The following is a 1,153,433-nucleotide window of genomic DNA, read 5'->3' on the forward strand; positions in this document are numbered from 1 at the left end:
ACTACTGTTTCTGGATATAGAACTCTGCAAAGATTGGTCCAGTTACTCAAGATGATTGAACTCTATTAAGAAATAGAATTATGACAAGAGCCCTCCAGGTTTGAAGGTCGATGTATGGCTCTAATGGATGAGTCGGATTTGGGCCGTCGGGTGAAGCTACTCAATGGCACGTTCCCAAAGTACAACTGAAGCTGAATTTCACAACCCTCTGTCCATTCCCATGTGTGACTCACTAGTCTTATGTTGAATTGATAGATTTTTTTCCATTTCTTCTATTTTTAGATTTTTGTGCTGGAGCTTATCACTCTTAGATAACTTTTTCCAGCAAATGGTCTGAAGCTAAGTTTGAGTTCATAAAACCAATTAAAAAAAATGAGGCCATTTTGCAAACTGAACAAAAAAAAAATCATGTTTCCTCAGTTATCTGCTAGACTAAATTCAGCATCTGAAATCTATGCTTTCATTAATATAGATATGTCAGCCAAAAATAGTCAAACACTTAAGTAACTTTTTTTTTCTTAACTGAGATGATATTATTGATGTTATTTGTTCTTATAACATGAGCCCCATCATAGCTTCCTGGAATAAAATAATAAATTTTATATTACATAAAAAAATAAAAGTTACCTGGGTTTTTCAAAAGCTATATATGTGTGTGGTAGCAAATTGTATATGTATTACATAAAAGCCCTAGGAACTGCTTAATTTAACACATTTATATGTATCTTTTTTTTTTTTTTTTTTTTTTTTACAAAAACTGAACTCTCTCCATGTTTACAAGGCAGACTGGGATAACAAGCAAAATAAACAAGAGCCTTTCTGGATAAGCGTGTCCATATGCCAATGTGGTTTAGGTCTCATTCAAGACAAAAAACGCATTACCTCTGAAAAAATGAAGGAACATTTATTAAATGACCAGGAGAAATTCCACAGTATGTAGTATGGGAATAATAATATGTAACTTTGTAGTTTATTTTCGATTTTTAAAAGCAAGCCCAAGGAAGTTAAAATATTCTTTTAATTAAGATGCTCAAAGAAATGAACTAAGAAAAATTGATGCAAGGACTCCTTCAAGTTAGAATTTGTGATACAAATATTTTCATCTCTTAACAGGGCAAGCTGATGTGTTCACATCTCAGTTCCAAGCTGCCTCTTTCACTAGGAAACATCAGTATTTTTTAAGGCACATTTACAATGCTTCCCCCTCCCCCTTGCTGTGTTTTTGTAGCACCTATAGCCATAACTGGCACCTGGGGGACTTGTATTGTTGGCAGATTCCCTCTCATTTCTTTGGAGTCTATTCAACTGCTGTGGTTTTACTCAGAAGTCAGTGCTTTGCATATATGATTTCCTGAGACTGTTTGAATAGTCTTTCTCAGAAAACCGTGCCAGTCTGGCTGTGAACAGCTCTTCTCCAAGAGTTGCTGACAGTAGCCTGGTCGGGTCATCGTGCTCGGACTTGGGTTCCCAGCCATGCCTACTACTTCTTTCCTCCACCTTTCTCTCCTTACCCCTGCCCCAGTGACCTCACTGCCCACACCTTGCCATCCCTTTAAAGAAGAGGATGAGATCTTGGACTAGTCCAGTTAGACAAAAATAAAATGCTTCTCAGGGAACCTATGCAAAGCTTCCATAAAGACAATTCATATTTGTTGTTTCAGCAACTGATGTGGAAATGATTTTAAATAATAAACAAACCCAGACGGAATAATTCAGACTTCAGGAAGGTAATAATCTGTTGCGAACACAGAAGTCCCTACTCAGGGTTACAGATGTAAATCCAGGAACAAACGTAACCTTGAATTTCTTGATTTGAGTGTACTTTTTTTTTTTTTTTAGATCATCATCTTAACAGTTCAGTTTTGAGATAGTGAGAACAAAAAATGGCTTTTAATAAGGTCTGACATGCTGTTTTGAGGTGCTAAGGTAAAGAGAAGCATTGTTTTATGAAGTGGCTCATGTGGGTATATATATGTTGGTGTGCTGTGCTGCTGGCAATCCCATGGTCTTCGTCTGTATACCACTGCAGAGAAAGAGAAAGGTCAGAATTAGGATGTCAGTTATCCTACTCTTTAAAAAAAAAAAAAATCAAATAGGCTCTCACGAACCATACATAGAGTCAAAAAAATTGTTTTAAGGGTATGTATATTCTAATTAAACTATCCAAATCCATTTTCAGACTTGAATCAGAGGACACTTAGAACTACATTATGCACAGGAGAGAATGTTTATGCCATTAAAGCACGCTAGTTTTAATTAAGTGTTATCAAGTGCCAGATTTCTCCTACACTGCAATAAGAGAAACTACATTAAATGAGTTTTTTAAAAGCACTTTTTCCTAATATATGTTACCAAAGTACTAGAAAAATCTATTTCAACATTTCACATATATGTTTAACATGAGGTCAAAAGTCAAATGCGCTATTTTGCAAACACGTTGGTTTTTCACTAGAATTTTCTATCTGTACGTCTGACATTTATGAAAGTGTTGATGACCTGAGGCAAAAATGTGTCAACGCATCCCATATTAAACAAGTGAGAAGTCACTACTTGGCAAACATAAATTGCAGAGACTTAAATAAACTCTTAGAAATTGCCTAAAGTATCATGTCATTTCTTTGAGTGGTAGAAAAAGAAACCTCAACCTCTCATAAGGATCCGACCCCAAAAGGCATATGCCAGGTTTCTTTGGTATCAACTAACTGTCTCATTCTGATATAATGGGCACCATGTGAACTGATCACAGAGCAAGGTTGTGTGTGTGTGTGTGTGTGTGTGTGTGTGTGTATGGAGAGAATGAAGAAAAGTAGGTTTTCTAGCTAATACAGGCAAGAAAGTATTTTTGCACAAAAATATTTAGTGCAACGCACATGCATACACATGTAAGTATACAAACATACGCGTGTATATATGTCATACCTACACATAAAGCCTCTTATTTTCTTCTTGATCTGAAAAGGTCTTGTGTAGAAGATGAATTTGATTTAATGCCTACAAACAGCCCACTATACAGGCAATACCAGCTCTGAGCCATTTCCAACTCTCATATAAAACAAACCTAATTGTTCATTGCCTGTGGTCGTTCAACAAAAGATAATGTTGCACTTGCAAAAACCGAAGCAGGCCGCTTATTAACGTCCCACTGTTGTTAGACTGGCTAGTAATACATACTAGACAGAAACGGATTTATTTTCATATTGGAGCTGAGCTCCTATCATGCTGGTTTCACGTTAGAATTACTCTGCGGCACGTTTACTGAGTAAGTGATTACTTCCGAATCCAAACAGGGAGAGCCTGAGCAGCCACATGGATAGGAGAGCACTGTTTTGACACTCCCAGGATACGTTGTGCTTCTCAACCCCCGAGTCTCCAAGAGTTTTGAACATGACTCTGTCTGTGGCTTAAGGGTACCACTTCTGACTCCTCGTTGCAAAAACAAAACCCCTTGGAATCCTGTCCCTATCTCCTGGGCCTGCTGGAGGAGAAGGAGCCCCGCCAGGGGAAACCAAGGCCCCACCGGCAAGCTCCCTCCTTTTGCACCACGGTTTGCTGTACCATTGCTTGGAAATCCACTCCAGCATCCACCAGGGCTTTGGAGATCTGGGCCGACTGCTGAAAGTGAACGTTGTCTGCAAGGAGAGAAAGGAAACGTAAAGTAACTAATAGCCGCTCCTTTCCTGATAGGAAGGGTGGGAAAGGCACGGGAAGAAAGGGACTATTTGAAGTTCTAGGACTTAGCATCCCATTTAGCCCAAGACAAGTGAGTTGTGGAAAGCAACACTGTTTTATTGAAGTAAATGTAACAGTCTTGCCCCTCATGCTTTTGTTTTGTCAGTAGTGAAATTGCAAACCTGTCTGTGATACTAAAAAGTCTAATTAACTGAAACTCACCATCTGCTGTTCCATGAATAAGGAGGTACTCAACTTGTTTAAAATTTTCAGCTCTGCTCATGACTGTTGAATTCTGGAATTGGGAAAAAGAATGTCATTATTCAAAAAAAGATCTGCCATAAACTGATTTTTCACTTCAGTTTACAAAATAAAATGTTTTCAGCTGGGGCCCCCTTTGATACAAAATATAGCAAACCGATATTTAAGCAAATGCTGTCTCCATGCACAGCAGAATGCACAGCATGCCCCGAGCCTGGGAGACGGGACTGGAAAGGGGGGACGCCACATCTTCCTCGCACACGCAGGCAGGGGGCACCTGCCACCGGGGCTGCGCGCCGGCCCCGAGGCCCAGATCCCGGGCTGGCTGTGGCCTGTGCATTAGCGCGGGGCAGAGTCTCCTATTAGCAATGTATGTTCATGGGCTTGTGCTGTAGTTCAGCCAAAAAGTGTATTGCCATGGCAACCGTGTGTCACATGGTGCCATACATGCTACATTTCAAAGAGCCTGTACATAGCATTTGCAACTAAACACACTCTGCAATATGTCATATGAACTTTGGTCCACATTGCTAGGCAATGAGTGAGAAGGAAGTACTACCTCTTTGGGAACAGATGTTCCAAACCTAGGCAAATGTGACATATGGGAGGGGAAAGGGGTGAAAAAGATCAAGCGTGGCCTTAGGAAATCGGTGGGTTGTTGTCGTCTGCCTCCTTCTGTATTAGGGAAAATCCTGCCACTGGATCAAGCCATTGCCTAGTGGGCCAGAGAAATAGGGCCAGAAATGGGGAGGTAAGCTCTCTGAAGACCCGCCTCCTTGAGGCCGCACACCTGGCATGGGGAGGTGGGGGGGGGGGGGCTCAGGATGAGAAAGCCTTCGAGGGCACGGAGCTGGTCATCGGGTCTGGATTCGGGGATGTGTGCAAAGTTCGGAGGAAGCTCGGGGTGCCGGGGTCCACGTCTGTGGTCTCCCTGCGTGTTGGGCCGAGGAAGGGCCAGCGGTTCTCCGGTGCCTTTGCAAGTCCTCCTGCATCTTGGTGAATCAAAGTCAACTTTCTGAGAGCCACGGCTTGCATTTGCAGGCGCCCTTGTGGGGAACGCCGGCTCCCTGTGCCCCGACGGGGCCCCCCTGGCCGGCGGGGGTCACGGGGTCTGGGAGCCACCCCCCGGGGCAGGCTGCTCCCCAGGCTCGGCTTCTGCGCAGTGCGGGCGTCGGGAGGGGCGCTGCCCGGTGCGACCCTGCCCAGTCCTGCTCCCCCTGCTCCCCCGCGGGGCCCCCGCCACCAGGAGGAGGGGCTCGCGCGGGGCGGCATCCGCACGCGGGACGCCGTCTGCACCGAGGCCGCTGCAATTCCAAGCGGCGCGGGGGGCGGGCCTGGGGGCGGCCGAGGCGCCGGGGGGCGGGGGGCGGGCAGCGGAGCCCCAGCGGCGGCGTCCGGGGCGGCCGTGCTCCCCGCGGAGGCGGCGGCGGGAGCCAACCCCGCCGGGGCCCGGGGCTGCAGAGCCGCTTCCCAGCCGCGCCGCCAGAGGCCGGGGCTCGCCGCCGCCCGCCCGCCCCCAGGCCCCAGCGCTCCCCGGCGCTCCCGGGCGCTCCCCCCGCCCCCCCCCCCCCCAGCCGTCGTGCAGGCCCGGCCGGCGCACACCTGCCCCGGTGCTTGCTAGGGCCGCGCCCAGCCTCGCGCTCTGCAAGCCCGCAGCTCCCCGCAGCTCCCCGCAGCTCCCCGCAGCCTGCCCGCGGGGACCCGGCCACACGGCGCGGGCCCTCGCCTCACCTCCGAGAGCCCCACCGGCCCTCCTGGCTTGGCAGCCTGCACCGCCAAAGCTGCTCCTACAACCTCCACGAGCCATAAAACTGAGAAATGTCATTGAAACATAGAGTAATAGTTAGGAGACATATAAATACGCAGGACAGTTAGCAAGGAATGTGATAACTACTGGAGTTTGGACCAAAACAGTTTCTGGCTGCCTTTTTTTTTTCTTAAATGGAGTGAATACAGGCTGAAAGAAGACAATTTTTATAAACAAGTAAAACCCTGAGCCTAAGATAAATGTTGTGATGTACACACTGTAGCTGTGATGAACTAGACATGGTGAGAAATGCAACATACTGAGAAAAAGACGAAAACTGTGATAAAAGTGTCATGATGCAAATTGTTTTACATTAACAATATTACACTACAAAGAAAGAAAGACAAATACTTTAATGCAGCAAGAGAAAAAATAAAACAAAAGCTTCCCCTGCGACGGTGAGCTAGGTGTGCCGGTTCCATGCACACATCGCCCTGCTCCCCGGAGAAGCATCCAGAGGGGCCTCCCCGCGAGGTGGGCAGGTGCACGGGCAGCCGGGAGCACCCAGCCCCTCTCAGGCTCTCTGGCAGCAGAGAGCAGGGCTCCCCGCCCGCCCCCCCCCAGACGCGGCGGTGGCACCTTGCCCCTGGCACCGCGATCGTGCCCTACCGGACCCCAGAATGCGGGCTTCTCAGGGAAGAGGGACCCTCGGCGGCCCACCGCGCGGCCCGCTCCACCCCGCGGACGGCCTCGGCCCACGCCGGAGCCACAGAGCCCGCCCTCACCGCAGGTGCGGTTAATAATCGGCAATAACGCCATCGTGCTATTTTAACCCACTAAAATAGGATAATCCCCATTTGCCTATCGATGGAAACAGAAATAGAAAAGGAAATGGATGACTAAGTTAGAAGCCGAATAGTCTATCACCAGCTACTAAAAAGGAAGCTCAGAGTGATAAATGGGCAAGGATGCAATGGTGGTGCAGTTGGCACTCTCCCGAGGCTAGAAACTTCCGGAGAGCCCCGCTGTCAGCAACAGTCTGGCAAAACGAAGTGGGAAGGATTGGTCCAGTGGCAGTGCCGATTCCACAGCATCTCTGTGAGGAGCTTTTCCCTCAAGCCCTGGAAGAACCATCTGTAGCTGCTTGTTGGATCACGCTGGTTCCTCAGTTACCTTCCAGCAAATAAATCTTTGTATTTTTGAAATAAAGAGAGAGCTGATGAGAGCGGTGGGGCACTGTGAGGAACAGAAGTTCTGACCGTTTTTAGGCCACCCTTGGGCCATCGAGGAACCCCAAGGACAAGTGGCGTCCTGAGGATGATCGGTTGCCGCGTTGCCGAGGCCTACCTCAAGGCAGGCGCAGGTGTCCCATTTAATCCCTTCACTAACCCTGTGGGGGGAGGCTTGATTCTTCCCATTATCCAGATGAGGAGACTGAGGTCCCGAGAGCTTACTTAACCTCTCCAAGCGCACACTGCTGGCACGTGGTGGAAGCCAAATTTGAGCCGAGGTCTAACTCCGAAGCCCGCGCCCCTTAACGTTACGGCCTAGTGTCCCTTCGCGTCCCAGCCAACAACCCATCACCATTTCCAGACTCTCGTAGGGAGAGCAAACGGCCCCTGGTCTGATGGACCACCCCGCACGTCAGTGCGATGGGACGGCCGCACCGGCTTCCTCTGTGCATCCTCCCGCTTGCAACCAAATCCTGCTAACTAGCTGGCATTAAGTAATGCTATTCTGGGAAGCACCGCTAATGCCACAGAAAACAGAGGCCACAGAAAATCTCTGAGAAAAAAATACTTTCCACCCACTATATCGGATGTTTTACTTGTTTACATTCTATCAAACAACTGTATCGGTGAGATGCCAAGGAAAGAGAACCCATCAACCCGACAGGGGGCTCTACCTCAGTCCTCACCAAGCAACACTGGCTTCTTTAAAGATCACACAGCAGTCAACATTTTATCAGCACTCAACAAACAAGTTAAGGTTTGGCTTAAATCTGAAGGTCTCTCTCCCTTTGGCATATTCTGGGATAATAGAACAAATGTCAAATCAGTACAAGATGGCATATTTACAAAATTGCACCCTGTTTTGCATAACCTAACGATGCAGCAGTTCTTAAGGATTGAACATTTCAAATCTGCTAGCAGAAGACTGCCAAATCTATGACTGTTTCGTACACTTGCCAAAAGCCTATCAAATTTTGAGCAAAATGCAAAATAAATCTCCTCTACAAGTTAAATCAGTCCCTTCTGTGTGTTCCAGGCTGCCCTCTTCTCTTGGCAACCAGGCTCAGGACTTGGGCCCCATCTCTCCTGCCCTTGATCTTCTGCTGCTCTGCGTATTCATGGATCCCTTCCCGCCCGCCGCAGGCTGTGGCCTGCCGTAGAGGCCACCATTTGGCCTGCTCTTCCCACGCCCTGCTTCCATGATATCCGTCGGTTCATCCAACCTGCTTCACAAATCCCCGGAAAACCAGCTGTACCTGCTACTCCGTGGGGCTGTGCTGCTGCCCCCTGTCCCTCCGCAACCCACAGAGAGCGTCTCCGCTCTCCCTCTTCGGCTCCTAAATCCCTCTTTGTTGGCCTGCAGAAGGGCCCTCCCTTCCCTACCCTCCGCATCTACATGTTATGTAACATGGTTGTGCCTCAGTTTCAGCGTCAATAAAATGAAGATAACTAGAGCACTCATCTCAGGGAACTGAGGGAGACAGGAACCCCAGAATAGTGTCTGCCCATAGAAGCAAGCGCTTCATGAATAAGTGAAGAAAAAAAAAAATGAATGGAATAAAGAAAGCTGGATTCCCCCCCCCCCCCGCCCCCCTATCAGTTGAGAGGAGTTGAGGGGGAATGTGAAACCCTAACTTCCTGGCCACTTCCCTTCCCGGCCCCACATGCTCCGGAGGACAAACCTCTGGGGGCTTGTCACAGCTTGGGCACCACTGTCCTTTCTGCACTCGGGGGCACCTGTCATACCCGGGTTCACTCTTCCTACCTGCTCTCTTTCATTTCTCTTTGATCATTTTGTGGGTCTGCTTTTGCTCACCAACAAGGTAAGAAACTTCTGGGCAATTAGAACCCCAGGCACCGTTTCTGAGTGAGTGAAAGTTGGCCAGATGTTGAGTTTTTAAATAGGTTTGACTGCGAGGCCTCTGATGGAGCATGTGAAGGGCCACTTGTCATGCTGGTGAGCGACACGCTCCTCGGGCCCTGGCGGTGCTTGCTCTTTGCTCTTTGCCAGTGGGGGTGAGGGTTTTCTTACTGCCCAGCCGGTGCTTTTTGCTCAAATCTGTCACCATTGTGGTCTGCTGGGGACCAAGACTCACCGCAGAGATGTTTCCTCAGGGCTACAGGGCCTTGCCCCTTGGCACTAGGTGGGGGATTAGCTCCAGGGCTTGGGGGGGGGGGCACTGCTCATGCCACTGCAGTGGGTCTGAGCCTTAGTCCAGGGCCTGCTAATCTACACAGCAGCTCTGTACGAGTAGGAAAAGGCAGTCCTGGCTGGATGCAGCCCCAGAGGTTCGTGTCTCAGTGAATGAAGCAGAGACTGGCCCTCGGCACTGCGGGAGCTGAACAACTACACGTGGCATCCCTACCTGTTCCATTTGTGCATACGAACGGGTTCTCGGATTTCCTTTCCTAAATCGCAAGTAGGACCTTTATTTCACAAAATGTGCTTCTCTTGGTGATGTGGGTTTCTCCAAATTCTTCCAAATCTGGGTCATCGGTGACCTAATAATGAATCCTCTGTCTCTCTCTCTCTCTCTCTCTCTCTCTTTTTTTTTTTTAATTAAAAATTGTCTCTTCTCTTAGAAAGGCTACAATCCTGGCCACTCTATTGATGATATCTGCTGATATCTGCACTGCAAGTGTAAATAAAGATCAGGGCCTTCCTTCTGCGGAGCTTTGGGCTTTGGTCCTTCCCACCCTGGGTGCACTGCAGGGAGGCAGCGGCCCCGACGAAATGGGAATCATTTTCAAACTCTTCCCTTCTGACCCACAGACAGGCACAGGGTACTGAGAGCCTCTAAGGAATTGTCTTCTTTGTCTTTTCCAAAAGTGTGGGAGGAGGGAGGAAGGGAGGGAGGGAGAGAAAGAGAAGGAGAGAGAGAGAGAGAGAAATAAAAACAACCTGGGAAAGAAAAGTAAAAGATGGGGTCCAGAGGGGCAGCTGGGGCCTCGCAGGAAAAATAGAATCTTTGAATGTATTCTTGCCAGAGACAAAAGCACAGGCTTATTTAAAAAACAAAGGAGGGCAGCTTTATTCTAAAGCCTGCTGTGCACCAAATATAGGCACTTAGATTCAGCTCTCCACACTCTGAGGAAGCACTTACCAGGGTGGAAACAATTCAGCAGCGTTGCCTCCCCTTCCCCACACACCTTAACTCTCGCCCGCCCAAATCATTCATCCGAGTAACACATTGGGAACCTTTAGCTCCCTGGTACTGGCAGTTTTAATGTGTCCATTGCCAGCACTGAATTTTGTGCCAAGAAAACTCGACTCCTGGCGTGGAAGGATTAAACAGTCCTCGGGTGCCATCTGTGCAGTGAAGTGAAAGAGTGACTTTATGCACCCAGTGTGCGTGTGTTGCCATTGGCAGTGGGAAGTGACTTCTATTTACATGACTACCTCATGCAGTGAACACCTAAGGGGAGAGAGGAACATGGCCACCTCAGGGCGAGTGGAGATGGGGAGGAGGGGATCCATGTGGGACCGAGGAGCCCATAGGGAAGTCTGGGAAAAGATGTGGGATGAAAGGGTAGGTTGAAACTAACCGTCCTAAAGGGGGAAGGCTGGTTGAAGAGGAAAGACCCTGTTGGCTGTTGGCTGATGTTCATGGAGGGGAGTAGGGTAGGTGCCATGGACTTCCCCAGGTGTCAGGGTTTGGGCTTGACCCTGTGCCTCTAGATTCAAAAAGACTTTTCAGAATGGGATTTTAAGAATGAACTTTTGACTTAACATCCACCAGGTTCTAGAGTCAGGGTGAGGGTTCTGGACAGTACATCTCGGTTTCGGGAGTTTTAGTACTTGGGATATTTGAAAAAGTCCCTTGGCAGCTCAGCATATATGGCATACTGCAGGAGGGATGGTTTTCAAGTGTGAGCATCCTGGTCAGGTTACAGACAAGAAAATTCCAGATGTAAAGAGGTGATGGAGATAAGCAATTTTTATAACAATGTTTGCCTTCAAAAAGTTCTTAAATCAGGAAAGGTCTTAAGGTTTACACTTCATATGGGGTCATCTGAAGAATACAGTATTGAGTAAATACTTCAACAGTTAATAATACTGCAGTATTAGGAAGTACAAAATAACCATGAGTCCAAGATAGGTAAACCGAAGATTAAGAGATCTACAAGACAATGTCATGAAAGTCAAATGGGGCAGCTAGTCCACTGGAAGAGCAGACTTCCTACTAAATGGAGATATAGGAGAAATGACATTCCAGGCAGAAGGAACAGAAGGGCATAAAAGGGAAAGGCCCAGAAATTTTCAGACAACAGTGACGTGTAATCAAGTGAACTGGACCATTGTAAGAAGGATGTTGAACACCTGATTAGAGTCAGGGTAGGACTCAGTTGAGTCACATGAAAGACCTGTGACAGTGTTGTATGTGGGGATGCGGGGACTAATCTCATGCCTCTTTGTGGTAAAGATGGGAGCATAGAAAGACAAGCTAAGGGGACACCAACTGGGTTATTGTTAGAAAAGTAGATAGTCATGTGACAGCGGCAATGTGGTGACAAAGAAAGGAAAGGATGTTTAAAGGAGTTTATTGGATGTGGAGAAGGAATGGGAAGAATTGAATCCAAAGTATTGTGGGGGACAACTGGCAGAAATGGGGACAACCGACAATGGGACTGCTGTGTAGTGGAAGATGATTGGTGCATCTCACTTTACAGGTTGTCACTTTTCTATCTTGACTGGAAAACACACACATAGGCACAGGCAGCCACATACTCCTCCCTGCACCCCCCTCCCCCAAACCTTCCTAAATGAAGCTGAAAGAGATAAAACTAAACTGTGTATACTTATGTTGCAAAACTGGAAATTTTATTTGGGTTTTATTGCGTTTTGGTCACGTGGCTTCAGAACCTATAGGAAGGGTAACATCTCATAAAAGTGTACAAACACTGCTCAGAGCAGCGCATTAATGTGAAGCCCAGGTATTGAGAGTTGCGGCCCAGATGAGAAATTGTATTAACTTACTCTCGTTTTTGTTTTCCTCTTTTTTTAATTCATTGTCATGAAAAGAATTTTGCATTTTCTTTGGAGAATGTAAACATGAGATGATTTACCTTGTCATCTGCAAGTTTTGGGCTTTTCAACGAACACGACACATAGACTCAGGAAAGTTTTGGAAGGGCCAAAGTGCAACGAAGGTCCCTAGCGGTTAGGCTAGCACTTCTGGTTACATCAGCAGCACCTCTGGTTACATCAGCGTAGCACCCGAGAGAGTGCCCTGGCTCGGCCATGCCATCCAGCCAGCACATGTGGCTGCCAATGATAGTGGCTTCCAGGCCAAATTTCAGATGCTATGGCCTGTCTGCAGAGCAACCTGCCACTTGTTTTCCCATCAGCCAACCACCTGAATGCTATTCAGTAAATGGAGGCTCAAGGGCTTTTTGGGGCCCCGTCCAATTGTACTCTTCACCCATATCTTGTTTGAACAAACTGCACATAGCTGGCTATGAATAAGAAAATTATAGGTCTGTACATACATCTTAATTTTAATACCACAGAAATTTTAATATATAGCTAAAGGTTTAGAGAGTCTTCTGGGCTTTAAAGGAATATGTCGAATATGACATGTTTTCTAAATGAAATTTTTATAATTAAAGTAATTATCTGGTGTTGCTTTGTATTTCCAAATGAATGCATATTGTGACCTATATAGCATACGATAAAGACTGTAATTAATGCAGAATATAGTAGGGGAAGCTAGTGGAGTATCTCTAAACCACCTGTGTTATTTCTTTTTAACAAGAATTTTGTTGGAAATAAAAAATATATATTTTTTAGAATAGATACACTTAAAGATGTTCTTAAACAACTTATAAATAGGTTATAAAATGGATCTGGTTTCTCATCTCTTACCCTGTAATAGTCAAGGTTGTCTTCTGGAGTTGGCAAACCCATGTAACGTTCTGTATACACGGAGTCTGTGATGAAAAAAATTGAAAAAAACACTTAATTCATACAATACAACTTCTCTTCCTTTTATTGGGTTAGTTTAAGTGCTTTCATATGTCGTAGCTTGTGCGTAGGTCTACAGAGTATCCCCCTCAGGAGTGTCTCCTCCAGATCATTTTTATTTGGCTTGTTAATGCAGCCAGACGCCTGCTCAGACTCATGCCTTTCCATACTCAGCTGGAACCAATGAGGATAGAGGGAGATGAGACTAGATGATCTAAACACAGTTAATACTCCATCTACAGAGGGCGCCTGGGTGGCTCAGTTGGTTTACCATCTGCCTTTGGCTCAGGTCATGATCCTGGGGTCCTGGGTTTGAGCCACACATCAGGCTCCCTGCTCAGCGAGGAGTTGGCTCCCCCTCAGCCCCTCCTCCTCTGCCCTTCCCCCTTACTCATACTCCCTACTTTCTCTCAAATAAATAAATAAATCTTTAAAAAAAAAATAACCCATCTGCAGAAAAATCAAATGCAAAGTGCTGAAAGGTAAGGGCTCTTTACATTATCATCTGACCTTTTCAAAGAACCTTAATTTGGAAGTCACTGAAAGGGTCAATTATCTTAAATTTTTGGTCCTGACACAAGCATATGTCTTAATTTCCTGTTGGAAACCCCTTATAATGCTCAATTACTAGCTGCTCACTTAAATCATAGATTGTTTTGGCAGGTTAAAATTTGCTATAATGAAAACAAGGAAATCAGTTATCATTTATTTGCTGTATATCCCTGTACTAGCTCAGTTACTCCGTCACAGTGTACCATTTGTTTTTCCTCATTTTGTAGCGAGCCCTCACTTTTGGCATTCTAACAGTTGTGAATTGTGAAATAGATTACATTAATATCTGCTGAAATGATGCAAGCTCTTTTATCTACAGATATGGCTGAAAACAGGATGCATAATTGGTTTGGTTATTTTGGGTAATTAAACATATTTTTGCCCTATTTTTAAAAATTTTATAGATATATCCCAAAATATATGTGAGAAAATTTACAATTTACTGTGTGGCTAAGTTCCAAGGTAACTTTAAAAATCTGAAGTAATTGCTTTGAAAGATGCCCCCTCCAATGACCAGATTACAATAAATAGGTAAGGATAGAGTATAATATGCTGTCATTGTGCTGTTTAGATTAATGGCTCGAATTTCACTGTAATTTTACAGGTAGTTCAGTATTTTTTTTTTTGGTAGTTCAGTATTGATCTTACTAATTGTTTAAATAAATAGATCACCTAAATAATAGCCTTAAGTAACATTTTAACCCTTTTCGAATGACTGGCATTTAAAGGCTACACTGATGATGAGTGTTAGCTATTCCACATGTATTCTTTATGCTTGCTCTATGGAAATCAAAATACTATCTTTCAAAATGAATAATGGCAATATTTTATTATTTTGATTAAAAGGAAGACAGACACAGATGATATGTAATTTTATATATCTAGAGGACACTAATATACAAAATATAATATCTTAAAGGACATTTTATAATATAAGATCTTCATAAAATGTTCATATCTTTTAACATTTAAACATAAATAATTTAAGTTGTACATGTGATAGGAGGGAAAATCGCCTTTAAGGGCAAAATAAATTTTTCCTGAAATAGTAGCAGACTTTTCTATTCTTCTTGTCCTAGAACCTAATACTCCTTTCTTATTATGTTAACCAGGTTTACATGTGTGAGAAGATCTGAATTTTGTTTTTCTCCTTTTTAAACACAGAGAGAGTGTGCCTATGTGCAGGAGCAGGGGGAGGGAAGGAAGGGCAGGAGAGAGGGAAAGAGAGAATCTCATGCCCAGCGCAGGGCACTAGCTCATGACCCTGAGCTGAAATCAAGAGTCAGACACTTAACTGGCTGAACCACCCAGGCACCCCTGAAGTTTTAATAACGGTATTTAATAAATGCATAATACAAGTGTTGTAAAATGTAAAAAATGCGCCTTTGAAATACCATTTGTGTACCTCTTCTATCTGATCTTTGAGTAAAATTGTTCAAATTAACACATATATAAGAACTCTGGAAAATACCTATGTCCAGAAAGTTGGGTTTGTCCAAATACATTTAATGAAGTCCTCTTATTATTCTAAACTCACAAAGATTGCTTCTATTATTTTATTGACCACCAGAGGTCTCCAAAAACAAGCTCTCCAATGGAACAATTAATATCAAGCAGGAAAGTATTATATGAAAACAAATCCATTGTGTGTGGACTAAGTCGGAAGTGTGATTTCCAATGTTTTTTTAACAGAAAGATCACAATATTTTATTTATTTGTTTATTTATTTATTTTACTTTTTTTGTTGGCCTCTTCTAACTTAGCCTTTAAATAAGAGTTTCCTACAAGGTTGGTACTACCATGTATTAGGGCAAAAAATATGTAACAAGTGTATTTATTATCAATAAGTCTATCACATAAAGGACTTGAGATGGAGTCTGAAGAGGTGCAGGAAAGTAATTCATCTTTTCACCATCTCTGACTCTTTTCTCCTACCTAGCGTACTAATGTTCATTCTCTCCCTCTAGGGAATTATAGTCTTACATATATATGATGCCATATAGAATTATCTCTCAATGATGAAGAAGAGATTCTAGAGCGGCTTTCACTAATTTAGAGACAGTGTGTGTGTGTGGGTGACAGTGACAGTGTGTGACAATCATGAATTCCCCTGTCCCTACCCTCCTCTTTCCACCCAAAGCCCTATTTGTCTTTGACTTTTACTGGAAGAAAAAGAAATACATGCTTCTATTCTGCTAATATGTGAAACCCCAAAACTCAAAATAAAATAAATTAAGGGAGGGTTTATCTGCAGAAATGTAGCGTTAGGGATGTTTTGAAATTTAGAAAACAGAATTTGTCGATAACTAAATGTATAGATGCCAATACCACCGAGCCTTTCTCAATAGCAGAGTAAGTGAGATCATTCGATTCTAGGTATCCATAAAGTGCATCTACAATGAATCAGCTTATTTCCTGTAGAAACACTGAAACTCAGAAAGGAATGGTTTTGTCATTGAAATTTTAAGGTCAACACTCTGTATCTTTTTGATAGTAATTACATACCATAGTACTCCCACCGTGAGACAGGTGCCACAGCTATTCCACACTTGAACACGCCACTGCCTGCTCCCAGGACCATTGAGGTTACGTACCCTCCATATGACTAAGGAATGGAAATGGTTATTTTTATGGAGGTAAAGGAATTCAGGACATATGGTAAGCGAGTCGCAGTTTCCATATTTCTCACATCTTTATATACTGTGCCTCTTTAGAGATAGAAAGCATGGTAGAGAAGGGCTTAAATTGGCCTTAATTGGACAATATCTAAAGACTACACTTGCAGAGCCCTGGTGGCTTTGCTTGACAGGTCTAAGTCGGAAAATCATCAAAAATTTACTGGATAGTAATTAAAGGAAAAAAGAGCGATAGATACTAGATCTTTACTGACTTTGACTCATAAGAAAAATCACCCTACTTCCTTCTCTCCTGCTCTCCTTCCCCACCTCCCTCCCTCTCGCCCTTTCTCGCCTCCCTCCCTTCTCCCCCTTAATCATAATAAGCAAAGATGTATACCTTACTGGCAGGGACTGGCAGGGACTCACTGCCTAGAGGACATTTTATTGGGGTCTTCTTAGATTAAAAATACAGGATTTTCATCTCTAAATATTTACACGCCAAGGATAAATCATCGTGCTCCGAATTCTATTTACTAACTATATGCACATAGATTCATTAGCCAAACAACTACTCACCCAGCCCCAAATTGCAATCCGTTTGTCGTCCACAAATCCCATTTTTGAAAATTGTCTAAAACATATGGAAGAAGTCCGTGAATTAGTATTGCATTGTGTATAGAAAACTAGGATAAGTGCACAAATGTGAAACCCTGCCATTTGTTCTCTATTCCCTCCTGTTGGAATCTAAGATTAATTATGGCCAGCAATCAAATAAACACCTGAGACAGATGTCTATCGTTTTTTTTTTAACCTAAGAGCTGGACGAACAAGGTTTACTTTTGTTGGAGTCCCTAAAAATTTTGTCTGTGTGTTTGTGTGTGTGTGTGTGTGTGTGTGTGTGTGTGTGTGTGTGTGTATGATTCACAGAAAACAAATCCTGGCAGTTTTTTTCACAGCTTCATATAAAAATTTGCAGCCCAGATGCACTTTTCTTTACATAATTGAATTTAAATCTCTCCAGATGTTTTTCAGTTTAAGAGAGGCTGCCCTCGCAATGGAGAAATAGAGGGTCATGGAGAACATCTGGGTAGGGCTGAGAAAGGTCTCTAGGCCCCCTACCTGAGAACTTAAACACCATTCTCTAAATAAATCCCTTCTTCTGCTGGGTGTTGATTAGTTAGCTCAGCACCATTAAATAGGAAGCAATTTTTCCTTGACAGATTAAGAAGTCTTTTTGCCACTAAATTGTGTTCAGGATACCTATATCCAGTTAGAGAAATGAGAAAAGTGTTTCATGCAGTCACTTTTTAATCTTAGCCTTACATCAAAAGGTAATCTGTTTGCTTTAGGAAGAAATTTAGTAAATGGGGCTCTTTAACTTTGTAGTATGGGGGGTGGCAACCCTTACAGTGACCTATATGTGATTTTGAAAGTTTTGTGTTTTTCAATAATAGATATATGCCTTAGGTGGCCCTGAGTTAAGCAATATTAGAAAAAATTAAAAGTAAGTAGTTTTCAACTCATTATCTCCTCCCCATAAACTTTTATTTTTTCCCCCGTAAACTTTTAAAACTTGGCATTCACATATGTATAGAAATGTGCACCAAACCATGAGTGTACAAGTTGATAAACTTTACAGAATGAGTATATCCTTGAACTAAGATACAGTGCATTGCTTCACCCCCCCGCCCGCCCCCAGGAGCCTCTGGGTCATTTCCCCTTTGCAAAAGGAAAAAAGATAAGATTCCAATTTGTGCCTGGTTTTGAACTTTCTATGAAGTGGGTCATGCAGGATACACACTTTTGTGCCTGCTTCTTTCATTCAACAGCCTGTGAGATTCATCTATGCTGCTGTATATAGTTCTTTTTAGTTGCTGAATCAGTATGCTGTTGTATAAATACACTACATCTCATTAACTTTTTAAACTGGAGATGTATATTGTGGATACCCAATTCTGTAGTTTTGGATTTGAGAAGCCCTGGACACTATGCCCTCTCTCACAGAGGACCAATCTGGAAAAATTAAAATTTAGTTTTAAAATATCACAGCCTTCCTCCTGAGCCAGTTTTTCCCCCTCTCTCTAGTCTAAACCTCTCCTTCTTTCTATTTTACTTTAAAGGAAAATAGCTAATCATTAACTCTGGTGTATGAGACTTAGAGATACTTAATAAATTGTCTCTCTTCTCGTTGGTTGTTCCTTGTTTTTAAAAGCATTTTCCTCCGCCCACTTAATCATTCACAATTTTTCTGCATTTCCTAGTTTATGATTTCATAACATTCTTTTAAATCAACCACTTGTTATGCTTCCTTAGACATCCAGGCAGTTGGTTACAGAAACTCAAAGACTACATTTCCCATTCACCAGTTGAATGCGGCTGGACTGGAGAGTGCAGTTGAGACTCTAATCGAGTTGCAGACCTGGATTCAAATTCTGACTTCCCCTGGCAAATTACCTAAGAGCCTGCATTTTTTTTTTCTAGCTGAAATATGGGGTACAGACACCCACCTCACAGAGATGCTGTGCAGTTCCTGTGACGATGCAGGTAAAGCATTGCCCATTTACACGTGTATTACGTGGTAACCACTATTCATCAATAAAATCTCTCGAGCCAGATCACATCGATCTGTGGGCCCATGATTGGAAAGCACAAGAATGAGATGTGATTCATACTTAATACAGCCCTTGTAACTGTGAGCAAAAAAGGCTCTGCTCCACAATTTTCCCCCAATGGCAGAGTAACCCTCATCCAGACTGTAGGAGCCACTCGTAGGATTTCGTAGCCATCACATGCAATGCAGCCTCCATACCCTATGAAGGAACACTGAGCTCCCTCACGTACCCTTGACCAAACGGATGATGGTTTCCTTGTTTAGTTAGATGTTTACTCAGGGGTGCATTTATCTCTCTCAGTTTGTCCATGTGTTTGATGAATTTCTAGTCTCTGTTCCCGAAAAGGGGGAGCACATATACCAACTCCCTTTCTCGAGTCACAAAGAAGAGTTTCAGAAATATGTCTTTTTTAACCTTTATATAAGTCTATAATGACATACATTTTTATCTAAGTGTGATATCATCACTAAAAATGTACCCTGAGGATAAAGGATTCATCCCAGGACACTTTATATCCTTTACATTTTACAAATTAAAAATATAAAGCGGGGGGGGGGGGGAGTCAGATGACCTTCGGATTCATCTCCTAGTCACTCACCTGGCTGCGTCAATTTGATCTTGAACTTCAAATGTTCCCAGTCTTCTGTTGACGGCGTGCATGATCTTATCTCCTTGGTAACCACTTCCTCTGCCATCAAAGCTAGCTACGATAATGTTTTCTGTGCTTGCAAGGTAAGTAGCCCAGTTGAGTCTGAAGACAGCGTCTGCTTTTTGACTACATGGGCCTGCATATCTGTGAAAAATCCCAAATTGTTAGCCTTTGTGGTTTTTCTGCATCAAATGAGGAGTGCTTGTATTTCTTCTACTCCCTGTGGACAAGAAGCATGCATCTTTCCCGACGATGAGCCTGAAATTGTGCCAGCCACCAGGGTGTCCACGATGGTTCCTCTAAAACTTGGCGGCGCGACTATAATGGCTGTGTGTTTCCTTCAAAGATACCCATCAGTTTTACCTTTGAAGATTGGTATCAAACACAGACTTCATAGGCTAACATTTTCTAAGCCGTATATTTCTTGGAAATCAAAGAAATAAATACTTAATAGTTGGGATGGAGAAGTTGTGTGATGAAAAATTAATGAGGATGCCAATAAATGCAGCTTTGAATATATCCTTCCAGCCTGGCTTACAAGCACTCCTACATTCCATGTGTATTTCCGAGGCTGGAACTTCTAGAAGGACTGCTTGACTGCTGTATGATATGCCCTGCATTCCCCCATCGAGTCCCAGCACAGAGCTGCACACGAAAGCTACCATGAGCCCCTGTGGAATGGGCCAAGGAATGAATGGACACTATTCCTTAAAACTTCAAAGGAGAAAGAGGTAGACTGTATTGAAAGACATATGTTGTTATTCTGCATTCTATTTATGAACGAGTTTAACTCCCTGCTCTCTGCAATCTTTGCAGGCTGGACCCCACTCCCACACAGCTGGATGTACAATCTCCATCAAGCCCCCTCATTTCCATTTGTTAATCAAGACCAGCTCCCTATAGCTCCTTGCATCTCACTTAAATATGTCATCTTTGCACGATCTGCAGGACTCCTGGACCCAGACTTGCCCACTATCTCTCCCTCCCAGACCATTTCTCCTACTGGTCTGCTTGCTGTACCCCTCTACCTGCAGGCCTTTGCTCCTCCTAGGGATGGAAGTCAAAAGAACTTCGGTTTAAAGCAAACACTGCATTCCTTTCATTTTAAACTAAATATTGTATCATTCTAACTTTAAAAAAGAATGCATTCATGCATTTCTTGGGTGAGTAAACATTTTTTAACAACACGTGAAATGCCTTGGTCATTTTAATGATTTTAAATTCGGTAGAGTAATAGCTTCTCTTAATATTAGTTATGTAACAAGTTACTCTACTCCCTAAGATTAAACAACATTATTTAAAAAAATAGAAAGCAAAGATTTGAACATCAAAGGATGGGAGGAGGAAAACAACTAAAAAGAAACAGGTAGTAAATTTACCATGTTTTTAAAAATGTTCCTAATGAAGGGGGTGTCTAATCATTCCTCGCTGGGGAGCTGAAGAGGACAAAAGTCTCACTCTTTTCAAAAATATCTGTTTCCAGTATTGGGGCTAAAGCCAAAAGCAAATTAACGTCACTGTAGTCAAAGTTAGGCTTACCGAAAATCAAACAGCACACATGGAAGTTTAAAATACCCTTTTCTCTTTCTTTGAGCTTTTATGTTTTGTTATATGGAACTATAAATACGGGGCAAAAGGCTGTGTTGGATGCTAACACCCCTCTTTTGTTGTGGGTGGTACTGGTGGTTACAACAGAAAAGTGATGTTCTCATGAGTCTCAGTTTCCTTTCCTATGTAATGGGCCCAACAGAACTCTTCACACCGGTTTACAAATTACTTGGCATGAAGCAGGCACCCAGCACGTTCGTTGGTTTGTTTTTGTCTTGTTTTTAATAGAGGAAATGAGACAAGCCAGGACAGGAAGAGTGGCGTTGTGGCATTAGGTGCGAGGTCGGGGCACTTTTAGAAGCATCAAAGTAAAATGTATTCCCAATCATTATCAAAAATATTTTACGAAGATGCCACATTTAGAATTTGCAGGAGTTCACATTTACTGTTCAAAGATTTGCGATGTCAGAACTTTCTCTGAGACTTAAAGAAGTCTAGAATAATAATGAATAATTTCCTTTATCACATCTTCTCTTCACCACAGAGAAGAATGAGAAATACCAGGTGGTGGGTGGTATTCCAGGAAGAGAAACCTGATGTCCTGATGTGCCCAAGTCACTAATGAAGGTAATGAAGGTAAAGAAATTGTGAAGACTACTGATGTCCATCTCCTGCATGTTAAAATATGCATGAGGTGAGGATAAAACTGGTGACCTGATAATTCTTTTGGAATTCCCTTGTATTCAGAGACACAAATCAAAACAAAATGACCATATACCATTATGACAGAGGGTGTCTACATTCTCCACTAGAAAGATGGTAGAAAACAAGGGTTTGGGTTTGTGATTACATCATGGAAGAAGCAAATGGTGAAACTGCTTCACAGTGATTCAGGAAGAGACAAAGCATACAGTCGGCTCTAATTTTCCATATGCTGCACTAGGTAACACGTGTATGATGGTTAACCTCTAATTTGTTCCCTCCTCTTGAATACTTACACATCTATTAGTAGAGGATATTTCTTGGATGAATCAAAATGAGGAGGCAAGATCATCTGATACCAAAATTCTAAACAAACAGAAAGATTAATTAGTAAATTAAGAATAATTATTAGTACACGATCTAGGTTTCTTTGTCCATAATAAATCATAGTTGGGATTCAACGATTTGTTAACTTACAATAGAAAAAGAAGATGAACTGCTGGATTCAGTATGTTTTTAAGATACAAAAACATTCTCTTTCAGGTTAGAATACTAGTAAAGATTAAACCAATAAAGTTGTTTCTAATACATCTATTAAATACATTGGTGCCTTGTAAAATAAAAGTGCATCTTAGAATTGCTAATGTTTTGTTTTTATGATTCTGTTCTTTGGCATCTGATCTACTTATCTAGTTTGTTTATGGCTTATGTTCTAAGTTTTCCTCCAAAATGTTTTCCCCTTCTTGAATTTCCTTGAAGATGTTTAGGATTTTTAGTTGGCCCTAACTCTATTTTAAAATTCTGATTTAATAACATTTTTGTAATTCTTATTGCCATCCCAGACCGCAAAGCTGAGTTCCCATTTTCAGCTCTGTGTTTCACAGAATGAAATCAGGTTTATATGGAGCAGACTGTTGTGTACGTTCTGTATGAACTGCAGATCTGTTTAATTCTCTGTGCTTGATTTAGCATCAGTTTAATAAAATTTGTCCCCAAATAATGAATCGGTTTCTTTTGCTCCCAAATTCAAGATCATGAGTTGGATTAATAAATCTTAAAAAGAGAGAGAGAGAGAAAGAGAGATATTTTATATTTTAATTAGATTACCTCCAGCTTCAGTAGATTTAATCTGTAAGGGAAAAAAAAATCCCTATCTCCAGGGCTGCTGCTTTTTTTTCTGTTTATCTCTCTTTTCTCTCTTTCTTTCTTTTTTTTGGTTGTTAAAATGATTTTAGTTGAGGAAAAAAAGAAAGATTTAGAAGTAAAGCCTTTATATAGATAGATTTCTCTTCAGTTCGTATCTTGCTGATTATTTTATGTCTTCTGCCTACATGTGATTATAAGGACAAAAATTTAAGTCTTCATTATTTTTCAATGAATGTCAAACTATGTGTTGATCATGATGTTTTAATAAATATGCCAAACCCACCATTTGATCTCTCCTTTGTTTGAATCTGTTCTAGTTGATTAGAAGTGTTCTGGTTACATCTTTCCAAAGACGCGGTTTTTTTTCTTTGGAGGGGGGAGGTTCATTGTAATCCCCAGTCCCCCCTCCTTCTGCCCCTCCTCCATGGTCTCCCCTATCCCCCACTCCTGGCCCTCCTTTTCTGGGGTTCGAATGTAGAACCACCTCCCAGATGGACTCTCCAGCTCCAGCAGATCCTGTCTCACTCCCCTCCCTACTAGGTTGTCCATCCGATCCCGTGGCTTCCCTGAGCCAAAAACATTCAGGGGTCCCCCACTGCTTGTCAAATCTCAGTATGCAATGCTTTCTGCCCCAGCAGCCCAGGTAGCTCTCCAGAACTCTAAATCCTTGCCCAGCACGCCTGATTCAAGGGCCAGCAGCACCCGGCATCACCTTGGAGCGAATATCAAAACCCTGGGGCTCACCCTGCCTTGCTGGATCACAAAAGGATCATGAACGAGGTGCCAGGTGATTCATAGGCACATGCAGTTTGAACAGCCCTGCTCTGAGCTGTTCTTCAGAAGCACCCTCTACTTTCCAGCACTTTTCCTGCCATTTAAAATTGGATGGATCTTTTCCACTGAATCTTTTTAGATCTTTTCTATTATTATCTTATATTAAAAAAAAACTTAAATCAATCCTGATGATTCCACCATCCTCCATGAGTAACTAGCTCTTAATGGGGGGGGGGGGGAACCCAAAAGACAAATAAAAATTAACAAACTACAAAATTTCAATTTTGTTCCAAATAACCCTCCCTGTCCTCCATGGTTCCTACACGTCCTCCATGCTCAGGCTCCCAGCACAGGCATGAGCCTAACTGTGGCAAGATGATGATTAGGGAAAATTCAAGATTTCTCTCCTGAGATTGAAGTTTTAACATTTTGCAGCCAGATCTTATTTTTTTATACAGTCATCTCAGATATTTTTTTGATCTCTTTGGGTTAAAGGTAAAAGATATTAAGATATCATTAAGTTAAACATGCAATTAATACTTTACAGTAGCACAGAGCTACTAACAGAAGGAAAAGGAAGTGGCAATAGTGTGCTTTTTCCAAATGCTTTCCTCTTAACAGAATAAATCTTACATAGAGTGGTACTGTATTTTAAAACAAAACAAAACAAAAAAGTAAAACCTGCAGTTCTCATGACACTATTTCATAGAAAAATAACCTTAAATCAGATGTACATATAACATAGAATGTGTATTTTCAGATCAAGTTATCACATTTAGTTATATTTTCATTGGTGTTTCCAGGAGCAGTTCTGTACCTAAAGAAATTTAACTTACTTGTTTCATGCAAAATAATGGAGTCCAGTTTTTTTGAGGGCATCTGGACATCTTGCAGCATTTTATCCAAAGCTGAATTGTCTTCCAGGACTCTCAGTTCTAAATAAATATTCCAGACGGCAGTAATTCGTTACAATGTGAAGAATTCAGATTGTGCAAAGTGCTAAGGAACAAGTGGCAATTCACTGATGGGACTATACATTGGATTATACACCGGAGTTCCAGTCATTGTTTAAACACTCTAAAGGCAAAAAACCCCCCACTATGCTAAGAACACGTTGATCCTGTTCACTGACACTTTTCTAAAGAGCAAAGGGAAGGTGAAATGTTAAGGAAATACCTTTATCGTCGCTGCTCCTATGCAGGGTATAGAGGGGCAGACCAGGGCCTGTGAACACAAACAGGGAAAAATGTTTTAGGTGAGGCTTTGTAAGAAAAGAAGATAGCATATTTTTCAAAAATGGCTATTTGCTACCCTTTAACTTCGATAACCATTTCAAAACCAGTTAGCTCGGATAGAACAAATAGCACAGTAGATAAGGGGCTTACTAAGTGTTAGCTGGTTTTCCTTTTTCGTGAAATAAGTGCAATTGGAGATTCAGAAATATTACCGGGAAGGCACAGGGCTCGGTGGAATGAAGCAAGAATGAAGCTCTGGCCCTGCTGGGTGCTTGGGGCACATGTTGCCTCCAATTTCCTCGTCTGTGCAGTAAGCCAGGGCACCCGTGACCCTGGGGTCTTTCCTCCCCTGCCCCAGATCCACACCCCGGCCATGGCCACGCCCCCTCAGGCCCCGCCCCCCGGGGCGGAGCTCTGGGGCCAGCTCCAGCGGGGGAGGGGCGGGCTCCCCACTGCTGCCCCTACCCCACCGCGTCCCGAGCCAGGGGGCACATCTGCACAGTGCCTGACTTGGATAAGCCATTCCTTTCTGGCATGCAAAAGTGTTTTTCTCGCATGAACATATCTTCACTATTTAGCCCAACTGTGGTAGTTGCAGACTAGAAGGTAATGTACAGAAAAGCTACTTGGTGAGCTGTTTAATTCTGATGCATTTAGATAGTACGAACGTTTCATTCTTGGTCAGAGCCCCAGTGAAGGCGTTATAGAGACCTGGCTTTGAATTCTGGTTCACCTGCTGTGTAACTCAGGGCACCGTATGGACGCTTCGATCTCTTTACACATAAAAGGAGGATAATATCTACTTTATAGAGTTTTCTTAAGAATCAAACATGACTACAAATATAAACTTTTAGCACAGTTCTTAGTATGAAACGCTTGCCCAAGAAATGGGGACCAAAAACAGTCACAGAAAATAAAGGAAGGAAGGAAGGAAGGAAGGAAGGAAGGAAGGAAGGAAGGAAGGAAGGAAGGAAGGAAGGAAGGAAGGAAGGAAGGAAGATGTAATGATAAAGAAAATGTGCTAGTAAAGAAAGATTCCGATAGCTGGTTTGGAGATCTCTTCCCTGTGAAGGACAGTTTTTTCCTGAGTATCTAGGTTCTTGCATTTTGAGAAGTAATCTAGCCTAGTGCTTCCTGGAGGGCTCAGGAGGTGGAGACCTGTGCTTGGATCCCGTCGTGCCTCTTAGTAGCTGTGTGACCTGTGAAGTCACGTCGCCTGTCCTTGCCAAGTTTCATTTATAATAAAGAAAACAGTAATAAAATAGTAACAGAAGATGGAACAGTGAGCAGGTTGGGTGACAGGCACTATCCACAGACGCTTTCCCATTTAAAGGGGCAAGCACATAAAATACTAATCAATAAACCTACAATTAAAAAACCACAATCAAAACTCTACCCTGTGTATCTATATAAACGATGAAGTGCCTCGGTGATACGTAGCCTCCAGTGTGTGTGTGTGCGTCTGTGTGTGTTCAGTCATAAGCAAGCCATGCGAGTCTCTTAGAAGGGAAGGAAAGGTGGTTAACTCACCACTTAGATGTGTCTGGAGAGAAGGGGACTTGGGTGACTTCGAGAGGTCCTCAGAGTCAAGAGGAGAAAACTGAGCAGGGCACAAAGAGTGTTTCCCGGACTGGACACAGAAAGGGACAGATGGGCAGAATGAGCCAGGAGGGTTGGTAAGAATGTTGTCTGAAGAGAGGAGGGAATGTCAGCTGGTGAGCGGAAGGCAGGGAAAGTGTGCAGGCTGAGGGAAAGGACAGGGCCACCCGGATAGACCTGGTCGCTGTGTCTGCACTGCTCCCCCTCCCCCGTCACTTCACACCTACCTGAACATCTCAGTTGATAGTACTTTGCGTCTTTACTGAACAAAACAGAATAGTACTGACACCTTTCTGGATTCAGCTCACAACTCAGGCATGTCACCTTTGTGTAGTCATTCAGCTGGATTCTGTAAACCAATGGTGGAGATTAAGTGCTTGATGAAAGACTACATGAAAAGATGGAATTGAATAATGCCGTATTCTGGTTTCAAATGTATCAGAGTGCCAAAGCAGTGCTCAAGACTTTCTCTTAATGTGTGAGAAATACATGAATTAATTCATGATAACCTCAAACCTCCCATTGTTTGGAAATAACACAGAACGTCTAATAAAGTCATTCTGTGTTGCTGACACCTGGGGTTTGATTTGTAAAGGAATGAAAGCGCTCAATTACAATTCCAGTTAGTTAAGACACGGGGAAAAAAAAAGAAAAAAAAAAAAAAAAGAACCCCAGAAGTTGTTCTTCAGCTACAAAGACTCAAGTCAACAATTTGATTTAGCTCTTACTTATAAAGATTTCTTCCTCCTGGCATTCCTTTATATTCATTACTAATGTAGTATCTGGGAAGAAAACAAATGAAATAGATATTAATTATGTTTTTAAAGAAAGTTGAGTACCCTCTAATTAACTCAACACCAAACATTAATGCTGGCCCTTCTTGGATCATTTTTCCCTGCTCCCTCACCCCCAGAAGCCATATTTCTCGTTATCTCTAAATAGGAGATTCTATTTTTTAAGACACACTAAAATATCTGAGTGCAGTCCCTGAAATCAGATATTTTAGACTGCTCCCTTCATTAAAGTGGCAAGCAAAAACTCAAAAAAAAAAAGGCTTTTGCAAGAAAAGTGTGACTGGACAACTAGCCTGACGTCGAGAGCCCATGTACGTATATTATTTTCCACATTTTCTTTTTTATAACACAAACTACTAGATGACAGGAGCCCCATCTTTCTGAGAGCAGCAGAATCACTTCTAAGGAGGACCTTCAAAAACTGCTTTGGGCAGCGGCAAACATCCTCCGCGGTGAGACCCAATAATGAATTATCCAAGTGCCTTAGGTTCCAATGAAAAACAAACACTCCCTTTCCACCAAGTAGTGCCTGGTAGTTGACAGCCTCTGTAAAGCTTTCCATATTCCAGAGTAAGGCCAAGATAAAATAGCCTCTCCAAGCCTTCCAAAAATTCGGTGCCAGTTCAAATTTAACACGATGCCCCTGATGCCGGTTCAGTGTTCCAAGATGTTTTAAGAAAAAGAGGCTACAGCTCTTCTAATGTAAAGCAGGTAAGAGCAAGAGGTAGAGCTGCTTGGTGGCATGGTATCAAATCTGCTAAGCATATGTGAAAATCATTAAGGCTTCCGTATGTTAAAAAGAAAAAAGTACTGAACACATTCCAAATAGACTATTCTTTATTTGTAGGAGATTTTCCCCTATTTCTGGGCAAAGAGGGTGTGATTACCACAAGCATGTTTTACATCCTATCAGTTATTAGAATACTCACAGGTAATCACTGGTAAGAGCTTCTATCCCGATGACTTCCCAAGCTCCTTTTGTAATAAATGTGCAATCCTAATGGGATTTTTTAAAAAGACATTTATTAAACTCTCTAATCAAAGTTAACTGAAGGATTGGCTCATTTATAGCAGCAATTTAGATAATCTTAGGCCTTCTTCTTGGGTTTCCTCTCTGTATCCCGTCATCTTCCAAATACCACTTTGGAATTTGAATTAGTCGGGTATCAGTGCACATTGATTGACTTTACCAAACGATTTCCACTTCAAGTTAGTTTCATTAAAAAAGAGATCAACCTGAAATAAATCATGTGGGAATATTTACTTGCTTATCTATTTGGAATTGGCAAATGTGTTTGTAGCCATCTCCATTGCTGATGATCTTGTAGAAGCTCTTCCCGTCGGAGGTGAAATGAGGTTCTGAGGGCCTAAACTACAAAATAATAGAAAACATAAAACAAGATTAGAGCACATTAGTCTCATCTCAGTACCACCTTTAATTTTTGAAAGTCCTCTCGACACCTCTGCCCAAAGCCCATGCTTCATTTACTAGTCAAGTGAAACCAGAGCACCTCAAGAGAAAATTCTCCTCCTCGGAGAGACAAACAAAGAGATCTCCCTTGGGGAATTGTTTTATCCGGAGCAAATGAGAGAGAGCATATAAAGAGGTTTACGCAGGACTCTTGACACATAGCCATGGTATTGTCATCTCTAGACGTCTCTCTATGGAGGTTAACTGTGTGACTTGTGGCTATCAATGTGCAAAAATTAGCATTAGCCTTTCAGTTTTAAGAAGTAAATTTCCTCAATGCCACAGATTTGCTTTCTCGAAACAGATTATTATTCTTATTACTATTACAACTGGGAGTTTGTACCTCGTAATCCCCGTCACCTGTTTTGCCCATCCCCCTTACCTCTGCCTTCTGGCATCCATGAGTGGTTGCTGTTTTGTTGGCTTGTTTGTTTGTTTGAAACAGACTATTATTTGTACGGTTTCAGATAAGAGGTGGTTTTTAATTTGAGGGATCCGTTCCCTCCTTTTTAAATCCATATTTCTTTTTGAGAGCCAGAAAGTCTTTAACCATTTCTGGACCGGATAGTATAAGGGATGTCTGTCGTGTATTTCACATGGAAACATTCTTAGAGTTACCATTTTTATTGTAAGTCGTTTCATTTTGCTAAATAGGATCAACAATTTACAAAAAAAGTAGTTGTATGGAAATATAGTATAAAATTTCCATTTTTCACAGTTCAATAAAAGAGAGTTCTCAGAACATAATGTAGTTTAAGCAGAAGAGTATCTATCCCAGCCCGAAAGGAATATGTTGCTTTACGACTTCGGTTTCCTTACTACATTTGAGAGCAGGTAGGAGATGGTCTTTTAAAATTGTTGGTTCACTTTACCCTCGATGTTTCCTCTCTCATCAGCTCCCATTTTGGGAAGGAAGAAAAATGCTTCCCTCTTCTATTTAGTGATTCAAAGTGGATTCATTTATGGAGCAAGCTGAGGCGTGCAGTACACTTGGTGTTCTCATTACAGAGCTCTGAAACACATTCCCCTCTCTAGACCTGTGTTCACAGCCTTATCTTTTTAATACATTTCCCTGTTTCCCCTGGATGGAGTTGTGCCTAGTAGAAATGTGTGAAAAGTGGCATCTGTCTGGTTAAATACAGAGAGGAAAAAACATATTTTTTTCAAAGAGTCGTGAGGAAGTGTAGCGTGTCTCTTGCCATGGAGGAAACCACTTTTCATGTTGGCAAACCTCTCCCCTCTGCCCAATCAATGCCTGAAGAAAAGGGACGTGTGAATGCTATCGGAGCTCTGAGCCCAGCTGGAAGGGGTCCCATTTCTGGACCAGGGGCCTTCCCTCTCTGCCCCAAGAGATGTGAAGGAAATCTTTATATATGTGTGTGTGTGTGTGTGTGTGTGTGTGTGTGTGTGTGTGTATTTTTTTTGTCCCTTTGTTTTTCTCTTAAAGGAGGCTTCGTAGAAGTGGTCACAAAAATTAGATGACATTTGTTCATCATCTTTCTAGAAGGCGTCACAGTGGCTGGAGATCCTTCATTAACTTGTTTCAGCCCAGGGTCTGGTAGTGACACGGTTGGTGATTCTGCCCAAGGCGTAGTGTGGCAGGATCGAGAAGCGTGACAAGTCTCTGCGGGTCACCATGCCTTCCCGGATAAAACTCTGCATCTGGGGCCTAGCAAAGCGTGAAGCCACACAAGCGTGATTTCCTCCACAGGGAGATGCGCAGCAAGTGTGGCGTGCTTGCGGCTGACTTGCTGCTGGATATGGTCGCATCTCCTCACACATTCGTGTGGGCGGTGGACGGAAGCCACGTCTTCTGCCTCCAAAGCCCAGGACTTCAAAGGTGAGGTCAACCAGCAGGTTCGGCATCTTAGCTGCTTTCCAGCAACCGTTGCTTTATTGACTTTTCAGGAACTACACTTTGCCTAGAGTATGTCTTTTGTTTTGTGTGCTCTCAAGTTTTCACTTGTCCTGTTACTTTTTCCAACTGAGCATGTTTTATATTCCCCATTGAAAGGTGGCTCTGCAGGGAGCATTTAAATATTTGGAAAAATAGGTCAAGTAATATCTCTGTTAATAGCAAATAACACGGGGCCCTCCCCTGGGAAAGGTACGTGTTCAATGGCTCTGAGTGTCTGACTCATACTACAAAGAACCCATAACTCTTAAGCACTTACACGTCCAACCCAGCCGGTGGTACTCATTTCAATGTGTTTTTGTGCCTAGGGAGGGAAAAACACAAGGGCAGTGTTTCAGAGAGAAGCAAGATCTCAATTCTGTGCTTTATCTACGATTCGTGGTACCACAAGCATCATCTTATTTAAAATAATTGAAAGTTATCTACACTTACATAGTTGCAGTCATGCTACGATTGTTTATATAATTGCATTAGAACATTTACCTCTCTTGCCTAGAGCTCCATCTTCCATATGTGGCCCTGGAAGCTCCCCCCGCTTTTTCCAATTCAACACGTACGGAACAGAAGATGATGTCGCTTATCTGGCCTCCCTCCCCGCTGGCTTGTTCTGACGCCTTCATTCTTCTGTTTAGTGCTACCGCTCACCCAAGCCAGAGACTTGGGAGTCACTCTAGACGCCTCCCCCCTCACGGCCACCCCCGCAGCCCCTGCCCCCTGGTTCTCAGACTCCTCTCGTCCTTCTCCACCCTTACTGCCTTAGCTTCTGTTCTCACCAGGTTTCCCTTGGGCCTTTGCTGTGACCTCCTGGTTGGAGACCCTGCTGCTCTTTTCTTCTTCCAGCCTGCCCTCCACCCTGCCTAACCCCCACTGACCTCATCTGGCAACATGTAGTTCTGTCTCCTTGTGATCCTCTCCTCTTGACCACGAGAAACAGCTCCCCGTGGCTGACAAGTGGTCCAAGCTCCTCAGAACGGCACCCGAGTCTCAGCCCACCTCCACCCCCACTTCTCACCATGGTGCCTCTCCCCAGGCCCTCATCCTCTGGAGCCCCAGACCCCGGTGCTCCAAGCCAGACCCCGGTGCTCCAAGCCATTTGCTGGATGCCTAGCATAGCCTCTGCTCACAGCCTCCTTGTACCCTTATCTGCCCAGGGTGCTCTGGGCCTCCCTTGTCATCTCCCATCACCTGTCCCAGTTGAGTGGGTCATCTTCTTTGGTCCTACATTCCCTCCATACTTTGCTTCTACCCTTTTAGGGCACGATACCCTGATAGTAGGATGATATAATTTGCAGGAAGCAAAGAGCTTGCATTTTCTAGTTTGCATTTTGGCTGTCCTGTGATGTAAGCAAGCTCCTTCACCTCCAGAATCTCTGTCTCCACAGCGTTTGGCTACTGTGTGTGGTCAAGAAACGGCAACTGTTATCATTGATTATCCTAATGGCATGCCCTATTAAAACATACACCTTTTGGGGACCAGCATGTTGTCTAATTTGTTTGTTTGTTTTTAAATCCAAAGTTATGCACAGAACCTGGGACATAGTAGGTATGCAGTGTATAAATAAACAAATGGGCAAATCAAGATTCAGGGTGCCCAGGCTTTCTGAGGCAAGAATCTGCATTGTGCCCAACCAGCATGGAGAGTGTGTAGAGGGGAAGGTATGTTGGCACAGAGCGTTCTATTACCAGAAAAGGGCCTGGAGAAGAGCTCTTGACATATGCTGGAAAAACCTTCCCTGGACTTCACCTCTCGTGAGGCTGCTGGTTCCCAAAGGGGCTTTCATTATGATTTGCCAGCTTAGCTGAACCTTGTGGTTTCTTGTGGGGAATGCCCTGTCCCCAGCACCTCAAGACAGAATTAACACTTGCCTTTGTCTTCATGTTGCCACCCTCTCAGCCTACTAGTTATCTTTTTATGCTCTAAAACTGATACTGCTGAAAGATAGTCACAGGGTGGCAAGAGATCTGTGGCCTTTTGCTACTTGACTTGTTTCACGTATTCCCCGCTCCCCATATTTTCTCTATTGAAACAAACTTCATTGACTTTGCAGCCTTCTTGGGCCTTTTGAATTTTGACACCAAATTCTGTCTTCTGGGCTTCCAATCATCATCCCTGCCCCAAGTGATAATAACCATAACTAACACTGTATGACTAGTGAGTATAGATGAAATGGAAGTACCACCAGATACCAGATTCTCTAAAAGTTAGTCAAGACTTACCCACTGCCACAGGATCTGACATGGAGTCAGAAAGAAAAGAAACTCAAACTTTATTTTCCTGATTCCCAATCATTCATTCTCCCTGTTTTCATACAGTCCTTGGGTCACATGTAGCTGTAGAAGCAGAACATCCCCCATTAAACCTTACCGATGAGGAAATCCATCCACTGGTGGAATTATAGTCATAAATATCCATGACTGAATAGTTCTGAATCCTTCGGAGCCACTGCATAGAAATCCTTTCTTCGTTTACCCATGTCACATCACACAAGTAGTAATCCCTGGAAGGAAGAAGGAAGGAAGGAAGGAATGAAGAAAGGAAAGAAGGAAGGAAGGAGAGAGCATAACTATTTTCAGACCTTGGTACAGATAGACATTCTACTCAAGGAAATCCATCTTAATAAGCATATGATTTTAAATGGTTGTCAAAACCATTTAATATCACAATTTTTTACCTTTTCTGAAAGCTTAAAGTGTAATTTAGTTTTGAATGGAAATTAAAATACATCTGACAGGAAAAACAACAGCTAACATCATACAGTGGCTTCACAAACGTGACTCACACTAGAGCTCAGGATTTTTCAAGTCCTCAACTTGGCCTTTGGTGGTGCTAGGAAGGCAAGGGTGACATTTCCCATCTCTTTTCTGCTGTCTTGAAAGAACGTTACAGTGAGGCCAGAGACACTGGCTGAGATTCAAATATTTTCTGGTAATTTGACGTGCTTCTTTAGAAAATTTTTGCTTTTGGGGTGAAATTATAACTGACCCTTTTCTCAACTTCGTTTTCAAAGGGGAAAAATTGATTCACATCTCTACAAACTTTGAAAATCAAATAATTATGCTGTAAAAGTCTTTTCTCAAGAGTCAAAACATGAACCATGTGAAAAAAATCAAGGAACCTTAATATAAGATTTATGCAAATGGAGCTATCTCTCTCTAGCAGGGCATCTTCCTCCAACGCACACCTTTAAACATTTTTGGGACTCTTTTTTTTTTTTTTTTATAGTGAGATGCAGGGAATTCACAATTTACTTTTCAGCCGGCCTCCCTAAATATTTGCTCTGGATTGTTTATTTTATTTGTTCCTCGTAGCCCTCAGTGTGATTTTGAAGGACCATTCTTAAATCATGCGTTTCTACTGCATGATTTTGGTTGATTGAAGCCTTATTCCCTTTTGTCAGAGAAACTCCAAGGGAATCTTTTCTTCCCCTTTCTTCCTGACTGGCCCCATGGCCATATCTTCCTCATCACCCCGAATGCACTAAAAGATGCCCTAAAATGCTCCTTTGCTCTTCACGGGCTGTGGCCACCCCCACTCCTTGTGTCTCTTTGCTCTCCTTGCTCACAAGCTCTCGGAGGCAGGGCCACAGGCTTCTTGTTCACAGGGTGTCTCCAGGCCCTAACAGAATACCTGGCACAAAACAGGCGCTCAGCACAGAAGAAGGGGAAAATCCTATGGAGTTCTTTGTGGCTGAAATAACTGGCTGTCCTCAGAACTCACAGATCATGTCCCCCCTGCACTCCCTTCACAGACGCGAAAGCAGACAACCAATATTTATGGAGCACTTAGGCTGGATCAGCACATCGTATCCCCCTCTTGTAGCTAGGGATACCTCTTGGGTTAGTGCCCCCAGGGGTGCCTCCTGGCTGTCCCCACTGCAGGTGGCAAGCCCTGAAGACAGATCAACCGCTTCACCCAGCAGCAAAACCCCTCTTCCCACAAATAGGGACTCCTCTCCATTTCAGCCCTTTCCCTTGCTCAGTAAGAACCTACCCACCATCCAGTCTGCATGGCTGGTATTCCATGAACACCCCCTGAGATTTCCCAGCTGCGTCCCCCCTTTGTTCAACCTGCCCTTCAGTCTGAAACCACTGCCATGCTCTGACTTCCACAGGTCTCCCTCAAATATCCCCTGAGCTCTCTGCAAATGCCCCTCCTTCCGGCCTGATGCCAGCAGTCATACCGGCTGCCAGGCTGCAGGGTATGAGAGTGTGAGCGCCTCTTTGCAGGAACAGGAGCAAGGGGCCCTCACTGAGTCCAAGTCTTCTGCCCTTTGCCCAATCCACAGGCATTAGATGAGAAAATGGAAAGGCAAATAAATCTTGCTGGGGCCAGGGAGTAAATGATTGCAAAGGGGATGGAATCATGAAATGCAAGGGAGAAAATCAAATTTTTTGAGATGAACTCTCTAGACGAGAGGTCTGAGGACTTTCTCAGCAAAAAGCCAGATAGTAAATATTTTAAGCTTTGTGGGCCACACGTGCTGTCACAACTACTTCTCTCTGCCTTTGCAGCACAAGAGCAGCCAGAGACGATACCTAAACAAACCAGTGTGGGCGTGTTCCAGTGAAACCCTGAGATTTGAGGTCCGTCTGATCTTCGCATGTCATGAAATATTACTCTTTTTGTGATTTGCCTTCCCAACGAATCAAAATTCTAAAAACCTTCCTTACTTGCAGATCAAACACGGATGGCATGGGGCTGGACTTGCCAGTGGGTCCTGGCGTGCTGATCCCTGCTCTATGCCAATGGTTCCTATTCACAGATCAAATCCCTTTGTAAATCGGATGAAAACCATGTCCCTCTCTCCAGGGAGGAAAAAAATGTCTCTTCACATACATGCACACATTGTCCCAGGGATCCCTGGGCATCGATTAGGATCATGGGCACCAGAACCAGGCTTCCCTTTTCTCAAGTGGCCTGGTCGGGAGAAAGGGCAGGCGGGGGGCAGGTCAGGGAGGGAAGAAAACTCTTTAACAAGACAAGTGTTTTATCTGCTAAAAACCATAGATTATACTTCGGATTCAGAAATCAGCAGTAACTTTCCCCCACTTGAAAACACGGAGTACTGGAATTTGGGAAGCCTGCCAGGAAGCTCACATGCACCTGGCACCTTCCCTGCCCGTTTCTAGATCAAAAGTCCACGAACCTGTATCTTCCACTCTCTTTGTCACTCTCTGCAGCCCAAGGTGTACTCTGCACCCTCTGGCGCCTCCGTAAGGGCCCTTTGCCAGCAAGCGCAGCAAGCGGACGGGACGTTTTGAATTCTCATGTAAACATACTTCTGTTTAATCACAGCTTCTCTTTAGGATTTGGAATTAAGGGGAGACAGAACGACGCTGCATAACATAGTCCTGAGCCAAGATCATGCCAGTCTGAAATGTCAGTGAGCCATAAAAAATATATAAAGGAACCAATGGGCAGAGTGTACTTTTTATTGAAAGGTTTAAGTCCCACTTAAGACCAGAGAAATCCAACAAGCAGGATTATCAACTATATTTTGTTCTGCAGGTTGATTTTTTTTTGAAAAAAATTATTTGAAGGGAGAGAGAGAGAGAGAGAAAGAGAGAGAGAGCCTGCTCGAGCAGTGGAAGGGGCAGAGGGAATGGGAATCTCAAGCAGACTCCCTGCTGGGCCTCGAGCTCCACTGGGGCTGGATCTCATGACCTGAGATCAGGGCCTGAACCGAAACCAAGAGTCAAGTGCTCAACCAACTGAGCCACCCAGGCGCCCCTGTGCGCTGATGTCAATCTGTAAAAACAGAGAGGCGTCTACTGAGTAGACTGGTTTGAATGGTGGGAAGGGGCAGAAAGGGGCCATCAGGCAGCCTGGCCTTCCCTTGAGCCGGAGACTGCCCATCCCAGGTTGGGCATAGCGATCCAATAAACTCTCTACCTTCTGGGACGGGTTACTGCAGGGAGAGTATGGTTAGACTTTAATACTAAAGCAATGGAGTGATTTCTGGACAGAATAACAGGAGTTCACACCCATGGGGAGTTTACTACGTGCCAGGAACCGTTCCAAGTGCTCAACATAAAGTTTGTAGCAGCCTATGGGGTAGGAAGGCTAGAATTCATGTTTTGCAGACAAAGAAAGACAAGTGTAGAGAAGCTAAGTAGCTTGTCTAAGGTCACACACTGGGAACTGTTGGAGCCACGATTCAGACCAAGCAGCTGGCGTCAGATTTTGCTGTTCCCAGTTGCTACCTCTATAGAACCTCCACCCATCTCTCTGGTAAATATTGTTGGCTAGCTTCACCCTCTTGCTTTTCTTCCGGATAAAATTCCTCACTCCATGAGGTCTATTTATTCGTACAGAGAGTGTGTAAACTAAATAGCTGAATTTTATAAAGCAGATTATATTCGAATGTACTGGGAGAGACCTGCTTTTGAAGGTCATATTCCAGAGGATCCCTTTGTAGGGCGATCGTTGCCTTGCAAATAGTGGGCACTTAATAAATGTCTGGTGGGTCGCACTAACTCCCCCAACTTGTGTCAGAGTTTCTTTTGGTGTATGAAGGATACTCAACATCAGGTAGGCATTACTAACTGGAAAAAACATTGGAGGGAAATTGCTCCTGAGAGCAAATGCAGACGGTGGAGTGATTAATTCGGTGAATCACCCAGGGAAGCAGGCGTTCTTCCAGCGTTGGCCCCGGGCTCCATGCCACTCTGCTCTGATGGGGATGCCAGCCCTCCCGGGGCTGCTGACAGATCGCTGAGGAGAAGGGTAGGTGGGGTGAGGCGGGGGGGGGGAGCCCAATCACAGGGGGCCTGTGAGCACAGCATGTGAGCTCCTGTCTTGAAGTGTCACAAGCTTCCGGGCCATTTCAGTCCAGTACAGTATCTCCTGTGTGACAACCTCGGACCTGATATCTCTATAGATCAAGGATCATCAGCTATTCAGAGGACACATTTATCTATTGCATCATTCGGGAGCAGATAACACAGGGTGGGGCAGGTCATGAGCTGGGTGTGATGCCCCCCCCCCCCCCCGGAACCATTCAGCAGCTCTGGGGGAGGGGGGTTGGTGACCTGAGTAGAACACGCCCTTCCCAATCCTCTAGCTCAGGCCACAGAATTTGCAGACGGCTGGGAGGAAGCAGAAAAGAGGGATTGCTATGCAGGGTCACTTCGAGGGTCATCTGGGGTGCTGGCTGTCTACACGATTCCCCACACATAAACTCACATACATAACATACGTCACTTATCTACGCATGAGCTTATTCATTTATTCTACAAATATTCATTGGGCATTTGCTGTGTCCCAGGCCCCCTGAGAGGCACTGGAGATACTCCTATAAGATGGGCCCCTACCTGTAGAACTTTCTTACTTTAATCCAGCAATGGGAAACTGAGCTCTAAATAAAGCAGTAGGAGGTATATGTTGTTTTCTCTCAAAGATTTTGAGCTTGCAAATTCCCATTAGGAGTCATGAATACCACCAAACAGCCTAAGGAATCTAATCCACTTAACCTCTAAATCAATGAACGCAGCAAGGAGGCTCCCTGTCTCTGGTAGGATTTCACCTGCTAGAAGTTCTGTGACGCAAGGATATGGCCTCAAGGGAAAATGAGTGATGAGAGCAGGGGCAGAGAAGAGAAGAGACATGCGCGCTCCCCTAGGGCTACACTCCAGGTGCTCCTACTCTCCAGGAACTAGCGGTTTGCTGGGAAACACGGCAGAGGGTGCTGGGCAGTTTGCTAAGAGGCGCAACTTGCTGGGATTAACCTGGTCCTGCTGGATGTTAGCATGAGGCCAGAAAATGGGGCATCACCGCTTGCTAGAACATTTTCCCCAGAAAGGACCTCGAGCCTGGTTTTAGATAAGCTGTGGCCTTGCTGGTGTTAATGGAGACCAGAACTGGATTTATGATTCCCTCTATAACACATTCCTGAGGCATTTCCAGAAATGATTCCTCAGTAAAATATGTCTCACACAAAATATCCCTAGTGAGTGAAGCCGTCCTCACCAGGAATGCAGCATAAAGAACTACAAACAATGACTTAATGATTCATTCCTAGGGGGCAACAACTAATTCCTTAGACTTGCACACATTTCCTGAGGTCAGCTCCTGGAATGAGGTTTCGAAGTTGGGGCGGGGGGGAAGACCCCACAGATGAAGCCTTGGGAAATGGCCATGACAATGACACGGTAGGCAGTGTGTCAAATGAGATGTGAGCGGAGCATCAAGCATGGTCCCTGCCCACAGGAAACACTCAACACATGAAACTCCATTTTTGAGGGAGTCTGGCCTGTCAGGGCCAGGCATCTGTCCCTGCTCCCAGCTTCCATGCTAACTTGCTGTGCGACCTTGAGCAAACGAGTCTCCCTCTCTGAGCCTCAGTTAGCTCGTCTGTGTCCCAGTGTGTTCTCAGCGTGTTCTGGAACCCCTGCAGGTTCTGTCTAATATCCTGACTCCTGGGGGAAGCAGGGGAGACAAGGCCTATGCCTGCCATCTGAGCAGTAATCTTCTGCTTAGCTTCTGGTACTGCACTCCTGTGCCATACCTCACTGGAAACCAAGGCTTCTGGGTCCTTGAAAAAGTTTGTAAACCACGAGTAATGTCTAAAGCCCCTTCCAGATCTAATGTTTTTCAGAGCAAGGGCTTATGGCTCATCCTCCCTGCGGACAGATGTCGGTTGTAGACTAAGAGGTCACACCAGGCCCTCCTGCTCTTTCCCTGGACAGCCTTGTACTTTCCCACCTGTGGGTGACCTTCCCCTTCACCCTCTGCCACTCCCCCACCCCAGTGGTGCCCTGTGGAATCCTTCCTGTTCAATCCACACATTCCCTAGGATGCTTTCTTTGATCCCTGGGGTCATGGGAAACCTATTTCCTCTCCTTGGAATATCTCTGGCCTTCTGTCTACCCCTCTGGAGTATTTGCTTTTGGAGTCATTTATTGGAATATGTTATATCCTCTGCTTGGTCATAAGTGCTAGAAAGACAGAAGCTCAGGGCATTTACATTTGTTATGTAAATAGTGGGTGCTCAATCAATGTTCATAGAAGAGATGACTGGACGGGGCCAAACAGCAGATTCTAGAATCTCCAGGTAAATTTTCATACCATTGGGCAAACTCAGGAAAAAAAAAAATTTAAATTTACTGATAATTGATTTTTTCCTCCAAATGAATGGGTGAATATAGTTATTTCTAATCAGATCAATGAATTAATAATGACAGAGCAGAGCCTACAGCCTGCCTGATGTGGTAAATCAATCCTGAGAAGGATGCTTCCATGTGGCTCTGATAATAACTTCAGGAACCTGAGGGCAGGGGCTGAATTCAGACAGAGGGAGACACCCAGCAGAGCATTTATAAGCTCTTTCTTCTAAGTCAGAAAGACAGGTTTGAATACAGACTCCGACTTGGTCATTTTTGTAACTTCCAGGCCTCATTTCCTGGTATGTAAAAGAGGCATATAATTATAGTTGTTGGAGTTACTTTAAAGATTAATACAATAAAGCTTGCGGGAATGCCCTGTGTCTGGCACATAGCGAGCGCTCAGTATATACTAGCCGTCATTTAAAAGCAACAAGAAAACCAACATAATTAGCAGAAATGAACAGAAAGCAACTAACGGCCATAAATTGCATGCGGTACCATGGTTATCTTTACAGGAAAACACGGGGGGCTGAGGGTGCACGGCGGTTGAATTTCAAACCACCAGTGATTACTTAGGCAAGTGACATCCTGAGGCATGTTGGTGTCATGAGGATCCCTAAATGTGACAGTTTCCCTGAATTTCTCCCGTTCTCACGAGGACCTGCACAGCCCCCATGATCTGACCTCACTGCCATCACTCACCTCTCCACCTGCACCGCGCTGGTCACCTGGCCCCTCGCAGGTCCTCTCATGCACCAGGGCATTCTCTCTGCGGGGCCTTTGCACCTGCTCTTCTTCTGCCTGGACGCCGAACGTCCAGCTACTCAGGTGGCTAGCTGCCCCTCTGCCTCATGTCACTGCTCACAGGTCACCTCTTTAGAGAGAGCCTCCCTGACCTCCCCCCACCATCACCTTCACCTTGCCCTGTTTTGATTGTCTTCACAACTTTTGTCATCAGCTGATGCTCTGTCTACCTGGTTGTTGTCTCCCTCCTGCACCTCGAGTGTAGGTTTCATGATACCTGGGACTGTGGTGACTCTATTCACTGTGAGACCCCATCACTAGAACCCTGCCCAGCATGAGGACATCGAAGCTCAACAAAGAATGGCTGATGAAGGAAGGAATGGCTTTCGACCCTGGGGGACACCCTGGGATGCTACGCCTGATTCTTCCATTCATTTCTAAAATGTTCTCCATGAGATCCATGAAACTGTGTACAGCCCACACATTCTGATCAAGACTCTTACCCTGTTAAAATATCAGGAGGAGGGGAGATCTCTACTGAAGTTGCATTGGTGCCTGAGATGAGATTGTCGGTTTTTACAACGAAGAGCTTTACGGTTGGATTTATAGCTCCTGCCTAGGGAAACAAAACAAAACAAAACAAAACAAAACAAAACAAACAATTATATAATTGATATGGACAAAAAATAAAGATATCACATCACTGCACGGGTTTAAAACTGTACAAAAATGTCTCCATTACACCATACAATTATAATAATGAGACATGTTAAAAATTTAATATAGTTAAATTTGATGAAAGAATGAACATAAGAGAGAGTCAAGAGATGCAACTTTTCATGTTCAGGCAGACACATATGTATTGACAGCCCAAAGCACTCCTGTTTAAATCACTAATGGTCGTAACTTAATGTATTTTGTGCGAACAAGGATAAACTTTTTAAAAATCAATTTCATTATTTTGCAGATATGCTCTGACTCCAGAAGACAAGATGTGTAATGGCTGACAACTAGAAGAATGCCTCGGGTTCAGCCAAAGACACAATCCACCAGGAAGATGAGCTCACCTGAGCCAAGAGCCAAAAACGTTAATTAAGAAGCCGTCGTTTGCGCTCCAAGTTCACGTTTACCACGTTCGAGCTTTATAATCAATATATGATGACAGAAAGCTACAGAACTTTTTTATAATACCTATAGATCTTCAATTGACAAATTAGTTCGAAATAATATATTTTTAGTGAGAGCATTTTGTGGGTTTTTTTTTTTTTTTGCCAGTTTCACTCAAAAAATAACATTCCACTGAAAATACATCTCTATATTTAGTCCCTGATCTTTTTTTTTCTTTTAACTTCCTCTGTCTTCCTAAAATGGCAGCTCTTCGTGTAGCAAATTGAGTGAGTTGGTAAAAATAAAAATCCCTCTTCCCAAGTTACTTACAGCGAAAACATTTACTATTCGATTTTCCTATAGATGATACTGTGGCCATTAATATCATGATACTAGTGAAGAGTCCTGGTTGCCTTCTAAATCCCCCTCTTCCTCGGCTTACACTGCTTAACAAAGCTGTTCGATTTTCATAAATATGCCTCCCGGAGGGGGAGAGCAGCCTTGCAAACCAGGATGTGAGACCATTATTCCAAATGCAGGACGTGTGAAACTCAAACTCACATTAGTGCCAAATCTATACCAGAACCGCTGAAACCAGTCACGTATCGGTTAATTAGCAATCCAACCTGATACATAACTGAGCTTTTCAACTTCATCCAGGGCACACTCCAACTTCTACAAATAAGATGAGCTTGTGATTCAATGACAGTCTCTCCTTTCCTCCACTGAAACATTTTCATCCTCCCCTACCTCTTTCAAAAGCATTTTCTCCATCTTTTTCGGCTTGTCATTCCTCAAAGTTTTTGGAGAAATTACAAAACCTTAAATCACACTCTTTCCTGGGATAATAAAAATACTTTAAAATTGCCAGATGCTGTTGACTTCAGCAAGAGTAATCACAGCAAGCTGTTGAAGAGAGACTGACAATATTTTCATTAGCAGGAAAGGATTAAAATGAAACCATTCTCTTCCCATCAAATCGCGGAACCACTATGCGAATAGGAGCACAGACCTTTGGATATGGAATGCGCACAGTCTTTGGGTACTGCAGTGACTCGTCAGAGTAGAAGGAGTATTCAATAAGTGGGACTTCTGTGTCGTTAAATTGGGCATATGCTAAAAAAGTGCCTTTTGGAGACCACCACAGAGCAGAGTAGGCACTGAAGACTTCCTCTGAAAAAAAGACATAAATTGTTCTGTTACACGAAGTAGCTGATAAATTGGCTTTGGCATTCAAAATATTGTTCTCATTAGCTTTAGTAATTACAGTAGAGTTCAACTAATGAACCATTTTGCATTTGCTGGGCTTCCAAATTCAGAGTAATACAAATGAATAAAAATAAAATCTTCAAGGATAGATCTGGATTGTAAAAATAAGTAACCCGTTGGACCATTTTAGAATATTTTAGCACACAATATTTAATATAAGCTCTACATTTTTTTTCTTTATCTTATAATCCTCTAAATTTATGCCGCAAAACATACTAAAAGTAAATTTCACACAAGGGGCTGATTCTCCTTTCTAATTTTCAAACAGTCAACATGCCAGCATACTCTCCCCAACTGGGCTCAGTTTGTACTGTGCCCACAGGGTACTGGTGGGTGGTGTGTGGCTCCAGACTATCAAACTAATATGGTGCCCACAGTTTACTACGCTTGGCACAAACAGGGTGTGGGAAAGATGAATTTAGAATGACAAGGAGCTCCATGAGACCCCTATTGAGAAACGCCTCCTCGGCTTAGCCTAGAAACTAAGGACTCAGGCAGATTAACACGCTCCTCTGGTGCAGATGGTGATGGTAGGGGAAGAGGGTCAGAGAGTGACGCAAATGAAAGGAAAGGTCTTGCTCTCCAGAACGCTGTTGGACTCATTCTCATTCTCTGGCAAATGTAGTTCTTTCCTATGTTTATTATGGAGTCTATTCACGGGACTTCCAATCTCTGGCTCCTAAAATGCCAAAACCTCTTTCACGGAGAGTTCAGGTAGACTGGATGGAGACTCCTAGTCCTTTATGCGGATTTAATCCACAAATCTCATATTCTGTTGCGCGTGTAAAGGTAAAAGCAAAGCACAGAAATTTGAGTCTTAGAGTTAGGAAATCATCTGTCCCCATCGCTTTTCTGATTCCTGGGGCTTCTTCCAAGTGCCTGTTTTCAATAATAAAAATAATGGTAACAGTACTGGCAGTAATGGTAACAACAGTAACAATAATAACAAAATGTAATAATTATCATGACGAGCAACTATCATTTAATGAGTGTTAAACCATACACAACTGACATGTATTATCTCTGGTAATCCTCACAGTGGCTCACTGTGCAGGTGAGCAAGGAGGCAGGCAGGCGTAAAGAGAGTAAGTCATTGCCCAGGGTCACATGGCCAATAACCGATAGAATCAAGAATGAATCCAGACTTGTCTGGTTTGAATCCATGCTTCTCACCTCCATACTCTATGTCCCTCCATGCCTATTTCAGGTCTTCTAGTAACAGAAAACCTACTAGGTCAGGCAGGCTGGTCCAGCTTTATCTGTTTTCTGCCTGTGTCATTAGGTTACATTCATGTAGCAATTTAGAATTTATAAAACACCATCTAATTTAGTCCTCACAAAGATCCCTAGATGAGTCTATTCTATTCACATCCCATTTTACAGAGAAGGCAACTGAGGGGCTTAGGGAGAGTGAATGAATTGCCAAAGACAAGGCAAGGACACAGGCCTTGTGACTCGGCGTCAAGGGGTTTCTACTGGGAACTCCTTTAGATACTGAGTTGATGTCTCCTTCCTATGGCTCCTACTAATTGGTTCTGGTCTAAGATCAAGATGCAACTACATAAAATGAATACAATTACAGCAAGGTCATGGTTTTAAAGATTGCTTTTAAGTGCAGGCAGTAGGTAGTATCTATGTTTTGAATTGGTAGGTATTTGCACTGAACACATTGTTCGACATCATGATGTATTAAAACCACTATCATAAAACTACTTCAGGTCAAACGCAAAAGTCCTGAGAACGAATAGTAGGGAGAAGGGAGCGTAACAAAGGAGGAGCAGGTTTCCTGTCCTTCCTGATACAAAGCTGGCTGTGAGCACAAGTGTCAATGGCACCCCCTCCCCCCACTCTCTGAACCTCCCTCTTCTCCTGATACCTCCCGTCCAACCACTCTGACCTTCCTTATGTACTCTCTGGTCTTAATGCCCTCCACTGAATAGATCTGGATTCACTCTATAACAATTATCCATTGGTACCTTTGTCTCTCTCTCTCTCCAGCCTGAGTTCCCTGAGGGCAGCGGCTGGATAGTATTTGTCTCTGTGTCTCTAAAACCTGACACGGCACCTCATAGGTAGTTGGCACTCAGTGTGAATTGTGCTGAATGACCCACACCCTCAGGGTCAGCAGTGCTCCATCTTTCAAACTTCTTTCTTTCTCTATCCCTCTTCATCCTCGCTCTCGAAATACTCATTCTCACCTCTGGGCTAGGTAAACTATACTCATACTTAAGAGTGAATGTCATGTGATTAACTTCATACTAGGAGATAAAATATTATTATTTTTACACGAGAAGACACTTACTAACTAAAGTAAAAATCAATTAGAAAATCATGAAATAAGACAAAGGGAAAACATAGAGACATTGAGAGAGAAAGTCATTTGCGACATGGAGTGAGGCAAGGGGCACAAGTTCCAGAGGGCAGGCTATTCTGGGAGTGTCCCTCCATGATACGACACATGGCCCCGTGTGGACCTTGCAGCTTTGTTTGTTCTTTTACTTATGAACCTACAGATTCTCAAAATGTACTCTTTTAGTCTTATCCTGAACAAGTCTTCATGGCTGCAGTGGAGACGCTCCAGTGGGAGGCTCGATCTCCAATACAGAGAAACAAGTGTGCCCTTTCCAAGTATGGATCATTCATAAATATATAAAACCAATTCTAGGAACTTCTCCATAGGAACCAAAGTCCTGTTTTTTAGAGACAGGCCCACATTGGAACTGGGAAGCCATTCTTCCTTTTGTCATCAACATGCAAACTGAGATCTTTCCAGCTATTAACTACCTTAGAAAGGGCTCATAGTATTAGGTGTGTCCTTATCTTAGAGACATTCAGATGTTTCAAGGAAGGAGGGATTTGCAGCTTTGGGAAGAGGCTTCAAATAAATCCAGTTCACTTTGGGGACCCTGCAGGTTGTGCTGTGCTGTCCAATAAATGTTAAAGAAGGCTTTCAATTGCTAAGTGACTAGTGCTAGTAAATTTCATTAGAAGTTATTTCTGGGCCCCGGGGATTTATCCTTCTTTTAAAGTGATTTTTGTTGTTGTTGTTGCTGCTGTTATAATGTTAGCCATTTAATTGAACTTGACTTGAATTGGGTAAGAACCAAAATTCAGTCATGAAGAAAAACTATTTTTTTTTCTTTTTTAACTACAAGGAAGAAATAAGAGGATGAAATAAGGATGAGTACTTAATAAGCTTTAGGCAACCTTGCAAACAGTCTGGAAAAGCCTCAAAAGGCCTTTTACCTTGGCAACGATAGGCATGAAAAATGTTTTTCTAATATTTTCTAAAACTCTATCCTAAAATAGAGACTAATCGTCTTTAATATTTTTAGTTCTTTTTTCTTTTTGACCAATTTTTCCCCTTATAGCCTTTCTAATTATTTATTCCTTCTTTAAAAACAGGAAATTATGATTTGTCCAAGTTAAAATGAACACAAATCCTCTGTAAAACAGATGCTTTCTTCCTCCTCTATTCCCCAACCTCCAGACAACATTTTGTCAGCTCTTAGAATGCTGTGGGAGTATTTAGCTTTCCTTAGTAACTCTGGGTTAGGTAGGCCCAGCTAAAGGAACATCTGATGTTAATCTCTAAGCTTTTATGCCCAGTAAAGCAGAAAAGCTACCTACACAGAAAGGCCCTTTGTAGGAGGAGCCGGAAGACAATAGGGGCATTGAGAGACAATGAGGACACAGGCGAAACAGGCTACTGCTGGCAAATCCTTGTTGGTGAGACACCTGGTATGATGAGTGCTAAAGAAATTTGATGATATTTTTAAAAATGCAACTTATTTTGAATGCCATTGAATTTCTCCATTTTAAAAGAAACGTTTTGTTTTGTTTTAACTTACAGATTTTCTAATTTGAAAAAGCTTTAAAGTCTCTACCTTCATAAACCCAGTCAGTAATTCCATTGTATATTACATTTTCCTTCCCGTTCCATGTGATTCTCTGACTTGATATATTTGGTTCATTTTTAACATAAACATCATTGTTCCAAACGTATGCCTAGAAATATTAAAAAACAGAGTGATAAGTAATAACCTGGTATAAAATATCTTATCCTGGAGTTAAAAAATATCTATCTGCAATAGATAGATATTTTTATCCTCAAATAATGCAATAAAGCAAATAATGCAAATAATACAAATACGCAAATGTAATGATTGCCATGAGTTATTCAATTTGTGCACAATAAAGAATCATTTACTACCCCCACATTTAATTAATTAATTAATTAATTAACTTAGTTATTTATCTTAAAGATTTTATTTATTTGAAAGAGAAAGAGAGCACAAGGATGGGGAGCAGTGGAGGGATGTGGGGGAAGCAGAGTCCCCAATGAGCAGGGAGTCTGATGCAGGAATCTGATGCAGGGCTTTATCCCAGGACCCTGAGATCATGACCTGAGCTGAAGGCAGACACTTAACAGACTGAACCAGGTGCCCCCACCTTCACATTTTTAAAATTATAAGTGTACATTCTATAACCCCCAAATAATTCCAAAGACACTCAATATATTAAAAAGAAGCAGCTCACAAACATCACTATTTGGATGCTAGAGTGTATAAGAAGACCCAAGAGCCTGACCACTTCTACAGGATAATGTGTGCTTCACATTGTGTTCTGGGGGTGGTGAGTTGAGGGAGTGCAGTTGATGTTGGAAGGGAGAATTGCTTCTGCAAATGGTCAGTCTATCTTCCTGTTTAGATTCTTTGGTACTTCTGACATTCTTCTAGCACTATAGGACATGAAGGTATACCTACAGTGACACAGAGAAGGTCACAGAACTAGCAGGACGCAGGTAAGCCTCAAAAACAAACAAGCAAGCAAACAACAACAACAAACTGAATACAACAGAAATTAGAATTTAGGAGTTGAATGGGCATTTTTTCCAGTAAGTAAACAATTCAGAAACTTTCAGGAATTGTATTTTACTGTGTTAGACCAGTAAAATGCTATTTTAGGCAATAATACTATCTTTGATAGTCAAGCATTTGCTTCCTAAGTGTCTGCTCTGTATCAGGTTATGTAGCTTCTGCATGTGAGAGCTTTGGGCCATTATTTTTTTCCAACAATGGAAGAGACTTACTAACCAATTTATGACCCTCTGGTGACCATGTGATCCACTGTGTGTTGTTTGGAATTTTTTCTGCTGTTATCAGCTGCCTGAAAAAAAGATAAAAAGAAACATTACCAAATGAATACATCACAGTGGGATTTTTAAAAAAATATCATTACACTAAAAAATCTTAATAGATTTTATAAGGAAGTTACTGACCTTTTCTTTAAGTCATAAATGTCGTATGAAGCTGTGTAAGAATGCCTCCATTGCTATAAAAGAAAACAGATATTTCAGGCTTCTGTGAGTGATAGTTCAGCCACTTGCTATAGGAGCACAAGATGAGATGTAAGAGAACACTGTATAATTTTCGAATTTTATCATATCTTGTAATTCCTATCTTAATCCTCAGAATTTTGGAATTAGGAAGAGAGTCTTAGAGACCATCTAGCATAAAATCCTCTGGACTTCATCTGTAACCTAGGTCTGACATTACTCCTGCCAAGGAAACTTCTCAGGATCACAGTGGGCTGATGTGCTGCTTCATGGCAGACATTACTCCTAGCACTTACCATAGTATGTTAAATCCACCTATCTACGAAAACACAAATTTTTACTTTTCAACCATCTCCCTGACAAAATATTTAAAAGGTAATGTGGAGAAATACTTACTTTCCTACTTTGATTATAAAAGTATAAAGTGTTACAGATTTTTTGAAAGCCACCTGGCAATATATATTAACATTAAAATATATATTATCTATATTTTAAACAGCCATCTCAAGAATCTAAAAAATGAAAAGCAAACCAAATCCAAATAAATGAGAAGAAAAGAAATAATAAAAGTAAAAGAGCAGTAATCAAACAGAAAATGCACAATAGAGAAAAATTAACAAAGCCCAAAATGGATCCCTTGAAAAGATGAATAAAATTGCTAATACATTAAGAGTGGGTGTGGGGGGGAAGTATGAATACCACTATCAGAAAAGAAAAATGAGATTAAAATAGGATTAAAAGGTTTTAAGACTCTATTATAAATGTTGTTTTGCCGATAAATTTGAAAGTTAAAAATTGGATAAATTTCTTGGAAAAGAAGTTATCAAAACTGAGACAAGAAAAAATGGAAAATCTGTATAGTTTTATATCTAAAAGCCACATTGAATCAATAAATAAAAACATTTGTACAAAGGAAGCTCCAAATCCAAATAACTTTACCAGCAAACTCCTTGTTATTTAACTAAATGAACTAGAAACTTACACATATACCAACACCTTCCACACAAATTTTTAGTTTTATTCATGATTGCCAAAACTTAGAAGAACCAAGATGTCCTTTCACAGGTGATAGGTACACAAACTGTGGTCCATTCAGACATTGGAATATTATTTAGCAATGAAAAGAAATGAGCTATTACATTACAAAAAGACATGGAGGCACCTCACATGCATATTGCTACGTGAGAGAAGCCGATCTGAAAAGGCTACATATTGTATAATTCCAACCATTCTGGAAAAGGCAAAATTACGGAGGTGGTCAAAAGATCTGTTGTTGCTAGAGGCTTGGAGGAAGGGAGGAGGATGAAGAGTGGGAGCACAGAGAATTCTTAGGACAGTGAAAATATTCTGTATGATACTGGAATGGTAGATACACATCATCACGGATTTGCCAAAACCCATAGAATGTACAACATAAAGAATGAACCCTAATGTAAACTATGGACTTAATTAGTATTAATGTATCAATAATGGCTCATCAGTTGTAACAAACATTCCATACTAATGCAAAATATTAATGATTGGGGAAACTGGGAGGTGGGGGGTGATGAAGGAGTGCATGGGAACTCTGAATTTTCTACTCATATTCCATAAATCTAAAGCTGTTCTAAAAAAATTTAGTGTATTAGTTCAGAAATAAATGAATTAGAGCTATGCCAGATAACTTGGAAAAAGTTCCACTTGGTATCATTGAGTGAGAAATGTAATTTGCAGAAAAGTATGGAAAACAGGATTTTATTTTTTATGGAATAAGCAATGACTAAAAGAATATCTATCATCATACAATTATTTGAATAAGGGCAAAAATATAAAATATGGAATATATATCCTAGGTTCTAAACATGTGATACCTGGGGAAAGGTTAAAAAAAAAAAAGGAAAAAAGAAAGGACTTGAAGATTATATATAAGTATAATATATATAAATTCAATACATAAATACATAATATATACATATATACAGATTTTATTTATAAAAAAATATGTTTACATGTGGATGCATTCATACATTAAATATACTTTAAAAGAAATTATGTTTTTATGTCTGCATTCCCCACTATATTCCTAGATGTAAGAAATTGTTTCTTATTCATCTTTAAAACTCTGGGGACTTGTCTAGTGCAAGCCACATAGTCTATGTTCAAGAAATAAACCAAACTAACATAAAAATAAAATTTTACTTATGAAAGTGAAGCAGATGAAATGGGTAGCCCAAGGGTAACCAATTTGTGTAACGACAGAACTGAGACACAAGCCAGAGGTTCTAATCTTGAAGAGTATTTCTCATTTGTCATTTATCACCCTCCTATCCTCTCATGTCAACAATTATGTATTAAGCCTCTACTTTTTGCAAGTCATACATTTTTTTAAAAATCTTGGATTATTTTGATGCAATCCATTCTCGTTTCTGGGAAACCTCTGAATGCTCTACTTGTAAGAGCCAAAAGGTATGTTACAGGCTAAAAATATTAAGAGGTTTAAGAAGGTTTGAGATCACTTGGGATGACAGATCCATCATGATTTGAGAAAGGAAACCCAAAATGTTTGGTATGTTCACTTCATCTTTTGAAACAGACTCATCCATCTATTTAGGTTATAAACTTTGGGAACTATCCTCTGTCAGGCATTACTGGATGAGATAGGCTCACTCTCCTTGAGGAGTTCATAGTTGAATGGAGATTTGGACAAATAAATACAAGAAAAGAATCACAAGACATATATAACAGAGGTAAGTGGGGAGAGGTAGGGATCATAAGTTAGGCCTTAGGGAGGTTAGCAAGCTTGATGGAAAAGTTGATTGTTAGACTGAGTCTAAATAGCAAAGAACTGTCACCAGAGATGGGGTTAAAAAGGCATCACAGCAGAGAGATGTTGAAGCACAAAGTTAGGAAAGATTACGTTTAAGAGCACAAGCTTTGGAGTCTTCTAACCTGGATTCAAGACTGGCTATTCACTGAATGTTTGTTGCTGGCCCTCTACCATTCATATGTTGAAATCCTAATCCCCAATGTGATGATATTGGATGTGGGGTCTTTGGGAGGTAACTAGCTCATGAAGGTGGGGCCCTCATGAGTGAGATTAATTCCTTTATAAAAGAGACATCAAAAATATTCCATGTTCCTTCTTCCAGTTGAGGACATGAGGAAGATGTTCAACTATGTTCCATGAAGCGGGATGTCACCAGATGCTGACTTTGCTAGCACCTTGACCTTGGGCTTCTTTCTCAGCTTCCAGAACTATGAGAAATAAATTTGTTATTAACCCACCCAGTCTATGGTACTCTGTTGTAGCAGCTCAAATGGAGCAAGACAAGTCTCTACCATGTAATAGCAGGCAAGTTTCTTTCTAAGCTTCAATTTTTCTCTTTAGGAAAATGGGGCTAATATCAGCAATGATCTCATGAAAAGTTCATGAGAATGCAAGTGAAGTGCTGAGCAGAGCCCTAGAATACTGTGAACATGTCATAGTTGATGCAACTACTATATCTGGGGCATTCAGCAGTGAATGGAGATGCTGGGGGAACATCCATACCAGGCTGCATAGTACTTATTTATTTATGTTTTCACTCACTTGCTCCCTTACTTGTTTGTAGCCACAATCTAGAAGTAATATTGTTCTTTCTGAAAGCAGTAACTCTGTCATGAAGAAGCCATAGAGTAGAATTTAAAGAATATTTCACAGTAGACTTCCAAAGAAATAGAATAGAACTAGACTTTTCTTTTGAAAAGATTTTGGATAGGTTTATTGAGACTTGATTAGTCAACTGGAATATTATCAGCATGTGATAAATGATGCAACTATGATTAATTCTGGAGCATTAAGCAACAAGTAGAAATTATGAGTTGCACATTTATGCTGTACAGAAAATTCTACTGGATAGTCTAAGAAGTAAAATAGAAGACAGAGTGTTCTACTTTCACTCATCTTATAATTTGGTGTTCTGAAATCAAAGGTACGAAGAGAAGAAAATAAGCTAATGTGATAGAGAGTGAATGGTGGACTATGGGAGAGCAGAGTGGCAGGCGGCAAAGTTAGGTAATGCGATCCAAGAAAGCCTGGACCTGAATTACTAAAAAGGGAACACTGTATGATAATCAAGAGAGGAAGGTTCCAGGAGGAAGCGATAGCAAGTACTTAGCCCTTAGATGGGAATGAATGAGGCTTGAGAAAACTGAAGAGAGGTGCCCTTAAAGCTTCTTTGGATCACTGAATCACCGGAAGCCCTTAAAACTACCCAGGCCTGGGCCCTGCCCGTCACGGTGCTAAAATAGTTGATGTGGGGTAGGCTGCAGACATCTCTATTTTTAAAAACCTCCATAGGTGATTGATTGCAGGGTTCAGGCAGGGCTGAGAAGCACAGGCCAAGCATGTTGAGTCCAGAGAGACTAAGAGATGATAGATTAGCAAGGGTGGAACTGAGGTCCAATCACACAGGCTTCTGAAGATGCTGCGGTTAGAGTTTGTGTTTTATTCTGAAAGTGATGGGAAACCACTGATCATGAGAGCTTAAGCATAGGCATGACATAATCTAACTTAGGTTTTAAAAGGAGCACTGTAGGTACTGCCTGAAAAGCATGATGGCCCTGGGATGAAGGAAATAGCAGGTAAACAGCAAAAGCAGCTAACTGCTCATGTAAACTCCGGTGACCCAACAAATACGAATTACCAGTGATGGTTGTCCAACTAAGGTCCGCAGTGAAATACAACCATTAGTATACACCACATGGCGCTTATTGACCTTGGCCAAATAGTAAATTGAGCTTCTATGTCTACCTTAACCTCATAGTCTTTATATATTTGTTCTTAACATGGGCAATTGTTATTCAATGGTTCTCGACCCTGGTTGCTCATTCAAATAATCTGCCCGTTTAAAAAAATGATGTCATAAAAAAAAAAATGATGTCAGCTTCACTCCAGAGGCTGTAACTTACTACTCTGGGGATTGGACCTGGCCACTGGGAATTTTTAAAGGCTACTCAAGTGATTTTTTAATCTATGGACAGCAATAAAAACCACTGAATTAAACAATCCATTAATTGGGAACAGATGTGTTAAAGTTGGCCTCAGATTCTGATTGGCTCCTAGCTGATAGGTTTAGTAGAACAGAGTCAGAGAATCTTCCATGTCCAGGAAATGGAGCTGGACACAGTGAGTCCAGGGTAAATATTATGATTGAAAATCACCATATCACAATGGGAAATGAAGTAGGAGATGGTTTTCTTGGCCTGAGTATAGAAGTGCTGGGGTATGAGATAAGGCTCCTCAGTATTTATTATTTATTCTAGAATAAAAAGGCAGAGGTGGGGATCCCCAGCTTTATATTTTGTTTTCAATGCAGAATATCCCTACAGGTCTTTAATCTTTCCTACAAGTTTCAAAACTTCCTATACTTGACAACTGTTGTCAAATCCAGGAATAACTAAAAAGCTACAGTTAGCTCCCGGCAGTTTGCAGCCAGCCTAAACATGAAGAGGATATGTGGTTAAGCTTTCCTGAGGGGGGGAGTCTGATGTTGGGCTGAGGTTCCCCCTTTAGAATGGTTTGTATATGGTGGGACCCAAAGACGGCAAGGTGGTCTGAGTCCATTTGCAAAGTCTCTTCTGGAGGATAGGAAGGATAACTCTTTTTAAAGTAAATACTCATTGAGAGTTTTACTTTATGTAAAGCTGAGACAAAGGAAATCAGGTATTGTGTTGCTGGCTGTGCAAGTTGTACATGTAAGTTTGCTTTTGTTTTTTATTTTTTTGTAAGCTTGCCTTTAAATTATAAGTTCTCTTGTATTACCTTATGCTTTCAGTATCTATAGGGTATTACTCATACTTTTTAGTATTTGAAAACATTAAAAATGAACTTCAGGTGTTGGACTTATCTTTTATGAATGAGAATAAGCTATTTTTCCTTAAGGAGCTTTTAGTGCCTATGCTATTATTTAGGTGTCAATCTTTTTTTTTTAATTTACATTTTGTTAGTTAGCATAGAGTGTAATATTGGTTCCCAGAGTAGAAAACCGTGATTCATCACCTACATATAACACCCACTGCCCATCACAAGTGCCCTCCTCAATACCCATCAGCCACCTAGCCCATCCCCCACCCATGCCCCTCCTTCAACCCTCTGTTGTTCCCTGTTGTTAAGAGTCACTTGTACTTGAGTGTCAATCTTAGATATTTGTGGACTTGAAATCAGTTATAAAATAACCTACTCATAAGATTCCTTAAATGTCATAGTAAGATAGCATTTCTTTTACCTTCACATAGTTGTACTCTAAGAGAATAAACTGTCCATCGGGAGACACTGAATAATCATTTATAGAGTGTTCAAATTCCTCCTGTCAAGCAAGTGGAAAAAAAGAACAATTGAACAATTTCATTTAGCGATCATTATTGAGCACTTACTATGTACAGGGTAGGGTTCGACATGTGGCTTATGCCACGGGAGCTCCCAGAAATGGCACATTCCCCCACACAAATGACCACAAAGGAGGATATATGGTGATCAGAATTTGAGAACCAGGGAGGGAAGAATTCTTTCTAACCCAGGAAAGACCACTGTGAGGGTAGAGATCAGGAAGAGAGAGAGAAGTTTCCTGGTAGGGGGAAGAGCAACAAAGCAGGTGTCAGAAAGGGCATGCGTATTAAGATGATCCAGAGGTTAGGCGTAACCTGAGTACAGTATAGGGTATGCCAGGCAACGTATAAGGTGAGAGGGCATAAAATTAGAAAAACAGCTGGGACTTAAATATAAGAAGTGGAACCATAAACCACTTTTTGCACATGGATGTGATACAATCTTGTCTGTCTTTACAAAGACGCCCTGGTGACATGGTGGCTGACATGAGATGAGAGGGGTTGCATCAACCCTGGACTTGGGCAATGCAGCAGTCTCACCTCCAGAATGGAGATAGGGACACAAGTACTAGAGCGCTAACAGATTAAAAAGGCATTGAACCAGGACTCTACAGTGGAAACAGAAATCCGAGGGACACTTGACACTGCAGAGAGAGAAACGATAGGGTTTGTTGAGTATCTCTAAATACAGGGGATGGTAGAGACTCAAGGAAGATTCTGAGGATTTGAGGAGTAGAATTTCACTTTTTAGTCTAAGCGACTTGGAGGGGAGCATTGTTTACCCAGATCGGGAACTCAGGAAGAGAATAGGGTGCTTTCAGTTTTCAAGGAGAGTGAAGGGGAAATAACTAATTGAGCTTGGGATACTGAGTTGAAAATACCTGCAGGACATGGGTGGGCAGGAGCAAGGAAGCTATTATTAGAAATAGAGATTTCGATCTCAGCAAGAGGTTAGTGTTGAAAGTGTGCATCTGAGAATCAAGGCCCCCCACCCCCCCACCCCCCAAAAGGAGAGCCTTGATGCTGTGGAAGTGCATGAAATTTGCTGAAGGAGAGCGGGCAAACTGCGGAGAAGGGCCAGCAAGTGAAGACAGAGCCCTGACAAGGGCACTTACGCTTAGGAGTAGGGGCAGAGGAAGAGGAATCGTCAAGGGAGACTAGAAGGTAGCCAAGGCAGGGAGCATTCCAAGAAGGAGAGAAAGATCCACTGTGCCATATGCTGCAGAGAGAGTTCAACAGGATGAGAAATGATAGTACTCATGATTTGAAAGGTTATGAAAAAAAAATCCTCAGAATTTCCTTAAAGTATGAATGAATTATGCGATCAAACATACAAAGGTACTGTTCTCCAAGAAAATGGAGCTGTTTCCGTATTCAGCATTGAATAGCAAGATATTATTTTCTTGTTTGTAGAGGTATTCGTGATCTAAAAAAAGAAAATGGCCAGATCAGCATTTCAAGTTGTGATTCAAAATCCTCAGAAGCTAAAGATTATACAGAAAAAAACTTAAGGTTTAAGCTCACACCAGCACTAAATAAGCATTTCTAAGTTGGAAAAACATTACGTGATGAATATTACACTAGTGTGCATCCATTTTCCCATCATTATTGTCAACGTTTCAATTCACTTTTAACTTTTCATAGTCCATAACAAAGAAATACTGAGGTTTATTTTCCTTTGTACCTGTAAGTAGGAAAAAATACTCTCCCATATGGTTTAACAAAACAAGGATATCTTTCTTCTCAGGATATCTTTCTTCTTCACAAAAGCACCCCAGGACCTAACTAGAAGGAGCACAAGCATAAAAATCTGTCCCCTCCCCCAAAAAGTCCTTACCTGAAATCCAACGCAAAGAGTAGAATTTCACCCTAAAAGTATTTTTTAAATAATCAGTTAGAGTGTAAGTTCTGCGACTGTCAGCTGCAGCATCATCTGTTGATTAAAAAAAAGAGCCAAATGTTCAGTAAGATGGAATAACCTAAGTTTGGGATAAAACAAACAAATGGATCACTACAGTATACACTGGTCAAAAATGCAGGAATTACGCTCATAAAATGCAAAACACATTCTGAAAGATCTCAGGCTGGGTGGATGGGGTAGAAATGCACTGAAGTGTTAAAGCATATGTGAGTGCTGTGTCTCTCTGAGCTATATTCGTGCCTGGCTTAGTGAGCCTCCCTATGAAGGTCTAGATTCACAAGATCCAATGGAAATATAAGGGAGTACATTTTCTAGTAGCCATATTTAAAGATTTGTAAGGTGAAAATAATTTTAGTAGCATATTTTATTTAGCCCAACAGACTCAAAATATTATCATTTCAACATGTAATCAATATTTAAATTTTATTAATGAGCCTTTTCACATTCTTTGTTTTTATACTACTTCTTTGAAATCCAGTATGTCATCTATGATTACAGCATGTCCCAATCCGACTAGGCACATTCCCGGTCAGTAGCTATGGGTGGTCATGGAGTGGATGGCACAAGGCTAGACTGTCCTTTTAGGCCTGAAGGTTCACTTCCAAGTGCTCTTGCTTTGCCCGGACCTTTCAGACTGCTGATCACATAACTCACTGATCTTTGTTTCTATCATGACCTTTCCTTGAACTTGGAGGGTGGTGATTTATGAAACTCTCCTTTGGATTCTAGGGCACCTCACTTCTCCTGACCTCTGACCCTTAATTTTCCATCCTCCTTTGACTTTATTTTTCTCTATTAACCTCTAAGGTAGAAATGCCCAGAGCATCAGCTTCTTTGCCCTTCTCTGCCTCCATTTCTCCTTCTAGAGGACTCTAGAGAATATGACTTCCTGGGCTTCAGGCATATTTTCCATTTGAATACATGACAAAACCTATACTCATTACCTCAGCCTTCCACACCCCACACTCACATTTCTGGTGCTGTGTTGGGCCTTTTTAGTTGATTTGTCCCATGCTAACCCTAGGCTTACCTTGTCTAAAATAATTCCTTCCAAAATAATGTTCCCTATGGAATTTGTGTGGTTTTAGATTCTGTTACTGGAGATCCAAATTCAAAGTCTGAAAATCATTTTTGATGTCTCCCTCTCTTTTACTACCACCTGCATCCAATTTTGTCTTTTCTGTCTTTGCCTCTCTTCCTCAGCCTCTTCCCTGCAGCATCTCCAACTGCTTCCCGGGCTGTCACAGTCCTCCACCTGCCAATTCCCTCCTCTCTCATGAAGACTTCAATACTGCCTCCTTTGACTTCTGCCCTCACACTACTCATTTGGCTTTTGTAATTAATAACTTGTGTTAATAACTATCTTTCCATGCCTACCAGTGTGGTGTACTCAGCTAGGCCACGTATTCATTGAAGAAAGGGCCTTGGGTTGCTGTTTGTTTGTCTATTTGTTTTTCTTCAACTTAGTACCTAGCACGGTTCTATGCCATAGTAGGTACACACAGTTTTTGTTGATGACATAGGATATCATCCTACAAGCCTAACGAAGCCAATGTGATTCACCAATCACAGAGCCTCCACTGATGACAAACAGTCTAAGGAGGTTTTCCATATACTCTACTCTTTCCACATACTCACAAACATATGCTCACAAAATCAGCCACCATTATAACTTTTCTATAACTGTTCTTACTCTTTTGGGGATTGAAAAGCCAGTAGCAGCTTCTCTTGTTAATTTTTTACAGAGTGTGGAAAGGTAATTCTCTCACAGGAAATGCTCTTTCAAAAGATGTTCTTAAGATCTTATTTCTTTGGATCTTATCTGATAACGTAGCCTTGTTATCAAGGCTTGTACAAAACTATCGTAGCCTTGTACAAAACTTTCCTTTTCAAGGACAAAATTGTCACCCTTTATTACTTTGACTTTGTTTAAGCCTAGTTTGCTAAATAAGTAAAAGATTAAAAATAAAAAAAAAAAAACCTTTGTATTTTTTTCTTCCACTTCAAGCCTGCATTTCACCCTGGAAAATTAGCAAGATGTTTGTATTTGTTCACAGAGATACAGCAAATGGGTAGAACCAGCCCTTGGACTTGCCAACTTTAAACAAGAAGTAAAGCCCTGTGCTACAGAAAATATTTGAAACTCATATTGGACTACAAAACCACAGATCTGTAGGTTTATCCACAAAATACCCTCAATTGTTTGTATTCATCCAAACATCTTTGATACTTCAAATGGCTATAAAGTGAGTACTGTTTGAAAAATACTATGGGGGACATATACCCTGCAATCAAGAGCTATTAGTCTAAAATTGACGCAAAAGACATTCTAAAATTAATACAACTCAAGATATAAATGGTTCACAGTCCTATATTACCTTCTGATATAGGTATCTAGATAGACCTATCTATATAGAACAAATTACACACACACACACACACGCACGCACACACACACACTTATATTGCAATGAACTGAATGTGTCCTCCAAAATGGCTATGTTGAAATCCTAACCCCCAATGTGATGGTATTGGGAGATGGGGCTTTTGGGGGTGATTAGGTCATGGGGGTAGAGCTCTCATGAATGAAATCAGTACCCTTAAAAAAAAAAAAAAGAAACAAACCCAGAGCTCTCTTGTCCCTTCCATGTGAGGACACAGGAAACAGGCTCTCACCAGACACCAGACACTTAATCTGCCAGCACCTGAGACTTCCCAGCCTCCAAAACTGTGAGAAATAAACATCTATTGTTTAAGCCACCCAGCCTATGGTATTTTTGTTAATGCAGCCTGAACAACCTAAACCTTATATATAAAGTAAAACAGACATATCAACTTAGGACATCTTTCACTGACTCTTGATTGTGTAAGGAGAGAATTAACTGAGTACTTACAGCAGACTTTGTACAGTGTTATCTCAATTAAATGCTATCTCATGGAAGGGCAAATGCCTTGGTTTCTTAGGATAACACACCTAAACCTAGGATATTAAAATAATTGAGGCAAAATTCCCTGTGGCATCATCTGCTGCCCAGGGTGCTACCCCTCATGTTCATGATGCATGACTCACTGAGCACTTACCTCTCCCCTGTCCCAGACAACGCTGAGCTCATTCTCTCATCAGGTCACAGCTTTCCTAAGCCCATCATGTCTACCATGTTTGGGCTCCCTTCTGCTCATAATGGCCTAGGATGATTTTAATCCATCTACTGATGTCCCAGATATCAACACTGATGCCACACTCTTGCTACGACCCAGGACATCTGTGAAGGCCCAGGCTGCCTTTGGTTTGTGTCAGGCTCACTCAGCCACTTTACGATGACCCTGCGAGCTGCTTTCCAGATCCTGGCTACCCGATCCCAGAACAGTGCTGTTGAATTGGAGCAAATCAAGCAACAAATGTTCCTTGTTTTTTTTTTGTTTTTTTTTTGTTTTTTGCCTTGCCATTTGATAAGCAGTGCACATTGGAAGATACTCTTGAAACATCTAGATAAGCGAGTTCTGTGAGACGTGAGTGCCAAGTCCAGGTTTTGACCTTTAGCAAGTTCATAGTTTGTTGCCAAGTTACAACCTATTCTGTAAAACACTTACAGGACATACTCATGTGTCTTCTCCTTTGCCTACTAGCTCACTGACAGGGCACTGCTGTGGCAACAGATGAAGGTCTTTGGCTGCTTGTGTTTTCCTGGTGGGCCTGGGACATGTCGTTCACTTGACTTATCAGTTCAAAGCATTGTGCTAGCCAAGTAAAGCAGTTAATCATATGTTACCCATCAACTTACACAGAAACTCTTAGATCCGTGTCTTCTTTAATTTCAAAATCAAAAAAAGGTTAACAACTTTAGGTTTTACTTTTTTGGTGAGAACAGCTATTGGGTTGAACCACCTGAAAATGTCATTTCTATCAGACAAAAATGATAGAATAGCAGTATTTGAAATGATTTAACCTAATAACAAATTCTTATCAAAGTGTATGGTATCCTAACTCGTTCTTGTTGTAGGATCAAAATCACTTCTGAATAAAAGTATTTCCAAGTGCTAAGATCCAAGTAAGGAAGTAATGTAGTTTCATGGAATAGTCTTGCCTTGACCAGTTGTTACTTTATGACGACAGGATCTTTTGAGTATTTTATATTCATTAACAATAAACTTTTTTTGTCTGTATTTGACTATGATATGTAATATTTCTACTTCACAAAGATAAACTGTTTTGGTAAATAAGTGGCTAATGAAATGCAACTAAAAAAGAAATGTGCTCTTTACGGCTCGTAAACTCATTAAGTTGTTAAACACAGGAAAAAGATTTCTGGTTATAGAGTTCTTGTGTTCCATATGGTAATCAGTTAACATTTTGTATTGATGCTAAAGAAATGAAACGAGTGTTGTTTTAGAATTTGCCACAGCAAAACAGCAGCCTTGACATAGGGACAGAGGGAGCAAAATCGAGAAGGCAGATCATACCCTGGATTATCCAGGAGCATATGCAGGCTACCACCCATCTGAATTGATCCAACAAATACCAATAAAGTGTTGGGTCCCTGGTGGCTTTGAAATCACAGAGCCTGGATTTCAGCCTAGGTCTAATTCTTGTGCCGAGGCCTCAGGAAAATTACTGAATCTTTCAAAAACTCAACTTTTTAATCTATAAAACAAGAACATGGCATTACGTAGCCCATGGGGACTTGCCATGGTTAAGTGGGACAATGTATATAAAATGCTTAGCTTAGGACGTAGAATTTAGGAAGCTCTCTAGTTATGTTACACTATTTATTGTTTTGTTCCAAGCATGTACCAGGCAATCAGGATACAGACACGATAGAGTCTCTCCTCTCAAGTCCTGAGCAGTGGGACTGAGTTTAGGACCTTACCTGCAATAAAGTAATCGTTCAAATAATAAGTTTCATTATGTTCATATCCTAAATGATCCTAATAAGACAGCAGAAGAGCAACACACTGAGAAAACATCTAGGATAAGCACGATCTAATCATTTGCTAAGTGCTAATGAACAACACTTCCTGCCTTGGACGTGTTTCATGCCAATCCCGCTTCCATAGTGGGAGTCAGCGGTTTACAGCATGGAAGTAAAACACCGACCCGGGTGGACTGAGAGGATTTGTCAACAGTGATGTTTTTTGGATTACTAACACAGGACACATTAGACTGTAATCACAATTGCCAGATTCATCTCGATGAAATAAGCACCCCAGGTACATCAAGTGACCGCTGATAAATGTGCGACCAAGGAGCTGGAGCCTCTAGAACCTGAGACTGTGTCCTCCAGGCATTTATTTGGAAGATCAGGGTGTCAGATGACCAAACTTTCATTAAAAATACGATCACTGTATTTTCCAAAGTCTACTCTGAAAGGCCAAACGAATGGTACAATGCATATCCCCCAGAATAGCAACAGTTTGGGATAAAGGGAACACCGCAGTAGGAGGCTGTCTGTCATGACTCCAGCCTCAGCTCCTCCTCCCCTCATATCGCTCCTCTCTATCCACAGTGGCCTCCTGGCTGTTCACTAGGCACACTCCGCCCACTGCCACCGTGGGGACTTTGAATTTGCTGTACTCTCCTCCTGGAATGTTCCTGACCTCAAATATGCCCAAACCTTGCTTCCTTACCTACTCCAGGTCTTTATTTAAGACCTGATCCCCCCCCCCATGGCATTCTCTATTGCCCTTTTTGCTTTACTTATTTTTTCCTTCACAGTGATACCATCTATCATACTTTACTTATTTATCATATCATATCGTATACTTTACTATTTATCTTGTTTACTGTTTGCCTCCCTTGATTGAATGCAAACTCCACAGGAGCGCTGATTTTGTTGTGTTTGGTTGTGTTTACTATCATATGACCACAGCCTAGAACACTGCCTGGCAAACAAAGAGAGTCCCCAAGTTTTTGCTGAATGAAAAACTAAAAGCCAGACAACACAAACACAAGAACACAAATAGGAACACGGTTCCAAATGCCAGCATTGTGAACTCCAAATGACAACGGAAGTAGGAAATGCAGTGCACTTGGCCAGATGGCTCTAGTCAGAGGACTGGCCAGTAGGAGAGGAAGAACTTTGTTTTTCTTGCAGATCCCGTCAGCATGTGCCCAGAAGTAGCACCTGGCCCAGCCTCTGCCTCCTTCCGAAAGCCCAACCCGCCCTCATCGTGGCTCCTGCTGGTGGCAGAGCATTTGGGTGCCTCACACCCTTTTTGAAGAATTTTGAACCTGGATCTTCTATGTCCTTCTCCCTCCTTGATCTCAACCCCTGAAGGTAGCACATTCCTGCAGCTTCTGTCTCTGGGTTACCTCAGAATTTTTCTTTTACTCTTTAATTTGTGCAACCACTTTTTATATTAAATCCCTCTGCTGAAACACCGAGTGAGATTTCTATATTTGTCACGCACTATACTTTAACAATATAAGGATGTACACATTTTACCTATGATATAAGGTCCTTTTAGGCTCTAAGCATCCAATATCTAGACCTGGCATTGGCAGCCTCTTCTTAAGGGGACAGCCCGTAAATATTTCAGGTTTTGTGGGTCTTGCATCTGAGTTGCAACTATTCAAGTCTGCCTGTAGCTTGAAAGCAGCCACAGACATGTAAATGGATGGGTGTGGCTGTATTCCAATAAAACTTTATTTATAAAAACAAGTGGCCAGGGCAGCCGGGGTGGCTCAGCACTGCCTTCAGCCCAGGGCCTGATCCTGGGGACCCGGGATCGAGTCCCATGTTGGGCTCCCTGCATAGAGCCTGCTTCTCCCTCTGCCTGTGTCTTTGCCTCTCTCTCTCTCTCTTTCTCTCTCTGCATCTCTCATGAATAAATAAATAAAATCTTAAAAAAAAAAAAAAAAAACAGTGGCCAGACTTAGCTTTTCTTTGACGACCCTGGGCAGACATTCCTCAGAACTGTAAGCAACAAAACCCAAAAACATAACTGCTCCCAAGATTGGTTTTGAAAGATGGGTATTGGGGTTGAAATTCTAATTGCCTTAAAACAATAAGAATATTAGCATAAGACTCCAATATATATGCAGAAAAGTGAAAGTGGACGGAATACTCACATCTCAAAATTCAGGTCAAGTTGAAGATATCAATGGCCACTGCCAAAAAAAAAAAAGGTGCAAGGCCAGAAGGACTTCCTGATCTAAACCCAGTTTACACTGCCCTACTCACTCTGCCTTGACCCCAGGAATGAGTCAGGAAGTGTAGCCCACCCAGGAAGCCTGCACTGAACAGGGTATCAGTGCTGCTCTATTCCTTTTTGAAATGGAAAGTGTTTGCTTACTTTTTTCTTCCTTCCTTCCTTCCTTCCTTCCTTCCTTCCTTCCTTCCTTCCTTCCTTCCTTCCTTCCTCTCTCCCTCTCTCCCTCTCCCTCTTTCTCTCTTTCTTCTCATTATAGTCACTTCCCCACCCCTTGATAGGACTGCTGGGAATAAGTCAGACCTGTACAATAATGGCCAATGTTCATATTTATAAGGCTTTTATGCCCCACAACACTGACTGACATTAAACAAATGTAATCCAAGGTGATGAGCAAAAGTTGAAAGAACTGTGTGGATGAATGACCCACATGCCCAGGAAACATTCAGCTATTTTAACAAAGGGCTGTTTTCCCTCGAAAAATACTCAAAAGTAGTTATAGTGAGGCATGAAGGGAAGGTGTTACCATGCAAGCTAAGAATGATTAGTTTGTGATAGAAAGAAAACTGATTAGAGGATGTCAGCATTTGGTGACGCTGAAAGCTCTAATACTGAATCACTGAAGAATTTTCCGGAAAGATTTATAGGCATAATCAACAAAGCTATTATGTGATAAGTGTGTTGTCCTCCAGGATACAAGGAAAGATAATCACTGGAAAACCCTGTCATGAAAATTGTCCTTCTCAGAATTCTCCAGGCAAAACTTTAAAGAGTGTGAGACAAGTGTTATTGTGGTACCTACCACAAAAAAAAAAAAAACTTAAAAATACATAAAGAATTACAAATACAGAGTTATTTCAGTGTGCTGGGCCGTGCTAGGCATTGTGGCCCTTAACGAGTTATTCTCACCTCAATTTTCTAGGTAAGGAAACAAAGGTGCAGACAGAGAGAGTAAGTGGATCAAGTCCCATGACTACTCAGCTACAGCTGAACCAGACAGCTTGGCTCTGAAGCCTGTGGTTATAAACACTCTTCTAGACAATCTGAGTATTTGGGAGAGTGGTTGTACATGGTCGATGCTATGCTGGCAGTTTTTGTGAATTGCTATAGATGCATGAGACTTTATGGAACTATCCAAATTCAATGTTTGCAATGAATCCAGACAGATAGGTTGGTAATATCATTTGGACTTGCAGAGTTGGTAGGTTGCATTAGAACATAATTTGTTCTAGTGCTGCAAAGTCAAAGGGATACCAATTTTTTTCAGAAAACCTCAGAATTTTCTTTTTGGCCTATTATAAAAATGGCAACTTTGTGGGGCACTTGGGTGGCTCAGTTGGATAAGCGTCTGATTCTTGATTTAGGCTCAGGTCATGACCTCAGGGTCCTGGGATCAAGCCCTGCATCAGGCTCCATGCTCAGTGGGGAGTCTGCTTGAGGATTCTCTGTCCCTCTCCCTCTATCTAAACCCACCTCTCTAAAATAAAAAAAGGATTCCAAAAAAAAAAAAAAAAAGGTGACTTCTGGAAAGGAGGTTGTACCACCGTCATTCTTTCTTCCATGGTACATCCAGAAACTCATCATCTTTTCCCTGAACTCATAAAAAGGAGTCATAAAAGTAGGAACTTGTAACAAGTTCCTTTTCTTCCTTTCTTTTCTTGCTTCCTGGATTTAAACATAACACAACCCTGAATAACTCATGCCCTGCAGGACTCATTGTCACAAGAGCCTGAAGTTATCCAACAAAAAGATAAAGTGATTCTTCCTTTATAGCTAAAGTCACATGAAGAGCCTTCTCCCCCCTATGCTTCCCACTTTTGCCTCCAATCCCTATCTTCTTTATCCTAAGGGATGCGTTTTCATCTCTTCTCCCTCAGCATGCAGTGTCTTCTCGCTCCTCACTCTGCCCTGCCCTTAAGCACGCACAGGGTGTAGCTATCAGAAGAAATATTTACCTGACCATGTTGCCATCTCATTTCTCTGCCTGTGTTTATCTGCCAACATCTCAAATCACCAGTCCACATGGGTGGTCTTCTTCTTTTCACTGCCCCTCCTCATGTCCCTGGGTCTATCCCTCACAACTTACACCACACCCGTTTCTCTCTCCTGGTCTTCAGTGCTTATTTTCTGTACCACATGTTTTGTTGATTAATCAAGCAATTTTATATAATTATTTGGATATTTAATCTAAACAGTCTTGTTCAGACTAGACAAGTTATAAGTAAGCTGGAAGGATGACTTCTTTCATCTTCATCAGAAAGCTGCTAGCCCTGTACTCTACAAATAGGAGTTGCTCTACAAATGGATGTACTCTGCCAATGGATAACTTGACTCCATAGTTACAAATATAAGTATTTTAGTCAGAATTAGAGCAACATTAAAATGTTAATCAAATTTTTTCACATCAGCTCCAAGATAATTCCTTTAATTCACCAAATATTTGTCAGGTGATACTGGGTCGAAAAGTATCCTTCCCCCCCTCTCCCCCACCCCAAATTATATCCACCTGGAACCTCAGAATGTGACTATTTGGAAACAGAGTCTTTACACATGTAGTTAGTTGAAATAAGGTCATACCAGAGTAGGGTACGCCCTAAATCCAACCACTGGCATCCCTAGAGGAAGGCCATTGCAGACCTAGAATACAGAGAGGACCATGCGGAAATGGAGGGAAGAAGGCCATGTGGAAATGCAAGCAGAAAGAAGACTAATTCAGCTACAAGCCAGGGAATACCAATGACTGCCAATAACCACCAGAATCCAGGAGAGAGGCAAGGAAGGATTCTTCCCATGAACCTTCAGAGGGAGCATGGCCCTGCTGACACCTTGCTTTCAGACTTCTAGCCTTCAAAATCATGAGACGATATTTCTGTTGTTGTAAGCCACCCATTAGTGGTTGTTATGGCAGCTCTAGGAAACCAACACAAGCACCCACTGTGTTCCTTGATTTTTATGGGCCCTAGAGATATAAAACATGAAAAACATGAACAAAACATGCAAAACTTTTACTCCCAGGAAGCTTACATTCAAATAGGGGAAAACATAGAAACAAAGAGTAAGTACATAATGCCATATGTCAGGTAGCAAAGGTGCCAGGGAGAAAATAAAGCCGGAAGGGGAAAAGGAGTGTCAGGTTTGGGGAGAGTGCTGTGTTCAGTAATTTGGTGATGGGAGGCCCCAAGGATAAGGTGGTATTTTAGCAGAGACCTGAAGGAGGCAAAGGGATAAGCAACAGACAGTTCAGGAAAGAGGAATCCTGGCAAAAAGATCTGCAAGTATAGGGTCTCTGAGACAGGATGGGTGAACGATGAGGAAGCAGCAGGGGAGGAAGGCAGAGAGGGGCAGTGAGGCTCAGGTCATATGGGCCTTGTGGGCCATTGTAAGGATTCTAGTCTTTACTCTGAAAGATGGAAAGTCATGGAATGGTTCTGAACATAGAAGAATGTGATCAGATCCGTTTCAAAATGGTCACTGTATCTGTTGCTGCATAACAAATGACACAAACATAGTAGTTTAATACAACACCCACATATTAGCTCAGGGTTCTGTGGGTGGGAATTCCAGCCCAGGATGGCTGGATTCCCTGCCCAGGGTCTCACAAGGCAGAAACCCAGGCATCGGCCAGACTGAGCCCTCACCTTCATTTGGAAGCTCTGGGGGTGGGGGTGGGGGTGGGGATGGGAGGGCGGGGTGGGGAGGGCATGGCTGGGGGAGAGCTGCTTCCAAGCTCATGCAGGTTGTTGCCAGAATTTAGTTTGGTGCAGTTGTAGGAGTGATATCGGTGTTTCCTTGCTGCTACCAGCCAAGGACCGTTCTCACTTCCTAGCGGCCTCTCACACCCCTTATCACGTGGCCCCTCCAAATCAGCAATGGTGTGAAAAATCTTTTTTGTGCCTCAAATCTCTGACTACCCCTTCTATGAGCAGCCAGAGAAACTGTTTTTTGTTTTTTGTTGCTTTTAAAGGACTCATGTGATCAGCTCAGGCCCACCTAGGTAATCTCCCTTTCTCGAAGTGGACTGTGCCACAGAACACAACCTAATCACCAGAATTAAATCCATCATGTTCACGATCTCAGAGATTGTACTTGGAGGAGAGGAGGAAATTTGGGGAGTCATTTTATTTTATTTTAAAGATTGTTTATTTGATAGAGAGTGAGAGTGAGTGTGCAAGAGGGGGGAAGGGCAGAAGCAGAGGGAGAGGGACAAGCCAGTGGGGAGACCAATGTGGGGCTTGATTACAGGACCCTGAGATCATGACCTGAGCTGAAGTCAGACACTTAACTGACTGAACCAGGCAGTCCTGGGGAGTCATTTTAGAATTCCGCCTCCCATAGTCACCTTGCCTGTTGTGATGAGAGTGCACTCCGGAAAAGTTAAAGAAACTGGGAGATTTTTTTGCAAGAATTCAGGTGAAAGGTGATGGCCTCTTGGACCGAGGATAGCAGTGGAGGTGATAAGATATGGTCAGATTTTGAAAGAACATGAAGGTAGAAGTGATAGGATTTGCCAACCAACTGGATATTGAGTATAAATGAGTCTGTGGAGTTGAGAAGAACTGCATAGATAGATCTTGGCCTCAGAAACTAGAGTAATGGTATTACTATGTGATGAGACAAGGTGCACTATGGGAGGAACAGGTTTGGCAGGACTTTGGGGGAGATGTTGCTTTGCAAGGCCAGTAACATCCAAATGGATGTGACTGTTCAATTATGCAGATAGAGTTTCAGAAAAAGGTCTGGTCTGGCCACTGGAGGTGTTGTCAAGTTATAGAGCATGTTTAAGGCCACGGGAGTGCGTAAGATCACCCAGTGGAAGGAAGGAAGGAAGAAGTTCCAGGATGGAGCCCTGGTCCATTCAAGGTTAGAAGCCAGACATGAAGAGAAACTTCTAAGGAGAATGAAATGAAGCAGGTAGAAGGAACACCAGGAGAAGAGTGGAAACCCAGAGGAAGGGGAAAAGAAGAAAGATCAACTGACAGAACAGTGAGACACAGATGGAGAACTGGGCTTCGGATTTAGGAACACACAAGTTAGGGACCTTGAGGAGAACTGAGGTGTTTCAGTGGCAGGGTGGAGGTAGGCCTTGTTCTGGGGGAGTTAAGAGAGAATGGGGAGAAAAGCTGTAGAGAGATACTATATAGCTCTTTGAGGAGTTCTATGGTAAAGAAAGCAGGGAAAGGGACGGGGAGATTGGCAAGGATGTGGAAGCCAGAGAGGATTCTCCTCCCCTCAACTCCTCCTCTCTCCCCTCTCCTCTCCTTTCTGAGCACAATTAGATAGAGAGGAGAAAATGATGATGCAGAGGGCATGGAGTCCTATTTCTATGCAAAGCAGAAGGCGTGGAATCAGCTCCCAAGGGAGGATCTGGCCTCCAACAGGTGCCAGCAAAGTTCACCTAGTGCCCTGGGAGAGGCTTCTGGGAATAGAGGACAATCTCTTTTTTGAGGGCCTCTGTTTTCTCATTAAAATAGGAAGCCAGGGACACCTGGGTGGCTCAGTGGTTGAGCATCTGCCTTTGGCTCAGCTCGTGACCCTGGGGTCCTAGGATCAAGTCCCAACTCGGCTCCCCACAGGGTGCCTGCTTCTCCCTCTTTCTGTGTCTCTCATGCATGCATGCATGCATGCATAAATAAATAAATAAAGTCTTTTTAAAAAATAAAATAGAAATCCAGGTTGTCAGCTGAGAATGAGCCTGGAGAGGAGATGCTCGGGGTTTGGGGAAGGGAGAGACACAAGGTAGAGTCCACCAGGACCAGAGCAGGTGGGGAGCATCAGATTGCCAGGCCTTAAAAGAAGCCACTGATGTGGGACTCTAGATTTTCTTTTCAGTACAGTCAAACCACTTGCATCTCCATAAAATAATTACCATGTCGACTACTTTTTCCTCCTGGAGATTTAACAACAAAAGATTGGAGTCATCAAATCCAGACACTGTGAAGTTACTTTGTTTTTATTTACTGACTGTATTTTGTTTTTAGGGCCATTAATTATTTCAAATCCTACTTTTCCGGGTCAACTTTTGCAGGTCTAATGTTTACCATGTATCTTAAAATGCTGCTCTTTTTATTTTCTCTTGACTATTTCTGCTACGTTTGTGCATTATTCATTGGATAGAATATGATAATTTATATGGGCTTTCAATGAAAAAATTGAGAGTAATTTCCCTCAGATGTTTCTGACCTGCTCTACTGTCTCAGTTTTGTATCTGAAATATTTCAAATTCAACTCCTTCCCATTCTTAATCACGTTAGATGCCAAGCCAAAGCAGGTCCTAGGCTCAAAATGCCTTTAGGATTAAAAAACACAGCATTGAAACACTATGCGATAAACTCAGGTGGTTAGGAAAGCAAGTGAGAAGAGAGGAAAGGGAGCTATACGACCAGATTCTTTAGAGCTCAGAGCTGGCTTGACATCTATTTTCTTTTGTTAGCAAATTAAATCTTTCAATACAATGAAAAGAAAGCCATGATAAAATATATGATACGCAGACATAAACACCCCCCCCCCCCCAATTTCTTTCTTTTGGAATTCCCAACTCAACTTAGGTAATTAATTACCCTCCCCTTAACCCTTCCATGTGTTAAGGAAAGAGTTTCCTCCTTATCCCAGAAAGATGAGTCTTGGTTAATCTAGTTCAAAAGAAAATCCAGAATCCAACATACCATTCCCCTTGTCGGTGATTAGACTAGAATGGGCGAGTGACACAAATCTGGCCATTGAGATGTGAGGGAGAGTCTGCCTTGGGCCGAGGGACTTCTGGAAAAGCTTTCCCTTCCTGATATGGATGAGGAATAGCACTGTCTTCTACTTTGCCAAGTAGCTGTGCGAGCAAATGATGTGCTTCGATGGCACCCATGCTCGACCCTGAGAGGACAAGCTTGAGAACAGGGGCCAACAGGAGGGGTGCACTGAAAAGAAGGAAAGGTGCCAGGCCCTTGAGGATGCTGTTGGACCACTGCATTAACACACTCTGCAACTGCCTTACTTCTACGCTTCCAGTTACGTAAGATGCTAATAATAGTACAATAGTAACACTCTCTAGTTTACATTTTTTTAAAAAAGATTTTATTTATTTGAGAAAGAGTCAGAACAAGTGTGGGGGGGGGGAGGGAAAGGAAGGAGGGGGGTAGAGGGAGAGGAAGAAGCGACTTCTCACTGAGCAGGAAGCCAGCCAGAGATGCAGCTTGATTCCAGGAGCCTGAGATCATGACCTGAGCCAAAGGCAGAGGCTTAACTGACTGAGCCACCCAGGCGCCCTATAACACTTTATAGTTTAAACAACTTCTGGTCGGCTACTCTGTTACTTGCAGCCAGAAACATTCTGTTTGACACAGACCTCGTACAGAATCAGGCGCCGTAATTGTTGAGGACTAATCAATCATATAGGTGAACTGTATGCCTGGGAGGCTGTCTGGTGGCTCCAGCATTGGAAGGATTGTATTCAGACCCATTAATTATTAATCCTTTATGCCTGATTGGTTTCTGTACAAGGCTTCACTGGACAGTATTTATCATTGGCCTTTAGTGCTTTCATAGCACTTTGATCATTTACTATAAGGACACTTAACCCTTTTCACTCTAGTTAAGGTGCATGTTTCCTTTAATATTGGGAATTGCTTGAGGACAAGAGCCGTATCTATCACCTTTATATCTCTAGTGGATGATGAAGTGCCTGGCATGTAGAAAATGTTCCATAAATATTTGCTGAATTGGACAATTACCATCTGTTGACAAGCGTGGGCTAGGTGCACAGCGGAGAATGCCTCCCTGAGTCCTGTCTCCCGATCCCTGAAGCAGACACAGCAGGACAAAGGAAATAGTTCAGAGGAACCACTGTAGATTAGCTCTCATGGGAAAGACAGAGCCCCCGGAGAGCACGAGAAAGTTCTCCACTTGGACTATGCAGACAGCTGTTCAAGGAGTCATCCTTATCTCCACTCCTTTCCTCACCTTCACTTCTTTGCTCCTTACCACACACTGTTTACCTCCAAATTACATCCTGTTTTCTCTCTCTCACTCTCTCTTTTTTTTTTTTTTTACATCTCCAATACTACACCCTGTCCAATCTGCCATTCTCTCTCACCAATGCCCCCCACCTGCCTCTATTATGTATGAAGGAGTCAGAGACATATTTTAAAAGTGGAATTTAGATCATCCACATTCATGCTTGGGATAAAAAGAAACTCCTTTCTGTGTCCCTCTGTCTTCTCTAGCATACTTAATTTTTGTCCTATAACTATTACTGTCTGAACTTACTCATGTGCTTGCCTATTCCCTGCCTGCCCCATGGATGGTCAAGGTCCATGGGAGTAGGTGCCTCCCCTCCACTGTTTAGGGCCAGCTCCCCTAGCCCCACAATAACTCCTGACATGCAGTGGGTATTCGACACATGTTGGTGAGTTAACAAATCCTGAATCTGGTTACCATAGGACCTCGGCTCTGAAGAGGTTTTAAGTCTTACAGTACAAGTTTCCTGCCCAAAATAAAAGAAAAAAGGAAATTCACAGGGGGAATAGAGCCATCAATGAAACTCATGGACCTGAGCTCATGCAGGTGAGGCTTAAAAAAAAATACTGAGGAAAATAAGGAGAGGAGGTCTCAGCCCCACAGAGATGAAGTTAAGGCCGCAGAGGCAGCCCAGTTTTGGAAGAGTGAAGTCAGGGAAGTCCCCACTTGGAAGAGTGAAGCCAGGGAAGTCCCCACTTGATTCCCTTCCTGCTCCCTCCTCCTTCATTATGCATCCTGAACCACCTTTGTCCTCAGGGTGCCAGGAACAAAGTCCCTGCTGGCATTGGCTCTGCATGGAATTACCTGTGCTTCTTGGGCCTTCAATGCTAAAATATGTGGCCCAAGCTCGGAGTGTACTTGCTTCCTCAGTGAGCCAAATAATGAAGAAATGTGCACATTAATGTATACAGGTAACCAAAGCAAATGCTTTGTTATTAAGTTTAAAAAAACATCCTAGGAAGTTATAATTCTGAAGTAAAGTATAAAGCTGCAAATGCAGTACTTGGCAAAAATAAAACAGTCAACTCAGAAGTTCTGAGCTTGCAGTTTTAGTTCACTCTCAGATGGAGAGACACACCCTCTTTTGGAGGCCATAATGAAGTTGTGAAGACTAAAGGTAAAAATATTTACAAGATAATTGATTTACAGTGGAAGGGTCAGCATCAAACCATAAAGCCATTATTAATCATTCACTTACAAAAATTCCCACCTAAGCATTTCTTTAAAACAGCTATGGATGGAAATCAGCAGACTCAGGAAAGTCTAAAAGTCAAAAGACTTGGACTTCCAAGTTCTAGTGCTTACTCACAAAGCCCTAAATTTCTATTCCTCAGTTTCTTCAGTGTAACAAGTCAAGATATTAATAATACCTTAATGGATTTGTTCTGTGAAGATCAAATAAAATAATGTAACATGCATTAGAAACAAAGTAAGTGTAATTGAGCGTGAGGAGCAAACCTGGACCTACTATTAGCAAAAATACTGAATAAGACCAGTCCAAAGGGTAGGATGTCAACCCTGAGAAGTCACTGCCTGTCTACAGATTTACATAGGAATGGAGGCAAGAGCAGCACGTATGTTTCCCAAGAACACTTGGCATCCAGGGATTAGCAGCCATTAAATTATAATATAGGCAGACACATGGGAAATTGTAACTTTATGCTAATATGGCCACATGAATTTACACCTGATCAAAACCAGCAGAATGATTTGGAGTTTGAGAGCATCAGCTTTAGAGCCACCTTGCCTGAGTGTGTATCTCAACTCTGTGGAGCTTTGAACAAAGGTAGACAACTTCTACAGTGATGCACGATGATGTCTGCTGCTAGCATTTCTGTCCTTGTTTGTAATGCCCTCTCACGTTGTAGCAGGTCTGGTTCATTCTATACAGTAGAATATAGCAGAAGTGGTGGCACACCACTTCTGAGGCTGGGTCACAAGAGGCTCTGTGGCCTCCTATTTGGCTGCTCTCTGGGATCCTTCATTCTACCACGTGGAAAGGCCCACATGGTAGGGAACTGAGATGTCTAGCTAATGGTCACATGACGGAGCTTGAGAGTGGATCCACCAGCCACAGGCAAGCTTTCAGATGAGATCTTGATTAGAACCTCATGAGAGACCCTGAGCTAGAACCTCCCAGCTAAGCCACTGCCAAATTCTTGACTCTCAGAAATTGTGAGATAACAGATGTTGTTTTAAGTGTTGGGGTAATTCATTACGCATCACTGAATAACTAAAGCAGTATCTTAAAGTGAAATTTGCATTTCTGTAAAAATGAAGATGAAAACAGTACTTCTCTAAAGGGTTGTCCCTTATAAGGATCAACCGAGAAGGACACTGAAAGCCCTCAGCCCAATACCCGGCACAGAGTGAACACGTGTTAACTGTTATTACATGTTTTCACACCTTCTCTTCCTCGAGCGAGGGGGTCCTGCATGTATTCACATTCCCCATGGGCATCAGCACTTTGTTAAGTACACTGATCCAGCTCTATTCGGTCATCTTACGTTGTTGTCTCTCTCTACCCATCAACTGGGCACACAGTCCTCCCTTTTTCTGTCTGATCCCTTCTGGGATGAGAGGCAAGATGTCTAAGAGAGAAATTTAAGTCACATACTGTGGCCAGGGAACCACAATAGCTGGCCCGAAAAAGACCAACCCGCTGACCTCATGAGCACTTGACAAAGGTTGACAAGAGTCAACTGAGCTAGCTGGAGTCAACTGGAGCTTTTACAGAGCTCACTGTTTAGAAATTGTCCTCTGAAATATACAAAGCTTTCATTCAGGCACATTTATGGGCTTTTAAACCTGGAATAGATCCTGGACTTCCTCGGGCAAACTTCATAGATGTTATCTTTTCTTTCTCTGATTATTCCTGTCTCCTTCACATTTGGGTTTCCTTCTATGACTGATGATGGATGGGTGAGCAGTCAAATTTCCTATGCACTGAAAGAAGATATTGAGGAAATTTACTGCTCAAATAGTGGAAAGGACCAAAGAAGAACAGATACATTTCTATCCCATAATAAAACTCAAAAATAAAACTATCTGACAAATAACAACTCAATAATGAAACTATTTGACAAAGATTTCAAAAGCACAGCCTATGACATAAAGTGAGGGGGGAAATAAAGGAATTGCTAAGCCACGAGGATTTCTATGCTTTCATTAAGAGTAAAGTATATTTACCTAGTTTACTGCTGATTCTCTGGGAAATGGAATGCTTACATGTAATATCCTTCTATAATTGGATATCTGAAGGGTTTAAAATAAAAATACAATCCTTTATTATACATACATACATACATACAGGAAGAGGTGAACTTTTATTTTTGCTCGACAAAATGAATAATTCCTGACCTCAGGGAGTTTTTATTCTAAAAATCCTACAGGGCAGCCCCGGTGGTTTAGCTGTTTAGTGCCGCCTTTAGCCCAGGGCGTGATCCTGGAGTCCCTGGATCAAGTCTCGCATCGGGTTCCCTGCATGGAGCCTGCTTCTCCCTCCGCCTCTCTCTCTCTCTCTCTCTCTCTCTGTGTGTGTGTCTCTCATGAATAAATAAATAAAATATTAAAAAAAATCCTACAGTAGTATTAAGCTCATGCCTCTCTGTCTCTGTCTCTGTCTGTCTCTCTCTCTTCTGGGTGTGTTTAGTTCTGCTGAAGTCACTGTTTAATACGGAAATACTTAACCTTCTCTTAAACCAACTTTTCAGGGGATGAACTTCAGTTTGCTCATTCCTTCCTCCTTCTTTTTGGCTGTTTATGTCTTAGCTTTCCACATGATGTAGGGCTTTGTTTTTTCTAAATCTTCCTCCTTCCCCTTTCCTTCTTTTCTTTTCCTTCCTTTCCTGTCCATTTATTCTCTCCTACCTCCTATCCTCTTTACCTGCCCAGTACTTTTTTTTTTTTTTAATTTACTTTAAAACTAGATTGGCAATATGGCGAACAACTTCTGGGGTGGTAACTCTGGATTCTTTGTAAGAAAGCTGTCCTTCACGTGGCACAGCCTGGGAACGAGATTGTTGATTTAGTGAAAATGCCACATTCCTGAGCTTTCAACTCTGTCCCCTATGATAAAGCAGCAGTTGAAACCGGAGGATTTCTCCTTTCTCCTCAAATATATTTACATGCCAATTAAGAAATATGAGAAAAGAAATAACTTGGGTGTTATTTCTTAAGTGTAAATAAAGTCCACAATGAAACCATATATTCACCTAGTTGCCCAACAAGGCATCCTTAGCCACCCTCTCCTTCCTTTTACATTGAATCAATTACCAAAGTCTAATTGTTCACATTTCTGAGTAGCTTGAGGGCCTGAGCCTCCAAATTCTGCTGTGCATCATCAGTCTTCTGGGACACTTCCCTGCTTCCCCGCCAGCCTTGCCCCACTCAACCCACATTCCCACTCTCATGCCCACCAGTCCAGGCATGTGCAAAGTTCTCCAGTGGTTCTCATCACCCACAGGTTAAAATCAACTCCTTTTGCTGCTGCTCACCTTCCTCTTTGCTAGGAGTCCTTTTCTGATCCAATTACAGGACGTGATCTTGTGTCTCTAAGACTCGCAAGGTGTTTACACTTTCTGTAAAACCTTATCTCCAGACACTGATATCAACTATTCAAGCATCCCCTTAGAAGAAACTTCTCGTGAAAAGACTTCCCTGACTTTCCCAGAAGTAATCTTTCTAATCTACTGGGATGTTTGATAAATCAAATCATAATGTTTAGATGAAGACATGTGAATCTCTGGAGAAATCCCCATTTAAAAAAAAAATGTTCCTGAAATACTTGTACAAATTTCATTTGGGGAAGAGACTAAGGAAATGGCAAGACAGCCCCTTCCCAGTCTGCCTGCCTTACCCCACAAAGCAAATTACCTCTAGAAGGCTGTTGCATGACTCAGGCCCCCAGGCCATTGCACTGCCTATTTCAAGTGGTTTATCAAACTCAAGTATTCCTTCCAACTTGCCTTAAGGGATGCTCTGATAATTATAGTTTTATGCCCATCCTTCCAGTGATGCCCTGGTGCCTCAGCGACATTCTGGAGACAAATGGGCTATCCAGGTTACTTTGATTTTTTGTGTATTCGTTTCCCAGTAGTTATAAGCTTCTTGAGGTCAGATACCTTTATAAATTAATTTATTAATTTTATTAATCTTTATATTTGCAGCAAGTAGCATGATATTTATTGATTGTATGGACGGCCCATTCTTTTCTTACAACAAGGCTTTGTGTGTGTGGTCGTTTAAATGTATAAAGTATGATTTTAGGAAAACAGTTCTATTTTAACACAACTAAGTCAAATGTAAGGGAACTGATGTCTGCCATTGAATTGTCTAAAATGGTGGCAACCATTTGCTTGCTTAACTAAAAATCATCAATAGGTCAACCCACTCAGGTATTTAACCTTTGGCACCTTTGCCCTGACCCTGAAATCGTCAGGCAAACATAGTTCTTGACAGCTTCGCAAACTAATTCTGAGCTGTCACCTTGAAATCTGGAGAAGACCCCTCAGTGTGCGAGCACTGTCTGCACATTTCCTGGTTGACTAGACCATCCAGAGAGAATGCTTCAGTTGGCCGACTAGAATGTGTAATACTGAAACGAAAGTAAATATTTACTTAAGAGGAAAGTAAGGCCAGAGGAAACCCAAACTAGATATTCTCAGTTGTTTGCATCCAATAATGTGTATCCCATTACAGGGACGTTTTATATTAAGAGCTAGAGCTGAACTGGGTCAGGAAACCTAAAAAAAACGAAGCTGGCTTTAAATCAAAGAATCCACCAAACATTACTGATTCTTTCCACCCCCACCCACCCCCCCAGAGTATTACCCTGTATATACACCAGCTTTATGATTTATTATGATATATTTCTACAAATGGTCAAGTAGTTATTTCTCTGCATCTTAACTCTCTGATTTATGCATTTTTCATCATCCCAGAAGGAAAAGAACCTGGGTTCCCCGTGTAGACTTTTCTCAAAACTGTATTCTGGGGCTTTTCCCTCCCTTACTTCTTCCCTCCTTTTCTGACATCTACTGTTGGAGACCTTTGGACACCACATCTGTTCCTTTGAACATCACAACTACAGAGGTTTGGGTTTTTGTTTTTTTTTTTTTAATGTAAATCATATTAAAGTGAAACCTTTAAACTTAAGTTTCATAAGAAAAGAAATCCGAAGACTTGTCCCGATGTCAGGAAGTATGCATTTATGATAGGAGGCTCTGGCAGCCTGAGCGGGAGCCGGCCGGGCACGCAGCCGCGCTCTCCAGGAGCAGCAAGGGCGCGGGGAAGCCTCGGCGGCCGCCGGGCTCGCGGGTCCAAGCCCCCGGCGGGATCCCTGGTCGCCTCAGCGCGGTGACAGAGAACCTGACCCTGGTCTCCAACCGTCTAAATCTTTTGCAAATGTTTCAAACTTACTGCCTTTGCTGAGCAGAACCGCGGGCACGGTGATGACGGTGACGAGCGCAGCAAGCCCCAGCAGTCCCAGGAGCACCTTCCACTGCGTCTGCAAGGCGGGCAGAGGGCGTCGGGTCAGGGCGAGCCCCTGGCTCGGCCCGGCGGGGTCCCGGGGGGGGGGGTGCAGGGGGCCGAGGGGGCCGCAGCGCGGAGGCTGCCGAGCGGCCGCCCTTGACCTCGGGCACGCGCGCCTGTTGGCGCCCGCGGAGCCCGGGAGCGAGGAGCGAGGAGCCGGCGACCGCGCGGCCGTGCGCCTCCCGGGGCCCCGGGCCGGACGTCCCGCCACCTGCCGGAGGGCGGCCCCGCGCTTCCCCGGGAGCCCCCGGCCCCGCTGCCGGACTTCGGGGTGAGTGCGGGGGCGCGGGGCGGGAGGCACCTGGACGGCGCGGGGCGGGAGGCGCCCGCACTCACCTTCATCCTCGGCGCGGGCCCGGAACTGAGCGCGGGGCGCAGGCGGCGGCCTCAAGTCAGGCGGCCCCGGAGACGCGCGTCCGGCCCCGCCGCCCGGGCCGCCCAGTCCCGCCGCGCCCGCCGCTTGGGCCCGAGTTAAACATTAGTGAGCGCCCGGCCCGCTCCGTATAAAGGCCCGGGCCGGCGGCGGGCGAGGGCGCGAGGGCGCGAGGGCGAGGGCGCGGGGCGCTGGCATCCCGGCCGCGGGCGCCCCAGAGGCGCCTCCCCCGGTGCCCGGCGCGCGGGGCGGCCCCGGGGGCGCAGGTGCGGGCGGGGCGGCCCCGGGGCGCAGGTGCGGGGGCGCAGGTGCGGGGCGCAGGTGCGGGCGGGGCGGCCCCGGGGCGCAGGTGCGGGGGCGCAGGTGCGGGGCGCAGGAGCGGGCGGAGCGGCCCCGGGGCGCAGGTGCGGGGCGCAGATGCGGGGCGCAGGTGCGGGGCGCAGGTGCGGAGCGCAGGTGCGGGCGGGGCGCGGGTGCGGGGCGCTCACCGTGGCTCGGGCTCTGTGGGGGGCCCCAGCTCCCGGAAGGCCAGGTGACACAAGGCGGTGGTTCATTCGCGAAGACTCCTGAAGGCCCCCTCGGCCAGCGGGGAATTCCCAGCCTGTCCCGCAGGTTTACCTCCTCATGAGATGCCAAAACTAACAGTCACACTTCCGTGGAGCTTACTCTTCCCAGCAGCTCTGCCCTAAGCATTTATCGCGTTTATCTTACAGGGAGACAAGCTGGGCACAGAAAGGTTAAGGCACTTGTCCAAGGGTCTCAGCTCGGACTCCTTGGGGCCTGCCCTCAGCCCCAGTTCTTGACCTTCACTTCACATGGTTGATTCACTCCCATCTTTCAGTCTTGCAAAGAGTTTAGGGAAGAGAAGAAGGTTCCATGAGTCTTCGCCCTTCCCCAGCTCCCCACTGGCCCTGTAGGTGCCTCCTCCCTCCCTCCCTCTCTCCCTCCCTCCCTTCCTTCCTTCCTCCTTCCCTCCTTCCCTCCCCTCCTTCCTTCCTCCCATCCTTCCTTCCTATCCTCCTCCCTTCCTTCCTCCCCTCTTTCCTTCTTTCCTTCCTCCCTTCCTTCCTTTCTCCCTCCCTTTCTCCCTCCCTCCCTTCCTTCCTTCATTCCTCCCTCCCTTCCTTCCTTCTTACCTTCCCTCCTTCCTTCCTTCCTCCCCTCTTTCCTTCCTTCCTTCCTTCTTCCTTCCCTCCTTCCTTCCTTCCTTCCTCCCTTCCTCCCTTCCTCCCTTCCTTCCCTGTCCTCTGTGGCATTTATTCCCATTTATTCCGTCCACTCCCCAAATATTTGAGTGGCTACAAGGTCCCCGACCCTCTTTCCTTCTTTCAGTAGCTGTAGAGAGAGAAATGGGACCAGACAGACGAGGTCCCTGCATTTGGCACTTTCAGTTTAAAATACCTGGTCAACATTTGCCTTTAGGGTCTCCCTATCCTTCCTTCCTTCCTTCCTTCCTTCCTTCCTTCCTTCCTTCCTTCCTTCCTTCCTTCTTTCCTTCCTTCCTTCCTTCCTTTCCTGAGGATAAGTACTCCCACCCCTTATAGGCCTCTTCAGCTTGTTCACTGCAGCTGAAAAGCAAATGCTCTGTGTCCATAGTTAGAGGTAAAAGATTAAGCATGTGAAGTCCTGTGGGACAGTAGCGCAGGGTTAGGAAGAGATTCCAGTGTTCACCCTTCATCTCAAGTACTGACTTGGCTTCTAAACGCAGGGATTTTTTTCCCTCTTGCCCCCTGGTTGCTCATGATACCTACACGTGCTCCCCACACCCACCCCCAGAGGCTCACACTGCACTCTTCACCCCCTTCCTCCGTCTCTCCTTACTCTTCTCTGATCATCTCTGTTTTTTTTTCTGTTTTCATTAAAAGTGTTCCCATTCACCATTCACAAAACCTGAAAACTTCAGTCATCTCAGGTTTTCTTCTCCATTCTCCTATTATATTCACGTGGCCACCAATTCCTCTCCAGTCTGCTTTTCCAAGTATATCTCAGATCGCTCCTCCCCTTTCCACCTGTTCACAAGGTGAGTCGATAGTGCTACTGGAGCCTGGGAGCAGGAACTGTGAAAAGAGCCATCCAACAAGGACTACAGAGAATGGCACCATACTGGGGGCTCAGGGTTCACCTCCGTTCTACACAAAGCAATGGAAGTGGGAAGCCACAGTCACATCAGCCTTGGGGAGTGAAGGCAATACAGCTGAGCCCATGCTAGACTTTCATGCCTGTACATCCAGCAAGGGGATGCTGGGGGAAGTTTGGCTGACATCCGTGGGCCAGATAATCTTCTTCCCTGGAGGGACATTCCATGAGACACTCTTCCCACTCCCAGATAATCTTTCCCAAATCTCCCTTACTGCAACTGATTTATCACCAGTCTTTCAGTCTTGTTTTTTCCAAGTCCCTAAGGAACCAGCTGGCCAACACATTAGCTACCACCTTTGAGTCAGTGTTGATCTTGTATCAGGCCATCTCTCTTTCCATACAAAATGGAAAAACAGCTGTAATAAAAGTTCTGTCCTTTAGGAAGATTTCTCTTCCTATGGTGTTTCAGGGCAGCCCTGAGCGGGGCTGTGGCTTGGCAGCCATCCACTTAGGATTGGGGCCAGCTCACTATGCAGAAGGCTGGCACTTCCTCCGTCTGTGGCCTGGCTATCCAGACCTCCCCAGAAACGATAGGTGTGTGCTGAGGCAAAGACATGGAAGCAGTGGGAAAAGCCATCATGGAGGCCAAGTTCTCTGCTCTTGTGATTTTCTTGTGCCTGCTGGGCCATTTAGGCTCTCCTGGCATATCTTATAAATACTGTTTTCACTTAATAATGAGATGCTGCTCCCCCAGAAAAGACATACTGGAGTCCTAATCCCCAGTAGTTCAGAAAGTGACCTTATTTGGAAATAAGGTCTTTACAGAAGTAATCGGGTGAAAAAGAAATAATTAGGGTGGGCTCTAATCTAACATGACTGGTTATACAAAGGGGAAATTTGGACACAGATGACACGTATAGAAAGAAGATGATGTAACAAGATGCAAGGAGATGATTATCTATAAGCCAAGGAGAGAAATTAGGGACAGGTTCTTCTTTCACAAGCTCAGAGGGGGCCAACCCTGCTCTTCTCTTGATCCAGGCCTTCTAGCCTCCAGGACTGTGAGACAGACCATCCATTTCTGATTTGTAAGAAATCAGTTTGTGGTACTTTGGTAGCACGCTAATATGCTTGGTGTGTCATGATCATGCATTCTTTCTCTACCAGGGCCCTATAGGAAGAGAGGGGTCGATTTTCATATAGTGAATCATTGTTCACTGCTGTAACCAAAATCTAAGATGGGCCCCTAAGTTTTGTGGGTATTTTATTACACATGAATAGATAACTAATAAATCGACAAAGAGGGCATGACTTTTCTCTAAGAAGCCCAGGCATATATTCTGTGATTCTCATATTGGAGTTTTCCAGAAGCTCTGTACAGTATCTCTGTCTGCCACAGGTGTGTCTAATAGTTATTGTGTCTGCTAGGTCATTAAGATCCAAACATCAGGGCAGCCTTGACTTAGAAGCCCTCTCTTGTTCCAGGCTTCATTCAAAACAGACAATTCTAGAGGGTACTGAGCAAATGGGTTGGAGAAACACATCCAATTGTGGTATATTGTTTCTCCAAAATCTGAAGAGTTCTGGCAAACATTGTTCCTTTCGTGGTGGGCATGCAAGGAATAGTGACTTACTATTGTTTCAAAGAAGATAGCCTGACATGCTCTGGACTACTGAATTCCTTGAAACTTTGAACAATTTTTATGGGATTTAATCTCAGTCTTACTACAGCACATAAAGAAATTGTTACTTACTGTACTTGAGATCCAGTTAGCATCATGTTACTCATGTGATGGACCAGTGTGATGTTCTATGGGATATCAAGATGATCAAGGTCCCAGGAGACCATATTATTGACAGGGAGGAAGAGAGTTGATGTAGCTGTGAGGTAAGATGGTAAAACTACACTGCTGACCCTCCTAAGTTAAGGCAAACTCTTTTGGATGGTCTTATTAATTAGATCAAGAAAAAAGTATTCAGGTAAATAGCCCCCAGATACTGGGACTGTAATGTTTGACCCAGTAAGATCACCACCCTAGAAGTGGCAGCTTAGATTGACTTGTAATCATTTTCCAGAATTCATTTTACTTTTGCACTGGCTGAACAGGGAAATTAATTGAGTATAGGATAGAGAACCAGCATTCTTGCATTTTTTTGGTTTCTTAGGTAGTGACCCTAATCTCTGTTCTTGCGCAGGGATGTGGTATTACTTTTGATTTTACCATATAGATATGAAGGAGGGACAGTTCCAGAGGCTTCCTCTTGGTCTTTATTACTATAATGTCTCTCCACAAGCCAAGGAGTGAAGACTCTAGAAGCTGAAAAAAGCAAGGAAAAGATTTTTCCCCTTAGCCTCTAGAAGGAATGCACTCCTGATGACACCTCGACTTGAGCCCAGTAGGACCTCTTTCAGACTTCTCACCTCCAGAACCATAAGATGACACATTTGTGTTGCTTTAAGCCACCAGCTTTGTGGTAATTTGTTATAGCAGCAATAGGAAACGAATACACCACTGGGCCGTAGTGTGTTTTAACTCTGTAGAAATGAGTAGAAACCTAGGACCAGTGTTTAATAACCCCTCAGATGTCTGAGCGTGTCCCTTTTCATGGGTCATTTTCAAAGTCAACTGTACCATCCCAAGGAAGACTTGCAAGAAGACTTGAGGTATGCAGTGCAGCAGCACTGCAGGCTCCTTCCTCAAAAAGATCTGGCCTTCATTTTAAACATGGCATTCTGGCTTGAGAATGCATGATTTGAGTCTGAAAACTTGATGAGAGGCTGTGAATTTCTATGATGGCAACTTAAGGGAGATTTCTGTCCCAGTCCTAGAATTTTTCTGATCGCTTAAATCCAGCCCTGGTTAGAATACTGCCCATCTCCTTCGTTCTTGCTGATGAGTGAACCACATCACTGCAGGTGAAATGCTCTGGTTATCATGTTATCCCTGTAGCTATTTATGAGAATAACCCCTTTTAAGAACCTTGAATGTTGGGGGCAGGGTCACCTAGAGTCAGCTATTGCTCTGCAAAGATGCAGCCAGTGTCAGATTGCAGTGCAGAGTAGATAAAAAGCAAAAGGAATAAGTACGTTGGTCCCTTTCTTCTACTTCTCTTTAATATCTTGCTGGTACCTGCCATTGGCTGAACCCAACTAAGGGCAGAGGGCAAAGGAGCCTGGGTAATAGGACATGTTGCCTATAGGGGTCAGCCGCATTGGGTACTGGGCAGGGAAGGGAAGGTTGAGGAATGAATGGGAGAGTCCACATGAAAAATAACCAAATAAACCCCCAACACCATTATAGTATGTGTTATTTGATAAATCATCTCCTCATCAAGATTGGAAATGTTCCATTTATTCTTTTATCATTTCTTTCCATCCTTTATTCTCCAGGGCCGAGGGAAATGCTCAGAACACAACAGTAGTCAGTAAGTGTTGAAAAAACAACAACATGAAATGATAAGTGAAGAAAAAATATCCTAAATCTTTCTCTGTGCTCTTGGGGGTTGGAACCAGATGCATGGAAGAAATGGGATCTCACCTGTAGGAGGAAGGGAGAGAGGGAGGCTGGTGAGGGCAGAGGGGGTAGTGAGGGAACAGAACAGATTTTCCTCCTTGGCCTTGGCCCTGGAGGATAAGTAAAGTAAGTACAAAGGTTTTTATTTGCTCTTTTGCTCAGTGGACACCTAGTCTCCATGTAACCTGCCCCACTTATCTGGAATGAACTCCTGCTGCCCAAGCCAATCTCACATCTCGCTTTCTTTAAAATCCAGATTGAAACTCACTTTACAGGTTACCTTCAACATTGACTCCATCTGTTTCCGTTCAGTTTTCTGCTTTTCCTACCAACTATAGTTTGGAAGATTATTCTGCTTGTATTCTTAATGGAATCCATTTGCAACAAAATTCAGTTCTACCAAGAGATATATTTAAGACAGCTAGCTAGCTGGATACTCCCATGGATTTAAGTATATAGAAAGGAGAACTTTGGGGCCAAAGAAATAACTGCACTCAAAGGCTGAATGAAAAAGTTGGAAGAGCTTCAGGGAATACCTATTAGGCCTAGTTTCACCAGGATGCAGGGTATTTGAGAATGTTGGGAAATAATGGTCCATTGTGGAATATTCTTCAGTCTTAAATTCAATATTTAGCAGGTGCTAGGGAGCCACTGAAGTTTTTGCCAGAGAAAGGTCATACTTGAACTTCAGCTGCGAGAATCAGACGGAAGTCTATGCTGGATGGGTAAGAGACAACTAGAGAGGGGTTGGAGGTCAACCTCCACGGGAAGTTGGATCTTCTTAATGATACCACATGGAAGTCTTTGCTACGGGTGTACGCAGAGACCTCTATTCTGGTAATATTCCCCATGCTTTGAGAGAAGAAATAGTTGTAGTGTTTCAAACAGAAACTAAACCAATTAGGAACAAGTTTGAAGAGCCAGAAACTGCACAGCAAATACAGTCTAAAAAGGGGTGGTCAGATGCTATTTAGTTCCGTGGCTGGAAAGAATAGTTATAGGTAGAAGTACTTAGGAAGGCTCTATAGTCTCTCTCTCTCTCTCTCTTTTTATTATATTCTCTACCCTTCCCCACTCCAGACCTGTTTTACTATTTTAGATATTTTTTTTCTAATCAACTCCCTATGAAACTTAAAGACCACAGATATACCGTATGTCTCTTTATGTACAATATATTCTCTATATATCTGTGCTTTAAATATAAGAAGAGTAACATTTTTTGCCGCCCCCCCCCCGCCCCCAAAGTCCCTTGGGGTTATATTGCCCTCATTGAGAATGCTTGCTATATAGTTAAGACACAGTTCCAACAAAAATGTGGCAATTACTCAGGATCAGCAGCCTATCATTACTCCTTTAGAGTGCTGGTTCCAGCATATGGTAGATATACTGAGTTCATTCTGGGAAAGCTAACCTCTGAAATCTTTTTTTTTTTTCTTTCTTTCTTTCTTTCCTTTTTTTTTTTTTTTTTTTTTTTTTTAAGATTTTACTTATTCATGAGAGCCACAGAGAGTGAGGCAGAGGCATAGGCAGAGGGAGAAGCAGGCTCCCTGAAAGAAGCCTGATGTAGGACTCAATCCGAGGACCCCGGGATGATGATCTGAGCCAAAGGTAGACACACCCAGCCACTGAGCCACCCAAGTGCCTCACTAAGCTCTGACATTTTAATGCTCAGAAACTGCATATGCATGCAGATAATGGCCAGACCATATATGACAATTGGATTCTGTCTCACAACCTCTATAGCAACCTGCCCAGAGTGGTCAGGACCTGGTCAATGACTACCAACTTCCCTTGCCTCTACCTTGGAACTAATCAAAAAAAGATGGATATGCTCCCCAATCCAATCTTGCAAAATATTCCACTTCTAGTTAGCTTGCCTCCTGTTTTCCCATGCCAATAATGTCCCATCAGAGCATACTTGAAGTCCCCCTGTTTTGTTTTGTTTTTTTTTTCCTATAAAGCACTCCCACTCCCCTCCCTGCCTTTGAGTCCAAATGCCAAGTGATGATGGCTGACTTCTTTACTATATTAAGTTCTGAAAAAAATAGCCTTTGATAGTTCTGATTTGGGTGGTCTTTGTTTATTTCCATAACATGGAATGAAAGTGTAACCATAGAAGACCTTACACATTTAAAAAGACGCCATAAATAATAATTCTCTCATTTCTATGTTCCAGTGTTTCAGTAGCAAGCATCCCTTATTCATGGGTCTTTGTTTTCTTTGAGCACCCCAAAAGCTGTTAAACCATCATTTGTCTAGTCCTTTATCAGCCACAGCATCTTAATAATTCAAATAATGTGTCCACATTTTGTGGCCATTTGACTATAGCAGTTGTAATATTCAAAGATGCTTGGAAATAGAGGCCGTTGCTAAAAAACTCTGGTCTGTCACTCAAGGGGAGTCTTACACAGAAAAATACACGACGACTGAGTTTGTCGAATACTTACATGTTGACTCTGACTTTGATGGTGCCCAGGAAAAGATTCAGTGCTCAAGTGACTACTTCTTGAGGATTTCATTACAAATGTTTATCTCTTAAAAACAAAAACAAAAGCAAAACAAATGTTTATCTTTTTCTGGTTAAGACTTTCTGTCACATCCACTGGTGTGTTAACATTAATATGTTGGCAGACAAACTATAAAATATTTCACAAGAAACAATGGATTATGAATTTGATTAGAAGCGTTAAAAAATAAAATTCAACTAAGTGGAAGATCTACTTGACTTTATTAAACAATTCATCAATCGGGCAGCATCCCATCTAGCAGGAAGAAGGAAGTTCTGAGGAGTTGTATATAACAGAAGGTATTTATAGGAAAGTAAGGTGGGAGAAGGAAATTATTAACAAAAGAAAAAGAGAGGATTATTCTAGGTAAGGTAACCTTCGTTTAGGGGGAAGGGCAGAGGATCTTTTAAAGTGGATCACCCCATTTTATTTTCAGGGAAGGTGAGCCCATGTGACAAATGACCTGATTGGTGCTGATCAGAAAATTCCTGAGTGTCCCATGAAGGCTGCATTTATGGAGGAGGTTGGGACTGCAATTAGATTAGATATTAAGCCTTGGTTTGGTGACTTGGTTTATGTGGTTCCATTTTGGGTCTGTGGCATTCTTTTTTAACAGAAGATTGATTCCTTTTTTTTTTTCTTTCAGTCAGAAGATTGATTCTAAATCAGGTCATGTGGTTATGAGTAACATTGCAAAGACCATTCAACATCTTTCAGATAGAAACTAGATTATGGCCACAAATATGACCATCAGAGGTTCCTCAATGGGCAACTCAGGGCTCTGGCTTCTTACTCAGAAGACCAAACAATATCAACATGGTAAATCTATTACGTAGCTGTACAATGTATTTTAGAAAAACTTTTTAATATTCTGAATATAACTAACTGTTTATTTACATTTAGCTTTAACTCCATCAAGGTTCGTACTTATTGAAATGCTACTTTGCCAGGCAGTGTCCTGGGAATGGCCCAGTGAACAAGTCAGGCCCATCAGGGAGATCACAGTGTTTACAAATGTGTTTACAATTGCTAATCCTCCAAACTTGCTAGCGAAATCCAAGACCAAATTCCAGAGATGACTGGGCTTTCCTGGCCCCCCAAAAGCTTTTTTTTTTTTTTTTTTTTTTTTTTGCAAGGAGGCTGGGACCACATGAATGCACTGAGCTATGGATCTGATGTTTAGAGTGTGACAGTCCCCTAGGCACCCTTCCTTCTCTTTCCCTCCCAGGCCTTACTGTCTTCTCTGTTCATTGTCCCTTCTATGCCAAGTAGCCCTTTGTGTGATATCTCCTCCAAATGAATTCCCTCAGGCAAAGGCCCCACCTTTTCACCCCTTTCTCCGCTCTTAAACTCCATCTATTCTGATGAACAAACATGATTGGACATGCACTTTTATCAAGACTTTTGAGGCCAGAGCCCTTCCTGATTCTCAAAGGTGGTGGCAAATATACCCTGTGCATACCTCTGTCACTACCTTTACTATATTATATCAAATGACCTGTGTCTTTCTGTCTCTTTTACCCTGCTTTGACTGTGGCAGACATGTTTTATTAATATTTGTATTTCCAGAAACTACAGCAGGGTGGATCTGGAGTGAACTCAGCAATGTACCGAAACCAAGAACACAGAAACAACTGCTTCTTCCAGCCACTTGACGTACCACCCAGAAGGCAATGTGGAAAGGAGGAAAGAGTGAAGATTTTAAAGTCAGACAAGCCTGGGTCTGTCATCCAATTATTATATGCCCGTGGGTCTTTTTTTAAAACTTACTTCACAGAGTGGTGGAGATTTAATGACATAATAAATGAGTAATTTCAGCTACTCCCAGAAGCTTTCCATGTTGGACTTCTCCACATATATCTTTAGTTGGGATCTCTCTGCTGGATCCTGAGCTCCTTGTTGTCCCAGCCTGGATCACTCAAAAGCCTATTAGAGGGAATGTAGCTAGCTAACAGTAAGTTAATCATTCATTATTACTGGCACTGCCCATACTCACTCCCCAATGGCCCCCCATACACCAAGTTTGATCCTTCTCATTGAGCCTCTCACCTCAGGGAGAGGTATCACCCACCACATTGCCCAAGCCAGAAACCCAGGAGTCCTCCTTGATGTCTACTCATTCCTGACCCTACACATCAGCTTCTTTAGAATCTCTATTTGTCCACACTCCCCTAAGCTCAAGTCCTGCACATTAGTTTAGGCCTTCCTCTCCGCTCCCCGCCTCCCCCGCCCTCCCCAGGTCACTGCAGTAGCCTCCTCTGACTGGCTTCTCCTCTTTTACTTTCACTCCAGTGCAGCCTCTGTGACTTTCCTGTTTACAGTTAATGACTTCTGCTGAAGGAGAAAGCCAGAGTTCCTTTACATGATCTGATCTCTGCTTCCTTCTTACCCTTCTCCCAACCTCCCACACCTACACTAAGTTAAGCGCACTTCTAAGCATCACTGCTCTCTCCTTGGCTTCCAAATCTTCAAACACAATCCTTCCTCTACTTGGTACTCCAATCTCTGTTTTTCATGGGGCAAAATACTATTCAACCTTCTGGACTAGGGTGGCAAGTTCCTCTGAGAAACTTTGTCCAATCCCCAACCCCCTGAGTAAGGTGCTTTGCCTCTGTACTCCCAGAGAGCCTCATACCTCACTTCTTTTAACGAAATGCTCTTACTCTGTAATGTAATTGTTTTTAAGATTTTATTTAATTATTTGACAGAGAGAGGGAGCATAAGCAGAGCAGCAGGCAGAGGGAGAGGGAGAACAGGCTCCCCACTGAGCAAGGAGCCTGATGTAGGGCTCCATCCCAGGACCCCGGCTTATGACCTGAGTTGAAGGCAGATGCTTAAATGACTGAGCCACTCAGGTGCCCCATAATTATTGTTAATCTTAAAGAAAATCCTGTCAGTAACTTTACCAGCAAAAATGGGTTTATTTAGGAATAGCAGAGAATTGTAATTGGAGCCATGCTGGCTATGGCAAAACCATAGGCAAGTCTTCAGAACCAAGGAAAAAAACTATTTTTTTCTAGAGGAAAGGAGGGGAGGTGTCATGAGGCGCTTTATAAACCAAAGTCTATTAGAGCAAACTGAGAGTTTGAAGTATAATGGCTCTTCACTGGCTGAGTTGTGACAATCCCTTGTTGGTTGGGGTGTTGGGGGTTGGAGAAGCCTTTTTCCTCCTGCTGGGTTAGTAAAGTAGTATCCAGGGAAGTGCAAGGTACAGCTCCTCCTCTTGGGTCTGCCATTGATGAGGGCATGAAAGCTCCCTCTGCCAGCCTTCTGACTCCATTCTAAACAAGACTTCCTTTTATTAATTTTCAGAGTATCTAATGTAATAATAGCTAAGAGTATAGACCTCATGTTATGTACCAGACATTCTTCTAAGTTCTTTTCTTGTATTAGCTTATATAATCTTCCTAACAACCCTATGCGATAGATACTGTTACCATCCTGATTTTACAGATGACACACAGAAAGGCAAACCTTCCTCCCAGGATTGCACAGCCGGAATTTGAACTCAAGAGGCCCCACTCCAATCCATATAATTATCCACTATGCATTTTTGTATTCAGTAATCTCCAAGGATTTTTGTCTATGTTGTTCACTGATGTACTCTCAGGGCCTAGAATAAATTCTGGCATGTAATAGCTGCTCATAATGTGTTTACAGACTCACTGAATGAATAAATGCTAATTCATTTGTGTCCTTCTCTTCTGAAGGGCCAAGGACTAGGTTTTATTCTGTTTATTTCCAGCAGCTGGCCAGGTACCTGGCACATAATAAAATTGCCAAGCTCGTCTTTCTGCATAGGTTCATTGCCACTCTGAGTTCTAAGATTCTATTTTGCTTCTGTGCTTTTTTGAGACTCTGCATCCACCCTTCCACTCCATAACACACTTTGCTGCATGTCAGTTTTCAGTGTGTATAAAAAAAAATCTGGTCAGCTGCTGCTTGACAGCTGGAAAAACAGAACTACACTGGAGCCAAACAATTTTATGCCTCAGATAAGCAGGGAGGAGAGCCTCCTGCCTCATGCGGGTATGTGGGCAGAGGGCTGAATCATCAAGTTCTTTGAGTTCCTTGGAAATGGATAACTTAAAGGAATATTACACAACATGGAGAAATGAGGAGAAAAAATAGAGACATGAAAATGACTAAAATGTTGAAAAAATACAATTTACGAGGCTAAAAATAGTTGTGAGAGGAAAAGGCTATGGATCAGTATTCCAGTGCCCCGAAGGTCTGTGCATGAACGGGTTCCAGTTTGAAGGATGTTGAACAGATGTTCACAGGAAGAAAGGAATGTACATGCAATAATCCTAAACTGCCTTTTGAGGAGCTGAGATGGAGGGGAAAGGACAACTTTTCTGGGGAAAAGACAGCCTGGGCTTCAGCTACCCGCTATAAAAGAACATCCTCATGTGGCACGTGACCCAGGAAGAGGGGATGTGGGTACACAGGTAATGATGGTGTTCTCTGGGTAGTGGGTATATTTGGCAATTTTCTTTTTTTGTAGATTTAAAGTCCCAATAGGTTTTTAAAATGCATTGCAGGATTTCTCTAGAAACTTTGAGCAGGGTGGGGCAGGCAGGTCAGAATTTTGTAGTCATGCAGACAAACATTCTTTGTTCCCATCTCTGGGTTATTTGGTGGCTAACACTGGACCGACACCCATGTTGGTACAGTAGAGAGAGCGTGGGCGGCCTGCCTACTCAGGCTCTGCCTCATTGTCTTTTTGGAGCAGCACTTTACGAGCAGTAGTTAAGGATTAAAGAGGTGTGGGAAATAGGTAAAACATTTTAAAAGAGCACATGGCAGTCTCCACAAATGGCAGTGGAGCTGTCATTAGAATTATTTTTTACTAGTATTATTTTAATTTTCCTGCCAGGATTTCTGAGATATTGCCCCACCATAACAAAAGTTAAGGTAGATCCCAAAGACAGAGGAGCTTGCTTCGACGTGGATGGACCTGGAGAGTATTATGCTGAGTGAAATAAGTCAATCGGAGAAGGACAAACATTATATGGTCTCATTCATTTGGGGAATATAAAAAATAGTGAAAGGGAATAAAGGGGAAAGGAGAAAAAATAAGTGGGAAATATCAGAAAGGGAGACAGAACATGAAAGACTGCTAATTCTGGGAAATGAACTAGGGGTGGTAGAAGGGGAGGTGGGCGGGGGGGTGGGGGTGACTGGGTGACGGGCACTGAGGTGGGCACTTGACGGGATGAGCACTGGGTGTTATTCTATATGTTGACAAATTGGACACCAATAAAAAATAAATTTATTTAAAAAAAGAAAGAAAGAAAGAAAGAAAAAGAAAGAAAGAAAGAAAGAAAGAAAGAAAGAAAGAAAGAAAGAAAGAAAGGACTGAATTGGTTTCCCAGATGAAGTCCCTTGGCTAGGAGGGATTGTGAAGAGTATCCCATTCAGCAGTTTGTGTCAGAGGCAGTGCTTGGGCTCTGGGAAGGGAGGTGCTACACTAAGTGTGTAGTAGAGACTGATGCCCTGAGGCAGGAGGACGATTGTGTACAGAGATGTATTCTATAACTCTTTCTGATAGGTTCGTCTTTTCTACTGGAGAATGCACACACGTTGTGGGCGGGGACCAGATCTTCTCATTCCTGTTTATAACCTTTCTTTTTCTTTCTCAGGGTTTTCCGAAACTAAGAATGCATATACGGATAAAAGAAATGCAAAAATTCAAGATACTTAGACTGCTAAACAGGTGTAGAATTTCATATAAATCTAAATATTTTATTTTATATCAATACATAAATATAAATATAATTCAGAAAAAGGTATAAATGGCAAGAGCTTCTCTCTACCCAAAGATTTTGTGCAACTCCTGATATGCTACCTCTAGTGGCAAAATATGACAACCCTTGGCCCTACAGAGACCTTCACCTGACAGCTTTAAGCTTCTGGCTGGATCTCAGAGGCTCAAGAATGCACCATGCCTGCATCTCTCCCCCTAACATCCCTCTGTCCTTTCGAGGCCAGACAGCTGCTTTGAAAGAGGAGTGACCACGGCATTCTCACTTTTGAGGGGAGTAAACTAAAACCGCCCAGACAAACCAGGTTTTCCAATTAAAGTCCATGGATCTTCTTGTTTTTCCAAGAAAAACCACTGGTTTTTTTCTTTCTTTTTTTTCCCCCTAGACTCTATTGAAAGAATTGCTGGTAGATAATTTTCAGTAACTATCCTCCCTATTGTTTTGAAAGGCAATGCTTAGTAAGTAGGTCATTTATGTTTAGCAATTTCCCTTTGAAGTCTTATTCAAGCACAGAATTTACCAAAAAACAAACAACTCTTTTATTATCTTAGTGAAAATCATAAACTTAACTCAAATGTACATAGGATCAGTTTTCTGGACCTCTTTTGTATCCAGTCGTCCCCGTAGGAAGTTAATGCTTATTTATGGGTGAAGTACTTTTAACTAGTGGCTAATGGAATATATGCTGCACAGATGCATAGATGTTATTTTTCTTAGACATTCACTTAATGATTGGGTGACCATTGCTAATCCCTCCTGATAACGCAAAGGGATAAGAAAACAGGTATGTGAAGATTACATTTGAACCATGTGGTATTGCTGATCCTTGACTATTTGTGATTCACAGTATAACAGTTTAATACAGTACAACCTAATATGTCTAAAGTCTATTCATAAAACCATACATCCTATGCTGGGTTAAACATAAAATTGAAGTTAGAATAGTAGCATAATGCTATTAACTTAAGGAGGTAAGTTCAAATATTGTTTTAAATACAGCTGCAAAATAGAAACCGAATACCATGTTCCATGTTATAATAGACCAGTACTTGATGGGAGAAGACATAATTATTTTATTTTGTACCCTGTAATTAAATATCAGTCTTATAATTTATAGAAAAATATATTAATTTACTATCAACCCTACTGTCGGTAACATTTTGTGAAATGACACTTTGTTGTGTTCTTTGAGTCAGAGATGAGTTGTATTGAAGAGATGTGGGAAATCTTCCTTTATCTTGCTGAAGACTATGTATTTCACTAGAAGAGCTTTACATTTTTTAACTACTCTGTAGGAATAAATAGTGCTAACACAAACTAATAAAAAATGATCAGTAAAGATTTAAATTCACTGTTATAATGAGAATTCCAAGGAATATATGAAACATTTTGGGGTTGAAAAAGTTCTGATGTATGTCCATATGTAACCCTCTTCCTTTATAATTTTGTCCCAGTATACCGAGTTCAGAAATAAATCACAATTCTAAATTATGCAAAAGAGTTAATGCTCTTTTTAAGTTTGTATGCATCTAATAGTCTTAATAAAGAAGCTAATGAGTATCTGATAGCTTGGTGCAGCGGAAATGTGAGGAGGAAACTAACAGGCTTGCTAATCATGGAGCAAATCCTTTTCTGTGGAAAGCAAAATCCTAGAATGACTGCACTTGACTAGAGGTAAAGAATCCTTCTCTCCTATCAATTCCAGGAAGTTAGGTTAAGATCTCTAATCCCATTAGAGAGAAATACCTTTAAATACTTGAGTACTTTATTACCAGAGATTTTTTCCCTCTGGATGCTGCAGTTTAAGATTCTTAAAGGAATAGTTATACTGGAGAGCTCATGAGAGATCTCTACTTTTTAAATTTTTTTATTCAGGTATAATTAACATACAGTGTAATAGGGATGCCTGGATGGCTCAGCGGTTGAGCATCTGCCTTTGGCTCAGAGTGTGATCCTGGGATCCGGGATCGAGTCCCACATCGGGCTTCCTGCATGGAGTCTGCCTCTCTCTCTCTCTGTCTGTCTCTCATGAATAAATTTTTAAAAATCTTTAAAAAAAAGCATACAGTGTAATATCGGTTTCGGGTATACAATATAATGATTCAACAATTCTGCACATTTCTCAGTGCTCATCAAGACAAGTGTACTCCTAATCCCCTTAATCTATTTTCCCCAACCCATCTCCCCTCTGGCGACCACCAGTTTGTTCTCTATATTTAAGAGTCTGGGTTTTTGTTTTTGTTTTTTTGTTTTTGTTTTTGTTTTTTTTTGCCTCTTTTTCTCCCTTTGTTCATTTGTTTTGTTTCTTAGATTTCTTTATGGGTGAAATCACATGGTATTTGTTATTCTTTGACTGACTTATTTCACTGAGTGTTATATCCTCTAAGTCTATCCGTGTTGTTGCAAATGGCAAGATCTCATTATTTTGTATAACTACATAATATTTTGTAGAGGTCTCCATTTTCATTATTGGCGAGTATTCAATTTTAGTTGTTTCCCATGGAGTTCTGTGTGATGGGATTTGACCTGCATTCGTTGCTTTACCACTTTCTCTCAATATGCTTGAGGAACTTAACAAACCTTTGGGGACAGCCCACAGTGTGCTCTTCCTCCCTCACATCAGTCTCCAGACTGGGCCTTCCCAATTCCCAGGCCCCAAAACCGCTTCCAAGTGTAGGCCACTACCACTTCTAGCAGCCTTCTGACTCCCAGTGTCCTCTTTCCCCTTTGCCCTCCTCAGCTCTGTCCCTCCATTGCGTCTCTATACTTTGCTCAGAGAGATTGTCCTCAAAGTCGAGTGTGGTCCTATTGTTTCCAATCCTTTGAACTTTGTCTATAAATTCCTCTGTAACACCTCCTTTCCCCTGGCCATTCCTGCCCCTTTTCCCTGTTCTTTGTTCCAGGCCTTTAGCTCACTCAGTACCCTCTTCAGGACCTCTCTCTCTAGCAACAATGCTGGTTTCCTTTACCCAAACAAACTGCTTGCTTGTGATGTCTCTACTTGGAGGCTTCTTCCTCCAGGTCACCTTCCCAGATCCCCAAAATCTGAATTCATTGAGCACCTCCACCTTCCTCTCCCTGTAGGTCTGATCACACTATATTACCATAGTTTCTTTGCTTTTTCAAAACGCTCTATAGTTTGTAAGCCCCTTGAGGACAGGGTCTTTTGTTTGTCTCATTCACCACTGTATTCTCAGGGCCTAACACTGAGCCTGGCTCAGAGTAAACCTTTAAATATATGCTTGTTGAATGAATGGATACAGACAGACAAGCAGACAGACAGGAGTACACATATACGATGGTTCTTTGAGCAGAGCCCCCATCTTTGAAGGGCTTATAGTCTGCTTTACTTTCTGTACATTGGAAGATTTTATGGGATAATAAAAAGAACACAGTTTTTAATTAGATCTGGATTTTTATCCCAGCTTTCAATTTCTCAACCGTGTGAATTAGGGTGATTTATCCAAACCTCCTGAGATTTAACACATGAATCAGTATAGGGATAAAAGATGTCTACCTCATGGGGTTCTTGTAAGTTCTAAAATAAGACCCATTAAATGTGCTATACCAGGCATGTGGTAACATTGGCTTTCTTCCTCTATCGACACGCAACTCTGCTTCCATTTAACACAAATCTCTGCTCACCTTTCCAGTGGACTCGAGATGCTCTTCTCTCACATATGTGATCACAAGCTCACACAATTTTAAGAAATCATATTGGAAAGACATTAAGAGAGTTTATTCATTTGTTAAAAACAATATTCACAAATATAATACATTAAAAACAAATGCATTTATCAAGAATTCATAAATGTTTAAAGCATTGTATACCAAATATCCTGTATTGTACTATTGTATGGGATAAGCAAATTCAAAATTATATTTCAAAGGGCAGAGCTCAGTTTATGGTGCGAGGTTCAAATTTTAGGCCACTATGAAGTTTCATGGCACATTACTGTAAGTATTAATTATAACTGAGTAAACCTAAAATTTTAAATTTTGAATGTAAATTTTAAAACATTTGAATTACATGTTTATACCTAGTAATAATAATATAAATTTGAGATCAAAATTTTTCTCTAAATAATAATTATTCATTTTACTTGACTCTGTAATGAGTTAAAAGATACACAGAAAATCGATCCAAGGACTCCTTCATTACCATTATTTTTTCAGTGAAAGCATATATCCTAAACTAGGACACAACAAAGTGAGCCAAGATAGCCCTATTTCCACAAAATTTGCAACCCAAGGGCTAGTGTTACATGTGTTCTTCACCGACTGGATTGAGGCTGATCATGGCCAAGTGTTTTGATGCTGTGGGTTTGGCTCTTAAATGAAACTGGATCCTGACAACAAAGTTCAAGAATTATTGTCGGCTTCTCTGCATAACTTAGAAGCATCTCCAAAGGCATATGTACTATTGCCCTGGCAGACATATATACACGACTACGGTGTAACACCTCCATCCTCCATGCTTGGCAAGTTTATGTGAATGTTCATTTTTATAGCCGCTAACTTATTAGCTGTGGATTACGTTGTCACTTTGTGTGTTACATTTCCAAGCATAAGAAGTGTGAGTGAGTTCTAAGACATGTGAAATGAAGGATCAGCTCGCAAAAGCTGGTCTTGAAGGCATCAGAGAGTAGGGATAAAGACTTCATCATGCGGTTCATAGAGCCTGCCAATTCTTTGATTGACAGCTCTCTGTATGGCAAGTCTTGAGGGATTGGGTATTTAAATCTTAATTACAAAAAAGTGTTACAGAATACTAAAATCATTCAAGGAAACTGGAAGGCTTATAATGTAGCATTCCTCTATTAATCTCTCATACGGAATAAAATTTGATTGACAAGATCCATACAAATAGTGTAAAGAAATTTAGGAAATCAGTACAAAACTGAAGGGAAAATTTTAAACCATGTGCCATAAATGTGTCCTATTTTATAAATTAAATTGCTCTACCATCGTATACACACAAATAAAACAGATTAAAATGAGCTTTATTATAAGATATAATCCTAACTGGCTTGAAGAGCTAAAATCTCAGTGACAAGATTCAAATAAACGAAAATACAATACAAATACTGCTTTGCTTAGGAAAAAAACAACAACAACACAGGAACTTATTACAGAAAAAAAGGGAGAGGGTGTATTCCAAAAGACAGAAATAAAACAACTGTGGAGATAAAATTTAAAAATAAAAATTGAAAAACTTTCAAGAGCACCAGTTATTCTCTTGCTGTTCTCATCTGTGCCATTCCCTTATTAATTCGTTAATTCAGTACACACTTTCTAAGAGACTACTCTGTCCATACCCTTTTCCAAGTGCAGAGAATATGGAGATAATGATGGCAGGGTCAGCATCCAGTGGGAAGGCACTCATGACAACAGGTTATTGCCATAGAATGTCTATCTTTCACATTTAAATAAAGAGCTTGGATATCTTTTGTTCCCTTCTCACCCCATAGCCGCTGTCCATCCTTTTCCACCTGGCTTTTCCCTGGGGAGGCTGCTCTGTACAGATGACTGTATCAGTGGGTTTCTTTGCCCTTTGGCTTCTGGTTGGGTTCAGCCAACAGGACCCTGGCAGCAGATCATAGGAAGGGGTAAACATGAGGTGAGGTATTAAATCTCCTGCTCCTTCCACAGTGGGCTGCCTGCATCTGTTGACCAAAAGTCATAGCCTCTTTCAGGTAATGTTTTCAAATTACCCATTTGAATGTGTCACCTGTTTTCTTTCAGGCCTGGACATAGTGGATGGAATCCTATGAATCCATGAAGGTTGCACAGAGGAAGTGACAGTTGACCTGAGTCTTTAAAGGAAGAGTAGAAGTTTCCAAGGAGATTGGGGAGAAGTACAGGGTGGCTGGAATGTAGGGCAAATGGATGAAGGGAGGGAAGATTTGAGGTGGATTGTGAAGGGCCTTGTGTGTTTTGTTTTTTTTTTTTAAGATTTATTTATTTATTTCTGATAGATATAGTGAGAGAGATAGAGAGAGAAGCAGAGACACAGGAGGAGGGAGAAGCAGGCTCCACACAGGGAGCCCGACTCGGGACTCGATCCCGGGACTCCAGGATCGTGTCCCGGGCCAAAGGCAGGCGCCAAACCGCTGAGCCACCCAGGGATCCCGGGCCTTGTGTTTTTTACAGAGAGATTTGGACCTAATCCAAGAGCAATAGACAATAGGGTATTTTGGTGAGTTTTGAAGTAGAAAGTGGTTGACAACACTATTAGGCAATGTTTCTCAATCTCTGATTATTACATGCATCCTTCTAATGGAAATTATTTTTGAGGACTTTTTCAGGGTTGACCTAAACTATTTATTTATTTATTTATTTATTTATTTATTTATTTTAGAGATTTTATTTTTTTATTTGAGAGAGAGAGAGAACACGAGCAGAGGCAGAGACAGAGAGAGAAGCAGGCTCCGCACTGAGCAGGGAGCCCAGTGCAGGGCTCGATCCCAGAACACCAGAGATCACGACCTGAGCATAAGGCAGGCACTTAACCGGCTGAGCCACCCAGACGCCCCTAAATTACTCTTATTATAATATGTATTCTATATATAGCAGCTTTAACTAGTTACATATAAATTTCTTTTGCTTACAGTTTTTTAAACAAAAAAGAACCAAAGAACCAAAATTAATTTACATAATAAATAAAAACAAAACCATATGAATTCTAAAATTCAAATTAACATTAATTTAATGCGAAGGGTTATGTTTGGCTGAAAGAAATTCACAAAATGAATTTCATTAATCAATTCATTAAGCAAGGGCCTATGATACCTTGTGTTTTAAGATGATTCAATTCTTCTACTTCTTGCTGCTAAAACTGTTGTGCATCTTTCATCTATAAAACAGGCTGTAAAGTTATTTGACCTTCATTTAATATGTGAAGTCTCCCTCAAAATTTAGCTGCTCTAACAACCATTTTGTCATGCCTTCTGGATTTTGTGAGTCAGGAATTCAGACTGAGCACAGTGGGAATGGCTTGTCTCATCCGCATGATTTCTGGGGCTCTGCTGAGAAGACTCAGGGGCTGGAGGTAACTCAGCATCTTTACTCTGGTAGTCAATGCTGTGTGGTCAACTGGAGCTTCAACATATGCCTTTGCAGGCAGTGTCAGCTTTCTCACAGCTTGGGACCCTCAGGGTAGTCCAGCTTCTTACATGGCAGCCCAGGGCTCCTGGGTGTCCCAGCTCACAAAGTACAACTTGCTTCACATTTTCTGCCCTAGCTTCAGAAGTCACACAAGGTCATTTCCATCGTATTCTATCCATTACAGTGAGCCACAAGCCCACTCAGATCCAGAGGGAGGGGCATGGCCCCCATGTCTAGATGCCTTGATGAGAAGAGTGTCAGAATTTTTTTTTGGCTACTTTTTTAAACTGCCATAAGCTATGATAACTGATCTTATGAAACACAAATGCAGACAATGAACACTAAAAAAGTAGCACAAAAAAGCGTCTTTTTTTTGTTTATATGGTGGTCATCTGGATGATCTAGAATATGCTTGTAAAAAGAAAAATTGGGGCACCTGGGTGGCTCAGTGGTTGAGCATCTGTCTTTGGCTCAGGTCATGGTCCCGGGATCCCCACAGGGAGCCTGCTTCTCCCTATGCCTATGTCTCTGCCTCTCTCTGTGTGTCTCTCGTGAATAAATAAAATCTTAAAAAAGAAAGAATAATAATTGAAATTTTTTCCCCTTAGGCTCTAGAATTGGCAATTAGGTTCCAAATCTGAGAACAAATGGGATGGTAAGGATCCCCACTTTGGAGGGTTTCCTGTTAGGCATTAGGTATACGATTTGGGACTTAGGAAATGGCAAAAAGACTTTGTTTTCTCCTTTCCCATGGAAGACAGACTGCCATAAGGTCTCCAGGAAGAAACATATAATTTGTGTTACTCTGCCACCATACTGCATGTTAAGAATGGCTCCTTGCCATCTGGGCATGTACTTATCTATTTCCCCAGCTAGTTGCAGACCTTCTATCCTAGAAAAAGGTGAATATGGAACACTACTAGTGGAACACTCCAAATCCTCTCCATCTACTTCTACACTGTCTGTTGCGGTGACCAAATTCCTCACAGACTTACTACTTCCCATAGGTGTAACTGACAACACCTTCCTTGTGACTCTTCAGTGTGCCTGTGGCTTACTGTCCCAGGGCTTTTCAGCTGCTGTGGCTTTGGGTTCCTGTAAGAATAGGCTTGGCATCTCCATACTGACAACCTGGAAGTGTGGGAAATGAATGCCCGTGGAGAAGTTTTTGACCAAGGGAGTAGGAACTGATGGATCAATGCTTCCCATGTTCATCACCTGGCATAATTCTGAATGGATTTGATTAGGGTCCCAGAAGATCCTATGGGATTGAACTTCAGTCACTCATAATAGTAGCTAATTTGTAAGTATGTATTTTTATTGATTTTCCCTCATTTTTTTGCTCCACTCTTCGAGGTCTTAACATGAACTCATTCCCCAAATGAACTACCAGCATGCAATCTTTGTTTCAGGCTCTACTTTCAGAAACCCACACAATGACAAAGTCCATGGAGCTGCTGGATGAATTCATATTTCAGGTGGCCAAGGAACATTGCCCCAACCCAAAGCCAAGTATTGAGGGGAAAGGGAGGAGTTAGAGACGCCAGGCTATGTCTCCTGTGAGCTAAAGGCCCCAATCTCTGTCTTTACCTATATAGGTCATCCTGCCATTGATGGCTGATGCACGATTTAGTGGCATAGAAACCAAAGATGACTGCTCTTTTAATGCATGTATGTATTCTCTAAATTAGAGTTTCATTACTATCTAAAATACTTATGTGTGCTAGCCAGCTTCCAAGGTGGACCCTAAGGACTCTTGCCTTTTCAGAGTCAGGCCCCAAATAGTCCCCTCTCATCTTGAATAGGGCCCACCAGTGTAATCAGTAGGATACTGTAGAAATGATGGAGTGTGATATTTGAGGCTAGATAGTGAAAGACACTATGGCTTCCACTTTGTTCATTCTTGGATCATTTGTTCTGGGGAAAATCAGTTACCACGTCATGAGGTCATTTAAGAAGTTCTACAGAAATGTCCCTGTGGCAAGAAAATGAGGCCTCCTGCCAATAGCCAGCACCAACTTTCCAACTGTGTTGGTTTCCTATTGCTACTATAACAAATTGCTACAAATGTAGCAGCTCGAAACAATACAGATTTATTATCTTAAGTTATAGAGGTTATAAATCCAAAACCAGTCTCTCTAGACTAAGTGTTGATAGGGATGACTCCTTCCAGAGGTTCAAAGGGGGAAAATCTGTTTCCTTTGGCTTCTCAAGACCACTCACATTCCTTGGCTCATGAGTCCTTTCTTGCATCACTCCGACATCTTGCTTCTGTCTTCACAACTACTATTTATTTATTTTTTTTAACATACTCTCTATGCTCAATGGGACACTCAAATTTGCAAATTTACAACCCTGAGATCAAGAGCTGCATGCTCTACTACTCATCCCAATATTTTTATCTCCACCTTATATGGACTCTGTGATTATATTGGAGCAATGTGGGTAATCCTGTGTAATCTCCCCATTTTAAGATTCTTAACTAAAGCACATTTGCAAGGTACTTTTTTGCCATGTAAGGTAATATATTCACAAATCCTGAGTATTAAGGATGAAAAAGTTTAATAGTACTTATAATCCATTCACATTTTCATAGGAAATATTAATACATTTGTTAAAGGAAAAAAAATGCCCTTTAGATTTTTTATAGTTTCAGCTGTTGGAACTATTTTATTAGTTTCTAGTAAATGACTTCAAATTTCTTATCATCTATTTAAGTGAGGAAAGTTTTTGTTGATATCAAATTCCAAAAATGTGAAGAGATAATCATTTTATTTTTATTTTTATTTATTTTTTTAATAATAAATTTATTGTTTATTGGTGTTCAATTTGCCAACATACAGAATAACACCCAGTGCTCATCCTGTCAAGTGCCCCCCTCAGAGCCCATCACCCATTCACCCCCACCCCCCGCCCTCCTCCCCTTCCACCACCCCTAGTCCGTTTCCCAGAGTTAGGAGTCTTCATGTTCTGTCTCCCTTTCTGATATTTCTTTTTAAAAATCTTATTTGGGGCTGAGGAGGAATGAGGACGAATAGAGGGTAATGCTAATTCTTCATGAGGTGATGAACATGTTCTAAAATTAGACTGTGGTTATGGTTGCACAATTCATAAATATAAAGTCTAGAGCAATATATAGTCTGGAAAGAGACATCATCCTTGTTATAATTGATTGTAACAAACCCACCCTTTTCTCTGAGCAAACACTGGGAGGGAGACAATGTCTTTAGTTTTTCCAAGGTTGTTCACAACACAAACATGTTTGAAAAGATAGTGATCAAATGTAGTTGGTGCCTATGCTAGCAAGGCATGCAGAACACAAGAGGCTCATGGAAAATAGTTGAAGGGCACCTCTAAATGTTCCTGAGATCTTTACATGGTCATGGGGGGCAGGTGGTCAATAAAGCCAACACATTTATAGTTATAGGAAGACATTATTTGCCTTTTCCATTCTTATTCTTTCATGAATAACAGTGGAGATTTCTAGAGGCTACATGAAATGAGATGATGTCATCACTCTAGTGGCTAATAGAATGTATGCTTCTGTATTTATGTGTTTAAAAAATTCCTCCACTTTAATTTCTAATACAGACATTTCAATAGACACAACCCGCAAAAAAGCTCTTTGGGGTCCTCAATATTTTTAAAGAGGGTAATAGAGTCCTAATATAGAAAGTTTGAAGACTGTTGTCCTGGGAGAATCATCAGGAAGACAGGACCTTGGGAGTGCTCTTTATATGAGTGTTAGTCCTTCCTCTGTCCATTGGAAAGGAAACTCCAGGAAGCTTGACTTCCAGACATTGTGAATGGTTTAAGGAGGGAAGATCCGTATGTCTTTCCTGAGCTGTATGTCTGCTTAGGTAGTTGATTACTCAGACTGTTATTATCCTAGTTTGGGCAGAAAAAGCAGAGATTTGGAGAAATGATGGGGAAAAACGAATATCCAGCATTGCAAATGTTAGCATTCAAATCTTTTGGTGTGGCAAGGGTGCATGATTTTCCCCTGAGTCACTTGAACACTGTGCAAAATCAGGCTCCAACCATTTTGTCAGTCATCTGCCCGAAAGGACGGGGATAAAGAGATTCCAGCAGCAAGAGGCAGTGGAGTAGGTTACTAGGGAGAGAAGAAAGCTGCGGACATTCTAGCAAATACTAGTAAATGTTCAACAACTGGCTTTTCGTAAGAAAAAACTAGAACTGATTTGTAGTTTTTGCCAACTTGCGTAGAGTGAATTCTCCCACCAGGGCTAATTTCAAACTACCAATGGATGAAGAGGCAGCTCACAAAACTTCCGAAAATTTAACAATTGGCCAGTATGAGCTGGCTCGAGAGTATAACTGAATAAAGAGATTGGAATGCATTGAGCTGGATCAGATTTCCTATACCCAGAGCTAAATGGTGAGAAGAGCCCTCCCACAAGAACACAGTGTGCCCTGAAGTGAACATACACTCTGCCCCCAAAAGAGGCAGTGACTGGACTGCTGCCACGTTGAGGGAGTGGGTAATTAGTATAGCCAAGTAAAAACCATGAGAACACCATTTAAGTAGGGCCCATTCATTTCTTTTCATCACCCAATTCCCCTACCCACCCACTCTCTCTCAAGTAGTGGAGATACACAAAGAAAGGTGAGGACTCTACATCTGCTGTCCTATAGGTTCCAGGCCATGGGTCAAGTGGCATGAGCAAGGGGAGTGGGGAACTCTATGAGAATGAAATTTTAACTGGATAAAAATGGATTGGACTGAAAGTAATTTGAAAGTAACTGAAAAGGAGGGTTTATCTAGGCACAAATGTGGCAATCGGAGATCAAAATAAAAATGTCAAGTTTGAACTCCCATCAATTTCAGACTGTTTGATAAATCAGTTATGCTCATATTAAATTAAGTTGAAATTTATTGAAATAAAAATCCTCCAAAATTACTCTTCTGAACAATTCACAGAAAAACTATGAATAGACTGAAATGAGGAAGTGAGTTAGAAAACTGTAACGTATCTAGAATTTGAAGTTGAAGAGCTGATCTAAGGAGGTGGGAGATGAGAAACTGAGAGGGGATTGGGGCCAGATGTAAGAGGCCAAGTTACCTGACTGAGTGATCATTTTTCTATGGTGGGAAAGAAACAAAAGGTGTCGAGATTGACTCCTATTTTCCAACTTGGAAGGTTAAATATAATTTTGCGTTTGGGAAACTAAGTGTTTAAAACTCACATGAATTTAGAAGACTTTTTTTACATATATGTTGAAATTGGAAGAGTCTTATCTGAGGAATAAACTAAGATAAAGATGAGTATGTCTCAGAGTGGTAACATTTATTAAGATTCTTGCTAATAACATTATTTTGCTTGACATACATGTATATTTACACACAGATATATATATATAATGGTGTATATATAAATGGTATTATTCTATTTGGTCTTCTAGGACTTAATTATTCTACTCATTATATTTCTAAGATTGATCCATGCTCAGATATGTATAACTGTAGTTCATTCATTTCCACCGGTAAGTGTTCTATTGAGTGAATATATCAGAATTCATGTATTCATTCTTTGTTTGATGGGTATTTGTATTGTTTTCAGTTTTGTGTTAAAATTATGTGTACAGGGACGCCTGGATGGCTCAGTGGTTGAGCATGTGCCTTTGGCCCAGGGCGTGATCCCGGAGTCCCAGGATCCATTCCTGTGTCAGATTCCCCGCAGGGAGCCTGCTTCTTCCTCTGCCTGTGTCCCTGCCTCTCTGTATCTCTCATGAATAAATAAAATTTTTAAAAATAATAAAATAAAATGATGCGTACAACTCTGAACATTCTCCTAGTGCACATATCGGAAATATGACAAGGAAGACAACAGGGTATTTGAAATGTTTTAAAATCTTATGTTGTGATAAACTCCACAGGCATTTATTCATTAGTGTGATATATAATTTACAAATATATATATATATTATTTCGTGTTCATGATAAATTATACTTCAAAAGAATAAAGCAGTGCTGCCAAGAAAATAAGTGGAAAGGGAGAATAGGGAGTGTTGGCTTAGAGAGGAAACGTACTCTTAAATAGGGGGCAGAGAAGTCTCAACGAGAAGGTGACTTTTGGGCAAGGCCTGTGGGAGGATAGGGAGTGGCCTTGAGGAGGTCTGGGGAAGAGTATTAAAAATATAGATGTTGGGATCCCTGGGTGGCTCAGCGGGAGAGTGTCTGCCCTCGACCCAGAGCATGATCCTGGAGTCTCAGGATCGAGTCCCACGTTGGGCTCCCTGCATGGGGCCTGCTTCTCCCTCTGCCTGTGTCTCTGCCTCTCTCTCTCTGCGTCTCTCATTAATAAATAAATAAAATCTTAAAAAAAATATAGATGTCACAAAAACAAGTGAAAAAGAAGGCTTGAACAGCTAGTAAAAGGAATCTGCGTGGAGAGGTGAGGGGCATAGTTATAACAGCTGTTTCCATTCTTCCCTTCCAGCTCCCCACTCTGTCCGGTTGGAACAGCTGTTATCAGTGGGATTTATGGCCCCTAAAAACAGATCTCTTCTGCTAGCTTCACCAGAGTGAGGAAAACCCCCTTTCCTCTTAGCTTTTGGGGAACACACACAAACACATACATAGGACTTTACCAGAGTATTTAAACATAGAAAAGGATCCATTCATAAGACACATTTAATTTGTTCTAAGGACAGTAAAATACAGCCCTAATTGACCTTGGCATCACTTCTGCACTGCGAGTCAAACCTATCCTGCAAACTGTGTATGAAAGCTTCTCCTTTGAGTCTGTGGGTAATCCCCTGTTCTGATTTCTGTTCCTCTTCATTTTGGCTCAGGCTTCGCCCTCCTTCTGACCTAGAACCGGAGCAAAGAACATGATGGGCCTTCTGTCTCGGTTTACAGGTACTCAGTGAGTTTACAGGTACCCTTCTGGAGAAGGTATTCCTGTCCACCAAATACATCAGAAATATATCTCCACATTTTTCCACACTTCCTCTTATCATCTGCCCTGTGGTAAAGAGAGTTTTTTCCACTCAGTTCCTAATAAGCCCTAGAGGAAATGAGATTTTATTTTACTTTTTAAAAAAATTTTTTTATTGGAGTTCAATTTGCCAACATTTAGCATAACACCCAGTGCTCATCCCAAGTGCCCGCCTCAGTGCCCATCACCCAGTCACCCCAACCCTCGCCCACCTCCCTTTCCACCACCCCTGGTTCATTTCCAGGAGTTAGGTGTCTCTCTTGTGGAAATGAGATCTTAAATGAACTTTAAAGATGGTTACTAAAACTATAACGGAGCAAAAAAAAATCCAAAGGATAAGTAATTTTGCTTATAAAAGCCTATAACCGGTGATGCCTTTGGCTTAGGTGGTGATTCCGAGGTCCTGGGATCGAGTCCCACATGGGGCTCACCTGCAGGGAGCCTGCTTCTCCCTCTGCCTGTGTCTCTGCCTCTCCCTGTGTGTCTCTCATAAATAAATAAATAAATAAATAAATAAATAAATAAATAAATAAATAAATAAAATCTTTTAAAAAAATGACTGTAACTGGTATAGTTTTGTTTCCTTGAAGATGTTTAAAATTCCCTATTATTCTCTCATAGCAACGAACAATGCTACTGTTGATCTGAAGATATGGGAAAACTCATACAACTTAAGACATTGCAAGACATTGTATCTGTGTATTTGCTGGTGGTGGAAAAATACTTTTGGCAAAAAAAGCACCTGCGATGACAAATACATTCAGAGTATTATGCAAATTTCTCAGGCCACCCCAGCCCTGGAGAGGCTGACCAAATTTCGTTCCACCCACTGGATTTCTGGGACACCCAAGGTCCTGTCATGTAGTTCCCGAGCTGACTCTTAACCTTGCGGTGAAATCTGGGAAACTTGGGGTTTCCTTGGCAGCCACTACTGCGTCCTGGTGCAGCTCTGGCCTACAAATTAGCTTTCTCTGTGATGGTTGCTGTCCTGCCTGGACTTTGACAAGATAACTGCGGGTCTCCTTTTTCTTTTTTTCTTTTTTCTTTTTTTTTTTTAAGATTTTATTTATTTATTCATGAGAGACACACAGAGAGAGAGGCAGAGACACAGGCAGAGGGAGAAGCAGGCTCCATGCAGGGAGCCCGACGTGGGACTCAATTCCGGGACTCAATTCCAGGTCCCCAGGATCACACCCTGGGGTGAAGGCGGCGCTAAACCGCTGAGCCACCTGGGCTGCCCCTCCTTTTTTAAGGAGACTACAAGTAGCCTGTTTCTGGTGGCTTGTCAAAAGCCTTTTGTCCTAGAACTACAGACACCCCTAATTTCAAAGCTTTTTTTTTCCCCTCTTACTGAGCTGAGGGGTTCCAACAGGGAAGTGGGGAAAGGGGGAAGTGTCCAGGGAAACTCTTGTAGCACATTAGGCTGTGTGTGGAGTCAGAGTGAGAGTCCGGCGGGGGAAGAAGCCACTGCCCAGCTGAGACCTGTAGCAGCGGGGTCCCCGGACGCTGGGTGCCTGTCATGAACAGTGCTGTGTGTTGAATTGCATTAGAATGGCCCTGACAGCAGGCCCTTTGGGCAACTATCCCAGTTCGGGTCTGGGATAATAGGTTGCTGGGGCCAAGGATATTGAAGAAATTCCCACCATGGGTGGAAGAGGGAGGATGCAGCTGGGAGTGGGGGTTGCCTGACACTCCAGTGCTGAAATGCCAGAGGGTACTAAGCACTCAGGCCCAGGCTTTCCATTCACCGGTTTGGAGCATCATCACCTCAGTCTAAATTAGATGATGGGAATAAATAAACACAGTCGTATTTCTTGGTCAGATGAAGTGTCCACCAGCAGTGGCTCAACTCTACACATTTTTTTTCAATGTTCGAGCTTCTACCCAAGTAGGCAGGTCTCCTGGGAAGGGGAAGAAGGTAGAAGAATTACTCTTTAAGCCTATGTTTGGAAGCGACATCGGACCTCTACTCTCATTTCCTTGGTCCAAGCAAGTCACATTGGGACTGGGATCCTGGAGACTGCAAGCAGGGAGCAGTTTTTCTATGGGGTTTTAGAAAATGAGACTTTACAGATGTGGAATCTAAGGGATTTGACTTTGAATCAGTTAAGATTACATTTAGCTGCAAGCAACAGAAAGTCCTCAGAAGAATAGCAGCTTACCTAGGACAGAAGATTGTTCCTCTTCCTCAATCATTTTAAAAAGTTCAAATGTAGGTAATTCATCACCATCATGGAAGTTCCATGAGCATCAAGGACTCAGGATCTTTTTCTCTTCTTATTCCATTGTCTTTAGCATGCTCTCCCCTGGTGCAAAATAGGAGTTTCAGTTCTAGTCAAATCATCTGTATGATTGCCAGCATAAAGGAGGAAGGAAGAGAGAAGGCCTGCTGACACCCTTTACGGAGATTTCTCAGGAGTCGCATTCAACGCTTGCACTTAAACTCACTGCCCAGAATGTAGTCACATGGTGGTACCTGGGAGATGTTTTTATTTTATTCTAGATGCCCAGCCAAATCACAGGTTCTACCTTTAAGGAAGAAAAGGAAAATGGATATTGGGGCAGGCGACTACCAGACAAACCACAGAGGGGAAAGAAAATTTTGGGGTGGCATTGGAAACATTGCCAATATTATTGGCAAAAAGTACATTGGAAAATGTACTTCAATATTTTTTAACAATCTTTGAAAAATGAAGAAGTTATTTTTTTTAAATAAAACCTTGGTTTCTTCCCTATATTTCATTGCCTGTGACATAAATTTGAGGCCGAGCCACATGAGCGATGGCTTAGTGTTCAACTAGCCACCAATGTCACCACTAAGTTCTCATTTCTGTTTATCACTCATGGAGTCCTGCCACTGAAATGTCTTCCTGTTCCCCTCCATATAACCATATAGCCTCCTTGGGAGATAGGAATGGACTTTCTTCCCACCATCATTCCGATTTATTGAATTCCCCAATGGATGGCCTTGATGGATGGCCTCATACACTGTGGAGACACACATATATATTTAATTATATTTACTCTTTTACCTTCTTTTAATTCTTATTCTCTGTTTTGGAAATGTGGAAACTAGGTCAAATGGTATCACAAAGTATCATGATCAGAAGCACTTCTCTCTTAAGAGCCTCAGTGTTCGAGGACAGAACCCAGGATCTCAGACTCTTCCCTATGTCAAGAAGTGGTTTCTGCTCTCAGGAGATTTAGGAAATATGCTGTTGCCTGACTTCTCTTCTATAAAGTTGTTAATGTTGGAGTCCTGTGAACCTCACCCCAACCACCCTGAAGTCTTTGCTTCACTTTTACCAAGTATCATATTAAAATTCAGCGCTAATTTGCCATCTTCTTACGGTTATCTTAGGAAGCCCAAGTTCTAGAAATAAGCACAAAAACCAATTGTTCACTTTCCTTTCCCTTCAGGATGTTAGTTATAAATATGCTATATTATAATATGGTTTTTGCTTTAGAATGAATAGATGGTCATTGTAGAAATTTAGAAAAGTATAAAGAAAGAAGTATCCTAGCCTTAAACATGTTCATGAGAGGGGCTTCTGGGTGGCTCAGTCGGTTAAAGCATCATGATCCTTTGGTCCTGAGATTGAGCCCCACCCAGAGAGGCTCCCTCCCCAGTGGGGAGTCTGCTTCTTCCTCTCCCTCCAACCCTCCCCTGGTGCTCTCTCTCTCTCTCTCTTTTTCAAATAAATAAATAAAAAAATCTTAAAAAAAAAACATGTTCGTGGGATTTTTTGTAGTCTTGTCTCTGAGAGTTTATATGTGTATGTGTATATATATGTGTGTGTGTGTGTGTTTTAGGCAAAATTAGGAATAGTCTACAAATGTACACTATTTACATGTTCTGCTTTCCATGTGAACAATATCCACAAATATTCTTTGAAAGCATGATTTATTAGTTGCTGCACAGTACTTAGTTGTATACGCCATTAAAAATCCATTTGTAGGGATCATTTTTTGTTGTTTCATTTTTAAAGATTAAATGACTTTGACAACCACACTCCGGCCTTAAAACTCTCAGTTTTGTGTTTAGTTACTGTTAGCTCCTTGTTGTTAGGGATCTTGCTCATTTATCTTGTCTAGTTGTTAAAGACGGCCTCCCACCAAACCACACCTCCCTGCATTCATGCCTTGGGTAACCCCCCTCACCCTCATCCTCACAGTGAATCTAGGCTTGTCCTGTGTGGCCAATAGAACTCAGTGGAAGTGAAGCTGATGACTTCTGAAGCCTGGTCATAAGGAGCCTTGCAATTCTGCCTTGGTCTCTTTGCACTCTGGAGGAATTCCTAAGTGTGACTGCTGTGGCCTGCCTGGCTCTAAGGAAGCATAATTTGGCTTTATGCATAGACTACATGGTGAGAAAGACAGAGGGAGAATGAGACTGAGAGAGAGAGAAGGCGGGAGGGCAGGAGGGCCAGCCCCAGTTGTTCCAGCCATCCCAGTTGTGAAACAAGCCAACTTGGATGTCCTGACCAGTCAAGCTTCAATTGACTCCAGCCCCAACACTCTTTCTGATTGCAACTGCATGAGCGACCCTGCATGAGAACAGCTCAGCTGAGCCCTGTCAACCCACTGAACTATGAGAGAACATGATGAATTATAGTGTTAAGGCATAAAACTTTGGGGATGTTTGTTATATAGTAATAGATAATTGAAGCACAGTTACATTAACTCCCATATCTTCAGCACCTAGCAAGAGCTGCCATACTTATTAGTATTGTAGATGATCAGAAAATCTTTGTTAAATGAGTATATAAATGTCTAAGATTACTCTCACATACACACGTTTGTGTGAAATTGTGAAATTTCCTTCTAATTAGAATGCTATAAAAAAGAGTCACTTCTAATTTTGTTATTTTTTGCTTTTTTCAGTCTCATTTCTCCATGGACTAGATCAGTGAAGACTGATTTGGTATTTGTAAAACAGAGTAAAGCCAAATATCATAAATGGCTGATTAGAAAATTTCCTTTCAGGATCATTTGTAATGTGGTTTGGGAACCCTGCCTTTTAATAAGCACAATTTGGTTTTGCTCTGGAAAAAACAAAAAAACAAAAAAACAAAAAAAACCAGAAGAATTAAGCATGCACAAAGTCACAAAGTTGTGGAAGTGCATCTTTGCTCATGTTCCCATCACGATCCAGGTAGGACAGGTGAAAGGTGATGGTGGAGCCAGTGCCACTATGGCAGGTGCTTAGGTGGCTACGTTGCATATGGTTTCTGGGATTCAAAATAAGGATACAATTGTTTTGAAACTTTCTTTGCTTCACCCTATTCTTTGCTCTCTTATGGCAAAAAAATGGGTCTTAGAAAAGCCACGAAAATAAGGGTGGAGGGGGATAGAAGTAGAAAGTGGGGGAACAGGTCACTCTCATGCAGTTTGTACTTTCTCCCAGAAAGAGAGAATTACAGCTATAACATGAGGAGCAGGGCACTGTTTTCCCTGTTCCTCTTTTCTGCCACTCCCTCGCTCCTTGCCTCCCTCCCTCTGTAGCCAAAGTACAAAATATACTTCACGTGAAGTTTGGCACAATAAGAAAGGACATTAGCCTTCCCACGAGTTGTAGAAAGAACTGGCTGGGGGATAGACATGTGGTCCTGCTGCGTCATGAGCCAGGTGCTGTGGGGACAACTTTATAGGGGAGGCAATCAAGGTTTGGAGATTTCAGATTCGGAGAGTCCCAGTTCCCTTGCTAAGATAGGAAATAATTAATACAAAGAGTCCAGGACAGAGCAAATGCTCAACAAATTTCTATTACCCAGTTGCTGTGATTGCAGCACGCGGGGACCTCGATGCTAACGTCACCAAGCTGCACAACGTCCAAGGGGTTATTTGCAAGTGTGAGGTATCAGCTGCAGTAAGGAGCATTCTGTGCGGCTGAAAAGCAAAACCCCTTTAGATGCTAAAACAGAGATCCCTGAGATGGGCCCTGTCCTGTTCTAGGGGGCATCCCTCCCACCCTGTACTTGAGCTGTCTTGCTCCAAACATGTAAAATCATGATGAGCATAAACAAATCTTAGATCTCCTGCAAAGTATTCCATGACTGCAAGTTTTATCCTGAGGGGAAATTTCAGTAGAAATTACCAGCACACGTTTGAAACTCCCATAAAAATGACATGAAACACATTTTTAAAAGGTGGGACTGCTTAGGTTGCTGCCAAGTTTCTAATTCACAAAGGGGGTGTGCTTTTCTCAAGGATGTTACTGAGGCCTGGCTACTTGCTGCGTACAACTGAAGAGACATGGAGAGGCTCCTTCCCACTTTGCATTTTTTTCTAGCTAGCCTAATTCTGATTTCGGCTTTCAACGTTGTGCTGCTCAGATTATCCACTTTAAACAGTCAACCTACTGGCTCTCTTCTCTGTTCTCCCGGGGAAATGTGGGTGCTGGGTGACTCTCCGTGGTACGCGCTACTTGGCCTCACCCTGGAGCAGAGATGTTTTGCCTCGTGCAACTTCAAAAAGCTCCTTTGATTACTTGATTTTGGTTTCTTGCTTAAATATTGAACAATCCAGCTTATTATCACTTCTCGTTTGTTTTTTAAATGAATTCGTGTGTGTATGTGTGTGTGTGTTTTAAATCACACCCACCAAATTCATCCAAAGAATGCCCAAATTCTTCTTAAGCGAGAAAGAAAAGAGCATGAGCTCCAGGAGGGCTGAGAAGTGTGGTATGTTGTAATGTTGGACAGTTGTCTTCTCTGTTCTGGGGTCTTGTGCCTTAACCCTATCAGGTCAGAAGAGTCAGCGGTGAGACCTGCTCCTGGGGTCTTACTGCATAAATGAGCCAGTTTATATGTCAGGCTAATTCTGAACATTCAAACTCAGCAGGCTCATTGGTGAAGCAGTGGGCCAACTGAAATGATTTACAGTGAATGAAATGCTAGGTCAAAGCCCAGAGCAGCTCCTGCCAATTGGGATATTCTGTTATCCACAGAATATCTTTTGATGTTACACCAAATACTAGGGTCCTTCAAGCACAGTGTTAGAAGTGCGGAGTTAGACGATGTGCATTAAGATAGTTTCACTGGATTATCTCTATTTTAGTTCTCTACTGAGTAGTACCTCCCCTAAGGAGTCCTGCATGACCCCAAAACAGTTTACCTCTGTGGCCCCATTTACTCCATAAGGCAGTGTCTGAGTTAGGGGTCTCTGCTCCCCACTGGACTGGGTTCTCCTCAAAGGTATCAATCACAAGTTTGGTTTTGAACAGTAAATGCACCAACAAATGAGAAGATGAATGACTGAGAGCAGAGTCAGATGTGTAATACTGGAAGAACATTGCATCCAATGAGGAGCTGCATGATCAATCCCAAGATGTGCTCTGAGTAATGGTGATAGTACTACCCACCTTGCGTGGCTGTTGACGAGAGAAAAATGAGATAAATTGTATTGTCTTATTTAACAGACTTATAATTGAGTGTCTACTTGGAGTGAAATACTGTGAAAACATTCCAAAGTGCTTAAAGATGATATCGTTTCCATTTATTTCAGAATAGAATTCGATTGGCCAATTTCTCCAACTGTACATACACCACTAGGCAGGGCAGCTTTCCATTGTTCTCTACATCCTGTTTTTGGATTTTCAGCTAGGAATTCACATTTCCTCACAGTTTACTGCTATTACAACTTTGTAGTACTTATAATGACATGAATGGTCCCGTAGAGAAGCCGAACTGCATATTTTGATAACCTTGCTTTATGATCTGGCTTGGTTTAATTTGGATAGGGTTCAGGAAAAAGAAAAGAGAACAGAAAAAAAAAAAAAACTTCGCAGATTTGCTTCTTAATAAGATTTGTTTCTTAATAATTAAATGTGATCCCTTAAGGATACAGTGCCATTTTATTTTACTTTTTTCTTTAATTTTTATTATGCTTGGTGAGTTCCAAGTAATCAGAATGCAGTTTGGGTATGGAAAAGAAGTTTGATGAGTATCTGAATTTAAGTTTGTTTGGCAACTGGTAATTTTATACCAAAAATAAATGTAAGAAGTATTTTCAATATTTGAGAATATTTCAATTTTTTAAAATAAAAAAAAATTCTTAGAGAGAGAGAACACATACATGAGCGCATGGGCAGGGGGAGAAGGAGAGGAAGAGGAGGGAGAATCTGAAGCAGACTCCATGCTGAGCGTGGAGCCTGATGTGGGGTCACAACTTCAAGATCATGACCTGAGCCGAAACCAAGAGTCAGATGCTCAACTGACGTAGCCACCCAGGCACCCCAAGAGAATATTTAGATTTTTAAAAAGTGTATATTATATAAGTTAATTGTTTACATGGTTTTGAAATGGCACATGCTTTCATATATGACTGAAAGGAAGAGTCAGGAAAAAAAAGCATCTTTGCTTAGGAACAGCTAAATTTGGGAACTAACAAGAGTAGAGCAGATAGATAATTTAGTAAGTTGTTGCATGGAATAAATTTACTATAGTAAAAACCCCATTTACTTTGAGAACATTCTTATATTTTTCAAAATAACTCGTAACATCATTTTGTATAATGGATGAGTTTCTTTCAGTGGTCATGGTTTCATAATTTGTAAAACCTAAAAAATGTCTAACCTTCTAGTTAGAGTTTTTGTTTTTGTATTTCTTTTCTAGAATGCTATGGCATATTAAATTGCTTTGGGTTGAGTGTTTTAAATTCCAAGAGATATGGCTCCCAAAGGCACTCAAATCAGCAGACGGGAAGACAGAGCCATCAGCCTCTAGCAGCTATTTCGGTCAAATGGATTGTACATGATTACAGACTCGATTGTGGTTTTTAACTGAAAAGGTTGGGTTTCAAAACTCTGAGGTTGGGTCTCAGACCCTCATTTTCATAGAAATCTTGATGTAGATGACGCGTAAGTTCTGAGGCCACCCCATCAGATAAATTTAACGTACAAAGTTGCTGGAAGAGTAATCCTAAATCTGAAGTTGGTTGGGGGAGGCAGGCAGGTGTCTGTCTCATTGCTGAGTGTACCTAGAGGGCTGCCTGTGGTATATCAGAGCTGTATGACCTCAAAGGTCTGAGGCTGAAGCCCTGGAGGGAGCTGCAGAGCCTTCTGTAGAGAGTGGCTAAGGTTTGATGCTGGTCAGGGTGCCAAAGGCAGGGGCTGCTTCAGGCAGCACCGGGGCACAGAGGGAGAGGTTTGGGCCTCTGTTACTACAGTGTTGCATAGGTTGCAACCCAGAACATTGGAACTTGTTCAGCAACACTGGGGAGGACTCTGGTGTCTGAGGGTACAGTGGTGGGCAGGTATGACTGGGCTGCATGCATGTCTTTCATAAGCTGTGTCTGCAACCCATACTGTTGTGGTTAAGATGGCTGTAACAAATAACTCCAAAACATAATGGCATAAAGGAACCTTTTATTATGTATGTGGCCTGTTTGAGTGGGGCACAATGATGGCACCTTATTTCTACAAGGTCAGGGCCTCCTCCAGAAGATTGTAAAGCTGAGTGCTAGAATGATCTGAAAGCTTGCTCACTCACATTGTGCTGTGATTGATTTGGCTGTTGGCTGGGGGTCTTCCTAGGGCTGTCTACTGGAGGAGCTACATGTGGCTTCTCCATGTAGCCTGGGATTACTTCAATATGGTGGCTGGCTTGCAAGGGTAAGCATCTTCTGCAGGGCTGGCTTCCTGGGTTTGTGGTCTCTGCTGTCACATACTCAAATGGACCCCAGGCTTGGTTTATTGCTGTCACCTTTGTCTTGAAATTTTTAATTTTGGGATAAGCGATTGCTCATTTTCATTTTGCACTGGGTCCCACAAATTATGGAGCTAGGCCTGCCTGAGAGAGAGAATGGAGTGGGGAAGGGAGGGGGAAAGAGAAAACTAGCTAGAAGCTATATTACCCTTTTGGATCTAATCTAGGAATTCAGACTTCCACTACATTGTATTTGTTAGAAGCAGGTCACTGGAATGTCCCATATTTGGACAGGAAAGAATAAGTTCCACTGCTTGATGGAAGGATGTCAAAGTTCTGGGAGAGTATGTGGGAACATAAACATCGCTATGGGAATTTTTGGAAAATACAATCTGCTACAAATGCTTTGCATATATTTCTGCAGGTGCCACCTACTGGGTAGAGGTAGTTGTGTGTGTGTGTGTGTGTGTGTGTGTGTTTATAGTCTTCTGTAATAGAGTGTTAAAATTAGAGACTGAGACACCAAGATAGACTTGATCTGATACTTTGTAGCTGGTTCACAATATGCAACATTTGCACCCCATGACTTGAATCCCCTCAACCATTTTCAAATTCCAGAGTTAATATGGAGAAAATTTTGTAGTGATATCTTTGAAAAAAGAAGTCGCTGTATCCTAAGGAATGGTGTGGGTACAATCTCCTTTGTTCCAACTTTAGTAAGAGGAGACCTCCATGGATTCACCTGAAGTGTTTTGAACTATGTTTCTTGCAGTTGGGATTCTCAGATTTTTAGAGCCCAACTGACACCTTAGAAAGCCAAATAGGGGAATAGATTTCTAGTTATGAGATGACTAAGTCTTAGGAAAAAAAGGCACAGCCTAGGGAATGTAGTCAATGGTATTGTATGGAAACAGATGGCAGCTATACTTGTGGTGAGCAGAGCATAGTGTATAGACTTGTTGAATCACTATGTCATCCACCTGAAACTAATGTAACATTGTGTGTCAACTACACTTCATTAAAAAAGAAAGAAAGCCAAACAGGCCAATGGCAACATAAGTGCTATCTTGACTTTTTTCATCTAATTTTTTAAAAAATTATTATTTATTACTGTTATTTTATTTCAAGTAACAGTTTTATTTTACTTATTATTTTATTAAAATTATTCTTTTTTTAAAGGTGACTTAATTAATAATGTCTTTATTATCCCACCTCAGAGTAGACAAGGTAGGTGGCTCCAGGTTGGGGTTATTTATGGCCTCATCATGCATATCACAGGGGTTACAGGCAGACTTGACCACACCCATGAGGAACACATATCTTCCCAAGGAGAAGCCCAAACTGGACACCTCTTGAGACCTGTTGGGTGTCATCAAACCCACTCAGGTGATGGAAAGAAATATATCCTAATGGGACCAGGGTACACTTGACTTTCTCCAAGAAAGGGGAAGGGACATGCAGGGAGCTTCTTCCCTGTGCTTTGGAGATGCTTGCTGCAAATACTTGGATTCAGTCAGGATGAAAGGCTTATAGCTCCAGTTTCCAAGGGAGTAAAGGAATATTCTCTATGGACTAAGTATGAGGGTCGCTTGGGGGAGTCAATGTGAATTTATCATTGGCTTTGTCTAATAGGGCCCTAGAAGACCAGAAGCCGGAAATTGGAGTCGACAACAGATTAAATAAGGGCGCCAGAAGCATGACTAGTGTGATCCAGTCCTCTGGTTTACCCAGGATGGAGGGGTTTCCCAGGACATGGGACTTTTCAATGCTAAAGCAGGGATACAGCCAGACAAACTGGGCTGTTTGGTCACCCTTGACAACCCATGATAGGATGCATCTGTCCAGGACTAGGGAACACCAGGGGAGGGGTCCAGGAGAGACCCTACAGGATACTTATGACAGTGTTCATAAAAGAAAGACTCATCTGTAAACATCTAAAACATTTAAACAGAGCCAGCTCAAGAAGGACATCACCTCTCCCTTACCATTTCTCTTTCTCATCCTGGCTCTAGCTCCAACCCAGAAACTGGCCAGTAAGCTGCAAGAAGAACATTGATAGGGAAGAGGAAAAGCGCAAGGTGAAGAAATCGTGAATAACCATCCACAGAGAAGCAGCCCAAGCAGGGGGGCAGGAGGCTTAGTGCTAAATCAGTTCCGGTCTCAGATTATGTAAGATATTCTAATTAGCAGATTTAACTCTCTTTGTTACTAAAGTGAGTATAGGATGCCCTTGTCCTGACACAGACATCGGACAATGTCTGTGAAAGTCGTAGGATATGCCTAAGTGTTCATCCAAGGGCAAGGGTTAACTCCACCCAGCCCTTGTGCAGGGGCAGTGGATCATAAAAACAGGTGCTGTGATTTCATCATGGTCATACTCGTTCAACATACTGTGACACTTGAAATTTCAAAACTCCTGCTCTAAGAAGAAGTAACAAATTACATGTTAGAAAAATAATCTGTCAATTGTTTTATTCTACTGTCTAAGGATTATGCATTTTCCATGAGCTGTTTAAAATCTTTTCGAATGATGATCTAGTTAAATATAGGGAAAAATTCCACCCTTCCCACGCAGTGATCAGCCCTCAGTAGCACCCAATGGCCATCCCACTAGATGTCAAATATTTGCTTCTTTTTAGGCCAGATGCCAAAGGATTCCAAGAAATAGACATCAGGCCTTCCACAGAGAACTGTGGGTTTATTTACTCTCTGGGATGACTGTCAGAAATGACTCAGCTTTGTACACCTCCACCCCACTCCCTCAGTCAGGTGAACACACCTGTCCCTCTTACCTGTGCTCAGCTCAGTTTGTCTGCTTGTACTTGAATACTGGTGTACAGGAAGTACTCTTACTGTTGGCTTGTCAGTATTGCTACTTATTCCCACCCCATCCCTACACCCACCCATATCTGGCACCAAGTCTTGAGATCTGATGTTGATTCCCTGGTCTTCCTGGACCACGTCATCTGATGCTTCTGACTCTCTTGCCCAGAATTTCCATGTTTAGGGCATTGGTTGCTGGTGCCTTGGCGCTATTTCTTGGTTTTCTTGGATTTGAGCTCTAGTCTCAACTCTGTTAATAACTCTCAGTGTATTTTTACACAATTGTTTTAACCTGGATGAAACCTCAATTTAAATTTGGTTTCTTCATTCATACAAATTAGGATAAAAATAGCTGTATTGTTCAGAGATAACAATAGCCATGAAAGAAACAACGTGCAGAAACAATAGCCATGAAAGCACTTTGTGTGTGTTAGGTAGTAAAGGTATGAATGGTACTATTATCAGTACAGTCTGATTACGACGCTGGAGTTGGGGTTTGTAAATATTATTACCTTATGTTTACTCTTACCTCTCATTACTGCATTCCTTGGCCATTTGCTTGGGTCTCTGATCCTCAGGACCTGATGTTCTGAACGCCAATATCTACCTGCCCACCTGTACTGTCTTTCTAGGGTCAGTGTCCTCCTATTGCATCATGCAAGGGTCAGTTACTCTTCCTCCTTCAAGCCCAGGTGAGGATCCTAAGCTTTCTCTATTGGACTATTCTCTCTAACCCCATCTCCTAATGACTCAGAGGTTTGTGCAATTCAGTTCAAATGACACTCTTCTCCCTTCTGCCCTCATAGCAGTCCCACAGAGGAAAATCAGGAGAGCAAAGTGTTCTAGAAGCCAGGTGAAAAAGTGTGGTAAAAAGGAAAGACTGTTCAAGTCCATCAAATGCTAATAATCAAGGAAGATGAGGCCTGAGAATTGATCATTGAGTTTACCAATGTGTAAGTTACCGATGAGCTTGATAAGCCAATTTAGAGAAGTAATAGTAATAAAAGTTTGATCAGAGTAGGTTCAACAGAGAAGAGAAGCAGCACGTATAGGCAGCTCTTTCAAGGAGTTTGTTGTTATTAAGGGAAGAAGGGGTAATAGTTGAAGAGAGATCTAGGATGAAGAGGTTATATCAATGAGTAATACATAAAGGAGGGCATGTTGGTAGGCTGATAGGCTAGACCCACTGGTGAGGAATAAATTGGACAGGAGAGAGAAGGAACATTTCTGGAGCAATGGCTTGAGTAGGTTTGAGGCGATGAGATCTAGTGCACCATTGGAGGAGTTGGTCTTTAGGAATATGGATGACTCAACCTTAGTGCAAGAAGGGAAGCAGAGCATGAGCACACGTGCAGGTGGGTGGGTAGATGTGGAGGGGCTCTTCTGATTGAATTCATTTTCTTAGTTGCATAGGAGGCCAAGTTATCATCTGACAATGAGGATGGAGGAGGCGTTGGAGTTTGAAGAGAAGGAAAGTAAGACACAGTCACTTAGAAGAGTAAGTGATCTAGGGAAATACAATGTAACTGCTGGACAGGGTTAATCACCCACATAATGTTGGCGATCATGAATCTACATTGATGTCATCAGTGGATTTTTCTCTAGATATGTTCATCTGTGTGGGTGTAGGCACAGAGTAGGAAGAATGTTGAATTTAACCAGGATTGGGTTTTATCCAAGGGAGTTTGATGAAGCGAGAGCAAAGCAAAGAAGTTGGGGACAAATTTAAGGGAGTGATTATAATAAGTGACCATGAAATTTAAGCTGGATAATGGGGAAAGTGCGTGAGGATGTAAGGAGAATCTTTGAAAATGTAGTATCAATGGATTGGAGGTGTTTATGGGATTGGTGGAGGGTGGTTGGACTTGGGCTTTAGAAAGTGAGCTGGCAAGAAAGGTAGTTATCAGTCAGAAAGTAGACTATATATCGAGTAAACAAATGGCAGGACAGTGGTGAGGTGGAGGGGCTAGATGACTTCAACAAACCCAGTAACCTCCAGAATGGCATGCTGGTGTGGCTTAGAGTCTTCTTCCAGTTGTGTCATGGAAGCAAGTGGATAACAAGGGACCATCGTTTTATGCTAGCGTTCTTATTCTCTTTATCATTAATTTTCAGTTTCAGTTGAGTGCATGAGTATTAAAATGGAAAGAATGAAGAAAGAGTGTGGACTAATGATAATCAGTTAGTTTATGATAATTAGTTAATTATGATCATAGTTCAATCCAGCTATGCAATTAACCTCAAAGTGTGGTTTGGGGGCCCCTGGAGTTCCCCAAGACCTTTTTCAGGTCACAACTATTTGCATAATAAAAATAAGATGCCATTTTCCATTTTTGTTTTTTGTCCTGTGAATGTACAGTGGTTTTTTCCAGAGGCTACGAGATGTATGATAGCACAACAGATTGAGTGCAGAAGCAGACATGAAAATCCAGCTGTCTTCTATTAGGCTAGAAATTAAGGAGATTTCAAAAAAAAAATGTAAGACAACACCAAGTTTTTGCTGTTTCTTTTTTTCTGTTTTGGAAATAGCGTTTTTTTCCGCATAAAGATTGTTATTTATGTTAACTTGTAATGGGTTTGTTTGTTTGTTTTAAAACCACCAAATTTAATAAATTTAAATTTACTGAGTGTCTACTATGTAATAGGTGTTGAAGATTCTAAGATAATTTATACAGCCCACTGGATGATGGTGAAAACAGACACACAAATAAATGAAACACAACTTTAAAATGGTGTGATAATACTTTCTGTCTGTGGGTAGAGCTACATTTCCCACTTTCTGTTCCTTTTCCCCAGAATGCTCCTCACCTCCATTCTCCATCATCTCACAGCTGATTCCTTCTCATTTGAGGTCTCAGCTAAGATATCTCCTCCTCAGGAAGGCTTTTCCTCACTGTATCAGACAAATTATCTGAAGTTTTCTATAGCACACCCTCCATATACACATCTGAGGTACGGACCAGTCGAATATGGCAAATGTGAGGGGATATATATGATTCGTAATTCTCTTGCAAAAGGATGATGTGCTCATTTTGCTGGAGTTGCTTGCTGTCTTTTCCTGGTTCCAAGGGGGTAAGCAGCCATGTTGGGGAAGCCTACCAGGCAAGGAGCTACAGGTGGCCTCAAGGAACTGAGGATGGCCTCCAACTCACAGCCAGCAAGAAACCAAATCCCTTAGTCCTACCTCTGCAAGGAACTGAGTTTTGCCAACAGCCTGAGTGAGATGAGAAGCATACCCTTCCCCAGTAGAACCTCAAATGAGGTTGAAGTCTTAGACAAAACCTTTCTTTCTCAGCTTTATTGAGGCATAATTGACAAAACTCTAAGTCTGCAACTTGATGACTTGATATCTGTGTATCAAGTTCATGCATCGTGAAAGGATTTCCCATGAATTAATTTACATACACACAACCGTACATATTATTTTTGCATGCGTGTGAGAATCTTTATCTTCCCCCAGCAAATTTCAATTATACAATCCAGTGTTACCAGCTATAGTCACCAAATTATATAAACATTTGATCCTCAGACTTTATTCATCTTATAGCTGAAACTGTAACTGTTTACCAATCTCTCCTTATTTTGCCCACTCCTCAGCTCCCGGCAACCACTTCTCTACTCTGTTTCTAAGAATTGACCTTTTTTTTTTTTTTTTTAAATTCCACGTAAAAGTGATAATGTGCAGTATTTGTCTCTCTGTGTCTGGTTTATTTCACTTAGCATCATGTCCTCCAGGTTCAACATGTCGCAAATGACAGAAACTTTTTTTAAAGGCTGAATAATACTCCAGTGTGTGTGTGTGTGTGTGTGTGTGTGTGTGTGTGTGCATTTTCTTGATCCATTCATCCCTTGATGGACACTTAGGTTCTGCCCATAACTTGGCTATTGTGACCAAAGCTTGCATGAGCATGGGAATACAGATATCTCTTTGAAGTATGGTTTGGTTTACTTGGATATATAACCAGAAGTGGAGTTTGTGGATCACATGGAAATTCTACTTTTAATTTTTAGGGGAACCTCCATAGTGCTTTCCATGGCAGTTTATATTCCCACCAACAGTGTAAAGGGGGTTCCCCTTCCACCACATCTTTGCCAACATTTGTGATCTCTTGTCTAATAATAATAATGGCCATCCTAACAGGTGTGAGGTGATATCTCATGGTGATTTTAATTTGCATTTCCCTGATGATTAATGATATCGAGCATCTCTTCATGTACCGGTTGGCTATTTGTATGTCTTCTTTGGAAAAATGTCTATTCAGGTCCTTTGCCCAATTTTTAACTGGGTTATTTGTTTTTTGCTATTAAGTTGTATGAATTTCTAGTATATTTCAGATATTAACCCCTTATTGTATATGCAGCTTGCAAATGTTTTTTTTTCCCATTTCATAGACTGTGTTTTCATTTTGTTGTTGGTTTCTCCTACTGAGCATAAGCCTTTTAGTTTGATGTAGTCCGATTTTATTTTTGCTTAAATTGCCTTTGCTTGTGGTATCAAATCCAAAAAAAATCATTGCCAAGACCGATGTCAAGAAGCATTTTGAGTTTTCTTCTAGGATTTTTAGTGTTTCAGGTCTTACATTCAAGTTTTTAATTCATTTTGAGTTTATTTTGTGTATAGTCCAAGATAAAGGTCTAGTTTCGCTATTGGCATGTGACAATCCAGTTTTCCCAACACTGTTATTGAAGAGACTATTCTTTCTCCATTTTATATTCTTGACTCCTTTTTCAAAAGTTAATTGGCCTTATATGCATGGGTTTATTTCTGGGTTCTCTATTCTGTTCCATTGACCTATGTACTTGTTGTTATGTCAATATCGTACTGTTTTGATTACAATAGCTTTATAATACAGTTTGAGATCAGGAGGCGTGGTGCCTCCAGTTTTGTTCTTTCTCAAGATAACTTTAGCTATTCAAGGCCTTTTGTGGTTCTTTACGAATTGTAGGATTGGTTTTTAAAAATATCTGTGAGAAGTACCATTGCCATTTTTTAGCTATTGCATTAAATCTGTAGATTGCTTTGGATAGTATCAATATTTTAACAATAGCAATTCTTCCAATCTACAAACACAAAATATCTTTCCATTTGTCTGTGTTTTCTTCAGTTTTTTTTCATAAGTATCTTATAGCTTCAGTGTGTAGATTTTTTATTTCCTTGGTTAGATTTATTCCTAAGGATCCTATTCCCTTCGGTGCTATTATAATGGGATTGTTATCTTAATTTCTCTTTCTGATAGTTTGTTGTTAGTGCATAGAAATGTGACCAATTTTCATATATTGATTTCTGTATCTTGAAATTTTACTGAATTTCTTTACGAGTTCTAACAGGTTTTTTTTTTTTTTGGTGGAGTCTTTAGGATTTTCTATATATAATATCATGTCATCTGCAAATAGAGACAATTTTACTTCTTCCTATCCAATTTGGATGACTTTTATTTCTTTTTCTTGCATAATTGCTCTGGCTAGGACTTCCAGTACTATGTTGAATAAAAGTGGGGAAAGTGGGCATCCTCTGGAGAAGAACACAGTCAGCCCTTAGATGTATGTTAAATTAGAAGACTGATCCACAACTTTCAAAGTTTACAGATGGACCCATTTAGGGAAAGACTGGGAGATGGGCAGTTTTCCTTGCTTCCTCTGTGCTGAGCCCTATGGAGATACCTGCAGTGAACGCTTATACTCCTCTTAAGAACTGTTACTTTGTTGCTGTAGTCTTGAGAGTCTCATGGATGCAAACTACACTGGCTTTCAAAGCTGGGTGTTTAGAGGTCCATCTCTCAAGTGGGGGTCTTGAAAATTGGAGCACTCAATGTGTGTCAAACACTTCACTCCTCAGGGAGAAGCTGAGTTGGAAATACCCTCCTGATTCTATGCACTGTACGAAAGGGTGGGCTAAGAGCGAGGGTATATCTTAGACATTTCTATGTGTTTTAGTGTAGGAATTGTCTTGTTCACCTGATGTGTAAGATTGCTCAGCTAGTTTCTGGATTTCCTTCAGAGATAATTTCTCTGGAGGTAACTGTACATTCTCTGTGTCCATGGGAGGCAGGGAGTTCAGAAATCCATTTTGGTCAGCCCCTCCTTATTCTCTGATTTTAAATGAATTAAATAGAAATTTAGAAATTTCAGTTTTAATTTTGAATACCAATATCAATCTTTTAAATATTAATAAATATTAACTATTAATAATTATTAATGAGTAATATTAATTGGTATAACCTAAATAAACGATGGTCTTTGGGGTAGTCAATAATTTTTAAGAGGATGAAAGGCCTCTGAGACCAAAAAGTTTGAGACTCACCAATTTTTATTACTTACTAAAAGATGAAGACTTGGTCTCAGGAAAAATTTGAGAGGTTAGACATGTGTGAAAGAAGTCAAGATGGAGAGTCTTATAATAATAAGATTTCTGGCAACTGTGACTTACGACTTGGGGATAGGTCACAGTATCTTTTGGAGGGAATAGCAGGGTAATATGTAGAAAAATATCAGAAAGGTATTTTTTGAGCTATAGGAGACTTTGATTTTGAATATTTCAAAATTATTTATTTAGTAAGTACTTTTTATAAAAAGTTAAGCAATAACTATATGCATAGATATACCTGTATATAAGAAAATGGTTTATCTTTGTGATCTCCATGAAGTTCATCTGTTTTAAAGGTTTAGAAGTTTGTTGTGTTTTTCTGATTATGAAAGAAATGCATGTTCACTGTAGAAAATATAGAAAATTCTAAAAATTGCTAAGAAAATACGAATTAGTTGTAATGCTATTCCCAGTGAGAATGAGTTAGCATATTTCCTATTTCCTTCTGTCTCTTTTTTTTAAACAAAATTGTTATATTGTGTATATATATATATATTTACTTGGCCTTTTATTATGAGCATTTTCTCTTTGGCGATCATTTGAAATCATTATATGTCACAGAGCAGTATTCTGTTGAGATTATATGTTTTATTTAACTAATCAGCTACCATTGGATATGAGAAGTTCTCCCCTATTTTTCCTCTTTATGAGTAATATGTGACTTGTCCTTCTCTATGTACTTATTTATTCTGTACATGTACACACACACATACTTATGCACATGCCAAGAATCTGCATATGTTCTCATCCATATCATTGGTTCAAATGCATTCATTCTACTAAAGGAAACGAATATTGCAAAGATAAAACTTTCCCCTTAATTAACTGGTAAATTTAGTCTTAAATGTAATGACAATTTCAATAAAAGTGCCAGTGGATATTTTTAAGATGATAAAATGAACCTAAATTTCACGTGAATAAACTAAATGGCTAAGAAAGATTTTGAGATTGAAGACATGATTGAGGACAAAAGATGGTGATAGAAGGTATTAAAATGTATTGTAAAACTAAAATAGTTAAAACAGCATGGTTTTGTCATAAGGATTGACAGATAATTTGATAAAAATTGCCTGGAAACACAGTGTAGCATAGATAGAAATTTAGAATATGATTAAAGATAGTGCCACAAATAAGTAGTGACACTGATGACTATACAATAAGTGGAACAAAACTACCATTAATTCTTTGGAAAACAATAAAAACAAAAAAGCAAATCCCATTTCTGAAAAGTGTGAGATAAAATTAGAAGGAAAGATGCATGGTGCCATCTAGTGGTTAAATGAGTAACTGCACACATATTGTTAAATGTAGCATCTGCTGGCCAAAATTTAAAACGAATGAAGACTCGAGGGAGGTAAATTATTCATTAATATAAAGGCTTATATCTCACACTTCACAAATTTAAAGAGGGTTTTATTGATATTGATAAGATGATTTTTTTTTTCAGAGAATATTATAAATGGTAGCCTATATAATGATCCCAAATTAACATGTAAAGAACTAGGTTGCAGACACTCACATAAACAAGCATGCCAACCTGTCATACTTTTTTTAGTAACGCGATGAAACAAAAGAACAATTTGAGTAAAAGCATGCTGATTGGAAATTCATATATGAGAGTAGAACTTGCCAGTAGTTACAGTTTTGAATAACACATTCCCAGAAACCTGGTCTCTGGATTGTGGAGCCTAATGGAGGTCCAGGGTTTGCCCTGGGCTTGTGGCTAGCGTGGCTGCGTAAGTTTTGGGGCTCATTTGAGGTTTCAACTCTTCTCGTTGAGCCCAGGTATAAGCTCCGCACATGGAACCACCTCCAGAGGCAGTGGCTCTGCCTCCAGGCTTTCCATTAATTCAAGTTGCAACCTGGACACACAGGCAAACCTGCAAAGCAGCCCCTCCATTTCTGGGAAGGGGCCCCCCTTCCCCCTCCGAGCTGCTCCCCAAGCTACCCTGTTACATACCTCTGCCCCCTGGCACAGCTCTTCAGTAAAGAAATGAACTCCTAGACTGAAGCAGGGCCGAGAAGTCCCTTCCCCTGGCATTTTGGATTTAGGAATGAGAGAACTGGACCAGTCTGTTTCTGAGTTGTCAAGACTGAGCCTAAAATTCAGAAACTTTTGGTGACCACTAATAGAACTGGAGAAACAGAAAGAGCCAGTGGAAGGGCTGAAGCACAAAGGAGAAGCAATGGAAGATGAATGAGGCTGCATGATGCTCCCATGCCAGGCTCTGTAGCCTCCAACAAATATCGCCCCCATTTGTTCAGTTTGTCCATTCAGGTCTTACTCCGATTCCTTATATTTTTAATAAACTTCTGATAAACTCTTCTTTTTGCTGAAGCAAACACAAATGTTTTTCTTTCCCTTGAATTCAGAGTTTTACTACTGTCTCTTTTTTAAAAAAAGATTTTATTTATTTATTCATGAGAGACAAAGAAAGAGAGTCAGAGACACAGGCAGAGGGAGAAGCAGGCTCCTCGAGGGGATGTGGGACTCGATCCTGCGACTCCGGGATCATGCCCTGAGCCGAAGGCAGGTGCTCAACTGCTGAGCCACCCAGGGATCCTCTACTATATCTTTTTTTTCAAAGGACAAACCTGATGTCTGTCTCTCAATGGCTGCTCCTTGTGCCCAGACAAGTCCAAATCCTTTAGCAAGCCTATGAGGCCTCTGGTGATCTGTCCTCATTGCCAACTTTCCATTGGTCTCTTCCCTTTCCCACTCACCTTTCATCCTTCTCTGCCTGCCACGCACACTCCATCCATACTCCCAGGCTGTCACCTCCCATACCATACATTCCACCAGCCTCTACACCTGGCTGGTCCCTCTCCATGAAATACTCTTTCTACCACCCTCCCTCCCCCGCAGAGTCCATTCACCCTGGAGACCCCAGCTTAGGCATCACTTCCTCTGGAAATCCGCTTGGGTCCCCTACAACTGGGTTGGTTGCTCCCCGACATTAGCCCCATGTCCCTAACTCCACTGCAGCCTTCACCGGTCTGCATCAGAATGCCCTGTTTGTTTGTTTGTTTGTTTCTCCCAGTTGACTCTAAGCTCCATGAGAGAAGGGCAGAGTCTGACTCACTGTTGCGTCCCAATGCTTTGTACACAATCTAGAATGCAGTCAGCACTCAAATATTTGTTCAGCGAACAAATGAATGTACACGGAGAACTGTTTCTGTCGTCTAAGCGAGAAGCTCTAAGGCCCAAGTGAGCTGTGAATCTTCTCAAAGCAAAGTGCCCAATTGGCCTCATTTCTGCTTAGACTCGGGTCTGGAAATTTCTAATAACATTTTTGAGAGGTACTGCCTCAGATTTCAAAACCAGACAAATATTTCTAACGCATGCAACTTTCTCTTATGCTAAATCAAAGCTAAATGCACATGAATCAGTACAAGGATTATCTGTATTTTGTGGACATGGGTGGTCCAGACACCCACGAGGAGATAAATAAATGTTTGAGGTGGGTCCTTCAATGATTTTTACAACCGATGCCAATTTGGCAAGCTTGACCGGGCCCTACCAGTGTGAGGAACCATGATTTTGGTATGATGTTGGGGAATTTGTGGCTTCCATCTGCTGGTTATCTCACAAAATGTGGAGCTGAGAAAAATCACATACTGATTAAATCATAGAATCCCACACTTGGAAGGGACTTCATGAGATGATCTGGGCCCGCCTCCTGAAGGTCAATGCATAAATCATCTTGTGCAGATGGCTGTTTATACTATTTTTAAAGCTCTTTAAGGATGGAGATTACACAGCTTCCCTTGGTAGTCTGATCTTCATGGTCAAGAACTTCCTTTTTTAAAAACCCAGCTTCTCACTGCAGTTTGGCCCATTTCCTCTTTTTACAGCTCTCTGTGACTACGGAAAGGACAAGATCAACCTTTCCCGCTAATTATCTCTGGCCCACACTCCACACTCCTGCAATTATTTATTAAGACTTATGCTATTCCCCTCCCCCGCCCCAACTTACACAGTTGCAATTCCTTTATTTTTCGGAAGACTCCCCCCACCCCACTATAATTTTTGTAATTTAAAATGTTTCTCTTTGGAGTCTATTCCACAGCTCACTATACGACACCGGTGATGGCATTTCTGCTCAAGTCCTAATCAGCTATCAATAAACAGCAACATTTTCTCATCTTACCCCAGTAGCATATTTATTTCTTAAATTAAAACATTTCGTTTTTGTTACTGGCGGAGATGATGTCACACATATATCTCAAGCCTTTTGCTGTAAAACTGAGACTTTCTACCTGTCATATCTTTGTCATATGTTTTGGGTTTCATGGCAGACTAAGTAATGGCCCCTCAGAAATGTCCACATCTGCATCCCCAGAACGTGTGAAGATGTTACTTTACAAGGAAAAAGGGACTTTGTGGATTTTGTGGCTAAATTAAAGATTCTGAGATGGGGAGGTTCTCCTGGGCTAGCTAGGTGGGCCCAGAGTTATCGCCAGTGTCTTTGGAGGGATACGGGAGGATTAGGGTGAGAGAGCAAAAGGGTTTGAGGCTGGGAGCTGGGATTGGAGAGGCCCACTGGGAAGGCAGAGGAAGAGGCCACAAGCCGAGGAATGCAGGCAGCTGCTAAGCAGTTGGAAAACGCAAGAGGACAGATTCTTTCTTAGTGCCCTGGAGAGAGGGTGGCCCTGCCAGCACATTTCATTTCAGCCCGTTGAAACTTATTTTGGGTTTCTGACCTGCACAATGGCAAAGTCATAAATTTGTGATGTTTTAAGCAACTAAGTTTGTGGTGATTTGTCACAGCAGCAATAAGGAATCTAAGATAGCCTTATTTGTGAAAATATCTGTGCTCATCTTGAACTTCGTGGCTTTATTTAACAGACTGATTTTGGATTTATAACGATTATTGAGTATTATGTTCCCATCATCAAAGCCACAGTAAGGCTAGTGTGTATTCACTACACTAGTGATAACATCAAATCCTTATTCATTGTTTTAGAATAATTTATGTAATAGAGGATTCTTTTTTTTTTTAAGATTTATTTATTTATTTATTAGAGAGAGAGAGAGAGAGAGGCAGAGACACAGGCAGAGGGAGAAGCAGGCTCCATGCAGGGACCCTGACATGGGACTCCATCCTAGGTCGCCAGGATCACGCCCTGGGCTGAAGGTGGTGCTAAACCGCTGGGCCACCTGGGCTGCCCTGTAATAGAGGATTCTGTTCATTGAAAGGATTCTATGTGCCAGAGATTGGGCCATGAGCCTGGAAGGTGCTAGCTCACTTACATACCACGACAAAACGTGAGATAGGGATCATTATCCCTATTTTACTAGGGTTTGGAGAGGTAAAACAGTATGGCTAGTCACTGATAGAGCTGATGTGTAAGCCCCACTCTGCCTGATTTTAAAGCCCGTCTTCTTTCTCCTTCACCCTATTGACCTGCCACTGCTTATGCTCAATTTTTTTCTAGCTGGAGTATACAGTTGTTGAGAATCTGAAGCACCATGAATTTTCAAGGAAGATGTGTTACTATAAATGTGAATTTCTTGGGGAAAAAAGAAGCTAGTTTCCTAGAAATGCCGTGTATTTGTTCCAGATGTCAGATGGAAATGATTTTGAACATCAAAAATGAAATTATAATTGTTGGAGAAGTGAGAGGGATCACTCAAAAATGTTGTGGAAAAGAGTAAGAACTCTCTCTGTCTTGGCAGGAACCTGTAATTTCCCCGGGGGTAAATATCATTTCTACAGAACAAAACTTCAGAACACTTCCCAGCAAACTTATGGTTTAAACTCATAATCTGCCTTCTGAAGTTTCTGAAACCATGTTGTTCCTCAGCCGGTTTTTGTTACCTGTGTAATGTGACACACCAGGTAAGGACTCAGGCCACCCATCTCGTGGTCTCTTCCTCCTCTAGTTCCCTCCCATGGAAAGAGAAGAAAGTGCAAGTCATCTCGATGACAGCCTCTCCCAACTCTGCTTTCCAGGTGGTCTGTAGAAGGTGGGGGGAGATACCAATTTGTTCTTAAGTCATCTCAACCAAGAGACCAACAAATATCCAACTGACAACCACCCCTTGCTCCTACAAATCAGCTCTCTCTCTCCCCACTTTTTTCCCTCGCCTGAACAATTAGTAAATTTTCTCAATTTTATATAAAAGGTTAAGCAAATATGGCATCAATCCCACTCCTCTCCCAACCACACTGCTCCTATCTCCTTCTTAGACATAAACCTCACAGCTGCTTCTACTCCTTTTAATTTGGGCAGAACTTGAGAGATCACAGTGTCTACACTTGTTATCCGTATCCCTCATTTTCTTGTCTCTTCTTAATGCACTATAATTTGATCTGCTCCATTTTTCCTTTTTGGGACAAGTTTTAGTGGGTTCTTCCGGGGTAGGAATGGGTGTAGAAGCCAACTGGATAACTCTTTATGTCCTAAACTAAACCTACTCTTCTCCTTCTGGTCCTTAAAACCTGCTCCTCATCCAGTATTTACTTTTCAGTGAAAGATACCATCTAGATGCCAAACCAGAACTCTAGGATGCAAGCTCCATGCCACCTTCTAGCCATGCCACTTCCATCGTATCTGGCTTAACTCTTCCTTTATGTTCACTCTCAGTTTTTCAATTCAAATATTCAGCATTTTTCAACCCAAATGTTCTTCTGAACTGCAATTTCCCTCCAATCTTTAAAGTTGTTTTATGAGATTAGCAGTTCATCCCAGGTAAAAGGAGAAAAGAGAGGAGAATGCTCACAGGAAGGAGACATAGATATCCGTGTCCAACACAGAAGACATCTGGAGCCATAAGATGGCCAACAGGAGTGTTAAAGAGAATGATAAGAGAAACTGGCACTAAAAAGAAGACAGGGGCTAAAATGTGAGGGTCACAGTGACTGCTCTAAAAGATGTGTGGACCAGCGTCCTCCTAAACACTTTCCATCTGTCAGAACATTCTGGTATAATTGAGCAGGAGTAAATGAACACAATGAGAGCCGTGGAGGTGACAAGAGGAGATGAGTTGGTAGAAATGTAACCAGAATCACCAGCCATGGCTACGAAATAATGAATGATGATAAATATTATTCATTATTATCACCATTTTGTCTCCATAGGTATTTTATTGGGAATTTGGAACACATCAGATTTTCCTTCTCATTCTCTCTTATCTTCATTTCATTTATAATTTATTATGAATAAATTCAAGACATTTAAGAAATTCAAAAAGATATGAAGAGCAATTAAGTGAACACCCATTAACTCACCATCAATCTCAAAACATAAAATTCCAAACATCATAGAAGTTGAAGCACTCATCCAGTCTGTCCTCCTCTTGACTCCCAGCCGGAGGTAACCCATTATTCTGAAGTCAGGGTTCTTTCATTCCCATGTGTATTTAATTTTAATGACCAAATTGCAATAGCTCTCACTCACCTAACATCGTGTCTCAGCTGCACTCCCCAGTTGCTGAAGACAAACTCAGCAGTAATGCTTGATTCATCACATTTCCTCATCTATAGAACACTGGTGTGCTGAGTGTTTGCATGCTGGGGAAAGGCTATCATGTACATTTCTTCCCAAATCCATGTTTAGTGTGAGCTAGGTCGTGGCGGGAGTGCTCACGCCATGAACATTGGCAATAACTACCCTTAATTTGTAGTTATTGCCACTCCCCCAAGCCAGTTCCCTAGAGAATGGGTCCTCAAACATTTACCAAGATGCTATTGCTCATCTCCCACATTCAATTACTTCTATTAGTTCTGCCTCCAGACTGCATTTCAGACCTGCCAGTGGGTCTCAGATCCAGGGCTACCTCCCTAACCAAATCTCTTTTGTATTTTTTTCTTCTTTTAATTATAGGACTTTCCAAACACAAGAAAAGTAGAACTAGCATACGAAACTCCTATACAACTGTCACACAACTTCAAGAATTATCAATATTTTTCCAGTGTTGTTGTATCTATACCTGTCCTTGTTTTTTGGTCATTTGTTTGTTTTCAGTACAGAAAAGCTAATTTGAACAAATCCAAATCCATATCATTCACCCATAAATTCTCAATATGCATTTCTGAATTATATACATATCTTGCCATTATCACTTCCTCTTGTATTAACAACTATTCCTTAATGTTATTTAACACTCAAATTTTCCCAATTTTATCAAAATGTATGTCTGTTATTTGAATCAGGATCCAAATGAGGATCATCCAAATGACTGCTATGTCTTGGGGGACATATGTCTTTATTAGGTCTTTTTAAAATTCTCTAACAGATCTCTTCCCCCTTTTAAAAAAGCAGTGATCTGATAGAGATACCAAACAATTTGTCCTATAGAATGTTTCATATTTTTCATTTAATGCACAGCTTCCCCCATATTTCTTAGTGATTGGTATTTATATTCAGAGGTTTCATAGATTTAGGATCAGTTTTCAGTTAAGACGAATTCAGGATGATTCTTTCTACTACATCACATCATGATTAGTGGACTGAGATGTTGTCAGCCTGACCCATGCATTACACGGTTCCTCATCATATTATCAGTCAATGGTTTTGGTATCTTTTGATGATGATTGTTGTCTGGATCTGTTATTTTTTTCAAGACTGGTGAATGGTGATTTTCCTAATTCTATAATTTCTTTTTAATTTTTTCACTAGAATTCTATAAAAAACATCTTTCACCAATATTTAGTCTTTTCTGAAGAATGACCCGTGCAGAAAAAAGTATAACAAATGCCTGCTTCTCCTTATATTTATCATTTTTTTGAGTAATGGTTTTAGTAAGTCCCATGGGGGTCTTATTTTGGTGGTGCACAGAGGAAGGCCCTAGGCAGTGGGGAGAATGTTCATCAAGAGAACTTTTGGAGTACACATAGCAGGGATTTACATTTACTTGTAACACTGCAACTGCTATCTGGGCGCATGCCCCAGGGAGGACCTAGTGTATAATGTAGTTTAGCCAAACTCTCAACAAATATATACATACACGTACACTCGAATCTGATTCATGTATGTGTAAATGCACAAATACACATATACCCATGCACACATACACATACTAATATCTCCAAGTCCACCTAGTACTTCTTCCCCTTTCTCATTCCATATTTGTTTCTCCTTTCTCATGCATTGAGAACCTGATTCCTAACAGCTTCAGAATTATTACATTAATAATAACACTAAAAATAAGCTTCTCTTAATGAACTAAAATTCTTTCTCTTTTAAAATGGCTGTATAGTTAATTCCTTATTTCATGGCTGCTTCTTGATTCATTCACTCAATACCCTATGGATGGATATTTAGTTTCTTTTCTGATTTTTTTTTACAGTGAACAATCAATATCCACAAGGAATAACCTTATTCATATGTAGTTTTAAAATTTGTGATTGTGTATCTGTAGGGTAAATTTCTAGAACCTGGGCTGTTGAGCCAAAGGACAAATGAGTAAGTAGTTTTGGTATACTGTCAAATATTCCTTGATAAGCGATGATAACATTTTGAAATCTCATCTGCAGGGTTTTAAAGACTCTGTACCCTGATCCTTGTCAACAGAATGCATTGACAACCTTTTGCAAAAGCCAGGAGGCTAATTTTCATACATTTTCATACATTTATTATGGTAGTATAACATGGGACAGCCACTTAGGAAAACTAGTAATTTGTTATAAGTCAAACATGCACCTACTTTATATATATTAACTAAAAGGAACAGATTATTATAAACAACCCAAACATCCATATATCTATCTATAGGACACTGGTTCAGTGAATCAAATTACATTCATGAAATGGAGAATTACACAGCCATTTTAAGAAAAGTGTGTATATGAGCAAACATGATTTGAAAAAGGATGTTCTTAGTGACTTTTATAATTAAAAAATTAGAAAAAAAACAAATATTGATCAACAAAAGAATGGACAGAAAAACTGCTGTATTCATACAACGGTATATTATGTAGCACTAAAAAGGACAGGTTATTAATACATGCAGCCACACAGGTAAATCTCACAAATAACATGTTGCACAAAAGAAGTCAGATACAAAATAGAACGTACTACATGATTCTATTTATATGACCTTTAAGGACAATACAAACTGGGACGCCTGGGTGGCTCAGAGGTTGAGCTTCTGCCTTTGGCTCAGGACATGATCCCCATCCTGGGATTGAGTCCCACATCAGGCTCTCCGCAGGTAGCCCACTTCTCCCTCTGTCTATGTCTCTGCCTCTCTCTTTGTGCCTCTCATGAATAAATAAATAAAATCTTAAAAAAAAAAGAACAATACAAACTAAGCAATGGTGGTAGATTAGCTTAGCGGTTATCTCTGGAAAAGAAGGTTTGGAATTTGAATAGAAATGGGCACAAGACAGCTTTCTGGAATGATGGAAATGTCCTAATTCTTGAATGAGATGAACGTTACATGGGTATATACATTTATAGATCTGTGCATTTCACTGTATATGATTATGTCTTAATAAAGAAATTTAAGTATGCAAAATCCATATGAATAAGACAAAATCAAACTACACTGAGATATTATTTCTAATTCAAAAGGTTGGGACTCAATCCCAGGATTGACTTCTTTTGTGCAACATGTTATTTGTGAGATTTACCTGTGTGGCTGCATGTATTAATAACCTGTCCTTTTTAGTGCTACATAATATACCGTTGTATGAATACAGCAGTTTTTCTGTCCATTCTTTTGTTGATCAATATTTGTTTTTTTTCTAATTTTTTAATTATAAAAGTCACTAAGAACATCCTTTTTCAAATCATGTTTGCTCATATACACACTTTTCTTAAAATGGCTGTGTAATTCTCCATTTCATGAATGTAATTTGATTCACTGAACCAGTGTCCTATAGATAGATATATGGATGTTTGGGTTGTTTATAATAATCTGTTCCTTTTAGTTAATATATATAAAGTAGGTGCATGTTTGACTTATAACAAATTACTAGTTTTCCTAAGTGGCTGTCCCATGTTATACTACCATAATAAATGTATGAAAATGTATGAAAATTAGCCTCCTGGCTTTTGCAAATTTGATATAAACATATAATGAATTAATTCCACTTTATTGAATTTTTATATGAGGCATGAGTGTTGATTTTTGTCCAAAGCCTATGCAGGTTGTGTGGAAATATTTTTTTTCTTTTTAGATCTCTTAATATGCTGTATTATGTTAATCAATTTCCTAATATTGAACCATCCTTTGCAATTTTGGGATAAATTACTTTTGGTCACAGTGTATTAGTATTTTTAATATACTGTGGAATTCTATTTGCTGATATATTTTAGGATTTTAAAATCAATATTCATAAGTGAAATTAGTCCATAGCTTTTTTTAAAATCTTTATTAGCAAGTTTAGGTATCAATGTTATGCTCACTGTATAAATAAAATTAGGACATTCTTCTCCTTTTACCCCCGACATCATAATCCCCCATAATTTATGAAGCATCATGATTACCCACTCTTTGAAAGTTTAATATAACCTCCATATGAAACCAGCTTGACTTGATGCCTTTTTATGAGGTAGTTTTTAGATATTTCATTTATTTTATGGAAATTGATTTATTTCAGGTTTTTAAAAAAATCTCTACTAGTGTCAATTTTTAGAATTATATTTTCTTTAAAATTTTATTTATGTCTTCTAGATTTTCAAATATATTTGTTCAGCATTTTTTAAAAAAGATTTTATTTATTTATTCTTGAGAGACACAGAGAGAGAGAGGCAGAGACACAGGCAAAGGAAGAAGCAGGCTACATGCCGGGAGCCCGATGGGGGACTCCATCCCGGGTCTCCAGGATCACGCCCTGGGCCGAAGGCAGACGCCAAACAGCTGAGCCACCTGGGCTGCCCTTGTTCAGCATTTTTAATGGTCTCATATTTGTTTCAATTTTATCTGTCTCAATGGTTGTTTCCCAATTCATTTTATTCTACATACTGTTGTTTCCTTTTGTTTCTTGTTTAGGGTGGCTAGTAGTTTCCTATTTTGCTATTTCTTTTCATGAAATCATAATTTGATTTAATATTCCTACTGTTTTTTTATTTTGCTTTCTACATAATTTCTTACTGTTTTAAACTTTATTATTTCTTTCTGAGAGTTTAAAAAATTGTTAATGTGTTTTTAATTTCGTCAAATGTGTTTGCTACATTTACTGAGACCAATATGTAAATTTTTTCTATTTATTTCTGTTAATGTTGTGAATTACAATGATTTTATTTTTGTAAATAACAAACCGCATTGGAATTCCTAGAATACACCTTGTTTCTCTGTACTATAATATTCCTTTTATATATTGCTTTAATTTTTTTAATACTGCTATATTTGACCATTGATGTTTTATACTATATATATATATATTTTTTTTACCTATCTTCATGAATTAAATTAGTCTGTTTTTTTCCTTTAATGCAAAATCTTTGTTAGATCTTTGTATCAAAGTTATCCTTGTTAAAACAAAACAAAACAAAACAAAACAAAAACCAAAACCAAAACAAACAAACAAACAAAAGACCAAAGTTATCCTTGTCTCATAAAATGATCCGGGAAATATTAATTACTTTTTCCTAATTTTAACAAGCTTATTTAATATTGATGTATTAAATATTTAATATTTAATATTGATTTAATATTTTTTTTCCTTAAATGTTTAGAAGAATTCACTTGTTAAGCCATTTAGGCCTGGGCTTCTTTTCTGGAAAAAATTTTAAATAATAGACCCAATATCCAAAATAGAGAACTATTAAGATTTTCCAATTGTTTGTGTCTATTTTAGTTACATTTTTAGAAGAGATATATGCATTTCATCTAATTGTCAGATATATCAGGCATTTAATATAACATAATATACTATTCCCCTTTTACTGTCCATAACATCTTTAGCTATGTTCCCTTTTTTATAAGTAATTTCTCCTCCTTTTTTTCCTGCTTAGTTGTGTTAGTGATGTGTTAATTTTAGTAATCTAGTCAAAGAACTGCTTTTTGGTTTTTGTTAATTTTTATTGCCAATTTTTGTTATATTTAATTATTTTCTCCTATCTTTTAAATTGTACTTTCTTTTATATTTTGAGATTTGATGTCCTTTTTGAGGTAAAAACTTAGACTACTGATTTTTAAATTTTGTTCTTTCCTAACAAATCCGTTTAAGGCTATATATTAACCGTAAACACTGCTTTAGTTGTCTCTTCAAATTTATTTATTACATATCCATTATAATAGAGTTCAAAAGTCTTTTTAAATTTCCTTTATGATTTCTTCTTTGACCCATCCGATATTTAGAAGTGATTGCCTAGTTTAAAGCAAGTATGAATTTTTAAGGTATCTCTTGTTGTTGATTTCTATCTTAATTCTATTGTGGTTAGAATTTTTGAAATCTATTGAAGACTTTGGTCAGCATAAAGTTAATTTAGTAAATATTCTATGTGTACTTAGAATATTCATTCTATTGTTATGAGGTATGATGTTCTATAAATGTTAAAATTATTTTATTGATTGAGTTTATCAGATTTTATTGATTTTTCAACTATTGTTCTGTCAACTGTCGGCCAAGTTTATGTCTTTCATTATGATTGAAACAAGCTCTACTTTTAATTTTGTCATTTTAGACCTTATCTATTTTTGAATAGATGCTTTCTGTTGTATAAAAATTTAATACTGATATATAAATCCCCAATAGATTGATTACTTTATCATATTTAAATGCTCCTCTTTATCTCTAGTAATGCTGGTTTCTTTAGAGTCTACTTCCTGTTACTAATATATCCACGTAAGCTTTCTTGTGTAAGCATTAGCATGTTGTAAACTTTTATAGTCTTTTTATTTAACTTCTCATGTCTTTAAGTGTAGAATATGTCTCTTATAATAGTTGGCTGGGTTTTCTTTTTATCCAATTAAATAACACTAGTCTTCAATATGATTATTTAGTTCATTTACATTTAGTGTAAAACTGGTATAATTGGGGTTATATCTGCCATCTTATTGTGGCTCTTTTACAGATGATCCTTATTATATTTTGATTCCATATTTGCAAATTCACTTACTGACTAAAATTTATTTGTTACTCCAAAATCAATACAGCAAATTCATGGACATACACAGAGTGGTGAAAAATTTGAGTAGCTCTATGCACACATTTCTGAGGTCAAAAAGAGTGATGTTTTGTCTCTTGTTTCAGCTCATACTGGAAATATATGTCTTTTTTGTGGTCTATTTAGTGTCATGTTTTTCTTTTTTTTGTTTTCTTTTTGGTATTTTTTTTGGTTATTTCTGTTTAAAATGGTCCCCAAGTGCAGTCCTAAAGTATGTCTAGTGTTCCTAAGTGCAAAAGGTAGCTAAGTTTCTGGATTCATGAGATAATGAGTAATTAAAAAAAAAAAAGCATTGGGGATAGCATCGTTGTGAGACTGAAAGCTGATGAGCTGGATCATCAAGTTATTTAGGCCAAGAAGATGGCAAATCCTTCTCAGTTAGTGGCGGCTGCTCACATGTTTCAGAAGGTGATATGGTATGGAAATTAGGAAGCTTGCAAGTAAACAAGGCAGGTTGTATAGATCAGAAGACTGTAGAAGAATTTTTAAAATACCTGCTAAGTGTTATAAGGAAAAGAACTATATGGAAGAGGAGCTTTTTAATGCTTATGACAGTGATTTGTTTTACAAGAATATTGGCAAATAAGCCTATATAAGGCAAATGGTGTTTTGGTTGACAAAAGTGGAGGCTTGTGGAAACTTAACTCTGTATTTTCCCTAGAAGTTCAGTATTCATTAATTCAGTGTTCATGGTGATTTTATGTGACAACACTACTATGAATTAACAAAAATTGATGTATTTATCTTGTTTTCTTTCTGAAGGTTATTTTGTGTGTTTATTTTATACCTTACAATATACTTAATTTTTTTATATACTTTATTTTTTATTTTATACTTTATATACTTTATTTTTTTGAGATTTTATTTATTTATTCATGAGAGACACAGAGAGAGAGAGAGAGAGAGGCAGAGACACAGGCAGAGGGTGAAGCAGACTCCATGCAGAGAGCCTGATGTGGGACTCAATCCCAGGACTCCAGGATCATGTCCTGGGCCGAAGGCAAGCGCTAAACTGCTGAGCCACCCAGGGATCCCCCCATTATTATATACTTTAATGTATACATTCTCTTATTCAATTACCTTAATTGTTTTTTAAAGATTTTACTTATTCATTCATGAGAGACACAGAGAGAGAGAGAGAGAGGCAGAGACACAGGCAGAGGGAGAAGCAGGCTCCATGCAGAGACCCTGACGTGGGACTTGATCCCAGGTCTTCAGGATCACGCCTTGGGCTGAAAGCGGCACTAAACCGCTCAGTCACCCGGGCTGCCTAATTACCTTAATTTTTAAAATTTCTTAGTGCCTCCAAGACAATGTTAAATAGTAACCAAAATAATTGGTATCTTTTCCTTGTTTCTGAATCTAATATTCAGCATTAAACAAACTGCAAACTTTTGGGCTAGTATATGTTTTATCTTATTTAGAAAATATCCATCAATTTGTATCTTATCATGGAAGAGGATTCAATATTGTCAGTGTGCATTTTTGGTATCTATAGAGATGATATGATGGTTTTCTCATGCTTATTAATATGATGAATTATGTTGAGGGGCTTTCTAATATTGAATTGCTTTACATTTAAAACATGATCTCCATTGATGATTACACACATACACACAAGCACACACACATTTATTGTGGTAAATACACATAACATTAAATTTACCATCTTAACCATTTCTAAGTGTACATACAACTCAATGGTAATAAATACATCATGTTGTTTCACAACTATCACAATCATTCATCCCCATAACTCTTTTGAAAAACTGAGATGCTATACTTATTAAACAATAACTTCCCATTCTCCCCTTTCCCCAGTTCCTGGCAACCACCATTACAATTTTTGTCTTTTTCATTTTTAACTACTAGTACATCGAGTAGAATCATATAGTATTTATCTTTTTGTGATCAACTTATTTCATTCAGCATAATGTCAAGTTTCATCCATGTTGTAGTAAATTGCAGAATTTCCTTCATTTTTAAGGCTGGATCATTTTCTTTCTTTCTTTTTTTTTTTTTAAGGATTATTTATTTATTTATTTATTTGAGAGAGAGAAAGAGAGAGAGCACACCAGCAGGGGGGAGGATCAGATTTCACGCTGAGCAGGGAGCCTGACCCTGGCTCCATCCCAGGATTTGAGACTGTGAACTGAGCTGAAGGCGGACACTTAACTGATTGAGCTATCCAGGCACCCCAGGTCTGAATCACTTTGTATGTATATGATACATTTTGCTTATCCATTCATCAGTCAATAGCCCTTGTGTTGTTTCCATGTTGTAGCTATTGTGTATAATACTGCTATGAATATGGATGCACAAATATCTCTTTGAGACCATGCTTTCAATGATTTGGGGTATGTACCCAGAGGTGGAATTGTTGGGTTTTATGATAACTCTATTTTTAACTTTTTAAAGGAACTTTTTAAAGGAACTCTCATGCTATTTTCCACAGGAGCTATACCATTTTACATTCCTAATGATGGTGCACAAGTGCTCTGATTTCTCTGCATTATATTATTCTTAATGGACAGTTGGATTCTTTTTGTTAGATATTTGAATCTAGGTTTATAAGCGAAATTCATCTGTAGAATTTTGTGCAATTTGTTTTCATATTTGATTTTTTAAAATTAAACAAAATTGTTTTAGAAAGAGAGGAGGAGGGGCAAAGGAGAGAGTCTTAAGCAGACTCTATACTGAGTGCAGAGCCTACACTGTGCTTGATCTCATGACCCTAAGATCATGACCTGAGCAGAAATCAAGAGTCCTATGCTTTACCAACTGTGACACCCAGGTGCCCCTTGTTTTCATATTTTAGTATCATGTTATGCTCATTCATTTCGGAAAAAGAATTTACATGCCATTTGTGTTTTCAGTATTCTGGAATAGCTTAAATATTATTGATTTTCTGATGCTTTGAGGTTAAGTAGGAATCCATTGTGAAATCATCAGGTTTTTTGTAGAGACATCATGTTTTTTGTAGGGACATCTTTAAAAGTTTTATCTATTTCTTCAGTGGAAAGTGATCTCTCTTGAGTGTCCATCTATATTGGGGAACAATTTTGGTAAATTGTATTTTCCTATGAAGTTATTTTCTAAACCTATTGTTAAGTGTATTGACATAAAGTTGTTTAAATTAGTCTCAATTAAAAAACATTTTTACTTTGATAATTATTTACCTTTATCATTTCTTATTGTGGTATTTATATTTTATATAAATATATATATATACAGGGAGAGAGAGAGAGAGAGAGAGAGGAAGAGACACAGGCAGAGGGAGAAGCAGGCTCCATGCAGGGGCCTGAGGCGTGACTCGATCCTGGGTCTCCAGGATCACGCCCTGGGCCGAAGGCGGCACTAAACCGCTGAGCCACCTGGGCCGCTCTATTTTCTCTTTTTTAAAAAACAAGTTTTTTCAGTCGTTTGTCAATTTTCCTAATTTTTCCTTCAAAGAACCAGTATTTTTATTTTATCATTAGCTCTATTATTTGTTTTCTATCTCATTATTTTTGCTTTTTTCTTTATTAATTTCTTTCCTTTACCTTTTTTCCTCTCTGAGTCTTTTTCTAGCTTTTTAATGACATATTTAATCTATCTTCAATGCATTTTTTTACAATTATAAATGCTTAATAGTAAGAATTTCCCTTGCAGCTGTGTTTAGCAATGTTCTTTTGATTCTGATGTGTAACATTATCGTTGTTCTTAGTTTCTATAAACTGACAGTTTTGTACTGCGATTTCCCTTTGACCTAAGAATTGCTTAACATTATGTATTTTAACATCCAGTCTTAAAAAAAGCTTTTAAAAACAATTTTAAAATTTGTTTCTAGTTTTGTTGCATTGTGGTCAGAGAACAATATTTGTACAAATACTGATGTACAGACCACTTGTACAAATTGCCTACTATGTGATCAATTTTTGTGAAATTTCTATCCCATTTTGGAAAACGTATCCTTTTTCATAGAATTCATAATTCAGTTTAGATATATAATATCTATCTTATTGATTATGTTGTTTAGGTCTTATGTAGCCTAAATTTTACCTCACTGGCTTTATCTTGGGTTAAGAGAGGAGGGTTAAGATTTCCCATTATTAGTGTATTTATGACTATTGCTTCTTTAATCTCATGTAGTTTCTGCTCTGTGGAAGTGGTTGATGTGCCATTGGGTGCATAAATATTAATAGCTGTTATGGATCTTCATTACAATTCATAACACTTAGAATTCTAAAGTGTCCTTCTTTTCTCTACTATTTTTATGCTTGAGTTTTATCTTCTGATCGTAAGAGCACAACTCTACTGTCTTTTATATCTGCTTGATTCATTCAACCTGAATGAATCACTCTTTGCTTCCCATTATTTATCTTAGTTTTATAATTAAAGATATAAAATGTTTATATGAATTTTATCTGAATATTCTCCAATAATTTCTTTGTTGGGTGTTTTCTTTTTATCACATTGAATTCAGTGGGAGTTTAGATTTCTGTAGACCTGCTTGGACTTAAATTAGGCCAACAAAACCCCAAACTACAAAGGTAACACTAAAATAAGGCGTGGACATCAAAACACCACTTTGGTAATGTATCTTTTGATTTTAATTCCTTGTATAACATTTACTTTTTTCCTTTTCCTAGTCAATTTAATTCTGATTTTGTATAATCCTGAAAGACAATGTTTCCCAGCCTCCCTTCTAGCCAGGATGTGGTCATGGGACACATATCTGGCTAGCAAGCCAAGATTGAAAAGCTGGGAATTTCTGAGGATGTTTTACTTTTTCAAAAGTAGTGCATTCTATTTCTGATTGTTAATTCTCATTTCCTATATGTCTTATTCTTGTTTTCTTCCTCCTCTTCCTCTTCTCCTCCTACCCATCCCTCTCTTTTTTTCTTCTTCATCTTCCCTGGAAAATGAACAGGAAACTGGAAGATGGACCAGTCATCTTTCAATCTTGTGACCAATCTTAAGGTGGCCAAAGCAGGAGGATAAAGATCATGTGCTGTTACTGACATGTTTACCTTTGGACTCCCTGCCTCTGGACTTCTTGTTTTGTACAAAATATAAACACCTATGTAGCTACCTCTCTGTGATTGAGTTTGGGTTGCATACAGTTAAACATATACATAACTAATAAACATTTCTACACATACATGACTCTTTCCTTAGCTTTATTTTCCATTGGTATCCCTTAGTTTGCCTCTTGAACTTAAGGAAAGATTAATTTTCTCTGCTTTTGACTTTTGGCGTTCCTTTGAGCTTGACTTACATTCTCTGTCTTATCCTCCCCTTTTCCATTCATCTCAGCCTCAACCACATGCCAATTTTCTTGTGGTTTTTTTTTTGTATATTTTTTTATTGGAGTTCGATTTGCCAACATATAGTGTAACACCCAGTGCTCATCCTGTTGACTGCCCCCCTCAGTGCCCATCACCCAGTCACCCTGTCCCCCCGCCCACCTCCCCTTCCATTACCCCTTGTTCGTTTCCCAGAGTTAGGAGTCTCTCATGTCCTGTCATCCTCTCTGATATTTCCCACTCATTTTCTCTCCTTTCCCCTTTAATCCCTTTCACTATTTTTTATATTCCCCATGTGAGTGAAACCATATAATGATTGTCCTTCTCCGACCGATTTACTTTACTCAGCATAATACTCTCCACTTTGTGTCTGAAAGTTTGAAGAAATCACTTGAAAGCAAAATAAAGATTTTTTATATAAAAAATAGTTTTACATTATAAAAAAAACATATGGAAGCAAATGGTGGATATTTGTCGTTTCTGATGGCTGAGTAATATTCCATTGCATACATAGACCACATCTTCTTCATCCATTCATCTTTCGATGGACATCAAGGCTCCTTCCACAGTTTGGCCACCATGGACATTGCTGCTATAAACATTGGGGTGCAGGTGTCCCGGCGTTTCACTGCATCTGTATCTTTGGGGTAAATCCCCAGCAGTGCAATTGCTGGCTCGTAGGGTAGCTCTATTTTTAACTCTTTGAGGAACCTTCACACAGTTTTCCAGAGTGCATGCCAATTTTCTTAGCTATCTCTCCTGCTTTGTATGAGAACATCCCATGGCTCTGAAGGCTGCCACTTAACTGGAACATACAGAGATGTGCTCAAGCTTTTGACTGATATAATGAGAATACAGTTTCTAAGCCAAATTTCAGTTATAAATGGAGCCTTTTAAGTCATCCCTGGGTACATTGGTTCTGGAGTGGTAAAGGCAACAATTTGCAGACAAGAAAACATGGTACACATCCCATCAGGCCTGCAGGCACTCTCAGTGCCCCAAGTGCTAAGCCCACACCTCCTTCAACTCTATGCCTGGTCTCTGGTATGTGCACCCTAGTGCAGTGTGTCAGAGAGCCAGCTCTGGTAAGCTCTCTGTGTGTCAGAGAGCCAGCTCACAAACTTGAGCCGTAGCACTATGTTTGGAAAACAAAAACTAGGTTTCCAGTAGCCAGCCTGGTGAATCATAAGAATCAGAGAAGATACAAAAGCTTAAGAATTCTTCCACAAGAAGTGAGAGCTGTGGAGTGGGTGTACTCACAGAAGGTCAGAGAAGCCCCTCATATAATAGGACTAATATCCCACCTGAAGACAGCTAGTAAAAATTTGAGTGTGTCTACTACCTCGAATATGAAAGTAGTAATGCAAGACTCTAAATGCATGAAGAATCAAGTACACATATCATCACCAAAAGATAATAAACCTCAAATTGCTGACCTCAGAGACACTGAATTTTGCAATCTAGCTGACAAATAATTCTAAGCTGCCGTTTTGAGGTAACTCAATGAGTTACAAGAAAACATGAAAAGACAATTCAACAAAATCAGGAAAACAATATATGAACAAAATGAGTTTAACAAAGAGATAGTAATTATAAAAAGGACAAAACAGAAATTCTAGAGCTGAAGAATTCAGTGAATAAAATGAAAAGTGTAATAGAAAGCATCTACAGAAAAGTAGCTACTACAATTTGTTAACAAATACAAAACATAAAAAGAGGTAAAAGAGATATCTTTGTGATATCAAAGATACAAAAAAGGAGGAGTAAAAGGGTAGAGCTTTTGTATGCAATTGTAGTTAGATCACTATCAAGTTAAAATGGACTGTTTTTATCTATGAGATGTTTTTATGTAAGCCTTATGGCAACCATAAAGCAAAAACTTAAATTCACAAAAGATAAAGAAAGGGGAATCAGAGTAGAAAAAGAGACAGAACCTTACCTAATCCAGAATGGTGACTGATTTTTTTGTTGTTGTTGTTAAGGAAAATGGTGATCCAGGTCCCTTGCAGCTACCAAGAATGGGCTGGAGTCTGGGCTTCAGCCAAAGCTTTAGAGGGGAGATTCAGGTTTCAATGCCAAATGTTAGCAAAACGTTTGGTGCTCCACAAGTCTTATCTAAGCTGCCAGAAAGGCTTCAAGAACTATTAACATAACAGAAAAATCAGTAGAGATTAACGGACCTCTCCAACAGAAAAGACAGCCTTCTTGATGAAACAGATAACAAAGCAAAAAGCTCTGTTCTTGCCTTGGATGACACCAATCCAGAAATTGAAAATTTCATTCCCTCAAATACTCTAGATTTTTTGAGTCTTGACCTGCCTGAAGAACATGATATTGCACACTTCCCTGTGAATAGAGTGCTTCCCATGAGTTTTGATGAGAAGAAGAACTTGAAAAACTGTTATATCTGGCCCCTCTTCCCCTTCAAAATTGCTCTCTTCACTGTGGAAGTGCAATCTGTTGCAGCCTCCTTTAAGCCTTCGGTAGCCCCCAGATGTTGAATTGCCACCTCCTTGCTATGACTTAAATATTTAAGTTTCTTAGCACTTTATAGTTTGTGTATGTATGTTTTTATACTAAGAAAGCCATTCTTTGTTTAACAGAAAAAAAAAAAACATGAAAAATCACCAATTAACAAAGAGAAGCAGAAACAGAGGGAAAAAAATAATTGAACTACAAAATAGCCAGAAAACAATGAATACTATGGCATTAGTAATTTTCTACATATTGATAATTACTCTAAATGTAAGTGGATTGAATTCACCAATCAAAAGACATGGAGTAGTTAAATGGATAAAAACCTCCAAGACCTAACTACATACTGCCTATAAGAGACTCAGTTCAGCTTTAAGGACACACAGAGGCTCAAACTGAAAGGATGGAAAAAATTATTCCATGCAAGTGGCATCCAAAAGAAAGTAGGGTAGTTATATTTGCATCAGAAAAAAATAGACCTTAAGCCAAGGGGGTAACAAGAGAGAAAAAAGGTCATTATATAATGGGAAGGGGTCAATTCATTAAAAAGATATAGCAGTCATAAACCTACCCACACCATATTTAGCAGCAGCTAAATATATTAAGCAAATACTAACATATCTAAAGGCAGAAATAGACAACAATATAATCATAGTAGAGGACATAATATTCAAGTTTCAACAATGGAGAGATTATCCAAACAGATAATCAACTAGCAAATGTTGAACTTGAACCATACATCAGACTAAATTGACCTAAGACACTTCTAGATCATCCCATCCAACAGCAGCGGAATACACATTCTTCTCAAGTACATGTGGAACATTTTCCAGAATGGGTCATATGATAGGCCACAAAGCAAATCTTGATATGATTTCAAATCAACTATCACCTATCCTTTCTGGCATGAAACTAGAAATCGATAAAAAGAGGAGAGCTGAAAAAATTTACAAGCAGGTGGAAACTAAGCCACACATTCCTGAACAACAATATGTCAAAAAAAAAATCAAAAAGGAAATAAAAAAATCATGAAACAAATGAAAATGGAAACACAGTACACCAAAATGCATGGGATGCTGCAAAAGCAGTGCTTAGAGGGAAGGATAAAGTGATAAATGTATATAATGAAAAAAATCAAAAGATCTCAAATAAATGACCTAACTTTATATCTCAAGATTTAAGAAAACAAGTACAAATTAAGCCCAAAGTTGGCAGAAGGACGGAAATAACAAAGATCAGAGTGGAAATAAATTAAATAGAGGCCAGAAAAACAACAGAAAAGATCAGCAAAACTAAGAGCTGTTTTTTTTTTTTTTTTTAAATTAACTAAGAGCATGTGACTCTTCACAAGGAGGCAGCTGGTACTTAGCTCTAGAAGAGATTTGTCTTGTAGATCTAATATTGCCTGATACTATATTTTTAAGAAGATAAGCCATAAATCAATATGTTTATATAAAATACATTGATTTTTCAATGTTGGCTCAAAATGTTAAAGTGCTGCGCAGCCATTCAAATCATTGAAGCCACGTCTGGGCACCAGATTTGCCTCATGGGCTGAAGAAGGGGTATTTGGAAGGATTGGGGTCGCGAAGAAGAGAAAAAACAGACAATGGTAGAGAAGCTTGAAAATTTTATTTAGCTACCTTTAATATATTGAAAGCGGAGCACTTTTACGACAAACGTTTCAAGAAGGAATGTCTCTTTCCAGTTTTACCGCTGTGGCTACTTGTCCTCCCTTATCCTACCATTACAATGCAAATATGCTGTGATTGAAATAATTTCTATGTACAAATTATATCACAGAAAAATAATTTCATTGCTAAATGTAAGCAGGTTAGGGTACTTCATCCAAAATAAGAAAATGAGAGAATTCTGTAATTTCATGTTTTAAAGCTGGTATTTTAGCAATATTTTGACAGTAGTTTATTCCATTTACAATCTTTGGCTACACAACATCAAAAGAAAATTTATTTATTAGCATGCAAAGCAATATAGTTTCGGAATACACCTCTTAAATTTACAGAACTTAAAATTTCAAATATCCCCCATGGCTCGCAGGTGATGTGAAGGTGATCTTGAAGAGTGACATACTTACTTCCTAGAGATTAAAAAAAAGGACAGTGATTTAATATAGCTATAATGCCGAGATGATGTAACTAATTTATCTGGGAAATATTTCAGGGATTTACTTTGAAAAAAGCTGTTCATCAATATTTTTATCTTATAAACCCCTTAGTCTTTTGAAGTCTTCAAACATTTGCATTCAGAGAGGACTTATCCTAAAGCTCCTCTATCAAGAAATATATTTATGGGTAATTATAAAAAGCAGTTATAACCTATCAAGATAAGTGGTTAGGTTTTGGTGTTTTTACTTTATGCTTATTACATTCAATATCTAATACCATGTATACTGGCATTTTACTTTGTGCTAAAATGTCAATATATCTTGCAATTTTTAACATGATATTAATATGCGGATGACTTAACATGTCCTTGTTTCATTTATATCTGTGTTCCTAATGCCCTATTCCTTGTTGACACTCAGGAAGTGTATTTGGAATAAGTGGGTGAATGGAGAAAACTCTAATGATCAAAAATGAATACAAGAATGTTTTCTTAAATGGTTCAATTAGGTACCAAGAGACTCAATAAAGACCCTCTCCCCCACAGAGGGAACAACTGGTAGCCTGTATGATTATATCTATGGAGGTTTTGCTGATTTTCAGAATGAACTAAAATACAGTCACCTGTCAGTAATTTTGGTCTGAAGCAGCCAGTTTATAAAGTCCCGGGTGGCAAGAGTATCAAGAACTGTGTTCATCTCATCAGAGAAAGAACCGTCGGCGTGTCTGCGACGCAATTCTTCAACAATGGCAACTTCTTCTGGGAAACTGATTAAAAAGGGTCAAATGAATACTTGGTTAAATGTTTTAAGTAAGTCCTTACTGATTGCCTATCCCTGTGTGAGGCTCACTGAGAGAAGAGTTGCTATGTCCTGAGGTCTAGTAGGAAAAGCCCAGAGAAACCTGCATGTGGGCCAAGGAATGAGGCAGGTAGGAAAGAGCAGAGCTGGGATCTGAAACCAAACCATTGTAGCTCTGTGCCCTTTTCAATATTCCAGGCTACTTCGAAGATTCTAGTGTATTGGCAGCACAGATGTTATTACTGAGACTTAATTTGTCTATAACTTAGAAAAGTGTATTATGTCTCGTAGAACTCGTGATCATTTAGAACAGCCTTGCAAAGTGCAACATGAAGGGATTAAAACTCGGTCTATGTAACATTTTCTTTTTGAATGGTTTAGCATAGCAGAATGTTTGGCATTACGTTAAAACACTATAAAATATCCTCAAGTGGAAGTGACTTTTTTTTTTTACCATTAGTTTCATCAGTTTGATCGTTCACGTTTTAAAAGTCAGCGACAACCCTCGTTTCCTTTTGTCTTAAGATCTCTTGAAGTTCTCAGTGAGCTTGTTTTACATCTCACTAAAAAAAGCCCCAGAGTTGAACATGAATTTCCTGCCTTTCATATTTCAAATGTCAATCAAAATGATCAGGAGAAAATGAGATGGTTCAGGAATCTGTTTGGTTGTGGTAAGTTCCAAGAAAGTCCCAAAAGGCTTTAGCTTCATTTTCAACTTTGGCAATTTAGTGGTTGTCTCTGTGACAGCCCTATTAAGAAATGGGCATATCGTTAAATCTCTGGGTGTTTCCACCTATCTCTACTTTGAGTGGCATTTCATTACACATATTGAGTTTTGTTCCTTTCTGTCTTCATCACTTTTTAACCTGAGGCCTGACACACACATGTATGTGATCCCACATGTAAATATTTATCATCCGTCTTTCCCTATGTCTTTTCTCCTTATCTCTATGTCTTCTTAATCCTTATCCCTAGTTTTCCAGAGACAGTTCTCACTTAAACTTGTTGTCCTGGTACAGTTATCGAAAGCATTCTTTTTGTTATTCAGAGTGTCCTGGATTGACAAATGAATACCCTAATTATAACACAACTATAATAGGGGATGATTATTAATGATAAATGTTATTAATACATTCTATCAGAAATAAAACAGACTAGACTTTTTGTAGACGGTCTCCCACCAACTCGAGTTATTTCCTCACTATGTGAGACTATACTAATTGCTTCTGTAATCCAGATCCATATATAGATAACTGTAGTCTAAGTTTTCAGCATCATGCAAAAAAAAATGTTAAATAAGAATGTACAGACTTACTCTCGCCTTCCCCGGCCTTTCACCAGCCAAGCAATGAATTCCTTGGCAGCTTGGCCTTCCAAATAAGAACTTACATCACTGGTAAAGGTCCCTTCAGCATGTCTCTCAAATTCATCATGACGTTTGGCAATGTTATTCCTGAAAGAAATGTGAAAGTTAAGTTGAAGATCTGTCTCTTTAGCAATATGGTTCTCACCTTTAAGCAGTGCAGCTTTGGGTTCGGGATCCTATGTAGAAGGGGCTTAGGGAGATTTGGGAGATGAGGGTGCCCAGGGGATCATTCTGACTCTACATTAATTACCTGGAGCGAAGGTTGATGGGCTCAGGCTAACAACAGGTGCAGCGGCCTACACCCCCCCTTGACCCAGCACATCCGTTTTCGCCTGCCCTGCTTGTCTGTGCCATCGATTATCAAAGCTGCATTTACTCCAGTCCCAGTATATGTGGGCTCTGCACTGTGCTCTGCTACTTGCAAACAAGGTAGCTGTGTGTGATTAGTCGGCACGGGGTCGGAGTCGATTAATGATCCCAGGGAAAGCCAAGGACCATCTCAAAATAGCTTCAGAAGGACCACGTGGTAATGGATCAAAGGGAATGTGCGATGGGAAGGCAAGGAGGAAAGCTAGGAAGAGCTCTTCATTTCACCCTCAAGTGTATGCAGAGTGCTCTGTGGAGGGGGGGTGACTAGCCGCCCTCAGTTTCCCCAGGAGGTTGATCACATATTACCCCACAAGGTTGATGTTAAACACACAACAGAAACCACCAGAGGAGAAAAATCGTTAGTTTATCACGTTGCGGCATCCCCTTTCTAGAAAGGAGGACAGTTGTTTTCCTTTTTTTTTTTTCCCAAATTTGTGATGGCCTCATCTGTAGTCCCTGGCAGGGACTTCTCCCACTGTCTTCTCTGGCCGCGCCCACTAGCTTTCCTGCAGCTCTAAACTTCCACTTTAGGAACTTCAGGTCAAGTGCTCTGGGGCTCCTGTTTCTCCTGCTGGCTCCTGTTCACTCTCTTGCTCTCCCTTCCTCTCTCCCTTCTCTCTTCTATCCAGACAAATCTATGCCCTTTTCCTGATTTTTAGATTCCTTCAGCTACTTTGTATGCATAACTCCCTTCCCCTTGTGGGCCACCCTCCAAAGAAATTGTGAAATTCCACCATCCCTGTGAAACCCTTGCGGATGATTTCCTCCAGTAGCCTAGATGTAGCAAAAAACCCAACACTGTCAAAGAAAATCCAACATTAAAATGTATGCCTTACGATAGGCTTGTGTTCTTATTTGCCTTCTTCTCTCTTTATGCTGTGCAGCTAGGCTGTAATTTTAAATGTGTATCTTGGATTGTATTCTACAAGAAAAAGACTGCATCTGTTTCCATTCCTTACCATGAGTAACTTGGCTAGAGGAGACTTTGAACGTGATCACAGTCATGACTTTGAACCCTACAAGGGAATGTTGAATTTGCTCTCTCTTTTGGTCAGAAATTCGATTCTTCACCTTGCAGGTTCACCAAAGTCAACTTCCGATTTTAAAGGGAAATGGGCCAAGGCAGTAAATATTGCTAAAACTGCAGTTGGGAATATAATTTAAAGTCCATGTCCCATTGGAGGATAGGTAAGGGGATTAGAGTGAGGGGGTGGGACATTCAGAGGAATAATACAAAGGATTGCATCACCAACCTTGAAAATCCTCAAAATTTGAAGAGTTTATGGGCACTATTTGATGAGCATGATAAAAACAAAAAGTCAGGAGGAATTTTAGACTTATTTAGGTAATACATCTGTGTGCAACTTTTGGACCAGGTCGGACCCTTACTTGTTCCTCTTGGTGTTCATCAACCACTGCACGAAATCCTGGGCACGCCTGGAGTCCAGATACTTGCTGTAGTCACTGGTGAATGTACCCTGAGAATGACGCTTGTCTTCATTCATCTGATCCAGATCATTGAGCGGCTCTGTCTGAGGAGCTGAGAATGATCTGTGAAGAGCGGTAATTGGTACAAGTAAATCTCTCCTCAAGAGCAGAACCACTTTGAACGACATCTTCTCTACAAAATACTGCTCTATATGAAGCTGGAAGGCAGGTGCTTGGTGTATTTCAGTGGGTGGTTCAGAGACACCTTAGCTGGCCACGGGACTTCCATAGTTCTACTGGAACAGAATACACTCTGATTCTGGATTCTAGTAGTAGATTTTTCAACTGGCTTCTTTTTTGCGGAAATGAGATTAAATAAATCTTTTTTTTCATTTAACGCATCTACTCATGATTATGCTAATAGTGACAGAAGAGATCAATGACGTCAACATTTTAAAAGAGTACAAAATTCCATCTCATTTGTTAGGCAGCAGATTTATGTTCCTACTGTATTTTTGCATATATTAATGTAAAACAGCCGCTCAGTTACATGGTTAAATGGTAGCTAATGGTGGAAGAAAGACAATTAAACACTCAAAAAAAAAGACAAGAAAAAGTGCACTTGGTAATTTGTAACTATAGTAGATAATGAGCATGCCAGGAATCAACAGTTGGTTGGCATGGCAAATATGGGGAAATAGTCCATGTAATTAATACTCAGAAATAGAAATGAGATACTATTTTTACCTGTCAAATTCACAAAGATTAAATACTGGGGAGGATAGTGTGGGAGAAGTATTTCTATACTGCTGATGGGACTGTGTATGTGTGTGACTTCTCTGGAAAGCAAGTTGGCAAGATAATATAAAAATTTAGACTCATTCAAACCCTTTGACATAGTTATTCTACTACTAGAAATCTATCCTCAGAAAATAATGAAGAAACATAGGGGAAAAAATGTTATCTGCAGCATTCTTTTGGGAAAATCTGAAGAATACCTAAGTGTTCAATAAAGGAAGAATAGCTAAAAAAATATTGTACATTTATGAGATGAAATAGTGTGTAGCTATTAAAGGTCAAAGACGTTTAATAGATATTTTTAACGATATAAGAAAAAAACCAAAAACATAATGAAAGAGATAAAACATAGTATCTGGGATATACTTATATCCCAGCGCATATTAAATACAGGAAGGTAATACACCAAATTTTAGAATTATGAATGGTTTTCTCTGAATAGGGAAGCTTAAGTACTTGAAAAAATTTTTGCATGTTTTAAAAATATTTTCTATCACGAACACATGACTTTCACAAAAAGCAACTAACCACTATTTTTTCAAAGGAGTAAAAGAGAGACAAAGTTGGTATGAATAATTAAAATAATCTACACTACAGTGTGTAATGAATGGATAGATAAGATCAGCTGAAGATATCAAAGAGCTATAATTTCCTGTGTAATGAATTTGCAACATTGCTCACCCCTTCACTTATGAAATAGCACATACTCTGATCTCGCCTGCAGAAATGTCTTTATCACAATAATACCTTGAACATTTGGAACACTCACAGAGTATTTTACCGAGACCTCTTCACCAGTCATAGTTTTTACAGGCTATATGCTAACCATAATGTTTTGTTAGTTCACGTCTAGGGATTTAATACCTGGATTTCTCCTCTGTGTCTTGAAGAGAACGTTGCCAGCTGCCTTGTACCAGCATTACAAACAATCCAGCCACAAAGTAAATGCTTTTCATTTTTGCTGCCTGTGGGAACACAGAGTCAGGGGCCAGCATTGCGGGGTGGGGGTGGGGGGAAGACCAGCAACCATATTTAAACCTGTCAGATTAAATTAGTTTGATTTTGACGAGGTAAATATATTACAAATAGAAAGAATAAGCTAGTTATCAATTTTACTCTGATAATATTTCCAGAGTAATTTCAAATAGTAAATTATATTTTTCCCCAGATTTTGCTTGGTGACAAAAAAGGATACAAAAGATATGTTCCACCCAATTAAAAAAAACCACAAAACAGATATGTACCACCAACTAAGCTTTTTCATTAGTGTAGGGACACTTGGGTTAATGATGAGAAGGCTCATTTCCAGACTTGAAATTAAAAATGTCCATGATAAACATTTAAAATATCTCCTGTAGATGATATGCTACATATGGTTAGCCTGAATGGCACCTTATCCATAATGCCACCCCCTTCACTATGAGTCTGGCTTTCAATTAATAGTCCTCCACTTCCAAGCATTTACATTATACTGCATTTCAACCATCTTAAAGCAGCCTCAGGCTACAACTTGGCATACCAGCTGTCGGTTCAGATGTATTATTCATTTATATTTTAAATAGTGTAACTTGGTCTAGACTTTGTAATTATAAAGCGGCCAACAGATTTGAGGTATTTTAGGGTGCTTTGACCTGTTCTAAATTAAAGGGAAAAAATCATTTTAAAGACAAGCAATTTGCAACAAGAACTAATGCTTCTGGCAACTTGAACAATCACAACCAAGAAACTAAGAGATCACTGTCATAAAGAAAATTAATGCTTGCTTCTGAAGTCTTGGAAGTCCCCAGGTTGTTTTATAATTGGACTTAGTCCAGGACATGTCATTCATTGCTACTGACACCGTAGGCCTGGTTGTAGGATACACCTGATTGCTTGTCTTCGTATCTCAAGCAGATGCCCTGGGAAGCCATTGGATGCCAAGGACATGATGATGCAGTGTGGATGGGGTGGGGATCGATATGAATGTGGGGCTGCATGTCCCCACAGGGCAAGCCCCACTATTCACTGAATGGAAGCTTCGAGTCCAGTATTTGTCATGGACTTCTCTCTGCTACTTTCAGGACTGACCATGTTCACTTTGAGAAGTGGGGATTTCAATCCAAGCTTGATTATGCTTATCCATAAATAATTGGAATGAGTATTTTTAGCAAATGGCATTTGGTTTGAAATAAGGATTTTATAAATATTATTTTAAACTATCAATCTTTTCTTTAATATCCTTGCCATATTTACTATCTGTCTTTGGCACTAAAACCTGGAGACCTTAGTACCTGCAGGGGTATTTTTCCTTTGAAATATTGTCTTTGTAGATTAAGTGGCCAGTTAGACAAAGCAACACAGTAGAAATTACATATTCACCCTGTTCGTTCATCAGTATTAAGTTACTAACTTGGCATTTTACTCTGCTTCAGCTTATCTCTCAGCAAACTTTGGAAACTTTGTTACGTACACAGGTAGGGTCTTCTGATCATAATTCTCAGTTGTAAATTCATGTTTTGCGGAATTTTAAAAAATAAAAGCAAGCATTTCTTTTTAGGGTTATCTTGCTGTTATCAAGTCACATGAGTCCTAAATAATTCATTCTATGCAAAGTTGCCAAAGATTTTACAATATTTTCTAGTGTTCTACAGGGGCAGATTTAGAACAGGTGGGATTCTGTGCTGTGGGGACTCACTGAAAGAGAAGCAACTATATAGAAGGGAACATTTGAAGTCCTTTACAGGCATATACTTCTTCTGAAAAAGGAACTAATATTTAAAATTTCATTTATTCACTGAGTGGAACCTACAGAATTGTGAACATTTTAAGAATAAGATTAATTGTTTGAATACTACTCCTGAGAAAGCAAATATTTATGTTATTTTAGATCAAGCTCCTACTTAATAAGAGAAGAATTTTAATCACAGCCTCCCCCCCCAACCCCACCCCCTCACCGCCCCCTTTCGGGAGTCTAGGGAGAGAATCAGAAGTTTTTAAAGAACCACACATCTCTACTCAAATTTAAAGGAAAGTGTGGTAACAATACTATTCTCTGTGTGGAAAGTCTTTTAGGAAGATAAACCTTAGACCTTGGCAAGGTGACATTATATTACATCCCCAAATATATTGGTGTTGTAGGCCAGATAAAGACTTTTCAAACCGGTTGGCTCATTTCCTCTTATGGGTCCCTCGTATGTGGGGCAAAAACACACCACTTAATCATTTTCTCCATTGTAGGTCTTTGTAAAATTGTTCTTTGCCCTTAAGAACTTAAACAGGTACTTTAGAACATCTGTTTTTTTTTCTAAAGAGATTTACTAAAATTTCATTCAGAATGTGGATGTTTTAGATATATTATTTATTATTATTGGTCTTTAATACATAGTAACGAATTATTAATCTGTTTTTACTCAGTTCCATCCAAAGGCTTCCCAATAAATGACCAGACTTTTTTTCTGCACCGGATATGCTATGTCTCATTTACAGAGAGTTGATTTCATGGACTTTGATTTCTTTTTTTGATAGGCTTATACAAATTTGAATATTTGAAAGATGATGTTGATTCTGCTCTTTTAGAAAACCATAAGTTTTCATTGATGAGGAGCAATTGCTGTTATAGCTTCCCTAATGGACACATTTCTGCTGAATTTAAAAGGCGCCTTCTGTTCAACGTAGTATACACATTTATCAAACCCAAGGAAAATATTTATTTTTCAAAATGTTATCACTTATCTTAAAAATGCAGTTCTCCTAACAGTTAAATCTTATAACAAGGGCATTGATTTGAATCTTGGTTTTTCTTTCTATTTTGTATCTTTGCATTGAATTATTTATCCAATTCACTTTTCAGCTTCACTATGTTGAAGTAAATATAGTACATGCATTTTTATGTCACTTTTTTACCTCCATTCTGCCCCGTGTATTATTAGCAAAAAGGTATCAGATGATAGAACAACACCTAACTCATAATGCTCTGCCCCCTTAAGAGTAGTCAACTGTACCCCCAACAGGACTTACAGTCTTACAATCACTCATTATTCATCTTACCTTCTGACACCGCGATTGGAACAGAGCAGGTGGGGAGAGAGCGAGCCCTCTTTTCGGAACTTTGGCTGTGCTGTGTCCTGAGCTCTGTACTTCTGCAGCAGAGCCTACTGCATTTATATACTCTCAGCATTGTTCAGACTCACAGATATTACGCTGACAATATAAATTTCTCATCTGTAAATAATGAGTTTTTGTTACAAACGATTTCACTCGCCCACTCACTTTGCTCATCTGCATTCTGTGCTTATATTGGGTGGGACCTCTGAGACCAGGAAACTTCTTATTTACTTTCCTGCTTTTTTTGTTGTTGTTGTTGGGAATGGAAAGGGCAGTTTGGCAATTCACCCTCCACTCTCAGTCAGGCATAAAAATCACTTAAGTCATCTAAAGTGGATTCTGATGCCGAAGATTAAAAAAAAAAAACAACCTTGAAATTACATAGTTTATGGCTAACCCCATGTTGAGCAGGGCTTCATTTGAGGGTCTTACAAGTCCTGCCTTTTGCTGTTTAGTTTTGATAAATTTATCTGAATGCAATAATCAGTTCATTCTATCACCTACCCAAATAATAAATCATTCACTCAACACATACTTAATAAGAATCTTCTCAACCCCACTCTACGGAATTAATTTGTATTATTTTGGAGGGGAATTTTTAAAAATATCAATTAAAACCTAATGTATCCTGTTGTAGTAAATTGGATTCAGGCACAAAGGATAAAGCAAAATGAGGATTAAACAACCAAGATAGGTAATGATAATAAGAAGCTAGTATTTCTTTTTTCTTCGAATGGATTTATAAAGACTGTTGATAAGAGACCTGAACACCAATTCACAAAAGAATGAATGTGAAGAGAACTCTTGACATGAGATGCATACTGTCACACTTCCTGAATTCTGTGATCCACCATTCAGGACTTAAATGACCTAGAGGACTTAGCATGTGTGAGATGGTTACTTTAGAGAAAGAGAAAAATGCGAAATGACCTGGACGGGCAGCATGAGAGTGTGTCCGTGTAATTAGATTTTAATCTGGCTCCTATTAACAAACTGTATGACCATGGTCAAGTCACACACTCTCCTTGTGCCTCAGCTTCACCATCTGTAAAATGAGAGTGTTGGTTAAATGATTCTTCTAAGATAAAACTGTGATTCCATATGACAAAATCATTGCAACATTTCCTAGCTAGATTCTAGTATTCAAAAACCATCAACTGCATGACAAAGCTAATGACTTGTTCAGAAGTAAATCATGGAAGCAACTGAAGAAACATTCCCAGGGAACAGTTTTTAAACTGTTCAATTGTGGATTAAACCCAGTGTTGGATGTAGAGCCAGTTAAAGGCCAAAGAGAAACTGGGGGACCTCAGGAAGACAGTTTGTGCTGCTGGTTACTGTTGGTGTAAAGCAATGCTCTTCAAAGTGTGGTTTAAAAAACCAGCATCATCTGGGAGCTTGCTAGAAAGGAAGACTCTCAGGCCCAAGCCCAGACTTATCCAATAGGAATCTGCATTTTACTAAGATTTCCAGGCAATTCACCTGCATATTAAAGTCTGAGAGGTCTGCATTTTCTTCACCTTCTCTCCGGTGTTTGCTCGTATTTCCACCTGAGGACCCCTTCTTAGCACTACCAGCAGAGGGGGCGAAAGAGCAGAGAAAGGTGGCGTTCCCCAGGACAGTATGGATTAACATTTATAAATACAGTAATGGCTTGAAAGTGTGGATTAGTTTACTATCAAATTGTTCTTTCCTCTTACCTCAATATTCACGAGTATACTGGCTATATCTGTATTAACTTTGACATTCAGTTCTGTTTTCCCTCTTGTATTTGAAGAGATGTCTTCACTCTTCTGTGCCTGTCTTCTTTTCAGATGTTATCTGTTTGTGGAGCAGTGCTAAGAAAGGGGCTCTGTGGCTGATGTAAATAAAGCCCTTAACATAGCGCCTGGCTTTGCTCTCCCCCAAAATCCTATTACAAAACTTGTTTCCTTCCAGCGCACTGGCTTTCTATTATTTCAGAAGTGACTATCCCAAGTTCTTGCTGGAAATTTCCTCTAGCTTCATCTCCAGCCCACCAACACTGATTCTTGGCAGTCCCCAGCACCATAGCTATAAGCATTTGGAAAATGCAGAAGCATCATGAGCCTCGTTGTACAGAGCACCACGCTCCTGCTTAGCAGGGGCAGAGCAGGCTCCTTAAAAGACATTGTATTATCAGAAATTAAAGCAAACATCAGGGCAATGTGGACTTGTGGATCTTTTTTCAATGACTGTTCTAGCACTATTCTCTACTTGCCTTCAATTTCCATCATTGTAGTTATGTGGTTATTCAGTTGTGAGGCAGGGAAAGTGGTGTCCTTGTATTTATATGACTAGTGTCAAATAGTTTCTCTGGAAGTAGGGAAATTCTGGGTTATCCCATCTAGAGTTCTCCCATAAGACTCTAGGGGTGGCTGCCAGGGGACTTTGGCACACAATAACTATGACATACCTTCCTGAAAAATCAGTCTGACTTTATATAAGTAATATAAAATATAATTATTATATGGAGTACAGTACAAAAATATGAATTAAGTTTTAAGGTAAAATAAGGTATTTATTCAAAGATTTCTTATTTTCTTTAGATGCTTAGGACCAGGGATAACTTTCAGGGGCTTGAGAACCTACACTGTTGCATGAGACCACGTGATTAGAAGGACCCTGTACTTGGCTTAATACTTTACTCTGATAATCTTGAAAGTCTTAATAACTTAATAACTTTTGTTTTGTACTTGGCCCCACACATTATTTTATGTGTTCTTCTTAGGACCTCACCTGACAAAATCTTGGTATATGGGACTTTTGCATGTTTATTTTCCTCATCTGTTCAGAATAGTTGGATTGAAATGTTTGAGAATGGCAAAAATATAGGTTCACAGTAAACTCTGGTAGCAAGACTATGGACAAGACGAAAACCTCTTGCATTGCTGATGGGAGCACAACATGTTACATGACAATATTGTAAAATGACAATTAACCCTTGGCCTAGTAAAGCTAAAGCACCATTTGGAAAATTTGTCCCAATTTTATCCCTACATATTTATGTCATGATGTAGGTACAAGGCTCTCTTCATTGCAGCATTGTGTATAATAGTAACAAGTTGGAGCCAATCCAAGGAGCCGTCAGTAGAGCAGAGTTTAGAAAAAAGCAATGAGGAAGCTCTTTATTCATCAATAGAGAAAGACTCTAAGATATGTTGTTAGGTGAAAATAGAGAGGTGCATTATGGATGTGTGGCCTACTAAGGCCACCTTTGTGTTAGGAGAGGGCATGGGACAAATATATGTTTACTTACTCATCACTGTTTTTAAAATAATTGGAAGAATGCACAAGAAACTACTGGAAGCACCTATCTGCAGGAGGCAGTATGGAATAGTGAGGTAGACAGAAACAAGGTGCCCGGAATACTTCTCAATATATGTTTGTTTTTGCGGGGTTTTTTTTGTCCACTTGATTTAATTATCTAACCAAAATGACAATAAAATGTAATGGAAAAAAAAAGTGACAGCACAGCCACTTTGGGAAAAGGTTAAACTGTAAAGCTAAGTGAACAACTATCCTTTGACCTAGTAATTTCAGGTGACCAAGAGAAATGAAAACATTTATCTACAAAAAGACTCATTCAACAATATTCACAGAAGTTTTGTGGCTATAGCTAAAACTGGAAACAACTAAACTGTCAGAAAGTAAAATAATAGACACATTGTGATATGGAGTTTATATAATGAAATGCTACTAGACAACAATATCAAAAAAAGAATGAAAAACTGATATTGGCAGCAATATGGATGAAGTTCACAGATTTTATGCTGAGTGAAAGAAGCTGGACACACAAAAACACTGCATACTGTCTGAATCCATTTTTAGAAGTTTAAGAATGGCAAAACTAAGGTTAAAAATCAGACTTATATAAATTTTACCTAAAAGAAAAAATTGATGTAATTTAAAAAGAGGGCCTGCCTGTGTGGTGAAGTTGGCTCAGCATCCGACCCTTGGTTTCAGCTCAGGTCATGATCTCAGGGTCCTGGGATCAAGCCGTGCATCAGGCTCTGCACTCAGTGTGGAGTCTGTTTGACCTTCTCTTTCTCCCTCTGCCCTTCCTGTTTGTGCTGTCTCTCTAAAATAAATAAATAAAATCATTAAAAAAAATAAAAATAAAAAAGCTATTGATGGACATATAAATCATATAAGCATGGCTGAGTATTGGTTGATAATTTTTGGGTTGGCTGATGAGTAAACAGGGTTTATTATGTGATTCTGTCTATACTACATAAGTTTGAAATTTTCCAGAAAATAAGTTAAATGAAACTATAATAAAACAAGTGTAGAGTGTGGCATTAGTGCCAATTAATCAGTTACTTTGAAAGCTAGAGTTTGACCCTTTACCTTGTTGTATATCACATAAAATAATACCCACATTATAGTGGTGCAAGAAGAAGAAGAGAGAAAGGGATAGAAAACTTATTTGAAGAAACAATGTCTGGAAAGTTCCCTAAACTGGGGAAGGAAATAGACATCCAGCTCCAGAAAGCATCGAGAGTTCTAAACAAGATGAACCTGAAGAGTCCACACCAAGACACATTATAATCAAACTGTCAAAAGTTAAAGAGAAAAAGAGAATACTCAAAGCAGTAAGAAAGAAAAAACTTACTATATACAAGGGAATCTCCATAAGATGATGAGCTGATTTTTTTAGCAAAAACTTTATAGGCAAGAGGGAGTGGCATGATGTATTCAAAGTGCTCAAAAGCAATTGTTCCATGTGCACCAGAGAAGAATGTACATTCTGCTGCTTTTTTAAAAAGTCCATCTGGTCTAATAAGTCTTTTAAGGCCAATCTTTCCTTACTGCTTTTCTATCTGGATGATCTATCTGTTGATGTAAATGGGTATTAAAGTCCTCAACTATTATTGCATTGCTGTCCATTTCTCCTTTTAGGTCTGTTAATATTTGCTTTATAGGTTTAGGTGTTCCTATGCGAGGTACATACATATTTATAAATGTTGTATCCTCTTTGTTGGATTGACTCTTTTATCATTATGCAATGCTCTTGTCTTTTATTATAGTTGTTATTTTAAAATCTATTTTTTCAAATATAAATATAGCTACACCAGCTTTCATTTTGCTTCCTTTTTCATGGAACATCTTTTTTTTTTCATCCCTTCACTTTCAGTCTGCAAGTATTGTTAGCTATGAGGAGAGTCTTTTGTAGGTAACACATAGATGAATCTTACTTGTTTGTTGTCTACTCAGCCCCTCTATACCTTTTAATTGGAAAATTTAGTCCGTTTACATTTAAAGTCTTTATTGACAAGAGTGTACTTATCATTTTGTTGATTGTTCTCTGGGTGTTTTTCTGTTCCTTTCTTCTTTTTTGTTTTCTTTCCTTGTGGTTTGGTAATTTTCTTTAGTGTTATACTTGGGTTCCTTTCTCCTTGTCATTTGTGTATCTGCTATAGATTTTTGCTTTGTATGTATGTATAGATTTTATTTTGTTTCTTAACTAATTATAATACTTATAATTTTATTATTTTCTTCTTTTAATCTTAATATTAGCTTTATAATTAGTTAATCCACTAACTTTATTAGATATTTGCATTTGTCAGTGATCTTTACCTTTATATATCATTATTAGTTTTTACTTTTTCTTTTCAGCTTAAAGAAATCCCTTTAGCATTCCTTGTAAGGTCATGTTAGTGATGATAAACTTATTTTTTTGCAGGATAGATGATATGTAAGGTCAGAAAACAAGTCTCAATAAACTCAATAATATTGAAATTATATTAAACATCTTTTCAGAGCACAATGGTAAAAAACTAAAAATCAATTACGGGAAGAAAACTGGAAAAATCACAAATACGTGCAGATAAAACAACATGGTGCTGAAAACCAAAGGTTCAACAAAGAAATCAAAGGAGAAATTTAAAAAATGCCTGGAGACAAATAAAAATGGAAATACAACACTCCAAAATGTGTGGAATACAGCAGAAACAGTTTTAAGAGGGAAGCTTAAATATAATTCTACTTCAACAAACAAGAAAAATATCAATCTAGCTCTACACCTCAAGGAACTAGAAAAAAAGAATAAACAAAACATAAAGTTAGTAGAAAGAAGGGAATAATAAAGATCAGAGAATAAATGAAATAGAGACTAAAAAGACAATAGAAAAGATCAATAAAACTAAGAGCTGGTCTTTGAAAAGATAAACAGAATTGACAAACCTTTAACTAGATTCACCAAAAAAAAAAAAAAAAAAAAAGAGGGCTCAAAAAATAAAATCTATCCAAAGCAACCTACAGATTCAATGAAATTCCTATCAAAATTCTAATGGCATTTTTTGCCAACCTAGAACAAATAATTTTAAAAGTTGTATGGAACCATAAATTACTCTGAATAGCCAAAAAAATCTTGAGAAAGAACAAAGCTGGTGATATCATGCTCCCTAATTTCATACTATATTATAAGATAATAGTAATCAAAGGATATGGTACTGGCATAAAAACAGGCACATAGATCAATAAAACAGAATAGAGTCCAGAAATAAAACCATGCATATATGGTCAATTAATCTATGACAAAGGAGGTGAGAATATACAAGAATATACAAATAATGTCTCTTTAAGAAATGGCGTTGGAAAGCTGAACAGCCATGTGCAAAGAATAAATCTGGATCACTATCTTACACCACACACAAAAATTAATTCAGAATGAATTAAAAACTTGAATGTAAGACCTGAAACCATGAAAATCCTAGAAGAAAATACAAGTCATATTGATCTTGGTGATGTGTTTTTGGATCTGACTCCAAAGTCAAGGGCAACAAAAGCAATAATAAATAGGACTGCAACAAACTAAAAAGCTTCTGCACGCTGAAGGAAACCAGCAACCAAACAAAAAGCCAACTACTAAATGAGAGAAGATTTTTGCAAATCATATATGTGATAGGGGGTTAATATTTAAAATATACAAACAACTCACACAACTTAACAACAAAAGATCAACTCGATTTAAAAAATAGGCAGATGATTTGAATAGACATTTTTCCAAAGAAGACATACTGATTGCCAATAGGTACATGAAAACATGTTCAACATCACTAATTATCAGGGAAATGCAAATCAAAAGTACAATGAGATATCACCTCTCACCTATCAGGCTGGCTATTATCAAAAAGTCAAGGAACAACAAGAGATGGAGAGGATGTGGAGAAAAGGAAACCCTTGCACACTATTGGTGGGAATGTAAATTAGTGCAACCACTATGGAAAAGAGTATGGGGATTCTTCAAGAAATTAAAAATAGAACCACCATATGATACAGCTATTCCACTTCTGAATATTTATCCAAAGAGTATGAAAACACTAATTGAAAACATGTATGTACCCCTATGCTGATTATTATTTACAATCGCCAAGATACGGAAACAACATAAGTGTCCATTGATAAATGAATAGATTCCACACATGCAGTGGAATACACACACACACACACACACACACACACACAATGGAATACTACTCAGCTATGAAAAAAGAAGAAAAGCTTGCCATTTGTGACAACATGGATGAGCTTTCAGGGTATGCTAATGAAACAAGTCAAGTGGAGAAAGCAAATACCATATGATTTCATTTGTATGTGAAATCTGGAAAATAAAACAAATGAATAAAGAAAATAAACACAAACTCACAGACATCAAGACGATATTGGTGATTTTCAGAGAGAGAGGGGGTTAGGGGCAGGTGGGGGAGTGAAGGGGCTCAGTTGTATGGTAATGGATGGTAACTAGACCTGTGATCACTGTGTAGTGTACACAAATATTGAATTACACAGTTGCATGCTTGAAACTTATATAATGTTATATACCAATTTTACCCTAAGGAAAAAAAAGAGTTTGGCACTTTACTTCCTAAATATAAGCTAGGTAAAATAAATGTGGTTTGGAGACACATGGTAGCAACAAAACCTGGAGGCGATATGGTATCATAGGACAGGACCTGGATAATAGAGAAACATCAGGGAAGGCAGGGCAAGGGAGCCACCTTTCAGAGGTAAGGGAATGATGATTATAACCCCTTCTCTGTCTTCTCCTAGGCCTGTCCTGAGGATATGCCTCTGCTCTGTTATATGAGACCCAGGAGTGATGGGTAAAACTGCCTTGTGAGTTTGAGGTTCATTTTTGTTTCTCAGAGGTAATCCCCTCAATGCACCATGTTCTTTCTGGGTTAGAACACTCTTTTCCACAACAGTCTTTTGAAAAAAGGTGTGAGGCCTCAAAAATAACAAATAAGTAAATAAACAAATAAATAAATGTACATGAGTGCAAAGTTTACATTATTTGAGGTTTTCTTTCAGCTTTGAAAACAATAGTTATTTGACAATAGCCCTTGAAAATTTAAAAATGGAGTACATGGCATGTCATAGTCAGATGCCTTTACCTGTTTATGAGTGACTTGATGGGCTCAGGCATCCAGGGGCCAGAAAGGAAGACCTTCCAGGGGATATTCCGAGTTTGCCAGAGGATGTGAGAAGTATCCTCACTGAGGAACATTTAAGAAATAATTCGTGACCCACCATCTGGAATGATTTAGAGGAAGCCTGCTGGGTCAGGGAATATTCAGTAATAAGATCATCGGACAGTCTTCCTGCCCTGAGGCTCTGAGACCCTGTAGACAGCCCCACTCACAAGTCTGAGCAGGGGACTGTGTGGCATCATGGCTTTGCATACATTGATTTTATCTTTTGCTAGATCCCTGGTATAATGAGATGTTTAAAATTGTTCTAAGTTTCAGTTGTTATTTTTATTCATAAAGGGAACAAGAAAGAGAAAGAAAACAAAATCACATTTGTACAAAATAATCTTATCTCATAATTTATAAGCAGAATATATATTTATATGTATAAATACATATATATCATTGAATACATGTGTTATGCTTCTATTTTTCGCATATTGTAGCTATAAAAAACAAACCATATGTCATTACATTTATCCAACCTCTTGCTCATCTGGAAAGACTTTTTTCTTTAAGCTTCTAAGAGTCTTTAATGTGAACCAATTAAAACATTGCAATTTTTCAAAGGCTTCTGTAAAAGGAAGTAACTTCAGCCATTAGAAAATTAAAATTTGAAATCTGTATACTAAAAAAATGCAGAGAATGCAAAATGGAGTTATATGCACTTTTTTTCTATTCATTATGCCTTATAAGCAGACTTGCCCCCTGCCTGAAACTTGCTCAGTGCTGCCAATTCACATTTCATCTGATGTATTGTAAAGATATACCCTGTTTTTTGGCGATATTAAAATAATAAAAACACAGAGTGGAGGATAATTTATAAAGCCCTGGAGGCTACTATCCTATTTTAAAATGAAGTTTTTTATTTACTTTACTACAATTCATTGTTTAGCTATTTTGTTCTTCAAACACAGAGAATTAATATCTACAACTTGGTTTTGTGAGAAATTACCAAAAATAATTTGTTTCTGCACCCCGAAACAGTTCTCTGACCCAGAAGTTCTCAGTACTGTGTTCTAATCCTGACTCTTTTCTGCTGAAAAGTAAATCATTTCTTTGTTGGCACATTATCAGAGGAAATAAAGCCTGATTTTTTACTTTTGCCTTAATAAACATCTTTTTTTCTTAATAGAGCCCACCAGAATATTCATAGCGGGCCCTTTCCATTGCTGCAGAAAGATGGTCCACGCTGCCTGACTACAGCAAGAGTGAAAAGAAGTGGGAGTCTGGGCAAAATCTTCTACCTAGAATTCTTCTACCACAGAATCTACCTTGACTGCTGTCTGAAACCATCCATGGCTACCAGATGGCTAAGAGACCAAGACCTCTAAAGATTAAATAATTGGCAATTCCAGGTATTTTATAGTTTAACTTTCAAAGTGTATGATTCAGTGGTTTGCAGTGAATTCACAGTGTTGCATAACTACCAACACAGTCTACTTTCAGAGCTTTTTCATCACTCCCAAAAGAGACCCTGTGCCCATTAGCAATTGCTCCCTATTATCCCTTTCCCAAATCTTACTGCTCACTAATCTATTTTCCATTTAGATATTTGCATATTCCATACATTTCCTATAAATGGAATCACTCACTATGTGGCCATTTGCTCCTGACTTCTTTCACTTAGAACAGTATTTTCAAGGTTCATCAATGTTGTAGCATGTGTCAGTATTTCACTCCTTTATATGACTGAATAATATTCCACTATATATCTATTCTACATTTTGTTTAACTATTTGTCAACTGATGGACAATTGTGTTGTTTCTGCTTTGGGCTATTATGAATAATGCTGCTATAAACATTCAAGTACACATTTTTGTCTGAGCTATGTTCTTACTTCTTACTTAGGTGAAGTAGAATTCTAGAAGAATGCTAAAGAAGAATTCTGGAAGTAAAATTCCTGGATTATATGATAACTCTAGGTCTCATATTTTGAGGGTCTACCAAACTTCTTTCCAAAAAAAGTATGGACATTCCATTTTTTAAAGAATCTGATTCATAGTGTAGGATATGTCACACAATAGAATTTCACCCTTTCAAAGTCCTATAGATTTCACTTTCTGATGTAGAAGCTGGGGGTGTGAAAAGAGCACAGGATTCAGAGCAGGGCATAGGAGTGGGGCAGGTCTTGGGAAGGAGAAGAGCTCATTCTTACTGTTTTCCTGAAAAATGATGAGGAGGCAGGAAGGGAGGGAGGGACCAAGAAGGTGGCAACCTGAGGTTAGCGACTTGAAGATGTTGCTTTGGAAGAGCTGCCTAGAGCAGTTGAGCAAGAAGTTGGAAGAACAGAATTTAAAAGTCAGAAGAGAGAATTTCTGGTATTTGAGAGGTTGAAATGTTTTGGTTGCTCATGAGGTGTAAGGTATGGATCTGTAATGACTGAGGGGAGTGATGAATCCTCTGGGTTTTCTCTTTTCTGCGTCCAGAGGTATGCTGGTGTGAATGGCAACTGGTTAAAATAGATTTAACAAATTTTAATTTTTCTTTAACTGAGAATGAGAATATTTCTTTCATTAGCAATGAGGATGAATCAAAGTGGATATTTATAAAATACCCTAGAGTGTAATTTCCTGGAATATACTCTTCTATTGAAAGCTTGAGTCTACTGACTCTAGAAATGATACCATAATTATTATAGACTACTTATAATGAAACTCATTACAAATGCAATTTTTCCAAACAGATTTTAAAAAATATTGGGAAGAAATTCACATAATAAAGTCAGATCTTTTATAGTGAATAATTTAGTGGCATTTAGTACATTCACAATGTTGTGCAACCAACCACCTCCATCGAGTACCAAAACTCCTCCATCACTCCAAAATAAAACTATTCTTAAACAGTTTGTCCTCATTTCCCCCTTCCTCCATCCTCTGGCAACCACCAATCTGCATTCTATCTCTGTGGAGTTACTTATTCTCAATATTTCAGATAAATAGAATCATACAATAGCCATGGTGTCTGGCTTCTGCCACCTAGCATGTTTTTTGGAGTCAATTCATATTGTAGCATGTATCAGTACCCCACTTCTTTTGATACAATAGTATCCCATTGTATGTATCTACCACAGTTTGTTCATGGATTCACCCATTGATGGATATTTGAGCTGTTTCCCTCTTTGACTGTTGTGAATAGTGCTGCTGGGAATGTGCTTGTACATATATTTGTTTGAGAATTTGTTTTTAGTTCTTCTGGGTATATACCTAAGAGTGGAGTTGCTGAGCTGATTGGTAGTTCTTTGTTTAACACTTTGAAGACCTGCTAAGCTGTTTTCCATGGCAACTGAACCACCAACAAGATGCATCCTTGCTAATGCTTCTTTTCTTTTCTTTTTTAATACTCATCTTTGTTGGTGTGACATGGCACTTCATTGTGGTTTTGACTTGCACTTCTCTAATGACTAAAGATATTGAACATCTTTTCACATGCTTGTTGGCCATTTGGATGTATTTTTTGGAGAAATGTCTATTCACGTCCTTTGCCCATTTTTAAATTGTTATTGAATTTTAAGGGTTCTTTATATATTCTAGATACAGGAGCCTACAAATTGTTATATATGTATATATTACATTTATATATGTATATATAATATATGCATATATATGCATATGTACATATGTATAGTATACATATAAAACAAATAATATGTATATAATATATATAAAATTCTTTTTCAAAAAAGAATAACATTTTAATGAAAATATTAAACATTTTAATAAATTACACAGCTCAACAATTGTATCCATGGTTTCCATAACTTACTTTCTGAGAAATATAGCATGTGAATAATGTGAATATCGAGTAGCTATTTGTAAGTTTTTCCACAAATTTTTAACAGTTTGATAATGATGAATTCCTAATACTCATTAAGAAGAAATAGCATGCAAAAGAGTCTAAGCCTACATCAAAGAACTGATAGTAGGGTTTCCTGTAGCGGGTTTCACTGGGCATGGCTTTTTCTCCAAAGATTATGTAAACAATATTTTATGGCTCCCGATACTGTATCTTGAAAAAGTAAATAATAAAAGTACTCCAGATATGCTGACAGTGCGTTGGCAACCCGGAGGCACACATGATTTTTTTTAAAAGCATACATTGATAGCTATTAACTAAAAGCAGGGGAGAGATAGAAAATACTTATTTGACATGGACTCTTTTAAACTTTACTTTTTGCTTTTCTAAAAACCTAATCTGGAGGAATAAAGCCTTAGGTTTACACTTTCATTGTTCTTTATTTCTGGAGCCTCTGCTTTGGCAGCCTCAGTACTGTTGGCAAGACACGACTGATGCCAACTTGGAGACCATTCTTGTGTGATATTTTAGAAGCTTCCCCACCATCCTGCCCCCTTCTGTAGCTCCATGGCCATGGTGTGGGAGTTGGTAGGAGAACAGGTGTGGGAAGACACAGAGCAGGGGTAACATCAGAGAAAAGTCATCTAGAAGAAATACTGATGAGTGGAGACGAGGTGATGGGAAGATTGGAAAGCTAACATCATTCTGAGTCCAGACACGAATTAGATTTACATATTGGATGGCTTGCCGGTACATACACAAAATTTTACTAGGGCCAGAAACAAGATGCAAACCCTGTAGAAGTTACTCAGTTATAGAGGGAGGCACAAAGCTCCATTTTCAAAGCCACCCTGCAAATATTTACTTAAGCAGTCCCTTAATGACTTCTTCATTAACTGCACTTAAATTCTATTAATGACCGATAAAAGCGTGCCACCAGGGTTGTGTTTATTCATAGCCTGTATTGAACATTTGATTAATGATGGTAATATAACAAAAGAAAAGGCATTCCACACACTTCTTCTGGAATGGCACCGCCTATATTACAAGGAGGTGTGGTAGTGGTAGGAAGACTATGGTTGAAGCCACAGAACCTTAGGTAAGTTCCGTAATTTTACCTCATTTTTTGAACCAGAAATGCACATAATTTCTAATTTACACAGAGTTTGGAGATTTAAACGGAATAATGTGTATGGAGTACTTGGTATATAATTGAAATCCCAAAAAAAAGGCAATTAAATTATTACTTAAAATAGAAATTGATATCCATAGGCCAAATCTGGCACACAGATAAGTTTCCATACTCATAAATTAGTTGTTAAGGGTTCAAAATTGAGAGGGAGTTTCCATTTAAGTATCCTTTTTTTCTAGTTTCTCTGGACAAGAATCAAGCAGGGAAATAATAGGCCTCTATTTCCACATGGCAACAGTATGAGCCAGTGGTTGTTATGCCTTCAAATGTAGTCACCAGCCCCAGAGTCCCACCCTTACATTCCCGGAGACCTTGCTAACCACCTCCTTGGCTTGCTTCATTCATTCTGATGGCCTGGCTGGCCTCAGCAGTTGCTGGCGACTGGGGGCTCTACTGCAAGGCATCCATTATCTCTGTCAAGTACAAGATTCTCAACTATCAATTTAGTTCATGTAAAATCAATCTCATCAAAAAAGATGATGGATAGTGATGGTGATGACAATTCCTTTGAGAATGCTCTCATCCCAGCATCAAGCATGGTACCATGGTGGATCCCTGGCCTCACTTTTACCATCTGGGTCTGGGAGACTGCTTCAGCCACAGAGTTTCCAGAGGATCGAAGATCGTTATTCCACCCCAATCCCTTACCTAGTGCCCAAGAGACCCATGAAGGAGAGCTCTATATTAAGAGGAAACAAATCCTCAGTGTGACAACTATAATCCCTGAAGATGATAAGACCCAGAGGAGAAAAGAGAATTAAAACACGGGATTAACTCCTATTCTCTGACCTACAGATCTCAGTTTTTGGAAGATGATTTAGGGCTTTGGAATTACCTTGCTTTATCAGCTACCGGGACACAGAGGAATTCTTAGGGCTTGCAAAGCCGTGATTCTAGCCCAATAAGTGCAGCATATGGAAGGAGTGATGGCATCTCAGGAAGATAAAGAGCTTGCTAAAATCACAAGAATTAGAATTCGATTTTCTTGATTCTGTTTGGCAATCTTGCAGATACATTAGGCTACACTCAGCCATATCAGTGTGACCCTAAAAAGTTCAGTTCATCCATGTTGAGTGGTCAGCTAGAAAAATACGATCTAAAGTGTTCAGCTTTGGGAAGATGTATTTCACTGGATTATTTTTTGATGACTCCAAGTTTATATTCTGAATTTAAAAGAATCAATGAATCAAACTTTCAGGGTTTGAACTTATGACCTCTCTGATTAGGAGATAGAAATAGTATAAAGCATGTGTATCCTTGTTTTATGTCAAAGAAATTATTAGTACTTGAAACATATTGAAGGTAAGATATATTTTAAAAACTACTGCTTAAAGCAAACAAAGCAAAAAAAAAAAAAAAAAGTAAAGAAAGAAAAAAAAAAGGCAAAAAAAAAGCTGCTAGAGTAATCAATAGCAATCCAAGGAGTCCTTTGGGTTTCTTCAGTCTAATATTTTGTGTACTTTTTTTTTTTTTTTGGTCTGCAGTGTCGTGGTGATTGATCTCGAAGCAGTGATATCAGGGATAGGGCAGTGCAGTGGGCTGTGTTCCATTTCCTGATGCAAATTATTTTTGTTTCACAGACCAGCCTCTTTTAGGTCTCTGGCTAAGGCTCATGTCTTTCTTAAACCCATTCTCCTGACTTTGGGCCACTTGCTGCTCAGGGATTTTTCTTTCTCTTTACTTTGAGGGGGAAACAGCAGTTCCTATCACATGTTAAATACCAGAAAGGACGTGATCTGTTTCCACTGTGAGATCACACTTAAGGATGCTAGTTTCATGGGCCCTTCTATCCAGAGAACATGGGAACATGTTCAGCAAATATTTACCACACTCCTAGCTTATTCCAGGGCTGTCTAGACCCTGGGTACAGAGAGGTAAAAAGACAGTCACTGCTCAAAGGGAAGTTATAGTTCAAATGAAAGAAGTACATACCAGATGAGCACATCTGTCGATGAAACAATTTGTAATGCTTATAAGTGCTATCAAGAAAGCGAATTTAGATATTGTAGTTGGAAGTCTCTGGTTATGGTAGAAGCAACATTAGATCCAGCGATGGGAAAAGTTGTCTCTAAGGTGGTGACACTTGAGCTGAGACCAGGATGACAAGGGCACAGTCAAGTGAAAATATGGGAAAACCACATTTTGGGCCCTAAAACCGAAATGAGATTGACCTTTACAACAAAAGAAAACAAAAGGGGACTCGTGGGGCTGGAGTTTGGAGGACAATGAGAACGTGGTGGAGAGAGGATCTGGGGGAAGGCGTCTGAGCTGCTTTGGAGGCAGTGCATGAGGCTGGGTGAGCAAATCGTTCATGTCCTTATTCATGGAAGCTGCACGCTTCTCAGGGGGTATGTCTTCTCCAACAGTGCTTCCATTGTTGGCAAATATTAGGCTCCTCGGGTATTGAGAGATGGGGTTGAATGACTCATTCACGAGAAAGTACCAGGGTCGATGAGCTTTCTTGGACGTTCAAGATTTCTACATTAGTTATTCCTAAGAGGCCACGTTGCTTCAGAAACTTAGGATTCCTTTATAAGTGACTAATGATTCTCACACTTATTCTTCACACTTATAAATTCACTGATATGGAAAAGAAACTATTGGTTGCTGATTTTCAAGATTATTAATTTCTTTTTTTAAAATTTTAGTTCCAGCATAGTTACCACACAGTGTCATATTAGTTTCAGGTGTACAAGATACTGATTTAACAATTCTGTACATTACTCATCAAGATAAGGGGACTCTTACGCCCCTTCACCTATTTCACCCATTTCTCTACCAACTCCCCTCTGGTAAACATCAGTTCGTTCTCTACAATTAAGAGTCAGGTTTTTGTTTGTTTGTTTGTTTGTCTCTTTTTTTTCTGTTCCTTTGTTTTGTTTCTTAAATTCCACATATGAGTAAAATCATTTGGTATTTGTCTTTCTCCTACTGACTTACTTCACTTTGGATTATACTCTCTAGATTCATCTATGTTGTTGCAAATGACCAGATTTCATTCTTTTTTATGGCTGAGTAATATTCTGTTACAAATACTACATCTTTATGCATTGATCTATCAATGAACACGTGGGCCAGTTCTATAATTTGGCTGCTGTAAACAATGCTGCAATGAACATCAGACTATTAATTCCTTGAAAATTAATTTATTGAAAATGCCAACTAAAAAGTGGTTTACCTTATATATCTAGTAAACTCTTATGAAATGCTCACTCTATGGCAGACACTGTTAGGTCTACAAATAACAACTAATTTAAACCTCCAAAGAACTCTATGGGGTAGGTACTATTATTATCCTCAACTGCATATATAAGGAAACTGAAACAGGTTGAATTTACTACAATAACTGATCAATGTTACACAGCTAATATGTACTGAGTTGGGATCAAACCCGGTTAGTCTACTTTTGTATCTGTGCCCTTACTTATCAAAGCCCACTATCTCTAAAATGAATTATAATGAACACATTTTATTTAAAAGAATTGACATGCACTCTCTTCTATTTTATTTGACAGGAAGAAATTTGTAATATTGCAAAGTATTATTTTAACCTTCAGACAGTAGCATTATTTCTTTTGTTATATAAAGTGCTTGTATGTATTAAAGCATCATTATTTTTTAATCATTTCTCAAAGCTGGAAATTTAGCTTAGCGCTGGTGTGATGTAAACAAATTTTATGCCATGTTTAAAATTTCTATTATGTCCATGAATGTTGGAAAGGATGCCTCAATAACAAATTGAATATGTGTGAATGGATAGTGGTTTTTATCATACTAATTTTTCCATCATCCTAAATGTTACATTAAGACATGTATTTCAAAAATACAAAATTCCTGCCCCCAATAATTAATAGCTAGCAAAGATACTCCTGTCTTTGCTTGTCAATGGATAATACTTGTGAGAGAAGGAAGATGGGTTGTCAAACCATGGTGTTGTGCCCTTTGCTTCAGTTTTGCTCTTATTCACAGGATATAGATTCTATATAACCACAATGTGAGGGATGTGATGCTGTGCCAACTAATATTTGTCAAAATACATACTGTCAAAGCAATTTTTTTAAATAAGTAGAATAAGTAATAGAGTATTAATTAGAGACCAATAGAGTGAGATTGTATTGCTCTAGCCTGCCAAAGATACTACCTGTGTGTCAAAAAGAAGAGTTTGTAACCGGCATGTTAGTATTACATGCCAATAATCTGAGCAGGTGGTCATTAGAGATTTTGCTAGGAGCCAGATCGTTTTCCCCATGAATAGCTTGGTAAGGTCCAAGCACTTATTTCTCCTTGAATTAGAAATCATTCCACTTCAGACTGCCAAGGTACCTGTCCATAATGCCAAGGGAGTGTTTTAGCAGTTCTTTCAGAAGCTGAGAATGATTCACCATGTTCAGAATTTTTAAATCTGTTTTATTGGATAAACTCAAAATATCTGCTTTATTGGATAAATTTAAAATATCTGTTAGGTGTCTTCTTTCTTCTTTACAAACAGCATAATTGAAAGCATTGTTTTGGTAAAATCTTCTCAGAAGACCACATAATCACTATTTAAATTAGTCGTAATTCATTTTACATTTGCTTATTTTACTGTTAACTTTCCCAGAACTGTAATTTTTTTTTTTTTACAATTAGAACATCTGAATTTTAATTACATTACCATCAAGAAGCTCATTAAAGTCACTTAATTGGCAACATTTCCAAAAAAACCTTAGCTGGGTTTAATATATTTTAAAGAGTTACTGTCAAAGTATAATTTCACCATTACAAACAGCTTGGCAACAACATTTGCATAAAGATCTGTCAGTTTCTGAAAAGTGCTCAAATGTTGGGAAAATCAGATTCGTTAAGTCGCCTTTACTGAAACAGTCTAGAAATGGAGAAATTGTACATATATTCATCTCTGTAACCCCTGCAGTACCCAGAGTACTGCCATGCACAGCATAGGTATTCAAAATATATTTCTCGAAGGAAGTAACTCATATATTTTCTGCTTTGGGACAGACTCAATTTTTTTTTTAAACCTCAATACAAGTTCCTTCATTTATGTTAAATTTAACAAAATACCCATTTTCTTACCACTTCCTTCTCATTCACTCTAGGATATATGAGATTGTCATTTAGGATTTTGAAACCATTTGAAACAGCTCTATGGTTAGCACTGCAGGACTAACACTTGAGATTATTCTGAGATGATACAATTTTTTATGGTTTCCCTCTTACACGTATTAGAGTCCCACCCCTAGGGCTCTGGTGTCATTTGAACTTGCATTGTAGTTACATTCATTTTTCGCCTATACAAAACTCTAAGTTTTGTCTATAGACATGCATCTTGTTAAATATACATGCATTTTGGGGAGGTGGAGGTACCTAAAACAGTGCCTTGCAATTACATTTGTCAAATGGATGAATGAAAAATCCAAGTCTGTGATACATGAAGCACGATTATACTTTCAGCATTAATTTGGGTGTCAGGACACCCTCCTCCTCAAATCTCACATGCAAGAATAAAATGTAGTTAAGGGATAGTTATTATTGCAATTTGCTTCCTACAAATAGAAAAAGTCAGATGTTTTTAATCATCCCTTTTGGGCTGGTATTTTTCTATTAAGTCTTTGCCCTTTGTAATTTGTGTATCTTTTATCCTCCACGCCAAAAGAAGAATCTAGTAAAGCTGTACAAAATGCGAACATTAAAAAGAACCAAAAAAACAAAAAACCTGCCTCTCAAGTTGCTGCCTTGCTCTTCACTGGATCCTTAAAGTCTTGGACCGTGTCGGGTATACAGACAGACTCCATGAATTCTCGTTGAATGAATGAATCAATACATAAACACATGCTGAATGTCTGAGGAGCACCTGCATGACTCTACCTGAGGAGGTCAGGGAAGGCTCTAGCAAATGTAATGTAGAAAAAAAGAATCTTCTACAAACACAGATGCATCCACTCATCTATCAATCGCTGAGTTTCTACCATATGCTACGTTCTAAGATATGGTCTGTGAAGATTCCTAGGATAGCACCATCCAATAGCACTGTCTGTGATGATGGCAATGTTCTCCATCTGATGTCCACAACAGTACGTGTAGACTGTGGAGAAGACTGGAGGCTTCCCCTTGGAATAATGGCACATTTCAATTCGTGTTTTAGAAGTTGCCCCTGCGGCCGTGGGAACGAAGGCGTGAGGCTGGAGACCCCTTATTGCATGTTGATAGGATACAACAGCTGGGCAGAAATCCACAAAGGCAGAAGAAAAGACGTTGAAGGGACAAGATTTTCTTATTTTTTGCACTTGCCCTGTTGTCCCCCTTGGTAGAGTATTAGGAAAGAGCTGTTGCTGGAGAGAGTGGATGAGGAGAATATTAGGAGGACATCTTCTGGGCTTGCTTGGGAGGCTGCACCAGGCAGAACAAAACAGGAAGGTAAAAGCTTGTCTCTGTGTCCCTCAGGGCATCAGTAGTTGCAAAGCTATGGGGAGGAAGGACTATGGCCAGCCCTGAATCGGTGTGGGTGCTACCCAAGCTCCTGGACAGGGCACCCCTTCCTGATGGGTGAGGTGGGATTACGTGGCCTGAGTGGGAGGCCTGATTTCAGAAAGCAGGAGTAGAGACAGAGTTGGACAGAGAAATGTCTGACAATTCCAGAGGTGTGTGTGGTCTGTGACCTTCGAGGACCCTTCCTGCAGTAATGCTGCAAGCCAGGGTTGGTTCTTTGGCTAGAGAGCCTGAGAGAAGGCACAAGGGTCTTCTGCCTCCAGCTAGAATCAAGCTAGAGACGGGAGAAATCATCCAGAGCAATCTAGTGCCAGGAAACACATCAATGAAAAGTCCCCTAGGGAGTGGCTCCATTGACACTTCCAACATTCATTTAAGAAATCTCTTCTGGTGACCTGGATCTTTTAATTCTGTGGCCGTCACAGAGATGGAAGCTGCCTGTAAGTTTCTAATTGATGGGGACCCGTACTGGCAAAGCTTCACCTTCGGGATCGCAGGCATTATGGCTTTTTTTTTTTTTCTTTTTCAGAATGAGCTCGATAATGTCAAACTCAAACCCCTGAAGAATCTCAGAGATACAACATTTTTTCTTCCTAGCTGCAGATGTCCTTTTTATTGAATTGTTTTGCTTGCTTGGTTTGGTGATGGGTTAGCAATCCGAAGGCAGTTACCAGTACTAATTCTTGAAAGAGATACAAAACAGGAATGCTTCCAAATTCGAAGCGTTAATGAAAAGGAGCCTGAATTAAAAAATTCTCACTTTGTCCTTATCAAATGCTTTTGGTTAGTTTGAAGAAACCTGGGAGAAATGTAATAAACATTTCTTGGAGGGACGGCATAGAGTGCAAACATCAGGATGCCTCTACAAGATGCATCTCAAACTTGATTTCTGAACAATGTTTTGCGTACTCTGAGTTATTCATTCCAGCCCTTGGAATTCTAATGATAAAAATCCAAACTCTTTTAGATTCTTCTCCAAAACCACCTAATATCACTCAGGTGCTTGCTTAGCACAAGCGTTTTCTTTCTTTCTTTCTTTTTTCTTTCTTTCTTTCTTTCTTTCTTTCTTTCTTTCTTTCTTTCTTTCTTTCTTCCTTTCTTTCTTTCATTCTTTCTTCTCTGTCTTTCTCTTTATTTCTTTTCTCTTTTTTCTTTCTTTCTGATAAAACCATAAGCTGAAATGAATGCACAGAGACAAAATAATAGCACTTTAATTTCTCACTTTATTATTTTCCTCAAACGAACAGGTGATACAACACTGTCTGTGTCCAAAGCAAAAGGCATGGTTCCCTTTTCTTTTAGAGAGTGCCAGAAAATGTAAACAATATTTGGGTTGAACTTCTGAGTCTTACTGCCAGCCTTTAGAACATCATTCATTTGTTTGTTTGTACCAAGATTGAACAGCATAAAGAGTAAAACAAGCAAATGGTCTGAGGCATTTATACGAAGTGTTCAGACTGTGATACAGGCTTGCATCTGCGTCATCTTCAGTCGGACAAAGAAAAACACTGCTTTAGGAAGTGGGTCATGCGGGTATATAAGTGCTTCGAGGACAGGCCGGGTATGCCATGGTTCTGGTCAGAGTACCACTGAAACACAAAGAGAGAAGCCTGTGTCACCCCTGAGGCCACGCGATGCATCCAGCTTTGACTTTTTAATGCTTGCAGGTCCTGATAATTTTTCTGATATTGTAATTGAAATGCTACTTAGGAACACTTAATAAGAGAGTTTACACATGACCATTTAGAACAGGAAGACAAGAGAGGCCTTTTATTAACCTTGGCTATTCTTTTGCAATCTTTAAGCTTCTATCTTAGATCTTGGTGGCTGGGCTCTTACAATGGCCAGCCTTCTGGGGGATCGGGACACAAGCAAGTGTTCCAGAGCTGGTGTGTTGGGTCTATTACTTTGCTTCTCTGGAGCTCGGTTTCCTCATTTGAAAAATGAGGAGGTTGGATTTGGTTTTCTCTGAGGCTTCCTCTAGCTCAAAAATTCTGCGAGGCTTTTAGCCTCTGAATCCAATTCCTCTCTGCTGCCGAAAATCCACAACACATAGAACGTAAACACCTTTCATAGGAGTTAAACATAGTATCATTAAAAACACCCAGGGAGATGACATTATAAATTTAAACTTCATTGTTGGAGAGATGCTGGTGAGATTATTGTTTTCACTGAATAAAGAGGGACAGTGGTCCTGATGGAATGCTCTATACTTACAAGGTGAATTTACACGGGGGGGGGGGGGGGAGGATCACAATTAAAAAAATCAGAAGAATCTCACATCCCCTTTTGTAAATTGTTTTCAAATGCCCAATTTCTAAAAAAGAGGGTTTCCTTTCTGAGGTTCTTGTTCAGGAAAAGCAAGTGAGGGAGAACTCATGCTCCCGAGGAGGGGTTGTCTCTCCTGCCATGGTTCTCCCCTTACTGTCCTCTCTGGTGTCCCTTCCTAGTCCTTGTGCGGCCTGGGTCCTCCAGCTACCCCATTCATTCATTCGCTCGGGGACAAGTCGAGCCTCCGTGCGGGACCAGGCTCATGTCGGGCCCTGGGGACACACGGATGACAGGGTTCTCTAACTCTGAGCAGAGCCCCCCGACTTCAGGAGCCTCTGAGGCCGCTGACAACATCCCCCAACTGCTTCTTACTGAACAAACAGACCTTTTGGCTGCTTCGGGACTCCCAGCTTTTTTTGTGGGGACGCCGAGCATGCAGCCACACTTATGCAAGCAGGATCACAGAACTATTGGATGTTCGAGCTAGAAGATCAGCGAATCTCACAGATGTCTCCATTTCATATACGGCTTGCCTAGTGTCCTTCAAGGAGTTCGCGGAAGATCCAAGACCCACTCGCTAATCCTTCGCCTATGCTACCTCACAGCCCGTTTGCCAGGCTTCAGTAAAAATAACAATGATATTGATAATGATAATGAAAAAAATCAGACTCTTCCTCCTTTGAGCTTACGGGTCTAAGGCCGTGAACAGGAGTAAAACGAAATTATGTACCATTGCCTGGAAATCCACTTGTGCATTAACCAGAGCTTTAGCAATCTGTGCTGAGTTTTGAAAGTGCACATTATCTGCAACAAAGAGAGAGAGTTAAAGTGCTGCTAAATACCAGAAAGCATCGAGTGACAATGTACTGCCTGCAAATGAACACCGACAATTATCTAGTCGTGCGGTTGACATTGTCAGCAGTGAGTAATCGCACTCATTTGTGGAAATGTCTCTGACTCTTAGGTACTGACCCCGAGCACAGGCATAGGAGGATGCTTAATGTTTCTTAAACAAAGTGATGTTGGCTCAGTATTTTTATGTGTAAGAGTCTTGCTTAAACCTCACCATCTGCTGTTCCGTGGATGAGAAGATAGTCTACATTTCTGAAATATTCTGCTCTTGCCATCACAGTTGAATTCTGGAAAAGAGGAAAAATTAACATTTTAGTTGCTGCAAGTTCTAATAGAAAACTAGCTAAATCATTGTGCGATGGACTTAGCACCAATACTGAAATTATGTATTGCTTTGGTTGATAAATATTTAAGAGTCAGAGCAACACATTTTCATCATCATTTGCATTACTTCCATCTGATTCTTAGTTTGAAAAACGGGAAGTTTATGTGTCATATGTTACATATGAGTGAGACCTTAGGCATAAATGATGCCCGCTCAAGCTGTGTAGGGGTTGGGGGTGGGCAGGAGGATGGGGAAAAGGAGGTGAGGGAAGGGAGGATGGGGAAAGAAAGAAGAGAATCCAAGGAGAGTAAATTCCTTCCGAGTGAGGTGTTTTGCAGCTAACAAAAGATCAGCGTATTTGCTTGGGGACCCGGCAAAAGTGTAAACTCTGAAGACTGCCTCAAAAGTATTTAGCACATTTGCAAGAACTCAATGACCTAGATTAAAGAGAAAGCGCTTACTTTGTAGTGCTCGAGATTATCGTTCTTTGTTGGGAGGCCCATGAATCGTTCTGTGTAGATAGATGCTATAAAATATATAAGAATATGTTGTTTACACGTGATACAGGTCATGTCACAAACCAATAAGACCTCAAGGTTAGAGAACTGCTCCTCACTTTCCCCCACGTTGCTGCTGAGGAAGGTTCTTGCTTTCCTTTACTGTAATGCTCCACCCACGTCATTTGCTCTGCGATTTGCCTCAACCGGGCTTGAGAAGCCAAGGAGGAAACAGGAGCAGCTGCCATTAGGAAGGACTGATCTGAAGCTTTTTCTCTTCCACCCTTCAGTGCAGGGAATGTTGAGCTAGAGAGGACCTAATGGAATGGCCTCCTTGGATTTTAAAAGAAATCACAAACGTAGCCACCTCTAGGACTTTTACTGGTGTCCTCATTAATCTAGGATGGGTCTAGGTGCCTCGAATCCTCCTCTCCCAACACACACACACACACACACACACACACACACACTTTCTTTTTCTGAATAAAGATTCCCTGCAAGTTGTAGTTGTCTCATTTTTACTCCAACACAGGGACAAGGGTTTGATGAAAGCTAATTTTTGTCCCATTACTAGAGTCAATTCCAAATAATCATCCTGCATTGATGTTAATCATAAAAACAGGCACACATGGGGGTGGACTTCTTAACCAATTTTTTTTTTTTTATCACTCTGATTTCTGGAGCAATGAAATGACAGGCTGTGGCATGGAGGTGAACAGCTTGGCTCCACCCAACTTCGCATAAGATGTCCTTAAGGACCAGTCATGCTGCACCCGTGTGCCGGCAAAAACACAGAGTTGGCTCTGGTTTTCAAGGTTTGGTTTAGCAGGAGACACAAGGTTTCGGGGAGAGGATAACATACACTGGGTTTTGGAAGAGTCCTTTCTTCCTCGTTCTTGAGATTTCCTTGATTGTTGCAACATGATCACAATGAATCATATAAACAACCTCATTTATAGATTATATTTTCCCCCAGTGAAGCTGGGGTGAATTTTACTGCATAATTTGTTTTCCTAGCAACCTCAAATATAGAGTAATTACGTGTTAAATGTTTTCACAGCAACATTTATGAAATGTTTCCATACCGTAATATTCCCAGCTGGAGACAGGAGCCACTGCTATCCCACATTTGAAAAGACCAGTTCCTGAAGCAAGGGCCAGTGATGAAACATAGCCTCCATAGGACTGTGGAGACATCATTACAAGTCAGTCCCAGATTTGCTTTCACAAACTCTCCAACATCGTTTTACAGCAACTCTGCTCACAATAAGTACTGATGGCAGCCGGGGATATGCATGGGGTAGATTAAATGTCTACCGTGCACCCGTGGCAGCAGCTCCATCTGACACAGCATAATTTCATCCCTAGTAAACTAAAAATACTTGGTGTGCTAATCAGAGCATGGTAGGGGCAGTTTAAGAGATATTTATCTTTGCAATTTTTCTGCCCCCAGTTTTTTTCCTCTATATTTTTCCAATGAGGACCTTGCCAGAGCAAAAATCAGGGTTTTAGTTGAAAGAAATGCACAGAGAAAGGAGATTATTCCCCAAATGTAAAAGCCAGATACTTCCCACAGCCTGCAGATGACCCGTGAGGCGATACTCACATCTGTGTATTTACTTATTTGTTTTCATAATAGAACAACAAGGGAAGGACATAAGAACCTTTTGGATAGTTGAAGACATGGCCAGAGTTTGTGTATAATGTAGTGTTGCCTATTCTGTTCTGAGGATTTCTGGCATAGCAGCTCAAAGGAGGAAAAGCCATTGGTGTCTTTAAAAGTCTTACATAGTCCTCGAGAAATTAAATGGAAAAACAAAGAAATGCAAAATGAGTCGGGAGTAGGGTCAGCTCTCATCAACTTTCTTCCCCAAGGAATGAGGTAGATGATTCAGAAATGTGACCCGGATAACAGGAGATGTCTGCCCATGTCACTTGGAAATTTGAACCTTTTCCTGAAAGTGAAGAAATGAGCACATAAGGTGGCATCTCCCCCTGGAAGTCTGATTTGGGCTGTAGAAACATGCTTGAGAGAGATGCTTCTTCTGGGGATGTGGATTAAACAGTGCTCTGGGTTCCGAACCCCAAAATGTGTGTGTTAGATCAGGAAGTGATTCTCAGTGCATATTCTTGCCCCGACACGGGAACATCCCCACAAGTCATAAGAGGACAGTGGGACTTTCCAACTAAGAATGTGCCTTATATTTAGGATCTTTTTACCACAAGCCTCTGGGAGCCATTTTCCCTTAGGTCAGCAGAGATCTCATCACCCTTTGCTGTGGGAAAGTCAGTCTTAAGAGAGAGTGAAAGGGTGAGAGGGAAAGTTTTACAGAGTGAGGGACAGACAGGCAGACAGACGGACAGACATGGTACTGAGGGCAGATCAGTGGCAGCAGTCATTCTTAACCCACGAAATACATGGAATGGGGCAATAAGCTAAACAGTCTTGCTGAATTTATGAGTTAAGGGAATAATTCTTTAACTAGTTAACACTTGTATGTTTTCAGTTCTGGGGACTTTTATTGAGGACCCTTGGCTACAAAATGCAGCATAGAGGATAAATAAATGCTCCAATTATTTCATGGCCTCCTTTTATTACACTTAGAGGTGAACTAAAGCATGTTCTCATAGGGGAAAATAAATTTTAAAAACAGAAGGAACAGTGGGTTTAAAAATCATTTTGGTACGTGACAATTTTCGCTTATAAAAATGATTGATTTTGATTCGTAGGGTAGCAACGACTATGACTGAAATGGAAGTTCTCTCTTTCTTAATTTTAGGTTCAAATGCGAGTAAAATAAGCCTGAGTTAGAAATATTATTGTTTGTGGTTTTATTGGAAAAGTGTGTTCACTACAAGTAACAATGGTGGGTCCCGCTGAAATAGCATGAAGTGAGATTTGAAATAAAGATCATTTACATCTAATAAAAAGGGTTTTGAACATCCCTGCTTGAAATCTCACAGATTATTAGCCCATATCTGCTCAGTGATTAGATAGTAGTGCTGTATCTAAATAAAATCTCCATGTTTCCAGGATGAATACAAATTGTCTCTAGGAATTTGTAAGAGCAAAACTAGTGTAGCAGCAGCACAACAAAAGTAGGTGTTCTTTAAATTCTCAGGCAGCTTAGAAAAGCTATTCCTATTGTAGAAATGAAGAGGAAATAAAATAAACCCGAGTTGACTTTTTTCTGCTCTCCCATGGGTGGGGCTCCAAGGCAGAGTGGGTGGCTGTCGCAAGAAAGGAACCCACGGAGCAGATTGGCCATGAGAATTCTAGAATTTTGTCCTTTGCACTTAGATGCCTTGCCATTTTGTTTAAACGAAGGATATCTTTAAAAACATTCTTAGAAGGGCACAGAATTTTGAGGGGTTTATAGAACACTCTTATGTGAGCCGTAATGCGCATTGGAACATTTTACCTACAGGCAATAGTAATAAATAGCTAACGTTTGTGTGGCCAAGGCGCTTGCAGCCCTCTTTGAGAACCCACACACTCTGCTTCCCTTCTCCCACCTCAGATGTTCCCCTGCTTGTCGGCTCTCCCCGTGTTCTCTGGACTCTCCAGGCCTGATCCGGCCCCGGGAATTTCACAGATGCTGCTGTCCTCTGCCTAGAACACTCTTCCCCCGGATATGGGCATGGCTCACTTCCTCCCCATTTCAAGTCTTTTTTTTTTTTTTTTTTTTTTTTTTCCCATTTCAAGTCTTAACTCAAAAAGAGTCGAACTGCACCTGTCCTTCTCATCTTCAATATACCAACCCTGCATCATGCTCCTTTCCTGCTTTTGTTTTTCGCTAGAGAACTTGTCATCATTTAACGTCCTGTTCATTATCCTCATTTATCACACTTATTGTCTTTCTTCCCAACTGTTCCCGACTCCATAAAGGTAGACATTTTCATCTGTCTTGTTAATGAATGTATCCCCAGCACTGACAATATGGCCTGGAACACAGAGGGGGGAATAAAAGGGATGCTGTCGGATCCCTAGGGACTTGGCTAAGCCTCACAAGTGACCTGGTGAGGAAATCACTGCTGCCTTTCCTGATGAGGAAGCCGTGGCTCGGAGGGAACGTAGAGGGCTCTGGGAGGCAGGGAGCAGCAGAGCTGAGACTCAAGGCCAGGACACCTGCCTCTACAACCCAGGACTTTCCTCTCTGTCCTTGCACTGGGGCAAACCTCGTCGGGGAACTTGAAGTTTTGGAGTCTAATGTAGTCTCATTAGAGGTGCATTTGTCCTACTTTTACATCGTTGATCACACATAGCAATTCAAATTGCTTATAATTAGTCACTGGAAGAGAAAGGAACTAAGATTAAATCATGAACTAATGCTTATTCAACACCACCTGGCTAGGCCTATATTAACAAAGCAAGGCCCATAAATGAGGTTGTTATTCTAATAATTTAGGCAAAACCCCTGCTGCTCTTCAATTGTCAGAATAATTACTACCGTTTTTTCTTCACATCAACCAGGGTTTTGCAACCTCAGCACTGTTGACATCTTGGGCTGGATAATTCTTTCTTCTGGGGACCTGTCCTGTGCATTGTGGGGTATTTAACAGCATCTCTGGCCTCTACTCACTAGCTGCCACGTAGCACTCCCCCAGTTGTGACAACCAAAAAAATGACTCCAGACATGGCCAAATGTCCCCTGAGGGGCAAAACTGCCTGGTTATGAACCGGTTATGGCAGACACTTCCCTGGCATAGTGCTGGGTGCCTGGGGGATAGCTAATAAACAGCTAAAAACAGAGCTATTGGATTTTGGTTTGTATGAGCCAGAACAATAAAAAGGGTAAGATAAAAATGCCTCCTCTCCCCTTCTTAATTAGGATAATGGAGGGAAACGTAGGATTTGCAGCTTATTCACCAATTGACTACCAAAATTTTATGTGGTGAGCTACAGTATAGTTCTCAGACCGCTCAAGTGCCTAACACTTCATGGAGACAGATATGACATATCCTTCTTGACATGAAACACAATAATTGCTAACTAAGACTCATGGTCATTCTCAACATCTTCTTTCGCATCTCCAGTTTCCCACAGGTCCCTGTTTATTATACTAGGAAACAGTGCTTAGAGCTGTGACCTCTTTCCACCTCCTACTTCACTGTCTAAATTCAGGACCTTGGTATTTGTTGCCAATCTTACCTCTCACCCAGCTCCTTGGCCCACTCCCTCCCCTACCTCAGACCATCCTTCACTCTTCAGCCAAGGGTATCTTTCTAAGACACCAATTCTATTCTCTATTGATTTCAAGAAAACATTTCAAAGAAGTATCTAAGGAATCAAATACCTTTTAGTAATGCTATAGTAATCAAAATATAACAGGATTCTTTACTGTTCCTTCACAGAGTTGATACACAGTATTATGTAGAGTTCACGATTTATCCAATAATTAGACCAGAGGATCTTTTCATGAGAAAGTCCTTGGTACTAATAAGATACATTTGGGAGAACATTGACTTATAGGATTAAATTCAGTTTAAATGACATCATTGGTATGTGGGATGGCCAAGTAGTATGCTAAACATTTGAGAAAACAACTTTTAAAAAAAGACAAGTCCATTCCCTCGATGAGCCTACATTCTCACGGGAGAAACCAATAGACCGACAAGATAAAACATCATAATTCCTAAAACAGCAGTATAAAGAACTGTTGGAGCACAAAGAAAGTCATATCTGAGTCAGGTTTTAAAGAATAAATAGAAGTTTTCCATTTTGGAGGAAGAGGAGCAGAATAGAAGAAGATGGGCGCATTGCAGGTGTAGGGAAGAGGATTCACAAAAGCATGGAAGTAAGGAAGTGCAGACATAGTCAAATTATTCATAAAGGCGTGAGGAAAAGTGGAAAGAGATGAACATGGAAGAGCAGGTTACAGCCAGATTGTCAAGAGATTTCCATGCATGGAAATAAGTTTGGGCACCAGGTCAAGGTCAGTGTGTGGCCTTAGAAAGTATAGAAGCATATAAGTTATGTTTTGGAAAAAGAACTTCAGTAGCAACATTGCAGTTTGTGAGATCAAAGCAGGAAGGCTAGTTAAGAGGCAATTGGGATAGTTAAACTGGTACCACACAATGGTCCATGGACCAAAAGAATCAGCATTACCTGGGATCTTATTAGAAATGCACATCCTCAGGCCTCACCCTCAATACTGAATCAGAATCTCTGCTGGTAGGGCCCTGGGAACTGTTTCAAGGAGTTCTCCAGGTGATGCATATGAAAGCCACAGTATGAGAAGGTCTGATCTAAGTCACATATGAAGAGAACTGAACTAAAGTGCTGGCTCTGGGGACGAGGAGAACAGATTTAGATGTTTGAAGATAGCATTGACAGAACTTACTTACCAATGGGATGTGGGAGTTGGGGATCAAGAGAAATTGAAAGCGCTCTGAATTTACTAATTGGGGTGACTAGGTGTGTGATGAGGTCCTTAAATAAAGACAAGGACTTGTTTTAAGTAGACTATAGCAAGTTTAGCTTGTGTGGGTTAGGCTTGAGGCTCCAGTAAGACATTTGGGACAGATGGTCAGTGAGCATTTGAAACATGGAGCTCAGAAGAGAGGTGGGGGCTAGCGGCAGTCATCGCCATCTTTGAAATGACATGGGTTTCCCCAGGGAAGTGAAAAACAATGAGGGCCATAGCCAGACCCCGGAAAACACGGGCATCTGAAGAATGAATGGAGTGTAATGATCATGGAGACGTAGGAAAATAAGAGGAGTGTGTCGCAGAGCCATAGATAGGGCCCATCCTCCTTTATGCAGTCTAAAAGGCTCCTGGTATTGGCTATCTACCTACCTATCCAAACTCATTTCCTTCACCTTCCTCACTACATGCTTTACACTTCTGAAGTTTCTGGCATCCAGACCAACCATGTCCTACTCATTTTTACCTCAAGACTGGGCAAGTTTGTCTTCATTTTCTGGAATGCACCGTTACTGACCTATCTTCTTCACTGCCTCATTTCTGAATCTTCCCTTTGCTCTCACAGCCAGAATGAACCACTCCTGTCCCTGGTGTTCTCGCCTCAAGTTGTATCTGTCTTAACACTTGGAACATTGCTGAGCAGTTCCTTTTTTGCTCTGTTTTATCTAATAGAGGGCCAGGGCTATAACTTACTCATCTTTTCATCTTCTAAAGAACCTAAAATAAGACCTAGTTGAGGGATGCCTGGGTGGCTCACGGTTGGGCACCTGTCTTCAGCCCAGGGTGTGATCCTGGAGTCCTGAGATCGAGTCCCACATCAGGCTCCCTGCATGGAGCCTGCTTCTCTCTCTGCCTGTGCCTTATCTCTCTCTGTCTCTCATGAATAAATAAATAAAATCTTAAAAAAAAAAGATCCAGTTGAGATCCAATAAAAATTTACTACATCGAGGAAAAAATGCATTAGTTAGTGATCAGATGGGTGGATTATATAAATCGTAAAGATTTTATGGGAAAAAAACAGTGTAGTATTAAGGTCTTTTTCCTTCAGGATCTTCTGGGTCCTGCTGATTAAGGGGCTGCTCAAATGTTGTATCCACTGGCAGTTCACATTTTCCTTCTTTTGCACATGCTCTCGGGGTTTACCTCACAATTATTGCCATGTTGGAAAGTAAGCAATAAAGGGGCTTATTAGACCACCTCTTCTAGTAGCATTTGCACAGACCTCTTGACAATCTCTTATTGAAGAATCTCAGGCTGATATGCATGTATTTTGGGGGTGCGGAGTGGGTTCTTTAAATCATCCCACATAGGTGGTTCTCTACCAAACTAATACCAGGATGTTCTAGAAATGAAATCAAAAGTTCCACTTCCTGGTTATTTCAAAGGCTGCAGTAAAAGAAAATTAAAACTATAAGAGAAATGTTAACGATGATATGTAAGTGTTCGGCATGAAATTTGAATCTTTCAAAAATTTACTTTAGGAAATTTCATAAAAATGGATGGTGGGAGAGATCTTATCTGAAATATTTCACTACAAAAATATTTCATTGATTTCCACCCATTTGAATTCTGTTCTGTTTAGATATTTAACATTTGATAGTTTTAAGAAGGACCAAATGGCTTGAAGTAACAACTTTCCACAAATTCATAACAGCTCTTCATCTGGTCACTGAGCTGAGAGCTGAGCCGGAGCCTGCAGATTCCCTTCAATATTGGGTTTCATTCCCTCCATCTGAAAGCAGGCCGCTCTCAGAGAAAACAGCCAAGAAAAACAACCCAAGCCCAAACGGCTGCAAATTGACTTGCAAATGTACAAATTCAGACCAAAAAGTGAAACAGGAAATCTTCTTTGAAGGGTAATTATCATAATTTATAATGGGCAAATCTAAACTCTTTCCAATATTTCTCTAAACTTTCCAGTGACTTCATTGCCCAGGATTTGGGAAGTTTTGCCACTTCCTTTTCATGTGTACGTTGAGAACCTTCACAGCTCCTCAAACATGGGCAATTATCTTCATGACCTATGACTTGAAAACTAAATTATACTTCTCTCCCACTGACACAAATTAATATTAGATCTGGTAAGAGAACTTGATTATCTCCCCCCCCCAAAAAAAAGAATCAAAACAGCCAAGAGATGATTGGGATAGGCTAGGTACTAGGGAATTTATATATTAAAAGTTCCTGTGATTTCAAAGATTCGCTTAGCTTTTCATAAAAATGAAATGACGAAATATAAAAAGATATATATGAAATCTAAAATAACAAAGGAAATTGAACCTCTGAAATATAGTTCAGTTCAGTATTCTATAGTCTAATACAAAAAATTAAGTAAAAATATGTCAATTATGAGTTAATTTGCTATATGGAAGAAACTAAATGATTGAGAAAAAGGAACACTTAAAGCCACCACTTTGAAGCCTAGATCATCCAAATTGACTGTTTCCATTGACAGATTAAATGATGTTGCAACATTAACATTTCATGAGAAACCTTATAAGCGCACACTTTAGAAAATTATGATTGCTGAGCTGAATAACAGGCATAAAACATATAAAACAACTCACCCAGCCCCATATGGCTATTCTTTTTTCATCAATGAAACCCATTTCTATGAATTTTCTAAAGTAAAAGAAACAAATTTTTAGAATTTTAAGTGTGTACACATGACATTTACTTCATTACACAAGCATATTTAATCCAAAGATTTAATAGAAACGCTCCATTTTCTTTGTTTAAACACATGCATAATAACACTGCACTTACAAATAACTAAAAGAATACTATCATGCTTTCTGCAAAGGATAAAACGGATCCTTCAGACTCTACTGTACATCTATTGGGTAGTATTTGCAGGGCTACAGGTCTCGTATCCTAATTGTGTGAGTGAGTTACTTGAGACTCAGAGTTCAAGACCCAGGCTGACAGCAACACAAGAAGTAATAGCACCACGACTAGGACCAAATTCCTAAATCCCCAGATTTTGGAAAAAAGATTTTTGTTGCTGATGCTTTAAATTGTATCAATCTTAAATGCTTAGATGTTAGTGATAATCACCATGTCACTTTTGGTCACTTTCATCCGTGGAAAAATAACCATCCCTCTCCCATTTCATACTCAGGTACCTTCAATTTATCACAATACAGATAATTATACGTATCTTTTAGGATATGGACATGATTCACTTGAGTTCCATCACAGAAGAGCCTTCATTTGAAAACTATATTGAAAATAAATATCCTTTTAGGAGCAAGTGACCATGCCAAAGGGCAACCTTCACAAAAGTCATGGGAACCCCCAGAAATGTAACTTTGCAATGTGGGTACAAAATAGGAATGTTTTAGGCTAATTTATCCCAGGCCTCCTTGAGGTTTAGCGTTCTAACGGAGCAGTTGTGACTTATTTGGGGGATGGTTTGATAAAAACTCAGAAAACTCTTAGAAAAAGAGAAGCAGTGGAAGAAAAAAGCACACAGGGTGAGACATTGCAGAGACCTGGATGCAACAGTGACAGGAAGGAGGGGAGGAGAACAAAGTGACACACAGGGAGCCAGAAAAATACTATTTTTTTTGTTCCATTTGGTTATGTTAACACCCTTTCTCATTCTTCTCCAGAAGTAAGATGGAATGGTTTCATTAGTTGAATAATGGAGTTTCTTATAGGGATTTCACAGCAACCATTTTGCTCGTTGCATTGATTCAACATGCACGTTTCCAATGCACAGAGGAGTTGGGCAAATGCCCGGGACAAACAGATGGGAAGAAGCCCCGTCAGTCACAGCTTACCCCACACCAACTCTGAGGGACACTGAGGAGTCTACGGGGAAGAAATGCAGCAGCAGCAAACGGAAAGTTGCTACCTGTGTGCATGGTGTTCATGGTAAAACAGAGAAAATGTGCAGCAAACTGTGGAATTTCAGCAATTCTTCCATAAACTTCAAAAGCCAAATGAAAGAGGAGAAGGTTCACTTTCTTTGTTAAAAAAAATCTTTCCTCTAGTGCTCGAAGATAGTTCTGAGCCATAAAATCAATTTCGATTTTATGATCTCCCAGAAGCTAGCAATCATATTGCCTTGCATCTGGGGTAAAAGCAAATAGCAGGTGATACATTGGGAGCAGGAAATTCTTAACAGCTCCCTTCCTTGGTTTATTCTGAAAGGATGACATTTACAGGAAATGATAGTGCAATCGTTAACATGGAAATGAAACATTAACACTTAATGTGGAGGGACTAGGTTAAAGGTTAGCTAGATAATCTGAGCACTTCGAAGCCAACAAGGCTCTATAAAATTTATTTCCAAATTCTGAAGCGCTCGCAGAAGAGTTATCAGAAACACTGTTGATAATGTGGTGAAATAAAGAAAATGTTAGTAACAAATGAGAAAGCATTTTGGAGGCTGGACTGAACTTTACAACTTTTCTCGCACAAAAATGGCCCTAGGCCAAAGGTCAATTTGGAATCCTAGGGATCAGTTATTATTCTATTTTGGAATTGTTCTTATCGATACCATGTATAACAGCATGATATATTTTCTCACCACCAGCCTTCAAGCTGTATAAAAATTTCAAATTGTGGGAATATAAAAAATGTGAAATATACCCCAAATGAATAGAACTGACCCTCTAACTAACGACGTTTTATGGGTCCTACATATGTACCATTTGCAGAGAAGCCTGATGAAAGCACTTCCTGGTTTCACTTATGCTTTGACCTCACAAGCATTCTCTTTTGTGTAGTCAAAGTTGTGAGGTTGTATGGCTTCTTCTTCTTCATTTTTTAAAAATCCTGTTTTGCTTTGTTTAAATCTATTTATTAACCCTGACTAGTATTTACTGTCCCTTCCAAATATGTACACATGATTTTCTTTTGGTATCTGAAAAATTTAGCCAGATTGAGACTGAAGGGGACAAATTTCATTCTTTTGTGGGAAGGTAACTTGAGGGCTACTGTAAAGGGATTGCAATCCCAATTCCCATGTCAAACATTCAGTGTCTGATTCCTAAAATGTTTCTTGGCAGACATGTGGTTGAATTATTCCCAGGATTATCATTATAAATCTATCCTTTTCAGCTTTTGTTTTCTCAAAGCATCGGGTTCCAAGGCTTCCCTTTCACTTTTGCAGAATGATGCCTTCAAGTAAAGCCAGGCCTGCTCCAAGTGCATCTCCACTGTTGTGTATATGCTTTGCCTGGGTCACAGAACCTCCTCTTGTTCCCTAGGCTGTTTACTAAACGTTCCGTCTAGCAGCAATGCTATCCCTTCAGAGTGCTGAGAGTTTATCCATTCTACAGATTATAAGAGCATTGAAAGTAGAGATCATAAATTGCAAAATTTTATACAGAGTGGATGGCAATGGCATATATTAATATTTGATCTGTTGTTGAATGGCTGAGCAAATGAGGGAACATATGCCTGCTCCAAAGCAGGAAGACTTTCTTCAGATTCCATCCTAAAAATGGCTCAGAGAAGGTACAGGTAGCCAATTACTGCCTCTGGTCTATCTTCAATTCTAAATGCCAAAGACATTTATATTATTGTGAAAATTGGTACAATTTGTGGCTTCATGTCCCACATATTGAACATCAGAAATAACAATTTTCCTTAAGGCCTCTACAGGGGTTTCAGGTTTAAATTTTCATTCCGTCCAAGAAACGCGATCAGGTCTATTTCTTGAGGTATTCTTGAAGTCAAATGCTGCAATTTTGGTGGTAAATAAGTGATGATGTATTGTGTTGTTATCAGTAGATTGTGATGATGATGATGAAGATAAGTTTGTTTTTTAATCAGTGCCAAAACAAACCACTTTTTAGCTCTACCAATTTTGGAGAAGATCCAGTTGAATTACAAATGAGGTGTAATCTACATCCGGCTTTTGATGTGGTCCTAGGGTCACATGCCCTTGGTGTTTATTACATGCTTTAAATACAAAGAGATGTGAATCACAGTGCCAAAAAAAAAAAAAATCTTAAAGAATTAGGTCTGTAACACTGACAATGGTGTTCATATTCCCATCAAGGCACACACAGTCTTTATGTGAGAAATTGGTAGATCTCTTGGTAGATCTTTCTTTGAGCTATCTCTTCTATGGCTCTCCATTAGGCAGAAGATTCTCCTAAACAGGTTAGTGGCAGACAGGCCAAAAATCTGGATTAGCGAGAAAGATGGAGTCTCCTAGAAATTAGCCGTGAATAATGTTTACAGATTATATAGTGTTATTTAATAATCTACTTATTCATTTGTCAGATTTTACCCAAATAGACTGTTTTTAATTGAACATTGTATATAACTGTGTGTATATTACTGCTCACAGAATGGAAGGAAAATTTGAAAACATATGGGTTATGATTACTTTTCTATTTTTAAAAATAATTACTTGTGAGTCTAAACTCTTCTGCTGTGATTAGAGACAAAAATACAGAAAAGTATTGTCTGGGCCTGGCTCCTAGCTGTTAAATACAATCTTCATTGTGTATGCTATAATGAAATCAGTAACTATTAATGACATCGAGATGATAAAAGGAATTTATTAATGAATTTTCTAAATTGCTCTTTGCTGTGAAACAGTATTTGACCTTAGGCCATCACACACACATATACATCCACGACTGAGAGTGCAAGTGGCCTGTGTTGGCTTTAACATTTATAAACTACTGTTCTCTAACTTCATATAGCCACAACATAATAACGGAAACCCAACAACTATAGAGAAATATCCAGAAGAATCCTGCACAGGTTTTCCAAATAAACAATTTCAGTGACTCGATTCTTTCTGTTTCAGAAAACATGATGGAGATGGAGACATAAATTGTGGTTGAGAATGTAGTTGGGAAGAATTCAGATTATGAGTCTGTCTTCCCTATGAATGTTTTCATAATAAAATTTGTATTACATAAAATGAATTTCTTTTTGTCAAATGAAAACAGGGAAATATTCTCATCCTAGCACAGCTGAAATTCACAGCTAGCTTAATTACAAAAGAATGCCTAGTATCTATAAGGATACAGTGTTGATGAAATCTTGAGGCATTCCTAAATTCATGAGGTAGGATCCACAATGCTTGAGTAAATTCAGATGTTTTGTTTCCTATGGACCATCCCTAGAGTTATGCATATTTTTTTTGTGAACCATGTGAATAAATGAAAGGATATCAGAATGATGAAACAACAAAAGAGAGTATTTGTCATTTATCACCATAAATCATGTTTTGTACATTTATTAGCTCTTTTCCATCAACAATTTTTTTCTCACATTGGGCAAAAATATCTCTTTAATGATAACTTTAGATGAAGTTAGGAAAATAGACAAAAAAGAATTAAATCATTAAAGATGGAGAAACCCAACAGTGATTGCATGACTTTTGTTGCACATCAATTTCTGTTTGAATGAGAAGGTGCTCACCTGACAGCTGTGATCTGGTCCTCAACTTCATAAACACCCAGCTTTCGATATACTGCATACAGGAGTTTGTCACCTTGGTAAGCTGTTCCTCGGCCATCCACCAAGGCAATGACTATCCCTTCCTTACTTGCAAGATAAGAAATCCAATTAATACTGAATACAGACTTTACGCTCTGACTGCAGGGACCACCATACCTAAAGGAAAAAAAAAAAAAAAGAATCTTGGATTCCTTTGTAAAACTCAACTTGTCATGATGGCTAAGAATTGCCTTTAGTATTTCCCAGTACATTTGTATGATAAAATTTCAATAACAGTGGCATTAGAACTGGCTCAAAATCAAGAGAGGACCAGGCTTTTCCCAGAGGTTTGCTACAAGGAAGTTGTTTTGGGACACAGCCTCTCCTATTCCCCAAAACGGATACATCTAGGGTTGGCATTTCAAGGAATATGTGTGGGTTTTTCGTCATTTCTGCCACCTGCCACTTGCTAAAAGCAGGCATAAGATATACTAAAAAAAATGCATGGTGTTTTAAGCAAATTGTGTGTAGGTCAGCACTGATTTTGGGTGTGATTCCACTAAATGTATTCCATTCCCTTATTTCATTTCTAACTCACTTACATAAGACATTAAGATGATTTACAATATTTTTTGGCTGCAATTTCTCTATCTCAAAGGTATTCTGACACATTCGGCAATTTGCCATACAAAGGAAATTCAAGACAGCGAATGCAAGCCAGTCCATCTAAAATCCCCAAACTTCCTCAATCTATTTTAAATAGCCATATTTTATTTACTCTGATTAGTTGAGGAATATATAAAAACAGCATCAATAGGAACTGTTACCAAGGAGAATGGTTCATTCTATCTCATAAATGTGTATTTAATTCAACATATTTTCAGTAAATAGTTTTTACACCAAAGAAAATATTACATACACTTGAATTAGCAAGGGATACTTCTTTGATCTGTCAAACCGGGGAGGAAGCATCATCTTGTACCATAAAGCTTGGGGGGGAAAAAAAGAAAAATCTTCATTCCACCATGTTCATAACATTATTTATTTTCTTTAATAACAATATGACATAAAATCAATTAATAACTGGCAAACTGTAAAAAATCAAGAATGTAGTTTAAGTTGATTTTTATTAGATATTTTTTGTCAAATTTATAAATTACTAGAAATCTTGAGTTGTATTTTCCAGAAGCACACATTCTAAAATTAAAATTAAACTGTAAAACATATCAATGTTGAAATGGAACTATAGGAAAGTATAAGATCAACTCTATTTACAAACATGTTAAAGATCTTTCGTGAAGCTTTATTGTTACAGTAAGATTGGTTTACTTAAGAACTTTGATATTATAGGGTTTGGACTACAATATTTATCTTATATTTTGTTTAATATAAGTAAGATAAGATAAAGTAAGATAAGCGTTCAGCTTCATATTTGTAAATGAGAAGTTTTTAAAGTCTTACTAATATCATCCACTTCAAGTTTCTTAATTTCCTCTTTAGGCAGCTGGATATTTTTCAAAGCATTTTCCAATTCTTTGTTTTCTTCCAGGATTTTAATTTCTTAAAAAAAATAAAATGTTCATTTTTGATTAATAGTATTCCATAAAAAAGTCCTTTCTTAAAATTCTTTTGGTTTTAATATGGATGAAACTGAAACAATATAAGGAACTGTATAAAAAATTTATCTTGACAAGCACATTTTTAGCCCAGCCTTTAAAATAGGTATGAGTTTATGATGACATTAATCATTGCCTCCTGAAACTGATCTTTATGGCATCAAAACACATTTTGAGCAGAATCACAGAGGCAACAATGGTTAGTCACCATATTTTCCCATCTCCAACTTTTCTAACATGAAGCTATGATCTGAGTAGGTGACTTTTTTTTTATCATCTACTAAGAAAAAATAAAAGTAGTAGAAGTAAAATCTTTATTGCTGAAACTTCAAATTAAAAATAGAGGTGCCTGAGTGGCTCAGTCCGTTTAGCATCCAACTCTTGATTTTGGCTCAGGTCATGACCTCAGGCGTACTCAGCAGAGAGTCTGCTTATATACTCTCTCCCTCTGCCCCTCCCCCCATCACATACACACCCTCTCTCTCAAATAAGTAAATAAATCTTTCAATAATTAATTATGTAGTCACAAAGTTTGTTTTTAAGTTTCCAATGTGTAAAGTGAAATATTATTCCTGTGATTTATATATATATATATTTTTTTTTTTGAGAGAGAGAGAGAGAGAGAGAGAGAGAAATGGGGGAGGGGCAAAGGAAGAGGGAGAAAGAAAATCTTAAGCAGGCTCCATGGCCAGTGTGGAGCTGGGCACGGGGCTCCATCTCACAACCCTGAGATCATGGCCTGAGCCCTGAGCCGAAATCAAGTCAGACACTTTGCCAACTGAGCCACCAGGCACCCCAACATATACATTTCTTTTCCTGCTGTACTTAATTAATATAAGATATTCCTCCCTTTTTTTGTAATTGAATTATTGCACATCATATACCTTCATATCATTTCTCTCAAGGTGGTTATACATCTTAGTAAAATAACAATATACACACTATGATCTCTTTCTCTTTTTCACCTTAAAGGATCTTCTAAAAAACTGCTGCTTATATTTAAGCTTAATTATGATTCACACTTTAATCTTTGAAACTGAACAATCCATTGATCTCCTGATGCCATAGTTTAGTGGTATATGCAAATGGGTTTCTAGCAATAGAGGGCTTTTTGCAAGTTTTATTTTGAACTAGAATTGATACTGGTTATCTTCTAGAGAAAAGTTAGGCTTTCATATAGCACGCGGAGTTTGACGATTTATTTTTCTTAAAAGAAGGTCTGGATGACTTCTGAGATATGGCAGTTTTTACAAAAGACATCCTGTGAACTTCTTGTTTTTGTGCCTTTTTAAAAAGTGGTCCTTGAAGATGGGGAACTGGAGGAGTACTTGTAACTACAGTAAGTTTGCCAAACCACTTCCCTTGTAACTCTCAGTTTTCATATACTCATGGCATTTTGTTCCAACATGTTATATTTAATCTTAGAACAAGTATAGATGTTTTGGTATGAGTTGTATAAGATACATAATAAATTTCATTTTAACTTTGGATAATCCATCAGGAAAGAAATACTTGTGGCATCTTAAAAGTTAAAACCAAAAAAAAAAAAAAAAAAAGCCCTCAAAAAACAACAACAAAAAAAGCCCCACCAAATATACAGTTCTAAGTACAATGGAGCCAGCTCTTCATTCTCCTTGTGTGGGTTCTATGTGTGGAGCTATTATGAATAAAGGGAATCCTATAACGTAGTCACACAGAGTGACTACATTGTAATTGCTTCTTTATTTATTTTTATATTTTGCTTTTTATTCTATTTGTTATTTGCTTATTTATTTTTTATCTTTTTACCAAAATACCGGAAGTCAGAAACTGTATTACAAGGGTTGACAGATTGGCTAGACTGATTTCTCCATTTTCCTTCCAGCTATTGAACTTTCCTGATTCATGGCTTACTGAAATGTCAGATTTAATTCATAGCCTTTTTAATGCTTTATAGTCCAGAGAAGCATTTGTTCATACGGTAACTTGGCAATTTTCCCACCCCTTGGAGCAAAATGGGATCTCAAAGGACTGTTGATGGTGGGGGTGCTGATTGGGCTTCTCTGTGTGGCTTTGCATTAAAAGCCTATAACCTGGAAGTTGTGCTACAGTCCAGAGTACCTTTACCTTATTTCGCTCATCATTATACACTCAGTACCTACCATATTTAGTACCGAGTACAGCGATATATATGTGGTATATATGTGGTATGTGCTCTCCATTTATTTGTGGGTTCTTCATTATGATGAAATAAAAAGAATGATGGATCATGTAAGAATTTTTGTTTTAATTATATTAACTACTATATGTTGCTTATTAATTAATTTATGTGAAGAATCTGTGGAAAAGTTGATAAATGAGGTCATTAGATCAGTTGGGTAATTGTAATGAGCACCTGCTGTGCCTGAAGCAACTAAGCCTCTTTTGGGATGTTTATGTCATAAAGTGGCAACCCTTCTGGGTTTCTAAAGCACTTGGTTCAGGTCCTGTGTTATTTCCAAATGATCTTATCCCACTTTGCCGATAAAACGAGGCCATTACACTGTTTTCTACAATGTCTACAAACTTTCATACAATGACATTAGTAATTTCTTCATTTTCACTCAGCACAAGGCCAGAAATGAATCTCTACATGTTTCTGGAGTCCATTTTTTCCCAACTTCTCAGAGACCTCCCTCCTTTATGTCTTCCACCACTTCTGGTCTCCTAATTTCTTCTATCAGTGTTTAACCATGCTCAAATGTTCATTCTGTTTCAAAACCAAAATTAAACCGCTATCAACTGCTTCTAGCCATCATCTCACCTCTTTCCTCCTCTCCTCAGGCAGGCCTATTGAAAATATTGCTCTTTACTTACCTCCTGTGCAGGCCTAAACTTGCTGCAGTCTGGCTTCCACCTTCACTGTTCCTTTGAAACTGCTCTGACCAACCCAATGGTAATCTCTCTCTTGCTAAGTTCATTGATTTAGAGCAGGTCTCATTTCACTCTCTGTAGCACTTGACACAGATGAGCCCTCCTCTTTCCTGAGATCCACTCTTCTCTGGGTTCTATGATACCATACTCTCAAGGTTATCCTCCTTCTGTTCCCTTCTCTGTCTCCTTTATAGGTTCATTTTCCTCTTCTCATTTCTCGTGTTGGTGTTCTGCATGGTTTTATTCCTACTCTGTGGTCTTATCCTCTTCCATGGTCTCAGTTACCATGTAATTCACCAACAAATGACTTCTTGTTTCTCATCTTCAGTCCAATGTCCAGATCCAAAATTTAGTCACTCTGGGACAGCTCCACTTGGATATCCCATCGGCACCCCAAGCTCAGCATTAAAAACAAAATTCATCATCTCCCCAAAAACGTTCTCTCGGCTGCGAATTCCGCTTCTGGTAAAGAGCATCAATATCAATCCACTTGACCAAGCCAGATGTCCAAGCAGCATTAATCTCCTTCATAGTTGTGAGTTTACAGTTTGATGTATCTATCATTAGGAGACATTTCCTAACCACCAAGCCCCACATACAGTACCCTGCCTGTGTGCTGTCCTGCTCTACTCCCCCCATCCTAATCCTTTATCCTGCTCTATTCTCCATTCACATGTTTGCATTCTCAATTGATCTATAATCTCCTCATGGACCTGGACCATATCTAACCCAGTGTCTGTTCATTTTAAGGATCTAGTATCCAGCACAATGTCTGGTTTAATGTGATAGGTGCTTAACAAATATCTATTGGATAAAGATTTCTGGTACCAAATGCACTGGAAAACAGGTGAAAAAAAAACTACAAATAAATAGAAGACCTAGCATCAGCTCTAAAACTCAGCTTATCTGGGTATTTATTAAATATTCAGATTCTCTAGCCCAATTTAAGATCCGCCTGAACTGGGGAGGGCCTGGGAATCTGTATTTACAATAAATACCTCTGGAGAATCTCATCACTAGGCAAATTTGCAGAACTGTGCTCTAAAAAAATCGCATTCTGTTTGAGAGTTAGAAAACATATAAATACATACGAGAAATGAGAGTGACATGAGCTCTGCACCTATTTTGTAAGTATTGGGTGAAATAATAACACTTTTGTATGTAGTACCGAAATTGGTATCTGGCAGGAATAGAAGGATAATTAAAAAGTGGAAATTCATGCTCTGAAAAAAGGGAGGCTGACCTTTAGCAGTCATGATAAAATGGGAATCATGCATTTATGGGAATTTCCATTAAAACAAAATCTTACAGATTTGAATGTAGTATTGCTTTAAAATCTCTCTTACTCAGGGTTGAGATGAGCCATACTGAGAAAGACAATGTTTTATTCTTACAAGTATTTCATTATTAGACACGAGGTCAAAAAATCCCACAACTCTAAAATGACACTGGGTTCACAGCCCCTGTTTTACAATACCTGTCCTGTCTAGAGCTTTGGCACTGACTCTGGTTTTCCTCATTATCTTATATTCACCTGTTTTACTTGAGCCATTGAGCTGGCAGCCAAACTAATCTCAAAGCAGTCTCCTGACTTGTCACCAAAGCTGTCCAGGGAGGATCATAGGCACAAGTCCTGAAGTCCCTCATTGTCCCTCATCTCCATCAACTTCAACCCTATAATGTTGTTTAATGGAAAATCAAAAGACAACGAGGAAACTGCAGGGAGAGCATCTGGGCAATCGCACACTTGGACCACTCTGCCCAGAGCAAAGACAGTCATCTTTGATCTGTGAGCTATTTTGAACAATATCATAAATACGGGATGGAGGAGGACTGTCTTGATAATAGTTGAAAATGGGAAAAGCCTCTAAAATTTCAGGGATTTCATTCGTAGCAACAGTGTGATGTAGCTGTTAAAACAAAAAAAGCCCGCGTGATAGTCATCCTCTGCTTTGAACTGGACTTAGATCTGGAATTTGTCTCTGGTTTGGGATGTTGCAAAAAAGCAGGAATTCTTATTTGGGAGGGAGGTTGTACTAAATATCCTGAGTTTCCTTCCAATGCTAAGCTTCTGTGTTTTTTATAAGGCTGACTGGGGAAGACAGCATGAATCCCTGTGATATAACTCATCTGTGTTATGCCAGGTTCTTACTGCAAGTAACTATTAAATTTCTTAGGATCAGGTTTGACTCCAACAATATCCAAGTCTATGTGAAAATAAGCTCTATGACCAAAAGATTCCATCACAGTTCTCCTTGCCCGTGTGGGGAGACTGTCTTGCTTCCTCTCATGTAATGTCACCCAGAGTTCAAGATTTCTTTAGACAGCAGCATGCAAGAGAGCGGTACCTTGATCAGTGTGGCCGTCATGAAGGGTGGAAATGGGGAGGCCTGGGCCTGTGCACAGGATGCAAACAAAAACATAGTTTAATGTTAAAGGAACACTGAGTTTCCAAGAAGAACCGCTGGTCATATTTGTGATTCGCGTCCAGCTCAAGTGTATCTTAATTCTACAGCTATTTTTTCCCCCATGGAGAAGTCAACAACACCTTCTAAGTTACATTGAAACAACACATGAGATCAGAGCCCAAAGAAGATATGTGAGAGAAGACTTGCCTAGGCACCTTTCAAGGAGGGATCCTGAATAGTCCAGATCTAATTACACAAGCGGCCCCCAGGATCTGCTATGATAGACAGCCTTCTGAGAAGTCATGTCATAGGGCTAGGTTAGCTGTGTCTTTATTATCTGATAACCTTCACCAGCACCCAGATAATACTTTCAGTCTGGATTCTTGGTTCAATGTTCAGTTTATTTTGGTGGGTGGAACTCAGCATCTTCCCCCCCCCCCAAGTGAGTAATAAATGTAGAAATAAATTTATATAGAACCCATTACCTGTTCAGATATGCTGTGGTGGTCACATTCTCTGGAAACAGACCCAGAGGTTTTGTGGGCCAGAGGTTTTTCTGGGGGTGGTATTAGGATGTTGACTTCTGGGAGAGGAAGGATTGGCTGGTGAGGGAAGGTGGGCTTCAGTGCAGTAAAAATGCAAACCTCAGCTGACCCCGCAGGGAGCTCTAGAGCTGGATGGTCTGCAGAATGGCCTCCATGTCCCAACAGGGCTGGCTTTTGTACTCCAGAATGGAGCCGTCATGGGGTGGGCACGAGATGAGAGCAGGGAGGGGGCTCGGCTGTGAGCTCTCGGCCACCAGCACTCTCAGCAGATGGTGAAGTGAGGGATTCTGTTCTGAATGGGGGGTTCTGGGTGCAACTCCAGTGTCCACTACATATTGCAGCATGGAGCTCAGGTTCTCTGTGCAGAAACAGGCCATTTTTAACAAGATCTAAAAATAATTAAACACTAATTATCTCTAACTTACTGAAACTACAGCATAAAATAATACCTGGAAATATACCTTTTAAATATACAGCATAAAATAATGCCTGGAAATATACCTGGAAAAAATGTTTAACTTTTTTTGAAGTTGGCTCCACGCCCAGCAGGGAGCTCAGTGTGGGGCTTGAACTCATGACCTAAGCTGAGCATGATCAAGACCTGAACTGAGATCAAGAGTAGGATGCTTAATGGATGGAGTCACCCAGGTGCCCTTGGAAATATACTTTTAAAAGATAAATTTGCTCCACCAGTCAATGGGTTAAAAGATACACCATGGAAGTTGGGGGCAGGGGTTCATTTGCACTCTTGATGCTTCTTCCTTCTTTGTGGAACATTATCGGAGTAGCACCCTGGTCCCAAGCAAGCAGAAGAGGAGGTAGCCTTTTTGACGAGTTCTCAGAAGATCTGGATAGAAGTAACTCCTTCGGCTTTGTTCCTGGCATCTCCCTGCCTGCTCTTGAGTGGATCCTCAATGCCCTCAGTGGGACAGTGCTGGGGTCTCTAGGAGCCCCAGTGGCTGTCTAGTCGTACCCACATTTGTGAAACTGTAATATAACTTTCACAGGTAATAAAGCTAATATTTTAACTTCCTTCCTGATCCCTGAGTCTAACTTGAGAGTCAGGAGGAGAGCTATTATTTATTAGGTTCTCTCAAAAAAATAGTTCTTTATTGTGTGGAGTTTCAAAATTTTATAGAATTTAATTTCAGAGATTTTCATTTTGACCAGCTTTTCTTTAAAGTTATTAGAAGGGATGAACACATATATTTTTGGGCAGAATGTAAAGAAATGGAACATGATTCTGAATTTCTTGACTTTAGTCAACCAGTATCCATCCTATGGAATTTTTATAGGTATGAAGTTCCAGTAGTGACAACTAGCATATCTTTTTTGGCCAAACTCTGAGACAGGCTAATGACTGACTGCCCTGGATACAAATGGCCTGTGCACGTGGTTGCAGTGGCACAAAAGGATCAATTGTCCGGAATCCATCCTTTGCATTACTTTTGTTCCATCAGCAGCATGAAGAGGATTTTTACCTATTTAATCCTATTATCTGGGATTTACTCACCATCTCTTGGAGAGTTTGAAGTTACATAATGAGGCTTTACTCTTAGTCCTAAAGGGAAAGATTTCAAGGTTTTTCTTATGATGGCTCAGTGACTCATTTTACTGGAGCTTCAAAAACACCAGACGATGTGATGCTTCCCACACAGTATATTTTTTGCTAAATGGGAAATTACCATACTGCCGAGCAAGAGTGAGTGTGGAAAAGTCAGGCGATTCAAGTTCTAGAAAGGACTCTTCCACCAACTTTTGAGGAGAGCTTAGTCTTCGCTTCCTTGTCTTTTCAGTGGGCACTCAGACTCAAGGAAATATTAGGAAGACAAAGTGATATAAAAGTGGTATAGTGCTTTCAAAAAGGGTTGAAGCATTGTACAAATGCAGAATGCATATAAATAGAAATGAATGCATGCAAGTATAGTGTCACTGATGTCTCAGTATATCAGCACAAGAACAAGTATTCTGTCAGGCTCTGCAAAAGGCAATAGTGCTTTGATCTTTAGCACTGATGTTCATTCAACAATTATGCATGATGCATAATTATTGTGCATTACCCATTTTTCTTGGCCTTATGAATGTAAAGATGAAAAGAAAGCAGCCTCTGCCTTCAGGAGAGAAACACAGATGACTCAGTATAGTTAGTTCAATGATACTATATGCCTGGCATGTAAGCTTTCAATATATGTTGCATAAATACATAGCCTGGGTTGAAAAATGTTCATATAATCTGAGAAGGACATTTAATATATATCTTTTAAGTGCCATCACCACAACTAGCACATATAGTTATGAACAACAATCTCTTGGCTTTTTGAAGATGTCATTGACTCAACATTTTGTGAAAGTAATTGTACCAAACCGACATCTTGTGCCATCTTAAAGGGAGCATTTGGCTTAAAATGTGTATTCATTCCCTCAGTCAGTTGAGCTAGAGCTCCGGTTCTAGGGTCAGATTATTGGGATGAGGAAAGTGGCATGACAGGGCAGGCTTCCTTCTGGGAAGTAAAGACCCTGGGCTCTTCTGCAACTGGTCAGGGACCTCCATCAGTCAAAGGTTCCATTTGTTCTCTGAGCTGCCTTCCACTGGGAGTTGATACCAGAAACAGCAGAGTGGCATGTATTTTGTAATACCATTCTCTGTTTGCTGTTTGTCCACCAGGGAAAATCAGGGATTAATTATGGGAATGCGATAGAGAATGGAAAAGTAGATATTTCTCAAGTCCACTTTCCAAATCTCCATGATGATGACCACCAAGACCCCAACCTAACTTGTCTCATTGCTTATCATATGTTCAAGATACAGATGTTATTCATAAAATAAAATTATTTGGATAGAAACTATTAACTAAATGTGCACACAGCCTTAAAAACCAGGAAGTATTTAGAATATTTTATTCCCTATGACTTTTTGATATTTGAATGAATTACTTATTATGTTTCCCAAATTTAGAAAGGACATACTGGGTGGAAAAAAGTTTATTTTCCATCCTCACTGAAACTATACTGCAAAGAAATATTGGCCTCCAAGGGAAGGAGCTCAGGTATCTAGGACATTCTTTCTTCCCCTGGCTGTAAAGTTTAACATTTCTCCAGGCAAATGGGGCCAAAGTCCAGCAATCATTTTAACAGAGAATGCTTCATTCTATACTATTGCTGGGGTCTCGCTGTGATAGCTGGTAGATGGTGTTTGCATATAACGTTAACGTCATGGTGCCATGGCAGGTAGCTGGTAAGAGCTTGGAATTTACAGTCAACAGATCCTCGCTCTCATCCTGGCTCTGCTGCTTACCAGCAGTGTAGGTCTTCTGAAAGTTATCCTGTTTCCTCAACTGCAAAATATTGGTATAAAAATGCTCTCTTATCTTTCTTTCATTTTTTTCCCTCCCGCAAACATTAGATAAGATAACATAGGTGAGATCCCCATATAAGACAAGTGCTCAATAACTTGTAGTTTGGGATTGATCCTAGGATGGTGGTGATGAGGCTGACAACATTGGCAGTGGGATGGTGGAGCTCATGTTAGGCCCATTACCTACCATAGCAGATAAGTGCATAGTACTTGGCGTAGTCACTGAAACTTGCTGTGTAATATTGGCACCTTTCTTTCCTTAGATGGCAAGTAATGCACTTTTTGCTTGGAGGAGAGCTTCCAATGCTAATTCTAGAGGAAAATGAAAATAAAACTAAGCTGAAATTTTGAGATTGTATTTATCAAAATGTACTACTCCATGTAAAATGACTAATTTACATATTGACATCAAACCCACTCTATTTTTCTCTTGCCAATATCATTTAAAGTGAAGGGGAATTACAGTATTTTGATGTAGCCTGATTTTCAATCGTCTTTGCCTGAATAGGCATAAGCCTGGAGAGAGGAGCCCTTTGGCTTCTCTGCGGTGGGAGAAATATCTAACACCTTGAATGGGAGTGAGGTAACCACTTCCCATAGCCATTCATCTCTTACATCTTACAGAGTGCTTGCCAATGCATAGTTCTTCATCTTCCCATCTCCCTTTTTGTACTCCCATGCAAACATGCAAGGAAAGTCTGGCAGTCTCACCAAGAAAGGGGTCGCTGTTCTAATCATATATCTGGAAGGGGAAATCAGTAATAAGCAAAGTGGAAATTGAAAAAACATAGTTTTTAAGTGCCTCCTGTGGCTTTCATTCTTTTCTGAAGGACATTTGGGATCAGACAAGCTCTTCCTGGGAATGCTTCCCTCCACCACATTCCTACACAAGCCAACGTTGGGCCCAGCAGAGCCTTCCGCATGGCTCCTGAGTAGGGTGATTGACTTTAATATACAGACTCCCAGACCTTACCCCAAACCCTCAGAATCAGATTCTCATTCAGAGCAGATTAGATGGTATGATGCCAGAATGGGGTCATGGTCAGAGTCTGTTGTTGCTGGTAAAATACTCTGGCTGCTGCAGTGTATTCCTTCTGCTGCTGCCCCTGACCTTGCCTGGGGCATGGTAGAGGGGAGCCGGAGACATTGCTAGGGCCATAGAGGGATTCTCCCCCAATAGGTAAGAAGTCATGATTTGGGAGGGAGTAAAGGAATGTAGAAGAGGGACAATTTATTATTTCCTTGGTTACAGTTCACATTCTCATTCGCATTTTGGTGTTACCTCGGAAATGTTAGGCAGTTAGCAGTAAGGGAGCTAAGTCAGCATACCCAGGTACAAATTCTGGCTGTAACAGTGTCACCTGCCTCTGAAATTGTGGGATGAAATGAAATTACATATGTAAAGTAGATAAAAAGTTTCCTGGATATAGCAGACCACCAGCCCACGGTAACTATGACCTTTACTTCCATATCCAGAGAGGGCTGTAGAGGGCACCATTCCAATAACCAAGGGGACAACTGAACCAAATTAAACACGATTTAGGAACAGAGATGAATTCCCTCCAATTGTAACAGGTTTATGCCAAAGTAAACCATATTAAAAGAAATCACATAATATGGGACTAAACACAATGCCTGGTATAAGGATCTGCTAAGTGAATGGATGTCCTCAATTACCTCTGAATTTAGTTGAAATATTTAGTATCATGTTCATATCAGCATTAGAATTTCTTGATTTTTTTTTTCTGAAGACATTTTGAGTTAGCTAATATTTATTTATTTTAGAGAGAGAGCATGCATGTAAGCATGCTTGAGTAGAGGGAGGGACAGAGAGAGAGAGCGAGAGAGAGAATCTCAAGCAATCTCCCTCCTGAGCTCTGAGCCTGACACAGTGCTTGATCTCACCACCCTGAGATCATGACCTGAGCTGAAACCAAGAGCCAGATGCTTAACCAACTGAGCCACCCAGGCACTCCAGGGGTGTGTGTGTGTGTGTGTGTGTGTGTGTGTTTATACTGATATAGTGTAAAATATTCTCTGAATGTTTTATCTTAATTCATATGTTACTTTTATTATATTTCAGGCTTTAAAAAATATTCTAGGGCAGCCCAGGTGGCTCAGCGGTTTAGCGCCACCTTCGGCCCAGGGCGTGATCCTGGAGACCCAAGATCGAGTCCCACGTCAGGCTCTCTTCATGGAGCCTGCTTCTCCCTCTGCCTCTCTCTCTCTCTCTCTCTCTCTGTCTCTCATGAATAAGTAAATAAAATCTTTAAAAAGTATTCTATAGATCTAAAGGACTCTGACAGATATTCATTCAAATATTAATGTGTAAAAATTAGAATGAATTGACATAAATTACCTATAGATATTTCTTCTTCCTGGGTAGTCTTCAAATTCATTGCTAGAATAAAACCTGAAAATATATGCAGAAGTTATCAAATAAGTATTGATAACTAAATGGTGATAGAATTTTTAGTATTAACACTAATAAACAATATAGTCCAATGTTCATCTAATGAAACTATATTAATTGGCACTTATGTAGATAAATCATTGCTGTTTATAACAAAATTTAATGTACTTCCTCTGAATTTCAAATCATAAGAGAAAGATTAAATTATGCTGAATATTCTTTTTTTATAGGTATACTATATTCTGATTTATTCGTTATGAGTTACACAAAATAAGGTAGGATATTGATTGATATCACCCCCTTCGTTATCCATGACAGTTTACTGGCTTCTCTATGCTATATTAATTTTCCTGAAGACATTTTGGATTTGTTTTGCAGAAGCTCTGACAAAGGATGAATTTGTTATAAATCCGGAAACTCATCTACGCTATGACACCGCACAAAGGGGCACGTTACTTCACCCAGATGCAAAAGAAGTCACAAGAGAATATACTTGTTACTTAAGTATCTGGGTCCCAGTTCTAACCTGTCTTAATATAGCCATGAAGTGGGAAATCCAATTTAGTGGCATGATTTTCACTCCTCTGTGAGTTCATCTGAATATCACGAAGTTAACTGTCTTTTTTTTTTTTTTTTTTTGGAAGAGCGTAATAGGATGTAAAAAGTCAGGTTCGGTTACTAATTTTTAATTCTTAGGACTATTCAGCGGCCTATAGGTACTTCTGTATCTTCACTGTCAAAAACACCTCATTATCCCCAAGTAGAAAAAAAAAAAGGTCAGAGAATGCAAACAACTCCTAGGATTAAAAGTGTCTTCTTTACTCACTTCACGTGACTCCGATTGAGGGACAGTCACTTGCACTTGCCTTCCCCACAGCATCTCAGACTATCAGTGAGTACACTACTCACTATCTCTTCCAAACAGCCCCCTCCCCCCATAGCTTTCCTGTTCTGTCAGAGGCTTCGAGATTGCCTTCATCTCAGCCTTGCAATGAGTCCACTTTGCCTTTCTTTTCCCCTTTCCTTCACAACCATGAAGTCAGCAGTCTTGCTCGTCCTCCATCTGTCCTTGTGGTCATGTCCCCTTCCTCTCATTCATTTAGCAAATCTTTACTGAATTCCAGCTCTGTGTCAGGAACTGTGCCAAGTGCTAAGGCAAGAAAAAGGAGGCATAGCTTTTCCCTCCAGAGTCCGTATCTCATTGCCACTGTTCCAGTTCAGGCCTCCATCATCGCAGGCCTAGATTATGACCATAGCTGGGTCTTCCTGCCTTGGGTTTTCCCCTACCTCTGTTTCTACTTGACAGTATGTGGTAGGAAGTAATTGCTCAAAAAATGATGGCTGTTGCAGCTAATGATCTTAAATTTATATAACAGTGAATCACTACCAAAATATTTCTGTATCTATGGGCTGCCCTTCATGGACTTTTGAAGCTTGCTCATTTCTTCAAGTGCTGAAGAGTAAAATTTCCATTTAGAAGTAGTTATTTTTAAAAATTTATACTTTTAATTAATTATCTACCAAGTATCAGAAGAGAAATGTCCACTTACCAAATATTCTTTCCTGAAAGCTATAATGTTAACTGGCTATTAAAGAATGTGCAATCTTAATGAAACCACAGCTATCTGAGCTAACCTACAGAGTAAAGAAAAAAAAAATGCTCTTAACGAAGAAGTGGGTACAGTATCACTTGTGTGTCCATCAGTGCCAATTAAAACCTGAATGGTGCATCATGCTTCATGCAATACTTACAGTGAATCCTGTGTTACTCTGAATATATTTATGGCCTCCCACTTGCCACTTGTAATTTGAATAGCATTTTCCTATAAAAAGACAAACATTATGTTGTGTGAAGCTGAGCGTTATTTGAGCAACCTCAAGTGAATGATCTTTGAGGAGATAAATCTTGGAAGGAACATACCACAGTGTCTTTGATATAGTGAATATGTTTGTAGCCATCCTTGTCGCTAAATATTTTGTAGTATGAAATGGCATCATAGCTGAAAACTGGTGTTGAAACAAAGAACTGAAAGAAATGAACAGAGGTTATGTTCAAAAGACAAACCAAACTAAAACTATAGATTTTTTCAAAAGCAGTGGATAGTTCTGATTATAGGAACTAGAATGCCTTGCCTCCCCTGCCTTCCATCACTCACATCTGAAATTCCATTCTTACAGATAGACAGCTTTTTTAGTGATTCTAACAGGCATTTTCACATTCCAACTGCTGCTTAATTGCTACTACATACCCCTGTGTTTATAATGTTTAATTTGATTGAATGTCTACGCTTAGAGAGTATGTGGTTTGAAATACAGTTAAAAGGATCACAAGTAAGTGTTGATATTTAGCCAAGTCAAACTTCAAAATGTGCTATTTGACCAAAGTGTGACTCATGAGGGCTGATAATTCTTTTGATTTTTGGTTTGTCTGATGCCAAGCACCTAATGCCAATGATTCAATGAAGACATTTTAAAGATGAAAATATCATGGCTTGCTAGCCACAGTTTTTAATGGTGGTAGGAAGAAACTTCTAGACTTGAGAAATAAAATGTTACCAGGACAAGAAAGTAGGAGGTTTACTCCCTGAGCTCATGGAGGGAAGCAGGCCTTGTTGCCTGTCTCTGACCTCTCCTCAGGGCCCCACTGGCCACTTGCTGGGAACTGCTAAATGACCGAAGGAGTCCCCGATATTCAGCTTTCTTATGCCTGGAACAGAGGAAGCCATACCTCTATATCCTGAATGGCTTAGATAACTAAAACTAAAACCTACAAATGTCCTCACACAGAATTTTAGCTAGTAGCTTCTCACATTAAAAAAATATATATATATATGTATATATATATATATGATAAGGCATATATAAGCCTTATCTTACATCTGTTGGGTTCTTTTTCTCCTGGTCATTGGGTTGTAAAAGAAAGGTCAGGTGGTAAAATGACAACATGAGGAAAGAGCTACTCTGCATTGTACCCAGTAGATATTCTCACAAATAATCCCGAACCAACTCTCTCTAGCCAGAAGTGCTTCCACATGACAGTGAAACAAGATGTTCGACTCCTTCAGAACTAAGTGACAACAACAAAACCACCAGTATCTTTTAGTTGTTATAGACCTTTTGAGTGATGGTTCCCTGTGTGACCTGATCATTGATGCTCTTTGATAAAATTGATGGTTATGATTGCATGATGCTAAAATGTAACTTATTTGATGTGGTGTCTATAGTAGTCTGAATAGTGTTGTCCAAAATTCATTTGAACCCAGAACCTCTGAAGATGACTACCATGGACTGAATGTTTGTGTCTCCCCAAAATTCATATTTTGAAACCCTAACCCCTATTAGGAATGGCATTAGGAGGTGGAACCTTTGACAGGTGATTAGGATTAGATGAGGTCACAGGGGTAGAGCCCCCATGAACGAGATTAATGCCCTTATAAGAATCACTAGTGAGCTTGCTTCCCTTGTTCTATTCTCTCCCATGTAAGGATACAAGATGTGCAACCTAGAAGAGAGCTCTCACCAGAACCCAATCATGCTGACACCCTAATCTAAGACTTCCAGCCTCCAGAAGTGTGAGAAATCAACTTCCATTGTCTATAAACCACTCAGTCTATGGTGCTTTGTTTCAGCAGCCCAAATGGAGGAAGATAATGACCCTACCCTATTTGCAGATATAATCAAGCTAAGAATGGAGATGTGATCATATTGGATTAGGATGGGGCCTAAATCCAATCCAGCTGGCGTCCTCATAAGAAGAGACGATACCACTAGACACAGAGGGACACAATGAACAGCCAGCCAAGGAAGTTCAAGTACTGTCAAGAGTCACCAGTCGCTGGAACGAGAAAGAATTCTTCCCTAGAAGCTTCAGAGAGAGCAGCACCCTGCTGGCATCTTGACTTTGGACATACAGCCTCCAGGCTGGTGACAGAGGAAATTTCTGTTGTTTTAAGCCATCAAGTTTGTGGTAGTTTGTTGCAGTGGTCCCAGGAAACCTCATGTACTAAGTCTTAACACTTGGCATAGAATGGATGTCTTTCACAAATGAAAAATGGGTTTTGAGACTCATGCCTCTAAATGAAATCAAGGGTGAACTGAGTGAAAAAAAAGGCCCAGGAAAAAGAAACTCTGGCTTACAATTTTGTGGATGGAATTTCATTAGTATAGATCATCATGACAAGCCATTCTTCCATTTTAGAATGCAGCTTTGCCTTCTTAGGCAAATGATGATATACTAACTAGTAACCACTTCACAATGCCTCCCTCTCACTCCTCAGGGTGAAAGACAAAACCCAGCTCTACACTGTCTTTAACACTAAAATGGAACCAGGGTCACAAAATATTTTGAGATGCCAGAGTAAAAACATATTCTCCTCACACCCCCGGTTAGTAAGGAACTGTAAAGAAAAAGGTTTTGTTCTAGATTCAAACTTAAAATTTCATTTTCATTGAAAAAAAATAAGAGGGCAGAGGGTTATATTTTAAGATATTAGAATCAGGCAAACAGGAAGACTATCTCTGCTAAACAAAGACTGTTATCTTCTCCCTTTTTATTGCATTCATTGAAGAGACCTGCTTTAGATGGACGGGTAACTTGGGTGAGCTAAAGAGAGTGTGAAATATTTCCGCCTTCACTTTAGCAGAGCTAGAGCCATCATGCATCCTGAGTTAAGTGCTTCTCGCGGCCACTCACACCTGGACCCTAGATAAGCACTCATAACGAGGTGGTCCTCAGTTTTAACAAGGCTTTTTCACAGCCCCTTTATCATGCTTAGGTTTTCTGATAAATTACTCACCTCTATGTGCAAAGCCATTTCAAACATTTTACTTGGAAGGTAAGATTATTTACCACCAGATAATTTCTTCCCATGGCTGGTGAACAACCTGAGGTCCTACTTATCAAAGGCTGATGCCTAAATGGAGTCCACATTCGGTGAAAAGCCCAGACTCAGCATCGGGTAGAAAGCTCATTTTTCTGGCAACTGAATTGAGCCAGCTTTATTTAAGGTTTATTTCCTTGTTTCTTACTTAAAAGTAAAACACAAACAAAACCCCAAAACAACTCTCGTTTTTGTGAACAAAGGGATTTTGCCAACAGCTAAGGGAAGTGTGTGGCTTAATGACTTTAAAGTAATTTAAGTGTGGTTTTGCACTCACTCTAAGCTTTATGCTTTTAGTGCTTGCTCTCCAAATTTTACCAATTCCATACTAGATTCTTTGATTAAAGGTTTCTTTTTGTCTGTTCTCTACAGGGCAAGGAATAGTTTGTTTAAAGTGAACTTGTGGTTGTTATTTTTCAGATCAAATACCAAAGGAGAATTTAGGCTCTTTCCCCCAAACTTAAGACACTGAACATCTGATGCTGGAGGACAGAAAGTGATAGGTAAAGCTCTATTCGCCAGGTCCGTGCCTGCAGCTAACAGGTGCATTGCTTTTTGTAAGTCACTCACTCTCACGCCTCTGATTCACAGGTGTTTTCCAAAGGTGTTTTTCAGTTTAAATCCCCTTAATAAATTCTAAAGGAACAACTTCTCTAAAGTCACTCTTTGGTTTTAGACTAATATGATTAACCAGTACACTTTCTCTAAAAACTTCATAAATATTACTTGAACAAACGTCTGAAAGACATACGTATTTCTAGGTTATTTCTGGGTAGTTTTATTAAGCCATTGGTTTGATTATAGGTCAAAGGAAGCTATCCAGCATTTATGACATACGAGTTATGAGCATATGAAGTTATGCCCTGACTTTTAAAAGACATGTCAAAACTTGTAAAATCTAATGACTGACCTCTTCAAAGCAGCTGCCTTGGGAGAATGTGAACTTTCTCTTGAAAGCTATCACTGCAAAGGTTTTTCAACAATACCTCTTCTGGTATTTAGAAAATTTACTGCCCATTGGGTAAATTTTAGGAATTTGAGATGAATACATGAAAAAAATAATTTTTCCCAGTAGAATTCCAAAGCTACAGATATTAAAATGATCTAGCACAAAACATATATTGCAGATAAATAATGCATTATTCACTAGATTTATTTTGGCATGATTTTTTAAAACTGATTTTTTATTTAATGTAGGGATCTCATCTTCCCTCAAAAGATATGCATGTGCCTCCACTGAGGATATTTAAAACAATGTTCTTCAGCTTTAGAAGGCAATTAACTAATTAATTAATTGATCCATTCATCCAGCTCATATTTGCTGAGGTTGCAAGGCTGGTGCTATACAGATTGTAAAAGTTGATAAGATATAAATATTGATGATTCTAAGATGCTTCTAAATAAGAGATTTCAAAAGATGCATTCTAAAATACTTCAGAGTGTTTTGAATGCTGGTAGCATTTTCAGAATAAATGTGTATGAATTTCTAAAATCATGTCTTTAAGAAGACTATTGATATCATCTATTTGTAAAATATCTAGTATCTATTTGTAGATAAATACAAATAGATAATCTATTATCTATTTATCTATTTGTAAAATCGTATCATTCATGTTATTCTGTAATAACTTCAGCTACGTTATCATCAAGGAGAATACAACCAAAGGAAGTCTTCAGGTAATCTTCTTTGCCTCATTCTTTACTGGAAGTTAAAGGTTAACATTCCCTTTCCTCAAGTTTTCAAACAATGACCTAGGAATTACGTTTTTGGAGGAGAAGCTTTGAACTGACCAACGTTCCAAAAATTTAGAAAGTTCTGTCCTTTCACTAAATATTTCTGATTTTTCTTGTGTTGCTTAGTACAGTGGCAAAGGGTGAACTCAAATAGGACTTCCCCATTTTCTTTTCTGGATTACACATTTATCCTTGTTATCTCGCTATTTTAGAATATAACTTACATTTACTGTATATATTTAATAAAGTAATAACTATCCTCTAGTTAATGACTAAAACAGAACTGTCTTTAACTAAAGACAAAGCAAACATGTGTAAGCTAAAAATCGCTAAATCCAGAAAAGTGCAAAACAGTTTTTAATATCTGAAGATATTTTACTTTGCAATTTACCTTCTTTATACTCACCTTAACTTTGAATTTTTATGAGTTACCATCTTACAATTGACTCTGAATTTTTTATTGTTCTTGTACCATGGGTTAATGTATTAAACCAGGTCCTAAGAGTTTCCTTTTTCTTTACATGTGCTACTCAGAGAAACTTGTGTATGTGTTTTTTAATCCAAATGCTAGTTGAATTCAATCATATGTTTGTAATAAGTGGAAGCATCCACACACCATCCACTTATTCTCTGTCCAATTGTGTATTCTTCATATGGTATATTAGAGTATGTTAGACACAATTGAGAATTTTGTAAAACGTGATTTTTTTACACTAAAAATTTACGCAAATCACTGAATAAACCTATCTCCCCAAACCTAAATATAAGTGATCACAAACCATCACAAAGCACCCATTTTCCTATTTGATACCACTTAAAAACTGGAAAAAATATATAATTCATTTATTCATTTCAGCTTATATAAAATCTAATGAGGTAGATTGTCTTTAAATTCCTAAGAATACCAGTGTATTTGATTCCTCTGGTTAGTAATTATTATTTTAAGCTGATCAGGAATGTAATCTTTTGAAAAATAATCTTTATTTTATTCATTTAATAAAATATTAATTATGATACCGGAGATTCAACTGAAAAAGTCAAGTATGGGACATGAGGAATATGATTTGTTCTCAACAGAATTTTAAACATCTAGACATTAAATTTATCTGGCACACAATTGCTGAAAGGATCACTACCTTTGTTTTTTTTTTACCTTGTTATTTTTTCTATGAAACAAGTAGTGTCAGTTTGAATACATTTAAAATAGTCCTTTGGGGATCCCTGGGTGGCTCAGCAGTTTGGTGCCTGCCTTTGGCCCAGGGCATGATCCTGGGATCGAGTCCCACATCGGGCTCCCTGCGTGGAGCCTGCTGCTCCCTCTGCCTGTGTCTCTGCCTCTCTCTCTGTGTCTCTCATGAATAAACAAATAAAATTTTTAAAAAATAAATAAAATAAAATAAAATGAAATAGTCCTTTGATAGCTGAGAATCTGGCAAGTGACAGTAAAATATAAGGAAAAGATAGCAAAATCATACTCCACCAGCCCATCCAGTTCTGCTTTCTTCTATATGTTCCTGGGCCTAAAAGAAAGATCACAACAAACATACTATTAGGAGAACAGTTTTTCCTAAATATAATCTGGGCATTTGAACCAGTTAAGCTGCCTACTCAGAGTGTACTATTGTTAATTGAGTAACTTCACACTTGAGTTTAAGATGGCCATATTAAAAATCTTATACATCAGTGCTATTGCATACACATGAGTGATCTAAGGGCTGTATCTTACTCCAAACCTTTTATAATTCTGGTTTAATTTTCCATGAGGCAGTGCCTGGAATTATTACATCTATGGAAACCTAGCACAACCCAAGCACTTGGTGTCATGCAGTTACAAAAGGCATTTCACAGTGGAGTTTAGATTGATTTTTCTTTTCTTAGTCTTATTAAATAGGTAGGAATCTTAAAATGTGTGCTGGATCTTATTTTGGTATATATTTTGGCATAATACAGTCAATCATTTATTGAACAGAATTTAGTAAGCTTAAAAGGATGAATAGGTTTTCCTAGTCAAGTAATTAGAAAGAACATTCTCGGTGAAATGAACAACACAGAGGCCAAGCCAGCTTAGTAGACCACAAGGGTGGTTCAGTATGGCTGAGTGGAGGGTGACTATCAAAAAGAGTTAAAGATGAGGGAAGATGAAGGGGTATCAAAACAATCTTGGAGAAATTTTTATGCCACCCTAGGAATTTTGGACTTTCACTCTGGGCACATCCTTGGAAGGATTTCAAAATCACAATTTGGAAAATATAATTGAGAAAGTGATACAGAGAATGGATTAGAAATGAGTAATTCTAGCTAGAAGGAGGCAGAGAGACCAATTGGAAGGCTATTTTAATGTTTGGAAAAAGGATGATAAAGGCCTAAAACCCTGGATCAATAGTGAGCATCCTCAGAGAAGATGTAGCCATTTGAGGGACAAATGGTAACAAAACCTCTGGTATGGATAAAAACCACCTGAATTGTAGGTTGAGAATTGTGGTAAAGGCTGTAAGATTATCAGCAATCATTTTCTCTTTTTTGCTAGGAATATAGGTGGGCTACATTTCGCAGGCCTCCTTCCTGTAGGACGTGGTCATTTGAGAAGCTCTAACCGATGGTGTGTGAGCCACTTCTAAGCCTAACCTATAGAAGCCTCTTGTACATGATCCTCCACTCCCTTTTCCATTCTCCAGCTGATCATTAGTGGTCATATTCAAATGAGGTTTGAATAACTTTGAACTAGCCCTGAAACTCACTAGATAAGGCAGCAGAATGCCATCAGCCTGAGCACCCCATCCCCCACCCCTCATCATCCCCCACTTACCTGGACTTACTAGTAGGTAGTAACGTGAATGTGCAAAATATTTCTATTGTATCAGCCCACTGAGTGACTGGAAGGGTTCTATGGCTGGTATAGCAGTTAGCCTACCTTGCAAATACATTAATTTGGAGAATAATACGATTTTTAGAGAATAGAAAAAGAAGAGCTGGAAACAAAAAGAACAGTCAGTGAAGAAGAAAGAGAATCGCGAGAGAGTACTGTTACAAGAAGCAAGGAAATAATAAATCTGAAGGCACAGCTTTGTTGTCTAACTCAACACTTGGTTGTTCTAAAATCTGAAAATGTGTTCCATGTATTTATCAAATTATTTTGAAGCAGAGGTTGTTTTGAAATCCTAAGGTTAATTAAACCTGGAATTCTAAATTTAATCACTGTTTTGGGCTATAAAGCTAAAGTTTATATTCCAAGGAATTCCACAGCTCCTTGAATAAGTATCCTATATATACTGTCAGTTTGGATTAAAGTTGTCCCTGATTTTGATAAATTAGAATTTCAGATTCCAAAGCAATTGCCGTTTTTAAATGCCTAGTTTTGAGAACTAAAAATTGTATCTAAATGACTGATCTTGTAGTTTTAAACTAATGAAAGTAAAGCAATCATTCCTCATACCTAGATTCAATGAAAACATTGAAGATATATTCCTCCAAACCTGATTTATCAGATAAATGGTTTCTAATTAACTACCACAATCAAGTTTATTCTTTCCCCCCCATGCTACTGCATTAAAGCCAACATCTTTCTGTTTTGTATTTCAAAATATAAATAAGATAAAAATAAGCTTCTAGCAGATTCCATCAAAATTAGTCAAGCTTCTTACAGAGTAGTGATTTAAAAAAATATTTTTAGCCCGAGTAATGTTGACTATTATAGTCCTGATATATTTCCAAATAGATTCATATGACTCTTTTCTTGCAAAACATAGTGTCCTAATTTTGAGATGGAATTTAGTGATTTACTTTGATTGCTCTGTGCTTTTTTCCTAACTTTATAAAATAGGTTTATTCCATATTCGGTTTAATGAAATGTCTCCATAATTAGAAGTCTTATGAAATGTATCCATCAAATTTCCTACTTGAAGATAACATTTTGTATTTCTTAGTCTCTAATATGAGTCCTTATGAGCAGGCTCATTTTAAAGCTTTTAGATAGCTGAACTACTTGTCTAGCTCATTAATTTAACAGATTATGTTTGGATTTGAACAATAGAAACAATTAAAACTCAACAATAAATCTGTGCCTAATTTGCGAGTTTTTTCTTCCTAAAATTAGCATAGTAGAGTATTCTCAAGATAACAGAGAGCAGGATAATTTGATCTGCTATTTCATGTCATACTCTCAATTATCTACTGTTAATTTTAAAATGGGAATATTTGGCTTTTTTTTATAATATCCATTTCCTCTGAAATTTTTATTTTTCAATTTTGACACTGAATAGAACATAGCACCATTAGAATTTTTTTGTTTTTTTGTTTTTAATAGAACATATCTATTTTCCTAATAGAGCCATCTTATCTTTTCATCCTCATTATTTTGGGGGTTTTGACTGCCAGTGGTATCATCTCAAAAGGATGGATTTCCATCCTAACTCAGAACCAGACACCTTATTTCTCCAATTGTTTCATTTAGCCTTTTTCTCTATGCAGTATCAGTGCTAAAGTCATTTTTAATAAAAATAATGGGCTGAATAAGGAGGGATTTGTCTGCAAAGCAATCAAGAATTGAATGTGTTAATTCTGGCCTTATAATACAAAATATTAGCCCCCTCATGGGCTTTCATCTTCAGAAATATACCTCTGGGGTTCTAATATAACCTACCTTTGGACAATCCCATGTCTGCCAGCCTTCCCTGAAATCACATATGGACAGAACTGAAACGTTCTGGATTCTTTTTAGCCACTGCAAACATACTCGTTCATCAGTAACCCATGTGAGCCAACTGAAATAATAATCACTGCAAATAAAGCAAAACAGATAGTCACAGCCATAAAGTAGCATCACATCAAATAATTTCTTAAGGTTTGTTTTCTAAAGGATGTATTTTAGAATTATGAAATATTTATCCCATAGGTAAGGAAAGTAAAACATTCCCTTTTCCACAGAGGAAGCTTAAATATACTTGCTGATTTTTATTTTATTTATTTTATTAAAAAATTTTTTTTAAAGAGAGTGCACATGAGCCCAGGACCGGGGCAGGGCGGGGGGGGGGGGGGGGTTGGCGCAGAGAGAGAGGGAGAGAGAATCTCAAGCAGGTTCCCTGCCCAGTGCAGAGCTCAATGTGGGGCTCCACGTCACAACCCTGAGATCATGACCTGAGCCAAAATCAGGAGTCGGATGTTTAACTGACTGAACCACCCAGGCTCCCCATACTTGCTGACTTTTAAGAATATCTCTAAGAGACCTCATTCACCTAGTGGACTTATTTTATGCTTGAATTTTCTCCTCACTTTGGATTTTTACATCTTAGGAAAAATCTTAAGACATGAGACAAAGTTATTGGTCCATCTACAGGGGAAAAAGCATGAAACTGGTGATTTTGCACAGGTAAACTCATTTTTTTCACTTTTTAACTAGCAGAGAGCCAAGCGTGATAAATGCCCGTCTTTCTCTCCAGGCATGTTTGTGTTGGAGCCGAGTTTTAACTGTGACCATGGTCAGGGGTTGAAATTCAGATTTACTGCAATAATCATGGATGATGTATATTAAGTAACTCAAATAATGCTTGGCACACAGTTGGTGTCAATGAATGGCAGCAATCATTACTCCACTCTGAGGACGAAGCTGTAGATAGAGAACATCAGTGTAAATAAACCACAGAATTTTGGACATTGATGTAAAAGAAATCACAGAACTGGAAGGGTCTCTGGCTCAGATTCTGGTTTTACCTCCTACTAGTTATACTATTTAAGGCTACTTACTTAACATGTCTGTGCCTCTGTTTCTATATAAAATGGGAATAATAATATTACCAAATTTAAAGCTTGCTACAAAATTTGTTGAGAGTGCTTGAAGTTCTTGAGATTTCTGCCTGCTTCATGGTGAGGGATACGAAAATGTTAACTATTACTGTTACATTGTCAGGATTTTATAGATGCTCCAACAAGCCTCTTGACTCCTTCTACAGCACCCTTCTATCATTTCATTTGGCTCCTAAGGAGAATGATACTTAAAAAGAAAAAAAAAAAAAAGACGTATTTAGTCGAGCTTTTGTCAACTAGATTGGGGTTGAGGGAGTAATGGATCATCCAAAAAATAACAATAATAATAAAGCTATTTTAAATTACCCATGAGTGGATTCACCCTGGAAGGGCCCAGCAGAGGCCTCTGCTGAGGTTCTTTACCTTGTTAGTGATCAATCATTCGGCCTTGGCTGACTCTCCTGCATGGGCCAGCAGGAGGAAAAGCCAAGCCCTGGCCTGCAAGGGTTTGGGAAGTGGTAAAGAGGCCCACCAGGCAGGGCATAGGGCACCTCTTACCTTTATCAGCTTCACCCAGAATGACCACAGAGGACTGATGGAGATGCTGCAGGGTTGCTATAATCAGGGTTAATCAGACAATATCTACCTAGGGTGCCATGCTGGGGAAGTGAGACTGCTTCATGTCCCTGTCTAACTGTAGTTAACCCCAAACAGATAATTGTGCCAACAGATAATTGTGGATAGACTGCATTCTAGTAAAAAATAAAATGCTAATATTTGGAGAGGGTTGGCTTTTTTCCTCTTGTTTGTCATGCATATGTGAGCAAGCATGATCTCTAAATCCTGGGTTGGAAAGTAGACCAGAGTTGAGAGAAGCCATGCTGAGAACTTGTATGAATTATACTATCTGCCTACTGATCCCAAGTTTACATTCACACATCTGAGGGAAGTATCCCTTATATTATCATTAAGATCACCTTTATATGTATGAAAGAGGCTAGTATTTTAAAATCAATTTAAGAAACGTATTTGTGATTTTTAATTTGATTATGTATTCGGGTTTGCATGCCAACTTTATTTATTTATTTTTGCTTGGAATATAAACACCATAAACTCACTAGAAAAGAAGTGTAAATCCCGATAAAGAAATTTCAGTGTTAAAATTCAGTTTAAGGTGGGAAGCATCTGAGCTTACTATACCTTGATGCTATCATTGCTGGAACTGGCACTTCTCTGGGACCTGTCTGCTGAGGATAAGTGGTATCGATAATAAAGATCCGAACAACAGGGTTCTTAGCTCCAGCCTGCCAAAACATTGGAGATATATAAGCTCATAAAATTCTAATTATTGCCAACATACTAAAGACACTTTAGGAATTTAGGCATATTTTTATAAGCTAATAATATTAAGTATATTACTGTGAAAACATTCTAATTATAACATGACCAGGAATCTCATTTCAATTTTACTTGCAGGGCAACTACAAATATTGTGTCAACCAGAGTGAAAACACACATTTTAAGTGATTAATGAGGGGGCTTTGATTCATAGGGAAAAAATATTTTGGATATGAAAATGCAGTTCCATAATTGATATTCTCTTTTCTGACTTTCAAGACAGATATTTCCTATAATTATTATTATGATACGTATAACAATCATTTCTCCATGTGCTAAAGGGAGTGTGGGGTGGGGAGAGCGTAAAGAATGAATAATGAAAGATACCTTTTGCCTTGTACCCTATGGTTTGGTCTAGGACAGTCATCACTCACTCTCCTTGCTGGTTATATTACTACTTCTTTCATCCCCCCCAAATTAGGGAAATGTCACCTCCAAATAAAGTGCCCGTGGAATTTGCACTTTCCTTGTTTTGTACTTTCTGTGCTATTATACACCCTAAATTTACATGACAGTGTAGTTCACACCCAGACAGCTTCTTAGAGTTCCTGTTATTTTAACACAGAAAAAGAGAGTCTTATAATTGTTAAACAACTTAAGTCCAGGAAGTTTAGGTTCACAGCCTTAAATGACTCTGGGCTGTTTGGATTCATCTAAAGAACTGTCCAGGCTCTCCTCTGACCCGTTTCACTCTGAGGTTCAGCTGGGACTTCTGGTTTTTTGCAAGCTGTCTCACTTCTCAGTCTGATTTCAGATGTTTCAACAACTTCAGTCTTCAAGGAAGCATGAAAGTTTGGGTCCCAACTTCTCTGCCAGTGTCAGTCTTCAATTCTGGGTTCCTCCATCTCTTCCTGCTCCCTTCCACCCTCCTAAAGATCCAAGCTCTTTTACATCCCAGGCCCCAAGTACCATACCTCTTGCTTCCAAATATCTCCAGCTTTCAGACTTTGTACACAGCCATTGAGAGATCTCCTACCTAAACGTACACCTCCTGTCCACTGCCTTTTCTCAAATGACCTTTAACATAAATTTTAGACTATCTGCTATTTCTACTTCTCTGACCACAGCCACTTTGGCTCGCATCGAAAAGCACTTGTGTGTATGCACATCCGTCCCATCCGTGTCATGTATGGGGACCCACTGGGTCCATCCATAACAGTGCTCTCTTTGGCAAGTAAACACAATAGGAACTAAAGAACAAAGAACTATTTTCTAAAATCACTTCCATGCCTTTTGAAAGAGGAGGATTTGATCCCCTTTCAGGTTTTTTGTCTATATCAAATTAGGATATGACGCTTCTCCACCATATGGCCTTCCAAGTGACCTTGCTGTTCTCCCACTACAGACACAGGACCCCTCTCTTCGGACAGGGGACTGAATGAAAAGTATGTACACTAAGAATTCTACAATGGTTATACAAGAAACTCTGGGCTCACTCCATGTCTAATTTCCTCAAGGAAGAAACTAGGCTTATAAACTTAACCTACCTTGTGTGTCCAGAAAAGATCACAACTCATACCTGCTTCTACCTGACAGGAACATCAAGTTCAACATTTGTATTTTCCATTCTAGTCGGCATTTACATGAGAATTCAAGAGGGAATTGCAAAACAGAACTTTACCCTGAATTTGGAGCATGAAATATGAAAAATTAAAATTAAGTTAAGCTTGTTTTTCCTCCATAATCTAGACCATATGTTTTTCAAAGATTCTGCGATGGATTTTGCAAAGACTACTTCATCCAGCACAACCAGATGTCCAAAGCAACAGATGTCCACATAAATAATAGAGCACAGTACAATGTTTGCCTTACAATGCACAAGGATAAGAAGCTCTCCAAACTTGTTGATCCCACCTCTATTCATGGTATTGGTTGCTCATTTTGACACCGGAGGAATAGAAGCATCTGCTAAAAGTACTCAACATACCTTTGGGTATGGAATATTTATTGTTCTAGGATATTGTTCATCACCATAATAGGAATAGGCAATAACTGGTATCTCTGTATCATTAAATTCTGCATATGCCAAAAATTTTCCATTAGGAGACCACCAGAGAGCATGTTTTGTAGCAAGCATTTCCTCTGAAAGATAAATACAAGCATGTTAATTACAATTATAACTTACTCTTAAGATCAATGTAAATGCCTCAAAATACATTGTATTAGGCATTTATTGACTGAAATAATTTATTTAATGTGGATGTGACATGTGCCAAAATTTGGTTATGAAAAAGGATAATCTGAATTTAAAGAAATACTTTAACCTTATACCCCATATCAAACATCAACCAGTCTTCTTAAGAATTGATATGAATCAGAAGTGTAATTATTTGAGTAAATTAATTAAACATTTCAACAATAAATGATTTTTTTCCTTTGGGGCAGCTTCTGGTTTCTATGGTCACCTAAAGTACCCAAACAAGAACTATAATTAAATACTACAGAGTGACATAAATGTTGGAAGTTAACTTTTTCTTCTGGGAATATTTTTAAAAACAACAATAACATTTCAGTTATTTATTTTTTAGTATTGGCAAAGACTATAAGACCTTTTAACGTCAAGTCCTGGACCCTACATGTCATAGAAAGAGGACACAAGTCACGAAAACATCAAAAACTAGGGATATTTCCCTGCAAAATTATGTAGACTGCTGTTTCGTTTTGGAAGAAAGACTTATTTCTCAAGAAAAGAGAAACCTGAGGTAATGTACTAACAGCATCTAAGGACCACATACTTCTCGAAATATAAATTATTATTACCACTTTATAATGCTTATGAAAATAAACTCTCTCAGGCCAATTATTAGATTTTGCTCTTTCAGAACAGGCACATTCTGTTCCGAACCTGATAAAAGCTTTCAGAAATGCCACCCTTCATCTCAGTAACGTACCACTCATCTCTATCTTACTAAATATATGCAATTATTTTCAATTAAAGCCCTAAAACAGTAACAGCAGAAAAACAGTACAGTTTTACCTTCATATACCCAGTCTGGGATTCCATTGAATATTTTATTTTCTCTTCCATTATATGTTATTTGAAAAGGTGGGTCTTCTGGTCTTTGTTTCAAATAGATATTGTTTTGATAGACATATGCCTAGAAGTAATGGTAAGTGAGTTAATAAGGAGAATTCCATAAGAAACACAATGAAGTCTGGACATTTGTATTAACTATTTATCTAACACTTACAAAATGAGTGGTAATCCATTTTGAAATGTGAAAAAGATTCGCAACTGAAGTATCATTTTAATAGGTCAAAAAACCAACCAATTCACATTAATTAACATCAATTATGATTTTTAAAGTCTATACCAAATAAAGCATAAAGTCTACTATTGTATATGTTGTTTTATTACCCAAATAAATAATTGTGTATATTAACAGAAAGTCAAATAAATCTTTGAATATTAATAGCTAGCCAGATCTAATCTTTATTTAGAGTCCTTAAATAAGAGCTTGGACAAAATTTCATGTTGTCTGAAGCTAGTCTGGGAAACTTGTGAAAACCATATTTTTCCTCAGCTTTCTGGCACAACGCATTCTGGCTGAGTATGAGGATAAAGTTTTTGACTGCGATATTTAAAGAAGTCTATCCATGAGCTTGAGATTTTGCGGAATTCTCAGATGAGTTTCAATTTATCAAAACTCTTCCCGTTTTTAACCACTAAAATAGTCATGAATTTTTTTTTTTCCTTTCAGGCAGGGAAATTTAACAAAGGCCAAAATCAAATGGCTCCTCTTTTATTTAAATGATTAAACACTTCTATAATTTAAACACTTACTAATTTACTCCCAACAGGCGACCAGCATAAATACTGAATTGGACGAGGAAGCTCATTTCTTCTTATAAACTCTCTAGAAGGAAAAAAAGAAAGAAAAAAATAATAATAAACCTTGCTGTTCAATGGGAAAAACACGTCTTTATAAACAGAAAAAAGTAAACAAGAACAATGAAGGATCATCCTCTGCTTCTTTAAACCTAACAGAAAGAATGTGGCAGCAATGGCACTAGAGACACTGGGGTTCTTTACTAGTTACTTAAAAGTCATTGGACTTCTCTGGGTCTCAGTTTTCTGACCTCTCTAGTGAAGTGAATTAGAGATTTCAAAAAAGATTTATAGGCTGCAAAAGTGGGACTATCTCTAGAAATTATCTAAAAGAACCCCCTCCTTTTATAAAAAATAAACATGAGGTTCGAGGGATACGACTTTCTAAAATTACATAGCTGGTTCTTGGCAGACCCCGAAGTAAACTCAAGCCTCTTACCCCTCAGGACTGTAAAATTTGTACACATCAGGCTGAGATGGTCGATGAAGTGCCTTCCAGCTCTCCAATGCTATAATTGTGCTGAAGTTTAATATGTACTCTTCCACATTCTCATTTACAACCCCCATCTCTGTGAATGCATATGCATTTCAAATTTTTGAAAATAAGATGCCATTTGACAATCTCCCCAGGGATCTGACTTGAAATCAGAAAAGGAAAGGAACATCTGATCTCAAGCTAAACTGAAAAACAGATCATACACTGGGCAGTATGCCTTAAGCTTGCAAAGTTCTCCACCCATGGGGAAATTTCAAATATCTTATTGGCCAAAAATCTCACTTTGATGCCTAAAGTCGCCCTGCAAATACTCAATTGACTAACTTGCACTGTGGAGCTTTTGTCGTTCTTCAGCAAGAATGTGTTCAGATTTTTACAAGTGCTAAAGAGTCATAGGATGCTATGCCCAAGTTTTGACTATTATCTTCTTGAAGATCCTATTAATGGTTTTATTAGGAATGCTTTTGTGGAGACACAAAACAAGACTTGCCTCCAATGTATAAATTGAGGAGCCTGAAGAAAGACTCTTTGGCCTCCTCTCCAAAAACTAACTTTAGCCTGGCTTGAACATCTGCCTGGCATTTCTACTTTTCTCATTCTTTTAAAGTAGAGACACCTGCAAAGGCTTGTAACCCACACTACTTTGATGTAACTTCTTAGGTCGTGCAGCCTGAGGCCCAGCATAGCAGGGGCAGGTCAGTTTTGCTTGGGAAAAGAGTGATGCCCCCGGAAAAGAGAGAAACCATTGGTGCTGCAGTGAGAATCCTGCCTGCCAGAGGACAGTTTATGAGCAGCAGGCACCAGGAAGGGCCAGAATATATTGAAAGACATGAGGAATGATCCGAAAAAGAAGACATTCTTCACCTGGCTACAGTTCTGTGTCAAGCCAGGGTTCATGCTACCTTTGACATTGTAACACTGTCTCAGGTTTCCATATGCCGTGGAATCATCTAGGCACGCATTCAGACAGCGCCAAGCTGAAAATCTCAGCACACAGGCTCTTCATGACTGGCAAGTCACCACAGCTGCCATTTTCTGTTTTCTAAATAACTAACACTATGAGAGAAAGTGGAGGAGGCTGCTTACAAAGGCTGTCATCTCCTCAGTACTCCTTCCCATGCTTGAAACCAGAAGTATCTTCATTTGCTCTGTGGTAGATTTTTATAGACTCTTCAGAGGCACATAGAAAACTTGGAATTAGTGATATTTGGTCTTGCCTTGAATCTCAACAAATTTGTCATCCCTCACTTCCTAAATTATGCTATATTTGCCTGACAAAAAAGAATCAGTCTGGCAAATTAGTTGTACAGGAAAGAAAGGAAGAAAGGAAGGAAGAAAGCAAGAAAGCAAGCAAGTTTGACTAAATTCACTGCACAAAAGCTAAATACTTAAAATGATTCTAGGCCATAAAGCTTATACAAGCCATAATTAAAATATTAGTATTGTCATCTTCTTTTGGAATGCTATTTAATTTGTTGAACCTCGACATGGGTAGGACATGGAGAATTGCAAAATGATTATAAGAAAAATAAGAAAATGTTTAAAGCTTCAAGAAGTTGTGCTGAAAGAGTAAAGGTTTTTATTTCACTAGTTTCAAGTTTTCTTGAGAGCGGGGCTAGTGCCTCAAATTCATCTGTATCTTTCCCACACATGCTTTTCACATAGTAGGTGTTCAATAAATACTTTTTGAATTTGATGATGATGTGGATATAGAGAAGAGAAAGACCCAGAGTACATTAGATGACTTCAGGTTCTACTTTATGTAGCTGTTCCTAGTTCTTAATTTGACAGTTTAAGATCAGAGTTATTCTTTCCTGAACTTTTAAAATAAGTAGATTTTTTTTGAATATTTGTGCTCTTGCTGGACAAAAGAGGAAATAGACCATAAAATTTTTCAATACCTCTTAAAGCCATATAATTATTTTTTCCCTTTTATATAACAGCAAATAGGATATCACATTAAGATGAGTAACTAAACCAATTCATTGTCCATACTTAGTCAGAGTGATTTTTCTAAAGTGCAAATCTGATCATGTCATTTCCCATTTAAAACTCTTCAGTGATTCCCTATTGTCATCACAACGACATCTAAAACTCTTCTTGTTTCCTCATTATTATTTGGCCCCTGCTTCCTGGCCCCAACTCCTTCCCAACCTTACATTACCTCTCACTAGTCGGCATGCCCTTCTCCAGTTTCAACTCAACTGACCTACTTTGAGTTTCTGGAACATTCCATGCTCTCCCTTCCCTTTGGGCCTTTACATGTTATTGCTTCTGCCAGGAATTCTTTCACTAGGTCTTTGCCTACCTACTCACTCCTTTTTTTCTTTTAAATTGTAAATATTTCAAGTAGTTAGGCATCACAAATAAAGAAAATGATATAATAGGTAACAATTTATCCACAACTTAAATTTAAGGGATATTTATATTTTGCAATGTTAAATAAAACTGATTTAAAAAACAATTAATGGAGTATGTGTTCAAGTACAACTAATATTGCATCTCCTTCCCCTTCTGCTTCCTTCCAATGAAGTAGCAATTCTCCTGAAAGTATTGTATCATTCCCATGCATGTGTTTGTACTTTCAGTACGTATGTTTACTTCCATAAATGGTTTATTTATACTGTGGTGTCCCGAAGTAGGGAAAATAAAACTGCATTATGTGTAAAAATGCAAGGTATTAGTCAAATAAAAAAGGTGAATATTCCATAAAAGTATTTCTTTAAATTTCTTAAGTGTAATGGGTACACATCCACTGTAAAGGAGTAAGAAACTAAAATCAGTAACAAGAGAATGTAGTCTTAACCTCAAAACAGAATTTGGAATGAAAAACTATAATAGATGTAAGTATTATGAATAAATAGACATGAAATTTTACCCATTATTGAGGTTATAGATGTGATATGTTGCTGTGTAAGAGTATCTCCAAAGCTGTCAGAAAGAGGAGAGACAAAGACACATTATGATTCTTAAAAAGCTTATATTAATAATGTATCATCACAAATCATTCAACTCAAAATCCAAAATTATAAAAGGACAATTTTCACAAGGCACTAGGAAAGATATGTTTCAATTCCAAAAGAGTCTTCATTTAAAGAGTTTTACTGTGGACTTTTGTGCTGTTTGTCTAAGTTCCAGAACTAATCTCAGCAGTGATTCAACCCTCACTCCATAAAAAGCATATCCGAAGACATTTCTTAATATAAAAAGCTTTCTTTGACACACTCTCTCCTAAGAATTTTCCCTTTATGCTTTACCTTGATTGAAGTGAAACCACTATGATCTCCATGGCCATAAGGATTACCCTACACCTGTGTTGATTTCAATGATACTCTCTAAAATTAGGTAAAGAATTTCATTCAACACAGGTTTTGTTACAAAATGTTTATCTTTCTTTAAATTTAACACTTTTAAAAATAATAGAAATTGAAAAATAAATAGAAGATATGTAGTTTATAATTCCTCTTTAAAAAACTGCTCTTTTTCTCATTAAGTATATTTGTTCTGTGGTTAGTGAATAATATAAGTATTACTTTGGATTTTGTTTCTTAAAAGAGCTTTCAAACTCTTGGCAAAGAAACTCTAACTGGTTGAAATGCGTCTTCCTAAAGATTGCCAGTGACCAGGACCTGGTCCACTGGAAAATAATCAGCAGACAAGAACAGCTGCGGAGGGGAAAGAGTAACTATTCATTCTGTGTATTAAGAGTTTTACGTCTCACATGGGATATGAGAAATGGCAATTAAAAGATTGTCTGTCTAAAAGTAATTACTAGAAGTTTAATTTGATAATAAATATTTGTGTCTTATTACAAAAAATAATTATCTTGGAGTTGTATAAGTAGATAAAACAAGATAATTAAATTCCCCCTGCAACTTCATTCGGGAAGGGGAAATTAAGTAAGGGTAAATGATTATGGTTTGGTAGGATTCTCCTTTTCCAGGCTTTTGAACACACAGATTTAAACCCTGGTCTACCACTGGCTATGTATTATTTTACCTGAGCAAGTGAATTAAATAGGTTACACGTTGATATTCCCATTTTCAATAATAATAAACTTTCAAGAGGTTAAAATATGTGCGAAATAATGATTTGTGAAGTCAAATAGCTTTAGAAATACAAGTATAACTCTCCCATTTCTGATAAACATCAGTGCCCCGAAATGTATCCCCCCCAGAGGAAAGTAGTTTCTACTACCTGGATGATAACCAGACAAGTACACCAAATTCTGAATTATTTGTGTATGTTTCAGTTATACTTTGGGGGCTCATTGAGAACCCACATTAACTTCTTGAATATTTAGATATAAAAATATACTCTTGCTTCCTCTTACTTTTACAAGTCAAACTGTGGATTAGTAAGAGATATAAACAGATATACCCAAATTAAATAGTCCATACCTTTGAATAATCACTTTCTAGATATGCAAATTGACGATCAGGTGATAAGCCATAATTTGAAGCATTCACACTTTTCTGAAATTATAAAGAAGTTGATTAGAATACAGAAAAAAAACCACCCAGAGCCATGTAAATGTGTAGTTCTAAAAGGATATCATATAACTGATATACTCCTACATACATATGCCTTCGATGCAATTTTTAAAAATGTTTACATAGCACTTACTGTATACAAAGAAATTTATTAAACATTATGGGAAGAAGATGTGATAAATAGGATATACCTTGTGATTTCTAGAAGCTTAAAATGTTAAGCTTGAAAATCAGTAATGCATTGCAAATTAGAAAGTTCTATTAAAGATATATAAATATAACATTGTCAAAGCATTAAAAAAAGAAGAGATCAAATCCAAATGAGAAGATCATTGATTGCTCAGAGGAGGAGAGTATCATCTGAGCTTGACTTTAAAATATTAGTAGGGTTTTGAGGGTGGAGAAAGCAAGGGGACTGAGAGCCTGGGAGTTAGAGCAGCACGCACCTACATCTCCTAGCTCTTGTTTATTGAGCGTGTATTCCGTGTTAGGCACCGTTCTACTACATTCCAATGTTACATCACTTACCTCTTGTAGTAACCCAGAGAGATATTATTCTTCCTACCCTTTAGAGAGAGAAAATGAGGTACATCGTGGCTAGTGTAGTGAAGAACCCTATATAACTTTCCGTAACTAGGGAATTGACAGACTTGTATTGGAGCCTCGGTTTCCCTGTGATAAAGACTGAGTTCTTGACTCTTGTTTCTTGCTACACTTTTTCCACAGAGAAAGAAAGATGCTAGGTGATTGAGAGAAGACCAGGGCAGTAGTCTAGTGTGACCAGAAGAGAGAATTCGACAATTTCGTGAGAGATGGAGCCAAGAAGGCATGTTGAGTCCAGATCAAGTGCTGAGAGTTTGGTCCTTGATTAGTGAAGAAATGGCAAAGTTTTGAGGAGGAAGATGATGCTGGATACATACCATGGTGGCATTACTCAAAATGGTATATGATTCTCCTGTTTCAATATTGTAATATACTATATCATTATCTGTAGACTGATGAAGATATTCTTGTCCTTTAAACAAGAAGGAAAATAAACTTGAAATGATCTCCCTTAATAGGAAATACATTTATAAGAAAGAGAAACCTCTCTTATTTCACAGATTTACTTTGTTTTTCTTCCCTGTCCAGGACATTGCTTTGTCAGATTTAAAATAATAAGTTGACAGTGGAAGTGATGAAAGGATGCTCTACTCTACTCTCCACAAAAAAATGCTATGTTTACTAGTAGCTGTCCTATAACGACCAGTTCAGGGTGCTTGGGAATAAATTTTTCTCTATGTTACAAGGATGATAAACTAGTTTAAAATGGTATGTTTGTTTTGCAATGAAAAAATACATTACTTTTGGGTTGTGTTTGATTTAATTTAAAACCCATTTGATGTGCATTTTATTTCCTAAAGAGAAGAATCAAAATATTCAAATTTGTTCAGTTGTACTTTAGATATAAACTATAATGTCATAAACAATGTAGTTGACCTTACTACTTGTTTGGTTAGACTTATCTGACAACATCCTATTTTGGAAACTTATATAAAAATATCAATTTTTTGGCCCATGAAAGACTTTTTGTCAGAGTAAGATTTGTCCATTTCTCAGATTATCCAGGTTGACAATGGAATTTCTCTTTTGGTAAAATTCTTATGACATCTCCTAAATAGGTGCATATCTCCCATTCTGAAGAACCATACAATATGCTCAAATTATTCTAGCAATGCACTCTCAATTTTTACTTTCTTGCTGAAACTCTAAGTGACATCATTACTATTGGGTAAACGCAGACCAATGATTCTGCCAAAGGTGTTTTGGTGGCCACTTGACTTATCTAAATAATTGCTCTTTCTTTCCATTTCAGATGATATTGCTTTGGTTACCATAGAGATGCATTGGTACTAAAAATAAAAACAAAAAACACATATTTTTTAAGAACTCAAAAGATAAACAAATAATTCATTTACCTGAAATCCAGTTTGGAAAAAATGTTTTATAGGTAAATGTCCCATTTAAAATATCCTCCAGTGTGAGTGCTCTTGTTGTACCTCCTTCGGAGTCATGAACTTTGGGAGAAATGGAAACATTATTACTAAAAAGATGATTAAATTTAAATAAATCCTCTCATCTGTTCTATCTAATGTAATGAAAAGACCTGCTGGGCACCTGGGTGGTTCAGTGGGTTGAGCTACGGACTCTTGGTTTCTGCTCAGGTCATGATCTCAGATTGAACCCCAAGTGGGTTCCACGCTGAGTAAGCATGAAGCCTGCATAAGATTTTCTCTGTCCCTCTCTCTCTGCCCCTCCCCCATCCCATTTGCATGCACACACATTTTCTCTCTTTCTCAAAAAAGAGAAGAGAAGAGAAGAGAAGAGAAGAGAAGAGAAGAGAAGAGAAGAAGAGAAGAGAAGAGAAGAGAAGATCTGCCATTGCTAAACATTTGTTTAACTCCTGTCTCAAGATCTGTGAGCATTGTTATCTCCCTGACGGACAGGCTAATGAAGGCCTAGAGGCCATTTGCTTGCCTAGAAGGACCAGAGGGTGTCCAGGAGGGCCATGCTGAGCAGCAGGGACGCTATTCAGGCTGTGCAGAGTTGTCAGAGTATTTTAAAAAAAGATGAGATGATGTTCCAACAACTCTAAACCGTGCAAAGCTGGGATTGCAGACTAGCCTAAAAACCTAGTCATTTAAGCTGTTCGTTGTATTTTGTCATAGATGCTTGGCTTGGATTACTACTGGTTTATCAACAACATAGTTTAGCATCCTCTTTGGTCAGAAGAGGTCAGCCCAAATCTTTACCTTCAGACACCTCAAGAGAGGAGACATTAATGAACCTAGATAATTTCTCTTCCTGACTGGGATTTTTATAGAGAAAATGAGCCACAACAACCCACAAAAGCCACATCATCTTAACAATTCCAGAAGTAGGGTTTTGCCATGTAAAACCTCTCCGAAGGTAGCTCACAAACCACAAGCAAATTTCACCTATATTTGAATCTTCCAAAACAATTGTGTTTTTCAAACATGACTCTATTCTCAGAACACATTCATTATAGAGCTCCCAAACAGTCAGATACGCCAGATGGATAGTATGGCAACCAACTTCCAATCCTCCTTCATATCCATATTGCCATTCTCTATCCCTCCCACCCTACCCCTTCTCCAGGCCATCACTTACAGAACCAAAACTTAGAAAAATGTCCTATACCTTGAATAGCAGTTGTGAATCTGGTATTTGCCCATGTAAAAATAAAACTGTCGAAGATGAGAGCTATAACTTTATCCTCCTGCTAAACTCTCTCACAGCTTTCCATAACTCTTAGGATAAAGACCAAATGTTTGTCTGAACTATTGGCCCTAACTGGTCTGGGATGGCCTTCCTGTTCCTTCTTGCCTCTCTCTCATTACTTCTTAGACTCCAAACATGCTGGGCTTTCTGTTCTTCAGATACTCATTTCTTTCTCCAGGGCTTCTGTGCCTCTTTGCACCTTCTCCTCTCTTGTTGCTTCTATTCAGGCTATAAATGCTTAATGTAAAGGTCACTTCTCTGGGAAAGCCCTTCTGATTTAGATCTGGTCCCCTTGTTATATATTTCCATAGACCATGTTCATTTTCTAAAAAAGTATTTGTCTTGATTTGTAATCTTACATGTATTTGAGTGATTATTTTATTACTATTTCTCCACTTTCCACTGTATTCTCAAAATAGTCACCATAAGACCAGGGACCATATCTAGTTTTGCTCACCATCACATCCCTAGTATCTAGAACATAATAGGCATTTAACAAATGTCTGTTTAATGAATGAACACATGAAATGAAGAATGGCTGGATGGATGAATGGATGGATTGATGAGATTTATGCCCTCTTTTTTTAAGGAATCATTCTACTACTAATTTTCTATATGGCTTTGGTAAGTCAACCTCTGGCATCACAGCTTGCTCACCTGTAATATTATAAAAGATTGAACTAGAAAATGATGATAATACTTCCAGTCCTACCAGACTAGCTTTTGAAATTTGAGACTCAGGGGATCCCTGAGTGGCGCAGCGGTTTGGCGCCTGCCTTTGGCCCAGGGCGCGATCCTGGAGACCCGGGATCGAATCCCACGTCGGGCTCCCGGTGCATGGAGCCTGCTTCTCCCTCTGCCTGTGTCTCTGCCTCTCTCTCTCTCTCTGTGTGTGTGACTATCATAAATAAATAAAGAAAAAAATATTAAAAAAAAAAGAAATTTGACTCAGCATGCTCTATAACCTTGTAATTACATAAATGTATAGCCATGTGATAAGAGTTAGTTGACCAACTGGATAACAGCATCTTCTGCTATTTTAACTGATACACACTGATGTATGTATGCTCCATATGCTTAATTAGGACCCTGAATCATTTTCTTAATTTACTAAAAATTATTCTGATGGCTATAAGAACACAAGAGGCTGATGAACCCCTTTGCAATCAGACACTAATAACACTAAGTTATTCTGTTTTTGAGATATTTATCTTCTTACATTCTCTTTGAATTCTAAGTAAGGTTGTACATGCCATACAGCTATTCATAATAAAAATTCTTCTATTTACTTAAATGGTCTTGTATAATATTTATACCACTGATTTTATAATTCCTATTCAATGAATTAAAGACCATTTAACTACAATAACATTAGAATACTTGTGAAGGATTTAATTAAATTTTACTTAACTCTCCTAAAAGGAAATTGCAATCTGTTTCTAATAGAGTTAAGGGGAAATTCTAACACTATTTGCAGTGGAAATTACTTTCCTTTTTGAGATACGTTTAATTTGTGTCTACACAATCCTGAACATATAGATGAAAAAAAATTCAATTCAGTGAATCCTTTATTGTGAATACTAAAAATAAACCCCTAGATAATTGGTTTTAAAAAGACTTTTTGTGATATTAATTCAATAAGTAAATATAACCTTGGTGGTTTATTTATTTACTGTTGTTTATTTACTTTTTCATCTAGCAGAAGTTATGCTTTGATTATGGCTAATGACTTACATAATAGATTTTCCTATTTAAATATCCTTGCATATAATTTTCCTTGCTTGCAATTATGCTTAATTGAGAAATTCACAGCAGTTAATCTTCATTTCTATAGAAGGCTAAATTAAGTGAAGTAATTGAAATGAAACATTTAGCTCTATGCTTGGCACATGGTAATCAGTGAATAAATGTTAGCTTTTGCTATTATTGTAACTTATCAGTATTCTTTCCATATTTTTTCCTTTTTTAAAATTTGAGTATAGTTGACATACAATGCTACACTAGTTTCAGGTGTACAACATAGTGATTCAACAAGTTTATACATTCATTATGTTATGTTCACCACAAGCGCAGCTACCATCTGTCCCCATACATCGCTATTACAATATCACTATGTTCCTTATGCTGTGCCTTTTATTCCTGTGACTTATTCATTCTATAACTGGAAGCCTGTATCTCCCACTCCCTTTCATCCATTTTGCCCAACCTCCTACCAAATAAATATTCTTTTTTTTTTAAAAAAAGATTGTATTTATTTATTCATGAGAGACACAGAGACAGGCAGAGACACAGGCAGAGAGAGAAGCAGGCTCCCTGCGGGGAGCCTGGTGTGGGACTCAATTCCAGACCCCGGATCACGACCTGAGGCAAAGGCAGACGCTCAACCAGTGAGCAACCCAGGCATCCCATCCCAAAATAAATATTCTTGAACAGTGTTTCCCAAACTAATTCGACCATGGGAACTGTTTCGTTTTTAAATATCTACTAAAATCACAGTAAAGGAAATGCAGTTTCAGATTAGACTATTAGTATATATAATTAATGTTCAGTTTCATTTTACTATGATGAAATTCATCAGTTGTGCTTGGAACATTTTGGTCATCTTATACCTCCATAACGGAAATATCACAATTCTGATCAAAATAGAGTTAGTACTATTATCGCATATATGGATAAATAAAATTAACAAAAAACAAGAGTTTCAAATTATTTTTAGAATACTTACTCTTTTTCCTTTTCATATCGTTAACAATCATTCTGATCCATGTCAGATTTCTCAGAAAGCTTTTAGGGATTTGTTATTTACTCTATTAGGATGTCTAATTCAGAGTATCCAAGAAAGTGTATTGCATATCATTTCCTAGTTAGTCATTTATTTTAAATGGGTGCATAGGAGCTATAAATGCCAATAACATATATATAGAACTTAGCATATGTCATATTATGACTCAAAATATCTGAAAAGCAATTTTAAACATGTATTAACTATACTACTAATTACTATAATGATAATAAGCCCCACCAACACCCAAGAAGTGATGAGTAGATGTACAAAACACATATCCAGAGGAGCCAGGCCATACTGATGTGGAAACGAGGAAGGTTCATGGCACAGATTTAGGGTAGGCAATTGCTCTTAACCTCACATATGGTGTAGCCAGGGCTCAGAAGTTGTGATTATGCCAGAGCCAGGATGGGATTAGAGTAATACCAAATCATGGGAATAAGTTAAATTAGGAATTCTTTCTCCTGAAAATGGCTACATGTTCATAAATGCAATGGAGTAATGTATCTGTTCTGAGAAGTTGCATTAGGTCACTTTTATGAGTTATGAGACATGAAGTTTACTCAGAATTTCCTAACCAAGCTTTGGTTCTTTGTACATCTAGAAAGACCATAAACATAATTATGTTTCACTATACCATCAGTGTTGACCTCTACGTCAGCTACCAGGAGAAATGAACTTCCATTGGGTTCTATGAAAATGTTATTGGCTTACTGCTATCTCAATGCTTACCTAAATTTATTGTACATGAACCATTTTCATCTCTGTATTTATGCGAGTTGTATAAGGTGTAGGTGCTTCCCCTTGACAGTAGTCTGTATTTGATTTTTTTTAACTATTATATGCCCAGTAGCCAGGACAGTACTTAGCATAGAGTGAGAACATGATAAATAGTTGTTGAATGAAGAAATAAATCAACTGAACAGATTTTATATTAACTTACTTTCATTAATTCTCCCACAAAGATATGCCTGCCCTTACTCTTTACCTTCCTGTGGATGTTGTGAATTTCACATGTACACTCTTCCACCTGGACATGTCTTCATTTGCAGACTGTGTCAAAATTTATTCTTGGAGTCACTGGGACTGTTTTTTGAAAAACAGATTCCTAGTCTTTATCTTAAACCTACTGATTCAGAATCTCTAGGCCCTGAGGCCCTGGTAGCTTTTATTTTTACCAAGCCCTTCAGTTGATGATTCTGCAATTTAGTAATTTCATTGAACCTGCTTGATTCATTGAACTCCTGTGGCTATCAGTGGACTTGCTCCTTGCCTGTAAACTCCTGGTACATGGGTGGGGCTAGCCTGCATAGCAATCCATACCTCATAGACATAGACACCCTACAACTAAGTGTTGATCATGGCTTTTAAGGAATGTTAATGGTATCCTTTAACATTTATACTCCCATTCAGTCCTCTTGCTTATTGCTTTGAGGCTATGTCCAAATGGACTCTTCTTTGGGTATATTCCCTCTGCTGATCCTTGAAGAATGAAGTAAGTGGACTGATTCTGCCCCAGATTAGATTAAAGGGAGATTGCAGGGAAAGCATGGAGGTCATTGTTTTCTAGTGGTTTGAGTGCATGATAGTGTGTAAATCAGTATAAAGTGCCACTCCATGGCATCAATCACATTCAACAAGTTCCAATCACTTGGAAAAGATTCTACAAATAGTTACTGAATGAATAAGTAGATTTTCATTCCCTTTTTAAATAATGTTTTAATTTGGAAATAGAATCTTCTGATTATTTTGGAAGTTCAGTTTTGACATCTATAATTTTTAAATTAAATAATTGAACAGAAGCACAGACCAATTCTGAAAGCATATTTCTCTTCTATATGTAGCTGACACTCACTTGGTTAACACTTAACTCCTGATAGTGCCCTTAAATTCAATTTGGTCCATTGTTAGCACAAGTTACTCATACACTGCTTAAATACCCTAATTAACTGTACTTTAGTTATTTGCATTTTCAACTTATTAAAGCCAAGCTGAAAATTGTTTCAATTACAAATCCAAGAAATTACAATTCACAGAAATGATTCACAGTAGTGATTCACTGTTTTCCTACTTCTCTCTTAAAGCTTTGTGTATCCATTATTAGGACTTTGTTTCTATTTCTGCCATTTAATTTTCCAGGCCTGAAAAATCGAGAGCGTCAGAGCAGAGATATCTGATGTTAGCTCTGATATTCATTGTCAACTAAATGAGAAAAAATGGTTCAAATGGGCACTCAAATTGCTGGAAGGTCATTTTGTTCTCACTTTTGACCTTGATTTGGAAGCGATGCTTATGAGCCACCTCAAGGAAAGTGACGGGAGCTCCCAGGCACACCACACCTGTGTGTCTGTGGGGTCTATAGAGATGCTCTCTGGGAAGAGGCCTCACCTCCAGCCATCATATCACATGGAAGGAGCGCCACAAGGACAAGTGTAGGAAATACTAGGATGTGAAATATACTACTTACAAACTCATCTGATATTTCGGCAAAGGCTGACAACCCTGAACAAAAGATAGATCTGAGGCAACTTTAGATCAGTAATAATTTACTAAGTTCTTATAAGTACCAAGCATACTACATGCATTGGTCCCATTAAATACTCACAGCAATTCTCAGACATAAGTACTATTATTAGCACCATTTTACAGATTAGGAAATGGATATTAGAGAAGTAAAGTAACTTGCCTAATACATAACAGAGATGGAGTTTAAATCTACTCCATCTGATCTTAGAGGCTGGCATTTTATTACTACGCTGTGATTAAAAGTGAAAGCACATGTCAAAACAACAACAGCAGAACAAAATAAACACAAAAATAAGGTCAAGAACCAAGCAACACACAAAAGGGTAGAATAATTACACCTCAAAATGTAGGTTAAGAGAAAATGAGGCAATTTGAGCTTTGTCAGAGAGAAGAGGTCACTGAAGAATCTAGTAGTTCCTAGTTTCTGAAAGCAATTTTCTGTGGTTCTTTCTATAAATAACACTGAACAACGTAAGTCAGAGGAATTGTCAGGTTTTTAAAAGTCCATTTGTGTATTGTGTGATTGTTGTGCTATGTTATTTTAATGAGGGAATTTTTTTCATGATCTCTAAAGCTTTGAAGATCAGAAGATATGGTCAACACAATGCATAAGAACAGGAACAATACCCTAAAGGAAAGGAGGGAAACTGAGTGGGGAACAATTAGAGAGGAAGACAAGCCATGAGAGACTCCTAACTCTTGGAACAAAGGGTTGCAGAAGAGGAGGTGGGTGGCGGGATGGGATAACTGGGTGACAGGAATTAAGGAGGGCACATGATGAGACGAACACTGAGTGTTCTATGTTGGCAAGTTGAATTAAAAAAAAGAAAAAGAACAGGAACAGTCAATGCCATTTGGGTGATCCTCAAAGTGAAAGCCAACCTTGTGTATTTTTTTTTTAAGATTGTATTTATTTATTCACGAGAAACACACACAAACACACACACACACACACAGAGAGAGAGAGAGAGAGAGAGAGAGAGAGAGAGGCAGAGGGAGAAGCAGGCTCCATGCAGGGAGCCCAACGTGAGACTCAATCCAGGGTCTCCAGGATCAGGCCCCAGACTGAAGGCGGCACTAAACCGCTGAGCCACAGGGGCTGCCCCTCCTTTGTCTCTCTCTCTCTCTCTCTCTCTTTTTTTTTTTTTTACTTTTATTTATTTATGATAGTCACAGAGAGAGAGAGAGAGAGGCAGAGACACAGGCAGAGGGAGAAGCAGGCTCCATGCACCGGGAGCCCGACGTGGGATTCGATCCCGGGTCTCCAGGATCGCGCCCTGGGCCAAAGGCAGGCGCCAAACCGCTGCGCCACCCAGGGATCCTTTGTCTCTTTTTGAAGCTCACTCAGTCTCCTTTGTCAGCTCATCCTCTAACCTCTACTTTAGATTTTGGTGTGGCTCATATTGCTGTTCCTTGGGGTCTAAGGAAGAACGACTTTCCTCAGCCATTTCATTCTCTCCCACGGTATCTATTACATATCTGTGGGCCGACTCACCTCCACCATTGCTGTCACACCTGAAATCCCCAGTTGGATTTCTTCTCTGGATTCCAGGCCTGTCTATTAAAACTTCCTCCTTAACATCTCTGCACATCTCTCAGGCATTTCAAACTCACTATGTTGAAAGCTAAAAATAAAAAAGAGTCCCATGCTGTCCCTCCAGACTTCTCTAAGTCTCTAAGTCAATGGCACTGTCACCCACGTAGTTCCTCGATTCAAATACCTGGAGTCATCCTTGACCTCCTCCTTCCTTACTGCCTTTGTCCAACATCCAAGCCTGACAACTCAGTCTCTAAGATCTCTCTATTGTCTGTTTTGTTTTTTTTTTCCATTTCTACTGCACCCCCAAGGCCAAGCCATTTCTCACTAGGTAGACTATCATAGATGCCTAATTGCTCCACCTGCAACTTCATGCCTGGTATTTCATTCAAGTTTTAATCTACATTTTCCTAATGACTAATGATGTTAAGCATCTTTTCATGTGCTTATTGGTCATTTGTATACCTTTTTTGGGGGAAGGGGGAGCTGTCTATCCTTTGTTTTTAAATTGGATTATTTGCCTTTTTATTATTGACTTTTAAGAGTTCTTTATATATTCTGAATGCAAGTCCGTTATCAGATATATGATTTGCAAACATTTTTTCCCATTTTGTGGGTAGTCTTTTCACTTCCTTGGTATCTTTTGTAATCCCAAAGCATTAAATTTCAGTGAAGTTCAATGTATGTACTTTTTATTTTGTTGCTTGTGCTTTTATCTGAGAAAGCATTGACTAATTCAAGAACATGAAGATTTATTTCTATGTTTTGTTTTAAGACTTTTATAGCCTTAACTCCTACATCTAAGTCTCAGATCTATTTAGACCTAATTCTTTTGTATTGTGTGAGGAAGGAAGTCCAGCATGCTTTTGTTGTTGTTGTTGCTATTGTTTTTGCATGGGGATATTCAGTTATCCCAATACCTTTTATTGAAAAAACTTTTCCCATTAATTTGTTATGGCACCCTTACAAAAAAAAAACAATGAAATATATATATATATATATATATATAGGCTTTAGTTTTAGACTCTAAATTGTATTCCATTGATCTATAAGTATATCCTTATGCAAGCACCACACTGTTTTGATTATGTAAGTTTTGTAGTAAGTTTTGAAATAAGAAAGTGTGATTCCTCCAACTTTGTTCTTTTTCAAGATAGCTATTCTGGGCCCTTTTCATTTCCATATGAATTTTAGGTTCAGCTTGTCGATTTCTGTGAGTTATCTTGGATTTGGATAAGAATTATATTTAAGTTGTAGATAAATTTAGGGAGTATTGCCATCTTAAAAATATTTAGTTTTATGATCTATATAAATATTAAGTTTATGTAGGATGTCTTTCCATTTATTTAGATCATTTTGACTGTTAATTGTTAAGGTATAGAAATGCAATTGATTTTTATATATTGATTTTGTATCTTACAACTTACCTAAAGTTTTTATAGTTTGAATAGTTTTTTGGTGAATTCCTTGAGATTTTCTATAAACCAGATTATACCATCTGCAAATAGAGACAGTTTTACTTCTTCCTTTCCAGTCTGGATACTTTTTTTTTTAATTTTCTTAAAATTTTTATTTATTTATGATAGTCACACAGAGAGAGAGAGAGAGAGAGGCAGAGACACAGGCAGAGGGAGAAGCAGGCTCCATGCACCGGGAGCCCGACGTGGGATTCGATCCCGAGTCTCCAGGATCGCGCCCTAGGCCAAAGGCAGGCGCCGAACCGCTGCGCCACCCAGGGATCCCACACTCTGGATACTTTTTATTTATTTCTTCTCCTTACCTAATTGCCCTTGTACAACCACCAAAAAATACTGAACAGAAGTGGTGTGTTCTCGATATTAGGGGGAAACGACTGAATCTTTTACCACTGTGATGTTAGCTGTGAATTTTTTGTAGATGTTCTTTATCAGATAGAGGGATTTTGGGCAGCCCGGATGGCTCAGTAGTTTAGGCCCCTTTAGCACATGGCCTGATCCTAGAGACCCGGGATTGAGTCCCACATCAGGCTCCCTGCAGGGAGCCTGCTTCTCCCTCTGCCTGTGTCTCTGCCTCTCTCTCTCTCATTAATAAATAAATAAATAAATAAATAAATAAATAAATAAATAAAATCTTAAAAAAAAAAGATAGAGGAACTTCTTCCTAATTTTAGTCTGCTGGGTGTTTTTATAATGAAAGGGTGTTCAATCTTTTTACTGTGCCTATTGAGATAATCATATGATTTTTGCCCTTTCTTCTATTAATACAGTTTATTATAGTAATTGATTTTTGAATGTTAAACCAATCTTGTATTCTTAGGATAAATTCCACATTGGTAATGGCATATTATTCTTTGAAGATCGCTGAATTTGTTTTGCTTGAATTTAGTACTTTGTTGAGGATTTTTTCATCTGTATTCATAAGATATATTTCTCCGTCATTTTTTTTCTTGTCACATCTTTGTATGATTTTGGTTTCATGGTAACGCTGGCCTCAAGGAATGAGTTGGGAGGTGTTCTTTTATATTTTTGGAAGAGTTTGTGAAGGATTAGTAATAATTCTTTTTTAAATGTTTGATAGAGTTTACCAGTGAAGCCATCTGGGCCTGGGGTTTTCTTTGTGGGAAGTTTCTAAATCACTGAATCAATCTCTAGTTCTTACAGTTCTATTCTTATTTTCTATTTATTCTTGAATAAATTTGGTAGTTTGTATCTTTCTAGAAATGTTTCCATTTCACCTATGTTATCTGATTTTTTGACATAAAGTCTTTCTATCCTGTTTCTTTATTATTTTAAAAAAAATTTATTTAAATTAAGTTTAGTTAACATGTAGATTATTATTGGTTTCAGGGGTAGAATTTAGTGATTTAGCACTTGCATATAACCCCAGTGCTCATTACTTCAAGTGCCCTCTTTAATGTTCATCACCCTGTTACCCCACCCTCCCACCCACCTCCCCTCCAGCAACCCTCAGTTTGTTTCCTAGAGTTAAGAATCTCTTGTGATTTGTCTCCTTCTTGTTTTTATCTTATTTTATTTTTCCTTTCCTTATGCTCATCTGTTTTGTTTGTTAAATTCCACACGAGTGAAATCATATGGTATTTGTTCTTGACTGAGGTATTTTGCTTAGCATAATACCCTCTAGTTCCATTCATGTTGTTACAAATGGAAAGATTTTGTTCTTTTTGATGGCTGGCTAATATTTCATTGTATACCTATCTGGTCCCTTTAAAGAGCTCCATCACCTCAGTTTTTTCACCAGGTATAAAATCATAATCTGTATAAAAAAATTTAATTTAGATTAATATAAGTAAAGGTTAATAACAGCTGTAAGTTATTCTGTTTTTACTATTTTTTTATTTCACAAAGATACTGAAATGAAAAATTCTTTACATATAAATACGGAATAAATTTTAAACAAAAGACTGATTAGTATTTGGTTATCTTACGGAAAGATCATTTCAATTTGTACCTACTGTATTAACTGTTATTACAATATATTTTAAAACTCAGTTTGACAGTCTCTGGTTTTTAAAAATGTTTATCCTGGATTACACATCCCCAATTGAACTTTAGAACTTTTCTTTTCAAGGTATGTCTATGACTAGATGTTCTTGTGTAAGTTGTAACACAATTCTCTTGGAAATCAGAGACAGGTAAACCTCTTCTGCATTATGGGATTCATCCAAAGCCTGGCATTATTTTCTATATTATTTAGAATTTGGCAAAACTTGGAGAAAGTTTGGCAAGATTCATCTTCTGTGATTTTAAAATCCAAGTGCAAATTACGGAAATATAATCTGCAAAGTTGATTTATTTACACTTAACTCAAAAGCTCTTTTATGTTCATGAACTTTCTGAACCTTTTCTTCAGACTTCCTCAGACTTCCTCCAAAAGAACAGTGAAAATACAAGCTTAAAACTCTTAAGATGTTTTTGAGGGAGTCTGTTTCACAGTTCTGAATGTTGATACTGGGAAAATTTCAAGCCTTAAAAACATATTCACATCTCCTTTGAAGATGATTTTGTCTCACATGTATCTTATTTTACAAAAAGTGATGACTGAAGTTATAGTAGTAGTAATAATAATAACAGCAAGAACAACAGTGGGTTTCTTCCTAACATGCAAACATTCTAAATTATATTTCTCCTTGCAAAATATTGATTTTTGTTCTATCTAAATTGTCCATGGATTCAGATATCTCCTGAAATGAATTATATAGGGCATTACCTAGCTAAGTAAGTAATCACTATGCATTTTTATATGTGTGTATATAATCATATATATATGTAGATACATATTTTACTGTGTTAACTTGTTTACATGATTTTATCTCACAGCTATCATTCTCTTTTTGGCTCCTTGAACTCACTTTCCTGTTGCATTTGGGACTTTGTGCCTGCATTTCCCTCTGCATTGAGGATGGCATCCTCCCTGTCCTTAAGATCTTAGCTCAAATATCATCTCAGAGAAGCTAACTTATGATCTTCATTACAGACTGAATTGTGTCTCCCAAATTCAGACTGAAGGTCTAAGTCGCAATGTGACTATATTTGGAGACAGTGCCCTGAAGGAGGCACATGATTAAGATTACATAAAATCATAATGGTGGAGCCCTAATCTAATAAAACTAGTGTCCGTATAAGAGGAAGAGGCACCAGAAGAATGTGTGCATAGAGAAAAGGCCATGTGAGGACACAGCAAGAAGGCGGCCATCTACAAGCAAAGGAGGGAAACCTCCAAAGAAACCAAACCTGCCTGCATCCTGATCCTGGACTTCCAGCCTCCAGAACTGTGAGAAAATAAATTTCAGCTGTTTAAGCCACGTCTGTGGCAGCCCTAGATGTCTAACACAACCCTCACTCTAGTTGTTCTTTGTATTCATTTACTGGCTTATTATCAGACTGCTTTTTCCCAAGGATGGAGAAGTTGGCTTTCATGCCCCAGACTGGTGGCAGTTATTTGGAAGGGTGCTTAACAAATCATTGTTGGTCAAATAATCGACACGTCTAGGACCCACAGTGGACTGGACAGTATGATACTGGAAAACTGTAGGCTGCTATTCTCAGGTTTTTCATATTCAGTAGATTGTTATTTTTAATCCCTGGAGGAATCATACACCTCTTCCAGTCCAAGGGTTAAAAAACCAACTGTTTCTAGAAATCTGGCAGATACTGTAAATGAATGTGGTGTCTTGTGCACCATAAAATAAGAAGTTGTAAGGTCTGTGGCAGACTGGAGAATGCATTGCCCGTCTAAAGATAGCACCTACTTCTCGACTATTACCATGGGCCCAATGTTGTGAGATCTAATACTTAAAGAGGAGTCAAAAATCTAAGATTCCTAGTTGAAACCTGATTTTTAAAAATTTGCAACTATACAAATTTGTATAAAACACAGCAGACCCAAAACAACAGCAAAGGACAAACTGTTTAAAGGTAGACAAAGGATTACAGGGAGATCAGAGGCTGGACTTAGAATGATTCTCCTTTCACCAGAGGACTTAGAGGCCCCGCTCAGAGGAACTGAGATTTTCTCCCCACTGCATTCCCCCTGTTCTTTCTTTCCTTCCACTTTATCCTCTATCCCCGCCTCCAACTTCCTTTACTTTCTCCCTTTTTCCTTTCTTGCTTTTGTGCCAGAGCTGCTATTGTCCTGTATGAGTGCCCTGCACACAAAAGTTTCTGAAAAAGATTTATTTTTGATCCAAAGAGGTGGGGGATAGGAATGGGGATGATACCCAGGGGTAAAGACTCCCTACTCTCAGCATTGAGAACATCTTTGAAATTGAAATACATCATGCAGTAGGGCCTACTTGCCATCCTTGTGTTATTTATCTATTAGAATGAAGGTAATGAAATTCTAGCTATCACTATTTCAGTAGCTACTCTATGTTAAAATAGAAAAATAAGAGCTAATATTTATGGAGCATTTGCTTGTCATCATGTGGGGAGCTCTATACTCAGTAGAAATCAAGAGGAGGGCAGGTCACACTAACCTTTCCCTTCACACATGAATTTCACAAATTCAGGTCTAGCAATTCAGAGACTGTAAATCATAAGGCAAAGCCATATAGACTTTACTTTTGAAATTCCAGAACCTCTATCACTGTCCAATTCCAGTTTTTTGTGTGTTTGTGTTTATCTCATGAAATCTCTTGAAATGAGATCTCTGCATTTGTCTTTGGGGTTGGCAAAAAGAGGGGGAAGGTGTGGAGGTGAGTTTCCATTCTTGGCCTGGTTGCATCTTCACAGGGGAAGTGGAGCAGTGCTTTGGAAGAAGAGACAAAGTGAACCTCTGTTCAGGCAGAAGGCAGGAGACTAAGAAAGGGCTAGAAATGAATGGGGTTGGGGGTAGGCTGAGGCCAATGGGGGGTGGCCTGGGACTAAGGGATAGAAACTCATATGTGCTTCCCATTCGGTGAAAATTAAAATAAGAAATTTTGAAAGTTTTCCAAAAAAGTTATCCCTTATTTTTATTATTAGGTGGATGATCTAAATGGATCGTTTCCATTTCACCACTACATTTTCCTATTTGTTCCTAAAATCCTGCCTAATTCCTCCACAGCTCTCTTAGAACTGTGGCTGGTGTTCCCAAGACCTTCTCCCTGTGTGGAAAAGTCCATTTCTCTCCTTCTTCCACTGGGACCTGGCAGGGAATGGCGGAAATCCCATCCGGTAGTGATGACCATCCCTCCATAGTGGGTTTTTATACCTTGCCTTTCACAAGGAACTCTAGACCGCTTGCAGCACCTCTGTTTCCCAAGCAACTGGCACAATGTTGGGCAGATCATTGGTGGGATTTTCTTCAATAATAAATAAATAAGTGAACCGAGGTTTCTTAAGCAGCTCTTTAAGTTTCTCAAAGGAAGACTGTTCTTACACTGGAGCCAAAATCCTGAGCTAAGAATATGAGGCCACGTAAGGCCAATGTGAGGTAATGGGAATTCTGAGGAAGTGTGAGAAGGCTAACTGGAGACTCATTTGGCCTTGAATTCTCTGTTCCTCCTCCCCTTCTCCTCCCTTAGTACCTCAGATGCTATTCTCACATTGGGAAGAGGTGAGAGCAAAGCTCCTGACCTGGAAAGACTAAGGATTGGGGTGAGAAGACAGGAGGGAGATTAGAAGGATGCGTTTAGCATCTGGGCTGCCTGTACACTGGTTTGTGGGCTTCAACCTCCATAGTGCTCAGGAAAGGAAGGCAATGAATTGTCCCATGTGCAAGTGGCATTCTGAGAAGTTCTTCAACCAACTTAAAGAATGACATTATAGATAGAAAAGATACAGTTCTCAGCTTTTTTTTTTTTTTTTTGGTGATTTTTCTGTTGCTGAATCAGTAATAAAGTTTCATCTAAAGTTTAATTTGATTACTCTTTGAGAAATTACTTTGCTCTGATAATAATCCTGCTGGTTGAAAAAGAAGACTATGCTATGAATGACAGGACTTTTATACTATACATAGTTTATAATATATATTGATGTGTATAATATATACAAGTCTAAAATTGGGAAGAAGGTAAGGATTGAGATTGTATATAATTATACAAATACCTATATATTATATACTTATATAGTTTTTATAAATGTATAACTATAGTATACCTATCATTCAAAATTATGGCTTAAATTCCCAAGTGCCCATGCAACCCAATCTTGCCTGTCAACATGGGGCAAGCTCACGATAATTTCCACACACTTTTGTTCTCAGAACATTAATTTTTGAGGGAGCAAAGTGTTAATTCCAAGTACTAGTGAGTCTTTCCAAACAAGGAGTTAATTTTGAATGGATTAGCATTCAGTAGGTCAATTGGACTTAATCCCTCATCTGACAGTTACTCCTCTGAGGGAAATATGGCCCAAACCCATGGAGTTAAGACACTGGTCTAAAAACAATTTTAACTTAAAAAAATATGAAAAATACGGATGCATACATACATCTCAGCAGCCTAAGAGTACTCGAGTGCCAGCAGATAGCAGAAATAAGGACTAAAGAACACTGCTTTCATCATATCGATTAACATCTCCATTTTGTAATCCTGTGAAAACCCCATTAGTATTTTGAATTTTTCAAAATATTTTTCTATATTTCATTTTTTTAAAGCAAAGAATCCTTTTTTAGCTAAAGGCTTACCATTGGTCTTACTTTACTGTCAGATAACCTGTAACTAAAAACATTTTCCCCCTCAGCTATCATAAAACTTTAACACTTATTAGTACAAACCTTTCCCCTTTTCCAAGACCCCAAGGCACAATATCTGTTATTGTTGTCATTTTTTTCCTGCTTTTGAATTTGAGCTTCTCTTCATCAATTGTTTCATAAAAACTTATTCCCCTAATATCACTGGGTTATTTGCAGACAGCCTTAATTGAAATTTCAACTAGCCCAAATATTAGTTCATAGTATCTTGCAACTTACAGCAAATTGAGATCAATGGTAATCTTTTAAAGGGATCGATATATCACCAAACATAATGCTTGCTTGATAATAGTCTTCTAATCTGATTTTTCATTGCTACTGTATCTAGAGTAACAATTTCACCTTTTCTGTACAGCTATTCCTGGAATCTCTATTTTCTACCGCCTCCCTAAATTTTTGGAAAGTCTCATAATACAAAACTCCATAGGTTCTGTTTGGGCTTTTCCATTCTTACTTATCTTTATTTTCCATAAGGCAATCCAATAATGAAAAGCAACGTTAGTTAAAAATATTTTCTCTAAAGGCCTGTCCAAACTTGTAATTTAGCAGATAATGTGGAGGGTGTGGGGGTGATACGGAATAGTGCTTAGGTTTTTCTATTGCTGAAGTAATACTGGGAATCTCTTCCTACTCGTGCCTTAAATTCCTCAGTATTTCTGGTTGCTCAACAACATATCTGTGAGCTTATATGTCTTCTTAGAAATAACAGACTTACTTTGGGAAATAAGCACTCAGGAAATGTTCAATCACTTGTGACCATGCATTAGTGCATTTTCTGAGCTATCCTAGGCAGATAAGAGCAAATTAGAGAAAATTCTTACCTCTTGAAGGACGTAAGACAATGCACATCACCAATAAAGCAAGCACAGCAGAGGTGGCAACTCCAAATACAATTTTTAACCACGTCTACATAAAATAAAGAAAATTGACATATACACAGTTTCTGCTAAGTAGTAGAAATGGCAAGACTTTGTTTACACCTAAATCCTATTTCTTCCTCCCCACAAAGTCTTTGATTGTTTTCCACTGATCTGGCTATAATTGCTGGAATCCTCCCAGCTCTGCAAGGACAAATGTTTCTACAGTATATTTAGAACAATCTCCCAATCCCAACCCACTCCAGGAAGTACATACTTAGGTACAAAACCTCACCTTCTAAACAATAGAAAACTCTGATCGAACTCAACTCAGCCAGTCCTCATTCTTTAGCAATACCTGAGGCTGCATATACTAACCTTCATTTTTCCAGATGTTTTTGAAAGTTAGCTAATTCTGACTTCAGAGCGTGGGTCACCGGATCTGTGAAAACCGTTGAAAAGAAGCAAGTCTGTCTTCAGAGTTGGAAGCTGAAGCTAGGACAAGGTTTTTTTCTTTCCACGGACTTTTGAATACCGTGCCAAATTTCAAAAGATTTCTGTAAAATTAGAAACAGATTTTGGGGGCGTTCTTGGCCTTGAAATGAACTGTGAGTGGCTCAAGGGAGGTTTTATAGCCTTCTCATCCTTGTAAATTCTACACCAACATCTGCTTACGTTGACATACAGAGGTTTCAGGATTTTTTTTTCTTTCTTTCTGTCTTTTTTTTTTCTTTTTTCTTTTTTTTTAACAAGTTCTGGTTTGTGTTTCATTTTCTTCTAGAAATCATTCACAGATCACTTTGGCAAGCGATTGCATTTTGTTGTAACCTTTTTATTTGCAACCAAAAGAATTTAAAATAGTATGACTTCAAGGTATGCACAACATACACATAGCTATTTTTTAGCAGAGAAGGAAAATTAAAGCTATATAAGATTTCGTGAGACATACACCACATAACTGCACATTTTTCTTCCTCTGGGAGATTATGAGGTACTTGCGGACAGAAATGTTTTTCTTTCAGCACAATTTCTTTGTCCATATAGCACCATATGCACTTTCAGTAAATACAGAAGTTTAAAAATTCAACTGTCTAAACCCACGACTGCTTTACTTTAAAGAAATAAAATGCCATCTGGTGAAATTTAGTATGGGTTAGGTGTGTATGCACAGGCCAGAAAGATGGAAAGATCAGTGAGAATAATTTACCAGCAGACCTTTGGAAGAATGGAAATGGCTTTGCAAAAGTGATATTTTTGCTTCCATCTCAGAATATATTCTGAGGGAGAAGACCTTTTAGTAATCATAAAGCCTCTAAAACAAATAAGAAAGATTTGAAAACAGAAGTGAGTCTTAAGAACAATTTAGTTTGGGCTAAATCCATATAATTTCAAAGCAATCGGTCAACTTGACAGATCAGGAAAATGGTTGACTGGATTTTTAAAAAATACATACAAGCAACAGTGTCTTGGAGTACTCTGGCTGGCTCAGTGCAAGTCACTCAGGTAGATTCTGTGGTTCCACATAAACACAGTTGTTAACCTCCTGTATCTTTAGTTTTTCCACTAATGATTTTTTTTCTGGAAGTTTATGATGCTCTCCACCTGACTAAAACAAACTTCATGATGACATTTCATGGGTTGTTCATGAAAGGTAATGAGGAAACAATACTGAAATCTGTTACTATTTGCTTTAATCTATTGGTTTGGCTTCCATGGGAGGCCTTCTCCAGCAAACATCAGGACAGTGGCTTGCGAACTTCCTTTCAGACATTCTCCAGACATCCCTCCCTGAATTCCAGTCTTATGAAAATTCTGTTGAGGAAAATGAGTCATTAAGCACTTACTGGCAGAGAGATGTAGCCACCCGGATTCTGGATGAGCCTCCCTCTTTGGCAGCTGATGGGACCAGCTCTTTACAAACTGAAGCAATGATTAAGAGTAATATCCAGGTTATGCTCTATACTTGCAGGTGTGTCCACTGATTGTGAGATGCTCAAATCCAAGATAAAAGCCACCAGCCAGGTTCCAAATGAACAGCTCTCATGTGGGTCCTCTCAGATTGATTGCCTCCTTTGGAAAATTCACACAGCATGTTCTCAGAAGTTCTATCCCAGCCTGCCAAAGCCCCAGAGTCCACAAGTACTTTTTAGTGTGTTATTTCCAAGATTTAACTTTCTGAAGAGTGACTGTAATAAATGATTAGGGTGTAATTAAAATGGCTACTATTCGCTTTAGCAATTAAAAGTGTACTGACGTGGTCTGGTCTGAGTATCATTTAGGATTGCAGCCAAGTGTAGGCGTCTACAGGAGACTCATTTGACAGGTTCTATAGAGAAATTGGGGTGCTTTAAGTGGAACAAATTTAAGTTGAAACTGTTAGTGAGTGGGGGAAATTTTGAAGCTGAAATGTGTTTATTTAGTTTTGTTTATTTTTTCCTTGGAAGGTTGGTGATTCAAATTCAACTTCTGGAAAATTCTTACTGGTTTAAACTGTTTTTAGAAAAATGAGACCAACTACAGAAGTAAAGATGTCCAGAGTTTTTCCATGTGATTCCATGGGCTAGGGACATGTTGCTTTAATAGAGTGTCACATGTCTGGCCTTCTGAGATACTGTGGAAGTGTTCTAGCTTTCACCCAAACAGAAACTCCCACAAAAATTTGGATCCTTTTAATACTATAACATCTTTACTGACTTTTTCTTCTTTCAGAGTGAATATGAAAATGCTTATGCTAACATTTTTTTAAAACATTAAGGAAACTGACTATCATTCTTATTTTATATACTGAGTCAGCATCTAATCAGCATATTTCTCAGGAAAACAGTCTGTGTCCTCAAGGAGCTTACTCTCTAGTATAAGCGGGGCAGGCAAGCTCTTACATACTGGTTTCTTTTCCCCTTCTGGAGCTCTGGTTGCGAAGGAGTCTAAGGCTGGTTCATGCTTAGAATGAAAGAGACCTCTGATTGTCTGTTGACTACAGCATAGACTCAGGAGGGGAGTCAGAAAGTCCACCTACCATGTTTAGAAGCCATAAAGTAGGTTGAGTGTCAGGACTGAAGCTTTTTTACAGAAAGTGACTCTGGATCTATTAAAATGCTACATAAATGGAAACTATGACTTTGACCTGTAAAAAATGAAGAGCAAGAATTAGGATAATAGAAGTTCAACTGAGCTTTTCCCCAAGATGAGTCTTCTAAGGCTTAATTTGGAATAGGACTACATTCTAGTAAGTCCACTGGGAAAGTTAACTGTAACATAAGTCTTTAGCATACTAAGACAGATTTCTAGAACTATTTAGCAGTAGCCATTGTGTGTCGGCCAAAAGTGAGTTTGAGTTAGATGTTTTCCTGGAAAACACATCCAGTGATATACTCGTAGAGTGAATGGCGGTAAGACCATGCTGAAGGCATAAATAGGAGTGCTGTCTTTTTATTTGAGGGTAGGGAGATAAAGAAAGAGACATACACTTATGAACCAAAATCTACGACTAAGATCATTTAAGGACAAATGATAAGTAAGGGGTAGGAGAACAGGAGTGGAGCCAACATAAGCCTTGATTTTAATAAAATAAGAATTTGCTCTTCAGAAGGCCATGCCTGCCCACCTGATTACTTACATTCAATAAATACTTGCAGTTCAGTAGTATATGCAAAGAGCTTTAATATATTATTTCATTTAACTCATAACCAAAACTCATTTTACTGATTAGGAAATGGAGCCCAGAAAAAGTAGATAACTCGCCCAAGATTCCAACAGTACCCAATGTTGGCATATTACATTGTTTCTTTATAATACCTCCTGAAGCTGATTCAATAGTAATAAATATTTTTTAATTTGACATCTCACAGAATTTTTATTCAGAGATATTTTAAGGGTATGATGGTAGAATCATTATCATTAAAATATGCACAATGTTCACATCTTCAGGGGATGCTGTTACACATGTCTTAAAAGAGCACAGTCTCACTCTACAGGGATAATGTCCAAAATCTTAATTTCGTTAAAGTTCTGTTACAATCGGGGTCTGGTAGTCAGAGCAATCATTATATATCGGCTGGGACGAAAAGGTCTTCTTCCAGGGACTTGTTTAAATTAAGGGATTCATCAGAATTCCATCATCAAAGAGATTTTGAGATCCAAGTTAGGAGACACCTGAGATCTTCAAAGTTCCTAGTAACTATCACATAACTATAGATCTGAAAGAAGCGGCATAAGAGCATCAATGAGAATTGAAAGAATTTAAATCACTCTTTGAATCTGGTCTATTTTCTAATTTCTAATTGTTATGTAAGGGAGAAAATAAGGCAACATGCCTCTGAGTTTGTAATTGGTACCTACTACCTTAATAGATGTTATAATTAGATGTCGGTGATTCTAAATATAATAATTAGGGCATCCAAGTTCCTCTTGGATGCCCAGAGTTAACTATCAAAGTTGGATTAGAAAAAAAAACATTAGAGAAATAACCCATTTCTTTGGATGCCTTGGTGTAATTTAAAAATGCAAATATTACATCTTCTTAGAAGTGCTTAATCAACAAAGACTGATTAAATGATATAAACTGAATGTGTAAGAATTTTCTGTATGTTAATATAACTTATTAAAGCACACTGGTATTTCATTAACATTTTTAGATGAGAGAATATTATTACCACTGATGAATGTTTATTGAACACTGTTATTGAGCCTCTCTTCTAAGCACTTTATACATAATTGTCTCATCTCATCCTCAGAACAGTAATACTGTCATTATCCTCATTTTAAAGATGAAGACATGGATGCACAGAAAAATTTAAGTAACTTCTCCAAAGTCACACAGCTTATGACTGTGCTCCTAAGCTATGGGGATGGTACAGATGGGACATGAACCCCGACAATCTTATTCTATAACACAGCTTGATTGCTTCATGCTTCAGATTCTGAAAGAAAAGTGTATACAGCTACAGGGATGAGAGGTGTAACTGGATCCAGGAGGAGGTGAAAGAGAGGGAAGAAATGAAAGGGGCTAACAAGGTGCATATCTTGACAAGGCCAAAAGCTTGTTGTGGTAGTAACTGAGTGATGGAGCAGCAAGTGAAAAAAAAGTTACCAGAAAGCAGCACATTTCCGTTGAAGATTTCAGTTCAAGGAGCTGACAAGGCCCTGTATCCTTCCGCAGGTACGGTGGGAGAAGGCTGAAAGCAGTGAATAACTAGAGGTGCAGCTGGCAAAAGAGTGCGAGGTGCTTGCTGGTGTCACTTGGCAGGTCTACCTGGGCACGTAATTCACCTCAAATTATGGTAATCCTTGGCAAGTGGGGAGAAATACCCCGAGTCACATTCTAAACACTTTATGAGAGTTGAAGAGCTTCCTGTTCAAGACGGTAGACTAAACATACTATATCAATTTCTTTGCCTTCTGAGACTCCATTAGACTGATTATAAAGGCAGAAAAGGATAAGACAGGCCACGGAGGGAATGGAGAGTGCCATCTGCAGATGAAGCAGAAAAGAAATAGCAACTGCCAAGGACACACCTAGAAAGAACTTCCATAAAACAGTCCCAGAACTGAGAGCAGGAGAGAGAAATGGGGCTGCAATGAAAGTTACTAGTTGAACATCCAAATGTAGACTCTTCGCCTCTAGATGCAGAACATTTATTCCAGGCCAAAAAAAAAAAAAAGGCTATTTCATTTTGACATATTAAACTATTACTGGAGGGTACTAGAGGAGCTAGCTGGGAGTCCGTGCAACAGAGTAAATCCAGTCCTCCAGCTTACTGGCTTCCCAACCTCTTCCTTAAAACCCATCAGCTAACAAGCTGCACCACATAGTAGGGTCTCTCCGATCTTCCTCATTCTTACATTGGCATTCTTACAAAACCCAAGAAGCAGTAGACAAGAATAATATCTTCTTTTTTTAAAAGATTTTATTTATTTATTCAGGAGAGACACAGAGAGAGAGAGGCAGAGACACAGGCAGAGGAACAAGCAGGTTCCATGCAGGGAGCCCGACGTGGGACTCGATCCCGGGTCTCCAGGATCAGGCCCTTGGATGAAGGAGGCGCTAAACCGCTGAGCCACCAGAGCTGCCCAATATCTTCTTTTTTCAAAAGAAGAATCAAAACCCTAAAATGTGAAGAAAAAGAAAAGACACAGAGAAGAATAAATAGGGGGGAAAAAGTCAAGGGAAATAGAAAAAATGACCACGGAGATGATTCCGAGAACAGAAAACAACACTTTAAAATGTGTGAATTTGGGATGCCTGGGTGGCTCAGCAGTTTAGCACCTGCCTTCAGCCCAAGGCGTGATCCTGGAGTCCCGAGATCCAGTCCCACATCGGGCTTTCTGCATGGAGCCTGCTTCTCCCTCTGCCTGTGTCTCTGCCTCTCTCTGTGTCTCTCATGAATAAGTTTTTAAAAAATCTTTTAAAAATATGAATTCTGCAATTGGACTTCTGGCTACATATCCAGAGGAAATGAACCCAGGGTCTCCTGGAGGTCTGTGCACCTGCATCTTTATTGAAGCACTATTCACAGTAGCCAAGGAATGGAAACAAGCTAAGTGTCCATCAGTGAACTAATGATTAAGGAATCATGGTATATACATACAACATACAGTGTGCAGTGGGATATTATTCAACAATAAGAAAGAAGGAATTCTTTCATTTGCAAAAACATGGGGGGATGTGGAGGGCATTATGCTAAGTGAGATAAGCTAGACAGAGGAAAACAAATACTGCATGGTACCACTTATATGTAGAAGCTAAAAGAAAAAAAAAGAGGATAAAAAAAGTCAAATGCCTAGAAACAGTAGAAAAGTGGTTGCTGGGGGAAATAGGAGAGGTTGGTAAAGAGTAGGAACTTTCAACTATAAGCTAAATAAAGTCTGAGGATCAATGTAAATCGCAGTGACTATAGGTGATCACACTGCGTTGTATAATTAAAGTCTGCTAAGAGTAGAACTTAAATGTTCTCACACACACACAAAGATAAATGTGTGAAGTGATGGATTTATTAACTGGATAGGAGGAATCCTTCTACAATGAATACGCATATCAAATTACCACGATCTACACTTGAAATATCTCACAATTTTACTTGGCAATTATACCTCAATAAAGCTGAAATGAAAACCAAAAAAATTTAAAAGCTTGAGTTAACATCCTCAGAAAGATTCAACTGGATATTTAGATACAATTTTATAAAAAAGTACCGTTCAAACAAGCTCTTACATGATGGAAAATGCAATTGCCAAGTTAAAAAAAAATCATTATAGGTTTTGGGGAATAAAGTTGAGGAAATCTCCCAGAACAGAAATACAAGAATATACATATTCATCTTGGAGCCAATGAATGATGATGATGGAGCCGATAAGAGACATAGACTATGAACTCAGACAGTTCAATATCAAATTAGCAGGAGTTTGATGAAGAAAGCTTAAAGAGAGTTGAGGAATAGGGGTTACACAGAATGAAAACAAGAGAATTTCCCAATGCTGAAGAAGAAAACAGTCTTAAGTGCCCATAAAATATCCTGCACAGAACATGAGAAAAGGCTCACACCCAGACACATAATTGTGAAATTCCAGAATATTAATTTCAAAGAGAAAATTCTGAATTCTTCCAGAGAGAAAAGCAAGTCTTCTACAACGAAGCAAGAATTAGGCTGACAACAAACTTAACATCTGCCAAGTAGATGCTGCAAAACGACAGAGCATTGTTTTCAGAGTTCTGAGAGAAAATGTTTGTCAAGCGAGAATCTACTTCGGCAGGAAACCGTCAAACATGAGGATAAAATAAATATATTTTCAGACGAGTGGGAACTTAGGAAGTTTACATACCAAATATCTTTTTTTTTAAAGATTTTATTTATTTACTCATGAGAGACACATAGAGAGAGAGGCAGAGACATAGACAAAGGGAGAAGCAGGCTCCATGCAGGGGGCCCGACGTGGGACTCATCTCTGGACCTTAGGATCACACCCCAAGCAAAAGGCAGATGCTCAGCCGCTCAGCCACCCAGGTGTCTCCCAAGTGTCCTTTTTCAGGAAGAGATTTGAGGGTGTATTTCAGCAAAATGAAGGAGGGAGGTACTGCAGTCACCATTCGGAGAACAAAACTGAACCAAGAAATGGAGAATCTGGTCTTTGGAAAACAGACGCTAACAGTGTGTGAGCGCCTGTCTCTTGCCATTTCTTAAGTCAGATCTATTCTTTTGAGTAACTAGTTTTTTTCTAAGTTGGAGTTGTTTTTCATGCCACTTATAAACAAGAGTCCCAATAGTCACATAACAGATGGAGGTGGTTGATGGAATGTAAAAGTAGAATCTTAAGAACATTCTCTACCGATCGACATAAAAAGTACTATTGGGCCCACAGAGGATGAAATGTAATCCTACCAAACTATTTAGCTCAGAAGCAATGCCTACATATTCATAATTTGAGTGTTTACTGCTTTTAAATTTTTATACTTCACTATGGACAGATCACAGAAGCCTTTTTGTAGTCAGAAATTATCAATCAAAATTATTAATTATTTGCATATGAATAAAATTGAATTTAGATAGAAAGTGGAAAGTAGAGGGGGTGAGGAAACAGAGACAGAAGGGAAACTTCTGCCCTCATCTCACAAAGCAAGCAGGTGAGAGATCTCATCTGGGATGACCAGAGTAAGAATCAGAGTACACATAACAGGCTTTGCTATGTCACCTCCAAATAGTATTGAGGACATATTGTAGGAGAGGAATTTTACAATAGTAGAAAAATAGAGCCATGTGATTTTTCATCTAATTTCAGAAGTTTAAAAAACCTGTTTGCAAATTCATAGGATGGATATTAGCAGGTCTTCACCACTAAGTAGTTTGATATAATAGGTGACATCTGTGCTTAATATCTTTCCCCCTCTTTTAGGACATTTGTTCCATGGCACGATAGAAAAATTGAGTAGGTGCAAAAATAGAGTTTATCCAGGCATATCTACAAATTATAAAAATTAAAAATATGTTATTAGAAATTAATAAAGTCAGGACAGCTGAGTGGCTCAGTCAGTTAAGACTGACTCTTGATTTTGGTTCAGGTCATGATGTCGAAGTCCTGGGATCAAGCCCCCAACAGGCTCCATGCTCAGTGTGGAAGTCCTGCTCATCCCACTCCTTCTGCTCCTCCCTACTCTCTCTCTCTCTTTCTCAAATAAATTAATTAATTAAATATTTTTTTAAAAGAAATTTATGAAGTGATGTTAAATGTTGCTAGACATCAAAGAAATGCAAAATAAAATACAAAAATGGGATATTTTTCATTTATTGGATCAGCAGAGACTTAAAAAATGGCAGCAGGCCCTCTTCCTATCAGCTTATGGTAAGGAAGAGTATTATAAACTTTCTGGAATGCAGCTGAGGAGTAAATATTAAAAATATGCATCCCGTGGCGGATAGTGATTCTACCTCTGATAATATACTTTAAGGAGGACGTTAGATAAGTGTACAGAGTTGCAAATACAAGATTATTATTGAAACTCACTTTACAATGTCAAGGAACTGAAAACTATCTAAAAGCCTGTCCAGAGGAAATTAGACAAAGTCGTATGGAACATATCCAAATGAATGACGTAGATGTAAAAGCTACTAAAATCAGTCTGCTTTTTTATTACCACTGCGTCCAGTAATTCTAAACAATTTTAGTGATAAAATACTCCCTCCTCCTGAAGCGCACCACTGCACTCCCAGTATACCCTACCTTTCAAATACCATTCCATCAGAAGTCAAAAAATGTTATCCTAGTGAGAAAATAAAATTAGATCAAAGGACCAATAAAATTGTATGAGATTATATTTGTTTTGGGGAGTAAAAAATATTACTGTTTATTATGTGAAGTATAGGAGATCAAATGTAAGACCTGAACAATCCTTGTCTGGTCTCCATCTATACCCTCTCTACTCCTGTGTCCCCATTTCGGTGCCCGATCTACCAGTGTAATCCCGGGACTCTGTCTATAGCCTTGCCAGCCCACACCACACATGCAGCTTTTCCCTTCGTGTATGTGCGTATGTCTTCTTGAGTCTTACTCTCATGGCACGTTTGAATTTTAAAAGAAAATCGCTAATAATGCTGTACTTTAAACAATGAATACCTTAATGGTGGTGAATTCAGGTAGCTTGGCTGACTGATGGGAAAGTTATGCAACTTCTTTAAGAAGCAGATTAGATTTTATTTTTTGAAGATTTATTTATTTATTTGAGGTGGGGAGGGGCACAGTGAGAAGGAGAGGATCTCAGGCAGACTCCCCATTGAGTGTGGAGCCTGACCTGGGGCTCAGTCTCACCATCCTGAGACCGTGATCTGAGCTGAGTTGAAGAGTCAGAGGCTTTACCCACTGAGCATCCAGGCCGCCCAAGAAACAGATCTTAAAACAGTAAAGGAACTGGGAGAGGAAAGACAGACTTTCGGTAGCACATCTCATGTCACATCATTTAGGAACTACCTACCGTTAACATGAGTAAGACCAGGTCTCTTAGGTCTACAAGAGAGAAATCCTAGGTCATCACACACACACACAAAAATCACTGGACTTGACCTGAGGTCTATATAGTCTTAAACTTACACATAAATTTTTTTATGTGTCTGGAAGATGGTATCATGATAGCAATGATTTATGGGTGAGAAAATAGAAGAGACATTATCAACATGGATTGAAATTCTCATTCAACTGTTATCTTCTTAAACAGGCTGATTCACTCATTTAAAATTGACCCCCTCCAATTTCCAGGGTTTTGTTTTTCTTTTTCAGTTTACCTGTCTTTTTTTCCCCATAGATTTTACTACTTTCCAACATCCTATAATCTGAATGTATGCATGTATTATTTCTACTGTTGATTCCTCTTTCGCTCACATATAAGCTCCATTTGGGTTTGTTTACTAATTTATCTCAAGGGTTATAGGAGCAATGCTTTGGATAAAGTAGGTACTTAATAAATATCGCTGTCTGAATGAGCGAATGAATGAATGATACAGATGATACGGAGCTCATGTGCTGCTCACAGTGGGTCCAAGCTAGATAATGCTCAAGGAGAACACCTCCAGGTGTGACCAGTAAAGGGTCAAGCTCATTATTGTTAAACAATCAGATATTAACCATTGTTATCTAACAATGGACATTTAATCCTGTGCTACTGCTTAAGTGTGCCTTTCAGTTTTGTTCATTATTACATGGAGGATTAGTAATAGGAGACTTTCCAGCAGCTATTCAGTCATTTTTTCCTGAGAACTGAGGAAAGATTACTGGCTCTTTATGAGAAGTATCTGTTTTATGGATTAGTAAAGTGGAGATTAGTACAATTCCATGTCTACTTCTTTTTGACATTCTAATTAGTAAAATCCCAAAGAACTTGTAATCTAACCAATGTTCTGTTCAACTCTGATAATTTTTCCAGTAACTTGTAGTTTAAAACACACATACATGCCAGAATTGTGGACCTATTTTTTTGACAAGTGATTTGCCATGCTCACGGTGGCTGGCTTGGCATAGCAAAATTTGAATGGCAAAGCCAAGCTGATGTAGTCAAGGAGTTGCATGGGTGCCTGGGGGCTCTGAAAAGCCTGGACCATTAGATGTCGCCTCATCCACGTTCACACTGACGAACCATCGTGGAGGAGCGAGTTGTAAAGAAGGATGAAGCAAGCAGTTGGCAAGAGAAAGGAGCAGAAGAGGGTGATTCTGTGGAGCCACAGAAGCTCCTGAGGCATTAATTTATTGTCCTACAACATGATGCCACAAAAACTGGTCACAGTGAGACATGAGCACAAACCCACAATTTCTCTCTTGATGAATACTGAAGGCTGAACTTTTCCTGTGATACTGAGGTATGCTCTTTTATTCTTTAGTAGCCTCGTTCCTACTATCAAGGGAAAAAGGAACATTTCCTTCACCCATATAAACCTCCATCTTCTGATGGAAGGCAAGAGAAAAGCCCTTTAGTTGAATGCAAGAGGAGTCATGCTTGACTGAAACAGGGCTTGCTCTAGTTTTTGTTTTTGCTCAACTAATAGAAATAGCTGATGTGTATTATTACATATTCTCAAATATATTTTTAGGGCCTGAAATATACTTGTACCAGAATCTCCTTATCACTGTGATGCCCACAATTTGTCCTTCACTAAATGGGGGGGTCCCTCCTTTGATAAGCACCTAGTCATTGTCCTCTCAGTGCTGTGTATTGAGTATCACCATGGTGTCAAAACTAATATTTCATAGACGCACAGAAACTTCCATGGCTTCAGTATTTCTAACACACTTACATCTTAGTTATAGGCATAATAAAAATACTCAGGAAAAAACATATTTTCTAGGATACTTTAGGAAAATACCCATCTGCTCTATAATTCTTTTGTACCACCCCTCTGAATTTCACCAAAACCAAAGAGGCAGCAAGCTTTTTGAAGAAAATAAACACTGCCTACCTTGTGTAAGATTTTGTCCAATCTTCTAACTTGAGTGTACAGGCTAGAAAAGTTATTCTGGAACACGAAGCATTTTTAATCACTATATTGCTACAGTCTATATCATAATTAAATAGGAGAATATTTCAGATATTAAACCAGTCACAAAAACTTCAGTAAGAGACCAAATTAGATGGAGAATCATTGCTTCCTAATCTGCAATTTTCATATAAGAACTGACTACCTCATCTTCATTATGGGACTTAAGATGTAGGGGAAATCATGGGAATGGTGGCTTCCTTCTTCCACTTTTCTGGGTTATAATGGTCTTACCTATAACAATAATTAATTCATTATGACTTTGTAAGGTCTGGAACAGAACCATCCGCCATGCTGTGTAGAACGAATTGTCATTAATCTGAATGAATTTGCGAGTGTGTGTGTGTGTGTGTGAAAGACAGGTATGAAGTCATCGAAGAAGGCTAAAGCAGAAATGGTAAAAGCCAACATCCCCCAGGAAAATAATCTTAGATATTTGAGAGTCAAAGACCTTAATATGGCAGACAAGCCTAAATTTTAAAATGAGGGGGAAGCTGGAGTTCTCTCTTCAACAGGATTGATTTTCCCCTCCTTATGCTTCAACCCAGTGAGGATTAATCCCATTTTTGACCATACCTTTTACTCAGTTGTCAATTTGGCCTCTGGATGATATGTGATATAGGAAAAGAAAGATAATGAGAGTGAACAGACATAAAAAAGAGGGAGGGTCAGAGAGAGCTCTGGCCTTGTTCACTTGTAGGGAAGTAGACATATAATATACAGAAATGAACCAAAGACTGACTCTTACTTTTCCCCCTTATCATTTCAAACACTGTCTATAATTTTGCTTTTGTAGAAGAGAGGCTACTTTATATATTCTCTTAATGGAAACAGGTTTTGAGGCACAGTGGTGCAAGCAGGGTTTAGTTTTTAGATGCGGGTGGGATAGAGAGGGATTGCTCTCAGGAGAAAAACACCTGTAGGGAGGGGAAGAAGGCAGGTTGGGGCAGAAGGAGACACTGTCCTGTGGAACTATAGCAAAGGAAGCCCCAGCCTACCCTACAGGGACCTCAGGAACTGGGGTGGCCCTTCAGAGTTGTCCCAAATGGAGTAAAGGGGGATAGGCTTGTGTGTCCTTATCAGTCTGTGATTTGGCTTCAGGCCACTGCCAAGAGAATATAATCCTAGGGAAGGCAGTTCCTTATAGTTTAGGATAATACCCAGGGAGAGGAGGCAACTATACTCCCAGCAGCCATGTTCTTAGGCCCAGGGGGATGAATGCCCTGGCCCTAAAGAGGGGATCTAATCAGAAAACCATGGCGTTTATTATGTGTTTCATAATCAGATATAAAGATACACATGACTTCAGAGATAAGAAGAGGTCAGAGAATTTAGAGAAAATAAGAGAATTCAAAGTTAAGTAATAACTTGCAAGATAAAATTGAAATTTCATGTTTAAACTGCACTTTCACTCTGTCTTAAAAAATAATTTAGTCTAGAATTGTTCTCCTCACTACAGTGGCTACTCACCACATGTGTCTATTGAGCACTTGAAAATGTGACAAGTCCAAATTGAGTTGTACTTATAGTATAAAATATACACCAAATTTTGGAGGCTGGATAGAAAAAAAGATACGAATTATCTTATTAATAATTTTTATATTGGTAACATGTCAATGTAATATTTTAGCTATATTGAGTTAAGATGTTATTAAAATTAATCTGACCTATTTTTAAAATTTTTAAAATGTAACTATTAGCAAAGTTTAAATTAGTTATGCGTTTTGCCTATACTTTCATTGCACAGAACTGGTCTAGACTAATCTCAAAGTCTGAGAAAGGGGGTCATTGTCTCAGGCCACAGTCTAAGACAGAGCACTATTGGAAAGGGCCACAGAATGAGTGTAGAAACCTCCACATTCTCAGGAATTCACTTCCCTGGCCTTTCTAGAATGGCAACCCCAAAGCACATTATTCAGCTCTTGAGACGCCAAGATAGCATCTGGGTCATATAACCCCAGACAGAATGAGGATGGATATAGGAGCAACCATCCTTCTTGAGAACCAGAGCTTCTGGGAAATAGAAATACTTGCTTTATTCACAAATCAAGAGATTCTGACCTTTTCCTCAGGACAAGGGAATTGTATACACCACAGCTCAGTGATCAGTGTGGGTGGATTAGAAAACAGCTGGAGCCCCATGAGCAAGTTCTTGGGTGCATTAAAACAGTTCCTCTGTATGCCGGGAATATGATCCTCATGTAGCACTAGATGACAACCAAGCAGAAGCATGAGTCATAATGAGAGCAAAAAGAAGGTAAGGTAAAGAAATTACTTGTAACTTGTTTCTTTCACCAACTGTGCTGTACTTTTGTATTTATCATTTACTGCCATCAATTCCATACCAGCCATGATTTCCCCAGCTTGTGATTTTATTTCAACATCATCCAGAACCACTCATTGCTTCCATTCTTACTGCCAGTGACCAAGTCCAGATGTTCATCACCTTGGACTCAATGGCTCCAACTTCCTTGATCTTTTTTTCTCCCAGTTTTTCTCTCTTCAATATGGTTTAGCTTGCTAACCCTTTGTGGATTGTCTTTTCTATAACATGTCACTCTACTGCTCAAAAAGCTAGAATGACTTCATATTGGTTACCGAGTCAAGCCCAGATTCAGTTTGGTATTTAGTTTCTTCTTCCTTATTCCTTTTAACCCTCGCTTAAAACACACTTCCTACTCTTTTTCCCTTTGAAATTATTATGAAATATGAGCGTCTAACATACACAAAGCATTATGCCAATTCCTTGCTCACTGTGATTCAGAAGCTTTTCTCCGTTGAGCCCTGACTTTCCTGAATTCCGTAAAACCTATAATTTGTATACCCTATGATTATTGTATGCTCATATTTTTTGATTATTTTGTGGCAATAATTATTGAACTCTCAACCAATTGGTTGAGATTACATCTTACACTTCAAATCGGAAAAAGAAATTAATATTTATTGAATGATTTCTTTGTATCAGTCACTTTGTGTGTGTAGTTTCCCTTCATTGTTTCCATATTGTCCTGCCAGACTGCCTTGGTGCCAAAGATTCCAACTGAAGTATGGAAGTAGCAGATTTACTGGTGCTTTGGGACTATGATGGTGGAGTTTCCACTAGTAATTTCTGTTTGGACTGTAGCCTCCTGCCTTGTTCCTGGGATTCCCTATCTCTTTAACATTTTCTCTCTTCCTCTCTAGCTCCTTCTAGCTGATCCTGTTTTATGAAAAAAAACAAAAAACAAAACAAACAAGCAAACAAAAAAACCACACAAACCAAAGCAAAACAAAAACACCCTAGCTATTTCTTGGATTTATTTACCATTGGAGCTATAAGAAGGCCTCGTTTTCAAAAATAAGCACACACATTATGGGGCTTCTAAAACATAGATAGTTCTCTTTCTCTGAGATGTGTTCTGAGATTAAGTCATTTAAAAAATCTATTATACATATATTTTCTCATTAAATCCTCTCAGCAATCCATTACACGGTCTTTTATGTAGGATAGGAATCTTTGGTTCAGCTACTGGCATTATAAAGCTGACTGTATCTACTTGTAAAATATATTCTGTTTTGTTTCTAAGTTATTTGGTTAGAGAATCAGTCAGATGCATTTGAGTCATTTCCTGTGTGAAATACAGTGTTTATACATGCGAGTAGCTTGATATTTGAAAATTATAACTTCTTGCGAACTCTCATATTTCTTTAGATATAATTGTATGAGTGAGTCCAGTCTGGTGGGAGAAACCACAGTCATCTGAACAGGTAAAATTTAGTATAAATAATTATTAACTATAATGCGATTGGAGCAACAGAAGATTAACTAATAAGAAGAAAAAAGAACTCTAAAAAATACAGAAATAGCAGAGATATGAAGCAGCCACTACCACTGTGCCTGAGATAGGCAACCCAAAGCTGAGATTCAGACATTATTGGAGAGAGCGGCTATAGGTTATGGAAACCAAAAAATTTGTCAAGGAGCCACTGGAACTTGCTGGAAATCTGTCTTCTGCAGCTTGCTGGAAATGTGTCCTCTGGGTTTCAGGGAAAGCTGTTCATGGGGAGGGGTTCGTGGGGAGTGTCGTGGAGATACTGCACACATAATTGTCTGAGAAGATGCAGCTGCTGGCCACTGAGTACTGCTGGCTGCCATGCAAGACCCTGGTGCTAGAGAAAGCCATGTGTGCTACAGGAACTGGATGCCGGAGAAGCCATGCACACTTGCAGAAGCCTGCCAAGCAAGTGCACCAGAACCAGGGAGCAAAACCTTTTCTTTCTGCATTGTTTCTCCAGCACCCTCTATGGGCAAAGTTTAATGTCAAAGCCAGCTGGCAAAACAAAAATACCTGAAGGGCCCAGATGCATGTTTAGGGACCAGATGAAAAAAGCTGAATTTGGAGATGAGAGATAATAAATTGATAACTGGCACTGCTATTTTCTAATATTCCAGAGACTAAAAATGTGTTAATATGAATATTCCCAAAAAAATCCTCCCCACTTTCCAATGTATACATCTAAAGTGGAAAACACCATTTGTGGTTCAAGCATCCGTAGGATGAATGAACAGAAAGAGGAAAAGAAATGAACAAGTAAAATCATGTTGATTTGCATTATAAAAGAAAAAGTCTGAGGGGAAGAGTAGGGGAGATTAAAAAAAATGAATACAGCATGATTTTAGGAAGATAAGTTTGAGGAGTTTTGAAGAGATGTTGATATATTTGGTTTCTTATAAATACAACCCTGTGCCGAGAGAAGTCACAAACAGTACCAGCTTTATTTGGGTGACCATAACATTTTAAAGCTTTTTAAGTCCACCAAATTTTTAAACATTCTGATTTTTCTTTAAATATTGAAGAATAAATACAACAAAACTTACTCTAATACCCTGCATACAGCATTTAATGTTTCTAAATCAGCCAGTCCTGATATTACAGGATAGTCCTCTTGCTTAGTTTCTATTAGTCATTCTGCATTCATTAAAGCATGTTAAAAATCCTCACTGCTTTCCTTACGTCCTCATGTCCTCAAATCCAAACCCAACTCCGCAGGTAGTCTAGTGGTTGATGCCAATAGAAAAACCTCATCAGCCTCCTACAAAATATTGTGTGTTTCTACTAAACCATATCTTTTATTCATATTTACTTTTTTTCCTTGCTGCTTCAGCAGCAGCAGAAGCATCTATCCTTCTATTCAATCTTCACCTTTTCCTTTGCTCTTGATTTCATCCCCTTCTTTCTTCCTAAACATTTTGTGGCAACAGTTATGCCTTCCTCTCTCCCTTTGAGTCTTGAATCTCTCTCTGTTTCTTGGCTCTTGTTCCTCAGCCTGAAAACAGGCCTAAAACTTTGGACTCCCTTTCAAAATTTCCTCCTCGTCTTTTTTTCTTTTTCACAATATCCACATAAAGATCATCTATGCTTATTACATCACTTCCCCACACTCACTCTTTGTTGAAAACTATCTGCCAGACCTGCTTGGTAAATGCTTTCCTTAGCATAATAACACAGTACAGTCAAATTGAGCACTCATTTTAAAGCATATTTTAAAACTTCTTTTAAATTATCCTAATTATTGGATATTATGAACAAAATGGACATGGTACCAACTCCAAATTTACCTGTCCCAGACCAAACAATGATTGTCTGGGCATTCTTTTCCTCAGATGGTTAGGAGGTAGTGACCTTACTTGGGCCAAAGGATGATTGTTGAGCCAGTTACTGAGGCCTTTGTCTAGGAGAGTGTTGGAAAAATAAGATTGAGTCTTAAGGCACCTTTTGAATAGGATGGACGTGACCAGAGCACAGGTATCTCACATTCTTTCTTCCACCTCTGGCTCAATCTAGAAAAGTCTTGACCTCTCCTCATGACTGTTACATCCTTTTGCATTAGTTTATTTCCATCTCAAACCCCAGTGGAGTTGACCCTTATTACGACTAGTTGTAACTATTTTATAATTACTTGGGTAAGTAAAGTTTAGTAATATTTTAAATCAAGTGTCATGTTTATCTGCAAGGTATTTCAAAATTATTATAGATTTTAAATCTGAAGTATTTTATTCTGAGCATAGTTAAAATGACTATTCTAACCATATTTGAAAGTAAAATTTTCTTTTGTGGATTTTCAGGTGTTTCCCTTTTTCTTATCTCTATGTACTATCCATCCTCAACTTCCTCAACAGGGAAAGCTCTAAAAAAGACTTTGAAAAATCTCCTGGACACTCCACAATCCAATGCAATCTTTCATCCTCCATCCCTGTTGGAAGTAATCTCTCCTTCCCTTCTCTTATGACATTGGTCATTGTCTCCCATACTGATATTTATGAACTTGGCTAATCTCTGTGAGTGAATCCTAAAAGCAAGATCCTTATTTTGCTCATTATTGAGTAAAAGATCCTCACTATTGGGTAAAAAGTCTTGTGGGCAAGATCCTTTTTATTTATTAGTTCCTAAAATATAATACTTTATAAACAATAGGACTTTAAAATATCTATTTTTAATGTTTTAATATTTCTAAATATTTAGGAAAGAAAAGAAATAATTGGCCATTTATTAGATGTATGACTATCCCTTAGTTAAATTTATGTTTCCTTCTTCTGTTTTTGTCTATGTGTTATACTGTGGTTATCTTTTTAATCTCTTTGCTTCTATGTCATTTGGCTTCTATTTATTCTCTTTTTGCCTTCATTTTTTCTTCTTTTTCCTCTCCTGCATGGAACACATGGAATGACACATTTGATTTGTTTCTTGAGGTTATTTGAGTTTTGCATTTTATCCCCAAAGAAATGAATGATAAAAATAAAACACTGAACTTAATTGTTCATTAGAAAAATTAGGCCCTTACCTGATCTTTCTCCATAAGGTTAGTATATTTCAATAGAAAAAAATCATTTAACCTAATTAAACACAAGAAACATTGTTCTTAGAGAAAGGTTTGGGATCTGCTTGTCAAATGAGATAAATTCCTTGAAAGTTGCAATTTTGAATTCAACAGGTTATCACCATTATTAGCATAAATTGTACAAAGTATAGTCATGAAATTATAAACCTGGGTAAAATGGTAAGAAAAAAGTAGCAATGAAGATATTGGTGTGGTACTGAATTGATATTAATCTCAGATGGGCAACCTCACCCAAGATAACAGAACACTAAATCAGTTGTTTTGGGCATTTTAGTAGTATACAAATCCTTACAGCTTGATAAACTATGATCATTTTTATGGCTTATTAAGGGATTCAAAATGAAAGAACTAACCATCCAACATTCCACCCATCCTATGTGTTTACAATAAAATACAAGCATAGTCATTAGAGACAGCAAAAGACAGAATTTGAAGGAAATATTTAAGTTGGAAGAAAAAGCTCATCTTTGGTTCAGTATTATTTTATATACACAACTGAATTAAACACTCTAATTTCTTTTATAAGTGTCAATATCATGTCCATTTATAAAATTATTATGTAAAAAATAATATACTTCATCAAATATATTCAACTTAAATAGTGGCCCAAACATATTCTAACAACTGCATGGTTAAATATTGCTTCCTATAAAGTCTGTTTCTCTTCCCATGGCCCCACCTAAGATCTCACCTTTAATTTGGATTTAAAAATTATGAACTAAGAAGGCTCACAACCAGTTTCATCCTCAAATGAGATGCTCATAGGATGATTAATTTCATGTAAAGAGGAACTTGGTAATACTCTGTGTGGAAAAAATCTAAAAATTACCCAAAAAAAAATCTGCTATGCTTTCCATCTGTATTTCCTATTTTATAATCTATGACCTGAGAAGCAAGTTTCAGGATTTAGAAAAAAATAAAAAAACATTATCATTTGTGTTGGACAAAAATTACTGTTGACATGCTACAACTCAACCTCTCTCTCTCTATCTCTCTCTCACTCATTTTCAAGCAATTGCTGATCAGGTCAGTACAACACCATTCCCCATTATTCTTGAAGGTAAAGACAAAATGTAATTAAAATTATATCTAAACAGCAGATCTAGTTAAGTCCTATAACACTTAACAAATAAGTGTTGATCTTTTTATTTACATTGATACCTATTTTTCTGCTGTGCTTATAGAGCTGGATATTAAATCTTCCTTCTAGTGACACCGAATAGCATACTCATAACAATCATGATCATTACAGCTACCACTTACTTCTTGGGATAAGCCCTCTAGGCTGTATGTTGGATGTGGGGATTACAATCCTGTATGTATCCTACTTATTATAAAGATAGGTCTAAAATTTACTATTTTTATACTATACTTAAACTGTTCTATTTCAACTGCTGCTGTTTTTCTGGCCACTCTCACTACTATGGTTTATATATTAATTCCTACTAAGTACCAAATACTAGATATGTTCCATGCAATATACAAATTCTCATGGCAGTCCCTCAAGGCTAGTATTAATTCCCCACGGTCTCAGAGGGATTAAGTGACTTGCCCAAGTCACAATGCTACTAAGGATACAAACCCAATTAATGGCTCAGTCCATGCTCCCCACCATAAAAACAAAGATGTGAATGAAATTTTATATCTAGTATGACTAATGAAGGAGAAACTCACAAACTGAGGGTGACTGAAGGAGTTTATAGTTATTTTTTTTTTAAGATTTTTTATTCATGAGAGACACAGAGAGAGGCAGAGACATAGGCAGAGGGAGAAGCAGGCTCCCTTGCAAGGAGCTCAATACAGGACTCGATCCCAGGACCCCAGGATCACACCCTGAGCCAAAGGCAGAAGCTCGCCCACTGAGACACCTAGGTGCCCCAGGTTATAGTTATTTCAAGTTAACTTTCTAACTCTTAGAAGGAAGTAAACTAATTTTCTTGCTTTTTTCTTTATTGCAATACCTAATGCAATTGTTATCAGGTTTTGGAAACAAGCACTTCATTATGCTCAGGGTGAGTGAATGTTACTTACCCTGCATGTGCTCTCTATTCTGGTTCTGAAAATGTGAACCGTGCTAGATGCTGGGAAATGCCACATGGGTTTCATCTTTGAGGACTATAATGGATGTCTGCTGGAGAGATCGCAAAGAAGGGCTTCCAACCATGTGCAAAGACACACTGTTGAGAAAGGATCAGGGTCCCAGAAAAGACTGTGGCAACATTATTTGGCAGGAAATGTCAATAATATATAAATGCCATATAACATACAGAATAAATAACTACCAGCACTTTACTCTGGGGTTGAACATTGCTACTATTTTCTCACTCTTTGTTGTTCTTTCCCATCAGCACATAAGTATGTTTGAGTTTCTCACATCTGAAAAGCAACAGTGAGGGAGGCCTGCGTGGCTCAGCGGTTGAGTGTTTGCCTTCAGCTCACGATATGGTCCTGGAATCTCCTGATCGAGTCCCACATCGGGCTGCTTCAAGGAGCCTGCTTCCCCCTCTGCCTCTCTCTGTGTCTCTCATGAACAAATAAATAAAATATTTTAAAAAAAGAATGAATGAAAAGCAACAATGATGGGAAACGTCACATCCTCTTTGGCTTTATTGAATTGAAAACACCACCAGAGGCCTTTTTCCTAAGGCCTAACACTCTGATAGATTAAATTGCAGACAGAAAAATATTCATCTCTCTTACAGTATTTTATGCTTCCAATGACTGCTTGTGACATGCACTCATGGTCCTTTGGAAAATCATTTCTTACTCATTTATGTGCTGCCTCAATGCTTTACATACATAACTGTAAATTCTTGTATTTTAATTTCACGTGGCCTGAAAGGATCTCAAACTTTTGGTATAAAACTATCCACAAGGTTGGCCAATGATCTTGGAAATGCTTGCTGTGCTAAAATTTCCTGACACTTCCAGGCCTTTCAAAACCACCATGAGACACATGAGTCCAGCCGATGTACTTGTCCTGTGACACCCCTGCAGTGCCCCTTAGCAGATTGGAGCCACCTTCGAATATGTAATGTGCTCGCCAGGTATTTAGCCCACAGCTGATATTACCACAAGTCATTAGACAAGGTCTTCAAATGAAAGCAGCCATGGAGCCAGAAGCACAGACTAGGGCAATGCCGGAATCGTAAGGGACCTTTGACACCACTTAATTCAGTTGTTCATTTTCCAGGAGAGGAAACAGGACCTGCATGAGATGAGGTGGCCCAAAGTGGCCCAACCAACTGAAGGTTTTGTGGGGACTAAAATTGGACCTTCCAACTCCAGATTGATGCCTAGATGTCATGAGCATATTCTGTAAATCATCCCCAAATATTAGAAATATTAGACTGTTCAGTAACGATCAATCAAAATGCTGCAATTATTACATGCACCAAGTTTGAGTTTTCAGGTATGATAACAGAGTAAGTTTTATACAATTTGAAACATGTATTTGAAAACTTTGAGGTAGAAATAACACTTCTTTATTGAAAAAAATTCTGGAAAACACAGATGAAAAAACCTGATATTTGTTGACACCTCAAAAACAGTCTACATATGTTACAGTAGTACATTTAGCTATTTTATGCATTTGGTTTTCTGCATACTTTCCAAAGTGTTCTAGAAGACAGCAATACTTTAAATGGAATCAGCTGGAGTTTTTAAAAGTATTTTAAGAAAATCGCAGTCTTCTTTTGTCCTCTTGCATTCCAAGAGCTCTGATTGGTTAATATTCACCTTTGCTTGGTTCTTATCAACAAAAGCTAATGTTAGACTGAATTTAATGAACCCATCAAAACCACGAAAGAATTTTAACTCCCTCCAACATACTGTTTCTCCTTGTGTAAGAGGTAATACCTTCCGTGTAGCAGATCATCTGAATAAGTGTGGGTTAAAATGGTCAATTGTGGCTCTGTGTCAATCATGTGGCTCTTCAAGCTAAAAAGAGGCTACCTGTCTCCTAGGAGAATGTTCCCAGGTTGAGCCCTGTGTCCATCTCCAAATGGTCATACTGGGTTCAGAAACACTGAAAATGTCTTAGTCACAGAGAGGTTTCCCTTCTACCTGGGATTAGGGACAGGTGGAGATGGATATATTTTGTTGTTGTTGTTCTCTAATAACATCCAGCATGTGTTACCTGCTAAATCCTGTGTGAGCCCTAGACATCTCCATCGCCCCAGGTAATCTTCCTTGAGCATAGTGTTATGTTCATGGAGGGAAAGCTAAAAAATAAGCCTTAACCTACCTGTTGCTGCTTCTTCATAATACCTTCCCTTTTAGGGTGCTTCATATTTTTCAAAGAGCTTTTCTATGTATGTACACATATATCACTTACAAAAGCTGGAGAAGCGATGTGAGAAGTAGAATTCTAAGATGACCTCCACAATTTCTGCCTGCTGGTGTCTATGCCCTCAAAGTCCCCTCACTTTGACTGTGGGCAGGACCTATAAATATAATGAGATGATCACTCCTGTGGTTGCAGTTAAGATTTTATCTTAGCGCACAAGAGAGAGATCATCCTGCTGGCTTTGAAGAAGCAAATAGCTTTGCTATAAAAGGCCCTGTGAGCAGCCCGGGTGGCTCAGCAGTGTAGCACCGCCTTCAGCCCAGGGTGTGATCCTGGAGACCTGGGATCGAGTCCCTGCATGGAGCCTGCCTCTCCCTCTGTCTGCGCCTCGGCCTCTCTGTGTCTGTGTCTCTCATGAATAAATAAATAAAATCTTAAAAAAAAAAAAGCCCTGTGAGCAAGCCACGTGGTGAGCGCAGGCCTAGTGCTCAGAGTGATCCCCAGTGGACAACTAGTGGACCTCCAGAACATGTGCAATAATAAAGGGCTGTTGTTTTAAGCCACTAAGTTTGTGGTAATTTGTTACGTATCAATAGGAAACTAATAAAAGCAAGCAAAGGTAAATAACACCATAGCCATTTCACCAAGAAGGACACTGGTTCAGAAAGATGAACTGATTTGGTTAATTTTATTTTGCAGATTGGTGACAGGACTGATAGTGATACCCCTGGGTGCTCATTCACAGCCCAGCATTCCCTGTGCACCATAACGCTCCACACTAATGAGTATTACCAGTGGGTGTCCTTTACCCCTGTCCACCTACAAGATAGATACTTGAAAGCGTATTATATGATCTTCCTCTATGCTGCTCAACACAGAGTAAAGCAATGATTTTATTACATCAGTCCTGGAGTATAGTAAAAACATTAATCAGGATCATAGCAAATGTTAAGTTGATGATATCTTTAAAGGTTCTCAAATCAAATGTCAATCCTCATCACTAAACAAACAGTATTCTGAGTAGTCAAGATCGGGAAAAGCGATAGGTAATTCTACCCACTTTTTGTATTGTTTCTTTGATGTATTATTTTTGAAAATCACTACAAAATTCTTTATTTTGAGACAAGGCAAATCTAAGCCCTTGTGCACCATCATCGTTCCCCAGGCCTGTAAAACAAGAGAGTGAGAGGAAAAGTTAAATGCACGTTCAATTAAGAATTCCTTTTGGCCAAAGTAAAAATAAAGCCCACAGCAATGTACTCACTTGGCCACACATTTTGCAGATGATCTCGCCATTTGTTTGATAGTCTATAAACTTCTTTCGTAGTGCTTTGTTTTCTCTCACAATGTAGAGTTCCCTAAAATTATCAAGAAATAACAAAATATCTCTGAGAATTTGCAGTGGACAAATATGCAGCCTGTGGGTACATGCTGTTGGACCTGAAGCTAATCCGCAGGCGTGCCTAGCCCACACCTTATTACTTCTCTCCTTTTCCTCCTGCAGATCATCAGAAGATACCCCCTTTCCACACATATATCTCAGGGGTCATGTTGCCTTTGGTGGTTTCTTCCAAGTCTATTGCCAAGTCTATTGATTATTTTAACTAGACTTAAGTTGTCCAAAATTTTGAGAACAAGTATCAGCATACACCAAACTGATGTACCTTGGACAAAATGGCTTTGGGTCTTACACTTCTCCTCCCTGCCTCAGTGCAATATAGTTGAAAAAAAAATGATGTTTGAAATGGGGTTATAATCTGGGGGCTAAAGGAGGGGAAATTCCAAAAAATAATGAGTCTCATTTGTGTTATTTTGGAAGAACATTCACAATACAATCTGCCTCACCTCGTATAAGGGAACTTAAAATCGAGTTTTCCGGGACTTACTTGAATACCGGTGTCATGTTGACATGGTGCATCTTCTCAATAACGTGGATATCTTCCCCAGAGCAGGCTAGCACACTGCAGTTTTTGCAAAGGAAATTTATTAATGACGGGTTTTCCTTGTAACACTTTGCAGCACTTCTCTTGATTTTCATTTTCTTTTCCATGATACTTTGCATCTGTAGTTCCAAAATCTGCATTGAGAAAAAGAAAACGTTTATTATTTTTTTTCTTCACAGTTTGACTGAAGTAAGTCTCCTGGAATTCAGAGTTCTTAGATAGTTATGGAGATGTACACCTGGCCATAGCCTAGAAATGAAAATAATGAGGTGATTGGCCCCAAAGAATTTAGCATATAATGCCTCCCTCTGGGCATGGAAATGTAGAACCTTCAGATGTTCCGAAAATAACCCATTCCATTTTAGACAAGTTCTGTAGTGAGAAAGTCCTTGGCAATATCCCAGAGAAAAAACCTCACCCCCTAACCTCTCTCACCATTAGTTTTAATTCTGTCTCATAAAATATGTCTAAATCTGCTTTTACATGGAATCTCTTTGAAGAACAAACATTGTTATTATATTACCAATAATCTTCTCTTACCTGTGATAAGCCCCCCAGTTTCTTTAAGCTTTTCTCACACATTATAATTTCTAGACCCCCTTGCTATCTTAGTCAATCTCCTTTTTACACATTTGTGGCAGAAACTACTGGTTTCCCACTCAGTGTCCATTCTTCCTGGAAACAGAACTATAATTTCAACTAAATGACTACATTTCCAAGCCAATGGCCAATGAGACATAAGATGTTACATAGAATTTCCAGAAAGTCTCCTTAAGTATCAGCTGCCATTTCCACTTTTTGCCTTTTCCATCTTCTTCCTTCTTCCTGCCTCAAATGAGCAAGTGCTAGTTTAAATTCAAAAAACTCTTTGACTTGGATAATGGAAACCTAATACTAAAAGGGCAAGAGAAGAGTCTTGGCTTCTTCACAACATCATGGAGCTATCATATGGGTCCAGATTGTCCACATTTTTTAAGTGAGAATAAGTCCTTAAGCCCCTGTATTGCAGGCTCTGCAGTTAGTGGCAAAATTTATTTAATAATAGAAACAATGGAAAGACACAAACCTTGAGGTAGGCACTGGCCAGTTCTCACACCTATACAACTTCATATTTACTTCCAAACTGAACCTCTCACAGATGGAAAATTTATACTAACTTGTGGAGGAAGCCATTGTTTTCCTGAAGACTGAGGGGAAGTTTTAGTAAATGTAAACTCTCAGTGCTGATGAACAAAGTTGAATGGCCCACCTTTCGCGCTCACCTCTGTTTTGGGCTTTGATTCAAGACAGCCATATTTAGTACAGAAAAGAAAACCAAACCTTGTGAGCAATCTATGGGCCATAGAATGCCTTAATCAGACAAGTACAAAAATCAATGTCCTCTGTAAATGGTAACAATATAAAAAATTGAAGTATTATGTTTCCTAAACTTTAATTAGGTTGCACTTGCAAGATATTTATAATTCAGTGAGCTGATAAAAGATGATTTGGCATAGGACCATATACATGGTGGGCAATCAAGAAACACCTATATGTGTGACAGAAAAGATAAAAATACATCTAAGGTTAGTGTACAGATATGTAAACAGGACACCAGGAACTAAAGGATTGGTTCTGGAATAATAAAGAATATGAATCAAAAAGAAAGGAAAAAAATAAAACAAAGCATAGTAAATATATAGGAGGCACAGTACAGGCAGTCAAAGTCTAAATAAAATGTAATGATGTGGCAAAAGTTGTTGAGTCATTGTTAGGGAAAATGTTTAAAATCTCCACATTGTTTCTAGAAGTTTGATTTAGAGGTTTTCAGTTAGGTACAAATTCTGTATATGACATGGAAAACACACTTCACCTTCTGCGTCAATGCTCACCATTTATTAGTGGCTGCCTGCAAACTGTGTTGAGAAGGATTCTTAACTCAGGAAAAGGGAGAGCTGGGACCTAGTAGCGATGTCTACTGTAGTGATGTCTCCTGAGGGAGCCGAACTAAATAGTAGTGGAATCTGCCCCCACATCATTGCCATCCCTGCTCTGAGTTTGTCAGCTTGGAGTTAGCTTTAGAAGGGCAGGTCTCTTAGCCAAAGGAAACCTAAAAAGATTGTCGATTCTGGGGCCCCAAAAGAGACTGTATCTTATTATAGATATAAGCTGGAAATTTTTGACTCATAAACTCCAGAGACGGCCTAGAGCTTACCCAAAACACTTGGTCTCGAAACATCGGTCTTTGAAAATATCCACTTGAATAACTTTCCAGTGACATTATTTGGCCACAGATGTTTGATTTGACATTACCAAATGTTTGGTTTGCCTTATATTTAACGGGGTTTTAAAATACAAGTTTGTGTAGAAACCTGGCCAGGAAACCTTGGAGTTGGTTATAGCAATGCACACCAATTTAAAAGCATCCCTTTCGTGAAACTCTATTTAGGGTAGAGCCAATTCCAATGTTAAGAAACTAACATTCACACCCATATGCAAGGGTGTGAATTTTCTTCTAAATGGATTGTTTGCTATTATAGTAGTTACAGTCTTTAATTCAGTGGTATGGGGGATTTCCTGAAATATTGTAGAAGTGCATTCTTCCCTCACTGCATTCCTCTTGCAGCTCAAATGAGCATTAGTAAATTGAGATGCAGCTAGATGACATATTATGTATTTTCTTATCATTCAGATCTAGCCTCAATGTTACTCCTCCTACAAGACTTTCCCCAAACACCCAATCTATAGAGTACTCATCTAATGACTTGTTTCATATTGTCTTATTCTAATTCTGTAGCATTTATCCTTATGTGATACATTTCTTGCTTCAGTTTTGCTTATTGTTTCTCCTCCTCAAATCTCATTATGTATACTCTAGAATATAAGCTTCATATAGGAGGGTTCTATCTGTGTTATTTGCTGCCATGTTCTCTCTTTCTAGAATGTTACCTGGCACACAGTAGGCACTTCATAAATATTTCTGGAATGAAAAACTTGTGCCCATACAAACAGATTGCACCAAACCAAAATTACCAGGTTGGCTTGAATGGGTGAGCTATACTAGTCTTTCTGATCAAGGACAGACTAAATTTATATCTTCAAAGTTTATGGTTGGTTTCACCGGAACAGCGGCCTGACAATTTCTGCCCTCATCGGTCCTAATTCTTTGTATGTGAATCTGGATTAGGCATGGCTCATCCAACTGGAACTTAAAATTTAGCACAATTTCTGTCTTGAGACTTAGCCACAAAGCTATCAGCGGCAACCACATGCAGACTTTTTAAAGTGAAAAATTCAGAGAGGTCCAAAAACCATACCTTATGAGCATACTCCTCTGGATTCATATTTTGAACATGGTCTATAGCTTTATACATCATTTTCTCTCGGAAATCATTAACTATCTCACGTTCAATAACCCCTGAGTTACTGTGGGCAACCAGGACGTAGGTGCTCTCATCAGCTCTGGCTCGACCACGGGCCTGAGAAAAATAAAGAAATCAAGTTAATGAAGGGTCATGTCTTTCTGTGAATGCTCTCATTTTTGGCCTGGAATGGTATTCAATGCTCAGTGTCCCAGTCTTTAAGTAATTTCTCTATTGTCAGTAATGTTAGTTATTATCCATTTTTTATAAGTCAGTTATTTGAAATTCAAACTGCACTATAATGAACAATGAGCAATGACGGTTAGGTTACCACACCATCCTTCAAGACCCCCAGTTACACAAGACCATCCTGTCCCTGGAAACTTCTCTCAATCCTAAAAGCCAGCATCATCATTGATTTGGACTAGGGAGGCACTCCTCCAGCCTAGTAGGAGGGATGGATAGAAAGAAGGGGCATCTCTGACCTTGACACTAGAGTTGTTGAGAATGCAGGTCTGCTCCTGGTATCTATATTGGATTTTGAGCACATTTCCCATGAAAACATGCTTAACATGGTGATAAATTTCTATAGTCCCCTTTAAAAATTGATATTTAGGTACATTTTGAGTAACAGAAAATATGGTCTTAGCCAGGAACCTAACGACCAACTATAACACCATCTGTATAAAAATGTATTTGGTGTAATAAACTGCTAACAAAGTAACTCTTGAAATACAATTACTTCCTAATTTGGTGGCTATCTGGTTATCTTAATATTCCATGACTTGTTTTCCAGTCAAGAAAGCAATTTTATATATTTTATTTTATTTATTTATTTTTTTTTAATTTTTTTTTATTTATTTATGATAGAGAGAGAAAGAGAGAGAGGCAGAGACATAGGCAGAGGAAGAAGCAGGCTCCATGCACCGGGAGCCCGATGTGGGATTCGATCCCAGGTCTCCAGGATCGCGCCCTGGGCCAAAGGCAGGCGCCAAACCGCTGCGCCACCCAGGGTTCCCCAATTTTATATATTTTAAAAAGAGATTTTAGTTAATGATATAGGAGGAATATTATTGGCATTAACCGGCACAACTCCCATACATGCTCAATGAAAGGTAACAATTATATTGTTAAGACAGTGTAGGTAAGAGGTAAAGCGAAATTAAATAGAAATTAGTATACTTCACTTTTGTTTTACATGTATAACTATGCCTCCCCCAACTTCTTTTGATGAAAATTTTCAAACACAGAGTAAAATTGCAAGAATAGGGAGGAAAATGCAGAAATAGCAGGGTTCCCAAACTTTTGAGCATATTACTTTGTCAGACATTTTAGGGACACTGCTCTTCAGATTTCTGGTCCAGCTGGGAGTTCATAGACATTCTAGGAATTAGGAGGCCTCTTCAACTCTTATAGATGGGCCAGTGTCATGTTTCTGAAGAGTCTTGGGATACAGAAATAACAATCCAAGAAGAGTTGTTTGGAAATACGACAGTTATCTGTCATCATCATCTGAATTAAACAACACCATAAAATGCAGTAGTGTGCAGCTCTTCAAGATTTCTTCTTCTTTTAATTGAAGTATAATTGACATGTAACACTCTTAGTTTCAGGTGTGCAATGTAATGATTTGATTTTTGTATACAGTGCAAAACGATTTCTCCTTTAGAAGGAGAATAGATACATTTTAAAAATGGTCTGTGCTGCTTTGCTAAAAGAGAACAAACTAATAACACAAAATCAAAAAATCAAGTTATTAGAGGTATTAAACATACCTGGACCATAGCTATTTCATTAGTGACGAGACCATAACGGATGACGATATTACATTCTTTAATATCCAGACCTTCTTCTGCCACTGTGGTAGCGATAAGCAGATTTATTTTTCCTGTGCGGAATTTACTAATGACTTCTTTTTGTTCATTCTGTAGAAACAGTTTAACAAATTAAATTTTGTGATGCTAAACACATTAAAATCTTCTAATTAGCAGAAGAAATAATAAATTGCAACTGGTCAGTGCAAATCAAAGGATTAGATCATACACGGATTCACTGCCATCTGTTTTTGGCATTGAACAAAGACATGATGGTGAGACAACATTTGATTTCCAATCTGGGATTACCACACAATAACAAAAATATTTCCATCATCCAGTCTGGAAGTGGGAAGACCATCATTTATGCCAAGGAAATAAACTGATGGATGACTTGGGAGGGAGGAAAAAGAGATGCTTTCAGTGGAGAAGAGGGTCAAGGCGATGAGAAACTAGAATGGGCTGTGATTTTCACTATGTTAACTTCAGAATTGTTAATCTCCAGAAAATGAGATTCGGGGACACTTTTTGAGATCATTGAATTTTGAGTCACAGAAAAAATAACACACTCTATGCCACATTTGGTCACTATAAGAGTCACTCAAGCGCGAAACCTATGGAATATGTCTGGAAGGACATGTGAGAAACCAAAAACATTGGCTTTCTCCCGGGAGGGAGCAAGAAGGCTGGAGAGCGCTGGTGTGTCCTAAAGCTCATTAATTCTGAAGGAGGTAAATATATTATGTGTTCAGAGAGAAGAGTAAATAAAAATGAAATAACAAGTTATTCAAAACAGACTTTTAAAAACTATAATTCAATAAAAAAACTCTGAATTTTCAAACTTAATATAAGTAAAGAAATAAAACAAGCACTCTGGTCCTTACATAGGATGAATGGGTGAGCATAAACCTAGCCTGATATGGCCAGTGTGGTTTTGTTCTTAGAACCACTCTCATCAAAACTGTTGTTCCAGTCGGCCTGTACAGATTTCTGTTATGTTTTATCCCCAAACATTAAACAAAAACATTAAACATTAGACAAAAATAAAAATAAACATGTCAGACCAACAGTGTGTCCTCCCACCCTCTTCCCTTTCTTCTTAGAGGTGGTGTGTCTTTTTTTTTTTTTTTTTTTTTTTTGAGTCCTAAAGGCTGGAGAATTGTGCAGAAAAGCCTCTCTCCAGTCTTCTCTGATAATTTCTCCCTCTCCCACTCATGTCCACTGATAAAATCTTCCATGCCTTTGGATTTCAGCAGAAGTGTCTGCTATTCAAAAGTAACTTTAGGAATGCCTGGGTGGCTCGGTGGATTAAGCTGGGCCTGTGCTGGGCTTCCTGCTCAGCCAGGAGTCTGCTTCTTCCTCTCCCTCTGCTCCTCCCCCAGGTCATGCGCTCTCTCTCTCTCTCAAATAAATAAATAAAATCTTTAAAAAAGAGTAAATTTAAAAATGAGAATTTCAGACACAGAGTTAGACCCTCAAATCACATCAAGTAAATGCTGACTCCCTCTTCCAATGAGTAAGACCAACTGTGTTCACAAGAAGAGGATGTGGGGCATAAGAAAAAGGTGTGTTCTATATTTTGGCATGTAGCCCCCAAATCTGAAAGAGCTAAGGAGCAAAAAGTAGTTTGACAACATACTTTCCTTTTGTACCTCACCTCTTTTCAAAGCGGATCTGAGGCCACATATAACCAAAGTTATAACACTAAAGCTAATATAATAGAAACTCAAAAACAGGAGTAGAAGAATATAGATGTACTACTTGTAAGAATTAGCATAGAGGCAGAGAGACTGAACTTCAGTTTTGTCTGTGAGCTTCCTGAAAGGTATGGCAAAAAATTAAATAACTGATTAAATAGCCAGATTAAATAAACTGGCTCTCATCACAAAAGAGAAAGTAAGCTCCTTACCCAAGGAAAACAATGCTTTCTTTCTCTGGTATAAATTTTAGAGACTTTAACTGAGTATGTGCAGTAAGTATATTGCATAAAATTTCAAGAATGACTTTTTTCTTCAGTAAATCCTAAAACAGATTTAATTTCGTCCATTGGACTGAATTTTGATGAGTATGATAGAATTGGAGTGTCCTCTTGTCTAGCAAGACTCAAGGTCAATATGACTTCAGAAGAACATTTTATTCTAACAAGCCACGCTTATAATGTCTACAAGTGTCTTTTTTTCTCTCCCATGGGTTTTATTGTGCACATGATAAGTAGTATAATGAAACGAAAACAACACAAAACAAATCTTAAAAAGGGAAAGAAAATCGCGTATAGTCCCAAATCTCTAACACATGAAATGTCTTCATTTTTCCAAGTTGCCTTACAGATCTCATCCTATGCAAACATATTCTACATTTTTCTAATTATAATGCACATATTTTTGTTGGGATTTGATTTTTCCACTTGATATTATATCGTAACCATTTTTCCATTTTGTTACTAAGTTTAAATGTCAATCATTTTTGCAAAGGAAACTCAATTTTGAAGGTTCCTCCAAGTATATGAAAGAAGTGACTCCTAACACAATTCTTAGCTTATCAGACATCACAGATTAGATTGCTAATAAACTCATATTTTAAGAACAAGTGTTCCATTCCATAGAATTATTCGTGGATAAGAGAATTGCAGGGCAAGACAATTGATGGAAAAAAGACTACAGCTAAGTTGGGAAGAGTAATAACAGAATAAGGGAAGAAGTAAAGAAGGGTGTTTTCACCTGTGTCATGGGCTTGAACTCGCTGCTGTGTCCAGCTCCAATTAGATGATGGGCTTTGACTCCTACCTCTGCAAATTTTTTATTTTCAGTAATCCACTGGGAAAGGGCAAATGCACTCTGTCGTGTTTTTGTGAAAATTATTCCTCGGGCCGGTTCCTCAGTCCTTGTAAATTGTTCCATTATGGTGTTTCTTAATTTGATCAGCTTTTCATTTTCATGTTTTGGGTTTTGAGCCAGCTTTTTCAACATTCTCTTGTTTTCTTTAAAAAAGAATTAGTTTGAATTATAAAATATGTGAATAAATTACACTGGGAGACTTTATGTAATGAGATACGAATATGTAGTTGAACTATAGTTAATCTTATGCTGTATCTAATGATCAGGCTAGCTTAATAAATAAAGGTATTGCAGTCTTGTTGACAATAAAACCAGATGACCAACTGACTGATTCTGAGTATATAATTCATGGCTTATCTGAGCTCATCAATTAGAAAGAACCCCAAAATGATTGGGATTTCTTCTTTCAAAATAAAAGATGATTTTAAGAGGGCCTTTTGGAGAGCTCTTGAGAAGCAACAGGCTCACACCCTGAGGCAAATGCACGAGAGTATAAAATCAACATAACATTGATTCTTACCCCAAAATAACTCCATGAGAAATCTATCTGTCCTATCCAGTCTCAAAGGTCTCTTTTCATCATCCTCAGCTTCATCACCATCACCGTCACCGTCACCATCCTCACCACTCTCATCACTATCACCTTCTTGGACTGCAAGCTTCTTCTCTGTCTCATCATTATAGAAAGCTTCAAGGTGATTATATGCATCAATCGTTCGAATTGTATCATTAATTTGTAGGGCCTCATTGTACTTCCTCAAATGCTCTGCACAAACACGGTCTTTTCGATTTCCTTCTCGTGCAGCTATGAAAGAATACATTACATAGAGTGAAATAATGGTAGAACACATCCCTGAAAATTGTGCTGTGGACGTCTATGACGACTCTAAAAATAAGCTTCATGTTGTTTTTGAGATGGGCCTCCCAACGTGCCTCCAGCTCTAAAAGTTTTCCAACCCCTAAACTGGCGATCTGAGCTCTGTATCAGCGAGAATAGAGTCCTGATCCATACTGACTCAAAGAATGGCATGAAAAACATTGCGGTTGAGTTTGCATTTGGAGGCAGAGACTAATATCTATCTTAATATGTTAAACATACAATAAGTGAAAGACTCTGGAAATAAAGAGAAAATTAATGGATTGCTGCTTCTTTCCTTAGATAAGGGATTAGAACATGTTCATCCTTGTACTACTTCGAACATAGAAATTCCATTTGATATTCCATTTGCTTTCAGTTTGGTTGAGAATATATGACACATCCATCTGAAATCTTGGCATGAACTTGGAATAAACAAGTGTTAGGTCAAAACCCAAATTACCTTTTTTTTCCATTTGAATGGTCCATTGTTCATAGGGTTGAGTTCCAAAATCTGACATTGGACTCATTTGGCAAAAACTTTGAATCTTGTTCATTATTTCTAAAAGTTTATCTTTAAATGGATCCTAAAAATAAATTATACACTTATTCTTACATGCTCATATTATTAAAGAAATAGCATTATCTTTGTTAAAATAACTCCCATGTTATAATAAATTTAATTCAGAATCTTTGGTCTAGACAAAGTAACAAGTTAATCCCTGACCATCTCTTTGTACATTTATTTTTCAGTAATCCATCCTTAAGCCATACATATACCAACATCATGTACTGCTGCTAGAATTTCCCTTTTAAAAGTTTTAAAAAAATAAAATTAAAGAATAATATGCACGTTGAGTGCTAACAATAATTTTAAATGTATTTATTTTATATATTAGTAAATATTAATTATTTAAATTATATCATTAATTATATAAGTATTAAATAAATAAATAAATATTTTTAAAGATTTTATTTATTTATTAATGAGAAACAGGGAGAGAGAGGCAGAGACACAGACAGAGGGAGAAACAGGCTCCATGCAGGGATCCCAAGGTGGGACTCGATCCCGGGTCTCAGGATCAGGCCCTGGGCTGATGGCGGCGTTAAACCGCTGAGCCACCCAGGCTGCCCCAATAAATATTTATATATTAAAGCAATGCCCTAGTTATTTTGAAAGCCTACAATGTAATTTCATAAAAATTACCTTTTGAAGAACTGGTTTCAGTATTATTTTTACTAAAGTAAAAAGTTAAAAGGTAGGCTTGTATTGAGCACCAGGTAATGTGTGTAAACGTTGAATCACTATATTGTACACCTGAAACTAATATAATGCTGTATGTTAACTGGAATTTTTTTTTTAAAGTTAAGAGATAGAGTTTTAAATGCACTCTTCTTTAGTGCATACTATATGATTTCACTTTTAAGTTCAAAATCAGTTAAAATCCATCTTTGGTGTTAGAAGACAAAATAGTAGTTATCTTTGGGGGCTAAGTGACTAGAAGGAGGAATGAGGGGTTTTGGGGTGCTGAAAATGTTTTATCTCTTGATTTGGATTTTTATTAAACAGGTGTATTCATTTTATAACAATTCAGCAATCTGTACATTTATGAAGTTGTACCTTTCTGTATGTCTATTATACTTCAATAAAAAGTATATCAAAATTAAGTTAAAAGGTAAGATGGCAACTTCTTTTAAAAATATATCCCGAGGATTCTGTGGAAGTTTTAAAAATGATTATGAGTAGAAACATACCTTTAAATTTATTAAGTAAAACTAAATAACAAAAAATGAAGGATAATAAAGTATATTCAAATGTTCTAGTTCAGCTGGAATAGATAGGAGTCATCTTCAGAACTTCAAAAAAATTAATCTATGGAGTTGGTCACTAACACTGGTTTAATGCCTACTACATTTCAAATACAATATTGTCTATTATACATATTTCATGTCACTTAATCCTAACATCCTTTGAGATAGATTTTTAATGATTACCTTTGTTATCAAGTACATAGAACTAAAATTTATCATGCTTTTTTATATTTTACAAAAGAAAGTACTGCCATAACACACTGGTCATAATGTCCAAACTAACTCAGTTGGTTTTTATAATCAGTGAAAATACTCCTTGCAAAAGCACCATTAAAGTAAATATTTTATTTCTTTACTGTGTCAGTGTTCTTTTAAGAAAGTAAATATGCAAATTATTAGGATTTCCATTATCATTACCAACTGTAATCTGGTAGCAACAAAATGGTTCTGTGAAATGTCAAAAAAAATAAAAAATGCCTGAAATTCACCAAGAAAGTAAAAAGAATAAAATAAACTACAGTAATCCCTTTAGTTTAGCAATATAACTCTCTCTACCCTTACCCCCATGGCCCACATGTAGTCAAGCCACTTTTCATATAAACCGGAAAACTAAAAGAAGCCTGAAAGGGAGAATTCACAGCAGTGTTTTGTTGCTTAATAGTAATAATAAAGAATAAAACTGTAACTTATTTTGCTAAAAATTTAAGATAATATTCTTCAGATGGTATAAAGTAATCTTTGCATTTTTCAGTTGAGTATGGTATTCTCAATCTAATAAACATAAAATTTTAAGCACATACTTCTCTGGTGTCATCTGCGATTGCAAACTTTTTACATGGCTCTTTCATTTGGCCTTTGAGTTGATTGATATTTTCTTTCACAGTTATAATGGTACATGCATCGAGATTGGCACATATCTGAAAAAGAGATTTTTTTTAATATTCAAATATTTACTTTTCCTTTTCAATTGATTCAATGGAGAAACATTTTCATGTAATAAATAGGGACCTTGACTAACTAAATACAGCATTTTAATATCGCTTTACTGTGGATCTGCTAAACCAACACATCTATCTCGATGGACTCAAAAGAAGCTTCTAAGTTTTGTCGGTGTATAATTCCAGAAAAAGAAGTGTATTTATTTTCATTTCTTAAATTCCATTTGCCAGGTGGAAAAACTGACATGGAAACAGTGTAGCAAATTACAGAGACCAGTAGAGAATGGTTATGAGATAACCATATTACATAAGACATTTTAAAGGTCAGCTTGACATCCTTGGATCAGATTACCACCCTCTTCTACACATAACGAGGACAATGTAAAGCTAGGAGCAGCCAAAGCCAGGATGTGCCTGGATCTAAACTGATGTTAGTCCTTAATCCCATAATAAGTTCCCAAATATCTTGGAACAAATAATTGTGCCTATGTCTGTTCTACATGAATTTCACTGAATTCAACTTAAAGTAAGGGACTCATAATATAAACGCAATTGCCTTTGTGCTAACACACTTCTTGGGTTACTCTGAATTGACATAACACTCGAAATCAACAATAGTACTTCATGTGGTGTTATCATTTGGGGTCAGCTGACAACCTCGACTAAAGATTCTCATATCTCCGTTTTGTCATTTAATTTGAATTACCCAGAATCTGAGAATCACACAGAACAAAAAAGGCACAGAAGAAAATATGCAATTTTGAAACTAATGCAGTATTTTGAAAATTAGAAATTTTCATAGTTTGTGCACTTTTCTGTATCAGATGGATCATCAAGTTTAACAACATGAGTAGATATTTAAAATAAGGTATTTCATTTGTCCCAATTTTTCATTGATTATATCTACACTCCAATAATTTTTGTGATATTTTTCTGTGCCATATTACTGTTTTGTAGAAGATTGAATATATTTACTTTAACTAAAACATATTGATTTCCCTTAACTAATGATCACAGAATACCTTCTTTCTCAATGGCACTTGGACTTAATCCTACTCAAAAAGCCCAAAAAGCCGTGGTATTTGCTTTAGGGTTCGTTATTGTTGTTGTTGCTATCATCGCTACATATAAAGTCAATGGCTTACTTTTAAAATGTGTTGCTGGGCTTCAGCTTGCCTTTTGGCTCCTCGAACACCTGGTGAAGCTGTTAGTCCTAGTATCTGAGGTAGAGGAATCACTGGCTTGTATTCTTTCTTGAGTTTATTATTTTTCAACTTCTGTTTCAAGTAACGTCTCATGATGTTATTATAGACTGCTTCTTTGTTGGTGTGATGACATTCGTCAATGATGATGAGGGTAAAGTCTTAAAAGAAAATCCAAGTAGTTCATTTATCCATATCAGCAAGGTAGAGTGAAAAGAAGTACCTTAAAGCTAGTAAACTGGGCTGCTATGGGACATCCTTTAGTAGCTAGTAAACTGAGCTGCTCATCCTTTCTTGAGCAGAATATGGCACAGACCTCTTACTTCTTAAGTGGACAATGTCTATGCTAGTCATCTGTAAATCCAGAGGCCCATGCATATTAATTATGGAACTATTCTTGTTAGATATTATCACTCTTGAAGAGATTAGTTTTGGAAAATTTAAAAAGGTAATAAGTTTTATGAGATAGAATTCAATCCCTGCTTTGTTCCCCCCAAATTAATCAGGATTACACTTTTGTTCTTTAATAAAACATTCAATTTTAAGTTGATGAGGGTTTTTTTTTATGTCAGATAAAAACCATTCCATTTAAACAGAGATCACTTTGCTTTGTTTTAACATTGCATTTAATTATTAGAAGTATTATAATGACTATATTCCTTTCCCTTTCTCTCACTTTTTCTTCCCTCCCCCCACAAAATAGAAAAGATTATATTTCATTCTAAGGAAATGATGGCATATCTAACAGTATCCGTTAGCATATGAAAATAACTTGGGATCCCCGGGTGGCGCAGCGGTTTGGTGCCTGCCTTTGGCCCAGGGCGCGATCCTGGAGGCCCGGGATCGAATCCCACGTCAGGCTCCCGGTGCATGAAGCCTGCTTCTCCCTCTGCCTATGTCTCTGCCTCTCTCTCTCTCTCTGTATGACTATCATAAATAAATTAAAAAAAAATGTTTTAAAAAAAAGAAAATAACTTGTTGGTATCTAGAAATAAAGAGTAATAAAAAGTCCAGTGGGTGCTTGATTTAATAATGTATTCTTATGTAAATAAAGTGATCTAATTAAAAATGTATCTCATTTTTGTGTATCTCCAGGAAAGTAAACAGTTTTAAGGAAAACTTAAACAATGAAAGATGATCTATGGGTGGCTCAGCAGTTGGGCACCTGCTTTCGGCTCAGGGCATGATCCCGGCGTCCAGGATTGAGTCCCACATCAGGCTTCCTCCCGCATGGAGCCTGCTTCTCCCTCTGCCTGTGTCTCTGTCTCTCATGAATAAATAAATACAATCTTAAAAAAAAAAAAGATGATCCTATGAGAAATCATCTTTTTATTTTTGTTTATTTATTTTTTAAATTAGGCTCCACACTGCATAAAGCCCAACATGGGCTTGAACTCATGACCTTGAGACAAAGGGCTGAGCCTAGATCAAGAGTCGGACACTTAACCAACTAAACCACCCAGGCACCTGTAAATCAGAGATAATATTTTTAAATCAACATTTTGAAAATTATTTATCTACTACAGCCTCTGTTACTATCATCAATATTACTAATTCTTCTTTTTCCAACTTCAACCAACCTGAAAATTGGACACCATCATCTTCTCCTTTTTCTGAGTTTAAAAGGGAGTTTTCAAGGATTTGAGCTGTACTGATGATAACATCATAGGTTTTGACAATTTCTGGAAATGATATTTTCAATTGGGTATCACCACTTAATCCAATAGTATGATACCATTTCTTCAAAAATGGTTCAAACTCTTCACGGAAAAGCTGTTCAACTAGTGGTACCTTTAAAAATGCCAAAATTAAAGGGAGAGAGGGCATGGTCAGAGAAAAAAAGAGTACCAATTAAAGGCCTAGTATGTGCCAAGCATTATCAGAAGTGTTTACATTATCAGTTAACTAAGCATAACAAACTATCAATCATTACATTCATTAATTTATCAATAAGCATTTATTGAATGCCTGTTAGGTGTAAACATCATATCTGAAACATAAAGATGTTTTAAGACATAGCTGACAACTTTGAGGAACTAGGTCTAGGTGAGCACATAGGGTAAGAGTAACCAACAAAAACCCACAAATTATTAAAACTCATGTGATAATTCTCCCACAGAAATACAAAGTGACCGCAAGGAGGCAGAAGTAACTGAGTACTCCAAAGATGAGTTTAGATAGAATTTTAATCTAGTAAGCCATGGGTCAGTGACAAGATAAATTAAAACCAAACCTGGGTAAGAGATAAATTCTGAATTAATAGGTCAGGGCCAGGCTATAAAGGGCGGTGAATACCATGCAGAATATTTTAAATTTAGTATTATAGTTCATAGGACCCTTGTGAGTTGTGTTTAGTGTTGATTTTTTCCTGTAGTTTGTTTTGAAAAGGGGCCAGAGGCAACATGCCTAAAAAACTGAAGGTAACAGAGAACTAAAAGTGAGGAGGTAAGATACTGCTGAAGAGAGCAGATGTGAGATGAAGGGATAGACCATTAAAATAGCTTTGATAGCTAACAAAGAACAAAAGGGCAGGTTGGCAAAATAAGTGGAAATCTTTCAGGGATGACTGGCATTATGTTGTCGGAGTATGTTGGCATTGAAGTTACTCAACGTGACGGCGATTCACAATATCTTTGCATTCACTGGCCAGTCAAAATATAGGTCTTCATAAAGATCCTGACCTGCAAGACCATCACCCTGAAGATGGAACCCAGCGAGAATGTGAAGGCCAAGACCCAAGATAAAGAAGGCATGCCCCCTGGCCAGCAGAGGTGCATCTTTGCAGGCAAGCAGTTGGAAGATGGCCACATTCTTTCTGGTTACAACATCCAGAAAGTGCCAGCCCTATACTTGGTCCTCTGTCTGAGGGATGGCTATTAATTCTTCAGTCTTGCATTCACACTCCCCAGTGATGGCATTACTCTGCATAATGGGCATTTACCCCAAATTAAGTTTAAAAATTACCAGTTTCAGTAAAAGCTCAACCTGTTGAAATTTTAACAAAGGTCTTGTTGCATGGAAGTAAAATAAAATCCTTTTAGCTGGATCTCTGTATGTCATAGTATCTGCAGAAGGTGGTTGAGTTGACACCTCAATGCTACACATTACTAGTCATATAGAATACCACCCAGATCAGGGAAAGGAATAACCAGGATATCTTGAAGGTTATATCCTAGGAGAGTTTTTACCATGGAAGCCTAGGGATATACAGTGTGGCAAGAAGAGAGTTGGCAGAAAGAGTTTCAAGGAAAAAGCATCAAAGAGTAAGCATTATACTCATAATATAATTACCAGATAATATGATCAGTGGTTATCTTTCCACTGGTCTGCAGAACATGTGTTATTCGTCTTTTTCCTTGAGGCGAGCTCCATTATGTGTAAAATGAGGGCTGGCTGATACCTCTGGCTGAGAACAGTGTACAGTGAACTTTGTATCACTGTTTAATATAAATAATGAAGTTATCGAAGGGTGAGTGTGGAAAGAGAAGGAGTAAAATAGAATCTAGTCATTTCAAGAAAATAGTGAGGACCTAAAACTAATAACCAACTTTGGTAAGTGGGAGAAAATAACACAAGGTGAGAAAAATAAGAAGAGAGACTTTCTGTTAGTGTTTTGGGGTTTTTGTTTTTTGTTTTTGTTTGTTTTTTGTCAAAGTCAAGTCTTTGGTCCATCTGCACAAAATCATTTGAGATATTTGGAAAATACAAACTCCTGGGCCTCATCAAAAGGCCACTGAATCTAGTGATCATCTCTAGGGACACAACTTTGTAGTTGTGTAGGGACACAACTTGCACTTATATGAAAGCTCTCACGTGACAATAAATCTTTAAAATGTGAGAACCGCAGCTCTTCTTTCTCTTACACAAAGTCATTGCTGACACATCTTTCTAGAACTATTCTTTTTCTTCTACTTACATGAGACAGAGGAAAAAATCTGAGAAGGGAGTAAGAAAGACTCTGAAGAAGAGAATGAAAATTAAGCTTAGTGGAAAGAGCAAGATCCAGAGGAGAGAAAGTTAGCCCTAAAAACTACTCCAGCCACTTGGTTATTATGTGTCCTTGGACAAGTTACTGAATCATCTCAATCATTTCAATTTCCACATCAAAAAATGAGAATGTTAACAATCAATGTTAAACTACTGATAACACTGTTGTGAAAATTAAATAAATATAAGCTGTCATTTTTCTGGTCCTCAGAAACTTTCCTGATATTTTTCTGATTCTTTTATTCCAGTACAGGGGGAAAAAAAAGGCCAGTTGGCTTCAGAAGATAAGGGTTCAAGTTTCAGCTCAGCTGCTTATTGGAAGGATGAGCCCTGACAGATCAAATAAAGCCTCAGAGCCCCAATTTTCTGATGAGTAAAATGACAATAATTATGGTTACCTCATCGAGTAGCTGTGTAGATTTAGTGAGATACAATAAAAATAATTAATACTGTATCATGAACTATAATGCAATATTAATAATTATATGATTAATATACATCTCTCATTTCTTAGATTGTAGATTCCTGATAATAGGATCTGTCTTTGATTTGTCTTTAAATACCCTCATGCTGTTGAATGATTTAAGAATCTCTATACCATGGGGTGACATAGCAACCTGGGGTTCAGCCCATAAAGGATAAGTCAAGACCTTCCAAAGAAGCAGCATCTTCTGGCCTACAGAACAAAAATAAGTTTTCACAGGAGGTAGCAGGTGTTGGAAATCCTGATACTCACTCTGGGTGGCGTTGACTTCCTACTGAAGGACACAGAGAAAGCCAGATGCAAGTCTGACATGGCTAATTGGGAGGTGTGTGGTCCTCTTGGAGCCTTTTCCTGAGATGTGACAGAGTGCCTGCCAAGACTAATCAAACCCAACTGCTACCCACTTCTGCTGAATCATATGGGGCTGCATTATAGCATCTGAAGGAACCTGGGATTTATCTCTCGTGATGTTGAAGCCCTAGATAGGAAATAGAAAGTCTGGGAACACAGGTGGTGTTTTCATTTCTCCCTGCATTTGAAGGCGATAACTTTGGAAAGCATGGAGGCAGGGAGATGAAAGTAAATGATGTTAGAGGGGACAGGATTTCTCTTTTTGAGATCAAGGGTTACGATGCCATCTATTAGGCCAAATATAAACCTAAGGTTATGTGACATAGAGGACCAGAGATTTCCTGACTCAGTCGAAGAGAACTGAAGCTCAAGTTACTTTAAAATGGAAAGAAATGGGATGATAAAGTAAACAATTGTGACATATATGGAAGAACTAGTGGAGGGATTTCTAGTGATTCTTAGGGAAAAATACCAGAGAAGCAGATGATGAATTAGACTTACGTCTTTAACTGTCTCAATAACAGTGCAGTGAAAATGAATAATTAATGAGGATAATTTAACATTTAAACATGGCTGCAAATGTGGATTTGCAAGAATCACCTCAATCCAATGAGATGAAAAATTCATGATGAGCATACAACATCGAGAGGAGGAATCATTATAAGAACAAGGTGCGTTAGATGCATACAAAAACCTGAGGCCTGCGAGGATCAATCAACATGCATAAGATGAAGAAATGAATATAAGTATTCGCATTTAGGCTCAAAAATTAACTGCACAAAAATAAGTTAAAAGAATTCTAGTTTAACAGATTTTCAGACAAAAAAGAAACTGAGGCTTTTAGTTTACAGCAAACTCCAGATGAATCTCTGGGTGCCAGCACCAGTGATAAATGCAAACCAGGTTGTGGGCTTAGAGTCACATCTCATCTCTCTTACAGTCTGCACTAATAACACCATATCTATAGTATTTTGCCCAACTCTGGACGCTGTACTTGAAGAAGGTCCTAAATAAATGAATCAAAAATTATGGGCACTCAGGATGATAAAAAATCTGGAAACCATGCTATATGAAAATTAGTTAAAGGAACTGGAATACTTATCCCAGGGAACAAAAGAGAAAAATGACTTAGTAGCCATATTGCTGTCTTCTCAATGTGAAGGGCAGTCACGAGGCAGGAGAATTCATACTTACTTTTTATAATCACACTGGAAAGAACTCTAACCAATGAGTGTGGATCCCAGAGAAACAGATTTTGTTAGGGCTTTTCCATCAGTGCCAGCTATTCAAAGAATGGATCAAGCTATCTTATTAAAAGCGGGACTTCCTGGGTATTCCAGCTTACTCAGCAGGGGTGAGAGAACCACACTGCGATGGATGAGAGCTGGATCCTGAAGTCCTCTTTCAGCTCTAAGAGTTTATGACCCTGGGGTCTGATAAGAGAAGGCAAGGAAGCAGATGAATCAAAAATATCTCCTAGGTGTTGAGGCTTCATGCTTTGGAGGAGGTGGTATAAGTAACAAAGAGATAGTTGAGGAGGGAAGGAGACCCTCAGGGAGGCAAATACAGTTTGAAGAAACTGCAGAATATTCAAATGGTTTCAGGAACTCCAGTTGAAGTACCTTCAAATCCAGTTAACTTTGTTCTTTTCTCTAAACCTGGCACTTAAGACCCTGTTTACTGGTTAAGGAGTTCCATTTAATCAGTCATGGAGGTGAGGAAGGAGGAGTGGGGGAAAGAACTAAAACTTACTGAGTCATTCGCAGGCTTAAGATAGACTAAATTTCAGAGCAACTATACTGGGTAGTATTATCTTGTTCATTTTACAGATGAGGAAACTAAAGTAAGGAGAAGTTAGGAATTTGTCCAAGGTCAAACTACTGGTGGGTAGAATTTGTATTCAGAGCTAGATTCCTTTTATTCCAAAAGATAATATCCTTAAGAAAGAGAATATGTGAAAGGATATTTCCAAATAAATTCTAATGTATCACTATTGTCACAAGAGAAATAAAACGGTTCTAATAGTAGGCATTCAAGTATAAAGAAGAGGTCTTTCGACTTAGCAGATACATTCAAAATGCATTTGGAACTACATGATAGAAATTATTCAGATCATATATTCTGAGCATGTTTCTTTGGTACTGAACGGCAGGTTGCAACTAAACCCTTTGGCATAATAGAAATCCAAGAATACAGAAAAGCTGTATAGCCCATTACTATATTTTTGGTAAAGGAAATGAGGAAAGTCTAGTTACTCTAAGTAATAGAAAAAAGACTATGTCTGACCATGCCAATGTATACTCAATTTTACTCCACAAAAGTAAAGATTAACCTGCCCAACATACAGATTTACAAGTTAATAAACTCATTTATCTGAATAAAGCTCAAATAACTAGATTTTATTTTACTGTGGAGATGACTTATACCTATTTATGAGGATCGGTCTTTAGATGTCCCAAAATATAAATTATTAGAGGAAAACTTCAGTTGCATTTCGGGTAACATCTATATAATAACTCTTAAAAGTTATCTATTTTCCTTTTTAACTTGATTTAGACCAGCCAAATATTCACTTAATTTTCTCTTTGTCTTCAAGCAAATGATATATATTCTGGTAAGAAGGACTTATGACCTTTGACTAAGGGTCAACAGCTAAAGAGATTCCAAAAGACAGTATCTGATCCTAGATTGCAGTACTATTTTGAAGTCATTCATGTCCATGTACATGATAATTTAAATTAGTGCCAGTTAACCTTAAAGAATATCTGGGTAAATGTATTTACACATAAATAACAGCTATTTGATTTATGCTCTGGTATTATGAAAAAATATTTTAAAAGCTAATAACTTAGATATTACATAAACCTGCAAAAACAGCAAAGATTTAAAATAAAATAAGTTACTTATTTTGATATTACTCTTAATTACATTAAATCTGTATTGTTATGTATGTAATTTTACAAATGCTTCAGAAAAATAAAGTAAAAATAAACACTGTTGTATTATGTGCTATTTGAATACCTTATTGACAAGGACTATGACTTTTCCAGGTTCAGATGCTTTTTTCTTCTTGTCCAAGTGATCCTTGGCAATGTAAACAGCCACTCTGGTTTTCCCACTCCCTGTAGGGAGGCATATAATGATATTTTTCCCCTCCAAGGCTGGTTGGGCGACTTCCATTTGGTAAGGCCTGAGATGCAGTTCTGGCTCAGGGGATGCTCTTTCTGCCACATTCTCTTCATCTGAAGGAAATTAAAAGGTAGAAAAATAAGGGAATGGGCAATAAAATAACTAAGGCTAGGAAATCCAAAACTGAATATAGGCTTCTCACAGTTTAAATTCCTTTTCATGTGTGGTTCAAACCAATCCATTTTTCTAGTTTCTGTACCAAATGGGCATCAGCTCTAGGCTGGCATTTGCAGGATACGACCCAGGCACTCCATCATGAAGGTGGCCTGGGGATGGAGGTGCAGAGGGAGTGAATTAACAGGATGGAGGACAGGAAGGGGAGGCAACATGGGAGAGTCCTTTCACAGTGTGGGCAAAGCCAGGGGAAATTGCAAAAAGGGCTGTGGTACAGAATTGACAGTAATGATTCTTAATGCATCAGACTTTCTAGTTCTTTGTTAAGCCCTTATGCCCTACTTGTGTCTTATCACCTACAATTCAAGGGGAACTGGGAAAGCAGGAGCCATAGTTCCGTACCACCTCCTCCCTTCTTTTTATTGCAGAGAAGATATTATAGCTGATGGAGCTTTCCCTTATTAGAAAAACTTTGACAATAAAGTATCCAAAAGCCAGCCTGTCTGTCTGTCTATCTATCTATCTATCTATCTATCTATCTATCTATCTATCATCTATCTATCTATCATCTATCTATCTCAAATATCTAAAATGGCAAAAACAATCCTATTTTTGCCATGTGAGGTAGCTGCTTTAAACAGAAGCCATATTTAGGGAGAAGGAGAAAATCTCCCATGCAAACTTTTAACTGATAGGTTTTCATTAAAAGATGAAAAGCAATTTTGTTGGTTTAAATTGAATTGTGACTAATTCTGGCATTTAGTTTTGAATTGTGATCTTTATCACTTTCTTATATGTATTCTCCACGCATCCATATTTTCCTGAAACTCAAAATGTGATATATTAAAAATCTTTCCAATTAACATAGATTCTTAAAGTTAAAATTCTCATAAAGTACTAACATACCCTAATTTTTTAAACTATAGAATAAAATTGTTAAAACATATCTCGGTTTAAATGTATTTTGTTTAAAAGTGATCATATTTATGTATAGGGAAAGAGATCATATTTTCCAGGGGAAAAAAGGTCTAAAAATGTATACTCTATCATGTGGAATGCAGTAAAATAAATATTATATCAATTTAAAACCCATCTTTTGCTTTATGCAATCGTAAGAAAAAATGAAATGACAGCATTTAGTACTTCATTACACATGAAGTATTCCTTCTCTTATCAATGATTGCAATAAAACTAAACTAATATAATCCCATTAACTTCACAAAAGTTGCTGATGATTCCATTTCAGCAACTGGGTGATTCTATTTAAATGGGTTTTAGCTTATTGCGATAGTACTATCTGCACAGGTAGGAAAATTCACACCAAATATCACTTAGTAAGAGTCAGTCATCTACTAACCTGGCAGGAAATTTGCCTTCTGTATGGATGAGTAAACAAAGCAATACATTTAAGTTATCATTGGATCATCTGCTGATTCATTTAATATGATTTTCAGGAAAAACCCATTTAAGATCACCAACATTTAAAGATACACATTTATAAGTTTGCTTTCCATGCTTGCTTTGAACTCTACAGCAATTGTAATAATTCATCTTCTATTATATTTATGCAAGGTTCAAATTTATTTAAGAATATCTTTACTTCTCTGCTATGTGGCTCTTATAATTTAAAAAATCCTAATATTCTACCTATATTATGAGAATTGATTACCCAACTTTTCCAAAAGAGCAAGAATATTTGCAATAAAGATATACTTTAAGTTGTGTTTAGCATCAAGATTCAGAAATTTACTTTTGCTAAGTTGATATTTAATTTAGGAAAGTCCTTAAAAGAGATTAGCAAATTATTCCCTTTAATTTCACTCTAGGTATATTTTTGCACGGATTTTAAAAAATAACAAAATTTGGCTTCCCTTGAAATAGTTACAAGTACCCCTTTAAATAATCAGTTTCCCTTTTGTTTTTCATGTTTACTACTGTATCCTTGGGTAACACAAATTAAAAAGAGAAACTTAGAGCAATTTTCTGTCTCTTTCCCAAGTAATCTAAAACTAAGTCAAATGAGTAAAACACTCATGCATTCTACATATTGCACTAATAGATATGAGTTAAGATGTTAAAAGGGCTATCATGTTCAAAATTTGATTCTAGAACCAAACTTATTTGTTTCACTGCCACCTAACTCATCATGTACTTCTAGTTCATTCTGCCCCAAATATTTATGGGGTACTTCTTTTTTTGTGTGTGTATTTTTTTATTAGAGTTCAATTTGTCGGCATATAGTATAACACCCAATGCTCATCCCCTTAGTGCCCATCACCCAGACACCCTGTCTCCCCGCCCACCTTCCCTTCCACCACCCCTTGTTCGTTTCCCAGAGTTAGGAGTCTCTCATGGTTTGACTCCTCTCTGATATTTCCCACTCATTTTCTCTCCTTTCTACGGAGTACTTCTTATATGCCATGTAGTCCCAGGCATATAGCCCTTGTCTTCAGGGACTTCAGAGCCTAAAATACTATACTGCTGCCACTAAAAAATATCTGGCTATTAGACAGGTAGCTCAATTAGCATCCATACTTTTGAGTCAAGTCCGGGAAACTTGATAGGTAGCCCCAAGTTTGAAAGACAAGCACAGAGTGAAAATGGGAAAAAAAATTAGAGTTGGATTCATTGTGAGAACAGCATCCAAAGAAGAGCTGGGTGAGTGCTAAATATTCAGCCTGATTCTTGCCTTATCACATCCTCTGACACAGGGATGGAAGAATTTATCCACATAAGCAATGAAAAGAGAATTTTCTCTTCTCTGTCACCAGAAGGAGAGAACTGGGCTGGTGTCAATGAGCTAGGAGCCAATTTCCTTTATAAAAGAAATGTTTGGGTTTTTGTTTGTTTGTTTTTTGTTTCTCTTTGGCTTGCTTTGAAAAGCAAAATCAATTACATGCAATAATGAATGTGGTATTTAAAATATGCACAAGCTTCGAATAACGTTGTGCCCTTCCCCTATAACAAATATTGGTTGAAGACCTTGAAATTATACGATACCATATAAATGGTCAAAAAATAAAATCAAATAGGACTTAAATAATAACATTTTATTGGAACTACACCATGTGGCACATTTCATTCTCACATTGATTTTGACAGCTGAGTTATTCTTGGAGAGAAAAGGTCTGTCACTGCATGTGTTTGAAATCGACAAAGTATTCCTTTACCTATAGTATGTAACTACAGAAAAACACGCCATTCCAGCTGGACAAATATTAATAGGTATTACCTCAAAATAGTAAGGAAACACTTTCTATATATCAGGCCAATGTGTATTGCCAAAAATATTGCCACTTTGTGAGATGCGGTATATCTCTATAAAAATGAGAGACAGAAAAACAAAAAAGCCTTCCACAGCATAATTAGAATATTTAAACTTTAAAAGCATCATTAATCATGTTTTACTATGATGTAATACTTCCACGAAGGGACATAATGTTATAGTATTGGGTCACATTCATGATCTTTATGTCCCATTATATAATTGGTGAAGGTGGAAAGGACATATGGGATAGAATCCCTTTTTGTCAACCTCAAAGTTTAAGATATTATCCCAAACACTGTAATGTTTTTCAGAAATTCAATATATGTTCACCAATTTGCAATTTATCTAATCCTTTTTTTTTTTGCATTGATTTCTACTTCGGTCTATATCATGTACCTGAGGGAAAGGAATTTCATAATTTTATAAATTCAGAATTTTACTACACACTGTGCAAAGTAATTCTCTGTTTCTAAGCACTGACCTCATCTAGACCATCAATGGGTGCCCTCTGAAAATGTGTTTGCCTTCAAATATATTTGCCTTTGAAAATGTATTTGCTTTTTAAAAGTAGGTTGCGTTCAGATTTATCACGTCTTTCATGCCACATTGAGGACTGAAAATCAGCAAATAGTTACATTTGCTAGCAGCTCTAAATAGACAAAATGCCCAGTACATAGAGCATGCCCATTAAATATTTATTGAAGGAATGAATATTGTTGAAAAGCCCTTACTAGACAAACAAAAATTAGGATGAGGTCCAGAAGCTTAAAACAACCATAAAGATGTTAAATATTAGCTAGAGCATAGTCTGAGTTCTAACATCAATAACATTTAATAGAAATGTTAATTATTAAATCTAACAACTGTATAACAAGTTTGGAAAAATCAAATATAAGCCACAGAAAAAAGCACAGGGCAATAAGTTAATAAACACTGAGTGCAGTGAACAGAAAATGAATTAACCTTTTAAAATCTTGGAAAGCTTTTAGGGCAGATGACCATTTTTATGTAAACGATGTTGTCCCTTTAGGATTCTCCTGACTAAATTTCTAGAAGTCTCCTGACAATGCGGGGGAATCTGAAGTTCACAATATTTTCCAAGTGTTTTCTACAACTCAATCACAGAACAAATGAGTAACAAGGTATTTTGTGTTTCCTAATTTGCCGGTTTCCTACTGATTCTTAGCTGGCCACGTTGCACAGCATTTTTTGTTCGTTTATAATCATTAATTTTAATCGTGAAATATTTCAAACACACAGAACAAATATAAGAAGGTGTATAACCGATATGCGAGGATCTATCAGCTCTTAGAAAATGTTAACATTCTAGTTCAGTAGCAATCACTGGAATTACACACTCAAACAACAGAAAGAGGCCATATGAAATCGACCATACTGACAGAATTTAGGCAATCCGGTAACAGGAAATATTGCTGAAGTGTGGGGTTGGGAGGAGGCCCTCTCATTTACTGCTGGTGTGCTATCCAACTAATAGAGCATTAGGGAAACACCTAATAAAGTTCTCATTTAGTGACAGAAATAATTTTGGAAGCTCTACTTTTATGCCAGAGATATTTAGACAATTGAATCTCTTTTAACTACATGTGTAATTTTTAGTTTTTCATTTTAAAAGGACTCTTGTTAACCGGGTGACGGGCAGTAAGGAGGGCATGTGATGGAATGAGCACCGGGTGTTATAGGCAACTCAATGAATCACTGAACTGTACCTATGCTATATGTCAATTAATTGAATTTAAATAAAAGGATATTTTAAAAAATAAATAAATAATAAAAGGACTCTTGTTACCTGTGGTTAATCTAGAGTCACAATTATCTTATTGATAGTATTAACTTTTTATTTAAAATGTATTTTAGTTTAAAAAAAATTAAAAAGTAGGGTTTGGGAACACATGTTCCAAACTGAATACATAATTTAAATGCAGTCAAATTAAGAAACAGATAGCATAAATAAAATAGATGACCTGATTCTATGGAATGTGGAATATGCATATTCTTATCTACACCAAAAAGATAAGTACTAGATCAAAAATTAGAGAGCTTGATTCTAAGACTTTTATAAGTTGTACTTTTAAAGAAAGTGAATGGCAAAGTTCCAAAACCACTTCAACTGTAGAAAAGAATTGCTTTAATTGCATAAATACATTAGGGAGGGTATGAACAGCCCCCATGCTTTCCACTATATGGCGTCTTATTTCACACTTTTTAAGGTTTACACAACAGTTAGGCAGTACCTGAATCACTTCCCATGGTGCCTGAATCACTGCCCATGTTGCTGTTATGTCCAAGACTTTCATCTAAGCAGCTGACACTTCCTTCTGCCAAACTTGTGTCTGATTCTGCAAAGGAAAACATTTTAAAATATTTTTAAAATATTTCTGAGAATAAACGTATTTTAACTGCACACCTCTACAGCACACAGTACATACAGTTCAATGCAAGTGGAAAAGGCACACCCAGACAATTGTGAATAAAAGGTAAGAGTTTCTGGCAAGCCACAATTAAAAACTCTACTATGGAAGAGCAGCTGGCGGGTAGTGAATCAAACATATACACCTACTTGAAGTATCGTACATCTGATATGAGAGCAAACACAAACTTGTAAACATTGATGACTTTGGTTGTCCCCCCACGTGGAGATTTTGTCCAAGAAAAGAAAATCTAGGCTTGATAATGGCACTGAAACAGAAAGTATTATATAGTAACCACTGAGTTATTTTAACACAATATGGTAGGGAATTAATAAGGTTTAAAAAATTATTAAAGTACACAGTTCTATTGATTGGTTATGAAAATAACAGTTCAGTGATAAACATAACTTTAAAATCTCAAAGAATGTGCTCAAAAAGAATCTCATTAAAGCCTGGCATTGCAGTTGTACTGGAAGCTTATATGAGGTTGGAAATAAACGTCTTCCTTTACTACAATTAAATTAAGCTTCCATCAAAAAGTTACGGTTAAGATGAATGGCAAGAGCGTTCCCTTAACTTGTGAATCCCGACGTTTGGTTTTCAGTACTCAGTATCAATGCCTTTTGAAAGTCTTTTTTTTCCCTCTAGGGAAGACTTCCCTCTTTACAATTTATTGCCAAGGACTTATGCAATCTTATCCACAAGGATCAGAACTATCGTGAAACTGGTAAACGTAAATGAAAGATGGCAACAAATGTCGGCTCTGGAATCAGGACTTGTGAAATTTGCTGTTGAGGTTGCTCTGAGCCTGGCTGGCCCTTATTTAAAATGGGGATAGTACAATTCACCTCCTAGAATTTGATAGCCATTAAATGATATTAGGTACAATAAGCTCTTAGCACTGTTGCTTAACTGCTGATGACTGGAAAATGAAATAAAAATTAGGTCGTTGGCATATTATGAGGGTAGGAGTTCCATTAAATAATGTTCTTCCTACAATTAATGACATTTCATAATGTTTATACTTGTTTCAGAATTCTCATTTCATGCTCAAGCTCCCAAACTCACTGAATAAATTACATGAAGGTAGCCTTGAGCTACTTAAAACTAATCTGAGTGTCACACATTTAGGGCTAGAAATAGAAATGGTTGAAAAATGCACATAGTATATTATCAATAAAACTTCTCTGGAAAAAGACAGTGTACAGCTCCTCAAAACTACAAGTATCTTCTTTTTCCTTAACCACTTGTTTTTTTTAAGTGGGTTCCTTGAGGTGTAATATACATACTGCAAAAATCACTCTTTTTAGGTTGTTCTCTTAGGTAGGTTTGGTTTGGTGAGTCTGACAAATATATGCAGTTTTGCAACCACCATCACAAACAAGATTTTCTTGTCACCTCGGAAGTCTGCTCAAGCTCCTTTGGTGTCATTTCTCTTCTGCTGTCCCCCAGGGGTCCCTGATTTGGTTTCTGTCCCTATGGTTTGGCCTTCTCCAGAATGTCTCATAAATGGATCCACACAGTTGTAGCCTCTGTTAGACTTCTTTAACATAGCATAAGATGTTCGAGATGCATCCACGTTGTTTATATCAGGAACATTCCTTTTTATTGCTGACTAGTACTCCGGGAGCATCTGCAACATCTGTGACATCTCCCTTCCAACTTGGATAAGCCTAGTCAGCGGGAAATATAACGTAATCATAGCCAATGCTGATCAAACATGTATGGATGGCATCTTTCTTAAAAGTTAAGAGAAAGCTGATAAGAAATTTGTAGAAAAATTCTCAATGGACATACATACTGTTTAAGTATATTAGCACAACATAAATATACTAATGTGAAAATACTGTGCCTACCAGTTGTCATAGATTAGCTTTCAAACTCAGATTTGAGGAATCCCTTATGATCACACGGGAAAACCTGTATATCTCACTGAGAGATTTTAAATATGGCACTTTGCAATTCCCAGAGGTATGCCTTGTTAGAAGCTTAGAGGCGAGTGTGGGATAGAACTGTCAAGTAGAAGAGCGTTTTGGGCAGATGTACTGATGAAAAGAGAATATGATTTATAAGGAAAAGGCAAGGTGTAAAATGAGATGGAGAAAATGTCATTGCAAGGATAATTCTAGATCTAGAAATATAGACTAAGACTCCTGAAGCAAAAAAAAAGTAAATTTTGACATGCGTTTCATTTGTTTTAAATATGGTATTAGAACTGAAGATAATACTAAAAATACTAAAAAATACTGATAAGTATTATCTAAAATCCAACCCTGTATCTTTAAGTTTCCTACTATCCATAACACAAGTGGAAATTATACTTGATTTTCGTTGCATTTTCTAACCACTAGCAGTTAACCAACAATCTTAAAACTACTTTGTATATATGTAAAATCGAGGTTTTCTCCATGCTTTGTTTTAACATAGATAAGTTTAGGGGAGCTAATTTAGTGCAATGTGCATGATTAATTTATAAATAATAAAGAAAGTTGTTACCAAAAATAGGGTATTATTAATTAAGTTTATTATATGGATTATTTTGGTCTTACAAACAAATCTGCAATGTGTCGGGAAGACACTGGGCTCAGTGCCTTCACAGATGTATATTACACTTTAAACCTCAACATCCTATGTGGTAGATACTCATTATCACCTCAGTTTTACAGTTGAAAAAACAAGGCCCAGAGAAGTTAAATGATTTATCCTGATCACACAGCTAGAATGGGGCCCAGCTAGGAGTCCTCATCTTCTGAATCCAAGCCTGGTATTCTGGTGCTTTTTATTTGATACAAATCACGGCTGATGATTTGTGTGAAGCTTTATAAACAAGCAAACAATCCTATATCCAAGTGTTAAGTGAAATGAAAGTTGATTATTGTTGTCGTTGTTTAAAAGCATATAGTCATTTTCATGGTAATGTCAAATTCTCTATCAATCTTGAAACAGTTTATCTCCCAAGGGGGAAAAAAAAAAGTAGAGAGATTTTATTATTTTGCTAACATTTCTGATTTCGTCGATAGACTTTTGTTTACTTTACATTTAAACATCCACATTTATTTTGAAATTTACTTTTTTGCATGCAAATAAAAGAGGAGCTCTTCCATCCTTGTTAAACAAAATTAATTGGAATAATTCTGCTAGAGATAATTATGAAAATGAAAGTGAATATATAGAGGTCTATTTCTTTGTCATTTTGAGGATATATAAAATCTCCACTTTCTCAACACAAAAATAATTTTGTTTCCTAGGCAGCGAATTCTTATGCATTTCATATAATTTCTTTTATTTCATAGAAAGAGAAGTACTAAAGGAAATAACTTTAATAATAAAAGAAAATATATTGAATCTCCCATAACATTAAGAATGTCTTTCCCAGAGATTTTCTTCCTACATTCACTTAAAGAAACTATGTTTAAAAAAATCACACAAACACACATACACATGAAGTCAGATCAAGTGGTTCTATGATGCCAAAATTAATCCAAGCTATAAGTTTATAAGCCAAGAATTCCTGCAACTGATTTATATAGTATTATTTTGTTTCATTCCTTGTACTTTTTCACAGTATGTCAATCTGGACTTACATCCTGATGAACAAAGTCATGTCTATGATTTTAAAATAGATCAGATAAAATAGTCAATTGAAGGCAGCGTGTTGCCATGAAAAGAACATTGTGCCATGGAGTCAAACAGATCGGTCTCCAGACCTGAGCTCAGCCACTGCTAACAAATGACTTAGCCTTTGTTTTCCTAAAATTTTTAAAATATAGACAGTAGTTTCTACTTTCTCATTTATTTTGAGAATGATTCCGTTAGATAGAGGAAATGAATCTTGAAGAGAAACAAATCTTAAATTCTCATGAAGTTGCTACTTAAATGGGCTTTGAATATTGGAGTTATATTATATAATAAGTTTAGTTAACTTTTATATAGGTGTCATTTCCTCTTGGGAAAATACCAAAGCTGGCTACAAAATAGATTAGAAAATGCTGGTAATTTCTGTTTAAAAAAAAAAAAAAAAAAGCAGTTATTTATATCAAACTCTTTTGGAATGAAGGAAAACGATACTCATCCAATTAAAAGATAGGATTTTCTGTAATAATTTTGTAAACAGCACAAAAAAAGAACAGTTCTGCGTACAATGATAGTGTCTAAGACCAGTCCATTAGCCATGGGAAAAATGCCTCATTTTTCAATCACAACTTGAATCTTTCACTAATAAGACAGAAATATTAACAGAATCTGAGAAATTTCACATTTAACATCTTCTAGACTTTAAATACTTTAAAATATTTTTAAACCATTTAGAAACCAAAAATATTGAAGTTAAAAAAATTCAAATGAAAAAAAAAAAAACCAACCTCTTGGTGGAAGGCCTTTTTAGATCTATTTCAATGTAAAGTATGCCCTCTGCTGGAAAATGCTATTATAACAATTAGTTGGTAAATACATTGTTTATTCAACCTAAGGGTTAAGTCTCATTAGGTCAGATTACAAATTGGTTCTTCCTTCTATTCCTGCCAGGTAATGTCCCTCCTATTTTCAGCCTAGATATATTTCTCACTCCACAGAATATTTCTTCTTTTTCACCCTTTGCCTCAGGCTGTCATACATTCTCTTTGCGGAAAAGTGGTTTTGCATTAGAGCAGGAAGCAGCGCAAGTGGCCAGGGCCCCTGAGGACGTTGAGAAAGAAGGACACCAGCAGATCCCATTCACCAGAGACGTAGTGCTTCCAAGGTCTGCCAATGGTCTAATTTCACTTGTCACGGTACTTGCATGTTTTTTTCTAGTTCTGACCTTGTAATGCATTTTAGCTTCACATATTTAGCAATTCCCTTTGCCTGGTTTCATAATCCCCACAGTCTGGAATGTAGACAACTATCCCTGAAGAGTCAAACATGTGTGCACGTATGGGCACACCCACAAAGACTTCAGAGGCTTCCTAAGTGTGCTTACTTCCCTACTACTAATACTGTTTCTTCCTGTCTTTCTTTCTTTAGGTCCTATCTTTTTCAACAGCTCTTATTGATACTTGAAAATGAACAACACTTGAGTATTGTCCGTATGGAAAAAGCAGGCTTCTTGTGAGGAGTACATTTGGGACTAAGATGCATCTTGATCACCCTCTTTCTTTTCCCTTCCTCCTCTCCTGTCTCATTGAGATATACTAGCCAAGCTCTTCAAGACCACCAATAAAGTTATTCTGGAATCTTCTCCTACTGTGGGTTCCTTTGAATCTTTCTGTGCTTTTCTGTGGGCTCCTATAATTGGATCAGACACATTGCTAAGACCTCTTGTCTTTTTTTTTTTTCTGAAATGCAAAGTATCCTAACACTCAAACACTCCTTTTCTTTTGAAATAACTTATCCTTAATCTTTTTTGAGAGGAAATAGATGACTTTTATTTTCAGCTCTATGTATATGGATTTGTGCGTGTGCGCGCGCGCACACACACACACACGCTCACATTTTGGTCTGTCAGATTCTGCTCTCTGTGCCAGGGAACATGTGTTCCCGCAGAATGGAGAGAAGCCACCTCCACCCACCTTGCATATTCTCTCCTGGATCCAAGCTTCTAGGAAATGAGTTCCCCAAAGAGAAAAAACTCTCCTAGAGCCACAGGCCCACATGGCTATCCATGGAGCTCCTTGCTCCTGTTTATAGAATTTATACTGCTGAAATGTTTCAGTCAGAATTAAATTTGAATTGTGTGTAAGTAATAGTGTTGGCTTACATTGTATCATGTATACCCTTTAGCCTTTGGACTTGGGTCTCCATATTTAAAAATAGTTATTAAAATACAGGGTTGTGGGGATAACCATGCCTACTAGAGTGTCCCATTCATTCACTGCCAGTCAGTAACAGAGGCAAAAAAGGCCCAGAGTAAATCAGTTATGAGTGAAAAGCCAGATGACCACATGGGAAGTAAGTCTTGGAAGTAACAAGGGTTAGTGACGGCAAGATAGAAGATGAATTGGAAACTTCTTTGCCTGGTAAGCACCCCGCAGGAAGAGCTATTCAAGTTAAGCAGGCTTAAAGCAAATGTGAGAAAAGTATGGGGAGAGATGCATCTAAGAGTGTCCTGGTAAATGCTCAATGGTGGGCTCTTTGAGGAAAAAAAATAATAAAACAAGACATGATTTAAAGTGTCTGCTAATTTCCATGGTGTAAATATTCCCGCCAGGGTGGATTTCAAGCTACCAGCGTGATGTCACAGAGTGGAGCTGAGAAGAGATGTGTGCATTTGGCTCTGGCAAGCCAGTGGAAGCCAGTTCCAGCTCCCCACAGTATGCATTCCTCCTATGAAGGACTCTCCTACAGTCATTATCTGACATGATCGGATACGCATTGTGCTCGTATTTCATAATTGTCCAAACAATGAATGATAAACTTGGAAGAGTATTTTTTCCATAGGGAAATCATTTATAAAAACCACAGAAAAACCAATTAACTCTCATCGATCTGAGAAGTCTTATCTCCTACCACCTCCCTCCCCCAAATCAAACTATTCATCTACACACATTTTTTTTTGTATCATTTTGCTGTGTTTGCTACAGCTGGATTTTGATGTATTTATTATAGTTGGATTCATTTTGTAGAGACTTTATTTTTCAGAGCAGTTTCAAGTTCATAGCAAAACTGAGTATAAGTACGGAGACTTTCCATAAAAGGCCTGCTCCCACATATGCAGAGCCCCCCCTCATTAACACTCCCGCCCTAAACATATTTTGAATTTTCCTACACCTACTCACTTGCCTATACTGCCCATGTGGTCGAAAATGCTGCCTTGACACCACCGTGCACAGATCCAACACAGAACCGGATGAACGGATGTCTCGGATTCCTCCTGAGGGGAGGCTGTCTCTATGTCTTCCTTCCTTACCAAGTCTTCCCTCCTTATCTGTTAACACTTTCTCTTTCATTCTGGGTAGATGATTGGGTTATAAACTCCTTGAGGGTAAGGGCAATACCCTGGTACTTGGTTCTCTCTATAATAAGACCTGCCCAACTCACTCTCTGGCTTCTAGTGCTCATTCACATGCCAAAATAGAGAAGGTAAGGCCTAGGCATCAAATCAAAATTAAAATTGTTGCCTTTGTTAAAAAAGGTGCTTAAAAAAAAAAAAAAAAAAGGCTTTAGGCTTGTAGCCATAAAAGGATGTCATGAAAATAAAGGCAGCATGTGTTAGCTGTATACCCAGGAGATTCTTTCTGTCAAAATACCTATGCCCTTAATCCTGAGAGATGAACAATAACCCTCACAGAACTATTAAGCAAGTGGAAGTCATATAACTAACCTAGATGGTAGGTTTCTTCGAATAAAATACAAACCTACATAAAACATCAGCCGACGCTGACTTCAGCATATCTTTCTTTCTCTTGTCATCTTTCTCTCTCTCTTTTTCTTTCTCAGATCAAATTAATATTTGCCTTTTGGATTGCCTCAGTAGCATTTCTAGTTCCCAATAATTAATGTAACTAAAATTAGCAAAATATAGAAGTAAAGGGAGTAAAGGACCTGAAAATCTAACTAATCCTGTAATAGTCTGGGTAATTCTGACATAACCTTATCGTATGCTGCTATATCAATTATCTTTCCCACGAAGGTCTCAAGTGCTATATGGTATTTTTTTTTTCTAGAGATTCTAAAAATCTCTAAATTTCTAGAGGCTGGTGCCATAAAACATTATTCTGGTCCTCAAGTGCAAGGATAAATTTTGTGGCATTTTTACAGAAATTAGTATAGACCAAATCTAAGATTGGACTTTGGTCTATAAAAAGGCAAAACAAAACAACAACAAAAAAAGTGCTATAACAGATTGGGCCAGGGAGAAGGAGGCTGTTTTATAAAGGTCAATTTTTAAACCCCTCCTACAGAACATGATCTATGCAAAATATATCCACAATATATTCCAAAGCATAATGTCACCGGATAAACCTAAGGAGTGGAACATATGGGGGAATATGAAAAAGAAGGTATTAAAGTCTGAAAACAAGCAGGTTGGTAAGCTCATTAGCTGGGGTGGAATTTTAAAATCTTCACGTGAACGAATATATAAATCAAAATATACACATGCATTCACAGTCATGCGCACTGTATATTCACACATGGCACACTCTACAGTTACATTAGAACCTTCCACCCTGAACAGTGAATTCCATTCTCTTTATAATGTAAAAGCGCCCTCTGCTGGCCAACCTGAGGTACTTGCATTTTCTAGTTTCATAACAGGAAGATACAGCAGAGAACGATAAAAGAAGTCTGGGAGATTTTATGCGAAACTCTGCATAAAAGTAAGTTCATTATAAATACAAATTTTACTTTGTTTGGATCTCATCTGATTTACTTTTATTACAAGACATTAATTCCTAAAATAGCCTACTGTCAAAGAACTACTTGTTCTGAGAAAGCAGTAATAGCAGATTACTAAATTAAAAATGATTGTACAATCAATTTTACTGTAAGCCTATAGAATTAAAATAATCCAGATAACTTTGTGATTAAAAGGTTTTCAACATAAGAAAATGAATGTGTCCCCCTGATGTCTTCTGGGGTGGTGTGGTATGGAGAAACAGCACAGACCAATGTTTTCTTGTTAAAGAGATGGCCAGTGACTTTAGAAAGCAGAATTACAACATGTAGCATTAAAATTCTACTAATAGTCTGAGAATTATTCAAATAGCCTATAGAAATTATTGTGTTAATTTGGAACAAGGCAAATTTTAAAAACTGGTGAATCTTCATTATTAACCACCTTTTAATGGGAAGTAGTTGAAGGAGGAAGGAAGAAAAATGCCAGTCCCCAATGGGAGGCATGACAAAATGACTCTCCAGAGCCACCTACTAGGGAATCCTGATCTATCACCCCGAGGGGGAAGGAGAAATGTGATTAAAATTGGTTTCAGAGTGGGCTACTGTTATTGTGGCAGTGTATCTTGCCCATCAGGTGTGTTGAGGAGTAAAAAGGGCTAAAAAAACAACATATAAGGAATCTTTCCATTGAAACTATAAATAATTACCATTTGTATGCACCACGACTATTATGCACTGAAAAAAATATTTTAGAAACTGGTTCAGAAATAAAAATTAGAGGAGTCAATTTAAAATTAGAAATAATTCGAGTCACATTTTTTTCTTTCTGCATATGAAAATTCATATTTATAGAACGTGTGCAGCTTAAGCAAGAAGTTTCTTTCAATGCTACTTTGGTAGCATTGACTATATTTGAGCTGTATATGAAATCTTCACTCTATATATTAGAATTCAAAATAAAGATTATACATTGTCAATACTGGCAAGACACACAAAACAAAATTATGCAAATGCATATTGCAGACTATGGGATGTTTTCCTCTTTATTTTGATTGTTAATTCTATGAAAGGATGCCAGCAGAGGCAAAATCCTTCTACTGTAAATTTTTGCAACAAGAACTTCAATCAAAAGAACACCAGTAACTTTCTTGGGCTAATGGTACTTTACAAGTTATTTATATCCGTGATTCTTAGTTCTGGAGAACAATAAGAAAAGACAAACACTTGGAGTGAACCATAGGATATCTCGGCAGTGGTGTCTAAGACCTAAAGCAAAGGAACTACATTTTAATAAATAAGTTACCCTGTGTTACTGTTCTGAAAAAGAGCCAGAAGGGATTGGCTTCTGACTGGATCCCAAGTCTACAGAGAAGTCCAGACATGGAGAGGTCATTAAAGTCTGTGAATTGAGTGGGGTCCTCATATCACTGTACAGTGTACATACTTTCGCATGTTCTCAGACTAGTACGTATTTTAATAGGCTGTACTTGCATTTACTGTATGACGGTTACTAGCACTTACTGTGCAGCTATACACAGACTGCTGTTTGACTGACATACCCATCAGTTGAAAACTCCATCGGAGGGGCACTGGGTGGCTCAATGGTTGATCATCTGCCTTTGGCTCAGGTCATGATCCTGGGGTCCTGGGATCCTGGGATCAAGTCCCACAGCAAGCTCCCTGCAAGGAGCCTGCTTCTCCCTCTGCCTGTGTCTCTGCCTCTCTCTGTGTGTCTCTCATGAATAAATAAAATAAAATCTTTTTAAAAAAAGAAGAAGAAAAAAAAACTCTGTGGGAGCAAGAAGCCATCTCTGTTACGTTTGTTCACTGTACCTGCGGTACTGAACAGTGCATGTCTGGCATGTAGTATTTAAAGAAATATTTGCTCAATGAAAGAATTGCAAGGGACAGAGGGCAAATGAGAGGGAGGAAGGGAGGGAACACAAGAGAAAAAAAGAAACTTTTCTACTCTTCAAGTTCATTATTAAGATCCAGATTTTTTTTTCACAACAGGAAACTTTGTTTTACACTAACCAGTAAGAAAATAGAAAATTTTAAAAGTTTTGCCTTTAATTTTGTTCACTTTGAGACTCAAAATCCTCCGGAGATACATAAACTACAGGCTGACAAGATGCGTTGCTGGCAACCCTTGATAAAAAAACAAACAAACAAACAAACAAACAAAAAAACTCTCATTTGAGATACAGGATCATCTGCCAATCTCAGTCCTGTTTTCGATTCTTTCTAGGGTGGATTTAGAAAATAGTCAGTATCCCACAGAGACGTCAGGTACCCTACTAAGGAAGTTTATTAAAATGTGAGATATCCACATTCAGAAAATAGATTTTGACATTCTTGTAAGATTATGGTTTCTGAAAGAAAGCACAGCTGCTCAAACGAAAAAAAAAAAAGAAAAAAGTCCTCTGGAATTCAGGTTTTTGCTATTCTATATATTAAACCTCATTAGTTAAAGTGTGGTCCAGGACCAGCAGTACAGCATCATCTGGGAGCATGTGAGAAAGGCATAGATTTCAGCCCCCACACAGGACCTACTGAATCAGAACGCATTTCAGTAAGACCCACTCCTCCCAATGATTCATAAACACAGCAAAGCAGCAGAAGCATTGCATTAAAAAAATAAATAAATGAAGCTCAAGCCTGAATAGCAGGCAAACTATAAACCATATTGGTGCTATTTATGACAAAGGATTGCTATCCTATATATTTAGATAGTTCACATAAAACAGCAAGAATAATATAAATACCCTAATAGAAAAACAGATAGACAATTAGAAACAACAAAAAGAATAAGCTTATTAAAAGGTTTTCCATTAGGAATAAAAAAACTCAAATTTAAGTAGCAAAATACCAAATTGGCAAAGTTTTGAAAAAAAAAAAGATATTTTGTAGAAATACCTGTTCTCTCTTATACTGTTAATTCGACATTAAGTATGAAATGTCTTAAGATTGTAAACATCATTTGATCCAGAAGTTCCAATTATGTAATGTGTTTTTTTTTAAAGATTTTATTTATTTATTCATGAGAGACACAGAAAGAGAGTCAGAGACACAGGCAGAGGGAGAAGCCGGCTCCATGCAAGGAGCCCAATGTGGGACTCGATCCTGGGACTCTGGGATCACGCCCTGAGCCGAAGGCAGATGCTTCACTGCTGGGCCACCCAGGCATCCCATAATATGATTTTAAGAATTAAATTGAAACATAGATATGAAAGGAGTTATCATGATGTAGAAATTTTTAAACATCCTAAATATTTAACAACTGATTTATTAATTATAAAGCATCCACTGAATGGAACTATTATTAAGTCATTAAAACCGTACTATAGAGGCGCCTGGGTGGCTCTGTCAGTTGTGATCCTGAAGTCCTGGGATCAAGCCCCATGTCAGGATCCCTGCTCTGAGGGGAGTCTGCTTCTCCCTCTGTCTGTCACCCCACTCATATTCTCTCTCCCTCTCTCTTTCTCTCAAATAAATAAATAAATAATAAGATCTTAAGAAAAAATAAATAAAAACCATACTATAGAAGAATATCTAACTAACACAGGAGAAATGCCACTTTGTATAAACATCCACTTAGGCAAAAAGATCACAAGGACAGATACACAACTGCTAAGAGTAATATATATACATTGTGGGAGGATGGGTGACTTTTTCTTTATAGGTTTTCATATTTTCCAAATTTCCTGCAATGCAGCTACATTACTTTTCTGAGTAGAAAACAGTAGACTTTGGGAGTGCCTGACTGACTCAGTCAGTGGACCATGTGACTCTTGATCTTAGGGTTGTGAGTTCAAGCCCCACCTTGGAGGTAGAGATTACTTAAAAAAAGAAAAAAAGGAGAAAATAAAAGAATAAATTTTGCAGTGGTATGATAGAGTCAGCTTATCTAGGTTCCCAAAAGCCAACTGTTAAAATTTCAGGAATTTGTGAGCAGGTTGTTAAGCACAGACATTTAAAAAATAAAGTTATATAAATTTACAATTAAAGTATATGAAAGCAAAGGTAATGAATACTTAAACTCATCCCTTCCTAATCGTGTTTCTGGATTTCACTATTATCTATGACGTTGAGGCTATTTATGCCCATGTATCTGTATGGTGGAAATGCTAACACAATGGTGAGCTAGTGCCTGTCTCCTCCCAACCCAGGGACATTAGGTTGGAGGCTTGTCATTGGCTTTAGGGGGGATATTTGCATGGTGAAGGCCGGCAAATGCTACAAATCAGGACTTCCCTTCTTCTCCCCAGAGAGTTACTTCTTAAACATTTACTAGCACACCACACATGTTTAAAAATTATTTCTTTTAAATGACAATTTCTGGTGAAAATAGAATTTGGCCCTTTGGTGGGGAGAAGGGATGAGAGGAGTTCCCTATCAAGAGCAGATTAGGGAGGAGAATGTAATTAAATTAGCTTGATCCTTCCAGGAACATTTCGTATCAAAAAAGGTGGCCCTCGTGGTAAATAGTTCTCTCACCAATTAGTTACTGCAAATCAAGCCAACCCCAGTTTAACACTTGTCATCGTCCTTCCTACAGCTTTGCGTTTGGTCTCTACAACCCAGCTGAACCTCTCTGAGACATCCCAGTCTATAAAATAAAGGAAAAGATAATGAATGGCCTTTTTAATTCTCAGAGCTTTGGATGAATCAAACTCATAGATTTGAAAGTACCTTGAAAACTATGAAATATATATGCTATAATACTTACCACATCACAAAGACCATGAATATCTTATCAAGTAAAATTAGAACCAAAGGTGTTCATGCTCATATTCATAACATATTAATATTGCATTAGTTTTGAAAACATTTTAGCCACAAAGAATTATGGCTATATGATTTTAATAAAAAGCACACAAAACCCCAAGGCCCAAATTTCCTCCCCGTGTTTAACAGATCCTGATGTCATCAATGCACCAATTGATTTTCCTGGAAGTAGTAATTAGGAAAATATGTAAAATATGTGCAGGTTCCAAATACCTGAAACTACAGAAGAATCCAGCAAAGATGATTCCAGTGAATTATTTTCCATGTCCCAGCCCTCTTTCTCTGGACTTGGCTGACTCATAGCTAAAAGAGCTGCCGCTTTAACTTCAGGGCCATCTTCTTGTGATAAATTCTCAGTCTCTGTGAATAATGCATTAGAATGTAAATAACAGTGCAATATAAGTCTTATAGAGTCTGCATACCTGCAATTGCTATTTTGAAAATGAAACAGGGGGTCCTAATAGACATTTACTGAATATATTGAATATATTACAAATGCTTCAGAATCCTAAACAGAATGTAAATTGTATGGTTAATGCAAGTTTTTATACAATATAAATAGCTGTTGTTATTTTGAAAACCAAGTGGAGGTTCCTAGTAGAAATTTGCCTGAATAGGATTTATACTTTAACATTTTGAGATGCTAGGAACATATTTTTTGTTATGATATGGTACTTCTATTTTTAATATGGACACTGAGCAATTCTTTTGTAATGATTAAATTTAATCTAAAAAGACATTCTAAGAAGTATCATGGTAATCTCAAAAAATGTCTGATGATTTCCTATCTGACCATTACTGGTAGGAAGTAAGACACTTATTTAATGGCACAAAGTTCTATTTAAGGCTGAATTATGAAAATGCAAATTTGGTGTTGGTTTTTCTTTAGCTTGCGCTCTTGCCATTTTGTTCCCTCGCTGTGCGTTCTACATGAGATGTACATATGCTTTAATGTCAGCCTAAATTCATGTATTTTGAATATCTGGAGATTTTTTAGGAATTCAATAAAATATTCTGTATCCTTCCTACTCCTTCCCTCCATGTCTCCTATCAGCATTTCTTCCTTCAGCCAATATGTATCGACTGTTTTCTTAAGGGACTATGTAGGTTACAAAGAAAAACAAGAGTTCTGTCCTCCTGAAACTACAATCTATCAGAGAAGACTGAGTCTATAAAGAAAATTTCTGAAAGTATCATTTGAGATTGACCCATCTTAAAGAATAAAGGGCAAGTATGTCCTGTGTATGGAGAATGCCCCAAAGACAATTGTTGGGAGTTTAGACTCTGTTGTTGGTTAAGATGATTTGACCGTGTTTGCAGGTACACATTCAATGTGTTTGGGGTTTGTAATCATGATAATTCATTTATTTTGTAGCTTATCATATAAGGGCTATGCAAATGTTGAATTATATAATCCTCAAAAACAGCCTTAGGTAATAGGTGACAGTATTTTCCCTACTTCATGGAGGAGTAAACTGAGGCACAGAGAGTGCAAGTACCTGCTCAAAGTTATGCCTCTGGGGAAGTAAGAGAGCCAGCATTCAGTAAGTATCAGGATCCGGAGCCTTGGCTCCTGTATCAGCTAGTTCAGGCCGCAGTAGCAAAAGATTAAAGATGGAATGAGTTCACAAGAGAATTTTATTTTCTCCTGGTGCTGGAGATTGGAAGTCCAAGATCAGTGTGCCTGCAAGGCTGGTGTCTGGTAAGAGCTCTGTCCTAGGTGGCAGAAGGCCATCTTCTCACTGTGTCCTCACACAATGAAGAGAGAGACAGAGATCTCTTCCTCTTCTTCTAAAGCCATAGTCCTATCAGATTAGGCCTCACCCTTCCAACCTCATTTCTCCTAAATGACCTCCTTGGACCCCTATTCCCATAAGCAGTCACATTTGAGATTAGGGCTTCAACATATGAATTTTGGGGAAACACAAGTTAGTCCATACTATGTATGGACTTGTTCCGAACCACAAGAATAATCACAGCTAACTTTATTCTGGTCATTAAGACCTACCAGAAAAATGCTTCAATTCCCATGAAAAGATGTACAGTTCAGCAGACAAAATTTAAATCCTAACTCCTCTGATTGGGTTTCCCGAGGAAATGAAAAAGTAAGCCCTATTTTTTGGAATGAGTTGGTCAGGAGCAACCTGCCTGTTGCAGGTAGGGGTGATAGGAGAGTACACGGATGCTGCCCCAGCCAAGGATTGCAGTTTTCCCTCCAATCCTCAAAGGAAGCTCAGAGACGCCTTTCCACTCTGCTCCCTGCCCTCATAGAAGCCCTCATATCTGGGTCAACACCCATCATCACTCACTTTGGAAGAAGGAAGGAGAAGCCTCAACCATGAGAGGACCAGAGAGGAGGATGGATACTTGGTGCCACTTTTTTTCTTTTCACAAGGCCTTCTCCGCTTTTATAAAGTGTTTGGCCTTGGCAAGGCAGGATGTGTGCGTGGGGTGGGACAATATGGATAAACTAGTCCCTAGCCATTCGGAAACGGACACATGAAGACCTAATAATAACACATATTTATGGCATACAGTAAAGAAAGTGAAGAGGAAAGCATGAGAGTATCAGATGTACGTGATGAGGTGTGTTACAGTGTAGGTATTACCTGGGATTTACTATATTTACTTGACCTTCATTGCTCTTGTTCAAAGAATTATAATTTTTAAAATTACATTAAACTTCTAGGGATGCCTGGGTGGCTCAGTGGTTGAGAGTTTGCCTTCGGCTCAGGGCGTGATCCCAGAGTCCCAGGCTCGAGTCCCCCATCAGGCTCCCTGCATAGAGCCTGCTTCTCCCTCTCCCTGTGTCTCTGTCTCTGTCTCTCTCTCTCTCATGAATAAATAAATAAATAAAATCTTAAAAAAAAAAAAAACTTCTAGGGGTGCCTGCATGGCTCAGTTGGCTGAGGGTCAGACTATTGATCTTGGCTCAGGTCTTAATCTCACTGATGGTGAGCTGGAGCTCTGCATTGGGCATCATGCCCAGCATGGAGCCTACTAAAACAAATAAAACTTCTAACAAAGCACCTTGTGAAGAGGAACTTAAAAATATTTCAGAAAGAGGGGTGCCTGTGTGGCTCAGTGGGTTGAGTGACTCTTGGTTTTTGCTCAGGTCATGATCAGTCCTGGGATTCAGTTGTGAAGAGCTCTGTGCACAACATGGAGTTGGCTTGTCCCTCTACCTTCCTCAGGCCCCTGCCCTACACCCCCCACCCTCCCCCACTCACGCACACACACTGTCTCTCTCAAATAAATAAAAATCTTTTAAAAAGTATATGTTGTAGAAGAAAATATGACCAAACATGTTGTCTATATCAAGAGAATCTTGAACACACTTTGGAGCAGATCTTCTAGACTCCATCCTAAACAAGTAGTGCCACCATACACAACTGTAAAATGGGTAGGTACTCTTGAATTTGAGGGACAGAAATGACAAAGTCTTGTGACCTGAAAGACTACCTTTCTAATGTCCCTTGATACACTGAGGCCAAAATTTCCCAGGGAACAACAACAATAAAAAAATCTAGACTGCAGCCATTTTTCTCTCTGAAATTTAAGTCCTTGAATATTTGTCATGGATGGAAATGGTCTCATGAGGTCCTGAAAGGGAACTCACCATAGTTGGCTGTGTGTGTGTGTGTGTGTGTGTGTGTCTCTCTGTGTGTGTGTGTGTATATATATATATATATATATATATATATGCAGATATATGTGTGTGTGTATTTCTAACTACTGGGCAAAATTAAGCATTTCATAAATAATTTAGAATAAAAACATAATGTGCTATTTAATAATTTAGTAACTGTTTTTATTTTGCACAAGCATCTTAGAAAAGTGTTTACTGTGTATCTTATTCCATTAGAAAGTGGTATGTCACAATGTGGACTTTGTATGTCTCATTCAAGTCTGCAGCGCTTGCAACAATGTGTGTGGTACTCGATACATGTTCCTTGAACAAATGACTGGGTGAATAGAAAAAGTGGAGTAAATTTGAAGTGATTGTAATTTCTTTAAATTATTCATCACCAATTAACTTTTAATTTGTCTTACATATGATATTTTTGAAACCATAGATACAGACCCTGAAAAGAAAATTAGAGGGCAGTTTATATTAGATTTACAAGTAATATATGTACAAGGGCTCTAAAATTTTGCTTTTATTATTATAATTGAAGGATCAAAAAAAAAAAACTTCACAGGAAGTAATATTGAGATATGTTGATAATTACAGATCCTCTTTCAAACATTTAAAAAATTCCTTAAAAATTGATATAGATGACTAGCAGCACAGCTGTAATAACCACTAAAATATTTTCTTCTAATTTATTGGCTATATAGCCAATGTATAAATTATTTTGATAAAAATTTTAGGTAATCATCTTGTTTTCAATATAAGATGGGCAGCGGAAAGAATGTTAAACTAAAGGGGTCAGCCGCCAATATTCTAGCCCAGTTTTCTGGGTTTTGTGATTTTTTGGTAAGTTCATCTTTTTTTTTTTTTTTTTTTTTTTTTTTTTTTTAAGTTCATCTTTTCCTAAGCGATAGTTTCCTCATTTGGGAAGGGGTAAAAAACACACATGATATCCCTAATCGCTTCCAATTTTGAAATTTTGGTTCTAAATATCTTAGTGTTTGGCATTGTGTCTACACACAATTCACTTCATTTCAATCACTAGGCAAAATGAACAAACTCTTTTTTAGTAGAATTAGATATACCTTCTTTGCTTTCAAAGCAAGTTGTGCCTGTTAGCTCTTGGACAAGGGCATAGTTCTCCGTTTGATTCAGAACAGTCAGAAATAAAGAAAACCAGTTTTCTTTCTGCACGATCCTTTTCAGAAGCTCTCTTACACCTGATTGATTTCCATTGTTTTCAGCAGCAGAGATCTGTTTTAAGAGAAAGGCAGAATTAAAAAAGATCACACATCTTCTGAACAGTTTTAAGCAGGAACTAGCCTTTAAAAAAAATCAGCAATCAAGGGTAAGATTAGTCAAGGCTTATATTCAACCACTAAAGAAAAGAACAATGTCACTTGTAGCAATTCTGGATTGTAGGGGAAAGCAACCCTGTGGGCCAAGCCCCCTTTTAAAAATGCACAGTTTTTTAAAGCCACCAAGATATTAAAAAGTGACACTTAGGAAATAAATGCTCTACTTTGGTCATTCTGAATAAGGGTGCAAGAGAAAGTGTCTTTAATTTCTAGTTCTGTTATGTCTATTTGCATCAATCTCTTTGTGTATCTAGCACTTGCTATTTCTTTTTAACCAATGGAATCTATAAATAGGAAGCCAAATATTTCTTACCTGACTTCTCTTTCTTGACTATCACTATGAAGTAATTACTATTATAAGATTTATAAGATTATATTCTTGCCCACCTCTCATATGTTGGCAAATCGAACTCCAATAAAAAAAATACAAAAAAAAAAAAAAAAAGAAGGAAGATTTATATTCTTGCTTACTTGGTATTTGTAATAGGTATTAATGACTATAATATTTTCTTAAATTTCTGTTTATTTAATATTATAAGACAAATTTATTTCTACATATATTTCTTAAAGTATGGGGCAAAATTATTTCTATGTGCATTCATTACAACTTTTAGTCTTCCTTTTAGTTATCTTTTAGCTTAAACTAGCAAATCTTTTTAAGTGTGGATCATTTGTGTGATCATTATCACGGTGCACTGCCCAGTTCTTAATACAGCACCAAACAGTTGGAGAAAAGATTAATACAAGCCACATTTAGACCAGAAAGAAATTAGACAGGGCATCATCAGCCTGCTGTGCCTTTGGGAAAGCACTGTATCTCTCTGGGCCTCAGCTTCTGCATGTGCAAAATGAGGCAACTGAAAAGAAAAATTGGGGCTTTTCAATCTTACTTGCATATTAGACACATCAGGGAGCTTTATTTTTTTAAAGATTTTATTTATTTATTCATGAGAGACCCAGAGAGAGAGGCAGAGACATACACAGAGGGAGAAGCAGGCTCCTTGTAGGAGCCTGATATAGGACTCGATCCCAGGCCCCCGGGACCATGACCTGAGCCGAAGGCAGATGCTCAACCTCTGAGCCACCCAGGTGTCCCCCTACCCTTTTTTTTTTAAACCTGGGGAGCTTTAAAAACACTCATGTCTGGGATCTACTCCCAAAGATTCTGACTTATTTTGTCTGTGTTGGGAAGCCAGAATATTGTTTAAGGATTTCATGATTCTAATCAGCAGCTAAGATGAAAAATAATGACTTACCTACTCTCGAAGGTCCTTCTGAACATCTGTCCACCTTCTACATCTATAATCTGGGTTGACTAGCTAGATTAATTGTTTCTTATTAAATTTGTGTATTTTTTAGTCCTATAATATCCTATAACTTTTTAGTGTCAGGTACGTGTTTGCCTTTTTGGAACAGCGTCCAACACAAATTTAGTGTTAGTTATTATTATGGATAACCAAAGATAGGATCTACCTGTGTAAACACTTCACCAGTGAGCATCACTTAGTATAGAAGTACGCAGCATGATTTCTACCCAGTAGGTATGTTTGTCTTAGATAATACTTAATAATGTTATTAGAAAGGCTTTTCATATATTAACCCAGAAACCCTGAAGAAGGAACCAGTATCAACCCACTTTGCAGATCAGAAATCCAAGGCCCAGAGCATTCCAGTTACTTCCCTGATGCCACAAAGCTAGTAAATGGCAGACGCAAAATTTCATCCCAGTCAATTGACTTCAGAGGCCAAACACTGCCTTCTTGAGCTATAATTAGAACTACTAATTGTCTCCAATTTTAAGCACATTTTCTAGCAAGAAGTAGGTAGGATGACAATCAGACTTAATAAAATTTAGGTGACTTCAGTCCATCTCCCTGAAAGCATTTTCTAGCAGATTCTTGCTCATTCCTACCTTTTGTCCAACTTTACTAATCTCCTAATGGAAACTTTTTGTCCTCTCTGGTGTTTGTAACTTTATTATTATCTGCTAACTTAAATCATAGTTGCTACAGATGTTAAGTAAGACTGGTTTGAGTACCTTTTTCAAATTCAACCATTTCTAGTTTTAATCACCTCACTCTTTAATCACCTTTAAATCCACCTGACAGAAGTAATCAAAAAGCATTTCTCTGGGATCCCTGGGTGGCGCAGTGGTTTGGCGCCTGCCTTTGGCCCAGGGCGCGATCCTGGAGACCCAGGATCGAATCCCACATCAGGCTCCCGGTGCATGGAGCCTGCTTCTCCCTCTGCCTATGTCTCTGCCTCTCTCTCTCTCTGTGACTATCATAAATAAATAAAAATTAAAAAAAAAAAACAAAAAAAACCAAAAAGCATTTCTCTAAAAAGAGTAAGCACTGTAATGAATATTCTCACTAAAAACCTAATTATATTATGGGCACAACATTTTCTTCTACTATCAGTCAGTTAGGTTGATTTTCACTGCAGAATTACATTAGCCAAGTTTGCTATGTCCTTATTGAGTTCAGGCATTTGAGGATCATTGTATGATTATTTCCTATGAGTATTTTTATTATTTGAACAGTGGAACTATATATAACACTTGTGCAATTTTAGCAGCTTCATCAAGATTCTGACTTTTAAATAAGTCTTCTGAGCTTGTTTGTTTGTTTTTGTTTTTTACTTAATCTGTTGTCCTAAAACCTACTGAAGACATTAGATTCCAATGTCAAACTTGATTATGGAAATTCTTGAGACTATTCAGGCTTGAGACTTCCAACAGAACACCTAATGATATTCTCATTCATGTTCCTCTCCTACTGAACTATTTCTCTGAATGTGCAGTTTAAAGTATCTAAGATACACTGTTAATTTATGTAATACAAAATAAATATGAATTTGTGGGTAATATAATTAGATGCTTTCACATTCTAAATACTTTGATTTATAAGTTTTCTTTCCAATAGAAATCAGTACGGAAAACACTGAACTTTCCATTAAATTTTGGTTGCCACCAAAATTGTTTGATAAAAATGTTTTCTCTCCTTCATAAAAGCCTTATATAATTATTTAAATATAATGGTGATTTTTTTTTTAACACAGCAGAGCTCAGCTTTCATACCAGTAAACCAGGAAGCAAAACTCATGTTAAAAACAAAGAATTTCTAAAACCTAGTTCCCCATGAAAAGTTAATGTGTTTCTAAATGAATATGTATCATCTTTTGATGGACACCGAGGCCCCTTCCACAGTTTGGCTATTGTGGACATTGCTGCTAGAAACATCGGGATGCAGGTGTCCTGGCGTTTCACTGCATCTGTATCTTTGGGAAAAATCCCCAGCAGTGCAATTGCTGGGTCATAGGGCAGATCTATTTTTAACTCCACACAGTTTTCCAGAGTGGCTGCACCAGTTCACATTCCCACCAACAGTGCAGGAGGGTTCCCCTTTCTCCGCATCCTCTCCAACATTTGTGGTTTCCTGCCTTGTTAATTTTCCCCATTCTCACTGGTGTGAGGTGGTATCTCATTGTGGTTTTGATTTGTATTTCCCTGATGGCAAGTGATGCGGAGCATTTCTTCATGTGCTTGTTGGCCATGTCTATGTCTTCCTCTGTGAGATTTCTGTTCATGTCTTTTGCCCATTTCATGATTGGATTGTTTGTTTCTTTGGTGTTGAGTTTAATAAATTCTTTATACATCTTGGAAACTAGCCCTTTATCTGATACGTCACTTGCAAATATCTTCTCCCATTCTGTAGGTTGTCTTTGAGTTTTGTTGATGGTATCTTTTGCTGTACAAAAGCTTCTTATCTTGATGAAGTACCAATAGTTCATTTTTGCTTTTGTTTCTTTTGCCTTCATGGATGAATCTTGCAAGAAGCAACTGTGGCCAAGTTCAAAAAGGGTGTTGCCTGTGTTCTCCTCTAGGATTTTGATGGAATCTTGTCTCACATTAAGATCTTTCATCCATTTTGAGTTCATCTTTGTGTATGGTGAAAGAGAGTGGTCTAGTTTCATTCTTCTGCGGATGTCCAATTTTCCCAGCACCATTTATTGAAAAGACTGTCTTTTTTTCCAGTGGATAGTCTTTCCTCCTTTGTCGAATATTAGTTGACCATAAAGTTGAGGGTCCACTTCTGGGTTCTCTATTCTGTTCCCTTGATCTATGTGTCTGTTTTTGTGCCGGTACCACACGGTCTTGATGACCACAGCTTTGTAGTACAACCTGAAATCTGGCATTGTGATGTCCTCAGCTATGGTTTTCTTTTTTAAAATTCCCCTGGCTATTCGGGGTCTTTTCTGATTCCACACAAATCTTAAAATAATTTGTTCCAACTCTCTGAAGAAAGTCCATGGTATTTTGATAGGGACTGCATTAAACGTGTAAATTGTCCTGGGTAACACTGACATTTTCACAATATTAATTCTGCCAATCCATGAGCATGGAATATTTTTCCATCTCTTTGTGTCTTCCTCAATTTCTTTCAGAAGTGTTCTATAGTTTTTAGGGTATAGATCTTTTACCTCTTTGGTTAGGTTTATTCCTAGGTATCTTATGCTTTTGGGTGCAATTGTAAATGGGACTGACTCCTTAATTTCTCTTTCTTCAGTCTCCTTGTTAGTGTATAGAAATGCTACTGACCTCCGGGCTTTGATTGTGTATCCTGCCCCACTGCCAAATTGCTGTATGAGTTCTAGCAATCTTGGGGTGGAGTCTTTTGGGTTTTCTATGTAGAGTATCATGTCATTGGCGAAGAGGGAGAGTTTGACTTCTTCTTTGCCAATTTGAATGCCTTTTATTTCTTTTTGTTGTCTGATTGCTGAGGCTAGGACTTCTAGTACTATGATGAATGGATAAAGAAGATGTGGTCTATGTATACAATGGAATATTACTCAGCTATTAGAAACGACAAATACCCACCATTTGCTTCGGCATGGATGGAACTGGAGGGTACTATGCTGAGTGAAATAAGTCAATCAGAGAAGGACAAACATTATATGGTCTCATTCATTTGGGGAATATAAAAAATAGTGAAAGGGAATAAAGGGGAAAGGAGAAAAAATGAGTGGGAAATATCAGAAAGGGAGACAGAACATGAAAGACTCCTAATTCTGGGAAACGAACCAGGGGTGGTGGAAGCGGAGGTGGGCGGGAGGTAGGGGTGACTGGGTGACGGGCACTGAGGTGGGCACTTGATGGGATGAGCACTGGGTGTTATTCTATATGTTGGCAAATTGAACACCAATAAAAATAAATTTATAAAAAAAAAATAAATGAATATGTATCATCATTACATTGACATAGCTAATTTCTTGCTAGTATTTTTTCTTGCTAATAAAATTCTCACATATACCAATTTACCTGGCAATACAATGAGCTGGGGGAGACTGACTCAGGTTCTCAACTTCATGTAAGGACAAATGGACTTGGTTTCTAGCTGGACTGAGCATAGTACTTCTGGTTCTCCTACATAAATGAAAGGTATATGGAGTCTTCCTGGACTCTGCATGTTTAATGCTTTGAACTGGCCAGGACAGAAATACGCACCTTTCTTCAGCTGTTCACACTGATAATAAGACACTATGGAAATGTTTATATGGTCTCCTCTTTTCCAGAGTTCATGGCTATCTAAGTCAATGGAGGTGCCGAGAGGTCACTAAGCATCCTAAAATTAAAGCAGGTCAGTACAGGAGCAGCCCCTTTCTATTAGGGAACATTACATTATAGTGATCTATAAAGTGATTCTTTTTTTTTTTTAATTTTATTTACTTATTCATGAGACACACACACACACACAAAGAGAGAGAGAGAGAGAGAGAGAGAGAGGCAGAGACACAGGCAGAGGGAGAAACAGGCTCCATGCAGAAGCCCAACGTGGGACTCGATCCCGGGACTCCACAATCACACCCTGGGCCAAACGCAGACGCCAAACCACTGAGCCACCCAGGAATCCCCTATAAATCGATTCTTATATTTATTGTTGACTCTCCAGTATTTACAACAGTACCTTGCATACGCTAGACTTTATTTATTGGAATAAAGAATACTGATCAATGCTACAACTAAGCTCCATGAAACCACAGACAGTATTGGCATTTATTATCCAGTCTTTTCACCACTGGCATGGCATCTGCCACAAGATGTCACTCCATAAATTTAAACCAAATGAATAAATAACCAATCCCTTAAATAAATTTTGGGTACTTACTGGACACAAAACTAAATCTAGGGTCATTTCTGGAGTCTCTGATGTATGAGGGTTCCAGAGATGGACATGAGACCCATAAACTAAAATGACAGAACAAGTAGAAAATGTCTACCAGAAAACAGGAAAATAATTAAAATATTTTTTAGAAGTCTTGACTTCTTAGTCAAATATTACTTTAGGCTGTCAGAAAAGCAAGTCTGAAGATCTTATGTCCATCATCCATTCATTTTCAAATGCCTGGGAAGGTAATTCATGACATGATTTGTTCTCATCCCTTATCCCAGACAACTTTTTGTAAATAAATTCAATCGATCAGTTATTACTCATTAATAACCAGTTCTATACCTAGTCCTGGCTGGGTTTCTAAAGATGGGAGACATAGTTTTTCCTTGAAATCACAGTTTAATCCAGGGGCATTAAGCATACTCAATGTGGTTGATTTACCTAAATCTCTGAAACTTTAAATTCACAAGAAAATGTAACCAAATGAATAATGATAAAATTCATCATCGTCATCACATCAAAACAACTATTATTATTATTTATTGTGAAGCTTTTTCATAGACATGATTTCTCATTTGTATTCATTAACGTACCATGAATGAGAGGAGACATTATGTCCATTTTCATGGGTAAATTTAGGATCAAGGAATTTACATAAATTGACCCAAAGTAACACATAGAGTAAGAAACATGGTTCTCAAACCCAGGTTTTCCCATTCCAAATTCTCATGTTTTTCCCCAGAGTACTCTTTGCTATTTTGAGATAAATATTTATCAATGACTCTTGTATCAATATAGATTCTTCTAAACCTAGTACTTCCTTCCCACTGTCTCCAATAGCTTATTTTGCCATTGTCTTTGAGAGCTTTGTTGACACATGCAAAACGATGTGTAGACAGGATTCTAGAGTCTCACGGAGACACTATTCCTCCTCAGAAAGCTTCAAATGCATAGCTCCTCCATCTTTCAGAGCCTCTTTTGAAATATAAATCTGAGGGAGAGTTTGGGTTGCTTTGGCTTTAACTGATACCCAGTACATAAATGTCCCTTTACTCTACATCTTCTTTGTGTCAAATCCCTTGCATTACTGCTAGCTGCCTCCAAGCTTGCCAGAATCAAGAACTTGGATAAAATCTAGCTGGCAGAGATTCAATCCAGGCAAGACAAAAGTGATGCTGATAGGCAGAAGTATTTAGAGTAAATAAGGAGAAGTGCTGTTTCGCTGGCAATCGGGACATCATACCCACCAAACATAAACAGCTTTGTGGTGTTACTGGACTCTGTTGCTTCTGGACTTCCTAACAGCTACTGTGGCTGGAAATGCCATCTTCCATCTCCAGCTGGCTTGAAGGCTGCATACTGTCTTCCAAATTAAGTTTCTGCCACAGTGATGTACACATTTGTCATATCCAGCTGGACTACTATAATGCGTTCTAGCTGGTTCTCAATACACAAAACTACATAAACGTTACAGACAACAGTGCAAAGTAATTTACTTGTTGGGAAAACCAGCCATCAAAATTAGATGCATGCTTGGGTCTTTGGACAGGCCCATGGCTGTCAAGTCTACAAGGAGTATTAACTTTAGTCATTAAAGACCAAGTTACATCACAGGCTAATGTGAGGCCAACCAATGTCCAGAACTTTGTTATGAAGAAACAAACAACGGATGGAAAGAAAGAAAGAAAGAAAGAAAGAAAGAAAGAAAGAAAGAAAGAAGAAGAAAGAAAATGTCAGAATCATAGCATGTTAGACAAAGCCTTTGACTTACTCATGGGTTTATATGCCTACATGCCTTTCAAAATAAGATTTTTATTTACTTACAATTTGGAGCAAGTCATGTTCAAATAGGTCAGCATTTCTATACTTCATAGTACATCCTTGTTCATTAAGAAACAATGAACAATGAAACTTTACATTAGGGATGCCTGGGTGGCTCAGTGGTTGAGCGTCTGCCTTTGGCTCAGGTCATGATCCTGGGATCCAGGATCGAGTCTCACATCGGGCTCCCTGTGAGGAGCCTGCTTCTCCCTCTGCCTATGTCTCTGCCTCTCTCTCTCTCATCTATGTCTCTCATGAATAAATAAATAAATCTTTTTTTTAAAAAAAGAAACATTACATTAAGTGTAAAGTGCCCTGTAAAATCTACCCTGTCAAAATACCATCTAAAAAATCCACTACTCCTTTGCTAATATGGAAAACTGCAATTGGGAGCATGTTTTTTCAATGAATTATCTGCAAGTTTTAATTCTCAGAGAATCTTGTAAGTTTGGTTAAAGAAAAAGAAAGTGTGCGTGTGTGTGTGTGTGTGTGTGTGCATGCGTTATGTAATTTCTCCACTTGGACCAAGATCAAATGGCATAATGTATAATGTAGGCCAGAGATTGGCAGGTTGTTTTCTGTGAAGCCCAGATAATAAATACTGTAAGCTTTGTGGCTGTCTGGTGTCTCCTTAACTGCTCCGAAAGCGCTGAAGCAGTTAGAGTATGTAAATGAATGAGCGCGGCTCTGTTCCCATAAAACTTTCTTTATGAGCACTGACAGTTGAAAAATCGAAACCCACTCTTAGTTTATGGGCCTGTAAAACCCAGTAACACTCTGGACCTACTCAGCCCGCGGGTCAGGGTTTGCGGACACCAGTTGTATGGAACTATACAAAGTAAGACGTCAAATGTCACCCCACCAGGATCCGAATCCCTAGGTCCGCCACTGCTTTCCTGGGACACCTGGGCAAGTTATGTGACCCACCTCAGTTTCCTCATCTGTAAAACAAAGTTAACGACCTTAAAAATCTTAATGGATCGTTGGGAGCGTGAACCCCGGGAGCAGGTTTTGCCAACGATACGAAGCGTCTATAGTAGGTGCTCAACAAATGCTACCTGTCAGCAGGCCGCACTATGTCGCAGCGGACGCCTCTTCGGCTTATCTTAGTGGAAGGATCAGAGAAAGAGCTTTTCTTTCGTACTTGCACCCTCAAAAGTATATTTTTAAGTGCCTAACCGCTGTCCCCTCCAGAAGGGAGGGAACCTGACTCACCCAGGGATGTCAGGGGCCGCTCGGGGTGGGGCGAGCCAGGGAAGGGGCCCCCCAGGTGCAACCCCTGCCTCCGCCCGAACTGCCACCTACCCGGTCTCTGTCCTCATCGGTCAGCAGCTTCTTCTCCACGCACTTGTCCAAGACGTCTTTGACCAGAAGCCTGTCCACCAGCGTGGGCTGCAGGAGGTTCAGCAGCTGCAGGCACTGGTCGTGGGCGTTCTCGGCGGACGGCGAGGGCAGGTCGGCGAGCTCGGGGTTCAGGTAGCGCGAGGCCAGGACGCTGCCCGCGCTCTGAAGGGCCACCAGGACCTGGCGGGTCCAGCCGGGGGGCCAGGCTCCCTTCTCCAGGGTGCTCAGCAGCAGCTCGGCCGCCTGCAGGTTCCCGGCGTTGGCCGCCTTCCTCTGAATCTGCTCCTTCACCTCCTCGGGCAGGAAGTTCAGGTAGTCCAGGACCGGCTCCACCTGGATGTACGTTTTCACCCGCGCCCTGAAGCACGACAGGAGATGGCGGAAGCTCTGGTCCGCGGAGGGGCGGCCGCTCCACATCCTCGCTCGGCCCCGCGGGGACGGTCTCGCGGGCTGCCCGACGGCGGGCTCCCGGCTGCTCCCCGGGGCCGGGGGCGGGGGGAGGGGGGCCCGGCTGGGCCGCACCTGCGCGGGTGGGGGGGGGCGGGGGGCCCGGCTCGGCCGCACCTGCGCGGGGGGCGCTGCGGGGGGCGCTGCGGGCGGGGGGCTCCGTGCTCCGGGCTCCGTGCTCCGGGCTCGGGCTCCGGGCTCCGACTGCGCGGCTGCTGGCGGCGGCGGCGGGCGGCGGGGGCGGGGAGGCCGCGCCCCGCAGGGCAGCCCCGGGACTTGGCGGACTCCGGTTTCTGTTTCGATTCTCCGCGGCGCCCTCGGCCTTCCCCAGACGGGCCCGCGGGCGGGAGCGTCCGCAGGTCTCGGGGCAGGGCAGTCCGGGGGGCGGGGACCTGGCCCTCCCCGCAGGCCCGCCCGAGCCCCGACCCCTGCCCCGCTGTCCCCGCGCCCCGCTGCCGGCTCCGGGGGGCTCGGGGCGGGCTTGACCGCGCGGGGTCCGGGGCTTCCCTTAGCGGGGGCAGACAGGTGAGTCCCCCCTCCCCCCCTCCTCCCCCCCTCCGCCCAGGTAAGTCGGGTGCAGGGGGAGCGAATAAGGCTAAGGCGTCGGTCCAGACGTGCGTGAACCCAGAGCCCCTTTGCGCTAGAAGGAACCTGCTCTTCCCCGTGGGAATCTGGGCCTGAGAACACGAGTGGAACAATGACCTGTCGCGGTTTGTTTGATTGCCTGAGGCCCAAAGCGCAGTGTTCGTGTGGCTTCGCCCAGGGCCTGGTGACAGACGCAGAGGGACTTGAACCACCGACTCAGCTTAACGGGAAGCCAAGAAGGAAGGTTTTCCATCTCCCAGCCTGTAAGTTCCCCATATTCTTTAATATGCAACTTTCCTTTAATAAAACAAAACAAAATCCCCAACAACTTATTTTTGATATAGCTGCCATTCTTTTCTTGGATTCAATACAGAAAGTTTTGGCTGAAGCAGTGAGGAACTTAATTAGCAACTAATGTACCAACTTGTAGTAAACATCAACATTTGTCTATGTCATGAGGGAAAAGAAAAAAAGACACCCACACTGAAAAATGGCAGTTTTGGTTCAGAACAGAAGCCACATAAAAGTGAGTTCTTCAGGTTGCTACTCATATTTTGCAGCCCTGGGGGACCGTGGGTGGTAGTGTGTATGCTTCACGATGGGAACCTCATGGTCTAGAACTCTGTGGAGGATGGAGGGGTCACTTAAGCCGTTAAAAAGACACGTAGGAAAAGTAATCTGTTGGCAAAGTACGTTCAATGAAGTTTAGATAGGACAGGGAAGCCTGGTGGTGCTTTGGATAAGAGAAATACAGCGCCCTTGTTTCTATCATACACAAGAAGTATTCAGCTGAGCTCTTGAGAGCATGTTGTCTTATTTTATGCTCTAATTACACTCCGTAGCTAAGCCTTTTAAACTTCCCTATAGGATGGTAAGCTCCTTGAAGAAAGGGCATATGTACACAGTGACCGGTACAATACAAACAGTAGGTCCTCCCAGTAGGTCCTTGTGGATCACCACCAATGGGAGTTTTGTATGCCTTGACCTTACCGGCTGATCTAATGCAAGCATATAATGAAAGTTACTCAAGTGAAATAAAACTTTGGCCTTGCAGATGGACATGCTTTAGGTCATTCTTTTCTGTTCCTTCATAAAACACTACTGTGTATTTACTTAATTTGGGGAGATAACCTTGTACCTAAAAAAAGAGATCAGGGGTCCCCGGGGTGCTCAGTCGGTTAAGTGTCTTCCTCTTGACTTCAGTTCGGGTCATGATCTCATGGGTTGTGAGATCCAGGGTCAAAAGTAGAAGCTCACATGTTTAGTGTTCAGATTTATTCATGCAATCATTTAAAACTATTTATTGAGTACCTGTAATATGATCAGTGCTACTCTTGTGTAGTTAATAAAACTGAACAAAGCTTTATGAGCTTACAGTCTAATGGGAGTGGGAAGACAGATACCAAATACTAGGCAATGTGCCAGTTGAGAACAAATGCTATGAGGACTATGATAAGATCCATTCCTAAGTATTTTGTTGCTTTTGGTGCTGTCGTAAATAGGATAGTTTTATTTCTTTTTCTGATAATTTGTTGTTAGTGTATACAAATGCTACTGATTTTTGCATATTCATTTCATATCCTACAACTTCACTGAATTAGTTGACTAGATCTGACAGGTTTTTGGTGGAGTCCTTAGGATTTTCTCTGTATAAAATCATGTCATCTGCAAATAGAGACAATTTTACCTCTTTTTGCCCAATTCTGATACCTTTTTTTTTTTTTCTTGCCTGATTGTTCTGGCCAGTACCTCCAGTATATGTTGAGTACGAGTGGTGAAAGTGGGCACCCTTCGCTTGTTCCTGATCTCTGTAAGATCTAGATAATAATACACATTATAGTTTCACCAGTTGATTTTCCATATAGAAACCCTCCTCTAATTCTCACCATTAACATTCCACAATATCTATCAATAACAGTTCATATTTACTCTCAAGGAAGAGTCACTTCACTAGATGAGGATTGAATGATGAAGACTGAAAATGAGTGAGAACACCAGAGGGAAAGTAGAAAGGAACCTCTTTTTTTAGGAATCTTCCATCATCTTGATAGGGCCCCTTCTGGAGAAAGGCATTTGAGGGGTGGAAATAGCCAAGCCACAGTCTCTCAAAATGTGTCTATTTTCTTTATCTATAATTATGACTTAGTTTATTTTCTGCTTTTTGTTTGAATAGATGTTTTCCTCTGTCAAGTTTCCTCTGATAACTTTCATTTTCATTCTCCTCTTGGTTTTCTAAATGTAAGTTTCTGTTTCCTTTCTCCTTTGGGATAGGAAACCTTGTCAATATGTCTTTTCCTTTTCTCTAGACCTGCCTTTTCTTTTTAAACCCAAAAGAAACATTTCAGTCCCTATCAATTTTAAAAGTTACCTGTGGCATTTTGTTCCCTAAACAGTAATTCAAGAAGATAGGACATAACAAATTCCTGCTGTTACCCAACTTTTCATCTGCATTTTCTGTAGTTGAGAAATAGTGAAAAATCATAGCTGCCACTTCTTTGACAAACTAGAACTACAGTGTAACAGCAGTATGCTTTTTTCTCAATTAAATTACAATAATTCTAGTTCAATGAGGAAATCCTTCTAAAATTATGTTTCTGTCCTTTCATTTATTACCAACTTGTATCAATAAAGACCCTACTCTATTTCATTGAAAGCTAGATGCCCTTAGCCTAGCAGTATAGTGCTCTGATTATGCATGGTGACTCTGAGCCAGGGTGTCAGGACTCACATCTCAGCACTGCCTCTTTCTGTGTGGTCTTAGGAAAATCACCTAAAATTTCTCATTTGTGAAACGAGAATGATACCAGTTCCAGGCCATAAGTTTGTTCAAAGGATTGAATGTAGAGCATTTTGCACCAGCCCTGGCATTTTATGTGTCCAAGAAGTGACTGCCAGCATTCTTATACAAGCTATGAGTGTGAGATGGTGCTACCTCTCAAAGAATGCACAATTTATAGTGGAGATAAATTAGTTATGTATATAAACCTACATAAGAACTAGCCATGTAGCTGAGTTTTTAAACAGGTTCATTTTTTTCAGGAAACAGAAGGGGATAGACTGATTTAGAAGAAAAGTTTATTGAAAGGGTATTATCATAGCTCTATATTTCAAAACCCTAAGTCCAAAACAGAACAAGAAATTCTAGCTAAAAGTTTATTAGATCCTAATACTCATTTCTTAATTATTTCCACCAATTCAGTTATAAAATTCTGGTTTTAAGCATGCATGTGCAAAAGTGTTTCTACATAACAAACAATGTTGGGGGGAAAACGTCAGGAATAAGTGAAAAATTTCCAAAACATCTATTTTCCAAATGCTTCCTCTATAGCTTAAGTCCTTTCAAGAACAGTCACTAGGACTTTTTGTTGTTCGTTAAAACAACACCTATACTTCAAAGGCATAGATTAGCCATGCTTCTGTTACTTTATTTTAAAATTAATGTTTAGGGATCCCTGGGTGGCGCAGCGGTTCGGCGCCTGCCTTTGGCCCAGGGCGCGATCCTGGAGACCCGGGATCGAATCCCACGTCGGGCTCCCGGTGCATGGAGCCTGCTTCTCCCTCTGCCTGTGTCTCTGCCTCTCTCTCTCTCTCTCTGTGACTATCATAAAAAAAAAAAAAAATAAAATAAAATAAAATAAAAAATAAAAAAAAAATAAAATTAATGTTTAAGGGCAGCCCGGGTGGAAAAAATATAAAATAAAATAAAATTAATGTTTAAGAGCAAACTACAGTCAAATGTATTAGAGTGCCATTGTTGTTTTTTTTTCCTTGAAATTATGGTTGATAGCTGGTGAACACTTGGGATTAGATATCTCAGCCTGTGTTCATTCTGATTGCGTGGTTGCTGTTCTTATTACTTAATACTCATCCTTTAACAATTAGTTAAATATTTTTATTTCACCTGCTCATATTATAACTGACAAAGTTTTGAAGTAGAATGAGTTACTGAAATCAAATATTAAGATGAATCAACCTTTTTGATTTGCTAAATCACATAGGGTTAAACTCAGATTTTAAAAAACAATAAAGCATTATCAATTACAAAATACCTTTTATTATCAATGCAATGGATTATGTCATTACATTGAACAATCTTATTTCATCTTTATCTGATGCCTTCCTATTTAATTTTTGTGTTTTATGATGTATTATTAGAGTTGTACATGTAAAGATTTTCTAAGTACATATACTTTCATTAGGGTCCATGTTCAAATATTTTTACTGATAAAAAATCAGGAACAAAGTACTTGGAGACCACAGCTCTAGAGAACCACCCAAGGGCTAGAGCTTGTGATGAATTTGAAGAGCAGGATTAATAAGAATAGAAGAGGAAGATGTATAAATGAAGAGAGAGTTAACTCTGGGGGAAAAAGGGCAATTAAGCATTTAGATCTTGGAAGCAGAATTTTTTTTTTTACTAGTATTGTTTTGTAACAAATGTCAGTATATTACGTTAACACATGGAAACTGAATATATTTCATATCTTATTGCCAGACATGTAATAAGATATAAAATAAATTATTGAATTGAATGTTTTACTAAAAGTAATGTTCTATTTAAGAAACAGTTTATGTTCATTATAGATATTGGGGGGGGGGAGGCAATCACACAACACCAAAGAAGATTATATAGAATTACTTGCAATCCTATCACCCAGAGATTGACATTTTTAATATTTTACATGTATTTCCTACCAGTATTTTATTGCACACATGCATATACACATTCAACATCCCTTCAACAGAGAGTGAACTGAGATGGTCTCAACCCCGAGGAAGAGATTTCCAAGGAAGAGATCTCCTCTGTAGGGAGAACATGTTGACATGCCAAGGGGACGAAGAGCCTATAGGGAGATTCCCTACAGCAGGGAAGGCTAGGATATTTGGGCAGCAATGCCTAATATTGAATAATCAGTTTGTTCCTGTGTTACACTTGCTTACTGACCCTTCTTGGTCCCACATCTTTCATAAAAGTCCACCACATGTAACAGCTTTGTGTTGTGGTGCTTTGGTTAATAAAGGAGAGCTGATGGCTCCATGTAGGGGAGCAGAGCTGCGTAGAAAGAAAGCTTATCTGTTGAAAGTGAGACAGGAAACATGGATTGAGAATTCTATCCAAGGGTGACAGTGAGAGCATGAACCCTCTAGGAATCCTTAGGAATAGTGCCGGACTTACAATGCTCTGCAGGATGGAAAGGCTATCAGTAGGCTTGCTTTCAGCTGCAAGATAAAGAATGCCTGAGTAAATGTGGCCCAGCCAGAGGGATTGATTTTTCCCACATAACAAGAACAGTTGGTGCATTCATTGATGTCAGAACTCTAGGATGTGTCCTGTAAGTTTCTTGGTCTTTCTCTCATGGTTGCAAAATAGCTACAATAGCTTACAAACATTATTTTTTCCTATAACTTCAGTTAAAGAGCATAGCGTTTCTCCCATTTGCTTCCACCCAACAGTGAAGGAAGAAAAAATTCCCAGCAAACTTTCTCATATATCTCATTGTCTGGGACCGGGCTGTGCCCTCTTCTCCTAAAATAAAGTGATATCTGCTCAAAACTTAAACAATTGTGATATGTAATAGTAAGGCATTGTTTGTCATAGGAGCTTAAATCATTTTATTTGAATATGAACATACAAAGATGACCCAAGGAGGGCTAGAAAAGCCTCTTTTCAGGCTACTTTCCCTAAGAGAACAGACATATTGCCCTTGGAGAGTGCCCCCAATGGGAAGTTCCTGAGCTGCCATTCAGTTCTTGTGGCCACAGAGTGAGCCAGCAAAGTTGTTCTCAAGCCCAGCTAGCTGCCTATTAGACTCATGGAAAGATGAATACAGTTATCCATTGCAGCCAAATCTCCACAATTGGAACTTTAGTGTCAGTTATTTTCCCTTTCAATTCCACATGTGGTTCCAGTCTGGTCAAAGGTGAGAACTAGGGGTTAGGGCCTCTTCTTGCCTAGGGCCAGCTGAGAATACAGGCGAGTCTCATTATTCATGGTAGTTATGTACTATAAAGCTGTACTGAATTAGTGCATACCGACCTACTGCTCTTGGGGACATACAAAATAAGGTCACACTCTGGTCACAACATTTCTAAAACCAATCAATATATAACTTGTTTTGTGTTTCTGTTTAAAGACGCCTAAATTAATATGTATTGTTGAAGCATTAACAATGAACTCACAGCACTATAACTCATACCTGAGTGAAGCTTATCTAACCCATATTTTCTCTGTGAGACACATCACAGTTTTCCTGTGCTTAGAAATACAAGATAACACTTCAGGACTATTTTAAACGGTGAAATCACCGACAAAAAGCATAAAAATGCAAAAAAAAAAAAAATTGGCACTAAATATACCACAAAAAGGACACTTGTTTACAGTATGAGAGCTGAGACAAGAAGGCAGAGCTCTGTCTTGTTCAACCTCAGCAGGAAACATGCTCATTGGGCAACTCAAATTTTTCACTCCTCTGCACCGATCCACCAGTGACCATGAAAACATCAAAAGTAATTATTTGGGGGTTACAAATAAATTTTAGTGGTAGGTAGATTCCTGGTCTAACCAGGAAAATATGAAAAATTCAATTGTGTTTTGTATACATATTCCTAAATCATTCATAATCAATTTAGCTAAAGCCATGATATAAATGAACACATATTTTCAGTAATTTATTATGAGAGATATTGTTTTTTGTAACATTAATCTACCAAATCCATTAACCTGGACATTGTCAGGTATTTGCTTAGAACAAACGAAACCGATTATGCATCACAGAAAATACATACCTTCATGGCAGTAGCACTGTGAACACACCAGAATGTCAATCTCTGAGAGATATTTGGAAAAAAAATAGATCATATATATAAATTCAACCAAAAAGGTCATCTAATGTCTGTAAACTTGAAAGAAAGTAACAAGGGCAGAAAATCTGAGTCTGAGTGACCTTTGAAGAATTTTTGCTTATTTTATATTTGTCGCCAAGGCTTTTGGTAGTTTTCCAGCCTATCGGTTCAGCAAAGAGAGTGAGGGACAGAGGTAGGAACCCCTGTAGCATTCCAAAAAAATAACCTGTCTTCCTTATGTTAAGCAACTGGAATTTCTTATTCTTTTGTTGGGCAGTTAGTTAGACATGAGCAAGGAGGGATAAAGCAGGTGTTGGTCACCTCTGGCCTCCACCTCCAAGGCTTAGTGACACCTTCAGAGTCACCTGTAAGGATTAACAGAACAGAAAGGCCTAGCCACAGAGCTGGCTCAAAAGCCACATGGGGACGTCTAAGAGCTGAGCATGCACCCAAGGGGCGCAACTTGCCCTTACATACCTTCAAAGTCACAACAAAACTCATTACAAGTCATAAATATAGGGGCACCTGGGTGGCTCAGTTGTTGAGCATCTGCCTTCGGCTCAGGTTGTGATCCAGGGGTCCAGGGATCTAGTCATACATCAGGCTCCTGCAGGGAGCCTGCTTCTCCCTCTGCCTATGTCTCTGCTTCTCTCTCTGTGTGTTTCTCATGAACAAATAAATAAAATCTTATAAAAAAGTCCATAAATATGCAATACAAAAAATAAATACAATTATAACCAAATGCATCATGGGTAGGCACATGCACAGAGGCCAAAATGTTATATAACCACCAGCTGTCAATCGAAAATGTCAATCAAAGCCAAATTTACATGTAGGCAAAGCAGGCTTAAAAGGATGCAGCTAGAGCTTCTGGGGCCAGAGCTTCCACTCTACTCTGGCAGTGGCACACTTTCACTCTTGAAAGTGTACTATACTTATCTACTCAATAAACTCTATCTCCCCATTCTGGTCTTGGGTCTCCAAGTCTTTGGTGCATCTGCTATAAGAAGAGAGCAATCGGGTATCACTTTTCCAACCATCAAGAAAGGAATTAGGAAGATTATCAGGAGATCCAGGTTTCACACACAATGAAGCTCTATTGGATAGCCACTTCTATTGCAAGTCTATCATATACTTGGTGACTAATATTCAAACTGTAGTTTGAGGAAATTTAATACGACATAGTGATACCTTAGAGGCGGATGAAGAGAGGCTCAGTGAGTGAGGCTTTGGGCCCCGCCCTTACCTCAAAAAGAGCTGATCGACTTTTCTGAGTTTCATACCTTGGAACTGAAATGGGAGGTGTTTTGGAGGAGAAAAGCATACTGGTGGTGACAGAGAGTCTGGTGGTGATGCCTGGAAACAGTAAATGAAGCTTTACTTGTACCATCAGCTTTAGTAAGGACTTTCCTCTGGCCCAAGGAATTGAGTTTCAGTAAAAGTGTTTTCAGATTTTATTTTATTTATTTATTTATTTATTTATTTATTTATTTATTTATTTATGGAGGAAGGAGCAGAGGGAGAGGGACAAGCAGGCTCCATACTGAGCCCAGAGCCCCATGCACAGCTCGATCTCGAGACCCTGAGATTATGACCTGAGCCAAAAACCAAGAGTTGGATATTTAACTGACTAAGCCACCCAGGCTCCCTAGTAAAAGTATTTTAAATTGACATTACCTCAAATCTCTCTGGCATCCCTGAGGCAATCTCTTCTGAGGAAGACCAGGAAAATTAACTTTTACCCTGAATAAATGCATGATTTTGGATATGACAGTGGCTAATCCCTTAAGATCCCAGGGCCGTGACTGAATCAAGAGACTTACTTTTTAAAAAGTAAACGTGTCATGACAAAAAAAGTCCATATTTTTCCATATATTTGGAAAAGCATTTGAAAATCTCTGTTCTGAAATATCAGGACATGATATGTAAAGAATTCTTTAAACAGCAGAAATATTGTACCAGAGCTGTCTTAAACTGTTTCCCAACAAGTAAAAAATACAAGTAAAAAATTCCCAATTCAGGGTGGGCAGCTGCCTTTACTCCATCAGTTTTTCATAAAACCAAATATTAGAAAAGTCGGGCAGGTTCTGGAAACAATATACCTTTTTGTTGAGGGCAGGAAAGGGACTTCTGTTCTGGTTATAAATGAAAGAGTGCATGTGTAAAATCAGCAAATGAATGAAAGAATGACACACTGATTTACTCAGGCTGCAAATTAGACCACATTTTATAAAGTAAAATGATACTAAAACTTATATTTATATAATTTATAATTAAATTGATTTTTAAATATCATAAAAATATTTCTGTAAAATATTTCCTGATTACTGCTAAAATAATTTAATCTCTTCTCCTCTAAATTTCTAATTAGAATGTGCATTTTCCTATGACGCCTACTTGTGTTGAGGGTATATAGACAGGGGACCTTACATAGCCCTTCCCGACCATCAAAACTGGCACAAAATTTTAGAACTTATTTAGTGCAGATGCTTTCAATTCGTTGATTCTTTCTCCCTCAAATGCAGTAAAAGCTCAAAAGGGACATATTATACTATGTGAGTTTTTTTTTTCAAATATAGAGTGGTCTAAATTTTTACTACTAATGATCTACCTAATATAATAATATTAATAATATATTAATATAATATAATACCAATGATCTACTTAAAAATATTTCAAGATGAAATACTTATTATTTTAGTATATGGATAAAGGTAAATCCATGCAAGCATGGATTTTGAGTGATCTTTGATTTAATACTTTTTAGAAATGTTTTGTCTTTCAGGAATAGACTGGTAATTGCACATAAATGTGCTGTCTGTGGATCAGGAAGTAAGAATGATATTAAGATTTCATATCTGTGGAACACAGCAATGAATTGTAGAGAAAACCTGAGCTTCTTCACAAAATGAATTCCAAAAGCTGACCCAGGTTCTCAGGTGGAGCCAAGAACTGCCTGCGGGTCATTATGTTTCCTGGGACGTTGATGACAAGGTGGCAGCTCTGAGGAGCCAGCACACACGAAGCCGCCCAGGCTGAGCCCTGGACGTTCACCTGTATCTAGCCATCCTCAGGACCGGACCATCCCTCCCTTCCTCCTCAGGCTCTCGGTGCCACCTGCCTACAATTGTGTTGCCTCTGCCGCCCTCTTGTGGGGGTTTTACTATCAACTAGTAACTGTGTCAGATCTGATTTGGCCGATGTCAAGTAAGTAAAATCATAACTATGAAAAATACAGACTTCTTGACAGATAGCAGAAAAGGCAGGTAATCTGTATTTCCCAGTGGGAAGATAAAACCGTGGCTAGAATTCAGTAAAAACTGAAAGTATCTTTTTTTTTTTTTTTTTTTTTAAGCAGAGAACAACCTAAAGAAGACTAACTGACCTTCTGGTAGGGAATATCCCCATTTAACAAAGGAGAAACCAAGATTCATTGTTATTACATTGCCCAATGTCACACAGCCAGCAGATGAACTTGGAGTCAGTTATCAATCTCTAAAATATTTATTGCACGGTTTCCCCAAGAGTTAGCATAGACAGTAATGACTAGAACCAACTGTTCTAACATGTACATTTTCTTATTTTTCCAACAAATGAGAAATGATTGCCATTGAAAAAATAGTTTGTTACAATTTCTAAGAGGAGGGGACACACTGTCCCAGGAGGGACCCCACAGGAAATGCCAGAAGGCAGCAGGAACAAGGGGATCAGATAGGTGAAATCTTTATTATGGTTTCCATGAGAAAGGCAAGGCAAGGTATAGTAAGCAGAGCTAGAAGTGACTAGTTTGAATAATTTTAGAGGGCTCAGGGGCATGGAGGTTATCCCTAACTGCCCAGTATCTGGGTCTGGGAGGCTAGTGGGAGGAATACTGTCTTCTGGGCTGGTCGCTCAGCCAAAGAGAGGAGGTGATTCAGGTAAGGCAGGGGCTGTGGATTGCCTGGTTTACACATGAAAGGTGAGTCATTTGTTATCTCTAAGAATTGGCAAGTCCTGGGAGGGCCAGTCTCTCCCCACTCAGAGAGGCCCCAGAGGCCAGAGCATCAAAAATAGAGTAGGGCAGCCCGGGTGGCCCAGCGGTTTAACGCCTCCTTCAGCCCAGGATGTGATCCTGGAGACCCAGGATGGAGTCACATGTTGGGATCCCCACATGGAGCCTGCTTCTCCCTCTGCCTGTGTCTCTGCCTCTCTCTCTCTCATGAATAAATAAATAAAATCTTTTAAAAAATTAGAGTAAATACACCAATTAACATATTCTCTTGAACTTAGAATGTGTGTGTGAATAAATGAAATCAGTAGTAATAAAGAGAAATCATCCTAACTCTGATATTGGTATTAGTTTATTATCTGTGTGATGTGATTAGCTGATAGTTTTATACATAAATGTTACCAAATATCAATCAGGAGGAAATATTAAAATTGATCTAAATATGAGTTGTTTTTTTTTCATTATTGAAAACTGTAACAGGATCAAAAGCTTGAAGATAAATGTTTTCCAGAAAGGTCGAGATCATAATTTTTAACTTTTTCAAATTTATACTGAAAAAGATCTATTTTAGGCACATGCTTTTCCAGCAGAAATTAGTTTTGTTTCCTTCTAAATAGTTTTTATTTTGTGTGCATATTTGTTTAATATAATGTGCAGAAAGATATTTTATAGCAGAATTTGAAGAACCATTTGATCTTATCTATATACCTAGGTATTTGCTCTCTGTGTCCCCCCCCCCAAGTCATTCTGGTAACTTCTCCTTATTTAATTATGCTTTCTGATATCACTAACTACCATTTTCAACAATTTATGAGCAAACCATCATGTAAAGATTCTGTCGCTAGGTTACATTCTCCTTAACTGGACTCATGGTGTCTGAATAAAAACCTAAGTTTCTTTTCTCTCTCTGCTCCTCTCTCTCCCTCCCCCCGCCCCATTTCTATATAGCCTATTTGTTCATTCAACCCTTTGGATTTAATTCACCATTCAATATAATTATTCTATAAGTATTTACTGTATGCAATTTACCTGCATTTTTGCCTTACCTTACAGAAAAATTAAACAAGTTGAGGCTTTTCCTGAAAAGTTGTTAAATTTTGGCATGACTGTTAAGTGTGAATTGTGGAATTTCTTTTTCTTCAATGTACATGTTATTTTCCACTTGCTCCTGAAGATCCATGCTCTACCCTCTACTTTGCACTGTGGCTGGGAAGCTGACCTTTATGGACTGCAATCCATGAACTTTCTGTCCCTATGGCTTCTGATAGAGATCAGCCAGTGGAAGCTCTGACAGGAGATCAGAGGTGGAGGAAAGAGGGAGGTTGTAGTATTTGTTCCCCTCACCTCTCTTCTGTGCAGTTCATCACGTATCTCTCTTCTAGAGGTTATGTGTCAGATGGCCTTCCCCATACAGTTACGCTCTTTGGCTTTCAACACTGCTTCTTTGCCTTGCCCTCTAATCCTAAGGGGAGTAATGGATCCTTGTTGCAGCTTGTACTGAGATGCTCTATCATCCTTTGTAGGTGACACCTTTGTAAACGGTGACTTTATTACAGCTCCTCAATTACTTTGTTTGAGTGTGCCATCTGCTGTTATCTGATGGATACGGCAGCAGTCAAGTTTTTTGGATAAAGGCTGGAGAGCAAAGCAAGTGTCCTAAGTAGGTTAAATAGAGCAGATCTTGCATGGGGCATTAACTGGGCTCCTTATGCCCACCCAGTTTGTGCCTGGCATCACCACGGATCATGGGTCCTCATTTATATTAGTATGTATTATGGTTCCAGTCCTCACGGACTGTACGGGGAGAGTACTGAACTTGTTTCTTTTAATTCAGTTCCATTTTTAATTTAGGATAGCTTAAGCCATAATGTTCTATACAGCTTAATTCTTGGTTTAAGCAACTTCAAAAGCGCTAAGCATGGAACTTCATTCATATATTCACTCACTCATCCAAACTACAGGAGCACTGTGGGCTGTCATTTTCCAAACATGATGAATTAATCAGGTCATGTTTTGTTTTAAAAATATTTTGCAACTGTTTTGATGTGTGTCTACTTCCAAATTACAACCTATTACTATCTTAGTTTCCTCTTAAAATATAATTGGCGCTACTAATGTCACAAGATTTGGGGGAAACTCAAATATGATAATGTGCTAAATAGCTATGAAAAGTATCACATGCTATGCAAATAAATAGATTTTAATTTTTAAAATTTCTATTACTAGGTCTTATTCCTTCTAATAGTTTTACATTGATGAGGGATAAGAGCAATCTTATCTTCACACATAAGCAAAATACCTAAGGATTAGTGTAGAAATGGGATGATTTCTTCTTTTAGCCAGTCCATAATCTGTTTAAGTGCTGGGCTACTTTTATTTTTTATAAGGTAGGTTTTTAAGCACAGTCCATGTGTTATATTCTGCAATTTATTTATCTATTATGTTTTAGAGAGGGAGGTGGGGGGAGAGAGAGAGAGAGAGAGAGAGAATCTTAAACAGGCTGCATGCCCAGCGTGGAGCCCAACCCGGGGATCAATTTTACAACTCTGAAATCATGACCTAAGCTGAAATCAAGTTGGTGGCTTAACCGACTGAGCCACCCAGGCTCTTTTATTTTTTTGATTAATGTACTTTCGTTTGGACGCCTGGGTGGCTCAGTGATGGAGCATCTGCCTTTGGCTCAGGTCGTGATCCCAGGGTCCTGGGATCGAGTCCCCCATCAGGCTCCCACATCAGCCTGCTTCTCCCTCTGCCAATGTCTTTGCCTCTCTTTCTGTGTCTATTATGAGTAAATAAATAAAATCTTTCAGAAAAATAAGGTACTTTTGGTTATAACAGGACTACTCTAACTTAATTCACATTATATGTGAGCAAGTTACTAAGTAAAGGGATAAGCACCAGCTAAAATAAGTATTCAATCAACATTACTTCATTTTTATCTTTCTAGAAAGTCAGTTTTGTGAGTGTATGATTAAACATTGCCTAAGTAACAGATTATTTTATGGAGGATATTAATCAGTGTTGCAGCTTTTATTGATCATTTGTTGTGGACACATATTGTGGTCAAGATTTTATATATATTATATATTTTATATATATAAATATATTTACCATTATATATATATTTTTTTACGATTTCTGAAGAAGTTTGCATGGAATCCAAATTGCTTAATAGGGCAATGATCCAAGTGAGGAGCATATATTTAGAAATTACCATTCTTCACCTCTCTGAAGAGCCCTGTTGACACTTTTCACATATGCATTATTGTTTTTTAAATTGCTTTTGAATTTGTGTTTCTGCCAAAAGAGTACTTAATATTACCAGAATTAGAAACAAAAAACTGTGTTGTTGAAAGCTTAGCTGAATAAGGTCAGTTTGTCAAGTGGCTGGTCTCAGTAATAAATGGCAAATAATATTTACTTCTGTCTTATTTGTGAAGCTTATTATTTTACTCTGTCCTCAATAGTGGGCATTAACCCTTAGGCAGTTGGAACAGTTTTAGGCTTATAATAAAAGTGTTGGTGAATAGCTTCATTTTATACTGTCATGTTTTATGCCTTATACGAATAATACCTATAGAGCCTTCATTATTCCATAAAACACATTATAAAGACACAATAATTTCTGGAAAAAGTATGATAATTATTGCAAGTATATCAATTAAAACCGTGGCATGAAATCCGTATGAACACATTTTAGCATAAAATAGAATAAACAAATTCTAAAGCAGCTCCAAGGTGACAACACAACGGTGGATGTGATGACGATGTGTCTCTTCTTCCTCACCTTTCAGATTTTGTGTTCTATAGATTGAACTCTGTCCCCCTAAAATTTATTGGTAGAAACCCTAACACCCAGTGTGATGGTATTTGTAGATGGGAGTCATTGGATGGTAACTAGGTTTGGGTGAGGTTAGGAAGGTCTGACCTTCAAGATGGGATTAATGTCCTTATAAGAAGAGACAACAGAGAACTTGCTTCCCTGTCTCTCTGCATCCACATACTCAGAGGACACAGCAAGCATGAGGAGAACTCATGTGTGGACACAGCAAGAAGGCAGCCATCTGCAACCCAAGGAGAGAGTTCTCACCAGATACTGCCCCTGCTGCCACCTTGATTTGGACTGTCAGTCTCCAGAACTGTGAGAAATAAATTCCTATTGTTTAAGCCAGCCATTCTATGGTGCTTTGTTATGGCAGCATGAGCTAAGATGTTATACGTATGTAGTTTCTCAAGCCCCATGGATTTAATGTTTACCAGAATCATTTTGCATATATAATAAGCTATGCCTTTTATCTACTAGGTACAAAATTATTTCTATTATTAATTTTTATAGAAAATGATATGAGGCATTTCTTGGGCTGCTTTTATTTCATTACCAGCATTCAGCAATTAATTGCCACGTTAGGGCCTTTTTGGAGGAATACTTCCCACCTCCCAGTAAGTTTTTCCTACACTCCAAACAGTTGCAGCATATGTAACAAGTGGAAAATAGCAAGGTTCATTGAGATGAAGATGCTGGGTGGTTGGTAGGCACCATCACTGGCTAAGCTGTTCACTCCATCCCGCCTTTCAGATCAACAACCTACCTGACACTACCACTTAGTTTCATAGACATCTCAAGTCTAACACGTGCAATATTTTTTTTTTATTTATGATAGTCACAGAGAGAGAGAGAGAGAGGCAGAGACACAGGCAGAGGGAGAAGCAGGCTCCATGCACCGGGAGCCCGACGTGGGACTCGATCCCGGGTCTCCAGGATCGCGCCCTGGGCCAAAGGCAGGCGCCAAACCGCTGCGCCACCCAGGGATCCCGCAATATTTATTTTTGATTTGGCCACCCCAAACAACTCTTCCTCCAGTCCCCACCACTGGCAAAGATAAACAAAGCAGGACTCTAGTTAAAGTGGTAAGGATGATTTCAAACCATAATATATTACTTATACTATTAATAATAGGGAAATAATAATAATAATAATAATAATAATAATAGGGAAAGGGTCCAGTGTGAAATGAATTCAACTTTGATTCAGACAGAAAGGACTGGGCATTTGAAAGGGAGAATCAGAGAATAGGGAAGGAGTTAGTGGGGAGGAGGGGAACTCTGTAGTGTCAGGGAAATGAAAAATTATAAAAAGCAGGAAGAAAGGTTTAGACTATGTGAAATCCATCTGTGTTTGCTTCCTGGCACTTAATCCAAGTTAGGCTTCTACCCTCTCACAGAGACTAGGAGAATAGGCCCTATCTTCAGATATTGGTAGGAACAAACCCTACATTCTTTTGTCAGCCTTGAGTTCTCTCAGGTAAGTGCTTTAAAAGGGGCTAGAGTCATCATAGGCCTGCAGCCTTGAGCTGTCAAAATACATTGGTGTTTGTTCCATTCTTTATAGGACAGGATTAAGGCCTACTCAAGAAGAGAGCTCAGAAGAATGTGGCTAGAGTTTGGTCAAGGAGAGAATATTTGTTACCATGTCATTAAAGGGCAAATCTAAAACATCAGTAAATCCTGAGGCCTATCCCTTAAAAACAAAATAATTTCGCCACTTCTCACCATCTCAACTGTTAAATCCAGGTGAACACCACCATCTCTAAATTACAGCAGATTTGCTTTCAGATCATCCTCCTTCTATGCTAACCCCCTTCAGTCTATAGTCAACACAGACAAAAGAGTGATCTTTTACAAATAAAGACCTATTTTGTACGACTAAAGCTCCAAACCATCAGTGGTTTCTTACCTCACTCAGAGTATAAAGTCTTAACAATGGCCAATAAAGGCCCATGGTGATCTGCCCCAATGCCCCTGCTCTGTAACCATTCTTAGACTTCCCTCTGGCTCAATGCACACCAGACTTCCTGGCATCCTTGCTGTTTTTTAAACAGGTCAGGAGGCTTCTGCCTTAGGTCTCTAGCTCTAGTTCCACCTGGAACATTATTTCTACAGGTAACTACATGTCTAACTTACTAATGTCCAGTCTTTGCTCAACCTCACCCTTTTTTCTTGAACAGCATAACCCTCACCTTCTTAATGAGGCTACCTGGAGTATCTCATTTAGTACCACAACTTGCTCTGTCACTGTTGCAGGGTTCTTAACAGAAAGAAAGCTTGTGAAAATTACACAACATCTTTTGTTCTGTCTACAAAATCCTCTTTTTTAAAAAAAAATATTTTATTTATTTATTCATGAGAGAGAAAGAGGGAGAGGCAGAGACACAGGCAGAGGGAGAAGCAGGTAGGAAGTAGATGCCAGAACAACTTTCTGGAGAGTGGAAACCCACATCCTCTGACTTCTGTGCAGCATCCTCCCTGGCACAGGGGGCCCAGTGTCACCTGGGGAGATGAGGGGAGACAGGAGCTGGGCTATGAAAGGAGCAGGAGTCCAAGTGATGCAGTTTTGGAATGTTGGTGAGGTCCAAAGCCGACGGCCAAGAAAGAATTCTAGAGATGTCTTTGGTGCAAAAAGGTGATTTTACTAAAGCATGGGGACAAGACCTGTGGGCAGAAAGAGCTGCACTGGGGTCATGAGGAGGCACCCATTATATACTTTCAAGTTGAGGTTGGGGGTATTGTAAGTCTCTAAGGAATTTTGGAAGCAAGATTTCCAGGACTTTGAGGGGGCTCACTATTGTTAGGAAAAGGTCATTCATTACTATCTAATAAAACCTGAGTCATGAGACCCTTCCAATGTATATAGGTAGGTCATATGCTTGGGGATGATTGCCAACATGTATCATGGGGGGTAGAGATACAGGAAATTTCCAAAAGAATTTTTTATATGTCAAAGTAGACTTATGTGATCCTGGGGTTGGGCTACAATTGCCTTTTGCCTTTAGCAAAGTGTCAACATCCAGGCAGTTGAGTCCTAGAGGAATGTCACTCCACCTGTTATAAGGAGTTATCAATGGGCTGTAAGTAGTAAGAAAACGTAATAATTTTTCTTCTGCCTCTGTTTCCCACATCATCACCTTACTCTCCCACCCCTGCTTTTGTTTTCCTTTGGTTCTGTAGCATTTTTCATCTCCTAACATACCATATGCTTTACTTATTGTCTTTACTTATTGTTGTTTGTTCTCCCTGTTAGAATGTGAGGTCCAGAAGAGCCAAGACATTCCCCCAAACTTGATGTATTTTTTTCCCCATCTAAACTAGTGCTACATTATAAATGTTCAATAAATTTGTTTAAATAAATGAATCAATCTAAGTGAGATTTCTTAATGATATAAAATAAGCTTCATTAATGTTGTTTTTCATTAACTGGTAGTCTCGTTACAGTATTTAGCATATAAATAATTTCTGTGAGAGTAGTACCCTCTGGCTCTGGAACTGAAGTTTGCTGAGGAGCAGTAAAATTTTACTGTCCTGTGTCTCCCACCTCCCTTCCCCCTCCCCCATTCTGTATAGAGGGAAAGCAAATGAGGTAGCAACAGATAGGGAAGGAAAACATAAATAAATCAGTGTTTATACTGTACTACAAAATGCACAGGTTAAATGAATATCTAAATTTACGGTAAGACCAAAGGTCACCAAGATTTGGAAGAAATATCATAAGTAGACATAATCATAAAAGCTTAACATGGAGAGAAAACATGCATCTTGTGTAAGAGAAGTGATGTGATTGGCTAGTCCTACTCAAAACAGTGCATTTTCTATTTGTCTAGTTCTTTTCTGCCCTTTAAGCCATTTCCTTCTATAGTGTAAATCATTTTTACTATGTTTTAAAATGCTATGGTTGGGAGTGGGCAGGGAAGGGGAAACACATTGTTAAAGAGACCACAGCCAAGCCTGGGTTCTAATCTCAGCTTTGCGACTAACTGGGCATCTGTGGGTATGTGATACACAATTCTCCACCTTACTTTTTACATGTGTGAAATGGTGATACTAAGAGTATATACCTGATGAAGTTGTTTTGAGGAAAGGCCCCTTGCAGCACACAGTGCCTGTGACACAGTGATCACTCCATAAGTAGCATGTTTTATATAATAATGGAGTGTTTTCTGAAAAGACAATGCATAAAGTACAAAGCAAATTCTACGTTTACCTTTCTAACTTCTTGGCTGAGACCCTTGTAATAAAAAGTAGATGAACAAAAGAATACACCCAGACATTTATTTACATGTATCCCCATAAATACATGGGAGATACCCATGGAAAAATGAATAACTTTCGGAGGTGACTCAAGCTTAGATACCATCTTCGGCTAAAAAGAAGAGGAAGAAAGGTGAGGAGAGACTAGCTGTGGAGACATACTAGGAAAAGCAGTGTAAACAAGTGCAAGATTTCAAGGCACAGAGATGGGCTTCAGCAGTGCCAGGTGGGACGGGGTCTGCGCCTGTGGGGAGGGCAGGGCCAGGCCATGGGGTCCTGGGGGGTCTGCAGGATTATTTTGTGTTGAGTCCATTTTTAATGTTCTGATCATCTGACAGGGCACCCAAGACCCCAACTCCCAATAAAAGTTGTGTTATTCTTATAAAACAAAACAAAACAAACAAAAAATCAAGTGCAAGATTTGTTACGTGGTTTTAAATCTGCATCTTCTCCATTGATTAGGGGCCAACGTTGTCTCAGAGGAATAATCTTTGTTCTTCCTGGTATAGAAGGAGGAGAAGGACTTTTGTAAATTTATGCTGTGCTTTTAGGCAAATACAGGGAGAACAGAAAGCTTTTCTTTGATCTGCTTCTTCTCAATTGCCCTTAATTAAAAATAATCCTTATGTCAAAGTGGCATATTATGGAATGGCATCTTCTACTGCCCTTCAGTGGGAATTTCCCTAGGCAGCTCTTTCTCTAAGAAAGAGACACACTGCCAAGAAATGTGAAGGATTTGATATTTTATTCCACTTGTAGGCTAACAAGTAGCTTGCCACAGTCTCATAGAAGTTGACAGATGCATGAGATTCCTCTGTCAGAGACAAAGGACCTTATTACTCATCGCGCCACAGGCAGCATGAGCTTCCAGCTCTCAGATTTTTGCTCCCAAGTCCCCCAGTGTGACCTGGAGCTACACAAGCAGCCATGGTTCGTTCGTATCAGAATGGAGGAAGTCCAAGTTTAGGAATGTCATGCTAGCAAACCAACCCAAACTTTGCCCTGGAGGGACAGATTATGTTTCTTATCCTGCAACAACTTTCTCTGTCCTTGAGAAAAATACGATCCCTATCTTTGAAACTATATGTGTAGAAATGCAAGAGCCCCATGAAGACTTGACCCCCAACACACACAAATGCAATACAAGCATAAGTCTATTATGATGAAAAAAAATGTGCAAAAGTTCTGACCAGAGATTTAAACTCACATTGTAAATGTAAAACACTCAATCCTTTCTGAGCATTTCTCTGAATATGTAGTTAATCAATGAGAATAAAACCTTGGAACAATTTGTTTTGCTTTGTGGTGTGTTATCACTTGATGCTCTAACAGTCATGTTTTTCCTCTTATCAAGTAGGTTTTATCCTCTCCCTCTATTTATTCCAATAACCTAACCTCATTGCTTAAATTATTTCTTATCATGTTAGAGGAACTAACACAGACTTTCTCAAGAGTGGCTTGTGCATTAGCAATCTTCCTTTCTCTCTGCCTCTTCCTGATAAAATCAAGTTTCACAAGGTTCTTTCTCTGTAGTGTAACTGTGCCATTAGTACTCAGCTTTGCAGGGTTGAGTTTCTCTGCTGATAGACAGCTAATGCTTTTCTCCCCCACATCTTTATCCTTAAGAAACATTTTAGCAGTCGTCATACTCCTGGGAGATACCACCTGGCGTTGTTCCGAAGCTGATGCTGCAGCTGCCCTGTTGTTTCATGTGTCTGTGTGTGCGTTTCTCTCCTTTTAAGGCCAGAGCCACAAAATTCAGAGAACAGCGGAACTGTCAATTACTATTACTTAATAAATTAAAGTGACTGTTAAAACTTTCCACCAAGTGATAAAAACCGAGCTGTGCCCCCTCGGTGGATGGAATCAGGAGGTCCATCCAGAGGGTCATTGGTCCAGGTGTCAGAAAACATACAGGCCACCCTGTATTTTCACATATCAACAATGAGTATTTTTTTTTCTATTAAGTGTATGTCTCGTGTGATATTCGGGACATTAAAAAAAAGTCATTGTTTATTTGAAAATGAAATTTAACTGGACATCCTGTACTTTTATTTGCTAAATCTGGCAACTCTCTTCGCCATTTATCTACCAAACAAACTACAAATAGCCTTCTGTATTTTGGTAAAATTCCGCATCCGGTGGGGTTTAGGTCAGAAGGGCTCCCCTTGGGGCCGATAAAGGTCTCAAAGTTTTGATGATGTGACACCGACGCTACGCAAAAAAAATAATTGTGAGTAACGGAAAGTTTTGTAATTCACAGAGGCTGATTTGCAAGCCTAGCTCCAAAGAGCGCAGGAGGAGATGAAAAGACGTCCCGGCCTGGCGGGCCTCGGGTTTCGGGGACCCCCGGCGACCCCGGGCATCCGCGGAGAAAGGAGCAGCTCGGCCGGGGCGGCCTTCCCGGGGAGCGCCTGAGCTCCGGGAGCCCAGGCTTCGCCCCACCCACCGAGCCGGCCAATAGGAGCCGAGCAGAAGGGGGCTGGGCGCGCGCAGCCAATCAGAGATGAGATGGGTGGGACTAGACGGCGGGAAGGAGCGCGATTTGGCCGCTTGGGCTCCGAGGGGCGGGGCCCAGCCAATCGGGACCGAGCGGGGCGGGGCTGGAGTCCGGGAAGGGGCGGTCGCCGGGGGGTCCCGCGCGGGGCCGGCGCGTGTTGAGCCTCACCTGCGCCTGCACCTGCGCCTGCACCTGCGCCTGCACCTGCCCTGCACCTGCGCCTGCACCTGCCCTGCACCTGCAGCTCCGCCCTTCTCGCGAGAGGGCGGCGGGGGTCGCCGGCTCGGCTCGTCATGGCCTACCCGGGGTACGGCGGCGCGGTGAGTGCCGGCTGCCGGCTGCGCGGCCCGCCGTGTGCGCCGCCTCGCGGGGCGGGCGCGGGGCCTCCTCGGACGGCGCGCAGCGCGGGGTCGGGGCCCGGGGCCGCTGAGCCGCTGGGCGAGGCCTTGCGGAGCCCGCGGTGGCCGCGACTTCGGCAGTTTCCTTCCTGGACTGGAGGAACAAAGGTGCCCTCTGCTAGTTCCAGTGATACTTTGTGGTCGACCCTCACTTCCTCAGCTTCTCTGGACGTCCTCTTTCTGAATTTTTGGCCGCTTCTCGTTTTCTGTCCTCTAATTTGCTGCAGAATAAATTAGGATGCGCATGTAGACATTTAGTCTCCTAATTTTTGCTCTCGTGCGCACCAAGGGCAACCTGTCGTAGACCTTATCGTAGGTCGGCGGGGTTAGGGCCACTCTTTATTACAGACCTGTTGATCCTGAATCACCTTGGAGAGTTGGAACTTGTGTGGTTTTATGCTCTTTTTATTTTTATTTTTATTTTTATTTTTTATTTTTTATTTTTTATTTTTTTATTTTTTTAATTAATTTATTTTTTTGGTTTTATGCTCTTTTTAAAAATTCCTGCAGTTGGCCTTTTCGGGTCCCTTGGGGTGGTCTTTTTTTCCTTCTTTTTAAAGAAGAAACTTTTAAGGAATCTCACCTATTTCTGTTTGCTTTTATAGTCCATTATATTGTTTTAACGTTTACTGTCTACTTTCCGGTACTTCGTTGCTTCATAATCTAGTTGTGCGTTTCCTGGAGTTTGAAGTCCATTTTCTGGAGCTGCAGCACCTCCTGCCTAACCTCGCCCTTGCACATCCAGCCACGCAGCTCTTCAAACTCCTGGTAGTATCCGACCTTTTGACTCTCTCTCCCCATCGACCCCCAGTTTAGAATTCTTTTTTTTTTCTTTTTGCCTTCTGGCAATCTCTGTTCATCCTTCAAGGATGCAGATCAAGAATTTTGTTCAATACGGAATAACAAACACTCTTGATACTTTTTTCTCCTCCAGACTCATAAAAATGCTCAGTAAAATGCCTTTCTAAGGTATTAAAAACGTATACCCAGTCCCAAAGTGAAAAACGTAGAGAGAAGCATAAACCACAGCAGGAAACAAACATCAGACTATCTACAGTTGAACCGTGGTCTCCTTTTTAGTAGGTGTTTGACCTTAACCGATTTAGGAAACCTCTTGAAGTTTCAGGTCCTCAGTGACAAAAAGGACATAGTAGTTTCATACCTCATACAGTTTTGGGGAAATCTCAGCACATAATGGGAAGTACTTGTACCTGGGCCATAAAACGCGCGCAGTAAGTATTAGCTGTGTATTATTTTTGTTGGTATTCTTACTAATTTTGAAGACTGTTGTTAGAATTAATCACTTTATTGATCTGTTTATTGGTGTCTTGCTTTTTTAAAATTAATTTTTTTTTCTGGTGGAGAAGATGTTTGCACTCTCTGGGGTTTCCCATGACTAGTTCACAATTTCGTTGTGTTTACCATGTATTATTCTAAGTATGTGCCTGGAGTAGTATACTACTTCTTAGTTTGACTGCAGGTGAAATTTTTTTTTGCATTTTTTTGTTTTTTGTTTATTTCAGTGATGATGATGGTAAACAGTTAAAAAATGTGCTTCGTGTTCCTCTGTTAGATTAAGTTGTTGGAGCCTAGAGAGTTCTTTTATTCTGTTTTACTTCTTTTGATGTTGAATGACACATTAATGAACTGAATTATGTCCTAATGCAGGACATGTAGGATTTTGTAGCTAATAGCATTTGGGATAGTGAATTTGGTTTCTTTTAATAATTCTTTCTATTCTTGCTTTTCAGTAGACTCCTCCTAAATATTTTCTTTTAAACCAACTTTAGTAGTTAACAAGTAATATGTGTACTAATAACTTTATCCTTTTTCACTCTTATAGTTTGGAAATTTTAGTGGTCAGATGCCAGGAATGCAGATGCAAATGGGACAGCCGTTGCCAGGAACAGGGCCAAACCTTCTCCCTGGTGGATACCCAGTGTATTCTGACAGTTATTCCTCAGCAGGAGACCCCATGTGGACATACTTCACTGCTGTTGCTGGACAGGTGAGATATTAAATATATTGCACAAATATCAGTTTCTGAAAGTGACTGCTATTTTTTTTAAAGATTTTATTTATTTATTCATTAAAGACACAGAAAGGCAGACACAGACAGAGGGAGAGGTCGGCTCCCCATGGGGAGCCTGATGTGGGGCTTGATCCCAGGACCTTGGAACCATGCCCTGAGCTAAAGGCAGACGCTCAATCGCTGAACTACCCAGGCGTCCCAGTGATTGCTATTTAAAAGAAATGTCAACTCTATTACTTAGTGTGTTATTTTATATGTATAAGAAATTTGTATTTTAAACTTATCTAGACTATTTTTTCAATTGAGATCAGAGACGAAGGTAGTCATAATTATTTCATTTTTAGAAGTCTGTTCCTATGATACCTGATGCATTGTTCATTTCACTTAGAGGGCAAACAGTGTAGTGCATGGCCACTGAGCCAAGAGGATTGAGGAAAAGAGATCTACATGTAACTCTCCTTGAGGAAGCTGAGACAGAGTAGCAAAAAGCAGACTTTTAAAATTGTGAATGGTTTTGGGAGAGACTTAAGTGGTAAAACCAATCAGGAAAAGGTAAAGAAAACAGAGCAGAATGGAGGTTCAAACATCAGATTAGTGAGAAGAGACAGATTCACATGTGAGCCTTAGTCACAGTCTGTATCTCTTTTTTTAGACTCACAAAGGAAAACCAATGGAGTGGTTAGAATTTCACAGAACTCTAATAACACTTGAGTGTTTACTAGGTCTCATATGCCTGGCTAGAAATTGAGAATATACACGGAATTATTGTATATGGTGGACACTGTGTTGAGGTGACCTCAATTCCATTCATAACCTCTTTTCCCCTTCTGTGGTGGAAGTTGGAAAGGCCCTAATGCCATCCTGGATGCCTCTGAATCTAGTAAAGGTAGCCATGTGCCATAGGACTATTTACTAATAGGCCATTGAGATGTAGGCACAATCTCTTTAGGATACTTTCCTTTTCTAAATGAGAAAAGCTTTCCTGGGAGCCAGTATTGGCCCTTTTTGCTCCTTAATTCTTCCTGCCTAGGAAGGGAACTTGAGGTAGGGAAGTGCAGCGGCAACAGGATATATGGAAAAATGTAAAGAGATTGATGGCATTATAAGGTTGCCATACAGTCCTGTTCTGTCTACCTTCAGACTTCTTGTACCCTACACCTTTATGGTTTAAACCTCTTTCATAATATTTTCTGTTGTTTGCAGCTAAATGCAATGCTGACTATTACATGATACCATTCTTATCGTCAAAGAACTCTTAAGTAGTGTAATGCTGGGAATAAGTCTGTTATCTATAAATGACTATATTATAAATCTATTTTATAAAATTACAACTTAAAATATAGAAACTGGGCATATATATTTAGGAACCTTTATTTGACTTCTGAACTCTTTCAGTGTTATAGTTATGAATAATTATTTGCTATGTTTGTACTGCTTGATACTTGTCTTAAATTTTTCATAGTTTTGTGCTTTTGAACATTTATTTATTTTAGGGGGAAGGGGCAGAGGGAGAGCGAGAATCTCAAGCAGAGTCCACACTAAACACAGAGCTCAAGGTAGGGCTTGATCTCATGACCCGGGGATCATGACCTGAGCAGAAACCAGGAGTGTTATGCTTAACTGACTGCCCCACCCAGGTGCCTCTAGTTTTGTGTTTTTTAATAGTAAAACTCCATGAGGATATGGCCCTTGTCGTTTTCTCCTATACCAAGTAAGCCCTAGGAATATATTAATCATTCAATAAATATATTGGATGGATGCATGAACTGTCTCATCTTCAATGTTTAGTCTAAATATTAAGCAGTTCTTTTATATGTTGAATTTTGCCTCAGTTTAAAGAATCAGATGAGTTTACTGAACTCACTTCTGGATCTGTATTTTTTTTGACAGGTCTCATAATTAATGATGTTCTATGAGAAATGTCCAATTAAAGGTTCTACATCCTTTTTATTGGATGACAGTTTTTGAACAGTAATGATTCGGTTATCAGTTGAGTAGGGGAAATTCTGGTTTGTCCCTTCACAAATACACATACACACACGCACACACACGTACACATGTCAATAACACCAACAGCTTTAACTTTGGTGTGCATGCTGCTTCTACTTTTTACATAGTAGCTCTGTGAGGTCGGCAGGATGCAGGTACCTTTTATTATAAATGAATAAATGGAAATTAATATTTAGTAACTGAACAAATAGGACTTGAACTTGGGTATCATTTCAAAATCTTGCTATTAACCTGTCCAATGGCAACTAATTTTTTATTAATTATCTAACTAAAGCTCTTATTCAATTAGAAAATGCAGTTTTCACCACTAATGTGATTGTTAGGGTTTATAGAGTTGGTCATTATCATTAGCTTAAGTTGCAGTAAGATGATACAAAAAGATCCCTTGGATTTTCTCCATATAATTTAGGAAGACTTTACTTGTTAGTCAATTAAGGTAAGATGTTTTCATAAAATGTATGGAATATGAGTATGAAGTAGTATACTAGGTGAATGCTTTCTGATGGTAATAACTTGTAGAAAAGCTGTTCAAGTTGTTTATGGACGCCCAAAATTCTGGAAAAGCACATGTAATATAGAATTTCATTTATTAATTAGATTTTATACTTTTAAATTTAATTGACACTTGAATGGGAAGTTGTAATATTTTCAACCTTTTGAAATAATAAATGGACATGGCCACAACAGTAGTCAGAAATGACTATAGTTGAATCAAGAACCAATGGTAATTGTCTTCATTCCACCAGACAACCAGCCTGCTTTGTACTACATACTGTGCTGGACTTGGGGATGCAAAGATGAGTGATACTCAGATCCTGCCTCAGAAGCTCTCCACCTAGTCAGGGAGGTAGACATTCAGGGAATGATGATGGTACAGGGAAAGAAATGCTAAAGGTAAACAGGCAAAAATTATTGCACTCAACATTCTCTGATCCTTTTTTAAAAATTTACTTATTTATATGACAGAGAGAGAGAACGAGCATGCAAGAGCACACACACACAAACACAGCAGGGGGAGCAGCAAGCAGAGGGAAAGGAAAAAGGAGAAGCAGACTCACCTAGGAGCACAGAGCCCAACACAGGGCCTCTGATGGGCCCCCAGGCTCAACCCAGGACCCTGGGATCATGACCTAAGCCTAAGGCAGACACTTAATCTACTGAGCCACCCAGGTGCCCCAGCATTCTCTGATTTTTATGCTTGTTCTCTCTGTCTAGAACAGCACTGTCTAAAATGAACATCATAAGAATTACAAACATAAGCCACATATGAACATTTAAAAAAGTTAAAAAAAGGTGAAATTAATTTTCATAGTATATTTTTGACCTAGTGTATATCAGAAATACTAAAATACCAATATGTAATCAATATAAAAGTTATTAATAAGGTATTTCATTTTTTTGTTGTTACTGAGTCTTTGAAATCCAGCTTGTATTACACTTACAGAACATCTCAGATCAGACTAGCCATGTGAAAGTGTGCAGTGGAATATATGACTGATGTCCACTGTATTGGACAACCCAGGCCAAGAACACTCCTCCTCCCTCAGATATCTGCATAGCTTGCTCCTTTACTTTCTTTAGATCTTCCTTGAAACTCACTGTATTAATGAATAAGTCAATTCACCCTATAAGTAAATTCATTTCTCAGTGATTCAGTTATAGGAGAATTTACTTTTTCAGCCTCAGTGAGGCTTTCTCTAACTGTAAAGTAGCATTGGTCTACTCCATTGCTCCCGTGCACACACTCTGTATCACTTTCACTCTGTTATCTTTTTTCCCCTTAGTACTTATTACCGCCAAATGTAATTTTTGATTTATTGTCTCTCTTCCACCACTAAATGGTAAGCTCTGTGAAAGCAAGGAATTAGCAGTGCTTGAATATAGTGGGGTACTCAATAAATATTTGTTAAGTGAATGATTCTTTTTAAATGGAAGATATTTGTTCATTTATATCTCTGCATTTTCTTAACATACTTGTTTCTATGATTATTTTGTAAAATTAATTTCATCTTGTATGAATTTTTTCTGCAATTGTTGCTTTTTGTTGTCTTTCTGAATATTAGATTTGTTCAGATATTTTGGGATTTTGTTTTCTAAATCTATCTCACATGGAGTTTTTGTTTATTTCTTCCCTCCCTCTTTTTGTCCTTTTTTATGTGATCCCTCTATCCTCATGCCAGTCTTCATTATCTAGTGGTTTTGTGATTGTCTCCACCTAGATTGTATCCAGAATCAGATTTTATGACAGTTCAAGGCTCCTTCCTGGCAGTGGCATTGCGGATCTCATCAACAAACTGGGGATAGCTTAGCTGAGCATTTTAGTCCTACTTACCTAAGCCTTCAGCTTCTCAGAAGTGGTGTCAACAGGCAATAGTCTGTAGTATATTTTGATTTGTTTTGCCTCTTAACATGAGTAGAGCATCCTAGGATCCCATCTCACTCCTTGCATTCAAACAATGAGGCACTCACATTCCCCAGGCCTTGTGAAGTCCTCAGAAGCAAACCTCCTGCCCCTGCTGCATATCTTTTCTCACTCTACTTCCTAGTTTTTGCTTCTGTGTGATGTACCCAAACCCAATTTAGGTTTGGAATTTCATATATATAAATTAGCTTCATACAGTTTTAAAAATAGAAACTATTCAAATAAAGCAATGAGCCTCACATTTAGAGAAATAAATCTTTTTTCCCCTCCCAGTTATTTTCTTTCTGAGTTTCCATAGAAGATCCCCTAACTTGCTGTCGTATTGCTAAGCAGATGAATGTCCAGCTAGGGTAAGGCAGGTGAGAGACTTACCTTTAAATTGAATGGGTTTTAAAAAATTTAGTAATCATGATATATAATGGTTTAATCCAATACTAAAAAAAAACCCAAAAACAAAATTAACACAAAAATCTATGATGAATAAATATCTAATTCTTTTTGAGATTTTATTTATTTATTCATGAGAGACACAGAGAGAGAGGCAGAGACATAGAGGGAGAAGCAGACTCCCGTGGGGAGCCCTATTTGTGACTTGATCCCAGGACCCTGGGATCATGTCCTGAGCTGAAGGCAGACACTCAACCACTGAGCCAATATCCAGTTTTTTAAAAAAATATTTATTTTTGAGAGAGAGAATTGGGGTGGGGAGGGGCAGAAGGAGAGAGAGACACACACAAGTAGACTCTTTGCTGAGTGTGGACCCCCACTTAGGGCTCAATCCCTAGGATCATGACCAGAGCTGATATCAAGAGTCAGATGCTTAACCCACTGAGCCACCCAGGCACCCCAATAAACATCCAGTTTTTGAATCCAGGATCTGACCCTGTGGTTGCACCATTCACCCCATTTACTTCCTCTTGATATTGACCCTGTTTAAGTCTGTAAAGCCCGTTTGACTTAGGTGACAATTTTACATTTGTAAGATATTAAAGTGTGGGCAGCCCGGGTGGCTCAGCGGTTTAGCGCCGCCTTCGGCCCAGGGCGTGATCCTGGAGTCCCGGGATTGAGTCCCATGTCAGGCTCCCTGCATGGAGCCTGCTTCTCCCTTTGCCTGTGTCTCTGCCTCTCTCTCTCTCTCTCTCATGAATAAATAAATAAAATCTTAAAAAAAAAGATATTAAAGTGTATACCAGTTTACTAATCATGTTTTAGTCTCTTGTTTCTGGAAGGTTAACCCAAGTATTTAGTGGGACAACTAAAGTCAAATGATTTTATATTTTAGTGACTTTACTTACATCTGCCATAAAAGTTTTGTGATACCAAGAGTTTACAAAAGATCAGAACTTATATTACACTGGGACCTTTTTTTTTTTTTTTTTTTTTTGAGGATTTTATTCATTTATTTGAGAGAGAGAGTGAACACAGGCATGGGGAGAAGAGTAGGGGGGAGGGAAAGGAACAAGCAGATTCTGAGTTGAGTGCAGAGCCCTACATGAGGCTGGATTGCAGGATCCCAAGATCATGGGCTGGATGCTAGGATCCTGTGATCATGACCAGAGCTGAAAACAAGAGTCCTACGCTCAACTGACTGAGTCACACAGGTGCCCTTGCACTAGGACCTTTTGATGAATTTAATGCAAATTGTTTTGAATTTTACTGCATTTAATTCTGAACTCCGATAAAATAATAAACTTGGTTTTTCATAGGAAGATTACACATTCAGTCTGAAGTACAAGACATATGGACAGACTGCACTCCATCTTGTAGCAGTGCAAAACAGCGTGGGGAAGGAAGCATAGGCCTTGCAGATAAATAAGCATGTAGAAATTTGATGCATGGAATTTAAAGCTCTTTTTTTATTTTGTGGGAGAGAAAATAGATGTGTTTCTTAGTTTCACTCTATTCAAAAAAGTTTAATGAAGACTAAAATATTCTTTATATTCCTTAACTCAAATTTATAATGGCTTTTTGTGTGTGTCTTTTGAACCTGCTAGTTTTCAACTTTGCTTCCTCTATAATCTTTGTTCTTTCTGTACAAAAAAAATTTCCATACTCTTCAGGGTCTCTTTTGTGTCTTTGGATTTGCAGAATCCAGAGAAAGGTCCTCTGTACACCTAGTGGACTTCTGTGAAATCCTATAGAAGAAGCTCATATTTGAACAGAAATTATCATCAGACTACAAAGGATTGATTTCCTTACTTTTAATTGGATTGATCAAAGTTTTTGGTAAATTCCAATTGCCTTTTTCTAGAAAGTTTTAAGTTTGAGCCTGTTGTTTGCACAATGCATTATTTTTAAAAATGAAAAATTTGATGAAGCTTAGAATTCTCACTAATTTTATTTTCAGGTATAGTATCATTTTCCCACTTAAGAAAAGTTAAAGAAAGGAGTAATTTATAACCATGTTATCTTTAGTGTACTAGAAGATAGAAGACATTTTTAAATTAAAAATGAGGGCAGCCCCGGTGGTGCAGCAGTTTAGTGCCGCCTGCAGCCCAGGGCGTGATCCTGGAGACCCTGGATCGAGTCCCGCATCAGGCTCTCTCCGTGGAGCCTGCTTCTCCCTCTGCCTGTCTCTGCCTCTCTCTCTCTCGGTGTCTCTATGAATAAATAAATAAAATCTTTTTAAAAATTAATTAATTAATTAAAAATGAGAGAAAAGTCATTTCCTTCTTTTGCTTCTGTTTTAATAATTTGTAAAAAAAAATGTCTTTCAAAATTTACCCTTCAATAATTGACGATGACCTGCCATCATTTCATCGAGATACTGTTGACAGTGGCAGCTGTAGACTTCATTGATTGTTTTGTTTTGTTTACTGATGATATCTTCTCAAATCATGTTAGAAGTGTGTGCATGGTTTTTCAAAGTCTTAAAATATAATAGTGATTTTATATAACAGAAAGGTAGGTAATTGTTGTTTAAGTAAAAATTCCTTTGAAAATCTTTATCATTGAAGGAAAAATTGCTAACCTAGTTTTGATTCCAAATATATGGCTAATTTTTTTTATAGAATAATTTTCTTAGTTTAGAATTGACTAAAGTTTTGTAAGCAAAATCCCAGAACTATGCAGGGCAGAGAAAGGGACACTTATTCTGTGTAGGCACATAGATGATCCATTGGAAAGAATGCTTATATTTTTAAATTCCTGTTAAAATCACTGGCATTGTTGTTATAAGGGATTCCTTGCTAAAGATCCATTAGAATGAGTGTTTTAACACTTCTTAGGAGTAGGTTGTAATTTTTTTTTTTATTTCTTGGGTCTCTTACAAAAATGAACTCTTAAGGAAGTTCATGTTTTAACTTTGCTTCCCTGATCCTTTCTCAGAGCTATTTGTTTTGCATTTGTGACAATGTTTATGAGGCTTCCAAGTAAATTACTTTGTATATTTCTGTAGAAAATAGGATGAGGTACTGAAACACAATGGGAGTACTCAGCCTATTTCACTTCCCTTGTGATTTCTTGTTTGTGTAAAAGAAATGTGTTATTTCCCATAGTAAGTTCAAACACAAATGTTTGGGAAATAATCAGAAGAATTGCAACAAGATGCAGGACGACTCTAAAATTTTGCTGAGGGTAGTGGTGGTGGGAGGAAGTTATTCTCTCTTTCCAGTTACAACTTAATGTCTCTTAGAAACAATACCCCCACGAGACGGGCATTAGGGGAACATTTTTGAGATTTTTCTGAACATATTTTGGTCATTTTTCCATTTTAAGTAGAGGTACAATGATTCTCACAAGATATTATTTTGACCTATGATAGGTCAAAATGTTTATTCTGTTTCTCAGAAGTAGAAAAAATAAATTCTATTTGAAGTGCTTAAATATTAATAGAATATAATTTGGTTGTGAAAAAAATATATTTTGTATGCTGTTCTGTATTTACCTTTGCTATCAGTAATTACCTCTATAATTTTATGGTTGATAATAGAGTAAGTTTTAAAGAATGCATATTTATTGATTGGCCTAAAACAGCCAATTAACATATTAATATAATTGGATATAGTTTGATATAGCTGTGCACTAAATCAGATTGTAATTGTCTTTTCACAGGATGGTGAAGTGGATGCTGAGGAACTTCAGAGATGTTTGACACAGTCTGGAATTAATGGAATTTATTCTCGTGAGATCTTCTTCCCCCATATTTAAAATATTTAAAAAATATTTTATCACAGTTATACATGCACATAATTTAAAGAGTCAAATAGTTCTGCAAAGCTTATTGTGAAAATAGCTGTTCCTTGTGCATAATTATCTCCCAGATGTTGACCACTTATAGAGGAAATCTCATTCATCTTTTACATCTGATGCCTTTGAAATTTGCCTCCAGATCTCAAAATAGCATGCTTTCATCATTATAGATTTTCAGTTTCAGTGATTAACAATTGATATCCTGCTATGGAAGATGAGAATTAACTCTCTTAGAACTTTAAACTCACTCTTGTCCCCGTATGCCACATGGGAATGCTCCCCAGTTCTCCTCCATCCAATGTAGCTGTATAGTAATTTTCAGTAGGTCAGTAATCACTATTTGCCTTATTGTCATTATGTGAATGTTCTTCCTCTGTCTTGTGATAATGTATGATTAATTTTCCTTTTTATATACTGTTTTACTTTTTCTGAAATTAATCATCATTCTAGAGCTTTTTATTGTGGTCTGCTTTCTGTGCATAGCTGCAAAGCTATCATTCCTTCACCATCATTCCAGAACTGACTTTCCATGCTCTTTTGAGTTGGATCTCCCTTTTATTTCATCTCTAGTCATTTAAAAAAATTCAATAAAATATAACATTAACCAGCTTCTCAGGAAGAGGGGATCCCTGGGTGGCTCAGCGGATTAGCGCCTGCCTTTGGCCTAGGGTGTAATTCTGGAGTCCTGGGATCGAGTCCCACATTGGACTCCCTGCATGGAGCCTGCTTCTCCATCTGCCTGTCTCTTTCTCTCTCTCTCTCTGTATCTCTCATGAATAAATAAATAAAATCTTTAAAACAAACAAACAAACAAACAAACATTCTTAGAGAGTGCACAGGAGGAAAATCTTTTTAGACTTAATCTGAAAGTGCTTTCATTTTGTCCACAGAATTAAGTGACCAGATATGGAACTCTGCATTACAGATCATTTTCATCTAGAATTTTATCAATATTGCTCCATTGTTTCTAGAATCCACTGTTACTTTATCTTTCTGTCCTGCCAGTATGTCAATTTTTTCACTGTGGAGGCCTGTGAGATCTTCTTTTTGTCCCTGGTTTGGAATTTCACAATGATGTGCCTGGTCGTGTTGTGTGGGAACTCAGTGGGCCTTCTCAGACTGGGAATTCATTTGCTTTAGTTCTGAGACATTTTGTTTAATGATGTTTTCTCAATTTTCTCCTTTTGGAATGCTTGTCATTTAGATCAGGTCACTTTTCTTATTTTTTTTCCCTCCTATCTCTGGCTGTCCTCTCTGGGGAGATTTTCTCAATCTTATTTTCTAAACCTTCTATTGAGTTTTTTTTTTTTTTTTTTATCTGCTATGATGTTCTTAAAATACAGGAGCTTCTCTTCATGTATATAGTCTTCTCTTGTGTCTATGAAGCTGTGTTTTATATTTGTTGTTAATGTATTTTTGTTGCTATTAATATATTTTTCAAAGTTTTTTTTTTTCTTTTATCAACTATGTTTCCTTCAAAATTTCTTCCCCAGTTTATTTGTTTGGTTGTCTTTTGTGATTGATGCTTTTCTCAGGCATTTGAGATCCTTGGTTGCACGTGTTTAGCTAAAATGCAGGTGAGAAGCTTTGAGGTCATGGTTTAGTATTGATTGTAGACTTCCATGTCTGATGGCTTAGCAGGGCAGTTTGTTAGGAAACAACAGTATGTTTAGGGATTTCCTTTTGGGCTAGTTGGGCTAGTTGTCCAGTAGGAAGAGGGCAGACTCAGGGTTCTCAGTCGTTGATAACTGTCGATAAACTGTCCCTTATATGCCTTATTTTTACTATATAGGCTAGGGTTAGGGCTAGGTTATGTGCCTGATATCCTGCAGTTCAGAGACCTCTCCAGAGAATAAAACTCCAGACTTCTGCTGGGGTGAGACTAGACATGGCAGCCAAATACTGACTCAAGGCAAAGAGTGAATGTGAATCTCTAAATACTCTTTAAATAGATATTCCTTTGGTCCTTCTGTTTTTATCTTTACATTCACACCAATTTTCAGAAATACGACCAATTCTTAAATGTTTGGGGCCTTCTCTAGGATCGGTAAGCTGCTTCTTAGCTATTCTTATCCTGTGTTCAGCAAACCACAGATTTGTGCTGTGTTCAGCACTTTTACAGATCGAGGGTTAGGGTTAGACATTAGAGATTAGGAGTTAAGATATGTGCCTGGTATCCTGCAGTTCCCACACCTCTCCAGAGAATAAAGCCTCAGACTTCTGGTGTGGTGAGAATTGGCATAGCAACCATATACCAATCTGAAACACAGAGGATTTGGGGGCTCTAAATTCTCTTTAAATAGATATTCAATTGGTCTTTCTGTTTTTATCTCTATCTTCACACTCGTTTTCAGAAAATACTGCCAATTTTTAAATGCTTGGGGTCTTCTCTAGGATAAGTGGGCTGGTTCTCAGCTTTTCTTATCATGTATTTAGGAAGCCACTTTCTCAGATCTAGGGTTAAAATTAAGGTGAGGCCTAGAGTCACGGTTAGGGTTAGGGTATGTGCCTGGTATCCTACAGTTCAGAGACTTCTTCATCTGGTGAGGGTTAGGGTTCGAGGTTACATGTTAGGAGATTGGGTTTAGGGGTTTGGGTATGTACCTAATATCCTGCAGTTGAGACCTTCCCCACAGTATAAATCCCCAGTTTTGCTGAGGTTAGAATAGACATTGCAGATATCTATGGATCTGAGGCAAGGAGGGGATTTGCTACTCTAAATACTCTCTAAATAGATATTCAGTTGGTCTTTCTGTTTTTATCTCTACTTTCACACCCATTTTCAGAAATACTAGCAATTCTTAAATGTTTGGGGTCTTCTCAAGGATAAGTAGGCTCCTTCTTAGCTTTTCTTATTGTGTGTTCAGAAGCCACTTTTTCAGATCTAGGGTTAGGGGTAGTGTTAGGGTTAGGGTCAGGATCAGTGTTAGGGTACGTTCCAAATATTTTGCAGTTCAAAGACCTCTCCAGTAGGTTAGAGTTAGGTTAGGGTTAAGGTTAGTTAGGGTGAGTAGTAGAGTTACCATTTGAGGTTAGGTTAGTGGTTTGGAGCAAAAGGTTTGGGTATGTGCCTGGTAGCTTGTAGTTCAGAGACCTGTAGACAGTAAATCCTCAGACTTCTGCTGGGTTGTGAATTGACATGATAGCCATACTGCTGAGGCAGAGAGGGCATTTGGTGCTTTAAATACTCTTTAATTATACAGTCAGTTCCTTCTGTTTTTCTCTCTACCTTCACACCCACCGTCAGAAATACTACCAATTCTTAAATGTTTGGAGACTTCTCCAGGACAAATAGGCTGCTTCTCAGCTCTTCTTATAGAACGTGTTCAGAAGCCACTTTCTCTGATCTAAGGTTATTGGTCAGGTTAAGGTTAGGATCAGAGTCAGGGTCAGTGTTAAGGTATGTGTTTGGCATCCTTTAGTTGAGACCTCTCCAGAGGTTTGGTGTTTGGATTAGCAGTAGAGTGAGGGATAGCATTATGGTAGAGGTTAGAAGTTAGGGGTTAGAGCTGAAGGGTCTGGGCATGTGTCTGGTATCCCACCGTTCAGAGACATCTCCAGAAAATAAATCCCCAGACTTATCCTATTATGAGAATAGACAGGGAGAGCCATCTACCAAATTTAGGCAAGGAGGGGGTATCAGACTGTAAATGTTAACTCTTTAAATAGATATTCAATTGGTCCTTCTGTTTTTATCTCTACCTTCACACATTTTCAGAAATACTACCAACTCTTAAATGTTTGGGGTCTTCTCATGGATAAGTAGGCTGCTTCTGGGCTTTCTTACTGCATATTCAAAAGCCACTTTCTCAGATCTAGGGTTAGGGTTAGGGTAGGAGTAAGGACTGGTGTTAGTGTTAGTGTTAGGGGTTGTAGATTACTGGTTAGTAGTTAAGATTAAGGATAGGGTTAGTGTAGGTGTCTGGCGTCCTGCAGTTCAGAGACCTGTCCAGAGGGCTAGTGTTGGGATTAAGGTTAGGGTGAATGTTAATATCAGGGTTAGAGATTAGGGGTACTGGTTATTTTTAGTGGTAAGGGCTTTGGATATGTGTCTAGTATCCTGAAATTTAAGGAATTCTCCAGACAGTAAATCCCTAGATTTCTGTTAGAATAGACATGGCATCCATCTATGTAGCTGAGGCAAGGAGGGAATTTGAGGCTCTACATCCTCTTTAAATAGATGTTCAACTGGTCCTTCTGTTTTTATCTCTACCTTTACACCCATTTTCATATATAATACCAATTCTTAGATGTTTGGTGTCTTCTGGATAAGTAGGCTCCTTTTCAACTCTTCTTATTGGGTTTTCATCAAGCCACTTTCTCAGGTCTATGTTAGTTAACTTCCATCCATCCTACTACTTTTCCTTTACTTTTTATGTAATTCTTTTCCTTTATCTCTCATTCTCTTTTTTTCTAATGGTTTGACTTTAGAAGATTTAATTTTTTGTCCATTGTAATGGGGTATTGGGGGAAATGAAAATCTATTAACTTTCCTAAAAATTCTTCTCTATTCTTTGTCAAAAATATTTAATCTGATATACACATATATTCAATCCTATTTTGTGATGGAAGATGTGCTTATTTGAAGACTCAGCACTTGCCATTTGTTATCATATGTTCAGATTCTCCCATGTAATGGATGTGTGCCATGTTAACTTGAAAGCAAAACATATCATTTGCTTTACAAAATGATTGAATGTCAGCCAGAGATTTCTTATGGAAACTTTGCCACCCTCTTCCCACTTGAGTAGTATCCTTATGAAGGAGCTCTGGGCTCCAGTCCTGACTTTTCCACTTATTAGCTCTGGGAACTTGAAAACTTTATTCTGGGCCTCTGTTTCTTCATTTGTAAAACTGGGACTTATAATACTTGCAATTCTTGCAATAGCATGTGAATTCACAAAATCATACTACCTGGCTCTTAGTGAATGCTCATCGAATGTCTGTTGAATTGTCCATCTGAAAATACTGTAACCACCTATTCTAATATTGACGCTGTATTAATTTAAAGTCGGCTATTCTCACTTATAAAATGTTTTATGATTTTTTCTTAATAGCCCTAAAATTTAGCTGAAATGTTTTTCATTTATAAAAATTTCAAAATATTTTATCAAAAAATAAGATAACTTAATTTTAAGCATTTTTATTTATTTATGCATTCATTTTTAAGGAGCTACTAGTAAGAACTTTGTAAGCTTAACTAAACTGTACTGACATAATATCTCTTATCAGGACTGACCTATAATTGGTCTTGAGACAAATCAGCTTACCAGTTCAATGCAATTATGATAAGGGTTAGAAAAATTAAATTCTACTGAGTCTTCAGTTACAGTTCTTTAGATATGAGGTGTTAATGTTCCTAATAACCCATGATTTTAAGATGTTTATATTTACTTTTTTCTTCCTGCCTTTTCCCTCTCCTAAGGGAAAATAGCTGCTTCAGATCAGAAGCTCATATTTTTCTTATTTGATTGATTGCAGTAAACTAGCAAATGATTTACCTATATCTTACCTTACTCTGTAGTCTGGTCAATGTGAAAGGATGTTTCTGGAATGAAAATTTAAGAATTGCCCCACTGCTTTAAGTCTGTTCCTTAAATTCTTCAGTGACTTCCATTAGTCTAAATCTTTAGGGTGGCATTCAAGATTTTCATGATCTGGCCCTTATCTGCCTTTCAGATGTTATCATAAGCCAGTCCTTCACCTAAGCTTTAATTAAATCTCTAACTCCTTCAGTTCTTGTGATTTTTGTGTATAGGTTAGACTTCTACTTAAAACCTACTTACCATTTATGTTCGGAACACTGAAGCCCTCCTTTCACCTATAAAAGTAATTTTCAGTTATTTTATCATTGTATATCTAACTACCCAAATCCCCTGACTAGTGTTAGTAGTTTGAAGTAGTTGTGATCTTTATTTTCATCCTTTTCTCTTCCCCCTCAAGGATCCCTAACATTTAAAGTCTGTTGATAAAGGGTGATTGTGTATTTTTGGCAATTTTTAAACATTTTCTTGTATAAAATAGAAATTGTTATAATTTTACATAGATAAAATTGGGCAGACTCCAATTGAAATAATAAATATGTTTTATAGCCTTCAGTTTGGAAACCTGCAGAATTATGATCGCCATGTTGGATGTATCCTTGAATAAAAATAGAATATACTAGAATATGAAATAATTGCTTTCTGAATATAACCAAGCAATTGTTGGCTATAAATGACCATAGTAAATTGGAGATTTTAAAAATACTTTGTAAGATCCTGTTTGAATTCTGTACTTTTCCATTTTTACACAGAAGTCTATTCATATGCTAAACTTGGCTAACTTGCAGAAGCATACTAACAATTTTTTAGTCATGATTTACAGTTTTGGGTCAAGTAAATTCTCTTTGGTATCAAAACTTATTTTTATTAATAAAACTATCAGAGAGATTACACAGGAAAAATGGGATTTAATGAATTCAAAGAACTTTGGGCAGCTCTTAATGCTTGGAAGCAACACTTCATAGCTATTGATCAAGACCAAAGTGGCACAGTAGAACATCATGAATTGAATCAAGCCATTGCTGCAATGGGTAAGTATATTAAAATTCTTTAGAATCTATCCAGATCATCTTTGTTCTTTGATGAGATGAATCGTAATTATTAGAGTTTAAGGAATATATTATATCAATTGTTAGCCAATTTGATTTCAAGATTGTAGATATATTCTGACTGATGACATTTAACAAAACCATTTTATCTATGATTTTTCCAAAAGATGATATTTTATACATGTGGTTGATAAAATAATTTCTAAATTTCATCTGTTCACTTTATTAAAATGTAGTCCCCTAATCATTGGTACTCACCATTTATATTGTATTTTCTGTAACTTAGTAAGATCTCTAGTGTTTATTTATTTAGATATTTTTACCATTTTTTTGAAATATAATTAATATGCAGTATTATATTAGTTTTAGGTGTACAACACTTCTATACAAATCCATATCAGGTGTTCAACCATTCTAGACATTACTCGGTGCTCACCACAAGTATATATACCATCTGTCATACAGTGTATATTATGATCTTGTTGACTGTATTCCCTATGCTGTATTTTTCATCTCTGTGACTTTATTTATTTTTTTATTTTTTAAAAGATTTTATTTATTTATTCATGAGAGACAGAGAGAGAGAGAGAGAGAGAGAGAGAGAGAGAGGCAGAGACACAGGCAGAGAGAGAAGCAGGCTCCATGCAGGGAGCCCAATGTGGGACTCGATCCAGAGACTCCAGGATCATGGCCTGGGCCAAAGGCAGGCACTAAACCGCTGAGCCATCCAGGGATCCCTCGACTTCATTTTTTTAATTGGAAGTTTGTACCTCTTAATTTCTCCTCTGGCAACCATCAGTTTGCTCTGTGAATTTAAGAGTCCCTTTTTGTTTGTCCCTTTTTTCTTTGTTTTGTTTCTTAAATAGCATATTTAAGTGAAATCATGTCTTTCTCTGACTTATTTCACTTAGTATAATACTCTATATAGGTGCATCCATGTTGTTGTAAATAGCAAGATCTCATTCTTTTTTATGGCTGAGTGATATTTCATTGTGTATATACCACATCTTTTTTTTTATCCACTTATTTGTGGATGGACACTCTGGTTGCTTCCATAATTTGGTTATTGTAAATAGTGCCTCAATAAACATAGGACTGCATATATCTTTTTAAATTACTGTCTTGCTTTTCTTTGGGTAAGTATGCAGCAATGGAATTACTGGATCATAGGATAGTTCTGTTTTTAATTTTTTGAAGAATCTCCATACTGTTTCTACAGTGGTTGCACCAGTTTACATTCCTGCCAATACTGCAGGAAGGTTTCTTTTTCTCCACATCCTCACCAATACTTTTTAGTCCTTGTCTTTTTGATTTTAGCCATTATGACAGTTGCAAGTGGGGTTGTCTCTCATTGTGGATTTGAATTTCCCTGATGATGAGTGATGTTGAGTATCTTTTTGTGTGTCTGTTGGTCATCTGTCATCGTTTTTTTTTTTTTTTTTTTTTAAGATTTTATTTATTGAGAGAGAAAGAGAAAGCATGAGCAGGGGCAGAGGGAGAAGTAGACTCCCCACTGAGCAGGAGGCCTGATGTGGGGCTCTATCCCAGGACCTTGGGATAATGACCTGAGCTGAAGGCAGACACTTAATCATCTGAGCCACCCAGGTGCCCCTATCTGTTTGTCTTCTTTGGAAATATGTCTCTTTGGGTCCTCTGCCCATATTTAATTGGATTATCTGGAGTTTTTGGTATTGAGTTGTATAAGCTCATTATATTTAGATATTAATCCCTTGTGGGATATGTGATTTGCAAATATCTTCTCCCATTCATTCAGTAGGTTGCCTTTTCATTTTGTTAATGGTTTTCTTCACTGTGTAAAAGCTTTTTATTTTGGTGTAGTCCCAGTGATTTGTTTTTGCTTTTGTTTCCCTTGCCTCAGGAGACCTATCTAGAAAAAGGTTGCTTCAGCTAATGTTAAATTACTGCCTGTTTTCTCCTAGGAGTTTTATGGTTTCAGGTCTCACTTTAGTTTTTTAATCTATTTTTTTAAAGATTTTATTTATTTATTTTAGAGAGAGGGAGGGGCCTAAGGAGAGGAAGCGGTAGATAAGCCCTCTGAGGGCTTTCCTCCCTGAACTCAGAGCCTGATGGTGCTCGATGCCAAACCCTGAGATCATAACCTGAGCCAAAATCAAGAGTTGGACGCTCAATCGACTGAGCCACCCAGATGCCCCACTTCTTTAAATCCATTTTGAGTTCATTTCTGTGTATAGTATAAGAAACTAGTCGAATTTCATTCTTTTGCATGCAGCTGTTCAGTTTTCCCAACATCATTTGTTGAAGAGACTCTTCCCCATTATATATTCTTGCCTCCTTTGTCATAAATTAATTGACCACATAAGTCTCAGTTTATTTCTGGGCTCTCTGTTCTGTTCTATTGATATTTGTGTTTGTTTTTGTGCCAGTACCACATTGTTTTGATTACTGCAGCTCTAGTATGTCTTGAAATCTGAAATTGTGATACCTCCTGTTTTGTCCTTCTTTCTCAGAATTACTTTGGCAATTTGGGGTCTTCTGTAGTCCCATACAAATTTTAGTATCACTTGTCCTAGTTCTGTGATAAATGCCATTGATCTTTTACAGGGATTGTATTGAATGTCTAGATTGTTTAGGGTAATATGGACATTTTAACAATACTGGTTCTTCCAAGCCAGGAGCATGGAATATCTTTCATTTGTGATAAGAGCTCTAATTTGATAGCAAAGGCTTATTTCAGTATGTTATGCTCCATATTATAGTCTAGCTTTTCAACAGTAAAAAACATGTTTTCTAAATTTTCTTTCTTATGTAATTAGTATACACAGTATATAACAAATACCTCAAAATGGGAAGTCTGCATTTTAGAGTATTTTAAAAGAATGTAACTTTAATTTTATTCTACCTTTGGTAAACTAAGATTCACTGTCTATTTTCTTTCAAACATTTTAACATAAAATGATGTTTAACCTGCTTTTACAGTTCATGCAATTTTAAGTAGTTTTCTTAATTTTGTTTACCTCTATTATTTTACTTATACTCATTTCTAAACAAAATACATTTAAAGAAAATTAACCTTTTGAGAGTTAAAATCTGAACACAGTGTACATTATCTTCAATTCCAATTTAAAAAGTTAAAACTAGTGACTTGTTTTGTAAATAGACATTTTAATTTAATAGGTGGTAGTTTTGGGGACAATCCTAGCCACATCATATGTAGTTCAGTCAGAGTATTAATACCTAATGGATTAAACTTGACCCTTAACTCAACATAGTGTTGAAAATTAATATGACCTTTTACAAAAAAGAAAACCACTAGAGTTCACATAGAGAGTTGCGTGCCACAAGGAAGAATTGCAGATTATTCAAATTTAAGAGCTTCAGATATATTTTAAAATATTCAAATTATTTTGCTAAGGATGCTATAGGAAATCTTAAGATTTTTATTACCACATCAGGATCATAACTTCCTACGAGGAAGCTTAAAAAACATTTGCATATAATTACATTCATTTGCATATTTTACTTCTATTAAATTATACCTTTCCTTTTCTTTATTTTTAACAAGTTTCTGGGTTATATTTTATTGTAGCCACATAAGGAATTTCTCTACATTTATTATTGTTTTCCCCTTTGAATAGATTTTTGTCTTTTGGGGGCGCCTGAGTAGCTCAGTCAGTTAAGCATCCGACTTGACTTTGGCTTAGGTCATGATTTCAAGGTCATGAGATTGAGCCCCGTGTTGCATCAGGGCTCCAAGCTGGGTGTGGAGCCTGCTTAAGAATCTCTCTTTTCCTCTCTCTATGCCCCTCTCTCTCAGTTTATGTGCTATTGCTCTGTGTCTCTCCAAAAAAAAAAAAAAAAGATTAGTGTCTTCTGTCCAAATCTAATCCAGTAATATATAAAGATAATAATTCTAGGCCAGCACCCTTCACAGTAAACTATACATATATTTGAAAGCTGCTAAAAGTAGATCTTAAAAGTTTTCATAATAAGAGGAGAAAATTCTGTAACTATATAGGGTAAAGATGTAACTACACTTATTATAATAATCATTTTGCAATACATACAACTATGGAATCATTATGTTGTACATCTGAAACTAATATAATTTTATATGCCAATTATACCTCAATGAAAAATTAAAAAGAAAAAAAGGAAATACAAAATTTAAATGATAGAAAAGATCTGTAATAATATTTTCTCTAATATTCTTTAAAGAAGTCTCAAATTACAGAATTGAAATATTGAAGCATTAAAACCTATAAGATACTTGACATTATATAAAAATCAAAATATATTTTAAAAATGTAATTGCTTTCTTAGTTTTGACTTCATTACAAAGTTAGACTGGTGATACTAGCAAGACAAAGGAGGCAAGAATGTATAATGGGGAAGAGTCTCTTCAACAAATGATGTTGGGAAAACTGAACAGCTGCATGCAAAGGAATGAAATTCGACTAGTTTCTTATACTATACACAGAAATGAACTCAAAATGGATTTGCCCATTTTATTACTTTATTAGTAATAAGTCTTTGATAGATTTTAATGTGAATGTATTTGGTTTCTAGTATATATTTTTATGGAATGAATTTTGGAAATTTATTTTACAATTGTTTTTAAAGAAAATGCAATGTTGTGTTCTTATGGTGTTTGGTTTTAGAAATTTTAATGTATAAATTCCTTTTTCTAGGTTACAGATTGAGTCCTCAAACATTAACTGCTATTGTTAAACGGTACAGCAAAAATGGCCGAATCTTCTTTGATGATTATGTTGCTTGCTGTGTGAAGCTTCGAGCATTGACAGGTATTGACATTTTAAAAATAGATGCAGTGTTATATAGCTGTTTTTCTGAATATCTTTCATTTTATTCAACTTTTTTTATAATAATGTATTTTTTACTTTTATTCACTATTAAATCTAATCACTTTTAAGGCTTTAAAAATTAAGTAATATGAATAGTGAAAATTTGTTATAGCTCAATTTTGGAAAGTTTCTTCATGTGTCAGTCCCCAGGATATGAAATCACTTGATTTAATTGAGAATGAAGAGAGAGAGGGAAGATGGCAGGGGAGTAGGAGAACCATAGGTTTGTCTCTTCCCACAAACACACCTAGATAACTAACAGATCATCCTATATAGTCCAGAAATTAGCAGAAGATTGATAAAGGAGGAGACACAACTAAAGGGGGAGAAGAGGCCCCATCAAAGAAGGTAGAAAGGGCAGAGATGTATTTTAGGGGAGAAACGGATCATGGGTGCTACAGAGAGGTGGAAGCTGTGCTCAGGGAAAAGGGTAAGAGAGGAACACCCAGGAATGCACAAGAATATTTCCCCAAAGCCATTGGCTTGGAAAATGAGAGGGGCTCAGTTTTGTGAGTTCTTGCAATCAGTGGGGCTTAAAGCTCAGACTTTAAAGGTCCTTGTGCTAGGTTAGAATAGAGCCCAGAGGGCAGACAGCTTGGAAACAATGATCTGAAGAATGCTTGTAGCACACAAGGGAGAGTATTCACTCTTCTAAGAGCGTGTCCCTGAGAGGCAGTTTCATGGAGATACCTCTCCTGAACAGAGGAACTGGCTGGTGTCATTTCCCTCTCCCACCCCCTTAGCATAAATACAGAGCCACCTGCAAGAAGCAGTTCAGCACTGATACTGGCTGCCTAACTTGTTTATAGCAAACCTCTGCACTCTGGCAGGACTGCTTTCTCAGTCAAACTTAACTCAGTCCCAGCATGGTGGGCTTTTCCCCCAGAAGACCAGCACAATCCCCTGCCCACACCATGTCTCAACAAGAGTTCTGTAGAGCCTCAGTTCTGGTGCAGCTGGTGTTAGGTCTTATTTAATAAGGAGACCAGTGGACACCTAGGTAAAACTTGCCACATTCTGGCCAAGGACGGAACACTGCCCACAGCAGATGAGTAGAGCCTCTGTGTGACTGGCCTAAAGGACATACCAGCCAAAACATAAGAGCAGAGCATACACTGCACATACCAGAGACATTCCCTAAAGTGCCAGGCTCTGGACACTACATGACCTATTCTTCATAAAGTTACTACTGCCAGGAGCAGGTGCCATAACTGTCTTTTCTAACACATAGAAAAAGGTAAGAGACTTAGACAAAATGCCAGGATGGAGGAATTTATCCTAAATGAAAGAACAAGATAAGGCTATGGCCAGAGATCCAAGCAAAACAGATGTAAATAATATTCCTAATGGTGAATTTAAAGAAACTTAAGGATACTCACTGGGCTTGAGAAAAGAATAGAAAAAAGAAAAAAAAATCAGTGAGACCTTTACCATGGAGATAAAAGAGTTAAAAAAGAATCAACTAGAGATAAAGAATGCAATAAATGAGATTGGAAACAGGCTTAATGTAATGAAAAGCAGGCTGGAAGAAGCAGAGGAATAAATTAGGGACCTAGAAGACAAAATAATGGAAAATAATGAAGCTGAACAAGAGAGAGAAAAATCATGGAATATGAAAATAGACTTAGGGAATTCAGTGACTCCATCAAATATAATAACATTCATATTACTGGAGTTCCAGAAGAAGAAAGGAAAGAAAAGGGGGCAGAAAATTTATTTGAAAAAAAAAAAAAAAGCAGAAAACTTCTTTAATCTGGGGAAGGAAACAAACATCCAGATGCAAGAGGCACAGAAGATGCCTTCAAAATCAAGAAAAGCAGACCACACCAAACCTATTGTAATTAAATTTGCAAAACATAAGTGATAAAGAAAAAATCTTAAAAGCAGCAAAACAAAAGAAGTCCTTAACTTGATAAGGGAAGACCCAAAGGTTAACTGGAGATTTCTCAGATGAACCTTGGCAGGCCAGAAGAGAATGGCATGATTTATTCAAGATGATGAATGGGAAAAATCCATAGCTAAGAATAGTGTATCCAGCAAGGCTATCATTCAGAATAGAAGGAGAGTTTCTCAAACAAAAACTAAAGGAGTTTGTGACCACTAAACCATCCCTACAATATTATTAAAGAGGACTCTGAGTGCAGCAGAGAGACCAAAAGTGACAAAGACAAGAAAGGATCAGAGAAAATCTGCAGAAACAATGACAAAGTAAGTAATAAAATGGCACTAACTACTATCTATCAATAAATATTTTGAATGTAAATGGACTAAGTACTCCTATCAAAAGACATAGGGATCAGAATGGTAAAAAAAATAATAACCATTTACATGCTGCCTATAGGAGACTCATTTTAGATCTAAAGACACTTGAAGATTGAAAGTGACGAGATGGAGAAATATTTATCACATAAATGGGTGTCAAAAGAAAGACAGAGTAGCAATACTTCTATCAGACAAACCAGACTTTAAAGAAAAGACTAACAAGAGATAGAGAGCACTATATCATAATTAAAGGGGACAATCCAGTAAGGAGATCTACCAACTGTAAATATTTATGCGCCCAACATGAGAGTACCCAAATATATCAAACAATAACAAACATAAAGGAACTAATTGATAATAATACAATAATAGCAGGGGACATCAACAGCCGACTTGATCAATGGACAGATTATCTAAACAGAAAGGAAACAATGTCTGAATGACACCTTGAACCAGATGAGTTAACAGATATATTCAGAACATTTCATCCTAAAACAGCATAATATACCTTCTTTTCAAGTACATGTGGAACATTCTCTAGAATGGATCACCTGTTAGGTCACAAATCAGGCCTCAACAAATATAAAAAGATTGAAATCTTACCATGCATCTTTTCTGATCACAATACTAAGAAACTAGAAGTCAACCATAAGACAAAATTTGGAAAGACCATAAATACATGGAAGTTAACATGGTACTAAACAATGAATGCATCAGCCAGGATATCAAAGAAGAAATAAAATACAGGGACACAAATGAAAATGCAAATACAATGGCTCAAAACTTTTGGGATGCAGCAAAAGTGGTCCTAAAAGGGAAGTATATGGAATACAAGCCTACCTCAAGCAGCAAGAGAAATCTTAAACAACCTAATCTTAGACCTAAAGGAGCTAGAAAAAGAACAACAAAAGAAATCCAAAGCCAGCAGATGGAAGGAAATAATAAAGATTAGAGTGGAAATAAATGATATAGAATCTAAAAAATCAGTAGAACAGATCAATGAAATCAGGAACTCGTTCTTCAAAAAAATTAATAAAATTGATAAACCTCTAGCCAAATTTATCAAAAAGAAAAGAGAAAGGACCTAAATAAATAAAACTACAAAAAAGGAAAAATAACAACCAACAACACAAAAACACAAACTCATTATAAGGGAATATTATGAAAACCTATATGTCAACAAATTGGACAACCTGGAAGAAATGGACAAATTCCTAGACATATATAAACTACCAAAACTGAACCAGAAAGAAATAGAAAACTTGAATAGACTGATAACCAGCAAAGATATTGAATCTGTAATAAAAAACAAACAAAAGTCTAGGATCAGATGGCTTCTTCATAGGTAAATGCCACCAAACATTTAAAGAAGAGTTAATACCTATTTTACTCAAACTATTTCAAAAAATAGAAAAGGAAAGAAAACTTCCAGTACTTCAGCAGTACCCTACCACCAAAACAGATAAAGACTCGCCTAAAACCCTAAAAAAAAAAAAAAAGAGAGAGAACTGCAGGTTATGTCTCTGAAGAACATAGACAGAAGAATTCTCAATAAAATATTAGCAAACTAAATCTAATAGTACATTAAAAGAATAATTCACTATGATCAAGTGGGATTTATTCCTGGTTTGCAAGGGTGGTTCATTATTTACAAATCAATCATCATGATATACCATGATACACATTAATAAAAGAAAGGATAAGAACCATATGATCATTTCAGTAGATGCAGAAAAAGCATTTAACAAAGTACAACATCAATTAATGATAAAAAAAACTCTCAACAAAGTAGGCTTAGAGGAAACATACCTCAGTATAATAAAGGCCATATATGAAAACCCACAGCTAATACCATCCTCAACTGAGGAAGTTTTCAGTTCTCAGATCAGGAACAAGACAGGGATGTCCACCCTTACCATTGTTATTAAATATAGTACTGGAAGTTCTAGCAAGCAGTCAGACAACAAAAAGAAGTAAAAGGCAACCAGATCAGCAAGGAGGAAGGCACACTTTCACTATTTGCAGATGACATGGTACTCTATATGGAAAACCTATAAGATTCCACCAAAAAATTGCTAGAACTGATACACAAATTTGATGATACAAAATCAATGTACAGAAATCTGTTGCATTCCAATGTACCAATAATGAAGCAGCAGAAAGAGAAATAAGGAATCAGTTCCATTTACAGTTGCACCAAAAACAATAAGATACCTAGGAATAAACTATCCAAGGAGGTGAAACACCTGTACTCTGGAAACTATAAAACACTATGAAAGAAATTGGTAAGAAATGGAAGGACATTCCATGCTTATGTATTGGAAGAACAGATGTTGTTAAATTGTCTAGACTACCAAAGCAGTCTACACTTTTAATGCAATCAGTATCAAAATACCAACAGCATTTTTCACAGAGCTAGAACAAACAATCCTAAAAATTTTATGGAACACAAAAGACTCGAGTAGCCAAAGCAACCTTAAAAAAGAAAACAAAGCTGGAGGCATCACAGTTCTGGACTCATGTTATATTACAAAGCTGTAGTAATCAAAACAGTATGGTGCTGGGATGCCTGGGTGGCTTAGCAGTTGAGCATCTGCCTTTGGCTTGGCATGATCCCAGAGTTTCAGGATCGAGTCCCGCATCTGGCTCCTGCAGGGAGCCTTCTTCTCCCTCTGCCTATGTCTCTGCCTCTTTTTCTGTGTCTCTCATGAATAAACAAATAAATCTTTAAAACAAAAAAAACAGAATGGTGCTGGCACAAAAATAGACACCCCGATCAATGGAATAGAATAGAAAACCCAAAAATGAACCCACAACTTGTGGTAAGTTAATCTTTGACAAAGCAAGAAGGAATATCCAATGGGAAAAAGTCTCTTCAACAGATGTTGTTGGGAAAACTGGACAGCAACAAGCAAAATAAAGAAACTGGACCACTTTCTTACACCATACACAAAAATAAATTTAAGATGAATTAAAGACCTAAATGTGAGACTTGAAACTATAACAGTCCTAGAGGAGAACATAGGCAGTAACCTCTTTGACATCAGCTGTAGCAATTTCTTTCCAGATAGGTCTCCTGAGGCAAGGAAAACAAAAGCAAAAATAAACTATTGGGATTTCATCAAAATAGAATGCTTCTACACAGTGAAGTAAACAATCAACAAAACTAAAATGCAGTCTACAGGATGGGAGAAGATATTTGCAAATGACATATTTGATAAAGGGTTAGTATCCAAAATATATAAAGAACTTATAAAACTCAACACCCAAAAAAACAAATAAATAATCCAATTAAAAAGTGGGCAAGAGACATGAATAGAAATTTCTGCAGAGACATCCAGATGGCTAACAGACACATGAGAAAATGCTCAACATCACTGGGAAAGACAAATCAAAACTATAATGCATTAATCACCTCACACCTATCAGAATGGCTAAAATCAGCAACACAAGAAACAACAGATGTTGGTGAAGATGTGGAGAAGAGGGAACCTTCTTGCCCTGTTGGTGGGAATGCAAACTGGTACAGCCAGTATGGAACACAGTATGAAGTTCCTCAAAAGGTTAAAAATAGAACTGCTGTGCCATCCAGCGATTGCACTACCAGGTAGTTAGCCACTGAATGCAAAAATACTAATTCGAAGGGATACATTCACCCTGATGTTTGTAAAAGCATTATCTACAATAGCCAAATCATGGAAACAGCCCAAGTATCCATCAATTGATGAATGGATAAAGAAGATGTGGTGTATATAAACAGTGGAATATTACTCAGCCATAAAAAGGAATGAACTCTTGCCATTTGCAATGACATGGATGGAGCTAGAATATTAAGCTAAGTGAAATAAGTCAAGAAAAGGATAAATGCCATATGATTTCATGCTTGGGAAATTTAAGAAACAGACTTTTAACTATAGAGAATAAACTGATAGTTACCAGAGGGGAGATGGGTGAGGGGGATGGGGATTAAGGAATGCACTTGTCGTGATGTGCGCACTTGGTGACGTATGGAATTGCTGACTCATGATATTGTATACCCAGAACTAATATTACGCTATGTGGAATTTAAATAACCTTTTGAGTATGATATTAGTCATTTTTTTAGTGCTTAGGGATACCAAGTATTTGAAACTATATACTTAAGATTTTAATATTTTTTGTTTGTTTGAAGATTTCTTTAGAAGAAGAGACCACTTGCAACAAGGTGTTGTGAATTTTGTATATGACGATGTAAGTATTCTGATATTTACACTGTGTCAAAAAATTTAAGTGATCCCTAGTATCAGTACTGGGAATAATATATTTTATAGACCATATTCTTTTTCTGTATTTTTCAGCTAACTGCATATATGATCCAGTATTTATACAAATACCAACTTGACAATTTTATTTATTTATTTGTTTGTTTGTTTGTTTATTTATTCATTCATTCATTTATTTTCCAACTTGACAATTTTAAATTTTATGATGTGGGATCCCTGGGTGGCGCAGCGGTTTGGCGCCTGCCTTTGGCCCAGGGCGCGATCCTGGAGACCCGGGATCGAATCCCACGTCGGGCTCCCGGTGCATGGAGCCTGCTTCTCCCTCTGCCTGTGTCTCTGCCTCTCTCTCTCTCTCTGAATAAATAAATAAATAATCTTAAAAAAAAATAAATAAATTTTATGATGTGTTTTTGGCAGTTTATCTTTCAAATTATTTTTGAGGGCAAACCGACCATTATTTTTATAAAGCGTTGTTTACTTTTGGTGATCTTTAAGAGAGAGGAAATTTTCATCTATGGTTATGATGCTGTTCATTTCTCCCGTCATTTCTCATTTCATATGGTTGTAATTAGCCTGAGTTTAATTAAAACTATAGGAAAATTATATTTCACATGTACATCAATATTTCGGGGGTTTTGTTTTGTTTTTGTTATAGGGGAGTTAGAGGGTCAGCATTTCCCTCATTTCCCTGCTGGTATATCCTGGTTTAAACTGCAAGCCTTGGAAACACTTAAAACTTCCCCTCTTGTTAAAATGCTTTTATGGAATGTAATTAATCAAAAACAAAAACCATTTTATTGCCACCAGCTGATGATTTTTCCTATATTAGTTTTTGCAGGGTACTATGGCAATTTGAACGTCTAGAATTTGAAAGCTGAAGAAACACTGTGAACTTTTTTTACTTGGAAGAAACTAACTGGACTACTTTGAATTTGAAGCTCTTGGGGCTTTTCTGTGTTTCTCCCTTTTACATCTGTTCCCTTTCTACGTATTTATCCTTTGGTGCATAATTCAGAGCAATAAAAGAAGCATTTTTGTATTTGGAACAATAATTGCTTTTAGGAAATTTATCGCTTGACAGCTATCTGTATAGTATCATAAAATATTGGTATATGATGAATTGATGTAAATAACTTTTAACCTTAATTTTTAACATTGTTAGCCCAGAAGACTGTACTTACAAGATAGAGTACATAAGAAGTCAAATAACGAAAGCTGGATAAAGCTAGTGTATACTTACCTGAAGGTTACAAATTATACTTTTTTGTTTGTAGTCCTTGGTGTTCAAGGTGAACTAGAAGGAGAAGACTAGATTTTGTGCCATATTTGTGGAAGAATTTATTCCTTGATCACATTTTCAAGAACAGAAACTCGCTAGTCTTTGTCTATGAAGAGAGAAAGTTGCTGAAATTTTATGCTATAGCACCTTAGGTGCACCATAAGGCTACAGGAGGCATTTTTTCCCCTTGGCTTTTGTCAGTGCATATTTTTCTTCAATATATTTTTTTTGTCTTCTGCGGAAAAGAAGTTCTTGATACACATACCTTTTATGGCTGCCCTTTTTCCATCAGTGACAACGTAGATGGCCTAAAATGGCATCTTCCTTTTAAAGCTAGACTTTCTGGAAGTGATACATATTTCTAATGAAGTGTCAACATTTCAATGTATTCTCTTAAGCTAAATTATTTTATACATAATGCCAACTGTTAACAAAGTTAAAAAAAAGTCAAGTAATCTACCACTTTGTTTAAATTTTCAGAAATTGGAAGTTTTACTTTTTCAACATTAGTTGCGAGCTCACCATTAGCGTTGGTAAACTGGTAAGTCGTTGAGTGCAGGTGTGTAATGTGGGGGTACTGACCACCGCAGCCGCAGCCTATTTCTGTGGCATTACTGTGGAAGTTGCAAAGTGGTCATCAGATCCATAGCATTTAAGATCCCCTTGTGAGCTGTTGTAATTAATGAGCTGCTTTCCTGGCAAACATTCTTAGTCTTAGTTAAGATTTAAGAAACCGTGTATTTTTCTTCCACTTTAACTGAATTTCTTCTGGCTTCAAACATGAGTACAAATTGACATGATTTTAGTATGACCGGTGACCAAAATAATTATGCTTTTTATAAAATTCTGTTTCTTAAAGGGTGGAGGATGAATGGCAGTATCTTAAAAGAAAACTTTATAAACTTACAGAATTTTACATCAACTTTTAAAGGTCCTGGAAAGGAAGAATTGGATAGTCATTTTGACGTTATAATTTTAAATAATTAGCTGCTATATTCATTTGGTCAGCAGTATAAAAATGTGTGGCTAAATAAACCATCTACTTTTATCCCCTGGCTGTTAGTTTTTTTCCACGAACATATATTTGATAATTGGAGAGGATGTTAACTGAGCCATAAACAAAATAACAGGATTCGAATTAGAAGTCTTGTTGGAAAAAACTAATATAAATGTGCTCATATCATTCATGTTGAATAAGGGTGATAATATGACTCAACAGCCTGGGATCTTAACATCCAACTTATAGGTAATCTCACTGTACTGCTCTGAGGTCTGCTATACTTTCTCTTATTTGGAGGCTAACAGTTGAGACGAAACTTTAAAAATGACATATGGTATTATTCATATAAGTTTTTGCCAAACACTTTGTGTTAGAACTTTCTATATGATTCTCTAACATCCTTTTCTAAAGGTGTTCCTACGAATTTTGGTCACAGGAAGTCTGTGAAATAGTTTTGATCAGACATATTTGGGAAATTTTCATCCTTTTCAGGGAGCTTAATAAAGCCCGAGGTACATAAAATCCTGTCTACTTTTACTTGACCCAGTTTTTCCAAACTTTTTTTGACCACAGAACTCCTTTCTCTAGCAAAACTGATTCTCTATGCCAGTCCAACTTAATTGCCAGTTCTTTTGTGCTTTCCATTAAATAGATAATCTTACCAAACATTAGGCATTATTTTACTTGGATTTTTATACAAATGAAATGCAGTTCACTTTTTAATGCTCTAAATTGATGTAAACAGACATCCATCACTAAAGTAAAAATTACATAGTCTGATGATGAACAATGACTGGAATATGAATATAGTGTGGTGGTTTGTACTGTTTAACTCACACCCACTTTTCTTGTAATGATGTAAATTATTGAATAATGTCCACTCTTAACATCTAAGTGCTTTTATTTATACAGTAAACATGTTTCCATGTCATTTTGAGAATTTTTTAATAAACATTCAAATAGCTTGCTGTAAAGTTTTGTATCATACAAAATCTGTTACACATATGAGATGCTTCAGTTCAAATAACAGTGCAGTAATTCGCCTATGCCTAAAACACTGCCAAATGATTAAATGTCAGGTATTGCACTTCTATTTTGAGTGGCAGTTTACACATGTTAAATTACATCAAGGGGAAATCAATACTATTGGAATCTTAATTTGGTCCACTTTAAGTGTAATTTCAAGGACGGTGCTCATTTGATCTATTTAGGCATGCATTCAGAAACAAAAAGTAATTTAAAAATGTCAAACGATATGTTTATTTCCAGAAAAGGTATTCACCCTGGAAGAAAGTAGAATTTATTAATGTAGTTGAAAGTCTGTGCAATTTAAAAAGTGACAAAAAAATCAATTTAAGTAAAATATACAAATCAAGTTCACTGTACTCTTCTGGCATTACTAAACTGGACAAACTAAATACATACTGTTTGTCAGAAATGTGCTTTTCTTTTGTCGTTTTATGATCGACAGATTCATAGATGATATGTTTTCTCCTATTTGTAACACTTTTCTGGGAACTTAGTAGGAATACATTTGTGAAAGTCTGATAATTATATTTAGTGAGTAAAAATCCAAGACTGCTTTCAGGTTAGGATTTTTTTTCTCTTAAATTTTAAAATACAACCACAGGTATTTTAGTACTTTGAAACTTGTATTTAAAAATCACATTTTTTTTGGTCTTGTAAGTACTTTGAAATAAATGTACTATGCTAAGCTATCACCTAAGAATATGTCTAGACTTTATAATAAAATTAGATGATACAAAGAAAAAAACAAATATTTAGAGCTTCTGGTATAGTGATGAATGCAGAGAGGATTTTAAACGAATACTGTTTAGGCAATTTGTAGACTAGAATAAGGTTATAACATCACATATGTCCATATATTAAGTTAATTTTTTCCTGTAATTTAGAAAACTGAGCACAAAACTACTTTCCAGCAAAACACTAGGATACTTAATGAAAAATTTCTGACTCACTATCAACTCATTATTTGGATGCTGGGAAATCTGTGCTTTTAAGTGTTTCTTGCCATGTCTTTTTCTACTTGTTTTAAAAAACATATTTTACTGGCATATGAAGAAAAGAACCTTATATTACTTAATATTCCTTTTACCCAGGTAGCTTGGTAATTTGCAGCTTTGTGTATTATTTTGCGAGCATTCAAAACTCAAATGTGCTTTTGTGTATCTGAATATACAGCAAGTAGACATTGGCAGCACTCCTACATTACTATGATGTGCCATACAGTTAGGGGATGAAGAGGGTCATTGCCGATGTGCTACTTTTATTTCCAGGTGTGCCCCTTCCACAGTGTCAGAGATGCTGGCCATTTGGAAAGCTTACAGAAAATGAGAATTGGGCTATGTCATTTAATAGCTATATTCAGACACAAGTATGCCAGGAATTAGTATCTTCAGATACATTGTATGCATGTGTGTGTGGGGGGGGGTGTCCCAACATTTTCCCTTAAGCATGAAAATATAAATATGTACTTTATAGATACATGCAGTCATTGGCATTTTAGCTGGCTGTATTTAATCACTTATCTTGCTGTGATCACTGGAATTTCAGAGGGTAACCTGAACAGGTATGAATGTTCCAGAAACATACTAAATAAAGATCCATATTCTTTTGAAAATGATAGGCCATTTAAAAAAAATTAGGATTAGCTGAACTTTTAGATGGATATTTAATTTCCCAAAGCTATCTAAATGCGTCACCCCCAAATTTATCTTACGGCAAGAGATTTTAAGTTGTTAAATTATTAGCTTATTCATACTTTGATCTTTGATTCTCATTTTCTAATCAACCTCACTTAAAGATACCAGTATATTGCTTTCTGCTAATCTATATTTGATTTGGTTTTTCATTTATTAAATAGGGAAATGTTCTCTTGGGTTTTTAAACCTGAAAAAAATGAATGGTGGGGAATCTTAGCCATTAAAAGGACCAAATAGCCTTTAGTTTAGAAAATGCCACATTATGACCAACACATTTTATTGAAAAGATTTCTCTGAAGATAGTTGGATTTTCAAAAAAAAATAAAATAACAGATAAACGATTCTGAGGGGGTTAGAAATTAAGTGTATATGAAACTTAGGCAAATGAAAATAATATTATCTGGATTTTCCATTCTCGGTGAAAAAAATGAATCATGTACACATTATACAAAATTTATGTCCCATGTAATTTGAAGCCTGCTTAGTTATCGGAAATCTTAAGTCGTGAAACATAAATGTTTCAGTAAATTACCATTATGTTCTTGATAGCCAATAAGAAGTGTTTTTATGTTTCTTTAATTTTAGATTTACTGCTTTTTACCATTCAATCCAGTTTACTGATGCCCCAGTGGAACTCAGTAAAACTGTAGTAGCACTGTTACAATTATGAGATTTCATGAAATACATCAGCACCACCATGCCTATATCTAGCACTATGCCTAGTAAAATGTTGGAAATAGTTGGCTTCTCTAATAAAAGTATTCTAACTAGCTAATGAGATTTACTTTCTTTTCCCCAAAATAATTTCTTTTACAAATTCTTGAATTTTCATATAAATAGATCAGAAATTATATGCTTCATTCTTAAATTATGTATATATACTATATTTTCAATACAACTTGTACACTTTTAGCTACCAAAAATTTGCAACCATTTTTACATGAAATTTACATTTTTCTTATTTACAGTTACTTGTAGGTTATTGCAAAACTAGTTGTGCAAGTAGATTACACTGTCAATACCACATACCAATCTTTGAAGAAAATATTTGCTAAAAAATAAATATTTCTGCACAGATTATTTCAAAAGCATCATGATTTCATGCTACATTATGTGCATAAAGACAAGGAAAAAGAATGTTTTGGTAGAATGTTTCATTACGTTTAAAGCATTCCAAGGTACTTACTACTTAACCAATGTGAGTGAGCTTCTTTGTATCAGATGACGGAAATTTTCATGTGATAACACACATTTTTTGAAATGTACTCAACTGGCAAACATTCTGATGTACATTTTCCTATCTAAAATCATAGAATGCAAATTTCAGCTAAAAGCAGGTAAATGTGTCTTTCATTAAAATCGGGTGCCTAGGAGATGAAAACTAGGGATTCCTCAGTATGTTTATTTTTTTAATATTTGGGGAAAAGGGTGTCATATAATTTCAGTGTTGTAATTGTAGAGGCATTTTGAAGAAACTACAGAGGAGGTAATTATAAGATAGTACTGATCCTTGAATTTTACTCCTAAATAAATAAGGATGATGAAATGGTGTGGAATTTTCTAACATGTAATCAAAATACTTAATATAACATGAGTACAAAAAAAAAGATATGGTTTAAATGCTAACAGGTATGATTATGTTCAATCTAAAAGCAGTATGCACAAGGGAAGTATAAAAAATACAGGTTAAACATACAGTGCTATAAAACCGTATGTGTACCAAATTATTTTGTATCTCTTAAATTAACTAATGGAAGTAACAAACGTCATGACTACAATTTAGGAATTCAGCTGTTTTGACATTAGCTCTTCAAGAATAACCATGCTAATTTTGCCACTTCTCATAATAAAAATATTTTATTGGGAGCATTTCTATAATACTTGCTACTCTCATTTAAAAGTTTGATTATGATTGCTAGAAGAATGAAATTGGTCAATTGTATAGTTCTGTGTTCTTAACATTGCATTCCTATAAATATGTTATCTGTCTATTCATAGTAATAATGTATTAGTTTTAAATAACTTATTAGTCATCTTTCTCCACCTCTGCTTAATAGTTTATATAAATAAGCCTTGCAATGCTTTCTTTTCATGCCGTCAATCATTAATAATTCATGTCTTCCTGTGAATTTTCTCTTCTGTATTGCATATTCTTAGAGTAAGGTGTATTTGTACCACAACCTGTAATGAATCTAAGCTCAGGCACTGATCAGTCACAACAACTAATACTTTATAGAGCATTTTAAAACATCCTTTTAGTTTTTAAAATGTTAACATCACTTCATTGTAAGTTAAATGGAAGCCAGAGAAAGTAGCGTTGAATGAGAACCCTTAAGAAGTTAGGAGGGAGGGAGGGGGAAGCTATTGCATACCTAGAAGACAATTGCAACGCAAACATATAATGCTATCGGTATTGGACAAGGGCAAGATTTGACAAATCCTGGGATGCTGTGGTAGCATCCCTAGCACTGGTGTTCTCCTTCTCTGACTAACTGGGTCTTTGAGAGTGCTGTGAGAATCACTAGAGATTTTTGTCACAGAGTGAAAATGCTGTCGGGTAGAGGAAAGCGCCATGGGAGGATTTCAGAAGACCTAGGTCATGCTATGGCATTTCCACCATAATAGCACCGTATTGTAATGATACACGTGTTACATAATGACCTTACCCTTACATGGTGCTTAATGGTGTACAGGGCACTTCCACATATATGCTTCAGAGGCTCCTCAACACCTCTCAAGATATTTAAGACTGTCCCTCTATAGTTTTGGCTCCTGGCTCACTGAGAGTTTGTCTTGAAAGTAAGTGGAGAAGGTAGGATTTTAATTCAGGTGTACCACATTGAGTCTTGCCATTTCTACCACTGCACACTGGACTTAGGCTGGCTGCCTGACGTATCTGTGCATGGCAGTGTGGGCCTAGATGCCTGCAAAGAACCACTACAACTATCAATTCTGTTTTTCTGAAGAAAAAAAAAAGTGTACTTTCCTTTAAGAGTGTGTTTTGAAAATGCATTTTCCAATATCCATGTGGGAACTATATCGTGGATCTAAAGAGAGGCTTTCCCGGTGAGCTAGTCTTTACAGACCACATTCTACTAGTACTGAATTCACAGATCACCTTGCATACCTGGCATTTCACACTGATTCAGGGTAGATAGGTTTGTAACAATGACATTCATACTCTCGCTGTTATTATAAATAGTAAGTATTACTTTAAAGCTATAAACCTAATAGTGCAAAATACAATTGGAGAAAATAACTACACTTGTGTGTTCTGAATCAAAAACCTCAGTCTTGGTAATGGCTATTTAGCTGGAGACATATAGCACATTACATAAAAGCTAATTTGTTTTCCTGATTGTTTTTAATATCATGTTCCTAGATGAGAATCAAAGAGTCTAGAGTTTTGGGGGCACCTACTTTGTGCCAGGCACTTTACTACATGTTCTCTCATTTCTTCCTTAAGTTTCTTGAGACAGGTATCTCATTTTTACAAATTCAGGAAAAGGACTCAGGGACCTTATTAAATTGGTCAGGGTCACACAGCTATTAATGAAAGAACTCATCCTGAGACCCATGTTGGTCTGACTGCAGAGCCCATGCTCTACATTGATGATTCTCAAAGTTCTTATGTTTACTAGGATGATATAGGGGAGAACTTGTTAAAAGATTATTGCCAGGTCCCACCCCTGGAGTTTCTGACTCAGTAGGTCTGGGTAGGGCCCAACAATATCCATTTGTAGCATGTTCCCCGAAGGTGTTAGTACTGCTATTCTAGGACTACATGTGAAGACCAGCTTGTCTTCCAAGTGCCTCTAACTCACATGACAGACACATTTGTTGTACTGCAAAAATATGATTAGAAATCTAATAACATTTGAAGTTTTTTGTAATTTATAAAAATTTTGATTTGCAATAAGAAATCTACTCAAATATATTGATCTACTTTTCGTTTTAACCACAAATAAGCAGTTTAAAGACTACTGTATTATAAATTAGTCGGTGCTGTGATTCATTTTTAATAACTAGATCTACTACATTTTCTCTCTTTTTTTAACCATGAAAAGCCTTCAAAGGAAAGATGCTGTAAGAATGATTATTTTAGATATGCTGATGAGGTGCTAAATTTTAACCTTTGATAATATATGATGGGAATTTTAAAACGTTTAGTTAAGGACATTGTTCTTTTAGGCATTTTGGAACCATTGCTAAAGATAAAACTTCAAAAAAGATCTGTAAGCAACTCTCATACATACGTACTCAACCTCACACCAAGTAGTTTCCATATCTTCTGACTGGGACAGTGGGAGGATTCATCTCTGATGACCAATCCGTTATCATGGACCTAAAAAACTAGGCTATCCCAAATTTGCCTCTGCCTTCTCATGTTGGTTGAATGAGTGATTATTAATTTAAAAATCCTGCAAGGACATTGCTTCAGCATTTTTCATCTGTAGTTTCCTTATCAACTAATTAGAACATGGGACTCCCCTATGGGGTTAAATGATACTTCCAGCTCTCTGCCCAGCAATTAATAACAGTGGGAAAATTTGTCACTCAGGTAACTTCAGATTTTAGATGGCATTTTATTTAGGCTTGGGAACCAGGTAAAGATTTTAGTTGGAAACAAAAGGAGTTTTGTTAGTGTTTCTAATTACCTAGAAGGAGAGCACTGCTATACTGCTATAATGGGCTGTAGCCTTAATCCTGCCTTTCGGGAGGATTCCCACATGAAGGGATCAGATTGTTTGCTACAGCCCAAGGGAAAAGTGACAATGACTTTAGGCATTAGACCTCTGGCTTGGACAAGGAGATGGATTTTGTAACTACAGAGAATTGCTTTGGTCATCCATAAGTCATTTTAACCATTGAGCCTCTGACATTTCTGTCTCACTAACTACATCTTTAAATTGTTTAGGTTCTTTGTATGCTAGGATCCTATAAGAGGGGACCTTCTTAATCCTGTCTAATTCTCTGAGACTTAGAGTGTAATATCAAGCAATTCTTTTATGTCAAGGAATTTAGAGGAAAAAAGTTTGTGTTATGCTAGAATTTAAACAAGCTGAATACTTGTACACTATTCCTCATCTTCCCATGCCTTCATGCTTAGTTTTTATAGAGAAGTATGAAGGCTTTACATGGAATGCTGAATTTTACACATGTCATACTAATGTTGCCGCTGAAGCATTCACTAATCCAACAATCAGGATTAAATTCCTCAGCTCCAAATCCTCGCTCCCTACAGATGAACAGTCTCTGATAAATTCATTCTGAATTTCCCTGGAGCTTAGGCTGGCAATCCTTATGGAATTTGTTGCAGCTGCAAAAATGTGCCTAAAAATGGATATAAAATCCCTAAATAGTCCTCTGAATCCAAGTTAGCCATTTCTTTCCCCCTGCTAGGCACACACAAGTGTTTGTTGAATCAAAGAAGGAAAGCATCAGTTAGTCCCTACATGTGTAACTACATCAACACCACATGGTTTGGGAAGCTAGCTTAAGTTGTTCTGTTTTTTATCGAATGGACTGATCATTTTGCCATACATACTTGTTTTGCTTTTTCAAATGTTTAGCAGGGATACGAATTTGCTCATGCCTACAGACTGCCTCCCACACATGTGACCATTTAAAATTGCATAGGGAGCAACTTAAGGTCACTTTAATCATATTTTAAATAGTGCAACCGCTTTGTAAATGTAAATGAGTTGCTTATATTTGAAACTATTAGTGTCAGAGGTGAAAGTAAGTCAACAGATTAGATTTCTATCCCTTGGGATAGAAATTAATCCATTTAATAATGCGCACAGATATAATATCTTTAAAAATATATGCGAGTATAAGAATTATTAAAGAATGAAGAAACTTGCAAGAATTTCAAAATTTTGTTAGGGCAGGATATAATGAGCAAGCCCATAAGAAGTTTAAAATTGTACTCAGATGAATTGAGAAATAAAACTTGACTAAAAATTGACAAATCGGATTCTTGCAATTTTTTTCCATATCTCAATTTTCTGAGAGGCATATCCTCCCTCCAAAAAAATCGAACAGTTAAAGACACTGACATACATTCCATCATATGTTCTGATATTCTGGGGCTCAAATATATTGATCCCAATGATAAATAATACATTTTCATACGTGTTTGAATAACTGAACAAAACTGAAATTTTACTGCTGGTGTGTTTTTTTCTTTACCGGCAGGTAAAAGCACATGGGTTTTCCACAGCTGGGATAAGAAAACCATGGAACAACATGGAAGCTAGTTTTACCATGCACATCCACTAGGTTGCACATTTTTTAAAAAGATCTATGTGCGTTCACTCTTTTGATCCAGTTCAGGATTGCACTAAAATATGAATCAGAGCAAAGCTGTGTACGTCACTCATGCTTTAGCAGTTCTTGAGAAGACTCCCTCCCCACCTCACAAAAAAAAAAAGAAAGAAAAATGACGAAAAACTTGTTTCTAAATGTTCAAGGAAATGTGCCAGTGCGAAATATTTTAGGTAGTTTGTAAATTAAGTTAGAGACAGAATTTTAAATAGAAAGGCCTTTTTGTCCTCATTAAAGCTGGCCTATATTCGTGTATTAGGAGATGACTCCCTACGTGATCAGAGATTTAGAACTCTAAAACTTTTTTTTTTTTTTCAGTGTGGTGACATGAATGTAACTAGAAACATGTTGATACAGAAGGGTATCTATCTGTTCTCAAAGTGACTAAGCTCCTTTTCTCCCCCTGGAACTTCCATGAGTTGAGGATCATCTGATTTGCATCCATGAGCAATGTTATTCCTTGGTTTCTTACTTGCTTGGAAGGCATTTTCATAACAAAATACTGGGGTAGTAAAAGTAGTAAGTAGGAGTCTCCATGCAAGAGAAATTGGAGTTTCCTAACATGCACATGATTTAAAAAAAATAATAATAAGATGCCTTGAGATGCTGGCAGTTTTAACATTTGGAACAAAAGAGTTCATATGTATATTTACATCCTAATTGCTCAATTTTACCTTACAAGCTTCAATTTAGGAAAATATACAGTACTTTTGCATATAATGGTAACTTGTGAGCCCCTGAGTCAAGTAGAGAGGATTTAAATACAAAAAAAGGAAAACAGCCATTAAAAGCACTTACATTGTATGTGAGTAAATAGTACAAAATGATTATTTCCCTGGAAGACCAGGATCAGAAACATGCCTATGAAGACCCAAGATTCCTACAGTGCTTAGGGATGAATCTGTCAAAGAAGGATGCCTAATTGGATGAAGGTAAGTTTTTCTTTGCCGAGGGTGAAGCTCTAAAGAGAGATCATTGTCTTGTTTTAAAAGTGAAGTCAAGTTGTCTTCTGAAGCTGTGTTCAGATGCACCCCACTTGAGAGGGATTCTTTGGATTTAAGTTTAGATTTTTCAAGGTCTAGAAATTCAGGACACTGAGAGAAAGATAAGAAAACACTTTTTTAAATAATTCATTTGGACAGACTCCTAAAATTTTACTCATGAAATCTAAATACATTTTATTTCCCCACAAATCTATATTTGATTAGTGGTATTAACTAAACTTTCCTTCCCAAAGATGGGTCTAGGCATTAGAGGTTGGGCATCAGTTTATCCTAAACAACGATTCCAAATACTTTAATTTTACTCTGCGGCCAGATCAAATTCTTAAAAAAAAATAATAAATTTAATATTGAATTTTCCAGATGAGTCTTAATTGAAAATTCAAGACAAAACTGGGATCAGAAACAGGAGTCATATGGTGAGTAGACAGTGTAAGGAGGAGAGAGAGAGAAAAAACAAAAACAAAAACAAAGAAATATCACTCATCCTTGGCCAGAAACAATTACCTAAATCCACTGAAAACAAAGAACGAAGTACATGGTTTTGCCATATCGGAGACATTCAGAACTAGTTAGGAATAAATACATTTCTACTATCATATATCAGAAAGATTTCAGTATTTTCCTTCTGTACATTTCCCCATTATTGATGTGGTCTCATTTCCTAGAACATTTTGCACTAAATTCCCAAACTCCTAAAAAAGTTTACAAGACTGTTCAGTAAGTCCTTGCCCTTGGGTCCACCTTTCTTAGGTCCAATTTGGCTATTGGGTTTGAGCAATTAAGAATAATTTCCTAACTGGAATTCCAAGGGAGTTAGACTTTTCATATTAACATAATTCAAAAGCACTTAGGGGTCTTCAGAGGCAAGATAAAGGACACTTTAATCATCCTCCTCTTACCATGATGGAGATGAGAAAAGTTTCCAGATCTCTGGTGAGGGGTGGGGCACAAATGAGATTACTAGTCTGCTGGCCCTGGAGCCTCAGATCTTTGAACAGCTGCTATTTCTCCTCCCCTTTCTTCCGGAGAGCCTGCCCATGAGTGCCCCTTTTCACCACAGCCAATTACAGACCTTTCTTTGAAGCACTTTTTGGATCCAGGGCTATCAGCTCTACCATACATAAAATTAAGCAGATTGACTCTTGAAAAGAATTTTTTTTTTAGAAAAAAAAATCACTAGTGTTTTAAAATCATTCTTCTAGATTTACTGTTCTCAAACTTGAAATGAGCATAAGAATTAGTGGGGAGCTGGTTTAAATGCAGATTATAGGGGGTTATTCCCAGAAATGTAAACCGAGCAGAAACAGATGGGGATGAGAAACTTCATTTCCTATAGCACCCCAGATGATTCTGATTCAGGTGGTCCCCAGAAACACATCTGGAGAGATATTTACTCTCGGCTCTACACTATGGACACTCACTTGTGAGGAAGGACTGAAACTTCGGTCCGTCTTGATGGATGCTGCGGGGGGGCTGGTTCTCATCAGGCGGATGACCGGTCTCTGATACTCGGCTCCAGCAGTTACCATGCTGTAGGCTGGGGGGACCACGGTGGTTTGTTTCTGTAGCAACTGTAAGATGGTCTGGATGTCAGCAGTCATTTGGGATTCAAGTCTGCAGGACAGACACAAATGGGGGAAGACAATCCTAAAACAGTCCAAGATTGCAAAGCATTTGAGAAAATTTCAAGCACCACTAACAGATGTATGGCCCTGCTTTAAACAAGAAGGACAGGAGAGGGAGCACGGAGATTCTCTCCCGGCTGCTGCTCAGTTCCTAAGTCCCACTAGTGGTTCTGATAAACCTCATTGGTTTTGGGCTCCTTTAATAAGATCTTAACAGAAATGCAGCTGCATCAAAGGAGACTACATTTTTTTACTAATCTTTATTGATTTCAAATGTAAAACACGTCGAGACTCTATTTTTAATCAGTAATTTGCTTCTTAATCAGGCTTTGCTCACTTTCTTGTGAGCATTTTATTTATTCTTTAAAATGGATTCAGTGGCACATTTCTTTCAGGGCTGCAATAGTCCAGTCATTTCTTAAGTGTTTCAAATTTACATTACCTTTATTTTACCTGATTCTCTCCAAGTCACAGTATTGCATGTTATTCACTATTCTTTATCATGAGGTGCTGTTAGTTGCTAAATTCCTTTTCCATTTCTTTCATATGTGTAAGTCCAGGCCTTTGGTATTTAAGAAACAGATCAAATGTACAAGTTCACTTGCTTCTCTGACCCATCTGACTTGCAAAATGCGTCTGATGATTTTTTTCTCCCCCCTAAAGCTCACAAGGAGCCAACTGGTTTGTTAATTTCATTCTCGTTTTAAATTAAAATTCAAAGGAAAATAGCAAAATACAATAGGACTAATTCTCCTTTTTTGCATATGTTAACAGCATTTTTAAAAAGGGAATTTTGTGGGAATAAGAACAGAAAATTTGGGCCATTTGCTTCCTTAGAAAACTTTAGCTCTTCACTTATTTGTGTTATTTTGTTTCTGAATGAAAGATATAAAGAGAAGGGAAATCTTACCAAAAATGTTAAAATCATAGAACTTAGAATCTGAATTTTAACAAGATCCCTGGATGATTCCGATGCACAGTAAGGTTTGAGAAGCTCTGTTTTAGGATCAACTGTTAATGATTTCCCTAAATATGTATATCTGTAGGCATAATATATAAATATATAAGAACCCTTCTTATGTAACGCTTTAGCCCTACATATAGTTTAATTGATCATGAAAGCAGAAAAGGAGCAGCAGTGAAACTGACTCAGGATAGATTATTTAATATCTGTTTTTATTGCACCGTGTACTTAATATGAATATTTGAATGAGACAAATGGGGCTGTGATTCACAGTTCACATTTGAACAAAATGCTGAAACTAAATAGGGCAAGCCTGACTCTGGAAAATGTCCCGCGATTCTCATTCTGCAAAGTCCAAGTCTGAATTGAGTTGTTCTTTTCAAACCTGTTCTCTATACTTTTGCCGTTTAGAGTAAAGTGGAGGAAAGATGTTGTTGGAGATGTTAGTCCAGTAGACACATAATATTTTGGATTTTAAATCCAAAAGAGGCTAAGCTGAGTTAGGAAATATAATGTTAGTGATAACATTATAATGTTAGTGTAATTGGAGATTAACAGAAGTAAATCAAAGTGAGAAGTATGTCAAGGGACATACAGATCTGGGATTATGTCAAAAGAGATGTCAAGAAGAGATTTAATTGTACTTGAGATGTAAAGTTTCCTATGATAATAACTAATTAATCAAATAACAATAATAATTATTATTAGTGGGCAATTCCAAATCATCCAGTCCTACATGCGTGTGCCCTTAAGGGTTTACACTTATAATCCTAGGACATATTGAAAACATATGTTTTCAGTAATCTGACTTATTCTGGCAGGATAATTGGTATCCCTGACAAGGCAACAAAGGGATCCTAAAATTTTAATTTTAGTCCTAAGGAAAGGACTAAAGGTAGTGTACGTACAGTAGGGAGAACACCAATAATAGAAGTAAAGTTCATTGTTCATCAGATTTCACGTAGCTGCTAGTACAACACTTTCCATTTTGAGCATATATAGTTTCCATATATCATATCTTAGTCCTTAAACACCACTGCAGGTGTGTAAGCATCCAAGATAGAAACTGAGGCTAGAGAAGCTTGAGTGACTTGACCCAGTCATCCTGTACATAGTTAAGTAGCAGAGTTATGACTTTAGTCTAGGCTAACTGCAAGTTTTTGCTGAAGAAATCACTGCTGTCCCTGTCGTTCACCCATTCACTCACTCACGTTTTTATCTCCTCAACAAACTGAACACATATTCTATGTCCTAATAGTAAAGAAATGGGCAATTATTTTTTCTAAATGAGAGGAATCAAAGAATTCAAGTTCACTCAGCCATTAGAAACAACAAATACCCACCATTTGCTTCGACATGGATGGAACTGGAGGGTATTATGCTGAGTGAAATAAATCAATCGGAAAAGGACAAACATTATATGGTCTCATTCATTTGGGGAATATAAAAAATAGTGAAAGGGAATAAAGGGGAAAGGAGAAAAAATGAGTGGGAAATATCAGAAAGGGAAACAGAACATGAAAGACTCCTAACTCTGGGAAACGAACTAGGGGTGGTGGAAGGGGAGGTGGGCAGGGGGTAGGGGTGACTGGGTGATGGGCACTGAGGTGGGCACTTGACGGGATGAGCACTGGGTGTTATTCTATATGTTGGCAAATTGAACACCAATAAAAATAAATTTATAAAAAAAAGAATTCAAGTTCAGAGATCATACATATCAATTCTTATGTGTGTACAGTATATAGTTTTATACATGTTGTGGCTAAAGGATCAATGCCACTTGGCAGAAATAGCAGGGAGAGTAAAAAAGCAAATGCATTAATTAAACAACTAAATAGGTTTCAGACCAATAATAAGTATTACAATGGCAAGTTCTTATACTTGAAGTTTTAATGTTCTCAGATATGTTTCAATTTGACAAGACTTGCATTGAGCACTTGGGAATGGAATATGGATCTTAGCACCAGAAGATTTTAAATTCTATTAAAATCCATGAAAAGATAAAATACAAAATCAATCTTTAGTTTGTGCGATATTTCCATGCTTTGAAATTAACAAATTGATTTTAGTTCACAAATTTGTAGATCTTCGAATTCCATTGATCTGTTTTAATCCCTCATTCTTTTTTCGTGGCAATATATATGTGTGTGCACACACACTCTGATGTGCTTACTATATCGTGTGACATTGTTCGTTTCTGGCAGAAACGTTTAAAAAAACACTAAAAACAATAAACAGCGTGGATGAAACACATAAGAAACAAGAAGCAAATGGTAAATCACTTATGTGGTATAGGCAAAACTCCTGGGATGTGTTACGTATAGATAATGAGCGAGCAAGTAACTTGCTAGACAAGGACAGAATTCATAAGATGTATTAAATACAGACAACATCCTAGTAACCTGTAAGACATGCCAAGGACAGAACAGAGATGTGACCTAACAAGCCACAGTGTGGCTTATACAGATAGAGATGGAAAAAACAAGTTATTCTTATGACAACTCTGGACAGAAAACTGTCACCCCCAAATGTGGCCATCCAGTGCTGACACACAGCAGAGGCTCATTCTGACCCCACATGTACTCTACCTACAAAAACCTACAAATAAAACATATTGCTGTTCAGCAGAGACAATGACAGCCACAACCATGGCCAGGGGTACCCCACCTTATGTGTCTGTGAAAGAGCAAGTGTGTGCCACCGGGATAGACAGATTTTTTTTTTTTCCTATGGACCTTCCGTGCAAACCTCAACTCTGGTCCTAGTAACCACACATCACGGCAGGATGATGCAGCATATGTGAACATTGTGTAAATCAGCATTCATGTTTTACATTGATTTAGCAAATTGTGTGATTTGAGCATTTTAGGTGAATCTGTGAAGTTTTCTGTCTGTGACCACTGCCTTGCCTGGTGGTGTACTCGGAGGCTTCCTTTGAATCAAGGTCAATTCCCATATGAAGCACAACTAACACAGCTGTGTCACACTCATTCGTGTATTTTTCCCCCTGAGTCTTATCGACCAGTTTAGGAAATTTTAAGAAATCTACACAGATTTGGGTTAAGGAATTCCATCCTTCCCAAAACAAAAATTTATTCCTCATTTCCAAAGGGTATAGATCAAACACAGAAGGAAAATGGAGAAGATCTGGGCTTCAACTCTGTGGTATTTTTAATGCAATCACATTTTTGAGAAGTTGACCGAATAACTAAATGTTTAAATAATTTTGTCTATACTTAAAAAAAAAATGCCATGACACATAACTAAGTTACCAGAAACAACCAAAACGTGTAAAAGCAAGATTAAAAGAGAGTGTTAGTAAACAAGTTAAATATGAATTATTTTGAGGAAAAAGGAGTTTTCTTCAGCAGCTGCTGTGGGTGATATACTAATTTTATGACAAGTAAAGAAAAAAGAGGATTTATGTTGCCAGAAGCATGAAGTGTTCTAAATAGATGCTCCTTGCAACACAGATTAATAATTCTGTCAACTTCCAGTCTTATTTTAAATAAGTAAGCATATATGAAAAATATGAGATTATGGTAGTAGCAAGCTGCTAGTTGCAAGGAGAAACCCTAGACCCAACTACTGCCTTGGCTGACGCTCTCCCTTGGCCTTGCCATTGCTTATACCTGTTAAGTTGTTCTTGAAGCAAATCTAATCTTTGCTCCACTTCCCCATAAGTGAGGTCACTTTCGGTTTCAGAGATCCCCCAGGCAGCTCGCTGAAGTCCTGAGGGACTAGACTCCTCAGCCCCAGTCTGTGCATTTTCTCGTTCCCAGCTTCCTGTGTCAGCAATATCTGTGGGAAATAGCAAGATGGGCGTCAACTTCTTTGGGTGCCCCTTTGCATCAATAAACAGAGACATCTGCAAGATAAGCAGGGAAGGATCTCAGAGTAAAACCCCAGAGACAGAGAACCCGAGTGATTCAAGGACCTGTCCTGGGACCACACCTAATTGGTAGCTGACCCCTACTCTTCCTCACCCTGCCTGCCACCTCCTCGGTCCATTTCTGCATGAATAAAAACATAGAGATGGTCATAGTTTTTTTTAAAAATTTTTTAAAGATTTTATTTATTCATGGGAGACAGAGAGACACAGAGAGAGGCAGAGACACAGGCAGAGGGAGAAGCAGACTCCATGCAGGGGGCCCCATGTGGGACTTGATCCTGAGACTCCAGGATCACACCCTGGCTGAAGGCAGGCGCTCAACTGCTAGGATACCCAGGGATCATGAGTTTTGAATACGATTTTGTCTCTCATTAGAGAGCAATGGTTTTGTGTTTTTGTATTCGGGAAGAAACAGCATAGTTTGCTCCTATAGGCATACCTCCTTTTATTGCTCTTTGCTTTGTTGCACCCCAAGGATACCAGTTTTTACTCGACCAGTGCTCTACCCTCTGAGCTATGGAGGCTTTTCCTGATAACAGTTTTTACAAATCAAAGGTTTGTGGCAATCCTGTGATGAGCAAGGATCTATGGGGCATCATTTTTTTCCATCAGCATTTGCTCACTTCATGTCTCTGTGTTACATTTTGGTAATTCTTGCAATATTTCAAACTTCTTCATTATTATTATATTTGTTATGGTGATCTATCATTAGTGATTACAACTCCCTGAGAGCTCAGATAATGGTCAGTATTTTTTAGCAATACAGTACTTTTAAATTAAGGTATTGTACATTGTTTTGAAAGACATAATGCTATTGCACATTAAATAGACTACCTACCATAAGATGTGAACAAAGAAACAAAACATTTATATGACTCATTTTATTGTGATATTAACTTTTTTGCTGTTGTCTAGAACTGAACCTGCAATATCTCTGAGGCATGGCTGTACTGCTTTGCCTTGGATTTAAGATTTTTGGGCTATTCTCCCAGGATAATTAGCATACTTAGTGATTCAGAGTGGGCTGAAGGAGAGAGCCATGGAAAAGTTCTAATCTTCAAGAGATTCCCTTAGGCCAACCCAACCCAATTCAGAGCAGAGCCATCAAAGATGGCAAGGGTGTTAAAGGTCCTGAAGTCCCATGACATATTTTATGTTTTTATATTTCCTTGTAGTTCCTTCTGCAACGTCCTTTAATATATTCATATTAATTTCCAATATGTTTTCTTGTGGCTCTTTTATTTAGAATATTTTTATTTTTTTAAAGATTTTATTTATTTATTCGTGGGAGACACAGAGAGCGAGGCAGAGACACAGGCAGAGGGAGAAGCAGGCTCCATGCAGGGAGCCCAATGTGGGACTCGATCCCAGGTCTCCAGGATCACGCCCTGGGCTGAAGGCAGATGCTCAACCGCTGCGCCACCCAGGCATCTCCTGATCATTTTTCATACAGAGATTTACCTGCTGATGAATCTTCTTTTAATTTACGGCTTCTCTTACAATCTGTATTTGCAAGTTACAAATATTTGAGGGAAAATATAATATCTTACTTTTCCTCTCATTTTTTATCATGTACTTTGACGGCTTTTGCTCTTCTTTCTTAACCTCTATATTCTACATATCCACATAAGAGCTTACAATGATTAAAGGTTTGGAAAATAGAACCCTAGAAAAAATACTAGTAGAGTTGAGAGTTTATTTCAGAGATAAAGAAGTGACATCTTCTCACTGGGAGGGCTGGTAGGAGGAAAAGAGTATCTAAAACTGGTCTTCATTTTCACATGGAAGTAGATTTGAATTACAGAAAGTGATTTTGGTTTGATAGAAAACCTTTTTTTTCTTTTCTTTTTTTTTTTTTGTACACTAGCTATGATTAAACACTGACAAAAGTTATGTAAAGTTAAGGAATTTATATCCTCAGCTATTTAAAAAATTGGGTAGCAAGTAACTGATTTGGGAAGATTAGGTATGATTCTAGAAATAGGGAACAAGATTTGCAGGGCTTCTTGCAGTCCCTTCCTTTCCTGCAGCTTGTTCAAAAGTACAGTCAGCTCAAAAACATCCTCTTTCTTCAAGGAGCAGAGAAAGTCTCTGTATTTTTTCTTCTACCATTATCTCTTTATCATTGAATACACAGAAATTTCTCTAATGAGGTGCCTACAATTGCTGCGTCAATTTAGTGAAGCTGTACCAAAGGAATTAGCATCTCCAAAGAGCATTAGAAAAATAGGAGGTCGGGTCCTGGTTCTGTTGAAAGGGCTAACAGATCTCAGAGGACTTGTTATGAACTCCGGAATGGTTCTTTGTGATTAAGGCTTCCTTAGCCTACGAGATCCTGGTGTTTTGTTTGGTCTTTTAAGGAACCAAGTATAATTTCTTTTGATATCTTACCAAACCAAACAAAAATGAATAGAAAAGTACTATCGTTGAAGGTTTCACCAGATTTTCACTGAAACGTATGATTTACTATTCACAGACTTGTAACTCTATTTAAAACTGAAAAACATTAATATAATGTCTTGGTACTCTAGGTTTTCAATTTTGGAGCAGCAATGGCAAACATTTAGAACACACATATATCGGTTTGGTGATGCCCATGCTTGCCCCTGAATAGCCACCTATAGAGAAGATACCTAATTGTCTTCTCTAAAAATTCCTATAGCCGGTTACCGTAGGAATTTTTAGAGAAGACAATTCTTAAGAATTGGTAAGATAGAAGTTACATATTATGCTCAGAAGTTTTGTGCCAAGAAAGCTTACAGAATTTCTGCCCATGCTTAACAGCTCTCTCATTTGAAAATCATATATAAAAAATTGATTTTAAAATAACAATGCTGAACCACATGCAATAAATTATGTAGTATTATATTTTTTCTTCACTCCCTAAGAAAAAAAAACTGATTATCTTCTCAACAGAAATGAATAAAATGTAAACTATTAGACAGAGGCTTCCTTGATTATAATTTACTTTTTTATTAAAATCTGGAGATGCATAACTGGCTTGCGTAAATAGCAATATAGAAAAAAAAAGTTCAAAGGGGAAATCCTGGTTAGTGGTCTTAATCAAAATGAACATCCTTGTAGATACTTTCTAAATATAGCTCAGAAAGAATCCGCACTTGGTTGCCTTGGAAAAGGTTGCTATAGTTGCAAGACACATTTCTAGAAATGGATGAACAGAAAGTAAACTTTCACTTTGCTCTGGGTACACAATTTTTCTAGAGTTAACTTTTGACCTCAATCTAAGTAGGCTCAGAATCCACTTAATTTGCTTTTTTTCTCTTTAGCTTTGACAAAAAAAGTGCTCTTCTGTTGGATTCAACATGACAAGTGCAGGAACGTGAGTAAATGAAATTTCTTACTGATAAAACTAAAATTTGTGGGGAATTAGTAGTTTACACTGCAGCATTTAGAGCTATACCCTTCACAGCATTCAAATTCTTGAACATTCCATAATACTTCACCTTAAAAAATCATTAAGGCATAAATTTTGCAGTGAAAAAAGTTTTAGAATTGTCCATTAGTTGGTCAGATTAATTAACCATGTATCATACTGGTCAATGCTCTATGACATCAATTATTTTATTCAATTGACATGAGTGTTCAGCTCTGTATTTTCATTTAAGGCGTAGATTTATTATTTGAATAGGGACCGAATTGCACTTTTTTGAAAATTAAAAACCTGTAGATATTAAAATTATTTGTTAGAATACTTTTTAAAATCATGTACATAGAATAGCTAATTAAATGTAATTGGAAGAAACGGCCAACAAAAATACAAGATGAAGGGCATGAGAACTCACTATCAGCAAGAGTCATTATAAAGTCAAATGAAGTCCCAAAAATATGTCTTTAATGACTTGTTACTTAAGACTCTAAAACTCAAGAAGACAACAAAAAGTACTTTTTAAAAAATCAGGTCTACGTTAGGCTGAATTTGGAGAAGTAGAGATGGTCCAGGGAGCTCTTCAGAACTTCTGACTTCCATGATACAACATTTTCCTATTTTTAGTACTTCCCAGAATCTGATTTCATAAATAACTAAAATGGGACATTTGGTAATCACATCTAATATTCCATTCTTCCATTGTGATAAATGAGGTACTATTTTCATTCACTTCATCAAGATTTTAAATTGTCCGGAGAACATTTGCATATATTCTTAGCTTACTTCAACATGGGGTCATAGCAAAAGCTGATTTGATATGATAGGAAAAGTAACTGGAAAAATGTAAAGGCTAACCATCCTAGAGTCAATAAAACTACTGTTGTCAGATACAGTCGCTTCTAATAATGGTGATGATGACAGGTAATATTTATTTACTCTGTGCCATAATTTTGCTATCTTGCCAGGCCAAGACCATTTTTCCTTTATTTCTGTTATATTCTTTTGATTTTTTTTTTTTTGGCTATGCACTCTTTATCTCTACATTTTTATATATCCATTTTATACGTATAGTCAATGATTAAAAGTTTAGAAAATAAAATCCTAGAAAAATATGAAACAGAGTTAGGGATTTTATTTCAGAGAAAGTAATTTATGCATGTTATCTCGTTCAATAATTGCAATCAACTAGGTAGTTAGAAAATATTACTTTATTTGAAAGATGAGCAAACAGAATCTTAGTGGGGTCTGTCAAGTGTCTTATTCAAAGACATAAAGGGAATAAATGAGCAAAGCAAATAAATAAAGAGAGCTGAGTTTGGAACCCAAGCAGTCTGACCCACACCTGTTCTTACACCCCACTTACCAGGTAGATTCAGCTAGATCTGTAGCTCTAGTATTTGTGCTGCCAAAGTGAGCACTAGATCTAAAGCTCTAATTCCCATTATGCTAAGTTAATCGTTCTTCCATGTGATAGTTCTTAACTTTTCTTAAGTTTCCCATTCTTTAGCACCAAATTTGCATACATTAATCAAACATTATTATCCATCTCATGCCTCTTTTCTACAATAAAACCCATATGTTTGGGTATTCCTTCATAGAGATGTTAAACAACTGTGTTTAAATAAGTTGGATAAAGACCATAATTTATTTAGGGACCTTTCTCCCCATTTGTTCATATTTTTTAGTAAAGTGACATTCTCCTTGGTGTTTATTGTAGTGTTACCTCATTGGCTTTTCATGCTATAAAATGACTGGGTTGGGGGTTAGGAATGGGTACAGAGGGTACAAAGAAGAATCAACTGGTTAGTTCTTATAAAATACTCATTAATTCCTGCTCCCTGTTGGAATCACTACAAGAGATCTTCCCACAGTGTTCTATGTGGCATTATGTTAAATCTCACTGCCACAAAAACGTCTCATGCTATCAATGTTTAGGAATAATTAACACTGTTCCAGATTTGCACAAATGCTTTGTAGATGATTTGAGACGGGAGCTCTGCAAATATTTCATGAAGTTGTAAAAAGATTAAATTAACATGTGTCAGTACAGTTCTTCATTTGTGAAAAATCACCATTTTACAATTAGCACCAAAGGGAGACAATCTGATTCCTGAGAAACTTGATTACCTTTGCAAGACTGACTTCTTTTATCTATGTGAATTCTTCCTGAGGTGGGCCCTCCTTCCACAAAATTGAGTCCAGCTGCTTTCCCCATTCCTGGAGGAGAATCTACTATTCCTGAGAAGAGAGGCTTTTGTTCATCATCAATGGAGGAGATGAAAGATGAAGATCTGCTTTTTTTCTCTTCAAAGTGTTTCTTGGAACTCTGATAATGTCTTATGGTATCTATAGAGTCTTCAGGACCATTCGTACTGTTCCCTTTGCCAAAATCTGTCAAAAAATTATTTTATAGAAGATAAGAAAATGTGAGACTCTATGCATATTACACTACCTAACTATATATAAATTACATTTTTAATAGTTATGTTCTTTAAATAACTGTAACATAGAGTTTTCTTTAGCGGAACCTGGGTGGCTCAGCTGGTTGAGAGCCCAACTCTGTTTGGCTCAGGTCATGATCTCAGAGTCATGGAATCGAGCCTCATGTCAGGGTTTCTCCCCCTCTCTCTCTGCCCCTCTCCCGGCTCACTCACTCAGTCTCTCTCTCTCTGTCTCAAACAAATAAATAAAATCTTAAAAAAAAAATCTCTTTAAAACCACCAAGAAAGTTGTTCATTCTTTTTCCCATTGAGAATGTAGCTACTTAATGAGAATTTTTTTTCTTGATTCAAAGGACATTAGATTGTCTTAATGAAATACATTATTTGTTTCAGAACTAAAAGACTATCTGCAATAGTAATAATGTTTACATCTCAGAAAAACCCCTGTAACTTATAACTGTATTTATACATGCTCAACAGTCATTTGTATTCTTAAAATCTGGTCCACTATCTCTTTAAGGAAATGAAAAAGAGAGGGAAAATGTGTCCCAATTCTAAAATATCACGACTATGCAGCTTGTTTGTTTTTAGCCTTCATGTTCTCTTGTGTGGCAGGCGTTCATGCATGGCGAAGGTCAAAACGAGAAACCTCCTTGTAGTAAAGGCTGACGGGATGAATTTCAACCTTAGTTCAATATATGTAATGGCCCTGACATTCCAGGCAGTTTGGTAGAGTAGCATATTGCAAAGAATATAAAGCTTAAATACAGTAATTAAGGTGGGTTTATCTAATTACATTAAAGCCAGTAGTGCATACTGGCTTTTTTATACTGAAATGTCAGGATAATTTTAGCCCTGAAGGTTGTGTTAGAACATATTTCAGCAGGAAGAACTCAAAAAGACAAATCCCAGAACTTATTTTCATTAGTATCCTGGGGAGACAGTATAATTCTCCATCTGGTTACTGCTAATAACTAACCAACACAACTCCAGAAGGTGTAGTAGTTTCTAGAGAAATGGTTAAGATTGTGTCCCCATCTACTCTATTCCCGGTTGTACCTAGTCTGTTATTTATAGAAGGCCAAATGAACTGATTTAAGTCCACTCTAGAGAAACTTCCAACTATTTCTCAAAATACTTATGTAAAAAATATATATATCAGAGTTTACGATATGAGAAGCCAGAAAGCAGCCCAAAGTAAAAATGAATAGACTTTAAAAATCATCTTTATGGGGGCACCTAGGGGGCTCAGTGAGTTAGATGTACGACTCTTGATTTGGGTTTAAGTCATGGTCCCAGGGCTGGGTTAAGCCTGCATGGGGCTCTGAGCTCAGTGGAGAGTCTGCTTCAGATTCTCTCCCTCTCCCTCTGCCCCTCCTCCTGCTTGTGCCTGTGTACCTCTGCATGCGCGCTACCCCAAATAAATCTTTTTTTAAAAAATCAAGTTTATGTGAAATTGTTATTAAGGAGTTAGCTTATGTCCTGTCAATTAAAATTAAATGTAGCAAAAACCCATTCTTTAATTTATTTTCTTTAGGATTTCACACTTACTCAGTGATAGTGGTTCTATCATTGCTGAGATTACAGACCTTTCCTGTTTCTTTTTTTTTTTGTGGGAGTGAGGGAGCGGAGGATGGCGGGTAGGAGAGGGAGGGAGGGAGGGAGGGACGGGAGGAATGAAGGAGGAAGGAAGGAGGAAGGAATGAAAGAAAAGAAAAAAGGAATGAAGAAGGGATGGGAAGGGAGGGGAAGGGAACGGGCAGGGGAAGGTGGGTACGGTAAGGAAGGGCAAGGTACGGGATAGGGGTAATTCAGTACTTTTTAATTACTTGAATTGCCTTCACCTTTCCTTTCCTTTCTTTAATTTCCTTTCCTTTCCTTTCCTTTCCTTTCCTTTCCTTTCCTTTCCTTTCCTTTCCTTTCCTTTCCTAACAGAGAGAGTTCCTTTCAACAGAGAGAGTGTCTGATGTAGGGCTGGATCTCACAACCCTGTGGGATCATGACCTGAGCGGAAACCAAGAGTCAGCTGGATGCTTAACTGACTGAGCCACCCAGGCACCATTTCCAGTTTCAAGCACTGTGGACCCCATTGGTTGCTCAGCGTCACTTCCGTTTCCCCACTCAATCGCTAATCTAATTGGCTGTAAACAGATCAGCATTTCTTTTTCTCTCCTGTGTTCCTGACACAGCCCTCCTTAAACTTCTGGAGCTCTTTATTATCATCTCATGCTCTGTCTGTTTTCTTTGGTTTTAACTCCTCTCCAAATTTGATCCACATTCCCCATTTTATGATCACACTTCATTCCTCAAAAAATAATCGTTTCCAACTTTATGCTAGTAAATGTTAAAAAAAAAAAAAAAGCTTCCCTTTTCTAAATTATCCTCACACCTGCTAACTGAATTGCAGGTTTGCTGCTCCTGAGTACACCTGTGTGCAGTTTGGGCACCAGTGGGATTTGAGTCACCCCAGGCATCGACTCTTCCTGAGAATACCTTTCTTTTTAATCACTTGCATGGAGTCTTTTCCATAATTCAGTTTCAGATGTAAACTGAATTAACCGTTACTTCTTATGCCTCCAATCTAAGTATGAAGAATGCTAACATGGATCTTTGTAAGGAAAGGATCCATCACAAATTATGCAACCATTTTGTCTTTTTGGCTTGAAAGGTTTTAGGAGTTCTCTGTAGATTTTTCAATCCTCACATATAGTAAAATGTTCTGTCCTATGAACTACCTGGGCCTTGGTCTTTATTTACTAAACATGACTTGATTTTGGATGCAGAGGGACAAATTCATCAGTTAAGAGATATTTTTAGGTTGAATTATAACTTGCTGATTTCAACTCAGAACAAGTGTTCATGAAATGTGGTGAATGAGGGATTATTATTTTGTTCTATTGTAACAAATTACTTTATATACATGGTCTCTTAAATCCTATAATAAAAATTCCAGGTAAAAGCAGAATCACAAGAGAAAAAGAAAGAGTGTAACATCCTTGGACTTTCCTAGTATGTAAGGAGAATTACTCCACATTTATTTCTGTGTTCATTGCCACTGGATGATGAGCCAGCTGCTTCCTGGAACACAGGCCACATGGACAGTTTCTTTAATACAGCTTCACTGCAGCCACATTTTTCTATTCCTTATTAGATAAATCAAAAGTTCATATTCTATCACAGAAAATGAAAGTTGAAATGACAATCTCTTTGTGGATTAGAAATGGAAATGCTCAGGGTTAGGCTGGAAGGTGGCTGAGGGAATACACGAAATTAGGATAAAATGCATTATAATTAGCCTCCAGGTACCCCTAGATTTTGATGGCCTGTTTCATTTCTGCCTTCTTCTAATTAAACTGAATTATTTGATAGATATTAAATAGTATTAGGTACAGTTTTTTCTTGATACTATTTTTTTCTTAACACTAATCTTATTCCATGTAGAAATAGTGTTCTGAGGGCAGTAAGGCTAGGGAGTTTTACATTTTCCCCTTTGCTGGAAGTGAGATTGTATAATCACTCCTGCTGCCATCATTTCACACAGAAAAAATTTCACCTATTTAATTAAACCTCAAATTTTCTTTCTGATTTAGATGATTAAAAACCTTTTTTTTTAAATCCCTTATTTCTGGAGGCTGACAGTTCACCTCCTCCCCTTTTCTCACAAGACACAATACTAAAACATACCTTGTGGGTGCTTTTCTGGGTTCAGAATGAATTCAAGAGCACAGAGCAAGAGTATCCTGATGGAGTAGTTGACCCATCCACCTTAGGAGCCTTTATCTCATATTGATTACCATTTCTATTCAGCAGACCCAAGAGATAGACCCAACTTTTGGTCAAAGAGAGGCACTTAACATGCCCTGCCCTTTCAGCAGTTGGATTTTGGATTTTCCACTGGTAACAGTTTAAATAAGCTGAGCATTTTCTGGCCAGATGCATTTTTAAAAAGTTATTTCAGTAAAAATTGAGGTCTAAAATAAATTTCTTCAATTGATTTCAAATACCTTAGTCCCTTTCTGGCTTCAATGAATGTTAAAAGATGATTAGTGTCATTTTTCTACACAGATGCAAGATCAAAACATTTAAACTATCTTAAAAATTAAAATAAAGAAATAACATTTATATATCACTAAAGTGGATATCAACTGCTAAGTATCATCTGTTTCTGGAGAAGATATTCCTCGGAGATGCCAAAGTATAACACCAACACATTTAAGGCTTAATATAATAGAATTAAACCACCTTTACTCTATAAAAATAAGTTTCACAATGTGAATATTTACTCCTTACTTCAATGACTTCCATACTACTTACTACTTTGATATAGTATTTTCTGTCCATAGAAAGTGTTGTGCAGATCATTCCAAATATTTGGTCACAAAACCCCTATTGATTAGAAAATACATGTGTGTGCATGTGTGCATATCTCATGTGCTATTATATGTGCTATTATGCTGATATGTATATTATAAATCATACATAACATAAAATCTTAATTATTATTCCTATTACTCAATGATGGTATGATTACTGGCATACTTTGAAGTAAGCACAATCCAACTTTGAAGACTACTTAGAGACAATGTTTTTAGCATGTTCCAAATGAAAATACCTCATTTTCTTCTGTTCTGTCCAACCATTTTAACAAGTCCTTAACAAAGGCCACTAAATAGGTCACTGAAGCATCATTTTTGTTCTTCACTTTCTGTAACAATGACTTTACTTCCATCTCAGCAACTGTAGGTCCTCTTTCTACAATGACCTTAGTTAAGTCGGGGAGTTCTAGGGGCATCTCCAGTCCAAAATTTTAAGAAGGAAAGAGAACTATTTGAGGATTTAAAAAAAGGAAACAAACAACAAGATCTTCTCAAACTCAAACCTAAACTAACAACTTTCTCTTGTTGAGAAGTAGGTTTATTTCAGCAGAAGAAACAAGTTCATGAGGACAAGCCACATTCATCAACAAATTAATTTTAAGATAAGTGATCCAAAATGTTAAGCTTCTATTTTGTTCACATCAGCTTGTGAGAGAGTCCATATACATTTTCTTTTTAAATATATCTTTTTGAATGTAAGCTCCTTAACAATGTGTAGCTCGCATGATTGGAAGGGGTGGAGGATGGTAAGGATCAAAGAGTTCTGATGCCTTGAGTAGATAGTGAGTGGCAGTGTAGGATTCAGCCTTTGTCTGTCTCCAATGCCCGGTCATGTGTTCTCTCTGGTTCTTAATGCTTCTGCTGAGTGATTCATAGTTATCAGCACTCCTAGATGTCTGCCTTCAAGGAAGTGTTTCACATGAGCCATTAACTAACTAAAATAATCAATGCATTGCATGGGCAGCTTTAAGGTCATGTACCCCCACAGCATTTAGCATCAATAGTTTTCTGAAGGTTCTCTGTTCTTTATACTTTTGTATGTGTTTTTCTCCTATACATTGATTCTACATCAAAATATGCATAGAATGAGTGGCCACCTTTGGAACATGAAACTGGGGGGATGGAAACTAGGTTACTTTCAGCAAATTTTATACTTGCTGTAGCACCATGGAGTCCTGAAGACTAGAATAGGTTCTCAAGCTCTGGATGACTGGAGTTAATTGTGTTTTCACGTTGCCCAAATCATGCTTACTCACTGACACACCAGGAAACTTCAAAGAGCTGCAGGCAGGCAAATCCCCTATCTATACTTTATATAAAATAAGTCTCTTAGACTAAGTCTGTGATTAAAGGAGAAGTTTTCAGAATCAATAGAAATGTCTAGTTGCATGAGCACAATATGCATTGTGACATGCTCTTGGGGTCTTATCATGAGATAAAAACTTTAGATTATTTAGCTTGAGAATGAGAAAACTAAACAAGATTGAAAGATTTAATAAATCTTTAACTGTACGGGAAACATTATTGTATAGACAACACTTTCAAGTTGTTCTTCATATCCAGCAAGGTAAAACAAGAGATTAACTTCAGGATAAGGGATTTTGATTAAGCCTACAGAAGAACAGCTTGACATTAATGGTTCTGGTTTTAGAAAAAGTTACCAAGAGAATAATGAAAGACACTGCAGAAATAAATTATCACCTATTTGAGTGGTTTATTGTTCTGCAATCAGCCAGAGGACTCAACAATTAGCCCAATTCAACAAATATGTATCAACCATTCTTTGTTAAAGGAATCTGCAGTTTGATAGAGAAAAAGGACAATAAGCATTAACCACTGTGCAGGGCAGATTTTGACAATATCACCAAAGGAAAGTGACATGGGAATTCATAAAAGAAGGAGAATTTATATATTTGGGGAAATCAAGAAAAGAGTTCATATTGAGAACCATCTCTCTACTTGCTAGATAAGATGCTGTCCAATTCATGAATTGCTTATAAAGTCAATTATATCTCCCAGAAAAAAGTTTATACTGAATACATCATTGGAAATTAACCATAACAAGAAAAAGGTAATTTTAGTAGATGAAAAAGTGGTGTGGTATGATTGCATGTGCCTGTGTTAGAGAACAGGGAGGTAAATTCTGACTAAAGGAATGATATTAGCAAAAAGACAGAAATTATTTACATGGAAAAGAGGGCAGTTTAGTTTCCTTGAAGTATAAAGTAAGTTGAAGCTGGAAGATGAGCTGCCCCAGGGAGAAAATTCAGAGAGAAAGGGGCCAAGGAGAGAACTTGGATGAAGAAGGTAAAAAGAGGAAGAGAATCAAAAGGAAGATGTTCAAATTCTATTTCGTTAATTAATTCACCCTTTCAACAAATATTTGCTGAATACCTGCTATGAGACAAGCACTGAAGTTATAGGTGACTAAATAGCTCCCACCTCCATGGAGCTTAGGGTCTAGGAGGAAACAAGATTGATTAAATAGGGATGCCTGGGTGGTTCAGTTGGTTAAGCGTCTGCCTTTGGCTCAGGTCATGATTCCAGAACCCTGGCGTCAGGCTCCCTGCTCAGTGGGGAGCCTGCTTCTCCCTCTCCCTCTGCAGCTCCCCTTGCTTGTGCTTGCTCTCTCTTTCTCTCTCTGTCAAATAAATAAATAAATAAATAAATAAATATTTAAAAAAACATTGATTAAATAATGGTGCAAATAGACACAGAAGTACAACTGGAATTAATGCTGCAAAATAGAGGAGTTGCTGGGAGAAAGATAGCTTGGGGTTGTTGAGGGAAAGGAAAATCCTTAGAAGGGACGTTCTTTAAATATGTGCATGACATAAACATAATTGCATTTAGAAAAAAAAAAATCACCAGTGGCCCAGTGTAGGGAATAGATGAGAAAGGGCAATCTGGGTGTGGGGAGGTGAGTTGTGATGCTGTTTCAGTATTCTGGGTGACAGATTAGAGTAGCTTGGCCTAGAGTTGTAGCTAAGAAGGTATAGAAAAGTGAACCAAAAGGGACCCTGTGTGAAGACTAAATGAATGTACTGGAGCAGCAATAACAAGACTTGTTGCCAGAGTTGATGGAGAGGTTGAGAGAGGGTCACCTCCTGGATAGATACATGGTTTGTGCAATTGATTGGGTGGTGGTTCCATTTTTAGAGACATGGCAATTGATAGACAGGTTTTGGGAGGGACATCATGAGTTCAATTTAGGAAATGCTGGGTTTGAGCCACCCTTGAGATTTCAAGTTGATGGTTTAATAGGCAGTTGGATACATGAAGTTAAAGCTCACATGGTCTGGGATTAAGATATAAATATTCACATCTTTTATGTGAGAATATAATTAAACAATATAAATGAGATCACACAGGGAAAAGTTCTTATAGAATGAGAAGAAAAGAGGGCCTAGAGCCACACCTTGAGAAATTCTAGTAACTAATAACTGGTTTAGAAGATAACGATGCTGTAATTCTCTTCAGGGAATTACTGAGCGTTAGAAGGAAAATTGGAAGAAGGTATCATCACAGATGACCAGAGAAGGCTGCTCAAGAAAAAGAGGGGGCTTGTTCTGCTGAGAACCAAATAAGGTTTAGACTAGAACGCTTGTCAGATCAGCATGGGGCAAGAGTGGAGACTTCTTCAGGAAAACCCTCTCTTACCAACCCAAGCACAATTAAATACACCTTCATCTGGGTTTCCACTGAGGTATGAGGTTCTTCCTTCACCTCTCTGCTATTTTTATTCAAAATTACAAAAGATGTGGCTTCTCCCTTCTTAGGGAAGGTAGGGGCTGTTTTACACAATTAGTTTCTCGGAAATTGAGTGGTTCTCTAGAAATGTGAAATGTGAAATATTGGTTGAATACATGAGTAAAACATAAAGAATAGTTAGAGGGGCAGAAAAAGTCAGAGAGGACAAGGAGTGGCAGGTCCCTCGGAGTGTAAGGATGACGAGGTCTAACCAATACCACCTTCAACCACGTCATACATGTAAGAGGATTGAGCACTCAGGCTGTAACAAGGGTCCTCCCTCCAGAACACTCTGGTCAGGTCTTTGAGTGCAGTTATTCAACTATTAATTGGCCTCCTTTTCTCTCTCTCTCTCTCTTTTTCTTTTTTTACCCAGCCTACTCTGTATCTCTTTCTGTGATGTCTCGATCAGATGGCTTTGCTGAATGACATCATTGAGAGCTAGCAATCAGTCACCCTACCATTAGCTACTGAAAAAAGCAAAGGATCTGCCTAAATCTGAATGAAACTCCCCCTGGAAAGCAGCAGTAACTGAGTATTTAGCTAGAAGAGCTAATAACCACATGCTGTACATTTATTTAAACTTTAGAAATAAAATGACTTACCTTTATCTCCTTCACTATCGAATGAGAATTTCCTTCTTCGTAGTTTACAGTTGTCTCCTTCAGAATCATTCACGGACTGTGATCGTAGTAAGAGATCAGCCTTTGTTAACGGACATGAAGATAAAATGGAAGATTACTCAATTTGAACATAATGTTATGTCAGTAAATTGCTTACTGTTTCATATCATTTCAAGCACTTTGAGGCTTATTTATTAGATCGCAGGCAAATGGCTACAATACTTTGCTTCCTGGTTGTCTCTAAATTATAAAATGGGCTGATAGACTAATTCTAGTAGTTTCACCATCTGATGAGGAAATCATAGTTACAGAAGCTATTTATCAGAAATGTTTGAGGATAATGTCAACATTTAGAGACAACATAATCTTTCATGTGGAATGTAACTTGGTAAGGTTAAAGTAAAAATAATAATTTAAAATATTGTTTTACTGTGGAGAAAAAAGTTAAAGTCAATTATAACTAGCTATGATGTTTAAATACATGGAAATGATTGCAAAGTTAAATTTTACAACAATAAATATAAGGTTAAATTCAATGAACACTGTGCTTTAAGCATTTTATTATTTTGAGCTATTATTATATTCCCAGTCCCTCCTTCCTCCTCCTCTGGATAATATTATCATTCTTGTAATAAAAATGGAAGCTCCCAAATAAATAAAACAAATGGAAGCTCCTATTTTTTGTATTTGGTTGCTGCCTAAACTTTTTCTGTAAAGTTCTTGTTTTTCAAGGCAAAATCAGAATGAGGTTGGTGACATTAAACTGAAATCTTAAGAAAGTACTGAATTCATAAAAAAACATATGCTCTTGATAACTTGACCCTCTTATCACCTAGATATTTCTCAACTTCTCAGTATTTTGAAAAGAAGCAATTATCTGAGCTGGTGCTTCGGGTATTAAACGGTACCCTGGTGATCTTACAAGTTTATCCTCTTTAAGTCTCTCATAGTAGCTGAGAATGATTGTAACTCTGGGAGAATTAAATCTACTACCTTTTACCTCACTATTGACTTGAGGATTTTTTTTCTAGAGAATATATTTGGACATTTGGAAGTGTCAAAAGCTCAACATTCGGTTTCTGACAAAAAGCTATTTAGAATCAGAGCTGGGGTAATGAGGTTTGGGGGGAAAGAAGGAGAAATAAACTAGTAATAAACAAATTGCAGGCTGCAATTCTATATTCTTAGAATAGTGACAAGCCATAAAAACACATTTTCATAGTAGAAGAGAGTGAGGGATACAAGGGCTACACTAATTTTGACTCAGGTTTAAGCCTGATTAATTTATATTCTGTGATTTGGAAATTGTGTGAAACATGGGCCTAAATTTGAATGAGTTTAATTTTTTTTCATTATTATTGAAAAGACCTTGCTAACAAGTGTGTGGTATAAATAATATCCGGGAAAATATTTTTAACCCTGGTGTAAGATAAGCTTTTCAAGTGGACTTTCAATAGCCTAGGATCACCCATTTCTTACAAAGAATTGATACACTCAGTATAAACCATGGCTATTTTAAATCCAGTGTGTCACCTAAGAGTTCCTGAAAGGTCAAATTTAGTTGACTTACTTAAAGTTATCCAGTTTATTTGAAAGTAATTAGACTGAATTCCTTCCATATAATTTAGAAATTCCAACATGAAGTTGGCTTTTCCTTCCAAGTGTTTAGAAATGGTAAAGTTTGGCTATATTTTGCTTGATCTTTCAGAAGTATTTTGGCAACCTAAGAATAAAGTGTCACAAGTACAAAAATAAGCAGACCATTAACATCTACCTTTGCACTCTCATGTCTTAGGTTAAAAGTCAACTCTAGATTTGTGAGAAAGTGATCGGAAAACTCAGGATACATATCCAGAACTTCTAGCAAGTCTTCTCTCTGGATCTTATGCAAGTCACAGTATGTAAGAGCTCTCACATCCGCATTAGACTTCCCCGGTTTAGCATAAAGATGAACCATTTCTCCAAAGATATCGTTTTTTCCTAAAAAAATAAAAAATTAAAAAATTAAAAAGGAGGTAAAAGGAAGTTCAGACTTCATGTTTTCTTCCTAAGAGTACAAGAAGACCACTGACCAAGCCCTGGACCAAAGACTTCAAATGGAAGATCCCATGGCCAACAGACACTCGGGCAGCAAAATGATACTACCTCCTCCTGACTGCCTCAGTCATGTTTGTTTGCTGAGTGGAGTTTTACCTCTTAACATACTGGTCCTAGTATAATTCCTATTCTTTCCTTGTTTTGATTCTTTGGTTAAATATCTAGGGATGCCGCAAATATGACTTTAGTCTGCTCAGCCCTATAAGGCTAGGAAAGGGTCTTGCCACATAGTCGGTGTGGTCTAATTTTGTCAATCCAGGAATATGAATCTGGCAGTGATCAGATTCACAAACTTTCTATCTCAGGATGGTCTTGTGGGGGGGGGGGGGGGGGTGATGCCAAGCACTGGGGTCTAGTGGAACCCTTTCAATACTAAGAGGACTAGTGTTGTAATTTGAACACATCTTGTTTCCTTTGGTAACCACGTTTGGATTTGGCCTTGATGAATTTGTCCAATTGTTTAATAAGTCTAGTTTTATTTATAGTCTTGCCTTTTTACCAAATGGCCTTTATTCTAAAAGTGTGTCTTTCTTGCTTTCTTGCCAAACCAGGGATTATTTCAGTATCTGGCTTTCTGATGGGTCCTCCTCATCCCCTCTGCCTAGCCACATGCTGCCTGCTCTTTCAGGCTTTGTTCAATAATGAGGATGATGTCAGCAACAACAAATGCTTATTGAGAATTAAGTAGGTGCCAGGCACTGTGTCAAATGCTTAGGTGAATTATCTCATTTAATCCCCAAAATAATCTCATAAAGAAATTACTACTTATTACCTAAATATTATGACCAATGAAAGAAGATTAAAGAGGTAAACTGATTAGGTCAAGGTCACCTACTTTGTTGGGTGAAGGGTGGGAGAGAGTAGCCATGATTAAATCCCATGCATTCTGACTCCAGTCAAAATCATTTCACACTTGGTATGTTTGATCTTCTCCCAATATTTTACTAGAATGTCATGGCCACTTTGTTTTTTCTGTCTCTAAATGTTAAGACACTTAAAAATTATACCTGTGGAATACATGCTTAATAATTACTGCTAAGTTATTGATCATATAACTTTTAAAGGTTGTCAATGGCAGTGTAAAATGGTACTTTCTTACATGTATCATGAAGCTTCTTTTCAGATTTAGAAAAAAACTTTCTGGATCTGTTAAGTTAGTTTTTGATAGTTTATATATACTCGATTATGGAAATTATCAAAGACTTTTAAACTATAAAACTCTAATTGGTCAAAAATATCTTACTTTAAATGTGAATCAGAGAGAAATCAGAGAGCATATCTCCATGACAGAATTTGATATGGGCAAGACTATATTAACTTTGTTTTTAATAAATACTTTACTTCAAACCTGTAATGAACAATCATAATTTGTGAAGATTTTACATGGCAATGGGACAGAAAAAGAGAATCTCTTGAAATTATACTTTTAATACTTTGGTTATGGATGTTGTCAAAGAAAAGCTCTCAACTAAATTCAGCATGAGCTTTGCGTTTTAATTAGTTTACATGACTGTAAATGAGCAAAAACTATACCAGTCAGTGTGTACTGCTTAACTACTCTAAAATTACTGTTTTATAAAGCGAGAAGGCTTGTTACCTCCCTGTAGAAGCTGGGGCAGGCAGATTCTAAGATCAGGAATGCAAGGAAGCATGCTTCTTTTCTGGCAGCCTACAGAGCAAACTGTCAAGGCCAAACAGGGTGAAAGTCCAACTTTATTATGTAGCTGCTACCTGATTTATGTTTTTATTCTTTGCCTGCTTATTGAATCGTAAACCAAATTGTGCATCTTGTCAATCTGGGATTTAAAGAAAACTGTCACTATAATAAAATTATCAAAAAATATAGGAATTACTCAAACTTCATCCTATGCTAGGCCATACTCTGGTTTTGCACAGCAGCAAAGAAAACAGACAACATCCTGGTCCTTTGGATGTTAAAATCAAGAATCTAGTGAAAGGAAATAATTGAATCACATGCTCATTATTTAAATGGACCTAGATTTAAGCCACGGGACAACAAGGGGGTGCATATGTTCACAAATACTGGGGGTAGGCGTTCCCATGGGGAACCTGGGGCTTAACCTTCCTGGCTAGGTGGTAGAGGAGGAAATCTGATATTCTTTCTCTCTGCTCCTTTCCTCTTTCTCACTGTTCTAATATTCAGAAGAAGTCCTATAAGTTCACACTGACTAAATTTGGTCTTGAAGAGACAGATTGGACAGATGGACTTTCTTTTGCACCCAAACCAGTTTAATTTACTAGTAATTTCAATCTCTTCACCACCTTTATCCCTGGGTGCTAAGTTCATAGCTCTCTATATTACTTAGGTAAGGTTTTATATAATTCCATCTGATGGGACATAGCAGGTAAAAGTGCACAGCAAATAGATGAAATTTATCAACACATAAATGCAGTTCATGACAGGGCATTCGTGCACGCTAGCGAGTATCTTACAATGTACACATTTTATTTAAGGTGTTAAGGGCGCTAGCATGAATCCAAGGTTCTCCAACATGAAAAGCAAAATGTTGACTATTTTCATATATTTGGCCTCAAATGCTTAAGTAGCTGCCAAGAATTAAAGAGAGTCATGGAAATGTTTACACATCAGAGAAAAAGTGAGACAGTCAAGAAAACATACTTTCTGCAAGGTCAATTTGATTTGGATTGAATTTTAAATAAAGCTTTAAGATTACCGATCAGTCTTAAATAGTACTCATAGATGAATAGATCAGTCCTGTTTTCTATCATTTTAAACTACACATTGCAGCAGCTACTAACTCAATTTGTCACCATCCAGTTCTGAAACACTCACCCAGAATAGCTACCACAATGTCATCTTTGAGGATTTCAATGGAGCCTCTGGATAGGAAATAAAGTGCAGTGAGGACATCCCCACAGTGAACCAGGGTGTCTCCTGGAGGTGCATGGGTTGTCTTGAACTTCATTGCCAAAGCTCTAAGGCAACCTTTACTCGCCCCCCGAAAGGCTTTGCAGTTTTGCAGCAAAGTCTGGTTGAGATGTAGACAAATGTCAGCTTGTAAACATTCTGGGAAGCCCTTTAGGACCTGAAGAAAAAAACATAAAGAGTTTCATACTACCAGTGCACAGGGTACATCCACCTGAGAAGTAAAGTCTATTTCTTGCTCACAGAGCTGCAGGTGTAGTCATTGTCACACGAGTTCTTACAACGCTTCTACCTCGCCTGCCTTACTGAATGCTTGGTGTGCTAAACATGTCAGAATTTTAACTCGAATACTTGTTCTCTGAATTAACTGCAGGCATTCAGACTCAACACAAGTGCCGTCTCATTAAAATGTAATGCCTATGTTTCACACTGCTTCTCATTCCCTGCATTATGTGAGATAGTATCATACTGTGCACATAGATAATGTAATGTGACAATTAGTAAGACATAACTAATGAAAGGCGATGCAGCTCAAAAGACAACCTTTTAAAGGAATCTCAAGTCAGTTTGGATCGCTGTCTCTGGTACACTTCTTAATTGTAACTAGTAAAAATAGTGATCCTGAAAGAACTATGGTATTTTTAGTGTCATATACCAGAGAGTGCTCTTAGGTAGCAGTACGTGGAATATTTGTTTCATATGCCTACAATTAATACTAAATATTTTGGTAAGCACTGAAAATAGAGAAAGGGAAGGAGAATGGCAACCATACTTGAAGTATAGTTATGTTTTCAGAACAGGAAATTGTGCCAAAGTTTACAGTGCAGATGTAAAGCTTCTAACAACACTACTGTTTTGACAACCTATTCAGTGACTAAATTAAATCTTGTAGAAGAGATTAAATAATAGCTTGTGACAAGTGCCATTCAATTTAAACTGTATACAATTTTATACTATTTTATAAAATTCCCAGTATACAATGGACCAAAGACACTCAACTCTCGCTTCTCTGTGTCTTAGCTTATTTTGGGTGTCATAGATAGTTTGAATTCTCATGTTGACTTTCCTCTGTCAGTAAAAATAAATCCACTTAAATGTGCTTTGGAGTATGGGGGAGAGGCTTAATAATGTTATTTTAGGATTTCCTAACTTTGGGGTCAATCTTGCTATTGTTGTTCCATAGAGCTAAAAGTAATCAGGAATTATTCATACAGAAAATTGAAATGTATATGGTCCACAGAAGAACTACAAATTAGACCATATTTGAGTTAACTTAAATTTATTTTTACCTTAAATGTTAAAGCAGTCACAAGTGTACTGTTTCTGTAGGACCACTGTGTGATGTAGTTGGTCGGACTGGCCATGGTATCATACAAACAGATCAATGAGAGATCTAAAACATTACAGCCACTAACTCAAATCTTGTTTCCTTTGTATAGTCACTTACAGAAATGGGTCAAGGGTGTTTTAGAAGAAAACTCACAGAATATGAGTTCTGGTCTTGAATTTGCCACAGGTTGACACTTGTGCAAGTCACTTCATCTATCTGTGTTTCTTTGCCAGAGAATAAGAGCTTTTTTGATTTTGAAATTTGTTATAAGTTACCAGTAAATAGTGGGCCAATTTCTAGACACTGCTTACCCAGCTCCACATGGCTGTAGGAATTCAGACATTTACCCTGAAGTTTCTATATTACCTGGCTCAGACCCCAAAGAAATGAGCCTTCCTCTTATCTGAATTCCTGGGCACTCTTCTGAAACCTCTGTCCTTAATTCCATCGTTCAGACGTTGTCTACATGACTGGACTCCTACCAGATTTCCTGCTTGGACTGAAACCCTCGCCAAATCGATAACTTGCCTAGTCTTTGCCCATTTCTGCTTTTTGGGGGCTAGAGGCTCTTTCTCCACTCTTTGTCATATCCTAACAACTCAGCTCCTCTCATAAAACCAGGCCTCTGGTAGATCACTGATTCCTTCTACTTGTCTAAATGATCACATGGAATTTTGGCAAGTGATGCTAGACTAGAGTTAAGCATAGTTTACACAGTGTTTTCTGAAATGGAGCTACTTTATTTAAGGATGCTATAGTAGGAAAATCCCAGTTCACTGTCTTCCTGCATATGATTTCCTTTTCCTCCTGAAGCCCACTGTTGTGGGCTTCTCAGATGTTCCCATACAGATAAAAACATAAAGAGTATCATGCCAAGTAACAAGGTAACATGTCTATTTTTCTCCTAAGATTTGGGTATAAAAATGTACAAAAAGACATTTATATTTCACATAAATGGGGAAGTAGCACTTTTCCTATAATAGTTTGGATGAGATTATTGAGCTTGTAACTGCTATTACTGGCATTTTCCTGTGTTATACTTCCTGAGTATAGCCTGCTTATAAAAGGAAAAATTGTGCATGTGTGTGCGTGTGCGTGCTTTGAATTAGAAGGTGCAGATGAGCTAGAGGTAGGGGTTACTCATTTCTCTGAGTATGTTAGATGAGCTATGGAATCAGGCATGAGTTGAAGTTCTAGTTCTGACACTAGTTGTGAATTGGTTAATTCAGTTAACTTTTCTTGAGATTCAGTTTTTTCAACTGTAAAAATAATTAATAATACCTACTTCATAGGATTGTGCCCACAATTAAATGTGATCATGTATGTAAATTATCCCATCCATTCTGCGGAACAGTTTACTCTTGACTCCTTTCTTTCTTTCTTTCTTTCTTTCTTTCTTTCTTTCTTTCTTTCCTTCTTTCTTTCTTTCTTTCTTTTTTTCTTCTTTCTTTTTTTTCTTTCTTGTCACACACATTGCTCCTAAAGAACTGGTAAATTCTCTTTAGCTAAAAATTGAGAAATATAACAACCAATGAATTCTTCCTGGTTTCTTTGGTGAATAAGAAATTCACCACTAAGTTTTGTGTTCCATTGCTTCAACAGTTTAAGGTTTTTTATTCTTCTCCTCTCTCTAACTTTTGTTTCCTGTTTCTGACTTATGTTAAATGTTTTGGCTTCCTTGCACTTAGGTTTTCACTGTGACTTGTCTTAAATGCTTTTTGTAAGTAGGCAGTTACTAAATCAATACAAATGTGTTCTTGGAATGCCAATTTTCTTAGAATCACTCACGAAGTCATACAAAGTATTTGGGAAAGTTTTTCAACACTATTCTCAAATGTCCTTGTTGGTTTTTTGTTGTTGCTTTGTTTTGTTTTGTTTTAATAATAAATTTATTTTTTATTGGTGTTCAATTTGCCAACATACAGAATAACACCCTGTGCTCATCCCATCAAGTTCCCCCCTCAGTGCCCGTCCTTGTTAAGTGTCATTTCCTTGCATTTATACTGTCAGATGTGACTCCCATTGGAAAGAATGGCCTCAAGTTGGAGGTAGCACAGAGTTTCACAGAGAAGTTTTTGCTTGCTCAGGGAAAAGACATGCACATGTTGGCATGAAGGACTTATCTGGATTAAGGAATTCTCCGGTGGTGTTAGCGTTTCACTATCTTTCTTAATTTTCTTAAGTTAGTTACATAGATCACTTAAGTAAAAGTCAATAGAAGTTAACATTTAGTAATTGAATCTCTTACTAGCCCAGAGGTTTAAATGTCTCACATAAGTTAGCAGCTTTGGAATCTGGGGTATGCCTAAGAAATGGGACTTTAAAAGCAGAGTTAAAAGAGAGAGCTTATAGAGAAATAGAGTAGGAGAACATTGAAAAGACTGAGGATAATGGGGTAGATTTAAGTAGTATTCATCCTAGACTCCCATTACTATTGGTCTCAGCTGTGTTGCCTTCCTTACTTCCTATTCATTATACTTTTTTTTTTTTTATCAGGTTTGATTCCTCTGCTAAACCACTTAATATGAAACTTCCTCACTTAACACTCAAATATTAGCATTTTTATCAGGTCTAGCAGATCTGGTTGTACAGAGAAGGTATGCCAAGCACACAGGTATCACGATGCAAGCTGGTTTAGTGATTGTTATAATTACTTCCACTACACTATACATAACCTTCTTGTCTGTCAAGTTCTGAAGCTCTGAGGGTACACAGCACTTGACACTGTATCTCGAGTCATTATTTATTGAGTTGATTTGATTTCATAGACCAAGTAGCATGATCCAGAATCAGGCTCATGGTCTGCAGCTTGAAAAAATCGTTCTCTTCTTTTAGAAAATATGTAATAAGTATCTACTCTATACCGAGCACTTGACTAGGCATGGAAGCATTACGATGGGGAAAAAAACCAAAACGTGTTCCGAACATATACCTGGCTCTTAAGCCTTTCTCTAAATGCCCAGATTTATATATGTAAATATATATATATATAGTCAGAATTTCCCACACTTCACTTTGCATGGACGTTTATAGTATACGTTTGGACATTTATAATACTAATGGTTGTTCAAACGAACCTTCAATATACAGTTAATTTAAGGTGAGTGAAAAGCTCCAATTTAACTTTTCTAATATTTGCAGTTATGGGGCATTTTAAAAACTTCCTGACATTCCAGAAAATGTTTTCAAGGCTGATAAAAAATCCCATGTCTTTATTATGGTATAATGTTATTTGAATATTTTATAAATCTAAGGTTAACTTTCTTTCACTCAACTTTATGTGAATAAAACTCTCTGCAATCCTCAACTTACATAAGACAAATGAGACATTCATTATTGTAAGTGAGCTTGAAATGCCTTCTGTGACTACTAAAAGGAATCAACCCCATAGCATAGAACCAAAGGACATTGGCTTAAGGACATTCAAATAAGAATGGCCCAACAACTACACAAGAATATAGTATTATTAAATCAAACTAAAACTCTTTGAAGAAATCATAGAAAGAGAGAGAGAGAAAACTGAAATAATTATCCCATAGATAACACCTATCAGACATGATCAGATATTAATTCAGAAGTATTTAACTTTATACTAACCTTCCCTCAAATGTGTGTCTACTGGCTCACATGTAGTGGAATAAATACTACAATATTATTAATATTTGCAATTATGCATTGAGTGAATTCAAATTTTCTCCATACTGAGCAATGAATACAAAATTTAGAAAACAGTGGAGTTGAGGTTAATGTAGCCCTGCAATTTATGATTTGATATGAGTATGTTCATCAAAATGACATTAGTCTCATTTACTTTTTAATAAGTAGATCCTTAAATTAAACTTATATACTTATGCCAATAAAACAATTATGGTACCTATTTTATGTATTGAGGTTTCAATGAAAAATAATTTTGGTTCATGTCTATGACAGATTACAATTAGAGAAATGTGTCTTGAGATTCAGTCAGTGGAGTCTGAGAAGAAGAAAATTAATCAATATTAATTAAGATTATTATTATTTTTTAAGAAACCATTATATCACCCTTCATGGTGGGGCCTACTTTCTATTGGATTTTGCTCTGGAAATAGTTCTTTTATAATCAAATTTCAACACAATTTTGTCTTTTAACAGTAACTATGTGTCCTATGGGTCAGGCAGGTGATTTATGGTCTTAAAACCGTGATTCTCTTTCCCACTCAGTTTAAGGCTTCCTTTTATTCTAGGAGTCTTCATGCTCCTGGCCCCACCAGTTGCAGGAGAGAACTTTATTTCCTCATACCTGGATGCTGATAGATAAGGATTTTCAAATAAAGTTAAAAATTCACAATATATTGATAATAAACTCATTATTCCTTCCTCAAATTTAAGACACATGATTCAGTGCTTACTGTCTCTTACCTTGGATTGCAAAATGCTCTTGTATGGTGGGTACACTTTCTAGGTTCTGTTAGAAGAGTATCAACAATGGGATTTTTACCATGACTCTCTCCAGATACTATCTATAGTTTTGGAAACCCTCTATTTGCTTTAGAAAGGACCAAAATATATTTTCTTATAGATAACCTCCTATCCAGACAATATTGGAAAATTGATTTATGTTGTAATGGCTAGTTTCTGATTTGTTTCACCTAGTATAGCTGCAGAGGGGTACATTCCCAAAGGTAGGCTGAAAAGGACACCATGAGAAAGACAGTCTGAGTATGTTAAATGTTTACCCTAAACAGCAAATTAATCTTATAAACAAATTTGGTAACTATGATAACTGATACTAGGAAATTTTCTGAGGAAATTCTCTGGTTCATTAAATACACTTAGATCTTGACAAATTAGGATTATTCAAAACACAAATTAACACTCCCTATGAAACACTAAACCTCAAGTGTGATTATCAAATAGATGATGCAAATAATATGTTAAATCTTAAGTCTCTGCCCTAGAGTATAGCCTTAATATTTTATAGCATTTTCTGATTCTAATAGAATCATTGCCATGTAGGCATTCAGCATTTGGTAAATCTTTACCACTTATATTACCACTTATAAGATACCAAACCTCGATTTTTGTTGTTTCTGAAAGCTAATGTATTCCCTAATTTTGAGGTCATCCCAGGTCATATCATTGCTATGGTTATGATTTATCGTTAAGAAATAGGAAGCACGCGTTTTTCATGTACCCTTGGTTTAATACTTCATGTTTAGCCACTGATCATGATAAGTAGGTTCTCTTAGCAGTTTTAAACATTTAAGTACACATTCCCTAGTCTGAAACTCAAACTGCTTTGCTATCTGCTTTCTCATTTTACCTTCATGTGGCTAATGGGAATAAGGGATTATTTCATTGTACAGGAAGGGCATCATACCTGGCCAGATCGTTGGCAAAGCAAAGTATTAAGTAATCCTTAGCATGGGCCATCATAACCCTTAAGAAAATTAATTTTCTACGTGTAACTTTTCAACATTTGTCACATGCAGATATAATTTAGAAGCAAAATAATGAACAGAACAAAAACTTGCCACACACAGACATGGGAAACAATGTCATAAATCCTGACCTGGTTTTGGTACAAGTAAAGGTTCCCTGAAAAATTAAAGTTTTCCCGCCTGCTTCTCCTTGCCTCTCTGGCAAATCTCACCACCAGTTAACAGCATAATATGTGAGATGATTCTTTGCTTTCAGAAAGACACTCAAACTTTAAATTGACCCCAATTAAGTCAGGGCCAGGGATGAGTTGGAGTGTGGGTAATGATGAGTAAGGCGGGGAGGATTTATTGCTTTTACATACATGTCCTTGTTACCCAGACTCTGGAGTTCTGCTAATTCAGCAAGAGCCTGAGTTTAAAAAGTGCATTAGGATTTATGGTATGAGGTCCCAAAGATTAGCCAACCGTAGAACCTACCAGGGTTTTTAAATGTAATAGGAGGAATCTGGATAAGGAGAAACAATTTTGGGACCTTCCCCTCAACCCAACTATTTGAGACAAAGAGTGAGAGAAAGTATTAACAAAATATAACTGTAGTGGGGTCTATTGGATGCTTTGCAAATACTTCTCAAATGGATTGATTGTAAATGACCTGAGCTTGCTTACAAAGAAAGAGAGAGGGGGTGCAATCTTCCAGGTAATGAAAAGAATGATTTAAGTACCACTTTGTACTTGATATGCCATCTTGAACTTAAATCTAGTTGTATGTTTCTGAAACATTTCTCATGTGATAATATTTTAGAACCATAATTTGATTGACTTATCAACTTTATATAAGGAATAGAGAGTGGTTAATTACCTATTTATTTATTTATTTATTACCCCATTTTTTAAATGTAAAGCTGATGCATAATTGCATTTGGGATTTTAATTGTGGAAGAACTAAGACTTCAAATTTTGTCTAGGATTCCATCACCTATTGTGACTTGCCACAGCTAGCTGTCCGTTAGATTGGATGTTTAAAGTTGTTCCCAATAGGTTCCCCATTCATTTAATTTATTGGTTTTATCAACAGCTAACACAGAATAGGAATGTAGCATAAATGTAATTTTCTAGTACCAGATAGGGTATTTGTACCAGTTAGGGTATTTGTACCAGTTAAGGTATTTGTTCCTCAGAAAGATTAGAGCCAGACAACAATTCCAATTGTTTTCTAGAGAAAGCAATGACTGTATCAGCAATTATATATTTTTTTCACAAAATAGGAGAAGCTCTCAAAATAGAATTTTTCTTCCTCCTATCAGATTCCTTTTCTGTAAAATGTATTGATTCTTGCTGCCCCAGCACTCTGAATGTTCCAGTATTGTCCCTGTACATTTTTATTTCCACTAACTGAATTCTAAACCCGCTGTGTTTGCTCTGAAACCTATTTATGCTGGCTGTAACTTGTCAGTGGAATTATATAATTTAATCATATTTTACATAAAAAAATAAAATATGTGTAAAAAAAAGGAAAGCAGGTTTCCCTCATCTCCATGACAATAAAGCTAAATGCTTTGGAAAATCTTTATAAAAGATGAGTTATTTTAAAAATTGCAACTACAGATTGCTTCTACTTTAAGTGTAGGAGCTTTAACACTTATAAAAGTAGAAATGTTACATAGTCCATTAACTCTGATTATAATCCAAAAAATTAAAAATATTTAAAAATGACCAGAAAATCAGAAATATATGGAAATTAAGAACCACACTCTATGATAACCTTTGAATCAAAGAAGAAATAATGTAAAAAAGCAATAAAAGGAGAACATGTCATATTAAAACCCATGAAACCACAGAAAAGATTGCATTGAGAGGAAAATTCTCAATGCCTTCATTATTATAGAAGAAAGATTCAAATAATAAATGACCTTAATACAATGTTAAAAATAATAGGACAATCCAAAGGAATAAAATAAAAGGGGGAATTAATGAAGGCAAACTCTGGAAATAAAAAAAGGGGGAATTAATGAAGGCAAACTCTGCTACTTCCTGGAACAGTAGCAAGTATAAATTCATGCAAAGGCTAGTTCCTTGAACAAAATCCAGTGGAATTTATAAATTTTTCAAAAGCCTGTTAAAGGGAAGGAGAACAAAAATATACAAGTTTAGGAATGAGAAAGCAGGTGTACCTTTTGATACAGAAAAGATTAAGTGAATTAGAAGAGAATTCTACATGCAATTTTACAACAACTTTGACAGCCTACATGAAATGGATGAATTCTTCACAAAACATACATTACCAAATTGACCAAGGAAGAAACAGAATAGATAATTACCATGGTAGAGTCGGAATGGTGACCTACTATGAAAACCTCCAGGACCACATGGTTTTACAGATGATTTCTTTAACAGTTAAAGAGCATATGAGTATGCACTGATATCATTATAAAATAGATGCAAAACTTGAAAAAATTTACTAATCAACAAAATCAACAAAGAACCAAAAACTGTATGACCAATTAGGATTGATTTCAGGAATGCAAAGATATTTTAAAAGTATGAGTCTTAATGGTGAAGTTATTTGTATTGAAATTAGCTGCTACTATTCAAAATTTTTTTGGAGGATCTAATGAACTAAAAATCATAATACACAGTATTTAAAAAGAGAATGAATCTATTTATTTTTGATGCTGATATGACTGTGTATCTAGAACATCCAAGAGGAAATCCTCAAGGAAATCCCTCCAATACCCCAAACTAAACAAAATTATATTAAACTAAGAAAAAGTCCTATCAAAACAAAGCATGGAATTTGTTAAGGTGGCTGTAACGAAGACAGTTTTACTCCCTATTACCTATAAGTAGGTAAAAATGGAAATATGCCATATATTTCATTTGTTTGACTATACTGTATAAAATTTAAAAGTAAATTTAACAACGAAGATAAGAATTTCTCAGAGGAAAATGATAACATTTCATCGAAGGAGATTTTATTTTTAAAGATCTAAACCAGAGTTCTCAATCCTGGCTACTTATTAGAACAAACATACAAAAATACTGATGCTTGGATTTCACTATAAGCAATTCTGATTTAATTGTTGTAAAGTGGATCTGAAAGCACTGAAGTTTGGTTAATGCATTTTTAGATGATTTTATTGTGCAGCAAGGATAAGAACTTAATATATGAATTCCAAAGTTATGCAAAAATTAACGTAAAATTCATAGGAAAGGGTTAGCAGCAGGCTTACAATCTATTCTCTATATTTCCTGAGGAACATCTGTAAAGAAAAGTGACCAGCTAATGACAAAACATTAGTGATTTGCTCCTGGCAAACACACTAAGGAGATGGGGTACTTCCTATCTGTAGAGTATTTCTAGCAGGATGTATGTTATCTAAATTACTATGGTAAACAAATCTTTCATTAAAATATTTATAGGACATGGCTTCCTGGAAAATGTTATGTAGGCTCTGCAACTTTCAGACTATAAAATGTAGAAGTTTAGTGACCAAAAGAGTTTCATTGTGCTTGAGTGTTAAGCCATTACATACACTATTTAAGGACCCGCTATGTTACATCTGAGCCAGAACACATACTAATATGGCAAGGAAGAACCTCCACGTTTTGCTTATGCCTTATGATTACATACATTCTTGAAATTGTTGGTAAAGTTTGATATTGGTTATAATTTCTGACTCTTGTTAGCCAGAGTTGACAATCTGATCATCGGATTATCTCAAAAGCCAACATGGAGTTTGTTGTAATTGAATAAAAATAGTCATATATCTTATCTGGAAGAATAAGTACTCTCAAGTAGCTAGGGAAATCAGAAAAACAAGATTAGTTAGGGTTGACCTACTTTGTCAGATATTAAAGCATGATAGAAAGCCACTAAGTACAAATCATTATTATATTGTCGTAAGAATGAACTAATAGAGATACTTTGACAGCAAAGATAGGTACACCAACTGTATTTGACAATTTAATGTATAAACAAGGTGGTATTTTAAATCAATAGAAAAAGAATGACTTATTTATATTCTAGAAGTATTATTTTCTATTCACATAAAGAAAATAATTCACAAGACTACATTTCAAACAGAATACAGAATTTTCATTCTAATCATGTAACAGAATTTGTAAGAAAATCTGGGAAACTACTTGTATAATCCATAGGTTTAGTAGGACCTTTGAAAATCAGGACAAGACCTCTGAACTATATAAGAAAAGTTGACTAATTGGACTATATCTTAAAAAAAAAAAAACACTTTTAAATCCAAAAGATTTTTTTTAAATCAAAACCAACACATTGAAAAGAGATTGGAAACAAACTGCAATATAGATGACGAAGCATTAGGATCTGTAATTCACAATTTTTTCTTATAAAATGATAAGAAAAAGATGAAAAACTATACAAAAATGCTATATAGAGATATATAGGTAATTCATAGGGGAAACAACCCGATTAACCATACCTGCTTTGTTATAATGCTCTGACCTCACTGCTTGGTGTCTGCTGTTCAACACTAAGCACCGATCATAGGTAAAGCAGAGAAAATTAGAGTTAGATTCTGGGCTAAAGCCCCTGTCTTAGAAAACACAACTAATGCTCCTCATATTTCCTCATATTCATACATAGTGATTCACAATTAGAACAGGTGAGGGATAGAAATGGAACAATATGATTCTGACAATAATTACACCTATGTGGAGTGAGTCTTTGATTTATCTTCCTACTCTGGTAGGTGTTTCTAGCTACTGATCTCTTTTAGTTAGCATTTTGATCTGAGAAGATTATCAGTGGAGTGGGAAAAGATGAATTAACATAGCTCCAGAGTATTAAAATGTACCATCTGAGGTGCCAGACTCCTGAATAAGAAAGATCCTTATCATTCCTAAGTTGAGTATAGAATTCTACTAGGGGGGTGACCCACTTGATTAATAGGAGCCCAAGACGCAAACAAAAAAGAGACTTTTTTTTTTTTTTTTTTTTTTTAGGAATATCTGCTATGAAAGAGGCAATGATTATTTATTTTCCATTCATGCTCATCCTCATGGATAGCAATATGTCTAAACCAAGAAAAACAAAATATATGTAAATTCCCTGAATACTGTGGCCTTTAGGCTATTAAGAGCAATTGGACTAGATGAGCTTACTTTTGTTTATTTTCACCCTTAAAAAGTGATTTAAAAAACTCTGACATATTGGGTGGAATATTTACATATCCATTTCAATATGAATTCCCAGACCCCTGTAATGTCTCAAATAATTCTTCCACTAAGTAATACTGGATTTTTATTTTGAGAGAAATTGCAAATGGTTTGATTTCATTAAGTTTGATAATGCTGAGTTGCTCTAATAGTTGAATTAAAAGGACCTTAAAGTCATGTTTACAAAGAACAGTTTAAAACAGAATTTTGGTGTCTTGATGTTTTTCCATATTTTAATTATTGATTAAACCCGTGTTGAATATTAAGTGATCTTAAATTGAGTTTAAATTTCTCCTGTGTTTCTAAGACTCCAAAGAAAATATTTGAAAACATGTCACATTCTCCAGCATGAGAAATTGCCCTCTAGAGTCCTGTTTGAAAGTATCATTATTTTAAGGAGTTAAAAAAAATAATAATTTGAGGCATCATTTCTGCTATCCTCCTACTGGAAGAGGAACATTATTAATGAATGGAGAAACTGTAGTATGTTCATTGCTCAGTGTGGTGTTTCTGCAATGACTGTTTTTCATGTGTAAAGCCTGAGGCCATGCTGTCATTTCTCTCGGCTCAGAAACCACTAAAGACAAGATTTTACTGTTAAGAACTCCCTTTGCACAGAAGCGGCATGATGCCAGCTGTAAATAAGTCCTTCTTGATAATGGTTGGAGCCCAGGATGAAGTGACCATAATCATTTGTGAAACATGATTGAGCACATACCATTTGTGACCCGAAAATACCAGATGTCTGTCTTAAGCCTGATATTGTTCATGTCAGGGGGTTCCAGATGGTATTTATTGTTCTCTCTGGTATTTTTGAGACTTTAGAGTGGATAGCTTGGTGAAAATAGGAAGGACGTGGGCCTTGTTCTTTCGTAAGCACCTGTTGTTCAGGTACTGGCTATAGTAGGCAAGTATGTGTGCTAGTAGGAAATTTCTTGACAGTTCAAAATTTTACCACCTACATACATAATTTTTGTAGAGCCAGGCAGTTCCTGTTAACTAATCAGCATGCCTCTGAAAATATCTTTTAAAGTACATTGTAGACAAGTATTTTAATTCAACTCTTAAGGTAACTAGGTATTTCTTTATAAAAAACTAAAAGATGTCACCAGTCCTAAGGATCACTATCATTTAAATTCAGGTTTTGCCCTATTTTTAAATGTGTGGTTTTATTTGCAAGGCTGTGTAGAGAAGCTGCATGTTTTTCAAAATTTGGCGATATTTTCAATGCTTTTTGCACACTGCTGATTTTAGACCTATGCTTTTTTGTTAAAATACTATTAGCCAAACAAAAAATATCTATGCAAATTACACAGGTTTGCCTATGTAAAAATTGTGTTGTGCTATTGATATCTTTCAATGTAAGTGATCTTATTTTCCGAAGAATTCTTAGAAATAGAATCCTTGCTTACTAGAGGAACAAATATGAGGGCACCATGTTTTTTAATCATTTTATTAAGCTTTATGACTAATGAATCAAAGGTTTTTCATTAACCATATTTATCAATTTGACTGTGTAAAGGATCATTAGGAACAGTTAAGGGGGAATAAAAACAATATGGTGAAGATAAGCTATACATTTTTAATGAAGTTTAATGTCACAAGGATTGTTTTTACATGAGTTGCTGACCGAAAGACCCATCGCTGCCTTTCACTATGGTGTATCAAAATGGTCCATGAGTGGAGGAGATTTGAATGTAAAGGTCTGGCATAGATGAAGTCATTTCAGTAAGTATACAGAACGGGTACAACAAAGTTTTTGTTGGCATAGAGTTAGACTGTGGATGCAGATACAATCAATGCTAGTTAAATAGATAGTAGTTAGTAGTAAGTAGTAGTAGGTGGGTAGTAGCTAGTAGCTAAGGTCAGTAGTTAGTTAGCAAAGGGTACTCTGATGGGTAGCAAAGGAGCTTTGGAAAAGAGCCTTGGAAGGAAAGGAAATCAGATTTTCACTAACATGGCTCTTAGACAACACATCAACTCCAGGGAGTAAGAATTTCTTTAGACAATATGCCATTATTTATTAGTTTTGTTTCCATTTTGATTGGCATTGTTTGTTGGGGCCATTATAAGTGAATTCTTTGTCAGAGAGTTCCACTGTGATTCTAAACATTTTTAGCCTATGATATTGACTCTTAATTGAAATCTTGAAAAATTCTCCCCCTCTTTAATCTTCTCCTGTCTTATACCTCCTCCCTTCTGAGGACCTGATGTACTATCTGCTTAACCAAAGAGACTGGACCATATAGTGCTAGTGCCATTGAGTTTTCTTCTTTATTCCTCAAAGCCAGTGCCTCTACCCTTTCTTTTTTCATTCCTGCCTGTCTTTAGGGAAAATGTGTCTATCTACCCTGATGAAACATTATTCCTCTTCCTATGTTTTTAGTCCAACTCCTTTCTATGGCTGTTTCTCAAAATTTTCTCCATTAATACCCCTCTCCAAAAAGAGGTCAGTTGCTCCTTTCCTTCCTAAAATAAATTTTAAAAAGTTGTTTCTGCACCACTTGCCTAATTCTTCCTTGAGCTTCCCCCCCTCCATGAGTCTTTATTTCTGAACCAGTTTTTACCTGAAATGATCCCCTTCTGTTCTCTGCCATCAACAATTCATCATCAAAGAAAACTAGAAGCCCACTATAGAAAGCAAAAGAGTAGGCAGCAGATAGCTTAGAATCTCCATCCTTCAAGTGGAAAAACTTCCATAATTACTGTTCTATACATTTGGCATGTTTGAGTTCTGGTACTTTAAAACATTTGACAATGACAAGTGAATGACATTGCAGAGAGGTTAAGTGACTTGTCCAAGATTCGTGGCAAATTGTAGAGCTAATGTTTTGGTCTTCTGAATTCCTATTTCTGATTTGTTTTATATTATTAGGCATTACAAGGGGGGCATTTTTAGGCTAAGAAATAAAACTCTTCATTAAATGTTCATAAAGTTTTTTTCCCATGTCAATATGATTTTAGATTCTGAATCAGTTTTTGTATAAATGATTTATTTCTCTCAATCCAGAATGATGTATAGAGCATGGCTATTGGTGGTCTTCTTCATTCAAGCCAGGCTCTTATATGTAGTATGAAGAAACTCGCCTCTGCACTGACATGGAAGATGATTTTCAGTTCTTGCCAATGTTGTAGCTAAAATCAATGTTGAATAATGTCAGAGAGTTTCAGACTGGGTCAGAGGACAGCTTTGATTGGGGCAAATTTCTTGAGATACTTTCAGTCTTAATCTGAGAAAGTATCTTCTTTTCCTAACTAGTCAAATTTGGGGGAGAAGATGGGAACGGGTTTCCAGAATTTACCTGTAGATATTTTTGAGATAATTTTCACTATTCCTAAGCCTAACATCTGGTACAAAAGAACACTTTCTTTCCTCTAACTTAATTATCCTAACCCTTTTCCTTTTGTACTCTCTACCATTTTATTTGATTGAAAGGGAGCCCATAAATGTCTCCAAAATTCTTTTGGTTCTGGAACATTCTGGCAATAGCTATTTCACAGAAAGCAAAATATCCAGGAATAAGAAATATGGCTGTATATTTTAGGTCGATTATTTCCTATGTTTGGGGGATCTATCAAGCAATTAAAAGTTTTGGATTATGAAAAATAATTTTGAGTCAATTAATACAGTGTGATTGGAAAATCTGTACCCCATTTTGACATGGCTGAACAGTAAAAAAATTACCTGAAGTTTCATGAGAAATTATACTTAAGTTTATACTTAAATGAAATAATGTGAAATGCTGATGCAAAATACAACAGTTTAGTGTACTTTTATGTATCACAATACATAAATTTAAATTATTACTAATTACTATTTAGTTGATAATAAAGTAATAAGACACAGGGATCATAACAATGTGGTTTTGGAGGTAAAAAATCCACTTTGATTTCTTCTTTTTTAAAAAAAAATCTCTCAATAGTCTAAGAGTACAGTTGCTTTTCTCTAACTTTGTTTTGTACATCGTGCTTAATAAACAAGCATCTTCCATTTGCTGAGTTTTCAGTAATCTTGCACTTTGATTATTTACTCACTTTGTAGTCACAAGATGAGAAATGTAGACACTGTGTACAAACAAGAAGTTCGTGCAAAGTCAAGCTCTCAAAACCACATGCAAGACTCAGTGGCACATGGTTTAGAGCTCACACACTCCAGGATCATGTAATACAGGCATGCAGATGAGAGGAAAGAAAAGCACCTACATCATGAAAATAGAGGATGATGAAAGAGAATGACATTTTCTTTATGACAATTATCTAATGCAAACCGTATACCCATAACCTTTACCAGAGTGGAGGAAGGAGCAGATAAGTGCCTTTTTGTGGGGAGGGGGAAACTGTATATAAATATTACTAGAGGTCAAGTTGTTGTTAAAGTTAAGGACTTCTAATCTGAACTTGGCCTCTTCAGGTTATCTTCCCCAGTTCCTTGCTTTGTATTTCCTCTGCTATATCATGCAATAAAGATCAGAACTAACATTGGAAATCATTTAACAAGCTCTAAACCTGACAGATAACAAGGGTATTCTCCACAATTTACACGAGAATTAAATTGGATATAAATACCTCCTGTTCTTACCGGTGGGTGTTGTGATTCCATGTATTAAGGTGTGAAGCAGACAGGAAAGAGATAAATCTTTCATAAGTACATTGTAAATAGGCAAGTGGTATATAAACCATATTCATAGGTAATAGAGTCAAACAATGAAAGGTAAATAGTTGTCAAAAAATAGGCTTTATCACAAAAATGTCACAAAACTAGTTATATGGAGAGGGGATGTACAATAAATGTTTATTACTGTTATGGAAATAATCTGGCGGTATGGAACAACAAAATTGAGTGACACGTGTTTTGATTAAAAATTCTTGACACTGCTTCAGCCAACCCAGCATTAGAGAATCCCCGATAGTTTCTGAATGCTGATATCTTTGTTCAACAATAATACAGATGGAAATACATAAAGTGATCAATTTGTACGTGCTTTCTTATGAGATTAAGGTGTTGTCTTAGTGATATCAATTTATCAAATTAATTTTCTCAAGTAACTTTGGAATAATTAGAAATAACTCATGGAATTCAGTTAGGCTTTTATATAAAATGTGCTAATTGATTAGCTTTTCAAATTAAAATATTTATAATGGCATGTCCTTACTTCTCAGTCAATAGATCACATGCGGCTTTGATAAACTTATCCTATATGGCTTTCAAAGTGGCAATGTTTGTAATGTCTTCTGTCCTTTGACTTCTAATTTTGAACCTTTGCTTTTTTATTAGGATATTACTGTTCAAATAAAAAATGTCGATCTAAATTGGATAGGCTCACTTGTGCAAAAAGTATATTAGGCTGTTCCTGTCATTAAATGTGAGTAGTTTTATTTTCTGAAGAATAAACTTATAAACTGCGTCTTTGTCCAGTGGAGTAGTTGCTAGATGGGAAGTCATCATATTTTTAATCTTTCTTAATAGGTCTGTGATATGCCATAGAATTTGGATGTGTCACATAATTATCTTTAGGAATCAGTCTCTATAGCTAAACAGATCAAAATAATGTGTGTAATTCACCTAACAATAAAAAGAGCTCTTTGGACCATGGGCATGTTATTAACTGTATTGATTTTTAAGCATTGATAGAGGTGGGAAGAATTATGAAAAGTTATCGTTGATGTTGAATTTGCTTAAAAGTTATGAAGAAATCCATATTTCCCCCTTGAAAGGAAAGATGCATTAAATCAGGTACAGTGAAAGGGGACATAGTTAATTATTGTAAATATAGAAAAATTTTTCCTTAGAAGACGCATGAAACTTCCTATCATTAAATGTTTATGGCATGCTTAAGTTCCCTAACCTCACCCACAAATCCTCAAAGTGTCCTGTTTTTGTTTTCTTGTTTTTAAAGGAATGTTAACTTTGGATTTCTGTTTGGGGGTATCATGGTTGTTGTTGCTGTTTACTTGTCAAATCTTAACACACATGGGTCCAACTGTCTTTTGGGGTGCTGGCAGCTAGGACATGTGGTGAAAGCCCAAATCCTATGTTAGCAATGTTCTCTCTAACTGGAAGTGGGAACTCTACCACACACAGTTATATCAGTTTGCATCATGTTATAATGCCTTTGCCACACAATATAACTAGATATAGCACCATGCAATGCCATGAATTGAGAATGAGAGACTATCTCCAGGGGAGAAAATAAACATCCGAGAGGAAAACAAAAGCAAGGGGTTCAAAGCTGGTGAGACTAGCTTTCCCATTTGGACTGTAGCTATAATGCCTGAGGTACTTCCATTTTGGAAAACAGAAATACATACCATGTTCATGTCAATGCCATTGGTGTACGTCCATGCGTGCTGGAAATATTCTTCAAGCCGTTGCCTCAGGGGGTTGGGGATTTGGTGAAAGCGAATGAACTCTTTTACTCGAAGCATCTGCATGTGGTACCTGGCAGTTCCCGAGTATAGCCTTTGGATAATTGCAGATACATTCCCAAAAATGCTTGCATACATTAGTGCTGGATTGGATAAAAAACAAAGTTATGGGGGAAGACTGCACTTGGGCATTATTATATCTTGTCAGAATCTCAACTATGTAGACTTTTTATTATCTCAATCCAGTTGTAAGGCCCATGGAGAGAAAAATAAGTTAAGCCAATCCTGTTGTAAATTTTATAATTTTGATGACAAATCTGGAGGGGAAAAGTGTCCAAATTCACCATGGATTCTAAATTAAAATATAAACTCAGATTGTTTACAGTATCAGCCTATAATCTGGAGTATTGACCAGAGATAAAAATGCCTTTAGAATAAACCCTTTGCTTTGTAATGTAATAAGGATATATGTCACAGGGTTATCACAGATATGTTTTCTGGAATGGGAGTTAAAAAGTTAATTTTTAAATTGGGACATCTATGCCTCTTGGTCTCAAACCTAACCTTTTAATATTAAAAATCTATTATAAATCTTAAGATTATTTTGAATACTTTGGTTTTGCTAAGGAATGATGAATTGTTTTAAGGAACTCATAATTTCCTTAGAGTATTTAGTTGTATACAATTTTTTTTAATCTATTAAAATTCATTTTTACAGTATTTCTACACAAGAAACAGATATCCCTGGCTTAGAATATAAAGATATAATTTTATTTTTGTAGAAAAAAACCAGAATACATCTTTTTCTTTCATCTGTGAGAAGAAAGAAACTGCCAAGACAATCCTAGCTATACATTTCAGTATTTAGGTTGAGTACCCTTGTAAGTGATTTCTGGGCTAAATCTGTATGATTTAACATAAGTTTTTTGAGTATCTTCTCTTTCCTTTTATGTTTGTATTTGGTTTCTAGTAATTCTAAAAAAAAGTGCTATATTCTGAACATAAAGTCAAATCATGATGCACGATCTGTATTTTGATCTTTGAGCGTGTGCCAGCATCTTAGAGAGAAGGTAGCGTATGTTTAAGACACTGGAACAGCACTATGCCACGCAGGTGGTAAAAAATGAACAGCTTACAGTGTTTGATTCAACTGTGTTCAACTAACACATTCCTCCCACCCCCACCCCAACACACTTTACAAACCATTACTTCTATAAACCACTTAATCATTTTTGAAGTAGATTTTAGCCAGATTCAGGCTAAGTATTTTAAAACAACTTATCTTCTTGGTCATTTGCTTTATTTTCCACCTTATCTTTGTCTCTGGGCTAGCATGGTTCCTTGTTTACCATAGATATCCCAAGTAAGAGAATGTCACAAAGAAAGGAGTGGCCTTTTGTTTTTATGTATTTAAAGAGGTGGAAGTTGGAGAGATCTGTAGTGAGCCTGAATTGGGATGTGTGAAAGAAAAATTCTCAGTAAGGTAGACAAGCTATCTAGGTTGGTTCTTCCACAGGAAAAACACTTGAGCCTAATTTGAGTAAATGAGCAGATGATTAAGAAGACAGTTAGCAATAGTTGCCTAAAACCAATTCCTGTGACTCCAAGAGATTCATGTGAAAAATGTATTTTACTCTTCACTATTCTATAATGTTGGAAATATTTATACAGGTTGCTAGGTCTCCAAAGTATCTATCTTTTTTTTTTTTTTTTTCAGGAAATAGTTTAGTTAGTACAGAGTAAGTTCACTTGATTTAATCAGAGGGCATATAATCAATGCTAGTTATTTTACCTAAACCACATAATTACTTGGAGGAGAGTCAGGGAAAACCTTATTTTGTTTGTAATGAATACTATGGTTTCATTTTCATTTCATGGTGTGGTTTTATCTCCACACTGCCATAAAAATGAACCAAAACATTAGTTTGGGTCATAAAAATATATTTCCACTTGTTGAGAAGATGGCAAAATCTAGATTATAAGCATATTGTTGAATACATGAATAATATGTATTTCTCTTAGTAAATTCTATGTGATGGTTTTATAAACTATAATGAAAGCATGAATTATTTTTTTTCTAATTTTTTAGGAGCAACAGGAGCTAAAGACTGTACGCAAGAGAGAAGCACAACATAATCATATTCTTTATACATCATTTACCAAATGCCTATCAAATGGCATAAAATATGAGTCAAAAGCAAGATGGCAGACTGTACATAAGGACATTTCTCTCCTTAACTCAATATTTTACTTAGCTTTCCTCAAACAGGGAGTTCTAATTTCATCAATGGTTTGTTTTAGATTTAGATATTATAGAAATAAAGCAGGTATATCTTAAAACTTCCTTCAGCACACCCCACCCCAAATCTGATATGCTAACCAAACTAATGACTTTAGTTGGTCATTAGACATTAGCTGGAATGTGCTGATAGAACAAATACACTTGTTTTCTAGTTATTACACAGAGTTTTACAAAGTTTTAACTTAAGAAGTTAGATGTTATAAGGGTATAATTTACATATAATAAAATAAATCCATTTTAATTGTATGCATCAATTAATTCTGACAAATGTATATGCTTGCTATAAGCACAAAGTACAGAACATTTCCATCACCCTAAAAGATTCCCTTGTGTTCATTGGCTGCCTACACTTACTTCAGAACCTAGACAACAACCAAGCTCCAATGCATGTCATTACAGTAGTTTGCATTTCCTAGGTTTTCATATACATGGAATCATAATGTATACATTCATTTGCGTCTGATTTATTTTGTTGTACATGTCTTTGAAATTAATTCTGTTGTATGTATTAGTAATTTGTTCTTTTTTTATCACTCTACTTCGTATCACATGGCTCTACTAGTTTATCTCTTCTGTTGACAGAAATCTCACTGTTTCTAGTTTTTGGCTATTATGAATAAAACCGCCATGAGCATTTGTGACGAGTCTTCATGTGGGCACATATTTCCATTTCCCTTTAAACACTTAGGAGTGGAAGTGTGTGGTACATATAACTTTATAAGAAGCTGCTAGACTGTTCCTCAAACTTGTGTCAATTTATACTCCCTTCAGCAATAAATGACAATATCAATTGTTCCCAACTGCTATTGCCAGTCTTTAATTTTACATGCCACTTGTAGCGGGCATGTAATATCTCATTAGAGTTTTAACTTACATCTCCTGATGACTAATGACATCTTTTCCTGCACTTATTGGCCACTCATATAGCTCCTTTTTGAAATGTCTGTTTAAATCTTTTGGTCATTTTTAAATTGAGTTGTCTTTTATTGTAGAATTGCAAGAAATTCTTGATAAATTCTGGATACAATTTTTTTTAAGGTCTAAGTATTGAGAATATTTTCTTCTAGTCTATCATTTGCCTATTTCTTTTCTTAACAGTGTCTTTTGAAAAACTAAAGTTACTAATTTTGATGAAATCCAACTTATTAATTTTTATTTTATGGCTCCGGATTTTTTTGTTTCAGTTTTGGTAATTTATATCATTCAAAGAACTTTCATATCACATTTAAATTGCCATACTTATTATGATAAAGTAATTCATAATGTTATTTTATTATTAATATCTTTGTAACGGGTAGTAATAGCTCTCCTTTCAATCAGATATTGGTAACATGTCTTCTGTCTCATCAGTCTAATTGGAAGTTTATCAATTTTATTGGTCTTTTTTTTATTGGTCTTTTAAAAAGCCAGAATATACTCCCATTAATTTTCTCTAATGTTTTTTGATTTCTATTTTATTAACTTTTGCTCTTATCTCTGCTATTTCTTCTACTTATATGTTTAGCTTAGTTGTCTTAAAATAGAAATTTAAATCTTTGATTTTAGACTTTTCTTTTTTAAATAAAAATACTGGGCAGCCCTAGTGGCTCAGCGGTTTAGCGCCACCTTTGGCCCAGGGCGTGATCCTGGAGACCCCTGATCCAGTCCCACATCAGGCTCCCTGCATGGAGCCTGCTTCTCCCTCTGTCTGTGTCTCTGCCTCTCTCTCTCTCTGTCTCTGTCTCTGTCTCTCTCGTTCTCTGTCTCTCATTAATAAATAAATAAAATCTTTGAAAAAATGCTAAATAAAAATACTTATCCCTAAAATGGGACGCCTGGGTGGCTCATTGGTTGAGCATCTGCCTTCGGCTCAGGGCATGATCCCGGGGTCCTGGGATAGAGTCCCACATCGGGCTCCCTGCAGGGAGCCTGCTTCTGTCTCTGCCTCTCTCGTGTCTCTCATGAATAAATAAATAAAATCTTTAAAAAAAAATACTTAAAACTACATTTCTCTCTTTAGCTGTCTCTTGCACATTTTGGCACATTTTTCTTTCATTTTCGTTCAGTTAAACTATTTTCTAATTTTCCATGTGATTTTCTTCTTTGAACCATAGGTTATTTGGAAGTGTGCCACCTACTTTCGTTCCAAATACATATCACTCTTTTGTTTCATTTTCTCTTCTTCTCTTCTTTATTTTCTTTCCTTTCTTTTCCTTTTTTCCTTTCCTTTCCTTTTCTTTTTTTCTCTCTCTTTATCCTTTTCGCTCCCTCTCAGGATAATTTCCAGTTTCTCTTGTGGTTAGAGACATACTCTGTATGATTCAGTACTTTTAAATTTGCTAAAATTTCTTTTGGTTCAGCATATGACCTGTCTTGAGGATTTGATTTGTAGTCCAGCAGATGGTCTATCGTGCTGAATGTCCCACATACACTAGAAAAGAATGTGTATTCTGCTGGTATTCTATAATTGCCAATGTCATGTTAATTGATAGTATTGTTCAAATCTTTTATATCTTTTCTGATTTTCTGTCTACTTATTCTACAAAACACAGAGGGAAGAGTGTTAATTGCTAATTGTAACTGTAGATTTGTCTTGTGAATTTTTCTATTTCTCCATTTGGTTCTATCAGTTTTTGTTTAATGTAATTGCTTTGTAATTGGGTATCTACACGCTTAGGACTGTGGTGTCTACTTTGTCTCTGGTAAGTCTTTGTTTTTAAGTCTTCTTTGAAATCAATACTGCTCCTCACATTTTCTCATAATTAGTGATTGTATATACATCTTTTTCCATCTTTTTCTATTACCTATGTCTTTATATTTTAAGTGTGTTTCTTTAGATAGCATATGATTGAGCCTTTTAAAAAAAATAGTCTGACAATTCTGGAAGTTTAATGAGAGTTTAGCTCACTTACATTTAATGGAATTGTTAATGTGGCTTGTGTTAAATCTACCATCTTGCTGTTTGTTTTCTATGTGTTCCATTTCTCTTATTTTCTATTTATTGGTTTTATCATTTTTATTATTCTATTTCATCTTCTCTATTGGCTTGTTAACTGTGCTGTAGTAGTTACAGTATGCATTTTTAATTTATCACTCTGTACCTTAAATAATATAATACCTCTTCATGTATAATGTAGGAATCTTATATAAGATTTTATAATTCTTACTTAAATATACTTTCATTCTCCCTTCCTGTTTTGTACTATTATTGTCACATTTTAAATTCTACATATGTTATAAAATTTAAGATATATTCTCCTAATTTTTGCTTTAAAAATTATTTTTGAAGACATTTAAAAATGAGAAAATATCTTTTAAATTTACCTACATATTAACATTTTCTAGTGTTCTTCATTTGTTTTTCTGGATCCAAATTTTCATCTTAATAATATTTTCTATTTACCTGGAGAGCTTTCTAATTTCTTGTACTTTGCTCATGATGAATTATGTCAGGTTTTGTTTGTCACTTTTGAAGGATAGATTAATTGAACCAATAATTCTGTGTTGGCAGATTTTGTTTTTTCTTTAGCACTTTAAAGATTTTATTACATTGTCTTCATGGTTTGCATTGATTCTAATAAGAAATATGTTCTCAATCTGATGCTTTCCCTCTGTACATGATGTATCCTATTTTTTTCCCTTCCAGTTACTTTTAAGACTTTTTCTCCTTATCACTAGTTTTCAGTAATTTAAGTATGGTGTGCTTGTGTGTGTGTGTGTTTGTGTGTGTGTTTTTAACATGTTTGGGATTCACTAAGCTTCTTGGATCTGTGGTTTACAGCTTTTTATCAATTTTGGATAGATTTCGGCCATTAAGATTTCTTTTTCTAGTTCCCTTCCCCATTTTCTGGGAGTCCATATACACATTTGTTAAAGTGCTAGATATTATTTGTCAGTTTCATCATTTCTGTCAATTCTGGTTCTGGGCTTTTATTTGTTTTATTAAGATATAATTGACATACAAAATTATATTAACTTTGGAAGTACAACATGGTGATTTGATATTTGTATACAGTCAGAAATGTAGTAATCATAAGTATAGTTAATTTCCATTACCACAGAGGCACAGGATATTTTTTTTCTTGTGATGAGAACTTTTAAGATTTACTCTTTTAGCAACTTTCAAATATATAATACAGTATTATTAACTGTAGTTACCATACATTATATTACATCACTATTTATTAATTAAATAATAATTTATTTAAAAAAATAAAACGCATCTACAGACATTTGAGTTGTTTCCATTTAGTTAGATGGTATCTTTTAATGTTTGATTTTTAGTTTTCTTGAGTTATATTGTAAGAGAGATGATAGATTGATCTTTTTTTCTATTTGGCTTCAAAGTTTTCTTTTAGAATGAAGATTGGTTTTAAAGAAGTTTAGGGATGATGAGAAAGTTCAACATGATAACTAGATGATATAAACTATACCTAGTATTAGTATATAGACACTATTTTACATTATATTTTTAGATATTGTATTTTATTTTTGGCTTAAAACAGATCACTCAGATCTAAGGAGTATGTACTTAGTGTAGAAATATAACTAAACAAAAATAACCAAATCATTTTCTAACACAGTTGGATCTCAATGGAAATACCACGTTAGATGCATCCATATACATCAAATGGCTTTGTGCATTTTGGGGCATTTTTATTATTAAGTTTTGAGTTGTAATTTGACTTTTCTTCTTAATTTTAGCATAATAGATCATGATAGAACTCTCTAGGAATACCTTTAATTTTTTCTTATGTGACATGGAGCTCTACATAATTCCCTTTTGAAAGTTATAGAACCAAGTCTATTATTCAAATAAAGTATATTATGTGGGATGTGGTTGTATCTTACTCTACTCAATTAACTAGAGTGTCTTCTCTTTTTCTAAAAGATGAAAAATATCTGTAGAAAACAAGTATTTTCCTTAAAGAATCAAAAGAAATAGCCTAGTGCTATATTTAAGAAAGAAGGGAAGGAGGAGAAATGGAAGGAAGAAAGAAGGAAGGAGAAAACACTGCCAATTATCATGACTTAGGGATTAGAGACTGGATATAGACCAAATAAAGAACTGAGTTTTCTTTGATTTAAAATAATTCACATGATGAACAGTACTGTTTTTAATGTAATCCTCACAAGTGATGAGGATTTCTAAGTGGTGAGCAGGTTAGAAAACTCTTGAAAATTCTGTTTCAATATGCAGGTTCTGTTTTATTCATTAATAGCATATATATATATTTTTTCTATACATATGTTTAAATAATTAGGAACAAACTTTTAAAAATTTCTTTTTTTGTTACTTCACTAAAATTGATAATCACTGTAAGGTATTTACTAGCAGCTATAGTCATAGAGTGGTTGGCACTGTTTGAGATAGTCGGTCTTCCTAGAATGAGTTTTTCTGTTTCCCAGTAGGTCCCTCTTCCATTTCCTTCTGGGTGCAAGGCTACTTCTGTGTTTATAGCTCAGACTTAGCCTGAATCTGTAGAATATCTTAAGGGTTATTTGAATATAATGCTATTTACCTATATAAATCTTACCTAAATAAAAATACTAAGATATATATAAGAAAAGTAAATTTTAAATACAATGAACAATAAACAGGGTGATTTGATTTAAATTTCACAAATAAAACTTATCTAAGTACACTTCATTAATCAATATGTTAACATTTAAAATCAACTCTGGATCTATTTTCAGATTTGTACACCATCTAAGGATAATGCCCTTTTCTAAGCTTTAAAATTTCATTATGCTTTTGTCAATTGCTGCTCGGTATCACAGAAGTTATCTTTAGTGACTCTATAGTATGATTTTTAAAAACATTAAAACATCTTTAGGTTAATGCAGAATTTTTTGTTTCTTATTCCAAAAAATATACCTCTTAATGATGCTCATGTCATCACCACATTACAAGGTAAAGAGCAATCACTTAAGCTTTGGCATAATGTCATAGGGAAAGGAATTTTTAAGCAATAAGTAAGTGGTGAAAAATACATATATATATTTATCTGTGTATATATCTGTCTGTAAATACAGATATATATAAGAAATATATGTATTTATTACTTCTATATTTTTATATAGAAGTATATTTTTCTATTAAGAAATATATATATTTCTATTTATCTAGTAATGTAAACTAATCTTTCCCATTCTAATTCGGTCTCAACTTAAAACAGAAAATAACCATTGGTAACAAATTGCAGACACTTTTACAGCAGCAATAGTGAACTGCAAGTCTCAATTCTGGAATTCTAAAATCCATGTAACTCCAGTTTTATATTTGTAGTTTTTCTGAGGTGCTAAAAATCCTTTTGGTATCTCCCCTCACAGAGAGAATTAGGTTTGATAGAATATAATACCCATATATGTAATTCCATGATCTCTCCAGTTTTCTATATTTTTTTCTTTGTCTGATTCTGAATGTTCTACAGATACCAATTTTAAGATATTTTACCCTAATAGAAAACAAAAGAGAAATCTACTTACAGCCGATCAACATGACACAGATTGAAAAGATTTTCTCCGAATTGGTGTTAGGAGACACGTTCCCAAATCCTACACTGGTTAAACTGCTGAAGGTAAAATAAAGTGCAGTGACGTATTTGTCTTTAATGGATGGTCCAGAACTTGAGTCACTGTCATTGTAACGTTTCCCAATTTGTTGTCCCAACGAATCCAACCATCCAATTTTGTCAGTCAGGTAGGGCCTTTCTACATTTCCAATTGCATACCAAATGCAAGCCAGCCAGTGAGCTATCAGGGCAAATATGCACATTAAGAGCATTAGAACAGCAGCTCCATATTCTGAATATCGATCAAGTTTCCGGGCCACTCGCACAAGACGAAGGAGTCGAGCTGTTTTCAGAAGACCGATTAATGTTGTTGTCTGTGGAAATAAATGTGTATGGTCAGAAACAGTTGGCAAACAATTCAGTGTGTGTTCCTCCTGCAAAGTAGGAGGAAACAGGTTAAAACAATATGGTAGCATTAAGGATAAATGCAGATTTGGATTAAGTATTAAGGTTAGTTTTTTTTTTTTTTTTTTTTTTTTTTTTTTTTTTTTTTTTTTTTTTTACATCTGCCTTGGAAAATACTTTGAAAGTGTGTGGTACATTAATTCACTATCTTGACATTGAAGACCCATGGGACAGACTCCATCTGTCTAGCTTTATGTTCTAACCAAGTGCCTTGAAGATAATGAATACTCAGTAAATCATTCATTCACCAATAAACATCCTTGTGTGTTAGTGGTGTGCCTACCAAATGCCACCACTGGGATTATAGTGTTGAGCAAGCAGACATGATCACTTTTATAACAGAAAGAAACATTTTCTTACTAGACAAAATGCCTTCTTTAATGAAGAGAAACAAGATCCACTGTCTTTAAGGGATTGATAGATTTGGTTTTTTAAAGAAACAGACAATAAACTCATTTCAGAGATTGAAAAATGTGGTAATGATAATAAAACAGAGTGGTGTGATAGAGGATGTTTAGGGCATAGTCAGGATGGCAGTGACTCTAGATAAAAAGGCCAAAGATGATCTTGCTGAGGAGCTGACATTAGAGTTGAGACGTACCCACATAATGAGAAGAGCCGGGCAAGCAGATAATTGGGAGATGTACTGGATGATTGTATGCATGCTTTACATGCTATATTTAAATTCATTTTTCCTTTCTCAATGTGCTAAACTGATGAATTGTTTCTTGATGTCCCAATGATATTATGTACTTTTCATTGGGGTGTGATGTGTAACTAATTGTATGATTATTACTGACCAGGTATCTAATGATAGGACACTTCTATATAATAACAGGATATTTAACTGGTTGTTTGAATTTGAAATCTGGTAAGTACAAATTACAAGTTCATTTCTTAGGTTTCCTAAATAATGTCAGCTATAAGTACTATATAATTCACAGGGCATATAATTATTCCATAGTTACATGGTGTTTACCAATCAATTATTGAGTCATTTTATGTGTTCATTGTTGGTGTTTATTTTGCAGAGTATATCCAACTGTATTGAGAACACTTATATTTTAATTAAAGAAATAGCACATGTCAGAGCTATCTCCCTCTATCTGTTCATATTGACTTGGTGGTAAAAAAAAACACTAAATATTAAGAAATATAGTTTCATTAGTATTCTATAATAAGTCTTGCAGTTCCTTTTTTGTGTGTGTGCTAGAGTGGTCACTAAGAGAAGGGGAGATCCTTCGGTCTCTGAATTCTTTTCAGTTTGTATTGGAATCTTCTAGAGGTTAGAGGAGATTATGTAGTTGGGATGTGCTTATCACATTTGAGATCTGGTCTTTACTCATTATAAAATGTGAGGAGGGGAGAGTCTTCCTTGTTTCCAATGTTGTTATTAATTTTGAAGGTGGAATAAGGAAAGCAGTATTTTTTTTCTTCACAAATATAAAGAGTGTATCTTTTCACAATGAATAAATGGAGAGTTTATGTTAGGTAGTTCTCTGGAAGAAGGTCAACCTTCCACTATTTGAATTATCAACATTTTAACTAATTAGCTTTTTTTTTCAAAGTTAGTTTTTTTTGTTTGTTTGTTTCAAAAGGTTTTATTTACATTTTAGTTAGTTAACATAGAGTGTAGGTTTCAGGAGCAGAATTTAGTGATTCATTACTTACATATAACACCCAGTGCTCATCACAAGTACCCTCCTTAATCCTCACAAACCATTTAGTGCATCCCCTCATCCACCACCCCTCCAGCACCCCTCAGTTTGTTTTTCATAGTTAATAGTCTCCTATGGTTTCCTCTCTATTTTTTTTTACTTCCTCTCTCTATGTTCACCTGTTTTGCTTCTTAAATTGCACATATGATTGAAATCATATGGTATTTATCTTTCTTTGACTGACTTCTTCTTAGCATAATACACTCTAGGCTCACCCACACTGTTGCAAAGGGCAAGATTTCACTCTTAATGATGGCTGAGTAATAGATATATTATACATATGTAACACTTCATCTTTATCCATTCATCAGTTGATAGGCATTTGGGCTCTTTCCATAAGTTGGCTATTGTTGATAATGTTATAGCCATCAGAGTGCATGTGCCCTTTCAAATCAATATTTTTGTATCCTTTGGGTTGGTACCTAGTAATGCAATTGTTGGGGTGTAGGGTAGCTCTATTTTTAACTTTTTGAAGAATCTCCATATTGTCTTCCAGAGTGGCTATACCAGTTTGCATTCCCACCAACCATGTAAGGGATTCCCCTTTCTGTGAATCCTTGACAACATCTGTTGTTTCCTGTGTTGTTAATTTTAGCCATTCTGACAGGTGTGAGATGGTATCTCATCGTAATTTTGATTTGTATTTCCCTGATGATGAGTGGTGATGCGGAGCATCTTTTCATACGTCTGTTTTAGCTAATCAGTCTATGTTAGGGCTTTGGACAAACAAATGAATGTATGGATTCTGTATCCATATTAGTCTGTCATCTTGGACAAATTGCTTATTTAATCTCTAAACTTCAAAAATTTCATCTGGAAATGGGCATAATAATGCCTCCTCACAGGGTTGTAGATAATGCCCCATAAATAGTAGCTTTTTGCATTAAATATCCCATATGCTTTAGTTTCCGTCAGTAAGCAGAAACATTATATGGTGAAATAGATCCATAGAACTTACACGTTTTCCAAATGCATTACTCTGATATCTAGAATTCTAATTGGAGGCATTCCAACACCGGCCTTTTGGCCTCCTCAGGGAATGGCAGGAATTTTAAAGACAAGAGCATCGTCTAGAGGCATTGACTGCTTGGAGTTCAGTACAGGAATCACCTGGGTTCAATGTGTCTCTACACTTCACAGCTTCAGTCTGTGTGTTTATTTCCCCCCCAGCTCTGTTACCTATTTACTTGTACTGAAAAATCAGAACTATTTGAAGAGTATTGCTCAAAACTTATCTTTGAAAGAAAATTTCTCTCTGAACCTCAAAATAAATGAAATATAATGAAAATTCCCTAGGATATCTGGTTAATGAAGTGAAGTGCTTCAAAACAAATGAGATGTTTTAATAACATATTGTGATAATAAGCACTAACGACTCTTCTGGCTGCCAAGACAGTAAAGCAAAAATGATGTTATAAAAAAAAAAGGAATCAATCTGCTGTGTAGGCCACCTCCCTTCTTCTTCCCTCCTTTCAAAAAAAACATCTGATGTTTCTTCTAGGATTATATCAAAATGAGGTAAAACCTAGGTGACAGTTCTCTAAGCAGATAAATGAATATAATTTATTTAGTGACACATAAATAACATCTTTCCTGGACAAAAAAAGCTTAAGAAATATGGCACATGATGAAGTCTCAACCCAATTGACATTACTCATATAAAATAATTTCAGATGTAGAGAGAGAGGGAGAGAGGAAGAGGAGAGGGAGAGAACGACAGAGGGAGGGAAGGAGAGAAAGAGAAAAGGGACAAGAATTATTAAACAGTTGTTTTACCTTTCAGTAGCTTCATAAGATGTGTGAAAATTGGCTTCAACAGTCAAAGCCATTCTCTTGTGATTCCTAAACATGTACCCAAGCATAATTACATATCTTGTTTGACAATGTAACAAATGACTGGATCTTATTTTTGTTGTTATCAAGATGCTGCGAACACACCTGGGCATTCTTCCTTAGCTACTGTTGCATACAGCATATCTTGTAGATGACACTTAAGATCGCAGTAACTCTTTTCTTCTTCCTTAAATATCTCTTTAAAGATTTAAAGTGTTTTGCCCATATTACACAAGGAAAAATACGATTGCACTAAAATCTCAGAGAGAGTAGCCTAAGGAATGATCAATCTCCTCTTGATTTGGTGGAGATGGTTAGTCCTCATTGTTTAGTTCAATGTACCCTTTTTGTATTGTGTGTGAATGAAAAATGGGACCAACAACTACCTTAGAGTTGTGTTAACATCAGAACTTGGCTAAGTAGAATATTTTCAGCATGTATGTTTCTCTCACCATTTATCTAATTTCATGTAGTACTCACATATAGTATGTAAATCTATTTTTGTGGGGGTTTTTCCCCCAATTTTTGAAAATAGAAATAAAACTATCTTTAAGCTTATTGCAACAATTTAAAAAATAGTAGAGGTATAAAACTTTCCCTTAGATGTTATTTAACTTTTTATTCGCATTAGAAAAATATTGTAATGTCTATTGTTACTTTTGGTAGACTGAGAAAACATAAGAGCTCACAAGAAATATGTGTGATTATGAACTACAAACACACCATGATAATAAATAAGATGGAGAAAGAGGTGAGCTACTTTACAGTAGATTGAAACAAGGTACTTTGTTTTTTGTTTTTGCTCATTAACTGTAGCAAAAAAGACAAAATGAATAAGCCATGGTTTCACCTCATCAGTACTTATGCCATTTCAGACCTGAGCTCCTTTACCTGTGATTGAATGATAGTGTAAACTCTTTTTGTCTGAATGCCACAGTAAAGAAAATATATTTATTTAGGACTTTTATTTTTAATGTATTTTGTCAGAACTTTTTAAGTGTAAAATGACTCTTCCCTGGCAATTCAAATTATTGAAATTTCTGGGGGGCTGAACCATATAATCCAATTTCAATTTTTTAAAAAATATACACATATCTATAGTTTGTTAAAGTCCTAGATACTTTTGGGATGCCTGGATGTCTCAGTTGGTTAGGTGTCTGCCTTCGGCTCAGGTAGTGATCTTGGAGTCCTAGGATTGAGCCCCATGTCAGGCTCCCTGTTCATCTGAGAGTCTGCTTCTCCCCCTCCCACCTCCTCTCCCCTGGCTTCTCACTCTCTCATAAATAAATAAATAAATAGATAAATAAATAAATAAATAAAATCTTAAAAAAAAATAAAGCCCTGGATAGTTTCTTATACTGAAGTAGAAGTTAGTTTCCTTTATTATGACTTTCTCAACTGAACTTTATTTTAAAAATATATACTCTAAACAACTGCAATTTTATAACATGTTAGAAACCAGACCTAAAAAAAAAAAAAAAAAAGAAACCAGACCTGGACTCAAGAAGACTATGTGATTTTTTTTTTTTTAGATATTTTACAATAGATGAGATAATATTCTCTCTCAGTGTAAGTGGATTTCTTTCAGAAGGCCTGAAATTAGAATAGGGGATTTCTTACTTGTATCAAACAATTCTCTTCTCAAGAGTAAATTTGGCTACAGTTAAACTGAGAAAGCTTCATCAATAAGAAAAATCTGGGGATCCCTGGGTGGCTCAGCGGTTCAGCACCTGCCTTTGGCCCAGGGTGTGATTCTGGAGTCCCGGGATCGAGTCCCGTGTTGGGCTCCCTGCATGGAGCCTGCTTCTCCCTCTGCCTGTGTCTCTGCCTCTCTCTCTCTCTGTCTATGTCTATGTCTATCATGAATGAGTAAACAAAATCTTAAAAAAAAATCTTGCTCTCAATAATTTTTCAAAATAATTTTTAAGTAAGCATTTTCAAGAATCATACATTTAAAATACTTGATTTCAGAGGTTTACTCTCCAACACTTTTGCCTATAGTAAGTGGGTAGAATTATTCTTTTATAAATGGGGAGATACAAGTATGTGATCTTCGGTTTTGTTTACAGGGTTGAAAGAATGAATCATTACTGGAAATTTCTGCCTAATCCATCATTCTGTTCTGTTTGTCAAGAAATATTTGGGTACAAGTGGAGAAATGGGAACACTTAGTGAGTAATACATTTCATAGTTCTACATCCATGGTTTGCTTTAGATTTTATTTCAATTCCCTCTAAGCTCTAGTGCTTGTATAACTTGTCCAGTACAACTTAATAATATTGAAACTAGTTTTGAGTTTTTTGTTCAGCTTGAGTCACACTTTTTTCAATATTTCTAAGGACACATTCACTGATACAATAAAAAAAATATGTTGAGTATGCAAGAAACTTTAAAGAAATCACATAACTTATCCTTTCTTTATTCAAACCAAACCTCACAAATTCCTCCACAAACTGAGGCTTTTAAACACAAGATTTTACAACCTCCTTGTGAAACTAAATCCAATATTTAACAACCTTTACTGTCAAGATGCTTCTATTTTTATTTTGTTTATAATTAACATTCTATTTTGGTGCAATTTCAACTCACTTCCCCTTTCTTTAGTTACAATAATATGGAAAACTGGTCATCAAATGATTTTACATAGTAGCAAGCAAATGTTACAATGAATAAAAAATTATGGATATTGTATTTTTAAAATAGGAATTTGACTTTTGAGAAATATTTAACAAAAAAAAATTGAACCTTATGTCATCTCCAGTGAATTGTAGACGATAGATCATATATACATGATGAATAAATGATTAACTTAATGCAAAACATATTCTTTTTTTAACATATTCTTTTGATGGAATGTTCTTATATTTTCTTGGTTCAAAAATGATTTCATCAGAGATCCTGTGTCTCTAACTTGTCATACCACAGATTTTTGGAGGCATGAACAACAGCCTCAAATACAAGCCAATAGAGACATCTGCCTTAACTCCCAAGAACTATCTAAAGAGAGACACAGTGACTTTATGGATAGAAATATATTATGCATGCAGTTCTTCAAAATGTATTTTGTTATTTAAATTTGAACATGACTATGTCTAATGTTTTAGCAATTCACTTCTAACAAACTAATAGCAACTGCTGTAGAGATCAGGTTCAGAAAGAATTCTGACAAGGTGATTGGAATTTCTATACAGATACTTGCTAAGTTTTCCCTTGTATCCATTCTCTGATGCATCTAACAGATAAATGAAACAAACAGATCAATGTGAACAGAAACTCTTCTATTAAAACTTTCCCTCAAAGAGACTTTATATACTTAGGTTTCAAAGACTTTGCCTGTATTCAGGATTCTTGGAAAATAACAGTAAAGTGGGAATGGAGAGAGGTTCATAAAGGAAGTAATGAATCCAAAAAACCCACTAATTTTCAGGAGAGGAAGAGGTTAATGAAGTGTATAGCTAAAAAGAATGCTCTAGATTCTAACAGTTGATATATTTAAAAGTAAGATTTTCCACAGATAAGCAAAATAGAGAAAAACTTGAGGCAGATAATGAAAAGTTGACTTTTTGGAGACTGGGTCAATAATGTTGTTCTCTTGCACCAATGATATTGAGATAATTCTCTATGGATGGCATGATATTTGAAGATGCACAAATTAATAAGTAAAGAATCTTTCCCTTCCTTGGTCTGTCTGGATGGCATTAATATCAGGAAGATACTAATGATACTAATAGACAAGCCCAATTATTATCAGTATTTCTTTATTTTTTTAAAAAATATTTTATTTATTTATTAGAGAGAGAGATTGAGAGTGAGAGGGCATGGGTGGGGGGGTGGGGTGGGCAGGGGCAGAGGGAGAGGGAGAAGCAGACTTCCCACTGAGCTGAGAGCCCAATGTTGCAGGACTCCAATCACAGACTCCGGGATCATGACCTGAGCCAAAGACAGATGCTTAACTGACTGAGCCACCCAGGCACCCCTATCATTATTCCTTTCTTCAACATATTTTTTTTTAACATTTTTTAGAAGATCCTCTAGTTATTACTAGGAGATTTGTATTCATTAAGCTAAAAGTGTAAATGATTGTTTTGAAAAAAGTGAGCAATTCTGCTCATATATATACTTTAGTAAAAATGTATATGCCAAACTATTCTCAGCATTGCTAGGATATATGTTTTATAGCTAAAATAATATAGATCCAAAATTCGAATAGGTTTCCTTCCTTAGCTTTGAATGTAAATAAAACTGAAATATTACAGTAGCTTACCATTTAGAGAAATTGGCAAGAAAGTTAGTTAATTGACATTGACAAAATTGTTTTCTCTAAGGTCACCCAAGATGCTATGATGCATAGAAAATTTTTTTAATACTTTAGTTAGAATTAAGCAATGATGAAATCATGACTGTCCTTATATTTAGTAAAATCGCTGCTTCACTTGACTATTTATGTCTTTATTTTGTAGAAATGTTCATCTATGAACATATGAAAGCCCTCTCCTGGATATCCTCTTTGTCCCAGATAAGGCCACCGGTTCTTAAATGTCTAAACAGCAAAAATTCCTGCCACTTTTAAAAATGCAGTTTCAAAGGCTTTGCTTTAGACCTACCAAATATGAATCTCCAAATTCTTTCATAAGATCCACACTGAAATCGGTGCATGGTCCTCATGTAGAAGCACTGATCTAAACCAATCCTTGCCATGATTATAACAAATTTATAATTTAATGGATCTCATTTTTTAAAAAAGATTTTATTAATTTTTTTGACAGAAAGAGAGAGTGAGAGAGAGTGAGCACAAGCAGGGGAGGAGCAGAAGGAGAGGGAGAAGCAGGCTCTTTGCTGAGCAGAGAGCCCAATGTGGGGTTCTATCCCAGGACCCTGGGATCATGACCTGAGCCAAAGGCAGACACTTAACTGATTGAGCCACCAGGTGCCCTTCTCTTCTTCTTATCCTCACATATGTATCTTTCTAGCTGCTCACTTAGTCCCTGACTTGCCTACATGCCATTTGTACTAGGATGACAGGCATCTCAAACTTCATTTGACCCAAACAGGGAATTCTCCTTCCTAACGCACCTTCTTCTCCCCAGGAGAAGGATTTTCCTCTCTGGATAAGTGAGTGGCCACCTATAAAAGTCACTTCACTACCTCCATCCTCTAAAATATTTCAAACATGAAGAAAGAAACAGCAAAATCTTTGAACCATCATTAATTCTGCTTTGTTTTTTACTCTTCCAACAATATTTAATCCATCAACAAGCCCTCTATTATATTTGAAATGTATCTTTCTCTCCTCACCTCTATTGCCACCATGTGGTCCAAGCCATTGCTGTTTTTCCCTGCTACATTACAGCCAAAGTTCTAAGTCTTTCCCCTGCTTCTACCCCCACTAAACCATCTGCAGACATCATCCATGAGGTGTTTTGTTTTGTTTTGTTTTATTTTGTTTTTTTCCATGAGGTCTTTAAAACCATCCATTAGCTCATGTTGTTCTCACTCCGAAGGCTCTGGTGCAGCCAGAATGAATCCCCAAATGTCACTGTTGCATGTGATTTGATTCCTGTTTCTGAATCCTCATATCTTAGCACTCAACTCTCAACTCACTGTGGTTCAGCTTAGCTGCCACTGGCCTTTCTTTTGTTCTAACACACCAAGCTTCTTCCCCAGTTGGGCCATTTTCACTAGTGTTTTCTTTTGCTTGAAATGCTGTGCATGTGTTTTCATGGGGCTAGTTTCTTTGGGTCAAGTCTCAACTCAAATGGGACCTCCCCAAAGATCTTTCCTAATCTCCTCATCCAAATCAGCCAACCGAAGAAGTCATTCAGCACCACGCGCCTTTTTCTTGACAGCTCATAAGCTTCTTAAGGGAAAAATCGAAACCAAAAACAATAACCCTTTACTTCACCATGTGCAGCCTTCCAGTGCTGCTGTTACCCCCTCCTTTTATTACCAAGATTCTAGCAAGAAGGGGCTTTATTTGCTTCCTGTTAATTTCTGCAGCCACTTCAGTTTGGCTGTGGCCAATATCTGATCTAACTGACACCAACACATACTGAACTGACACACCCAGTGACTTATTTCCAGTCTTCATGCTACTTTATGTCTTTACAGTATTTGACACCATTTTCTTGAATTTTCCCTTATTTCCCAGTGGAATGAGGTAAGTAAAAGTACTATAATACCTAGCACAGTCTCCAATAACAAAAAAATTATTGGTGTCCTATATAATCTTTCAATGTTCCACAGTCATTTGTATAGGCAAAACCCAAATCTGTTTACTGAGCCTCAATGCTGGATTTTACATATAAACAGATGTTCACTTCTGTACATTTTAATATTCATTAAAATATGCAGAAATTTAGCTACCTTGTAAACTGAGAGATAATTAACTTGTTTAGTTTGGACCTTCACTAAGAATTGTTTACTGTTTAGGAAAATTATATCTTCAACGACATACTGTGTGTATATAGCATGGCTATGTCAGTCAACATTTGTTATATTATCACAATCATGAGATTTCTAGGTAATGAATGTTAATACATGTATATATATACATATCTATCTGCATATATGTATGCATAAACATATATACCTATATAAGAACATATATGAAGTCAATGCTTGTATTAAAATGAAAATATAAAATAAACTAATATTCAGTTTAATATTGAATTTTTGTTCAAATATGGACTTCCTCATTGCAAGTAGTTACAATCATCTGATAATTTCATTATGTCATTTAAAATAAATAAAGAGCCTTTGGGGGGGGAGGAGCAAGATGGCGGAAGAGTAGGGTCTCCAAATCACCTGTCTCCACCAAACTACCTAGAAAACCTTCAAATTATCCTGAAAATCTATGAATTCGGCCTGAGATTTAAAGAGAGACCAGCTGGAATGCTACAGTGAGAAGAGTTCGCGCATCTATCAAGGTAGGAAGACGGGGAAAAAGAAATAAAGAAACAAAGGCCTCCAAGGGGGAGGGGCCCCGCGAGGAGCCGGGCTGAGGCCGGGGCGAGTGTCCCCAGGACAGGAGAGCCCCGTCCCGGAGGAGCAGGAGCTGCACCGACCTTCCCGGGTGGAAAGGGGCTCTCGGGGAGGTGGAGCAGGACCCAGGAGGGCGGGGATGCCCTCGGGCTCCCGGGGACAGTAACAGCAACTGCGCACCCAGGAGAGTGCGCCGAGCTCCCTAAGGGCTGCAGCGCGCGGCGGGACCCGGAGCAGCTCGGAGGGGCTCGGGCAGAGGAAGAGGCTCCGTGCGGAGGGGGCTGCGCGGTTCCAGGAGCAGCTCGGAGGGGCTCGGGCGGCGGCTCCGCGGAGGGGGCTGCGAGGAGGGGGCTGCGCGGCGTGGGAGCAGCTGGGGGGGGCGGGGCTCGGGCAGAGGAAGAGGCTCCGCGGAGGGGGCTGCGGGGCGGGAGCGCGAATCCACCAGCGCAGGCCCCGGAGCACAGGGCGCCGGGACACAGCCCAGGATCCCGCCTCCCCCGGGACAGGCAGAGGCCGGGAGGGCCCAGGACAGCAAGGACGCTCCTGCCCGAGCTGAGCAGATCAGCGGCCCCGCCCCGGAGCCTCCAGGCCCTGCAGACGGAGTTCCTGCCGGAGCTGAATCCAGGTTTCCAGAGCTGCCCCGCCACTGGGGCTGTTCCTCCTGCGGCCTCACGGGGTAAACAACCCCCACCGAGCCCTGCACCAGGCAGGGGCACAGCAGCTCCCCCAACTGCTAACACCTGAAAATCAGCACAACAGGCCCCTCCCCCAGAACACCAGCTAGACTGACAACTTCCAGGAGAAGCCAAGGGACTTAAAGTACACAGAATCAGAAGATACTCCCCGGTGGTTCTTTTTTTGTTTGTTTGTTTTTGTTTTTGTTTTTGTTTTGTTTTGCTTTTTGATTTGTTTCCTTCCCCCACCCCCTTTTTTTTCTCCTTTCTTTTTCTTTCTCTTTTTCTTCTTTTTTTTTTTTTTTCGTTTTTTTTTTTTTTCTTTTTCTTCCCTTTTTTTTTCTCTTTCTCTTTTCTTTCCTTCTTTCTCTCCTCTCTTTTTCTCTTTTTCCCAATACAACTTGCTTTTGGCCACTCTGCACTGAGCAAAATGACTAGAAGGAAAACCTCACCTCAAAAGAAAGAATCAGAAACAGTCCTCTCTCCCACAGAGTTACAAAATCTGGATTACAATTCAATGTCAGAAAGCCAATTCAGAAGCACTATTATACAGCTACTGGTGGCTCTAGAAAAAAGTATAAAGGACTCAAGAGACTTCATGACTGCAGAATTTAGAGCTAATCAGGCAGAAATTAAAAATCAATTGAATGAGATGCAATCCAAACTAGAAGTCCTAACGACGAGGGTTAACGAGGTGGAAGAACGAGTGAGTGACCTAGAAGACAAGTTGATAGCAAAGAGGGAAACTGAGGAAAAAAGAGACAAACAATTAAAAGACCATGAAGATAGATTAAGGGAAATAAACGACAGCCTGAGGAAGAAAAACCTACGTTTAATTGGGGTTCCCGAGGGCGCCGAAAGGGCCAGAGGGCCAGAATATGTATTTGAACAAATTCTAGCTGAAAACTTTCCTAATCTGGGAAGGGAAACAGGCATTCAGATCCAGGAAATAGAGAGATCCCCCCCTAAAATCAATAAAAACCGTTCAACACCTCGACATTTAATTGTGAAGCTTGCAAATTCCAAAGATAAGGAGAAGATCCTTAAAGCAGCAAGAGACAAGAAATCCCTGACTTTTATGGGGAGGAGTATTAGGGTAACAGCAGACCTCTCCACAGAGACCTGGCAGGCCAGAAAGGGCTGGCAGGATATATTCAGGGTCCTAAATGAGAAGAACATGCAACCAAGAATACTTTATCCAGCAAGGCTCTCATTCAAAATGGAAGGAGAGATAAAGAGCTTCCAAGACAGGCAGCAACTAAAAGAATATGTGACCTCCAAACCAGCTCTGCAAGAAATTTTAAGGGGGCCTCTTAAAATTCCCCTTTAAGAAAAGTTCAGTGGAACAGTCCACAAAAACAAAGACTGAATAGATATCATGATGACACTAAACTCATATCTCTCAATAGTAACTCTGAATGTGAACGGGCTTAATGACCCCATCAAAAGGCGCAGGGTTTCAGACTGGATAAAAAAGCAGGACCCATCTATTTGCTGTCTACAAGAGACTCATTTTAGACAGAAGGACACCTACAGCCTGAAAATAAAAGGTTGGAGAACCATTTACCATTCGAATGGTCCTCAAAAGAAAGCAGGGGTAGCCATCCTTATATCAGATAAACTAAAATTTACCCCAAAGACTGTAGTGAGAGATGAAGAGGGACACTATATCATACTTAAAGGATCTATTCAACAAGAGGACTTAACAATCCTCAATATATATGCTCCGAATGTGGGAGCTGCCAAATATATAAATCAATTATTAACCAAAGTGAAGAAATACTTAGATAATAATACACTTATACTTGGTGACTTCAATCTAGCGCTTTCTATACTCGATAGGTCTTCTAAGCAAAACATCTCCAAAGAAACGAGAGCTTTAAATGATACACTGGACCAGATGGATTTCACAGATATCTACAGAACTTTACATCCAAACTCAACTGAATACACATTCTTCTCAAGCGCACATGGAACTTTCTCCAGAATAGACCACATATTGGGTCACAAATCGGGTCTGAACCGATACCAAAAGATTGGGATTGTCCCCTGCATATTCTCGGACCATAATGCCTTGAAATTAGAACTAAATCACAACAAGAAGTTTGGAAGGACCTCAAACACATGGAGGTTAAGGACCATCCTGCTAAAAGATAAAAGGGTCAACCAGGAAATTAAGGAAGAATTAAAAAGATTCATGGAAACTAATGAGAATGAAGATACAACCGTTCAAAATCTTTGGGATGCAGCAAAAGCAGTCCTGAGGGGGAAATACATCGCAATACAAGCATCCATTCAAAAACTGGAAAGAACTCAAATACAAAAGCTAACCTTACACATAAAGGAGCTAGAGAAAAAACAGCAAATAGATCCTACACCCAAGAGAAGAAGGGAGTTAATAAAGATTCGAGCAGAACTCAACGAAATCGAGACCAGAAGAACTGTGGAACAGATCAACAGAACCAGGAGTTGGTTCTTTGAAATAATTAATAAGATAGATAAACCATTAGCCAGCCTTATTAAAAAGAAGAGAGAGAAGACTCAAATTAATAAAATCATGAATGAGAAAGGAGAGATCACTACCAACACCAAGGAAATACAAACGATTTTAAAAACATATTATGAACAGCTATACGCCAATAAATTAGGCAATCTAGAAGAAATGGACGCATTCCTGGAAAGCCACAAACTACCAAAACTGGAACAGGAAGAAATAGAAAACCTGAACAGGCCAATAACCAGGGAGGAAATTGAAGCAGTCATCAAAAACCTCCCAAGACACAAGAGTCCAGGGCCAGATGGTTTCCCAGGAGAATTTTATCAAACGTTTAAAGAAGAAATCATACCTATTCTCCTAAAGCTGTTTGGAAAGATAGAAAGAGATGGAGTACTTCCAAATTCGTTCTATGAAGCCAGCATCACCTTAATTCCAAAGCCAGACAAAGACCCCGCCAAAAAGGAGAATTACAGACCAATATCCCTGATGAACATGGATGCAAAAATTCTCAACAAGATACTGGCCAATAGGATCCAACAATACATTAAGAAAATTATTCACCATGACCAAGTAGGATTTATCCCTGGGACACAAGGCTGGTTCAACACCCGTAAAACAATCAATGTGATTCATCATATCAGCAAGAGAAAAACCAAGAACCATATGATCCTCTCATTGGATGCAGAGAAAGCATTTGACAAAATACAGCATCCATTCCTGATTAAAACTCTTCAGAGTGTAGGGATAGAGGGAACATTCCTCGACATCTTAAAAGCCATCTATGAAAAGCCCACAGCAAATATCATTCTCAATGGGGAAGCACTGGGAGCCTTTCCCCTAAGATCAGGAACAAGACAGGGATGTCCACTCTCACCACTGCTATTCAACATAGTACTGGAAGTCCTAGCCTCAGCAATCAGACAACAAAAAGACATTAAAGGCATTCAAATTGGCAAAGAAGAAGTCAAACTCTCCCTCTTCGCCGATGACATGATACTCTACATAGAAAACCCAAAAGTCTCCACCCCAAGATTGCTAGAACTCATACAGCAATTCGGTAGCGTGGCAGGATACAAAATCAATGCCCAGAAGTCAGTGGCATTTCTATACACTAACAACGAGACTGAAGAAAGAGAAATTAAGGAGTCAATCCCATTTACAATTGCACCCAAAAGCATAAGATACCTAGGAATAAACCTCACCAAAGATGTAAAGGATCTATACCCTCAAAACTATAGAACACTTCTGAAAGAAATTGAGGAAGACACAAAGAGATGGAAAAATATTCCATGCTCATGGATTGGCAGAATTAATATTGTGAAAATGTCAATGTTACCCAGGGCAATATACACGTTTAATGCAATCCCTATCAAAATACCATGGACTTTCTTCAGAGAGTTAGAACAAATTATTTTAAGATTTGTGTGGAATCAGAAAAGACCCCGAATAGCCAGGGGAATTTTAAAAAAGAAAACCATATCTGGGGGCATCACAATGCCAGATTTCAGGTTGTACTACAAAGCTGTGGTCATCAAGACAGTGTGGTACTGGCACAAAAACAGACACATAGATCAGTGGAACAGAATAGAGAATCCAGAAGTGGACCCTGAACTTTATGGGCAACTAATATTCGATAAAGGAGGAAAGACTATCCATTGGAAGAAAGACAGTCTCTTCAATAAATGGTGCTGGGAAAATTGGACATCCACATGCAGAAGAATGAAACTAGACCACTCTCTTTCACCATACACAAAGATAAACTCAAAATGGATGAAAGACCTAAATGTGAGACAAGAGTCCATCAAAATCCTAGAGAAGAACACAGGCAACACCCTTTTTGAACTCGGCCATAGTAACTTCTTGCAAGATACATCCACGAAGGCAAAAGAAACAAAAGCAAAAATGAACTATTGGGACTTCATCAAGATAAGAAGCTTTTGCACAGCAAAGGATACAGTCAACAAAACTCAAAGACAACCTACAGAATGGGAGAAGATATTTGCAAATGACATATCAGATAAAGGGCTAGTTTCCAAGATCTATAAAGAACTTATTAAACTCAACACCAAAGAAACAAACAATCCAATCATGAAATGGGCAAAAGACATGAACAGAAATCTCACAGAGGAAGACATAGACATGGCCAACATGCATATGAGAAAATGCTCTGCATCACTTGCCATCAGGGAAATACAAATCAAAACTACAATGAGATACCACCTCACACCAGTGAGAATGGGGAAAATTAACAAGGCAGGAAACAACAAATTTTGGAGAGGATGCGGAGAAAAGGGAACCCTCTTACACTGTTGGTGGGAATGTGAACTGGTGCAGCCACTCTGGAAAACTGTGTGGAGGTTCCTCAAACAGTTAAAAATATACCTGCCCTACGACCCAGCAATTGCACTGTTGGGGATTTACCCCAAAGATACAAATGCAATGAAACGCCGGGACACCTGCACCCCGATGTTTCTAGCAGCAATGGCCACTATAGCCAAACTGTGGAAGGAGCCTCGGTGTCCAACGAAAGATGAATGGATAAAGAAGATGTGGTTTATGTATACAATGGAATATTCCTCAGCCATTAGAAATGACAAATACCCACCATTTGCTTCAACGTGGATGGAACTGGAGGGTATTATGCTGAGTGAAGTAAGTCAGTCGGAGAAGGACAAACATTATATGTTCTCATTCATTTGGGGAATATAAATAATAGTGAAAGGGAAAATAAGGGAAGGGAGAAGAAATGTGTGGGAAATATCAGAAAGGGAGACAGAACGTAAAGACTGCTAACTCTGGGAAACGAACTAGGGGTGGTAGAAGGGGAGGAGGGCGGGGGGTGGGAGTGAATGGGTGACGGGCACTGGGTATTATTCTGTATGTTAGTAAATTGAACACCAATAAAAAAAAAAAATGAAAAAAAAAATAAAATAAAATAAATAAATTAAAATAAAATAAAACATGCCTGAAGTATTTATATATTCAGCTGGGTATTTTGTTATGAACACATTTATTTCTTCTTTATATTAAGAGTGGGTATTATATATTGTATTTATTAAATTATGTGTATAAAATACTATACTATTTATGACTTGTATTTAACAATAATAAAAAGGGGCTTTATAAAATATTTGCTATATTGGGTCTGATAGGACTGGGACCCAACACTTTATAGCTCAGGAACCCTCCCATGCTCCATGTCCCCCTGTGAATGGCACTATGAAAGCATTTACTGGACAGTACTCTATCTGCTCATCTGATGCTGTTCATTGTAGACTGTAAGATCCAGACAGTGGGGTCCTTGTCCTATTCTTTTTTTGTAAGTGCAGGGTCTAGCATGTTGGCAATAGATGGTTCTCAATAAATGTTTATAGAATGAATGAACCTACTCAAGTAGAGGTTACCATAGCACTTTCTGAAAATGTAAAAATGAATTAAGTCAATTCTCATTAAAATTTGTAAAACAATTACATGAAACCCCAACTAGTAAGGTGATACAATTGAGCTAATGCTTCTTTATAGTAGAGTAGATGGCTCTGAGTCTTATCAATCTGTCTTGATGCCCACTTTTGAGGGTCTCTGAACTTAGGCTAACTCTCCCAGTCACCTCTAGGGTACCCTAGTTTGAAAAGCATTGCACTGGATAATCTTTCATTAAAGTGACCTCTAGCTTAATGATTTTAGGATTTGCCATTTAATTTTGGGTCAAAAATCCCAAAAAGTTTTCTCTTTTTCATATTCATGTGATGAAACTTCCAAAATTAGTTTCTTTGAATATAAGATCTCTTTTCTCTGGAAGCATTTTTCTTCTTTTTTTTGCCAGAAACAAAAATGGATGCTGAATATTTTTAATACTCATACTACATTACACAATACACTTTTGGAAAAGTATTCTGAAATACCACTAGGTATTGAAAAGCCTAATTAAAAGTCTCATTATAAGGGTGTCTGGATGGCTCAGTCAGTTAAGCATCTGGCTCTTGGTTTCAGCTCAAGTTGTGATCTCAGGGTTCTGGGATTGAGGCCCTGGTTGGGCTCTGTGTTCATCAGGGAGTCTGCTTGAGGGTTCTCTCCTTCTGCCTGACCCCCCGGCTCTCTTTCTTTCTCTTTCTCAAATAAATAAATCTTTTTATTTATTTAAATCTATTTATTTATTTAAAACCTGATTTTAGTTATTTAATATAGTTTGTAAATAAAAGAAGTGTCTTCATTATTACTCTTGAAAAATGTATAAAGTAGGCCAATTCATCATTAGTTTTGTTGTTACCTTTTATAGCCAACTCAGCCCAACAGCTGACACCCTTATCCCCTCTACTTGCTATCCATGATACATACTTCTCCCTACAGTATGCCCCATGCTCTTATCCTTTGTAATACAATAACTGGCCTCAAAATATTTCCTTTTTGTCTCCCATTTCTTCAAGATTCCTAGAAAAGTAGCTAATCTACTGTCATAGGATCATAGACATGCAATAAGTATTTGTTGAGCAGATGATTAAGTTATCTACGGATTACTGTGGTAACATGTAAGTTTAAGGGAAGACTTTATTAAGAAGCAGAGAGACTGGGCAGCCTGGCTGGCTCAACAGTTTAGTGCTGCCTTCAGCCCAGGGCATGATCCTGGAGACCTGGGATCGAGTCCCATGTCAGGCTCCTTGCATGGAGCCTGCTTCTCCCTCTGCCTGTGTCTCTGTCTCTCTCTCTGTGCCTCTCATGAATAAAGAAATTAAATCTTAAAAAAAAAAAGAAAGAAAAAGAAACAGAGACTTTAATCCAAAGGAATGGGAAGAAGAAGAGTAACCTTTGACAAACACTTACTATGTACCTGGTACTGAGTTAGTCTCTTTACATATACTGCTTTATTTTTTAAAAATCACAAGAAGATACCTTTCACCATTTTACAGAAAAGCAAATGAAATCTTAATGAGTTAAGTATCTTGCCAAAATATAGCACATAAGTAGCAAAGGGGAGAGTCAGACCCAGGTCTGTCTAAGTCCAAAGCCAGAACTCTTCCCATTATCATGTCACATCCAAAAAGAATGAGGAGAAGTTTGGGAACGTGGGGGAGTCCATGAAAGCACATAGGACTGGAGAACTGGCATTGTTTTCTTTGAGGCAAACTTCATTTTTTCTTTGATGCTACATGGAAAAGATAGTCCAGACACCATTTTCCCCAGAGACTATTTCATCCTATACTAATGTGAATGAATCACAATTAACTTTTGTTTCAGCTCTCTTGAAGTCCTGCCTGAAACATTGATTATCTAAATTATATATTTTAATTTTATTATTTTCAAGTGATATCGTAACTGGAATTAAACTACTCAAATGTTGCATCCTAGAAACTCTACCCTAATGGTTTTAATCAGTATTTCCAAATACTGGTTTGATTGTTATTGATTAAATCTCAGCAGTAAATCAACATTCTCTAACAATATTATTTACCTATTTATTTGTCCACCCATTTTTTTTTATTTCACCAAGTTGAAATTTAATTTTCTATTGGTGTACATTTTTTAAATTTAAAAGAGTGAGATGGATCACCCATTGTCAGAAACTCATAAAGGTAAATATCAAGAAATATTCTGCTTTCCTGCCTCTTAAGTAACAACCAAGGTTATGAGCATTTAACATGAAACATTTAAGTAGTTTAACAGTAGCTAACTTTTTAAAAAATTATTTTTGCAAGAGCTTCACACATTTTATCTCATTAGAGCCTCAAATTAAAAATAAATAAAACAATGTAAGAGGGAGGTCATAGTATTATCCTTACAGATAAGGAGAGTTAGGTTTGAGGCTTTGTGTAAGGTTTGTAGAATCTAGGAAGAATATATTACTCAATTGCCTTGCTCTTTTTAAAAAATATTTTATTTGTTTATTTGAGAGATAGAGAAAGAAAAAGCATGAGCTGAGGGAGGAGCAGGGGGAGAAGGAGAGGGAGGGAATCTTTCAAGCAGACTCCTCAGAGCCTGATGCAGGATTCAATCCCAGGACCCTGAGATACAACCAAAGCTGAAACCAAGAATCTGATGCTTAACTGACTGAGCCACCTAGATGCCCCTCCATTGCCTTATTCCTAACTGCCCAGAGTTCAACAGACATTATCTATAGGAAAGAATTAATTCTAAACCAGTTGTTCTTCTTGGTAGAGGAGGATTCTCTTATCCTGAATCCTTAATTGGTCAGGGAGCAAACATCTGCAGGAGGCATTTGGATCTTTGATCTCCTCTTAAAAAAATGGGGTTCTCAGAAAAGTACCCTTAATTTTTAAAATTCAACACATTGAGGTTATCTTTCTCAAGCTATGCCCTTACAACTACTTTCACATCTTCTGTAAATCTTTCCATTATAGAATCCAGAAAGATTATTTACAATAAAAAATAGTGGTAATTAAATGGAGGGACTTTAGGAGAATTTAACTTCTTTTGGATCAAAGAACCCTTTAAGAATCTGATTAAAGTATGGATTCTATTCAGAAAATGCATTGTATGCGTACTTGTCAACTTCCTTGAAGTTTCCAACTTTATAAGAAAATGGGAACACAAGAAGTACTTTCCAAGCTGGATATTATTTAAGAGAAAGAGTTTTGAACAAGACATTTTAGAAGATGCATGTTCCACATAATTTGAACATAAAATAAGCTCCTGCTGTCTCAAACCACAATTATGAGTCAAGAAAGAAAGAGACATCTTCATCTTTGACAGCTTTATAACCATGAAATTAACATGTAGAGATTTTACAGCCTGAAAATGTTAGTTATGTGCTATGAAACACTTTCCCAAAAGTTTGCTTTCTTGGTTAAAAGATAATCTTTAGTGCTTCTTAACAAAAATAGAGAGAATTGTGAAGTATTTGCAGTGCCAAAATTGTCCCATTTCATTTTATAGCATTTCCAATGAAATGAATTTCATCTCTGAGATACGAGAAGTTTATAAAGCAACCACTTGTGGTTTTTTTTTTTTTTGCAGTTAAAATAGATTCACTTTTATAATCACAATCTTTCAGAAAATAAGAATTTTAAGCAGCTCTTACCTCATCAGAACCAGATCCAAAAATCAGCAAGTCAAAAGGAATTGCTGCAACCATATCGATCAGGAACCAGCCTTTGAAGTAGTGTATTGCTATTTTGGCTGGATCACTTACCACTTCTTCATTCTGATTTACATATGTTGTTCTGAAGTTTATTAGAATATCTATGATGAACATAATATCCACAATCAAGTCCACCACATTCAAAGGGCTACAAGAATAGCCACATTCTCGTCTTTTCTGTTCTTCTCTGTCATTGAGGAGAAAGGCTGCGGAGTAGGGCGTGAATATAGCAGTGTATATGACCAATAGCAGAATAAGCCAATCCCAGACAGCCTTGAAGGGGCTGTAGTGCAATATTGTAAACTTGTTGATGCGTGGGGTCTGCAGTTTATACTCTGGCAGGACATCTGCTCCTAAAGAGAGAACCTGAACAAAAAAAGAAAATAGGCACACTACGTAAAAATGTCATTATTTAATCTCCTAACCTATAAATATATTAAGGTAATTATACATCAAAATCTATTAGGCAAGATGCATGTAATTGTGAAGTATGTGTGAAAAACATACATTTAAGGCCCCAATATAAACCCCCACTTTGCAGTATATTTGACTCCAGAAAACTCCATTGGTATTTCTTTTTTTTTTCCCATTGGTATTTCTTGATAAATACGATTTTCAGTGAAAAGTAATGAATACTGTCACTGATATAGCAAGGAGTGGTTACTTATTTTTTTTGAACATACTACTACTCAGAAATAAAAATACATAGCTGTTTTTAGAAAATCATAAAATCAGTCTGATACACGAGTAATTCAGTTTTAAAACCTTAGAAAAGATTGTATGTAATGAATAGAAGCAGCCTACTTGGATCCATGTTCATATTTAATTTACATATATTTAATTCATAATTAAACCTTGATAACTTAAATCCAACTCATTCAAATCTTTAATTTGAATTTTCCCACCTGCAATCTGTTTTTAACGTAGAAAAAAAGGCACATGAGATTAAAATAAACACAAAGGACTCTTTTTGAGGTTGAGAGAATATTTTATATTCTGGGACAAATGTACTTTGTCCTCCATCACATTTACAGAATCATAAAGATAGAATGGTGCAAGGAGATGTTCAGAATATTGATCTGGAAATGTTGCAAGATTATTAGCACCAATGGGCACTTAAGCCCTGAGATTTATTCTACATGATGAGACATTGGGTAGACCAAGGTAGTTCATCTTTTGATAGATCATCAAAATAGTTTATCTGAAAAAATGAGAACTAAACTTGAATTATGAGGTGCCTGGATGCGGGAGTCCTGGGATCCAGTCCCACATTCGGCTCCCCATGGGGAGTGTGCTTCTTCCTCTACCTGTGTCTCTGCCTCTCTCTGTGTGTCTGTCATGAATAAATAAAATAAAAAAAAAATAAACTTGAATCACAATGCAGTAAAAAAGCTCATGAGTTGGTAACTCTAGACTAAGTTTCAAGAACAAAGGTCAAAGCAAAAAGGTTATCTTGCTACCCAAAAAATGTAATTAGTCTTAATATAGGGGTTTACAAAAACTGAAATTTTTAGATGGCTCCACAAATGGCACATAGAGACATGTTTTAAGGGAGCGGTGGGTTCTACTCTTGCATTATGAATATCCCACATATATGCAATGGCTCTATGTCAGAGTTAATTTCACTAAATAAATTTTCTTAGGCTAGATTCTCCTAAATACAGCTAATGTATTATCAGTTCTGCAGGAAGAACTTCAGACAATTCCCTACTGATTAGTCAAAGAGTGTTATTTCTGTGTTCTTGGTAATTCTATCCCTGTAGGTTTTAACTTGATTATAATGATATATAGGCAAATTTCAATTTTAGATCTTATTTTCATTGTCATATCTCATACTTTTTTTCGTATATAATGAGTTACCATTCTTATCTTAAAAAGAACTTGAGAAGTTTAATAACCACAAATGAGGTACATGATTTTTAAATGTAATAGAAGAGTTCAGTTAAAATAGACGAAAGTGTTTTAAAATAACAGCTAACCTGATTTAACTTGCTTTGAAAAAAAATAATAATATAGAAACTAACCTTTTTTTTTTTTTTTTTCAGTCCAGAGCAAATTTCAACAGGTCTTTATTTTAAGCTATTATAAGCTATTATAAGAAAAGACTGAATTATCAGTAAAAAAGAAATCTGGAAAATAAAGTCGTTCATTGTTTCTGAAATACTGAATATATTCAGAATCTAAGATCTCAATCTCTAACTCTAAAGAGGAAGAATGTTTGGAAGGTCTGTAAGTTGATTAGTGCAGACTGTTAGAACTCCAATCATGTTATGCTCAGTACCGAAAATCAGCCCATAATATTTTGGTCTGGAAAGAATGGATCATCTCTTAAGGTGACATTATGTAGTATCCTTTCCTTAAAACAAACAAACAAACAAACAACAAACAAACAAGGATGATTCAGAGTATAGAAAGTAAAATCCAAATCCTCATTTTGCTTCTCAAAAATCATCTAAAATATTGGACCCATTCTACCTTTATAGTTCCTTCTCACAGTAGATTCTTTTATGCACTCTGACAAAACTTGGCTAAAATTTTTGAACTGTTGAGAAATTTCCAAACCCTAAATTCACAAATTTCTTTCATTAAAAAAAGAGTATGTAATTATTCAAAGAGAACCAAAAAAAAAGTTATTCTTAAAAAGAGGGATATTTGTCTGAGTTTGATTCCAGCTTAAGTGACAGTGACATGCCCCTAATAACAATCTCACACGTAGGGCACTTTGAATACTTGTTTTAGCAGAAGTAGAAGTTAGAATTCATTCAGCCCCATGGAACATCTCCCGAGAAGTGAAAACTGGATGGAGCCCTTTCCACTCCACATATGCGAGCATTCCTTTAACAGGTGACCACTTTGCTTAGGGCTGGAGACTGAAAAATTAGGAAGATATTGTCATTGATATTGCAGTTTATGGTCTACTGGGAGAAAAAGACATGCAGGCCAAGGATTCGAAGCCCTGCTGGGTGAGGTCCATCCATTCCTGGGTTGGTGGTGGTGCTGATGAAGGGGGTGGTCTCCACAGAGGCTTTTCAGGGAAAGATGTCACTTGAATTGATATTTTGAGTAGGGGAAAGAAAAGAATGCAGTTGCTGGGATGAGGAAATTGGAAAGGGAAGAATATTATAGGCAGAGGGAACAGAATGAACAAAGGTAGGGAGGCATGAAATGATGTGTGTTGAGGAATTATAAGCTGCCTTATGCTGTAGATAGACAAAATGCAGGGGAAGTTGTGGTGGAGACGGCAGTGGAGAGAAACAGTGATAGGCTGTGGAAAATCGAATATGGTAGAAATCTCTGGCTTTCTCCTTTAGATCGGGGTTTCTCACACTTGAATAAAATACAGACTCCTTTTAAGGGACAGATACTTATTGCAGAATCACAATGATAACTGATATTAGTTTATTTATAATGTTAAGTAAATACACATGAAAATCACACTGTTAGAACTTCTTATGCTTTCAGCACTTAATATGACTATTGTGAGTTGAATTGTGGACCCCAGAGAGGTATGTTGAAGTCCTAATCTCCAGCACCTATGAATGTGACCTTAACTGAAAATAGGGTCTTCACTGATGTAATCAAGGGAAGATGAAGTCCTAGTGGATTGGAGTGGGCCTCGATGCAATAACTGCTGTCCTTAACATTATATGTTCTCATTCATTTGGGGCATACAAATAATAGTGAAAGGGATTAGAAGGGAAGGGAGAAGAAATGGGTAGGAAATATCAGAAAAGGAGACAGAACATAAAGACTCCTAACTCTGGGAAATGAACTAGGGGTGGTGGAAAGGGAAGAGGGTGGGGGGTGGGAGTGAATGGGTGACAGGCACTGAGGGGGGCACTTGATGGGATGAGCACTGGGTGTGATTCTGTATATTGGCAAATTGAACACCAATAAAAATAAATTTATTATTAAAAAAATAACTGTTGTCCTTATAAAAAGAAGGAAATTTGAGTACAGAGACACAAAGACATATAGGGAGAATGCCATTGGACAATGGGGGAAGACACAGCTGTGAGCCAAGGGACACCAAGGAATGGTGGCAGCCACAAGGACCTAGAAGAGAAGCATGGAACATACGCTCTCTCAGATCCTCCAGGAGGAACCAGCCTTGTCAATATCTTGAACTCCCAACCCCCAGGATCATGAGAGAATAACTTCCATTGTTTTAAGATACCCATTTTATGTATTTTGTTATAACAAGCCTAGAATATTAATACAATGACAAAAATAAAAATAAATGAATTACAAAATATTTGCTAACCAGTGAATTCAAACTATCATCATTAGTTCAGTATTTGGCATATCTGTAAATCAAAAATTATTGACATTTGGCTAATGTGTATGGTCTAATCCAATAGGTAAAATATTTTTCTATCTTTAACTTCAATACCTTTATGTAAAAGAATGTTGTCAAAATAGTTTTAAAAATTGAAAGATTTTACTATTTTAGGGTAATCTGATCTAATTCTTTTTTTTTTAAGATTTATTTATTCATGAGAGACAGAGAGAGCGAGAGAGACAGAAAGACAGAGAGAGAGAGAGAAAGAGAGAGAGAGGCAGAGACACAGGTAGAGGGTGAAGCAGGCTCCTCGCAAGGAGCCCAATGTGGGACTCGATTCCAGATCCTGGGATCACGCCCTGAGCCAAAAGCAGACAGTCAACCGCTGAGCCACCCAGGCATCCTCTGATCTAATTCTTAATTTAAATTTTGCTCCTACTGGGCTTCAAAACACATTTAAATGGTGTTACTTGATACCATATAAAAGTTTTTGTTCACTTGAAGTTCAGATTTGCTTTGGGGCATTACTGGATTTTAAATGAAGTGAGTATCTAATCAAATGATTTCTGGAACTGGGTTCAGAAAGTTAGTCCATTTGTTATATTTCAACATACCCGTTGATAGAAAATCACTGAAATTTATTATATAGCAATGGAGTATCCATTTGCATTTGCAGTCATTGATATAGTATCAAATTATATGGTCAAGTTCTTTTGACTTCTACATAGGTGTGCCTGTGTTATATCATTCAATTCTCTCATGAATTTTACCAGTCAATGATTTCAAAACTTGTATTCATACAGCATACTTAGCCCTGTGAGGTCTCATTATAAATCCAAATGAGGTCACAGGCACTGAAGTCAGTTAGCACTCTGTTATTAAGTGATAATCTTACAGAGTCAGAATATTATTTTGTTTTGAGTTTTCAGCATCATACACAAATTTTTAAGATTGTCCATGAGAACTTATGGCCCTTTGAGAATATTCTTTTCCGTGAATATTGGTTTAAGAATTGCTAAGTTTACCAGGCAGAGAAGGCAAGGTGACCAAGTTAGTTCTAGATAAATGCATCTGGTAATGGAAAGCAAGGATAAATGAGAGGGGGGCAGGATCAGAGGCTTAGAGATAAATTAGGACTTTGGTACTAAGAAAGATAGATACATGAAGAGAGATCAAGAAAGCCTGTATGAAAGGAAGGTGGCAGAGACTGAAAAGAGAGACACATTTGGGAAATAAATTCATCTTAAAATGAGAATGAGGAATAAGGAAACATTTGTTTCTTTGTGGTTTCAGTAATGAGTTTTATTAGAGCCAAGCATGGTAATAGAAATCTATGAAAGCTCCCCCATTTATAGAATAAGGGAAAGTCTATTAAAATAGACTTTCCCTTATTAACTTTAAATCTGAAGACCTGGGTTTAAATTTCAGGTACTATTTTTCTGGTAACTAATTTAATCTCTCTGGATTGGTGTGTTGTTTTTCGTTTGTTTTGTTTTGTTTTTTCATCTGTGTGATGTACATAGAGTCTTTGCTCAAAGCACCTATCCATACAAAGCTACCAAATCACTTTAGGCAATTTCTATAATAGTATCTGATAAAACAGGAAATATTTAGATAAAGTAATTTCATTACTGTTTAGAATTCTAGGGTTACTTATTTAAATCCTGCTTCAAATAAGTCCACTCTAACCAACACATTTGGAGAAAGTTGAACACTGACTGGACTTTGATAATATTAAGGAAATGTTCAGTTATCTATTTGCTGGAACAAACTAAACCAAAACATAGTGGTTTAAAATAGTAGTCATTTTATTATTCATGATTCTGTGGATGAGAAATTTAGCCTGGGCTCAGTTAGGCCATTCCTCTACTCCACACAATGTCTACTGCAGTCAGTGAGTGATATTTGGTTGGTGGCTGAGCTTGAGTTGAGAATCCAGAAAGTCTTTACTGATATGTCTGGTATCTTGGTAGGGATAATTATAAGGCTGACCTCTTGCAATACAGTGAAATAGCTGGGTCTATCCCCTTCTCTGACTCTAGGTAAATATAGATAAATATAACCTAAAGACACATATATATCTATTTATCTATGTATAGAGAGACTATTTATATGTAGTTTTTATAGAAACTGTGTTTATATATATATAGACATATAAAGACTGTATAAATATGTGTATATATATGTATATACAGAGAGAGAAATGTTTGTATATGTAGAGACAGTTAAACAGTTTCTATAAAAACTATATATAGTTTCTCCATATAGTCCCTTTTCATGGCACTTTTCCATATGGTCTCTTCAGCAGGGAGTAAAATGTCCATGTGGAGGCTCAGTACTCCCAAGGGAGAAGTAGAAGTGTCCAGTCCTCTTAAAGTTAAGGCCTAGGAATAGTATGGGATCATTTTTTTCCATATGTTATTGGCCAAAGCAGTCACAAGCCAGCCTAGATTCAAGACAATGGAGGTGTAGTCTTTACTTTTTGATAGAAGACTAGCATATATAAATACCCACCATTTGCTTCAATGTGGATGGAACTGGAGGGTATTATGCTGAGTGAAATAAGTCAATCGGAGAAGGACAAACATTATATGGTCTCATTCATTTGGGGAATATAAATAATAGTGAAAGGGAATAGAAGAAAGGGAGAAGAAATGGGTAGAAAATATCAGAAAGGGAGACAGAACATAAAGACTCCTAACTCTGGGAAACGAACTAGGGGTGGTGGAAGGGGAGGAGGGCAGGGGGTGGAACTGAATGGGTGACGGGCACTGAGGGGGGCACTTGATGGGATGAGCACTGGGTGTTATTCTGTATGTTGGCAAATTGAACACCAATAAAAAATAAATTTATTATTAAAAAAAAGAAGAAGAATAGCATATATGTGGAAGAACAAGAATAAATCATAGCCATCTTAGAAACAAGCTGTCACAGGAATTATTGACAATTGTTTTTAGGTGTAATGTTATAGTGTTTTTTTTTTTAAATAGTATTTACTTTTTAGGGATATATAGTGAAATATTTATATAAAATGCTATAGCTTTGGGGGGTTTGCTTAAATATATGGTATAACCATGGAGCATGCATTCCAAGGCCCCTAGTGGTTGCCTGAAACTATAGACAGCACTGAATCCAATATATATTACATTTTTTCCTATACATACACACCTATGATAAAATTTAAATTATAAATTAGGCACAGTAAGAGATTAACAACAGTAACAATAAAATAGAACCTTTATAACCATATGCTGTAATAAAAGTTATGTGAATGTGGTGTCTCTCTCTCTCTTTCTCTCAAAATATCTTATTATAAGGTACTGACCCTTCTTTTTATAATATATGAGATAATAGAATGTCTACATGTTGAGATGAAGCGAGGTGAATGACATAGGTATTGTGACATAACTTTAGGCTACCTTTAGGCTATCTTTTGATGACAGACAGATTATCCAGTTCCATGGTTGACCACGAGTAACTAAACCACAGAAATCAAAATTGCACCTAAGTGGGGAGAGGGGAGTTACTGTAATCCAGAGTGACAGAATGGAAGGCAGAGACACAGTCTGCTTATGTGTGCAACATCAGCTGCATGTTGACTTTTATTAAAACAGGGAGATGGGCATATAGTATTCTTTCTATTTTTATAACATGTTTACATTTTTTACAGTAAAAAAAAACAGTAATTTTAGAATTTCAGCCAGAAAGGACTAAGTAAGATCAATTGAGGGTGTAATTTCCTGATGGAAAAAAAGAACTAGGTCTACACACATCACAAGGGCTCACTCCTATCAGAGTTCCTGGCTGGATAAGCTTGGATTACTGTTTCTACAACAGACTGTTTGATTTGCTCTCTACACATCTCATTCATATTCTGTTGACCTTCATTCAGCCACACAGACTAAACACAATGCCAACTTTGCTGGCCTTGACGTGTTTGCCTTTAAAGTCCCATCATACTGGTGACTCAGACAAATCATGTTACAAGAAGCTCAGTCTGCAAATGCTCATTCCTCTGAGTATACTTGGCTGCATTACTCATTAAGTTGGATTAAAATACAGCCAACTTCTCCGAGCCTCATTAGGTTAGACCTCTTATTGAAATGCTTTTGCTTTATTAACATTTCACATTCAACTCCAAGTTTTCATTCTAGATTGACATTATGTATGTATTTTCATTTTTCCTCCATACAACTACCACTAAATGCAATGTTTATGTTGGTTAATGTCATTTTGGTAAATATTTGCATTATGTGCTCATTTTATAATCCATTTCTAGGAAATAATTGATCTCTCTTGAGGAATCAAAAGGTTTCATTTCTTTTTTAAAAAATAACAATAAGAATTATTTCATTAATTGTATTCTCCTTTTGCCTTCTTGCAGAAAAATGTGAGTTTAAAATTTCAATACAACTATTTCTACTTCCCTTCACATTGTTTTAATTGTTCTATTTCCATTTCAGTGGTCTAATAGCATGTATCTTTTACAATGTCACTATATACTTCTTTGGAAATAGGACAAATGTATAAATTAAAAGTCATAAATAAGTTAATATTAATCATGAAAGTGCTTTAGAGCAATTATGTTGGAAATGAAATATTAGACAGGCAAATATTTGTTTTAAAAACATGAAGAGTATTCTAATGTGCCAATGATTAAAAAGAGAAAGGCTGCTATACAATCTATTACGTTTCCTTAGGAGAGCCAACTTCTCCCACACATTTGAGAAATAACATACTTTAGAAAGATAAAACATGATTAATTGAACGATTATAAGGATTTTCTTTTAAAAGTAAAAGAAAAAAGAAGGAAAAAAAACCCCTCTCTATATAAAAAAAAGGGAACTCCATAGTCTCTGGAAAGACACTTCTATTTTTCTTTTTCTTCAAACCACCAATTAAATATACAGTTTAGCACAGACTAAAATATGGTTTTCTTTACCAAATTCAGTTTTTCCTCTTGCTAACACATTGCTATTTGTTTAATCTATAACAGTTAAGTGTTATATAAAACCAAAATCTTTATACGAAACAGCACTATTTATTCAATGAAGATCTACTGCGAAAATTTTGTGTGAACACCAGGATTAATAACTACTCTTCTCTTTTGAAAAGTGCAATAGGGAACGATTAAGCTTTCCAAAAGATTATACAGTACTTTTGGCAGCTGTTAAACGCCATGCTGAGGTGTTGGTAGAGACTGCTCATCTGTTATTTATTCTTTACTCGGGACTTGCAGTTAACTAATAGGCTAGCTGTATTTTTATCTATCAGGAAAAGGAGTCAGTAACAAAAGGAATCAGATAGATTGTAGAGCATCAGAAAAGATTTAAATTTCCCTGGCTTTTAAGCAGATGATTTAAGAAGTCCACCAAAATCTAAGTAATTTTCATGAAAACAGACAGCCTCACTGATAATTACCTGAATAGTCAAACTACAAGATGAAAAAGACCCGCACAATAAATAAAGTCTGTCACATAGGAAGTTTTTTTTAAATAAATAAAATATTTAAAATTAGGTAGGAGAATCATTGCAGCTACCCATATTAAAATACTTTTCTAAGGCTTAAGGTAAACATTGTATCATTTGTGCATGTGTGCACACGTCTGTTTGTGCATGTGTTGGACTGAGTCAGACTATATTAAAACTCAGAGTCGGGTAGGGTCAGCTAAATGTTAGGTTCAGTGTTTTGTTTTGTATGTCGTAAATATGATAATAATAATACAAAAAAGTCTGCTTCTCAAAATATGTGTGACTCAGAATGTGAGAGAAATAGGTTAGATAATATCTTAAACATTTATAATATTCATAAACTACTACAAACATATGTATATTAAAACTTACAGTTTCTTCCAAAGCCATAAACTTTGAACTTTCACGCCAATGGCTAGCTGGGCATGGCCCTCAGTTTTGGCTCCTACCCCTGTGCCAGGCTGATCCAGGGAGCTTGTGATAGCACCTCCTTCCCAATACTAGCTGCCCTTCAGTCTAGGTTTACGTCCTTGCCTCCTCTTTCCTCTCTCCTTTTCTCATGAGACTGCGCACAGGCACTCTCCTATCATACTTATCTTTATTTTTAAATGGCTCTAATTTAAGGAGAAAGAGCATGTAGCACACTAGTTTGTAAGTAAGCCTTTCACAAGTGTTCTTCCAAAGTGCAGATAACTAAGAAACAGGCTTAGAGATGGGAGAGGGAAATAAAGGGTGTAGGCAGCATACTTGGAGGTAGACTTACCAGGCGCCATTAGGAGATGTCTGGCAGATAGGAAGTCTGGAACAGAGCTCCAGAAGGGTGTGGAGCTCAGAATTTCAACCTGTACAGGTAGTGGTTGAAATTCTGGAAAGTGGATTCATTTGCCAAGAGAGACACAAAGAAACCGAATATACTGGAAATAACTAAAGTGTGGGATAGACAAAAAAGGCATAGCCAGTATTCCTGGAGCTTAACATGGTACCTGGAATATATACATCGTAAGTAGTCCAAAGAGTAGTTGAGGGGTTGTGTCTGCAACTTAAAACAGAAGGAAAAAGAGACAATGGAGATGGCAATATTGAAAATGCATGAGAGAAAGAATTATCATAGAGACAGCTGCTGTGCACCACAATTTTTTTTCCTCCCTTCCATGGAGTAGAATTGTTGCTGCTAGAATGTGTCTGCTTAGCCCAAAACTACATTACCCAGGCCTATTTGAATCTAGGTATGGCCACATGCCTGATGAGTAGTACTTCTTGGCTGAAGCTTTCAAGAAGCAAGTGTGTCTTTTCCTGCTCTCTTTCTCCTTCTACTTGGTAAGCACAGATGTTTCCAAGCCTCCAGTCCTTAAATCCAGTGGGATGGTAGAGCCTTCAGATAAAGGAAACTTGGGATGCCTGGATGGCTCAGCGATTGAGCATCTGCCTTTGGCTCAGGGCGTGATCCTGGGATGCGAGATCAAGTCCCACATCGGGCTCTTTGCAGGAAGCCTGCTTCTCCCTCTGCCTGTGTCTCTGTGTCTCTCATGAATAAATAAATAAAATATTTTTTAAAAAAACAAATATAAGAAACTTTGTCACCAAATTACCAAGAGAAGGAACATCCCTCATTGCACAGGAATACCAGCTTTTGCTATTGCTTAAGCATGAAATAAAATATTGGATTAGCCACAGTAATATGGGGGTTTATTAGTTCCAGCAGTTAGCATTACCCTAATATATGAATCTTTTCCTTGGAATATGCTGCATAAGATAACCCTGACTCCTGAGAGAGAATATTCATTTTATCAATGCTTTGTCTTTGAGAAAGAGGACATTTAATACTGAATATCTGTTACGTTAGTTACCAGGCTCAGTACTGAATTACACCATTCAATTCTCTCAATAGCTCTTTTAGATAAGCATAATTATCTCCATTTTTGTAGGCTAGCCAACTGAAGTATTATCAACCATAATATTCCCTAACTTTACTGAATGCCTATTATTTACTGATAATTATATCGGCTTTTTCCCATTTAAATGTCACAATTACAAGTACTGATTATGGGCTGAATTGTACTCTCCCCCCAATACTCAAAAAAAAGACATGCTCAAGTCTTAACCCCTAGTATATGAATGTGACCATATTTGGAAATAGGATCTTCATAGATATAATCAAGTTAAGGTGAGGTTACACAGGACTAAGGCAGCCCTAATCCAATGTGACTTGTATCTTTATAAGTGGAGGGAATAGACACAGAAACAGATCTGCAGGAAGAACATCACGGGACGATGGAGGCAGAGATTAGAGTGATGGATCTATAAACCAAGGAACACCAAGACTGCCAACCACACAGAAGCTAAGAGAAAGGCATGGAACAGATTTTTCCCTAGAGTCTTCTCAAAGAGAGGACATTCCCCTGCTGACACTTTGATTTCACTTTGAGCCTTCATAACAGTAGGTGAATAAATATCTGTTGTTTTAAGCTCTCTAGTTAGTGGCAATTTGTATGACAGGCCAGAAAATGAAGATAGTGCTACTGTTTATTTCACTCTATAGATGTAAATTCTGAGGTTAGCTAACTTCCCAAGGCTCTCTGGTTCCATAGCACTTGTCTTCTTATCTAAGCAGCACACCAGTATTCAATTTATTTTTTCATGGGAATAAAGTCTGTGTTTTCTTGCTATTCATACTATTTCCAGAAGACATTATTTTATATGGGTCTGTGTGAATGTCTTCATTGTTTTCAAATGCTTTTAATACAATCCTAATCTCCTATGGCAAAATAGTAAATAAAGAGACTCATGTAGAACCACTTCCTGACAAGAGCCTAAATGCACTTGTTTGGATGGACACTCACGTGTAGAACACAGAAAAAACAAACAGAAATGAGAAATGGCTATGATGGGCACCAAAAATAAAAACAAAGACAATTCCCATTAATTAGAAGTCCATGATCTGTCAAATATTGCTGAACAGACCAGACTCCAGACTGAAATATCCCAGCTCTGCCATGGCCATTTAAAAAAATCTCCCTGAGTATCAGATTACTTAGCAGCAAAATAGGGCAGCAATACCTTCCTCAACTGTACAATAAGTAAGATCACAAATGTATAAAGCTCCACAAATAATCGCTGTCTCACCATAAACACTAAATAGGTATTTTCATTATAATTGTCAGCTTATTTATCTTTAATAACTCAAAATTTAATTATAGATAATATTCGATGCCTATTATAGTCGTTGACTGAACCAGTTCTCTGATGTGACCCCCAGAGAAGTCAATTACCCAGAGGTAGAGACAGCAGAAGACAGATGGATGGGCTCTTGATTATGTGTGTTTGCCAGTAAGATAACAGTTTTTCTTTATTTATGAACATCTCGGTCAAGCTATATTGACCTGTGGGCCATGGTGATAAAGTGGTGATTTAAGGAGTCAACTATGTTTTAAAAGCCCTCAAACACTTTGAAAGGACCCAGTTAAGCAAATGATAAGATATTTTCTCAGAAAAGCACATGTCCTAGACATAGGGAACATTTAGTTGGTTTGGTTGGAATGCTTATCATAAAGAATTGAGCATCCAATAGGTGATTGGAAAAAATTACTTGGAGCATCTTTGAAGAATGCTTGGATTTCTCTATTTTACTGCAATTAATGGAGTGTTATTTCATCAATATGAATTCAGCAAGTATTTATGGAATCCCTGTCAGTTTTTAGATTTGAGTACACTTCCCAAGGATCCTGAAGAAATGATATACACAACAAATCAGTAAGATTACCTCTGAAATTCTGCAATTCTGTTATTTATTTTTACTGAACAGGTTGTTTAGCCCTTTACAGTAAATTAGTGTGATTTTACTCCATTACAGTAAATTAGTGTGATTTATCTGCAGGTCAATGATTAATGTATTTTAAGGAGGGAAACTGGAAACACTCTCCACAAAAAGTTCAGGATGATGGGGAAACATAAATGTGTGTGTATGTGTGTGAGTAAGCGTATAAGTATCTAGCACTGTGTATTATCCTAAGATGTATGGGTGGGCTTTTGTGAACTTCTTGAAATGATTTAAGAAACAAAGATGTGTGGTGCTATTTATTTCTCATGAAATATGTGTTCATGTCTTTTGTCAGATTTTCAGGCACCTATGACCTGTAAGTAGTAAAAATCCTAATTTAAGGCATGAACTTATATGGGTGTCTGAGTCTCTTAGGACCACAAACCATATTTATAATCATCAAGTGAAAGAAGGAGACAGAGAGGCAAAAGAGTAAGAACAGGAAATGTTTAGAGAGAAAATGAAGCATAAAGTAATGGTGGTGGCACTAATAGGAAATGTGCTCAAAGTTACAGTGAAGACAAGGATGGCATCCTAACTGAAGCACGGGTGAGCTCTTTCTCCATGATTGATAGAGATTTTCTGAATGTTTACAGGGTGAATGGTCTGTTAAGTCTCAGGCCTGTGCTTTGCTTTTAAATAACTTGGCTTCAAGGACAGTTTCTCATTCCTGCTAAATTTTCAAATGAGTAATGTCTTCCTGTCGAGGACTGAGTACGTTCAGTTACTCAGCAGCCTTAGCAAGTGTGACATTCCTACCAAATCTGTAGTTGAGAGTCTTACTTTGATGGGCTATATCTGAAGATGAAGTGACAGGCAGGGGCCAGGGATGGAGCACTGTCCTGCTGCCTTGCTGAAGCCTAAAGTGAAGGCAGCCACAGTCCTTCCTTTCTCTCTGGCTGGAGCGTTCTCCCATTCGCAGCCTAAAGCTGGCAGGCACACTCAGACATAGCATTCACCTGCTGCCTTCCTGAAGCCTATGGGCCTATGTAGTCAGGTTCTCCACTGCCTTTCTGAAGCCTGTAAGCATGCCTTGCCCCTCCACTCTACAGCTGTTAAAGCCAGCAGGTTTGTGCAATTCACACAGGCGATGCATCTTTATCTCACCTGGCCTTGGTGGCCATAGGGGATAGTGTTCTTGAGCTCTGCAGGAATGTAACAATTGGAAAAATAGTTCTTAGCAGGACACCATCCCCAGGTCACTGCATAGACAGCAGACTGAAAAACAACCCCAGTCTTCCTATGAAAAAGGCCTATTTACTTAGCCTGGAGCTTCAGCCTATGGGACAGGCTTAAGGTTTCCTACACATCTAAAAGCTAAGGAGGTGCTCCTAAGGAACACAAACATGGAGACACTATTCTTATATATCCCTTGGCCTCACTACCACTTAACATGACCTCCCAGAAAGGAGTTAATATACTTGTCTGGAGCCCCACTTTTTGCAATTATCACTGAAGAGACACCTCCAGATGTCTTGGTCTGGAGACCAGCAGGGATTATACAGGGCTCCATGTATTCACATACTTCAAAAGCTGCTCTCTGAGGGTCAAGCTTCTAATCAGCCTGAAACTAGGTGCTAAATAAGATTCTTCCCCTTGCTGTTGGAATATCCTCAACAATGGGGACATATCAAGAAAAAATTGAGCCAGTTTAGGTGATCACAAAGGTTTGAGACACAAAGATAGGGAAATTTTGAATGAGAAGTTTCATTACCTATGCAAGGCCACTCCTTCAATACTGAGAGAGGTAGCTGTCTTGCTAAATACATAGAAACAAACACAGAGAGTGCAGCAAAATGAGGAAATGGATAAATAGGTTCCAAACAATAGAATCAGATGAAACCTCAGGAAGAGACCTTAATGATATGAAGATAAGTAATCTACCTGATAAAGAATTTAAAGCAGTGGTTATAAAGATGCTCAACAAACTCAGGAAAAGAATGGATGAAAACAGTGAGAACTTCAACAAAGAGGTAAAAGATATAAGAAAGTACCAAACAGAAGTCACTAGATAAAGAATGCAATTGAACTAAAAAATTGCAGTAAAGGTGGTACTGAACTAAAAAATACAGTAAAGGTGGTCAATAGTATAATAGATGAAACAGATACACAGGATAAGTGAGCTGGAAAAAGAAGAAATGAAACTTATCCAGACTAAGCAGGAAAAAGGAAAAATAAATTAAAAATGAAGATAATAAGGGACCCTTAGGACAACGTCAAGCAAAATAACGTTAATTATAAGTAGGAGAGAGAGATAAGACATAAAACTTATTTGAAGAAATAATGGCTGAGAAGTCCCCTGACCTATGGAAGGAAACAGACATCCAGGTCTAGGAAACACAGAGTTCTAAATAAGATTAATTCAAAGATACCCACACTGAGACACATTACAATTAAAATGTCACAAGTTATAGAATCTTAAAAGCAGCAAGAGAAAAAAATTATTACATACAAAGGAAACCCTATAAGGTTATCAGCAGATTTCTTAGAAGAAACTTTGTAGGCTAAAAGGGAATGAAATGACATATTCAAAATACTGAAAAGAAAAGGGGGAAAATAACCTTTAGGTCAAGAATACTCTTCTTGGCAACGTTATCATTCATAATTGAAGAAGAGATAGGTTTTCAGACCGATAAAAGCTAAGGAAGTTCATCACTACTAAAAAAAGCTGGAGGTTCCATGCTCCTTGATTTCAAGTCTACTACAAAATTATGTGATCAAAACCATGTGGTATTGGCATAAAAATAGGTGCATAAGCCAGTGGAACAGAATAGAAACAAACCCATAGGTATATGGTCAATTAATCTATGACAAAAGAGGCAAGAATATACAATGGAGGAAAAGACAGCCTCCTCAATAAATGGTGCTGGGAAAACTAGTTTGCTACACATAAAAGAATGAAACTGGACCACTATCTTACACCACATACAAAAATTAACTCAAAATGGATTAAGACATGAATGTAAGACCTGAAACTGTAGAACTCTTTGAAGAAAACATGGGTTGGGGGTGCCTGGGTGGTTGAACATCTGCCTTTGGCTTGGATCATGATCCCATGTCCTTGGATCAAGTCCTGCATCAGGATCCCTGAAGGGAGTCTGCTTCTACCTCTGTATATATCTCTGCCTCTTTGTGTGTGTCTCTCATGAATAAATGGATAAAATCTTAAAAAAAAAAAGATAACATAGGTGATAAGCTCCTTGATATTGGTATTTGTGATGGTTTTTTTGGATCTGATTCCAAAGATAGGAAAACAAAAGTAAAAATAAAAAAAATGGGATTATATCAAACTAAAAAGCTTTTGCACAGCAAAAGACCATAGATACAGAGAACAGATTGGTGGTTGCCTGAGGCAAAGGGGGTGAGGTGGCGAGATTGGGAAAGGTCAAGAAGTACGAACTTGTAGTTATAAAGTAAGTCATGGGGATGCTGTACACAACATGGAGAATATATTCAATAATATTGCATTAACTTTGTGAAGTGATTGAAGGTGACTAGACTTACTGTGGTGATCATTTCACAATGTATACAAATGTCCAATCACTATGTTGTACATCAAAAATTAATAGGGTTTATATATCAAGTATAATTCAATTGAAAAAAGAAAAACACCTTGTCCTCATGGAGCTTCCCTCCCAAGGAAGTTTCAAACATACTAAAATATTAGCCTGGAATATGGACATAGTAAAAATGGGTACTTGTAGTTTTCACAGAAACATTTTAGAAATAAGGCCCCCGTGGCTCAGTAGGTTAAGCATCCGACTCTTGGTTTTGGCTCAGGTTATGATCCCAGGGTCATGGATCCAGCCTCATGTGGAGCTCTGTGCTCAGCACAGAGTCTGCTTCAGATTCTCTCCTTCTCTGTCTTCCCTCCTTCCCCATGCCCCTTTCCCTGCCCATGCACTCTCTTTCTCAAATAAATAAACAAAATATTTAAAAAACAAGACCCCTAAGCAGGTCATGTAAGTCTCTGTGTACAGATATTAAATAATATTGAAGGAATATCTTTTATTGTTAAGAGTATTGCTTGGTATACTAACCAGGTATATTTCACAATAATTACAACTAGTAAATGCACAAATTTACTATGAGTTTACAAAGCTTTGGATCTAAAATTACAGAACAACACACTTTGTTTTAATATCTTCAAGAATAAAAAATTTTAGACAAATTGAACTTTACTTTTTATAACAAGAATAAAATCAATTTTTAGAAATATAACTGCTATTAATGTTAAGTTGTAAGGTTATAAACTGTTGTTTTAAAGGTATTTTTTCTGGTAAAGGTATGACAAAAAAGGACTCACATATGGTAGTCCATCTAAATTTAGAATGATTTGGTGTTAAAAGAGAAAATTTATCTAAGTTGGATTGTTGTTTAATAGAGCATTCTTAAATTCTGATTAATGTTTTAAAGATAGAAATAAGGCATTTTTGCATATTTAAAAGACAACATAGAAGTGTAATTTTGTATCAGGGATTCATTATCTTCCTATTTTTTGTGCATCTCTTGTAGAGATAACTTCTTAGGAAATAATTTATCTTGATTCTAAGTGGTCCTGAATTCCATTTTACCTGGTATTATACTTTATATCTCATTAGAAATTCTTTTACATTAAAAAAAAAGCTTCTAAGATTTTTGACTTCTGCTCATGTCCCCTGGGAGAGGCATAAATCTGATAATGCTTGTCTGAAACAAAAAGTATTATGCATGTGACACAGAACAAATGAAAATCAAGCCAGTTTATGCCTCCTGATGATAAGCATCGGTTTCTTTATCACCTCTATGCTAACAAATGTGTAATAATATGATTATGTCCATGCTTCAATCTCCTTGATTTCTTTATTCTTGCAGTTTTTACAAATCTCATTGATAGATAGAAATAAAAGCCATTTTTTTCCAAATACAGCTAAAAACCATCACATTCATTCTCTTGTCTGAGTCATGCATGAATAGCAAAAGATGCATATTACATCCTATGAGACATTTTGTCAAATTTTACATGATAAACAGAATCAATGTTCTTTATCATAACACATTTCATAAATAACCCTTCTTAGTAATTTTGCCTTATTGATAAATTTAAACCTCTACTATGTAGAATAAGCAATGGACTCCATTCTATACTATCTAAATCAGTGGCTTCCCAACTCTTGGATTTTATAATCTGATAAAATTAAAAGAATTGGAGCACATAACAAGGTTGCCAACTTTTTATTTAATCAATTACAAATGTTAGGAAAGTCAACTTTATCATCAACATTTCATAAAAGTAGGTTAATATAAGGGCAAACTCTTAAATAAAGGGTAATTATTTTAAGTGAGTGAATTTAGCTTCATGAAAACTTTGTAATACTGTTTCATCTTTCTCATTTTGTTGTGGACAGTACCAACTTTGAATCAGCAAGCACTGCTCTGCAGACCAGAGTTTAGAAAAATTATGATGCAAATTATCTCAATTAGAAAATATGTTGGTTGAATTAAATGATTTCTAAAATCCTTTCCAGCCCTAACATATTCTAAGTTTCTGATTTTTTGTACTGTAAATTACTCTGCTAGTCAAGAGTGGTTACTGTGTTGGTGATGTTAAATTCAAATTCTATCATGAAAAGGAAGGTTTTCAATATATGGATGCAATTTTTAAGCATAAGACGTATCCTATACACTTATTAGATAGGCAATTGCTATGTAGGGCAGGACTTCATAGAGGCAGACTGCTGAGTGCTAAGATTTATGTCCAAGTGTATTTTGTGTTAATTCAAATGTCCTAAAATGAAAGCTGCCTCAATTACTCATTTTGGTCACAAGCATATTATTCTATGCAGGGACAATTCAGTTAGTCCTGCTAAGGAATGGTGTACACTGTATTCTCAATGAACATATAGGCAGGAGCTGACTATCTATGTATATTAATATTATACATTGACCCCAAAACCGCTAAGTACCAGGCAAATGCGCATCCTGCTATTCAGTCGTGCATCTCTTTCTTTTACACCTTTTTTCCTATGCATTTTTAAGTAGCTATAGATCCAGAAGAGTCATCTATTTTCCTAGATGAAAGATTGGACACCATTCAATTATTTTTCAAATCTATCTTCAATATTTGTTTTTATAGAATGTTCCTTTGAACTAAAGTCAACCTCTAAAGGTAATCAGACTTTACCCAGCACTGCAAGAAATCAAACTTAACATCTCATTAGTGTGCTATCTTCTCTCTCTTTGTTTAATTGAATGCATCTATTTTCTTGGCACTGTAAGTTCAGTGGTTAGGGGTTAAGCTTATAACTGTGCTGCAAATGAGTATATAAATATAGCGTGTGTGTGTGTGCATGCGCGCATACGTGTGTGTTGGCACGTTGGCTAGAAAATAGCAAGAGAGGGACACCATAGGCAGGGACACCTGTGGCAGGAAGCTTTTGCCTGGCAATATTGCATCATGACAGAAAACTTAGAAGACATCAAAATCACATTTCTGTGATTTACTACACATGCTGTATACAGCCACTTGGAATAGTATTATTTCATGGTGTCTAGTTTGGGTTCTTCATTCAATTTGAGGACTGGTAATGGGCATTAAGTAATTGTTGCTCAGCTAAAATACTCAAAATTATCTAATTGTCAGAAAATTTGGGACAATTAAACTGGGCATTAACAATATAAAGAAGTTGTGGAATGAGGAGAGGTGATTCTAATATATTAAATATTTAATAGAGTAATAGCAAATGGTTTTAATGGGAGAATCACTTATAAATGAAGAAATGTGTTCTATCGATTTTTGTTCATATCTGTTCTTGAGGAAAAGAAGTAGATTGCCATAACTAGTGTATCATTTCCAAATAATTCTGTATGATTCCAGGATGGATTTTAATTCCTTCTTATGACAATGGAGGCTTTGTTCTGGAAATTCACAAACTGTTAAAAGAAAAACTATATAGACTAAAGGATTTTGTGCTGACTGAGGACTGGAAAGCTATATAAATTCCCTGTCTTTAGGGATGACTAGTCAGCAGAGGAAGTCATCATGTCACAGAAAAGCTGGAAGTGATTCTTTCACCAAATGTTGTGAAATCAATATGCCAATTGAACTCTAAATGTAATCTACCATGTTTGATCAACTGGTGAACTTGTACATTTGTGTGCCAGGAACCAACTCTGCCAGCTGCCCAAGTATATTGATGTCCACACCTTTTGTTCCTCCCCATCTTGGAACAGCCACCCTGTTAGTGGTAGGCTCAGAAGTGGCTATATTTAAATGTGCTTGGTTATGAGTCTTGGCAATTGTTTATCTTAAGTTGGAGAAGTCTGTTTCCTGGCTACCTGATAGAGTCCAAGTTTCAATTAGAGAAGAAAAATTCAGCAGCAATCTCAAAGCATTAAAATAATTGGGACATCAAAATATAAGTAAAAATGCCAATATGATCTGACCTTATGCCTTTGTGCTAAGGAATACAAACCTATTATGCCAATACAACTAGAAGCTGTACGTTATCTAGTCTGTAGTTAGCTATTCCAAATTATGCAAGATTATCAACAAAATGTCTTTGCAGATGAATTTAATGTCCTATTTATATATTTTGGGGAAGCTATATATTCTTTATTACAATGTCTTTTAAAAGTTAAGGTGACACGTTATGGCTAAATACTGCTTATGATATTTTATTTCATGTTAAAAAAGTAAACTCTTACAGATTCATACAAGAAAATGCAGTTGAGAGCAAAATAGTATTTTAATGTCATAGCTAAAATTTCAGGAAACATTGAGCAATGACTATTTTTGATCTTGTACTGAAAGTTCTGCCAGAGGTAATCCTTGCACTCAATTTCATGATCTGACCTGGAGAATGAACATGCAAATTAATAATATTCATAATATCTGCTAAGAGCCAGGTAAGCAGAATCCGTCAACTGGTGTGGAGACATCTAGGAAAGCTTGACAAGGGTGCAGTTTGAGTAAATCTTAAAGGGTAACAGGGATTTTTTTTTTTTCAGTCGGAAATGAGATGCTTTTCAGGAAGAGGCCATCACACTAGTAAACCTTGGAGACATGCTCATCAAGACCACTCAGCGGGGGAATCCCTGGGTGGCGCAGTGGTTTGGCGCCTGCCTTTGGCCCAGGGCGCGATCCTGGAGACCCGGGATCGAATCCCACGTCGGGCTCCCGGTGCATGGAGCCTGCTTCTACCTCTGCCTGTGTCTCTGCCTCTCTCTCTCTCTCTGTGTGACTATCATAAATAAATAAAAATTTATTTAAAAAAAAAAAAAAAGACCACTCAGCGGGACAATGGGCTGTGGTCTTCAAGCCTTTCTGTGTATAAATACTACCTGTGAAGCTTGTCAAAAGGCTGATTTTCTCACCTTTGCTCTCTGAGTCTAGGTGAGACTCAGGAGTCCGAATTTTAACAATCTAGAGGGAATCCAAAGCAGTTCCTGTGTATATATTTCTATGTTTGCAGATTTGTGTATTTGTGTGTGGGTGTATGTTTGTGTGTATTTAGTATGTGTCAGCATGCTTGTGTGTACATATGTTTGAGAGTAGGCAAAGGAAGAAGGTGACATAGAAATGGCATGGTTGGAGAGGGCTATGGCAAGCAGTTTGTGTGGATCCTCAAATGCCTAGCTGAAGAGTTTGGCTTGTGAAGCAATGCAGTTATTACAAAGTAGTAGACTTCAAAATCTCAGATAACAGGAAGGCAATGAAAGAGATATTGGCTTTCATCCGATTGTGTGTTAAGAGCTGCAAGTGAAGAGAAATATGTTCTTTGATCTAAACAAAGAATAGTAGTTCATGCAGGAGTCTCTTCAAAGTCATAGTTGAAATATTCTTATGGAACCAAGACCTAGGGCAAAGGGATGAATAAGCGAGGGTGAGAAGTAGTATTAAGAAACAGAGAAGAAGGAGAGAAAGTGCATCAAAAATCTCTCAAATCACTTGTTTATTAAATCACTCCACCACAGGTATTGGGGACCTATTTTGTGCCAGTCACTGAGCAAGGCTCTGTGGATGTAGAAACATAAGAGTCATTCTTTCTCTTGAGGAGTTCGCATTTTCATAGGGCCATAGAGAAATACACAATGACAATACAGTGTGATAAGTACCACAATGAGTTAGGCATGTGACCTGGGGGAACAGAAGATGCCACCGAGTCCAGAAGGGGTGTGTGTGTGAGAGAGAGAGAGAGAGAGAGAGAGAGAGAGAGAGAGAGAGGGTGTTTCCTGGAGAAAAACAGAACTCCTAAATTGAGTATTTAAGCATAAATGATAGTTCCTCAAGTAAAGGAGAATAGGGAAAGGCCTTCTAAAGCAAAGACAAGAGGTCAAAGGGGTCAAAGGTCATAAGGGGTCAAAATGGCCTCCTCACTGTAGGTTGGCTTGGTTCCTTGTGTGATATGTTCTGAAATGGCCTCAGATAAAATGGGGAAGTTATAATAACAACTTATCTTTATTGAGGTCTTATTATGTGCTAGACACTGCCAACAGCTGCATAAGAATTTTCTTATTTAATCCTCACAATAATCCTATAAAGTAGGTATCATTATTGTCTCAGGTTTTTATGAGGAAATTGAAGCCCAATGAGGCCAATAAACTTGCCTAAAGGCATAAGGTTGATAAATTGTGGAGGCTGGATTTACAGCCCATGACCTTAGAGACTATCTGATATTGCCTTCATGCACCAAATATGAAGAATATTGCATGTCACATTAGAAGGTCTGATATTCTCCTGAGGACAATTAGGAGTTGTTAGGTGACATATTCAGATTTGTAGTTTTTAAAGACCACTCCCAAAACAAGGATAGTTTGATTGGAGGGGATCAAGATTAGGCTGTGAGTCTAATTAGAGGTGGTTGCTCTAATTCCAGAGAGAAATGCTGAGGTCTTGGAGTAAGACAGTCCGTAGTGTGGTAGATAGCCTCTCTGATGGTCCTTGATGATTTCTGCCTTCTGGTATTCAATGTCCGTGGGTAATCCTTTCATGGGGAATGTAGACCGGATTTACTGACTTGCTTGTAATGCAGAGAAAATGGTGGATGTTGTGGGATGTCACTCTCAATATTAGGTTGTAAAAAAACTGCTGCTCCAGTCCCACATGTGCTCTCTCAGTCTCTTGGACCACTGCTCTGGAAGACGCCTACAGCCATAGGTGTGAGGCCCACTGGGAGGCCCCCATGAGTTACTTCAGGAGAGGATCTTCTGAGGTCAGTCATTAACCTCAGTAGTGAGCTTGGAAGCAGAGCCCTCTTTCTAGCCTTGAGATGACGGCATGCGTGCTGTCACCTTCTTGCAGCCTTGTGAAGACCCTGAGCAAAATCACCTACCCAAGCCTCTCCTTGATGCGTGACCCACAGAACCTGAGACAATAAATGCTGCTTGTTTTCAGTCATGAAGATTTTGTAATTTGTTTCTCAGTAGCACAGAACTAAAACATCAGGAGTCATCATATAGACTGCAAGCCCCTGGAGACACTTGCTATAACTGTGGCAAGTTGACACTGTTTAATGATGCCATTTGTGTACAGCATACTAGGTAGGAGGGTTTTTCTGGGAGAATATTACTACCTCTAATTGACAGTAAAGCCCTGAGGAATTAAAGTTGCTTGTAATAATCCGTTTTTGTCTACTTTTCTAACAAAATATATTTTTGGTATTTCTAGCATAATTTTGGAAGATCTGAGAGTGAGCTCTCAAGCTAGTGAACATGGCATGAGGCCAAATAATGGGGTTCCAATTTCCAACCTCCACCCAGATTGCCCCTCACTTAGATAGCCTCTCACTTAAGCCAGTTCTTTATTCTATATCTGGGTGTATGGAAGAAACCACAGTGTTACAATATGGTTGTTGTTGTAACACATAGACCACAGCCAAGTAAGTGACGGTTGAGATATACAGCAAATTCATTTTGATAAAGATGAGATTATTATGTGCTCTTATAGCTGAATTTCACGACTGTATAGGATATTTATAACCCTTAAATAACTGCCTTTCATTATGTATTCTCTCTCAAATAGTTGACAAAAAAGAGGGCAACTTTAAAATGGAGTCCTTAAAGGCCCCCCCCCACCCACCCATGATGTGTACTTTCTCAGCCTTCTGAGTCATGAGCTGTGTGCATACAGTTGGCTCAGATGAGCTGGCACCCTTGAAACTGCAGCAGCTGCACGAAACAATTACCAGACTCTGACTCAGAAAATTTCCCATGGGGGACAAAGAGCCAGCTGGGCATTGCTGGTGCTTGTCTGGTGGACGTTTGTTAGTTTGTATGAACACTGAAATTCCCAGGGCAGCAATCAATGGGTGAGATAATTCAGCTGAGAATACATTAACCTAGAAAAATGCAACTGGAGAGGACCCTTTTGAGGGGAACCTCTGTTCTTTCAGCAGAGCAAACTGGCAAGCCTTGTCCTGACCATTTAGAACCTGGATGAAGCCCCTGAAGCTTGGCATTTCATTAAAGGCGCCTGGTACCCATTAATGAAATTCAATCTATCAATCCTCAGTTTTCTCAGTGTAACTTGCTGAAATAATGTCCTTAAACTTTCTGATAAAAATTACAGTGGAATTTTATACACGGAGCAAACTTCTAATGCTAATCCTCTAAGACATATTCATTATACCAAAGGCTGTACCAAAATATTAATATTTGCCTGGGTTACTGTCAGATAAGAATACCTCAGAGCACCTTAATACATTCAGTGATTCAGAAAAACTCATTATCTTGAAACTATCATTTACCTTGTTATGAAGACAGAAGGTGAAATGAGGTGATTTTTATAGTAGAGTTTATATATTTAATGTAATATATATTTAAAATAAAGGTTGTAAATCTTAAACTAATGAAGGGTGTTCTTACCGGTTCATTTCAATTACTTCCATTTTGCTAGCTTATATATAATTTATATCTTTAAGATTATAGATTCATCAGTACATTTATTAATATATTTTAAAACATATTTAAATGCAACTAAATCTTGAGGTCATTGATCAAACAGAGGTTAACCCCTATACTATCTGTAGTGCATGATAATGGCAGAAAACAATTGTATGTCATTTAGAAGAAAGAATACCTTTCCAGAGTATTTGCAAATGTGAAGCTTCAAAAAATAAGATCCTATTGTTACCTCCAGCAGAAACATAAGAAGTTAGATGTTAAAGGTGGTTATGCATATAATTAAGTTCTGCATTTATAATACAAGTTTTGGTCAGGAACAGAAGATGCATCCCTCAACATCTTTCATGTTTCAATTACCTCAGGAGTTAGGAAATAGGACATCTAAGGCTTAGGCTGCCACAGAAACCTTGTTATTCACAAGCAACAACAAGAAGAAGAAAAAGAATGAAAGAGAAGCATGGAATTTTTGCCTGGGACATGGTAACAATTAAAGGCAGTACTTTGAAAGTTTTGGAGCTTATGATCAGTCGTGACATTCTATAGAATTCCCTGCCATGATATTTCTTCCTGGGTGGAAGCCCTCGCCTCCTAGCTTGGATTTACCCAGCTGGAGACTAAGGTCCTGCAGGTATCATGAGTGTTCAGAGTTTAACAAGCCCTTGGAGAGTAAAGGAGCAAGGCATGTACGAGGCAAAGCCAAGACTCAGGGTTTATGGAGTACAAAGGAGTCTGGCACAGTCCTACTCCTTTTGCTCTTTTTCCAACTTTGGTTCTATCTTCTCTGACAAGCAGACTTGAGAAAAAAATCAACAGTCTTCCCTGTAAGTTTCAGAGATAGGATAGAGAAAGGAAGATTTTAAATGAAGGAAGTTTTCCCTTGTTTTTTGTTGTTGTGGTGGTGGTGGTTGGTGCGTGTGCGTGCGTGTGTGTGTGTGTGTGTGTGTGCTGGACAGGCCCTAGAAAAAGCAGCTTGTCATTTCTGTCTTTGCAGAAAATAATACTGATGCACACTTGAGCAAAATACTATGAATTCTACAAGAAAATATTTTGCTCTAAAGCTTCCTTATTTTGTCTAAAGACTTTCAATATAAAGATATTACTGAATGAAATATTGTTCAGCTCTTAAAAACCAAATACTATTATAGATTTAGGAGGTAACTTGGTAGAAATATGGCTGCACTTTGCCTCTTAAATCATATGCCTATTCTTCATATATAGCTATCCATCCATCCATCCATCCATCCATCCATCCATCCATCCATTCCACCTGACATTTATTGAGCATCTACAATGTATGAAATATGGGGAAAATCATTAAAAAGAAAGAAGACATAACCCCCTGTCTTCATTGTGCTTATGTACTAGCGGGAGAAGGCAGGCATGACACAGAAAACTATACAAATAAAGATCTGGTTATAATTGTGATATGTGTCATAAATGATAAAAGGAAGGCTCTGTGAGAATATAAAACTGAGTGTCTTTAACTTAGTCTGATGAGGGTGGGGAAAGTGTTCTTGAGGAAATGGTATTTGAGCTGAAGTGGGCTTGGTATGGTGGTGGTACACAGAGGTGAGACTAGAGAGAGGTAGGTCTTACATGCCTGGAATAACAGCCTTGAGGCTTCCAGTCACTCCCTGGATCTAGAAATCTAGGCCTTTGCTCTAAGAAACATTCACCATCCAGCCATCCTCCATCTCTTTCCACATAGTAGTTCTTTACAGCTTTGGGAGCTTTGGTAGTCTTTCTGTGTGGACCACAGTTTTATAGACAATTAAAAATGGAAGTGAAAAAAATAAATAAATAAAAAATAAAAATAAAAATAAAAAAATGGAAGTGAGCCAACAGATTGTCCAGCAAGCAGCTGTGACCTGCTTAAGGTCACAGAGTATCATGTGTTACCTCAGTGGTGAACATCTTGTAGACTTAATCTACTTGTTTGCTGTAAAAATCTTAAGTTTAATAAGAATTATTTGTAATGAGCACATCCATTCTGTGACTCTTCTAAAGTTATCCTTGATCATTTTGTTGGTCTCTAGTCATACAGACTAAATATTTCCTTAATTCATTTCACAGATTCTCCCTTCCACCCTGCCTCAACTTCAGAGAATGTTTAAACTATTTTGAATCAGACCATCATCTGAATTAATTAAAATTCAAAATTGTATAAGTCTGAATGAATTAGGTTTTTAAGGCTTTATTACACATTGTAGCTCCCATCTTCCTCATCCGATGAGAAGCCATGGAATCATGAGTCATTGCAATTCTGGTGTTAATTTAATTTCAAACTTGCTTGCCTTTAGTCTAAGGTAGGCCCTTGGGCAGTTTAAGCTCCTGACCTACTTCAGAGTTTCTTTTATGCTCTGGAATGCAGCACATTTTATAGAGCAGGTTAGACTCTAGAACAGGTCATTAATCATTGTAGCTCCCTGGGCTTTCCTAGTGCTTTTGAGAAGGAAGCAGAACTGATACAAATAAAACATGTGGGAAATTTTTATTTTGAAAGCTTCAGATCTGTTCACAAAAACCACGAGGGAGGGGAGAGGTACTGCACTCTAAATTTAGGTAAGGGATGACTCAATTACTGGAAAATGTTAACTTCCTCTAACGGGAAAGGGGGATATGAGGATCTAAAAGTCTTCTTTTAAATTAGATAAAAGGCCATTCAATATCTTGAAGTTATATCTAATATTTATTGATAAATTGAATATAAATTATTTATCTTTTAAACTAATGGTAATTTTTTGAAAAGAATTATTTACATATTTGAGAGAGAGAGCTCACACACATGAGTGGGGGGAAGGACAGAGGGCTAGAATCTTCAAGCAGACTCCTTGCTGAGCACAGAGCCCAATGCGGGACTCAATCCCAGGACCCATGAGATCATGACCCATGCTGAAATCAAGTGCCCACTATTGCTGATTTTCTTATTAGCTAAAGGTACCTTTACACATTGATCAAAGGTTTTATTTTATGTTTAGGACGACCAGGGCTTGGATTTTTGGTGAAATAGAAGGCTCATGAACTTTATATATTCTTGTGGATTCTAAGCAAGCACACTTATTTATGAGAACAAATGACTGGTACCGAAAGCACAACTCCAAATTCAACTGAATGAGAAATTAGCTTTCACAATTTAAGCATAAATCCAGTAACAATACAGGTTTACTTTACTCCTGGTTTCAATTTTTATAAATTAGAATTTGATAAATAGACACTCAAGGAACATTCATCTAAGGAAACTTAAAAAGACCTAAAATAATTAGACACGGAGAATAAAAAGTGTGAGGCCACTATAACTCGAGACCAGGAGTGTGTTCTTGTGCACTTCTCATTTCATAATGGGTCTCGCCTCAGCTCATGCTCATGTCTATATTCCCTCTCCACTCTTCCAAATGCTGCTCATTGTTCAAGGCCCATTCCAGTTTTCCATAAAATTTCTTCTGACCATGCAGATATAATCTTCACCTGAATGCTAACAGCAAATATAGTCTGGCTGATACATGTTACCCTTGAATTATATACAGGTCTGTAGTATATTCTCCTATTATGTCACATATTATAAATAGACTTCCGACCCAGACTGATCAGAGGAAGTCTGCAGAGCAGGTAGTGTATGTCTTATATACCACAGGTACACAATAAATGATGCCTCCAAAGGATAGAGGTAGTGGAATTAAATCTAAGATACAACATTAAAGAATTGTGTATAGTGTGTGTGTGTGTGTGTGTGTGTGTAAGATTGTTCTTACTTGCATGGTAACTGAAGTATATCTAGAATCAGATTTGAAGAGCTGAAGAAAAGTATTTTTACCTACCTGGGAATGTCTTTGGAGGGGCCTAAATAGGATTCCTACTAATACCCCTTTTTAAGTTCTATCAATTTCTGACTTTTCATCTTTCTTAGAATGGAAATAAGTACAGGCTGATCCTCAAGATAGAGGGATAGAATTTATTTTAATTTCTACTTCATGACAATGTCATCTTAGATTTTATTTGAAGGTATTGCAAATGTAACCTGATATTTTGTGAAGAATGATTTTGCCAAGGAGACCATAATTTCTCAAGGGTTTAATGAAGCTATTTCAAGATCTTATGAAAGGCAAGAAAATCTCTAGTTGAAGGCAGGCATTAGATTAAGATATAAAAAATGGATTTCCGGTTAGTTCATATAAGAATTCTGTTTTTTTTTTCACCTAGATTTATTGAAATGTTACTGTTTTAAATAGACACCTGTGGTATAAGTAAACACTTTTTCTTAGTGTTCCTGACCAATTACTACATTGTAAATGGGTCAGTCTACACTAAACACAGGAAGCTCACCATATTCATAAATTTATTTTGAATAACAATTAATGCTCCTTGTTTAGGAGAACACTGTTTTACTGAGCCCCCAACTCCCTCTGATAGGGAAATGGCAATGAGGCCAGTGAGGTTGAGGGGTGCCTGATGAAAGTGGCTTGGCAGGGATTTGGGGAAGATACAGACAGAAACAGAGGATTGCTTCTTAAAAAATACCTTTTCTTTTGCCTGTCATCCCTTCATCTCCCTCCTTAACATTTCCATCAATAAAAGATTCATTTGAGTTAATGAGCTTTTCCTTCAAGATGCAAATACATCCCAGTGAGAACAAAACTCTGATATTTAAGTATGTTGCTTTTTATATGAAATACTCCAATTGAATTAGCAAAATTAGCAAAAATTCAGAAAACGTGGATTTTTATTACAAAGAGAAAAACTGGGGGAATTTACTTTTAAACAAACTCTATTTATAATTTTGTATATTACTGTAAACACTTGGATAGTCTATCGGATAGCCATTCCTGATACGCAGGGAGCATTTTGGAGTGGAATACAGACCAGGAAAAATGGTCTACCTTACAGAACAAGAAGTTACTAGGTGCAAGGGGGTCAAGGAAGAGGAAGCAGGAAATAAGGCAGTTAAGAAAGGGAAGCTGTCTCACCGTACCCTTCCTTCAGTGGCCTCTAGGACTTTGCTCCCTTATTCACTTGGCTTGGAAGCCTCTGTGTGAATGTTTGTGGGTACTGTGCATCCTTACTACTCATGTCTCTGGCTACCTCCCATCCTCCACGTTCCCCCTTCATATTTCAGTGCAGCACTGCCTCCTCTGCCTCCTCCAGATTGAGTTATATGCCCCTTCTCTGCTCACAGGGCTCTCCTTACTCCACAGTATAAGTTTTATGACATTTTTTAATGGGTTCTGTTAATCTATCTTTGTCCACATGACTAGATGGTGGAGCTGTGTTACCACTGTAACCCGATTGCAACACCGTGTCCTGTTCAGAGTAGGAACTCGGTACATATCTGAAGAACTAGAGAACCCTTTGCTCTTTTGCCGTGGACCTGATGTGTACCTACAACAAGGAAGAGATTATCCCTACTTAGTTAGATCCTAATTACAGATTCAAGACAGAAGAATCAAATAATGTCGCCAAGAACATTGGCAGTATTAAGTGATGAGGGCTGGAATTTCAATACAGGTGACATTTTTATCCTCTGTTTGGAAGCTGTGGTATCAGAGTCACCATCTCTTACAGATCAGCCCAAGCTAGTCCTTTCCAAATTGCTCTATTCAGCACAATGTTTCCTCATTATTTCCTGCCTCTTTTCTCATTTTTGAAAAGGATAGAATATATATATTTTTTCTCTCCTATATTATATATAAAATATTATGCTAATATATGTTAATTATATATGTTAAGATTATATATATATTATAGATTAAAAATGGAAAATTTTATCACATTAAAAATGTGATAAAAATTATACTGTGAGTAAGGAGTGATCTATGAGCAGAGAAGGGGCATCTAACCCAATGTGGAGGAGTCAGAGGGGGCAGACCTTAAAAAGGTTAAATGAATGGATACATGAGGTCCTCATTACTTACTGTCGAAGTACTATCAGAAGTTAGAATCATCTCTTGTATGTGCTAAGAATATTCTATATAAAACGGCATTTTATTGAGTCTATCAATTGGTGAGTGAGCCCTGTGGCTAGGTCTTTGGGGGCATATTTTAAAGATGTTATAATCTTTTTCCTTGAGGCATAGTTAGGAAGATGAAAAAAGTCATTATGAAGGCACATATACACACAAATAACTATCATCTATCTATCGATCTATTATCTATCATCTATCTACCAAGATATACAAAAGAGCATGAAAATAAATGGTTTAGTATCCTGAAAATAGACAAAGTACCTTAGAGTTTAAGGACAGGAGAGGTCAACACAAGCTGTGAAGGCTGATAAATTTATCTGGTGATGCTATGGATTTCAGAAATGGGTAGGACTTGACACATAGAGAAGAGGATGACAATCGCAAGTCTAGGGATCACTGCCAGCAAACATCCAGGTCTTGTCATAAGTGGGAAAAGTGGAGACGTAAGAAGACCGTTTGCCCAGAACAGACAGTATGTGATGGTGAGGAATAAGAATACAAGCGGTAAGGAAGGAGGAAGCATGAACAGTGTGAGTGCTTTGGGGAGAAGAAATATTCAAACGTTTTCTGCAGTGTGTGTGTGTGTGCGCGCATGCACTTTCCAGACAGATGAGAGGAGTCAATTTCAAAGAATATACTGAAGTGAGTTCATGTGGGTGATCGTGCAAAAAAGACATTAACTCATTAAAATTCTAAAGTTTTTGCTCTAAGACAGTGTTGGGAACAACTGTTTAAAGCAATGCCAGTACTTTTAAACAGCAACATTGAACTCATTGGTTGAACCAGAACCAAGGTGTGCGGTAGGTCACTCAGGTGAAGCATTAAGCCGAAGCAGGAGAAGAGAATGATGTTATTGATGTCTGCTGCTTTCTGCAGCTACAGAAGCTTAGGGAATTGAAAATGTTCCAGAAGCAAGTTCTCTTAACCTTTATAGATTAATCAGGAATATCTCCTTCCTTTACTGGATAACCACACCAAAATGAATGTTTCCCTGCAGCCTTCAAAATCTATTCTTAATGTTTTCTGGAACACGAAGTGAATGTCAAGTGCCAACTAAATATAATTATATCCCAACTATTAGCAGGTTAATTTTCAAATGTTGTAACTGAAAATTCTCGGAACTGTTACACATCAGTAGTTGTGTTCTGGGTTTCTCTTCCAGGATTGAGGATGGGGAAGTACTTCTATCCTATTAATAAGGAATTAACTCTTCATAAGCTATGGAAATGAAAATAGGATGCCAAACAAATAACATACAGTGAAAGAGGGGTTCTGCAATCTGGAATTACTGTTCTTGACCACATGTGGGAATCTTATTTTTCAATGCTAAAAATATTTTCTTAAGGAACAGAAGTTCACTGTTTTCTCTGTTGCTTTTTTTATGTTCTTGTATATTATCTCTTCCTAACAGTATCAATTCTACATTTGAACCTGTTGGCACAAAAGTAGCATTAGATTTTTTTCAGAGAATATTCTCAGAACAAATGAGTAATAACAGTCTAAATTTTAGTGACTATGTTTTTTAAAAAAGTTGTTTGTTTTTCCACAAAGTTAATTTTCTGTCTTATTCTTGAGGCAGGTAGTAGAATATTCATCTCCAAAAAAGTAGCCTGTTTGCTTACTCAGTTTTAACCAGTTACGAAGACTCACATTTGGTAGTGACTATTTGTACTTCTTAAACCATTTATTTTGCAAAGAAGAGGATCTGAGTTAGAAGGAGTTGGACCACTTAGAAGGAGTTGGATCAGTTGACGGGATTCTAGGACTCTACAAGGTTTAGACGGAAAGGAGAAAATACAGGGATTAAAATGGTCCTGCTCTCCATTAGGCATGCCAAGTGGAAAAATCCTGGACTCCAAGTCCAGAAACGAAGCTACTAGTCTTGGGTATGCAGTTAACAATTTGTGGGACTCTGGATAATTCACTTAACCCAAAATTCTCTATAAAAATAGTCTTGACTCGAATCAATGAAAACATCGAAGTGATTTTGATAAAGGAAAGCACAAAATAAATAGTAGAACTAGAGCAAAGTTTAGTGTCTGACCCTTTCAAGTTCCTCAAAACATACACACACATATGAAACCTTAAGAGAAAGTCAATATATAAAGCCGTTTAGATGAAGTTGATCTGACCAACCTGGCCATACTGTGGAGGTCCCGGACCTCTACCCCCTTGGGTCCATCCTGCTTATTGGCACCTAATGCTCTAAGGAGCACAAGCTTTGAAACTACTGGAACAATTGTTTTTTTACAGTTTTTGTAAAGGAGTTTTCCTCCAAAACAGCACTAGAGTATTTCTCTGTATTGCATTCTTTTTTTTCTTTATTGTTATAGCAACAACATGGTGAAGAAATCTGAAAAGACCACCACTGTCAGGATGTACCCCAATCTAGCTATTCAAAATGTGATAATGCACTATTGGCAGTTTGATATGCCAGAGAAGATCACTGCACAGAAATAGGAACTAAAACACCTATGTCTCTGATGTTTTCTCCAAACTTAAAAAAAAAGGGGGAGGGATGCCTGGGTGGCGCAGCGGTTTAGCGCCTGCCTTTGGCCCAGGGCGCGATCCTGGGGACCCGGGATCGAATCCCACATCGGGCTCCCGGTGCATGGAGCCTGCTTCTCCCTCTGCCTGTGTCTCTGCCTCTCTCTCTCTTTCTCTCTCTCTCTGTATGACTATCATAAAAAAAAAAAAAAAGGGGGAGAACTGAAGATTCCAGATGGAACAAAACAGTCTTGTTGAAAGCAAGATTCCCCCAAGTTCCCTGTCCAACAGTTGTTTTCCCCTCTGATTCTAAAGGACTAATTTGGTTTCAAAATGCAGACAAATTTGAGAGAATCTGTGTAAGAAATATATTCAAAATCTTAAAGTGACTAAACAGAAGTCTAAGCCAATGGGTTATTTTATCATATGAATTATATAAAATAATTCTAAAATGTAAAAATATGGTAAATTATTTATCTTTTTATTATCTAGAAAGTTAGTGCCTTAGTTTTTTACTTACTTTCAAGTAATAGGTTGTATAGACTCGACAGTAATACTTGTTCTGTGGAAAATACCTTTTTTTTTTTTTTTTAGTTAACTTTATACTGAAATCTCATGCCTGCAGTTGTACATTTACTGGAATTAAAGTACTTTGTCCATCAGGATTTATGCCTTCAGGGGGTACCTGGGTGGCTTAGTGGTTGAGTGTCTGCCTTTGGCTCAGAGCATTATCCCGGGGTCCTGGGATGGAGTCCTTCATCAGGCTCCCCTCCGGGATCCTGCTTCTCCCTCTGCCTATGTCTCTGCCTCTCTCCCTCTCTGTGTCTCTCATGAATAAATAAATAGAATCTTCTTAAAAAAGGATTTATGCATTCATTTCTATGGAAGGAAATATAGGAAAGGGAGGGAGGGAATCTTCACCTGAGACACAAAGTGGGCTGGTAGGATCTGATAATGGCAGAAAAAAGAGGTGAGGGCATGAAAGGTAATATAACAGTTGTTTTGGAAGTAATTCAGGTGCCTGCAGGTAGGAAAATTTAGGGGCCTGAAATCACTGTTTTCCAATACCAACCCATGAATAATGGATATAGCTATGGGCACAATTTACAAATGACAGCTTATCACCCGAAATAGGATTGTATAGCTCAACGGACAGCTGCCAGTCAACCAATAAATAGTATTTAATATTTTTCTCCATTACATTCTTTTTTTTTTTTACTTCTTCACTCAATTTCACCTAGCACAGTTGCCATGACCTGAAAATGAAGACTGTGTTCCTAGGAATAGTATGGAGATTTGTCAACTTCATTCTTCAGTTCAAATGTAAGAAGGATCAATAGGCACCAGGAACTAGCTGCAGACCATTTTAAAATATTTTTTGTTACATCTGGAAAGGAGAACTGAGAGACCAAAATGACTTACAGGAGCCAAGGAAGTATGGAAAACAGCATGTGTATGTGATCTGGTTCACATCCTATCGGAGGCTGCCTCATCTCTGTCCTCACATTAAAGTGATATCCTTAGGACCACTAGCCTCTGGATACTGGGCTGACCCCTGGGACAATGGGCTGAAAAGGCAGGTTCTCCATTCTTAGCAATATGTTCACTAAAATACAGTAGGTCAGCCTTAACTATGGTAATCTCAGAAGAAAAGCTGATACACTTTTTAAGTCTCTCCTTCATGATCTTGCATTTCACATTTTTCCATTTCTACCCAAGTGATTCTAAAGAAGTAGGCTTCAAAGTATAGGTGTATTTGCAACAGATGTATTTAAAATAGAAAAAAGAATATAGATGTATTTCCACCAGCTCCCCCAAGCTAAGTTCTATATTTGGGACATGGTTAGAAAAGAAACCTAAATGGACTTCATTAAAACAAGGGAGAAAAATGTACTTACTATGTATCATCACCTTCCCACTACTATTGTCTCATGCCTCTCCCAACCTTGTTTCTTTTAAGATTTCTAACACATCCATGTTTGAGTTGAACTACAGTGCTCATAATTATCCACGAAAAAGCTTTCTGCCTAGGCTGGTATTTCCTACAGGATCTCCCCTCAAATATGAATTCCTCAGAATATCAATAGGTATTCTATATAAACAGATAATTAAAAATAGGTTCTGACAGGGTGCCTGGTATTTGAATAAGACAACTTTTCTTCTAGGAAATACTTGTGAGACCAGTGTTCTGAAGACACTTTGGGAGGACTCCAGCCTAGGCACACACATTTACATGGAGATTGTGTCTTAGAGGGTTTGTCCAGAAAGTGAAAATAGCAGTAGATTCTCCTGGAATCAGGATGTTCCCCTATGAAAGGATGCCTGTTTCTCCAACATGAACCAACATGTTTTTTTTTTTTTTTATCTCATTCAGAAATCTACAGAAAGAGATAGATGTACAATAGCAATGAAGAAATATAAAGCCTAACTCCGTACTTGGGTTCCTTTCTTAGTTTCTTTAGCAACATAATGAAAGGATCAGGCTACGTCCATATTTTCCAAATTTGCTTGATCTTAAAAATGTTAGAATCGAGGTTGCAAATCGAATGGAGATTGTTAAAAATTCAGAATCCTCAGATTTCACTGCAATTTACTAAATTTCCAGAATGTGTGTGTGTTGGGGGATGGGAGACAGAGGGGGGAGGGTGTCTCAGATGACTCCATTGATCAGTAGGTTTTGAAAAAAAACCTAGGGAAGAAGTTCCTTTGAATATTAAAATTCTATGAAGATTAACTGCTTTTTAATGAACTCTTTTAAAGCAATCGAGTTTTAGAGGGTTTATTATCTATCTACATAGTTTTCATTATAAATGTGATTTCCACAATACAGAGAAATAGAGCTAGAGGGGAAAATATATTACCCACAATTTCACCACTCAGAAAACCAATGAGACGTTTTTATTTATTTTATTTTATTTTATTTTATTTTATTTTATTTTATTATTTTATTTTATTTTATTTTATTATTTTATTTTATTACTATTTTATTTTATTTTATTTTATTTTTATTTTATTATTTATTTTATTGTCTTATTGTCTTACTTGGGATTTCTTTTTAAATAAAATTCCATGGTTTAATTCATTTCATGAATCTAGGAACAGCTCACAGCTACTTAACATTATAAGACCTTGGGTTGCCTGGGTATGTGAAAATGCCATGTCTGCTCTGGAATTTCCATAGCTGATAAAAATCCTTTGCCTGATTCTCATCCCGTGAAACATGAAAAATATACTCCTTCTGCCTACTGCCTCTAGGCAACGCAATTTGAACTGTGTTTGTCCCAACCTGTAAGCCATGAGGGCAAATGAGCAAAGAAACTCTCCCTCTAAAACTTCTTTTCTATCCCTGGGTCTGAGTTTAACCCAAGGCTCATACTAACTGGGGGGATAAAAAATGAAACATCCTGGCAACAGATATCCACAATCTTCCTGTGTCTCTGTTGCCATAGCAACCGGGCTATCACTATGTATGCTGAGCCAAATTATTTTAACCTGTCTCTTCTGACCACTGGTATTTTACTTCTTTTCTTCAAGCATCTATTTTCAACCTGGTTTCTTTGGATGACAAAACTTTTTAAGGAGGCAATATTTTCTCCTTCCTTCATTTAAAAATATGCAATGACTGTACAAAACCGAACAGGTTTTTTTTTTTTTTTTTTTTTTTTTTAAGTGATTACACATAAATGCTTGCCCTACAAGGTATGGCTCTTAGTTGCTACTAGGGTTTCATAAGGATGCCATTCTTTCATCATCTACACTACAGAGAAGTATAACTTTTGAGCTAATTATGGTGTTTTAAACTGAAATAAAACTATTTTAATTTAGAATATATCAGCAAATATTGAGCAGTTTTAATATGCATATAGTATTTAGTGAAAATAGATAAAAATTAATTTGTTGCTTTAAAAATCACACATTTCCCTTTTCAAAATAATGAATATCTTTCTTTTAGACTTAATAGCCAACAACATGTTTATAGTAGTCAATTGCTACTTAAATGTATATGTTAATTTTTATCTTTTCCTCACCATAACTTACAATCTTAGATAGAATATATTCTTTTGCCCAGAGAAAACTAGATAACATAACCCAGGATCTCAAATATAGAAGCTTTTTCTTTTTAAAAAGATTTTATTTATTTATTCATGAGAGACACAGAGAGAGAGAGAGGCAGAGACATAGGCAGAGGGAGAGGCAGGCTCACCGCGGAGAGCCCGATGCAGGACTCAATCCTGGGACTCCAGGATCACGTCCTCAGCCAAAGGCAGACGCTCAACTGCTGAGCCACCCAGGCATCTGGAGAAGCCTTGTATTTAGTAAAAGGCCCTTGAAGACAAGGACTTTGACTTACACATTTTTGCATCACTAGTATACATAAAGCTTTGGCTTACAGTTGGTAAGCACTCACAAATGTTGAATCCATAATTATCCCGATGAATGTGCTTTATTTCTACTTGTAGCATCCACATATATTTTTCATTTCGATTTGCATGTACAGACATAGATTAAATCCAGAATATGGGGAAAGCACTAGATGGGGATTTCTGTTTTGCTGTGCCAAGTTTGATAGTATTCTATAAAGAATAATAAGACAATGAATGCAAAACTAATGTCATATTAAATTGGAAGTGTTCAGAGGCAATTTCGGACTCCTGCATTACATTTCAAATTTAATTTGGAATTTGTGATTATTACTATTTCTGGCAGTTCAAGAGGATCTGTACAGTTTTATTGAGGTTTGCATGATTTAATAGTTTAAGCAAGAAATGAAGTTTAGGAAAACATTTAAAACATTCTGTAGAAGTATTGTGAATTTTGTTTTTTGTAATTTCATGAGCAAAGCGTCAATGAGGCTTTATAAAAATAACTGTTAAATATAGACTTTTAAATTAAATGTAATTTTTAATTCATGACTGTGATATTATGGTTTAAATAAGAAACATGTATTTGGTCTTTCTCCATGTTCCTGGGCTCTTAAGCCCTTTATTGTCCAGAGTGAATAGGGTGACAAACATCTTTGTTATGTTGATGAGATAACTTTGGAAAGCCCCTAAATCACTTCAAGTCACCTGTGGATGGGGGCTGGTCACTAGAGGAACCAACCTAGTAATTGTCAAAACCTTCATTCCCAGCCCTTATCTCTGGTGGGAAGAGTGGTTGGAGTTTGAATCTACAGCCAATAGCCAATGAGTTAATCAATAATACCTATGTAATGAAGCCTCCAAAAATACTCAAAAGGATGGGGTTTGGAGAGCTTCCAGGTTGATAAACACATGGAGGTGCAAGGAGAGTAGTGGACCAGGGGAAGGCCTGGAAGCTCTCCAACCCTATCTCCATACCTTGCCCTATACATCTTTTCCATCTGGCTGTTCCTGAGCTTTATCTTCCTAAAATAAACTGGTAAACATAAGTAAATATTTCTCTAAGTTCTATAACTACTCTAACAAATTAGTCAAGTCAAGGAATGGATCATGGGAACCTCCAATCTGCAGCCAGCCAGTCAGTCAGAGGTACAGGTGGTAACCTAGACTTGTGGTTGGTGTCGGAAGTGAGGGGGGAGTTTTGTGGGACAGAACCCTTAACCTGTGGAATCTGGTGCTATCTCCCCAGGTGGATAGTGTCATAATTGAGTTGAGTTGTAGGATATCCTGCTAGTGTTTGAATCTGAGCTGGAGTTAGAATTACAACAGCATTATTAATGAAACCATTGCTATACATATAACCACTTTTAATTTGTAGTTGCATCAGAAAGATATTTTTAAATATTGGCATTGAAGAAAATTTAGGATTAAATTTATCCAATATGAGGGAAACCACAGAAAGTGTTAAGAAATTTTATATTATTAAGCCTGAGATGATAAATTATTTTTTGGCTTTATTGAGGCTAATTGATATACAAAAATTGTACACATTTATAATTTTAAACATTAGCTAATAAAATCAATACTATCTCTCCATTATAAGTTAATCTCCATTTCTAAACAAGTCCTGAATTATAAGTATTGCTTTGGGATTCTGTCAGAAGTAAATATAAGTTTAGAGCCATTGAAAAACATGAAGAGATAATGAGCATATTCACAATGGACAAAATTCAGTGGAAAATAAAAAGCCTTAGTCTTTGAGTTCTTCTATATGTCAATATTATCGTGTAATTTTGCTTTTCCTGCAACTGGGGTATGCCACTAACAAAATCCAAAATCCTTTATCTGAATCTAAAATTAGCAGAAGAAAAATAGCATATAAACCCACACAAAAGATAATGCTGAAATGAAGCTCCCCTGTTGAGGAATTTGAGGAGTTCTGGAGAAAATCTACCATATTCTCTCCTATTTCTGTGGACTCACTTTTCTGGTAAATTGCTACTAAACTTTCATATTAAGATTTGACTAAACAGCCCAATGTTGCAGGTCTGTCCAAATGCCATCCTAACTGCTGAGTAGATCTAGTGGGCAAATAGGGAGCTAGTTCAGACTTACAGAGAGGGTGTACTTTAGAGATAAATAACTTAAGTTTGGGGTCATATGATCTCAGTTTGAAGGCTACTTCCACCATTTCCTTATGTGACCTGGGCCAGTTGTTTCCTCTCTCTAAGCATGATTCCACTTCTGAGATGGAGATGTTAATAATAGTACCAACTCAGAGGAAGGACTGTTATGTGGATTCAAATTGATAATGAATTAAACCACTTAGCATAGAGCCTGGCACATAGTGAATGCTCAATCAATGTCAGCTATTATTAAATCTATCAGAAGTCTATTTTCATGCCAATAATACACTTAAATGAATCCTAAATAATGGGAATCTATTCTGGCTCTAGAGTTCTATGTGGATTTCAGGATTATATGGCCTTTTAAACACTCAGAGTTTACTTTCTTGTGACCCAAGGCTCCAATTACTCCTAAAACTAATTTTCTTTAGTACTTTCCATAATGACACTATGGAAAAATTATACTCGTGGACTAGTAGTAATTATTTTCCCCAAATTAAGGTCTCCAGGTTCATTTAGGGCCTTTCATTTGTCTTATTTTCTGATGATCACAGTATAGATTTCTATTAAATTATTTCTATTAAACCTAGAATTATTTGGTCATAATTTGACCGGTAATGAGTCTAAAAGAAATGTAAGTTGCTTTTGGTTTCACAATATAATCTTGTAGCATTTACTATATTAGTACTTATAAGTGCTATTATTATTTATTGTTATATAGTGTTTCTCCAAGTAGTTTATAACCTCTTGAGTATTGGTACTGGTTTTTATACTTTGGCGTTTCCAGTGCCAATCTAGCACATAGCGCATAATGCATATTTAGTAAGGGTGTGTGTGTGTGTGTGCATGTGAAAGAGAGAGAGAAAAAGAGGAAGAGAGAGAGAGAAAGAGAGAAAGAGAGAGAGAGAAACTGATGTTTAGCCTGAATTACTATCTTCATCTTTGCATTGGGCCACTTATTTGGTTTTCCTTCTTTAGAGTCTCCCCTCCCCCACCGCATTTTTCTGATGTGGTCATTGGTCAAGGGGCTATGCTTCTTAGTGCACAAGGATGAGCACAAAACCCAAGTTGGCCAACAGGATTCTACTTTCTCAGGAAGGTAATGGACACCAGAGGAGAGAAGGCCCTCCTCATCAGAGTATCAACTATGAGCATTATGTGAGTTGAGACAGTCTGAAGTCCTTGCATTTTTAAGACGTGGAATAAAGTTTTTTTTTCTTTTCTTTTTTTTTTTTTTTTTTTGACTAAAATTAATATGGAAGAAAGTGCTGCTGAGATGGCAAGAATGTCATCACCTGTTCGAACATGAATGCAGTAGCCATGGCCTAAAGCAGATCTGTCCTTGCAGTTTTTTGGTTAGGCAACCCAATAAGTTCCCCCTCCCCCTTTCATATTTGCTTAGGGTAGTTCCAATTGGGCTTCTGTGATATTCTGTTATGGCATTGATTGGCGGATACAGTATCATGTGACTGGCCAATAAAGATTTGGAACCCACAGTGCCTTCTTAAATCTTCCTGATACTCTTATGCATCTGCAGGGAGAGTGATCTAATACACAATTTGTAAAAGCTGAACATTGCAACAAATAATACATCTTACACTAAAGATTAAGGTAGTAGAATTAGCCTCAGGAAAAATGAAACCATAGAAGAGTACAAAAGTTCAGTTTACTATTACTATTATTTAAAAGAAGGCATAGATAGCCAAGAGTTTGGTCCTCAACTGAAAACCACAACTGCATGGCAAAAGCAGATCTTTATTCTCCACTCATCCAACTTTTCTTCCAATTCATTGTTCTTTCTTCACAAAATTCCTGGAATTTGGTAGGAATTAGGCAATTAAGGTCCTGTCTTCAAAGTAAGACATCAGCCTGTACCAGCTAGATTGTATTTTTAAAACATCCACATCTTGAGAGAGTTATTTTCTATTTTCTCTAATTAATAGAGAAGGACAGATGGAATATGACATAAAGAGCTGATGCCTTCTAGAAGCCTGGCCTATAAGACCAGCCAATGAAGAATCTCTGGACCTGAAACAATAGCCAGAATCAGAATCTTGCCTATGGAGAGAATTTGGAAGGCAAGCATTTGCTTTGGGTATTTTTGACCAACAGACTTACTCTTGCTTAATTCTCGTCAATGTCTTCATTGGTGCATTTCCAAACCTTTTAAGATTCTTCTTGTATGTTGCGTATTATGGCAGGCACTAGTGATACAAACATCTCATGTTTCATTCATTCTCTGGTACTCACAGTTCCTCTAAGTGTGTCCCATTCCAGATTCTAATACCTTTTTTTTTTTTTTTTTTAAGATTTTACTTATTTATTTATGAGAGACACAGAGAGTGATAGGGGCAGAGACACAAGCAGAGGGAGAAGCAGGCTCCCTGCAGGGAGCCTGATGTAGGACTCGATCCCTGGTCTCCAGGATCACTCCCTGGGCTGAAGCCCATGCTAAACCGCTAAGCCACCCAGGCTGCCCTAGATTCTAATTCCTAACCTTGAAACTTCTCAAGCTTCAAAACTCTTCTTAGAGTTTGTATTCCCCAACCACTATACCAAACTCCCAATATAGGTAAGGTTTCCTCTTCCAGTACCCTCTGCATTCTGTTTACCTACAGTATAATCCTTCACACTGCATCCTAATTCCTATGTCCTGTACTTGTCTGTCTCTCTCACTGTCTCTCTCACTTCTTGAAGACACAGTATTTGCCTTTTCACATAAATTCCTAGAACTTACCACTGTATATTCTTGACTTAACAAATGCTTATTGAGTGAATAAACAAATACATGAATGCATGAAAGAGTGAATGAATAGCAATGTGGCCTCTACTCTGAAGAAACTCACTCTAGCTGGGGAAAAAATAACAATTTGGCTAATTGGCAATTAACCGATATATAATAGAGATGAGATCCAAATGTTGATTGAGCATAACATGAACAGAAATTAATTGTTCCTTTCATTTTATGCCTTTTTTCTGGATGTCTGCTCTATTCTTTGTGCCTAGAGGAATGTTTAAAACTCACTATTGAATGATCTATGAACAAAACCCCGATTTCTTTTGAAGAAAGGGTTACATACAAATCTATTAAGGGAATAAAATAAGAACATTAAATAAAGAAAATACTGCTGGCTGCCTACAGAAATACAGTGAGAATATGCCAACAAGGAGAATTTCCATATAGGCCTGACAAAGGGAATAGTAAGATCTTTGGGTTATTACCAAGTTTTTTTAGTGATTAGAGGACAATTGATGTTATATACTGTGAATGAAAATTCCAGAGATAGCTATGAGGAAGAAATTTCACAAACATTAAGTGAGGCTAGTCCTGCTTTCAAGTGTTTAGACAAAATTTCCAGAGGCCATGTCGGTAGGAGGAATTTCTCAATATTCAATGTCTACCTTGTTTGGTTTTACATGTACACAGTTGGCAGGTTTGTTACTAATAACTATAGACGGCACTAAAAGCAGATGGAGCATTCCTACCACTTCTTCTTTCTAGTTTTTGGTCCCAGCCTTTTTTTCAGTCCCTCATCATTTTTGACCATAACCATAGCCACTTCTTAAGTGTTCTGTCTCCATAATCTCCTTCTTATCACTGTATTTTTCAAACTGTTAGAAAAGAAAAAAAGGAGTGATCTTTTATAAAACAGGATCCAATTGAAATATTCCAACATCTTTAAGATGCATTTTTTTCAGTTGAGGTTCTAGGGGGTCTCTGAGAGGGGCACTGTACTATTTGGGTGAAGTATGAAAAGCTGTAGGAAAGCAATGGGGTGGTTTTGAGGACTTAGGATTACCTTAGTGGTAAATAATTTAAAACAAACACTTTTTAAAAATGTTAAAACAAATACTGTCATATTATGAAGGTAAATATAGAAGAGGAATTTAAAAAGAAAGCATGAGAATTTAACAGAATGCCAAGTGTCTGAGGGCAGCTGTTGCATTTTACTTAGACTCCCAAGGCACTTTTGTGCAAAGATAATGAAGAACCACCTAGAAGGGAAAGTTGCACCTCTCATAAGCTCCTGCCCAGCTTAGTCTCTCCCTGACCAGGAAAATATCTGTTTTCAGAAGACATATGGACTTTTGGGCCTCCACAACTTTCTTCTCGCTGTTTTCTCTACCTGAGATTCTCACCCCTTCCCTTTCACCAACTTCCCCTTACTCCCTTCCACCCTCCCTTCTTTCTGTCCTTCCTCCCTTCTTTCAGTAAACATTTCATGAACTCCACTCTGCCAGGTGTTCTACTAGTTGGTCTGCAAATATGTAGGGATGTAGGCAAAGATGGTGAGGAGAGCAGAGAGAAGTCATACAAACACATTACTGAACAGAATAATGACTAACATTGCATGTTATATACCTACACTATGATGAACACTTTCCACACATCATTTTGCTTATTTTTTATAAACACTGAGAAATAAGTTTTGTCACTAAAGCTTGCCTTGATATCACACAATAAATGGCACCCATCTTCATGGTACACAATAAATGACTTAGCCAAATTTGAAATACAAGTGCATGCGACTCTAACTTATGCTCTTAAACATCACTTACTAGTCAATGTAACAAGTAACTGTCTAGATCCAGATGAAATGCCCCATCACATCTCTTTCTTCTCTGAAATTACTCTTTTTAAAGCATAATTAGTTTCCTCCTGTTCCTGTATTCATTATTAACATAATTTCTTTATGCTATTTGTAATGTTTCCTCTCTCACCAGGCTTAGAAAGTCACCAAGGCAGGTACCACCTCTGGTCCATATGTGTATCACCCTCTCCTGGCTCAGTAGACCTGCTAAACATAGCAGGATAGGGTGGACCCTGCAGTAAACCAAGTGCATGAAGCTTTGCAGAGATCACACTGGGCTGCCCATAGACTTTAAGGTGTATTTTGTTTGGCTTAAAAAAGCATTTTGAATTAGTTTACCAACTTTTGGAAAGTAAAAGCTTATCTTAAATCCTGGATTTCCAGCTTCTTTTTTAAATGGAAAGATTTGGAAACATCGTCAAAGATTCTTGTGACCACAATTGGCTAGAGCTGAATGGTAACCATCTGCTTTAGAGTAGCTCTGCACTCTACAATTCACTATATTCTCCATTACTGTTATGCTGTCCTGGCTACTGGCAAGGTCCTGACCTTAATATTTGCAATCAGCCTTCTGTGCAATTTCTGAAATCTCTTAATTTCTTTGTTATGGGACTATTATAAATAATCATTATAAATTATAATATTAATATAATGTAACTATTATAACTTATTCTTAATTTCCAGTTTACTATGCTAAAAAAAGTGAAATGTTAAGGGTAGAAAGCCTCATTACTACATAAATATTAAAATATGTACTAGAGATGTTCTCAGTATTGCATGGTAGGAAGCCTCATTACTACATATACATAAAAATATGTAGTAGAGTATGGCATGTATAATCTCTCATCTCAAACACAGACGGCTTGGGTTTATTTATAACCGACTCGCAGTCTTTACACAGTTATTTCAGTTCACACACACAATGGGTTATTTACAGACCAACTATAGTACTGCTGGTAGTGATTATAATTACAGAAAAAAAAAACTTTATCAATTCAAAATCTTCAAGGCTTGGGATAGAGATTGGGGCCAAGTTTACCTTTATATTGTGACAGTTTTTGAAAAGATTTGCTAAGCAAATATACCAAGTAAAGTGTTTGTAAAAGAACTGTTTACTTGACACAAATTTTAGAGTCATGAATTCCCAACAATGTAAGTGCATTGTAAGCAAAAGCTAGATATTGCTTAGGTTGGTATTTTGATATAATAGGTACAAATTATTTTTATCTATTCTTTAAAGTAGGGTTCCTGCTAGACAGTACATTTTTATCCTAGTTCAAAATGCAGTATTTATTCAAAAACAATATTGTTCCTGTGAAATGTATTATTTACTTTTAATCATTTCAGCTCTTTTCCTTAAGTCGACTGACTTATATCTGAGTCTACTTAGTAGAGTAAGTGCAAAAAAGGAGGCCACAGTTTAGAGTAAATCCCAATTAGTCACTTAAAGTTTCAATAGTCACATCCATTATATTAAGAAACCATGCTTTAATAATGCAGACGTTGGCAGCAAAACAATAAATGTCCAAACATGATGAATAGCAGGTTAACTACCTTTGCAACAAAGAACAACAATACCAAGTTAGCCCATTTCTGCTAAGTCTTGTTATAGATAAAATCATAGTCTATAGTTTTATTTATCTGTTGCATTAGAGAGTTACCCAACATCTCAAGATAAATTGGAGTACAAATAAATAGCTTACCTCTTTTGATAGTCATGTATAGGAAAAATGATATGGTGCAGAGAAGAACCTCAGAAATAGTCAAAATTGAGAGTAAAATCATATCTTACCTGGGTGACTTTCTCTGTCACATTGTGTGTTCGATCTTTAACCTTGGGTGCAATAATGGTTTTATCTGAAGAAGGAGGGGATGCATTCTTTTTTTCAGTTTTGACATCTGAGAAATTCAACGTAAGCTGTGGAATCTTGTTAATGGTGCTGTATTTGTTGAGATTTGAATCTGATGTGGATCCCAGGAGGCTTGACTTGATATGATTAAAAGGCCCTAAAAAGATTGGAAAGTATTTGTAAAAGCAGTATCAGGAGAAATAGCAGAAAGAGATGGTCCTGAATGACCAGCTAATGATCCACAGCCAGTGTGACCCTGCTTCGGGTTGGACTAAATGCAGCCAGCTGATACCTGAACACAAGGTTTAGGGTCACTGTCTGCCACGTGGAGCAACATGTGAGTATCCGAGGATAAGATGGGGTCCAAGGTGTGTACTCAGAGAGCAGATGGCATCTTTAGCTGTTACTTAACTTCTTTCATTAAAGGCTGGAATAAAAGAAAAAAAACTCTACTCCTTATTATTGGCCTATTATTGGCCAAATTGGTTTCTCAAGAATGTCTTTTTTTTTATAATCCAGGGATTATTTGGGGAAGGGTTAAAATCATGTTGGCCATGAAATTTCTGAACAGGCTGTCTACCTAGTTCCAATATGCATTACTGCCCTCTCTGGGCCATGACAACTGACAAGCAGCTGAGTTTTTTATCTGCTTCTATTACTAGTATGAGATGTTTTACAGAGCTTCTAGAAGAGGTAAGCCGGGATGGGGGAATTTCAGATAAGACTGAGAAAGGCCAATGTCTTTGTATGTATGTGTATTCTATCAAAAACTCTAGAGTCCTATGTGAAATTTTAAAAATCTTTCAATCTTTCCTTCGCCCCACTTTCATTTAAATTTAAGACTTTCTTTTGAAGGGGGTGGGGGAACCTCTATAAAAACCTACCAGAAGAATGCCTTGAGAAACATAACTTAAAATTGAAGTGACATAGCCAGGTAATGGGCTGGGGTTGGTAGTGCCTGGTTACTCTTTTTGTTTGTTTGTTTGTTTGTTTATTTTATTATCATGCTATACTTTGGATCCTCAGAACTTATTCATTTTATATCTGGAAGTTAGTAGTACTGTTTGTCCAAACTTAGTACTTCTCACATTTCATTTCCTTCCTATGAAGACAATTTATCAGGTTTCTAGGACTCCTGGCCCCCTTGTTGAGTATGAATACACCGACCAGCTACATCTTGAGTTGAACTTATTGTGTGTTGTTTATGGAAGTCAGGAAATGCTCCAAAGAGTTTCTTGTACAATGGGTATTGCAACTTTTATAGTTATATAGCTCTTAAAGCCTAGCATCAGGGATAATTTTATAGAAATCCTGGGCCCATGAGTGTTACCCAGCCATTATCTCGCTGCCTTGGAGAGTGCTTAAAACATACAAACTGTGTGACTAAACGTGCTAGTCAGCAAAGTTTGCCTTATGCTATTTTTTTTTTCTGTCCAGAATGAAAAGAATATATCTTAGGGATAAAAAACACTTTATGCACCAAACAGGGTCTAAACACCTGAAAATTAGATTTATAGGTTGTGTATTTTGAACCACAATAATAAATCAACTTGGTTCAAATATAATGCTAACAAAAAATATCCATCACTTAGTCCATAGTTCATTTGGAAAAAATTCTCACTATATTCATTTATAAAAGTTTATGTTAGGTTATTATATAAGTTTCAGATGATTTTAAGAGAATTTTCACTTATGTGGTAGATATAGTGTTCCTTGAGGTGCATTTCTATTAATTCCCTGAGTTTTATCCATGATCATGATCAAGTCCATCTAAGTGACTAATGCCATTGAGCTCTTTGGGCATTTATTGTCCAGTATGCTCTCATTTGCATATAGATTCATACTCTCTTCTCTATTTATATGACAAGGAGAGAAATATGAGCCCAAAGTGGCACCATATTAATCTAGCGCCCAGACAAGTCTGACAGAAACCCCATTCTCTAGGTCTCTGTACAAGTCTCCACCACACACCATTGATTTATTATTCTAACATATCCTAGGTAGTGTTTCCTTTTTCGTATCATTCTATGGCTACATTCCAGGCCTATATCTCAAAATTTATAAAACATTCTAGGACTTTAGACTTCTTAGATAATGTCTTTTCTTTAATGTCATATTTTACTCATTAAGTGCTTTTACTGCACGCAGGGACACTGAGAGGAGATTAGAGAAAGTTGAGCTCAGATATGTAGTTGTGTTTAAAAGCCTTACACCTTTCCTTTAATTCTCTTTCTCTATCATCCTTCTATGTGGTGGATTTCTGTAGCTGATTGTCTACAGAGTTGTTTAAAAAAATCAAGCAAAAACATGGATGATCTATGATACTAAGGCAAACAGCGTTAAATACACTTTGCCCCTGTGGCCAGTTCTAATAAACTCCACTGAATTGTCCATACCAATAAGCAAGAGGTCTCAAGTATGACGGTACTTCATCTTATAGGCATTTGTGGGGACATTTTTATTTGTCATAATGATGGGAGGTGGCTATTCTTTCACCTTGAAAAACTGTCCCAGAAGTCCCAGTGGGCATTCCTGGAGGTGAAAGTCTGTTTATAATGATCTGAGTCTTGAACCCGTTTCACATATAAATAGCACAATCTACCTTTAACAGGATTTTAATATGCATTGAGCTTTCCAGAGTTACAACTACCATGTAGGGGAAAGAGCTTTAGATCGTTTTGTTCAGAACTTTACCATAGGTTGTTCACCATTTTGCAAAATTGTATCACTTGGAACTATGCTACTTGTGGCATTTGAATTATCAATATGAAATTTCAGACTTCAGGGATAAGGTTATAGTCTGTGTTTGCATGTTATGAGCAAATATGTAAGCAGAGAGATGTGTGTCCTTTTTTTTTTTTGGTCAACTGCTGGAACCAAATATTAAATTTGCAGAGAATTATAAGAATCACAGTGAAAATCATTAATAACATATCTTTCAAAAAGATTTCATATTATTGTTCTCTATATATGTAAAATTATACATGATTCAATTAAAGGAAACTATGTAGTAAGAGCTAAACATTTGAAATTATTTTTCTTGCAATTGCTGGTTTCCAGTCTCACTTTGGTAACTCTCTAGAGATCTGCCACAACTTCACCTAAATGTCTCGATTGCCATTTCTTGTTCCAACCCGTTGTTTAGGAATGTGTATGGTCAGCAAGACCTTTCTTGAATATTGGAAGAAGACTATATGTTCTGACATTTGGTGGGATTTCTTTCTTCAGTGAGATTCATTAGTATCACATAGGGAATCATGTTAACATTACACTGAGCTGGTAAGGGCCAGTTCATTTGTGAGAATATCATACTTCCTCATTTTCCCTCAGTTTATCTTGGTGTATTTTTCATAATTCAATTTGGTTATTTCCTGTTTTTAAAATTCATATATAAATAATTATGATCTGTTATTATTTATTCCAATAGTGGTTTTTATTTTGTTATCTACCAATACTCCTGCTCCATCATCTTATCCAGTACTTATCTGGACAACTTAATGCTCTTAAAAGCCATTTTTTAAATGTCTGATCATTGCATTATATCTTCTAGTGTACTTATGTTTGAACATCAACACATTGAGAAAAATATCATTTTATTATCAACTGCTTTTCTTGTATTCCTCCTTTACATTATGGTTAAAGAACAGTGTTGATCTTTTAGGAATAGGTTAACTTATCTCTAAATATTGTTACAGGATAGTAAAATGAAAAAAATAAAATATTGTAGAAACAAAGGGACGTTGGATCTGATAGGGCTGAGAAACCACTGGTCAATACATGTCATACTCAGATTTGCCCTCAGAATATTATAACTTCATTGAGTCCATATTTTAGCTTCTCATATTTACTGGCAGATAACCTTTCTGAACTGTTACTTTATTCTGTTTCTCTTTTTTTAAGTTCTTAATGTTAAAGATTTAATCTAGGCTTTCTTTTAAATCTATCCATTTAAAGAATTCAGCAAAACCTAAAATGTTCCTTAAAATAATTCACACACGCTACTTAGATAAGATATTTACAATCTATTTCGTCCTGCATAACAAAGATCATTATGCTTTTTCCACTGATTTTAAAGCAAATGTTTATATGCAGAAGTCTGAGTCTGCAAGATGATCAGCATTAGCTTAGGTTCCTCTAAAACCTATCCAAATTCTAGTGAAATTTTTTCCAACACTTTAATTATTCACAATATTCTTATTTTAATAATTTTAAACCTAAGCAAACAGACTATGAGGCCAAAGGGGAATAAGCATCAAGGGCTAGAAATCAGAATACAGGGTTTCCTACCTCCTAGGTCTATATTCAGAGAGGCCTTGGTTGAGGATTTAAAGGTGAAAGGCAGCCTCCCTGAGAGTGATCATGAACAGATGGGATTTAGGATTCTAATGAAAGAAAGGAGAATAACCTGAAAAACAAAGTAAATGAATTTAAATAAAATAAATGGGCAGAAATAAAGGGAAATAATAGATTCAATAGAAAGGAAGGTAAAACTCAAAAGTGCAAAGGGGAACTTGATGTTCTTTAGAGAAACATTTGCGTAATGGATGACCAGGTTAAACGTTCCAGTATACTAGAAGGAGATGAAAAACAGGTGACCAAGTAGACTAAACCAACAGCTGGATAAAGCTCTAATATATTACAAATGTCCGATTAAATATTAAATAGGCCAGGTTCCAGCTCCAAAGAAATATCCTGAATTTAGGTATCAAGCCAGAGGCTAAAGCAACAACTGGGAAGAATTTTACATTAAAGATATTTAAAATTTTTATGATGAGGTTATTTGAATTTATCATAAGTTACAAGAAGCTGAAAGAGAATATATTTTCCTTTAGATGGTGCTGATATATAATTAAGGACATCTCATAATTAAAAAAATAATAATGCTGTTTTCTTTTTTTAAGATTGTTGCTCTCGAGGATCAAATGGGACACAAAAGAAGGAAAGCAAAAAAAAATTAAGATTGTTATTAAATCATCAGGTCTGTATATAATATTTCTTAGGTTACTGAGTTTATTGGGCTAAAATTTAATAAAACTTTATGTAAATAAAAATGTAAATTGCTGAAGTGACTTAACACTAAAAAAATGCAAATGAAGCGTCTAGTAATTGGACTTTGCAAAAAAACACTGGCAACCAGTTTAACACTTAGAAAGATAGACAAGAAGTGATCATATTATTTGTGGTCAACATTCATATTGTCTCTTTCAGTGCATGACACACAATTTTCAGAAGATAACTATCACCATTGAAAATCAATTTGCAAATTCTTATAAGGTCACAAAAAGTTGGTAATGGCTAGTGTAGCTTAAGAGAAACAAGCTGCATCAGATGAGTTGATTTTCTTTGTTAAGTCTGATAGGTTTTGTGGCTTAAGGAGGTGAAAGTTGTAATAAATCTTCCAAATAGTTTTGTTTCTGATTCATATGTCAGATTCATAGACAAGATGGGAACTGAACATACCATTGTCAGTGGGATACGGAGTTACCTGAAATAATAAGGAAGTGGAAGCATAGAGGGGCAAACTTATATTAGTGACCTATTTACTAAGTAGGGTAAGTGGGGTTAATTTTTATGTATGATTTGAAAAGCAGAATAGCAGAGAAACCATTAAATTGGAGGTAAAAATCAGTTAATATGTGAGTGAGGCAGGATTAGGTTCACCTCTCATAATATCAAAGAAATTGTTTTAAAAAATTATGTACATACATATAAACAGCATACACAATATATTTGAATAACTTTTTCAATTCTTGATAATGGGTTACAGTTAGATCTCTGAAGTCTTATTTCAAAAAGTCAGAGTGCCAAGGAAATTTATTAAGTGGAAACAAAATTAATCCTAGGAAAGAAGGTTAAATGGAAATGATTCCATTTTAGAAGAAAAGACCGAGTACCAATTTGCAGTTTTTATACTGTGATATTCCATCAAGATTAAAAGTGACCAGCTGGTATCTCTGTCCACTCAGGATAGATAAAGGGGGAAGAAAATTGCATTTCAGCAAGAAGGATTTAGATTAGCTCTTCGTGTAACAGGCAGTAAAATAGATTTCCCAAGGAAGTAAGAGAATGGTATCTTCAGGAGGTAAAAATTTCTCTACCACTTGTGTCAGGGATTTAGCCAACACCCTCGTAAGCCTTGAAGTCCTGCTGGAATTATTTATTTTATTTTGGTAAAAAATTATTTTGGGGTGATTTGGATATTGAAAACTATGATTTGTATACAATGAAGTATAGAAATTTGTCTTTTATTTTTTAAAGTTTTTATTGAAATGTGATTTAGAAACAAAACAGGGAGCCTGGTGGGGGACTCGATTCCAGGACTCTGGGACCACGACGTGAGCCAAAGGCAGATGCTCAAATCCTGAGCCACCTAGGTGCCCCTGTTCTGCGAAAACCTTAAAGAGCCAGACACTTAAGTATTTTTTGATAGTTTCAAAACCAGAGTCTGAACAAATAAGGGAAACTTTGGAGGACACATTTATGTTCATTTTAAAATTAAATTCGCACGTTTTAAAAAATCTAATTTGGGAATTTAACTTCATAAGTATTAACATGTGAAAACTTCTGACAATGGTTTAGAGTTTCCTAATCCCAAATTCTGATTTTGATAATTTATTTTTGTTCAAAGACTATAGCTGTTAAAAAATGGAAGGTTGAGGGAAAAGAGTTGGAGATTAAATGGATTCATTTATGAGGGAAAAATAAAATTAATGTAGTTTGAATGGCAATTGTGTGAACTACTAGCTTGGAAGATAAGCAAGCTCAGTTTTCTATATATTGAGAAAAATTAGATTCATTTCTCATTGCATTTAAACGATCACTGGAAAATCAATGTCTAATAATAATTAATTGCTAATTGTTAAATGCTAAAGCCAGTCATATTTCATACAGAAGAGTTGGCAAGAGGTATCTGTATTCTGTTTCTTGACATTATATCCTGAATTATATCGATGCAAATCACCATCACAGCTGACGCTAATTTGCTCCCTTTTACAAATTACAGTAGACAGGCCAAGGATAGAATAATCATGTAGATGAAGTACCATCCTGCTATTGGAGGTCACCTGCACAGACCCTTTTTGAAGTGCTTGCAAAATAAAATTGGTATGGGGAGAAGCTGCCACAATTTCCTTTCTTTTCAAATCACCCTGGATGGCTGACCAGAAAACAGCTTTAGTGTCTACTGTTATTAATTCATAACTGTGAGCAGCTCTGACTTAATTAGGGAAGCAATTGAGAAATCAATATACAAAACTTCATAGTGATCAGAGTAGCAGTGACATACAGAAGAGGCCAAAACAGTGAATTTTAAGTAATGACGGTTACTGGTGGAGACGTGTCCATGCAACACACATGCACAAAATGAGTCATTGTCACTATATGCACACTCACGGCAGCATGCATGGCCTATGTTAAAAGACTAAGTCCAAAAGTTTTCAAGTAAATGAGAATAATATGATTACTATATTTTGTGAATTCCTGTATCTACTATGATATAGTAGAAAAAACAGAGGTGAATTTCAAATTTTAGTCAAATCCAGATTTATCCAGAGGTATTGCCCACTTAAACATTGCCCTACAGTAGCTATAGGTCATGCCAGTGATTTCAGACTAATATAGGACACAATTAAAAATGACTGAAATGTAATATAGAAAAATAGAAATGACTCTCATGCATGTACAGTTTACTACTACAGTAAGCTTAAAACCATACCCCCTGCCATCCAGGAACGTGAAACTAGTTTTAAGGAAACAAAAGAGGAACAAGTGAAGTGATACTGTCATGTAGCACTTTGATTACTTTATTTAATCTTGCACTCGATTTTTTTTTGTTTTGTTTTTTGGGTTTTTTTTTTTTTTTTTTTTTTTTTTTTTTGGCTGAAATAGGCTTATGTGCCTCTTTCACAGTGGAATATATTTAGCTTGATATTTGTTTCTTTCCAAATGGTTTAAATATTCAGGAAGTGTTCATTGTCAACCTAGCTTTATACTTCTTGCAGGAAAAAAGGAGTTCATAAACTTTTTGGCGAACAGCTGAGAAAGTAACAATGTCTCCAACAAAATCAAGCCATGATGTCTCCACCAGGCACCTGGACTAGCTAAGGGCAGCATGATGTTGCATTGAACAGGGCATACAGCAGGCGAGTTAACATGCCAAGTAAAGGGGCACTTTGAGCATCAGATGATGAAATTTGAGTTCGTACATTACCTTTGACATTGCGACCATTGTCTGTTTTGAGCACATAAGGATAAAAAAAGAAAGAAATATAAAAAGAAGACTAAAATTATGTTATATACACTGAATTACTTCTGTAAAAACAATCAGGAGTAAACAGGATATAATGACTGAAAATGCATCTTTGAAATTAGCTTTTTCACTATTCAATCCAGTAAAATGCATAAACCAAAAATGATATCTGCCATCATAAGCATGCATGTTTAAATACGCGAAACATTTATCTCACTTAACTGGATTCCAAGATATAGATTTTAAAATTATGACGGTTTAGAGAAAGGCATTCCCAGCTGCCTACAGTTGTGATAAAAATTTTCAATCTTGTCAGAAGCCAATGTTAGTGTCACTTCAACCATCATTTACAAAGAAAGACTGTGCAACATTTGGTATTGTAAAGTAATTTTTTTCATATGATTTAACCTAGTAAAGTAATAAGGAAAAATATTTCTAAGACAACAGCTTACCTTAATAATCCAACTTGAGTTATTAATCAGAATTCTCTTAACTGCCCCTCCTACAAATGTTCTTCAATGTATATTTTGAAAATACCACATAGCACTCAAAGAGTCATTCGTAGGCAAAAATGATTGTAAGAAGTCACTGAAAGATTTGACTGTTAAAAGTAATGTGAGATTTTTAAGTTTATGTTATCACAAGGCACTCAGTACCTAAAATATTTAAGAAATTCATTTATATTAACATGAGCTGTTTTCAAGTCTCAAATTGGAGTGTTTTCAGATTATTTTGAGATTAGCAATCTGACTCTTTGATGCATATTTGCTACTAACAAAATATGCATTACTAGTTTTGAAACAAACAAGCTTAAAATAAATGGAGTCATGTCAAAACCATTCAAATATATCCAAGATTTGAAAAATCTGTTCAACATTTGTTGACATCTATGCTAATGCGGTGCTTATTTAAAATCTTGGGATATATCTTCATTGTTTCAAAGCTTACGATCAAAGCAATTTCAATAGTTGGTATATTGAATTGCTAGTGTAGACATTGCCTTTGACAGAGATACACAAAGTTGTGACCTTACATGACAACTCTGCCCTCTTTGAGGGACCATAAAAAGGCAAATAGAAATAAATGGAGAGATCTTGATTACATAGAATTAATTATCTCCATCAGAAGCAGGGCCCCAAAGTCATTAGTAAAATAACGACTGCTTGCACGTAGTTAAAAATTATAACATTACTTATCAAACCTCAAATTTATATATAAAGATTTGCAAACTCCCCAAATCCCTGACTGGAAGTTGCATTACATAGTTACTGCTGCTTTGACATCCTAAGAGCATGCAGTCTGTATGGGGCCGGTTGAGACCTTGTTATCTGTCCATGACAATGTAAGTGCAGAAATCAGAGTGAAGAGCCTTGTAGCAATTTGACAAAGCAATTTTATGTCTGGTCAATCTAATAATAAAACAATAGGGGTTTATATCTTCTATGTCTATTGTTTTATTTCATTTTTCTAAGAGTGCATTTTTTTTAATACTTACAAATGTATTCATTTGGGACGGATTAGAAAAAATTCTGGTCCTTCACCATGAATGGTTTGAGAAGTAGAGTTCTAAGGTACTTGATAATACAGAATAGATGGATAATGTAAAATATTATGCACTATTGTATCTGTAAATTACTTAAAGTTCTATAAAGATAGCCTATGTAGAAGGAAATTCCTCTTCTTGAATGAGGAGGCAATAATCTGAATTCAAAATCTCCTGCATGTGGAATTTCAGGTGCTCACCAGGCACACGAATTCATGAAACTAGAATCAGTTTAAAAAATTTCTCATCCACATGTGGCATTGTGTGTCAACTACACTTGGTAAAAAAATAATAATGCATTTAAAAAAAAGCTTTCCATCTTTCTTTGTCAGCAGCTCAGTTTCTAAAATATATCAAATTATGCAGCCTTAGGAGGTATAGTTTCTTCTATGCCAATCAGTGATTTTGTAGCTAAAATTGCTCTAAAGCTGAACTACCAAATACTCTCTGAATTTACTAATCAATAGCCAGATGACTGGAGCATCTGCCAGGAAGTGATACCTTTTTGGAAAATAACATAGCTTGGGTAAGGGAAGAAAATCAAGGATGACCTCACTACTGACGGTCCTGAATTGAGAAGTCCAGAAATGTTAGATTATCCTTTCCCATAATCGTTCCAGCAACTATGTACTAAACAGAGACAACAGAGAATTGAAAATACAGTGAAATCATGAGATCTGATCTAACCTACTCAGCACCACTGTCAAGCGACAGGCGAAGTCTGTACTATGCTCTGATCATATATCATTTATTATATAAGAATGTTATTATACTGTAACTCGGGCAATAAGGCCAATTTCAGAAGTCAGTATGATTCCTAAAGATGCTTACGCTAACTGGACTAACTAAAATGTATGTCAGTCCTTTGAATCACCCTGCTGGATTTATCTGAATCACCCCTTGGGATTCATTGCTCAAAGATCAAATTTCAGAAGTTCCATTCAGTCAGGAGATGTTGAGCATGCCATTGCTATATGGTATGGGGGCCTTAGATGATTATTCAGTCTGGGAATTGTCCTTGATTTTTCTTTCCTTTTTGCTCTTCTTTAGACTATAGATTAAAATGGATGTACTAATCGCTTTTGTACCATATACAGTTTCTCAAACTTATCTATGGAAAACTCTTCCTTCTATTTTTGTGATATTGATTTATCTCTTTTCGAATTCTTCCTGCCACTTCATTTTCCTTCATCATTTCTGCCTTCTCATCTTCACTGTGCCTTTTAAATAAAGCTCCCCCACATAATTCAAGTATTATGGAATATAACCATTTCCTGTTGTGTATGATTTTTGAAACATACTTCATGAGCATCATCCTTTCAATTTCACACCAACATTTATTGAGTTCCTGCCATGAAGAAGGCAATTGTGATACGGAGGCTGCAGAGCTAACTATGCCCAGATTCCTGCACTGGGAGAGCTCACAGAAGCATAATTATTGCTTTGCATATCCAACAGAAATGACAAGCTTATACTGTGGAATAAAGGTAGAATGCAATAAATGCTATAATATGTGCAAATACTGCTTTGTACACATCAGGTGTGAAATCGTTTAATTCTTTTGGTTTGGGAAGGGGAAATGGGTCCTTACACTTACGAGAGGCAGAATGAGGAGGGACAAAGTGGGGAAGAGTTATTTCTGTCAGAACAAACTAATGAAGCAAGAAAATGTGTGATTTGGGAAAAAGCAATTATCTCTGTGCAAGTTTAAAACAGAATCTATAGTAGGGGAAGGAATCTTGAAGGAGCTAGAAAACCTTGAAAATTAAGTGTGGCCAGCTGGCCTAGTAGCCTACACTATGAGCCCAGTGATCAGATTTCTGTTTTGAGAAGAAAACTCACAGCTGTAGCCATGATGATGGGCACACACAGAAAGGGATATCACAGGAAAGGACAGTGGGCCTCTCCAGAACCCAAACTCCTGGAATTCAGAAAAGTGGGATGGATACATCCATCCAATAGGTACTCTGCATCTTCAACCCTGGGGGAAAGTTCAGTGATCTACAGACTCCTTCTACGACAAGAAAGCACTTCATGGAGGATTGTGGACTCTGGAGATGGGTGGTCCTGGGTGTGAAAGCCGACTCTGGTCCTCTGTATTGGACCAATGATTTATTTTAGCAAATCTAAGCCTCACTTTCCTCATTTATCAAACGGGGCTTAATAATAATGCCTAACTCATAGAGTTGTTGGAAGAATTAAATGAGAGTTAATGTGTGTCAAGCTTTTACATTGCCTCACACACAGTAAATAATCAGTAAATGTTGACAATCATCACATTAATGGTGAATTTTTTTGGTCACTGTCTTTTGAGCATTGCTGTTTTCTCTACTGGCTAAAGCAAGAGGGTGAACACCAAGAGGCCAGGGAAAAATAAGTGAATTCTGACTTGCTCTAGCTTTAGTTTTCAAGTTTGGTTTTTCAATACTCTCAGGGTTTGGGTTTGTTTTTTTTCCCCCTACACATTTCCCCTTCCTCCTTCCTAATTCCGCCCCACCCAGTCATCATGTATACCTTTCTGATCACTCAGTACATCACATTTTATACACCTCTTCCTTTGGAAAGACTTGATTAATAAAAGAGGCCTGTGAAGGCACACCACTCATTCTGCCCAGAGCTTGCCTACTGGCTAAATGCAGCAAAATTAATTATGCTTGAGATGATAGGGTCATCACCCGAGCATATTTTATATAAAGCATTAATTAACACTCCATAAAGTAGGCAGATAATGGTTATCATACCATTTCAGAAACACAGAAAAGAAGCCAGAAGAAACCAAATTATTCACTATGGTTCAAAGAGGATACCGGTAACAACTCTGAATGTATGGCTCTCATTTTAAATTGCCATTGTTTACTCACATTTCTTCCCCCAAGGCATAGGGATTAATGTCAAAAATAAAAACAATATGGAAATTACCTTTCATTATCCATTAATATATATTTCCATTTCTTAAAAAAATAAACATACCTTCACTGGCATGTCGGTCTCTAAATATGTTCTTGGGGTGAACACTGAATCCTTCTATGTCATGAACTGAAGAAGCCCTCCGTATACTACAAATGCTTTCTTTTGATCTGGAGTGAGTCAGCTGGGTACTTGACTGCAGCATGTCGGGATAGAGTCGGTCCCATTGCCTTTTGGGAGAGGAATGGTCAAGAGGTCCAGATATATTCACCAAAGGGGAACATTTGCTGGGCTGTATCAAGGCTTTTGTATCATCTGCTTCTGAGGGGCTGCAGCTCTCTTTTGTAGGAGACTTGAAGTGCTTCATGGCTACTGAATCATCACTCTGTTTAGATGAGTCGATTACTACCACATCAGGGTCTTCTTGTGGCAAAGACTGCTTTCTGTAAGTGAGAACTCTCAGAGCAGGGAATTTGAACCCAAAAAGTTTCCCTATAGAGACAGAAAAAAACATTATTACAAGACAAATATATACACACACTTACACATATTACACATTGTGTAAACATATCCCTTTATGACAAATGAACAAGTATCATTGACTTAAATTTAAACAACATGTAAAAAGAGTTAATAACAATACTTAATTAAGTCATTTATAGTTGGAATGAGGGATATTATAGAAGACTTCTGAGACTAATATGAATCGCCATACAAGCAGTAAGAAAATAGTAAAATAATAGTAAAATAATGTCTCTGATGGTTAAATATACTCCAGTGACATAAAAGCATTACTTGGATGACACAAGTCTCTTATTTTGATAAAGACATACTACACATTATTAGATATCCCATATTGTTAAAAACACCATACAACTATTTTTAAGGAAATTTGAAGCGTAGAATACAGTTTGGAAAAGAAAAGGGATGGGGCACCGTATGTAAAAGAGACAAACAGAGGAAAAGTTATAATGCATATGTACATACATGGGGGAGGAGGTTATAGTACTGGAAATAAGAAGGAAGAGAATGAGGTGGGGATAAGTTGGCCTGTCATATCTAGAAGGTTTCTATTAGATAACACTGTGAGTCAGATGTAGATTGGAAAAGTGGGGTCGATTGTGTATGAAAACATTCCTCACTCCATTTGAAAGTTTTGAAAGGCTTTTGGCTACAGATAGAGGTGTAAATATAAGAATTTCTCTTTCCTGATATTTTTTTCTTCCAAAATCTGAGACTATGGCTTGAATGTTACACATATCTCAGTGGTTGATGCTTAGAAGGACAACTAAATCTAACATTAAAAGGCGGGTATTAACATTACAATACTAGTTAATAAATGCATGAACTCAGTGGCAATAAAAATGCAAATAAAAACAAGAGCCTATCATTTTCCACTCCTCACTTTAGCAGTAAATTAAAAAAAGAAAAAATCAAGCACATAACATGTAGTGATGGCAAAAATGCTGGTGAGCATTGTGGCGCTTTGCTAGTGGGAGTGCAAATAGCCACAAATTTTTTGGAAAGTCATTGTACAATATCTATTAAAATGAAAATACATACTTTTTTCCTTTTACTCAGCATTCTCTCATTTATAGGCTAGTACAAAGGCACAAAATCAAGACACAGTCTGAATATACATTAGAAGGGAGAATGGTTGAATAAATTATGGCATTTTTATACTTTGGAATCTTTTTAAAAAGTATATATATATACTTATTATATATACTTTTTATATATACTTTATATATATACATATATACATACATAATGTTTTGATTAGAATTAGGGGTTTATTCAAATATAGTGTTAGGTGAAAAAGCAAGTTTCAGTTTAATATGTTTATGAGATTTCATTAAAAATAATAAAAGGCGGGATCCCTGGGTGGCTCAGCGGTTTGGGCGCCTGCCTTTGGCCCAGGGCGCGATCCTGGAGACCCGGGATCGAATCCCACGTCGGGCTCCCGGTGCATGGAGCCTGCTTCTCCCTCTGCCTGTGTCTCTGCCTCTCTTTCTCTCTCTCTCTCTCTCTATGTGACTATCAAAAAAAAAATAATAATAATAATAAAAGGCTAGGGATCCCTGGGTGGCTCAGTGGTTTGGCACCTGCCTTTGGCTCAGGGCGTGATCCTGGGGTCCCGGGGTCGGGTCCCGTGTTGGACTCCTGCATGGAGCCTGCTTCTCCCTCTGCCTGTGTCTCTGCCTCTCTCTCTCTCTCTCTTTCTCTCTGTCTCTCATGAGTAAATGAATAAAATCTTAAAAAATAATAATAATAAAAGGCTGCATTTGTCCACAGAAATTGTATAGCAGTAGAGAAAGATGTGGAAGGACACACACCAAACTCGTAATGTTGACTGGCTAAGTGGGTTTAGAAGTAGGGGAGGGTAATGTATTGCATTCTTCTTTATATATCTTTATTGTTTGTTACATCAAGCATTTAATTCCTTATAAAATTCTAAAAGATATAATGAGAAACTTCTAAAAGAAATGAAGAGATGAAACATCTAAACCATATTGTGTGATTCAAAGCTTTTCTAAGTATTGTCTCCAAGAAAATGCAGAGTCTGTAAATCCTATTGTCAGTGCGATAGTCTACGTCCACACTGCCCCATGGCTTGACAAGTACACATTGCCCTTCTGGTCAGTCAGTTGGAGTCTTTGGGCCACAATATTATCTACCTCCTTCTATTTAAGTGTCACGGGCACCATTACCTTTAATACATTTACTATGAACTTTTCCTCAATACCCTGAGGATGGTTTTAAAACATGGAAGAACATTCTCAAAACTCATGGACTTTTCTACATTTTATTTAAATACACTCTTCCAGTAAATGGTCTTACCTACACACATACTTTCAATTCCGTATTTAATCTAATGACTCATAAATCTACATCTCTAGCCCAGACCTCCTCTCTTAGTTCCAAACCTGCATATCTTTTGGCCTCGTTGACATCGTCACTTAAAAGTCAGAGACGCCTCAAAATCCCATAGCAAATCCAATCTCATGATCTATCTCTCCAATTCTAGCCCTTTTCCTGATGAACATTTCTGTCCCCCAGTGGACTACGGGCCTCATGAGGGAAGGGCCCTTGACTATTTTGCTTACCAAATCCCACCTCTGATAGAATGTCTGAGAATGACAAATGAATTTCTATAAGCAGAGGCTAATCTGATAAGGTGCTTCGATTCTGACTGTGGAAAACCAGGATATTTAATTGCTCTGACCAACTTAATTAGATAATAGCCTTCTGGAATTGTATTGACCCATTTTTACCAAAAATGGTTGCTTGGGTAGAAGTCAGTAGCTCACGGAAATGGTGAACTCTCTCCTTTGCCCTTTGTACCTGATGCAACTCTTACTGTTAAGTTTGCCTTTTTCAGAGGTTAGTAATTGGTACCATTCTGGTCTTAGAACAGAAGTGCTTCCAAACTCCTCGTTTTACACAAAACACCCATTACAGAAAATTTTAGAATTAAGCAGGCTAATTTATTATCGTAAGCTGTCATTTGTGGGCTACCAGTAGTTAACACTGTTAAATACAGTACCTCCTATTTAACGATACAGTATTGAATACTGTAGTTAACAGAATTTATCTTTCTGATAAAAGACATGACACAATCCACAAACTCCAAATATGTTCACCTTAAAGTTCTAGATTAATAAATTGTAAATGAGAGTAACCCATCTGCGCAAATAAGATTAAACAACAGTGTATCACAGTAACTGTTTTGCAAGCATTCTTACATAATTCTACCAACAACTCTTATATGCTCAAGTAAATTGCCAAGTTAAAAATCACTGAACTGCATCAAAGTCACTTGATTAGTTTTTAATGCACATGGAATTGACTTATAAAGCAGTTTGCAAATCAATTCTGCAAGCTTATTACAATGCACTGAAGGTCAATGCCTACTTTTATTCATTTTTCATCAGTTACATTACCCTCCTCCTTTAAAAACAATTCACTGCCTTTCTTAAATTAATGACCTCACAAGGCATTTAGTTTGCTCCTGTAGTTTGCTTGTAACCAAGGTGGTGCAGATGGTCTTTTCTGCATCACTAGCTTCATATGACCATGTTATATTGCATTACAGATTTAGTTGTCTAACTGCAGCTCATCCGGAAAGAATACACATTGAGAATTTTGCTCAATGCTACCACTTTCAGGCATGAAATATAAAACATAGATGAGTATAATCCTGTCATAGTTCTTAACACTGAAAAATGCCCCTATAAGTTGTCTCTAAATTGTACTATATTTGGTTTCTAATTTAAACTACTAAAACAGACACCATTTAGCCTTTTATCTACTAAAGTGTTTCATAAATCTGACATAAGAACAACAGAGTAAGAGTTTTTACTAGTTTTTTTACACTCTCCCAAATAATTTTAAGTACTGATAAACTGCTTACACGAACATGATTTTCATTTAAGACGTACCTAAGTTTCTAACACACACGAATGAACTACTGCTACAGTGTCTTTCTCAGAATATATCCCTTGTAGGGAGCTGCCTAATACAAGTTTGGAAGCTTCATCTTCGTGTATCCTGCGTCATATCTAACTGAGAGCTTTTTACTTCTCACTCAAGTAAGCACATAGATAATCCATTATCATTGTCTTAAAAGCCTGGAATTATGACTCCAATCTATATACACAAACATGTTGAATACATGGCCCAAGGCCAAACAGGAAATCAGGATAAAGTCAGAATAAAACAGCAGTTCCTTTTATTTAATTTCAGTTTTACCCAAGACTTGGTGTTTTCTTGGGCCATAAACATTCAAATTGAGGATTTAATGAGACTCATTACTCACTTCTAATTAAATGTAGATAAATGCATATACACAATTTTATTTTTGATCTTAGAGGATGAATAACAAAATCCCCCACCTCAACAAAAACCCTTCTACTACTAACCGTCTACTGCTAACCTCCCCTGGAGTTCCCCGAAGATTAGTTAACTCTTAACATTCCTTCTAGTTCTGAGTTTCTTTGCTTATATATTTATGCTAATCATAGTTTCCACAAAATTATAATGATCACAGCTACATTTCTACCGTAACTCCTGTGGTAATGGGACTTTTTACTAAACTTTTCCGAATAGAAAAGACCTCATCAATCTGAACTGCTATTTCTCTCTTTCTCTTTTATCCTTTCCTCTGGGAGCTGGTTCTTTCTATTTGAATTTGGAAGAAAACAATTTTTCTAATTTAAGAATCAATCTAGGAATATTATAAATAATATTTCTTGAAGAAAAACAAATATTTCCAAAAGGTCCTCCATATATTCCTAATCATTGAATTTCCTCATAATTACAAATTCCCAATTAGTCCTTTCATTCAACTTTTCTTCATTTCTGCAAATCCTTAGAACTTTGATTAATAATTTTACTATGAAACTCCGGTTAAATATAAATCAGAAACAATTTACTCTTGCCTGGTTTTGCTTAGTTGAATTATGGACTAAAGAGTAGAGAGAAACTTTAGTTCAAGAAGTCATGCAAACTAGACGATACCGCAGGGTAAGGGGGGAGACATGCACAAGGAGCGGGAAATGAGGGATGTTGTGTAACCATGAGCAGAGATATTTCCCCTCACAAAGGAGTAGAAGTGGTGAGAGGTTGGACCCAGTATTCTCAGGAGCTATGCCTGAAGAAAAGGAGGAAGACTGGATTGGGCTGAGGCAGTTAAACTCTTATGCAAATACAATGGGAGCTTCAGCCAGCCCTCCTGGGAGCCCCGGAGCTAGAACAGCCCTTTGGAGTGATAGCAAATTCAAGTCAAGATATCTGTAATTCTCATTTAAATTGTTAGGAGGCTTGGAGCTATTGGTTAATCTATCTTCCAATACACTGTTTAATATAGCACTGAATAAATGATGCAAAATTGTCAATGGATGAGTGATCAACTAATAGCTCTGCTAGTAATTGATTTATTTTTCTTCAATAAAGTTGCATAAACCAAAAAAAAAAAAAAAAAGATATCTGGCTTTCTTCTCCCTGCAGCAGCCAGTCACCTGCTATAGCCACCCCACAAGAAGACCCATAATCTACATAAAGAAGTTCTCTGCTTTGACCTACAATTCTCAGTGAGAAGCAGAGCAGTGGACACTCAGCAGTCAATATTCCCAGCATCAGGGTTGTCCCAGTCCTGGGGAAGGTGTCTGGCTGAGCAGCACAGTATCCACAATGCAGAGTAGGAACGATACCCAGATTTTGGTCTGAAAAAAATCTATTGTCTGAATTAGGTCTACTATCAGCTATTATCATACAACATAAGGATTTGTGAATTACTGTCTATGTACCTTTCTAAAATCATGGTGTTCGCACATCTGACACTTAAATTGGAAGCCTTAACATCACTGTGAGGATTTTCTCCAGCCAAATAGCTCTGAATGTGCAGAGAAACATGACTTTAATCTCTGAGTCAGGGAAAGAGCAACCGAACAAATTTGATGGGAGAAACAGGGAAGGTAACTGACATATGTGCCTTGTCTTTTTAGGGAGAAATTTCCACAGAGGCACCCTGCAAGGAGATGAGCATTTCCTACTCCTAAGTGTAGTAATGAGTATATGATGCTGCCCACAGGCTGCTAGAACAACTCATAATATTGTCAAAGAAGGCAGTGGTTGGTAGTTTTACTGGGAAAAAGATCACTGGGGAGTCCATCCATTTAGTAAACCTGAAGCTAAATTTGGGACACTTTAAAGGAGCAAATGTGGTCAGTATTCCTTGAAAGAAACACTCCTGGGAGATTCCTAGAGTGAGAGATACCAAAGAAAAGGCAGCAACTTACACTAAGGCAGTAACTGTAAGACCAAATTAGAGTCTTGAAAAAATGCGAATTCTAACCCAGTAGCCCATGGCACACATGCATGGAAGTGGAAGTTGGGGAAGTTAGTGCTATAGTAGTGGTGACAGCAATTACGGGAGCTGCAGCAGCAGCAGAGAACTTGGAACAGGTTCACAAATGCTGATGATGTCTGAGAGGCACTTGGCCAAGTCATCAGGAAAGCAAAGAAGAAAAGACAGGTTTGGGATAAGGGAGATAAGGCAAAAAACAGGACAGGGCGGTGGGCTGCTTTTAGCCACTCAAGGTTAAACTCTCTCAGTGAAGAGGGACTGGAAATGAAAGCAAATACATCAGCAGTATTTGTACCTAAAAAAGTTCCTATGTGATAACCACTTAATATATCAATATTTCACTTATTGGTACTGTTACTGTGTTTCTCTTCAATAGATTTCTTCCTTTTCCAAATGCCAACTTAAAGAAGCCATTCAAATTGGGAAACACCTTAAATTGTCAAACTGTAAAAACATCTTAACTTAAACTGGACCTGGCATGACTGTAGAGTCATCACATTGACGAGGACTCTTTTGATAGAGCATTCCAAACACAAATGTTAAAGACACCAGTTGCCCAAATGCAGTATAAACAGGCACTGTCCCTGATTTGGGTGTTGCTAGGTAACAAATGTTTCCAAATGATATGCACAGGAGGAGTCTCTGGCATGAATATGCTGATTTAGACGGTCATTAACATTCATTGTTAATAAAGAGATAAAACAAAATTTTTTTCGACTACCAGCAATTTTCCTGATCTTAGAAATATGTATTTTGCCCAAATCCTAGGGAGGAAAAGTAAAATTGATTGCAACCTGTGACTGAACTTTTCCCAGATTCTTTTAGCAACCATGTCATAGTTCCTTTTCTAGATCAAATTTAACCTTTAAAAAAAGGAAACCTCCAAACCTATGATAATAGTAAATATTAGTTACGTTGTGAAACGTTTAATTAAATTCATCTGAATAATAGATTGTTTCTACAGTAATGCTCACTGAGGGAGAAACTCTATATTACTACTGCAGCTCTTCATCTTTGAATTAAAGAATAACTTTCAGCTCCAATGGAGAATAGTAAAAACACTGTGAATGCCCCTTTATAAACCAGCATATAGAAAATTTCTTTGTTCCCTAGCTTGAGGTCTTAAAACTGAGATGCAAATTTGAGGGAGTAATGTAGCTATTCAGGCAAATATATATTTTATGTGTCAATTATTCAGAATATTGGGTCCAAAGCAGATGAATACATTTTTACTGGTTTAAATTAGTTAGATAATTGCCTAAATTATCAGCTGCATTTTGTGTGCATAGACTTAGCTTCAGTTGAAGCTCTTAGAGTAATTCAAACTTTTATTTTAATAAGCATAAAAGTAGACATTTTCTTTTGATTTGGAGACTATAATTTCAATCATTTCAAAGATAATGGGATCTCCTTTGTCATACCTTAATAAGATTAAATTAGATTAAAAAATGCACTTTTGAAAAGAACTGTAAGAATAAGAGACTATAAAATTTAACTTTATTATATTTTTACTTTTAGTTTCATTTAAAATTTATCTTTGTAGTTTTATGTAAACATTAATTAACTTAGACCAGTAGTTCTCCAACTTTAGTGGCTATCAGAGTGATGTGAAGTGTTTGTTAAAACACAGATTGCTGAATTTCTGTGTTCCTGACTCAGCATTTCTGGTGTAAGGCCCAAGAAGTTGTGTTTCAAACATCTTGCAAGGTAATGCTGATGGTCTCACACTTGGAGAATCATTGGCTAATGTTCACTCAGTAGGAAAATTTAAAAAGAAAACTACTCAATAAAAAATAACATTCATTTGTTTTCATATTCTACAAAAATGTATTGGATGCTTATTATTTGCAAAAGATTGGGACTGCATGGAAGAAAATACAACATCCCTGCTGTGATCTAGAACTGAAGGGTTCTTGGCCACTTTAAATAAGGTAGGTGTTTTCCAGTTCTCCACAGATCTCACCCTTCTCTCTATTTTTATTCATGGCCTTCTCCAATCATTTATGTTACTTGCCCACTAGGCAAACAGATATGTAAAGACAGGTGTGAGGTACCATGATGTCACAGAGGCAGGAAAAGGTAAATTTATCTGGCCAAATTAGGAATGCTTCACAGATGAAGAGTTCTTTAGAGAAAGTATCCTGGAGGGATGAAAGCATTCACAGAGGGGATACCATGTTATACAAACAAGGCGGTATAAAACATGGGATGTGATGGGGGGAAGTGATGGGATATAAAGCTAAAGAAGTAGCAGAGGTCTTGCCACAGGTATTTTGTATAATGTGCAGGGTTTTGGAATTGCCTCTTGTTAGTAACAAAGAATCATTTAAAGGAGATGCAAAGTTGGGTATTATAATTTGATGTACAGTAGTGTGACATTTGATCCTGAGCCAAAGAGGCTGAAAGCAGGGATATCAGTTATGAGACCAGTGCATCAGCCCATGAAAAATGTGTTGGGGCCCTAGTAGGCAATTACTGCGGGCTGTGTGAGAGACATTTCCACAGAGGGTGCTTGACAAAATTTGATCACTCTTTGGTTGGGAGATGAGAGGATTAGAGAGAAGGAGAGGTTTAGCATAGCATAATCCCCATGTTTCCAGCTGTGGTAGCTTGGATGACACCATTTGAGATGTATAAAGAAAGAGCAAGAGTTTTTGATGGAATGGGCAGATGGCATTTGGAAACGGAAAGACAAATCTCAGCCTGAAATGCTAAATTTTTTTAGGTATTTAAAAATCTTCCAAAAGAGATGCCCAGTGGGCAAGTGAATATATGAAGTTCTAAGTAATAAGGAAAGTCTAGAGGAAGGTATGGACTGGAGATGCTGATTTGCGGAGGCGTCTTTACCCTGTAGATCACAGATGAGTTTGCCCAACCAGGGTATATAGATAAAATGACTAAAGAGAAGGATAATAAGAGGGGCCTCTGGGGGATAAACAAACAGCGTTCATGAACAGAGTAAGGGGAATAGGAAAATGGTACTAAATTAGCTGTCACAGAGCTCAAAAGAAACAAAGGAGTACGGTGTCATGGAACACAAAAGAACAAAGAGGATCAGATTTAATAAGGTACATTCAATCTAGAAGGCAATGGAGAGAGCACAACAGAGAGTTCACGTATAGTAGTGAGCAGAGGAACGAAGGAAATAAGGAAAATGAGTGTGTAGATATGAAAAATCCAAATGCCGACAGGAAGAGACAAGTAACAAAAATGCTGGAAGCCAGATAGAAACAGACAAGAAGGTCAGGTGAGGATTGTGGCAAATTGGAGAGTGCACACCCCATCAAAGGTGTGGCCAGTATTCTGTTTCAGTTTATTGCAAACATGTAGTCAGATACTCATGTTTTTCCAAAATCAGCCAGAGTTTTCATTTTTACATGTAGTTTTCCAATTTTTAGATGTTGGCAACAAACTTAACTAATTAAAACTTTTAGGAAGTATTATGTAATCTAAACAATATATCTGTTGAACTACAGGCTATTCTTAGCCATATGAGTGTGAGCAAAAGGGAAAAAGCCAATAGGGTGAAGGGGCTGGGATTGGTGAGGGCAGTCTTTGAAGGGATGGAAGAGAAAGTGGGTTGCAAGTGGAATCTAAGCCTCGGTTTGATGTTGTTGGGAAACTTTTTGGTTGAGGGTCGGCTTGTTAAAGGAGTTCCCACTGGCACCTTCCCCCTTGCTCTGAGGCGTGGGAGCTGAGGTTATCTGTGGGGAAAAATGAGTTGATTGGAAGTTAAAAGTCATGAGAAGCCTGACAAAAGTTTAAAATACTTGCTAAGGGATAAAGTTGAAAGATCTGGAAAAAAATTAAGATCTCACGTATAGTTTTGACTTTCAGTGTAATCATTTATAAATTAATAAAAGATAAAGTTCATAATTTTTCTGTAAATAAAAGAAATGATGTAGGCCTGTTTTCTTGTTGGGAAATATGTAAGTTTAGTAAAGTGTGAATATTTCACAGATTTTTGACAGTGATGGCAAGAATGAATTAAGTAGATTTACATTTAAACAAAAATTATCTTTAACTGATAAGAGAAGTGAAAATGTATTAGTTAAGGTTTTCTTGGGGATATGAGCTTAAGATCAACTTTTATAATGAGTCAAACTGACTCAGATTTTAAAATAAGATTAAAACATACAATGCCTTTGCTGTTTGGTTGTATATTGCTAAATCAATAATTTTTTTGTTTAATTGAGGTCCTCCTAAATCCCATGAAAAACTTTTTATCAAGCAAAATGTGCATGTGTGTGTGTGTGTGTGTGTGTGTGTGAGTCAGACTGGTGATCCTAGACCCCTGCTATAAAATAGAAGACATATAAAACCCAAATATACTTGTAAATAATTTAAAATGAAGCTTAAATATATTTTACTTAAAATAATAAAGTGAAAGTCTCTTAAACTTGATTAGCAAAAACACATATTTAGTTATCTTCCACATTGTGCAAATATTTCATAGCAACAGATATTAGAGCAGAAAAAAAAGAGAATGCATTTTCCTCATTCTATTAATTTTTAGATGTGGCCCCCTTTAATGGGTAGGAAAAATACAATTTTGTCTTCTATTTGATATTATTTCCATTCTTCAGATTTTAGGGTTTTTAAAGAAACCATCAATGAAAAAAGGGCTTAATTATATATTTTATTTGGCATTTATATTTTTGTGTAGCAATTAGTTGCCTCAATTACACAGTATTTATCAGTTTGATAGACTTATCAATATAATATTCTCTCCTGTACTTGCTTCATTTGAGGAGACATAAGTCATCTATTCGTGGCTGGTTCTATATTTTCAACAGAGAATAAGTTTGTAAAAAAATAGTTTTTCCTAGAGGAAACTGCTCACTTTAGTTGTGTAGGGCTCCTGACCCAGAAATTAGATATTTGTACTAAGAAATGATTCACCACTTCATTCGATACACAACAAGTGTCCAGAATTTTCTCAACCCAATTTGTCATAGTCCCTTTTTATGATATATCTTTTGTATTGTACACTTAGCTTCTTTTCTATTACTTAATCTTCTCAATTTAATATTTCACTTTCTTCTCATCCATATTTTTTGTGTTTTCACTTCATATTTTCCCCTTTATTTTGTCTTCATTTCAGAAGAGGCAGTTACATTTACAGAAAACCACATCTTCTTAAACAAATGGTAGCCTTTTCTCCATTACTTTCACTTAAATCATAACACTCGGGGGCTTGCACACCCATCCCCCAACCCCCACACACTTACATATTACTTACTTAGATATGAAAATAGGCATTCTGAAGGTTAAGGTGTTCTGCAAAAAAGAGGTGTATCAAGATTTGCTTTTCTTTCTTTTTTTTGTTTGTTTTGGTGGTCACCACTGGAACAACATTTGAAATAGCTAATAGCACTATTTTACACAGGTGGTAAAACTGTACTTTAAGAAAAAAATCAGCAGGATTTTTCCCAAAGTCAGAAATAATACTAAAAAAAAAAAAAACAAAAAAAAAACAAAAACAAACTAAATAGCAATTGGATCAGAAGCTACCATGTGCAATTTATCTCCTTTTAACTTTTCCGCTTGATTTAACAATCAACTCTTCAAAAATTGACATCAAGTCAAGGAAATTCCAGAGCATAAAATGACAGAAGGGTATAATCAAATCCAATATACTGGTTGTAAACAATGGATCTCTGTAATGCTCTGGAAACAATATTATTTGCATATTTATACTTTCTACAATACTCTCTATAGGAGTGACAGCTGCAGTGTAGGGAAACCACTTATATTCACAAAATAAAAAGCAATCCTACTGAATTTGCTATGGCTTACACATGAGATGCTATTTTAACCACAGTGTAAAATTGCATAGATTATGTGTTACATCCTGGGAAGCTACTGTATAGATTATCTTCATTCAAAGAATCAAAGTTTCAATTTTCCAATTGTATTTCAGTTTGAAATGAATATTTTTAAAACATCCCCCCCCGATTTGCTATGCTGCTGAAACACCCCTCTCTTTTTCACTTCCATCCAATTTGATGGACCAGGCAAGATAACAGTTCTATAGGAAAATGAAGAATTTGTGAAGACAATGGAGAAATAAAATCAAGCATCCCCCGAAACAAAAGATCTTATTGACGTTCATGACCAAACACAGGCTGACATTACCTAAAGTATACTCCCAGGAATCATTCAATAAAGACTGAATTGGTTAGTGGGAAATATAAAGAAATAAAAATAGTCATCAACTTAAAGGAACAAAACTTTGGTATTGCAATAATTTTTTTAAAGTACTTCATTTTTGTTTTTAAATATGTCACCTGGGAGGCCGACACATTGGTGATATTGATAAAGAGTTTTCCCCTGAGTGTGATATTATTCAGAGTAAGATATTCAGTATATTGGAATCATTACATTAATCTATTTCTTCCAATATTGCTTTAACAAAATATTGTACTGTCATTTGCACATACCTAAGGAAGTAACTGATACTATGAAAAATTCTCAGCTGGTACGCATCTGATTTAGTATTATACTTAGGTTTAATGATGTAGTTTGCTATCTAAATTTATATTTGGGTAACAATTTCTTTTTTCAAATATTAAAGTTTCATGACAAGGCTTCCAGCTCCCCACAGACAATAACAGATACTTAAATTCCAATTTCCTCATGGATCTTCCTAAAAACCATTAAGATCAATAAAAGAAACAAGTAAAAGTAGCCTTGAACCATGCCTAAAGAGTAATTAGAGACAGAGACATTACACACTTTAATTTACATATAGGCAGGGAAATAAATTCCTAAGAGCAGCGAATTGGTTCAGGAAAGCACACTGCAATGGAGTTAGGCAGAAACTTAATGAAGAAAAGGGTCTATAAAGGTCTTCTTGGAGTGATGGAACACATATCAAATATGGCTTACCCACAGGTTTTTCACCCTGTGTTAGAAATTCTGAGAGTAGGTCTACAGCCTGAATGGTCAGAGCACTAGTTAGTAGAGACTAGAGAGACTACGAAAGTGCACAAGACCTCAGTTTGGAAAACCATCACTTCTTAGAGGTGGTGGTGGGGTGGAGACTAGGAGTGATGATTGATATTTCACTAGAAATTTAAGGACAAAACAAGCTAGAAATACTGCAACAAAACAAAATGAGAGGAGAAGGAGATCTAGAATAAGCTGAGTACCTTGTTGGTAAAAATTAGGAATCAAGTAATATCATTTAAATTGACAAACTGAGTGGTAGAAGACCATTCTTAGGAGTGCAAAGATAAGAATTAGAACAGATAATATCATTAACTAAAATTATATGGTGGAAAAGGGAGGAGAAGAGTTACAGGCTAATTTTATTCTCGCTCATAGTAAGAAATCAAAATACAGTGTCTGAGGAAAAGGAGGAGAGATTAAGGGCATTATATCAAATTTATTTTATAAAGATAACTACTAGAAAAAAATACAAATATTCTCAAGTACCAAAATAAAAGCAAAAACAGGATAAAATAAACTCAAACCACACAGTTTAAGTTTTTAGAAAAGCAAAGAACATAACATAAAGACATGCTTTAAGAGAGTATATTTAACATAGAATATGTTAGCACTAAGAAAAAGCATAGTAGTTCTATCAGTAAATACAAGTATCTATTATAATTACAAATAAAAAGTATTTTTTTCTTTTTTTAGAAGCATTATTTTTCTTCTTAAAAAAAAAAAGAAAACCTGACTCCAGAATGTATATTTAAAAAGCACAACTAAAACAAAAACTAAAAAGTGCTTTAAATATATAACAGGAAAATAGAACTGAGAAAGATTTTTAAAAAATCATAAAAGACTACTTTGCATAATACTACTTAAATAAAATTTTAAAACCTACATAAAATTATTGAGAGATAACATTTAGCAAAACTGTACTAGTTGAGAGGGACAATGTGAGTAGTCCAACCTCTGGAGAAAAAAAGAAAGAAATTTGTCAAAAAGCTACTCTACAGGGATGCCTGGGTGGCTCAGTGGTTGAGCAGCTGCCTTTGGCTCAGGGGTGATCCCAGAGTCCTGGGATCGAGTCCCACATCGTGCTCCCTGCATGGATCCTGCTTCTCCCTCTGCCTGTGTCTCTGCCTCTCTCTCTCTGTGTCTCTCATGAATAAATAAATAAAATCTTAAAAAAAAAAAAAAGCTACTTTACAAATAAGTATCAGACCTGGATGATTTCCTAGCGGAGTCATACTTAACTTTTAAAGTTTAGATAATCCCCAAACTATTTGATAGTTCTGTAGCATAGAAAATAGAAAAAAAAAATCTCCAAATTATTTTCTGAAGGAATTATAACATTGATACCAATACTGATGAAATTGCACATATACACACACATACAAACTACTGATCAGTCTTGGGATTCCCGGGTGGCTCAGTGCTTTAGCGCCTGCCTTTGGCCTAGGGCCTGATCCTGGAGTTCCAGGATCAAGTCCCACATCGGGCTCCCTGCATGGAGCCTGCTTCTCCCTCTGCCTGTGTCTCTGCCTCTCTCTCTCTCTCTCTCTCTGTCTCTCATGAATAAATAAATAAAATCTTAAAAAAAAACACTACTGATTGGTCTTCCTAATGAATACTGCTGTAAAAATCCTAAATTAATTTTAAATAAAGAGAATTCAGCAGCATATTACAAAATCAAATACATCGTGATCATATATGACTACTTCCAGAGATGCAAGAATAGTTCCATGTTAGTAACCCCATTAATAAAATGAATCATAAAAATAAGGAAACAGAAAGCTACACTCATTTCCACAGATACTGAAGACAATTTATGAATTTCAACACCATTCTTTATAAATACAAAGTAATGGAAAGCCTTAAAAGTATAGAACACGTACAACTCAACCCAGATGCTATCATTTGAATTAATGAAAAACACTTGCCATTCACACAAACATCAGGAACAAGGCATGTTGTTTATCATCAATTTCTTTTTTAATAATATGTTGGCAGTAATAGCTAGCACAATAAAACAAGAGAAAACTATTAGATGTATGAGAATTGGAAAGGAACATGTAAAACAATCTCTATCAGATAGAACACTTGAAAAATTCATGAGAGTCAATGTATAAGCCACTGCAATTTAAGAAAACTCAGTAAGATAGTAGGATATAAAGTTAACATACTCAGAAAAAAAGTCACTAGCCTTAAAAATAATCAGAAGATATAAGGAAAGAGAAGGTCTTAATTAAAATTTCAGCAATAACGAAAAGCCAAATGCCAAGTTAGGAAACTAAAGAGTAGAAAAAAATTGTAAAGACTCCTGAAAGACACAAAAGCTAGACTTGAAAATGCATATAAAATTCTTGTATAAAATGACTCAACACCATAAAGATGTTAATATTTATAAAATTAATGTGAGTCCAGTAAAAAAACAACAGAATCTTTTCCTTATCTGGACAGGTTGTTTCTAAAGTTCTTAAAGAATGTTTAACAAGAAATAACCTCAAGCTCCTGAAAATTAATGTCAAAAGGAGCATTCATATTAGAGGTTTGTTGTATATTTAAAACAATGTGATTCTGAATGATAAGTAACAAAACAGAATAGAAAGTCCAGAAATGTACTCAAGCACATAAAGAACTTTAGTATGTGATAAAAGTGGTATCTCAAATTATTGATGAAAAGATAGACTTTCTAATAAATGATGTTAGAACAACTGGAAAGCCATTGATAAAATGATAAATTAAGTGTATATCTTGCACTGTAAACCAAGCTAAACTTAAAATGTGACAGAGATTCTAAAGCTATTCAAGTTCTAAAAAAAGAATTCTTTTATAACCTTAGAATGCTGAAAGATTTCCTAATAGTGATTCAAAAATTCAGAATCAATAAAGTAAAAGCTTGACAAATTTAGTGCTTTATAAACAAACAAACAAACAACAACAAAACCTGGCATGACAAAATCAGGAAAAAGCAAAACAAAAAACAAAAAACAAAAACAAAAACAAACAAACAAACAAAAAAAACATTGCTGGGAAGAGATGTGCCACTTATCTTAAAATTTGAAAAAGAAAAGACAAAAAATTGTATATAAGAAATGGACAGTTGACAAAAAAAGAAATAACCTAATGCTTAAATACCTGAAACTCATTCATAATAAAAGAAATGCAAACTAAAACTAATTGAGGTACTACTTCTCGCCTATCATAATCATAAATATCAAGAAGACTGACTCATTCTGTTAGCATGGCTTTGGAGAAAAGATCTAATACACTGCTGGTGGTGGCGTAAAATGGCTCAAACCATAAGGAGGGGAGCTTAGTAGTATCTAAAAAAGTTGCATATGCATTTACCCTTTGAGCCAGGAATCCCACTTATAGACCCTTACCTTGAAGATAATTTTCCAAAAATATACATACATGTACACAATTAATTCTGTCATTATTTGTAGTAGCCAAAATTTGGAAACAACCTAAATGTCCATCAGTAGGGGACTGGTTGAATTAACAATGGTATAATCAAGTCAAATGGTTTTAAAAGCAACTGATCAATTCAATGGTTAATAATTCTAAACCATAAGATTATTTTACTTTTAATGCAAACATATTTTGAAAACTGACTCAAATGAAGAATGTATTAAAATTACTAGTAACAGTAATATCAGTAGGAGAATATCAACAGCATTATGTACATGTTGCCTTTTACTTACGGTTTACAGTTTTGACTGGTAATATTGGGTTTACCCTCTCTGGGGAGGCAGCGTTTTCCTCATCTGTCACATATTCAAAATTAATGATGAACATCATAGCCACGCCCTCTTGGTTTTTCACTGGAATTATGTGAGTGTTACAAATGAAAGTGGACCCTAAGGAGATGAAAAATGAATGTTAGGTCAAAAATATGCCTTCATTTTGAAGTGTTAGTAATATTAAAATTCTAATAAACCCTTAGAATTTTCTATTCTAAATGATTATTGAATGATTCTAAATGATTATTGAAATTTGACAAAAATAATTTGACTTGCTTCATATTTCATTGCACATATATTTATAGAAAAATATACAGATTTTGTCATAAAGACCTTACAGGCAAATTCAGGTACTACATTATAGGAAAACAGAATATCAAATCTCATTTGTTTTCACACCCACCACTATAATAGTATACAGGGAAAAAAGCATATTCTTTAACTTTGTAGAAAAATGCTGCCTTTTCGTATATATTTTGATTAATTCAGAATCTATTCTATAAAGTATAGCTGTATAAACAGTGAAGATAATTCATCTGTGTCATCTTGATTTGAGTGTTAAGCAAATTATTTCCTTTTTCTCTTTTAATTTCCTGCATATAAAATAGTAAGTTATTGACTCTGTCTTATATATGTTCCAATAATTCTTTTCTTTTTTTCTGCGAAATTCACAATGTCCAAATAATAATGATTTTATTTGGTTTATAATCTGTTAGAAAACAAGAACAAAATTTTGTCTATATTATTGTGTTAATTTGATTCCTTCAACTAAAAATATTATATTCTTTTTAAAGCACAATTATCGGGCTAATAAGATACATTTTATTAGAATCTTCTGGAAATGAGATGAACACAGGGAAGACTCGGTTTACAATTAACTCCTGCCATCTATCCTCCAACAGAAAATCTAAGATCCAAGATTTAGAGAATACTGTCAAGATGTTGATTTCTTTTAAATCAATTGACTTCTGACCGACTTCTTGAACTCAGGTACTACAGAACTTGCTGAGAACTCTCAGGTACTTGCAGAACTAAGTATTTCCTGTAAGCAGCTTACTCACATCTTTACCTTCTGGAAATTTCTTTTTTTAGTCATGGTGATGGAAACCTCGGGTTAAGGATTTGTTTGGGTTGAAAAGTATTTTTAAAATGCAAAACTGCAGGAAGAGTTCTCAGTTATTCAGACTTTTGACTTTTTTTTTAAACAACTAGTTGGAACCATCTTGAATCTTGATGGTTCAGTGCAGAGGCAGGAGCAGGTTTGGAGCAAGTTGGACCTGGGTTCAGAGGGAGATTTCAGAAAGTGAGAGAACAAGAGTCTGAGGACATAGGCATTGGCAAATAACAGGAGAAAGTAGTTGGAGGTCCAACATCCCTGAAGACCAGCGGATACTAGTATTTCAAAATGGTGTCCTATGTTTGTGTAACTATTAAAAACAAAATAAATATGAGAAAATCCTTTCCTTTTTTTCTCATCCCTGCAACACGGCTCCTACTGCCAAAGCTGGGGACAAAGGCTACTGCTAATATTGCTATAGATTGAGATCACAGGTGGTAGAGCTTTTGAGGGTGGGCATCAAGATCTACTTATTATTTATGATACTGTTTCTATGGGTGAACATGTTCTAATTTCCAAGGAACTGATTTACAAAAACACTTTTAGAACACAGACTTTACAAAGTTGGGGATGCCGATGTGTTTGTTATGATTCAGATTTTTAAATGTCAATAGTCTCCCGGGTTTGAAATGTAGAAGGCTTTATTTATAATTAATATCATATTTTCTATAGATATGGCCATGATTGTACAGATGTTGAAAAATATGTCTTAAGAATGACATGCCGCACCTTCATAGTCTTCAGCTATATCTTCAATTCATTTAATAAAACAGTTAGCTAGAGCACTTGTCATAGTTTCCATGGTAACAAACGGGATGACTTTAGTAAACAGAAAATAAGCAATTTAAGACTGTTCCATTAGAACTAAAAATAGAATTGCTTCAGGCCAGGCATCACAATACAAACTGGCTAAACAGAATGACTGAGAAGATGCTAGAAATAGCCATTGTGTATTCTGCTAATGAACCAAAATAGATATTGATATTACCACTTGAAATGACATTTCCTAGATCATTAGAATATCATTGTGAATTCACAGATTTGTTACTTAGCAGTTTCAAACCTTCCAACAATTGAAATGTATGCTGATTGTACCACAAAACATAAAGTACAGATTTTTAAGAAATCAATAAATAAAAGACGTGGGAATAGAGATCTAATAGGCTTGTAATAGAGCATAGTAATTTCGCTTCTGGTAACAGGGGCAAAATCACGTATTGCAATACTAATGCTTGTAAATTTACTGGCTAGCGCTAAAAATCATAAAATCATAGTGCTTTATAAAAAAGTTCAGTTATACGCATTGGCTCCATAGCATATTGAATATGTGTAATTAATCTGGGATTTACTGCCCACTAGCATTGTTTCCTGCATGTTTCTATTAAGCAATATATCTCTCCTAAAGTCAACTGAAAATTCACATTTACATTTTTTTTTCTCTTTTAGTTTTTGGATTTAATGTCTCCATCAATCTTGCATAGCATCCTGGAAAGCAGATATTGAAAGGAGATACATGGAATTTAGAAGAGGAGAATCAAATACATTTTATAGAGCAAAAGCATTTTAGCTTGCATCATTCTACCAACTCCAAGTTCTGTCAAGGTATTACTTTAGGAAAGTAACATCATTTTAAGAAGACATTACTGTGTGCTCCTAAATACTTTTCTTGAATGCGACATTGGGAGAAAGAGAAATGGAAATGTGATCCAGGAAACACTAATCTAAGCAATGAAGAAAAAACCAGACGCACTCAATAATATGTAAATAAGGGAACTAAACCAGTCTAGAAATAAAAAATTCAGACCTTGTTAAAATGAATCAGTATTCAAATGGAATTAATAATGCTTGTTAAGAAGCTTATTTACAATAAGATTATCCAATAATTTTATAATTATACATGCAATTATACAAATATTAGTGAAACCCAGGTTCATTTCCATGTTTTGTCTCCTGAGTAAAAACATTCTCAAAACCAGGAAAAGCTGCTTAGGAAGAATAATGCTCATTATAATAAAATGTCTAAAATGTTCATTTTTAACTGTAGCCACAGAACAAGCAAACTATGGAAATCTGAATAATTTTATTTTATTAATAAATTGGTGGCATACTCCTAGCTTTTGCATTTTAAAATAAAAGATCAGGACTCCTCCCTTTGAGCTACTTTAAAGATATTTTATTCTACTGTTCATATTCACAAGCCATCCTTATGTCCCCTAAAATCAATAACTGTTTATTGAGCACCTAATATTGGGTCAAATAGTGTTCTGAGTTCTCAGATGGTGATGAGACAGACAGCAGTGAAAAGACAAATCAATGTTCTGCTCTTATGGAATTTATATAGACATAAATAAGTACATAGATATCTAATATCTCAAGTAAAACTAGGTACAATGGAGGAAGAGAGAGCAGAATAAGATGATAGAGTATTTTCTTGGAATGCATTTCCTTGGAAGTGACATGTAAGCAAAGACATAAAGAAGTAATGTAGTTAGCTATGTGGCTCCATGAATAAAAAGTGCAGCTGGCAGAGAAAACTACAAGTACAAAAGTCTTCAGGTAAAAGCAGGGTTGTAAGCTCAAGAACAATGTGGAAGCCCATGTGGCTAGTGTAGTATGTTGGTTGTACGGGTAGTTGGTGTTGGGTGGAGTTGGAAAGTAGGTAAGGTTGAAGAAGCAGGGAACCACCATGTAGAAGGCCAACATATGGTTTTAGAACTTTCCTCTCAGGCAAGATAGTATTGGAAGGTTTTGTGTAGATACTCACATGACTTGACTTAAAACTACCCTCTGACTTATATTCGAAGAATAGCTTGGAAAGCCAGACAGAAGCAGGGAGGCCAGCAGGATAATATCACAACAGTACTGGTGAGCAGTTAGAGTGGTTTGAACTAGAGTGGTGTTGCTAAAGCTGGTCAGAAGGGGACCATTTGAGATATTTTAATGGTAGAGATTATAGGATTTGCTGGTATAGTAGATAGCATGTGAGAGAATGAAAAGGGTCATAGACAAGTCCAATTTTGGAGGTTGAGAAACTGGAAGAATGGACATGCTCATTTATTAAAAAGTGGAAGATGGTGGGAGGAGGTGTTCTGGAGGTTGGGTAAATCCATAGGCTTTTGATATGTTAACTCTGTGGTTGTTTATTAGGTATCTAAGTGCAGATGTCTAGAAGGCAGTTGGATATAGGACACCGTAGTTCAGTTCAGGGATTGATTCAAGCCAGATATGTGACCTTGAAAGTCATTAGGGAATAGATTATATTTAAAGACAATATGAGGTCATCTAGGGAACAAATAGAGAAATTGTGTTTTCTAGCCAAACATTAAGGGACTACAGCATCAAAGAAGGGAAGGTGAAAAACCAGAGAACACTGGAGTAGTAGATCGTGAAGTGGGAAGAAAATCCATAGTATAGTGCGGAAAGAACTATTGCAAGAGGAGGGCATGATCAACTACACAAAACTTGCTGATAGGCTCAATGAGGGTGAAGAAAACATCAAGGCATGGGTAACTTGTTTTAGAGACATTTTGGTAGATTAGTGGCTACAAAACTTTGGAATGCCCGTAAGAACAATTCAGAATAAAAAAAAAAAAAAAAAAAAAAAAAAAAGAACAATTCAGAATAGAAACATACATGGAGTGCCTGGCTGGCTCGGTTGGTAGAGCAAGTCACTCTTGATCTCAGGGTTGTGAGTTTAAGCCCCACACTGGGTATAGAGATTACTTAAAAAATAAAATCTTAAAACAAAAGGAACAGAAGTGTACACAATTATAGGAAAGTCTTTTAAGGTGCCTTACTAAATAAAGAGGTGATCGGAAGCCTGGGCTGATAACTGGAGAAGATTTTGAAATGATCAGACCTTGGATTTTTTTAGGTTGAGAGGTACTACAGCATATTTATATAGAAATGGAATTAATTCATTTATTCATTTCAAATTTTTGTTACATAAAGTCCCACTATTGGTAAGGTCAGTAAAAGTCTAACATAGTAATTTACAAGACAGTAATGTTCTAATTTTTGTTTCCTTAGTTAGGGGCAACTCACTTCAGTGTTAATTAATTTCCATGTATATAGAATCTGTAGATAATAGTTTATAATCTATTCCTTGAGAGCATCACTTCTCTAATCAGACTGTCTGAATCTGAATCCTGGCTCCATCCTTTATCTGTTGAAAAAACCTTGGGTAATTTAGTGAATGTCACAGCAATTCAGTTCACTCTTCTATACATTAAGAATAATCCTTACTTCATAGAATTGTTCTGGGGACCAAATGAATTAATACCTGTGTACTATGATATTAGAATAGAATTCTCTCTTTTTCAATTTTCACTCATGGTATATGCTAATATAATAGCTATCAGGGAACTAAAGGGATAATGATCTCCTTCCACTTCACACATGCAGATTTATGAAGGAAATAGCTACAGAACCTTTATATCCAGGATTTAGAAGAGGAGACTGGGAGAGGAGAGGAGAGTGATGAGAGGACTGAGGAAGAGATCTCTTTGGAGAAGACTGGCCCATTGCTGTGAGCTTCCTTCCTTCCACCCTCATGAGCTACCACCTTCCAAAGCCAGGACTAATGAAGTGATTTTAAGGGTCTACTCCAAGATCTCTGAAATGTGTTCTCTGCAACTGCAAGACAGAGAGAATGGGTATTTGAAAGCTATGTGGATGAATGGTAGGTCACAATGGGGCTTCAACCTTGGGGGTGTGGAGGGCCAAGAAGGAACAAGCTCTCAGTTTCTGTGGCAGAGACAGAGGGCATCATTACTGGGACAGGCAGGTGCACCCAAGTATCAGCAAAAGACTCGTGGTCAAGTCTTTTGGACCAGGAGTGGGTACAGGGTCCTCCAGAGATGGGAGTAAGGGGACTGCAGATGAAGAGACAGATAGAAAACTATCAGATACTGGAGGCTGAAGAGAAAATAGGCAAGAAACTCCAGGGGAGGGATAGCACCAGCAGGGGAAGGAATGTGAAGGGAGGTAGGGTACTGGCAAGAGGTCTGAAGAGCCTACTCAAGAAAGACAGCGTCAGCTCTTTCTTAAGTAGGCAGGTCCAGAGAAGGCAAAGACACCAGCGAAGTAGGAACCGTCCAGGTCTGTAATCTTTCTGCCTTTTCATCTTCTACTTGGAGGGAAGCAAAGAGCAACCAGAGTGTGGGAAGAGGGAAATGGTGAGAGGTTGAAGCTGGCTTTCTTTTGCATTCTGACCTCACAGCCCAAGCTTCATACTGATCAGTAGAACTCCCAAACATGTAAAGCTCTTAGAATAGTACTTGGCAGGACACTTGGGTGGCTCAGGGGTTGAGCACCTACCTTTGGCTCAGGTTGTGATCCTGGGGTCTTGGGATCGAGTCCTGCATTGGGCTCCCCACAGGAAGCCTGCTTTTCTCTCTGTCTATGTCTCTGTCTCTCTCTGTGTCTCTTATGCAAAAATAAATAAAATCTTTAAAAAAATCCCAATAAACAGAATTATACCTAGCATGGAGCAAAACTCAGTAAAGTGAACAATTATTTTTGCCTCTTGTTAGAGGGTCTCCAGAGGGGCCAGTTAACTTTCAAGGCTCTGTAATTTCCTCCAACCTATTGCCATTCTTGAAACAGAAAGCTATACTATTTGTACTTTGGAACATCAAGTAGAGATTATTCTTCTCTGAGCTGATTGGTTTAGGGAATACCTGAACGTTTGTAATTTCCTGCTTTCTCGTAGACTAGGGGACTCTTTGAACATAAAAAAATGCCATTAGAGACCTGCCTTAGAAGAAAAAAAACAAAAAAACAGCAGCCTCAGGACACAAAGGCTTCATCAAAAAGGCAGCATTATTCATCTTGAGTTGGAAAGCCTTTTAGAAAGCAAAGGGGACTGTTGCTCCTCCTAGGAGAGAGCTACCGAGTCACAAATGACTTAAGGTAGAATCAGGGAAGCAAAAAGAGGAAACAAGTGAAATTTGTATTTGTATTTTCTGAATCTAGTGTTTCCTCTTATTTCCTTCTTTCATTACTTCTTACATCTTCCTCTGCTCCCTGCAGGCCTCCAAGGTGAAATATTATGAACTTCCTCTTACCAAGGAGAAGCATCATGAAATATATTAATTTCTCATAGTACTGTTAATGACATAATGGATTACTATTCTCAGGAAATTTTTTTAATGGAGGTAGTGAAAAACAACTTAACTTAGGATGAACTCCAGTGTAGCCTCTATGTAAAAAATGTTTTGGTTGTAGAGAGAAGACCTTCCAGATATCCCTCAACTCATACTATCGAAGTAATTGCTTGCAGATATCAATATCACTGTTGAACAAGCTGTGATTTAAAGGACAGAAGACCATAATGGAGTCCTGCAACTGAACTAGAAGAAATTTCTATGATTGGAGAGTTTAGCTTATGTTCTATTGTTTAGTCATTTGGTTATTTTTTAACAGATGTTTTCCCACTCTTGGTAAGAAAAGAAAATGCACAGAGATTTCATTTATACTCATAATCCACTTCCAGAATTTATCCCAAGGTTTGCAGAATCACTGAGCAGTGAAAATATTCCATCTATAGCATATTTATAACCAGATTGTAAGCTCCTCAAAGACAGGATATTATCAATCTATGCACACAAGCCTCATCAACACATAATCGGAACTCAGTACATATTTGCTGACTACTTTTATTTCTTCCTAACAGTAAGATGTTCGTGAAAAGCTGCCTACAGGTGATGACCCTAGAGCCAGACCAGAGCACCAATGGTAACTGTGGTGCATAGAAGTCTATAGTCTTAAGAAGATGGATTTTAGTTGTAGAGAGAGACCTGGGTTCTAAGCTGGATGAGTAATTTAGTTTCTCACTGCCTTGGCTTTTTTCTCTGTAGCTTCAGAGCACTTGTACTTAGGATTTCAAGTTGGAGCACTAAATGAAAGGATACCTTTAGAGTACGGTGCCTAGCATACAATAGATACTCACAAATGGTAGCTTATGAGAATGTAATCTTTTAATATAATATGGTAGGTGTAGAAACCGAATATACCCAAAGTGCTACTCTTGTAAGAGGCCAGGGAATGTTGGGCCTGAGTTTTTTGGGCTGAGTAGGAGTAAACTTGGAGAAGAAGGAAGTTTCAGTGAGAAGAAACATATGCACAATCAAACCAATTTTACTTTTATAACAAATTTTTCAGAAACCACTGTGTGCCAGGCACTGTTCTAGGTGCTAAGGGGTCAGCAGGGAACAAAACTAACCTTAGCCCTGCCAACATGTAGTTTATAACCAAGTGGAGTTGGGGGTGAGGCAGAAATAAATAAGTAAAATACATAATAGATTAAGTGGTGATAGTATTGTAGAACACCACAGACAGAATAATGAAAGGAGATAGTGCTGGGAGTAGGGGAAAGTCTGTAACTTTTAGTAGAGTGGAAAAGGCCTCCCTGAGAAGGTCACGTCTGAATAAGGAACTGAAGAAACTGAGGAGTGAATCATGAGGATATCTAGAAAAAGTGGTAACAACACATGTGAAGGTCCTGCCTGGTACGGGGCTGCATTATATCCTCTGAAATTCATATACTGAAGCCCTAACCACAATGTGACCATATTTGGAGGTACGACCTACAAGGAGGTAATTAAGGTTAAGTGAGGTCATAACGCTGGGACCCTAATCCAACAGAACTTTAGACCCTAATCCAACAGAATCTTATAGTGCCCTTATAAGAAAAGGAAGACACACCAAGAGCATGTGTACAGAGAGGGAAAGCCATGTGAGGACCCAGTGAGAAGATAGGCACGTAGAGGGTTTTCACCAGGGACCTTGGCCTTGGCCTTTGAACCTCCAGAACTGTGAGAAAATATATTTCTGTAATTCAAGCCACCCAGTCTGTAGTACTTTGTTACGACAGCCTGAGCTGCCTAGGATAGGCCCCGAGGCTAAAGAGCTAAGGTCAGTGTGGCTAAAACAAATGAAGCTGAGTAGAAAGTGGTAAGAGATCCAGGGCCGAGAGGTAACAGAACAAGGGAGCCAGCAGAGTGGAAGAAGAACAAGCCCCTGGTGGCCATCCTAATGCCTTCCACTGACAAGGGGACAGCACTGAATGGACTGACAAGGGAAGTGATCGTCTCTGACTGCTGTAAAGAACTGGACTCACTTCGTTAAGCAACTTGGTCTTTGCAGACGAGTAGTATACTAGGACATACCGTGTGAAATGGGAAGCAATGGAGGAGGCCTTGAGGGGTAGGAGGTCATGTGTGAAAATCTTCTGTTCCCCGAATTCAGTCTTTTGACGTTGGGGAGGGGCTCTAGTGAATTGTTTTAACCATGAGAGTATCTTTGAAAGCAGTATTGTAGGACACAATGAGGACATGGGCTGTTTCAGGTATTAGTGATGCCTTTAGGAAGAGAGATAAAGAAGGAGGTGCTATTTATTTGAAGAGACAGCAGACACGGTTAGATAAACTACTTATTAACAAGAATAATGGAATAGCCCATGGTTTATTTGGCCTGTGGACTAGCTTACATTGGAGTGCTTATTGGGAGGCAAATACTCCAATACTTGCCCATTTCTCTTATTGTACCAGTCACATGGTCAAATCTAAGGGAAGCTAGTCAAAGCAAATTGGAAAAGGTCATGTGAGCTAAGAAAAACATTTTATACAGAAGCATCATTAACAAAACGACTGAGCTGGCAAAAATTAGGCAGTGCACCTAACAATACATTAGATCTAAAAAAAGAATTTTAACTCAATAATCACCAACATAGATAGATTTAGCATTACAATCACAGATGTGATTAAATCATAATAATTATGAACATATTTAGATAGTTGATGCAGTTGATAGAGTGACAGGGGACGAGAAATATCTTTTCAGAATTTTCAGGAGAGATTATATAGACACCTTTCATCTGAAAATTGAAGAACTAACCTAATTTATGCAAAGCTGCTTGTCACATTCACGTTCTGGGTGGTAGTATTAGCACCGTCTGAGATGTCAACAGCAGGAATAATTTATTTTTAATTATTTTTCACTTAAAACAATTTTAAACTTTCAGAAAATGCTGAAGCAGTGCCATTGGTAGCACTGAGTAGCCTCTGGAATTGGACTGACCTAGCTCTGCTGTTTGTTATTCACTGAGTGGCCTTGGGCAAGTTACTTAATCTCCCCAAGACTCAGCTTCCTCATCCATAAAATGAGGAAAAGAAGGGAAAGTGCCTCACCTCACAGTGTTGTTGGGAAAGTGGAATTAGAGAGTATTTGTAAAATAGGTAGCATGGAACCTGGTGTATAAAAGTTGAGCAATAAATGAAAGTTATTATTATTAACTGGGGTAGGAAAAATAAATTTCTCAACTTGAAATAGTTAAACTTCCCTCAAAGTTTTCATGGTAAAATTAAGTCATTTGACTCTTTTTTTTTAAGATTTTTAAAATTTATTTATGAGAGACACAGAGAGAGAGGCCCAGGCCTAGACAGAGGGAGACGGAGAAGCAGGCTTCTCAGCAGGGACCCTGATGCGGGACTCAATCCCAGGACCCCGGGATCACAACCCGAGCCAAAGGCAGATGCTCAACCACTGAGCCACCTAGATGCCCCAAGTCATTCAACTGGTTATGGAGCTTTTGTGATGAATTCATTAGCTTGATCCCCCTTGTCTTCAGATGAGAAAATGCATCAAATGGCCATTGGGATGAGGCAGGGGCTTAGTAGAGAAAGACTCTTTAATTCTCTAAGATCTTAAAATATGTCTTCCTAACTTTGGAGTGACTAGGCCCTTGGTTTATTTCCTATATTTCTCCTGTCCCTATACACTGTCTTATTGCCTGAAAAAGAAAACTATAGACCAGGTAACTTTAATTGACAAAAGCAGAGCTCAGCCTCTTTGGGCAGGTCTCACAGTCAGTGGAATTTGGTATATCGCAGAAACATGTGAAACAGTCTTTAATTCTGGGTTTGCTCTAGGGGTACCATAATTAGTATTTGAAAGCACATGTTAGGAAGAAGGGTAATAATAACAGCTAACATTTATTGGATGCCTGCCACTGTTCTAATGGCTTTATATGCATTAATATCACTTGCATTTTCACAAATGATGATGGCACCATTATCATCCCTATTATGTAGATGAAAAGTAAGCCATGCACTGTTCTCTTTTTCCTTGATCTTGAGGCACTCCTTCCCCCTCACCAAGGTGGGGGAGGAATACTTGGGTTCCAATTCCTTCATTAGACCCTGAATTCCATGATTTTTAAATCGGGTATGTTCTAAGAGATGTTTATTTTTTATAAGTAATGGCCCCAAGTCTTGCACATTTCTGCAGCCTTCCTTTCTCTTGCTACCTGACAGGCAGGAAGTGACCATGGACTTGCTGGGACTGCCTCAGCCCTACATTTCATTTACTCCATTCAGTCCTATACTGCCTTGTGCCCTTTCCACCCCCTCTCCTGTTTATCAACTCTGGGTTTTTTACGAATAAAGATGTTCAACTCTGCTCCCTCAGTCTCTCTATATTATCTTTTCTACTGCCGTTAACAACTACATAATTAAATCATGGCTACTATTTTCTGAATGTTTTCTATGTGTCACATGTTTCTAATGAGAAAGCTTTATCTTAGAGAAGTTTCTGAAGTAGGTAGTAGAATCAGGTTGGACCTCTGAACTTTCCAGCTTTTACTCTTTCTCCTATGTCAGTATTTCCCCAACAGTGAGATGTTAATAGGTGCTATTGGAAAGTTTTAGGGAAATTTGCAATAATATGTAGCTCCTTGCAAGGCCATTGAAAAATACTGAATTGGGGCGCCTGGGTAGCTCAGTCGGTTAAGCATCTGCCTTCAGCTCGGGTCATGATCCCAGGGTCCTGGGATGGATCCCCAGGTAGGACTCCCTACTCAGTGGAGATCTTGCTTCTCTCTCTTCCTCTGCCTGCTGCTCTGCTTACTTGTGCTCTCTTTCTCTGTCAAATAAATAAAATCTTAAAAATAAAAATCAACACTGAATTGTGTCACACTTCCTCTCTGTTTCAAAGACACCCTTCTGAGAAGGAAGAAAGTATACACCATAGGATAGGTTGCCTAGATATATATAGGAGAGGAAGAAAATACAGAAAACACAGGACTGAGGCAGGAAGGGAAAGAGAATTGCAAAGGCCAGTGTCACTTACTTAATATATTTTGCTTGGTATTGGTCCAAATCTGAGCTTTCAGAAGCCCAGGTAAAATAGCATTTTCATATTTGATCACATATCTTGCGGTGATGGTTTCTCCATAAGCCAATTATAAGTTGAGAGGTTATGACTAAACAAAATATGAGAGAGTGCTTCACATCCTAAGTCCTATTATTTTTTTTTTAAAGATGTTATTCAGGGCAGCCCTGGTGGTGCAGCGGTTTAGCACCGCCTGCAGCCCAGGGTGTGATCCTGGGGTCCCGGGATCGAGTCCCGCGTCAGGCTCCCTGCATGGAGCCTGCTTCTCCCTCTGCCTGTCTCTCTCTCTCTCTCTCTCTCTCTCTCTGTGTCTCTCATGAATAAATAAATAAAATCTTAAAAAAAATAAAGATCTTATTCATTTATTTGAGAGAGAAAGAGACAGAGACAGAGAGAGACAGAGCGAGCACAGGTGCACAATTTGGAGGGAGGGGCGGAGGGAGAGGGAGAAGCAGACTCTCCACTGGGCAGGGAGCCTGATGCTGATCTCAAACCAGCTGAGCCACCCAGTCACCCCTCTAGGTCCTACTATTTAATAGAGATCAAGTTGTAGAACATAAAAGCCCTAGTTCAATATTTCACTAGTATTCTGCACCAGAAATTGCATGAGATAACTGGTATCTGCAAGGAAATATTTTCACTGTGTTTCCTAAGGAGTCATTCCTCTTGGGACACTTGGGTGGCTCAGCGGTTGAGGGTCTGCCTTCGGCACAGGTCGCGATCCCAGGATGTGGGATCAAGTCCCACATCGGGCTCCCTGAATGGAGCCTGCTTCGCCCTCTGCCTGTGTCTCTGTCTCTCTCTCTCTCTCTGTATCTCATGAATAAATAAAATCTTTTTAAAAAAAAATGAGTCATTCCTCTTCATTTTCAAAATATGGGGATATCTAACTTATAATTATTTGTTTACTGTCACTCCTTCCTATTGATACATTTTCTGTTAACATTTATGCTCAGGAGTTAGGTTCTTTTCATACTTATTAAACTTGATTATTGAAAAAGAACAGGTTCAGCCATTTTTCTACTTTCTTGATAAATCACTAATAAATTATTTTGAGGGTTGAACTTAGAAAGAAAAACTCCTGCACCTTGTCTGGCTAGCAAATCAGATTGTCTCTGAAGATATATTATTATGATGATCCACTTCCCAGTGTTGGTTCTTGTTTAATTTTGGAGCTGTTTAGATTGAATTAGTGAATTGGAACTAATAAGTGTTAGAACAAGCTGAAGCTGATTTACAGCGCTGTATTCAATGTCCAGGCAAGACAACCTTATATTTGTAATGAGGAATTCTGGGGCACATTTGTGGCAATTTTAATACTTTGTGGTTTTTACACTCAAGTAAATATTTGGTTATTTGGTTCAAATTTTTTCATAAGACATTTTTATGTTACGAAGCTGCAAATGTACCCATAGCAAGCCCATTCTACTAAACTGCTATTCTTTAAGTTAAGACTTAAGAGACTGGATGGACTCAGAATATGAGCAAATTTGCACATCACCAGAATATGTACACGCTAGTGTCAAGGTCAAACATAATTAGAATCCTGAGGTCAACACCACTGTGTGGATGCCATTGCTAACAAAGGCGGTACATATCACATATATGGTATGCTCTCTTCATAGTGTACTTGTGATTGTTAAAAAGAATTGTACATTTTTTGCTTACACTAAGTTTGCAAATTTGGAGAATGTACACAAGTTATAAATAATGTGAGTTCATTTCATATCTTAGAATGAATAAAAATATACTTTGATTAATAAAATTTCAAAAGAATGTGTTAGGTACCCACCATGTGCAAGGTACTGCATCAGAAATTGTAGAAGTGACAAACACAAGTAAAAAAATATTTTTTCATCCAAAACATAATCCACTCATGAGCTATACCTGAGAAGAGGACAAGTCATAAAAAAAAAAAAAAGAAAGAAAGAAAGAAAGAAAGAAAGAAAGAAAGAAAGAAAGAAAGGCATCAGTTCAACTGAGTCTTAAATGATTGTGATGGGTAGAAATCTGGATTGGAGGGAAAAGTGTGAGAAATGAAGAAACATGATGAATCCGGGGCAAAGTGAGTGGTGCATGGCCCCCTCTAGGGCAACCAATTCAATTACCTCATGCCTAGTAATTCTAACTTGAAGAACAGCAACAAGCAACAATTGCTATTGACCAATTATTATGTTGAGTCCTGTATATGCTGTGATTTATTTAATCCTCATGAGAACTCTGATGAAGTACTAGAGTAACTATCCCTGTTCCATAGAAGCCTTTGAGTCATGGAAAGAAGTAACTTCCTCCAAGTCACCCAGCCAGTGTGTTGGAGAGTCAGGATAACGATCTAGATGGTGCAAGCACATGGCACCATCTTCATACAACATGATGAGGCTTTTTTCCCTACTTATTTATAGGTGCTATGCAGAACTCAGTCAGGGAGCTTTATATTCTTTCAGGGTTTGACTTGAGCATGCAGCTTCAGGGTGCTCATAAATACCCTCTACTTCATTCCACAGAAAAAAAGAAACATTTTAAAACACCAAACAGAAAAAAAAATAAAAAATAAAATAAAATAAAATAAAACCCCAAACAGGGACACCTGGGTGGCTCAGTGGCTGAGCGTCTGCCTTTGGCTTAGGTTGTGACCTTGGGGCCCTGGAATTGAGTCCAACACTGGACTTGCCATAGGGAGCCTGCTTCTCCCTCTGCCTATGTCTCTGCCTTTCTCTATGTCTCTCATGAATAAATAAATAAATAAATCATTAAAAAAAAAGAAACAAAACAAACAATAAACAAAACAAAAAAACACCAAACAAGTCATGCAAAGTGGTTCAGGCCTCTTCTGAGAATCCTTTACAGTGAGTACAGGCCTTAATGGGGTTAAAAGTAGGCTCCATAGGCCTGTCTGGGACCAAAGCGGTAGAAGCAGAAAAAGGTGAAATTTTAGTTATTTCTCCGAGTAACTTAGTCCTCTCCTCTTCTCATAAAATTTTCTATCTTGTTTGACCATTGTAACTTGGGATTTTCATTTTTATTTTTTTTTAAATGCCTAGACTATTTTTACAGAATAGCAGACGGAGTAGAAAGGATGTCCTGGAAACTAGTGACAACACGGGTTTTTGTTCCCATTGGCAGTGTTAGGAGGGAACACCCTCTCCCAGGCTTTGACACCAGCTTGGGGGCAAGTGACTACTACAGATGTTCCCTGCTCCCTACGGGTGCCAGAAGCGTGGGCCTGCAGCAGACGCCTGATGGCACGGATTGCTTTGCAATGGCTCATATTGCCCTGGATATATATTTCCAAATGCAGTTGCACAGCATGAGAGAGGTTTTACTTCAAATTCACAATGACTACTTTTAGTGTTGCTTTTATGTTTTACCCATATCAGGCTTCATGACCTAGTCTGTGTTTTCAAGGTAGCAAAGTAGCAATCACTATGGTCCATCTGTACACTGAGTCTAAGAGACAAATGTGGCTGGGGATGATCTGACTTGTGCACATAGCAACTTAGATTTATCTGAGGGGGAGGATGTACTTTCTGTGTCCATGAGAGGCTGTATCCTTGAGAGCAGATAAGCATAAAGCCTCTGCATCAGGTCTTCACAAGTTAATTCCTAGATGTGCCACTTCTCAGCTTTTGATCTTAGAATAAGTTACTCAACAGCTCTGAGAGTCGGTTTCCTCATCTGAAAAATGGGGATAATGTTACCCACTTCATGGAGTTATTGCGAGGATTAAGTGATCCAATATCTGCAAAAAGCTTAAGATATTGCCTTATACACTGAAAAAAAAATTGTTAACTATTATTACCACAAAAGAATTAACAAAGAGGGCAGCCCCAGTGGCTCAGTGGTTTAGCGCCACCTTCAGCTCAGGGCATGATCCTGGGGACCCCGGGATCGAGTCCCATGTTGGGCTCCCTGCATGGAGCCTGCTTCTCCCTCTGCCTGTGTCTCTGCCTCTCTCTCTCACTCTCTGTGTGTGTGTCTCTTATGAATAAATAAAATCTATAAAAAATATAAAAAAAAAGAATTAACATATTTTTTTAAAGATTTTATTTATTTATTCATGAGAGACACAGAGACACAGGCAGAAGGAGAAGCAGGCCACACGCAGGGAGCCCAATGTGGGACTCGATCCTGGGTCTCCAGGATCACACCCTGGCTGAAGGCGGCGATAAACCGCTGAGCCACCCGGGCTGCCCCCAAAGAATAATTTTGAATTCAATAACTAACAACTCATTAGCTGAAAGACAGAGCCAAAAATTTTCTTCAGGTTGAGAGGAAAGGACAAAATGTGCTTTTTCCTGTGAGCATCTGCCTGCAATACCCCATATTTCTGGTTCTCTTGGCTTCTAACTGTTCATTCCCCTCCTCAGACTTTGCCTCTGGTTCTAAACTTCTCCGAGGTTTATCTCTTAGGAGAATTTACCAGTCCATATATTTATCTAAGGGTCTTGCCTAAATATTTGTTTGATAGAAATACAGGGGGTTTAATTTTCACATAAGAGAATAAATCTCAGCTCTGGTGCCTGAAAACTTTTGGGAGATAAGGCCCATGCTCATTTGGTCTTATCCATGACTAGAAATATGTTGGACTTAAAAGCCGGGGTTAATTCCATCAGCTGAAGGTTAAGCCTTTAGCTTCTCTAAACAGAAAACTCCATCTAACTGCCAGTGACTTTTTGCCTGATGACTTTGAAGCTGATTAGTAACTCTCTATCAACACGTTACTTCTCTTAATGTATGCCCGTTTGATGGGTACTCTCTGGAGATAAAGTCCTATATTAGAGAAGATTCTCTAAAGAAGGAGATTTCAGTTACTATGGTGAACCAATGGGATAGACATTTTGATGACAGTGGAAACCTATCACCCTTAAATGATAAAGAACTGAAAAAAAATAAATTGAACACACTGGTGAGATTTCAATAGACATTATAAAACCACTGGCAAGGCTGATTTATCATGTATTATATTTGAGAAGAAAAATGTTAAATTTTAAGATGAAAAGAATTTACTAGATTCTTTTCTTGTACTGTCATAGTAAATTGCTAGGAACGAGGAGAGCAGGCAATATTATATACCATTAATGCTAACAAAAAGAAGGGAGGAGCCAACATTTGGTCATCTACTAACATAACTAGAAAAAAACATAGTAGGAAGACTCTGTACCCAAATTTCGATTCACAAGAAGAAATTGATGATTTCATCGGTAGTTTTTAAAATCCTGCTCCTTCTAAGAACTGCACCTAAGAAGCAATCAGTATTTCAAAGTGTCTACTGTGGATTTTATGGAAAATCTCCCAGAGAGGCGATATCAAGTTGCATTTTAGTGGAGAATCCATAAATATTTCTAAATCCATCTCAGAAGCCAAGGTGTAGAATGCTAGTCAAAATATATAGACAAAAAAATAATGTATATATATATATAGACAGTGAATGGTAGTTCAGAGCCGAGCTAGAGGGAAAATAATTGAACGATGGCATATGCTACTCCTAAGCCATGTCCTCTTCAGGAAGGCATTGAGATGGGAGTGTCAGTGTTGATATTTCTGTTGAATTTATTCAGTTTGCTCTTCCAGGCTGATTCTCTATCCTTCTCCTGTTCAGAATGGTGAGAAGATGGCACCAGGATGGCCTCATCCTCTGGCTTCCAGGTGGGTTTTAGCCAGTGGGGATTTCCAGCAAGCGATTGGAGGGAAGGAAGAGAGAGATGGAATATTTTCCCCCAGACTCCAGCTCTACTAGGTTGCAGTTTGGGATGCATCCCTCACTAAATTCATAGTCCCTGTCATCCCTCAGCATATAGATCTGTCTCAGGATCTGTCTATAATTATCATTCCCTCTGCTTGCCCCTTCTAATGACCCTCCATGGAAACTAAGCCTGGGACACTGCACTGTTTCTTCTTGCATCTCATAAGCCCTACCCTCATTTTTGTGGCTCTTTTATGAACTCTCCTCAAATTACCCGACTTGAGTGTTCCAAAAATATTTGGATACTGATTCATACAGGATAAAAATATTACTAGACAAGGGAAGTAAGTGAAAGCAGACATTCCATACTTAAGCAATAAAGATGTAGCAAAATATGGAGATAATGTGAAGCAGTTGGATGTGTTAGACAAAAAGACCCTAAAAAATTAGGCCAGATGATAATAATAATAATATGGCACTACATTTGTCCCTATATCGATTGGCAGAAATCTTAATCAGGATAAAACATGAGTGTCAGGTGTCTGGATAAGATAAATGACTTTCCAAGATTAAATTCTTTTAAAACTTCACCGGAGATGAAATATAATAGATTTAGTTCTGGGCAGTGGTCAGAGGATGGCAAAGTAGTAAGCAGCACCAGCGTAATCAAATTCAACATTTTAGTTAAAGTGAGAAACTAAAAATAACAATCAGAAGAGTGCTTAATGATGGAAAACAAGCAAACACAAAAACCTGATGGAAGATTTAAAATGTTTTTTTTTTTTTTTATAAAATCCTCATTAATATACCAGGGGAAACCTTTAGGTCACTTAAAAGCACCACTATGTATTTCCAAGAAAATAACCTGACTACAAGCCCAGCATGACTAAGTGGCGAAACTATACACTTGAATAAAGAAAACAAACAAAAAATTAAGACATTTTTTTCCAAAATGAAGAAATTGCGAAAGAAAATTATGAAACCTAGTAAAATTCAAGGGTGAAGTATAAAAAAAGTAAGCACAAATAATTTGAGAGGCACTTGCAAATAAATTTTAAGCAATTAATTAAATGGGTTATTATAAGGTTAAAAGAAAACAAAGGAGATAAACTGGGGAACAAATGTGATCACTGAAGGTACATTCAGTGTAGAAAAGAAAACTCAGTTAAAGATCATTCTACAAGACACAGAAGAGTTCTAGAACCACATGTAAGTTGAGTGCATTAAATGTACAAAAAAGAATATAAGTCACCTTCGAAGATCAGTATTTAATGTACTCAAGGTAGGGTGGCCAAGGTATGTAACTTATTACTTTACTGACCAATGTGCTAGTCAACGTGACCCCCACGCTAAGCATTTAAGAGGGATCAACAGATTAGAGCAGTGTTTCTATGCCAGGCAAGCAGTTGGCAATGGTTATAAATTGTAGGATACTAACGCCCTATTGAGAATAACACGTTGGTGGAAAGGTAACATTTTTCTGTAAGGCAAAATCTGGTCTGTTTCATCTGTTGGATATTTTTTAGCTTGAATAAATACCAAGCAGAATCAAGATGAAAAGAGAAGTAAAACAATGGAATAGAAATTGCTAGCTGGCCACTCAGGACCTAACATTGTGGTAGGGGTTTTAACACATCCATTACATGCTAACAGTGTTCTGGGGGTGAGAGTCCTTGTCTCCTTTTTACAGAAGGAAGCAGGGCTCCAGGACCACATCACTAACTGGCTAAGTTTGAATCATCATGGAGAAGTAGACTCCGGACTCCTGCCCTGGTCTGTCTGATTCTAAGCATTGACTTTATTTCAGTAAATTCATTTAGACTGCTTAAAAATGTTTAACAGATATTTATCAGAGATTTTCAGCTTTAAAAAAGTGAATGGCAGTCTTATTTGGAAAGTGTTTGGCAAAGATAAGGAGCTGATTCAAAAATAAGAAAGAAAAAAGGATAGGAACAATTAGGCATCTCTAAGCCTAGGAATCTTCAACAGCGCTTGCTAGACCCAATTCGAAGATGATTCCTAGGATATCCTGCCTCTCATGCGCATGCCCTGAATAATTCTAGTGACAATGAATATGATTAGTCTGACCCTTACAAGTACTTTATGTCATATGGTACAGTTGACTTTAAGAAAGGAAAATCCTAACAATCACTTAGAACCTTTAGAAGCAGAGCTTTCTGGCTCTGGTCACAAGAGGGAAAACCTTTGACTTCTGGCCTGGAAGAAAACAGAACATTCATGCTGAGAGGGGAAGCCCCAAGAAGCTGAATGACAGCTGGCAGGAAATGGGTTCTTTTTTTTTTTTTTAATTTTATTTATTTATTCATGAGAGACAGAGAGAGAGAGAGGCAGAGACGCAGGCAGAGGGAGAAGCAGGCTCCATGCAGGGACCCCGACATAGGACTTGATCCGGGGTCTCCAGGATCACACCCTGGGCTAAAGGCCGACGCTAAACCACTGAGCCACCTGGGCTGCCCAGGAAATGGGTTCTGCCCTCAACCTTGCACTTGAGGAGAATCTCAACCCATAGGAGAACCACAGCTTGATTTCTGCCTTGTAAGATCCTGAGTAAAAACCCAGTAACACTGTGCCAGGACTTCTGACCCACAGGGCCAGGAGCTAATACATTGTCAAAGCTGCTGAACAACGTGGTACTTTATCATGCAGCTTTATTAAGCTAATGCACAACAAAAACTTATCTGACATTTTTAAAAACTTCAGGTGACTGAACAGTAAAATTACAGGAAGATTTTGCACATAGCAAAAGTTTGATCTGTGGGGAATACACTGAATGGAGATTGAGTTATGTGGACTATGTGAAATGGGAGAAGTTTTAGTTGGGGCTTAGGCAAGGCATTTCAGCAACTATTAATCTAGATGATATTTGCAAGATAATGGATGGGTTTCAACCAGCAATTATGATTTATTAAAGAGCTACAGGGAACATTTTCATTGTTCCCTGTAGACATGGGCTCAACGGGTTTCTGTTGAAAAGACCAACAACATGTTTGAGTATCCTCAGGAAGGGCTTTGGAAACTCGAATCAAAAGGTCTGGAAAAACTATATGGCTAATCCTTTTCCCTGATAATGTGAAGAGTTATCCTTCTTACACATCAAGAAATGCTCAAGTGATAGACTGGGTCCCAGATGAGAAACTAAAATGAACAATCCAAACTTTTTTCAGAAGTACACTTTACAACTATGTCCTTGATCTGGAGAATTAAAGATTGAGGAAATATTCTCAATGTTAATCCAAAAAAAAAAAAAAAAAAAAGGGACTTCAGAGAAGGTGTGTTTGTAACAATCTGAAGCCAGTTAGTAGGAGTGGTTGCTTCTTTCCCTTTGGTGTATTTCTTCCATGTCCCAGAAGTTAGATTACTGTAACACTCTTGACCACTCTCCTTCCCTTTGGTTACTTTTGGGAAAGTAGAGAAATTTATCCAGTTGGTAAATTGATATGATATATTGGGCATGCTTGAATCAGCTGCTCTTTTAATCTCTTAAGAATAAGCCTGACCAAAGAGAACACATTTTCTCCTCTGGATGTCTCTGAGTAGATAAAGCTGTTTTATTCTGAGGCCAACTATGAGGAGGTCTAAACCTCCTAAAAATATAAGCCATAAACTCCACCCTAGCCTTTTTTGGAGTCATAAAGGTGAAGTTTGGCTCCAGAAATTGTATTGTTTGTCTTATTTTTCCACTAGTTTAGTTGACTATGTGGCAGGGAAAGAGTACCATTTATTAGGTGTCCTCAAAGAGCCTGACAATGGGCACAAGGTAGCTCCTCCAAATATTACAAAGAGGAATTTTAAAATTTGAAACCTAAAGCATAGTTTTTTTTTCATAATTGCTAATATATTTAAGAAGCGTACATGATGAAATTACAACAGACTTCAAGGAGTGTTTAATAAATCTAAGTATTATAAATTTAAAAAGAATTAAAGTTATGAATACATGCCCACATTTCTGAGGTCATAAAACAGGGTTATTATAACATTCTGCATGGTATCCCTGCTATATTTTAATTCATTTTCTCATTATTTATGCAATAGTCTAAACCTGTGGGGCATTTTTAACATCTGAAGAAATTTTCAGCATTGGAAATGTTTCTAATATCCATATATGAAGCATAAAAATCACCCATGAGCCTCAACAAGGAAGATTAGTAATCCTAATCCTCTTGTGTATTTTTCTTTATTCACTAGTAGCTTTATTCTTTACTAACTTTACAACATCCAGTTTTTAATTACTAAATTCTTGATACAGTATGTGAATTTTACTTTTAATGATTCTTCTAGGAGTTGTTATGAGTACTCTAACCAGGGGTAATGCATGACAAACAGTAATTAAACTTTTAAGTGGAAATCTCTCTAACAAGACAGTGACAAAAGATCTAAAATGAAGACCTAGATTAATCTGGTGCATTAGACATCTCATTGTCATAGTTCCCTGAACCCAGGAATGAGAAGGAATCATGTTGCTTTCATCTAGAAAATACAACTGAAAAACTGTCACTTTTCTCTTTGCAGGAATTTAAGGAGAAAAGACAATGTATTGGACAATTCCAAAGGACTCTATTATCCTTTTATCTGGAAGTCTTCAGCATATTTGGAAGGATTCCGCAATTTATTACACCATTTATACTGATGGTCTATTTCGTGGGATTCTATAATATTATTTGTATATTAACTTCCCAATTTGAGTATAAGATGAAGATATACTATTTATTTTATTTGTTTATCTTTATTAAAACACAACTCCTTTGTGCACAAATGTTTTGTTCAAGTTTAATGAGTAAGTAAACTTCCCAGAGTAGGTCCCACCAGAAACGACATGGTTTTGATTCAAACTGGGTCAGACCTGAAGTATCTATGGGGTTGCATTTTGCCTACACACCCCTGGGATACTTCTTTATAATGTTTAGGGACTACTGTGTTATCAGTGACTTAGGGATCTTAGCTTCAAGAAACAAGTCACTCTATCTCTGGCATAGCTATAGCGATAACGAAATCATTATTACATTATTACAAAAAGCAACAAAAGGAAGGTGTAGTTTACTCTGTACCCTTGGCATAGTTTTATTTTTTTAAGATTTTATTTATTTATTTATTCATGAGAGACAGAGAGAGAGAGAGAGAGAGAGAGAGAGAGAGGCAGAGACACGGCAGAGGGAGAAGCAGGCTCCATGCAGGGAGTCTGATGTGGGACTCAATCCCAGGACCCTGGGATCACGGCCTGACCTGAAGGCAGATGCTCAATCACTGAGACACCCAGGTGTCCCATTGGCATAGTTTTAAAAGGATATAACTAGAATAAATGTATATGCAAGGAAACGGAGGGAAACAAGTGAGGCTGAGGATTGCAAAGACGGGTAGAAAATACAGTCACATTCGTGCTAATCAGAACTTAACCCATTGTGAAAGCTACTTTACTACCAAGAAAGGAGCTATGGAATTCTTTATAAGAATGTACTTCATTGAATGTATATTAGTTTCCTGTTGCTACTAAAGAAAATCACCACATATTTAGTAGGTTAAGACAACATAAATTTATTATTTTACAGTTTTGGACGTCAGAAATCCAAAATGAACTGGCAAGGGATGACAACCTGGTTGGAAGGTAAAGTCTAGGAAACTTACTTTGGCATTGGCTTGTCATAGCAAGCTTGACATTTTTACATGGATGTTATGTTTATATGGTGGCAGACTGAAGACAGGACCTAACAACTCAGGAAACAACAGATGTTGGAGAGCATGCAGAGAAAGGGGAACCATCACACACTGTTGGTAGGAATGCAAACTGGTGCAGCCACTCTGGAAAACAGGATGGAGAGTCCTCAAAAAGTTAAGAATAGAACTACCCTCTGGCCCAGCAATTAAACTACTAGGTATTTATCCAAAGGATACAAATCTAGTGATTTGAAAGGGCACATGCACCTCAATGTATATAGCGGCAATATCCAAAATAACCAAAATATGGAAAGAGCCCAGATATCCACTGACATACAGATAAAGATATATATGTGGAATATTACTTGGTCATCAAAAAGAATGAAACCTTACCATTTCAATGACATGGATGGAACTAGAAGGTATTATGCTAAGTGAAATCAGTCAGAGAAAGACAAACACATTTCATTTCACTCATATGTAGAATTTGAGAAACAAAACTGATGAACATGGGGAAAGGGAAGGAAACATAAAATAAGATGAAAACCAAGAGGAAGACAAAGTGTAAGAGACTCTTAATTATAGGAAACAAACTGAAGGTCTTTGGAGGGGAGATGGATGGGGGATGGGGTAATTGTGTGATGGGCATTAAGGAGGGCATGTGATGTCATGAGCACTGGGTGTTATATGCAACTGATGAATCACTGAACTCTACCCATGAAACTAATAATATACTATATGTTTATGAAACTGAATTTAAATACAAAATTTAAGAAAAACTTTTAGAGTCAAATTCTTCTCCTCTTCTCCCCTCTCAAGTCAAAGCCCTTGGCTCTACCATTGTTAGTGTTAGTTCTGCTTAAAGGAATGGGAAAGACAAGAAAAGGGAAGCAGGTTGGTCCCACTGGATGGAATTTACTTGGCGTTGACGCTCACTGATTAAACAAGTCCTGCTTTCTTTGGCATTTTACTTCATCCATTAGGTAAATTCAATGTTAGTACGCCAAAGTACCTCAGTTTCACTCAATTTCTCAATATATGTTTGATACCCTTTACCCAAATTCTGTCTTCAGATACTCAAGTATATTCGGAACTTACTTAGTCTTTGATTAGAATTTTACATGGCACAATAAAGTAAGAGTTCTCTTTGTGACACACTAAACTTAATTTTAATGTAGGAACCCAGAACTTTGAACCAAATTTGGTTATTTAGGAGACTAATTCTGATATTCTTATGGGAATTTTAGGTTTCTTGCAGTTTGCATATATTGGTTTCATCAGTATTTATCTTCTACATGGAGATAAGCAACCTCATGGTGTCTATAAAAATTTAGAGTTATGGGATCCAGCGGTTTGGCGCCTGCCTTTGGCCCAGGGCGCGATCCTGGAGACCCGGGATCGAATCCCATGTCGGGCTCCCGGTGCATGGAGCCTGCTTCTCCTTCTGCCTATGTCTCTGCCTCTCTTTCTCTGTGTGTGTGACTATCATTAAAAAAAAAAAAATAGAGTTATTAAAGCACTTGCCATGTGATTATAAAATAGCCTAATCTATTTGAGCAAAAATTCCCATACATTTTAGGGTAATTATTTTTCCAGTTTCTTTGTTTATAAGATCCTATGTGTTAGACAGATGTTAATAAAGATGTTCATTACAGTGTTTTATATGCTGGCTCAAATTGTTAAAAAACAAAACAAAACATTCAAATGGAACCCTGGGAAATTTTCACATATGTTGTCAAAAAATTAGAAAACAATGCGATTGTAAAAAGGAACTAGGCACATTGCTATGTATTGGTATAAAACTATGTTCACATGATATAATAAAGAATTTAAAAAATCAGCTTGAGGAGTGAATATTTATATTCCATAAATTTTGCTAAAATGTATCCATATAGTTATGCATGCTTAGAATAGAATCTGGAAGGAAATACATTTGTACATGGAACTGTTACTAATTAAAAATAACATTGAATACTTATTCTATGTCAGGCTCTGTTCTAAACGTTTTGTATGTATCATTTTATATAATTCCACAGGACACCTATGAAATCCTTTTATCTTGATTTTATAGATGAAACCAAATCACAGACAGATGAAAAAACTTGGCAAAGATACTTGGTTATCTAACACTATCTTTGGGATGTGAATTTTCAGAGGGCTCTTACCTCTACTTTGTTCATAGTCTATGCTGGAATTCTCATGAGTGTGTATGTATTACTTTCAGAATTATGAAAAAGAAGGTCTTTTTATATGGGAAAAAAAAATCCCTGTAAAGGAGAAAATCAGTTGTGAACATCTGGCTGCAATTTATCTCACATGATAGTATTTGAAATGTAAGAAAACTGATACTTGAGGGACACCTGGGTGACTCAGTGGTTAAGCTTCTGCTTTCAGCTCAGGGTGTGATATCAGGTCTGGAGATCCAGTCCCACATCGGGCTCCCTGCATGAAGCCTGATTCTCCCTCTGTCTATATCTCTGCTTCTCTGTATGTCTTTCATGAATAAATAAAATCTTTTAAAAACAAACAAAAAATGCTGATACTTGAAAACCTGTTTTCAAAATCCATTACTTTGGAAAATAAATTCAACTTCAAAATTCCCACACAAATAATTGAATATTCAATGATTTTTTTTTTTTTTTTAGTGTTTGCAAGTGAATTCCAACTTCCCTAAAAATTAATTATCATACTAAGTTGCAAAACATGTAAAATATTATCTTCATTTTAGTCTTAATCTCAGGGTGCCTGTCTGACTCAATTAGTAGAGCATGTGACTTTTGATTTCAGGGTCATGAATTCAAGCCCCACATTGGGCATAGAGCTTACTTAAATAAATAAAATAAAATAAAATTAGTCTATACAATTTTTAAAGTAACATAATATCAATATGGTGCAACCACTAAATAATTTTGTTTAAAAACCATTTGGTCTTAGTCAAATTGTGTTAATAGATTCACAGAAAGAAAGAAAACAAGTTGCACAGATCAGTTGGTGTTCTCTCTAGTTATTTATTGCAAACCACCCCAGTAATTGGTATTTTAAAGTGACAATTTAGGTATTATATTGCATGGTTCTCTAGGTTAAGTTCTGAGCTGGGTGGTTCTAGCTCAGTTTCCTTCATGTTGTTACAGCTGGATTTGGGTTGTGGCTGCAGTCATCTGAAGGCTGGCCTGGACTGAACTGGACTGGATATTTAAGGTGGTGCACTTTACCTGGCTGGCAGTGGAAGGTGGCTGGTGGTTGGGAGTTTAAGTAGAGCTATACACTAGAATGCTTACATATGCCTTCTCCAAGTGGCTTGGGTTTCTCAGAAAAAGGTGCTTTAAGTTCCAGAGGAAACATCCCAAGAATGAGTGCTGTTGTGAGCTTTACAAGAAGCGGAAAGTGGAAGTTGCTAGGCCAACTAATTAATGGTCAAACCCAGAACCAGTACAACATCACATCTTTCATATTCTTCTGGTCAAAATGCCACAGGGACCACCTATCCTCAAGACAGTAGAGAAAGAGACTCTCCATTTTGATGGAAGAGTGGTAAAAAATGGGAGACAGGAAATATGGGTGCAGCTGTCTTTGGAAAGGCAATGGGCTGCAGTTGACTAAGAAGTAAACTTCACCTAGTCTTTGCAAAATACGTTTGATGTAAGAAAATTATGATGTCCTTGACAAGGACTGAATAATTTAAATTTCTGAATACATGAGCTTGGCTATCACAGGTGTTATCGTTCCCACTGATAGTAATTATTATAAATGGTGCTGTATATGCCTATTTTTCTGTATCAGTCGCTTTTTTTTTGTTTTGTTTTTTTTGGGGGGTCATTGGTGATTGGTAAATGGAGATGTGTAGGATGGTAATAAAGACTGTCAGTGAAGACTAAATCCACAGACAGAAACCATAAAATCACAAAATAAGTTTGAGGATAAATGCTGTTAATCTGCAGTTACTTTTTAAAAGAAGGAAGATCATTCTTTCTATATAATTGTAATAATATATATCTTTGTTCCCTGTAATTTACATAAACTTTTCATACATATTTCTTGCTTTGAGTCTGCATAAAATTTTTTAAGGACCAGGAATCTGAGGGATAAGTAAGTTAAATGATATCCTTCAAATCATGTAGCTAAAAATGGAGCTTGAAGCACAGTATCTTCTGTCTCTAGGATCCTATACTTTGAATCGTACGACCCTTATAGGCTTTTCTTTCTGAAAAGCACATAAGGAAACAAGAACGAGCAAGGTTAGCCATGTAATTTTGAAAAAGCTACATGACCTTTTTATCTGGAAAACAAATAAAATGGGGACGATAGTAAGAGTGCCTACGTTGTATAACTGTTGGGAGAATTAAGTGGGGAAGTACAATAAAGTCAAAGAGAATGTTTTCTGGACGTTATCTCATACTTTTATTGTGGCAGTTATTATTAAGATTACATTGAAAAGATAATATGCTCCAGCAGAGTCACTATGGAGTCGGGTGAATCTAGTTTTTATCAGTAAAAATCACTACCATTTTTCAAGGCAAAAAACAAAAAGAAACCCCACTTGGTGAGAACACCTTTTAGACATTAAAATAGCCTGGGAAATTTTTGTTGAACTTGTCCATATACTAGTCACATGTGGAAAACTATGCTATGGAAAAAGCAACTTCCCAAATCTCAGTAATTTACTCCAAAAATGACTTATCTTCTGCTCCTATTAAACACAGACTTAGCTGTGGGTTGTCCATTGCTCTGCTGTTAGATCCTTCTTTATTCCAGGATCTAGGCTAACAGGCCTGTCACTATTTGGGGCACCTTGTTCTTATGGCAGAGGGAAAATGCAAGGACTGAGCCATATAACAGCTCTTTTTTTTTTTTTTTTTAATGTGATATATGAGTGATGTAAGTACACTCACATCTCATTAGCCCAAGACATATTGTATGGTTAAGTTCAACATCAATGTGGCAAGGATGTCAATTCTCTTACAGGGAGATGATTAAATAATTAGAAACAATAAAATCCTCTACTGCAGTCCAAGATGGGAAACATGATTGAAAGTTTCTGGAGGCAAAAAATATCTGAAATATCTTAAAATACTTGTTTCTCACTACTTAGCACACAAATTCATAGGTGTGCTATAGGTGCTCATTAAATATTAATTGGTGAATTCATGATATAGGCAAAGATTAACTTGCAGCAGACCTTTGCACTATCACCTTTTATCTCCCCTTGCTCCAAATTGAAGAAGCAATGACTAGTATTTAAATTTCAGTTGTTAACCTAGATGTGTATCCAAACATACTCAGAAAATGAATAAAGTGCTCTTTATATGATTGCAATCATAATGAAGGAGAACAAGCTATTACAGGCAATTAGACCAAGTAAAAGTAGTTAATTAGTTCATTCAACAAATAAGCTATTAGAGGTTTCTATGTGCCAGGCAATGAACAAAGTATTTAAAGATGAATAAGAATCAGGTATAGTCCTTGCTCTTAGTGAGATATAGGAACACTTAATCAGGTCCATAGTTAATTTTATAGTGAAAAGTTTTGTAAGGTAATCTACTATTTTAATTTTTTTAAAGATTTTATCTATTTATTTGAGAAAGCAAGAAAATGAGCTGGGGTGGGAGAATATAGGGGGAAGTGGCAGAGAGAAAGGGAGAAGCAGACTCCCCACTGAGCAGGGAGCCACAGGACAAGGGGCTCTATCCCAGGCCCCTGAGATCATGCATGACCTGAGGTGAAGGCAGACATTTAACCATCTAAGCCACCTGGGCCTCCCTATTGTTTTAATTTTAATGTTCCACACTAGAGTGGAGAAGTATGTCTCTGTGAGGGTATATAATTATTTTAGTAAAACTACTTTCTTTGAAAGTAAAGACAATAGTAATTTTTTTCTAATCTTAAAAATAGGAGAGAACATTACACACAGAGATATTTTGAAGAGGCCTCCTAAATCATGAGCAAAATTATCTTTATATATAACAGGAAGCAACTATTTAAAAGTGTATTTGTATACAAGAGTTAGAGTTCAACCTTTAAACTTCACATCATCTTGTGAAGAGAATTTTAAATGCTAAATTGCTTTGATAAGACATATGTATGTACAGAAAAAGTAACATGTAGTGCTTTAATTAGCACTTTCTTCTGCAAAGAGATCATATTCAAGAACTTTCCATTTCCTTTCTTTTTCTTAATATAACCAGAAATAAGTCAGCTATATACCCCAAAGATATCTAGAGACTAATGAGGATGTAGAGTGAGTTCTAGTGGAAACAACAGGAACATCTCCAAACTTAAGCATTAAGCAAATATTGAATATAAGTTAATAAATAAAATTAGAGTTTCCAAAATCTCTTCCTAATTAACAACCTGTTTCATAAAACTGGTGGGGTTTTTGATATTCACAAGTTTTAATGAGTTATTTAAAATCACAAAAGACAGTATGAGGTCGCTGGCAAAACATATAAAAGCATTCTTAAAAGTGGCTTGTTGCTTTAACCATAAGAACTGTTTCTGTGGTAAACTGACACATTTGATTTTTACCAACAGGAAATAAAACACACAATGTTTTTATAAAATTATAATTTGAGGTTATTTACTTAAATTGATGTAGATGTCATTTTGGGAAGTTTATCATAAGTGCCTTTTAAAAAACTATATTTATTTATTCATGAGAGGCACAGACCTAGGCAGAGGGAGAAGCAGGCTCCATGCAGGGAGCCCAATGTGGGACTCGATCCAGGTACTCTAGGATCACACCCTGAGCTGAAGGCAAATGTGCTTAACCGCTGAGCCACCCAGGAATCCCTCATAAGTGCCTTTAAAATAAATGCTTTCTCCCTTCAGATCCTACAGAATGATTTTGGAAATAAATATAAAGAAGATTCAAAATTCAGTATTCATCCTGTTGCACGCCAAGACCAAGCGAGGCCTGCACCGGGGGCAGTAACCACAGGGACACACTTAATGTGCCTGCCACCCAGGGGCTGTCCTTTCCATAGCAGCTCAGTTGGGGACTGCTTTTAGTCTTGGGAGATCAAACAGGGTTTTACTCTTTCCAGTTGGTTCTTCTATCTTTCTATTAACAGGGCACTGTTCTGAATCTGAGTTACTTGACTCTTCAGTGGCATTTTTGGAAGGACTTTAACTGTTTCCTTCCTTCTATCTCTGTCCACCTCCTCCAGACCTGTAGTGAAGCCCAATTTAGGTGACAATCAAGAATCCTACTATCTCCCTCAAGTTGCAATGAATCATAAAGCACTGGGCATTACACATATTGTGGGCTATGCTATGAATGTATGTTTTGAGTCCAAAATCAAAATTCTTAAAAAGAATCATATCAGCTACATGAATTAGAGAGTAAATGGGTCACAAATTGCAATGCACAAAGTATGATTAAAAATAAAATATGTCCTTGGGGATCTCTGTGTGGCTCGGCGGTTTAGCGCCTGCCTTCCTCCCAGGGTGTGATTCTGAGACCCGGGATCGAGTCCCACGTTGGGCTCCCTGCATGGAGTCTGTTTCTCCCTCTGCCTGTGTCTCTGCCTCTCTCAGTGTCTCTCATGAATAAATACATAAAGTCTTAAATAAATAAGTAAATAAACAAATAAAATAGGTCCTTAAAAACATCCTACTCAAATTTGAATAAAATTTTATGTTCCCCACTCTTACTGTGTCCTACTCAAATTGGTGTTTTTTTCAAAATAAAGTTTGCTTTAAAATTTTTGTAACTTTAAAGCTCTATTAAAGGAACCATTTCATAGATGATATGAGGTCTGGTGAATTAATTTAGACAATCTAAAATAAATAAGTAAAAGAAGCGAGTAGTGTTATGGCAGAAAATTTACATATGATGATAAAATAGTCATATAAACATGCATTTTTGGTGAATTCACACATAGTTCTGGACTTACTTTTTGCTTTAATCCACTAAAGGAATATGGAATGGCCAACAGACACATGAAAAAAATGCTCAACATCACTTGACATCAGGGAAATACAAATCATCAGGGAAATACACATCAAAACCACAATGAGATACCACCTTACCCCAGTCAGAATGACTAAAGTTAACAAGTCAGGAAATGACAGATGTTGGCGAGGATGCACAGAAAGGGGAACCCTCTTACACTGTTGGTGAGAATGCAAGCTGGTGCAGCCACTCAGGAAAACAGTATGGAGGTTCCTCAAAAAGTTGAAAATAGAGCTACCCTGTGACCCAGAAATTGCACTACTGAGTATTTACCCAAAGGATACCAAACAGTGATTTGAAGGGTCATGTGCACCTCAGTGTTTATAGCAGCAATGTCCACTGTAGCCAAAATATGGAAGGAGCCCAGATGTTCATCGATAGATGAATGGATAAAAGAAGATGTGGTACATATATACAAGGGGATATTATTTAGCCATCACCATTTGCAACAAATGGATGGAACTAAAGGGTATTATACTAAGCAAAATAAGTCAGTAAGTCAGGGAAAGACAACTATCATATGATTTCACTCATACGTGGAATTTAAGAAACAAAACAAAGGACCATATGAGAAGGGAAAGAGAAGTAAAACAAGACGAAATTAGAGAGGGAGACATACCATAAGAGATTCTTAACTACAGGAAACAAACTGGGAGTTGCCGGAGGGGAGGGGAATGAGGGCATAGGGTAACTGGGTGATGGGATTAAGGAGTAAATGTGATGTAATGAGCACTGGTATTATATGCAATAGACGAATCACTAAACTCTACTTCTGAAACTAAAAAAACAAAAATAAAAAACAAAAAACAAAAAAAAAACTCCCACAGAAACCAAAAATCAAAAACTAAACCTAAATAAATAAATAAAGGAAGGAAGGAAGGTGGAAGGGTATCTGAGTAAAGTGTATGAAGTTCTGATACAAAATAGAGTCTTATCTTAAAAACGCTGTACTCATCTAAAAAAAGAATAAATAGATGCTTTACAGGTGGCAAATGTGTGAAAGTTTTCTGATATCAAATGGTTTAGAAATCATAGAACTATAGAATTTAAGAACTCATCAATTTTAGGCTCCTCAATTAACAGATGAGGATACTAAGCCAGAGAATTTAAGGAACCAGACTCCAAAGTAACAGATAATTTCTAAAGAACTCAGTTACAAGGCCATGTTTAAAGAGCTATCTTTAACTATCCATCTGTGTCAAAGAATCCCAATAAATTATTTGGAGAAAAGTCAATGTGAGAGTCAGTTGTGATCTATACCAGGAGAATTAGTAATAAAGGTGCTGACTTATGTCAGAAACTGCATAAAATGCTTTCTATATTTGCCGTTAATCCTAGTACCAATGTTCCCATTTGCCTTATTTTAAAATGTTTAAAAGCAAGGATATAAAAACCAAAACCTAATGTCTCTCCTAGTTTACCATTTCTATGACTTCACACTATGCAGCCAGACACGCATAGCCATTTTATAATATTATTTCCAAGTTACCCAATTAGTTCTTTTTAGTCATGGTCACTATTAGTCTTTGTTGCAACCACTTTAAAATGAAAGCTTTAGGTATGAACATAGAATGCAACAAGAAAACATGTGAGACCAAAAAAAAAAAAATGATGGTGATATATATATACATATACTAATGAGGAAAGGTAGCTCCATAATTGTGTCTAAATGGACTCTGTAGCTGACCTACGGTTGTGTCTACGTAGATGTTGGGCAGTAGACTGTGTGCCTGAGGTATGTTTGTCACTAGCGACATTTAACGGATGGAGATTTGAATCATAGGAACATAATGTACAATGTACAGTTGTGCCGTAGAAATGTATTCATTAATAAAACAGGACAGGAGCTGTTCTCATCTTTAGAAACGGACACCCACTGTAGGTATCAGTTCTAGCTTTCTAAAATATTTGTTTTCTGACATATCAGCTTGACTTATATGTTTGTCTGTGATGAGACTGAGTCTCTTTGGGGGGTAAACTCCAAAAAATAGTGAGGATGCCAACTATAAGAGTAATTCTTGTGGGGCAACTAGCCAGGAACATAGTGTTCTCAAAATGCAAAAAAAGTAAATGGCAAATTGCATTGCTACAAAATTTATGAAGCAGGAACCAACTTTTTTCTCTGCGACTGGAAGTTTACATTTCTGAAGCATTTCTGGGCTATTTCAAAGTTTCCTGTGACTATAAGACTCTGGTCTTAGAGAGACCTGTGCTGACAAGCTCTTTTTACCTTTCAGGAAGTAGCTAACCTATAACCACCGCATCAGAACAGGAGCAAGAGTAGCACAGCATTCTGGCTTTGAGAAGATTCAGGGAGAGGAGAGACCAGAGGCTGAAAGGTAAGAGCCCACTTATCCTTGGTGGGGACAGCTGGGAGTCTGCATGTACCTGGGAGCCCGGCAACCAGAATTAAACAGAGGACAGAGGGACAGAAAAGAACATGTCACGTCCTAGCTCTGACTGTTTAACCTTTATGTATAAAAAGGAGACCTGCTGCACTCAAGGTTAAAAGTGTTATGCCTTTGAACTAGTGAAACTGGTTGAGCATGTAAAAGAATTGGATCGTTTTTGGAATATACGGTGTCCATGCCTAAGATCATACTTCCAACACCGAAACTGAAGAAAAACCAGATAAAACCAATATGCTCTCATGAGCTATCTGTTCAAAATTAAAAAAAATAATAATTTTATTTCTAAATACTTGGGATTTAAAAATATTGCAGAGTTACAGGAGATTAAAGGGGTAGTAACCAGACTCTTTAAAAGGTGACTCCAGACAATGGCTCATCCCATGATTCACCCTTCTTGAAATAACTAAGTATGAGGGCATTTTTTCCAGGATGTTAGTCTCTGCAAGGGTGTTAGCTGTTGAAATGGAATGATTCTCATACCAAACCAGGGTAGTCAGCTAGTTTCATACTTAAAATATAGAATTGAAATAGCTTTTTGTTGTTGTTTTATAATCTGGAAAAATCCTTCCCATTTGACTGTTTTATAATCTGGAAAAGTCCTTCCCAGTGACTGTTGGATTTTTTTATTTTTTTATTTTTTTTTAAATTTTTTGACTGTTGGATTTTAACATAATTTTTGCTCAGTAGTGGATTTTTCTCAGATCTGTAATTTTTATTTATAGTCTAGAAAGACCACAACTAGAAATCTAATTTATATTGAAAATTCATGACATAGAACATGTACATCTTTCCCTTTTCTTTTTCCTGTAGGCACTTTATTTTCATTTATTTATATTTTTGCTGTGGCTCTTGCTTTTACTATGAAGTAATGGTAATAGTTATTTTTGTTGAAAAGAATCAACATCTTGTTTTCTTTAAAGCAACTTTTTATTCGTCTGTAAAAATGAAAACTTTGCCTTTGTCATGCGATATAAAAATTTTAATCAAGACCTTAATTAAAATTTATTATTGGTTTACAATGTGGAACATTTTATTGAAATATTGCTTGTATATAATTAAAAAGCTGAGTAATTGAGACAGGCTTTAGTTGTAAGGTTATGGGTTTGGCAGCGTAACACATAGGTCCTTCTACGTATACTTTTCCTGCTTTATGAACACTGCATATCTCTTACATGGAGATTGGGTGTCCTGTGTAGTGTTCTGCATTGGCTGAGCAGAGGCTTTGGGATGAGTTCAGTTTTCTGCAGTTTAGGCAAAGGATGAGTGAGTGGAGGTTTAGCTACCCAAGGAAAAAGTTGGTCCTTAGCTCAGCTGTTGGAACTTGGGAAGCAACCCCTTCTCTCTCTGAGCCTTTCCCACTTAGCTTGGGCTTTGAGGAAGCTCAGAGTGTTGTCAGGTGGTCAGAGAAGGGTAGCCTTTGCCAAAGAGAAGCAGCTTGCTTAGGAATCTCAAATGTAATGGGATCTTGCAAACTGGCTTGTCAACGTTTATGTTCCTTTATTTGTCTTGCCCATGTTGCAAGTTCGTGTGTGGTCCCTTCACAAAGTCTGATTTAAATGTTCTAACATGAATTCAGCTTTTCTACAATCCATCTTCAAGTTGAGTATCCACACTCATACCATATAGCCTGGTATGACCACGGCAGTAGGGAATAATGCTTGTCCTTATGGAGATCCTACAGCTACTGCTAACATTTAAGGATAAGGGTAGCGTTTGGTCATTCTTCAAACTGTCACTTGTCTGATTCAGAAACACAAGGTCACTTTCCATAGGGTAACTATTTTCGACACTTGTAATTTAAGTGACCGCCACTAAATCAAAGATGGCATATTCAGTGAGTTTAAATGTGCAGTAATAAGCATTTCCCAGGCAGGGACAACTGCCAAGGGTTTGAGTTAGATCTCTGCAGCATAGTATCTGAGGAAACTTGCTTTCTTCATCTGAGAACTTGGCTAATACTAAGTCCCTTGTGGGTGGTGCTCAGCGTAGAATCATATAATGACTAACTTTCTGAAGGTGCTGAATATATAAACTGTACTATTTGATAAGCAGCAATTGATAAGAGTTCTAAGGTATGTGGGCTTTTACATGTGAATTACTCCATTTTGTACCCTATTTCCTGATTAACACTATATGGAAATTTGTGTGTGCATGTGCACACACACACACACACACACACACACACCCCTACTTCAGTGCTGGTTTTATTTGCATGGCCTACAACACCATTATGCTTTTTCTAGCTAGTAGTATATCTAGGAAGAAATCTATCGAAGAACGGCCTTGCAACAATTCATGACTTTTTGTGTTATCCTTGAATTTCCAGATTTAACTGATTACCTACTATTCTTTAAAAAAAATGAAGTGAGTTATTGAGTTCAAAGTTTATATAGCCAGGCTGAAAAAATGAACCCAGCATGTTGACTGTTGGATGAAAGCATATAATTAGAGTTTTGCAAATAAGATCGTTTTCAATAGTACAAAGTGAGTTCATGGCATTGTCTCTTCATGGTTATAGACAGTTGTCTGAAACTGATATTCTGTCAATTTCCAAAAAACAAACAAACAAAACAAACAAAAACAAAACAAAACAAAAACAAAAAACCCATTCCTAGATCTCTTTTCCCTTTATCATTCTCTTATGTGTGGCATTTACAATGATTTATTATGGGATTATTTAAGACATATTTTTTCAATAAAACTCATAGCTAATTCTTTATCAGAGGCATAAAATTTATCTAAAATTTAAGTTTTCATTGGGCATTCATTCTCTAATAGTAATAAGCTAGTGAAATTCAAAATTATTCTTCCCAAACTTAAAACATATATATTTTTCTTTTCTGTATCCTCCCCACATATAATTCATTTTTAAACCTTTATTACCACATATATGCTGCTTCCTTGATCCTGTTTTAGCATCTACATTTCTACCTTTACTTCTTTTTTTTTAAATCTCTCATTCCATAATCTCCGTGTGACGTGGTGTGACATTTTTTTCAACCTAATTTACAGCTGTGAACCAGAGTTTAAATGACATGACCAAGGATGAGGAATATGGCAGAAATTTCACAGGTACTAAGTCCCAGTTAAAAGTATTAGCATGGACCTTGAAAGTGTTATATTTGCAGAATTCTTCTCAATGAATTTTCTTAGCTCTGCCAACATAAAGCAAGCCATGTACCCCCGAGGAAATTGAGGTCCAGAGAGGTGAAAGAGAATTCACTAAACCCTAAAATTGCTCTACATTTCATCTGTTCTGCTTTTCTTTCTTAGAAAATCTTGGGAAGAACTCTTGTGGTAAATTTAAAGAGACATTTATACAGCTTATTTCCCTTATTATTTTTATGAGTGACCTTGACCACTAATTCTTTATAACATTAAGGATGAGAAGGATTATTGGTTTAGGATTACGGAAGTACAACACAATATTTTTGCATCTGTAAAATTACAACATGATTGTACTTCTGAGGTAGATCACCATTCTGTTCATTTTTAGCTCCCTTAGATCAATATATCTTCTACTGCACCAAACTTTTTGTCCCATATTTCATAAACTTAGAAAACTCATCATAGCTTCCTATAGTTTCTTCAAACCCCACCTGGTTAAAATAAGTTTAGTATTAAGTTAAACATGTGATTTGGAGCCATTTTTTATTTCTGAAGGCTAATTCAGCTCAGCGATGGATTAGTGATGGCATATCCCCTTAACCTCCAAAGTAATTTGTTTTTATGTTCTCAGCCTGGAATCATGCCCTCACTATTAATATTTCATACCAATAAGTAAGGGCTTCAATATGCCCATCTGCCGGGCTGGCATAATGCCTGCTATCCATATCTAAATATTGCCCCTAGGAATGAGTAATGATTTTCAGCCTCCTTCAGTTGCCATGGTATTTTTTTCCCTACACAATGCTTAGACTAGAGTAACATATTTCTTTCTTGATCATCACTTGTTTAAGTAACATGTGCAAATAAATTACTTTGTTTGAAAAAGACCAAAAAACTCACAAGCTGTAGGAAATATTTCCATTGACATAAGTTAGACAACATACATAGGCTATTTAAATCGATTTTCATTATTTAGTATATCTCCCCACTAGGATAAAATATGTTTTACATATAAATGTTGGGAAAAATTAGTAGCATACAAAGCCATCTTGATAAGAAGTACTAAAGGATGACAATTTCTACTGAATGGCAAAAATAAGATGGAAAGGGAAAAGTCAGTGTTATGTTGCTGTATGAGATCTCAACATATCCCATTAAGTACCCTTGTGGAATGATCGTTTAGTTATCCTAATAGTATACAGTGGAGACTTCCATGACTTTAAAACACATACTAGGACATTGCAAAATTGGAAGACAGTGGTTGGTCTCCCAAGATCATTATAAGGGATGTGAAACTAGATTTGTAAAATTTCATCATCTGAAGAGTTTTTGTGTTATCTTTTAAGTTTGGGAACAGGAGAGTGGTTTGGAATGTACTGACATCAGATTCAAGTATTAGCTTCTTTATTCTGAGGTACGTGACCTTGGCCAAATTACTGAGCCTTTTGTAACTTTGTTTTCTCATTTATAAAGCATGGGGTAATAAAGGTTTTTGTGGGGATAAATAGAATAATGGTTATAAAAGTGTTAAGTATTAAACAATAAATATTAGCTTATCATTTATTTCTTTAAGACATTTACAAGTCATTTTCATTTTTCTGGGAACCATGCCCTGCCATGTTAATGCTCAGAGTGGAGACCTGAAAGTCTTTGAAAGAACTCAACCCAAGAGGTCACTGCCTTCTGGGGAGTCCACTAGCACCAACCCTTTCCTCTGAAACAAGCACCTTTTGTTTGTCATTCTGTGTTCTTCCTTTCCATCATATTTCATGGAGTTCACCAATCTCATAGTTAGGACACTTACCTGGGTTTAATGTCTTTTCTAAATCAATTTTTGTATAAAGCATGCTTACTTTGTTCTAGACCAATTTTATTTAGGCGGATTATAATATTTGGAGACTTGCAAGTGCTCAATAAAGGCTTCATCATCATTTGCAGTCCATTTATTTATAACAAGATTAGAATGAGGCTTCCTTGCAAACTCAGTTACATATGGCTACCCTATTGACACAAACTGCCTGCTTAAATTGAAGTGGTTGGCTTAAAAAGATGATCATTAAGCACAAGGAAGAAAAGATAATTTACCACCTTATGTAAACAACATTAATTCATTATTCATTTAAGCAGACACTTATTAAGTGTCAAATAAAGACCAGTTACTTGGCTTGAAACTGCAAAGACCAATAAGGCAGAGTAATTGCCTTTGTGAGGCTTTCATTCTGGTGAGCAAAGGTGAGGGTAGGGGAGAGATCAACTCTATACACACCAAAGTGCAGTATTTTTGTTTCAGCAGCTCTAAGAGAATTATGTACTGAACACAAGGATACCCAAAGGGAAAGTGAAACAATTCTACTGGGTAGGCAAGTATCAGAAGTTCCATTATTTTCCACGTAACCTTTGGGGAACCTAGTTCCAAAAGATGAGCAGGATTGAACAGTTGAATGAGGATGCAAGGATTCAGGCATTTGAAACATATAACTTATTGATGAAAGGTATAGCTTATCAATGGTATAATTTTTAACTGAACAAAGGCAGAATCATTATTATACCTGTATACGGCATGAACTCAATATATACAAGAAAATAAAGTAACTGGCCATCCCTTTGGAGGAAAATGATAATTATAAAATGTCACTTTAGCTAGATATGATAATTCCACAATAACTCTTTAATACTCTGCAGTCAAAATAATCTTTTTCTAATAAAATCAGAATTTACAAAGCTTTAGTGACAACTGAGAAATCAAATCTCCTTTCAGCCTTCCTTTCTTTTTTTAAAAAAAATGTTTTATGTATTTATTTGAGAGAAAGAGACAGAGAGAGAGAGCTCAAGCAGGAGGGAGAGGCAGAGGGAGAAGCAGGCTCTCCCCTGAATAGAGAGCCCTATGTGGGGCTCAATCCCAGGGCCCTGGGGTCATGACCTGAGCTGAAGGCAGATGTTTAACTGCCTGAGCCACTCAGGTGCCCCTCAGCTCTGCTTTCTTCTTTCCATCCTTTCTGAATAATTCAGTCCCTAAACCATTAGGTGGGGCTAAGCAAAGTAGGCATCCATGTGAAATCGGAGGTTGGAGCTGAATAAAAGTGAGAATGGTAGGTGTTACTGCTGTCACACATGCTATCTGTCTGAATCCTCCAAGAAGGCAAGTCTTTTCTTCAGGCTTCCTCCCCAACTTTCTACCCATAGCAAAAAAAGGCTTAAGTGGAGCATCCATATGATCATGATAGAAAATACATATATAAATATATACTGTAAGTTTTATCTATCTATCATCTATCTATCATATATCTATCATCTGTCTATCTTCTATCATCTATCATCTATGTATCTATCATCTATCCATCATCTATCTTCCTAAAAGGGTTCAAAGTATACTTATTTCTATTTTTTAAGATTTTATTTATTTATCTGAGAGAGAATACAGACATGAGTAGGGTGGGGAGGAGCAGAGGAAAAGGGAGATGCAGACTCCTTGCTGAGCAGGAAGCCAGACATGGGTTCCATCCCAGAACCCTGGAACCATGAGCTGAGCTGAAGGCAGGCATTTAACTGCCCCTACTTATATCTATTTAATTTAAAATTGTATCTATTCTTTTTTTTAATCATTATCCGTTATCTATTTGCTTATTTGTTCAATCCCAGTATAAATGTATAGTGGTATAAAATTGTTAACCTGTACTTCCACGGGAAACAACTTTTTAAACTGTAGTACAGTGCGTATGTATCATTCCTTTACTCTACTCCTTATAGTTTCTACTACTTTCTTAAGTTATTTAGGTAATTTTTAGTCCCATTCCCTTCAATGAAGTTAGGTCAAGCATCTGTAATGCAAATTTTTTTCATATTTTTATTTTTAATATTTGTGAGCCTTTTTTTCCCCAGATTCCACATATAAGAGAGATCGGACAGCATTTGACTTTCTTTGCCTGACTTATTTTACTTAGCATAGTGCCCATGTTGTCATAAATAGAAAGACTTCATTCTTTTTTATAGCTGAATAATATTCCATTACTTATATTCCACAATTTCTTTATTCATTCATCTATTAATGGACACTTAGCTTGTTTGCCTGTTCCATATTGTAAATAATGCTGCTGAACATGACATGCATATATCTTTTGATGTTAGTGACTTCATTTTCTTTGAGTAAATACACAGAAGTGGAATTACTAGATTATATGGTAACTCTATTTTTAATTTTTTGAGGCATTTCCCTGCCATTCTCCATAGTGGCTGCACCAATTAACATTCTAGCCAACAGTGCATGCATAAGAGTTCACTTTTCTCCACATCCCATCAACATTTGTGATTTCCTGTCTTTTTGATAATAGCCATTCTGGCATGTGTAGGTGATATCTCAATATGGTTCTGATTTGCATCTCTCTGATGATCAATGATGGGAAGCATCTTTTTATGTACTTGTTAGTCATATATAAAAAAATTTCTATTCTGACCTTCTGCTTATTTTAATTGGATTATTTGTTTCTTCATTGTTGAGTTGTAGGAGTTTTTTAATACTGTCAGATATATGATTTGCAAATATTTTCTCCCATTTTCAGAATGACTTTTCATTTTGTTGATGATTTCCTTTGCTGTTCAGAAGCTTTTTAGTATAATGTAATCCCACTTATGTATTTTTACTTTTGTTGCTTTTGCTTTTGATATCAGATTTAAAAATTATCACCAAGAACTATGCCAAGGAATCCACTGCCTGTTTTCTTCTAGAAGTTTTATGATTTCAGGTCTTACATTTAACTTTTTAATGCATTTCAGTTAATTCATTTTGATTTAATTTTTGTATATGGTGTAAGATAGTGGTTGAATTTCATTCTTTGGCATGTGGCTCCCTAGTTTTCCCAGCACCATTTAGTGAAGAGACTGCCCTTTCCCCATTGTACGTTCTTGGCACCTTTGTTGTAAATTAATTGACCAGAGATGAGTGGGTTTATTCCTGAGCTTCTGCTCCATTGATCTATATGTCTGTTCTTATTCCATTATCGTTCTGTTTTAATTACTAGAGCTTTGTAATGTAGTTTGACATCAGAGACCAAGATGCCTCCAACTTCGTTCTTTCTCAAGATGGCTTTGGCTAGTCAGGGTATTTTGTGGTGCTATACAGATTTTAGGATTATTTGCTCTATATCTTTGAAAAATGTTGTGGAAATTCTGATAGGGGTTCCACTGAATTTGTAGATTGATTTGCAGATTAATGACATTTTAACAATACTGAATCTTTCAATCCATGAGCATGGAATATCTTTCCATTTGCTGTGTCTTCAGTTTCCTTCATTAATGTCTTCTAGTTTGCAATATATACCTCTTTCATCTCCTTAGTTAAATTTATTCCTGATATTTATTCTTTTGGTGCAATTATAAATGGAATTGTTATCTTTATTTCTATTTCTGATGGTTTATTAGTGTATATGCAAAATATCTTTGTGTACTGATTTTGTATAGGCAACTTGATTGAATTTATTTGTGTCAGTAGTTTTTTGATAGAGTTTTTACGATTTTCTATATATATCATGTTATCTGCAAATAGTAACAGTTTTACTTCTTCATTTCTAAGTAGGATGCCTTTATTTCTTTTTCTTGACTAATTGCTCTGGCTGGGACTTCCATTACTATGCTGAATAGGAGTCCTGAGAGTGAACATCCTTGTCTCTTTTCGGTTCTTAGAGTAAAGGCTTTTGGCTTTTCACCATTAAGTATGATGTTAGCTTTGGGCTTGTCATATATGGCTTTTATTTTGTTGAGGTACGTACCATCTATAGCCACTTTGTTGAAAGCTTTTTATCATAGATGGGTGTTGGATTTTGTCAACTGCTTTTTCTGCATCTATTGAGATGATTTTTACTCTTCATTTTGTAAATATGGTGTATCACATTGATTGATTTGTGGATGTTGAGCCATCCTCTCATTCCTAAAATCATGGTATATGATATTTTTAATATATTCTTGAATTCTGTTTGTTAATATTTTGCTAAGGATTTTTGTATACCTATGTTCATTAGAGATATTGGCCTACAATTCTCTTTTCCTGTGGTATCCTCATTGGTTTGGTGTGAAGAGAGTACTGGCCTCATAAAATGAGTTTGGAAGAGTTCCCACTTCAATTTTTTTTGGAAGAGTTTGAGGATTGGTATTAGATCTCCTTTGAATGTTTGGAAGAATTCACCAGTGAAACCACCTGATTCTAGATTTTTTTGTTGTTTTTTGGGAGTTTTTTGATTACTGATTCAATTTCCTTAATAGTAATTATAATGTTCAGATTTTCTATTTCTTCTTGATTCAGTTGTGGAATATTATGTTTCTAGGAATTTGCCCATTTCTTTTAAGTTGCCCAATTTGTTGGTGTATAATTGTTTATAGTAGTCTCTTTGAATCTTTGTATTTCTGTGGTATCAGTTGTAACATCTGGTCTTTCATTTCTGATTTCATTTATTTGAACCTTCTCTTTTTTCTTCATGGCTCTGGCTGAAAGTTACTTTCGTTTATTTTTTCAACCAACCAGCTCTTATTTTCATTGACCTTCTCTATTGTCTTTTTAGTTTCTATTTCATTTACTTCTACTCTAATCTTTGTTATTTCCTTCCTTCTACTAACTTTGGGCTCTAATTGTTCTTTTTCTAATTCCTTAAGGTGTAAAGTTAGGTTGTTTCTTTGAAATTTTTCTTGTTTCTTGAGGTTGGTATCTATTGCTATGAACTTCCTTCTTAGAACTGCTTTTGCTGCATCCCACAAATTTTGCCAAGTCCTATTTCCATTTTTGTTTTTTCAAGGTAGTTTTTTGAATTTTTCTTTTGGTTTCTTCTTTGAACCACTGGTTTTTGTTGTTGTTTTTGTTTTTGTTTTGTTTTGTTTTTGTTTTTTAGTAGCATGTTGTTTATCCTCTGTATATTTGTGAATTTTCTAGTTTTCTTCAGGTAACTATTTTCTAGCTTTGTGGTGAGAAAAAATGCTTGATATTTCAATCCTCTTAAATTTATTAAGACTGATTTTATGACTTAACATATGATCTATCCTGGAAAACATTCGGGTGAACTTGAGAGAATGTGTATTCTGTTGGTTTTGGACGGAATGTTCTGTACCTATGTGTTAAATCCTCAGCTGGCCTAATTTGTCATTTAAGGCCAATGTTTCCTCATTGATTTTCTGTCTTGATGATCTATCCATTGATGTAATCCAGCTTTCTCTGGTTTCCATTTGCAAGGAATATCTATTTCCATCCTTCACTTTTGGGCTGTGTCTTTGCATCTAAAGTGTGTCTTTTGTAGGCAGCATATAGATAGGTCTTCTTGTTGTTGTTGTTGTTGTTTTTTAATCTATTCACAGCTACTTTGTCTTTTGATTGGAGAATTTAGCCATTTATTTTTTAAGTAAATATTGATAGATGTGTACTTATTGCTATTTTGTTAAATGCTTACTTGCTATTTTTGAAGTTCCTGTGAATCCATTTATTTTTCTATTGCTCTCTTGTCTATTCATTTATTGTTCTCTTGCTCTCTAGCATTGTGGTTTGATGATTTCCTTTAATGGTATAGTTTATTCTTTTCTCTTTATCTTTTGTGCATTTGCTATAGGTTTTTGTTCTGTGGTAACCATAAGGTTTACATGTAACAACTTATTTCTATAAGTCTATTTTAAGTTGATAACAATTTAAGTTTGGTCCCATCCTAAAGCTCAACATTTTCATTCTCACCTCATTTTATGTTTTTGATGTCATGTTTTATTTGATTTGGGTAAGAAATATACATATATGAAACAATGAGTCATTATTCTAAAACTTTTAAGTTGTTAAATTAAACATTTTATATAATTTCCATTTCTAGTTAGGTAAGTAACAGAAATAGTACAACAAAGCAAAGGTTATTGGGTTGCATGATGAGCAGATTCAATGTTTTAGGTATTCTGTGGATCAAAGAATGAAGTTAGAGCTTAGGTAGAGTAGAAATACAAAGAAAATCTAAAGCTATATGAGAAATATGTAAAAGAAAGGATTCTAGTGAGAAGGTAATGAAAGAAATATAATTTTAAAGGGATTTAAAAAGATTATTGTAAAGAGAATCAAATGTAAATGGAGCTCAAATAGCATTAAAGATGCTTATCTTTTTAAAAATAAAATATCTTTTTTGGCTTCTTAATATATCTTTATAGTTTTCCTCAGATATGGTATATGGAATAAATACAGCTATAATTTAAAAATAAGTCATTACTTAACGTTCTCAAATAATTTCAAGAAAATACAAATACAGCCTAAAAATTTTCAAATTAGATCTCAGTATACACTGAAACTAATCCCTTCAAGAAATGCTGTGAAATGGTAAGGGGGAAATTACATAAATTAAGTATCTTAAGTGGTATCATACAGAAAGGTCAAAGGGTTATTTTAATGGAGGATAGAGGAATTCTGACATCCAGCCATGACCCGGTGAGAGATCCTCATGGGTAGGAATAATAGCTCCTTCCTCTTTATTGGATCAATATGTAGTCCCCCGGTGTTTGAAAAAGAAGAGCTAAATAAACATTCCCTGAAGAAATGCATACCAGAATGAATGAAAGTTTCCATTTCATGAAGGCCCTGCTAATAACGTAAATACAGGGACAACTCGGGTACAGAGATTTCGGCTGAAATACCTTAGAAAGTAGCAAAGCTACACAATTGCGTTGCTTGGGAATTTACCAAAATTTCATTTATTGACTATGGCCCCAGAATTGTTGGAAAATGTTTATTATTTTAATATATCTGTAAATGAGATTGTTTCCTTCAGCCCACTAACTAGATAAAATATTTCTGTTACTTTTTATTTATTTATTTTTGTCTGCCTTGTATAAATCTACATGAAGATTAGCAAAATTATTCTGCGTTCCACTTTGGAAGAATTTTTCAACATGTGATCATGCTCAATAGGATTACTTGACTGTTTTGTAGAAATATTGCTATCTATTTAATTGGCAGGCTGCTTCTATGTTTCAACTTTTTAAGGAAAATGCAGAGAGATATTTGTATCCTAGTTTAATACATATGCAAGTACATCGCTCTATATATTCACTGGGAACAAATGCCTGTGAAGATGGGTTGTTATATAAATTATGAATATGTTATAAAAAGCAGAATAAGCATATTTGTGAATCATAATTTTTCATTTATTCAAATTATCATCAAACTTCTCACTCTTAAGCAGCTAAATGCTTTTAAGAATTTGAAATTATTTTCAAATATTGGTATTTAATTATCTTCAATCACATAATTCACTAACTATCCATTGAGCAAGTCTCAAGAGACAGTTGTATTTTTTTATCTCTGTGACATATTTATATTTTTATTGGATATTACAAACTACATATGCTAAAGATTAATAAAAGCGAATGTTTAACACAATACAAATGTGGCTTCTTGAGAAAGCATGAGCTGAAGCTCCGACTTTTCATTAGTCATTCTTCAAATTGACAGAAGAGCCTGTCTCCAGTCATTATTTCAGGACTTTCATGGTCTTTTTTTTTTTAACTTTAGCATAGTCTTTTTTCTTTAAGTCTTAATTTCTTCTCTTTGTAAAGCAGAAATAGAGGAACAAAAATTCAATCATATACATGTTAGAGAATTGGCTTAATAGAACTGTAATGTTCCTTTATTATGGTTTCTTAATACAGTGGTATGAATGTGCTTCAAATACAAGCTATTTACTTATTAGATTGTAATGACTTTCAGAAGCTACTGAAGGCAAAGTACTTTTTATTTTTTTTGTTTTTCATTTAAGCCTTTATGTTCAGTGTATGGACGCCATGTGAACTGTCTAGAAGAAAAACCCTTGGATACTTAAGTGGTACTTAATCCCTTAGAGTTTGGGAAGAGACATGTAGAAAGATAGAGCCAGAATGAACCTGTAGACTCATCTTGCCAGTGTGCACGTGACGAAAACCAATCTGGGTGGTGGCTGAGATACTGCAACCAGGGCCGGAACGTCCATGACCTGAAGCCTGCCCTCTGGAGACTAACTTCCAAGTTCTTTCCTCTGGAGGGTATCCTTAGGTTTGGTTTATGTAAGTAAAACATCAACTCTTGTTTCTTCTCATGATCAAATACTTTTCCAGGTAGGATGCTAAATGCTCAGGTATCTGAGAATGGTAAATCATGTATGAGCCGTCCTTGGCACGCAATATCAAACCTCAGTGGAAGTGTTGGGCATTTGAAGCTTTCACTTCCTGGATTTTTCAGTTACTGGCAAAATGTAGTGCTCATACCGTCACTGCCTCTGCACAGTCCCGCCCAGCCTCCTCCTCTCCAGCTAAGTCACTTGGCAGGCAGGCTTAGTCCAGGATCCAGAGCTGGGAATCTGACCGTGCGTGGGAGGCTTTTGAGCATGTAAAGCCTTCTATTTGGGGACAGAGGATCAAATCACACCTGCTGCTAGTTTGCTCCTGACCTTGAAGATCAGTAGGATGACTGGCTTTGTGCCTTATTCCTCAACTCTGGCTCCCTTCCATTACTCTACTCTTGCTTTCTTGTCTGAATCCCAGCCTTCGTAACTTGCTTTGGTCTCTTCTCTGCTAGATAGTCCCCCATGGGGAAATTCTACTTCCATCTGTTATCTGGATCTCTGCTGTCTGTAGACAGATTTTCCCGTGACTGACTGCCCACCTGCCTGCCTGGAATTCCTGACCCTCTTAACCTCTGTTGGATCTCTCTTGCTTGGTGACATTCCGTACAGCCAGCTCTTGCCTAGGGCCATGCTTCCTGCACATTATAGTCATTTTGGGCCAGACTTTCTCCTAGCACCAGCAGCTACAGCTGGCACCCAAGGGACTGACTTTCCCAGGGAATAGATAAAATTTCAGGTTCTGGACACTAGTATCTCCCTTTTTTTTTCTGCATGTAATGACACTGACTACATCCCAGTAGCTTTTCCAAATGCTTTCTTTTGTCTTTTTTAAACAATAGCATTTATTTGTGAAACAATAAGGAGCATAATATTTTACCTTGGAACTAAGGAGATTATGCTTGTGGGTGCTGAACCATGAGAAATGATTATACAAAAATAAACACACACACACACACACACACACACATACACACAAACTTTAAACCAGCCAAATCAGTACTTTGGTTTAAAAAAATCCCAAATCTAGCGCACAGAGATATTTTACAATGGGCCTTCCCAGTTAGCCAAAGAACTGTAAAATTAATTTAAAGCAAACAACTATGTTTGCAGTGCTGGAAGCATTATGAACAATCGTGCAGAAGCTGACTCATTTGCAGGAAATGGGGTTTCGCCATGCATTAACAACTTTGAGAACCACATAATTTGGGTTTGATTTTAAAACTGAACTCATCAGTTTTGAGGGAGGTCTGCATTTGGCAAAAGTGCATTTTTCTAATAGCAACGTCTTTTTTTTTTTCTGCCTAAAGAGATCAAATAACTGTTTTTTTTTTTTTTTCTTTTCCCCTCTTAATTGATGTGAAGAATTTAAAGTCTCTCATGGAATTTTTCCTGTGACTTTATGAACAGTTAATCTGTTAAACTTTTTATTCTAACAATATTTGAGGCTAAGGATTAGGAAGGAGTTCTTGAGGCGAAAGGCAAGAAAAATTGGTGTTCTGTTAACTTCTTTGCAACTTGAGTTCTGGAAGTGTTCTGGCTTTCATTTTCTCATTCTGTGAAATTGTGGGCTTGGGGATAGGAGGGAGGAAGGAGATGAAATGTCTTCTAATTCTAACTTACCAAGATTTAGGGAGTCAGGGAAGTACTTGGAATGGAACCTATTCTTTAATGGAATCTGTTTCTTAGAGCAGCAAACAATCACTCTTCCATTTTATCTTTACCTAGTATTCCTGCAATTTCTGTTTTTATACTCCCTCACTTAAGGGAGACCACATGAAATTATATTAATATCTTTAATTCCATACATTGGGAAGAGAGTGGGGGCAGGGGGGGCTTCACATTTTAAGGAAATTGAGGAAGTTGCAAAGTTCACTGCTCTGTCAACTTCTCTGGAAGCCTGTCTTGAATGGCAAAAAGAATAGTGGATCTTGGGTCAAAGGCCTTGAGCTTTGGGTTTGGACCTAGCTTCCCTATTCATACAAGTTTTCCTGAAATTTTAGCCAAGGCACTTAACCCAATTTCAGTTACTTCTGTAAAACTGAGAGAATATAATTTATTCCTTTTCTCATTGAGTTATACTAACTCAGATGAGAAAGAGTTCTAGGAAGAGTATTTTATAAACTGCAAAAGCTTATATCAACATAAAATATTTCATTATTTTTCCCACAGAGTGGAATCGCCTAATCCTCATTAAGGTAGCGCAATGTTACCTAAAAGACTTTTTTTAAAAACAATTTTCTGCAAGTTCCCTATTAAATAAATGAAAAAACAAAAAACTACCTTCATGTATTTATATTACCAGTGTCAGGTTCTTTCCACATTGGCCTTGCTATTTCCATTTTGCAATTGAAGAGACAGAGCCTAACCACATTAAATCACCTGCCCAAGGTCATAGAGCTCCTAAGTGGCTGAGCTATGATTCCAGGTCTGCCTAATCTATGATTTTTCCACTAGGATGCCGTGCCCTTTGGTTCCAAGGAATATTGAGACAAGTATCTATGCTATAATACGTACCCACGGTAAATGTACCTGCAGTGATTTCGGCCATTTTCCACAAAGAGTGTTCTGATAGCATCTCTAAAGCATGACACTCATTGGATAGTCTCTTCTCCAGCTTTTCATTGATTTATTTGGTGCTGACTCAGATTATCCACCAGCACTAAGTGGAATCACGATTGAGAGAAGACCGGCACTAAAGGTAGAAGCATTTTTAGAAGGGTGGGCTAGATTTTCACAAAATTATCCAGAAGGGGAACATGGTTTTTACTCTCTTGCCTGGGGCCTAGTATGCACCCCTTCTCCCTTAAGGTCTTTCTTTCTTTTGAGAACTGATCCTCAAAAGGCATCTGCTTTTAATTTATTTATATCTTAGAAGGAAGAAATTCAGTTGTTAAGCAAACCTGCCCTGGGAATATTCATTACCTATAATTTGGACTGCAATAATTTGTCTCTGGATAGAAGAATTTCACAATCAAAGAAGCGGGAGAGACCTTTCAAGTGATATGTGTGTACTTGTGCATGATTTTTGGAAAACAGTGGGCCCTTCAACAATAGCTGGGCGCTAGCAAAGGGAGAGAGATGAAAGTAACGTGCACTGAACAGTAACTTTTTTAGTAAAGGAGTATCTATTGAGCCAGCCACTTAACATAAGCTATTTCAAAGTATTTTAATATTTATATTTATTTTGTACTTTAAGCTTTCGAGTGTGTTTCCACATATATATCCACATATAGATTATAAGTCTTTGCCATGCCCCTGTAGTCTTATTATCCCAATTCACAAAGGTAAAGGACTTGTCTAATAGATGAAAAAATGGTCAGTGACACAACCAAGTCTTCTGACCCCAAGGTTTGGATTCCCATCAGTGTCTCAAAGTCAATTCAGTAACGCAAGTATGACAAACAACCTAGGGCACTGCACCAAGTACCTCAGGAAGCCAGGGCTGAAGCTTGGTTAATTGACAGTGAAAGAAGAAACAGAAGAACTTTGCCTACTTGAGGCATTTTTTGGTGGGCTGACTTCAAAGGCAGCAGCTGGAGGCATCATGCTGTTTCATTTATGGCATAGGAATCGAGGGTTGAAATATATTCATTTACAAATGAAAAAGAGGAGTGATTTCACCGTGTGAAAGTGGGACCTACTCCCCTCGATAAGCAATCTTTGCTATCACTGGGGAAACAAACAGACTTTCTATGAGTATGGTCTTGCCTAATTACTATTTTCAGTTCTACTAAAATCAAAAATTAAGTTTTCATTCAGACTTATGAGAATTTTATGTGTGGCAAAGCAGTGAATTTTATGTTCCGTTTGTTCATCTATTGGAGCACCTACACTTGGACTGGTTGGATAATAGAATAATTCTATTTATTAGTGAAATCTAGCGATAGCATAAAGAAAAATATATGTCAGATTTTTCCTGGGGTCATTTATGAAGCTTATGAGGGCTATGTGAATCCTTAAGAATCATATAAATTATTCAAGCAGAGAGCCAAGGGATTTCTTATTTGTGCTGACTGAGAGGGAATGAGGCCAGAAGGGGCACTTCACTGCTTCCTAGGATGAAGCTCACCACTTCCATGAACGAGGCTCACACTCAAATGGTCACTTGGCTCCTTGGTGGGCTTGTGCCACTCTTTATCCTCCCTGGGAAATGGAGAACATTAGTGGAAGTGTGGGTTCATTCAGCTTTATTTCCTGTAGGGGGAGATGCAGTATTTCTTGGGTGACGGAAATGTGTGGAAAGAACTAGTGCAGTCACATTTCCAAGGCAGTAATGTCCTTCCTGTTCCTGTGCTGCGTCAACATGGAAGTCCTGCTTTCCTCTGTTTTTGTGAGAAGCTTGGAGATGCTATAATCTCCCTAGCTTCTGACAGTATGGGTTGCAGCACAGAAACCTGGAGGGCTTCTTGTCCTTGGTGCAGTGAAACAGTTGGGGAGCAAGTTCAGGGATATGGGCAGATAAATGGCCCCCCATGGTGGACACATACGAAACATACGTAAGCCTTCCTCAAAGTCCATATGTTTTATAATGGCAACAGAGGTTGTTGCTTCATGAGAAACCCTAGCCAAGAAAAATACAGAGTGGATAGAGGATTTAATCATAGATAGAAAACATCTTTTCTCCTGAAAGTCAGCAAACAGAACTGTGAAAAAGGAAAGATTTACATACAGACAGTTATTTCTTATTTATGACATATTCAGATACTAATTTTTAAACAATTCTTTATGAGAAAGTTAAAGATGCTTTCTGTAGATGAAAAAAAAAAGAGCCTCATGGAGAGCTGCTGTCATTTCATGTAGTAGTTCCTTACCTCCATTCAAAGCTGGCTTGGTTCTAGTTCAGGTCACATGTACTCCAGGCTATTCTCTTGAAAGTATTCAGATAATGCAACTCCGTGACCTTTCCAGGCTTGTGTTATAGACATTGTAGCTCATGGCCAGGAAGGTCTTTCTAAGTTATAACTGAACTCTTGTCCTCTGACAGTGCTAACTTGTTAACATTATTTATGGTTCACTGTCAGTGTCTATCACTTAGAAATGGTATAAGTTGGTTTTCAGACACACACACAAGCACGTGCATGCACACACACACACACACACGCACACACATTTACCAAGCACCTACAAGGAATAATTAAGACTCAGTTCCCATTCTTCAGGAAGATATATTTCATAAGAGTAATTTTTTTTAATAAAAATGGGTATAAGTAAACCCAAAACAAAGAAGAAACTATCACCTCAAAAAGACAAACTTGGGTTCACTGTAAGAATCTAAGCAGGAAATGCTTCAAAGAGGAGAGGTCTAGTACCAAGGTATGTATCCTATTCCAGTCCTGCCGTCATAGCCCAATCCATTGCATTCAAGTCAGTTTAACTCATTCAAACTTTATTTCTGCAATTCATTTAAAAACTTTTTAATTACAAGAACTTTATGTGTTGGACCTCAAGAAAGGAAGTCCCTTGTTAAATATCATGTATCCTGGAAGAGCAATGAATGACTTGGATGAGAGAAAGAGGTCCTTCTAGGAGAACAAACAACCAGGTCACCATCAGAGATTACACTGGAGAACCTCTTTAAAAGAATGGCACCAGAGAGTGAGAAGAATGATCGATTTGGGGTAGAAAGGGGAGAGCACAGCTTAGAGCAGGGTGCCCCTGTGGGCACTGAGAAACAGATGGAGAAATCTCTAAGACCCCTATACAAAAGCGATCTCAGGATGTCAAGAGGCCTGAGTGATATTCTTATAGAGAAAGGAGAGGATGAGAATAACAGAGATTTTTGAAAAATGGTGGAATTATTTTTATTGTCTGTTCACAAAGAGGGTCATGGAATGTTTCTGATATTGCTTCACTACAATTAAAGCCAGGGGGAAAAAAAATAAAATCGTCAAGAATTTGGAGTAACCATGATGGGTAATGGTGGTGGGCATCACACAATTGAAATTCGGTAAGTTTCCGGATATATTCCTCATTTGCAAGCAGAAGAGCTTCTGATTTCAAATAACAGGGTTTTTATTCATGACAGATTCAAGTCAACAGACAAAATAAACCTAAATTTTAAAACCTATTTTGTTTTTGTGATTTTTAAAAAATTCCCATCCAAGCATAGAATACTGGACAACTTACTTTGCTAATTGCTTTTTTTGTACCCATAAGTATGGGAAAGACTTTAATAAATCAAACAACAATAGTTAGCTATTTTCAGAAAGGCCTGAAATATTTGAATGACTGAACAATACAACAATCACTACTATAACAGCTTAGCAAAAATAGAATCATTGTTTTATTATATCCATTACCAAAGTATTTGGGGCACATTCTTGCAGAGGTGAGTGCTTATTCTCTGCCTTATTATAAGAAGAGGCATTGCAGGTCATATCCCTTGCTTGTCCTTTCCTACCATGGAAAATTACCTTTTGTTTTATTGCAACTCTTTTAGGTTTTTTTTTTTTTTTAAGTACATTCGAATATAGATTTTTTTTTCTCAAGAAGCAACTTAATTTTCCATATTGGTATCTTGTTAAATCACTAGACTGATTGAAAGTTAATACTTATTTTGAGTAATATTTACAATTACTGGGGAAAATATAATACCAAATTCCAAGAGTAATGTCATGTATCTTAACTGACTAGAATTTGGTTTGATTTAGAATTAAGAAAACTTCAGCAATCCAGAGAGATGCCTCAAACATCTGTACTACAAAGGGACCGATCTGACCTGAGAAATGAAAATCAGTGATGAGACACTCATTGTGAAAGAATAATCTGCTGCGTTGGAATCTCTTGCTCCCCTTCCTGCTTCTCATTTGAAGATGATAAGCGCAGCATCTGATGGGAGGCCCGGGGAGGTCTCCACATACGAGCCAGCTTGCAAAGCAAAATGGGCAAGATAACCTGATGGGCTGTTTAAACAGGGCTGGATAAGCATGGCTGCATCATGCCCTTTGCAGTTAGAGATTTATGAGAAAGGTGATTCTGAAAGGTCAAGATAATCTCTGCCTGGATAGGATGTAAGACTCCATTTGGCCTTGCAAGTAGTTAGCTGCCCACGTGGTTTGGTTCCGGAGGCTGTGAGGCTGACATTTGCTGCCCTAAACAACCTGTCATTCTTTTTTAAGATTGAGGAAGGTCTTCTGGAGCCCCCTATGAAAATAATGAACCCGAGAAGCATTACCTCAAACCCTTCTACATAGTATGACATTTTACCATTTAACTCTTTAGTAAGGATTAGCAGGGATAAGACACAAAATAATCACTTTAAGACTGGCAGGAAGCCTCCTTAGAGAAACTTCCCTATTTCAATTTGGTTGAGGCTTTCTGCCCCTTTCCTGGTGGGGCAAAGCCAGGGACACACAGCACCCTGCGATCTAATTTTCGGCGACTCAGCTTTGAAGCCTGATCTGCCAAAGGGAGCCTGGCTGAGACCTGTTCTTTGTCCCCAGGCCCCACAACTCCCTTGGCACTCCTGAGACCCTCGATGTGCATGCTCCAGGGGCACAGACTATCACTTCCTCCTTCGGTTTCGAGTACTGCATTCCAAATGATAATCAAACTTTTATCCTGGACTCAAAATGAGGGCACCTGGTTCAGACACTACTTGGCCAGGTGATCATGCACTACCTGTGGCCTCTTGAAACCTCATTTTCTTCCTCAGATCAAAGAGACTGATGGCATTGTTCTATGATCATTGCCTTAGATGATATTAGGTGACACCTGCACTGAAAAAGTAAAACCAACAACTCAATAAGAGTTTGCTATAATTACTTGCTCAAAAATCTTCCCACACTGAGGAGCATTTTAAATGTTACATTTTAGTTGCTTAAGAGTGAGATATTTATTATCTATTTTTGGCATGGACAATGGAGACAACTTCTGTGGTAAATGCTAAATCTCAAAATTGCATCCCTGATTGTAGTTTTGAAGTTTTAAAGCAACCTAACTATTTAAATAGTCTGATTGACGAATAGCTATAAATTGTTTATGATTAGTTGCTGTATATTTAGAGAGATTTTCATTTCCCAGAATCTATAAGATGCTTCAGGTAGGTAACTGGATGGTTAGTAGCAAAGATGGGCTGGATATCTACTTGATGCAAAAAGAATATGGATTTCTTATAGTAAAGAGGCTGAGATTTTCATCAGGCCTTCTGTGAGGAAAGAGATTTAGATATACTTTCATAGCATGTTACAAGAAGAAAAAACTGTTTTCCCTGAACATAACAAAATAACACTTTCATATTTTAGGACATAGCTACATTTTCCCCAAGTAATTTTGTTAGTATACAAAGCTTAAAAAGGTTAAAAGTCACTCTAAACTAACATTTGTTATACTTGTTCTAGTCACTAAGTATGATGTTAAACAAAGTTTCTCAACTATGATTGATATACTTGTTTTTAAATAAGCAAAGGGAAAAAATCTTGCGAACCTTCCAGCAGACCTAAAATAATTGTATTATAACAGTATGGAAAACATATAAAGACATAACATTCAAAATTAATTTCAAATGTCCACAGCTCCTAATACATTTACAACTAAAATGTATTTAGACATTAATACAAAACAACAGCAACATTAACAACCCAATTGAAACAAATACCAGTAATTTAATATGATGGTTGGTGTTGCTTTGCTGGAACAAACACCAATAAGAATAGGACACTAATGTCTCCATAAAGCTGCCAATAAAAATAAAGAATAGCACACTGGCCATCTGATACAGATTCCTTTGCAGCATGATACCTGTATAGGTCTGCAATCTGTCCTTTGACACAATCAGGGCAAGATCCATTTCACAATTCAAAATCTTTCAGATTTTAGAAAGGGGCAGTACCCAATAAAGAAGCATATTAATATCTTTTCATCATAATACATAAATGCATACATATTCACAGTAAAAGATAGAAAAATGTAAGCAGCCTCATGTCCATACAGGTCAAGTTTGCAACCAATAAGCCAAAAACATTTGCATTACTTTTTTTTTTTTTAATTTCAGAATTTGCTGCATTTAGAATTGTGGATAAAAGTCAAATGGCCTCTACTACAATGCACTGTGCGATGATTTATTTTACATTGTGCAAAATCTTTCACACAGCACAGTGTGAAATATTTTAGTTTCATGAGAAATATTATATATTAAGTCCATCTCCGTTGTTGTTTTTTTTTTAAGATTTTATTTATTTATTCATAAGAGACAGAGAGAGAGAGGCAGAGATATAAGCAGAGGGAGAAGCAGGTTCCCAGCAGGGAGCCCGACGTGGGACTCAAAGCCAGGACCCCAGGATCATGACCTGAGCCAAAGGTAGATGCTTAACCACTGAGCCACCCAGATGTCCCTCCATTGTTTTATTATTATTATTATTATTATTAATCATCAATTTCAGTATGGTTAAAAGAGTTCTTGATCATTTGCTAATCCCCAAGAATATGCCCTTGAACTTCCAAAAGCCTCAGACCCTAGCTTGAGAAATGAACCAAGATCCAATACATTTGAAAGCCAGTTGCTACCTAAAGTGGTTTAGCCAAAAGAAGCTTGTTTCGAAGCAGTGAGAGGTGGTCTTCTAAATCCTAGAGCTATCGAAGGTGGGGGTGGAGGTATCTGAGAAGCTACTACGTGTTAGAACTTGTCCTTTGGCCTTTACATACACTGCCTCATAAGAAACCTATATAGATGACGAATCTAGATCTCAAGTTCACATCGTGTTATAACAGAGCCTCTGCATTTTGTAGTGTTTATTAATAGATGTTATTACAACATTAAGCTTTTGCTCACCAATTACATTTCCAATTTGCTCCACATAAAGAGAAAGAAAATTTGCTCCAAATGAGATGAACACAGGGTTGGGGTTTTGCCCTATTTCTGTCCCATTTTAACTTTTTGTTTTGCTTTGGGCAACTCACTCTCCCCAATTCATCACCTTTGCCTGATCTGTTAAGCAAGGGCTCTAAATGCCCCGCTGAGCACTGTGGGATTTACTGAGAACATGGATATCTGTGAAAGTGCTTTTCAGAAAGAGATGTGCTGTAAGCTTCATCATTATATATCACAGTCTCACTCCTGCCCCATGGTTAGCGAATTTCTTTGAATAAAGCATCAGTTGAGTAATTGTCTCGATTAATAAAATATAGCAAAATGAAACATATGCAGCCTTTAAAAATGTAATATATCCAAGTCCCACTTTTTGTGAAGTTGGATTCATCTAATCATGTATAGATTTTTATTCTAATAATTCTTTTTTTTTTTTTTTAAGATTTTATTTATTTATTCATGATAGTCACAGAGAGAGAGAGAGAGAGAGAGGCAGAGACACAGGCAGAGGGAGAAGCGGGCTCCATGCACCGGGAGCCCGACGTGGGATTTGATCCCGGGTCTCCAGGATCGCGCCCTGGGCCAAAGGCAGGCGCCAAACCGCTGCGCCACCCAGGGATCCCTATTCTAATAATTCTTAGATTTTTGAAGAAAATTAAAATTAAATTAATCTTTTGGTAATGATTAATAAAGCATTTCTAAAATATCCTCTAACACACAACTGAATAATAGCCTCTATCTAACATAAATGGACGTAACTGGATAAATGATTAAATAAAAAGACAAAACTGGATGAAAGATTAAATAACGAACAATTTTCTGTGCATGTGTCACTGACCCAAACTTAGAGCAAGGTTAGCATAAAGCAAGTGAGAATTATGTTTGTTTTGATTATGTCGACAATTCTTATCTATACTTCTTTAAAAGAAAGGAACTAAGTGTATTATGGTAAAATGCAACAAATGTGTGAATTCATAAAGCCCAAGAACACTACTCCAGAGTCTTGGAATAGTTAAAAAAAAGTTGATCAGAAACGAAAATAGATTTTCATACAATAAAAGCTTTGTTTTCAAATAAAATTTTAAGTTTTCAGGATTTTCTTCCTTTGTATTCACGATTGGATTGCTATCACTCTATCAAAGTATCATTCCTCTTCTAGTTTGATGGTTGTGGTAGATTGCCAAACACGGCCATAAATTCCTCCTGTTTTCTTATCTGTGTGTCCATTTACAAGGTACCTTTCCTGCTCTGCCCATCAAAGGGTAAAGTGACTTTCTTTCCTTACTCATCAAAGCTGGTCTGGTCTTGCAACTTGACTTCAAAAGGCCTTCTTGCTTCTGTTTTTTCCCTTTGGGAACTTTGAGAGCACCAGGCCATGAAGGAGTGTGGCATGGGGGACCACAGGAAGAGAAAGGCCAAGCCCTCTCAGCTGAGGTCTCAGACTTGGAGCCATCCTAGATGTCCTGTCCTGTCAATTGACTGTAACTCTGTGTGGGATGCTGGGTGAGTCCGGCCAAAAAAAATTGTCCTACTGGGTTGAGCTCAAATTACAGAATTCTGAGTGAATAAATGGTGTTTCCTTTAAATCACTAAATTTGAGATAATTTGAAATGCCTAAATATCTGGTGAAGTAAATAACAGATGTAATGATAATGGCTTCTGTTTTCATTTTCCCCAAGAAATAGAAGTGGGCTTTGAAATCAATATGAAAGTTGAAAGTTAATTTGAAATTAAAAATAGAATAAGATATATATATTTCTTAGTACAAATAATTGTTACCATTAAAATTAAAACCCATTAAAATTTTAAAATAAAAATAAGAGGGATGCCTGGGTGCTCAGTGGTTGAGTATCTGCCATTGGCTCTAGTCATGATTCCAGGGTCCTGGGATGGAATCCTGCATCGGGCTCTCTGCGGGGAGCCTATTTCTCCCTCTACCTGTGTCTCTACCTCTCTCTGTGTGTGTCTCGTAAATAAATAAGTGAAATCTTTAAAATAAAATAAAAATAAGAAACATTTATATCAGTTTCATTTCTTAGGTCATGTCTACTATACCTATTCCTGCATACCCATCATCATCACAACCACATTTAGTCAAGATTACATGTCTAATTTAAACCTTGATTCATAAAGTATATACACATTTTCCCCCATAGAAGGAATAGCTTCATGCACTTCTCAAATTACTGCTTAAATGTTACTTGTGAGGAAAGCTTACAGTTGGCAAGAAGTGAATTCATATACATGAATATTATCGTGATGTAGCTGTAATTTTTTGTCTGTAATTCATGTATTTAATCTCCTCCTTGTTTATTATGCTATTTACTTCATTTATATGAGTAATCTGTCAGTATCATTAGGGAAATTTGTGTGGGTTTCATCAAATACTTGGACTACATCAGTTTTTAGTTAAGAGGTATTCAAGGTCAAGATACAATTTTTCTGGCAACTATCAGTGAGATGTGAAACCTGAACAAAACTTTTAGAATACTGAGTAATAAGCTTTCTTTTACTTGTATATATTTACCTCCTCCAATCTATATGACATGCACTCACAGCCTCCTGAAGTATCGAAAGTTTGACATGAAAGAAGTAATACAGAGTCCATGTAAAAAATTGCTGAGATTGTTTTGAATGCCAACTTTATTGTGAAACCTTTCTCCTTATGGTGTTTAGGATTCTTTTAAAGATAACAGAAGCAACAGCAAAAACACTTTTACTTTTAGTTATACACACGTATGCTATGTCATTAATAACCTCTCTGTGTTCTTGTGAGTCTAAAAATAGACTCATAGGTTTATATAGTTCCCTTTTCCCAGATTTGTCCAGAGGAAATAGCATGTATGATGATAAATAGCAAATAAAAAAGAATATCCCTTTTTGTGCTGTAGTGAATGGTTGTATCTATGGAGTATTCAAACACTTGCTTCTTACCACAATATATGTTACCTTTTATTTGCCTTGCCTTTGTATCTCTAAGATGCAAATTCATTTAAATGTCTTTATGTTTTTTCACACTCTGAGATCAGAAGATGAGCCAGTATATATAACAATACAAGACAGCACAACCGAGGTACATAGAAGTTCTGCTGCAAATACTAAAAAGACCATTTCCCAGGAAGCAACACTACATCTGTAACTGCTGCCAAGATAAGAAAACCAGCCATACTACTGAATAGCAACAATGGTGCCATTGGTAAACTGTCTCTTCTTCTTCCCACTGTTCCTGCACTGTACGAGCTATTAAAAGCCCACAAAGATAGACAGACTGCAGCATATGAAAAGAGGCATTCCTAACTTACACCTGAATGTTGCCCAAGTTATGATAAATGCCTTTTGAAAGAAACTTAAGGGAAAAAGGAAGAAAGCACAAATCTAAATTTAGTTACTTTTTTCTGAAAAAAAATTTTTTATGGGTTATTCACCCAATAAGTGGCCTATTTAATATAGATCCTGGTAGCTCCATTATCATATTGAATCTGAAGCAAATCTAATGTTTATGAATTTGTTACTATTAACTTATTAATTAACTAATTACTATATTAGTATTACTATGGTCTTTTCCACATACCTTCCAAAATAGAAATTGAGTGATTATCAGATTGAGATATATATGATAAGTTTATGAACCTCTTGTCAAAGTTGGCTTACTCCACTATTTGTTATAGTCTAGTTTCATTTCTCTAATAATTATATTGCATTGTCAGTTAGCATCTTTATTTATTATTTCTCACTCCATGTGGTCAATGGCAAGTGTAAGCCTAAATCTGTATTACTATGGACAGGGTGTATGATTTTTTCTGACACCTTATACGACCCCGGTCACAATTTCATGAGTAGGTCATCTGGAAAGCTAATCTGGCTCACTAAATATGGTCTAAGTTCTTCATGTTTCAACTTATACTAAAGATTTCATCTCTGCTTAACCTCACAAGGCTGTTAAAGAAGTAAATAAAACAAGAATTCTGGGTAGATGGGTGCCTGGGTGACTTAGCTGGTTAAGCATCTGCCCTCAGCTCAGGTCATGATCCCAGCGTCCTGAGATAGAGCCCCCACCTCCAAACCTGTCAGGGAGCCTGCTTCTCCCTCTTCCTCTGCATGCTGCTCCCCCTACTTGTGTGTGTGCGTTCTCTCTGTCAAACAAATAAATAAAATGTTTTTAAAAAAAGAATTCTGGGTAGAGAATGATAATGTGGCCTTTCACCCAACAACTTTCTGGATCAAATGATTCACAGGAGAGGTTTTAAGCTGCATGAATCCAGAAAGTGGTGGAAAGGGCCCAGAAATCTGGCCTCTTTATTTATTAAATAAGACTCTACTTCTGAAGACGGTGATCTCTTCAATGTGTATCACAAAGCAGAGAACAGAATATTTTTCTTGGTAGCTTGGATATATTACCATGATCCTAGGATCAAGAGGGTGTGTGTGTGCGTGTGTGTGTGTGTGTGGCATTTATCATCAATACTCGTACTAGTGAATTATGGTCATAACAAGTAAAACAAGCAGGAAAGGTCCCAAATACAACATTTTAAAGAAACAGATCCAGAATAATATTTTTTAGCACTGAGGTTTCAGATTGCATTCTGTAGAGCACCAAATTTCATATGGATAAATGTCTCAAGCATAATCACAGGGTATATGGAAGAGGCAGGAAGGGTGGTTCATCTACCTCTTCTAGCAGAGCAGCTCTCCTCTTGTCTGTTTTACATATTGGGAGTTGGGGCTCCACATACGATTCTCCCTGAGGAACAATGCCACTGGTAAAATAAGTTTTCAAACCATGAATTTAACGTAAGAAGAGACTAACTTTTCAGATTTCATATTAAGGGTGGCTTTTTGAAACCAAAGATAAGGAGTAAGGTTAATGTATAAAGTATCATCACTTGCTATTATCTCTAGTATTGAGCTGTGGCATGTCCATGGACATGCACAATAATCCCTTACACATGTGTTATGTTGTTGTTAAAGTATTTGTACAGTAAAGCAAGATCCAATACATCGAGGAATGAACATTGGGAAATGAAAAGCAAAATAGGAAAAACATGCATGTGATGTGGAAAGCTAGATTAGCTTGTTCAAAGCAGAAGGCATTAGTTAAGTGACAAAATCCTGGAAGGACACTAAATAAGTAGCTCTGAATGGGAGCTGGGAGTAGAAGAGGAAAAGGAGATCTTCAACCATGGAACATAAAGGCAACTGGAGAAAAACTGACTTAAACTCTCTTTTTTTTGTTTGTTTTCTTTACTTACTTAAACTCTTTCATGTAGAAATACACTTGAAGATAATTTTGTCCCACCTAAATCAGAGATTTCAAAAATCCCCAACCACAGCATGGCAGGAAAAAAGATATCTTGTACCAGGCATTTATTCTAACGCATTGGAGTAGCTGAGAGAGGCATCTCCTGAAGCTCTAGCAAGTGCAATAGCTGAACATGGTAAAGAGCTCGGGTAAATATTTTTAAAACTGCAATTGGATTGACAAACACAGAAAATGCCTTTGAGATTCATATTTGGGCTCTAACATAGGAAATAGACTAGGGTTACAGGGATCTTGATGGATCAATGCCTAACCTCACTCAGACAGGAAGGTGACAGAGAAGCAGATCACAGGACTCATATGCAGAAAAATAGCAAAGAAAGACAAAGGGAAAGCTGTACTCTCTAGTCTTCCTCGTGCTCAAGACAAACACTAAAAAGTCCATTTTTATTCTTTGCCTAGCACCCAAATTATCAGCACAAAGCTATCTGTCTAACCTATCAACAACCCATCTTCTAGGTTATATTTTAAAATAAATATATATTAAATCCATCCATTGATCCCCATTTCCATTACTATTAACTCTGTAGACTGGATGACCATAAGAGTCCAACTTCTACTCTTGCCTCCCTAAAACCTACTTTCCTTACACATTTACCAGAGTAATTTTTAAAATATATTCCACAGCACACTGTTAAAGCTCTTCAAAGGCCTCCTAATAAACCAATAATCAAATTCAAACTCCTGATCCCAGCCTACAGGGCCACCATCTGGTCCTCACCTACCATCGACCTCGTCTCAGCCACTCCCATCCCCATCCCCATTCATTATTTCAGTCTCAATAAATTTTCTGTTGCTAGAACATGCCCAATCTCAACTCTCACCCATGGGCAAATGCTGGTTCCTCTCCTTTGTATACACTACCCCCAGTTCTTCAACCAATGGCTAGCTCTATTTCCACCTTCAGGGCTCAGACTATCTATCATCTTCTCAGGAAGATCTTCCTCGAACAACCAATCTACCACCCCAAAACGATTACTTTATACACCGCCCAATTTATTAGCTACACAGTATCTGAAGTTATACATATCTTCTATTTCTATTGTTATTTTTTTGGTTTGTCTTCTCACATCAAGATATGATTTCAACAGGGCAAGGATCTTCCATCACATTGTGTCTCTACAGACCTTATAACTTCATCCAGCATGTTACAATTATTTATTAAAACGAAGGAATCACCTCTACTTACTTCTTTTTTTTTAAATTTATTTATTCACGAGAGACACACAGAGGGAGAGAGAGAGACAGGGAGAGAGGCAGAGACACAGGCAGAGGGAGAAGCAGGCTCCATGCAGGGAGCCTGATGTGGGACTTGACCCCGGGTTTCCAGGATCAGGCCCTGGGCTGAAGGCGGTGCTAAAAGGCTGAGCCACCCGGGCTGCCCTCTACTTATTTCTAGCTTCTTATTTCAGAATTCCATTTTTACAAAAGTGATTTTTTTCCTCCAGGAACTAAACATCTACAAAAATTTGGTGGAAAACATAAAAAGCAAAAGAAAAACCATGCATGGTATGAAAAAAATTAGCCAGTCTACATAGTGCTGCCACCAACTAATCCACATGCAGCTGCTGGTAAGTGGCTGAACAACTAACTTTCAGTGACTCATCAAGTGACTTAGGTCTCATAGTTTTGTCATGTCTCTATGTATTTGTCACAGAAAATCTATAAAAATGTTTTTACCCTGAATTGTGGCTTAACCATTTTTTTCATATTCTAGAAGTAGCGAAGAATTTTAATTTTTGAAATTTAAACTCTCATTGTTAGTAGTTTCTTTTCCATTTAATTAAGAATCAGCACATCTGCCATTCCCATTAACATCCTTTCTCTTCCTCTCACAGATTATCCACGTAGCTCCAGGTCCTAAGACAGCCAGCTACATATAACCAGTCAACTTTCTGAGAAACTTGTTTAAAAATCTGTACATGTTGGGATCCCTGGGTGGTGCAGTGGTTTAGTGCCTGCCTTTGGCCCAGGGCGCGATCCTGGAGACCCGGGATCGAATCCCACGTCGGGCTCCCGGTGCATGGAGCTGCTTCTCCCTCTGCCTGTGTCTCTGCCTCTCTCTCTCTCTCTCTCTCTCTCTCTCTGTGTGACTACCATAAATAAATAAAAATTAAAAAAAAATCTGTACATGTTAAGGCAATGGTGAAAGTCCTGTGCAAAATCAATGGATTTCAGTAAAATTTTGTTTTTTCTTTCTTCTACTAGATGAACAGGAAGAGGAATTGAGGGAGAGAGCCTGAGAGAGAGAAAGAGGGAGAGAGCGAGAGAGAGAGAGAGAGAGAGAGAGAGAGGAAAGAGAGAGAGAGAGCGAGAGAGAGCAGTCTTATCCTTTTCCATTTAACAAAAACACTGACAAAGAAACAGTTAAGAATAGTGTGCCAGGTTGGTAGGGTGATTCAAGTTTCCCGCAGCTGAAAGGTTACTTAATTCAGAGTTGTGCTGAGTTTCCTGATCTATTCCTAGTATTCTGATAGACAAAGGTTTCACCCACCTTCTGCAATCAGCACTAGAGTTATATTAAGGCAAGGAGGCTGATGCATTTCTAAGTACATCAGCAAGGAAAGAGCTGGAAGCTGTCACAGGCAGGGAGGATATTGCTAAGTATTAGAGAGTCCAGCCTAGTAAATTACTGTCCCTAGGCATGGAGCAGGGCGGGGGGTGTGTGTGGCGGGGTGGCTGTGGAGGGAAGTGGAAAAACTGTGAGCATGCTAGTTTTATTAGGTCTTCTTCATGACCCTTCTTCCCACAAAACCTAGAGTGCTTTGGGAAAATGGGCTTTTAGTTGAGGCCTATGGGCAGGCTTAGATATATTTTTAATTTAATTTATTTATTTGAGAGAGAGAGAGAACAAGCAGGAGAGGAGCACAGGGAGAGGGAAAAGCAGGCTCCCTGCTCAGGATGATGTGGGGCTCGATCCCAGGACCCTGGGGTCATGACCTGAGCTGAAGGCAGATGGTTCACTGACTGGGCCACCCAGGTGCCCCGGCAGCTTAGAAATTTAGCAGCAGGAAAAGTGTCAAGACTTAGGTGATCCAGCTAAATGTGGCTAGATGAAAGCTGCAAAAATTGGCTGCAGCTAATGCCGACAATCTCTCCCTGCAGTGACCCTCAGAGCCTACTTACTGGAGAATTTAACAATACTCTATTTGTAGGTCTGTGTTGTTATAATGATGTTAATAAACTATATATATTACTTTTATTTTATGACTCCTATTTATTGACTGTACTGGCAAAGATTTGCCTTATCAATTTATTTATCTTCTGTAGAACTGGCCAAGTTTACAAATAGAAAAGCTTCTTTCCTCTTGATATCAAAATATTGATGTATTTTTGACATCTCATCAACTATTTCTACATCAGAAGCATATTATAGCATTTTGCCAATGAAATGAGTGTCTATGTCCTATTTCTATTTTCTAGGTTTAAAAAGAAACATTCGTTTTTATCCAAATCATTTAATTTACTAAAAATCAACTACTTAAGTTACATTTAAAGGAGCAACCGGCATTCTGCAGAGATATAGCAGGTTCAGTTCCAGACCACCGCAATATGGAGAATATCACAATAAAGGGAGTCAAGTGAGCTTTTTGGTTTTCTGGTGTATATAAAAGTTATATTTACATGATACTATAAAAAACAATGTGCATACCTTAATTTAAAAATACTATTGTGAGATGCCTGAGTGGCTCAGAGGTTGAACATCTGCCTTTGGCTTGGATTATGATCCTGGGGTTCTGGGATCAAGTCCCACATCAGAATTACCCTAGGGAGCCTGCTTCTCCCTCTTCCTACATCTCTGCCTCTGTCCGTGACTCTTATGAATAAATAAATAAGATCTTTTAAAAATTACTATATTGCTAAAATATACTATCCTCTGACTTTTGGTGAATCATAACCTTTTTGTAAGTGGACTCTCTTGCCTTGATGTTGATGCCTACAGACTGATCAGAGTAGTGGTTGCTGAGGGTGCAGATGGCTGTGGCAATTTCTTAAACTAAGACAACAAGGAGTTTGTTGCACTGATGGACTCTTCCTTTCACAAATGATCCTCTAGTAGTATTTGATGCTATTTGATAGCATTTTATCCATAGTAGAACTTCTCGCAAAATTAGAGTCAATCCTCTCAAACTCTGCTGCTGTTTTATCAATTAAGTTTATGTCATATTCTAAATCATTTGCAATCATTTCAACAATCTTCTCAGTATCTTCACCAGGAGTAGAAATCATTTTCTCTGCTCAGTGATAAGGAACAACTTCTCATCCATTAAAGTTTGATCATGACATTGTGGCAATTCAGTACCATCCTCAGGCTCTATTTCAAATTTCTAGTTCCTTGCTATTTCCATCACATGTGCGGTTAATTCCTCCACTGATGTCTTGAACTCCTCAAAGTCATCCATGAGGGTTGGAATCAACTTTTTCCAAGCTCCTGTTAATGTTGATATGTTGGCCTCTTCCTATGAATCATGAATGTTCTTAATAGGATCTAGAACGATGAATCCTTTCCAGAAGGTATTTAATTTACATTGCCCGGGTCCATCAGAGGAATCACTCTCTGTGGCAGTGATAGCCTTATGAAATGTATTTTTTAAATAATAATACTTGAAAGTTGAAATAACTCCTTGCTCATTGGGCTGCAGGATGAATGTTCTATTAGCAAGCATGAAAACAACATTAATCTCATTGTTGATCATCAGAGCTCTTGGGTGACCAAATGTATTGTCAATGACCAATGATGTTTTGAAAGGAATCTTTTTTCCTAAATAGTAGGTCTCAACAATGGGCTTAAAATAATCCATAAACCATGTTAAACAGATATGCTGTTATCAGGCTTTGTTTCTCCATTTATAAAGCCCAGGCAAAAGAGATTTAGCATAATTCTTAAAGGTACTAGGATTTGCAGAATGGTACATGAGTGTTGGCTTCAACATCAAGTTACCAGCTGCATTAGCCCCTAACTATGGAGTCAGTCTGTCTTTGAAGCTTTGAAGCCAGGCATTGACTTCTCCTCTCTAGCTATGAAAGTCCTAGATGGTGTCTTCTTTCCATAGAAGGCTGTTTTGTCTACTTTGCAAAATGTATTGTTTAGTGTAGCCACTTTCATTAATTATCTCAGCTAGATCTTCCAGAAAACTTGCTGCAGCTTCTCCATCAGCACTTGCTGCTTCACCTTGTACTTTTATATTACAGAGAAGGCTTCTTTACTTAAACACCTCAAGAACCAGCCACTGTTAGCATCAGACTTGTTTCTGCAGCTTCCCTTCCTCTCTCAGCCTTCAGAGGAGTGACTGGAGTTAGGGCCTTGCTCTGCATTAGGCTTTGGCCAAGGAGAATGTTGTAGTTGGTTTGCTCTTCTATCCACACTGCTAAAAGTTTCTCCATAGCAACAATAATACTCTTTCACTTTCTCATCATTTGTGCGTTCACTTCAAAAGTTTTTCCTTTGCATCTTGGCTCTTTGGTGCAAGAGGTCTAGCCATCAGCCTTTCATGGCTTTCAACATGCCTTCCTCACCAAACTTAAAATTTCTAGCTTTTGATTTAAAGTGAGAGACAAGTGACTCTTCCTTTCATTGGAACACTTAGAAATCAATGTAGGGTCATTAATTGGCTTTATTACAATATTATTGCATCTCAAGGAATAGAGAAGGTTGAGAAGAGGGAATTTCTGGTCAGAAGAGCAGTGAGAATGTACACATTTATTGATTAAATTTGGCATCTTATGTGGGCATGGCTCGTGATGCCATCAAAGAGTTACAATAGTAACATCGAAGATCACAGATCACACACAGATCACTGTAATAATAATAATAATAATAATTATAATAACTGTAATAATAATAATGAAAAAGTTTGAAATATTATCAAAATGTGACTCAGAGACAGAAAAGGGGAAACGCTATTGGAAAAAAATGGCACTGACCGACTTGCTCGATGCAGGGTTCGATGCGTAAAAAACCATGATATCCGCAAAGCACAACAAAATGAGGTGTGCCTGTATATTATTAATGGGCTTGTAAAGGGCCAAATAGAAAATATTTTAGGTTTTGTGGGTCACATAAATTCTCTGTCACTGCATTTTTTTTGTATATTTTTAAAAAATAATCCTTTAAAAATGTAAAAATCATTCTTAGTTCCAGGGCCATGTGAGAAGAAAAAAAAAAAAAAGCAGTGGACTGAATTTGGCCCATGGAACTTAATTTGCTGATTCTTGGCATAAGTAATGGAAACTATATTTAAGAATTTGCTTTGCTTCAACCAAATAGCTTCATTTTCCCTTTTTGGTATAATGGGGATAATAATGTAAGCAGACAGAAATGACAGGTATTCTCTATTGTGGGAGACATGGCTCACTTTGAGAGTAGCGATATTAAACATTTCTAAATGCCCACTGTAGTGTAGTCAATCTTAGTCTAGTCTGGTCCAATTTCAAAAAATTGACCCAATATAACATTGGTAGCAATTTTTTTTGTTGTTTCCAGAAAAGGCACCCTATGTAATTCTGAAATGCCATCCTCAATATTGTTCTTTGGTTATTTAAGTTGGAGGAGGTTGGGCAGGGATAAGAATTGCCACTTCTCATCTCTGAAAATATGATTTTCCATCTCTTTTTTTCCGCTTTCAGGCCAAATCTTCAGTCTTGATAACTAATAACAGCAATAGGGTTGTGTGTCTATTTGACATCTCTCAGTTTGCAGAGTTTTCATTTCTATATGGGAATGAAGATGATTTCTCTATAATTTTGTTTCGAATAATACTTGTCAAAGGTTCAATCTCATAGCCAAGGACAGATAGTTGAATCAAATTCCCTTCAAAACAGACCAATTTATGTATTTATGGAGTGAATATATCCATGAATGAACACTCAGATACTGCCCACTTTCATACAAAGGTTGCATATGATCACTCTGTAGTGCTATTTTTCCTGTCTTACACTTGCACTTGATTGGCAAATCTTAGGTATAAAGAATGAAGGGAGGACTACGGCCTTAGTAGCATCATTTCGAGCATGGAGTCTTGTCTTCCATGACCTTTGGGACCAGGTCTTCTTCATCTGATGACAGTTTTCTCTGGTTGCAGAGCATAGTTCATTTATGCTCTAGTTCATCATATTCCAAACTAGACTTGTAATTTAGCAAAGTGCTTGAGAATTTGGGATGGGAGGAAGCACATCCCTATCACTAACTTTAAGACATGTCTAGCTTATCTAATAGACATGCTAATTTATAACCAGTGAATATTCCTCTTGGAACCACAGGCTTCATGAAATTGCCTCAGCCACTTTCAGCCTTGTCAACCTTTCTCCATCTTTGTCTCTTTCTTACATGCCACTCCTCATCAATCTGTTTCTTACTGGGAGTGGGTATTGAGATGAGAGCAAGGGCAAGAGAAGGTAGCCATACCAAATAAACATTTTGGAAAATCCAACTTTTTCCTGCTATCAGAAGTGAGGACACATTTGGATATTCATTGACCCAGATATGTAAATTGTGAGATCTAAGTTAGAACTCTGCTTGTGCACTATTTCCCAGAGAGCATCCTACTGCTAAGTCTCAGTATTTCTAGCCAATCTTTAGCCTATTTGTTTACTCTGTACCAGTGCTCATTCGTTTACTCTTTCTCTTTTCTTCCCATGGCTTTTACACAACTGGCATTACAGATACCAGCATTTCTCTCATGGCAAAGAAGCAGCTGCTGGAACCAGCCCTGTGCACAGCAGTTAAACTGTGTAGAATCTAGCTGTGTGCTAAAGATACTTTGGAGAATTCCTTTAGAACACCTGTGAGGTTCAAGTGGAAGTTGCCCTAGAGTTTTCTTTGTTTATAAATTAAGGATATAACAACAGAGGTGGAATGTTGCAAAAAAAAAAAAAAAGTGGTATTTTGCCACAAATTAAGAACACAGTGAGAAAAATCACTTCAATTATGCAAAGACTCATCTGAAAGGATGTTAAATGCCATTATAAGCTATAGATATCCAATTGCATAAATAGCCTTTTAAAACTGCAAAAATTCCTTTGGTGTTCCATGTGATTACAAAAAAGAAAAACAAACAAACAAAAAGTTCCCCTAGTCATTTAGAAGTACAATATTTTAAAGCCACATTAGCAGCTATAAATCACCATATAGACTACGTATTTCATGTGTATTTAAACCAATTTAAAAGTTCCTTTAGTGAGTTATTTGGTTAATTTTTTTAAAAATGTCGTTGCACACTGAAGTACAGTGTGGCTATAACTTCAAGTATTTATAGTTATTAAAGGTGTCATATTAAATTTGTGAAATGAAATGATTAATGGGATTAGGTCAAAAGTCCTTTCTAGTCTTAGAGTTTCATAGATGTCAGAAGATCTCACACCAGTATTTCTCCTGCTTTACACAATAGAGATATTATATCAGCAATCCTAAGAAATGTCACATATTCTTTGTGATGTTCTATATGAAATAATATTTATAATTTTATAAAAAGGTTTTGGGGAAATTTTACAATTTTTCAATAGTGGAAACAATAACTTTGTAATCACTTATATTGAAAGGTTATATGACTCAAATAGTTATCATAAATTAGCATTTCTTCAAGGAAAGCAATCAATATTCCACTTAAAAATTCTACCCTTGCAAGATCACAGAATCCTAATTTTTTTGCATTGTTTGATCCAGGGCAAAGCTGTTAACAGCCTAGATCCACACTATCTCTATGAAATAATGTTCCCAAATAAAATCAGAGTTTATAACATTCAAGGTCTTTTGTCTATATTTATGGCCTAAATTCTTTATGATTGTTATTTAACATATTTTCTCTTCATTTCTCTTTAAACACTGATCAGCCTTGTACTGTTAACATTTCTAAATCCTTTCGTTAACATTTCCTAACTTTTTCTACTTCCCTTGTGATTATGTCCATCCTAAGCTTCTGATTCTCTTCCAGGGTTTCCAAGAGTTTCTTCATTTATATACCTCATAAACTAATTTTAAAGTGATACTTAATGATTAATCTACATTTTTCATTAGTTCATTAGCAAAATTATGTGCTAGATTTAATCAAATATTAGATTAAACATTATAGGGCAGCCCTGGTGGCTCAGCGGTTCAGCGCCTGCCTTTGGCCCAGGGTGCGATCCTGAAGACCCGGGATCGAGTCCCAGGTCGGGCTCCCTGCATGGAGCTTGCTTTTCCTTCTGCCTGTATCTTTGCCTCTCTCTGTGTGTCTCTCATGAATAAATAAATAAAATCTTTAAAAAATTAGGTTTAAAAAATATTATACATTATATGAGATACATATTACTCTGCTTTTTAAAGCAATCTGGAATTAAGCTACATTTCTAATCTTCAAAACAATGCTGATCAAAGTACAGCTTGCAGCTCCCTAAGCAGCAACTACTATCTGCTCATCATCCATTTCAAACTTGAATTGGTGCAGTCTGTGGTCTCTTTGGTACATATGCTGCTACACAGTTGATTCTAGGGAACTCCATTTCATTTGCTTGTAATCATTTTTCTAACTGTCAAGGTCATTTTTAATTCTAGTCCTGTCTTCCAAGGTGCTCACCCATCCCGACGATATGATGTACTTGGCAAGTTTAATGACTACTCTCCAGCTTGTAATCAATCACACATAGAGATGTTAAATGCGCCCAGGACTGCTCTCTGCAGAGTATCACCTGCTATGGGCTTAGGGACAACGGTTCTACATTGTGTTATTTTTAAATTCTGGTGATTGCCTTATTCTCCACACTGAGCCCCAGAGAAAGACAAAAAAGAAGTCTCACCGAGTTAAATAAGACCAAGCAAATACAGGAAGGGGATCACCCTTAGGTGGCATCTTCCCCCCGGGGCACTTAACAAATTAAGGCACCCTGCTTTGACATTATTTCATGGACAAGCCAGATAACTTGAGGGTGGAAGATTTTGTCTCTGATAGATATACTAGTTTTGGTTTTTTTGTTTTGTTTTGTTTTTTATTGCAAGACAAGCAGCATGTTGCTCAGTATTTAGGAAAATTTTACTTGGCTCATATGAAAAGAACTGGTTTCAGTGACAACTCCCTAAAAATGCTCTAATACTTTTGTATAGAGTAGAAATGGTAAAGAAGTGAACCTTTCCCATTGTCAGCTCAGTAATGAGTAGTTTTATGTATATGTTTTGGTTTAGGAACTTAGAACATAGGGCAAAGGAGATTAGTCATACTTCATGTATCAATTTATTTTCAATAGGAAAAAGCTCCATGTCAATCAAGAACTGTAGGCTGAATCTCTAACTTAGCTGTGAATGAGTTGTGGGTCTGTTTCCTTACCTGTGAAACAGAAATCTAGACTAGATCAGATGTGGCAGGTGATTTTTACCAAAAGTACCAATTGACTGGAACTGGCTGTCTTAAGTGTTCTCCTAGGAACTGTGAGGTGGTTCTATGTTTCTAGGAAAGAACATTCCATGGAGTAATAATATCTCTCATGGGGAGAGAAAAAGAGAAGAGGAGTATCATGTATGCTGTTTATTATCCCTGAGCTAGATGATTTTAAGTCCCCTTTGGCTCTAAGATTCAATGAGAACTTAGCCAACCAGAAAGAAACTAAAGGGTAAATCATTGTTCACATCAATATTCCTGGGAGAATAATACCTAGTTGACTTCTACTCCCCTAGGTAGTCGTAGAAGAGTACTTACATTCAACATAATCCAGTAAAAGTATGTGACTTACTGGTAGCCAGTGGTTTGCAGGTGATAGGGTAAATTATATCATTTGACCAGGAGTCCCTTCTTTCAAGGTGAGTCTGTAATTCCACCAGTCCAGATTCTGGTCATTCTGCTCTAACATCTTTACCAATAATTATTTGAATATCTTGCATTTGTCCTGACTTATCAATTTAAAAACAACTTGTTTCGTGTGTGCATCTGTGTGTGTGCTTGTGTGTTTTAACACTTCTTAGGCTAAACTTCTAAATCAAAGTACAAGTGATTTTTAATGATCATGCCATTACTCAATTTGTACTGAAAAGTCACATTCTCTAACAAACTACACAATTAATGTCATCGACTTTCTTTTTGGACCATCAATGGTAAAGTTTATTCTAACTCGTCTTCTTGGAAGGTTAATAAGTCATACAGTTATCTGTGTAGTGAAGGATGTGCTTAGGAATAACTGATCACTTTAAGGATTTTGAAAGACTTTATCTTATCAAGCTATATTAAGTATTGTAAGTATGTGGGTATGTGGTTGTTTCCTTTCACGTATTCAACATGGACTACACCTTATTTTTCCTTTCCATGACATGCACCTCTTTTACAAGGAATGAAGTCAGCATTCTCTGAATTCATGTTCTCTGACAAATAGATTAATGTCGAATTTAAGCAGAAAAGTTAGAGTAGTTCGGTTGTGAGTTTAAAACGCAATATTGTATTCCAAAATATTATAACGTAGACAAGAAAAATTGAATCCAACTGGAAAAGGAACTAAAAGTGGCCACAAAGATGTGAGGGCTGTTGCAGAGAAGACTGGGGTGGCAGTTGGGGGGGCAGACACATGTGGGAAAATCTATTACAATAGTTTGGAATAAAACATAATTTCTTCATTTTATTTTGCTCTCTACCTCCAAATGGGTGAGGAACATGGTCTGGTAGTTTTAATGAGAGGTAATGAGTAGGAGGCCTAGAAAGATTTTTGCAGAGGAAGTCCCCTGCTTGAGAGCCAAACCCTGATGGTTCAGCAGTCAGAAAGGGTTGAGCTCCAGAACCCAGCTGAACTGGAAGCCTGTTTCACAGCTTTTCCAAGGAAACCCAAGACAAAGTAGTTAGTAGTGGCCAAACCCAAACAAGTGTGAAACTGCACCAAGCTAACACATTTGAAGAAGAGGCTAGATATCAGATTCTCTTCAAGGCCCACAAAACCCTACATGACCTGGCCTCTGGCTATCTTCTGAACCTTATTTTCTGCTTTCCTCCTCCTCATTCACTGAAATCCTGCCTTCTCTCTATGCCTCACATGCAAACACACTGCTGCCATCACAGAACTTTTGCACTTCTGTATTCCTCTACCTCGGTATTTACTTGTACCATCTTCTCACTTTATTCAGGCTTCTGCTCAAATTCCATTTTCAGAAGGATCTTCCCTGACCACTTTACCTAAAATATTCCAATTCTGATTATATTATCAAGAATTGTTTTTCTTTGGTCAGCCCGGGTAGCTTCAATGGTCTAGCACCGCCTTCAGCCCAGGGCTTGATCCTGGAGACCCGGGATCGAGTCCCACATCAGGCTCCCTGCACAGAGCCTGCTTCTCCCTCTGCCTGTGTCTCTGTCTCTCTCTCTCTCTCTCCGTGTCTCTCATTAGTAAATAAATATTTAAAAGAAAAAAAAGAATTGTCTTTCTTTATAAAAAGAATTATTTTTCTTTATAACTCTTACCACCACTTGGTGTTATAGTATGTTATTACTGTTTTGTATGACTGAATGAACAAAGAGGCCAGAAAAGAAGAAATAAGCAATGAGGGGAAAGCTGAGAGTGTCAAAAGCTCAAAAAGCCATAAAGTGAAGGGGTAAAGTGAGTCTTTCAAAAGAAAGGCAATGAAGTGGGAGGAGAAGCTGGAGTTCCCTTTCTGTTACATTCCTTTAGACCAGCATAGGCTTCAACTCACAGCCAGCAAGAACCCCTGGAGTTGGAAGGCTGCACCACACACCCAGGAGTTATTCTGCAAATCAGGTAGGCAGAGTTTAGGAGTTGGAGACTGAATTTTGCCATCAATTCTGTGATTTTTGAGGTATCAAAATCTTGTTATTTTTCATTTCCGCTGAGCTCTGGGTCTCAAGAAAACAAATAAAATGGACTATTGACATTGTCAGTATGAAACGTAAGCCAAATTATCATTTGACTTTACTGTGTTTTGGGGATGTATGGACTGAAAGAAGATAAATTACGACCCAGTGAAGTAAAACATGGTAGTTCGCTCAGGTCATGTTCCTGGGGTTCTGGGATCAAGTCCCACATCAGGATTACTGCAGGGAACCTGCTTCTCCCTCTATCTATATCTCTGCCTCTCTCTCTGTGTCTCTCATGAATAAAATCTTATAAATAAATAAACAAACAAACAAACAAACAAATAAATAAATAAATAAAATCTATATTCTGTGGAGGCATTGATGATGCTCCCAAATTCTCATTTGCTTTGAGATTTGTTCTCTATCTGGAAGACTAGGTTTTGTTTCTATATAAATGCTTTTATTATTCATATGGCCAAATATTTCTTTCTACTATACAGTTGTAAAGATTTAATGAAAGATGCAAAAGTAGTTTTGAAAACCTTCTTCTCACTATCTTTAAGAAAGATAATAAAATCACAGAGTTTTGACATTTGGAGATATTTTTCCACATACTTCCATTCAAGAAACGAGTAAACTACCACCCTTTGGAAAATATCCTATGTGTTCCAAATCACTTTTTCCCATATTCTCTATGTAGCATGTTTGAACCCTTCCCTCAGTGAATTGTTCTAGAATGGAAAGATGCATTTCCAAAATTCATAAACTAATTTATTACCCCTTAATAATCTATTCCAAACTGTGTCTAAATAATATAAAATAATTTTTCAGAATTGCTTACATTTATCATAGATAGTAATAAAATATTAAATGTTAAAATATATGGTTTAAAAATAAAATCTCAATTGTTAAAGTAGGGTAATTTAAATTATTAAGAAAACTTGGCCTGTTGACTCTTCTTTTCACTGACATGAAAAAATGTGAGTGGCAAACATATAAGGGCAAATTTATTTACTTAGTTAGAGAAAGTTTTATTTTATACTAGAGATTCTATTACAAATTTGATTACTTTAGGAAGAAAACACATTTTCCCTAATTATGGCTATCGGCCTCATTATCTTTTTTAAGAATTTAATAAATTTCTGTTGGTTATGCACGGTCATAACTTATGGACAAAAAAGAGAGTAAAAAACAAATGCAAGCATTCTAGAAAATCTATTCTTTGGTTCAATATTGGATTGTTCATTGGTCCTAAAATTAAAACTAATAATAAATTTCCAATGGAAGAATGGGGATTAATTTATAAACTATTGCCATTCTACTTAGGCCGATGCCATTCAACTCCACAGAGTTAATGATGCTTGAGGTGTTAAGGATTCCTAGATTTATTTTTTTTCTCAAGCTCCCACCTTCATACCAGACTGTTTATTCCACACATATTTCACAAAGAATATATCTAAAGCTGAACTGTTTGTTCTCACCTACAAATCTCTTCCTCTTTGTATAGCTCTTATCTTTGTGAAAGGTGCCACTAGCTAGCTACCCAGTGACTAAAGCCAGAAATAAGAGAGTTATTCTGGAAGTATCCCTCTTGCTCACCTTGGCCTCTTCTCAAATCTTTTTGACCTTTTGATTTTATTTTCTCTATATCTTTCATATCTATCCCCTATTCCCTGTTTTCCAAGCTAAGGTATTAGTTGAGATTTTCTTGCTTTTGAAAAAAGGAAAATAAGTCACCTTGACCTGAGAAGCAAGCAAAAACTATGTTCAAAAAAAGAAAGGAGTCTCTAGCCCTAATTTTTTGTATTAAAAACAGAGGGGTATGTAAGAATTGACTACCACTGAATAGCTAAGAATATTGTTTTTATGTATCTGTTTAGTACATAGGGGAAAATAACCTAAAATACGAATTATTTCATAAATTAGTCTGAAAAATCCCATCAACTTATTATTCATATTTTTACAAACTACCATAGAAGTTCTTGATCATTTCTCTTTTCCTCACTAGAAAATAGAAAAGATTCTAATATTACATGAGAATTGCTAAGAGGAAATGCGTACCAAAAGCTTCTTTTTTTTGGGAGAGATTGAGAGTGTGCAAACATGCCAATCTCCCTCATGTTTTGTGGCTGAAATGAATGAAGCTCAATATAGGTTTTCTACACACCTAAATTATTATTAGGGTTCTTGGGATGAGCAGAGGGAGAAAGTAAAGCAGCATTAGTAGTCACCGTCACAGACTACATGATAGACTAGAATTCACCTTTATAGAGGTAGATTAAGTTTGCTTTTCAACTTAGCCTGCTCTGGAGCTATAACAATGTATATCATTTCAGAGAAGACTTGTGAAAGCCTATTAGGGTTCTTGTTTTAGCAACTCTCAAACTTATAACGGTCCAGTGGCAAGCAATAAACAGACATCTAAGGAGTTATAACTAGAAATTTCTGGAAAAGGAATGTAGAATGCATTTTTGGTTTTTTTTTTCAAATCTCTAGGAAAAAATAAAACTTCCAATTTTTTGAAAGATTTCCCTTGTTCTGATTTCTAGATGCCTAGAAGGTGATAGATGCAAGGACTAAAATTCTGCTTTAATTTGAATTCTGCAAGTATGGTTTCTCTGACAGAAGATACTCTACAAGTAAGAAGACATAGTTGTTTAAAGTTTCAATTTTCAGCTTTAATCCTGTCCCCTTGAAAGTTTGTACCATCCCTTTACTTAGCTTGATCATTTGATTTTCTTGGTATTAAAATAGACCCTTGACAGGTGCAATGAGAAAAACTCCATGACTTATACAAATAAAAAAATCTGGGGTTCTATTTTAGCTTAGACACAATTAAGATTCAGGATAATTATTTTTTAAAAAAGATTTTATTTTTATTTAGTTGAGAGAGAGTGAGAGAGGGAGTATGAGCAGGGGGAGGGGCAGAGGGAGGAGAAGCAGACTCTCCACTAAGCAGGGAGCCGACAGGGGGTTCCATCACAGAACCCTGGGATCATGACCTGAGCTGAAGGCAGACACTTAACTGAGTGAGCCACCCAGGCGCCTTCAGGGTAATTATTTAAAGTTTACTCCAATTTACCAAGACCTTTTGTACTTCTCCATTAGCCCATACAGCAAGCCTTTTAGTGAATTCCACGCATACTATTTTTTTCCAGTTTATTTTAGTTGTATTAGAAAGATTAATATTCTGTTCAGGACAGACTTCATAAGCAATGACTACATATTAGAAGTTCCCTTCGTATGTAAATAAATATAAATCTCCCTCACTACCTTTAAATTCTATTGTTAAAGATTTATTTCTCTGGACCATAATTTTTTTTCACATCCTTTTCAGCTGTTACTAGGTAATCAGATTGAACATGTGGCATGAGATATGTGGCCTGGGAGAAATGCAAGGGAACTGTGACAATGTATAAGCCTTCAGTGAGACACCTGATTTAGGAATTCAAAAGTTAATATTTTAAAGCCAAGCTTAAAAAAACTGAATGGAGTTAAAAATTATTGTGTTAATTAAAATTCTCATTGAACTAACCGACAGTAAATTAAAAGTTGATTAATTTTTAAGTATTCACTTAATTACAAGGTGACATTTTACTGTTATCATTTTTTAAATTATTTTTTTCTACTCAGTGCCTTAAATCCTAAATTCTATTCAGTTCATAGGAAAGAAATGGAAATGTAATAGAGGATATGAACAGTTAATAGAAACAGTATAAATGGCTTGTAAATGTGAAAAATGTTCCATCTCACTATTAATCATATCAATGTATATTTGAACAGATGACCATTTTCTGCCTATCATGATAACCAAGATAAATACACAGTGCTCTTGAGGGTTCAGGTTTACATACCTCAGTATAAATAAACTGAAAAAAAAAGTAAATTCCTAAGGAAAAATGTGGCAAGTTGATTTTTATAGTTCATACACTGTGATCCAGTAATTCTTTTAGAATTAGATAGAATTACTATCTTATTAAAGTAATCAGAATCATAAATAAAAGGTATAAACAAAGACATCCATTAAAATGATATTTTTAACAGGAAAAAGATGAAAACAGCCTAAAAAGATGGCAATCAGAGAAGACTAAATAATAGTACATTCATAGTTTGGAATATCATAATACTGCCAAGATTGATGGTTTCCCAGAGTACATATTGGCTTGGAATAATGTTCAAAAACACTGATACAAGAAAAGAGGATACGACATGTATATCTATGAACCCAATTTTAAAAACACATACACATTTTTAAAAAGACTAGAAATAAATGTCAAGCTATGAATCATGATTATAATAAGTGGTAAGATTACAAATTATGTTTTCTTCACATCTTTATTTGCCTATGAACATACATTCATTTTCCAATTAGGAAAATAAATGTTTTTGAAAATTAGTAGAAACATGGCTTGTATATTAACTTCAGAAAGCAAGCTGACTGCACAGTTGCTAAATTTTCAGAGAATAAAAACTCATTTGGAATACATAAAAATGTCTTGATTTATCACCTCATTTTTAATTTTTATCAAGTGGACATTAATGCATAATAATGTAAACTGTGTGAAATTGTCTTTACTAAAAATATTTCAACATCTTTAATTAAATACTTACATAAGTAGAATGAAAATTCTAACACATTATAGTTTATACATTTTTTCTGAACATGTAATAATTAATATTTTACATTTCACTTACCTTTAAATGAAAATATAAAACTTTTAAATACTAGATTTTATCCAAAAAAATCCACAAAACACCTTTGATCTCTTTCAAACCTAATAAATTCAGTCAGCTTGAAATATGAATATAATTACAATGTTCTGAAAATATGACTTTGTTGACTTACAAAGTTTTTTAATTTACAAAATCTGACCTACTCTTTTAGCTGTTTTTAAACCTAATAAACATTTCATTTCTGTATTTCTTAGGCAAGTTTGTTCTATTATGTTAGGTTCCAAATCTAGTTAGTATCTGGGGTTGTACTTGGGCTGAGGTATTTACAAAGGAACTGTATTTTGAAGATGGAATTTGACTTCCATGTGTTGACCACATCTACATAAGCAAACACAAGTAGCTCAGCCAGTGGGCCACTGCTTGGGCACAGGAGGATAAGGATTCTGTGTAAGTGGCTGATGGCATGATTAGCTAACAAAAAACATGCAGGTGGCATAATTGGTATTTTGAACCCCAAACAAAAAGATTTGTTTTCAATCATATTAAAATTCATGCTACAGGCACATGATGATGCCACGCTCTGAGCTCAACCAGGCACCTCTAATATATAACATGGCCATGATTCTGTACCCAGAAGGCATTTCCCTATGACTTTCTATGTTAGTGTAATTTCCCACTCCTCCCAGTGCATAAGTGAGGGACTCTGTGGGGTGATCAAAATTGTTCTCTTTATTCAGCAAGAGGAAGAAAATATATTCAGTAGTGGCAAATTTTGCCCAGTGAATTCCTATGCATACCCTAACTTTGGTCAAATGGGCCCACCTGCAGACCACTGAAAATTTCATACATTCTTTTCACTCTGCCTTTGATCACACTGTTAATTCTACTAGGAATCACTCATCATCATACCCTCTGCACATGTGTTGGTGTAGCTAATTTTAGGTAATTTCTGTTAATCAACCTCTGAAGTTATAGCATTCTGTTCACCTCATAGAAAACTTGTGTTTTTCTATGGCATCTTCTGAACTGTGCATAACTGTATGATTCTAAATTGATATTTAAATATTCTATAGCCAGTAAATTACTTACACGGCTTCCTGAAAAGGAGGAGCCCTTATTCCAACTTATGAATCTTTTATAAGTATTATTGTCTTTGATTAGGTCATTTTCTCTCACGGATTCTTTTTAGTCATGGTTACAACACACGCGCACACACACACACACACACACACGCGCGCGTGTGCCCACATGCACATTCTTCAAATCTCAGCCAAGATGTTATTGCTCCCAAGAAGATATTGCTATCTTCCCATCTAGGAGGTGGCTGGGTACTCTTTCTACATGAACCCAAAGAATCCTATATTTTTCCTATTCTGGCCCCTTATGACTGTTTCCTTCATCATCTGTAAGTATAGCTCTACAAGACTGTGAGTTTACCACTCATTCATTCACTCATGAATGAATGGATTCTTTGAATATTATTTAACTTTTCTCGCATGTAGGTCTTCTATATTTAATAATGAGGCTATAGGGTTGGTAAGGATAGAAATAAGTCTTTTTTTTTTTAGTCTGCCACCACTTTACATTTCATAGTTAATGGATTTTCAATACTTATAGGATTTTTTTAAGGACTGGATTGGATTTTTTCCTTTGCATTATTGTCCTCATATGAAGTCATAGATGGGCCCTTAGAGATAACTTAGTCCAACTTTTTCATTGATATTTTCTTTGGATTTTACTGTGAAGGTATTTTAGGTATTTTGGCCCAGAGGCAAGATGAGTTAGTTAAGAGAGAAAGTGCTAAGTGTGCATAAATGAAGTTAGGGCAAACTTCTTGCTGCTTTTTCTCCTTTTGAAGGGATATTTGGCAGAAAGTAGAAGGGGGAGGGAGAATTGGGGAATGGAGTCGCAGCTCCCAAGAGAGATCCAGACACTAAATGTGACTCTGGAAGAGTCAAGGAATCAAATGAGTAAAGGGTCAGTGGGAGAGTGTCACATTGCTATAAGACCTGGGCACTGACCTGAGCTTCAGATAAAGCAACCAAGAGGTTATGGCCTGGAAGAATCTGTATCCAAACCTAATTTCATCTGATTCAGGCTCAAAGCAGGTCATCTCTAGGCGCTTTCTGATGCCAAGCTATCCTTAGGAGAATAGAGAGCTCAGGCATGATTACCCTCACTGTGTATCTCTTTCTCTCACCAGCACTTTTATATAACAAAGATATGCTAAACTGAACAACAGGATGAGCTTGGTTAAGGGAAACAGGAACATAGAACCCAAAATTTGGAAATAAGGTCAAGAGAGCGTGGCATATCCTTTCAATGTCATATGGGAGCATTGTTCTTAACTTTCTGGAAAGTACATTGCAGCAATATAACTTGGGAGGTTAGGGAGCCTAGGCAAGCAGGGAAAGCATTTATGTTTTTATTTTAGGTACCACAGTTCCTTTAGGGAATAGCTAATGAGTTCTTTTTCCCACCTAGGTCTGGCTACCCACATCATTTTCAAGAAACATCACTCTATAGAGTGCTATTCTCCCAAAGCCTAGGGCACAGGGAGATTCAACCAGAAAATAAAAGTACTTAGAGAACTGTTTTTATACGTGTGTTTCTGGAGACAACAAAGATTCCCTATTTTTATTGACTTATATGTGACCCACAATTTATTAAAATATCTTCCACTCTTCTAGTCTCGGTTTTCTGCCAATATTAAGCAAATAAAGTATAGGACTGGTGATTTAGCTATTTTCATTTTCATTCATCTATTCTATAAGAAGTTATTGAAATAATAACTGGGTTGATATCCTGAAAATTAGCAATGTGTTTTCTCTTTGGCCTTTCTGAGTACTAGACTTTCACTTTACCTCAAGGCAGAGAGTGAGCAATGTGATAAGAATTAGGATTTGTAAGGTATTGAATGACATATAAAAGAAAAAGGGTGGTTATGTGAGACAATAGATTTAAAGGCTGAACTCAGTGAAAACATAGTATCTGTCAAAATGAAAGGTATATTAGATAAAAATGAGGGACACCTGGGTGGCTCAGTGGTTGAGTATCTGCCTTCGGCTCAGGTCGTGATCCTGGGGACTAGGATTGAGTCCCACATCGGGCTCCCTGTGAGGAGACTGCTTCTCCCTCTATGTCTCTGCCTCTCTCTGTGTGTGTCTCTCATGAACAAATAAATAAAATCTTTTAAAAAATGAGGGCAAAAGAGGATCCAGATCCTACTCCCTGGGAGGACGCCAAATCCTGTAGGGACCCTGAAAAGAAATCACACCTTCCTTCATCAGTTAAGGGTACAACATAAGAAAGTAAACTTGATAGTCCTGCGATTTAACTATCTCAAACATTTTTAGTCACACTTGGCAGGGGTACAATTTTGAGAGGCAGGAAATATGCCATGGGGCTTACTGTGGTGGCACAAACATGGATAGCCCGCAGAGGGACAAATGGAGGTTGTGGCAATGATGCAGAGGTCCTCAGCCAGAGGCCAAAGACATGAGATCTTGGGTTACACAGGTCTTGCTCATTATCTAAGAGTTCCAGCAGGGCAAGCTGTAATCAAGTGAACAAGAGATCTTGTCCGGTCACATGAGTAGCCAGATAGCATCACACTTCGAGACCTTGACTTTTGCTCTCGGATACAAGGTTGTATAAGATGCACTGCTCTCCGATACTCTGATGCTATTCTAGGGAGGAACTGAGAAAGGAATAATGAACTAAGAAATATGAGATATTAAGAGATGCTGTTTTCCTAGACAGTGAACATTATTTAAAGGCACTAATTAGAGCAGCAGATTCAAAAAAGAATTGAATGGATTAGCCATTAAGTTAATGTTCTAAGACTAAGATGTATTTGAGGTTAGGGTGAAAGACTGCATTAGTAATGGGAGAAAAAAGAGTTGTATTTTCTTTGTACATTTGAACATAGTATGAGTCAAGCCCATAATTTTACTTCACAATAACATACTGGATACATACCAAGAAAGAGTAGTACCCATTTCCTGTCTCGAAACACTTAAAATTGACTAGAATTCTAGATATCACTATTTCTTCACTTATGTCTGACTCTCAGCTCATGTTGGGAAATTCACTTGAGGGTGAGACTCTGAAGGAATGCTTCACAAAAGAGGTAGAAATTGAGTTGAAACTAAATTTATGCATAGAACTTAAGAAAATGGAGAAAATCATTGCAGGAAGAGTGGACGTCGGTAATAGAGCTGTAGAGTCAGGAGCTCATATAGTAGCTAATGGAAAACATAGAATTTCATTTCCATTTTCAGCATTATGGCATATTGGAAAACTTGAAAAATCCTGTGAATAAAAAATAAATGTTGGGATAAAATATAGCAAACATTCATTTGGGATAAAATGTTGGTATAGAATATAGCATTCGTTTCAGACTCAGAATTGAACTTTTAAGAGAGGAAGAGAAATAAGCAAGAATCAAAAGTGAAAAAAATAGTCTAAAATCCAAAGTAGAACCTGAGGTAGAATCACGGCTGCCTTGGAAGGGCTTCCCAATCCTGGTAACTAAGAGAACTGAGCCTGAGTGGTTCTGCAAGTACACAGCAGAAAGCGTCACACAAAGCCAGGATCCATCGTGAAAAATGGACTTGAGAAAAACAAGTAAACTCCTCTATTTCGACTTGAACTTGAATGAGAAAAATAGTCTCCTCTTTGCATACATTCACATGGATTTTTTAAAAAAGATTTTATTTATTTATTCATGAGAGACACAGAGAGAGAGAGGCAGAGACACAGGCAGAGGGAGAAGCAGGCTCCATGCAGGGAGCCTGACGTGGGACTCGATCCCAGGACTCCAGGATCACACCCTGGGCTGAAGGCAGGCGCTAAACCACTGAGCCACACAGGGATCCCCCATTCACATGGATTTAAAGGTCAAATCTGCACTTTGCAGGTACTCTCAGAGACCCCAAATAGAAAATTACCATTAGGTAATTGGTATGATGATATTATGTCAGGACATCTGTCGAAAGGAAATAAAACTTCTCAGCATTCCCAGAGATAAAGCCTTACCAAACACGAACTCAAAGTGCATAATTACAATTAAGAAACACATGGGGAAGGATCAGCAAAGTGCTCAATTAAAAGTAGATCCACAAGAACGCCAAATAGTTTACTTACTGAATATAAAATGTAAATGAATATGCTTTAAAATGCTTGGAGGAAAATAGTTGAAACGTGAAAGAACAATATATATTTGAAAGATAGTTCATGATTTTAAAAAGCACTTATAGAAATAAAAAAAGTAAAAATTAAAATCCAAGGGAAAGCTTAAATAATTGGCTACTCCAGTCACCAGCTAAAGGAATACCTAATAAATAAGTAACATGTATTAAAAGAATTATGAGAATTTAACACACAGATACAAGATGAAAATTATGACAAGGGCTTGGGGGATGTAATGAGTTTTATATATGTCCAATTGTGCTTCTGATAAAAGGATTCTATATAAAGAGAAAGGTAGGAGAGGAAAAATCACAGAACTGAAAAGCATGGATCTTCAGATCAAAGGAGGCTAATAAATCTCAAGCAAATAAAGATAATAAAAAAAGAATCCATTGCTAGACACCATGTCATAGTGAAACTGCAGAACGCTAAATACAATAAAAATATTTCAAAAGCAGCCTAAGATAAAAGCAGATTTTCTCCAAAGGGTTATAATTAAAGTGACTGTAAACATCTCAATGGCATCATGAGAAGCTGGAAGACAGCGGAACAATTCCCCTATGTACTGGGAGAAAATACTGTCACATAGAATTTTATTCAAGGGAAGAATATGTATTTTAATCAAAAAAGCACTAAAAAAAAATTGTCATCAACAGACCTTCAGTGAATGAAAAAACTTCTAAAGCCCTAAAACGTCTTAGTTTCTAAGAGTAAAATTATTCCAGAAACAGACAACAAGCTCAAAGAGCACAAAAGTGAAAAATTGGTTAAAATTTAGATGACTTAATCACTGATGATATAAAACTATAATAACTACTAATTCGAATGGCAAAAAATAAAATGGAATAATATACTAGATATAACCAATACGGAAGAGAGGAGAGAATGACTGCAAGATGAGTATACATGGTTAGTTCTTGAAGGGTCATCACTACAAGAGTAGAGATAAAAGCATTACAAATTCTGTAGTAGAGTGGAAATGAAATAGAAATGGAGCAATCCCTCTACCAAAAGAAGTTCTGAAAAGTAAGCACAGGAAAAGAAGAGTAAATAGAACACAAAGGAACAGAGGCTTCCTCACTTATAGTGAGACTCTGCATTAACACAATCATTGGGAAGAATAATTGGCAATATATTAAAGATTAAGTCATGAATACCCAAGGACAAAACAATTCTATCCCAAGGTATATAGACTAGTGCAATTCTTCTTCTTCTTTTTTTTTTTTTAAGATTTATTTATTTATTTCAGTGGGAAAAAGAGGGGGGAGGGGCAGAGGAAAAGGGAGAGGGAAAGAATCTCAGACAGACTCTGTATTGAGCCGCATGTGGGGCTTGATTTCTCCACCCTGTGATCAAATCTGAGCCGAAATCCAGAGTCGGATGCTTACCCAACTGCACCCCCCCCGGCATCCCAGGCATTCCAAGCAATACTTCTTAATCTATGGTTAACATAACTTTTAAAATGTGTAATAATCCACTGCAGAACAATAATGTTGCAAAATACAAAATCTTGCAGGAGAATGTTGTAGCCATGTCAAACTCCTAGAAAGGTTTTCAACTGCTTACTCTTGGCGGTTGTACTTAACTCAGCATAGACAACAGTAATTCATTGACTGACACTGATCCACACCACACTTTGAGTACATTGCCATAGAGAACGTCTTAAACACATACGTAAGGAGAAATACATCAGAGTAATCCCAGTGGCACTGCTTGTAGTAAAGAGCAAAACCAAACAGAACAAAATCAAGGATCTCAAAGTTCCCCCGAAGAACAGTAAATATATTGTGGGATATTCGTACATGTAACGATACTTAATGATGTGAATTAATGAGCTGGAAGTAAATGAAACAAAATGGATAAATATTTTAGAAAAACATAATACTGAGTGGAAAAGCAATTTGCAGAAGAACACATCACATGCGATAGTAACCTTATAATACAAAATGATCTGTTTTGTGAGGAATACACATATTTGTAGTGAATTATAAAAATATGCACAGGAGTGATAAGCCCCAAATTCAGGATAGTTCCCAGGACTGGGTGGTGGAAAGGGAAGAAAATGTAAAGTTCTTAAACTTTGCTTATACTGCTATACTTCAGCTGTGTAGCAGTTTCAAGTGTGTTCATGATACTTATTTTACCTTTTTTCTCTATATCTTTTGTACATTTGCTAATTTAAAAAGAGAAAAAGATATAATGAACAGAATTTTCTTGAATTGAGAGTTCAAAATTACAGCGATCTGCTTTATTATCAGTAACCATTCAGTACTGCCGTTCTCTAACATACTTAAAGAATTTTGGTTTTCACAGTTTACAGAACTCCAAGTTATGTGCTGTTCATATTTCAAGCTAGCTTAAGGATATCTCCTATGGCTTCTCCTTGTCCTGAATCCTACTCCCACACAAAGCAAGTGTTTTCTAGGCATCGGTGTGCCTGGAGCCCATCAGAGATTTTACAGGAAGGTTATCTAATAAGCACAGGAAAACACTGTGCCTGCCACATTAGAATCCAAACTTAACTGCTATACACTTTTCATTTTCTTTTTTTTTTCACTTTTCATTTTTTTATTCAGCACTTCAAACACTGTCTACAAACATGTTAGTTGTAAATAGATAGACAATTGCCTTACTCAGCTGACTGTTTACATAAAAGAGAAAGCATTAAAAATATATCGCACAAGGGACTCAATTAACAACTTAAAAGTAGCGAAGATTTGCCTAGTGGTCAAGGTGGCTTGTGCATTCTTTCTTTGCTTCTCCTGAGGCTTAAAAAATTTATTAAGGTTCTCAAATGTTAGGTAGAAAGGCAAAGTCATATTCCTACGTTAAGAATCATATTACTCTCTGCACACACAGAAAGTATTATCTATCAATTGTTACTTTTAATTATAATTACTTATCATTTATGCAGCACTCCCTCAATGCAGAGTAATTTAGAGCTGTTTTATTTATTGTTAAGGTAGTGAAACAATGAGGTTATGAAACTATCCCATTTGCTTTATTGTATTTTTTTTTCTTTTTAAAAGATTGTGATCAGCAAAATGTTTTAGCTCTGGGACAATGTTTATGAATGCAATTACAGTTGTGAATGCACATGCAAAAATGTACAAATGACCCATACTAAATACACTGGCAAAAAAAAAAAAAAAAGTACAACTTATTTCCGGGATTGCTTACAAGTTAGTTTTCAAGTAATTAACAAAATGATTTCCAATTCACACTAAGAAGCCACTAAATTTGAGATGGAAAGTTGCTGAGATAAGTTTCTAATACTATGGTTTCTAAACTTCAAAACGGAAGTGTTGCTGGAATGGAGTCGGGCACAGTTCTTCAAAAATGCCAAAGATCCTGATTGTGTACCGATTCTGATAGGCGTAGCATGTCACTCCAAATTTGTCCACATTAGTCCAATCCCTACTTCTGAAGTTCAGTCTATGACTAATGGGGTAAAAGAGTGAAATTTAATTCCCTTCAATTCAATTCTAACTCATATGTATTAAATAAACCTTATGTTCTTTATATGCTAACATATATGGAGGCTGAAAATGGGGCAGGTGACAGCCTTTCCTTATCAAGACTCTTGGAGACATTCAGTGGGGACAAGATTTGAGAATGTTGATTTTTTTTTTAAGATTTTATTTATTTATTCATGAGAGATGCAGAGAAGGAGAGAGAGAGGCAGAGACACAGGCAGAGGGAGAAGCAGGCTCCATGCAGGGACCCCGACGTGGGACTCGATCCCAGAATTCTGGGATCATCCCCTGAGCCAAAGGCAGGCTCTCTACACTGAGCTACCCAGGTGCCACAGGGGAATGCTGAATCTTTTAAGGGAAAAAATAATCACAAAATGATATGTCATATCTGGTGGGGAACAGAAGTAACCTGGACTTTAGAAAAGTTGCATTACTGGGGTGCCTCTGCGCTCAGTGGGGAGTCTGTTTGTTCTTCTCTCCCTCTGCCCTTTCCCCTTACTTTCTCTAACAAATCAATAAATCTTAAGAAAAAAAAAAGAAAGGAAAAAAGAAAAGAAAAGAAAAGAAAAAAAGAAGAAAAGAAAAAAGAAAAGAAAAGAAAAGAAAAGAAAAGAAAAGAAAGAAAAGAAAAGAGAAAAGAAAAGAAAAGAAAAGAAAAAAAGAAAAGAAAAGAAAGAAAAGAAAAGAAAAGAAAAGAAAAGAAAAGAAAAGAAAAGAAAAGAAAAGAAAAGAAAAGAAAAGAAAAGGAATCCCAGGCAGAACAATGTGGAATCTGCTTGGGATTCTCTCCCTCCTTTTCCCTCCACCTCACCCCTGCTCATGTGCTATAAATAAATAAATAAATAAATAAATCTTTAAAAAACTCCTTGTACTATTGTCCTCATGTGTCACCTACAAGTTGTATGATTTTGGTCAAGTATAACTTTTAACCTCCCAGGTCTCAGTTTCCTCATCAGTAGAATGAGCAAATCAGATGGTATGATGTTTAAATTCCCTCCCAGCCTTCAATTATATCATCAATTTTCCTGGCCTTTTTGTCCTTATATAGGATTTGTCCATGACCTCAGCCTCACCTTCCCTCCACCAAAAAAAAAAAAAAAAGGGGGGGGGGGGCGGGTAGGTGGCAGGATGAAAAGGAAGCCATACAGAAATGCAAATTTGGGAAAGGTCTTTAGAGAGGACGCCTGTCCTGGGGTTTTTCTTTGACATGAGGAAAATGTATAGTGATAGAAAACAACATTTGTATCATTTATATTACTTGAAAAAAATATTTCAAATTTTAAAAATGGGCATTTTTTTTTTCCTCCCAAAATACCACTTATTTTCCTGCCTCATAGTGTAGAGATTCATTCTAAAGAGGAAGATTCAGTAATCGTCTGTGCCTGCAGTGTGGCTTCAGTTTACATATACACGATTCTGGTCTTTTTATTTTTGTAAATGTGCTTCACAGGCTCTGCACAGAAGTCATGGTCCTGGAGGGTGAGGTTTAAGGTGGGGAGCAGTGGATATGTGAGCCAACAAGTCAGTGCAGAGTGTGAGTGGAGAAGCCAGGATGGGGAGGAAGCATGGTAGAGGCTGATGTCTTATCCTTAAGAATTTAGAAAAACCAAAGCATTCAGCCTCCAACAGCAGTTCAACTGGGTCTGATGATAGAGGAAGGAAATGCAAGACAGAGGAACATACAAAACCCAAATCAAACACATGAAGCTGAGCTGGAGTTAGGATTCTCAAGAGTATTAATGGTGGTTTCAAATCTGACGTACAGAAATTGTCTGGAGAACACTTGTGGCAAACAAAATTAGCCTAACATTTCTGATGGGTTAAAGGGGTTATTCATGGGGATGCTGAAGACAGGGGTGCTCAATCAGGAGGGGAGAGCATGTGACTCTTAATCTCAGACTTGTAAGGTGGAGTCCCATGTTGGGTGTAGTGACTATTTTAAAGTCTTAAATTTTTTTTTTCTTTAAATGAGTTATTCATGCCCAAAAAAGTTAAAATTTTATGATATTTAATGTGAATTAGTTCTAAATAAAACCTATAAAATGACTATAAAATCCAATTTACATATAAGGAGAAAAATCTGCTTTTATTAAAATGATATCCATTTCGTATATTTTTCCTAATTTTTTTCTCTTAAAGTCCTTATATAAATCTTAATTCTGATATCACAAGCACAAAATCTAGGGAGGTTTTTTAACATTTATGTTTATTTCTGCAACTAATAAAAAAAGAAAGAAAAAACAATGATAATATTTCCAGTTAAACCAAGCTTTAGTAAAGAGAATGGACGTTATTAATTTATCCTATCAAGCAGGATAATGAAGAGAAAAAATTGATTATATTTTTATAAGTAAATGCTGCATAATAATAGTAAAGCGATTATAAAGCCACATATTCATAAATTATTGCAGCTACAAGAGATTTATCTACCTCTTTCCCCAATTATTTAGTCTCAGGCTGCTGCATTTTGTAAATGAGAGTTGTTCAGTTGCTTTGGAAACTCTATGACTAGCAAAGATAAAACCAAAGAATTTCCCCTAATCCCTGATGAGATTCAGGGCAACCTACCCCAAAACATGGGATCTTGGCATATTGAATATTTCAAGCCAAAATAATTTGAGAAATGTGTAGTAAGAACTTCCTGAACTTTCCCTGAAGCAAGTCATAAAACCGTCATATGAGAGGTGCCCTCTCTATACCTGGGAGAAAGGAGCATCCTTATCTTTGAAAACAAAAGGAACACAGAAAGGAATCTAAACAAACAGGACTTGTGAAGTCTCCCCCAGTTTACTAGATTAACTTACACCCTTTTCCTATCACATCTTTACCCTATTCATTAAACTTAGCATAAAAACACTCAGATTTAGCTATTTCTTCTGGTCTTCATTTCCTTATGAGGAATATCGGGTAAAACCTATACTGAATAAATTTGTATGCTGTTAATCTTTCTTTGTCAGTCTTTTATCAGAGCCCTAAAAGGGTCAAGGAAAACTTTATCCTCCCCTAAGTCCCTAATATTGAGTTTTATGACATAGATCCCACAACGTTATTAAATAAGTTAATTATGAAAGCTACATTTTACAGGTCATTTTAGAGGACAGGTGTGTGCACCAGCTCACACATATAGATACACACAGGTACAAGTTTACACAATATTTTAGTTTAAATGTGTACAAAGATATCATTAGTTTAAAAAAACTCTCAAGAATAGATTTGGAAATAAAACTACATATATCCAATTTTACTTTGAAAAGATGAAATAATCTAACGTTTCAAATTGTAGTCTTTTATAAACTGCCACATTTGGTTTAGAAATTCTTTTGTGATTTAATTTTCATGACTTGTGATCTGTAAGAATCTATGAGTTCATGGTGGCAGATGTTACTGGGTCGATGTATCAACTGAATATTCTCTTTAACTGAAGTAGCTTAATAAATGTCTCAGAATCTCCTCTATGGGCACCAGAAGAGGTGTGGAAAGCTGTCCAAGACAACAAGCCGATTTTGTCACATTATCATATACGGTGATTAAATGGAGATGCAGGGATCCCTGGGTAGCTCAGCGGTTAGCGCCTGCCCTCGGCCCAGGGCGTGACCCTGGAGACCCGGGATCCAGTCCCACATGGAGCTCCCTGCATGGAATCTGCTTCTCCCTCTGCCTGTGTCTCTGCCTCTCTCTCTGTGTGTCTCTCATGAATAAATAAATAAATAAATCTTTTAAATGAATCAATCTTATAAATAAATCAAATAGATAGATGATAGATGATAGATAGATAGATAGATAGATAGATAGATGATAGATAAATAGATAGATAGATAGATAGATAGATAGATAGATAATAAATAAATGGAGATGCAAAAGAGTAGAGTCGTCAGCTTAGGAGGCATTAGACCAGACAGTTAACTATCCTTCTTTGGCATGTTCACTCTCACAGGATTTGATTCATTCCTTCAGTAAACATTTATTAAAATTCTGGCATGGGTGAATCTCTCTTCTAGGCACCGTTGGGATACAGAGATGAAAAAGAAAAGTTTCTGTCCTTCAGGATATTATAGTCTTGGCCAGTTTTTGCAATTTATACCTCATCTGTCTACCTATTCATTTATTCATTCATTCAATTATTCTTCACCAATTATTTATTGTGTGTTCAGAGCTGTTGTGGTAGACTAGTTAGTCACTAGCCTTGGAAAGTACAAAGCTATTATTTAAGAAAAAAAGTATCTTCCTTAATAAATATGATATAGTCTGCTTTATTAAAGTATGTCCCCAAAAAATAAGAAGGCCTGAAATAATATTGCTGAGAGATAAAGAACAAAATGAAGAGAAAAAATCAGAACCTTGTTAACTAGGTATATCTTACGGGCAGTCAGAACAAAAGAACAAAAGTAATACTGAAAAAATATTTAAAGGAAATTAATTATAAATAATCATTAATTATTTTTTATAATTCTCCCTAAGATGGAACAACAACAGAATTAGACCTTTGCTCTAGGGCACTCGATTCCTACAAACAAGCAAACAATCTCCTAGTCTTCCTCTAAAAAACCCTCCAAAATCAATGCTGGATGACAGCTGATCTATTAATGTTTTGCCTGAGATGGCACAACCTGAAAACAAACTAGAAGACAATTATGTCCTTCCCCCAAAGGGATCCTTTTTTATAGATAAGCCAATATACATCCCTATCATTGATGAAATAATTCTCTTTTTCTCTTAAGTATTTGCTGACAACCAAAGACTGTTGACAATTGCAAATTAATCTCCAGATCTCAGAAGATGCTTCATTCTCAGTAATTATACTTACCTTGTCCCAGAAATCTGTTGCAGAACATATAACTTGGCAATCTAACTTGTCATTATCTACTATTCAACTTTAATTTATCTTTATATCCTATTTTTAAGAGAGCATAAAGAATTTACATAAAATATCTAAATCGAGTATGATACTGATTAACCTTTAAGCTTTGTAAGATTTTACCACAATTTGTTCAATGAAGAGCTGAGTACAAAGTACTGGGAGACCTAGAGTCATTCTCCAGATCTACTGCTTTACAGGTTGTTGATCTGTATATCTATATCTATATCTATATCTATATCTATATCTATATCTATATCTATAGAGAGAGATCTGTGTGTGTATATATATGCATATATATGCATATACATGAGATATATATCTGTGTATATGTGTGTATATATATCTATGTGTATATATGTATATATGTGTATATATATACATGAGAGAGGGATATATATATGGATAGGGATATATATCCATATATATATGGATAGGATATATGGATATATATATATGAGAGAGAGGTGTAGATATTGGACTCCATGCTAGAAACTTTCAATGAAGATGTGTATTCCAAGATCTCTAAGGTCCCTTCTGTAACTTAAAGATCAACTTGGTCCAGAAACATTAAGATCCATGCAAAATCACCTAAATGTTGATGCTTTCACATGTTCATTTCCTGTTTCTACAATTATTATGAGATGACACAACTTTCTTGCCTTGCCTTTTTGACCCTTGAGTATGATACTTTTAGACAGTGGGCTCCTATTTTAACTTTAAAATATTTTTCTTCCAATATTTCTTCCCTGTTATTGACAATGCCATTTCCCAAGTTCCCTAGATTTACACCTGATGTCTACTTTTGAGACCCTTTATCCATCATATCTTATTTTAAATCATTTAAAAATTCTATCAATTATCCCTCTTTGAGGTCTTATGGCTCCCCCTCGTTATTCATATCCTACTCATTAAATAATAGTCACTTCATGTTTATATAAATAGAAAAGCCTCTCACAGTTTTTCCTGCCTGCCTTCACTCCAGATGCCAGGAAATCATAAAATAATCTTCCTGTCATAGAGCCTCAGTCACGTAATTCCTTTGCTCGATCATATACAATAAATTGCTAATAGTACGTAATGTATTATTCAAACTGGATATCATGCTGGAACAAAATGCATAAACCGGGCATTCCGGTTTAAGGTTACAGAAATGACCCAAACATCCTTCCCTGATTTCCAAATGCCTCCACCGATTAACTTGTCCCATCCTATCTTCCATTTCACACATATTTCTACGTGTGTATTGTTCTGGTTAGGCAATTTTTAAACTTACTCCTATGAGAAATTATTAATTTTGAAACTTGTAGCTTCTGCAAAGGCAATTCTATAATTTTATTTTGTGATTTCTTGTTTTTCCTGTGCTTCAAATCCTGGGTAAAAATCGTCACTAAAGTCAGATAATATGCAAGGATGATCCATAGCATCCGGGAACCTAAATGCATGCCCCTGCTGGCAATAATCTTCCAGTTCAAAACAAATTTAAAAAATAATAATAATCTTCCAGTTCATGAAGACCCAGAGCCCACACACTCCTCTCAACTGAAGCTGCTCCTTTTGATCCAACACATTCAGAAACTTATGAATTTATCTCTATTTGTTTTCCAAAGTGGGGAAGAAGGCTGGAACCTTTTGTAGTCACTGTCCTCCTATATATGCTTTTCTCGGACTATGAAAATAACTTGTGCTAGATTTGTCTTGACAATTGATTACATGCTTTTAACTGTGTGGCTCTGTAAAACCACACAGAATTAACATCTACAAATTTAAATTTAAATTTTAAAATTTATTATCTGGTTAAATTTCTCCAGGGGTTAAAGTCTTATGTAAAACACCCTTTTATTTATTTATTTTTTGTTTTTTTAGAGATTCTGTTTATTTATTTGAGAAAGGGTGAGAGAAGTATGAGTAGGGGAGAGAAAAAGAGAAAGTATGAGCAAGGGAGGGAGAAGCAGACTCTGCTGAGCAGGGACTCGCCAGGGTGACTTGGTCCCAGGACCCCTGAATCATAACCTGAGCCAAAGACAGGTACTTAACTATCTGAGCCACTCAGGCGCCCCTAAAACCCCTTTTCACATAAGAGGTTGTTGAGTATACAAAGTAGCCATTAACTTTTGTTTTAGCAAAATAGAATTTGGTTATTTAGTTACATATGTTGAAGAATCAGTTTGCATTATCCTCTGAATCCTCATCAGTTACATGCATAGCACAAATATTTCTTTTATGAGAAAAGTCACCAAAATATCAAAAGATAAAGTTGCTATTAAAGGGTATTTTCCTCTTGCCACTTCTCATGTCTTTTTAAAGAATATTCAGTCTAATTTCTCTCTTGATATATAGTTTGCTATTCTATTTCTGCAAAATGAGAACATTCTGTTCTATTCATTCTCCCACTTACTTTTAGAAACTGCAGAAAGGCTTAAATTAAACTCCTAAAGAAATTAACTGCCATTCTCACGCACAGTTATCAAATATACAACACTCCTGTGTCGGCTGCTCACAGGAGTTGTGTCATGCTGATGAGAGCGATCAGCTCCGCATTCATGTAAAACAATCAAAAGTGGGTCAGTACCATCCCTTCACGTGGTGACACTCAGCTTCCTGATCACAATGGAGTGTACAGCACAGATTTTGGTTTGTTTGGCTCTAACATAGCTATATTGGTGATTCTTTTATTGCAAGTAAATAATAAGTCTCATCAAGCAGGTCCTTCAAAAGCTGGAGGATGTCAAATGATGTTAAATTACTTTACTCTTAACACAGAATATTCATTATTAAATACCTATGTATTTGGTGCCAAAAGAGACTTCGGTGCCTCCTTTGGTTTCAGTTTCATTCTTTATTGGGAATGGGGTGAAAGACAGGATTGACTCAGTTTTCTGGTAGGTCTGAAATTTGTCTTTTAATGTCTAGACTTCTGGAATGCGACAGTAAATTCTTCAGTTTATATTTATGTATGTGCCACTGAAAGCCCAGTTGTAATGGGTCACAAAACCTGGTCATAGATCTCTTTTTTTTTTTTTTTATCTGGAATCCTTTTGGGAGTCTAATTTTTTTTTAATTTATTTTTTTATTGGTGTTCAATTTACTAACATACAGAATAACACCCAGTGCCCGTCATAGATCTCTTAAGAATAAAATATTGATCACAGATGCCCAGAGAATCAAAAGTTATCAGGGATGTGATTAGGAAACAGAGAGCTGATACAGAATTTGTGCATTGAATCTAGGCTTTGCCTCTCATACATTGTATCTCTTGAATATTTTTTGTTCCATGGGTTTCTGTTCAGCAAAGGGAAACATTAGAAAAGCATTTCACGTTTTTATCCTGATTCTAATCATTGGTGAAAAATAATAGTCCAAAGACAGAAAAGAGCAAGCAAACTTCTTCTTCAGAGAAATTCCTCCATTATTTATGACTGATATAAGTAGAATACATAATAGGGTTAGAGTTTTTGTGCTTGGAAACTTCCTTCATGTTGTAAATCGGAAGGTTGTGAAAACTTCCTGGAATATCTTGCTTTGTATTCTGTTTTTGATAAGAAGTGATTGTACTAGGGCATGGTGATTTCTCCATAACAATAAACTAATATACGTTGAAGAGGTCTTCTTATATCTAGATTTTTTAAGCAAATATTAGAATCTTTTAGATGAGCAAATATGAGCTCTTTTAGAGCTTACTACATTGAATTTTCTCAAATGTTTGTATTTCACTAAATCATTTCTTTTTTAAAAAATTACTTAATTATTTAATTATTTATCATCAGAGACACAGGCAGAAGGAGGAGCAGGCTCCATGCAGGGAGCCTGACGTGGGACTCGATCCAGGGTCTCCAGGATCAATCCCTGGGCTGAAGGCAGGCGCTAAACTGCTGAGCCACCCAGGTTGCCCACTAAATCATTTTCTTAGAGAGATTGCATATTACAACCTCTTTTGTTGCCATTTTCGTTAGTCTATTTTTTTAAATGTTAGCAATTTCATGTAGTTTAAAATAATGATAAAATTTATACCGGAGAAAGATTTACATTATACATTTTCTTGTTAAAGGATCTGCTATATTGGACAAAAATAAACTAATCTGACTCCAGAGCTGTTTTTTTATATGTGGCCTATTAATTAACTGTGGGCAAACACTGAAAAACGCTGATTAAAATTCTTCTTACCCTGGTTTAGTGTGGAGGTTAAGAACATGGACTCCAGAGCAAGACTACTTAGTTTCAAAACCTAGATTTATGAATCAGTCATAGGACCTTGAGCAAATTACACAATCTCTGTATCTCAGTTTCCTATAAAATAGAGATAATACTACCTGTGAGGTTGTAATAAATGTTAAATGATCTAACATTTATAAAATTACTTGAACAGTGAATGCACCTAGATTAAACTCTGTTCGTTAATATCATTTACTTTTGACCCAACAATTTGGAGAGTCTTTGAGAGGCAGGATAACACATAGATTAGAAGTGATGACTGTAGGATCACAGAAATCAGGATTTGAATCCTTAACCCATATTAAGTTTTCCCCTATTTGAAAAATGCCTATAAATGCATAGTATAAAACTTGGCTTATTATTTGCTACTGTGCAATTCCCTTTTACTTACACACTCTTACCTCTGAATTTCCAGGAGCGTGTTTGAATTCTGATATTCCAAAATTAATTAGAGAAGTCCTTATTTATTTTAGCCATATTATCTGTGATTTTATGGATTGTTATCACATACATCTTCCCAGAATGAGGAACTGTAATCATTTTCAATAAAACCTTATACGACAACCTTGCCAACTCCATTATCAGTTTCTAAAGCTTCTTTCCTAACCTCTGTAATCCCACTGTGAGTTGTATAATGATTCCTTCACTCCATTGTACCAAAGTGAGTTTCAGAGAGTTTTAAGCAGTATGGTGATTAAAAATGTAACTCTTCAATGTAACTCCCTGGGTTCAAACCCTGACTCTGTTACTTGCTAATCTATGACCTTGGGAAATTTACTTCACCCCTTGTGATATCTATTTTCTCCTCTATGACAGAAGTAAAGAAAGAGTTCCTGCCTCTTAGAGTTGTTGTGAAGATTAAATGGGTAAATGCAGGCAAAGCACTTTTGAACTTTACCTGGCGCCTGGTAAGTATTCAACAAAGGTTGCCCACTATTATTTTCTCACCTTCCGCAAGTAGGAGTCAACAAGGAGTGAGACAGCTCATGGAAATTGAGCCTTAGATGTACAGCTGTTTTAGGCAGAAACAAAGCACAGGCAGAAAGAGCCCCTTTTAAAGAAAAAGATGCTTTCTAGATATTACATGATTAAAAACAATAGAACTGGGTAACCAGAAAAAAGGTAATATGAGTATTCACCAACCACTGTCCCCCCACCCCCGCAACACACACGGTTTTTTGTTTAGCTTTCTAGTATTCTGGTATGGATTAAGATAATAAGTGGAAAGCGCTGAAAGATCTGAGATTACATTGGGTAGTTTACATTGGAACGAGGAAAAGATCTAACAAAAGGCAAGAATTTATTAGGAAAGGTAGGAGTAGGAGCTGAAATAAAAAGGCATAAACTGATGGTGTGTGAAGTGAGAAGAGAGTCTTTGCTCACTTGGAGGAAAGAGGTTTCTGAAATTCTTGCTGTGAAATCTTAGCACATATCTGAAACTTGAAAAAACAAAGTTCTTTTTGATCAAGTGCAGTTCATTTGAATGTGATCCTGCCATAGAGCCGGACTATGGGGCAGTCTAGTTATATCCTAGTTAAATTTGGGGTGTAGTTGTGGAATGGAGTACAATGGATATGAGGGAATTTTATTTATATCAATATGTGGTTGTTTAACACAATTTCCGGTAAAAATATATTATCCATATAGCGTGCACTTCACTTACACTCTCATATGCAAAATGTCAATTGTGGGAATGACTAAACTAAAATGTCAGCAAACACAAGCCTTACCTTATTAATTAATGTAATAAATATTTAGAGACAAAGAGCACCTACAGAAAGCATTGACATATTTGAATGAAGGCCCTATATGAACACTTAGTTTTATAGCCTTTGTAATGCATGTCCAATGTCTCATAAAATAATTATTAATATTAATTATAAAACAGATGTTAAAGATGAAAGATTTTGTTATTTGGTAGAAAAGAAGAGTAGTTAACATAAAGAGAGAAAACTGGAATTCTGAACATCAAGAAGTAGACTAATACGTTTGTTGTGATTAAAGAGCCAAAATTTCTCTTACCTAAAGAAATAAATAATAGACATGTATGATATATGGTAATCTAAATACAGTTTGATGAGTAATGGATGCTGTGATGTAACAAATTCAGTCATAATATCTGAGCTGAAATTAATTTACTGATTTTTCTGAATTGTAGATTGGCAGCATCGTCATTAGGAATAGGTGCTATCTATCACTGCATGGACAAGTTCATTCCATACCCATTATGGGTCATTATTAAAGATTCATGTAATTACAGAATTTTTTAAAAATGAGAATTACTAATTTAGCCTTTAGCAATGCCTTATAGCAATGCCAGTTGTAGACATGAAGATAAGTTAATTGAAAAGTCAATTATCAATACAGAAAATACAGGAGAAATAGCGAGCAGAAATTCAGTTTTTATGCTACATTATTTTTTCAAAACCTGAGCACTGACCTGCTTGTTTTACTCTATGTGGTACCGATGAAAGAAAATAATTTTTAAAATATATTGCCATTGAGTACCTACATTGTGGCAACTTGAAAGACCATGGTCATAGAATGCACTCAAATAAAAATATTTGTTGAGTTAGTGAGTGAATTCCCTCGTAGTCCTGAAAGAGGCTTCTCAGTCATATGTATTGTTTGACATCTATGGGGAAATTAAAGTCTATTCTCTCACATTTTGCCAGAGACAGTCAGCCTGGGGAACTTGATCTTTCTGGCATCTGAGAATATTGAGAGTGCACTGCAATCTAGATTTGCTCAGGGCTTTGGGTTCAGGTAACTGCAGTTATTGGAGGCAGTCCATGATTGGTGACTGATTTGTCCTTCTGTCTCTATATGGTAACTTGTGTCATAGGGTGAGATGGTGAATGAAATAGCATGTGTAACCCAGGTAAACATTACTTATCAATGTCATAGTTTAATAATGAAAAATATAAGATTCAAGCATAGTGAAACTAAATTAACATGTATACAGTATTTAAAAAAACTGCATTCCTAAATATTCATCCCAACAAAAAAATGAGATAACAAAAATGTTATTTTGTTTATGAATAATAAATACTTAGATAATACATAGTGTATATAAATTAATTTAAATTCATGGCTATATATTTTTTAATGAAGTCAAAACTGAAAGATATGAGACTACCAGGGATTTTTAGATTTCATTGTTTATTAAATTATAATGCCTTTGACTTGGAATTATAAAGGACTTCGTGGTGGCTCAGCGCTGGCCCAAACTTTGGGGAAATCTGGCCATGATGTCACTGCATTGATTGCTAGGATACGTGTGATTAACTGAGTGATTGACATGAACAACACTTAAATTTTTCTAGTGAGAAAAATTATTGAGAGCAGGAACTATATACTTTTCTCTTTCTTTTGTCTTACTTTTGCATAATAGTGACTTGCACCTAATATTCAGAAATAGATATTCAGAGGCAAAAGAATAACTGATTTACTGACTATAAAATTTAGGACAGTCACATATTATATGTATGTCATCTTTGCAGTTTCTATTGAAAGCATCAAATTGCATAAAAACAAAGAATGATGAATTAGTTTTTATAAATTCAAGATGCAAATGTGTACACACACATTCCTCTATGCTTCCAACATTTAGATGATAGATGAGAAAGAGAGAAAAAGAGAATCTCTTCATGAGAACATTGGCATTAAGGAGAAAATACATTTATTTTCTTTTAATTGGTGCTTGCATTATAACATAAAGGTTTTCCAAGAAATGTGGTACTGGAGAAAGAAAAGGACATTTTCCTCCTTTTCTTTTTCTTTTTTTCCTTTTTTTAGAGAGAGAGAGGAGGGGGTAGGTTGCAGGGAGAGGGAGAGGGAGAGAATCTTAAGCAGGCTCCATACCCAGTGTATGAGCCGGACTTGGGGTTCGATCTCACAGGCCTGACTGAGATCACGACCTGAGCCAAAATTAGGAGGCTGACGCTTAACCAACTGAGCCACCCAGGTGTGCTGGTTCCTCTGTTTTTGAAACATTCCCAACAGGAATCACATGGAAAAGAAAAAATAGGTCACTGATGCTATGGAAAGTAGATCGTTCATCCTTCCCTATTCTAGGCAGAGATGTAATATTAGCCATCAGTAGAGAGAGGGTCTTCAAGCCAGAGTTTTTGTGATTCTCTAGTTTCTGGTGCCTTATTTCATCCTTTCCACATGCCTTCCTTCCACTGTGTGAGATGAGGAACACTCATTCCTCTTTCCTTACAAGAAATCTTTATTCTCAGAGAGACTTGCTCACAATAGTCTGTAGGTATTTCTGAACGCGGAACCAGTATGCATTTTGGACCTCAGGTTCAATGAACAGCAGAACACATAAGGTCATCGTCTCTCTTGGGGTGTGGGAGAAGGTCAGGAGCCAAATGGCATTACAACATGAGAAGCTGAAATAAAGTAAAAGCCAATAAATGCAAGCCCCTCCCTGCCCATACCCCCACCACGCATGAGTTTCCTATAAAGCCAGGGACTGAATGGTGTACGGTGAGGTGGTGGGAATATAAATATCCCCCATGCGCCTACAGAGGATAGTTGGGCCATGACTAACTTCCCCATCTCACCCATGGACCACTGAATATGGAAAATACTCTCATGCAAGAGTTCCGGTGACTGTTCCTAAGTGGTTATTCTTTCAAGAGATCACTGACACAAGAAAGTATGTTTGAGATGCTTCAGTAGAGCAAAGAGAGTTATGTAACAGAGCCAGCAGCAGAGACTGGACCGGGTAAGACACTAGCAGAGAAATAACCAACTTGCAATTTCTGTGGGCTCATTTGTCAGTGGATTACACTTCCGCCCCACTGTCTCTGCTGTGAGAAGATTAACATAGGGCCTGGTGGGGTTTAGAAAGTGGCATGAGCCAGGAGGAAGAGCAATGCAAGCTTAGAGCCAGTGCGTGGTGTGCTGGAGCTACCATGATTCTTTCAAGCTGTCAACCCCTGATTATGCACAGCTTTTCCCAACACAGCATTCAGTGACATTGTGTTGGTAGCTTGAAAGTGGCCATAATGGAAATATTTTCAGAAATCAGAAAGCTACAGAAACCAGAAAATGTTATATGTAAAAGGTTTTCTTTTTCACAGAGCTAGTTATTAAACATTTACCAGCACACTACAGTTTAGAGTGAATTCTTAAAAGACAGGGCATTGAATTGTAAATAATAATAGAGATAAGAATACTAGAATCTGAGTTTACCCAAGAAAGATTAAATTATAACCTGGAAGAATTTTGGATTGGACCATTTGTACTGACTGAGATAACATAAGGTGTTATTTTGGATTCCAAAGGCAGAAAGCACCCAGTTGATGACAACATCCAAGGTTGGTCATGGGGTGAATTACCAAAGTGGAATGGATCTGAAGGTCAACATAATTGAGGCAATCAAGGAACTATAAGGTTCAGCACCTGGAAAAGTCATTCAAAACAATGGTAAGAATTCAGATATGTGTAAAACTGAGTTAAGTTTTCCAGACAGAAAATCTGAAGTCCCTATAGGGAACCATCTGTAAATGGACAAGTAGTAACCAGAGGATGTGTGGATCTAGAATTTGAGAGACATAAAGATTCAAGATAAAGTTTTCTGGGATGTAGGGATGCCTGGGTGGCTCTGTAGTTGAGTGCTCTGTGGTTGAGTGTCTGATCCCTCAGGTTGTGATCCCTGGAGTCCTGGGAATGAGGCTCCCCATAGGGGCCTGCTTCTCCCTCTGCCTTTGTCTCTGCCTCTCTCTGTGAGTCCCTCATGAATAAATGGATAAAATCTTAAAAAAAAAAAAAAAAGAAAGAAAGAAAATTCTGGGATTTACATTCATTGCTATGATGGGTGATGGCATAAACCTAGACAAGATTACTCAGGAAAAGATATGTAATTAAGAGAAGGAAAGAAGTGTGCTCAAGACAGCACCTGCAGGAACATCTATAACTAAGAGATGGAAAGAGTATGAGAAATCAAGATAGAACATTAAAAAGAGACATGAAAAAACAAAGATGCCACAAAATAATTTAAAAAATACAATGTCATAGCCAAAGGTGAAGACTTTGGCTTTAGCAATTAGACGTTGTTGTTGTTTTCCCCAGAATATACAGCTGTTTCCGGCAATGGAATGGGAAGATTAGATAATAAAAACACTGAATGCAGATACTTAAAAAATATATATATATATATATATATATATATATATATATATATATATAACGGGTATTGTCAAAATAAATGAAATGATTAAACACAGATTGGAAATATTGGTGTAGTAATAGATTCTAGGCAGGTTTAAAGGTTGGGTGAGCCAGGGATAACAGCCCCCATGGGAAAATGATCTTTAAAAACTGAAGACTGAAGTCTCCCATCAGGGGAGGAGCTGGGTGAGAGTCTCAAATTTCTTGAAGGGAGAAGGTACAGAGTTAGGTGAGAAACCTGCAAGCATTTCTGCCAACCTAATTTCGCAGATGGGATTCCTGCTAACTGGGATACTCCTGGCACGGCTTCTGTGATTCTGAAGACCCCTGTCTCCACAGGACCTAGAGTTATCCCCATCCATATCACACCCAGAGTGAAAGACCGCTGCCAACTGATGCCAATGGCTGTTGGACCACGCCGACTGAGGTGTCATGGCTGGGCCTCAAGAGCACTGGATTGGCAGCTGAGTAGGCCTGTCCTGATATTTCACTTATCTCCGACAAGTGCATTTTAGCCAATTGAATTTTGTGGGCTGCCACTTAAATGTGTTCTGACGGGGTTTTATTCCATTTTCCTCTGGTGCAGATCAATAGTAGGTGGGAAGCTTGCCCACTTCCCCACCTCAGGTGACGCTACGTTACTAGCTCTGTGCGCTACATTTTTTTTTCTCTGCATGTTGAAAGAACTTGCATTTTTTTTCTGTGTCTCTGTGTATCTTTCCATCAAACCACATCTCCCTGTGATAATTGTATGTGATTGAAGTAAAAAAATGATGTACTCCTTTTAGAAGCTAGACTAACAAAAGTCAAATAAATAAATAAATAAATAAATAAATAAATAAATAACTGACTTCTCATAACAAATTGGGGAAAATTTGATTTGAACTGTTTCTTATCATTGGATAAATTTAATATCTAACTCCTAAGAGTGAAGCTGGAATAAATTTATAAAATATTATTTTTTAATTTTAACTTAACAAGATTTTTTTTTTGGATGTTGAATTCTCTACAATAAAATGTGCAAAGGAAAAAAAAGAGCTTATATTTATCTATTTATTATATATTGATTTTGGACTGGGGTGACTGCATCAACCCTTTATTTTTATTTATTTGTTTATTTAAAGATTTTATTTATTATTTTTGAGTGTGGATATTGATTTGTGGATATTGATAAAGATTTTATTTATTATTTTGAGTGTGGATACTGGGAGATATCCACACATATCCCAGTGTGGATACTGGGAGAGGGTGAAAGGTCAGAGGGTAAGGGAGATTCCACGCTGAGCACAGAGCCTGACAAGGGGCTTGATCCCTACAACTCTGAAGTCATGACGTGAGCCAAAACCCAGGTTGGACACTCAACAGACTGAGCCACTCAGGCACCTCAAAAGTAGCTTATTTTTAAAATCACAGAATAATATGTTTTCATTCCAATGTCATACACATTTGTAAATATAGCTATAAAATCTCCATAAAGGTATCTGAAGCATTAGAAAAAAGGAAGGAAATAAATCACCAAAAAAAAACCCTAAATCACAATGAATCACAGAAAGAATAAAATTAATAGTCCACCGGCAGGAAAAAAAATGACATCACAGAAAATAAGAAAACTAACAGGTTTTAAAAAGAATGTAAATGTATCATAATTCATTTTATGAAATGTAAAATGGAAGGAATTGTGTTTCAAAATGTTAATTAATTAAAATAAAACAACAGGATGCTCCTTTAAATGCTCTTTTTTTAATAAAAATATCAAGCATGATTTTCATCTCTATTTTCCACCACCTGCTCCACCCATTTTTCAGGCATTTATTTTCCAGGCAAAAATTATAATGTCCCTTTCTCTGACTGAACGGCCCCAGCATGGGGAGTGGTTTTGAAAGGAGCTGGGGATATCCCTAACCCCGGTAAAGATCATCTATTAGAAACAAACAAACATTGGTGGTACAGTTGGATTAAGCCTCTAATTCTTGGTTTCAGCTCAGGTTGTGATCTCAGGGTCCTGAGATCAATGCCCCCTTTGGGCTCCACGCTCAGCTCAGCATGGACTCTGCTTAAAGATTCTTTCTTATTCTCCCTCTGCCCCTCTCCCCTCAAATAAATAAATAAATCTTTAAAAATGAAACATAACAAACAAAATAATACTTAATGGTTAAATATTATAAACCTTCCTTTTAATAAACACTTGGGACAAAACTATTAATATCATACCTGGAAGATTTCATTCATTCAAAGAAAAGGAAAGATAAGTAAATGAAGGTATAAATATTGGAGAGGAGAGGAAAAAGCTTTTAATATTTGCAGATGATAAGATTAACTGAGAGGAAAACACATATGACTTAGGTGAAATAAGTGGTAGTAACACAATTATTCAGCAAGATAGTAAGTTCACCAAACTCAATAGCTTTTATATAAAGCAGGAATATCCAATTAGAAAATTTAATGGGAAAGGAATATAATCTGTAATAGCAGCAACAAAATAAAATATTTGAGAATAAACTGAAAAAGGAATGTGTGATGAAAATATGAAGAAAACTACAAATTTATTGAGTATGTGGTGCTAAAAAAAAGTTTACGAATTAGAGAAATATATTCAATCCCAGGCTTTAAAGACTCAGTTTCTCAGGATGTCACTTTTCCTCAAATTACTCATAAATTTAAAACAACTCCAATAAAAATGTCAACATTACATTTAGAGAACTTGATTAGTTATTCTAAAATTCATAAAAAAGAACTCAGAATAGTAATTTTCAATAAGGAATATTATCCTAAAAGAGGTCAAAAATAGGGAAAAAAATCTATAGTAATTGAAACAGGGAGGTTGTCTGAGGAGTAAATAGGTCAGTGGAAGAGAACAGAGTTCAGAAAAAGACCTATGAATAAATATGAACATAGCTTTAATAAATGACATTTAAAACTTTTTAGAAAGGATTAATTATTTAATAAAGAGTGTTGAGATAATCATCTAATCATTTAAAATGAAATAAAATTACGGTACCTGGGTGGCTCAGGTCATGATCTCAGAGTCCTGGGATCTTTTTATTTTTCAAAGAATCCAAAAAAACTTGCACAAACCTTTGATTTTAAAAAGGATTATGCTTTTCTACAATGTTGATTCTTCTCATCCAGGAATAAGATATGCCTTTACATTAATTAATTCAATTTTTCTTTATACATGACAATTTGTATGAATTTGATACTTCTCTTCCCATAGATCCCTAGATTATTTGTTTACCTGTGTTTGTGTGATGGAGTTGTGTGTGAGATAAATATTACTATAGTTAATGGGATGTTTTCTTTTATCTTATCTTGCATTTGTTGCTCTTGCTGGTTGCTGTATAACTACCTTGTTTTCTGTTAGCAGTAGAAGTGAAGACTATTTTTATGTCCTTCAAATTCAGTAATCATTCTAAGCACTAAATATCAGGTTCTAAGAGCATGAAGACATAAGTAAGAAGGAGTCTCTTCCTCAGAAATGTGCAGAGCCTGGTAGAAGGGCCTGTAATCCTTCTATGAAGGGACTAGGATTAATGACATATTGATATGGGACAGAAAAATTATCTGTACTTATATGGAATAAATGGAAATTTTTTGGAAATCACTCTAAAAGGCTAGCAGCTACACTAATCCTTCAAAACCCTCACAATACTTAACACATTATTTTGTAACTACTATTTACTCTCTCTTATGTGTCAGTCATTGCAATAAAGACTAAGAATTTTGACATTAATCCTCTCAACAACCTACCAGATGGGTATAACAATTCCCGTCTCACTGATGAGGAAACAACAGGTCTACGTGCTTAGTGTTTGTTCTATTATGCTCTATTATAGATACAGAGTCAATAATTATGAGATGGATAAGTGATGTTTGGTCATTGTAAGTCAACAAGGAAGACTGGTCATTTTTAATTAATCTGAAATATGAGACATTGAGAGAGGAGACAGATGGTAGTCAAAGAGTATTAAAATAGCAAATTACAAAACCAACACCTTCTATTCTCTTTACTTTTTGCAAAATGTAGCACCACACTGCCCAACATGTGGCTAACTTAATTTTACATTTAAATGATTTAAAATTAAGTAAAATTAGTTATGCAGTTCCTCAGTTCCACTAGCGACATTTCAAGTGCTTAGTAACAGTTACCAGATTGGGCAGTGCCAAATATTTCCACCATAGAAATCTTTGTTGAACAGTGTTGACTAAGCACATCCAATTCAGAAATCGTATTCTGAAGTTGTTCTATAATTTCATTTCCTCAGTGAATATTTAACATGCAGTATGTACACGACATCAGCTAGGCACTGGTTTACAAAAACCAGTAAGACATGGTCTCTTTCCTTAAGTTTCTCAAAATCCAGTGGGAAACAAAAGTAATAAAATTGCCATTTTTGGGAATAATAGTGAAAAATAACAATAACAATAATAATAATAATAATAATAATAATAGGTCTGTAAGAGACTACTTTTTGTGATCTCTTTCCCTGCACAGATGTATAATTGTTCCCTATATCAGATTGATCTGAGATGCTCTGAATTACCCATTGCCCTAGGATTCCACAAGGTTAGTCCTGACTTTTGACCTTAAAGTTTTGTAAATCTTAGTGCTGATTTTACACCCACCTACACAGGTCCCGAAACGCTACCTGGGCAGCATACATCTGAATCATAATTTCTCCTCGTTCTTCTTAGACAATAACTTTGTAGAGACTGGTCTATTTACATCTTCTTTGTCTTTGTTACCTAATTAAAAATAGAAAACCTCAACCCGGAATTCTCCCTCGTTCATTTTGTATGAAATAACCACTGATAAAATAATCAGCAAAGTAGTCTGATTCTTTACTATTAGGTATTTGAAGGTTTTTTTTTTTTTTAAGATTTTATTTATTTAGTCATGAGAGACACAGAGAAAAGAGGCAGAGACATAGGCAAAGGGAGAAGCAGGCTCCCTATGGGGAGCCTGATGTGGGACTTGATCCCAGTACCCTGGGATCACACCCTAAATTGAAGGAAAACATCCCAGGACCCCAAGATCATGCCCTGAACTGAAGGCAGATGCTTAATCACTGAACCACTCAGGCAGCCCAGGTATTTGAAGTTTTATCACTTATGAGAAACTGCTGGAGAACTCTGTTTTTTTTCACCATATAAGACAAAGTTTGACTTCCCTTTCAGTTTTCATTCACATGCCAGAGGATTTTGGGGGAACATCTTGCTGCCAGAAAAAAACTATCAAATATGCACTTTATGTGGCTCTCTCTTTACCCACAAGTTAGTAAGAGTAATTTTCTTCTTCACTTTAAAAATATACAACAAAACTCACTTTACTTTTTCTGGAAGAGCCATGTCTATTTCATTAGAGCTTCCCTTTTGTACCTGCTTTGATTTCGGCTATTTTAGAATTCATGCTTAAAATGTGTCCTTTCCAAAGTGATGTTTAGTTGTATTTATTTAGCACATTTTCCTATTTGGCAGCAAGAACATTTTATCAGGTGGCATTATTTCATGGATATAGCCTAAAATTAACACTATCAAATGAGGGATAAATCAAAATCTTAGCCAAAGATGGAAACACAGAAGATTAAATGTCTCTAAAACATTGATCTTCCTTTGAGGAAAGATTTGTCACTGAATGTTGTCCAGCTTTTACCTGAATCATTATGTCTGTTTGTAGGACATTCATTGCAGATGCTGCCAAGTGCTGTCAACCAAAGAGCCAATGTCATGTTGATTGCTGTTTCCTGCTGGTGGTTGGACCCTCATTGTGTTTCCTAGTCCATGTAAAATCAGCCTTGGCTGGTTTTGCACATTCTCTTTTTCTCACTGTCTCAATAAATTTTTCTGTTTTGTTTCCAGGACTGGATGACATAGGGGTCCAGTACTTTAATGCCAAAGAAACAAATTAACATGAAAATTCTGTGACATGATATAGTCATCACATATTACATATGTCACATCACAGAGTGAATTTTTTAATACACTGACTATAGTCAGATGCTTTTTAGGTATTTTTTATGTAAATGAAAGCAATATATTCCATTGACATGAAGGGGATCAAATAATCCCATTAGATTAGTCTACAAATTCCTTGAGGACAAGAAACAAAGCTGCTCGTTCTATTTTCCTCCAAAGGCTCTAGTCTAGCAAAGCCTACCAGATACATGCTGCTGAGTAACAGAGCATGTCTTTGTCATTTGCAATTTAACTCTCAGCGACTACCTTTCCCCAAGCTATTCCTCTACCTAATCTAGGGCCACCTAGCTGTCCTCCACCTCTTCTTCATCCATTCTTCTTAATTATAGAATCTTGTAGAAGGGGTCTTTCTTTAGGGGATTCATTAGGGCCTCAATCAGAAAGAGTCAGCATTGGAACATTTTTTATTTTTGACAATCCTCTATCACTTTGCCTATATCAAAATGCACTTCCTCTGTGCCTTCTGGTTTGGTGTCTTGACACTTGACAGTGTCATTCTCCATATGAATGGTCAGGTCATTCTTAAATTTTTATCTGGAGGCTTCCCACATTTATGGCCTTTCTCTTCACCACTTAATCCTTCCTTTATGTGATCTGGTCCTGTTGTCTCCTTGGGCAGGGCCTATGGAGCTTACAGCTTGCTAGGTAAGCATCAGCTTTGTGAACTATCCTTTAGGTTCCAGAAGAAACATATCAGATAGTTCTAAGTGACCAAACATTTAAACTTTATTCTTTAATCCATTTGAGTAGTTATAAAGCTGATGTGTCTCCATCTGATTCTGGAGCAGAAGAATGGCTGTAGTTGATTGACCCCTGTAGACCCGAATATTAATATGGTTAGTTTGCATGTAAGTTAATGAAAAGTTCTAGTCTGTCATCTCTCTTAGTGCTCACATTTGCCTTATGTTTTGATAGTTCCAAGTGAGAAACAACGTTTTAATTCCAAATGGGTACGGTGATGGAGTACTCAATGGTGGGCCTGTGGGACAGCATTTTGTAACAGAATGAATCTTCAAATTTTATCATTCAAAGGGAACCATACACCAGTTTTAGGTATGATACTTGAGGATAAGGTTCTTGGCTACTTTATTTTTGTTTTTGAGGTAGTAGTTCTATCTGGAGGCAGACTGAACATTTCTAGGTCCACCTTGAAAGACGAGGGGTTAGGCTTAGCAGTGCTGCTGGTCAATGGAAAAACCTCACAGGGGCCTAAACAGTGACTGGTGCATATAAATTTAGATTCTGGTACCCCTAGAAAGGATTTATGTTCAATCATCAGTTGAATTTTTTCAACTAATTTTTAGTCCGTTTTTCAAATGCTCATTTGAATGTCAAATGAGGTCATCTTATATACCTTGCTTTTTGGGGTACTTCAAACAATATAGTAGTGACTGGAGCATAGAGCAAAATCAGTTTTTCCATTTTGAATCAGAAGAACAATTTTTCTAGCACATTCACGGAACCTTATTGGTAGACAAGGTACCATATCATTAACTCTGAGGAGTTGCTGAAATAGTTATAAATAAAGGCATGATTTTAAAAGTAAGCAGAATTTAAGATGAAAGAATAAAGCCAAGGAAGAGTTATTAAACATATTTGGTGACTATCAGCAATGTGTTCTAGAAAAGTGGAGTTATTCCCAAAGAATGTGCAGTCTTTGCATGTAAACATTAACTCTCTGGCTGGTCACCCAATTGGTATTTAGACATATAAATTACTATATTATTGAAAGGGTGTCAGACCAAGTGCCGTTCTAAATTTAAAGCAGCCAATCAAAGAAAGGGTCCTGGAGAGAGTGAGTTTAGGCAAAGGTTAAAGAGGGGATAGGAATTTACTGGTAACCCATAAGCTATTTTTAGCATACTCATACATATACATCCAGTATCCATCTAAATCAGGTTTTCTCGATGTTGGCACAATAACATTTTGGGCCAGATAACTATCTGTTATGGGGGGCTGTCCTATGAATTGTAGAAATTCAGCAACATTCTTGGCCTCAACCTGCTAGATACCAATAGAACCTCCTATTCCAGTGAAGCAAAATGTCCCCAGACATTGTTAAATGTCCCTTGTGGTGGGGATAAGATCATTCCCCGCGACCCCATTGAGTACCATGGATCTAATGACATTTTATAGGAAAGTCTTTCATTTGATACTCATGGTCTTATAGTAACAGTGATAATAGCCAAAATTCAAATTCTTACCATGTGCTAAGTATTTCACCAGTATCCTTTCAGTCAGTTCTCACAAGTTTGTGAGATAGTAGGGTACATATAGTATCAAGTTTTTAAAATATTGAATTTAAATTTATGGAATGAATGAATGCATTGTGTACCATTTTGCAGATAAATAAACCGAGGCTTAGAAGAATTATGAAACTTGCCCAAGGTAACACTAGTAGGAAGGGATAGAGCATGGAAACACACCTAATTTTGACTACCTCAAAGTCCATGCATGCAAGCACTATATTACAAGATTTTCCAATACAGCTTTTACTTTATCTGTAATAAAAACAAACAAACAAAAATAACTGACATGAAAGTTAACCATATGCTGAGATTAAAATATCAGAGAGTCTGAAAGGCTGAATATTTTCTCTCTAAGATCAGGCAAAAGGCAAAAATGTCCACTCACAGAGCTGTTATTTAATATACTGCTAAAATTCTAGCCAGTGCAATAAGGCAACATAAGTAAATAAAAAGCATCCAGATTGGAAAGAAAAATAAATAAATAAAACTGTCCTGATTAGTAGATCACATGATTGCCTACATAGCAAAGCCCAAAAAAATCTACCAAAAAAAACCTCCTAAACTAATAAGTGTGTTCAATAAGGTCAACAGGATACAAGATAAACATACAAAACTCAATTCTATTTTTACAAATTAACAATGAGCCAAAATTAAAACAATGTCATTTCTAATCAACAAGTATGTTTTTTTTTTGTTTTTTTTTTTTTTTTCTTCTTTTAACTTTTTTTTTTTTTTTTTTTTTTTTTTTTATTGGTGTTCAATTTACTAACATACAGAATAACACCCAGTGCCCGTCACCCAACAAGTATGTTTTTTATTTAGTATTTCATTATAAATAAATAAACACTTAAAAGTAATTCTAACAACTATGTACAGAACGTGTATGGGAAAGCCACACAATGCTAATAAAATAAACAAAAGAAGATTTATAACTATAACTACAATATGTATTTTTATAAATATTTATACAAATTTATAAAAATTTATAAATAAATAAAGACCTATTTGTTCGTGAGTTGAAAGAGTCAACAATAAAGATTTCAATTCTCTCCAAATTGGTATGCAGGTTTAAAATACATCTTATCAAAATACCAGCAAGCTTTTTAAGAGAAGATATAGAGCAGGTTATTAAAAACTTTATATGGACAAGCAAAGGAAATAGAATAGAACAATTTTGAAAAAAATTAAGTGAGAAACATCAGTATAGACTGATGATTTCAATATAGTTCTGAAGACTGTGTGGTATTAGTAGAGCATAGATGTATAAATCAATGGAATAGAACATGGAACCCAGAAATAGACCCATACAAAAATACAAAGGTGCAGAAGCAATTCAGCTGAAGAAAAGATGACATTTTAAACAGTAGCAAGAACAACAAAAAGGAATCTCAACCTAAATCTCAAAACTTATATAAAAAATTAATTAAGATGTATCATAGGGTTAAATGTAAAGTGTAAATCAACAAAAATTTTAGAAAAAAACACAGAAGAAAAAAAAAAGAAAAAACACAGAAGAAAATCTTTAAGATCTAGACTAGGGGGGGCACCTGAAACACTCCATGGTTGAATATCTGCTTATGGCTCAGGTCATGACTCCGGGGGTCCTGAGATTGAGTCCTGCATTGGGCTTCCCGCAGGGAGCCTGTTTCTCCCTCTGCCTATGTCTCTGCCTCTCCCTCTCTCTGTGTCTCTCATGAATAAATAAATAAAATATTAAAAAAAAAAAAGATCTAGACTAAGGAAAGAATTCTTAGACCTAACACAAAAATCACAGTCCATAAAAGAAAAAAATGATAATTTGGGCTTCATCAGAATTAACAACTTTTATAAAATGACAAGTCACAGAATGGAGAGAATATCTGCAAATCACATATCCAAAAAAGGACTAGTACCTACTATCTATAAAGAACATTCAAAACTCAACAATAAAAGAAACAACTCAATTAGAAAATAGACAAAAGGCATGAAAATTTGTTTCACTAAAGATGATGTACAGATATCAAATAATCACCTGAAAAGATGTTCAGTTTTGTTGACCATTAAGAAAATGCAAGTTAAAACCACACTGAAATACTACTGTACATTTAACAATTAGGCAAAATAAAAAATATTGACAAAATCAAATGCTAGTGAGGATTTAGAGAAACTGGTTCACTCGTACATTGCTTGTTGAGAATGTAAATGGGAGAGCCACTCTGCAAAGCAATTTGACAGTTTCTTAAAAAAATAAACTTGTAATTACCATGTGATAAAGCAGTTGCATTCCTGGGAATTTATCCCAAAAAAAGTGAAGACTTCTCTTTATATAAAACTTGTGTTTATATAAAGCTTGTATATGAATGTTTACAGCAGCTTTATTCATAACAACCAAATCCCAGAAATAACACAGAACCTTTCAACAGATGAATGGTTAAACAAAACTGTGGTACATCTATACCATGGAATAATACTCAGCAATAAAATGAACTAATGATACATACAAAAACCTGCATGAATACCCAGGGAATTATGCTGATGAAAAAAAAAGCTTATACCAAAAGGTTATATACTGTATTATTCCATTTATATAACGTTGTGGAAATGACAAAATTGTAGAAATGGAGAGCAGATCAGTGGTTGCTAGGGATTAGGGAAGGTGTTGGTAGAAGGAGGAAGAGTAACAGTGATCACTAAGGGATTTTGGTTGTGATAGAAATGTTTTCTATCTTGACTATATCAACGACAATATCCTGGTTGCTATCTGTAGTATAGTTTTTCAAGATGTTACCACTGTAGAAAGGTATATAGACTTTCTCTATAATATTTCTCATAACTGTATTTCTTACAATTAGAGTAAAAAACCAAAAACAATAAAAGAAAACTATGATTAAAAAATACCACATAGAGAAAAATTCAAAAAGTCTGGGACATTTGGATAAGTTTAATAATTGACAAGTCTTAACCATATTTTTTAACCACTTCAGTTTCAATGAAGCCCATGCAGTCATTTTCTTTCATTTGCCATTAAGATAAAGGACAATAATGTGGCCATGAAGAGTCTATCTTTCAAATGGAACTAAAGACTCCTAAACTCAGTAAATTTTACTAGGTAGGTATAAATTATGGGAGATTTGGCCTTGATTAAATTCTGTCTTAAGCCCCTGCTCACTCTTACTACAACAATCTGTTCAGTTTTTCTGAATGCTCCACAGTGATGGTGCCTGTATAGATTCTTAAAAACACTCATTTGTATGCAGAACTCAGTGCATATAGTAATCATAGCAGCAAATACATATCGACTAGCCTCTATATGTAAGGCAACGTGCTAGAACACAGTACCTTTTATATTATCATCTTGTCTTTTAATTTTTACGCTGTTTAATTTTTATTTGCACATACTTTTTAAAAAATTAAACAAATGGATAGCAAGGCCCTTAAGGTGAGTTCTTGTCTCTGAATCTTGTATGTGTATCATTATGACTCTATTATAATGTCTTATAAGCAGGAGAAATACAGCATGTTTTTCAAAATATGTGATTAATTATGAGATTCTCAACTTAGCTATTTACAATGCTTTCTCAGGAAAGGTACAGAATATATTGTGGGTTCTTGAAGGTGTGTTGTCACTAATATTTGACTAATTCAGGAAAGATCATATCTGCTGCCAAAATCCTTCTTTCACTTGTATCACATTTTGCTGCCTCCTGGGAACAAGAGAGTACTGGACAGCAGAAATACCTGCATGCATCTGCTGGAAGCCACAGATTAGCCTTGGGGCTGCAGTAACACTTGCTTAACTTAAAATCCACATCAGCATGTGGCTGTTTTCTTGCTGTTCTAGAATGGAGGGTAGAGAAAGGGAGCTGATAACCAGAAGTTTACTTAGCAGTAGGTAGCCAGAAAAGCACTAAGTAATAATGTACCAGAGATTTCAGAATATGTTTATTGTTACGTTGAAACAATTAAAAGAGGAAAAGCTTAGCGGTCAAATTATGAGCATTTGGGGAAGTATAAGATGAAAGAATGCTTATGGTTTGAGAATTTTAAAAATACTTTATGGAGAGAAAATAGAAATATTTATGCAATTAAAACTTGAAACCATATACAGCTCAAGCTATTACTGAGAGGAACCCCTGAGTTAATGGGATTTCTTCCTTTGAAATATTTTAATGACTCTAAGAACTGCCTTCCCAGTGTTTTTATGGTGAATTTTGTCAAATAATGCTAAACCAGCTTAGTTTCTAACCTTATTTTATCAATCAGGGAAGCCAGCTGTCTCAGAGCATCCCTAATTGATGATTGTTCAAACTATTGATTTTGCTTTAGACACCACTCTCAGCAATTTATCAGAACCTATTTGCAAAAAGTCTCCCAGAGTATGCTGCTTCACTCTAATTACATAGTAAATAGAGGCATAAATTTCAGAGAAACTATATGTAAAATTTTATAGCTGAAATGAAATTGCATTTACATTACAGAAAACAAAGAATGCGTTTAATTATTTAAAGAAAATGCTTAACAAAGCAGATTGATATACTATTCAATGAGATTTGTCTGCACCTGTAAAAATAATGGTTCTGACTCAGAGGATTAGTGGGATTTTACAACAGAAAGTTCAAACTTGTTCTTCAGCAGACCCGTTGTGTGGTTCCTGTTTATGAGCTTGGAGTCACCAACATACTACTCTTTTTCTACTTGCTACCTCTTGCTCTGCATCTTCCCAACGCCCCCATCATCTGCCTACGGTTTAAGGAAGTCTTTCTGGGTAACTACAGGAAAAATAGGCTTGAGAAAAATGCATGACATCTGTGCTATTAACAATGGCTCCTTAAGCATCACCAGTCTTTAACTCTGGAAGGAAATCTTAGCAAGCAAAAAGTCATTTGTATGAGAGGAAATTGCTGATGGTGCATCCTTTTATTATGTCAAGGTATTTTTTTAAATAAAGTTGTTCACATAAATAAAACAGTAGCAACTAATGATTCCAAAACAATATCCCATAATTTTATATGTTGGATATAACTTTTTTTATATCAGCCAGAAACTTCCCTTGGCTTCTATGACACTATTATCTATGATTTTTTTTCTCAAGAAATGGTGAGTTAAGCCATCCTGTCCAGAGTATACCAGTGATTGAAATTTGACCAATATTAGAGTTTATCCAAAGAGCAAATGTAAGGTTTTAGTCATTAATATCTCTACAATTAAAAATAATACTTATTTTCATAATTAGTTACATTTAAGCAAAGTTATAAATCAAAATAAGTATTTTTTTTTACTTTTATGTTGTATATCTAGGAGGAAGGAATCACTTTGCTTTTGTTTTTCTAAATAAACTGACAAAATTGCTTTCCTATTCTTTAATTATTTTAATTTTTCTTCTCTGAAAAACTTTGAACATCCTTACAACAAACTCAGACTACACTCAATAGACTGCTTTATTAAAGATCAAACACAGCTAAATGTAGAGACTATTTGATGGAGGTTTCTTGATCCTAGAAAATAACAATCTTATAAATATAACTTGGGTCTTTCCCTCTTTCTTTCTTTCTCTCTCTATATACACACATATATATTTAATTTTTAAAAATCATTACCAGTTTGATTCATATTTAATTTGTAGCACTTCACAATTAGTAAAACTATTCTACTCCGTTTTAGCAAAACTATATCCTATGTTTGAGAAGATTCATTTTTTTGTTTTCTGTTTTAAGAATCCTTATGGTATTCTTGTGCATTGTTTCTATTCGATTGAGGTATTTACTGAAGCATTTTTATAATCTGTAATTTTTTATTACTTTTTAAAATGCTACCATTCAACTGGGAAGCAACTCTGTGGCTAAGCTCATTTGTAATTTTAATGAGCATATACTGTATATTACCATCTCTATGACTATTAAAAAAGGACATTGCTCTTTTTAGGTATGTAGAATATTAGAAAAAAATGCATCTAGATTTTCTGAGGCGATAGCCATGCAAATTCCTCACCTACTATCCTGGAGTCTTGTTAAAGACGCTAAGTCAATTTGTAAGTTTTCATTATGCTTTGGGGATTGGAAGAATGTGCAACAGTATTCTGTTACTTCAAGCTCTCTGTTCTCGCTCCCACAGGAGATCACTCAGAGCTTCTGGTAACATCCAGAAAGTATACTTTCCTGGGAAATCTTCCATATTGATGCTACTTGAGACTATTTAAACTCTGTGTATGACACATCTCTCAACTTCCATAAATTATCTCTTTTTCTTAGGTTGATAAGCCAATGGCAGTTATTTGTCCATCTCATCCTAGAAAGACATAAATGAGTGGTTTCTAAACACCATGAATACTTCAGGTTTTTTTTTTTTTTTTTTTTTTTTTTTTTTTTACTCCAGGGGTTTAAGAAAAAGATATACAGTTAGTGTGATCAAAATGGACAAAGACTAGTTTTGTCAAGGCAATGTGTAGAGCAAAACATGCATCAATAAATACAGAGGGCCTTCAAATGTGGCTTCCCAGAGTCAAGCAAGAGGTTGTTGGTCCCAAGTAAAAAAGGCAGAAAACCTCAGTTTTTGTGTCCACCTGAGGGCACATGGGGTCATGTGAAGTAGTTAAGTAGCTCCTGGCACAACCTGTTAAGAGAACTACCATTCTCTTTGTTCCAGTCTCCTGCACTCTGACCTGTGTGTGTGTCTATTTGAATGTGTCCTGGAGGGATAGTACATGTAACACATATAGTAAAGCATAGTGGCTCTTATAATATACAAGGCTTCCATAATATGTTTGATTATTTTCTTTTTAAACCTATGAGGGGTCATTACTAAATTTGTGTTGCCACAACTTATAAACTCTTCATATTAATATTCTTTCTCACAGTTTATAGTACATAAGACTATGAGCTCCTAATGGACAAGAACTAAGTTATATGTATTATCATATCCTTAGTTAGCCTGCCATGGGCATTAACCAAACAAGTAATGAATAAATAATGTTCATAAGGAACTGTAAATTACCGAGGTCACAATATAGGATCTGGAGTCAAACTCCAGACAGCGAACTATTGGCCCATATCGTGTTCAATAAATGCAACTAATAAGTTACTAACTATAGATACACAGTGTTTGCCACTAACTAAACTTTAACCCATTGTGCTAAGCACCCCCACAATCTAGTCTCCCATATATTTCCAGCTGTATCTCTCACTAGTTTCTTTTATGTCTGTTCACATTAAAAAAATATAGAATTCTAGTGCTTTTGCTTATGGTTTTCTCAGTCCAGAACATTCTTTCCCCATAATTCATGTCTTAAAATCTATCATACTGTATATCAGGTCAACAAACTGGCCTGTAGCCAAATCTGGCCCTTCACTCATTTTCTGTCCAGGCCACAACTTGGATATTACATTTTTAAATAGTTGCATTTTAAGTGGTCATATAAGTGCCCATATAGTATCTTCAATGTTGCCCGTTGGACTGCAAAACCTTAAATATCTACTTTCTGACCCATTATAAGAAAAATGTGCTCATCTATGCTTTAATTCCAGATTAAATGCTACCTTTCTCATGAAAACTAAAGTCTTTCAGGTAGGGGAGAAAATGTCTTCTTTTAAGTATCTTCAATAGATTTTTAAGCAGCCAAAAAACATTGCTTTGCTTTTCTTTACACATAAAATGCTTGTAAGTGTTTCTGCAGGTTTTAGACAAATATGATTTCCGTATGTCATTCTTGTCAATGAAAATAAACCGAGAGGAACCATTTGAATATCATAACTATTAATTCATAGATGTTATTGGTAGGTGACAGGAGGAAGTGAGTGTTTATAAACTCTCTTGCATATCTGGCATTTATATAGTATTGTTAAAACTAGGCCTAGAATTCAGAACATTATTAATATGTTTTACATATTTTTAATGTAATAGTGCAACATTGTAAGAAATATTAGTATTTATGAGTGTTTTTTAATGACTTTGTGTGCTTTTAAGAATATATAAATCTTAAAAGCTCTAAAGGTGTAAAAACAGCTGAACCATTTAAAAGAACTTTGAGAAACCACATACAGAGTGTAACAATATTTAACAATAACAATATTAAAGGAATCCAAATAGAGAATGACCCTAAAATCCCATAAGAGGGTGGGAAAAATAAACAAGCAGACCACAAAATAAGTAAGCTAGTAGAATATGAGAAGAACAGGGAAATTCCTTAATATTGATCAAATAGAAGAACTGGAAGTCAATACAACAAGTTGCAATCATCACAGAAGGCCTTAATATGGAAAATAATGTTACAACTAAGAGATGTTGAACACATCAAATAAATATATGAAATCTTGTAGTTACAGAAAAGTTTTCTTTGGCCTCATGTCACACATCTACTCTCCCATATAAAGGTGCTCATAGGAGATACACTCAAGAGCAAAAGCCTAGAGAATCTAAATAAGAGAGCAACTGAGAAATGGCATTTGTATTTGTGGCATCAATATCCATTCACTGCTTGGAAATGGCCCATATGAGTTTCAAATACAAAACTAGAAAAAAGATAATGTGTTAATATTTTATTAATAACTATTAAGACTTACTGCAGCAACTTTTATTACTAGAGGATGAATAAGTACTAGAATTATTTGCTAGGCTTTTTCCCCCGCTATGATTTTGAGGTTTTTCATGGGCAGATAGTATGTATTATTTATTTCTACATCCTGTCTGCATCATTTTTGCATAAAGTAAATATTCAGTAAGTTTTTTTTAATAAGTTTAAGTATAAAAAATGAATTGATGAATTTTTTTAAAGCTTTTCTTTATTTATTCATGAGAGACACACACAGAGACAGAGAGAGAGAGGCAGAGACATAGGCAGAGGGAGAAGCAGGCTCCCTGCAAGGAGCCTGATGCAGGGACTCGATCCCGGACTCCAGGATCAGGCCCTGAGCCAAAAGCAGACGCTCAACTACTGAGCCACCCAGGTGTTCCGAATTGAATTTTGTACGAATGTCTTACCACCCTTTTACTAAAATTGATGTATGGAAATCCTACAGATACGTGAAGGTAGCAAGGCTTAAAAAGTTATATGGAGCGTCTTTCCAAAGCTTTAATTAAAAAAAAAAATTCTGGTTAAAAAAACACATAGAAATAAAACAATTATGTATTATGAAGTAAAGTATAAAAATTTCATTAACTTTTAAGTTGAGTAACAAAACTTCATATATATATATATATATATATATAGTATGAGGCCCTTTTTTATTGGTAATTAATTACTTACAGAGATACATTTCAACTATCCTCTGCCATTAGGGACATTGAAAATGGATGTTTTGTTATGAGGGAGAAGAAAAAGACATAGAGATCAAACTATATGTTGGTTTAATGAGTTTCAAAATATGAAGTCCAAATAGAGCTAAATGTGATACGTAGTTTAGGACTGTGGTATGTCAGCTTTGCCATAACAGTACCTAGAGAGACACAAGTTGGTCCTGAGGTCAGAAGGTCAGAGTCCTTGAATTGTTGATTAAGACTCAGCACTTTTTATTAACAGCTATCTTTGAGCCTTGGCAACATTTGGGTCAACTTCATTTTAATAATTAAGTAACCAAATAATGGATGGATAATGGCAAAGTAGTTAAGAGTTTGGGCGTCAGATATATCTAGTTCAAGTCCTGTCTTTGTCAGCTAACAAGAATTATGATTTTTGGCAAATTATTTTCGTGATCATGGTATCTCCCCTGCCAGGTAAGTATTGGCAAATTATTTTCAATAAACCTTATTTTTTCTTCATGGGTAAAATGGCTTAATAATCATACATATATATTAAAAGAATGTAAGAAATAGAAGAAAGAACATGTGTAGAGGACTTAGCGCTGTACCTGGCTAAAGTAAGCATTCCATTAATTTTACTTATTAGCATTAAAAAAATCCCTGATGAGGAGAGAGTAGTCATTTCTAAATAATCTGCTAATAAATACTGGTCGCTTCTTTAGAAATGTATGGTTTCCTTACAGCAGCAGTGTTTTCACATAAAGTTAATGAATGCTTAACAGCCTTTGCGATGCCTCCAGCTAATGTCTGACCTACTTATTAGGAAGGAAGCGCCAATAATCTGGGCCCTTATAAAGGCTCTGTTTTTCCTGGACTGAGAAAATTGTATAATTGCTACTTTATATATTGCTATAGAATAATTTCAATTATATGAAAGTACTACAATCCTTAAAGTAGTTAATTGGTTACTTTTCCTAAATTTATCCTTTCTAGATCATTATCTCAAATGCCCAGGAAATAAATAATAAATGTGCTTATAATGTGGATATTATCATTAACAATCATACGTTAGAGTATCTAAGATCAGGTTTTTTAAAGTTACAAATAAGACAAGACTAAAATAAAGTAATATAATTTTATGTTAATTATATAATATAATATAATTCTAATAATACAAATCTTTAGTGGCCTATAAATTCTAGAGTGTCAATGAGGTCGTAATCGGATTTTGTAGTCTTCTATTCTTGATATCACATTTTAGAAGGGAAATTGACAAAATAATATCCTCTGAGGAAGAGCAAACAGAAGATAGAAGTTTGAAGGAAAGTTCATATGAGGAATGAGTAAAGTATCAAGACTAGGTTAAAAGATTTCTCAAAAGCCAGGAGAGCTGCAATCAAGGTTGATAGACAGTTATGGAAGAGCATAAAGAATTACTGTGATTCCAGAAGGCAGAACAGGGACCAATAAATAAGCATTACAAGTACCATTGTTCATAAATTAGATAAACAGTTTAGGAATAGTTTGGGGCTTCCTTCCTTGTAGAATTCCATTAGAAGCTAGATAATGATTTTTCTGTCATGTTCAGTTGCTACTTCATTGGAATGATGGGCTGCTAAGAACACTGCTCATTTTTTTAGCCTCTGATTTGATGGTTCCAGAGCATGAGGCAATTGAAGTTCATATATTTCTGCACTTGAGTGTCTTCAGATTTGTAAAATAAAAAGTGTTAGAGTGGGAGTGCCCTAATATCTGAGGATTCTTTCCAAATGTTATGATTCTAAGGATGATTATTTTCTGAATTTTATTAAATAAAAGGTAAATTTAACCACTTTCAAGGTGGTGGTCTTAAATTTCAATGAATATACAAAAAAAAATCTGTTTCAATGAAATAATATTACCATTATTGGTGTCCAGTCTTTGAAGCTGAAAAATAAATTTCATTTAAATTAAAATATTTGAGTAAGAACATATTTCTGTCATGACAATTTTCTCTTCAACACTGCCTATATGGTTTTATTTGAGATTAATGAAGAGAGATCAGTGCTTGAAAAATTTTCCAACACAGATACTTTATATTGTTAATAGGAGTTGTAGTTAGGCTGTCAGGTAACTGCACAACAGTATTAGGTAATAATAAAAAGTTATAAATGCAGAGTTCATGTTTCAGGAAGATGGAAATTTCATTAAGACTCTATTTCCATTATCAATTATTAAGTAAATTCACCAACTGTTTTCTTCTTCTAACCTATTCAAGACAAAATCTTCTCAGAGGAAGAACATCTTTGTTATGCATGAATGAATTTTGAAATAAAGCACCCGAAGCCCTTTTTTGTATGTTGAAGATTTCTTAGAGATTGTATCTGAATAATTATGCCACAAAGCTTTTTGTTTCCAGAAAAGTGCAAGTCTACACATATAGTAAATTTTCAGAGAACAAAAGTATGCCAGAAAAACATGAAAATGGTTTTTACTTTGAGGTTTGTAATAGCAATCATCTAGGACTATTTTGCATTCAATGGATTTTTAAAATATCTACTTATTATTTTGAAGTCATTTAAATATTAATTCTCTCCTGAAAAGTTACAATCCCTGTGCATAGTAGTACAGCATGCATTTTCTTGTTTTGGGCACTGGTAAACTAGGAAATTCCTTATGTGAACTCAATAAGACAATGGTAGAACCGGAGAACAAATCCTGGCCCTTAATTTTCCAGTTCTGCATTGAATTGAAAGTCTTCTTTGATGATGAGTTGTCATTGAATCTAGTACCAAAAAAAAAGTAAATAAATAAAATAAAAATAAAATAATAATAATTAAAAGGTAGAATTTTCAGATGTTTGAACTCAGAATATTCAAATTAAAATGGATTCTACTCTCCTTTTGTTGCGTCAGCAACAGAGCATAGTTAAACATAGCTGTATTTGCATTCACCAATAAAATTATACAGCAATAATAATATATTCTATGTAATGACAGGATTATTTGATTTCATGTTTACTCATATAAAGTAATTAATATATTCCTAATATATTGGGCTGTTAGGTAAAGTCAAATAGTGCAGTAGGGAGTAAAAGAAAAAAAAAAAGGTAACTGCTCCCTCCCAATTTTATGTTCTTTTTTTTTTTTTTAATTTTTTTTTTTTAATTTATTTATGATAGTCAAAGAGAGAGAGAGAGAGAGATTGGCAGAGACACAGGCAGAGGGAGAAGCAGGCTCCATGCACCGGGAGCCCAATGTGGGATTCGATCCCGGGTCTCCAGGATCGCGCCCTGGGCCAAAGGCAGGCGCTAAACCGCTGCGCCACCTAGGGATCCCCCAATTTTATGTTCTTATAGCACTTTAATAAGCTAAAGAGTTTGACCTTCAGCATAACTAGATGTTATTTCGCTCATTGCTCTCATGGATCTTTGGTTTGATTTGGGGCCCCTAGAGCATGGGGGCATTATCTTATATTTCTTTGAGTCTCTAAAGTCCTAGCACAATTTCTGGCCCATTATGATAATTTGTGAGGTTTTTAAAGAGTTTCACAAGGCTAAAGCTTCTGCACATTTCACCATATCCATAAAGCATATAGCATAGTTAGCTCACGTATCAATGGAAATACTTCATAAATGTTTCTATGATAGGCTGTTTTAAAAAATCCTTTTTTTGTGTATAAAGATATGTATGAAATGAGGACTTTTATGACTTATGCACTTGATTTTTAATTCTTTAGTAGGTCTTTTTCACAATTCAGAACTCAGGTGTCCTGTTACGTTCTTGAGGGCTATGTTTCAAGATTTTGTTTTTAAGTAAACTCTACACCCACTGCAGGGCTCAAACTCACAACCCTAAGATCAAGAGTCACATGCTCCACTGACTAAGCCAACCATGTGCCCTGAAGGCTGTTTCAATATATAATATCTATTCTGTATGAAAGAAGCTAACAAGAAGCCTGGGTATATGTTACTACCATGAAGGAAACGTTTCTTTCCTTTTCACTTGGTCAACTCCTATTCTTTCCTCGTATCTAGTTGCAAATGTCCCTTCTTCAGCAAAGCCTTCTCCAAACTTCCTGACAGGGTTCAATTCTCAAATGTACTCTCACAGCACTATGGATCTCTGCTCTACTGAATGACAATTTTTATCTTTTAGTATGTTTACTTATGTGATGCCTGTATTTCCTACTAGGTTCTTGGGTGCACCAAAATAGGGGTCATGTATGCTTTTGTACTCACTCTCTTAGCATAAGACCTGGCATGGAGGAGGTCCTCCATCAATACTCAATGAATGAGTGAACAAACAGAGAAGCCTGTGAAGACCCAAATAAGACTCACTTATCAGATAGGTAAATATAACAAAGCCTATATCATCTTCCCTCCCCAACACACACATTCCAAAAAGAACTGCACCATGAATAGCATTCAAGAGACAGCATATTGGGACGCCTGTGTGACTCAGTGGTTAAGCACCTGCCTTTGGGTCAGGGCATGATCCCAGCATCCTGGGGTCAAGTCCCGCATCAGGCTCCTTGTATGGATCCTGCTTCTCCTTCCTCTGCCTATGTCTCTGCCTCTTTCTCACGGTGTCTCTCATGAATAAACAAAATCTTTAAAAAAAAAAGCATATTAAAAAAAAATAAATGATTCCTTATTATCTTGAAAAAATGCATTGCTTTTATGCTGAAGGACTGCTAAGTTAGAAACCGTTGTTTGAAGGGATAACATTATTCAAATACACGTTGATGATTTTTTATTTATTAAAAAGTAAACTATGGTATTTTTTTTCTGTATGCTCAAGACCAATTTTGAAATATGAATACCTACAAAATGTGGGACAGAAATAGCTTAGTGTGTTATTTTTTATACAAAATCTTAAGCAAAAGAAAATGTTTTGTCTCCTAAGCACATCACAGTTGTCTTAGTTTTAATTAGGAAAACTCAAAAGCAGTGCACTTTAATCTTATGATGTGGCTGAAAGAGCTGAGACTTACAATCTATCACACTAGCTTGGAGAAAGCGCCTACATTTCTGAGACTTTAACTTATTCTCCAAATGAAGATAATAATAGTAATACCAGTTAGCAGGAGTGTATGATGCTTAAAAGAGATATTTCAAATAAAATGCTTTGTACTGCAGCTGCTTTATAAATACTAGTCCCAATTTCAGTACTTTCATAACAGGAAATATTTACTAAAAGTTGTTTTTCTCTCTATAGCAAACACATTGTTTTAAGTCTCAAAACATATGTAGACCTTTTGAAGAAAAATGTCAAGGAATTTGGATAGCACCTTTCACTACATCTTTGGGATTAACATAGCTGCAGATACCACTGAGTGATTCCTGTGTGCCAAGAGCTTTAATTCATTTAATCCTCATAAAAACCCAGAGTTATAATTGCATTTCACTTGAAAGAAACTGAGGCTTACAGGGCAAACCTGACTCCAACATCACAGATTTTAACCTTGTTTTAGTAGATTTCAGGCATCTGCAATGCTCAAAGCTCTGGGTTTAGAAGGTAAGGTGTTGGCCCTAGTAAAATTATGTGTGTGCTGCGTATATAGTTACGCAGATGCTCTGTTGAAGTCAACAGAAGTTATTGGGGCAATTTTAATATTTTTAATGCACCAAGGTTTGAAGTCCTAAAGGCCCAATATGGTAGGTTATAAGCCCAACTCTGCTATTTGTTAGGAATCCTTGGATAATCAATCTAAAGCTGCATCTGTAAAATGAGGATAATAATGTGCAGTTCACTGGGTCATTGTGGTTATTATTGAGATATTATATGTAAATTCGTCACATGGTGACTAACTCATAGATAGTTTCTGATCAAGTATTTGACATAAATAACAATATAACACAAAGAAAAGAAACAACTGCACAAATCTATAACCACTTAAGATAACTTCATGGGGCGAGCCTTTCAAAAAAGATTCTATTCTAATATATATATTATATATACATTATATATATAATATGTATTTCTTAAAATAAGAGATTTTAATTGTATTTTAAATATTCTTTCTTGGATTTTAGTTTTGTAAACACTCTAGGAAATCTAAAATGATGTCTGTTTTGCTCTTGGCAAATTTCTCTGGGGAAACAGAAACAAACATTAAATTCATTGACTCAAGTTTCTATGCAACCTTAGTGTCAATCTTTTTATATAAGTTCAATACAAAGTCTATACTGACTAGACCACAAAATAGTCTACACAGAATATACAGACTATAACATAGTTTATATGTACATATTTGAAATATCCAGCTTACAAGGAATAAGCATTTAGAGGTGTCTTTTGCATTCAGTTCTTTTGCTGCACTTCCTGCTTGACTTCCCCTTGCCTTCTTTTTTTTTCCTTTTCCTTTTCCTTTTTTTTTTCTTGGTTGTCAAATGATCCTTTACTGAAATATTTTCCTTTGTAGTTAACTAGCTGGGCATTCCACTGCACCACCATTGATGTCATCTATGATGTCATGAGGGTGGTGGCCATCAACATTGTAATCCACAGACTGGGCAGTCCCCAAGATCTCTTTAATGATTCCGAAGAGTTCTCTGGCTAAAGATTGGGGCCACATCTGTTGGGCAATGTTGACAGTCTCATCAAAAGTGGTATTTCCACTGCACTTAATGTTTTCTGCTTCTTTCTGTCTCTTGGTGGGTCTTTGAGGGTTTCAATAATCAGGAAAGATGCAGAAGGTACCACTCAATCTGGGCCTGTCTGTTCTGAATGATCAGTTTCACTATGATCCTTAGACCCTTCCAACTACTGGTCACCTTTGGCAATGTCGTCACCAAACTTTTGTGGAGACAGACCCAGCAGTCCGACCTTTGGGGCCAGGACAGATGTGGCACTGGCTTCGCTACCAGTGCACCTCAGGTACATGACGTTGATCTCATTGGGGTTGAACTTAGGTGGCAATGTGGAGGCAGCTGGTGTCCGACGAACCCAGATTCCAGACAACCAAAGACAGTTGCACCTTTGCCTCCGCCGAACCAAAAGCCAAAAGCTTCCCCTTACCTTCATATCCATGATTTTTATGAGAAAATAAATCACAAACTAAAAGCATACAGGACATTGTAGAAGGGTGAAAAGGTATTACTCTACTTTAGTGATAATGATGAGGAAGGAAAGATGAGCAATAAGGGCTACAAATCATCTCTTTTCCTTTTCATTGCTCTGAGACTATAGCCAGGCCTGTTAGTAGGACACAGCATCTTTGTTGCCATGTTTGGTGACATGGCAAAAAAACAATAAATGAACAGATTGCATCAATGGCAAAGCATGTGGATGTTCATTATGGAGCATCGAGAGAGGGTAGAAAAATACACAGGAAAAGCTCAGTGATTTATTCTGCTAGATCCAGTTTAAAAAGAAACACTAAATGTTAGAGATGATTAATCATCAAGCTCAAGGGTTACAAATTCAAGTGACTACAGGTAAGAAAAATGAGAAATAAGCTGGGAAGACTGGCAATTCGGAGGACATGTGTCCTCTCAAAAGATGTTGAGCAGCTCTAGCAGATTGCTAATACACAAAGGGATGCTTGTATACAACTTCCATTTCTTTAAAATATACACTTTTTGGAGCAGCTTTAGGTTCACAATGAAATTGAGTAAAAACTAGAGTTGACATATTTCCCTTACCCCCACATAGACACAGCCTCTCCCATTACTAACCCCTCATACCAGACCAGTACATTTGTTACAATCTATAAACTTACACTGATTGATTGATATCTTATTACCATCCAAAAGTCCATAGTTTCCATGTGGATTCATTCTTAGCTTTGTATTTTCTGGGTTGTGACAAATGTATAATGACATATACCTACTATCACAATATACAGAAAAGTTTTATTGCCCTAAAAGCCCTCTGTGCTGCCTTTTCATCCCTCCTTTCCCCTGAACCTCTTGCAACCATGATCTTTCTACTTTTTCTATAGGATTGTCTTTTCAAAAATGACACATAGCTGGAATCACGCAGTACATAAACTTTTTAGTCCAGTTTTTTTTCTCACTTAGTAATATGCTTTTAGGATTCTTCTATGCCTTTTCATGGTTTGATAGCTCATTTCTTTTTAGCGTTGAATAATATTCCACTGCATAGATGTACTCGAGTTTATTTATCCATTCACCTACTGAAGAACATCTTGGCTGCTTCCAAGTCTTGGTAAATATAAATAAAGTTGTTATAAACATCCATGTGCTGGTTTCTGTGTGGACATAAATTTGAACTCATGTAGATAAATACCAAGGAGTGTGATTGTTGCATCATATGGTAATAATATGTTTAGTTTTGTAAGAAAATTCCAAACTGTCTTCTAAAGTGAGTGTGCCATTTTGCATTCCCTCCAGCAATAAATAAAAGTTCTTATTGCTCCATATCCTCATCAGCATTTACTGTTATCACTATTTTGGATTTTCACCAACTTAATAGGTATATATCTACACTTCTTTGTTGTTTAAATTTGCAATTATTTAATGTCATATGATGTGGAGAGTCTTTCATTTGCCATCTCTATATTTTCTAGGTGAGGCGTCCTTTCAGATCTTTGCCCACTTTTTTATGGGATTATGTTTTATTGTTGAGTTTTACGAATTCCTACATATTTTGGATAATAGCCCTTTACTATATTTCTTCTGCAATTTTTTAAAAGATTTTATTTATTCATCCATGAGAGACACAGAGAGAGAGAGAGAGAGGCAGAAACACAGAGAGAGGGAGAAGCAGGCTCCATGCAGGGAGCCCGACGTGGGACTCGATCCCGGGTCTCCAGGATCACATCCTGGGCTGAAGGCGGCGCTAAACCGCTGAACCACCAGGGCTGGCCTCTTCTGCAATTTTTAAAAGATTTTATTTATTTATTCATGAGAGACACACAGAGACAGGCAGAGACTTAGGCAGAGGAAGAAGCAGACTCCCTGTGGAGATCCTGATGTGGGACTTGATCCCAGGACCCCGGGATCATGACCTGGACCAAAGATAGGCACTCAACCACTGAGCCATCCAGGTGCTCCTGTTCTGCAAATGTTTTCTCTAATCTGTAGCTTCTCTAATCATTCTCTTAACAATATCTTTCACAGAGCAGATTTTAGTGAAGTCCAACTAAGCAATTATTTCCTTCATGCATCATGCTTTTGGTTTTGTATTTTAAAAGTCATGAACAAACCCAAGGTTATCTAGATGTTCTCTAATGTTATCTTATAAGAATTCCCCAATTTTTTTTTTTTTTTTTACATTTTGGTCTGTGATCTCTTTTGGTTAATTTTTACAAAGAAGGTAAGCTCTGTGACTAGATTTTGTGTGTGTCTGTGTGTAGATGTACAGCTGTTCTAGCTCCATTTGTTGAAAAGAGTATTTTCTCCATCGAATTGCCTCTACTCCTTTGCCAAAGATCACTTGATTCTATTTGTATAGGTCTAATTCTTGGCTCTCTTATTGATCCGTTTGTCCATTCTTTAATCAAGACTACCTTTTCTCATCTACTATAAGCAAGTCCTAAAATTGGGTAGTGTCAGTCCTCGGACTTTGTTCTTCGTCAATAATATGTTGGCTATTCTGGGTCTTTTGCCTCTCCTCATAAACTTTAGAGCCTTTTTAATAATATCTACAAAATAACTTTGTAGATTTTTTGAGATCATGCTGAATCTATAGATTGAATTGAAAAATCTATCTATAACATTGAAAGAACTCTCTGTTTAGTTTGTTTTGTGAGGGTTTTAAATTTATACCCAAATAGTTTGTTCCTGAGGGTGCCAACATAAATGGCATTGGAAGGTTCAAATCCCTGTCGTTTCTTGCTGGTACATAGAAAAATGACTGACTTTTTTTTTTTTTAAAGATTTTATCTATTTATTCATGAGAGACAGAGAGATAGAGAGAGAGAGAGAGAGAGAGAGAGAGAGAGATTGGCAGAGACACAAGCAGGCTCCATTCTGGGAGCCTGACATGGGACTCGATCCCCGGTCTCCAAGATCACACCCTGGGCTGAAGGCCATGCTAAACCACTGAGCCACCTGGGCTGCCCCCAAAATGACTGACTAATGTATGTCAGTTTCATATCTTACTGTATATCATGCTGTAATATCTTATTAGTTATAAGAGGTTTTTTGTCAACTCTTGTACTTTCTACATAGACAATGTCATCTACAAACAAAAACAGTTTTATTTCTTCCTTCCCTACCTGTATACCTTTCTTTCCCTATCTTTCTTTTCTTGAAAGACTTATTTATTTCAGGGAAAGAGAGAAAGAGAGAACAGAGGAAGGGGGAGAAGCAGACTCCCTGCTAAGCAGGGAGCCTAAGGAGGAACTTGATCCTGTGATCCTGAGATCATGACCTGAGCTGAAGGCAGTTGCTTAACCCACTGAGCCACCCAGGTACCCCTTGCTTCCCATTTTTCTCTTACTTCATTAGTTAGGACTTCCCATACGATACTGAAAAGAAGTATTGAGAGGGGACATATTTGCCTGTTCTGATCCTAGTAAGATAGCTTTGAGTTTTTCACCACTGAGAATGATGTTATCTGTAGTTCTTTTTGTAAATATTTTATCAAATTGAGGAAGTTATCCTCTAATTCCTACTTAAATAAGAACATTCTATCATGAATACATATTGGATTTTGTCAAAGGCTTTCTCCATAACTATTGATATGGTCATGTGATTTTTCTTCTTTAACTTGTTAATGTGATGGATTCCATTAATCTGTTTTCAGTTTTTGAGCTAGCCTTGCATATTTGGAATAAATCCCAATTGATTGGTGTGTAATTCTTTTTATATATTGTCCAAAGCAGAATGCTAGTATTTTCTTGAACATATTTTATGCTCATGAAATATATTGGTCTCTGGTTTTCTTGTGATGTCTTTGGTTTAGTATTAGGGTAATGCTGCCCTCACAGATTGAGTTAGAGGTATTCCCTCTGCTTCTTTTGAGAGAGACTGTAAAGAATAGATACATTTTCTTCATTGAATTTCTTCACCTGCACATAGTGCTTTCTGTCTTAGAAGTTTATTAATTATTGGTCCAATTTTTTAAATAAATATAGACTTATTATCCATTTTTTCTTGTGTGAGTTTTGGTAGATTGTGTCTTCAAAGGAATAGGTCCATTTCATCTAGATTATCACATTTGTGGGTGTACTGTTGCTTATAACGTTCCTTTATTATCCTTTTCATGTCTATAGGACCTTTAGTGATATTATCTCTTCATTTCTGTTATTGGTAATTTGTGTCTTCTCTTTTTTTTTTTTTTTTCCCTTGGTTAACCTGACTAAAGGCTTATTAGTTTTATTGATCTTTTTGAAGAACCAGCTTTAGGTTTTTTTGATTTTCTCTACGGATTTCCTTTTTTTTTTTTAACTCCCCTGACGTCTGCTCTAATTTTTATTTTATTTTTTAAAAGGTTTTATTTATTTATTCATGAGAGACACAGAGAGGGAGGCAGAAACGTAGGCAGAGGGAGAGGCAGGCTCCCTCCAGGGAGCCAGATGCAGGACTCAATCCCAGGACCTCAGGATCACGCCTAAGCTGAAGGCAGATGCTCAATCACTCAGTCACCCATTCCTCTGCTCTAATTTTTATTCTTTTCTTCTGCTTACTTTGGATTTGGTTTCCCTTGTCTTTTCTTCTCTTCTTTCTCTAGTTTCCTAAGATAGAAGTTTAGATTATTGATTATATCTTTCTTCTTTTTTAATGTATGCATTCAATAATAGAAATTTCCCTCTCAACACTTTCTGAATCCTACAAACTTTTAATTAAATTTTCATTTAATTCAAACTATTTTTTATTTCTCTAGAGAGTTCATCCTTGACCCATGGTATTTATTTAATCTCCAAGTATCGTGAGATTATTCAGCTACCTTTCTGCTATTGATTTCTAGCTTAATTCCATGGTGGTCTAAGAGAAGACAACTGTATAGTTCTTATTCTTGTAAAACATTTAAGATGTATTTTACGGTTGAGAATATGGTCTATCTTTGAGGATGTTTTATGCAAGCTTAAGAAGAATGTGTATTCCGCTACTGTTGGATATAACATTCTTTAGATGTCAATTATGTTCAATTGATTGATAGTGCTGTTGAGTTCAACATTCTCCCTAATTTTCTATCTGCTAAATCTACTTAAAATTCTTTCACTTTAAAAATTATTTCTTATACGATGGCAAGCCAAAAAATGCTGTGAGATATTGCAGTGTGGATTTAAATTTAACACAATCTTCCAGATTGTGTATGTAGAAATTAAGACTAAGAGAAGATAAAAACCTATATGTCCTATAGTTATTTAACAGTGAGACAAGGACTTAATTCTTTAAACACCAGTAGTCTTGTCACCTTTATGACTGGCTTCCTGAAGATTCTTAACAAAAAGTTCTGTATGATAATATAATACTTTTCTTTGGCAAAGGGATCTATCTTAGAAAATTTTTAAAAAATAATTTGGTTTATTAATACTTTGAAGAAACTATGTCAACCTAAAATTATTCTCAACATACTCCAAAAGAAAGACATTTCCCACAGGCAAGACTGAATGTGACAATACTATGATCCTGATACCCCAAATATACACTGTTACAGTCCAGTCTCTACTTCCTGCTGGCACCAGGTCACAGAGAGAAGTGCTTCATCAATGGGAACCCTATGGATCTTTACCTTTTAGTAAAAGCAAAATAAATTATAATCCCTTACACTTGTAGAAGGTTACCAGAATGACTAAAAGTTGCTGTTTGAGACAAGAACTTGGAAATGTAGAGAACTCAAAGTTGAAGGAAAGATAATAAAGAAAAAAAATGGTTGTAAAAGATGAACTAGATGTTAAACAGAAACTGGGGTATGGTATCTTTAACAAAATTCAATGAGGAAATTAAAATACACTTGGGAATCTTTAACTTTTTTCAGATATTATTATTTGCATTTAAGAACATAAAAGGTCATTGTATATAATGAAGATTGATTTATTTGAGAATCTTAACATCTCATCCAAATCATGGAATTCTGAGTAGGCCATGAATATTGATTATTGATATCATGATGGCTCAATCTGTAGATTGTAATAAAAAATGATCCTATAAGAAGCTATTTCAGGTAATGCAAATCTCATAAATTTATGGGATAAAGGTTGTGTATTACTAAGAAGGAGATACTCCAGATTTAGAAAGGAAATAAAAAGCAAGAGCGATCTAGTACTTACTAAAAGATGTTTCCAAAAAGCTAGTGTAGCATATCTCCTTTGTTCTCTGCAAATTCTGTTATAATAGGTCCTGATGCTAAGTGGTTTTGGTTTTAGGTAAGTAAAAAATTTTTAAAAATTATATTATAGCTGTATGTTTCTTAGAAAAAAAATTAGGGGAAAAAAGAGTAGGGAAAAATTAGAGAGGAAGATAAACCATGAAACATTCCTAACTATAGGAAACAAACAGTGTTGCAGAAAGGGAGATAGGTGGAACAAATAGGGTAACTGGGTGACATGCATAAGGAGGGCACATGATGAGACGAGCACTGGATGTTACACTATATGTTGGCAAATTGAATTTATTTATTTTTTTTTAAAAAGTCTTTATTTATTCATGTGAGACAGAGAGAGAGGCAGAGACATAGGCAGAGGGAGAAGCAGGCTCCATGCAGGGAACCTGATGCAGGACTCGATCCCAGGACTCCAGGATCACAACCTGAGCCAAAGACAGACGCTCAACCAATGAGCCACCCAAGTGCCTGGCAAATTGAATTTAAATAAATTTTTAAAAGAATTTTAAAGAAATTAGTTGTACTGAAATTCTGATTTTTCATGTAAAACCTGATAACCGAGTTAAAATGTATTCACTGTACACTCTCACACTCATTCACTATGGAATATATATAATCCATATTTCTATATTCCTAATACATATATTGCATATTACTTTTTTCAAGTAAGCCTATTTGTTTTCAGGTAAATTAAATTGATGGTAGATACTTGATATACGAGTCAATTTATGCAATCCCTTTATTTAATAAGTACATTTCATCCTATGTGCAAAAAATAAAGAAGTCTTTGATCTTTGTGTTTATTTGGAGTTAATAAATCCAGTCTCTTTCCTATTTCAGAGCTTTTACACATGCTCTGCCATCTGGCTGGAATAGTCTTTCTCTCTTCTAGTTGACTCTTACAGAGATCTTCTCTGATCATCTCCTTAATTTACTCTCAATAAGCTGTTCTCTTTTCTTTATAGTCCTTGTTTGCTTGGTTGTTCAAAATCTGTTTTGCATAGTACTCTATAAATTCCATTAGATCAAGGACCACAACTATTTTGCCCACCATGATGGTAGGTATAGCATGTAACAAAATGCTTGGCAAATATTATGTACACAATTAATATTTGTTCTGAGAACAAATAAATGAATTAGTATAACATAGCAGAAAGAGTTTTGAATTGGAGGTCAAGAGAAACAAATTCTTGTATAACATCAATCTATGTAGGTTATTTAACTTCTTATTTAACTAAATAACTTGTAGGATATTTAGGCCTTAAATTTCTTTTCTCAATATAAATAATAACAATAAGGCTCTGTTACATTTATTTTTGAGAATTTAAGATAGCAAATGGAAGTACAGGCACATGTCAGGTACTTGGTAAATAGTGATTGTGATTGAATAGCCTTAGATATGTCATAACCTTAAACCTGTCATTTACTCATCTGTAAAATCAGTAAATGAGTTGTTGTGAAGTTAAAATATGATTCCTATAAGCTCTGTCCTTGGCAGAGAGTAGGACATGCAGTGGATATTTGTTGAACATATATTTTCAGAAAGTATATTGTCTAATACTGATGCCAGGACTCCTCATATAACTTCATTTTATATTTTTGGGAGAAAGTATTATGCTTACAGAAGTGCTGCTTGCTATTGTTTCATGGACATTTCTGTGTTGTGTTTTTTTCTTCCATATCTAGTCTTATCCTATTTTGATGACAATTTTTGATGATTTACTAGTGACAATAAATTCAAATAGAATTTTTCTAATTTACTTTCCTCTCAGTAACACATAATTTTGATTATCACTAAATTCTCCTTAATAGAGAACTGACTAGATTGCTCTTCCAGAAAACCATCATTTAACTTTTTTTGCCTACTCTGAAGATGTTCCAGAGAATCAAATAATCAACTGTCAGAGAGAACAGAAATTGAAATGCAAATTGAAACGTTTAACCTGCATAGGAAAGAGCTCTGAATGGGCTTCATCAAACCAGTTATTGAGCATATCAGTTATTGAAAATAAGTAACACCAGACAATACGACAATGTAACAGTGATGAGATGGCTTAAATGTCGCACAATTGTGTGGGAATATCAATGTAAAATATATAATACAGTAAACTGAACTATGTAAATGGATTTTAACATCAAGGGAAGATAAAACGGAAGCAATTTGGAAAATAATAGCTCCCAGGAATCTGCTAAGAATCGATGCCCTTACCGCAGATCCCATTAACAAAGCTTCCATGTTTCCTACCTGGCTTTATTAATTCTATCTGACCTTATCAACTCCCTTCTGACAACTCTACTTTCATTCCACAACCATATCAATGTTCCTTTCTCTGCAAATTCCTCATGTTAGTTTCCCTGTTTCAAGTTATGAGTCCCTGCTCAGCTGCTGTCCTTACTCCCCTGTTATTCATCTTTTTCTCTTTCCATGTTATTCCTTTTTTCTTTTTCTATCAGTTTTTCTTCAATCATTTTTTTCTTCTTAACTGTTTTAAATTTAAAACAGCTTTTAAGAAATTTACAAACACTATGGACTCTTTCCCCAGAGGAGTATATATCACATATCATCTGTTTTACTTGCAATTTTAGGGAATTCTTGAACATCATAAGGTCAGCTATGGATAAACTCCAGGTAAAGAACACCTGTGTTAGCCATCTCCTTCCAATTCTCAAAGCAGCAGCAATAGTTACCATTTATTGAGTAACTGCCAATACAGCAGATGCTGCCCTGGGTGTCTTCTGTTTTTTGTCTCTAAACTTCATGAACCCCATTTCACAGAAGATGCGGTTGAATGAGAAAGAGGTTAAATAATTTGACCAAAATTATACTTAGTTTGTAGTGGAATTGGGATGTGAATCCAAGTCTAATTCTAATTACATGCTTTTCCCCCTGCAACCCACTGCCTTGTGACATTTGGTGAGAAGAATGAGACACAGAGAAGAAAAACCATTGAAATTCTACAGACTAACAGGTAGTAAAGGGAATTTGTATAGGGGATTGTATATTCCATATCCATATAATATTTCATATAACTATAGAATATGGGTAGTTATTCCATACACAGAGCATAGCATTTTTTTATAAAAGATGTTCAGTGATAATAGGACAATATCGTTTTGTAGCTAGTATGCAGTAGAATATATGAACTCATTGTTAAATATAGAAAAGAATACTTAACAGTCAGAAAAATATTCAGCTGTAAGTTCCCTAAATGTTCTATTTTTTATCACGTCTAATTACCTTTGGAAGTATATTCTGTTTCCAGAAATGCAATAAGAAAAAGGAGAAAAGGTCTGTGGATTTTGCTCACAATTTTGATATCTATTCTAAATTCCTAAATTCTTTCTTTCTTTCCTTAATTATGTAAGAACATAATTGAATTGAAATAGTCTTGGGAAAATATTTTCAAAGTTATCTCAAATTATGATTGTGTTCTTTCATCTTATCACTATTGAATGTAAAAACCAACAAACAAAATCCCACTTTTTTGTATAAGTGAATTGGGTAAATCCAAAATTACAATAAAAATTTTGGCTTATATACAAATTAGAGTTCAACTACAACTGAGAATTTTTAAATTCATTTAAATTTTAAATAAGGACACGAAATTTTAAAACAAATTATAAATGTATTATCCATGTCTTTTGATAAAAAGTTATGTTTGGCTCTAAATAAAGAGAAATTTTGGGAGAAACAGAATTAGTTATTTTTATTTATTTATATGTTTATATATTTTTAAAGATTTTGTTTATTTATTCATGAGAGACACTCTTTTTTTTAAGATTTTTTTTTAATTGATGAGAGACATAGAGAGAGAGGCAGAGACAGAGGCAAAAGGAGAAGCAGGCTCCATCCAGGGAGCCTGATATGGGACTCGATCCTAGGACTCCAGGATTATACCCTGGGCCAAAGGTAGGCGCTAAACCACTGAGCCACCCAGGGATCCCTTCACTTCTTTACATACTTTTCTCTCTGATATTAACTGGCCTCTTTACTCTCCCTTGACCTCATGGAGTGTGCTTTCCCAAAACTTTATGAGTATGACAGGGTATATAGAAGTCAGTATTTCTCAAATATGGTATATATATAACACTAATGGTATATAAAAAGAAGTGAGGGAAAGAACTTTTTTTTTATTTTGCAATTTTATCTTTATTTCAGAGTCCATTTAACAAACCACATAAAATAAGAACTATCACATCAAACATTTTTTTCCACAGAAATTATTGTTTACAATAAGTTTAGGATGACCAGCCACCTCCAAGATCCTCCATTGCTCCAGGGCACTAGACTTGAGCCAAATAGGGAGGCAAGCCATGCATTGGTTTTCAATCACTGTTGTGTGCTGCAACTTCAGTGCTGATGTCATGCCTCCTACTTCTGTTCATCTCCAACAGCATCACAAGACCAACTTTCTTAGATTCTCTCCACATCTTACTGATAATCATCTTCCAAATCTTCTGAATGTTCTGTACAATCCCTAGTAATTCTTGTCCTTCACCTCTCCCCGCTACTAATTTATTTAACCACTCTACAACGCCTTTAAGAATTCTCGCTGCAACCAAAGGGTGCTTTCTTCCTTCTTCAAGCTCTTTAACATTTTCCTTTGCATCCTTCCCTTAGTAAAACCTCACTCTTCCCTGGGTTATTGTTTCCCTGTGATGTTCAAACAGACTATAGTTCTTCCTTCATCCCTTTCATACCACATTTCACATACCTTAGGACCTGGAGTTACAGTGAGCATCTTCTTTGCTCCTGTTAGAAGACCTCAACTTTTTTAAAGCACATATTTTAACCTTACCATCAATTATGTCTTCTCTTTACTATCATCTACCAACTTCCTAGTCATTTTATATCATTTTCTGTTGGTGTTAGCAACAAGTTCCTGATTTCTTCTCCAGCGTTCTTGGAGATTTCTAGTGTCATTAAGATCTACCCCAAACCAGGCCTGTTGGTTCCTCTAGTTCTTGAAAACAATGTTCTTTTCTCTACTTTGGTCTTTAGTCAGTGCCATGCCCTCTGCCTTTCAGGTTCATCACTTCTCATTTAGGTATTCACCTCCAGTAACTCAGATACTCTATTGTTTTATTAGAACCATACCTTAGATCTTGCTATCACTCCAATGTCTGCAACTCCTTCAATATATAGATTTTGACATCCCTCTAACCAAAATTCCTCTCCTCTCCTCTCCTTCCAGCCATTCTTCTCTAGCACATCCAATCCAACAATTCTCTGAGCATAGTAAATCTTCCATTCTGTAACCATATTACTTTAGGCAAATGCTTCCTTATCTAGACTAGTTTCCATAATCCGATACTATAATCACTCCTTTTTAAAATCATAACTAACCTCTTTCTTCCACTGTCAGAACTGTCTAATGAAATCTTAACTCTGCCTAACTCAGTCACCTGCTTGCAAAAGACCTATAGTTGTACCACTACAGTTGAAAGTTGCTAGAGATATTACATAACTGAATTGACAAGATTCACTTTAACTTTATGTACAATTAGCTGCAAAGTATACTTCTTAGCTGGTTTTATTCATTTCTTTTTACTTATATCTTCTTTACCAGACCAATAATTGCTTAATTACTCCTGCTCTTTTTCTTTAGTTTTCTTCCCTCCCTTGTACTCAATGTTTTCGTAAGAAATCTCATTCAATTCAATGGCTTAAAACACTACAAAACTTTGATGACTCTCAAATTTTATCTCCGTCTTAGTTCCAAAATATAAAATTGTCTTCTTAATATATCTAATTAGATATCTGATAGGCATTTCAAACTTAAAACGTTAACAAAATAACTACCGTGTTTCAAAGAAAATGCTTGCCTATAAACTTTTCCTATTTCAGTAAATACTATCCTTAGAATTAGCCTGCCTTTCTCTCTCTCTCTCTTTCTTTCTTCTTTCTTTCCTTTCTCTTTCTCTTTTTTCATTCTTTCTTTCTCATACATTCAATCTATTACATTTCCACATGTATCTCAAGCCAGTCCTCCTAATTACCACTTCTTTTCCAACCCTAAACCTTTTCTATAACCTCATGTGGATGACAGAATCATTCTTACTAGTTTACTATTGTTCTTGCACTGTCCAGTCCATTCCTTATACAGTAGTCAGGAGGATCTTTCAGTAGTGTTAATCAGATCAATCATTCCCATGCAGGAAGCTTTCCAATGGTTCTGTATTCCACTTATTAAAATATTTTAATACCTCACCAGGGCCCACATATTATATCATTTGTCACATACCTTTATCTTTAAACTTACATCTCTCTATTCATCTCCTCACCTTTTGTACAGACCATATTCCTTTTTTTTAAAATTTTTATTTATTTATGATAGTCACAGAGAGAAAGAGAGAGAGGCAGAGACATAGGCAGAGGGAGAAGCAGGCTCCATGCACTGGAAGCCCGATGTGGGATTCGATCCCGGGTCTCCAGGATCGCGCCCTGGGCCAAAGGCAGGCGCCAAACCGCTGCGCCACCCAGGGATCCCAGATCATATTCCTTACATCAAGCTAATTTGCATCTCCAGACTTCGCAATTGTTATTCCTTCTGATTGGAATGCCATTCACCTTTGAGTATCTAGTTCTCATCATTCAGGCTTCAACTACATTTTACTTCCTCTAAGCAACTGGTCCAATTTCCAGATAAATCAGGCCCCGTATCCCATATAATTCTATTATATTTTCCTACTTAATTTTACCTACCACAGTCATTGGTGCCAAAGCTATTCTTTTTATGTGTTTTGTGCTTATTATATTTTTCCTCTTATTAGAAGACAATAATTTATTTGAAGGCATGGAATCTGTCCTATTAAAATTATACCTTTAATGCTTAAAACAATGATTAGAACACTGTAGATGTTCAATAAGTGTTTATGGGATGAATCAAGTAGGTGGCATCCTTAGACTTGAGTTTATTTATATAACTGCAGCTCATTTATAAACTAGTATTTTAAAATAAAATAAAAATTAAATTCCATTTACAGCATACATTAGAAAAACCCTTTGATTAATGTTTGCTCTTCAAAACGACTAAAAATCTTCACTAAGTTATTGAAAAGTATGTTTCATTTTTTGCTGAGCTGTCAAGAAAGTAAGAAAAATACAGAAAGGCTAACGTAAGGGAAAGAAGAATCTAGGAAGGTAACTATTATCAAAACTTGACAGCCACCTTGAGAGCATCTATCAATCCTTATTGATGGTGACATTAAGTTTAAACATTTTCTAAATGTGTGGGAAATGAGAGATAAAGGGCTTACCAAACTTTAAAGATCTGACAAGATGGAATGCAAAGACTCAAAGGATTGTACTCCCAATGAAACATACTCAACAGAAATAGAGGCAGTTCCATTCAACAGAAAAGACTTCTGCCTTAAACTTACTACACTTGGTGGGGGGAAGGTGGAGAATTTCATTGAGAATTCAAAACCTCAAGCCTGATATAGGTTTTGAGTCTAAATTAAGTGATGAATCATCTTCAAAACTCAAACTATAGCATTAAAGTGATCCAAGGTTTATAGTTTTCTCTAATGCTTGACATAAGAGGAGTTATTTCTCTTTGGAAAAGAATATAAATCTCCTGCCATAACCTCATAATATTCTCACAGATAAAGTTCTATTGACAATGAGCATGCAATGGAATCATAAGACACACAAAGAATAAGGTATCATGAATGAAGTAGTAGGGAAAATGAAAAGATTTACATTTTCACATATATTAAGTATTGGAATTATCAGACAAAACTATAAAATAACTAAGTTTCGATACATAAAAAGGAAAGAAAGCATCAAAAATACATATGAAGATCCAGAAACCTTAAAAATGGCTAATACATTTTTTAAAAATTTTAGGGGAATTAAAATTGTGACATTGAAATAGTAGGTTAGAATAGCTAAGTACAAATTTATTTTTTAAAAAAATTAGAATATAGGTATAAAAAGGGAACTAAAAAATAGCCCAGAGAATCAGAGATTTAAAGTCTGAAAAAAATATAAAGAATTACAGATGATAGAGTAAAAAGCTGTAATATATGTCCAGTTGGATATCCAGTAGAGAGAAAGAAATAAATAGAAAATAGTTAAAGAGATCATACTTAGGAATGTTCTAAAAACAGTAAAAGATGTGACTGTTTAGACTAAGAAATCTAAGTTAATCTAATGTAAGGTGGATAAAAAGAAATCTACACCTGGACTTAAAGACAAAGCACAAGACAGAAAGCCAAAGCAGCCAAAACGTATTATCTTCAAAAGCATGACCTTAGTTTCAAAAGCAATGATACAAGCCAGAAGTCCATGGACTTATGTCTTCAAATTGTTGAAAAAAAAAATAATACCCAGTCCAGAATTGTATATATCCAACAAATATACAGTTTGCTCTTTCAAGAGTAAGGACAAAATGAAAAATCTTTCAGAAAAACAAAATCTTTTCTTTAATATCAAAGACACTTTCAACACACTGGTTCTCAAACTGGAGTAATTTTTGGCCCCTTTCTTGTACCTTCTCCTCCTCAGGGATATTTGGTATCATAGCTAAAGTGTGTTATTAGCAAGGATGCTGCTAAACACCTGCACTGTACAGGACAACCGACACACCAAAGAATTACTTGGTCCTAAAAGTCAATAGTATTGAGGTTGAGAAACCTTGCACTAAAGTAATATCTAAATATGTACCTAAGAAAGGAGGAAAAGACCCCAGAAAGAATGTCTACAATGCAAGAAAAAATTAAGAGGAAAGGTATTCAGTCATAAACATTAACTATATAAACACACAAAATTCACAGTGTAAACTAGTAAAACTAAATTACTAGAAAAGAATATCATATAAATTAGGGTTTAATTAGCTTTCCAATGTCCTAATAATTGTAATATTTCAAAAATTCTATCAGAGATAGAAATACTTGTTTTCTAGGCTACAATAATGTTGATACTAAAATGAGACAAGAACATAGCAGAAAGAAATATTACAGACCAATATCCTTTATGGATAGATATCCTTTATGATAGATATCTTTATGGATAGATATGAACAGGCTATGAAAAAGATGAGACAATGTTATCAATCAGGTTTATCCTAAAAATGCAAAGTTAGCTTAACATTAAAAAATCAATATAACCCACCACATTAACAGATTGTATTAGATCATGTTATCTATTCACAATTATTTATTCTTTCCCTACCCTGCCATACTTATTCATCCAATGGCCTAGGATTTGGCCATATGATCTATTGTGGATGATAGAATGTGAAAATATGTGACATACCACATCCAAGAAGAAGATTTAAATACACTTGCGTAATTTGGCTTTCTTCTCCCTTTCAGTTTTGCTGAATGCCATGAAAATAGTGTATCCCAGAGAGAAGTTGCTCTTTCAATATGGTCCTGGGAATGTGATGAAATTTGGAACTCATTTGATATACATTTGATGACAACAGTCATGTAACATAATAAAGAAATGAATATTTTTGTTGTATGTTACACATTGCTTCTTTTAACTAAAGAAGCAAAGCCCTGTATTAATTTCCAATAAAACAAAATAATTTAAGATAAGATCTTATACTTTTAAAAATTGAAGAAATTCCTTTATCTGCAAAAAATTATATATAATACTAATATATAAGTATGCATAATATAATACATAGTTTCTAATGGTGAAATATGGCATACTTTACTATTGAGCACAAGAAAATAATGCTATTACCATTTCTAGAAATATTAGGAAGGGTTATCTCAAAGTAAGGCAAGGGAAATGCATTGAACATAAAAGGATTGGGAAGGAAGAATTTTCAGATGATATACTTGTATATAAAAAAATATCCAAGAATGTACTGATAAATTTTTAGAATTAATAAGAGTTTAGCAGGTTTGTTGGATATAAATTAATAAACATCAAGAGAATTTATGTGTAATAAGAAAAAAAGAGTGTTGGGAAATATGACCAAACTAATATCAACAAAAATATCAAGTATTTAGGTATAAATCTAATGATATATTTGTGGGATATTTATGGAGAAAATGTTAAAACTTTAATGAAAGACATTTAAGAAGAACTGAATAAATGGAGTAGTATGCCATATTTTAGGGCAGAAAGAATCAATATCCTTGGGATACTTATTCTCCTTAAATTTAACCACAGAATCCATGTAAGTGCAATAAATATATTAACATATATTCTTTGTGGAATTTAAAATGCTGATTCTAATTTATAGATGTGCAAAGGTCTAAGAATGGCCTAGGCACTTGATAAAGAATAATAAATTTAGAGGATTTATCCATCAGATATCAATATTCATTACAGGGTTATACTGATAAAAAAGATGTGGTATCAGAAGAGGGGCAGACAAATAGGATAACATAGAAATTACAGAAACTTTTTCATATATCAGGAAAATTCTTTTTTTTTAAGATTTTATTTATTTATTCATGAGAGACGCAGAGAGACACACAGAGAGAGGCAGAGACACAGGCAGAGGAAGAACCAGGCTCCATACAGGGAGCCTGATGTGGAACTTGATCTGAGACTCCAGGATCAAGCCCTGAGCCAAAGGCAGGCGCTCAACCACTGAGCCACCCAGGTGTCCCAAGGGAAATTCTTATTGAACAGAACAAGCATGGCAGACAGTGCATAAAAAGACAGATTATTTTATTAGGAAAAAATACAGATATCTACTCCAAAGTATACTCAAAAATCAATTCTAGAGGGACCCTGGTGGTTCAGCGGTTGAGCATTTGCCTTTGGTCCAGGGCATGATCCTGGAGTCCCAGGATCAAGTCCCACATCAGGCTTCCTGCATGGAGCCTGCTTCTCCCTCTGCCTGTGTCTCTGCCTCTCTCTCTCTCTCTGTGTGTGTCTCTCATGAACAAAAAAATAAAATCTTTAAAAAAATAAAATATGCTTTAAAAAAAGCAAATTTGTGAAAAAACTATGAATTTGCAATAGGACAAGATTTATTTACCAAGATCCCAAGGCATTAATCATAAAGAAAATATTAATATGATTACATTATAGACCTTGTATTCACAAAAAGGCAATACAAAGACTTTCAAAAGGCAAACTATAAATTGAGAAAAGATATTACAACGAATAACTACCAAAAGGTTAGATGGCAGATTATGTACTGAACCCTACAAATCAGTAAGACTACAATAAGTAGCTTAATTTCAGAAAATAGGCAAATGGAGCAGATATTTTATAGAACAGTATACTGGATATATTAATAAATATTATGTATAGGATATATTAAGATATTAAGAGATGATTAATACAACTGATAAAAAATGAGATCAAACCAAATCCATAATTAGCATTTTATATTCATTAAATTGACAAAAATTAAGAAATCTAATAGTGCTAAATATTATCTATTTAGATAGAATGTGGACTTATAGAAAGTCCTTAGTCTTGAAGGGAGTATAAATTGATACAACTCAGAAAAATAATTTTGAGTTATGTAATACAATTAAAATATGTAAGATTATTTCCAACAGCAAAAAAAAATTAGAAAAAATAAATGTATGTCAAATCAGTGTTGGATGCATAAATCATAGAATATTCATACGAAGTATACCCTTTAATAATGAAAATGAATAAACAATGATATATGCATCAAAGAAAGATAAATCTCAAAATCAAAATTTGAGTGAAAAACATGTAGGTAAAAAAGTAACATTCAGTATACTTCCACTAGTAAGAAATTAAAAAAATATTCAAAATATAACCATGTACGGTTTACTGGTTTCTTTTGAACTTTACAGGAAATAAAAAGAATAATAAACATAATAACATTATGTTAAGGAAGAGAGGAAATATTTAAGTGGATTTCAAATGTTCTGTTTCTTAAGCTCAATAGTGGATATTTGGTTGTTATTATTATTATTATTATTGATAATATATACTTTTAAATATTATTTTATACTTGTTAATCACTTAATTAAATAATAAAATAAACAGTTAAGCAAAATTTACATGATATACATTATGAATATAGTAGGCAAAGTTTTAGAATCAATGGAATTGATATCAATCAATTCTTTGAAATTATCATACTTATTCACTACCAGGATTCCACTAATATATTAAGTATATGTCCAATAGCTCTCACAAAGGGAAATACAAAGGACTGCATCAAGATGCATAGATAAGAAATCAGTATTAAAAAAAAAAAAAGAAATCAGTATTTAGTCTTCTTGTATTTAATTCCAGTGTCCTTTTCTAAATACCAACCCCCCATTTTAAATTAACTTGAATGCTTAAAAGGAGACATCACATCAGCTTGAGTATCTTATAGGAATGATGCTGTTAAAATCTATCTTCCATTCAGGCAGGAAGATTTGTCACTGAGGTTCTTTTTTCTTTTCCACTTACAGAAAGGCATCTTAATATCTAGAAAAAGTTCTTAAGGATTTGGAGACAACAATGGAACCTATTAAGGTAATCCAGTAAGAGCTCACTGAAGGCACTTCCAAATCTCTGTTAGACTTAAATAGAAATCAATCTTAACAGTAAAAAATGGGTATATTTCATGTTCTTATCCATTTATGAAATAATTATCCATTTCTGAGCATTTTAGATAAGACTTAGGAAACTAACCAAATGCGAAACTCTTCAGTCCCTCTGCTTTCATTGACATAATTGCATAAGACAGTGTGTAACCAAAAAAGAGACAGAATTTTCACTGGCAAGCAAAGCACTTCCAATTTTTACTTCTATGTACAGGAAATATGTAACTGCCAAAGCTGACATCCCCTAGAGCTTCTGAAGTAATTTTTATAAGAAATCCAGAACTAAGTGGTGCAAACAGAAGTACCTTCAAAAGCTCCAGTAGTCACTATTTTAAGGCTTTTAAAATTGAAATAAAAATGAAGTTTTTCAAGGTAACTTCACAGAAAACTTTTCTTACCCTGTACTATTACGTGCGGCTTCATTTGTGACAGATTACTAATTTTCTTATTTTATGTATCTGATGTTTCCCTGAGAAAAATCACTTATGCTCAGAAAATTTGCAAAGATATCATTTATGAAAACAAAAACAAAAACAAAAAATCCTTTGGCACTACTGCTTAAAGATAAGAAAAAATTATATAAATGTAGAATCTTCTAAAATGTTACTTTAAAACACAAAATTATCATTTTAATGTCTTTAACTTGTTTAATTCTACCAAACAACTTGGTTAACTGAATGTAAAAAATATTAGTAAAAATGACTAAAACCATTGCAATCCACTGTTCTTTTAAATTTTGACAGATTATGGGACACCTGGGTGGCTCAGAGGTTGAGCACCTGCCTTCGGCCCAGGGCGTGACCCTGGAGCGCCGGGATCGAGTACTGCATGGGGCTCCCTGCATGGAGCCTGCTTCTCCCTCTGCCTGTGTCTCTGCCTCTCTTTCTGTGTCTCTCATGAATAAATAAATAAAATCTTAAAAATAAGTAAAAATAAATAAATTTTGACAGATTATATAGCAGAAAGGATAGACGCCTGGGAATATGCACTCTGAAAATGTCTAATTGGTCATTAATTAATTAATATTCATTTTGGTAATGTCATCATGCTGTTTTTAAACATTGGAGGTGTATAACATGGAAGAGTAAGATTTTAAGTACACCACCTACTGAATTTTCACAAACTGAACATACTCATTTAACCAACACCCAGATTAAGAAAGAATGTTACCAGTACTGCAGAAGCATACCCTTCAAGATACCTACCCCCAGACTCCCTTTTGCATGGCCTCCTTTCCTCCATATTACATTTGTGAGAGCCATTCAAATTGTTGCAGGGATTTATAATTTGTTCTTTCTTAATTGCCATGTAATATTCCAGTGTACCACAATGTGTTTATCCATTCTGTTCTTGAGGAGCACATGTGCAGCTTTCAATTCAGAATCATTATGAATAATACTGGTGTGGACATTCTTGCACATTTCTTTTGCCAAACATATTCTGCGTTTCAGTGGAACTACTGAGTCATAGGGTACACATGTGGTTAGCTTAGTAGTCACTGTCAGTTTTTCCAAGCTGCTTTCACCAAGTAATAGTCACACTACTTGTTTGTGGGAGTTCTACTGGCTCCACATTCTCACCAATACTTGTTATTTTCGGTCTTAATTTTAGCCATTCTGGTGGGTGAGTAGTAGTATCACTTTTTGGTTCTAATTTTCTTGCTCTGGTGAGTAGGTCTTCATTTATTGACCATTCAGAGATCTTCTTTTTAAAGTGCCTGCTTAAGTTTTCTTGTTCATTGACTTATTGGGTTATCATCAAGTTATTTTGAGGGTAAAATAAGATACTACACATGAAAGATATTTATACATTTGCAAGTGCTGAACAAATGTAAAGCATTTTTATTATTAAATTTATTATTAATGCCTGGAGACTGGGGTTTTCTAGATCAAATGAAGGCTGTCAGTTTTCCTAATGTGTTGCTTTCCTAACAATATTCTTTTTATGAAGATAAGAGACTATAAATATATAAGTATATATATTATACTACATAAGGGACATACATAAGGGACATACAAGAGGGCATGACACTTTGTGCTCAATAAGTAATTGAGTTAAATAAGTAATAGCTTCTATTATAATTACATTATTTAACTTGAATGTGAACTGTTGGGAACATTGCTAAGGAATGATAATATCCCCGAATAAGATGGAACTCAATAGCCAACCAATGCTAGAAAAAACAAAACTGATTAAAGATTTTCATCAACAATGAAGAGCTGTTTCCAATAAAAATCGCTTCATGGTAACTCTGCATATAATGGGGGGGAGTGGCAGAGTCTAAAGTCTACAAAAACCTTTGAATACTTTAGGAAGACTGACAGCCTAAGGATCATGGCTTCGTTGACATCATTACACAGCATATCAAACTCAAATGAGTATATTTTGGGAACTCTGTGTGAATTTTACTTTAGAGCCTCAGAGAGTAAGAAACTTCTTTAACCTCAATATTAACAGGCTTTGGACACATATGCTCGGATTGAATGACTTAATTACCTATTGAGCACAGCCAAGAAACTCTTTCGAAGCTCTTGGAACTGGGCCTATTTTCCTAGCAGGTGGTGGGCATATTAAGGATGGGGGTAATATTAGGCGTGTGTAGAATATTTATCCAAATGTACAGTGAAAAACTTCTGGAGCTTTGACATTGAAAGAAGACGATGATTACACACTCACTTGACAGTTGGCTAGAGTTTGAAACGAATACAATAGCCACTGGATGCCTTTGCAGGATATTTGAGTCCAAGGGTTATATATTTCAACACAGACTTTAAGAACTATAAATATATGCCGAGTCAACATTTGAAAAAACAGATCACAGGTGTGAAATTGGAAACAACAGCAGTATATAGACTATACTACAGTGTAAGTTTTCAGGAACAGAGTGGTTCTTCTGAGTTGAAAAGAAACTGTTGAGATGTAAAAGGAAGGGAAGAGCCCCACACAATAGGATTGGCAACAAAGGTTTCCCACAAGGGTAATTTTGCTTGTATGATTCTCAGAGTGGAAAGAATTGTTATCACGTAGCTATATCTTTAGTCATCTCAGAGAAACGTTCAACAAGGAATATTGCAATATTTTCAAGTTTGCATATGTAAGCTAATGTGCTTGTGTGTGTTTGATATATTAGAATGCATAGCTATATATGATTGAGATATGCTGTTTTAATTTAAATTATTTGCACGTTATACTTTGCGGGAGGGGGATTACTAAAGCTTAAAAAACTCCCAGAGTTAAGACCATTACTCTATATTAATGCATCCCTGATGTGCTAATTACTGAAACATTCTGAGCAGTTGTTTAAAATATAGGAGCAATTTAGAGAGTTAAATACAGAACAACAACATCAAACTATGCATTTTCTTGCTTTTATGTTATGAGTTTCACTTCCAACTTTTTTTTAATATCATTATCTTTATTTCTAATCCATTCAGTAACCCAGGAGTCATATGAAAAATACTTCACAGTGTTTTTAATTATCTTTCCAGGGTGAAAACCAAGGCAGGATTTAGTTTTGTGTTAATTAATGTATGATGCCTTATTTATGTCTGCACCCCATATTTCTCAATTTTAATGACCTTCTGAAATATTTCTAAATTTGACTTAATTTGCTTTTGAAACTTATTTCAAAAACTTCCCTGAGAACATTTAAAGTATCTTTCAAATCTACATAATTTAAGATATAGAAATTAAAGTTTTATTTACAGAATTAGAAAACACGCCATATTTAAGCCTGCTATGGAAAGAAAATTAATAAAGAACATAGTATCCTTCTAGTTAAAGAATGGCAATATGTAGCTAATTGAGAACATGAATGGCTTATGGTATTTGACATTACAGTCTCAGTATTTTGTGCTGATTCACTTTTAAGGATCAAAACTGAAAAGGGGGATCCCTGGGTGGTGCAGTGGTTTGGTGCCTGCCTTTGGCCTGGGGCGCGATCCTGGAGACCCAGGATCAAAATCCCACATCGGGCTCCTGGTGCATGGAGCCTGCTTCTCCCTCTGCCTGTGTCTCTGCCTCTCTCTCTCTCTCTCTCTCTCTCTCTGACTATCATAAATAAATAAATAAAATTAAAAAAAAACTGAAAAGGAAGAAATATTCCTTAGAATTTAGAACTATATTGCAATCATCTCCAGAGGAGAACAGATGACAAAGTGGGGGTCACACAGTAGGCCACCCTCTCTCTAGTGATATTTCATTCATGTAACAGAAGTCTGGAAGTGTTGAGGGGGAAGAGAAGGAAGCAAGGACATGGCAAAAAAAGAGCAACCTACAATCTGAGAAATAGGAGACAACAGAAATAGAAGACCCAGTTGCTCACTGGGTACTCATTGGTGGAATGAGTAGGGCTAGAGGAATAAAAGAAGTTGGATTTCCACAGCGTATATATGCCATATAAGAGACACTCAAGTCTTTTTCATTTTTCCAGAGCACCTGCTAGACAGCTATGAAATTTGTAACCATATACATAACCAGCCCCCAGTCCATCTATCTACCCATTCACTAGAGACCTAGTGAGCTGCAGTAACAGGATGATGAAAAAGACACATCTGTATCCTACCCTCAGGGAGCTTACAAAATAGTGGGGGTTTATTTGTATACCATCATGCCAATAGGTATGCAAATAATTATGTAATTATAGTCATGATCCTTCCATGAAAGTAAATTTCTAAATGCCATGATAGTATTTATCAGGATCTCAAACACAGTATTAGAGTCCACAAAAAAATAGTTTTGAAGCTTTGTTCAGATAGAACATATTCCAGTAACATATTCCAGTAACATATTCCAGTAACAATCCATTTTCGTGTCCAGTAGGTACAGCACATCTAATATCATCCAACAACTATAAAATGCTATTGAATGATAACAGGCTGTACCTGTCTTTAGTTAATCATTTGTTTTATTGATATTGTGACTCATTTTGTAGTAGGCAAACTGTAGGGATGATTATTCTACGCTATTATGCTCCAGTCAATTGCCTTTATAAGGAAAAGATAACTTAAATTTCGAATTTCTTATACTCTGTTTTCCTGAAACAGGTATCACAGACATATTTGTATATGGGGGAGAGAAAGCTTCCAAAATTCCTATTTGAAAATGTTATCTAAAATTAATTCTGGGGCAGCCCCGGTGGCACAGCGGTTTAGCACCGCCTGCAGCCCAGGGTGTGATCCCAGAGACCCGGGATCAAGTCCCACATCAGGCTCGCTGCATGGATCCTGTTTCTCCCTCTGCCTCTCTCTCTCTCTCTCTCTGTGTCTCTCATGAATAAATAAATAAAATCTTTAATAAATAAATAAATAACTGAATTGTAATGATAATCTAAAAAATTAGATCTATGCTTGATCATGTGAACTATCTCCTTCTATCTGGTACCTAGTGGATGTACATGTTTCTGTTTATATTGGAGTTTTCAAGAAGATGGTACCACATGGTACTTTTGAAAATCTTTAAATTAAAAAAAAATTTAATGGCATAGCAGATTGGGTAATTAAAGGCAGGAACACCGGTGCCCAACCATTTGGGTTTGAATCCAAGAACCATAATTTACATGCCATATGAACTTAGGCAAATCATTTATTCTCTGTGTGCTTCAGTTTCCTCATTTATAAAAATGTAAAAGAATAATTAATAATAAGAAATAAAACTAAAAAATAATAATAAACCTGTTTCATAGTTTCATAGTCTGATTTGAAGATTAAATAAGTTCATTTCAAGTTAAACAATTAGAAGAGTGTCCAGCACATAGTAAGCACATAATAAATGTTAGCTATCATCAACAGGAAAAATGTGGACTTAACACATAAATAATAAATTTGTGTCAAAACAAAAAGCCAAATGGTGTCACAAAGTGCTATACAAACAAAGGCTTCACAATATAGATATCTCCTGCTATTTGAATATTTGTTTCAAAAGACCTACATTAGCAACCTCTTTTCCCCAACTAAAAGAAATCTGAAAAGAATTTTCATTTTTACGAAATAAAGGCAAAAGGCAATAATAGCATTCAGCATTTGTTTTGCAGTGAGCCATTACAAGAGGCAGCCTATGTCCAGAGCAGCAAGACTGGTCCTTCCAAGCTCCTTCCCTGAGAAATACCCTCAGCAGCATCTCAGCATCAAGCCACCATAGCTTTGAACTGTGTCTGTGAACATCTGTGCTTTAGTTCAATTTATATTCTGCATCCGTTGGCAAGATGTGTTCTAAGGTATCAGAAAAGCCTAAGAGAGGTTATTTTTGGGTCTGGGAACACTCAAAAATTTTCCATATAAATTAATGGTAATTGCTTCTTCACTTAAGGTCATTGCAGTTTATGAAAGGCTTCATAGGAATGCTCTACTTTCAGATACTGGGGGATATTTGTGCCTCAAAATGATAGAAAATGAGGAGTCACAGAGAATGCAGTAGTATAAACATGTCACACACAGAAACTGGTGCCAGGTGGTCTTTAAGAAAAATGATGAGCATAGAGACGGGGATGCGGCACAATGTAAGTATCTGAGTTGATGGTGATACTGTTTCTTGATCTGGGTGATGATTATGTGGATATGTTCATTTTGTGATAGTTCAGAAAGATGTACAATTCTGACTTGTGCACTTTTCTCTATGTGTATTTTAATAAAGAATTTAAGTGAAAATAAGGAAGATGCAGACTTCTTCCTCAGGTCTTTCCAAAAAGTTCATGACTGGGATCCCTGGGTGGCTCACCGGTTTGGCACCTGCCTTTGGCCCAGGGCGCGATCCCGGAGACCCGGAATCAAATCCCACATCGGGCTCCTGGTGCATGGAGCCTGCTTCTCCCTCTGCCTGTGTCTCTGCCTCTCTCTCTTTCTGTGACTATCATAAATAAATAAATATTAAAAAAAAAAAAGTTCATGACTTAGCAGTCAGCACCGTATTAATCTTTTTGTACTATGAAAGTGGTTAATTTGTGGACAAAAACAATCACCCCATTGGTGTTGCTGACTGAAATGTTACTAGTTTTATAGTTTTGTTTGGAGCCAATGTAAATTTAGAATTCATAATTACATGTGAGCCAAAAGCCAGAGTTTGCAGTTAGTTTTAAGTGTCTACATAAATAACACAAAGATAGTTCAACTCAGAACTGATTTTTTCCTTTAAAAGAGGCCTTAAAAATAAAACAAAAGAGGCCTTATTTACTTAATTCGCTTTGATGCATTTGTGATAAAATGGGTTTAAAACTAAACCTTTGATTCAGGTCATGATCTCAGGGTCCTGGGATCAAGCCTCCATCTGGCTCCCCATTGAGTGTGGAGTCTGCTTCTTCCTCTCCCTCTGCCCCTCCCCATCATTTGTGTTCTCTTTTGTGCATGCTTTCATAAATAAATAAATAAATAAATAAATAAATAAATAAATAAATAAAATTTTTAAAAGAAAATAAAAGGTACAAGAGATAAAGACAGTTCTGAAAAATCTTAACTTTTTAGCATTTGCCATTTCTTTCTATTACTGAAAATGCATTTTAAATCTGTATTCAAAATTAATTTTCTTCTTATAAGAAGGTTGAAATGAATTTATTGGCTGAAATGAATTTATTGTCATAATTTATTTAAAAAGGTAAAGTCATAAAACTGTATTTTTGGCCCTGTTAAGTGATGGGTCAGATCTTAAAATATAATGTGAACGACAATGTACCTGCAGCCAGAATGGAATAGCCAGACCTTCTTTTCTTGCAATATAGTACGCATCCATTTATTGAAGAAATATTTATATAAGTGCCAAGGTTCCAGGTGATAGTTTAAGCAATGGAGAGTTAGAAATGGTAATTCATACACGTGGTGTACGTGGCAATGGAAATCCATTTCTTAGAGGCCATTTTTATTTCTTTATTTATTTTTAAAGATTTTATTTATTCATGAGAGACACAGAGAGAGAGTGGCAGAGACAGAGGCAGAGGCTCCCTGCAGGGCTCGATCCCAGCATCTTGGGATCACGCCCTGACCCAAAGGCAGCCGCTCAACCACCTGAACCACCCAGGCACCCCTAGAGGCCATTTTTAGAAGCATACAGCCTTGCTGTTGCTACTACCCATTTCTTGCCAATTTTAAGAACTGGTTTATTAATACATCTTGTAGTCCTGAGAGGGAAAGAAGAGATATCAGAATTTGAGAAATTTTGTAACAAAATACTTAAGTCTAATCTACAACAGTCATGGTTTAGTCAGTTCATACTTCAGGGCTTGTGACAACAGCTATGGGTTGGATCAAGTGACATTTATTTGTTTTTCAAATGACATAGATAGTATAACAAAAATTACTGGAGGAATGTTCAACAAAATGTTATCCCTGGTTACTTTTGTGTGGTAGGGTTATATATGACTTCACTCTCTTCTTTGTGCTCTCTATAATTTACAATTTTAAATACAGAGCTACTAATTGCTTCTGCAATCAAAGAAATATTGAATTCTAACTTACAGACCTTGAAACTAAGTTTAAAAATATAACAGTAGACCTACTTATATCTGCAATGACCAATATGGCTATTACCACAAAGTTTAGATAGAACCACAGAGAACCATTACTTCCTGAATGTTCATTCAGGAAACCCCAGACACTAAATGATTTGTCAATCAATACATTTCAGCTTAAACAAGACTTTCTTACATAGTGTCTTGTACAGAATTTGGCTTGCTTAATATACGAAAGTATGGATTTTTTTTCTCGCCTTCCTCATCTCAAGGGCATGGATCAAAAAATAGGCATAGAAGAAAGATGATACTGAAATACAAAGAGTCAAAGCACATGGTTAAAACTTTAAGCACTGTGGTAAGAGAAAATGTAATACAGAAATGGCTTTCCTGCCGAGTGAACCAGAACTCTTTATTGCAGGGCATGACAAGGTGATGATGTCTATTTATTTACTGGAAGACACACTGAATTTAGCATGTAGAGATTTATATCATCTCTGTAAAGCAAACTGGAACATCGAGTTTCTTAAGTGTGTGCATATCATTTGATAGTCAAACAAAACATACAATATTCCATTCAGATAGTGTAGACATTTGAGAATTATTTTAATATTTTTCAATCCCCAAGTAAAAAAATTCCTCATTTAGGAAAATTTCTCACTTAGAAATTACAGTACTGCAGAGCTGAAAATAGTCTTTGGATTCATCAACTATAATTTCCTCATTTTTGAAACGAAGGCATTCAGGATAGAGAAATCAGGTGGCTCCTTCAAAGTCAACTAAATGGTAAAAAGCATTTCTAGCCTGGTATCTTTCTGCTAATCTTGTCGAAATGATTTTTAAACATTCAACTGACCTCTTCTAATATACCATTTTGACAACTTACTCTTTGCAAGTATTTTGTCCATTAGATTTTATTTTTTATTTAAACATCTAAATTAATCCTTAATCCCACCTCCTGCGGCTCATTGAAAGCACCTCAAGCTTTTAAGTACACACTGCTTCAGTATGTCAGAATTGATAAATGTGAGACAACAGTGAAGACATTTCTAATAAGAGACACCAAGTCAGATTAGGAAACAGAGATCTAATTCTCTAGTATAAAAGGACCTTTCCTACATGTCTAAATTCATTTAGACATAATATTTCTCTAATTCAAATCCTCATACTTTCTGGTATCAACAAGCTAGTTTTTAGCACTTGCTGAATTCCTAGAAAATTGTTAGGCACTATAGTCAACATAAAAAAAAAATATTTGGGGACTGTACCTTCAGGAACACTAGCACTTCATTTAGGAGATAAAGTGCACAATTTGAAAATTGGCATATGCTAACATATGACAGAAGGCCAATTGAATATATTCTGATGGGAGAATGTATAATAAGATGGCTGGGTATGAGTGGCCAGAAGGAAACGCTGGAATTATTGAGAATAGCTCTGTGATGCCTCTGGAACTGAGCTGGTACCGGGAGACTGGTAGAGTTTCAAGGCTGAAACATTATATTCGCAAGCAAATAGAAGCAAATGTTGCAGGGTGTGGTGGGAGGAGCTGTTTCAGTTGTATAAGGACAAGTAAGGTGAGGCCAGATGGAAAGTCAGAGGTGCCCATAAGAGGCTAATGAAGTTATTCAGGGGGGTTTGTGGCAGGGCCTGGCCCACAGAACAGAAAGAAAAGGACAAATGCAAAAACCAAGCAGGGGATATGAGATAGGACGTGAAAACAAATCGATTAACTCAAACTTTAATAACGACTCACTGTAACTCATCCAGTCAAGGAAGATAAAGCAAAGCAGAACAAAACAATAAAAACAGATATCCCATCCTAAAATGAGAAGCCAGCGTACTGAATTTTAGCCTTTTCTTTTCCTAATGAGGTGATTGATAATCTGACTTCAGTGGAACATGACGGTAGTTCTCTGACATTAGAAGCTAGTTTTCATGGAAGAAGCCAACCAAGTCAAGAAGACTGAGGCATAAAGTGGGAAAGTGCACTTATCAGGATATTGAAAAAAGTTTAATGTATGGTGGGGGCAAAGGCTTTACATTCTGATGGGCATAAAAATGATCTCATAGGATTTTGCTGTCACTATATATTCTTCTTCTATAGTAGAGGAGGTAAGCCCTGAAACATTAAAAGCAATCTCCCAATTTCAAAACCCAAATTTAAAAACATGTTTGCTTCTTTCTTCAGCCAAGGATTAAAAACAACAACAACAACAACAAATTATCCAAGGTGGTTAACTTCTCTGTCAACCAGTGGACTGAATATAGCAGTTAGTTTTTAATCCTGAGTTTTTGTTAGTGTCATCTCCCAAACAAAAAAATAGTAATTTGTATTAGTTCTGACCAGTGAGTGCAAACTATTTCATTGCTAGAAATAATTTTACCAATCTAGGCTAGTCATGCTGTAAATGTTTGTCATGGTTTCGTCTTAAAAGTTACCCAGGGAGACAATGGGGGTCACATTTTGCTAATCATACTCTACAAGAGATGGAAATCAGTTCAAGCCTTAGGAAAGGTCTATAAGAAGTTCATCTACAAATCAGAACAAAGTTGCATGCTATAATGTCTACTTTTCTCCTTTGAAATGTTTCCTGAAATCCCTTCTGTTAATCCCATATTTTCTTCCACATTCTTCCCTTTCTAAAAGGTGCCTATGCCATGTAGATCCAAAACAGTTTTACAGATCAAGCTGCCGAGGCCAGTACAAATTCTTGAAGGCCACTACCCTGCCTGGCATGCAGGCAGCCTCAGATGAAGTCTCAACAACTGCCTTATTAGAGATAAACAATTTTCCATTCATTGGAATCCTCTAGATCCCCTAGAACGCCCATGCTCAGATGGGAAAGGTGTTTTTGTTTGTATTTCAAGGAAGAAAGTGTTTCTATCTGAGTAACTGTGGCAATTAGCTGTCCCCAGCATTCCTTGTCTAGATTTATCAGGGTCACCACTAGCTGTCCCCAGCATTCCTTGTCTAGATTTATCAGGGTCACCACGAGCAGGGGCAAACCAGAAAAGTAGTGTCCAGCTACCTTTCCCCAACAATGAAAATGTCCATTAGGAAGAATATTGCTGGTGACAACCTCAGCCTTGAAATTGACCCTGATTAACTGTGGACTCTTTTCCAGACAGTATTATCTTCATTTTCCATTTCCTCATTTTCCAAACCTTGATGCTTTGTATTGCAACGTAGTTATGGAGGAAATCCTGTGTCCAGTATCCGTGGTCTGCTGGGGCTGGCCAATACTGCCTCACAGTTCATAATGACTCCCAAGGAGTAACTGCTACATTTTCAGAACTTTAGTGACACAGAAGTTAAATACAGCTACTATTAAAAATTAAATTACATAAATTAACAATTAAATTATATTAAAAACAAAGGTAACAAATATGTAAAACTCTTAGTTGTGATTTTTTATAACATTTTATTATTATGTGCTCTTGAAGTGATTTATGCTGTTGTATCTATCTGTATGGTAAAGTACAGATACTCTACTTCACGAGGTATAGTAATGCGCATTTCTTTTCAACTCTGCATTCAGTGATGTCACATCGGTCGCTTGAAATCATCCACACTAAAGTATTTACCACAAAAATTGATAAAGAGTACAAATCAGAGCTCCCTTCCTTTGCTAAAAATTTACTAGCACACCTTGGAAGAGCCCATCATTTTGAAGGCTGAAGTCATGGGGCAGAAGAAAGATGTGTTAATTTAAAATTCAAATTTTGGGGGGCTCCTGGGTGGCTCAGTTGGTTAAGCATCTGCCTTCAGCCAAGGTCATGATCCCAAGGTCCTGGGATCAAGCCCCACATCAGGCTCCCAGCTCAGCGGGAAGCCTGCTTCTCTTCCCTTCTCTCCCCACTGCCCACTGCTCGTGCTCTCTCTCTCTTGTTATCTCTCTCTCTCTGTCTCTCGAATAAATAAAACCTTTAAATAAATAAATAAAATTCAAGAATTTTTTGTGCATGACAATCACCAGAGTGATTTTCTATTAGAAGAGTACATTCAAAAGATGGATTTCTAAGGAAAATGGCCCAAGAACCTTTCTAGCAAGTAAACCATTTGTGTGCACAATCCAAGTTACTTTTATCAAGCATTTCATCAAGAAATTTTTAATTAAAGCATATTTCACTGCTTACAGGGACATTTTAAAAAAATTACCAGTGATAATTTACAATATGTTGAAACAAAAACTCATAATGCAATTATGAGACTGATAGTTGCCACCGAGCTACTACATTTTAAAAGATAAGAATATAGGGCTAACTCTATTTAAGACACTCCACTTAAAGCGAATTCAGTTTTCCAATGATGGAATTATAGTGTGTCAAGCAATCCAATCCAGTGCAACTCATCCTTTTGCTATTATGAATTTAAAACACAGCAAAGTTATTTTTCCTGTTTTTCTTTTATTGTGTCTGCTATCTGCACTGCTATCTAATGGCACACTATGTTCATTCTCATTCACAGGTGTCTTATGTCCTAGAGTTTTATACGCTACTATAATGCAAAGAGCCCAGATGGAGTCAGAAAGGTCTGGAATGAATACTTTCTCTGCCCCTTATTAGCTGTATAGTTTGTTTTTTTTTTTTTAGATTTTTATTTATTTATTCATGAGAGACACACACACAGAGAGGCAGAGACACAGGCAGAGGGAGAAAGAAGCAGGGTCCATGCAGGGAGCCCGATGTGGGACTCGATCCCAGGACTCCAAGATCCCAGGATTCCAGAATCCCAGGACCCCAGGATCATGCCCTGGGCCAAAGGCAGGCGCTAATCCGCTGAGACACCCAGGGATCCCCAAGTATAGGTTTTGAGTCTCCACTTTTTTATCTATAAAATGGGTATATCATCTACTATCTTTCTAAATTTGTTGTAAATCTGAGTATTGCAGTACCCAATAAACTCTCCAACTTCCTCAGTCAGAGTCTGGCACATAGTTCATCTTATATAAACAGTATCTATTATTATACTCTTGTGATACTAAATAAGATACTAATAATTATGGCATTAAATTATTTTGGTTATTAGGCCTCTCTCTTATTTAGTAACACAGAAATCTCCAATTTTTTTCCTAAAAAGACAAACATGTTTATAAGTAAATTCAAGAACCTATGATATGCAAAGTTCAGTTAATTCTGCTTGTAATGTTTCTTATTAAAATGTATTTAGCATTTTTTAGGGCCTTATTGACTCAAATAAAGGAAACACTGATGTTCACGCATCAGGATTGTGGCATGCACTATTTAATCTAAAATTAAATGATTTCTGGAGTTCCTGTTTTATAGAGTAAATGTATAAATATTTCAACATACCTTTCAGATACAAATATCTGAGGAAGATAAGGAAAATAAGAAGTATGAGGAGGATAAGCATTACTACCTTATTTATACGGAGCTACTCTGTAAATAATCTGCCTTCCAGGACTTATTTTTACACAGTCCAACAAAAAGAAAGAAGAGGGAAACAATGTCTGGCTTTAAATAGTAGAATTCTGTCAATATTATCTTCTCAAATAATGGGCATTTAATCCACACTTTCCTTTAAGGAGAGGAAACGTGCAGGCAAGTTCACTTCCTAGTTCTACTGAGGAAGCCTATTGCCTGTTCCATCTTCAACACTACCCATTTGCTGGAATTTCCTGGTTGGTTTTCTATACTCCTCAGGTAGATATCAGGTCACTTTCAATTATTGTTGCTCTTGCTTCTGATTGTTAATGGAGATATAGAGAAATTTGCCTGCTTCCTGGCCACTAACTTCACTTAGTGGTATTATTTCCACCCATGAATGATAAAGATGGATTACTAAATCAAAGGACAACAAAACAAGAACAAATTTAAAATCTCTTTAAATATAAAATTTGAGATTAAATTAAGATATCTTTTAACCATCATAAAAAGTATGTTGTATGTTGATATGCCCGAAGCCATAGAGAAGATGAAGTAGAGGTTTCCTCTGGATTATTTTAAATTATTTTATTTTTCTAGGACCATTGTTAGCAATTTACTTCCTGGGCCATTACTCTTTATATTTAAGTTGTGTATGCTGTTTGTTGATGCTCTAGGCCAGTAATTTTTTTTTTCTACCCTGTGGAGACCTTACTTTGAGTGAATTTTTACCTCTAAGTTCAATCTGAAGCAGATCAAGAAGCGCTGGTAGCAGGTAGGCTAAAAGTCCTGGCCCTGTTTCTGCAAGGTCTGAATGCATGATTCTCACTAACTCATTTTCCTATAAATTTTTTTATAGTAGCAAACTCCTAAAAATGATGAATTATGCTGAAAATAATAAATATTTTATATGTAACTCTTTATAGGTAGAGTCAGTCCACTCTACCAAGTTCAGGAGTAATATGATTGGTAGGTCATAGCTACATGATGAAAGGACAGATTGTATTTTCCACATATGTGTGAGGTCCATTTTAAAATTCTTTTGCAAAAAGGCTAAAAACTGTTCCTTTCTCCTACATCTTCTTCACCCTTTCTTTAATTGAATAGCAAATGGAGACTACTTGTACAATTTGACAACTGCCTCAAAAAATATCTCTTAACAGATAATCTCATTTTTTTTCAAGTCAAATACTGATATTCTGTGATTTTTTATTAATTAAATAAAACACAATATCAGCAACTTGAAAGTATATGAAACAATTCTGGCCTTTGAGGAAGATGTCAAACACCAATGTCCCTGATGTTGTTAACATTGCATAATATTCTCTCATAGCTTCAAAGAAAAACTCACCATTTCACCCCTATGATTTCTATTACTGCTGATCTATTGGAATTATGACATGACTAATTGTATTTAGTTCTGCAAATATGATAGTTCACATCTACTTATCAGTAAAACCATGACATTGGCATTATCTAAGGGAAATTAATGCTGTGTGAATAACATTAGATTTCATAATCAAAGTTCTATCATAGCTCATTGAGTTGTGAGTTTTAGAATCTATGTCAAACTTCTTTAAACAAAATCCCCTAATGTACACATACTCATTCCCATTCTCCCACCACACACACATACACACAATTTTGCATCTGAAATATCGGTTAATGGGTTTAAGCACTTTAATAAAATACAGTATACCAAATTTTGAAAAGACTGTGTGACAGCAAGGAACAGATTGTTTGATGCTTCATTTTTCTATTGACAAATCCAATAGGTACAAGGGAATGTCTAGATAATTTGACTTTTCTCTGTGTTGATATTTTAGAGTATATGCCCTTTAACAACATCAAGGACAAAAGCAGTACTTGAAGTCAAGTGGTAAGGGTAGAAAAAAGTTTATATGTGTGCCTTATTTTTAACCATTGGGAAGGAAAACAGGTGTTGCTGTTCGAGAATTAGGGGCCATATGGAAGAATCTGGAAGCCACTACAAAAATAAATGTAATCCAATTTAAACCCACAGTCTGTATTGGTCCCTATGGTTTCCATAGAGGTCATTCTATTTCCATGTGCTAAATGAGACTTACATGGGGAAAAAAAAAAAAAAAGAGTGAGAGAGAGAAAGAAGAAAGAAAGGTAATCCAATAAATGTAAACAGTGTAAAGTAGCCACACACCGCAAATAATCTAGCAAAAGAAAGTATAAAAGAGAAAGATGGATATTTATTAAGAAAAGATGTGCTAGAATTCAAAGAAAACTTTTGGGTTTTTTTGAAGATTGATTTATTTGTTTTAGAGAGAGAGGGAGAAGTGAAGGGAGGGGCAGAGGGACCAGGAGAGAGAGAATCTCAAGCTGAGAAGCTCAAGAGAGAATCCCCGCTGAGTGAGGAACCCCCAACACAGGACTTGATCTCACAACCCTGAGATCAGACCTGAGCCAAAACCAAGATTTGGAAGCTCAACTGACTGAGCCACCCAGAGAGCTACCCTCAATGAAGACTTCTAAATAATCCAGAGGAAAAAAGATGAAATAAGTAAATGAAAGAGAATTTGCATGATCATTTCTTACACTTAATTTGTAAATGATCAGATTTAGATTATAGCTATATAAGTATAAATGCCAAATAGTCCACAGACACATATGTTGAACAAGTGAGAAAAGAAATGTTTTGGAGAAAGGGACTTTAAATAGTTTACATGGACCATTTGATCATTTACTTGTTATAACTACTCATTGAAAAGCACATTCCGGAACCCTTTAGCTTAACTCTGATTCTTCATTTTAAAGGAGCTCTTGAGTAAACTGACCACTAAAAATGACCACATTCAGCATATATGCATGTATAACACCTAAAGAGAACTTAGAAATTAAAAAAAAAAATAGAAAAGAAAGGAAGCGGCTAAATTTTGAAGGGAGCTATGTGAGTAAGATGAAGTCAGTAACTTTCAACTATAGCATGGGATTTGTGTTCCTTTCAAAGCAGTTCTAATCACACATCAGAAGAATGTCATATCTTGGGAAGTAGTAAAATAGTAACATTGAAGAATTATTCTATGTTTAAATAGCATCAGGTCAGTGGAAGGTTATTTTCAGTGTATAACGTGCTATCCCATGAACACATACACCCAACTGCAAATCAGAAGAGTTAAGGACAAGAATCACTACCGAGGGCAGGAGGTAGAAGGCTGCATGGTGCTTGGGGGTACCGGCAGTGCATCTCTTAGGAGAAGAGTTGGCTGAGGGGCAGGAGACCTTTGAGCATGTGGGTGAGAAAATATACACAAATCTTGAAATCTGATCTTCCTTATAAAGGAAGATGACATTTCTGATGTAATGAGTCAAAAGAAAAAAAAGACCATTTCCAAATCTCTGAAATATATGTGGCAATATAAACTGAATACAAATATTAAACATTTTTCATGTTAATAAATATAGAAAAAGAAAGGCTGGATGTTATCTCAGAAGATATTACAGATAATAAGGAGTCAATTAAGATGTTATGGGTAGAAGAAACACTATTCCATTAGTGCTAATTTTGAATGGTGCAGCAATTTCATAATTTAATTAAAACAAAAAAGCCCGTGAGGATTAATAAGCTAGTATTTTCAAGGTCCCTTAGAGAAAGGTGTTATACAAGTACAAAGTCTGGCCATTAACAACTATCTACATATTTTAATGATATATACTCTCACTCTGAAAATATTTGAGGAACTATAATTAATCACTTTCATTTTAATTCTCTTATCTTTCAGTAATTTATATAGTGCATTATAGAACTCATTAGCACGTCAGAACTGGGGAAATAGTGAACTGGAGGCTGGGCTTTTTATTAAAATGATACAGAAAAGATATCTGATGTCACTGAGAAAGATATCTATAAGTCATTGATACATCAAATTTCTTTAACCTGACAGTTCAGTTTTCTATAGGATCATTTCACTCTGGCAGAGAGGCAGTGGACATTCACAGATCTTTGGAGTTGTGACCACTTGGAGAACTATATAGTGTGTGTGTGTGTGTGTGTGTACAGTTGATATATACATAAGGAGTCAGAGCTCTTATGATTCTTAAGCCCCTCACTTGGGAATCTGATGTTATAGTCTGGGAATGAGACGCTATGTCGTGAGTTCTTGCTATTTCCTTCCAGGAATGGAAGGCAGCTAATGACAGAGTAATTAAGAAGAGGGACAACATTTATAACAAAATTAGCTGATAAGATATTCCTAGGAACCACCAAGTACAAGCTTCTGCGATTAAACCACTGCCAGACACTGCCTGTGGGCCACTTGAATCTTTATGGAATAAGCAGAGAGAAGTAATGGGACATCAGTTGATCCTGAGGACCTAGAAATAGGAAGTTTTAACTGGAAAGCACAGTGCACCACCTTGAAACCAGTGGTTACAACTGAAAGTGGTTTCACGTTGCCCAACAGCCAGTAAGTGTGTAAGATGTAGGCTGGGTAGGTCTTCAGAGCACAAGGGCCACAGCAGTCTAGGATCTGTATCTCTTAAGACTGAATCCTAGAGCCCCCCTCTAGGAGGGGAAGTACTGGAGAACAATCAAAACTAGACTAGCCACTGACAAAAGGAAATGAAGAAAGAAGGTCGATATAAAAGCAGGCGAGGAGACCAGCTCCAGGAGATACTGGAAAACAAGCCACCACACTTTTTCGATCACTCACAAGAAAGCAACACAAAAGAGTTCTGTGAATTTAGAAAAGATACTTCAACCCCACATCTTCCTAAAAGTTCACAAAGACACACTTCATAGAAAGAAATATTCTTCACATAGCTCTTCTTGAGGAATCTACCAGAGAATGCTCTTCAAACAGTTGAATGACTAAAGGAGGCAAAGCAATGGGGACTAAGGAGATAATTAAGCATATGGCTACTTGTAGATGGAAAGCTAAATGAGAGTTAAAAAGGAGAGTAAGGGCTATGTATTTAGGTAGTATAAATATGATATATTGAAAAAAGGACATGAGAAACAATATGTTAAAAACATTTTATAAATGTTTATAATTTTTAAATTATAGTGATGTATGTATTTAGAAATTATATACATGTAATATTGTTATTCTGAGTCTATTACATGTATAAAATGGCATAAACTAAATAAATAAGTATAGGCTACTTTAATTCTATTATCCCCCTGAGTCTCTATTACTAAAATTTTTGATGTGGAATATACAGAAGAGGTTAAATAATAAATAATAATAAATCTTAGAGTCTTGATATGAATGGGAAATGTCCATAGAGATTCATAAGGTATTTTATTTTTAAGACTATTTTTTTCTGGTTTTGTCTACTGAGAAGGTCTGGAAAACAGTTGACAATACATTAGCAACAAGCATCCTTTGACCAAGACGTGGCTTTAAAATACCCTTACCCACAAAAAAAAAAACAGGACTTCTTCAAGAAAAGGCTGATCTATGTCTATGGCAGAAAGAGTACAAGTGTGCCTAAGAAATTTTGTCACATCAGATATTGAAGAAGCAAGCGACAACTACTAGGTTCATGTCAGAAAGACTCAGGAACAGAAATACTTTATTTCTCCAAAATAGAAAGATTTGAGATTCAAAAAAAGTAAGTATTGCAACTCTTCAAATATGTTCACATTCATAAGCTTATAACTATATCTTAAAAATCTAATCGGCTTTTGGAAGATGATAGGAAACCAATGTATTTTATGTTGAAAACTGGTAGTAAACAAATCAACAGAATCAAGTTTTAGCCTTGGTTCTTTCCATTCACTTGTCTTTTCTACATGAACTCTACCACTCACTAACTAAACACTACTCACTACCACTCACTACTAAAAACATGGAGAAAGTGTCTCTTTATAAAACTATTTCAATTAATAAATGAAAAAGAAATGCCAGAAGAAGCTTGTAATTGCCGATGCATTAATGGATATGTGCATTGAGGATCAATGGCAATTAACATCCCAAATAAAGAGGCAATCAGACTTTACATGTGTGTTCTATGGATACACACCTGGATGATAAATATAAAAAGGAATTCTAAGAATTAAGGTCAGAGTAATGGTTACTTAATGGAGAGGGAAGGGAGGGGGTTGGTATTGGTTCAGGATATGGAAAGGACTTCTGGGGTAGGAAATGCAGTTACATTTCTTGTCCTAGGTAGGAGAGAAAATATCTCTTATAATATCTCATAATGCTGTACATTTGTGAGGAAGATATTTTGTAATAAAATTAAAAAATAAAAATAACAACAACCAGTTGTCAGTCTATTGCCAGAAAGATTTAATGAGTGGACAACCAGCTTTGGTTTACCTCAGGTGCCTATTTTGTATTCTTCTTGTTTCCACTTTTAATCTCTTATCTCTGACTTTCTATCTATGAAAAATAATTTCATATTACTTGTGTCTCAATCTCTGGACATGAAAAATTAGAATATTAATTTTCCCAAGGTAGACTGTGAACAGTTTAAGTGTAAGATTTTTAGGTTTCCTAAAATTAATGCCACCTCATTACTCACATAGTGTTCACAGCATTTACAAATGTGATACAAAGTTCACAAAGTTGGGACGAGCGAACTGAAAATCTCAGCCTTTCACTCAATTTTTCCCTAATTTCTTCTTCTCAATTCTTGAGCCTGTTTTCTGCTTTTACTTAAGACCCATAAAACATTTAACTCTGACAAGATGACATTTTACACATATGAATGGAATGCTACAGACATCAGAGAGGTTTATCCTGTTAAATTAATGCCTCTGTCTGAAAACGATATGTACTGTAGCGCTTAAGATTATGGATAGAAAGCCATAACAACTTGAAAGCACTGAATCTCTCTTCTAATTATTTGTTCTGCCTTTTCTCTGGGTAAGTAAGTATGTTTTCATAGGATAACTGTAATCTACCTCTTTTTTAACTATCATTGCACAATTTAAGCTTTCCAAGGCTTATTAATATACTGTATTTTCTCCAAAAAGCTTTGTGCTTCACTGGACTCCCATTTCTTTTTGTAATAGCTCCAAATTAGAGACCCTTAAGAATCAATTGCCTTTGAGCAAAACTCAAAGAACTGGATATTAGAAAGAGCACTAGCCTCAAGTCAGACAGACCTGTATGTCATTTCCAGATGCTGTATTTACTCAGAAGGAAATCACTTTATCTTCACGAGCTTCAATTTCTTCATCTATAAAACGGAGGCCATAAGACCAGTAGCAGAGGGTTGTTGTAAAGGTTAAAGGAAAAAAAATGCATCTAAAATATTTGATGGACTTCAGATACCCTTTTAATGATAGTTACTCTTCCTCAGCTGTTAAATATTATATTCTCAAGTTTATGTTTTATGCTATAGTGGATTTAATTCTGAAATAGTTACTGGGTAGGAAAATATTTTCTAGGCCAGGTATACTTGCAGTTTTTGGTGGTGTTTTTGTTTTTTGAGTACAGTTGACATACACTGTTACATTAGCTCCAGGTGTACAATTTAGTAATCCAACATCTCTCTAAGTCATGCCATGCTCACCCCAAGTGTGGCTACAGTCCGTCACCATACAATGCTGTTACAGTATCACTGACTATATTCCACATGCTGTGTCTTCTATTCAGGTAACATTCATTCCAAACTGGAAGCCTGTATCCCCCATTCCCCTTCACCCATGTTGCCCATCCCCCCACCTCGCTGCCCTCTGGCTATAAATACATAGAACCACATATTTGGAGTTTTAAATGACTTTAAACTTCTTCTGATCTTTACTTCCTCCCAAATTTATTTTGATCAAAAAAACCATGGTGGGACTGTATCAAATATGCATTCAGTAATCTACACCCTACATTCCTAAGTGATGGATTCTTGTCCTTATTGCAGATTCATTTGCATTTCAGACATTTACGTGTTTAAATCTGCTATATTTGTGATCTGCTTGAGATATGATAGCAGTTAACTAACTTAGTAAGCGAAAAGAAATAAAATGACAAGTGGATAGCCAATAATCACCTCTAAAGATGGTCTTTCCTGTTCCTGATGATCACAAATTCTTCCTCTCATAATGTTGAAAATAAAGTGAGAGTATTCACTCTGAACAGCACAGAAAGAGCCATTTTATTCTGTTTCTCTAAGTGTGGACCGCACCCTACCCACTGCCGACCACTGCCCTCCACTCCCTCCACTGCCTATTTTTCTGAAATACGTAAGTGGCAGGGGAAAGAAAAGAAGACAAATAACGTGGCTTAGGAAACTAAGGATAAATAGATTTTTTTTTTTCCAGTAAAAGCAACTGTGATACCTTTTAGCTATGACCACGTTTTCAACTTGACATTGTCTCTGTAGAATGATTCCAGGGGTGGTAGAAAGAACCTTAAGTTCAAAGTTCACCACATATTTCCTTTTCTTTTCAAAAACAAATTTTTGAGAGTTTCCAATGAATATGCGACTATATCCAAAGCTGAAACTGACTCCCCCTGGCTGGAGTAAGTGTTGTGATATTGGAAGTGGGATGGGTGAGTTTGAGGGGCAGAGGCATGTAGGGTACACCATCTCCAAGTTCCCAGCCAAGAGGAAGAGGAAGACATTTCAAATATTACTGTAAGGTAAAGACCAAAAGCAAACAGTTTTCATCCATTTACAATTTTGCTGTGGAGTTATGAGGTGCTATTCTGAATCCCTGTTCATTCCACAAGCTGATGACCTTGTGAAGATGACAGAAAGATCCCTGTTGGCCAGCTTCTCTGCTTTCCTTTCAGTGAGAAAGTTTTTACTCTATAACGATCATGATTTGAAATACTTATTTTTGGTGTACATGAGAAAGGAAAGAGGGCTGAATTAAATATGACAAAACTGCCATCCTTGCTGTAGTAGACAACTATTCCAGAATTCTACATGTAAAAATGTAAATGTTTGCAAGGAATCTCTTCTTTTAAAAAATCCATTACTTTATGACTGTCAGCATATTTGAAAAATAAAGATCCTTTCCAATTTCTTTGAAGTTAACAGAATCTGTTTCTTAGTGATTGTGTCAGAGGTTTAAAAGCTGTTGCTCTCAGTTTTTTCCTTAACATTTAAGAATCTGTTCCTTTTTTGAGTCTGTCAAAGGCTTTTAACAAATTGGAAGATTGTTGCTCATTCAGTTAGATTTTTTTTTTTTCTGGATGAACACGATACAACAAATCTGTTTTGGTGTCTTTAAAATCCGAATTTTGGCTTATTAAAATAGTTAAATATTGGTTGCTCTCTTTAAGGCTTTGGGGTTGTTCTTTCAAAATAGAATTATTCTTGTGTTTACCCTATGTGCCAGAACATTGGTTTCATAACCAACTAGACCAATAGTTTCACATAATCAGATGCTCGGTTAATAAGGAATGACAAGCATATTGCACTCCTGGCACCTTCAGAAGCATTATAATACAGTCAGTGAATTGTTACTAAGGACACTGTCAAAACATAATTTTGGGAGGAACAAGAAAAGAAAGCTATTTTGAATATTGTCATATATAAATAAGTAGGACATTCTCATTCCTGTGATATGAATTTTATTTATAGTTTACCTAGTGTAAATATCTAATTTTTTTTCTGTAGGATATGCATAATAAACATTTTGCTAGTTGTATATCATTGGTGAGTTACCTGAAACATTATTATATTTAGTAAATATATATAAACAGACACAGTAAGTTATTATATATATATTTAGTGCAATCAATTAAAATATATATTTTTTATATTTTATATATTTTAATATATTTTTTATATATTTTATTTATATATATATTATATATATATATATATATATAAGAGTCTACTTGGAAATGGTCAAAATGTGCTTACAGACCATTTCAGAAATTACTCTGGTTGAAATCTATTTACATAACATTTTCATCTTTTAAAAATTATTTTACCTATTACTGTTTTCAGCACCAAATGCCTAAAAAAAAGCCATATTGACAAAAGGGTCCAGATAGGCTAGATTCTGCTAGAAACAGCTATTTTGCACATACAAAATGTGTCTTCAAGATATAATCCCATAAACCCCCCTGAAAAATGCTTCTAAAAGCCAGTAACTGCGCAATTTGAAATTAGGCATAAGGGTTAGAGTTTGCTCTCATAAACATTTAAGATCAAACTAAGGATTCTTTCCAGCTGCTCATCAGCATTTTATAGTTCAACCAATTTCAATTTCTAAAGGGCATTACAAAGTGATAAAACAGTTGTTTTTTCAAATGCTAAATCCTTTTAAAGAAAGAACAGAAAACTATCAGCCCACATGAATCATAAACAAATTCAATACACTATTAACATTGTCACTGTTATTACTGATTGTGATAAGCACAATATTCTCTTTGGATATCAGAAAAAGCTGGATCTCTATTCAGTATCCTCCTTCTTCCTGCCTGAGTATTAAAATTCTGAGGCTATTATACTATATTGTGCATAGATTAGCCATGGTAGTAAAATAAGTTGTATGATATCAATTTGTTTTGTCAAATAGATGACACACCATCAGGTACAGACATCTGGTTTCCACCTCGAATATAATGTGTTACCACTTTAGTGCAATCAATTGAAATACTGTGCCTCAAATGATACTACTCATCATTTGCTTAGATTGCTTAAAAATATTCTAAAAATAATTGCAACAATTATCCCATCATAATCTGTCAAATAGTTAGTGCACTGTAGATGTGATAAGAAAGAACTCAAGACATGTGTTCCAATATTTAAGGAAAAAAAGTCAAATTCCCAGTTAAATTATTATTCATGAATTTAAAGCATTGCGCTCTCTAATTCTTCTTTCTGTCTTAACACTGGCCCCCAAAACAAGCTGATCTCTGAGTCTAGAGTGCTCTCTCCTGTTACTTTTACAGGTTAGAGGGGTTTTTTTCTCTTTTTTTTTCTTTTGGTCTCCTTTAGTCCTATTAATTGTATATCTTTGCCTATTTTCTTTCTTCATCTTTAACCCAATGTTTCTTGAGTAATAGTGTTTAATTCATCTTTGGAAATCCAGGGTTCCCAAAATACACTAGAACTTTGTAGGAACCTAATAAATGCTGTGCAAAGAGTGTTATGTAGTGCGAACTCAGGAAACCAGCAAGCACCTGAGCCACCATGATGGGTGGGGGGTCGGGGAGGGGAGAAGGATGAAAAAAAAAATGCTGAATATGATAGATATTCAAAAGGAAGAGCAGTTTTTATAGCAAATTATGTACACTAGTTGTAGGTAAATAATAACAACAGGTAATCATAGCTGGTAGTAGTTATTACTGTATACTAGGCAATATGTTATATCTATTTTGATCCCAAAAACCCACACAGTGCCTACCATTATTATCTCTACTCTATTTATGAAACACCCAAATCACAGAGCATAAGCAAACTTCAAGACTATCTTATCTATTTCATTATTTTACAGTAAGTTTTTGCATTCAAATAACCAATTTCAAAGGACAAATCTATCTATAAACACAGATGATGTTAAACCTTATATATAATGTGTACATGACAGGAATCTCTTTTTCAAGAGCAGGTATTTTAAAACAGATATAAGAAACAAAGAAGCATAAAATTTAAATTTAACTACTTCACAATTTGGCCTAGGACTAACACTGGCTTTTACTAGGCAGGTATTACCTATCATCATAGTCACCATGGTACTTGAAGGATAACAAGTCATTTGAAATGGTGAGTCAATTATCCTGTGCCCAGAATTTCTAGCACTTCTGAGGCACCGTATAGAATCTTAAGAAAATGACGAAAACGGTTGAAGGTGGTTTAATCATGTAATCAACCTGCCAAATGTTCAAAATTATATGTGAGTTTCTTGGAACAGGGCAGAGAAAAGAATAAATAAAAAGTTTTTTATTAATATGGAAAAGTGCAAAGGTGTGAAAATAGCTATTTATGATTGCACTATGACTTCTGCTATTCAAGTATATTTTAAAGGGTTACAGTGAAAACTATAATATTAGCAAATAATGATATATATGAGTTTTCTGAAAAAAAATCAGGATAATATTTTCCAGAGTAAAAATATAGTTTTGGATATTCCGTTATACCTCCCTACCACTGAAATTATGTTTGACCTGGACTAAATCATATGTTATTTTCTGTCATTTAATTCCCTTAGAGAAATGTACCTGTTCCTAGGATAAGTAGGTGTTTATAGATTTGAGAATTAAAAGGTAAAAAAATAATGGCAAAGCAATATTTTTACTTTAATATGTTTAACCAAAAAAAAAAAGTCAATTAGAAAAATAATCAAGTTATTGAAATCTCAGGGAAAAGGATTATGAACATTATTTTTTCTTCCATGAGTTTAAACTGAATTTAAATGCAACATTTGGTTGTACAGAAATTAGAGACTTCTTTATGAGTTGTATGCCTTGATTCAAAGTGAAAGTCAAAATAGGGTCAACATTTCAGATGCTGTGTCTTTTGGAAGAATTATTACTTTTAAATACTTGGGGTTTTTGTTTTGTTTTGTTTTGTTTGTTTTTTGTTTTTAAAAGAAAATCCCCAACCTCATCCAGTTAGTGTATCTTTCTGGCTCCGTAAGACAGAAGAAGAACCTAGGCAATGGCATAGAGAGAGAGAGTTCCCCTTCCCAAGTTCCCTGCCATTCTGAGCCTGAGTATTAGCCAGCTGTTTCTAAAATCATGACCCCCATTTGTGTTCTGTAGGTGACTGAAGGCAAAATGGCTTTCTGGCCAGGAAGAGTATACAAAGATACCGAAAACAATCTATGCAATTTTTGTTGTTGTTGTTGTTGTTCTTTGCCCTCTTGCTCAAGGGTTGTAGTTAAGTTGATCTGAAGTAGGGTTGGAGAAAAGGAAAGAAATTCAGGGAGAAAAAAGCTTGTAACAAGAAAAGTTCTCATATTTTTCACAACCTGTGCTTTGACAACATTAAAATGGATAAAACCTAAAATAAATGAGTCAGATTTCTTAGCACCTTTAAATAGTTTTTCATGATGGATTTTTTTTGTAAATCATTTGTAAATATAATTCATTTCTATTATACATTGTACTTACAAATTGAAGCTATATGGAAATAAATAATACTAGAATCTAAAGAAAAAAACTGATGTAAACGTTTTATAACACTTAGGGAATTTATCCCAAAGCAATCTAGTAACTAAAAATTGCTGTACTATGGAATTTACATGTACATCACATGGCTTATTCAGTTAAGACTTGTGCTGGAACCATGGGCACAGTCTGTATGCTTGCTTCTTTATCTAGAAACTAAAGTCATTATCTGTTTAAGTGAAAGCAGGTATGAGATGGCACATTTTTAAAATATTTTAAAAACAGCAAATTTGAGTAACTAAAGTGTTTAATGGCAATTTTATTATCACTAGGGTCTGGCTTAAACAGATAAGATTTATAAATCTTGAGCTATCCTTCTCACTTGTAGGAAAACTATAAAATTACATAACATTTGCCTTTTCAGATCACTGAAACAATGAAGTGGATTCAAGTTGTTTGCTTCGTGCCTCAAGGGGAAATTATGTCTGGACATAACTCTTTTGTGTCTCATCTGGTGTAAATTTGTTATAGTACAAATTGTGAAAATGTACTAAAGTGGTGTTCAGGGATTTGTCCAATTAATGATACCCATTATTATCCTTGCGTTAATAAAACGGACTGTGTTGTATTATGAGTGACTAGCAAGTCCCACATCAGGTAATTTTAGATTTTAAATTAGCCTTCACGCATCTAAAACCTTTTTGCTAACGGCATCCAGCAAAAAGTTGGTATTAGTATTGAAGTCAGTGAATCTTTTTCTTATCAATGAATTTTGGGTACCGAATTAGAAAAGTCCTAAAAATGCATTAAAAATTAAGTTAACACACTCTAAACCAACTGTCAGTGAGTGCTTCCAGCTGGAGCATTCATGATGCAATAAAATTAGAACGTTGGAAAGAAAACACACTCTACACAAAGGCACAGGATTTGCAAGTCAGACTTTACATTTCAAAGTTTTTGATATTTCAGTTGAGCTTCTGCTGTGTATGCCCACAGAGGTACACTTTCGAGTCACAGAAGAGTGTTCTACTAAATGTAAAATCTTTTGTGTTCCTTTTCACAAAGACAGAAGAACTTAGAGAGCTTTGCTGGAAACCACGTGCTCTGATGCACTCAGGATGACTTAGTGAACATAGCAAACCTTGGAAATTATTTAAAGTTCACCTTTTAATCTACAGAAATGTCAAGAAACCAAAAGCTTTTTTCAAAAATGATGTACTGGGAGAAAATCCTGTAATCTAAAAACGGCTTTAGTAATTTTATAGACAATCATGATGCTGGCATGAATGATGAGGATTTATTGGTGGTGGTGATAGGGGCAGTTCTTATCTACTCAGTGAACATCTGCTGTGTACTTCACATGCATTACTCAATCCTCATAAAAACTCTACGGTAGACACCCTTGTTACCTTGGGTGCCTCATAGAAGAGAACACTGAAGTTCAGAGGTGTTAGATAAACTGCAAGGTCACAACAGGCATATGGCTGAGCCCAGTTAGGAGCTCAGGTATGCCTTACTAGAGTTTTTATCCTTAATCATCCTACCATTTTATAGAATTGAGGATGTTCAAACTCCTCCAAAAATATACTGTCTGGTATCTCTGTAAAATATGTTTATTTCTACAACCGTCAGAGTTCTTGATAAACTATTTGCCTCTAATTGCTTTCACCCACAGAGAAGTCATGTCAGCCACCATCGAGATGCAGCTGCCCGTAGGAGGGAAGAGGCTGGGACTAATGCTTGTCCACATAGGAAATAAAAACTGCTTAAAATCTCCTCTCATACTTACGAAGTTAATAACCACAGTTAGAGGTTGTTCTGGTCATTTAAACCAGCATTTTATTTTTTACAATGTGTGTTACTGAGACCTTTAATGAGCACAGTTGGAGCGGGGAAGCTTTCTATTTCTGAAAGCCAAGGAACATCTCCAGTTTCATGGCGTTCCCTCACAGTACATGAGAATGTGCATTCACTTAAGCCCAAGGACACAACTTATTAACACATCTCTTGACAGTCCATATTTTTCCCCTAAGAGGTTTTGCATTTACAGAATGTTTTCTCCCTGCATTTGGAAATCAAAGGAAGAGAATCCAAATCTATGTGACTATAAAACATCTAATTGATTTTATTTTTGTTCAAGAATTTTTAATCTTGGCTATGAATTTGAGGTTACATTTGGTACTCCTTTAGATTTAAAAGAGCAAGGCCAGAATGCATAAATTCAAAAACCAGAAAAAGAACTAAGATTATTAACCTTTAAGGGAGAAGGCTTTGACATCAGTTGGTAACAGCCAAACTTAGATATCATTCTGCTTAAAACAGAAGGACATGAATTAGTCTTTACCAATAAACTATGTAGCTTGCACTCAACCATAATCTAAAACAGAATGACTTAAAGAATTTAAAATATGTTTATAAAGAAATGCTTCATTTTTAACGTCATGGTTTATTTCATTTCATTCCATTAAAGAAGCATTGATCGAGCACATCTATTGTATCTAGAGAACAAAAGTTGGGTCAGTGAGGATGAACAAGTTTAAACTCTGTGTAAAGAAGGTGATGTTCAAATAAAGTAGATGTGCCTTGACATGAAAGAAACATGTAATGAGTATTCAAAAGAGTAAAAGATAAGATAGGATACAGTAGAAGTGGATAAGTGACATTATCCAGGACATCTGACAGCATCTCTTGCCCTACTCTTACCCTCACTCGCTCCACTCTGGCCAGACTAACCTCCTTGTAGTTTCTTGAAACACCAGATACTCTCCAGTCTTGGAGTCTTTGCACTTGCTTTCTTCCCTGACCAGATCAATCCATAAGTCTTGCTGTCTCATTTTCATCGAAACTTTCCTCAAATGTTTCTCAGTGACATCTTCCCTCATTGCCCCATTTAAATCTCCCTATTTCTCATTATCCTTGTCTACCTTATTTTTCTTCTTAGCTCTTATTTTCAAACGTAGTATAATATTTTCTAATTTACATATTATCTGTCTCTTACCATCTATGAGCCACGGAACTTTTAAATCTCTTCACAATTAATTTAATAGAGCATTTAGCATATAGTAGGCACTCAACAGTTATTTGTGAAATAAATAAATAAATAAATAAATAAATAAATAAATAAATAAATAAAAAGCAAGCATTGATTAGTTTGGGGTGAAGGTCTTTATGACAAAATAATTTTAGAAATTTAGGATAGTAGCTAGAATATTATCAGGGTCCAGGGAAAGTCCTGCCTTACTAAAACTAAGGTAGGTTTTAAATATATTTGAAGGCCAAGAAATATGAAGCAGGGACCAGAGGGGGAAAAAGAAGAATTAAGAAAAAAAATTGAGGATCAAAGTCTTAAAAGAATTGCAGGACACAGGCTTAGAGGTGTAAGTAGAGCAATTAGGTTCCTCTAGGGGAACACCTCATCCTTTAAGACAAGATCAAAGGAAAACAGAGAGCTAGGTGAGAATAAAAAAGGAACTTATAAATGTGAGAAGAATGAACCTGAGGAAACTTACTTTTTTCCAGGGCTGTTGGCTGAGAATGAAGCCTGCAGGGGCAGAAACTGGGGGCTTCTGGGACCATAAAAGGTTAGAATAGCTGTTCAATAGAGTGTAAAAGAGAATTACTGGAGATGAGTAGAATGTCTTTTATGAGTAGTGGAATTTAACTGCAAGTATATTATATGCAGTCAGCCACCTTATATGTACCTTATATGTACCCTCCCTAACATCTTTGAGAAAGCCCAGACAAAGAATACCTTGGGTGTCATCCAGGCCAAGGGACAGGAAGATCAGAGTGGCACAATACTAGGCGGGACAGTCATGAAGTAAAAAAAAAAGTGAGTATATGTTCAGAATTACCTAATATTTGACACATAGTGTGGAAATGCAGAGTAGGCACCCAATAAATGATTGTTCTTTTGTTGTTGCTATAATTTAACTAATCATGCAGATGAAAGAATCAACGCTAGAGATGCCTGGGTGGCTCAGTGGTTGAGCGTCTTCCTTCAGCTCCGGTCATGATCCCGGAGTTCCAGGACTGAGTCCCACACTGGGCTCCCTGCATGGTACCTGCTTCCCCTCCCTCTGCCTTCATCTCTGCCTCTTTCTCTGTGTATCTCTCATGAATAAATAAACAAAATCTTTAAAACAGAAGAAGAATCAAGGCTAGGTTCAGTGATAGAGAGTAGTGGGGTGGTAATATGCCAAAACTTGACATTAAGGTTGTGTGTAGCTCTAATAATCGGTAAGGTTCCAAATATGCCTTAATTTCATCATCTATAAAATAAAGATGATATTAGTACCTAACTCATATTTATCATGATGATAAAATAAAATTTATTTTGATCCTAGAGACAAAACAATTATTGGAAGAGGGATTAAAAATATATAACTTAAATAGGGTATCTAAAATAACATCTGGTTTAGAATAAGCGCAGTGTTTAAGTGTGATCTCCTGATCCAGTAGTTATTAGCATGTTCTCCATCTCCTAAAATAACTGATAGATAAGATAGTAACCATCTGTAACAGTGGTTCACTAAAGCAGAAGTTCTTAACTGGTTGTGTAGAAGGTGAAGTGGTGGTCAGAACATTAGTTTGACTAAAGACAAGAGTACGTGTGTCTGTGTGTGTGTGTGTGTGTGTGTGTGTGTGCTCGCGTTTATGAGTATCTGAAATGGAGATATTTTCCTCCATTCACAATGGAGTTATGTCCCAATAAACCCATCATAAGTTGAAAATGTTAAGCTGAAAATGCATCTAATACACCTAACGTACCAAACAGCATAGCTTAGCCTAGTGAAACTTAAAAGTGCTCAGAACACTTATATTAGCCTACAGCTGGGCAAAAATCATCTAATGCAAAGTCTATTTTATAGGAAAGTATTGAAGAGCTCGTGTAATTCATTGAATATTGTACTGAAAGTGAAAACCAGAAGAATTATATGGGTAGAGTGGTGTAAGTGTATCAGTTGTCTGCCCTGTGATCACATGGCTGACTGGCATCCCCAGCATCACGAGAGTATGGCAAACATATCACTAGTCAGGGGAAAAAATCACAATTCAAAATTCAAAGTACAGTATCTCCGAATGTGTACTGCTTTTGCACTATCGTAAAGTCAAACCATTTGAAGTTGGGAACTGTCTGTATTTTAAGTAGCAGCTTTGCATATTATAATAATATCTTGAGTCTTCTTGTGTTTTTCTTGTTTCTTCTAAGATTGATTCTCTATTGTGATCTCTATTCATTCTTGTATTTTTAGCACCTAACCTACTATATTTTTATTACTGTGTGTATATACATGCGTGCATATTTAAGCATATAACATATATCTAATAAGTATTACATGAATAAACTGTTTCCCAATTAGCTGCCTAAAAGTTATAGCATCATCCCTTGGTCTGAGTTTTCTGTGGCTATTTCTTATCTTTACAGAATAAACTTTGAGCCCCTAACCTTAGAATTCAAAGCCCACCACATTCTGCCTCTAATTTCTCTTGCAGACTTTATTCCAGTCAACAGACCTATTTATACTTTTCCCAACATCTCAAGGCACACTGTGTCTCTGAGGCTTTGTTTTTCTCATTGCCTCTGTTTAGAACACATTTTGCCTAGTTTACTTACTTACTTATTGCTAATACTCTATTTAAGCCCTCCCTTCCTTCTCTATCTGCCCCAACCCTTGAGATAACTTCTCTCTGAATGTTTGTTGAATGTAGTCTGTATCCTTTCTGACTGCCCAATGCTTAACAGATGCCCAAAAGTGCAAATTGCTACTAAAACGATGAAGGTTTATAGTTTGATCATTCAGCAGTAGATACTGAAGGGATGAAACTAGGTCCTTTGAGAATGAATCTTAGAGAGAATTCACCCTTCTGCACATGCATGATCATCAAGCAAAAAAGATGAGATCAAAAGAATGATTAGGTATACACTTTTTTCCAAAAGTGAAACTAAAGACTTGCCAAACAGGTGAGCAGAAATGGTTAAATGTTAAAATTAGCTTCACTCCTTCGCCATATGACATCCAAAATTACCTCCAGTATTCAAAAGGAGTTTTGAAAGCCAGTTGCTCAGAATTAACTCAATAAATCCTTTAAAGACTCTACAGCACTAAAATGACTATGTGGACCACCATAGTAATTTGAAACAAAAACAATGTTAACCCATAAAGTACAACACACATACATATGATAAAATTAGACTAGTTTCTTTTTTTGTAGACACTTTTTTTGACCAAAATTCTGTTAAGTTCAGAACTTTCTATTTTTCTTCCTTCTTATTTGTTGATGACCCATGCCTACTGTCAATCCTTTGATACTGAGACTATGAAGAAGTTTGCAGTAGAATTGCACAAAGTGTTATCATAAACCAGTATTTCCATATAAATAACTCTGAAAGTGCCAGTATGTTAGCACTGTTATCCATTAATATTTGGGAAAAGACACACTTTGATTTGGATTTTTTTTTTTTTTTAAGAACGAAGATCACATACTTAGAAGCCTTCAGGGCAGATAACACACATGAGTATAGAATGAGGAGTGTAGGTACAGAACACACACATTGTGTAAGAATGTGGATTGGTGTCAGGGATTCTGACAAACTGTGGCCAGAGCTATCCTTTTAGAGCTGCTATTACTTAGCTCCAGCCAATTTTGCCATTTGAGAATGTAGGCCTCTATAGCAATACCTTCCAAGTTACTGGGAGAAGTTGGGACCTTGACTTTTGAATCTGACATTTAAAGATTTTAAAAGTTGACACCAATTCATCTAAAATATTATGGATCAAACAAAACACATCTGTGGTCCTGGTATGGCCTGTACACCACCATTTTGCAATTTTTGCTTTTAATTCCCATGATGATATTTTTCAGTGTCACTTCAATTCAACAACTATATAAAAAACTTACCTATAAGATGTTAAAAACAACCATTAACTTTTATTTTTTTTTTAAGATTTTATTTATTTATTCATGAGAGACACACAGAGAGAGGCAGGGGGAGCAAAAGGCTCCAATGGGAGACTCGATCAAGGACCCCGGGATCATGCCCTGAGCTGAAGGCAGAAGCTCAATCACTGAGCCACCCAGGCATCCCACCATTATACTTTTAATAATACATTTCCACATGGCTGAAAAAAAAAACCTTATCTAAAAATAACAGGAAAAGCTTGAAAACCAAGAGGTAAGGAGCAGGAGTTTTTAAGGGGGAATGTAGATTGTGTGATATTCTTGCCCCTATTTCATTCAGTGTATGCCCTCTGGGCTGAATATTTTCCTACAGCAATAATCCAGATGTCATCTCTGGGTCTTCTGTATCAGCAGAGATTTTGAAAGGTACTATATTTTTAGAACTCTTTCACTAGGGCTGCTATTGCTACCATTCATCTATTAGTCTCTGCCTTTGCTAGGAAGGTACTACGAAAATAGTCTCCAAAGGGCAATACCTTGATAGAGTATAAATGGGAGAATCAGGGAAGCAGGTTATACATGGCAAAGGCTTCTGCAACATGCACTGTTGAAAAAATGTCACAAAATATTGCCCAACTTCCTCCTACATCCTGCATTTTCAAACAGATTTCAAAGGGAATTCAGTTCACATTATTTTCATTAAAAGAATGACTTTGGAGCTATCGTGTGCCTGTGCAACCTCGAAGGAACTTTTCCTAATGACCAAAAGTCCTGTTTCTCTTCAGCAGCTCACATAACTCAAAATTGGGTAAAATATGCTCGCTCTTAGCTTAGAATTCCAATGGCCAGGGTGAGTTCTGAACACTTCACACAGTAAATGTTTTTTTTGTTGGTGTTGTTCCCATAAAGAAGGAGCACGCAGCAGAAGCCTCAGTTCCTGCAGCGACGCAGGTTTACAATAGCTATTACCTTCTAAAGGAGAGGGAAAAGAAAGGAAAGGGACCAAACAAATACACAACCCCCAGCTAAAGGCAATAAATATGAAAGGCTAAGGAGCCAAGAGATGACAAAAGGAGAGCAGTTCCCCCATCCACTTTTCCCATCGTTTTTGTCTATGTTCATTGTTGTGCATTTAGGACGTTGCATTTTCTCTTCTAAGTTTTACAACAGGACCCAATTACTTTGATCAAAGGGCATTTTGTCCTCATGTGCAAGACTTATCACTCAACATTTTAATTGGCTAAACTTTTTTACTCTATTAAGGATTTCCCCATCATTTGTTTTTTAGCCTTTTGATTATTTGGCATCTTCAGAATTAAAAAAAAAAAAAAAAAAAGCAAAGTGAGCAATTTTAATGCTAGCTGAACAAAAGTAGCTTTGGAGAATCACAGAAAAATGCTCCTGTGCTGCACACTCTTTGCCCCTCAGCCCTAAATGTACAAGTGGGTGTTCTCCGGAGAATGCCTCCTATTTCTCTTCATTAGCAGTCTCCCAATGCCACCTCCGCCCCACTCTCTGGCACTGGCAAAGGGCTCTGTGAGCGTCCCTCTCTGCAGGGCCCTCTACGAACTCTTGTTTCTGATGAGTTGGGAAGTGTCTTCTTTTGCTGTGTAAGGGAACAGTGGTCATGACAAAATCATTCAACTGTACTCAGAATGGTTTAAAATCATAAAAACTTGAAATAGACAACTATCAGAATGATTCTAAAAGAGATTGATTAAATGAACAAATCAGTCTTGAAAGGTTTTTTTTGAAATAGATTAATTTATACTTCCTAGAACATCTGTATTTTATAGTGCACAAATGCCTTAATATTGTTCTTCTACTAATTTGCTTGCTATCAGTCTTCAACACATATGATTTAAAGGGCCATTTAAAAAGTATTAGAAGTTGACTTAGGTTTTTACATTTCAAGCTTCACTTATCAGAACAATTCACTGAACTGTACCAGGCAGAAGGAAGATATTTCCTACTTTATTTCAAGTAAAGGGGAAAATATACACTTAGATTTGATTTGAAGTGCCAGTTGAATGCTGTTGCAAGATGTAGCCACCTGGCTATAATCGCCCTCTTTTTTTCAAGCATTTGGAAGGAAAGATGTGTACAGAGTCCAAGTAATTGATTCAGGATGTTGGAATGACAATTTCTTATGACTGGAGAAAGTAGTCATGGATAAGGCATTCACTGTCAAGAGAAGAAATGAGATGGGAATTTCTTATTTTACCAGTTGAGAGAGAATGACTGGAAAGGCAAATTTGGAGACAAAAAAGCGCTAAGACAACTGCCACTTAAGCCAGCAAATCTCTGAAGGCAGAGGACGTGCCTTGTGGCTGGTAGCTCTGGGCAAAATTGATGGCATTTTGATCCCCAAATGCACTGAACACTTAGAACCTTATGTTAGCATTGAAAGTGAGCTAATTCCACAGTAGAAATGGAGGTGAGTTAGAAAGGAGCGCTATAATCCAGCATGAGGAAAGAGCAGACTTCTATAAAATTATTCATACTAGAAGAGCAGACTTCTATAAAATCATTCATACTAGATAAGAGCAGACTTCTATAAAATTATTCATACTAAAAGTTCATTCATATAGTCAAATGCACAGGTAAGTAAACAGAGCTAAGAATGAAAAGAGTATATACAAGCATAATGTCATACTTGAATGTGAAGTTTTGATTCTGAGGAGGAATTATTTAACATTATATATTTAATTTCTTGAATAAAGATGAAGTAGAAAATGTAAATGTGAGCTAAACATCTAATGAACCATGACTAGAGCATGATATAGCACTCTTCTAATGTTTAGAGTCAGAATATCTGAATTCTGTATCAGCCTATTCCTTTCACTAAGTATTCACTTATGTCTCAGGGGTTGTGCCTTGTGGGAGCCTAAAATGTGAGGGCAGAGTCAGCAGGCTCCAGCTGGGGAGGGAGGGGGGTTTTCTAGTTCTTGCTGTCTCTGACAGATGGGAGTATTGGCAGGGTGCTTCCAGAACTGGACTTCTCCTTGAGATGAACTTTTGCAGGGAACAACTGGTCACCGAGACTCACATCAGTTAAATGTCCAAACCTGAGCTTCAAGGACACTGCAGAGGGATAGTCAGCTAGTGTGAAGTTGAAAGACTAAATAAAGCAAAAGAGCAGTGAGGGAAGAAAAAAAAGGTAGGCGTTAAGCTGACAAAGAAAGTATATTAGGACTGCCTGTCAAAATCATGTAATATCACTCCTAACCCTTCCAAATTTTCACTGAAGGATCTTGGAGGAGTGACCCACATCACTATGCTAGACTTCTTTAGAAATGTCTGTTTAAAAACTTAAGATCCATAATTGTACAATGGGGGGGTCAGAAAACTTTTTTCCTATAAAGAGCCAGAGAGTTAATATTTTACGGGCTGGGGTCCACATGGTTTCTGTTTCAGCTGCTGAACTCTGCCATTGTAGTGCAAATACAGCAACAGACGTCATATAAAATAAATGAGCCTGGTTGTATTCCAATAAAACTTTCTTTAGACACACTTAAATTTGAATGTTATATAATTTTACATTATATAAAATATTATTCTTAAAACTTTATTTTTTCAACCATTTAAAAATATAAACTTATTCTTAGGCTGTGGGTTATATAAAGAAGCCATAGGACAATTGTGGCCCATGAGCCAAAGTTTGCTGACCCCTGTTTTAAAGTTATGTCAGTCAAGATAGCTTTATTATAAATGTCATGAAAATAAAGAGAATGTCTATAACAACAGGATGTACAAAATGTATTGTAATTTACTGAGAGCTTTCAAGTACATCATTTCATCTTTACAAAGGTCTTATGAAATAAGTGGGTGTGGTAGATAGATCACATATGGCCCCAGAAGGGTTACATGAGAGTTCTTCAGTTCTCCCTGTATCCATGCCCATTGCCATGACTTTGAAGCTCCTTACAGCAAGAATTTGAATTACATTACACTGACCTTTATTTTGAGTTCAGCCAAGTGATTTACTTCGGCCGATGGTATGTTAGCATCAGAATTATTAATTCAAACAAAATGTTAACTCAAAATTGATCACAGATCTAAACGTAAAATACAAAAGTATAACACTCCTAGAAGATAACACAGGAGAAATCTATCTGTGAAGTAGTTGATCAACTAGACTTTATTTAAACAAAAAATTCTGCTCTGGGGGATCCCTGGGTGGCTCAGCGGTTTGGTGCCTGCCTTCAGCCCAGGGCGTGATCCTGGAGTCCCGGGATCGAGTCCCACATCGGGCTCCTTGCATGGAGCCTGCTTCTCCCTACGTCTGTGTCTCTGCCTCTCTCTCTCTCTGTCTCTCATGAATAAATAAATAAAATCTTTAAAAAAAAATTCTGCTCTGTGAAAGGCAATGTTAAGAGAATGAAGAGAAGCCACAGACTGGGAGGAAATATTTGCAGAAGACACAGGATTGTTATCCAATACATACAAAAATATTTTAAAATTTATTTATGTATTTATTTATTTAGTAATCTCTAAACGCAGTGTAGGGCTTGAACTCATGACCCCAAGATCAAAAATTAGAACTCCTAAAAGTCAACAACAAGAAAACAAATTAGAAAAATGGGTCAGAGACCTTAACAGACACTTCACCAAAGAAGGTGTACAGATGGCAAATAAGTATATGAAAACATGCTCTACATCATATGTCATTAGGGAAATGAAGATTAAAACAACAATGAGATACCCACTATATACCTATTAGAATGGCCACAATCTGGGACTGATAACACCAAATGCTGGTGCGGATGGATTCATTGTTGGTGGGAATGCAAAATGGTACAGCTACATTGGACAAGAATTCAGTGGATTTATTAAGATTTATTTATTTATTTTAGAGAGAAAGAGAGAGTGAGCAGGGTAGGGGCAGAGGGAGAGAATCTTCTAGCAGACTTCCTGCTGAGCATGGAGCCTGATGCAAGGCTGGATCCCATGACCCTGAGGTCATGACCTGAGCCAAAACCAAGAGTCAGATGCTTAACCAACTGAGCCACCCAGGCGCCCCACTAAACATACTCTTACAAGTGATCTAGCAATTGGCTTCCTGGTACTTACCCAAAAGAGTTGAAAACTTATCTCCACAAAAAAAATAAAAAAATAAAAAAAATAATAAAAATAATCTCAACACAGATGTTTACAGCAGCTTTATTCTTAACTGCCAAAACTTGAAAGCAATCAAGTTGTCTCTCAGTAGGTGAATGAACAAATAAATGTTAGTACATCTAGACAAAGGAATATTACTCAGCACTAAAAAGAAATAGTCTCTCAAGCCATAAAAAGACACGGAGGAAACTTAAATGCATATCACTGAGTGAAAAAAGTCAATCCAAGAGGTTACATACTGTATGGTCCCAACTATATGATGTGCTAGAAAAGGTAAAGCTATGGAGACAACACAAAGATCAGTGATTGCCAGGGGTGAGGGTGGGGGTACAGATGAACAGGAAGAGCACAGAGGACTTTTAGGGCAGTGGCAACACTCTGCATGATATTATAACAATGGATATATGTCGTTATACATTTGCCCAAACTCATAGAATGTATGACACCAAGAGTGACTTCTTAGGTAAACTATGGTCTACAAAATGATTATGATGTGTCAGTGTAGGTCCATTGTTGGTAAAAAATGTACTATTCTGGTAAGTGGTGTTCATAATGGGGAGGCTGTAGATGTTGGGGGGGGGAAGAGGGATATATGGGAAATCTCTGTACTTTCCTTTTATTTTTTTTAAAGATTTATTTATTTATTTATGATAGACCTAGTGAGAGAGAGAGAGAGAGAGACAGGAGGAGGGAGAAGCAGGCTCCATGCAGGGAGCCCGACGTGGGACTCGATCCCGGGACTCCAGGATCGTGTCCTGAGTCAAAGGCAGGCACTAAACCATTGAACCATCCAGGGATCCCCTAAATGTTTATAATTGTATGTAATTTATATTTTGGAGTTGTTTATCAAGTGACATTACTGTGGCAATACATAACTGATGTAATGGGATGGTACTTTTGTCTGTTTTACAAAGGATAAAATTTAGCCACGTTCTAAATAGGATTTGTGAAAAGTTCTAAAATTCTGAAATTAAGAATAATCTCTGTGAATTCTGTCAGAGACTAAAATTCTGATTTTCCGAGAGGCATGTATTTAGTAATTGGCACAGCTAGAATCAGAACTTAGATTCTTTTATTGAAATCTAAATTCAAAGAAATATAAAAACTACTATGATGCAAGAGATAAGCATGCCATTTAAAATGCAATGAGGCAACTTAGGAAATTTAAAATAATTTCATAAATAAAGACCTATGTTTATATTTAATGGATTTATGAACTTATTTTCAAAGAACCTGTGTAGTCTTATCTTCCTATACATACTCTAGTATAAAAGACAAAAATCTCATTCAATTATGCTCCTAAGAAATAAAAAGAAGGGGATCCCTGGGTGGCGCAGTGGTTTGGCGCCTGCCTTTGGCCCAGGGCGCGATCCTGGAAACCCGGGATCGAGTCCCATGTCGGGCTCCCGGTGCATGGAGCCTGCTTCTCCCTCTGCCTATGTCTCTGCCTCTCTCTCTCTCTCTCTCTCTTTCTGTGATTATCATAAATAAATTAAAAAAAAAAAGAAGTAAAAAGAAATGTGTTCAAGACACTCAGAAATTAGTCTTAATTTTAAATACTGTGAAATCAGATCTTATTCAAGCCTTTTGGCTTTTCAAATAAATTATGCACAGATTGCAGAAATTTCAATTTTGTAATCAGTTCTATTTTATCTCCTAAGTCCAAAAGTGATATATTATAAAAAGTTACCTCAATTTTTTTTTAGGTAAATGCTTTTTGCAAACTGCATCATGTAAACAATCAAAGTCTACAAATATTATTAAACCAGGTCTGCACATCTACCTTTTTATACTGAACATTGTCTCTCACCAAAGGATTGATAATTGCTTTTACAGTGGTCTGGGGTATAAAAAGTTATCTGAAACAACTTGGATTACTTTTATATATACCCAGTGCTAATGTGGACTGATTTAGGTTTTTTTATTTGTTTTTAAAGATTTTATTGATTGATTGATTGATTGCCAGCTGGTGGAGTGGGATAGAGAGAGAGGGAGAGAGAATCCTAACTAAGTAGGCTCCACGCTCAGCACAGAGCAGAGCCTGGCGTGAGGCTTGATCCCAGGACTCTGAGATCATGACCTGGGCCAAAGCCAAGAGTTGGACGCTTAACTGACTGAGCCACCCAGGTGCCCCTGTGGACTGATTTTTAATAAGAAATTCGAAACAGTGTTATTACTCCCTGTGAGATCACATAGGTATCAAGCAACAAGGGCATAGACGTTAATAGAGGATTATAAGGAAACTACATAAAACTTGTCTTTCTTTTAGGACAATAACTAATTTACAGTGAAGAAAACATGTTATCATTATCAACCAGAAACTTAAATTTCATGAAGGCCTGTCATTTGTGAGACAGATAAATATAACTGTAACCTTCAACTACTCTTTTTCAGAGGAGGAACCTGAGGCTTAAAACACTCTCAATAACTGTTGAAGAGTTATTCTACTAATAAATGGGGGAGCCATAGTTTCAATCATACTGATCTCTTCCCAAACTTGTGCCCCTTTTCTACATGAGGTTACAGCACAAAATGGCCTGGATATTAAAATGTCGAAGAGCTTTTGAAAAGGTTTTAATAGACAATGATTTTTTCACTTATTGAGAACCTCATAATAAAAGGTATTTTACCATAACACATAGTTATGGTACTACATTAGATGGTTAGAGTTTCATTATAAGACTATAAAAATGTAAAACATCCAACAATCTAAGAAACCCAAAGATGAAAGAACACATAGAAATTATCTTCCATTTTACAGACAAGAAAACTGAACTCAGAGAAGATGTCATCTTTTAAAAAGTCACAGAACACAAATTTTAAAAGTTGAAACCCAATCCAGTGCCCTCTTTTTGAGGAAAAATATACTGTTTAATAAAATAGATATTAATCACTTGATTGAACTTTACATCAGCAATTAATTTTTGGCTGAAATTTATTTTGTGTGCTGACCAGCAGTTGTGGATTACCAAAACTTGTTTCAATAAGGCTATGGCCAGTCAGAACTTTAAGGAGAAGATTCATTTTTGACACTAAATGAGATAACACTGTGGAAAAAAAAAAAAGACTGAGCATGTGAAATTTCAGCTTTTTTTAGACTTATTTTATCTAGGTCAATATTCTACTTTGAAACTTTTAAGATATGAAAGATAGAAATAGAGAAAAAAGTTAGATTAGTAAATTGCTTTCTATTTGTTTTAAATATGTTTAAGATTTATTAAAGGAATACATACACTGAGAGACAGAGACAAAGAGAGAGAAAGAGAGATCCGAGATCCCTCTGGGTTTTTTTTTTTTTTTTTTGAGAGATGTCTCTGGATGAAAAGATTTATACTGCAAAAATGTTAGATAACTCCAACTTTATTTACAAATTTAACAGTTCTAATCAAAGTTAATTGTAAGAATACTTTTTTAAAATTTCTACTCATGCATTTATTTTTACCTTTAATTAAATTTTTGAGATAATAGTTTCAAGTGTAGTTGTAAAAAAATAATATAGAGAGATCCTATGTAGCTTAGTTAACTAATTTCCTTCAAAGGTCACAACTTGCAAAGCTATAGTACACTATATCACAACCTGGATGATGAAAGTGATACAGTCCAAAAAAAAAAAAAAAGTGATACAGTCAAGGCATAGAACATTTTCATCACCATATCATGTTGTCCTTTTTATTCACATCTACTTGTTCTCACCCACACCTCATCCTTAATCTCTGGAAAACATTAATCTGGCCTCTATTTCTATAATTTTGTCATTTCAAGAATGTTATATAAATGAAATTATGTGGTGTGTAACCTTTTGGGAGTGACTTTTTTCATTCAATGTAATTCCCTGAAGCTTTATTTCAAGGTGTTATATATATCAATAGATACTTTTTTCCTTTATATTGCTGAATAGTATTCCATGGTCTAGATGAAACCCAATGTATTTAACCATTCACCTGCTGACAAAAAACTGAGCTATTTCCAGATTTTAGCTATTATGAATAAAGCTACTATAAAATTCCTGTACAGGTTTTTGTGTGAACATGAATTTTCATTCCTCTGGGATAAATGCCCAGGAATGCAGCTACTAGGTCATATGGTGGTTTCATGTTTAGTTTTTTAAAGAAACTAGTAAACTGTTTTCCAGAGTGGCTGTACCATTTTACATTCACACCAACAATATATGAGTGATCCAGTTTCTCTACATCCTTGCCAACATTACACAGTGTTACTTTTTTTTTTTTTTAATTAGCCTTTCTGGTATGGATAGAGTAACAACTCATCGTGGTTTTCATTTGCATTTCCCTAACAGCTATTGATGCTGGAGCAGAGGAAAAAAGGTGAAGAATAAAGAATTCCCTTTAAATCTGAGTTTTGGTAAAAGAACACACACACACAGACACACACACTAAAAGACAGAGTGACAACACATATTCTCAGATGAAAAGAATTATAAAAAATCAGATCTTCCAAATACATCTATAAATTTAAAACAATTGCAGTAAAAGAAAACAATATTTTTAGCTTGATAAAATAATGTAAGCTTGGGATCCCTGGGTGGCGCAGTGGTTTGGCGCCTGCCTTTGGCCCAGGGCGTGATCCTGGTAGACCCGGGATCGAATCCCACATCAGGCTCCCGGTGCATGGAGCCTGCTTCTCCCTCTGCCTGTGTCTCTGCGCCTCTCTCTCTCTCTCTGTGACTATCATAAATAAATAAAAAAACTTTAAAAAAAAAAAAAAAAAAAAAAAAAAAAAATAATGTAAGCTTTATCTGAAAGTGTAATAGGCTAAGACTAGATAATAAAATTGTTAAAAAGTAGTGACGCATCATAAATTTGCTACAAGATAGTTTATAATATTATCATATATCTGATGTAATACTTTAAATGTAAAATTATTAAAATAATGTTATAATGTATCAGAAAAAGATACTTCAAGTAATGAATCAAATTCCAGAATGAAAATCCAGAATTAGACCCAAGATATTTTTATGCATTAGTGTTTGAAAGAGACTATATTTCAAATTAGTAATGAGATAAGTTTTGCTTTTAGAAGAAATATTGAAGTTAGTTCTCCATTGGATCACACAGCAAAACAGCAACACACTAGAAAATCCAACGTAAAAATCAAGTTATAAAATATGATCAGGGCAGCCCGGGTGGCTCAGCGGTTAAGCGCCGCCTTTGGCTCAGGGCTTGATCTTGGAGACCTGGGATCAAGTCCCGAGTTGGGCTCCCTGCATTGGAATCTGCTTCTCCCTCTGCCTGTGTCTCTGCCTCTCTCTCTGTGTCTCTCATGAATAGGTGGATAAAATCTTTTAAAAAATAAAATAAAATATGATCAAATCTTTGCTACAATTTGGAGTTACTGGAACCAGGTCAAAATACTAATATGTAATCGCATAAAAGGATAATCTCTGATTACAGCCATGATGTATATAATTTTCCTATATTTATATTTCTGTGCTTTATATTTTTCCCCTTAACAACTAGGTAATACTTTTGTGATTATGAAAAAAGGCATGAAACATTATTTCAGTTGTGCTCTTATGAAGATCTTGAGCAGAGTGGGTGCTGCTTTGAAGGAGCTAACCCTAAAAGTAAATAAATGGCAGCTGTTACAAGGAGGTGTTGAAAGAAAAGACTGCATGGAAACTCCAAATTTTTCACTGGATTAGAAAAAAATTTTAAAGTTTCTCCTTTTAATATGTGAACAGATATGTAACTTTTTCTTTCTTTCTTTCCTTTTTTTTTTTTTTTTGAAAGACACAACTTCATGTCTCCACTCCCTCTTCCTTTGACTAATTCTTGACCACTGATAGCACTCTGTCAAGTGCGGCCCATGTGTCATCTTGTTTAATTGCCACATGTATGAGATGGTTGCCTCTGTTATTCCCATTTGGCTGTTGGAGATCCAAAGCAGGGAGAGGTTAAGAAAACAGATAATAATTGATGAATATCAGGCTCCGGACATTAATCACTTTCCTATATACTTTTGAGAGGAAGTGTCTACGTCTCTACCTCTCTTACCACCAGCCCCTGCCTACACATCTTCGGCCTCAACGGCACCTCATTGCTCCTCAAAGTTCTCAGGATGTCTGCACTGTGTCTTCTAGTAGGAAAACAGTCCGACCGAATGCATTCAGATGTGATCATCTGTGAACCCCTCGAAGAGGCCTTTTTGATCATGTTGACTAAAAAAAAAGTGTCCTCCAACTCACTTCTTCACAGCTTAACCTTTTCTCGTAGTTCTTCTCACTACCTGATCTTATTTATCTTATTCATTCAGGTGTTTATTGTCAGTTTCCTCCACTAGAAGGTAAGTGCCTGTTTTGTTCACATCTATTCCCAACACTTGAATGAATAGATGGTTGACATACGAGCTGCTTCTGGAAAATAAATTCAGGAGTATAAAAATTTTCCCTAAAGAGTGAAATTCCTTAGATAACATCTACAGGAAAAATACAAAACAAAACAAAACCTCTAGAAACTCTGGACACCAATATTTGATTGTAAAACCCCAGGCCACATTTAAGGAAATCAACCATGTGTCTAAGAAGTAATGTGACTTGTTACATGAAACATACCAGAGTGTAAAATTCTAAGTAGAGCTCTCACCTCAAAATCAAGCCCTTGGAAGGCAGTGCACTGACTCCAGTGACTCTAACATTGTTCACATGTATTACTTCAAATGACTATTTGTCGGCCCCTTCAGTGCTTGTGAAAATTTATCTGTAATATATTCGATAATGGATATTTATATCTGTTAAGAGTGGACTTGGTCTTGGAAAAAGCCAGAAGTCATTTAAAGCCCACTGTGGGGAACATGGTATCAACAAAGCAGACTTCATGAATTTTTCATCAAAAAAGTGATGGGACTAGAACATAATGAAACTTTCCTTTTCACTGATTGCTCATAAAGTGGCTCTGGAAGAACTTTCAAAATTGGGTTGTGGAACTCATTCCTGTATAGCAGGAACCTTGGTATTGACACCCCCAAACCACTACTTTGGATGGAAGGACACTCATTTTGATGTTCAAATTATGATACATTTGATTTATGTTTAAAAATACCAATCCATTTTATAGTTAATATATACAGAGCTCAGAATACAACATATTCTGTCCAGTTTCCACGTGAACTTTAATTCAAATATCTCTGAACCTGCATATGGACACCTTTTTGGTTGCTCTCTATAAAATCGTATAAACTAGCTAGGTGGATAACTTCATTTTACCCAGTGCATATATTTCTGACTTGCTGTATAACAACCCAATTTTAAGAGTCAGAGAGGTATAAAATTTTAAATGCAGAAAAGAAATTCATTCTGGAAAAGGCAAATCTATGGAGATAGTAGACAGATCGGTACAGATGGTCCCTGATTTACAATGGTTCGACTTAAACTTTTTTGACTTTATGATAGTGTGAAAGCGATATGCATTCAGTAGAAACTATACTTCAAATTCTGAATTTGTGGGATGCCTGAGTGGCTCAGCGGTTGAGCGTCTGCCTTTGGCTCAAGATGTGATCCCGGGGTGATCCCGGGGTCCCCAGATCGAGTCCCACATGGGGCTCCCTGAATGAAACCTGCTTCTCCCTCTGCCTGTGTCTTTGCCTCTGTGTGTGTGTGTGTGTGTGTCTCATGAATAAATAAATAAAATCTTTAAAAATTTTTTTTTGAATTTGAATCTTTTCCACGGGTTGTGATATGTGGTATGATACTCTCTTATGATGCTGGGCAGAGGCAAGCACAGCTCCCAGTCAGCCATTCCATCCCAAGGGTAAACGACCAATATGCTTACAACCACTAGGTACCCATCCAATCATTCTGTTTTTCATTTTCAGTACAGCAGACAACAAATTACATGAAATATTCAACACTTTGTTATAAAAAATGCTTTGAGTTAGATGATTTTGCCCAACTGTAGGCTAATATACATGTTCTGGACATGTTTAGAGCTACGCTATGAAGTTCATTTGGCAGGTTAGATGTATTAAATGCATTTTTGACTTAAAATACTTTCAACATAATGATGGTCTTATCAGGATGTAACCTCATTGTGAGTCATGGGAGATTTGTATTTGCCAGGGTTGGGGGGTGGCAGTGGGATGAACAGGTGGAGCACAGATTTTTAGGGCAGTGAAACTGCTCTTTATCATACTGTAATGTTGGATACGTGGCATTATGCATTTGTCCAAACAGAAAATCTCAAACTCAAGAGTGAGTCCTAATGTAAAATATGAACTTAGAGTATTGTGAAGTGTCAACATAGGTTCTATAATTGTAACAAACGTGTCATCTGGAAGGGTATGTTGATTATTTTTCTTTATTCTGTTCCTTACTGTTCAAATGGTGTGTTGATTTTTTTTTCTTATACAAGGTTTCTAGGGCATGTCATACACTTGGCAAGGTTCAGTTTAATTTCCTGCAAGTATTGCGTACGGCAAATTTAAAAAATTTTAAGTTATGTTTATAATGATGCTAGTTATTTAAGTGCTTTCTAAATTATTAAAGATTAAGTTAGTTCAATATTGTCTTTTATATATTTATAAAATATATAATATATATTTTATATATATTTATGTAAATATATTTTATATATATGTATAAAATAGTTGGTAACACTCAATTAACCTGAACACTATTTTCCCCACACCTTTATAATAAATATTAATTCAAAAGTTTTTTAAAAAGAAAATAGGGGCATCCCAGGTGGCTCAGCGGTTTAGAGCCACCTTTAGCCCAGGGCCTGATCCTGGAGACCTGGGATTGAGTCCCACATCGGGCTCCCTGCATGAAGCCTGCTTCTCCCTCTGCCTGTGTCTCTGCCTCTGTCTCTTGTCTCTCATGAATAAATAAATTTTAAAAATCTTTAAAAAAAAGAAAAAGAAAATAGAATTTGGTCTATAATCTTCCACTTGTCTTCCAATTCAGTGATAATATCACTCTCTCTGAAAGAAGAGATGAGGAGACATGAGTTATTATCCTATATTGGGTAGTTTCTTAGCTGTAGATCTCAGACAAGATACCTAACTATTCTGGGCCTCAGTTTCTACTGTGTGGATGTAAATTTGGAACTAATCACTACAATCCTTTCCAGTCCTAGCTATTCTTTTATTCAGTGCATTAGTAGGAGCTTTCTATTTCAAAGGACCTTATTATAAAATATCTTGTAAAACTAATATTTATCCTTACTTAATCCTTTTTAGGAAATGTAAGAAGTGCATGAAACATGGTAAAGTAACAGTTTATTTTTAGTACTGACAGTTAAATACGTAAGCTTCAGAGTTTTTTTTTTCTTTGTTTGCTCTTAATGAATTGAGATGTATTGTAAATCCAAACTTGTATTCTAAAAGGTTGAAATGTCAAACTGCTAAGTAACAAAGTGTACTCATGTGAGAGGATTTGTTCTAAGGGAACTGACTTACATTCTTTTCTAATATCCACAAAATATCTCTATTTTGTTAGGATAAAAGGTGTCCTCATGTTTTAGCAAGAAACATTTTATTATATTAAAAAAGAACACACTGACTATGCAAATAACAGATTTAAACAGATGGAGTGAAAACCCTAATTTTTGCAACCTCGTTTTTAAATAGGAATATGTGGGCTAGATACTAAATACAAAACCATGACTTCAACCCACTCACTCTTCCAAATTGCTTGCTATTTTCAATCAACATCCTCAGGTTCAAGAAAAAACAAACAAACAAAAAACTCCCAAGACAGATAAAGTTTACCTGAATTTGCCATTTGGACTTTACCACACTCCTCCCTTTGAGTTAACAATCTTTGTTTGAATGGTTCCCTGAAGGTTTATTTATAAGAGTTTCTGTATCCATGGATATGTTTAAAATACTAGGAGTTGTTAACCATGACCAAGAAAAATGAAATAAAACACAAATCTTGTCAGTCCAAATTTCCATTGACTTGCAAGTATAAAGATAATGGGTCACAAATGTATGGCTTTCACTGATACCTAGAGATTGTTTTATCAAGAAGTCCAGGAATCAAGTATTTTCCTTGCACACTTGTGGAGATAGGTTTGCACATCTACAAAAACTGTTTGCTGAAATGCTCGTCTTCATAAAGCCCCAGGAAAGATTTGTGGGGCAGAATTTTTTTTCAGACAAGTACAGAAGATCAACTAAATCACAAATTCTCTACAGGCCTTTCTTTCTTCCCTCTCCTTAAAAAAAAAAAAACAAAAAAAACAAAAAACAAAACAAAACAAAAACTCAAAAAAAAACACAAAAAACCCCAACATGGTTAGGGTCTGCCTTCAGCCCAGGGCATGATCTTGGAGTCCTGGGATTGAGTCCCACATCAGGCTTCCTGCAGGGAGCCTGCTTCTCCCTCTGCCTGTGTCTCTGCCTGTGTCTCTTGTCTCTCATGAATAAATAAATTTTAAAAATCTTAAATAAAAAAAGAAAAGAAAAAAAAAAAGAAAAACAAGAAAGACTGAACCTTGGGGTGGAGAAATCAAGCCTTACAAAGTTATTTGAGACTAAATCTATGTAGGCAGTGGTGTGCCATAGGCAATTCACAAATAGCATTCCTCTCCCCTCCCACCAAAAAAAAAAAAGTGTGCATCGCTATACATAAATGAATTGCCTATAGTTTTTACTGATATAAAGGTTATATAGCACACAATTTTAAGATAATAACAAAATAAACAACATTCTATTGTAAATTCCATATAGCCAATCGATTCTCACATAGTACTTCAGTTGAATTTTGCTAAATCCTGGTATCCGTGGTCAAAATACGATTGCAGTTGATGAATGAGTATAGTTCCAACTTGAATGTTGGTGAACATTTTCATATAAGTTAATGAGTAAGATGGAAGTGAAGCAACTATGACAAGTGTAGGAACTGTACTTGTTTGTCCTGCTGTAACACCATCTAATTGGCTAAAAGTCTGTGAATGCTGAAAGAACATTCCCTCGATTTTTTTTTTTTATGTGCTCATCACAATATAATGACTACAGGCACTACATAGTCTTCCCTATATCTGCATTATTAGCATTTTGTTTATCGTGTTTTAAAATTTAAACCAATAAAACAATAAATCAAGTACAGACTTGTGGTGTTTGCTGAATTCCAATATGTAAAGACCTGTTCCAAGCTACCAGCATGATGCCAGGAAACATGAAATGAGGAAGAGATGCACAGCAGCACAGCAGTGTATAGAGTACTTCCACCATTCAGACAACAGATGTAAACAATCTCAAGGGCATAGGTAATTGTAAGATGAAATAAAAAGGAAGGATGAGTTCTGAGGATTTATTACCTTTGGTTTTGATACATTTTTTAAATTGTAAGTTTACGTGAGTTAATTTTTAATAATGGCTAGAATTTTAAAATAGTTTACTTTTAATAAGTTTTTGAAATGATTTTTAACAGTGGGCTCACAAAATTCCTAAAAATTTAAAAAATCACTTCTGGAGAGTTGATCAAGCTGGTACCAGCACACCACGACAGGTGGGAAAAGACATCTGAAATCCAAACAACAAGGAGTTATCTTAATATCTACATAAACTCGAGACATGAAAAGATACAGACACTAAGATTTTTTCCCTAGTCACACCGCAGTATTTCCCCCCTCTCAGGTCACTCTCTTTCATTAGCTGATCTATACTACTTGATCTCACAACTCAGTAGGGGAGGTGAGAAAAACAGAATAAAATCATGCCCAGTTATGGTTGAATTAGCTTTTTGGTTGCAGTAGAAGTTCTTTCTTACGGGCTAAATTTCATAATAGGTAATTAATATGCTTTAATTAATAAAGCTTTAATTTATTTCAAATGCTCTAAGTATTTGTATTTCAAATGCTCTAAGAAGTAAAAATTTTCACACTGAATCTGAAGATACCAGAAGGTCTACAGTACCTCGTATGAAAAATTTTAAAATTAAAGTATTATAAAGAGGACTAATTAAGGGTTTTCAAGTATTTGATTATATTTACTTGAAAAACAAAATCATACTGATGTTTAATGTTTCAATGAAAGAAAATTGATGGCTGAATAATTTTATATCCTAGCAAGTAATACTACATAATTAAAATCTAAGAGAAAGTGACATTGATTGTATTAAAAGCTTTATAGAAAAAAATTAATGGCAGTATTTAACACTTTCGTTTATTTTTGCCATATATCTATTCCTAACCATGACATTTCTTCTTTATGATGACTCTGGAGCCCAGCATTCAACCTCTTACTGGTACATATTACTGTTATAATAACTGATGTCCAGGGGAACATTAGCACATAAGCCAAAATAATCACAAAAATTCTATTTACTAACTGAAGGAGAATTATTGAAAAGGAGAAACTAAGACTTTAAAATAATCATAGTAAATACACTCAAATAGTTTAAAGAAGATAAAACAATTAAACAAGGACAAAAAAATCATTTAAGAAGCCAAGAATAATTTTAGGAATAAAAAAATACATAACAGTTGAAAAGCATACTAAAGTGGACCAGGATCGAGTGAATGAATGAATGAATGAATGAATGAATAAAGTGAACCAGAAAAGTATAGGACAGATAAAGCCAAAGAATAAATTAGTGAGCTGAAACGTCGACTTGAGATGCCTTAACAGAAGACAGTAGATAATAAGAAAATAGATTTACAAGAAAAGCTGAAAGAAATGGAGGATAGGATGGGAAATGTATCAGATAATATAAATACCCAAGGAGATTAGAAAATAATAACATTAAATTTCCAAGAATTAAAAACAAATGAACTGCTTCTGATTGAAAACATTTATAGAATATCTTTCTAACTGAAGTAATCATACTTTCATACATGAGAATGGAAAAATAAAATGAAAAATTCTAAAAATATTTAGAAAAAGAAGAACAGATTAACTATAAAGCCAGGAATCAGACTAATCAGACTTTTATTTTTTTAACAGCAACATTATAATATACAAGAAAAAAATCAAGTAATAATTTTAGGGCTTCAATGTAGAAAATACAACACCTGGTTTTATATCCAGTCAAATTACCATTTAAATGAGAGGGCATAACAGATATTCTCATGTTAAAGAATTTCAGAAAGTTTATCCCATGAAGATTAATTCTAAAACTCTCTTGGATTAAGAATCTAATGAGAACAAAAATAAATAGAAGAGGGCACTAAAAATAGAGATAGTAAATAGCTAAATTTACTATTTTCTAAAATAGCAAAGAGGTGACATATAAAAAATACATTAATAAAATTCCAAAACTTTAATTTTAGGCAATATAAGCATTGCCTTATTGTCAGATGGGGAAAGGAGAATATGGATAGTGATGAATTAAAAAAAAAAAAATCTACAGGGCTAAATACCAGTATGGGTCATAAGGATATCCACTATATAAACAAAAACAGAACAATTTACTTTTATATGAGCTAAAGAAAACTTGACTAACCAGCTGAAAACAGAAAAGAGAGGTAACCAAAATGAAATAAAGTAAATGAAATATATAAAAAAGAAGTGGCAGAAATAAGCATAATTAAAATAAATGTAAATGGATTTAATGCACCAACTAAAAGATATTTTCAGACTGGTAAGAAATATTTAATAATATATCAAGTAAAAGAGACACACTTAAAATATTGGGATATAGAAAGGTTAAAATGATAGAAAAAGATAAACTAGGCAAAAATGAATCAAAATACAGTTGAAATAGTAATCTGAATATCAGACAAATTTAAATCAAATTTAAAGCAGAATCTAAAGCAAAATGACATAATAAAGGGCAAAAAGAAATGAACAAAGGGAACAATAAAGCAGAATAAATAGCTACTACAAATGTGTGTAAAATTAAAATCTAAAATGGAATGAAATGGAATCTAAAATGGAATCATTCCATTCATTGTGTATATGTTCTAGAACTAGAAGTGAACCTCCTGAGTTTGGTTTAAAAAAAAACTCAAAATCCTGTTTAATGTACAGGGAACATCAGACGATGTTATAAGAAAGAAAAAGAAAATGGAGGTACCAAGATTAAAAATTAGAATTTTTAGATAGTATGATCATGAGAAAGAACATTATTAACAATTCCAGTTTGTAAGAAACGTTAGCAGAGCTGCTAAATTAAGTTAAAATGAACAAAAATAATACATTTTTACCAGAAGTATGAGTTTAAAAAGATGGCATTCAAAACCGGTTTTTAAAAAAAAATTTAGAACATATGTAAGAACTAGTTTAACAAAGAATACTCAAGACCTATTTAGAGAGAATGTTAAAGCTCTATTAAAGGACATAAAATTAATTCTGAAAGATGTAGGTGGAGAAACATTCCATGCTTTTGATTGGGACATCTCTAATAAAAGAATGATATAAATCCTACCCAAATGAATCTATACATTCAATACAACCCCAAATCCCGATCTAAAATTCCAAGTGGATTTCTTAAAGGATGTGATAAACATAGTTTAAAATTTATAGAAAAGAAGTTGATGAATTCTGCAAAAGAATTCAAGAGGGGACTTGATTTACTAGATTGTAAAAAATACTCAAAAACATATAATAAACACAGTGTGACAATGACACGTAACTAAAGAAATAGACCAGTGAATATAACAGAGATTATAGAGACAGACCCATGTACAAAGGAGAACTTAATTTGTAGTGTCTCCACCAATCAATGAGGGAAAATCAGATGCTTGGTAAAAGGTCTTATTAAAACCAACCCACTGTATGGAGAAAACAAACAAAATTCCTGCTTACTACCTATGCAGAAGGAAACTCCATGTAGATTTAAAACCCCAAATGTAAAACTTAAAAGTATACTTATGGGAAGATAACACAGGAGAAAAACTTGTGATCCAAGGATGGAGAAGGACTCCTTTAAAAAAGAACAGAGTTCATACAAGCACTTTGATATCTCAGTTCTGGGGCTAGAATCATGAAGGTTACAATGATAACTAAGGACCAATTCACACAGTTTCAAATACAGATTCTTATCAAGTTTTACTGAAAAGATATGTCTGATAAAGATTCAGTTGCAAAATAATGAAAAGTTTTCTAATAACTCCAGTTTAAGTTACGGACCTGGAAAATGAGATAAAGCAAATCAACAACTTTGGCGTAATAGGTAACAGTGAAGCATAGTAAATTCTAATATCTTTCTAACAGAAAAATAGTTGTTTGCTAGACTTGTTAACATGCTTAAATCTACTCTGTGTGCATGTGTGCACATGTATGTGTGCTACGTAGCATTAAAAATGAATATAGTCAAATAGATATAATAGCAATTGATTGCATCAAAGGAAAGGGTTACTTCTCTTAAATTCCATACAACAGCCCTGGAAAATCCTTTTTTTTTTTTTTTTTTTTTCCATGACTCACTGAGTGTGTTTTATTTTTGGAATGTCTTCTGCAAAGTTAAGGTCACATCAACCAACAGCTTGCTGATGAACATTTGTATAATATGAAAAAGAAAGCCCATAAACCTAATTTTATTGTGGTTTCTCAATTCAATTGTATTTAAATGAGATTCTTTCAAATGTTTTTAATAACATGATAAGATCTAGTTCAAAGTTAATAATGCAAATACAATTTTCTTATTGGTGATACTCACTTATATATGTTATGTTCACATTGATTATTGCTTCCTCCTGTAAGAGTTTAATATATAGTGAAGTCATATTGAAACAAAAGTCTTCCTTAACATTTTTTCCAAATTACGTTCTAAATTTAGAGAAGAAATGTTATCATTCTTGCATTTTTATAATGAATATTCGCTAGGGTAGGATTTCTTTTTAGAAAAATAATTGTAAATAAAAATGTTTAATCTTACGGTAACCACAAGAACTCTGGAAGACATATTCAGAATATATTTCATGCAACTTTCATGCAGTCTTTTTATAAAAGGCACCCAATGTTACATGAAGCTTAATTACCCTGTCCTCCTTTATCTCATGTTAGTATTCTAAAATAACAAGAGGGCTCAGAAGTTATATAGGAAGAAGACCACCAAAAGGAAGAAGACAAGCAAAAAAAAAAAAAAAAGTAAGAAGACAAGCTTTTCTCTCTTTTTTTTTTTTCAAAGATTTTATTATTTTTTATTTTTATTTATTTATGATAGTCACACAGAGAGAGAGAGAGAGAGAGGCAGAGACACAGGCAGAGGGAGAAGCAGGCTCATGCACCGGGAGCCCGATGTGGGATTCGATCCCGGGTCTCCAGGATGGCGCCCTGGGCCAAAAGCAGGCGCTAAACCACTGCGCCACCCAGGGATCCCTCTCTCCCTCTTTTAAATCACGGTTAGGCCTTGCCTGGTTTCTTTCACACTGAGTATATACCGCATGAGTGACTTCTGTTCAGGTGGACATTTCAAAACTTTTCTTATTATTATTATGGGAAATTTCTAATCCATTCACGATTAGAGATAATAGAGTGCAAATATTTGATATCCTCAATTCTCAGCATACGTAATTATCAGTTGGTTCACATATATTGACTATTTCATATCCCCCATGCATCAGACATCATATCATCTGCCTATGTTTCAACACTATTTCTAAAAAAATATTTTCTTTATAATAAAAAAACCCACAAATGCTATTACGTTTTTAAAAATTAGTAGTATTTCTTGTATATGATTACATATCCAATCAATACACAATTTTTCCTGATTTTTAAAAATGTGTTTGAATTAAAATACAATACAGACTATTCATTGCATTTAATAGATATGTATTTCATCTCTTTGGGTCTATAGGTTTCAACCTATAAATATTGTAATCTATATACACATAGCCTCACTGTACTTTTATCTTGTTTTATAATTAAAAAACAAAGTGGGCCATTTATTCTGTGGTTTTCCACAGTTTGGAGTTTGTTGATTGTATCCTCATGATGTTTTTTTTAATGCTCTTTTGTCACATGATGATCAGATTATGAGGTTCAAAGCTAGACCAGTTTCAGGTTCAGTTTTTTGTACTGCTACCTTATAGGTAGCATTTTGCATTTTTTTCAGGAGATACATAATATCTAGTCGTTTCTCTTTTTGTGATGATGTAATTAACAGTTGATAATTATTGACTGGATTCCTCATTTCAATGGAAGTTGCAAAGGTGTGATTTTATTTCTATCATTCATTCTTTAAGTATTATTATCTGGAGTATTTTTTTAAAAATTCCCTCCTCAATTACTCGTTGCCAAAGGTATAATGGATATAGCCAAACAAGATAAGTACTTGAGTATTTCCTTTATTTTCCGGTCTTCAAAATAATAAGTTGATTATATTGAACGGTGTCCAATGAGTTTTTTTAAGACATTATCATAAACTCATATTTAAACATGTTTCAACCTATGGAGGTTATTATTTTTCAAGTTCAAATTGCCCCAAGTTCAAATTGTCTTTAATTGACTAATGGTTTTAATAGTTTCCTTAGTTTCTGGTATGACATTCAGGGTTCATATACATATTTCCCATCCTACACCTAGTGAAATAAGCCATTTCCCCAAGAAATGCTTGTTCCTTTCACTTATGTGAGAAATGGTAGTTAGGAATTGTAAATGAAATACTCAGGAAGAAGTTAATCATTGCTATTGATTCAGTCTGTATTTTTAAGATTTGCTTTTTAGTGGCAGGGCTAGTTTTTGTTTTAAGATTAAAAACACTATGAATTAACGGTGATACCTTCAATTCAAATTTAGTTAAACTTCTATGTCTTGTTTGTTTCTCCCTTTATCAGCACAAGGATCCTGGTTCCCAAAGATAACAGCATAATTACTTATATACTTTACAGGGCATCTTTAAAATTCTTTGAATAACAGCACTAACACTACCAACAAAAATATAATTACTTTAAAAAGTTTAAGATTTTTTTTTTTTGTCTTAGACCATAGTCTATTAGGGATGAAGAGCAAATTATCTGAGTTTTTTAAATCTTTTTTGGGACGCCTGGGTGGCTCAGTGGTTGAGCCTTCGGCCCAGGGTGTGATCCCAGGTGATGCCTCTCTCTCTCTCTCTCTCTCTGTCTCTCATGAATAAATAAATAAAATCTTTTTAAAAAATCATTTTTATTGAAGTAGAATTGTCTTGCAATAATAGTGATCAGTTTAAGTGTATAGTTTTGGTATAGACTCTACTATCATTAAGATAAAGATGAGTTCCATCACCCTAAAATTTCTCTTATATCCCTTTATAGTCAATCTCCATCTTGCCTATTTATGACCCCAGAATCCATTAATATAGTTTCTGTTGCTCTAATTTTACTTTTTAAAGAATTTGATAGCCATAGAATAATATTTCATGTATTTTTTTTGTCTGGATTCTAGCTCTCAGTATCACATTTTTAAAATTCATCCACATTGTTAGTATCTTCTTTTAGTAGCTGGGTATTATTCAGTTGCATGGAAATCAGCCCCTTTTGTTTATCTACTCTCTTGGTGATGGACACCTGGGCATTTTCAAGTTTTTGGCTATTATTAATAAAGCTACTATTAACATTTATGTACAAATTTTTATGAGTACACATGATTCCCTTTCTCCTGGAAAAATAAATAAGAAAGTTGTTTCTGGATCATATGATTAAGTAATGCTTGATTTTATTTTTAAAATTGTTAAAGTTGTTTTATATTTACAAAGGCAATATTTGAGAGGTCTAGTTGATATACTTTCTAACACTTGGATTTAATAGGTTTTTTGTTTTTTAAAGATATTTTAGGGATGCCTGGGTGGCTTGGTGGTTGAGCGTCTGCCTTCAGCTCAGGTCGTGATCCTGATCCCAGGGTCTAGGACTGAATCCCACTTCTCTCCCTCTGCCTATGTCTCTGTCGCTGCCTCTCTTTTTGTGTCTCTCATGATTAAATAAATAAAAATCTTTAAAATATATATTTTACCAGGTACATAGTATGTCATTGTGATTTTCAGTTGCATTTCTTTAATAACTAATGATCTTGATAAATTTTTTCACGTGCTGTTTTTTGATATGCATATCATTTTTGGTGAAATGCCTATACAAAGCTTTTGCCTATTTTCAAGTGAATTTGTTGAATTGCAAGTGTTCTTTATATGCTCGGGGTTAAAATATTTTTTCAGAAATATATTCCCTAAATATTTTATCTCAATGGGTGGCTTGCCTTTCAAATTTTTCTTTTTTTTAAAGATTTTATTATTTATTCATGAGATACACAGAGAGAGGTAGAGATACAAGCAGAGGGAGAAGTAAGCTCCCCATAGGGAGCCCAATTGCGGGACTCGACCCTGGTATCCTGGGATCAGGACCTGAGCCAAAGGCAGATGCTCTACCACTGAGCCACCTAGGTGCCTCGCCTTTTAAAATTTTCCTAACAGTGTCTTTCAAAGACTAAAAGTTTAGCATTTTGGCAAAACTCATTGATTACACTTTTATTTTATAGTTCATGGTTTTTATGCTTAGAAATCTTTGTTTAATCCAATGTTATGATGATTTTTCTCCTAAGATTTCTTCCAAAATTTTGTGATTTTTACCTTTTATATTTAGATCAATGATCTATTCCAAGTTTACTTTTACATGTTGTGGAGTAAGGTTCAAAGTTTACTTTGCTTTATTTTGCTTTCACGTGGAGATCTAATCATTATAGCACCATTTGTTTAAAAGACTATCCTCCTTTGAATTACCTATATATCTTGACCATATATACATAGATGGCATGTATATACCTTCTTGTCAACTTTATACTTTCTATTGATCTATATGACTATCATATATTCCCTACTTCAATATTTCCTATCACGATTAATGTAGTTTTTATAGTATGTTTTGAAGTCCTCTGACTTTTTTTTTCCAAAGATTTTTGGCTATGCTAAGTGCTCTGCCTTTCCAAATTTATCTGACAATCAGTTTGTCAATTACTTTGAAATTACCAATTGGGATTTTTTTTTAAGATTTTATTTATTTATTTGAGAGAGAGAGACAGCACAAGTGAAAAGGAGGGGCAGATGGAGAGGGAGAAGCAGACTCCCTGCTGAACAGAGAGCCAGATGCAGCTAGATTCCAGGACCCTGGGATCATGACCTGAACTGAAGGCAGACACTCAACTGACTGAGACACTTAAGTGCCCCACCTACTGGGATTTCGATAGGATTGTATAGACTCCACACCTTAATTTGTAAATAAACATCCCAACAATATTGCATTTTTCAATCTCTTGTAGTTTTGAGTAACCAGTTCTTACAAATAGTTTGCTAAATTTATCCTAAAAAATTTCATGCTTTTGAAGCTATAATTTCAATTTTAAAAAATTTTTTATTCCCACTATTAAGAAGTATAGTTGAGGGCAGCCCGGGTGGCTCAGCAGTTTAGCGCCGCCTTCAGCACAGGGTGTGATCCTGGAGACCCGGGATTGAGTCCCATGTCAGGCTCCCTGCTTTGAGCCTGCTTCTCCCTCTGCCTGTGTCTGCCCCCTCACCTCTCTCTGTGTCTCTCATGAATAAATAAATAAAATCTTGAAGAAGAAGAAGAAGAAGAAGAAGAAGAAGAAGAAGAAGAAGAAGAAGAAGAAGAAGAAGAAGAAGAATTATTATTATTATTGAGGGGCGCTTGGGTTGTTCAGTTGGTTAAGCGTCTACCTTCAGTTCAGGTCATGATCTCAGGGCCCTGGGATTGAGCCACACATCAGGCTCCCTGCTCAGCAGAGAGTCGTCTTCTCTCTTCCTTTCCAACCCCCCACCCTCCACACACACACACACACCTAGCTGGTAAATAAATAAATAAAATAAAATTTTAAAAAATAGAAATGATTTCTGGAAATGAATCTAGTAGTCAACAATTGGTAATCTTAATTAGTTGTAGTAACATCTTTTATCATCTGTATTTATAAATAGTTTGACTTCTTTTCCAATCTGCATACCTTTAATTTCCTTCTTATGCTTTTTAAACTAGATAACTCCTTCAGTACGATGATGAATATAAGTAATTAGAGTGGGCATCTTGCCTCTTAATTTCAGGGAAAGAATTCAGTCCTTTATCATTAAATATGATGTTATTCATAAGATGTTGTGGGTTTTTTTTAGATGCCCTGAAGTTTGAGAAGACACTATTCTATTGGTAGTTTTCTATTGGTTTTTATCATATGTAGATGCTGAATTATTTTGTTCAGTGTTTTCTGCATTTGTTGAGATGATCATATGGTTTTACTTTTAGCAATAAAATCAAGTCTATAAAATAAGTAGATTTAAATGTGTTAGGTATAGAATAAGGAATTGAAAATAGAAGAAAAGAACAAGACAGTTTGTACATGAAAAGGTTGATTTAAGGAATATATATGACCAAAAAATATATAAAGAATAACTTAAAATTGTATTACAGTTTCTAAAATAAAAAGCAAAGGTAAGGTTAAAACATATTACTAATGAACACAGCCGTAATTAGGAAATGGGAAGATTTTGAATAAAAAGAGATGAAAAATATGAAAGAGAAATTAAGAATCATGGATCCAAATGATTCGAATATTTCTAGAAAGAAAGAATGGAGAATGAGTCAATATTGAAAATGACCATAATTGAGAGTTTTCCAGATTTTGTGAAAAACACAAGTCTCTAGTTTATAAGTATAGTAAGTTTGAAGCCATATTAATAAAAATACATACCTAGATACTTTGTTATGAGGTTTTATTTCTTCAGTGGGAATTAAGAAATGATCCATTCAAATAGAAAGTGGGAAATGGATAAAAAGAAACAAGAAAGAAAACTCAGAATAAGATAGTTGAAATCAATCCAAACATGTTGGAAATTTTAATAAATGTATATGAAAAACCTTACTTATTTAAGAAAACACCACAATGAAGCTTATTGTATATTCACACAACTATATAACTGATCTATATGTTATTTACAGAAGACACATAAAAACTTAAGAATATACAAAACGAAAAGAAAATAAATGATAAAGTATCAGACATATCCTAATAAAAAGTAACGTAGTTATAGGAATAATAACCTCAGACAAAATTTGTTTTAAGGCAACAAAAGAATAAGATAAAAAAAGGGTCAAAACATAATGCTAAGAAGAAAACTGCCAAAATTGTAAGCCAACTCTTCAGTGCAACTCATATTAAAGCCTCAAAAATGTATAAAGCAAAAACTACAGGAAAAAAATAGAAATTGACTAATAGACCATCATAGTTTCTAAAAAGTTATTAATGTATCAAGAAATTATTATTTGCAAAAAACTTTCCATTATTAACAACTTATTTCTGGAAAAAACTGACTACAAGTAAAACCTCATAGCTAGAGAGCTGATATTATACAAGTTGCATTCATTAACCACATATAATTAAATGGAAACTAATAATGAAAAAGTAATAGGAAAAAATACATTGGAAATTTTACAAATGAAACTGATTCTAAACAACTCATAAGTGAAACAGAAGTCATACCAAAAAATAAGAAAATTAGAAATAAATTCAAATATACTTAAATCTTTAAAAAATTAAATAATACAGGGGCACCTGGCTGGCTCAGTTGATAGAGCATGTAACTCTTGATCATGGGGTTGTGAATTTGAGCTCCACATTAGGTACAGAGTTTACTTAAAAAAATAAAATCTTTGAAGAAAAATTAAAAACTATATATTAAATTTGTGAAATTAAATTTGGAATTTAATGTTACTAAGAGAAAATAATTATAGCTATAAGTTCTTGCATTAGAAAATAATAAACTATAAATTAATTATGCTTATAACAAAATTTTAGGACAAGAATTAGAAGAAACCTAATGAAATTTCTAAAAATGAGTAAAGAAATTAAAGTGGAGAGAAGAGAATAATGAACTAGAATATAAAGGAAAAATAAAATCCATTGCTGGTGCTTTGAAAAAAGTAATAAAATAGAACTTTGGTTATCTGATCAAGGAAACTAGAAAAGGCAAAAATAAACAATATTAGAAATAAAAGGCTCAAAACTACAGACATCATGATTTATTACGTCATGAGAATATTTTTAATAAATTTCTACATTTACATTTAATGACTAAATAAGAATAAATTAAAAACCTAAATTAGTGGTGACTGTTAACTGAATTAATAGGTTAAAATCTGTCCATTTGTCCCCAAATATCTCTCCCTCCAAATATGCCAAAAATGTGATATGTTTTTATGGTAATTTCTGCCATCTTACATAAAGTATGACAAAAGCTAGGGAAAAAGTGAGAAATTCAGTATTCACTTATTTAGTATAAAACTGATACTAAAACTTGACAAAGACAGAAAGGAAAATATATTCCAATGTCACTTATGAGAACAGATACAAAAATTCTAAACAAAATTAAAAGTGTTGGAACAATGGGTTATCAAAGGAAGGTAGGAAGGAAAGAAAGAGGGAAGGGAGGATGGAAGGAAAGCAGGCAGGCAGGCAGACTAAACAAAAATTGGATCTTTCTCCTACACCTATAATTGAATTACAGTGAATTATTGACTTAATGAAAAATTTAAAATGTATAATAATAAATAAGAGACAAATATTTATTACCTCAGAGCAAAAAGGAATTCTAAAATACGATGCAAAATATAAAATAAATATTGGTAAAAAATTAGCAGGCTTATAATTAGAAACCTCTCCAAAGACACCTGGGTGGCTCAGTGGACTGAGCAGCTGCCTTTGGCTCAGGTCACGGTCCCAGAATCCTGGGATTGAGTCCTGCATCAACCTCCCTGCTCAATGAGGAGTCTACTTTTCCCTTTCCCTCTACCTCTCCACTTATATTCTCCCTCTCTCTCCCTCACTATCTCTCTCAAATAAATAAATCAAATCTTAAAAAAAAAAGAAATCTCTCTCAGTAAAAGAAAATAAAATCCACCATAAACAATGTGAGTAAAAAAAAGAGCCTGAGAAGACTATAGATATAATGCATATTAACTCTTAAAGACTTGATGTCCTACATATATATAAAGACATCTTAGAAATCAATAATATAGATAATCTCCCCCCCAAATTGGGCAAAGATATGAATAAACAATTCACATAACAGAAAACCTAGATGACAAACATAAAAGATGTTCAAACTCACTAATGAGATACAATTGTGCATCATATTGAACAAAGTAAAGTCTGATAATATCATATATTGCTGAGGCTGTGAAGTAATGTGTTATTTCATACACTGTTGAAAGAAAGGTAAATCTGTTGCTCCCATTTGGAGAAGTGTTTAGCAATATTCAGTAAAGTTGAAACTGCGTATATTTTTAACACAATTCTATGGCTAATTCATACACATTTTAAAATTCGTGTACATTTGCATAAAAAACTGCTCCTATAACTTGTTTTGAAAAATTAATCTAAAAGAAAGAAAACAAAAAGGAAAAGAAAGGAAGAAAAAACAAAAACCTAAATGCTCATAAACAAAATATTGACCAAAAGATTCTTGTAAATTATTCTATTGAATCTTATACAGTGATTAAAATAAATGAACTTGTGCTACATGGGTCAATATGGATAAACATAATATTGAACAAAAAGTGCAGGGTGTAGAAGGTGGAAGAATTTTATAATATTTTATAAAACATTCAAAGCAATGCCTTATTATTTTTATGAATATATGTTATGAATAAAAATACATAAATATTTATGGAAATGATCTATACCAAACTCAGGATAGTAGATTACTCCTGGGAAAATTCTGGAGAGGAGGAATATAAAATTTGAGAGTTTTCTTATTTTTAACTGAAATAATTGTGGCAAAAGTTAAATTTGTAAAGCTGGGTGGTGGGTGTAAGGATGTCAGGTATATCATTTTTATTTTGTTTATATTCGAAATATTTCATAATTACAAAAATAGGAATATAAAAATAAGCCTGTTGGCTTAGAAATCTGAACTGCTGACAGCTGGCAGACAAAGTTGGCAGAAATAGGGTGGTTGAATTTCCTGTTAAATGACAGAGAAAGCTAGATACTGGTAGATGCTGATGTCGGGCGGGGGCAGCAGGGTGTCACAATACCCCTACTCTCCTGTGCAACTGTAGGAACATCACTACCGCCACGGTGATGTTGCAGACAAAATGTCTTGGGACAGGGCAGATTCTATGGCCATTGAAAGGGACTGTGTGTGAGGAGGATGAAAATTTTATTTTCCTGTTTCTGTAGTAAGCTGTTCTCCTGAGTTGATATTGGAAGTTAAAATGACATTTGATTGGTTTTCTGACAGTCTCTGGTGCAAGCTGTAGCAGGGAATGCCATCAATGATCCAAAACATTGGAGCATTGGTTCTATATAGAAAAAAGAAAACCACAATTAAGTTAAGCAGATATCTGATTAGATAGATAGATGATAGATAGATAGATAGATAGATAGATAGATAGATAGATAGATAGATGTTTTCTTCTCATATCTTTCTTCAATGACATATTACCTTAGAGTTTATATGTTCATGCAGATAAGTAGCGATTCACATTCATCCAGTCACTGATTAAAGAATTGATGTTTAAAATAATGCATTAGGGATTTTATAAGTAGTACTAAATTTAATGCAAAGTATAATGGAAAGAAACAGAATTGGAGATCCAATCATTTTATTTCCAATTATAAGGTATGCTCACCTCAGTAAATGATTTTGCTTCTTTGAATCTTAATACTTCATTTGTAAGAGTAAAATTATAATTGTTATATCAACCTCAAAAGATTACTGTGAGGCTTGAAAAAGATGATGATATAGGGGGAAAAATTGTATAGGTATTTGGTACTTTGTATGTGTATTACAAATATAGATACAGATAGGTAAACAGGGGAGAAGAAGAAAGAAGAAAAAAAAGAAATAAAGAAAGAAGAAAGAAAAAGAAAGAAAGAAAGAAAGAAAGAAAGAAAGAAAGAAAGAAAGAAGAAAGAAAGAAGAAAAAAGACTAAAAGAAAAAAGAAAGAAGAAAGAAGAAAGAAAAGAAATAAAGAAAAGGTAAGGAAGTTAGAAAAGAAGAATGCCGGAGATCAGGTAGAGAAAGTAAGAATAAGTAATGAAGATGTAAGAAGAATTACTTAGTAATTAATTAATGAATAATTAATTAATGAAATAAATGAAAGAAAGAATTCTTAATTAATGATTATTCAAGGATCCTAAAATTAATTAGAATTTTTTGCTTCATTACAGTAATCAACTGAAAGATAATAGAAGGTTGTGGGCGAGAAAGGCATCTGGATCCAGAATTCTGGAATTCTGGAATTGTGATTAAAATCCTTCTCTCTGGGCCGCCTGGGTGGCTCAGGGGTTTAGTGCTGCCTTCAGCCCAGGGTGTGATCCTGGAGACCCAGGATCGAGTCCCACGTCGGACAACCTGTATGGAGCCTGCTTCTCCCTCTGCCTGTGTCTCTGCCTCTCTCTGTCTCTCTCTGTCTCTCTCTGTGTCTCTCATGAATAAATAAATAAAACCTTAAAAAAACTAAAGGTTTTTTAAAAATTTCCTTCTCTCTAGGTAATCCAGTAATTCATTCAGGCCAAGTGACTCAAATGTAATCATAATAAAGTAAAATAAACTTCTATTCTTGCTCTCAAGTACTTATGTTGTTTAAGTAGGATACTAAATAGGGGGTTCAATTATTTTGATAGAAACATCTATATTATCTTGAATAATAATTCATTTAACTGAATATCTATTTTGGTATCATACACTCTGCTCGGCGATGAAGATCCAGAGATAGATAAAATGTATCTTCCTTCATACACTTCAACTGTGGCCTTTGTGGTCCTAATTCTAGACCACAACAAGGGTGAGGATGTTAAACAAATAGGTGGAGGGTAAGGGTATGTCTTTACTTTCATGTTCTGAAAAGAGTGTAAGTTCTTATTAGATATAAAAAGACGAGTAAACTTCAATTATCTTAATTTACTGTGAGTGACTTCCTAATATAACTATGAGCCTGTTTAATTGTTCTATATAGCCTGAGTTTTTCATTCAGTTATTATACCTTTCTGCTAGGATGTTTATGGTGCATTAAATATAAAACTTCATTAATGAGGCCAGCCATCTTTTTAATTTCAAAATTTTAAAGATTTCCATTGCATTATAGCTTTGTGAACATTTACAAATGCAAATTTAGAAAGGACTTAAAATATCATTTGGTTGTTATTCACTTTTATTATAGACTAATTCTATCGTTGTAAATGTTTCGTGTGATAGAACAAATCCCTTACTTTCCACCTAAATGTTATAGACATATTCGTCACACAAAACTGAAGTCTCTTGGGACACCTGGGTAGCTCAGTGGTTGAGCGTCTGCCTTTGGCTCAGGGTATGATGCTGGGATCCAGGACTGAGTCCCACATTGGGGTCCTTGCAGGGGGCCTGCTTCTCCCTCTGCCTGTGTCTCTGCCTCTTTCTCTGTGTGTCTCTCATGAATAAATAAATAAAATCTTAAAAAAAAAAAAAGTGAAGTCCCTAGAAGCTGGCCGTTTCCCAACAATGGAAAAAGAAAATGATTTATTTATTTACTATGTAGCAATCTGACAACTTGCTTGATCACTCCCTCTTAGAAACTGCCAATTCAGGAAAGTGAAGGGATGCCTAGCCACTTCACCCTCATTATTCACAAACTGGTCAGTGAGCCAGGTTTGCTCAGATCATGTTTCATTAGTCTGGCACTGTGTTATTAAAATACTTGAATTTATTGATGATATTAAGAAATATAAAGATCTTACATAAAATTCCAGATTCCCAGCTTTTCTTGAGAATCTAGCATGTATAGCAATAGTGGATGTCCATTCCTTTCAGCCATGGTATAATCTTATATTATACCAGGTAGTAGGGCTCTAGGGAGTCGGGATCTGTCCAGGAGCTGGACCTGGCTCAGAGCCAGCTACGAACTATGAATCGACAAAGTCACCAATCCTTATCTTCTTCTGAAAATATAGATCTGGCAACTCTGTGTCCACAATCCTGTATGAGAGCAAATAACCTGGAGCTGACTAGTTAGCTGCCAATAGTACCAGCTACCCTCTTTTGTTTATACCTTGCCTTATTTATATTTTTTCTGTTACTCACTTTGTTAGATTGTATTATTGTCCAAAATATTTGTTATTTTTCCATATTATACTGGTTCATTCTTTCCTTAACCCATTAACATCAGACTTGGCCATATAACTTACTTTGGCCTGTGAATTGGGACATATGCCAGTTCCTAGCAGAAGCTCTAAGAGACCTCATGTGGTTCTGCCTTCTGTACTATTCCTTCAGCCAAGAGATCAGGATTTCCCCAGATGAGGGCCGCTCCTCAGGGCTAATCCCAAAATGAAGATGATAAGGAACAGAGCTAAAGCAGGCTCAAAATGCACATATAACATGAGGAAAAATAAGTGATTGTTTTTGTGAGCCTCTGAGACTTTGGTGTCATTTTCTACTTCAGCAGATCTTAGCCTAAACTAGCCCAACACATCTTTCTAGCCCTGCCAGCCATTTTATTCTGTCAAACATCAGCAGCAATCTCTTGCCTGCCTAAAAAGATCATCTGATCCAGTGATATAAATCTAATTTTATGAGAAAGGGGAATATATACAGCATGACAGAAGCATCTGGTTTTGTATAAAATGGCATCAAAGTTTCCTTCTTAGTTTCATAGTTTAGAATGTGATGAATATAAATTAGTATTAACAGAAGCCCCATTGTGGACTAGGTGTTTTTCACACTTTACCACATTTTAAATGATCAACATTACTTGAATATATTGTTACTGTTCTTCCCAACTCTTAAAAAAGTAAATTGCTCTTAAGTAAATTGCAGCCCAGAAATTTAGATTAAGCGTCTGCATCTAAATATGTATTTTTTTATTTTTTTAAAAAAGATTTTATTTTTTATTCATGATAGACATAGAGAGAGAAAGAGAGAGAGAGAGAGGCAAAGACACAGGCAGAGGGAGAAGCAGGCTCCATGCAGGGAGCCCGATGTGGGACTCAATCCTGGGACTCCAGGATCACGCTCTGAGTTGAAGGCAGATGCTCAACCACTGAGCCTCCCCGGGATTCCCTAAATATGTATATTTTTTAGTCTTAAACTTATGTCTCCTTTTCTAAGCCTATTCCACTCTTCAAAGTGTAGCTTCTAGGAAGTCTTATTCAGAAAGTTCTACTCAGAAATATGGCAGCATTCAAATTTTACCTCACTTTTGAGTAGAGACAATGATTCCTTCACAGATCTGTGACTACCCATGATAACATTTTTTCATCTCCCACACCCCCCTGCCAGAGTGTAAGTAGGAAAATACAGTGGGGTTTTTTTTCTTTCATAATTCTCCATATCATCCATAAAAAAGAACTATTCTTTATTTTTAGATTATGACCTTATAAAAGTCATTTTCATGACAAAACGTGTTTTCCTTTGAGAAATAATGACCATAGATGCTGATTTTTACAATGTCTTTATCTGAAAGCATTAAGACAGCATGGTATAAGTCTTCATTTTTTGTCCTATATATGTGTGTGGGATGTATTTTGAAACATGAAAAGAAAATGTGTTTTCTCCTCTGTGATCCTTTATCACATGGAAACCCTCCTCCCTGTGAAAACCAGACATCAGACATTTCTTGCCTCAGGACAAGTTGCTTAAACAGAAATGGAATGTTTTGAGTTTCTAACTGGACTTTTAAAAATCATGGTAGAGATAGTTTAAGAGCAATTTTCAAAACCACAGCTTAATTTTGAGCTCAGTAGAACTCAAGACAAAAAGCTTATATCATAAGTCCTAAGCCATAGTCATAGAAAAATCTATGATTGATTGGAATCAATTATTCATACTAATCCTTCTTAAATCAAATAAAAATAGGGACAAGAGAAAGTGGTATTGAAGGAGAAGAGTCCCAATGGACGTAACAGATTTAAATGCTGATGTAAGTCTCTGAAAAGGAGCTTTAAACCCTGTTCCTCATATTTACTGCCTTGTCTCTAAGCCTTATATTTGGGGATCTAAACACCAACAAATTATTTTGGGGATCTTAAAATTAACAGAACCTGCATTTCTCTTTCTGGGAGATGGCAAGCTTTACAGTCTATCTCATACGGTATGAAGCAGCAAGAAATGACTATGTCATGTCTAGCTAAGCCGACCTGATAGAGTGCCCCACCAATCATTTCATTCCTACAAAACTTTCTTTGTGAAGGGCATGGAATTAGTGAGAGAAAGACAGTAGATCTGAAGGGCCTATGGTCAACATAAGGAGGATGCTAAGTAACTTGTGTGGGCCAATGACTTGACCTCAGAAGGAATGGATATATGTACACAGCTTACTCATCAGAGATGATGTGCTGTTCTCCAATAAACATAAACTTCTGTCATTTCTAAGGTAGCCAAAGACACATAGAAGAAGAAATGGGTGTGTTGGACAGTGGTCATTACTCAAAGAAAGGTAGGAAGCATCAAGAAGTACTCTCAGAATTTAAAGAATGACAGCAAGAGGCTTTGGACCTTCCTCAAGAAAGGGGAATAGAATAAGGGCCATTGCTACAAGACTCTGCAGGAGTTCTATTACTTCCCCATGTCTTAATTATCTTTATTGTATTTCCTCTTAGTGATTGGCAATTACACACTTTTTAAAAAAGATTCATGCTTCCATGATTTCAGCAACTAAAGCAGCTTTGCTAGGGAGGTATAGCTTTTTCACAATCCAATTACTTCCACAGATCCAGACATCTAAAAAACCCCAAAAAACCCAATACTATAGTTCTGGAAAGAAACTGTGGCAAACTCTGTAGCTTAGCAGAAAGTCTCACAGAAAACAAGCTTGGTCCTAGAATTTGATCTTCTACATAACAGTAACATGACAATGTACACAACTTCCCAGTGAAGGATGAAACACATTTCTACCTTCTTAGATTTGGGAGTGCCCATGGAGATGAAACTGAAGTCTTCTGGAAAAAAAAAAAAAAAAAAAAAAAGAACTACCTTCACATTTCTAGCAAGCAAAATGTAGCCATTTGGAGAATAAGATTTTTACTCGGGACTACCAAATATCGAACAACTAATATTCCTGCATTATTTGTGAGCCTGTAGTGTTTGGTGAAGTGAGCCAAGGGCAAATACTTCAGACTGGACCCTATTTGTGAATTCATCAAAGGCATCTGGGAAAGAAAAAGCAATCCATCCTAAGTTTTGCTAGGTTGGAGACTGGCAGCTTAGTCTGTAGGAGTTTGGTCCTCTGTCTAAGTGATGTGAGGACCCAGAGCAGTAGGTGCTCCCAAGAGGAGCAGCTGCTAATAGATTTGGAAAGGACCCTGTTTACACTCATGGATCAGAACAGTGGGAGTGCAGCCTTGTGACTAGCACAAGGCAAGGTGAGATCACTGAGCAGGAAGGAGGAAATGAGACACAGCCCCAAGGACATCATGAAAATGTGAGTATTCCAAGGATTCTCAGAAAATATTTAAGGAAGGTGTCAAGGTTCTGCCATCATTCAGGTAAGAGATATAATAAAAACATTTGGGTTACATATATTAAATTATATAAGATCCCTCCTGGGAAAAACATGCATGAAGACTAAAAAAAGTTATATTTGAAAATAACCACATGCTGTATTGAAAGAAAGTAATATTAATGACTGACAGAAACTATAACACAAAAGACAAGACTAATACTCAAAATTAATCACAAACACACTCTGGAACTTTACTGACTGGATCTAAAATATTTTGCTCTCTTTACCATTCACTGCATTCTCCTGCTATAAGTTCAAGAGGGTCAAACACTGGATGATATTCCTTGGCTTTTGAAAATAGTTGCCAAACAAAAACAGCATTACTTTGTTCTTGCTACAATGAGATAGAATATTTCTATGATAAGTTCCTTTTATAAATTCTAATCCTAGGGGAGCCTGGGTGACTCAGTCAGTTAAGTGTCTGCTCCTGGCTCAAGTCATGATCCCAGGGTCTGGGGATTGAGCCCTGCATTGTGCTCCTTGCTTAGAGGGGAGCCTGCCTCCCCCATGCTTGTGCTCTCTCTCTCTCTCTCTCTCTCTCTCTGTGTCAAATAAATAAATGAAATCTCTAAAAAAATAAATAAATAAAAATAACAGTTCTAACCTTAAATGCCAGAAGCCAAGCCATTGGTCAGTTCTGGTGGTAGGGCGTCTGTGCGTACGTGTGTCTATCTCTATACACACATACACATACGTTTGCTCTTTGCTATCAGTCCTTATTTGCAAAGACCTTTCTCCTTCTGGTATAACCACTAGTCAAGAGAGGCTAAGTGAGGACCTTACCCTGTTGGTGACCAAGTGATCTGCCCCCTAAGTATTCTCCAGCATGGAGAAGTACAGCCCTTATATATTAAAATGATCGGTGCCCTAATTTGACGTTTTTCAAAGGACGTGTTTGCCTTGCTGGTTTCATTTAATCAGGGTTCTGTGGAACTTGCTGACGAAGGCTTTCTGAGTCAGGAGGTCTCTGAACCCCGTAGCTTCCTGCTGAATTCTGCTTACCCTGACCCAGTTCTTCCCCCATGAACAAGAATCCTAAAGGAAACGCTGGAACCGAGTCAATGCCAACAGAGCACATTGCACAAATAATCAAAACCAAAGCTCAGAATCCTGTATGCCCTGTTTTGTGATATTTGCCTGCCTGTTAAGCAATTTTTTAACTTCACTGAGACTAATGCAAAAAAAAAAAAAAAAAAAAAAAAAAAAAAAAAAAAAAAAAAAAAAAAAGAGGGTTACAGCCTCATGCAGGCTCCTAGGAGGATAAAATAAATGTTAAATATAAAGTAGCATTTAATGTATCTTAATTGTCATTCCCCTCTTGTTGAGACCTAGACAACCAAGCTGTCTACCTGCCTTCATCCTGATGATGCTGAACTGCATCACAACATACATTTGGTAAAAGCAGAACACCACTTTCACTGGGCCTATGTTAGGCCCAGCCTAGTTCCTAGTCCATAATCCCTCCCCACTAGATGCCACTGTAGGAGATATAGCTCTGTGTCTGCTTCTGGGTACTAACCCACACCTGCACCCGACTTCAACTTTCCCCCAAGCTCCCCAGGCTTGCTGACATTCAGGCCCTTCTGAAATACAGATGCCTGGCTTCTTTGGGAGCCTCAGACACCCTCAGCCCCAGTGGCTCCAGCTCTTATAAACACACTTCTACTCCCATGCCTGTTTTTCAATTCCTCTTCCCATAACCCCCTGCACACCTGCCCTACTCTTGGCTCTTTTTCCTTTTCACCTACACTCACCCCAATTTCCTGTCTACAAAGTTATGAATCATGCTTTTAAGTCTGCTAAATGGCTAAGGTCCACTTCCCAGCTGATCATCCTATCCTCATGCCAACGGTCTACCACGACTTCTGAGTATTGTCACCATAGATCCTTAGATGCCTAACCACCATGTTCTGACACAATTTTACTTCATCCTGAACCTTCTGATTGCCAGCCACATGTACCCGGATTCTCTATGTTTGCCTTACTACCTGGGATACCATATTTTTTTCTAGTTGACAATTTAAATTACTCTTCACTGCTTATGCCACTATACCAGTAGAGACCATCCTGGACTATTTTAAGAGACTGAGACATTGTGTCCCAGCCCCTGTCATCAGGTGAACATCCCTCAAATTTTTCTAAGTTTCCCGGTGGAGGCTGGGAGTGCCAATGAGGCCACTTCAGACCTGGCATGGTCTTGTGTGAGGCCAGATCTTTGGGAATACTTCCCCAATATTTTTTCACGTAGCTTGCTTTGACTTCAAAGAGTGGTTAGAAAGCCAGATCCCAGCTTATTCCTTCCTGCCTCATTTTACTACCAGTTATCTACAGCCCATAGCCACATCTAAAGATATGATCACTCAGACATAATGAGAACAGACACAGGGATGCGTGGGTGGCTCAGTGGTTAAGCGTCTACCTTCAGCCCAGGGTGTGATCCTGGAGTCCCTGGATCGAGTCCCACATGGGGCTCCCTGCATGGAGCCTGGTTCTTTCTCTGCCTGTGTCTCTGCATCTCTCTCTCTGTGTTCCTCCCTTTTTTTTAAAAAAAAAAAAAAAAAAAAGAATAGACGCAGCTATGAAGTATGGCATGTTCATGGGTGAGGAAGGTTGGGATTGAGTTAAGTCCCAGAAGTACCTATTCATACCTCACCACACATGAGGAGGATTAACTTGACAGCAAAGACTAATTTAGACAAGGGGAGCCAAGCAGTCGATGGCCAGTATCCCAAGGGGCCACTAGGTCAGGAGTGGCTCAACAAGTTTTAGCATGTCAGTACCTGAGGTGAATGGTGGGTGATTCAGTTCAGTGGATGATACACAAAAGCAGCGATAATTCAATGACAAAGGGTAATGTCAAGTCACCATCGCTTAGAGAGATCTATCCCTTTGTGCCAGGACCCCAGCCAGGAGCTGGACAACAGGCCTATATAAGCTGAAGGAGAGAAAAAGGAGAAAATTGGAGCCAAATAGTCAGAAGAGGCAAAAGCTTACTAGAATATGGGTTTGGAGCAATATCCCAGTCTCTGGTAAACCTGAGACCTTAGACAGCTAACAAGGCAGACAAACAGGATTTTGGAAGCATTGTAAACGAAAGGCCAAAAGATCCCAGGGTTCCTCCCAAGCATATCAGGCACTTGACAAGGTTGGTAACATAGTTAGACTTCAACAAACACCAGATGGGAAAAATGGAGATGCTGACCTTCCTCCCAGAAGAGAGGAAAGTGAATCTGGGTCTGCAGGTGAAATTCAAGAGTACATCCAATTAAAGCGAAAGGCACAGGATACAGGAAATATTATTACAGTCACATCCTTGCTCAATGACTTGCTCAATGATGCCTAACTAGGGAGCATATTTGAATCTTTAAACTGGTATTGCCAGCCTGTCAAGCGCATGGCAGATCTCAGGGTTCCAGCCTTTTTAATTCCTGGCCAGATCTTCAGTAGTGACCTTCCAGTTCTGCATCATGACATCTAGTACAACCCCTCAAAATTTCTGCTGCTCTGCCTCCATCACTCTACTCTAGACTGTCATCTACAATTTCCTTTCCTCTTTCTGTTAGTGTGTATCTGGTCAGTGTGTATCTGTAAAGCACTTTTCTGGGCTTTTCGAAATTGTTAATTTGCTATATACAGTAGGTTGTAACAATCTCAAGGGTATGACTTTTCTGTTATTATTCTTTTGGAATTCTCTGTGAATCTTAGTTCAAAATTCTGCACATGATATAGACTTCAGAAATATTTGATGATTTGCTGATCAGTTGTGCATATTCAGACACAAGTTAACTTCATCTTCTCAAGGTAAAATTCAATCAGTGTTTTAGGGGAGATAGTTGGCATCACACAACGGCATAGTGTTATGCTAGCTCTAGCTCTCTACACATTAGCATAAGTCATTTTTATATTAATTTTTTTTAAAAATGTAGAAATAGATACACTTTTGTAATAAAGTTGTTATATATTTTATGTCGCTATATATTAATTAGGGTTGTTATATATATTTTATATTATTATATGTTGTAATTCTTATATGTTATATAACATATACTATGTTAGATATTAGATGTTATATATTATGTATTTTATGCATCTGTCACCACTGTTTTGCCAATATATTTATAAATAGTTGTAATTCCACGTTACTCAATGGTCTTAATTGATTTCAGCTCTCAAATTTCAAGTTGTAAGCATGAAAATCTCAAATTTTATAATCTCTGTGGTGCTCCTTGTAAGTTGGATAACCAGCAGTTCATAATATAAAAACAATGTGGCTTACATTTCAGTTCATAAAACATGTTACATTTTGCATGGAATTTTCATACATTAGCTTCCTCCAAAATACGTACTGCCATTTTCATGAAGGAACGTGAAATATGTATAAGATAGTAAAACTCAGTTTAAAGGTGAAAAAGTCTTGTCTTCTTGAAGTTAAGATCATTTCCTTTGAAGCAATAGTATTGCTTTTGAATAAATTTGTGGATACAGAGAATGGTTGGACTTATCTTCATGTTTTGTTTTGAAAATACATTTATTTTATCACTTGTGATATGAAAACCAATTTTCAAAATGATTTAATGGAGAAGTCCAAATGTTGTCTTTAAGATCAGAAGATGACTTCAAGTCCAAATTATGACAGGAGTTCTAAGCCTGATATGCCACATCTCCTGATATTTGTTTGACAGAGACATAGTTTCAAAGAATAAAAGAACACGAGCTACGGGTGGTATGAATAATCAAGATCAAGGTGGCTTGAAGTTGGTCCAGGGTGTCAGACGGAATTGGTTTAATCTATGTTTTAACTTTGATCCTGTATTTGTTAGTGGAATGGCCACAAAATGGGCATACTCTCCCTTCATTTCTATAATTTTCATAGATTACATGTTTTTCCTCTTGTTTCTTTATTGACTATGAAATACTAAAATATTTTTCTAATATGATCTATTGATTATGTCAATGTTTTTTGCATATTTAATCCATTTGTACTATCTAGCTACTATTTTGCACACTATATTTTTCATATTTCATTCCTTGGTAAGAATGGAATCTTTTATTTTTTTTCCTTTTTCCTCGTGAGAACTAAAGATTTTTAAAACAATTTTTTCAGAGAGAACAGAATAACATTGTAGACAAATTATCTCCAATTCCACTAAGTGAATGATTTAAACAATACAGATGTTTTCCTCTTAGGCTCCATTCCTTTCATCCCCCTGCACTCTGGTATTAACTTGCTATCATAGAGTAGAATAACAGAGATTGAGAGACCTCTTTATGGTTGGTGTTATACTTGAAATTTGGCAAAGACACTTTTTTGTCTGTGACATAAGTTAATGGCTCTTGCAATAAGAATAAGGAGATGCCCAAATTACTTCAGAGAGTGAAACTTTATTGTCAGATTACAATATACAGGAGTAAGGAATGTCTCAGAAGTAATACATTCAGGTTTTGGTGAACTGCAATGTTATTCTTCACTTCCGGTAATCTGCCACAGTCTCTGATGGCCCTGCAGAAACTATTTTCCTGCCATCTTTGGAGTCCAAATTTTCCTTCTGTGATTCTCTCACCAGTTGCTACTTCTTCCTATTTCGTTGATTATTTTTGTCAACATGACTTATGTTTCTCTGTTAGTTACTACATCACTATATATAATAGAGTCTATCTTCTGCATCTCTCTTTGTAACTGTTTGCAGGTGGTAACTTCTGGCAACTGTAACTGGATTGTTAGGGGCCAGGGATGAGAGCCTTTTTGTAATCTGGTTTTTGCATTTTGAATTTTATGTCTTGTGTAATTATTTTAAAAATTAATGAAATTAATAAATAAATAATTTAAAAGAAGCTCTGCAGAGAGCAATTTCAAAGTCAAAGCATTATGAGAAGGAAAACGGAGGGAGGAAAGAAGAAAAAAGATGAGTATACCAAAGATTTAAGAAGGAAAACAAATGAGACTATTTTCAAAATCAGAATAACACCACATAACATAAAATGTTAGCAAAAGAAAAATGGAAAAAAAAAAAAAAAGAAAGAAAAATGGAAAATGATAGAACCCTAACTTACTGATATAAGTGAAACTTGGTTCAGAACTGGAATCAGAAGTCAAGCTCCATGACTAGAATAACAGACTCACCATATTTCTGGTATTAAAGATTAAAAGTATGAAAAATATGTTAATGCACTAACACTTTATACCAACGGACATTGGTAGGGACCAAAATTTCAGTAGTTTGGAGCAAGTTGACAACAATGACAACAAAAATAAAAATAAGAGAGACTGAGGTTCTGAGAATTTACGTTAGGGCACTCTAGAATGCTAGTGCTTGGGTCATTCATACAAACCGTAATCACAGAACAAGAATTAAGATATATAATCACAAAGTAGATCTAAAGGGGAATAATATAGTTTATAACATTTCTTCAAATATTGTACTAGTGTGTGAGAAGGATGATCCTCTGCCACAAGCTATATATAATAAACATCACATTCATCTAAGTTCTGGTGAAATTGATTTATTTCAAGATATTTTACGGACACAGGAAGTCTTTTTCCATTTCAAATTCCACATAATACTTGGGCTCACCATATCCTCCAAATGTTGATGATCTAGAAGTCATTAGGGAGGTAGGGCAATTAATAAAGAAATAGAAAAGAAATCATCCTTACAAATATATCCATTTGTCAGGTTATAAAACATCTTACAAATACATCCGACTACTCATATCCCAAATCACAGAGAATTTAAAATACCATAAAGATCTACCTTAGTAAATGCATTATATATAGCTCCAAAATTCTAATTGCCAAAGAAAATGTGACATTATTTTCACTGTATGAAACAAATGCTCATTTTTAATAGTTCCTCTAAGATATATAACTACTGTCAATACAACCTTTTAAAATTAAGCATGAGCCTTTTCCTCCCTCAAGTGATTCTGGTATTTTTCCTTGTATTCACTGTAATTAAGTTCTCCCCAGGCAAACAAGCTTCCCTATCAGGCAGGTATTCCCAAATCCTCCTGGCTCTAATCATAGCATTCTCACTAGTTTTGTCCTGAAAATTTCAATTCTACACATATAGTTTCATCCTAATTTGTAGAACTTTTAATTACCACAAAAACCTATGATTATTCTGGAAACAAGACTGGTGTGGCAAGCCTGTTGATATTCAGACCCCACTTAACCTTGACTGGTTCCACAAGTAACAAAACATTTTGCAAAAATAGTTGAAGCTACTGCTCATTGATTTTTACGTATTTACTTTTTGACATTCAAGTAGTTGAATCAGAGATGCTTTGTTCCTGGGAGACATTAAAACGTTGAAATTGAGAATATTCTTGTATGACTACTTGACTTTATGTGAACTTAACTGGTAGAGCTTCTAAGCTTTTATAGACAGAGATGATTCATAGGGGTCTTGTCAACAGTCAACAATCATAAAACAAGCAACTTGACACAGTCATTTGTCAGTTCAATCTCAATTCTGTTCTAAGCTTCATTTACCGTAAAGAGGCTCACTTACCTGTACTCAACCACTGAATTCGACCTACTTTTTACAACTGCAACTTGAAAAAATGTGTCAGTGCCTAAAAGCTTATTTTTTTAAACTAAAGAGCCCAATATTTTAGAATGAATTATTGACCAAGAATATTAGATGGGATATCTAGGAAATGAAGTGAGTTAAGCCCCCTAATTGAGATTTTCCTTTTGTTTGAAAATAAGAATATTACCAGGCAATTTCAATAAAAATTCTCTTTAAATAAAAAAATAGTATGATTTCTATTGCCTTAGCAGAATATTCCTTGAAAAAGTAATATTCCACACAGAAGGTATTTTCCAAAGGGAAGAACTAGGTACTAAACAGAAAATGACATATAATGGCATACTATATTTCTGAAGTGTTTAATCACAGTTCATGAAGACCAAATCAAAAATAAAAAATAAAGTAAGTAATGAGTTTGTTTTTTTATTCTAAGCATGCATTAAATAAAAACATTTTTATAATTATCTTTCTCTCGGTGTTTTTCTCTTTAAAGGAAAAAAGGCTTTCTGTTTTTATCTCAGATTTTTTTTTAACATATAAAAAAGGTTTTAAAGAGCACTTAAGTGTGTTGTAGCTTTTTCTTATAAGCCAAAGTCTGAGGCTTCTCAGCTCAGTTAACACTTTAATCCTTGGAGATGTAAGTAACTTTATAAAGATTGTTGGTTTTACACATGTAGAATTTGCAAAATGAAATTCATAAACTTGCTGTTTTCAAAGGTAAAGGGTTGCTGTTTTAATTACTGTACTTCTATATTTTTTAAAACAGGTACATAACAGTTATTTCTTTTCAACCTCCCTTCTCCAATATTTTGGTTTTCAGATTTTCAAGTTAAAATTATAGTATAAATATAGTAAGTAATATTGCTGGAAAATGATTTTAATAATTTCAAACTCATTGGCTTTGCATTTCAGCTGAATCATTCTTAATAATGCTACAATAAAATATATGGCCTTCAAATAGTAATTTGTCACCTTAGCCTGTAAAAAGATGACTGATTTGGACAGTATTGCTCTGGGTGTTAATATATAAAAAGGAATTTGAGTTAGAGGTCAGAAAGTATTTTTATCTTGAAAATATTTATAGTGAATTCGGTTTCAGTTCCTGAGTTCTTATCCCTTGAGGATTGCTTTGAGATCCAGGTTTAAATGAACCAGAAAACTTAAACTAAAAACTGATCTCACACTGCCAAACTTTACATGGTTTCTGCCTAAAATAATAAATCAAACTTGAAATTCAGCCCAGATTTGTTCAAAACTCCAATTTCATGAAATCATCAAGGCCCTGAAACTTTAATAAAACTTTCTATAAATCTAAAACAAGTATGTAAATCAGAAATCAGATAAAATGCCAATAAGTCCACACTCTAAAAAAACGGATCAATCTATTAGTAAATCATCTTTGCTCATCATGATCTCTACAGATGACATAGGAGAACAGCATAGATAATTAGCAGAAGAAATTTAAAAGACATCATTTTTAACATTAAGAACTTGAAGTTCATTTATAAAACTTACCAAAAATAGTCATGTCAGAATAAAAGAGCCAGAAAAAAAGTAAAGACTATCTTTATCTTTACTGAATTACCACAAACTTCCAAATGATTAGCCACTAATAATTAACAATTCAAAATTTTCTCCCCCATATGGAAATAATAATGGAACCAAAGTAGCAAAGAAGGAAAAAAAAGTATGAAAAATTGTACTCATTTGGTTGGATAAAGATCTAAAACACTGCCTATAAAAATATTTCCAAGCATATATTTTCAGTTTTAAACAACTTCCAAGTGTACCTGAGTATTCCATTAGGTGGAGGAAGAGCTGGACACAGTATAAGAAAAAAGTTTTTTAAAAAAGTAGGAAAAAGCCATCTGGTGTGAACAGCAGTTGAATTTATAAGAAAACTGTGAAGCTTAAAAAGAAGCTTTATCTAAACAGGAATTAGTTTCTGAGAATTTAACATCAATAAATTAAAAATAATAAAAGAAACCATCAAGAATTTTGATCTGTTAGCACTGAAAAAGGACAGAACCAATATTTTAGTTCTAGGGAATTGTTCCCAAGGGTATTCAAAAACAAGTATATTTTCTCTATTTTTTGTAGATGAGAATAAAATGCTTAGGTTTTTACTGCTTTTTGTTGATATATTTAGAAGTTTGTACATTCAATGTACATAGAATGTTTGTACATTCTAGTTGGGTGTGGGTTGACCAGCTAGAATTTTGTGGAAGGATAGTAAATGCATGGGCAGAACTGAACTCAATATCTCACCCAATAGGCTAGTTCAAGATGATGAAAGTTGCCTTACTAGTTGAACTGAATTTAAAGACTTATCAGAAAATGGAGCATGCTGGGATGATGAAAAGCCATCAGCGCTAGCCAGATAGTCTAATGTTTATAACTTCTACGGTAGAATTGGATTCTTGATATTCAAATGCCCTCACTATTCAAATAATTCAGTTTTTGAAAAAGTTGATGTTTAAATCAATGACCTACTGACTCTTAAGAACTACTTTTAGTGCTTTCTACAGTGGCCTCGAAAAAAGATGTACTAATTTATATCATGTATCTACCTTCCCTATGAACAAACACTCATTCTGACCTTTCATTCTTACTTTTCTTGAGAGCTGTTCTGTAGTTTAGAGATTTGTAGTTGGTTGAAGTGGTTGCCTGGGAGTCAAAGCAAATAATGAACCTTGAAATAATAATCTTTGAATATCAATTAAAAAAAATTTACTCTGAAAAGTCTTCAAAAGACACTAAACTGGTCTGTGTAGTCTTGCACAAAGGAAATGCAAATTACTTGTGGCCTCATTATTTCATAGCCCTTAGGGAAATCCTATGGGACATCATGGCTTAGAATATATTATAGAATTCTTTTTACCATAAAGTTTTGTTAAGCCTTCTATGAAATTTGTCTTAACTATCATCACTGTACTTTTAAAATTTCATGTTATCATTGATATCCAATTAGATTCTTAATGCTTCACATATTTTTTTCAGCTAGAACAATAGTACCTTTGCTGAGATGTGATACACTAGATTTTTATGTCTTTCCCAAGAGTCATTAAACTCCTTATTTTTCAGCCTAGTGAAGCTATTTAATGAACAATCATAGTGTAGGTATATGAAATATTGAATACCTAAACCAAGGCATTGATGATGAAAGAAAATAGAAGGCTCTTCATGCATGAGGGTTATATAAATGTAATAGTCTCAATGATTTTGCTGATCTGGCTAGGTAAGTAGGCATCCTCCCTCTTCCTCATAATTCTGTGTTTTTCTCTCCAGATTTGAACTTGCCAGAGTAGAATCCCTATGATATGAGTATACAGGTAGTGGTACTCTTTTTCCAATAACTTTCAGAAGACTCCTAAAAATTATCCTCCCCTTTTTTTAATTGGAGATCTACCCAATGTGGATTTTCTGTGTATGTGTGTGTATTTATGATTTTATTTATTTATTTATTCATGAGAGACACAGAGAGAGAGGCATTTCTGTGTGTGTGTGCGTGTTTATGATTTTATTTATTTATTCATGAGACACACAGAGAGAGGCAGAGACATAGAGGGAGAATCAGTCTCCTCACAGAGAGCCCGATGTGGGCTTCAATCCTCAGACCCAAGATCACACCCTGCGCTGAAGGCAGATGCTCAACGCTGAGCCACCCAGGCATCCCCCAATGTGGATTTTGATCACCCTTTTTGAAATATGCTGCACTGAGTACTAAGAAACATGGGAATACGACACAATGCAGGAGATTGATATTATCCATTCATTCAATAATTACTTCCAGAACACATATATCAGATACTCTTCTAGGTTCATAGGATATATTAATGAACACACACACACACACAAAAAAAAAAAAAAAAGAAAAAGAAAGAAAGAAAGAAAGAAAGAAAGAAAGAAAAATCTCTGTCCTTGTGGAACTTACCTGCTAGTAACAAAGGCAGATTGTAAGCAACACAATAAAAATAGTATATAAGTAAATTTTATATGTGTGGTGAAATGTGACAAGTAATGTGCACAACATTTAGCAGACAAGGGGGTTCAGGACTGTGCATACAGATGACCATATGAGGAGAGGAGTGAGTAGTAAATAGCAATTTTACACAGTAAGTCTTTTTAAGAAACTGCCATTTGAACAAAGATTTGAAGGAACTAGATAGTCCTCAAGTTAGATGATCTCTAAAACCCTTGAACTATATAGTTGTGCAGAAAGTACACAGACTTGTTAAAAGCCAAGATCCAACCAATGAAACGTGAAGATCTAAATGGCTTTGTTAAGCTATTCATGAATCAAGAAGAATTCCATCTATCTCTCATCCCAAGTGGAGGAGAGCTCCCAGCAGCTGTATAAAATGGAAGGTTTTTATAGGAAGGAGGGTGGGTCAAGGAAGTGCTTAGTAAGACAATTGTTCCAGGCAAGGTCACCTTCCCTTAGGGGTAAGTGCAGGATGTCTTGTCTTGAAGATTATCTTGTCTGGGGAGGGGGGAAAAGGGAAGATGGAAAGGTCCAATGTGACAGATAACCTCACTGGTGCAGAAAATTTCAAATTAACTGGCTTAAAATTCCACTCCTGGAAAAGCTGATGCTGTAATTAAGTACTGGTTTATTATCCTGGGGGCAAGTGGCTCCAGCTTGACTTGTAGTTTTCTTTTTAACTGACTAAACATGACAGAAAATACCAAAAAGAACAAATTGGTAGAATATAGTGGGTCTCTATGAGTGCTGGAGGAATGCAAAGCACAGGAGTATTAGAATTTAACGATGATAATAAGGATCGAATGAAGGAAAAAATGAGGAAAAAAAAACATTCTTGCTGAGAGTTGGTAAAGTTTAAAGGTAGAACAAAATAAATGCTGTGATAAGAATAAGTACATCTTTTTAATGAGTAAACTTAATTTCTTCCTATTGACGACTTGGAAAGACCTTCAAAGTGGCGTTTCTCTGTTTTCAAACATGAAACTTACACTGGGGATTTATGTGAGCCTAGGAAGTTTAATCAGATTAATTAAAAGAAATGACAAATCTGAATTCAACCCATTAACACAGAGGAGATAAGGATGAAAACTTTAAAATCATTAATGACATCAAATCAGCCTTTGCAAATCCAGGGAGTCAACAGGACACACTGGGGCATTAACTTCATGGTAGTGTCACATAAAAAAGGTGGCAATAGGATGGGTTGCAGAGAAAGAACCACAAGCCTTGCTGAATTCTGGGTGAAAATACATAGGGAGTGCAGAAAATGTCTTAGAACTTTGTTTTTAATCTCACAAAGGAAAAGGAAAAAAAAATCATATGAGCAAACAAAAGTTGAAGCCAACAGCAGACCATGCCAGGACGGGCCACTTTGGCATTTAGTGGGTAGGGAAAGATAGGTAGGGGGCTTTGGGATCAGGCTCACAGAAATCCCAAAAATGCTGAGGTGTAAGGAAACCAGAGATAAGGGAACAAACCAGACCACCCTGCCCTAAGTGTGGGTGGGGAGGGTGTCTTTTTTATGACAGTCATCTGTGACTAGCAAAGAATAACCAGATCCTAAAAGGAAGGAAGGAAGCCATTAAAGATGTTATCACCAGTCCTTACTCAAACCAAGACATCACAAGAATAAGGAAACAGGCTCCCTGGTCAGTTCTAAACAAAAGACTGTCAATGAAGGCCCATGTTGGCAACCCTGTCCAGACCCTTCTCACTTCTGAGAGCCTTCTCTGTCTCCTCACTTAATAAAACTCTACTCTTTTACTCATTCTTCTTCATCAGTGAGATTAATTTTTTGACTCCATGAGACAAGAACCTAGTTCTTCTACTTCATCAAGAACATTATTTTGAGTTAAAAGCAATCAAAATCCGGTAGATTTAGGAGAAGCTCCCTACCTCCCCCTCAACTACCTGCTTATATCAAGAAGAGAGTTATTAACAGGGATTCCTCTTTAACTAAGAAACTTATTCATAATAGAGCAATCTTTGTTTTCCAAAAATCTTTCACCTTCCTGATAATGGTCTTTCTCCTCTTGGTATCCTCAGACTCTTACCCTTCTTCCTAGCTCAGATAAGTATCCTATTGCCCACAGTCTTTGAGATTTCCTTGTCTGTACAAATTCCTCTACTTATGTTATTAAATTTTATTTCCTCCTATTAATCTGTCTCATGTCAATTTGATTCTTTTTTTTTTTTTTTTTTTAAATTTTTTTTTTTAATTTTATTTATGATAGTCACAGAGAGAGAGAGAGAGAGAGAGAGAGAGAGGCAGAGACACAGGCAGAGGGAGAAGCAGGCTCCATGCACCGGGAGCCTGACGTGGGATTCGATCCCGGGTCTCCAGGATCGCGCCCTGGGCCAAAGGCAGGCGCCAAACCGCTGCGCCACCCAGGGATCCCTGTCAATTTGATTCTTAGTCCAGCTAGAAGGACTGAGAAAATTGAAGGGCAGAGAAAATTCTTCCCAACACAAAAAATACTAGATAAGCTTTAGCTTATGCAGTAAAATAAACATAAGACTTAGCAATTCCAGATAAGGTTAAAAAAGAATAAAATGTCATTTACATTGGATAAACTTCATGCTAAAATAAATAAAATGGTTATAGAATTCAGAAAATGAATACAATCCATAAAGCGTATACAAAGGAATTAATATAATTAATAAAATATTTTCCAAGTTAAGTTTCTATTAAATGGATGAACTTGTATACCATACACATATTAGAGATAATTTAGAGGTAAAACAAGTACATTAAGCCATTTATAAAAGTGAAAAGGTAGGTTGATAGATATGTTTAACATTGTCGGGCACTTGATTTATGTAATTTTCATCAGCATTTAAATTTTGCTTGAATTAGGTTTTGGGGTTGTATAAAAGAAGGTGTCACCTTGAAATTATTTTTGTTCACTTTCTTATGTATAGAAACAAAAGGAAAAAAAGGAATGCTTCCCAATATGATAATAGAAAATGTGCCTAATCTGAAGAAGTCTCGTTGAAAATCTATACCTTTCTTTCAAATGATAATAAGTACATATTTTTAAATCTTAAAAAAAAATTAACTGGCTTTTTCTTTCTTTGTAATCTCCAAGGCTTAGTTACTCTCTGTACAACTTCTAGGCCTGGTGAAAACAACCAAAAAAAACAAGATAACAACATCATCAACAATAATTTTCATGAACACATGTTTTATCTCCCAGGACTCTTTCACTCTATGTATAATATGGTCACGGAACAAGAGTCCACTGCCATGATACTCTGGTCCTCTTGATTTATGGATGTCTTGGATTTCTTAACCTATGTAATATTGTATTTAACGTTTGTCTTAAGAGGAAGGCATTCATACTTTCCAAAGAATGAATTTAAGTGGAAATAGAAATTCACAATACCCATAATACACACAATAAACAATATTTGTAATAGCCAAGCTGCTTTCCACCAAAGTATTGCACCATTATTTAATGTTCTACAAAAAGAATAATGTATAAAAGATAAGCAAAATAAATTAGAGCAGTTATATACTTTTTCTTGTTTATATTGCTTAAAAAGAAAGCCATAGACCCCAAATCGTGTCACTCAGGTCGAATCACCAAACCAGGGCTTAATACCTAATCTAGTTATAGTTTCAACCTCCCTCTAAAATGCAGTCTTATTAACTAGTCAGTCAGATATCTTCTGGTCAGCACCAATGAGGTAATCTGTCACACGGACACATGGGTCCTATCCATCTCCCAAAGGAAGGTGAGGTAATACACCAAATAAGACCATTGCTCTTCCCCCTAAGGGAAGGTGACTTGCCTGGAACACTCCTTTCTTTTCTTTTGCTAATAACTTCCTTGCCCAACCCTCCTTTCTATAAAAATCTTATATTTCGTACAATTCTTAGGAGCTCCCCTCTACTTACTAGTTGGGATGCTTCCTAATTCATGAATAACTTAATAAAGCTGTTTAGATCTGCAAATGTGTTCAGTGGATTTTTTTTCAGAGATTAAATCCCACATTAGCTTTTCTTGTGCTGTCTCTTTATTGCCATGATTTATATTTTCTACATGTCAGTAAGACTTATTGCTCTATTTAGCTGATGGTTATATTTACCTCAGATGGAGGCTGATTGTACAAATAATCCATTATATAAAATATTTCCTCAAAATTATTAAAAGGAAAGTACTTCTATACCAAAATAATTTTGGCAGATAGAACATTTTTGTTTTATTTTGATGCTAAAGTTAAACCAAAAACCTCTAGAGACTAACTAACCTATGTTTAACTACCCAGGGTCATAAAAAACACAAAAGAAGTATTTTCAAGAAGAAAATACAACTTTGTTTTTTTTTTTTCAAGTATTTTCTTGCTTTCCAATATATACCTGGCATCTTCTAAAACACAAGACAGCTAATGTTCTATTTTGTCTAATGATTTTCTCTTACAGCCTCTTTCATTTTTTTTTTTTTTTTTTTTTTTTTTAAATTTTTTTTTTTTTTAATTTTTATTTATTTTATGATAGTCACAGAGAGAGAGAGAGAGAGAGGCAGAGACACAGGCAGAGGGAGAAGCAGGCTCCATGCACCGGGAGCCTGACGTGGGATTCGATCCCGGGTCTCCAGGATCGCGCCCTGGGCCAAAGGCAGGCGCTAAACCACTGCGCCACCCAGGGATCCCTTACAGCCTCTTTCAAATAAGTCACTTTTCAGCTGAAAACATAGGGTTAAAATAACTAAGCAGAAGTCACATAAATAATTTATCTGTGCTCAGTCAGGATCGTACTTTGAAATTATCCTAGGCCAGAAATTTTTACCTGTGATTCAGGGTGTCCATTAAGTTGGAGGGGAAAAAATTCTACCACAATGGCATTAAAAATTTCTTTTTGACTTTGTTACTGATATGAAGTAGGGATAGTTTCATATCAACTACATTGTTGGAAATATCTCAAACTATCATATTTATCCTTTCTTTTTATTTAATATGTTATTGAAGAAAGACATGTCATGAAATTCCAGATTTTAAAAATGATTTAAATTTCCATAGTTTCTGATAGATGATGGATAGATAGATGATAGATGATAGATAGATAGATAGATAGATGGAGATATATTTTAGATTTGGAACATTATTCTAAGTGGGGCTGCATGGACTTCGCAAGAATGTCAAAAGGGCACAAGGCACAATGGAAGATTAAGGAATCTTGATTAATTCTAATTTGATTTCTAAAGAATTTCTTTAAACTCAGTCAAGAATAAATTTAACCATTAAAGAATTACTCGGAATTTTACAAATGCTTATAATTTTGCCCTTTTTGTCTCCCTCTGCCTTCTTTGCTCATTATGAAGATAACATGTGGTGTGGAGGGGGGGGGGGGGGGGCGGGCGGGGGGGGGGGAGGGAGGTGGAGTTCTAGCATTATTCTTTTTGTTATTTCAAATATTCCCAATGTTACTCATTATTTTTTGTCTGTTTGCTTAATTTGACCAGCTTAGATGTGGGAAACGTGCACATACAATTTCAATTTCCTTCAACACAGTCCTCTGCCATAGATATTTTCTATATTTGAGATGTACGTTATATTTCACTGATGCTTATGAAAAGATTAGAAATGATGACTCAAACCCTGCCATTAGATGCTCCTTCCCTAGACTCTGACTCATGGGCAGAGGGGCAATGAAACTGGAAACATGGATTGTTCCATGCTATCAAACAGTGATGGTAAATTTAGTGACTTCAACTCGTGGCTGAGTTGGCAAAACCCTAATATTCTTTCAGTAAATTTCTTATCACTTAATGTTAGTTGGAGTTGGTTCTGTTAAAACAAAAACTAATACTATAATCTCTCGTTGGCATCCTAGAAGAATTGCTGCAGATGGGATGATTTCATTTTATAATTTTTAAATTAGTTTGGAACAAGCTGCTTACCCTTTGTTGTTAATAAGATTTCCTAGATGAATGAATTTGGGTTTAAGAATTATTTCTCCTCCCTGTTCGTTTCTCTGTTTACTTTCTTTTCCCCTCTAAAAGCTTAACAAACTCATACACATTCATACATATTGAAGTTATAAAAGTCCTATTTGCAGATTGAAGGGGGGGACAGAATTTACCACCCCAAAATTGCCTTTTGGCATAAGGATCATCTTGATCTGGTTATTTTTAAGAAACTGCAGATACAGGAAAACCTTTGAAAATAAAAGATGTTGCCCTTTTGTAAAAGAAATGTATATTTATAAGGGAAACCTCCATTTATAAAGGCATCTCCAACTGTTTACCAGGAAGAGGAAGATGACTAAACACCAATGGAGAAGAGGGACTTAAATGTGCAAAACAACCAGGCCCTAGTTTTCTCTGTTTTGCCTGAGAACTCCCATAACTTGCTCTCTTAATCTCCAACCTCTGTATTTGTCTTTTGCTAGATAGAGTATTGAAGGTGATGGGTAAGACCATTTTGGGAGTTACTCAGCTTCCCTGGATATCTCTCCCACATAAACAATTTATCTGTGCTCAGTCAGGATCGTGCTTTGAAATTATCCTAGGCCAGAAATTTTTACCCGTGATTCAGGGTGTCCATTAAGTTGGAGGGGAAAAAAATTCTACTACAATGGCATTAAAAATTTCTTTTTGACTTTGTTACTGATATGAAATAGGGATAGTTTCGTATCAAGTACATTGTTGGAAATATCTCAATCATTTATATTTATCACTTTTGTTCTTGTTATTTAATATGTCATTGAAGAAAGACATGTCATGAAACTCTAGATTTTAAAAATGATTTAAATTTCTACCTAAGAGTAGGTAGACATGTAATTACATTTCTGTTTGTTTTTCTTTTGTTAATCTGTCTTTTATTACAGAAGGGTTTCACTCAAGAACATAGAAGGCTAGAGGGAGAAATATTTTCCTCCCCTACCAAATAATAGCTTATATGTTTTATGAGTTAACCATTTATATTTTCCCCATTAACCTTAACTAAAATTGAACATTATATTAAACATTACTTGTTTTAATCTTGAGTATAATATATATAGATGCATATGTAAATGCATTTTCAATGGGATAAGACACTAATACAAGGGAATTTTATTATTTATTAAATAATAATATTTATTATTTATACTATAATATCCTTAGAAATAGGATATTTCATTTCCCAGAGTGCATAGCCCAAACTAACACAGTAATATAGGATACATTTGAGAAGGTAGAGACTGAAAACCAGAAGAGGAGAAAGGATAGATAGACCAAGTGACAATTCTTAAGTTGTACGCAAGTAGTAGGAATGAGAAAAAACAAAGAGGAAAAAGACACTTGCAGAGTGAATCAACAAGTTTGGCAACTGACTGCAAAGAAGGGGATGGGAGGATATAGAAAGTGTAAAAAAAATATTTTGGGAAAATAAAATTAATGGATAGACCAGAAAAAAAGGTTTGGGAGAAAATAATTAAAATGATCAGTGCAGATTTCAACATGAAGAGAGACTGAACTATTGGTAACCTTTCCATATGGAGATATCCAAGCAATGGGTGAGAGATCAAGACTGGGTCTACAAATTTATAAATTATATAACAAATGTAATTGTTGAAATAATGATGCCAGAAGAGTGAGTCCAGGGACAAAATCTTGGGGAAATTATATTTACTTTTAAGACATTAAGAGATTTAAGAGATGGATAGAGGAAGGGCAGCTGGAGTAAAAAGACTGAGAAGAGATATTCAGAAAAGTCAAAACAAGAGAATGTAATTTTATCAATTCCAAAAGAATACAATGCAAGGAAAAAGAAAAATGAAGCTACGAAAAAGCCATTGGGCTCAGTACTTAGCAAACTTTGGGAAAGCGGCTTGGGTAGAGTATTAAGAATAGAAGTCACTTTATAAGAAATTTATTTTGGCCCCAAATAAACGTACGAAATGCCTGACTACTAAAGTCTACACTGGGATAAAAATCTACTCTACATCTGATGACTGTTACAATAGGTGTCCAAACAGAAACACGAAGTTTTTCTTACACTATAGTAGTCCTCCTGTTTAACATTCTCTCTCATTATTTTTTCTCTAGAAAAGCATCAACAAAAAATAAACTGTTTCCCAAAATATCTATTTTCTTTTGAACAGAAAAAATAGCCTATTCCATTTGTATAAATACATACCTATCATATAATTAAAAACCCAGAAATTTTATCAGTCTGCTTTAATCAATGTAATTTAGTGCAATTTTTCTCAAAAGTGTTTGATGGAATCCTCATGTGATACTGTATGAATGCAAATTTAAATGTAAAGATGGTCAAGGTGAATAGTTCCTAGCAAATACATTTGGAAGAACTACAATGTATCTACCTTAAGATGTAATTACAGAACTTTCAACCACTTAGAGACACATCCAACAAACACTGTTGTTTCATTATTTGACTTATGAAAACCTTCACCATGTTGCTTCTATTATCACATGAAATACTAATCCTGAGCTGTAAATGACTTGGATTTTGGGAATGAAAATCATCAGCCTATTCTTAGTAAATCTCAAAGACAATCTTAAAGAAATTTAGAAGTGATGTGTACTATAACTAGAGTAGTTATATCTTATTTACATCTGCTTTATTGTTATTGGATTAGGTAAACTGAGATCTTACTATTAACAAAATACTAAGTTAAGAAAGGCAAGTGACATTTGTAAATTCAATGTTTCAGACTTTAAGAGCTATGTTCTCATTATGATGACTAAAATAAAAAAATTCTATTTTGAGTTTTCATAAGTTAATAATCATAAATGAGTTGCTATCAAATAAACATAAAAAGATATATTAGTGGGGTGGCTCGATTGGTTAAGTGTCTGGCGGACCCTTAATTTTGGCTCAGGTCATGATCTCAGGGTCATAAGAGCAAGCCCTGTCTCAGGATCCACATTGGGCATGGAGCCTGCTTAAGATTCTCTCTCTCTCTCTCTCTCTTTCTCTCTCTCTCTCCCCCCTGACCCTCCCCATTTCTCCCCCTTGTGCACACACTCTCTCTCTAAAAAAAAAAAAAATATATATATATATATATACATACATATTAAACTATTTTATTCAAGAGATGATAAAATTTTATGTATCTTCCTCTCGAGATATATCAAAACTTCAACAGGATAAACTAAAGAGGAGGCTAATCTTATTTAGAAAAACGAACAAAAGAGGTAAAGTGACTTACCGAGATCTCAATTTTACTAAGTCATAGGTTGAATGTAAACTACGTGAGCGCAATGTCCTTGCCCATTTGTTTACTGCAGTACTCAGAGTCTAGGACAAATTCTGGAATATATTAGAATCTTAATAAATACCTATCTTTGGAAATGACACTTCTCTGGCATCAGTCTCCTTTTACAGCCAAGGAAAATCTCATCTCAGTTGCTTTCATTTGAAACTATCGATGAAACTAAATCAAAACACTTAGAGGACTTGTTTTAAAGAGCAATTTAATTTAATTTATATACTGAATGCATCTAAAGTGATATTTGTTCTTATATAATGAAAATTCAAAAACACCAACTAATTCTGTAGCTAAATAATCACAAAATTTAAAGTAATAGGGCCTGAATCTATCATTTTCTTTAAAAGTCCAAGGTAGTCCTCAAAACAGGCAGTGGTAAAATTAAGTCCATTTTACTGTGGCATTTTCTTCCCACCATTTGGGAGAGTATGAAGGAGATAAAAATCTATTCGTTTAAGAATATATTTCTATGTTTAATTTTAGTGGTGGCTTTTTATTTTTAGATTATTATTTTTTATTTGAATCTGTAAAGCTGTTAGAAAATATGGAATGAATTACTGAGGTAATCATCTGCTGTTTTACCATTTCCTTCTGGTGCCAGCTAAAATTAAAATGGGAATATCTGGGATGCCTGGGTGGCTCAGTGATTGAGCGTCTGCCTTTGGCTCAGGGCGTGATCCCAGTCCGGGATCAAATCCCACATCGGGCTCCTTGCGTGGAGCCTGCTTCTCCCTCTGCCTGTGTCTCTGCCTCTCTCTCTCTCTCTCTCTCTCTCTGTGTGTGTGTTTCATGAATAAATAAAGTCCTTAAAAAAGTAAATAAAATGGGAATATCTGTGTTTAGAGATTGAAAAGTTAGGGACGATTGAAAAGAAAGGCTTCAAAAAAAAAAAAAAAAAGGAAGGAAGAAAGGCTTCCAGACAAACCTCTCAACAAGTATTGAAGGAGCAGCTTATTTTAATGACTAGCCTTCAGGTTCCACAATTAGTCTATTTAATGCATTTTTCCCTCTAAAAGTGCAGTCTTGATTGGACTACTGATGAGATGATATAGTTTTATTGCTAGAATTTAAATGTCAAGAAATAAAAAAAAAAATCTCCCTGAAATAACTCTAGACTTAGTTGGCCCATCCTCCTCAAAATGTAGATTCCAGGAAGCTTTTGATCACAAAAGTATCTAAGTTACCAAAATTTCTAAATAAAGGAAATGGAGTGCAGAGATGATTATTACTTTAGAGCTTGCAAACATGCTAAAGAATTGTATGAAAATATTCAACCCCCACCATGTTCCGGGAGCACATGATATGAGACCCTACATTTTTCACAAGGTTGTAACTCTAGCACACATTTCAGCTAAAAGTAGCCAAAGACCCTATTTGTTGGGACAATTGTCAAGTTACAGTTTCTCCAAAATTTAGCACCAATCAGACACACTGCCATTGAGTGCTACGTTTTCATGCATTCCTATTCAATCCACATGTGTTTGTACTATGCACTTCTGAAATGACTTTAATCTCCATGAGCTCACTGTATCTGGGCAGAACCAAAGCTAAAGTCAGTACAAAGGGTAGAACTAGAGATTATATATGCAAATCTGGTCTGTTAACACCAGGGGGAAAAGGGACAACAATCTATACTTTTTTGTTTTCATGACACCAAATTGTGCCTGGAATAGAGTAAGAGCTGAGTTGAATAAGCAAATGGATATATAATGAGTTATTTGTTGAATAAGCAAATGGATATTTAATGAGTTTGTTTTAGGAGATATGAGATAAGGAAAACTTGAGATCAGGGAAAGTCAGGAAAATCAGGTATATTATTGGCAAGTTTAAATCCTAGCAATAAAGCTCTATCATTTCATCAGTAATCTTCAAGACTGTACTTTTATCCCCGAGAGGACAATCTTCGGAGCTCCTGGGCACACATTAAAGATTGGTTAGAATCCGGTGTAAGCAGCAAGGTTATATTAGTATTAGAGAATATGTTATGTTTAATCAAACAGAAAAAGAATTTTTTTATGCAAACATCAGGTCAAAAATGTTAAAGAAACTGTATAGCTTTGGGTAGTAACTTGATTTCTGTAGTTGTGTTAATGCTATAGACATCAAAATATATGCAAGCAGCTCTGATAAAGCATTAAATTTAGAAGGAACTGTTCACTACAATAAAGGCTTTATTATTGAGTCCTCTTATAGATACATCCTCAATACTTAAAATGTGAGTCAATTTATCAAAGTTTCGGTAAAACTGAAAGCAAACAAGCAATAAAAACTCTATTGCTCTTTAACCAAACTTTGAACTCTCATGATATGCTATGCACAGCAGGAAATTTAAGGGTATCATTATGAACTCATTTTGAGACCAAAATATAAAGAGAAAATAGTGAATTATTTAAGGAAAAAAAAATATGACACAAAGAATATGTAAATCTACTGTACTAGAATGATCCAATAAAAATTCCTTGTTAAATGACTTGAGAAGTTTTTGCCTCTTCAAGAAAGGAGGAGACAGACTTTCCCACCCTTTCCCAGACAAGTATATAAGGATTGGGTCTCTGCTTCTTTTAACTCCAGGAGCAACAGTCCTTTGTTTTGGAAAATTTAGATCTCTGAAGGGATAATTAAATTGCATTTACCTACGTAACAAACCGCATACAGATCTTGGGAATCCAGGATAAAAAGGAAGTTGCCTAGCCAGATAAGGGAATTGGATTGCTTTCTCTGCCAATGGTGATGATCTACAACCTAGCCTCACACACAGTTCCCAGAAAGTGGTACAGCCTCTGAGGAGGAGGAGCTGTCCGAATGTTGTTGAATCTGGGGAGAATTGCCCAGCATAGCATTAAGGGACTGATGTCAACAGAAATGCCATCTTTTTTTTTTTTTTTTTTTAAAGATTTTTTTTATTCATGAGAGACAGACACACAGGTAGAGACATAGGCAGAGGGAGAGGCAGGCTCCCTGCAAGGAGCCCAATGCGGGACTGGATCCCAGGACCCCGGGATCATGACCTGAACTGAAGGCATCCACTCAACCACTGAACCACCCCAACGCCCCAGAAGTGCCATCTTTGAAGTAGCTCTCCAAGATAAGTCAAGGTACATCTACAGTAGTAGCTATAGTGAATTAATCAATCAAGTTTTCTCAACTCTAGACTCTTTCTAAATAAACTCTAGACTCTCCACAAACCAGAAAAATAAGGGTGCATTAAAATGATTGCTTTTAGACTTAGCAGGGACATGCGTTGGAAAGAAATTGCAACCAAGTTTGATTGGATTAAGGACCAAAAATAAGGAAGAGAAGGAGAGAGGGAGGGAGAGAAGGAGAAGACAATGAGGAAGAGAGAGACACGGTAAGAAAAAAAAAAATAAAAGAAACAAAGGAAAGACCCCTCCTTCCTTCCCTTCCTCCCTTCCCTACCTTCCCTTCCCTCCTCCTCCCCCTTATCCCTCCCTCCCTCCCTCCCTCCCTCCCCCTCCCTACCCCCCCGCCCTCCCGAAAAGAAAAAAAGAAAAGAAAAGAAAAGAAAAAAGAAAAGAAAGAAAAGAAAAGAAAAAAGAAAAGAAAAGAAAGAAAAAAGAAAGAAAAGAAAAAAAGAAAAGAAAAGAAAAAAAAGAAGAGAAAAGAAAGAAAAGAAAAGAAAAAAGAAAAGAAAAGGAAAGGAAACAAGGACGCCTGGGTGGCTCAGCGGTTGAGCATCTGCCTTTGGCTCAGGGTGTAAACCTGGGGTCCTGGGATCGAGTCCCATGTCAGGCTCCCTCATGGAGCCTGCTTCTCCCTCTGCCTGTGTCTCTGCCTCTCTCTGTCTCTCTTTCTTTCTCTCTCTCTCTCTCTGTGTCTCTCGTGAATAAATAAATAAAATCTTTAAAAAAAATAGGTAATAGAGAAAGGAAAACTTTAAGAATTCTTAAAACCAGAGACTCAAAGAATTTGAACCTGTTACAAATATAACAGTAATCTTACTTTCTAGATGATAATGGTTATTTGTTTCCATTAATCATTTTCAACATTGCTACTACAATTGTCAAATTAGGCTTCAGCGACCCACCTATTAAAACATTCAAACAATGCAAAGCCCTGAAGAATCAAAATATGGTAACTGTGTGTGCAATGTGTTTACTAAAACTGGGTGATAATACAGTAGAGGCATATCTTGGAGATAATGTATGATTTGGTTCTAAATCATCTTAAGAGAGCAAATTCTGCAATAAAGCAAGTCACATAATTTTTTCTTGGTTTCCCAGTGCATATGAGAGCTATCTTTACACTGTCCTATAGTCTATTAAGTGTGCAATAATAACATTATGTTGTATGGTTTCATTCCTATATGGACTACAAGAAATTGTGAAAGGAATCATAGGGGAAGGGGGAAACTGAATAGTGAAAATTTAGAGAGGAAGACAAACTCTGAAAGACTCCAAACTCTGGGAAATAAACAGAGGGTTGCAGATGGGGAGGTGGAGGGAGGGGGGAGGATAACTGGGTAATGGGCATTAAGGAGGGCACATGAAGAGATGAGCACTGGGTATTCTACCATACATTGGAAAACTGAATTAAAAAAAAAAAAAAAAAAAAAAAGGGATCCCTGGGTGGCGCAGCGGTTTGGCGCCTGCCTTTGGCCCGGGGCGCAATCCTGGAGACCCGGGATTGAATCCCACATCGGGCTCCCGGTGCATGGAGCCTGCTTCTCCCTCTGCCTATGTCTCTGCCTCTCTCTCTCTCTCTGTGACTATCATAAATAAATAAAAAAATTAAAAAAAAAAAAAAAAAAAAAAAAACATGAGACGCCTGTGTGGCTCAGCACTTGAGTATGCCTTCGGCTCAGAGTGTAATCCCAGGATCCAGGAGCGAGTACCACGTCGGGCTCCTTGCATGGAGCCTGCTTCTCCCTCTGCCTGTGTCTCTGCCTCTCTCTGTATCTCTCATGAATAAATAAATAAGATCTTTAAAAAAAAGAAGAGTAAAAAAACCGAAACAACAAAAAAACACAAAAAATAATAGCATTATGTGTAAAAAAAAGTAAAGCACATACCTTAATTAAAAAAACACTTTATTGCTCAAAAATGTCAACAATCATCTTAGCTTTCAGCAAGTCCTAATCTTTTTGCTGGCGAAGGGTCAATGTTAAGGGCTGCTGACTGATCAGCGTGGTAGTTGCTGAAGGTTGGGTGATCATGGCAATTTCTTAAAATAAAATAGTGAAGTCTGCTACATTGATGCTTCCTCTCACGAATGATTTCTCTGGAAGCATGTGATGGTATTTGATAGCATTTTACCCACAGTAGAACTTTCAAATTGGAGTCAATTTTCTCAAACACTGTCACTGTTTTATCAACTAAGTTTTGTAATATTTTAAATTATTTGTTGCAGTTTCAAAAATCTTCACAGCATCTTTACCAGGAATAGATTCCATATCAAGAAACCATGTTCTCAGCTCCTCCATAAGGAACAACTCCTCGTCCCATCTTCAGGCTCTACTTTTTTTTTTTTTTTTTTAAGATTTTATTTATTCATTCATGAGAGACACAGAGAGGCAGAGGCAGCCAGAGGGAGAAACAGGCTCCACACAGGGAGTCTGACTCCAGGATCACGCCCTGTGCCAAAGGCAGATGCTCAACCACTGAGCCACCCAGACGTCCCCAGGCTCTATTTCTAATTCAATTTCTACTTCTACTTCTACTTCTACTTCTATTTCCATCACACCTACAGTTACTCCCTCCTATAGCCTTGAATCCCTCAAAGTCATCCATGAGGTTTGGAATCAACTTCTTCCAAACTCCTCTTAATGTTGATATGTGGCATCTTGCAATGAATCATGAATATTCTTAATGGCATCTAGAATGGTGAATCCTTTTGAAGACATTTTCAATTTACTTTGCCCAGATCCATCAGAGGAATCACTATTGATGGCAGCAATAGCCTTATGAATTTTTTTTAAATATTGTATTTATTTATTCATGAGAGACACACACAGAGAGAGAGAGAGAGAGAGAGAGAAAGAGGCAGAGACACAGGCAGGGGGAGAAGCAGGCTCCATGCAGGGAGCCTGATGAAGGACTCGATCCCGGGACTCTGGGGTCACACCCTGAGCAGAAGGTGGACGCTCAACCTCTGAGCCATCCTTGCGTCCCAGCCTTATGAAATTATTTTTTAAATAATAAGACTTGAAAGCAAATATTACTCCTTCATCCTTGGGCTGTAGAATGAATATTGTGTAGTAGGCATGAAAACAACATTAATTTCATACATTTCCATCAGAGTTCTTGAGTGACCAGGTTCTCTATCAATGAGCAGTAATAATTTGAAAGGAATCTTTTTTTCTGAGCAGTAGTTTTCAACAGTGGGCTTAAAATAGTTAGTAAGCCACGTTGTAAACAGATGTGCTGTCATCCATGCTTTGTTGTTCCATTTACAGAGCACACGCAGAATACATTTAGTACAACTCTCTTTTTTTAAGATTTTATTTATTTATTCATGAGAGACACAGAGAGAGGCAGAGACACAGGCAGAGGGAGAAGCAGGCTCTATGCAGGGAGCCCGATGTGGGGACTCGATCCCAGGACCCCGGGTTTACACCCTGAGCCAAAGACAGATGCTCAACCGCTGAGCCACCCAGGCGTTCCATTTAGTACAACTCTTAAGGGTCCTAGGATTTTCACAACGGTCAATGAGCATTGGCTTCAACTCTAAGTCACCAGCTGCATTATCCCCTAACAAGAGAACCAGCCTGTCCTTTTTCAACCTTGGAAGTCAGGCATTGACTTCTCCTGTCTAGCTATGAAAGTCCCAGATGGCATCTTTTTCCCATAGAAGGCTGATTTGTCTACACTGAAGATCTGTTGTTTGGTGTAGTCACCTTCTTTGATTACCTTAGCTAGATCTTCTGGAGAACTTGCTGCAGTTTCTGCATCAGCACTTGCTGCTTCATGTTGTACTTTTATGTTATGGAGACGACTTCCTTCCTTAAGCCTCATGAAATAGCCTCTGCTAGCATCAAACTTCTTTCTGCAGCTTCTCACCTACCCCAGACTTCAGAGAATCAAAGCAGGTTGGAGTCTTGCTCTGAATTAGGCTTTGGCCTGAGAGAATGTGATGGCTCGTTTGATCTCTCCAGACCACTAAAATTTTCTCCACATCAGCAATAAGAATATTTTCCTTTCTTATCACTTAAGCTTAATCATTGCCAGAATTTGATTTAAAATGAGAAATGAAAAAAAAATAAATAAATAAATAAAGTGAGAAATGTGTGATTGTCCTTTCCCTTGAACACTTACAGGCCATTGCAGGGTTATTTATTGTCCTAATTACGGTATTCTTTTGTCTGGGGGAATAGGGGGGCGGGAGGAAAGGGAGAGACAGGGGGAATGGTCCATCATTGGAATAGTCAGAACGTGCACGACATTTATCTATTAGGTTGTCATCTTATATGTTTCATGGTGCCTAAAAACAGTTGTAATAGTAACAACAATGATCACTGATCACAGATCACTATAACACATACAGTAATAATAAAAAGAAGTTTTGAAATATTGTGAGAATTAACCGAAATGTGACAGAGACACACAAAATGAGCAAATGCTATTGGAGAAATGGTACTGACAGACTTGTTCTATGTGGGGTTGCCACAAATCTTCAGTTTGTAAAAAAAAACGCAACATCCGCAAAGTGCAATAAAGTAAAGTACAAGAAAATGAGCTATGCCTGTAGCTGATGTGGAAAGTGTCTTAACATTTTCACGTTAGTAATTGTTTGTTACTTGTTAAGGTAGTTTGTTAATGCCATAAATTAACATAGCTTATGATCATAGATAGAACCTTTATTTATTTTCAACAATTCATTGACATAATTTAGAGATATGATATATTTCAGTGAGAATCTAAAGCAGGGCCTTCAAATTTTTTTTAGTTTGAGAACTTTACATAATTTTAAACATGTCTCAACTTTGCACATAATACTTTGTTCTGACATATATCGATTATAGAGAAAATTAGTGCCCCGAACCCTTATTCAGTAATTAACTTACATTTGTATCAATCTCAACAACTTGTCCTTATATTAAAAAGAATTACGTATGAGCAAAACTTAGTTTTTAATGGAATCTTCAGATAATGCTTATTTCTTCTATGGATTTGTAATAATAATTCCTCACCTTCTTAAGGTTTGTGATCCATAGGTTGGAAAGGTATAATCACTTAGTTACCTTTAAAAGTGAAAAATATTATAAATTTTGATTTGGGGCTGTTATTAAGATCCCTTCATTAGTCTTCTAAATCCTATCCTCTGAGTCAAATACTAGTATCTTTAATGTGGTCAAAAGTAGTGAATCACTTGTCTTTAAAATCTAATTATACCAGAAGTGCTAAGTGTCTGGTATGCACACAAATAAGCTCAGATTCAATATTTTATTTCACTGCACTTATTTCATTGTAGCATCTGCTGAGCAAGGATTTCCCTTTTAGGTATATACTCTATTGAATGCATAAATAGTCTTTTTGAACAGCACACTTAAAATGTCTCTAGATGCACATGCTAATAAAATATCCTTAGGAAGATCCACAGAGTATTATTTTTCAATTACAAACAAAACATTATTTACATGTAGAATAGTGGCTAATTATACTTTAGGTATCATTCTAGTTGCTCAGCAGTGATTTCTAAGTTTATGAATGTTTTTTCAAAGTTTCATATGTAAGAATCAGATTGATAAACTACAGCAAAACTAAGCTACTTTTCTTATTCTATAAAACTGACAAAACAATTATCTTTTGGCCGCATAGTATTTATCTAAATTATGTCTACATTTTCTTACTTTTGTACCTATATTTACATTAATATCTGTATCAGGGATTCAGCAAGCTTAAAGGAGGATTTAGTGTAGGCATAAGATCGCAGACATCTATCAGTGGTAAGCATCTATTACTTTATCTGCTCAGTATCCCTTCCATCTCTTCCCCTGGAAATGTCCCTCCCCTACTGACTTCAAACTTGCAGTTCCAAAGGTCCTGTATTCTTATAGACTGTTTCTCTCAGGCAATGGTACCATGAGAAGTGAGTCCCCAAAGCCAAAATATTTGTTGCAACAACAACAGTTGGGATTTGTCGAGTTCTGACACTGTAAGTACCAAGTACTTTAATGTTTTACAACCCTATCTTTAGTCACCATATTACACAGGTGAGGAAACTCTAATTTAGACTTGTTACCCAAGTCTTAGAGCAAATGAGTGACGGTATGGCATTTGAAGTCAGGCAGTCTGATCTTAATCTGGTAAGTTTTAACAACACATTCCCCCTCCTGCCAGTGGGAGGGCAACTGTGTGAGGATGTGAGGTATATCACACAGGAATTAGACAAGAGTGTCTGGTGGTTTTGAATTTATGGCTCCAGTTGCTTCTGAGTTATGGCCATGTCAGTGGTCCAGCCTCTGCCCTTTCTACTGTTCAACTATTCCTTTAATTCTGACAGAAACTCTCATTCTTTCAGTAAGTTTCAGGTGTTTTTTGTTTTTGTTTTTTATTTTTTGTCTTTTGTGTTTTTTTTGTTTGTTTGTTTTTCATTTAACCTAGTGTGAATTAGTTGCTGATACTCCAAGGAAAGGAAATATAGTAAAGCTGAGTCCCTCAGAGATGAATAGAGGATTTGGGAAACCAAGACCCAGTGTTCTTTCTCTCCCCTAAGGGCAATAAGGTCTCCTTTCTTTCTGCAACCCTCTGAATTCTTTATTTTGTCTCTCATACTGGTTTCCCTCATTTATACATTTTATTTTCAATGTTCAAGACTTTTATTTTTTTCCCCAGTTTAATTTTCTTTTTTCCCTATACACTATATAATTCCTTTTAAATGGATCATGAAATAACATATACATGAATAAGTCCTTGTTATAACACCTGGGCAGCAAATAATTTAAGCTAATGAAGCTCTTGTTGAAGGGGAAGAAAGCCCAGGACAAGGGTAAGAGTAAGAGATGTGGGGGAAAAGTTTATGCCTTCTGGGGGAATGGGGAAAAAAAGGGTTGGTTTTTAGATTCACACTAGTCTACTCAGCAGAGGAGGAATCACAAAGGCATCCCATGCTAGAGATCGGGAGGCCCCCTCTCAATCTTAGCAGCATTGTGCACATCACTCATTTATAACTCATTCTAATGTGCCAAGCGTGTTTTGAAACCTTATTAAAGTTTGGGCTCCTTTAAGGGAGTCTGAAGAAAGTTTGCTGGAGCCATGAGAATTGGATTTTAGTTACACTAGGTCTGTGCCTCAAACTCATTGTTAATACAGTAAGCATATTAACTCCTGGCATGTCCACTTTATAAAATTTGTGGGACATAAAATTATATAATTAATATGAATATGTGTAGAAAACCATAAATATATGATTCTTAACCTGTGTTTTATTCAGACTAAGCAGTCAATATACTCTATATATTTAAGGAACTATTATTTCAGCAGTGATTTCAATGTGACTAAAAGAAGAACATTCAGTCACTAAAGTAACAGATTGATTATGACATCTTGAAAGCATTTTATTATATGATGGATAGAAGAGAGATATAAGATCCATCACTGCTACTATAATTCTTTCTTCCATCCAATTTTTTATCCACACTTCAAAAGTATAGTTCAGGAACGGTGTCACATGATGCCCTCCAACTGATGCGTTTCTTTTGACTTCTATAATTTTGTCTGAATTATACAAATTGAGTTTCATAAAAGAATGCACACTCTTTTAAAATGGCAACCATAGTTCACCGAACACTATTCTGAGTACTCAATAAACACTTAAAATATTATTTCTGAGTCATTTCCAATCACTGCACCAGTCAGCATCTTTAGGAAAAAGTCTTGCATCTACATTCCCTCTTACCTCAATTACCACTGTGCCATTTTGCGTCCCATTTATGATAAGCCAAGTAGATATAATTTGTTCAATGCAAATTGCATCTGCTCAGCATCCCTTCAACATTATTTATTTTTATTACCTAAAACCACAAATTATTCACTGCAAGTTACACAGTATATTTCTTTCGAGTTTCTATCACCATGCTGATACTTCAAAGGATCAGAATAAAACCCCAAATTGGTAAAGAATAGGTGGTCAGAGCTTGATGCCTCAGCAAATAGTAAATGTTTAACTGAATTGGACAGGTGGGAGAAAGGAGGAGACGAGAAATTGATTAATAGAGATGAATGGTCGGGGGTCATCAGAGTTCTAGAAATTTTGCCTGTCTTGAGCTGACTATCTGGTGGAAAATTAACCTGAAGGAGTAAATTTGCAGCAGGAGAGTTTTACACTGCTTGTGTGTATTGGCTCCTTCATTCATTACACATTTATTCAGTACCTACTGTGTGACAACTACAGTGGCCTCTGTGGATAAAATTTAGTATCTTTGTCTTTCATTGAACAGATGTGTAAACAACGCAACAAGTATTATAATGGGTTAAGGGTTGCATAATAAAGGTGCTTTAAGGATTAAGCGCCTATGGAAGAAGAGGGGACAGCTCTCCCCCTGAAGGAAAGATTTTATACCAATAGTCAGTGTTTGTAAACTTCTTCCTTCTAGTATGTATCTTTCCAAATACTTGCCTTTTCCATTGCTTATATTTTCCATATCAGAAGTGGGTAAATATTTTTCAATAATATATTACTATGCTTATAAATTTCCCTAAGGTTTCACGTAAATCTCAAGTCAGAGAAGTGTAAGTCAGGAACTGGAAAATCTACAGTCAGTATGCTATCTTGGAAAGTTGCATATTATAAAAGAAACAAATCAACATCTACAATAACCAGTGATGCTTTGATTTTATGGCTGGTATGACTATAAAAATTCAAGGCACAAGACAGCAATATTTTATATAAGCATTAAGAAGGAAATCCTTTACAAGGGAATATTTTTCTCCATCTAATCTCCTTTATAACTAAACAATATATTGTATTTTCTTCCCTAATTATCTAAGTATTGATAAAGTTGATAAAAGCTAACATAATCCAGCAAGATAATTCTAAGCTATCATTAGAAACTGATACATAAATGCTTTAAAAATGGATAAAATGGACTGATTGATCCACTTCAATTATGCCCAGGCATAAATAATCACCCCTCTACAAATTACCACAAGAACAATGGCTAGAATAGAATTGACAGGAGACAAACAATGTGAGGTGAACTTGGATATTAGATACCTAAAAAATCTACTTATAAATTATTCTTCAAAAACTAAAGGCATGTACCCAATGCAAACATAAAAATCTCTAAGCAGATGCAGTTTCAATTTTAATTTTCTCAAATTCATGATATTTTAGTATGTTATGAAGCATCATGTATAAGTTTACTCCAGCCAAAATAAATTTATGTTAAATAGGCAAAGAGGACCTAGCCAATATATTTTGGTTAGCTAACATAGTTTTTTAAAGCTGTTATATTTTTAAATTGTTAGACATATATAACCATATAAACATCAAATAGAGCCATAAAAGGAAATTCAAAAAATATTAAAATGTCATGATGCTAACATGAATATTTACATGGACTTTATTTTGGATGATGTGACTAGGAAAAGGATATGAAAGGAGGAAAAATAATATAGGGGAGCAGAAAATAGAAGACCAGTCTGCTACTAATGCCAACATTCAACAATAAACTTACTCTTCGGAGGGCAAGATGGAAGAGAAAGAAACCTGAGTGGGACTAAATTCAAGGTAAAGGAAAAGCAATATTAATAGGAACTAATTTGGGAGAACAGACAATTAATTAGTAAATTGAGGGTAGACTACCAAATGAGATATAAAAGTAAATGGGGTATCTCTGAGTGGCTCAGTGGTTGAGCGTCTGTCTGACTTTGGCTTAGGGTGTGATCCCGGGATCCTGGGACTGAGTCCCCACATCGGGCTCCCGGTATGGAACCTGCTTCTCCCTCTGCCTGTGTCTCTGCCTCTGTCTCTGTGTCTCTCATAAATAGATGAATAAATAAAATTCTTAAAAAAAAAAAAGTAAATGGAAGATATTGTTGATAGATTAATCAAAACATAATTTTGCAGGACATTAAAATTGAGATAAAATGATTGTATTTAATAATTATTTGGGATAGGTTTTTCTGGAGCTGCATTTAATTTTTATAAACCATGCCTGTATTTTCTACCATATGGAGAAACACAACAATCTTGAGCAACTAGCGCCACCCATCTACTTCTGAAATCAAAACTCCTATCTTTCTTCTATATTAATAGCAACTGTGGAATCAGATTCCATTTAGATTCCATTCAGCAATGCCAGGTTTGGCTCATGGGTATGGATGTGTGTGATGGGGAGGAAAACTGAAGAGATGAAAGGGACAGTATTCCTTTATCAAGTAGAGAATGAGAGAGGCCAGTAGTATTTTTTAAAGGAGAATAAAAAGCTACCAAGTACTTCATAAATGTCCATTTCTGCAGTCCTTTCATAAGTTTCATTGGCCAGGGGGAGTTAGCCTTCAACTCTTGCAAACTGTAAATGCAAGCTGAAGCATTTCCTCTGCTGGGGCACTCACCCCCAGCCCACGTGTAGTCAAATCACCAATCACCATTTCTGCCCAAGGGCAGTTTGCACTGGTGCACAAAAGGAAAACAGGGAGGGGTGGAGAGGAGGGATTGGCTAATATTAAAGAGAGAGTTTTTCCACAGTTCTATGGTTGCTATAGTAACAGCTTCTTTTGTTTGTACATATTCAGAACAGCTGCTTCCTTTGGGTTTCTGGTGGCAGGGATTTTATAGAGGTAACTGAGAGGGGAAGAAGCACCACTCTGACCATGGAATAGTTTCCATAGTGAGATTATTCTTGTTTAACTGGATTTAACTTTATGCTAGGGTTAATGGAGGTTTTGAATGTCTGTAACCAGATCTTTTAAAAGATGAATTTTACCAAGGAAAGACCCAGATGTGCTAAAATCTGCAAAATGTCTTATGCTAATTTGAACAAGACATCTACCATCTATGCCCTTAAGATTCAAAGCCCTCCATTCTCATTTTACCTGATGTACATGCAAACTGTATTGCAAAATCTCCGGGAGGTATTTCTCCACATTCTCCACAGGAGAAAAATATCCCTTCCGAATACCCACAAATCTCTGTTCACCTTTCCAAGTCCTAATTAATTCCTCTAATTAGAGCCTTTTCTGGGTGCAACCATTTACAAAGGTGAAACGCTGCTTAAAAACAAATTTAATGAATATTCATACACTAACAATATTCACTGAATTAACAGTCCTGTTGTCCATAAACTGCTATTACAATCAGTCTATTTTAAGGTCTTCTATAGATCTTAGGAAGTAATATAAATGATATGGACAAATATGGTTTTATTTTAAGGAACAGATCCCCTACCAAAATATGTATACATGTGTATGTACATGTGTATATATATATATATATATATATATAATATGCACACCTATATGTACATATATTTGTGTATCCATCTATATCCCTATATATGTACCTGTAAGAACATGGCATAAAGTAGGAATTCAACGTGTTAAAAATATTGAAGCAAAACATTAAAAATGGCATCTGCTAGTTGAGTAGTCAAATTCTGTAAATACACAAATTTCACATGCAAATAAGCAAAACAGAAGGAACAGATGTCCTTATAAACAAATTAATATTGTACATAGGTGTACTATAGTGTTTCTAACCCTTTGGGATTTGGGAAAAGTGCAATATGAAAGCAAAGTGATGCTCCTGTTTTTTAATTAAAATTTATTCATCATTTGCCTATCAAGGGATTTTTCAAACTTTGAGTTTTTAGTAAAATCCATGAAATATCTGGCTGGTTTCATTTGCCAATTGCAAGTATTCAGAGGTGCTACACCTTAAGCCTCAGTTCATGCAATATGATTACATATTTGTCTGAGAATTCTCATTACAACCCACTCATTTTATCTCTATACAGCATAAAATTGAAGAGAACAGACTTTGATTCGAAGTGAGAAGAAATCTAGAAAACCCTAAAGATCTTTAGATTATGTAATTAAATACAGAATACCTGAATAGTGCTACTGGATCTTATATTTATTTACTCAATTTAGTGTTCACTCTAGCAACTATTATAATAATGTTTAATATGGAAAGTATTTTAAATGATTACAATTTGTACAAATTTAAACAGTTTATTATACATGACTATGTATAATTTCTGGTCTATCAATAAAGTAAATCTAGAAGTGAAATTTAGATTTCTTTCTTACCTTCTATCTCATTTTATACCTTTGTATCTTCAGAATGTTTCTATTGAGTATTTCATGAATACCTTTAAAATTATTTGTATAATGCTTTGTAGTTCACAAAAAAAAAAAAAAAAACTATTGCTAGAATATACTCCATGAGTAGTTTTGATTCTTTAAAACAAATATGCAAGAAAAAGCAGCCCTTTTTCTTCTTGAGGCCTGCTGATGCTTGAGGCTAAACTATCTGAGTACCCTGTAATTGGCCAGTTGAGGGCAAGCCTGTAGGTGAAGAGAGTAACATAAAGAGAACAACTGAGGCCACAATGAAATAGTTGAATTGTTGAATTGTTGAACTCTGGGTCTGTTCTACCTTCAAACTTTGTATTTACACAAGATAATGAATCCCTTGTTGTATAAGCCCCTTGTAATTAAATTTTCTGTTACTCTTGGCCAAAGACATCACAAAGAATGGCACAGGAATTCAGGACAATGAGTTGGTAATAGACCATGAGATCCCAAGGAAAGAGAGGGGAGGATAAAGGGAAGAGAGTCACAATGACACAACTTCTTATGAGCTAGGCTATCCTTCTTTTGATTGGTCACTAATTTCCCTTTAATCTTTAAAATATATCCCTATTTTGATATTATCAAATAGATTTCATGTCCTTGAATACAAACAATCCCTAAAAAAACTCCATATATTATTACGTTCAATCATATGACAAATAACTCTGAAGGTAAAATATTAGTATTTCCTCCATTTTAGAGGTGAAGAAGCTGAGAATAGCAAAGTTCACAGCTAGTAATCAGAAGAGAGACTGAACTTGAACCCATGCTGTTCTTTTCTCCATACTATATTCTTCCCATTGCATTCATTTTATTACCCCTTTATCATCTTTTATTTACAACTTCTCCAGGGACATCAATATATCACCTCTTTGGCTTCAAAAGATGAAATCTTTTTTATTTATTTTTTTATTTTTTTAATTTTTATTTATTTATGATAGTCACAGAGAGAGAGAGAGAGAGAGAGAGGCAGAGACACAGGCAGAGGGAGAAGTAGGCTCCATGCACCAGGACCCCGATGTGGGATTCAATCCCGGGTCTCCAGGATCGCGCCCTGGGCCAAAGGAAGGCGCTAAACCGCTGCGCCACCCAGGGATCCCTGAAATCTTTTTTAAATCTTTATCCTTTTTTTGATCCAAATTCAGTCAATATAGTATAGTTTCTCCTCTCCAAGTATTTATTACATCTGTCTTCCTTTTTCTCCACTTTCCATTGGCCATGAATTCTGTTAAAGTCAAGTGAGTACCAGAGCAGCCAAGTCAGATACAACTGGAAACACATCAGTCTATTTCAACCTTAAGATCCTCAAAGCTCTATTTTAATCACATAGAATCAATAGTGGAGGACAATTAGGAGTATAATTAAACTAAATATGACCTTAACATTTACATCTCCAGCATTTTGCCTCCCATTTCTTTCTCCTAATTTGATAAATTCAATGCATTAAATATTCATTGTGTGTGTGTCAACGTGAAAGATACTGTCCTTGTCTTTGAGCAGCTTATACAGTGAAAGAGAGAGAAGAAAAGCAGGGCATCAGTTTCCACTCTTTCCATAACACAGGACAAATGGATCACTACACATGGCTAGCTTAATCACCTCTCTGAAGCTTTGCATCTATCTTTTTCCTGGTAACCAACCGTCATCAAGTTTTACCTCAAATGGATCAGTTCACCTCAAATATTATTGTGACCTTTTACATATATTTATATACAACTCTACTTAGCCAATTTTTCCTACCATATTAGAATTCTTCTTAGAGCAAAGAAAAATGGCTATATTTTCTTAAATTAAATAATAACTTGTAGCAGTCAAAGGCTAGCAGCTGTCTATCCTCCAGTATCAAAGGGAGTATCAAAGAGTCCCTGGAAGGAGATAAATAATAGGTCTTGCTAACAATAAAATGAAAACTCATGTCAAATCAATATTTCCCATATCCTAAACTGGGAATTTCTGAATCTATAACACTTACAAAATTTGACAAAAATCCATTAATTTACTCAATACACATTTATTACATAGGTATTTGAGATATAAAAACAAATAAGAAATGAGTAGTAGGCTTCCAGAACAAATAACACGAAGAATAAATAATTCCTCTCATACCAAGAGGAGATTTCTAAATAAATTCTTGGTGGACACAAGTTACTGTTTTTTCTGGGTCCCATTATCTAGCATCTGACAAGAGCAAGTTTAATCTGACAGCTTTCAGTGTTCAAGGAACTATTTATAACAAAGATTACAGATTATAGAGTTCAGTCAATATGAAACTAAAAGCCCTTTGAATATTGCGGTCACAAAAAAGTATCATTCTAAATCCAGTATGTCTTTATAAGGAGCAGCAACATTTTTAGGAGCTGTGTCCTACCAACATGAACTAAAGGCATTGGCAAATAACAAGGGAAAAAGGGGGAGTGTGAATTATGTTAATTTACGACTCAGAAATAAAACGAAACAGAAAGCACACTGAGAAACAAACATAAATAAAAGCCTCCTAAAGCAAAACCAAAAACCCAAAGGGTAGAAATGAATCTTTTTATACCTACAAATTAATCCATCATTTTGTAGCTAAAATTAAACTTTATTAGGATTAGTGTCATCACAAAACAATTCTTAAGATATGTCAATTCTGATTATCAGTATTTTGTAAATGTTTAAAACTTATTATCCTTTCCGTTTTTAATAATGATAGAAGTATTTGATTAGCAGTGCAATGCCTTTCTTCAAACACATAGTAGGAAAAAGGTTGTTTTTTGTTTTTTGTTTTTTTGTGTGTGTGTGTGTGTGTTTTGTTTTTGTTTTTTTCCTACTTAAGGAAAAGCCAAGGTTTACCCCAAACGGCTGGCTACTCAAAGAATTTCATCTTGGGAAAGGGCTTATCTGAATGGTGCTAATTGCCGCTGTTTTGCAACACTTACCCTACATGTAAGGTGGGCAGCCTCAGGTTTCTTTTAACTTAAAGCAATACAATTTAGGTCCTCACATACCATGACCACGCCTGTTTCCAAGGTGGATTGGCAAGTGGATGCTCTAGGCTTGTCTGTAGTAAGAAGTCAGGTAGTAAGGAAATCCTTTAAACACAAAACTAATAGGAGAATATTGCCTCCATGCCAACCTGCTTATTGGAGAAAACTCGGAGTACCAAATATGTATTTTTTAAAGATTTTATTTATTTGACAGAGAGAGAGAGAAAGAGAGAGAGAGCACACGTAAGTATGCAGAGTGGCAGGTAGAGGGAGAGGGATAAGCACACCCCCAACTGAGCAGAGAGCCCGAAGTGGGGCTCCACATCCCAGGATCCTGGACCATGACCTGAGCCGAAGGCAGAGGCTTAACCAATGGAACCACCCCAAGTGCCTCATATTTTTAAAAAAATATGTATAATTCTACCAGCCTGAGATGAATGCTACAAATATTTTGGTGTCTCTTCAAGTTTCTTTGTTTGTGTGTATATGTCTCCATTTAAATGTAGCTTTAGAATCATTTCTGTAAACATTGCTTCAATGGGATTTAACAATGGTATTGATTTTTTTGTAAACATCATGTTAACAGTAGCATAATATTTTATATGTATAATCCCTAACAATGTTTTTTTTTTTATTTTTGAACATTTACATTATCACCAGGCTTGATTTGTATGAATATAACAATGATGAACAGCATTGTACACAAATTTATGCCACCCTTGAAATAATTTTCTTAGCATATAATTTTTGAAGGAGAAATTGATGAATTTTTTTAAGTTGTTTTTTTGTTTGTTTGTTTGTTTTTAAGAGAGAGCATCCTGCGTGTACAAGCTGGGAAGGACAGGAAGAGGGAGAGCAGACTTCCCACTGAGCAGGGAACCCTAAGATACAGGACTGGATTCCAGGAGGCTCAATCCCAGGACCCTGGGATCATGACCTAAGGCAAAAGCAGGTGTTTAACTGACTGAACCACCCAGGCTCTCTGAAAATTTTAAAGACTTTAAAGACATATCATATTCTTTCCTAGAAGCACACTGCTCTCCTACTTTATGTGCCCTCTACATCAGGGAGTATTACCATTTTTCAAAATGTACTAGTTTAGCTAAAAAAGAAAACTGTGTTAGTTTTTCTTTGATCAATGGTTAAGTCTAATGTCAATTTGAACTATCTTGTACTTTCCATTTCATTGTCTTTGTATTTTACATAATGTTTTGAGTTTTTGAAATTAAATTGTCATTAGGACTTGCTCTTTGTTGAACAAAAGGCTTTCTTCTTATTGTCTACTATGCTTTCCTTTCTATTCACATATTACCCTTTGAGAAGGCACTGAAAATTTGTGGTTCTAGGGTACCGAACAGAAATTGAGTAAAAATGGTTTCAACAAGAGCAGGTGTCACACTGAATAGTAAAATGGATACAAATAAAATGGCTATTAAAAGGAAAAAGATTGATAAGGAAAACGAAAAAATAGAAGAGAATATAGAGTTGTAGAACCAGGGAGAGGTAAAGAAGGAAATAAAACATTTTTAGGAAAATTTTAAATGGTAAACTTTTTTAGCCATCCATTTGCATATATACTTTAGTCAACTCTGACCTTTTTGGTATTTATTAATTTAATGCTATACAACTCCATCTTCTTATTATTTATTTTTAACTATTACTAAAAAATGCTAAAATATCACTAGTGCTGTAAGTTAATATACATTTGCCTTATGTTGTAGGGAAGTGCAGAGTTGGAGCTGACTTAGGATAGAGTTCAAGAATATGGACGCTAGAGCCAAGGTGCCTAAGCATAGGCTTAACTTTGCCCTTTATCGGTTCTTTTTTCTTTTTTTTAAGATTTATTTATTTATTCATGAGAGACACAGACTTGAGAGAGAGGCAGAGACATAGGCAGAAGGAGAAGCAGACTCCTCGCGGGGAGCCCGATTTGCGGGACTCGATCCCTAGATCTCAGAATCACAACTTGAGCCGAAGGCAGGTGCCCAACCACTGAGTCACCCAGGCGTTCCTCTCTTTATCAGTTCTGTATCCTTAGACAAGTTATTTCACCTTTCCATGTCTGATTTTCCCATAGGATTATCATGAAGATTACAGATTGACCACATGGAATGTACACCAAATAGTGCTTGGCTAATGATAAATACTTGACACATACTAGCTGTCAATTATTAGTAAAGCTGAGAATCTTAGCAAAATAAGCAATGAACTCAGTGTTATGATTTATTTATTCAGCAGATATTTATTGAGCACACACTACAGATTCTGTGAGAAGTGCTAGGAAAATAAATGATACTTTCCTAATGAACCTTCTCATATGGTTTCCGGAGGAGGGTCTTACTATAGGTATCACACAAGTGCAACCCAAATGCTCACCCTCATATCTAGGGAGGCCAATCCATTGATTAACACACATGATCTGAGCCAAATCAGCTCCTCTCTGGAAAGTGTAATTAAAATAGCAAAGACTGAGCCAATTATCTTTGAGTGATGAGTTGAAAGGACATACTGATTTAAAGACTCCATTTAGGACCAAGTACAAGTGAAAAATGCTGGTAGAAAGGGTGGGGGGAGAGAGAGAGAGGGAGAAAGAGAGACAAGAGGGAGAGACAAAGGGGAGAGAGGAAGTGAGGAAAGAAATAAGACAGTAGGGTTGCAGAGGGTGGATCGGGAGAAAGAAGAAAAAGATGAGAGGACAGGAGAACGTGCGGCCTTGGAAAGAGAGACAGTAACTGAGTCCTGAACTTAACAGTTCCTCACTTCTTTTCCATGGGATATGGTTGGACTTCACTTTGTGATCTTGGATAACAATGAGATAGCTCTCATATCCTTATCAAATCTGCTACTGTTCCATTCTCATTTCTACTTGAGATATCAAGGTAGGGTTCTGTTTTTCATTCCTCAAAGAGCTTTAACTAAAGCAATGCACAGTGGTGTCTGGGTGGCTTAGTCAGCTGAGCATCTGCCTTTGGCTCAGGTCATGATCTCAGGGTCCTGGGACTGAGACCCAAGTTGGGTTTTCTGCTCAGTGGGGAGTCTGCTTCTCCCTCTGCCCCTCCTCCTGTTCCTTCTCTCTCTTTCTCTCACCCCCCACTCCCTTACAAATAAAAGCTTTGAAAAGAAATCAATGCATAGTAGAGGAGCATGAAGTAACTTCCTGATTTGGGGAAAGTATGGACACAGGATCAGCTATTCTACACGAAGTTTTCTCTATGAAACCACCCCCTCCAACAATTTTTATTTTCTTTCTCTCTGTCTCATTTCTCAATGTTCTGTTGTGGGGAGTTGGAGTTAGTATTTGGAATCCAGTGTCTTCTCACTATCCCAGCTGGGCTCCATACATACAGGCAGAGCGAGTTATCGTCTAAGAGGGTCTTGGAATCTTTAAACACTATTTTGCTGTTTACTAAACCAGTATCACCAAGAGAGTACTCTCTTCCAGGGGCATGAAAAGTGAGAGAGTAAAGTTGAAGTTGAGAGTAAACTACGTTGAGTATGTTTTACATAAGTTAAACATTATGCTAAGTACTTTATATATACTAACTACATTGTGTCATTTTATTCTCCAGTAATCTTGTGAGGTTTGTATCATCATTTTGTAAAGAAGCAAACTGACAGGGCAGCCCGGGTGGCTCAGCAGTTTAGCGCCACCTTCATCCCAGAGCGTGATCCTGGGGATCCGGGATCGAGTCCCACGTCAGGCTCCTTGCATGGAGTCTGCTTCTCCCTCTGCCTGTGTCTCTGCCTCTCTCCCTCTCTCTCTCTCTGTGTCTCTCATAAATAAATAAATAAATAAATAAATAAATAAATAAATAAAAACTTAAAAAAAGAAAAAAGAAACAAACTGACACTTAAGAAAGTGGAGCAATTTCCCAATGACCTTAAGGCTAGTAGCAGAGCCACTAAGACACACGGCTTTGAGAAAATTCACAATAGGATGTCATAGAGAAAATGGTACCAGGTCCTTTATTTTGGTCCCTCATGTGAAACTAGGTAGACTAGTGACATAAATTGAATTAACATTAATTGCATTATCCTGCTCCTGAATGTAATACTGAGTTGAAGCAGATTTTAAAACTTGATTTTTCTAAGACTGGTTATTGTTATTTGCTAAAATTTTTAAAAGGATTAACTTTTGGCCTTTGTAATGATCCTTTTTGGTACGTATTAGCCAAATGAATCATTAAATACAAACCCAATGTGTGCATTAAGGAAGATTGGCAACAAAGAGTTGGGCAGCAAGCTTAATCTACTGCAAATTGCTTAAAAGGATAACCCAAAAAGCGTGAAAGACAGCAATGTACATGTACAGCAAGAGTGAATGCTCAGTGAGCCACCAGAGTACCCATCCAGGTGATATCATGCTGAAATTTAAATCATGTTTGCGTGAGAGATAAAAGATTAGCAATCAAATAAATACCAGTGTCAGTAGTGTGGGAAAATATCAGAGCGCAGAACTGAAAAAACATGAAGCAGAAGAGGATACATGTCAAAAGAGACACGATAAAAGAAAATAACAAAAGAGATTTTGAGGGAAATTTGTTATCAAAATGGATGGTGATAAACACTGCATCGTTTTGCTTCAATATAATCTCAGGCATTCAGCATTCTACTCTTCTACTCACATACTTTTAATTGTAAGAAGTGTTTTAAGAACAAACTAATGCTATGAGTAAACATTTACACCCTACTCTCAATGTTTCCATGCAGAGAACTTTTGCTAGCTCGACACTCTTGGCCTTTCTCCCTTTTCTTAAGAAGCAGTGCTTACGGTTCAATTTAACAAAAAGTATTATAAAGTTTATCTACTTGCCAGCCAAGCCAAACTTGCCAAACCTAGTTCTCACTAATAATAAAATTGACCTATTTTACCTGTGCAACTAAGTCTCAATTACTTTCTAGTCAGGTAGAAAGGAAAAAGTATTCTTTTTTACTTCCTAAAAGTTCAATAGCTAAGACAGATTACATGGGTGTGTATGTGTATGTTGTGGGTATAATATTTTACAAATCTTTAAACTGTACATCATGACCATGCATGTATGCGTAAGACCTATTCATTGACAATTACTATTAAAAAAGTTCTTTTGCTTTATTCAATTTTGATTTTGGAATTTGATTCATGGATAGTATAAAAAAAAGCATATGGAATGATCAATAAGGATTGGAAAGGAGGAAAGAGAGGGAAAAAATCATCTAGAGGAATTCTTGGATGACTCGGTCGGTGGCCATGCCAATCTCATTATGCCCTGGAATAGCTGTAGAAAGACAAATGGTGAGGTTGAAACATTTATTAAAAATAAAAATAAATGTGAAGGCAAAGTACTAAGTTTTCAAAAGAGAATAATCTCATCATATCCTAAAATTTCATTAAAATCATACCAATTTAAACAAATAATTCTGTAATGCTAATGAATCATTTAAATTTATTCTTCAATGCCAAGGAAATTGATGTTATGCTAGAAAGTTTCCTCCTTGGGCATGTACATGACGAATTGTCTGTCTATTAAGGAAGTATAAAAAAAGATGATTGGATAATAAAAAGAAATAGGCCAAAGTCAAGCGAAGGGTTCACTTTTGACACAAAGGAAAATGCAATCTACTTTAACATAATGCAATACTTGTTAGGATGGCCTAATTTCCATAGTATTTTGAGATATAATAGCTTTATAGACAATACTAACAATAGCTTAATATTGCTTCAATTAGCTAATATGTCCCAAGCACAATGCTAAGTGCAAGACATCTCATTTTGATCTCACCCAAAACCATCATTTTTCTTATTTTGCAGATAAAGAAACAAGCTGAGAAAGGTCATTTTCTCAATGTCACACATGGACAGCTGGGATAGTTGGGACTCAAACCCAGGTCCCTCAGACCTCAGGTCTATGTTCTTTGCACTATGCTACATTCAAGGCATTGCACACTTTTTTTTTCTTTTAATATGTGTTTCTTTGAGAGAGAGAGAGTAGTGAGGAGGGGAAGAAGGGGAGAGAGTCTTACGCAAACTCTGCACTGAGCGTGGAGCCCATGTAGGGCTTGGGATGGGGTTCGATCTTACGATGCTGAGATCATGACCTGAGCTGAAACCAAGAGTTGGATGCTCAACTGACTGCACCACCCAGGCACCCTAATGCATTGCACACTTCTAAAATAAATTTCTCCATTTTCCTCTCTACTGTTTTCCGTTCGACTTCCTCATTTCTGCACTCATTCACCTGGCTCCTTTGGATCAGCCCTGACGTTGTCCTACAACTGCATTCCATCATCCCCAAGTCCACCTCTATCCTCTCCCACCTGTCCTACCTTGGAGGCTCCCATCACTTCTTTCAGGCAACAGTAGCAGAACTGCTTATAAATCCATTCTCCACAAACAGCCACATTAATTTCGTTTATACATATACCACTATTATGTTCCACAGAATCCATTTCATTTTACTAACAACTTTCAACCACTCTTTTTTTCCCTATAAGCAAATGCAAAATATACGGGATAGGCAGACTTTTCCTATAAAGGGCCAGCTAGGAAATATTTTAGGCTATATGAATCACATAGTCTCTTGCCACCATTCGACTCAGTCAAATAGTGCAAACGCAATCAAAGACAATATGTAAATGTGAGCCACAGACTCACATTAGTGAGTGCGGTCCTATTCCAGTAAAATTTTACTTAGGAAAACAGGCAGTGGGTCAGATTTGACCCACAGACTATATAGTTTATAAACCCCTGGTATAGATAAAATTAAAAAAAAAACTTTCATTTGTTCTTCAGGGCCTTTATAAATTACTAAACAACATAAAATAAATATTGTTAATGAAACATGTAATTCAGCAAGTCAAACAGTTCGTTGCCCCTACTCCACAGCTTTTCTTTCAGGGTCAAATGCCATGAAGGAATTATGTATATACAAAATATTCACTTTCTCCCTGTCCTATCCACCCCTCCACCCCCACCAAACAAAAAGCAAAAAAACAAAACAAAACAAAAAAAAAAACAAATTCTGTAATCTTGCTTCTTTCACCCCCACTGATGTTGGCAACACTAAGAGTTCTGTAGTTAGAACTGAGTTCATATACCAGCTTATTAGCTGTTTGGTATGTATTTAACATCTTTAGGTCTTTTCATTTGTAAAATGACTGTAGTAATATTACTGCTCATGTGAAGACTGAAATAAACAGTCACATAAAATGTAAAATAACATAGCTACATTGCAGATGATAACTTTTCTTAACTCTCGCTAAAGTCACTATTAACAAATCTAATCAATAGCTTGTGGGCTTTTTTAAACTTGATTTTTCTGATTCAATAATGTTGATCACTCTTCCTTGGAAGGCTCTCCTCCCTCATCTTGGACAGCAATACCAAACTCCTTCACCTCCAAATGCCGGACTGCTCTTTCTCAGTCCTTCTAGCCAGCTCTCTTTTCTCTGCTTTAACTATCTATATATCCTTCTGCTCAAAGTAGGCTTTCTCTTGATTTTCGTTGGCCTGGTTCCCTCCTGCCATATGGACCTTAGCCATCTCCTTCCAGAGAGTCTTCTGTGATCACCTGATCCACATTAGCCCTACATTACTCTCTCTCACATCAACCTTTTTCTACTGTCTGCATAACCCTTGTCACTAACTAATACTGCCTTCTAGGTTTTATTTATTATCTCCCTCCACCAAAATGAAAACTTCAGGCACCCATTCATCATTATTTCTCAAGCACTCAGAACAGTACCTGGCACACAGCAGGTGCTCAATAAGCATTTATATAATTGAATTGTATTGACATCTGTATTCCCAAGGGGTCTGCCCTTAGCCCACATCTCTTACTACACAAGATCTCCCTGAGCGAAATGATCTACTACTTGAACTCTGAGTACAAAAACTATTCCAATAATGAACTACTTCTTCCCTCCCCCAGAAGCCTAACTTCCCTGGCTCCCTTATTTTCTCCCTTGACTTTAACTGCTTACATAGTCATTTTTCTACGTTATGAATCTGAACTCCGAAAAACTTGAATTAAAACCCTTCAGTGAAAAATAAATTAATAAATAAATAAATTAATTAATTAATAAAACCCTTCAGTGGTTCCTCACTGCTTGCAGAACAGAATTTATATTCCTAAATTTATCAGGTAAGAACTTTCTTTTTTTTTTAGTATATGTGCTGCCGAAGCGAGCACTCAGGTAAGAACTTTCCCTCGTCTACCTTTCCTGTCTTATTTCTTACCACTTCTCCAAATAAAAATATTAACTTTGGTAAACTTTGAGTTCCTATTGTGAATACAAAGATGGGGAAAAGACAGAGACCCTTCCTTCCCACAAAAAGGAGGCTTTGTAGAAAAATAAAATATATAATCCCAATAAATTAAAGAAGAAGGGAGTTTCCCTTTATTGGGAGCCTATTTGTTTCCTAGAATTGATCTCAATACTCCATATGTGTAATTTTTCATCCAATTTTTACTGAAAGGAGATTATTATGTTATTTATCTGATGAAGAAACTGATATGTAAGTTCTTTAAGGTCATGGATTTTTATCTGTTTTATTTACTTCTATTTGCCCACCACCTTAAACTATAGTAGGCACATGAAGTTTCCCCATAAGTATTTTTTTTAATAAATGGAGAATTAAAGAAACTAATTAATTTGTCAGTACTATGTGATCAATAAGCAAGATGTTTGGATAACAGTCAGGTTTACTTCAGTCCCTTTACTTTCTCATAATCGGGCACCATGAGTGTTGGGACTATACATTTTCGTCATCTTGCTGTCAGTGTATGCATAGAACTTGGCACAGGACAAGTAACCAGAAAATATTCTTGAATAAATAAACTCACAAGATTCTTCTCTAGATAGAATAGATATCAAAAATTATTTTATAAGATGATCTAAAATACTTCTTTCAAAATTGTTAAATTGTGTAAATGGATCAATAGAGAATAAATGGATACAATAAATGGATAGCTTTATTTATAGCATGTAAAACTGATATTTAGATATTCACATTTAAATTAATATATTATGCTATCAGACATCAGTGCCCAACATGATATTCTGAGGTAGGATATGACCCTTATGTCTGTTATAGAAGATCTATCCGGGGGTTATGTGCATTTACTGTTCTGCCAATTATTGACTCCATTATCCTGACACCTTATAAGAGAGATGCCCACTATTTTTTTGTTTCTGGAGGATTCAGCTTTCTCAGGAATTCAACTCAAATATTAGTGCAACTCAGAAATTGCTGCTGTCTTCATGACTTATGTCAAGTCTGTTTTAATTTACAACTCGCTGTGTTTTATTTTCCTAGCAAAATTTATGGGAAAATATTTTTTTTCAAAGCCATAATATGAATGTTAACATTAAAAAAAAAATAGTTTTCAAGCAAGGCTTAAACAAGAGTTTTATACATATACACTTTTTTTTCTAAAAAGCACTATCAGTGTAAGAATTTAGTTGTTACATGTATGTTTCTTGCTATAATTACTCCTGAATAGTTGCTCATACTGCTTTTCACTTCTTAATTCAAGTTATTTGGTTTCTACCTTCCCTCCAGTAATCATTAACCCATCCCAACTCATACCAACCCATAGCATCCAAACTGTTTTGGGTTAATGATGCCACCTGGTGGCAGAAAACTGTCTGAACCAACTATGTTCTCCAAGGTCTCTTCATTCTCAGAGAAATTCTGCATAATCCAGTATCACTGTCACCCTCTTTTCTTCTTAATTGCACCACAAATCATTTCTTTCTCAATGTACTCATACATCCTTTTAAACCCTCTTCCTCATCCCTTCTCAACTGCCTCCATATGCTCAAAGTATATGTCTGCTTTCTCCTTCCCTCTGTTGCAGTTGCACATTTAAACAAAATCCTTCTGACGAATGACTGATTGATATCAAGAGTGTTGGTGGTATAAATGTATCTAAGGAGATGGAAAATATGAGGGCAAACTATGTGCTTAGAAATCCATTTTGATAATAAACAGCAAAAAAAAAAAAAAAAAGTGCCTCTCTCTTCATTCCCTGTTCCCAGAAAAGTAATTCTCTTCCCTAGAGGGTTAACAGTTAGTAGAACTCCACAAACATATACATAGAAATATGATTTTCCTCCATAAAAATCATAGCTTATTATTCAGATCTTTTTATGCCTTGTTTCATTTCCACAATAAATATTTTAGTGATGTTTTCACAAACGTATACGACGGGTCACTTCTTTTTAAGTGCTGCATAGTATTCCACTTGTGGTTGTACTTCTTGTATGTGACAAGTTTTCCAACAAAGGATTTTTAGTTTTTCTTTTTCCCTAATCTTTTGCAACTACAAAAATTCATGCATTGTGCCAGTGCTAGGGTAGTTCAACGGACACTTAGAAACAGTCAATGAGTCCAAAGGGTAGGGGAAGAAAATATTAAAATTTTGAGATGAAATAAAGATAAAAACCTTGTACCCTTGCCAGTTTTGTGGCATACCCCATAAGTTTTGTGAGTGTCCAGACACAAATTTTAGACCCTGCAAAACTGTTCTTATCTATAGCCTTATCCAAATTGAACTGACTTTTCTCAAACATAAAGAAATGTGGCCTCCATTTCTAACCTTATATCTCTGTAAAAGGTTTTGGAGTTCCAAATAATTGACTTACAATTTTTGAGAGAGAATGTATTTGTAAGCATAAGATTTCCTGCAGAGGACATTATTTCTGCTAATTTATTAAACTAAAAATCTTATAAACTCACAATTTCAAAAGTGTACTGCTTCATGTTAATATGGTTTGTTTCCTTTTCAGAAAAAGTAGCTATTAGAATAGGTATTGGTCATGTATAAGGACTGTAATAAACTGGTATGATGATGTTATATAATCTGTTACCTTCATTGTTTAATCAATTTAAGAGATAATTCAATAGAGATTATATCATATGTTTAAACATCCAAACATATTTACACTCTTAATCTGTATGTTGTCGACCCAGAATTTTATAGCTAAAAAGGAGGTTAAAGATATTCTCATTTTATACCTGAGGAAATGGACAAGAGATAAATTATTATATACAAAGCATATATCCACCTTTATAAATAATAATATTAATAATTACATGAATCCACTGTGTGCTATGTCTTTGGCATTGTGCTAAATGTTTGATGTGTATTTACTTATCTAGTCTCCACAAAGATAGAATCCATTATTATCTATTATTACTTAAATAGGTGGAGGTTTAGGGAAATAAAAAAAAAATTCACAAAGTGAGGCTGCAGTAAGTGGTAAGGCAAGAGACAGAATTTGGGGTTGCTTATTAATCCTAATTTTCATATTTATGAAGTCCCTATGTTTATTAACTAAATCCACATGTTTATAAACACTCAACATTATTTATGCATACTCTCCTGACCTAGGAGAATGGAAACAAACATGGCAGGAGTGAATGAGGAATATAATAATCAGATTGAAAGTGGGGAAAATTAAAATAGTGGAAGGGAGGAGAACAGTGGAGTAATAGCTAAAGATTTTTTTTAGGATTTAGTCAAAAGTACTTTTTGAGCATGAGGTCTTTAAAGATTAGTGGACACACAGACAAAGGCAAGAAATCAACAGGCAAATCTAGACAGCTGTATTTTAACTGTTCGTACCCTAAGTCTCAAAGCTCAAGTTTTTCAAATTTCAGGGGGATCAGCTGGAAAAGTGACTAACTCAGGCTTTGAGAGGAGAACAAATTTCTTACTATGACAGAGAAATTTTTCATTTATGAATGGCTGTTTCAAAGCCATGCAGAGTGGTAAATTTAGATAGGCTGGGAAATTCAACAAATATTCCTTTATAGTTGCAAGTCTTATCATCTCAGTGAGACAAAAGTCAGAATGAAAAACTAGCTGGAGTTTAGATTTCTCTAGCATTAGTAATTTTGAAATATGGCATCTAAATTTACTCTTACAAACAAAAACCCCTGCATAATCCTTGTGAATAGGCCAAACAATTTTATGACTCTACTTGTTTCATTAAACAGATTCAACAAATACTCATGGGGTTACTACTGGCTTACATGTTCATCATGTGCCAGGCACAGCAGTAAATGAAACAAACACTTTCTGCCCTCATGGAGCTTACATTCTAGTGTGGGAAAAAAGCACACAAAATTAATATGGAATAAACATACACACACATATTTACATACTATATATATATATATATATATACGATATACATACTATACATATATATATTTAGATAAAAATAAATGGGAAATTTGAGGAAAAAATGAATCAGAAAAGGTAAATAGGGAGTTAGGGGTAGAGTTTTAAATAAAATAGTCATGAAAAACTTTTCTGAAAAGTTGACATTTGAAGAAAGAGCACAAAGAGTTGATGGGATGAGTCACGTGGGTATTTTGGAAAAAAGTATTTTGAGAACTGCAAATGCACAGACATTAAGGCAGGAGCATATCAAATATTTTCAAGGAAATCTGAGGGAGCCAGCCAGGGTAGCTGGAGTGAAAGAGGGGAAGAGAGAAGGCTGGAGGTAAGATCAGAGAGGACACCAGTAGTTCATCTTCAAAACCTTTTAGGTCATTGTAAGGATTTTAGCTTTCCCATTAAGGAAAAAACAAAGCCACTGGAGAGATTTCATGAAGAAAGCATCCAAGTAGTAAGAACAGCAATGATTCTGAGTGTTTCGGTTACAGTTTTCTGAGAGAAGAATAAAATCGAATAACTTCAGAAAGAGACTAAACAGCCCTCACCATGGCCAGCAAAGGAATGGGCATCCATAGCATGTACTATGGAGGATGTGATGGTTTAAACTGTGTATCTGGTTAAGCTTGAAACTATGTTTCCAGACTCCCCTTCCCTGTATGATTGCCTAATGTGGTTGACCAGAAGGGGAGCTTGTGAGACTTAAAAGTGGAAAGTAGAGTAGTCCAGTAGTCATTACTCTGTGAGGGTCACCATCATCAGATGCTGTAGAGGCACCCGGACGGTTACAGCCTGTCCTAACTCTCCTCCAGTCTACATCTAGCGTCTTCCTAGCTGTTGACCCTGTTATCCAACAATGGTGACGGCTGCAACCAGACACTTAACGGTGGATAAGGTGGCCACTTATCAGAGGTAACTTTTGCCCAAAGACATACATGCAAGCTTCTTGGCAGTCCAACCTGGCAGCAGGAGGTGTGAGGCTTCACGGATTGAGTGCTTTTCTGATGATAGAACTATTGTTTCTGATCTTCACTTCCATGGTTCCTCCTACAATTATATAAGGTCAAATTTCTTTCATGAATTCCTTATCCCTTAACATTCATTAGTGACCACTCATTAGTGGACTTTCCTGATCCAGCCCATTTACAGAAAACTGTTCATTTGCTTCAACATTTGACAAACTTAGCAATTATTGGCAAGTTTTGGAAAATTCTAAAATAAACCTAAGTCCTTTGCAGGATGCTTTGGCTTAGGCCAATGATGTTTTGAGATAGTTTCAGGAAGGTTTTATTGTAACAGACAATATTGATTTTATAGCCTGATCCAAGGTTTAAGAATAAAATCTAATCTCAACTTCTGCTTCTGAATACTGTCAATTTGGAAAATGAGAGCAGATGTTGACAGAGATGTATTTGCCAGTCTGATGCCTCAGCAAACTCTCTTAAGGAAAAACAACGTGAGACTAGATTGAATAAATATTCTCTTTTAAATTTATTTTAGCAATCCTTTTAGCCATATCCCCCAAAGATGACATCCCTAAGATGATGAATACAAGAAGGTGTTGCCATTAAAACTCAGCAAAAAGTCTATAAAACCACAGAATTGAACATAAGATACACACATTAAAGAGAATTTTTCTGCATGTTTCTGTTTGAAATGTAAATGAATGTCTGACTTTATTCATCAGTAATGCCAGACTTCAGATTTTCTCCTTTCTAAATGTATTGAGTGCATTCTAGTTGCAGCTCAAAGTGCTAATAACTACTATGTCTGAGTAAAACATATGTTAATATCCTTTGAAAGAAAAAACTGAGTTTGAGGAAATCCCTTGATTTTTATTCAAGCAAAACTCCCATTTAATCTGGATTTACAGTGTTTCTAACATTTGGATTTGGTGAAATGCAGACCACCTGTAGAAGAGCAGTGGAAGTCTTTAGCAAATTAAGGTAAAAAAAAGACTTAGATGTTACTCAATACTACTGATATGAAGTCAACAAGAATTGATTGAACTAACATTATTATAGATTCACTATTTCAAATTCCCTAATATATATTATACCTTCTCTATTCACTTTATTCATTACTGATGAATAAGTCAGACATTCATTTACATTTCAAACTGAAATACGCAGAAAAAATTATAGATTCTCTATTTCATTGTTTTATTTAATCCTCCTTACTATTCTGTGGTCTAGTTTTACAGACTATGGAGGTTCTGAGAGATAAAATAGTTTGCCCATATTCTTAGCACCAATGAGTGGCAAAGCTACTGTGCAGACCCTGGCATATTAACTACAGATTCATGCTCCTTCCTCCAATCTCTGTAATGTTAAGTTTGGAAATAATAATACTGACCCCAATATTTTATTTATTTCTCATTGTACCCTTACCAGGGATGTATTAATTCTCCTACTGTCAATTATATAGCTACTGACCTGAGCACTGAAGAATTAACTTTCAGTTGAGTGGTTTTGTTCTCAATTTTATTTATATATTTCCATCAAGTAGTGGAAAGAGCTTAAAGCCTGAGGATGCCAGAGCCACTCCTTTGCAAACTTGGCAATATCAGGCAAATGACTCTGAGCTTCACTGTTCTCATCCACAAAAATAGCAGGCGGATCACCTTACCCCCAAGATTGCAGTGACAAGTGAAATGCAGTCAGGGATTCAATAAACGTTAGATTCGCTTCCTTTCCTAAAGATTCCATAGGCAACACTACTCGGAATACATTGTTGTTCTGGGTAACTTCAGCATATACTTAAGGGAAAAAGAAATCTGTGACAAAATTGTCCTCTATTACTAACAGTGATATTTCAGAAGCTTCTAATTTAGAATAGAGTTAAGTCTGAACCAGTGGAATATAATGTTTTTTAACTGCTGGTTAATCTCCACAGTATTGCAGCCAGCCCACAAAAGAGGGAAAGGGGGATGAGCAGAGGTGATAAGGTTGTCTGGGAGAGAGTCATATTCTCCGAGACCTCTTCCAACTGGTGCTCTCAATCCATCAGTAACAGCTGACATGGGCCCAATAAGAACAGGCCCGCTAATCAAAGAGTCTGCACTATTTCCTAATTTTTTATTTTTTAAAATCCATTTAAAATATTTTAATCTATACAGATATTTCACTTTTGAAAGAAAATATTAGCTTGTCATGAAACAGCATAAACCAAGAAATATCAGTGTATTTAAGTGCTATGAATCACATTTAGCCTGATACAAATATACAACAGTTAGGAATATTTGTGGGTTTTTTTTTAAGACCTTTTTCATTTATTCATGAGAGACACAAAGAGAGAGAGAGAGAGAGAGGCAGAGACACAGGCAGAGGGAGAAGCAGGCTCCATGCAGGGAACCTGACATGGGACTTGATCCCAGGTCTCCAGGATCATGCCCCGAGCCAACGGCGGCGCTAAGCCACTGAGCCACCCAGGCTGCTTGCAATATTTGTTCTTAAGATCAATGGCCTTAAATATAACTGTTTAATAAAACCTGTACTTTTCTGTTAACTTCTTACCCTATCATTGTAGCTCATTTCATATGATAATTTTTAGTCTATCATCACTTCTTATTTTATGTCAAAAGTTTTTCAACATTTCAGTGTCTTACTGATTTACGATCATAATTTGCTGTTGGTTAGTTATCCTGACTTTCTTCACTGGAATTTTTTGGAGTCACTTAAAATCTGACTTTCTAGACACTCAAGTGAGCTACACAAAGGAAGCCCTTCTGCACTGGATTTTCTATTTCTCTGGTTTCCATTACTGTTTCCCATTTAGGGTACACGTGGAGTTTTTTATTGTTTTGCGAAGGGAGCATAAATGGGTGGGAGTTTTGTTTTAGTTGTTGCTTTTGTTTATTGGTTGTTGAGTTGTTTGGTTCTTTAGGACAACTTTATCAGAAAAGGGTCTGAGACCAGTGCTGCGTAGAATTTAGAACCCCTTGAATATGGACATTGATTTGTGACTGCACCACTTTAATTTGGGTTATTAATTTTCCAATAATTTAATGAGCTCCCCTTTTTAATGGTTCTGAAAACCTCTACTAAAACTATCAAGATTAGCCAATATTCATAGAGTACTTTCTGTGTGCTGGGCGCTATTCGATGTGCATGATAGCTATCGAATCCTCCTTACTACAACCTCAGCAGATAGGCACTGTTATACTCATTTAATTGACCCAAAAAAAAAAAAAAAAAAAAAAAAGGCCTAAAACTAAAAAAGGAAGGAAGGAAAGGAGAAGAAGGATTTGATAATTTATGTGGCAGAGACTGACTCAGATGTATCATACATCTGATGTTTGATATATGTGCTTACAAAAATCACCCCCTGTCCTTTGCCTATAAAGCAACAAGTACACTGCAGATAGTATGACTCTCCCCAAATACAATTCCATTCATTGCTAGTCTAGGAAAAGACTGTGAGAAAAACCAGAGAAACATTACAGCTGTGGCTTCTATATATGCACCTTGGCACTCATACATTAATTGCCAGAGTAATCTCCACAAGTATGTAATAATCACTGTCCTTACAATAGTTTCTCTTTTTCTCTAACACAAATGCTCTTCCGTGCATTTATATTCTTAAGTCTATTTCTATTGCCCAAATGAGAAAAGAGTCTCAGAGAGCTTTTTACTTGACTAAATTGCCTAAAGTTGTTCTAGTACTTAGACCTACCAAACCAATTTTCATTGTATCATTTATGTGTTCCTATTAACACATGATAATGTCTTTCAAAAACCCTAACTTCCAACTATCATATGATTTAAGTCTTAGAGGAATTTGACATGGAAAAATGACCTTATTAATATGTATAGAAACACATTAATTTTATTTCTTGATATCCTGTGGTTTCAATAGTTTTAAAAGTTCTGATTCATGACCTTGAGTAAAATACATATCAGAGTTAGTGAAATTATACTATGTATTTTTTCTTTTTAAGTTATTCATTGCACTTTTAGCTATTTTGCCCAGTCAATAATTAAGAACATGCTTTAGTTTTAATATCATTAAAATGAATAAGTAATTACAAAATCTATATTCTTGGACAGTGAACTAATTTCATAGATAAAAAAGGACTATTAGCTAGCTTCAGATTAAGGTTTGCCTTGCATATTATCAATAATTTAATATTATATGATCAGTAATTAGATAATACAATTAGTTTCTATTAAAATATTTTTAATCGTTACAAAATTTAGTGGATAAATTGGAATGAAAATGTTTAAAACTTCACACTTTTAAGACAGTTTGCTGGTGAAGGAAGAGAGAGAACAGTAGAGAAAGAAGGAGCAGCAACAATTGCAAGAAATCTAGAGCATCGGTGCATTTCATATTTCTTGTTTTGGTTTCAAAGACACTTTTTTTTTTTTTCCACAAAGGATATCCCACTCAGATGGTTAAAGTAGGGTGAAGTCTGTCCTGAGGGCAATGTCCCACAACCGGCTACTAAGAGTTCTTGAGTTCTACCTTCAGGACTAATGCTTCGTATTCACTGAGTATGAACTCTGAAAATCTACGATTCTAAATCTAGCAAATGAGAAGAATGTCAGAGAAGCTGTACATACAGATTGTGACACTTGAGTTTCCTCTGGTCATACTGAGATATGTTATGAAATCTCTGTAGAACAGAGACCATTCCTTGTCCTATAATCTTGAGATGTGCCCAGAATAGGAGGTTACATCTATGGAATTCATAAACAGTTTAAGTTAATAATTGTGAACACCTTGCTCTGACAATCAGAGGAGAAAGCATCCTAGGTCCTACTTATGAACAAATCTAAGAGCACAGGATCATGCAACGTGCTCTATGCACAGAATCACAGACAGATGCTAGCTATTTTACTTCTGTGAAGCACAAGAGAGAGAAGTAAAAAAAGGAAACAAAGAAGCATAGAGTAAAAATGCTGCCTCAAAGAATAAAAAAAGAAATCCTAAAACAAGCATAATCAGATCCAAGGAACAAACAAACAGGATATTTGAAATTCTATAATGTTAGCTTTTTTTAAAAAAAAAAAAGTTGTTTATATATACCATGAATAATAATTAAAAAAGAGCACAGGTACTGGAATTAGAAAGGCCAGATGTGAATCTCATACCAGCACTGATCAGTGTCACAACATTGGGTAAGTGATTTCATTTTTCTAAATCTTAGTCTTCCAAACTGTAAAGTGGACATAACAACCTGAAAGTGTTCTTGAGAGGATTGGATGTGTTCATGTACACAAGGGGCCAAGTCAAAGCATAGCACATAACAGACAGCAAGCCAACACCGTTTGACAAGGAGACCTTCCTGTTGATAGTGAGTGAACCAGAGTCCTTTGGGATTGCAATATTTTGTCCAGTGAGATACTTAACTATCTGTCTCGGGTGAGCCTAAGTGGGCTCAGGCACCTCCTTAATGATAGTAAATTTAGAGGTTTTTTCCTCATGTAATCCAGGTAATATAACTGACCTCAGTTATACATTATCCAGCTTGTCTTAGATCATGTAAAATACATGATAGTAAAAATACATACATACAGACAGACATAAAATACATGATAATATTTCTCATGTCTTCTTACTAGAAAAATATTTCTGAGGACAGGCACCACCTGTGGTTCCTCAGCAGGAGCAGCTAAGTATAATATACTCCATATTATGCGTAGCATGGCGCATATGTGAAGATTTAACAAACCATAGTTCCTGTGTACTAGCAGCTGCAGGGTATCTAGAAGAGACCTGTACCTTCAATAAAATAAGCTATGTTTATGTTCACTTGATAGTCATAACTCAGGATTTTTTTTAAAAAATCTTTTTATTTTATTACATTTATTTTTGAAATTTTCATCTTTTACATGTGAAATGAAGCCAGAGATAAGAGATCAGAAAGTATCTCTTCCTCTGACCTGGATTAATCTCATTTCAATTATATAGGTAGCTTTCCCTTTGTAAAGCTCTCAGACAGGCACCACAACAACACATAGATATTTAGGATGTTCACTTACCTAGTTGGGTTACAATCTAGTTGAAGGATGGCAGGGCAATATGGCAAGTATATAATTATAAGGTATAATATGGTAAATTCTCATCTATTAGAACCACAGAAGGTTGATAAATTCTAATCTTTCACAGCCTACGGCCGTCAATAACTATAGTCTTTTGCTATGAACTTGGATTTGTTCTCAAAAATTTCCAACAAAGTTTCCTCAGAATCAATGATCTATGCAGCATCCTTACAGTATGATGTTGGTGATTCTCTCTGGAAAACACATAAGCCACCTAAGAGAACTGATCCATTCATTAGTAGTTATTAGGATATCAACATATTTTATTTGAACTGAGAAATCTAACATTAATCAGCAGAAAACAAGAGCTGTCATAGGAATGAAGAACTAACATAGATCTTCAGGGGCCAAGTGATTATTATAAATGAGTGTAATGGGCCGGAAGTGAAAACAAGACTGGTTGGACTGGGGCTATAGCAGAACAGACACACAGGGGCATTCAAATGAAACACTGTCAAGAACCAAATGAAAGCACATTGAAGGAATCTTTGGACTGTTTCTAGCCTGTGGGCCCCTGTTGTAAACCCCTGATCTGTAACATAAATGTTAATGGTATGGGAATGAGGTTGTCAATGCAGATCTTTAAATGTGATAGCACCGTTGACAGCACTGACCCCACAGGCAACCATGAGCAGCAGAAGCAAGATCACCATTGTGCTTAAGGCAGGGTCTGACTGCGCTAAGGCTGTCAACTAGACGTGCAGGCCAAGTTATATCTCTGGAAATTCAGCTAAGGTTAGAGAGATATTATGGACTTATGCAAATTAATCAAGTGTAGAACATTTTGGATCTGGAAATTTGAATTGTTGCATTTGCTATCTCTAGTGGCCCATTTCTGATTTAAAAGGCAGACTGAATCTGATCTTTTTTTCCTACTTGATAGATTAAAGAAAAGTGTGATAAATAATTTCATATCATAAATAATATGAAATCAAGCACTCTTTAAAGAAATACAAATTTATCTGCTTTCAGTAAATGAAAAAACAAAGGTTAAGAAGCTCTGTCCCCTTGTGCCCTATCTATACTATATATAGATATAGATATAGTTTATAGCACTTTCCTATTTTCTATAATAGAAACTTCCTTTCTAGAAACAAGGTAATTTAACAAGAAGATAAAAATCTTCGGTCTTAAGGCTTCTAAAATTTTACATTATTTTTTTTCCTGTGAATTTACTCTCCCAGAGAATTTCTTTTCTTTTTTATTCTTTTATTTTTTTCTCCTCCCGGAGAATTTCTGAAGGAAGTGCTGTGGAGCTAATACTTTTGGAAAGAATTTCAAACAAGATAAATTTTGCCAAAGCTTTCATTTGCATTATAATTGATATAAATATAGTCAGATTCTTAAAGAGACACACATGAATTTTAGAAGATTATACACAGTTATTCTGAAGTCTTCATTGCACATTCCACATGTCATGTGATATAATCTTAAACAACCTCCTATGATTCATTTTCTATGAATGCTTTGCTTCCCTAGTATAGGAATATAATGACAGATCTAATCTCAATACACAATAGTCAAAATTTTGGCTCAAACCAAAATAATCAACAATATATAGTGAACCCTTTATGTCTCTCTTTAACTCTGTGACTTCCTAAAAAAGTAGACAGTCTGAATAGATCTTTTATTCAATTTTTTAATATTGTCTTAAAAAATCATTTTTAAGATTAAAAAGTAGAAAAGTGTCCTACAGAATACATTCATGGAAGAGCTAGAACAATCTTTATACGTTATTTTTCCTTACCGAGTGCATAATATGTACCAGGCACTACACTGTAAGTGAAAAGTGTAGGACCCTTAAGGGGACCTCACAATTCAATAATGGAGATAGAAATATAAACAATAAACAATAATTATAAAGTTCCTGTGGGAGACCAGACACCCTGTTCACTCTATCTATCTATCTATCTATCTATCTATCTATCTATCTATCTATCTATCATCTATTTATCATCTACCTATCATGTATATATATATGTATATATATAAACATCTATAGCTCATTGTAAGAAACATTTAATATGAGATCTATCCTCAGAAAAATTAAGAATACAGTACAGTATATTACCTATAAGCAGGATGTGCAGCAGATCTCTAGAACTTATTCATCTTGTATATCTGAAACTTTGCACCTTTTGCACTCCTTATTTCCCTCTCTGCTTTTCACAAACCTAGCCCCTGGCAACTACAATTCTACTCTTTGTTCCTAGGAGTTGGACTAATGTAGGTATCTCACATAGTGGGATCATGTAGTATTTGTCCTTCTGTGACTGGCTTATTTCACTTAGCCAAATTTGCTCAAAGTTAGTTCATCTTGTAGGATTTCCTTCTTTCTAAAGGCTAAATAATATTCCACTGTATGTATATACCACATTTTCTTTACCCATTCACATGCTGATGAAGATTTAGATTTTTCCACATCTTGGCAACATGGGAATGCAAATATTTGAGATCTCAATTTTAATTATTTTGGATAAATATCTAGAAGTGGAATTGCTGAATCATATGTAGTTCTGTCTTTAGTTTTTTGAGGAACTTCCATACTGTTTTCAACAGGCCAATTTATATTCCTAACAACAGTGCACAATAATTCCAATTTCTTTGCATCCTTATCAGCAACTGTTATCTTTTGAGTTTTAGATAATGGCCAATATTCTTGGTTTGCTTTTCTTATTTAAAAAAAAAATCTGGTTCCCAATTAATGATAGAGGATTCCTGTATCTCAAATTTTGCACAGATAAAAGAATTTTCAGCTATCTCTAATACAACTGAAAGAAATGGGAATAACAGACAATTTATGAAAGATATTCTTGCTAGAAATTCTCACTTTTGTCTTTGAAATAGAACAGTGAGTTGACTTTTAATGCTTATTGATGATTTCTACTGATGAACCCTAATAAAAAATGAGGTCTCTCACCACGTTTGCTGATGGGTTGTATTTGAACAGAGTTAGTTAAATATCTATCACCAAAGACCCTGTGGGTGAAGAATCATTGAAGAAATGTCTTTTTTCAGTACCGGGGAGAGCTTTGCTTCCCCAGAGAAACAGATGTTTTCTCCTTTTTAACTGGCCCTTTCTACATTTTCCTTAAGCTGTCAAGAAATTCAGTGCCAAATTCAATGCTCAAATTTAGCAATTGTGGGGTCTGAATGGTGTATATATTGTGGTTTTTTTCTCCATAAATATTCCTTTTAACTTTTGGAAGAAAGTTAAATTCTGTTTTAATTTCAGAAAAAAATTATTATTGAGTTGCATATATCTTTGCTATAGCAGATATATATTTCCTGTGAAATGACATGAAGCATAAGAAATCATTTATGAATTAATATTTTTTGGAGATCAGGTAAACATTGATATCACCAGTCATTATAACTTAGATCTCAAATTTTTAGAAGATTGTTTTGTGTGTCATCATAAATAGTCTTTCCTAGTTTATCAGATAGCTCTATTCAAAACATTATCTGGTATTTATAAAACTAAAATTTCTCTAAAATCAGATATGAGTATACAGATGCTCAAGTCCTCCTTCTTTTTTCATCCCTAGAATACTTAAACATTTTGAGGCTAAAAGGATGCCAAATGCCAAATTTCAGCCAATTTGTGTTTCATAGCAAAACACAGGTGCAACTGAAACAAACTGCTGTCACACAAAAGAACATTTTCATTTTTGGTAAAACAATTTGCATGCCTGGTTTTCATTTCAAAGCTTTAGAAAATCCAGGGATCATCAATTATACATTTGTCTTTTCTGTATTTCTGTACCTACCAGTGCTTATCTAAGTGTAAGAGAGTGGTTTTGTATTATAAATATAAAATACTTCATTATATATATATATATACACACACACAGACACACACACACACAAATATCTGCATAACTCGGTGTCTACATACACTGTGAATACTTCAGAATGGGGAGAATCAAAGCTCTCAAATGTAAAGAATATAAATATACATATTTATTTAATTTCAGAAAAATTAGGAGCCTGGGGCATACACAGAACCCTCTACAAAGAGGAAAAAAGGATGCCTGGTGAAAGGCTTAGAAAGGTGAGCTGTCCAGGTGCAGCACTGCAGAAATGGAAAGTAAATAGCTTGCCAAGTGCTTTTGCCAGATCATTTTAAGGCAAGTTATAGTCAACATTAGTATTTTCAATTTGTATTGTATACGCTATTACCTAAGTTAATTAGTTCGTATTTTCACCTACCTTGGCCAACTTAAAAACTTTGATTAAAGCAGTTTAATTCCAGGATGCCTCAAGCCCTAATTCCAAATATCCCACAAAGTAAGTGTCCTTTGAAGTATTTAGCCACCAGTCACAGTAAAGAATATTATTTATTATGCGCTCAAAATGGAATAGAGTATTATTGGGTCAAATTACTACGTTTTAAGAAAGCATTAGTCATGCACATGAACAAGAATAGCACTTGTTAATACTAACAACAACAACAAAAAGCTGCAATGGCTTTTATTACTCTTGTGCTTTAGATTATAAAATATAATAATCATCAATGTTGACATGAATGTTGCATATTGAAGTGCTAGGCCTTTGATACCTTCCTGATGTTTAAAACTCTTTGAAGAACTCCTAGCTTTAGACTAGTATGTGGTACCCTGTGTTCTTGGGTTTTTTTTTTTTTTTTTATTTTCTTCTTATTATTATTTTTATCCTGTGTTCTGGTATGCTTTCCTGTTTATTTAAAAATTGTTTCTTGTGTGTCGGGAGGCTTAGTGTTTGGAAAAGCATTTTTAAGGTGACAGTAGTTAACAGATTTTTCTTGCTGGCTTGTCTCTCCTGGTAAGAAAGGGAAAATGTACTCAAATAGTACATGCATATATTGACTTTTTATTTCACATTTTAATGTAAAATTCATGTTTTATTTAAGTCTATATTTAGGTTTATGCAGGGATACAGACAAGGGTTTTTCATCTTTAAAAGAAGGAAAAATTCATTTTGATATATTTGGAACTAACTTGAAAGGGGTAAATATGTTTACAAAACGAATAATATTTTGTAGACTTAAATAAAATCATCCCCAAAGTAAATAAATAATAAAGTAGAAATTTATTATTAGAAATTTAAAATACAAACAAAAGCTTTCCCTTCTTGACTCTAATATTTAAAGTTAACTTAAATATTGAGGGTGCTAAAATTAATAGCAGAGATAATAATCCTGAACAAAGTAATTTTCTTTTTCTTTTTCTTTCTCATTTACACAACCAAACTCTGGAATAAAAAAAAATATATGATTCTGAAGTAATTTCTTAAAGCACCCATTTTTTCCTTACCAAGAATGTCATATTCAAAATAATTTAGCACCATAAAAGTTACATAATCATTCTGACATTCTTAAAAGGCAACACAATCATTTTTCATCAAAATGGATGAAGCATAGTGAGACGCCTTAAAACTCACATATTATCCCATTCAGCAATTCTGTGCATATTATGAAAAGTAAAACCACCATGGTAGATTAGATGTCCTTGCATCACAATAAACCAGAAGTTGTTTGAGAATGCTAAGCAGTGAACTCCATTAAGACAATTGATAATAAAAATCAAACAGTAAGCCGGGAAAACCCATATCTAGAGGTCTTTCTGAAACTTAATGTTTTAATAACAAGTAGTTGTTGGAAGAGGAAGCCATGATTGTGCTTTAAGGAGTTCCTGACACCCTTAGGACTTAATCACAGCCTTATAGTTAACTATCCATTAATACCTGTTGACTGTTGTCTCAGCATATTAGTGGATTTTATTCATCAACACAATTCTATTCCAATACAAGAATATTGTATTTCAGAGGTTTGCAAACTTCAGTGTGCACCAGAATCATCCAGGGGACTTAAGTTAGAGATTTCTGGACCTCATCCCCAGACATTTTGATTCAGTGGATCTAGGGAGAGAGTGGAGAAGCTGCTTTTTTTTTTTTTTTTTTTTTTTTTTTAAGATTTTATTTATTTACTTGAGGGAGAGTGAGATAGAGAGAGAGAGAAGAGAGAGAAAGCGCACACAAGCCAGCCACAAACCTGGGGAAGAGGCAGAGGAAGAGGGAAAAGCAGGCTCCCCGCTGAGTGGGGAGTCTGAGGTGGAGCTGATTCCAGGACCCAGAGATCAAGACCTGAGCCAAAGGTAGATGCTGAACCCACTGAGCACCCAGGCACCCTTAGAAGCTACATTTTATTTATTTATTTTTTAAGATTTTATTTATTTATTCATGAGAGACACAGAAAGTGAGAGAAAGGCAGAGACACAGGCAGAGGAAGAAGCAGGCTCCATGCAGGGAGCCCGACGTGGGACTTGATCCTGGGTCTCCAGGATCACGCCCTGGGCCGAAGGTGGTGCTAAACCACTGAGCCACCCAGGTTGCCCAAGAAGCTACATTTTAAATAAGATTGCTAGGTGATGCTGATGCTGATGCTTCTAGGACATTCTTCAGTTTAATGACTTTCTAGTTTCTTTTCCAAAGAACAAGAGATACAGTATGATTGAAAGTTTACAATACTCAAGTGCAGTGGGAAAATCTAGGCAATTACAGATTAGGTAAAGCTGTCGGTAGCACTCTAGCTAAAGGACAGATATATGTGCTAGTTGCTGAGACTAAACACTCCAGCAGATTCTCAGTGAGACTATTTAAGGGCAAATTTCGTTCTTTCTGCCATAAGATAGCATTCCTCTCCCGAGTCACCTGATTTGACTTATCTTAGGCCAACATTTAATTCTCAATGGGGATATTTTGACTTTAGCAATCTCTCTACATCAGCATTGTCCAAAAGAAATAGAATCAATGTCACAAGTGACATTTTAAATTTTCTATTAGCGAACAGAATATGAAAACTAAAAAGAAAAAGATGAATAAATTTTGACAATATATTTAACTTAACTTGATATATAACAAATAATAGCATTACAGCATGTAGCAATATACAAAACTTATTAATGGGATATTTTAAATTTTTATGTCAAATCTTTGAAACGGTGTCCACTTTAAACTTACTGGGCATCTCAACTCATGCTAAATTTTCAGTGGCTTAACTGAAAATGTACTTTAAAAAAAAACAATAGTTTTGTTAAACAGAAAAGTTATTTAGAAAGTTCCAGTTTTTGTATTTTAATTTAATTTAGTTTAAAAAACACAAAAGAAAAATTCAGCTTCTTAGTCTTAATAGTCTGATAGTCATTTCAAGTTCCTGATAGCTACATAGGAATAAGTGACTACCCTAAAAGACAGTACAATTCAATATATTTAACAACAGCATGGATCTATTTATTTTAGCAGGAGACCTGGGAAGGCCTAGCAACAGGTGATTAAATTAGGGAAATTCCTGAGCCCCCAAAGTAGCCCTTTCGTTTTACTGAATGTGGCAGAGGAAGAGCTGCAGAGCTTGAAGAGGAGCAAAACTCAAAGACGTGATGTCACCAAGCCAGAAGAAGAAGAACTCCATCATCTTTGAAATTGCCTTTTGGTCAAATAATGTAGCATAGCTGAAGGTGGAGCATTCAATGATCCATAACAATTACTATTCTATTTATTATTCTCAATTTCCCAAAGATTTCTATTTTGATTTATTTTATTTTTTTTATTTATTTTTTTTATTTATTTATGATAGTCACAGAGAGAGAGAGAGAGGCAGAGACACAGGCAGAGGGAGAAGCAGGCTCCATGCACCGGGAGCCCGATGTGGGATTCGATCCCGGGTCTCCAGGATCGGCCCTGGGCCAAAGGCAGGCGCCAAACCGCTGCGCCACCAAGGGATCCCAGATTTCTATTTTGAGAAGTAAATGATATTCTAACCCTAACATGAATAATTTTGACACTTCAATCTCTTGTGAAATAGTCAATTTATTTACAAATAAAGTTATTCTAAACTTTTTTACAGATGCCTTCTGAAGGAAAGAACTGAATTACTTAAAATGTATTTCAATTTTAGATCATTTTCCATAAAATTTACTTCAATTAAACTAATTTTAGAAATGTAAAAAAGGGAAGAGCAGGAATTTAAAAATAATTCTAGAATAGCTTTCGTTGATAAACTAATATGTTTACCATAAATTTAAGGCATTTTTATTGACTTATCTCTTTGAGATACTTTCATTGTAACAGTGGATTTAACTCTTCACTCATAAATGGTTATCAGCCCTGTTTTACTGATGGGGAAAATAATACGGAGTGTGTATTTTTCTCAAGGTCACACAGCTAGTAAATGACCTTTTCTGACTGTGGAGAAGCCTATGTTCTTTCTACCATAAAATTCTGGTACCATGAAATAATACAGAATTTCACTTTGTTAAGACCATTCTTCAGAGGTCAATTATCTGAGAACCAACAATATTTATATATGTTTCATTCTAATCACATCCATCTCTGGAATCTCCATTATTGAAGAGAACAATTTTTACCTTGGTACATAATTCACAGAGCAACACTTAGAACAATAAAAGAACAAAGAAATTTACTGGAACTTAGACTTAAACTGAAGCTGCATTTCAAATCAGTGGCGCTCTCTTTCCTACTGAGTTACAGAACCTGTGGGCAATGACACATTTGGTCACATGCCAAGATGTCTCCAATCAAAGCAATTTCATTTTATTTTCACTCTCTCACCCCCAGTTCTACTCCTTCTGTGAATATGAGAATGGGAATATCTTAATTCCCAGACATGAAATTTTCTAATCTCACTGCCTCAAAGAATTATACAGATTTATAAAATCATTCTAAACTAACTCTAAGTTTAGGTAACTCTGCTTTAGGAATCTTTTTTTCTTTTTTCTTTTTTGGATAAACTCGGTTTTAGGACAGCAGCATGTCTGTCCATACACAGTCTTCAATGCAGGGGCTTCTTTTGGAGGAAGATAATAAAATGTTATTTATAACCCACAATTTTTTAGACTCTTACTATGTTCTCTGTTCGGTAATACCAGAAAATAGTAGATGCCTTTGAATTATAGCTGACACAAATTGTTACTGAAGATTATAGATTTCTTTATCTCAGTTATCCATGGATAGCAAGCAGGCAATTACCAATAATCATTATTTTTTTAAAAAGAAAGTTATCTGGCTATCTAGTCCTCAAATTCTAGTCAGTGTCACAATTTGCATTGTGCTTAAAGGCATTTTCTTCAAGTCATCAATGGAAGAAATATTAGTAGTCTGAGGCAATATAAGTTGTCCCAACAAAGCAATGCTGCTTTGTAATCCTTTAGGCCTTCACACCACTGGCAATACTAGATGTTTGAATGGAATGTGTGGTTTCGGTAAAACTACAGTTGTGGGAATAAAGAATATTATTTTTCAATGAGGCCATAAAATGATAATTAGTAACTAGATGAACCCTTAATACAAAATAAAAGTATTACCTAAACTAGCTGGTGTTGACCATAATATAGATCACTATATGATATTTTTAAACATCTAGATTATACAATGATCAATTTATAGGAAGTCAAGTTTCTGAAAACAAGGCTTATGGTTTACTTGCATTTGTAAAGCCCAAAGTTGACATTCCTTTGCAAGTTGAAAATAAAGAAGACATGAAGTAGAAAATTGATTTCTAAATAATTTATATAACATGGACCTTGAAACTATTTACCATTTATATTCTTTGCATTCATTTACCCATTATTCTTCCCTCCCTCTCTTTCTCTTATTTCCTTCTTTCCCTTTTTCCTTCCTTCCTTCTTTCTGTCTCTCTCTTTCTTTGTTTCTTCTCCTCTATAGATTTTATTTTTAAAGCAATTTAAGTTTGGGACACCTGGGTGGCTCAGTGGTTGTGCATCTGCCTTTGGCTCAGGTCGTGATCCTGGGGTCCTGAGATCGAGTCCCACATTGAGCTCCTGCAGGACCTTGCTTCTCCCTCTGCCTATGTCTCTGCCTCTCTCTCTCTCTCTCTCTCTCTCTGTCTCTCATGAATAAGTAAATAAAGTCTTTAAAAAAAAAAAAGCAATTTTAGGCTCACAGCAAGATTCAGTGGCAGATACAGCAATTTCCCTTCTATCCCCTGCCCTTATGCCATAGTTCCCCTCCAATTATCAACTTCTCCCACCAAAGTGGTACATTTGTAATAATGGATAAACCAACATTAATGCGTCATTATCGCCTAAAGTCCACAGTTTGTATTAAGTTTCACTTTAGTTTTGCATGCTTTCTAGGTTCAGGTGGATGTATAATAATGAATGCCCACTATTATAGTATCATATGGGGCATTTTCCTGCCCTAAAAGTCCTCTGTGCCCTGCTTATTCATCCTTCCTTCCCCCTTAACCACAAGCAACCACTAATATTTTTATTGTCTCCATGTATAGTTTTGCCTTTTCCAGAATGTCATATAATTGGAATCATATAGTATGTAACCTACTCAGATTAGTTTCTTTCAGTTAGTAATATACATTTATGGTCCCTTCATGTCTTTTCATGGCTTGATAGCTCATTTCTTTTTTTTTTTTAATTTTTATTTATTTATGATAGTCACACAGAGAGAGAGGATGAGAGAGAGAGAGAGAGAGAGAGAGAGGCAGAGACATAGGCAGAGGGAGAAGCAGGCTCCATGCACTGGGAGCCCGACATGGGATTCGATCCCAGGTTTCCAGGATCGCGCCCTGGGCCAAAGGCAGGCGCTAAACCGCTGCGCCACCCAGGGATCCCTGATAGCTCATTTCTTTTTAACACTAATATTCCATTGTATGTATGAATACAATTTATTTATCCATTTACCCGTTGAAAGACATCTTGTTTGCTACCAATTATTGGTAACTATGAATAAAGCTGCTATAAATATCCACATGCGGTTTTTTTGTGATTATAAGTTTTTAACCCCTTTGGGCAAATATCAAGGAATACCATTCCTGGATCATGTGTAAGAGTCCTTAATTTTGTAAGGACTGCCAAACTGTCTTCCAAAGTAGTTGTACCATTTGCTTTCCTATCAACAATGAATGAAAGTTCTTGTTGTTCCACATCCTCTCCAGCATTTAGTGTTGTCAGTCTTCCAGAATTTGGCCATTCTTATGGGCATACAGTGGTATCTCATTTTTATTTTATTTTATTATTTTATTTTTTAAAACATTTTATTTATTCATGAGAGACACACGGAGAGAGGCAGAGACATAAGCAGAGGGAGAAGCAGGCTTCTTGAGGAGAGCCCGATGTAGGACTTGATCCCAGGATCCTGGAATCATGCCCTGAGCCTGAGCATGAGCTGAAGGTAGATGCTCAATCACTGAGCCACTCAGGCATCCCTCTCATTGTTATTTTAATTTTTATTTCCCTTATTTGCCATCTGTATATCTTCTTTGGCAAAATGTCTTTGGCAAAAGTGCCTTGGGCCATTTTTTAATTGAGTTATTTAAGTCCTTATTGTTTTAAGAGCTCTTTGTATGTGTTGGAAAACCACCTATTATCAGATATGTTCTCCAAATATTTTCTGCTAGTCTGTGGCCTGCATTTTCATTCTCTTGATGGTTTATTTTGCAGATCAGAAATTTAATGAAGTCTAGCTTATCAATATATCTTTATTGGATTAGGATTTTGGTGTTACGTATGAAAAGTCAATGCCAACCCTAAAGTCATCTATATAAACTTTAGATCAGTTTGTTGATATACACAAAATAATTTTCTGGGACTCTGGGATTACATTAAGTATATAGATCAAGATTGGGAGAATTGATACTTTGACAATATTGATTAGATCTTTCTATCCATGAACATGGAATATCTGTTTATTTAGTTCTTTTTTGATATCCATTTTTTTTTCTAATAAATATTCAGTGAAGGCCAAACATTGTGTAAGGCTTTGGATCCATGGTAGTCTTTACCCCATAAAGCCTTTAGTATGGAAGGAATTCAGGAGGAGTTGATTAAATGAGTTAATCACTGAGAAGTAGGGCTGGGTTTTAACGGGACATTAGAAAAACTGTAATTTTTTATCGACATTATATAGTCAGTTTGAACCTTTCTTAAACTAAATTTTTATTATTTAAAAAATATTTTTTTTTTAACTTAGAAACTGCCAATACCCATATGAAGACCAGATCAAGAAGAATTATAACAATAGAGTACAAATTATAAAAGATTTTAAAAATGAGGCCCACTATCTTATAATCTCTTTCTTCAGTTTACTTAAATCTTGAAATATGCCATACATACATATGCTTACACACATATGTACAGTTATGCATGTGCATATTTGTGTGTATGTATATAGGCAAATAGATGTATACATGCATGCATACATATAAAATAAAGAATCCAAATTATATTTTTCATAAGGTAATTTTAGAATTATTTTCCCAACCCTAAGAACAAACATCTGTACAATAAAAAATAACAGGGAGAAATGTTCCAGGTGGTGAATTAAAAGTAACTGGTGGTTGAATTTCGCATGAAATAAGACATGCTAGTACTAGCTTGGGTAGTCCAGTGTTTGTTCTGCAAATCTCAGTACTTGGAGGGTGAGTTGTTTTGTACATATCAGTGATTAACCAGAATTTCCTGATAGATTTTTCTAACAGCTGAATTTTACAGATAAATCTGAGTCAGGATTTAGACAGAATCATTTCTGAGATCCATCAACTGAGAATTAGTTTCACTTAAAGATGATGATTATCAGTCACTATGTAACGATATGAAACCAAATCATTATTAAGCCCTATGTTATAAAAGAGAAAAAGTTCAAAGAAAAAACATTTGTCTGGCACCTGTCCCCACTTATCTTGAGGCAATCTGAATAAGAAGTTAAAAAATTTATATCAGCTTAAGTCATAGGTCATTTGACATTCTTTAGCTTCTTGTTTCTTGTGATATGAATTTATTAAGAACTAGATCTTTCAGAAGACACTATCCCTTTAACTTGCAACACTGAAAGATATTGGAATGACATTTTAGAAATATTTTGTTCTGCCTCTTCCCAGAATAAGGTCAAAGCTTTATTGAAATGCAACTTAACCTCACTAAAGGTAAAGCATTATTCAGTACTTATAACTATCAAGAAGATAGTTCAGGCTCATTTTCCTAAGAAATAAATATTGCACTTGTATATCAGAAGTGTATTTTTCTGGAAATATTTTGGGGGAACATAAGATTAGTGGACCTTATAAGAACTAAAGCTTTATGAAAGTATCTTTTCCTTTTTTTTTTTTTTTTTTTTTTTTTTTTTTTTAGGATACCCGAGATGATCCGGGTCTAAGTCTTTCATTTCATGTTAACAGTTTTAGATATTCTTAAGGTAGGAAATATATATAAGCAACAGATAATTTTCAAGTTTTCCAATTTAATTGAGAGAGCAGAGATAACAAATTAATTTATTTGATTCTATAAAAGTTTTCATAATCTTTTAACTGACATAGATTCACAGATTCCAAAATTATTTTGTAAATCATGCACTTTCACTGATTCTTAATACAATATACATTTGTAATTTTTAAACATCTATGACACATCTATTATAATATAATACATCTATATACTGTGATATTCATATTATAGTTGAATAAATTGAATGCAACAGAGGTTATACTTTTAACAGATTGATGGTACAGAATAAGTTTATTATGCTAGGAACACATCCCTGAAATGGGAGAAATGTGGGTAAGGAAATCAAGATATGAAGTGAGTGTTCACAGAAAGTCTGTCAGAAATTTGTCATCATATCAGAGGCTACATGTTTACCACATATAATAAAAACCAAATGAACTAGGAAAAAGAAATGTTTCATACTGAATTTAGTTTGAGGTAGAGGTAAATTAATATTGATGGGAAAGTCATCTCTTTGTTCATGTTTTCTTATTTCACCCATCTTTAGCCTTAATATCTGCTACTAGTCTTTGTTACCTAATGCCATCTAACTGGTGGCTAGGTAATTTATGCCAGTAAGTTCCACTGTTGAGAAATTGGTGAGTAAAGGAACTATTTTTTTTTTATTTAAAACACTTAACAGACATGATTTTATGTGTGTCACTTTTCTTTTAATCTGCATATATCATAGCACAGAAAGTTGAAAATGTATTTAAATTTAGTTCTAAAATCTGATGCAATATGTGCCTCTAAAACTTAGTGTCCTAGTTTATCTTAAAATACAAAACCTTCCTGTCACAAATTAAAAAAAAAAAAAAGCATCTCATAATTTGTCAAATAACTAGTTATGCTAAAGGCCAAACCAACACCCACCTTCCAAAATGAAGAATTAGCTCAAAATATTTCCTTTTTTCATTTCAGAAGCTTTTAAAATTGTTATATAAAACATTTAAAATCAATTTAATTTGGTATAATGAACCTTCAGAGTTAGTAGAAACAAATCTTATGATGAAAGACTCATACAAAGAAAATGTAATATAGAAGCTAGTTTTATCTCTTTGTTCTCTGGAACATTAGAGAGTCATGTACTTATTACTACAAGGGGTGACAAGATTTTGAAGATATGCATAATCTCCATTTATTGTTTGTTAGATTTTGTCTCAAGAAGTATAAAATTTAGAAAAATGTGTCTAATAGGTAATCGGTAGAGTGAGAAAAGTGCAGCAAGGAAGACTGGAGAAAAGATTGTATTTGAAAATATGATAAACAATAGAGAAATAAACAAGCAAGAAAAGTGATATAATGGTTATGAGCCAGGATAGCGTTTTTAACAACAAACATTCAGTGGAAGAATAGTATATGCCAGGAGTTTTTGCATGTTTTTTTCATTTCATCCTTTTGGCAATTTTCTCAGGCAGGTTTTGTTTTCCTGTCTTATAACTGACAAGATGATATTAAGGATTTTACCCAAGATCACATAGCTAGATCACATAGTAGAGTTAAGATCTGTATCTAGCCCTCAAAAACCAAGTACTTTTCATGTCATCATATAAGTCCAGCAGTCTGAAAAATAAATTAATCACAATCTTTTTGTTCTATAAATTTAAAAGGCCTTAGTAGCTTTGTTTTGGCCACTTAAGTGGCTATTGGGGATATAGTGTTATTCTTAATGAGTTTGCAAGCTAGATAGGAAAGATAAAGCTTATTATTATAAAACCATTTATAAAACCGGCAAAGAATTGTGGGTCATCTTGTTTGGGATAGTTTAGAAATATCATCCTTCAGAGGAACTGGGGATTTTCAGGAGCTCTAGCTGACAGAGATCTCTTGATAATTAGAAGATACTTGAACTGGAAATACATGAATGAAAACTCAGAAACCTGAGTTCTTGTGCTAGTAGGACAGGGATATACTCTTCTGGAGAGAGTGGAGAGGGTAGTGTGTGAAGAGGTGAAAGATCGGAGAAGCTAGACCATTTTAAACTGCGTGACCAGGACAGGAAGTCAAGTGAGGGACTCATAAACTTCATATTTTAAGATAAACACAACAGAAAATGAAAGTAAATGTATATAGTATGTGTAAATATCATTTCAGGAAACTTCTTTCAAATATGTGAGTCTGTAGGACAGTGTGTGTGTGTGTGTGTGTGTGTGTGTTTTCATGCCCACACCCCTCTGCACATGCCAGGTTACAATATAAAATATATTTTTTTTCTGATCATATTTTAAAAAGTTGAAAAAGCCTCAGCCTGCAGAATGGAGTGAGTTTATGAGAGACCATGAAAGTTAACATACCAACAGAGACATTATGGGAAGCAGAAAGCAATGAGAGGTCCTCCAACATTTTCTTAAAAAATAACACATGTTGAAACCAGATCGGCAGTCGAATACAGGATAACTGGAGTGAAGCTGAAATAAGCATTAGGCATTAGGAAGTGGTACTTGACTATGGTAAAATTACAGTCTCTCAGGTAAGAATGGAGAAGTCAAAGTACAGATGAAAGGTCAACAATGATAATAAATAATTGAGATCCAAAGACAGTAGGAGGTGAGAATCAAACAATCAGAAGGGAAGAACATTGCAGTATCAAGAAAGATGACAGAGGAGACTGGCCTGGAGGATATTCTGAAGAGGAACAGGCTGACCTTGCAGTGAAAATATCCTTAATGACCTTTGAGACTGCAGTTTTGCTAGAACGGCTGGGATTCAAAGATTTCTGGAACTCAAAGATGGAGAGAGTGATGAGGAAATGAAGAGAGAGTAAGCAGGAAAAAAAAAAAACAAAAAAAACCTAAGAATTCTTATGTGGAAAAAAGGGACAGAAAATGGAGAATAGTTAATGAGAAAATAATAGATATTTTCTTTACCTCCCTCTGAAACTTAGGCAATATCTTTGCATGTTCAAAGTCAGAGAGGACAAGGACTATGGAGATAGGGGATCGGAAATGTTGAAGGTGAAGTTGGAAAATATGGTGACCTGTGTAGTTAATGTTAGATTGCTTTTCTCCCAGAATCCAAGGAGGGACAGCGATAATTGACAGACATCAACCTTCAATTCAAAAAAAGGTAAGATAACCAGGAATAAAAATTAAAGGCAATTTGCACTCTTCTGCTTTGCCAGAAGTCTCCCTCATCAGGTGCATCCCTCTACTTCTGTATATAGGAGAGTATCTCTGAACAGTAGGGAAGAAAACTTTATTGGACCGGCTGTAAAATATCAGGTTACCAACCATCGGGGTAATTGGTGAGGCTCATTAAAACTTGGGGAAACTTCAAAGACCTTTAGATCAGCACTTTATGTCCATAATTCACTTGTCCATAATTTCCCACTTGTTGCTGAGAAAAGCCATAAAAAAACTAAGAGGCTTAATTATTTCCCATTTACCATGAACCCACTACTCACATAGGTTTACAAATTTAACAATTCATCCAAATTTCTCTTAAGTCTGTCATTAGAAAAATTTGATTTTCAAATCTGTATTCTCTTTTACATTTTATACAGCAAATATGACAGAAGTACTCAATAAATCATACTCTAGCATTATTTGGAGCGTTAAAAGAAATCAGAGTTGTAGTGAATTGTCTTATCGGTGATACTGTCTATCTCTTTTAAGATGGTTCTAATAACTTCTAAACTCCATTTACTAAGAAACCTCTAAACAGATATGCTAGTGTGGTTCACAAAAATTCCTAACCTTTTTTTTTTTTAATCAAAGACCTGATATGGGGTCAAACTCTTATATGCTGCAATAACTCGGCTATAGCAAAAGAAACTATGAATCATGCCACCGATATATTCTTGATAAAAAAATTCAAAATGCAAAAAAGCTATTATTTCAGTTTGTGGAAGGTATTTTTTGCATTTCCTCCCAATAGGTAACTCCCCCCACCGCCTAACTATTCTAATAAATTTTCCGTGGAAGTAGACAAAAAAATTACCACACCAAGCTTTGCTAATGGAGGCTTGCATTCAAGAATGACAATCACTAAACACTATGTAGCTACTAGTAGTCTCCATTTCAAGAAATTTTGAGGACACTGGTTATAACACTAGAATTGTTAACGATTATTAGGAAATCATGTTGAACCTAGCTAATAAGTAATAGTTTCCTCGCATTCTAGACTTAAACCAATTAGGCATCCTAGTTATATACTGCTTATACTGAGGAAAAAACCCATATGTGTAATAAATAGGATAAAATAATGAGGCATAATGTGATATTTATATATGATATACATTTATATAATAATTTGGTAATTACACCCAGTATAGCCATTCCTGTTAATAAAATTCCAAAATATTTCTGCATACTTTGGTAAACAACCACTAATCATGGCTCTTTTTATGCTGCCCACACTACCTTGGCTACACCGGACCCCACGGACTACAACATAATCCAACTACCACAGGATTATTCCTGGTACATGGGGGCTTCCAGGATTGTGCTCCCACATATGCTTGGCTGGTTCCCTACTTTTCTGGGAAGTAGTCTTTTCTGGTTGGTGGTCTGTTGGGTCTAAGTCCATGTCTTACATATCAATTAATATTTCACTTCTCATATAAGTAAACAAACAAACAAAAACAACAACTTAGCCAGATCATTGTAATGATTCCCCACCTTAGAACCCTTTATTTTCTTAAATATATATACTTCTTAAATGCATTTTAGTAGCAGTTATACAGAGTTTTAATTAGTTTCTAATCAAAACGATTAATAAGATCCATACTGGAAGCTACTTCAATAATGATCCCCTCCTATGTTTAGAGTTCTCAAACACCTTGTACTATAACATACTAGTTGATGAGAAAAACTAGATTATTGAAATATTATATTATAAAAATTTCCTCCCATAATTATCATTTGGGAATTAAAGGAAAAAAATGATTTGGAAAAGAGCAAGCTGCAGGCACCTAAATCTTTGAATAAAATAGATAAAATGACTCTCAGTTCTGTTATTTTTGGGAAGCTGAAATACCTCAACAGAATATACACAATTAAAAAGTTAAAGGAACAAAGACATTATCTACCAAATGAAGGTAGCAGCAAACAGAATTGTATATTTTCAAAACTCTGACCAAACACTTATCCTCCCAAGAGATGGAGTTTTAAAAAAATGAATGTTTCATTATTTTCCACAATTGGGCAAATTAAGAGTGCAATCAGCAGGGTAGATCATGAAGGAAGAAAATATCATTAACTGGGGTTTCTTTAATTGCCCCACCACCAGTGTCCTCTTAGGCACAACTGGAAGCCAAAAGGGCACAGGATGATCAGTTTGCATCATAGTTGTGCTTCAGATAGAGAGTAGTCTCTAAGGATTGTATTCAATTTCTGAAACTGTACTCAGAAAATATACAAACTCAGAAGTCTAGCTGTAACTAGAATGTACTGTCCTCATTTAATTTTTTTTTTCTCCACAGTGAACATGAATTGTCTTCAAGGCATAGCTAAGCCTGAATGATGTTAACATTTCGTATAGACACAAATACAAACATTCTCCAAAACTATCTGCAACAGCTCATTACCCAAAACTACCTGCAAGGGCTCATAAAGCCAAATAAGTCAGACTCACCAACTTAAACAGATTTACATTCTGTTTCATTTCTAATGTCCCTGTAGATGCTCTGTGAGATGTGAGTTCCTTTCTTAGAATATTGCAGTATCATTTTATGGCAAATAGTGATGCCTTACTATTTTAATATAGAGTACAAGTAGCACCATCCCTTCTCAAGGGGCTTAAATCAATTTATAGATTTATACACTTCATGTATTATATTGGAAAAAGAAAGTGTCATGAAAGGTTGTTTAAAAAGCACCAAAAGAGCAAATGAAACGCTCAATAGGGAAACACAAAGCTATATGATTGTTTAAACTTAGTGAGAAATGCTGATATGAAATTCAGGCAAAATGTTCATCTTTAAGAAAAAATTAAATCTTTATTGATATTTATAAGAGTATTGCTTATTTGAAAGCATGAGCAAGAAGACCCTGCTTTCACTGTAAAATAGGAAATCAGCCCTATTTTAGAAATTGGAAGTTTTGACCTTTGATCTTGATGCCAAGAGAGCTTGGACAAGTTGCTTGGCCTTGGTTTCTACCTTTGTAAAATAAGGTCATTGAAAGAAAGAAAGACGAGGAGGGTGAGGAAAAAAGAGAAGAAGGAAAAGCAGCAGGCAGGAAGAAGCTAGTTAGTCAGTTAGCATTTGTGGGGGCTGCTACTCTGGGCCAGGAACCCTCACACACTTTCTATCAAGTATAATACAGGATCCCAGTTCCTTACCATCCTAAAATTTTGTGATTCTGCAGCATTTCATGTTTAGATAATATTGTTTTAAATTGACTTGAGGGTGGAAATGCCATGATCATCATGATCTTGTTTTCCACGAGGCTTAATGTGGTTACTTCACCAAAGGGATGAGGTGTGGAAGGCAAAATAGGCCCTAATTATTAGCTTCTACTTTTGAAAAAGTAAATCTGTTGTTTGGAACAAAGAACTGTTATCTATAGAGGGTAAGTTCTTTCATCTGTGTAACTGTCAATATATGGTCTCACACAATAAGGTATAATGAATTCCAGTGCTGCCGCCTTTGTTACAGAGACAATTAGGGTGTCCTGTTATCCATTATTTATCACTCTTGCCTTAGCTCTAAATAGAACAGCAAACAGATCTAAGGAATAAATATTCTTCACACTGAAGAATTCATCCTTCTAGGATCATGGTGTCTAGTCTCAGGTAACCCTCTTGAACTTGTGCTTGTTGAGATTTCATGGGCATGTTTTCTTTTGAGGGCAGGAAGCAGAAGTCTTTCTCTTTTTTAAAATATATTCCTCTTTCTATTATTCCCTCATCGCCTTGAAGTAGTTTTCCTACCCAACTCACTTTCCACTGAAGGTCCATGTACCTGTTTTCTTTGTACTTCACAGTTTTGTTTTCCTACATATTTTTCCCCACTCTCCATTTCTGTTTCTATTTTATGACTTTTCCAATAAGTGATCAGCAAAAATGAACTTTATCTTTTATATTCTGAAAATTATATTTTTTCACAGGAAGTAATCTCCTCAAATACTTCAAATTTAAAGACCAGAGATCCTAATCTAATGTTTACTAAAATAATATATAGAGAGATATAGGACATATCTCATCCTCTAACTTATTCTAAACATGTTGGTTCAGTTTATAATTAGAGGAACAGAATTACAAAACAAAGCCTCTGTTTAAAGTAGGAAAGTTTTAAAGCTTCCAACCAATAAAAGTAATCAGAATGATAATATTAATAAATGAGAACATGAAACTTTTTCTCAATAAAGATAAATATGTGTTCAATAATCTTTAGTGGTTTATCACATGAGAAAATAATTAGGATGTAGTTTAATTCTCATTATGATTAATGTGAGCAAACATTAGAAAAATCCTATAAAGTAATCTCAAAGTAACGTTTTAGGTGTGGTTTTGAACTGATCTTAATCTATTAAACATAAAGAGGAATAAAAGAAAGTAAGGAACACAAAAATTGGGTCAGAATGCCCTGATGGACTATGCATACTTGAAAGTAAACGGGGCACCAAGGGATGGCCACTTAGGAAAACTGGTTGTCCTCTGTGTAAGTCTCGAATGAGTCAATAAAACGTTAAGTGTGCATTGCAAACATGTCTGTCTCAGCTCTAGCACCACAAATAAACTTGTCCTAAATATATTTATCAATTTAATCAACACCACCTCTTAGGGACTGGTATATTGATCTCAATATAACTATACATTTAAACATGCTCTCTTTCAATCTTCAAAGAAAGCTGGGTCATTCTAGATTTCAGTATTTTGGTGAAGAAGAGATATATGTGACCATATGAGCAACACGTATGGTTTTTCTGGATTACACAATTGATTTCCTCATAACTCTTATTCTCTAGATTTAAAAAGTCTAGTTAGAAATCTTCCCTACCAATGAAACCTTTTCTACCATTCCATTTTCCTCTTTCCTCTCACTTATTTTATTTTAGTAGAACTCTTTGGATCTACATCTAACAACAACAAAAAAAAATGGTGCTCATTAAAATTGTCTTTTCTGCCTTACCCATAATAGAATCTTGAAAATTACAAGCAGAAATCAATAGAGAGTACCCTACCCTGAAGGGCTCAAAGATTACTGAAGATCCATTTGCCACTTAACAATAAAAATAATGCCCTTAAACAGAAGTGAGGTACCATTTACTAATGCAGGAAAGAATTAAATGCAATTGGTTTAGATATAGTTTTAAGAGGATGAAATATTGTATTTAAGATTATGAGTTACCACTGTTACCAGGGGTGAAAGTCAATAGAAAATAGGCCAACATGTAATAAAACAATGGATTTAGTGCCTTTGAGGCATTGCTAAAATCTGAGAGGCCACTGGGGAAAATAAACAAAACTAGTTGCTAATCAAATGTGTAACTCTTATTTCCTACTCATGAAAATAAATCCTGGTTGGTATTTCAGGATATTACTAATGTCTTTCAACTTTGGGGAAAAAAAGACAGAAAAAATGTTATTAGTTTTGATTTTACTGCTACGATGAAAATCTGATAGTAGAATATTACATATAATGCTGATTCCCCTATACATGAAAGTAAATGCCCAGAATTTATTTTTTTAAATTTTATTTATTTATTCATCATAGTCACAGACTGAGAGAGAGAGAGAGAGAGGCAGAGACACAGGCAGAGGGAGAAGCAGGCTCCATGCAGGAGCCTGACGTGGGATTCGATCCCGGGTCTCCAGGATCACGCCTTGGGCCAAAGGCAGGCGCCAAACCGCTGCGCCCCCCAGGGATCCCAAATGCCCAGAATTTAATGGATGTTTTTACTTTGATGCATTTATTTAAGTCATACTAAAGTCTGTGTAATGATTGTATGGTTACAGAAAAAAACTATCTGACTCTGAATGTAAATAGTGACTTTACATTCAAGGAAAATGTATACACAGTGAAATGCAAATCTAAGTATATAGTTTGTTAAGTATGGACCAATATAGAGACTCATGTAATCAACATACTAATCAAGATCTAGAATGTGCCCATCATTCCCAATCATTTCCATGTGCTCCCTTCCAAGCAATATCTACTCCCTGCACCTCATAGGCAACTACAGTTTTGATTTTTATCACAATAGATTAGCTTGGGGCAGCCCAGGTGGCTCAGCAGCCTGGGGTGAGATCCTGGAGACCCGGATCAAGTCCCATGTCAGGTTCCCTGCATGGAGCCTGCTTCTCCCCCTGCCTGTGTCTCTGCATCTCTCTCTCTCTCTCTGTCATGAATAAATAAATAAAATCTTAAAAAAAAAAAACAATAGATTAGCTTGTTGTTCCTAATCTTGAGGTTTATATAAATAAAATTATGCACTATTTTTTCTTTTATTTATGGCTCTTTATTGAGAATCTTTTATAATATTGCTCTTTCATATTAATAATTTGTTATTATTTATTGTTGGTTGGTATACTGATAGTTATACCACAATTTATATAACTGTTCACCTGTTAATGAACACTTGGGTTGTTTGCAGATTTGAGCTATTATAAAAGAAGCTACTGCAAACATTTTATACAAACCGTTTTTCAGACATATATTTTCATTTGTCTTGGATAAAAATCCAGAAAAGGAATTACTAGATCTTAAGGTAGGTGCATGTTTCATTTTACAATAAAACACTAAACAGTTTTCCAAAGTATTTATACCATTTTGTAATCTCACTGGCAGTGTATGAAAGTCTCAGGTGCTCCATATCCTCACCAACATTTGATATTGTCAGTCTTCTCATTTTATATATTTTGTTGGGTATTAATTTTTTTAAGATTTTATTTATTATTCATGAGAGGCAGAGACACTGGCAGAGAGAGAAGCAGGCTCCTTGCGGGAGCCAATGTGAAATTTGAGTCCGGGTACGAGTTCATGCCCTGAGCGGAAGGCAGATGCCCAACCACTGAGCCACCCAGGTGTCCCTCTGGTGGCTATTAAATAGCATCTTACTTTGGTTTTAAATTGTATTTCCTTTTTCTTGTGCTTATATGGCCATTGAGTATTTTCTTTTGTAAAGTATCTACATGAATCTTATGCCCATAATTTTCATTTGGGTTGTTTTTTACTGATTATATGGTATATAGTGTATATACACATGTATTTAAAATATAATTCCTTAGTCAAATAAATTTATTGGTGACATTTCCCTCTCAGTCTATGTTAATTTTCATGTGCTTAATGAAAGTTTTTGAAGTGCATAAGTTTTTAATTTTGATGATGTCAAGTTAATCATTTTTCATTCTTATGGATAATGTCTTTTGCATACTTTCTTAGAAATCTTTGTCCACCAAAGCTATAAACTTTTTCTTGTTATTTCTAGATAGTTTGTAAATTTAGCCTTTATGTTTAGGTCTACCAACCATATCAAATTAGTTTTTGTGCATAGGATAATGTAAGGCTCAAGATCTACTTTTCCCATACATTTATCCAGTTAATCTAGTTCATTTGTTGAAAAGATTGGTATTTTTCCCCATTGAATTACTTTGGTGTCTTTATAAAAAATTAATTAACAATATAAATGAGGATCTATTCATGGGCAATTCTGATACATTGATCGATTTAATTACACTATATGCCAAGACTTTACCACCACGATTACTATAGCCTTATAGTAATTCTTAAAATCAAGTGGTTAGAGTTCTCTAACTTTGTTCTTCTTTTCTGTAATTGTTTTGGCAATTACATACCCTTGGCATTTTCATATACATTTTTTAGTCAATATACATGAAAATGGATGTACATTTTTATATCATAAAATCTGCCATAATTTTGGTTAAGATTGCAGATTGACTTGGGAAGAGTAGACATCTTTACAATATTGAAACCTCCAATTCATGAACATGTAGTATCTCTACATTTACTTATTTGCTACTTAACTTCTTTTAATAATATTTGTAATTATTTTAATGTAGATGTTTTCCATGTTTTTGTTGAGTTTATGATATTGATGCTGATTTTGAGTATTTTAAATTTTTTTATTAAACTATGTAAAAAATGGCAAGATAAGTGATGAAAGTTCACATTAATATTGAGGCAAACTAACATTAGGTGCTTCTGGTAATGCTCTGAAAAGGATACAACTTCATATTTTATATATAACACAAATCCATAACTTGAATTAACTTATGATGACTTACCAAACAAATTCAAACTGAACATTCTACAAAATAATGAGCCAATATTCTTAAAGAGTGCCAATGTCAGGAAAGACAAGAAAGGCTGAGGAAGTCACACAGTCATCCATTTAAAGAAGACTAAAAAAACATGACAACAAACTGCAATGTATGATACTGGCTTAAATCCTGAATTGTTAAAAACGAATGAGCTAAAGAGCAATATAAAGAGCAATATAGGGACAATTGTCAAAATTTGAAGGGTATATTAGATAATATTTGAAGTATTTAAGGATGTATCTATGGATGTAGGGGCATGATCTGTGCAAATAATCTTCAAGGGTCTCAGCAAAATAAGTAGGCATAAAAAAGCAATGTGTATATGTTACACAGAAAATGGAGAGAGAGATAAAGCCAATGTGACAACTTGTAAACAATAGCTGAATCTATATTATGGTAATATTAGAGTTCACTGTAATATTTTTCCAACTTCTCCATAGGTCTGAGTATTTTCCAAAATAAGAATTTTAATTAAAGTGATCACCCAAAAAAATAAAATAAAATAAAAAATAAAGTGATCACCCATATGGATCTTTCCTGAAAGTTTAAAAGAGTAATAGCTTTAATCTGAGTGTCATTTGAAAGACATTTTGCTTTACAGCTACCAAAGCTTTCTGGCATGTCTAGCTCATTATGCTTTGTTTGGAGGGGACACTGTTTCCTTCAAATAAGGAGCTGAGCAAGAATGCAGGGTAAGGGATAAAAAGAAATGGCTCCTAATCCAAGAATATTTGCTGCTCTTCTCTGTGACTACAGAAAGGCTAAATTGAAAATAATGCTGATTTGAAAGCCTGTGTGTGCTTGTTCCATCCTAGTTCGTCAAGAAGGGGAGACATTTTATCCCAAAAATAAGATCACCCATAAAAATGTAACTTCTATTTCCACATATAAATTATTCAGTGTATTTATCCAGGTGTTTCTTTATCCCATGGACTTTTATTTAGCAAATATATAGTGACTGAGATTCCACAGGTGGACAGGAAAACAGAGCAGTTTGGAGGGGGTAATTCCCCATACCTCCATTTATTTTGCTCACATTCTTCTCATAATGTTTCGTCACGGGCAGTGACCTCAACAACCAACAGTATTTTTAGAAAGACAGCTAGTTGGATCTGCAAGGAAAGAAGGACTTTTAGAATTACTGTTATCCATAATTGTTTTTGTTGTTGTTATCATTGTTATTATTTTCCTTTATGGATTGTGGCACTGCAAAAGCTAAATTGTTTTCAAACTCAATTTTCCCATTCAAAAATGACTTCCTTTATGTTTGTATTGGATCTGGAAAAAATACACACAATTATGAGAATACCAGCTGTATTATTTTTGCTTACTTTCCTCTGAAAAACAAACCCTTACTCCTTAAGTTTGATTTTTTGATAATTACATCTCTCTCTTTAAATTTGGAAATACCAACTTCCATTTAAACCCATGAGAACTAATAAGTTTAGGGTGTACTGCAAATATGAATGAATTAATTATTTTTTAAATTGCTTTTATTAGAATGTTATTATTAACTTTTTGCTTTAATATTATCTGTCCCAACTTCTCTGGGGTTGTTCCTCCTACTTAACACATATCCTTTAGGCAACAAACTGTACACACAAAAGAAGGCTAATTTTATCACAGGATTACAAACAGACTAACACACATGACTAAGGCCTTACAGAGAAGCTGGAAAAAAGATGGCTGGTCACACACCCTGTACACACCCATGCTTTAACAGATTCCAAGATAAAGATCCTTTATAGGACCTCTAAGAGTCCGAGGTACCTCATAAAGAACTGCTGGCATTCAACAATGAACTCCGTCGCTTTACTTTTAGTCCTTCTGCTCTCATGACTCACTGTGGTTCACAAAGTGGTTGATGTTAAGTCCTTTACTAAGAACCTTCAACATGGTATTTATAGAAAGATTCATTTGTAGTCTTTTTTCAAAGAGGTCAGCAGGTGCAATATATTCTTTGGAGGAATTCTGACTCATTTCTCCAGATTGCAAGATACTGTCTTTGTCTACACAGTAAAGCATTTCAGGCATCACAAGAATGAGTCGCTACATTTTAAAACTCACTACTTCCAGAAACCTACAAAGTGTTCATGAAAAGTCTGCACTATAGAATGGTATACATTTTGAAAACCTGATACACAGTGCCAGATATAGGTTGTATTTAGAGTGTTCATTCTTCCAGTTTGTCTGGACAGTTCTGGATTTTTCATGTTTTCCTGGTATAATTATTAATTACTTCCCTTTTTTATTTTAAAAAGAGTCCTAAAAAAAAAAAAAAAGAGTCCTGCTTCGGATAATAAATTATATGATCACCTTAGCTATACTTGGGCATTTATATCCATATATTTTCTTCAAATCAATAGGTTTCAAATAATTCTACATCTTTACTCTAAATAAAATACTTCTTGCTTCCCACTAAGTCCTGGAGTGGTGGACTGAGCTTACATCTCATTGTGACTTGAACGTTCTCTTTTCAAAAACACACAGGTTTCTGGAATACCATTACTGGTTGCAATGTAGCTGAAAGACATCTGTGCACAGAGTCCAAGTTGCCCAGACTGCTGACATTTTTCAGGGCAACCATACCTAAAAAGGGTTTCAGCATTTCAAAATAGGTCTAAGAATAAATTATGCAGAATTTTAGGCCATAATCTCCAGGATAAAATCCCTGGGATTTCACATTTTAAATGTTTAAGGAATCCTGTTGATACCTTCTTTTACCTACTGACATCAAAATTTGGTTCACATTTTTTATTCAGTGACACATGGAGCTCAGTTTCTTTTTGAGCACAACACTCACTGAGCATACTAACTTAATATGTATTTTTAATCCAATTCCTTTTCACACATTTTTTCCTATTCATATTATTTTATTTGTTAACAATCGTATTACATTTACTAGGTTCCAGGGGAAATTGTAAGTGCTTTTACAAACACAGATACATTTAATCCTTGCAAAACCTGTAAGAGAGGTTCTATTACTATCAGAGTCTCCATTCACTGATGATGTCTGAAGACAAGGTAGTTAAGTAACCTGCAGAAGATCCCACAATGTGTATGTTCACTATTTAGACCCAGACAACCTGACTCCAGAGTCTATGATCTTATTAGCCACTATGCTATGTTCCCTCCTTATCATCCTTTAAAAAAAAAACAAGAGATGACTTCCATTTTATCGAAAAAATAATTGGCAGATCAAATGGTTGGGAGAGTTTGCCTCATGTTTTAATGAACTCATTTATTTAAAGAGATCATTTGTCGAGAAGCTACTTTTGCAAGGCACTGAATTAGGCAGAAGGGAAAGAAGGTGAATTTATTTCTAAAACACCAGAAGCAAGTGTTTGTCTAATTGCATTTAAGAAAAGATCAGAAACTTCCAAATTTAAAACAAAAATCAAGAAACAATTCATATTTTTCTGTCAAATGGGACTTGACTCTATAGATGTGTATACAGTGGGCATCAGGGCCCACACATGGACAGAAGGAATGCCCAGTGGTGTTCTGGAGTTCAGAGGACATAGGTCCTGAAAGAAGACAAAATGCACTTAAATTGCAGCTGTATTATATATTACCTGTGCAGCCTTGGGAAGTTTACTGACTTCATCTTTTCAATCTGTAAAATGGGAACAAACATCTACTTCATAAGAAGTTGTAAGGATTAAAGAAAAAAGATTTTAGAAGAGTACTGGCACATTGTAAATGCTCAATAAATGGTAGCTCATATTCTTTAAAATGCTCCAACCATACTGCATTATTTAATCCAGCTCAGTTATAGAATAAAACATAAGTTGCCACAGACAGATAATTTAACAAGCCCAGTCTTAACTCACTAGCAAGATACCAGTGTGTATGAATGTAAATAAACTAAGATCAACAAAAAGAACACCAATCCAGGTCTGATTTTTCACTTAAGTAATGCTTAAACTGGTTATGGAGATCGGCAAGGGGTGATTATTTCAATTCTGGAGCAATGGGATTAGTAGCAAGGATACCTGGTTAAAATATTATGTCATTACTTAAGACATTTTTTTTCTTCATTTCTTTAGTGTACGTTTCTTGGAATCTTTAACATAAGCTCGCACATATCACTTCTGCTGGAATGAAAATGAAATTCCCTGAAATTTCTTTTGTTTGTCTTCTCCAGGTAAATCAACATGTATCGAACATAGTTAAAAGGTAAGGCTTCATCTTCATTCTTTATATTTTAATTTTTAAATGCTATAACCTCAGATATTCTAACTAAAATCTCTAAGCCTTCTTTTCTGGATAAAATGTTTTTAAATGTCACTAGTAATTTTTAAGATGGCATATGAAACGTATTTACAAAAATACTCTTGCCTATTCTTTTACACTCAAGATTAATTTTCATTAGCTGAGCCGTAGCTCAACCAAATATTTATCTTTATTTTCATTTATTGAAGACAAATCAAGAATGATAATATAAAACTTACCTGGTAAAGATTTAGAGAACTTAATCAGTATCCATTACACTTTAAAAAATTAGATTAGTAACAACAAGTACTAACAGAATTCTTTTACGTGAAGTATTCTCTGGAGGGAAATTGATCAGTGAAGTTATTGGCATCCTCAAAGGAGCAAATAATTAAAACAAAATGTTGTGCAATTCAAACTGTACTCACATTATTTAAAATAATGAATGTTGGTGGGTATGAAATTTCAGCAGGGCACCTTCTGCTCACTCTGGAAACATGAACTGCAAAGAAACAAGTCCTACAATTGTAGAGGGAGAACTGAGTAGAAGCCAGCTAACAGGACAGTCGAGGCTGTGCATCATTAGTGGCATTTTTGTGCAGTCCTTCATTCAGGGAGCAAATTCAGAGGAGAGCAATCTGGGAATCCATAAATCCTACTGAGCTTTGGTTAAGTGACATTCATTATAAAGAACACCTAGAGGGAAGACCCGAGAATTGAGTCACAGCTAGAAAGATCAGATTACCTGAGCTCTGCATGTCTTGGTTAAGTAAGGCAGCCTAGGAAGGGAATGATCTTTGTCTGCAGTCATTTTGGTCGTGTTAGATTGGATAAAGTTACAGGTTTATCGACTACTATGTTGAGTTTCTGTCGCTTGTATATTTCTCACGAATTATTGCATATTTTAAGCATTTAATGTCATTTATTCTTTATGAGTACATTTTGCTTCTGTTACATGGTATCTCAGCTGAATGTTTATTATTATGCATTCACTACCTTTCATGTTTATCACTCTGAGTCTAAACAAAACTATCAATATTTAAATATGCGTAGCTATATGTATATATATTCAGATGCAGACAAATAAAAACTCTTTTCACTAATCAAGATTTTCATTATTGTTTAGATAGATAATACAAAATGTGAAATCCTGAAAGTAACTTCAAATAGAACTTACTCCAAATAGAAAGGAGAAACTGTTCACAGAATGCTGCTAAGTAGTCAGTAATTAGTACTAGTTTCTGAATCTGAGGCTGGGAAAACAGTCGGCAAATTACTGAAACAAAAATGTGAAAGTGAAGAGCCATTTTTGGAAGAGTGACCCTGGCGTGGGATGATGGGTCTAGTCTACACAATCAGCTACTCAAGAGATTTTCATTACTTTCTAGGTTTGGCAATACTGAGCACTATTTTCTTTAAAATAAGAATATAAATTGCCTCAAATATTTTCTACATGGTTTTTCAATAAAGAGTGCTGGTCAAATTCAGTGATGAAACAGTAAGATACACTTTTTATTGGGTCAACAAAAATTTTAAAGAATGCCCATCTTTACTATACACAGTAAATGTGCAATTAGGTTCATTATCTCTGAAGTGTAAATTGATAATAGGTACCAAAAGTTTTTAATGTACACATACTGTTTTACCCAGCACTTATATCTCTAGGAGTATACACTAAGGAAAACAATAGCACAAGTGTGCAAGAGAGATAGTCTCTTCGTATGTGTTTACAATTGTGAAAAGTTGATAATAATAAAGTATTTGGTTGGTAATACTTCCTTTAAAGTAATGCTTTGTGAATATTCAAATAATTTGTGAATATTCAAATTGTGGCCTGTCCATGTGTTAAATATTATATAATGATTAACTTCTCAGTGAGGAAAATAGGCTACAGTTTGGTACAGATACTCCTATCCTGGTCTTGTCAAAGAAAATAACAAGTATGTGTGTGTGAATGCATGTGTGTGTATAGAAAATACGCTTATTTTTTAGGTTCAAGATCATGGGCCTTTTTTTTCTATTTGTTCTCTGTATTTTCTCATTTTTTGACAGTGGAGTTAAATCACTGTAAGAGAGAGCAGAGATCATAAAGTCCTTGTTGAGGGGTGCAATCCTGTTTCAGGGACGTGACTGATGAAGTGTCTGCTGATACCTAACAGGCCTCACCATCTCAACTTATGACTCTAGTTTGGGTAAAAGAATGAAATGTGTTGGGAAACCAACCTAAGTATGAGGCTGTTTTCAGTGTTTAGAGAAAGACTGCAGAAAAAGACATCAAAACAATGGCAAGTATTTGTAAGTTTATTACTCGGTATATTTGACTAAGGACATCTAGGGAAGGCTGGGATTGCTTCAAATGTGCATATATTATTATAAGAACGTGTAGACATATTCTTTCTTTTATTGAGCTGAAGATTAACCATCAGAATTAGCTGACTAGGCATTAAAGATCCATCTGGACTGTCCTGACCCTTCATCTCTCTCCTTCTAGGCTAACTGAAGGATGAGTGGTTGTTATGTCTTTTTTCTATGAAGAGCTACAGGTTAAATTGCTTCACAATATATAACCACATGGCAGCAAGTTGTTAAGTTAATTAAACAATGTAGGTTGGTCAACTTTTACAACTCACATCCAGCAAAATGACTGGCACGGAATGTTGAATGAATGAGACTTCTCTAAAACAAGCCACCTGACCTTTTCATTGGTAAACAGGTGTACACCTGGGTTCTTTTAAATTTATTTTTTCCTCTCTCTCCATTTCTTCTCTTTTAAATAAGTGCCTTAACAAAGCCCTTCAAAGAGTTCAACATTGAGGGGAAGAGACAGACTAGAAACAAATTATTACAAGATTATTTAAGTGTTCTAACAGAGATAAGAAAAAAAAGCTAGAAAATATGGACACGGTTGCCTGAGGGATTCAGAGAAGACCACACAGAGGAGACGATGGTAGCCTCTGGATGGATCTCAGAAGCACAAGATAGTAGGGTGTGTAGCAGAAACTGAGACTGACATTTGGATCAAGAAAATTAAAGATGTTTTAAATAAACCAGAGACTCACCACACCAGTAAATTTATGATTTCCCTTTCAAATACTAGTGGTGCATTTGGCCGAATCACATGATTTTGCCAGGAAATAAAACTTTGTTGGGGGAAGAAGAGAGTAAGAACACAACAGAACTTCTGCAATTGAATCACACTGCCATATGAATTTTCTTCCAAACTACTAGATAAAGAGTAGTTGAGCAGCCCTTAACTAAAAATGTCCCCCAAATCTAAATTGACCAGGTAATTTACAGTCCCAAACAGGGACACTTTTAAAAGGAAAAAACAGTGCCATTAATAATTATGCAGAGATTACAGGCATATACTAGCTATCCTTAATCTACTGATATTGAGCATCCTACCAGATAGAGATACATTTTGAATGATATAGTCCTGTTTAAAATACAAAATATCAAGGATAAAGGTTGCTTCATTCATCTTTTGATGATAATCAAATCAATCAGATTCACACCTCAGATAATCAATAAGAAATCATAATTAAGAACTACAATTAGGACATATAATATGGAATAGGTTTAGTTTTAAAAAGTGTACCATTTAGAGGCAATAAACTTTGTAAGCATAGACTAATTTATTTTTTTAAGAGAGAGAGAGAAATACTGAATATAGATGGTTCTAACTAGTAGTTTCTCATCTTTTTAAAAAAATATTTATTTATTTATTCACAAGAGACAGACAGAGAGAGAGAGAGAGAGAGAGAGAGGCAGAGACACATGCAGAGGGAGAAGCAGGCCCCATGCAGGCAGCCTGATGTGGGACTCAATCCCGGGTCTCTAGGATCACACCCCGGGATGAAGGTGGCACTAAACCGCTGAGCCACCAGGGCTGCCCAGCATAGACTAATTTAGATTTCAAACTCATCCCCACTCAGGTCTGTGATCATCAGTACTTCACTTCACTTCTCTGAATGTCAATTTAACCTGTAAAATGGGATAATACTTATTCCCAAAGCTGTCATGAAAATCAAATAATGTATATAAAGAGCCAGTCACAAGATTGGAACTCAATTAACATTAGCCCTTTGGGAAAAGAGTAATAGGGTGAAGGGCTATGGTCTATGAACTACAACCACGGAACTTAAAACTTAAAGAGCACATCTGTGAGTATAAAAGACTTAATTAAATGTATAGCTCAAGATTAGCTGATTAACACTATTAAAGAAAACAGATGATGGATATAATCAGAAAAAATTTTTAACTAATTTAGCTGAGGGAAGTGCATGGGAACCTGAGGAAAAATTATTCATACAACATACAATGTTGCATAGCTCTAACATTGATTTCATTGAATTGATGTAATCTTAGTAAATTAAAAAACCTGAGGATTATAATTTCAATATGTAATCTTTTCTAGCACAAATGGGTTTTCATTTTTTAGTATAAATACCTTATTCAGTTTGCCCTAGATTTTTTTTTAAGATGTTATTTATTTGAGAGAGAGAGAGAGCACATGAGCAGGGGAGATAGACAGAGGTAGATGGAGAAGCAGACTCCCCACTGAGCAAGGAGCCCAACAAGGGGTTCCATCCCAGGACCCTGGGATCATGACCTGAGCTAAAGGCAGACGCTCAATCCACTGAGCAACCCAGGTGCCCTGTCCTAGATTTTATTCTTTACTTGATCTTTGGGATATTGGTTATGAAACCACCACTAATTTTATACTTTAATTTTTATCATCATACCAATCATCTTGGGTCATTAGTACAGATTTCACTGATTAGAATTAAGAAAGGTCCTTTGCACACAAGATGTCAAAAATCTTTATGCAAAGCCACGGCAATTCTAAGTTGTCTTGAATCCATGCAGTTATTACATGTTTCTAAAAACCAATATTTCAAACAACATGAAAGAATCAATGTCCCATCAAAGCAAACAAACAAAAAACTTAACAAATAGAAACACTCCCAGTGATTCTCAGGAAAGAAGAAAAAAACAGAAAGCAAAAACCCAAATAAAATCAGCAATGGTGAGAGTCCCCCTCCCGTAACAATGTCATCTGACTGGCCACCCAGAGATAAAAGCAGGTAAACAAGAGCAGCGTGGCTGGAGCAGCCTCGCCAGACTTCGCCTGGCACAGTCTAGTTTAGGTGAGTTCACAAACAGAGCTGACTAAGGGCGCAATGCACACATAGTCTTCTCTCACTCCTCTCCAGTCCTCACCCACCAAGCTCCAGCCCAGGCTGGCTTATCCATTTTCAAAATAAAAAGTAGGCTGATATATTCTAGAAAACAATGGAAACCATGAAGAGTTTGTGTACGTGCAGGCCTACTTTAATGGAAGAAAGGGTACAGGGGGCCATTTGAACTGCCCACAGAAAGACTACTTCAGTTTTCTTAATTAGATGTTTTCTATAAATTAAAGGACTAAGAGAAAGATATGGAATGTTTGGTCACAGCAATAGGAGCCCAGTCCTTGGATTTCTCTTAACCCACCTGTGACAAATGGCCATTTTACTTTACCTATTCAGTAATACAACAAATTTCCTCACGATGGTGATTAATGTTTTACTGCTGCCTGACTCTATTGTTTTTCAGTAGTTTAGCACTTTTGCTAAACGCAGATAGTGCAGTAAAGAGAGAGAAGATATTCTTCTGACAATCATAATCAATAATAATAGCTTTTACTATTATTAATAAACTAGCTTTATTATTTTAGATTTAACACTCTCATTATTGAGTGGCTCTGAGAGCAAGCTTCACTGTCAATTAAGAATTTTCAAGAAAACACTGAGAAATAAAAAATACCAACACTGTGTAACTTATGTAGTTAGTAGAGTATGTCCAATGCAGCAATAAATGCAAGCCAGAAAAGAACAGGAGAGAACTTTGACTTTGGTTATTACAGAAAGATTGCTGGAGACATTAGTGAGAGCCATTTTGATGTGGAGGAGAGTGAGTGACATTTGGGTAACTGGTTAATAATTTTTTGTTAATAGCTTCTCTCTAATGCTTTATTAAATTTTTTTCTAGCTATTTGCATAGTTTTAGTCTATGAAGATGATTTATATTTTAGCTTATAAGCAAAGAAATATAGTCACTGATAAAATTCAGGTGAAAATTGTTCTAAAGAACATTTTAGAAAGTAAGAAAAATCAAAACATCACATATTCCCTATAGCTCACTTTTGTCAAGCTCCTCTGATCTCAATCTGTTTGCTTCCCCAGAGCTATGCTACCATTTTTCATCTTCTCTTCATTCTTTGTGTGAATGCTACTTCATTCTTTGTGTGAATGCTACCACGTTTTTCATACCAGGTACTCTTCTATGTCTTCTTGACATAGAAATTCATAAGACTCAATATTTTCTTTGAATGAATTTTTAAAAACAGATAATATTAACTACAATAATATGTAATAGTATGTAGCACATTTCAGGTGCTACATTGGGGGTTAGAACCAAGTGTTGTGAAGACACAGAGAAATGTTAATATTCTGGAGCAAGCAGTGGGAGCATCAGGAAAGACTTCACAGAGAAGTCTTTTGATCTGTCTTTGGAAGGATGGTAATGGTTTCTTTAGCATGAGAAGCTGAGGGAAAGGCAATCCATTCAATGAGGCTTTCCACTGTTTATTACAGATGAAAGAAAACTTCTGAAGGGTGAGCAAAGCCTGGTGACATAAAAGAGAGGGCTGATTTGAGAAACTGTGAGCAGTCAAATATTATTGAAACATAAGATTTGTAAGAGAAATGGGGTTGGCAAGATATTCAACTAATTGATATTTTGTGAATATATATCGTGGGCAAGAGACCAAGCTGGAAATAATGCTACATATTTTATTGTATACAACACATCCAATCAGCCTAACAAAGTGGGTGTTATCCTCCAAGGGTGTATCAGGAAAGTAACTGAGGCACAAGGAAGGTAAACTTAGTCAGACCTGTGAATTCAGTTGGTTCCTCTAAACACACCCTACTTAAAAAAGCAAGTGAGTTCAACTCTGAAGGGGATGAAGCATCCTATTAAGGAGGCTTGAACTTTATCCTGAGAGTCTTAATTAGTTAAGACAGGTTTTTTTAAGTCAAGGTATATCATAAGTGCATTGAGTAGCAAATATGGCAAAGTTGTTAAGGGCTCAGGCATCCCCACTTAGAAGCTGTGTGATTCAGTGACTTAATCTCTCAGGGTCTCAATGCTTTTTCTCATAAAATTGGGATAATGAGAGTATATGTTTTATGAGATTGTTGTACTCGTTATTTAATACATAAAATTCTTTACAATGATGCTTGGCTCCAATAAGTCATCACTGTATGTGATTCCTGTTTCAGAAATAGCTCTCTGATAGCATTGTGGAGAATGGATTGTAGAGTGAGGAAAACTTCAATCCTTAATATTCCCAGAGAAGAATGAAGAGGGCTTCAACTAGGGCTCCTGGCAGTGATGGAAAAGCAAAGACATGGGGAGATGTTTCAGATGTGAATATCGAAAGGAACTGGTGACCAGTTGGGTTTAGGGAGGAGAGGGAAGAAAATATAAAACAAAATGACCCCAAGGTTTCTAGTTTATATGGCCAGATGAATGTTGATGTCGTAACATTTCATGCTTCAACTGCCACTTTCCTGTGAATTAATTATCCTAGGACTCTCCTGGCTGCTGACTGCCAGTAATTGATTTAGTGACTATTTATAGGGAAAAAATAAAAATAAAAACCATGTTGAAAGCCCTCAGAATCCAGAGAAGCCAGTTCCTCCCACTAAGGCTAGCCTATCCCTATCGCCCTAAACTGACCCTGTTCTCAAGTCCCTTGGGTGTGAAAATAACTGAGCCGTTATCTCTGAAGCCTGCAGACAACACGGCTTCTTTTTAGCACCAGAGCTGCACAGAGGTGCGGTGCTGATGGGTGGTAAAAAGGGGACTGATGAGCATAGCCCAACTGTAGTTTGGAGACATTTTGTTTTCACTTAGGACAATTAGTAAAATAAAGTTTTCAAGTTGTGAGGAAGAATATTTCTAGAGAATTCTTAGTTTCTCAATAAATACACTGATCAAATTTAAGCTCTATATAATATCCATAGTTCATGAAATGTTACAAAGTTTAGGTATGAAAGAAAATATATTTTAAGATTACTGTTATAATACTATGTTGGATGAAACATGAGACTATATAAACAAAAAGTTAAAATGAACACCCAAATAAATTCTGTGCGATATGCTCCCTGAAAATTTTTCCATTACTTGAGTTACACATACATAGAATATATTTCCATTCTTCTCCAAAAACTACCATCTGTATCTCTATTACACAATTCAAAAATTATGACGGTTGAATACTTCACGTGTCATATAACACATAGAACTATTCTAAGATTTATTTTTGAGCTATTAAAGTTTAAGTAGACTACCTTGCTTCTTTATTAAGTTAGGATTAGTTATAAATGACAAAAGGAGACAGGAAATACACAAAAACAAGTTGTTGTTTCGTTGGTTTTTTTTTTTTTTACAGTGGGAGGGATTGAAGAAGAGTGGTAATTAACCCTAAATTCTGTTCTCCATTTATATAAAAGCATCTTCATTTCATAGTCTGTTCTTTTTCCTTTAAAAACTATTTCATGAAAACAGCTTGGAGTTTAGACGATAGATGAACATTAGTCACTCCATAACACAAATATTCTGAAAGCAGAAATGAGTCTGTGTCCTCTTCTGCATCTCTTCCAATAGGATATTCCTCTAGTGACTAAAACATTACCTTAAAGAGAGGTGGTGGCACATGGTACACATCTTCACCTTTACTTCCAACAACACAATGCTTTCTAGAAGGTCTTTTCTAATAGCTCCTAGAGATGGTAGATTTGTTATCAAATCAAAACCTCTTTTGAGTTTAGCTGATCAAACCTTGCCTCTGAAACTTTGTCCCAACATGACTGGTGCCCTGTATGGATCTGATCCCTCTCTGGATCAAGAGGACTTCCCTCAGCCTCTTCTCATCCTTTAGTTCTTTGAAGGCAAGGCAAAGATAGGGACATTTCTGATTTGTTAACAAAATTTCCATTGTACCATGTCTGAGAGCATAATGGCAAAAATATAGGAATGCTCGAACCTCTAAAAATAAAGCATTGTAAATGTCCTGTTTTCCTACCGAGTTAAGACCTTTCTTTCTTTTGGAGAAGCTTACTTTGATTTTCCAAATGTTTAGAGTTGCTTGATAATTTAAGGTAAAAATCACACATCTATGTATGCCTGAAGTGGATAAGCACTTCAACTGCTAGCTCTATTCCATGACATGTTCCAAACCTGACAAGCAATAATTTGAAAGATGACCAACTTTTCTGTTTCCTCACTATTAACATCACCTCCGAACTATGATCTAGTTAATAACCGAAGTGTTAGTTATTCCTCAATCTAATCTAATGATAAAAATGATTTTTATTTTCTAAGTAAGTTCTATACCCAACATGGGGCTTGAACTCACAACCCCGAGACCAAGAGGCACATGTTCTACTGATTGAGCCAATCAGGCACCCCTAAAAAGTTGTTCTTAAAATGAATGCATTATATTATTAAAATACATGCCCATCTTTGTATAAGCCTCAGTGTAATTATAGTTTTGTATAATTAGAGCTTTATGTCAAAAGATTTACAGCTTTATCACCTCAAGCAATATTTCACAGCTGCCAAGAATGATTTATGCAATAATGACTTAAACTGTAAAATAGAATCCTCAAAGGAAGGGCTGTCAAATATTCCTACTGCAAATAACTAGGTTTTAAAAAATTGATATTCTGGTAAATAGCAAGCTCAACTATACCTGGTAAAATCACATAAAGTAGCATGATAGGAAGTATTGCTTCATAAGAATGATCATGCAGCTCATCGTGCACTGCATCGATGTGAACTCATAATGTAGATCATGGGTTTAAAGTGCTTATGAAGCTTCTGGTGAATCTGAAAATCAAGTTTTCAGAAATAATACCATGCTCATATTTTTGCTACTCCAGTATGAGTGAATGGAAAAAGTGGAAACAATATCTCAACTTCTTGTTAATTTGCTCATTGTGCTTATTACATTCCTATCTGTATTCCCATAAAGGGCTAAATAGAGAATAAGTAAAGGAAGCATTTACTATACATAGTTAAGAAACCAAGAACCTCCCAAAAGTAAAAGACCTCAATAATAAAGAATTAAGGAAACTTTGAGGAACAAACCAATACAAATGTTGGTGATTTTATCCCTTCCTGCTTTTATAAATATAGAGTGGCTGGCAGGTCTCTATGAGGCAAGGCTTTCAAAGCATTTGAACTTCACAAGCTCTGACTGAATTTGCAGTTGCCATGTGAATAAAACCAATGCACTTCGAAGATTCTATTCAAGGTATCTGAACTAGTCTCAAAAACACAAGTTGATTACACTCAGAGCAAATAAGTCTGACTGTGTCTTCACAATCTAAAAAGGTCATAAAATTAAACTTTTTCTTTGGAGAAAGAAAAAAAAAGAAGCTTGGCCCATCATCTTATGTATTCCCATATTAATAAAAGTGAAATAGGCAGCATTTGTCATTAGCTCTAAAGATTACTAAGTCCTTGTAGACTGACTCAAATCTGAAAATAAAGCCAACACAAGCAACATCATCACCAAAGATTGATATTTATATACCTGAATAAGCTTTCAAATAAATTCCTGTCTAAAACAAGAAGGTTTTAATTCATACGATCGATTGCATCCTTCAGGTAGAAAGATTTGCATTAGTCAATGTACCAGCATCTTCACTGTACAAACCTTTACATTCATGTTTGTGATTCCACATTAACTTGCCTTTTCCTTAGGTGTTTTGAGATAACTTCACACTGACATTATACAAGCCACACAGGCTTTGAAATATCACCATTCCACTTGCAGTATAATAAATAATGACTTTCATTTCAAAATATTGTCTGAAAAATATGGTGAGTATCTAAGTGATCCTAACAGTCCAGATTCATTTTTATACTTAAATTCTAGAAGTTGAAAAAAACCTAACAGTCCAGATTCATTTTTTATACTTAAATTCTATAAGTTGAAAAAAACCTCTGAAATGTCCCAAAAAACATAACACCAAATGTGGACCAACATGCCCTGTATAACCACAATGCAAACTGTGTCAACATCATGATAAATATTCAGAAGGGGGAAAAAATGTCAGACATTCAAATTATTCCAAAAGTCCAAATTATTGGCATCAGAGACACACGCAAAAAGGATGAGTTGCATTTGGGTAGTGAGAGCCTTAGTCCAAGAAATGCTTTCAAGACAACAGAGCAATTAGGCTATTTCTAGCAAGCCAACACTACTGATTGAAAAGTGGTGGTGGTGGGGAGAAGGAGAACTTTAAAAACAATCTCTATGGTTGGCTGATAATCATATAATTGTTTTCACCCCAGACTAATCCAAAATTATACAAACCTGTTTATCTAATCATAATTTGTCACATATATTCACTCAAGTCAATGTTAAGGAAAATCCAGTAATTAAAAATTACATTTTCTATCATAAAATATTTAATTGTAAGAAAATAAGAGGAAATGTTAAACCTTCTCCATGCTAGAATTTCTGCTGTGATTTTATCGAATGATGAATCATTATATGATATAAGCTATAACAAATCACTCATTTTCTCATTTGCAAGACTTAAGAGTTTCCTAAAAAAACTGACTAGATATCCCTCTGCCCCATGGATTTCTGTCAATGGAAAAAAATGATAATGCAATATCAACAAAACTACCTACAATATGCATTTTTAACTGATTTATCTTTAAGCACTAAATTGTTAAATACCATTAAGTGTCCATATTTGAGAATATGTGTTCTTTTAAATGGGGGTATGTGAATATTCATACATGTGAGTTCATATACTATATATGGTATATTTAATGAATGCATGTCTAGTAAATGAGCATTTTTTTGAGAATTATTATAGGTGTAACATATTATGTTCCCATAGCAAACTTGAAAGAAGGAGGAGTGCCCTTGAAGTTGAGGTATGACCTTAAGTTTGAGATGTCAGTTTTGTTGCAGCTGAGAAACGAGTACAAATAACTCCACAGTATCATAGCTCCTTTAATCCATTTCTTATTTTAGGACTGATCTTGAATACATGAGCAGCTTTTATTATTTAATTTATACAGGTTTACTAGACCGATTTTTGAAGTTCTTGTATCTCACCCTTCATGTATAAAAAGGAGCAAAAGAAACAAGAGGTGTTGCCTATCAAATAAAGCTGAAGAACCAAGAAATATTTATAACTGCAATAGTTTTAGTTGCAGATATACAGTTTTCAACAAACTATTGCTTTGTGAAATATTTATACAGTTCAAGCAACTAATCTCTGTATTTCTCTCCTACCAAATACATATCAACGCAATCAGTAAATTATTGGCCTTTATGTTATTCCCTAGAAAGGGGACAGTGTAAGAGTGATTTGTGGCACTTTGTCTTCAGTGATAGTAAGTTACTACACTATTGAAGAGTACAGAGTACCCTTATTCAAAGAAGAAATTGTTCCTACTAGTGCACTAATGACAATATCTATATTTCTTGAATCCTAAAATATATAAGATATATATAAATATATAAGCACAAAATATCTACACTGAATTTTTGGAGCTTCTCTGTGTATGGACTTTCAGTAATCAGTTGTCAAGATTTCATTTCAATGGAAACAAATAAAAATAATTCTAAATAGATGAACTTTACCATTTTTGTGATAGTAGGTGACCTCCACTTTCCTCTCCTCTGACCCCAGCAATGCTTGGGCAATTTGGGCAATATCATGCCTCTTGGTCTCAGGCCCATGGAGAAAGTCGCAGGTGCACGGCTTTTGCATGACATCTGGCCTGGAGAAACCAGTCATCTCGCAGAAACCATCGTTGCAGTAGATGATGGCACAGTTTTGCACTCTGGCATTTGCGATGATAAATTTTTTATCTGTAATAAGAAGATAGTAAGGCATCTTTTTAAAAGCTTCCACAAGATTTTCATAAACACTGGAGCAAATTGTTGCATAATAGGAGATCTGAAACGCAGGTGCTTCCCAAACTGCTAACTAACTGCCCAGGATTTAAAAAAAAAAAAAAAAAAAAAAAAAAAAAAAAAAAACCTAAATGTGAAATTAACAGTCCTAGTATTTTTAACAAAAAGTATTTAGGAACTAGTCTTCAAATTTTGAAATGTAATTTGAAATGTAATTTCCCAAATTCATTCATTTCACTTCTCAAACCTTGTAACTCCCAGGGGTCCTAAGGCATACTCAAACAAGCAGCTGGCCCACTGATATTTCTAGAATGCCATTTAATTGTAAGATAAATATTTTCAGAGGCAAACAATGAAACATCCTGTAGCCGACAGATTTCTCACCTCAACCTTGTCCCTTAAAAGTACAACTTTCTCAAAGTAGCTATTATTTTTGGATTTGGTTTTTCTCTATCCCTCCAAGGCATAGTACACACTCATCATGTTAAATAACAAAACAAAACAAAACGTGAAACTATTAGCCATAAAACTATCTTACGTTAATTGGCAGTTCAATAATTCAAAGATTCACCTTTTGTAATATATATTTTCCACAAGATGGAAATGTTTACACATACACAGTAAATATCATGTTAACACCTCTTCACTTTTACTTTGGGAGAACCTCGAGTTCCTGTGTAGTATTAGGGATTTTAATGCAAAAGGCTCATTAAATTTTGATCATAAGTTATATTTACTATTTCCAGATAGACTGTGAACAGGATGCACTAGTTTATTTTGTACACAAGGTACTATATCCTCATGTCACTCAATGCAGTGCCAAAATAACTGCAAAATGCACAACATCACCAACCGTGTGTCAATGTGGTGTTCAGGAAATGTTGAACGTAAATTAACAAGGATTTAAAATGAATACATTGGATACAACAATCACTTATCTCTTATAGTTAGTCCATATGACACATGAGAATGTAAAATTTGTCTGCACTCAGTTTTGGGATTCACCCTACTGCCTTTCAATTTTCAAATGTCTTGATGGAAATTTAAGGAAATAATGAAGAGACGGAAACATTGTTTTGAATAATGAACCGTTTGCATTGGGAAGTAGTACGGATCGGGTACGGTTGTTTTTTGTTTTTTGTTTTCCAAATTATCCTTCTTGGGATGTATTTGCATTGGTTCAAGGCAAAGTTTAGCTTCTAGAGACTGACAGCAAGCAAGCCTCCCTGGCATCGCGCAGCCTTGCAATTCCGCCCAGGTAGAGCAGAGTTTGCACGGCCGTTTACATCGCCGCGACCGGCCCCGCCGCCCCGCTCCGGGGGCTCGCTCTGCCCTGCTCCCGACTTTCCAAAAGTCTCCGATCAAACAGCCTCAAAAACGCAAACCCCCGTTCTCCCGGTACGTTCCCTTTAAGGTAGTGGGAGAGCAGGACCTGGAGTGGCAAGGCAGATGACGGAGCGGCGGGGAGCGGCACCCACCGCCTCCGACCGAGACCCCCCTCCGCGAGGCGACCGGAGTCGGCGGCCGGGGGGCAGGTGCGCGCGCGAGGCCCCGGCCCGGCTCGCAGCGCGTCCCCGGGGGGCCCGGACCTGCGGCTCCGCGGCCGGACGCGGCGACCGCCCAGCGCGCCGTCCGAGCGGAGAGCCGCGGAGGGGGAGACGGCGAACGAACTTACTTTGCCCTTCAAATTTCCGTATGATGGTCCCCAGAAATGTGTTTTGCGGTGCCACATGCCCCCTGCGCACAGGCATGTTGGCCCGGTCCTCCGAGGGGCGCGCCCGAGGCGGACTTCCCCGTCTCCTCGCCTAGAGCGCAGGCCGGCGCGCGAGCCGCTCTTTGTGGCTGAGCATCCTCCCTGGAAGCCCCGAGGCTCTGCCCATTAGCCCCACTCCTAGACGCCCGCCGTCCCCAGCCGAGCCCGATCCGTCCCCTCCGCCGCGCGGGGGGGGGGGGGGGCGCCGGACCGCCGCGGGGGCTGAGAGGGCCTGGGGGTGGGGAGAGGGGAGGAGGCGGGGGGAGGGGGCGGCGGGGGAGGGAGGAGGGAGGGAGGGAGGGAGGGAGGGAGGGAGGGAGCGGCGGGGGTGGGGTGGGGTGGGAGGGGGCGGGGAGTCACAAGGGCAATCGATCCGCTTCTCTGCTCCCAAACAGCGCCAATCTCCCAGTGCAAATGGGCTTAACCTGGCGGTTGCCCAGAGCTGGGAGGACGGCCTGGGGGGGCGGGGGGGATGGAAGACTCGTGCGGCTTTTGCAGGAAGGCGAGAAAGAAAAGGAGGCTGGGGGGTTGGGGGGAGTTGACGTTTCTATCCCCGCCCTCTCCCCTACTCTCTCTCTCTCTCTCTCTCTCTCTCTCTCTCTCTCTCTCTCTCTCGCAACACGGGCGCGCGCGCGCACACACTCACTCACACTCACACACACACACACACCCTTTATCCCGAGAGCTTGGGCGCCGCCACAGCTCGTATTACTCAAGCGTGCTTTAGCGGAAGCCAGCCAAGAAATCTCCAAAACTCAGTGACAAACAGCTACTCTGGGAAGGTGATCTCCGCGGCCCCCGGCCACAGGGTTCCATCCCTGAGCTCCTCACGCCGCAGTCGCTAAAACAGCCTTAGCTGCAAAGAAAAGACAGGTGGGAAAACAGTCCTCCAGGGAGGACTTGGAAGCGCCGGTGGCGTTCGGGACTTTGAAGACCGAAGATGAGCCACTTAAGGGTGCAAGGCTTAGCCCGAGGGTGCAGCTCGGATCCTCCGGGATCCTCCGGGATCCTCCGGGATCCCCCGGGAGCCGCGGGGGTGGGCGCCGCAGCCCCAGCTGATTGGCACTCCTGTCCCTGCCCGGAGCTGAGCGGAGTCTCCCCGAGCCTAAAGGCAGCTGGCGCCCCGCTGAGCATGCCCGGCTGCACTGCGTGAGCCCCTGAGGAGTTGCAACGTTGGGGGCTGATTGGGTCTCTAGGTGCTGGAAGCTGTGAGAAAGATGGGGAGGCCAAAGGCTGTGCGAGCAACTGGTACAAAACAAGGAAAGTGTTTGAAATGGGCGAGGCTGGGCGCCAGGGGGAAGGAACAAAAGGTGGGTGGGGCTAAGAGTTACCAGCCTCGGTGTGACCTCCAATGCCACTTGCCTCTTGAACACCTAGGCACACCACTCCACTTACTCCCTTCCACTATTTCTAAAGAAATTCTCTGCTTAGGCTAGGAAAGTGTTCAAGGAGCAGAATAGAGTCCTCTGGTTCTTGCTTCTCAGAGCCTGCCAAGGAATCTCATGGATATATACACACTTGTGTCCAAATAGTCCTCCCGGAGACTTAGGAAATCAAATGTGACAAGACATCCCAGGAGAGGATGTTATCTAAGTTGTTTTTCTAGATTTTCTTGCTTCTTTCCCCTCGTTTATGTTATTTCCTATAACCTAATAGTCTCTCTCCAAGCCCCTTTCTCTAAATGGAGTTTGCCGTGGCTACAACCTGCAGAACGACTAGAACACGGACAAACCTCTTGTCTCCAGCTGTTGATAAAAGTCCTACGTCCTCTATAAAAACCTGTAGCTGCATCATAGTGTCGGGGGTTCTTGCAACTCATTAGACTGCTTTGCCTGTGCCTTGAATCACTCAGGTTCATATTTTCTCAGTTATAAACTCAAATCTAAAGTTAAAAAAAATGAGGATGGAACCAAAAAAGGGCTGAGAGACAGGTTTAGATTAAGGAAGGTGAATCATGTGGATTGCAATAAATACGAGGAAATGAACATAATGACTTTATAACTTTACGTTGCGGAAAACACAGCCAAGAAAAAGAATCCCCCACCACCACCAAACTTAAAAAAAAAGAAAAAGAAAAAAAAAAAAAAAAAGAAAACCGTAACAACCTAAGCAATTCTTACCCTTTCATGTCAGAGTAATGAAAATGAATTAGAAATGTGAGACATTGCCTGGGAATGTTGAATTTTCAGGTTAATTAGCTTTACTTAAAAAAAAAAAAAAAAAAAGAAGAAGAAGAAGAAGAAGCAGCAGCAATCTATGGCAACCCCTAGGCTCTTATCGTAGCTTGAGCTTTCTTGAATCTGTACAGTTCCCTCTCACGGAACATAAAAAGGCAGGTTCCTCCAATGTACACTTTTATTTTCTTCCCTTTTGCAGCATAAGTAGATCACTCTATCATTCTGCTTCCTAGCTGCAGGGGGCTTGGGAAACGCTGGAGTTCCTCTCCCAGGTGTTAAATGTGGGGAGCTATCCGTGGTGCTGACTCCGACTGTCGTTACGAACCGCTTTCTGCCTACGTTCAGCCACAGACAATAGAATAGCATACCCAGGCAAGTGGCTCTGATATATCCACAGACACTACTGCCTTTCCTGGATACCCACAGAAATAGTGCTATCTGCACCCCATTTCTAAAACACTTTTTCCGACTTAGCTGGTTAGCAAAATCCAAGCTCAAATGCCTTCTTCCCAAAATACATCAAGAACTCCAGAGGAAACAGAGTGCCTGGGTGGCTCAGTGAGTTCAGTGTCTAACTCTTGATGTCTGCTCAGATGATCTCACGGTTGTCAGTTCAAGCTCCATGCTGGAGCTTATTAAAAAAAAAAAAAAAAGAAAGAAAGAAAGAAAAACCTCCAGAGAATACTGAACAAACTTCATATTGTGCAGATTGTAATTAAGGTCTCAGGTACACTATAAAAGCATAATCAAATACCAGTAGGTTATGGCAAGGTCATACGGCAAATTATTTCTTTTTTAAATCACAAGTAAGTTCAGTGAGTGAATATTGCTTTAAAGGGAAATAAGCATTTCCAAATGCAGTTTGAAACAGATTTATCTGCCATATGACAAGACGTATTGACATACAAAAGGTAACAGTGCAAACTGTTTCTAGTAGGAGTTTGATACTTTCACAGTTTATTGAGTCTCAAAACCCTTGAATTCCTCCTTAAGGGTGGAAAAGTGGCTGCTTCAAGAGAAAAAAATGTTTTTTTGTTTTGTTTTTTGCTCCCTGATATACCATTTATTTCTCCACAACCTTCAGAGTGGTCTCTCTTTGTTTGTTCTGAGTAATTAAACACATGATAGTTGAAGTTCCATTGTCTGTGTTCATATTAGCAATCTCTGTGGACTTCACATTTTTCCCGACCTCATTTAGTTCTAAGATTAGTTCTATTAAGGATTCAGTGTAAGATCATAGGACATTCTATAACCTATGTATTGTAATTGATTGATCTGAGCAGAAGATTAAAGGCATCCTGTTTCTAAATTACCCCAGTAATCGTGTTCATGCATTATACATTGGTACAGTGGAGACAAGTACATCAATCTATATTCAGCCAATAATAGAATCAAACCAAAGGATGGTAATCATTGCTGCTTGCTGGCTGGAAAATTACCCCTCCCCTCATCCCACCATCTACAAAAGCACACTGTGTATATTGTGTTGAAGCCAGATTTGATAAGTTTTCAGTATTGGACTTTTTTTCGGAAGTCCAAATATTGAACAAAGCACATTAATTCAGCATCAAAATCCTATCATGTATACAGCTTAACACTCACCACAATCTACTTATGGGTGAGGACACAAACTAGATTTTGATATATTCTTAAAACTACTTAACTGGCCTTTTTACTGTAAAATTCAGTAGGTTAATATTTATGGTGTTGGAAACTTTTTAACAATGTTTACCACATAGTAACATAAAATTCTGTATACAGGTCTACAGAATTAATGGAGCCCTGCTTGAAAACCCTGCACTTGAAATTATTTGAGTATCATACATTAATGCTTGAAACTTTGAGGAAATAGTAGCAACCATTAGGGGTGATTTAAATTGATACTCTTATATTGAGAAAGAATAAACATGTTTAAGATCAAGTAAGCAATGTAATTTGTTTCATATTTTTGAATAATGTAGAATATAAATCGATGAAATTAAAGTCTTCTTAATTTGGCAAAATAAGTTTAAAAATCTCATGAGCATGATGAAGCATAAGAGGTTATTTCAATGTGGCCTTCTATGGGGGTCCTGGGTATTATCTAGTAACTGGGTCACATTTAACCTAAGAAACTTCTGACTCTACAGTTACAACTTAGGCAAATTTTGGCTTGTATTATTATACATAGCTCTAAAATATCATAAGAGGCAGAAATTTTGAGGTCATCCATTAAAACAATATTTCTGTGCAGCATGGGGTAGTCTAAAGGGCAGAAAAAAAACTGGGTTGTAACTCAAAATTGCCATTATAGCAGAAACCAATAAAAATAGATAAGGTCTCTTATGCACAGCTCCTTTCTAAAATCAGTATAACAATCCTTAATTTTCATTTTTTGGGGTACAGAATAACTAGGAAAGTGGATATAAAGTGATTAGTGCAAACTCTAGCAGATAGTGAACTTTTAAATAACCACTGTCCTATAATCTAAGCAGTATGATTTTTTAATTGCTAAATTAATAATATTAATATTAACATATAGGATTTAACTACTGTAGATTAAAGTACTGCCAGTGGTATGTTGTTTGGGCTATGAAAATTAAGGGAATGTATGGAGTGGGTAAAGCATACTTGTATTCATAGTCTGAGTCATCTGGACTAATACCACTAACTCTTTCTAATATATTAACGTAAGCATACATAGTTAGAAAATTGAGCATTCCTTCAGAAAATTTAGATTCTTTCCTGATAACATTATTTACATGTTAGTTTTAATCCAAATGGTTATTACTTTACCTGGAATACTCTTGCAATAATATACTTCACATTATAGTTTTTGTATAAATTGTTAGTATTTGCCTCATCTCACTGAGTATATGTAAATCTTACTGTAAACTAAGGCTTTCTTTGTGAAGAATAAGGTATTTTTAAAATTTGTTTAGAGAGAAAGAGGAAGGGGAAAGGGCAGAGGGAGAGTCAGAGAGAGAATCCCAACCAAGCTCCACACCCAGTGCATAGCCCCACATGGGACTTAATCTTACTAACCAGAGATCATGACCTGAGATGAAATGAAGACTTAGATGCTTAACCAACTGAGCGATCCAGAAACCCCAGGAATAACGTGTCAATAGATACTTCCTTAAAACATGCTACCTATTCTTGCAGAAGTTAATCCACTCATATGTGGATTGTTAATACATTCATCAATAATTGAGATATGAATATAATGACCTAAAGCTCTTATAATTTATGAAATCTAAGTTTGTTAAAAAATTATAGAGACATTTTAGGTGACTAAGCACTTTAACTAAATGCTTTGTAAGGTTGTTTTAGAAGATGATTTCTTCACTCAATTTAGAAGTAATTTATCACTTGGGACCAAAAATGAGTCAGTTTTTTCAAATTATAGCTTTTTTGAAGACTGAGGTAGTGTGTGAAATTTATTTTATATAGGTAGATCTTAAAATTGTTTCTTAGTAAACAAATACACTCTTTTCATTATTCAGATTATCTGTTATATTCATTAAATCTAACTTGACTGGTCTTTACACATTATAAAAATACATAGTTTTCCCTAGAAAAACACTAAACTGCATTGCTTCTTTTCTGGAAGAAATACTCAAGTTTTTTTTTTTAATGTCCTTATATCTTTGGACAGATTTATTGAACTATAAAATCTCTATAATTTTAAGCAAACATGTACACCAGGAATCAGCTTTACCCTAAACAAATACATTGAAAGCTATCATTTGAGCTGCCAGATCTGTTCATAATGAAGTAACGGGGTCAGAATTTAACTTCTTACTTGTAACAGCTATATAATTGGACAAAATCTAGAGAACAACAGTGTTCAGATATTGGACAATAAGAATAATAAAAGACTGCTTCCTGAAAGTAGAGCAAAAACAAGGTGAGCCCTATGGTTGCCTTAGCTTACCAGCTAAATAGAATTTTCAGACCAGAGTACTTAGAGTGGGAAACCAAACAGAGCTCAATGGACTGAATTGAGGAGACAAAGTCTGGAGTTAAGGGAAACGAAAGCAGCTTGAATTTACAGAGCAGAATTGTGGAGAGAAGGATGTTGCACAGAAAAAGAGGTACAGATATCTTCATAGATGTCAACTCAAGTCTTGTCTGATTTGCAAAAGTGTGTAAGAAAACTACCCAAAACTAGAGGGAAAAGCTAAGGAAAGCATTTGGCATAACAATTACCAAAGCTTATACAGGACTGTAAATAGATGCTTATGCCACCATCTAAAGTGAAAAACTTACTAATGCTTGGGAACACTGGTGAGACTTCAGAAAGTTACTGCAGTAAGAGGTGAAATGTAACCCTATAAGTAGAGACTGATCTACCAAACTCAGAAGAAAGTCTCAAAATGATTAGAGTGACATGGTAATGAAATCTCAGAACAAAGACCAGCTATATTTAAGGGAATATAACAAAATCCAGCACATAAGACACAAAATTAATAATGAGCAGCATTTAACCAAACACAATCTGGCATGCAAAAAAAGAAAGAAAGAAAAAGAAAGAAAAGAAAGAAAGAAAGAAAGAAAGAAAGAAAGAAAGAAAGAAAGAAAAAAGAAAGAAAGAAAGAAAGAAAGAAAGAAAGAAGAAAGAAAGAAAGAAGAAAGAAAGAAAGAAAGAAAGAAAGAAAAAAGAAAAGAAAAGAAAAGAAAAGAAAAGAAAAGAAAAAAAAGAAAAGAAAAGAAAAAGGAAAAAGAAAAAGAAAAAGATAAAGGAGAAAAATCAATGGAAACAACCACAAAGGATATGGATGATTGCATAAGCAGATAAGGACATTACACAGTTATTATAAATATACTACCTATATCCAAAATCTAGAAGAAAACATTAATCTGATGAAAAAAATAAATGTAAAATATAAAAAAGATCCAAATCAAACTCTATACATGAATGTATAATACCTAATTTTTTTTTTTTAATGGACGACACTAAGAGCTCTACCAAAGTTTTATAAAAAAGAAATTGAGGGCACAGTAATACAAATTCTCCAAAATAAAACATGGTTGTCAGATGCAACTATGGCAGGATTGTGAGGGAAATTTATAGAATTAATTGCTCATTTTTTAAAATAAGAAATGTATCAAATCAATAACCTAAGCTCTCTACTTAGAAAATGAGACACAAACAAAAACACACCAAAGCAAAAACCTACAAATTGTGCATAAGGAGGAAAAGAATAAAGATAAGAGCAGAAGTAATAAGATAGAAAGCAAAAAAATGTAGATAAAATCAATAAAAAGTAAAAACTGGTTCATTTGAAAGGTTCAGTAAAACTGACAAACTTCCAACTAGATGAATCAGGGGAAAGAAAGAAAGGAAAGAAAGGAAAGAAAGAAAGAAAGAAAAGAAAGAAAGAGAAAATACAAACTACCAGTATCAGAAATAAAAAAGGAATGAATGCTTCAAATCCTACATACATATAAAAATTTTTTTAAATTATGAAAAATTTTACACCTATACATTTGTCAAATCACATGAGAAAAACACAAACTTGAAAGATATAAATTAAGAAAACCCACTCAAAAAGATATTGATAACCCAAATAGTTCAATAATTATTTTTTAAAAATTAAATTTGCAGTGAAAACTTTCCTAAAGAAGAAAATTCCAGTTTCAGTGCCTTCATTGGTGAGTTCTACAAAATATTTACGGGAAGAATAATACCATTCTAAAGAAATTTTTATAGAAAGCAAAAGAAGGAAATTTTTCAGATCATGAAAGAAATTGTATATTGGCAACCACAAGAGACCTTAGAGCACTCTCCATCATGAACATAGATGTGAATCTTCCTCACCTAAATCATAGAAAACTGAATGCAGTTTCTCTCAAGAATTTAAAGTTCGTTTGATATTTAAAAGTCAGTGTAATTCACCATATCGACATAAAAAGAAAAAAGTGATCTTGTTAACAGATGTAGAAAAAAGAACCCTAACAATAATAAATTTATCATTAGAAAAAATAAACACCTAGGTTAGGAATACCAGAGAATTTCCTCAACATGATAAAGGAATCTCTATAAGTTTCTCTCAAATATGATACTTAATGATGACCAACTATATTATTTCCCTCCTAAGAGGGGAAAAAGAAAAGATGTTCAGTCACAGCTTTTATTCAACATTCCACTGAAGATTGTGGCCACTGGGAAAAGGCAGAAAAAAAATAAATAAAAATTGCACAGACTGAAAGGAAGAAGTAAAATGATCTTTATTCACAGACTAAATAATGTTTTGGCAGAAAATCTTAATTAACTCACAATAAGCCTTAGAAACAATGATTCGATTTTATCAAGCTCATAATATACAAGCAGAAATGTAAAAATCAGTTGCATATTTTACATATTAGCAATAAATATTTAGAAATTCAAGTTAAAATATGAGACATCCTAAAATAGCCCAGAGATTATAGAATACATATAGGGATATATTTTAAAATTATAAATAAATCTGATACACCAAAGATTACTAAATATTATTGAGAAAATTAAAGGAAATAAATGGAAAGAGGCACAATGTTCATAGATCAAAATACTTAATGTTGTTTAAATGTCAATTCTCCTTAAATTGATCTATAGATTCAACAGTCATAATAAAAATTCCAACAGAGTTTTATAGACATTAACAAGTCAATTCTAAAACCTATATGATGCCCTTAATACTTAAAATAGCCAAAACAAATTTAAAAGTGAAGAACAAAGTGGAAGGACCTATATTATCTGTTTTCAATGCTCACTACAATGTTACATTAATAAAGGCAATGTGATGTTGTGTAAAACTGGATACATAGATACATAGATCAATGGAACCAAAGGAAGAGTTCAAAAATAGACCCAAGTGTATATGACAATTAGATTTTCAACAAATGAACCTAAATAATTCAATGAAGAAAAAGTAGTCTTTTAAATAATTGGTGCTAGAACAATTAAAAGCCATATGGAAAAAAATCAACTCTCATGTCACACTACATACACAAATTAATTCAAAATAGATCCTATATCTAAATCTGAAAGCTAAATCTATAAAATTTCCAGAAGAAAACAGTACAAAATCTTAATGATTTTGACTTAGGCAAAGATTTCTTAAATAGAATCCACAGAAAATAAACCACATTAAAAAGGAAAAAAAAATGTAACTTGGACTTCAACAAAATTAAAAACTTTGAGAAAATAAAAAGCAAGACAAAGATTGGGGGAAACTATAATGCATACATCCAATAAAATACTTAAATCTGGAATGTATAAAGTGTTCTCAAAGTCAATAATAAGAAGACAAAAATCAATAAAAATGTGTAGTATATATTTGAGCAAATACCATGCTAAAGAAGATATAATGATGTTAATAAGCACTTGAGAATATGCCCAACATTATTAATCATTAGCAAAACAAAGATCAAAACCAAAATTAGTTGGGATGCCTGGGTGGCTCAGTGGTTGAGGGTCTGCCTTGGCTCAAGGTGTGGTCCCAGGAGTCTGGGATGGAGTCCCACATCAGGATCCCCGCAGGGGCCTGCTTCTCCCTCTGCCTATGTCTCTACCTCTCTGTGTGTCTCATGAGCAAATAAATAATGAAAAAAAAAATAGCTTCCACTATGTTTTAGCCGTTCTATTTCCACCCAATAGAATGGCTAAAATTTTAAAAGAAATGTTTGAGAATGCCAAGTTTTGATGAAGGTGTGGAGCAAGTGAAACTCTCATACATAGCAATAAGCACGGTACAGCCACCATTGAAGTAAGTTTCCCACAAAAGTTATGAAGTTTCTTATAAAGATTTTCATATAAAGTTAAGCATACATTTTACCGTTTGACCCAATGGAAATCCAAACAGTCTTTTTTTTTTTTTTTCAAAGATTTTATTTATTTATTCATGAGAAACACAGAGAGGAGAGGAGAGAGAAAGAGGCAGAGACACACAGGCAGAGGGAGAAGCAGGCTCCATGCAGGGAGCCCGACGGGAGACTTCGATCGGGGTCTCCAGGATCAGGCCCTGGGCTGAAGGCGGCGCTAAACCGCTGAGCCCCCCGGGGCTGCCCAAAACAGAGTCTCATAGGTAAATGTTCATAGGGTTTTATTCATAGCAGCCCCAAAAGTTGAAAACTAGTGAATAGATGTAAGAATTGTGGTTTATTCACACAACCGAATACTACTTAGAAATAAAATGGAACAATCTAAAAAAAGAAAAAAAAAAAAGAATCTACACTCAACAATACGCACGAAATTCTAAAGCATTAAATTAAATGCAAGACATCAGTTATAAAAGCATGCCAACTATGTGATTCCATTTAAATAAAATTTCTCTTTAAAAAGGTAAAACTATACTAATAGAAATAGATAACTCAGAGGGTAGAAAGTGAAGAAGAGGATTGAATATAGAGGGCCCAGAGGGAAATTATGGAAATGATGGAAGTGTTTTATGTTAGGATTGAACTGTTTATATTTATCTAGTTGTAGAAATTAAAATGAAATAATACATGAAATAAAGTATCATACATTAATATGATATAGTATGTAGTATATAGACCTAATTATTTGCTGAATAAATTAAAGATCATTGTGTAACAAATTTAGCAAATAATTCACAATGTATATTTGATATATTGTTACTAATATCATGAATAATGAGTCATTCATTCATCTGCTGAGAGGAAAACTATAAATTCCCATTGAAGAGAAATAATGATGTGTATAATAGTTATAGACCATTAATAAACCATTAAATCAACATATATTCTCTTTGATAAAGAAAGAAAGCATGTAGATCTTATTATTACCATTAATAATTACCATTAATAATGTATTAGGTCAAAGAGACACATCAATCAATAGAACAGAATAGAAAGAACAAAAATAAACTCACACTTATGGTCAATTAATCTATGACAAAGAAGGCAAGGATATACAACAGAGAAAAGATAGTTTATTCAACAAATGGTGCTGGGAAAACTGGGCACCTACATACAAATGAATGAAAGTGTATCACTTTCTAACACCAAGCACAAAAATAAACTCAAAATGGATTAAAGACCTAAATGTGAGACCTGAAGTCATGAAAATCCTAAAAGAAAACATAGGCAATAATTTCTTTGACATTGGCCATAGGAAATATTTTTTCTAGATATGTCTCCTCAGGCAAGGGAAACAAAAACAAAAGTAAACTATTGGGACTACATCAAAATAAAGTGCTTTTGCAAAGTGAAGGAAATCATCAATAAAACAACAAGGCAACCTACTGAATGGGAGAAGCCACTTACAAATGATGTATCTGATAAAAGGTTCATATCTAAAATATATAAAGAACATAAAACTCAACACCTCCAAAACAAATAATCTAATTAAAAATGGTCAGAGGACACAAACAAACATTTTTCCAATGAAAATATACAGATGGCTGACACCAGAAAAGATGCTCAGCATCGTTAATCAACAGGGAAACACAAATCAAAACCACAATGAGATATCACCTCACACCCATCAGAATGGCTAAAACCAAAAAGAAATACCAAGTATTGGTGAGGATGAGGAGAACAAGGCACCCTTGTGCACTGTTGGTAGAAATGCAAATTGGTGCAGCAACTGTGGAAAACAGTATGGAAGGTCCTCAAAAAATTAAAAATAAAATTACCATATGATCATAATTCCATTACTGGGTATTTACCTAAAGAAAACAAAAACACTAATTTAGAAAGCTATATGCATGCTTATGTTTATTATAGCCAAGATACGGAAACAACCCAAATGTTCATTGATAAATGAATGGATAAAGAAAATGTGGTAGATATATACAATAGGATATTACTCAGCCATAAAAAGAATGAGATCTTAACACTTGTAACAACATGAATGAACCTAGAGGGTATAATGCTAAGTGAAATAAGTTGAACAGAGACAAATACCATATTATTTTACTCACATGTGGAATTTAAGAAACAAGACAAATAAACAAAGAAAATGAGAGACAAACAAACAAAAAACCCAGACCCTTAAACTAGAGAACAAACTGGTGGTTGCCATAGGAGAAGTACATGTGGGATAAATGGGTGAATTAGATAAAAGGGATTAAGATGAACACTGAGTAATGTATGAAATTGTTGAATCATTACATTCTACACCTAAAACTAAACATAACACTGTATATTAATTATACTTCAATAAAAATAACGCATTAGGTTAAATTATTTTTGGGAGGGTGGAAGGAAGAAGAGGGAAGGACAGAAAGAGAGAGAGAGAGAGAACCTTAAGTAGGCTCCATGTCTAGTGCGGAGCCTGACACAGAGCTTGATGTCACAACCTTGTGATCATGACCCAAGCAGAAATTAAGAGTTGGATGCTTAATTAACTGAACTACCCATGCACCCATAGGTTAAATTATTAATTTATTATAATAATTTAGTTTAATTTTTTAATTCTATTTCTTGGGTCCAAACTTTAAGATTCCAGACTTTTATCACTTCATATCTTTTTTTACTTAAATTTCATTTATTTATTTACAGATTTTATTTATTTATTCATGAGAGACACAGAAAGAGAGGCAGAGACACAGGCAGAGACAGAAGTAGGCACCCCACATGGAGCCCAACGTGGGACTTGATCCCAGGACCCTGGGATCATGACGTGAGCTAAAGGCAGATGCTCAACCGCTGAGCCACCCAGGCGACTCTAATTTGAATTTTAGTTAATGAACATACAGTGCAATATCGGTTTCAGGAGTAGAATTCAGTGATTCATCACTTGCATACAACACCCAGTGCTCATCACAAGTGCCCTCTTTAATACCGGTCACTCATCTAGCCATCCCCTACCCATCTCCCTCCATCAACCCTGTTTGCTCTCTATAGGTTAGAGTCTCTTATGGTTTGTTTTCCTTGCCTCCAATGATGAATCACTTCATATCTGGATCATCAAAGTAGTCTCTCACATTTTTTCCCCTGTTTTTGGACTATGTAAATATCAACTATCTTACTGATTAATACCACATTTATGTTCTTTGAAACATCAACTTTTTATTGTTCCCATATTAGAAATTTTAGTAACTTCTTATTATTTTTTGGATAAAAAATCTAAACTTTATTTATTATGCAAAGCTCTCTATAATTGTACTCTCCATCTACATATCCTCACGTCCCACCATAACACAGTAAATTCACTCTCATTTCTAGCCCAGTGCCAAGTATCCTCCCCTGTTATTGGTGTTGTATATTCCTCTACCACCACCTAATTTCTCCACAGGTTACTCATGTCACACAGTCTTTAAAATTCTCTAATCATTGTTTTTCTTTGCTCTTCTGAAGCTCCTGGTGTTTGCATTCTTTTCCACCCACTACGCCACTTTCTTTGTATTGTTATATAATACTTTGAAATTTATTTAATTCTCATAACTTGTAAGGCAAATACTCATTTTCACTATTCTATATTGGAGAGAACTAAGGTATGAAGAAATTAAGAAACTTAACTGAGATCACACAGCTAGCAAGCAGCAAAGCTACAGTAATGTTTCTGAAGGTATGGATTATGTTTTATATGATTTAATAACTTTTGCAATTCCTGGTAAAACATTTTCATTAAATAAGCACTTTGTTAACATATTTTGAGTTGATTTAGTATTTTGAAGGTGGGATCCCAATTTGCATCTAACTGGTTTTACAGTGTGTTTGAGTACTTCTGACAGAAAGATGAGGTTGCCCTACAAAAGCCTATTTGTGGGAGGGATTAAGGAACCTCTGGAGAAGACATTAAACCTAAGTAGAAAAGCATGAAAAGTTGGTTTACTAATGAAAACCAACATCAAGAGAATGCATAAATGTTTCTGGCTACTATAGGAAGAGCAAGGACCATGATCTTGTAATAAAGTAATTTAGAACTTTTTTCAATTTTTATTACTGATAGTGGTGACATATTCTCTAAATACTTAGAATATTTGTGTCAGAATCTAGAAATTTTAATATCAACTTTTGGGGGGAGATATAATTGACATAAAATAAAATATGCCAACTTTAAGGATACATCTCAGAGTTGTATAAAAAAGTTTATTTTGAGATCTTGCAATGTATTTTATTGTACATGTGGATCCACATGTGGTTATAACAAACAAAACATAGTATTTCCATACATTTTCACCTAATTTCTCTCAATGGTATCATACTACATAACTATACTATTATGTGTGGTCTGTAGAATGGGCAGTAAATAGAGTAGTTATCTCTTGGTGTCTTAAGGGTCCTCAAGACCACCCTCAGGCTTCATGATTTACTAGAAAGACTCACAAGACTCATGAAGTTATTATCATACTCATTGTTATAGTTTATTACAGTGAAAGGATATACATTAAAATCAGCAAAGGAAAAAGACACATAGGTGAAGTCCAGGAGAACCACGTACAAGCTTCCACATGTCCCGTCCCAGTATAGTGACCTGGAGACAGGCTTAATTTTCCCCAAAACAACATGTGACCACATGTGAAGTGTTGCCAACCAGGCAAGTTCACCTGAGACTTGTGTCAAGGCTTTTACTGTAGATCAGTCACATAGGCATGTAATGCTCATATAACTGACCTCTGTTACTCAGGCTCCAGGTCCCTAAGATGTCAGATCGATACACAATGGCCCGAGACGTCAGGCAAACAAAAACATCCTTATCAAGCAGGATATCCCAAGAATTCAGGTCAGGATATTCCAAGGGCCAGACATGAAGATAGGTCTTTCTAAAGAATGTGCAGGGTTTGAGAAAGCCAAGTAGATCTCTGGTGCTTGACTAATTCAAGGTCTCTTCTGAACAAACTTTTTTAGGACAGCATGATGGGCTATGGAAAGAAAGAATCGAGATCTGCAGAAAGAAATTCTTAACATTTATTATAAGATCTAACACAGTGTATCACAGTAGGGGGTTGCTTATTGGCTGCACTAGATATCTGTAAGTGGTCTCTGCAAGTAGAAAGGGAGGACAGAAATGGAACATTGTGCACAATCCTCATTTTACCAGCCCATACTGCTTTCCTCTATATGGTTTTACTAATAAATTTTACATTTTTCTTTCCTCCTTGTAGACATTTTGTTCCTTGGAGATCATGTATCATTTATTTCAGGATGCTTAATATTGGGCATGCCATCTGGAACATAGAAGTATCCACTAAATGTTTGTTATAGGAAAGAAGAAAGGAAAGCATGAGGCTAAATACATGAATATACGGATGGAAAGGAGGCAGGACCCATGAAAGGAAGACAGAGAAGCAAGCAAGATAGCTGGCTGGAATTGAATCAGGACAGTAAAAAAGAAAGAGAAGGGTTGGAAGGATTTGGGGATAGGAAGGAGAGAAGATGAAAAGGTGGCAGGAGAAAGGAAAGAGCTGGAAGGGATGGAAGGAGACAAGTGGGGACAGAAACAAGAAGCAAGAGAATGAGAAAGGAAAAGTGAAGGAATGGTGAAAGAAGGTGGGGTGGAAAAAAAGAAGGAATAGTGGAAAGAAGGAAAAAGGGTAAGAAAGAGGAAGGAAGGTAATCATGAGTTCAGCATTACCTTTCTGGAACATGCCCATCCTACTACTACAGAATCCAATAATCATTGAAAGTAGCACCAACAAAATTCACACCACCTCACATAGCTTAAAAGAAATATCTTATTTCCAAGTATCGATGAGTCTATTTCTTTAAATTTTTTTTTTTTTTTATGATAGTCACAGAGAAAGAGAGAGAGGCAGAGACATAGACAGAGGGAGAAGCAGGCTCCATGCACTGGAAGCCCGATGTGGGATTCAATCCCGGGTCTCCAGGATCGCGCCCTGGGCCAAAGGCAGGCGCCAAACCGCTGCGCCACCCAGGGATCCCCGATGAGTCTATTTCTAAATAAACATAGATATGTCTTATTCATATTGATATACAGTTCTATCATATGCTTGGTACTATAAAAGTATCTAGAAATAATTTACTACAAATTGCCATCTATTTTAATGACATTATAAAAATAAGCACGTGCATAAGTAAAATACTTATTGACAATACAAAATCAATTCTACCTTGAAACATCTAAATTAAAATACATATTTGCAATTAAATAGCCATGCTTGACTATAAATCAAAGATAATCATAGTTGGCAAATTGTCATTACTATCACGGTAAAATCTACGGCCTGGTAAAATCTACCACTGCATGTGCATTAATGTTTGTTTTTGGTGCCCTTTTCTCTTCAACTTCCTCTTTTCTGACTTTCAAGGGAACTTCCCACCCATGGAGTGAGGCAGGTTAAGGAAACAAGGACCACTGATCTCTATCAGCCCAGTTTTACAGCTAAGGAAATCAAGATGGAGAATAGATATGCTTTAGGTCACAAAATGAGTTCAGTTCAGTTTATTTCCCAGCTTTGTAACTAATACATGAATTCCATGCCCTTACTAACTGCTAAAACAGACACCCTCTTCCAAATCTGTTAAATTTCTAAATTTGATAACTAATTTGAATGTTTCTTTTTAACCAACACTGCATATGTAAGCCATACTGCATATTCAAGCACATTTCGGTAATGTTTTACAGCACTTTGGATTTTGAAATTCTTTGAGATGCTTTTACCCAATGTGGACATATTTAATCTTTTCAAAGACAAATTTCCATTTCTCTTGCTCTAATTTGTCTTGACTGAATATTCTGTCTCTTGTTGGACAAAATATAATTATGAAACTCTTCATGCTAATATTTTATTTCAAGTCTTCTGCATTAAATTCTTTTGCCGAATACTATTAATGCATTTTACATAGAAAGTTAATCTAAATAACAAAACTGTAGTTCCATTAAATTAGCCATTAACATTGTTAATCCGGGATAGAATTAAGTATTGGAAATAACTCTCACCTGTTAACTACATTTTTCCTACTATATTTTTAAAGATTTAATTTCTTACCTTTTAAAAATCTAAATTATGGTTTCATGGCATAATGCTACACTGCAGAAAATCCTGCATCATATTCCCTGACAGATCGTTTTTTACTGTCATCGCTCATTATGCTGTCAACCATAATCTAACAAATAAATTCGGGTCAAGAAATTCCTCTTTCAATTCTTTTTAGTTTTGTTTCATGATATTTTGTCATGCATCATTATGAGACAAAATAGGGTTTTTTCTACCTTATTCTGGCAGACACTACATTATGAAACCTGCTAAAAATAAACCTAGGAGAAAAAAGACATACAGATGGGAATTCTTTGCTCTAAATGATTGTTTAAATAGTCCATGAAAAAAACCACCTTGGGCGTTATGTTGTTCACGTGTGGCATTTTTTATGTTAAATATGTTTCCATAATAATCATTCACGATAGTTTTAAAATCCTTCACCTTTACAAAAACTTTCTAACATTGGTGTCAGTATTAACCAACGTGACAGTGGCATTCTCCTAGATTATCCAATTGGCTTTGGCATTGCAACAAGATTAATAAGTGATGGAGGAGGCAGATACCTGCATGATGAGATTGACAGTGTGTCTGTCAGAATTTCACTTGGCTACACACAACAGAAGACTCTCTATTGGAAGTCTATTAGTCTCAAACCATAAAAAGTCCTTGTTAGGAAGTCCTGGGCAGGACAGCTCAAGCATATGCCATTAGAGGCACAGAAGTTGTCCCATCTTATGCTTTAATATTTTTCTCATGTTTGTTTCTTCATGACTGTAACATAGCCTCTAATCAGCATTCCAGGCAAGATGAGTTAGGGGAAGAAGAAGAAGAAGAAAATAGACCAAAAAAGAGCATGAAAGCATATACCAGCTGAATCTGCCGTCCTTTTTCTTTTTTTTAATGAAAAAGGCCTTCATAGTCTCAGAAATCCCACCTAGCAAACGATGGCCTATGACTCTTTGAGCTAAACCATGCACCATGGCGACCCTCAAGTGACTAGAAAGATTGTTTGACAAGTTGTGTTTGATATCTGAGATTTCTACCACAGAATTTTATCCCTCTCTGTCAAATGCACAGGCCTCAAGAAACTATATACATGCTCAAGTTATACAACTCTCTTATTCTATATCCTCACATAATTCCCCAAAGAAAACATTCTGACAGGGGCACCTGGGTGGCTCAGTGATTGAGCATCTGCCTTTAGCTCAGGTCATGATCTCAGGGTCCTGAGATCTAGTCCCCCATCAGGCTGCCCGCAGGGAGCCTGTTTCTCCTTCTGCCTATGTCTCTGCCTCTCTCTGTGTATCTCTCAAGAAAATAAAAATAAAATCTTAAAAAATAAAAGAAAACATTCTGACAAACACATTTTTAGAAGATGTTTAGTGACCCAATACATTTCAGAAACACTTAGATTTCCAATATGTAAATCAAAAACACAATTGCTAATAGCAAAATGTAAGGGATATAATAGGACATTATTTGGAGGAAATTCTTTCAAATGTCCACAAATCCTGTTATCTTAAGGCAACACAACAACAAATCACATTAACAGACCCACAAATACACACAGAGAACAACCTCTTACCTAGATAATGATTTCCTTACAGTTTCACTTTCTTTCTTTCTGTTATACCAGCGTAGTGATTTCCCACTATTTTCACCAAAATTTAAACAGCCAAGGGTACATCATTTGGTGTTCAATCAGCATTTTTGCTGCCTTGTCAATTGTGTCATGAACTGAACATGATTGTACATAGTCTATAATGTGCTAATCAGAAAACTATAACTTTGGAAATGGGGAATACAGTAGATCTGCAGGTACAAATATTTTCACCAACTGTAACTGTACATAACTCTTTGGTTGTTAGGCTGTGTAGCTTAACATTGTTTTTGCAGCATTGTTTTTAACAGTGAGTAAAAATTCAATTAAAGTTATGAAACATATTTGCCAATTCCTACAGTGGGTAGTTGGGCAAGATTAACTGGGCAGCATGTCACTGTCATTTTAGTTAAGTTAGAATTTTTAGAGAGCTATGTGTTTTTTTGTTTTCTGCTTTTTTTTAAAGATTTTATTTATTTATTCATGAGAGAGAGAGAGAGATTGAAAGAAAGAGGCAGAGAGAGACACAGGCAGAAGGAGAAGCAGGCTCCAGGCAGGGACTCGATCCCAGGTCTCCATGATCACACCCTGGGCTGAAGGCGGTGCTAAACCGCTGAGCCCCACCTGGGCTGCCCCAGAGAGCTATGTGTTTTAACAAATAGTTTTCTATTTCTATCCCTTTGTTTTGTATTTTATTTAGTAGAGTCATAACTCTCAAAAATCTCTTAACTGTATTGCTTGAAGAAGAGTAGTTAATAAATGTGCAGAATTTATTCATGGAGACACTCTTGTACAAGGGACGTTTGACATGAATCAGTACTTTTCAAAATAAGAAAACATTTAAGCAATGTATTATTTATGTTTTCACAAGTATTTGAGAAAGACTATGTTAAAAATAGAGTATTGGTTCTAAAATATACTCTACATGTGACTACATATCTTAACAGCTTTACAGTTTACAAATATGCACTTAAATGAAGGGAGAAACAAATACACTGATTATTTGGCTTAGTGTAAATCCTATGATTGAGCATCAAAGTCAGCTTTATGCTTTTGAGCACTTAAAGGGAAAAGATAAATGTGACCTGTCACATAATGTTTACTGATAGATAATTCAGTATTCAAAGGTAAACCAATATTAATTGGGTACGAATTCTAAAGAGCAATATATCATGTGGTTATTTGTCAGGAAAAACAAATAACTATAGAAACACAAAATAAGGAGAGGTAAATTCCTTAAGGAGAGGTCTGAAGATGAAGAAATAAATCTTTAAAGGATTAATAACATTTTTGATGACTAAAGAAGGGGAAAGGTAGCTAATATTTCATATTTCATAAGATCTTTTTTTAATCTATTACACTTAATTCTTTCAAACTATTGATCTTGTAAACAAAGATCTGCTTTTAGGAAGAAGAAAGAATATAATTACTCTGGCTGTGAATAATATAAATATTTTCAGATGCAATGGAAAGAAAGTAGTCTTGGAAATTTTCTTCATAATGTCTTCCTAATGGAGAAAACCAAACAGATTTATTTGTCCAAGCAACAAACTTGGGTGACAAAGAGCCCCATACTTTCTAATATCTCCTTTTCTGTGATGTCATTTTCTCTCCCTGAAATGTTGCCTTCTTTCATATTAGACAAAAATAAATAAAACCTCATTGTTTTATCTGCTCAAATATTTATTTTCCCTGAAGCATTTCTTGTTTATGTATAGTTAGTATCTTCTTAAATTTCAGAATTACATTTGGTCTTGAATTACAGTTAGCTTCTCCCCACCAATGTTTTACTTTAAAACTAGATTAGAAACTTAAGGACATTTTCTATAGCCTATATATATTTTTCTCTCCACAGTACCTAACATAGTACTGTGCTTACTATATAGTTGATGTATAATAATAAATATGCTGACTACCTGAAAATAATTGATTATGAATACCTATGACTAAGATCCTGCCCATGAAGATTCATTCTAGGTCCTTGAGTGTTTTTTTGTTTTAATTGTTGGATATTTTGATTAATAAATATCTAGTGACCTTGAATATCTTAATTAAAAGGGTTTTGGGAAACACAGGAAAATGGAGAGTTTACCAGGCTTAAAACAAAAGGAGCTAACGTATAAGAACACCAAAAATTAATGTTTTCTAATGGTAACTGAATTAATGCAATTCTCTTACTTAACATTTGAAAAACTTCATATGTCCTATTGGAGAACCATTGGCCTGTCATGGAACAACCTAAAGGGACTATGTGCAGCATTAAAATTAAGGAATTCCATGCCTAATTTTCATAGCAAAAAGATCTTCATCAAAGACGTAATGCATGGGGCCAAACATAGCTGAAGCTTGGCTGGAGTTTAACTGAAAGCTGGAGTACTGTGCATCTGTGGAATTTATTTGTATCAAAGTACATTCACTTGAGCTTTAGCGTTGAGGGCTCTAATCTATATATCAAATCTGTATATGTTCATCTAGCATTAAACAAACACAAAGGGGAATTTATACAATTAATGATGTTTTAAAACATAATTTACTGCAGTTTTTAGCATTATTTTTTTTAAATGTCCACATATAACTTTTAGAGACTCACGTATTTTGTCTCATAACTGACCTTTTATAAATCACTACACTATTTAGAGGCAGGTTTTGATTATGAGATTTGGAGTCTATTTGAGCACATCTCTGGCATATAACAAAGTATTTTATAGTTCTATCATATATTCTTGCTACCTGACTCATGTAATCTCCATGAAGCAAGGTTTTTTTTTTTCTTTTTTTTTTTTCTTCCTGTTGTTTTTACCACTATATCCTCAGGACTTAAAGAAGAAGCATATTACATGGTAAGTAATTAACATTTATTTAACAAAATCACATAGCTACTTTTTTTGTATTACATTAGATATAATTAATGAGTATTTATACAGTGTATATTTATACAATATTCCCATAGTCCTGCCAAGACCTCTGAAAGCTCTGAATGATACTAAAGCCCTTATTCTGTTGCCTCTACTAATCCATTTTCCAATATTTTCCACCCTGTTCTTTTCCCCAGGAGGCAGAACCATATGAACTACGCTAACATGACTCCTTTGCCTTAGGATTTTAATTGGGTTTGTCAATGAAAGCACCAGCCAGAGTAAAACCAAGGTATTTATTCCTTTCATAGGTCCCAAGCAAGACTCTGCTCTCTGGACCAATGGTAACTGGTCCTCTCAAGGCAGCTGATTATAATTTACTGTCTCCCCCTCTGGGTTCTGGTATCTAGTCCTTCCTTTGTATGCCTTCTTGCCTAGGGATAGTATTAACTTGCTGATACTATCCTGTGTTATCCCCAATCCCTTGCATCTTACTTCACCCACATCTTTATAAATAGTCCCTTTGTAAATAAACCCTCCTCAAACTATCCTACTTTGTGTGTGTCATTGCAGTCTGTTTCTGCTTGAGACTTTGACTGATACTGCTTGAGACTTATTTTGGAAGACAAGATTAGCATATGTTAAGAGAATATAAGACAAAAATATATGAATGCATTAGGTTATGTGATACTGATCATTAATATTATAAAAAATTTGAGAAGGGGACATTTGGTTAGGACTAAAATGACCAGAAAAAGCCTTTTTGGAGGAAAATAGACTTGAATTATGTTTGAAGAATGGATAAAATTTGGACAGGGGAAACTGTCCAAGCTCCAGGCAAAAGGACCAACAAGAGAAAGGCACAAGAAGGGATTAAATATACAATTATTTTTCATGGGACAAGAGGAAATTCATTGGGCTAAAAGCAAAGCATTGGCAGGACTGATTTCCTTCTTGAAACTTTAGAGAAGTGTCTATTTTCTTGCTTTTCCAGCTTCCAGAAGCTACCTGCTTTCCTTAGTGCATGGTCTCATTCCTCTATCTTCAAAACCATCACAGGCGGGCAGACTCCTTTTTATGCTGCCATCTCCCTATTTCTCTCTCTTATGCCACCTCTTTCACATTTAAGGATCTGGGTGATGACACTGGGCCCACCTGGATTATCCAGGATAATCTCTCCATTTCAAGGTTAGCTGAGTAGTAGCAACGTCATTTCTATTTATAAACTTAATTCCTGTTTGTTATGTGTATTAATTTTCTAGGACTGCTCTAACAAATTACCACAAACAGGGTGGTTTAAAACCACAGAAGTTTATTTTCTTACAGTTTAGGAATCCAAAAGTCCAAAATCAAGGGATCCATAGGGTTGAGTCCTTCTAGAACCTCTGAGGGGAAAATCATTGGTATTTGGTTTATAGATACATTACTATAACTTCTGCCTTTACCTTTACATCATTTTCTTCTCTGTATCTCTGTGTGTGCTTTTCTGTTTCTTATAAGGATACTTTAAATGGATTTAGAGTCCATCCTAAACCATTATTATTTCATCTTGATCCTTACCTTAATTATATATGCAAGGATTTTTTTCCATATAAGGTCATATTTTGAGGTTCCTGGTGGACATGATTTTTTTAGAGGACAATATGCAATCCACTATACCACATAACTCAGCATATTCACAGTTTCTGAAGATTGGGATGTGGATATTTTTAGAGGTTCATTATTCAGCCTTACATGCTCACCATCTCTCTCCTGTTAGTAACCATACAATGAACCAAAGGAGAGGTTTAGGGGCAACAGTGGAATATGGCACCAGGCCTAGTTTTCCTGGCCTTGTGGTTCAGATTCTTTGCCTTCCTTCTGATTCAAAATGAACGACTTTCATCTTGTGGTGGATTGGTGCAGGTTCCACCTGATGTTACCACTTGGTGGGTCTGTAGCTCAAGATGAGCTACATGGTTGCTTAACAGCCCCCAGCCAGGCTCCCAGTCCATCTTTATCAGGACAGGTGGGTGTTCTACAATTGGTATACAGTACTGTGTCTTCCCCAGAACCCCAGGAATATGTGTTGGAATTCTATTGGACATTGCTATGAACTCTACACAGTATCTTTTCTCATCACGGGTGCCTCTTACATTAGACAGTCTGCTGGGTCATGAGTCCCAAGTAGCAATTTCATGTGTTGTATTATAGCCTCCAATGTATTTGTCTCTTTTTATTCATTTGATCTAATTAATTGAGGTCATTAATATGGTGAAATGTGGACTTCATGTGAAATGTGCAAGTGGTTCAGGTCCTTTTGGATTCCATTATGGTGGAGATTGAAGAAATTAACATACCCTTTGTGCAAGATAATAAATATTTACTTTATCCATCTCATGCGAATGTGAACTATTTCTGGTTCCCCATCCCACAGACATGAAAAAGAATGCATTTGTTAGATCATTGGCTGTATACTTGAGACTATGTTAATGTAGTCTAGCTAATCTATTATCTAGCTAAGATACTACATGAGGCACCATAGGCTATTAATTGCTCAAGTCTGAGGTAATCTACTAAATCATCCAGGATATGTCTGGGCCGTGTAGGAGTCAGACTGGAAAATTAAATGGGTGTATGATAAGGATATTACCTTGTATCCTTTAGGTTATTAAAGTGATAACAGGGGCACCTGGGTGAGCATCTGCCTTTGGCTCAGGTCGTGATCCCGGGGTCCTGGGATCGAATCCTGCATCAGGTTCTCCTCAGAGACCCTGCTTTTCCCTCTGCCTGTGTCTCTGTCTGTCTCTCTGTGTCTCTCATGAATAAATAAATAAAACTTTTTTTAAAAAAAATGATAATGATCTCTGTCATTATCTATGGGAGAAGAATTGTTTTTATTTATTATTTTGGCAGAGGAAAATATTTGTAGTTTCATCAGCTGCCACTTTGAATTCTCCACTTACAATAGCTCTTACACTATAGGGTAAGGAACCAGTGTTATGGTTCTGCCAATGATTATTTGATGTGTCTTACAATTATATATTCAGGAATATAGAAATGATCACCAGTTCAGTCTGTGGACTCAGTTGACCCATGATGAGTGGGGACTAGGTCAGGACACTATTTATTACCTGCCCCCATATAAGTCTCTATCTTGATCAGTAGGCCATGATGACGTTTCAGGACACTTTATATCAGTGTCAACTTCAAACCTGTGTCCAAAAGTACTCAAAGCATTTGGGCATGCTTCTTTTGCCAGTGATTGGTAACCTGAATAGATTTATATATGTTGCCCTGAGAAAGGACTCAGAGAAACATTAGTGCATACATTTGCCATCATGTTACTGTGTTCTGCCCCCTGAGGATCCAGCTTTTCCTCCAGTCAATGGATTTGGGGGTCTAAGAACTAGCTCAGGTGCAAAACTTGGTAAGAAATTGTGAGTGGTAAGAAATTGCCTCTCTTGTTGAGGCGATAGTGCTCTTCTCAGTCTCCTGGACATTTATTCTTGCATGAATTAAGTAACATTCTTTCTTTTTAAAGATTTATTTATTTGAGAGAGAGTGAAAGTGTGCACGTATGCATGCTTGCACTTGAGGGAGAAGGAGAGAGAGAATCTCAAGCAAACTCCTCGCTGAATGCAGAGCCAGATGCAGGATTTGATCTCACAATCCTGAGATCATGACCTGAGCAAAAATCAAGAGTTGAACACTAAACTGCCTGAGCCATCCATGCTCCCCGAATTAAGTAATATTCTTATTTTCTGCCTATCAATTATCTCCATGGTCCCTGTGTCAGGCTCTTTATAGCACCAATCTTTGTTGGATGCTCTAAAAGACATGTACAAGGAGTCTTATTTATCATATCCTCAGACTGAATACAGTCAAATTTTTATGACGAGTAATGAATAAATCGTGGTATACTAACACAATGAAATAATGTGTAGCATTAATTTTGTGAACTACAACTATAGGAAATTATAGGAACGACTCTCACAAGCATAGCATAAATTGAAAAGAGAACAGACCCAAAAGAGTTTCATTTATATAAAATGTATACACATTTATATAAATTATAAACATGTATATAAATTTTATAAGTCAAACATAACTCTAGTGTTTATGGATACATGCATAACTGATAAATCCATAAATAGAAGTAAATAAATGTTTACCAAAAAATTCCGAGTGTTGATTACCTTTTGCAGGAGGGAAGAGTAGAGATTGAAAAATAATTGGTTGGTACTCTAGATGCTGACAATATTCTATTTTCTTGACCTGTGAAGGATGTTTCTTGTTATAACAACCTTATTAATGTATTTTGTGTGAGAGTTTCCCCCCCAAAAAAGTTAAAATTATATTTACAACCAAATTAAAGGAATACACTCTTGACCTTTTTTTTTTTTTTATTGGAGTCCAATTTGCCAACATATAGCATAACACCCAGTGCTCATCCCACTCTTTACCTTTTCAAATAAAGTTTATGTTCAGTTTTCAAATTCCATTTTCTATCATTAAACCTGAACCACTTTAAAATCTGTTTGACATCAGCAATTGGGTATATATAATGTTTTCTTTTAAATCCTAGATCATAATCGCCACTTAGGACAAGGAATAATATGCTATTTTAAAACTAACCTCCAAGCGTAAAAATTGGATTGTTATAAGCTATAATTTTTTAGCAAGTTGAGTTTTGATGGAGGTGAAGTAATGGTTTGATAAAATTATTTTTCATAGAAAATGGATATTAAAAAATACCAAGCTGTTAAAAAACAAAATATCATCCCCTCATTTTGTATTGCTTTATTTCATCTTATAATTTGTTATCAGACAATTTCCAAGGTGTAGAAACAGTTTAGTTTGAAAAACAGTGATAGTAGTGACAAAGGTCAATGCTAGAAGTAAGAAAAGCAATGGGTTGGGAGTCAAAACAATTGTAGCTAAAAATGCCAGGGAATCCATTCTGATGCCAAGCCATTCTGATAATTCCTTTTCAGCTGCTACTCTAAGAGTTCATATGTAGTTTTTAAAAAATTAAATAGTAAGTCCCTTTCCCATTTTAGAATGGCTAATGTTTGACAGAGAGAGAAGAATATCAGAAGAAAGGAATATGATGAAAAAAATAAGCAAATCTTATGATTACTTTGATTAGCACTCTGGCAATCTGGAGAGTTAACATTTGCTCACTCTTTTCAGGTACCAAGCTCTTGATCTCTAACAACTTTAACAAACAGTAGGAAAACTAACTGTCCTAACTATTGTATAAAGCAGTGGTTTTCAAACTTTGCTATGGATTTTAACCAATTGGAGAGCTCTAAAAGCATTCCAATGTTTAAGCTAACCTAAGAATTAAATCAGATTCTCTAGAAGTGGTAGCCAGGCATCTATAAGTTTTAAAATATCATTGGTGATGCCAGATGTCAGATCTAGTGTTACAGGAAATAACTGTACTTGAATTTAAAAGACTAAATGTCATAACATTTTGCTGCCTCCCCAAAACCATTTTTAAAATATTGTGTATTTAATATTATACTTATACAAAACACAAAAGAAAACAGGTTATATATGTAGTTTCACTCGGCCTGGTATCCTAGCCACCCAAAAAAGAACTGTAAAGACCATCAGAATCATTTCCCTAGATCATAAAGATTCTAAATGAAGATATTTTCTGATCTAATAATAATTCAATGGTTATAATTGCCCTCATGATTGATTATAGCAATATATCTATCACACTGGCAATGTGTTAGGTGCTTTACATACATTATCTCTGGTCTGAAACATACTTTCATAAGATATATATTATTGCCATATTACAAAAAAAATTTGACTTTTTTTAACTTTAAAGAGAGCTATATATGAACCAATATTGAAATAGTACAGATTATCATCAAATAAACTTTGGGAGAATTTCTTAGAATTGGAATGGGCTATTTGTTAACTGCAAGTAGGCTGTATTCCATGTGGCAGGAAACCTGAAATAAGAGTGATGTCAACAAGATAAAATTTTATTTTTCTCTCCTGAATTGAAGTTCTAAGGGAGGCAGTCCTGAAATGATATGACAGCTGCTCTGTTTCAGGGACCCAGACTTCTGATTTGTTTTTCCTCTATTTTTAGTGAATTGCCTCAGGATGGCTGCCAGAGACCCAACCATTACATTAAAATTCCAGGCAGCAGAAAACCAACAAAGAAATAATAAGGGTAAGCCCTTTCTTTAACGGCACTTTCTGAAAGTTTCACATAGCACTCCCATTCAGATCCCTTGGCCACCATCTACATCTATTTACATATCTTGACTGGCCACACTCAGCTAGGGATGAAGTTTTCCATCTTTACGGCAGTGTGCCCACAGAAATATCCGTGTTGTTCTTATTAAGGTAGAATAGCCAAAGGGATACTGGGAAACAGTTAACACTTTTTGTCACAGCCTAAATAGAAGAAAATTTTTAGCGCTAGATGTATGGAAGGTGACAAGACAAAAGTGCGCCTCATTTTCTGAGAGGCATTTGTTATGTTGAAACATTTGTTATAGTATGCTACTGTGTTTATTTTTATGAGACTGGATGTGAAAAATAGCCTAGGACAGTGGTTCTCTGTGAGGGAGATTTTGTCATTCTTCTCCCACCTCTTCCCTCACCCTCTACCTCCCACTCTCTCCCCTTCCATGACATATAACAATATCTGGAGTCATTTTGGGTTGTCACAACTACTGGGGTGCTTCTGGTGTCTACTGAGTAGAAGCTTGGGATACCAATAAATATCCTACAAGGGACTACTCCAAAAACAAAGAATTGTCCAGCACAAAATATCCATATGGAAAGAGTTGGATATTTCTTTTTCTTTCCATTTTTTTTCCTTTTTGTCAAGATAAAGCCAATATCCAAAAGGTAAGCAAATATATTAAGAACAGCAGCAGCAGTAACAAAATGATATTGTTGATAGTTGTGTTAAAATACACAACTTGAAATAAAAACGAATGTATTAATATACAGATACTAAGATATCACAAATTTGAAGCCTCACAAGGACCAAACATGTAATGCAAATAAGGGAAATTGAGTAGAAAAAGGCAGATAGCACTGACATTTAGCCTGATGACACAGAAACCATAGGAAATGATGGTCTATTTTTTTTTAAAGATTTTATTTATTTATTCATGAGAGACACAGAGAGAGGCAGAGGCATAGACAGAGAGAGAAGCATATATTCCCTGAAGGGATCCCGATGCAGGACTTGATCCCAGGACCCTGGGATCATGCCTTGAGCCGAAGGCAGATGCTCAACCACTGAGCCACCCAGGGATCCTAATGAGGGTCTTTAACTCCTGGAACTAGAGATCATAAGCCTCATCTAAAGGGAATAGCCTTTGTTCACTTCTTGCCCACTGTTACTGTGATAGTATCCTAGGCTGCATAAAAAATACCACAGGCTGGGTAGCTTAACACAATAGAAAATTTTTATCTCACGGTTCTGGAGATTAGAAGTTCTAAATATAAGTGTTGGCAAAGTCATGTGTTTCTTGAAGGCTTATGGGAGGATCCTTCCTTGCCCCGTCTAGACAGCTATCCTAAGTGTTCCTTAGCTGTGGATGGCATCTCTATAATCTCTGCCACAGTTGGTATTCTCCCTATGAATGTGTATATTCATACAGCGTTCTCTTCTAGTATGTCTCTGTCCAGACTTCCCTCTTAAAAGGACACAATTCATTAAATTGAGGCCCACCTTGATCCAGTTTTACCTCATCTTACTTTGATTACATCTGCAAAATCTCTGCTTCCAAATAAGGTTGCATTCATAAATACCAGCAGATGGGACTTCAATGCATCTTTTGGGGGTGGGGGTTTACCATTCAATTCACAAAAGTTACTAGGCAAGAACTTGGGCTTTAGGTTTGCTGGAACTTACTTTTCAAGATAAGCTGGAACTTTAACTTTTATGTTGAATCCTCATATCATTATAATTTGGCTTTTAAAAATACTTCTGTAGGCTGGATAGAGTTTTCATCTTTGTCACCTTGTTACTTCTGTGCTGCTGGGGGAAGAGAGTGTGAAGAGGTGGAGCTTTCCTTTATTTTCTCCAGGAGCTGGTACCACAGAGAACTAAGGAAGGTGATGGCAGAGTAAGATTGGAGATGGAAAGGAAATATGGAATTGCTGGAACATCTCAGAAGACTGGTTAAAAAGAAAAAACATGGGTCAAGAATCAAAAATAACTGTTCTGCCATAACACCAAAAGAATATCAACATATACGGTATGTATAAGGATCTTCTAGAAAAAAAGTTCAATTAAGTTTTCACAAAAAGTATGTAAACTTGCATCCAAGGACTCATTTGCCAGACAAATTATTTTATTCATCTCTGAAAGTAATGAGGTCATTCATGGATTAGACCTTGGGGATATAATAGTTGCTGAATATATCGTAGACATCATAGCTTTGTTGATACTTATGATAAAGATGTATACAATTTCACTTCCAATACAATGTATTTTTAGAAGCCATACACCACAATTTTTCTATTTCTGAAATATTTGAGCTTTCAAAGCTTCCACATTCAGAATTGGCAGAAAAAAATTATACTTGTATTTTCAAAATCCATATGTCCATCCCTGAAGCCAAGTGTGGAATTAACTCCACCTGAATCACACAAACTAAGAGTAGAAGAGGGTGGTTCCTAAGGAATCTACTACAAGAAGGATGGATGAACAGATGGATGAATTGTGGGCTAGCACCATAACTTTCCTTCTTTCCTTCCTCTCTTCCTTTCTTACTTCCCTACATTCTTCTAAGCACTGAGTGACTAACATTAAGCTCTATTCTAAATAGTAGGAATATATCAATTAGAACAAAACAGCCCATAGGTAGAAAAAAGATGAGTCTAGTGGCAGGATACAGACCATTGCAAAAACAGTGTAAGTATCTGTAAAGCTAAGTTGCACCGAGTGCAACAAGAGCAATGAAGAGGGAGGACATCGGGCTGTTTGCATATGGTGTCTGGGATGATTTTTCAGGGAGATAATATTTGAAATATGTTGTGAAATACAGGTAGGAGTTATCCAGGTGAAAAGATGAAATAAAGGCTTTACTAGAAGAAGGGAAAATATATTTAAGTTATGAGGAAGAGAACACAGTACTCAGGTAATTTGCAAATAGTCTGGTATGGCTTCATGTCTCTGGGTGAGTGTTAGGTGAAGGTGAGAAGCAGTCACCAGGACACATGCAAGACATGATAAGAAGTTTGAGCTTTATCCTAATGACCACTGCAAAATTTCAATAAGTCAAGGGAGAAGAAATGAGAGTTGTTACAAAACTATAGCAGAGGCAACAAGGAGAAAGATGGATTGAAAGATGGATTAAGTTCAGTAAGTCAGTGGAAGGATACTCTCTCAGGAGAGTTTTGAAGTAATAGAGGTAAAAAAACAAGTAGCATCTTACACTAAGATCATAACACTGTGGAGAGGAAAAGGGATGGGCTTGATGCAGTGAGGAGACCAGAGGTTGAAGGAAAACAAGGAAAGGATATTAACGAGGCAGTGGATAAAACTAGAGTTTAAAAAAGAAAAAAAAAGTAGTAAAAATATTTCTGGGGCAGAAAGAGTGGGATGACTAAAATCTGTGCATTGAATTGGGGATGTCCCAGTTGAGTGGGATGCTGAGGATAACTGGGGAAAGTTGCTGTGAACTGAGGCACTGATGGGAAGTGAGCAAGTGAGATTTTCAAAAGCATAATAATGAAGGTAAAGAAAAAGATGATACAATAGCAGAGCAGGGGCTTGCGGTGACCTGATAACATTTTTTTTAAGATGAAAGGACTTATACCTTGTAAATATACCTAGGGAAAAGAGGCAATGTACTAGGAGACATTAAACAACAATAAGCCAAATAAATCCCAATAATCAAGAGGTTGGCCTTCATTTTACTATCTTCCCAATTTGCACACTTCCTCTTGTTCCTCTCCTTATTTTGCTGTAAACCGCAGCCTTAGAGTTAACAAAGAAATTTTCTGAGTCATTTCAGTGCTATTAAGAAAAGCTATTGCTTCTCATTCTTTATCCACAGCACCAACTTTCGGTGCAGAAAGGAGATATTTGTGATAAGACTTCCAACTTGTGTGTGTTTTCTTGTCTTTCCTTTTTAAAAAAACAAAAACCAAACCAAACCAAAACAAACAAATAAAAAACCCAGTCTTCTTCTGCACGCCAGAATGAGGAAAAAATGGTTCACTGAAACTGAACCTCCTGCCAGTCCCCTTTTCCTAAGGTAACTGATAAGATGTTAACATAATATGTGAAGGTGGCATTACTGACATAAAGCCATATTGTAGCAGTGGAATCATCCACCTATAATTTAGTAGTAGAACATGTCACAAGTATCCTTTCTTCTAATAGTCACTATGGCAAAGGCAAATGTAAATAACACCAGGGAGCTGGATCTACATATGGTGCAGGATTCGATTTTTCTTTAATTTCTTTATGGGAAATGTAATTTGATAGCAACTGGCGCTAGGAAGGTGCAGATGGGGAGTGACAGGCAGATCTTATTACCTGCAAAGACCAAGTCCAGCTTGCCTTCGACAGCTATAATTGGCCTCCTCTGCCTCTTTGGAGCTGGGCTAAAAACATTAACTCGGAGTCCTTGGTGTTTCTGCAAGAAGGATGGAATGGTTTATTTTTCACTTATTACTTGTGACAGGAAACTCTAAGAGGAAGAGCTGGCCTGAGTTCAAGAGAGACAGTAATTCTGGATGAAAGCCTCACCTCCTAGGAGAACAAATACCCATAAAGGTGTGCATAATTCAAAAATCATTTTGTAGTTATGTCAAATGTTTGGCAGGAGTCAACTGATAAAATTCTTTTAATTGGTCCGTTAAATGTCCACACCAGTTGCAATTATTTCAAATGGTTCCATAATATGGAGCAACTCTGTGAACACATGGCACTCCCAAAGCTTACTTTCCCCCAAAGCCTTCTTTCCTGGCATGGGAACTTCATTAAAATTGAATGTGCGGGCCGGTTCACTGCGCTAAGGCTTGTGGCAGTCCCTGCTATCAGATCTGAGAGCTCTGACAGCTTTTCACTGATGATGCTGGCTGCTCCAGTTAAGGTCTGCACAAGTTTCGGATTGTTTTTCTTCTCCACTCACCTTTCTATGGAAAGCCCTGGAACAATCATTTTTATGCAAATTTAAAATGTTGAGTTTCATTTTCAGGCTCCTTCCCCCACCCAGATTCTAGGCAAGAAGACATGAAAAACAGTGGTTCATGACAGGGAGATTATTCTCTTTACGTTTGCGTCTAGTTGGAGAGAATCCCTCTTCAAAGCTCTTGACAGGACACAAAATTTGGCATTGAAATCGCAAGAGTTAGTGCAATCTTTATGTGGGGAAACATTTGTGTTCTCACATCGGAAACTTTACTACAACCTTTTCTCTCCCAAAGTTAAAAGCTCTCTTTCCTGTAATTGTATATATAAACTTCAAAGTACAGAACCTCATCACCAAATGCTTATTTTAATTCTCTGGAATCAGTTTAATGTTTAATTCCATTAATATCTGTTTAATATTTAATGAAGGACTCAGTAGGGTACATGGCACTTTTATAAACCTCCCATCCCAGGGAATATACAAATTTGGATCAAATCAAAAGAATAAATAGATCCCAGCAGAAGACACAAAATAGATTTGTCATTTTTTTAATAATAAATTTATTTTTTATTGGTGTTCAATTTGCCAACATACAGAATAACACCCAGTGCTCATCCCGTCAAGTGCCCCCCCTCAGTGCCCGTCACCCATTCACCCCCACCCCCTGCCCTCCTCCCCTTCCACCACCCCTAGTTCGTTCCCCAGAGTTAGGAGTCTTTATGTTCTGTCTCCCTTTCTGATATTTCCCACACATTTCTTCTCCCTTCCCTTCTATTCTCTTTCGCTATTGTTTATATTCCCCCAAAAGAATGAGAACATATAATGTTTGTCCTTCTCCGATTGACTTACTTCACTCAGCATAATACCCTCCAGTTCCATCCACGTCTATATAAGGCCTTCTTCTATCAGAGTGCCCTCATCTAGTAATCCAGCACCAGTAACAAGTCTGGGAGTAAAAGGTTTAAGCTTGTGAAAGAAAAATAAGTCTAAAAAAAAAAAAAAAAAAAAAAAAAGAAAAATAAGTCTAAGACAATGAATCTTTCGGTAACTGAGATCGGCATTCTAGTTTGGTTCACATCAATTAAATAATGTTATTCAGTATCTATTATATGCTAGGTAGGATGTGTGCTAAGGACAGTGGATATAAATGTTAGTAGATATGTTCGACTGAGACAGGTGCCAAATGCACCTCTTTGAAGGGCTAATTTAACCTATCAAACCCCAGCTTTGTAATAAGTACTAACCAGTCAACAACCTACCAAAGCCTTAGAATTATGAGGTCCAAGCAAAGAATGCTATGCATGTACCAACTTAAAATTCCTTTGTACAGCTGCCATAAAATTCCTATCTGAAGAGCTGCTAAAGACAGATGGGAACATATACTGACAGTCATAGGGACATCAGTATTCACAGCTACATTCTAGCCATAAGAGTAAGAGTATTCTAGGAATGAACCTCCTAAGGGTATGGGTCATGGGAAAGGGCATGTCTATTTATCTGTAGTATTTCTAAATTCTAATACATAATAGGTACTCAATACATAATTGGCGAACAAATGAATGCTTAAAAATAACTGAATAAATTTGTAGATTTTATAATAGAAGTCAATTATAAGTTCCTGAAATCAGATAATCCTTTTCCCCCTCCTTTCTAATCCCTATGCTTTAGCAAGTTACTTAACATCTCTAAAACATCAATCTTCCCTTTCGTAACTAGGAATGAAACCATACTAACACCAAAGTGAGGACAACTGAGAGAATGTGAGTTAATCATATAACACAGTGCCTGGCAAGTATAGACCGAATTATATGTTAATTATTGTTGATGTTGGTCACTGTTTGTTAACCATGGCTGCACCATATTGTCATCTGGAGAATGTTTTTAAAATGCCTAGGTTCCACTTCCAGATTGGATTTAATTATTTTAGAGTGAAGCACAAGTATCTCTCTCTTTTAAAAGCTTCCCAGGTGATCCAGGAGATATATAATGTGGAACCAGGGTAGAAAATCACAGTTGTAGGAGAAATACATATCACACTTACATTCCCACCCCACATATTTTCTTCTTAAAAAAAAAATCAACCACTCATTAAAGCCAGACAACTGGTTTATGAGTTAATTTTTACTTGTATGTCCCATCATTCTCCATGCACTTCTGGATTGAGTACAATTAGATGTCCTTTTATCTCACAGATTTGTTCACTTCTTGTCCAAGTTTTTGTTCCCTATAACTAGACTACAGAAATCGCGACTCAATCTTCTGGTAGTTTATTTTCCTCTAAAAATCAAATTTGAGTAAGAACTGAGTACTCCTGTCTCTGTATTATGGAATCAGAGAAGAATCATAGTTCAACAATTTAACATTTGATGACTCATGTTCCTAAAGATTAGATCTTTTCTTTTTTTTTTTCATTTTTCTATCAGCCTAGAGATATATTCTCTTTTTAGTAAGGCAATTTCCTTATCTAACTTGTAGGCTGTCTATTATAATGCTTGAATTTCTGTGACACTTAAAACCTTGATCTGAGTGTGCAGTTTTATTTTACTTCTCATGCTTGAGAGTACGATAGACTTTTCATTGTAGGTCATAACCACAGCTATTTGTAAATTACTGTTTTTTGAAAATCAAACTTAAATGCACATATGGAACTTAACTTTGTAAAGAATAGGCTCAATGGCATATTTTATAAAGAAAATAGTTACCTCAAATTTATTTTTGTAATTTCTACATTATATATTTGCTTAAAGATAACTATATTTGTTTATAAGAGTTAAAGGTAAATACACTGAGGGTCTCTTAGCTGTCTGAGTTTGTGGAGCACACGACTATTGATCTTAGGATCATGAGTTTGAGCCCCACGTTGGGTGTAAAGGCTGCTTAAAAAGTAAAATCTTTAAAATATATATATATTGAGATGTGCATCACTTCAGTATTTGCATAGAAATATGAAATTCATTTTCATTATGTTAACCATTTCTTGGACTTTCAAAAATAGCTTTACTCATTTATGAGATTATATCTGTCTACATAAGTGCTTCTTTTTGGTTCTGAATTCCTTTTCCTAAAACACTAGCCCCTGCTTACAATGTCTTTTCCCCACAGGTCCCTTCTCCGTGTTTTTGCATAGGGCACTGCTATCTTGACTGTATTTGGCCTAAGCATGCTACTGTAAAGTGGTTACTAGGTGACATTTTCTGTTTTTCTTTCCAGACCATTTATTGCCCTCTCTAACATTCTTTTCTTAGATACTGAATTGGTTAGAATCTCTTGGCACCTGGCAGTGTCTTCTCAGTTCTGAGTCTTGGCCAAAACCCACTCACTCACTTTTCTTGCCTACAAGCAATGTGTTACAGAGATTGATTTTGCTTATGTGATCAGGGCATATATGCTGTTTAATTAAAACATACGCACATGCCTGTACATGTGCATAATCACACACAAACACACACATCATATCCAGGAATGATCATATAATTATAAGGCTGAATTTTTATTTATTCTATAATTTCTTATCTCCTATGTTAGCAACATATATTGAATTTGGTACAGTTCTGAGTTTTATTTGTTAGCTTGTTTATTAAACCTGTCTTGCACAGTCCTAGGAATAAGACAGGCTCTCATGTACTGGCTGGATGGAACCAAACTAACTAATTATATGTGGCTGTAAATAAGGGAACTAGATTTACCAACATTAGTAACACTTGTATTCTTCCCAGTGTTAATATGCCAGCGATAAAGTCATTGGTAGGCACTTGACAGGAGATGGTGTGGCCTTGGAATTCAGGAGTGAGATTTGGCAGTCCTTTTCAGGTAATCCACTGTCAGTTCAGTTTATCTTTGAGGGCCTGTCTTCAATGCAAGGCTGATGATCCACAAGGATCTTGTGAGCATCATATTTTCTTTTTAATAGTAGCTATTTGTAACACTTACTTATACTTATATGTCCAACATTGTGCCAGGAGCCTTGCATATATTACCTTTAATCCTCTTATTAAATTGCAACGGAATATGTTATCATTCTAGTTTTTCAACTGAGCCCAAGTCATGTATCTTGTAAAATCCAAAGTGATGTTCTTTCACACCTTCTTGGGGATGTCTTCAGAAAAATGCCAAATTCCCTTAGTGATGCTGGATTTCAGTGGACATTAAAAAGAATAAAGAATTGCCTCATCATTTATTCTGATGTATAGAAAGAAGTTCTGGCATTGATTAAAACCCGAATTCCTGGTTTCAACAATTCCTTGCTCTACCAATTTATGTTTCTGTTTTTTTTTATTTATGAAACAGGGATAATTAGTCCTATTTTCTTTCCTCTTTCTACCACAAGAGTCGTTTTTTTGAGAACCAGATACAGTAGAACATATAAAGACAATTGGTAAAAAAAAACAAAAATAAAAATAAGAAGTTGCTATGAGAGTAGAGCTTTAATGTTCTCACTTTAACACCACCAACAACAAACAAAATGATATTTGTGTGAAGAATGTGTTAATTGATCTTATTATGGTAAACACTTCACAATATATAGGTGTACCAAATCATTACGTTGCATGCCTTAAATTTATATAATGCTATACGTTAATTACATCTAAATGAAGCAGGGAAAAATGTAAAGAATTAATTTATTACTTAATGTATAAACCCATGTGGATGCAATTAATTCTGTTATCAAAATAGAGTATATATGAAAAACTCAAATAAGATATCTATGTTATATAGATATATACATACAATTGTGACAAATGTAGAAGATTGAACTGAGAAATTCCTCAAATAGGAAAAAAAGACCATAGAAGTCAACACTGATAGTCCATGAAATTCATTCATTTAAAGCATAATGAATTTGAAAAATGTGAACAGCAAAAGCCAAACTGATATTCAGTGGTATTTTCTTAAATACTTATTTTCCAGAGTATATAATGAAATTTCTAGACATTGAAAAATACCAATCAACATCTGTCTCTATCCTGGTGTGAAGAATAATATAGAACAGCTAGTAATGAAGACCAGATGCTTAAGCTGAAAGCAATGATTTTAGTCTTAGGTATTTTCGTTTAAAAATGACTTAAGTCACAATGAGAAATCATTAGCCATATCGACTTGATTTTTAAAAATCATATATTATGGTATATTTTCAAATATTGGGGGCTTGATTTCCTTTACAAAAAGTGAAGTCATAAAATTAAAAAAAGTTTTAAGAAAATTTACTTTTGAAATTTAAAAATCACTGAAAGAAAACATTCTAAAGTTATATTTAAAAAGTAGATCTTTGGGCAGCCCAGGTGGCTCAGTGGTTTAGTGCTGCCTTCAGCCCAGGGCGTGATCCTGGAGACCCAGGATCGAGTCCCACGTCGGGCTCCCTGCATGGAGCCTGCTTCTCCCTCTGCCTGTGTCTCTGTCTCTCATGAGTAAATAAATAAAATCTTTTATTTTTAAAGTAGATCTTTAATATCTTGTGATTTTCATATTTTCTTCAAAAGAGACATATTGATTAATCACTAAAAATTTCATTCCTTGTTTCTCAGGGCTTTCTGTACCATTTATTGTAAGAGCTATATCTAAAATAATGGAAAATGCTTCTGCGAGGGATCTTTGAAAAAAGTCTGAGAACATGCTATGGGAAATGACTCAACTGGTCCGTCATCCATCCAGTTTTGCTGCCTTTTCTATACTCTTGCCACCAGGTGGCAGTGAGACAACACATAAGGTTACCATGTAATTTCTCACATTTTAGTATGAAATGGATAAAAAAAAAAAGTACCAAAGAGACCACTGAATTAATAATCAAGAAACAAGTTGTTAATGTAAGGATGCTCAGAAAATATAGAAAATATCAATAGGCTATGCACACAATGACACATATGGAAATGCATGAATGAACACATATAGAAAGAAGCATGACAAGACAGTTACTCCTCTTTAGACAGTAGAATCGCTGTCAGTAAACACAATGTGCAATTATTACATAGGCAGTGCACAAAAGAATAAACTACTTTTGAAATTAAGAGGAAATGGAAATATCCAGAAATGTATGGCTATCAAAATTATTGCAATAGTACTCATAGCTAAAAAAGAGCCTTGAAAATCAAAGATCCAGTCTTATAAAGGTTGCCAGATCTCAAAGGAGAGATGTAGACGTCCATGCTATTTATTGTCTAAACATGGATACTTCTAAGAAAGAAAGTGACACTAATAGCCTATCATGACTGTAACCAAGATTACTTTGAGCAAATTAGAACAACAATCAATCTACAGTCACAGGCACTATGATAAGGTTTATGAATTGCCAACTGATGCCTCCATATATACAGAAAAAAATAAGAATAATATGTGAAAGATTTCAATTGCATAATCCTTCCAGCCATGGAGCGTTCATATAAATAATTTGCTTCTGGTGCTTCTGGTAGAAGTTCTCTCTTTTACCTAAGTAATATCTCCCTCTTTTCATATCTCAGCTCAAATCACTATTCTATTTAAAAGGAAGACTTCTCTGCTTTCTTAGATTAAGTCATATCTCCCCATTATAAGCCATCCTCATAGCACTGCAATCTTTCAATCTAATTGTTATTTTAGTGAACTTTTAATTAATATCTATACCTGTCACTTCACTTTAATCTTCATGTGGTAGAAAATATATCTAGTTTTGATCAGTGCTTATTCCCTAGCACATGCAATCTACCATCACTACACACACAAACACATATACAAGCATATATTCTTAATAAATGAGTGAACATTCCAATCACTGGAAAGTATAGCATTATGATTTTTGCAACAAATGAGTCTAACAAATGGTAACTTGACTTCCAAGTTCAAGGAGAAAAACTTTCATTTTCCCTCAATTTCTACGTGACAGAAAGAATTTTACAAAATTCCCTGGGTGGCTCAGCGGTTTAGCGCCGCCTTCAGCCCAGGGTGAGATCCTGGAGACCCAGGTTGGAGTCCCACTTGGGGCTCCCTGCTTGGAGCCTGCTTCTCCCTCTGCCTGCATCTCTGCCTCTGTGTGTGTGTGTCTCTCATGAATAAATAAATTAAAAAAAAAAAATTAAAAAAAAAATTTCCTTGTAAAGGTAAAAATATTGTTTTGAAAGAAAACCAAATCTGCCTTTATAAGTAAATTCTTCAGAAAACAAAAACAAAAACCAAAACCAAAAAACAAACAAACAAAAGTAAATTCTTCTCCATAATATCTACAGGAAAGCACTTCGGTTCATTGTATGAAGAGAAATTGTATGCAGAGAAATTCACACCATGAGCAGCAACTGTCTTATTGCCGTGTAGTTTTAAGATAGATTCCTAACCCAGAGTCCACGGATAGATTTTAGTATTTTGCTACTCACTCTGAAATTTTAAGATTATGTGTAGGTGTAGGTATACATGTGTATATGTGTGTATACATTTTTACTAAAAGAGTGTGTAGTGTTCCATAAATTATTAAATAACTGTGTTATAGAAGTATATGTTAGAAAAAAAAAAAAAAAGAAGTATATGTTAGAATTATAATTAGGAGAGAAAATGTTACCACAATCCCACATTTAATTCAACCATCTCAAAGCAACACTGCAGTTTCTGTGGACAGTATGTGCCTGTACAGCTCATTCTGTTGTGAGGTTATTCTTTAAAGTATCTATCTGATGAAAGATTGGAGACAACATAGGCAAAATAATACATTTCTTCAAATATCAAGGTAATTTGAGATATTTTAAGGCCATCTTAAAGCTTTTACACTTTGTCACAGTTCAACTGTGAAAGGAAAAAATTACCTTAGTTTTAGAACCAAATGCAAAAATACATTTATTCAGACTTTAATAATGTTGAAACTTTGATAATTTGATCAAAACATCAGATATCAGTAAACTTTTCCTTCAAATGTAGTTAAAGAGCATGATCTGTAATAATAAAGGATGTAAACAAATAAAGAGTCTATCAATAGAAGACTGGTTGCATGTACTGTGATATATTCAAAACAGTATTATGCAACTATAAAATGGAATGAGAAATAACTCTACATACTACTATGGAGTGATTTCTAAGATACTTCAAGTGACAGAAGCAAGGAAGAAAAAAAATATGTCTACTGTGCTACTATTTAAGAATGGGAGGTTACAAAAATATACATGCATGCATTTGCTTTTATTAAAAAACAGAAAAAAAAATGTTTTAAAATATTTACCAAAGGGAAAGGAAGAGAATGAGATTGAAGAAACATGGATAGAAGTTATATGTCTCTGTATATACTATATTTGACTATGAAAAATAACATTTTACACAATTATAAATCCAAATTAATTATGTTACAGCAAACTTTAAAAACTGAAGACAACAAATTAACCTGTGCTTGAGTTGGTAACATAACTGAAGAGGATTTATTCTAGAAAATATTAATATACAGTAATTTGAAGTCAATTTATATGACTTCTGTACAATGTATCCTGTGAACAAAAGCACTGCAAAGAAAAGTTCAAACTAATTTTATTTATCATATTTCATGGTAATATTGTTACCCTAAACTAGTATGTGCATATTGCAGAAAGTGAATTTTAGCATGACAGAAATGGGTAAAAATTTGAAACAAATGTTTTAACTTTTAATTGAAAGTATCAGTATGCACTTATACTATATACTATTTTAAAGAAAAAAGAAAGCAAATTATTTCCTATCTCTGTTTCCTGAAGGCCTAGAAAAGTGATAAACTCAATATCAATGAGCACATCTAATGTCCAGATTGTGGTCTCTAGATACCAGTTACCGCTATCCCTAATTCGACCTCCTTTTATAAGTGGATAAAAGTAGGTCTGAGACAGGATATGTTAAGATAAGCCTGGAATATCTCACCATAACAAAAAACAAGGAAGTCATCAATAATCTGTAAAGTCATGTAAAAAGATTCAGGAATCAACTTGAGAAGATTCTCATTGACCAGAGATGGGACAATTTGTGCATCTCTAATATATAGAGCATAATAAAGAAGAAGGAAGGAAGGAAGGAAGGAAGGAAGGAAGGAAGGAAGGAAGGAAGGAAGGAAGGAAGGAAGGAAGGAAGGAAGGGATATATATTTGATATAAATCCAGATAAAGGGAAATATTAATCAAAGGATTTGAATAAAATATCAAGGCAATTATAGCTAATAGTTTTGTATAACACAAAGCAAAAGAACAAAAAACAGACGAAAAGAAAAAGGAGCAATATGGTAGACTTAAATATAATAGTATCAATAATTACATTAAATATAAGTGGACCTTGCATTTTAAGTAGAAGGTAGAGATTATCAAACAGAAAAAAGGAAGAACAAAACTGTACAATCTCTAAGGGAGGCATTTAACATATATTTCAGAGAATCACATGGCCATCTTCTCCCTTTTCTACATCATCTTCCCTCTGTGAGTGTTTGCCTTCATATGACCATTTCTTTATAAGGATTTTTTTTTTTTTTTTTTTTTTTTTTTTTTTTTTTTTTTTTTTTTTTTTAAATTTTTATTTATTTATGATAGTCACACACAGATAGAGAGAGAGAGGCAGAGACACAGGCAGAGACACAGGCAGAGGGAGAAGCAGGCTCCATGCACCGGGAGCCCGACGTGGGATTCGATCCCAGGTCTCCAGGATCGCGCCCTGGGCCAAAGGCAGGCGCCAAACCGCTGCGCCACCCAGGGATCCCTTTATAAGGATTTTTGATTGATCATAAGTATCTTTTGATTTTGTCAAATGCTTTTTTATTATTTATTGATATGATCATATAGTTTTTATCCTTCATTTTATTACGTAGAATATTGCATTAATTGATTTTCACATAATTAACCTTTCAGTCCTGGTATGCCACTGGGCCACAGTGTATAATCCTCTTTTGTGTGCTTTATATATTGCTAGATTCAATTTGCTAAGGATTTTTGTATCTCTATTTACAAGAGATATTGGTTTTCTCATGATGCCTTTGTCTGGTTTTGAAAATCAGGATAATACTGACCTGATATGCTGGCCCAGAAAAGTAGATTTTGGAATCAGGGAAATACTCTCCTTACAGAAAGAGTTTTCCCCTCTTCTATGTTTCAGATCTCCAGTCCGTTGTGATAGCTTATATCTTTCTAGAATTGTCCTTTCAATTTTTTACATAATTGATTAACATTTTATTTCTTTATAATCCTTTTTATTTTTGCAATATTAGTAATAACATTGTGTCTTTCATTCCCAGTTTTATTTTGAGTCTTCATCTTAATCTAGCTAAAATATCATTATCTTTGTCATTTTGATGATTGGAAAAATCCATTCCATTTTCTGGAAAGAGAATGAACTTTTGGCTTTGTTGACTCTCTCTGCCATTTTTCTCTCCTTTTCATTAATTTCCACTCTAATTTTTATTTTTTCTCTTCTACTTGTTTCCAGTTAGTTTGCTTTCTCTCTTTATAAAATAGTAAGGAGAGATATTTAGCTATTATATGACATTATCCTTCTTTTTTCAAATATAGGCTTTTATAGCTATATATCACCCTGTACAAAATGCTCAAAATGTTTTAGCTACACCTCATATGTTTGCTATGTTGTGTTTTAATTTTTATTCATTTTAAATTATTTTATAAGCTCATTGATTTCCTCCTAGATCCACTGTTCATTTAGGTGTGTGTTGTTTAATTTCCACATATTTGTAAATTTCCCAAATCTTCCGTTATTGGTTCAAATTTTGTTCCACTGTGGTCAGAGTACATACTAATATTTCAATTCTTTTATATTTATTGAGGCTTCTTTTGTCATCTAGCATTTAATCTATTCTGAAGTACCAATCTATTGTGGGACCCAAGAAATTCAGAAAATGTCCCTCACCGGGGGCCCCTACATAAGCCCGCCCTGCAGCCTGTAGCCCAAGTCAGTTCCAAGAAAAACCGCAGAGCACAACCATCAGAATGAGGAACTAAGAGCCTGAGAAACTCCCCCACCCTTACTGGAAATCCCCTAGACCAGCCCATAAATCCCAGCTGTAACCCTCCTTGGGGTCCTAGTCCCTGCTCCGCTGTGAGGGGTATACTTGGACCCAAGCTCGAGTTTGCTAATAAACCCTCTTGTGCTTGCATCCGTGTCAGCTCCTTGGTGGTTTCTCAGATTCACAATCTTGGGCACAACACTATTTGTACTTGAGAAGAATGTGTATTTTGCTATTTTTAAGTGAAGTTTTCTATAGATATGTTAGGTCTTGTTGGTTTATAATGGTCTTTATAGAGTCTTCCATTTCATGTTCATCTTTTGTTTAGTTTTTCTATCCATTTTTGAATATGGAGTACTGAAATTTCCAACTATTATTATTAATTATCTATTTTTCCTCTTAAGGCTATCAATTTTTGCTTGATTATATTTTGGGACTCAGTTGTGAGATACATATATGTTTATAATTGTTAGATATTCCTAATGAATTGACCTTTTTATCCTTTTTATCTCTAGTAACATCTTTTTGTTTCATTTTAAAATCTATTTTATTGAAAAAATAATAAAATCTATTTTTGTCTGATATTGGATTAGCCACTTCAGGTTATCTCATGGTTGCTCTCTGAATAATAAAACTTTTTGTATCTTTTTACTTTTGACCTATTTGTATCTTTGATCTAAAATGTTTCTTGTAGACTTCATAAAGCAGAATATTGTTTTTTAATTTAGTCAGTTGATCTCTGCATTTTGACTGTATTGTTTAATTAATATATACTAGTATTATTCTTGTATATTTGGATTTGTGTCTGTCATTTTCCTTCTTTGTGTGTTTCAAGTCTGTTCCTCTGTTCTTCCTTTACTGCTTTCTTTTGAAGTAAATAATTTCCAATGTTATTATTTTAATTCCTTTCATTATTTTTTCACTATACTTAAAAACTTATTTTCCTAGGGTCTCACATATACATCTTCACATATAAGAATCTATTTCAGACTTATAATTTATTTCCACTGAGATATGAAACATCATTCCTGTGTAGCTCTACTCCTTTTTCCCACTGGGTGCTCTTATTGTCATACATACCACATCTATATATGATATAACAATAATTGTTAAAATTGTTATTTATGTAACTTTATATCTTATAAAGAAGTTGAAATAGAAAAAGAGACCAAGTATATATTTTAAAGTCTGTGATAGTTTATATTTTAATTTAGCATTTTGATTTACTTAGCTTGTTCCTATGGATTCAAGTAACCATTTGATGTTACTTTCTTAATCTAGTACAGCTTTACTCCCCATCTCCTCTTTTGTGTATGTATTGTCAAGTGTATAGCACTTCTATATATTACAGACACAACAATTCAATTATAAACATATTGTTTTATATGATTGCTTTTTAAATGATTTAGGAAAATAAATATACATTTTTATATGCAATCAGCCTAGGATGACAGATGACAGTGATTTTAGCAGTCTCTCTTTCAGATTATTTTTGCTTGTTTTTTTTCTGATTTTTCTGCTTCTGTTGGTATCATACCAGTTGTTAGGTTCCACTAATTGTAGGATGATTGTTCTCTTGTTTCCAATAATGCCCTGGGGCACAAATTGCTCCATAGTTTAATCTAATTAAAACTAGGCCCCTTAGCTAATACCTAAGCAGGAGTAGCTTTTAAGGCTCTTCAATGAAGTTTTCCTTACCCTGGCAGGGCTCTGTTTAACTTTTTTTTTTCCATGTTCTCTCTGATAAACAGCTGCCCTACAGTTTAGCTCTTGTGGAGCTACTAGCCTCTTCCTTAATTGCTTACCACCAAAGTCTTCACTGTTTTCAATGTTGTGCCCAAGATTGCAAATCCAAGAAACCACCAAGAAGCCAACACCGATGCAAGTGCACGAGGTTTATTAGCAAGCTCGAGCTTGGGTCCAAGTATACCCAACACAACAGAGCAGGGACTTGGACCCTGAGTGGGTTACAGCTGCGTTTTTTATAGGCTGGTCTAGGGGATTTTCAGAAGGGGTGGAGGAATTTCTCAAGTTCTGTTTACATTCTGGTACGGGGCTTAAGGACATTGAGCTCTGTTCTCATTCTAATATGGGACTTTCTACCACGGGCGTGGGCTCTGTTGTCTTTCTGATATGGGATTCTCTGCCAAGGACATTGAGGACATTGGGCAGTTTTCCCCTTAAAGTTCAGCTCTTATTCACAGGGGCCTAAAATGGCTGTACTTGTGCTAATGCTAAACTTTAGGTGGGATGGCCTTAGTTTTTCTCAGCCTCCACATCAAGAGTATCCTAATCTTGGAACTTTTTTGCCATCTTTCAAATAGATTTGGTTTCTTTGGGGAGAACTTTGGAGCACTCTGCTGTTATGTCCTTCTTCCTGCACTGGGTAAAATCTCTGTAGTGAATGTGGGGATTGTGATCTGCTTCTCTAGGAGTAACACCATTGGTTTATAAGCAGTATGCTCAATTTAAGTGGTAGTCTCTGGTTTTCTTGGCTTGCTTTTCTAACCTCCATCCTATGAGCAAGCTGGGGTAAGAGTGATTGGGGCAACAGTATCCTCAGCCTGGCATACTATCCTTTGAGTGGATGCTGGTTTTAAAAAAGGGAATCACCAAAATTTTGAATATATTTACTAGGATGTTAGTCTTTGCAAAACAAGACTAACGGTGGGGCATGAAGAATGCTAGAGGCATATCTCTCTCCTGAAGAGATACACTGTCCCTTGGCTAGGAGTGAGAAGAGAGGAATCCTTCCCTACCCTTTACTTGGTCTCACCCACACAGAGTGGAGTATCTGTCACACTAAAATGGGATTAGGAAAGGTGCAGGTTGTGGCTCAAGTTCCACAGACTGTTCAAGTTCCACTCACTGTTCTTCTGAAGATTTAGTGGATTTTCTTGAGTAAAAAGTGTTTTCATTTTCTGTATATCCTTAATATAATTTCTAGAAACTTGAAATGGTTAGTTCTTCAAACAATAATTTTTACTTATTATGATTGTCTAGGTGAAGAGTGAGTCCATGAAGCTCCACAGGTGCCATTTCAGAAGTGGAATTTTTTCCGAGTTCATCCTTTTAAATAATTTTCATTGATCTGTCTTACAGTTCGCCAATGTTCTTTTTTTTTTTTTTTCTTTTTGGTTTGCCCTGTAGTATTCAATCTTCTGGTTAGTCCATCCACTGGATGGATTTTTCTTCTCCCATACTGTAGTTTTAAGTTGTAGAATTTCCTTTTATATGTGTGTATATTATATAACATAATTATTGTAGTAATATATTAAATATATATCTACTATACATAAGTATACATATATATCTCAAACAATATATCTGCTAAGAATTTCCTTTTATATGTGTATATATCATATGATATAATTATTGTAATAATATATTAAATATATAATGTACTATATATATACACATACATATCTCAAACATAATATATCTAAGAGTACTCATCTTTTAACTTTATCTAGTTTTTCCCTTTATATTATTGAATATTTTTTAAATAGCTGTTAATAAGTTCTTACCTGAATTCTAACATACGAGTCATCTCTTAATCTTTATTGAGTTTTTTTTCTCAATTATTTGTCACACTTTCTGGTTCTTTATCATGCCTAGAGATGTTCTTGAATCTGTCAGGTTTCCTTTTGTTTGTTTGCTTGTTTTGTTTTACTTTATTTTGTTTTAGGACTATTTCAGTTTTGTCCTTAGTGCTAGGGTGTCATCTTTAGGGTGGCACCCTTAATCTTAAAATTTAGTCTTGGGATCCCTGGGTGGCGCAGCGGTTTGGCGCCTGCCTTTGGCCCAGGGCACGATCCTGGAGACTCAGGATCGAATCCCACGTCAGGCTCCCGGTGCATGGAGCCTGCTTCTCCCTCTGCCTGTGTCTCTGCCTCTCTCTCTCTGTGTCTATCATGAATAAATAAATAAAATCTTTAAAAAAAAAAAAAAATTTAGTCTTTCTGTGGTCTCTCAATTGAATGCCATTGTACTCAGTGAGGTCGCTCCACTTTAGGTGAGCCAGAATTTCAGCAGCCTTAGCCTTGGGCAATTTCTGATAGTTCATTCAGGTTTCAGTTGCACAGTATCTTCTTTCTGGTAAGCCAGAGTGAGTTCTGGCCTGCTCATGCACAATGACCCCCTCATCCAGGTTCACAAAAGAAACCCTAAGCAGGTTTCTGCACCCATCCCTGCTACTCCCTTATTTCCATTGCCCTGTTGCACAATTTCCAGACACTTCAGTGAGTCCAGACTCAGATCTCTGACTCCTTAACCTATTAGAATATATTCTTTCTTTGAGCTCATCTTCCCAGTGCAGTGACCCAGAAAATTCCCCCAGGCAGGAAGTGGGAAAACGTGGAGCTCACTTCGTGTGGTTCTCCTCACTTAAGAATTACAGTACAACACTGCTTGATATGAAGTGCCTCAAACAACAGACTCCTACATTTTGATCAGTTTTGTACTGCTTATGACAGAAGGATAAGTCTGGTACCAATTACTCCATTACAGTGAGAAGCAGAAGTCTCAGCAATTAGATTTAAAATATATATATATATATATATATATATATATATATATATATATATATTCAAGTTCTTAAAAGAGTGCCAGTATATAATAAACACTAAGTCATAGTTTTTGAATAAATGTCCTCTATTTTTATTACTTTTTATACTGGAGAAATAAGCCTAGGAAACAAACTGGGTGAAATTTAAAATTAGAACAAATCCCAAATGGTAGCTCTGTGAGTTTAGAAAAATGCATTAGGCCCTCTAAGCTTCACTTTCTTTATCAGAAAAAATGAAATCACGATACTTTCCTTAAAGGGTTGCTATAATACTCGAGGGTGTGTGTGTGTGTGTATAAATATGTAAAATCTGTTACATAAAAGATAGAATTTTAGACACTTATAAAGGATATATGAAGGAAAAATATTTAATGGAGGGGCTAAGAATGTGGAATACGAAGAATTTCAAGCCTGTATTCCATCACAGCTCCAGCCTTGCTAGCTCTGTGACCTCAAGTTACTTAACCTCCCTGAACATCAGGGTTGCATAGAGCAGATTAGTTAAAGGTAGTATGTACCTCAGATAATGAGCAGGTGTGAAACATTTAGTTCAGTGTTTGATATACAATAAGACCTCAATAAATTATATTTTTTATTATAATTATCATTTATAATTCATTTCAGAGAGCATAGTTAGCAATTACTTTAAAATCTGTCTTGCCAGTTCAGTTTTCATCCTAATAATAGCATGTCTAAAGTCAAGTCCAAGGGAAAAGAAACTTGCTATAGTATACCACATTCTTAAGTAAGATAAATTTCACAGCTGCTGGAGGTAAAGAGTACACACAACATATGGGCTACATACAGGCTTTGGTTGCCATATTGTCAGGGATGCCTAAAGGATTAAGCTGAGTTATGTGAAACTCACACTTGAATAAATGTTCTAAAGTTTCACCAAGGTGCTGGAGAAAGTGATAGAAGAGACTCCCATATTCCTTGAAGAATAAATATGAAATATAAATATTCGCAGACTACTTTTGGTCAATTTATCTTTGTATTGATATCATATCATACAATCGTCAATGGGGACTATATTTTCCTCTCCAGTTTCCTCCATATATATAAAAAAAATACCTTTGGAGCCCTTGGGTGGTTCAGGTGGTTAAACATCTGCTTTCAGCTCAGGTCATGATTCTGGAGTCCCAGGAGCGAGCCCGGGCTACCTGCTCAGTGGGGAGTCTGCTTCTCCCCCTTGCTCTGCATCCCCCACCCCAGCTGGTATTCTCTCATGTTCACTCTCTCTCAAATAAGTAAATAAAATCTAAAAAATAAATAATAAATAAATAAATAATAAAAATAAAAATACCCTTGCCAGCCAGCCATCTCCTCAAAACAATAACATCAGTCATTTTTTAATTTTTTTCCATCACTGACATCTTGCCTCCAGCCCACCAGATCATGCTGCTGAACCTACCTCCAAATATATTCTAAATTCAGCTATGCTTTCTTTATCCATTGCCATTTCCCAATACACCATCATCTTACATAGATTATTGCTTTATTTCCTTGTGGTCTTCAGCATTTCTGCTCTTGCCTCCTATAATCCATTCACCACACAATAGATTAATACATTTTAAAAAATTGTATCATGTCATACTCTGATTTAAAGCCTCTGGTGTCTGAATTTCATTTAGAGCAAATCCAAGCTCTCTAACAGAGCCAATAAAGCCCTTGAATCCTGTCCCTGTCTGCCTCCTTGATTTTATCTCTCATCACTTAACTCTCTTCAGTTATACTCAACTTTTGCTTGTTCTCTGATTATCAAATGTGGTAAACTCATTTCAACTATGAAAACTCTACATTTGGTGTTCCCTGTGCATGGAACACCCTTCTCTGAAATTTATCTTTATTTTTTACAGTGAGATGCTGTGATCTGAATGTTTGCATCCTCCCCAAATTCATATGTTAAAACCTAATCCTCAGCATAATGGTATTAGCAGGTGGGATTGCAGAGTTGCTTAAGTGATGAGGTGAAGCCCTCATGAATGGGATTAGTGCTCTCATAAAAGAGATCCCACAGAGATCCCTAGCCCCTTCCATCATGTAAACACGCAGCAAGAAATCTGAAATTTGCAACCAAAAAGGGACTTTCAGTCTACCATGCTGGCACCTGATCTTAGACTTCCAGGCTCCAGATTATAAGAAACAAATTTCTGTTGTATATAGAGTACCTAGTCTACGATATTTTGCTATAGCAATCCAAACAAACTAAGGGATTAATTTAATTTATTATTATTATTTTTTTATCATCACCATAACAAATGACCACAGACAGTGGCTTAAATCACCACAAACTTATTACCTTACAGTTCTGTAGGCTGAAGTCTGGTATGCCTCATTGGAATAAAACCAAGATATCAGCAGACTATGCTCCTTTCTGGATGTTCTAGGGGAGAATCTGTTTCTTGGTCATTTATGTTGTTGACAAAATTTAGTTCCTTATAATTGTATAACCAAATCTACACTTTCTTGCAGCCTATGAACTGAGGGCCATTCTCAGCTTCTAGGGGTTGCTGCATTTCTTGGTTCCTGACCCTCTAACTCCATCCTCGTTGTCATCAACAATAGGTTGATTCCTTGCATGTCTCATTTCTCTGACCCACTCTTCTGCTTTTCTCTTCTATTTTTAAGGACTCATAATGATTACATTGCACCTATCCAAATATTCAGGATAATCTCCCTATCTCAAAACCCTTATGTATAATCACATCTGCTAAGTCCCTTTTCTCACATATGGTAACGTATTAATAGGTTTTGGGGATTGTAGCATGGCCATTTTCAGGGCCATTATTTTACCTACCATACTAGTTTATTCCTATTATTTGGATCTCAGCAAAATGTCACCCCTATAAAGAAAATATTTCACTCACATCAGCATTCTCTACCACATCCATGTAAGTGTATTTTTTCAAAATCCTACATCACTCTTTGAAAGACCTTGCATAATTGGCTTGTTCATTTATTATTATCTAACCCTAGTAGAATGTAATCTTTATGAGGACAGGGGTGTTTTCTGCTTGCTCATTTTCTTATACTAAGCACCCAAAGTGGTACTTGGTTTGTAGAAGTTTTCAATAAATAATTTTTACTGGAATGAATGAATGGGTGGTTTTAATTATTTGTCAATTTCATAATTAATTAATGCATTTAATTATTTGTTCAGAACTCTAGGATTGCTTTGGTGAAACAATTCTATTAACTACTAAATTTACTACCCAGTTATTTTATGTTCTATCCAAAGACATTTTAAATGCTTTTTACCTGGTGCAATTGAGTGTCTGTGGTAAGTGATAAAATTTTACATTTCCCTTTTTTCTTTTTTTGACTCCTACTGCCCCAAACAAAAGTGAGAAATTTTACATTTCAATTTGCTTACAGCGACAGTAAGATATAATGCCTTTTTACCAAACCATTTAAAACTTGTTCTCCTGGTCATAACTTCCCATTAAGTTTCTAAAATGATTTTAGTTCTTGGATATAAAAGTCACTATGTCCATGCAAAATATTATTTTTCACTTCTTTGCCTAGAAGTAGCCTCAAAATTGCTGTAACAGCTCATGTAAATGTAAAGATATGTCAAATCTTTCTGGGAATAATCAGTCCATGTTTAGCATAAAGGTTGACAATTATTTTCCTTAATACCTTGAAAATGTGTTCTATCTCAGCATAAGAATAATTCTGTATCTTTTATTTTTAAATTTGAAACATGCTTTTTATGAAAATGAGGGAAAACTAGGGCACCTGGAGGTAAAAGACCAGATTATATTTATATGGTAAGTTACTGGCTGAGCCATAACCATGACCCAGGAATCTCAGCTCCCAGCCCAGTGTTCATTCCACTAAATCCACTGTCTCAATGCAAATGGGAAGCCATACAATGGATAACAGAGCGTTGTTTATTAATAATTGAAGATGAAAAGCGAAAAAAAAAATAAGATCCAGATTTAATTTGTAAAATGCCATGGTAGGATGCTTCCTGAATGGCCTTTTGTTCTCAACATGTAATGACGTTGGCCTTCTAAATATCACTCATTAAAGAACAAAGTCCCGAAATTTCTAGGTTGCAGTTAATATCAAGACTAGTTAGCAACTTCAATTATAATTATAGGACGAATTCATCTCATGAATATAATTACTCTGGGCTGTGTTATTCTGACATGATCTGCAAGCACTCATTGCTGCACGTGAGGGCCACAGAGCAGGCTGAGGCAGGGGGCCAGGTTGTCTATGTCTAGGCTTGACTAGATTACTGTTGAGTTACAGAACAATAGTCAACACATTCACAAGCACATACAAAGCTGAGATTCATTATTTGCATTCTGACCACCTTATACTGACTAATTAAGGGAGCAAGCATGTTGATGGTTAAGATTAGGAATTTACTCAGTTCAATGTTGTAAAAATATATGCATATGGCTTCAGGTTAAATGAAGTGACATTTCATTGTTATTTTTCTCATAATTTAAATGCATACATATTTATGATCTATTATATGTTCTATTATGTATCTACTATTTTGAGTTTTTAGGATTTCCTTTCCTAAACCTACTCAGCATGATTGATTACTGTCCTTTTTAAAATTCTATAATTTAATTTATAATACCTGCCCCTAATTTTTCTCCAAAGAGTCTGTCCATTCTTGTCGTTTCTCTATCTCCTCTTGCTTATTAAAATGCTGACCTGTAGAATATTGAGAGCCTACATGGTTTTCTCAGGCAAGCACAACTGATAGCACTGAAAACACTACCCACAAAATTGTGTATTTCCCCAACCTACCTTCTTCCTACATAGCATGCCAAAAGTCCAAGTAGGTATCTTAAAGCTACCTTCAACTCTCTGTTATACATTGATTTATCCTTCCTCCCCCCAAATATGTTGAAGCCCTATCTCATAGTAGCTTGGAATATGGCCTTATTTGGAAATAATTTTTGTAGATGTAATCAAGTTAAGATGAGGCCTTGGGGTGGGTTCTAATCTAATTTGTTTGGTGTCTTTATAAGAAGGAGGGAATTTGGATAGGGATACACAGGGGTAATGCCATGAGATGACAGAGACAGAGACAAGAATGATGCACCAATAAACCAAGGAAAGCCAAGGATCATGGCTACCACCAAATGCTAGGAAGAAGCAAGAACAGATTTTAGCCAAAGTCTTACAGAGAGCCTTAATTTCAGCCTTCCACCTCCAGAAGTATGAAAGAATAAATTTCTGTTGTTTTATGACTCCCAGTTTGTGGTCATTTGTTATGAGAGTCTTAGGGAATACACTGTCTTCTCCCACAGTTTTCTTTTCTATATTTAATTGCTCACCAACTCTCATGAAGCTTGCATTTATCTCATGGGGAAAAAGTCAAAAAACACTTTTCTGATTCTCCTATTAATTTCAAGCTAATGTTTTAAGCCATTATATTTACTGAGGACCACATAATGGCAAAATAAGTGTTTTTACATAATCAAAGTAGAAGAGGGAAATTGGACACATTTTACATGTAGGATTAATAGTAAAACTCTTTATTTTTCATAAACAATTTCTACTAATGTTTAAGCACATACAAGGAAGCAACTATATTATGGTAATATTTTGAAATCATAACCGAAATCATTGGTACAAGTTGGATTTGGCATTTAATAGTTCACAGCAAGAGGCAAGAATTGCTAAATTCTTGAAGACCCTTTCAGACCCAAATTCTGAATTTTTAGTTGTAAGTTATCTTAAGCCTTAAAAACAATATAGGTAATTTATATGATTTAATCTTGCTATTTGAAAAGCTTAATAATAAAATAAACTAGACTACCCATAGAAGTAAACAGATAGTTCTGGATAAGTGAAAAGATAAAACTCAAACACAGGTCCCAGACTGTTGATAGTAAGAGACATGAAAATGTGAAAATGTTAGGCAAAAATAAATAAAATAAAATAATAAAATCAAGCAAACTTGGTAATGCTACTTTAAATTCATTCAATGTCTTAACTGACTCTTGTCTAGAGAAGATTTAGATGAAGGTTCTCTCCTTGACCCCGCTTGAATAGATTCAGTCCACTTTGAACTTTTTTTTTCAAGTAGGACTTGACATTTTGATTCCTGTGTTCATTTCTGAATTGTCCAGTTTTAGCAAGAATCCTGCTAAGCTAGTTTAGCCAGAATCCCTCATCCTCCATATCTGATCTCTTTCAACATATAATCGGGTTCCTCATCTTTTACCATCTGCCAAGGTCATGTCTAATCACTCTGGCCTTTCTGCAGCAAGAATCCTGTTAGATCAGTTTAGCTAGAAACCATACTTACCCCTCATTGCTTCCACTTGGTACTTTTCTATCCACTGACTCCTCCACCTTGCTCTTTGGCTGTAAGTTTTCACTTTTCCTTGTTGTATTTGAAGTTGAGCCCAAGATCTCTCCCTCACTACAAGACCTCATTGCAGCAATCCCTATACCTTTTACCATAGTCTTCTCTTTAATAAAGTCTTCTTTACTCTGTTTACAAATATCATGAATATTTTTTTTCTTTAACACCTTAAGGCAATGATGTTGCCTTTATCATCAAATCTGAGATGATGCTAGAAATATGTTGAATCAGAAGTGTTTATTCTAATGACAAGCTCAAATCAGTAGTAGTACCTGGATAATTTATTTATCCAAAAGAATGTATTGATCTTTTTATAGACATTAGACTGAAGGTAAAATTATAAGCAAGCAAGACATGTTAGGTCCTTGCTCTCCTAGAAATTATATTCTATGGGAATCTAAGTTAAAACTCATGGGATGGTTAGGAAGTGCTTGGGTGGGAGAAAGAAAAGAAGATATAATGAGGGGTTAAATTTAGATTGAGTAACTCATGTGTATCTTGAGGAATTCAGCAACTAGAATATCTAGGGACTATGTTCCAGAAAACTAGGAACAATGCTGATAGGAAGAAGGAAAGTCCTACAGGGAAATCTCACCCCTTCAAAATCCTACCCGAGCTCTGATTTGTGCCTTCCCTCTGCTAGTAGGATAACTGTGAGGCTAATGTAAACAATGAATTAAACATAAGAAATGTGCCTACCCAGAAGGGCTTCATGAAAGATTACTAATGGCAACAAACTTAAAATTAATAATATAAATTTTTCCTAAAAGCTAAATTTGGAGAGTTGTACATTTAGATTAGTTGGCCTTCTGCCCTTTCTTCTTTTTCTTTTTTATATTCTCAGACTCATTCAAATGAGTCTAATATTTGAATATGGAATTCAAAAAGCCGTACAAATCAGGGTAGTAAAATAAAATACGTGGCACTGCCTATGAAAAGTCATCACTGTCATGCAACCATGGTTGTATGTTTTGACTTGTTTTCCTAGTAGTGATCATGTATTGAACACATGCACACTCTCCCTGTCTTACAGATTTTTGAAGATTAGTATGGGTTAGTGGATTAGGGGAAAGCCAAGGATCCGTCAGTCTAGTTAATCCTCCAACGAGTTGAGGAGTGGCAATTTTTTTGACTATGGATCTTACGTGCAACAGAACCTTGTTTCACCAGAAACAAGGGGCTGAAATAAATGGATTTTGTATCCACCTATGAAATGTATTTTGTTATGCCTGCTCAGCCATCAGAACATGGAACCCTAGTTACACTTTATAGGTTTGACGATAATGTGCTGATCATGCCTCATGGGTCTATGTTAAATAGAGGTTGTGCATATTTATGCAATACTTGTTCCCTAAACTGAGAAAACTTTTGAATTAAACATTCAAAACATCAAACAAAATATATTGAAGAAATGTACAATTCAGTGTACAGTGAACATCCTAGAAAGAAAAGAAAGAGAATTAACCAGTTATGTTAATAAGTGGCTGGAATACTTGGTTTTCTATTCATCTTGCTTATCAATGGACTTATTTCTCTAATAAAGACAGTGCAGTAAAATAACACCTTCAATTTGCAGCTCCGTATTTATAAAATTAGGACCTCAAATTGAGACAAATTAACACTTCTCCCAAAGCAGGCTGATAATCCAGCAACTTTTCTCTAATATCTATCCATAATTCAAACATCTTCAGGTAGTTATTAATTTGCATTTAAGTTTGACCAAGATTTCTTACTCTTTACCGGCATTTTTCCATGGTTTCTTAGCTTGAATTGATGAAGAAAAATATAGAATAATGACAGCTTTCTGCTCCCCTTCCCCAACCTTGTCAATATTCATTTGGGAATGAACATTGCTGGAAAAATAAGCAAGGATGGTCTGAAATTCTATAAATCTTCTGACACCTTGCACTATTATTTTAGGAATTGCTTTTAATAGTTATGGGGTTAGTGGGAATATTTAGTTCTGACGCATGCCTTCTAAATTCAAAACCTACTTGACTTGTTACTAAAATCCTTCTTGGACCATTTTTCCCTTTCTTTTTTAGGAAGAATGTTGATGGGAAGTAATGGATCTGGAAAGAAGAGTGGGAAATCTACAAATTTCGAGGTCCAAAAAGTCTGGGTCTCCCAGGCATAAGGTCCTTATGATACCTTTAAGATAACCCAAGGATAACTGACTCCTTGCCTAAATCCTGCCTCCTATTCCTGGATTCCTCTTCTGCATCCCTCTGGATTGGTTCTGTGATCTGTTTGCAGTTCTTTATAATCGTGCCTCCCAGTCAATGCCCACATATGACTACATAACAGAACTGGCACTTCCTTCATCTCCCTCTCTGCCAATTAATCCTGTTTCAGTAATTTTGAAAGACAGATCTTATAACAAAATTACATATCCCATATGCTTTTTCATATTTCCTATCAGTTATATCTTAAAGTTATATCACTCAGGCATTTAAAGGTGCAAAAGAAATTTCGAAGCAAAAAGAAAGAACACTTAATTCTAAGAATCTTAAAACTGATTTGAAATAAGTGCCATTATGTTATGAAAATAATATGAAAATAAAAGAGCTTTATGTACAATTTTTATTCGGGTTAGGGCTGATATCATGCACTGGTGCATAAGATCAGGGCTAATCAACTTTTCTGATAAACCAGGCTGCTAATTGAAATATCCAAAATTCATCACGTAGGACTCAAAATACAGGTACATGTAAAGAGTAAATGTGAATCTAAAAACAAATATAAAATACACTTTGGTAATTGAAATTCTTTTTAGTATATTTGAGAAATTTGCTATTCAAATTATTCCCAGGGTGAACAGTTACATAAAAATAAAACTTTGAATCACAATTTTATTTTATTTTTTATCACAATTTCAACCTATTATTTATGCATCAAGCAGATTATTCTTTAGTAAAAAAAAAAAAAAAGTCTATTTTAAAATAACTCACTGTTGACACCAAATCTTTTCATAGTTATCATGAGTGCTACTAAATAAACCCAATTTACTTTCATGTTGCTTTTTCATTAGATTGCCTACAAACATCAGTAAAGAAAAATGTACTTGTCTAGAAATACTTTCCTAAAGCTAAATTACAAGATATGCATTCTACGCTTTTCACCTTTTGTTGTTGTTTTTGTTGGTCGCGGTGGTGAAGAGATTATATCACAGAAAGCAAATTGTCTTTATTTTAAACCCAAAATGACAAAAGTAATTTCCCCCCAATTAAAAAATACTTGCATTTATCTTTGCAGTATAAGATTTTCAATAGGATAAGTCTGATAAATCAATTTATAATTATCTTCTTAGATGATGGAAAGACATTTTCACAGTCATTAAACTCAACTTGCAGAGATGGATGTTCTACAGTTTCTCAGACTTGGATGTTCATCTGTAAACTCCTTTATGTTTATTTTTCTTGGAAACATGATTTTAAAATTGATTTCCACAAGTACTTCTAGAAGTGTAGGCAAATGAAAGATGTGCAGTTTTAATCTTTGTCATAGCATACTGTTTATTTTTTCATAGAACACTAAAACTTGGTTCTTATTTAAAGTTTAAATAAGTCTCTCTTCTTCAAACTTAAATACCATATTGTATACTGAAAATAGCTTAAACAAAGGAATTTAAAGACTTTATGTGAGAAAAAAGGAATTATCTCTGCCTAGAAGACACTAAAAAATTTCTATTATATTTACAATATGTGATGCATATTCATATATTAGATCATCTATTAAATTACCATTTCTTAAAATCATAGGATTTCAGAACATCAAAGGACCTTAGAGTCATCTGGTATAACTCTCCACATGCCCTAGATGAAATAGCAAAAGCCTACTGTAAAGTAAGACCTTGCCAGTATTTGTAGACAGAACTCCTGATTCTGGTCAATTATCCTCTCACAGCAGCACAAATTTGTGCCGCATATAAACAATCAGTATTGGAGCTGGCATTCATTGAGTATCAGTCTCATGTCAGTGTGACTAGGCCAGACATATGATACGCATTACCATTTATCAACTGAGGTAGTTATCTTATTAAAGCGTATTCATATCTTTCAGAATAATAAGTGTCAGCTTTCATAAAAAATAAAAATGAATGAAGTATTCTTTCTGTAGTGTCTCTTACATCCATTTACTTCTTCTACTTTCACTTCTTAACATCGGCTGCTGAAATCATACCTTGATTATCTCCATGGTGTCTTAACTGAGATCCTGTTTACAGTGTCTCTTCATTTCAGACTACCTTTATACCACAACCAAGTTAATGTTCTAAAAAGTTGCAATGTGTCAATATTCTCCTTTGGCATAAGTAAATATTCCCTATTGCTTAGAAAAACATGAGAATTCCTACATCTGGCATTCAAAGCCCTCCATCACCTAATGCAAACTTTTTTCCAACTTCATTTTCTACTGTTCTCCAATTTGTACATTGTTATATCTATCTCATCTCTTCCATATCTTTTAAATATCTTCTCATTTATTCACCTTTAAGATTTAGATTCCCCTATTTGAAACACATCCTCTCTTCATTGACCTAAATTTCATTCATTTTCATGGTTCTTCTTCTTTTAAATATCTTCTCATTTATTCATCTTTAAGATTTAGATTCCCCTATTTGAAACACATCCTCTCTTCATTGACTTAAATTTCATTCATTTTCATGGTTCTTCTCAAGATTCTTGTCTCCTTGGATCTTTTCTCTCATCCTGTAAGGAATTGTTGTAACCCCTTCTCAGGTGCCACTTTCCCAAGTCCCTCTCAAACACAACAGTACATCAGTATTACATTCAATGCTTGTAAAATGCACATCCCCATGCTCCAACCTAGCAATTCTAATTCTATAAATCTAAGGTTGTTCCTAGAATCTTCATTTTTAACCAAAACTGCAGTTGATTCAAACTTTGGTGGACCTGTGATTGCACATTTAGAAATATCACATAACAGTTCTCTGGTTGATTTATTTGAATCTGAATCACATTCATTTATACTCTGTACTTTTTTATTGGCCTTTTTGGTTGCCCTGGAAAGACTGTAAATTCATTAGTGTTAAAAGATAAACTGAGGCACATTACAAATGGTGAGAGTTTATTTGAGCAAAAATCTATTCAAATTGGGCAGCATCAATCCAGAAGTAGGAACACTTTGGGGACAAGAGCCAGGTCAAAGACTTACACAGATCTCAATTTATGATGGGGATACAGCCTGATAAAAGCATGATAACTTGAAAATATTGTAAGTCCAAAAATGTACTTGATACACTTAACATACTAAACATCAAACCTTAGCCAAAGCCACCTTAAATGTGCTCACAACACATAAATTAGCCTGCAATTGGGCAAAATCATCTAACACAAAGCTTATTTTATAATAAAGTGTTGAACATCTCAAGTAATATTAAATTGAATACTGTGCTGAAAGTGAAACGCAGAATAGTCAAACAGGTACAGAACGTTTGTAAGTGTATCAGTTATTCGCCTCATGATTGTGTGGCTGACTGGGAGCTGCAGCTCATTGTTGCTGCCCAGCATCATGAGAGAAGATCATACCACATATCATTAGCCTGGGAAAAATATCAAAAGTCAGAATGCAAAGTAAGTTTTCTACTGAATATGTATCACTTTCACACCATCGTAAAGTCAAGAAATTTCAAGATAAAGCATCAAAAGTCAGAGAATGCCTATAGAAAGAAAGTGTAGAAGCAAAGAAAGAAAATTATCTGATTAGTAACTTTGAGGCATGTAAAGGCTTAGATTTCAGTTTGCTTATATGTTGCTATAGCATTAGAGGCGCATCAGTCTAACGGCCTCCTTGTTTAATTAAAGAGATGGTTTGAACAGATTATACTTTTTTTCTGTATTCCACACACTACTTAGTGTATGAATAGAGCTAGTGCCCAATAAAGTATATTAAAGTATCCATATAACATATGCCCATTACTAAATTATCTGAAATTACCTTGTATATTTGTTGTTTATGGATTTAGTATCTGTCCCTTCCTATAAAATGTAATCTTCATGAAAGCAGGATTTTGTCTTATTCACATCTGAAACTCAACAAGTGCCTAAGTTTTTTCTCAGTAAGTGACATATTTAAAGAAATGGGCAAATAACAGATGAACGTCTTTTTTCTTTCTTTCTTTCTTTCTTTCTTTCTTTCTTTCTTTCTTTCTTTCTTTCTTTCTTTTTTTTTAATGTTATTTATTTATTCACGAGAGACAGGCAGAGACAGAGGCAGAGGGAGAAGCAGGCTCCATGCAGGGAGCCTGGTGTGGGACTCAATCCCCAGACCCCAGGATTATTCCCTGGGCTGAAGGCAGGTGCTAAACCACTGAGCCACTCAGGGATCCCCATGCTACTTTATTAGTTTGGTTGAAAGGGTTCATGTTAGACTTTCCAGGTAAGCGTTTTTAGTTTAGGTAGGGCTTAAAATTGTTCTCTTTCAGTTTTTATTTTATTTTAAGAACTGTTGGACAGGGCAGCCCAGGTGGCTCAGCAGTTAAGCGCCTGCCTTTGGCCCAGGGCATGATCCTGGAGATCTGAGATGGAGTCCCACATGGGGCTTCCTACATGGAGCCTGCTTCTCCCTCTCTCTGTGTCTCTCATGAATAAATAAATAAAATCTTAAAAAAAAAAAAAAAGAACTGTTGGACATAGGTCTGAGATGAAATGATACTGTGAGATGTAATGTCATAAACTTTTATATAGTGAGATCACGTAAGGATAGATAATAAATGGTCTTCTGGCCCAGGCATAGTTCACAGTGGGTTGACTGCATTTGCAGAATCACCAAATGATCATTTGAGCCCCAAATATATAATGTTTATATTTGCTATTTGGTGCCAACCCATACATTAGGTTCTTGGCCTGTGGTGCAAGAGCTATTAAGACCAAGCAGAAATCTCTAAAACTGCTCCACCTAAACTAGGATAGGAGAAATAAACAACATTATCTCACTGCAGGGAATGGCAGAAATTAACATCACCTCTAAATACCTTAAAAGACACAGGAATGATAGTCATCACAGCTTTGTTTAAGACCCGTCTTATCCCTACAAAAAACAAAGCCCAAAATGCAAAAACAAAAAACCACAAAGGATAAAGTGGATTACTGTAAACTCAAGAAAGCAACAGCACCAGTTATTGCTGTGGTGCCAGATGTGGTATATTTGCTAGAACAGATTAGCATGACCTCAGGAACTTGTTAAGTGGCCATTGATTTGATCTGGTGAATGTTTTCTTTTGTATCTTTGTCAGTAGAAAAGAACAGACAACAAAATATATCTACAGTTTTGCTCTAGGATATGGTAGCTATTCTATCTTCTTGACATAATGTAGTTTGAAGAAATCCAGACTGTCTGATAATTTCACAGAACATCATTCTGCTCTACTATTATATAAATGACATCATTCTAATTGGACTGGATGAGCAAGAAGTGGCTAGTATGATGGAAGTCTTGATAAGTCATATGCATTCCAGAGAGTGTGAAATAAATCCTATGAAATAGCTTCAGGGGCCCACCAGGCTAATAAAAATTTTAAGGCTGCAGCATGCTAGGACATTCTCTTCAAAGTAAAGGGCATGTTACTGCATTTTGTGCCTCCCACCAGTGAAGAACGAAACCTAGGGTGGGTAGGCCTGGAGGCAGCATACTTCACACCTGAGGCTAGAGCTAGTACCTGAAAGATCAGTGGCTAAGAGTTAGCCCCAGAGCAGGAAAGGGCTCCGTAGTAATTCCTGGCTGCAGCGCAGGCAACTCTGAATTGCAGTCATATAGCTCTGACGTACTAGAAATATTAGCAGTGGAAAGGACACCATATGGACTTCATGACAAGCCCTAGTGGGAGAATGCTATGCAGACCTCTAGGATTCTGGAGCACAGCCATTGCATCTATAGTCTGTATTTATGGCTTTTGAGAAACATCTCCTGTTGCGCTGTTAGAACCTGAGCTAGCAACTAGGGCTAGTTTGTCCCACTAACCTTCCTCTTTTATCCTCCCCTTTCTCAAAGAGAAGGAAGATGCTCCAGAACCTGTAAGAAGAAGTAGAAAGTTGTAGAAGGGGTGCATTACGGTTAAAGCATGATGTACTCCCTGAATTGCCTTTCAGGGATAAAGGAATTATTATTTCCCTAGATGTTGGGTGTGATATCTGAAGATGGCCATCAACTATTAGCCTTTTTGAGGGCTATTTTCAGGAAAAAAAAAAAAAAAAGTTACCTCAGCCAAGCTACACCTCTATAGGTGTGCCTATATCCAATGGCTGATCATCCTGGGTATATCAAGGCTCAGCTCTTTTATACTAAATAGAGACATCTCCAAAACACAGATGAGTTCCAGAGCTTCCTGTGGGATGAGCTGAAGTCTTGGTTGGGCTACATCCTGGTTCAACTATGTTCTCCTGCTTCTTTTCCCTCCCTTCCATGGTATTGACTTTAAGAGCACTCCCTAATAAACATCCTGCATACAGATCTCCATCTGAGAGTTTGCTTCTCAGGGAACCCAACCTGTGACACATCACTTGTCCTCCTTTGGTTGACAAGTATTAAGCCAAAGACACAACTGATTGTTTTCCATTGGTTAGAATAGGAAAGAAACAGTCAAGAATCAGTCTTTTATTCCTTTCCTTCTCTTTCTATTCTTTTTCTTCCTAAACTAAAAGTTTTAAGATTAATCCTTTCTCCCTTAAATAGAATTTACTTATCTTACCTGAAATTTTCAGTAGAGGAACTTATAGACATAAATATTATCACTTCTTCTAAAAAGTAAATTTCAAAAAAAGTAATTTCCATCCTCATGACTCTATTTCTCATTTATATACATATACTTTAATGTGTTTCAATGTTTCAAGTATCTGAGGCTAATAAAGAAGTTCCCAAGGAATTCCTAAATGATCTCTGTGTTATTCTGAATTAGTCATAGTTTTTCACAAATAAAATTGAAAATTTTATATATAAATGTTATGTGAAGCTTGCCTATTTCTCCTGAGTTTTGGAGTGATAATATTAGGGGTTAATCTAATTAGAGATAATATCCAGGGAAACTAATACAACTAAACATAATGCATAGTTTCTGATTCAAGTCATCGGGCTAAGAATACTTGATTTTCCCTTCCTTCTAAAGTCATATTGATGGGGGAACAGAGGACTAGCTGAGGACAAAGCACATTGACAAGTCCTTGAAACAAGAGAGTGACATTCCTCTACAGACTCAACTGCCTCTATGTTCATACTTTGCTAAGGGCAAAAGGCAATCTTAGCCCGACCTCCAAGAGACTCTAAGTCTACTTTAACATATAAAAATTCCTTTAGAAATTTCCTTTATCTTTAAACCCCCAAGATACTTGTTAGCAATTATCCCCCAAGCATATGGCCCACTGATACACATCTGAAGGGTCTCACGACTCAGGCTTTACTAGAGGGTATTAAGTGATCTTTTCCCACCAAACGCTAGCCCCCTCAGGGTCCTGGAAACCTTGCTTCCAAAATTCCTTAGCGAGTACCCTATCTTCAAATCCCAGGCAACTCCCAGGTATATAATCAGTCACCCCTCACAGGCCCAAGGCAGCAGCTCTTCCTGTCCCCAAGCTTTAATAAAACCACATTTTGCACCAAAGACGTCTCAAGAATTCTTTCTTGGTCATCGGCTCCGGACCTCACCTATATTCCAAAACTTCACCAATATTAAATATTTAAAATAATATTCATAAGAGAAAAAAGTGAGATCATTGGGAATCCATGAAGATAAGAATTCAGAGATATTTTGCAAGCTAGACTGAGAGTGACAGAAATATCAAAGCGATGAAAGAGCAGAACTGTAGTTCTCAAGCTGTGCACTGCACGACTCCCAGAATCTCCATTCACACAGACTCATGCAGTGTTTATCCAGCACCAACATCCAGAAGGGCCCTGGAGACAGAAGCCCAAGATACTCATCAGTAGTTTTCCCAGCAGTGGGCTTTGGAGCCATCAGAAAAAGTTATTAAATAATTGATTACAAAATATCTAAGAGAGTAACCCCTTCCTTTCTTGCACAAGAAAACAGAGTGGTTGACATAAAGGGCTTTTGCCCACCTCGTAATACCCTGACATAACTTAAAGAAAGTTTGTAATCTGTCTGGGGAGGGTTTAAGGTTCTATGAGAGAGACACACTGGAGTTTTGCATAATTCCTGACAGCCTCAGTGAATAAAGAAGGGAAAATCAGAAAATCCAATCTGCCCTTGAGGGAAATAACTTATCCTGCTCCATCTCCAGAGTCAAGTCATTCTCCTGGCAATTGTGTGGGTCTCCAGGCTCCTTGCGTATGTTAATTAACCTAGTCTTTCAATTAATTAAAAATGGGCAATCAAAATGGAACTGAGAGATAAGGACAGTCAACAATATGGATGACAGCAAAAATAAAACAGGCTAGAAACAAATCATTAGAGAAAAAAGTAATCAAAATATATAATTAATAACTTCAGAGATTTTCAAATCGTGCTGTATTTTAAAAATAAAACCAAGACGACAGGTAGAGAAAAGAAAATTTTTTAAAAATTAAAAATTTTGAAAACTATGCTATGATTTTTGAAGCCAAAACCAATAAATTTTCTGATTAATAAAATAAAGATGGCTGAAGACTAAATAAGTGATCCAAATTAAAGATGTTTTCTAGGCTATATGATACAGAGACAGTATGTAGAGGATACACTCCAAAAGTATAGGAAAAAAGATATAGACCACAGTTAATGAAGGAGAAAAAATACTTAAGAACTAAGAAAACATTTTCTAAATTGAAGAATAGTATAAATATTTGTGTTAAAAAGACCCATAGAATTAATGGAAAAATTACAAAAGAACCTACACCTAGGTACATAGATAAATCTTTAAAAATTCGAGAGAGTAAAAAATATCTATAAAACATTAAAAACTACATTTACTTCAGACTTTTCATCAGCAATACTAAATAATATAGTGGAGTAATATTTTTAAATCCTAAGCTTACAGTTCTATACTTAGCCAGATTATTAAATTAGGGACAAATGGGGGTAAGGCAGGGCTAGGTAGGGGGCCATGGAATCAGGCTCACAAAAATCCCAAAAATGTGGAGATGCGAGTAAACCGGAGATAAATAAACCAGACCATCCAGTCCCTGCCAGAGATGGGGTCTTGTTATAACAGCTACTTGTGACTAACAAAGAATTGCAGGAGCCTAAAAAGGAAGTAAGCCATTAAAGATGTTATCAGTAGTCCTTACTCAATGGTGATATCAATAGATATGTTAAAAGATTTAGGTTCCCTGGTTGGCTTTCAATAAAAGACCAACCCTACAAGCCCTCAGGGGCAACCCAGTCTGGACCCCTCTCATTTCTGAGAGCTTTCTGTATATCTTTGCTTAATAAACTTCTATGGCCTTACTCACCTCTCCTTTTTTTCGCAAGATTCATTCTTTGACTCTGTGAGACAAGAACCAAGCTCTCCCATATCATTATTAACCAAGAGTAATAAGAAAATAAATTTGGAAAACTAGGGGAGGACATGTAGGGACTCAGAAAATTTCTCATCTATTATACTGCACACATGCATATACATATACATGTATATATGTAGGAGTACAGATATGTATATGTATTATTTTATGTATACATAAACACATATACATAAATATAGATACTAGAATTTCTCTCCTCACAACCTCAGCACTATCAACATTTTGGGCCAGATAATTCTATGTTGTGAAGATTTATCATGTGCATTATAGAATATTTAGCAGCATTCCTAGTAAGTAGGAAAATGAGGAGCATAATATCCTCCAGTTAGGAATGCACGCAAGTGTGTACATGTATATGTATATACACACACACAAAAAAGCATACACACATCTATGTATATGTGTAAGATTATATACATTTACATTCACCAACATATATAAGATTTTATATATACACAAACTATAATATACATAATATATGAATAGGATTAAAAAATAGATGATAGAGAGATAGAGAGATAGATGATAGACAGCTAGCTAGCAGCTCCTGACATCCAGGAGGCCTGGAATTGTCAGGTAAATCTTGGTGTTGCTATGAGCTGGCCTGGCAATCATTGCTAGGCCTTGATTTCTCCTATTGAACATAAACAATTTCATAGCACATCAACATCAGACACAGCCACTCCGTGACAATGATGAAAGAAGACAAGTTAAGACCATTACACAATCATGTCTAAACACAGACAAACATGAACAATGTCCACACCACAATAATAACCAACATTCTTTTATCCTGGCTCATAAGTGATTGCTTCTTCTTTATAAATTATGGCTTTAACCTCCATCTAATCTTCTCTCCTTACAGAAAAGATTTACTAAGACACCCAATCACATCATTATTCTGGCTTCCTCAGAGTATGTAATCGAAAGCAAACCCTACTTTCTTAAATTATCTCCCAAACCATCTAACACAAACCCAAATCCTATAGTCAGTTAATTCTTTTTTTTTTTTTTTTTAAAGATTTTATTTATTTAGTCATGAGAGACACACACAGAAAGAGAGAGAGAGAGAGGCAGAGACACAGGCAGAGGGAGAAGCAGAATCTATACTGGGAGCCTGACACGGGACTGGATCCCAGGTCTACTGGATCAGGTCCTGGGTTAAAGGCAGCGCTAAACCGCTGAGCCACCCAGGCTGCCCCTAGTCAGTTAGTTCTAACAGCCTCTAGCTGAGATGTCCTATGGTTCCCATTAGTATGTGTCTCCCCTGCTACAAGTTGTTCAGTTGCAGATGTGTTCCTGGTAATTCAAGGAAGTATTACATAAGATATAAGAAAAAGATATTTGAAAGTGACCCAGAAAAGAAGGACATAGAAAAAGAAATAAAAGAGAAGCCACTATCCCTGGCCTTTTAGAAGTTTCAGTTACATAGGATTTTATTACTCTTTTTATGGTCCAAATATTTTATTTGGTTGGACAGTAAATAGGTGTATTTAAGAGTGGGTATAACAAATGTTATTTATTGGTTTTCAGCCTTGAGAGAAAAAAAAAAAAAAAACTAAAAATAAAAGAGAGTATACCTAACTACAGGGATGGAATTGAACATACTAGTCAATATTATTCATCTTGATGTTGGAAAATCAAGATATAGCTGACAGAAATTGAGACATGGGATGGGGAAAAAGAATATGTAGGAAAAGGTCAGTAGGTGAATTAATTTCCTCATCTTTCATAGAAGGACATCAGTAATATCTACTGATTAAAAGTTGATAGAAAAAATAAAAGGTTAAAAATACAGTTTAAAGTAAAATTACTACATGAAAACTAAAAATACATCAGTAAAGAATGTCTACTTTGTGGCAGAGGAATGGAAGATGATGTAAATACAGTGAATTTTCATCCTTTACTTAAGAAAGTGAATAGTTACTATTTGGTGTTTACAGATCAAAAAACAGAGGGATAGTACAGAATTTAAAGTTGTAATATTAAACTCAGTGTGACTAATAAAACGAACTTTTGACACTGATTAAAATAGTAGAATGGAAATAGGGCTATGAGGAAAGGCCAATTTTATTTTATATTTCATAGCTTTCTGCACACATTCTTGACTATGTGTGTCTACTACTTGTATAATTTAAATAAATAATGGTATACCCATAACACATAATACATAATATATAATGACATAATCACTTTCCAAAGGGCCCATCTCTAAATACTATGTCATTAGGGATTAGGTTTCAACATATTAATTTTGTTGCAACATATAGATTTCTGTCTATAGCACAGACCAAGAAAAAAAGAGGTTCATGATCCCTGAGGCACATATATATATGAGGTTCAAAGAGTATGAGACTCAGTTAGGATATGTAATCTAGAAATGTTGGAGGGAGAACATTTAGACTCTCCTTCCCTAGTGTATTAGAGTTCAATCAGAGGGTTTTTTTTTTTTTTTTCAATCAGAGGTTTTAATATAGAAATTTGACCAGACAAAATGTGGAAGCTGGTTGAACAGTCTCAGTAACTACTTCCTTTCTGATGTTGGAGCTTGAAATGCATAAGTCACAGACAAACGGGAATGGAAGGTGGCATTTATGAGCACGGGCTGTTAACTTGTTTGAGGACAGAGTGGAACTGGCTCTAACCTTGATAAAGTTTCCTACAGGAGAAGCTGCTACCCTTTGCCATGGAGCTAAACATGCCGTTGGCCCAGGAGTCAGAGAAACTGAAGGAAGGTCAGGGGAAGATGAGAGAATTGTAGGCCTGGCTACTACCCAATCCCAAGGTGAGTCAGTGGATAAGTGAAAACATGCATGAGCTGGAGAAGCACCTGCTTTGACCTGAGAATAAAGACAAAATGGTTGCTTCATCACTCTTCCCTTCCAAATCTCTCATGAAAATATTTTTTTGTTACCACCCTAACCAGAAATACCCCGGGAAATTTGGGAAATACAGTTCAACCTAGCCACAATGACACATTTAAAAACCATCAAGTTTAGTGATATTTTCAAAAAATGTGAAACTGGTCATTAGTACTTTCTGACTTTCTGTTATCTAGTTCCTTTCTAATACTTGCTATACAAAATTGGTAGAGGCCCTCCCCAGGCAGTACTCATCTATGCTTCTGCTGAATAATCAACACGCAGCCACCTGACCACACCTCTATATCAAAGTCAATTTCTTAGTGCACTTGAGCTTGTGAGGCTTCAGGAATTAACAGAGTACCCCACACAGTGTTCAACAGAAGTTCCCCAGATCCTGGATGAATGAATGGATCTAGACGGAATCAATTGCATTAAACTATGAAGTACTGATAGCAATGCAGAAGGCAGGGTAGAATGGCAAAAGAAGGAACAAAGATACTTTCTGGGGCTTGATACTTGCCTTTGAGTTTTGGCTCCATCACCCTGGTTTTGGCAAATTACTTAACCCTTTTCTGAGTCTTTGCTTATTCAGGTCTTAAATCGGATTAATAGCATCATAGCTCCCAGGATAATTGTGAGGATAAAATATCTATCGAATGCTTCTTACTTAGCAGCCATTCAACATATTCTGCTAATTTTTGAAACTAATAAGAGGCCCTTGACCTTTGACCCAACATGAAGCTAAGTGAAAAATTCAGCTAGCTCATGAAGAAGTTAGGTTTTGGCAGTATAGGTCACTGAGTAGGCTTATCAGTCCAGTCTAGAAGTATAAAACTCTACTTCCCCTAAAGCATATCTTTTTTTTTTCTCTTTCTCTCTTACTGCTTCATGTCTTTGTTTCTTAATCCACAGGCCCCCTAACTGATAGCAAAGTTTTAGTTTTTCCTTTAGAGCTATCACAGCAATGGGAGAGTGGGGAGAAGGCAGGTGACAGTGGAAGAAAATCAGTGGTGCTGAGAGGCAGCAGGAACAATAACTGACATTTTTTTTTTAATAACTGACATTTTTATCTATGGGTCATTATTAAGTCATGGATTATTATTGGTCATTAGTTCATAGGGTATTTTCAGTAGGCTCCAATCTGCAAATGGACTGTGACATGACACCTTTAAAATTATTCCCTGGTATATAGTCTCTGGACTAAGTAACACTGTAGGAATAAAGAAGAAAATGGACTGAGATCCACAAGGTACTTAGAAACCAGCTGCAAGAGTTCTGTTCAGCCAAAGACCGCTTAGCCAGTCCTACCTATGGTATCAGCCTATAAATCTGCCTTTGCGCTATATTTCACAAGTTTGTCGTATCATTTGGTGGCAATTTGTTCTGCCTTCCCCAACATCACAAAATAGTCATTGATTTAACCTTACTGCTTTCCTATTTGCTTGACTTTTTATTGCTCAGTTTTGCTTGTTTTGCTTTCTGCTTCCTTTCCTTCTGGCCTAGAAACTAAAATGGTGACATGGGGAGGTATGGGAAAACATTGAGATTCTCAAACTTTGACCTGCTTTATTCAAGTTTTTCAGTGATAACCACCTGTTTGTTTGTCATGAAAGCTTTCAGACACTTCTATGAACCTCTACCTATACCACTATCTTCAAGCACTCAGAGTACAAAAATAAATCATGAAAATAAGAGTAAGCAATTATTAGATTAGCTTGTTCAGTATTACTCGCTGTCTAGCTTGCTATATGTAATTTATGATTAAAACCAATGTTCAATTTTCACTAACATTGAGCTATTTAGTTCTGGTGATAATTCTACAATGTCAAGGGTATAATTCCCACCTGATAGGTCATTTATTTTAGATGATCAGAATTTATACCTGATAAAATCGCTCCTTTGCCATACCAGAATTTTTTTCTTTTAAAAAGTAGCTACATAATTGCTGCCTTTCACATCTGAAGCATCATTAATGACAGCCAATGCTCTCCATATGTACAACCATACCTGAAAAAAGGCCCAAGTGTAACTTATGTTGCCTCCCACAGAGCTTTCCAACAGACCCTGGGCCCATAAAGTCAGAGCATCCATATTTCTTTGGAAAGACATCATATTTGATTTCATATATTATTTTATAGATCAAAGAGAGAGGAAGATATATATATATATATATATATATATCCAGAGAGAGAGAGGGAGAGAGGGAGGAGAATACCATTTGTTTGATGTCTTGTAGATCCAAGAACCAAATATAGCTTTGACTCACTGTTTGTGTGTCATACTGACTCAGTGCTGTGAGACTGGCTGTGTTCCAGGCATTTGGTTGTGGGACTCCTGTCTTGCCCTGGAATTTTGAAAATGATCCCAGGTAAGGTTGACGAAACAGCTGTGCAAGTGTGGTGTGTTATCTGTAGCAAGTCCAAGTCTGGCATGTATCTTTAAAACAACAAGGTCTGTAAATTGCTTTGTGAAAAGATAATATTTGAAAGCCAATGACATTTGAGAAAACTTTAAAAATGGGAAAATGTGTTGTATACACAGACATCTATTAAAAATGAGGTAGGGGATGCCTATAAAAAAAAAAAAATCCTTCAGTAAATAAGAAGAATTCCCAAGTATTTAGGGACTCCCAGTTGAATGGAAGAAATCAGATTTGTTATCATCTATCATCTAACAAACATTCCAGACTTGCCTATAACTTTTTGACTTTGAGATAAGTTGCTGCAGAACTGAAGGCCTCATTGAATTCCCTCACACTGGAGTTGCCTACAAATGATTGTTAGGTTTCTCTGGCTCAAACATAGACCAGATTCCAGTATGCTCTAGGCCACTTAAATTCCAGCCATGTGGATATGAGAAAAACACAGAATTGTCATCTTCTCCTTCTGAAAGTTTATGTTTCTGTACACTATTTTGTCTATTCATATTGCAAAGCAAACTTTAGTTTATGAAAATTATGCACAAATTCTCTCTTCATTTCAGCGCTTTCAGCTAGTGAATATATATTACCAATCACCTGCCACACACTTGCAGAATGCAGTTAGCAGTATCACAATCTTTATAATATATTATCATCCTAACATATTTCAAAAGTTTTGTAGAAATACTAAAATAATAAGCTAATATATTCACACACATACATGCTTATATATTAATACATACACACATGCACACAATTATTGTTTTGAAACTTTGAATCATATTCAAACTTTATACTCTACTTTTTTCCCAAATATGTATCATATATGGATATGTATATCCATGATATAGATCATTGATATCAGTTCATATATCTTTTCAAAAACTGAGTATTAGGCTCTCTGCTCCTCCCCGTTCAACAGACAGCTGCATCTTCTGGTGCAGTGCCAGCCGTGTCCCTGAAGCATGATGTTGGAGTGAATGGATTTGGCCATATTGGGTGCCTGGTCACCAGGGCTGCTTTTAACTATGGCAAAATGGATATTGTTGCCATCAATGACCCCTTCATTCACCTCAACCACACGGTGTACATGTTCCAGTAGGATTCTACCCATGGCAAATCCCATGGCATGGTCAAGGCTGAGAACGGGAAACTTGTCATCCATTGGAAGTCCATCTCCATCTTCCAGGAGTGGGATCCCGCCAACATCAAATGGGGGTGATGCTGGTGCTGAGCGTGTTGTGGAGTCCACTGGGGTCTTTAGCACCATGGAGAAGGCTGGGGCTCACTTGAAGGGCAGGGCCAAGAGGGTCATCATCTCTGCTCCTTCTGCTGATGCCCCCATGTTTGTGATAGGCATGAACCACGAGAAGTATGACAACTCCCTCAAGATTGTCAGCAATGCCTCCTATACCACCAACTGCTTGGATCCTCTGGCCAAAATCATCCATGACAACTTTGGCATCATGGTGGGTCTCATGACCACCATCCATGCCATCACTGCCACCCAGAAGACCGTGGACGGCCCCTCTGGGAAGCTGTGGCATGACGACCAAGGGGCTCCCCAGGACATCATCCCTCCTTCCACTGGCTCCGCCAAGGCTATGGGCAAGGTCATCCCTGAGCTGAACGGGAAGCTCACTGGCATGGCCTTCTGTGTCCTCACCCCCAACGTGTCAGTTGTGGATCTGGCCTGCTGCCCAGAGAAAGCTGCCAAATATGATGACATCAAGAAGGTGGTGAAGCAGGCATCAGAGGGCCCCCTCAAGGGCATCCTGAGCTACACTGAGGACCAGGTTGTCTCCTGCGACTTCAACAGTGATACCCACTCTTCCACCTTTGATGCCGGGGCTGGCATTGCCCTCAATGACCACTTTGTCAAGCTCATTTCCTGGTATGACAATGAATTCGGCTACAGCAACTGGGTGGAGGATCTCATGGTCCATATGGCCCCCAAAGAGTAAGAGCCTCTTGGACCACCAGCACCAGCAAGAACAAAAGGAAGAGAGAGGCCCTCAGTGGGGCTGGGGAGTCCCTGCCCTGACTTAATCCCCCAAAACACTGAGAATCTCCTGACCTCCAATTCACATCCCAGACCCCAAGGAAGGGGAGGGCCTTGGGGAGCCCCACCTTGTCATCTACCATCAATAAAGTATACCTTACCCAGCCAAAAAAACATCAAACCAAACCAAACCTACCAAACAAACAAAAAACCCTGAGTATTATTCTATAGTGTCTGTGTGACATGAGTATTATGTTAGATAACTTCTACTTGACTACCCAGATCCTCTCTCTAACTGCCTCTACCTTGCACTCTGGGAAGGAGACTCTCAGGGGTTCTCTTACCCAGTGGTTCTGAGTGGCATGACAAATAGGTAGCTCTGGCAGGAGAGTAAAGAAAGGAAAAACAGTGAGGAAAATGCATTTATTTCTTCTTCTTCTCCTCCTCCCCCCTCCCCTGCCCTCTTCCCTTCCTTCCTTCCCTCCTTTCTTCCTCCTCCTCCTCCTTCTCTTCCCCCTCCCTCCCTCCTCCTCTTCTTCTTCCTGTTCTTCTTCCTCTCCTTCTTCTTCTTTCTTCTTCTTCTCTTCTTTTTCTTCTTCTTCTTCTTCTTTCTTCTTCTTCTCTTCTTTTTCTTCTTCTTTCTCCTACATCTCCTTTTTTCTCCCTTCTTCCTTCTTCTTCTTTTCAGGACAGCATATTTATTTCTTAGTTCTCTCTATGCAAGTCTACCTCAGCCTGACTGTGTCCCTCAACTGAAGACCACTTCTCTCATGTTCTCCTCTCCTCTACGTTCCTTATGAACTTTGGTCACAGATTCTTCTTGGGCTCAAGGAGAGTAACAGCTCCATTCCTATTAAAATTGGGTCACTGAAATAGGTCTTGTGGATTCCCTACATGCTGATCATACTTTTTTTTTTTTAAGATTTTATTTATTTATTCATGAGAGACACAGAGAGAGAGAGAGAGGCAGAGACACAGGCAGAAGGAGAAGCAGGTTCCATGCTGATCATACTTTAAAATACTGTCTTTGTGAATAAACTCTCCTCAAATTGTTATGATTTACCTGGGGATCCCTGGGTGGCTCAGCGGTTTAGTACCTGCCTTCGCCCCAGGGCATGATCCTGGAGTCCCGGGATGGAGTCCCATATCAGGCTCCCTGCATGGAGCCTGTGTCTCTGCCCCCACCCCCACCCCCGTGTCTCTCATGAATAAATAAATAAAATCTTTTTAAAAAAGTCAAGATTTACCAGTTTCCTTGGGATTCAGATATTATATAATTATTCTTCTGCTGATGAACATTCAATTTATTTTCAGTATTTTTGTATAAATATCCTCTTACATTCATTCTTAAATACCGGTACTCTTATTTCTGCAATATATTTGTCAAAAGTAGCAGTGCTCACTTAAAATTTAAGTACATTTTTAATGTTTATAGATATTTCCAGATAACTTTTTTCCAGATAGCTTTTGAAAAGATTTTAATCAATTCATACTTGCACTAGTAGTTTAATTATTTATTATTATTAGTAGTATTTTTTTTTTTTTTTTTTTTTTGAGAGAGGGACAGAACAGGGGGAGGGACAAAGGTAAAGGGAGAGAGAATCCCAAGCAGGCTCCAGGAACAGCACAGAGCCTGATGTGGGCCTCAATCTCAGGACCCTGAGTTAATGACCTAGGCCTAAATCAATAGTCAGACGCTTAACTGGCTGAGCCACCCACATGGCCCTTAATTATTTTTAACAATAAATTTAAAGTGCTGACTATATGCCAGACATTCTATAAAGTATTTAACAAATATTAACTGATGTGATCTAGTATACGAGGTTTCCTATTTCTATATCCTTATCTTCACTGTATGTAATTAATCTTTTATACCTTTTCTCCAGTCTGATGTGTGTAAAATGGTGTCTCATTATTTAAATTTCCATTTGCTTGGCTATTAGTGAGGCTGAGTATCTATCTATCTATCATCTATCTATCTATCTATCTATCTATCATCTATCTATCATCTATCTTGTCTAATTATACTTCCTCTTCAATGAATTCTCCATTTATATCCATTGCCTTTTTATTGAGTGTTTATATTAATGAGAGAAATTAGATTGGGAGAATTTGGGTGAGTGGTTGGAATCCACAAAATTTAAAAACCTTTAAAATCACAATTCTCAAATTAAATAATTCTGTAAACACAATGAGAAATCAGATGCTATTCATCTATAGTAAAATATATGCTGCTATTACCCACAGCCAGTACTTGTGCACTGGAGTGTAATCAGAAGAAATGCTCGATATTTTATAACAGAATATGACTATTTTATAGATTGAAAAACTGAAAATTTTCCTAATAAACCATTTATGAAGTAGCTAATTATATATAGTTGATAGGTGTCTGAAATGTAGAAATATGATTAGATCAGACTTGAAAAAATATTGGGAAAAACTGAGTAAAAATCTTTAATTTTATAGATCAAGAAACTGAATTTCCTAGTAGTAGCACAGTTGACTAATGACATTCGAGTGGAAAGAATCTTAGACTGACAAAGAGTAAAGATCATAAGTGCTTTGAACCTTTGTTTCCCACCCCTTCAGTGGGAAAAAAACATGAGTTCTTCCTGGTGGACAACAGGGATGGGCAGCTGAAATGAGACAATGAAAGTTCAAGTGTTAGAAAATTCTATTCATGACAGAAAGGTAAGGTATCTCTTCAGGGGAAAACCAAGTCTAGCATGCAGGTGTTCTGGTTTTTCTATCCCATTCTTTTTGTCCAGCACTGTGCTGGCTAATCCAAGAGGTTCTGCTCATGGGCATTTTTGTAGATCTTGGACAATTTAGGCAGAAGCATGCCAAATATTTCTTCGGGTTGTCTGTAGTCCCCATGAACATAGAAATCCTCCACTTTACAGGTACTAAACTTTTCTTTTTTTTTTACTCAAAGTTCAGCAACAGAGGTAATAGTCAAAACAAGCAACTAATATTTTTAGCCAAAAGGTGCCAGATGAGACACAACTCCTTTTGCAGGGAAAACTCAAGTCTGTGTGTTTGCTCACACTCCAAACATATTGCTTCTTTCCACCATCACCCTGCTACCTCACATAAAGCACTTCAATGACGACAATGCAAAAGTTCCCGCCCTGCTAAGAATAAGTTATGCTAAGCGAAAGTGGATAAAAGTAATGCAAGGCCACATAATGAGCTGCATCTGATGACAGACTCATAAAGCTGTTCCCAATAACAAATGCTTCCTATTAATGAGAATTCAGAGAAATGCAATTATTTTCAAATTCCTACACTACAAAGTAGTCATGGTTTTTTGTTATGTATGTAGTCTAATCTACAGCTCTATTTGAGTTTTTCCTTAAAAAAAACTATGGCATGCATTTTTTTCTACATACTGTAATTTCTGAAGACTGAAGTTTGCAAATTAAAAATCTGTGTAGTTCAACTATACAGAGGGATGACCATCTTAACTTTGGAAATTCAAAATCCATCTTAAGTTAACATAATAACAGTAAATATATTTTACCAGGGCATGAAGGGTATTTCATTTATTGTTAACCTAAAAAAAAAAAGTGGAATAAGAACATTTCACTCTATCAACCCTCCAGGGTTTGAATTTCAAATAAGTAATCTTCAATGCTCTTTGAGTTTTGAGGAAATCAACCTTCAATTTGCAACTTTTGCATATTACCGTAGTGGTGTTTTTGATGTATCAGTTGGCTAGTCCCCAGTTATTCTTTCAAACGTTATTCCAGGTGTTGCTGTGACATTTTTGGCATATGGGATTAAAATTCATAATCAGTTGATTTTAAGTAATGGAGATTATTTTAGATAGTCTGGATGGGCCTGATTCAATTATTTGAAAGGCATTACGAACAGAGCCAAGACTCCCATAAGAAGAAATTCTGTAGACAGCAGCTTTAACCTGTACCTGAGAGTTCCAGTCTGCCATTCATGATGGCCTGGCCCCCAAATGGCATAAATCAATAATAAATTTCTTAATTTATATTTCTTATTGACTCTGCATCTCTAAACAGAACATTAATCAATTAAATAGTTCAAGAGTACTCAATGGTATTTCCTAACCTTGATGAAAATAGTATTATATTTTAGAAATGAATTAAACTCAGAGATTATGTTTCCTTGTTACAGGTTTTCTGTCAATTTTGTAAATATTTCTTATATCTAGTCTGATTTTTCTTGGATCAACTTCAATAATTTTGATTCTTAGCCTGTGGAATCCTACTTGTTTCCATGTGGGATACTTTAGATGTTTATATAATTATTAAAGTGTGTATGTTATATATATTTTTTTATTTTATTTTATTTTATTTTTATTTATGATAGGCACACAGTGAGAGAGAGAGAGGCAGAGACACAGGCAGAGGGAGAAGCAGGCTCCATGCACCGGGAGCCCAACGCGGGATTTGATCCCGGGTCTCCAGGATCGCGCCCTGGGCCAAAGGCAGGCGCCAAACCGCTGCGCCACCCAGGGATCCCTAAAGTGTGTATGTTATAGATAATAGACATGTAAAGTAGTATAAACAAGAAGACTGACCTTAAACAAGAAGAACTAGTCCCTAGTTCTTAAGTACATATGATGGAGATTTTTTGTTTGAATAAAGAAACACGGAAATAGTTATTTCACTATCTTTGAAAAGAAAATAATTGCACTTCACCATCATTGCCAACTCCATCATATTAGCCAGAAAGCACCACAGAGTGCTGCCTTTGTTTATAAAATGGCCTCCAAGAAGAATTTGACCAGAAATACTTCAGTGGTCTCCTGGGAATTCTTTTTATATTTTTATTTATAAAAATATCACTACTATGCCTCAGAGGCTGTGGTGTTAGAAATGATAATATTACTTATCCGATCCAGAGCTAACTCTTTTCTAAGTTTTTAATTCATAATAGAACGGTCTAGTGAGGTTTTCACTCCTATTGACCCAACCTTGTTTCCATTTTTAAATAAACGACATTTTGAACAATATTTTTTTTAAGTTTTTTTTTTTTTTCTTCCTTCATAAACGCATTTTCAAATGTCATAGCCTGGTTAAATATCCTCTCTTACTCATTAGATCAATGGCATCTTTCCCCCATACTTGGAGCACATGTTTCAAAAGGATAAGCCCAAACTGTGGTGATGAAGGATAAGTCTTCTGACTCACTGAGTTGTTTCCCCTCTCTCTGCCCCCCATACCCCTCTTGTCTTAATATTAGCTTTGGACAGGATTTTATGATGCAAACTAAAGAGTGTCTCCTACCTTAAGCCCTATGGCTGTATTTCTGATTTGGTGTAGTGATGACATTTGATCAGGATTTTAAGCTCTAGAGCTTTCATTACAGAGCTAAAAAACAGCCTTGAGATCAATGCTGGAGGACACAGGGTAAGTAGTATGAATAAATCATGTGGTGGTGCATTGATAAATGCACACTACTGAATACACAGAATTTAATATCAAGGTATTGTGGCTGGATTTTCAAACACCACTGCTGGAATATTATCAATACTGCTATAAGCTATTTTATCAAAATAAAAGCTATCATTTTATTACCATTAGTAACTGTATATTTAAATTGTGTGCTTCAGGGCACTAGCTGATTGCCTTTGGTGCCCAGAGTGTTACGTTACCCTAACTGGGAAGATAAAATTCATTAGTAGTATAGTGGGCCTTTTACACTCATCTCTGAAGCTTGAGGGATTTTAAATATAGCCAGAGGCAGAATATTCAAGTGAACAACTTAACACTCAGATTCAATGGGATAAATTTGATGTTGCTATCGGGGCAATTGACTTTTGTGTACGCTTTTTTTTTCTTTCTTTTTTTCATTATGTTTTCAGTTTGCAGAAACAGTAAAGTGCTAAGGAGAACTATAAAATATATTTTCCAAAGTAGTCCAAAGGCTGCTTCTTTTAAAAAAATTATTAGCTTTTCTCCCATGCAGTCAATAGCTATTAAAGTCTTTTAAACAACTTTTCAATTATAAAGGTCAGACAAAACTGGCAAGAGTCAAAATCTAGTCTTTCCTGGCTCTCTATTCATATCTGAACTACTTCAGATAATAGGCATGATCTTTCATTTTGTAACACAGGAGCTCTTTGCATATATTTTTTGTTGAGTAAAATGGCAGAGAACGATAGTGTCAAAGATTTCCTGAAAGTAGGCATCTCCTGCCAAGCAGGCAAGGTGTCCCAGAGGAGTTTGGCTGGAATCGTACCTTAAAAAACTAAGAAGTGGACAGCAAGAATGCCTGGGTAGCTCAGTTGGTTAAGTGTCTGCCTTCAGCTCAGTTCATGATCTCAGTCCTGGGGTAGAGCCCTGCATCAGGCTCTCCCTCAGTAGCGAGTCTGCTTCTCCTTTGCTCTCTGTGACCTCTCTTGCTTTCCCTTTCTCTATCAAATAAACAAATAAAATCTTAAAAAAAAAAAAAGAATTGGACAGCAGAGATGAAACAACAGAGTCTCTTTCAGCATAGTGGTCACAAACTTTTTCTACAGCATGTATTTTAGACAATCAAGACTTATAAAACTTTTGGAAAACTGGAAAATAATTGCTCTTCTTATTAGTATTCAAATCAAAACGAACTATCTATGGATAGTTTTATTCCAAGAAAGATAAAGTTATTTGCAGGAGGTTGCAAATTATACATGCACAGTGTCAACATTTAGGAAAGCCAAACATATTTTTTCAAGAATTACGTTTTAAAGCCATCAGAAAGCTGTGGATGGAAGGAAGATTAGAGAGACTAAACTTTTAGAGGTTGGAATTCTCAGGTCTCTTTCTCTGGGAACACGTGATAATTTGGAGTATGATCTAGAGACGGGATCTAGGTTTCCTTCAGAGAAAAAAACTGATGAGAAGGGACAAATAAACCAATGACTTTTTGGCAGTCATCCAGGGCTGGACGCTTAAACTGCCCCAAACACATGGCCAATTTCTCTCATAAGAGTAGAGTTTAATTTACCAATGGACAAAGTGCTTGGTTAAAGAATCAGGTAGAGGGGATCCCTGGGTGGCACAGCGGTTTGGGGCCTGCCTTTGGCCCAGGGCGCGATCTTGGAGACCCGGGATCGAATCCCACATCGGGCTCCCGGTGCATGGAGCCTGCTTCTCCCTCTGCCTGTGTCTCTGCCTCTTTCTCTGTGTGTGTCTCTCATAAATAAATAAAATCTTTTAAAAAAAATTCTGAAAATACTGGAGGGATTGGTGAGCGGACACCGGCACTCTTTACCATTGGTTTTTCCTTCTGAGAATATTTGCTTATTCTAAGTGCAGCTAGAGGTAGAGAATCCAGGTCTGGCCCCTGGCATAGAGTTTTTGGAATACTAAAAAAAAAAAAACAACCAAGAGTTTTGGCAGCCAAACATACAACTAGACTTCTTCATAACATTATTGCTGTTCAAAACCTGCAAAGAACAGGAGTAAGCTAAAAACCTATGACTGAAATTCCAACCATCTCCCAGAGTTAGAAGAAAAATCCTTTCCAAGCCTTCAGTTAAAAGCTCCTGAGGGACATACCCTCAGAATGAAGACAAAGTGGAGATAGATTGAATCTCGCCAAAAATCCAATGCAATTTTGACCTAGTTCCATTCTGACTGGATTAAATCCATTTCCCAGTACCTCTGTAGTGATAAAATGTCATCTATTATCAGAACCTTTAAAGTTTTTATGTAGTCACAATTATATGAAAAATCATTAATTATATAGAAATATGGGACCATATGGTCAGTAACCAAGGGGGAAAACCAGACAATAAAATCAGACTTTGAGGTGGTCCTGATACTGGGATCAGAAGTCAATGATTTAAAACTGATTATGACTAATATGTTCAAGAAATTAGAGAAATGATGGAAAAACTGGTTAATATGGGGAAGTTCATTACACACTAAGAATAAAACAAATATTGTAGGAACAAAAACACATTATCTGAAATCAAGAAAGCAAGAAATAGTTTTCACAGAACTTCAGACAAAACAGAAGACATATCAACAGAAAATATCCAAACTGAAGCACAGAATAATAATAACAACAAAGCATTATAGATAAGAGGAATTCTATCAAGAGGTCTAACATACATGTAAATGGAAGATAGGAGAAATACTAGAGATGTTAGTTGAGATTTTTAAAAACAGAAGATCACCATCAACACATAGATATAAAAAGCTCAACAAGTCACAAGCAACATTTCAAAAAAATATAACTGTATAACTGTGAACATTACAGTCAAGTTTCTGATTGCCAGAGAGAAGGAGAAATTCTCACAAGTGGCAATCGACAAAAAGACAGTATTTTCAAAAGAATTAAAATAAAAGTAACAAATGACTTCACATCGGAGACGAAGTTGGAGAGTAATGCGTTAATATTTTAAAGTGTTAAAAATAATTATTAATCTGGAATCCTATAATGAATCAAAATATTCTCCAAAAATAAACATGAAATAAAGATGTTCTCAGCAAAAACAAAGATTACATCATCAATATACATTGTACGATACATAGAAAAACTTCTTATACTTAAGTGAAATAATTCCAGATAAATAAATGACATGCTTAAAGGAAGTAACAGCATGAAAAATGGTGGATATTTGGGGAGATATATATTGATTGTATAAAACAAAAATTATGGGATCCCTGGGTGGCGCAGCGGTTTGGCGCCTGCCTTTGGACCAGGGCGTGATCCTGGAGACCCAGGATCGAATCCCACATCGGGCTCCCGGTGCATGGAGCCTGCTTCTCCCTCTGCCTGTGTCTCTGCCTCTCTCTCTCTCTGTAACTATCATAAATAAATAAAAATAAAAAAAAAATAAAACAAAAATTATAATGTCTTATGAAATGTGTAACATAAATATAGACCTAAAATGCATTACAACAATAGTGCAAAAGTGGGAGATAGATTATTGAAAGTAAAACATTCTAAGATGCTAGCATTATAGGGAAGCAAAATTATTAATAACTTGTATTAGATGGTAATAAGTCAAAGATAAATTTTTAATCAGTAAGCACTAAAAGAATAATAAAAGAATGTATAATTCAGAAGGTATTAGAGAGGGAAAATGGAATAATAAAAATATTGTTCAAATCCAAAAGAAAAGAGGAGAAACAAAGGAATAAAAGAGATCTGGAACTATCATATTACTATTAGAAAACTAATCCAACTATATCAGTAATCATAAGGTAGATAGGCTATTTTAATTAAAATATTGTTTGTTAGATTGAAATAAAGAATAATTTCTGCTGAGAAGTAAAATATTTTAAATATAAGTACACAGACATGATGAAAATAAAAGGATAGAAATTGATGTATCATGAAAATGCTAATAAAATGAACACTGGTATCTATCCTATCCGAAAATGTAGGCAATAAGGCAAGAAGCAGTACTAATTATAGAGAGACATTTTAAAATCCTGCAGAGGTCAGTTACCCAAGAAAATATCACAATTCTAAATATATATGCATTAAGTAGCATGGCTTTAATATATATAAGGCAGAAAATTAGAGATCTAAACAGACAACACTCAACCCCACAGTTATATGGGATGAATTAACAGATCTGTGTCCATAACTCAAGGCATAGAAAATTTAAACAACACAAATAACAAAACTTGACCAATTTCACATATATGGAACACCACACCCACAACATCATTTACATTTCTGAACTGCACACAAATATTCACCAAATTGATAATGTGCTAAGCCATAAAAAGAGATCCTTGAAAATACCAAAGAACTAAAATCATTTCGAATATATTTTCTCACCACAGTAGAATTTAGCTAAAACCAAATAATAAAACAGAATCTATAATAACTCCATATGCTTAGAAATGCCAAGTAATTCATATATCAAAAAGAAATCATACTAGAAATTAGAAAATGTTATGGACCATAAATCTTTGTTTTCGGGGAGGAGCAAGATGGCGGAAGAGTAGGGTCTCCAAATCACCTGTCTCCACCAAACTACCTAGAAAACCTTCAAATTATCCTGAAAATCTATGAATTCGGCCTGAGATTTAAAGAGAGACCAGCTGGAATGCTACAGTGAGAAGAGTTCGCGCTTCTATCAAGGTAGGAAGACGGGGAAAAAGACATAAAGGAACAAAGGCCTCCAAGGGGGAGGGGCCCCGCGAGGAGCCGGGCTGAGGCCGGGGCGAGTGTCCCCAGGACAGGAGAGCCCCGTCCCGGAGGAGCAGGAGCTGCACCGACCTTCCCGGGGGAAAGGGGCTCGCGGGGAGTTGGAGCAGGACCCAGGAGGGCGGGGATGCCCTCGGGCTCCCGGGGACAGTAACAGCAACTGCGCGCCCAGGAGAGTGCGCCGAGCTCCCTAAGGGCTGCAGCGCGCACGGCGGGACCCGGAGCAGCTCGGGGGGCTCGGGCGGCGGCTCCGCGGAGGGGGCTGCGCGGCCCCGGGAGCAGCTCGGAGGGGCTCGGGCAGAGGAAGAGGCTCCGTGCAGAGGGGCCTGCGCGGTTCCAGGAGCAGCTCGGAGGGGCTCGGGCGGCGGCTCCACGGAGGGGGCTGCGCGGCCCGGGAGCGCGAATCCAACAGCGCAGGCTCCGGAGCACAGGGCGCCGGGACACAGCCCAGGATCCCGCCTCCCCCGGGACAGGCAGAGGCCGGGAGGGCCCAGGACAGCGAGGACGCTCCTGCCCCAGCTGAGCAGATCAGCGGCCCCGCCCCGGAGCCTCCAGGCCCTGCAGACGGAGTTCCTGCCGGAGCTGAATCCAGGTTTCCAGAGCTGCCCCGCCACTGGGGCTGTTCCTCCTGCGGCCTCACGGGGTAAACAACCCCCACCGAGCCCTGCACCAGGCAGGGGCACAGCAGCTCCCCCAACTGCTAACACCTGAAAATCAGCACAACAGGCCCCTCCCCCAGAACACCAGCTAGACGGACAACTTCCAGGAGAAGCCAAGGGACTTAAAGTACACAGAATCAGAAGATACTCCCCGGTGGTTCTTTTTTTGTTTGTTTGTTTTTGTTTTTGTTTTGTTTTGCTTTTTGATTTGTTTCCTTCCCCCACCCCCTTTTTTTCTCCTTTCTTTTTCTTTCTCTTTTTCTTCTTTTTTTTTTTTTCGTTTTTTTTTTTCTTTTTCTTCCCCTTTTTTTTTTCTCTTTCTCTTTTCTTTCCTTCTTTCTCTCCTCTCTTTTTCTCTTTTTCCCAATACAACTTGCTTTTGGCCACTCTGCACTGAGCAAAATGACTAGAAGGAAAACCTCACCTCAAAAGAAAGAATCAGAAACAGTCCTCTCTCCCACAGAGTTACAAAATCTGGATTACAATTCAATGTCAGAAAGCCAATTCAGAAGCACTATTATACAGCTACTGGTGGCTCTAGAAAAAAGTATAAAGGACTCAAGAGACTTCATGACTGCAGAATTTAGAGCTAATCAGGCAGAAATTAAAAATCAATTGAATGAGATGCAATCCAAACTAGAAGTCCTAACGACGAGGGTTAACGAGGTGGAAGAACGAGTGAGTGACCTAGAAGACAAGTTGATAGCAAAGAGGGAAACTGAGGAAAAAAGAGACAAACAATTAAAAGACCATGAAGATAGATTAAGGGAAATAAACGACAGCCTGAGGAAGAAAAACCTACGTTTAATTGGGGTTCCCGAGGGCGCCGAAAGGGACAGAGGGCCAGAATATGTATTTGAACAAATTCTAGCTGAAAACTTTCCTAATCTGGGAAGGGAAACAGGCATTCAGATCCAGGAAATAGAGAGATCCCCCCCTAAAATCAATAAAAACCGTTCAACACCTCGACATTTAATTGTGAAGCTTGCAAATTCCAAAGATAAGGAGAAGATCCTTAAAGCAGCAAGAGACAAGAAATCCCTGACTTTTATGGGGAGGAGTATTAGGGTAACAGCAGACCTCTCCACAGAGACCTGGCAGGCCAGAAAGGGCTGGCAGGATATATTCAGGGTCCTAAATGAGAAGAACATGCAACCAAGAATACTTTATCCAGCAAGGCTCTCATTCAAAATGGAAGGAGAGATAAAGAGCTTCCAAGACAGGCAGCAACTAAAAGAATATGTGACCTCCAAACCAGCTCTGCAAGAAATTTTAAGGGGGACTCTTAAAATTCCCCTTTAAGAAGAAGTTCAGTGGAACAGTCCACAAAAACAAAGACTGAATAGATATCATGATGACACTAAACTCATATCTCTCAATAGTAACTCTGAATGTGAACGGGCTTAATGACCCCATCAAAAGGCGCAGGGTTTCAGACTGGATAAAAAAGCAGGACCCATCTATTTGCTGTCTACAAGAGACTCATTTTAGACAGAAGGACACCTACAGCCTGAAAATAAAAGGTTGGAGAACCATTTACCATTCGAATGGTCCTCAAAAGAAAGCAGGGGTAGCCATCCTTATATCAGATAAACTAAAATTTACCCCAAAGACTGTAGTGAGAGATGAAGAGGGACACTATATCATACTTAAAGGATCTATTCAACAAGAGGACTTAACAATCCTCAATATATATGCTCCGAATGTGGGAGCTGCCAAATATATAAATCAATTATTAACCAAAGTGAAGAAATACTTAGATAATAATACACTTATACTTGGTGACTTCAATCTAGCTCTTTCTATACTCGATAGGTCTTCTAAGCAAAACATCTCCAAAGAAACGAGAGCTTTAAATGATACACTGGACCAGATGGATTTCACAGATATCTACAGAACTTTACATCCAAACTCAACTGAATACACATTCTTCTCAAGCGCACATGGAACTTTCTCCAGAATAGACCACATATTGGGTCACAAATCGGGTCTGAACCGATACCAAAAGATTGGGATTGTCCCCTGCATATTCTCGGACCATAATGCCTTGAAATTAGAACTAAATCACAACAAGAAGTTTGGAAGGACCTCAAACACATGGAGGTTAAGGACCATCCTGCTAAAAGATAAAAGGGTCAACCAGGAAATTAAGGAAGAATTAAAAAGATTCATGGAAACTAATGAGAATGAAGATACAACCGTTCAAAATCTTTGGGATGCAGCAAAAGCAGTCCTAAGGGGGAAATACATCGCAATACAAGCATCCATTCAAAAACTGGAAAGAACTCAAATACAAAAGCTAACCTTACACATAAAGGAGTTAGAGAAAAAACAGCAAATAGATCCTACACCCAAGAGAAGAAGGGAGTTAATAAAGATTCGAGCAGAACTCAACGAAATCGAGACCAGAAGAACTGTGGAACAGATCAACAGAACCAGGAGTTGGTTCTTTGAAAGAATTAATAAGATAGATAAACCATTAGCCAGCCTTATTAAAAAGAAGAGAGAGAAGACTCAAATTAATAAAATCATGAATGAGAAAGGAGAGATCACTACCAACACCAAGGAAATACAAACGATTTTAAAAACATATTATGAACAGCTATACGCCAATAAATTAGGCAATCTAGAAGAAATGGACGCATTCCTGGAAAGCCACAAACTACCAAAACTGGAACAGGAAGAAATAGAAAACCTGAACAGGCCAATAACCAGGGAGGAAATTGAAGCAGTCATCAAAAACCTCCCAAGACACAAGAGTCCAGGGCCAGATGGCTTCCCAGGAGAATTTTATCAAACGTTTAAAGAAGAAATCATACCTATTCTCCTAAAGCTGTTTGGAAAGATAGAAAGAGATGGAGTACTTCCAAATTCGTTCTATGAAGCCAGCATCACCTTAATTCCAAAACCAGACAAAGACCCCTCCAAAAAGGAGAATTACAGACCAATATCCCTGATGAACATGGATGCAAAAATTCTCAACAAGATACTGGCCAATAGGATCCAACAGTACATTAAGAAAATTATTCACCATGACCAAGTAGGATATATCCCTGGGACACAAGGCTGGTTCAACACCCGTAAAACAATCAATGTGATTCATCATATCAGCAAGAGAAAAACCAAGAACCATATGATCCTCTCATTGGATGCAGAGAAAGCATTTGACAAAATACAGCATCCATTCCTGATTAAAACTCTTCAGAGTGTAGGGATAGAGGGAACATTCCTCGACATCTTAAAAGCCATCTATGAAAAGCCCACAGCAAATATCATTCTCAATGGGGAAGCACTGGGAGCCTTTCCCCTAAGATCAGGAACAAGACAGGGATGTCCACTCTCACCACTGCTATTCAACATAGTACTGGAAGTCCTAGCCTCAGCAATCAGACAACAAAAAGACATTAAAGGCATTCAAATTGGCAAAGAAGAAGTCAAACTCTCTCTCTTCGCCGATGACATGATACTCTACATAGAAAACCCAAAAGTCTCCACCCCAAGATTGCTAGAACTCATACAGCAATTCGGTAGCGTGGCAGGATACAAAATCAATGCCCAGAAGTCAGTGGCATTTCTATACACTAACAATGAGACTGAAGAAAGAGAAATTAAGGAGTCAATCCCATTTACAATTGCACCCAAAAGCATAAGATACCTAGGAATAAACCTCACCAAAGATGTAAAGGATCTATACCCTCAAAACTATAGAACACTTCTGAAAGAAATTGAGGAAGACACAAAGAGATGGAAAAATATTCCATGCTCATGGATTGGCAGAATTAATATTGTGAAAATGTCAATGTTACCCAGGGCAATATACACGTTTAATGCAATCCCTATCAAAATACCATGGACTTTCTTCAGAGAGTTAGAACAAATTATTTTAAGATTTGTGTGGAATCAGAAAAGACCCCGAATAGCCAGGGGAATTTTAAAAAAGAAAACCATATCTGGGGGCATCACAATGCCAGATTTCAGGTTGTACTACAAAGCTGTGGTCATCAAGACAGTGTGGTACTGGCACAAAAACAGACACATAGATCAGTGGAACAGAATAGAGAATCCAGAAGTGGACCCTGAACTTTATGGGCAACTAATATTCGATAAAGGAGGAAAGACTATCCATTGGAAGAAAGACAGTCTCTTCAATAAATGGTGCTGGGAAAATTGGACATCCACATGCAGAAGAATGAAACTAGACCACTCTCTTTCACCATACACAAAGATAAACTCAAAATGGATGAAAGATCTAAATGTGAGACAAGATTCCATCAAAATCCTAGAGAAGAACACAGGCAACACCCTTTTTGAACTCGGCCATAGTAACTTCTTGCAAGATACATCCACAAAGGCAAAAGAAACAAAAGCAAAAATGAACTATTGGGACTTCATCAAGATAAGAAGCTTTTGTACAGCAAAGGATACAGTCAACAAAACTCAAAGACAACCTACAGAATGGGAGAAGATATTTGCAAATGACATATCAGATAAAGGGCTAGTTTCCAAGATCTATAAAGAACTTATTAAACTCAACACCAAAGAAACAAACAATCCAATCATGAAATGGGCAAAAGACATGAACAGAAATCTCACAGAGGAAGACATAGACATGGCCAACATGCATATGAGAAAATGCTCTGCATCACTTGCCATCAGGGAAATACAAATCAAAACTACAATGAGATACCACCTCACACCAGTGAGAATGGGGAAAATTAACAAGGCAGGAAACCACAAATGTTGGAGAGGATGCGGAGAAAAGGGAACCCTCTTACACTGTTGGTGGGAATGTGAACTGGTGCAGCCACTCTGGAAAACTGTGTGGAGGTTCCTCAAACAGTTAAAAATAGACCTGCCCTACGACCCAGCAATTGCACTGTTGGGGATTTACCCCAAAGATACAAATGCAATGAAACGCCGGGACACCTGCACCCCGATGTTTCTAGCAGCAATGGCCACTATAGCCAAACTGTGGAAGGAGCCTCGGTGTCCAACGAAAGATGAATGGATAAAGAAGATGTGGTTTATGTATACAATGGAATATTACTCAGCTATTAGAAATGACAAATACCCACCATTTGCTTCAACGTGGATGGAACTGGAGGGTATTATGCTGAGTGAAGTAAGTCAGTCGGAGAAGGACAAACATTATATGTTCTCATTCATTTGGGGAATATAAATAATAGTGAAAGGGAAAATAAGGGAAGGGAGAAGAAATGTGTGGGAAATATCAGAAAGGGAGACAGAACGTAAAGACTGCTAACTCTGGGAAACGAACTAGGGGTGGTAGAAGGGGAGGAGGGCGGGGGGTGGGAGTGAATGGGTGACGGGCACTGGGTATTATTCTGTATGTTAGTAAATTGAACACCAATAAAAAAAAAAAAAAAAGAAAAAAAAAAAAAAAAAAAAGAAAATGTTATGGACCAAATAATAATGAAGACATGACATATCCAGCCTTGCTGGATAGAGCTAACAATGCAGTGCTTAAAAGGAAATAGTCATAAATAAATGCATAGAGCACAAAAGAAGAAATACTAAAAACCAATTAAGAATCCATTTCAAGACAAGGGGGAAAAAAGCAATCAGTCTTTTAAAACGAAGAGGGTAGCAAATAATAAAGGTAAAACTAAAAAATTAATGAAATACAAAATAAACACAAAACAAAAAATTATCAAAAAGTTTATTAACTTTCAATAAAATTGAAAAATTCTTAGCAAGACTGGTGAAAACAAAAAGGAAAAAATACAAATTACCCATATCAGGAATAGAAGAGGAGGCATCAATATAAATCATCTACATATTAAAACTATATTGACTAAATATGAAAAAATTTCAGGAAATACATTTGACAATTTGAATGAAATGGAAAAGTTCTCTGAAAACTCAACTTACCAAAGAAATTTAAGAAATTTAAAATACGAATAGTCTTAAATATCCTAAAGATATTAATCCAGTGTTTGAAATCCCCCCATAAAGAAAATTCCAGGCCATAATCAATTAAACTATGAATCCTTCCAAATACTAACACTATACAAATCTACCAGAGAACAGATAAATAGGGGGCACTACTAACTCTTCATATGGAGCCTATATACCTTTGAAACCAAACCCTATAAAGATATGAAAAGGAAGGAAATGTACTGCCCAATATTGCTCACCAAGCTAGCTCTAATATCCTAAATAAACTACTAGAAAATGGAACTCAGTCATATTTTAAAAAAAAGGAGTACTTCATGACTAAGCAAAATTTATTCTAAGAAATCAAGAGTATTTTTATTTTTGGAAATTGACCATCATAATCCAATATATTAATATAAACACAACACAAAAATTACGGAGTTTTTGAGTTTTTGATAACCATATGGTTATCTCAATACAAGTAGAAAAGTAATTTGGTAAAATTTAACATCTACTTATTTTTAAAGATTTAGTAAACTAAGTATTAATAATGAAAACAAAAAATTAAAAGCGCAATGTAATATCAACACATAAAAATGGTTAAAAATAGAATGAAAATTCTAAGTGCTGGAAAATATGTTCTGCATTGAAACTTCTCATACATTGCTGGTTAGAGTGCAACTGGATACAAAACCCTTGAAAAACTGATAGCATACACTAATACTGAATGTACATACACCCCATGAATCAGCGATTCTGTTCCTAGGTATAGACATAACAGAATTATGTTCTCTAAAAACATGTACAAGAATGCTTAAGGTAGAGCTATTTGTAATAGTCTCAAACTAAAAACTACCCAAATGCCCAAAAGTTGAAGGGATAAGTAAATTATAGACTATTCATATAATGGACTTTTATGAAGCAATGAGAATTAATAAACTACATCTATAAGCACAATATATATAAAAGTGAATATGTGTATAGTATTAGTTAACTACTGCTGATGTAACAAATTGCTAACAATTTAATGAATTAAAACAATACACATTTTTAAAAAAGATTTTATCTACCCTTTCATGAAAGATATAGAGAGAGAAGCAGAAACATAGGCAGAGGGAGAAGCAGACTTCCTACGGGGAGCCCAATGCAGGACTTGATCCCAGGAACCAGGATCATGACCTGAGCCAAAGGCAGACGCTCAACCACTGAGCCACCCTGGTGCCCAATACCCATTTTTTTTTTTTAATCTTGAAGTCTGTAGGTCAGAAATTTGACTTGAGTAGTCTCACTGAACTAAAATCAAGGTTTCATTAGAGATGTACTTCCTTCTGAAGACTACGAAATAGTCCAATTCCTTATCTTTTCCAACTTGAACCCTGTTTAATTCCTCAGATCATTTATTTTATATTCTGGAGTTCTAATAGCCAGGAGTATTTTCAATGTAGCCCAGAACTCTCTCTGTATCTTTCACGAAAGGGTAGATAAAATCTTTTTAAAAAATGTGTATTGTTTTAATTCATTAAATAGTTAGCATTTTGTTACATCAGCAGTAGTTAACTAATGCTTTTCAATGTAAGAAGAGCCAGTACAAGAACTTCTGGTCACTGTGGCTAACTTTCTAGCCTAGAGAACCAAAACCCAAGGGAATCCCACCTCCATATAGAGCAGCACATACCTTACATATTAGTCTGGAGAAGATTAGAATAATTTAGAAGGGTTTACTCAGGGTGGCCCTGGTGGCTCAGCGGTTTAGTGCGGCCTACAGTCTGGGGAGTGATTCCGGGGTCCCAGGATCGAGGCCTGCATCGGGCTCCCTGTATGGAGCCTGCTCCTCCCTCTGCCTCTCTCTCTCTCTCATGAGTAGATAAGTAAAATCTTAAAAAAAAAAAAAAAAAAAAAAAAAAAAAAAAGGCTGATGGTCCAGCTTAAGAAATTTTATTTTATGTTTTTAAATATTTTATTTATTTGACACACAGAGAGTACAAGCAGGGGGAGCAACAGGCAGAGGGAGAGGGAGAAGCAGGATGTTGAGCAGAGAACCTGACACGGGGCTTGATTCCAGGACTCTGACATCACTACCTGGGCGGAAGGCAGACGCTTAACCGACTGAGCCACCCAGGTGCCCCAAGCTTTAGAAATTTTAAATCTAACAAATTTGTTAAGGAATTGTCTAGGTTGGCCAATAAGAAATTTGAGAACACCTTGTGTGAACTGAAAATCACTTTTTCTTTTTTCTTTTACTATTTTTGTCTTAAAAGATTATACATACGTTCTGTATTTGAAGCAAATGTAGAAGAGATATAGTGTTTGCACCTGGAATGCATCATTTCTACATTAAAATAAGCCAAACTGCACAAAGATTTTAAAATAGTAGAGTTTAGAGAGACGTTGATACCCCCTTTGGGTAGTGATAGCAGGAGTATGCAACCTACTTTAGACTGTCTTCAGGAGTTTAAATAGAGTTCCTCAAGTAGCCTTCTTCCCACATTACCCTGTGTTCTGATATTCTTGAGAATGGTGTTTTTAACTTGTGTCACTGCTGTGTGTGACTTTGGTATCAGTGTAGTTTATAAGGCACTAAGACGAGGTTTGTTTATAAACAATCAGTCTCAGGTTGCTTTATCAAGTAGCTCTGCCAAGAACACAAAGAAATTTAACAGAGGAGCCAACAACACACCTGTCTTTGAGGCAGTCAGTCGAGTCACAGTCTATTTTTTGCTCCAAAGCGGTGGCAATGCATGCATTCAATGTGTTAGGCATAAATGCAATGGTGAGGGTACATCTGATGATTTGGGGGAAGTTTATGAAAGAGTAAGCATTAAATTGTGAAGCATAAGACTAAATATTGTATTTCCTCAGGACTCTGTGTAGGGGTGTGTGTGTGTGTGTCTTGTGTCTGTGTCTATGTTGGGGAGCGCAGCTAGGGAGGCTGTAGGGAAAATTAAATATTTAAGAATTTTACTTTTCCCCAGACTATCATTTATTATGATGCTTCTACCTACACAGCAAAAGATATATGTACAGGAACACAGCTACTTTTCCAGCAGCCCTATTTATATAGAAAAAATAATTTATTATTTTAAAATCTATAAAATTATATCCTGTGTAAACAGTTTATAGACACATTTGCACAGACATGTTAAATCTTTACATGTGTATAGATTATGTGTTTATGTATATTTTTTATAACTACCCTTGTTAAGCACTACTTTCTATATGTTCAATAAGAATCATGTTATACATGTATTGTCATAGTTGTTCTCGCCAGCAATCTTGAGTGATAGGTATTTTGATCCCAACTCAAAGCTGAGGAAATAGAAATTTGAGGAGTTAGTAACTTGCCATGGATCACACTTATCAATTAAAATGTTGACTGGTGACCTATTCTCTGTGAAATATTACATACCAAAAAATATGTCTATAAATATATCTTTTGTTTTTTATTCAATTATTTCCTTCAGATAAATTCCTGCAAGTTGAAAGCTGGTGCACAGGGAATGGGGGGTCAGTCACTACATTAAAGATTAAGTATTTTGCTGTTTATAATCTTATATTTGTACCAGCAATGTAGGAGACTACCGACTCACATATTCACTAACATAATATCGTAATGTAAAATTTCAACTTGAAGAGGAAGATGTTAAATGCTTTCATTTGAATTTTATATTACAGAAGTTATGCATTTATCTTACAAATATTCATTGGCCATTTTTACTTTTTTTTTTCCTTTTAATTCTATCTACATTTATGTCCTTTGCAGAATTTTCTACTGAGTAAATTGGTCATTCGCCTAATGATTTGGTGAAATAATCCTAAAAATCATTTAACATAATGTGCAAATAACAATAGCCAAGAACATTTTGAAAAAAAAGGGGAAATATGTTCTTTTGATATTAATAAATACTACAACTAATACTTTGATGAGCATTCAACAATTCGGTCAATTTATAAATTAATATATGGAGTATTAATGTTTTTATAATTTTAAAATTTCCAATTCAATAATATAGACACAGTAACTTCTATATATTCAGAACTTAACTTCATTTGCTATAGCAAAATCTGTTTTATTTTACTTAGTTTTTTATTTTACTATAAATTTGTAGTATTTATATGTTTATTTCTAGGTAAATTATATTTCTGATGCTGTTGTAAATGGAATATATATTATCATATTTTCTAAGTTCTGACATTTTTCAGTGACTGACATCTATCACTTGAATTTTATTTTTATCATATTATTTTGTTTTACATATGTATGAATTTTTAAGGACTCTATTTTTCTTTTGCCCTTGTCTTTTGTCATACTATCAAGGACAGAGACACATCTTTCCAGAACACAGGATCCTTCCGCTAATACTTGACTGGAGCTCCAAAGCTAAATCTTTCATTTACTTCACTCTCCTCCAGCTTCTGCTACAATATCCATTGGACAGCTCTCCTCTTACTGAAATTAAGCATTTCAATAGCATCCTAGTCTTCACAATGGTTAAAGGGGACTAATAACGGTTAGTTCTACAACTCTTACACATGGTAGATAAACATTTCTTCTCACTAAGTCCATGGCAACCAGCATCTTGAAACTAGTAAGATTTTAGCACTTTATTCACAAAATTAGAAACATTCACACAGTTAGGTCTGATTTTCTGCTCTTAACCTTTTCTTCAGTTTATATTTAAATAACCGCATTGTGCATTTTTAAACTAAATATATTTAGTTTATATAAAATATATAGTATATATAGTATATATATAAATATATAGTATATAAAAATATATAGTATATATATAGTATATATAAAAATATATATTTAGTTTATATAAACTATATAGTATATACAGTTTAAACTAAATATATTTAGTTTGAGGACTGACTAAAGAAATAATAAGTAGTAAACTTTAATCTTATTAACCTACTAAACCCAACAATGATCTCTTAGCAATCAGACACTCTCCTTAAACCATGAACAAAGAAATAGCTCTGTACAGCCTTTGTTTATTTAGCCCAGAAGTCTTCAAAAGATGTGCATTTTTGCCTGTGTGTGTAAGGGTACTATATCCTTATCCCTTGGAAGCTGTTAATAATTGCACATGCCTCCCTCTCCATTAGATTTTGGTATACTTTCGTCTATTCTTTTAACTCTTCCCAACCAGCCTATCACCTCAGAAGAATTGCTGCCAGTTTCTTGTAACCATCGGTATAAGAAACATTGAGAATAATAATTATAATTCCCAATGTCAATATTAAACATTGCAGCTGAATTTATGCTGAGACTTCTAAGGCCTTCACAGTATCCTTCACAAATCATAATTATTCACATTTATATCTATTCTTCTCTATGAAAAAAATCATCTTTATACTCGTGTTTTCATGAGATGCTTTTTGTACTTTCCCAACTTTCTTGGCAATAGCAATCATTTAAAAATACTTAGAAGATGAAAGAAAGAAGTGAAAACTTTAAGTAAATTATCACTTTGGGGTGTAGAAAAATTTCTTTTTTCTGGGGGCATATCAACATTTACTTCATGTCCAAAGGAGTTTGCACATTCCATATGCAGTAACTTGTCTATCAAACTCTACAGGTTTGCAAAAGGCAATCAGACCAAAAGGGTTATAGGTTTTCTGGCAGCATTAAGCCCAGAGGCTTAACTCTCAGCTACATTCTAGAGATTAGAATTCAATAGGTTCACAGTGGTCTGGAGGATCTTGGAGAACAAGATTGTGTTTGCCCTAAGTTTGGATCTCAGAATCATGGAATTTCATTTAGGGCTTTAAAGATATTTAAACGGTAATTAACTCATTTTACCATTCCAACTAAATTTTTTTTTTTTTTTTAAGTCCAGTTGTCTCCTTATAAGATTCCAGATGAGAGAGCCTTTTTGGCCCTCAGCTAGGTTTCTAATTTCCTTGGAGAGCAATGACGTTATCTTGTATTTCTGTTCCATGTTACTGTACTTAGCAATGTATAATGGCTAAAAGCAAGGTCAGGAACTCCACAGATATTACAACTAGGGTAACAAAAGGAAATGAAGAAAGCCAGAAGCCATGTATAGAGACATATAGTAGTCAAAGTATCAGGTGGACAATTAAAGAATGGGGAGGCTGGAAAATGAATTGGAAAGTAAGTCTACAGACAAAGAATGGAAAAATAGAGCACTAATTTAAGGTCAAAGGGCATTATTCAAATATGGATAGAATGCACAATTGATCATGTGAGGTTTAAGTTTCCAGCAAAGGAGAAGATTACTAGGCCAGGTAACAAGTGGAAATGGGATATCAGATATAAAGTAAAATTGGTTCATGGTCACTGAAGGCATGTTTGGAGCCAGTCAGTTCTGTGAGCTTGGCTAATTTACCTACTTACTCTAAGTTTGCTTTCATCATAACATTTTAATAAGAGGAATGCCTACTTCAAAGGATTGGTGAAAACATGTCAAGTGGCTGCACACAGTAAACACTCAATGATGGAAAGTGGTTATTAGCTTCAAGAGGTCTGAGGATCCAGGCAGCCTGGGTGGCTCTGGTTTAGCGCCACCTTTAGCCCAGGGCCTGATCCTGGAGACCTGGGATCCAGTCCCACATCGGGCTCCCTGCATGGAGCCTGCTTCTCCCTCTGCCTGTGTCTCTGCCTCTCTCTCTCCCTCTTTCTCTCTCTGATGAATAAATAAATAAAATCTTAAAAAATATATAAATATAAATATAAATATAAATATAAATATAAATATAAATATATATATATATATATATATAGAGAGAGAGAGAGAGAGAGAGAGAGAGAGGTCTGAGGATCCATGAGAGTCTTGGTGAGTGGGCAGTGAGCATGCTGTTATACTGGAACCAGTAGTGAGAAAAAAATATGTATCCGTCAATATCACACTTTTCTAGTCTGATTTGTCCTCTATGTGAATAGGAATATTATTTAATATGTGACAGACCAGAACTGCTGGTGGCAGCTTAGCCATCACTTATAGTGTTTTACCAATCACAACTATGTGGATCCTGGGCACCTCAGTCACCTTACTAATTCCTTGTCATTCATCTTTTCTCAATCACAGCAGCACCACAGATTAGAGTCAAAATGCCAATTTCTAATTTTTAAAATAGGGTAAAGTGTAATTATCCATACCCTCCCTTCTGCAGACCCCTAAAGAGGAGACTGCTATTTTTCTCACATCCACATGCAGCAAGGTCTGCTACTTCTAGGACTTCCAGTGTTGATTCAGAGCCATAACTTCTCTACTTCCTTATAACTACTACTCTTTGGTGGAGAATAATATCAAGCCATTTCAGCCTCTAGTCCTCCTCACTGCTATCATACACAACTCTCCTGTATACACATTCCTCATTCACTGGAGATTTTAGTGTCTGGCTATCTTCTTTACCACTCTAATCATGCCATTATCCTGGGAGAGATCTGCTTCCACAAAGACAACTCACCAATCGTTGAGTATTTTGGTCTTAACTTTAATAACCTGCACCTTCACTCCACTTAAGCCAATGTCTCTTAGGTATTTTCATCTAGCGTTTCCTTTATTCACCACCTAAAATCTATCTGATGATGCCAATAGATAAATTTCACAAAACTGTGCAAATTACAACTTTAAGATTGTCATCCCCAAATGGGTCCTCAATGCCACCATGATACTTTTATGATTTCTCAATACTTTAGTATTTTTCAAGATTGCTATTCTCCCCTCTAGCCCTCTACATTGCATGCAATATCTTCTCCACTCTTAAGCATTTGATTTAGGCCATCTATGCTGTTGGTCTTATACAGAAAATAAAGACATTAGCATTTTCTTTAGCCATAATGAAATGTACAGACTTCCTTGCATGTACATTCATCTTTTTCTCCTTTTTTTACCTTTAAAATGGAAATGGCATCTCTCCTCTTGGTTATGGTGATTTTCTCCATTTGATCTTGATCCTATTCTCTCCTGACTCTTCAGGTTTATAAACAATTTTTTTTCCTTGTCCTATACCTACTCTAGATTTAAATATTTCCTCTCATATCTCCCTGCTTAAAAAAATTCTCTCATGAGTTTTTTTTTTCTAGCTATTGCTTTTTTCTGTTTTCTTTTGAAGAGAGAGAGAGAGAGAGAGAGAGAGAGAGAGTGGGGATGGGGGGAGAGAAGCAAAGGAGCAGAATCTTAAGCATGGAGCCCAACTTGGGGTTTGCTCTCATGTTCTTAAATCATGATCCTGAGATCATGACACCTAACTCACTAAGCCACCCAATTGCCCCATTATAGCTACTGTGTTATCTTAATCCTCTATTCACAGTGAAGTTATCCATAGGGTTCTCTATATTTGCATTAACTCTTTGCCCTTACAGTCACTTCTCAAACCATAAAAATTTAGATTTAGCATATCCAACTTTACTGACATTGTTCACATCAGTTGCCAAAAGCTTACTTGTTGCTAGATCCAAAAAGCACTACCCAGTTTTAGCTTGCTTGGTTTCTTAAAGTATATATGGCATACTTGACTCCTGCCTGAAAAAATGGTCTTCCTTTGGAATTTATCCCACTATATAGTCTCCTGATTTTCCTTCTGCCTTATACAGATACACTGTATATACAGTGGGTGTACACTGTATTACTTGGATGTTAAAACTCCTCTGAGTATTGTCTTCTTTTGTCCCACTTCTTGCTATAGTCATACTACTGCGTTTTCTGTTTTCTACAAACTGTGATCTTCTTCAGTGAAATGAAAGTCTATCACTGGAACCTCCAAACATGTGATTCTTCCGTATTGATTATCTTTGCTTTTACTTAACTTCTACCTATTATGTGCATTTGAGATCTAAAATCCTCTGGAAAACCTACTGTTGCATCAGTAAATGCCCCTCCAATGTACTATCAAAAGTCTACTTCCTCCTTTTTTTTTTAAAACCCCATTTACCAGTGTTTAAGATGTCTGTTTTCTATTTCCCCTATTAGATTATAGACTCCTGGAATGCAGAGAATTATTTATCATCACATTGCTAGAACATAGACCAGTACTTGGTATAAAGTAAGTGCTTAATGAATATTTGTCAAACTGAATACATCAATAAATTATATCATAAATATATATTCTAGTCAATTTAATATTAAGCCATGGAAGAATTCAAGAATAAATTATTAAATAGATCATTTGTAAGCACTCCAAAAATAAAGCAGTAATGACTAGAAGACATCATGGATTCACAAAGAACAAGTCATGCCCTATTAATTGGATTTTCTCTGGCAGATGAGAATGCCCTAGATGAAGTACCTAAACTTTTCTCTTTGGAAATGCTTTTGTTTCAAAAAGATCTAATAACTTAGTTCTTAGAATCTCTTACATCACTGTGGGCAAGATGGTGAGATGAGGTCAAATACAAAAAAAATGGTAATATTTCTTTTTTAAAATATTGTATTATTAATTTCAGAGATAGAGTTAAGTGATTCTTTGGTTGTATATACCACCCAGTGCTCATTACATCACATGCCTTCCTCAATGCCCATTACCTCATCCTCTCACCCTCTTTCCCTCCAGTACCCCTCAGGTTGTTTTTTATGATTAAGAGTCTCTTATGGTTTGTCTCCCTCTCTGATCTTGTCTTATTTTATTCCCCCCTTCCTCTATGCTGCTGTTTTCTTTCTTAAATTCCACATATGTGTGAAATTATATAATTGTCTTTCTCTGACGGACTCACTTCACTTAGCATAATACACTCTAGGTCCGTATCCATATCATTGCAAATGGCAAGACTTTACTTTTTGATGGCTGAGTAATATTCCATTGTATGTATATATGTATGTATGTATGTTATATATAAAACACCTTTATTCTTTCATATGTCAATGGACATCTGGGCTCTTTCCATAGTCTGGCTACCTGCACATTGCTGCTGTAAACATTGGTGTGCAGGAGCCCCTTCAGATCACTGCATTTGTATCTTTAAGGTAAATACCTAGTAGTGCAATTGTTGGGGCATAAGGTAGCTCTGTTTGGAACTTCTGGAGGAGCCTCCATACTGTTTTCCAAAATGGCTGTACCAGCTTGCATTCTGACCAACAGTATAAGAGGGTTCTTCTTTATTCACATCCTTGACAACATTTGTTGTTAACTGACTTGTTAATTTTAGCCACCCTAACTGGTGTGAGATGGGATCTCATTGTGGTTTTGATTTGTATTTCCCTGATGCCAAGTGATGTTGAGCATTTTTTTCATGTGTCTGTTGGCCACTTGTTTCGTTTTCTTTGGAGAAATGTCTGTTCATGTCTTCTGCCCATTTCTTGACTGAATTCTTTCCTTTTTAGGTGTTGAGTTTGAGAAGTTCTTTATAGATTTTGAACACTGCCCTTTATCTCATAAGGCATTTGCAACTATCTTTTCCCATTCTCTAGGTTGCCTTTTAGTTTTGTTGACTGTTTCCTTCAGTGCGCAAAAGTTTTTTATCTTTTTTTTTTTTTTTAAGTTTTTTATCTTGAGGAAGTCCCAATAGTTCATTTTTGCCTTTGTTTCCCTTGCCTTTGAAAACAAGTCTGGCAAAAAGTTCCTGTGGCTTAGGTCAAAGAGGTGGCTGCCTGTGTTCTCCTCTAGGATTTTGATGAATTCCTGTCTCACATTTAGGTCTTTCATCCATTTTGAGTTTATTTTTGTGGACAGTGTAAGAAAATGGTTCTGTTTCATTCTTCGGCATGTGGCTGTCCAATTTTCCCAACATCATTTGCTGAAGAGACTATCTCTTTTCCATTGGATATTCTTTCCTGCTTTGTCAATTAGTTGACCATAGACTTGATGGTCCATTTCTGAGTTCTCTATTCTGTTCCATTGTGCCTGTTTTTGTGCCAGTACCAAACTGCCTTGATGATGACAGCTTTGTAATAGAGCTTGCAGTCCAGAATTGTGATGCCATCAGCTTTGGTTTTCTTTTTCAACTAGCCTTTGCTATTCAAGGTCTTTTCTGATTCTATACAAATTTAGGATTGTTCCAAATGTTTCAGCCCTGTGAAAAAAAGTTGATGGTATTTTAATAGGGATTACATTGAATGTATAGACTGCTCTAGGTGGCATAGATATTTTAACAATATTTGTTCTTCCAAACCATAAGCATGGAACTTTTTTCCTCTTTTTGTCTGTGTTTTCCAATTTCTTTCATGAGTGTTCTATAGTTTTCAAAGTATAGATCTTTTCCCTTTTTGGTTAAGTTTATTCCTAGTTATCTTACGGTTTTTGGTGCAGTTGTAAATGGGATCGATTCCTTAATTTCTCTTTCTTCGGTCTCACTCTTAGTTTATAGAAATGCAACTGATTTCTGTGCGTTGATTTTATATCCTGCCATGTTGCTAAATGCCTGTATGAATTCTAGCGATTTTCAGGTAGAATCTTTTTGGGTTTTCCACTGAGAGTATCATGTCATCTGCGAAAAGTGAGAATTTGATTTCTTTGTCTATTCAAATGCCTTTTATTTCTTTTTGATGTCTGATTGCTGAGGCTAGGACTTCTAGTACTATGTGGAACAACAATAGTGAGAAAGGACATCCCTGTTGTGTTCCTGACCTTAAGGAAAAAGCTCTGTTTTTCCCCATTGAGAATGATATCCACTGTGGGCTTTTCACATAGCTCTTATGATACTGAGGGATTTTCCCTCTACCCCTACACTGTGGAGAGTTTTAATCAAGAAACGATGCTGCACTTTATCCAAAGCATTTTCTACATCTATTGAGGGCACCATATGGTTCTTGTCCTTTATTTTATTAATTTAGTGTATCACATTGATTTGTGAATGTTGAACCACTTTGGTAGCTCAGGATTAAATCCCACGTGGCTGTGGTAAATAATCCTTTTAATGTACTGTTGGATCCTATTGGTTAATATCTTGGTGAAAAATTTTGCATCCATGTTCATCAGGGATATTGGTCTGTAATTCTTTTTGGTGCGTTTTTTGTCTGGTTTTGGGATCAAGGTAATGCTGATCTCATAGAAAAAGTTTGGAAGCTTTCCTTCAATTTCTATTTTTTGAAACAGCTTAGAAAAATAGGTATAAAAACATTCTTTAAATGTTTGGTAAACTTCCCCTGAGAAGCTATACAGACCTGGACTCTTGCTTGTTTTGATTACTGCTTCTATTTTCTTGTTGGTTATGGGTCTATTTAAGTTTTCTATTTCTTCCTGTTCAGTTTTGGTAGTTTATATGTTTCTAGGAATGCATCCATTTCTTCCTGATTGCCTAATTTGTTGGCATATAGTTGCTTATATTATGTTCTTATAATTGTTTATATATTTTCAGTGTTGGTTGTGATCTCTCCTATTTCATTCATGATTTTATTTATTTGGGTCCTTTCTCTTTTCTTTTTGATAAGTCTGGCTAGGGGTGTATTGATCTTATAATTCTTTCGAAGAATCAGCTTCTAGTTTCATTTATCTGTTCTACTGTTCTGGTTTCTATTTCATTGATTTCTGCTCTAATCTTTATTATTTCCCTTTTCTTGCTTGGTGTGGGCTTTATTTGCTGTTCTTTCTCTAGTTCTTATAGGGGTAAGGTTAGCTTGTATATTTGAGACTTTTCCAATTTTTTGAGAGAGGCTTGTATTCCTATGTACTTCCCTTTAAGGACCACCTATGCTGTATCCCAAAGGTTTTGAACAGTGGTGTTTTCCTTCTCTTTTGTTTCCATGAAAGTGTTAACTTTTTTTTTAATTTCCTGGTTGACCCATTCATTCTTTAGTAAAATGCTCTTTAACCTCCAAGTGTCTGGGTTTCTTCCAAATTTCTTCTTCTGATTGAGTTCAAGTTTCAAAGCACTGTGGTCTAAAAATATGCAGGGAATAATCCCAATCTTTTGATATTGGTTGAGACCTGATTTGTGACCTAGTATATGATCTATTCTGGAGAATGTTCCATGTGCACTAGAGAAGAATGTGTATTCTGTTGCTTTAGGATGGAATGCTCTGTATATATCTGTGAAGTCCATCTGGTCCAGTGTGTCATTCAAAGCCTTGTTTCCTTGTTGATCTTCTGCTTAGATGATCTTTCCATTGAAGTTAGTGTGTTTTAAAAGTCTCCTACTATTATTGTATTATTATCAATGTGTTTCTTTAATTTTGTTACTAATTGATTTATATAATCGGCTGCTCCCAAGTTAGGAGCATAAATATTTATAATTGTTAGATCTTTTTGTTGGAAAGACCCTTTAAGTATGATATAGTATCCCTCTTCATCCTTACTACAGTCTTTGGTTTAAAATCTAATTTGCCTGATAGGAGACTGCTGCCCTAGATTTCCTTTGAAGTCCATTAGCATGATAAATGTTTATGACCCCCCTCACTTTCAATCTGGAGGTATCTTTGGGTCTAAAATGAGTCTCTTGCAGACAGCATATCAATGGGTCTTGTGTTTTTATCAAATCTGATACTCCATGTTTTTTGATTGGGGCATGTAGCCCATTTACATTCAGAGTAATTACTGAAAGATATGAATTTAGTGCCATTTTATTCCCTATAAAGTCACTGTTTCTGTGTATTGTCTTTATTCCTTTCTAGTCTTTGTTGCTTTTGGCTTTCTCTTTGCTTAAAGGAGCCTTTTTAATAATTCTGGCAGGGCTGGTTTAATGATTACCAATTCTTTTAGTTTCTATTTGTCCTGTTTATCTCTCCTTCTATTCTGAATGACAGCCTTGCTGGATAAAGTATTCTTGGCTGCGTATTTTTTGCATTTAGAATGTTGAATGTATCATGCCAGTCCTTTCTGGCCTGCCAGATCTGTGGATAGGTCTGCTGCCAGCCTTATGTTTTTACCCTTGTAGGATAAAGACCTTTTGTCCTAAGCTGCTTTCAGGATTTCCTCTTTGTCTGAAGTCTGCAAGCTTCACTATTATATGTTGAGGTTTTGACCTATTTTTATTGATTTTGAAGAGGTTCTCTGTGCCTCTTGGATTTCAATGCCTATTTCTTTCCTCAGATTAGGGAAGTTTAGCTATAATTTGCTGAAATATACCTTCTGCTCTCTCTCTCTCTCTTTCCTCTTCCTTTGGGACCCCAATTATTCTAATACTGTTTTGCTTTATGGAATCATTTATCTTGAAGTCTCTCTCATAATCCAGTAGTGTTTATCTCTCTTTATCTGTTTCTTTTCCATCATTTTGTCTTCTATATCATTGATTCTCTCTTCCACCTCATTTATCCCAGCAATTAGAGCCTCCATTTTTTTTTATTGTGTCTCATTAGTAGCCTTTTTTTAATATCAATCTGATTAGATTTTAGTTCTTTTACTTCTTCAGAAAGGGATTCTCTATTGTCTCCTATGCTTTTTTTCAAGCCCAGCTAGTATCTTTATAATAGTTATTCTGAACTCTAGTTCCAACATCTTACTTATATCCATACTGATTAGGTCCCTGACAGTCATTACTACCTTTGTTCTTTCTGGGGAGATGAGTTTTTCAGTTTTGTCATTCTGTTCATAGAAGAATAGGTGAACAAAAGAACAAAATACTAAAATAGCAACCACAACCCCAGAAAAATATACACTTTCTAAAACTGATCGCTTTTCCTTTTGTAAAACTGCAGCAATTCTTTTCTTAGATCTCTGTTTGAGTTCACAAGTGTTCAGAATGATTTGATAGTTATCTACCTGAATTCTAGGGAGCAGATGAAACTAAGGTCCCCTACTCCTCTGCCATCTTCCTTCCTCTCCCATGGTGATATTTCTAATAGGTCTCTGGTACTGGAGAGTTAGCATTTGGCTTTGCTTTTTTCAACAATTTTACAACTGCTTGCATAAGTATATAGAAAAAAGACTTAATTTTTTTTAATAGTAAAATCTATAGAATGGAATACTTGCAAAGCATTCAAACAGTCTGGGTGATAATTTCTGTCAGGGATATCCTTGTCAGAGAAGATATTTCTGTCTTGAGTGGGAGGTTGGCTTTATAATTTCTAAAGTCTTTTCCAAATTTAAGATGTCATGATTCTGTGAAGTATTATCATTTCAAGATGTGCTGGAAATGCTAGTACAATCCCAGAATATCCTACGTAGAACAAATTAGAGTGTAACACTGGCAAATAAGAGAATCAAGTGTATCACTTTGTGTTGTGTACCTGGGGCTGTTCAAAGAAAGCAGGGGAAAATTACAAAACTAAAGACTACCTACGTAATGTAACAACAGATCTCCAGAGATACTTAGGGGAGAGATTCTTCCAAATTTCATGCATTCTACACAATAAAGTTTCAATTATTCGACGATTAGCTACAAACAGTATTTACCTAGAAAATATTCTATTACTTGAAAAATCTAGATGCTAAATAGTTTTTTTTCAATTTTTAAGATGTTTTAAGTACTTTTGAAGTTTTTTTTTTTTTTTTAATTGGTATTATTCTGCCCCCTACAAAGCTGACCTCTCTGTAGTACCAGTGAGCTAAATGGAGCTTTTATATGGTCAAATTCATAACCTCTGTGTTTTCAAAATCCTTTTAAATGATAATGAACCCATAGTGCCTTGGAACTTAATGTTATTTTCTATCTTCGGTGCAGACAGAGGGTTCTCTCCCTGTCAGATATGATTTGGAAGGGACATCAGAGGCCAAGGAACACTGTTGACTTGGATAAGTTCCACAGATGAAAACGCCTAATTGAAGGGACTGGCTAAATTTTGGTTGGCGGCAAAGAAGTGAAATGCTGTCTCCAAATGGTTTTTGAATAATTATATCCAAATAAGAAAGCTTTCTGGGTTTGACTTGTATGACCTTTTAAGTGATAAACTGTCACAAATTTCAACTGAGCCAATGTTTCACCAAATCAATTCATTTGAGACTTCTGATCACAGTTAAATGATAGAAACACTAAACTTAGTAAGGAGCAGTTGCCACATCTCAGTTCTTTAGAATAACTTCTACATCAGACCTTTTCTTTCTATTCCACTGCCATAACTCAATTCAGACCTTCCTGCCTTACGTCTATCTATTATGATAATTTCTGATCTTTATCCCTCCAATTTCTCTCCTCTCTAGTCCATTCTTCATGAACTATCAAGTCAGTTTGTCTAACCTTATTTTGATTGCAAAAATGTCCCCTCAGCAAACACCGTAGGGTCCCTACTAATTAAAAAATAAAGCCCAAACTATTCAACATGTGTTTAGTACCTAAACCTATCTATCCTTGCCCCAAATCCCTCTCCTATAAAGTAAATTAATATAACTGTCTTAATATCTTGCCTATAAGCATTCAATGACAGAATGCATCTTCCCTGGATATTATCTGCTACTTATGCTCATTCATAAGGTTCTTCTTCAGATTTCCTTAGCCCTACAGATTAAAGGGATCTGTACCTCTCTGGGACACTTAGGGCCATTATTTTCAGAACAACTCATTGTGGTGCAATTCATCTTCTACTAATCTCATAACAGTTCTTCTATTGTTATATTTAAATGTTATTTTATTGGTTAATATCATCTTATTAATTTATCTGTTGGAGGGAAGAGAATTCATTAATCATCTTAATAGATTAAATATAGCATAGTGCTTTGGTAATCTTCTTGATGCTTGGCCCTGTAAACTTCAAATAACTTCAGCTGAAATTTATATATCCTTCAATTGCAATATCATCTTTCCCATCCTTTCTTTAAACTTCAGTTTGGGGATTATAATATGTTTCTTAGTCTGGGGGAAGACAGAGGCCCAATACATTAGTTCAATATTATCAAGTCATTCAGAAGGTTATCTTCCTAATTGGGCAATTATTTTCTAATAACTTATTCTTCTATTACAGGAGGCCAAGCTCATACATCACTCAGAATCATTGTTCATTACTCTCATCACTTTCCCTCAGATACTGACAGTTTTTCTATTTCCATCTCTCCATCAATGGGCTACTCTGTGTCTCTTTCAAATCTAACCTGTCCACCTCAACAAGCCAAATTTCTCTTAGGTCCTCCATATACTGGCTACTCTTGCTAACTTTAAGCCCTTACTCTAAGAGTGACTTTTGTATAATACATGTTCAATAAACATTAGTTGACTTCACCTGATAGTGAGTTTTGACATTCTCCTACAAAGCTTGCCAGTGCTCTTGAGTAACAGACCACATACACACATGCACATAGAACCTGATTTGTAGTGCTATTCGTGACTTGAAGATGGGGGCTAAAAGTTAATTAAAGGATATAGACAAACTTGCAGAATAATGAACTAGGTAATGATTCATTTTTCAGCTTAAACTCTTTTTCTCCTCTTTCTATTGCTTTCTCCTTAAGAATCTTACACTGATCTCTTAACAATTTTCTACTTGATTTCCCCATTTTTCTCACAAAGAACTCAAAGCCTTTAGGAGGAAAGACATGGTTTAAAAGTCATATTTCTGGTATATGCTTTTTAATTTTGAAGTAAATTTGTAAAATACACTAATTATGATATCTAAGAGTCCTGTGTGCTCTTCTCTGGTTGTAAATAATGTATTTTGCCAGTGACTCTCAAGGTTTTCAATTCATAAGAGTTATTATGTATACTGACACTGCCTTGTCACTTGAAGGTGTGAAAGAAACAGGTTATATACATTTAATGATTTAATACATATTATACATATAATTTGTATACAATTAATACATTTATGCGTATTAAATACATATACATAAGTTATGTATTTATTTATATTAAATTAAATTGATTCATATATGTAGTCAGAGTTGAGAACCCATTAACATCAGTTAATTGGGGTGCCTGAGTGACTCAGTTGAGTATCTGCCTTGGGCTCAGGTCATGATCCTGGGTTCCTGGGACCGAGCCCCATGTCCTGTCTGGCTTTCTGCTCAGTGTGGAGCCGGCTTCTCACTCTCCCTCTGAGAGCTTGTGCTCTCTCGCCCTCTCTCTCTCTCAAATAAATAAACGAAACCTTAAAAAACTCTGTTTAAGTAAACTTAAAAGTTCAGTCTCAGGTTGAAACTTTCTTAATGTGATATTTCATAATTAAAACACTGTTTTTCAGTACTAGTTTTCATCCTAATGTGTTTATAAATTCTATTAAAAGCCTGTCATAATTGTTTAGAACTAAGGCGGCCATCAAAACCAAAATAGCAATATAGTTTAGCCAGTCCCCTTGGAATAGGAGGAACCATTAGATTGAAAGGATTTTTTTTTTCAATTTTAGTGGACCAGAAAAAGCCACTTTTTTTTCCCCAAAGGAAACTTCTATTGCTACTTAAAATCAGCTTATTCAGAATTTGGACTTATCATGTCTTATTGTTCTTTTACGCTGGGGCTCAGTCTCCTCTTTAGTCTTTGAAACCATTAGCTGAGAAAAGCACTTCAATTGGATAAGCATTCACTGAGTGTCTTCTAGTTGTCCAGGACTCTGCAAAGTCTGATATAAATACAAGAGAAGTGTGTGATCCATTTACATTTTCAAGAAATTTGCTGAGAAGAGGAGAGAGCCAAAATTTATATATGTAAAACAATTTGGAACTATGTAAAAACATCCTATGATTAAATAGAACATAACAGCTGAGTATGTGTGTGTGTGTGTGTGTGTGTGTGTATAAAATGGCTGATAAGGAAGAGAAGACACCAAAATTCAAAGATATCATGGATAGTCTAAGGTATGAATGAGTCAAAAGAACTGGGGTCATGGAAAGATGACTGGAAAGAAATTAGGGAAATGGGAAGAACAAAAAATAGCAAAGGAAAGAAGTGGTCAAATGTTACTGAAAATTTATCCCTTTTGTGAATAATCACACATTGGCTAAGCATCGAAAGAACATAATCTTCTGACATTCGGAGGCTGTACCAAACAATTTTAACTCTCACCCTTGATCTAAATTATCGATGAATTTGAATGTGACCTCAGAATAGAGGTATAAGACCACAGAACTCATATCCTTTCATCCATCTATTTTTATAATGTTTCCTACTCTATTTGTTACTTATTCTGGTAGTGTGGAAATGGTAAATCAGTGGTCTCACATTCCAATCTTTGATTCATCCATTCAATGGCCCAGGTAAATTATTTGTCTCAGTTTCCTAGTTTGCAATATGAGAATATTGATGCCATTACCTGAAAGGAAATGGTATATCCATGTATGTTTAGGTGACATGTAAGTTATAAGTATTCACTCAAATGTATACTGTGTGATTAGCACTATCCCCAGAATGTTATAAGCATAAACTAGGTAATAGCTCTTATTATTGTTCTTTGATTATTATTTGGTTAATAGATATATTGTTGCTGAATAAACAAAGCAGTCTTGTAAAGTGAGCCTGTGGATTTATAGAATAGGAGAGTTCAAAATTAGCATGTCTTTGGGAACAGGGACCTCATAGTCATCTTTCTGTCACTGCTCAAGATTTTAATGTTATGTGAAATAAGCCCACCACACAAAATGTTCTAAGTAGAAAGCTACCTTTATCTGTGAGGCTAACAGAACTACATTGTGCACTCCAGGTTTTTTCCATTCATTTGCTCAAAGATAAGCAGCAAGCTATTACTCTCTTTAGGGGCTGTCTTCAGAGACTATTTCTAGCCACCACTTGTGGGAATGCTTTATGAGATGTCAGCGTGTGTGAGTAAAGATAGCATGGTTTGTCATGGGCAGATAGACCATATTCTGCTATAAACTGATGGCTTTGTCTTTTATCACTGTCACAGTCTTATTTAACAAGCTGTGACTCTGTGGTTCCTCACAAAGAAAACTGTCATCCCCAGACACGTGGCCTGAACATCCTTTCATCTTCCACGCCAGTAGGATCTGTCATGTGACATCAAGCAGACCAGCAACTCCAGATGGACCAGGCAGCCTGCAACCGTGTAATGAGGAAGGTTTGTACTGGCATAGATCCAGGGTTTGCACCTTTGATTAGATTACATGGATGAGAAAAACATATGTAAGCTTTTAAGTAGTGTATGCTGATAATATGTCATAAATATCACTTGAAAGGAAATAGTACAACCAGCCGTGTTAGGTGATAATTATTTATCATGGTGTTATTCTGAGTAACTGATAAATCAATTAAGATTGATTTATTCCACTATCCCTCCATTTTAACACTCTTCTCATGCTAGGTATTAATAACATATACAATTTTGAAGCAACCTCATGGCTTTAATTATAAATAGTCCTTCAAAATTGCTGACAATCAGTTAATACCTTGTTTGTGTGTGTGTGTGTAGCAATTGTGTAGCAACTCTATACATACTGACTCTTCTACTCATAATATTAATTAAGAAATGACAAATCCAGAGACTAAACAGAAAATTATTTAACATTTCTAAGAGAGCTCTGTGGTTGAGAACTGAGGGAAATGTTTAGTTACAGCATTTCACCGAAGCCTGCAGGACTTATATTTTTGTCTATGGAAATGGGCCCATCCTGCTGAGTTCAGCACATCGTCTGACCCAGGGACATAGTATTCCACTGTAGCCGTGACTTGGCAGATAAGATTAAACTACTTTGGGGACATTAAAGTATAAATATTTCATGGGTGCCCTCATGGGATTGAATTTAAGCTAGAACACTTAAAAGTCTCAGTTCTTTGGTCTCACTGATGATCCCTGCCTTTTTATTTTCTTTAAATTTCCACATTTTGCAAAGCTTAAGGAGTTTAGCTTTGCCTTTTTGTTGCTATTGCTTTCAGATAAATCCAAGGATGTTTAAAGCTGGAATCTTGGCTGCAAAAAAGGTAGGGAATCCACTGGTCAAGTACCTCTATGAAAGAACAAGATTATTAAACTAGATGAGAAAAATTTTTGAAAAGTGAGAATGTAAATAATGATCATATCACACAGCAAAGGGTGAACTCAGGACCAGCAGGCATATCGGACACTGCACTTAAGTTTCCCTGGGGTTGTGAGTAAGAACTCAAGTCTAGCCAGTGTTCAGGTCACCAAGCATGGTCCCCATGGGGATGCATCTGCCAAAAGGGGGAGGCTTTTCTTAATCAATTGTCCAGAGTGAGTACTCTTTCTATTTGCACAAAGATAACAGATAGTCTAGCAGGGGCCTTGGATAAATTAAATGAAGGCATTTAACAAACTAAATACCTGCTTACAAAGAAGAATTATTCTAAAGGTCACCAGGACTTTGGGAAAGAGAGCATCTAGAATTTGATAGAAAGCTAAATATATATGTTGCTGTAAATATTTAAATTATATAACTAGACTTTCTAAATTTCTGAATTTATTTTTAGAATTTTAAGTATTCTTGATAAATCTATATAGTGGCTAAGACTAGGTTTGATCATTCTTGGTACTCCCCTACTTGGAATGCATGGGAAGTACCCTATATAAGCAGATATAAGTATTTATTCTAATTAATAAGTCTATATAGTAAATTATAATCTATCTTGATAGCAGGAATGCAATTAGCCTTGGTCATAATTATGTTTCAGGTTCAGCATTCCCTTTGTCAAGTTTGACTTTCAATTTTTGGATAACCAAAAGTTTTTCAAATATGATGATAACTATATTCTTACTATTTAACACAGAGTATATATAGTGAAGAATACTTTGTGAGAATTTACAGTTATAATCTAGACTAGGTTGATGGCCTCTTTTCTATCTTGGGCAAAAAATTTAAGTCTTCTGTTCTAGCTTAGGTAACAACAGATGGGGCACTGGAGTATTTTCTCCAGAGGGTGGAGTGTACTCAACAGCTTTGCATGTAGTATAACCAGTCTTTTTTTTTTTTTTCCTCTAAATAAATTGAATGTAAAAATCAAGTTTGCAACAATTAGATTAAAAAACAGGGCCCACATTAAAAGCTATTTGTTAAATACATCTAAAATACAAAAAAAAAATAATAAGAATGAGAGGAGCTTAATTGTATATAGTATCTTGATTCTTCTATGGTCCTAAAGAAGAATTAAAAAGAAGAATTAAAGGAAATAGAGGAACAAATATTTCCTTAATAAATTAAAGTTAAGGGGATCCCTGGGTGGCGCAGCAGTTTAGCGCCTGCCTTTGGCCCAGGGTGAGATCCTGGAGACCCGGGATCGAGTCCCACGTCGGGCTCCCGGTATATGGAGCCTGCTTCTCCCTCTGCCTATGTCTCTCTCTCTCTCTCTCTCTCTCTCTCTCTCCGTGTGTGACTATCATAAATAAAAAAAATAAAAATAAACAAATAAATAAATTAAAGTTAATAAAAGGTAGAATGAAAAGGAAAACTTGAGGAGCCCATATATACACAGGACTCCTATATTCAACACCCATAAGTGGTTAATCACATGGTCAACTAGACTCAGTTAAATCAAGAAACAACAACAACAACTGACTAATTCATTTATTTAATTGACCAAAATAAAATATTTAGATTTAAATTGAACAGCAAATGCCAAAGATTAAATTTTTCACATTTAGAATCCCTTTTCTTGCATATTCAAGAGCACCTACCAAAATGTGAGCCAAAGTGAACTACAAAGATTTTATCTTATTCAGAATATCTGTTAAAATGAAGACTCACATTTGGTGTAAATTGCTTTCACTTTGGTTTACTAGCAGGTTATAAACAATTAGAGCAAATAATATATGAGATAAAGATGAAAAGGAAAAGCAGTTGTAGCTGCCCAGTGTGATCTAGAATTCCCTAATTCCTCACAAGGATGTCTTCATCTTTTGTGGTAGTTTATGAAGAATCAGGTTCCTGGGAAATCAGAACACCCCATAGTTCAGTGCCTTTTGGATATTAGGCTGGGTGAGGGTCATATCAGTATTTAAAAGTCTGCCTGCTACATATAAGGCAATTCCTTTCTGTGCTTCGTATTTTACTTCTTACTGTGTCATAGATCCAATGACAGTTCTGGCCGTGAACTCCCACAGAGGGCTCGCCGTAAATTAGATGCCCCCCAAATTTTTGTTGAATTGACTCATCAGGGTTTAGGCTATTCATGAGAGGCATCTCTGTGGGATAAGCCTAATCTGCCAGACTCCCATGGTTATAGCAACCCTTGATAGTTTGGCTACTCTAAGAGGAAGTAAGAAACTTGAAAATAACAAATGAGCTGCTTTATTGCAATACAGTATAATTTCCTTATCTCTCTTTTGCTTCATGTAGTCCATCTCAAGAACGTAGCTAAAAGATCATTACCTCATTCATACTCATCAGGATCAGAAATAGAAGTACTGCTTTATATTCCTTGAAATTAGATGACATATTGGTTTCATTTCCGGAGAGGAAGTTGTGACACCTTTGGTAGCCAGTTTTTCATTTTCATCCTTGAATTCAAGCCATTAGAAAGTGAATTAGAGAAAAATTGCTAGAAAACTATCTTAGAAAGCTTTTATGAATATTTTCAGTTGGGCATGTCCCAGTCGGGATGTCCAATAGCATTGTTTGCAGGGTGTGTATTTGTATTTTACTGAATGATTAGGCAAGATTTAGCAGACCACCAGTATAAATTCATCATATTGATGACATTAAGAAAATAAACGTTTCTAAAGATTTCTTTATTTATTCATGAGACACACACACACACAGAGAGAGAGAGAGAGAGAGAGAGGCAGAGACATAGGCAGAGACAGAAGCAGGCTCCATGCAGGGAGCCCGACATGAGCCTCGATCTTGGGTCTCCAGGATCACGCACTGGGCTGAAGGCAGTGCTAAACTGCTGAACCACCTGGGCTGCCCAGAAAATAAACTTTTAATGTGTATTTTTTTTCTTATAGTCAGCAAGTTCCCCAGAAATTTTACAGGACAGTTTTTAAAAATTAAAATATCAGTCACGTTACTAAAATGAAATCTTACTTACAATTATTGACTTAGACTAAAACCCTTGGCATATTAATTTCACAGGGAACACATACTTCTCTGAAATAATATGACTCAAAGAGATCTGGATGCCAAGCACACCTCTCTGAGCCTTAATACATGGTTTCTCTACAGCTGCTGAAATCCAACTGGGGGCAGTCTCCTGGTATAGTGGAATAGTAGCTCAGTCACACAAATGGACAGCTTTGTGTTCAAATGTTAGACAACAAGCTAGAGAGGGTAAGTGAGATTTTCCATTGAGTTTACAGAGTTTGTTTAGTAAGTTATGACAACTGTATAATTTGGTCTCACTTAAAAGGAGACATTTCTTGCCTTTAGTTTGTTTTCTGGATGATTTTCCCTTTCACATTTTCAGGACCAAGTGAAGGTTTCTGGTTCCCATTTCAAATTACCCAACCTTATGTCTGGTATAAAGGAACAACACCAGTTCTGTATATGAAGTAGCTCTGAAAAAGTTGTTATGCATGACCATGTTAGTTCTGCTGTCCTAACACAACAGATTTTGAATATTTCATAGCTATTCTCGAATGAGTTGATTCACTGGCATCTGTCTTGGAATAGGGAGTGTTCTGTATTCACCTTGTCTGTGTTTTTTAAACTCACACTTCTCTTCTTTTTCCTTGAGGGAGATGAGAAATGCAAAAATGGATAATTAGCCTCCTTGTCTACCTGTTTTATGTCAGGTCGGATGTTTGAATATGGCATTCTATTTGTAAAGAGCCTTAATGAGAATACCAATAACAATTTATAAGGCACACCACTCAAAAGCAGAATCTGAGATGCAGTCCATCATAATAAACAAAAAGGAATATATTCAGACATATAGTCAGCCATGAGCGCACACATATACATATACACACCTGCAAACTCCTAAACCAGGAACACTACCCAGTAGGAGGCAAGCAATGGTAGGAGAAAAGGTGTGTGAGTGTGGCTTGGGAATGAAGAGAATAGAGAGGCAGAACAGATTTAGGATCCAAAGTAGACCATTCATATAGTAAAAGGATCTTTGCCTATCTACATTGCTTGGAAGGATATGCCCAAGATGAAATTTAAGTTAATACTGTTCTATGTAACAAATTATACTATTTTACATTAATTATTTCCAATGTATGATACTGGGCTCAAATAAGTCAATTTCATGAGTTCTTCCCTCAAGAGGGTTCTGACACCCCTACTCAGTAAAAACATGTAGGGGAGTGTTTGCTAGGCTAGGAAGCAAAGCCTCAGGTTCTAGTCTCACACTGGACACTGCCTGACTATGTGATCTTACATAAGCTCTTTAACCAAATTGTGTTTTGTTTCCCTCTTTATCAAGCAGGGAGAAAATATTTTGATATTTAAATTATGGGGAAAACGCTTTAAAATATATAAAATGTGGTAAAAAGTACAAATTGCAAATATATAAATCTTTTTTTTTAGAAGCATAAATCTTTAAGTTAGAATTTTCATCATGCCTTTGTGTTTGTGTATGTGTGTTTGCATGTGTGTATGAGATAGTTGAAGTAGGTCTTGGAAATATTTACAATAATCCTAATTCAATGAAAGTAAATTGATATAGTTTTTTAGTATGGAACAATTACGGGAAAGGCCAAGCTCATTCCTACTTACTTTTTTTTTTTTATTAAGTCTATGATATACAGTCTGAGCAAGTTTTCTTACTCGTTTCAGAAAAATACAGATAAAATAGGAAAGTCAAGCAAAATAATTCATCTTTTGTTTCTTATACAAAAGGTTCGAGAAATTGTATTCCCAGAGCAATATCAGAGAAGCAATTATAAGTTGACTACTAAATAAAAGTAATGAGTAGCTGGAATCAGAGAGAACATCAACTGTGAATAATTAAACCACGGGATGGAAACTCTTTTTGAATCACAAACAAACCTGCGCCTTCTCTAAAGTTTTCTATCTAAGCAATCATCTATTTTTATAAATCCTTATGTAACAAACTGGTATGTGGATGGATTGGAGGGTTATGTGTGTTTGTGTGTGACTATGTTTACCTGGGGGTATGTATAACGGCAGGGTGACAGTGGTGATTTACCTGCTACTTATGAGCATAATTAATTTTTTTCTCTCTTACACCTTTTGAAGTCAAGAAAGGTAGATGTAGGGAAAAGCAAATAAAATAGTTTCAAATTCTTTTGTGTGGCAGTTTATGATTTAGTTCTAACTCTAAAGTGAATGGTAGGAATAGTTTGATATCTAGTAACTATAAAATGCACGTTTAGTATCTATAACAAGGTGCCTATGACACATTTAGTGTCAAAGCACTATTCATCAGTGGTGAAATAAATTACTTCCCAGAGCCAGTTAGGCCTGTGAGTGATTATTAATTATTTTATTAATAGTGATCAAATTTACCATTTGAAATAGGTTTACATAACCAACATATATATTTGTTGAATCTGGAAAAGATTTGATGAATGGAGAAAAAAAAGAAAGGTGGAAAGAAGGAAGAGAGGAAGGGAAGGAAAGGAGGGAAAAGAAAAATGAAGGACCATATATTGCACATTTTAACAAGAACTCCTTCGGACTCTAGGGCTAATCGTAGTAAGTAAACACATATTGTAATATCAGCTCAGAGACTGATGAGCTTGGTCAGAACCCCAGTGATTTTAAATTACGCCTTCTGACAAAATCAACTTACTACAATAAATGCTAAGTTATCTAGGTATTTTTGTACTTGCTTCTATCACGCAGAGATGAATTTAAGAAAAACAGTGGGTGTCTGGGAGCTACTGTTAAAAACCATTTTCTGCATATTTTGATACCAAGTTTTCTACTTCTTCAGTACTCATTCTTCATGAGAACAAAGACCCCTGCAGCATTTCAAGAACATGGTTCGGCAAGGAAAGGCGCAAATTGTTTTGTTAGGATAGGAAAATGAACAAAAGTATTTTTACAACAATTTGGAAATTTTTGAAAACTCTATGCAAAGAAAAACATTCAAGTTAAATAAACAGACTGGCTCATTTCTGTAGCAACATTGTTGGTTCATTACATCTTAGAGCTAACACATCCTTTGGGAAAGGACCCCACATCTGTATCTTTTGACATAATCATATTTGGTTTTACAGTCTAAGGCGTTCACAATTATTTCAGTAATTGTAATATTTTATTTATGGCTTCAATATCATAAGAGGATAGAATTAGATTGCTGAATCAAATAATGTCTAAGGAATAGTTTCATTCTACATGGATAGCTGTTTCATTAAACTACTGAGCTATAAAGAGAATATTTAACTGTCTACTTTCTGTCATAATTAATTTACACACTTCAGAATGCTATATTTTAAGGATCAAAAATAGTACCCCTCAAATTTATCTGGGTGCTAGAACCCTGTGAAACCACCCAGGAATGAGATGTATTCCCTAAAGACAAAGAATTTACCCTCTCTAGCTATAGAATCCCATATACCCCTGGCTGCTGGTGTTTTGGTTGTGTTTTATTCTTCTCCTTCCACTTCTGACTTGTCTCTCTCTAAGTTTGGGCTGCCAGAAGAGACAGGTGGTGTGTAAAGGTTACTTAAAACAGTGCCAATTTTAGCTGCACAGCAAACACAGGTCAAACCAAGTGGGAAGTGATGCCAAAGTAGGAGAAAAGTAAGGAAGTTAGACATGGGATGGTTTTTTTCCTTCATTTGGGTACATTTCAGCATTTTCTTTTGTTCTGCCTGGATAAACTATAGGGACTGCTGAAATTTAGATGAGCAAATTATATGATCAATGTATTCTGTGCATGGTCCTATAGCCTCTCATTTAGTATTCACAACATTCCCATGCAGTACCTTTATTACACACATTTTACAGATGAGACATCTGAGGCTTAGAATCTCAGAGTAGTGAAGTGACCCAACTGAGGCTGCATATAGCTAAAGAGCGACAAAGTTTAAGTAGAAATATGTCAGTGGTAGGTCAGTTGTTCTACACTAGGGGCAACTGTTCTTTCCAGGGGCATGTGGTAATGTCTGGAGACAATTTTTTATTTTCCTAACTGGGATAGGGGCACTGCTGGCCTCTGGTATCTATAGAGGCCGGGGGCATTGCTAAACATCTTGCAATACAAAGGACAGCTCCCACAACAAATAATTATCCAGCTCAAAATGCTCAAGAGGGCTGAGCTTGCAAATCTCTGAAACAGGTGTTCAAACTCAAGGCTCACTGTGCCTATCCCATTAGTGTTTTTCCTTCCCGAAGCAATAACATGGGAACACAGTTTCTGAAATATTGTATGGGATATATTAAGAGGGATTGTATGATCTGAGACACTGGAGAAAAAGCATAAGATGGAGAATTATTAAGTCATTGTTTATTCAACACTTTTATTAAGTCCCCAGATAGCTGTCTAGGGATGGATAAAGTTGAGCACTTAAGATTCAGTCCTTTCAAATGAGATGAGAACCATGTGTGCATGTACGTATGTGATATATATGTATATACACACGTTTGCATGTAGATAGAGATATATGGGAAATAACTCTGTAGGTAGCATACATCGAGGATAATCATGGAGGAGGTAATAAGCCAAAAATGCTAAGAATTAAGAGTGCTTACTATGTGCTGAGTGTACCTATGAGGTAAACACTTACCATATCCAATTTATTTATTCATGAGAGAGAGAAAGAGAGAGAGAGAGAGAGAGAGGCAGAGACACAGGCAGAGGAAGAAGCAGGCTCCATGCAGGGAGCCCGATGCGGGACTCGATCCTGGGACTCCAGGATCACGCCCTGGGCTGAAGGCAGGTGCTAAACCGCTGAGCCACCCAGGGATCCCTCATGTCCAATTTATAATGAAGAAACTGACATTCAGAAAACTTGAGTAACTCTCCCTAAAATCACATATTAAGTTGCAGAGCTGCTGTACCCCGTCACCTGGCTCCAGAGGTTGGCTATGGTAGGGCTCTACTGCTACAGACTACCATCGGAATTCATAGGAAACACACCTCTATGAGAAGGCTATGCCAATTCAAGGTGGGTTTGTAGTAAGGGGGAGACGTTAATACCCTTAGAGGACTAAGAAGGCATGTCAGATAACTGCAAAAGCCGAGAAAGGTGTCTGCTGCATTTGGGAGATGAAGTGGTGGCTAGAGCAGAGGTTACATAAGGAAGGACACGGTAGGAGACTTAACTGCAGAGGGATGCAGGGCACACAGCATATGCTCAGCAGGTGACGTCTCAGCCCTCTGTCAGTGAAGAGTGATAGTCTTCTGGTGGAATCTACTCTGTCTCATCCCACCACAGAACTTCACCTCAGAACTTCAACATATTTTCCCTTTCATTCCTCCTTTCTCTTTAACAAGGCGGATCCCTCTGTGCATGCTCTGGATGGTGATTCTCACAGCTCAGTGCACATAGAAATCAAGTAAAGCAAGTGTAATTACATAAATTCCAGGCCCTCACCGGCAGCGATTCTGAATGAGTGGGCTTTAGGGAGGGCCTGAGAGTTTGCATGTCCATCAAGCTTCCAGGTGATTCAGATGTTACCATCAGTAAACCACAGTTGGCATCACATTGCTCACATCCTACCTTCTCCTGCTGCCTCTGAAATCTTGTTCTATCAACCATCCTTCCTCCACAGAGTATGGACCTCATGAGTCCAGACACTCTGTTGAATTCATTGCTGTACACTCAGAATTTAACATCACGGCAAGAAGAAAAAAATTTATAGCTAAATACATATGGGTCAAAATGATTTACTTTCCTTTCTTTCCATGAGTATCTTCCCTGCTGCCTGCAGATATGTTTGGGAAACCCTGTACAAACAAAAGTTCCCCCTTGATATATCCTACCATCTTAAGCATCTGGATTAAAGCATGTTAAAGTCAAGTTTCTATTGCCAGAAAATGAGCTAAAAAATATATGTATTTTAGAACTGCAACAAAAATCTATGGACCTGCAGAGCATAGTGTAATTATGTATATTGGACAAGTTTCTCAACCTCTCTATGCTTTAGTTTCCTCACTTATAAAATGAAGACACTATTAACTACATGTTTCATAGGGTTATCATAAGAAAAAATGTTGTTTTTTATGACAGTGCTTGACAGGTTGCAAAAGCAAACTACTAAACTATTTTGTTTAATTTCTAATATTGAAAGCCCCCAAGAGGTAAGTGACAAATGACAGAAACCAATACCTGCCTAGAAATTTGTGGTCTCAAGGGAAAAGAAGTATAGGTTGAGGAGTCATCCACATCCATGTATAACTGCAACTATGATGTAGGGGTGCCATTTGTCCTGAATCAAGTGCTGCGGTGGACCAAGGAGAGAAGTTCAAGCAATCAGAAAGTGAATGGGAGAAAAAAAGAACATAAAGTGTTTCCAAACACTAATAGAATGAATAGTGACAAAGAGAGTAAAAAAAAAAAAAAAAAGATACTATCACAGAATAGCAAAATATAGAATCATAGTACTAAATTTAAGGACAAGAAAATAAATTGAAAAAAATATCTTAAAAGGCCTTCCATTCGACAAAATGTGCTTTATTGCCGTAAGGTTTCTCAAATTTACTTTTTTTTTTTTAAGATTGTATTCATTTATTTTTGAGAGAGATAGAGAGCAAGAGAGCGTGCAGGAGTGGAGGTAAGAGCAGAAGAAGAAGAAGCAGACTCTTCGCTGAGCAGGGAGCCCAATTTGGAACTCGATCCCAGGACTCTGGGATCTTGACCTGAACCAAAGGCAGACACTTAACCGACTGAGTCACCCAGGTGCCCTAAAATTTGCCTTTTCAGAATCAAATTTTTATGAGGCATCTCCTTTCTGACAGTCATATATGCTCACAAATCATTTCACTAATGCTTATGAACGACAGTAAGTTCAGCATTATTATCCCCGATTTTGCATATGAGGAATTGAAGATTGAGGATTAAATAAATAACTAGTAATTGGTGGGGCTAAACCTCAAGCTCAAGACTAGCTATTCCAAACGAGATATTTGACTATTTCATGTGCTAAAGATAAGGATATTCTAGGAGTGGGACTATATGGTGGGAATCATAATTTTATATTCATACTTCTTCCTTTTCTTGGAGAAACTTCTCAAAGAGGACTCTACCTGACGACTTTATTTCCTTTCCTTATTTAATGTGCAGTCTACTCTGTTCTAGCTTCCACCCACAGAGAACTGCTGAACTCCTCTTGATTATGTAAAATAGGTCTTCTACACGTCCATCTCAACTGAATACTATTCTTCCTACATCTTATTTAATCTTTCAACAGCCATCAACCCAGTTTATTTATTTATTTTTTCAGAAAACAATTTCTTCTATTGTGGTTGTGATGTCATGGTGTTCCTCCTACCTTTCTAATTGTACCTTCTCATTTTCATTTACTGTTTCATTTCCTCTAAACAAACTTTAAATGCAATGCTGGAGCTTCTTAGGACAGAGTTCTAGGATGCTTTTCAGTCTTGCTCTTCACTTATACCCTGGAGACAATGGTACCCATTGCTATGGCCTCAATACCACGTATTAACATTTAACAAATTTCTTTCTTTAGTCCACATTTCCAATGGCCTACTAGGTATCTCCATTCAGTTCTCACAAAACCCTTAAACTCCATATGTTTAAGATGGAATTCACCATCTTCCCCTTAAATCTCCTATTTCTGTTTTGCCAGTCTTCAAGTCATCATCTCATCTGAACCATTGCAATGATATTCGAACTGGTCTCTGCTTTTGTGATGTTATTTCATTGTAGGTTCATTTTCTTTTTTTTTTTTTTTTTTTAAGATTTTATTTACTTATTCATGAGAGACACGGAGAGAGGCAGAGACACAGGCAGAGAGAAGCCAACTCTACGCAGGGAGCCTGACGTGGGACTTGATTCCAGGTCTCCAGGATCACACCCCGGGCTGAAGGTGGCATTAAACTGCCGAGCCACATGGGCTGCCCATAGGTTCATTTTCTAATGTAGAAATGAAACAGGCTTTCCGAATTAAAAAAAAATGAAATAAAAGAAAATTAGAGGAAAGGAAAATAAAAGAATAGGAAAGAAAAGGAATAGAAAAAAATCAATTCTTCACTATCCTTAATAACCATTCTCTTGGCCTCTCCTTCCAACCACAACAAAGACACTTTTATGACATAAAGTGCTAGATGTAATGCTTCTGATTCTGCCTGTATTCTATATTTTTTAAATGAAAAAAATGCTCTCATAATATTTTTCCATTTTATTCATTTAAAAAATTATTTTATTTTAATTTATATTTTTTTCAACAAATATTTATTGATTAAACACTACATGCAAAACCTTTCATTAGGTGCTGAGCAACAACAGTGAACATGACATATTCTCTACTTTCAAGAATTTTGAATTCTGGAGGGAGCAACATGCAGAAAACAAAATACTATGTAGAATACCATATTTTGTTATAAGGAAACAATAGAGTAATTTGAAAAAGTAGGAGAAGATTATTGATGTACTATATTAGTAAGAAAAGATGATTCTAAGGAGATAAATCTTGTATAAAGGACAGAAGGGCAAGTATTAGAAAGAAGAATATTCCATAAAGTAGGAACATTATGTGTCAAGATCCTGATATGGGAGAAAATGTAATCTATCTGTGGAACTGAAGATAACCAATATTGGTAGTAAGTTAGAGGAGTGTGGTAGACTGAGTTATGGGCTCCAATTCTCCATCCTTTTTTTTTTTTTTTTAAAGATTTTATTTACTTATGAGAGACACAGAGAGAGAGAGAGGCAGAGACACAGGCAGAGGGAGAAGCAGGCTCAAGGCAGGGAGCCTGATGTGGGATTCGATCCTGCGACTCCGGGATCATGCCCTGGGCCAAAGGCAGGTGTTAAACCACTCAGCCACCCAGAGGTCCCAATTCTCCATCCTTATAGCCACATCTTTTGCCATGTAATATGCATTTCCATGCCTTAAAGGGAGAATGTATCTCTTTGCTCCTTGACTTTGGACTCAATTATGTGAATTTCTTTGATCAATGGAATATGAATGAAATTAGTATTGTGCCAATTCTGAATTTAGTCCTTATAAACACTGTATGCTTTGGCTTTCCTCAATGTACCTCTGCCATCTCCACGAAAAGAACATACTCTTTCTAGGGCCATATCCTAGAAGGATGAGACACATAAAGGAGAACCACATGGCTGATTGGCAGACTTTCAATTTTAATCAAAGCTGCCCAGTTGATTCTATCTACTGCATCCAACCTCCAGTTTATGGAATAAGCCCAGCCAAGATCAGCAGAACCACTTCAGCCAATCAATAGACATGTAAGAAGCAAATTCTTAATATTGCATGCCATTGAGACTTTGTACTTGTTTGTTATGCAGCAATAGCTGAGTACTATAGTTGGCAAGGTAGATAAGACCAATTAGGTATCATAGAATATTGCAACATGCTTCTATAAGTCAATAATGGAGATCAAGCTATAGTGTCCAGGAAAGTAAGAAAGGAGAAAAATAAAATAGTCAAATATGACATCATGAAAGCCAAGACAAAAAGTGATTCACATAGGAGAGGTGCTTAACCATGGCAACCTAAGTGAGATAAGAACAGATAAATGACTGTAGGATTTGGTAAACATTTGTGACCTTTACAAAAGATAATTATATTGAATGTTAGAGGGAAAGCTCAGAGTGGATTGGAAGAACAAATTAGAGTGAGTGAGATCATATGATAATTGTCTTTGTCTGACTTATTTCACTTAGCATAATATCTTCTATTTCCATCCATTTCCTTGCAAATGGCAAGGTTTCATTATTTTTTTGATGGCTGAGCGATATTCCATTGTGTGTGTGTGTGTGTGTGTGTGTATACACATCTTCTTTATCCAGTTATCTGTCAATGGACATCTGGGCTCTTTCCACAGTTTGGCTATTGTGGACACTGCTGCTATAAACACTGGGGTGCAGGTGCCCCTTCAGATCACTACATTTTATCTTTGGGGTAAATATGTGGAATTTAAGAAACAAAACAGGATCACAGGGGAAGAGAGGACAAAATAAAACAAGATGAAATCAGCGAGGGAGACAAACTATAAGAGAATTTTAATCATAGCAAACAAACTGAGGGTTGCTGGTGGGGGGATGGTGTAATTGGGTGATGGACATTAAGGAGGGCATGTGACATAATGAGTACTGGGTATTATATAAGGCTGTTGAATCACTGACCTCTACCTCTGAAACCAATAATACATTATATGTTAATTAACTGAATTTAAATAAAAAGTTAAAAAATTTATAAAAATCAGAAAAAAATTTTTAAAAAGAATAAATAGGAGATGAAGGGGAGATTTTATTCATAAACAAGTCTTTTCTAAAGAGATGTATTTGTTTTCAATTTTGAGTAAGAAAAATCTTTCCTTTAACACATAATACGGTAGTTAGCTTGTAGCCATGTTACTTGAATTTAAATTCCAGAGTATTTCTAGATTTCTTAAGGAGTCAAAGTGATTTTTTTTAAAGTGTTCTCTTTCACTGCCAAACAAAAGATTTTAAATTACTAAACAGATATTCAAGGCGTGCTATATTTAAAATCAGTGAAATAAGAACTGATAAATGACCATGGGATTTGGTATTAAAATGCTATATTTGTACATATATATTTGTAAATAATAAATGAAATGTATATGTATGTTAGTATTACTAATTCAACGTGTATCATAATGAAGAGTGCTGGATATACATTACCACCTATATATTTTAAATGAAGAGTCTATTTTGATGATTTTTACTCTAACAGAAGAAGGAGAAAATTTATCTCAGGGGCAAAAAACAATGAAAAAGAAACAGATTTTCACAGATGGATGAAACAATCTATGGAGAAAACCGTAAATAGTAAAGAACCCCGTAGACAGGTGCTAAGATTAATTTAAAGGCAGAAGACGTGAGTCGTTTGAACCCAGTGTGGCAAAAAATCCTCATTAAAAACACACACACAAAATTGTACAAACTATTTCATCAAAGCAGACAACTACAAATTTAAGATAAGAAGAACCTGCATTCTGTATCTAACAAGCCACTAGAATATAGTATATTCACATTGAAAAACTAACCCAACAAATGTGTTTTGTTTTTTTACTGGGTAATACTTTTTCACAACACTTCCCAGAATAAGATTGGATATGCTTACACATATTTTTGATGTGGGAAAATATACATTAAGGACCCAAAGCACAACTAGTCAGTTGGTGACATTTCTTGCTTTGAAGCACAAAGCCTTTATATTTCTGTCAAATCTACAAATCATTTTAGCATGGCACCTCTTCAATTTGATTGTTATTTTGTCAGCCTGAATGCTAAAAAGGCAATTTTTTTAAACCACTGGAAATCAAATATAACCCCGTAATTTATACCTGATGGTTGGAAGATGTGTTAATAATTAAAACAAGAAAATAACGAAATCCCTGAATGCAGTCACCTAAAACACCATCTACTCTAACAGCCAGAATGCATGAGCACAAAGCAGGGACGGGATGGGGAGAAACAAGGTGAAGTGAAAGGATCCACAAATACATGGAGTTAGCCTGGGCAGAGTAATTATTCGGGATCCCTTCAATTGGATATTCTTTATATATTTGTTCAACATTTATTTAGGGAGGTAGGAATGAGTACCTGTGAGAAGTGATTTGTCTGTTTCCACTGGAGGGATTGTCTAATCCTGTGAAAGTAATACCAATTTCAAATTCACAATTTTTATGGAGAAATCAGAGATAACAGATATTTTCTTTTTTCTCTTGGTGGCAACAATGGATTTGCATGGTTTGGACCTTCCTTCAGAAAAATCTGCTGCAGAGAGCACAGCTGACTGAGTTTCCAGAGCACCTCTGTTCTTCCATAGTAGGCACAACAAAGGCCATGCTTCCCCCAGGCTGCTGCCAGCAATAGTGGATAGTAGTGGCCTACCGGATAGAGACAGGCCATTTCTGTTCTACACTGAATTCCTACAAGGAAAGTTTTTCTGAGGACTCCCCATGATCCTAGCCTAGGTTTTTAGTTGCACTTCGATCTGAAGCTTTTCCTATCAAATCCCTCTCTCTTTTCAGAGTGTCAAGTCTGGAGTTAGAAAACAGGATCAGAAATAATTTGAATTCACAAAGAATAGAAAAATATTCATTTACAGTTTTGTCCCAAGGATATATGAACTCTTCCAGCCTCTTTCACAATATAGGCAAAGGAGATCTGTGCTTTCTGAATCTTTTACAGAATGTGATACTGATCATTTTGTTGTAACATCATAGTGGTCAGGTGGACTCAGCATAAAGTGGTGAATACCCTGGAAGGCTTGGTAAAACGTGCACTAAAAGAGCAGGGATTAAGCCCTATGAAAATTGAGAAATTCAGAAATCTTCCGTTTCATTAAAAATATCAGTCTGTATGATCAAGGGCATGCCAGGTTATTCCTTCTAAATTAAAAGACAAATTGCCACCTGTCTCTCCTACTACAGACAGGGAAGCATATTATCTGCTGGAATTCTTCAGATTCTAGAGTCAAAACATTCCAACTCCAGGAATACTGCTTCAGCTACATACTGTGGGATGTGGAAGGCTGCAAGCATTGGGTGAAGTCCAGAGAGGAAATGGCTCCACGGAAAGTCTAGATTGACTTTTGGGCCACAATATCTGGTGATGGAGGTGTTAGTAATGGAAAAAAGATTTACAGGGAGGAATTCATGGTAAGTCTAAGTTAAAGACTCAGTGTAAGCTCCTGAGATTCTGGAACGAGGTGATGTCCTCTACAGTGGAGAATAATGTACTTAAAAAAATAAAAAATAAAACAACAACAACAACAACAAAAAACCAGTTCCTGAAATGTTATTGGGATCTTATAATAGAGGAGATGCTTGACCATTGATCCTCCACCAAGTATTAAGATTCTATTAGCACCGTCAAATTATAGAGATGGACAGGCCCAGCAGCATCCATCAGAATGGAAATGGTACATCTGGAATTGAACTTGAAGAGGACCACAGAGCACAAGTAAGCTGCATCAACAGATACCCAGCCTCCTCTCAAGGTACACAAGGAACCATTTCAGTTCATGCCTATGTTCTTATGAAGTGGGTTCCAAATGGCAAGCTGAAAGAGTAAGAAAGAGGTCAAGCTTAGTTTACTATGAGTCAGTTATGGTGTATGGGTGCAAGTTAAAAAAATACCATGATATAGCTACTACATTCAGGAATGGTCTATCTACTACTGCCCCTGAATATACAACATGTCAGCAACAAAGATCAATACTGAGCCACGAATAGAACACAATTTCTCAAACTGTTGTGACCAACTGGCTACTTGATGGAAAGTTAACTACCCTGAGACTTCTGCCCTGGAAGTGCCAGTGGTTTATCCTTACAGAGATGGATACTTCTCTCAGTAGATTTGCCTTTCCTGCCTACAGAACCTGAGCCAGAAACACTACCCATGGGTTTAGTATATGCCTGATCTCAGGTATTAAATTCCACATAATATAGCATTTAACCAAATGACCCATTTTACAGCAAAGAATATGCAAGAATGAACCTATAAAAATGGGATCCACTATTTATACCACATACTGAAACATTCAGAAGTTGGTGTCCGCTAATACAGGGATGCATTAGGGATGTAGGGATGGCCTACTGAAGGTAATGGTAAAATGCCAGCTTGGAACTAATAGTCTGCAAGGATGTGGGTGTCATCATTCAGGACTTAGTATACATATTAAATTTAGGACTCAGTACAGGTACTAAATCAGAAAACTGCATATGGTGTTGTGTTACGAATAAGAATACTCTGACTTGGGAATGGAGGGGTGTTAGTAGGAATGGCCCCTCTTCCCATCATTCTGAACTACCTATTTAGAAAATTATGTTCTCTATCTTTGCAACTCTGGTTTCTATAACGTAAGAGGACAGTCTCCAAAAAGGATACACTTCTGAGACATAGCAAGGGACACATTGAACTATAAGCTACAGTTGCCACCATGGCCCTTTGGATTCCTTATGACCAAGGACCAGCAAGAAAAAAGAGCCATAATTACATTACCAGACATAACTGACCCCAATTGGTAAGAGGTTATGCCACTTTTACAAAATGCTGGTGTATTATCTCAGGCTGTGATAATAAGATGTCATAGATTGGAAGCTTAAACAACAAAAATGTTTTTCTCACAGTTTTAGAGCTCAAAGTGTGAGATCGGAATGCCAGCATAGTTGGATCTGGTGAGGGGTCTTTTTCTGGCTTGAGATGGCTGCCTTCTCAATGTGTGTTCACATGACTTTTCCCTGATGTATACAGAAGAGTTCTTTCTCTGCCTCACCTCCTTCTCACTGGGCTACCAATCCTACTGGATTAGGATCCCATCCATATGACCTGATTTAACCTTAATTACCTCCTAAAAAGCTTATCTCCAAAGACATTCACATTGTGGGTTAGGGCTTCACCCTATGAATTTGGGAGGGGACACATTATTAAGTCCATAGCAAGTGATGAAGAAGAATACATGGGAAATCCAGTTGATCCATTTGGGTGCACCTTGGCACCTAATTATTACTGGAAAGAACACATGAAGTAAAACCTAGCTTGGGAAGTTAGGAATGTCTAACTTTTCAAACAAATAATTGACTTTAAAGTATATACAACATAAAAATACATTCATTTTTTTATGATTTTGGGTGTAACACCTAATGTGATTATTTATATACTCATTTATCTATCAAGTTACAACATACTTACATTAGCATTTTTAGTTAGGTTTGTAGGAAAAGACTCATTTATTTCCTTTTAAGTTCACTGAACTCAATAAAGGTCAATGGAAGGCCCTCATCTGGTCTGCTGCTGGGGAATTAGAACTCAATTATTTATGATATTCATTCTTTTTCCCAGGATAAAGTAAAATGCTATGCTCTCTATGGCAGTGGCCTTGGAAATAAAACAAAAAAACAAAAAACAAAAAACAAAAAAGCCCCATCAGTTTACAAATTGCCTTCAACATTTTGTCCTTATAATTGCTTCCTTGTATCCATCCCTAAGCAGATGACTCCAGATGTCCCTCAGTTGTCATACACTAAACACACACACAATTGAAAATGGGGCTGTGATCCTGAATGCAAGGTTGAATGCAAAGGGTGACGCTGGTAATATAGCATGTACTACAAAAGCCAAAAACAAAATCAATTATAGGTCTCCCCACTGATCTTACCTGAAGCACAAGGACGTATTCTACTCACTGGAATTTAAGGAGTATTGATTTTTTTCTTCTAAAATGTTTATTGATTTAGATATTTTGCCCAGCATAAAGAATTTATGTATGGGTTGAGTATGTCTTATCTCTAAACTACTCAAATTCTTAAAAACCACAACTGTAAACAATATAGATATTGCAAATATGATGTACTTGTCATATCATATAATGATAGAGAAATGCAAGGTTATTCTAGTATAATATGTCACAAAAGTTCAATTACCTATAGAAGAATTAACTATTACAGTCTAGGCAGATTTAAATCCATTAAAATTGCACTCTCAAGAGGAAAAAAAACTATTTTATATTAAATGTATCAGTTTCTAAATTCATATCATTAGCGCTTGTGAATGTTAAGCAAATCATCAAAAATTCTGAACTTACAGTGGAGAGGAACAACATAATGTAGTAGATGTGAGGTGTCTACAAATGAGTTTGCAAGAAGTGTTTCTTTATTTTCTTTTAATCTACTTAAATTCAGTCCTGGACAGAGAAGAGCTCTTATCCAGTAGGCCTGCTGGGAAGTTAGAGCTCAATTATTTTTGGTGTTCCCTCTCCTCCAGAGAGGCATGTAAAAACAAGAGTCTCAAATAGTACATCAGAGGGTAATTCCTCTGGTTTTCTCGTATACTGGTTATCATGGAGATGCTCATCTGTGGTAGGGTTTCTTGAAGTTCTTAGGATCCATTGTTCCAGTAGAAAGTGAAACATGGAGCTGGTTGTTGGGTAGTTTCTGCCTTGAATAGGATGGTAAATAATAAAGAAATGAGAATTCTTCCATTATGGCACTAGTGTATGGAAAAACACACAGACGTGAAGAAAGTGTAGAAAAATACATGTCTCCTTGCTTTCTGTTTTTAAAGGTGGGAATAAAGGATGTGAAAAATAAAATGGAAGAAACACCCTAAAATGGATGGGGAACTGGACTGTGCTGGTACTAGCCAGTGGCACACTTTCCTGGGAAGGTCACAAGTCTCTATATGTAGCTCAACACAGTCACATTTATCAAGATGTGGGAATATATAAAGCTCTGGAAAAAGGAAGAAAAAATTGTTTTCCATAAAAGAAATTTTTTTTTGAAATGCCTCTTATTCCCAAACCCTCCTTAAACTATAAGGAATTGAGGTGTTTTGTGTGCCTTGATTGAAGAACCAGAGAAAAATGGAGAAATTTGATGAGTCTGCAGAGACCTGAGATCAGGACAAAACAGCCACAATGCACAAGGACTTTCTGACTAAGGACAAGTAGCCCTTATAAGAAGATGGTTTTAATGGCTGATTAAAAAAGCAAACTCGGGCAGCCCGAGTGGCTCAGCGGTTTAGCGCCACCTTCAGCCCAGGGTGTGATCCTGGAGTCCCGGGATCGAGTCCCACATCGGGCTCCCTGCGTGGAGCCTGCTTCTCCCTCTGCCTGTGTCTCTGCCTCTCTCTCTCTCTCTCTCTCTCTCTCTCTGTTCTCTCATGAATAAATAAATAAAATCTTTAAAAATAAAAAAAAAAACTTAAAAAAGCAAACTCGTTTCAGAAATAATCAGTTCAGAGAGTAGCCTAGAATGGACATACCACAGCATTTTCCAGGGAGCTTTCAAAGTTACCATGTGGATCAAAGTCCCAGTCTTCATTCCCCACCTTTCTTAGATCCAATGCCATATAAGCCTTAGTTTTAATTTTATCCAAAATCTACCTAGAAAAGGAGTAGGGAGGAAGAGAGTAGGTATGTTCTAGATTTCTTTTGACCTGTAAAAGACAGAGACTAAAATATCAGATTGGATTGAGTTTACCAGACTGAACTACATTTAGTTAGTTAGTTTTTTTTCTGGAATCTATATACATGGGAAAAAAATATATATATACATATACAGATACATGTACATCACGTATACATGTGTGTGTCAGTGGAATGGATACATATTTAATGTGGCAGTGGGATGCTTTTAAGGTAGGTTAAGTAACATAAGGAAATAAAGGATGTTTTCTGTTGTACATCTGAGTATACAGTAAAAATTTGTTATCCTGTTAAAAATAACACCAAACTCTCTGATATAGCAATGACCTTGAGTGACCATGATCAGGCCAAATTACAAATAGATTGTTTGTAGCACCTTCTCCTTTCTTGGCCACCCATTACTACAGAGAATGCTTTGGCTCCTCTGTTGTAATTCATGCTAATCTAGAGCTTTTCCAATAATAGATTCAGATGTTACCCATTCCAAGTGGATTTGCATTTACTAGTGAACATCTCAGATACAGAAGACCTTTCAAGCCAGAGAAATGAAAGTTTAACTTACAAAAAGAACTGTGAGCACTTAGTTAACAACATAGTACACAAGACTAATATTTAGAGAACATTAACTATGTACCATGTCCTGAACTTAAAACGTGCATGTCTGTTTGGGATCGGTTTGTAAGTGTATATCAATAAGATAGGAATAAGACACTTTGAATGGAACATCATCTCATGATATTCAACTCATATCACTTGGTGGTGATAAATTGAAATGCAGTCTCCTCTGCTTCAGGGAGCTGTATTTGTGTCAAGAGTTTGTGAAAAGAATCAATTAGTTGCTATGTGCTATGTTCTTCACCCATCTGGCTACCTAAAGGACAAAGAATGGATGTGATGAAAGCCTTTGTCAAGTATAAATTCAAATAATGTCTCCAAGTCATTCAACCTTTATAAAAGACAGAAAGTACTGGACAATTCTATTTGTACTGGATGATTCTATTAAGGTTATTAAAATAGTGAGAATGTTCACTAATGAAGAACAGTTCTATAGGGGCAGGTAAACTAAGAAATTATCTGTGAATCTTATGGGAATCATTAAGAAGGACACAGATGAGTCTAACCTGAATTACTGCAAATAGGTAGAGGAGGAGGTGAGGCATTCTTTTTGGAATATGAGAAAGAGGAAAGGATTTTTGTGGTTAACCATTTCTTAAAGCAAAATGGTGAGGGAATTTGGAAAACAAAATGGAGAGAGGAAGGCACCTGGGTGTCTCAGATGGTTAAGCATCTGCCTTTGGCTCAGGTCATGGTCTCAAGGTCCCGGGATGAAGCTCCAAGGTGGGCTCCCTGCTCAGCTGGGAGTCTGCTTCTCCCGGTCACTCTGCCACTCCCCCTGCTTGTGCTCTCTCCCCTCTCTCTAATGAATAAATAAAATCTTTAAAAAAAATGGTGAGAGGATTTCTTCATAATCATTGTTTCCTACAAGCACATGACTCAGATAAAAATTAGCACAATTGCTTCCTTCTTCATACTAATGAAATGAAGCTATGAAAAAAAAATATATATCATGTTTGTAGCAATTTCCCCAAAGTTCTTGAAATGTTGATTAACCTATTTTACCAATAGGACATTCCATCAGTAATAGGGCTTTGACTTTCAAGTAGAACATAATAAAATTCAAACAGCATTTACGTATGGAGAATCCTTATTATTCCAAAGAACCTGTTAAGGTTAAGAAAGACTAAAAGTACAGTAAAAGTGTATAACGAAGAACAGAATTTCTTTGGAAAATGTCTGTTCAGATCCTCTGCTCATTTTTTAAATTAGATTGTTTCAGGATGTGTGTTTGTGGGTTTTATTGGTGTTGAGTTGTAGCAGTTCCTTATATATTTTGGATATGTCATTTGCAAATATCTTCTCCCACTCAGTAGGTTTACTTTTTGTCTTGTTGATGGTTTCCTTCACTGTACAAAAGCTTTATATATTGATGTAGCTCCAATAGTTTATTTTTGTTTTTGCATCCTTTGCTTTAGAAGACTTATCTAAAAAGATATTGCTATGGACAATGTCAGAGAAATCACTGCCTATTTTCTTTTCTAAGATTCTTATGGTTTCAGGTCTCATATTTAGGTTTTTAATCCATTTTGAGTTTATTTTCATGTATGGTGTTAGAAAGTGGTCCAATTTCATTGTTTTGCATATAGCTATCCAGTTTTCCCAGAACCATTTATTGAAGAGAGTATCTCTTCCCCATTATACATTCTTGTCTCCTCTGTTTGACCACATAAGCATGGGTTTATTTTGGGGACTTCTATTCTGTTCCATTGATCTATGTGTCTATTTATGTGCTAGTACCATACTATTTGATAACTATGCTTTTGTAGTATAGTAGTATATCTCGAAATCTGAAAGTATGACACCCCCAGTTTTGTTCTTTCTCAAGACTACTTTGGCTATGTGGGATCTTTTGTTGTCCCATATAAATTTTAGTGTTATTTGTTCTAGTCCTGTGATAAAAACACTATTGGTATTTTGATATGGATTGCACTGAATCTGTAGATTGCTTTGGGCAGTATGAACATTTTAACAGTATTAATTTTTTTCAATCCATGAGCATGGAATATCTTTCCATTTGTGTTTTCTTTAATTTCTTACATCAGTGTTTCATACTTTTCATAGTATAGGTCTTTCTACTCCTTGGTTAGGTTTAATCCCAGGTATTTTATTCCTTTTGATTCAATTAAAAAAAAAGTAAAAAAAATAAAAAATAAAAAAAAATGATTCAATTGTAAATGGAATTATTTTCTCAATTTCTCTTTCTGCCACTTTGTTACTAGTGTATAGAAACACCACTGATTTCTAGGTTTTAATTTTGTATCCTACAACTTTACTGAATTCATTTATTTTATCTTGTAGTTTTTTGGTGGCGTCTTTAGGGTTTTTTATGTATAGTATCCTGTCATTTGCAAACAGTGGCAGTTTAACTTATCATTATTAATATGGACACTTCTCACTTCTTTTTCCAAAGAAGACAAACAGATGACTAACGGATACATGAAAAGCTGCTCAACATCACTAATCATCAGGGAAGTGCAAATGAATACCACGAGATATACTTGTCAGAATGGTTAGAATCAAAAAGACAAAAAATAACAAGTGCTGGTAAGGATTTTGAGAAAAAGGAGCCCTTGTGCACTGTGGAAGGAATGTAAATTGGCATAGTCACTGTGGAAAACTGTATGGAGGTTCCTAAAAAAACATAAAAATAGAAATATTATATGATCCAAAATCCCACTACTAGGCATTTACCCAAAGAAAATAAAAACAATAATTTGAAAAAATATATTCACCTTTATGTTTATTGTAGCATTATTTACAATAGCCAAGATACGGAAGCAACCTAAGAACCTATCCATAGAGGAATGGATAAAGAAGATGTGGCTTTACACAGTGGAATATTACTTAGCCGTAGAAAGAATAAGATCTTGCCATTTGAAACAACATGGATGGACCTAAGAAGGTATAATGCTAAGTAAAATAAAACTGAGAAACATAAATATCATATAATTCCATTCAAATGTGGACTCCAAACAACAAAACAAATGAATAAATGAAAAAATAATAAGCAGAATAATAAATACAGAGAACAAACTGATGGTTGCTATAGGGAAGGGGGTGGAAGGATGGGCAAAATGGGTGAAGGGGAGTGGGAGATACATACTCCCAGTTGCAAAAAGAACAAGCCATGGGAGTAATAGACACAGCATAGGGAATGTAGTTAATGATGTGGTAATAGCATAGTATAGTGACAGATGGTAGCTACACTTAGGGCAAGCACAGAGTAACACATAGAGATGTTGAATCATGATGTACACCTGAAATTAAGGTAACATTGTGTGTCAACTATCCTCAAAAAATTTAAAAGACAAAAGAATAGGCTCTTTTTAAAGAATGGAGATAAATTTAAGAAAACTTTAAATTTATTATGTTAAAATTGAAATTTATAGGGATGCCTGGGTGGCTCAGCAGTTGAGCATCTGCCTTCTGCTCAGGGCATGATCCCAGTCTGTGGATTGAGTCCTGTATCAGGCTCCCTGTGAGGAGCCTTGCTTCTCCCTCTGTCTATATCTCTGTCTCTGTCTCTCTGTGTCTCTTATGAATATATAAATAAAATCTTTTTATTTATAAATGAATGAAAAGTTGAAAGGAAGAAGTAGAGGAGGAAAATGGGGGGTGGGGTAGGAGAATTAACTGCTAGTGATAGGTTTCCCTTTTTCCCTTTAGTTCTATACTCTTTCATGTTAAGTAATCTCCATTAGTCCATTAGCAGGCTGATTCCTAAAATGTGTTAAAAAAAAAAAAGACAAAAACAGTGTACTCTTACTCTCTCAAAGAAAGTAGGCAAATCTAAAGGCATTGAATCAATATTATTTTAAAACTAAAAAAAAAATATTTTAAACCTTCTGCTTTATAGTATGGAACTTGGTCAACTGATGAAGTTCTCACATCTCTCAAATTTTAGGGTAGGATTTCTTACAAATGATATTCTGGCCCTCTTCCTAATTACACAAACACCTGCCATTATACTGAGGATAATTAATTAGCAATTAGTAAAACAATTAAATCAGTTTGGCTTTCCTACTGTGTTCATAAATTTTTTTCAAAATCAGCACAAATGTTTAATTACTGACAGTAAGCTCAATACTCTGTATCTTAGTAGAGGTGATGATCCACAAGAATGAGTTCACTCTAAAGACAGTACAATATGAGTAAGAAGACCTCAAGTCCTACTGCAGCACTTCTTGTCTTCTCTCCTGTCAAATCTTTTCTAAATGACATCTTTCAACTTAAAACTGGCATCTATTTTTTCCATGTTTGTTCTTTTCTCTAAAATTATAGATACCTATTCAGCCTACATTAGCTTTTTTTTTTTCTCTCTCTCTCTCTGTTAACATGGAGTTAGGTACATTTTGCTTTAAATAAGCTCTGTAAACTTGGGCAAATTACAGAACTTCTCCAAGATTCAGTTTCCTTGTGTGTAAAAACTAGGTAGGCTACTATCAGTCACATATGATTGTTGCAAAGATGAGTAAAATAACATAAAACATAACAAAGAGTGATGATATGTAGAACATTCAGCAATATCATTTCTCTTGACCCATCCTTTCTTCTGTCATTCTTCTCTTTTTTGATGGGACACCTTAAGTTTTAAGAGCCATTCCTACAAAGAATGTTCAAATTTTGTGTCTCTTCCAAATTGGTAGGAAGCCTCATGGTTGAGAGTATTTCATTTTTTCTGCATTGAAGGTTGATAATCAGTATCATGATTATCACACTATCATAGTGACCAACGTCAATATCAAAACCATCACCACTACCATTCCTTGTGAGCCTGCTACTGGGGACCTAGAGGATTCTTACTTTATTATTTTTATTATTTTTTAATACTAGTTTTTATTTATTTTTTTAAGGCTTTTATTTATTTACTCATGAGAGGGATCCCTGGGTGGCGCAGTGGTTTGGTGCCTGCCTTTGGCCCAGGACGCGATCCTGGAGACCCGGGATCGAATCCCACATAGGGCTCCCGGTGCATGGAGCCTGCTTCTCCCTCTGCCTGTGTCTCTGCCTCTCTCTCTCTCTCTGTGACTATCATAAATAAATAAAATAAAATAAAATAAAAATAAAAATAAATAAAAATATTTACTCATGAGAGACACACACACACACACAGAGAGAAATAGGCAAAGGTAGAAGCTGGCTCCCTGCAGGGAGCCTAATGCAGAAATCAATCCCAGGACCCCAGGATCACAACCTGAGCCAAAGGCAGATGCTCAACCACTAAGCCACCCAGGTACACCTATTTTTAATTTTCTTAATAGAGAGAGCACAGGAACAGGGTTAGGAAGCGGTGGAGAGAGAGGTAGAGAGAGAATCTCAAGCAGACTCCACATACAGGGTAGAGCCCAATGTGGGGGCTCAATCTCATGACTCTGGGATCATGACCCCAGGCAAAATCAAGAGTCAGATGCTTAACTGAGCCACCCAGGTGCCCCGGATTCTTACTTTTAATGCTTTATTTGTACCACATTTTTTTTTTTTTTACCATATTTGTTGACCTCTTATCCTACTCATTGATTCTAATCTTTTTCTGAAAACCTTACTTTTGCAAAGGACAGGGAGAACAATTGAGGTGGTGATTTGCTGCAGTTTTTACCTATCCATCCTGACTCCCAAGTGCTAAATATGGACGTCAGTCTTCCAGGCTATGGTTTCTTCAATATATGAGTATAACAGGGCTTTATTAAAACAAAATACACTTATACTAGCTGTTTCCATACCAGTAAGAGAATGGCATGCATTGTAGTGCCCAACACATCAAGTATTGATATAACATCATAATGAACTACTCTGCTCCTTTTCCATTTAGTGATTTCCACTAGTCTTCCCATTATTACACAATTATAATTTTTACCTCAGTTACTGCCATGAGGGCAGGATTCCATCTATTAATCAGCAAGTCACTGATTGGCCAATTAGGGCTCATTCTTCTGGGGACCTTCTGAGGAACATAGTGTAGAAAGTGCAGTCAGTTTTGACAGGGTGTGGCACACGTTTCCTTAAAAAAAGCACTGTATGATACAAAAACAGGCAATAAAACCACAGGTCTTGTGGGAATAAAAAATGAAGTCAGAAGCACAATACTCAAAACCATCAGTTACACATTAAAAAGTTAGGATGCTTAAACATGGTAGCAGTGTCACACATATTAAATGGTTAAGAAATACATCAAACCTATAATACTATGGCACTTTGTTTTGAAGAGAGCCTGATGTTTGCTGATGGAAGGGCATGTGGGAAGAGTTGCAGTTTGTGAGCTATTACAAAGTGGTGGAAGGATTATGCGAAATCTGATGGAAACTTACAACACAAGTTGTGGCTGGGTGTGGCTCACAATATATATTGTACCCTGAGGTCACAGGGAGATGTTTCAGGTGTGTGCATATGTGCCTTTTTATTTTTATTTTTTGTATTTTTATGTAGTTTTGGTCAGCCTTATGCTGTTTTCTCCATCCACCAAGATCAGGAATTATCACACTTTTCCTTAAATAATCGGATAGCGAATATTTTTAGTTTTCAGGACCACAGGGACCCCACCACAGTCAAAGAAAGGAGGTTTAAGAAAAAACAAACTTGTCTGTAGTGCCCCAGTAAAACCTTATTTACAAAAATAGGCAATGGGACAGAGTTTTCCACTCCCTAATTTGTTTCGCATGGAAGAAATCACGCATAAGAAAACACAAAACTTAGGTTTTGCTCAAATCATTTCTTAATATATCAATTGTGTTGTAACATATTCACATTTTCAGAACAAGTATGATAGCAGAATTGATTGTACCTCAAAATTTTCCCATTGAGGCGATTTGTCCTGATAATGCTTCATTCCCTGTTCTGCTGAGCTGAGCATTGTGTGGAAAGAACAATTTCCCGAGTTCTGGAGAAAACCCAACATTTAGATTGGAAAGCAAAAATACCTGAGTGGAAAAGCTGTCCAATTGCAAAGGAATTGTCCTCTACAGCCAAAGGCTGAGGTGACATGAGATGCGGTGATGAGACATCACCTGCATCTATTCTACTTAATCGCCTAATTCACTGCTGTTTCCTCAGTGTTCAGAATACATTAGGCACTCATAACAAATCCCTTATCTTGCAAAGGGGTCTAGTAACTCTATAAACCAGGAATGAGGACAACCTAGTTCATTTTTAATTGAAATCTTTACCCCTCTAGGGTCAGACTTGGCAATATTCCTTCCCCAGGATGCTTCATTTCCATGGTTACAAGAATGCGGAGTTCTCACTGTTTCTTCCTACTCTCTCTTTTTGTCTCCCTAAATCTTATAAGACCTCTTTTATTCAGTATATCAATTTGGCATATACTACTAAAAACTCAACATACATTTACAAGCACATACTCACAAGATTATACTTTTCTAGCCCTCATGCTAAATACATTCTATATTAGTTTTTCTTAAGCAAATAAATTTCCCTGCTTAGACATGAAAGATTTCCTATCTGATTAACAGTAGTGAGCAATGTCTCTGACATGTAAGTGGTAATACACCTTTTGTAGTGAGAACAGACATTCTAAGAGAAATGTAGTTATTACTAGGATTTTGTTTAAAAATGGTATTTTTAATGGATGTAATTGTATTCCTCCAAAATTTATATGTTGAGACCATAATCCCCAATGTGACTGTTTTTGGAGATATGGTCTTTAAGGAGGTGATTTAGATTAAATGAGGTTATAAGAGTGGCTCTAATCAAACAAGGTTTGTGTCCTTAGAAAAGATAAAGGAAGAGACATCAGAGAGCGTCCCCTCCCCACTTATGCATGACGACATAGTGAGAACACATCTGAAAGTCAGAGGACAGATCTCACCAGAAATGAACCCTACTGGTGTTCTGATCTTGGACATCTAGCAGCCAAAACTGTGAAAAGGTAAATTTCTGGTTTTTTAAAAGCCATTCTGTTGTATTTTACATGGCAGCCTGATCATAATAATGCAGATATATTTAGAATCAGAGGGACAAAAAAGAACAGGTAAAGAAAGATTTCTAAAATAAGAAAATATTTTTAATATTAAGAGCCATCCAGAAAACTATGAACCTATGGAAAATAATTCAATACACATTTATTAAGCCCTGAATCTTTTTTTTAAAGATCTTATTAATACAGTATTTATTTGTCTTTCCTCTGTCAAACCCTGAGCCAACCACTTTTCCCAGGCTGCCTGGGGAGGTATAGGAAAAGGAACATACAGGGCATACAGGGAAGACAGGACATGGGAGAAAGACCTATGGGAGGTGGAGACGACTCCTTCACATGGTGAAGAGGATGAGAAAGGCCACCATCAGGCAAAAAGAGCCCCATGGCCTCCAAGAGGGCAAAGCCCAGAATGGCATAGGAGAAGAGCTGTTGCTTCAGAGAGGGATTCCTGGCATAACCAATGATGAGGCTCCCAAACACAGTCCCAATTCCAGCCCCAGAGCCAGCCACCCCTACAGTGGCAGCCCCAGGCCCAATGAACTTGGCTGCCGTGTCAATGTCTCTTGAAATGGCGCTGGTTTGGAAGCTGCGGCTAGGAATAAGTGAGGTCAGGAGATGTGGGGCTGCCAAGCTGCTGATTAAGCCCTGAATCTAACAGACTTTGCTGTTTCATTCAATAGTTACCATCTATATCCAAACCCCACCATCACTTTTGGTTATTTCTAGCATAAAAAGTGTCCTACTAGAAAGATACACAATTAGAAAAATTAATATTATGAACAATTTAAAACATTTGTGTTTTGGTTTCATCCTGTGGCTTTTGACCAAGGACTATATGTATAACAGAGAGAAAATTAGCCTAAGGAATGTCAAGCTTGGGACACCTGGGTGGCTCAGTGGTTGAGCATCTGCCTTTGGCTCAAGACATGATCCCACAGTCCTGGGATCGAGTCCCTCATCGGGCTCCCTGCATGGAGCCTGCTCCTCCCTCTGCCTTCGTCTCTGCATCTCTTTATGTCTCTCATGAATAAATCAATATTTTTTTTTATAAAAGAATGTCAAGCTTAAAGAAGAAAGGAAAAAAATATAGCCTTGAGAATAAAGATGCTAGAAAGGTCTATAACAGGCTTTCCAAGTAGACTGAATCCTTTTATATTATACTTTTCAGGATTTATAAGACCAATTTCTCTATCCTTAAGCTGAAGCTAGTATCTTCAGATAATCAGAAAGTAAACAATTTTGCAGAAAGTATAACTGTTTAGAGTGAAAGCCTCACCTACTCTAGAGATCTTTCATTAAGTATTCTCCACCAGACACAATAAACAAACTTGGTTAGGAAGAAAATCTGATTAGTGGTTATTATTTCCTGGACTCAAGGCAGTGTCCATTAAGTTGGAAGTTAGGTGTGGGAAAAACATGGAGTTCAGTGAAGTCAAGATCTTGGCTGCAGCTTTTAACCCAACAATTAGTACTACAGAAGACTTAAGTTTTTGAGGGGACTCCATTGATACAAAGGAACTTAATGACCTATGAATGTTCAATCCTAAGGCCACCAACTTCACACCAACAGGAGGTGGATCACTAAAGCTGTATGGACATAGAAAAGGTCCCTCTCATTGTAGTTATGCAGGACAATGGAGAAAAAGCCTCTTCCTTGAGGGCAGGACTATCTTCTAGATTGGCCAGCACAGAAGTCTCTTCCGTTGGTAGGCAGGGAGTCTTTATTTCTATTTAGCAGGAAATATATGCTGTGGAAAAAAGACCACCATTTTTTCTAGTCTGATCTTTTTTCAAGCAGATGCCTTTCTTATAGAAACTGTATTTCTGTTCCATAATTTTGTACCATGTATTGTGGAGGTGGGTAGCTTGATACCACAAGATGCCTTACCCAGTTGAGGACAATGTGCTGGCCATAATTGCCTCACCGTGGGCCAGGGTTTGCCTCTTAAGTTTGTCTTGCTTTTGTTCTTGTCCATCAGAAAAAGAAATTTCCTATTGTACAGCATAATCGTATTGTTACTTAAAGGAATTGCCTTTTTTTTTGTAGGCAGATCCTTTTTTTAAAAAATTGTGATAACATACACATGATATAAAAAGTAACCATTTTAAAGTGTACAGTTTTGTGACTTTTGCTACACCTGAAATGCTGTGAAGCCATCACCCCTATCAAATCCCAAAACATTTTCATCACTTCAAAAGGAAACTCCATACCTATTAGTAATCCCCATTCCCCCCTTCCCCATCCCATGGAAACCACCGAGTTACTTTCTGTCTCCATAATTTGCCTATTCTGAATATTTCAGAATTTCTTTAGTTGGCTATTTTTCCCTAAGATCTGTTCAGAGAAAGAAAAGAAAAATTTAATAAAATAGTAAAAGTTAGGACTTTTAGAGCTAGAATTCACTGACTAATTCAAAATAATCAGATTTATTACCTGTTTAACACAAAAACTATAGAATCTATGAAACTAAACAGATCCTGTATGGCATTTTTTCTTTTCCCACTCAATATCATTATTAAAGTATTTTTAAGAAATTATCTATACTCAAATTACCACTTGATCTCACTTTTCCTTGTATAATTGTACACAGAAATTGAAACAAATATCTTTACACACCCTCACTGACCTTTGTCCAATTCTATCAGATGACCAGCCAATTCTGAGCAATCAGAAAGCTCTTACTGACAGAAAACAGAACAAAATAAAAACCTACCAAGCTCGTTAAAAGATTCTTTGGTTCAAAAGAGGGTGACTTTTTGAAAGATACAGAAGTTTACTCTTATTAAAAGTTATTTAAATAAGCAGAAAAAGAAAATACATTAGACACAAATTATTTGTATCCTCAATATGATTAAAAATGATTTTTGCCTATTTGAATTATAAACAAGTATAAAAGTATAAAAACAGGACTATCTGACTTTATGAGGAACTTAAAGAGAATTTAAAGTATAAATACCACATTTAAAAAATAATGAAGACAGTGAATGCTGTAAATGACTAAAGACATCAAACTCAAGAAATTCCCCCAAAACTTAAAGTGAAAGAAGGAAAAATTTTAAAAATAAAGTATTGGGGAACATAGGTCAGATTCCACAGAATCCCTCTTACCAAAATGGATTTTATTTTGTATTTTTTTTTCAAAATGGATTTTAAACAGTATCAACAGAAATGACAGAATAAAAAACACTTGTATCTAAAGAAAATTTAGTCTAAAAATTGAAAGTGGAAACTCCCTGAAATAACATTATTATTATTATTATTATTATTATTATTAATGTTAAAAGAGAATAGTCTGTATTCTGGTGGGATTTTTGAAGATTAAACATAAATAATTTTATGAGCACATGCAGTTGCTTCTGCCTGAACCTTCTGGTCTACCTGCTTCCCTACTGACAATATTCCCAGCCTTTTCATTGTTTGGTTCTCAATTTCATTCATATCACCTTCAAGGCCTTTGTCTGACAACCAGAAACCAAGGGTCCTTCCTAGCGTTTTCTATCATAGCACAGGTTTATTATAATTAGAATATTTTTCTTAAGTTTTATTGATATATCTATTTATTTTTATATGTTGACTTCTTTACTGTATCTTTTCTTACTAAACTCCATACCCTAAGGATCATGTCTATATTAATTTATTATTTTTAGCCTATGGGGGAGCTCTATGCAAAATTAACTATTTGTAAAACCAAATATTTATTAAATCAAGAGAGAAGAAGGACAACAGTGTTATATTTTTGAATCAAAGAAACAAAGAATGGGAAAACAGTAGTGAAAAGGTGATGCTTTTTTCTTCCATAAGGAAAACTATTACCATTTATAATTAATATTTATGATATAATGACAGTGAGAGTAATAATCATAATGCTGCAATGGACTGACTGTGTCCTCTAAAATTCAAATATTGAACCCCTACCATTCTGGAATTAGGAGGTAAAGCTTTTGGAAGGTAATTAGTTCATGAGGCTAGAGCCCTCATGAATGAAATTAGTGTTCTTAGAGGAAGAGACACACTCTTTCCACTATGAGAAAGGACACAAGAAGAAGAAGGCAGTGTATAAATCAGTGTATAAATCACTAAGACGGCCCTCACCAGACACCAAGTCTACCAGTCTCTGGATCTTGGATTTCCAGTTACCAGAACTGTAAGAAATAAATGTGTATTGTTTAAGGCACTTAGTCTGTAATCTTTGGTATAAGCAGTTCAATGGACTAAGACAATTATTTTCAACTGTTTAGTACTTAAGATGTGCTAAGGACTGTAAATATATACATTCATTTAATTCTCAGAGAAATATGAGGGTTCTCGCTTTGTAGATAAGGAAACTGTCAGAAAGAAGTTAAATAAGTTGCCTAAGTCACACATTTTGGAGGTATCGAAGCAAAGCTTTGATTTTAATCTCCATATTTCACAGCATAACGTTGGCTTATGAATTTCACAGAAAAACTTTGAGAAAAACATTCATATAACTAAAAAGCATATGGATAACTTTGAAACAATTGTGGAATAAGCAAATAAAACTATTTAGGAAAAGGAACCACCAGGAACTACAAAATAAGAGAAATACATGCCAAAATTAAATATTATAGTTTTAAAATGCAGATATATTTGATCAATTCATTCAGTCCACAAGTATTTGTATCTATTATATATTAGGCAATATTCTAGGTCCTTTGTGTAGAGTGGTTAATAGAAGAGGCAAAAGTATCTTCCCTCATAGAGAATGCATTCTACTAAAAGAACCAGATGATCAAGACAAATTAAGTAAATATTAAATACACTAGACAATGGTGCATAATAAAGAGAAAATGTGTCAGCAGTATTCAAAGAATAGCAAGGAGGCCAGTGTAGCTATGCAGTGAGACAATCAGATCTGCCCATGAGATAAGCAAGTTACTGAAGAACCAGGAAATGTTAAGGTCTGGTACCTCAGGACAGAGAATTCAGATTGTTTAAAAACAAGTAAGCAAACAGGCAAAAAAACAAATAATCAGTTCAAAAGAATAATATATATTATTCATTTATATATTCATAATAATATATTATGAAATTATTATTCATATTCATAATAATATATATTATGATAAGGCATGATATTTTTAGCTTCTCCTTTGCCTTTAATTCTCATAAATCTACTGATATGTGGACATTTCTTACAATTAAATGTTGGTGAAATATTTTTAAAATGATAATTTGTCTAACAAGGATATAGGCTTGCTCCCGAGAGGAGTTTCTCATCATTGTCAGAGTCCAAACACGCTGAATGATTGATCATCTGGTAAGGATGATGATAATTTCCAACTTGGTGTTCAACAGAAACTCTAATCTCTCTCTTTCTTATTTTTAAACTTTGAATTTATATATGTTGTATCATTTTTTCCTTAATAATTGTTTAGATATACTAAGGAATAATTATTTTTCATATCTGTCAAATGAACATTTTTAATTCTTTTTTTAAAATAATTTCCCACTGTGGAAGACCCTTTCTTACAATACATCTTTGACCTTACATACTAAAACATTTTACTTCATTTAAGACTATTTAATATCCTCTTATCTTCCCACAGATGGTTCTTGTAGTGTCTCTTAGTAAAGTGGTTGCATGGTCTGGGAATAATTTTTTTGAAGCATAACCACACTCATGGGCCCATAAGCTCATACTATTAGAAAATGAAATAAATTGTGTATATCAATGGTCCGTTGGTCTACACTAGCTAAAAAAATGTACAGTAAAAGGTTTGCCACTCCTAGTCCCTTGGCCATTAATGGATTACGCTGTCCCCTTGAGACAAAACAGTCCTTGACATCCTATGCAACAGAGAACAGTAGAGAAACAATGAAAAGGGAGTAGATCTGGCCTTTAATCAAGAGATAAAATCTAATTGTAATCTAGAGTGTATACCAGGTCAAACACACCTAGCAGTGTAATTTTATTGTTATTTAAAATATTTTATTTATTTATCTGGAGAGGTTGCGGGAGGGAAAGGGACAAGCAGACTCCACGCTGAGCACTGAGCACGGGAGACCAAGGCTGCTGACCCCATCACCCAGAGATCATGACCTGAGCTGAAATCAAGAGTCTGCCACCCAACAGACTGAGCTACCTGACACCTCTAGTGTAATTTTTTTTCATTGAATCACTGTTGACATTATTTCTAACATATAGTCTCTTATATGTTTCAGTAAGTTTATTATTTATTTATTTTTAAAAGATGTTATTTATTTATTCATGAGAGACACAGAGAGAGGGAGGCAGAGACATTGGCAGAGAGAGAGGCAGGCTCCATGCAGGGAGCCCAACGTGGGACTCGATCCCGGGATTCCAAGATCACGCCCTGGGCCAAAGGCAGGCGCTCAACCACTGAGCCACCCAGGCATTCCAATGTTTCAGTAAGTTTAAAAGATTTGAACAAAATGATGAATGTGTCTCTACCTCTGGCAGGCAGGATTATGGCAAGTCGATTATAATAAATGGTATGTACCTGTGGGTGTTCAATAACTATGACTTGAACAAACTTCACCTACCTAACTCTGAAGACACTGCAGATAATAAAATGCCATAATGTTATGGCATTTGTATGAAAACTTTCATAAATATATTCAATATTACTAATAATATAATAATATATTCATAAAAATCAATCATATTAAATGCAACTCAAAATTGAGCAAATATTATGGGACAGACAGGTGACAGAAATAGGTGATATAATCAAAACATAATCAAATTTTGCTGTTGCTTAATTTTATTAATAGAATTGTTATTATATAAATAGCACAATTGTTTTAGGTGTCTTAGATAAAATAAGTGTTAAACCATTCCAAATTATAGAACAGAACAGTCACTAACAATGTAGCAGAAGAGCCAAAACATAACTATAATCCTCTGTATCTAGCATACTTCAATAAGAGTTCAACAAGACACAAATTATTGAAAATTGTTTAGCAGAAGCAGTAACAAGCACAATAAATATTTTAAAAGATGGGGACCTGATTTAACAATTCTCCCAAAAGCCTATAGTCGGATAAGTGCACAATATGTCTTCATCAATGCATGTCTTCACTCTGTTTCTTGAACCTGTCAATGCAAAATAATACCAGGATGTCCAATAAAACTCTACCTCATTGACAAACAGGGAAAAGTATTTGACAGTATACTGGATTTGAAAAGTATCTTGCAGGAAAACACAAGTGATGAACACCTGTTCACAGTGTGACAAAATGAGATCACTAGCAAAATAAATATTTGTGCAATTGAGATGACAGATTGAGGGGGCAGGAGCCAGGGAGAAACAGAAAGTGTAAGGCATAATATGGTTAAGAGATAAGAGAAATACATACATATATTTACACATTGTATGTAAAATAAATATTAATAAACGCTAATTCCCATCTTTAGAAGGAATTGCCATAATGGACCTATATAATGATATCCAAATAGCTGCTCAAATTGACTATTTGAAGAGTTCCTAACCACTACCATTTTGAGTTACAGTCACTTAAAGTGTATTTCAAATAAAAATCAAAAGAAAGAAAGAAAGAAAGAAAGAAAGAAAGAAAGAAAGAAAGAAAGAAAAAAATGTTAGAAATAAAAATATGCATGCAACAGAAAAGTAAAATATGCAAAGAAAATTTCATGTATAACCAATTTAATAACACTTTTGTTTTTTACAATAACATGTATTTCAAACTTGAATTCCATAATATTTTAGGTCTATTTGGTAAACAATGTTAGGTTGAAAAACTAATGTATGATTTACTCAACAGTATATAGCAGCTTAGCTTAAAAGACCATAATTGTGCACATAATGCTTAATGTTTATCTTTAAAAGAAGTGCTTAATTGTGTGAAAGTATTTTCCCAGAAAATTACTTCTTAACCTTCCAAGAGGCAGCCTTTCCACTGATTCTTAAGCACAATAAGAAAAGGAGGGCTTAAGAACAAAGGGACAAATTTAAATAATAAAAAAGTTAAGCCACACTGTGGGCATAATTGGGAAATCCAATATTGAGGCTGAGATGACTATTACTTCATTCTTTGAAGATAATTGTATTTCAGTTTACTTTTGTTTTCTAGAACAAATTTTGTAGGGATAGCTATAAGAGGAATTAATTTTGACTCCTGAAATTAAGTATAAAAGTAAAAGAAAATTGTCCTGAAACTGCAAAGGTACAAATTTGGCTTTATGACAGAGCCTCCCCAAACAAGCTGAACTAACTGGTTTACCCACTCTCTGACACTTAAAGCTCTCTGAAAGGTTTTTTCTTTTTCTTTTCTTTTTTTTTTTTTTTTTTTATTTAAGGAGGATTTTGGAAAAGAAAAAAAATGATGTCATTTTTTAACACCTTGCAAATACCCCTTAAAAACATTCTTTTTACATACTTAACAAATGAAGCAGCACACAAAGATCACTGCCTGGATTTTTATTATTGATAAAATAATTCTGTTAGTCATAGGGAGAAAAATCTTACTTTTCAAGAATCTAATAAAAAGTTTAAAAGTTCATTACTATTTCCTCTTTGAAGTCTTGGATATGATAACTGAAATTGTTCCAGGGAGACTTAGAATTAGCAAACAGTGTGACATTCAGTCTAAAAATCAGATTTTAGAATGGGATCCTAAAGCTAAATTTTATATTTCTTTGATTTTTTTCTGTCTTTAACTGCTTATTTCATATTGACCTACTTGATATTCCTAACACTTATTCAAAAAAGAACAAAATCAGATTGTTAAAACTCAAAATCCCACTAGAAGGCATTTTCATGTATCATCCTAAGAAACTAGTAAATTACTATCATTTACATTTCATTCCATCTTCTGATAAGATGGTCTCTTTAATTGGTCACTTTCCTTTGCTTACAAATATAAAAAGGTTTTGGTTTTGGTTTGGTAGTATAACTTTTATTGGTATAACTTAACCCTCTCCCAGAAAACAAAAACTCTAAACAAAATATTTTTTAAAGTAACTATTTGAAGGCATGGGAGATCAAATGGAGAGACATATAAAATTAAAAGGAATTATATCTTAAAGTGATTTCCCCTTTTTACTAGAGTATATTTCAGTCCACCTAGCATGAGGGGACTAGAACCCAAACAGAAAACTGCTGTCTCAGTGGCTTGAAGTCTCGAAGGATAGAGTTTTTGGCTTCCACAGTTGCTGCTACTGAGTGTAAAAATCCCGAGGGAAAAAGAGGACACTGAAGGGGTATGCACAAATCTATGTATAACTAGATTTATAGTTATACATAAAGATAACTTTATTATGGCCTTTCCCTAAACTGTGCATGCATGGAGAAGACTCTAATGATAATAGTGAAAAACATCAAGTGGAAGACTGATTAAAGCTGGCAACTATCTCAATTTCCTCCTACAGAAGGAAGATACAATTTTGAGTTTGGGTTCTTCTCAGTGAAATACCTCAAGGTCATGTCTTAAAACTATCAATCATGTAGCAGGACTATAGAAATATTTATCTTGAACAGAGATAAAAGCAAAACATCTTTTCTAATCAAGCATAAAACCAAGCTTCTGTAGTTTAACACCTAACAGTCTAAAAAAGAAAAATCAACACTCTTCAGAGGAAGATAATAGAATTCGGAATTTCTACTAAGTATCATCTACAATATCTAATATACGACAAAAATTACTAGTTACATGAAAAAAATATGGCCCTTTTTCAAGAGAAAGAGCAGTTAATAAGAGAGATTCCAAGATAACCCAGAAGTGGGATTTTCAGAAAAGAACTTTATGGCATCTAATAAAAGCATATTCAAGGATCAAAAGGACACTATTGTCAAAATGAGTGAATATATGTAGGATCTCAGCAGAGATATGGGAAATATAAAAATAACTTAATAGGAATTTAGAATTTAGAAGCACAGTACCTGAAATAAAAGATTCACTCAAAGGGATCAACAGGTGACTGGAGGTGGCCAAAGAAAGGATCAATGTATGCAGAAAATGTTCAATAGAAATGATCTAATGTGAAAAGCTAGAGGTAAAAATGACAAGAAAACAGAAGAGCCTCAATAATCTGTGACACAAAATCAAGTGATCTATTATGTGTAATGGGAGTTCCAAAAGGACTTGAGAGAAATGAGAAAGAAAAAAGTATTTCAGGATATTAGAGCTGAAAATTTTCAAAATTTGGGAAAGAAAATAAACTACAAAGAGGTCAAGTAAGTGCAAAATAGATAACACAAACTAGGCCATATCTACACATGTACAGTCAAACTACTGAAAACCAAAAGAAAAAGCAATATATATTATAAAAAGAGATATACAGCTCTAAAAATCATGGCTGACATTTCACTAGATTTAATGGAAGCCAGAATGTAATGAAATATTTAAAGTGATGATATTAAAGCCAATAATAAAGACTTCTACTTCTGGGATGATGGAGTACATGTACTTTCCCTATTTCTTTAAGTACAACTAAATATATAGGTTTGGGCAGCCCTTAATCTAATCTGCCTGGTACCATCATAAGGGAAAATTTGGACACACAAACATCAGTCTTATGTATGTACAGAGACACAATGATAAGATAGCTATCAACACCTCAAGGAGAAAGACCTCAGAAGAAACCAAACCTGCTGAAACCTTGATTATAAATTTCTAAGCTCTACAACTGTGAGAAAATAAATCTCTGTTGTTTAAGCCACCCAGTGTGTGGTACTTAGTTATGACAGCCCGAGGAAACTAAGACGATGATTGATAGATAGATAGACAGGCAGGCAGGTGTGTGTGTATATGTGTGTGTTGTGTGTACATGTGTGTATTTATGTACGTATGTAAAATTTTAAGAAGACTCTGAAAGGTAGCAAGAAGATAGACCAGCAGGGACCTCAGGACCCAAGGGACAACATGGTGATGAATTCTCTGGGATGTCTTTTTTTTTTTTTTTTTTTGTATTCCAGACTTGGAGCTGAAGAAGATAGCTTAGAAATGTCTGAAAGTGCAGACAAAAACAAACAAAAACAAACATAAAAAGGTCTTCTCTTTAGCCAAGAGACCAGTAATAGGGAATCTAGTAAGACAGACAACTTTTAGTAAATGACCAATCTACTCCAATAAAAACCAAGGAAAAAACTCTGGCCATACCCCATCCACACCAGCAAAGGCTGAGTGGGAAAGCTAGACTTCCACTCTTATAAGGCAGTCATTACCCTTGAGGTGATGTCAGACAAGGTCAAGTAGGAGATGGGATTTTCATCTTCACCAGCTGGTAATGAGTCCCCTGGTCATAGAATTAATGAAGAACATACAGCCTAGATCCCACACCCACCCAGCAGTGCACACCCAACAAAGCACTGCTCCTCACTAGTGCCATGGCAGGCCTAGAGGAGAGTCAGGACTCTTACCCAGTGCTAACAGCGCCATTCTCACCGCAACATCAATGGACTCCACATGGGGAGCTCAGAGTTGATTGTTCAGCCAAGTAAAAAGCTCTCACTTTCCTGATTGCCAACAAAATACAAGTGGGGAACCTGAACATCTACTTCCTTTTGGAAGTACTGAGGCAACACCTCCTTCCCCTTTTCTGTTGAAGCAGTGTCAGAAAAAGTCCACTAAACCAGAATTTTAAATAAAATCCCAAGTCTCAGAACATAATATGAAAAAGTCCAAATTTCCACTAAAAATCACCCCTCATATCAAGAACCAAGAAGATCAGAATTCAGAAAAAAATCATTGGATGCCCAGATCAAAATGACAGAAATGTTAGAATTATCTGACATTAGGAAACTTGGATGGTGAGTGGGGGGAAAAAACTATCTCAAAAGGTACATACAGTATGATTCCATTTACTAACATTCTTACAAAGACGAAGTTATAGGATTGGAGAACAGAGCTATGGTTGATAGTGGTTAAGAAGAGGGTAGGGGTTTGGGGGGCCTGGGTGGCTCAGTGGTTGAGTGTCTGCCTTTAGCTCAGGCAATGATCCCGAGATCTTGGGGTCAAGTCCAGCATCGGGCTCCCCAGAGGGAGCTTGCTTCTCCCTCTGCTTATGTCTCTGCCTCTGTGTCTCTCATGAATAAGTAAATAAAATCCTAAAAAAAAAAAAAAGAAAAGAAGAAGAGGGTAGGGGCAGGAGAGAAGTGTGTATGGCTATAAAATGACAACATGAGGGAATCTCATAATGATGAATATGTTCTGAATGAGTTGAAGGCCTTAAGACAAAAAAAAATCATATATATACATATATGACTCCTATTGGTTTTGCTTCTTTGGTTCTTATTATATATCTAAAAAGAGAATAATGGTAATACAGTGAGATCATAAAAAGTACTCAACAACCCAAAGAAGGCAGGAAATGAGAAAAAAAGAACAAAGGCCACATGACAAGGGGACCATGCTTCCTAGGCTCCCCAGTGCAGACTCACATGGAGCTGTGGGCTCTAGGACTCCTGGGGCTGCTCCCTGCTCCCAGTGGTACCCATTGCCACAGGGGGACTGGTGGCTCTCAGGCCCAGCAGCTGCTCAGCCTGTGGCTCTGGGGGTCATGGATTTGGCATCCTACCCTCTACAACCTTACCTTCTCCTCATGTAGTTAGACAAACCCATTGGAATCTGGTTGCTGTGTCTGCCAGGTACCTGGAGCACAGAATTGGCCTATGAGCCAGGATGAGCTCTTTGGCATTGGAGCAAAGCTGTACAATTCATGCCATGCAGGGCAGTGACTACAATAAAAAGTATAGCTATGGGACCAGCATCCCTACTTCGTGTAATCACCTACTCACTATTAAAAGGAATTACATACTGGCTTTAATTACCCTTGGGGTTGACTTTTAGCCGTGGGGATTATTATTCGGATGGTGTGCTAACAAAGGCTCCTGTAATCCAGGTGGTTACCTGGTTCTTTATTTTCGAAATTTCGAAAACGGTAATATATGATACTATCCATGTTCATCAGGACAAAAGAGATGATGTTCTGACTGGTCTGAAGTCGCGGGCACTGTGGCTCAGTAAAAACACCAAAGAGTGACTCAGTGACTTCAATGTCATGATCCTGGAGGCACTGTACCTAATAGGGTTCTAGTAAGGATCAGACCACTTGCTACTACACTGCTCTGGCCACAGGAAACCAACAACCTCATCAGATTTACACCCTAGACATCCATAGACCGGAGGATGGTGGAGATTAAGTTTCCTCCAACCAAATAATAGGACTAACAGTTTTTTTAGGGATTGTCCTTGGGAATTTGTGGAAGGAAAAGACAGACAAAACAAAAAAATATATAAATAGTAAAATATGATATGGGAAAAATGTTTATCTAGGAATTTTTATTTTTTATTTATTTTTTTATTAATAAATTTTATTTATTTATTCATGAGAGACACACACAGAGAGAGAGACAGAGACACAGGCAGAGGGAGAAGCAGGTTCCATGCAGGGAGCCCGATGTGGGACTTGACCCCGGGTTTCCAGGATCATGCCCTGGGCTGAAGGCAGCGCTAAGCCGCTGAGCCACCGGGGCTGCCCTATCTAGGAATTTTTAAAACAAATTTTTAGAAAACATTCCCAGGTCTTGTTGCCACATATCTAGACTTGATTGAAAATTGTTTCAATATATTGAAAAATTGAGAAATTTTTATTCTTAAAAAATTAAGAATCAGAAGATGAAGATTTATAGCATTTTGCTTGATTTTAGTCCAAATCATTTGTTACTCTTACCCTATCACAGGAACCAGGGACTCCAGAATTTGAGATAACCTTGAGAATCTAAGTTGATGTATTTTTCTGCTCATTGTAATTCTCCTCTGAAATAATGGAGATGATATACATTTTAGCACTTTAGAAAAAAATTTCATGTGTTTTAGAAGACATACCTAAATGATGGTATTTGTCAAAAAATGGACTGTTGTTTATGGAAAAATAAAAGCTGTTACAGAAAATTAGGGCTTATTGTGTTTATTTTTTTATTGGAGTTCGATTTGCCAACATATATAGTATAACACCCAGTGGAAGGAGCCTCGGTGTCCATCGAAAGATGAATGGATAAAGAAGCTGTGGTCTATGTATACAATGGAATATTCCTCAACCATTAGAAACGACAAATACCCACCATTTGCTTCAACTTGGAGGGAACTGGAGGGTATTATGCCGAGTGAAATAAGTCCATCAGAGAAGGACAAATATTATATGGTCTCATTCATTTGGGGAATATAAAAAATAGTGAAAGGGCTTATTGTTTTTCATTGTAACTTTTACTCACTGTCAAAAACTGTCATTCAGAAAAATATTCTTTATATACATACACGAATTTAAATAAGCCAAAAAAATTTTTTTATCTACTATGAGAAAAAGAAACACATGATAGAGATGCCTGGGTGGCTCAGTGGTTGAGCGTCTGTCTTTGGCTCAGGTCATGATCCGGGGTCCTGGGATTGAATCTCATGTTGAGTTCCCTGCAGGGAGTCTGCCTTTCCCTCTGCCTATGTCTCTCCCTCTCTCTCTGTGTCTCTTACGAATACACAAATTAAATATATAAACAAAAGAAACACATGACATAATGGAAAGCAAAGAGCAAGATTATAAAATTAAATGCAAGTATGCTAATGATTACATCAAACTCACATGACCTAAGTGCTCCAACTGTAGAGTGGAACAGAGTAAAACTCACTTTATATTGTCTATGAAAATCTACTTTAAATATAAATACAAAGATATTTTAAAAGCAAAAGGACAAAAGTGATACATCATGTAAGCACAAATCAAAACAAAGTTAGAATGGCTTTAAGAATTGCTAGATAAGGGACACTTGGGTGGCTCAGCGTTTGAGCGCTTGCCTTTGGCCCAGGGCCTGATCCTGGGGTTCCCGGGATCAAGTCCCACATTGGGCTCCCTGCATGGAGCCTGCTTCTCTTTCTGCCTACATCTCTGCCTCTCTCTCTCTCTCTGTGTCTCTCATGAATAAATAAAATCTTTAAAAAAAATGAATTGCTAGATAAGATTTACTTCAGAGAAAGGAATAATATAAAAAATGAATAATAATGTTTTATAATGTTAAAGGGCCAATTCATAATTGAATTAGATGAAGGTAATCAAAAGGTACAAAATTCCAGATGTAAGATAAATAAGACTGTGGATATAATGTGCAGCATGATGATTAATAGTGAACACTGCTGTGTGATATATTTGAAAGTTCCTAAGACAGAAGATCCTAAAAGTTCTCATCACAAGGAAAATAACATTTTTTTCTTTTCTTTTTTTTTTCTTTTGTATCTATAGGAAATGATGAATGTTAACTAAACTTATTGTGGTAATCATTTCACAATACATGCAAATCAAATCATTATGCTACATATACCTTAAATTTAAATAGTGCTGTATGTCAATTATATCTCAATAAAACTGTATGAAAAGGTAAATTTTTCAAGGAGACATAAAATACTAAATGTATATGCACTTAATCGAATGTGTAAAGCCAAAACTGGCTTCAACAATATCAAGTGCCTTATTCCCTAGTGGATGGTCCATAAATCTGTATTTTTCTAATCCTATCCCCGAGGAATGAGAATGGTGAGAGGGGGAGGCACTAGCAAGGTGCATATTTCTTTTACCAATATGGATCAACACCATGGCTAAACCTGAGTACACATGTGAGGAGGAGAAGTTTGGGTTGAAATAAGTGGAAAGAAAGTAAACTAATCACTGAGGGTAAAGGAGTTAACAAAGGAATTATCCATAAGGGAACACTAAACACTATTTTGGTACCTCAAAAAAGATATAATAGCAAAAAAAATAGTTTTGTTTCTTAGCTTTGGCTCAGATGCCTGTAAAGATTATAGACTTTTTCTGCTGAGCTCCATCATTACTAAAAACAAAACATCATGACCTGGGAGATAGCATCATGCAACATTGTTTTTGGAATGGCTTATGTCATATGCTTCCACGAAAGAAAAGAAATCCTCCTGATGTCTAAATGGAATAGTACTAACATACTATGTCATTTGGCTTTCATTTTACAGAGTAAATTTACTATTGTGACCCCAAATGGGACTATCTCTATGTTAATTTCTTTCTGTAGGACATACTTACATGCTTCATTCTGTATTAAAACTGAAAATTAAGGCATTCCGGGTGGCTCAGTGGTTTAGCGCCGTCTTCAGCCCAGGGCGTGATCCTGGAGACCTGGGATTGAGTCCCATGTCAGGCTCCCTGCATGGAGCCTGCTTCTCCCTCTGCCTGTGTCTCTGCCTCTCTCTCTCTCTCTCTCTGTCTCTCTCTCTCTCTCATGAATAAATAAATAAAATCTTAAAAAAAACCCCTGAAGATTACTGTGTAACTATCAATTTTAATGGACTGTTTAAGAAAAGGTAAAATGATAGAATGTCTTCTCCTATTTTCTTCGTGCCTAATAGTGTTATTATACCTTTAAAGGAAAACTAAAAGAACATGTGGGTTCTTGAGATGGATCAGTTTTTATGGCTAGCCTACTGGTATCATGTATCAGATATGCAATACCTGGAAAATTGGAGAGAGCTATGAAGGATATTCTGGTATATGTATATTTATGTATATACATACACACACTAATTTCCCATATGACTTTGTCCTGGAAAATATGGCATGTTTGATTATGTTTCCCAACTATACATAGACAAATAGCACACAGTGGGCACAACAAACATGATGGAAAAAACAACACTTAGGTCCAGATCAAACAGAGCTTAGGGGAAATAAGAAAAGGCCTAGGGATACTGAGATAAATGGAATTTGCTTTAATTAAGAGAGTTCTCAGAGAAAAAAACGATCTTGGAAGTAAAGGTGGCTTTGGGAGTATTCAAATTCCATGAAATAGACCCAAGAGTGCAAGCTGTTTGTTCCGATAATATAGTTTTAACTAAATAGTTTTTGCAAATGAAAGAAAGTTAAGACAACATGCCTCTATACAACAGTGAGTGAAAGCTTTGTATCATAACACAGGCAGGAGTTTTAAATATATTACTTCAAATAGACCAATCCCATTGGCCAGGCATACAACTGCCAAAACACTGGTCCATTTATGGAAAATATACAGACCCCTTATCAATACAAGTTTCCAAATGGGGAGTATATTTTATATCAGTCTGCTTAAAATCTCTGGCAACATCACAGATTAGGACAAGGAAGCCCAATCATACAATTTGTTAGTACAGACAAATTTTAAATTTTACAGGAATACTCCCAAGAGACAGTTAAAAGACTCTTAGGAGCCTCCTTCCATTTCAAACCCACCTTCTTTTGATCCTGTGTGATGAAGGAATGTATCTTCATAAGGATTCCCTAGAACTTCATACCTCACTGAGACACAGCCTTTGGTTAATAATTCTGCACATAATAAAATATGGCACATAGGAAATGCTTATTTCTATTGGAAAGTAGCAATAAACATTACAGTAATAATTTCTGATTTGTTTTGTAATTGTTTTTAATATTCATAATTATGTTGCAATTTGGTACCATATTCAGGTCATTGGAAGAGTCAATTTGATAGATGACATAAGACTTATGATAATACAGATAGTTGATTAAAAGTACTGGGAAACTGACTTAAAATCTGCTTAGGATATAATCTCAATGGGAAATTATGGGCCTGAATAAGATTTATATCTCATTAATAATAAGTTGATTATTTATTAAAAGCTATAAGTTTAAGCTTATAATACAGTTCAAATTATAACAGGCAAAGGTTATAAAAAATTAAGTTCTTGCAAAAATCTGTTAAAATTTTCACAGAAATTCTATGTTAGTTTGGTTGCTTCTTAAATTGATAACCACACTTCACTGGTATAATGTGGATTCATTTCATCTGTGGATTGATCTCATGCTTATCTCCAGAGCTACTGACACTTGGGTCAATGCTATGGAAATTATTAAAATATCATATAGTATTCTGTAACTATGGTTTGTGATTGTTTCAGAGCAGGAATTAATAGCCTGAGAGCATTGTTTAGAAATTCTAATTGGATTTTTAATTTGCACCTGGTTTTAGCAAATGTTAATGGGGCTCCAAGAATTAAGGCTGGTCACATAGCTAGGATATGCCTATAATAGTGTATTCTAAAGACCTTCACCATCATAGACCTTGGGTTTCCTGGTACTAAGATGCTTTGCCTGTAGGCAGTTAGTGATGGTTTGAGACCTTTATTAATAAAGTTATTTTGTGAATAACAACTGTTTGAGATCCGTGACTCCTTGAAACAATTGAACAATTAAGTTGATGACTGTGTTATTAACTCTATATTACACTACCAATTTCTCAAGAGTTCATAGAAAAATATAGAGATCCAGATGAACTGGAACAACACTGTCAACTTGGCCAAACTGACATTTACAGAGTCCATATAGAGTCCATGCTAGGTGAACACATATTCTTTTAAAGTGAACACAGAATATTTATCAAAATAGACCTTATCCTGGCCCATAAAAAAATCAAAATAAATTTGAGAGGACTGAATACATACAAAGTATGTTATCTGAACAAACTTAAACAAGTATAACCAGAAAATTCCCAAAGTATTTGCAAATTAAACCATATACTTTGAAAGAACTCATAGTTGAAAGATAAATTATAAAATACTTTGAACTGAATGAAAAAAATTACATACTAAGATATGAGGTGCGCAGTTTAAGTATTGCTTGCAGGGAGTTTTACAGCATTAAATTAAGTGATCGTTTTAGGAAAAAAGAAACATTTCAAAGCCGTAATTTAAGTTTCAACTTAAAAAATTAGAAAAATAAAAATCAAACTGAATCCAAAGTAACTAGAAGTAAAGAAATAATAATGACATGAGCAGAAATCAATGAAATATAAAATGAAGTGGAAATCAAAAAAAAAAAAAGAAAGAAAAATCAATGAATTCAAAAGTTGGTCCTTTAAAAATTCAATAGTGGATAAAATAAATTGATTAAAAAATACAAATTCCTGGTATCAGGAATGAGATTAGGGACTTTACCATACACATTAACTGATATCTATGTCTTAATCTCTAAACCTATGGAGATGTCACCTTATATGGCAAGAAGGACTTTGCTGATGTTATTAAGTTAAGGATGTTTATTTTCTGCATGAGCACAATGTAATTATAAGAATCCTTATGACAGGAAGGAAGAAGGTTCAGAATGAGAGAAGGCAATGTGATGACAGAAGCAGAATCAAGACACCAGATTTGACAGGGCTCCATCGCTTTGCAGATGGAGGATGCAGCCTGAGCACGGGATGCAGGAAACCTCTAGAATCTGGAAAAGGTACAAAAATGATTCCACCCTAGAACCTCCAGAAGGAACCCACATTGCCAACACCTTGACTTGACTTTAGCCCAGTGGCGCTGACTTTGGACCTCTCTCCTCCAGAACTATAAGATAATAGATTTGAGTTATAATAAGCTACAAAATTTCTCATACTATGTTACAGCACTAATTGCAAACTATTACGGTTAGGAGCCTTTCTCAACAAATGGTGCAGAACTGTAAAACCATATGCAAAAAACCAACCTCACATCTTGTCCTACATCATTACAAATATTGGATAAAAAGGAATAACAAACTTTAGGGTAAGAGCTAAAGATATGCTTCTAGAGAAAAATAAAAGGAGAAAACTGGATCAGGCAAATATTTTTTAGATGAGTACAAAATCATGAACCAAAAAAGTATGGATAGATACATAAGTTGGACTTCATCAAAATGTTTTGCTCTTTAAAATAAAAAAAAAAATTAAAAAATGAAACAGCTATCCACAGATTTGCAGAAGAGATTTATAAACCACATACCTCAGAAATACCTTGGATCTACAGCATATTAAGTAGACAGACGAACTTAAAAATACACAGATAGGCAAAACCTTTAAGAGATACTTTACCAAAGAGGTAAGAAATATGAATAGCAAATAATCACATTAAAAAAACAAAAACCCACCTCCACGTCACAGTAGTGGAGACACAGCAGGTAAAATCCTTAGACCGCACCTCACGGTCGCGGGAACCGAGACACGGAGAGCCGCAGGCCCCGGGGCGCCGCAGGGCACCCACCCGGAGACCCGGGTCAGCCCCGCACCCCCACCCACCCCCCACCCCCGGGCCTCACCAGGCTCGGCGGCCGCCACCAGCGCTCCCGCTCCCGCAGCGCCGCCAGGATCCTCGAAGTTAGGGGCCCGAACCGCGATGAGCGACGCACCCAATCCAGATGGTCCCAGCAACACCTTACTCCCGCAGGGACGCGTCCTCGGAACTGCTCCTGCTGCAGAGACGGCGGGTGGGCGGACCGCTCCGAGGCCCGAGGAGGGGGGCGGCTGGGAGGGGTGGGCTGGGGAGGCCTGGGGAGCTGGGGAGGAGTGGGGTGGGATGGGGAAGGGTGGGGAGGAGTGGGGAGGGCTGGGGAGGGCTGGGGAGGAGAGGGGTGCGATGGGGTAGGGTGGGGAGGAGTGGGGAGGGCTGGGGAGGAGAGGGGTGCGATGGGGTAGGGTGGGGAGGAGTGGGGAGGGCTGGGGAGGAGTGGGGAGGAGTGTGGTGGGATGGGTTGGGGTGGGGAGGAGTGGGCTGGGCTGGGCTGGGGCAGGTCCTGAGCGGCCTCCCAGTGCCCCACGGGCTAGCAGGCCAGTTTGTGGTCTGTCCTTCCAGTGACCTCCCGGAGCACTGCACCTCCTGGGACCGGCTCTTGCCATCTCACAGATCCCCCTCTTCTAAAATGTGGCTTGAGCGGTCAGAGAGGGGTTTCACCAGCCTGAAGGTGGTTAATTGGGTGGCTATCTGGCTCCATGGGAGGCAGGTACCACGGCAGTAATAGAGGCACGTGCAAGAGAAGACACGGATTAAGATAATGATTCCCAAAATAAGTAACATCTTTTTCCACCAAGAGCTCCACTGTGTAGGCCATTGAGTTATTAGGTCCTCTGGGCCAAGGATCAGATGCCTCCAGTTGGTCACTTGTGTCTCATGTGATTTAATAAAGTTGACGCATTAGCAGACTCAACAGTATCAACACACGGATTGTTATGTGCGTAATGAGACAGGTGCCCCCTCGCCAGGCAGTGATACTGCTCAGTTCTATTTTGGAAGACAGCTTTCCTCATTAGAAAGACTCCAGTGTTCAGTAAAGACAAGCTCTGCTGGCTATCAGCTAAGGCTTCCTGGGTGAATTTAGTAAGGGCTTCCATGTGTTCGATTACGTCCCCAAGACCAATGGAAGGAATAAAGATGGTGGCCAAATGATCTATGGATGGAAAACAGAATGTGGCCACCTGGCCGCAAGGAGAGGGAGGCTGGCAGCTTTAGGAATTTGCCCTGCATGTGCATACCATATATGTTGACCGAGGGAAGTAGCACCATCAGTCATGAGGAAACGGACTGGGGGACGAATATGCCAGACTAGCCCCAATATTCTCCCAATATTCTCCCAATATCTCAATATTCTCCCCTCTTTCAATGTTACATGGTCCATTCCACGTATCCTGTTTCAAGAGGGCTGTCTTGCAGCAAGACAATAGGATATCAGCGGAGATTGAGTAGTTCCCCCCTTACCCAGAGGTATGGAGTAACTCACCCATCCCAGTGGGACAGCCTGTTGCAGATTCCAGTAGAAAATGCCTTTTCTGGATGTGATGGGATTTAGCATTCTCAGCAGCACAGCCCGTTTATCCACAATGATAGTCTGTGACTTACATACCTTCACGGTGTTAGGTGCCTCAGCAGGGGTCCCCAATCTAAACATATGGAACCATAGGCCCTACTGATTGATCATTAAATTGTAGTAAAGCCTGGAATAGTACCTTAGTCTACCCAATGTAGGTGATTTTATCTGTTAGTAAATTTATTCCGCTACTTTAATAGTCCATTCTTCCTTTCTATCATCTCTGCTACTTGTGAGTTAGAGTGGAGATGGAACCTCCACTCAATATCATGTACTGTTGTCTTGTCTTGCACATCATGCCCTTTGAAATGTGATTCCCAGTCCCTGGTTATCGTCTTTTTGATGAGGGTATGTGTACATGCTACTCACTTCTCTAATCCCCTCCGATGGTGGCAGCCTGGTTTGTGCAGCAACAGAGGAAAGCATGGGTTAGGCCAGATGCAGTGGCCACACAAACCAGCCATACTTAGGACACTCACTTGAGGGAGGGAGCTAGGAGAATAATTTTCTCAGTCTCTCACTTGTTGGGAACTTGGGTTTATGGTTCCAGATTCCTTTGGCAGCTGTCTTGGTTGTTCGGAACACACAGGACGTGCTATTACTGCATTAACCAGGTCACTGTGTTTCAAGGGCAATTCAGCATCCTTGGCAGTACACCATCCCCTGAGTGCTATAGTGGCCAATCTTTCTATGCATTTCCTGACCTCAAAAGGGCACGTGCGGGATCCCTGGGTGGCTTAGCGGTTTAGCGCCTGCCTCTGGGCCAGGGCGTGATCCTAGAGACCCAGGATCAAATCCCACGTCGGACTCCCGGTGCATGGAGCCTGCTTCTCCCTCTGCCTATGTCTCTGCCTCTCTCTCTCTCTCTGTGTGACTATCATAAATAAATAAATTTTTTTAAAAAGAAGGGCACATGCATGATTATCCACACCATAGGGTTAATCCCTTTAGATCCAGTTCAGTTATCAGTGCCTAGGGTTAAATGGCCAGGACTCAAAAGTGATCACCAGCTAAACCACTGAGTTTGGCCCACTGGCTCCTGCAGTTCATTCCTGTTTGCCACCAGATGAGGTCAGTGTCAGGCTAAATAGTGACTGTGGTCCCTGTGAATCGATTGCCTTCACTCCATCCATCAATGGGTATTTCTTCTGCTCCCTGTCTATGGGTTGCAGGAAAGGGAGTGGGCATTTGAAGTATCTGTATACCCTAAAAGGCCTAGCAGAACCCGCATTTGTAGAGACAGTGGGCTGGCAGACAAGGTGCTCCTCTGCTGCAAATAGGCATCCACTTAGTCAAAGTGGGAGTTTGAGCCACCGCAGAAGTGGGTCAATGGAACATACTGTCAACCCACCCTTTGATAGAGAAGTTTTTACTATAAAATGCTATTCCTTCATGAGAGGCTCTCTTTGGAGAAGTGCTATGTACATTGCTAGAAGCTATTGTTCTGTGGGGGTATATTGGTTTGCCGTCCCCTTTCGGGGTCAAAATCCCACTGCTACTTTCCCCTTCTGTTTTCTCTGCCTCAGTGCCCAACCCGTATCTTCTGTAGTCACAGATACATCTAACTCAAATGGTAGCCCTACTTGGAAAGTGCCCAGAGTTTTAATCTGCTTTGCTAACATTTTCATGTTTTCAAAGGTGGCTTGCTACTCTGATCCTCAGTCCCACATCTGCCCTTTTACCTGATTGTATAGGGAACAGAGACACTCTACTAGGTGGGCAGTTACAGTCCTCCAAAACCCCAAAACCCCTACAAAGGCTAACATCTCTTTCATTTTCTGAAGGATTGGATAGGCTTGCACCTTATCAATCACAGATCCTAAAACAATGTATGTCCTACCTAACAAAATGACTCCTAAAAACTTTATAGCAGTGCCTGAGCCTTGAATTCTCTGTAGGTTCACTATCTATCCTGTCCCTGGTGGATGTCCCAACAAAGCCTGCAGAGTGTCCTGCAGCAGAGACAAGTCTTCATATGGTAACATTATATCATCAATGTCATGGGCCCATTTTACTGATGGGGGCAAGGAGAATAGTGACAGATCTTAAGCTACCATCATGTGACATATTGTGGGGCTGAGGAGGTAACCTTGGGAAAGGTTCTTGCTGCCCCTCCCATGTGAAGGCAAATTGATCTTGTCACTCAGTGGCCAGAGGTACACTGAAAAATGCATTTGTGTAGTACAGCATGGTATTACTCCTAGGACCGCGGCCAAGGTATCTAAGATCATGGCAATACTGGTACAGCCTCGTGGATGGTGGCACTACCTTATCCAATTCTCAGTAGTCTATGGTCCTCTACCATGAGTTATCTAGCTTTTTTTATTGGCCATACCAGGCTGTTGAAAGCACTATGACAAGGTGTACAATACCCACTTGGTGCAGTTCTTGGATAGTTTCTCCTATTTCCTTATGCCCCCCAGACAATTTCTATCATTTGACAGTTACCACTCTGTGGGGGCAGCATGCATAGTGATTCCCAGTTGGCATTTCCTCTTAACTCTGGTTTGATTACTTTAACCTGGAAGTAGAATTCACTGCTAGAGGTTTCCAGAGTTTGATCTTGTGGAATATCAATGGCCAATATGTTCTCTGCTATCAGAGAGATTAAAAACATATTCTTGTAGGGGAGAACACCCAATTTGCAGTCTCAAAGAAACCTTCCTGATCTTAACCTTTTGCCTTCTGTAATCATCAGTGGTGCTGAGGAGGCAAGAAAACTTCTGAGAGTTACCAAGTAAGTCAGTATAGCAGGCCTCCCTTATCTGTGATTTGCTTTCTGCTGTTTCAGTTACCTGTGGTCAACCATGATTTGGAAGCAAGTGCTACACCTGATGAATCACGAGAAGGTCAATGGTAGCCTAACACTACATCACAATGCCCACAATATTCATCCCACTTCATCTTTTCACTTAGGTATTTTATCATCTCATAGCATCACGTGAAGAAGAAAGGTGAGTACAGTATAAGGTGAGTACAGTATAAGAGAGTCTGAGAAAGACTTATACAGCTTATATTACAGTGTATTGCTATAATTCTATTTTGATAGTAGTTATGATTGTCAATCTTACTGGGCCTAATTTATAAATTGTACCTTATCATAGGTGTGTATGTATAGGAAAAAAATCATAGTATATAGGGGGTTCAGTACTATCTGTGGTCTCAGTACTATCCACTGGGGGTCTTCAAATGTTTCCCACATGGATAAGGGGACACTACTATACGTTTGGCTCCAGTGCCACCTTTTGTTTGTTTCTGAGGGACCAATACATAGGTCAATATGAGGCCTCTGATGGACTCCAATGGTCCTCACCTGGGGGTAATCTTGGCTTGTAGTCTATACCTGGAACATGGGAGGAACCCATTCTAAATAGGACAATATCCCCAAGGCCTTGGCTGGAGTTAGCAAGGCATCAGGTATGATAGGGACGAGTGGGGCAGGTATGAACTGTTGTTCAGACTTTAGGATGACCAACACAGTGTTGGTTCATCAGTCTGCATGTTCAGGTGGGATCTTAGCAACTGTGAAGTCAAACCACGTTTGCTTCCAGTTTACTTTTACTGGACCGTTTACCACTGATTGGGATAGCCTTTTAGCTTTCAGAGATTCCTCTCTGTCTCAGGCCTTTCCCACAACCCATACTCATTCCTGAGACTTACAGCTTCCTCCAGATCAGAAATAGATTGCTCTATATCACAAATGTCTTATCCTATGATTGGGCTCAGCATCATAGGATGATGCTGTCATCCTATGGAAGATACTGTCATCCTTTCATAGGTGCTGGTGGGGACTGGAGTATCTTATAGTGACTGGACCAATCAGGATCTTCCAAGTTGGGGCATAGTTGCCTGCCTCACTTCCAGCTTCCTAAGAAATCATTGTATCTCCTCTCTAGATTTCCGGGGCCCCACATGACCCCCTTTCATTGGGTCAAGCCTCCCTTCAGGCTAGAATCATCCAATCTCTAAGGTATTGAGTGCTTTGAACCTCCTTAGTGCCATGCAAATGCTGCCAAAGGACATGGTGTGTAGTGATGTTTCTCATTTTTCTGCCTGCTGTCAGTGGAAGAAATACCACTGCTACCTTGCTCACTCCCTGCCCCCTGCCCCCTTCCCCCATCCTATAGCCACACTCACCACACCTGGATACTTTCCTTGGCCTTTTACCAGAACATGAGAACTATCTAAATAAGCTGAGTGGAAGTATATTATTTCATTATAAACGTGTCCTAGATTGGTGGCTGCTCCAGTGGCTAGGGATGCTTATGGGCCACACTGCATACTATGGGATGCCTGAAAATGCCAGCTGTTTTAATGCATTTGTTTGAGGAACTGGGCAGAGCAACCTGTGGCAAGGAAGAAAAACAAACGGCTGCTGAAGTGGGTTGGCCCCTACTGTGGGCAGTTTGGCTGGCCACTGATTCCCAACCAGAAGCTGAAATTTGAGTTAGAAAGTTGAAAGAAGAGTTGAGGTTAGAGAAGTGTGGTATCCACTACTCTACTAGCTTTTACTTTCCTTTGTATTAGAGGTCAGATAGTACAGGGCATTCCATGTGTTTCACCAACAATCACCACAACATCCTCTTTACATCCTCACTTTCCTAGGAATCTCATCTCATAGCATCCCCTTTAGGCTTTGCCACAAGAGCCTGGATGTTAATCCTAGGCAGTCTGTTCCCTCCAAGCTTTGCAAAGTAGTAGGTTAAGATCTCCAGCATATTATCCTCTTCTCCCACCTTGTCCACCCCGAGGCTAGCAGAGTTGCCCCTAGTTGTCTGGCCCAGGTCATGATCTCAGGGTCTTGGGATGGAGTCCAACATCGGGAGCCCTGTTTAGTGGGGAGTCTGCTTTTCCCTCTCCCTCTGCCTGCTGCTCCCCTTGCATGTGCGTGTGTGCGCGCGCGCTCTCTCTCTCTCTCTCTCTGTCAAATAAATAAAAAAAATTTTTAAAAACAAAAAACAGACAGTGATTGTTTATGGGGATATTGGTTGACTAGAGTATTATACCACAGTATTTTCTGAGGTGATTGGAATTTTTTTGCATTTTTACTGGTGTGGTGGTTACTATGGTGTGTATATTTATCAAAGTTCATCAAAATATGCACTTTGAAAAAATTCATTGTACATGAACTTTTCCTCCATAAGAAAGAAAGAATAATTTTCCCTATTTGGACTGAAATTAAAAGCGTATAATTTGGCACATTCTTATGGTTTCTTACCATGCCATTTATTTCAAGACTTATCAAAACACTCAGTTATTTTATGCTTTGCACTTTCAAAATGTCACAAAAAGAAAGTCACCTAGATGAACATGCTAGACCAAAAATCTACAACTTTCAAATTCCCTATTTAACGCCTAGGGTAAAATTAAATAGTAAGTGTACCCGAGGTCTTCTTATTCTAAAATTCCTTGACCCTGAAGTGGCCTCCTCTGAGAACTAGGCACATTTGATTTAAAAACAACATAAATATGCAGAAATATTGTCTTTCTATGAAGGAGATGAAATCTCTGACCACTTGTGATGAAAGAGGGGCATGATATCTACTGGGAAACTGCAATTAAATTGAGTCTACCCTTAGAAGATTTTGATCACTTGTACAAACTCTTTTTAAGCAAATGTCCACTATAACTTGCTACATTCTCTCCCCCGCATGTATATACTCAAATGTTTAATTCTTCGTTAGTTTAAAAGTAAGGGTTTACATTTATAAACCTGTTAGCACTGGTTAGCACTAACTAGTATGTTAGTCCATACTTTAGTTGTAAGGAAACACAAATCAAACTGGCTTAAAGAAAAAATAATTATTGGCTCACTTAACTGAAAGCATATAGTGTAGTTTCAGACAAGGATGATAATAGTTGTTCACATATTATCATCAAGACTAGATATTCATCTGCATCTCTCAGCTCTGCTCTCTTCCATGTTGTATTATTTCCTAGCCATTTCTCTCCCCTATGGTGGCCCCCAGAAGACTGATGTCTATATCTAGGTAGTTCATGTAAAAAGTATACCAGTTCCTCTTTCTTAATAGTTCCAGCAACATTCCCTGAAATGACTACCATTGATCTGGCTTGGGTATATCTCTGAACCAATTACCATGGAGAGAGAAAAAACAAATCTGTTCCCAGCTAAGGGAAAGTCATGTGGTCATTGTGAGAAATGCGGTATGGTTAATATGTCCCAACCAGGTGATCTGAGTATTAGGGACCTGTGATTTTCAAAAAGCAAATCAGTATCCTTGTAAGGAAAGTTTAGGATTAGAGGCTGGTCGATCCACAAATACAACAAACAGGACTAAAAACCAACAAACACAATTCTCTGCAGTAATTGAATGGGATGCTTTAAAAAATCCTTAGCACAGAGTTGTTGCTTAAGAAATATATGCTCATGAAAAAAAAAAAAAAGAAAGAAAGAAAGAAATATTTGCTCATGAAATGAAGATCTTGAACAGTTTTTCTGTGTAAAGTCATGTTGCTGTCAAAATTGAAATGGTAAAAAAAAATAAAATAAAATAAAATTGAAATGGTTTCTCTCAAGATAAGCTAATCTTCCTAAACTTTAGAGAGTTCTTTTGGCATTGGAGATTTCCTAAGGAAAACTATGAAAATTCCTTTTTAATTTGTCTTTTGCTTTCATATTTTTCTTCCACTGTTATATTCTTGTTGTATTTCTAGTAATTAATGCCAATACTCACTTCGTCACCAATAAAATTTGGAGGGCAGGGCTGGAATAAAGCCATAGAAATTGTCCCCCATGTTCATCAAAAGATTCATGATCTAAGACTTACTGGTATAGTATGTGCATAATATATATAATGTATTATTGTATATCAGTGATTATACATTTTAATTAAACATTTTATTTTATATATTAATGGAATAAAGAAATTATACGGAATCATGTACACTCTCTATCTTGATTCCTTTTGTCATCAAAAGTAAAGCTTTGCCCAAATGCTGTTCAGAATTAGGAGAATAATGGGATTTGTCCTCTCTAAAACTAGTCTAACTAGTTTGTTACCCAGTGTGTTTACTCCAATATCACAGATCTCCAGCTGACCAGACAAATAATTTAAATATCAATAGTAAAGAATACTGGGACTTTGAAATCAGAATTCCAACAAGCAAAATTAATTTGATCTCCAAGAACATTCTTTTCCCTTACCACCGGGCTTTTGAGAATCTCACCTTCAAGTATGACCTGTGGTTGGCTTAAGCCGATCATCATACCATCTATTCTACTTGCAGAACTGAGCATATGATGTAAATCTGAGATTTTAATCCAGCTATTGGTGGGTAGCTGGCCATTGTTTTATGGCTATAAGGAAAGATCATGCTGGAGAACAGAGTCAACAGTGGTAAGTTGGGCAAAAAAATAGGGAGTTCCTTATGTAAGTTCCAGGATCAAACCTCTCTCGAAGCAATATTAATTATAGAAACATTTGCTTTGAAGAATCAAAAAATTACTTTGTTTCAGCCAAATTGAGACTTTTTTGTGACTTGCAACTTAAAATATCCTAATAGGTTAATACTATTACCAGCAACAATTATTCATTAATAATTTTAAAAAGAAATCAAAGGACAATCAAAGATATAACACTGGACGATACGTCAGAGAATCTGAGTTATAGTCCCTGATTTTCAAATAACCAGCTGTTAGATTTTTCTGGCCTTTTTATCTTTTAAGCAGAAACATAGGATTAAAATGCTGTCCTGTAGTTTTTGAAGCTCAAATGACATAACATATATAAAAAGACTTTATAATATCCAAAGGGTTATCAAAATTCATTTGAATATAGTGTCAATGCTGATGAAAGACTAATACAACTGTCTTAAAAGCACCTCGACCATTTGGATCTGTCTGACCACTTCTCATACTTGGTGTGCATGCAGTGAAGGACAAATTTAGTTCATGTCTCCATTGACAAGACAAAGCTGAAAATCAGGTCAGTTCCCCAGATTATTCAAATAGCAAATTCACCTGCTCAGGGATTGACCTGATTCCCTTCACTTCATTGGTCAGTCGCCTCTTATGAGTGTGTTGCTTTAAGAGTAAGGATGTCTTATCATTATGTCCTGTACAGAGAGGATGGGGAGGCACAGCCCTTTCTCTTGTCTTGACCTTCACCCTCTCGGGATTGTCAGACTCATGATGGTCTATTGCTAATCTCACACCACCTTCACATATAAACAAAGGCTGAAAGAAAATATGAAAACCAACTAAGATTTTTAAAAATCTGGCATTGAATCCCAGAAAATTTTGAAACCGCCTGGACACTATGCATTTAGGACCAGGGATATAAAATTCATTAAGGATGGTTATGAAATTCCTTAATTCAGACTCCGCACCTATGGACTCCTGTGCAGTAGGCATGAAACAGAGCCCAGGAATCTGCAATTTTAATAAATCTCCCAAGTGGCTTTTAGGCATACAAAAATTTGAGGAACATTAATACAATTTGGGTCTTATGCTTTTCCACTCTTTCTAGCTAATTATTTGATCTTTATAGCTGGTTCTGAAGTTGATTATATCACAGAGTTTTCAAGGAGTCAAAAATAGTTTTAAGAGACAGTTTAGTTTCCCATAACAAATGAAGTCTTATACTGGGGGCTCTACTTTTATGAACATGGGGAATATAAACAAGCACTTGAAGCTGTATGTTATATTGATATTTTTTTATAGGAGACCTAGCATAAAACATTTATGTGGGGGATGTTGAGCAATTGAACACATTTAGTGATAATATACTCTTCGCTATTTGAAAACAACAAACATAATCGCATTAATTCTGTTTTTAAAATAGCAGATCCCAGTTACTTTGCCTGTGAGGTTACTCATCCAAAATTTCCGCGGGAATTTTTAGCACAGACATATTGTGCATGCATGGCACCAGGTTATTTTGGCACAATCACATCAGATTAAAGATCCGCTGAGACATCCTGTAAGTCTAGATAAAACAGCTCCCAATAAGTGCAACTGTCAATGACAGAGCTCCAAATGCTGAGAGTCTGCAGAGCAGCAGTAACTTATATAACAGTCTACCTACAACTAGTATTTTGGCAAATCATTGCAGATACCAAAGAATGTATCCAAACACTGTAAACTAGCTGTATAGTGGTAAGAGAGAAACATGGAACAAAACAGAAATATAATCACCTAAATCAGAAATTTTGCAGCTTCCACATATATCCATTCTAAAAGAAAGAAGGAAGGAAGGAAGGAAGGAAGGAAGGAAGGAAGGAAGGAAGGAAGGGAGGACAAATTCCAGATTTAAAATAATACTATTATTTTTTAATATCCAGGTGAATATATGAAAGTAATTTAATTATATTCACATGAACAAACCTTTATTTTCAGCTAACAAATAGCTATAAAATACATATTCACCAATATCCAATAGTATTGGTATCTAGCTTATAAAAAATTTCAAATACTGTATAACAAGAAATTTCTTATACTGTATAAGAAATCTTACAAAAAATTTCAAATACTGTATAACAAATCTGATGTCTAGAAGAGTGAGAATTAATTTCATTATAAGGAGCAATAGTTTCATCTCATTTCCTCAGAGCTCCCAGGATTAGAGCATAATTAAGCCCATCTGCAAATAGTGCTACTCTGACCATTTCCAATCATTTTACCCGCAAGTGTGGGCCCAACTCCTGAGACACTATATGTTCACTGCCAAGCTGGGAAGGGATGGGAGGGGAGAGAGGGGAAGGACAGGAGGAATAGTAAGTGCAAACTAATAAAGGTTTCATCTTGGAGTAAAACTAGTTTAGATGTAGTTTAGATGTAGTTGATTCAGCAAGCACACTCTGAGTACTTACTTTACATAGAACTATGGTAAGAAGACAGAGTGAGATGCTATCTCTGTTATTAAGAAACTACAATCTGATGATGGGATTCTCCTCTCTGTGCTCCACTGTAAAATGACTTGACTCCAACCCTTTGTATGTTGAGGTTAAGTGTTTATTTGAGTAAACCTTTGAGGCACATTTCATATTATTGATTGATTCATTAATTTAACACTTTTTGGGTGTCCACTAAGGTGCAGACATTGCTCCCAGCGCTGAGGATGCAACATTGAACAAGTCAGGTAGGTTCCTTGCTGTAATGAAGCTGATGTTGTAAGTGAATACTCACTTTGGTTATTCATAAAATTCCTTTGCTTCCATAAATCCATTCTGTTGGTTCTTCTACCTTTATGACTTTCCCATTCAGTTTCTTTTACAGTACCTGTTTATTCTATCAATGCCTTAAACATCGATCTTCTCTATAAGAAGAGCTTACCATCAAACTCTTTTGATTTTCTTCTGTTCTCTCCAAATGTGATTTCATCCACTCTACTATCATTTGCTGATTCTGACTAAATGTCTATATCCAGCTCTGAAATTTTTGTGAGATTCATTCAGACTCTCCTATCCAGATGGAAAGCTCTACTTGCATGCCTTGAAGAACTTCCAAATTAATATACCCAAAGTTTAAACCCTTGTATAGCTTTGCCTCCAATCAGTACTTTCTCCTGTGTTCTTTATCCCAAGAGATGTGATGTCATGAATCATCCCAACCTAAAGATATTATGCAAAGTATCTTAGAAAACCCTCAACTCTTTTCTTTCCCTTGGTTGTATCCATTTTCTACATGTAATTAATCACCAGACAGACCCAATTTACATTTTTAGTATTCCTTGGATTCTTCTCTTCTGTCTTCATCATCTATCTCCCTCAGAGCCTGAGTAAAATTTGAACATCTCTAGCCCAGACTCTGGCATCATCTTGCTTATGGGGTGATTGCCTCGAATCATCTTCCTTATAGCATCCAGATTAATTTCTCTGCTTAAAACTCTTGAATACTACATATCAACAGAAATTTAAGTGAACGATTATTGACACACAGGAGGTATGTAGCAAATTATCACTGAGCTGGATTTCTCTAAACCAATGTAAATCATTGTTCCCTATGACCTCCATATAAGGCACGTACACTTAGAGAGTAAAACAATAAAATGACAGAAGGTGGTACATCATTAGTATATAATCATTGTAGTACTGCTTGCAAGCTATGAGGATCAAATTCTAGGAGGAATCAAGAGCCACATTACATGAGTTTATTCAGTCAAATCCCAAAGTGTGCAAATTTGCCTTAGGATATAATTTATTCATTGGGAAATGCTAGCCAAATTCATGATGTTTTGCTATCAAACCAGAAGTATATTACTTAAAAACAAAGCAGGTTGGGATTTTCCTGAGCTTATTTTTAAAGAGGCACATGTTTGTACAGGCAGTATATTTCATCAATTAAGATAAGAAGATTTTGGAATCAGTTCTGCACATAAAATGTTCTGAAATAAAATATTCATTCATTTACATTCTAGAACAAAAATGATGATTTAAAAAATATCACTAGTATGTGGTGTGCCCAGCTATTTAATACCACAAGCCTATTCTTTATACATAAACGTTAGCAATAACAAAATCAAAGAATTCATTAAATACTTTAAATCAAAGCTTATTTGGGATTTCTCATTTTTGAGCTACTTAGCCAGTCCCCTCATTCTTTTATGCTAAAGATTAAGTTAGATGTTTACAGAAATCACCTTTCCATTTGTCCCTAGGTTCATGTTACTTTTATTCCTCAGATTCATGCCTTCTTCTTCTAATGGTAATTCTTGTATAAGTAGGTTTGTTGTTTTTTTATGTGGCACCTAGGTAGTGAAATAGTATTGGTATATTGTCATTCTAATGATGTTGTCAATAATTGGTGTATACACTTTGAAAGTAAAAATGATGTGTCATCAGGAAAACCAATAATAGTACCTAGCAAGTCAGTCAGCAAAACTGTCAGAGCTAACAATGGCCATATTGGATTTTTGAGGTCATTCAATAAACCATGTCCCTTGCATTCAACATGTTAATATTACCTTCAGGAGCAATAATGTGGCCTACACTTCACATGAGGCCAGCTCATTCTGATCATGAGGTAGATATGATCTAGTGTTGCCTACTCAATGAAGCACCCTGAATAATATCCTTTTTGGTATATGTGCAGCATGCACAATTCTGGATATTTAATGGAGTCATTAATGCAATATCTTTCCATATTGCATTAACATATATTAATGAAAATCCTTTTAGAGGAATCCTATGAACATTTGTCTTCTTTTTAAACACATGCATCTATGTGTGTGTATATAGGTCTTAAGCATATATACACATATGCATACGTACATATATTTTAGCGTATGAGTTTTTAATGTAGAGAAACACAGCCAATGCAGATTTTACAATACAGAGGTTTTACAAAATCTGAATTCAGGCCCACAATTATTGATTTTTTTTTGTTATATAATTTCTTTGAAAAAAAAACAAGTACATTATATTAGAAAATCTTTAGTGTCGGTATGACTATCTTTTAGAAACTTGAAGTTTAAAAGACAGTTGAATGGCTAACATATGGATTTCAAGTTATTGCTTCTTTGCAATGTTCAAAAAACTCATTTTCAATTTCTATAACACTACTGGAATTAAGAGTATATAACATATTTTTTTTTTACTTTAAGCTTAAAAACCAAAGTACCAATTTAATATTTCTTTACTAAAAATAATACCTCATACTTGCTGGCCTAATGCAAGATCTTGAGATCATGATTTTCCTTCCAGGTTAGTTAGGAGTCACAGCATTGGAAAGGGAATGTCCTCGATGCTTTAGAATCTACCCCAAACCACAAAAAGGGTTAATACTAGGGAAAGATTGGACTCAGACACTCCTACTTACACTGTGGTGCTCATTACCAAAGGCTGTGGTGTTCTCTTCAGTTCTAAATACTGTCATTTTCTTACATTCTCTTTAGGAAAAGCCTGGGGACTGTGGTGTGAAAAAGCTGTATCTGTTCAATACTGCTGGCACCTCCCCTCTTGTTAGGTTCATGTGACAGGCTCAGTTGAATATTTATCTGTGACTAATAGAGACCTTTTTTCTAGACTCCAATTGACTCATTGCAATTTGAAAAGGCAGTCATATTGACATTCCGGTTACCACCTCTGGGACTGCTTCTCAAGCTGGAAATAAAAGTGTCTGCTGCTCTGTTCATGTTAGACACACCTGTATAGAAAAAGCTATCAAATAAGCAAAAATTCAATTGCCAGGTTTTTTTTCTAGACTTATGTAACATTTCAATCTTATTTCTCATTACTCCTCTGAGAAAGCAAAATAAAAGCACTCTCTCACCCATACACACCATGCTTCTGTGCTTCCAAAAATTGTTCTCTCTGTTGGAGATGCTCTTGCCCATATGTTTATAGGTTACTGATTCTTCAAGGCTCAAATCAACTGTCACTCCATCCACAATGCCTTTTCTATACTCTGCCCACAGTAGAATATACTATTTCATTTTCTTTTTTCTTTCTTTCTTTTTCTCTTTCTTTCTTTCTTTCTTTCTTTCTTTCTTTCTTTCTTTCTCTCTTTCTTTCTTTCTTTCTTTTTCTTTCTTTTTTTTAATTTGAGAGAGAGTTGGAGGGATCACAGAGGGAGAGGGAGAAGCAGACTCCCTGCTGAACAGGAAGCCCAGCTCAGGGCTCATTCCCAGGACCCCAGGATCATGACCTGAGCCAAAGGCAGATGCTTAACTGACTGAGCCACTCAGGCACCCCAGAATATATTATTTCTGTCTTCTGGATTCCACAGAACTTCATATTTATCTGTGTTATGGGGTTAACTGTATTATACCTTGCTCAACCACTGCAAGTTGCCCCACCATCATAACATCACATCACACAATACAGAAAACCTGTATTTAACTTCCCCTAGAAGTAGTACATAGTACTAAGTACTTCATATTATTTCATTTTATCCTTACAGCCACTCTGTATGACGTTCATTTTTCCTATTCCTAAAAAAGGAAGGAATTAAGATGCGAAACATTTAAGCATCTCTTCTACCAGTGCCCTGTTACTCAAAGCACAGTAAGAATACAGAGCAGTCTATGAACTACTATACTGTCTGCCTCTATCTTGCAAAGAATAGGAATTAAATAAACTTCTTACATATCTTGATTAATTCCATTAAGGCTAACTAAGTATTTTTAAAATAATTACATGTTATTCGGGCAAATTTTTAGGATTTCATCATGTAATTAGCCAAAAACTTTTTTTTTTTCGGCAGCTAATATGAAACAATGATTTTCAAAGACCAATTGCACTAGAATCACAAAGCATTAGCTAAATTTCAGATTCCAGGCAACTTCTTACTCATACAGAATCAATTGTCAATGGGAATGTGGGTTTACAAGCTTCTCAAATGAATCTTACACACTTTAAATTTTGTGAAGCTCTGGTTAAAACAAAATGCAGGGTATTTTTTTTTTTTTTTTTTTTTTTTTTATCTGTTGTGATGGGAGTCAGCTTTTGCCTGGTTATAGCCAGCAGTTAGGCTTTTAGGCTCTGTGATTATTGAAGGCTGTAAAGTTGCTGCTCTAACAGAAGGTCACACCTTATAGCTCCCGTCATTCAGATGTTTCAGTATAAATATCATTGCAAGCAGTCTGGCCCCAGATTCTGTGCTCAGATTTTTAAAGTAGTAGGTCTAGCTAAAGAAGAAACTTCTCAGAGGCCACCAGAGCTGCCATGCTCACTGCCTCCCCTGTAAACTTAGGAGAGAGAATGGGTTTGAAGAAAAAAATCAGAGAGTTCACACATTTACTTTCTGACAAATTCTGAAGAGAAAACACAATTTCACTCTATCTTCCACCACCCCCCACAATCACTTTTTTTCTAGATTAACCCATAACTCATTCATCAAAAGGAATTTTATTTTTCCATTTAACTTTTCATTTATTCAAGATTTTTTCTAGCACTAGTATATTCAAGGCACTGTAATAAGAATGGGGAACTTAAGGTGAACAGAATATGACCTCTGTCTGAGGGGAGCTCTAGCAGCCAAGCACAATATACCCTATTAGAAGCCAAAAGAAGGTAGTTGAAGCCAAGAAAAACTTGCAAGACAAAGACATTGCAAGTAGAAGAAATAGCATGTGCAAAGAGACTGAGGCATGACATATTGTACTTAGATTAAGGAAAGTGCAAATAGAAGTTCTGAACCTACACTTCCTGAAGCAATCTAAAACACATTTTTTTATTCCCAATTGCAATAGAAAACACAGTTTTAGTCTCCTACATGATAGTCCATATAAGCCCTTAGATTCCTCTTTTTAATATTTAAAAAAAAATATATCCCTTTTTGTAAATTGCTCTTCAGATTTTCCCTTTCTTTCAAACTAGCTGCCTCAAGACTGCATACATTTTATAAGGTTGATAGGATGTAAAGACTTCATGGACACATTATGCTTGTTTGTTACAAGTTAATGGGCCTACGCTATATTGCTGACTTGAAGATATCAAGCAAAGTGAAAACCTGTTTGAAAGTAAAAAAATAAATAAATAAAATCATTCAGGTTCTATATCAAGAAACTGGCATGATTGAGATAATCTCTGAGACTATTGTTAATTCTTTAGTTCTGTGATTCTTGAATCTATTTTAGGATTTATTCAGAATCCAAAATAGCATAATCATCTCTGTTAATTTGTGAGAACAACAACAACAAAAATCATGGAGAGTGTAGATAGAAAAATCCCCAGAATAATCTGAAAATCAATTTTAATCTACTTCTCAACCTTTTACCAAAACCTTTGAGAAGAAAAACTGACAAATTTTTATTTCATCTCTCTTTACCTCCTCCTACCACTAGAGGATAGATATATTAATGTAAAGTGAGATGCCAAGAAAACAGTGGCAAAAAGGTATAGTTACAGCAAAAGAAACTGGTCCTCTAAATACCGGGCACTGATAGTGAACAATTAATAGTAAATTCCTTTCATGCATCATATTAGAAGACCTACTATGTGCTAAGACAATGATCCACTAATTGATGTACATCAAAATTATCTGATGAGCTAGTTAAAAATGCAAATGACCAAGCCCTAGAGATCCAATATAGTAAGTTTGGGGAAAGAGGGACTTGAGCATCTATGAGTTTGTCAAGTTCTACAGGTGATTATATTGTAAATCAAAATTTAAAAGTCACTCTGCTAGGGAAGAATAATGATCAGTAATAGCAGATTCCATAAATTTTAACTAATCAACACATGTGCAGAATTATATAAAGATAGAATTTCAGTCATCTGATTTTTACAGACTCACTTACCAGACTAAACTAGTGAATTGCTTGAGTTTTGTTTTTATTTAGTAAGTTTTCACCTAATTATCTAGTTCCATCATGATATGTCACATTCTAACTTTGTTCGGTGGAGATCTATTATGACTTTGGAAAATTTTGTAATGTAGGGAAAAACATTCTTTTCTTTCTTTCTCTTTCTTTCTTTCTTTCTTTCTTTCTTTCTTTCTTTCTTTCTTTCTTTCTTTCTTTCTTTCTTTCTTTTTCTTTCCTTTCTGTCTTTCTTTCTAGGTTTGTAGTCCATATTTTCTAAATAGGCCACCCTACATACAACAAATGAAAGAGAGGAGTAGGTGCAGGCGTTTAGACATTTCCTGAGCTATAAAAAGGAAACACAGCATCACATCTTCCTTGGGGATCATAATGAATTTTTAAATGGCGGCCTAGCCATTGATCAGCTGTCTCAAAGATTTCTGCAGGGACAGAAGCCTGCGTGAGAAGAATCATCAGTATTGATAAGTCCCTTATGCTCAGCAAGAGGAGAATTGTGATTTTCAGTTTGCACATTACCATGATGTGTATTGAACATCTGAGCAATGAAGTGAATCAAATTGTACATACTCAGCATGCTTGCCACCAGGCGTGTGTAATCCTTTAGGGTATATAATAGTGGAGAGTTTAAAATAGAATCCCAGAGCAACCCAAATAAACAACTAACTGCCAATTTCCTTAAGCATGGCAAAAGTACATCCCGTGGTGATACACCTGAGTTTGTTTCCAAGGGAATTTTCCAATAACCCGTCTACTTTTGCAGAGATATTAACAACATGTTTTTACTAATATGGAAGTCTGGAATTAAGAGAAAAAATAACCTATTTTGAAAAGAAAACATGGTAACTGATGAAGAAAGAATATTATGTTGAAAAGGATTGCATGTCTTTCGCCTTTCCATATAAACTTTGGAATCAGTTTATCAATATCGACAAAATAGTTATGTAGTAGTCATTGGCACTCACATATGCAATAGCCAATTACCTTTTTCAGATTTTGCACTTCTCTCTCCTTCCATTTTTAATCTAAATAGAATGTTGACATTTAAATATTATCCTCTCATCTCTTACTCTACTCTTGAGGTAGTCTGTGATTTTCAATTAAATATATGAAATCATCATAAATCCACGTATCAAGATTTCCTTGGTATGTCTTGGTTACTTCCATGAACTCATCCTGGAGTAGATTCCTCACAAACGACTCACCCATACAATGGACCCTGGGTTCTTGTGCAGTTGAAACTGTTTTTCTACAGTCTTGAGGTTTTAAAGACAACTTGGCTAAATATAGAAATCTTGCTTAACTTTTCTCTTTTTGAACATTTTGGAAGTATTGCTCTATTGTTGCTTTGTGCTGTATATTGCTCTTGATAGACTGGTGTTAGACTAATATACTTCCCATTATAGATAATTTCATTATTTTGTTTGGAGGAACTATTTTTCCCTCTTAAACTAGAATAGTTTTCCTAATGTATTTTGCCAAATCATTTGTTTTATACCATTTTCCCAGGTACAAGATAGGCCCTTTTGAAATGTAGATTTAAGCAATTTTTTTTTATTTCTGGATAGTTTTCTTGGCTTACAGATTCCAATGTTCATTTCTATTCTGCTTCTTTTTATTTTCCAGTGAGTCTAATCATATTAAGGACAGATTTTTTTCTTTAACTTTCCTGGCATTTCATCCACTTTCCTCTTAAACTTCTTACTCCTAAAAAAAAAAAAAAAAAGTCACTTATTAAATTTGTATCCCAATCTATATTTCCCTGGTAACTTCTAATTTCTTCTTCATTTCCTGGTTGACATTTTTGCCTTCAATTTCTTCTCCGAGTTGGACTTTCATTGCATTTTTTTCCTGTGTTGTGTCCTTTTTTGTCACATTTTTTAAACTTTCTGATTTAATGGCTTTCTAGAATTATAACTAAATGATTTTTAAAGGCTGTTTAATAAAATTTAGAGTGTTTAACACAGTGTCCTTCTACTTCCTTATTGAATTTTGGAAAAAACATTATCACAGGAAATATTTTAATTTGAATTTTCTGCTTACTCTTTGGGGTACTTTGTGTTGATTTTGGTTGATTTTTTTTAATCCTTGGCATTTTTCTAATAATCTCCTAGCTCAAGAATGCCTTTGTCTACCAGATGTTAAAGTGAATTAAAAAAAAAAAAAAAGGTCATGTCATTTATGGTTGCAATGGTTGCAGGAAGAAGGAGTGAATGGTGTCTCATTTTTATCTATCATTTCTGTAGGATCCTTAGCTATAATTCTCCCCCTCCTTTCTTTTTCTTGCTCTATCTTGCAGATTCTCCACATAAGAAGCAATGCTCCCCAAAGGCTAATTCCTCCATCTTGCCTACACAGAAGCCCCATTCTTGTAGCTGGTGCTGGAAACTACCAATTTCTTGACTTGTTTCTGGTATTTTGGTACTTACTGTTGTAATTTCTTACTGGAAGTGATATATTTATCTTTTAGCTATATGTTCCATTCTACCCTTTTATTTTTTTTCACAGAATCTCTGAAGTCTCCTTCCTTCACTCTTTGTACCTCGAGACTTTCACCAGCCATGAGAGCCTGATGGAATTTGGTTTTCATTTCTCTATTTATAAGAATTAGATGGCATTGATGTCTCCTAGCAATGTCTAAAATATGGCTGATTTCTGTTTCATTTTTGGTTTTTGTTTGTTTATGTCATTTTATTTGTTATTTTCAATCTTGTGGTTTTTGTTTTTTGTTTTTGTTTTTTCCCCAGAAAGATGTAGGAAGAGATTCAGATTCAAAGAGTTACCATTGTCCTCCATATCCAGACTCTTCCCCAAGAAAGATATAAGCAAGAAAAAGTCAGTTTTAGAAGCTGAGGAGAAGCGCTACTGCAGGACTGTAAGAGTGGAATTAGGGATGCAACAGTAATTGTTCCAGTTAGTGAAGTGACTCACAACAAAGAAATAGTGGTGGAATTTCAAATTGCACTCAAAGTGATAAGGACTAATTATCAATTTCTTAAATAAATTGGGTCTTACAGAAAATAATTGATACACATGGACTAAATTTTCAATTCATTAATAACAAAATCATCAGTTTATGGAATAAGATAGCCTCCTACTAATGCACAATAAGGATTCCATTTGTCACTGACCTTCAGGGAAATTCTAAAGGAAGCACTATTGAAAAGGGTTGTAATACCATAATATCATCATCACTCGATTAATTATGCCAAATTTCACTTGATATTCTTATTTTAACAGATTTGTTTTGATTTAATTAATTTGGTTTAATTGAACTGAATTGTTTTAATTTTGTTTATAATTCAATGATTATAGCACTTAAGTACATAAGGCATGATGGAGATTTGCTATGGTAAAAGGAAGCTGATTTGGATTGAACAGGAATTAATATAAACTGCCACCAATATGCATCAATTGGAGAATTAAAATAACCTACTAGAGTTATTTTGAGGATTACAAAATTAATAAGCATAAAATGCTTGGAATAGTATCTAGCACATTGTAACTACTCAATAAATATTAGCTATTGTCGTAAGCTGTGCTAACCTTGATTTTGTTTACACAGCTCCTCTTTTGGACACAGTAGCGCAAATGAGGGTAAAAATTATTTTTATAGGTCATTTCTTTCTTGTGGTCAATAACACCAAAAATATTTACTGAAACCTCTCCATATTTAGAATCCAACCTCTAAAACAGAGAAAATTTCTTAAAGCATTCATGCTTTTTTTTTTTTTTTTTAGAAACAGGGAACCTATTATGAACATAGATTATGGCAACCAAGGAATATAAATATTTACTACAAAAGAGAAACACACAAATGCTTCAAAATCTTATGCTATTTCATAATTCTTTACTTGAATGTTATAGTGGTATGTTTCTTAGCCCATTGAATTAATTATGGAGACCTTCTTTGTTCTGTGGTAGAATCATAAAGACACAAAGTTTTTCTTGGGTAATTATTTGGCTTAATAGTTACATTTTCATGGTTACTTAAATCCTTCAATCCTGGGCCCTTGCCATTATACTCAGTCAGATGTTAACACTTTATTAAAAGCTCTTGTGTGGTACAAACACACACACACACACACACACACACACACACACCACTCTTGGAAGGCACCAAGTGTAATAAGTAAATCTTGGGCTATAATGTGTTTAATGAGATTGACTCAGTGACTCTGATAATATCACCAGAAGATGTGAAGAAAAAAGTAGGACAGAAGCTTGGGGAATTAGATTCTTTTTCTTCTCCCTCTTACTTCCTGCCTAGTAAGCCAAAAGGAATAAATGAGCCTAAATGCCTGCTAAAGGATTTGAGTAGAATAAAAATTTATATTATGGGAGGAGATAAAATCAAGGAACAAAACTGGAAACTTCGAACTCTTAGAGACCTCAGAAACTGCAATTAACATAAAAGCCTTTTGAGCCAAATTTGTCTTCACTATGCTCCAATCAGAGATACACATATCATATACGTTCCTACTGAAAAGAGCTGTTACCTTTTAAATGTTTTGAGAGAAGGTAATGGAAACAGAGATAGAAGTAGGGAATAGGAGTCCCTTGGTGGCTTAGTCGGTTAAGCATCTGTTGTGGGTTCAGGTCATGATCAGGGTCCTGGGATCTAGTCCCACATCAGGCTCCCTGCTCAATGGGAAGTTTGCTTCTCCCTCTGCCTCTCCCTCCACTCATGTAAGCTCTCTCTCCCTCATGAAAATAAATAAATTAATTAATTAAATTAAATAAATAAAATAAAAATCTTAAGAAAAAGATGTAAGGAATAAGTAGGAGAAAGATAAGCAAAGAAGATAGTTCTAAGGTCCATAGTCTGGATTAGGACCCCATCTCTATTTCTGTCTAGGACAGGATGCTAGCTACTGGGAGGCAATGGCCTATTCTTTAGGTTACATAAGTGTATTTGTAAGCCCTTGAGGGAGCACCAAAGACTAAGAACATTTTCTTGAGTACTGAAGTATAGCCTAAGAGTCTTGGGTAAGCTTGTGCTACTCATGGAGAAATTAAAAGGATACCACTTTCCACTCTCAACCTCCATGAAACCCCAAGAAACTAACATGAATATCCAAATCTGCTTCTTATGCTTGCAAGAAAAAGTAAGAAGTTGTACCAGACAAAGATGAGCATAGCAGACTGCATAGGGAGGCTCATTTTCATTACTTGCATTGCTGGCCATAGTTCACACATTTCTAGGTGCTTCCTAACATCTGTGAATGCTATAGAGCTTAATGACAACGGATAAATGGTCATAAATATTAAAAAGAAGTTAGAAATTGTGTGTGATATTGTGAGCTAAAGGCTTTGGTACTTACCGCTTGGTGGGTGATAGGGTGCTAAATACGTGTGAGTTCAGATCATCATCCAGTGCAAAATACAAATAAAAGAAAACCTTGCAATGGAAAACAAAACTTAATAGATCATGTATTTGGCAAACAAACCAGATTTGTGACAAAAATATGAATATACAAATGCATGTTTAATAAAACCTTGTTATAATGTTACCATAAGAAATTATTAGCTGAATTTCAAATTCCAGTTTTAAAAATGTAATATGAGATCTATTTTAATTTAAGGAATTTTTAAATATAGAACATACAGTCCGTTTCTTATAGGACAATGTAACTCACATCAAAAGGTCAATTTAAACCTTGAGTTTGGAGGTAAAACACATAAGAACATTGCTGAATGTCCTCAATCCTTGCACTTTGGGGGAAAAAATCAGAAGAGGAGGTGGGTGGGAACAGATGCTACTTAAGTAGAATTCCACTTGGGTTATTTTAAGATGTAAATCCTCTTCAATCTGAATTTATGATTAATTTTCTATTCATGTGGTGTGATATTGTTGTAGTTGAGAAACAGAAGTTTGGCCAACAAGTGTTTGGAATAAACTAGATATTCTTTTTGAATATGCCATTAGTTAAATGGCTTTGATAAATTGCCCAACTTTGCTAAGCCTCACTTTCCTTCATTTAAGATGGAGGTAGTTCCTGCTTCAATTCCTTACTATATATCACAAGATTCAAAGTGTACCTACTATATACATTTGAACTTTCATTGAAACACTTTGTTTAAAGTTCTAGTATAACAAGTAAAATGTAAAGGGCAAAGTGATCCCAACTACCATAAAAATAATTACTGAGTTAATTAATTAGGACACATAATCATGTGTTAAGAAAAGTGATTTACTTTTATTAGGAGCATTAGGAGGTCATAGAGCTAACTAGATTTGAGTCACTAATACAAAATAATAATTTACAAAAAGATCAGTGAAGCTCAAATACAAAGATAGAAATCTCAACACATCTTTACAAAGGTAAAGAGATAGTGGTCAGTTCTATATAAGTATGTAGAAAATAGGAAAAAGGACCAATTTAGGGGCTACATGATGAAAAAATATTAAAAAAAAACTAAAACTATGAAAAAAGTGTGGGAAAAGCGTTAAAGGAAGAAGAATCTACAATATTGAATCTATTAAGACTTGAATATATTTAAGCTACTGACAAGATTCTTGAGAAATACATATATTGTATAACAGAAATACTATAGATGCACCAGATGGGGAAAAGCTCAAAAACAAAATCAGCCAAGTGGAATCAAACATATCTGACTATGAGCCAATGAAAGGTCTGTCCTGGTAGATGGCTATGGAGATAGAGGTATATTTGCATTAGGGAGCCCACGAGGTTGCAAATATATCTAGACCTGGGTATGGGATGTATGATATAATATAATGAAAGGGATTAAGAAAGAGTGAGAGATTATAGTTAATTTGGATAGAGGGAGGTAAAAGAAAATGATTTCATTTGGGATGTTTACATTTTAAGTTTGGGATACGAAACAAATCAGAATATATGAAAAATTTTGGAAATTCAACAGGTAGGCCTTTTAAGTGTGTTTACATACACTGGACTTAATGATACAAGTTTTTTTTTTCTTCTAAAGATTTATTTATTTTAGAGAGACAGAGCAGGATCTGGAGGGGTAGAGGGAGAGGGAGAGAATCTCAGATTCTGTGCTTGGTGCAGAGCCCAACACAAGCCCCATCTCATGACCCTGAGTGGAAACCAAGAATCCAGTGCCTAACCAACTGAGCCACCCAGGCATCCCAACGATACCAGTTCTGTGTGTCTTTCATGAATAAATAAATAAAATATTTTTTTAAAAAAAAAGAAAAACAAAAACAAAATGTCTCATCAGTTATTGGTGTCTGCTCTTAATTTGGCATGTTCAATAAATACTTATTTTGCAGCTACTTTGTAGTCATGCATGTAGTCATGCATTCTCTAGGTACAATATGAAACATTCATTTTAACTTTTTCACCTTTCCATAGGCTGTTCTTCCTGCTTGGGATGCTTTCTTTTGCATTCCTCCTTTTCAAAACAACAACTATATACATATATATATATATGACATGAATTTTGGCATACAAATTTATTACATGAATTTTGGTGTACAAATGCATGTCCATAAGAACTGTATTTTATTTCTATAATTTTACTTAATTTTTATTTTGAGCTCCTACTCCAAAAACTATATGACATTTATTTTCAGGATCCTGTGCCCTAACTTGGGACTGTGTCGATTGTTGGAGGTAATACACAGTACAAAGGCATAAGGGCGGGGGTAAGGTTGATAATCTAATTATTGCCTGAAAGAAACCATACATTTGAATCATATGGTAAAACTAAAGAAACATGCATATTAAACAGGTTACAGTAAAAAACATATTTTTATTCCAAAAAGTGTTGTTTTTACAGGCGATAACAGAGAGGAGAGGATTACTAAACTTAGCTACATTGGCATATAAATAAAAATGCAGCCTATAGACCAAAATAGATCTAACCAGAGAGTTTTGTGTATGTTTTTCTGATGCTGGAAATAAGTGCTGTTTCACTTCAATTTACATTGTCCAATGCATTTCAAAAATTTGAGTTGCCCCTGTTTCCATCACTCTACATTTTCACTGGTTCTCCCTCACTTTAGCTGAATGCATTTAATGTTTGTCACCTTAGTTTATGTGCATTTTTGTATTAATTTATGTGACAATATATGTATATGAGATATATATACACATATATATGAGAATATTGATCTATCTATATATATTGTCATAGACATCTATTCCAAGGATGAGTGAAAGCTGTACATTCTGCAAAGACAGATGAGACACAGTAGAATCGATGAAACTTGAGCTCTATATTTAGCTAAGATTCATTTAATTTTCTCAAGATGACATATAAACTAAAACATTCCAAATTTTTGATGAATGACAATTATACACATTTTATTTTATAAATTATAACTGACAATATTTGCTTCTTTATATCACAAATACAAATACTACATATGTTCATACAGAGTAACAAGTATACTGTTGTTGCTTTCTACATCTCTGTGATTTTTTTCCCTTTGAATTCTGAGAGAAAACTTTATCTAGAAACCCAGACCATAAGAGTCCTCCTCCCATTTTATAGCATCGTACAAATATAAACTATTTCATGAATATTCTTATATTATTCTAAGTGCATTCAGAATGAAATATTAAAGTATTATTTATAGCTTATTTATATTATGTATATAAAATGTGCTTTTTAACCATATTTTATTATAATTGTCAACATCAGAAAATAAATTTATCTAACCTTTACCTGATCAAGGCACAATTTTCACAAGTGAATTAGTATTGGGAATGGACTTTTGAAAAGGGAAGAATACGTGGCAATGAAAAGATTTGAGAAGATTACTTTAGCAATGATCTGTGAAATGTTTTAGAAGGTAGTCATATTGGTGGCATACTGGTTACTAAAATACTATAGAGTTTAAGTGCAAGGTGACGATATACTAAGCTCAGTTAGTTGTGATAGAATATAAAGCAAAGGAGAGCCATGAAACTCTGCACAACTGAATAAGACAGAGTAAGACAACTAACTGTTCATTAGCCCTTCAATAATGACACGTTTCTTACGTGAAAGATATTGATACCACTGCTGAAACAATAAAATAAAAACATAGGGTTAATACAAGAAGGAGAAAAGTAGACCGATCTTACTTGTGAATGCAGATATAAAACTCGTGGATAAAATATTATAAATTGGGCAGCCCCGGTGGCTCAGCAGGTTAGCGCCACTTTCAGCCCAGGGCATGATCCTGGAGACCCAGGATCGAGTCCCACGTCGGGCTCCCTGCACGGAGCCTGCTTCTCCCTCTGCCTCTGTCTCTGCCTCTCTCTCATTCTCTCTCTCTCTCTCTCTGTCTCTCATGAATAAATAAAATCTTTAAAAAATATATTATAAATTGACTCCAACAGTGTTCTAGCAGACTTGGTATTGTAACCAGGTAGGATTTGTTCTAAAAAAAAATACAAAAAGGACTCAACATTAGGGGATCTACAAGTAATTAATTGTTCCAAAGAGAAAACTAGCATAAGGGATTTGGCAGATATTAAAAAATGGTAAGTCAGGGGCACCTGAGTGGCTCAGTGGGTGAAGCATCCAACTCTTGATTTTAGCTCGGGTCATGATCTGAGGGTTGTGAGATCAAGTCCTGCGCTGTGTTCTGTGCTGGGCCTAGACCTGGCTTAAGATTCTCTCTCTTCCTCTCCTTCTACCCTTGCCACTCCTCTGCAAGCACACACATGTGCTCTCTCTCTCTTAAAAAAAAAAAAAAAAGTAAGAAATAGGAAACTTTCTTAATTTGATAAAGTGGTATCCTCTTGAAAGATAGAGGGCCCTACTAAATTGTAAAAACAAAATGACACTATCACCACAATATTCAATATATATGAGAGATTGTAGGTAATTCCATAAGGTAACAAAAAGAGATAATTATTGGAACTGAGGAGAGACTCCCCCAAAGATAAAATTTGCCACTCTAGAGAAGCTGGCAGGAATGTTAGGTGTTGGCAAGATCTGCTGAGATAGGACACTATGCCTCCCCCTTGTGCTGACCAGAGATGATCACGAAACTCCTAGATAAGCTCAGAGATCTGATAGTAGAAAAGGCCTAAGTCCCATCTCCTGCCTAGGGACCGAGGGGAGGTACTTGCCCTTAAAGATCTCCATGTTATCATGGCACAGAAGAGTAATAGAAATGTCTTCCTGAGGATGCCTTGGCAAACAGGCCTATTCCAGTCTCAGAGACCTCATAAACCCCAGTGCAGAAGCAGGAACAAATAGCAATGCAAGTCCATTCATCTTGAGTATGACCTGATACCTAATGTGAGCATGATCATTTCAGCAGATACTGCATGCTGAGGTGGTGACAAGGACCAGAGTCCCCCTGCTGATGTTATTAAGTTACATAAGCCCTTGGAACTTAAAGAAACCACTGGATAAACTGTGGAATGCCTGATTGGACTGTGTTTACCAAAAATTGGAAAAAAATAAACTTCCCATTACTGGAGAAAATGGGCATGTATTCAGAGTTCAGAAATAAAAAAAGTAAATGTTATTTTCTCCACAGAAAAGTTTATGAAGCTTTTTATAGATTTATGCATACTACCTATATTAGTTCCTACATCTCTAAATAAACTTGTATGTTCGTCTATCTATGTGTATAACCACACACACTCACACACACATGAATAGAAATATCTGGAAGGGCACTTAACTATTTATTAACTCTAGGAGAAATAAGGAATTATTGAGGTAGGAAGTATGCAAAGAACCTAGAGCTTTCTGTTATATTTATTTTTTTCATTGGGCTATAAGAATAAATATTCCTGTTTGACTTGTTTAAAAATAAATGTAAAATAGTCACCATCTCAAGTGTATAATTTATAATACATTGTTCTCTAAGGCTAAGTAAATTTTATAATTAAAAGATAATGAACAAACAAGATAGTTTTCATTGAATGTTAGCCACTTGTGGGTTGTAGGTTTTCCAAGTGCACTTTACAACAATCATGGATGTTTCTCACTGAAACAGACATAATAGTTTTAAGAATGACTTTTACTTGTGTTAGCTGACAGAGTTCCATGTACTTGATTCAGAATAAGATTTAAAGCAGTATTTCTCACACTTTAGCATTTGAGAATGGTGGCCTTTAAAAAAAATGTGGATTCTAATTAAATATATCTGGAGTGAAGCTTGAGAATCTGCATCTTTGACAAGCTCCCATATGATGCTTTTGCTGCTATGGACTCCTAAACAACAAAATACTCTAAATATAAACATTTAAATTTTAATTAATTTATCAAAAAGTAACACAACCTGGTAGATATGTTTACAGGTAGTTTAAGTTTGTTAGTTTCACTGGAATATTTTCTTAGTGTTGTAACATCTAAAGGGCCATGGAATAATGTTGTATCAAAGGTCATTTGGCTTTCATGGTAGGTGTCATTAAAGGTTCATTAGCTGCAAGCAAGTGAATCAGAAAGGGAATTATTTGGAAAGGAATTAAATAGATTGTAGAGTGTAAGGAAAAACCAAATTATTGAATCATTAGGTTTGGAAATGCCAGGTCCAAGGCAGCTCTTGGCATCTGGGAGGAAGGGAACAGACCATTTCTTGAGGGTGGTATCATGGTCAGTATTTTTGACATTGCTCATACTTCCAATTCCAAGCAGAGTTCACCTAACTAATTGGATCCCCAAAGCAAAGTGAGGATGTTGTTAACACATGAAAAAGGAATAGAAAATGGGTGGCAAAGCAACAGATGCCTATGATGTCTTGATATAGAGTCATCAATCTGCTAGGTAACTGAAAAGGCAACTAGATAAATCAAAGGGCTGCAATTCATTTCATAAATGCTATAAGATATGTGTTTGTGTGTGTGTGTGTTTTGAAACAATTATAGAAGCATCCTTATTTCTTTAGAATAGTTGGATAGATGTTTAATACATATTTTGTCCCACATTTCATCATCTCCAAAGTCAGAAGATATTGTACAGCCTATGGCATTTTAGCATGGGCACATAGTTTGATTGGAGGCATCATTTCTGTTAGTGACATGAGAAGTGATGATGTTTCTTATAATTGATGCCATCTTAAATAAAATATAGTGGTAATGTTGCAAGGATTTTTTTTTTAATTTTTATTTATTTATGATAGTCACAGAGAGAGAGAGAGAGGCAGAGACAAAGGCAGAGGGAGAAGCAGGCTCCATGCACCGGGAGCCCGATGTGGGATTCGATCCCGGGTCTCCAGGAACGCGCCCTGGGCCAAAGGCAGGCGCCAAACCGCTGCGCCACCCAGGGATCCCCTGTTGCAAGGATTTAATGAAATAATACATACAACATCCAAAGGTGATGTGTAGAAAGTACTTTAAAAATACTAGCTGTTTTAATGATAGTATTGTTAATGATCCTATACCTTGATAATGATTAGCAACTTATCCTGTAGCAGTGCACAAATACAAATAATTAAGAAAATCTTACCAGTATAATTTAAAATATCACCATTAGTGAAATTTTGCAGTTCAAATTATTTCATGAAATTCAAGGATTTTGACTTATTCTGAATTGTTCAGTAATATGTGTTGGGTTTTTTTGTTTGTTTTTTGTTTTTTGTTTTGTTTTGTTTTGTTTTGTTTTTTTTGGAACAGAGACTGTAAATGGTAACTGGCAATGGAGAATTGTGCAACAGAAAGAAGTGTCCTCACAGACTAAGTTTTTGAAATAGGCCAAGGATTCAAATATATGGCTATTTTTTTTTATTGGAATCTCGGTTTAAAGGTTTTCAGACTTAATATTTGGGACCATGAAAAAATTTATTTTTTTAAAGGAAACTATTAAGTTAATAACTTGCACTATTCTAAAGCCTCCGTGAAAAACAGAGCCTGATTCTTCATGAGTTCTTAGTCCATAGTGGGCATAAGGGTCAATTTCTTAGCTTCCAAGCAAAGAAGTGGGTACTCTTTCATTTATAAACAGATTTTAAATGACGATTAGAGAAGTTAGTTATATATAACTTCTATAAAAGCCAATAACCATGTATATAGAAATATACAATAATGTCAGATTATAATATTTTAGTCATTCACCCTTTATTTTTTTACTTATACTTTCTATCACAAATATTGAGGTACCAACTAATGAAGTGAATTGTAAAAAAAAATACTTTTGACAGAAATTAATGTGCAAACTTTATAAAGGTTCTCTTTCTTCTCTAGCAACTTGCATTATATATTCAAATGGGGTGTCAACTAATAAGGATCCATTGCTTATTTCTTTTATTTCTGGCTAGTTTTAATTTCTGACTACTAGTTTTTCTCTAGGTAGTTTAGTTTCTCTAGTCCTCATTATACTAGCCATTGAGTGAAAAATGTCTGTAAACACACTGTGCAATGCATCAGAATAAGTAGTATTTTAATGCTGCCTCATTGTGTAAATTTTGTATGCAACAAATTTTTTTTCTCTTGCAATATGTATATATATCCTGTAGCTAATGATAAATTTCATAAAATTGCTTGAGCAAGATTAAAGATCCTAATTTATTTAATATGCTATTATTTTTATGAAAAATATTTTATGAACATATATTTAATATAAACTATTGATAAGAACAAAACATATGCATACATATATGAAGATCAAAGTTTGTATTCATGCAACTAATTTGCATATGTTGGTAACTGCAAAACAACTTTATAGTCAATAAAATATACAAAAAATAGTGATAAGAATCTTATATAAAAATTGCTATATTAAAAATGTGATGCAATGAAATATAAACTATTAAGCTAAGTTAAAAGGGCAATTAAAAATATTAGCACTGCCTTGAGAGATGATTTTATAGTTTTTTTCTTTTGCTTTGTAATTATAATCTGAATTTGAGAGAGACTACAGATTAAAACAAAAATCTATTTCTTAACAAAAAATGAGCATTTTTAGGGAAGAATAACATCTTGGTTTTACCTTTATAAATAATTCCTATAACTGCCAAGTTTTGAGAGGTAATAACTTTTTTTCTTCCAAAACAACTGCACGCAAACTATAAGGAAGCTACAAGTAAAGACTGCAAACCGGATGGGTTTACCCAAACCTTCGGTTCTTTAATTAAGCCAAGTCCCAAAGTCATTACCAATTTGACTTAGATACTTTAAATAATTAGTGGTAGAATTTTGCATGAAGCCTTAGAATATTGAAGATAACAAAAATACATGGTGTTCAGCAAGCGTTATGAGCATGATTTACAGGTGCCTGCAATTGTCAACCTTGTGATTTGGGAAATGTGTGAAATGTGAAGTATGCCATATAAAGAAAATGCAGTTTGGTTGTGTTTTGTAAGGATGTAGTTCATAGATTAAAAGTCAGTCATATTGCAGCGTTGTCAAGATCCATTTCTAATGAATGATAATCAGGCAACGAATTAAGCATTTATACTGATTTGAACGTGAGAACACAGTATCTGTTACATGGTATGCAGAGAAGTAGGAGCCTGGGTTGGTTTTCATCTTAATGAGTTTCGACTCATGTAAACCTGTTTCTCATTATCCAGTAAGAGAATTATACCAATTCTGAAGGACAGAAAGAAAAAAAAAATCAACTTTGTTGCAAATTGAAAGGAAGATTACAGCTCTCCAAGAGTTTTATAGAATATTTCACAATTGTAATGGAGAAAACATCGTTTCGAATGTTTCCACTTGTTAATGCAAATGTGAAATAAACTATTAAAAGCCATGCTTGAGAGCATTTCAAGTATTAAAAATATCCTGTCAATAAAAATGAAATGATTTTTTAAAAAGTTTCACAGCACACAAAAGATTAATAGAATCCAAAAGTAAATTTTTTCCCCAAGTACCATGCTAGCTAGCATCTTTATAGGAGTCTTGGTACATATATATTCCATTAAATAAGTTAAAGCCACATTGAGCATTTTTCCCCATACATGCTATTGAGAAAGTTACATTAAAATAACCTAAATCAGTTTTTCAGCCAGGCAGGTAAATTCAAATTCTTTATTTTCTTATGAATCTTAATATAATTTTTAAAGTACTATTTACTGAATTTCCATTATGTTCCAGCCACAGTTACAAATACTTAACAGGCATTATCTCATTTTTTTCACAATAATTCTGTACAGTGACTATAGTTCTGTGTTTTTTCCAAATGAGAAAAATAAAACTTAAAAATACATATTAACTTGGCAAGGTCTGGGCTATTTAGCAACACACCTGGAATAGCAGCATCCAGAGTAAGAACCTGCATTCTTAACAACTGCATCTCTCTATAACATTTTCTCAATTGCAGATAATTTAGAGATTTAAAGAACACACTCCAAAATTTTATTATTGGTAGAAAATAGGTCAGAATTCTACTCATTGTTCTTCAAATGATTTTTTTTTTCAGCAGAAGTCATTTTTATTGTCAGAAACTTAACAGGAGCAAGACTATCTATTTTGCCTACTTTTCAGAGTTGTTATCAGAAATGAAGGAGTTAATGCATGTGTAGCACATTAAGTGTAAAGTGTTATGAAAATATATTGTATGTAATTTCACATATTGAATGCTTCTATGTCATTGACAGTAGTTATTGGTTTAAATTCTTCATGACTTCAGATCTTCATGAAGAGAAATTCCTGCCTGTTTCAGGAAATAAACTATAATGCAGACATATCATTATACTGTACACCAAACCCAGGGGCCTTCCTTCAAATCCTAGGGCTTTTCAAAAGTCAGAGCAGATGAATGGATGTGGCAATCTTAAGTGTTCATGGTGAGGAATAGGGATTCACAGAGCCTCAGTCATTCCTGAGCGTGGGCTTTGCAATACTTCTCCATTCACATTAGATTAGTTGTTTTGTGGTACCTGTTTCTGGGCTCCTTATATGACAAACTGCAATAATTTAAAACTGATATTTCTAGATGCCATCTTCTGAAAGTCACTGTCTATATTATTTGGAGCCTCTGGGAGATATCCAGGCAGTTTTTATATCTCAAGCATCTCTTAGAGCAGGACTTGCAAATTCAGGTGCCCAAATAACAAGCAAAACAGACCAAGCAGAGGGCGTAGGGTGAAGTAAGCTTCAGCTCATTGTTGGCATTCACTAGTGTGGACCTGTTATTGTCAGGTCCTCCAATTTAATTTTTTAAACGTTTTTCCAACTTTACTGAGATATAATTGATATACAGCATTGTGTAATTGTATGTACAATGTGACAATTTGATACACATTTACACTATGAAATATTTACTACAATAACATTCCTTAACCCATCCTTCACCTCACATGATCACCATTCTGCTGTTGTTATGGCAAGAACATTAAAGCTCTATCTCACAGCAACTTTCATGTATGTAATAGAGGTTTGTTAACTGAAATCACCATGCTCTACCTTAGACACAGAACTTAAACATTTTGGGATCCCTGGGTGGCGCAGTGGTTTAGCGCCTGCCTTTGGCCCAGGGCGCGATCCTGGAGACCCGGGATCGAATCCCACGTCAGGCTCCCGGTGCATGGAGCCTGCTTCTCCCTCTCCCTCTGCCTGTGTCTCTGCCTCTCTCTCTCTCTCTCTGTGACTATCATAAAATAAATAAAAATTAAAAAAAAAAAAAGAACTTAAACATTTTATGGCTGAAAATTTATACTCTTTGACCAACAACTCGTTTCCCAAGCCTTTAGCCTCTGATAGCCACTATTCCAGTCTCCTTTTCTATGAAACTGATGTTTTTAGGGACACCTGGCTCAGCAGTTGAGCGTCTGCCTTTGGCTCAGGTCATGATCTCGGGATGCGGGAAGTCCCACATCAGGCTCCTTGCGGGTAGCCTGCTTCTCTCTCTGCCTCTCTCTCTCTGTGTCTCTTGTGAATACATAAATAAAATCTTAAAATAAAAAGAGATTGAGGTTTTTAGACTTCATGTGGGGTCATACAATACATACATCTTTCTCTGACTTATTTCACTTTGCATAATGCCTCAAGGTCTATCCACTTTGTCACAAATGGCAAGATTTCCTTCTTTTTCACGTCTGAAATGTGTGTGTGTGTACATATAGACACATAAACACACCACATTTTCTTTATCCACTCATCCATTTACAGAAACTTGTTCAGGTCCTCCAGATTTTAAAAGAAGGTAGAAAATGGTTCTTGGAGTGAAACTCTCCCAATTTTTAAATGTTAGAAACTAAAATTAAAACAAGGCAAGAAGGATAGACAAAATAATTCTGCTTATGGGATTCATTTTGTAGTCTTCCTGATTCATAATCTCTATATCTGCCTTTCATGGTACAGTCTTTATATTATCTCTAACACGTTGTCGCATTATCATTTGGTATTTATTAGCATCATGTATTTCTTCCCACTGAAGGCAACCTTGAAACACAGTTTCGGGAAGCCACAGTTCAGCAGCTATTCCCAGTTATTACTGTCAAAGGAATACTTTATTTCTGGTTCCAGGAGAAGAACCAGCTTTTAGGTTCTGTATGGAACTCATTCTGCCTTAGGTACTGTCTCCATTCTTTGCTCCCTCTGCAGCCTGATTGCTACGTGTAGATACAGCTGGAATTTTGCATGTTTAAGGAGCAGTTGCTTTGCTGGGGAAAGCTTCAATTAAATGAGAGTCAAAAGATGCTCTAGGCTACCTGGTTGTTGCTGTGGTGGAGGGTCATGTTTGTTTTCATAAGCTTCTGTAACAAAGCTGGAGACTCTCCCGCAATTATGTAGGACCAAATGTCTGTGCACAGTGGGATCTTCTTACTAAATTTAGAATGGCACAGGACCAGCTTCTCTATAAACTCCCTGGTGCAATGTGACCTCTCTTACAATAGAAATAATACTTCATGCCCTTGTTGAAATGATGCTGTGAAGAAGGGGGGAAAAGGAGATAAAACATTTGAAATATATTGGGTTCCCTAGATAGAACACTGCTGGAAATCTGAAGTGTCAGTATCAAATGATAGAGTAATGTCAAGGAAATTTTCTACCCTTTTTTTTTTCAGCTCTAAGATAACCACTCTAAGGTTCAAACCCTATACCATACAGACTTTTTGTTGATGAGTCATCGTGAAAATATTGAGGCAAGTTCCGGTGGAATTTTGATTAACATCTCTGTGTGGTATTTCCCAGTAGGAGCTGGGACAGGAGCAAGAAAAGCAAACAGAAATATAGTCTCTTGAACCCATGGTCACCTCTATTAATTTTCTAATTTCCACCTTGGAAGGTCTTTGCAGATTTTAGCATCATGTCCCTTTGAAGCCTTTTGAAGGAAGCTTGACGCTGTACTAATTGCAAAGGTGTCACTGGTGTTGTTGAAGTTTCAAGAATTAGGTCAGCATCCCGGCATGCACTGTGCTTGATGTTTCCTTCTGAAGGTTACAATCCCCTAACCAGCCTTGGCAAGGGTCAGTTGTAATGTAGATTAACAATCCAAAACTAGGAAACCATGAGCAGACCTCCACTTTGAAGGAGAGACTTAAATTGATTTGAAAGATAACAAATTTTCAATATGACCCATTTATTAAAAATCTATTTACCCCTGGGCAAACACACAACCTGAGTCTATAATCGAAAAACCACAATTTCCTCTAAGGATGAAGAAATGTGGATATGTACTCACAAAAGAATGCCTTAAAAAAGAAATGTTATTTTATCATCAACAGTGCATAGATTAGAAAGATATTATTTTCAACATAATTTTTTTGGCTTTTCAATTTACTTTAGCAACTTCAAAAAATTTAGATTCCAGTTGATGCAGACATAGCAGAAGGCAGAAAGCAATCTTGCTACAATCCTTGTGTATGCCTGTGTATATCTGTGTTTATACTGAGAACACATGGTCGTCAGATTTTAATTCCATTTTGGGAAAAAAGACATCAGGTGCCATAAAGATAACTACCAAATGTTGAGAGTCAGATGTACCAATTATTAATAGATAAATGTTACTGTTTTTTTAATCTCTAAATTAAATCTCAAAATCTTTACTGTGTAAAATTTTCTTTCAAGGTGTCTTGGAAAAATAGGTATGGACCATTTTAAGTTCTATTTTTGTTAGTGTGTCAGCTCTGTTTATAACTCAAATCTATATTTTAACTCTTAACATAAGAACCAAGGGAGCACGAAACCTAGAATAGATTCTCTAAGGTAATTCTAGGTCACACTAGACTATCAATACTGCACTTCTTGGTTTAGATTCTTTTTTTTTTTCTGACACAGCTTTAATGGAATCTTTTATTATTATTATGCTGGCAAAGAAAACAAATGCAGTTTGCAGAGATATTTGCTTATACTACATAATATATAAACAAGCAAGATTTCCCACAGTATATTTATGGGGCATTAGCTCTATCATAAAATGCTATGAGAAAAAGAAAATGAAGAATTAAAGCAAATCCACAATGCACATGATCGTATTAAAGGCTTGGAGAGGTCTTCAATGAATCAATCTGCTGCTGTTTGGTCACCTATTACTTTACAAATTACATGGTTACTTTGTGAGTGTGTGTGTTTATGTGTGTAACATGGACTCAATGACCCACCCATGCTTGGGGAAAAACTGAAGGCCAAATAATTATTTAGGATGAAACAAATACAGATAAAACAGTGTTTTCTAACTTTTTAAAATAGGGGTGGAAGTTTCAAATAAACTTCCAAGAGTTTGTTTTTGCTTTTGTTTTTTTTGTTTTTTTTTTTTTAATTTTTATTTATTTATGATAGTCACAGAGAGAGAGAGAGAGGCAGAGACACAGGCAGAGGGAGAAGCAGGCTCCATGCACCGCGAGCCTGATGTGGGATTCGATCCCGGGTCTCCAGGATCACGCCCTGGGCCAAAGGCAGGCGCCAAACCGCTGCGCCACCCAGGGATCCCGCTTTTGTTTTTAATAGGGGAAAAAGATACTACCTTTTAGTACCCATGTATTTATTTATCTAAAAAGTTCCAAATAAGGGAAACCTGTGTGGCTCAGTGGTTGAGCATCTGCCTTTGGCTCAGGTTGTCATCCTGGGGTCCTGGGATTGAGTTCCACATCAGTCTCCTCTGCCTATGTCTCTGCCTTTCTCTGTGTGTCTCTCATGAATGAATAAATAAAATCTTCAAAAAAAAAAGTTCCAGATAAGATTTTTTTTTTAATTTGTGGGGAATTAAAATATTGAATAAGAGGGGATGGGTTGTTAAAAACAAAACAGGCCCCACTTAGAATCCTTTAGGATAAGCCCTAGGTCACTAAACCGAGATGTAATTATAGTTCTGGCTTTCCCAGAAATGGAATCTTAAACCAGTCACTCAGGAATTAACTGGTCAACACTACTTAGGTAATCTGATGGATAGACTCTTGTTGTCCCCTAAAAGAAAGTGACCTTGGGATACCCAACCCACTTTTTTACCTAGTATAATTTCCTTGTTTCTGCTTCCTTCTGCCAATAAAAGCTTTTCATTTTGTATGGCTCCTCGGAGCTCCTTTCAACTGACTAGATTGGATGTTGTCCAATTCGGATCAATTTTTGCTCAAATAAACTCTTAAAAATCGTAATCTGCCTCAGTTTATCTTTTAACAAATGGAGTTCTAAGATAAGCCCATGTAAGATCAATTCTTTATGAGAGGTAAAAGGGTAAAGAAATCCATGCTTAAAATTTTAAAAGAAAGATCTTTTTAAATAAGTGTAAAAAATATTTTACATTATATGAATACATATATGTTAGTATTTATATGTAAGCGTTATACATACACATATATATGTAAGCATTACACATTTTTGAGAGAGAAGGAAAGAAGTAGAATAAAATATGAAAGAAAGGGAACTATATCAAGATGACAGGTTGAGAGAGACAGAAAATTTAAAGATTATTAAACTGTAAGAGAAGGAAGAGAAAGTGAACAGGAAGATTTATAGAGGGAGCAGTTTCTGTGGTGCTAAATGTATGTAAATTAGTAAAGTTACACCATTTCACATTCCCACCAACAGTGTAAGAGGGTTCCCTTTTCTCCGCATCCTCTCCAACATTTGTGGTTTCCTGCCTTGTTAATTTTCCCCATTCTCACTGGTGTGAGGTGGTATCTCATTGTGGTTTGGATTTGTATTTCCCTGATGGCAAGTGATGCGGAGCATTTTCTCATGTGCATGTTGGCCATGTCTATGTCTTCCTCTGTGAGATTTCTCTTCACTTCTTTTGCCTATTTCATGATTGGATTGTTTGTTTCTTCGGTATTGAGTTAGTAAGTTCTTTATAGATCTTGGAAACTAGCCCTTTATCTGATATGTCATTTGCAAATATCTTCTCCCATTCTGTAGGTTGTCTTTTAGTTTTGTTGACTGTATCTTTTGCTGTACAAAAGCTTCTTATCCTGATGAAGTCCCAATAGTTCATTTTTGCTTTTGTTTCTTTTGCCTTCGTGGATGTATCTTGCAAGAAGTTACTGTGGCCGAGTTCAAAAAGGGTGTTGCCTGTGTTCTTCTCTAGGATTTTGATGGAATCTTGTCTCACATTTAGATCTTTCATCCATTTTGAGTTTATCTTTGTGTATGGTGCAAGAGAGTGGTCTAGTTTCATTCTTCTGCATGTGGATGTCCAATTTTCCCAGCACCATTTATTGAAGAGACTGTCTTTCTTCCAATGGATAGTCTTTCCTCCTTTGTCGAATATTAGTTGACCGTAAAGTTCAGGGTCCACTTCTGGGTTCTCTATTCTGTTCCATTGATCTATGTGTCTGTTTTTGTGCCAGCCACTCTGGAAAACTGTGTGGAGGTTCCTCAAAGAGTTAAAAATAGACCTGCCCTAGGACCCAGCAATTGCACTGTTGGGGATTTACCCCAAAGATTCAGATGCAATGAAACGCCGGGACACCTGCACCCCGATGTTTATAGCATCGATGTCCACAATAGCCAAACTGTGGAAGGAACCTCGGTGTCCATCGAAAGATGAATGGATAAAGAAGATGTGGTCTATGTATACAATGGAATATTCCTCAGCCATTAGAAACGACAAATACCCACCATTTGCTTCAACGTGGATGGAACTGGAGGGTATTATGCTGAGTGAAGTAAGTCAATCGGAGAAGGACAAACATTATATGTTCTCATTCATTTGGGGAATATAAATAATAGTGAAAGGGAATATAAGGGAAGGGAGAAGAAATGTGTGGGAAATATCAGAAAGGGAGACAGAACGTAAAGACTCCTAATTCTGGGAAACAAACTAGGGGTGGTGGAAGGGGAGGAGGGCAGGGGGTGGGGGTGAATGGGTGACGGGCACTGAGGGGGCACTTGACGGGATGAGCACTGGGGGTTATTCTGTATGTTGGTAAATTGAACACCAATGAAAAATAAATTTATAAAAAAAAATTAGTAAAGTTAAAGCTGAGCTCGGTACTCAGTCTGATGGGGGACTCTCATCAGATTCCTTTGAAATGGTAATTCGCCAGTCCAGCTTTGTCTGCAGCCCTTTATTTGCTCTTTGTCCTTCATTCCCAGAGAAAACTCTGGATGAGGCACACCCAAAAAGCTCTGTAGGAGAAAAATTAATTTTTGTGTTTCTCAGGCAGTGGCCAGAGAATCCTGAAATTGAGTTAAGGATGAGAGTCTTATTTTGAGAAAATTTAAGAATGAAGAATAAAATGGAAAAGGACGAATACTGAAAAGTGGAAATAAAGGAAACCAGAATTGGAACGGGTTGGAGGAATGGGTTTTAAGTGGAGGCCCTACCCATCCTACTCGTGGTGATGTCTCTCACCATTCCCCCAGGGTTCCTCATTGGCAAAGCAGCTGTGACACTGTTTGAAATTCAGGTAGTGTCACTTATTAAGGTGTGTGATCCTGGACAAATTTCCTACATTCTTGATACTTCCATTTCCTCAACTTTTAAATAAGGCTTCTGATATCTGCCTATGAAGCTGGTCACCTCAGTTTAAATTGTTTGCTTATCTCCATTCCTCTGACCCTAAAGTTCTTTTGTCACCCATCCTTAAATTAACATTATGTCACCGTTACGGAGCTCACATTTCACCTTTTCCAAACCACAGAAATCATTTTCCTTTTCTTAATACCTGTAGGAGTTAGCACTGCTGTGTATATTTCTCAATGTTCTTGACTTACCTAATTGCTATAATTTCCTTTCTCCTAGTGGGTCTCAGAGCCCCTTAAAGTTAGCTTGGGTATTGTCTGCTCCTTAAAAAGTGCAGACAGTGCAAGTAGGCAGTGAAAATAACTGAGAGAGTGTTCTTAAGCCCTGGTTTCATATCAAGGGTTTTTGAAGGTAGATAATAAGGACTTGATGCCTTATTTTATTCCCCGGTACTCAATGAACTTCAATGCAAAATGTGTTAAATTTGAGAAACCTTGAATTTGGTAGAATTCAACTGAAATTCATCTTGGATATATTTTATTTCTTATTAACAAATCAAAAAAATAAATGTAAAGAGCTTGGATGCTCCTGCAGCTGACTGAAAAGAAAGATACTGTCTGAAAACACTATCAGGGGATCTATTTTCAGAATGTGTGTCTGCAGGTAGGGCTTTCAAGATACAGTTATTGCTGCACTCAATCAATATTAGAGAATTTCTATTGCTTCTACAGTTTCATGGCAGCAGAAGTAATCACCACCTTTTTTGATTTGCTTTCTATCACCCAAGAATCAAAAATAAATGAACAGACAATAAACAAAAAATCTATAGTAGGAAGGTTCACCTTTCATGTTAGTTATCTAAGATCTGTTTCTTCACTGCTTTTTATAAAGGAGGAGGTAAAAAAAATCAGCAAGTATTCAATGGCTGGCTTGTGGTAGGATGACTCTATTATACTCTATTTTATTATCATAAGATTCCTGGAAGTATATGTAATTCTGGAATATATACACAGGTTGTGACATCATGAGATCTACCTGAGTGGAAAGGAATAATAAAGTTTAATTTCTCCTTTCTATCTTTTTTACTTTCTCTCTTTAGGAGAGATGAGTTAGAGAAAATCATTAGATCAAGTGCAAGACTTCTCCCCATGAGGTTAAACATTATGTCATGCCAAATTTTCCCTATTTTAGTAGATGTAGACTCTGCTAGTCACAAAGCCATGATTTTCTTTCTATGCTAAGGAACAAATCCTCTATCCCATTGTCTCTTAAAATTATTTAAACAACCTTCCTTTTTTATATTTAAGCTGTATTAAAATATTTTGTATGTGTTACAAGTAATTTTATGGTCAGAGCATAATGTTTTGTGTGGCAGATTGAACTAAATTTTGGTTAGTTCTAGATGGAAAGGGATTTCACATTGTTCACATCCTACAGTTGGGAAACATTGTTTTAGGTCCTCATATCCCCGAATCTGATAGGTTTTGAAACAGTACCGTCTCTTGATCCAGCCAAGGCCAGCAGAACAGTCTGAAGCAAGCTGCCCTTCCTGCATGTTGTGTATGATTTCTTAATGACTACCGAAGACAACTGTTCAAACCTGCCATCTAGGTCTCTTGCTGATGAAGACAGAAAACTCACAGACTCCTTGAACATTGATCCTATTTACATCACATCTACTTTGCTTCTGCAGTCATGACAAAATATATAGGCTTGACTGCCTCCAATATGTTTAATATTTAATCTCTGACTCTGTTTTGGGATTTCTTAGAACATACTTCTTCCTGTTATGTGTCAAGATTCTCATTCCTGTTGGTGTGAAAAAAGAACCAATACCATTGCATATGCTTTAGTTTCCCTGTCTTCTTAGCAACAATATTTGTTCAAAATATTTAAAAGCATCTGACAACCAGAAATAGTACGAGAATTAGTGGTAAGAGAACTTTTCCTCAGAATTTGGAGTCCTTACAAATTGACAATTACAGGGTTTCCAAATAAATTCTCGACAATAGCAAAGTGTTACATTCAGGATCTGTTGTTTTTGTTGTCGTTGTGTGTGTGATTTTTTTTAAATTGGCCTGAAAGAACTTCATCAAATATTCTTAATTAAAAAAATTCTCAATGGCTCAATGGTTTCTTTAAAAATATTTCAAGAACACTTAATGACATATTAAAAAGAAGTTCAAGTAGTTTATAAAAAGATTAACCTATGCATGATCTAAAAGTAATTTATAAGTGTTGAGTGTTTTATCAAACTTAACCATTTTAAAATGAGTTCATGACATTTGACAAATCTAAAACAAGCATGATTTGTCATCATGTGTAACTGTATAATGTTCTCCAGATGATATATTTCATTCATCTCATCTTCTTTCTCATATTGTTCATTTTAAATGACCACATTTGCCTTTATTTGTATTTGCAGGTACTATCACGTTTATCTGTGATGATCTTGATATCATATACTCAAATAGTCAATTTGAAATAATACTAATACTGAATAGTTACCATAAACTAAAATCAGCTCATCTAATACCTGACAAGGGATTTTAAGGATCTTAAAATATTAGGTTGAAATATTAGTATGATAAAAATTTTGGCTATATTATACTTAACATATCCTCAAGGCACTGCTTAAAACATATCAAATTAAATATCAGATTCTTCATAGATGGTAACAATGTTTTTCCTTCCAAGAAAGTAGAAGAGCCTCTTTTTTCTTACAGTTGTGAAATATAAATTATTTATATTTATTCCTGAATACCGTGATCTCACATGTTTTAGTGCTAAAAAAATTTTACATCAAAACTTATGTTTGTAATCTAAACTCAAATCTCCCAAAAGTAAGAGATCTCTTGCTAGCTATGAATAAGCACTAAAAATCTGATGTTCATTATGGTATCCAATCCTCATAACAACTATATAAGGATTATTATCTCTATTTTATTTTATTTTGTAGATGACTTTTAAAACTGAGGCGCAGAGAAAGTAACTTAATTGTACATGTGCCAAAATGTGCCACTAATCATGGGAAGAAAGTCAGACAATTTGCTCTTGAAAAACACCAGATGATAATTTCAGGTGGGTTTCTTGGAAAGCTGTAGATTCATATGACTTACATTCTTATATATTTGTTAATGTATTAAATTTTTTTTATACATCATTAACATGGAGCTGGCTATCCTTTCGAATGACAACCTATTCACAACCTTTCCACTCTTTCAATCATCTGAAACTATTTTTAGTAAGTCTTTCATTAAATAAGAATGATGGCTAGAAATATCTCATATGACTGAACTTTTTCAAAGAAAACTTAGAAAAGACAACAGCCTTCTTCAGAACTTATAAATGATGATCTTTAGTCAATACCTCAAGAGTAACATAACAAGGATGGCAAAACCAAATTATTCTACTTTCTATCCATATAATATTCTAATAATACTAACCAAGAAAAAATATGTTTTACAACTTATTTATATGTGTTAAAATTCTAAAAAAAATTATATGTGTTAAAATGCTAAAATTCATTTCTTAATTTCCTATTCTTTTGTTTATTTTCTTTCCTTTTTCTTTTTTAAACTATAACATGCTTTTTTTTCCCCCTCTGGGATAAATTATATATTGTGTTCTTCCCAATTTATTTCAGGAACATATTGTCAAAATCATTTGACTATAGTACATTATATTCAATCCCTTTTCAGAAGACCTGTCACTAACAATTATAATTCATTGTTCAGAGTGGACCTTAGGCATGAATAGTCAAACAAGTTCCCCAGGCGATTCTAATATGATGATTTAGCAATTTCTTCTCAAGATAATTTCACTTTCCTTCTTTGCTCTGTGGCTGACTTCTAATTTAATTTTTTTATGGAATTAGAGGTTTGTTGTTGTTGTTGTTTTTAATCATGTGGGTTACCAACTAATTACAATCTACTTTCTTTACTTTGGCCAGGTAGAGCATCATCCTATTAAAGCATAAGTTATAATTAGAACACTTTTCTGTCATCATATACTGTCCCTCACTTTTTCACCAGGAGCTTTTATAAGTATGCTGTTTATTTACTATTGTTGTTTGCTAGAAAGCACACTAGAGAGTTTGTTAAGATCAAGTCAAATCCATGGTTCCTGATGGACTAATGGTTAAGAGCACATGTCTGATCAAGGTTTACCATCTCTTGTTTTCTGAGTGTAGTCTTTAAAGTTTTACCATGTACACATCTCACAAATATTATTATTTACTTACTATTTTTAAATTGATTCATTTTGTGAAGTCAGATATGTAAGGAAGCCTTGTATCTACTACTATAAAAAGAAAATACTAACATTGCCATAAATAGAGGATATTTTTTAAAATGAATCCAATAACACAAACATAATGCTTTTAAGTCTAATTGGATACAGCTGTCTGATACATTAGACTTTAAGCCTGGGGCTTGCTTTCTCTTTGTTAAAAAGGAAAATTTAGAAGTAATGGAAAGTGTTAAATGTGTACAAATACAAATGAGCTATCTAAAGTGTACCTCAAATACACAGTGATCAGACATGGATTTTTTAAGGCATGTTATAATGCCTCAAAATCTGGTCTTGAGAAGCCAATAAGACTCTTTCACTATATGAAAAAATATTTTTAGAAAGATATGTTGCTCATTATTCATAAACATCAATGTTCAGAGTATTAGTGCTGGATTTAGGATTCTAATCCATATCTCTAATGTTTACTTCCATAATTCTGTGGATCACATTGAAAAAACATAATGTGATCTTCAATTTCTGGCTATATGGGTAAAATATATAAAGGAAAAGAATCTAAAAGAGAAATAGAAAGCTAAAGCTGGAATAGCATCTGTTCTCAAGGTGGAAAGGCGATAAGGCCTTGGTCATGCAATATGTTGAGTTTAAACTGAGACACTTGCATGAAACCAGAGAACCTCCATGATGAAGTCCTTCTTCACTGGAGGATACTCTAGAAAAAAATATTCCCTCTGGCAATTAAAAATGACAAAAGAATTTGTCTGTCCTCACTTTGATTAGAGGTGGAAAAAATAAATCCCCCCTGAGAATTCATGACCAGAGGTGTTTTCACACAGTCTTAGGCCTGAATTTTACTACTTGTTAAGTCCTTGGAAACCCCAAGCGGAGAACTTATTGTGATATCTCAAGTATATGGAAATATCAAATACAAATTATTTTTAGAAGGATGCACCTAAACCTAGTCTTATATAAATTCAATAAAGAATAACTGAATATGAGCTCATAATCCAAAATTATCAAACATGCTAAGAAGTAGATCACTATGAGTAAGAGTCAATCAGCAGAAACCACCATCGGCAGAATTAGATTCATAAACATTTCTGATCTTAGAAAAATCGGATAGAGCATATAAAGAAATTTTACTTAAGATTAAATGAAAGGAAAAAGAAACTTACAAGTAGTCATATATTAAAAAATAACGGAAAAACAGAACAAAACAACAAAAACATACACAAAATGTCTACAGTAGACATAAAACTATTGAAATTAGTTTCAAACTATCGAAATTAGATCACATAATATCAGGTATAGACACAACTGAAGATACTTTAGTAAGCTGAACTTTTAATCTAAAGTCTAGGAAAGTAAAGGGATAGGAAACATGAGATGTTAGACAAAAATAAAAACATCTAATACATTTTAAAATTCTAGAAGTATAATGAGAGACAATACTTGAAGAGATAAGGCTGAACATTTTTAATAACTGAAGACATGAATTCTCAGACTCAGGAATCTCAACAAGATACAAACAAGGGAAAAATATTGGATATATCATAGTGAATCTGTAGAACTCCAAAGACAAAGAGAATGTCTTAAAGGTTGTTAAAAATAAAAACAAATCATCTGCAATTATGAAGACAACCTTTTAATAAGAACAATAGAAGCAAAATGTTAATGGAAAAATGGCTTCAGTTTACTAAAAAAAATAACTATAATTTAAAAAACTGTAATCTAACTTACATTTAAGAGTAAGATAAAATACATATTTAGATAAAACTAAGAATGCTTACCTTCCATAGAACTTCATTAAAAAAACTTCTAAAAGATGTACTTTAAGAAAAATTTAAAAATAATTATTTAAGGAAAGTGACAGATGTAGAATAGAAGACTATGCACAGTTCTTGGTAAATATGTGGGTAAATTTACACTAACAGGGACACTATAAAAATAGTAATTATTTATTCATGGTACTAAAAATAGAGAAAAAATACCAAACAAAAACACCTCAAAAGGTAAAAAGAAGTATTCAGGTTAAATAATTCTATGTTTTGTGTTGTTGTGTGGGTGATTAGGGTAGCAATAATGATTAGCCTTACACTTATGTTAATATACCTCTTAAAACGTTAAGGACAACCATCCAAACAATAAAATATACCATTTTATCAGCAATGGCTAGAAGGAAAAAACACAAGGGAAGGATGTTCACCAGCACAGACCAGAGGGCAATTTATCACTGCTAAATGTTCTCAAGAAGTTTCCATATTTGCATCTTTTTTTGCTGGGTTGATGAATTCAGCATTTTGACTCTATGCTCAAAGAAATCATCTGCACCTCCTTTCATTGACTACCAGTGATTAGCTCCATAACTTGCTCTGTTGGCCACTTCCACAGCTACTGAAAAACAAAGATTATTCCACCCTTAACTTCTCACTATCTTTTAGAATTTCATAGCATTTAATTTTGACGGAAAATTCTACTTCTGGAGTATAGGCGTAGGCAACAAAGGTGGAAAGTATTTGACTAGTTTTGATCTTCCTAGTCTAAAAACCAATTGAATTCATGAGAAAGAAAATTATTTTTAGACAAATATTTGGTTCCTTATTGTGATTTGTGGTAGGCTGGAGTTGTGAAACCAATGAGCTTACCCACTCATTTCCTCTTAATTATTTTCACCCAAGAGCACTGCCAGTGATTATCTCAAATCTTCTGTTTGCAAAAGTTGCTAATCAATGGCTTTAGGCTTTATCCTTCAGACCAAGGAAGATACAGGGAAAAATGGAGTGTGAAAATTTGCTTCTTCCTAAAACTTAAGGATGAGGCTCAAATCAAATCAATTGCCAAAAGTAGTAACAACGTTATTTTTTATTGACCTTGTTAAATTCTTTTCTTCCCACTCCGCCTTATAAAAGTAATTCATATTTTCTGGGCATGTGGATCAGTTTGACCAACTATTTTCAAGGAGTAAGAGCAATAAAGTGTGACCCATAAAGTCTGCCAATTTTATGGACTAAAGTCTACTAGGACTTTTCTTCTAGAATGTTAGAACTACACTGTTGCTGGATCATTTTGGGTGATCAAGGGACAGAAACCAAATCAGGGCTTTGTGAGTGTCAACACAGATTTGAACAGAATCTATAAAAGGAAGAGTTGACCTTTGGTGACGATGGCAATATGAATGATGCTCATTTATAGGCTGCTATACAAATATTTGGCATCACAGGATTGGCATAGTCATCACAAGGATTCAAGAGGCTCTTCTTTCTGAATGGATACATCTTTTCAGCTATTAGCCTTCCCTAACTGCTTAGCTACAGAGAGAGGAAAGCCGGAAGTGCTGACAGGGCACAAAAAAGGACCAGCTAAAAATAAAGTTTCTTGAAATACATAGAAGCTTGTGATGCCCAGAATTTCAGGCTAGATATAATATTGAATGAATTAGGTTCTCATAAAAAAGCCTTCTTATAAAAATATATGTGACAATTTCACATGCAGCTAATGAGAGAAGAATGAGAAAGGCTGAGAAGAAAGATTGTCTCTTGGCAGACGGCCAGACATCACTGCAGTGAGCCTCTTGTAGCAGCCAAAGTGATGCAGCAATAATTAATGTCGCCAACTTTATTGGGCGGAACTGGTTATCCTTATGTTGGAGAGGTGTGAGGCATATGGGAGGAAAATAGGGGGAAAATAGAGTTACTTTTTTGCTTCTCTTACAGTTAATTAAATTAAAATGAAAAAAAAAATAAAACATATTAATGCTCAAATCCTGTCTTGCTGGCTTCCTGAACACAAATAGAAAGCCCTGCTCTGAATTTCCTATAATATGTGAAGAGAGCATGTTGTTTTTACACATATACAGAAAGAAATGAGTTTTAATGTCTAAATATTATCAAAGTAAATGTGTTACATTTACAGTAAAGGTAGGTTCTTACTTTAATGTGTCTATGGAATATTTTAAAGAGTGGGGTGGGGTTGGTGAATTATAAATCTGGTGTTGATTAGTTTATAAGTTTGCATAAGTGATTTCAAAGAACTTGTGCTTACCTGTTCATTGAGGGAAATAAACAATCCAGAGTAAGAAGCAGTTCAGCTCAGCATGAAGTGTGGGAGTGTGTGAGCACAGTGTAGATGAGGTGTGAGGAAATAGAATCTCATTCCAGAAACTAGGGAACAAGTTATACTGGAAAGGTACCAGAGGTTTGAGAAAGAGACCTGTCCCAGCATCCGCCCAGGGCAGGGGTATCTTTTATGCATCAACCCAGTCTAAAACTGAGCCTGAGAGATAATTTTTGCTAATTACCCTACTTCTATGGAGTCCCTAAACTATGCTTCCAATTACATAGATTAAGAAACTTCCTTTTTTTCTTTTAACAGAAGCAGAGATAATAACAGAGATAATTCCAGCACTGACATTCTTGTTAATTCAAGTACCATTTCCATTTGATGCTGTATGTCTTTTGCTAATGAGCACCAGACTTAATAATTTACAATGAGAAACAAGTCAGATGTGAAGTTGTTAGTGTGATATGGCTGCTGGTTTCATTTATTTTATAAATGGACTATTTCTAGGTTTTAAATTATTTTGTCTAACTAAAGCCCCCTTTTATTTACAAACATACACATTAAAACCTAGGGGAGAAAACATATCTCCTGAAAAAGTAAACTTAAGCTTAGAATAGTCTTGCTAAACCAATCTAGAAAGAAATTAAAACCATACAGATGTAAATCTACATCATAGCATCCCATTCTACTTGTAAAAACAAAGTTAGAGCATAATATTCAGGGATATTTGGAAATGGCATTGTGTTAAATGAAAAATAGTGCACAGAGAAGCCAAATTATGTTAAAAGTTAAAAATATTAAACAGAGGAGATTGGAAGAACAGACACTAAAATACTAAGAAGAGTTTCATTGAAAAGAGATTGATGGTGGATTTCATTTTACTCTTTGAATTTTTCTGTACTTTTCAAAGTAAATATTTATTAGTCCTTATATTATCACATATTCAATTAATAAAATCTATTTTTTACTTTTATTTCATCACAATCACTAATTATGTTCTCATAATGAAAGAGAAAATCATAGCATGATTTTTTGGCATGAAAATCATGTTCCATAAAAACCTTTGATGTAATAGTTTTAAAATCCATTGGTGATTCTTGCCTGAATCAATTAATAGTATGGTGATGATGTCTTAATTTCATCAATCTTTCTGTGTTTATAGATTGGCATCTTTCTCTAAAGAACTTTCTCTTTTCTACTCCCTTAAAGATGTTTTTATATATCCATATAAACTCAAGAATTTATTTTTATTCAATATACTATGAAACCATTTAGGTCATTGTTTATTTTGATATTCAAATTGTGCTAAATTTGGCTGATCAACAGCTTAAAGGAGCCCCTTTAAGCTGGCTCCTATGTCCTTTCCACATCTCTATATATCTTGAAGGGCTTCTCTACCTTCTGTGTGGAATCTTCCAAATATGTACTTTCCCTGTTCCACCCCACTTCTTAAGAAGCTCTTGTTTCTTTAAGTGAGGAATAATATTGAAAAAAAAAAAAAAAACACACATGATCTGGGTACTGTATAGCTACTAGAATTCTAGACTCTGTCAAAGGCATGTTAAGAAATGCATTGTTATCTAGCAGATAGATAGATAGATAGATAGATACAGAGGGTTTTTTTAAAAAAACGAGAAGCTATATTGATAACTCTATTCCTGCTCCACTAGGTTCTTTGTCTCCTTTGTCTCCTTTTCTACTCCATATTGTATTCACTTCTCTCACAGTAAGAACTTAGTTTTCAATAGTATCAATATGTTCTTCTGTTTGCCCAATTTTAAAATACACCAAGGTAGATTTTGCATTGCTGCATTCCTACCACTACAAATATCAAACCTACCATGTTATGTTTTCTCTGTAGATTTTGCTGGTTTTTTGTGGGGGAGAGGCAGTGGTCTTTAGAGTATATACATCCAGGAGGTACCATCAGAGAGCTATGTTTAAACGTGTATTACTTCTAGCCTCGGTAATCAGACAATAAAAATAAATAAAAGGCATCCACATTGTCAAGGAAGAAGTCAAACTATCACTACTTGCAGAAGACATGATACTCTGTAGAAACCCAAAAGATTCCACCAAAAAAATTGCTAGAACTAATACATGAATTCAGCAAAGTTGCAGCATATAAAATCATGGTACAGAAATATGTAGCATTTCTATACACCAATAATGAAGCAGCAGAAAAAGAAATCAAGGAATTGATCCCATTTATAATTGCACCAGAAACCGTAAGATACCTAGAAATAAACCTAACAGAAGAGGTGAAAAATCTGTACTCTAAAAACTATAGAACACTTATGAGGGATTGAAGAAGACACAAAGAAATGGGGAAAAATTCTATGCTCATGGATTGGAAGAACAAACATTGTTAAAATGTCTATAATACCCAAAGCAATGTACACATTTAATTCAATCCCTATCAAAACACCAACAGCATTTTTCACAGAGCTAGAACAAACAATCTTAAAATTTGTGTGCAACCACAAAAGACCTCAAATAAAGCAATCCTGAAAAAGAAAAGCACAGTTGAAGGCATCATGATTCCGGACTTTAAGATATATTACATAGCTGTAGTCATCAAGACAGTATGGCATTGGTACAAAAACATACGCATAGATCAATGGGACAGGAATAGAAAAGGCAGAAAAGGCCCCACAATATGGTCAAATTAATACTCGACAAATAGGAAAGACTATCCAATGGAAAAAAGACAATCTCTTCAACAAATAGTGTTGGGAAAATTGAACAGCAACATGCAGAAGAATGAAACTAGATCATTCTCTCACCATACACAAAGATAAACTCAAAATGGATGAAAGATCGAAATGTGAGACAGGAATCCATTAAAATCCTAGAGGAGAACACACATAGCAAATTCTTTGACCTTGGCTGCAGCAACTTCTCACTGGACACATCTCTGACAGCAAGGGAATCAAAAGCAAAAATGAACTATTATGACTTCATCAAGAAAACACTTCTTCATTGCAAAGGAAACAATCACAAAACTAAAAGCAGCCTACAGAATGAAAGAAGATATTTGCAAATGACATATCTGATAAAGGGTTAGTATCTAAAATCAATAAAGAATTTCTCAAACTCAACACCCCCAAAAAAAATAATCCAGTCAAGCAATGGACAGAAGGCATGAATAGACGTTTTTCCATAGAAGACATCCAGATGGCTAACAGACACATAAAGAGATGTTCAACATGATTCATCATCAGAGAAATACAAATCAAAACCACAATGAGATATCATCTCACACCTGTCAGAATGACTAAAATTAACAACACAGGAAACAACAGATGTTGATGAGGATGTGGAGAAAAGGAAACCCTCTTACACTGTTGGTGGGAATACAAACTGGTGCAGCTACTCTGGAAAACAGTATGGAGTTTCCTCAAAAAGTTAAAAATGCAACTACCCTATGACCCAGCAATTGCACTAAATATTTGCCCAAAGGATACAAAAATATTGATTTCAAGGGACACATGCACCCCAATGTTAATAACATCATTATCAACAAGAGCCAAACTAGGGAAAGAGCTCAAGTGTCCATTGACTGATGAATGAGTAAAGATGTGGTGTGTGTGTGTGTGTGTGTGTGTGTGTGTGTGTGTGTATGAGACTGATGTGGTATATGTATTACTCAGCCATCAAAAAGAATGATATCTTGTCATTTGCAATGACATGGATAGAGTTAGGCTGTATTATGCTAAACGAAATAAATCAGTCAGGGAAAGACAAATATCGTATGATTTCACTCATATGTAGAATTTAGGAAACAAAACAGATGAACATATGGGAAGGGATAAAAAGAGAGAGAGAGGAAAGCAAACCATGAGACTCAGCGATAGAGAACAAACTGAAGATTGATGGAGGGAAGTGGGTGGGGGATGCGCTCAATGGGTGATGAGAATTAAGGAGAGCACTATTATATTATATGTAAGTGATGAATAGCTAAATTCTACTCCTGAAGCCAGTATTAGACTATATGTTAACTAACTAGAATTTAAATAAAAATTTGGAAGAAAAAAGTTTATTAATTCCACTTTTAACTAAGCAGATTAATTCTTCTGTGTGATTATGTTATCTACATTTTAGTGTTACATTCCTTTGTTTCTGTTTGTTTTTCATGTTGTTGCTTCTTTTCCATTTTTCTTTTTTAGTTCGATATTTTTAAAAAGATTTTACTTTTAAGTAATCTCTATACAACCCTGAGATCAAGAGTTGCATGCTCTACTGACTGAACCAGCCAGGCACCCCTAATTTACTTTTAAATATGGAAACTATTTACATAGTTCACAATAAATTATTACAGTATATATTACAATAAATAATTTACAGTAAATTATGTACATAGTTCCAAAGCAAAAACATATAGTTAGAAGAGTTTCATTCTACCCTTCCCCTTCCACTCAATCCTACCATTCCCTCTCTGTAACTCTCTTCTTTTGTATCTGATCGTTCCTTTCTGAATTTCCTTTTATAAGAAATAAAAATCATAAAAATATGTATCAATAAATATTTTATTCCTCCTTTACTATTAAAGAAAACATAGCATAGTAAATATATTTTCCCCACCTTGTTTTTTTCACTGCACAATATAGCCTAGAAATAATGCAATATGATACATAGAGATGATCTTTATTACATCTGCTTAGTTCCAATCTTGTGGATTTAACAGAGTTTATCCAATCGGTTTTCTATAAATGAGAACTCAATTTGTTTCAAACATTTTGCTATTAGAAATATTACTGCAATAAAGATGCCATGAGTATTTGCTTTGTTTTGTTCTTTTTGGAGATATGCTTTACGGGTAAATTCCTAGAAGTGAGATTACTGAGCTAAAGAATAATTTCATGTAATTATTTTTTAGCTATTGGGAAATTCTTCTTCATAATGGTTTTAAGTTTTTATATTCTATCAGCAGTACATGAAAGTATCTGCTGGAACACAATATCAGCAGAGTGTATTGTCAGACTTCCAATTTTTGCTAATCTGACAGATGAGAAATGGCATCATGGAGTAATTTTATTTAGTGTTGCTCTTATTATGAGTAATGTTGAAGATTTTTTATAAGTTCAAAGGCCATTTGCATATTTTTTCTGGAAAATCTTTATGTCATTTGCTCACTTTTTTTTTTTTAAGAGATGGAGAAAGAGGGAAAGAAGGGGCAAAGGTAGAAGGAGAGAGAGAATCTTAAGCAGGCTCCATGCCCAGCAGAGAGCCTGTCACAGGGCTCTATCTCACAATCCTGAGATCAAGACCTGAGCAAGATCAAGAGTTGGATCCTTAACCTACTGAGCACCCCAGGTGCCCCATGTGCTCATTTTTCTAAAAAGTTTTTGACCTCCTATCCTTGCTTTTGAAGCATTCTTTACACATTACAGATAAGGCACGCTAATCTACAATACTGCAAACACTTCCTACCATTTTTGGAAAAATGTCTTTTTTTTTTTAGATTTTATTTATTTATTATGACAGACACAGAGAGAGAGAGGCAGAGACACAGGCAGAGGGAGAAGCAGGCTCCATGGGGGAATCCTATGCAGGACTCAACCCCTGACCCCGGACCCAGGATCACATCCTGAGCCCAAGGCAGATGCTCAACCACAGAGCCACCCAGCATCCCTGTCCTTTTTTTTTTTTTCTTTAATTTGTCTATAGTCCTTCTTAGGTTGTGCAATTTTAATTTATTTTTATTTTGTTGAAGTTATTAATCTTTTCTCTTGCTTCTCAATTCTGTTTCATACCTAATTTATATCAAAAGAAAAAATAGTTTAAAAAGCACAAAACTCATAAAAAGGTCTTATCTTACTGTATGTGCTTTCATTAATTTCAAAGTGCTGAAGTAGTCATTTAAGCCAAAAAAAATTTCTTCCTAATCAATATTTGTTAAAGACGGGTTTTTACGTAAAAGGAATAATCTTGTCAGTTCCTATGAATCACCCACAATTAATGCAGAAGCAGTGTTGAAGCCAACTAAAATCCGGAGCAGATAGCATAACTACATTTCTTGCCTAATTTTATATGTGTATATGTGTGTATATACATGCATAATATATATATAATGCAAGTTTATTTTGCAGTTTTTGACCATTTAGTCCAAGCAGATCATTTACATTTAAGAAAATTTTTAGAAATACCTAAAAGGTGTTGTAGTTAGAAGATGATTTAATTTTGCTTTGTCATTTTACCAATGCCTCAACTCCTTTAATCTACTTCTTAGCCTGAAAAGAAAAAAATGAAGATTTGAGTTATAATAAATGAATGAATATTTTTAAATTGTCAAATAACTTAGCTTTCCTTTTTTTAACCAAAATCACATAATTTTGTGGATGTGTTTAACCTCATAATTTTATGGCCAGACATTATGTTCCCAGGATCCCTCATAACCCATCCATTCTCTTGAAGAAAGGTTTTTTTTTAATCTCTGGATCTCAATGCTTTTATTATTAGTATATGACTAGTCCTTCAATCAAAGGGCATTATTTTGCTTCCCAGTAATAGGAGCAATAAAAATGCAGTTGCATGAGAGCCTATGGATAACTCATGTATGAATATACATAGTGCAAGGGGGAAACTCTGGAAGAGGAATCAGGAGACTAGAGATATAGTTGTGGTTCTGTCTTTACATCTTGAAGCTTTGGTAATCAGTCTGGTCTACAATATGCACATTTGTGAGTTGTGCAACTCACAATCTGAGAGTTGTGATTGATTAAGTATCTCCCAAACTGGAAGCTTCACAATTAGGTAATTGCCAGCCCTCCTCAAGCAGTCTCTATCTTCATGATTCTGGCCTTACTGCTATTTGAGTCTCCTCAATCACCTGTACCTAAACCTAACTCACTTTCCAAGAAAATTCTTTCCTTGACTCCCTTACAAGGCCACAGAAATACTTGTATAACAGACACAAGTTTTGAAATCCCACAATAGTTTGGTTTTATGTATTAGTCTGTATTAGTCTGTCTTACCTGCATACTGACTTTTATAGAACCAACTTTTCTAGGTCAACTACCCAAGGGTTGGCATTTTTGGTTAAATATGTGTGTGTGTGTGTGTGTGTGTGTGTGTGCGTGTGCACACACCAGTGTATATACACAAATAGCTGAAGGCACATTTAGGTATGTAATATCATGTGAACCCCTTATTATTCAGAAATATCCTATGATGAAGTATATTAATCTCTTTTAGGATTAGGAGGGTGTGTGTGACCTGACCTACAAATCTGGAGGGGTTAAACATTGCCACCAGTGTAGTATACTTACTTCAAATACAGTTGAGCTAATAATCATTTTGCTCTCTAAAATAGCTCCCATTAGTGGAGCTTTCCTTCTGTCTTAAGAACCTTAGTGGTCATTCTGGCCACTGGGTCAAAATAATTCTCCTTTTTATATTTCTCCATATCAGGCTTAATTTTAGACAAATGTCCACTAAGGAGAAGTTCTGAACAATAGTACTTGGGAGGATGCACTTTACCATTATACCAATTTGCAAAAGGCAGTTTTCTGTAATTTTACCAAATAATGTAGTAATGGAAGTAAAATGTGATTGGATGGGCTATAACACTCTTTAAGACCCAGAAAAATCACTACATTGATATACATATCTCTTTCTTACTCTTTTAAGAGAAAGTACATTTATAAATCCTGTAATATATCTAAAGTCAGTCATTTAACCAAATGCCTCTCTTCACTATGATCCACACATATATTTTCATTACAGAATAATAAGAAACTGGAAAGATTTCAAAGTTAGCTTGTTTTATTTTCTAACTCTCCATTCTGTATATATTTAGGGTCAAGAACATAAGATCTAGGATCCATCATACGCTTGCCTGGCATCTCAAAAGTGACCTGTTTTCAGTACAATTAGATTTGTAGAAATTATATTTGTGTAAGGCCATTTCCTATTTTAACTTGATTTTTTATGTATGTGCTAAGTTTTGGATATGCATATACATATGCATGTATAATATATCTATATATATCTATATTAAGCAGTGGCTGTATGAAAGAGATATTTAATCTAGGAATGTGGTTTCCTAGTAACAAGAATCACATATAAGTTCTTCAAGAGCTCCATCTCTGCAATCATATGCCTACAGGGTATTAGCAAGGCGAGAGCTTTCCAGAAGCAGTTTCATTTTCTATACAAGACATCTAACAATCAAAGTAGTGGTGCAATTATAGTATAGAAGAGGGAGAAGACAAACAGATATTCAACCAGCAGATTTCTTTAGGTCTGATTCAATTTTAAAAAGTTATAGAGAAGAAAACTCCCATGATAATCAATAATATTACCAAAATGCTGTACATTGTGTAGGGCCTGAGAGGCTGAAGCCATATTTTCAGATCTAGAGGTTAAAAACAATAGTTTAATTTCAAAGTAGGATTAAATAAGTGGGATTTGTAGATAAAAAATTGAATTACATTCATCTTCCATTGTTTTCAAGAGGTTAAAATAGAATAGTTATGGGTTGCAGATATAAAAGGCCATTTGCAAGTAAATTTTAAAAACTTGTCCTCAGGCCTGATATAAAACATTGGAGGCTAAGAGAGACAGGTTTTAGTTTAACATTTACTTCAGAAATAGCAATTATTGATTTTTTTCCCTACGTTTTCTCACCTCCAGTGTAAATGTATTGCTTGTGTTAAGTTTGGAGTTGATCAGGATTTAAAAATATAAACATTGGTAATAGAAAACAATGAGCCAGAAAGCATTTCTTTAACTATGTCAAGCGCAAAACAATGAAACACTTAGAATACTCAAATTCTAATCTAAGCTAAATCAATCTGCTAGATCTCTACATGTTACTTAACCTTTCTGAGTTTTATTGTCTCATCAAGGTAATCTGTTTCAAAATTGCCATCAAAAATCCTATATTACTGCTGTGTAATATGAAGGATAACACAAAGTATTTGATTCTACAAAAAAAAAGAACATTGAAGCTGATTAGTAGCTTTTTCCCTGTTAAGGACATAGCTATGGAATAATGGAAACAAAATTTCACTAAGAGACAGAATATTTATGTCCAGAACCTAGCTTTATCACTTACTATATGTATTCTATTTAGAAAGCCACCAAGATTCCTTTAAAATTCTAATTTTGTAATCTATAAAATGGAAATCTTGGCATGCCACCTGAGAGGGCAGTTAAGAAAACTAAACCAGGTAAACACATGTGAATTTTGTTTTCCAACTCTAGAGTATTTATGAATGTGAGATATCCTTAGGTAAAATCATTTATGTCGAACAAATTCATAAATCCTTTCCCAAGATATTTAGTGCTGCTTTAAACAAGTACATTAACCTGAACAATTAGAGAACTAAAAGGCAAGAGTAATATAATAAACATTAGAAAAACACATCAGCAACTTCAGTAAATACTTGGATAAAGATGACTTGAGAGTCCTGATTGGAATCTTTCAAGTATCTGTTTGTGTGATCTTTAGTATGCTCATGGCATAATGACTAATATACTTTAAAATAAGACATATCTAATTTTTGAAGCTCTCATTCATATGTTGTACCAACATGCACATAATGAAGAAGCAATTTGCATGTAAATGAATTTAATTTTCATAAAATATTTCAAAGATTTACTAGTTCACTAATAATCTGCAAATCAAGCAAATAAATTGATGGAATCTTCATCAATGATGCAAAAATGCACAGTGGACTAATTGATCTGATGCTAACAATTATACAATCATGGACAAATTATAAAATATAAACACTTAAAGTTACTGGAAAGTGACAAAAACAAATGCAAACTGGAAGAGGTTTAACCCTGAAAAAATGGAAACACCCTGGGTGAGATTTTCATTTACGGAGTCTTCCCTTGAGGGAAATCTTAGGTCCACATAATATGCCTTTGATAGAACTCAAGAAAAAAAGTCACTGTCTTATTAGTTTAAGGAGTCAAAAAGTAGATTCAAATTAGATTCATGGATCTAGGAGTAGACAGAAAGTGAAGGGAGAATGCCCAAAAGGAGAGAACCACAGAGGCTGTATGCAAGCCCTCTCAAACCACTGACTCCTGAACTACATATGTGCAGAGTAAGACAATGAATCTCTCCCGGAGAAACAACATCTGGAAAGCTGAAACAATTGTACTGAGATATTACTAGCTGCCCACCGCTGGAGAAACAGGATTGGAGTGTGGATCTCATCATTCGATAAATACATCAGGGTCTCCACTGACAACATAAGGGTCACATCTTAGGAATAAAGACTTCATCCAAAGACTTCATCCAAAGTTTCACATAAAACTCAAAAAACAACAAAGAAAAATAAGAAACAAAAACACATACAAAAACCTACAACTGACCACTCTCAAGGATGCCTAAAAATACTCTCTTCAAAGATCAAGTAAACTGCTTATAATTTATTTGCATACTTGTAGAAAATGCAGCACTTTTCAAAAAGAATAGCAGCTTTCAGATTCTCTACAATACATAATGCCAACTACTAAGAAAAAAAAAAACTACTAAAAAATTCCCAGATCTGTATAGAAATAGGAAATGTGATTCACTAAAACAAACCTACTTATGACCCAGATATTGGAATTAGCTTTCAAAATTTTAATACAGTTATGACAAATACATTAAAGGAAATATAGAAAAAGATGGGTAAAATTAGTGAAAGTGGGAAATTTCAGAAGAGCTATAGAACTGTAAAGAAGAAACAAATGGAAAATGTAAAACTGAAAAGAAATAATATCTGAAAACAAGCATTGATTGCTTGTGACTAACAACAAATTGCACAAAAGAGAGGAGGGATCAGTAAACATGAAAGCAAGTCACGAGAAATTATCCAAACTAAAATATGGAGGGAAAGATGACTGAGAAGTATGAATAGAGCCTAAATGGCCAATATGACAGTATCAAACAGTAAAACATCCATGTAATTAGAGTCCCAGAAAGAGAAGAAGGATAGTCTAGGGAAAAAAATATTTTTGAAGAAATATTGACTGAAAAAATTTCAAATCTGACCCAGAAAAGCAACCTATAGATGCAGGAAAATCAGTGAACCCATGGCAGCATAACAAAGAGGAAAAGGAACGTAGGCACCTAATAGCCAAATTGCTAATAAGTAGAGAAAAATTCTAAAAGGAGCCAGAGGAAGAGAAAAATTAAATACAGTGGGACTGCAATTAGAATACTGCTTATTTCTCTTTAGAAACAATATAAGTCAAAAGAGAATGTAATAGCACTCTAAAAATCACAAAAGGAAAAAAAAAAGCTATATCCAGGAAAAATATCTTTAAAAATTTAAGGCAAAAAAAGAGAGAGACATTTTCATGTAAATAAAAGCTGCTACAACTTGTCACAGAAGATATACACTAAAATATTGCTAATTAAAGTTCTTAGACTTATGGTAAATGACTCCAGATGGAAATTTTTATATATAGGAAGGGATGATGAACAGTAGAACTGGAAAACTTGTAGATAAACACCAAAGGATATTTGTATATCTTTTCTTAAATTCATTAAAAGTAGGTTATTTAAGGGGCACCTAGGTGTCTCAGTTGGCTAAGCATCTGACTCTTGATTTAGCTCAGGACATGATCTCAGCCTGCTTAAGATTCTCTCTCTCCCTTTGCCCCTTTCACCCATCACACTCTCTTTCTCTCAAAAAAAATAATTATTTAGTTACAAATAATAATAATGTACGCAGTGTTTAAAACATATATGTTAAAAAAATATCTGTTAAAGCATGACAAAATAACACAAAGAATAGGAAAGCTATAAATGGAATTATACTATAAGCCTCTTAAATTATATATGTAATGATTAATTATTAACCATAATATAGTATCATTAGTAAAGAATGCACGTTGTAGTCCTTAGAGCAATTTGCAAAAAGATTATCAAGAGAGACACATTTTCTTACTCTAAATTGTAATTTATCATTCCTCCTTATCTTATTCATTTTAGGAAGAATAACAATTTATTTAAGGGGCATTAAATATTTACATGTGATGGAAAGAAATAGTTTTTTTTTTTAATTTATTCATTTGATCATTGATAAAAGTCAAAGAAAAATTTAATTCCTGTCAGTAGACATTTCTGAAGATGCTTTCTGTTTTGGTCCAAAGCATAAAGGGTAAAATAAGAAGAGATCTGTCACAATTGTCTAGAACCCAATATTTTGTACACATTTTATGAAATAATCGTGTTAATGTTAAGTAAATTTAAAATATTTGAAAAGAACAGGCTATTCATTGGTTGCTATTCATATTCTTTATATGAATAGTGCCTGACCAACACTTCTCCCCACTTCTCACCCTTGGTTGTAAACAAAATATTATTTTAGACCATCTTTAATTTTAAGATATGATATACTGAATATGGATAGAATATGAGACACAGTACCTCTTGATCTTTACCATGAGTTGCTATTCAAAATTCAAGGTTAAGGAGTAGAACCAGGTCTCAAAGAATCAAGAAAATAGTTATGATGGATTTAAAGTTTCTTATTTGCTCTAGGTATTTGGAGCTGAGACATGTTCTTCATCATGTCACATTCAGTAAAGTTCTCCATCTGAAGTAAGGAATTATCTCCAAGTGATTTGTTTATGAAAGAGACCTTTTCGTGAGAAAGTGAGCATAATTTTTACTGATAATAGAAATAGGACATTTTTTGGAATTCTCCCCCAAGGAACACTTATCTCAAATATTTGAGAAGAATGGAAGAGTCAATTAAGGACGAAGCGCTTAGGTCAATGTCTAAAGGGCAGAGATATTTAAATGGTTGGACAGAGATTCTTCTTGCTTTAGATAACATTCCATTAAGTAATTGTGTCAACATTACATTTTTGAAGGTATGGTGCCCTGGTACTTATGTGGGAAGACAGACTGTAGGAATAAGTTCCCCATATTTTCTCAAAATAATTTCTAAAAATTGCCCTAAAGGCTGGAGAAGTAGGAGTTTAAAACCTACAGAATTTTAGGTGCAAATATAAGCAATAAGAAAATCTCTAGATAGCTCTAGTAGAATGTCTGATTTTGAAGTTCACAGATTTTGTTGAGCCTACTAGAAAACGTTAGCTGCAAGCTGTAGTCTCAAATTGCAGCTTCATAATTGTTGAGTAAACTTTGGATGGAATGATTTTATATTGTCTGTCTGAACACTGGGAAATTGTCCTAAAAATACTCAGTTTTTGATGTAGTTAATGTGTAATTATTCTTTTTAAATAATTTCTTAAGTGCTTTCCAACTTTTAAGAGTAAAGAAATGTGATTATTGATTATATTCTTAGTGGTCTTAATTCAATATATTTTAAAACTAACCTGTTTTTCTATACACTAAGAAGAAGGGAAAAGAGTCAAGATCTATTGCAATTTATTCCATTTAAAATGATTCATTTATTGTTCAATGAGCCATTTCTACTGCCTCTAATTCTGGCATAATATTATAGTTCAGACATAAGAAATAGCAAAAAATATACAAACAACAACAAAAACTCTGAATCTATAAAGCTGGAAATAGAAGATTTCTCTTTACAGACATGAAAATACAAGAAAAATTTTAAATATGATAAAAAGTCTAATCTTAATTTCTTCAAAGGAAATATGGATGCAGGGGCAGAGAAGTGCTTGCTGATACTTGAAATATGTGCTCATTATAAAATGCCTTTTTAAGACACTGTAAATAATTTGTTTAGATTAAGAATTCCCCCAAATTCTTCCACACAGGCAAAATCATTGTGAACATTTTGGTGGGGAATCTGCTTAGGCTCTTTTACATGTACACACACATATACACAGTATATCTATAATTTTAAGTGACCAGAATATTACTCAGGAAGCTTTTTAATAATGTTATACTTTCCAGTAATATGTTACAGACATATCTCCACCACTCATTTCATAATAAGGTGAAATTTTTCAATAATTGTTCAATAAGGTGAAACAAAACCTGTCTGTAAACCAGTAACTGAATACCACTTGGTAAACGCTGACAGATAGCATTATAACTTATAATTAAAGAAAATGAACTAAAAATAAGCTACAAACGTTTTAGATTGGAAAAATAATTATTTAATTATTTAAAAGTTTTACCTATTACCCAAATGTTTTTATATCTGATAGGTTCACCAGACTTCAACTTGGGGAAGGCAGGGTTAAACAAATGAAGAGAGAGCATCACATGGCAATCAAATGACAAGAAATAATTTACAAAGTTGTGCTTACTTGTGTTACCTGAGAGGTGACATGAATTGCATCCCAAATTTCCTACTGGGGATTTTGTTTTAATTAGAAATTGATGTGGTTTATAAAAGGATATTAACTACGTTGTTTCCTCCGAGTTTCCCCTTGGGGAGTTGACTTATAAACTGTTTATTTTTATTTTTAACTACTTAGCAGCTGTTGTTACAGGAGACCTTATGCCCTACTTGCACAGGAACAGAACTAGTTTGACCTTCTCACAATATACTTGCTAAGTATCCCAGAAATCCTTAGCAGAAATTGTTGTAAGAGTCTCTTGCCTTGTGTTGGTCAGGGGTTTTTTAAAAACGATTGATACAAAGTGGACAAATTTCATCAGCTGTGAGACTTTTATGGACAGGAGTCTGGACTCCAGGTTTGTGAGTGGAATCCACCTATTTTTTTTTTTTTTTTTGTGAATCCACCTATTTTTTAAACAATTCTTTGATAGAGGACATTTTTCTAAATGTCAGGAATATGGTATTCACTCATTCTTTATTTCATTTGTCATTCATTTATTCATTCAGTTATTCAATGACTTAGTAATAATAAACTACATGTTTATCGAGACCCTTTTACATATAGTATAAGAAGAGTGGAATATTATGGTAGCATTTATGGCCTTAACAGAATATGTGGTTGAGACAACTTGTAGAACAAAAGGTTAGGTTGATGATTGAGTAGGAATTGAAAAGCAGATATTGAGTAGGAGTTAGTCAAGTAAGAGGATGTTAAGATTACTTCTCATCAAAGGAAAATTATATGAAGAACTAGAATCAAGGGAAGAGGTTGAAATTAAACTAAAACATTTCTAATGTCTGGGACAAAATATTCTGGTAGGTAAATTGTGAAAGATAAAACAAGTGGTTCCTTGGGCCTACGTCATGAAGACCCATGAAGTTAATGAAAGGGATTGGAGATTTATCCAAAGATTCACTGACAGCCACTGGAGGATTTTATTATAATGTGATATGATAAGTTTTGCATTTTTATATTTTTTTACTTTTTAAAGATTTATTTATTTTTGAGAGAGTGAGGGGGAGGGTGCGGAGAGAGAGACTCCCAAGCAGACTTTATGCTGAGTACAGAGCCCCAGGTGCCAGGCACTCCAGTCACTTTTGCATTTTTAAAGAGCAGTTTGACTAAGTTACAGATAATGATCTTAATTAGAAGATATTTCAATAAACCATATGAGAGAAATGACAGCCTGAATATATGAGGAGGCAGTGTAGATGTAGAGAACGGAGTGACTGCCAGAAGTTGTTGGATGGGGGCAATTATATGGTAAGATTGGAGAGAGCATGCTAGTCAAGGATTTATGTGAGAATAAAGACTTATTTAAAAGAACTGAGGTATAATTTTCTTTCTTTTTTTTTTTTGAGGTATAATTTTCATGCAAGATTTAAAAATCGGTTTTAGAAGTCAAGTTTGAAGATTTATGACAAATGTGCATACCCATATAACCACCACACCAATCGAGGTACAGGCCAGTAAGTTTTTTCATGCCCATTTCTAGTGCAGCTCCATCCCAAAGGGAACTCCTTTTCTGACTTTATCAGTTTACTTTTATTCTTGAGCTTCATATAAATGAAATTACATTTAGTCTCGTGCATCTACGTCCCTTCGCTTAGCAACATTCTTAAAGAATGTCCATACTGAGTTTATCAGTAGTTTGTAATTTTTCATTCTTATCATTTTCATCAAATAGAAGATAAAGTTCATTCAGTAAAGTTAAATTACCTGCCCAAAGTCATATACTAACTCTTGGAGCTGAGATTGGAACAGAGGTTTAACCCCAAGGACATTCTAGTGTGAATACTGAAAATGAGGAAAAGATGCAGTATCAGAAATTATAAGCGGGTAAAATGATTGCTCTGAAGAATGAGATAAGGAGGTAAAGTAGGAAAATACAAAAATTACTGCTGAGCAATGATAGGGCTTATGTTGCAGTTAGAAAGCAAAATATAGGGCAATTTTGTGTGTATGCGTGATTACAAGTAGATCACAACCTGATGGTAGGGGAGATGTAGTCAGGGGTCATTGTTAGGCATTTGAGATAAGTTGGTCTGGAGTTTGGGTTTTGTGAAGCAGTGATGACTAATAAAACTAAAGATATGGCCAAGGAATAGTTAAAAATGGTCAACTTACCTGGATAAGAAAGGGAGTGAAGACTAAGAATGTTGGTAGAGACAACATAGAAGACACAAAGACCTGGAGATCAAACTGTGGTGTGATAGAATAAATTAAATAAGAGAGTGAAAAGGAAATAAAGTTTTGATGAGAGAGAGGAAAACTTGAGTTAATTTTTTTAAAAAAGATTACTTTATTTTTAAATATTTTATTTAATCACAAGAGACACAGAGAGAAAGGCAGAGACATAGGCAGAGGGAGAGGCTCTCTGAGGGGAGCCCGATGTGGGACTCAATCCGAGGATCCCGGAATCATGACCTGAGCCAAAGGCAAATGCTCAACCACAGAGCCACCCAGGTGCCCTGAGAATTACTTTTATTTTCAGGTAATGGCGTGGCGAAATTATACCCCTAAGCTCAGGTGTATGGATGCCGCTAAAGATGAGACGATCCAGGAACTAAGAAATCATACTGTTGAATAATTTTTTATGTTCCAAAGGATAAAAGTGGAACTTAGAGTATAAGTCTATGAGCCACGTGCTAGAAAATTAGTAGTTAGGAGGGCATGTAAAAGTTCTTTAGTCAGATAAGATATGATTCAAAGAATCAGGTTGTCTTTTTTGTCATCTTTCTTTCTCATTTTCTTTTCTTTTCTCTTCTCTTCTTTTCTTTTCTTTTATTCACTAAAGTCCATAGTTTACACTAGGATTTATTCTTTGTGTTGCACAGTTTCATGGGTTTTGCCAAATGATTAAGGTCATATATCCCATATTTTGGTGCACCACAGAATAGTTTCACAAAGCTAAAAATCTGTGCTTCACCTTCACAGCTCTAACCATGTCCTACTCCCAGTCCCTTGGCAATCACTAATCTTTTTGTTCTCTTGATAATTTTACTTTTTTCAGAATGTCATGTACTTGGAATCATATAATATGCAGCCTCTTATCATTGGCTTCTTTCACTTAGCAAAACGCATTTAACTTTTCTCCATATCTTCTTGTGGTTTCTGAGCTCAGTTCTTTGTATTGCTGAATAATATTCCATAGTACAGTTGTAGTACAGGGTTTTTAAAATCCATTTCTTATAGAAGAATACCATGACTGCTTCCAGAATTCGGCAATTACATATAAAACTTCTATAATTGTTCATGTGCAGGTGCCTATGTGGACATATATTTTCAAATAGTTGGGAATATGATTGCTGAATAATATGGTAATGCTATGTTTAGCTTTATAAGATATGGCCAGACTGTCTTCCAAAGTGGTTATACAATTTTGCATTCCCACCAATAACGAATGAAGGTTCTTGTAGTTCCACATCCTCATCAGCATTCCATGTTGTCTATGTTTTGGATTTTGGCCGTTCTAATAAGTCTGTAGTGGTATCTCATTGTTGTTTTAATTTGCAATTCCCTAATAATACATGACATTGAGTATCTTTTTATAGACCTATTTGCCATCTGTTTATTTTCTTCAGTGAGATGTCTGTTCAGGTCTTTTGCCCAATTTTTAAATTGGGTTGTTTTCCTATTTTTGAGCTTAATACATTTTGAATAACTACCTTATTTGATGTGACTTTTGTAAATATTTTCTTTCAATGTGTGGCATGTATTCTCATACTTTTGACTGTCTTTTACATAGCAGAAGTTTTTAATTTTAATGAAGTCTATCTTATCAATTATTTCCTTCATGAATCATGGCTTTGGTGTTGAATCTAAAACATCACCATCATACCCAAGGTCATCTAGATTTTCTGTGTTATTATCTAGTAGCTTCAGTGTTTTATTTTAAATTTAATTATGTGACCCTTTTGGGGTCGGTTAATTTTTGGAAATGATATAAAATTTGTGTCTAGATTCACTTTCTTTCTTTGCATGTAGATGTCCAACTGTCCCAATTCCATTTGTTGAAAGACTATTTTTGTTTCATTGTACTGCTTTTGCTTCTTGACACTTCTTTATCAAATAACAGCTGACTATGTTTGGGTGGGTTTATTCTATTATGTCCCATTGACCCATTTGTCTATTCTTTTGCCAAACCATACTATCTTAACTATTATAGCTTTATAATAAGTCTTGAAGTCAGCCTTTGTCAGTCCTCTGACTTTATTATTCTTCAGTATTGTGTTGGCTATTTGGCCCCTTTCAACTTTATTTACACAATTTTTTAAAGATTTTTTTTATTTATTCATGAGAGAGAAAAAGAGAGAGAAAAAGAGACACAGGCAGAGGGAGAAGCAGGCTCACTGCATGGAGCCTGATGTGGGACTCGATCCCAGGACTCCAGAATCACGCCCTGGGCCAGGCACCCAGGGATCCCCTTCCTTACTCATTTTAAAACCACTTTGCTGATAGCCACAAAATAACATTTGATTGAGATTGATTGAATTCAACCTATAGATCAAGTTCAAAGGAACTGACATCTTAAAAATGTTGAATATTCCTATCCATGAACATGCAATATTTCTCTATTTAGGACTTTGATTTACTTAATCAGAGTTTATAGTTTTCTTCATATGTGGCTTTCCTTCTATGATTTTGTTAAATTTATACAAAAGTATTTCTTTTTCTTGTGGTGAGGGGGAAGGTGTTAATGTAAATAATACTGTGTTTCTGATTTCAAACTTTAATTTTTCATAGCTGCAGTATAGAGAAGGAAGATTCTCACCATTAAGATTTTTTTAAAGATTTTATTTATTTATTGGAGAGACAAAAAGAGAGCCTGCCTGAGCAGGAGGGAAGGGGCAGAAGGACAGGGAGCATCAGACTCCCTGCTAGGCAGGGAACCCAATGTCGGACTCAATCCCAGGACCCTGAGGACATGACTTGAGCTGAAGTCAAATGCTTAACAGACTGAGACACCCAAGCGCCCAAGTTAAGGTGTTTTATAGAGTTTTTAACCAAATTGATAACATTCTCTTTTATTCCTAATTTCCTGAGAGTTTTATCAAACTGAGTTTTGGATTTTATCAAATGTCTTCTCCATCTATTAATATGATCATGTGATTTTTCTTTTCCAGCTTATTGACTTGATGAATTATATTGATTTTTGAATGTTGAACCAGATAGAATATTATATATTCATTAAAAGGATCAAGGTCGGGGGATCCCTGGGTGGCTCAGCGGTTTAGCGCCTGCCTTTGGCCCAGGGCGTGATCCTGGAGTCCTGGGATCGAGTTCCACATCAGGCTCCCAGCATGGAGCCTGCTTCTCCCTCCTCCTGTGCTTCTGCCTCTCTCTGTCTCTATCATAAATAAATATTTTTTTTAAAAAAATCAAGGTCTATTTTTGACACAGAAGTATATTCATGAGATAGTGTTAAAGTTGTGAAATATATAGTATAATCCAATTTTGTAAAAAATAGACATTTAAAAATTTTCACAATAAAAGGCCAGGAAGTATGTACATAAAATATTAGCAGTAGTTATTTTTAAATGGCAATATGTGTAATGAAAACGCTTTTACTTCTGAATATTTTATAACTTTTCTGAAAATAACATGTATTAAATGTGGGAGGTAACAGGGGAAAACAGAAGTGCCATCCTGGTGATCCTGTATATTTCTTTTTATACATTATTGGATTTAATTTGCTATTTTGTTAAGAAATTTTGCATCTATATATATTTTTAAATGGTTTTTTTAAATTTTTATTTATTTATGATAGTCACACACACACAGAGAGAGAGAGAGAGAGAGAGAGAGGCAGAGACACAGGCAGAGGGAGAAGCAGGCTCCATGCACCGGGAGCCCAACGTGGGATTCGATTCCGGGTCTCCAGGATCGCGCCCTGGGCCAAAGGCAGGTGCTAAACCACTGCACCACCCAGGGATCCCTGCATCTATATTTATGAGAAATACTGGTTTGTAATTTGCAATGTTGTTGTCTAGTTTTGGTATTAGGATAATACTAGCCTTATAGAATTAGTCAGGAAGTGCTCCATCTGTTTCAATTTTTTGGTAAGGCTATAGATACTTGGTGTAATTTCTTCCTTTAATGTTTGGTAGAATTCAATGATACCACCTGGGTCCTATACTTTTTTTTTGGTAAGATTATTGGTTGTTGATTTAGATCCTTTAATAGATATTGGGCCTGTTCTGATGATCTGTCATCTTTGTGTGAGTTTAGGTAAAATTTTTTGTTGTCAAAGAATTGGCTCATTTCATCTAAGTTATCAAATTTGTGGGGCTAGAATTGTCCATTACATTTCTTTATTAAACTTTAATATCTGTGGAATCAGTAGTGATGGATCTTCTTACATTTCTTACATTAGTAATTTATCTTCTCTCTTCTTTTCTTGGCTAGCCTGGATGGACGGTGATCAGTTTTATTGTTCCCTTCAAAGAAAAAGCTTTTGGTTTTGTTGATTTTCTTTATCATATTCTTGTTTTCTATTCCATTAGTTTATGCCTTAATTTTTATTATTTTTTTTTTCTTTTCAGGCTTTAGGTTTACATTGGTCTTCTTTCTCTAGTTTCTTTTTTTTTTTTTAAGATGCATTTATTTATTCATGAGAGGCAGAGACATAGGCAGAGGGAGAAGCAGGCTCCTCGCAGGGAGCCCGATGTGGGACTCGATCTCGGATCCTGGGATCATGTCCTGAACTGAAGGCAGACACTCAACTGCTGAGCCACCCAGGCATCCCTTTTCTTTAGTTTCTTAAGGCAGTAATTTAGATTATGAACTTTAGATCTTCTTTCATTTCCAATCTATGCATTTGATGTTTTAAACTTCCCTCTAAGCATTGGTTTTGCTGCATCCCACAAATTTTGATGTTATACTTTCATATTCACTTTTTAGTGGCTGCCCTGGGGTTTGTAGGATACTTTTACAACTAATCTAAATCCACTTTCAAATAACACTATACCACTTCATGGGTAGTACAGAGTATAGCAGAGTATTCCCAATTTTTCCATTCCATCTCTTATAACATTGTTGTCATTTATTTTGTTTATTCATAAATATAATTACTCAATGCATTATTGCTATTATTTTGAACAGTTATCTTTTAGATCAATTAAGAATTTAAAGATATTTTATCTTTATTTATTCCTTCTCTAATATCTTCTTTATGTAAGCCTGATTATCTGACCTATGTCATCAAAAGAACTTCTTTTAACATTATTTACAAGGCAAGTCTACCAATGACAAATTCCTAGGTTTTGTTTGTGTGAGACAGTATTTCTCCTTCAGTTTTGAAAACTAATTTCACTGGATTCAGAATTCTAGATAGGTGAGATTTTTTTTCTTTTAAGTCTTTTTTTTTTTTTTAAGATTTTATTTATTTGACAGAGAGAGAGAGAGAACAGCAGGCAGAGTGGCAGGCAGAGGGAGAGGGAGAAGCAGGCTCTGAGCAGAGAGCCTGATGCTGGGCTTGATCCCAGAACCCTGGGATCACGACCTGAGCCAAAGGCAGACGTCCAACCCACTGAGCCACCCCACTGCCCCTTCTTATAAGTCTTTAAATATTTCACTGTACCCTCTCTTTGCTTGCATATTTTCTGAAAAGAAGTTCAATGTAATTCACATCTCTCTTTCTCTGTAGGTAGGGTTCCCCCCACCCTACCTTCTTTCAAGATTTTTTCTTTGTATTTGGTTTTCTGCAGTTTGAGTATTATATGCCTAGGTGTACAGTACATTTTTGTTGTTGTTGTCCTGCTTAGGGTTCTCTGAGCACCTGGATCTGTGTTTTGAAATCTGTTATTAGTTTTGGAAATTTTTCATTATTATGTCAAATATTGCTCTTGTTCCTTTGCTTCTTTCTTCTCCTTGTATTCTCATTCATGTTACTCTTTTTGTAATTACCTCAATTTTCTTGGCTATTTAATTTCTTTTTATTTAAACTTTTTTTTTTTTTCGGTTTGCATTCAGTTTGAGAAATGTCTATTGACATATCTTCCACTTTATGGATTCTGTCTTTGTCATGTCCAATCTATTGATTAGCTCGTCAAAAGTATTCTCCATTTCTGTTAGTGTCTTTTATTTTATTTATTTTAAAGATTTTATTTATTTATTCATCAGAGACACACAGAGAGAGGTAGAGACACAGGCAGAGGGAGAAGCAGGCTCCATGCAGGGAGCCTGATGTGGGACTCCATCCTGAGACTCCAGGATTGCTCCCTGGGCTGAAGGCAGGTGCCAAACCGCTGAGCCACCCAGGGATCCCTGTTTTTTATTTTTTAAAATTCCCTTCTTATTCTTTCTTAGAATTTCCATCTTTCTGTTTACATTACCTATTTGTTCTGACATGTTGTCCTTTCTTTTTCTATTATAGCCCTTAGTGTATTAATCATAGTTGTTCTTAAATTCCTTGTTCAGGGGTGCCTGGGTGGCTCAGTCGGTTAAGTGTCTGCCTTCTGCTCAGGTCAGGATCCTAGGGTTCTGGGATAGGGTCCTGCATCGGGCTCCTTGTTCGGCAAGGAGCCTGCTTCTCCCTCTCCCTCTGCCTGCTGCTCCCCCAGCTTGTGTTCTCTCTCTCTCTCTGTCAAGTAAATAAATAAAATCTTAAAATAAAGTAAAATAAATTCCTGTTCTGATAATTTCAGAAACTGCCACATCTGAATATATCCTGATGTTTGCTTTGTTTCCTAAAACTGTGCTTTCCCTGCTTGTTAGTGTGCCTTGTACTTCTTTTGTTGAATGCTGGAAATGATATATTGGGTAATAGTAACTGAAGTAAATAGGCTTTTAGTGAGTGATCTGTGTTTATCTGGCTTGGAGTTAGGCTGTGTTTAACATATGCTGTAGTCATGTCAGAGGTTTCAATTTCCTCTGGTGTTCTCATCTTTTGTTTACTCTGTTGTGTTTGATTTCCCTAGAAACTCCTTAAGGAGAGTGGATGTCTTACTCCACTCTTAGATGTAATGCACCGCAAATATACAAGAGCCCTGATGATGTGTGTGCAGTATTAGGGAGAGGAAACCTTCTATAATTATAATCCTGCAATTAAATCTCCATTTTCAGAGAGGGGAAGGACAAAATCCCTGGATTGTGACCTTCAGATGAGTTTCCCAGACTTCTTGTTTCTTCGCTTATCTGAGACAGGAAGGCCAGAGTGGGGCTAGAGTTGGCTTATTGCCCTTCCCCTCAGGTCAGATGAGTCTCTGGTAAAGCAGTTTTCTTTGAGGACAGAACTTGGTCAAGGAAAACAGAATGCTCTAGGTATATTTCAAAATGGTTCCTTTTCCCTTGCTCCTACCTAAAACACAAGAGGAGTTTTCTCCAGTGCTCAGCATGAAAAATTGGTGGAGTTCCTGGAGGTAAAATTAATGAAAGTGGTGGCAGGTAGGATTATGGTTGGGCCCCACTAGTTTCAACTCTGAAGCTAACCTACATTCAGCTTCCAGCATTTTGTCAATTACTGTGTAAGTGCTCCTACCAGTCTCTGGCTCCAGCAAGCAGCTTCTGTTTCCAATAAACCGTGATTCTCTGTATTAGCCTGTCTCTCCAGTTTTGAGGAAGCAATTTACATAGTAACCTCAATTCTCTGATTAGAGATGAATTGTTGATTTTCAATTTTCTCATTTTTTCCCCTTGTGAGCATGGGGGTGACAACTGCCAAGCTCCTTATAGGTTATAGTAGAAAACTACTGGGGTTTTTTTTGTTTTTTGTTTTTGTTGCTTTTGTTTTTGTTTTTAATCAAGCAAAAGGAACAAAGATCTGGAAGTTGCCATACATAGCCAGAGGGATATAGCTCCATTTGCTGTTTTTAAAAGTCTTTTGCAAGAACCTAAGAAAACTCAATATTGTTTTCTAAGTGGCCTGATTCAGTATAGGGAAAACTGTGGAAGTTAGAGAACTCAGAAGAATGGACACTTAATGAATCCCTGTAGTACCTCTCAAATATTAGCTATCTCAAGTGAACATGTGGCAAGTATTAATCACATCAGTCATGATTGAATTCTGTGACAATATTCGAAGTGCCAATGTTCCATGTAGAGAGATCCATATGCTTTAGATACTAGCTGTGCAGGCCGTAGAATTGACACTCTGTTGAGAAAACGTTAAAGTATAAGGTGTATTCTAGTTTAAAAGTTCTCTTCTATGTGGACAGAGTTGTCAGTACATACATAACAGAAAAAGTATGCATGATCCAGTCAGCTCAGAAGTTCTTATGGCGATGAGCATGCAGCCAATTTATATAACGTCCATAAACACACACACACACACACACACACACACACACACACACACACATATATATACATACTATATATATGTGTGTGTATAGAAACATATAAATATAACAATTTTCAAAACAAGAGGTATACAAATTTTGATTCTACTCAAATATTTTATGAAATATTTAGTTTCCCTAGATGATCTAAACAAGCAAGTACATCAGACTATCGGAGTACTAATTGGGATTTCTTAAACAACTCATATCCACCCTGTATTCTAGGGGCAAATCAGAATCTTTTTAGTGTACTATACTGGTGAATTTATTTATGACCCTATTAATCCAGAAGTTGAGGCTCCTTTTTCAAGTCATAACTACATCATTATGCTAAGCACTGATTTAAAAAAAAAAAAAAGGAAACAGAAAAATAAAAACACTGTTCACATTTGAGGAGCACCCTTTAGTATTTCTTACACATAACTTTTTTTAAAAAAGATTTTATTTATTTGAGATAGAGTGTACACACATGAGAGAGAGCACAGGCAGCAGGGAGGAGCAGAGGGAGAGGGAGAAGCAGGGTCCCCCGTTAAGCAGGGAGCCAGATGGAGGAGAGGGTCAATCCCAGAGTCCTGAGATCACAACCTGAGCTGAAGGCAGACACCCAACCGATTGAGACACCCAATCACATCTCCCAAGCCATCTCATTTAATCCTTACAACAAATTTTTTAAATAAAGATTTTATTTTTTATCTGAGAGAGAGAGTGCACATGAGTGGAGTGGAGGGGAGGGGCAAAGGCAGAGAGAGAGGGATAAGCAAACTCCCCACTAAGCAGGGGGCCAGACTTGGGCTTGATCCCAGGCCCCTGGGGTCATGAACTGAGCTGAAAGCAGTTGCTTAACTGACTGAGCCACCCAAACACCCCTGTTTACAACAATTTTTGATGGTAAATATAATTTTCTTCACCTGAAAATGGGGGAAAAAGGTAGTATCAGGATAAAGCATTGCCATCTTAAGCTTGGCCTTCAAATAGTTTCTATGAAATGAAAGTTGGAAAAAATGGCAGGTGATATCAAAAGTCTCATATTTTCCCTGACCAGTTTTCTGGTGAAATGAAAGTAGAATGTAGCCATGATCAAAGGAGAAGAATAGAAACTAAAACTTGTTTAACTTCCACACTTCAAATATAAGCATAACCATGAAGGTGGTATGCATACTGGTTAAAAGTGCAGACTTTAAGTGTAGACAGAACTGTTTTTGAATTCTGGTTCTGCTTATACTTGCTTCATGATCTTGGCCAGATTACTTTACCTCTTATAGTCTTTATTTTCTCATTTATCAAGTAAATATAATATAGGTCAATTTTCTTAATTGTCAAAAGATCTCAAGTGTTGAGGTAGAAATTAATGTATGGAAGATGCCATTTATATTTGAAAAATTGATAAATAGAAGTTATTAATGTTATTGATAAAGAATTGTGGTTTTGAAATTTAGGTTTTGAAAATTACAGGTAAGTTAGACAAAAAAAAAAAAATAGAGATTCATTGCTTCCCTAATTGTTTCTTATAGCATTGTATCTTTAAATACTATTAAAGAAAGAAAAAAATGTTATATTTGCTATTTAATGCTTTTTATTTCAAGGATTCAACAGTACCCTGCATTTAGAAACAAGCTACAAAATACAATGGACTAGGACATCATAAAGCCGACTTATTTTTCTTGCTTTTTTAACCAAATAAGGTGATTTAATTGATTATGTATATGCAGATAATTTAGCATTTGATTTTAAAATTGAAGAATATGTACTTGATTTCTGAAATTTATTTATTTATTCTGAAATTTATTACCTTAATATATTCACTAAGTTGTCTAAAAAGAAAACTTTAAAAATCCTTGTCTCAGCTAAAAAATTAAATCAGTATACAATGACTGCTAAGTTACTAAGCAATCAATTGAGAAAATTATACAGAATATTAAATTCACTCCAACTCATCCATTTTATTTGTGTTCAATGGATGGATATTCCTTTTCCTCATTTATATAAACAATCATAATATGGTTTAATGGGTACAAACTCTGTACTCCGTATAATAAATAACAAAAACTAAAACAATATTTCTTGTTGTCTCTGAATCAAACATAAAATTGGACAAGCACATTTTAATTTAAAGGATGAATTGCCAAGGTGGCTTAATAAAAACGAATCATTCCTTAGACCTTGACATACTAATTATTCCTTGCACTCAATTAGAAAACTACTTTAGTTTAAAATCAATAGTTATCTGTGTAATCAATAAACATGATTTTCCAACATAGTTTTTACATAACAAATGCAATTTAAGCCATTTAATTAAATTGCATCATGTACTTAGTTTTGACTTGCTTCTTTAGTCACAATTAGATAAGAGCTTTACTTTAAAATTTAGTGTCACCTTGTGTTTCACAGCATAATCAATAAATATGTCTTCCAATATTAGTTTTGGAAAATAAACTTTATTATGAGAGTGATTATTTATAAGCTTTGAATTTAGCTTGTCTTTTAAATTAAATTATTACATTTCTTACTTGTTATTTGTGTAGCTAAATGAAATTAAAAAGCGATGTGATCAAAATAATTTGCTAGGAAAAAAAATAACTTGCTGGTACCATGGAGAGAATTTAAAAAATGAAAACCTAGAGGAAAATGTGGTATCTATAGCAACAGACTTAGTATAAATTAGAAAAAATCCATTCACCACTAATTCATCAAACAAAACAGTACACACAGTAATCAAATACAATGGCGACAACAAACACGTATCAGCATCTACTCTGTGTAAGACACAATAATGAACACTACTTGCTAATCTAGTTGGGGAAAAGAGACACACACAGATGACTTGGATGAAGAGTGCATATTGAAGAGCAATGGGATAAAAGGTAAGAAATGTATGAAGACATATAGTGGAAAATTTTGAAACAAGAAATTAACATTTATTGAATGCTCACAACAGTACAGGCACAGGGCTGAATTCTTGAATTCACAAGGCACATCTTCACTTCATTGCTAAGGAAGCTAAAGTGTGGATGGCTTAAGTAATATTGTACCAGGGTGCAGCATGTGGAGGCAGACAATGTCCATCATTCTCTCACTTTGTGATGTTAATTTTATAATCCAGCTAAGATGATGTTTACTTTCTCCACTGTTCAGTTCCTGAATTCCTTTTGCAACTATTAACCAATTATTTGGGAAGACAATGTAATGCAATCCAAATACCTTAGACCTCATCAAAATTTCCTTCTAGATTAAGCATCCATGGATGATTCTTGATTTACTTAATCTTTAATATGATTATGTGGTTTACAAACTTAACTTTATTCATTTAAAAAATGACGGTTTCCTAACACCAGCATTCTCTCCACATTCTCCAATCAGCTTTTCTCTAATGATCTTTTCCCTGTAAAGCCATCACATAAAAAGATGTGGTAGGTTTAGTAGTGGTGAGGGTAGACTGATATGAGAGCTGTACCAAAGGAATGGGCAAATGAAAAAGTAAAGTGGAGAACAAATAAAAGAGCAAAGGATCAGGATGCAGTTGTCCCTGAGAGTGTTTATAATTAAGAAGAAAGAGAAAGTGCAAGAGATCTCAAATAAATGGACATGCTCTCAGAATGCTAGAAGGAGAATCAAGATAATGATTACAGAATTCACAGTACAAGGGAGGTTCATGAAGGAAAGTTCCATCAACAAAATAAATAAATATAGTTCTCAGATCCAGAGAAATAAGAAATGTCATTAGCAGTGGTGATAAATAGAATACAAAATTTTCCCTTGAACAAAATGGGTTTGAGTTGTGTGGGTCCACGTATAAGTGGATTTTTTTCTGAATACTGTATAGTACTATAAATATATTTTTCTTCCTATGGTTTTCTTAATAACATTTTTCTTTCTCTAGCTTACTTTATTGTAATAATACTGTATATAATGCACATAATATTTAAAATATGTTAATTAAACTATTCATGTTATTAGTAAGGGTTCTGGTTAGCAATAGGTTGTTTCATAGTTAAGGTTTTGGAGAATAAAAATTAAATGTAGATATCAGGCTATGTAGGGTTGGCACCCCTAACCTGTGTGTTGTTCAAGGGTCAACTGTATTGGAAAGTGGGCATTTTTTTTCAGAACAGTAGGGTCAGTTGCAAAATTGCAGAGGTTACAGTTGATGAAGACAAGAATTAAAATGTTGGAGTATTGACATATTTTCAGTGAAATAAAAGATAAAAGTAAGTGTGGGAGAGTGAAGGAAGGATTCATTTTGTTTTGTTTTTATTTTATTTTATTTTTTTTAAGATTTATTTATTTATGATAGACATAGAGAGAAAGAGAGGCAGAGATACAGGAGGAGGGAGAAGCAGGCTCCATGCCGGGAGCCCGACGCAGGACTCGATCCCGGGACTCCAGGATCGAGCCCGACGCAGGACTCGATCCCGGGACTCCAGGATCGCGCCCTGGGCCAAAGGCAGGCGCCAAACCTCTGAGCCACCCAGGGATCCCCATGTTTGTTTTTATTTTAAAAGAAGAAAGAGGAAAGGAATACCATGTATTAAAGTAGGAAAAGGAATTGCTTGAAATAGAACAACTGTGCAGAGTTGGGTATAGAAAAAAGCAAAGTCCTCATGTGTCAGGAAATAATGGGATCAAAAGCAACTGGTCATGGATTACAAAGATCGCCACACCTTCCATCACAACTATTTTCCACAAAAATGTGAAATTAATTTCAGGAGAATAAATCCAATAGTCTCCATTCTTTCTATGAAGCCAAAAGTGAGTTTATTCATAAATAGTGTGTGTTGAACCAGTCATCCTGGAACTTAAACAAAGAAACTTAACTTAAACAAAGAATATAATTACTTTGGGGTCCTCAGTAGTAAATTAAGAAACAGGAGAGTTGCTACTGAGCTGGCTTCTGTAATGTGTGAAATCTGTGTGGTTATCCATCTTCCTTTGGGATTATTGTATGATTTAGAACAAGAACAGAGAAAACAGGTATGAGATTAAAAGGCCAAGGATTTAGAAAAAAATATGGCAAGAAAAGGAATAAAATAGAGCAACATGACATTCAGGCTGATGATGAAGTCTTAATTATCTGAGAGTGAATAATCAGGAAAATCCAGATAATTCGAGATATAAGGCAATTCCTTACTATTTATGTGGTTATGTATGCAGATGGCTTTTTACATTCATAGTGTGTATGGCTATGTAGGTATATGTAGTTATAGAAACTACTAAATGATGTAATGAGATAAGATGTTCTTTATCTATGAAATTGCACTAATGCATAAAACTGTACTACATATTCAGAGAGAAGGTTAGTTTTAAGCATAGACAGTTGTGTCAGTGACTATTGTGACTATCCCACCTCATTTTCCCTTTCCTCTCTACTCTTTCTTGATCTTCCATTAATCTCCCATCCAGAAGAATGGCAGGGAGACCACAACTGCCAATTGGAGTCTATAGACTGCGGAAAGTGGTAAGCAACTTTTGCATAGAAGATGTCCCACATTACAGCAGGAATAAAGAAGCTGGAATGGTGAACATACTATCTAAGACTGGGAGCAGAGTTGGTTGATACTCCAAATAGTACTCGGTTTTAGAAAGATTTGGACTCACCATAGATTTGTTATATAATGATAGATGTCATTAACACTTTGGCAAGAGTAGCCCCTTAATGTTCTTTTTGAGCTAGAAGAAAACAAATCAGAATCTCAGTTGGACAGAGAGACATTAAATATTTGCACATATATTGAAAACATATATGTTTGATTGAATAGACCAAGTTGGGAACTAAGTTTAGCGATTAAAAATATGAGGTAACATATTAAAAACACTAATTTTTTTCTTTTTGTAGACTAGTAAGTCATATTTATATTAGGTAACTATGTAGTTTTTTAAACCTCTGAGTAATTTTTTTAAATCACTAATTTAAAATATCATTAGTTTTCTAGTCCAAAGACTTCTTGATACAAAATGTACTTGCTAATTGCAGGCTATCCTTAAACAGTATTATTTAGTAATTGGTTTGTGGGTATGCTGGGGAAATGGTACGGAAAAACTTATAGTTTAAAATTTCAAAATATCACCATTAGCATATAAGAGGAAAATATTGGTCCTGTGGAGTTGAAAATAACTAATGAAAAGTCCCTGATCCAAGCAGCTTCCCTTCCTCTTATTCTCCAACTCAAATTCAGGAATAAAGTTAAATGAGAACATCGCATACACAGACAGGTCTCATATCCTAACAATCTTTCTCCAATACTCATTGGAGAAAGAGTATTTGCATACCATCTAGTGGTAGTTTTTAAAAATAGCAAAAGGTTTTCCAGAATTTTTAAATTTCAATAGAAATAATGTATATCTTTATATTTACCCCATATATAAATCACAAAACTTGTCATTTGACATGTTCAAAAAATGTGAGGAGGGGTTTTGCTCGCTCCTGACACACCCACAAAAACACTACCATCACTTACAAATAACTATTTCATATTTGTCTAGTATTTTAAAAGGTATCAAATGTTACAGCTCTGCAATTGCTGCACCATTTTGTCAGATAATATATGTTTGTTCTTGAAATCCATCATAGCACTAAAGGGAATGTCCTTATGCTGAATTAAAATGTTTAAGTGAAACTTATTTATTTATTTTTTTGCTAACAGTGAACAACAAAATACAATACTCAAAGCTTTTATGCTCTTTCCACAGACTGGGATCATGTTGAAAATGAAAATTCACATAATATCTTCTTTTGGAGCTCATGAACGAGACTAAGGCTAAGAGACCAGCTCTTCAACTTCTGATGAGTGATGTTGTTATGCAGGTCCGTCATATGGTTTATGTCTATATTTTTGAAAAAAAAAATAAGATAACATTTAAATACAAAATGAAGGGTTTGGGATTTTTTTTCTTAGAGTAGCTTGTGGTAAAAGTGTCCAGATCTTAGATCATAGCCATTATTTCCAAAGCCACTGCATAACTTACTGGAAAAGAAAGCAGAAGGCTTGGCTTCCTGATGCATGCAGTGTGTGGTGAAGAGGAGGTGCCTGTGGCAATGTGGCTGTCAGGAACAATGCCACATGTGTTCTGCTACCACAGAAAAGTCAAAGAGGATGGGTATTTCCTAGCACATTCATTTGGAATGGATCTTGCTAAGGAAGGCAAGCTGAATTTCATGATGAAAATAGAATGGAGCACACAAGTGAAGTCCTCAGTTGGGGGCTTACATAATTGAAAGGGGAATCCGCCTTAGAGCTGAGTATATGCTGGGTAAAATGTGCAGGGCAGAAGGTGTTTTCTCTTTTTTTTTCTGCTTAGAGTTCTAATTAGGGAAGATGGGAAGAACATAATACAAAGATGGTCTTGCAACTTTGTGGTGTAGGCTGGGAGCAGTTGAAACTTGGGCTATACTCATTCTGGCTTTCTTCAAAGTTAGAGGCATATGGCATTCACTTCCTTTCCTAGGGCGTTTGGTTCAACTATTAATTTTTGGAGTTGATAGTACACAGTGACAGAATTCCTTGCTAACCTAGAGCCAGCTGAGGAATTTAGGTTACACACAAGACCAAAAACCTATAGTTTTCTTCTGTGTTCAATAAACTTTCCCCAGAAAGAAGAAAGCCTGAAATGAGGGCTTGTGTACAAGTGACTTATTTTGGAAGTCATCCCAGAGAGCAGAAGTGAGGTGGGAAAGAAGGAAACACAAAAGGAAGAGAGAGTCATTACAAGCAAGTGTTCTTGAGATGGTCACCCTTGTGGGCAACTGGCCCTCAATCCTACTGGGAGCCTCTGAAGAGCCACATGGAATCCATCTCAAAATTGTCCACCTGAGGGACAAATGAAGATATAGCACTTTCATCATGAATGGAGTCGGATTCTTCTCAATTTACAGTAAAAGAAGCAAGAGAAATTTAGAGTAGGGAGGACTTGAAAACTGAATTATGGGGAAAAGATTGTGAGATGGAAACAGATCTGAATGTACTACAAGCACCCAAAGAACAATTCTCCCAACTTCCACCCCTCGTGTTCTTTATGGGCTGCCCTTAATTTCCTTTTATACTCAATTATTTGTTTCTCAGATGACTGTTCTCCATATTGGGTTATTTGGGAGGAAGAGTGGAGGAAATCAGATAGGTGTAGAATTCTATAAGATCTTATTTCCCTCTATATTTGGCTGGTAAATGACAGTTATTGAATAGTTTCATGAATGAAGGGATTAATACTGTAGCATATCTTTATGACACTGGCTGACCTACCTAACCCAATTCTGCTATCCTATCAAATTTCGGAAAAATAAAACTCTACTCTGCAGATTTGAGGTTCAGTCAGGATAATCTGAGGTAAAATATATAAAAGCACTCTTGCAACTGGAAAGTACTTTTCAAATATAATTAGGTATGCTCTTATGCCATTTGAGCCTTCTAGTATCTAATATACGTGTTGGTGCAGTCGCATTTTCTGCAAACAGCAATAAAAGGACCTTTTAAGAGGTACCTGGGTGACTCAGTCGGTTAAGCCTCTGCCTTAGGTCATGATCTCTGGATCCTGGGATTGAGCCCCATGTTGGGTTCCTTGCTCAGCGGAGAGTCTGCTTCTCTCTCTCCCAGCCCCCTGCCCCTTCCCACTGCTCATTCTCTCTCTCTCTCATAAATAAATAAATAAATAAATAAATAAATAAATAAATAAATAAATAAAATCTTAAAAAAAAAAAAAAAAAAAAAAAAAGAAGAAGACCTTTAAAGGTTTCACCTAACAGATATCACTTACTTAGGAAACTCAGGGCTTCCCAGACTTCAAACAGAATCCTTTTCTCCCACCATGCTCAACAGTTCTCATTACACAATAAAAATGACAAAGCAAACTGTAGCCTGTCCTGAGAAAGGTTACTATTTTATGCTAGAACAAAGTATTCGGGGGCCATTTGGGAGGTTTCCTTGGCACTGAGGCTGGATGTGTGACAGACTGAAAAACCCTGCTCAACGCCCACGGTGCCGAACACGCCATGTTCTAAATATGTAGCTGGAAAACTTCCCAGATTGTACATCTGCCTCTCTAATTTACACCTCCAAAAACGAGGGTGAGCAAGGAAGAGGTGAGAAGCCTTAATGAACTACTTGGAGCCTTTGCATGTGCTGAGGAATACGTCCCGGCACTCCCTGCAACCTGGCAGCAGAGAGCTAGGTGGTAAACAAATACTTGAATCTTGAGTCTCAGAGATGTCCATTACATTCCAAAGATGACCCTTCCTTCAAAGAGTAACCAGGAATCCCTTCCTTCCCCGCACCCCCCTCCCCCGATCATCTATCAATCCTTGCAAGATGTGTCCTGAGTTCCAACTTGGACATTCACTTGGACATTAGCTGTCAGAATCTGGTCCCAGCATAACTGGGGACTCCTTTTGTTATCACATTTTGGGGCTTCTTCCCCACTCTCTGGCTGCTTCACAGGTAGAAACTATGCCTTCATCAGAATCCAATGTTTACCTCATAATAAAAAGTTACTAAGAGAATGAAATCTTCAGGATAGTGCTGGCAAGAGCATGTAAATCCTAAATTGGCTACTTTAAGAGAGAGGACAAAGTTTGCAGAGATTATACTGCTTACTCTTCATTCTTAATTAATGGTGTTTCTCAGCAGGCCATCCTTGCAGTCCATAATGTGAACGCAATAATCTGTTTATACTTTGGAGAAAGACTTTTGCTTGAGATTCGACTCAAGATAGCCTTTAATATAGCATTTTCTAAATTATAGCATAGAAGGTTATGCTTGCCTTGTCCACATCATAAGCACTTCTTTATTTTTCCATGGGTCCATGGACCCCAGATAGACTATGGATAGAATTCAATGTGTTCATGAATGTGGATGAAAAAAATTATATCTTCAACTTTGCTAACTGCTACCTGAAATTCAGTATACCTTTAAAAAATAAATGTAGGCTATAAATCTCAGTATTATTAGCAGAACCTATGATTCTTCCAATACCACAGATATTTTCATAACAGGTTATAGTTTTTACAGATGTCTCAAGTAATATTTAGATACTTCACATCTTTTAATGTTATTTAGTGCACTACTAAATAAGTACATTTATTAGTACATGAAAAATGTAATTTAAATAGATATTTCCATATAGTTTGTTCAGTTACAATTCTATGTATTTTAAGTGTTTAAAAATATTATTCTGTGAAAATCTCATCAGACTGCCAGAGGGGTGTGAATAAAAATATGCTACGATTTCCTGTAAAACCTACATCATACTTTCTGCTCCGTGAAGCCTCCACAACATCCAAGGAGAGCTCAATACATCTGTCTTTGCACATTCACTGCAATGAATTTGCAGAGCATAATTGGCACTTCTCATGTCCACTCATGTCCAGCTCCTCCTTCAGGTTGTGAGCTTTTGGATGTAAAGAGACATTCTCTCTAGCGTAATGGCTCTAGCATAAGTGGCTCTGGAGCTGGACTGCTTGGGGTCCAGACCCAAGATGACTGGCCTGGTCCCAGCTGCATCACCAAATCCTAGATGCATCAGCTATTAGCACTGTGACACTAGACAAGCTGCTCTGATTTTCTCAACTCTGAAGCAAAGATAAAAGTATGTATCTCCTGCATTTGTTCTAAAGATTAAATGAGTGAAATGCTTAGAGAAATTCTGGGAAATATTGAGTATTTCAACAGACGTCAGCAATCATTACCTTCATCTTTATTAGCAGTAGCAGCAGCAACTGCTGCAGCATCTTCATTAGTGGTGTTGTCCTAATGTGGTTCAGTCTGCTAATGTAGTAGAGGTAGTAACATCTTTGCAAATTCGGAGTCTAGCACAGTACCTGCCTGGTATATATTAAGCATTCAATTAATGTTTGGTTGAATAAATGAAATAATAAATGAATTTCTTTTTGCTTTCAAATAATAAATAAACATATGTACATTTTCTCACATCTTAATGGCCAACCTCTGGACGGAAGACAGAAGTGTGTTGTCTTTGCTTATATCTATGTCAAATGAGCATAAAAAGAATCTGAGCCAATTGTCACCTCAGACATTAGCATTGATAAAATCACATAATTGTTTACATTTGTGAAAATGTAAAATGAAAATATCTTTTAAAAGTTTTCACTATAATAAGATTTTGAAACAAAAAGAACATAGATACAGATATGAGATTTAAACACCTTTCATGGAGAAAAGGCATTTCTATGTTTTATTGTGAAGAAACAACCAAGAAATGTTCAGAACTTCAAGATGCAAGATACCCCCCCAAAAAAGTTGTATTTCATTTTGTCATTGTGACTTATTCAAAATAATTGTTATGTATGAGATGATGCAATTCAAGACATACACATTGACACATTTCTATACAAGAAAATGAACTTCTCAAAGGTTTTTTTTTTTCTTATTTATTCATGAGAGAAAGACATAGAGAGAGAGAGAGAGGCAGAGACACAGGCAGAGGGAGAAGCAGGCTCCATGCAGGGAGCCCAATGTGGGACTCAGTCCTGGGTTTCCAGGATCATGCCCTAGGCCGCAGGCGGCGCTAAACTGCTGAGCCACTGGGGATGCCCAAACTTCTCAAAGTTAAAAGAACTTATGTTCCATTTTGTGCATCATGAAGTAATATCAATCAGATGACAAGTTGCCATCATTCCACAATTTTTTTTTTCATCATTCCACATCTGACTTTCAGAAGACACTGGCTGAATTTCTGTGATTCAATGAAGAAAAAAAAAAAAAAAAAACCTCAAATTTAACCAAAAAAAAAAAAAAATAGCGTATCAAATATATCTCGAATTATACTGCTAATCCTAAAACTCAGGTATTAATTTCAAAACACCAAGTTTTGAAATGAAGTACTTCACCTTGGTGCTATTTATTAGTACTCCTACCATTTTGTATCATTTTAAAAGACAAAGTTACATAAGAATGTATATATATTTTCTTTCTCAAATATATAATCATACTTGCCTTGAAACTGGTACACGACTGGTAAAATTTTTCTTGAATATTCACACAGGAAATCTTTAGTTAACATGACTGGCCCACATATTTTTAATAGGTTCTATGAACAATCAATTCATTCAATCAACTGAAGTAAGTTTAGCAGAATGTGCTATGACATAGTTTTTATCCCTCATAGTATACCTCGCTACCTCCAGCCCTTGATGTTTGAACAAATCATTTTAGGGAAAATCCAAGTCAATGGTTCTCCAACTGTGGTCCCTGGGCTCTACTAGCATCACATAGGAACTTGGTAAATATAAATTTTTGATGTCCATTCCAGATACTGAATCAGAAACTCTGAAAGTGGTGCCTAGCATTCTGCATTTTAACAACCCTCCAAGCGTACCTGAGGCATGCTGATATTTAGAAAGAGTTACCTGAGGAAAGAGTATGAAATCTACAGCGTACTGAATTATTTCTTCAGCTTCTTTGTGGTTAAGATTAAAAGGATATCTGCACCAGAGCTTGCCGAATGAGAGCACAGTGGAAATAGAATACCCCAAACAACACAGAAAATCAATCTTTGAAATGGTGCATCAGAACTGAACATAGTAAAAGGACCTCACATTATAAGAAAAACTGTACAACTCTGACCCCAGAGTGTTTCAAAAGAATCTTAAATTCAGAATGTGAAGAAGGTGTAGACTGAAACTTAGATGCTTGTACTCAAGAAAAATGCAGCAGCTAAGTCTAGGAATAATTAAATATTAGTTCTGGTTAATAATTGTGCATGTGCATTTCCCTTTTCTCTAGAAAATCTATTCATAAATTATATGTATGTCAAAATAGACAACATATTAGATTGATGAATTATGATAGGACTTAAAGGGCGACAAGTCTGTATTAAACATATAAGTTAGAGTTGTTTACTGGGAGCATTCTCAGACCCTTTGATATCATAAAACTCATTATATAATTCCAAGAGGTACACAGACTAGCTTGATTTTTTAAAATCTTAACCACTATGTCCTTTTGTTTACATAGAATTTTGTTGGAATCCTGGTTTCGTTGAATTTCCTTCAGTAAATTTGCTTAGATAAACAACAACAGATTTATCTTGGGTCATTATTAAGAGCGATAAGGATGCAAGAGATGGAGATAAGGCACTTTCCTAATTACCTAAGCTTTATGGTCTAACTTCAAGTAGAACAAAAATAGCCTCATCTACACTGTCTTTTCATTGGCATTTCTATCCATTTGACTTGCTCATTTGTGCTTAAACTGTGGAATCCAATCAGGAGCTTCCCCAGGCAAGTGGGGCCCTGAACAAGATGGCCTAAGGAGTATAAGGGGCGAAGTTCCTTGGCAGGTACAGTGATCCGATGCCCTGTCTCTGCGAGTGCTCAGAGTGCCTCATCAATCATTTTTTTCCAGTAGCCTCAGAAAAAAGCTGAAGTACCCAATGGGGCTGGGCCTCAGATCTTCATCATTTCTTTGGTTCAACTGAACCATAAAAATGTCTTTGTTAATAAAATACTTGTTCATTAATTAATAATATGAACTATTCTGACTTAGATAGCCAAGTTGTTGTAACAGAAAAATCATAAAATATTTTTAGTCTACTTCTCACGTGACTCATAAAACAGAAAAAAAAGGGGTGCCTGGGTGGCTTAATCGATCAAACATCTTACTCTTGATTTCAGTTCAGGTCTTGATCTCAGGGTTGTGAGGTCAAACCCTACGTTGGGCTCCATGCTGGGTATGGAAACTACTTAAAAAACAACAACAACAACAAAAATAAAACAAAGCAAAATCAAATTAAATGTCCTTTAATGAATACCTCATCACTGTCTCCACCAAACAAAACAATTTTGGAAAACATATGTGATGTTTTATATAATATAAACTGAACTGTGCTTAACACTATCACATTTATGGAATAAAGGTTTACTTATGAAACTTTTATTTTCATGGCATTACAATGACATCCAGTGGCTGCCTCTTTAAATAATATGTATTTAGATACCTTACACTTTTCAAATAGAGGGTAATTTAATCTTGTTCTGAAACTTGTTCTCTCTGCATTTCCAGGCTCTTATATAAGAAATCTCGTTTCAAAGGTCACCCCACAGGAAAGATAAAGTTTGAATAGGAAGAGTTGTATAGTGAGCAAATTATTCCCAGCTTCATTCCCTCTTCATCGTGAATTCACCCTAAGGGGGGAATATGACAATATAGTTTAATTTCCTCATTTTTAGTTCTCCTTGAGGCCACCTTTCCTTGTGGGTACCTAAAGGGGACTTCAGGAGGGCTTTGTCCTCTGCTGTTTTAATTTAATTCATATTGGTTAATTATTTACCTGTGACTCAGCCTCAGCTTAGACCCCAGCTATTTTCCTTACAGTCATTTATTGCTGCCACAAAAATACTCTTAGAAAGCCTTGGGATAGCCTTAACTTATATGCCCTCAAACAATGTATTTTTAATTCTTTTTTCTATTTAGAGAATTTTAAAGGGGTTACCTTAGCAACTGCTGTAATGTACATATTCTGCTGGGATTTTGTTAGTCTGACTTTTTATAGCAATGCAATGTTAGCAGAGCACAAGAATGTGGGCACATTTCTTTATACAGCAAACTTTCAATCTAGCTCATGGATATGTTCTCAGAGAAATCTGCCTTTATGACTTCACAGTTTTTCCATAATCATGATTCACTTGGTTTTTTCCTTAGAATTTCAAATAAATTGTACTTCTTTTTTCAAATAAAGAAATTGGATGTGGGAAGAGGATGAGATGATAGAAGGGATAAAAATTGGAGCTTTTGTTAAAATATTAAGGATAGAACAATAAATTAGTGGAAATATATAAAATGATGGATAAGACTCATGCTTATAAATCATGTGACTTTGAAAGCAGAAAAAATGGTGTCAAATTCTTGTGTAATAGGAACTCAATTAGGCTCTGAGCTTACTTGGTTAATGATTAAAAAGCCAAATAAGAGGAAGAGGGAGTTAGTCATATTTCAGCCATTTGCAAACATTTTACAATATAATATACAATACCGAAAAACCTTATATATATTACATTATGTATGTAAATTATGTGTATAATAGAATATAAACCACAATATGCTTTAGGATAGAAAATATTTTAACTCTGTAATTTTCACTTACCAAAAAGATCACACCGTGGGGAGATATGGATCAAAGGGTACAAAGCTTTAGTTATGGAAGATGAGTAAGTTTTAGGAACCTAAAGCACATCATGCTGATGATAGCTAATAATACTGTATTAATTATAGGGATGCCTGAGTAGCTCAGTGGTTGAGCATCTGCCTATGCTAGAGCCCCTGGGTCGAGTCCCACATCCCTGGCTCCTGGCAATGGAGCCTGCCTCTCCCTCTGTCAATGTCTCTGCCTCTCTCTGTCTCTCATGAGTAAATAAATAAAATATTTTAAAAATACTGTATTATATACTTGAAATTTGCTAAGAGACTAGATCTTGGGTGTTCTTACCACACACACTCATAAACACACACAAAAGGTAAGTATGTGAGGTGATAGATATATTAGTTAGATTGACCGTGGTAATCACGTCACTAGTATATATATTTCAATATATCATGTTGTATGCATTAAACTGATACAACTTTTATGATAATAAATAAATATCCTCAAGTTTTAATACTTAAGCTATTTAAAGAGCTGATAATACACACAGTAAGACCTTAGTTTTCTATTTTTGTTGTAACAGGGGAATGTAGTATTTTCTATAAATGAATTTGTATAAAATTTCATTTGCTAAATGCCAAAATGATATGTGGGGGATAGGCAGGAGCATGTGTGTGTGTGTGTATTTAGTGGGAATGCCTCAAATATATTACACATAGTCTTGTTTTGGTCTAAAGCCTTTGGTGCTGCCCTGGTGGGACATTGAGAGTCAGATAAAAATAGGCCCTTGAAGAAAAATTATTCTCAAGGCCCAACTCTGGTTTGCTAGTCAGCTAACTCTTTTTGTAAGAATGATAAAAGCCTTCATAAGAGAAGTTTTAAAACATAAACATTGTCCTAAAGGAGCTAAAAATAGAGCTACCGTAAGATTGCATACTGGATATTTACCCAGAAGATGCAGATGCAGTGGAACAACAGGACACCTGCACCCCAATGTTCACAGCAACAATGTCCAAAATAGCCAAACTGTGGAAGGAGCCACAATGTCCTTTGACATATGACTGGATAAAGAAGATGTGGTCTATGTACACAACGGAATATTACTCAGCCCTCAGAAAGGATGAATCCCTACCATTTGCATTGATGTGGATGGAACTGGAGAGTATTACACTGAGTGAAATAAGTCAATCAGATAAAGGCAGTTATCATATGGTATCACTCATATGTGGAATATAAGAAATAGTGAAAGGGAACATAAGAGAAGGGGGAAACTGAGTGGGGAAAATTTAGAGGAGAAAACAAACCATGAGGGTCTCCTAACTCTGGGAAACAAAGGATTGCAGAAGGGGAGGGACAGGATAACTGGGTGACAGGCATTAAGGAAAGAACATGATGAGATGAGCACTGGGTGTTATACAATATGTTGGCAAATTGAATTTAAATAAAATTTAAAAAATAAAAATAGACACTGTAACTAATGAATATATAAAATACATATTTGGTATAATATATATTAAACAAATATATATGTACATATACATAAATCCTTATCAATCTTGTCTGTCTCAATCCTCTTCCCACTCTATTTACACCTCAAGCTGAATAAATACCGAAGACTTTATTGGATATGTTTGTAATGTACTGTGTTATGAAGTGATTTCACTAAAATACAAATAAAGAGCTGGCTTCTAAGTTGTGTTGATTTCTTAATGGTTTCTGGGCATAGTTTTCTCTATCAACCATGTTGCACACTAGAACTAGTGACCCATTGATGAACTGTTAGATTGGGAGGGCCATTTATTCCCTACACTGAAGACTATAGAATTGTTTGGCTTGTAAAGTATTTATTACCTCGTTATTCTATTCCTTGTTACTTTTGCTACCATCACTTTTCTCAGCCTCTAGCAATGTCTCTCTCCTCAGTTCTATATGCTATCCTGATATAGACTGAAGAAACAGAATAAATCTGCTTAAAATAAATGTAATAAATATTTGTTAAGCAGAATCTTGTGGATGATTGCTATAATAAGCAAATAACAGCATACCAAGATAACTAAAATATAGATATATGATATATGAACTTTCTTTAGACATTTTTTACGACTCACAACAAAATTAAAAGGAAGGTACAGAGATTTCTGAAATACTGCCTGCTCCCACACATGCACAGCCTCTCCCATTATTTATGTTCTCCACCAGGGAGGTACTTTCATTACAACTGATGAAACTATATTAACAGATTATAATTATCCAAAGCCCACAGTTTACAGTACAATTCACTCTTAACATTGTACATTCTATGAATTTGGACAAGTGTATAATGAAATGTACCCATCATTATGGTATCATAGAGTGTATTTTAACTGCCCTAAAAAGCATTAGTTGCATCCATTCCCCCCCTCCCCAATCCCTGTCAATCATTGACTCTTTTTTTTTCTTTTACTGTCCCCACAGTTTTGCCTTTTCCAGAACATCCTATAGTTGAAATCAATCCTTATGTTTGCCCTTTTCGTATTGACTTATTTCAGTTCGTAAATATGCATTTGAGGTTCCATGCCTTTTCATGGCTTGATAACTTATTTATTTATTTATTTATTTATTTATTTATTTATTTATTATTTTATTTACTTATTCATGAAAGACAGAGAGAGAGAGAGGTAGAGCCATAGACAGAGGGAGAAGCAGGCTCCTCATAGGGAGCCTGATACGTGACTTGATCCCAGGACCCTGGGATCACTACCCGAGTCAAAGGCCGCTGAGCCACCCAGGCATCCCAATAACTCATTTATTTATATTATTGAATAATACTTCACTGTCTGGACATAATCGAGTATATTGCTCCATTCACATACTGAAGGAGATCTTGGTTGCTTGCAGAATTTTACCATTAATAATATGGCTGCTAAAAAAAAAATAAAAATAAATGAATATGGCTGCTATAAATATTCATGTGCAGATTTTGGGTAGGCATAAATTTTCAAGTGGATCATGTGGTAAGAATATGTTTAGTTTGTAGGGAACCACCAAACTGTCTTCCAAAGTGACTGTACCATTTTGCATGGTACAGTAGCAGTGAATGAGAGTTCCTGTTGCTCCACATCCTCACAAGCATTTGGTGTCATCAGTGTTACAGATTTGAGCCATAGTGTTCCAGATCTCATTGTTTTCATTTGCATTTGCCTGATAACATCTGATGTGATCCTTAGACTTGTATGGTCTATATTTTCCAAGATATTGATTTCAATCTCTCTGCCCCCACTTCTCGCTCTCTCATCTATATCTTTCCAGTTACTTCATCAGCATCACCTTTAATTCCCTTGTTTCAGAAATCTCATCTATCCGTCAGTACACAAAATTTTTTTTTAAATTTTTATTTATTTATGATAGTCACACAGAGAGAGAGAGAAGCAGAGACATAGGCAGAGGGAGAAGCAGGCTCCATGCACCGGGAGCCCGACGTGGGATTCGATCCTGGGTCTCCAGGATCACGCCCCGGGCCAAAGGCAGGCGCTAAACCGCTGCGCCACCCAGGGATCCCAGTACACAAAATTTTGAGTGCCTGTAACAAACTCCAAGGTGGTTGAGAAATGTAAAATTTTTTGTCAATTCGAGGATTCCAACTTGAGGACCTCCCAGTATATTGACCTTTGCATAAGTACCAATTGGGATGATTATAGGGTAAAAATTCTCAGAATTATTTTAAAGTCTGTACTCTTCCTCAAATTTAAAATTTTATCAAGTCTTGTGAAATAACCTCTTTACTGATTTTTACACATGTATCTCCTATATATTCCTTTATTTTTATTCCCACTTGGATTTTTTTTGTACCAAGAGAAGTGGCTGAGAATGGTGAGATTGGCCAGGGAAAGCATCACAGATGGTGGTGAACTCTGGCCATTGGTCCATACTGCCTCACTGGAAAAGCTCCAGCACCTCAGAGTGCTTTTTATTTTTTTTTATTAAATATTTTATTAATTTATTTGTGAGAGAGAGGCTGCTCAGGAGGAAGAGCAGTGAGAGAGAGAGAAGCAGACTCCCTGCTGAGCAGGGTGTGGGGCTCCAATCCCAGTACCCAGAGCTGAAGGCAGATGCTTAACGAAACTGCCCCACTCAAGTGCCTCTGAGAGTGCTTTTTCATTTCTCTTTGTTCACACTTCTTTTACAGAAAGTCGGACTTTGTTGCACTGTGAATTCTGGATCAACTCCTTATAATTGGAGAAACTCATAAGAAAACTGAGGTTTACCATTTACGTGCATGTAAATTTACATGTATGATTTAATAGACCAGTTAAAGAAATAGTAGAGAATTAATATTTTCATTTTAAATTCTTCCCTGAGATTTGCATCTTGAACTGACTAAAGGGTCTGTTATTCATGTAATAGTGTGTCGATCCTCCTCGAGCTAACCTTTACCTGTTTTTCCATTCTCATTTTTCTTGAAATCCCTGTACACCAGCTATAATTAAGCTAAAGCGTTGCTAGTACATGTTCTCCATACTTTCTTACCTCCATGGATTTGGTCATGCTTTTCTCTTGCCTGAAATGCACACTTGACCAATCTACAACCATCAAATTCAGGTTTTCTTTCCAATTTCAGCCTTTCTTGATGTCTCCAGCTCAATTTTCTCCTAACTACTATGTTCCAAATATACTTTATCTGTACTCCAGCAATGAATTCTTATTATACGATAATAAATATTTTTATTGAACAATATTATAGAAAAATACAGAAATCACTTGTATGGCTTGAAGAATAAGCACCAAGTTGACAATGATATAAGCAATCTGTATAGCAAGAACTAATACAGTACCAGGGTCCTGTAATCCTCCTTCATGTCACTTCCAAATCATTGTTCCCACCCTTGTTGCCAAAGTCAACCATTCAAATACCTGACCTCAGATTTTAGTTCATCATTTTTATAAACTTTATATAATAATGGAATCATACTGAATGTATTTTTGGCTTTGGATTCTTCAATTGCTCTGAATCCTCACCAACAGTTAGAATTTTCAGTGTTTTAAATTTTACCCATGTTTGGTGTCTTATTATAGATTTATATTTTCCTAATGAATAATGAAATTGAACAAGTCAGTATACATTTCCTGGCCATTTGAAATTTTTTTTCTCCACAGTGCCTGTGCAAGTCTATTGCTCAGTTTTCTATTGGCTTTATGTCTTTTTTGTTATGGATTTATAAATGTTCTTTATATATTATTCAGTGAGGCCTTTGCCAGTTATAGATTTTCCCACTCTCTGGGTTGTCTTTTCACTCTATTTTTTTTTTAACTGTGCTAAAAAACACATAACATCCTATCCTTTTTTAAATCTTTTAACACTGTATTTAGTTGACTTAGGAATGTGTAATTGTAATGATCATTACTTTTTGTGTTGCATTTTTAAAACTTAACCTAGCAGAAGTTCATAAAGATATGCTTCTATACAACATTCTCAAGGTTTTATTATTTTACATTTTATATTAAAGACTTTAATCCATCTGGCATCCTTGAATTTAGTTGTAGATGTTATGTGAGATGTTAATCAAAATGTGTTTATTTGCTTGTATATTAAACAGTGTTTATGCAATGCTATATTATAACTAAGGTTTCCTATACATGTGAATCTGTTTCTGTATTCTATTGTTACGTTTGTATACGTAGTCTATCCTTTTGTCAATACCATGTTTTCATACATACAAAAGGACTGTTAGGATTTTGCTTAGGATTACATTAAATCCAGGAATATACTTGGATAAAATAAATATATTTACATAATTGAATCTTCAGGTACAAGAACATACTGCATACCCCACTGATTAAATTCCTTTAAACCTAGCTTACTAATGTTTTAAAGTTTTTCATGTAGAAGTATTGCACACCATTTGTTAGATTAGGTACTTGCTTTTTGTGTGTGTGGTTGTGGTGGTATATAGCAATTAAAGTGAGCTTACCTAATTCACTAATTCTAATACTGTATTTACACACTTATTTTTTATTGTAGTAAAATACACAAAATATTACGATTTATAATTTTAACCATTTTTAAGTGTGTGGTTTAGTACTAAAAAGTACCTTCACATTGTTGTGCAACCAATCAAGAACTCTTCCATCTTGCAAAACTAAAACTCTATGCCCACTAGGCAACACTTCCTCATTTATCCTTGCCCCTAGCCCTTGGCAACTACCATTGTACATTCTCTATGAATTTGACCACTCTAGATACCTCATATAATTGGAATTATATGTCTCTTTTACCTCGTATAATGTCTTGAAGGTTTACCCACCTTGTAGCAAGTGTCAGAATTTCTTTCCTTTTTAGGCTGAATAATGTTTCGTTGTATGTATATCCTACTTGAATTTGTTTATCCATTCATCAATTGATGGACACTTGGCTTCCTTCCATATACACTTATTTTAAAAATTTTAGATATATAACCATGCCTCCAACAAATAAATAATTTTATTTTTCCCTTTTTAATCCTCAACTTTTTCTTTTGCTTATAATATTGTACTAACTAGGTTCTCTTTAAGAAGGTCACATATTTTTTCCTTTGTCCTGTTAATGATGTGAATGACATTATTTATCTTTCAAACTGTTAAATTATATTTTACCCTTGAAGAAAGTCCAATTAACCATGTATATTATAATTCTTTCACTTTGACTTGGCTTGCTACTTATTATTTGCCTAGTAAATCTTCACCTATATTTAGGAAAATTAGCTTAAACACTTATTTTTTAATTATACCTATCTTAGATGTTTATATCAAGTTTTATGTCCTTATAAAGTGAATTTGGAGGAGTTCCTTTAAATTTTCTAGAATAATTTGACCAACATTTATGTTGTCTTCTCTTTAAATAATAGGAATAATTCTCCATCTCCAAGCTTTCTGTATTTGAAGTTTTCTTAGTTGAAAAATGCTAATTATAGATTGTATTTCTTTAATAGATATAGGACTTTTCAGATGTTCTCTTCCCTCTTATGGCAGTTTTGATAATTTGTATTTCTTAAAGAATTTATCCTTTTTAATCAATATTTTGAAGCATTTTATCAGGTATTATCATAAAGCTGTTCACAAAATCATGGTTTAATGCGTCTAGTGTCTGTATAAGCTATACTTCTATCTCCATTTCTTATTTGTGATGTTGGTAATGTGTCTTCTTCCTTTTCCCTTCAGTAGCTGTTATAGCTGCATTTCATAAATATTTGTATGGTCTAAATAGACATAGCCATTCAATTCAAAATATTTCTTCATAGACTTGTTATTTATTTTTGTGATACAAATTCATGATTAATCAAATAGGACACTCTTCTTTAGGTCTCTTTCTATTTTTTTTTAATCTTGATCTTTTTTATGTCATTTGTCTTCTCTTATGCCTTGTAATTTTGATTTAATGCCAAACATTGCATATGAAAATGGTGTTTTCATGCTATAGATGTTGCACCTTTCAAAGAAGATTTAGTTTTACTTCTGACAGGCTAGGTTAAGGGTAAACAAGTTTAAGCTAGATGTTGTTATTTGTGAAAGATGGTCTATTTCCCGTCTCCCGTACTCTCAGGTTGTAGCTTTTCAAGGTCTTCAGCTGAAACCCTGAAGTGTTTACTCAACATCCTCCTTCTTGGTTGCTTTGAAGCACAATTATGTCCATCAGCCAAATGAAATGACCAGAAGCTTTGACCAATTTCTCAGGTCCTAAGCTACCATTTGCTTTACAACTTTTCAGCCTATCAGAAGTATATGTTAATTGACAAATACATCAAGGAGAGAAAAACAGGCACTAAATATTGGGCTCACTTATCTGGATTTCCCTTTAGTTCTCACTTTTATAACTCTCCGAAGCCTGAGTATGTCTAAATGAGTGGAAAAATGACTGATAGTTTCTTGAGGGCAGATCTCTTGAGTGTCCTAATACCTCCACTTCAACACAATATCTTAAAGATAGTAGGTGCTCAACCAAAGACTTTAAATGTTTATCCAAATGGAGAGGTAACCATTAATTAATTTTCCCTATTAAAATATTAATTAAAGAAGCATTATATGATCACTGGGATGAGTGAAATAGTGCAAGACAGTATAAAAACTTAATGATTTCTCCCCATCACTTTCTTCCTTAACCCATTCATAATCAAGCCCATGTTAACAGCCTTTATATCCCTTCTCATCTTGTCCCCATACAAAATTATGTATGAACATTGGTACATTTACAGAGCTTTGGTTTGTTTGCTTTTACAAAAATGAATCTTTTTTATTCTCACTTTCCTTACTTATATTATATTATCTTGTTCACATTTTAAAAAGGATTCTTTTTTATCCCTTTTAATATTATATCAAATAAGTGATATCAATTTCAATAGTCATACCAACCAACCCAGTTTGGCTGAGAAAATTTAAAATTTCCATTTCAAGCTTCTATGAATATTTTTCTTGATAATATTTTTGAATAAAGAGTCCATAAAACTTCTAATTCTTTCTTTCTTTCTTTCTTTCTTTCTTTCTTTCTTTCTTTCTTTCTTTCTTTCTTTCTTTCCTTCTTTTTTTTAAGATTATTTATTTATTTATTCATGAGAGATACAGAGAAAGAAGCAGAAACGTAAGCAGAGGGAGAATCAGGCTCCCTCTGGGGAACCTGATGTGGGACTCAATTCCAGGACCTCGGGATCATGACCTGAGCCAAAGCCAAACACTCAACCACTGAGCCACCCAGGTGCCCCAAAGCTTCTATTTCAAAAGCATAGCCATTTTAGATAGATAGGAACGTAGATATGATAGATGGATAAAGAAAAACATGGAGAGAGATTTTGACATCCTTCTTTAACAAAATTTCCCTCTCTTACAGGTCTCTTTTGGAATCGCTGCTCTGTTTCATTTGTCATCTAATTATAATAACTCCCTGAGTATTTTCTTCAGATAGGGCAGATTGGCATTAAAATTTCTAAGTCATTTTCTATTCCCATGGTTTTATCTTTTGTAGAATGTCATATTGCATTATCCTAGAAAGAAACTCAGAAAAGTATAGAAATCAAGGTCTGTGCTCAACCTATCCTTTGGCAAAATTTGAACTGGTGCTTTTCATTAATTTATGGAACATCATCAGTGAGTGCACCTCTTGCTTCTCTCAAAAGAAATCCTCAATTTGTTCTGTTTAATTATATCTTTATCAATTAGGGATATTTTCCCTCTATGGCCCCACTCCTAAACAAGTCCTATACTATCTTATTAGAGTTGCTTACAGAGTTACTTCTAGGGTGAGCAGGGCTTCAGGAAATTATTTTATGCAGGGTTCTTTCTATATATACAACATGATTTAAAAATGCATTACCATATTCTTGAGTTTATATATAGTATGGTGGTCTGTAATAAAGATTTTTTTAACAGTGCACAGAGAAGAGGTTCTAATGGTACACATCATGATTCCTTGCAGTGTCCAAGCACAGTCTCTTTCGATTCAGGTTCATGAATGATGTTGTGTGTTTTGGTTTTTGTCAAATGGCTATATTCCTGGCTAGCTTCATATTTTCAATATTTAGAAAAAAAGCGGCATCATTAATAATCATAGTGCTGTGCAGTGGCTCTGTAGAACGTGTTTGTATTGAAACAGTATAGATCTTGCCTCCACAGTATCTTAGTACCATTAATTTAATGTTGGGTACATTGTTACCAATGATGCTACATCATCCATTATGCTGCCCATGAATACTAGTTTTTAATTACTCTCTAAAAGTTGAAACTGGGGGAGCCCGAGTGGCTCAGGTGGTTAAGCATCTGCCTTCAGCTCAAGTCATGATCCCAGCATCGTGGGATAGAGCCCCATGCTAGCTCCCTGCTCAGGGGGGAGTCTGCTTCTCCCTCTCCCTCTCCCCCTACTCTCTCATTATCTTTATCACTCAAATAAATAAATAAAAATAATCATTAAAAAATTTTAAGGGACGATTGGGTGGCTCAGTGGTTGAGCATCTGCTTTCAGCTTAGGGTGTGATCCCAGAGTCCCGGGATCGAGTCCCACATTAGCTCCCTGTAGGGAGCCTACTTCTCCCTCTGCCTATATCTCTGTCACTCTCTCTCTCTCTCTCTCTGATCTAAATCAATAAAATCTTTAAAATTTTTTTAAATCTTTAAAATTTTTTTAAAAATTGAAACTGTGCATCACTGATAATTTTCCAGTATATCTAGAAAAATGTGGACAATAATTTATTTGTGGGTCATGTTAAATTTCTTATTTGGAATTTCATAGTATAAGCTATACATCTTCCACCTATGTCTTCTCTGTGACAGATTAGGCTATAATCGTTGCATTTCTAGTAGGTGATCTTCTTCAAAGCCAAAAGGTCACAAGCAGAAGAGACAGGAAAGGCATATAAGCAGAACAAAGAAATGATCCTATTTGCCTAATAGTTTAGAACAAACCAGAATAGCATGATGTTGAAGGCAAGGGTTAAAGTAATGGTGGTGAGGGCTTCTCTAAGGGAGAGAAGACAGGTGTGGTGAGCTCCAGACGGCTACCTGATGTATAAACCAGAACCAGCGGAGCAGATAGCCACAAACTTTACATATATGGACACAGATCCAGTGAAAGTGAAGTATGGAAAAAAGCAACATCAGAAGGAAGTGGTACAGCTATATTAATATTGATGTAGAACCTAAGGCAAGAAGAATTGCTAGAAATAGAGGACATTTCATGAGGACAAAAAGTTAATTCTGTGGGGAAATATAACAATAATTAATGTGTATTCAACGACTGGTTATCTTCAAGCAACAGCTGAGTTTTGAGATTGTGAGTAAAATTATGTAATTATAGATTTACCTTTGAATGTACTCATAATGTTTTCAAAAATAATGTGTTAACTTTGACCACCTACGTATTTTGATAAACACATTATTTGCTACTCACTGCCCCCACTCATCTGATTTCCCCGCCTGAAGTTTAAAAGAAAATATAGTCTACGGGCTGTAATTCATGTAACTGCCACCAGATGGTAGTGGTTATCTGTTTTAGAGCGTACACTGAACAATTAATATGTCATATGTCAATACCAAAACAAAGGTATGGAGAAAGTCGATAACTTCCTCCTTGACATCATAACCTAATTATCGTGTTATAGAATAATCATTGTATTTAACAAGTGTTTTAATACAATATATGTCAATCACTAAGGAATCAAAGAATAAAGTAAAGGAGTCAATCTCTCACCTTCAAGGAGATAATGGACTGGTGGGACTTACTGATTAGTAAGTAAGGGGGGGGCGGTATTATTGTGATGAGGAATATAGAACAGCAGTACAGTATTCTGTGTGCTCAGCATGTACATGTAATCTTACTTAGATCAAAGAAGGCTTTCTGGAAGACACGGTTCTTTAGAACTTAGGATCATACGTATCTTATGAGAGCTATTGATTACAGACAAAAGTATCAAATAAAACTAAAGGATAATAAAAGTTAGCTGGCAAAATATAAGGAGGGGAAAGTACCACAAAAAAAGAGAAATAGATGTACAAAACGCAGAGTTTTTTTTTTAATTTTTAATTTTTAGGTACTAAAAAAGAATTGTGACTGAATGCAGAGAATTAAAAAACAAAACAAAACAAAAAAAACCTCAACTAATTTAATTGATTTATGTGGAAATATAACCTGAAGCAATATTTAAAAGAGTCATAAGACTCCTCAGTCCACCTTGTTTTGCAGGTTAATTTTACCAGATTTAAAGAATGAATAGTTCCATCTTATAGTTTTGTTCCAGCAAACAAAAGAGAGTAAAAAGATGCTGAAATAGCCAACTAATTTTATGAGACTAGTAAAATCCTATTACACAATCAGATATAAAAAAAGAATAAAAGTTTATTGATTTAGGGCTTCTAGTTTCCAGCCTGGCACGTAAGGAGCATGGAAATCACCACTCCATCCTAATGAGTAAAAAGCTGAGCAAACTGAAAAATCAGCAATTCTTCTTAGATCTATCAGGGAAGTGAGGCCACAGAGCAAACACTGCCCCCCAAATTAGAGAGACAGATGGGCAGATATAGAGAATCACAAGTTACAGGAGTAGAAACCCACCCACAGACTTTCCCAGGAAGCCAGAACTATAATTGACAAATTGCTGGAGGTTCAGTATGGACAAGCCTGAGAGAAAAAAATAATAATAATAATAAAATAACTATAGATGAACCCAGTCAGAGGGATCCAGCCACATTTTTGTGAGTTTTAACTCTTGGAGTTCTAACAGATTCACTGTGAGAACCTGTGAGATCAAAGAAAAATTTCCTTGGCCTTCTAGCGCAAGGAGGGAATAAGCAACCACTTTAGAATACATCAGAGGACTCTGTTCTAACTAACAGCAGGACTCTGTCCTGCCCTCAAGAGAGACTGTTTTATCAGAGCTTAACCTATTGGGGTTTTATCAGAACCTAAGTGACCTGGAGGAGGAAAAATAGAACTGCAGCACCCTCTAGCCATTCTGTATTACCTCAGAGGATGAAACGAACAGAGAAACAATTGTGAAGTTCACAGCCCACAGGCACATGCTCTCTGAGAGACTGAGACCTAATCCTAAAACTATAGAATGCTCCCCCCCCCCCCAGTTTACCACTACATCACTTAGGTTTATTTACCACGGGGCCATTTACCCAATATAGCATATCTACCTTTCAACCAAAAAATAACAAAACATATTGAATGGCAAAAAAAAAAAAAAAAAAAAAAACAACAACAAAAAAAACAATTTGAAGAGGCATAGTAAGCATTGGAATCAACCATAGTGAGCATGTTGAAACTATCAGACTGTAAATTTAAAAGAATATAATTAACATGCTAAGGTCTCTAATGGAATAAGTAGACAACATGAAAGAACAGATGGGTAATGGGAGCAGAAAGATAAAAATTCTAAGAAAGAAAAAAAAGGATAGAGATCAAAGAGACTGTAACAGAAACGAAGAATGCCTTTGATAGGCTCATTAGTAGACTGGACACGGCTAAGGAAAGAATCTACGAGCTTGAGGATATGTCAATAGAATCCCCAAACTGAAAAGCAAAAAGAAAAATAGAATGGAAATTTCAGAGCAGAGTATCTCCAAACTGTGGGATGACCTCAAAAGATAGAAGTAACATGCACAAAATGGGAAGAAGAAGAAGAAAGAGAAAAAGGAATAGAAGAAATATTTGAAGTAACTGTTTCACAATTTCTTACTCTAGGACTAAATTTCTAGTCTTTATCTTTACTGCTTCAATCAATAGCATATTTTTATTTTTTAAATTTTTTTAAATTTTTTAAAATTTATTTATTGTAGTGAGAGAGAGAGAGAGAGAGAGGCAGAGACACAGGCAGAGGGAGAAGCAGGCTCCATGCACCGGGAGCCCGACGTGGGATTCGATTCCGGGTCTCCAGGATTGCGCCCTGGGCCAAAGGCAGGCGCTAAACCGCTGCACCACCCAGGGATCAAATAGCATATTTTTAATTTATATACTGTGTTACTATTTTGAAATATTTCACCAAAGTGTTTCAAAGGCAAAGTCATCTTTACATTTTATTTATTCAAAACTATCTCATGTGGTTTGAAAAAAACCTCTTTTCTAATTTGTGAAATTAGGAAAATACAAGAGTATGTGAGCATTTCCTCCAGGGAATAAATGTTAAGTGGCTATTGATTACTCATTTCATTAATCGCCTTTGCAAAAATAATAAAATTATTTAACGTAGACTTCTAAAGCATTTGCCAGAACATGTGATCTTTGCACTTTCTGTATTTGCAAAAATACAGATACAGCAGAGTAAAACATAGCATTGACAAGGGCTTGAAGAGAAAAGAGAAAGTTAATTAATTTGAACAGGAAAAAAAAGTCCTTTAGAGCATTATAAACTACACAGGAAGCAAGTAAAGAGATTCTGACAGTAGTACTCAAGGATGCATTCTCTCTATACTCACATCACCTTTGCAAAGCTCCTTCCTCATACTGAGTCCTAGAGAGGCCAGTCTAAATACCAACACTCACGTCTCATATCATAGCTGATTAATGATGATATATTTGGAATTTCTATTATATTTTATCCATTTTGTTTGGCCAGGGATATATAGTCGCCTATCCACGTTTATAAGATTCCAAATATATATCTCCTCAAAACATGATACAACTCTAACTATATAGAAACAGCTTCAAAAGTATTTATCTCAAAGACACACAGCCCAAAGATTTGAGAAATCAAGACACATTTCTTTGAGTCTATAGTCTTTAAGTTATATCCATTCCTCTTCCAGGTATTATTATTATTATTATTATTATTATTATTATTATTATTATATCTTTTGACTGGATTCATGAAAAAGCCCTACTAATAAACTCGTTTTTTAAGAATTTTATTTATTTATTCATGAGAGACACACAAAGAGAGGCAGAGACACAGGCCGAGGGAGAAGCAGGCTCCAAGCGGGGAGCCCGATGTGAGACTTGATCCCAGAACACCAGGATCACAATCTGAGCCAAAGGTAGACACTCAACCACTGAGCCACCCAGCTGCCCCCTACTAGTAAACTCTTAATTAAAACTTAAATGCTCCCAAATAGGAAAATTACAAGAAGAATTACTATTTACAAAAGGAGAATACAGAAAGAGACAGAAAAAAAAAAAAAAAAAGAACATTGATAATGGGACTAGAACCAATTCCACATAGTAGATCATAGAAATTTTAAGACATAGGGTAGGATCAGCAAATTTTCAGGTGCATCCATTTATCTAATCACTGCTTCAAAGGAAAGTGAATTCCTTGGTCTGCAAATCTGGCTGCAGCCAGGTCCTGCCTGGTGATAGGGCTCTGTTTTGGGAGAGTATATCTTGGGAGGAGCAGGACCCCTTGAGCTACTGACATTCTTCATGTATTTTCTGTACCCTAAGCACATTAAATCCTTAATTTGAAAAATAAAATAAAAATCCACAACTTGAATGATAAAACTTCGAATTTTTCTCTATAAATTTCATTTTAGGGAATTCGCTTGCCTTGTAAACCTGTGTCAGAAATGTTGTCATAAACATTGGATCTTCTTACCAGTAAGATTAGTGAGTAAGTACAGTTAGAACTAAGAATAGTTAGACCTAACAGACACCTAACTTTCTATTGTTTGGCAGCAACTGGACATCATTTCATTTTCCTGCTTTTAATGGATGTTGCCTCATTGTACTAACTGAAAAAAAAATGTATTTCTAGGGTGTTTGTGTTGTCTAAAATATCTTAGAATTTTAATTCTAATGATGTATTATAAATTCCAAACCCAGACTTACAAGGATAGGATAGATTATGTTTTGGGGGATAATTCATGGTGTACTATTATTTAAGTCTTTTCAGTGAGTTTTTTTTTTTTTCTTGTCATGTCCTTCCTTTTAAAATTAACTAAAGTTCATAGTTTGATTCCCTCTGGTTTTACCTAATGCTCTACTTCTGTTGCAGGATACCACATTATATTTATTTGTCATATCTTCTTAGGTTCCTCTTGGCTGTAACACTTTCCCTGAATTTCCTTGTCTTTGAAGACCCTGACAGTTTTGAGTACTGGTAAGGTATATTATAGGATGCTCTATGTTAGAATTTGTCTGATTTTTTCTCATGATTATCCTGGGGTTTTGAGTTTCTAGAGGGAAGATCACAAAGGTTAAGTGCCACTTTCATCACATCATATCCAGGGAACATACTATCAACATGATTTATAACCGTTGATGTTGACCTTGATCACCTGTCTGAAGTACTGTTTGTGAGGTTTCTCCATGGTAAAGTTATTCTGTTCCCCCCTCCAGTCTGTACCGGTGGGAAGGAAATCACTATGTGCAGCCCACACTTAAGGAGTGAGGAGTTATGCTCATTTCTTTAGTGTGGAGTACCTGCAGAATTTATTTAGAATTATTCTTCACTGTTAGATCTGACTTGTGTGTCTCATTTTTTCAATCATTTATTTAGATCAATGTGGACTCATTAGTATTTAAGTTTTGGATTATAATCTATTTTATTTATTTTGTTGCTTGAATTGTTTTAGCTTTCCCATTGGGAGCTCTTTCATTTGGCCCATATACTCATTTGATACACCCCAACTATGTGAGAGAGGTTGCTCATTTGTTTTTTTAAGAATTTTTTGACTTTATGGCACGAGATGCTCCCAATTCATCTTGTGTATTTTCTAGCCTTATCTTAAATTCAGTTATTACCCCCCAAGGAGCTCTCATTCCATTTATTGAAGGGTCTTAGAAACCAAAATCCGGGTACTTGGTGTGCTTGTTGCTACTGGTATGTAATTAATTTTAGGCTTTTAGTTGCTTTACAGATGACAAAGCAAAGAATTATATGTTTGCATGCCAAGCTGTGCGTACACACATCTCTATAAATACATAGGTATATAAAGGCAAAAGTACTTCACATTAGTACTGTTATCTAGTTGATAAAGTTATTTTCCCATAGGGTATAGGTTAAGAATTATGATACTATTATACAAGAATACTGGAATTGAATAATTAAGTAACTGGCTAATGAATGACAGAAATCAGATTTCTTATAGATTATCAAGGGGGTTGATGCATATGGTAATAGATTTGTGTTGGAGAAATCAGTAAGAATTCATTTTAAACATAATGTTGATACTGATGGTTACATCTAGTAATATTTCCTTTTTTATTGCTTTGTATTTATTTGTATTATTTATTTCTTCTTTTCAATCTCTCTGACTCAGTTAAACCATGATTTTATTTTTCTCATTTCTGACATATATATATAAATATATATATATATATTTATATATATATATATTCAGAAATTTGACACTGAGCCATAATTATTTTTCCCACATCTTCTTCCCCATTCCCTTCTTTATTTTTTAAGTTCCTAAAAATATCATATTTTGTGTTGCTTTTTATTTTTTTACTTTTATTTTTTATTTTTTAAGAAATTGTTTTGAGAGCAATTTTAGATTTACAACTAAATTGAGAAGTATAGAGATTTCTCATATATCCTTCACCCCGTATATGCATAGCGACCACCATTGTCAACATTACTTACCAGAATGGTACACTTTATCAAGGATAACCACCCAAAGCACATAGCTTACTTTGGAGTTCATTCTCGGTGTCTTACATTCTAAGACTTTGGACGAATGTACAATGACCTATATCCATAATTATAATATCATACATAGTATTCTTACTATCCTAAACATTTTTTGTGCTCTGCATATTCTTCTCTTCCTTTTTCCCCTCCCCCACAATGACTGATCTTTTTAGTGTCCCCATAGTATTTTTTACCTTTTTCAGAATATCATATAGTTGGAATGATATAGTATGTAGACTTCTCTAGTTGGCTTCTTTTTTCTTAGTTATATGTATTTAAGGTTTCTTCATATCTTTTCATGGTTTGATAGTTCATTTTGTTTTATTACTGAATAATAGTCCATTGTCTGAATGTACCGATGTTTGTTGATCCATTCACCTACTGAAAGACATCTAGGTTGCTTCCAGAATTTGAAAATTACAAATAAAACTTCCATAAACATCAGCTTTTTATGTGAACATACACTTTTGTTTCCTTTGAGTAAATACCAAAGAATGCAATTGCTGGAGTGCATGGTAAGAGTATGTTTAGTTTTGTTTAAAAACAAAACAAAACAAAACAAAACAAAACAAAACAAACAAACAAACAAACAAAACAAAACAAAACAAAACAAAAACAAAACAAAACAAAACAAAAAATCTGCTAAACTGTCTTTCAAAGTGATTGTACCATTTTGTATTCCCAGCAGTAATAAAAGAGAGTTCCTGTTACTCCACATCCTTGCCAACATTTGATATTATCAGTGTTGTGAATTTTGTCCATTCTAATAGGTGTTTAGTGGTATCTCACTGTGTTTTAATTGGCATTTTCCTGGTGGCATATGATATGGAGTATCTTTTAATATACAAATATACTTTGTACCTTTACCTTGTATCCACCTACCTTGCTACATCTAGCTACCTTGCTAAAGAATTTGTATTTTCTACATACACAATCATGCCTTTACAAAACTGATAACTTAATTTCTTGCTTTGAAAATGAGTATCATTTTGTTATTGATTCCTTATATTGCTAAGATTTGGTACTATATTTTCTGCAAGTAGTGATAGCACCTGAATCTTTTTTGCTTACTATATTTTTCACAAAGAACATAGTTTTAGGGGAATGGCTCACCCGTGCTACCTAGCTGACCTTGCATATATTCATAAAAGTAAAGCCTTAAACTGCAGCTTATTTGAGTCTTGACAGTACACCTTATGATCTGGGAACATGAGAGTATGCGAGTCCTTTAAGGATCTTCTAGGAAGCCATTGCTCACTTGTCTGTTTATCTCTCCTGGAAGGCAGTTACAAGACAGTTTTTCATCACGTCCTGTGTCCATTGAGTTATGGGGCTTCCTGTCAATTCTTCTCAATGTAGAGCTGTAAAATATAAAACCACTTAGCTCTGGTCCAGATTTGGCTCCTCAAAATCAGGATAGTCTACAACTTGCAGTGTGATCATTCAGCTTTTTTGGTTTCAGTGTCTTGGGCAAGGGCCCAGGGAACTGGCACCTTTGGTTTTTATTTCTTTTTGCTGTCCAGTCAACTCTCTAAATCTGAAAGTGGCTCATTGTATCTTTGTTAGTGAAGTGATCAGCCCTTATCTTGTATTTTGTGAACGTCCATGATTCTTTCATATTAGATATTTATTATAAATGTATTTTCGTAAATATTTGTGTATGCTTCAAAAGAATATACAAGTAGATATAAAGTCTATAGATATTAATTTGGTTTTTATTGGAAATCATGTTGAAAGAAATTAATATTTTTGTAATTTTGACAGTTCCAATCCATGGACATTATATATCTCTTCACTTATATAGGACTTCTTTATTTTTTTAATGATATTTATAGTTTTTTTGTGTATTTATAGTTTTTGATGTAGAGGTTTTACATGCCTTGATTGAATTTTTCCTCAGTACTTCATGTTATTTATGTTATTTAAAAATTGTTCATTTGGCATCTGTTTATTCTTGGTATTTAAAAATGCAACTAATTTTTGTACATTTACCTTGTATCCACCTACCTTGCTACATCTAGCTACCTTGCTAAAGAATTTGTATTTTCTACGTACACAATCATGCCTTTACAAAACTGATAACTTAATTTCTTGCTTTGAAAATGAATATCATTTTGTTATTGATTCCTTATATTGCTAAGATTTGGTACTATATTTTCTGCAAGTAGTGATAGCATTCATCTATGTCTTGTTCTTTTTTATGATTATTTATTTATTTATTTATTTGAGAGAGAGCAAGAGAGAGAGAGAGCACCGAGGGAGAGGGGGAGGGAGAAGCAGACTCCATGTTGAGCAGGAAGCCCTATGCGGTGCTTGATCCCAGGACTCTGAAATCATGACCTGAAGCAAAGGCAGACACTTAACCATCTGAGCCACCCAGGCACCCCATGTCTTGTTCTTCATTTCTAGGTAAACCTGTCAATAATTTACCATTAATTATGATATATGCTGTAGCTTTTTAAAAGATTTTATCAGATTAAAAAATTCCTATGTCTTATATGCTAAGAAAATTTTCTGAATTCAATTGCATTTCAAAAAACATCGACTGAGTATTTGCTAACAAGAAATTACTGTTTTGAGATATGTGTAATACTTATATTGTTATATTACACAACATTCCTTACATTTTATTTATTTATTTATTTTTACAATTTTACTTATTTATTCATGACAGACACAGAGAGAGAGGCAGAGACACAGGCAGAGGGAGAAGCAGGCTCCATGCAGGGAGCCCGACGTGGGACTCCATCCTGGGACTCCAGGATCACACCCCAGGCTGAAGGTGGCGCTAAACCACTGGGCCACCGGGGTTGCCCACATTTTATTTTTTTCTAATATTTATTTATTATTTGAGAGACAGGGAGAATACAAGTGGGAGGAGGGGCAGAGGGAGGAGAGAAATAATCTCAGGTAGATTCCCCACCTAGCAAAGAGCCTAATATGGGGCTCTATCTCACACATCTCACCACCCTGAGGCGGTGACTTGAGCCAGAATGAAGAGATGACCATTTAACCAACAGAGGCAGCGAAGTGCCCCCAAATTCCTTATATTTTAGTAACACATTATAGAACATATAGAGATGAAATTATGTGATGCTAAGGATTTGCTTCAAAATAATTTGGGAGAGGCAAATAATTTGGGAGACTGCCCATGTTGGTTTGGGTTCATTTTATTGCCTTATTTTTTAATATGCTGAAAATCCTCTATAATGAAAAAGGAAAAGTTGAAAGAATATCTTTTTTTTAAATAATAAATTTATTTTTTATTGGTGTTCAATTTGCCAACATACAGAATAACACCCAGTGCTCATCGGTCAAGTGCCCACCTCAGTGCCCGCCACCCAGTCACCCCCACCCCCCGCCCTCCTCCCCTTCCACCACCCCTAATTCGTTTCCCAGAGTTAGGAGTCTTTATGTTCTTCTCCCTTTCTGGTATTTCCCACTTATTTTTTCTCCTTTCCCCTCTATTCCCTTTCATTATTATTTATATTCTCCAAATGAATGAGACCATATAATGTTTGTCCTTCTCCGATTGACTTATTTCACTCAGCATAATACCCTCCAGTTCCAACCATGTCGAAGCAAATGGTGGGTATTTGTCGTTTCTAATGGCTGAGTAATATCCCATTGTATACATAGACCACATCTTCTTTATCCATTCATTGAAAGAATATCTTGAAATAAAATTTTTAACACTAAGTTACTTAAAATAAACATATTAAGTTTAATTCAGTGTCCCTTACCGCCCCCCCATTCACCTTCACCAATAGCAGTTGACATTTCTTGACCTTATATAAATTTCTCTGCATTCTGTTTTATTTCCCATGGCAAATTAACAACATCAGAAATAGAAAGTAAAGCTATTTGTTAGCCCTAAATTTACCTTAGCCCTTCTTATATAGAAACTAAACATATTACTGACTGTTACCTCATAATACAAATGAGAAAGATTAAATTTAAATAACAATGCTAGAAGCCAATTAAAGTGGACCTGTGTGTGTGCATGCATGTGTGTGCCATATACACACATTATACACACACACACACACATATGTTTATATGGAAAGAAAGAGAGGGAGAGAGAGAGGCAGAATGAGCATGAATTCATGATACCACAATTCAGTGCTAAGCTTAATATGTTAAACTTCCAAAGCTTAATTTTCTTCATTTATACAAGGTTAAAAGACCACTCAATTATAAAGATTAAATGAGACACTGTGCCTGAAGTTTTAACATCATTTTTGGCACATAATATGTGCCCAATAAAATTGGTCTTTAATTTACGACCAAGAGGATTCTAAGCTTGGCTTTAAGTCAAACGTCAGGAAAAAGAGTTTCTCCTTTGTTGATAATGAAGCAATCCTAGTAACCTGTACCCTTTTCCAGAATGGGCTGAGTAAAGTTTGAATGTAGGTAGTGTGATTTCCTATACTAAAGTGTCTCTTTTCAGAACAGGTATAGGAAATGCATGTTTAGTTATGTTTCATAATCTTAGGCAATCCCTGAATGCATCTCAGCTTAAACTCTAAAGGCTTTGGGAGGATCCAGGGCATTGCGCTCTGAAACTTAGACCTCTTTTTCCCTCTACTGCCACTGTACCAAACTTGAAGCCCAATCGAGGGTAGAGTTGGGGAGGAGACAGGCCTTCAGAGACAAGCTACCATTTCTGTTGTTGTCCCTGCTTATCAAGCAAACTACAGAAATGGTATATATAGATGCATATGTTTTTAAGAAAATCAAAATATCCTCTTCAGTCTCATATAAATATATTTTGAACTATATTCATGTTTAATATAAGTAGTCCTTTTATCTAGCTGCTTGGGGTTTCACTGATTCTTTTAACTCTACCTCAAGGTAGAATTTTAATTCACTCAGGTACAAATAGGCTTGGTTGAATGTGGTTGAATGTTTGAAAAGAATCACATTTTAGAGATGTCAATCTAGAAACATCTAGTCCAAACACCTACAATTGTAAGTGAAGAGACTGGCACAGAGAGGCTAAGTGCGTTGTACAAAGTTGCACATCAAGTTAATGACTGATCATGGAATCACTGATAGAGAAAAAGTGCCACTACTTTAAAGTCGTACTTGGAAAAATTTAAAGCTGTCTTTGGCCTTTGAAATTGTCTCCCTTCTTATTTTGTGGGTAAAATAACTAAGGTCCACAGAAGTTACACAGACGTGGTAGCTGGAACGGCACTCCTGACCACCAGTCTACTCTTTTCTCCATGCTGTGTTGCTACTGGTCTTTCAGGCATGTCTGTGATACAATACTTTTATCTGGGAAATTTAATTTTATGGCATAATGCACGATATAACTGTAATCACATCCATAGTTGTTTTATTAAGGCTATTGTTCTAGAGAATTAAATAGTATTTTACCCAATATTTCAACTAAGGAACTGCTTCTGCCCTATTTATTTGCTTGTCAGGTATATTCTTCTTTCTGGTCAACCTCTTTTTATTTCTGTTCTTCACCTTATTCTTTCTTTTAAAAATTCCCCTTTATATGGTTACCATGGAAATTGCTCTCTTCCCCTTCAATTTTTCCAGCCATTTGAAGCTATTCATTTTATGGGATATATATGGATCATCTTTAATTCTTTGGGGAGACATCCACCATAAGTGTTAATACTGAATTTATATTTTCCTGTTTCCATGTAGTGCATTTTCTCCACACTAAAAGCTTACCACACCCATCGAATGTTGATTTTAGCTGTATGTTATTTGTTACATGGAATCTCCAATAGATGTCACTAGACACCACCTAGTATAGCAAGCAAGTGTAAATGCATTTTACTCAACAAATAGATTTTTTTTTTTTGACAAAACTATATTGCTTTATGGCTCATCAGATTATGACTCTCTATGGTTCCACATATAATAAGGTCTAGGCTGACGTTGTAAAATATTTATAATGACATTAACAAAACAAATGGCTTACACTGAGATCCTCGATGTCTAAGTAATGTACACACTGCCCTTTATCCTGATGTTGTACCTGACTGCCAAATTAGGAAATGGAGAAAATATAGGAAGTTAAGAACTGTATCTAAAGCAGGGGTATTTAGTATTTGACTTTCAACTGGCATACGCTTCTTTTATAAGAAATCTCATTAGATTATTTCAAATTAGACTCTGAAAGCAAAGCAGTGGTCACATGTTTTTGTGGCGAATAGTGATTGCCCTGTGGTTTTCGCTCACATAACAGATTCAAAAAAATCACTTCTGTATGAAATTGGGAAAGGTCTCATTTGGATACTTTAAGACTGAGAAACTGAGTCTTACAGATGATGAATTGTCTGGCCAAAGCCACAAAAGACAATAGGGGCAGAACTAAGATTTCCATATAATTGGTGGTTTTATATTCCTTTTAGAAATGAAGAGCTAAGCTGATTCATCTACCTAAGAAGCTAAAATAGCCAGAGAAGGAAAATGTGCACAGCCAGCCTCATACAACAGTTACGTTGGCAAACATAATGATATCTAACAGTCATTAAGCACCTTATATGACAGTTGTATGTGGATCATCTTACATAATCCTCACAAGTATATTACATCCTGCCCATTTTTCTATTTAAAGACTTAAGTTATGTGGTGGTAATTATAAAGCATTGTTGCTACGGTAGTGAGAGAAATCTTGAATGGTCAGAGACATAGAATAATAACATTATAATGTGTATTGAACACCTACTTTAAGCCAAGCAAAAACAATAACAGCATTTATTGATCACTTACTATACGCCAGGAATTGTGCTAGACTCTTTATACAATCACATATATCTGTTATTCTAGAAAACAGCTTTGAAAAAAATGCTATTATTAACTAGTTAGGAAGAAACAAGAGAGTCAAGAAGGCAATAAATTGTGTAAAGTTACCTACCTACCAGGAATTGGAGTTAACATTTGAATCCAAAGTCTAGGCTCTATAATGTCTCATAGATGGCACTAGGGCTAGGAGCGTTGTGTGTGTGTGTGTGTGTGGGGGGGGGAGATGTATTAAACATATAAAACATACACATATACATGCACATGCATACAAATATATACACATACATATACACACACATAACTCACTACAAAATTTAATGTGTAAGATGGCTAAATAATTCTACAACTAGGGAGTGGATTATAGGAAAAAAAGTCAAAAATTTATTAGCTAAATGTCTTAACCCATGATTTCCTTGCTGGTCCTAGAAATGAAGCATTGCTAAAAACAGTAAGAGCAGGAAAGAAAAGAGTGATTCCTCCCAAAAAAAAAGCAAACTTGTTAAAAGATTTCATTCTTTCACAAAGAATTGCAGGGGCTCCTGGGTGGCTCAGTTGGTTTCAGCTCAGGTCATGACCTCAGGGTGGGGACATGGTGCCCAGGTCTGGCTCTGCTCACTTGGGGTCCGCTTGAGATTCTTTTTCTCCCTCTGCTTCTGCCGCCCCCCGCCTTCCCCCCCCCACTATGCTCTCTCTCTCTCTCATAAGCAAACAAACATATAAATAAATCTTAAAAAAAAAGAATAGTAATGAAGGTGGGAGGGATATAGGAAAGGAGAAATAGCCTACTAAAAATTGAATGTTTGCTCTCATGTACCAAAAGTAATGATTCTGGAGGGACGCCTTGGAGGCTCAGCAGTTGAGCGTCTGCCTTCAGCCCAGGGCGTGATCCTAGAGACCCGGGATCAAGTCCCACATCGGGCTCCCTGTATGGAGCCTGTTTCTCCCTCTGCCTGTGTCTCTGCCTCTCTCTCTCTCTCAATCTCTCTCTCTCTCGATCTCTGTGTGTGTCTCTCATGAATAAATACATAAAATCTTAAAAAGAAAAAGTAATGATTCAGGAGCCTCTGGGCAAAAGTCAAAATTGAGCAAAAGGATGAAGATGAAGAAAAAGTGGCAAAATGCCTGTTTTATGCTAAGCCACCTGAGTCACCAAGACTAACTATATCACAAATCACCAAAAGACACAATGACACAGTGGTGAGTGCCACTTCAAACTACTTTTTTTTTTTGAAAATTAATCCCTTTCATATCATTGTATTACCTTGAGCAAATTCGTTAATGCTTTTCCTTGGGCCTCAGTTTTCACATCTGCAAAGTGAGGGTGAGAGACAAGATTATCTCTAGGATCTCTTCCAAACTCTGAAACAAAGACTTTTAAGTGGTATTGTTGCCATTGTTTTCTAAAGGAAGAAAAGTATGGCAATTGATTGATTGATTTAGAAAATCATTCTCCTCCTGTTTAAATCCCCAAAGCAACTGGTGCTACCTCCATTTGAAGTATTGATCTGTGGGATTTGCAAATATTGTGAGGATTTGTCATTATTTGGGCTCTGTCATTAGGAAACTACCACAGCACTGAAACAAAAGAGCCAATTAAAAGCACAGCAAACGTTTAGAATAACCTTGCTTCGAAAGGCTCATGCATAGCTTCAGAATGCACTAAGGAAAAACCACAGAACTATTTTGCTTACTGCTGGCTCTGCCACTTGCTAATTTTAAGTCCATCAACTTTTTCCTTTTCCTCCTCTCTAAAATGCTAATAGTGTCAGTCTTACAGCATTGCTGTGAGGTAAGGATTCAGAATAGGGTGCTATCTGGTCATCCTTACTACTACCACTATCTTAAATAAATATTATAATATTACTGCTATTTATTCCTCTTGCACTTGTGTAGCTGGGTAGAAAGTGGCTATTTTTAAAAGTCATCTTTGATACCCAATTACAGTGATCTCATTTCAACCTATTCTGTTTGGTTTTTCTTTTCTTTCCCTTCTTCTCTCTCTCTCTCTTTCCTTTCTTTCTTTGAGTCATAATGTATAATAGATGACACTTTTGAAGATCTCATGGAAACACAATTAAGTGGACACTAGAGTTGATTAGATTAATTATGTTTTTTTAATATGCTTTATTTTTATTTTATGCTGCTAAGACATACTCATTTTAATCTAGTTCAATTGCCAAACTCCATGGTTATAGAAGTATGCCCAAGTTATCCAAATATTTGCCTAGAAACCCATTTTCTCACAGGGCTGGGCTTTGTGGAATTCTCTGTTCCCTTTATATTAGTGTGAAGTGATGCTGACTGTAGCTCTAGATTTCCTTCCCCCCTCAGCCTTCTCTCCCCTTTCTTTTCTCTATGAAAGGTCATCATTCTATTTGAGTCAGAGTCACTGGTGTAACCTGGTCCACCTCAGCAGGACACATCAGGTGGCTGTTTCTGTTTAATTTCTGGAGTTATTCCAAAACAAAAAATGATCTCCAGCCCCACCCAAGTCAATCTCTTTTCCTTCTCTTGACGAAATTCCAGGATTAGAAATCCATTTCTCTGTGTAAATCAATAACCTCTCCAGGCAATCTCTTTCAAAATGAAGATACTCAAGGGAGTGTTCATCATTAAGCTCTTAACACCTCTGTGTGAAGGATTTTCATCAGCTTTTTCCCACTATGAAACAACAGCTTGACCCTGCAAGCCAGGCTTGGGTGGTGTGGGGCTGAACAGAAACCTAGGCTGAAAAAAAAAAAAAAAAAAAGAGAGACTTGGCTTCAGAAAGGGAGGGGTGATAGATTTGCATACAGTTCAAATGTTTCTACAGCAGCCTCCACAGGAGCACTTTTAGGCACTGGAGCATACCTTTTCTAATTGAAGGGCCACTAAGGTGCGAAATATGGAAGAGTTACAGAGGATAGTCTGTCTCCACCAGCTGTCCCAGTAGTTCCTCTGGGGCAGATAAGTCCTGGCAGCAAAGGTCAGTGGTGATCGGAGCTTTGGGGAAGGTTAGGAAAGCAGAATCAGTAGGTGAGGTGTATACGTGGGTGGCTGGGTGAACAAACAGAAATCCAGGTTCCTGGAGCCAAATCCAACCACCAGTACAGATCGGAGATGCCCACGAGAGGAAAGTTTTAGCCACATATGTGCAGAAATAGTTTTTAGAAACTGATAGCAGAACAGGCACAACATAAGGGCAGGGGGTACTCAGAATGCTCACAGCCCACACATTAGAAGAGGACACTTATGACAGTCTATTTTTATCTCTCCAACTATTCCTTTCCTGCATGCTACTAAATTTGCCTTGTTCTCCAGTTTTCACAAAAACAAGGTCAAAACTCTAGCTTAATAGTTTCGATGAGACAGCTGATCTAATTATTTTCTTGCTTGCTTCTACTCCAAGGAACCAGAAGTATTTATTGGGGTGCAAGCAACAGGGCAGCGGGACACTCTGCCTTCCCTTTGATCTGCATCAACCATGCAAATCAGCAGTCTCTCAATTCCCCAGGACCTGAAGCCAAGCCACGCCAACGGGAGGCGTGAGGACTGTACCTCTGCCCTCTTGCCCATTGTGTTCTTGACTGTTTTCCTTGAGAACTTTCAGAGAAGATCATGTTAGCTGTAGACAGATGCCCTATTCTCTCAGTGCAGAGACATATAATTGGGCAGGATTAGGAAGTACCAAGGTGAATTTGATTTTTGTCCGGTGAAAATTGTCTCAAACTAATACATTAATTTTTTTCCACCTTTGTTCTAAGTTAAAATGTGTTAAGTCTTCCCTTAGTCCATTGCAATTCAAAATAAACAAGTTAAAAAATTTCAAGATTAACTCTTTGAGAAGGACATTTGTAAGCAAACTTTGCAGAATCTTAGCTAAGGGCTCACTTGTGGGTGGCAGGGGTTGTTTCCAGACCTACAATCCATTTCTGATCATTCTTAAGAGGTTTTTCAGAAAAGAATAACCTCACTATTTAAGTTTCTGGCACCACCTGGGAGTCCAGCTTTTTCTCTCTCTTGTGTGCAGATGAGCAGTTCATATTATGGACATAATCTCTGTCCATTTACCTGGAAAGAGTAATGTCCAAGAGGTGGAGCTTGTAGACAAACCAAACATCCTGTTGAAGCAGAGAGAGTTACAGTACAAACAACCTGTCTTGTCAGAAAATGGCAGAACCGGAGAGAGATTATGTGATTATGTCCTATAGTTTTTTTTAAAATGCCATTTGAACGTAAATAATACAATAGTTTCAAGCCACATCAAACGTATATTCCCTAATTTGGATTCTGAGATTATAAAAACATTCAAAATTAAAGTTAGTTTCATTTTCCTCCTGGATTTGGCAACATGTGAGCAAGAGGATCATTGACCAAAAGATTTTCTTAGATCAACTTGTTCTCCTTTGAGTCTCTTTTTAAAAGAGCTTAGGGGTAACGAATGCAATTTCACATGCTCATTAAGCCTAACTTGCATGGCTTAAAAATAAGGAAATATTTTTTTTTTGCACTCTTTTCCTTTGGAAATTCATACAAAGACTCATTCAAACACAAAGAAAATGGATGTATATGTGTGTATATCACCAGACATTTGGAATGACTTACGTGCTCTGTTTCTCAACCCTCTGAAGTTGGCAGAACAGGATAGGTACAATCCTATTTTCACCAGTCTATAGCTTGAAGTACAACTGAGGTTCAAGGAAATGACATGACTGGCATAAGGATGTGAAGGTTATAACCGGCACAGGCAGACTTGAAGGCAGGTATGTGTCTTCCAAGTTTCTGGCAAGTACGGAAATGCTGTTTCATTTACAGGAAGTGGACATTCCTCTGAAGAAAGCTGGCCCACATTGTGCTGTTCCCTAAAGCTAAGCTGCTATCTTGCAATGGTTACAACAGTGTCATCGTTTTGTCCTCCGGATCACAGACCAAAATTATCTACTTTATTCTACATAATGTAGAAGAGAGCATACCCAGGAATTATGGTATTCCTGAGTAGCGACCCAGGGCCTGCCATGACCTTTCAGTGAACTTGAGCCTGGGCAGCAGGTTGGAGAGCCCCAGAGTGGTCAGGTGACCACATTGCCATCTGCAGTTCTGGACTGGTCATCTGGCCAGTGCTGACCTTTCGGAACATGATCCAGTGAAATCCAAACCCTGAGAGCGGCTGGCAGGCAAAATCTGCTCCTCAATGTCAGTTTCACTGCTGAGTTGTTTAATTGTCCACTGCAACTTGTAAAGGGCCCATTAGGCTCAGGTCATGAACCCCCCATTTAGCATTAATGGATAATCAAATCCTATTTGATTGGAAATGCTTTTGTCTTAATTGTGCTTCTTTCGTAATTATAAATACCTACCACTTTACTAACATAAACTTTAATATAATGATACTCCTTAGGACTGACTTTAAGAGAATAACACCTATTGAAGCTGTTCCATCAAGAGACTATCATTTTATTAAAATTGTATCCCCAAACTACATAATAATGATACACATTGCAATGGTGTTCTAGTATGTTAATAGAGTGGATTTTAATAATTTATTCTCTGGCAACTTTTTAAAAGGCAAAGGTTACATTATTTTTCTGGTATGAAATTGATCTCCCTCCATCTCACGTAACCTGAAAGTTTACCAGACCTTTACCCAATGATCATTCATTCAGTCATTCAGTCACCAAAAATTTATTGAACATCTGCCAACTGCTCTACGGTCCTGTCTACCAGGACAACAAAGATGAATAAAAGTATGTTCATGAGGGACTTGTAGCTTAGTTGGGATAAAAGACCTATTAAGATAAATTATGAAACAATCTGATAAAGAAACTAGGCTTTTTATTTTTTATTTTTTTGCATATGGAGTCACAGAGTATATGTGGCTGATAGCTTTAAGAGTAAAAAGCTAACGAAAGCTTAGGACATGTTGAATTTGAGCAGCTAATGAAAACCCAGAAGGAAATGGCTAGAAGGCAAATAAATCTCAGGAGTAAGGTTAAGCTGGTGTTATACATGTTGGAAAGAGCTTCGTATAAGTAGTAATTGAGCCATGGAAGTTTTTATCACAAAGAAAGGAAGAAGTTCAAGGAGAGACTATTAAGGAAAACTTTCATTTAAGGTATAGAAGAAATTAGAAATAGAGAAATAAAATGAAAACTCTAACAGCACATCGTTATAACCACTAAGAAAGGGAAGAGTTTGAACGTATGAAATATAGTGCAGGTATCATGATACTTGAATAGCTAACGGTACTAACATTAAGCAGAGACCACACAAGTTGGAAAACCCACTGATCTTGAATCCAAGTTGAATAGCTTGGGTTTAAAGTCTTGTCTAATACTAATTTCCTTTGGTTCCAGAGGCAGTAATCTATTCAGCCCAGACCTCACTGAACCCAAATTTAAAGTTAGGATGTGAAAGTCCTAACTACCTCTTTTTTCATAAGGTATCTGGGAATGAGAAAACTGGAGTTTTCTAAGAAAAGCTACTCTGTAAATGTAGATGTCTCATTTTCCAAGTGGCTTATACCTACTTATAAGACTAAGACTATTGAAAGTGAAAACCTTCATCTAAATAGGTGGCAATTATTTAATTACGTGACAGTCATATGTTATATGTATCTGCACATAACATGTTCTTTAAAAACGTGTACCACATAACTCTAAGGTAATTCTCCAAAGAGGCTATTAGTCTGTTGTGTCACAGGATATTATGTTATTAATAATACACAGATGAAAGAAAATTGTCCAGTTAATGTGGTTAGCTAGAGACACAAATTGAGAGTCAAGATTCATTGGTTCTATTTTGAGCTCCACCACTGACTCTGAGCTTTCAGAAGTCACATATTCTTCAAAATAATATTGATCCCTCACAAGTGTACAGGATTTTAAAGCCAGATAATTTTGAAATTCTTTGAAATCTTCTAAAGCAGCTGCATTTTTTTTTCAATTAGCAAAGGATCTTACAAGTTTTCAAAAGTGGATGTCAGGTGTGTGCTGTTATACACTCACATTGCAGAGAAGGGCTTTGAAATATTTTACATTTACATAGAAGCATTTTTAAAAGATAAATTTACTAAATGAGCCATGAACATGATCTCATTTGCAAAAGGACTAGGATCTGAAGTAGATATGTAAGCAACAGTTCTAACAAAAGGAGATAAAGAAATATGTAACAAGGAGGTTTTAAAATAAATGTAGATCCTGAATGCATGCAGGCTCTTGTAAAATATTTAACTGTTATTTAATTTCGAGACAAATTACAGTATCAGATGATGTCTGTGTTTTCAAAGTTAATCAGGAAATATAGTATATGGAACTCGAATGACTGACAAATTCCCTATGAAGGCTGCCAATTAGAGCCTTGTATGGGTGGGCTAAGGCTCCAGGAGTTTTCATTTTACTTCTGTTTCTCTGTTGGAGTTCCTTTCAAGCTGTCAGAGCTTGGGAAGAACCTGGGCTTTGGTTTTTTTTTTTTTTTTTTTTTTTTAATACCTTTCATTTTCCTACATGTAGTCAAGTTTTGAAAATTTAAACATGATAAAACTCCATGGGACATGACATGATTCAGTTAACATTTTGACTGTGTAATGATCCACAACTTAATATCGATAAAAGATTAAGACAGAAAAGATGGTTATTGCTAGGAAAAAAAATTATCATGTGAGGTGTGGATTGCCAAAAATGTCATCTCTCCCTTAAGTTGTGTTAGGGTTTCTTAAAATTGCTTCAAAGGACATGGAGGAAAATTCTTGCTGTGGCTTATATATTAAAGGGTGTTACCAACAGCAATCATATGCAAGTTTAAAATTCTTCATTATGTTTTACACATAACAGACTTTTATATAATTGCACATATAAATATGTACATAAAATTGCACATGTGTATACATATATCATAAAAGAGTGTTTAGGATTTCTTTTTTTTTTTAAGATTTTATTTATTTATTCATGGGAGACACAGAGGGAGAGAGGCAGAGACACAGGCAGAGGGAGAAGCAGGCTCCATGCAGGGAGCCCGTTGTGGGACTTGATGCCAGGACCCCGGGATCACACCCTGAGCTGAAGACAGACACTCAACAGCTGAGCCACCCAGACGTCCCTGTTTAGGATTTCTTGAACAACTAGTACCTCTCCTGAATTTATGTTGTCCATTCTTTTTAAAATTATTTTCCTTTATATTTTATAGTCAACCATGGCAGGATTTTTAGTTTCCACAATTAAGTAATATTTTGGTTTCAGAACTACTGCTTCTGTGGGAAGGGAAATTTGTCACCTCTCCTCTTCTCTCTTACTATTTTGCTCCATGGCCTTTCCTAACTCTCTTCTCTTGAACCAATGGTAATGTATGCGTTATTAGAGTGTTAGAATCTATTGAGGGAGTTTGGCAAGAAAAGGCAAGGAATATGAACACTACTCTAAGATTATTATTGGAGCAAATTAGCAAGAAACTGGGTATAACCTGTATCCATCTAGAAGGGATGGGTTAAACAACAGTATAATCACATGGTGGAATATTTTTCAGTTTTATAGGAGACGTCTATAAAACTGAAAGTAAGATAAAGGCCAATGTTCACAATATACTATCTTTTGTGTATTAGGGGTTTACACTACTAAAGCATATTAATATTTTCTTGCATTTGCATAAATAAACTATAAGGATAAGAAATAAATTAATAAAAATGATCGCTTATGGGAGTATATGAGGATGAAGCAGTAGTGAGACTTCTTAATGTTTTTTAAAATTTTTGAGCCATATGAGTGCATTACCGCTTAATAAAAATGCAGAAAAGCACTTAACAAATGTTTGTTGAATGAATAAATGATTGAATGAATTAGAAGACTTAAACTTAGCTATGTTGACAATTTAAAAAGAGCTTAGTTAATTTCCCTAGTAATTGCTGCTGTATTCTGAATCTATAATTCCCTAAAACTCGGTGGACCAAATTCTCATCAAAATACACAATTCATTTGGAATCCTACTTTGTTCTGAGGCATCTTTATGCCTATAGTTTATTTATATTTTTAAAATAAAGTTTAAGCTACTCTAGCATGGAAATGATCTTTGTGTTTATTTTTTTTCTTTCTCCATCGTTTCATACCAGGCCATAATCATAGCTAATATTCAATAAATCATCAACCTCTATAAATTCTATTAATGTGTCATATAAGTGATGCTTATTATAGGACATAAAATTTAGATATCTTTTATCTTCATTCAAATTAATCGAGTCATATCATTTTACAATGATATGAGTCCTAGTGATATGTCATATATTCAGAAATAGTGGCTTTGGATGCGTTCCAGGTTACAATAAATCCCGAAGTTCCTTTGGATGACCAATTCGAATATGTGGTGATAATTGATAGTGCTTTGGTGTGCCTCAGTCCTCATACTGTTATTAGGGAATCTTGTCTAGGAATAATACGCTTTTATTTTCCTTCCTTTCCCTTCAGGGAATTTGAAGTTTCCTGTCACTGCACACCTTACCCAATCACTCATCGTGACCAAAAACAATCAAGTGAAAAACAAAAAAGTGGACTGACTACCTTTGGTTAATTATTAGAACTTTTTTCGAGCATAAGTTGTAGTGTTTGTTTTATGAAAAGTGTCTGGGTCTCTATTTAAAGTATTTTGCTTTGCCATTCTCCCCAGAGGCTTCCTTTCATACTGTCTTTGGATCCAGACTATGAGAACATTTCATTGTAAAGCTTATTTTCAATTTTCTTATTGGGGAAGTCCTTTCTGTTTATTTATTTTCAAAATTGTGACTCTTGCTTTAGAATGAAGACAGCTGTTCACAGTATTTGCTTTGAATCAAGGTAATGTTAAGCAAGTAATAGACACTCAAGGAATAAATAATAAGGTTTCAAAATTGAAATTTATATGTGAAGGCTAATTGTCTGTAAATACTTAGTCACTAATGAAAAGTTATTATTGGAAATATTATCTCCACTTATTTACACTAAAGTCTGTAAGAGTAGTATGTGAAGATGAATAACACCTATAATAATATTTGTTAAATAACAGACTTGGAAAAGATATTTGGGCATTATACTTGAAAAGAGTGCTCTGGCAATGAATTGTTTAGAGAGTGCTGTTCCAAAATGCTTTATGGAAGAGACAAGGTTTCAACAAATTTCATAAGAATTTGAAAGGATATGACAACAGAAAAGATGGAATAGCCATTCTATTTGGGGTTTTCTGTAGGTTCATCTGGCTGGTTAAACACATTAGACTGAAAAAAGCAGTGGAGCTGAAAAAGAGAGAAGTGTGATGCAGAGGGCACAATGAGAATTGGATCTCAAATAGAGAATATAAACTTGAAGCCACAAATGTGTTTCATTTGGCTCACATTGAATTAGTTCCAACTCCTACATATTGGAGATTTCACATAAGAATCCTATTTTCATCTTCTTTTTACAAAGCACAGGGCAACCCTGGGAAGCTTGCCTCCTGGCAACCACTAGAGCTAATGAAAGGCTATCTACTTTACATGGAGCATGTTATCTCGAGTTCTCCTTAATTGCTACTTGGCCATTTTTTCCCATTTAAATTACTTATGGAGCCCTGTAGACACTTCAGTTTACAAGTCTTGATTTAAAGGAGTTTATCTTTTATCAATTAGATGGTACCAGTTTTTCTTTCTGTCTGAATCTGTGTGGTTTCTGGGTTGTGTTAGTAATAGTATCCAAACCAGGATAGCCACTGTTATTATCCGGAGAGCTTGTTAAAAATATGGCTGCCAGTCCTCTCTCTTTGGTAGGTTTAGTGGGGTGCATGAGATACGTACATTGAACAAGTGTCCAAATGATTCTAATGAATCTATTCTCTAACAGACATTGGAAATTACTGAATGGGGATAGAGCAGCAGGTACATTTAGTCGATTCTTTAGTGTGAGAAACTGAGCCTAAGCTGTTTCTAATTTATTCACAAATGTGACTGTAATAGCTTTGGCTCCTTGCCAGTGGTCCTGGGAATCTTGAGTTATCCCATTGGGTACTCTGATAATGGATGTTACATGAATACTGAATATAAATTTGAAGAAGCCTTATTATCATTTTTAAAAATACCTATCCTCTATGCACCTAAAGCCAAATATCAGAGGAGAGCTATGTCATTGTAATTAACCATCACTGTCTATTAAGTCCCTGTCATTAAGAATTTTCAAGATGGAGGATATCTAGTCTAAATCTCTCCAACGAAAAAATCAAGGCCCAAGGAATTAAAGGACTGATTCAAGGTCACAAAATTCAGGAGTGGTAGAGTTGATGTGGAACTCCAGTCTTCTATTTTTTTAAAAAATCTTTGTTCCATCAATAGGTACAAAGGATGAATTTTAACATAAATGTTCTAGGAGATCAGAATTGTTTAGGGAGTATTGCATTTAGAGTTACAGTGGTATGGATTACAGATGCTATTAATTCATTCTTTTACCCTCTGCCCCTTGTAGTCATAAAAAGAACTCAGGTCTACAATTTAGCCTACTTTTACTAACTAACCATGTATATTTAAGATTTGTACATATTAGAGAATGAAAAGATAGCATAATATTAATTTTCTCAGTAAATATTTTGAAAAACTAAGACTAATTTACAAGGACAAAGGCAATTGTCTTACTAAAATAGAAATACATATAGAAATTAAAATTGGAAGATTGATGTAACATTTCCCAGGGGCCACCAGATGTCACTATTATAGGCATTTTGCATCACCCTATATTAAGAGTATTAGAGGTTTTACTGTCAATTTTAACAGTTTCAAGTTCATGATCATTGTGTATACTGTGCAAAACATTTATATATTTTTATAAAGCATATTCTACTTTTTAATAAATCTTGATGTGAAGAAAAAAGTGAAATTGAGAAATAAGAAAGATTGATCTTAGCCTAGAAATATGTACCTTGGTAAAATCGTTTGAGAAAGATGAAATGCTCATGAAAGTCCAGTCCATCCCCCAAGTATGACTGTTTCAAATGTTGTCTTTCTTCAACTGGACTCTAATGCAGTAAGTTATTTTACAACAATTAATTCAATTCCATTTAAAAGCCACTAACTAGGGATGCCTGGGTGTCTCAGTGGTTGAGCATCTGCCTTTGGCTTGGGTGGTGATTCCAGGGTCCTGGAATAGAACCCTGCATCGGGCTCCCTAGCAGGAGCCTGCCTCTCCCTCTGCCCATATCTCTGCCTCTCTGTGTGTCTCTCATGAATAAATAAATAAAAGTCTTTAAAAAACAAACAAAACTCCAGTAACTATAATTTGCAGAAGCTTTAAGTAGGTGCCAAAAGGAATAAATATGAATAAGAAATGAAAATTCGTGTCTGGGAACTTAAAAACCATTTGAAATATAAAAGGTAAAGGTAAATTTGTAAATTCATAGAAATGAAATGGAACGAGAGTGTGTTATTTAAGGTAAAAAAGCAGAGTTTTTTTTAGAAGGCTGAAGGAAGGAAGAAAGGATGTAAAAAAAGACATAGTTGCACAAGTACCTAGTACATTCAGGCAGGCAATTGCATTACTAAAGAGTAGGAATTCTGGGGAACACTAGTAGGTCTTTAATCTGGAAAAGTAAGTTAGGTCTAACTGTCAAGGGATTTCGAATGGCAGGCTGTCCTTTAATTTTCAAATTATAAATATCCACCTATGTAATTTTTTCGTAAAGGAAGCAATGCGATCTAATTACTGGTTTGCAGTCACTGGCCCATGATGTAGATGCATGGATTTGAGGTGCAAGAGGCTAGTGTTTGGGGCAGAGGGACTCCTGCACTAATGAAATGCCTTGGGTGGGAAGATAAAGAAGGTATAATATAAAGAAAATGGATCCTAATGTAAGTTACCGAGGCTATGGAACTATTGTGCAAATTTTGGTCTTTTAAAAAGTTTTACCATCAGCCTTTTAGGGAAGACCTTTTTAGGAAGTCTGATAAATTCTGTCAGTGATGGGGTTGTGGGCTTTTTTTTTTAATTAAAAAAATGCGCCAGGTATTTAAAGGACCTAATTCTCTAAAGATTCATGCGGTTATTATTACTACTACTATTATTATTAATAAAGTATCTTCTGTTTTAGAATATCTAAAACTATCCTATATGGTATTAGAACACTGTAATTCTTATACACTAATGACTTCAAATGCTACAAATCAATTAGAATAAGTATTTGAATGTAAACAAAAACGTTGATCGACAAGGAGTCTTAAGACAATAGTGAAATACCTTCTTCCTCAAAATCTATCTCCAGCTGTTCTCCCACAATGGCTAAAATACCCACTTCCCAACCCATTAAAGATTTGGTCTCCTTAATTAAGGTATTACATTTCTAGGACTGCATTCATCCGTGCAACAAACATTGATTGCCTACCATGTGTCAGGACTTTGTAGGTTCCCGGGGATACAAAGACTAATGAAATGAGATCCCTGTGTTCAAGGACTTCATAGCTTTAGGAGATAAGCACGTAAATAATTTTCATACAATGTGAAGTATACTCCTCTTTCTATGGGAAAAAATGCACTAACTGGAGGAAAGAGGGAATTGGAAAAGGATGTCCAGGAAAAGTGATGTTGGAGGTTATCTTGAAAAATGCAAAAATCCTCAAGGTTAGAACAAGCTTAGTGAGCGGACACCATATAGAATAAAAGAACCACAGCAAGTTGTTAAAACAGCCCATTGATTCATTGCTAAAGTCAACAAAGTAGAGTGACTACCCATCCCATTTTCCCTGAAACAGTCCCAGTTTTGACTTACTGTCCCACTCTTACTCTTAAAAAGTGCTAGTTGAGACAATGAGCTTATTTATATGACAAAACGTATAAGTAAAGCTATAATAAATACAGCTGTGAGCCAACTGTCACCAAGACCAGTAGCACAAGTAGATCCAAGGGGCAAGACATGGTTATAATGGTTGAGTTGGCAAGGAATCAGTGACTGGGAAAACCAAGAGAATTGGAGTGTGGGTCAAGATACTGAAAGATGGGTCACCTGGGTGGCTTAGTGGTTGAGCATCTGCCTTTGGCTCAGGTCATGATCCCGGGGTCCTGGGATCGAGTTCCACATCAGGCTTCCTGAATGGAGTCTGCTTCTCCCTCTGCCTATGTCTCTGCCTCTCTCCGTGTCTCTCTCATGAATAAATACATAAAATATTTTTTAAAAGGATACTGAAAGACACTGCTCACCTGAGGCATGAACGTGGACACGTAACATGAGCAAGAAATAGTTTCTGCTCCTTTAATCCCTTGAGATTTGGGGATGGCTTGTTATAGCAGCATAATACAGTCTATCTGGAGTGATACAAGAAATATATTATCTATATATTCATAACAGATGAAGAAATTGATACTTAAAGGTTTAAGTAATTTACCTAAGTTTACAAAGTTGGTGAGTTGATGCGCCATGGTTGGCATCCAGCAAGTCTGCACAGATATAAGTTTACCCTGTTGCTGTACAATATTGAATCTAAGACATTTAAGTCTTAATCCTATTTATTCTAAACTATTCAGAATTCTGATTCACATCCTTTCTCCTTTTATTTCCATCCTTCAATTAGGTCTTGATAGCTCCTTCACCCAGCACACACACACACACACACACACACAAAACTTTAGGATATTTGTTTTGTTTTGTTTTTAAAGATTGTGTTTATTTCTTCATGAGAGACACAGAGAGAGAGGCAGAGACATAAGCAGAGGGAGAAGTAGGCTCCCTGAGAGGAGTCTGATGTGGGACTCGATCCCAGGACCTCAGGATCACGATCTGAGTCAAAGGCAGATGCTCAACCACTGAGTCACCCAGGTGCCCAACCTTGGGGTATTTGTGTGTTTTTCTTTACTCTGAAGTAAAATTCAGACTTCTAATGAATAGGCAAAATGTGGTAGGTGCATAGCATGAGCACTGGAAGCCATTAACATGAACTAACAATAGACCTAAAAACAGGGATGGCTACTAAAAACAGAAGGTAAAAGTGGGAAATAGAGTTAGATAACAAAGTCATTCGTGTTAACATATATGCATATATGCAAACAAGGCACGGTTTGCAAGAACACAGTCTAAGAGAAAGCTATTAGACATTCAAATGGTTGCCCATTCAGAGAGTGGTAAGTGTGGTTAAGGAACAACCAGGGGTGCAAAGGAATTTGAAAAAAAAAATCAGATGAGCAACCAACCAAATCACCAACATACAGGACTTATATACACCCGGGATGATAATGTTTTATGAACTGGTAATATAAATAGCTCAAGTGTAAAAACAGAGGCAAAAATAAAACTTCACAAGAGCTGCAGTACTAGCCCTTCCCCCCCCCCCCCATGAGTTTCATTTTCAAACCATCATCATTTTGGAATAATTTCAACACACTATTTGAAAAATGCAGAATTTTTCTAAAGAGCAAGCATCATGGAAACCCAGAATGAGGAGTGAACAATCGTGTCAAATGCAAATTACCGATCCAACTACTCAAACTGGCTCAGACCCTAGTTGTCGACTGACAGATCGGACGCTCCAAAAAGCATGAAAATCTCCACAGAAACTCTTAATTATCCCATGCATAGATACGTCCATTCCTTCTGCCTTAGTGCATCATGTGTGCCCACAGTTTGTCTTCCTTTAGATGTTAATTATTTGTAGGTGATGGAGCGCTGTAGGAGTCTGGCAAACTTAAACACCAGGGAATTTAAGTTACAGTCAGATGCATCTCGATGGCACCAGGGAGTATTTGCTCCAAGGTGATATGAAATTGTGACAGGAGCCGCGTCTCAAGCTGTTTGTCTGGCTAGACCTGGAGATTTGGGAGGCTGGTACCTGCTTTTATTTATTTATATGGAGGGTTACGGAATACAGATGCCAGCGCTGACTGTGAGTTAAAGAGAAGAGAGGATAAGAGCTTAGGCTTAACCTACAGGGGACCTGAGGAATAAAGAGCCCCAGAGTCCAGCGTGGAGAAGAGAGAAGAAAGGGGAGGAAGAAAAAAGACTAAGGGAGATCAGGCCTAATGAACCTTTTCCTGAAGTCAATGAGAACCGGGAAGTGGACCCTCAGAGAGCAAGACCATGTCCAAACAAAGCAGGGATAAAGTGGATCAGCCACAGTGTCACCAAATTTGTCAACAGTTCAAAAACCAGCAAATCAAAATCTGCAGTGAGAAAAACACTCGTGCAGAGCCATCCACTATTGTTATTATCAAGGTGAGGATGTGACAGGAAATACACAACACACGCGCACACACAAGCACACATGGGCCTGCAGGCCTACACTAACACACGGGCACGCACACGCACATGTGCTTACTTTGGAAGCTCAGGGAAATGTGACCATAGATTTTACTATACTTTGTGGTGATGTTTGGACTTTATGTGAAAGAAAATGCGGCTGTTTGCTCTTTATTTCTGTGAGTGAAAATGATAAAAAGGCTTTATTCTACTATGAAGGAGTTAACAATAAAACTAGAGGCTCATTGATACCCCTCCGTCCTCGAAAGTGCTGAGGAATCAAGTTACAGAAAATGCCAGGCTTGAACGTTACCTCAGGAGAGCAGAAGCTGAAGGGAACGTGGGCAATGAAAGTGAAAAATCTCAGGATTTGCTGGAAGTGTGAAGTAAATGGATATATTCACCCGGAGCCAGCGAAAACAGCCTCACTTCCTGGGCTATTTTGATCATTGGGAATTGCCAGGATATCACAAGCAATTTTAATTAGAGGAAACGTACCGTCTTGTCATATTTGATTTGTAAGCAAACGTTGTTTTGGTTTTTTTTTTTTATGAATATAGCATTATAATGAATACATTATCTCCCAGTTACATTTGTATGGTATGAAAACAATAAAAAAATTGACATTTGACTCTCCAGACTCTTACTCGACAACGCATGACTCATTGTGGAATTAAAATGCTTTTCTTTTTTAATGTTTTCCCTTTCCTAACTCATTTCTCTGAGTCTTTCTATCTGACTAAACAATGAGCAGGCCAAGAATGACACATTTTCTTGTATGAACTAGATTGAAAATTGTTCCCTCTTAGAAACTTCTTAATATCAAAGAAGCACACTCCAGATACACACACTGTTGCATCATGAATGCCACGTGTGAATCTACTGGGAGACCAGAGAAAAGTAGAGGCTAAAAAAGCACTGAGTAATATAAGGAAGTGTTGAATAACTATATTTTATGCCTGAAACTAATAGAATTCTGTATGTTAACTACACCAGAATTAAAATAAATAACTTAATGCACACCCGCCACACCCCAAAAAACATAGAAGTCTTTTAGCTTCTATAAAAGAGAGCATCTGCCTTTGCCTCAGGTCATGCCTGGGGTCCTGGGATCGAGTCCCGAATGCGACTCCCATCAGGCAGCCTGCTTCTCCCTCTGCCTGTGTCTCTGCCTCTCTGTGTGTGTCTCTCATGAATTAATAAATAAAATCTTAAAAGAGAGAGAGAGACATACTAGCTGTTGTCTTATGTGACCATATTCCCAGAGGGGGATTGGCCTTACTTGCTTCATAGGTACATGGTTAAGTATACAGTAGAGTAGAAGACACGTAGCACAGGATATAGAACCTAATTCTGATCGTGGAGTCACCATTCTCATTTAGCAAATCTGCTGAAGGAAATCATCCAATCCCTTGAGAATTGTTTTCTCATCTCTAAAATGATTTCTAATAATGGTCATTTTTTAGATTTAATATTCTGTGATTTTTTTTTTAGTCCTCTATTCCGTCTCTTTGCATGACCATGATAATTATGTAAGTTTACATTAAACTTTTATCAAAACATTAAAAAAAAAAAAC

General features: G+C 36.6%; 6 protein-coding genes, 4 long non-coding RNA genes and 3 pseudogenes across 19 annotated transcripts; 6 read left to right on the forward strand and 7 right to left on the reverse strand.

The window, feature by feature from the left end:
* Positions 1-883: 883 nt before the first annotated feature.
* DPP4 (dipeptidyl peptidase 4) lies at positions 884-79,285 on the reverse strand. Of its 2 annotated transcripts, none has more exons than XM_038584662.1 (26): positions 78,870-79,285; positions 77,895-77,982; positions 56,235-56,330; positions 55,732-55,823; positions 54,298-54,378; positions 47,996-48,048; positions 47,811-47,883; positions 46,602-46,722; positions 42,458-42,618; positions 40,842-40,954; positions 32,855-32,987; positions 30,749-30,793; positions 28,368-28,475; positions 28,033-28,100; positions 27,038-27,091; positions 26,537-26,658; positions 24,652-24,699; positions 24,312-24,410; positions 21,852-21,921; positions 19,255-19,449; positions 16,621-16,675; positions 15,932-16,031; positions 12,776-12,840; positions 3,892-3,964; positions 3,556-3,629; positions 884-2,023 (listed from the first exon to the last, which is right to left on the reverse strand). In XM_038584662.1, the coding sequence occupies exons 1-26, from the start codon at positions 78,933-78,935 to the stop codon at positions 1,922-1,924; spliced, it is 2,355 nt and encodes a 784-aa protein (XP_038440590.1). In that variant the 5' UTR covers positions 78,936-79,285; the 3' UTR covers positions 884-1,921. The 2 variants fall into 2 exon arrangements, with proteins under 2 accessions (XP_038440590.1, XP_038440591.1); XM_038584663.1 differs by lacking the exon at positions 78,870-79,285 and adding an exon at positions 78,345-78,455 and having other exon boundaries at positions 1,922-2,023.
* Positions 78,172-88,309, forward strand: LOC111094266. Its single transcript, XR_005384601.1, has 2 exons — positions 78,172-78,279; positions 88,052-88,309. It is a non-coding gene; the product is annotated as an uncharacterized LOC111094266 (long non-coding RNA).
* Positions 88,310-148,594: 60,285 nt separating this feature from the next.
* GCG (glucagon) lies at positions 148,595-157,979 on the reverse strand. Its single transcript, NM_001003044.1, is given in 6 exon segments — positions 148,595-149,078; positions 149,728-149,871; positions 151,219-151,356; positions 153,028-153,189; positions 154,729-154,829; positions 157,891-157,979. Coding segments are annotated over 5 exon segments (543 nt in total). The 5' UTR covers positions 154,821-154,829; positions 157,891-157,979; the 3' UTR covers positions 148,595-149,071.
* A 21,137-nt stretch (positions 157,980-179,116) lies between these two features.
* Positions 179,117-251,418, reverse strand: FAP (fibroblast activation protein alpha). 3 transcript variants are annotated; one of them, XM_038584665.1, is made up of 26 exons: positions 251,038-251,398; positions 250,624-250,708; positions 233,459-233,557; positions 232,421-232,515; positions 231,408-231,482; positions 229,886-229,938; positions 226,467-226,539; positions 225,660-225,780; positions 224,610-224,764; positions 222,485-222,588; positions 220,185-220,320; positions 217,021-217,065; positions 210,853-210,957; positions 210,684-210,754; positions 208,878-208,931; positions 206,706-206,830; positions 202,559-202,606; positions 197,164-197,262; positions 196,622-196,691; positions 195,685-195,879; positions 190,854-190,908; positions 182,944-183,043; positions 181,823-181,887; positions 181,251-181,323; positions 180,915-180,988; positions 179,117-179,502 (listed from the first exon to the last, which is right to left on the reverse strand). In XM_038584665.1, exons 1-26 carry the CDS (start codon positions 251,041-251,043, stop codon positions 179,401-179,403), a joined length of 2,283 nt encoding a protein of 760 aa, XP_038440593.1. In that variant the 5' UTR covers positions 251,044-251,398; the 3' UTR covers positions 179,117-179,400. The 3 variants fall into 3 exon arrangements, 2 of the variants coding, with proteins under 2 accessions (XP_038440593.1, XP_038440594.1); XR_005384602.1 differs by lacking the exons at positions 179,117-179,502; positions 180,915-180,988; positions 190,854-190,908 and having other exon boundaries at positions 251,038-251,414; XM_038584666.1 differs by lacking the exons at positions 179,117-179,502; positions 180,915-180,988; positions 181,251-181,323; ... (1 more) ...; positions 182,944-183,043; positions 190,854-190,908 and adding an exon at positions 193,199-194,398 and having other exon boundaries at positions 251,038-251,418.
* A 13,832-nt stretch (positions 251,419-265,250) lies between these two features.
* Positions 265,251-272,551, forward strand: LOC119867816. Its single transcript, XR_005384603.1, has 3 exons — positions 265,251-265,425; positions 266,860-266,915; positions 272,396-272,551. It is a non-coding gene; the product is annotated as an uncharacterized LOC119867816 (long non-coding RNA).
* An 81-nt stretch (positions 272,552-272,632) lies between these two features.
* IFIH1 (interferon induced with helicase C domain 1) lies at positions 272,633-330,808 on the reverse strand. Its single transcript, XM_038584667.1, has 16 exons — positions 330,287-330,808; positions 320,718-320,886; positions 316,212-316,358; positions 302,721-302,825; positions 296,919-297,139; positions 290,656-290,866; positions 289,019-289,236; positions 287,736-287,852; positions 285,587-285,710; positions 284,788-285,072; positions 284,151-284,410; positions 281,395-281,544; positions 279,575-279,736; positions 276,222-276,412; positions 275,600-275,693; positions 272,633-275,502 (listed from the first exon to the last, which is right to left on the reverse strand). The coding sequence occupies exons 1-16, from the start codon at positions 330,740-330,742 to the stop codon at positions 275,323-275,325; spliced, it is 3,090 nt and encodes a 1,029-aa protein (XP_038440595.1). The 5' UTR covers positions 330,743-330,808; the 3' UTR covers positions 272,633-275,322.
* Positions 330,809-331,215: 407 nt separating this feature from the next.
* Positions 331,216-385,036, forward strand: GCA (grancalcin). 6 transcript variants are annotated; one of them, XM_038584670.1, is made up of 10 exons: positions 331,216-331,297; positions 331,502-331,620; positions 340,986-341,407; positions 355,012-355,176; positions 363,686-363,755; positions 369,916-369,959; positions 370,250-370,397; positions 375,086-375,199; positions 381,693-381,751; positions 382,613-385,036. In XM_038584670.1, the coding sequence occupies exons 4-10, from the start codon at positions 355,033-355,035 to the stop codon at positions 382,637-382,639; spliced, it is 606 nt and encodes a 201-aa protein (XP_038440598.1). In that variant the 5' UTR covers positions 331,216-331,297; positions 331,502-331,620; positions 340,986-341,407; positions 355,012-355,032; the 3' UTR covers positions 382,640-385,036. The 6 variants fall into 6 exon arrangements, with proteins under 6 accessions (XP_038440598.1, XP_038440601.1, XP_038440599.1 ...); XM_038584671.1 differs by lacking the exon at positions 331,216-331,297 and adding an exon at positions 331,731-331,883 and having other exon boundaries at positions 331,345-331,620; XM_038584673.1 differs by lacking the exon at positions 340,986-341,407.
* KCNH7 (potassium voltage-gated channel subfamily H member 7) lies at positions 384,946-864,452 on the reverse strand. The gene is made up of 16 exons (XM_038584668.1): positions 864,229-864,452; positions 862,278-862,508; positions 545,589-545,744; positions 528,138-528,566; positions 523,586-523,606; positions 515,319-515,533; positions 468,490-468,915; positions 447,263-447,662; positions 438,436-438,635; positions 420,091-420,343; positions 416,953-417,158; positions 415,161-415,260; positions 406,116-406,379; positions 400,341-400,509; positions 395,541-395,733; positions 384,946-394,209 (listed from the first exon to the last, which is right to left on the reverse strand). The coding sequence occupies exons 1-16, from the start codon at positions 864,302-864,304 to the stop codon at positions 393,943-393,945; spliced, it is 3,606 nt and encodes a 1,201-aa protein (XP_038440596.1). The 5' UTR covers positions 864,305-864,452; the 3' UTR covers positions 384,946-393,942.
* Positions 579,416-653,921, forward strand: LOC111094265. Of its 2 annotated transcripts, none has more exons than XR_005384605.1 (4): positions 579,416-579,559; positions 643,937-644,028; positions 648,421-648,562; positions 653,799-653,921. It is a non-coding gene; the product is annotated as an uncharacterized LOC111094265 (long non-coding RNA). The 2 variants fall into 2 exon arrangements; XR_005384604.1 differs by lacking the exon at positions 653,799-653,921 and adding an exon at positions 649,646-650,216.
* LOC119867817 lies at positions 742,691-752,958 on the reverse strand. The gene is made up of 3 exons (XR_005384606.1): positions 752,862-752,958; positions 746,860-746,896; positions 742,691-742,781 (listed from the first exon to the last, which is right to left on the reverse strand). It is a non-coding gene; the product is annotated as an uncharacterized LOC119867817 (long non-coding RNA).
* Positions 864,453-925,827: 61,375 nt separating the features above from the next.
* On the forward strand, positions 925,828-937,472 carry LOC100688550 (annotated as a pseudogene).
* Positions 937,473-1,003,550: 66,078 nt separating this feature from the next.
* LOC119867785 lies at positions 1,003,551-1,004,013 on the reverse strand (annotated as a pseudogene).
* A 12,024-nt stretch (positions 1,004,014-1,016,037) lies between these two features.
* LOC100688701 lies at positions 1,016,038-1,016,632 on the forward strand (annotated as a pseudogene).
* Positions 1,016,633-1,153,433: the final 136,801 nt, after the last annotated feature.

Source organism: Canis lupus, chromosome 36 (assembly GCF_011100685.1).
Source record: "Canis lupus familiaris isolate Mischka breed German Shepherd chromosome 36, alternate assembly UU_Cfam_GSD_1.0, whole genome shotgun sequence".
In the NCBI taxonomy this organism is placed as follows: domain Eukaryota; kingdom Metazoa; phylum Chordata; class Mammalia; order Carnivora; family Canidae; genus Canis; species Canis lupus.

Bases quoted from the DNA above. Each gene is read 5' to 3' on its own strand.
- KCNH7 (XM_038584668.1), bottom strand. From the start codon at position 864,304: ATGCCTGTGCGCAGGGGGCATGTGGCACCGCAAAACACATTTCTGGGG. The intron at 438,636-447,262 runs GTAAGTAGATTT...TATCCAATCCAG, and splicing joins CTGTGTCATGTTGATCGGCT to CACTAATGTATGCAAGCATT. The intron at 415,261-416,952 runs GTAGATGTTAAT...CCGTTAACAAAG, and splicing joins TAAGACATGAGAGTGCAAAG to GCTGATCTCTTACTACGATC.
- FAP (XM_038584665.1), bottom strand. The intron at 229,939-231,407 runs GTATGGACTATT...TCTTTCTGACAG, and splicing joins TAGAAAGTGATTATTCAAAG to CTTTGGAGATACTCTTACAC. The intron at 190,909-195,684 runs GTGAGCACCTTC...CTTTTACTTTAG, and splicing joins GACCAGATCACAGCTGTCAG to AAAATTCATAGAAATGGGTT.
- IFIH1 (XM_038584667.1), bottom strand. From the start codon at position 330,742: ATGTGGAGCGGCCGCCCCTCCGCGGACCAGAGCTTCCGCCATCTCCTG. The intron at 316,359-320,717 runs GTATATCTAATT...CATTATTCACAG, and splicing joins TTGCTTTGAAAGCAAAGAAG to AGACTGAGAATTTATCACAA. The intron at 302,826-316,211 runs GTATTTGGAACC...TTTCCTTTGCAG, and splicing joins GGATTCTTCTGTAGTTTCAG to AATCAGACACAAGTTTGGCA.
- DPP4 (XM_038584662.1), bottom strand. From the start codon at position 78,935: ATGAACCACCGCCTTGTGTCACCTGGCCTTCCGGGAGCTGGGGCCCCC. The intron at 47,884-47,995 runs GTCAGTAACTTC...TCTTTTTTTCAG, and splicing joins ATTTATGACTTAAAGAAAAG to GCAGCTGATAACAGCAGAAA. The intron at 16,032-16,620 runs GTGAGTAGTTGT...TCCATTCCTTAG, and splicing joins GGATTGCAATTTGGGGCTGG to TCATATGGAGGGTACGTAAC.
- GCA (XM_038584669.1), top strand. From the start codon at position 353,064: ATGGCCTACCCGGGGTACGGCGGCGCG. The intron at 353,091-355,011 runs GTGAGTGCCGGC...TCACTCTTATAG, and splicing joins ACCCGGGGTACGGCGGCGCG to TTTGGAAATTTTAGTGGTCA. The intron at 375,200-381,692 runs GTATTGACATTT...GTTTGTTTGAAG, and splicing joins GAAGCTTCGAGCATTGACAG to ATTTCTTTAGAAGAAGAGAC.